At 33.0% G+C, this 1,153,433-nt stretch overlaps 2 protein-coding genes across 2 annotated transcripts; both read right to left on the reverse strand.

Moving 5' to 3' along the window:
* Positions 1-699,722: 699,722 nt before the first annotated feature.
* Positions 699,723-705,717, reverse strand: LOC114334695 (uncharacterized). Its single transcript, XM_028284799.2, has 2 exons — positions 705,277-705,717; positions 699,723-700,133 (listed from the first exon to the last, which is right to left on the reverse strand). The coding sequence occupies exons 1-2, from the start codon at positions 705,676-705,678 to the stop codon at positions 699,723-699,725; spliced, it is 813 nt and encodes a 270-aa protein (XP_028140600.1). The 5' UTR covers positions 705,679-705,717.
* A 75,487-nt stretch (positions 705,718-781,204) lies between these two features.
* On the reverse strand, positions 781,205-782,490 carry LOC126884962 (uncharacterized). Its single transcript, XM_050651341.1, has one exon. The coding sequence runs from the start codon at positions 782,471-782,473 to the stop codon at positions 781,658-781,660; it is 816 nt and encodes a 271-aa protein (XP_050507298.1). The 5' UTR covers positions 782,474-782,490; the 3' UTR covers positions 781,205-781,657.
* Positions 782,491-1,153,433: the final 370,943 nt, after the last annotated feature.

Below are 1,153,433 nucleotides of genomic sequence, written 5' to 3' on the forward strand. Positions count from 1 at the left end.
CTGGTACAAATAAAATGTTTGGAACATGCTTTCTAATAAACAATAGATTAAAGGAGTTAATTGTTGAGTTAGGATAATATCAGAAAAATTATAGATTCCAAGAATAAGAGGTAAATTTCAAAAGATTTTACTTGTGAGCATATGTACACGCACCATCAGAGGAAAAGAATACAGAAGAGAAAGAGGAAAGAAGGAAAGAAATCTATACACCTACGATAGGTAAATAGAGTTTGCACCAGAGAATAAATAACAATGGCCACTTACTAATAGACTTCGCCAAAGAGAATAATCTAATAATTGTTAAGACCACCTACTTTCAACGCAAATACAAATATAAAGGCACATGAAAATCTACAAATGGAAAAGGAATCAACCAGATCGACCATGTACTGATTGAGAAGGATGAAGAAAAGCTTATTACTAACATCAGAACATACAGAGGGCCGCCGGACGCAGACTCTGATCACTTTATGGTAGGGTAGTGTCAACCACGTGGTTGGGGTGTCAACCACGTGGTTTGGGTGTCAAACACACGTTGTCACTCTTTATATTCATAAAAAACGTTAAATAAAAAAAATAAAAGTATACATTTTCGTCATACCTTCTAAAAAAGCAGCTTCTGTTTATAGATGAACTAATTTTTATTGCAAATTCTTCTGTCTTCCCCATCAAAATGTTTTAAACTTACAGAATTCTAGGTATAAAATCTTACTATGTCGTATTCGATCTATTTACCTTTCTACAAATAATCAGGCCTGCTTTTACCAGGAGCAGGTAAATTTTATAATCGATTTCTTTTGGGTGGTATTAAGAGACCTCGAGTGTTTTATTATTGGTATACAATTGAAAATTAGATTTACAACTAGATTTACAATTATTATTATGGATGGCTTAAGGGAATCATAAATTTAGATCGAAGAAATAGGATTTTTACCGTTTTGCTTGCAAACATTCGAAAAAAACAAAAATTAATCAAGTCTTATATTTTTTCACAATACCCACGGAGTAATAAAATTGTGGAATCAGGCAGTTTCAGGTGTGGGCGGATATATTATTATTTACAGGGTACATAAAATGAGCATTTAATATTAATGTACTTAACAAGTTCCGAAAGTGATATTTTCACAAGTTCCGAAAGTGAATCACGTTTTTTTCACGAATTTTATTTAAAAAAAGAGATAAAAAAAGGTTTTTTATATCTGCAATTAATGAAGATATATATCTTCTTAAAATGGGACAGACAAAAACTATGTGAAACTCTAATAAAATTTAAGTTCAAGTGGGCAAAATTTAATAGAAAATCGGCTCTTATTGATACTAAGGAACTTGTTTGTTGTAGACGAAGATAGCTCAGAACCATTTTTAAATTACGTGCAGAAAATTCACCAAAAGAGCATTTTATTAAGACGAAACTTGTGTGAATAGTGTTATAAATTGGGTAAAATGGAAAAAAAGATGACGGGATTTTAAATAAGCCCCAGTACGTTATGCACTAAATGAACTTGCAAAAACACATAATATTGATGTTGTGCGTGTCAAATGTTTTAGGTAAATACTTGTTTTTAAAAGCTCTACAATAAACATGATTTTTAATGAAAAACAGCGAATTACTGTTTTAATGATGAGGGGCTACGGCGATAGCAGTGGCGAAGCGTCCATGTAACCACTGTTACCATTGGTAACAGTTACAAATCTTTCAAATAAATATTTTATGACTACTACGAAATAATTACATTTATATTTTTTACCAACAGATCAACATAACAGAAATACTTGTTATAGTACCTAATTGAGTAAATACCCAACTACGACGCACGAAAATATTGGCGAGATATGTGAATCCATGACACGTTATCATATGCCGTTACCAATACTGGCACTGGTAACTGTAACGCAGGAGAAACCTCGCCATCACTCGGGACGAGCTCTGAAAATTTTGAAGAACCGACGGGTCTAGAGACGGCGCGCGGGCACGCGGTGCATATCAGTATTGTTACCATTTCGAAGATTGGTAAAACGTTGGTTTAGTATGTTTAGTACCTATTACAGATTACAGTGTGCGTGCATTTAAACATGGAAGAGTGTTGCTACGTATTGCGTAATTGATCAACTACTTGAAAAGTCATTCTACTTGTATATTTTTTATATATTATTTTAAAGGAAAAAATTATATTATTGAAAATGGAAGAATTAAAATATAAACAATAGTTTTCAACATCTGTTCTTTTTCCTACTTGTTCATTTTTTATGTTAATTTTATGGTAGAATAATATGTTTAGTTTGTTTATTATTTATTGTTATACCTGTTACATATACATAATTACATACATTATATAATTTGGGAATAGTGATTTGTTTAATTTTATCCCACAGGATTGAAAACAAAAACTTATACTTGGGAGGTTCAAAATATTTTTTTAAATAGGATTTTTTTACATATATGGTTTTGCTAACACTTTAGAAAAAGTCACACGTCGCCACTGGGCGATAGAAAAAGATTTTATAGTGAAGTATCCAACTTGTTCAACGATAATTTCCCAAACAGCTCTCCTGTCCATAAAACGACGGTACAAAAAATTGTAAAGTGCTTTGAGGAAACTGGACCAAAAACTGTTATACATTACAATAAAATTTTAAATTTTATGCATTTAAATTTAATTTAATTTCGTTGAAGATCCACATTCCACATACATCTCCACGCGGAGCTGCACAATATGTAGATGATGTAGGTCATTATTTGGTCTTGCGTGTATTATCTAAGAATTTATTTAAACCTATAAAATCCAGTTGTTGCAAAGTTGCAAGTAGTCGAAGCAATAAAGCACTGAAACTCCGAAAAAAAAAAACGACAAGGCGGATCTTAAAAATTCTTTTTGAATTCGATTTGCGAATGCGTCAGGAAACTTTGTGACCCCCTAGCCATGAGATAATATTGAAAAACTGCATACAAAAAATGTGCATCTCAAAGAGACAATAAAAAAATTCAGAACTCATCAATTATGACTAATTTTTTAATGAATTTTCCGAAAACTTAACAAAACGAGGTAAACAGTAGGTACCCTGGGCATCAGGTACTCCAGATATCACTTACGACGTCATATTCGTTTTCATCGACCCCAAAAACCCCGAGTAATAAAATTGAACTCATTTCCGCCAATAATTGACGAGTTCTGAAATTTTTTTTGTCTGTTTGAGATGCACTTTAAGAATACATTGTTTGTTTGCAGTTTTTCAATATTATGTCATGGCTAGGGGTCACAAAGTTTCCTGGCGCATTCACGAATCTAATGCAAAAAGAATTATTAAGATCTGTCTTGTCGTTTTTTTTTCGGAGGTAAGGCCGATTGGACATCTTGGATATTAGTGCACCCTATTTAACGCACAGCTGAATCTTATGTTTGTGCGTCACAGTGTTGCCATGCCATTTCTTTCATAATTTCAATCAATGTTAAATGTACCTACAAGAATAATAAAATAAGAACGTTTACTTCTCCGTCATTATACTAGCTAGAATGACAAATGAGGTGTCAAATGAAAGCTTATAATCCAAGGATAGTACTAAAGGTGAGAAATTAGACCTAGATTGTCTGTCCCTCAGAAAATAAGCGTTATATTGGGGATTTCTAATGTCGACATTAAAAGTTGCACTATTTTTTTTTTCTATAAAACATTTTGATCTAAAACTTACCAGAAAACTTCTTTGTACTTTCTACTTTCAAATAAACGTGATTAATAAGCTAAATTTTAAACTTTGTCACAAAACTATTACGATTAAACTTTGCAATGCACAAATCCGCACCTTTTTCTTTGAAAAATTCACAACCTTTATCATGATAAGAATAAAAACTTGAAACAGGTACTTTTGTCTTCAGAAATCTTAGAGCTATATACAGGGTGAGGCAGATAACTGGCCTATTAGAAATATCTCGAGAACTAAAGACAACAGAATCGCGAAAATTGGAATACAGGGGTTTTGAAGGATGATCTATTAAATGAAAATATTTTCATCTCTTTGCAACTTCCGGTTATACCGGAATTTATTTAAACCGGAATTAAATTTTTAAATGGGACACCCTGTATATTTTTACATTTTTGGATTCTCTTCGATGTCTTCTTTCTTAAAATATCAGGATTTGTATTGTTATACAGGGTATTTTAAAATATAATTACGTTTTTTTATTAATTTCGTAGCAATATTCACACCCTGTAGAATTGTAGTAGTTTGACAACTAAAACCCTACTTACGTTCAAATGATTTTTAATATAGTCTACTATTGTTAAGAATCGTTAATATAGCTAAATTTTTAATTTTATTATACAGGGTTGGTCGAAACTCGGAATGAATATTTTCTGAGTTTTCTTAAATGGAACACCCTGTATTTAAGTATTGTAATGAAATGATATTTAATGGTACTTTTTTATTTCTTAAGCATTCCCTATACCTAACTGCTTTAATTTGTGCTTAATTGTTAGTCGCACCATGCGCCAACAATCGTAACTACGTAGGTATTTTGATAGCTAAACCATTATTGGTAATTTTAAGGATCAGTCTGGATTAATATGTATTTATTTCTGAAAAATTATTTGTGATTGAATATTTTCACGGCCAAATTTTACGTATTTTTGTTGCAATTAATGTTTAGCTTGGATCACCAATATCTCACAAATTAAAGCAGTTAGGTATAGGGAATACTTATAAAATAAAAAAGTACTAAGAAATATCATTTCATTACAATACTAAAATACAGGGTGTTCTATTTAAGAAAACTCAGAAAATATTCATTCCGAGTTTCGACCAACCCTGTATACTAAAATTTTAAAATAAGCTATACTAATGATTCTTAACAATAATAGACTATATTAAAAATCACTTGAACGTACGCAGAGTTTCTAATGTCAAACTATTACAATTCTACAGGGTGTGAATCTTGCTACGAAATTAATAAAAAAACGTAAATATCTTTTAAAATACCCTGTATAATATTGCAAAATCTCATATTTTAAGAAAGAAGATATTGAGGAGAATCCAAAAATGTAAAAATATACAGGGAGTCCTATTTAAAAAAAAAACCAAGTTATAAGCAACTTCCGGTATAACCAGAAGTTGCAAAGTGATGAAAATATTTTCATTTAATAGATCATCCCTCAAAACCCCTTAGTTCCAATTTTCATGATTCTGTTCCTCTTTTCATGCCTTTAGTTCTCGAGATATTTCTAATAGGCCAGTTATCTGCCTCACCCTATACTGTAAAAATTTCAGAAAAAAATATTAAAATGGAACAAAGTTGAAGCGAGGTAAACTTAGGCCCAAAGTGTGATGCCTAGGGAAATCGGAGAGAAGAGGATATGGGACTACTGATGAGGGGGAAAGACCTCCGAAACCGGTATAGACTCTTCCTGCACTCTCCGATTTAACCAGAGCATTATGCAGCTGCTGCATTTTCGTGTTGCAAAGAAATTGAAAATGTTTATACATTTTTAATTCATTTACTCTTTTGTAGGAGTATTAAGGAATCTTTCTTGTTTGAACTTTTACCACGCTGAGCAGATGAGTTGTGAATTATTTAAAATTCTCTCATCTTAATTTCCTCGGCATCCTGTTTGATTTATAAATGTTGAAAATCTCAGGAGGTATAACCAAAGAAAGTATTCCACCTGTTGTCAATCTGGTGGTATGGAGACGATATTTATTGTCGTTTTCTGTGCTACTTCGATTTATAACTTACTTTGTTAAATCTAGAATTGTTTATTGTATGACACCATTATCGATTGGTTATTATAATACAAATTATAAGGAATAATGATTTGAACGTCTCATCCATTAAGTCAATTCGATACAATCGCTGGCTGTCATTAAGATATTACATATAATATTAAACGGACGCCATTTCCACCGCAAATAAACTATGGAGACCGAGCCTCGGTGACAGTATCCCGTTTAATCCCGCAGAGCTGTCCTTCAGTTAATGGCAACAACTTGTCGAATATCGATCTGTTTGAGGTCTTGTTGCAGTCAGGTCTGCCGCTGAGGCTGAGTGGAGGGTACTAAAAGGACCGATCAAATAAAAATTGTTTTATCCAGGTTATGGCCGACAGTCCAATAAAGCGAAACTGGAATGGTATATCAAAATCGTAAAACGCTAAAAAGTAGTTCTTGCACAGGGTGTTTTCAAGTTAAAGGAATACTACTAATCGAAAATTAACTATGAAAATTGGGAAGTAGTCCATTTATTCTGGTTTGCGAATTGTCGTTTTGATTTCCCCTTGTGAAATACCAGCCTGCTTCTCTGCAATTTTAAATAGTAATGATTCTCGTAGTCTACTCTTAACCAGCTATTCAGCGTAGAAAAAAAATATTGACTAAAACCTGGTGACACGATATACATATTTTAGGTTACCAAAGGTCTAGAGTCTAGAGTACGAAGGAAATTGGTAAAATGAGGTCAAGCTACTACGACCAACAAAGAAGTGCGACTACGATTCCACAAACCAATAGACAGATCCCTTCCAGATAAGCAAGGGGCTAAAACAGGGAAATGGTCTAGCTCCAACTCTAGCTAATATGTGTATGGAATATGTTTTAAGAAAAATGTCTATAAACTCAAAAAAAAGTCGAAACAGATTGTGATGTACAACACAGGTGAAACAGATAATGGAGCAAGCCATAGATGCAACTGCTACGAGATATATCATAGCTACCCGGTATACTATTTGCTCAAATACATCGGAAGGTGTAGAAGACGGTATAGTAAGGACAAACAAAGCAAGGGATACATTTCTCCGTAAGTCTATCTAAGGATATCATAATTTTCCAGGGGGAAATAACGGCAATCAATGACTGCACGGAAGAAATAGAAACGCAAGCGCTTAAGGCATTTAAGTTTGTAAAGGTCAATTCTAAGCTAATATATTCTAATGTGAGCGTCTTAAAAAACTAGTCATAAGAACGATGAAAAAGCAGATGAAATGGCTAAACAAGGGTCATCAATGTCATTCATGGATCGGAATCCTTTTGCATTAAGGCATTAACAATAAGAGCTATAAAAACTGGGTAGCTCAAAAATCTCTGGAATAGTGGAGGAATTCACCAGGACAAAGACAGGCAAAAGAGAGCATTACAGAATGTTCGCCACAATTTACTTACTAAAGCCATAGTACTGCTAACAGGCACTGTAAGCTGAATGGGCAGTTAAAACTGCTCAGATTTGCTGATGATGAACTATAAAGATTTTATCATGTAGAAGAAAAAATAGCAGAGCACATTTTATATCAGTGGCACCCTGGCAAATATACGGAACTTTACATAGGCGAAGAAAACCACAAGTAAAGAGCTACATAGAATGCTCAGTCTAGAAGTTATTAGACCTTTTAAAAAGTGTCTGGCTAGAGAATGTAATCTAGGATTAGAGGACCACAATAGATCTAAAAAGGTCGCAGTGAAATAGACTAAAAGCCACCTCAGTAAATCTGTCCAACTAGTTGTCATTTAAGGATATTATTATTATTGAAGAGTTTGTTCTTGAGACTGAGCCTCGGTGACAATGTCCCGTTTAATCCCGCAGAGCTGTTCTTCAGTTAATGGTAACAACTTGTTGAATATCGATCTGTGTGAGGTCTTGTTGCAGTCAGGTCTGCCGCTGAGGCTGAGTGGAGGGCACTAAAAGGACCGCGATCAAATAAAAATTGTTTCAGCCAGGTTATGGGCGACAGTCCTTCTTCTTCTTCTTCCTTCTTATATGTAGGCTTTAAAGCCTATTTCTTCTTCAATATTAGCCTCCTAAATTGTTTAAGTTGTCGCACCATCTTTTTCTTGGTCAGCCAATACTTCTTCGTCCATTTGGTGACTTATCTCGTACTATTCCTACTATCCTATCCTCTGCCATTTTCACTCCTGTTTCCGTTTCCACTCCTGTTTCCGTTTTGTCACCCATCCATTTATGTCTTCTACATTGCATGATCTTTTTATGTTTTCGCTTCTCTCCCTATCCAACAGACTTTTCCCTGATATTCGTCGGTGTATTTTCATCTCTGTTGTTTCTAGTAGTCGTCTCGTTTTAGATATGTCAGGTCTTGTCTCCGCCGTGTATGTTAATATAGGTCTAATTGCTGCTTTATAGATTCTTGCTTTTGTGTCTTGTGTTAGGTGTTTGTTCTTCCAGATTGTGTCATTAAGAGATCCCGCTGCTTTATTTGGTTTTAAGCTTTGTTGTCGTACTTCCTCTTCAACATCTCCGTTATCTATTCCCAGATATCTAAACCTTGCTTCCTGCTTTATTATTTTCCCATCAATTTCGATTTTACATCGTAGTGGGTATTTAGATGTTGTAATACATTTTTTTTCTGCTAATTTTATCATATTGTATTTCTTGGCTGTTATATTGAAGATGTGTGCTAATCTTTGGAGATCGTCTTCTGTCTCGGCCATTAATGCGGCGTCGTCTGCATAACATAATATTTGGATTTCTTTGTTCCGTATTCTGTAACCATGACCTTTACGTACTGCTTCTATTATTTCAACCATTATTATATTAATGAGCAGTGGGCTTAACGAGTACCATAAGTACAATAAATAGACAGTCCAATAAATAGAAACTGAAATGGGATATCAAAATCGTAAAATGGTAAAAATGGAAAATTAAAAATAGGGATGTACTCGATCCTAGCCGAGCCGAAATTTCGAGCCGAGCTCGAGATGGAAGCTCGGCTTGAACTTCGAGCTGCAAGTTGAGCTCGTGGCTCGTGTCGAATCGGCTCAAACCATTACCGAGCTCAAAAGATAATAATAGCCGTATTCGTACAGCATGCCCCGAACTTACACAGAGGGAGAACGCCTGCTCATTACAAAATTGGACGTTCAATAAGGTCGACTTTTTACCTCTGAATACCTAATGCGCAGGCGTTTATTAGAGAGACTGCTATTAAAATACTGGGGAAAACGGCAGGAAAAAAGTTTGAGGATAAAGAGACTTGGTGGTGGTCAAACGAAGTTCAAGGAAAAATAAAAGAGAAGGGAAAATTATATAAAAAGTGGCAAGAAACCAGATCGGACATAGACCTTCAAAAGTATATGGTCGCCAAAAAGGAAGCGAAAGTAGCAGTAGCAAAAGCTAAAGCAGAAGCCTATTCAAACCTATACGATCAACTTGATACCAGGGAAGGTGAAACGAAGATATATAAAATAGCCAAACAGAGAGCAAAGAAAGCAAAAGATTTTGATCAGATTAGACGTATCCGAGATGAAAATAATAAAATACTAGTTCACGAAAAGGATGTCAAAAAGAGATGGAGAAAGTACTTTGACAGCTTATTAAATGAAGAATTTGACAGACAGCCTGTGGAGTCAACGGAGACAGTAGCAGCAATGGTCACCAAAATTACAAACGCGGAAGTGGCTCAAGCGCTTCAAAAAATAAAGAAAGGAAAAGCGGTAGGACCAGATAATATTCCTGGGGAAGTATGGAAAGCATTGGGAGAGACAGCAACAAGGTGGCTAGCAGGTTTATTTAATAGAATTATGGAAGTTGGACAAATGCCAGACGAATGGAGAAGCAGTATACTAGTACCTGTCTACAAAAACAAGGGAGATATACAGCAGTGTACAAACTACAGGGCTATAAAACTGCTTAGCCACACCATGAAAATATGGGAGAGAGTAATTGATAGACGGATACGTGAAGAGACCGACATATCCGAGAATCAATTTGGCTTTATGCAGGGCAGATCAACAACAGACGCAATTTTCATTATAAGGCAGTTGATGGAAAAATACAGGAGTAAAGAAACAAACGCTCATATGGTATTCATTGATCTTGAGAAAGCATATGATAGAGTTGCTCGAGAGATTCTGTGGTGGGCACTCAATAAGAAAGGAGACCCTGGTGCATATGTAAACATTGTGAGGGATATGTATGAGGGAGTAACGACTAGTGTTAGGATAGGTGTGGGAGAGACTGATAAATTTCATGTGAAAGTAGGATTATACCAAGGCTTGGTGCTTAGTCCGTATTTATTCTCATTAGTTTTGGACCAGATAACATCGAAACTACAGGGTAACATTCCATGTTGCTTAATGTCTGTTGATGATGTCGTGTTAGTAGGAAATAGTGAAAGAGACTTGGAACAAAAACTGGAATAGTGGACACGAGCTCTGGAGGAAAAAAGTTTAAAACTTAGTAGGACAAAGACAGAGTATTTGGAATGTTCATTTAAAGATGGAGTTACTACAAATAAAATGGTATCTTTGGATGGTGAACTGATTGTAAAAAGCAATAGTTTTAAGTAACTGGGATCGGTATTATAGAGTAATGGAGAAATAGATGGAGATGCATGCAGTAGAATTAGGGCTGGATGGATGAAGTGGAAGGAAGCGAGTGGTGTGTTGTGTGACAGAAAAGTTCCAATGAAGCTGAAAGGAAAATTCTATAAAACAGCCATAAGACCGGCTATGATGTACGGAACTGAATGTTGGGCAGTGAAAAATAAAGAGGAACAACAAATGCCTGTGGCGGAGATGAGAATTGGTTATGTTCAACGTCGAGACGTTAATCATCCAATACGAAGAGTAGCTGAAGTGCAGATTCCTGGAAGGAGTAGGAGAGAAATACCAAAGAAGACGTGGGGGGAGACGATTAAGCAGGACATGTTGGTAAAGGGGATTAATATTGATATGACCCAGGATAGATTTGTGTGGAGAAATGCAATTAGGGAAGCCGACCCCGCATGGGATAAGGCAAAGAGAATGATGATGACATAATGCGCAGGCGATCTCCCTCTGGATAAGTTCAGCTTTACGGACATACTGTATATTGAAAATATATATATTTGTAGTCTGAATTACTTATTCTCAAATGAAAGTATTAGTCATAGCCGAAATAAATGAATTAGAAAAAATATTAGAGTACCTATTACCTAAAATATTGACAAGCTCATTAAGGAATGCTCGGCTCGTTTCAAATTCAGCTCGGCACGGCTCACAAAAAATTTGATTCGGCTTGAAGCTCGGCTCGCAAGAAACAAACCGGCTTGAGCTCGAGCCTTGAGCCAAGCCGAGGTAAGTTCGAGCTTTTGACCATCCCTAATAATTAGAAATGAAAATTTTTTGATGAGTCGTCCAGTTATCTAGTTATTGATTTGTGAAGTGTCCACTCGACCACACTTCTTATTAAAAAAACTGGGGGTTGGTGCGGGGTAGTAGGGGGTTACATTTGAGGGGATGAAATTTGCATGAAAATTCGTCCCCCTTCCAATACAAATTGACGTGTTTTTTTACATCGTGAAGAAACTCTTGGTTTCTGGGGGGTGGGGGGCTCAAATTTGGAACACACTGTATTTGTTATTTGTAGATTTTAAAGCAGTATATGATTACTATAAACTGTGGCAAATAAACCAACATTTTAGAGAAATTTAAAATTAAAAAGTAATCCATACAGTAATAGCGTGCTGTTATTTTTCAGTTCATTGGGTTGATGGACTGAAGTATTAAACCAGATGTTAAGCCAATCAATGATATTTTTATTTAAACAAGTCGAATATGTTAAGTATTTGCTTAGGAATATAACGAAACGAAAACGTGGATCATCGAAGAATTATCTGTTCAAACAGATAGTTATTATGTAAAGCAGTTAAACTAACCAAATACATATGTAGACAAATTTAAATTATGTATATACTAAAAAATATTATATAGTTTAACAAATAGAATCTTGTCTTATCTGGTTGGTTTGAACAGGTTTAAGAGGAACATTGACCCCTAATAATAGATATGTTTTTTTACAAGTTTCAAGGTACATAATATTATATAAAAAAAGGTAATAGCGGTCAAAGAGGTTGATGTTATTTATAATTTGTTGTTATAGGAGAAATGTTACACAGACTGGTCAGATAGATCTCTAAAATAAAAAAATATAGACGTAATCTAGATATATTGACGTGTAATCAACAACAGACATTATGCTTATTTCTGTTGGCATTTAAATCTTGTAATTTTTTTTAATGTTTTATTTATTATTAAATTTATTATTATTTATAACCAATAAATTTATTAATATTATTTTAGCAAATTTTAAGTGTGTAAAAAAAGTAAATACTAGGTTGGATTGGTCATCCAGTGATAAAAATTTCCATTTATGAGTTAATTGCCATTCTTACACTTTTTACATCACTGCTATGGAGTTAGAAGCTATTTGGGAGCTCCACTGGTTTGTACTTCTTCAACTCCGAGTCTGCTCCCTATTAGGTATATGTATATATATGAAGCATGTAGAAATACAAGAGGAACCAACTATAGACTAATAATAACAATTTTTAATCGTAGAAAAACAATGAATCCAGTAAACACAATTTTTAAACAACGTGTTTCCCGAATCTCCCCAAACTTAATTCTCAATAAAGCTCATCCTCTCTTTTATTAACATATCCTTAAATAACAACTAGATAGACATACTTATTAAGGTGGCTTTGAGCCCATTCCACTGCGACCCTTTATACACCAAATCAATAGCGTTGAGTTAAGCTTTCAAATGGTGCCTAAGCGGTTAGGACAGACATACACACGATTCGGTATAGCCGAAAAACTTAAAATCTAAACTTTGAAAATTTTGGTTTTTCGACAATTACTCAAAATTTCAACCTACGAATTCCGTCAATAACTGAGCGTTTGTAGGAGGACTCTAGACGAGTCTAACGAAGTATACCTCATATCTGGGAAAATTCTAATTTTAAAGATATAGGCTTCATAAGTGTGATCGAATCTATTTCCTATGTGAAAAACGGTTTTTCAAGCTCATTAATTCCTGTAATACCTTCAATTATTAAACTTGACGTTGGATGCATCAGATACTACTTGTCGATACGTTTCAAACTCATGTCTAGTGATCAAAATCGGTTAAGCCGTTTAGAAGTTATCAAGCTCCAAAGTATAATTCCATTTGACCATTATCGCCTAATTGTTTTATGTAGTTGTAGTGGTTACCGAAGCTAAATGTAACCATTTATAACGCTTAACGTGGAATTGAGAAACATTCAATTCAACTACATACATTTAATTTATAAATAACTTTGAAAAACTCCTGATACAAGAATAAAAAACCGCTAGAAAATGTATTTTCATTTTGATGTAAAATAAAATTCTAGTTTTATTTTAAAAGATGTTTCCATAATATTTGCTAAATTTGAAGTAAAACGCGCCACAAAAGAGCTTCAAAATACAAACTGTATCAAAGTTACTCTTTTGTGGCGCGTTTTACTTGAAATTTGGCAAATATTATGGAAACATCTTTTAAAATAAAACTAGAATTTTATTTTCCATCAAAATGAAAATACATTTTTTCGCCACGTAATACTCATATTATCAGGTCTTTTGTAGCTGGAATATTGTATGCGCCACTCTAGTCTGGGCTGATTATCGGAGAATATGCCATTTTTGGGAAAAGTTATTTACCAGCAATTTTATTGCTGGAATCGAATTATAAGATCCTATTTATTAATAATATAGGTATGCAAAGTCCTCAGATAGTGTGCTACTTTTTTTATAAACAAAATGGCGCCCGAAAATCGTGTTTTTTTCAATTATTGCTCTATAACTCCGAAGATTTTAACTTTACAACAAAAACACCCAAATAAAAATTCACCGTGATTAAATTCTGCATAGAGACGTGTTTTTCCCGATCTGCTCCGACGAAAATTTTCCTCGGAAAATGCGGGTTTTCCCAACAAAATCTTTAACTTTCAAATAAAGTTTTAGATAAGTAATTATTTACCAATAATTAAATAATTTGGTTACTTAAAAGCCTTCTTGGTTTAGATTATAGTTCCAGAAGCTGGTGAAAATTAAACAAATATTTTAGCAACAATTCAATTGGTTATTAATAATTTACAGTCGCAATAATAACCAAAATAATTATGATACACTGATCAAACTTTGAAATCTTATAAAGATGAGATGCCTATTTAACATTTTGTCGACAAAATATAAATTTTTTATTTTTTTGCATAATCTTTAAATGTTAAAAAAAATAGTTATAAACAAATTAACGTTTCTCAGAAAGTTTTTATTATATTATAATTTTAAGAAATAGCTAAATGCGCATTTCAAATATCTTGAAAATGAAACTTTTTTGCAACCATTTGCAAAAAAGTTATGAAACAGCAAAATAAACATACGATTACTACGGTATTTATATATTTTTTAATTCTTTCAAAGCGTAGAAGTGAGTTTAAAGTACAAGCTAATTATTTATAAAAAAATATCGATTATCAGTTTAATGGTTATATTTTAATTAAAGATTATAAATATATTTTTTTGTAATATACACGCGCGAAAGTAGAATAATATAGTACCGTAGCTACCCGCCCACATACACAACTCGCGCGAGTTTAAGCGTGTCAGTCGCTTCGAGTGAACATTTTATCTCCGGCTCTGTATCAAGCCTACTTTCGCGCTAAAAATTACAAAAAAAAGTATTTTTAATCTTTGATTAAAATATAACCATTATTTTTGACATTCTTTGTGAGTAATTAGATTGTACCATAGACTCACTTTTAAGCTTTAAAACAAATAAAACAAATTATAAACAACGGAGAATTCGTATATTTACTTTGCTGTTTCATAACTTTTTTGCAAATGGTTCGAAAAATTTTTTAAAGCATTCATTTTCAAGACCTATGAAATACTCATTTTAAGTATTTTTTAAAATTAGAATATAATAAACAATTTCTGAGAAATGTTAATTTGTTTATAACAATTTTTTTTAAACATTTAAAGATTATGCAAAAAAAATGAAAAATTTATATTTTGTCGACAAAATATTAAATAGGCATCATACCTTTATATTCTTTCTAAGCTTGATCAATGTCTCATGATTATTTTGGTTGTTATTGCGACTGTAAATTGTTAATTTACAATTGAATTGTTGCTAAAATATTCGTTTCATTTTCACCGGCTTCTGAATTTATAATCTATAACAAGAAAGCTTTTATTTCACCAAGCTATATAATTATTGATAAATAATTACTGGCCCAAAAAATTTATTTGAAAATTCGATATTTTGTTGGGAAAACCCACATTTTCCGAGGAAAATTTTCGTCGGAGCAAATCGGGAAAAACATGTCTCTATGCAGAATTAAATTGGGGTGAATTTTTATTTGAGTGTTTTTTGTGTAAAGTTAAAATCTTCGGAGTTATAGAGCAATAATTGAAAAAAATACGATTTGTCGGCACCATTTTGTTTATAAAAAAAGTAGCACACTATATGCGGACTTTGCATACCTATATTAATAATATATAGGATCTTATAATTCGATTCCAGCAATAAAATTGCTGGTAAATAACCTTTCTTTGTACTTTACTAATTAGACCAGCGTATTATAACTATTTTTTTGTTCAAAATTTAAAGATTATGCATAAAAAAGAAAAATTTATATTTTGTCGATAAAATATTAAATAAGCATCTCATCTTTATAATCTTTATAAGTTTGATCAATGTATCATGATTATTTTGGTTATTATTGCGATCGTAATTTGTTAATTAACAATTGAATTGTTGCTAAAATATTCGTTTAATTTTCACCGGCTTCTGGAATTACAATCTATACCAAGAAAGCTTTGATGTCACTAAGTTATTTAATTATTGATTAATAATTACTTACCTAAAACTTTATTTGAAAATTAGAGTTTTTGTTAGGAAAACCCGAATTTTCCGAGGAAAATTTTCGTCGGAGCAAATCGTGAAAAACATATCGCTATGCAGAATTTAATTGCGGTGAATTTTTATTAAGGTGTTTTTGTTGTAAAGTTAAAATCTTCGGAGTTATAGAGCAATAATTGAAAAAAATACGATTTGTCGGCGCCATTTTGTTTATAAAAAAAGTAGCACACTATCTGCGGACTTTGCATACCTATATTATTAATATATAGGATCTTATAATTCGATTCCAGCAATAAAATTGCTGGTAAATAACTTTTCCATGAATTTTGCTAATTAGAGTACTCATTTTTACGGCGTCTAGCGGTTTTTTATTCTTGTTTTTCTATTTTAAATATATAATTGTTTTAGTTTAAATGAAACATAATTTGCATTTATTGTTAAACTTTTTGATATATTTTTTTGTATGTAATAAGTTTAACGAATTATTTATTATCTTATAATTTTATTTACGTTTAAAACACGTTAATGATATTTCTATTAAAGTATTCACCAACTAGTATAATGTATTCAAACAAGTTATACATTAAAGAACTAAAAAACCGTATAGTAAAGAATCTGAGGGCACACCAAACTTGTCTATCGGGTTTTTGTATCTGGAAAATATTCTAAAAGCAAATATCTTTATGGGAACCTACAATTTACATAGGATAGGTATAGGGCCCAGAAGGGTCTCTTTGAAGAAATTATGGTTTTATTATAAAATTATTACACCGGTATGTCACCTTTATTCATTTAAATGGGATTTGTTTTTTTTGCTAATGTTCCAGATTGTTTTTGGTAACTATGCACATATGAATAATATTTTGACACATATGTGAATCTCTTTATAATTTTTTGACAGTGTTTTGTACGTTAAATAGCTGTTCTTGGCTATATTTTACCTCTTAATTTTTGAGTATTTTCTACTGATTTTGTTACTTTTTATATCTACTTTTCTGACAACCCTTTAACTTTTTGCAGTTTGCTTGATTAAAGTTTTTTGCTTGTTTTGATCCTTTTTTGCAATTCCTTGACCCTTTTCTACAGTTTTTCTGCCGTTGACTATTTTATGTAGTCATATACAGATTACATGATAAACCCGAAAATAATATACAATTATTATTATTTGTTGTAATGTCTATATTAACAATAGTACCAATCGCTTTCCTTTTTGTATGCTCTGCATTATCTTAAAAGGGCTCTTAAGTTTCAAAAATCCCCTTATCTTGACCTACTTCAAATTGCTTCATTGTAATTTTATTACAAAAAAAAAAGGAATGTGTGTGTACTTTGTAAGCACGTAAGAAGTTATACTTTTATTACAGTAGAACCTCGATTATCCATCAGGGCACCGGACCAAGGGTATGACGGATATTCGAAAAGACGGTTAACAGAACATTAAAAAAAATAAAAATTCATAGTACAACTCTCAAATTTCATTTGTATGGTTTGTTTGACAATATAAGAGGGATTTGTGTTCATACAATCGAATCAATTTAAAATATTCTGAAATCTGTGTTTGTTTTACTGCTGCTTCATATTTTGCGACGGCTGAATTTCTTAATCGGCATAAGATCATGCAATCTACTTTATTGGCTTCTTCTTGTTGAGAATACCACTCGATGAATTATTACATATGCGATGCAGCTTCTCTAGATTATTTACGCAAATCTTTGTCAGTTACAATAGGTTCATCAATATAGCTACAGTCAAGCTTCCTTGTGTCCAAGCATCAATATAGCTACTGTGTCAGCTTCCGAATAGGTTTGGTCTGCCTTTGTTGCCATTTCAATGATTTCTTTATCTGTCAGCAATGGATAGCCGTTTGTGTCCTCATCACAAATCAAATTAACTTTTTTTTTTATTTTTTTGCATTAAAATGATTGCTAATGTATAACTCAATACAACTTCTGTATGTACCCTGACGGTTAACAGAGATGACGGTTAATGGAGAGACGGATAATCGAGGTTCCACTGTATATATGATTTCAACGAAATTAATATACTTCAACTTTAAATAGTTTATTTATATTTTATTTAAATATTAAACCCATAAAATGTATAAAAAAATAAAAAAAGAAAAATTTGTATCGAACATTGGGATCGGACCCGCTTATGTTAGGGTGATTTGGTTGGAAATCAAAGCGCCTTAGCATTTAGCTACGCCCATCATGTGGGAAGCTAGACCAACTGAACGTTTTAAACTTTTTGACAGTTCTGAATTTAATCCAATTAGTTTGATTTTTGTGGAATTAAAATATTAAAATATAACAAAACATAGAATAAGAAAACAATATATTATATGAAGATTGGTAGACATTTTGCTGGTAATCAAATTATGTAAATCAAAGCATTACTTGAACAGTCCATAGCGGCCAGCTTTTGAACTGAGTAGAGAGCTGTAGAAGAGTTTGCTATGGAACTCTAAGGACCTCATTGCCTTCCTTATGTATGAACAGAGAACAAAAAAAGTTGTGACTGGCTAAATGACACCCAAGTCTATGCCATAAAAAAAAAGCATTACTTACACTTTACATTTTCCAAATAGGTACCTGTGTAATTTTTTATTACAATACTGAAACATTTACAATTACGTACCTGTTGCTTTTAAAAACTATTTAAAAAGTAACTACAAATATAAACTTGTTGTTTCTGTCCTCACAACAATAAAAACTAATATACACAACATTTGTTTACTCATAACCGACATATTGAACAATTATTGACAGGTCATTGTAATTACCGAATCAGATCACGTATAACACTTCAGCTGCGCCCAGGATCAAGACTTTTGATGAATTCGCGCACATATACATTTACTCCCAACGCGCCTAAAGAATATAACTTCAAAGAATATAACTTCATAAGAGTATAACTTCAAAAATATATTTTCAACGAAAACTTTTCGTTTATAAATTTGCAAAAGTCTGTGTGTTATTGCGTTGCCACTCCTGCAATACTTAGAGCAGATGTATCGATTGATTCTCATGTAGTTTTGTCTTCTGAATCCAAATCTGAAAACGGCATTTCGATATCTCTAACCGTCTTCGAGATAATCGACCTCAAAATCTAAAATGTGACGTCACAATCCGGTTATTTCCTACCACGCACTAAACGTCAGCTGAAATCTTTGATTAGGAAGTAGGCTACTTTTTAATCTGAATTTGTTAATGTTAAGCAAAGCAAATGTTATTATTTACATAGAAAAAAGTGTTGTGTGATTTGGTAGAATGCGATCTTACCCTTCAAAAAATATGTCACGTATTTTAGCACCTGGAAAATTGGAAGGATACTACAAATCTGGCCTCCACATAAGTGGTCTGTAGCTTCGACATGATAGGTGTGAAATTTTAAACGTTCTTGCTGTTGGTTGGATAGGAAGGGTAGCGTTATCTAGCCTCCACGCTAGGTACACCATAGCCTCCATACGGTACTTCCAATATTTAATATTATTTTATTCAAGTGGACAATAAAGGTAAAACACAAACAACTTTTGTTTCTTAATTATTTATTTATACAATAATGTGACATTTTACATAGAAATATGATTATTTAATTTCGATTAAATATATGTTTACTTGTTGAATTTATCGGCTGCACACAACAGCTGATCGGCCATTAGACCCAACAACAAAACGCGAAATAAAATGTGTATTTTAAAACTGTTGGATAAACAGTACCTACAATCAGAAAAACTTACCTTCAAAAAGGTACTCGATTATGAAATAACAAAAATATCAAAAAACACGACTGAATATCAGCTTTTTATGGTGACACAAACTAAACACAAACACCAAACACATCACATATCACATAACCGACCATATAAAATAAGTGAACGACAACGAACGAACGAACACGAACACAGATTACAGATTCACAGATAGCGCAGGATTTGTCAAAAGTCATGTTCCACCAATCACAATGCCGACATCAGCGCCTCTGACTAAACGGAAGGAAAATAAATACGATTACATGTTTTTTATTAGAGTTAGCGGGGCATGATTATTTACATTTGAGTTTGAACTTCGTCAATGTCAAACTAAATTTTAAATTATTTAGCTATTAATAAAATATAAATGACATTTTATAGTGAATTTAATTATTATATAAAATAATATGTGTAATAAATGTATAAAAATACAATTTGAGTATATTTTGAAAGCAATAATACATATTATACTATATTAATAATGAATCAGTAGAAACGATTATATTTAAATTTGGTAAATTGTAACTCCACTCGACCAGCGACGACCACACAACTCAAAACACAAGTACGCAAATACGGTTGCGTGAAGCGTGGCGCAAAGCCGTGAAATTTACGAGACTCGCTCGGTCTGTAGATCCAAGTAAAGTTCATCAGTAAAAAGTATCTTTATCATGTACATATGTATTATTTATTTTACAATATTGGAAAATTGTTATTTAAAATATGGTTTGGAATAAAAAAGTATGTTCTGATATATGAAATTACATCCTTCTAATGGAAAAAAATATTTGACGAATTTTCTCAAATTATGGATACCAACATCATTTTCTTTATAACTCTTGTATTTTTAATTTGACGAAGAAAAGTTATTCTTCATAAAAATCTCTTCTTGGTCTAAAATTTATGAAGCAACCATCATGAATCAAATTTTATTAATTTTATACGAGGTATGTAAAAAAAAAGAATGCGTGTGTACTTTGTACGCACGTAAGAAGTTATACTTCTATTATATGATTATATGATTATAAACGAAATTAATATACTTTTTATTTATATTTTATTTAAATATTAAATTAATTTATACTTACTACTTCTCAAACATTTTTATTAAAACAGTGCCAAAAATTAAAATAATAAAAAAATAAAACACACACAAACACATTAAAAATGCCACAAATGATTTCTGAACATTAATTGTCGGAAAAATTTTTAACTAAATACGTATTTTCTGAAAATAAAATTATATAATAAATATACTTACAATCATAAAATGTATAAAAAAAATAAAAAAATAAAAGTTTCTATTGGGATTCGAACCAACTTACCACGCGGCTGGTATTTGCGTTGTATTGGGATTCACTCGCATTAAAACTTCGCCACAGAGACATCTTGTCATTATGTGCGAAGATCGTCTAACTAAACAGATTAACCTTTTGACATTTTTAACTTATGTAAATCAAATTATTTTGATTTTGAATTGAAATGATTTAGAATTGAAAAAATACAACAAAACATAGAGTAAGAAAACAATATAGAATATTGATAGACATTTTGATGGTAATCAAATTATGTAAATAAAAGTATTACATACTACTTATGTATTTTGGTAGGTTCAAGCATTGATTATAGACACATCCGTGTCTATAATCAATGGTTCAAGGTAGGTCTCGGAGCCCGTATAACGACTAATAAATTTCGCAATCACTTGCGTCGTGCAAAGTGGCTATGTTCAAATATCATAACAAAATTTGATCAACTATTTATAAAACACTTACCAGTGAAAGATTCTTTAGCTTTGAATAAGCGAGATCTGCGGCAGGCATACTAGTCACAGTTTGATGAGCTTTCACATTGGCATGCAACAATCATCTCTTCTATGTAAATAAGTCCAAAAATATAATATGAAAACTATTTAAAAAGGCAGTATAACCATTAACTAACTTTTTGTTTGTTGTTTCTCTTCCTACAAATTTTAAAACGCAACAAGCATACATTATAACCAAACCACAGTCCCACAGCTGCCATATTGGATAATTTTTGTCATGTCATTTGAACATACAATCAGAACAAAGTTATAATGCGCATGCGCCCGGTCGCTAGGTTTTACCATATAAAATTTCACCGTCATTACGCCCGTAAAGAAGTATAACTTCAAAAATATGAATTTCGAGTAAAGTATCTTTATAGTTCACAACATTTAAATTAGAATGATATACGTGCACATTAAAACATAATTTTTAATTCTAAACAGCTTTTCGTAATAGCAATTTTCTATATTATGAATTTTCTATATTATGAATATAAACAAAGTTTTCGTTATGATAATGCTCGCATTTTCAGCTTGTTTATATTGAAATTGTTAGCTGTTCTCACCAGCTACCAACAAAAGTACAAAAGCCCATTACAATCTAACTTTCTTTTACTAACTTAACCTCCATCATTTTCATGCATATTGTCTCATAGTATTTGCTCAACACTCGAATCTCACAAGCAAACGGTCCAATGCTTCTCAAAGGACCAGCATTAGTTAATCAGGTATTTATTTATCGTGACTGGAAGGGTCTTGAGAAATCGTTTTGGATTTTTACCATGCTCTGCGAGTGTAAGTCACTCACAGGAGCAGAGAGCATGGTAAAAATCCAAAACGATTTCTCAAGACCCTTCCATTTCAAATACGGACTAAGACAGGATGATGGACTATCGTGTCTCTTATTTAACCTGGCATTAGAAAAAATAATTCGAGAGTCCAGATTAATACGAAAGGTACTATCTTTAACAAATCAGTTCAAATTGTCGGATGCGCAGATGACATAGACATCATAGGTAAATCCACAGAATCTCTGATTGAAGCATTTCGGTAGTTAAGAGCATCTGCATAGTGAATGGGACTAAATAAATGTTCAAAATACCAAATATATGTGTTGCTCTAGGTCAAGCAACCTTTCATCTACAAAAATAATAATTGACGACCTAGAACTGGAACGTGTCGACACCTTCATTACTTAGGCTCGCTGTTAACTAAATACAGTGTGTCCACGGATGGGGTGCCCAAGAGAAAAAACGTTTTTATTTTCAATTTTAGCGAAAAATGTCATTCCTGATAAAAAGTTTTGCTTGTTCTAAAACCCCATAAAACGAAATAAAATTCAAGTTTTTCAAATCATGCTTAATTTAGTAGCCAGTTTTATGTAAATCCCTATAAATTTTTGCACTAAGTTCGAAATTGTAACAATAATGAAGCCAGACTTTGTCGTTCTCCTTGAAACATTCAATTATTTAATAATTAAATAATAATTATCAATCTAATAATTTTAATAATGAAATTTATCACAAGATAAATTCTTAATTGGACGCTTAACATTGTCGAAAAAAATGACAATTCGCAAATTATTTATCGGAGTTGACAGTTGCTAAGCTATATTGTGGCTTTTCAACACTAGATTATTGATAAGATTTCGAACTTAGTGCAAAAATTTATAGGGATTTACATAAAAGTGGCTACAAAATTAAGCAGGATTTGAAAAACTTGAATTTTATTTCGTTTTATGGGGTTTTAGAACAAGCAAAACTTTTTACCAAAAATGACATTTTTCGCTAAAATTGAAAATAAAAAAGTTTTTCCTCTTGGGCACCCCAACCGTGGACACACTGTATATATAAAAAAAAATTTATACCTTTTACAAAGGATTTCTTTCCAATACTGTATAACAATGTCAGTGATGAAATTAAAAGAAGAATAGTGCTCGCCAATAAGTATTATTTATGGCTTAATAAGACAGATGGCCTCAAAAATACCTAGAAACATTAAATTGACTGTCTCCAAAACACTAATAAGACCAGTGCTAACATATGGTTCAGATACTTGGTCACTTACACATAATGACCAAAAACTGCTCAAAAGTTTTGACCGAAAAATCCCAAGAAGAATATAATGGAGGGATAAAAGAACAAGGTTTGTGGCGCATGCGTTACAACTTTCAGCTGTATGGAAGTTTTGGAGAACCTGACGTTGTAAAATTTATTAAGGTAGCACGCCTTAGTTGAATAGGGCATGTAATCAGGCGAAAGGAAGATGCCATAGTTAGAAAAGTTTTTGACCGAAGAAGGCCGATAGGACAACGAGCAAGAGGAAGACCAGGTATTAGGTACCAAGACAACTTAAAGAATGATTTAAAATCTATTGGAATTAGAGCATGGAGCAGAGCCGGATTTAAGGCAGTGGGGGCCCCTGGGCAGAATTGGTTTGGGACCCTACCTCCTACCATTAAGAAAATTGTTTAAAAAAAACCTATTTTTAAATAATAAAAAATACAAGAGCTGCATCTTGTTACAGTGAAATATTAAAAATAATATTTAGTAAAATATATGGATAAAGTCCGATTACTTTTCGAGATTTTTTAATTGAAAATTCCTTGATTATGTCGGACATATCTATGTAGTTGTTTTAAGACATCGTATTCAATGCTCATTATAGAAAGATTATTCAAACGCTCTTGGTCCATCATAGACCGAAGTCGATTTTTAATTAACTTAAATTTTGAGAATGATCTCTCTCAACTGCATTTAGTTACCATCAGAAGTTTGTCACCACAACGTCGTTGGGAAACGCATCACTTACATTCTTTTCTTTTAGCAGTCAGTACATTAGAAGTTCTGTACTAATATTTGATGAGGCGATTTCCTCTTTAAATGAATTGAAAAATTCTACAAATTATACCAGTTCGTCCCCTAGGTTTTGATCTAAATCATTGCTATAAATGTCGGTAAGCTTCAGAAATAATGTAAAAATCAAAAATTGGAATGAATTGATTCATATGCAGCAAGCCCCTGATATAAAGAGGAAATGAGATCTATGATAGCGATATAATTTTGAGTCTTAAATTTCTGTGATGTTGTCATTTCAGTTTCTCAAATTGTCTCAATAAACACATGATTATACAAACCATTTGCATCACTACGAGTATTAAATTCTTACTCATCGTCTTCTGAAATTGTGGATAATGCTCCTTTAATCTGATTATAACCTTTAACTAGTTCTTTTGAGGCGTCACTTCTAGATGACCATCTAGTTGCATTTACTCTTTTAGGAACAATAATATTTCTGCCACGTTCAGCGTTGCTCTCGCTTAAAGATGCTTTTGCTATTTGCCAATTTGTAACACAATACTCTGGGTATTGTGACTTAGAAAGAGTAAGAACTTGTAAATTAAAGAAAAGCTGGGAGAGAAGTTATTGAATAGTGGCTTAGCTCGGAGGAACAAATTTAAACGTCCAGAGAGGCAAAATCTCAAGTGAGGATTTGGGCTAGCTTTACTACACTGAAGTTTGGCTTTGGTATAGTAATAAAAGAGATATTGGATATAAAACTATATGAACAATGGAGAAAATGAGACCTTTTAACACAAAATTAACAAGTTGTATCTATCTGTAGAGGAAGTGAAAAATACATAATATAGTTTATATAGGTACTTAGTCTTTCCAATAAATCAAAGAACGCTATAGCAGCAGGACAACACTCAGCTGCAGCTTTTTTAACTAAATTTAGAGAGTGGGCGGTACACTAAATCCACAACGCCAAGATATTCTATATTTAATTTTAGCCTGAACACAGTGAACACCATTGTACTTTCCACTCATAACTGACGTGTTATCGCAGGACTGTTCGCTGCAGTCTGCAGTTTTTCAAATCGATATCATATTCTTGCAAGAATGTGATTAGAGAATTAAATACATATATGTATCTTCTGCTTTATGACAATGATTTGGCAAAAATACATTTTCAATAGGAGAGAAACCTTCCATGTATCGAAACATCACAGTTAATTGATTGACAAAAATTATTCTATGTTAATGATGTGCTGATTTTTTTAAGTTTGGGGCTTTGCGGGGGACCCCCGGAATGTAAGGGGCCCCGGGCAGCTGCCCAGCCTGCCCGCCTTAAATCCGGCCCTGGTATGGAGAAGAGTTGTCACTGTTGTCAGAGAAAGGAGTGAATGGAGGATTGTTCTGAAGAAGGTTTTGGCTCATAAAGAACTGTAACGCCACTGATGATGATGATGATGATGATTATGATGCATAAGTCTAGGCACTATAATTGTGAACCTGGATATACCAATAGCCATGTTTTTGTATACTATTATCTTAATAAGGCCTCTTAAGTTTCAAATATCCCCTTATTGTGACCTATTTCAAATTGCTCCATTATAATTTTACTTATAAAGAATATATTTTTTGTATTAAAATCATTAGTTGTTCTCACCAGCTACCAACAAAAGTACAAAAGGCCATTACAATCTAACTTCCTTTTACTAACTTAACCTCCATCATCCTCATGCATATTGTCTCATAGTATTTGCTCAACACTCGAATCTCACAAGCAAACGGTCCAATGCCTCTCAAAGGACCAGAATTAGTTAATCAGGTATTTATTTATCAAGCCCAACAATATACACAACCTCTTTAAGGTGTATTATTCTGCCTTTTCGAAAGAAGTTCTGGCACTAAGAAGGTTGTTTTGTGTGTGGTGTGTGGCTTTCAAACAGATTTCTCATACCTTCACGGAATTTTACCTGTAATCAAATAAAATGAGTCTATTCAATTTGTGGCTCCAACCGATGCGACGGGTTCGGACGAAATATAAAAAATACATATACGGGGTTTGATCAATGGAATTATAAGGTATATAAATAAGTTATATAAAGTTTTATACTGTTGTAGTCCAGGCGGGATCTGTTTTCATTGGAGTTTATTTCTTGTTGATTGTTTTTTAATCACTTCATATCAGGATGGGGCTTGTATCAATAATATCGATATGCGCCAGTCACAAACTTTGTGCTTAATTTTTTTAAATCTTATTTTACTGCATAAAGAGAAAGACATATAACATATACTACATGTTTAGAAAACTAAAGAAAGGATATGAAAAATGGGGCGTCAATATGATAATATATGAATATGTCAGACACAGAGTATCTTAAAACAGGGGACGATGAAAAAGATCCAGAGTTAGAAATTAGAACCACAGCAACATGTAAAGAATATAAATATTTGATGGATTCGACGGTTTTAGTTAAAGATCTTTTGGACCATAATAGTACAAATCCGATCATTGCATCTGAAATTTTACACATTCTTGAAATTTGCATAAATCAAGACTATTTTGAATTCAATAATCAAATATACACAAGCAACAATGCAGGACTTATTATGGGTAATCCTCTAAGCCCATTGCTATCATATCAGATATATTTATGAACCAGCTTGAAACAACAATTTCTAAACATCCCGTATTTAAACAGTTCTTATATTGGTGGAGATACGTGGATGATATACTAGTATGTTTTACAGGAACTAACAGGTAACTTGACCAATTTATATCATATATTAATTCACTTCATAGTAATATTGAGTTTACAATAGAAACCGAACAGAATAAGTCCATAAACTTTCTAGATGTAACAATTACCAGAGTACACAACAAACATGAGTTCTTCGCATATCATAAACCTACCCATACTGACACAACTATACACAATTCATCATCCCATCCTACACAATACAAATTAGCAGCCTACCATAGCATGCTACATAGTAGTGATGTTGAAAAAGTAACTATTCGTTACAAAGTACTCGTTACTTGCGAATACCGAAAGTAACGATTACTATTCAGAGAAACAAATCGTTACTTTGATTACTCTGATTACTTCGTACCAATCGTTGATTACTTTGATTACTCTGATTACTTTGATTACTCTGATTACTTTGATTACTCTAATTACTTTGATTACTATGATTACTTTAATTACTCTGATTACTCTGATTACTTTCATTACTCTGATTACTTTGATTACTCTGATTACTTTGATTACTCTGATTACTTTGATTACTTTGATTACTCTGATTACTTTGATTACTCTAATTACTTTGATTACTATGATTACTTTGATTACTCTGATTACTTTCATTACTCTGATTACTTTGATTACTCTGATTACTTCGTTACTTCGTACCAATCGTTGAATACTGTGATTACTCTGATTACTCCGATTACTTTGATTACTCTGATTACTTCGTTACTTCATACCAATCGTATCAGATCGAGTATCGACAGAGCGAGTATCTACTTTGATTACTCTGATTACTTCGTTACTTCGTACCAATCGTATCAGAAGAGTGAGTAACGATTATTGTATCTACAACCATTACACTTGATTACTTTCATACTTTCTAGACTGACCGTAAAAATGTGGAAATGATAATGTTTTTACAGTATGTTCAATGATCAACAACTTTAATTTTGTATGCGTTGCATTGGTTTTATTAGAATTAGACCAGGGCATTTATCACTAAAAGCACCAGAATAAATTGATTTTTAAATAGAGCACCTAGAGACTTACGACTTTTTGCGTTGTGTTCAGGATGAACTCAAGAAAAAGGTTACAATAGGAAAATGGGTAGGAATTAGAAATGCATAAGTGCATTTTAAAATGTATAAAATGCATCCAAAAGTGCATAAACATGTCAAAATCAGTATACGGTCAGATTTTGTTATTCGGGGGGTTTTTGGGGTCACTGAACATGGAATATGCAATCAGAACTGACCTCCGAAGTACCTCTGGTATCCAGGGTTATTCAAAGGTACGTCATCTAGAGTTTAGAGGGTTTTTGTCACTTAATTGATGCAAACAGATTACTCGAGGGTTTTTACGATCTTCTTTAAATGCCACCATCTCCGCTGCGGAGGTCGGCAATCATCATAGCTATTCGTATTTTAGAGACGGTTGCTCTGAAAAGTTCATTTGATGTACATCCTTACCACTCTCTCAGGTTGCGCAGCCATGATATTCTGCGTCTCCCTATGCTTCTCTTTCCTTGAATATTTCCCTCCATAAACAATTTAAGCAAGCTGTATCTCTCTCCACGTGACATATGTCCGAGATATTCCAATTTTCTTATTTTGATGGTATTTAGGATTTCCATCTCTTTATTCATCTTTCTCAGAACCTCTTTGTTTGTGACGTGTTCTGTCCACGATATTTTCAGAATTCTTCTGTACACCAACAGCTCGAATGATTCTAGTTTTTTCATTGATGCAGCATTCAAGGTCCAAGCTTCCATTCCATAAAGCAAAGTCGAGAAAACGTAGCACCTAGCCAAAGTAACTCTTAGCTCCAACTTCAAATCTCTTGTGCAGAGCACTTTTCGCATTTTGTTAAAATTTGCTCTAGCCTTTTCTATTCTGATTTTGATTTCCTGTAAGTAATCTCCTGTGGAGTTGATCATTGTTCCAAGGTATGCATATTGGTCGACTCGTTCGATATTGGATCCGTTTATGAAGAGATTTTCGTTATTTCTTTGAGTTTTCGATATTCTCATAAACTTTATCTTCTTGACATTTATTGTTAACCCGTATTCTTGTCCAAACTCCGATATTCTGGTCACTAGCCTCTGAAAATCCCCAATATTTTCAGCTAAGATGACAGTGTCATTCGCATATCTAATGTTGTTAATGGGAACACCGTTTACCTTTATTCCAGCTGTTACACCCTCAAGAGCTTACTTCAAGATCTCTTCCGAGTAGGCATTAAAAAGAATTGGCGACAACATGCATCCCTGTCTCACTCCACGTCTGATTTCAATTTCCTCTGACAGCTGATCGTTAACACGTACTTTTGCTCAATGCTTATAGTATAAATTCGATATAATCCTTAGGTCATTTGTGGTCTATGTTCTTTGATTCCAGGACATGCATTAATTGTTAATGTCGTACTTTGTCAAATAATTTAATATAGTCAATAAAACACGCATATATATCTTGATTGACGTCCAGGCACCTTTGTATAAGTATGTTAAGTGAAAAAAGAGCTTCACGAGTTCCCAGGCCTTTGCGAAACCCAAATTGCGTATCATTAATGTATGTATATGTCCAGTTTATGATATATTTATAAACAGAAACATATATTCATAAACATATAAACAAGTGTACATGTACAACTATACGCTTTCAGTCGAAAGTACTACGGACCATAACAAATGCACCTTCTTGGTTTATATCAAACAGGGAAGTCCGAGACGATCCCAAGTAGGCACCGTTAAGGAAATAGTAAGTGAATACAGCAGCCGCTATTTGGTGAAATTGAAAAACCACCCAAACAATCTTGCACTAATCCTGATAGATAATAGTGAGCACTGAACAGACTCGGAAACTGAAGAGCCACAAACCATTGGAGCTACCATATAGGTTCTTAGGTTCTAAGCGAAGTACTTAGTGTTAAAGGCACATTTCAATAATCTAAGAGACTATTGGAGTTTTTGTTATCACTGGATAACAAATCCAAATTTATAGATAGGTACATCCTTTTGTACAAACAAAAAACATGTTTAAAATTTATATGTATGGATTCACTCACCATAGATAAAACCCTTATTCACCACCAACCCTTCTTCTATACCTCTATGTACGTTTAATTTAAAAATATTTACCTTATTCTGACTTCTCCAAAAATTAATAAATAAACGTCTATGAGGCAGTTAACGTGTTAAAATAGTTTAGTACCGAGAAATTGCGAGTCATAAAGTTCCACGAACTTCCTTGACACGTTCTTGTGTTGAGTTAAATATCTACTTTTATTTATGGTTACGCATTAACAAAAGTGGTTTTTGAAAATTCAAAAGCCCCTCATAAATTTCTATTACAACATATGGACTTACAACTGAGCGACAGGTCTAGTTGTGCCCGTATCTTTTTACAAAGGAAGTTGAAGTACTTTTTTGAATTAGTGTAGTGTGTGTGATAAAGTTATTTGTCTTGTCTTGTCAATTGTGTATTATTCCGAATTTCGAGAAAAGTTGTAACGAATGTTGTTCCCATATTATGGGAACCATATGTGTGCTTTTTGACCATCGAAATACAATGGACAAAAGGATAAAGGATTATTTTTTAATTTTCCACACTTGAGATAGTAGATTGAAAAAATCTACTAATTTAATAGTTGTAAAAATATATTTTTACTTCTTGTATTTCGATGGAGACTTTCTAATGTAACAAGTTCTTCTGTTACACAATTTTTTTAATTCAAAAACAATCAACAATTGAGCAGTGTTAGTTATATTGTTACTTTAATTAAGTAAGTGCCAATGAAAAGTACTTAAATTGTGAACAATTTTCTTTTAATTTAAGAAACATTGTTGTTGTAATAAACATTGATATAATTTCAATACATTGAACTGCTCTGCGTACAGACAATTTAAAATCTTCAATTTTTTAAAATTGTTTTGGTCAAATTGCGTTAAGGGGATGGGTACGAACTTTCGGTTTCAATGCTATTTAAATGGGATTCATTTTTTTCGAATCCTGAGAAAACTAATAAGTATTTTTGAAAAATTAAAACGCAGAATGAAATATTACGTTATTACCGAAGGCGAAGGTCCCTGTAAACTTCTATAATGTTTATTTTAATAAGTTACAGGGGCGAAAAAAAAAGAGAAAATTTGGTGTGATTTTTAATTTCAAATATCTTACCCAAAAGAAACTTTATATTCATTCTAAGGGACTTTCGGCTCTCGGCAATAAAGTAATCTTTCATTCTGCGTTTAAATTTTTCAAAAATAGGTACTTATTAGTTTTCTCAAGATTCGAAAAAAATTATTATATTTAAAATACATTGAAAATTTTGGCAGGCGTCAAAATTTTGTTTTTTGGTCCTTTCCCCTTAATAGATTTTTTAATGAACTACCCTTCCGTAAATGGTTTGTTATGTTAAGCAATCTATTTTGAAATATTAAGGACTTTTTGATTACTTAATGCTGAATTGTGTTCTTTACATTTTTTAAAAGCGCTTTGTTGTCCGTCTAATAAGTTTTGTAAAGAGCCAATTTATTTTGTCTGAATTGAGATTCAAATTTATCACATTCAATTTTGTGTTTCATGTAGTGGTGAGGCAAACGTAATTTATTTGAATAGGTACTCTTATAGATTCTTTGCAAATTAAGCAGAGTGCTTTAATAAAATTATATAAAGAAATATTTTTTTAAAAATGAATAACCATTTTCAATTAAATATTTTTTTCTTTATTAATTAACTTTTCATTAAATTCACACTTTTTCTCATTAATTTTTTTTTCTGTGGCATTTTATTTATTTTTTCTATGATAAGACCTGAATTATTTTACCAAATTAAAAATAACTTGTATTACGTATCTACTCATTAAGTATCTACTGTCGTTGTAGTGAAATACACCTTCCCATTATTCTGTTAGCCCGCATTGTTGCCATCGGCCACATTTCGGCATGACACTAAGTTTTTTGATTTTTTCTAAAATTATATTGGTGCTTTGGCGGGCCTTCAAAAAGGCGCAAAGGGCCGCATGCGGCCCGCGGGCCAAAGTTGCCGACCCCTGCATACTGTATCGTATTGTATTATTATTATTATTGTATGTTATTGTATTATATTGAATTGTATTATTGTATTTTATTGTATTGTATTATATGTATTATTTTATTTTTATTGTTTTTATTTTTGTATTATAAATAGCTTAAATAAAAATAAAAAACTTAAAATATGTTTACATTTGTTAGAAAACCTAATTTAATTTAAAACCTGTTTATCTACAATTATTTGATATAGAATTTATTCTGTTAAAAATTATAAAAAGCAAAATGTGCCCGATATAATTTTGTACAGACATTAATTAATTAATAATCAAAAATGACGTTTTTTAATAAATTCTACTAAAATTTTTTCGGCCCGGTAAGATATTATTGTATATCTGGATCATTTGAAACAAAAAAGGTATTTTGTAATTTTTCTTTTAAATTGATCGTTTTCGAGCTATAAACAATTTAAAACTGAAAAAAAAACCACAAATGACGATTTTCAAGACCCAAAAACACAAGTAAAATATATTATTGTTGTAATCATCAAATTACTTAAACTTTTTTCTATCGGGTCTCAATTTTTGGCAAGATTTATTCTAAAATATTTTTTTTAATTGTTACGAACCTGCAAAACTGCATTCATAACTAAAAAACAAAGTTTTTAAATGAAATAAGCCCAAAATCCTTTCAAGAACTGATAGAAGAAGGTTTGAATTCAATTTAGGTACTTCGTAATTTCAAAAATGTTATTTTTTAACTATGTTTTTAGCCTTAAAAATTGTCATTTTCCTTTTTTTTTGGTTTTAATTTGTGTATAACTCGAAAATTATCAACAAGAGAAAAATTACAAAACACCTTTTTTGTTTCGAATGATTCAAAAATCTAAAATTCTAATAAATACCTACACGGGCCGAAAAAAATTAATAAGAATTTATAAACAAAGTCATTTTTTAATTATTAGATAACTAAGTAGTCTGGTCAAAATTATATCAGGCGCCCCTATTGTTATTTGTAATTTTTAAAATCATAAATTACATATCAAATTTATGAAAATAAAAGGCAAATATCGAGCAACTAGGTGATATCTGCCTTTTATTTCCATAAATTTCATTTATTCGAGCATTCAATCATCTCCTATTTTACATATAATCATTTTATCCATTAAACAGATCGGTGAAGGTCATTGTTATATCTGAATACCTATACAAAATACCTACCTACTGAGAAATACGATTCTCGATATGATTACCGGTACTCAAATACAAAAGTAACAAAAGTAATCATAGTAATCAAATCATTTTTATCCCTTAAACAGATTGGTGAAGGTCGTTGTTATATCGGAATACCTATAAAACATACCTACCTACCGAGAAATACGATTCTCGATATGATTACCGGTACTCAAATACAAAAGTAATCATAGTAATCAAAGTAACGAATACCGTAAATGATTACTTATTATATCGGAATACCTATACAAAATACCTACCTACTGAAAAATACGATTCTCGATATGATTACCGGTACTCAAATACAAAAGTAATCAAAGTAACGAATACTGTAAATGATTACTTGTTATATGGGAATACCTATACAAAATACCTACCTACTGAGAAATACGATTCTCGATATGATTACCGGTACTCAAATACAAAAGTAACGAAAGTAATCATAGTAATCAAAGTAACGAATACTGTAAATGATTACTTGTTATATCCGAATACCTGTACAAAATACCTACCTACCTACTGAGAAATACGATTCTCGATATGATTACCGGTACTCAAATACAAAAGTAATCATAGTAATCAAAGTAACGAATACTGTAAATGATTACTTGTTACATCCGAATACCTATACAAAATACCTATCTACCGAGAAATACGCTTCTCGGTACGATTACCGGTACTCAAATACAAAAGTAACGAAAGTAATCATAGTAATCAAAGTAACGAATATTGTAAATGATTACTTGTTATATCCGAATATCTACACAAAATACCTATCTACCGAAAAATACTCAATACAAAAGTAATCAAAGTAATCAAAGTAACGAATACTTGAAATGATTACTTTATTCAAAAGTAACGATTTGTATTGATTACTCGAAAGTAACTATAATCAACATCACTACTACATAGACTGACAGAAATTCCCATGTCAAAAAATAGTTTCGAGATAGAACTGAACATCATTAAACAAATAGCAGTAAACAATGGCTATAAAGAACACACAATTAACAAAGTTTTAAGCCAAAAACTCCATAAGAAAGCCCTGAAATTAGTCTATCAACCACCACATAAAGAACCCAGCACCTTCTGCTCTATCACATATACTGGCAAGATAACAACAAAAATAGCCAGATACATAAAAAAGAAAGGAATAACACCAGCTTTCAGAACTAACAACAACTTAAGCAGAAATATTAAGAACAATAAGAGCCGAAAGAGAAAACAACTACAGAGTGGTGTTTACAAACTAACTTGTGATGACTGTCCGAAAACTTACATCGGTCAAACTGGCAGCACCTTTGACAAACGAATAGCAGAACACAAAAGGGCTTTCAACAATAGAAAAACAGACATTTCTACATACGCACTTCACCTTCTAGATCATCATCATTCTTTTAATGAACAGTTTCAAATTCTGCATATTCAAAATAAAGGCCTTAAGCTATCTTTATTAGAATCTATGGAAATTAATAAATTGAAAAATACAAATATAATTCTGAATGACCAACTCGAGACAAACATCTCCCCACTCCTCAACATCTTCAGTTAAAGACTTTAAAAAGGCAAAACCATTGTAATCTAAATCACTTGAGAAAGGCACTCTGCCGAAACAGCAGCTGTAGTCACATAGTTGTAATAAATTTTGTGGAAGTATAGAAAACAAACGTTTTCAGTGTTTTATTGTTAGAATATAAATATCTCAGATCTATAATATCAACGATATTATCTAAAGAAGGCACTACCAAAAGAAACATCGAAAACAGAACGCAGCAGGGCAAAAAGGAGGTAAACATACTAATCTCTCTACTATGATCTAAAGCCAAAAAAGGAAATTGACAATCTATCGAAAACCTTGGTAGAGCTTATTATGACTTATGGAGCAGAAGTTTGGCAGATTACGAAAAAAGATAGAAAAATAATAGAAGTAGTAGAAATGGATTATCTAAGGAGAGCGTGTCCAAAAAAGATCACATCAGGAATGAAGATATTAGAAGGAGGACAAATACTGTATATTCCAGTGCATGGATAGAATTGAAACAAAACAACTAGTGTGGTATGGTCACGTGAAACGAATGAATGAAGATAGAGGGCCAAAGAGAGCTTTAAATTATATACCACAACAAAGAAGAAGAAGGGTAAGGCCTTCAGTTGCCTGGGAAGAAAATGTATGGCACATAATGAGAGATAGAGCCATCATAGAAGACGAATGGATGGATAGAAAACGATTGTGGTCGAAATACGAGAAGCTGCAGAGGCTGTAGGAACCTCACTTATAGATAGATAGATTTTACTTTAAATTTTTTCGCATATTGATAACTGAAGAGATATTGTTCCTACAAAAAAAATTACACAAGGTAAAAGTTTCTCTTTTTAATTTAACATAATATTTAGCTAGCTAAAGATTTTAAATTTAATGTTGATTCTTTAAAAATAGCAATAATTGGCAAAAAAATGCAAAAACGGAATTTTTCTTTTAAAATATTTCGACCAATTAAATATAACTTTCAGCCTTCATATTCCACTACGAGCAAACAAAACATAAAGACAACTTTCAGACGTACTTTGAAAAATTAAATCCGAAATCTCTTCTGCACGCCTAGAAGAGCTTCTGCAATTTACTCGGCACTGCCAGTGAGTTGCAGCAGCGTTCTTCACCTTGGCCTTATATTCCTCTCATGACAGTTTAGAATCCAGGATCACTCCTAGATACTTCACTCACTTGGAAACCAGGAACCAAGAGAATCCAGGATCACTCCTAGGTACTTCACTCACTTGGAAACCGACAAAGTTCTACCATAGAAGGTAAGCTCTCTAGTAGATCCGATGGTCTTTCTCCGAGTAAACGGAACCACAGCAGTCTTCTCAAGATTAACCCCGAGTGACTGCTTCCGGTACCATTCCTCAACGATCCCGAGGCCCACATGAGCGACCTCGTGCACCGTTCCAGGAAGAGCCCCTCAATCAGTATAACTATAAACTACGTCAAACTCAAACAAACTAGGCTTATGCATACATACTTTCTTTGGACAGTCGTTAACAAAGGCCATCGACCACTAGGTACCACAGCAGAAGAAACAGAACTCCTCCCTGAGGGCAACAACGAGATGACGACACCCGAACAGAACAACAGTTCCGGTACGCAGCTATGTGTCTCTGAGAAAGCAGGACCCGGATCCACTTGACCAAGCTACAGGCAATCACATGCCTTTCCGCAGCATCACACATGGAATCAAAAGTAGCGCAGCTAAAGGCGTCCTCAATATCCATAAATATACCCAAACTGTATTGCTTTCGATCTAGCACAGGCTCCCACTGTAGAAAAGGTAATGTAGGGCGGTCTCACAAGACTTCCCACACTCAAAAAAATTCAGTTCGTAATATTGATTAACAGTGATTATTGAATAGTATTTCGTTGTAACAACAATTTCATTTTTTGTTTCAACGAACTTTTAGACATTGATGAATGTATTTGGTTATTGTCACAATGATTGAATAATAATTGTGAAAATAACTAGAGTACATTAATCAATAACATTCAATATATTCTGCCAATAAGTTACTTTCGTATATTTAATAAATAATGTTAATTCTGGCAGCAACTCACTTTCTTGATTTCGTAGATGATAAGCAATTACCTTGGTTTATCGTGACAACGTACACATTTCATTAAAACAATGTACAAATGTTGTTAATATAGAGTAATATTTGATTATTCCATAAATGTAAACTGATTGTTGTGACAACGAATGCATTAATCGATCTAATACTGCATTTAATAACCACAACCAATGCATGCATGGTAACAATAAACGCAGTTGTTGAAACAATAAAAGTTTTGCTTGACCAATTGAAATGTAACGCTTTTCCTTATCGTGATACCCCGAGCTTCTGTGTTACCTCTGCCGAAGTGCCGAATAATTTCATTTTGTTTCCAAATGTAGTCCATACTGGAAGGTAGTTTTCGTGTGTCTATTATCGTATTCATTTTTTTCGTATCCTAAACACAGAATAAAATATTACAGTATTATCGAGGGTCTGAAGTCCCTGAGAATTTCTATAATGATTATTTTAATAAGTCACAGGGGCTAAAAAGAGAAAATTTTGCGCCTGTGCTCTCAAAAAGGATTAAAGTGTTATACATTTTTGGAATTACTATTTTAAACGCTTTTAAATGAGCTGTCACATGATGTACTTTCACATTAAAAAAAATCAAAGTGTTGCCTGTCACCTGAAGAGGGATCGCGTAAAGTTCGAAACAATGATGTTATAATTTACTTTGATTATTTTAAAAATCGACCAGCGCACTGTATAAGTGAAATCATATGAGAAATCACGCAGTGTAAGGTCCATTAGGTAAGGACAAAAAAGGGAGATTTGCAAAATTATTATTAATAAAATAATATTATACATTGAGCTAATGCATTCAGTAATTATTAATATAAAATACGTTCATGAAACAGTAGAAATGAACGAAACTGATTGTAGGAATGAATAGAATTGCTTGTAAACATAACCGTATTTATTGTGAGAATGAACAAAATTAATTGGAAGAATAAAGAGAAATAATTGTAGAAATAAACGAAATTTATTGGATGCATGAAGCAGTATACGTTAGGAGAAATAACACTGTTATTGACACAACGAATAGTCTTCGATGGTAAATTAACGACGTTGTTGTTTCAATGAATAGTGTACGTTGACTCAGTGAACAGTGTTCGTAATATAAATCAACGTAATACATTAGATCAGCTAACGAAAATAATGAATTGGACAAATTTTAAGTATTGCTTTTGTTGTCTGAATTAACATTTTTATTAATATTACGTAGCTTTTTCGTTGAGTGCAGCCCGGTAGGGATATTGACGTGTATGCAAAGGGCTGCCCCTAAGTGCTCCATCAAGTATAAGTGCTCCATCAAGTATGCACCGGTCCACTAAACTATCTAGAGCCTTTAAAAGGAAATATGAGATACTCTTTGTCTGGAACGATTTAACATCAGTTATATCTGTTATCAGTTATTTAAAATCAGTTTCACCCGGTTTAAGAATAAATACGAGCCTAGTACTCTTCCAGAGTCTGTCTCAAGACAGGCCCTAATTATTCTGACCAGTGTGGAAAATTAGGTTCGGATCGTGCTGAAGCAGAGCCGGTATAATTCCATCCTTGTCTGGTAACTTGAATACCGTTGCAGAACTTGTGCCCAGTCTCTCAGACATATATTTTAATATTTTAAGTAGACACTGAGTTGTTTTGTTGGGTGTTGCTCAATGTTCTTTCTTTGTCCGGGTTTAGGACCGACTGTGGTAGTTTAGGTCAGGGTAATAAGACAAAAATATACACTATTCGTGACACTTCAACAGCCAGAGTACTGAAACGTTTTTACGACAGGTAATACCTATAGGAACAAATATTATAACTATTTCCTGCCTAGGATCTGGCGGCCATTTTTATTTATAAACTATTAACTGTCAAAAAATGGCATTTTCCCCTTTTTTTTTCAAATCAACGGAAAACAGTGAAATTTATGATTTTTTTAGTACAAATATCTTCGAGATTATGGAAAAAGCTTTAGAATGACGTATTACAAAGTTTGATATACTCATTTATTGTTAACATAATTGCGAAAAGAGGTCGGAATGTCAAAAAAATATGTTCTCAATAACTGTTGTAAAAATTAGTGTACAGCTTTGATATTTTTGTCAAATGAGGGTTCTTTGGTGCTTAATATGTGATGAAAATTTCAAAGCGATTCATTAATTGTTTATCCCAGAGAGCATTTTTTGCAATAACATAGAAAAAAAATTACCTTAGAACCATTCCACAGGTGTCAAATGAAAGAGCATGAGCTACATTTTCAATATGGTTTAAAAAAGTGAATAAAAATGCATTTATTAGTAATAAATAATAATGCAAAAGTATCGTCAATTTTTCTTTATAAAATTTTTGAATAACTTTTTCCAAAAAAATTAACTTTTTTACCCTGTTTTAAGTGCACAACTACCAAGTAATGTTATCTATATCATAATTGATAAAAAATTGTAATAAATATGTATAATATCTTATATAACAAAATAAAAAGTTTATAAGGAAAGCTTTACGATACTTTTGCATAATTATTTATTACTAATAAATGCATTTTTATTCACTTTTTTTAAACCAAGTTGAAAATATAGCTCATGTTCTTTCATTTGACACCTGTGGAATGGTTCTAACGTCATTTTCTTCTGACTTATGTTAATGCAAAAAAATGCTCTCTGGCATAAACAATTTGATTAAAATTTAAACTTTTGCATGAATCGCTTTGAAATTTTTATCACATATTAAGCACCAAAGAACCCTTTTTCGACAAAAATTTCAAAGCTGTACACTAATTTTTACAACAGTTATTACTACAGACCTTTTTTCGCAATTATATTAACAATAAATGAGTATATCAAACTTTGTAATACGTCATTTTAAAGCTTTTTCCATAATCTCGAAGATATTTGTACTAAAAAAATCATAAGTTTCACTGTTTTCCGTTGATTTAAAAAAAGGGGAAAATGCCATTTTTGACACTTAATTGTTTATAAATAAAAATGGCTGCCAGATCCAACGCAGAAAATAGTTACAATTGGCTCTTATAGGTAATACCTGTCGAAAAAACGCTTTAGTACCCTGGCTGTTCAAGTGTCATGGAAAAAACCTTATTACCCTGGACTAGTTTGTAAGTTACTCGACCAATCCACAAAATAACACTAGGCGGAATTTACGTATAACAACAAGTTTAATGTTTGCGGAAAGAACGTTTACTAAAAATATTCGTACTTTAACTAGGGATGGAACGGTTCCATCCCTATCGGTAAATATCCCACGGTAAATATCCCCCATTTTACTAATATATTTTAGAACGAGTAAATTTCCCAGATACTCTCAAAACTTTTCCAGCCTGCCATCAAATGCTCTTAAGTTATTTTTTCGCTAAAAGTATGCTTTAAATTAAAAACCGTTCGAATGAAAACTGTATGAATATCTCTTCTCTTTGATAAAGAAAAAACTTCTTATTCCGCTTTCTTAAGACAGAGGAAATAAAAGAATCGAATGGAACTGGATCGTGGAATATTAAAAATTACAAATGCGTCCCGTCTCGCTCTTAGGTTTTCGGTTTAGAGACTTAATTGAACAAAAGCAAGTTTGGTGTAATGGATGCTTTTGAATTTTAAGGTTTAGCGGGAAAATTTATATTGAGGATGACTGCTCTGGATTTCCTTCGTTCTTTATTTTGCTCTTCTGGTTTGTAGATTTATCGAATTAAATATTCTTAAGTACTCTTTGTTCTCATGAATAAATTCTGCTGCAAAACAGTTTTAAAAAGAGTTTGGGTTTTTTGCGGCGGGCACAGACATTCCAGATATTTTAATTTTCTTACGAAAAGATTTTATGGTAAAATAAAAAGAGCATGAAGTATCGTGGGACATCCGATAGAAGAGCAGCTGCTTATGATTTGGTATAATTTATTTTCAATATTTAAATGAAACGCAATTTACATACAATTTACTATTTTTACTGGGAATAAGCCACCATTTTGCTTAAAAGGAAGTTCATTTTGAAGTTTCAATTTCCACTTGGAACTTTGAGAACGATTACTGAAGTGCAAATCGAAACGTCAAAATAAAATTAATTTAATATAGAATTCTGGCTTATTCCCAGTACAAAGAAAAAGGAAATTGTATTCAGATGTGAAAAGAAAATAGCTTCAGAACAAAATGGTAATTTAGATATTTTTAAAAACACAAAAAATATAATAGGTAATATATATTTATACAGGGTGATTATTACACATCTTTAGAACTGTTACAGTAGAAGACACAAAAAATATTACATTTTATATGCATATTTACGATACTTTATTTATATTTTATGCATACATATTTACAAAAATTGCAGACAGCTTGAAACTTCACAGTATAAAATTTTATATATTAAAATTATAAATAAATAACGGCGTGTGAGATCAAAGTTATACTGGATGTCCCGAAAAGATTGGTCATAAATTATACCACAGATTCTGGGGTCAAAAATATATTGATTGAACCTCACTTACCTATGTACAATAGTGCACACAAAAAAGTTACAGCCCTTTGAAGTTACAAAATGAAAATCGATTTTTTTTCATATATCGAAAAATCTTAGAGATTTTTTATTGAACATGGACATGTGGCATTCTTATGGCAGCAACATCTAAAAAAAAAATTAAAGTGAAATTTGTGCACCCCATAAAAATTTTATGGGGGTTTTGTTCCCTTCAACCCCCTTAAACTTCTGTGTACTTTCCAATTAAATTATTATTGTGGCACCATTAGTTAAACACAATATTTTTAAAACTTTTTTGTCTCCTAGTACTTTTTCGATAAGCCAGTGTTTATCCAGATATTTTGAATATTTGTCGAATCCACCACATATTTTGTATGGTTAAGTATGATTATAGACCTGTTAATAATCTGAAAATTTATTTATAATTTACATTTTTAGGTATATTTTGAAAAAGAAGCCGCATCTAGATAAAAGGTGACGTATCAAAAAAAGACTAAGAGGCAAAAAAGTTTTAAAAACACTGTTGTTAACTAATGGTACCACAATAATAGTTTAATTGGAACGTACACAAACATTTGAGGGGTTTAAAGGAACAAAACCCCCATAAATTTTTTATGTAAATATATTAAAAAAGAAGCCTCATCTCGATAAAAACTGGCTTATCGAAAAAATACTAAGAGGCAAAAAGGTTTAAAAACGTTATGCTTAACTACTGTTACCACAATAGTGAATTAATTGGAACTTACACAAAAGTTTGGGAGGGTTTAAGGGAACAAAACCCCCATAAAATTTTTGAAACCCCCATAAAAAAATGATATAAGTCCATTTTCAATAAAAAATCTCTAATAGTTTTCGATATATTGAAAAAAATCGATTTTCATTTTGTAACTTCAAAGAGCTGTAACTTTTTTTGTGAGCACATTTGTACAAAGGTGAGTTAGGTTCAATCGAATTATTTTTGACCCCAGAATGTGTGGTATAATGTATGACCAATCTTTTCGGGACACCCTGTATATTTTGTAATGGAACACACTATACTTTGTTGTAAATTTGAAATTTACTTCGCTTCTCCCTTACAGCAATATAAGGTTCTAACTTGTTATAATAAATAGGTATTTAAATAAATTACCATGGACCTATACTATGTATTAGAAATTTTACTTTCTAATAAATCATCTAAGGTAACAATAAAACAAGTAAATTATGATATGAAAATACTGTACCTTCATAAGAAGTAGGTACCTTCATTTTAATAAAGTACCTTCATTAAAATCTGCTTTTGAATTTGCAAATATCTCCGATATTTCCCAAATAGCTTGAAGTCATACCTGAAACAAATAATAGATATTAGCTATATCATTTTAGTCTAAGAAAGTAATGAATCAAGAAAATGTCAGCTTAGATTTAATTCTTATTTATACTGTCTGTCTCATTAATAGAAGAAATATGTACAGTACCTATCAAGATATTTTCGAAACCTTAATCTTAAGCTTATTACAAAGTCATTTGTATTTGAATGGTGTGGTGGTTAAGTTTTCGACAAAACACCCTTAACGATGCTCTAGCAACGAAAGTATCTTCTTCTTCACGTGCCATCTCCGCGACGAAGGTTGGCAATCATCACGGCTATTCTGATCTTAGATGCTGCTGCTCTGAATAGTTCGGTTGATGTGCATCCGTACCATTCCCTCAAGTTACGCAACCACGAGCTTCGTCTCCTTCCTACACTTCTCTTGCCCTGGATTTTCCCCTTTATAATCAACTGAAGTATGCAGCGAAAGTATACTTGGGCTTAATAATCTGCCTTTTATTTCCATAAATAATATTTTGCCACTAAGAATAATTTAGATGTAGCTATTTCGAAATGAAGAACAAAATAATGCTCCCTTCCTATGCCGAACGAATAGTGGGAAGATATCAATAGGGCTTCCCACCTAATAAATCAACAACGGACCAAATCTTTACAGTAAGGCAGCTTCTTGAACAAACCTTAGAGTTCAGATTCTACACTTACCACATATTCGTGGATTTCAAAGCCGTATACGACTCAGTTAATAGATATAAAATTCTGGCTATGGCGGAATACCAAATACTGCTTTATTTTATTCAAATAACTGAACTGTCACTCAGAGGAGCAACGAGCATGGTCAGAATCTAGAACGACCTTTCAAGACCGTTATATTGCAAAAATGGACTAAGACAGGGTGATGGACTATCGTGTCTTTTATTTAGGCGTGCTCTAGAAAAGGTAATTAGAGAGTTCCAGATTAACACAAATGGCGCCATTTTTAACACATATGTTCAAGTTGTCGGATATGCAGATGACATCGACGTCACAGTTAGGTCATCAGAGTCTCTGGCCGACGCATTCTGGTCATTAGGGGCATCGGCACAGAGAACGGGATTAACTATAAAAATGCCAAAAAGACCAAAATATTATTAGATCAAGTAACCAGACACTTCTAAGGAATAATAATTGACGATTTAGAACTGGAAGGTGTGGACACCTTCATATACTTAGGCTCGCTGTTGACTAGAGATAACAACGTCAGCGAAGAAATTTAAAGAAGAATAGTGCTTGCCAATGGCTTAAGAAAACAGATGGCCCCAAAACTACCCAGAAAAATTAAAGTAAGCAGTTCTGTTGAGATCAAAAGCAGATGAGTTAGACGACCGAAGAAGGAAAAGATCGTTAAGATTGTTACATAATACTGTTGATGGTAGGGGCCTATTCTCCAAGTAGTTCAAACATTTTCTTCCTATCTAATGTTGTTCAAAATCAATAAAAACCACATACCTATAATACCATTTATTTTGTATTGATAACTGTTCATCTAGTTTTTCCTCTTCAGTTTAATCAAAAGTGTGGGATATTTATCGTAATTATCTACACAGAGTGAGTTTTATGTATGGAAACACTCAATTATCTCGAAAACGGCTTGCACGATTTTTATAGATTTTGGTAGGTAGGGGTTTTCTAATGCGTTCGATATTATAGTGCTAATTACATTGTTGTCAGATCTTCTGGTTTTCTGCAAATCTAATGAACTTTCTTATTTCAAATGGAACACCCTATATATTTTTTGCGTTTTGAAGTCCTTAAGAAATGCTGATTATTTTTCATGTTATATTCCCTATACCTAAATGCCATAATTTCGGAGTTATTGCTACATTTATTTTTAATTTTTTTTTAAATTTAATCAAATTATAAAAATTAATTTTCTCGGCCCAGGTGTATATTATTTTAGGTTCTTTGGACCATTGGGAACAAAAAAGGTCTTTTGTAATTTTGCTCTAAAGTTAATCGTTTTCGAGTAATCAACAATTAAAATCTGAAAAAAAATCGAATAATGACGATTTTTAAGGTTCTAAAACAAAAGTAAAAAATATAATTTTTGAAATTATAAAGTACCTAAATTCAAGTCCAACTCTTGTCTCTTTTTATTCTAAAATATTGATTTTTAATTTTTAATGAAGTGCATATGAGAGGACGGGCGATCGGGCTGTATTAACATTTAAAATTACAATGTTTTAAAATGAAACAATCTTAAATTACTTATCGGTATCTAATAAAATAAGGCTTGAGGTTGAATTTGGGTACTTCGCAGTTTCAAAAATAAAATTGTTTATTTGTGTTCTTGAACCTTGAAAATCGTCATTATTCGATTTTTTTCAGTTTTAAATTGTTTATAACTCGGAAACGATTAATTTTAGAGAAAAATTATAAAAGATCTTTTTTGTTCCACATGATCCAAACAACCTAAAATATTGTTTACCCGGGTCAAAAAAATTGATTTTTATAATTTGTTTAAATTTTTTTTAAATAAATGTAGCAATAACTCCGAAATTATGGTATTTAGGTATAGGGAATATAACATGAAAAATTATCAGTATTTCTTAGGGACTTCAAAACACAAAAAATATACAGGGTGTTCCATTTGAAATAAGAAAGTTCATTAGATTTCCAGAAAACCGAAAAATATGACAACAATGTAATTAGCACTATAATATCGGCCGCATTAGAAAACCCATACCTACCAACATCTATAAAAATCGTGTAAGCCGTTTTTGAGATAATTGAGTGTTTCCATAGATAAAACTCACTCTGTATTTTATTTTCAGTGTATCTTTGAAGTAGCGGTAGGTTAATTTCTGATAAATTGTATTTCTCTTCTCCTCTCAGAATAATATCAAGTATACGCTTAACCATGTTTATTTCATATTGATAGGATACCTACATACAGAGAATAATTTCAAATTGCTATTACTATTTAATAAGACGTACATCACATGAACAGACTTAATATTAATAAAACATATATCACCGTACTTTTGAAAACTCTCTTTGTGTAATCCATATAATGATTCTCGTAAATAAATAATTAGTTAAAGGGCTAAGTCCATATCTGACGTGCCCTAAACAAGACCAGATTACAATTATAAAAGTTTATTTCATCTCTCGCATGACCTTCAAAGAATGGTAGACAGTAACATGTTTCTTTATGGTTAATAAAATGTATCTTGATGAGTTTTCGTCGTGGTTATCTACAGTGGATGTTACAGACTTCAAGGGTGTGACAATCATGGGCGTAGGGAGTAATGACTATCGATTTTTAACGAGAATAGATCAACTGCTTGATACAAGAATAATATTTTTTATTTTTACTGCATTAATCATTATAATAATGCCCCGATTCCATTTTTATATGCATCGATGTGCTTTTTCAAAAAATATTATTGAGGTATAAATAGAACTTCATAACTTATATACAGACAATTAAACTTTCAGTAAAAACAGACATCCCTATAATATTAAACAAAATTGACTAAGAAAATTTCTATTTTTTTTATTTTGAATTTTGTCATAGTTCAGTCGTGAGGGACGAAAATGCCATTGCAGATGTAAAAAGAAAAGATATAGTCGGTTCGCTAAACTCAGAACAACTGGCTAGTGATTTTGGTAAGTAATTTTGCCAATTTTTAAAATTGGCAAAAAATAATTACTAAATAGTTAATAATTACTAAATAGTTAGTAATTTTGCCGATTTTGGCAAAATTGGTCAAAAACAAAAAAATTACCGACTAAAATCACTAGCCAGTTGTGTCTGAGTTTAGCGAACCGACTATAATATTCTTATTTATTTAATACTGATATGTCTCAACTAAGAGTTTCTGAAGAAGTTTTTAAGGGTAAATAATTGTTTATGACGATGTCCGGCAAAAGTGTACCTGCAAAGGTCCAATGGAAAAAAGTTAAATGGCAAAGTTGTAGCAAATAAAAAGATATAATACAACTTTTGTATTTACACTATTTTCACATAACTTCAAAATTTATATGGTAAATTTAAATAACCGAGTTTATGGTTTTTAATTTTTTTATCTCTATTGTTTTTATATACGCGTAAGATTGGATTACTAATACAAAAATCCGAAGAAATGTCGAAAAGCATCAATATCCTTAAGTGAAATTGAAGAATGGGCGATAATGAGTTGACTATGAGAATTATCACTTGGACATAGGTATAGAGAAATCCCTTCCAATAGGGTGTATCGAAGATTTGCGATGCATAGGAGCAATTCCAAACGATATCGCCGAGTTTTGTGGACGAGTTCCTCGGATTTGTACTAAATTTTAGTATGTTATTGTACTCCATAAAAATATTTTCCTGAGAATTATAGCCCCCTAAGTCTCATAGGCCCTGAGATAAAGGCCCTGAAAAGGCCTAAAATTGACTTTTTAAATGTTTTGAGCGTTATTTTTAAAATACGATATCTCGAAATCTTTTGAAGCAAATTTAATTTTTCAAACTGAATTTTTTTTATCTTGACGTCTAGTATTCACAGATAAATTTTAAAATTTCTAAATATTAAGCGTAATTTTGGGAAACTCATTAAGTGCGAAGCAACTTTTGAAAAATTGATATTTTCTTATCTTTTTCATTCTATTGCCAAATTTGAACGCGATGTCGAAGGATCTTTTGCAATATTTTATTTTAAAGGTATTAAAGCAAAGTTTAAAATAGTTCTAGGTATATTTTTTATATTGAAAGGCAACGAAGATATATGCATTTGAGCAGGACCCTTTTTGTGCAAAACAGCGTTTTTTGGAATTTTCAGCCTAGTGCAACTTTTTTCTTCCTATTTTTTTTTGGCCTGAAATTTTTTTTTGGAAGTAGTTCTGTATATGTGTAATAATCTCTAGGTACAGAATTTCTTGGCCCGGCCCTCTAAGTCTTTAAATTTTTTGTAGTGAGTAACTCAAATTACCTAGTTTTCTAGGACTCAGTTTAATAAATTCGAATAATATTCCAGGCTGTATGCTCGCCCTCGTTAGGTAAATTATTCCGATTCCTTTTTTTTGCAAAAAACAGGATGCCAGGCAGTATCGCCGTCGGAAAATTGTTTAAATAATTTTTTTTAAACAAATTCAAAAAATAAATTTTTTTACTTCAGACAAATTTTTTTAGTTTCTTTGATTCATTCTGAGCAAAAAAGATCTTTTGTGATTTTTCGCTAAAATTGATTGTTGTCGAGTTATACGCAATTTAAAATTTGAAAAACGCAAAAACGGGAATTTTCAAGGCTTAATAACTCGGTTAAAATTATTCTTATGAAAGTCACAAAGTGACCAAATCAAAGTTTAAAGCCATACCTACAAGATTTTGAAGAAATTTTTGTCATTATTTTATTATGAAGCTGTTATTTTAAAAAAATAACAATGAGCACTAAGTGTGTATCTCTCGAGCACTCACCACTCGCCTCCATACGCGCCCAACGCTCATTATTGGTAATTAACAATAACAGCTTCGTAATAAAATAAAGACAAAAATTGCTTCAGGATCTTGTAGGGAGAGCTTTAAACTTTGATTTGGTCACTTTCTGACTTTCATAATGATACTTTTAACCGAGTTATTAAGCCTGGAAAATTCTCATTTTCGCGTTTTTCAAATTTTAAATTGCGTATAACTCGACAACAATTAATTTTAGAGAAAAATCATAAGAATTTTGGCCAGAATGAACCAAAGAAACTAAAACAAAATTGTTTGAAGTAAAAAAATTGACTTTTTGAATTTGTTTGAAAAAAATTATTTAAACAATTTTCCGACCGCAATACCGCCTGGCACCCTGATTGTGCAAAAAAAAGAATCAGAATAATTTACCTAACGGGGGCGAGCAATACAACTTGGACTATTATTGGTATCGATTAAACTGAGTCCTACAAACTAGGTAATTTGAGTTACTCAGTACAAAAAATCCTGATTTTTCATGGATCTAAAACGAAGTTTTAGAGGGCCGGGCCAAGAAATTCCGTACCTAGAGATTATTATACATAACGAGAACTACTCCCAAAAAAAATTTCAGGTCAAAAAAATAGGAAGAAAAAAGTTGCACTAGGCTAAAAATTCCAAAACACGCTGTTTTTGCAAAAAAGGGCCCTGCTCAAATGCATATATCTTCGCTCCCTCTCGACATAAAAAATATACCTAAAATTATTTTAAAATTTGCCTTAATACCTTAAAAATAAGGTATTGTAAATTGTAAAAGATCTTTCGACGTCGCGTTCAAATTTGGCAATAGAATGAAAAAGATAAAAAAAGATCAATTTTTCAAAATTTGCTTCGCACTTAATGAGTTCCCCAAAATTAAGCTCAATATTTAGAAATTTGAAAATTTATTTGTGAATACTAGACGTCAAAACAAAAAAAACTTCAGTTTTAAAAATTAAATTTGCTTCAAAAGGTTTCTAGATATCGTAATTTAAAAATAACGCTCAAAATCTTTAAAAGGTCAATTTTAGGCCTTTTCAGGGCCCCTATCTTAGGCCCTATGAGACCTAGGGGCCTATAATTCTCAGGAAAATATTTTTTAATGAGGTACAATAACATACTAAAATTTAGTACAAATCCGAGGGCCTCGTCCACAAAACTCGGCGAAATCGTTTGGAATTGCTCATAGATATACACAAACTGGATAGAAAATACACAAAATAGAGAGTTTTTCTTATTCTTCATCCTACAATATTCAAGAAAGGCTTACGTCCAACAGTGGATGCATTTATAATCTTAATTATATAATTGTAAGACTGACAGAACAACATCGTCGTGCCAATATACAAAAAAGATAACATGTAAACTGGGATAACTAATAGAGTTACATGTCTGTCATCGGTATGCTTTAAAATATGTATATACAAAAATAATAGAGAAGGCACTAAGATAAAAAGCAGAGAAATGGAATTGGAAGAAAAACAAATAAAATTTAGACCGGGAAAACAGACAAATGACCACATATACGTGTATATCATTAGCAACCTAATAGAAAGTATCATAGACACGGGGGAAAACTAGTATTAGCATTCATAGACCTAAGAGCAGCATTTGACACGATAGAAAGATTAATTATAGGTAAAATCTTGAGGAAAACAAATGTACCAAATACATTGATAAAAATTATAGAAAGTATTTACAAAGAGGAAAAATGAAGAGTACAAATAATAGGGGAAAGATCGTAAGAATTTAATTGGAACATATGTAGGTATTAAATAAGGAGATAGTCTCACCCCTTTGCTATTCATAATAGTAATGACGGAATTTTTAAGAAATACATACCATTGATTACAACTGGTAACAGTGGTAACAATAGAGTCCTTAATGTATGCGGACAACATAGTACCAATAATTGCATATTCCGATAAATATAATGCAAAAAAAATAAAATGCAAAAACTAATGGATATATGGGTAGGACAAATAGAAGAACTAAAAATGGAAATAAATGAGGAAAATGTAAGATACTGATAAAAGTACAAAGAAGATAAGGAAGATAATGAAATAAAGATAACATTTACAAAGTCAGAATTGGAAACAGTTACAACTTAAGAATACCTGGGAAGTATAATTAATAAAGACGGAAAAATATACTGAGAAATAACAAATAGAGCAAAGAAATCAAACAAATTATACCATGCGTGAGCCCCATTACTGGGAAAAAGATAACCTAACCTTTAACTACTTACTGACGTGGATGTTTCCAGTGGCGTGCTGGAACTTGTCAAGCGGCCCGGTGATTTTATATAAAAGCAGCCTCCCATCCTCATTTTACCTTCTATTATAAGGATGTTTTACTCGTTATTTATAAAATCAAATAAACAAAAATATAAATGATTTTGAAATCAAACATAAAACTTTGAATTCAATGATTTTTTTTTAATTTGATATATTTTTTTATTTAAGAATAAGCAATCTTACAAATAGTAAATGACATGTATGACAATATTGTATGTAGTAAGGCAGAAATCATAATTTCCTGAAAAAATATAATATGAATTTGTGTAATTAAGATAAAAGTAAAATAAAATTTTGAGAATTTTTCAGTTATGTGTTAAGTTGGAGTTTAGTAAATCAATTATACAAGAGAGTACAAATACAAGTACAGTGCAAATACTTTCATTTAACAATATTTAAAATGTTAATACAACACAATAATCTAAACATTATTTTATAATTTCCGCATTAAAGTAAATTTTAGAGCAAATTCGTAGATTATTTCATCATTTTTAAGCTCATTCAAAGCTTCTTTTTTCTATAGCCATTAGCATACATATTTCCAAGCGATCTTGTGTTAAAGTACTTCTTAACCGATTTTTTTATGTATTTGAACGTTGAAAAGCTTCTTTCGCAAGATACTTATGTCACTGAAAAAGTTAATAAATGCTTATAATATACTATTTAAATTTGGATAAGCACACTGAAGCAAAACAGCGTAACAGTAAGCTATACAATCTTTACACTTTTTAGTACCACATGGAGGTGAAGTTTTCACGATATCAACAACATTGTCATTTGTTACTTCATGTTCATTATCACTTAGATTAATAATCCTTTATATTTTCTGTAGACTGAACATATTCATCATTAACTCGATCTTCTATAATTTCAGTATTTTGCAAAATCCTATTTTTTAATACAATCGATTTATCAGCAAAATCCACGAATTCTTCTATAATTGCAGTTCCAAGTCCCAGATATGGTAGGATAACAATTTCTGAATTTTTCAGTAAACGATTTAAATGCGGTTAAAGGTATACCATTTTTTATTGTATCAAAATTCCTAGGATGTAGAGTGATTATATCATCATAAAACGATTTGTCTTGATCAAATCGTTTTTTGATACTTCCAATAATTCGGTCAAAATTGTGCAAAACGTTTTTCCATTTTTTATTCTGCACAGTAGGTACATACATCATACACATGTTTGAAGAAAATTGAACAACCATAAATATACTTGTAGGCATGAAAATAAATATTATCTGTAGCAATCTATTTATGTATATAGTCTTATTCAATTATCTACTTAACTTGTATTTTACAATTAAAAAAGAATGTGTGTGTACTTTGTACGCACGTAAGAAGTTATACTTCTATTATATGATTATATGATTATAAACGAAATTAATATACTTTTTATTTATATTTTATTTAAATATTAAATTAATTTATACTTACTACTTCTCAAAAATTTTTATTAAAACAGTGCCAAAAAACACATTAAAAATGCCACAAATGATTTCTGAACATTAATTGTCGGAAATTTTTTTAACTAAATACGTATTTTCTGAAAATAAAATTATATAATAAATATACTTACAATCATAAAATGTATAAAAAAAAATAAAAAAATAAAAGTTTCTATTGGGATTCGAACCAACTTACCACGCGGCTGGTATTTGCGTTGTATTGGGATTCACCCGCATTAAAACTTCGCCACAGAGACAGCTTGTCATTATGTGCGAAGATCGTCTAACTAAACAGATTAACCTTTTGACATTTTTAACTTATGTAAATCAAATTATTTTGATTTTGAATTGAAATGATTTAGAATTGAAAAAATACAACAAAACATAGAGTAAGAAGACAATATATTAGGTGAATATTAAGGTGTAAAATAAAAGTATTACATACTACTTATGTATTTTGGTAGGTTCAAGGTAGGTATCGGAGCCCGTATAACGACTAATAAATTTCGCAATCATTTGCGTCGTGCAAAGTGGCTATGTTCAAATATCATAACAAAATTTGATCAACTATTTATAGAACACTTACCAGTGAAAGATTCTTTAGCTTTGAATAAGCGAGATCTGCGGCACTCATACTAGGCACAGTTTGATGAGCTTTCACATTGGCATGCAACAATCATCTCTTCTATGTAAATAAGTCCAAAAATATAATATGAAAACTATTTAAAAAGGCAGTATAACCATTAACTAACTTTTTGTTTGTTGTTTCTCTTCCTACAAATTTTAAAACGCAACAAGCATACATTATATAACCAAACCATGCACAGTCCCACAGCTGTGCCACAGCTGCCATATTGGATAATTTTTGTCATGTCATTTGAACATCCAATCAGAACAAAGTTATAATGCGCATGCGCCCGATCGCTAGGTTTTCCCATATAAAATTTCACCGTCATTACGCCCGTAAAGAAGTATAACTTCAAAAAAAAAATTTTTTTGAAATGTTTTTTAATAGATACTATTAACCAAATTAGCATTCGATTCGAAATTTAAAAAATATTTTTTTAGTTATATCTAAAATTTTTTGTGAACCTCTTTGACCGGCCTCAAGAGGCCTCTCGGTGATTGCACCGATTCATTTACATGGCCAGCACGCCACTGGATGTTTCAGAACGTAGGCACTGACGTGCGGTATGTCATACCGTTGCCTATTCTCGTTTGTTTTCAATATTAATTTGTCTTATATCACTGTATGTGTTTTTTACATCAACTACGGAATGATTCTTGCCACTGCTGTAGAATAAAATACCACCCAAAATAAAATAAATTTTATTTTTTCAAGAAAATTATGAAGGCATGCATATACATAATATTAAAAAAATGGTGGAGGTTCTTACAAAATTCTTTAGAACTGAATTACAAAAAAACTAGCATTGTTAACTAAAAAATAGTAAATAATGTTGAAAATACTTGAAAGTAGAACAACTGGACGAAGTTGCTGGGATACTAATAGCGAAAGGATACTGAATGGACCTTAAACATTGACATACGGTACGTGATACAGCAAGAAAACTTTACGTCAACGTAGCTCAAACACTAAACCATACTAAAACTGCAAATATTATGAGCAAGTACAATTACACACCACTTGAAGGTACACAGGTGTTTTGCTAGGAAACTTTTATAAAATAAAAAATCCACGAGGAAAAAAACCACCCCTATTGTGATCTTAGGTAGATCTAAAGAATCTCTGACTGAAGCATTTCGGTCGTTAAGAGCATCTGCACAGAGAATGGGGCTAAATATAAATGTTCAAAAGACCAAATATATGTGTTGCACTAGGTCAGGGGTTCCCAACCGGTGGTACGCGTACCACTGGTGGTACGCGGGAAGATTTCAGGTGGTACGCGTCAGGAGGGTGAAACAAGCGATTACGCTACCCTCTGTCTGCGAAAGTGCCAGTGCACTTGTTGTGCTTCCATATTAAGCTATGGAGCAATTTCTGGTAAACCCTGGGACTTCAAAAGATTATGTTAAAAAACCTAAACGCAGGACAATCGGAAATACCACGAAAGCTACTTACAGTGTGGTTTTATAGTGAAGTCTGGCACAGAAAATGGTGACAATCCTATTCCTCAATGTGTTGCTTGTTTCGAAACACACAAAGCACAGTGATGTGGTTGGTAATATATAAGCTGATCGAATTTTTTAAAAGGGGAATTAGTCCGTTCTTTAACGGTAAAATATTGTAAAACCTCTAAATTTTAAAGAACCGCTTGGATTGACATGAAATTTGGCATACACATAGCTAACGAGTCAAAGAAAAAAAGTGATATTGTGCCGATGTGTGATTTTGCCCTGGGGGTGCTTTTCACCCCCTCTTGGGGGTGAAAAAATATTCGTCCAAAGAAAGTCGGGAAATGGATAAACTGGCTAATTTTAAGTAACTTTTGTTCTATAGTTTTTTCACTAGGTCAATACTTTTCGAGTTATTTGGCAGTGAATATGTTCATTTTTTCAACAAAATAACCACGCTTTTAGACGGTTTTTCGCAAATAACTCAAATAGTAAGTATTTTGTCGAAAAAACATTCTTAGCAAAAATATAGCCTATAAAAAATTTAAAAAAATGGTGTATATATCACGTCTCCACACCTAGTAGAAGCAGAGTTATAGCTAATGAAAAATAGGTTCATATTCGTCAAATTCCAAATGGAATACTTTAACGTGAAATAACCAAAAATGAAGCACATTTCAGGGAAAACTCATTTTAACTTATTTAAAGTGTTTAAAAAAAACTTCATTTTTGTTTTATAAAAAAAAATTCTAACATCAAAATTAAACAAGTTACGCTCAAAATAAAGTTAGTCCCTTTTGGTTTTTTTTTAAATCGAGAAAATCACCCCCTAATTAGTATCTTAAATGAACTTAATCGTTACGACTTCACAAGTTTCTTGACTCGTGTATATATTGTTTATATGATCTGTAAGTTTTATCGGTTCAAATTCCTTATTATTGAAAGGGCTGCAGTTAAAAGGGGTTGAACGAGTCACTGATTACGAATGTATGCAAATTTAGAAACACCAAATCTCAATCAATTTTTGTCTAACAGAAAAACAAAAAAATAAATGATATTCAGAAAAGCAAATCTGACTTTTTTTTGTTTTTCGAGATTGTTGGTATCTCTAACAATTTTTAAGTTATTTTGAAAAAAAGCATATTTTTCAAAATTAAAATTTTTAAAAATTTTACTTTGAAACCAAATTTTTTCAAAAATAAGCACTTTAAATCGATAAAACTTACAGATCATATAAACACAACATAAGTAAAATAATTTGTGGAGCGGTAACGATCAATTTCATTTAAGTTGCTAATTAGAGGGTGGTCTTCCCGATTTTTTTTTGCAAAAACAAAAGGGACCAACTTTATTTTGAGCGTAACTTGCTTTAATTTAATGCTAGAAACTTTTTGTAAAAACAGAAATAAAGCTTTTTTTAAACATTTTTAAAAAGTTTTAATGGGTTTTTCCCAAAAAGTGCTTAATTTTTTGGATATTTCACGTCGAAATATTCTATTTGAAATTTGGTGAATATGAATCTATTTTTCATTGGCTATAACGCTGGTTCTACGAGATCCAGAGACCTAACGTGTACACCATTTTTTTTAACTTTTTTATAGGCTATATTTTTGCTAAGAACGTTTTTTTCGACAAAATACTTACTTTTTGAGTTATTTGCGAAAAACCGTCTAAAAATGTGGTTATTTTGTTGAAAAATGAACATATTTACTCGCAAATAACTCGAAAAGTGTTGACTTGGCGAAAAAGCTCCATAGAACAAAAGTTACTTAAAATTAGTCAGTTTACCCATTTCCGGACTTATTTTGGACATATATTTTTTCACCCACAAGAGGGGGTGAAAGTCACCCACAGGGCAAAAGCACACATCGGCACAATATCACTTTTTTTCTTTGACATGTAAGCTATACGTATGCCAAATTTCATTTCAATCCAAGCGGTTTTTTAAAATTTAGAGCAAAAACCGTGAAAGAATGGACTAAATCTACTTTTTTTAAGATAGAAAATAAATGCATGACTAGCGTTGTAAATATGATACCAACTTAATAAAGGCGTTGTAGCTAGACATAATTTGCTAGGTATAGAATTGCAAAGGATGGAAAGCCACGCACAATAGGTGCGACCTTCTTACTCCCGGCCGCTGTGGAAATGGCCCAAACCGTGTTAGGACAAAAGGCAGCCAAAGAAACTTAAAAAATACCATTGTCAAATTACTGATTTGTCTTCCAATATTGAAGAACAACTTTGTTGAATACTTCAAGAATGCACATATTTTGCACTTCAAGTAGACGAAAGCACTGATATAACAAACATAGCACAGCTACTCGTATTTGTACGATCTGGTTTTTATGAAGAAGCTATACAAGAGTTTTTGTTCTGCAAACCACTACAGAGGAACTCATGTCAAGTATATTGACAGGGCTAACAGCATAAATAAAAAAATTCTCCTGAATGCCGAAGTACACATTGTGTCATACACCGAGAAGAATTAGAATTAGAAATAATTAGTTTCTAAAAAATTAGGATTGGGGGGAGCTTCCTTCTAGTTCATGCCTCCCCCCACCCGGATGTTTGGTGGTACACATAAATCTTGGTGGTACGCCAAAATATTCAAAATATATCAGGTGGTACGCAGTTTCTAGAAGGTTGGGAACCCCTGCACTAGGTCAAGCAACCCGACACCTAGAAGAATAATAATTATTGACGACCTAGAACTAGAAGGTGTCGACACCTTCATATACTTAGACTCGCTGCTAACTAAAGATAACAATATCAGTGAAGAAATTAAAAGAAGAATAGTGCTCGCCAATAAGTGCTACTATGGCTTAAGAAGACAGATGGCCTTAAAAATACCTAGAAAAATTAAATTGACTGTCTACAAAACAATAATAAGACCAGTGCTAACATATGGCTCAGAAACTTGGTCACTTACTCAGAATGACCAAGAACTGCTCAAACGTTTTGAGCGAAAAATTTTAAGACGCATATATGGTGGCATAAAAGAACAAGGTTTGTGGCGCAGGCGTTACAACTTTGAGTTGTATAGAAATTTTGGAGAACCTGACGTTGTACAATTCATTAAGGTAGCACGCCTTCGATGGATAGGTTATGTAATCAGACGAGAGGAAGATGCCATAGTCAGAAAAGTTTTTGACCGAAGAGGGTCGATAAGGCAATGAACAAGAGGAAGACCGAGACTTAGGTACCAAGACAACATAGAAACTGATTTAAAATCTATTGGAATTAGAGCATGGAGAAGAGTTGCCAGAGACAGGGGCGAATGGAGGATTGTTCTGAAGAAGGCTTTGGCTCATAAAGAGCTGCAACGCCACTGATGATGATGATGATGATTGTGATCTTTTATTGAACTTCCACATACTGTAACAACTCACAATCATTCGAATAAAATCGATAACTTGAAATCAACATAAAATTGCTTTTCTAAGCCCTAGATGTTCACATAAGAGGGCTTAATAACGTTTATCAAGTTTTCGTTCTAACGTATAATGTGGTTTGCCTATCTTTTTCATTACAAATATTCTATCTTTTACCATGATACTATAAATAACGAGATAGTAACTGCCCGTAGCTCAAATACGTCCGAGTTGGCGCATGATGACGTAACTGGAGACCGGAAGTTGAATTTGAATTCTTGATAAAGTTAAATGGGATTGTATGCATTATGTGATGAAATTATTCAATTAGCAACATAACATTAAACTTCAATGCATTCGAAAAAAATTTAGTGTTGAGATTCCTGCCAAAATTTCGTCAAAAATAAAATATAAAATACACGTAGCTTACAACCGCGAACAATTCAAACTAATCGGACATTACGAATGATTACGAACCAAACGCAAAAGAGGGAATACTCATTAATGGTATGCTTATCAACAATATCAGATACGCAGATGACACCTTGTTGCTGACTGGATCAACTGAACATCTTCAAGCGTTATTGAATCGAATGGTGGCATTCTGCGCGATATATGGACTCAAACTCAACGCAAGAAAAACAAAGTTTATGGTTATTAGTAAACAGGCAGCCGTAAATAATAATAACTATAACGTAACAATCGGTAATGACTCAATTAAACGAGTAAGTAATCTTGTATATCTGGGTACTCATATTAATGAAAGCTGGAACCCTAGTACAGAAATAAAAAGTAGAATTGCCAAAGCAAGAACAAGTTTTATGAAATTTAAGAAAATCCTGTGCAGTCATGATCTAAATTTGGAACTTCGCATAAGAATGGTCCGATGTTATATATTCCCAGTACTACTTTACGGGGTTGAAGCATGGACACTGACAGAATCGCTTTTAAAAAACCTAGAAACATTTGAAATGTGGGTCTACCGCCGTATTCTGAAGATCAGTTGGGTAGAAAGAGTCACACAAAGTTTATGGTTATTAGTAAACAGGCAGCCGTAAACAATAATAACTATAACGTAACAATCGGTAATGACTCAATTAAACGAGTAAGTAATCTTGTATATCTGGGTACTCATATTAATGAAAGCTGGAACCCTAGTACAGAAATAAAAAGTAGAATTGCCAAAGCAAGAACAAGTTTTATGAAATTTAAGAAAATTCTGTGCAGTCATGATCTAAATTTGGAACTTCGCATAAGAATGGTCCGATGTTATATATTCCCAGTACTACTTTACGGGGTTGAAGCATGGACACTGACAGAATCGCTTTTAAAAAACCTAGAAACATTTGAAATGTGGGTCTACCGCCGTATTCTGAAGATCAGTTGGGTAGAAAGAGTCACAAACGAAAGGGTTTTGCAACGTTTGAATAAAAGTTGCGAAGTAGTGAACACGGTTAAAAGGCGCAAATTGGAATATTTTGGTCATATAATGCGTCACCCAGAAAAATATGACATACTTCACCTTGTCATGCAAGGTAAAATAATGGGAAAAAGAAGTGTGGGCCGCCGTACAACTTCTTGGCTTAAAAACCTACGCCAATGGTTTGGGAAAACTAGCACTGAACTATTTCGTGCGGCTGTAAATAAGACAATGATTGTTAATATGCTGCGCAACATAAGAGCCAACGATCGACAAGCGGTCTCGGCACCTTAAGAAGAAGAAGAGGACATTACGAATGATTACGAACCATTACGAACTTGCCGGTCTCCAGTTACGTCACGACTTCAGGATGTGCAATATATTATCTTGTTATTTATAGTATCATGACTTTTACATCAAGTTTATTTTCATTTTAACAGATTATTTACCACAGTGGGAGCGACTGTTTTTATTGTTCATAATTTAACAAACTTTACAATAAATATCACCAAACTAACAGGGAAATTTTAACTTCCTGTGGAACTGTCATTTCTGTCATGTCATCATTCAGAATTTCCGCTATCAAAGCCACTTGCTTCCATACAGCCATGATGTGAACAAGTCAAATTGAGCTCAATGGTACATCGAGCATGAAACATTGGATATTTTAAACATCCATGTTTAAATTAACATCTCATTTCTATGTTCCTATGACGGATTAATTGTAAAGGGTCTTTACCCAAATATTTTTTACTTTGGTGGTTAGCATGTTAGATTCAAGTGAGTATAACCTATAACTTATTAAGATCGTAGTCAAAACTTTAAATACTTTGCAGTATTTTATCAGGTTATACCAGTGTTGCCAATCGGCGGATAAATATCCGATTTGCGTACCTTTTTGAGAGTTGTCGTATCTTCTTCGTATCTTTAAATAAATCGGATATTTACGGATATTTTTCAGTGTATCTACCATCGACTAAAACTTTCTCATCTATATATTCCCAACACCAACAGAACATTAATTTTGTTTGGTTCCACCCAAATTTTTATAAATAGCCTACTAGATGAATGTTAGTGACATCCGATACTTTTCATTTTTTGACAAAAGGGACATGTGCCGATTCTTTTGTTTAGAATTTAAATGCACAAGTGCATCCACTTAAGGCATACTAATCCAATTCAAATTTCAAAAACCGTCTGCCCTCCGGTGTTATTTATGGGTTTTTAGTTTTTAGTCTTTAAACTTATGAAAGCTAATTCACGCACGATTTAGTTTTATTTTCATTTTATGTAGTGCAGTGCTTAAGTAAACGTTTCCAGATTTCTCGGACATGAGATGTAGTTAAATCTAGTTCTTTTTTCTACAACCACTATTCAAAGTGCACTTTTCTGCACGGTTTTATGTTAGCAAACTTGATATTTTCTCACAGTATAAGATATTTGACATTAGTGTGCAGAAAAGTGACGTTTCTGTGCCGCAAAGTGACGTTTCTGTGCCACAAAGTTCTTTTCTGCACAGCTGACTACCTCATTCTGAGTAACGTTATATTCTGTTTACATCCGTGGACTACCGCATTCTGAGTAACGTTATATTCTGTTTACATCTGTGGTTAAACTTTAGACAAATATATAACCTATAAGACAATTATTATATTTAACTATAGCATAGAAACTAAATTATGGATGTTACAACTGTTTTATTTTACAATTTTATTCTTATTAAACATTTTATAATTATCAAATAACCAATAAGGATTTAGCAACCTGTGCAAGAGACGTCGAATGAAGTAGGTTTTGTGTAAATCCGTGACTGCATAAAAATATAATGTCAATAATGTGTAATAATTGTTTAAATTTAAACAAATTAAGGCAGTGCATTAATTTTTTAACTGATTTCTGTGCAATTTATTTAGGTATAAGGAATTTAAATTGATTAGTAGGTATTAATTAAATACAGTTTAAAATTTATCACATAGGTACCTATTATAATTAATCGTCGTTTGGAAATTGTGATTTTTATTTTTAGGAAAAACTGTGCTTGTAGAAAAAGTATAGTGTGAAACACGTGCAGAAAGGTAATTTCTCACTCGTTTGAATTGCGGCACTCGCTTGCGCTCGTACCGCAACTTTTCAAACTCGTGAGAAATTAGTACCTTTCTGCACTTGTTGCACAATATACTATTTTGTAAAGTTCTATCAAATCTAATATCTTAAACAAAACCATTTCACCAAAACATGTTATACTTACCTAATTATATTTATGATTTTTTTGAGGAATGTAATGGTACTATGCAGAAAAGAACTTTCCGGCACAGAAACGTCACTTTTCTGCACACTACTGTCAGTTATGCTGTGAGAGAATATTAAGTTTGTTAACATAAAATTGTGCAGAAAAATGCATTTGGAATAGTGGTTGTAGAAAAATCTACTTATTTGAACTAGATATCTACAACTTAACTCAAAAATCCTTCAAATTTTTTGCCTATAAAAATTATTTAGTCGGGCATTATGGATAATAACTTTGATACCTTAATAACTACAAGACTATCAAATACATCTCTATTTTTTTAGTTGTAATAAATCTTTAGTAGTTAAAAGCGCGTAGGCGCAAAATTTCGGACCAATAATCTTTAAACGGATTTATTTTTTTCGAATCCTGAGAAAACTAATAAATATTTTTGAAAAATTTGAACGCAGAATAAAATATTACATTATTACCGAGGGCTGAAAGTCCCTTAGAATAAACAAAATGTTTCTTTTGAATGAGATATTTGAAATTAAAAATCACACTATTCTATTTTCCTTTTACCCCTGTAACATATTAAAATAAAAATTATAGAAATCTTTAGGGACTTTTGGCCCTCGGTAATAATGTAATCTTTCATTCTGCGTTTAAATTTTTAAATAATACTTATTAGCTTTCTCAGGACTCGAAAAAAATAATGCATTTTAAAAGCATTGACCAGAAATTTTGCGCCTATGCTATTAATGTAGCTGTAGTTTATTTTGTATTGATTTTTGTATTGATATTTATTTAGAATTTAACACTTACGATAATACAAAATACGAATAATATAATAATAGTAAGTAAATAGTATTTACATACATGAATTAGGCAATAATTAATCAGCTATGTAGGATACGAGATTTTCATCTATAAACAAAAATTTTTAAACTGTGAAATAGAGAATCCAGTAGATCAAAGGGCCGGTTGTTCGAACGCTAATAAGAAATGGAATCAACTGATCATTATCAAATATTTAATTACTGTCAATGTCAACTTTCATTGGGTTGCTGAAAACATAATTTATTACAATTATGACATTAATTGATTAATTAATCAATTAAGTTAATAATTGTTACGTTAATTGATAATTAATAATTAATTAATCAATCAATTATGTTAATTATCATAATGATAATTGATTACAATCAATTGATTGGCGTACGAACAACGGATTTTGTTATTTGATGGTTGTTAAGGGGACTAAAAGAATAACACTGGCAACATTGATTTTAATAACAGTATTTAATCATTTTTGACCAAGCGTACCTTTTCGTGACAAATCGGATATTTTTCGAGCAATCATCGGATAATCTAGAGAAATGCGATTGGCAACACTGGGTTATACACATTTTAGGCAAACACTGATGATGATCGGTCAACCGATTGAAAACTAGTTCTGTTCTGTGATGTAGCCCTGTATAGGGATTTTAACAAATACACCTTTTATAAAGGATTTTATGGTTTTTTTATAAATTAAGTTTTACAACAAAATATATTTTCGGTGGGGCATTGCATATCGCATGTCAGTTGTTAAGGGTTAGGCAACGAGACTATCAGGAGAAAAGCCAACCAAGAACCAATAATGGTATGGCCATTTGATGAGGACGCAACTGAACAGAATTACAAGGAAATTTCACGAAGCAAAAACATCATAAAAAGAAAAAGAGGCAGACCAAGAAAAAAATGGATATAGTAACTAGCAGAGGCGGGAAAATTTAAACAAAAATCACTCGAGGAATTGAAAATAATGGCAGGAAATAGAAAAGAATGGAAGATATGAGTAAATGTAAATTAAAAAGGTATCCCAAATCCCAAAGACAGGGTAAAATGAAGGGAGATAGAAGGAAAGAAAGAAAGAAATTATATCGATGATGATAATTTTCACCAGTGGCGGCTCGTGACCTCAGTATGCGGGTAGGCTTTACATATACTTCGGGTAGGTGACAAAAAATATCCTACAATTTGTAATACATTTTGAGCCGTCTTGCAATACTAGATGTAATCTATGAGCGCAACAATGTGTAAAAATTGCTTTTGGAGCATCTACTTTAATTTTTTATTGTAATCCGTTTAAAGAGCCAGCCATTATACTTGCACCGTCGTAAAATTGAGCAATTAATTTATTTTTGTAATCATATGGCTCAAGCACGTTTGAAATTAAACTATATAGAGCGTCTGCAGATCTATTCTCGCTAACATCAAAAAACCCTAAAAATCTTTCTGTTACCTGACCAACTTTGTTAAGAAAACGGATTGTTAAAGTACACTGTGATCTTTTGGTTATATCAGTAGTATCGTCCGCTAGTATAGAAAAAAATTGACTTTCATTAATTTCTGTTGAAATTTCATTTTAAACGTAATCGGCAAGGCAATCTATTAAATCATTTTGTATTGTTTTTGACAAACCCGTGAACACCCCTTCTATTTTTTAACATGATCCTGGATTTCCTGATCGCGTTTAACTACTAAATTAAAAATTTCTTTAAAATTACCCATGTTTGAAGAATTATGGCTCTCATCACGACCGTGAAATGCAAGTTCTTGTTTTACTAACAGAATTGTAACATCAATTTTTTCAACTTTTTCAATCTTTTTCAACTTCTTCATTATATATCTTATTAGATAGAGAAATTTGTCCAGCTAAAGCACTGTCAATAGTTTGTTTATTTTTATCTAACCGTTTTAAACCTAAGCAATTGTTTAAATGTTCTTTCGAAGATTCATGTTTTTTTACACTAGCTGATAAATTTTTCAAATCTGAATATCCCTGACTCACCCAAACATTTTGCTTCAAATTTGAGAGCAACAGACGAGGCCAACAGAAAAGTGAATTTTTAAAATAACTTCCGCTTAGCCATTTAAGATTTTCATACCATATTGTTTTAAACGATCTCGAAAATTGTCGATTGTCTTTTGTCTTATCTGTGGATAAAATTGTTAAATTTGGTAAAGGCCGGCCCATTGAAATAATTTCTGATCTTTCTTGATTTTGGCGCCTTGAAAAAGGCGTCTCGATCAAACTGCATATTACATCGTTTAAAATATTCATATTCGATGACTAAAGTTTTTCCACCAATAAAACTAACACACCTACGTTTCAACAACGTCAAATATTACTTATTTTATTTATGTATGAAATAATAATTTACTCTTCGAATAAATTGATAAGTTAACAATTAACCTCGCTTTAAATTTTTAATTATCTATATAATCTAATAACACAATTCGTCAGTTTAACTTTAAATTATCCAAATTTTATTGAAAGACAATAAAAATATAATGGACGACTGACAAATAACTATTCACAGATGTATTTGTCGTTAGTGAATTATTACTAAATTAATATAAAATTAAAATGCCCTTCAATAGACCGATCTCAAATTTACCTGTTTATTGTTCAGTTTTCATAAACAAATTTAAATTGTCCTACCTAGTTTTATTCAATACTTTACCTACTAATAACAGCCAAAATCAAAAAACAATTATTTAAAACAGTTTCACAAGACACAAGAGAAGCAACTGATAAAATTTTGTAGGTCCGGCTATAAGACTCTGTGCCTATCCGCCCTTTCAAAATCGTAGAATACGGTCGCTACCAGCAGACCTGCAGCAGGCCTGCTCGGGTAAACAGAGAGAGATCGCACGTCAATTCGGTGTTGGCGTCGTTCTATTTCAGGCTACGTTTTCAAGTGCCTGACCAAGGAAGAATATAGAATATTATACAGTACTACTGATACTACAAGGAGCGTACAATAATTATAACTACGGAGAAAATTTTTTGGATATTTTTAAAAATAATTTGGATAATTTTTGCTATTTTATTGTAGGTATTGTCAAAATTTATAAATTACAATTTTGAAATAAGTAATTTATATTAATAATTTATATTATAGTACTACATTTGAAGAGGGTAGGCGGCGCCTACCTTGCCTACCCCGACGGGCCGCCCCTGATTTTCACTGAATAGAAATAGTTATAATGATCTTTGCTATTAGATATGTATAACGATGATACTATAAGACATAATTAATATTTTTGTGGTTTAGGGACTACATTCCAGAAAGAAGATCTTCAATCTTGTTGTCTTAATTCCCTTGGCACTCAAAAATATAATCATCTTTATAAGAATATCGTGTCAATCTAAAAGACTTTTTTATAAACGTATACCGTCCTTACCTCGTACAACAAAATGACATTCCTTCCTTACAAACAAGACCTAGTCGCTCTTGAAGAATAGTGGGCGTGACAGGATGTAAGATGGTAACATTCTCTTTTTTTATTTATGAAACCGACCACTAATTTCTTACATTTGAATGACTTGGCTAAGTGGAAAACTGTTGAATTCTGAATATAATGGGCTGTAATTTCAGACGGAAAGGTGACCAAAAATTATGAATAGTCTGGTCACTTTGGATCCGAATAAGATCATATTAAAAAAAATGGTTAGAAACGTAGATCAAATCGTTAGAACGGAAATATTACAAGAAACTGGAAGCTGGGTCTCAGGTTATATTTTCCTACAAAAAAATTTTTGATGGTCTAAATGCAAAATATTCTGGCCATATAAACTGACTAAGGAAAATCTTTGATGAAGAAGAAAAATAAATAAGGTACATTTCCATGTCAAATCACTCAGGCAAAAACTTTTGGATCTTAGATTTTTCTGAAACTTGGTGTATAGCTTCTGCGGGACGTAAAAATAAGATATTTAAGGTCAAAAAATCTTCTTCTTTTTTTCTCAAAATGTTATTTTATGCGATTTTACAGTGATTTGGTGTTTATTTAAACAAATTTGCATTTTCTATCTTAAAGTATCAATGGAATCAATAATATTTGAATAGAAGGGACTCAAAAATGTCATTATATTGCATTATAATATTTTAATTCAAAACAAGTGTTTGATCAAATTTTATAGTGTAGAAAACGTTAAAATACCGTTTCTTACATTTTCCTCCATTCCCAAAATACATCACAATCGATTTGGCTGGAGATTTGACCAGAGATAGCCAAAACATAGGACTTTAAGTGGTTAGCAGAATTTGAATTATATTACAATACCAAAAAAGTTACATGCAATAATATCAGACTCAAAAGTATATTAGTCCAGTCGGGATGGCATTTTTGACCTTGCATGCCGAGCTGCCAATTTTATTTTATTAATCTTTAGGGGAGTCAATAGTAGCCTAAATTTAAAATCGCGAATGAATTCCTCCGTTACGTTAGCCGTCATCTTGATTTTTAAATGAGAACCTGTTTTGCTCAATATCTCCGCGATTTTTAACTTTTCGACAAAAATGGTAGCAACTGAAATTGTTGCAAATAAATCGTGTTTACAATTATTACAATTTTTTTTTAACAATTTTTGCCGTGAGGTCGATATTTTCCGAGTTAATTGTACTTACAGTAGACGCCTATATTTTTGACTATGATATTGCATGTAACTTTTTTGGTATTGTAATATAATTCAAATCCTTCTAACCCCTTAAAGTCCCATATTTTCGCTATCTGTGGGCAAATTTTCAGCCAAATCGATTATGATGTATTTTGGGAATGGGGGAAAATCTAAAAAAAACGGTATTTTAACGTTTTCTACACCATAAAATTTAATCAAAAACTTGTTTTGAATCAAAATAACTTGTTATAATGTCATATGACATTTTTGAAGCCCTTCTATTAAAATATTGTGTTTTTCATTGATACTTTACAATAAAAATTGCCAATTTGTTTAAATAAACACCAAATCACTGTAAAATGGCATAAAATAACATTTTGAGAAAAAAAAGAAGAAGAAGATTTTTTGACCTTAAATCTTATTTTTACGTCCCGCAGAAGCTATATACCAATTTTCAGACAAATCGGAGATCCAAAATTTTTTTTGAGATGGAATCACCCATAATATTTTTGTAAAACAAAAACTAGAGACGTCTTATATTTTAATTCATTCAGAGAGTGCCATAAACACCCTAACCGGTTTCAAACTCCTAAGTTATCATGAGACAGTGTATATATGACTTACTCTGAATGAAATAAAACATATCAGACTGCTAGTACCGAATTACAACAAAATAACACGATACTGGTACCGTGGCGGCATCTGCTTACAACAATCGAAATTTTTACTTCAATAAAATTAAAAATAATCTTAAAATAAAACTTTTATCGAGACCAAGTTTCTGGTAACGCTTTCGCGGTTTCTATAATTTGCAAACCATACGAATGCTGAGGCAAATAAGGCTAGGGGAGATCTATGAATTACATCTCACTTCTTACCTGCTCTGCTCCTGCCGCTGCTACTTAATTATTAGTACGCCTAGACGAATTAAGCGCTTATTATTGAAAGCAAAGGAAGGCAACATAGCATATTCTTCTTCTTCTTCTTCTTATAATACTGTTCTGTTCCTTACCGATTTTGAGCTTGTATTCGTAGCTGTGATGTTGACTGCCAGCTATCTCGCCACCTTTTAAAGGGCCTTCCTATTGGTCTTTTGCCTTCGAATCCCTGGCTATACGGGCTATTCTCTCGCTGTCCATTCTCATCACATGCTGATTCCACTCTCGTCGTCTCTGTCTTCCCCACCGTACTATATCTTGTATGTTACAGAGATCTCTTATTCTGTCGTTCGGTATTCTATCTCTCAGTGTTTTCCCAGTTATTGACCTCAGCGTTCTCATTTCTGATGTTCTCAGTATCCTCTTGGTTTCTGCTGTGTCACATCTTGTTTCTATCGCGTACGTCATGATCGGTCTTACACATGATTTGTATATGAGTACTTTCCCTTCCAGCCTCATTACTTTGTTTCTCCAGATGACATCCCTCAGACATCCTGACACGTAATTGCCTTTATTTGGTTGCTTTCGGACGCTCTCTTTAACATCTCCATAACTACATATTTCGATTCCCACATATTGGAATCTCGAGACTTGTTCAATTAGTTCGTTGTTAGTTACTAATTTGCATCTTATGGGTTCCCTTGACACTACCAGGGATTTTGTCTTGGCTGTTGATATTTTCATGTTGTAGTTCTTCGCCACTGTATTGAAAGTTTGTGCCATTCGCTGTAGGTTATCCTCGTTATCGGAGATTAAGATTGCGTAGTCAGCATAACAGAAGATTTTTATTTGTTTTTCCGCCATCTTATATCCTTTTCCAGTACCTTTAATGTTTTTTATGATTTTGTTCATGACTAAATTAAAAAGCAATGGGCTCAAGCTATCCCCTTGTCTGATTTCCGAGTTGATTTCTACTTCCGATGTTAGTTCATTCTCGACTTTTATTCTGGTTTTGTTCTTCGTATTAATGTCTTTAATTACCCTTATCATCTTGTTGGGCTGATTTTTCTCCTTTAGCAATCTTAGCACATCTTCCAATCTTACACAATTGAAGGCCTTAGTCAGATCTATAAAGCACATAAATGCAGGTTTATTATATTCCAGTGTAATAAATATGCAGGTTTATTAAATTCCAGTAACATAGCATATTAATTTTATAATTTTACAGCTCACTTTAATTTACTTCAAATGTATAAGATCTAAATCTAATTTTTAAATTTACACTTTTCCATCAAATTCAATATCTCTGAATCATTTTTATTAAATTAGTATTGCATCACGTTATCAATTACGCTATGAGCTGGTTAAAAATTTTAGTTTCAATTCATGCATTAAAAGTTCACTGATACAGGCTTTTTTAAACCATTTTTGTACAATGATGTACCTATTGTATTTATGTATAGTACCCTAGGAGATCGCTGGAAAATTTAAACTCAAAATAACAAAATTCAGTTTGGCACTGTGTGAATGATGATAGTAACATAGTCCTATTAAGATAAACAGAACAAACTGTAATTTAGTCCAGACAAATTAATATATTTTTTTGCCAACAAAAATGAGATTTTTCAACCAAATAATGTTTCAAATATGATGTGTAAAATAGTTTTTAATTGGGTTCTGCTAAATGACCTTGCTTTTTTTGTCATTAAAGTAGAAAAAACTTTAAATTTCACTCATTAAATCATTATCGTCCAGTTATCGTCTTAATTATTTTAACTGTACTAATATCTGTCGACTAATTCTGAATGATTATTGGGTTATTAAAACATTTTATCTGTAGCGGCTTCTGGAATGTCTTAAAAATATCGAATTTCATTGATAAAATGCACATATCCCACCGATCTTCGCTTCGACCATAATAGTCAATTATATCTGGGAAAGTCCCCACTAAAGTGGAAAACTTTACTTAACTTTTTTTGGTTTTAGGACCTATTCTTCACAACCCAATAGGTTCCCATAACGCTCTAGTAACTGCAAGTTTAGCATACATGCCTCCTATTAATAATTTGTCTATCATAAAATCTAAAAATAACCAAATAGATCCAATTTTTCTCCTTTGAAAGCTTTTTTACTGAGGTGTTGCACTGTATATCTAAGAATATTTATCTTTACTTCTTCTTTAGTTCTATTTTCAAACAAAATTGAATTAAACAAGCTGTCTTCTTTGATAACTTCTCCGGAAAATAATGGAATCGCTGTATTATTTATTGCGTCTCATAAGAAGATGTCAAAAGTTCTTTGTCTTGTGAGGTAAATTGGAACTAATGGACTAATAAAAAGTAATAGGGTTAAAGAACGAAGTATAACCGAGACTAATTTAGTTTAGTATCGCAAAGAGAATATTATTGCAGAAAGTTGTTATTTTTGTTTTTGAAGTTTTATGTACCTACGTATACAACGACACAGTAACTTTATAGAAGTATTTCAAAAATAGTTTACAAAAATAAATGTCAAACATAAAGAGATATAAAACTAGAAACAATTTAAAAATAGAAATAATATATGTACCTACTTATAACTAAATTTCAGAAAATAGTGAGCAAAGAGCAAAAGTAGGTACCGATAAAAATAGAAATGCATAGTACCTTTTATATTGTAGCGGAAGAGAAATCTTGGCCGATCCCCGTATAACAGTAAACACCTCGAGAATGACGTAATCGGATGTGCTAGGCCTCGCCGGAGAATTCTGGAAGGTACGTCACGTAGGCGGAACAAGCCGATAGCTCGAGATGGGAGTCGATTGTTCCAGAATAACAACTGGGTATAAATACGGGCATATTTTGTGAATAAGTTTAGTGTATAAGATAAATTCGTCTGTAACTTATATAAATAAAGTCGTATATAAATTACGAACCGCTAGTTTTATTGTAATTAGAAGTAATTACACTAATCACGCTACAGTTGGTGTCGGTGTTCGGTAAACTTAGTGCGATATAAATAAGTGAATTACAGAGAGACTTTAAAAGACTTTTGAACTTTATTCGTCGGGAATAACCGGAGTGCGTTAATTGTTCGGTATTCGGAAAGACTTTAAAAGACTTTTGGACTTTATTCGTCGGGAATAGTTAAAGTGCGTTGATTGTTCGGTATTCGGAAAGACTTTTAAAAGACATTTTGGAAAGTACGTGTGTGCCGACCAAAGATTTTGCTACGAGAACTTACAGTAAAACAGCTCCGTGAACAGCTAGAGGAACGGGATCTGGACAGCAGTGGGCTCAAGATAGTCCTACAAGAACGACTCGAGGAAGTCCTAACGAAGAACGGAGATGATCCAGAGACGTTCCACTTCCAGTCAGCAGAACAAGCAATCTTATCGAAATTAAAAACTGTTTCTGAAACGATTGATGATACTTCTAAGATAAGCAACGAGAAATTTGAAAGTGTTTCTCAAAAGATCGATGAAACTTCTAGACAGAACAACGAGAAACTTGAAGAAGTTAGTAGAAAAAGCGACGAGAAATTCGAAAATGTTGCTAAAAGATTCGATGAGACTTCTCAAATAATTAAAGAGGTCTGTAGGCAAAACAACGAAAAACTAGAAGAAGTTTGTAAACAGAACAATGAGAAATTTGAAGAAGTTTCTAGAACATTCGATAAGATGCAGAAAAGTGTAGAGACCGTAGAAGAAAAGATCAAACAGCTAGAGAGCAGGATAACCGATACAAAAGTACAACCATCAGTTAATGCAGCAGCGTTAGATCCTTTAGTGAAAGATGAACTACCGAGAGACGAAACGTCGCATAATATGAGATTCAAATTACCACCATTTGATGGAAAGTCCTCTTGGTCCATATATCTTAGACAGTTTGAAGCTATTGCGACCGCCAATCATTGGACCGAACAAGAAAAGGCTGTTTCCTTGACTGCTGCTTTACGAGGTGATGCTGCAGATATATTAAGGTCAATTCCCAAGGGTCAAGAAAATTGTTACCAGACCTTGTTCACTCGTCTAGAAAAACGCTATGGAGATGCCCATCTACAACAAGTATACAAAGCACAACTGCGAAGTAGAAGTCAACGAGCAAGTGAGAATCTGCAAGAATTTGAAGCAGATGTGGCTCGTGTGGTGCGGTTGGCTTATCCAGAGGTGCCAGACAGCGTTTTAGAAGAAATTGCAGTAGATACCTTCGTCAATGGGCTGAAAGATAATGAACTACAGAAAGCTTTACGACTAGCAAGACCGAAAGTTTTAGATGAAGCACTTGCTATTGCATTGGAACACGAAACGGCTAGTCAAACTTCACGAGGCCATAGAGTAAGAACCATTGAAGAAAGTGACGAACACAACGATGAACGTCTGGAGGAAATGATACGGAGAGTATTAAGTAATCAGATGCCAAAGAGACGCGAGCCTAGATATTGGAATTGTGGAGACGTAGGCCACATTCGTCGTAATTGTAAGAAGATCGTACAGCCGTCGGAAAACTAGAGCGGGTCGACACCAAGGGGCAACTGCCGACCTCGAGAACTAGAGCCCCCATAGTAACTGTCAACCTTACGTCCTCCGGTGGAATCCACAACTTATACATCGAAGGTCGTATCAGTAATAGATGTAGATCATTTTTGGTGGATACAGGTGCAACGAGAACTATCGCACGTCCAGATGTAGTACGAGACCATAATAAATTATCACCTGCAACAGTAAAGCTTAGAACAGCGACTGGTGAGCTAATTAATACATATGGCGAGGCTAATATGTCAGTATCCATTGGCCAGACCACAGTTGAACATCAAGTATTAATTGCCGAGATCTCCGACGAGTTCATATTGGGGATGGACGTACTACGAAAAGTGGGGGCAATATTGGATGTTCAAAATGGAGTTCTCAGGATCAACGGTGAAGAGTTGCCCTTTCACGACGACAAAGAAGATGTCATCCGCTTACTAACTACATGCGACGTAACCATACCCGGTAATAGTGAGAAAATTCTGATGACCATGCTTGATGGACACTGCCGAGAGGGAAGTTTAAGGATGGTCGAAGATGTAGAAAATGTCGAGTTCCTAACGGCGAAAACTTTGGTAAAAGTTCGAGATGTCATCCCTGTAAGAGTTATGAATTTAAGGGAAACTGCTATTAAGTTAAGTAGAGGAGCTTTGATCGGACAGTGTGTTCCCGTGGCTTCAATTTGCTCTATGAATACCAATGAGAAATCATCAAAGTCAAAATATCCAAAAGACCTTGTCGAGATGATCATTGAAAGATGCCAAGACCTTGACTATGAACGAACGGAAAAAGTAAGGTCTATGCTGATAGAGTATCAAGATGTTTTTGCTATTGATAAGAAGGATAAGGGCAAAACAAGCATAGTAACGCATAAAATAAATACCGGAGACGCTCAGCCAATCAGACAACGGCCTAGACGACTTCCATTTGCGAAAAGAGATGAAGCCGAAGAGATTATCAAGGATATGGACAAACAAGGGGTAATTGAACCATCGAACAGTCCATGGACATCACCAGTAGTTCTGGTAAAGAAGAAAGATGGTTCAACGCGTTTTTGTATCGACTACCGCCAGCTCAATGCGGTAACAAAAAAAGATAGTTATCCTTTGCCCAGAATAGACGATACATTGGATACTCTCTCCGGTTCTCGTTGGTTTTCCACACTCGATTTAAAAAGTGGATATTGGCAAGTAGACATGGAGCCAGCCGATCGGGAGAAAACCGCATTTTCGATAGGATCAGGGCTTTGGCAGTTTACGGCTATGCCGTTTGGTTTATGTAATGCCCCTGCCACATTTGAAAGATTAATGGAGGCAGTTTTAAGAGGTCTAACATGGAAAACATGCCTGGTTTACTTGGATGATGTAATTGTGGTTGGAAGGTCCTTTGATGAACATGCCAAGAATCTAATAGAAGTCTTTCAACGATTGAGGGCAGCGAACTTGAAGTTAAGTCCGAAGAAATGTCACATGTTTCGACGAGAAGTTAAGTATTTGGGACATATTGTATCGAGTAATGGTGTAACAGCTGATCCTGAAAAGATTGAAGCAATTAAAGATTGGCCAGTACCAAAAGATAAACATGAAATTAGAAGTTTCCTTGGCCTATGTACATATTACCGACGATTTGTCAAAGGATTTGCCAATATCTCCAAGCCCCTAACAAAGTTGACGGAGGAGGGCAAAGAATATACATGGAGTGAAGAGTGCCAAAAAGCTTTCGAACAACTACAAATGGCTCTGATCAGTGCACCGATATTAAGCTACCCGGGACAGGCAGGAAAATTTGTTTTGGATACCGATGCTAGCAACAGTGCTATAGGAGCTGTTCTCTCCCAAATCCAGGACGGACAGGAAAAAGTCATCGCTTATTTCAGCAAAGTCCTGTCGAAACCGGAAAGAAACTATTGCGTTACCAGAAGAGAACTGCTGGGTGTAGTGAAGGCTTGCGAACATTTCCATAAATACTTGTATGGCAGAAAGTTCCTTCTTCGCACCGATCACGCTGCTCTAAAATGGCTCATACAATTCCGTAATCCAGAGGGCCAGATGGCAAGATGGTTAGAACGATTACAAGAATATGATTACGAGATAGAACACAGGGCCGGAAGAGTTCACTCAAATGCTGATGCCCTTTCGAGACGACCATGCAGTGCGAATTGTAATCACTGTGCCAAATTAGAGGAACGATTTTGCCCCGTGAGACGAACCACCGTAATTAATGAGCAATGGCAGCCCCAACAGTTACAAGACGCCCAAGAAGATGATCCATGTATAAAAAGAGTATTGGATTGGATGCGGCAAGGTGAGAGACCTAGTTGGCAGAACATTAGTGCATGTAGTCCAGAAGTCAAGGCCTACTGGAGCCAATGGAATTGCCTGGTACTAAAAGATGATCTTCTGTACAGAACCTTTGAGAACGATGATGGTACAGAATCTAAGCTTCAGTTAATTGTACCTAAAAGTAAAGTTTCAGAAGTATTGCGTCAGTTGCATGACGGTACATCAGGTGGACACTTTGGTATTACGAAGACTCTGCAAAAGGTTCGAGAACGGTTCTATTGGGTGAACTGTAAAGATGATGTAAGAAGATGGTGCCGAAAATGTGAACCGTGTGCATCCGGTAATGGTCCGGTTGGTAAAAAGAGAGCACCCATGAGACAGTACAATGTTGGAAGTCCTATGGAAAGAGTAGCTATCGACATTGCAGGTCCATTTCCAGAAACCGATGCTGGAAATAAATACATCCTGGTAGCCATGGATTATTTTACAAAATGGACTGAGGCCTATGCATTACCAAATCAAGAAGCTGCTACCGTTGCAGAGGTACTTGTTAAAGAATTCCTTAGCCGATTTGGTGTTCCCTTGGAGATCCACTCCGACCAAGGGCGAAACTTTGAGTCAGCTCTTTTCCAAAACGTTTGTAAATTGATTGGTGCCAATAAGACCAGAACAACACCCCTGCATCCTCAATCAGATGGGATGGTCGAGAGGATGAACCGAACGATGGGTAAACACTTGTCCAAAGTTGTATCTGAACATCAGCGAGATTGGGACCAACACATTCATTTATTCCTGATGGCCTACCGCTCGGCCGTAAATGAAACTACAGGTCAAACACCAACCTGCCTGATGTTGGGTCGTGAAGTTCGGTTGCCCTGCGACCTAGAGTTTGGCTGCGGACCTTCCGAGGAACATGTTGCAGGCGAAGACTACGTTGACCGCCTGAAATTACGAATGAACAACATTCATGAACTTGCCCGACAACACATCCAGATAGCCAGTGACAGAATGAAAGATCAATATGATTCTCGATGCAAGAATGAAAGCTTCGAAGTAGGTGATCTTGTCTGGCTTTATAATCCGCAACGTCGTCGAGGCTTGTGTCCTAAACTGCAAAGACAATGGGAAGGTCCGTATGAAGTTAAGAAGAAAATAAATGACGTAATATATAGAATTAAGAAGTTGCCAAACGGTAAACCAAAAGTTATTCACATAAATCGTCTTGCACCATATGCTGGCTCAAATGAAACAGAAGAAGCACGAGTCCTCCAACAGGAGATGAAAGATGTCGCACAGCCAAGTTTTAATCAATTTATGTCAAATTACGCAGCGAGAAAGAGTGCTAGATTCGGCGTGACCACAGAAGTTCAGCAAGATCTGTTTGGTGTTCCAGAAAACGTCTCTCTGGCCCACTGTGTTGCCCAAGACCTCGAGATGACTAAAGGAATATCGTCCGTATTCAATAGAAAGTTCGGACGCCTGGACGAGTTAAGAAATCAGCAGCCTAAAATTGGAAGAGTACTGCGATTGGAAGATGGTCCTCGATCTTTGCTGTATATGGTGACCAGAAAGTCTTATACGGACACGCCAAGCTACGAGAACATATGGCGTGCTCTAACTAATTTGAAGAAAATCGTGTGTAATTATGACATCAAAAATTTGGCTTTACCAAAAATAGGCCATGCAGTAGAAAATCTGGATTGGAAGATTGTGAGAAGCATGCTTGAAGTGGTCTTCAGAGGAACTGGTGTACAAATCACTGTGTGTTGCATGAACCCGAAGATGTCGTACCCTTCAAAGACAGTAGACTGTTATTTCTTCTTGAAGGGTGTATGCAGAGCTGGAGAGTCGTGTAGATTCCGCCATCCTGGGCCTTCATTTAGAGTTGCTGATCGAGACGCTCAGATCTTAAGAGGGGAGCAGTGTAGCAGAAGAGAAATCTTGGCCGATCCCCGTATAACAGTAAGCACCTCGAGAATGACGTAATCGGATGTGCTAGGCCTCGCCGGAGAATTCTGGAAGGTACGTCACGTAGGCGGAACAAGCCGATAGCTCGAGATGGGAGTCGATTGTTCCAGAATAACAACTGGGTATAAATACGGGCATATTTTGTGAATAAGTTTAGTGTATAAGATAAATTCGTCTGTAACTTATATAAATAAAGTCGTATATAAATTACGAACCGCTAGTTTTATTGTAATTAGAAGTAATTACACTAATCACGCTACAATATATACATGTAGAATAGAAAACATGCAGATAAACAAAAGGTCTAGGTTAATTTGGTAGTATTTATTAGAAATATAAGACAATAAAAGGTACAAATAAAAGTAAAAAACTATTTTTATTTTAACCGAACCGTATTATTACAATACAAAGAAATTAAGATGTTTCCTGTACAAAATATTCTAACAGACTGAATATCAAAAACACAGAACTACCACAGTTCTCACATCCATACATATGTAACTTGACACTTTTTCGCAATTCTACGCAAGAGGTATATCGAATTTACCTATAGGTATATTTACCTATTATAGATTAATAATTAGTTATTATTATTAATTAAAAGTAAATATACCTTGTTTTTTATCTATTAACGATATTATTTATATTAAGTAAGGTTAGAAATTGTCGGCGACAATTTGTCAACTGTACCCGCGAACGCACCTAATATGTAAACATAAAATAGCTATTTAATAAAAAATTAACTTTTCGCGCCTTCAGTTCGGAATATCCTTTTCTAATATGGTGGATAGGTATCAATTTTCATTTAATACTGACTCTCTAGAGATGATAGTGATAGATAAATTTGTCAATCGCTCTTTACTAATGGTCGATCTTAAATAATTCTTTATAAGTTTCAGTTTGGAAAAATATCGTTCAGCAGTAGCATTCGAAGAAGTGGCCCGCCCATGAAGACTATTCTAACACTTAACAAAAATTATAATTTATAGTTGAGTATTAAGCAAATACCAACAGTTTTCCAACCAGAAAACTTGTTGGAAGGATTTTTAGCTGTCATGCTTTTGTCAAAGACAGTGTACACGCACTACTACCGACGAATAATATCATGGATTTTTCCCTTAGTACCCAAAATGGTGTTACTTTGGCGATTGTTTAGTGACGCATAGACAGACGCCTTGTATAGCTAGTCTAATAAATCTTTGTTAGGTGTATAGGAGGAGAGTTTTAGAAGTAGAATTTCCAAATTTGTCTGTCAATACGCCCAGCAGATTAGCTCTTTTTCATACCTTGTTGAGAGTGTCTCTGACATCAATGTTAAGAGTTCTACTAAAATAAACTCTCAAACAGGACACCGAGCAGTGGCGGATCTACGGTGAGGGAAAAAGGGTAAATTTTCCCCCCTAACACGGTCGAAGATTAAAGACAAAAATTGTGGAAACATAAAAATGTGTTAGCTGACATGAAACTTAAGCTACAGACAGACAAATTCAACCCAATAAACACGCTAGTTAAGAAAATTAAGGGAACTTATGCATATAAGCAGTTCCGCGCCACCACGTGGTAGCGCCTGTGTGCAAAACATTTAATGGCGCTCAAAATTAACAATTATTATTTATTGTAACCAGTTGCGCACCCAGGGGGTTTTGTTGGGAGTTAAACCCCACTACGGTATATGTAAAATATATAAAGAATAGTAGAAAAATGTAACTTGTCTTTCACAAACAATACAAAAAAAATTTGATGCCCAAATCAACACCCCCCAGAAGAAAATACAAGGTGCGCTACTGATTATAACCAAACAAAAATTACTAGAAATTCTCACACATTCGACAGGAAAATAAAGTATGATAAAATAATTTAAAAAAAATAAATATTTGGCGAAACAACATAAAAAAACTAAAAATATATTAAGTGCGTTGCGGGATAAATTGTCAGAAAGCGCATGCGCACTTTAAAATAATATAAATAATATCGTTAATAGATAAATATACAAGGTATATTTACCTACTATAGATTAATAATTAGTTATTATTATTAATTAAAAGTAAATATACCTTGTTTTTTATCTATTAACGATATTATTTATATTAAGTAAGGCCAGAAAAATCATTGGGGAAGGCAACGGGAAACCACTCCAATTATTTCTCCCGAGTAAAGTTAACATGGCGCAATCCAAACATAATCAGAGTATTACTGATCATGGATCTCGGAAACCAAGATCCGGCAGGGAAGGGTGCGCACCAGACTGTAGGGCCTTCCCGGTCGTCACCACACGAAACCCCTACAATTTAAAAAGTACGACAACTTTAAAGATGTCTAGCAGTACAATCAGATTAGGCACATGGAATGTTAAAAGCCTCTATGCAGCAGGCAAGCTCAGTAACTTAGTTCAAGAGGTTAAACGCTTAAAAATTGATATAATGGGCATCAGTGAGCTCCGCTGGCCTGGAGCGGGAACATGTGAACAAAATGAAGGCACACTATACTATTCTGGAAGTGTAGAAGATGACGTACATCATAGGAATGGAGTTGGCATATTTATAACATCTAAATTCAAGAAATATGTAAAAAATTTTGTACCTGTAAATGACAGACTAGCGATACTCCAATTAAATAGTAAACCATTTAATGTCAATGTTATCCAGATATATGCCCCTACTTCAGAAAAGAAATATGACAATGATGTTGAATCATTCTATAGTCAATTAAAACAGACACTTAACAATCTAAAAAGGAACGAAATCACATATATTATTGGAGATTTTAATGCGAAAATTGGTCAAGGACGAAGATCTGACCTGATAGGTGGATATGGACTAGGGGAGAGCAATGAAAGAGGCGATAGATTATACCAGTTCTGTCAAGAACATGACATGATAATCGCAAATACATGGTTCAAATTACACAAAAGAAGATTATATACATGGAAGGGACCAGGAGATAACTCGCTTCATATAATTAGAAATCAGATAGATTATATTCTAGTAAACAAGAGATTTAAGAATGGTGTCAAGAGATCAACGACATATCCTGGTGCAGATATCGGTTCAGACCATAACCCTCTAATAGCTGACATCCAAGTGAAGCTCAAAAAAGTCGAAGAAAACCCCAAAACACCAAAATTACATATATCAGCATCCAACAAAACGCTAATAGAAAATGACCTGAATAAGCAGCTAAAGAATTCAACAAATGAAAACAATACAGAAATATGGAACACGTTTAAAGATCTTACCTGGAAAGTAATGGAAAAATATACGACAACGATGCAGAGGCACAAAAAACAACAATGGATGACTGATGAAATCCTGGAATTGATGGAGCAGAGAAGAAAACTGAAAGATAACAAAACAGAATACAAAGAAAAACAAAAACTAATTAAACAAAAAATAAAGGTAGCTAAAGAAAAATGGATGGAGGATAAATGCAAGGAATTAGAAAAGTTGAATGAAAAACATGATACGTTTAATATGTTTAAAAAAGTTAGAGAAGTAGCTGGTCTTTATTATAAGAAAACTCCACATATTATAACCGATTCGTCGGGAAAAATGATAATAGACGAACACGAAATCCGAACTACCTGGTATAATTATATAAATGAACTGTATAATGATGATAGACCCGAAGAACTGGACACTTTAGATGAAGGTGAAGGACCAGAAATACTAAAATCAGAAATACAACATGCTATAAAATTGGCAAAAAACAATAAAGCCGTTGGTCCCGACAACATACCTACAGAAATGTTAAAGCTCATAAATGAGGAAAACATTGGAATACTAGTCAAACTTTTCAATGATGTTTATTCGACTGGTGATATCCCTGAAGATTGGTTAAAGTCCGAATTCATAACCCTACCAAAAAAACAACGTCCGAAAAACTGTAGCGACTATAGAATGATAAGCCTTATGAGCCACACCTTGAAAATCTTTCTACGTATCATCCACAGTAGAATCAGAGATAAATGTGAAGAAGACCAGGATGAAACACAATTTGGCTTCAGAAATGGACTGGGAACCCGGGACGCACTCTTTGCACTAAATGTGTTATTGCAGAAATGCCGAGATCAAAGGAAAGACGTCTTTGCTGTATTTATTGACTATGAGAAGGCCTTTGATCGAGTACAACATCACAAATTAATTAAAATACTAAAGGATAAAGGAGTAGATAGTCAAGATGTACGAATCATAGAACAATTATACTGGCGTCAAACAGCGACAGCTTGCATAAATGGAAAATCAACAGAAATATGCAAAATACAAAGAGGCGTCAGACAGGGTTGTATACTGTCCCCACTGTTGTTCAATGTGTATTCAGATAGAATATTTAAGGAAGCGCTGCATAATTTGGAATGGGGTGTGAAGGTTAATGGAATTCTGATAAATACAATCAGATATGCAGACGATACAGTTATTTTAAGTGATGATATGAATGGATTACAACACCTTTTAAATGCCATTGACAGAGTGGGAAGAGAGTTTGGCCTAAATATAAACTGTTCAAAAACAAAGTACATGGTATTTAGCCGTTTGGCCCATCAAGATTCACGGTTATATGTTGATGGTCATATGATTCAAAGAGTACCCAGTTTTAAATATCTTGGTTGCCATATTACTGAACAACTAGATCCAGATAAAGAGATAAAATGTAGAATCGAGATAGCCCGCACGACATTTTTAAAAATGAGGTCATTCTTCTGTAATGATACCTTGCAACTTCAACTTCGAAAGCGCATGATTAAATGCTACATTTGGTCAGTCCTCTTGTATGGTGTCGAAGCATGGACATTAAAAATATCCACCATTAACCGTTTGGAGGCCTTTGAAATGTGGCTGCACAGACGTATTCTAAAAATACCATGGACGGCTATGCTGACAAATGTGGCAGTCCTTAAGAGAGCAAATGCTACCCGTGAGCTGCTTGATAACATCAAATATAGAAAGATGGCCTATTTTGGACACGTAGTAAGGGGAGACCGGTATAATATTCTTCAACTTATTATGATGGGTAAAATCGAAGGACGCAGAGGAATTGGTAGAAAGCAGGCCTCTTGGTTGAAGAATATCCGGGAGTGGACAGGAATAAAGAAAGCAGAACACCTATTTAGAATAGCTCGAGACAGAGACAGTTTCGCCATGTTAATCGCCAACGTCAAGGGGACTTGATAGGGCACGTTAAGAAGAAGAAGGTTAGAAATTGTCGGCGACAATTTGTCAACTGTACCCGCGAACGCACCTAATATGTAAACATAAAATAGCTATTTAATAAAAAATTAACTTTTCGCGCCTTCAGTTCGGAATATCCTTTTGTAATATGGTGGATAGGTATCAATTTTCATTTAATACTGACTCTCTAGAGATGATAGTGATAGATAAATTTGTCAATCGCTCTTTACTAATGGTCGATCTTAAATAATTCTTTATAAGTTTCAGTTTGGAAAAATATCGTTCAGCAGTAGCATCAGATATGGACAGAGTGAGCAAAATGCTCACTATTGTTAAATTGGGCAAACTGTAGTAAACATATTTATTGTTTTTGCTTGTAAAATTTTGCTAACGAAGTTAACTTTGATCAGAACTTCATACCATGTCATAATAATATATGGACTGAGCATATGAATGTAAATGTTGACATTTTATCTTCGTAACATTTTGAATCAAGATCAAATTTATCCAAATGTGTTGTATCACATAAAGCATCATCAATTTCTGCCAAATTTTTGTACAATGACTTTAAAGGATAAATAATTCTGCTGGACCGGTGGCTTGATGGCTGCATGTCTGTACCTACATGATTTTTTTGTTTATGCAGATCGGATGAATCAATACGTAATGTGCCTGCCTACCTAAGTTGAGTCATAGAGGGTGGCAAGGTCGATAAATGGGTAAGTGTTGTTTTGGCCGGCGTAAAATTTTTGTAACAACTCAAGTGGCGCCCCTTAATTGCTGGCGCCTGTGTGCGCCGCGCACATTGCACACGTGGACGGCGCGGCCCTGCATATAAGTTATTATTTATGTCTTTTATGAAGTTCGGGTTTATCTTTTTTATGTATTTTGATTCGTGTTTCATAGGAAGTTTCCCCCATAAGGCAAATTTCCCCTCCCAAGGCAAATGTCTAGATCCGCCACTGACACCGAGCGTCCAAATTCGAGCCTCTTTCCAAGGAGTACTATCTGATTCCTCGCATCTTCGTATCAAAGACTACGAAGATGCCTGCAAAAAATAATTTGAGTGTTGGACGGATTGAGTATAACTCTCCAATTTATTGCAGCACCTTACAATTTTGTTTAATTGATTTTGAGCTCTACTGATGGGTTTCTCAGTCCCATGAGAGATACCTGAGGAGAGGAGTTAGTATATAACAGAATAGACTCAGACCTGATTATGGGGTGGGAAATGTCACTGTTGTAGACTGTGTATAAAATTGGTACTAAAATTGAACCATGCGTGACTCAGTTTGTGGAGTGAATAGTGTTGAGAATTGGTTGTCGACCTTGACGCAGATTCCACGATTGGAGAGATAGGATTGTATGATTTGTATGAAGAAAGTAGGCAGTCAAGCAATGTAGAGATTTTAAATCAAGCCAGCAAAAAACCTTGTAGAAATGTGGTAAAATGCTTATGGCGTATCTATGACGTTCATTGATGGATTGTAATATGAAAGTGGCTGCTAATTTGAAAGTTGCATTTTGAAAGTATTATGAGGGGATTGTTCAACTTTGAATCCAAATTGGAAGTTTGGAGTGATGGGATGTGTTTATAGGAGTCTCTCCTTAAGGATCATCTCGTAGACTTTACCTAAACTATCGCAATAAAGACGTACTAGAAATAAACAAACCAAGAGACCAAGACACGTTGAATGTTACGAAGAGCACTCCAGAATCATGATTTACAATGTATATGCATTGCAAATCCCAAATCATGATTTACAATAATTATACATTGTAAATCATGATCCGGAATGGCTTCTCGTAACATTCAACGTGTCTTGGTTTGTTTATTTCTAGTTCATCTTTATTGTCTTCTTAGTGGGGTCCGGACAAATAATCCCCGGACCAATAATCCCGGATAAAAAATCCCCACAAATTGTTCTCTAAAAGTTTTCCCGAAATTTTACCAAATTTCGAATTCCAATTCCATGCTGAAAACTTCAAATTTTACATGACAAATGAGTGTGAGTCAAAAATCATGGAAGATATGGGGAATGAGCTAAGGCACCGTTTTTATGACAGGCGCTTAACGCGCCTTTTGATAACGCGCGATTACAACTATATACATTTTACTGAAGACCGTTCACATGCTAACGCGCGTTTTAGGTCATTAAGACGCGCGTTAGCATGTGAACGGTCTCAAGTAAAATGTATGTAGTTGCAATCGCGCGTTAAGCATCTGTCATGAAAACGCGGTCTTAGCTCATTCCCCATATTTTCCACGATTTTTGAAAAAACTCCCATTTTTTTGTCATGCATAATTTAAAGTTTTCAGCATGGAATTGGAATTCGAAATTTGTTAAAATTTCTGAAAAACTTTAACTATTTTTTGTGGGGATATTTTGTCCAAAAGAATTTGTTGGGCTTATTTGTCCGGGATTTTTTGAGGGGCTTATTTGTCCGGGATTATTTGTCCGGGGATTTTTGTCCGGGGATTTTTGTCCAGGGATAATTTGTGGGTATTTTTTGTCCGGGATTATTTGTGCGGGGATTATTTGTCCTAGCTTCCATTCCATCGCAAACTAGCAAATAGTGCAGACATAAATATAAATTGTATTTAAGTAATGTTTAAATAAAGTGCTTATTGAAAATAGCGATGATAGGCGAAACGCTAAGGCAATAACAAAGTGTTTTAATTATAACAGAATGACAGATCGACAAACCCAGGAATTAAAAAAGTTTCCACCTATTTGATAGATAATATATTAATGCCCGACTGGTATATTATTTGACAAATAATGACCTGATTTCGAAGTCAGTTAAGTATGACATAACGCCCTAGGGCATTAAATTTAAATACCTAGTTAAATACTGTCAAGTTGACAAATAACAACCTAAGTAAAACTATGGTTACCACAATTACGTTACGAACATTGCTGGTCTGGTATATGTAATTATTTGAAAAATAATTAAATCAAAATTCATTAAATGTTTTTGCATATAAAGAATAATTTAGTCGGACATTAAACGTTGAAGGCACCACGGGTATTACAGATAATAACGCTTTAGGTCTACGTACATCCCTCGGGCCAGAGGCCCTCGGTATATAAACCATTGACCTCAAGCGTTATTATCCTTATAATACCGTTGGTACCTTAATAACCATAATATACTATATAATAACTTCATTGCGACACCTTATTGCACTGTGTGTGGCCTCATTTTGGCGTAATACACCGAAAAATGTATTACATTTTTACAAAATTTTGATTTGAAATGCAGATTTCAATCCTCTTCAAATAGTTTCTAATGTCTTTTGATGTAAAATAATTAGGGAAGCAGGAATTCAACAGTTTAGAATTTTACATTGAGTTTCCTATGGCCCGTTTTCTAATTAACCACCCGGTATATAATACTTATAAAGGCATTAAACGTTGCAGGCACCACGGGTATTACAGGTATATACCACGGGTATATCCCTCGGGCCAAAGGCCCTCGGTATATACACCATTGACCTCAAGCGTTATTATCCTTAAACCCTTGGTACCTTAATAACTATAAAATATCTTGACCTATTTTTAATACACTGTCTAAATAATCGTAGAAATTTCGTCAACATCACGAAATTCATTCATTTCCATTTTTAAACTCGTCAACATTCTGTCCTCGTAAAGATAATAATTTTCCCTTTTGTTTACCCAAACTCGTATCGATCTAACATTTTCCTATATTACGAAGCAACCAGTAAAACCAACCACTCCTTATTTTCCGAACAAAACAAAAAATTCCATATACACATTATAAAAAAAGACTAAGTGTCGAATGCTTTCTCACGCGTTCCCTTTGTTGTCTGATCTTGGTTGGCTTACCATCGACCGTCAAATTCAGTAGCGGAACAAAGAGGCCCTTTCAAGGATAGTGACTTTCAAAGGAAATATTTAAAAGAATATTATGGTTCTGTGATTTTAAGTATGTTTTAATAGTACATAAATATAAGTTTTAAGTAAAAACTGTTGTTACTCTATCCTTTCTGTCCGACATTCAGTTTTGTACATAAAAGTTTTATAGAATTTTCCTTTTCCTCATTGGAATCTTTCTGTCACAACACACTAAACGCTTTATTTCACTTCATCCCTCTTTTTCTTAGCCTTCTATTGTTCATATTTGGATACAGAACTATAGCGATACGCTTCATTTATTATTTTTTTAATTGCTAATTTTAAATATTGACTTTCTTTTCTAAACGAAAATAATATGGGTCATTTAAAATTCACATGTGTTTTGTTCCTAAAATAAAAAACCAGATTGTATAAAATTAATGTCTTTTTCAGGGAAACACAAATTGCCAGATTGACCACGCTCTTTATGTCAACATGATAGGAGCTTTTAAAACACCAGATTTAGTAATTTATCGCCTTTCCTAGCCACATTGTAGAACCGCATACATGATGACATAATAGACATAATATAGTCACAGCGGGCACCCGGGCCAGCTCATTCATACCCTCGCAAAAATAACAAACCTTACGAGATATAAACGAAGCACGCTTGTTTACCCAAAATAAATAAATATATTACTGTTCGTTGTTTTTACACTTATTTTAATTTAAGCTAATTGACTCCGTCAACACACCACGGAACAGAACTTATCCAAATCCTTCCTTTGATCTGTATTCTGAGCAACATACGTCCAATTTGTTGTTACCATTTTCCTGATGTCACCTACTTATCTTATCTGTGGTCTTCCTCTTGGCTTTCTACCTTAGTAAGGTCTCCAATGTTGTATAGTGGCGTTTTAAGGTTGGACTTTTGTCTAGCGGTGTGGCTTACGAAGATTCATTTGAGTTTGGCAAGATTTTTGTGGTATCCTCAACTTTGTTTTTGATCTTACCCAATCGTTCCTCTTACTATCTCACAGTCTTATACCTAACAATGTCCTTTATGTTGTGGATAGTTTGTTCATATTTGCCTTAGTTAGCGCCCAGGTTTGACATCTATATGTCATGGTAGGAAGGATGCACTGGTTGCACACTTTCTTAGGTAATGAGATACTCTGCGGTTATTAAGTATCCAACTAAGTTTTACAAACCCTGCCCATGCCAATCTTGCTCTTCTAGTGAAATTCACACTTTGGTTCTATTTGTCATCATCATTATTCTTTTGGCCATATCCCTATGCGGGGTCGGCTTCCCTAATTGCATTTCTCCACACAATTCTATGTTGGGTCATATCAATGTTAATCCCCTTTACCAACATGTCCTGCCTTATCGTCTCCCCCCAGGTCTTCTTTGGTCTTCCTCTCCTACTCCTTCCAGGAATCTGCACTTCAGCTATTCTTCGTATTGGGTGATTAACGTCTCGACGTTGAACATGACCAAACGATCTTAACCTATGCTCTCTCATTTTGCAACAATCGGTGCCACACCTAGACTATACCTAATATACTCATTTCTAATTTTATCCTTCTTTGTCACTCCCCTAATCCATCTAAGCATTCTCATTTCCGCCACATGAATTCGTTGTTCATCTTTCTTTTTCACTGCCCAACATTCAGTTCCGTACATCATAGCCGGTCTTATGGCTGTTTTATAGAATTTTCCCTTCAGCTTCATTGTAGTTTTTCTGTCACACAACACACCACTCGCTTCTTTCCACTTCATCCATCCAGCCCTAATTCTACTGCATGCATCTACATCTATTTCCCCATTACTCTGTAACACCCATCATAGGTACTTAAAACTATTGCTTTTCACAATCATTTCACCATCCAAAGATACCATTTTATTTGTAGTAACTCCATCTTTAAATAAACATTCCAAATACTCTGTTTTTGTCCTACTAAGTTTTAAACCTTTTTCCTCCAGAGCTTGTCTCCACTGTTTCAGTTTTTGTTCTAAGTCTCTTTCACTATTTCCTATTAACACTACAACATCAGCATACATTAGGCACCATGGAATGCTACCCTGTAGTTTCGCTGTTATCTGGTCCAAAACTAATGAGAATAAATAAGGACTAAGCACCGGGCATTGGTGCAATCCTACTTTCACCTGAAATTTATCAGTCGCTCCCACACCTGTCCTAACACTAGTCGTTACCCCCTCATACATATCTCTCACAATCTTTACATATTCGCCAGGGACTCCTTTCTTATTGAGTGCCCACCACAGAATCTCTCGAGGAACTCTATCACAGTGTTTCCCAAAGTGTGGGTCGCGACCCCCTGGGGGGTCGCAATGAGGTACTAGGGGGGTCGCCGGAAATTTCCAAAATAAGACAAAAACACTACTTTGTTAAGTCATGTATTTTTATTTTAATAAAGCCGTAAATAAAAATTAACAATTAATTATCAAACGAAACATAAAACTAAATAATAAAAGTCCTTAAAAGTAAAAGAAAAAAATAAAGTCAAATATTACAATGTTAATGAGACCCATGCGCCTGTTTTTTTGAAACTAGTCTTTCAAATCTAGGCTGTGTATTTGAGACACACACAATTATATCGTTTTCAAGTACGAGACGATTTCTCACTTTTGTTTTAATGGCAGTCATAGACGAGAAACTTAACTCACATAAATATGATGTTACAAATGGAACCAAACATTTTACAGCTTCATTCGCCAACTGAGATCTGATGAATTGAGAGATAGATCTGTCTTTCCAAACTTTAGTTAGTTATACTAGACCCGAGATAGACAAAGGTGTTTACTATCTGGTATTCCTGTAATATGTTAGTCAGTTGAATAGTGTCAAATCTGTCAAACGCCATTATTTTTGTCTTAGCTTTATTGATTTTCAGACCAACTTTATTGCTTTCGTACTCAACTCTTCGCAGAAGATCATCATAAATGATGATGATGATGACTAAATAGTTTTACAGCCCTGTAGTTTGTGCAGCGTACTATATCCTTCATTTAAATGATACTAACGTATTTGTTAATCACCTGAAAGATTTTTTAAAGGCACGCCACTGAAAGCCAACGTCTATATAATTTTTTCGTTTCTCCAGTACCCGCCAAGACGTACCTATATGTGTGCAGCCATGTATAAAGCGGATAGGGCAAGTTTAGTATTTATGGACTTAGACAATTAGTAGCACTTAACTTTGTATGAAGATTTGTGATATTGGTGATGGTTCTGGTAGTGACAGCGAAGGAATGGGGGTTAGGAAATGTCGTTTGGGTTATTATTTATAATTGAGGCAGTGACGAATGAAAGAACGAACCCCACATACAAGTGTGCATTTCTTATTATAATGGTTTGGTGGGTTAGGTGATTCCCGCTCTATAAAAGTGGATTATTTAACGTCTTTATAGGTTTGTTTGAGAAAGAAAAAATATCTTTGTGCTTTACCAACTATTTAATATATGTGTGAACACATACCAAAAAGGGAACAAACCAAGTTATAAAAAAAGAGGTATCTGTGTTGAATGGATATGTACTACAAAACTTAAAAGTTGTTGTTTTTTGAATAAATGTGCCAATGTAATTTAACAATAGTTATATCTAATTTGAAAAACTAAATTCACTTCCGAAAAAACAAAACTGACCGTGTCTTCTCTTCTTCTTGTAGTGCCTATCCTTTTCGGATGTTGGCGACCATCATGGCAATCTGTACTTTGCACACTTCTGCTCTGAAAAGATTTGTAGTTGTTGTGTTAAACCACATACGTAGATTTTTAAGTCAGGAAATCCTTCGTCTTCCTGGGCCTCGTTTTCCTTCTACTTTCCCTGTAAAATTAGTTGCTGCAGTCCATATATCTCGCTGTTCCTCATGATATGATCGAGGTATTCGATTTTGGTTGAACCTTGTAATGAATCCCAGAGAACGGCAGTTCTCGCCAGTGGCGCAAAACACTCGTACATGCGACACTATATACACACACGAAATTTTCGATTTTCTAAATCTGACTGAATTGAAAATTGGGCCAAATCCCATCTTAAAGTATAAGAAAAGACTCGCCCATCCATATGTCAACCATCCATTTTGGTTCGACGGTGGGGATTTTACGGCCCTTCCCATTTAGGGTCTGTTTTGCGTTCTCGTCCCCAAAACTTCCAAAAATTTCTAAAATTTAAGTCCGACCTTTGCGGCTTCTGATAGTACTGGCCATTACCTTTCCAACGCATGTTTAATTTGAAAATCGGTTATACCATTCAAAAGTTACCGAGCTAAGAAATTTTATTCAATTTCTATTTAAAAAGGGGAAAATGTTTGTATGTACAGTCGGAAAAATGAAAGAATACCCATGAAAGAACATATAAAACAAGCTGTATTTTCCTGTCACCGTGTCACAAAGAAACTTGTCCAGTGCAAGTACATGTAACAATAATTATTACATATACTTGCGCTGGCTAATTTTTTGTGTGACACTGTGACAGGAAAATACAGCGTGTTTTATATGTTCGTTCATGGGTATTCTTTCATTTTTCCGACTGTATGTGTGTATGTATGTGTGTGGAAAAGTTACACCGATCTGAATTTTTTTTTGTGTTTCAAGAGGGGGTGAGGGTCGATTCAGAACCAGTGTATTTTGGGACTTTCGACCACCCATAAGCCAGGTATAGGACTGGGTATGTACAAAACGGCATATTTTTTGTGGGTATATATATCTTAGGTTCAAGGAGAGACAGGAAAACCGCAATTACCCCAAATCAATAGCGTTGAGTAAGCTTTCAAATGGTGCCTAAGCGGTTAGGATCATACATACACACAGCTCAGTATAGCTAAAAAACTAAAAAACTAAACTTTGAAAATTTTGGTTTTTCGACAATTATTACTCAAAATTTTAACCTACGAATTGCGCCAGTAACTGAGCGTTTGTAGGAGGACTCTAGATGCATCTAACGGTGTATACCTCATATCTGGGAAAATTCGAATGTTTAAGTTATATGCTTCATAAGTGTGATCAAATCTATTTCCTATGGGAAAAACGGTTTTTCAAGCTCAATAGTTCCTGTAATACCATCAGTTATCATACTTGACCTTGAATGCATCAGATACTACTTGTCAGTATGTTTCAAACTCATGTTTAGTGATCAAAATCGGTTAAGCCGTTTCGAAATTATCAAGCTTCAAAGTATAAGCCATTTGACCATTATCGCCGAAATAGTTTATGCAGTTGTAGTGGTTACGACTATAAATTTAATGGGGCAATCCGAGTTCATTTACCGGCCATCCCAATATTTTTTTTTCAATTTATTTCGAATAAAAAAGAAATCTAGTGTACATTTGATGGGCACTACATCATTTGAGAGATAATGCTAGAAAGGCGACCATTTATAAGGCTTAAAGGGCGTTCAATAACGCGATTTTTGAAGATTTTGACCCCCCCCCCCCCAACCTGCGTTACGTAATACTTGAACGGTCCCTAACGTGGAATCGAGAAACACTACATTCAACTTCATACATTTAATTTATAAATAACTTTGAAAAACTCCTGATACAAGAATAAAAAACCGCTAAACGCCGTAAAAATGAGTGGCGCATACAATATTCCAGCTACAAAAGAGCTGATATGAATATTACGTGGCACGATAATGTATTTTCATTTTGATGTAAAATAAAATTCTAGTTTTTTTTAAAAGATGTTTCCATATAATTTGCTAAATTTGAAGTAAACTTTCCACAAAAGAGTAAATTTGATAGAGTTTGTATTCTGAAGCTCTTTTGTGGCGCGTTTTACTTCAAATTTAGCAATTATTATGGAAAATCTTTTAAAACATTACTAGAATTTTATTTTTTATCAAAATTAAAATTCATTTTCGCGCTACGTAATACTCATATCAGCTCTTTTGTAGTTGGAATATTGTATGCGCCACTCATTTTTACGGCGTTTAGCGGTCTTTTATTCTTGTTGATTAAACATTTGAAAATATTTGTAAATTTTTAAATAAATTATTTTGACATCACTTTTGCTCTAATTTGATTTTCCCTTCAGGAATTCTTATATTTATATAAAAATTAGATTTTCCTAAATATATTGATAATGTCTATTATGAAGGTGTTTGCACAATGGTCTAGTTATACAATGATTTAGTCTAGTTTAAGTACCTGATGGTATTCTCAGGTACAATAATTGCAATACCTGGCGCCCACACAGAATATATTGGTGAACGGATTCATTTTTGAACCTCTAAAGGAAGAATTTTCCTAAGAGTACACTCCTCTTGGAGATTAAGGGAAAATTTATTGTTTTGTATCCTTGAATTTTCATTTTACCTTTTGCATTTTTGAGTAAAGTAATAGTTATTTTCCTAACAAGTGCAGAAAGTCATACTTTTCCGCACGCTACAGCAGTTTGCCGAACGACGCGAAGCGGGAGTTCGGCAAGCAGCCGAGTGCGGAAAAGAGACTTTCTGCAAGCGTTAGGAACAATATTTTTTATACGAGTCTTTAAAAAATGACCAAATCTTATAAACAAAATAATACCTGACAAATAATATCTAAATATTAGTTTATTGCATGTATTATAATTACTTTAAGGCTATATTAACATATCTAAATTAACATGCGTGTGAAAAAGTAAAATGCGTGCGGAAAAGTAAAACGCGTGCGGAAAAGTAACACGCGTGCGGAAAAGTAAAACTTTCTAAACTAAAATGCGTGCGCGAAATTAGACATTTTTGCACGATCGTAGAAAAAATATTTATTCCGTAACAGTTGTGTTTACATAAATATATTAACTGTACCTTACCACTTAAAGTGTTGTCAGACCATGGAGTTTAGGGTGTCTACATTGTAAAAATTACGTGAACCTTATCCTCCATGCTATGGCATGCTGGACGAGCCATACAGTCTGTAGTCAACACCCCGAAGTATGAGCGGGAACACAAAGCGTACCAATACTCATACGCTTATGAAACGCACCTGGCGGATCATAAGGGCCTTCACATTTTACTCTTCTTCAACTTGTCTTGAGTGAAATGTCTTTAATCTTTTCTATCAGCCTCTCTTGGCTAACTCTTGTTTTTTTCCGACCCCGAATGGCGATTAGGTTTCCGAAGGCAGACGGGTCACTATATTTCTTTCTACTACAGATTCTTCCCATATACACCTTTTTCCCTCCCCATCTTACCCAACAAAATATGGAGAAAACCAGATGCAAAAAATCCGTAAGTTAAGGTGGAAGCTATCGTGCTAAAAACTGAATGGTCGCACGTCACGCGGCCGCTAACGATGCTCTTGGGACACCGGGCGAAATCCCATTGAAAATTAGCCTTGTTCCTGTACGCGGGGCTCTACAGGAATCGACAACGATCCCCAGCTACTCGTGGGAATAAATATGAATACTCACCAACATGCAAGGCAAGCACGGTGTTTAAATGCCACAAACCCGACCAGTGTAAACCAACCCTATTCAAAGTGCGTCAAAAATATAAACCTCAACATCGCCACATATAATGCTCGGTCGCTCTCTACCGAAGAAAGGTTCGAAGAAATGGAGGAAGAACTTTCAAAAGTGAATTGGGATATTGTGGGTATCAGCGAAGTTAGAAAAAAAGGAGAGAATCTTATCTCACTCCCATCAGGCCATCTGTGGTACTACAAAGGAGAAGAGGAATCGACAGTCGGAGGAGTCGGCTTCTTTGTTCACAAAAGAATTGCGAACAGAATTGTGTCAATAAACCAAATATCAACAAGGGTGGTCTACTTAAACATCAAAATGAGCACCAGATATATCCTAAAGTTCATTCAAGTATACGCACCTACTACAGGCCATTCAGATGAAGAAGTCCAAATATTCTACGACCAAATATCCTGTGCAATCAAGGAAAATCCTGGCCACTTCTTAATAATAGGCGGTGATTTCAACGCCAAAATAGGTACCAAGGAAGACCCCTCTGAAATAATATTGGGAAATTTTGGAAGCGAAGGCAGAAATGATAGAGGCAAAAAACTGTTAACTTTTCTTTTGGAAAACAGTCTCTATCAAATGAACAGCTTCTTTAAAAAGAAAAAACACAGAAGATGGACCTGGGAAAGTCCAGATGGAAAAACAAGGAACGAAATCGACTATTTCTTAACAAATAAAAAAGAATTATTTAAAGACGTAAATGTGTTAAACCAGTTCAGCACAAGCAGTGATCACAGGTTAGTAAGAGCTAAAATAACGATATCGATCGAAAAGGAAAGACTCAAAATGATAAATAAGAAACACCCAAAGAAATGGGTAAAACCAACTAATATTCAGGAGTTCGAAAAATATATTAATGATACATTGAAAGATACAACAACAACAGACATTAATATACTGAACAAGCAAATAATCACCACAATACAACAGGCTCAAACTAAATACTGTCCAACAAACCAAAAAGATGAAAAACTAAGTCAACCTACTAAAACCCTTATAGAACTAAGACGACAGATGAAAGGAGATACAAGTTCCAGCAAAGAAGCGCTAAATCAAATAAATAAGACTATCACAAAGTCAATAAGAAAAGACATAAGAAACTACAATGTAGAAAAAACAAAACAAGCAATAGAGCAAAATAAGAACATGAAAGTTTTGAAGAACGTAAGCGTACAAAAAGGAAAAATAGAAATCAACAAACTAAGAAACAGAACTGGAAAAGAAACTACAAACAGAGATGAAATATTAACAATAGTCGAAGAGTTCTACACAGAGTTATACAAATCAAGAAAAAAAGATGACAATGCGCAACCTCCAATTACAGTAAAAACTGGAGTATTAAATCAAGGATCGGATTTAATGCCCGATATAACAAAATCAGAAATCAAAGAGGCTCTGAAGAAAATGAAAAATAATCGAACCCCAGGTGAAGATGGAATAGTATCAGAAGCACTAAAAATTGGAGGAAATATACTACTTGAAAAAATTAAACAACTTTTCAATATCTGCCTTCACAACGCCAATATTCCAACAGACTGGAACAACGCTACTATGATTCTATTACACAAAGCAGGAGACAAAGCCAATTTAGAGAATTACAGACCGATTAGCCTCCTCAGCCATTTATATAAGTTATTTACGCGAATAATAGTTAAGAGAATGGAAAGAAAGTTAGAGACTTATCAACCAAGAGAACAGGCAGGATTCCGAAAAAATTACGGAACAAATGACCATCTACAAAGTATAAAAACCCTGATAGAGAAAGTAGTGGAATACAATAAACCCCTAGTTCTAGTTTTTATCGATTTTCATAAAGCCTTTGATACAGTTGAACTTAGCAAAATATTACAGGCGCTTAAAGAATGCAGGCTAGATTATAGGTATACAAAATTATTACACAAAATATACTTACAGGCAACAACCACTGTCAAATTACATACTAACAGTAATCGCATAAAAATAGAACGGGGGTTTAGACAAGGAGACCCAATGTCACCTAAACTTTTTAATACGGTCTTAGAACATGCTTTCAAGAGTTTGGATTGGATGACAAAGGGAATAAAAATAGATGGAGAATACCTAAACAACTTACGTTTCGCCGATGATATAGTCATAGTAGCTGAGGATCTAGGTATGGCAAGAGAGATGGTACAAGAACTCGTTGTAGCTACAGAAAATGTTGGTTTAAATATAAACATCTCAAAAACAAAAATAATGACAAATTTGGTACCCAACCAGAACATCAGTATTGGTGGGAAGGAAATAGAACTCGTAGATAGATATAAATACCTGGGACATGAAATTACGATTGGCAGGGATAACCAGACTCATGAGCTGAAGAGAAGAATCGGTCTTGGGTGGGCAGCATTTGGAAAACTGAGAGAAACTTTTAAAAGTGAGTTACCCACATGTCTAAAGAGAAAGGTATTCGATCAGTGCGTCCTCCCAGTCTTGACGTACGGATCAGAAACACTTACCTTAACTAAAGCCTCGGCTACCAAACTAAGAGTCACGCAGAGAAGAATGGAGCGGTCAATGTTAGGAATAACTCTGCAAGACAAAATCAGAAACGAAGAAATCAGGAGAAGAACAAAGGTGACTGACGTCATCGAGAGGATAGCCAGGTTGAAGTGGAGATGGGCAGGACACGTAGCCAGAATGACAGATGGGCGATGGACGAAGAGGTTATTGGAATGGAGGCCAAGAGAAGACAAGAGAAGCGTCGGTCGACCGCCTACAAGATGGACTGACGACTTAAGAAAGGTAAATAAAAACTGGATGAGGGCGGCGCAGGATAGATGGGGTTGGAAACGAGGGGAGGAGGCCTATGTTCAGCAGTGGACTTTTGAGGCTGGATGATGTTACCACTTAATTACTTTACCTTAGCCTAAGCATGAAAAGGGTAATGGAATAATGGAATAATTTATTTATTAAAATTTTCAGTGGGTACGGAGAAGTGACTGCGATGGTATTTTTTATAGGAAACGTCAATGAAACTCTTTTACATAGATGGTAATGTCACTCGCTGTTAACAAGAAGTGCAAATGGCTGATAACCCAATTATGCGGTCTCGTGGTGCGTACTCGTACACACTACTCACCGATAATTGTATTATCTCTAAAAATTGACATCTAAAATTTATGGAAGCCATCTCTGCGAGGTGAAAAGCCAAATAAAATATTACATCATGGCGCAGATTTTTCTTTTTTGTCAGTGGATTTTCCCGGAGGAGTTGAGAGCTTGGGAAATTTTATTTTTCATCGACGCGAGGCCTTTGTGAAAGCGTGGTCGACTTCTTCTTTGCCAACTTTCCTGTGTCCGATTATCGATTTTTGGTTAACTTTAATAACTACACGTACCTACGGAAACTACACGATACAAAAAATTACGGAGAATATTTTGTCCACATAAAGTATTTCTTAGAATTTAGGAGAAGACATTTAGTACAGGGGGACACTTTAATATTTAATAAAAATGCATTTTGAGCCTCGAGATTAATCGGCAGAGCTCGGATTTATTGGCAACACGAACAAACATTGAAGAAAAAGGCAAAATATTGAATATATTTTTATTAGAAAAGCAGAAATCTTAATCGAAGACGAATCTCAGAAGAAAATACAAATATCATCCCCATTAAGAGAGGAGTGAGACAAGGAGACGTAGAAGACGTCTTCAAAACTACAAATTGGTCAACCTATGGCATTAACGTCAATGGCAACAAGCTAAACCAGCTCAGATTCGCTGATGACATTGTGATTATAGCGAGCTCATTCTCAAGGAGAAACTCGCAGGCAGCTCCCAGTTGGCCTAAAAATGGATATGAGAAAAACAAAAATAATAACAAACACAGATGACCCCATACGTATAATTGAGCCGCTGAGAGCAAAAGTGGTGTAAGTCAATAAATCAAGTTCTCAGCAAGCAAGTGCTTTAGTAGAAATTCTGTACACACGAAGGTTTTTATGGCATTTGTTGTTTGTTATGATTAAAGAATATATATTATACTTATCTGTCCAAACACAAAACAAATTCCATAAACACCTTCATGTGTACAGAGTTTCTGCTAAAGCACTTGCTTGCTGAGAACTTGATTTGTTGACTTACACCACTTTTGCTCTCAGCGGCTCAATTATAAATGGCAGTGAGATAGAAAAAGTCCACTAATATATCTACCTAGGCCAAATCCTGAAACTCGACAAACAGCACCAAAGTGCGGAATTCACTAGGAGAGCAAGACTAGCATGGGCAGGATTTGGCAAACTTAGTTGGATACTTAAAAACCGTAGAATACCCCAATACCTGAGGCGCAAAGTATTCAGTCAGTGCATCCTTCCTATCATGACATATGGATATCAAACCTGGACCCCAACCAAGGCAAATATGAATAAACTAGCCACAACAGAAAGATAAATGGAAAGAGCAATGTTAGGTATACGACTGTCAGATAAAATGAAGAACGACTGGGTAAGATCAAAAACAAAAGTTTAGGACATAACAACAAAATTTGCCAAATTTAAATGGCTTCGCAGGCCACCCTGCTAGACAAAAATACCAACGTTGGAATGCAACAATACAACACTGGAGACCTTACGAGAGTAAACGACCGAGAGGAAGACCACAGATGAGATGGGTTGATGTATTAAAAGAGTAGTCGGAACAAACTGGAAATATGTTGCTCAAGATAGAGGCCGATGGAAGAAGTTGGGCGAGGTCTATGTCCAAACGTGGACGATAGTAGGCTAAGAAGAAGAAGAATGAAATCTTAATGTATAATCAAATTATTTCTTACTAATCGAATACTACAACTGGCTTTACAAAAATATGAAGGTAAACATTAAAACTCGAAACAAATTAATAAGAGAAATTCCTATTAAAGTATTTTCCACCTAAGAAGACCGCTTTGCAATTAAATGCTGATAACTTTATTACTAGCGGACCAGATAAGCGGCGATATATTTTACACTATCTGTATGAATAACATTTTACTGGTCTGTTATGTCAATCAGCACTACTCAACAAGTTTTCGTTTATTCGTTTAAATATTTTATGCAATAGTACGGAATATACAGTGCGCTGGAATAAGTGTTACCCCCTTAATTTATTAATTATTAGCACATAAGCAAAACGCTCGGACAGGTCGATTTTTAAAATAATCATAGTATATTATAGCATCAATGTTTCGATTTTTACGCGATTCCTCTTCAGGTGACAGGCATAACTTTGATTTTTTTTAATGGGAAAGTACATCATGTGACACCTCATTTAAAAGCTTTTGAAAGACTGATTAAAAAATGTATATTACTTTAATACTTTTTGAGACCGTAGGCGCAAAATTTCGATCGAAGTATTGTGAAATGTATTCATTTTTTTTGGAATCGTGAGAAAAATAATAAGTATTTTTAAAAAATTTAAACGCAGAATGAAATATTACAATATTATCGAGGGTCAAAAGTCCCTGAGAACTTCTATAATGATTATTTTAATAAGTCACAGGGGTGAAAAAAAGAAAATTTAGTCGGATTTTTTATTTCAAATATATCATTCAAAAGAAATTTTTGTTTATTCTAAGGGACCTTCAGCCCTCGGTAATAATGTAATCTTTTATTTTGCGTTTAAATTTTTCAAAAATACTTATTAGTTTTCTCATGATTAGAAAAAATGAATACGTTTAAAAACAATTCGATCGAAACTTTGCGCCTACGCTCTTAAAAAGAGTTAAAGTATTATAAATTTTTGTAATCAGTATTTCAAACACTTTTAAATGAGCTATCACATGATGTACTGATGTACTGATCGCGTAAAGTTTCGAAACAGTGATGTTATAATATACTTTGATTACTTTAAAAATCGACCTGTCCGAGTGTTTAGCTTATGTGCTAGAAATAAATAGGTTAAAAAGGGGGGTTAAGAAGGTGCTAACACTTATTCCAGCGCACTGTATCTTATTTAAACAGTGAATTTACATGTTAATTTTTTTTTAATTTCTTGTGCCGTATCGTATAATGTAGGTTTAGCTAATAATCAAAGTTATGCCTTTACAAAACCATATTATTTAAAAAATATAAAGAGTACCATGTGTCATAATTATTATAATCTTTTTTATACACGTAAAAAAAGTTGTTTAGTAAATATGTATTTCTTAAATCCACCCAATCATTGAAAAACGATTCATGGTATTTAAAAATATCTATTAACGACACTGTTATCGACAAAGTCGATCAAATTCAAACTTGTCATCATATTATACTTTTGTTTATCGTTAAAAATTAAATGATGGTTGTGAATTGTATTGGTGTTATTTAATATTTTAGCAAAATACATAGTCAGCAAAAGTCTTATTTAAAACATGCGAACCGTTTTTGCAATCACTAACTTGTTTAAACCTTTTGTTTTGTTGAAAACTCGGAAGTGATTTAGTTCCAGTTTGTTTTAAGGTTATATTTAATACAGTGTCTGTAGAAAGTAAAGTCCTGGATGTATTTTATTCAAATTTGGACATACCAGCAACTTGTCAACTATTTTCCAATTTTACTGCATGCAAAACAATTCGTATAATTTTCATTCTACGCAAAATAGAGATCTTAATGAACATTTGATGCCAACAAATAATTTCAAGTATGTATTCGAAATATTCCGTCCCACTTTTTTTAACACGCCCTGTATATTCATTTTATTTGCCTTTGATAGAGTAAAATCCAATATTCTTACTGAACATAAAATACAGGAAATTAAATAATTTTACTTTTCAAGCGATCGGAATTAAATATTAACGCCCCACTGTTTGAGACCCACTGATCATCTCTTAATTGCATATCGGCCGTCATAGGGTAAAAGGACTTTAGTAAGGGCCTAAAGCAAGGCTGCTGCATAGCACCTACTTTCTTTAAAATATATTTAAAAGAGGCACTCTCACTGTGGAGAAGAAAGTGGTGCAATATGGGCATCCCAATCGATGCGGCAGATTGTACACAATACACTTCGCTGACGACCAAGCCATTCTAGCTGAAGACGAGAGTGATATATAGACTATATGCTCAGAAAACTGGAAGAGGAGTACACTAAGTGGGGCCTTACAATTAATATACAAAAAACCGAGTACTTAGTTGTAGGAGAAACACCAGAACGTCTACAAATTGAAATGGGAACTATAAACCCAACAGAAGTCTTCAAATACTTAGTACATACTCAAAATAACTTCAAAAGCAGGGAGTAACGACGAAATACATTCCAGGATTGGCCAAGTAAGATCAGACACCAGACAGCCACACGGACTATTGTGGAGTAATAAAATAACAAAAGAAAATAAAAGAAGAATGTATAAAACAATAATAGAAAGTATTGGGTTGTACGGCGCTGAACTCTGGGAAATCAACCAAATAAACAAGTCAAAAATTAAGGCCATGGAAATGAACTATTGGAGACGATGTTACCGACTCACTAGACTTGACAGGGTGAGAAACGAAGATATCAGGAGAGAAATGGAAATTGATCTAGATATAATAGACACCATCGAAGCCAAAAGACTTAACTGGTATGGACATATTCAGAGAATGCCTGAAAATAGATGGCCGAAAAAAATAGAAAATAGACTCTACCCACTAGAAGAAAACGAGGTAGACCAAGACGATCCTGGAGAGAAGATGTCGAATATGCAATGACCGCTAGAGACCTAAAAACTGAAGATTGCTTCGACAGAAAACGCTGGAAATTAGGATGCGAGAAGCGACGAGAGCTTCAGAAGACTCACTTATTATATATATATATCTAATCTTCTTCTTCTTCTACGGCATTACAGCCGAAATTGAGCCTTGGCCTCCTTTTTTTTGCCTCCACCCTTGCTTGTCTGTGGCTGCTCTTCTCCATACATGGACTCCTAAAAGGGCTTGTGCGTCGCTGTTTACTGTGTCTTCCCAGCGTTTTCTTGGCTTTCCAACCGGTCTCTTTCCCTGCATTCAGTGCTCTTTTTGGTAGCCTATTCTCTCCGATTCTTATCACATGTCCGGCCCATTGCAATCTTTGTATTCTAATGAAGTCTGACAGAGGTGCTTCCTTATAAAGTTGATAAAGTTTGTTGTTGTATCGACTTCTGAAGATTCCATTTTCCCTCACAGGTCCTAGTATTCTCCTCAGTATTTTTCTTTCAAATGTGTTCAGTTTGTTTTTGGATGTTTCTTTCATGACCCAGGCTTCACTGCCATAGCATGTTATTGGTCGAATTAAAGTTTTATAGATTCTCATCTTTGTATTTCGGTGGACACTCTTAGACCGAAATATATGGGAGAGGGCAAGATAAGCTCTGTTTGCATGCGTTATTCTCTTCCTTATTTCTCCGTCTTCTGATCCGTCGGCATATATTTCTACTCCCAGGTATGTAAACTTTCCAACCGTTTCAATGTTATCTTCATGTATAATGTTTTGTGGGACTATATTTTTTCTCGTCTGTCATTATTTTTGTTTTTTCTGTGTTAATTTCCAGACCTAGCATTTTTGTTTGTGTTTTTAACTCTGCGTATGTTTCCTGTGCTCCTGTTGATGTTCTACTCATAATATTAATATCATCGGCATAAACGGCCAGTTGAACCGTCCGGTTGGTCGGTAGGTTTCCGCGTCCAGTTTACATTTGCCTAACCGCATACTCCAGTGCCAGGTGTTAAACAATGTTGGGGCCAGCCCCTCTCCCTGCTTTAGTCCCTGCGAAATTTTGAAAAAGTCTGTCCGGTGGTTTTATATTCGTACACATGCCTAAGTTTCATTCATTGTGGCTTTAATGAGTCTTATTAGCTTGTATGGTATTGCCAATTCAGCCAATACAGTTTGTTCCTTTTGACTGAGTCGTATGCCTGTTTGAAGTCTACAAACACGTTGTGAACATCAATATCGTGTTCTCATGATTTGCTCAAGATCTGCTTGACTGTAAATATTTGATCCAGTGTCGATCTTCCCCGTCGGAAGCCCGTCTGATACTCTCCAATAATATTTTCTGCTGGTGATTGGAGCCGCTGGTTTATAATATACGTGAGAGGACTTTATATGCTGTACGTAGTAGAGAGATTCCACGGTATTTTTTGCACTGGAGTTTGTCTTCTTTTTTATAGATCGGGCATACTATACCTTTCTTCCAGTCGTCGGCTATTTTCTCTTCTTGCCATATGTCTTTGATGAGCGCGTGGATGTGACTTGCTAGGTGGTCGCCACCTACCTTATACAGTTCTGCTGGTATTTCGTCAACTCCCGGAGCTTTATTGTTTTTCTGGGCCTTAATAGCTTCGAGAACTTCCTCTATAGTTGGAGCTTCTACTCCATTACCTACTTCATTCTCTTCTACGTAGTTCACAATAATATATATCTAATACTACACCTGTAATATGATTACCACTGATCGCATCTATTGCACCGTTATCTGTTCAGCAACCTTACTGTAAAAAGAGAAGGCTCTAAACGATGAGTGATTCATTTTAAATAGATTGTTGCTCTCTTGCTTTGGAAAAATTGCTTTTTCCGCCTTTGTTAAAATCCCAACCCGAACCGTCAAGGGACTAAAGTCGCTTAATTTCCACGCAATTGGATTTTTTTATTCGTAGTGATATTTCGATTCAAACCGAAAAAGCGGCAATATCGAGAAATTTCAGGTTTACGGAGAATTAGGTTAGGTTATTACGGCGTTGGTGCGGATGACGTGATTCTTATCTGATACAGGGTAGCCCTTGGGAATTCTCGATGAGTAAACACATCTAGATTAGCGATGAAATTTCCCTTTTCGCAAGTAATAGACATGCATGAATGACGTCATTTAAGCCGGAAAATAAGTTGCAACATAGATCGATATGTGATTCACGGAAGTGTGACATATTTCGTGAATAGTAATTTAGCAAGATTAATGACATCCCTTGAGTGAGATAGGAAATAATGGATATTGGAATGTGTCTGGAAATCTTATAAATAATAAATAATAGAAATTGGAATGTTAGTATTTATATTGTATTTCAATAAATACGTCTTTGTGTGACTATTTTATTTTTATCCTAGAAGTTAATAGCAACTGTATTTTCTCTGCTTTTTCAGTAAGGATTTTCCTAACATATGAATTTAACATACCTACTGGTAGAGATTGCAATTGCTGGATCAAGTATCCTTATTTTTCACTTATGCTGATCAAGTTGATTAGAATCCTAGGTGACTTATTCTTTATATTAGAGGGCGTTATAATGACCTCTTCTAGGAATTCTAGTCGTTTGCAAAAAAGTGCTACGCAATTGCATATAATGTGTTCTGCCGTTTCTTTTTCGTTGTCACAAAAAAGACAGTTCTCACTATCTGATTTGCCCATTTTTTTGAGATATATCAGAGGGCAGTGACCAGTGACAAGGCCAGTTACCATTTTTATATCTTTTTTACTTATTTTGAGAAGGCGGTTTGTTGCAGTAGCCGACACTTTTATGAGCCTTGTTGCTTACCTTTGTCCTGGTGTGTTAGACCAGTATAGTTGTAGATGATTGAGTTCCCACGTCCGGAGTTCCTCTCTGATGTGGCTTTTTGGTAGTCCACAGGAGTGTTCTGGACCTTGGAATTGAGTATTAACCCCTTCTTTTGCGAGGCTATCAGCTTCCTCATTTCCTGCATTTCCCTTGTGACCTGGCACCCACATCAAAGTTAGAAACTAGTAGGTAGTGGATGTAGTAGATAGTGTAAGGTAAAGAATGAGACCTCTATAGATTTATTAATTTAATCAATAAACGCAAAGCTGCTTGCTATTGCAATTATATAATACTTATTCAACACACAATACATAATCATATAATACATAAACACACAAAATAGTCAGATTATGATATTATAAGGGCACAAACACCGAAACACCACCCACAGATTTTTTCAACTAAAAGCATGGCTATTACCTACAAGACAGAGGCCGAGTACTCAATCGTCGATGATAAAAACATAACCCGCTTATAATCTTTTTTAAAAACGATTTCCGGAGTAAAAATCGAAATGTAAACAGTAGTTAAAAATAAAATTTTCATTACAACCAATTGCAGTTTAATCCCTTATAAACATAATATTTAAAATTTTTGTCATTTAACGTATATGAAACGTAGACTGATCTCAAACAAGAAAGATTGAATAATAATTTATCGATTCAGCATTTTATTTAAATAAACCCACGGAAGTCGCAATCTTTTTAAATCTCATTTTGTGTCGAAAAATATACCCAAGATACTCCGTTGCGAGATTTTAGGGGTAAATAAACAAACCGAACTCTGAAATTCCGTTCCCATCCCTGTCCCGGTTCCACAAAATTGAAAAATCAATTCAACACTGAATTATATCAAACAAAGCTGAATGTGAACATCTGAACCCAATTTCATTTTCTTAATTAACCTTTTGTGCTTTTATCTGAAATATTAAATCTGAATGAATTTTAAATCAGTCTTTACGTCACAAGTTGATATCGTCGCACTAGAACAATACTAGGATATCTTCAAATATTTGACTTTTGAGTTATCTGCTCTATCTGATGTGAAATTTTATAAGCTATTTGGAGAGATACTAAGATTTGTTCAATCGGCTGCCTTGTGGTGTTTATGAGCAATATCCTAATATTGCACTAATTGATTTGTTGGAAATACCTGGGTTAAAAGGAAGATATCTTAAAATACCTTTCTATTATTCGATTAATATTTGCGTTTTCTAATCATAGTTGTGGTGAAATACCCGGATATTCCCACATGTCTTAGTCTAGCCCCACATCTGCAATATGATTTTTTTAACATATCTGTGTTTTTAAGTTGTCTTAGTATTTTACTAGCAAACTTGTCCGACTATTTCCCCGAGTGTGGCAAAGAAAATTTTAAATCAACCTGTTTTTTTAAGTTGTCTCTGTATTTCCCTAACCAAGCTTCAAAAATAAGGATTATTTGAGTAAATGTCCGAGTATATCCCCACTCTCACCTACGAATTCGTGGATGAGTCGGTCATGGAGTCGGTCAGTTACAGTTTACAGTAAAGTTGTTCACTTTCACTGGTCAGTTCACATTGCTCTCCGACTGCAATAGAGTGGGGATGCTAGAAGTCGTTTCTTAAATTCGTTCGGAAAACACGTGTCTTCTGTTTATTAAAATGAATTCGAAAAAGATTAGCATGAATTTTGCAAGTTTTTCTAAAAATTAAATTGAAGAGAAAATACTCTGGAGCAATATTAAGGTATTGCGAGTGGCCAAAGAAAGCCCAAATATTATTTTCTACAAGGAAACCTTTGGTACCGATTCATTTAAACAAATTAACGTTCGAATGAATGAAGTTGACAATATTGCTCCAGCTTATATGGAACACCCTAAAATTCCCTTTAAGAAAAAAGAAGATCTTTTAAGTTTCATCCGACATATCCTTGCTGAACATCACGATTTTTTTAAAAATCTAAAATCGTACAAGAAAGGTCAACAACAAGATCAAGAAGTTACGATTAAAAAATGTTCGCGGAAGTTTTTTTTTCAACTTATTATTGTTTATTGTGTGGAATTTTGGTATAAATGATTTAACCGGTTGGTAATATTTGATTTCATTTTATAAATTTATGTAATAATATTATGTTTGCTATTTCTTGAAGTTTCAGTAAAAAATAAAAAAATTACAATACCTACTGTATTTTTTTGAGAATAATTGTGTAAAGATAATTTGAAAAATCAATGAAACAAGACAAAGTGGTCAAGTGCGTCAAAAAATAGTGCAACAGTGGGATATTTTTAAATGCTAATAATAGTAACAAAATTAATTGTTAAACAATAGAATTGGTGAAATACTAGGATAAGCTGAAGAAAAATAAAGATATTTTTAAAGAATATTACAAAAAATAAATACAATACTAGGACAACTTCAACACTTAGCAAAGATAAATTGTATATATTACAAATTTTTAAAGTTTAAGAGGAGGACATGTTACAAAAATCTCAGTTTATTCGCATTATTTATTATTTAAAATTTTCAGTTGAACTCTAAATACACTCAAGAACAAATAGGACACCATAACAATTAAGAGACAATGCAATAAACTTATATAAAATATGTATTTTTATTTCATACTTTCTATGGAGGAAATTTAAACTCAATTTACTCGAAACTATATTTTTTAAGTTATCTTAGTATTGTTCTAGTACGACGATATGTAAATGAAATCTTCAAGCATTAATTAAAAACTAAGATTCGAGGCAAAATTGAGTGATAGTTAAAACTTTTAATAACGGTCACTAAAATTGAATTGCTTATAATTCAATACAGCAAGCATAAGAAAAACTATTGAAGGGAATAAAAATATGAAAGAGTTGCGGAGAAAATTATCGGAGGGAAGGGGAGCCAAAACGTCTCGTAAATAAATTTGACCTTTTTATCAACCAAGAGAACAGTTAGGCTTTAGGAAAGATTACGGAACAAATGATCATCCCCAAGCAATAAGAGTTCTGATAGAAAAGTCTGTGGAATACAACAGACCTCTAGAGTTGGTATTTGTTGATTTTTATAAGACATTTGATTTGGTGGAGACAAAAAGACTAAATTCATGATTGTAATAAAGAAGCTATACACCAATGTAAATTTAACCATAAATAATCAGCCAGTTGAAAGAGTTACGTCCTACAAATATTTAGGGGTTTGGTTCACTGATACTAATGACCAGACAAGAGAAATCAAGAGGCGAATGGAGATAGCGAGACAATCGTTTGTCAAAATGAAAAAGTTCCTATGCAGCCGGGACATAAATACAAACTTAAGAACGAGAATGTTAAGGTGGTATATTTTCTCCGTTCTGCTGTACGGCATGGAAGCTTGGACACTGAAAAAGATAAACATCAAAAACATTGAGGCATTCGAGATGTGGTGCTACAGGAGAATGTGGAAAATACCATGGACAAAAAGAGTAACAAATCAAGATGTTTTGCTGAAGATGGGGAAGGAATGCGAAGTCATAAAAACCATAAAAACGAAAAAACTGGAATATCTAGGCCACATAATGAGAGGAAATGTACTCTCTGCTAAGACTCATAATCCAAGGAAAAATCTCGGGAAAGAGAAATGTTGGACGTAGGAGGATTTCCTGGTTGCGAAATTTAAAGGAGTGGTATGGGTGCAGTTCAATACAGTTGTTCAGAGCTGCAGCCAACAAAGTTAAGATTGCTGTGATGGTAGCCAGCCTCCGATAGGAGACAGTACTGCAAGAAGAAGAAGATTTGGTGGAATTAACATTATTAATAGCAATAGCAGCATTGGAACAATGCAGAGTGGATTATAGATATACGAGGCTGATAAAATAGATATACAACAGTGCCACCACAATTGTGAAATTTTACGACACGACAGGTAAAATTAAAGTGAACACAGGAGTTCGACAGGGGACACCATTTCGCCTAAACTTTTCACAGCTGTCCTTGAATACGCAATGGAATCATTGTCATGAGATCATAGATGCATTAATATTGAGGGCAAAATATTGACGCACCTTAGATTCGCAGATGACATTGTTATGGTCACGGATAACATCGGCGAGGCAAAACATATGCTTGAAGAAATGGCACAAGCTGCATCAGCAGTAGGTCTCCGAATAAACGTAAAACTCAAATAATGACAAATTTAGTGTTTATACAAAACATGAAATAATGACAAATTTAGTGCCTATACAAAACATCAGACCAGACGACGCGGACATAACAGAAACATATGTGTATAAACCTTGGACACGAGATGAAAAATGAAAGGAATAACCAAACGCACGAGATAGAGCGCACAATAGGTTTGGGCTAGGCTGCGTTTGGTAAGCTTAGGGATATATGTAGAAATTATATGCCCATACGTCTGAAGAAAAAAGTATATGAACAGTTCGTATTGCCGGTGATAACATACGAAGCAGAGACTCTAAAACGCGGTCCACACTCTCGCCGAAGTCGATCGAGGTTCAACAAGTACGAGAGTGTAGACAGACGCCCACCTTGTGTAACTTTGCCTAACTTCGTTCTACTTCCGAAATCTGTCGGTCTGGCGCGTCCGAGTCAAAGGGATCTTTGTCGGTATCGCACCGCTTAAATGTGTTCCTCGCGAAGTAGAACGAGTGTGTAGAGAGTCACTTCGGACTTCGCTCAACTTTGGCGAAGTAACTTCGCCGAGAGTGTGGAGCCCGTTTTACAATAATGAAAAAGTCAGCAGAAAATCTAAGAGTAACTATCTAACATTATATTTGTAATATAAAACGGTGGCGAACCACAACTATAAACAAATAATAGTACTGATTTGTCTAACAACAGTTCGACATACATTCTCAACTAACAAATACGAATTCCCTTACACCTAATTCTTACCCTCGTTTTATACACATGAAATCGTTGCAACAGCACGAACAATTCATGGTCAAGTAATAGGGGTACTTCTTGAAAATTTCAAGATCTTGTCTTGATTTCAAGACAAGATCAAGACAAGAAGTAATTTTAGATTTCAAGACAAGACAAGAAATTTTATGTCAATACCAAGATTTCTTGTAAAAAAAACAAGAAATCTAGAAATATAATACATATTACATACTAATAATAAAAACTAGATTTTATTTTAAATAACTTTAGCACATTTTCAAATCGGAATTGGTAAGCCATGAATTAAGGCAGATAACACTTCTTATGGAGTCAACGCCTAGCTGATTTCTTGGCTTTGTTGTTGTTAAAGTTGCTCTCGAAAATAGCCTTTCCGCAGTTACAGATGTTGCTGGCGTTCCGAGAAAATTCTTGGCCATTTTCGATAATGACGGGTAGATATTTTCGTGTCTTCTCCACCAATCAAGTATGTATATTCTCAGAATCTTCTGACCTAGGCTCATTTAAGTATTTTTCAATTTCATACTTCCAAGATTGTAAGTTATCATTTTCAGCTTTCTTAAATAGGTAAGTAAGATCTAAATCAAATTCGTTATCTTCTTTTTTCAGACTAAGTACTGGCTCTGGTATTGGATTCTATAGATCATTCTGGGATTTATTAAAGTAGTTAGCTTTAAATATTTGTTCAAATTTTTGTACTGCCTCTGATTATATAAGCTTTTCCCAAGATGAAGAGGAAAATGCCTCTACCTTATGGCGAAGATTCAAAATAACAACAATACAGTATATCCAATTAGTTTTGTTATAGTGTTTCAGTATTTTATCTCTCGCAGCTTGCATGTAGTAAATTAATTGCTCATTGGTAGCGCCTCTATTAATTTTAATATTACGTTCATGAGCCCAAATTTTCAGTTTGTCCAAAAGTAAATATACTCCAATTACCACCAATGGCAGTGTGCAAATATTTTTCCCCTTCGAGAATTGAAGAAAATGTTTTAAACCTTCTCAGATACTTACAAAATTTACTGATCAGAACTCATTCTTCGTCTAACATTTTCTCGAAAGTTCGATGCCATCTTGTAGGTACATTAGTTCTGGAATAGTCATCTTACAATTTATGGCCTCGCAAGCACTGTTAAGTTTAAGTTGCATTTGCCATGAGTTTTTGATTTTTTTACAAGGTATTTAATTTTACTTACAGGAGAGTTAAAAACTCAATAGCATTTATAGCATTTTCTACTTCGATCTCATCCTCCAAATAATCAAAATCCTTTTCGATGTCTAAACTGTTTCGATTTGGCTCAGCAATTTTTATAAAATCCTGGACAAGTAAGCTTAGAATGTGTGCGAAACATACAAAATGTTTATTGTAAGCATGCAACTACACATCAATTTTGGGTTCGTCAGGAAACAAATGCAGATCAGGGACTCATCCCAGTGGCAGTGGAGGCCGTGTTAGCACGCAACGCAATAAAAAGGTCGCTGTTGAATCACCCGACCGGGTAATCAAGAAATTTCAAGATCTTGAAATTTCTTGAGCGAAGACAAGATATAAGATGTCAAGAAGACGTCAAGACAAGAATTTTTTAATTTTCTTGATTTTTCCTCAAGACAAGACAAGAAATTGTTGTTAAGACAAGAATTCTTGTCTTGTCGACCCCTATCAAGTAATGTTTTATGTTTACTTATGACCACTGGCTTTGGATAAGGTTAACAACATGTTTATTCAGGATTAGGTATAAAATATATTTTATATTAATTGTATGAAGGGTGGTTAATAGTCTAAAGGCGGATCCACATTAATAAAAATATTTTTACGACGTAAATATTTATTTTGTCTTGTACTGCCGAATCGACTTAGCGACAAGTGCATTATCAAGTCCACATTAACACTGCTGTGGGACGAAATTTTCTTTGAAGTCGACTGAAAACCCTCCTGCACGACGGATAGCATGCGTAGTTCGTCACGAAAATATTTTTGCATAAATCCATGGGGCGCACAGTCCACAGCGACAAAAAGTTCAAAGCACACGAGCAAAGGACACCGCACATATTTTATGGAAAATATAATTTATATGAATAGATTCGCCAACTCTGTATTTTCAATAATAAGAGCAAAAATTGATATAAATAAATCTGAAATCAAATGGGTACGTACATAACTTAGAGAGAGAAAAAATATTTTAAAATATTCAAATTATCGGTACTCCATAAATCAGCGGATTAGTTTCACTAATCCGCTTAAGCCCATTGGAGTTTAAGCTGTTTTGAATAGCACCCAAAGCAATAGTGATTGTAACTGACACATTTATGAACTCCAAAAATGTGATTTCGATAAACTTTAATTGCAATTTGCGCCGTAATTAATCATAATTAAGAGTTGGCGCAATGATAAGAATTGACCGTTAATTTAAAACGAATTTATTCATATAAATTTTATTTTGTTTGAGTGACATTATATTTTCCATAAGATGTGTGCGGTGTCCTTTGTGTGAAATACAACGTACAACATAAATTTTTATTGATGTGGATCCGCCTTAACATTACTCACTTTCGGCGATTATATTTATCTTATCTTTTAGTGAAAAACGTTTCCTCTTTTGCGACATAATATTATAGCAACTTGGAACGTTTCGAACACGGAGAAAATTATTTAATGAATTATATCAAACATAGCTGAATGTGAACATCTGAACCCAATTTCATTTTCTTAATTAACCTTTTGTGCTTTTATCTGAAATATTAAATCTAAATGAATATTTAATCAGTCTTTACGGTTTAACAATTTGATATGTAAATGAAATCTTCAAGCATTAATTAAAAACTAGGATTCGAGGCAAAATTAACTGATAGTTAAAACTTTCAATAACGAATTAAAAACAGGTTACTTTCCACTCCAATGGAAAGTAGCTCAAATTGTTCTAATCCCAAAACCTAATAAGGATCACGCGGAAGTATCTTCATATCGTCCAATAAGCTTGTTGCCTATTATATCCAAAGTGTTCGAGCGGCTTTTCCTGAGAAGACTAGAGCCTACATTAGACAGCAACAATGTTTTACCTAATTATCAGTTTGGCTTTAGGAAACAACATGGTACCATCGAGCAAATTCATAGGGTAGTAAAAACTATCAGAAATTCGCTCGAACACAAAAATTACTGTACAGCTGCATTCCTAGATGTCTCACAGGCATTCGACAAAGTTTGGCAGGTAGGTCTTATCTCCAAGATTAAATCCATATTTCCTTATCCCGTAAGTTCACTATTAAGATCCTATCTGACAGATAGATTTTTTCAAGTCAAAAGAGGAGGGGAAATTACTAACCTATTTCCAATATGTTTTGGAGTTCCACAAGGAAGCATATTAGGACCAACACTCTACTTAATATACACATCGGATCTTCCAACCACCATTAATACAACAATTGCTATATATGCGGATGACACAGTTATAATGGCTTCAAATCCTATAGCAACAGAAGCATCCGAGATATTGCAAAATCATCTGATTAAACTAGAGAGCTGGCTTAAATTGTGGAGAGTACAAGTCAGCAGTTTAAAATCCACACAAATAACATTTACTTTAAAAAAGGTGTCGCGCCTCCGGTTTCTATAAATAACACTCCACTACCAGTCAATACCGCCGTAAAATACCTGGGAAGTCATTTAGATAGTAAACTTAATTGGGGCACCCACATCTGGAAGAAACGTCTTCAACTCGGCCTAATCTACAGGAAAATGTATTGGTACATGAGTAGGAAATCAAATCTTAGCCTGGAGAACAAAATTATGATTTATAAATGTATTTTAAAACCGGTGTGGCTATATGCAGCACAAATATGGGGAACAGCAAGTAATACCAACATTCAAAAACTTCAACGGTTCCAATCAAAAGTGTTGCGCCAGATCTGCAATGCCATAGCCACCTTTACTTAACAAGCCATGAAGTTGAAACTTGGCAACATCTATTGGTAGACCGATTAATTCTGACAGTTCTCATTTGTTTTTAAACAATTTTTACTGTATTTACAGAGAAACTGAAATATTTTACAATATTTCGTGCTCCAAATTATAAAGAACATTAAAAGGTATGTTATTAAGATGATTTTAGTTCAATATAATATATTTTTATATAAACTTGCGTGCATATAGAAATCCGTCTACTTAAAAATTTTGTCATTTTTAATGTCTTATATTTCCTAAACCTGTTGGCAGATTTAAGTGATTTTTTTAATATGTTATAGCCTAATTCTTTAACAATACCGCTGTAATAATATTGTTGCTAACCAGTTAAATTTTTATGGTGTACCGGGCATTTATAAAATACTGAAATTAAAATCCAACTATAGACTCCGGTTTTCTTAACATTCTGTTTTTTTATTAATTCGCTTATGTTTAACAACTAGATTTGTTCTTTATCAATTCAGGGTGTTTCTAAATAAGTGGGACAAACTTTAAGGGAAATGGAACAAAATGCAAAATTTTGACGCCTGTATTTTAAATGTAATCATTTTTTTCGAATTCTGAGAAAACTAATAAGTATTTTTGAAAAATTTAAACGCAGAATAAAAGATTACTTTATTACCGAGGGCCGAAAGTCCCTTAGAATTAATAAAAAGTTTTTTTAATGACATATTTGAAACTAAAAATCACACTAAATTTTCTTAGTTTTTTACCCCTGTAACTTATTAAAATAAACATAGAAGTTTTCAGGGACTTTGGGACCTCGGTCATAAGGTAATCTTTCACTCTGCGTTTAAATTTTTGAAAAATACTTATTAGTTTTCTTAGGATTCGAAAAAAATGAATCCCATTTATATTCTTGTTATTGTTTTTTTTTTGTATAATAAACGTTACTTACAAAGAATTACTTTTAATATTATTTTGTACAAACTTCTAATTAATAATATTTTCTTGTTCGACTCAAAAAATACTATAAATTTTACCAGAATTTGTACTTTAAACTCGTGGTTTCGAAAGCGGTAGTCCGAAAGTCAGACTACCGACGTCATCAATTGCGACGTTGCCTTTTTTTCTTCATGGCTTGTAAAGTAAAGGTGGCTATGGCAATGCCCCTTGGTATGTTACGAACCAGAGATTGCACCACGACCTACAGCTACCAACAGTTAGCGAAGCAATATCTGCTGTAAATTCTAGATACAAGACCAGACTATCCTGCCATCCAAATCTACTCGCCACGGACCTGCTCAACATTTCTCATGAAAGACGATTAAAACGACCTGACCCTTTGGACCTCTAGTACATCTGGACATCAGAGCAACAACAGAGTGCAGTGTCATAGTGCAGTGAAATAATCATGTTTTAGTTTTAGTGATTTTTTAAACTTCTTTCGTATTTTTATTCATGTTCCTTAGACTTTTAATAATCATATTTTTATTGTCTGAACTGTCCACTATACTAAATTTTATCTATGTATTATGTTCCAAGTAATTGTTATGTCTTATTTTAAAATTATAATATTATATGTCTTACTGGGTGCTCGCCACTGGGCGGCTTCCGTCTGTGTTATTTTTCAATAATTATATGTATTGTTTATTGTTTGTGATCAGACAGATTGCAATAAACGTTGGATGTTAAAAAAAATATATTTATTTTATCTTTTAGTGAAAATCGTTTCCTCTTTTGCGACATAATATTATAGCCACTTGGAACGTTTCGAACACGGAGAAAATAATTTAATGAATTATATCAAACATAGCTGAATGTGAACATCTGAACCCAATTTCATTTTCTTAATTAACCTTTTGTGCTTTTATCTGAAATATTAAATCTAAATGAATTTTTAATCAGTCTTTACGGTATAACAATTTGATATGTAAATGAAATCTTCAAGCATTAATTAAAAACTAGGAACTGAGGCGAAATTGAGTTATTATGTAATTTTAGGTCTATTGTCTGGAATGGCTCTGGTGCTGGTGCTGGAGCTGCCTGGCGGGTCAAGTGCAAAGAATGAGCGGGAGAAATAAAAAGGTTGTGTTAGGATTGTAATAATTTTAACGCTCTCTACGGGAACGACTTTTTTTTATTGCTGCCAGGAATATTTTATATTCTGGAGTACGCTGGCTTTATTTTTTACTTTGTAATTCATAAAATAGTATTAGCATATAAATCATTATCGCCTTAAAGTGGTATGACAATGGGGTTTACTACAAACATAAATCTAACAATGAAACACTGAAAAACTTTTGTTTTCAATACTTCCAGAAAATTTTATTATAAATTATGTCACTGCAGCTGTTTCGGCAGAGTGCTTTTCTCAGGTGATGTGCTTTTACTATGCGTCTACACTTTATAGGTCTAACTGAATAGGACCCGTGTTGAGCTGCCCCCCCCCACTTGCAAAAATTAAAAAATAAATAGCGCTGATTTATGAGCTCTCATATTCCGCAAATCAAAAATTTTGAGCTCGTTCCACTGAGCAGGAATTTAATATTTGAGTGATGGCCGAGTCAGCCCCCCCCCCCACTACTTAAAAATAAGGATATTGAATAGATCTTTGCGGCAGAATTACGAGTTATTTATGAGCTCTCGAAGTGATATAGTTTAGATTTTTGAGCTCATCCCCTTCACCCCCAAACAACCCTTTAACTGATTTAACTTAAGAGAAACATGCTGATAAAAATTAAAATTGATCGTATCGCCAATATAATTCGTATAGCTGATATATTCTAAGAATAAACTCTTAAATCACGCACATTTCGATTATTGAGCTACAACCCCTTCGCAAGAAAACCACCCCATCTTCCCGGCTTAAGAGAGAGTTGACCCAAAGTACCTAAAATGAATTCAATTTATTTTTGGCTACATATCGTTTACTAATTTAAGAGCTCCCAAAATACACGCATTTAGATAATTAAATTGCGATTTATTTTGTATAGTGCAGTCAATGAAGGTAAAAATAAACTATTACCTTTAATTTCGGTGACCCTTCATGGATTTTTACGAAAATTGGTGAGTAGTTAGAGGATACCTCAAGAAATAAAGATGACATAGTGCCACCTTGCGCTTTTACCCTAAGGGTGGATACCACCCCTTCTCGGGGCGAAAATTATTTTATCAAAAATAACTTCAAAAATCGATAGAAGGATAAATTTTGCGAAACGATAAACGATAAATAAGCAAAATTTGTTATATAAAGTTGTTAAAGGAAATCAATACTTTTTGAGTTATTAAAGATCAAAAATTTAAATTTTTCGTCAAAATAATGCATGCTTTAAAGCGGATTTATAAGTTATCATTACCAAAATTGAAGCTTTGAAAAACATTTTATTATTAACTAAAAGTGAGTTATAGGTAATTGAATGTATTTTTTTTCGGCGAGTACTCAAATCTTATTATTCAAGCCTAATTAGCGGGAAAACAATGCAGTTTATAACATATACTTACTAAATACTTGTCAAAGTACTTAGAAATACCTATCAAATGAGCTTCAGAAGAAGTTGATTTTTCCAAAAAAATGTTATTGTTTTTTTTGGAATAACTCCGTTAATTTTTACGATTGATAATTAAAAGGTACTTTGAGGAACTAGCAAACTGGAACTAACAAACATTTAATCTTTCAAATACTTTATTTTTTTAGGATATTAGGCTAAAGAGCTCCGGTTACATTGTTCTCGCAGTAAAATTTAGGCTGATATCTGGTTTTAACAACGATAAAAAACGATAGAAGTTTATTCTATTATTAAAATTATTCAACCAATAAAATGACATTTCTTTATTTTAGTAACGTCAAATAAGCCCTATTTTATTTATTAAATATACTTTTCGAATAAATTGGCAAGTTAATCTCGCTGTAAATATTTATAAGAAAATAATGTCGTCACTTTAACCTTAAATTATTGAAATTATATTGAAACAAAATAAAAATATAAACGTCTACTAAATTTTATTTGAGGAATAAGTATTCATTGCTTTATTTGTTGTTGGTGAAATCGGAGCTTAAACGTTTCTATCTTGACTATTTTGATTCATACAGAAATAAAAAGACAAGTAAAATCTTTGTTAATAAAAAACTCAAATTTCGTTCTCTATCATTTTTTACGTATATCTAGTATTGTTGGAGTTATTAAAATAATTTACGAAAATTTTAAAAATCTTGATTTTTTTAAATCGGTAAATAAATGCATATTTTTAAAAAATATGCATTCTAAATCGGTCAAAATGTTTAAGGTCATTACTTATGCTAAAGTAAAGAAAATCTTATAGGGATTACTAAAAATTTTTAATTTTTTTGGAAATGGCGTATGTTTTAGTTTTCACTATTTCCTAAACAATTCTAAAGGGTCGTCTTATTTTCATTGTAACTTGCTTAAATTTGATGATATCAACTTCGTCAGTAGCTCACTTGTTAAGTATTGCTGAGTACTTTGACAAGCGTATATTATAGTTATTTTCCTAACAAGTGCAGAAAGTCATTCTTTTCCGCACGCGACTGCAGTTTGCCGAACGACGCGAAGCGGGAGTTCGGCAAGCAGTCGACTGCGGAAAAGAGACTTTCTGCAAGAGTTAGGAACAATATTTTTTCTAAAAGTCTTTAAAAAATTACCAAATCTTAATCAATTAATTTAATTAATATGAAAATACATACACAAATTAATTCTTTGACAAGGTTGTCAAAACCAAACTTTCAATATAATTACTTAGCATGACGACGATCTTGGTTTCCATGACGATGATTCAAAACGACTGTTATTGTCTACCGATTTGACTTTCGAATATTATGTCAAAATAATTTTATTTCATCGAATTGTCACGTTAATTTTACTAAAACAGGAACACAATAAGATATATTTGAAATAAATTAGTAAATAATATCTAAATATTAGTTTATTGCATGTATTATAATTACTTTAAGGCCATATTAACATATCTAAATTAACACGCGTGCGGAAAAGTAAAAAACCGCGTGCGGAAAAGTAACACGCGTGCGGAAAAGTGAAACTTTCTAAACTAAAATGCATGCACGCTCGTAGAAAAAATATTTATATTAAATAAAATGCATCGTTTTCCCGCTAATTAGGCTTGAATAATAAGATTTGAATACTCGCCGAAAAAAAATACATTCAATTAAATATTTTAATTAATATTAAAAGGTTTTTCAAAGCTTCAATTTTGGTAATGATAACTTATAAAACCGCTTTAAAGCATGCATTTTTTGACGAAAAATTTAAATTTTTGATCTTTAATAACTCAAAAAGTATTGATTTCCTTTAACAACTTTATATAACAAATTTTGCTTATAATTTGTCCTTTTATCGATTTTTGAAGTTATTTTTAATAAAATAATTTTCGCCCCGAGAAGGGGTGGTATCCACCCTTAGGGTAAAAGCGCAAGGTGGCACTATGTCATCTTTATTTCTTGAGGTATCCTTTAACTACTCACCAATTTTCGTAAAAACCCATGAAGGTTCACCGAAATTAAAGGTAATAGTTTATTTTTACCTTCATTGACTGCACTATACAAAAGAAATTGCAATTTGATGATCTAAATGCGTGTATTGTGGGAGCTCATAAATTATTAGTAAACAATATGTAGCCAAAAAATAAATTGAATTTATTTTAGGTACAACTCTCTCTTAAGCCGGGAAGATGGGGTGGTTTTTTTGCGAAGGGGTTGTAGCTCAATAATCGAAATGGGCGTGATTTAAGAGTTTATTCTTAGAATATATCAATACGAATTATATCCGCGATACGATCAGTTTTAATTTTTCTCAGCATGTTTCTCTTACGTTAAATCAGTTAAAGAGTTGTTTGGGGGTGAAGGGGATGAGCTCAAAAATCTAAACTATATCACTTCGAGAGCTCATAAATAGCTCGTAATTCTGCCGCAAAAATCTATTCAATATCCCTATTTTTAAATAATAGGCTGACTCAGCCCCCCCCCCTCCATAACTAAAATATTAAATTCCTGCTCAGTGGGACGAGCTCAAAATTTTTAATTTGCGGAATATGAGAGCTCATATATATCAGCGCTATTTATTTTTTAATATTTGCAAGTGGGGGCAGCTCAACACGGGTCTGAATAGGTTGAGAAGTGGGGAGATGTTTATCTCAAGTTGGTCATTCAGAATTTTATCTGTATTTTTTATATTATAATTTCCATCTTCTTCTTTAAGTGCCGTCTCCCAATCGGATGTTTGATATCATCATCACTATCTTTACTTTATCTACCGCTGCTCTGAAGAGTTTTATAGAACTGCATTTAAACTAGTCCCTTAAATTCTTCAACCATGACACTCTCCTTCTTTCTATACTCCTTTCGCCTCTTATCCCTCCCTGTGTTATCAGTCTTAGCATTTTATATCGCTGTCCCTCATTACGTGTCCCAGATATTGTAACTTTTTTTATTTTTATTGTGTTTACTATTTCGCATTCTTTACCCATTTCTTGCAATACTTCCGTGTTCGCTTTCTTCTGTGTCCAGGCTATTCTAAGCATCCTTCTGTAACACCACATTTCAAATGACTGTAGCTTATTTAAGTGTTCTTTCTTCAATTTTCAGCTTTCAAGTCCATACTGCAGTATCTAGAACACGCAGCATCTCAGAATAAAGATAGTATAAGTCCTTTATTTTGAATATGAAGAATTTGAAACTGTTCATTAAAAGAATGATTATGCTCTAGAAGGTAAAATGCGTACGTAGAATCTGTTTTTCTATTATTGAAGGCCCTATTGTGTTCTCATATATGTTTGTTAAAAGCTCGGCCAATTTGACCGATGTAAGTTTTTTTTACAGTCACCACATGAAAGTTTTTTTATACATACATACATACATAATCGGTTGCCTCTTTTACCATTAGGTGTCGAGGATTCCTCCTTTATATAATACTCTCTGCAAATTCACGCCACTTCTTCCTATCTGCTGCTAAAACTTTTGCTTCTTGCCACGATGTTCCTCTTTTCCTGAGTATTTCGTTTACACTAGTGTTCCAGCTTTTCCTTGGTCTACCCCTCCTGCTTTTACCCACTGCTTTGGCCTCCCATGTCATTTTCACTTGTCTCTCACCACTCATTCTTATCATGTGTCCAGCCCATTTTAACTTCTTTTCTTCAACTTTTTCGTTGAGCGATTTTACCTGTAATTCATGTCGTATATCTTCGTTTCTTCTTTTGTCTAATCTTCTTGCTCCCACACTTTTCTTAAGTATCTCATTTCTGTAGCTTGTAATCTTTTTCTTTGTCTGTCATTAAGTACCCAGTTTTCTGCCCCATATATTGTAATTGGCATATATACAGTTTTATATACTGTCATTTTGGTTTTCCTCGATATTTCTTTTTTGTTTAGAAAATTTTTATACAGTGAATAATAAGTTCTCGTAGCCAATTTTATTCTGTTTCCAATTTCATCTTCTTGTGTACCTTTGTTGTTTAACATTATTCCCAAATACTTAAAGAGGTCTACTTGCTCGATTTTTTGCCCTTCGATTTCAATATTTACAGTTGCTTCTTTGTTGGCTATTGTCATTACTTTAGTTTTCTCCATATTTATTATTAAGTTGTAGTTTTTTAGTTCTTCAGCCCAGATTCTAATGTTATCTGCGAGAGCCTTTTCAGTTCTTGCAACTAATACAATGTCATCAGCAAATGCACAGGCTTCAATTTTTATTTGTTGCAAATTTCTATACCCTATAGCGCATTTTTTAGTTTTTTTCCAACACTTTTTAATAACTTCATCCATAACGGAAATAAATAACAGTGGGCTCAACACTCCACCTTGTCTAACCCCGTCGTTATTAGAAAATTCGCCGGAGATTAAGTTACTTGTCCTGACCTGGTTTTTTGTGTTGACATACAAACTCTTTATTACACTTACAAGTTCTTCATCTACTTCCTTGTTTTTCAGGCTTTGCCATATTCCTTCTCTATTGACCATGTCAAACGCCTTTTTCATATCTAAAAACGCCAGGTACAGTGTATCGTTTTTTAACAGTGTTTTTTCAGTAATTTGCTGTAGTGTGAATATATGATCTTGTACGCTGTGTGATGGTCTAAATCCACTTTGTATATCCGCCAGTCGAGGCTCAACTATTTCTCGTAGTTTCTTTTCTAGGATAATTTCGTAGATTTTCAACGCTGAGCAGAGAAGTGATATACCCCTATAATTACTGCACTCTTTCGTGTCTCCCTTTTTGTGTATAGGCAGTATTATTGAAATGTTCCAATCCTCTGGGATTTTTTTGTTTGTCCACGCTAAATTTAGTAGGTCATGTAATTCTTGTTTACCCTGTTGTCCAAGATATTTCAATAATTCAGCATCTATTCCGTCGATCCCTGCTGCTTTACCAACTTTTAGTTTTTCTAGTGCATCTTCAACTTCTTCCATCTTTATTTTAGTTTCATAAACGTCTTCTTGCCCTCTTTCAGGTGTTTCGTCTGTTATCTGTGTGCGATTCTCTGCTGTTGTATTTTCATTGTTTAAAAGTTCCTTGAAATATTCTCTCCACCTTTCTATAATGGGCTCATCCTCAGTTATTATATTTCCGTTTCTATCTTTTATCTGCGGTAGTTTAATTTCCGTTTTACTTCTCATATTCTTTAATACTCTATAAAATAATTTTGTATTTTGGGTACTATTTTCTTCCATAGTTCTTCCAAATTCTTCCCAGGCGTTCTGCTTTTCTTGTTTTATCCTTACTTTAACTTTGTTGCGCTGTTCCTTGTATTTATCGTATGCCTCTTGATTTCTTTTTTGTATGTACATTTTCCATAGCCTTTTCTTTTCTCTGACTTCTTTTTTAATATCGTTGTTCCACCAGCTTGTCTGCTTTTTATGATTATTTCTACTGGTATACCCGCAAACTTGCCCTGCTGTTTCTAATAGTATTGCCTTAAATCTGATCCACTTTTCTTCCACATTTCTACTTTGTCTTCTCTTTTCAATCCTTGCAAACTGTTTTTCTGTTTTTTCTATATACTCATTTCTTGTTTGCAAGTTTCTCAGCTTATAGGTTCTTATTCGTCCGCTATAGTTTTTGTTTTGTATCTGTTTTCGGTCCTCGACTTTGTTGTTATTCTTGAATACTCCTTCTAGTAGATAATGGTCACTACCTATATCATAGTTTCTTTTCACTCTGACATCTTTAACTTTACTCCTTTTTTCTCGAGGAACAATTATGAAGTCTATTATTGATTTTTCATTTCGCTGGGGCATTGCTCTTGTTATCTTGTGTATTTCCTTGTGTTCAAAGAAAGTGTTGGCTATAACTAAATCATTATCTATACAAAACTCTAGCAATCTTTTCCCGTTTTTATTAATTGTGTGTTCTCCGTGCCTACCTATAGCTCCTTGCCATTTCATGTTTTCGTTTCCCACTCTAGCATTGAAGTCTCCCAATATTATGAGTGTTCCCTCATAATCTTCTACTGTCTGCTGTAGTTGTTCCCAAAATTGATTTTTGTCGTTTGCTTTGTCACTTTCTCCAGGTGCGTATATTACAATCAAAGTTATAATATCGCTTTTACTACAATTCATTGATACTTTCAATAGTCTCTCATTGATGAACTCCCAATTTCTTATACCTTTTACTTTATCTTTGGGTATCAAACAGGCTACTCCTGCTCTGGCCCATTCAGTTTCCTTTACACCACTGTATATTAATAGATTTCCATCTCCTATTATTTGTGTCCCAGCTCCCTTTTTTTTTTGTCTCAGTGATGGCTATTGCAGCATAGTTTGTGTTGCTAAGGGTTTCTACTAATTCTAACTCTTTTCCACTTATTCCTCTAACATTCCATGTCGCTGTTCTCCATACCTCTCCTTTCTTATCTATAACTTTCAGTTCCATTTCTTTTTCCGTTTTCATTGCCGAATTTGTCATCGTTTTGTCCGCCTCTGCTTTTATTAGTTTTTTGGATTAGCTCTGTTGCTCTCTTTTTCAATTGTGCCAGTTTCCATATTCCATTTCCATATTTCATCATTTATAATGATCTTCTGGTATTTAACTTTTACAACATTACCTTTTTGCCTCTGTTCATTTGCATATTCTCTTAGTTGTTTTTGAATCTTTCTTTCTTGGATCGTATAGTCATCATCAATAAAAAGATTTCTTCCTTTAATATGTCTTAACTTGTTCTTATTTTTCATTAGGTCTGCTTTATCACCATATGTACTCAATTCTAACTTGCACATTCTCTTATTCAGTTTCGTTATCTCTTTTATCTCACACTTTGTTCCAAGAAAAGTTTGCAACTGATTCTCTATATCTTCTTTTAGCTCTATAGTATCTCCTGCAGTTTCAAATCCGGTGATAATAATGTTATTTCGACGTTCTTTCTTTTCCATAGCTTCAAGTTTATATTCTAGCACCCTGATTTTAGTTTTCATTACTTCATTTTCTCTTCTAATCTCTTTTACTTCTTCCAAACTCTGCTTCCATTCACTTGTTAAATCTTTGACAATTTTTATTAATTCTTTACGCTCAGTTCTCATTTCTTTCATTTCATTTGCTATCTCTCTCATTCCGTTTGTTACTTCTTTAACCATCTCGCTCATTTCATCCATTCCGTATTCCTCTGATACGCCTATGGAATGTGTAATCTGTGTTGCCTATCTGCTAGCGCCAACGATCATCTACAATTCAACCTTGCGGATAGATAAATCGCTACCAACAGATAAGACGCCACGTTATTTTGATTTCAGCCTACCTCGAATATTATTAGTCCTATTGTGTCACTAACACTCTCAGCACTTTGTTGTAGTATATTATTTGCTCACAGTTCACTCTTACAATTTCTAATTCTCGATATTTCCGAAATTCGGATGAAATATCAGAGCACTCAAAATTGCGTTGTTTATCAACACAGTGGCGTACCTCGTCCAAAAGTTTTTTTATACCACTCTGTAATTGCATTTTTTATTTTTGCTCTGATTGTTCCTAATGCATTTGCTTTTGTTGTTTGTTCTGAAATCTGGTGTTATTCCTTTCTTTTTTATGTGTTTGGCAATATTTTTTAATATCTATCTATTTCAATTTCCACTTCGAAAATCAGAATACAAGATATTATTAAAATAAATTAAAACTGCAGCTGCCTTCTAATACTCCCATGACTAAGGCTACGGCTCCACGGGCGAGAAATTGACGCTAGCAGTAGCCGTAAAACGAACTTAAGGTTCCGCGAAACGGAATAGGAATAGCCGAACTGTACCGACTACGCACAAGTCCTGTAGTCGGTTCAGTTCGGCTATTCCTCTTCCGTAGCGCTGAACCTTAAGTTCGTTTTACGGCTACTGCTAGCGTCAATTTCTCGCCCGTGGAGCCGTAGCCTAAGTGAAATACATGGCAAGCATCTAGATTCATGTACATCAAAGCCATCATCTGAAGGCAACTTATACCTGAGTGACTGAGCTAGACGAAGCCTTAAACAATTAGGTTAAATATTAACCCCCAACTTTATGTGGTAGTTCGAATGTTACAATTTTTGATAGAGATACATCAAGTCAAATAGTTTGATTTTATTCAACAAACTTAACTTGACTTGAAAACCAAACTTTTTTTGTAAAAAAGTTTGACTTGACTTGATTTCAATATCTTTAGGTTTGACTTGAAATCAAAATTCTTCAAACAGTTTGAAGTTTGAATTGCGCAACGTGTTTATTTCCAATTCTAATTGAGAGCGTACCGACTTTTGTTTTGATTATTTTCATAGGTCTGAATCTGCTACTCCGCAAATTAGTTTGTAGTTCATATTATTAACAAGTATATGCTTGGCTTGTTTATTACGTTCATGAAGTGTGTGCTTTGTGAAATAATATCTAAACCTGAATATTTCTCGGCTCAAAATAAGTACCAGATGAAATTGCGTCTGATTTTGAAGGTATTTCCAGTGCAAAAATTAAGAGAAAACAATCTGCATACTTGTATTATGTACAAATAAGGAACAGCGTTATAAAATGACAAATAGTGAACTAATTCTTTAAGACGACATTGCAAAGTCGCAAAAAATTCATTAAACCTACTCTATCAAAAATATAATATTTTGTTGTTCCTTCATAAATTTTTGTTAAAGGGGCCGTTCAAGTATTACGAAACGCAATTTTTGAAGCTCTTACAACCTATTTATCCCATCTGTATCTTTTCATTTTTTGTTGTGAAGAAAGGTCCAGCTATTTATTGCAAACACGTGTTACTGTGCTTGATCTGGTTAATACAAATTTTAAGATTTTTTCACTTAAATACTATTGTCCTATTGTAACATGAGCGGAGCGTGAGGGGGAAATATAATACAATCCAGGGGTTCTATGTAAAATATAAACGAAAGTTGAAAAGTTGGGAGATTGTGATTCCGTAGTTTTTTTATTTAAGTTAAAAAACAATGTTACGTAACGCGCTGTTCGAACCCCCCCCCCTATAACGCGCCGTAACGTTTTACATGGCCCCCCTCCCCCCAACTTGCGTTACGTAATACTTGAAAGCTTCCAAAGTAGATTAAATTACACTTGGTATGATAAAAAAACTATCCAACGAATTCTTTGTTTTAATCTAGTAACACTCAAATATAAAAAAGCTATATCGATAAAACGAAACTTGCCAGCAAGCAATTCTAAGCATGCAGGAATCATTTTCAAAAAAATTACCCTATTTTTTACTTTTACAAGATACTTTTATGTGACACTCATTGTATTATTAATTTTCTTATCTTAATTGGCAACTAACATGTCAATCTCGACAAAAAAGTATATCTACTAAATAAATTATTTTTCAAACTCTTTCAAACTAGTTTGGCAAACAGTTTAAATTTTCAAACCTGTACGATTGACCAGTTTGACTTGACTTGAATTATTTGTCAGAAGGATTGACTTGAGTTTGACTTGAAATTAAGTCAAACTCAAGTCAAGTTCAAAAATTCAAGTCAAACTTGTGCAACTCTAATTTTTGAAGAGAAAATAGATGGTTTTGCTTGTTTTCGATTCAGACGGTTGCACAATCGCTGGGCAGCTGTTTCCACCGTTTCAGGCTTTTTCAATAGCGCTAGCGTGCACTCCTCTGACTCGAAAAATAGCTCAACCATCAATTTAAGGGGAATTTGAAAGATTATTCAAATTCCCATTGGGAGACGCGATCCAGCGACATCTCTTAACAAATTGAAGAGTCTCAGATGCAGAATCCACCAATTTAATAAAATTAAAATGGTAAATAGTAATTTAACACGAAAAGTCTTAGATTTAAATTACTATTTACCATTTTAATTTTATTAAATTGGTGGATTCTGCATCTGAGATTCCTCAATTTGTTACAATTTTTCTTTAAAAAATATTAAGCTTGGTTTCGCAGCTGAACATTCAAACATTGTACTTCCCTCTCCCACAGTCTAAGAACAATTGACAGTAATTGCAATGTATTCGACGACGGAGTGCAACATATCACACTACCACATTCCATTACATGACTATGTACGTTTCTCACCGGTTTGAATCAAAATCGATAACTCCAAATTACAATCAAATATTTGGTTTTGATAAAGATTTTCTAATACATAATTAAACCATAATCGATAGTCGTTGTACTCGTCGCTTATTCGTAACAGATGAAGAGACATATTATATCCTCCTAGCATATTAAAATATGTACGTAGATTACCTTCTTTGAAATACGTTAGTTTACAGCTCTACTAAACAGGTAGGGCCGGTTATAGGGCTTTGAGCGCCCTGGGTAAAACAAAATTTGGCGCCCTTTCATAAAAAAATATACAATATTACTGCAAATTGAAAAAAATGGTAAAAAAGCAAAACCAAAATTACACAATAAAGAAATATGGAAAATATATTTATTTGAAAATAATTGAATAACAAATACAAAAAGAGCAAGAACAGAATAGTATATTGTACAACAAGAGAGAAAAAAGACATATTTCTCACGAGCGCAGAAGTTTGTTGGCGCCGCAAATCAAGCGAGGGAGAAATATGTCGTTTTCTCACGCGTTGTACACTGTACTTTTTCTATGGATGCGTTTTTGTCAAGAGTTCAATCTTCAAAATTAAATAATTTAGGTGCTGTTATGTAGATTATATGCCAAAATTGAAATAAAATACATATTATACAGGGTGTTAGTAAATAAGTATGAAAAATTTTAAGGGCTAATTCTACATGAAAAATTAATACCAGTTTGCTTTATAAACATATGTCCGCAAATGCTTAGTTTCGGAAATACGGGGTGTTGAAATTTTTATTTCAAACTGCTAATTTATTTATTGCTCTAAGACTAGTTAAGATATGAAAATGAAATTTGGTGAGATTTGAGAGGTAGTTATTGCGAATTTTTTGACATACCATTTATACTTTTGTATGCATCATTGGCGCGCCTACGGGCAATGGTCTGAATTTTTTAAAGAAAAAATAGTACGCCACTGAGATATTTCGAATTAAAAATTATTTTTAAATTACACCTGTAATTTATGATAAAAAACCTTTCTTGCCTTTTTTCATATGATGCACCGTTTTTATGCAGAAAAATAAAACATCTTGTTTTGATGTTCTTTATTATCAGTTCTAATCTAAGCTCTTTATTGCAGAGATTTGTTTTCATTTTTACAAACGTCTTTTTTAATATTTCTATCCTGGCCATTATTTCTAATGTTTGATCATTATTTTCTAAAATCCAGTCATTTTTAGTCTTTTTATATTCATTTTTAGTCTACATTTTTCACAGAAATTTGTCGTGTTTAGCACATGATAGTTGGAGCTGTTCAGCAGAGCTTGTCATAATCACGGTGTGTACTGCATACCCTATGTTGTTAATAGTTCATCCGTTAATTATTATTTCTTCACTACCAGATAGTAATGCGTCTTCAAAAATGGATTGAGTATATACAGTGATGAGCGCCCTAATAACCGGCAAAATAGCGCAAAAGATGGAAAACATAATACATTGCGAAACAAAAAGAGATGAAACTACTGGAGGTGGAAATGATCGTTATAAACGTATAAATTAACATTACATTACATAGTTTCCCACCTTTAGACGTCTGTGACAGGAGTATTTTATAAAATTCTACTGTCACAGTGACAGTTGTCATACTCTTCTGATACGTCTAAAGGTGGGAAACTATGTAATGGAATGTTAATTTATACGTTTATAACGGTCATTTCCATCTCCACTAGTTTCATCTCTTTTTGTTTCGCAATGTATGTATTATGTTTTCCATCTTTTGCGCTATTTTGCCGGTTCATCACTGTATATTGAATAGCAGTGGAGTCAGAATATATCCCTGCTTAACTCCTCTCCTGATTTCAATTTCTGAACTGGGTTCGTTATCTATTACAATTAATTTGTGGTCTTTTATTCCAGAAAAGGTTTGTTAGCATGGATTTTGACAAGAGCCATGAGTCACGCCGAAACAGTACACCAGTTTAGGTGTTCTTTACAAGGTCATAGCTCGTGTGATAAGCCATGAGGTATGTTATTCTTATTCTTACGCTTACGTCACTTTTGTCTATGTTTGTGTCTTTTAGAATTTACGCTAGTTTTCCATGTCTTACTTACAGTGTTAATATTAGTCAGAAGATTTAATAAACCTTAGAAATTAGAAAATAACTAAAATAAACATATAGAATATCTTAATTTAATCTTAATTTTAATATGATTTAATATAGTGTTTATTGTATCTATTGCTCCTAGTCTCTACATATTAATCACTTAATAAAGTTCTTTATACGTAAACAACGCCTACCGAAAATATCCTTATAAATTTTATATAATTTTACCTTATTCTGAACATCAATTAGGCTTATTATGCGAGCTTAATGATATTCAATAAGCCTAAAAAATGAACACAATTTAGAAAACATTGTAAAAATGAAGTTGATTAATTACGGCCATACCCTGAAGAAGTAGTAATTTAATTATATTCAATTTTCTGGAAAAATTGCCTAAAATTAATATTATATTTTCCTCTGATGGCTTTTGGTATGTCCGGAAATGATCGCAAATGGGCTATTTAACGACAAAGCCTTCGGTAAACATTGGCGGCGCATATTATTTACTATGTTTGAGTTTGAGTGGGCGTTTCACTGAAATATACCTGACTAATTTTATTAGTTTTTTATACACAAAAGACAAAAGTGTTCAGATTTATCGTACTTTTATTATTACCACACATCAAAGTACTAAAAATAGAATAATTTCTTTTAAGCGCTATTAAAAAATGGTGTAGTTATTTTACAGGCACGCGATATCTTAAGGTTAGAACATTGAACATGGAGGTATTTGAAATGTGCACCCTACATGACTCTTATTTTATGAGTTACATGGAGCGCACATGTCAAAAATGAAGGAATTTTAAGAACTGCAGCCTGCACACAAGAACTATTCAACATCTTTAAGGAAAACCAAATTTCCTTTCGTCCCTAAACAAAGTTTGCAAGAAAAAGAAGAATAATTACAAAAGTAAACAAAATTATATGTATAATTAGGGATGAGATATTATAGACTGATAGAAAACCTTAGTTTCATAATAAATGAAACTAGGGATGCCGAATGGATGATGATGGCTGACCATATGGCAGCGACATACAAGCCTAAAGTACCTTTTCAAGTGGACCTCTGTCCACGAGAGGGACGGATAGAGGAAATTCTCGACCCAAACTGCATGGTTATACTTGGTGTGCAAACCGGTCTAAAACTGCAGAAGGGTCGGATGCAGGAATATTCTATTTCACTAGGAGAGTCTATCTCTGTATTTTAGGCAGAGATTTGTGCAGTTTTGCAGTTTACAAGAGAAATTTACATGATAACTTTGGAACTGAAACGGATCAATAAATGCACGGATAGCCAAGAACCAATGGGTGCTCTCATAAGCCCTAAGGTGGACTCTATGTTATGTGAAAATCTCGACACGAACTCGACAAGCTGGTGGAATGCAACAGTGTTACACTGGTATGGGTTCCTGGTCATCGGGAAGATATGGCAATGAAAGAGGTGGTGCACTTGCCAGAAGATTATCAGCTACAGAATACTTCGGTCAAGAGCCGGCCTGGAAGTGCCCAAACAATCGTCTTCGACGGAAAAAGTCTGGATCCAGAGGCAACATAAGTCCCACTGAGAAATATACCCGGTCAAACACATGGCCAGATGCATATTTGACAAACATGTGCTAATAGATGTGACAAACATATGCTAATAGAAGTACTGAAAAAAATAAGCAGAAAGGAATCAGCTCAGAGTTATAAAAGGCTTTCTCACTGGATATGCACCTAGGTGTTAGACAAGGATGCGTGTTGTCACCTGACTTATTTAACATTTATGGTGAACATGTCATGAGGATGGTTTTAGAAGGATGGGCCGGTGGAGTAACAGTAGCTACTAGGAATACCTCCAATTTAAGATTTGCTGATGACACTACACTTATAGCAGCAAATGAGCAAGAAATGGTTGATCTTCTGCGAAGAGTTGAGTACGAAAGCAATAAAGTTGGTCTAAAAATCAATAAAGCTAAGACAAAAATAATGGTGGTCGACAGATTCGACACTTAACTTAACTATTCAACTGACTAACATGTTACAGGAATACCAGATAGTAAACACCTTTGTCTATCTCGGGTCTAGTATAACTAACGATGGTAACTGTGAAGCAGAAGTTCGGAGACGTATTGGTATGGCAAAAAATGCGATGAGTCGCCTAACTAAAGTTTAGAAAGACAGATCTATCTCTCAAAATATCAAGATGAGACTGGTGAATGCCCTTGTATTCTCAATATTTCTATACGGAGCAGAGACTTGGACTCTTCGCGCATGCGAGCACCATAAAGTTGATGCCTATGAGATGTGGTGCTGAAGAAGAATGCTACGCATATGTTGGATAGCTCATAGGACAAACGTTTTCATTCTAAACCAACTCAATATTAAAAAAAGGCTGTCCACAATATGTCTGCAACGAATTCTGCAATTCTTTGGTCACGTGGTTCGCAGAGGTGACGACAGTTTAGAGAGATTAATTGTTTCTGGAAACGTTCCGGGGTGAAGATCAAGAGGACGATCACCAACTAGATGGTCTGACCAAATAAAGCATTCAGCTGGAAACTCATTCTGAGAAGCTCTTAGAGCAGCTGAAGATAGAGACCAATGGAGAAACATTGTTAGGAATATTGGAAGAAATCACGATCCTCAGTAATGGGGAAACGACAAGAGAGAGAGAGAGAGAGAGAGAGAGAGAGAGAGAGAGAGAGAGATGCACCATTTAAGGAACACCTGCATACAATGAGACTGTTTCATAAAGACTTGAGCTGCAGACTCTGTAACAGAGAACCGGAACAAGTCAACCGTATCTTTCATACCTGCGAGACATTGGATGATGGCAGGCGTCAAACACTTTTGAAGACAACGAAGTGATTCCAAATATATGGTACCCATCTACTAAACCTGTATAAGCTGGTACGTGGTTCCAGAATCCTGAAATGACTATCATAAAGAAATGGAATATGTACAATAAAGTAATTGGGTGAAATACCATCGGTTTATAACTGACGGCTTCCAGAAGAAAAAAAGTGGAATTACTCAATAGACTGTTGTGCTCAAATTGCCTAACAAAGCGCCTAAAAATACAAATTTAAGGATCATCATAAATTAGCCCTTATTTGTCCGTTGCTTAACATATGCATCCTCCAGATATTTCCAACTATTGCTGTTCTGAGCCTCTGCTATCCAATTAGCAGCACTTCTTTTGATGTTGTCTGTCCATCGCGTTTGGAGTCTCCGTTTGTCTGTCAGTGGTCTCCACTCAAGCAATTTTGTTGACCATCTGTCGTCTTTCATTCTTTCAACATATCCCTGTCCCAGCCATCTCAATGTTTGCCATATAATACGTTCGATAATGTCCTCCACTCTGATTCATCTACGAACTCTCCCGTTTTTTAGTGTATTTCTCAAGTCTCAAGCTTATTCCAAGCACTGATCTTTCCATTTTACGTTGTGTCACTCTCAATTTTTTCGCTGATATAATTCCTGACCTCCGAATTCTATCCTACTGCATGGATTTTAATGAAATTTTGGGCCTAGCCTCTACTTCTCTCCTAATTCAAGGTCTACCCTATGCCGATGTGTGCTTTTATCTTGGGGGTGGTTTCAGGGGTGGAAAATTTTTTGGTTAAAATTACCACGGAATTCGCTAGAGAACCTAATTCTAAGCAAAAACTGTTCTATAATTTTTTTTTGAAAACAATACTTTTTGAGATATTCGTGGTTGAAAATTGGCCATTTTCATTGAAACATTTTCGAACGGTTTTTTGCGAATACCTTAAAAACTATGCATCTAACTAAAAAAACTATATTAAACACTTTGTAGGTTATAAAAAAACAAAGAGACAGTTGCCTTCATAAATCTTCTAGTTATAATACAAAACGAAATATGGAGGTGAAAATAGTTTGTTTTTTGGTAAATTCTCAAATTGGTGTATTCAATTTGAAATAACAGAGAAACGGTCGACTTTAGGTGTATAATGCTACTAATACCTTTTGTAGTTCTTGAAAAGACCTTTAAAATGAGCTATATTAAAGGTCCATTACATTAAAACTAAGCGAGATATGCTGCAAACAAAATTGATAACTAATGTATTTTAAGAAAAAATGAGAAGTAATTTTAACCCCCATCCAACAAAATGTAAATGCATGGTTTTCTTTTTACAATACCTTTTATTATAGTGTTATTTCTATGTTCAAAAAGTTGGACGGGTTTAAAATGAATGGTTTTTGAAAAAAAGATCAAATTATAGAGCGCATTTTGAAATTTTCTTAAAAATCTTCCTTTTTCTCCATGTAACTTGAAAATGATAAGAGATACAGTAATGAAAAATGAAAAGGAAATTTTTATCTGAAAAAGCTCTACATTTTTGTGTCTCTTTTCGTATCTCTTATCTTTTTCGAGTTACATGGAGGAAAAGGAAGATTTTTAAAAAAAATTTAAAAATGCGCTCTATAATTTGATCTTATTTTTTTCAAAAACCATTCATTTTAATGCAGCCCAACTTTTTGAACATAGAAATAACACTATAATAAAAAGTATTGTAGAGGGAAAACGATGCATTTAAATTCTGATGGATGAGGGGTTAAATATACTTCTCATTTCTTCTTAAAATACATTAGTCATTAATTTTTTGCAGAATATCTCGCTTAGTTTGCATGTAATCGACAATTAGTATTGCTCATTTTAAAGGTCTTTTCAAGCAATACAAAAGTTATTTGTATCATTATGCACCTAAAATCGACAGTTTCTCTGTTATTTAAGTTGAATACCCCTATTTGAGCATGCAGCAAAAAAACAAACTCTTCTTACCTACCATATCTCTCTTTGTATTTTAACTAGAAAATTTATGAAGGAACGAATCTCTTTGTTGTTTTATAACCTACAGAAATATTTTATATAGTTTTTTTGTTAGATGCATAGTTTTTTAAGGTATTCGCAAAAATCCGTCCGAAAAGGTGTCATTTTTCAATGAAAATGGCCAATTTACAACCACGAATAACTCAAAAACTATTGAGTTTTCAAAAAATAATCATAGAACAGTTTTTGTTTAAAATTAGGGTCTCTAGCCGTCTAGCCCTTTCCGTGGCTATTTTAACCAAAACATTTTTCACCCCCGAGAAGGGGTGGGAACCACCCCCAAGATAAAAGCGCACATCGGCGTAGGGTAGATTTTGTTTCTTGAGCTATTCCCCACTTACTGTGAAAATATCAAGTAAATCGATGTAGTAGGATGGAATTCGGAGCCAAATACCCTCATTGACTGCCCTAACATAGAGTTTCCTCATTTCAAAATATTGTATATTATAATCTGTACACGATGTGGAATCCAGAATATCAAATAAATTTTTACCCTTATAGCGGGCGCTAGTGGTATTCACAATTTGTGTTGTCAGTGACATTGATAAGTGTAATCCTGTTATCTCCCTCGAACGTACCAACCGAACCGTTTTATCAATGGTAAATGATAATTAAACGCAAATTGCGTTTGTAAGCTAAGAAATTAATTAAACTTTGATTATTGCGTTATAGCATCATATTCTCTATTGATTGCCATTTGATGTTTACAATCAACTAGCAACCATACTGCGTTACAACGTTTTTATGTTATAATTATTGGTATTGAGCACTATGTGTGACTAGAAAGAATTAGATGTTCTTAATATTGTGGAAACTTTCGAATTACGGAATTTTAAATTCAGAAATATCGCTGTGAAAAAAACACATTAAAAAAAACACAAAATAAAACATTAGCGAAAAATCAAAGAGAATATTTAGTATACGTGGTAAGGTAGCCTCTGTAGAAAGAGTGAAGCACTACAACTACCTCAGCGTCATAATAAATGAAGCATGGATCAACAACTAAGCGATAAGAGCACGCATCGGAAAAGCTAGATCCACCGTCCAAGAGCCACAACCACTTTTTTGGTATAAAAGTAAGAATTAAAAGTAAAATTTAATAAAAAATTTTTGTCTTGGTAAAAGGTATATTAGTTTAAAAAGCCCCTATAGGGCTACAAACATGGAAACAAAACGTTTTCGCTCTGTAACAAGAGCATCATCAGTGTTACCTAAAATAAGTATAACCATATTAATTAAAGCAAAATGTTAAAGTTAAAATGATGACCAAGGTAAAAGCAAAGTTTGGTTATACTTACAAGAACATGGTGAGCCAACCAAAAAATACAAAGGTCAAAGCCTTTCAAAAACAGACTAAAAGTCTTATATAGATGCAAACATTGCAAAATCCAAAGGATGGATAAAATTCCAATGGCTAGGGCAACATATGACTTCCACACGTGGTAAGTGGGTCAATAGGTAACAATTAGGTCATTCTGTTACAAGAGGTGACAGGCAACTAAGAGATAAGATTTCAAAAGCGAATCTGTCTGATGTCAGGACAACAATCGACAATGAAACTTGAAGTTTTATGAAATGTAGCTACGCAGCCACTAAATATAAAGTTGTTTATGGTACAAACAATGATAACAGCTAACATCAGTGTGTTGGAATTATAAAAATACAAGAGTTAGTGAGAATAAATTATCTAAGATGTAAAAAAGGAGGCGAATTTGAAAACCCGCAATCATCAATGAGATGTATGTACTTGAATTGATGAAGTAAAGGTAGGCAAACCAAAATACAGAGGGTATGTATTGTAGTTTGTATTGGAAATAGATAATTAATATTTGTGATCCAACACAAATGATGGCTGATAAAGCTGGCTGAAATAATGATGAGACAACTAAATAGGGGTTGTGATATCAAATGCTGAGAAATGTTGTAAATGCAAAAATTGTTTATAAGTTGGTAGGATGTAGATGGATTCATCAACACCAATTTTAAAAGACTTGTTGTTTTAAAAGCTTAGTCCAAATTTCTTTATTATGTCCTTTTATGTTAAATAACATCTAGGGCAAGGAAAAATTAATACAATTGGATAAAAGTATCTAAGCTATGTCTAAAGTGAGGTCAGATGAAGATAGGTGTTGAGTAAAATTGTTGAGTATGTGGGGAAAAAGTAAGAATGCTGCGATGCTACCTCTTCTATGTTCTTCTTTATGGTGTGTGCAGAAAATTGGGAGCATTTGAGATGTGGCTATATCGGAAAATATTCAAAATCTCGTGGACTGACCTAGTCACAAATGAAGAGGTATATCAAAGAATCAGGAAGAACCGAGAGGCCAGAGGTACAGACCACCGTCAAATCTCGAAAGTTACAATACTTTCGACTCTCTTTCTTGTCGTTACCCCATTACTGAGGATCGTGATTTCTTCCAATATTCCTAACAATGTTTCACCATTGGTCTCTATCTTCAGCTGCTCTAAGAGCTTCGCAGAATGAGTTTCCAGCTGAATGCTTTATTTGGTCAGACCATCTAGTTGGTGATCGTCCTCTTGATCTTCTCCCCGGAACGTTTCCAGAAACAATTAATCTCTCCAAACTGTCGTCACCTCTGCAAACCACGTGACCAAAGAATTGCAGTATTCGTTGCAGACATATTGTGGACATCCTTTTTTAATCTTGAGTTGGTTTATAATGGAAACGTTTGTCCTATGAGCTGTCCAAGATATGCGCAGCATTCTTCTTCAGCACCACATCTCAAAGGCATCAATTTTTTGGCGCTCGCATGCGCGAAGAGTCCAAGTATTCACCATTCACCAGTTTCATCTTGATATTTTGAGAGATAGATCTGTCTTTCCAAACTTTAGTTAGGCTACTCATCGCATTTTTTGCCATACCAATACGTCTCCGAACTTCTGTTTCACAGTTACCATCGTTAGTTATACTAGACCCGAGATAGACAAAGGTGTTTACTATCTGGTATTTTTGTAACATGTTAGTCAATTCAATAGTGTCGAATCTGTCGACCACCATTATTTTTGTCTTAGCTTTATTGATTTTTAGACCAACTTTATTGCTTTCGTACTCAACTCTTCGCAGGAGATCAAACATTTCGTGCTCATTTGCTGCTACAAGTATAGTGTCATCAGCAAATCTTAAATTGGAGATTTTCCTACCAGCTACTGTTACTCTACCGGCCCATCCTTCTAAAACCATCCTCATGACATGTTCACCATAAATGTTAAGTCATGTGACAACACGCATCCTTGTCTAACACCTCTCTCGGTCTTGAATTGGTTTGAGAACTTATGATCTAGTCGTACTGTGGCTATATTGGACTGGTACAGATTTTTAATAATTGTCACCAGGTGCATTGGTGCGCCCATTTCTATTAAAATTGACCACAGATTTATCCAGCTTACACAATCAAATGCGTTTTGGTAGTCAACGAAGCATATAATCATAGGTGCTTGAAATTTTCTAGACTTTTCAATGAGTTGTCTCAGGTTCCGGATTTGTTCCCTTGTACCTTTACCCTTTACAAACCCCTTGTTCCTGAGGTATTTGGTAATGTAGATAGGTTTTTAATCTGTTTTTGATGTGTAACAAGATTTTACTAGCATGTGTTATTAGTGACGTGTGCGGTAGTTTTCACATCTGGTAGTAGTTCCATTTTTGTGTAGCGTGATATAAATTGAGGTACACTTCTGACACATTATGCCAAAAAAATCCAGGTATGCCTTCTTACAAGCCATTCTGCAATTAAAAATATTTGGAAAACGGGATCCAGGAAGAAGATCTGATCCAGAAGAAGACAACATTCTGGTTGAAGAACCTCAGAACCTGGCTCAACACAACATCTGTGCGGCTTTTCCGCGGTCTGCAGATAAGATAACGATTGCCGTGATTGATTGATTGACATTGATTGCCAACATTCGTCACGGATTGGCACATCAAGTTATGGTGGTATGGTTTACGTAGTATGGTATCCGAACCGAGAACTTTGGTATTTTTTAGTTTTAAAATGGCCTTTCTAATTTCTTCTTCGTTAGGGAGTGGCTGCCGATCACTTTCATTCATTTGAAACATGGAAGCCTCCACCACATCTTCGTGATTGCCATTCCGCAGTTCTTCAAAATTATTCGCTTACCTGTCAAGCTTTTGTTCCATGTCACTAACTACAGAAACATCCCTATATTTACATGCTATTATTTTGAATTTAAATTTCTTTCTACAGTTGTGTATGCGATTTAGTTTTGGTCTTACTTTTTTTAAACTTTCTTTTTTCTTGTCCTCAAAAGTGTTCATAATCTTCTAATCTAAATTTACAATCAAGATGCAGTAGAAATAAACAAACCAAGAGACGTTAAATGCTACTAGGAGCACTCCAGAATCATAATTTACAATGTATAAACTTTGGAAACCATGATTTGGGATTTACAATGTGTATACATTGTAAATTATCATTCGGGAGTGCTCCTAGTAGCATTTAACGTGTCTTGGTTTGTTTATTTCTACTGCATCTTGATTGTAAATTTAGTATAGAGTTAACCTCGTTCTCTTGTTTGATTCATTTTTTTGAAGTTATACTTCTTTAGGCGCGATTGAGATTGAGGGTGAATTTATATTGATCTGCGCGCATGCGCACACCGACAGTTTGGTATTAGTCTTTATACGGGCTCTGATTGGGTGTTGAAATGATCTGTCAATAATTGTTCAATATGGAGGTTATCGGTAAACAAAAATGTTGTATAATATTAGGTCTGGATCCCGCGTATGAAAAAAAGTTGATTAATATCAAGCTGAAAATTTGTTAATAGCTTAACGGTGTCTAGTCGGACAAACTTTGATATATGGAAACACTGGAACAGGGGAAGTTTTAATTGTGGAACAGGTTAAAAATTTGGAACGGTCAGATCACGAAAACGGCACATGTATTTTGTCCGACAGAACAGACTTAAACTCTCCGAACAGAGATAAAACTCTCATGGAAAAATCAGACTGCTATTTATCACCAAATGGGCGTTTTAATGAGTGGAACATGTAGAATATGTCAAATGACAGAAATTATGACAGGTAATAAATAGAAGTCTGACTTTTGCATGAGATGTTAATCTCTGTTCGGAGAGTTTAAGTCTGTTCTGTCGGACAAAATAAATGTGCCGTTTTCGTGGTCTGGCCGTTCCAAATTTTTAACCTGTTCCACAATTAAAACTGCACCTGTTCCAGTGTTCCCATATATCAAAGTTTATCCGACTAGACACCCTTAAGCTATTAACAAATTTTCAGTTTGCTATTAATCAACTTTTTTTTCATACGCGGGATCCAGACCTATATTAGTTTTTATTGTTGTGAGGACAGAAATAAAATCAAATTTATAATTATAGTGACTTTTTAAATAGTTTTGAAAAGCCACAGGTACGTAATTCTAAATGTTTCAGTTGTATTCCAATAAAAAATTATCTTCATACCTATTTTTTGGAAAATGTAAAAAAAATAATGTTACTTACCTAGTACTTGCTATGCTATACCCCTAGTAGACAATGCTTTAATTTACATAATCCGATTACGAACAAACTTTCTACACATTTTCATCTAATGTATCGTTTTCTTACTCTATATATTGTTGTATTTTAATTCGACAAAAATCAAACTAATAAAAATTCATATAAACAAAATGTCAAAAAGTGGTTCAGTTTGTGTATATTCCCACATGACGTAACGCGAAGGTGGTGCAGTTTGAAATCCCTTCGACTCTCATACGTCGGGATAGACGTGAAGTGGGTTCAAGCCCCAAGCAAGTTGTTATTTTTTTATTTTTTTTATAGATTTTATTATTGTAAGTATATTATTATATAATTTCTTTCAGAAAATACGTATTTAATTAAAATTTTTGGCAACAATTATTGTTCAGAAATCATTTGTGACATTTTTCAATGTGTTTGTGTGTGTTTTATTCTTTTATTTTTTTAATTTTTGGTATTGTTTAAATAAAAATTTTTGGAAGGTAGTAGAGAAACTGTTTAAAGTATATTGATTTCGTTGAAATCATATAATAGAAGTATAACTTCTTACGTGCGTACAAAGTACACACATTCTTTTTTTTTGTTGCTGGAGTCTCTTATTCGTTTCATTTTTCTGTTTATAATCTGTTATATTCTGTTTAAACTTATTGTGAATAGATATTTTTTAGAAATAATGTTTTTTTTATTCTGAATACAATTTTATATACTAAGTAATATATTTGTTGGTTTATCAGAAAATTTGATCTTATATAGTTTCTTATATAGAGCACTACGTGATTTCATTTTATAAAACGAGGTAATCTTCTTGCCTTTGATTAAAAATTTCATCCCTAAGGGATACATGTTATCGTTGAACGATATTTGAATTTTGATATTTCAGATCTAAATAATATTCAGAATCATGCACATGATTCTAGTTTTATTAAATTTGTTGTGCAAAAATTTAATAGAAGTAAGTACGATATATTATTTGTCCTGGCGGGGTCAGGTTTTCACTAACGTCATTATATACCAGAGAATTTAAAACAAAAAGCATTGAAATAAATCGATTTTTAAATACAGCTCCTAGAGACTTACAACTCTTTGCATTGTGTTCAGGACGATGTCAAGAAAAAAGTCTACTATAGAAAAATAAATGGAAATGCATAGGTAATTGCATTTAAAGTCCATATAATGCATCCAAAAGTGCATAAATGTATCAAATTAAGTATATTAAGAGTCGAATTTTGTTACTCGGAGGATTTTGGGGTTCCTGAATATGAATATGCCATCAGAATCGACACCCGAAGCACCTGGTGCCCAGTATCACTGCCAAGGCACGACATCCTCTGGAGTTTCGATGACTTTTGGCATTAAACTGATGCAAACAGATTACTCTGGAGGTTTTTGAGGTTGCTGAACATGTATACGCGATCAGAACCGACACCCGGGTCACCCGGAGCACCTGATGCCCAGTATCACTGCTAAGGCACGTCATTTTCTAGAGTTTCGAGGACTTTTGGCATTAAACTGATGCAAACATATTACTCTGGCGATTTTTGAGGTTGCTGAACATCAGAACCGACACCTGGGGCATCTGGTCACTGCTACGGCACGTCATCGCGAGTTTCGAGGGCTATCGGCATTAAATTGGTGCAAACAGATTACTAGGGAGGTTTTTGGAGTGGCTAAACACGAAAACGCCACCAGAACAGACCCCCAGAACAACTGTGGCACAGGGTCAGGTTATCTTCTGAAGTTTCGAGGGTTTTCCGCACTAAACTGATACTAACAGATTACATGGGTGGTTTTTAGGGTTACGGAAAACGAAAACGCTATCTGAACCGACTCCCGGAGTACCTGACGCATATGGTCACTAATAAGATTAGAGCTTCACGATACGATACAATATCGATACTTTTTAAGTATTAAGTATTGTATTGGTTATGCCAATGAAGTATCGTATCGAGTATCGATATCGGCAATACTTTCTTATAAAAATATCGTATTGATATCGATTTCGATACGATGTCGATACAATACTCGATAAAATATCGACATAAAAAAATTATACATCTGAGTTATGTAGGCTCTTTATGCCCTCTTTTGCATGGTTGGCAAATGGACATTATTCTAAAAATATACGAATACATATTTCTTATAATTTATAGATTTTTATAAAAATTGAATATGACTGAATGCTTCTTTGACATGTTTAAAAGTCGACTAATACTTACTAATTCTGTATTGTTTAAAAACTACTTTTAGGGTAACACATATAGGGTAAAACATATAGGGAAATACCCGTAGATTCGGAATAAATCGCAATTCAGTATTTTTTGTTGAAAATTATTTTTGCGTCATCATCACTCACTTCCACTTCCATAATATTGCCACAAATGCCACATAATATAAACAGTGTAAGCATAACAGTCATTATTTTAATCACTCTCAAGAGTTTCAAGTTTAGGCACTCAATTGTAAAATTAACAGCTAATGCTTGGGTTGCAGATCACTTATACTTTTATGTAAATAATTACGATCTAAATACCTATTTTGAAGGGAGATCGAGGGTGAATTTATATTGATCTGCGCGCATGCGCACACCGACAGTATGGTATTAGTCGTTATACGGACTCTGATTGGGTGTTGAAATGATCTGTCAATAGTAAATAATTGTTCAGTATGAAGGTAAACAAATGTATAATATATTAGTTTTATTGTTGTGAGGACAGAAACAAAAAAGTTTATAATTGAAGTGACATTTAAATAGTTTTTAAAAGCAACAGGTACGTAATAATTGTAAATGTATCATAGGTACCTACCTATTTGAACCTACCAAAATACATAGTATGTAATACTTTTATTTACATAATTTGATTACCATCAAAATTTCTATCAATGTTCACCTAATATATTGTTTTCTTACTGTATGTTTTGTTGTATTTTATCAATTCTAAATCATTTCAATTCAAAATCAAAATAATTTAATTTAATTCAAGAATGTCAAAAGCTTAATCCGTTTAGTTAGTCGATCTTCGCACATAATGACACATTGCCTCCGTGGCGAAGCGTTTAAGGCGAATGAACCCCAATATACCAACCGCGCTGATAGCTGGTTCAAATCCCAATAAAACTTTTATTTTTTTATTTTTTTTATACATTTTATGATTGTAAGTATATTTATTATATAATTTTATTTTCAGAAAATACGTATTTAGTTAAAAAAATTTCCGACAATTAATATTCAGAAATCATTTGTGGCATTTTTAATGTGTTTGTGCGTTTTATTCTTTAGTTATTTTAATTTTTGGCACTGTTTTAATAAAAATGTTTGAGAAGTAGTAAGTATAAATTAGTTTAATATTTAAATAAAATATAAATAAAAAGTATATTAATTTCGTTTAAATCATATAATAGAAGTATAACTTCTTACGTGCGTACAAAGTACACACACATTCTTTTTTTCTCTCGATATCGATATTTTCAATAATATCGAGGTAAGCGTATCGACAATACAAGAATATTGAATTGATTTCAGATAATGAGTATCGTATCGACATTAATATTGCTAAGGTATGTATTGTATCGATATCGTATTGATTTTCGATACGATATCAATACAATATCGCTATTTTTATCGAATATCGTGAAACTCTAAATAAGATACGTCATATTCTGAAATTTCGAGGGTTTTCGGCATTGAATGCATGCAAAAAGATTACTAGTCGTTTTTTGGGGTGGCTGAATACGGTAATGCCATCAAATTTGACCCCCAGACCACCTGGTGTCCAAGGTAACTGCTAAGGCATGTCATGTTCTGACATGCCTTGGATGGATGGAGGTTTGGTTGGCTTTTGAGCACCAGGAGTACTAAAGGTATGTCCTGATGACGTATTCTTGTTCAGCTACCTCAAAAACCCTCTGAATAATCTGTTTGCATCAATTTAGTGATAAAAACCCTTGAATCTTCAGATGGCATGCTTTAGCAGTAACCCTGGGCACCAGGTACTATGGGGTCGGTTCTGATGGCGTATTCTTGTTCTGTTTTCGTCAATTTAGTGCCAAAACCCCTCGAATCTCCAGATGAATGCCTTAGCTGTAATTCTGGCACCAGGGGCCCCGAGTGTCGGTTCTGATGGCGTATTCATGTTCAGCAACCCCAAAATCCCTGAAATAACAAAATCTGACCCTTACTATACTTATTTTGACATGTTTATGCACTTTTGGATGCCTGTTATGCACTTTAAATGTCCTATGCATTTCTACCCATTTTTCTATTGTAGACTTTTATCCTGACGTCATTCTGAATACAATGCAAAAAGTTGCTGTATTTAACAATCGACAGATGCTGTATTTAAAAATCGATTTATTTCGGTGTTTTTTGTTCTAAATGTCCTGGTCTACAAATGTTTTCAGTAGTTTTATATTTTGTCATATTTTTCCTGAATACGGTTGCTTTTCATTCTCATATCTTTTTGCTATCGTGTGCAATGTACTAATTGATATTCAAGTCCGAAAATTACATTATTCTGGTCTTTGTTTTCTATTAGAAATTTAATCAAAACTTTAATAACGATATGATATTATGATACCGAAAGTTTCAGAAAACAGAAAACGTTGGAATTTGCTAAAAAGTCGCGCGAACGTGAGCCCTACCTAGATAAAAAGAGAAGGAACGATATCGCGGGAAATAGTTATTTAGGAAGACCGGTATGCAATTTCCGACAGGAACCAGGTGCTGCATTCTCTATAGGTAATTCCTATAAAAACGTCAAGGGATTCGCCATTGTTTATAATTACGCCCCCCCTAAAGCATTAATTTGATACAAGGTATACGTTACGACGTTACGGTAGTTGGGTGTCGGTGAGCTGATATTAAAAAACCAGAGGCGTATATGTTAACGGGGTATTTTAATATTTACAAACAAAACACAACACAGGTATTTACGACAAAATACAACACAGAAGGCTTGAAAAAATTTTACGGGACACAGAAATAGATGGTCATGATGCGAGAATCTTTACATACCGATTTCAGAAAGCCATAGTTGGAGTAGACCAACAAAAATCTAAAGAGATTCCAATAAGGAGAGGAGCACCTGAATGGGTAAACCTCTGCACGGACGACCTCCCAATGAAGTCAGCCAAGACTATGTCGACAATACAGCCTCGAACTATTGGTTGACATCAGGAAAAATGTTCCCTGAAACAGAGGGTTCATTACTGGCCATTCAGGATCAGGTTATACCAACCAGAAATTACCTGAAATATATCGTCAAAGACCCTCAGTTCAAAACGACAGATGCCGATATGGATGTCGAGCCCAAGAAACCATCCAACATCTTACAGGGGGCTGCCAGGCATTTGCTGCAACTGAATACAAGGAACGGCATGATGCAGTGGGAAAATCCTTCATCGAGAGATAGCTATCAAGCTGGGACTTCTCCAAGTGGAACATCTCCATATTATCAATACGTCCCTGAGAGTATGCTTGAGAATTACAACTACAAGCTATACTGGGACCGCACTGTACGTACAGATCAAACAGTGGTACATAATAGACCAGATCTTGTACTAGTTAATAAATTAACAAGACAAACAACACTAATTGATGTGGCAATACCTAACAACAATAATCTACGTAGTAAATTTATTGAAAAAATCGCCAAGTACAGAGATCTGGAAATTCAAATACGAAGAAAATGGAGACTGCAAAGTACCCAGACGACACCTATTATTATGTCTACTATTGGAGTGATTCCGAAGAATCTCCTCGAAAGCATAAAAAAGCTGAGTCTAAATAAACATCTTTACAAGACCATGCAGAAAGCTGTACTACTCACAACGGCCAGATGTATACGAAAATTCTTGGGAGATACACCTGCATACCAAGTCACCTAGGGCTCGATAACATGGAAAGAGTCCCCCAGAGCTCAATCCTTTTGATACCGTAGGTATCTGGGATGAGTCAATTTTCCCCTTAGAGGGAGTGTGAGCCGTATGGCTAAATCTGGATGTTTATTTACTTCTCATTATGCCATATATAACAATGCTATAATATAATAATTAAATAATAGATAAATGCAGATTTTTGTTTATATTCGATTCAGAGTTGGACCACCATCTCCATATAGCTATTTCAGCATCCTCATGCCTCCTCAGTAAAGCTATGCATGCTATTAAATAATAATATAATTATATAAATATCCATAAAATAGTGACCGAAGAAATTGCTGCAACTATAGAGTTGTAAATGTAATAACCTCTTTCTAGACTTTACGGCAAGATAATAAAATAAAGAATTGGGGACCAAAGTTACTGAAGATAAGGAGTAACATGGATTCCGTATAGAAAGGTTTTGTACTGAAGAAAAAGAAAAAATTGTTACCAGCTTTGCAATAGAAGTAAGCCGTCTAGGAGAAGCAGTGCTCTAAAATAAAGACTGCAAGATAATGAGGATTCAAGGAAGCTGATGCAGCAATATAGAAAAGGCTACTAAGAAAACCAGGGAATTAGTCTCTAGTGAAATACTTAAGTACATTTCTTGAAAATAGAGAAGCATTAAATACTGTCACAAGTATAACAACTTTGGCATGACTATTACAAAAGAAGAAATTATGGACAAGACTATAAAGGAAAGAAACGATACAGGAAATAAAGTAGTATCATGGTCAAGGCAATCCTTTTGGATCAATCGATATCATATAGCAATAGGGATGGTCTCGAGCCGAGCTTTCGACAAGCTTGAGCTCGGCTCGAAATTTCGAGCCGAGCTCGAGATACAAGCTCGGCTTGAACTTCGAGCTGCAGGTTGAGCTCGTGGTTCGTATCTGCTCGTTTGAAATTTTTTCCATATTTTACGGACACACTGTATGTTGAAAATTTATCATATTAAGTTTCTTTTGTTTAAAGTTATTTTGTTTTCTTTTATTTATTTTATTGTTTATGTACAGAGTTGCGAAAAAGTCTGGCAACACGGTATTTTCTCGGAAACCCCTAGAACGATTTTTATAGATTTTGGTGGGTAAGGGTCTTTTAATGCGGCCGATATTATAGTGGTAATTACATTGTTGTCAAATCGTCCGTTTTTCTGGAAATCTACTGAACTTTCTTATTTCAAATGGAACACACTATATATTTTTGAAGTTTTGGAATCCTTAAGGGATACTGATTATTTTTTATGATATTGCCTATCCCTAAATGCCATAATTTCGGAGTTATTGGTACATTTATAAAAAAAAATTTAAACAATTTATAAAAATCAATTTTTTCCCGCCCAGGTAGACATTATTTTAGGTTCTTTAGATCATTTGGAACAAAAAAGGTATGTGTAATTTTTCTCTAAGGTTAATCGTTTTCGAGTTATAAACAATTTAAAACTCAAAAAAACGAAAAATGACGATATTCAAGGTTCAAAAACACAAGTAAAAAAATACTTTCTGAAATTACAGACTACCTGAATTCAAGACCATACCTTCTTCTATCAGATACCTATAAGGATTTTTGGCCCGTTTTATTCTATATTATTGTTATTTTAATTATTAATGAAGCGCGTTTGAGAAAACGAGCGATCGGGCTGCATTAACAACTAAAAAATAATATTTTAAAATGAAACAAGACCAAATTGCTTATTGGCAACTGATAAAATAAGGCTTGAACTTGAATTTAGGCACTTCGTAGTTTCAAAAATAATATTTCTTATTTGTGTTTTTGAACCTATAAAATCGTAATTTTTCGATTTTTTTTGGTTTTAAATTGTGATTAACTCGGAAATGATTTACTTTGGAGGAAAATTACAAAAAACCGAAAATAATGTATACTCGGGCCGAAAAAATTGATTTTTATAAATTGTTTAAAATTTCTTTTTAATAAATGTAGCAATAACGCCGAAATTATGGCATTTAGGTATAGAGAATATCATATGAAAAATAATCAGTATCCCTTAAGAATTCCAAAACGCAAAGAATATACAGGGTGTTAATTTTGAAATAAGAAAGTTCATTAGATTTCCATAAAAACGGAAGATTTGACAACAATGTAATTACCACTATAATATCGGCCGTATTAAAAGACCCTCACCCAGCGAAATCCATAAATATCGTTCTAGCGGTTTCCGAGAAATTACCGTGTTGCCAGACTTTTTCGCAACCCTGTATATAACACACGTTAAAATAACATCACAAGAACTGTATTTTTTCATCAATGCATTTCTATGTGGGTAGTTGTTTTCCTACTAATATTTTATGGTTCTTTCTTTATTTATGTATATGCAATAAACTATATTTTATTATAAATGTTCTTTTTAATTGATGTGGTTGTGGTAGTTTTGTTTGTATACAATTTCAAATTAAACGTAGTAAATAAAACATAAACTTGAGACTAGAGGAAATAAGCGAAGAATTTCGGACCATTTATAACAATTAGCGTCCTTGGTCACACACGAGGTGCTGTTATTCCCATTTTTGTGTTATTAACTTATGTTTATTAATTTTGGGCAGGTGTTGTTTGTATATTTCGCGTAAAATTTGCTTTTATGCAAATATAGCTTCTGGTTCTTAACGAGTTTATTAAAAAGGGAACATTATATGAGTTTCGTTATTTGGAAATTCCGCCAACGGAAAGTGTAATGAGTTTGTTGCAGGAAGTTTTCGTATTATCTAAAATATTAAATACGAATTTTGTTTACTTATCTAGTATACATACTATAATGTATACTAGATTATTCGCCTATTCAACATAATGGAAACTGAAATGAATATAAGACTTTATTTTGGTAAAACAAGTAATTGGACTTCGTAAGTCATAGGTTTTCACCCAAAGTATTCGAAAGTGGAACCGGAAGTCGATATTTGAACTCTTCTTGAAATGTTGTTCTGAAGCTATTTCCTTGTGGCATTTTTATGATTAACTATATAGATGGGAAATAAGCCACAATTAAATTGAAAAAAATAATTTTATTAACGTTTCGAAGCCCAAATCGGGTTTCGTTGTCAAAATACAAAATACTACTAAAATAAACAAAAATGTTGTTGCTAAATAAAAAAATTCTTCTAATAATTTATTTAATCTGACTCATCTATATTGGCAATTCAGACGTATATTATACATTTTAAAGTAGAAGACTTTAAAATGATATCGCCAATATTTATGAGTTGCGTTCCTGGGACGACTTTACTAAAAGATAGTTCATTCGATTACATGAAATCAATCCCAACTCAAGAATATCCGTCACAAAAAAAATCATAGCATGTGATCTGTCTTTAAAAAGACAACCAAATGCAACGATGACAATAAAATTCTCGCGTTAGAGATTCCATAGTAAATCAGGAGGGAAAACCAGGAAAAAACCTCGTGATACTATCCCGACATCGTAAATATTTGGTCTTATCTTTAATTTACTTTCAAAAAACTAATACCAAATTCTGACTTTAATATGTTTAAATTATAAATAATATTAATAATACATTGATATACAATAAGTAATAATAAAATATAAAATTTTTACTAGATATGTTATTGACTTATTAATCGTGGTATTTTCTTTCTATTGACTTCCTCTTTCAGTATAGGTAACCACATCCTACTGCATTCTACCGAGGAATTTGCGACACAAATGGTTTTATTTAGCATAATTAGAGCCGCTTCTTTGATTTTTCTCTTTTTACTATCTGATTCTTTCAGGACTATACTTGAATCTCTCCACTGAACTCTATGTTCATTATACCATGCGTGTTGACATATTTGAGATCTATCAAATTATCTATTTTTAATATAAGACTGATGTTCACTTATTCTAACGTTTAATGGTCTTGATGTTTCACCTAAATAAAATTGTTCGCATTCACAAGGTATTTTCTAAATGCAATTCTTTGTTCTTTCTTGTTCATTGTTAGGTTTAGTTTTAGATAGAATAGATCTCAATGTATTTGTTGTTTTGAATGTTGTTGAAATGTTGAATTTATTTCCTATTGTTTTAAGTTTCTCGGATAGTCGTTTTATATATGGTATTGATATTTTCCTCGTATTATTTCTTGTGAATGTTGTAGGATTCCGTTCTAAGTTGTTCTGTTCCATTCGATCCAATCTTGACAATTCCTTATTTGTAAACGATAAAGGATAATCATTTTTTAATATAAGAGATGTTAACAATTGTTTTTCTTCTAAAAATGAATTTTCGTTAGAACAAGTAATTTGGGCTCTATAATATAAGGATTTAGATGTTGTGATTTGATTTATAAGCAAAGCAATATAAATGAGTCAGATTAAATAAATTATTAGCAGAATTTTTTTACTTAGCAACAACATTTTTGTTTATTTTAGTAGTATTTTGTATTTTGACAACGAAACCCGATTTGGACTTCGAAACGTTAATAAAATTATTTTTTCAATTTAATTATGGCTTATTTCCCATCTAAATAGTTAATCTTCTTGAAATTTTGCGTCGATTGATATACGATTTCACTAATTTTGAGTAATTTTTATCAAACTACCGGCCATAACTGTTTAAACGGAAACGACGTCAAAACCGGAAAGATTCAAGCTCGACTTTTCAATTCGCTTCGATTGATATGTTACATGTACTATTTCTGCGACTATAATAATATGGCATTTTAGGTTAGAACTTTTTAACCGGAAATAATATGAAAACCAAAAGTATACAATAATATATCGCTTATACTCTTTTAGTGACTTTAAAACGGTACTTCTGGTTACAACTCTAAAGCCGAAAGTCCGAGGTGAAATTTCTCATCTTTAATACCATCCTTTCGTTATAAGCTTTCATTCGTCATCTCATTTGTCATTCTCATTATCATAAGGCCTATCAGGCCTATTTCATACTTTACGACTTCGGTCGTCACAACAAACGGTCGTAACGACAGTTAGTCGTACATTCCATTAGTCCAATACAGCAATGTACGGAGCCTTTCACCCAGGACGACCACGACTAACTGTCGTGCCGTTGCTTCTCGCCTGTGGTCCAATGTCAATGCAATGGACGACGGTCGTGTCGTGCCGTGAGATCAGTGCACCACGGGCATAAATTAGTGCTTCCATACTTAACGACAGTTAGTCGTGTAGTACCAGTGAATCCAGTGACACGTACATAATGGCAGACAATATAGATGGGGAATTTTTAATTGCACTGGTACAAAGTAGACCAGTGTTGTGGGACAAAACTTTGGATGTGTATAAAGACAGAAATGCGACAAGGAATGCATGGCCTGAAGTTCTAGTGGAGGTTAACCCTGATTTTGAAAACTTAGAGGACCAGGAGAAAACTAAGTTTGGTAAGTTGTACTTACTTTATTTTACATTTAAAGTATACTCGTAGATTAGAAACCTGAATTTTTTAGCCCGTTAATTTCCAACGTTATGTAAACGCAACATTTTTAATTGTATTATTTTTAATGTATCACTACTTGAATAACATTTCTATTGCTACATTTTATTTAAAACAGAATATAAAGTACAAATTTAATAAAATATTTTGAGATCATTATGGCATGTAATGTAATATGCATAAAGACAAAGACAAGAAGAAGAAGAAGAAGTATTGTGATAACGATTTCCGAAGTGGAAATTGAAACGTCAAATAAACTTAATCATAAAATAAAATTGTGGCTTATTCCCAACTAAAATAGTAAATTGCATAAGAGACCACAAGATTATAATTAGGAATTTTAGTAAAAATCCTTATTTTATAGATATGTTGCTTATCTTTGTTTATTTTACTTCTTATGATATACTATAGTGAAATTTCATGTTACTTCTTGTCTTAAGCAAAATTCTATGAAGTATACAGAGCTATAATAAAACTCTAATAATTCAATAAATCATAAGAATTTTAATTCGATAGGCTTAGGTGATAAGCGGGAAAACCCATCATTATAATACCTGCCATGTAATAAACTAATATTTGTCTGCATAAAGCCCAAATTTATTATATTGTTGTAAAATAGTACCGGCACATTTGTCTAAATTTAAATACGCACCAATCACATCTGCAGATGTTCAAAGAACTTTTTCCACGTATAAATAATATATTATGTATAAATAATAAATTTTTGCCCGATTCATTCTACGCACTGTGCTCTCTACGCCAATAAGATGAATACTGTCGTAAAGTGTGAAAGTCCGATGAGCAAGACAAACGATCGTACGACCGTTTGTCGTGACGACCAAAGTCGTAAAGTATGAAAAAGGCCTAAGTGGCTCGACAATCCGTTGTGGATCTTCCTACTCACAAAGAACTTGCCACTGCTGTCAATTCCTGGCAACTTCCCTCCATCTTCTGACGCTTAGAATCTCTTGACATCATCAATCCATCTTCTTCGCAAGATTATTAAGAAATGCAACTTGGTTTATACCAAACAGGGAAATCCGAGACAATCTCCAAGTAGCCACAGTTAAGTGAATACAGCAGCCGCTATTTGATAAAATTGGGAAATCGCCCAAGAAATCTTGCACTAAACCTGCTAGATATGTAATAGTGAGCAGATTCGGAGACTGAAGAGGCACAAACCATTGGAGCTACCATATGAGATCTAAGCAGCAGTGAAGTGAAGTGAAGTGCAGTGAAGTACTTAGCGTTAAAGGCACATTTCAATAATCAAAGAGACTAGTGGAGTTTTTGTTATCACTGGATAAAAAATCCAAATTTATTCATACACCCTTTGTACAAACAAAAAACATGCTTATATTTTTTATCTATTGATTGCATGTAGTAAATAAACTTTAATAAAAAAAATCTTCTTCGTGGTCGTCCTCTTTCTTGTGCTCTCTGGTTTTGAACATGTTAATTTTTTCATGTATTCGTGATCTGACATCCTAGCAATGTGCCCCGCCCATCTATGTCTCTGCACTTAAACGAATTTCACAATATCTGGATTGGTGTATAACTGATAGAGTTCAAAGTTGCATCTTCGACGCCGTAGCCCATTTTCATTTACGGTCCCAAAAATCTTTCTAAGGATTTCTCTCTCAAAAATACCAAGAAGTCGTTCATTATTTTGAGATAAGGTCCACGTTTCAACCCCATATATCACAACCGATCTTATTAAGGTCTTGTATATATTGCTCTTTTCTGCACGTTTTATATTTTTATTTTTTAAATGTTTTTGGAGACCGTGAACAGTTCTTTTTGCTATTGCTACGCATTTTTTTTATTTCGTCGCGTGTCGTGTTTGTTGCGTTTACTAGCGCTCCAAGATATGTGAATTCTTTGACTTTGTATGGCTGACAAAATACAGCCATGTTCACTCCACGCATGTTTTCATATATTTGGTGTGTTCAGCTCCAAGTCTGAGATTTTCGGTCTGATTCTAGTAAAGGTTTCTGAGTATTTTTAGATCTTGGCTATTAACTCCTGCTTATTTTATTATTTGCATTATTTTGATATGCTGTAGGTACTTGATCAAACACTTTCTCGTAATCACCCAGACAGTTGTATACGTAGCAATTGACGTCTCTGCATCTCTGGAATATAACGTGTACGGAGAGGAAGGACTCACTCATACCAACAGCATTTATGAACCCGAATTGGTTGGGAGTAATTTGACTTTCACCTAGCTTGTAAATTCTCTTATGGATTATCTTTAGGAATAATTTTAGGAGGTGATTCCTGAGCCTTATCGTACGGTATTCGTTGGATTTTTAGGCTCCTCGTTTTTTGGAAACTCAATAAACTCAGACTTCAACCATTCTGTTGGTATTTTTCCAACGTTGTATATATTGTTGAGTATCTTTGTGAGTATGGTTATTGACTCGTTGTCCATTAGTTTGAGTAGTTATTCTTGTATATTCTCGGGTCCTGCTGCTTTGTCATCCTTTAGCTGTGTTATCACAGAATAGACTTCCTGCTGTAACATTCTAGCTCCATCAATTATCTCTTCTTGTAGCTCAAAGGTGTTATCTATTTGGTCTTCAAACGGTTCTTTAGATATTCTTTGCACGTTCTTACTTTATTCTGTCCAAGATGATCCGTCAGAATTAATTAGATTTTCTTTCTGTCTCCGTCTTAGTCCACCTCTGATGTCTTTAACTTTCCTATATTTATACATCGTGACTATCGTAGATCTGGATCTAGATTCCAAGGATATTAATTTAATCAAAAATCTATACTACAATCAAACAGCTGTTTTACGGGTGGAAGATAGTGAGCAAACCAAGTGGAAAGTCAAAGAGGAGTCAGACAGGGATGCGTGCTGTCGCCACAATTATTTAATGTGTACTCCCAACTAATATTTCAGGAGGCACTATGGGAAAGAACTGAAGGTGTAAGGAATGCAGGGCGCATTATTAATAACATAAGATGATAGCGGAATCATAGCAGAGAATATAGACGATTTTCAAATTCTAGAACTAAATGGGACTAAAAATTAATATAGATAAACCCAAATTTATGGTGATCTCAAAAAACCACCAGTTGACAACATACATCTTACATTGGAGGGTAAACCGCTAGAGAGGGTCGACAAGTATCAATACCTCGGAACAATTATAAACTCACAGATCAAGATGAGGAGATAAAAGTCAGAATAGAAATAGCTAGAGAAGGATTTATAAAATACAAGTCAGTGTTTACAAATAAGAAACTGAGTATGGCCATCAGATTGAGGTTCCTCGAATGTTGTGTTTGGTCGCAACTACTATAATGGGGTAGAAGCTTGGACTCTGAAAGCCCAATCGGTAAAAAAATTGGAGGCATTCGAAATGTGACTATATATAGGCGTATTCTGAACATTCCTTGGACTGCAAAAGTCTCAAACGAAGAAGTGTTAAGACGTATTAGACATGGCAGAAAGCTTATGAACACAATTAAAATAAGAAAAACATCGTATCTGGGCCACACACTTCGAAACATCACATACGCGACGCGTCATCATTCAAGGAAGAGTAGAGGGAAGAAAAAGCTTGGGAAGAAAGAAGAAATCTTGGCTGAATATCAGAGATTGGACTAACCTCAGTGTTGAACAGATATTTCACGTTGCAAAAGATAGAGAAGCGTTTCATGGACAAGAAGAAGAAGAAGACTATCATACTTTGACTGTAAAGACTCAATGTCTTCACATCTTTCCATTGTTTCCTTTTCTTTTGCTTCTTTGATTTTTCTTTTTATTGAATATTTATCGTTTTATATTTGTCTCGGTCATCTCGGACTTTTCTTCTTTCGTCCTTGTTCTTCTTTACGTGCCATCTCCACGACGAAGGTTGAGCTGCATCCAAACCATTCTCTGAGGTATCTCACCCAGGACATTTTTCCTCGACCTATGCTGCGCGTTCCTTGAATCTTTCTCTGCATTAGTAATTTTAGGAGTTCATATCTGCCACCACGTGTTATATGACTTAAGTATTGCAGCTTTCTTATTTTGATGGAATCCAGTGTTTCCCTGCTGTTCTGTTTCGTCCATTCTCATGCATCTTATAATTTTCTGGATTAATTTTTCTGTCTTTAGGCGTTTGCTTTTTACATTTTGAACTATTATCTCTAAAGTACATAAATTAAATTTGATGCACATATTAATAAAGTCTCTACAATGTATCTACTATCACTTTAATCATCTACTGACGGAACAACTTACCAATAAGAAATAATATTTTAAATATTTGGAACATGTCCATTTACGTCTCTTGCCTCGAGCTACGCGCTTGTGTCTTTATGGGCGTCATATACAATATACACCACACCACACCGCACCGGTCGTGTCCCATAAAGTATGCTAAATAAAACAGCTAATCATGATCTCAACGCTCGAGGTTCGCACGTATATTAGCGAACATTGTTTGTTTTTTGTTATTATCAAACAATCAATAAAGCAACACGTGTTATTATCGATTTTTTCATGAAGCACGCTTCTATCGCTCGCCGTTTCAGTAGAAAATCACGAAAATGAAAATTTATAAATCGTGCTGTTGACAAACAGATTTATTTGTTTCTATCTTATTTTTAATCGCTTAATTAATTCTCTCCTGACAACCGTTTATATCGTGTTTACTGTAAATACCTGTAGACGTATTATTCTAAGAATGGACTTCAATAAAACATTTTTTCTAATTTCAAAATTGAATTTTTGTAATTGCTTTTCATCGATTGTACCGGGTGGGTGTCCCAAAGTGACATGTTTTGCGGGGTATACCGAATACTGGAGGAATAAGAAAATAAGTAGTTGTCATGACGTCTTTTTCGTTAAAGTAGTCGTAGAGAGATAGGTAGATTTGACGATTTTATTTTACAGTGATATGTTGGCAGACTTACCGTGGCTTGACTATATTCCCCTCTTTGCTAATTTGGTCTGCAGTAAATTTTGGCGAATATTCTATATATAATGAACTGTTCCGTGTGTCTTTGTCATAGTGTGTTCATCCACCATTTAAGCAATATATGAGTTATCCACTTTCTTGTAACAGTTTTTGTTACTGCATTTGCAACGCCGCAGAAGGGTCCAACGAATGGCATGGATGAGCCTTGTTTGGCCATTTCATCTAATTTTCCGTTGTCCTGATGACCCTCGTTCCCCGGTATCCAAGCTATCGCAACCTTGCTACTTCCACTTTTCCATACTAGCTTAAAATTGAACTCTACAAAATTGAGTGCCTTAACTGCTATTTGATTATCTGTAAAGGTAGAGATGGCAATTAAATGGTACGTTCTTTTCTGCCTTTCTATTTCTTCAGTACAGTAATGAATTGCCGTTATTTCCACCTATACAATTTTGTGACAATCTTAAATAGACTTACTGGGAAATGTTTCCCCTGCTTTGTCCCTACTATCTCAGCTATATCGCCCCCGACTCTGATCAGTGAGGCAGGCCTTCGTATCTTCTTGGTATACGATCAAATTTTACCATCTTAAGTCAGTCCTTGGTCAACGCAAGGATAATTATCATCATGGACATTTTTTTAGTCTTTATCACTTTTCTACCCCCAAATCGTTATACTAAATTTGGCGCCCAACGTGGGGCGGTTTTTTAAGCCATACTAAAAATAGCGCCTGGAACGTTAAGACTTTCTAAAATAGCGCCCATGTATGGAGCATGATATACTTCTTTATCCTATTCTTATTAAACCTGATTTTCATCTTTTTGTCCACGCTCGGCTAGTTCGTAGCTATTTACACCTATACTAAAACGCTGCCGACAATGTAGGAGCTGAACATGTCTATTTACGTCTTCAACCTTAAGCTACGCGCTTGTATCTTTATGGGCGTAAAGCGTAAAGTATGCTAAATAAAACAGCTAATCATGATTTCAACGTCCGAGGTTCGCACGTATAGTAGCGAACATTGTGCATTGTTTGTTTTTGTTATTATCAAACAATCAATAAAGCAACACGTATTATTATCGATTTTTTCATGCAGCACGCTTTAATCGCTCGATGTTTCAGTAAGAAAATCACTAAAATGAAAATTTATAAATCGTGCTGTTGATAAACAGATTTATTTGTTTCTATCTTATTTATAATCGCTTAATTAATTCTGTTCTGACAATCGTTTACATCGCATTTACTGTAAATACGTGTAGTTCTAAGAATGGAGTTAATAAAACATTTTTTCTAATTTCAAAATTGGATTGTTGTAATTTATTTTCACCTATTGTACAGAGTGTCCTAAAGCTTTGGGACACCCTATATAATTATTCGAACAGTCATCTCATTCTCTCTACAAATTTCATTTTAGTTCACATTCTGTTGAAAATAGAAATACATTAAAGTCTTTAATAATTTATAGTGTGGACATAATGCAACAAATATAATAGTATGTACATATTTCAGATAATACGAAAATTTACTACAAACACGATTGCTACACTTTCCGCTGGCGGAATTGCCAAATAACAAAATTCATAAATGTTTCCCTTTTAATATAGTTGTTAAAAACCAGAAACCATATTTGCATAATAGGAAATTTTACGCGAAGCTGGCAAACAGCACCTGCTTAAAATTGATAAACACAAGTAAATAATATTACGTAAATAAAAATAACTGCATAAAGGCGGGTTGACATTACTAGTGAATAACGAACGTGGCTCACGCTTACGTATTTTGCCCATGCTATTGTTAGATATTTTATTATCTATTTTCAAACTCTAGCAGTACATTTGTATCTATGCATTGCATAAATACAAATGTACTGCTCGAGTTTGAAAATATATAATAAAATATCTAACAATAGCACGGGCAAAATACGTAAGCGTGAGCCACCTTCGTTACTCACTAGTAATGTCAACCCGCCTTTAAGGACCTCGAGTGTGACCAAGGTTGTTAAAATTTGTTGGAAACGCTTTCCTTACTTCCTCTAGTCCAGCGTTTCCCAAACTTATTTTTCCGTGACCCGGTTATTTTTGTGATTGTCCTTCGTGACCCACTAATTTTTTTGCCTACCCTGGTGTGTATGTGTGTGTACAAGAAAACATAATTATAATATTTATTAAAGTTTTATATATTTTAATAAAGAATCATTAGCTCAAACAAAAATGTAATCAAACGAAACAAAATGAAATACATACTTTATTACTGAGAAGTATGCAGCTGTTTCTGGTTAACTAAAAACTTCACGTTTGGAGGTACGGTTCGAATTTCAAACGGTTTCTATATTTTTATTTTTGAGGAAAACCAGTGCTGAAAACCCTGCCTCACTCTTATAGGTCGTACGTAACAGAAGGGATTAGAAACTTTATCACTTTTAAAAATATATATTTTATAAAGACATCCAAAAATCTATCAGTGGTATTTTGTCAAATACATCTTTGAGTGCCCTATCATACGATAGCTCAATTACTGACTCAATATCTAAATATGGAAGTCCTGTCTCGGATTCTACGTCTATTATAAATGAATTTCTTATCCATGCTTTTTTGCTGTGGATAGAGGGAAAATATTCCTTCAGATTGGCCTCCAGTCCTAGCAGATGTTCCTTGAAAGCTGCTGGAATCTGATCCTACAAAAAAATCACGTTAGGTATACTCTTTTTGTAGTTCTGTTATCTTTGTAATTTTCTGCTTTCGCGTGGCGTGTTTACAAATTATGTTCTTTTGTTGTAGCTTCCACCTTCTCTTGTACCTTAAATGCAGTTACATTGCTACCTTGTAATGTCATTTAAATTGTTAAAAAAGTCAAAAATATCACAAAGATACGCTACCTTGAGTAACCAATTGACATCATGAAAACTGTCTTTAAATTGAAATATTGCATCCCCAACCGTTGGTGGATGTTGTTCTAATAACATTGAAATTCCTTCCCTCAATAAGTATTTTTACCTTTTGATAGCCAACGTACTTCTTAGTTTAAAAAATGTTCTTGCTCACTTTTCACATGAGAATACTCTTGAGTTCAGTGGGCGAGATTTTATGAAGTTTATAAATTTTACACACTCTTGCACAGAGTCGTTTAAAAACGTGGCATTTTTTTGACAGCTAATGCCTCTCTGTGGATGCTACAATACAGCCAAGCACATTTTGGTGCTAAATACGGTTTTGATATTTGGAAAAGCCTGGCGTTAGTCAGAGCGCCGCCTTAAAAAGCAAGATGTGAAACAGCGAGGCGACCCGGCATTTTGCTCTCGTGGCCCGGTACCGGGTCGCGACCCACCATTTGGGAAACGCTGCTCTAGTCTCAATCTAGTAGGGTTTATTTGCTTCATTTAACTTAAAACTTTATTTCTTCTTCTTCTTCTTCTTCTTCCTTCTTGTATTAGGCTTTAAAGCCTATTTCTTCTTCAATATTAGCCTCCTAAATTCTTTAAGTTATCGCACCATCTTTTTCTTGGTCTGCCAATACTTCTTCGTCCATTTGGTGACTTATCTCGTGCTATTCGTACTATCCTATCCTCTGCAATTCTACTACATAATGTGTTCGTTCCACTCCTGTTTCCGTTTTGTCACCCATCCATTTATGTCTTCTACATTGCACGATCTTCTTAAGTTTTCGTTTCTCTCCCTATCCAACAGACTTTTCCCTGATATTCGTCGGAGTATTTTCACTTCTGTTGTTTCTAGTAGTCGTCTCGTTTTAGATGTGCCAGGTCTTGTCTCCGACGTGTATGTCAATACAGGTCTAATTGCTGCTTTATATATTCTTGCTTTTGTGTCTTGTCTTAGGTGTTTGCTCTTCCAGATTATGTCATTAAGAGATCCCGCCGCTTTACTTGCTTTTAAGCTTTGTTGTCGTACTTTCTTTTCAACATCTCCGTAACTGGTTATATCTATTCCCAGATATCTAAACCTTCCTTCCTGCTTTATTATTTTCCCATCAATTTTGATTTTACATCGTAGTGGGTATAGACACCTATTTAGAATAGCTCGAGACAGAGACAGTTTCGCCATGTTAATCGCCAACGTCAAAGGGACTTGATAGGGCACGTTAAGAAGAAGTGGGTATTTAGATGTTGTCATACATTTGGTTTTTTCTGCTGATATTATCATATTGTATTTCTTGGCTGTTGTATTGAAGATGTGTGTTAATCTTTGAAGATCATCTTCTGTCTTGGCGATTAATGCGGCGTCGTTTGCATAACATAATATTTGGATGTCTTTGTTCCCCATTTCTGTAATGATGACCTTTACGTACTGCTTCTATGTATTATTGAGTCCACTATTATATTAAAGAGCGGTGGGCTTAATGAGTCACCTTGTCTAACTCAGTTTTGTACTGGTATAAAAAACTTTATTTAAATAAAACTATTATTAAAAAAAGAATAATTAGTCCAATTAAAAAAATATTTTTTATAATGAACACAAAAGAACAAATAAAAATAAAATAACAGAAAACTTCACAAAATAATTTAAAAAATAGGACTGATAATGAAAGAGATATTGATTTGAGTTGAGTCAGGCTGTCGGCTCCCATTCGTCAGCCGTTCATGCTGAGCTCTTTGCGATCATAGTCTGTGCTAAGGAGATAATTGATAGGACTTATCCGAAAAGAACCATCTCTATTTGCTCTGACATTCAAGAAACTCTAAAGGCTCTGTAAGTACTCAAAGTCAGCCCTAAGCTGGTGTTTGAGTGCAAAAGAGAACTGGCTGATGTTGCGCTGGTCAATAAGGTCAACTCGTAACTTGAAACGGGCTGACGAAAGTGGCTTATTCACACTGCTTGTGAAAACCGAACCAATGATTGGATTGCCCTTTAGTACTGATCGAGGCAGTCTCAAGAAAAGCTTTTTTGCAGCGACTCCATGACTCTTGGGCTAGTGGTGCAGCTATGAGACAATCTAGACTCCACGTAGCAGAGCCATTCAAAAGCATTCAGCTTCTCTCCTAAATCGTGAGAGATTCTCTCCGGTTATCAGTATGCTTACTGGCCACTATAGACTTGACGACATCTATATCTGCTTGGATTTGCGGATAGCCCAAGGTGCCGTCTATGTGATAAAGAGGAGACAAGCTCCTCATGTGTCAATGGAAGTGCCTGGCTTTGATCTATCAGAGGTGGTAGGTCCTGGGTTCGGGCTTTATGAAAGCCAAATGAAGGTATTGCCCCTAAAAAACCTGTGGCTTTCTGTGAGTCAAGAACCCATATATTTGTCTACGCATACGACACGGCACTCATACAAACAACTAAGAGATGAGCCACAATAGACCTCTTAGGTCGAGACGAAGGGTGACTAAGAACGCCCTCTCATAGGACCTAACCTAACCTACTAACTTTTAAGCGAAACTCTCGAAACCACACAAGACATAAAAACACTCCGAAACAGCCTGCAATAAAAACATAATCACAAAGCTCAATAGTCAAAAATCACAAACCCTGAAGATGATCCAAAGATAAACAGGGGCACTTATTTAGATATGTTCAACAGCCCTTCTAATAAACAGTTGCCTCTATTTAAGTTGGTTGGTTCTTGGACCCTACCATAATCAAAAATTTTAATTTGTTTTTGTGAAAATTCCTTGTACCTAATGTTCTTGATGTTTTTTAACCTTTTTCAATTTGTTAAATATAATAATTCAGTCTTCAATCAAGTTTTGCTAAAAACTACTTAAGCCATTTTTTCAACCATTTTTTCAGGTACTTTAGCATTTGACCATAGCTCTGAAGATGGCTTATAGCCGAAAGCGCTCAGGAAGGAATTAAAAAATTTTACACACTTGAAAAGTACTTATCTTTTCCGTCTCTCTCTTCCGGAGACAAGGATGCTAAATTTGCAGTTACTAAAGCGATATGGGGACCTATTGCGTTGTGAAGATTAAGTACTAAAATCAAAAAAAGTTAAGTTAAGTTTCCCATTTTAGTGGGGACTTTCCATTTTTTAATTTGAATTTAAATTTTCAACAATCGTTTTTCTGAAGATATTCTTCTTTAGCGGCGAATCGATTGAGGGTAAAATTGTACATAGATCTGCGCGCCTGCGCACACTGACAGTATGTAGTTCTGACAGTATGTAGTTCATTGCTAATCTTTCAAGATAGGTATGTATGTATTTGTAACCGTGCAAATAAGTCATTAAAAGAATATATTAGTGTTTTTAGGAAATGTATTATTTATTACAATTCTTGTGTTTTTGGATTTGTGTTTCTCTGTAGTAAAATAATAAAATATTATAGTAAGCATAACATTTTTATACTATAATATGTCGCCGTGTTGTGTAATTATATCCGAAACTTACATGTCAGTTCGTACGGCCTCGCTGGAGTAGTGGGAAATGCGTTAGCACTGAGATTGGAATGACGCGGTTTCAATTCCTGGGCGATTCATATTTTTTTTATTTTTGGTTGTTTTAATAAAAATATTTTTTGAAAGTGGTAGATAAGAAAGTTAGTTTGATTTTTAAATAAAATACAAATAACCTTTTAAGTATATTTACTACGTTTAAATTACCTATTATATAATAGAAGAATATCTTCTTACGTGCGTACAAAGTACACACACATTCTTTTTTTATCTATTCATAATTCGAAAAAATGTCTCGAATAAAAGTTACTTATTTTTACGCAAGGAATCCAAATCGGTAATAAAAAAGTGGGGGCTTCTAATTCAGATTTTAAAGTAACCCCACCTCCGTGGGGTCGTGTTTGGTTCATTCGATATATTTCACAGAAATATTGAATACGTGTATTTTTCAGTTTTTCGATCTGACGTTCATTTCGTGAAATATTAGCTTTTTCTGTGAAACTTTGTGACTCGCCCATTTCTTTACGCCCAAATCGTCAGATTTTTGAAATATACACTATTCTGCATGTACTTAACGGACCCCTCTTAACGAACTCCCCTGTATTCAGAGCCAATATATTATGGTAGGGGTACATTTACAGGGTACAAGGTTTCTTACCGTGTGATTTTATATATCTAATATCCTAATATTAATAGGTTTTCAAGTAATTATTTTTCAAATTAATTTTAATATTCAGTTCTGATTAGTATCTCTATTGTTGCATTATTGCCGACAAAATATTGAGATAATAGTCGGGTACACCGAAAGCGTACAATTATTTTTAATTTATCGTAATATTGATAAAAATACATAAATAATTGAGCGTGCTTCATGGCCCATTAATAGTTGTTGACGATGTCTAATATTTAATTCTCAGATAATTTATCATTTCGAAGAATGTTTCAATAATAATACTTTAACAAGCGTATCAGGAGAACAATAAATAATAAAAAGTGATTTTACGATTTATCTAGAACTAAATAAAATCTTTGCCCGTATAAAATGTTGATAACTTAAGTCTACAAAAAGCGGGTTGGGTAGCATTTGATATTTTTATGTTAGTTTAGTCCCACAGTAAAGCCAATTAGCCAATTACGGAAGTAGCCAATATTTATCCGTTCGGGCACTAGCGTTTCGTTTCCGAAAAATATTGATTTTATGGTTTTAAATAATATGAACAATTCATACTGTCCGGAACGTATAGTATCAGACAACTCTTTGTAAAATTAGGTTTTTATATTTTTGGGAAACGAAACGCTACGTGCCTGAACGGATAATATGAATCTTCCTTAAAGAACAAAACACTGGGGTACAACAACTCAGAATCTTTTTATCATATTTGTTCAAAATTCCATCGCAATTATGTACATAACAGGAGAAGAGAAATTTTTTTAGAAAAATGGTATACTCTGCAGATATTCCATTTTTCTGAACGGTGCCTTTTAGTCCATGACACTTGAAGAGACAGGGCACTGAAGCGTTTTTTCGACAGGTAATACCTATAAGAGCAAATTGTAACTATTTCCTGCGTAGGATCTGGCGGCCATTTTTATTTATAAACAATTAAGTGTCAAAAAATGGCATTTTTCACTTTTTTTCAAATCAATGGAGAACAGGGAAACTTATGGTTTTTTTAGTACAAATTTCTTCGAGATTATGGAAAAAGCTTTAAAATGACGTATTACAAAGTTTGATATACTCATTTATTGTTAATATAATTGCGAAAAAAGGTCGGAATTGCAAAAAAAAATATTCGCAATAACTGTTGTAAAAATTAGTGTACAGCCTTGAAATTTTTGTCAAATAAGGGTTATTTGGTTCTTAATATGTGATAAAAATTTCAAAGCGGTTCATTCAATTGTTTAAATTTTATTCAAATTGTTTTTCCCAGAGAGCATTTTTATTGCAATAACATAAGTCAGAAGAAAATGAAGTTAGAACCATTCCACAGATGTCAAATGAAAGAGCATGAGCTATATTTTCAACTTGGTTTAAAAAAAGTGAATAAAAAATGCATTTATTAGTAATAAATAATTATGCAAAAGTATCGTAAATCTTTCCTTATAAACTTTTTATTTTGTTATATAAGAAATTATACATATTTATTACAATTTTTTATCAATTATGATATAGATAACATTACTTGGTAGTTGTGCATTTAAAACAGGGTAAAAAAGTAAATTTTTTTGGAAAAAGTTATTCAAAAAGTTAATAAAGAAAAATTGACGATACTTTTGCATAATTATTTATTACTAATAAATGCATTTTTTATTCACTTTTTTAAACCATGTTGAAAATTTAGCTCATGCTCTTTCATTTGACACCTGTGGAATGGTTCTAAGGTCATTTTTTTCTGACTTACGTTATTGCAAAAAAAATGCTCTCTGGGATAAACAATTGGAATAAAATTTAAACAATTCAATGAATCGCTTAGAAATCTTTATCACATATTAAGCACCAAAGAACCCTCATTTGACAACAATTTCAAAGCTGTACACTAATTTTTACAACAGTTATTGAGAAAATATTTTTTTTTTGCAATTCCGACCTTCTTTCGCAATTACATTAACAATAAATGAGTATATCAAACTTTGTAATACGTCATTTTAAAGCTTTTTCCATAATCTCGAAGATATTTGTAATAAAAAAATCATAACTTTCACTGTTTTCCGTTGATTTAAAAAATAAAGGGGAAAATGCCATTTTTTGACAGTTAATTGTTTATAAATAAAAATGGCCGCTAGATCCTACGCAGGATATAGTTATAATTTGTTCCTATAGGTATTACCTGTCGAAAAAACGCTTCAGTACCCTGGCTGCTGAAGTGTCACGAACAGGGTATATTTTTGTCTTATTACCCTGGCATATTTGTATATCTTTAGAATGGTAGTGTTCACTCTTTGATTCTACAAGTTTTCTCTGGGCCGTTAAATAGGGCAGAATTGGGGATTTTTGTCTTATTACCCTGGCATATTTGTATATCTTTAGAATGGTAGTGTTCACTCTTTGATTCTACAAGTTCTCTCTGGGCCGTTAAATAGGGCAGAATTGGGGATCTTCGCGAAATTAACCTAAAACCTCGAGACCGATCCCAGTTGAAGGTGTTTCACTGATTTAACGTAGTCGTTGGGGTATTACATAATACCCCAACCAACTGGTTGGTTGGGTTGGGGTATTCTGTGGCACAACTAAGTCGTCTTTGTGAGACAAAGTGAACGCATGTAGTTACATCTAAGGTACATTTTGTCAAATATAGAAAGAACGAAGACAATATTTATTTGTAAACGTCTCCCTTATGAACAGTAGGCAGCAGTAATAAGCGATTCCGAGCATTGTCAGTCTAATTTAATCTTTGTACAAATGTACAGTAAGCACCCTAAATATGTAGAAACAAAGTAAAAGAAAATATAAACAGAAAACTACAGATAATAATATATACAAACAATAAAATATAATATAATAAAGAAATTAAAATATTTCAAACAAGAGCTGCAAAGATAATAGCATAAAATAGCATAACCAGTTTATTCACGTGCAAATCAAATGAAATAGATTGAATTCAGAGAATCCGCTGCTTTTTTGACACAGATTAAGCAAGACGAAAAGTAGCACCTAAAACTAACTTGGAGTTATGGTAGGGGAGCCCAAGCGGGGATTTTTGCAGTTACTCGAGCGCGCCAGAAAATGGGGAGAAACCTTGTAAATGTACCCCTACTCCTACCAAATATATATTGGCTTTTAATACAGGTGAGTTCGTTAAGATGGGGTTAGAAAAAAAATCTATCCTTAGAAAAACTTGAAATCGTCAGATTAAGATAAGATAAGTACACTCAGAACAGTGTATATTTCAAAAATCTGACGATTTGAACGGGTAAGGAAATGGGTGAGTCCAAAGTTTCACAAAAATAAGTGAATATTTCGCGAAATGAACGTCAGATCGAAAAACTAAAAAATACGGGTTCAATATTTTAAAAAATCTATTGAATGACACCAAACACGATCCCCCATGGAGAGGGTGGAGGGGAACTTTGAATTTTTAAATAGCAACCCCGAGATATTTCGCGAAATGAACATCAGATCGAAAAACTGAAAAATACACGTATTCAATATTTTTGAAAAATCTATCGAATGACACCAAACACGACCCGGGGTGGGGGTCACTTTAAAATCTTAAATAGGAGACCCCATTTTTTATTGCAGATTTGGATTTCTTACAGCAGATATTTGGAACTATGGATAGATGGTGCTATATTCGGAAAAAACGATAGTAGGAAAACTTAACTTTTTGAAGTTATACTTCTTTAGGCGCGATTGAGGGTGAAATTTTATTAATCTGCGCGCATGCGCACACAGACAGTATGGAGTTCGTTACTAAATGTTTTAATTTATGTATGTATCAGTCCAGAAAAGGTGTGGAAAGGATATATTAGTGTTTTTAAATATATTTTTCTATAAACGTGTTAAAAATGTAATTTATAGCACTCCATAGGAGCGTTAAAAATGCTACTTTAAAGCACCAGTGCTTTAAAAATTTTAAGGCACTGCAGTTAAAAGTGAATTGTCAAATTGTGAAACGTCAAAATATTTATATTTTATTTAGTAACATTAATATTAATAATACAACTTGCGCAATTTGAAAAAGGTGGTTTAAAAGGTTTTTTTTAAATATAATTGAAACTGTATTATTGCATTTATAACACGTTTGTAGAAAAAAACTATTAAAATTTGTTAGAATATACAAAAATAAAAGTAGATGTTATTCTATAGTTGTTATGATTTACGTATTGACAGTATAGGCAGTTTTGATGTAATGTCAAGAAACATATAAAAATGGAATGTCAGTCAAGTTCAAGTAAAGTTTTTGTAGGTATTATCCTGTAATTGAGAATGAATAAATTATAATTGTTGATATATAAGACGTTTGTAGAAAAAATATTGTATGATATAGGTGTTAAAAAGTACATTTTTAAGGCACTCATGTGAATTGCAGAATGAGCGAAGCGAATCTTTCACATACGTGCCTTAAAATTGTGCTTTTAACATTTATATCCAACGTCAAAAAAACTGTCAAAGTGTTTAGACAAATTTAAGAGTTCCTCCGGAAAATTTGTAGATTTAGTTAGTTCTAAAGTCTTTTTTCATTCAACTCAAATCGATTGTGAAGTATTAAAGTGTGTTTCAAGAGATTCTACAGAGTGTTTAGCCGATTTTGTTTGTTTTTCCGTATATTTTAAGTTTTGTTATTTGACAACTGTACTGTAAGTAGAAATTTTTTTATATACTTATATTTGAACGTCGCTCGTGCCCCGGGATGTCCGTGGGCAAAAATGGAAAGGATCCACCAGATCCTGGTGTAGAAAATATTGGGTTCACAGATGAGAGCGATATAATTATGCAGACAAATGATTTAAATCAGAATAATTCTCATAGTGAATGTTTAAATGATACTAGTAAATGTACTAATGATACCATAAACTTGACATCTACCTCAAATAAAACAAATACTATTCAAAAAAGTCAGGAATTTAATTCATCTAATCGATTTAACACATAAATTTGAGTATCGGTCGTTTGCATCCAATGAAACTTGGAGAAAAACTACTTTCGCTATCTAGTTATGATAAACATATTATTGAAATTGTTAGTGTAGGTAAAAATCGCATTAAAATTCAAGTCAATTCAGGTGCTGTTGCGAATAAATTAGTAGTTGAAGATTTTTTCGGAAAAAATAACCTAATTGCATATATTCCAAATTATTTAACGGAAAAAAAGGGTCTCGTTCGCGGAGTGGACACTACTCTAACTGAGAGTGCACTACTTAATACTATTAAATCTAATATTCCAATAAAAAAAGTTCATAGAATGACTAGAATAGTTCAAAGTGACGGTGTATCAGAAAGAGTTCCTAGACAAATGGTTATTATTAGCTTTGAAGGTAAATTAATTCCCCAATATATTTACATCAACAAAGTTAGGTGTCCAGTTGAAATATATGTTAGTCCTGTTATGCAATGTTTCAACTGTCTTCGTTATGGCCATTCAACGACTCAATGTAAGTCAAAAAAAAGATGTAAGAAGTGCGGTAATGAAGGTAACACTGATTGTCCCGATAAATGTACTACATTTTGCGTTTATTGTAAAAATAGTAGCCACGAGTCAGTTTTTAAAGAATGTCCCGAATATTTAAAACAAAAAAAGACTAAAGAAGCTATGGCTAACTTAAATATTTCATTTAAAGAAGCCGAAAAAGCTCTTGAAAATCCATGTTATTCCAGTTTAGTCCAAAAAAATAAATTTGCACCTTTAATGACCTGTGACACAGACTTTCCTCCATTAAAAAGCTCCTCCCCTAAACCCTCGAATTCCACCACTACTTATAAAAATAATAATCATCTGAATATAGCCCCCCCTAACGATAACCCCCCCAAAAAAAGGAAGACTACTGATACAACTCCTAATTTTCCTCCTGTGCGTAGGGAATACCCGACCAGTTTCTGTTCGGGATCTGTATTTCAATTTGGAAACCATGAGCCCCGTAATGAATTTGATATATTTATAGGCCAGCTCAGTGCTTCACTCAAAAATTTAATCAAACAGAGTATCCTTGACTATTGTAATTCTTCATCAAATGTAGAAACTAATTTTAAAAATTACGAAATTGAATTAGAAAATAAAATTAAAGATATTATAGGTAATATTTTTACATAATTTTAATGGCTGACAAAAGTATTAAAATTATTCAATGGAATATTCGTTCGCTAAATGCGAACCGATATTCTTTACAGCAATTACTGTTTGAAGAACGTTTTGACATAGGTCTTTTATCAGAAACTTGGTCAAAACCATCTGATACTGTTTGCTTCAATAATTTCAATGTAGTTAATAAAAGTAGAATTAGAGGATATGGAGGAGTTGCCATAATTTTAGCAAATAACATTATTTATAATCCCATTTCATTTGTTAACAATTTCAATCCTAATTTAGAAGTTTGTGGTGTAGATATTAAAATTGACCAAAAAATGTATACTATCCTGAGTGTGTACCGTCCATCAAATGTTAAAGTAACAGTGCAAGATTACGTTAGTCTTTTTTCTCAAATTAGCAATGATTGTATTATTACCGGAGATTTTAATGCACATCATGGATTATGGGGATCAAATTCATGTTGCGTCGATGGTAATATACTAGTAGAAGCATTAGATTTCTTTCCTAATTTAATTGTTGTTAATGACGGGTCGGCTACTAGAGCTACTCCTCCAGGGAATATGAAATCTGTTGTAGATCTTACTATTATATCCTCTAGTTTATGTCCATCCTTTGACTGGACTGTTCTTCCAGATACCTATGGATCAGATCATTTTCCAATTAGACTTTCTGTGCAGAATATGAAAATTGAAAATAGAACTTTTATATCTTCGGCTAAATGGTCGATGTCTAATGCAAACTGGGATAATTTTAGAAACAACGTAGAAAGTGCCTTCAGACACGAACCAAATAAAAACCAAACAAACGAAATGATTTTCTTTTTATTAGATTCTATTACTGATGCAGCCAACAAATCTTTCAAAATTATCAAACCGTCAGTCAAATCTTTCAAATCGCCACCATGGTGGGATGATGAATGCCTCACTGCTTCTAACGCTAGAAAAAATTCCTTTAAAATTTATAAATCTAATCTTACCCTTTCAAACTTCATGGAATATAAGAAGAATGAAGCTATATGTAAACGAACTTTCCGCTCAAAAGCTAAATCTAGTTGGGCTCGGTTTTGTTCCTCACTTACTAGGCAAACTTCACCTTCAGAGCTTTGGAAAAGGGTAAACAAAATTCAAGGTAACAAAAAGTACACCGCTAATGATGAATGTATGGTAGAAAGGCTCTTTACAAAAATCTCTCCGGATTATGTCCATTTACCACTATTTATGCCGAGCATCTCTACTAATGACCACTTTTTACTAACCCCCATTTCAGCTGACGAACTTAAAGCAAATATCAAGAGTTCTAAAAATACAGCCCCTGGTATTGACGGCATTAACTATAGTATGCTATTAAACCTACCTGCAATTGCTATATATTATTTGTGCAAAATATACAACAATATTCTACTTAAAGGAGATCATTGTGACGCCCTCAAACAATGCCTGGTTATTCCTATACCCAAACTAAACCAGCGTACCGACTTAAGGCCTATCTCTCTCATGTCCTGTTTGCTTAAAACATTTGAACGAGTTATGAAAAGCAGATTAGAATGGTGGTGTGAGAACAAAAATATATTTCCAGTGTCTCAGTATGGCTTTCGTAGGAACAAGGGAACTATTGATTGTGTTTCTCAATTAACAACTGATATTCAATTATCATATTCAAATAATAATTATCTATCTGCCATTTTTCTTGATATTTCTGGGGCTTATGACAACGTCAATTTAAATCTATTGTTCGAAAAACTGAAGCACATAGGTATTCCACCTTTGTGTGCTTATGTATTAGTAAACCTATTCCTTAATAGACAGGTATTTATTAGATGTAATGATAGATTGATTGGCCCAAGAGTAGTGCATCAAGGTTTACCACAAGGATCAGTCCTCAGTCCCTTGTTGTTTAATCTATACACTCTAGATCTCCACAGTATAGGAATTAGATGCAGTATATTACAATATGCAGATGATTTCTGCTTTTACAATGTGAATAAGTTGTACCAACAAAGTATTAATTCAACTAAGATGGTACTGGGTGATGCAAGAGAGTATTTTTTTAAACAAGGATTTGACCTTACTGCAAATAAATCAGCGGTGGTGTTTTTTACGCGACATCGCTTACCAGTTATGCCCAGCATCATGATTAACAACCTAAGTATACCCGTTCATAAGCACTACACTTATCTTGGTATTACATTGGACACCAAGTTAACATGGGATGAACACATTAATAAGTGCTTAATAAAATGTGAGAAAAGTTTAAATATTCTTAAAGTAGTTAATCGCTATCGATGGGGTGCTGACCCTAAAATTAATTTAATGTTTTATCGTGCATATACCAGATCCATTCTCGACTATGGAAGCATTCTATATGGATCTGCCACAAACAGTCGCCTTAAAAAACTAGATCGCATTCAATATAAGGCTCTGCGGTTAGTTCTAGGTGCGCTCAAGTCTACGCCTATAGAAAATCTTTTAGCTGAATCCATGGAGCCTCCTTTACATTTAAGACGACTATTTTTGGCTGAAAAATTTATTCTTAAATGCCAATCTTACAACCAAACTGAACTACTACAAAAAATATGTGACATCTCTGTTTCTAATCTTGTCGACAAATGGTGGCACAACAGGAATTCTCCTATTTTAGCAGTAGCATACTCGAACGTTTCTCAGCACCTAAACAGTCCAGGTGAATTAACTTTCTTTAAATCGAGTTTTAATATATCTTATGCCAATGTTAATGTTTGGTTCCCAAATTTTGACAGTGAGAATCCAGTTGACTTTCAGCAACATATAGCCAAGCTTGATAATCCATGCAGGATTTTCACGGATGGTTCAAAATCAAGATTGGGAGTTGGATGTGCTGTATATATTCCGGATCACCAAGAATCCTTGATGTTCAAGTTAGATAAACAATGTTCCATATACTCTGCAGAAATGTTCGCGATTTATCAAGCTCTAGAATGGGCTGTCAACAAAAAAATTTCTAACAAGCAAGTTGTAATTATGTCAGATTCAAGATCTTCGTTATTAGCTCTAGAAAACACACGTAAACATTTATATAAAAATAGCCTTGTCGTCAAAATTTTAGAAAACCAACTAAAGCTACTGGAAAAACAGACTTCGGTAACTTTCGTCTGGGTAAAAGGACATATTGGTATTTCCGGTAACATAAAAGCAGATTTTTTTGCTAAAGAGGCAATCTTAAAAGGATCGGAAATAACTTGGCTAGATAGAAGCGATCTAACAGCTACTCGCAAGAAAAGTTTGAAACAAAATTGGGATATTGAGTGGCACGCTTTCTGCAATCGAAGCAACAATCTCTACACCAAAATTCATCCTAGTTTACCTACTGAGCCTTTTGCTATCAGAAGTTATCCCAATAGAAATATATATGCCATGTTTATTAGATGTCTCTTTAATCATGCCACTGTCAAGTCATACCTCTATAGATTTAACCTATCCGAATCAGATCTTTGCGATTGCAATGGATATGTTGACGATATTAATCATTGGTTGTTTGGATGCAAACATAATGATGTTGCAATTAAGTTTTTGATGAACAATCTGGTTCAAGAAGAAATACCTTTCCCACAATGCTTCTCTTTTATATTTGTCTCGTAGAAATTCTAAAATTAAACAAATCATCTGGGAGTTTTTAAAAAGGACTAAGAGGAAAATTTAACTTGCACTGAATGAGTCTGGTTGAATGTGTTTAGCAATAATTATTGTTTTTTTATGTTTATCCTTATTATGTAATATTGTCTCCCTGTGAAAGTTCATTAAGTAGATTTTGCAGGGAGGTAATAAGAATAGAATTGTATAAAAGTTTATATTGAAAAAATTAAAAAAAAAAAAAAAAAAATTATACAAAAAAATATGTATACAAAAAAAATGTATAAAAAAAATTAAATCTTATTAAAAAAAAAAAAAAAATAAATATAAAAAAAATAAATAAATAAAAAAAAGTATAATAAATTATAAAAAAAAAAAAAATAAATAAAAAAAAATAAAAAAGAGAAAAAAAAAAATTAAAAACACAAAGAGGGTGTAAACCTCCGCGGGGTTGATCCGGGTTGAAGCCTTATCGCTGTGTAAAAAAAAACATATTTATTAGCATTTAGTATTAGTATTTAGTATTAGCATGTAGTTTTTTTTGTCGATTTAATTATTTGTAAATTAATTTAAGTTGGTTAGGGCCATGAATGAGGAGTATTACTGGTCAATTAAATGTTTCCAGTTCTACATATGTATGTATGTATGTATGTGCGTGCATAAGTATTATATGTGCGCACATGTACCTAATGTATTATGTAATGCAATGTATTATATTTGGAATATTGTAGCAAACAGTAATTTATTATCTATCGTGGCTGAATGGATCAAGTAATCCAAAGCCAATAAGGAAGAAAAAAAAAACATTTATATCATAAATAACTATTATTATAATTTTTGTGTATTTGGACTTGTTTACCTCGGGAATAAGATAATAAGTAATATTTAAAGTATTTTATAATTCACTTCGTATGTTTGTCACTATGTCTGAGAAATCTTTTAGCCCGTATAAACAAAAGGGTATAGCTCATTGGTAGAGCGTTGGGCTGGAGATCAAGAGGTCCCCGGTTCAAATCCTGGTGTTTTCTAATCTTTTTTACTTTTTGGTATTGTTTTAATAAAAATTTTTGGAAAGGTTTAAGTAAAAATTAATTTAATCTTTAAATAAAATACAAATAAACTGTCCGAAAGTATATTTATTTCATTGAAATCATATTGAGAAGTATAACTCCTTACGTGCGTACAAAGTACACACACATTCTTTTTTTGGTTTTAGGGCCTTATCTTCACAACCCAATAGGTCCACAAACCATAACGCTTTAGTAATTGCAAATTTAGCATCCTCGCCTCCCCTACTATTATGAAACAATGAGACAAAAATACATATACGTCTGGATCCCACATAAGAAAAAAAAGTTGATTAATAGCAAGCTGAAAATTTGTTAATAGCTTAACGGTGTCTAGTCGGACCAGTGTTGCCAATCGGCGGATAATTATCCGATTTGCGTACCTTTTTGAGAGTTGTCGTATCTTCTTCGTATCTTTAAATCAATCGGATATTTGCGGATATTTTTCAGTGTATCTACCATCGACTAAGTGCATCCACTTAAGGCATACTAATCCAATTCAAATTTCAAAAACCGTCTGCCGTTATTTATAAGTTTTTAGTTTTTAGTCTTTAAACCTATGAAAGCTAATTCACGTACGATTTAGTTTTATTTTTATTTTATGTAGTGCAGTGCTTAAGTAAACGTTTCCAGATTTCTCGGACATGAGATGTAGTTAAATCTAGTTGTTTTTTGTAAAGTTCTATCAAATCTAATATCTTAAACAAAACCATTTCATCAAAACATGTTATACTTACCTAATTATATTTATGAGTTTTTTGAGGAATGTAATGGTACTATGCAGAAAAGAACTTTCCGGCACAGAAACGTCACTTTTCTGCACGCTACTGTCAGTTATTCTGTGAGAAAATATTAAGTTTGTTAACATAAAATTGTGCAGAAAAATGCATTTGAAATAGTGGTTGTAGAAAAATCTACTTAGTTGAAACTAGTAATATCTAGATATCTACTAATTAACTCAAAAATCCTTCAAATTTTTTGCCCATAAAAATTATTTAGTCATTAACGTTAAACGCACCACGGGTATTATGGATAATATCTTTGATACCTTAATAACTACAAAACTGTCAAATACATTTCTATTGTTTTAGTTGTAATAAATCTTTAGTTGTTAAAAGAGCGTAGGCGCAAAATTACCAACCAATAATCTTTAAACGTATTCATTTTTTTCGAATCCTGAGAAAACTAATAAATATTTTTGAAAAATTTAAACGCAGAATGAAAGATTACATTATTACCGAGGGCTAAAAGTCCCTTAGAATAAACAAAATGTTTCTTTTGTATGAGATATTGAAATTAAAAATCACACTTAATATTCTCTTTTCCTTTTACCCCTGTAAGATATTAGAATAAAAATTACAGAAGTCTTCAGGGACTTTCGGCCTCGGTAATAATGTAATCTTTCATTCTGCGTTTAAATTTTTAAATAATACTTATTAGCTTTCTCAGGACTCGAAAAAAATAATGCATTTTAAAAGCATTGACCAGAAATTTTGCGCCTATGCTATTAATGTATCTGTAGTTTATTTTGTATTGATTTATTTATTATTTATTTTTCCAGTACCTAGTTTTAGGTAGTTATAACGTTTTAATAAAATAATATTTAAAAGTTTTTTTTTTACTTAAATAATTATAATAAATTAATATAACGATCCAAATAATGAAATATTTTGATTTATTTATTTATTTAGAATTTAACACTTACGATATTACAAAATACGAATTATATAATAATAGTAAGTAAATAGTATTTACATACATGAATTAGGTAATAATCAGCTAGGATACGAGATTTTCATCTATAAACGAAAATTTTTAAACTGTGAAATAGAGAATCCAGTAGATTAAAGGGCCGTTTGTTCGAACGCTAATCAGAAATGGAATTAACTGATCATTATCAAATATTTAATTACATACTGTCAATGTCAACTTTGATTGGGTTGCTGAAAACATAATTGATTACAATTATGAGATTAATTGATAAATTAATCAATTATGTTAATAATTGTTACGTTAATTGATAATTAATATTTTATTATTTTTTTTTGTTATTTAATGGTTGTAAAGGGGACTAAAAGAATAACATTGGCAACATTAATTTTAATAACAGAATAAGTTTTAACCTAGTGTACTTTTTCGTGACAAATCGGATATTTTTCGAGCGATCATCGGATAATCTAGAGAAATGCGATTGGCAACACTGAGTCGGACAAACTTTGATATATGGGAACACTGGAACAGGGGAAGTTTTAATGGCGGAACAGGTTAAAAATTTGGAACGTCAGACTACGAAAACGTCAGATGTATTTTGTCGGACAGAACTTCCAATTTATTTGTTGCCCTTTCATTAAACTCTCATGCAAAAATCACACTGGTGTGTATCACCAACTGGGCATTTTAATGAGTGGAACACGAAGAACATGTGAAATGACAGAAATCATGTTGGTTAGTAATAGCAGTCTGATTTTTGCATGAGAGTTTAATGAAAGGGTAACAAATCAATTGAAAGTCCTGTCGGACAAAATACATCTGACGTTTTCGTAGTCTGACGTTTCAAATTTTCAACCTGTTCCACAATTAAAACTTCCCCTGTTCCAGTGTTCCAATATATCAAAGTTTGTCCGACTAGACCACCTTAAGCTATTAACAAATTTTCAGCTTGCTATTAATCAACTTTTTTTTTGGTACGCGGGATCCAGACCTAATAATATAATCTACGACTGGATAGCTTTTTCTTGCAAATGGTTTAAGTTTATAAACGGTTACTCTTATGCTTTGAGAAATAGAGAACAACAATATTGTTACAACTTATAATTTACAATCTCTAACTTACTTAAGCAGGCAGTGCTGACCACACAATTTCTTTATTTACCTGAAAAGAAAAAAAAAACTAATATAAACATATAAAAAATAGATTAAAATAAAAGGAAAATAGCTATTTCCTAACTAGTGCGGAAAGTGATACTTTCACGCACGAGACTGCCGTTGACTTCGGGCAAGCAGTCGAGTGCGGGGAAGACACTTTCCGCATGAGTTAGGAACAATATTTTTTCTAGGGACGTACGTTTGGAAAAAAGCCACAAAAAATAGAGTTATATCAATTTTTATTTAGAAGTGAAAATACACAAATTAATTCTTTGGCAAGGATGTCAAAACCAAACTTTCAATATAATGGGTTACCACGACGACGATATTGGTTTCCATGACGACGATTCAAACCCATTGTAATTTTCTACTGATCTGACTTAAGGCTATGGGTACATAATTCGCAAATATTTTACGTGTATCTCTGCTTTTTCTGTCTTTACACGGCAAATTACGTGTAGTAAAATTCACACTGGTATGGATATGTAAACATTACTAGAAGGTTTTGAATGTTCTTGGATAACTGTTATTTTTATAATTGCAAATTATTAATTCAGTTCATAAATGTGATAACTTTTTTCACTAACTATGTATTCAGTGATTGTAATAATTTATTTGTACAACAAAGACTAATACTCAATCGAGAAAAGAGGAAAAGTGTTAAAGTGATTTTTTAATAATATATTGTTATGGAACGCTTACAATTTTGAACATCTTTAACAACAAAATACTTGGATCACAGAATATATTATCCTGATGTATTCTCTGCTTGGATCTTCCACAAATAATACACAATAAATAACTTTTTATTTAGGTGATACAGTAGCGATCAACAGGTAGCCAAAACGCGTTCCAAGATTGCGGCTATAATTTTGAATATTTTTTCGAGATATTTGGCACACATATTCGTAATATAATAAAGACTGGCGGTACAGAGCCCAATTTAAAAAATATATTAATATGTGGAAATTACTCTGTAATTAAGTAGAATATTAAAAAAAAGAGCCTGTACCGCCATTAAGAAGAACAAAAAATACACTTTCTTCAAATAAACTTTTTTATCCGATGCCTAGATTTTGTGTCATTTTGGAACTACTAATGAAATAAAAAATTTTAGTAGTTCCAAAATGACACAAAATCTAGGCATCGGATAAAAAAGTTTATTTGAAGAAAGTGTATTTTTTTGTTCTTCTTATTGGCGGTACAGGCTCGTTTATTTAATATTGTATTTAATTACAGAGTAATTTCCACATATTAATATATTTTTCAAATTGGGCTCTGTACCGCCATTCTTTATTATATTATGAATACGTGTGCCAAATATCTCGAAAAAATATTCAAAATTACAGCCGCAATCCTGGAACGCGTTTTCGCTAGTGTTGATCGCTACTGTTTCCTCTTAAGTTCACGTCTTAAATCAATTATTTATCAAATACACTATATTTCAATAATATTTAATCAATAACTCAACATATTCCCGATGCAATGTAAAATATTTAAAATTGTCACTGATTGTCAGTGTCTGACTGACAATATATGCTGACAATATTATATTCGACTGAGTGCGTTGTAAGACAAAGATAGATTTGGAAAATATTACCACGGCATTGTGTTCATTTTTTTCGAATCCTGAAAAAACCAATAAATATTTTTGAAAAATTTAAACGCAGAATGAAAGACTAAATTATTACCGAGGGCCGAAAGTCCCTTAGAATAAATAAAAAGTTTATTTTGAATGATATATTTGAAATTAAAAATCACACTAAATTTTCTCTTAGTTTTTCACCCCTGTAACTTATTAAAATAAACATTATAGAAGTTCTCAGGGACTTTCGGCCCTCGCTAATAACGTAATCTTTCATTCTGCGTTTAAATTTTTCAAAAATACTTATTAGTTTTCTCAGGATTCGAAAAAAATGAATCCCCATTTGAATAGCATTGCAGCCGAAAATACGTACCGATCCTCTTAAATATTATGTCAAAATAATTTTATTTCATCAAATTATCAGTAGTAATTGCACAAGAGATCTAAAATTCTATATTAATTTTAGAGATCGAGTGCAATTTGTTGCGATTATTTCATGAATAAAACTGTTCAAAACCAAAATTTTACAGTAATTTATTTATGTAAGTAAATTGTAAAACCATTAATTGTCATTAATGTCACTGAATGTATTTTTTTCAGAGCAACGAAGGGCATCTGACATAATATACTTGACGACGGGAAATTATCAAAAATTATCAGTTTAATTTAGATTTCTGTAGCTTTCTATTGGTTAGAATCTCATATGAATGAAATAATCAGTTTAATTTTTATTTCTGTAGCTTTCTATTGGTCAGAATCTCGTATGCACGAAATAATCGCGCTAATTTCATTAAAACATGAACACAATAAGATAAATTTGAAATAAATTAGTAAATAATATCTAAATATTAGTTTATTGCATGTATAATAATATATTATTATGCCATATTACAAGGTATTTTACTTTCCCGCACGCCGCGTGCGGGAAAATTTACTTTCACGCACGCTGTGCGGGAAAGTGCAACTTTCGGAAACGAAATGCGTGCGTGAAAGTGGCTCTTTTAGCACGGCCGTAGAAAAAAGTGTTTTTTTTTTGTTAAAAAATTAACATTTTTACTTACGAATAAGTTGAAAAGTATCGACTTTTATAAAATATGTATAAGACACAAGTTGCTTAAAATTGGTTAATATATTCATTCCCAGTGTTATTTTTATTAAAAAAAATTTACCCCCGAGAAGGGGTTACATCCATACCACTAAGGATCAAAGCACCCAACGTCACAGGATCAACTTTGAAGTTGAAAATTATGTGTCATTAACTGGACAAAATACTTTTTTTCGAATTTCCGCGGACTCGAAATTGATTTTATCTACTCTATGTCATATTATGTACAAGTTTTTAGTTTGTGAAAACTGTCATTATAGATAGCAGTGCGTGAAGTGTTTAATGTGCGTGAAGTAACAATGTATTTTAAATGGGACTTACTTTTTCGCACTGTTTTTGACACACTTTCATATAATCAAATATCCTTAACTTTCGCGTTGTCATGGTTATGACATAATGAGCAATAAATTGCGACAAAAGTTTTGACAGCTTTGTGGTTCGAAAGAAGTTAGAATTTTTAAATGTCAAAGTTCTAAAAATTGTAGAATAGAAATAAATTCCAGTGACGAAGGGTTACAGTTTTTTTAGTTGTTCATCGCATAGATAAAATATTGTATGAAACTGTGCGTGAAGTACTTTTTGGGAACTTACGCGATGTATAGCACTCGCTCCGTTGTCGCTCGAGCTCTAAACATCGCGTGCGTTCGCAAAAAGCATACTTCACGAACTGTTTCATAAATAACTATTAGACCCATGAATATAGAATTGCCTATAGATTATTTTTTTCATACCTGATTTTGTTCTAGAAATCCCACTTATCGGAGCAATAGTTAATGATCCAAACCCACATAAGCATTAAAATAAACACTTTGTTCGATTGTATAATCCATTACGAGAGAGACGGCTTCTATTTCTATAAATAACAAGTTGTAATATTCCACTTTTCCGAACGATCTTTCCTTTTTTGCGCTAAAGGTTACAACTTTAGCAAGACAATAATATATTACCGTTAATTACACATAAAACATTGCAAAAGATCCAGGTCCGGATCAATTATCACTTTTATTTTAAAGCTCAATCACTATAACAAGACTAACTTTTTTTAACATAAATTAAACATAAGTAGAAAATAGTAGGATAAAAATAAGACAAGAGTGAAAAGACAGTTTTGTTTTTATTTGATTCAGAGTTGGACCACCATCTCCAGACAGCTGTTTCTGCCTCCTAAGGCTTTATCAATGGAGCTATGTGGTCACAACTCTGAACCGAACACTAACGAACTGTTTTATTTAAGTGAAATTACCACGAACCTAATAATTTCACTTTTAGGACGCAAATCAGCGACATCTCTCGTATAAGAAAAAACGAAAAGCCCCAGATACAAAGTTTACTATAATTAAATAATTAAGAATAGCTAAAATAAAAATAATAAACAATATTTTAAATCTAAGACTTTTTGTTAAAAGAAACTGCTTTCTGGCAGCATCCTAAATCCCTGGCTTTTACAATTTATAAGCACAGAGACGACGAATATAGAAAAAAGCTGAAAGGACACGGTCAAAAGCGATAAGACAGTTTTTGTTTCTATTTGATTCAGAGTTGGACCACAATCTCCAGACAGCTGTTTCTGTCTCCTCAGGCTTTATCAATGGAGCTATGTAGTCACAACTGTCTGGAGATGGTGGTCCAACTCTGAATCAAATAAAAACAAAAACTGTCTTTTCCCTTTTCATCTTTACTCAGATTTTGAGTATTCAAAACTGTCTTTCGGACCTTTTCCTAGGTGAAAAGAAAGTGGATACGTGACCTTGTTCTTTCCGCTTTCCTCTACATTCGTCGTCCCTTTGCTTATAAATTGTAAAAGCCAGGGATTTAGTATGCTGCCAAAAAGCAGTTTCTTTTAACGAAAAGTCTTAGATTTAAAATATTGTTTATTATTTTTATTTTAGATATTTTTAATTATTTAATTATAGTAAACTTTGTATCTGGGGCTTTTTGTCTTTTTCTTATAAAACAAGACCTTATTCTGATCCCTGCACTTTTATTCTTTTTTGCACTCAGACTTTTTGTCTGTAAAAGATTTGCAGAAAACAGTTAATATTTATTTAGACTGCTTCTCCTTCCTTTATACAAACAATTTTGCTTGTTAATTGGCAGGTGGTTGCCTTCTTGGAAGATTGTCACTCCATCTCTTACGCGGCCAACCGATACTTCTTCTACCACTTAGTGATGTTGTAACTGTGCGAAGGTCACTAGTATTTTCGAACCACTGACACTTTCGCTACGCCCTGTATTTTAAATTCGTTAAAACCAAGTTTGTGTTTTAGAGAATCGTCGGTTCTCACAAATCTATGGTATTACGTAATTCATTGTCAATTCACATGAATATCTTTAAGTTCTCATTCCGGAGAACGTAGGTTTTAGAAGTGTCATGTTTTGTTAGCCGTTATTCCCTCGTGAAATGGATTGTCGGTTTTTTGCATCAAAAGAATTGGAGTCATAAATTCTTCTCTGATGTGTTTCGGGCGACCAGAATATTATATGATATATTTTTCGTTTGCCGTTCAAGTATCAAGTAGAGTAGTAGAGCATTTGTTTATCTTCGACTAATTATCAAAGAGATTTAATGATCTTTCGAGACAAGAGTCTGAGTTCTGTTTATTTTAGAGCCAGAATGTTTACACAAATTCTCAAGTGTCTTTAAATTCTCAAGATTAGTCGTTAGAGCTGAGCTAGCATTTTGGCGCTAACCGAAAAAACTGCTTACGGATAATGAGTATTTTCTTATTGGTTTACAACTTTTAGTGGGATATTGTTAGGAACATACCCTGGCTATTTTATTCGCAGAAGAAATTTTTGGTTTCTTTTGATTGGATAAGTATTTGGTGATTGCCAGAATGGGAGGTAAATTCTGTGTTTGAGAGAAGGAAGCTTGTCTTAAATTGGGACGAGAACGAGAAGTTACGTTGGAGCTGTCAAGAAGTCAAGTTGAGCTAGCCTCGGAAGGTCTGCAGGGTTGCAGTACCTGAAAGGTGGAAGTTCCAGTTTAGTTTGAGTATAGTGAAGTTATTGTGCAATTCTATTGCAGAAGTCTTTGTGTTGGAGTTCTATTATAGTCTAAGCAAGCCGTGGCCACCTCGTTTCGCTGTTTTAGACGAACGCGACTATTTTATAGCAATGCCGGTATAATAATCTTTTCTAACATGCAAGCAGGAGTTAGAAGTTTTCTTTTGTATTACTAGTTTCAACATGATAGTTAAATCATGGAGTTTGCTTACATTTTTTTTTTGATCCCGTTTAATATACGAAAGGACTATTGAGTTCTTAAATATTCTTGTTCGAGTATTGCCGATTTGTTTTAAGAAATGCGGAATTTTTCTATTCATATGTAAAGTGACATTTAGTGAAATAAACTGTGCCTTGGACTTAAAACCAACCAAGAAAATACAGGAGACTATGATGTACAAGGTATTAATTTTTTATGTAAACTGTTCATTTTCTTTTTTGCTAAACATGATCTCTTTATGTAAAACCGCGGGAGATCACATATCTTTTTAATTTTGTGTCAATAAATAATATTTGATTTGCAAAATACAATTTTATTATTTGTCTTTTCCTTCTCTCTTGTTCAGTAAGTACAACAAAGAATTTTCTGAGTCAAGACATAGATAAGGTAAGTCACGCCATATTTGCTTTCATATTATTTTGTATATTTTGTATTGACTATGTTTTGTTTAATTTTTGATTTAGCTATCTTTCCTTTAATATTTATATTTTTGTATAATTTTGGTTCCCATAAGATAACCAGTGGCGCCCAATATTTTATTTCTTTTTATTTGATATTCTTATTTAGATTTTTCTATTTTTTTTTTGTTTCTAAGCTAATAAGAGAATATTAATACCATCCCGTTAAGATCCACCCCTTAAGATCCTAAGCAACCGAGAACATGTTCTTCTAATTGTGTAACACGTTTACATCCCCTTATATGACATGTCAACATCTTGTCAAATTCTATGTTCCATTATTCCTACAGGGTGAATTTCGTCGTTACAATGTGTTCCTTGATATTTTAACGACTCTAGTGTCCACCATTCTACTGATGTAATTGTTCCATTCTTTTTTTTTATCTTTGATGTCCACTCGTTTTGATCTAACCGTCACTCCTATTCAGTTTCTATGTATTTCTATAATTATTCTGAGTATTCTCATTTTTATTGTTTCCAGCACTCTCTGTGCGTCTTGTTTCTGATGCGTACGCCATTATTGGTCTTATACTTAATTCTTGATTTCATCCCACAGTTAATGTGTCGGTTGCGCCATATAGTGTTTTTAAGGTATCCTGATAATCTATTTACTCTTAACTTGATCTCTTACTTATTTTTGAACAGTCCCCATGGCTGCACAGTATATTATAACCTTGGTACATTATTTCCATTACTTGTTCAATGTTAATTCCATCGACTTTCAGTTTACATATTATTGGCTCTTCACTGATTACTATTGTTTTAGTTTTCTGAGTGAAAATCGTCACGTTAAATTCTCTTGCTTTTGTATTAAATCTGTGAACTATCCTTGAAAGCTATCTTCATTTTGGGCTATGAATATTGCATCGTTTGCATAACAGAGAATTTTAATATCATTGTTCCCATAGCATAGGGTATACTAACCCTCTCTCTTATGCTATTACCTGTATCTATAGGTTCCGTAAGAAGTTGTCCATCTATTCTTACTTCCATCTTATTGTTTTGATAGACGTTTTCAATTGTTTTTATAATACCGTCGCAATCTCTTTATTTAAGTTCTTCCAGAATTGATAGGTTGGTTCTGTATTTTGTCCAGGATATTTCGAAAGCTTCGATCTTATTCATCATCATCAACCCGTACTCGTCCACTGCTGGACATAGGTCTCCCTCAGCTCTTTCCATCTTTCTCTGTTTTGTGCGGCTCGCATCCAGTTGCCGACAATGGCGACAATACGCTTCAGATCGTCAGCCCATCTGGTTGGTGGTCGTCCTCTGCTCCGTAGTGCTTCTTCTCGTGGCCTCTACTCGACAATACGTTTTGTCCATCGGTTGTCTGACAATCTGACGACGTGTACTGCCCAATTCCACTTGAGCGACGCGATTCTTTCGACGGCGTCCGTTGTTTTTGTTCTACGACGTATTTCTTCGTTTGGGATTCGGTCCCTCAGGGAAATATCCAACATTTGGCGCTCCATAGCCCTCTGACTTATGCTAATCTTGTTCACTACCTTTTTTGTGAGTGTTAATGTTTCCGCTCCATAAGTGAGTACAGGCAATACACACTGGTTAAAGATTTTCCTTTTCAGGCATATGGGTAAGTCCGATTTAAATACATAGCTCAGTTTACCAAACGCTGCCAGGCTAATAATAGGCGACGTGGGAGCTCGCACGTCTAGTTATCTCTTCCCAACCGAATTTCATGTCCCAAGTACTTATAAGACGCAATCTGCTCAATATCCATTTCATCAACAACAATATTACGATTTAGCACCAGATTAGCCATTATTTGCGTCTTGTTGATATTAATCTTTAGTCCGACCTCTAAGGAAGCGTGATATAACTTGTTCAACATTATTATTGCATCATCCATATGATCGGCTATAAGGACGATGTCATCTGCGAATCTCAAATGACTGAGCTTTTCTCCATTTATATTGATAATCTTTTATATTGATAATATTATCTTTTATCTTAACCATTTATATTGATAATATTATCTTATTACTATCGAGTTTTTGATCGATTCTTTCGATGGACAATGGCATTGACCAACCTAAGCTTAGTATTCCTTGTGATTTTTCGATCTTTCGTTCTACGCTTGATTTCTGAGACATATTTCCATTGTTGGTTATAAAGGCTGGTTTTTAACTATTAAAAGGGGGACAAAGAATAATTAATAAACAGCCTAGTTTCTAACTAGCTCTAAACTAATATAGACCTAATGATGAAAAATAGATAAATAAAGAAAAAATGTAAAGTTCGGACCTGATAATTGAATGCTTGTTGATTATAAGGATTTTTCTGAATTTGCAATATCGAATCGGCTTTCTATTCAACAATTCTGACATTCCTCCAATCGAAACAAAAAACCTTATTGTACGCTATGCTATGACAGACCTTGTATCAGTTTTGAATGACTAATCTTTAAGACGTATTATGAATACCGCAACGTTTACGGCAAATGTGTGATTAATTAAGTAAAGGTATATTGCTCGTTGCTCGTATTTCGCAAAATACCTTTATACGCCAATTCTCATTTTTATTCCCACACTTTTCACAAACTCAGCAAAGGATTTTTATTACTTATCTGCTTTTATCTGCTAAATAGTCATTTTGGATGAAAGATTAAACTCCCTTCAATACACTTGATGTTATTAAAAACGTTCTGTGTGTTAAAAAAATTTATATTTAAACAATTAAACATTGTTTAATTACAGTGTGTAGCATTTAAGATGAAGATAGCTCTATATTTCGGATATCAAAATAAATACAGATTTGAAGTCATACAGGTTGAAGGTTTACATTTTTTAAGCTACTCAACTGAAATTTAAAATTTAATCGCGCCCTACTGCGAACCCACGAATAGGCTAAATTTTCTATATTTTGCTTCGCGTTAGAGATATGGGAAAAAGTTATTTGAAAAAGTACATCCAAATATTATTCTAACCCCACATACCAAATTGCATGACAAAATTCGCACTTTGTTTTTTCATTATTTGTAGTCAGGACCCTAAAATTCGTCTGTGTCGAGATGCATCTCGGACCAGCCAATTTTAAGTTTTAGGATCCTAACTAAAAATAATGAAAAAAACTAAAAGTGCAAATTTTGTCATGAAATTTGGTGTGTGGGGTTAAAATAATATTTGGAACATCTTTTTCAAATAACTTTTTCCGATATGTCTAACGCGAAGCAAAATATCGAAAATTTACCCTGTTTGTAGAGTCGCAGTAGGCTGCGTTTAAAATTTAAATTTCAGCTGAGTATCTTAAAAAATGTGAACATTCAACCTGTATGACTATGCAAAACTTCAAATCTGTATTTATTTTGATAGCCAAAATGTCTTCATCTTAAATGCGACACCCTGTATATATGTCATTTCCTTTTGTAAATAATTTGGTTGTTGAACCATAAAAGGATATACCGGATAGACCGTTCTTGGACAAAAATTTAATGATTGCTATGATTCGTCGAAGAATGTTTCTCCAATGTTCCTTTTCTTCTAAATAACTTTTTTCCGTTAATGTTACAATAAATTTGTCTTGTGACTTTGTGACTACGTAACAATTGATGTTGGATGTTGTTCAGGAGATCGCTCATGTTGAATAACTATCCTATTGATATTTTCCCGTCATTATACGCATCGAAAATTAGAAAAACAATAATTTTCGTGGATATCAATTTACAAACATAACAATAAACACGGCTACATTTAGGATTCTCATTAGCTTTCATTTTATAAAAAATTGCACTTTGTGCAATAATCTGGTTTTATTATTATCCAGTTATGTAACAAATTAACTAATTTTATCAATATATTGATTCGGTTGATTATTTATAAGCTATTGTTGAAATTCCAGATTTAAATGTTTTGGCCAATCCCCTATATCGCTAGGAAAAGAGTTATTGACATTGTCGTTTTCTATAGGAGATGACGGAGATGTACTTGTGACAGCTGAAGTCGCTTCACGAAGGCGTGAAGCACTATTGTCACAAGTGAAGAATTTTGAAAATTTATTTTGTTATTGCAATAAAAAATTTTTTTGGTGATCTTTTCGGGCCCCATTAAAATGCGGGCCCGAGGCATGTGTCTCACGGGCCTAGTGGTAAAGTAGGCCCTGCGCGAGATGAATGCATAATATGCATAATATGAGAAATAAGATTTTTCTCGTAACACATCCTCCTCCAGGCCGAAACCAAATTTTTTGAGTAATATGGTCATCTATAATAATAACCTATAATATGTTTCCTGCAGCCGATTTTGATGATATACATAGTTATAAACAAATGAAGATCAAAAATCGGTAAATTTTCGATTTTTTCGTCTATTACTAAAAAGTGAAGAATTCTAAACAAATTTGAGAATAAGAAACTCATAAATCATACAAAAAACTTCAATATGGCGTTCGCTGAATATGTCTACCCTTATTTGTTGCTTAGAAAATTGCAAAATAAGTCATAAATGTTGAGATTTTATAAATGTTCATAACTTATGTAAAAATTAAGTTAGAACCCTCTTATTACACGGAATGTTGAGACTTCTTGTGCTTAAATTATATTTTAAATTTCAAAGCCATTGGTCAAATAGTTATTTAATTTGTTTATCCCAAATTCATTTTTTTGCAACACTATAAGTCAGAAAATTATGACGTTACAGTAATTATGAAAGAAGAACATTTATACTATTAACTTAATTACAAAAAAATTTACAAAAAGTAATATTAAACAGTGTAAAATTATTTTGAAAAACATGTCGATTTCTTGCTTACTTATAAACAATTAGAATAACTTTTTATCCGCTACCCGTAGAAAAATTATTTTTTCATATTTAGAAAGACTGAATTTTTATACACATTTAGAAAGAAAACAATTGTACTAGGAAATTAGGGGCGAAGTTAGCCCCCCTTTTTTAATTCACATGTTCTTGCAAATAATTTCCAACATCTTCGTCAGACAATTACATTTTTTGATTAAGAATATAATTACTTGCAACCTATTACTTTTGTCGGAAAAATGGTTGTGAAGATAAGGGATGGACGAACCCAGCTCAGTTTAAAAGTATAGTTCACTTATAAAATTCTGTTAGATTCTGTTAAAATTAGCCATCTGGTAATAAATTTATTATTTTCATAAATTTGACATATTTAGCATGTCCGACGCGTTTTTTGTCCGACAAAATTGTTTTTGCTGTTTATGTGATAAAAAACATTGATTAAAATAAAATGACCAATGTGGTTATAAATTTTTTTCTTGCATAAAATTGACAACTTCGTGACAGCTTGACAGACAAACGCTCCACTACCATAATGCGCCAAGCTCCAAATTTGTCCGACTCCACCCAAATACCAAGTACAAAAAGTTTCGACGGTGTGGTCATAAATAATAATTTTATATGTGGGCCCAAGGACTATATGGATGTCTTTGGATCCAAACACCTGCGACAGAGAGAAGTATGCTTTGGTAGCAAGCAATCCGTTTCCGTATTTCTTCCGCCTCGCTGCCATTCTTATGCCCGGTTGCACCAACAGATCTTAAGCTTAAGTCGAGAATATCATAAGAATTAATATAATATAATTATAATATATTACAATAAGAATACCATAATATAATAATAGATATAATTGATAATAAGGTAAGAATCTAAAATTATAGTGCAACGAAAGTAATACTCAAGGAGGCCCTATCTATAAGTAGAGCTTAGCTAAGCTGGAGCTTAAGATCTGTTGGTGCAACCAGGCATTGTTACTTATCTGTGCACCGAAGTATGTAAGCTGTTCTACTATTTCTATATTAGCGTCGTCTATTGTTAAATTATGCAAGTTTCGTTGGTTCCTTGCTTGTATTTAGTCTAGTAGGGCTTTATAATCGAGGAAATGAAGCTGAAAAAATGGCAAAACCTCGAAATTTTTTCGTCCAGCATCGATTTGTACAAAAATTTGGGATTAGGCTCATTTCACCCTCTAGTTCATTTTCTATATTGAGTCGTTGTACGCTTTTGGTTTTTTAAGGGTGAAAACTACCCCTAATTGTAAAAAATTATAAAATTACATTTTAAACTTTAATATTGTCAACATTTGGTTCTTATTAGCTATATAATTATTGTTTTATGCTTTAAGATATACTATCATAATATTTCAACCCTTAAAACCACCCTTGTTGAAGCTATATATAAAAAAATTACTTATCCTCAAAATAATAATTTCGGCTTGCATCGATTTACATAAAAATTTGGGATTAGGATCATCTCACCCTTTACTTCATATTCTATATCATGTTTAAGGGCGTTGATTATTTTTAGGGTTGTAAACTACCCCTTATTGTCAAAAATTATATAAAAACATTGTAAACTTTAATATGGGTAATATTTGATTTTGATTGGTTAAATAATGGTTGTTTTATACTTTAGGATATAATATCATAATATTTCAACCCTGAAAAACCACCCTTAATAACATTACAGTTTTTATAAGTAGATATTTTAATAGATCTATACAGAAAAAAAAGTAGAATTAAAGAATTACAAAAACATTTATTTACACAAAAATACGAATTTACAAATAATATGTACAAATACAAATAGTTTTTTAGTCATCTTCCAGTATACGAACCGGTTCTGTGGTATTATACATGAATTGAAAATGATCCATAAGCGGACTATCCGAATTTTTCGAAAAAAAAAATTCGTTTTATAAACATAGCTCCTTCATTTTTGGCGATAAAAAGTTTATTCAAAAATGACTTTGTAGGATTTTTGAAGAGTTATAAGACTGTGTGAACTAAATTTCCTAAGATCCCTTAGTTTTTAATTAGGGTGGGTTTAAAGGGCTCGAATAAGGGGGTGTTTGCTCGTAAATAGAGGTTTTAAACAGCTATATCTCGCTAACTGTTCACTGTAATGAAAATCTATGCACAAGAGAATTTTAGTTATTAAAAAAGATACAATTTAGTAGTCTATCATTTTTTTCGTATCTCCACCATTTTCGGAGATATTTTGAAGTAAAAGTTGAAAAATGAGAAATACCAAAAAAATGATTTTTCTATAAACTCCGATTTTTCTAAAATTAGGTCTTTTAAATAGGTCAAACATCTTGGGTGTATTGATAATACAAATATAAAAGGAATTACAGAAAGGTAAAGACCAATTTTTAATTAGGAGGGTAGTTAGGGGGTTGTTTTCATCGATTTTTTCATAGAGAAAAGTAGGTACCGACCTTTTTTTGATCATAAGTCGCCTAATTTTCAGGCTAGAAACTTTTTATTATTATTTTTTGAGAGACCTAACTGTATACTTGAAAACAGAGTATTTAAGTTTTCCTCGAAAAATGCAAAGTTTTTCCGTTATTTTACTTTGAAGATTTCAAATTATGCATTTGACGAGAAAAGCTAACTTTTAACATGCCATATCTCGGTTTGTATTGGTCCTAAAGATATTACAGAAAAAGAATTTGGTTTGCGTTACTAAAATGTACAATTATAATATCTACAGTTTTTTTGATTAAATGCATATTTTTCGAGGTATTCTTAAGAAACCCTCTAAAAAAGTCGATTCTTTCATCAAAAAACTGTTACTTTCAAGCGCGAATAACTCGAAAAATATTAGTTTTACAAAGAAAATGTAAAAAACATTTTTTATTTAGAATAACTTTTTACATCGATTTACATAGTTAAAATGTAATAAAAAATTCCCGCCCCCGAGATGGGGTGGCAACCACCCCCAAGGTTTTAGCGTACAGCGGCATGATATAGAAAATAATCCTTGGACTATTCCCTACCTTCTGTGAAAATTTCAAGTAAATCCATGCTGGACGAAAAAATTGCGAGCCAAAACGCTTCATTTCCTCGACTGGCCAGCCCTATTTCTTTCGCATTTTCTTCAAGCTACACATATAGTTCTGTGACGTCTCTTGCGGCTCTTCCCATCAAGTTTACATCATCTGTGTACATTGCAATCTACAGTATTTCTCATGATCATCTTTCAGTGCGTCACAGTTTTTCGATTCCTTTCTAACGCATTAAATTGTATGTGACAGAAAAAAAGGCACGTCGGTGATTACATTTCGTCGGTGACATTTTTATAACATTTATTCTAGTTATTCTAGTTGTCGACAGATGGCGCCATAATAAAAAAATAATTTTTTTTAATTAGATAATAATATTACAAATATAATCTGTATAATTTATAAGACTACACAAATCAAAGAAAATACCATTTTATAAATGCAAGAAACACATTTGATTGGTTTTATTCCAAATTGAAAATAAAATGTGACAACTGCCAAATTTAACTAAAATGTCATAAATGTGTATTATCACGGACTTACCCTTTTTCCTATCATTTGTTACGCACTGAAAAATGATCATGAAAAGGACAATATATTATATATTATCGGTTTACAACGTTCTCCGTCTTCCGATACCCGTTCGCCATTCCTCTCTGTCCACACATTGATCTACTTGCAGACCTCTTTCATCCATGGCTTTGTTTATTCCTGTCTGCCAACTTTTCTTCGGTCTACCTCTTCTTCTTCTACCTTGCGGTCTCCAGTTCTACCTTGCAATCTACTTAGACTTATTAAACAGTAAATTTTTTGGGTTTACGGACATTTTTTTGATGACATATCCTATTCGCTGTGTGCAAGTACTTGGAGGGGATACGAGAAACGATCGTGCGTGAGTAGCGGAGAAATCTTGCAACTTTCTTAACATATTTCAAATAATTAATACTGTCAAATTGACGTATATTTCTGTTATTGAAGAAAATGGGATTTCGTAAATGTGTTACAAATTGTAAAAATGTGGCTCCACAATATTGATATGATAAATGCAATTATTAAAGTGAATTTAATTAATTGTATTTTGCTTGTAGTAGTGCATTTTAATAATTAATTTTATTTACATACTGTCACTGTCACTGCCAAATCTTAAAATTTGTCAGATAACTTATTCTATTCAACCTCAAAAAATGGCTCAACATGCTAGCAAAAGAACTAAAAGCAAGAATTGTAACGAAATTAGAAGATGTTTGGTCACTATCTGCCATAGCGAACCATTTTAACATAAGCAGAACAACAGTTTTAAAACAATTCTTACGTTAATATATTGTTGAGTTAAGTCGTTTGTTTTATTCCTTAATAATATTAAAAATAATAACAACAACCCTATTTTATGTAAAAACTATCATTTAGATACTCTTTATAAAATGCAGGAATTCAAAATAATATCAAAATTTAGACCTTGTAATCAAAAATTAGACCTCCTGAACATGTAATCAGCTGTTTGTTGTTTGTTTGTTTATTTTATTATTTGTCTGTCATAATAAATATAATATAATGTCAGACCAGTCAAAATTTGATTGGTGGGTATTTAATATACTGCTCAAAATGATCAAATCTTACTAAGAGTCGTATCAGTTTTTTTAGGAATCAGCTGTACATACCTACAATGTTTACATTTTAATAACATATCCTAAATCTTACTTTTTCTTCTTATTCTTTTTTTGGGCTATGGCCTTGACAATTATTATCCAGTAACCAGGACTAATATAATTGGCCAGTATAATTAAAAGTGCTAAAAATGTTGCTGAGCTATGAAACCAGGTGTAGCTCTTCCGAAATTGCACGGTCCCAATACATATATTAAAAAGAGTCGGTGCCAGCCCTGTTTTAGCCCTTTAGTTATCTGGAAGGGATCTGTCAATTCGTGGCCAAACTGTGGCTAATCCCATATAAACATAACATTAGTTGTTAATCCATTTATTCTTTTCTTAAATTCTTTATACCTTACGTTTTCTTGGGTTTTCCCAATATAAAGTAAACAAAAGTATCAGAACCTTAAGGTGTGGTACAATAAAACACATATAAATGTATAAAATCATGGTTAGAATACTAAAACATAAATATTGATGACACTGTTCCATAAGACTTAATTACCATTTTATTTGTTTTTGACAATAAAAAACCGACAAATTAGTGCGTCGAACTCTTGTAATAATAAATTCTCAAAATAATGTATTACGTACAGGATGTTTGTTGGTTAGAGTTAGATCATTAAAAGGTGAAAAAACCTGTAATTTCAAAATGAACCTTTTACTTGCAGATTATTGACCTCGGTTGAAAAATGATTGGGTTTCTTATTTACCATCAATGACACCTATACTATTCTTGAACTTGTTATGTGTTGTGATGGGACGTGGGCATAAATCTTTGTTGGCAGTGTTCGTATGTACGTAACAGTTATATTGTAAAATAAGTTAATCATTTCTAGATGTATAACCTTTATTCAAGTTAATGTGAAATATGTAAGAAGAACAAGTGAACACGAATAACAAAATGTAGAAAAAGTACAAAATTGAAAAAATTAAAGAAGAAGAAGTAAAAAATAAATATAAAGAAGAAATAAATACAACCTAGAGCAAGACTGGGAACAAATTAAATCTGCCGTAGGAGAAAATAGTTACGGGCGATTTCAATAGAAATATAAATAAAGAATATTCATGTTGACACCGTAGACTTCAGATGGTAAGGTTTCTTGACCTTATCATGATCAAATATTCGTTATATGTAATGTAATTTTTCGTGTGAAAGTCCTTTGCGCTTGTGATAGATGTTTTAACTTTTCTGACCTCTAAAATAAAAACATAGTTGAATATTTTTTCAACAGTCAGACAAGGTTTTCTTCCATAAAATAAAAAACTGCATAAGAAATAGAAGTATTTTATATCATACATGGGATCCATCTCTCTTCATAGTGGTATTTTGAACCTTTTGACCATAGCTCTGAAGATGACTTTGTAAGCCGAAAGCGCTCAGCTAGGAATTATTTATTTTACACACTTCAAAAATACACTTCTCCCTATTTACCTGTTGTCATAAGTGTGTACAAAACTATTTCAGTCTTTACATTTTTAAATAAAGAATAGTTTGACGAATAGTGCAAAATATAGTAAAGTAAAAGAAGAAGACCAGAAAATAATTATTAATAAAATAATATTCTTCTTCAGCTTTCAGTAATCCAACTTTGGACATAGGCCTCCCCCAATTCAATCCAGTGTTGTCTATTTTGCGCCACCTGTTTCCAGTTGTGTCCTCCAAACTTCTTTATGTCATCGGCCCATCTCATTTGTGGCCTTCCTCTACTTCTTCTTCCTAACCACGGTCTCCATTGTTGTATTTCGTGATTCCATCTTTTATCCTTCAGTCGGGCATTGTGTCCTGCGAAGCTCCATTTTAATTTGGCAGCATGTTCTCCTGCGTCTTTTACTTTGGTTGGTAAGAAGATGATCCGCTGTACCGTAACCCTTTCGGAATCCTGCCTGCTCTACCGGTTGATAGCTATCAAGCTTGGACGATAGCCTATTAGTTATTACTCTCATAAACAGTTTGTACATTTGGGATAACAGGGAAATTGGCCTATAGTTCTTCAGATCTCCCCTGTCTCCTTTTTTGAAGAGAATTATTGTCAATCTTTCTTTTCAATCAACTGGGACTTCCCCTTTGTGAAGGTATTCGTTGAAAAGATTTTTCAATTCTTCGAGAATAATTTCACTTCCCTCCTTTAACATTTCGGCAAGTATCCTCCATCTGGGCCTGCCTTATTGTTCTTTAGTTGTGCCATAGCTTGTTTTATTTCGAAGGATTCTATATTAGGGAGTACTTCTGAGTTGACATTTATTATCTTTTTCTTAAGATTTTCCTTTGCAGTGTTATCTGGGTCTTTGTTTGAGGAATATAAATCACGGTAAAATGTTTGTGTAACTTTTAGGATTTTGTTCTTTTCTCTTGTTTCTTTTCCATCTTTATCTTTTAATGAGATTATTAGAGGCTTTCCTATGTTTGGTCTTGAGCATTTTAGACCTCGATTCTTTTCTATAATTTTTTCTACCTTGTTTTCATTGTAGATCCTTAAGTCTTTCTTTACTCCCTTCTTTATTTGTTTATTTAATTCTTTGAAACCGTCGGTGTTTCGCTTTCCTTCGCTTAGAAATAGGCGTCTCTTTTCCATCAACCGTTTTGTTCCAACGATTATTTTGTCTTCTTTACTTTTCGTTTTCTTTGCCACAGTCAGGCCTGCTTTCAAGAGCTTTCGTTGCATTTCTCTATTAATTGTGTTCATGTCGGTATTTTCTTGTTGGTAATATCCTACAAATTCTTCTCTTAAGACTTCTCTGTACTCATCTCCCTTCTGTCGGATTTTAGTTTGGTCTAAGTATCTGATTATAATTATGTGGCCTGTTTCTACGGGTTTTGGTCTGTTTAAAAACAATCCTTGCTCTTAAAATACGATGATCGCTGCCAGTTGTGAATTGATTGAGAGCAGTTATGTCTTCAAAAATGTCTTTGTTCCCACATAAGAAGTAATCGATATCGTTTTTCGTCTTTTTATCGGGAGATATCCACGCCCATTTTCTGTTTGCTTGTTTTTTGAAATATGTGTTCATGGCATATAAATTTTGTTGTTCTACGAAGTTATATAATTTTTCTCCTCTTGCATTTCGTGTGCCATAACCATGCATCCCTATTTTAGTTTCAGTATTTTCTTCGTTTTTACCTAATTTTGCGTTGAAATCTCCCATAATATATACACTGTAAAAGACAACAATATGATATAGTTCGAGGGATTAAAAATAATGGAAAAAATTACATATGCATAGAACTGATCAAGTTTGGTGGAGATTAACTGAAGAGAGAGAGATATATCAACTAATAGTGCAAATATGGGAAAATAAAATAATGCCATTTACTTTTCCAGTAAATGGCGACCATCATGGCAATCTATACTTTTGTGCAAAGTACAGATTGCCATGATGGTCGCCAACATCCGAATCGGATAGGCACTACAAGAAGAAGAAGACTTTTCCAGATCTCCACCTTCACGTCCTTAATATTAATTTTTCCACTTTATTATTCCACCTTTTGGATATAGATCTTCTTCTTGGACCGGTTAGATGTCTGGTTATAACTAGTTTGGGCATTCTGTTGGCTGCTATCCTTTCTACGTGTCTCTACCATCTGGTTCTTTGCGACTTGGCTTAAACCTGGTGATGGTAGATTCTTTGTAAAACGCCATTAAGTGTTAGTTCTTCTCTTCCACCCGTCTTCTGTCCACTTCCCTTTCCTTTCCATTTAACAACATCTTATAATCATTTGGACTTTTAAACTACCTAATTTTTTATTTCCTTTTAGTCTTCTTGTATTGAACTCCAATTTCTCTTTTCCATTTACATTGAATACTACGCTCAGGTCCACCCTTTTTAACTATAATTTTTACCACTTACAGACCTCACACTAAAATATTCTTTTTATTTTCTTCTGTCTTTGCCACGATCATATTATACGTGGTTGTGTCTTCATTTAGCTTCAATCCAAAAATCTGTGCTTCTTCAATTATGTTCACCATTATTCTTAATTTGTCGCCTAGTCTTCTTCTCTTCCTTTGCTATAGCCTGACAATATTCGTCAAATAGTTCTTTGTTTATACATCTCTCCAAGTTGTCTTTAACTATTTTCTCGCTAGCTTCTCCTATGACAGATTTAATTGGTTCACAGGCGTGCTTTGTTTGTAAATTTTGTTCGCACTGTTAAAGAAGTTCTAGAGAAGTGTTTCAATATTGTACTTCTTCCTTGTTTTATTATTATCTATAGTAGTAGTAAATCGTAGTAACTATATAATCTTTTGTAAAACATGTAGTCCATTTTGATCACACCCTTTTACCTAGGCTGTAAATCATACACAAGGTAATTATACTTTTTCTATAAAACCTACTTGTGCACTATATGATGAAATACAGAAAATTTCCTGAAATACTAATCAAAGTACCGTTTCTACAATATAGTGTAGCCGGTCCCATTGTTATATAATTATATCACATAATATATACATATCTTATCCGAAAGATATCTGGTATAGAGCACAACCAAGAATTATTTTCCATCTCTCGTATTAGTCTATGTTATGAGGCCGCTCCGGTATAAAAATTTCTGATTCGGTTTTTTGTGGATTCCTGTTCAAAAATGCCCCTTTTAAACAATTTGTGTCCAAAAATTTCGCCCGGCTCGCTTCTGATTTATTTCCTCAAAAAGGACATTTTCGTGATCGTGATTTTTACGAAAAAACTGCCCCGAAAAGGGATACTTATGTTATTTTACCTTACTAACGCCGTCATAATAAGACTTAAATATTTTCCAGCGTAATGGAAGGTAGCACACATAATGCTAATCCCTAAACTTGGTAAACCTCAACACGAATCAACTTCTTGCCGACCAATAAGTCTACTGCCTGTCATGTCGAAAAATTTGGAAAAATTACTAGCTAAGAGATTAATGAAAAGAATTGCGGAAAAAGAACTACCGACACACTAGTTTTAATTTACAGCCAAATATTCAACAATTGAACAGATCCATCGACTGGTAAAGAAATATTCAAAATATATTCCATATAAAAATTATTATATTCCATATAAAAAAAGAAATACATATTCAAAAAAGCATTAGAAGATGAAGTAGCAGGCATAAAAATAAATGGCCTACCCATATGTGAAATTAGACACGCCGATGACACAATACTAATAGCAGAAACTATTACAGATCTACAAAGAATTTTAGATAAGGTTGTTGCAACGAGTGAAGAATTTGGTCGGTCACTAAACATAAAGAAAACGAAATTCATGGTTATATCACAGAAAAATATTAGAAACATCAATCTACATGTAAATAATAAGACGATAGAACGAGTTCAGAATTATAACTATTTAGGGACAAACATTAGTGAAACAGACGATTATACCAAAGAAATCCGAATTAGAATAGAAAAGGCTAGAAGTGCATTCACTAATATGAAACAAATATTATGTAGTAGAGACCTCAGCCTAAATCTTAGAAAGCGAGTACTAAAATGTTATGTATATTCTGTTCTTTTGTATGGTATGGAGACATGGACTCTCAATAAACAATGCCTCAATAGATTGGAAGCATTTGAGATGTGGACGTATCGAAGAATGCCGAGAATCTCCTGGACAGACAGAATAACCAATGAGGAAGTACTAAGGAGAATACAGAACAGCAGGGAGATACTGGATTCCATCAAAATAAGAAAACTTCAATACTTGGGTCATATAACACGTGGTGACAGATATGAACTCCTAAAATTAATTATGCACGGAAAGATTCAAGGAATGCGCAGCATAGGTAGGAGAAAAATGTCCTGGCTGAGAAATCTCAGAGAATGGTTTGGATGCAGCTCAACTGAACTCTTCTCGGCTGTAGTGTCAAAAGTGAGAATAGCAATGATGATTGCCAAACTTCGTCGCGGAGATGGCACATAAAGAAGAAGATCGACTGGTAGAATTAATCCAAGACTCTTTTTGAGAGCCAGACATCGATGTGAGTCAAGCTTTTGACAAAGTGTTGCATCAGAGACTACTATATAAACTAAAAAAGGACCTACATTAGAACATTTATGACATACTATACTCATACCTAAAAAAAAGATATTTCCAGATAAAATATGAAGACGAAATAACCGGTCTACATCTCATAAAGGCAGGCGTTCCTCAAGATAGCAATCTTGGGTCGATTCTTTACCTACTACATATTTACTTCTGATTTGCCTACTGACTATAAAGTATATACAGCCACGTTTGTAGACGATATCGCAATAATGGTGGTACATTCAGATCCCGTTGTTGCAGCATAACAACTCCAAGAAAACTTAAATAAAGTCGAGAAATGGACTAAGAAGTGAAAGATAAAACTTAATGAATCTAAATCAAGCCACATAGTATTCACTAAATGCGATTTACCTCAAATATTACTCAACAATGCTCCCCTTCCAACGGTAGGTACTGTAAAGTACTTAGGATTACCTATGGACAAGAGACTCACTTGGAAAACTCATATATGAAAAAAAAAGAAAACTTCTTGACACCACATATAGAAAATATTTTTGGTTACTCGGAAGAAAGTCCCAGTTGTCGTTGAGAAATAAATTACTAGCGTACGATGCCATCCTCAAGCCAATTTGGATGTACGGAATACATTTGTGGGGCACTGCTTTAAAATCCAACCTAGCAGTCATGGACCGATTTTAAAACAAGGTGTTACGAGCATTATAACTGATGCGCCTTGGTTTGTAAGCAACAAAGACATTCTACAAGACCTTTAAGTGCCAACTGTGAGTGAAGTGATATGTCACACAGTGATAAATATTTACGACGACCAGAGAACTACCCGAATGTAGTATAGAAGCGTTAAATTTATTAAATAATAGTCAACAAATTAGACACCTTAAGCAAAAAATTGCCATTAGATCTACCATTCTTGAGTTAAGAAACGCTGATTGTAATCGTAATTGTAATCTTCATGTAATGTAGAGTAAATATTTATTGAAATATTTCTCTTCGCGCCAATAATGTAAAGTCAACAAATGCGTTTATGGTTTCTTTTTGACTGATTGCAAAGTAAACAAATACCGAACAATAAAAAATGGGGGGACATTTTTGAAAAGGAGTCGGCAAAGAAACCGAATCAGGAAATTCTGCATACGGTAGAGGCCTCACTACATGAACTAATAATTATTTTTCATCTCTCATATGTATGTTGACAGACCTTGTATCAGTTCTTGAATCGCTAATAATAAGCAGTATGCAACATGTTATTAGCCACCTACGAATAAAAAACTGTCAAGCCTATGGCGTTCACTAACCTTTTTTTCCTTCTCTCTCATTCTGTTGTTCAGGCGGTGATTTAAATAATGTAACTGTAAATTTATTATGGTATTTTCTATAAATGAAATTATCTGTGTGATTTATATTTCAGGGTATGACTTATATGACAAAGATATATTGGTAGTGCGATACTTACTAAGCACGTTCTTTGTTCAAATTCTTGATCATAGATCTTGTTTGGTCAAGTATGATTCCATATATTGTTTTAGTATCAAACTAGTTATGTAAACAGGCTTATTATAACGTTAACCGCAATATACTTGCTTTTTCTTCTTCCGTGAATGCTCATTCGTTAGCCAATATTGCAACACTATGGGTATTGATACTTTGACAGAGCGATTTGCCAGGGCGAAAAATATAAGTAGTATATATGTGTGTGAAAGAATGGCATCAGAAAAATTTTACCTTGGAAAAGTTGCAGAATATAAGAAAAATTCGATTTTTTGAAAAACGAACCCGGTCGAACTCTAAATCTGCTTTTCTTTATCTCATATGACATTTTTTGTACACAAAAAGGCATTCAGTACTACTTCTTTTTCTTCTTGCAGTACCGTCTTCTATCTGAGGTTGGCTATCATCACAGCAATTTTAACTTTGTTGGCTGCAGCTCTAAACAGTTGTATTGAACTGCACCCGTACCACTCCCTTAAATTTCGCAACCAGGAAATTCTCCTACGTCCCACATTTCTCTTTCTCGAAATTTTTCCTTGGATTATGAGCCTTAGCAAGGAGTATTTTCCCCTCTCATTATGTGGCCTAGATATTTCAGTTTTATCGTTTGTATTGTTTTTATGACTTCGCATTCCTTCCCCATCTTCAGCAAAACACCTTGATTTGTTAGCATTCAGTACAAAAGGGATAAAATCATGTTTGAACTTTGTCTTGAAATCTGACGGTCTATATATCCATATTTGAAAATCCTTAAATTTTCTGGGGGTGTGTTTGTAAGGGTCCATGTTTCAACTCCGTAAAATACCGAAAGAACATGGATTTTAAGCAGCAGCTAATTTGTGTTTGAAGTTCATTAATGCGAAATAATTACGAGAGGCTCCAAAAGGCCGATCCTGCTTTCTCTATACTACATCTGATCTTCCCGTCCCGCTTGGCATTTATCATTGTACCCAACTATGTATACAGGGTAGCGAGAAAGTATGGAAATACGGTGATTTCTCGGAAACTGCACAAACGATTTTTATAAATTTTGGTAGGTACGGATGTCTTAATGCGGCCGATATTATAGTGGTAATTACATGATTGTCAAATCTTTCGTTTTTCTGGAAATCTAATGAACTTTCTTATTTTAAATAGAACACCCTGTATATTTTTTGCGTTTTGAAGTCCTTAAGAAATACTGATTATTTTTCATGTTATGTTCCCTATAACTAAATGCCATAATTTCGGAGTTATTGCTACATTTATTAAAACAATTTTTTTTTTAACAAATTATACAAATTTATTTTTTTGGACCGGGTAGATATTATTTTAGGTTCTTTGGGTCATTGGGAACAAAAAAGGTCTTTTGTAATTTTCCTCAAAAGTTAATTGTTTCCGAGTTATAAACAATTTAAAACTGAAAAAAATCGAAAAATGACGTTTTTCTGGGTTCGAAAACATAAGTAAAAAATATTATTTTTTAAACTATCAAGTGCCTAAATTCAAGTTCAAACCTAATTTTATCAGATGCCGATAAGTGATTTGGTCTTATTTCATTCTAAAACTACTTTTTAGTTGTTAATGCAGCCCGATAGCCCGTCCTCTCATATGAGCTTTATTAACAATTAAAAAAAAATAATGTTTTAGAATAAAATGTCAAAAATTCTTATAGGGATTTGATAGAAAAAGGTTTGAGCTTGAATTTAGGTACTTCGTAATTTTAAAAATGATTTTTTTACTTGTGTTTTTGAACCTTGAAAATCGTTATTTTTCGATTTTTTTCAGTTTTAAATTGTTTATTTATTCGGAAACGATTAACTTTTGAGGAAAATTACAAAAGACCTGTTTTGTTCGTAATGATCCAAAGAACCTAAAATAATGTCTACCTGCTCCGAAAAAATTGATTTTTATAAATTATTGTTATTTTTTTTTTAATAAATGTAGCAATAACTCCGAAATTATGGCATTTAGGTATAGGGAACATAACATGAAAAATAATCAGTATTTCTTAAGGACTTCAAAACGCAAAAAATATATATGGTGTTCCATTTAAAATAAGAAAGTTCATTAGATTTCCAGAAAAACGAAAGATTTGACAACAATGTAATTACCACTATAATATCAGTCGCATTAGGACATCCCTATCCACCAAAATTTATAAAAATCGTTCGAGCGGTTTCCGAGAAATAACCGTATTTCCATACTTTCTCGCTACCCTGTATACATTGTATATCCCAAATCGTGATTTCCAAAGTTTATACATTGTAATTTATGATTCGGAAGTGTTCTAGTAGCATATAACGTGTCTTGGTTTGTTTATTTCTACTGAATCTTGATTGTAAATTTAGTATAGTTCAATCATAGAGTACAGGAAACATCTCTACCGGTTTCGGGTCTTCTTAGCCCCTCATCGGGAGATACATATGCTCTTCTCTCTGACGGAACCAGGATAATACACTCTGATAGACTCTGCTACACTCTGGTAGAACTCTGCTGGAATATACATATAGTGTGTTCTAATATATATATATATATATATATATATATATATATATATATATATATATATATATATAGGGTTGTCTACAGCTAATGCCGTTTCCCTTCCGTCAGCCAGGACTTCCATTTTTTTTGATCTTCCCAGTCTCCGCCTTCCAATCCTTTCTTAGACATGGCTTCGTCGACTTCATTTTTCCAAGATCTTCTAGGTCGTCCTCTTCTTCTCGTTCCTCTTGGGCTCCATTCTGCAACCTTGTTTATCCAAGTGTTTTCTGCTCTGCGTACGTGGCCGTACCATTTCAGTCTTCTCTCGTCTATATATTGCAGGGCACCTTTTTCCACTTGCATTCTTCTCCTTATCTCCTCATTTGTTATTCTGTCTCTTCTGGTGAGACCACAGCATCTTCTCCAGTATTCCATTTCGGTTGCCAGAATGCTTTTTTGGGTTTTTTTGTTTATGACCCAAATTTCTGCGGCATATGTCATGATGCTTCTTACTATTGTTTGGTATATCATTCTTTTTGTTTTTCCCTTGATGTTTTTATTCCAGATTACATTATGGAGTTGTCTGATGCAAGATCTTGTTTGTCCCAATCTACTTTTTATTTCTGCTTCTGTTGTTCCGCTTTTCGACATTATAAAGCCCAAATATTTAAAATTCTTCGTTCCTTTTATTTCAACTTGTTCTTCTACTTCTAAGTTTTTTACGTCTTCTTCCGATATTACTAAGTATTCCGTTTTCTTCATATTTATTTCCAGGCCCACCTTTTTGTATTCCTCTTTTAGTTTTCTTACCATGTAACTGATATCCTCTTCATCTTGAGCCATCACCACCTGATCGTCTGCGAAACACAATGTGTAGAGATAATCGTCCCTTATCGGTATTCCCGTACCCCTACACTTTGTCTTCCAAGTTGTTAGTGCGTGTTCTAAATGTTGTGTTCTAATAAACATAACAAAATCGATGACGACTTCCAAGTTTATCGGAAGTCATAAAGATCTGCACATTTTTTATGTTTATATTTATTATCTATGATAGTTATGCGGAAGAGAAATTTTTAGATGTTTAAATCGCCATTTTCGTTATAAACATTGGTTCGTCCACATAAGTAGGAATAACAATTTTTAATTTTCTTGTTTTTGTAAAGAATATTTTAATTCATTTTCTTTTCAATATTATGGGACACCCCGTATATACGAGTAGGCCAATACCTAATTCAGTGAGTATGTATTAATTTTTATCATTATTTTCAAGTAAAAACCTTAAAGTTTTTTGTATGTAATTACCTGCCTACTCGCCTCATTTTAAAAAGACAATTCGCCAACCAACTCTCTTGGTTAACAGTCACTTACAATCATTCCGAAAAGTGTATAGAAACTCAATATAGTCCTCGCGAGTGATTTATACTTTATACTACTCAGCAATAGCAGTACGAAAAATAGCAGGCCTGCTCCAGCTTGTGCAACGAGAAATGACAAGGTAGGAAATATTTTTATTACAATTTACTTTAAGGTCTGGTTTTTTTACTGTTATTTTTTTTATTCTATTTTAAATTCACCCTATGCTAAACAGTCCACTAATAAAGCTCTCACTGAGTTAGTAGTCTCCTCCAAGATGATTTATTGATCCGTTACGAGCCTGATAGATCCATTTTCTATATTTTTTTCTTGCATTTTTCATTTTTCTAAGAGGGTAATATAGTCGGGGAAAGTTTCTTTTAAACCTGAATTGTTTGATTTTATTGTCATACTTTGCTAATTTACAAAGATCAGAATCAAATTCAGGTTATTTAACCGCATTTCCTTTGACTTTATTTTTTTGTTATTCTTTAACATAAGGCGATAAAATATTCTTTACAAAATTAAAATCACGTATCAATTAGTACATTGGTTTTTTGTTTGTGCCGATCGTTAGTGGTACCTATACCTCAGTTAATGTTGTTTTTTAAGTAAAAAAGGAACACATTAATGTAAAAGTAATTATTATTAAATTGTCAACGTCGGCCAATAGACAAATTTTGTTATAATAATTATTATACAGGTTGACTCTATTATAGATGAAACTGTGTGTTTATTTTACACAGTAATTTTTATTTAAAGGGTTTATGTTTTATAATTATTTTTTGTCTATAAATATTCAAATAGCAGAGGACATAGTTTTCTATTTTATTAGCACAAAGTTCGGTTGTATTTTATTAATTTTCGTGTGGTGAACCTATTTTATTTCCTAACGCTAATTTCATATTTTTCTAAATTTATTAATTCTACATTTAAATTTACAAAATGGCAGATAAAATTAAAAAATATCAATCTTTAAGACAAGTTGAAGTGCAACAAATGACTGAAATTCATGCTGTTGCTTTAAAGGTAGCTGCTGACGATAAGAATTTTTACCCGGTTTTGGAAGTTATGTATGAAGGATTGGAAAAAATTCGTGACAATTTTTATGATCTTCATAATAAAATAATTATGTTAGTTTCTGAGCAAGATAATGAGGACGCGCTATTTAAAGTCGAAGATGATTGCCGTAGTAATTTTGACAAATTATATTATAAAATTAAATTAACATACGTGCAAGCCTTTAGAAAATCTTCAACATCAAGTCAGCAAACTACATCAACTTCACAGTCTCAAAATCCTTTACCTATAAATTATTTTAATTTACCAAAACCGGAATTGCCATCTTTCAGTGGAAAAATAACTGAATTTAGAAGTTTTATAGATCAGTTTGATGCTCGCGTTCATACTCTTACTTACTTACAACCAATTGACAAATTTAATTTGTTACTATCGTGTTTAAAGGGTGCAGCGCGCGATGCTGTGGATCATATTGACATCACAGCAAACAATTATCCAATTGCCTATGATCTGCTTTGTGAAAGGTTTAATAATGTTAGGGTAATCGCTGCCAATTTATGGAATAACCTTGAAAGTTCACCACAACTGACTTCAGAAGATCCAAAAGAACTACGCAAGTTGTTAGATACATTTTCGAAAAATGTGGCATCTCTAAATAAGCTAGGACTACCCACAGTACATTGGGATTTTATACTTGTTCAAATGATTTTAAAACGATTAACTGTTTCTTTAGTAACACGTTTTGAGCTTTTTCATAATAATTCAACCATCCCAAGCTATAAAAAACTGATTGATTTTTTAAATCAAAGTTGTCTCGCTTTAGATAATATTGATTTTCACACTAAACCAAAATCTAACTTTTCTAAAAAACCTAATTCTTCCAAATCTACATCATTGCTTGCTCAAACAGAACCTGAACCAAAATGTTCTATCTGTAAAACTAATGATACCCATGCCATTTATAAATGCTCCGTTTTTTTGGCAAAATCTCCTGTAGATCGATTTCAATTAATAAAAAAGAACAAGATGTGTATTAACTGTCTTGGATCACATCGTTCTAGCCTATGCAAATCTACATGGACTTGTCACTCGTGCCATAAAAAACATCATACACTCCTTTGCTTCTCCTCTTCTAAGAAAGAAGAGAATGTTCAAGATTCGGCGGCATCCACTTTAAATTCAACGACTGGATCATCCGTTTCTGTGTGTTTTTCTTCCGCTGATAAAAGTACTTTGCTTTCCACTGCATGTATTGAGGTGCTTGATTGTCACGGTAACTACCAACCTGTTAGGTGTCTGTTAGATTCGGGAAGCATGACGTCCTTCATCTGTCAAAAGACCCTTAGGCGTTTAGGTTTACGTCCCATGAAAACTTCAGCTAACATCCAAGGATTAGGTTCTATGCAGTCGACCACTAATTTAGGTGGGGTTACCATTTCTTTTAAACCAGTACGTAAATCTTCTCCTATTTTGACAACCGATGCGTTAGTCTTGACAAAAATATGTGAGGATCAGCCTTTATGTAATTTAGAAGTTAATACTTGGCCCCATATTGCTAATTTAAAGTTAGCAGATGATAACTTCTTTCGTAGAGGATCCATCGACATTCTTTTAGGAGCTGATGTATTCTCTACAATTCTTTTGGATGGACGTATTTACGGCAATCAAGATCAACCTGATGCAATTAATACTATATTTGGCTATGTGCTTATGGGAAAAGTAAATATTTCAAAGGCACCTACTCTTACTTCTTTATTTTGCCAAGTTGAAGATACGGTTTCTTTGGATCAGCAAATAAAGAAATTCTGGGAATTAGAAGCAGTCCCTGAAGTTTTTTGCTTAGCTCCTGATGACGCTAAAGTGGAAAATATGTTTATGAATACTTATAAGCGTGAACAATCAGGACGCTTTGTAGTAGATCTACCTTTTAAGGAAGAAAATCCTGTCTTTCCTAATATTAGATCACTTGCTCTTAGTAGGTTTTATTCATTAAAAAGAAGGCTTCAAAAATCTCCTGAACTTTATGACCAATACCGCACCTTTATGAAGGAATTTGTTGAGCTCGGTCACATGGAACCTGTCCCATTGAATAACTTCGATTCACCTTATGTTTACTATTTATCGCATCATTGTGTTTTAAGACCTGAAAGTCTAACAAGTAAATTAAGGGTCGTTTTTAATGGTTCCGGGCATCTTCCAAATCAACCCTCACTCAATGACAAATTATTCACTGGTCCTAAGCTTCAGACTGACATCTGTACAATTTTGATTAATTTTCGATTGCATGGTTATGTAATTACGGCCGATATTTCTAAAATGTATAGGCAAATTTTAATTAATCCTACTCAAACAGATTATCAAAGAGTACTTTGGCGTTCTAATAATTCTGAACCTGTTCGAGATCTTCGTATCAACAGAGTTGTTTATGGTCTCTCTTGTTCTCCTTATCTTGCTATTAGATGTCTACATCAGTTGGCTAATGATGACGGGGATTCGTTTCCTCTAGCAGCCGAGGCACTTAAAACTGGAACCTACGTTGATGATATCGTTTCTTCCTGTCCTAGTTTCGAAAATGCCTTAGCACTAAGAGACGAACTTATTGCCTTACTTGCCAAAGGAGGTTTTGAGTTGAAAAAATGGTCCAGTAATGTACCCGATTTATTGAAAGGATTAGCTGTATCAGATTTAGCAATAAAACCTCTTACATTTAATGATGATATTTCGTCCAAAACACTTAAAGTATTAGGGTTGGAATGGGACGCTTCTTCGGATACATTTGCTTTTAAAGTTCAAGTTTTAGACTCTTCTTGTACAAAACGTCATCTTTTGTCCAATTTAGCAAAAATATTTGATCCTCTTGGATTTTTATCTCCAATAACATTTCTAATTAAACACCTTATTCAAAGAATATGGACTCAAAAGATTGGTTGGGATGATGCTCCATCAAAAGAAATTATCCGTTTGTGGAAAAAATACATTGATGATGTAGCATATTTGAGTAAATTAAATTTACCTCGTCGTTTATTAATTGACGATATTTTACGCTTAGAAGTTCACTGTTTTGGTGACGCTAGCGAGAAAGGTTACTGCGCTGTCTTGTACTTTCGATGCTTATCACCTTCAGGCCAACCTTTTGTTTCTTTTGTTATAGCTAAATCTAAGGTCGCACCCATTAATAAGGGAGTTACTATTCCCAGATTAGAATTGTCTGCTGCGGTTTTAGTGGCTCGACTAGTCTCCTTTGTTTCTTCTGTTATTAAAGATAAAGTAGAAATCAAGGAAATATACTGTTATTCTGATTCTGCTGTTACATTACGTTGGTTACAATCTTCCCCTCATCAGTGGAAAACTTTTGTGAGCAATAGAGTAGCTTATGTGCAGGAACGAGTAACTTCTTCATGTTGGCACTATGTTCCTTCTGAAGAAAATCCTGCTGACATTGGTTCAAGGGGTTGCTTACCCTCTGAGTTAATTAACTGTTCCAAATGGTGGGCGGGGCCAACCTTCTTACAATCTGATCCGCTAACGTTCTTTGAACTTAATTCAAAGGAGTCTACTAATGTAAATTTGGAAGTGCGGACTGTCGCATTGATTGCTGAAATTCCCAATAATTTTTTAGATATTTTATTGGATCGTCATTCGTCTTTAAATAGGTGTGTTCGATGTTTGTGTTACATTATTCGTTTTTTCCATTATGTAACCAAAAACCGATATGGTAATCTGGAAATAGGTTGTTTAAGTTTATTGGAGCAACATAACTCCTTACTGGTTTTTGTTAAACGAACACAGCAGATCTTTTTTAATACTTTAATAAATTTTATCCAAGATAAACAGCTGCTTCCAAAAAATTTAAGAAAGCTTTCACCTTTTATCGATGCAAAGGGAATTCTACGTGTAGGTAGTCGCCTAGCTAATGCGCCCATTTCGTATGATCGCAAATTTCCGGCATTACTTCCTAACAGTTGTAAATTAACTGATATGATTATTGAATCTACTCATCTGCAATATCTACACGCCGGGCTTCAAACTGTTCAATACCTAATTTCTCAGCGTTTTTGGATTATATCTTCCAAACGAGCCATTCGTAGAGTACTGTCTAAATGTGTTAAATGTTTTAAGGTGAATCCTTTGTCCCCAGTTCCGTTAATGGGAAATCTACCGCTAGCTCGAATATCTCAACTAAAACCTTTCAGTAATGTTGGAGTTGATTTTGCGGGCCCTTTTCCTATAAGAGCTTCCAAACTTCGAAAGTCTCAAACTCTTAAAGCGTATTTGTCGCTTTTTATTTGTTTCTCAACAAAAGCTCTTCATTTAGAGCTCGTATCTGATTTATCCACTGACGCGTTTTTAGCTGCGTTTAAGCGATTTGTCAGTCGTAGAGGCCGATGTCAACATGTTTATAGTGACAATGGCACTAACTTTGTTGGAGCCAGAGCAGAACTTAACAGATTGGCATCACAAGCTGCTTCTCATGAATCTATTCAATGGCATCTCATTCCCCCTTCTTCTCCACACTTTGGAGGTTTATGGGAATCTAATATTAAGACGGTAAAGGGTCATTTAATTCGCACAATTGGAGAACAAGTACTAACTTTTGAAGAGTTATATACTATTTTTTCTCAAATTGAGGCCATCATGAATTCGAGGCCAATATGCCCGTTAAGTTCAGACCCAAACGATCTTAGTGCGTTAACTCCAGGACATTTTTTGACCATGGAGCCTTTGAGTGCTCCGCCCGAAGAAACGTTGCTCGATGTTCCGCACAATCGGTTGAATCGTTGGCAATTATTAAATAAGTTGCACCAACAGATTTGGGAACGGTGGTCTAAGGAGTACCTCCAAACTCTTCATCAAAGGGCTAAATGGAATTCTCCGTCTCCAAACGTCCAACTAGGTACCTTAGTGGTAATCCGCCAAAATAATATTCCCCCGCTACAATGGCCTTTGGGCCGTATAATTGAGGTTCATCCTGGATCTGATGGTATAGTTAGAGTGGCCACAGTGAAAACTAATAGTGGTATATATAAACGCTCTATAGTAAAATTATGTCCTTTGCCTTTTGAGCCGTAACAATACTGCGTATTGTGGTGGGCGGTTGTGGTTCGTCCACATAAGTAGGAATAACAATTTTTAATTTTCTTGTTTTTGTAAAGAATATTTTAATTCATTTTCTTTTCAATATTATGGGACACCCCGTATATACGAGTAGGCCAATACCTAATTCAGTGAGTATGTATTAATTTTTATCATTATTTTCAAGTAAAAACCTTAAAGTTTTTTGTATGTAATTACCTGCCTACTCGCCTCATTTTAAAAAGACAATTCGCCAACCAACTCTCTTGGTTAACAGTCACTTACAATCATTCCGAAAAGTGTATAGAAACTCAATATAGTCCTCGCGAGTGATTTATACTTTATACTACTCAGCAATAGCAGTACGAAAAATAGCAGGCCTGCTCCAGCTTGTGCAACGAGAAATGACAAGGTAGGAAATATTTTTTCCACCCACCTCTACCGAAAGTATACTTTTCCGGACCTGATTGTAGGGAGCAAAGTTGTACTTTTCCTCCCTAGGGAGGAAAATATTTTTCCTCCCTAGGGAGGAAAAGTAAAAGTGACGTCATAGTATTTCATTCATGAAATATAACTTATTGACGCCCTGTGCAAAATCTTTTTTTATTACTTAAGTATCTATACATTTTAACGTTTATTTATAAAACACCCAGTAGTTTGCAGAATGGTAAAAAACAGTAAATTGTTATTTTGATTTAACAATGTTTACATTAATAATTTTACTTATATTTGACAGTTGACAGTTATATTGTACCTACTTGTTAGTTTTAGTTTTAATAAATTTTGTTGGTTAGTTACATAAATAAATTAAGTAAAAATGAAAAAATGACTTGTTATTTGAGGAAGGTGGAAAAACCATATGTATAACATGGGAGTAAAGTGCCTTTTCCTCCCTTGAATGATTACTGCCCTCCGCTACGCGTCGGGCAGTAAACTTCATTCTCGGGAGGAAAAGTAGCACTTTCCTCCCTTGTTATACAAATAGCTATTATTACAATTTACTTTAAGGTCTGGTTTTTTTACTGTTATTTTTTTTATTCTATTTTAAATTCACCCTATGCTAAACAGTCCACTAATAAAGCTCACTGAGTTAGTAATCTCCTCCAAGATGATTTAAACATCCTTATTCTGTTGCTCCAATAAAGTTTTTTTAACATGTAATATGTATTCCAATTTTATCTGATGACGCCCACGGACAATCAAGCACTGGACTAAAATTTACCATTATTTCGCATAATTTCTTATGTTTTTTAAACGTGACACATTTCTCCTGATGAAACCAACTGCTACAGTTAAAAAATTGGATAAAAATATACAATCATCTCTTTCTTTTATACTTTCCACCTGGACCTAGACCTTGCTTAACACACAATGAAATTTGTTTTTGCCAAAGCTCCTGACCTACATGTTTGTTTCTTTCGTACATAAATATAAATGACTGCCGAGCTATTTTTCAAACAACAGTGAAGGTTAATGGGGAAATGACTTGAGCAAAATATTTTTAAAAAGAAATTTTGGCAAAAATCCTTGCGCCAATGTCGCGAAAAAATTCCTCCAAAAGTTCAGTTATTGTTTAATTATTTTTTAACAAAAGATTCATTAACCATGTTATTTTTTTAGAAAGTTATTTACGTTTTAATATATTTTAGTATATACTTGGCAGAAATAATGGCATATTTTGAGGTTGTGTATACCTAAGTTTTGTATTTTGAGAACAATTTCCAAAGTGGAAATTGAAACGTCAAATAAAGTTAATTTGAACACATAATTGCCACTTACTCCCAACAAAAATAGTAAATAGTTTCTTAGATTATTATAAAACCTTCAATAGTGTACAATATTACAAGTTTATAAAAATCGTTTAAAAAACTAGCATTGATGATAAAGACCTAAAAATTATATAGGGTGTAACAAAAATACAGGTCATAAATTAGATCACCTATTCTGGGATCAAAAATAGTTCGAATGAACCTAACTTACCTTAGTACAAATATGCACATAAAAAAGTTACAGCCCTTTGAAGTTACAAAATGAAAATCGATTTTTTCGAATATATCGAAAACTATTAGAGATTTTTTATTTAAAACAGACATGTGGCATTTTTATGGCAGGAATATCATAAAGAAAAATTATAGTGAAATTTGTGCATCCCATAAAAATTTTATAAGGTTTTGTTCCCTTAAACCCCCCCCCCCCCAAACTTTTGTGTGCGTTCCAATTAAATTATTATTGTAATACCATTAGTTAAATTCATTATTTTTAAAACTTTTTTGGCTCCTAGTATTTTTTCGACAAGGCAGTTTTTATCGAGTTGCGGCTTCTTTTCTAATATGTTTACATAAAGATTTTATGGGGGTTTTGTTCCTTTAAACCCTCCAAATGGTTGTGTACGTTCCAATTAAACTATTACTGCGATACCATTAGTTAAACACAGTGTTTTTAAAACTTTTTTGGTTCTTTGTATTTTTTTGATAAGGCACCTTTTATCGAGATGTGGCTTCCTTTTTAATATGGTTCAAAATATACCTAAAAATGTAAATCATTAATAAATTGTCCTATTATTATTAAGTCTCCATAATCGTACTTAGCCATATACAAATATGTGGTGGATTTGACAAATATGCAAAATATCTCGATAAAAACTGACTTTTCGAAAAAGTATTAAGAGGCAAAAAATTTTTTAAAACATTGTGTTTAACTAATGGTACTACAATAATAATTAAATTGGAACGTACACAAAAGTTTGGGGGATTTAAAGGAACAAAACCCCCATAAAATTTTTATGGGGTGTCTAAATTTTACTATAATTTTTTCTTAAGATACTACTACCATAAGAATGCCACATGTTCATCTTCAATAAAAAATCTCCAATAGTTTTCGATATATTGGAAAAAATCGATTTTCATTTTGTAACTTCACAGAGCTGTAACTTTTTTTATGTGCACATTTGTACTAAGGTAAGTTAGGTTGAATCCAACTATTTTTGGTCCCAGAATATGTGATTAAATTTATGACCTGTATTTTTGTTACACCCTGTATATTAAAACTTTACTATAGATGAGATCAAAATAAGAGAAAGGGTTTGACAGAGATGCATAGTTGGCGATTAACAAGGCGATACTGTTTCTGTCTCGAGCTTTTCTGAATAGTTGCTCTGCTTTCTTTATTTCTGTCCACTCCCTGATAATATTCAACCAAGAGGCCTGTTTTCTACCAATTCTTCTGCGTCCTTCGATTTTACCCATCATAATAAGTTGAAGAATATTATATTGGTCTCCCCTTACTACGTGTCCAAAATAGGCAATCTTTCTACATACATTTGATGTTATCAAGCAACTCGCTTGATAACACCAACAACACCATCAACATCATCAACACTCTACACTACAACCACATTTCTTATATTTTTAATGTCCATGCTTCGACACCGTTTAAGAGGACTGACCAAATGTAACATTTAATCATGCGCTTTCGAAGCAGAAGTTACAAGTTATCATTACAGAAGAATGACCTCATTTTAAAAAATGTGCGGGCTACCTCGATTCTACGTTTTATCTATTTATATGGATCTAGTTGTTCAGTAATATGGCAACCGAGACGTTTAAAACTAGGTACTCTTTAAATTATAATCATAAACATATAACCGTAAATCTTGGTGTGCCAAAGGGCTGAACCCCATGCATTTTGTCTCTGAACAGTTCACGTTTAGGACTCTACATACCAGATTATACAATTATGATAAGCCATAATTTTCGGGCAACTGCTTTTGTGTGACAAAGCTGGTCAAATGTATTGACTCTACCCTTAGTCGAATTGTAGAACATTGTAATTTCTGTTTTTTTGAAGTTATACTTCTTTAGGCGCGATTGAGAGTAAAATTTCATATTACTGCGCGCATGCGCACACAGACAGTATGGCGTTTAGTTGCTAATCTTTCAAGTTATGTATCAGCGCAAATAACCCATTAAAATAATATATAATTGATGGATTCGACCGTTACTTGATTCTAGACATACGCACTTCACCTTCTAGATCATAATCATTCTTTCAATGAAGAGTTTCAAATTCTGCATATTCAAAATAAAGGCATTAAGCTATCTTTTTTAGAATCTATGGAAATTAATAAACTGAAAAATACAGATATAATTCTGAATGACCAACTCGAGACAAACAGCTCCCCACTCCTCAACCTCTTCAGTTGAAGACTTAAAAAGGCAAACACATTGTAAACTATATCACTTGAGAAAGGCACTCTGCCGAAACAGCTGTAGTCACTTAGTTATAATAAATTCTGTGGAAGTATAGAAAACAAACGTTTCCAGTGTTTTATTATTAGATAAAATAATATATTAGTGATTTTTAGTAAATGTATTATTTATTATAATTTTTGTGTCTTTGGATTTGTCTTCCTTGGGCGTAAAATAATAAAATATCTATTTTTTATATTTCACTTGCCACCGTGATGTTTAATTATGTATATCCGAAACGTCAATAACAAAAGCCTTGATAGCCTGGTTGGTAGAGCATTGGACCAGAGATCGAGAGACCGCGAGATCGCGGGTTCAAATCCCGAACGATTCATATTCTTTTTTTTTTAATTTTTGGCATTGGTTAATTTTTGGTAATTATTGTTAATTTTTTGTATTGTAACTTAAGTATATTTATTTCGTTAAAATTATAGAAGTATAACTTCTTACGTGCGTACAAAGTACACACACATTCTTTTTTTTTTTGTTTCCTTTATATCGTCTTGAAAATACATTGAACTTATTAACATCACGCACTTCTCTTTTCTGATCCTTTTTGTTGATACATTCTATATCTTGATGTACCTAAAGATATTTGGTTAGGTATCTACTAACTCTTGATGTCCTGATTTCTTGTAATCCTCTTCGAACTAAAAATAGTTGCTATCAACACTAACTTTATCCTTACTTGTTAGAGGTCGCTAAAGACATGCATTGGTATACTATTTCAATATATTTACCAACCGGTCGGTTCGTTTTGATTCAGTTCAGTCTTTTTACTATATTTTATGGATTTTAAAAAAGCGTTTGACAGAGTACGCCATGATAATCTAGGAGACATTGTTGAAAGAAAGAACATAGATAATAAAGATCTCCGAATAATTTTCAATCTATATTGGAATCAGAAAGCTAACATCAAAATAGAAAATGAGACATCACAAGCAATAGAAATACGTAGAGGAGTACGAGAGGGATGCATTTTTTCACCACTGCTATTTAATTTATATAGTGAAAGCATCTGCCAGGAAGCCCTTTTGTAAGCAAACGAAGGAATCTTAATCAATGGAGAGGTTGTAAATAATATTCGATAGGCGGACGATACTGTACTAAAAGAACAGTAGAAGAATTACAACGATTACTTACAAACATAAATATTGCTTGCAACAATTATGGCATAATATCCAAAAGACCAAGTATATGGTCTTCAGTAAAAACATGTCACAACCAACACATATTAGTAAAAACGACATTCAAATTGAAAAAGTATCAAGTTACAATCATATACTTGGGAACTTTAATTGTGGACGAAACTGGAGACCAAAACAATTAAATACAAAGACGTAGCGAAATTGCCAGGGCCACCTTCATAAAGATGAGAAAATTCTCCTGCAACAGAGATATAAGCATCCCACTAAGATTAAGAATGCTAAGAAGCTACGTATTTAACACGCTATTATACGGTGTAGAGGCCTCTCAAACAGAACAACATAAAAAATATTGAAAGTTTCGAGATGTGGTGCTACCGTCAAATGCTGAAGATAAGTTGGGTTGAATGAGTCACAAACTTTGAAGTAATACGAAGAATACGAAAAGTCCCAGAAATTTTGTTAACGATAAAACGAAGAAAATTCAAATATTTGGGTCACCTGATGAGAGGACACAAATACGAATTACTTCAAAATATAATGCAAGGAAAAATTAAAGGAGAACGGAATTCAGGCCGTAGAAGAATGTCACGGTTGCAAAATTTGAGAGAGTGCTTTGGCTGCACCACTAATGAACTCTTTAGGTCAGCTGTAAATAAGGTCAGGATAGCCTTGATGATTTCCAATCTCCGATAGGAGTGGCACAAGAAGAAGAAGTCTTCTTACGAGCCTCCCTGATGACGGGTAGACCTAGAAACACGTGTCAGAGGATGGCAAGTGACTCGAGTTCAAATGCAACCGTCTATGTTTATTGTAAAAAAGACAACTTTAATCGATTTATAAATAAATACTGATTAAATACTACTTCCACTTTAATTTTAAAATGGGACATGTGATATAATAGCCTACATTTTCAATTTTCATTCTGTTTCATTCTATTGACACAAATTGCAAGTTTTAAAGCAATAATCGCATTACTTTTTAAATTTACACTATTAATTGATTTTCACAATAAACTGATTATCGAATAAATTTTGCTAATAGGATACTAACAGCTTCAGCCATTTTCGCTCACAGTACATAGAATATTACCGCTTTTTAATGCTGTTAATGGTGGTAACTAAATTAAACACTTTGCTGCTAATTTGATTTAAATTTTGTACACTCGATTGCGTTCGAGTTAACATGCTTTATAGTTCTAGAGAAAATGCAGTTTCCAATTGGACTTGTTACAGCTTAATATAGAGAATATTATCTAATACTAAATAATTCAAATTTTTCTATTTAAATATATGTTTTTGACTTTTTTATCTGACACTCAATGTGCAACTTTGTCAAAACTACTTTGAAAATCCTACAATCGGAACGCAGCCCACTTGATGTGCAGCAAAATTACTGGAAAATTTGTTAGTAGGGGAAATAAATTTGAATTAAACCTTGAAGATCCCCGCTTTATACCGCAATTGTCTCTAACTACTTATAATATAAACTATGAGCGAGTGGAACATGTGTACCACAAGGTAGTGTCAAAGTATAAAGAGGGACAGTAAAACCTCTTCCCTCTTCCATGTCCGCAATGTGATCTCAAGAAGTAATGCCGGCAGTACGTAATTGGTAATTCACCAGTGGTGGATGCGGGCTTTCCCTGTTAAAACCCGTACGTTTCTAAGCGAGTAGCAATGCAAGAGTGGGGCAAAAGCGACTGGGAACTTTGCTCGGTCGCCATGCGCGACTAAAGATTTTACTTCCAATTTTTCGGAGAGTGGTTCTACTGTCCCTCTTTATACTGTGGTAGTGTGATTAGACGGGTCCTGTACCTATTATACAGTATTGATATTCCTGAATTAGATCATAACACAATGGCCAGCTTTGCTGATGATACTGCACTCTTGGCCGTAGGCGAAGACCATGAAGAAGCAGCAAGAAAACTACAAGTCTCTGTTAACAGACTTAACAACTGGAATAAATTCTGGGGAATTAAATTAAATGAAAGGAGGTCAGTGCAGTAATTTTACAAACAAGAGAAAACAACACAGCCTGTGAATGTAAATAATACTCAGATAGCATATACCGCATATACCGCAAAATATTTGGGTATTACATTAGACGGTAGGCTACACTGGAGGGCCCATGTTAAAAAGAAAAGGGAACAAATTAACAGGAAGTATAAGAAAATTGGGAAATTGACACTTTGTCAATCTACAACAAAATACTTTTGTATAAACAGATTATAAAACCTATATGGACATATGGCATTCAGCTGTGGGGATGAGGCTAGTAAAAGTAATTTAGACATCATCCAGCGATTCCAAAACAAAGTGCTAAGGAGCATCGTCAACACTACTTGGTACTATAGAAATAGTGACCTCCATAGGGACCTAAAAATGGACACTGTTAACAAGACCATTAAAAAATTTGCCAAGAGGCATGAACAACGACTTCTTCCCCGACATCAATGTTGAGGCCATCCAGCTTCTCGACAACAGAAGACTCAAGAGGAAGAAACCTTTCGAGTTAGTTAAATGAAAAGTACAGTCCAATGCAAGTGATGGTACATGTTAATATTTGCGCAATAAATTAACAGAACCTACACGGTACTAGTGAGTTTGTCCTTAGTCTTAAGTTTTTAGTAATACCTTAGGCTAAAAAAAGTTGCTCATTGTTCATATTATTTGATCAAATTATATTGTTCTTAAGCATCTTAGTGGTGTTTAAAACAATATTTAATTTATTAGTTGCCAATAATTTAATACTGTTGCCAATTTAATAAGTTGCCAAACTGCAACGCATTTGACTGTACAAAGTATCTACAGCTGCGAGTAAGAAACACCATACATTGCTTCCTTCAAACAGGTGTACCAACGTCCAACCTTTAGACATTTGTATGAAACTTTATTTCTGGAAACTACACAAAATAGAAACGAAGAAAACATAAGCTACTAAAAGGGCATATATGTCTATCTTACGTCTACCGCCTTCACTAAGAACAAAAATTAAAACAAGTATCTAGCTCTGCCTGTCTGCAGGCGCGCTAATTACTTCAATGTGTATAAACTTCTGTAAAAGTTAATATCGTCGCTCCTAGTTAACATTAATTTCGTGTTTAAATTTCATAACACAGTTTTATTCAAACAAATATAAACTGCATCATAAAATTGAAATGCAGATGCTCACGGTAAATACTAATATAATACAATGGTAATAGTTTTATCTCTGAGGCGGATGCAATTATTTTTACTGTCTCATGTATAATAGGTTTTAAAACAGTTTCGCAGAAGAGGACGATAATAAAGGTTACATATCTGGCTGGCATCCCCGCTTTATGCCGCAATTGTCTCTAACCACTTATAATCTAAACTATGAGCGAGTGGAAACTGTATACCATAATGCTGGTATTTCAAACAATTCTCAAAAGGTTATATGAATCCTTTATGTAAAATATTGGTAGTTGAGAAACAAAGCGAAGCGATTCAAAACATGACTAATTATTTCATCGCTGACGTAATTTGAGAATATAGGGGAGGTGGTATGTCCCGTATAGTCTCGAACAAAGGGTGAATTTTTTTTAAATCCTGAATAGAAATATTTTTTATGAAAAAATATTATTGTTGGAAAGTTGAATAGAGCTTTTTCTTCCGTTCGGACTAGGCACTTCAAAAAAATTGTTAAGTTTTAAAAAATACTTTAAATGAGAAAACTATGAAATTTTAGCCTCTGTCATCATCTAGTGACAATACAGATTTAATAGGTTATGTATTGCTTTTCCAAGATTGATATTTGCTCCATATCTTATATCTTATAGGGCACAGGAAGTGTGTGGTGAAAAAAAAAATGTTTGAAGGTGATGTTATTATCCTAAGGCCTGGAGGTATCAAACTCATGAGTATTTCTTGTGTTAATTGTATAGTATAAATTATCATCCATTGTTGTGATTGCGTGTATGACTTCCTTAATTTCGCTATTGTCGGTATGTTCTTGTTATTGACTTCTTCTTTTAATATTGACAACCATAGCTTGTAGAAAAATGTGTAGCAAACCCATTAGCAGAATGCAACAGGATTTTGTTACCAATACTGAAAGAAGAAGTCAACAACAAGAACAAACCAACAATAGCGGAATATAGTCGAAAAACAAATCACAACAGACTCATACACATACAAATGCAACACACCCTGCGTACAAAACTTTAAAAAATCTAATTTATATAATCAAATCTCTGATACTGATTTCACAAACAAATTAACACAAAATAACACAAAAAAATCAGAATTTGATACCCTAGCTAGGCTAATATCACCTTCAAAAATGTTTTTCAACCACACACTTTCTGTGGCCTATAAGATCTAGGTCATGTATGTCAATCTTTGATAAGACATGCATAACCAAATAAATCTAGATACAATCTTCCCACATTTTTTGGAATAATCTTTTTTGAGAACGATTTTCAGAGTGGAAATCGAACCTTTAAACATTAGTTAATTAAAAATGTAATCATCACTAAAGTCCAGGGTAAAAAGGTTTTTTCCATGACAGTTCAACAGCCAGGGCGCTGAAGCGTTTTTTTGACAGGTAATATAATATAAGAACAAATTGTAACTATTTCCTGCGTATGATCTGGCGGCCATTTTTATTTATAAATAATTTAGTATCAAAAAACCGACTTTTTTCATTTTCCTCAAATCAATGGAAAACAGTGAAACTTATGGTTTTTTTAGTACAAACATCTTTGAGAGCATGGAAAAGGCTTTAAAATGAGGTTGATAGAGGTTGATATACTCATTTGTTAAGATAATTGCGAAAAAAGTCGAAATTGCAAAAAAAATAATTTTGCAATAACTATTGTAAAAATTGGTGTATAGCTTTGAAATTTTTTGTCAAATGAGGGTTCTTTGGTATTTAATTTGTGACAAGAATTTCAAAGCGATTCATTCATTTGTGTAAATTTTCTTCAAATTGTTTATTCCAGAGAGCTTTTTTTGCAATAACATAAGTCAGAAAAAAATGATGATAGAACTATTCTACAGGTGCCAAATGAAAGAGCATGAGCTAAACTTTCAAATTGGTTTAAAAAAGTCAATAAAAAAATACATTTATCAGTAATAAATAAATATGCAAAAGTATTGCCAATCTTTCCTTATAAACTTTTTATTTTTTTATATGATAAATTATATATGTTTATTACAATTTTTTATCAATTATTATACAGTGAGCACGTAAAGGTTGGAATAAATTAATTTTCTCGAGAATGGATGATTTTGGAAAAAAATCCCGAATTAGGTCAATTTTTATTTTTAAATTACGACTTTTTGGCATATATATCATACTAGTGATGTCACCCATCTGGGCGTGATGACGTCATCGATGATTTTTTTAAACGAGAATAGGGGTCGTGTGATAGCTCATTTGAAAGGTAATTTAATTCTCTATTCAGTAATATAAACATTAGCATAATTATTTATACAGGGTGTCCAAAAGAATTTTTTTGTATTAAATTTATTGACATAAAAAGAAGAATGTATGTAATTTATTTAGTTCAAAATACATTTTACTGCTCTCAGAAAACTGAAAAAAATGTTTATTTGAAAAATAATCATTTGCTTTTCGCTTACATTAAATGTTCAAACTGTTACGAGGCTGGTGGGTGGCGGCTTTAATATTGAATTTAAGCAAAACAATATTTATTTGACAAATAAACATTTTTTCCTGTTTTCTGATAGCAGTAAAATGTATTTTGAATTAAATAAATTACACAAATTCTCCTTTTTATGTAAATACATTTAATTCAAAAAAATTTTTTTTGGACACCCTGTGTAAATAATTATGTTAATGTTTATATTACTGAATAGAGAATTGAATTACCTTTCAAATGAGCTATCACGCGACCACTCTTCTTATTAAAAAAAATCATTGATGACGCCATCACGCCCAGATGGGTGACGTCACTAGTATGATATATATGCCAGTAAGTCGTAATTTTAAAATAAAAATTGACCTGTTTTGGGATTTTTTTCCAAAATCGTCCGTTCTCGAGAAAATGAATTTATTCCAACCTTTACGTGCTCACTGTATACATAAATTACTTGGTAGTTGTGCACCTAAACCACGCCAAAAAAAAATAGATTTTTTTGAAAAAAAATATTCAAAAAGTTTATAAGGAAAGATTGACGATACTTTTGTATAATTATCTGTTAGTGGTAAATGCATTTTTATTGACTTTTTTAAAACCAATTTGAAAGTTTAGCTCATGATCTTTCATTTGACATGTGTAGAATAGTTTTAACATAATTTTTTCCGACTATGTTACTGTAAAAAAAAAGCTCTCTGGGATGAACAATTTGAATAAAATTTAAACAATTGAATGAATCGCTTTGAAATCTTTGTCTCATATTAAGCATGAAGTAACCCTCATTTGACGAAAATTTCAAAGCTATACACTAATTTTTTACAATAGTTATTGCGAAATTAATTTTTTTGCAATTTCGACCTTTTTTGCAATTATAGTATATCAACCTCTATGATACGCCATTTTAAAGCTTTTTACATGCTCTCCAAGATGTTTGTACTAAGTTTCACTGTTTTTCATTGATTTGAGGAAAAAAGTCCGTTTTTTGACACTAAATTCTTTATCAATAAAAATGGCCGCCAGATCCTACGCAGGAAATAGTTGCAATTTGTTCTTAGTTCCTATAGGTATTCCCTGTTGAAAAAACGCGTCAGTAGCCTGGCTGTTGAAGTGTCACGAACAGGGTATATTTTTGTCTTATTACCCTGGCCTATACACCAATAATTGTCGCTCAATCTCATATAAACATGTTATTTAATTTAGGTATTTAACAAGATATTGGTAACCTTTATGAATGCCCAAGTACCCAAGAAAATTAAAAAATAAAAAAACCAATGAGAACATATCGTCAAAGCAATAGCTACTTACTACAGATTTTAAAAGTTAACAAAAGAATAGTATTTTGAGAAAAAAAGATTATATGCGTAGGATTTCCACAGTTTTCACTGTATTCCTTCACTCAACCGTTCTCTCCTGTTCTTTCTGCTTTGCCAGCCCCCTTCCTGAATCCCCTTCGAGAAAAAAGAATTGATTATTTTATATTACACTTATCTACACAGCTTTCAGAATCTAGTACTCTTTTATCTCTATCGTGATATACATAAATACTATTTAATATTTTTAAATGTGCGTAAACCATTAAGAATACTAATTACGAACTTCAGTCATGTATACCTCTCTAGCAACTGATGTTATGTCGGCCTCATTCGACATGCGGGTCGTTAAATTTTAACATTGAAGTTCACGGTCGGTTGAATGGAACCTCGCTATTGTTTGTCTAACGTTTATTGGGCTTATGTTTTTGTTTGATCTGGACTCACACGATGTCGACTGACGATAGGAACTCACGATAAGATCCCGATTCCACCGCCCGTCGCCGCCATCTTCTGTCTTCAGTGCGTTTCACTCACACCAAGAAAATCCCTTTAATAAGACGGAAATCTCGCACAAATCGACACAAACGTCCTCACAGAGGAGACGAGACCTTTTTGTGTAACGTCAAAGTCGAACAAAGGTCATTCCCAGGCAGCAACAATCAACCGATAATCGCATTGATTCGTATACATTAAGAAAAAGAGTGATTTCACGAAATGCTATTTAATTTCAATTTTAAATTAGCAATAATTGCGATTTGAAAGGCTATTTATTTTTAAATTACTGCACAAACAAGCGGTAAAAAAGTTGATTAATAATTTTATCTAATTTTTTTGCGTTTGGATAATGGGTTTGAAAACATAGTCTTCTTCTTCTTATTGTATAGACATGACTCTGACTGTTTTTTCAACGTGTCTCCAGTAAGTTGTTGTTCCTTCGTTTTCGTGGTCTCCCCACTGATTAGTGTTGCCCAAATGCAAGACCAAGACGAGACTTAGACAGTCTTGGTCTTGCGCCAGTACAACTGGTCTTGGTCTTGGTATTGCGCTCCCGGTCTTGGTCTTGGTCTTGCAACAAAAGAGTCTTGCAAGTCTCGCAGTTGCCCATTAGCCTATTGCATATCTTAGAACAACATAACAGAGAGGTACATTTTAAGCTTGAATATCATAGCCATAGTAAAGACTAGCCAAATTAATAAATAGCTAAACAACTGACACCGGGTGGGGTTTGAACCCACGATCTAAGTGATCCCTGCTTACGTTCTAACTAACTAAAGTTAAAACTACCTCTTAAAACCCACACAATTTCATTTGTATATCTCAACCGGTTTTAGAGCAATAAATAAATCGTCAGTTTGTAAGAAAAATTTCAACCCCCCCTATTTGGTAAACAAAGCATTTATAAAGTAAACGTTTATGAAGCAAACTGTAATTACTTTTTCGTGCAGAATTACCAATTAAAGTTTGCCATACTTATTTAAAAACATTCTGTATTGATGAAAAACATGGCTAGTTAAAAAAGTCCATAACTTTTTTATTATCTAATATACAGTTGAGTCCGCGAGTCTTTACCCGTGCGTCATTAATACCTGGTGAGATAAAACACATACTTTTTATTTAGCATCAAAAAGAAAATATGTTATTGAATTTTTTTATAAATTGTTTATTTATTTATTAATCAATGATAATAAAATAATTTATTAAGCTACTTCAAATGTAGCTGTAATGATGCACCAAAATTTTAAAGCAAAACTTAAATTTGACATTCTATTTATTTGATAACGTCAAATTTTTTAATAACCCGTGATAGGAATAATATCCATTTGCCGTTGCGTTCAGTAAATTTCCAACTTATTTCGTATGCTTTAAATGATGACGCACGGGTAAAGACTCGCGGACTCAACTGTAAGTGAATGAATAAAAAACATAATGTTAAGAAAATATGAGGCTATAGTTGGGCTTTAATTTCAGAATGCTATTGCGTGCTGGAATAATAAGTTAGCATAATGCTAGAATATTCCACAGAGTGAGAAAAAATACAGTTTGATTGGTACACCCGGTATACACTGACATTACCTGTGTTGCGATATTTATAAAGAATAAGACGAAATATTAAAAAAAAATCACTTAAATTGGACAACAGGTTTAGGAAGTTTGAGACATTAAAAATTACCCGTTTTTAAGGTGGTGCGTTAATTTCTTGGAGAAGTGTATATCGTTAAAATAATATTTCGGTATTATGTTTACACGATATTTGGCATTATCTCTATACTTTTGTCTGGTTATCATACTTATAAATAATAGCCGCGCTGTTTCGGCAAATTTTGTTTAGCCGAGTGACCTCATAACACAGGACACAGTCAGCAGAAACAATACATAATAGTCTTTCTATAATAATTTTTACTGATACGATGTCTGGTGTTTAGATTCCCAATTAGTTTAGAAAACTAATAATGATAAAAATTATTTATGTAAATTTATATAAGTGCTAGGTGACATATTTTTAAAAAGTTTGGATACGATATTCGATATTACTGTAGGCGTCGCAACGCAGGAATGTTGTGTTATATGAATATGATTAGAAGATGACTATTCTCAAAACCAGGAAAATTAATTTCAGAGCAAATAAGTCGGCTGCTAAGAAAGAATGTACTAAAAATTTTATTTTTACATTATAATAATGACCTCTGAATACATGTCAAATATGTCGAGTGTTCTTTTAATGGATATTTTGATTCGCTATGTATGTTTATGGTATTGTTCGTAATGCGCATAAGTCCAATTTTCAAAATTTTTGTTACAATTTTTTTTGTTCCTCATAGAGTACCTAAGAATATAGCCGAACTTATATACTTCCTAAAACGACCATCAGTTCTAACTGCAAGACGCACGAGTCTCGCAGGCTTAGTCTTGTTCTTGATCAAGTCTTGCACGGTAAGTCTTGGTCTTGGTCTTGGTCTTGCTAAAATTAGGCGGTCTTGGTCTTGGTCTTGCGAAAACGCAAGAACAAGACCAAGACTGTAAGACCAAGACCGATTTTGGGCAACACTACCACTAATCGTCTTCCTATTGGGGAACCGTCTCTCGTCCTTACTATCCTACTTGTTGTCATTCGGCTTATGTGGTCATTCCATTCTCTTCTGTTTCTTACCTAGTTATTAATATTCTCAACTTTGCATCTTCGTTGTATATCTGCACTTCTAACCCTGTCCTATAGTGTCTTACCATCCATCGATTTTTCGAAGGGTTTTCATCTCCGCTGTTTCGAGCAATATTTTGGGCAAATATAGACTGTTAATGATAAAAGTTGTTTCAAGAGGTTTGTTTCGATACAGTCAATATAACTCACTTTTTTGTGTTTAGCCCATATTATCGAAGTAACGCATATTACGGTAATTGTAAAACTATTGTAGCACTTTTTGTAAATGTATAAAATTGTAATGTTAAAGACATTAAAGGGATATTATCAAATTGGTAAAAATTATATTTATTTCATCCATCCATCCAATAGTACTACAGCTTAAGTCCGGCCTTCAGTAAGCTTCTTCAAAGATCTCTATATACTGCTGTTCTTTTCCATTAACTTGTTTTTAGGAGGTTTTTAGTCTCCTCATTCTCTCTAGTCTTCCAAAAGGATTTTTTCCTTGCATTCTTGCATTTAGTAATTTTATGGGGCTTCTGTTCTCATGCGTCCAGACCAAGTGTTCTGCCTACCGTAATATGCGCAGCCTAGTGTACTGTGATAGTGTTGGTTCACTATATTGTTCGGATATTTCTTATTGACAGGGTGACATAAACTTATGTTTTTTTTAAATTGGGAAACCCTGTATACTTTTACATTTTTGGATTCTCCTCGATGTCTTCTTTCTTAAAATATAGGGTTTTTAATATTATTCATACCCTCTAAAATTGTAGTGATTTGACATCAACATTTCTATTTAAAACGATTTTTAATATCGTCTACTATTGTTAAACATTATTAATATAGCGAAATGTTTAATTTTAAATTTTAAAATAAATGTTGCTATAGCCAATTTAATAGCCAACGTTCGATTATCGAGCACGGCACATGAAGAAGTTTACTTTTAATATACAGGGTTGGTCGAAACTCTGAATGAGTATTTTCTGAGTTTTCTTAAATGGAACACCCTATATTTTAGTAGTACAATGAAATGGTAATATATGGTACTTTTTTATTTCTTAAGTATTCTCTATACCTAAGTGCTTTAATTTGTGAGTTACTCGTGATTCTTTAAGCCACACATTAATTACAACAAAAATTACGTGAAATTTTATTAGGTGGCCGTGAAAATATTCAGTCAAAAATATTTTTGGAAAAAAAATACAAAATTATCTAATCTAGACTAATCCTTAATTTACTGATATTGGATGAGATATCCGAATACCAACGTAGTTAAGATTGATGGTGCGTAAAATATTAACAAAAACATACAATATTCTAATCTATTCTAGTTGGCTATGACACTAAATTTGCTTAAACATTTGACATTATACTATTTTTATAGTTCCAGTTGCTTTGAGGAACTGATTAAAATGGTTTTTGTGCTAGGAGACTGTAACAAAAATGTGCTACTAGCAATAAGAATTCTTCATTAGCAATTCCCTGAAAGACGACAACCAAGAAGAGAAACTTTTGAAAGTACACTAGAACGGTTTGAACGGACTAGACACTAGATTACGATAAATCTGATGAAATAAAAATAAACTATTGTAAATGAAACAAAAAAATAATGTAATCCTTAGTGTCACTGAGGATCTGCATATTAGTACGACCGTTCTTATAATAGCTACTACCCAGTGCTTCACTGCTACACAAAGCAGAAAGCAGTCAAAGATTTGCAAAATTGTACTTACTTTAAATTTCTCTTGAATTGCGTCTCAATTGTATAAATATATATAATTGCAGACAAATATTATATAGACCTAGAAATAGTACTATCGGGGGATGGCAGGAAACAGATTTAAATCAAAACGAAACCGTAGGTTTTCTAATTTTACTAATGCCATACTTTATATTAGAGTACAAAGCCCCGCTTCATACAGGTTCTCTGAACCGCATATTGGAATGTTTTCCTAACGGTGCCTTTTGATATTGTCATATCTGGGTTAAACAGAGAAATTGAATCGAGTCGACATTCATTTCACTTATTCCCCGTTAGAGGGCGTTCTAACCATACTACGGTATAAATAGTTTTATTTTTGTACCGAGAACTAAGGACGTTTTGGTGTAAATTTGTCTTCTGCAGATCCTCCTTGACAACAGGTAGACCTAGAAATAGTACTATCGGGGATGGCAGGAGACAGATTTAAATCAAAACGAAACCGTAAATTTTCTAAATATTATATAATATTTTCCAAACTAAAATCATTCAATGGTTCTCTTAATTACAAGTATTTTTTCCAGTGTAAGTCTTATTTCACTGCCTTGGTATTAGTTTGCTTTGCTCCAATAGTTATTGCTGTTATAACCACCACCCCTTTTGATCCCGTTGAAAACGATATCACCACGATAATAAGGGTCCTTTGTTTGATGTGGCTGTAGAAATTTTGTGAGAAGAAGATATAATAATGATTGAAGACAGACAATGAGCTCGTAAATAAACACTATTATTTTACAAGAGTATAACGTTTCTGAGGGTGTTTGTAAGTATAAAGATGTATTGATTGGTCAAAGCAACGCGAAAGGATACAAAAATATTTACTTAGTTCTTAGACGTAGACGTTCCATAAAAAAGATACTTAGGTATCATAAGTTTGATTTTATTTTTTCCAAAAATGTCGTCACTAATTGATGAGATACTACCGCTGGAAGTATAAGTTACTTGGGTGCTTGCATATACAGGGTGTTTGGTACAGAATGGGCCATAGCTTAACCTTAGATTCCTGAGCTTAAAATAAGTCGATTTAAGCTAACTTACCTTAGTATAAAAGTTGATAATAACCAAAATACAGGGTGTCAAAGGTAAACTTTTATTTTCTTTATTCTTAAATATTTCCTGACAGGCACGGGAAAACAACACGAAATTTGGTGAGCGGGTGTTTTTGAGACGAGAAATCTAAATTCGCCACCAAAAATGATGTATTACCCAGAGAGCGCCACATACGTATTTCAGCGCCCATTTAATACGTTCAATTTTTTTATCCCCCTCTCTGCATACTTTTTGAATCAAAACTTTTATTCTCTTAATATTTTTACTTAAAAAAGCTATACTACATTCATCTAGCTGAACTCAGTTTTCGGGATAAACGCATTTTAACTCTGCGATACAACATTATTTGTTGCATAATATCATTGTAGTTACACCCGAAAAATAAATTAAAACCATAATAATTGTGCCAGTTCTCATATTTATGTCATTGCATCGCAAATTTCATTTGAAAAAATTTGCGATACATTTTTGGAAATTTTTATGGTTTTAAGTTATTTAATGTCCGACTGGTCTATTATTTGACAAATAATGACATTATTTCGAAGTCTATTAAGTACATTTTTTTTTGTAAGCATTTATTAGCAATCAGAATTTCATATTCTATAAGCTAATTTGATAACAAGTACAATAACATATATCAATGTATTATTGTACACTAAAATGGCGTTATGAGGTACATCACCCAGCGGTTTCACCTCAGTTTCAGCGAAGATCTATGGGCCATAATCTTCGCAATCTTCTGTTGTTTAGTGGCTGCAGTAATGGTAATATTAATTGGTTGGGGTGGTCTTCCAATTTCTCGTGATGTCTGTTGGCTCTTTCTTGAATTACTGTGCTGACTAACGGGATGTTTAGGTCTGTATGAAGGGTTTGGTTGGAAATGTACCACGGAAAGTTTTTTGTTTGGTTGGAAAAGTACAATATAACGCCCAAGGGCGTGTTATTAAGAAATAGCGCCATAGGACCTATTAAATTTAAATAACGAGTTAATTACTGTCAAGTTGACAAATAAAACTCTAAGTAAAACTATGGTTACCACAATTACGTTACGACTATTTCTGGTAAATGTACTTATTTGAAAACTAATTAATTCAAAATTCATTCAAATTTTTTGCATATAGAATAATTTACTCGGACATTAAACGTTGAAGGCACCACGGGTATTATAATAATAATGCTTTCGGTCAACGTATATATCTCGGACCGAAGGCCCTCGGTCTATACACCATTGACCTCAAGCGTTATTATCCTTATAATACCCTTGGTACCTTAATAACTACATATTTCGGGTGTAACTACATAACTACAATGATATTATGCTAAAAATGATGGTGTATCGCAGATTTAAAATGCGTTTATCTTGAAAACGGTTAAGTTTAGCGAGATGAATGTAGTATACCTTTTTTAAGTAAAAATATGAAAAAAATAAAAGTTTTGATTCAAAAAGTATGTAGATTGGGTAATAAAAAAATGAAACATATTAAATGAGCGCCGAAAAGCGCATGTAACGCCCTCTGGGTAATACATCATTTTTGGAGACGAATTTAAATTTGTCGTCCTAAAAAACCCCCGTTTACCAAATTTCATGTTATTATCCCATGCCTGTTAGGAAATATTCAAGAATAAATAAAATAAAAGTTTAACTTTGACACCCTGTATTTCGGTTATGATCAACTTTCGTACTAAGGTAAGTTAGCTTAAATCGACCTATTTTAACCTCAGGAATCTAAGGTTAAGCTATAGCCCATTCTTTACCAAACTCCCTGTATATGTAGGTACCTACCATAATTTTTTTATGATTAACTATTTGTATGGGAAATTAGCCACAATTAAATTGAAAAAAAAAATTAATTAACGATTCGGCGCCCATATTTTGTATTTTGACAACGACACCCGATTTGGGCGTCGAAACGTTAATAAAATTATTTTTTTTTTCAATTTAAGTGTGGCTTATTTGATGTTTTAAATTTTACATATAATTATTTAAATAAATAGGGGGTCAAATAGAATTTAGTAAGTCTTAGGTGAAAGATTTATCCTTCAGCTTTGCAGAAAAAAATCCTAAAGACCTTCATTAAAATGTAAATTACCTCAGCAGTTAAAAAAGTAAATATTGTGCAAAAATGACGCCTTTTGAATTATTTAAATAATGATCCCCGTATATGATCTGGATACTTTCTTGAAAATATCTTTTGTAGTCACCTAAACTTTGATATAAAATTTGTTCCAACCTGTACGAATTTACATTTTGATTTACATGTAGTTTAATCTTATTTTACTAGACTAGTGGTCGGCAAACTTTTTAGCCAACGAGCCAAATATGAACATTACAACAATTTAAAAAAAATTGGGAGTCAAATCTGCTTGTTCAGCAATTTTTTATTACACTAAATAAAGTTAAATGGTCTAGTCCTAGTCGGTTAAGATAGTGAAAAATGCTGCCAGCGATATTACAAAAAAACCACATGTTCTACATCAAAAAGTATTCGACCAAAAAAATTTTGACAAATGCCTAAGGTGGTAAAAGCTAATTTATCAGAACAAGATGTAGAGGTAATCTTTTTCCTAAGTTTTTTTTTTCAATAAAAATATTGCACTTTCCGTGGATATTTCTGCCAGAGCCGCACCTAAGGAGCCAAAGAGCCTTATGCGGCTCCGCAGTCGCATTTTGCCGATCACTGTACTAGACTATAACCGCTACAAAAACTTTGATTGTATTGTTTGATAAAATTTTAACATAATCTTTTTTGAAAACGATTTCCGAAATGGAAATCGAAACATCAAACAAACATTAATTATAAAATGAAATTCTAATTACAATCAATTGTGGCTTAAACCCATAAAAACTTAATATCCAACTTAGACATGCGACAAGAAAACAGTTTCAGAACATTTTCGATCTGTCCTCTCCTACGCCAACATCGTATAAATTTTGTTTATTAATAATTTTCGCTTATAACGCGCTTCGACTTATTTGAATTACAAATTCTATATTTACCTTTCAAGATTTGCAACGTTCTAATCTAAGTAAAGTTAGATTTAAACCGAGTTGATATTTGCAAAGTTACACACATGCAAAGTTGGATAGATTAATTCAAAGAAGTTAGTTTAAGAGGTACTTTAAGACGTACGATTTAACTGCTTAAATTTGTCTTTCTGTGCAGTCTTCTAATTGACGGATAGGCCAGGGAAATTAGGGTTTTGTCGGGACAATGATCCGGCCAGGATGGGTTGCAAATGGGTTTTTTTGAGTAAATATAAATCGGATATTTGCGTATATTTTTCAGTGTATCTACCAATCTACTACAATGTACTAATAACAAAAATAAACTTAAAAAAGTCCGCCTCTAATTGACAAAAGGGACCGGTGAGAATTGTTTTGTTTAGAATTTGAATGCACAAATGTTTCCACTCAAGGCAGATTGATTCAATTCAAATTTCAAAAATAACGATTCTGCCGTCCGCTTTTATTTATGGGTTTTTAGTCTTTAAACTTATGATAGCTACTGCACGATTTAGTTTTATTTTTATTTAATGTCGTGCAATGCTTAAGTAAACGTCTGTTGAAATAAGTTTTGGTTTGTGAAAATACTTTTTTTAATGGATAAATGGTAAAATTAAAAAATGAAGCTAATATATATTTATTTCCTAATTTAAAAAAAGTATTTTCATTGCTATTCGTTCTACCAGAAGTGTAAAAAAAATATATATTGAAATCCAGATCCTGTAATTTTTTGAGCATTATAAAGTGAGTACAAACACTTACAAATTATTTTTTGTAATTCCTAGTTCAATTTACCCTGCACTTCTCGTAAACTATTATCGATAAGGTAGAGTTGTCACTATTTTGAGTCGCGCACCTCTGAGAGGTATGGAATAGTAATGGTGTTAAGTGTAGAGAGCTCAAAGTATATCCAAATGGGGGGCGGTGGTTATAATCCCCAGTCCCCCTGGTTTTACGCCTATGAGCGTATCTTTTCGTGACAAATCGGATCTTTTTCGAGCGATCATCTGATAATCTAGAGAAATGCGGTTGGCAACACTGGTCTGTATTCGCTGTGAGCCGATGAGTAGAGGGGATTTGACAGTTTTCGCCAGCGCTGTTGGTGACAGTTTCGTGCACTGTTTTTGAACAATTTTATCAGAAAAGTACAAGTTTCAAACCACGAGAGAGCGCTACCGACGAAACTCACAGCCAATAAAACCAGAGGTAAATCTCGCCGCGACAATCGGTGAGAAAATTTATACTGAATATAACAAAATTCAGTTTGGCAACATTGTGTGAATGTTGATATTAACTAACAGGTGGGCGATCAATAAATTCCAGCCATATAAATCACCTGGAATGGACGGGATCTATCCAGCCTTCCTACAGAAGGGACAGGATGTGATTATCCCGCATCTAACAAAGATCTTTAAAGCTAGTTTGGCATGGAGATATATTCCAACTGCATGGCGAAGGGTGAAAGTCACATATATCCCCAAGGTTGGTAGGGTAATGGACCAGACCCCCAAGTCGTACAGACCAATAAGTCTATCCTCTTTCCTAGCAAAAACGCTGGAAATATTGATAGACAGGTATATTAGGGACGATGTGCTGATGGAAAAACCACTTAGCGATCGTTAATATGCATACCAGCCAGGAAAGTCAACTGACTTGGCACTGGATGATCTTAACAGACTGCTCTCAAAGTCGCTAGATGGCAAAGATATAGCGGTGGCGACGTTTCTGGACGTGGAGGGAGCGTTTAATAACGTCTCCTTCGAGTCTGTAACGGAAGCGCTTAAAAGGAAGGAGTTCCTGCCTTCATATGCGAGTGGACAAAGGCGACCTTAGCAAATAGGATCATGGTGTCCTCGTTAGGTGAAGCCACCATTGAAGCGAAGGCAGTAAGCTGCTGCCCACAAGGAGGAGTTCTATCCCCATTACTGTGGGCTACGCTTATGAAGGACCTACTTAACACGCTGTCCAGGGAGGGTTTTTACTGTCTGGGATATGCGGACGACTTGGTAATTGTAGTTCGAGGACGCTTTACCAAAGTAATTTCAGAGAGACTTCAAGTCGCTCTGAGGATGGTGGACAGCTGGTGTGAGGAAGAAGGCCTGAAGGTTAACCCTCAAAAAACATCCGTTGTTCCCTTCACCAGGAAAAGAGCACTGCAAGGCTTACAGCCACTAGCGCTCAAGGGAGTAGAAATCCCATTCACAAGTCAGGCCAAGTACTTAGGTGTAATATTCGACCAGAGGCTGACATGGAATGCACACATTCAAAAAGTCACACAGAAGGCCAATATGGCCCTGAACAGATGTAGACGAATGTGTGGCAAGAATTGGGGGTTAAATCCTAAAATGAACCTCTGGTTATACACAAGGGTTATAAGGCCCATGCTAACTTACGGTTCAGTGGCGTGGTGGAACAAAACGCAACAGTCCGGGGCGATTCGATTGCTCAGTAGCACACAAAAACTTGCATGCTTGAGTGTTACAGGAGCCATGAGAACAGCCCCAACGGACGCGCTAGAAGTTCTACTAAACCTACCACCTCTACATATATACATACAGAGTGAAGCCAGATCAACAGTACATCGGTTGATCCAGGGCCAAGCTCCAATAAGTATGATGCAGGGAACTGATAACTTAAGGCTATACCAGGACATAAAGGCAGACCCCGTTCTAGGAATGCCTGTAGACCGAATGGTTACGAGGTATAGCTTTAACAAAAATTTTCAAGTCACAATACCAAAAAGAGAGGACTGGGAAACTGGTCCGCCGATAACGGCAACCTCAATATGGTATACGGACGGCTCCAAAACCGATATAGGTACAGGGGCTGGAATATATGGCTTAAAACCAAGGACGGAAGTCCGGGTATGTCTAGGGACATATGCGACTTCAAGCCGAAGTAGCTGCTATACAAAGGTGCGCTATGGAACTAATCAGTTGAAATCTAGATAACGACTCCATCGTTATCTATTCGGATAGTCAAGCGGCTCTGAAGGCTCTCAGTTCGGTACAGGTCGATTCATGGCTGGTATGGAACTGTTTGAGTGTCCTCTCTCAGGTGGGAAGTCGAAACAGATTGACACTTGCCTGGGTGCCGGGACATAAGGGTTATCGTGGCAACGAGAAGGCCGATGAATTGGCCCGAGAAGGCGCATCTACGCCACTGGTTGGTCCGGAACCCGTCTTTGGAATCGCAAATACGATAAAAAGAGTAGCTATACAAAAATGGGCACAACAGAGGTCTCTTGAATGGTGGAACAACTCCCCAGGACAGAGGCAGGCCAAACAGTTCATCAAAGGACATTCGGCTAAATTTACAACAGACTTACTTTCGCGCAGTCGAAGCACTGTCAGAATGATAGTGGGTCTGCTGACTGGACACTGTAGACTCAATAGACACTTGAGTCTCATAGGCCTGACAGAAGAGGACACCTGTCGGTTCTGTCTGGAAGAAGAGGAAACCGCTCTACACGTTCTGTGTCATTGCGAAGGTCTCGCACGAGTGCGGTTTCTAGAACTCGGTGAGGAAAAACCGGAAGCACCAGGCTACATGAAAAGGCCACTATCAAGGCTGTTAAGTCTCATTAAGAGGACTAAGCTAGATGAAGTGCTTTAAAAGAAAGGGGAAACACAGGCAGGTTCTATTGGCCGCCCCATTTTCTACATTCTACAACTAACAATACCCAATCTAAGATAAACAGAACTGTAATTTAGTCCAGACAAATTGATATATTTTTTTCCAACAACAATGAGATGTTTCAATCCAATACTGTTTCAAATATATTGTGCAAAATAATTTTGAATTCGGTTCCGCTAATGAACTTGCTATTTTTGTCATTAAAGTAGAAAAACATTAAATTTTACTCATTAAATCATTATCGTCCAGTTATCGTCTTAATTATTTTAACTGTACCTACTAATATCCGTCGACTAATTCTGAATGATTAATGGGTTGTTAAAACATTTTGTCTGTAGCGGCTCCTGGAATGTCTTAAAATTATCGAATTTCATTGACAAAATGCGCATATCTCACCGATCTTCGCTTCGACCATAACCTCTAAATTTCACATAAACTTCTTCTCATTCTCAATGGCCTCTTGCGTAAGCAGTCATCCAATCGCACGAATTTATATATTAAATATTAAAATTATAATGAATAAAATAAAAAAACATACACATTACTTAACATTACTTTTACTATTAGGTAATTATGTGTAAAGTCCGGATTATAAAAATTTTGCTTTTTTTGCTTTTTTTGCTTATTATTAGGATTTTTAGTAAAAATGCTTATTTTAAAGATATGTTGCTTATTTTTAATTTATTTTACTTCTTATGATAAACTATAGTTACATTTCAATTATTGCTTCCTGTCTTAAGCAAAATTCTATAAGTATACAGAGTACAGAGCTATAAAACTCTAATAATTCAATAAATCATAAGAATTTTAATCCCTTAGGCTTAGGAGATAAACGGGAAAACCCATCGTTATACCTGTCCATGTAATAAACTAATATTTGTCTGCAGAAAGCCCAAAGGACACCGCACACATCTTATGGAAAATATAATGTCACTCAAATTCAATAAAATTTATACGAATAGATTCGTTTCAAATTAACGGTCAATTCTTATCATTGCGCCAACTCTTAATTATGTTCAATTACGGCGCAAATTGCAATTAAAGTTTATCGAAATCACATTTTTGGAGTTAATAAAAGTGTCAGTTACAATCACTATTGCTCTGGGTGCTATTCAAAACAGCTTAAACCCCGCTGGGCCTAAGCGGATTAGTGAAACTATTATAATAAGATGCTTAATAGCCCGAGAAGATTTATGAAGCACCGATAATTTGGGTATTTTAAAATATTTTTTCTCTCTCTAACTTATGTACGTACCCATTTGATTTCAGATTTATTTATATCAATTTCTGCTCTTATTATTGAAAATTCAGAGTTGGCGCAATGATAAGAATTGACCGTTAATTTCAAACGAATCTATTCATATAAATTTTATTGAATTTGAGTGACATTATATTTTCCATAAGATGTGTGCGGTGTCCTTTGTCTAAATTTAAATACCAATCACATCTGCAGATGTTGAAAGAACTTTTTCTACGTATAAAATAATATGTCCACAGATAGAAGACATAGTTTTTTCCAAGAAAATTTTGAAAAACATATTGTTAATTGTTTTTATGCTAATGACCATAAATAAAAAATATATTAATATGTTAACTATTTTTCGATTTTTTTATTATATTATATTTTAACACTTTTGTAATTTTTTATTTATTGTTATTAATACGGTAATTAAAAATAAATGTAATTTAATGTTAATGTCCTTTAATCATATTTTGTATATCATCATATCCATGTTTACTTACAGGTTTTTTTCTTGAGCCTTGCCTATTTCATAAAAACTTTGCTTATTTTTGCCACATTTTTTGCTTATATATGTGCTTATTTTGACCTTTCTGTCATGCCTATAATCCGGGCTTTAAATGTGTATTCGTTCAGTAATCAGGTTACAATAATATTTCAGTTCATAATTTGTGATTTTCTAGATAGATATCTAAATATCTTTTCTCCTTTTGTATATTTCACATACACCAATATAATCAGAAAAGTACAAGTTTCAAACCGCGAGAGAGCGCTACCGTCGAAACTCACAGCCAATACCTAAATGCGGAAATACGCCATTTATTCCAGAGAAATAAGATTTTTCTCGTGACACATCCCCCTCCAGGCCGAAACCAAATTTTTTGAGTAGTAAGGACATCTATATTATTAACCTATATGTTTCCTGCAGCCGATTTTGATGATATACATAGTTATAAACAAATGAAGATCAAAAAACGCTAAATTTTCGCTTTTTTCGTCTATTACCAAAAAGTTAAGCACTTTAAACAAATTTGAGTGTAAGAAACTCATAAATCGCATAAAAAACTTCAATATGGCGTTCGCTGAATATGTCCATCCCTATTGGTTGCTTAGAAAATTGCAAAATAAATCATAAATTTTGAGTTTTTAAAAATATTCATAACTTATGTAAAAATTAGCTTAGAACCTTCTTATTACACGGAATGCTGATACTTCTTGTACTTAAATTATATTTTAAATTTCAAGGCAATTGGTCAAATAGTTTAAAAGTTATTTAATTTGTTTATCCCAAATTCATTTTTTTTGTAACACTACAAGTCAGAACATTATGAGGCTACAATCATACTTCTGACAGTTTATGAAAGAAGAACATTTATACTATTACCATTATTAAAAATAAATGACAAAAAATAATTTTAAACAGTGTAAAATTATTTTGAAAAAACATGTCAATTTTTTGCTTACTTATAAACAATTAGAATAACTTTTTAACCGTTACCTGTAGAAAAATTATTTTTTCATACTTAGAAAGACTGAATTTTTATACACATTTAGAAAGAAAAACAACTGTCCTAGGACAATTAGAGACAAAGTTAGCCCCCCCATTTATTTAATTCACATGTTTTTGCAAAATAATTTTGCAATATTTATAATTATTTTTTGTAATTTTTTTTTAATTAAATTAATACTGTAAATTTCCTTCTTCCATAAACTATCCAAAGTATTACTGTAGCTTCATCATTTTCTGACTTACAGTGTTGCAAAAAAAATAAATTTGGTATAAACAAATTAAATAACTTTTAAACTATTTGACCAATTTCTTCGAAATTTAGGGTATGAATTAAGCACCATAAGTCTCAGCATTCCGTATAATAAGAAGGTTCTAAGTTAATTTTTACATAAGTTATAAATATTTATAAAAACTCAAAATTTATGATTTATTTTGCAATTTTCTAAGCAACCAATAAGGATAGACATATTAAGCAAACGCCATATTGAAGTTTTTATACCGTTTATGAGCTTCTTACTCTCAGATTGGTTTAAAATGCCTATTTTCTTAGTAATAGACGAAAAAAGCGAAAATTTACCGTTTTTTGATCTTCATTTGTTTATAACTATGTATATCATCAAAATCGGCTGCAGGAAATATATAGGTTATTATTATAGATGTCCATATTACTCAAAAAATTTGGTTTCGGCCTGGAGGGAGTTGTGTCACCAACAGGCTATTTTTTTTCCTTATTTCTCTGAACTAATTCAATTCGGTTGAACAATGTAGATAATTCAATTCGTAATTTTTTTATAAATCGAGAAATATGGGAGTCTTTTCGTCTTTTCATCTATGCACCATTATTAAAGGAAATTATTACGTATTTCTTTAAATAAAATACGAAACTCTCACAACACAAGTCAAAATAAAACAAACGGTTGAATCGAACACAATCGATAAATCACAATCAGTTGTTCAACTAAGTTGAATGGAATTAGAAATTGGGTTCATTTTGGTTGAATTATCCAAATTGTTCAACCGAATTCAATGGTATATTTTCCCTTTAATACATTATAAATACAAAAATGTCACAGTTCGGAGGCACATAATAGTTATTAATAGACAAGGGTCGAAAATAGCAGTCTTTGACTTTTGGTCCAATCATTTGTTGCTTCGGAAATTGCAAAATAAGACTAAAATTTCGAACATCACAAATTTGCTATAATTGTTGCAAAAATGAACCTAAGACTTTGATATTCCACGAAAAGTTGAGTAAAGTAATCCTTATAATGCACGAAAAACTTCAAGATAATTAGTCAATTAATTTAAATTTTATTCAATTAAATGCTACATTAATGGAAAAACTAGAATCATTCGAGCTGTGGGTGTACAGAAGAATTCTGAATATATCGTGGACAGCACACGGCACCAACAAAGAGGTTCTGAGAAAGATGAATAAAGAAAGGGAAATCTTAAATACCATTAAAACAAGAAAATTGGTATATTTCGGACATATTACATTTGCTCCAATTGATTATGCAGAGAAAGATTCAAGGAAAAAGAAGCACATAGAGACGCAGAATATCGTGGTTGCGCAACCTGAAAGAATGGTACGGATGTACATCAAATGAACTTTTCAGAGCAGCCGTCTCTCAAATCCGAATAGCTATGATTATTGCCGACCTCCGCTGCAGAGAGGGCACTTAAAGAAGAAGACTCAGAGAAGACTTAGAGAAGACTCACTTTGATATTTGAAAAGGTGGTATTATGACTCAAAATTTAAAAAAATATATTTCACCTACGGAAATTATGGTCAAAGTTAGCCACTTTTTTATTTAATTCACAGCTACTTTGTTTATAATAGTTAAGCAACATAACTAGCGCCATTTTAAAGTTACAGGTTTGTTTATGTGCAAAAGTTTGAGTAAACTTCGAACTTCAACAGAATGGTCAGTAAAGCTTTAAAAATTAGGTCCTAACGAAATCGACTCGGGACCCGTGAAGGGAACTCTAAAATTCGTGCACTCAAAAAATGAAATTGATTATTCAAACACATGCTGCTTTGGACCTTGTTGATGGATTTGGACCATTGTTGTTTTAATTTGTATATTTTCGTAGTTTTCGTACATTATACATTTTTAACAAAATTAATTATAAATACCTAATCTATGTAATTTATATTACATTTACTTTATTGTTCCTTTAAGCTTTAAGGCTTTCTTGATTACTTTAACAAAAATAAAAAATATACTGACATTTTCTTGATTACTTACGAACAAATTTTATTTTTAAACAAATTGTTGGATAGACGATGGAACACCACATCCAAAATTATAAAAAAATGAAGAGGGTGCTATTAAAAAATTTAAAGTTAGGGGTTGTAACTAAGGGATGAACATTTAGGGGACGATGTTTTCTACACCATAATTAAGTGTATTAGAAATGGAATAATTCAGTTTTTGTCTCATTTGAAAACCTCTATTCGTTTAAGAGATATACTTTTTCAGCCTTCAGTAATCCAACTTTGGACATAGGCCTCCCCAATTCAATCCAGTGTTGTCTATTTTGCGCCACCTGTTTCCACTTGTGTCCTCCAAACTTCTTTATGTCATCGGCCCATGCCATTTGTGGCCTTCCGCTACTTCTTCTCCCTAACCACGGTCTCCATTGTTGTATTTCGTGATTCCATCTTTTATCTTTCAGTCGGGCATTGTGTCCTGTGAAGCTCCATTTTAATTTGGCAGCATGTGCTCCTGCATCTTTTACTTTGGTTTTGCTTCTAATCCATGTATTTGTTTTTTTGTCTATGAGCCTCACCCCGAGCATTGATCTTTTCATCGCTCTCTGTGCCTTTACTATTTTATCCATATTGGCCTTGGTGAGTGTCCACGTCTGTGAACCATACGTAAGTATAGGGAGGATACACTAATCGTAAACTCTGGTTCTCAAATATTGTTCTATTTTAGTGTTTTTCAAGATCCAACTCAGTTTTCCAAATCCTGCCCACGCTAACCTTAATCTTCTAGTAATTTCGGCAGTTTGATTTTCTTTGTTAACTTTCATTATCTGTCCCAGGTAGATGTATTCGCTTACTGTTTCTAAATCTATGTCATTCAACGTTATTTTTGTAATGTTCGGTGTATTCGTCATTACTTTTGTTTTTTCCAAGTTCATCTTAAGACCTACTTTTTCCGAATCTTGAAATAGTTGCGTCATCATGGTCTGTAATTCTTCGAAACTCGTAGCGAATATTACAATGTCGTCAGCATATCTCAAATGACTCAGTTTTCTTCCATTAACGTTTATTCCTTTATCTACCCAGTTAATGTCTTTGAACACGTCTTCAAGTCCCAGTGTGAACAGCTTTGGTGAAATCACGTCTTCCTGGCGAACTCCTCTGTTGGTTGGTATAGCTTTGGTTTTCTCATCTATTTGTATTTTCATTGTAGCTTTCTTATAAATATTATGTATGAGCATTCTGTATCGAGAATCTATCCTGCAGTTGTTCATAGCTCTCTCTATTGCCCAAAGTTCTATGGAGTCGAATGCCTTTTCATTATTAAATGCCTTTTCATTATGCATCCAAATTAGTCTTGGACACCCTGTATAGTTTCCGAAAAACAAATTTGGAACTTGGCTCGGCTGGTGTCCCGAACATGGAGTCTTATTGCCTTATTTTCCTGGAGTATAAATTTGTCTTTCTGTGCAGTCTTCTAATTGACTGAATTAAAGTGTGAGTTGCAGATATTGGTGTAGTTGATAATGATCGAAGTGTCATTAAAAGTAAGAAATTGCGGAAGTACAGTGAAATCACAATAATTAATAAAGACATCGTTAGCATAATTGAATTTACTTTAACTAAATAACTACAGAAGGCGACAAGTTCTGTAATTTCAGTTGGTAGTGAGCAAATTCTAGCTTTGTTACTGTTTACAGAGGCATTAAGACAACCGATGTTTCCAATTTAAATAATTTGGGGATTTCAAGGAGAAGAATATTATTTTTAATTAGATTGAAATTTTCTTAATAACCAAAGTTTGTGAAACTTGTTGGAGAATCAATGCAGTCAGTTCTCTTTCAGATAATAAGAGTATGCAATTACTTAATAATTTGCATAACCCAAATTGTACAGCGTGTCCAAAAAGTAGCAGGATGGTTCAATATTTCGCGAAATGAACATCGGATCCAAAAACTGAAAAACAAGTGTTCAATATTTTTCAAAAATTTATCGAATGACACCAAACACGACACCCCACTCTTTGAAGACGAAGTGAGGGGTAATTTTAAAATCTTAAATAGGAACACCCATTTTTTATTACAGATTGAATTCCTTACGTAAAAATAAGCAACTTTTATTCGAGACTTTTTCGAATTTTGGATAGCTGGCGCTATAATCGGAAAAAATAATTTATCGTGATACCCTATGTAATTTAAAGAAACGGGCTAATATCTTGAGAAATACGCTTCCAAATCAAAAATCAAAAAACACTTTTTTAATATTAATCAAAAACCTATCGAATGACACCAAACACGATTCCCCACTCCATCCCCTGGGGATGGGGTGGGTGTAACTCTAAAATCTTAAATAGGAACTCCGTTTTTTATTACAGTTTTGGAACCCTCCCATCTATCAACAATTTTCTACATGCAATTATGTAGAATTAAATAATTATAGATTTAACAAATTACTAATGTCAGTTATTTTATTATAGTGGAGTCACTGAAGGTTTTCACCTCCGATTTCGTTGAACCTTCATCGTATTTCATGAAAATTGGTGAGTAGTTAGAAGATACTTCAAGGAACAAAGGTGACATGATGCCAACATGCGCGTTTACCCTGGGGGTGGATGCCACCCCTTCTCGCGGGTTAATTTTTTTTAATAAAAAAAATACCAGAAACCGGTAGAGGGGCAACTTCTAAGCAAAATTTGTTATATAAAGTTATTAACATAAATCAATTCTTTTTGAGTTATAAAATATGAAAAATTTTATTTTTTCTTAAAAAAAATGCATGTTTTAAAGCGATTTTTCACGTATTACTCAAAAACTATAAGGTTTTGTAAAAAAACTATTATTACCAAAATTAAAGATAATAAAAAATTTAATACACTCCCCACTTAAAGAACTAAACTAATGTTATTTCAAAGTGAGTTATGGGTAATTGAATGTATTTTTGTATTGTTTTTATTATACAAACGAAATCTTCGGATTTCGTTTGTCTTTTTTATTTAATTTATTTTTAAACGACGTTATGTCAAACTCTAAATAAAATTTTGAGTTACGAGTGTAATTTATTTGAATTTTATATGAAACTGGAAACTCTCGTAGTGCGCTCATTTATCCATGTTCTTATTTGAGTCAATTACTTATAAAGTTCATAATACAAACTACGAAGCTTTAGTTTCAATTTAAAATAATATAGAATTCTACTATGTATATCTGATTCGCTGATACAATGTAATCTGCGAATATTAACAAGTTTTTAGTATTTGATCTTAGATGTTTATTAAGCCGTAAAGAATTTTTATATTAAGAAATTCCACTACGTATATTAAATTCCCTTTTAACATCTTTCATGTTAAGAATTGTTTAACATTTATTGATCTTTAGTCTCTATGACTTTATCCTATTGGTTTACAATTTATGTTGCTCTGGATATTTCACCAAGAAACATCATAAACGTTTTGTTCGACATATTATTTATATGTATTGTAAAATATTTTTGTGCGTAAGTATCTGGGTGAATGTTCTACAATTCGTAAATAGCCCAGAATTTGCCAAAATTAACTCAGTAATATGGGGTTTGGCCTAAATATTCCTCCACGTGAAAAGTTGGACGTCAGTACCATTTTGAAATAAAGAAAGTTGGAAGGAGATTACAAAAAATAACAAGAAAAAGAAAGAAAACAAAATTTGGCAAACTTTAAATGACTAGTAAGCATAGGACTTGGAAACATTATACAATTATAAAACATTAAACAATAGAGGAAAAAGTCCTAAAACAAAACATCATAAAAGAAGCATTATGGAAGAATAGGATGAAATTCATATGGGAATATGTAGATACATTAATCAGGATATAAAAAAATGATAAGGGAAAAGAACTGAGCCAAAAGAGGGCCAGAAAACAAGATCATAAAGACAAAAATGGGACAAACCGACTGAATCGACAAGTCAAAAAGGCACTAATAGAACATAGAAGACAAAAGTCGGCAATTACAAAAAAAAAATGGAGGAAGGAGGGCAAAACATGCAAGAAATATGGAGACCCCAAAAGAACTTTATGAAACGAAAGAAAACCCATTCTTCCACTACACGAAGAACGCGAAATCGTCAGAAAGCCGAGGTGATATGAAGGACTCTTGACATAGAGTGTGCATTGAATTATCACCAAGACAAAAATTTAGATTTATGGAAGAAACAAAACTAGAAAGGCCCGAAAAACAAGAAGAAATAATAAATCCTACATTACCCAGAGAAATACGTGAACTGATCAAGAAAAACTTCACGAAGGAAATCGCCTGGTCCATATGAAATCATTACTCTTCTTCTTGTGCCACTCCTGTCGGAGATTGGAAATCATCAAGGCTACCCTGACTTTGTTTATAGCTGACATAAAAAGTTCATTAGTGATGCAGCCAAACCACTCTCTCAAATTCCGCAACCATGACATTCTTCTACGGCGTGGATTCCGTTTTCCTTCTATTTTTCCTTGCATTATATTTTGAAGTAATGCGTATTTATGACCTCTCATCAAGTGACCCAAATACTCGAGTTTTCTTCGTTTTATCGTTAACAAAATTTCTGGGTCTCTTCCTATCCTTCGTATTACTTCAAGATTTGTGATTCTTTCAACCCAACTTATCTTCAGCATTCGACGGTAGCACCACATCTCGAAACTTTCAATATTTTTTATGTTGTTCTGTTTGAGAGTCCAGGCCTCTACACCATATAATAGCGTGTTAAATACGTAGCCTCTTAACATTCTTAATCGTAGAGGGATGCTTATATCTCTGTTGCAGAAGAATTTTCTCATCTTTATGAAGGTGGCCCTGGCAATTTCGATACGTCTTTTTATTTCATTGTTTTGGTCTCCAGTTTCGTTTATTAAAGTTCTTAAGTATTTGTAACTTGATACTTTTTCAATTTGATTGCCGTTTATACTAATATGTGCTGGTTGTGTCATGATTTTACTCAAGACCATATACTTGGTTTTTTTATGTTAATGTTTATGCCATAATTGTTGCAAGCAATATTTATGTTTGTAAGTAATCGTTGTAATTCTTCTACTGTTCTTGCAACTAGTACAGTGTCGTCTGATTATCGAATATTATTTACAACCTCTCCATTGATTACGATTCCTTCATTTGCTTGCAAAAGGGCTTCCTGACACATGTTTTTACTATATACATTAAATAGCAGTGGTGACAAAATGCATCCCTGTCTTACTCCTCTACGTATTTCTATTGCTTTTTATATCTCATTTTCTATTTTGATTTTAGCTTTCTGATTCCAATATAAGTTGAGAATTATTCGCAGATCTTTATTATCTATGTCTTTTCTTTTCAGAATGTCTCTGAGCCTATCGTGGCGTAATCTGTCAAACGCTTTTCCAAAATCGATAAAACATGTATGTACTTCTTGATTAACGTCTAGGCATCTTTGTGTAAGAACATTCAAACCGAAGAGAGCTTCTCGAGTACCAAGTCCTTTTCAGAAAAGGACTTGGGAAAGGACTTATGAAATCATTAACAGGGATCTGAATCATCTTCTTTCGAAAACAATTGTATTTTTAACAAAAGAAGTACATGTAATCATGAGACCCAAGCCAGGAAAGCATCACATATTTCCGCAGAATTACACACAAGCCGATTAGCTTACTTCCAGCAGTCAGAAAGATAGTAGAACGAATCATCTAAACCAGACTCTAATCAGAGAGAGACAGGCTAGGATTAATCGCTCAATTCGGATTCGGAACTCAATATTTCAGAAAACTACAATTACTCAAACCTATGGATTAATAGCAGCTGGATCAAAAGACAAGCAATATAGGAGTGGTCTTCCTGGATGTAGGAAAAGTCATCGACAGAGTTTGGCATGAAGGATTGACATACAAAATGAGATACTATGGATGCAGTGGGGCCATAACGAAACTCATCTCCTCGTACCTAAGCACCTGAGGTTCAGGGACCAGATAAGCAGAATTCTTCCTCACTATTTACTCTTTGCTGTTTTGTTTGGTGTATTTTTCTAGTTGTGTGTAGTTTGAACCTGTAGTTCATTTTCAGTAGCTTATTTAAGCTGTTTTAAGATGGTTCTTGATCTCTCCAGTGTATTTCTGCTAGACCACATTATATAGGCGAGCGGCTCACCCCTAATTTGAGGCTTAGAAATCGAAAAAGAGACAATGATAGGTAAATGGCAAATTTTGGTCATTCTTTATATTTTCAAGGTCGATGAATCCGAATATGAAGTTTATATTTATCTAGAATTGGTGGAGCATGTTCAAAAATCAAATTTTATGCAAAAATGCGAAAAATCAATTTTGATGTTTTTTCATATTTACCTCGCTGTATCTTTGGTCACTGTAAATATTTCCTTTTAAAAATTTTACTGTATCATCTTTAGAGTATTTAGATGACAACGAGATTTATCCAAAATATTTAAACAAATTAAAAGAGGGGTTGGTAATTTTTAAACATTTTGTCGTCAGATTTCGTTAGTTTCATGTTTACTGAAAAAAGTTGAGTGACAAATAAGGTTTATTTTGAATTTTCCATGGAGGAACATTGTCAAAATCGTCATTTTACACTAAAAAAATGAGATTTCATTTTTTTTAAATTAAAAGTTGCAAAATTTTTTTTTATATAAAACATTTTATTCTGTGTACCCTATATTTTAACATAAACTTGATTAAAACGCTAAATTTCAAATTTTGTCACACAACTTTTACGATTAATCTTTGGAATTCAGGAATCTGCACCTTTCAAAATAAACCTAATTTTCGTTTTCAGCACCATCAAAAACATAAAGTGTGACCAAAATTAACTATTCACCACATCGTGGTCATCACACCACACAGTTCTCGAGAAATAAGCGTTTTTTGTGGTGTGCCGCTTGTCTATAAAGTCACATAACTTTTTTTCCTATTAAAGATTTTGACTTAAAATTTTCTAGAAAACTTCTTCATGAATTATGTTTTATTGATGTGTTGGTTAACAGTATAAGCTAAAAAGTTTGTCACTTAACATTTTAAGCTTGTTACGCGAAACATTTATTTAAACTTAAGGTTTTAGATAATGATCGATGTGAATTTTGTACAGAAGAAGGAAACCTAGATCATATATTTTTCAGTTGCCCCAGAAATACTATAATTTCATCCAGATTAATAAATAACTTACATAAACACAATATATTAGCCCCTTGGAACCTTCGGTACTTATTATCACTAAACTCAAGGACAGTGTATGATTCCTTAGTTATGTTTTTGAAAGATAGTAAAATAACCATGTAAATAATTATGCATTAGTTAATAACGTAACCTTTGTTTTTAACCCAATGGTTAAATTCCTTTCTTACCGTGGCCTAGTGTTGTATGTCTTTAAAAAAAATGCCTTGATGGGCCCCTAGGCGAGAAAAGAGTGACCCTGTTTACCTGTTTATTGTTTTGTATATTTATTTTAATATAAACTCACACAACCATTTCTATCATGTTGAGTCTGGCTGAATGACTAAAAGTCTATGCCAAAAAAAACTTTTTTAAGTAAACATGAAACTAACGAAATTTGACGACAAAATGTTTAAGAATTAACAACTCCTTTTTAAATTTGTATAAACATTTTTTGTAAAGCTCGTTGTTATCTAAATACTTTAAAAATGACACAGTAAAATTTTCAAGAGGAAATATTTACAGCGACCAAAGATACAGCGAGGTAAAGTTGAAAAATCATCAAACTTGATTTTTCGCATTTTTGCATAAAATTTGATTTTTGAACATGTTCCACCCATTCTTGATAAAAATAAACTTCATATTGAGATGCAGCGACCTCGAAAACATAAAGAACGACCAAAATTGGTCATTCACCTTAAAGTTGATTTTCTTGGTCGGTATAACGTAATTTTAGGGATTGCTGCAGCTCGCCTAATATGTCTATATTTTGTCTTATTAGTTTTTCTCTACTAGGTGAAGTTTTCCAGTTTGAAGAAGACCTCTGAATATACCAGAGACACAGTCAAATAAGATTTGAATTTGAGACCTTCTGTGTGAATTTTATTTCATTACTGACAGATAACTCTCCTATATTTAAAAAAGTAAGCGAAAGTGCTTAAATATTTATTAGACTATTTTTTTTCTTTAAAAATGGAGTAAATACAAAAAAGTAAATTTTTAGAGTAATGGATTTTCATGAAGTAAAGATATAACCAATTTTACATTTAAAAAGTAGACCCTAAAGTTGTAACTTTAACCAAAAATTACAAAGTCTTTTATTAGAAAAAGGCATATTTTAAAAGTTTTGAAACAGTCGGTTTATATCAAAAAACAGAAAGCGTTATAAAGCAGATGGTGCATTACATTAACGAAAACGTTGTGGACTGGCAGACCTGAGTTCCTGATTTCCATTTTAAATGAATTTGCGCCAGAAGAGTTTTCAAGAAAACAGTTGTTGCATTTTTATAATTACTTATGTTCGTATACTCGTATACCAACCCCCTCGGCTGCTGTTATTTTATTTTATAAGGGCCCGTGACGTTCTAACGATTTTTAAAAATTATGTAGATAGACTTATAATTATTACAAAGGTATGTTATAATTATTTTTTTTAATTATTGGTTACATTCGGTTGCAAAGAATAAAAGAACTGTTAATAAATTAAAAAAAGTTTGGTAAAAAAAGTTTCTGGTAAGTAATAGAAAAAAGGAATGTTAGAAAGTAGACTTAAAGAATCTTGATTGGGTACAAATTTAAAAAACACAAAATATTTGTTTGTATAATATTAACAATAATATTAAAATTTTTTGGTTAAACTTCAATACACCAATTTTCAAAATAATCGAATATCTAGTAAGAGCCCAATTTTAACAGCATTTTCCATACTATGTTTTGCTTTTAGTAGGTAAGAAGTTTTCTTTAATTCTAAGCAATTTTTAGCAAGTAGTACTCATTTGTATCAAAATTAAATCAATTACATATAAAAGACGTTTAAAATTTTGGTCTGCGATTGGCCGATTTTTCAATTTAACAAATATGCCTAGAACTCAGTTTTATAACAATGTTATTGGACTAAGTAATCTAAAGAATCAATCCATATTTGTTGTCATAGATCTGGAACACTTCGAGGAACTTCAGTTTGTGAAGATTGTAATTTGAGGATACAAGATCTACAAGACAGTTTACACGATTTTGTTGCGTGTAATAATAAGATCTTAACAACGTAGGGATTCTCTAGCATCACAGAATATGCGCTTTTGAACATTCGTTGGTTTAGATTTTTAGATACTACTTATGTTTCACATTAACACACACATATCATGCTGCCTAACTTGTAATAGTGTAACAGTAGATCAAAGTGGAATATGTAGTACGTAGTAAGTGTAACAGTACCACACCCAAGGAAACGATATTATATCTGCATAATAACTGAAAATAGTCCGTTCTTTAACGGTAAAATATTGAAAAACCTCTAAATTGTAAAGAACCGCTTGGATTGATATGAAATTTGGCATAGACATAGATAACAAGTCAAAGAAAAAAGTGATATTGTGCCGATATGTGCTTTTGCCCTGGGGGTGGTTTTCACCCCCTCTTGGGGGTGAAAAAACTTTCGTCCAAAGAAAGTCAGGAAATGGATAAACTGGTTAATTTTAAGTAACCTTTGTTCTATAGAGTTTTTTCACTAATTCAATACTTTTCGAGTTATTTGGCAGTAAATATGTTAATTTTTTTCAACAAAATAACCACGCTTTTAGACGGTTTTTCGCAAATAACTCAAATAGTAAGTATTTTGTCGAAAACACATTTGTTAGCAAAAATGTAGCCTGTAAAAAATTTAAAAAAATGGTGTATACATCACGTCTCTACACCTAGTAGAAGCAGAGTTATAGCTAATAAAAAATAGGTTCATATTCGTCAAATTCCAAATGAAATATTTTAACGTGAAATAACCAAAAATGAAGCACATTTCGGGGAAAACTCATTACAACTTATTTAAAGTGTTTAAAAAAAGCTTCATTTTTGTTTTATAAAAAAAATTTCTAGCATCAAAATTAAACAAGCTACGCTCAAAATAAAGTTAGTCCCTTTTGGTTTTGGTAAAAAAATCGAGAAAATCACCCCCTAATTAGTATCTTAAATGAACTTAATCGTTAGGACTTCAAAGTTTCTTGACTCCTGTATATATTGTTTATATGATCTGTTAGTTTCATCGGTTCAAAGTCCTTATTATTGAAAGGGTTGTAGTTAAAAGGGGTTAAACGAGTCACTGATCACGAATGTATGCAAATTTAGAAACACCAAATCTTAATCAATTTTTGTCCAACAGAAAAACAAAAAAATACATGATATTCAGAAAAGCTAATCTAACTTTTTTTGTTTTTCGAGATTTTTGGTATCTCTAACAATTTTTAAGTTATTTTGAAGAAAAGCATATTTTTCAAAATGTAAATTTTTAAAAATTTTACTTTGAAACCAAATTTTTTCAAAAATAAGCACTTTGAATCGATGAAACTTACAGATCATATAAACACAACATAAAACAAATAATTTGTGGAGCGGTAACGATTAATTTAATTTAAGTTGCTAATTAGGGAGTGGTCTCCCAGATTTTTTTTTTGCAAAAGCAAAAGGGACCAACTTTATTTTGAGCGTAACTTGCTTAAATTTAATGCTAGAAACTTTTTGTAAAAACAGAAATAAAGTTTCTTTTAAACGCTTTAAAAAAGTTATTATAGGTTTTCCCCAAAAAGTGCTTAATTTTTTGGATATTTCACATCGAAATATTCTATTTGAAATTTGGTGAATATTAATCTATTTTTCATTGGCTATAACTCTGGTCCTGCGAGATCCAGAGACCTAACGCGTTCACCATTTTTTTAACTTTTTTATAGACTATATTTTTGCTAAGAACGTTTTTTTCGACAAAATACTTAATTTTTGAGTTATTTGCGAAAAACCGTCTAAAAATGTGGTTATTTTGTTGAAAAATGAACATATTCACTTGCAAATAACTCGAAAAGTGTTGACTTGGCGAAAAAGCTCTATAGAACAAAAGTTACTTAAAATTAGTCAGTTTACCCATTTCCGGACTTATTTTGGACATATATTTTTTCACCCTCAAGAAGGGGTGAAAGTCACCCCCAGGGCAAAAGCACACATCGGCACAATATTACTTTTTTTCTTTGACATGTAAGCTATATGTATGCCAAATTTCATGTCAATCCAAGCGGTTCTTTAAAATTTAGAGCAAAAACCGTGAAAGAATGGACTAAAAATAGAGGAGAAATTTTGAAAGAGGAAAATCTGGAAATAGGGGCAAGTACTAACGCCCTGGAAAAAAAGTGTTATTACTCCCATACAGAAAATAGATGATACAATAGAAGTACATAATATTTTATGTTATATCACTTATTAACATAGGATATAAAGTATTTTCCCTAATACTATTCTCTGGGTATGTTATCAGTGCGGGCTTAGGAAAAATCGATCAATAATGGATTATACATTCAATATTAAGCAGTAAATGAAGAAATGTTGGAAATACAATAAATATTATACCAGTTTTTCATAGATTTTAAACAAGCATATGATAGCATCAACGAGTAAAGCTGCGGAATGCCCTAGAGGAACTAAGCATACTGAAGAAATTAATTAATCTCACAAAAACTTGTATCTAGGAATCTAGAAGTGCAGTAAGACTTGCAGAAAATCTGTCAACCCTCTTGCAAATAAATAGCGTCCTCCAACAGGGAGATACTCACTACTCTTTAACAGCGCTTTGGAGAGCATCGTACAAAAAGCAAACAAAGAAAATCCTTTGTTTGCTTTTTAGAAAATCAATGTCTTCTCATTATACTAGAAGACTTCATTAAACTAGAAAATGCCGCAAAAGAAATTGGCCTCCAAATAAACGAAGATAAAATCAAATATATGGTTACAACAAGAATAGAACGATAAGTTGAAATAGGCAGAACACTAGATCAGTACAACTTTCAAAGAGTTCATCAGTTTAAATATTTGGGAGCTAAGATCACTTCTGACAACAACACTATACAAGTTAACAACAGAAGACAAGATAGGACAAAAATAAGAATTTACCATTCAACTATATACCTATAAAACGAGTGACATATGCATGTGAAACATGGACGACAAAAAAACAAAATGAGAACGAATTAAGTGTCGCTTAAGTGTCGCAATTAAGAAGAATTCTTAGGGGAATATATGAACCAGTTAAAGATAATATTAGACAGCGATACGGAGTAAGGACTAACCCAGAATTGGAAGATATAATCAGCTAGATATAACAAAAATAATAAAGGCAGAAAGATTAAGATGGGGCAGGCCATATCTTGAGACAAGATCAATCAGCATGTCGTAATGCTGGTCTGGGAAGAGAACCTGAAAGGAAAGCGGCAGCTAAGGAGGCAAGGGAAAAATATTAACTGTTTATTATTAAATCCACGAGGAAAATAAACTTCCTGTAGCTGGCTGTATACCATAAATCACAAAAATACTAGATTTGTTGTAAAAGGTATCTTTTAAAATACCCTAAATAAGGGCCACAATAATACAAAACGTTTTCGGATTAAGAAATCCATCATCACTGTTCTAAAAGCCAAAAAATATCATGCCTGAGCCACCAAAATGTGTTGGGTAAAACCCTTTAAATGTAAACTATTTTGTTATGTTACATATTTATATAAAATTAAAATGATGTTCTAGATATGCCTCACGCATAGAGGCATATCTAGAGCAGTAAGTAACGAAAAGCGTTTAAAAAAAATAAACGAAGTTCGTAAGAAATACAAATAATTTGAGGTGTTTGTAAGAAAAGTTCTTTATTGTATTAAATAAATATAATGGTAGGGGAGCTCAAGCGGGAATTTTTGCAGTTACTCGAGCGCGTCAGATTATTACATGGGGAGAAACCTTGTACCCTGAAAATGTACATCTACCATATATTGGCTCTTAATGCAGGGAAATTTGTTAAGGGGGGGGGGGCCGAAAAAAAATCTATCCTCAGAAAAACTCGAAATCGTCAGATTAATATAAGGTAAGTTAAGTACATGCAAATCAGTGTATATTTTAAAAATCTGACGATTTGAGCTGGGCGTAAGGAAATGAGTGAGTCCCAAAATTTTACAAGAAAAAAGCGAATATTTCACGAAATGAATGACAGATCGAAAAACTAAAAAATTCGTACTAAATATTTTTCAAAAATCTATCGAATGATACCAAACACGACTTCCCACGGAGAGGGAGGAGGGTAAATTTAATACTTTACAAAAATCTATTGAATGGCACCAAACACGACTCCCCAAGGGGGTTACTTTAAAATCTTAAATGGGATCCCCGATTTTTAAGTAACTTTTATTCTATACATTTTTGCGAATTATGGATAGATGGCGCTATAATCTTAAAAAACGATTGTTGGAAATGGAAAATTAATTAAAAATGGACAAGTCGCCACTAAAATGGAAAACTTTACATAACTTTTTTTGAAGTTATACTTCTTTACCGGCGATATGAGGGTGAATTTTTATATGTTAAAACCTATGATCCCGGCGCATGCGCATTATAACTTTGTTCTGATTGGATGTTCAAATTACATGTCAAAAACTATTCAATATGGCGGCTGTGGCACAGCTGTACGTAGTTTGATTATTTATGGTTGTTGCGTTTTGAAATTTTTGGGAAAAGAAACAAAGTTAGTTAATAGTTATACTGCCTTTTTAAATAGTTTTCATATACCTATATTTTTGGACTTTTGGACAAGGAAAACTCATTCTAATTTGGGAAGTAGTTTTTATTATAATCATTTTGTAATTATACATTTGGAATAGGTTGGAATACATACATTTATTTTCTCAAGAATGGGGATTTTAGAGAGAAATCCCAAATTAGGTCCGATTTTTATTTTTAAATTATGATTTTTTGGCGTAGATTTATTTAACTAGTAGGTGTGTAATACTTTGATTTACATACTTAATTTGATTACCAACAAAAGTTCTACCAATCTTCATCTAATATATTGTTTTCTTACTGTTTTGTTATATTTTAATATTTTCTTCCACAAAATTTAAACTACATAATTTAATTATATTCAAAACAACTGTCAAACAGTAAAACGTTCAGTTACTCTATTTTTCCACATGACAAATAATGTGGAATTGGACGAGTGAGTCTAGGCTTCGATTACGAATCAAAGCGCCCCGAAATTCACGGGTTCAATTCCCGATGCAAGTTTTTATTTTTTTATTTTTTTATGATTGTAAGTATATTTGTTATATAATTTTTTTTTTCAGAAAATGCGTATCTAAAATTTTTGCCAACAATTGTTATCGTTCAGAAATAATTTTTTCTTTGTGGCATTTTTCAATGTGTTTGTGTGCGTTTTATTCTTTTATTTTTTTAAATCTTTGGTATTGTCTTAAAAATCACATAATATGTAGTAAAAGTATAACTTCTTACGTGTGTACAAAGTACACACACATTCTTTTTTTTTTATTCAGGACCTACTCTTCACAACCCAATAGGTCCCCAAAGCGCTCGAGTGACTGGACATCTAGCATACTTTGCTTACCTACCATTATAGATTTATTGTAATTAGAAAACAGTTAGATACTATCAGTAAAAAATTATAACCTATCATATTCTAACCTCATGGATACAATAATCTGCTTTTACATATTTGAGTAGGAAGTAGGAAAGCCTCATCTGCCTAAGGAGTAAAATATTAACAGAAATTTGTATTCTTAAGATACAGCAAGAAAAACGGTGTTTAATGGGACACAAAGAAAATAATCCTGGTTTATCTCCTCCGTAAAAACGTAGGCCTCATTAAAGGAAAAAAACTGGAGATTTACCTGGATAAAACCAAACAGCGGAACGAGATACAATCGACAAAAAAGTGTAAAAGAAGTAGACCTTAATTAATATAATAAACATTAGGGCTTTAATTCATCCTTTAATTTATTATGCAAAGATCTGGGTTTTGATAAGAGCCACGTTTTTTATTTCGTTAGAAAACACAGATGTGAATGCTGTGAATTAAAATAAATCAGACTATTAGGTGTTGAGAGTTGTATAAACGGCTAAAAATTGTAGGTCTTTGATGGTGTTTGGGATCATTGTATCCCTGAGTAACTAACAACTTTTTCGCTACCATCGAAGATGTCGATATTTTTTTTAGACTTATGCTCTTTTCAAGAATAATAATTCCACCTGATTTTGTATCTTGGAATACAATCGACCCGTAGCCTTGGTATTTGTTAATTTTTATAAGGCATTTGAATCAATAGAATAACCGTCAATAATAGCAGCACTGGAAAAATGTAGAGGGAATTATCATGAGGCTGATAAAATACATATACACCTATGCCACCACAACTGTGAAACTTCACGACACGACAGCTAAAATTAAAGTGAACAGAGGAGTTAATAGGTTACACCAGTTCGCCTAATCTTTTTAGTTGTCCTTGAATACGCAAGGAAATTATTGTCCCGTAGTCATAGAGGCATTAATGTTGATGGCGAAATATTGACGCACCTTAGATTCGCAGATGACATCGTTCTGATCATGGATAACATCGGCGAGGAAAAGCATATGCTTGAATAAATGGCACAAGCTGTATCAGCAGTATGTCTCCGAATAAATAAGTAAGCAAAACTCAAATAATTACTTTACTGCTTGGACAAAACATCAGAATAGACGACGCCTACATATTAGAAACACATGTGTATAACTACCTTGGACACGAGAAACAAATTGGAAAATATACACAAATGCACGAGATACAGCGCAGAATATGTTTGGGCTGGGCTACTTTTGGTAAGATACGGGAATATGTAGAGACAGTGTTGCCAATCGGCGTATAATTATCCGATTTGCGTATCTTTTTGAGAGTTGTCGTATCTTTTTCGTATCTTTAAATAAGTCGGATATTTGCTTATATTTTTTAGTCTATATATCTACCAATCTACTACAACAGACTAATAACAAAAATAAACTTAAAAAAAACCGCTTCTCATTTATATATTCCCAACAAAACATTAATTTTCTTTCGTTGCACCCAAATTTCTATAAATAGTCTATATATTGGATGAATGTTAGCGACATCCGATACTTTTCATGGTAATTATCTAAGTAGCGACAGGTAAGAAGGCAGGGACAAAAGGGACCTGGGCGAATTGTTTTGTTCAGAATTTGAATGCACAAATATTTCCACTTAAGGCATAGATACTGATCCAATTCAAATTTTAAAAACAGGGATTCTTCCGTCCGATTTTATTTATGGGTTTTTAGTTTTTGATAGCTACTGCACGATCTAGTTTTATTTTTCTTTTCTGCAGTTCAGTGCTTAAATAAACGTCTGTTGAAATAAGTTTTGCTTTATGAAAATAATTTTTTATAATGGATAAATGGTAAAATTAAGAAATGAAGCTAATATACTTATATTTGTTTCCTAATTTAAAGAAAGTATTTTCATTGCTATTCGTTCTACCATTTTCAAAGCTAGTCTAGAAAGGGTTTTCAGTAATGTATTCAATATGGAACAGTAATGGTGTTAAGCATAAGCTAAAAGTACATCCAAATGAGGTCGGGGGTTGTAACCCCCAATCCCCCGGTTACGCCTATGAGCGTATCTTTTTGTGACAAGTCGGATCTTTTTCGAGCAATCATCGGATAATCTAGAAAAATGCGGTTGGCAACACTGTGTAGAAATGATATGCCCATATATGTCTGGAGAGAAAAGTGTACGAACAGTGCATATTGCCGGTGATAACATGCGGGGCAGAGACCATAACATTAACGAAAAGCTCAGCAGAAAATCTAAGAGCGACCCAGAGGGCCATAGAGAGAGCTATGCTAAGAATAACAGGGAGAGACAGAATACCAAATAATACCAGGCAAATCAGGCAAAGAACAAAAATCAAAGACATAGTAGGTCAAAAAACGACAGAATTATGAAGGATTGGAAGATGTACAAGAAGCCAACTGGCTACAGTATAACCGATTCAGCAAAAAAAACTTTACCTTCGTCGGCCATCTTGAACAATCTTACATATTTTCGTACCATTTTTTTTTTATTTTTTATTAAATTTTTTAGTTTATAACCATGTGGAATAACTTTAAAAATATTGTCAGTAGAAAAAACCCTTTTACATATTAGAAAAGCTGGTATTTTACACGATTTGATAAAAATGAAGTTCAATTGGTGACTACTCGTGGTAAGTGAAGGGAAGCTGGGATCCGACAAATGCACAAGCTCAAAAACTAAAAAAGGCAACTTAAAACTACTATCATTTTCTATATCTCGCGATCTACTGAATATATTTTGATCGTTATTTTTTTAATTTGCATATGTAATTTTTCGGTACATTACAAATATGCAATTTGTCTAGACATTAGTTAATTAATAAACAGTCTAATTTGTTTAAATAATTTTTGAAATTTTTTTTTTCCCAAAAATCCATGATTTTAATCATACTATCATTATTAATCATAGAAAAAGTTAAGGTATACTTTAATAAATAAATTACATTCAATAAATAATTATCTAATAAAAATAATTTATTTAGTAAAGTCTACTTTAACTTTTTCTATGATCGTTAACGATACTATGTTTAAAAAATTGGATTTTTGTAAAAAAATATTTTTTCAAGAATTGTTTAAACAAATTAGACTGATTATTAATTAATATATTTATAAACAAATTGCATGTTTGTAATGTACGTACAAATTACATACGAATTAAAAAAAGAATGATCAAAATCTATTGAGTTTATCCGGAGATACAGAAAATTGTATTAGTTTGAAATTACTTTTTCGATATTTTAACTCGGTGGATTTGTAGGTTTCCCCTAGTAATCGTTTAAACTACATTTTTGAAAAATCGTAGAGGGTTCTGTGAAGGTACAATATTTGTGCAAATTTTTTAAGAAAAAATACAAATCCCATTCTTTAAATGGCTTAATGGCAAATGAACCCAGGCTAAATTGTTTTATTTGAAAATTCGTGTTAAAATACTAGCTTTTCGAATATATAAAAAGATTGTTTATACGGATAACATTTTTACAGTTATTCTACATGTTTATAAACTACAAAATTTCAAAAATTTGGCATTAGGATTTTTGACTATATTAAAATTTTTTTTATTTTTTTTAGTACATTTTGATAGCATCAGTTTTCTACTTTCATTTGGCATACGCATAATTATATGACCAGCGAATGACCCTATCTTCATTATTTTCTGTCTTATGTTATTGCAAAATAAAGGTCTCTGGGATAAACAAATAGAATAACTCTTAAACTAATTAATGAATCGGTCTCAAATTTTGAGGGTTTGTTAAGTACCGCAATACCAAACTTTGGGTGAAACACTAAAGTTTTTAAGTAGATTTAGTAAAAGGTATTAACAAATAACCATTTTCACTTATTTTGCCGTTGACGTAGCAACAAATTAACTTTTTAACTTTAAAAAATCGGCATTTTGAAGGGTTTTCAATGTTCTAAAAAATTAAATTTTGTAATTATATGTCAACTATTTAGCTTTTGAATGGGGTGCAAAAAATCGAAAAAATCGCGTTTTTTGCACAAAATTGTTAATAATTAAAAAATGGACGCGAACTCTAGGTAGGAAACAGGTAGGTTTTCTTCCTACCTATAGGTCTACAATAACTAAAAAAGTAGTCAGCTACCTGGATCTTTGAGTGTTCCGAGAGAATCCTTATTTTCCTGGACTAGTAGCACATCGTGTGCATACACGGGACGTGCGGCGGAAATTCAGAATGGCACTTACAAAAAAAAAACGCCCCGTATATACATTGAATATAGAAAACGCTTCATATATGCTTAAATATAAAAGAAATTATATTCCTGTTTAAGTTTACACTTGTTTTTTGGCTCCAAACACTTTTTACTACGTTAAATTTGGTCTTAGCCGGTCCCTTTGTTTTGTAGCCGCCTCGGCTGTGGCTTATTGTTTTGGGCTGTGTCTCATTTTTATTCATAACTTTATTAAAACAATGTAGCTACGCCGTATGGCACCATATACAAAAGCTGTGATTAAGTTAATTTAAAGTTTTAATGGACACGTTACCTCGTTGTGTAGTTTTTTTTGTATCCCCTTGCAGTGTAATTGGTATCAGTATCCCCTTGTATCAGTATTGGTTGAAAAATCTTGACGTACCTGCAACAAATAATTATAAATTAGACTAACATAATAAAAACATTTCACAAATATTTTACAACATATTTACATATGGAAATCAATTCGCCTGTTCATCTTTTTTTTTTCATTGTTTTCGTACAACAGATTTATCGATTTTCTCATTGTGCTGGTGTATTCATCGAACCATTGTGACAGATGGCGTATAAAAATGTGTTTAAATAGAGTCTCGATAGCATAATAATTTTATTTATTCATTATATTAACCCCTTAAAAAAATGTTGTGGCAAACACAAAAATCTCATCTGAAAAAAGGATCATGAGTATGGGTTAGAGTACGGTTAGAGTGAGTAGTTGAGAAGCCAAAAAAAAAAAAATACAAAAAAAATAATACCAGAGAATAATTTTCCAAATTCAGGATACGGTTGAAAGGATCCAAGACAAAGTTAGCAGCGTACTTGGATGAAACGGGATAATGTTTCATAACCTGAAACTTAGTCTGGAATGGAACTAAAATATAGAACAAAAAAGTTCTTCTAGCCCACAAAATTAACATATATCTAATAATACCAACTTAGAAACTTGGGTACACGTAAAGTCATCACCAATTAGCATAATTATATTCGTATATGGTACAAACTTATCACCACAATAAAACAGGATTTTAAAATAGAACTGGAGAGAAAAATATTCCTTTAGAAACAGAAGGCTTCCTGAACTACTGAGATAATTACAGTTTTCAGGGGGTCTTTGATCCTCTCATCAATATTTTCTGCCTCAGTTACTACTGCAAATACTCATATTTTCACCATCATCTGCAAGGGAAAATAATTTTTTTAGGGTACTCTTACATACGTTGAACAAAAAAACTTCAGCTCATCTGGTGGCTGAAGAATTTTCGACAAAATTCAACTCTACTGTTCATCCGCTTTTCTCGATCTATTGTCCACCGATTAAACCAAAAGGGGAAACTACATCTGTTTTTATAAATGGAGAGAAGCTCAGTCATTTGAGATTCGCAGATGACATCGTCCTTATAGCCGATCGTATGGATGATGCAATAATAATGTTGAACAAGTTATATCACGCTTCCTTAGAGGTCGGACTAAAGATTAACATCAACAAGGCGCAAATAATGACTAATCTGTGCTAAATCGTAATATTTTTGTTGATGGAATGGATATTGAGCAGACTGCATCTTATAAGTACTTGCGATATGAAATTCGGTTGGGAAGAGATAACCAGACGTGCGAGCTCCCACGTTGCATAGGATTAGCCTGGGCAGTGTTTGGTAAACTGAGCTACAGAGCTACTGATTTAAATCGGACTTACCCATATGCCTGAAAAGAAAAATCTTTGACCAGTTGTGTTGCCTGTACTCACTTAAGGGGCGGAAACATTAACACTTACAAAAAAAGGTAGTGAACAAGATTCGCATAACTCAGAGGGCTATGGAGCGCCTGATGTTGGGTGTCTCCCTGAGGGACCGAATCCCAAACGAAGAAATACGTCGCAGCACAAAAACAACGGACGCCATCGAAAGAATCGCGTCGCTCAAGTGGAATTGGGCAGGACACGTCGCCAGATTGTCAGACAACCGATGGACAAAACGTATTGCCGAGTAAAGGCCACGAGAAGAAGCACTATGGAGCAGAGGACTACCACCAACCAGATGGGCTGACGATCTGAAGCGTATTGTCGGCAACTGGATGCAAGCCGCACAAAAGAGAGAAATATGGAAAGAGCTGAGGGAGACCTATGTCCAGCAGTGGACGAGTACGGGTTGATGATGATGATGACATCTGTTTTTTGACGTAGTTTAAGGCCTTACTAATTGTGTCCCAGAGGGCCACTCTGTACTGTACCAACTCCTCAACATTGTTATTCATTAAATCAACAGCTTCCCCCCATCGTATACATCGTTCAGGTGCGCTCACTTTACTTGAACACCTCTTCAGGTCTTTTAACTGAGGTTTTAAAAATGACATTTGCCCTTTAGGGGAGTGCAATTAGAACGAAAACATGCATTGTTTCGGAAAAATTCAAACAAGGATATATTTTTCTAAAACTTTTTTTGTTAGTTTATATACATGTTAAAGTAAAAAGTTCTACTCGCAGATTTGGCCGCTAATTGTTTATTAATTGTTTTGTATAAACAATTTTAATATATCGTTAAATTCATCATTTTACTTTGATCAAATATGTTTCTATTTTGTTTTTGATTATGCTGAATCCGAATATGGCATTGCAATTTGAAAATTCTTATACATAAGCTCTTATACAGTGTGTCTGCGTAGCTAGGAATCACTTGGAAAACTTTTTTATTATCAATTTTACAAAAAAAAGTTATTCTTAATAAAATGCTCTGGATAGTCAAAAATCTAAAACTCAACCATCAGATATCAAATTTTATCAATTGTATACGAGTTATGTCAAAAATATGAATTTCGTTAAAGAGTAAAGTACCTTTATATTCCAGAATATCACAAAATGCTATTATGAATAGTTGTTTGAAATTAGAAACTATGTCTAAATATAAGATTACATCATTCTAATCGAAAAAAATAATTCAATTTTTTCTCAAATTACGGATACTCATCATATTTTTATTACAATCATAACTATTTTCAATGGGAAAATCCCAATAGTTGGCTGTATACCATAGTTTAAAAAACCAATACAGAAGTAAAAACTTCGAGATGTATTCTGGTATAAAATCGTTTATTTAAAAACTATAAAATGTCATCGATTGCAGAACGTTTTCGTTCTAAACAGAACATCTTCAGTGCCTAGAATGAAGTATTTCCACGTTAGATTAAAGCAAAGGGTTAAAAATGTGACTGTTAAAATGAAAAAAGTGTGGGAATACTTACATCCTGCCGAGTATTTTGAAACTAGCACACCGTAAATAGTGTTAACATCATCATATATGGTTTACATAATGTAATATGTTAAAATGTTATGACTACAAGTCGATGTTATCCACTTTATCCATTAACATCGACTTGTAGTCATAACATTTTAACATATTACATTATGTAAACCATATATGATGATGTTAACACTATTTACGGTGTGCTAGTTTCAAAATACTCGGCAGGATGTAAGTATTCCCACACTTTTTTCATTTTAACAGTCACATTTTTAACCCTTTGCTTTAATCTAACGTGGAAATACTTCATTCTAGGCACTGAAGATGTTCTGTTTAGAACGAAAACGTTCTGCAATCGATGACATTTTATAGTTTTTAAATAAACGATTTTATACCAGAATACATCTCGAAGTTTTTACTTCTGTATTGGTTTTTCATAACTATTTTATTAGATTATCACTTTTACGAAAAAAAGTTATTCTTCATAAAATGCTCTCCCTGGTATAAAATCTAAGACACAACCATCAGATATCAAACTTTTTTAATTTTATACGAGGTATGTAAAAAATATGAATTTTTCTTAAGAGATAAGTGCCTTTATTATTCACAATATTTTAATTAGAAGGATGTAATTGAACACTAAAACAAATTTTTTAATTACAAACAACTTTTCTTAATACCAATTTTCGATATTGTGAAATGTTGTACTTTGAGTGAAATTCATATTTTTTGACATACCTCGTATAACATTAATTAAATTTGATATTTGATGATTGCATCTTAGATTATATACGATGCAGAATATTTTATAAAGAATAACTTTTTTTTCGTAAAACTGATAATAAAAAAGTTATCAATAGGTTCCAAGTTACGCAGACATACTGTATAAGAGTTGAAAAAAATTTTTTTTGCTGAACATTTATTATTGGTGAAGCTTATTATTAAATGTATTTTAGGTAAGTTTTACAGAAAAAAGTTTTGATCACTTTGTATAAACATTTTTTTAGCTGGTAATTGTCGGTTTTTGTGTTACATTTTTGTTATCTTTCTTAATTTTCTTAAAAAGAAATAGTTTATTTCATTTCTAAAGTAAAATAATTCAGTGCATTTTAAATACTACACCCTAATCATTAAAGAAGCACTTCTAAAACTGTAATAGATTTGTTCAAACTTGAGTAATACCGTCTTAAAGTGGTGGTAATTCTAAAAAACTACGAAGATTTCAAAAATGACATTTTTTGAGAATTCATATCATTTGAATTAAATTTTTGAGATTTTTTTTGAATGAAACATCATTTAGTAAGATGCTTGAAAGGTAAGTTGTGCAAAATTGAGAGTTTTATAAGAAAAATTGTATTAGTTACACATTTTTAAATCATTTTTAAACAAAATTCATGTAAGGCTCACTTTCCGCCCATACTGTACTTATGCCCATACATTTTATTTCTTTCTATTACAACTATAAGATAGCTTAATTATTCTTCTTTCATGTTCAATTTGTAAAATTTCATTTGATCCAGTAGTTAAAGAATTACATTAAAATAACTCAACCGTGCACTTCGCCGTACGTTAGTTTACAGTGCGCCAATGTTTGTGACAAGGGTGACTTTAGCGTTATAAATAAAAAATTATAGAAGATACAGATTTAATTTTAGAAAATTCTTTATATAAGGTTTTTTTTTGTAAAATTTTCTGAATATTTCAATGGTCAAGTCAGTTTTTTTCTAAAATTTATATTTTCGGAGTTATTTAAAAAAACATCTAATTTCGTAGATCATTTGTTTAATAAAAAATGAAGCACCCACTTCTCGAGTAGAACTTTTTGATATGTTGTGTATTAAACATTTCTTAATGAAATTACAAAAAATTCTATCTTGTTTGATTTTTTCCGAAGTGAAAATCTAAATGCACTCCCCTACTTGCAATATTTAAGCTTTAAGGCCGGGACACACATATCCGCACCGTGCCCGCACTGAGCAGAGACAGCAAGGCTGGCCATGCGGTGCGGCCGCGGTGCGGATATGTGTGTCCCGGTCTTTAGTAGCTTTCACCATCACGACTTCATGTTTCTAATATTTTCAGCTGCTCGATCGTAGATAGAGATGGATCAAAGGACTTCGCATAGAAGGAAGATCGCAAGGAGAGGCTTATGTCCAAAAAAGGACGATTGAAAACTAACACATAGGACAGAATAATGCATTATATGAGACACCCCGAAATTATGAACCTTTACATATCATTATATATGGAAAGATCCAACGTAAAGAGGGTCCTGACCGAAGAAGAACAGAAATACATGAAGATAATGGTCATGGTACTACAAAAAAGGACTTCTGCTTCTTCATGTACCATGTCCTTTCAGAACGTTGGTTACCATCATAGCTATTTTCATTTTACTCACTGACACCCTAAATAGCATGCTTGTATCAACACCATACCAATGTCGCAAGTTCTTCAACCATGAGGTTCTTCTTCGTCCTGGACTGCGTTTGCCTGCTATTTTTCCTTGCATGATATTTTGTAGCAACCTATATTTGGGACCTGTCATTACATGTCCGAAATACTCCAGCTTTCTCTGCTTGATGCTTTTTATGATCTCAGTAGTCTTGCTGAGACGTTATAGTATATTTCGAATCTTCTTCACCCAGGAAACTTTTAAAATTCTTCTATAGCACCACATTTCGAAAGCCTCAAGGCGATTCAGATCGATTTTATTCACAGTCCAGGATTCGACACCATAAAGTTAGGCCGAGAACACGTAGCAGCGAAGTAGGCGGATCCTCAATGTAAATTTTAGGTCTCTGTTACATAACACCTTGGATATCCTTCTAAAAAAAGGTTTTAGCCAACTCTATCCTAGATCTAATTTCGCCGTGACTTTCTGCGTTACAATTTAATTGCTGTACAAGGTAAACGATTTTATAAACTTGATCAAGTTTGGTATTATTTACATATACAGGGTGTCCCAGACTAATTTAGCCACGCTATATCTCTTAAACGAATAGAGATTTTCGAATGGGACAAAACGTGGTCTATTCTACTTGTAATACACTTTAATATGGCGTAGAAAAAAAACCATCCCCTAAATATTCATCCCTTAGTTACAACCCCTAACTTTAATTTTTTTAATAGCACCCTGTATATTTTTTTATAGTTTTGGATATGGTCTTCTATCGTCTATTCAACACATTTTTTGAAAATAAAATCGGTTCGTAAATAACCAAGAAAATATCAGTTTAGTTTTGTTAATTATGTGTCCCAGACTAATTTTTCCAGGCTATATTTCTTAAACGAATAGAGATTTTCGAATGGGACAAAAACTGATCTATTACATTTGTAATACACTTTAATATGGCGTAGAAAAAAAATTATCCCCTAAATATTCATCCCTTAGTTACAAACCCCTAACTTTATTTTTTTTTAATAGCACCCTGGTTAGGGATGAATATTTAGGAGACGAATTTTTTCTACGCCATATAAAAGTGTATTACAAATGGAATAGATTAGTTTTTATTTTCAAAAAATGTGTTGAATAGAAGATAAAAGACCACATCCAAAACTATAAAAAAATATACAGGGTGCTCTTAAAAAAATTAAAGTTAGGGGTTGTAACTAAGGGATGAATATTTAGGGGATGATTTTGTTGTACGCCATATTAAAGTGTATTACAAGTAGAATATATCACTTTTTATCCCATTCGAAAATCTCTATTCGTTTAAGAGATATAGCGTGGCTAAATTAGTCTGGGACACCCTGTATAGACGGTTTTATATGCTGTTGTTTACTTATTACGAGTAGTTTAGTTTTCCGTATGTTCAGATGCAGACCTGTCTCTCTACAACCCTCAACGACACTATCAAGTAGTGTTTGCAGATCTTCTTGACTAGAAGCTAGGAGTACTGTATCGTCCGTATATCGCAAATTATTGATGACTTCACCGTTCACAAGTATTCCTTCTTGTTTTTCAGAAAGTGCTTTTCTGAAAATTCTTCCGGAATAAACCTTGAAAAGCAGAGGTGACAAGAGGCATCCCTGCCGTACTCCTCTTTTAATATTAAGAGCCTGTGATTCCACATCATCAACTAAAACTGATGTTGTTTGATTCCAATATAAATTCGAACATCGCTGCCGTCCAAGCCAATGTCTTTTAGAGCTTCGATAAATATAGAGTGCTTAACACGATCAAATGCCTTTTGGAAGTCAATAAAACAACAGTATATGTCTACAGATATACCTCGACATCTTTGAGCAAGTACGTTCATTCCAAACAGTGCCTCTCTGTGAAACCAAACTGTATGTCATCCAGGTACCTTCAGAAAAATTTTCAATAAGTGGTTTAACAAACTGATGGTTCTATAATCAGCACAGGTTTAATCAGTAAAAAAGGACTAACAATAACTAACTAACAAATGATCAAAGAAGGCCAAGTAATATTGCCTATTATAAAAAATAGGAATATAAATTTATCAAATATTACCTCCTGTAACAAATTTACTATTCGAAATTTCAAATTCTTCTTTTTTTACTCAGCGATGGTGCAAAATTGTATAAAGCGTACATGTTCTTAATGTACCGAACATTTTGTTAACACAAAGAGACGAAAAATAATCATATTTCAGTTTTTATTAGGGAAGGTACAGCAGCTCTTCAGTTCTTTTATAAACAATATCGATCCGCAAGTTCTCTTGAAAATTATGCCCTCGGGAGAGTTTTGATAACAAGCAGATTTTATAATGAGACGTTGTAATTATACAATCAATTTCAATTGGAAAACAACTTTTATATTTTTCTTTTTTGCTTATTATCTCAGGGGATTTCAAAATACTTATTTTTTGTTATTTTCAATCCTTTTATGGAAGAGAATAAAGGATTTTCGATAGCAAAAATGATTTTTCTTTAATTTAATTTTAAAATCGGTAAGTTTGGAAAGATTCTTTCATATTTATTGTATTCTGTTAGATTCGAGTAATGACAGGATTTTGGTATCTCACTTTTTAAATTTTTCAGATTAACACAAAAGTTTAATTTTCGACATTAAGTTAGAGGATATAAACACAAGATCCATTATTAATTCTCACGTTTCTCTTCCTTCTTCTTCTATAATTTTCATATTGTTTGGATCACTTTTAAACAGGATAATGTGGTATCTGTGTTATATCTTCATACCTATCATTCAATCATCAAAAGTATCTTGAATATACATGCTGTACTTACTGCTAAAGTCGAATGAAATTATAGAAGGTGAAAAAACACTGTAATGAATACAAGTACCTAGGCATGAAGATAAATCAAGATGGAACATTCGATGCTGCTATAAAAGACAGAAACATGCAGAATAGAAAAGCCATACCCATGATAAACGGTATTATGTACCCATGATAAACGGAACAGATAATTCTTTAAAAGCACTGGAATAGTTATTGCAAGAATAAATATGTTTCATGAGAATTCTAACCCCAAAATTCATTGTTGTTATTTATCTCGGCGTATAAACAATTTTTATTTCGTAGTTTTGAAACTTATGCCAGTTATTAAACAACATTGTGGCAACAAATTTCTATAAAAATCTTGTTGTTTGACATTAGCGATAGGAAAATATTTTTAATCATTTTGAGGATTGTACCAAATAAGAGGTTATTTTTTCACATACTAAACCAACAAAATCTCGAGATCGTAGTTTACGCACAATACTAATTTATTTACGGATACATTAATGCAAAGTTGAGTATTTATTTGCTAGACAAGGTTCTATAATACTTTTAATTATTATTAGGCCTAATTGTCATTACAATTTTTTAGTACATTATTTAGGTTTGGTTAGATTTTTCCAGTACATTATTCCTATGTTTTTTAGATGTCTAGAAATCGACCGCTTACAGAAGCTGAACTCCAGTATATAGTAGACCATCTAAGTGATGAAGAGTATTTTCTTTCCGAATTTGATGGCGATGAGGATGGCGATGACAATTTCCCTGAGACAAGCTCAATTTCCAGAACTCCGTCACAATCCTCGACTGCTAGTATCGACAGACAGCCGACATGTTCCAGTACTTCAGTACAGCTTTTGAAAAGGATGCGCCAATGTACTCTTACAAGAAAGACAAAATAATTCTAGCGGAAACGAAGATTTTGGTGATTCGGATCAAAATCCTGACTTTGATCCAGATGACGGATTTGGATTCAAACACAAGTTGGCTAGGTTATTTCCTAAAAACATTATTTCTCATGAAGACGACGAGGATGAACAACTAAACTGTTAACATTACCTCAAGCAACAAATTCCCTAACTCGTGCCGATAAAGATGAGAATGCGGAACAAGCTCCCGTTCCTTCAAATCAATCTTTTGTGTGGTCCAAGAAAAACGACCCAATCTTCTTTTCGAATCATTTGATTTTACTGAGTCTTCAAGCGTCAATGTTGACATTAATTCGAGTAAGCCAATCGACAAAGAATCGAACCTCTACGCTACCCAGAAGAATTCAATACCACGGATGCAGAAACTACTGGAAAAGAAAACTTTTGCTTGTGGCACTGTAAGGCAAACAAGAAAATATTTTCCAAAACAAATATTAAGTGTTGATAAAGAGCTTTCCCAAAATCAGTCAGATTCGGTTAGTTCTGGGGAAATGTGTTAGTGTTATCAGCAATCTACATAATTTTCAACAAATAACTCAGGTTTTGAGAACAAAGAAAACCGGAAATAGAGATTATGTACCATGTCCTCAGGCAATAGCGGATTATAACAAATACATGGGTGGAGTAGATCTATTCGATCTACTCCATGCTACGATGCTAACTACTCCATCGCATGGAAATTAAGACTTTGGTGGGTAAAAATATTTTACTACCTTTTAGACGCAGCAATAGTAAACAGTTATATTTTATAAAAGGAGACTATGAAAAAAAAAACTCAAGTGCTAAGCCTATGACTGCATTACAGTTCCTAGCATTAAATTGAATTAGCTGATAATTTGATTAGCACTTTTACGTTCAGAAAAAAGTCTGGACCTCCATCAAACTCAACTTTGAATGCTGGTTCACACTTACCCACCAAAGGAACTTATAGGCGCTGTGTCCTTTGTGCTTCATCTAAAAAGAAACAAACGCGCAGCAATTTGATTTGTCAAGTTTTTAACGTTGCTCTATGCAAATACTGCTTTGCACCCTACCATAGTAGATAGAAAGTTCTTAGATAATAAATTTAAAATATTCCTGTATTTATTTTTTTTTTGTATTTTCAAAATAAAATTTTTTATAAATTTTTGTAATTGTTTTTACCGGTCGCTATATATTCTATTGCCCACTAAGTATTTGTTGTTTGTCAAAATGCACACTGGTAGCTATATATACCACCCTTTCGAGCCCTTCTGGCACAGAAAATTTTTTTTAAACATTCTTTGTCTTACTAATGATGCATAGTGAACTACTTTTACTATCCAAAGGATAGTTTTACAAAAACAATATTTCTGCCCGTTAAAGGGTTAAGAAAAAAAAGCGTTTACAAGCAAACGTTTGTTTTCAAGAGGAGGATTTAGGGGGAAGCCTGGGAGTAGGAGTGGCAAACATTCTTGCATATTTTTGGGTCCCAATATTTCTCAGCAAAATTCAGCTTGTTCGTATGATTTTTAAGGTTTCAGTGGCATTTTCATCTCTGACGACTGGTCTAAAATGGGTGTGCTTAATATTTGGTTAAAAATAAGCCCGTGTTGTTTATTGAAGGATCATCGTCCCCGAGACATTTTAATAACAAAAAGAATATTAGCTGACTTAATAAGTCTTCTGAAAGTCGTAGTAGTACTCTACAGTTTACACGACCTAACATCTGTTTTACGTTTATATAATTCTACCGGAAGTGCCGTTGCAGTGTCCGACATCCGTTGGTCCCATGATGTTTTTCTTCATACCCATAAACCCACACCAACCATCACACCAACTGATGGACGAGAGTTGATATAATAGTGCGGCTAACAAAAGGCTGACTTAATGCTCCAGTGCCCAACGATATATTAAATTTTAACGTTTTATAATTTGTATAACACACTGGCTTTAACTTCAATAGTTCAAGTTATTACACATTTCTTTGTTTAAAAGTACTTGCACTCAGAAAAAGTGTCAATCAAATCTGATTTTGTAGAAAAGGATGACACTTTGTCATTTATTTATACGTAACTTTACAGTAAGGACAGTAAGGGAAACAAAGGACAATAAAAAAGTAAACTCCATTTCACTAAAATACCGGGAGTCCACTTATATTTTCCCCCATTTTAGGCCCATCAAAGAACAATCTGACCCAAAAAAAAATAATAGAAGGATGAAAATTTAGGAATAGGTAGTTGAAATTGTCTATTATTATTTAAGAAAATGTTTACAATTCTACATCCCCTCCATTTTACAAAAATGGAGGGGAATACTCCCCTCTCGAAGATGAAAAAAATACATTCAAAATAAGACAGGAATTGGATAAAATGACCGATTCTAAACGAGTCTTTTCACTAAGTCACTTCGAGTTATTTGCGAGTGATTATGTTCATGTTTAACAAAATAAAACCTGTGTTTTGACGGTGTTTCAGAGATAACTCAAAAAGTAAGTTAAGTATTTTAGCGAAACAAAGAATTCTTAGCAAAACTATAGCCCATAAAAAATTACAAAAAAATGGTCTTTAAATGAGGTCTGTAGATCCAGTAGAAGCAGAGTTGCAGCTAATCAAAAGTATGTTCTTCTTCGTAAAATTCTAAATCGAATATTTCAATGTGAAATACCCTAAAAACGGAGAACTTTTAGGAGAAAATTAATTTTAACTTTTTTAAAGTGTTTAAAAAAAGGTGTATTTTTGTTTAAAAAAAACTTGTAATATTAAAAATAAGTGAATTACGCTAAAAATATTGTTGGTCGCTTTTATTTTTTGAAAAAAATTTGTGAAAATCACCCCCTAATTAGCATCACATATAAATTTTAACATTATCACTTCACAAGTTACTTTGTCTATGTATTATTTATATGATCTGTAAGTTTCACGGTTCGCAGTGCTTCGTTTTGAAAAAGCTGTAGTTAAAATGACTTGAACGAGTAACTAATCACGAGTTTAGGCAAATTTGGAACAGCCATAGCATAACCAATTTTTGTCTAACAAGAAAACAAAAAATCAAAAATATTCAGAAAAGCAAAACGTACATTTTATTACTCTTTGAGATTTTTGGTATTCCTAATTGTTTTTAAGTTAATTCCATAAACAATTACGATTTTTCTCAAAAAAAAAAAATTATTTTAAACCCAATTTTTTTCAAAACAGGGCACTTTGAACCAATAAAACTTATACATAATATAAACAATACGTAATAGACCAGTAAGGATCTGTTTTTAGGTGGATGTGAGAGGTGGCATTCAGATTTTTGCGGATAAAGTTAGGTAATAACTTCGTTAATAATAATTGATTTATGCTCCTTCTCAAATATGCCCGGAACATTAATAAAAAATTTAGTTTTTTGCTTATAACTTAAAAACTATTCATTTTAGAACAAAGTTTTATAGGAATAAAACAAAGATAATTAAATTTTCTATCAGGTGCGATTGGTTAAAAATAAATGCCTTAATTTAACACCCTTGCTTCAAAATAGCAATAAATATAAAATAAGGGGGCAAAACAAGCCTGTCTTTATTCAGTGATTTTCCATCACTTAGGTTACACTTGGAACCTTCCTAATTCGCTTAGAAAATTTTTGTAATGTGCTAAAATCGTACACCAAATTTATTAAAATTGACTTACTAGTCTTTGCATAATAATTTTGAAATCTAAACTTTTTTTAAAAAATTAAAATTTTTAAAATCTTGCACAACAAAAACTAGAACATACAAAGATTTGTCAATTTTTTTACATATAAAGAAGTACTCCACCTTTCTAATGCACTTTACATAATTAAAATCGGATTATTTAAGCAGCCTCAGCAATGTTTTAAAGTTATAAACAATTTTTTGGCTTATAAACAAATTAGTGCTGTGGCCAGGAGGGGGTGCTACGGGCTCCTTTATTTAGATGGAGTTACCCAAGTTTTTTTATGTATTTTGACCCGTAGAACACGAATTTTTTGGGTAGCAGTTGATCCGGATGTCGATAAGATTGTTATAAACAAAGAACTTGAGGAGTACGGTCCTGACAATGATAATATACATCACGTTGTAAACCGCTGCGATATTTATCAGTTTTTAAATGATAAAAACACAGTTTAAAATTATTTTGTTAGTTCCTCCACATTGTTATAGTGGAAACACCATGTAAACCCCGCAAACCTGACGTGAGTACCAAAAACCACATCTATTATATTTATATTAATAATAATATAACCTATAAAATATCCAAGAAATATAAATAGGACCAGTTTTGGGCCAAGATCCACACCGGTTTTTGAACCGGCGACAGGGCCGGCCTTGCAACGTCTCCAAAATTAATCAAACATGACTTCGAATAACACCATGAACACTACACAAACTACATCTCACATCTCATATTCCAGTGTTGTTAACACGTTTAAACAACCAACAAAAGACGAAGCCATAGTTCTTTCTAGTATTGAAGGAACCAAAGTTCAAGAGTACATCATAGCCGTCGGTTCAATAGTTGGTCCACGTAACGTATCTTTCGCTTCCAGAATAGCCAATAATAGAATATGTATATATCTCTCTTCTAAAAATATGGTTGATTCATTGCTGCATTCCCACAAATACGTCAATATAAAAGAAACTCAAGTAGAAATAAGAAGACTTATCACTCCAGCTCAAAGACTGATAATATCAAACGCTGGTCCTTCTGTTCCAACCACGTTAATTGAACAAGAACTACGTAAAATGGGTATAAGCGCCGTCTCTAAAATGACTTTTCTTAGGGTAGGAATGCCTGAAAGCGAATACAGCCATGTCTTGAGTTTTAGAAGGCAAACATTTATCACACCTTTAGAAAATATGTCCATTCCCGATTCTTTCATGATCTCTCATGATAATACCACTTACAGACTATACCTTTCTATAGAAGGATTCAACTGTTCAAAATGCAAGACTATTGGTCACCAGGAAACAGAATGTCCTGACAATGCTAATACAATCAGTTCTAATGCAACCACTTCTAATACAACCAATCTTGACTCAACCAATTCTAATCCACCCACTTCTAATACAACAAATCCTGACCCAACCAATTCTAATCCAACCACTTCTAAAGCTCTTCCAGAAACCTCCCAAAGCACACAATATATAACAAATCTACCTTATAACCAAACAGAACAAAAACCTTCTGACAAAGCCTTAATATCCACCTCTAACGATCACCCAGCATCTTCCCAAAATATATTAGATCAGATCCCAGACGTACAGGTCTCTAATAACCAATTAGACTCTACCATAGAAACTGACGACATGTCAAGACCTACAAATAATACAAATGAAACAAACACTTTAAAAATAACAACATCATCAACTTCCAACAAGATCAGCAATCTTACTCCATTAGAAATAACACAACCTAAAATTATTCCAAACGTCACAAAACATCCAAAAAGGCTCATCTCATCGTCTCCAGAAATCAACGAAAATACCACACAGACCGATTCTCATATCTTCACTTCTCCAGTAACAAGGAAATCAAAGAAAAAAACAAAAACGTCTAAAAGAAATTCTCGAGATGAACTTTTACTTTCCCTAGAGACAATTAAAGACAAAATCGCAAACAGATCACCACCATTTGTCCTTAACTTCGACGAAATATGTGACTTTCTCGAAAACACATTAAACGCAAAACATCCCGAAATAACCTCAAAAAACTATTCGAACGAAACAGCCGAATTAATTCAGATCCTTAATTTTGTTCACGCTTATACCCACAATTCAAAATTAAAAAATAATATAACTCGATTAAGAAAGAAACTAAGCCCCAATAATTTCTCTTCCACAGAAGAGACCGATGAAACACATTCTCAGTCAGAACTCGAAAATGTCTAATCTAACCCCTATATATTACAGTGGAATATCAATGGGTTCTACACCCATTTAGAACAATTAAAACTTCTAATAAACGAAACATGCCCTAAGATCTTATGTTTTCAAGAAACCCATTTTAAGCAATACAATATTAATCTTCAAAACTACCAATGTTTTCCAAAAAATAGAATAGCACAACAGGCAAGTGGCGGAGTAGCCATCCTTGTAAGAACAGACCTAGAAGCTAAGCCAATCACATTAAGAGTGTCCTCAATTTCAAAAGAAAGAATATCCCATAGAATCACAGACGATGACCTCAAGACAATCCTCACCAAAAAAGTTTCATCAGTGTTAACATATTTAAAAGACATCAAATTGTATAATATTAAATTAAATTGTATTATATATTTAATGTAATACTTTGTATTGTCATATCCACTAATAACCCTGCGCGGTTGATGTGGTTTTGTGTTTTAAATAAAAAAAAAAAAAAAAAGAACTTGAGGAATTACATACAATCGATTTTTCGCAAAATAAAACATTTTTTTTGTATTTCTTGGGTAACTCTAAGCAAAAAATGTTCCTACAAGTTTTTTCGTAGGATGCATAGTTTTCGAGATAAACGCGGTGGAACTTTCAAAAAATCGAAAAATTGCAATTTTTGAACGCGAATAACGTTTGATTAAAAAATAAAATAGCAATTCTGCTGACAGAATTTGAAAGTTTAAGTCAAATTATACCGGTTTTAGTTATTTGCATTGCTAAAAATTAATTTTTGTTATTATTAAACAAAGCTATTTTTTTATAAGCCAAAAAATTGTTTATAAATTTAAAACATTGCTGGGGCCCCTTAAATAATCCGGTTTTAATTCTGTAAAGTGTATTAGATAGGTAGAGCACCTCTTTATATGTAAAAGAATTAGCCAACTTCTAAATGGTCTACTTTTTGTTCAGAAAGATTTTAAAAAATTTGAACTTTTTTAAAAACATTTAGATTGCAAATTTATTATGCAAAATTTATTAGGTCGATTTTAATGAAATTTGGTACACGATTTAAGTATTTTACAAAGAATTTCCTAAGCGAATTACTAAGGTTCTAAGTGCCACCAAAGTGGTTAAAAAATATTGAATAACAACAGACTTATTTTGCCCCCTTATTTTGTATTTATTGCTATATTGCAGAAAAGGTAATACCTTAAGCCATTTTTGCCAGTCGTATATCATACAAAATTCAATTATCTTTATTTTATTTCTCTACGACTTTGTTCCAAAACGAATCGTTTTAAAGTTATAAGCAAAGAAAGCAGAAAAAATCGATGGTTTTCGAAATTTTTAAATATTTTAATTTTTTTATTAATGTTCCGGGCATATTTGAGAAGGAGCATAAGTCAATTATTATTACTGAAGGTGTCACCTAACTTTATCTGCAAAAATCCAAATGCCACCTGTCACATCCAAAAATAGACGTTTTTTCGCAGATCCTTACTGGTCTAATAAGTAAAGTAACTTGTAAAGCGGTAACGATTAATTTTATTTGAGAAGCTAATTAAGCTATTTTTTATCAAAAAATAAAAGGGACCAACAATATTTTGAGCGTAATACACTTACTTTTAATGTTAGAAGTTTTTTTAGAAAACAAAAATAAACCTTTTTTTAAACACTTTAAAAAGTTGTAATTAATTTTTCCCAAAAAGTGCTCCGTTTTTTGGTTATTGAAAACAACCTCTCTGGTAGAGAGGTTTTTTTGATTGGTAGAGAAAGATCGATGGAAGGGATGAGAATGTGGAGTCAGAAAGTCGGAGAGAAAATATAGACACTGTGTGATGAATATCGGGAGAGAGCAGTCCAGTTTTTGAAAAGTGAGAAGTCAGTGTAAAGTGGTGAAATCTGCCTTTGCGAGCAGAATCAAGTTGAAACGAAATTGTTGACCGGTTGAGAAGTAAAATTTTCCTGTGTCCGAGGAAGATTCCTTTGTTCTGTCTAGAACGAGTAGCTGATTGGTATATGTTTGCACAAGATGTCGAGCAAGGAGAAAACTGAGTGGAGAATTCGAGCGAGTCCTGGTTTTGTTTGTTTTTGAAGCAGTTTGGACGAGAGGGACCTTTTCGCAACATCAAAAGAGTACGTGTGGAAGAATCAAGGACAACGCAATCTGGGAAAAGAAGGAGTGAAAAACAAAAAGGTTAGTCAACTCATTTGTCGAAACGGAGAGAGCTTGTTTATATCCACACCATATATGCTCATGTTTTTTGTATTGAACAGTTCTATAACTCGGTTAGTCATTCCAACTTTAAGTAATCAATTTAAAAGGAGAAAAGTAAATTTTATTAAGTTTAGTATGACTAAACAATAATTTATTTAAATATTTTTTTTTGTTAAAACAAGGAGACATCAGAATGCATTGTTGCAACAAATTTAAAGTTAAGTATTTTTTTTAAAATCCTATTTATACAGCATATTGGATAAATAAATAATAGATTACATTTATATGATATTGAATGTGTTTAACTTCCCTGTTTTATCCTGGAAGGAGTAAGCAACTAGAGATACTGGAAGCCACAAATCAAAGGTATTGCATCGAATACAAAATTAGCCCTGAGAATAAAGTTTATTAGATTTAACTTGAATTTGGTTTTGTTTTTACATAGGCAGTAATTAAATTAATTGAGTATTTAATGAAATTAAGAATTTGCTAATCAATCTAATAAAAGAGATAAAGTAGAGTTTAACAGTATGTATATATTATTTTTTTTAACTGAGTCTGGAAGAAGGTCCTTTCCTTGAAAATTTCGCCTAAAAGACATTGACCTTAAGGGCACTACACGATGATCTATTCACGGCAATTTACCTAGTTGAATAACTCGTTGGAGCAGAGTCTGTCTCCGGCGATTTACAACTAGCATTCATAATAGTCTAGAGTCTAGACGAAGAGAAATCGATACTGAGGAGTCGCTGCACTTCCACTTGGGAACCGACTCGAAAATTTTCTCCGCATTCAATTCCTACTTCCAATCGAAAAAATCTTATTATAGCGGCAGTCAGGGAAAACGAAACGCAGTATGTAGTACTCTGGAAAAATAATCGAAAAAAATAACCATTTTTTAGAAACGTTAGTATAGTAGAATCGTATCTTAAGATTGCATATATTAGCAATATACGAGGGCTATCCGGAAATTAATTACGTTTTGATCTGTAGCCGCTACGTGCGGGGTTAGCGCGGCCATCTTAGCACCGCGGCATTCCTTCGTTCAGTAGCTGTTCAGCCGTGCTAGCGCGAAGTCATTGTCTCTTCTAGTTATTTTACAGGTCGATTTTTTTAAATTACAATTTTTTGGCATATACAGCGTGTCTACTTGAGTTGGAAACATATGGGAAACTTTTTTATTATTAATTTTACGAAAAAAAGTTATTCTTTATAAAAAGTTCTGCACGCCCCAAAACCTAAGATTCAATTATCAGATATCAAATTTTCTCAATATTATACGAGGTATGTCAAAAAATATGAATTTCGGCTAAGGGTAAAGTACCTTTATTTCTCTCAATATCGAAAATTATTATGATAAAAAGTTGTTTGGAATTAAAAACTAAGATGAAATATGCAATTACATGCTTCTTATTGAAAAAAAAAATATTTTTCTCAAATTTATGGATACCCAACATCGTTTTTAATTATTACAAATATCATAACTCGTTTATTATTCATTTTACGAAAAAAAGTTATTCTTCATAAAAAACTTTGCATGGTCTAAAATCTAAGACACAACCATGATATATCAACTTTTATTAATTTTATACGAGGTGTGTCAAAAAATATGAAATTCGCTCAATATTATAGCACCTTATATTTCACAGTATTTCAATTAGAAGGATGTAATTGCATATTGACACATAGTTTTTAATTCTAAACAACTTTTTTAATAACCGTTTTCAATATTGTGAAAAATAAAGGTACTTTACTCTTGAGTGAAATTCATATTTTTTGACATAACTCGTATAAAATTAATAAAATGTCATATCTGTTGGTTGAATCTTCGGTCTTAGGACATACAGAGATTTTTATAAAGAATACCTTTTTTTCGTAAAAGTAATAATAAAAGAGTTATCGTATGTGTAATGAATAAAAACGAAGTTAGTATCAATAAATTTGAGAAAAATTTGGAAAATATTTTTTTCCAATTAGAAGCATGTAATTACATATTTGAGCTTGGTTTTTATTTCCAAACAACTTTTCATAATAAGAATTTTCGATATTGAGAGAAATAAAGGTACTTTACCCTTAGCCGAAATTCATATTTTTTGACATACCTCGTATAATATTGAGAAAATTTGATATCTGATAATTGAATCTTAGGTTTTGGGGCATGCAGAACTTTTTATAAAGAATAACTTTTTTTCGTAAAATTAATAATAAAAAAGTTTCCCATATGTTTCCAACTCAAGTAGACACGCTGTATATCATACTAGTGACGTCATCCAGCTGGGCTTGATGACGTAATCGATGAATTTTTTAAATAAGAATAGGGGTCATGTAATAGCTTATTTGAAAGGGTATTCAATTCTCTATTAATCAATATAGATACTACAGTATAGAACTTTAAACACAAAAGAATATACCAACGAACATGGAGATCACCAAATGGGAAAACCATAAACCAAATAGATCATGTGCTCGTCGAAAATGACATGGAAAAATAATGTATAAAAAACATAAGAACATATAGAGGACCAGATGCAGACACAGATCACTTTATAGTCGGAATACAACTGAAACAGGTTATACCAGTTCTTAGAAACCAACAGAAAAAAAGGTACAAAGTAACTAAACCTATTAGACTACTGTCAGAAGAAGAACAAAGTAAATATGAAAGACTAGTCACTATAGAACTGGAAAATATTACAGAAAATGGAAACATCGAACAAAAATGGACGCAAATAAAAGTATGTATGGCCAAAGCAGCGCAAGTCACTAATAGAAATATAAAAGATGGACACAAAGAATGGTTTGATGAAGAATGTAAAATAGAACTGGATGAAAGCAATAAGTTAAGACTCAAAATGATGCAAGTGAAAACACGAGAGATGGAGATAAAATACAACGAACAAAGAAAACGAACTAAAAGAATCATAAGGGCAAAGAAAAGAAAGTACAACGAAGATAAATTGAAATGTATAGAAGGAAACTATAAAAATGGAGAAATCAGAAACTTATATCAAGGAGTAAAAAATGAGAAAAAGGGGTACCAAAGAAAACCTGTACACTACAAAAGTAAAAATGGAAGGAATTTAGTAAGCGACGAAGAAATACTGAACATATGGAGAGAATACTTCGAAGAGCTTCTAAATGAAATTCCCACAACAGAATATGCAGAAGAAGAAGAAGAACCGAATGAAAATATTGATCAAGAAGAAATGCAGGAAAGACCGCGTAATGAAAAAGAAATAATAGAGAAACTAAAGAAAAACAAGAGCCCAGGTAAGGATGAAGTAACAGCTGAAATGTTTAAATATGGAGGACCAGTACTAATTAAGTATTTGGAAAAGCTGATAAAAAGAAATTTGGGAACAAGAACACATACCAAAAGAATGGACTGAAGCTACACTGTGTCCAATTCACAAAAAAGGCGACAAAAGTTTATGCCATAATTACAGGGGAATAGCCCTACTAAACGTTGCGTATAAAATACTTACAGTACATATAAAAGACAAGATAACACAAAATAAGATAGATAATGACATAGGAGAATATCAATGTGGATTCAGAAGAGGACGCAGCACGGTGGATCAAATTCTCCTGCTGAGTGAGATACTAGCGCAAAGCTACGAATACGGGAAATCTACAATGGCCCTATTCATCGACTTTAAACAAGCTTTTGACAGAGTTAAACGAAAAGAAATATACAAAGCACTATGTGAAATTGGAATTATTGAAAAATGAATAAAGATGGTAAAAGTTACACTCAGAGAAACAGAGAACAGGGTTAAAATAAATGGAAAAGAAACAGATAAGCTTAAGGTCGGTGAAGGGGTACGACAAGGAGACCCACTGTCATCATTGTTGTTCAGTATCCTCTTGAAATGGTCATCAGAGAAGCCGAAATTAACAGGACAGGACTTGTATACCAACGAAAACACCAATGCTTGGCATTCGCTGATGACACAGTACTGATAACCAGAAGTAAACAAGAATTAAAAGAAATACTAAAAAGACTAGAGGCGATAGGAAGAAAGAAAGGGATATACATAAACGAAGAAAAGACTAAATATATGGAATGGACAGCATGAGAACACACACAAGGACAATATCTGACAATAAACACAAAGGCAAAAATATATGTATACATTCGAAGAAGTAGAGAGATTCCAATATCTAGGAGCGACATTCACTAGGAGACCAAATATAAAAGAAGAAATCCAAGCGAGAATTATGGCTGGTAATCGTTGTATCTTTGCTCTAAACAACTTATTAAGAAATAAGAACATATCTAGAGGGGCTAAGATAAGAATATACAAGACAGTAATAAGACCTATAGTATTGTATGCGAGTGAAACATGGACGATGAACAAATCCGAACAAGTCATGCTTAAAGAGTGAGGAAGAAAAGTCCTAAGAAAAATATTTGGCGGAAACATATGGAATGGAATATGGATAAGAAGACCAAATGTATAACTGGAGAAGATGTATGGTGAACCTAACATAGTAGGGATCATAAAATCACAATGACTGAGATGGTTGGGACATATCCAAAGGATGCCAAACACGAGACTTCCCAAAAGAATACTTACGGGAGGAATAGGAGGAAAGAAGAAGAAAGGTAGACTGAAAACCAGATGGAAGAAAGATGTTAAAAAAGACATAGAAGAACTGAAAATCACAAATTGGAAAAATAAAACAGTAAATAGGAGAGATTGGAAAGGGAAACTGTATATATTCATCAATATAAACATTAACATAATTATTTATACAGGGTGTTAAATTTTTTTTAAATTAAATTAACTGAGACAAAAAGAAGAGTGTATGTAATTTATTTAATTCAAAATACGTTTTACTGTTGTCAGAAAACAGGAAAAACATGTTTATTTGACAAATAAATATTGCTTTTCGCTTAAATTCAATGTTAAAGCTGCCACCCACCTGCCTCTTGGCAATTTGAACATTTCGTTTAAACAAAAATCAATGTTTATTTTTTAAATAAAATATTTTTGTTTTCTGACAGCAGTAAAATGTATTTCGAATTAGACAAATTATTACATACATTCATCTTTTTGTGTCAATTAATTTAACTTAAAATTTTGTTTTTGGACACCCTGTATAAATAATTTTTTTTTTGTTCTGATTCTGGCCTTGGTTTATAACCTTTAGCCACGTAATTAAATATAAAATTATTATTCATTCATAAGTACAAAATTGTCCAGTATACACTTAAAAATAAATAAAGAATAATAAAAAATAAAGCTTACAAATAACAATGTCTACTTACTATGTTAATAAATACAACTATGCTAATTTTTTTTCTCTTTTTTTAATTTTTTTTTGTTTTTTTTTTTGTTTTTTCTTCACTACGGTAGGAACTAAATCCGATTCATCCTCGCGGAGATTTAGAATTTCATAAATAATTGTATAATTGTATTAATGTTTATATTAATGAATAGAGAATTAAATACACTTTCAAATGAGCTATCACTTGGCCCTTATTCTCATTTAAAAAAATCATAGATTTATTAATAGTACGATATAAAGGGTGTCCAGAAACTCTACCGACAAACGAAGACAGGAGATTCCTCAGATAATTTTAAGATATTTTAACCCAATTCACCTAGTCCGAAAATGCTTCCTAAAGGAGCTAGAGCTCTTTGAAGATGGCGTCTTGTTTTTTTTTTATTTAAACAATATAAATACACCTAATCTACAAGATTAATCAGTATTTTTTGAAGATGGCGTCTTGTAAGCAGTTTTCCTTAAATAACTCCAGAACGCTTCTATTGAGAAAAACGAAAATTGGTGCACATATTTACCTTCCACAGATAAATCGACTCCATGCATTGCGAATTTCTAGTACCGGTCATAGGCTTCCGTTTTGGGTAGGGCAACAGTTATTTTATCGCATAACTTTTTTATCTTTAATTTTTAAGCATTTTTCACTCTGGATTATTAAATTGTGAGATATTCTACAACTAAAAGGTACTCTTGTTTTAGGTCGATAGGATACACCGTTTCCTAGAAAAATCGATTTGAAAATTTTTCTTTTTTTGAATTTAAAAAAACAATTTCAAAAAAAAAACTTTTTAGAAATCTGAAAACCGGTACGTTTATATATTTATATTTCAGAGATAGATCGATTTCATTAACTGCGAATTTCTAGTACGGGTCATATGCGTCCGTTTTGGGTAGGTCAACCGTTATTTTATCGCATAACATTTTTGTCTTTCATTTTTAAGCATTTTTGACTCTAGATTATTAAGTTATGAGGTATTCTAGTACTAAAAGTTACTTTTGCTTTAAGTTGATAAAATACACCGTTTTTTTTGAAATTTTTTTCAATGTTTATTCAAAGTCAAAAACGAAAAATTTTCAATTCGATTTTTCTAGAAAACCGTGTGTCCTACGGACTAAACCAAGAGTACCTTTTAGTACTAGAATACCTCACAATTTAATAATCCAGTGTCAAAAATGCTTAAAAGTTTTTTTTGCCCTTGGGAGCTATGCCCATTTAGCCAGCACCAAATCCTAAACTAAAAACTATCTAATCCTAACAAGCAGCGAGATTATGACAAAACCAAAACGAGCAAGGATGGAAAAAGGAAAAACACTTTTCACACCTAGGGATCAATCAGGGTGACTAACCACAGAAAAGGTAGACCACGGAGGCAAGGGATATTATAACAACCAGGAGAAAAACAAAGGTTATTCAAAGCTAATCCTAATCTAAAGTTTTAATTTACACGACTTGAGAAAACCTAAAAGAATATTAAAGATTGATATTTTATTTAAAACCAGTAAATTCATGAGATTGTAAGGGGGAAAAAGATTTTCTTGCATCAGCTGAATGTATAGTTTATTTCTATGTATGTTAAACTTGTTACATGCGAAAAAAATGTGATTTAAATCGCTTGGTATATTACATATTTAACATAAATCAGACTCTATCAGACCAATATTGATGCTTAAAAGTTAAAGACAAAAAAGTTATGTGATAAAATAACCGTTGCCCTACCCAAAACGGACGCCTATGATCGGTACTAGAAATTCGCAATGGATGAAATCGATTTATCTCTGGAAGATAAATATACGTCCGATTTTCGTTTTTCTAAATTGAAGCGTTCTGGAGGTATTTAAGAAAAACTAATTATTACAAGAAGCCATCTTCAAAGAGCTCTAGCTCCTTTAGGAAGCATTTTCGGACTAGGCGAATTGAGCTAAATTGTCTTAAAATTATCTGAAAAATCTCCTGTCTTCGTTTGTCGGTAGAGTTTCTGGACACCGTGTATATTACAAAAAACTAATTTAAAAATAAAAATCGACCTGTTTCGAGATTTGTTCTTAAAGTCGCCGGTTTACGAAATAATTAATTTATGCGTTATATTATGCAATCTTTAGATTCGATTCCACCAATAAAATAACTGCTAAACAAATTTTACCAAAAATGGTCTTTTTTCGATAACTTGTCCAGACTATAGGTAGTAGTCGTCATACGGTATAGAATTAGGGAGTAGGAAGAGATGGAATGGAGCGAAGGAAAAAATTAAATCAGGCAGTCTATTTCTTGGAATAAATGCGAATACTTGGATTTTCGATACATTGGGACTATATTGCCATGTGCCGTGTGGATGGAGGAATCGAAATAAATATGCAAAATTTCAAAATCATTCTCCGTAAAGGACAATTTTTGTCGGTATCTATAAAATACCGCTCCAGGTACATATTTTGGATTTCGTTTTGTTAGTCCTTCACGAATTTTTAGATTTTCATGTAGACAGTGCATATTCGTCAGATAGTCGATTAACGAGTAAATTTTTCTGTCATGTGCCACTCTCGCTTGTTAAAATCAGTGTTATTAATTATGAACTCAATTATTACTCGACACTAGAAAACGAAATAGGTGAAATAAAATTTCAGGTATCTGAAATCATAGCCCGGCCGCACATCAAAGAAACATGAAACGTAAATTACGTTTCATGGAAATAAACCACTGCTAAACAAATATATATCCGGCCATTTATGAGACTCTCCGAAAATAAAAATGTGTCATGAGCATGAATCACACTCGTTTCATTAGTAGGCGGACTTTGAGATGTTTTTAGCAGTGTTTTCTTTTCATGAAACATGTTTTTCGTTTCATGTTTCACGTTTTTCGTTTCATGTTTCTGTGGTGTGCGGCTTGGCATAATATAGTTGATGACAAGCACGTATTAAGGTATTGCCAGATCAGTTATATTTTTTAAAACAAAGTACAATGACTTCTTGAATTAGTACATTCTTTCACGGTTTTTGATGTAAATTTTAAAGAACCGCTTCGATTGACATGAAATTTGGCATGTGCATAGCTAACATGTCAAAGAAAGAAAGTGATATGGTGCCGATGTGTGCTTTTGTCCTGGGGGTGAATTTCACCCTATCTCGGGGGTGAAAAAATATATGTCCAAGGTATAAATAGCTTATAAAAAAGTGAAAAAAACGGTGTATATATTAGGTCTCTATACCTAACAAAAGCAGAGTTATAGCTAATGAAAAATAGTTTCCTATTCGAAAAATTCCAAATAGAATAATTCAATGTGAAATATCCAAATAATGAAGCCTTCTTGGGGAAAACACATTACAATTTTTTTGTGTACAAGTGTTTTAAAAAAGATTTATTTCTGTTTTTATAAAAAAAATTCTAGCATCAAATGTAAGCAAGTTACGCTCAAAATAAAGTTGGTCCCATTTGTTTTGGCAAAAAAGAATCAGGAAGATCACCACCCAATTAGCAACTTAAATAAAATTAATCGTTACCGCTTCACAAGTTACTTTACTTATGATGTGTTTATATGATCTGTAAGTTTACTCGATTCAAAGTGCTTATTTTTGAAAAAATTTGGTTTTAAAGTAAAATTTTCAAAAATTTTTATTTTGAAAAAATGTTTTATTTTAAAATAACTTAATAACTGTTAGAGATACGACAAATCTTAAACAATAAAAAAAGGCTGTACTTTTCTGAATACTTTGTATATTTTTGTTTTTCTGTAAGACAAAAATTGGTTAAGATTCGGTGTTTCTAAATTTGCATACACTCGTGATAAGTGACTCGTTCAAGCCCTTTTAACTACAAAAATAAGGACTTTGAACCGATGAAACTTACAGATCATAATATGATCAATACACATGCGAGTAAAAAACTTGTGGAGTGGTAACAATTAAGTTCATTTTAAATGCTAATTAAGGGGTAATTTTCCCGATTTCTTACCAAAAAAGGGACTAACTTTATTTTGAGCGTAACTTGTTTACTTTTGATGCTAATTTTTTTTTAAACAAAAATAAGCATTTTTTAAACACTTTAAAAAAGTTAAAATGAGTTTTCCCCAAAAAAGTGCTTCGTTTTTTGGTTATGGCACGTTAAAATATTCGATTTGGACTTTGACGAATATGAACCTATTTTTCATTTAGCACAACCTTTAGAACCTATTTTTTTTTAAATATAGCACAACGTGCTATATTTTTGATAAGAATTTTTTTTCGACCAAATACTTACTTTTTGAGTTATTTGGAAAAAACCGTCTGAAAACGTTGTTATTTTGTAGAAAAATTAACATATTCACTCGCAAATAACTCGAAAACTATTAACTTAATGAAAAAACTTTATAGAACAAAAGTTGCTTGGAATTAGTCATTTTATCCATTGCCGGACTTATTTAGAACTTATTTCACCCCCAAAAGGGGGTCAAACCCATCTCTAGGGCAAAAGCACACATCGGCACAATATCACTTTTTTTCTTTGACTTGTTAGCTATCTGTATGGCAAATTTCATGTCAATCCAAGCGGTTCTAGAAAAGAATAAAAAAATATTTTTGTAAAAATATCTGAAACATCTGTATATCTCTATATCTGAAAATATATCTAAAAATCTTTAAATAAGCCATTCGAAAAGTAATGTTCTTTTGTTGATAAACAAATATAAAAACTTTTCAATTTATTATTGGACATCATTCTAATTGGGTGTTTCGAAAAACTGTTTAAAAAAGGCACATTCAGGCACATTTAAAAGGAAAGTAAAAGAGTGAAGGAAATTTTCACTTCCCTGAAAAATCTGAAAATGACTTGAAATTCACAATTTCTATTTTGCAACATATTTGATAAACATAAATACTCAACTACTATTATTATTATCATTACTCAACATAATTTCACACATAAATAAGAAGTTAAATTGCATAAAAAAATATAGGTATTCATTTACAATCTGCAAAAATGTCAACTCTAAGCCAAGCCGCACACCAAAGAAACATGAAACGAAAAACATGAAACATGAAACGAAAAACATGTTTCATGAAAAGAAAACACTGCTAAAAAAATCTCAAAGTCCGCCTACTAATGAAACGAGTGTGATTCATGCTCATGACACATTTTTATTTTCGGAGAGTTTCATAAATGGCCGGACATATATTTGTTTAGCAGTGGTTTATTTCCATGAAACGTAATTTACGTTTCATGTTTCTTTGATGTGCGGCCTGCTCATGTTTTTCGTTTCATGTTTCTTTGGTGTGCGGCTTGGCTTAATATTTATAAACAATAGTGATTTAATAATAAACAAAAAATATTTAAAAAAATATTAACTTTTTTTTGGCTTATTTTTTTCTGTGTCTTTGAACCAGTTCTTTGGTAGGTACACCTAATTAAAAATATGTACCATAAAAGATTGCAAAGATTGCAAAGATTGCTGATTTTTTCTGTTTATTAGCCAAAAAACATCACCTTCTTTAACAGCTTATTTTAAGTCTTTTTTGCAAAAGTAATTGTTTTTTTTTACTTTTCATTATAGTTTTCTACAATTCATTGCTCTTTGTTAAATAACTGTAAAATATACCGTAGGCGGCAATAACTATTTAAACTTTTTTTAATAATTAACAACAATTAACCAAAATTCATTAACTAACAAACCGATTTGTTTTAAATTTTTCACGCTTATATAGACACATAATAGCCTTATAGCTAAGGCATTATAGTAGTTACCTACGGCTATTATTGCAACAGTTACAGTTATTAAAACTGATTAAATAGTTCAAAAAATGGTTTTTTCGCAAAAAAATATAATGAAAAATGCTAATAAGAGTTTGGTCCGTCTCTACTTCTTTGAAGCCTGGTGTAGGGCAGCATTAAGGCATGCTTATTCCTGGTTTCATATTGGTGTAGGTACATCCTCATGTCTTTGATGACGGTCTATATTTTGTTTTACATGAACAATACTCTCTATACTATTTGTATAGAATAAATAGAGAAGGTAGATTTAGTATGTGTAACAAATACTTGTCGAAATTCTGTCTGATAGGACAGGTCAGCAATATTATCCTTACTATTCTTCTTTGAATACGAAATATATATTTGGCTCTAGTACTGTGACACCTTATCAAAATTGCACAGCTGATGTGTGAATGACACAGTGCAAAATAGGCCTGTTGTAAAGTGAATTGAGTACACATTCAGAAAGTCTTCTAATAAGAAAAGTAGCAGATCCCAACTTAGCAACAAAGGACCTTACATGCGCTTTCCAACATAGTCCTTTGTCCAAGTAACGCTAGAAAAAATTTATTTGTTTGTCTGCATCTCCGGAAGGAAGCTCTCTGGTTGAAAAAAAAAATTAAAGATTGGTTTTTATTGAGGTTTAGAAGGAACATATTTGCTGCGCTCTCTGCCGACCTCATTTCACCCACCTGAACACTCTGCTTTCTATTAAAGATATAGCTGGAGGTCACTACAATGCTAGTATCTCAAAACCCATATCTCTCTAATTTCCTGAGAAGCAGTTCAAGTGAAACACAATCAAAAGCTTTACTCAGGTCACAGAATGTAGCCGACAGATAGCAACTCAGCTCGAAAGCCTCTTAAGTCTTCATCATTAAGTCCATGATGGCCTTTATTGTATTTAGGCCCCTTCTAAAACCAAACGGACTATTTGTAAACAAATTTTTGGATTCAAAATACTTAACAATCATTGCTGCCATACAATTCTTAAATACCTTTGATATTATAGGAAGGAGTGATATTGGCGTATAATTGGATTGATCATCATTGTTACCTTCCTTATATATTGGCACCACCACTGCTTTTTTGAGGAGATCACGAAATATCCTTTCTTTAAAACAGTTATTTATAAGTGTTGTTAGAGGACCAGCAATGAGATGCTTCACCCCTTTTATTGCATCAACAGAGAATCCAAGTATACTATTCTTGATCACCATATTAGTTAAAATATCTCTGATTTCAATGAGAGAAATAACTTGGAAGGAAAATATTTCCGCGGGCTAAGGAATTGGAGAAGGCTGTCTGCTAGGAGCACGCTTTTCTTCTATTTTTCTTTTTCATTATTAGTTGAAGGAAATTATATCTCTCGTGTCTGAAAGGTAATTACACTTATCCTATTAATATTGATAAAGGGGCAAAGTACCCCGCACAAACCTTATGGAAATTAGGTCCCAATGGATTTAGTTCATACTTTGGGAAAATACTCTTTGAAGCACTCTAATGAAAAGTTCTCATGGGCACAACTCGATCGTGTGGAGGATTTTCAAGATATAGAGGCACAAACTCGGAAAATTATAAGATTTACTGGGAATTCCAATTTCCTGAGTTACTGGCTCTCTGGCAACATGTAGAAATTTGGATCAAAGAAAAGTACTAGTAGTCTAGGATTTTTTCCTGGCTATCCTATGACGACCTTTACTTTGACCTTGACCTTCAATGGACTTCATTTTCTAGAGTTTCGAGGGTTTTCGGCATTAAATTGATATAAACAGATTACTCATGGGTTTTTGGGATCGCTAAACACGAATATGCCATCCGAATTGACCTCCGAAGCACGAGGTGGCCAGGACCACGGCAGGGATGTCATCTTCTAGAGTTTCGATGGTTTTCGACATTTAATTGATGCAAATGAATTACTGGAGGGTTTTTTGAGGTCGCTAAACACGAATATGCCACCAGAACCGACTCCCGGAGCACCTGGTTTCCAAGGTTAATGAAAGGATCTCCTGGAGTTTTGAGGGTCTTCGCTACTACATTAATGCAAACGGATTAGTTATAGGTTTTTGGGGTTGCTGAACACGAGTACGTGATCAATACAGACACAGGAGCACCTGGTGCCTAAGACAAGTTATCTTCTGGAGTTTCGGAGGAATCAAATGGATTATTCTTCGGTTTTTGGGGTTTGCTGAACATGCATACACTATCAGATCCGACCCACGAATCACATTCTGCCTACGGCACGTCATCCTCTGGAGTTTCGAGGGTTTCGGCATTAAATTGATTAAAACGGATTACTCGTGTCTTTTGGGGTCGCTGAACGGTAATACGCCATCAGATCCGACCCACGGAGCACCTGATGCCTAAGGTTATTCATCTTCTTGTGTTTCGAGAGCTTTCGGCATTAAATTGATACGAATGGATTACTCATGGATTTTTGGAGTTGCTGAACACGATTACGCCATCAGAACAGACACCGGAGCACCTGGTGCCTAAGACACGTTATCTTCTGGAGTTTCGAGAGTTTTAGGTAGGGGAGCAGGGGGCTAGTTGTAACAATTTTTATAAAATCAAATATATCTTGACAGCTATTTTCCCAATTATCACTAATTAAACACTAAATGCTAGTTTAACTCTTTCTGAATAAAATTGAACTGAAGAAAAGTTACGAAGACTGTTATTTTTTAATCAACTAGCATTTTACCAAAAAAAGTGCAATGTTATAACTTACCCCGCGCTTGGGGCTAGTTGTAACATCTATTGGGGCAGGTTGTAACATTATGAAAATTCGAATTTTTTGGAAAATTTCGAAGAAAATACCAACGTTGGTCCTGTTGAAATATGTTGCTCGACTTAATAAGGTGGCTTCTGGTATTCTTAAATATAAATGTAGATGTTGTTCTGAAGCTATTTCCTTGTGGCATTTTCATAATTAAATATTTTCTATGGGAAATAAGCCACAATTTTACTAAAAAATGAATTTATTAACGTTTCGAAGCCCAAATCGGGTTTCGTTGTATTCCCCAAGTTGTATGCCCAAATTCATTTTTTAGTAAAATTGTGGCTTATTTCCCATAGAAAATACTTAATTATAAATGTAGATTTCTACGCATAAAATTTTGTACCCAATCTGGACCAACTGTATAATTTTGATACCAAGAAGAAGGAAGTTGTTAAGCACTGAGTTTCACAGCATATTAGTAAGGCAGTTTTCGCATCTTCATGGGAATTAGTCCAAAATATACTTCTTTGCACTTCAGAATATACGAAGCAAATTTTACTTTCTTCTTCGGCTGTAAAAACTATCCCTGGTTTAGTACAGCCCACTTGTAGACTCTTAATGTTTTTTTATATCGTTATAAAGATACATGACACAGTCCGTGCTGTTTTACTTGCTTGCTTTATGCTACATTGATTATCTAAAATTTCCGCTGAACCTAACTCGTAGACTTCACTTCCTGGCTTTGAGTTGCCCTTTCTGATTTTATTTTATGTTGTCTCGTTCTGGACTATAACTAAATTAAATAATACGGTTTTATATTGTAGATCATAAATTTAGTAAGATTCAGCGTAATTTGTAACATGTTACAACAAACCCCAACGTTTTGACCCGTGTTGAGCTGGCCCCCCCCACTTGCAAAAATTAAAAAACAAATAGCCCTGATTTATGAGCTATTTATGAGCTCTCATATTCCGCAAACTAAAAATTTTGAGCTCGTTCCACTGAGCAGGAAATTAATACCCTAGTGGGGGGGGGCTGAGTCAGCCCCCCCCACTACTTAAAAATAGGAATATTGAATCGGTTTTTGCGGCAGAATTACGAGCTATTTATGAGCTCTTGAAATTATATAGTTTCGATTTTTGAGCTCATCCCCTTCACCCCCAAACAACCCTTTAATTGATTTAACTTAAGAGAAAGATGCTGAGAAAATTTAAAATATATCGTATTGCGGATATAATTCCTACAGTTTATATACTCTAAGAATAAACTATTAAATCAAGGGCATTTCGATTATTGAGCTACAACCCCTTCGCAAGAAAACCACCCTATATCTTCCCGGCTTAAGAGAAAGTTGTACTTAAAATGCGTTAAACTAATTATTTGGCGACTACATATCATTTAATAATTTATAAGCTTCCAAATTACGCGCATTTAGGTGAACCTTCATCGATTTTCACGAAAATTGGTCAGTGGTTAGAGGATACGTCAAGAAACAAAGGTGACATGGTACCACCTTGCGCCTTTACCCTGAGGGTGGATACCGCCCCTTCTCCGGGGTGAAAATTATTTTATAAAAAATAACTGCACAAATCAATAAAAGAACAAATTAAAAGCAAAATTTATTATATAAAGTTAATAAAATAAGTCAATACTTTTTAAGATATGAAAGATCAAAGATTTTAATTATTTGTGAAAAAAATGCATGTTTTGAAGAGGTTTTTTGTAAATCACTGAAAAACTGTAAATTTTTACAAAAAAGTTAATAGTAGTTTAATTCGTATAGCTTATATTCTAAGAATAAACTCTTAAATCACGCACCTTTCGATTATATAGCTACAACCCCTTCGCAAGAAAACGACCCCATTTTCCCGGCTTAAGAGAGAGTTGTTCTTAAAATAATTTAAATTGATTATTTGGCGACTACATATCGTTTAATAATTTATTAGCTTGCAAAATATACGCATCTCAATTATTGAATTGCCATTTTCTTTCTATAGTGCAGTCACTGAAGGTAAAAATCAACTATTACCTTCGATTTCGGTAAATCTCCATTTATTTTCACGAATTGACAATAACAACTTGGGGTTTTAGCCTGGGATATATGTCACCCCTTCTTGGGAGTGAAAATTACTTTATTAAAAATAACCCCACTTATGGAGAGAGGGACAAATTGTAAGCAAAATTTGTTACATAATGTGATTAAAATAAATCAATACTTTTTGAGTTATTAAAGATCAAATATTTTAATTTTTGGAAAGAAAATGCATGCTTTAGAGCGATTTTTCATAAATGACTCAAAAACTGTAAGTTTTTACAAAAAAGTAGTATCACTAAAATTGAAGCTAATAAAAAAATATAATAAATTGCTTACTTGAAAAACCTTTAATGTTAATTTAAAGTAAGTTATTGGTAATTAAATGTATATTTTTTTCCGCAACTGTTCAAATCTAAGGGTTCAAGCTTAAATAACGGGAAAAAGATGCAATTTATAACACTTAGGTACTAAATACTTGTCAAAGTACTTAGAAATACCCATCAAAAATAAGATCCAGAAAAAGTTGATAGTATCAAAATCCGCTCACCAATTTTCGTGAAAATGAATGGAGATTTACCGAAATCGAAGGTCATAGTTGATTTTTACCTTCAGTGACTGCACTATAGAAAGAAAATGGCAATTCAATAATTGAGATGCGTATATTTTGCGAGCTCATAAATTATTAAACAATATATAGTCGACAAATAATTAATTTAAATTATTTTAAGTACAACCCTCTCTTAAGCCGGGAATATGGGATGGTTTTCTTGCGAAGGGGTTGTAGTTCAATAATCGAAAGGCGCGTGATTTTAGAGATTATTCTTAGAATATAAGCTATACGAATTAAACTACTATTAACTTTTTTGTAAAAACTTACAGTTTTTCAGTGATTTACAAGAAACCTCTTCAAAACATGCATTTTTTTTCACAAATAATTAAAATCTTTGATCTTTAATAACTTAAAAAGTATTGACTTATTTTATTAACTTTATATAATAAATTTTGCTTTTAATTTGTTCTTTTATTGATTTGTGCAGTTATTTTTTATAAAATAATTTTCACCCCGGAGAAGGGGCGGTATCCACCCTCAGGGTAAAGGCGCAAGGTGGTACCATGTCACCTTTGTTTCTTGACGTATCCTCTAACCATTGACCAATTTTCGTGAAAATCGATGAAGGTTCACCGAAATTGAAGGTAATCGTTGATTTTTACCTTCAGTGACTGCACTATACAAAATAAATTGCAATTTACTGATCTAAATGCGCGTAATTTGGAAGCTTATAAATTATTAAATGGTATGTAGTCGCCAAATAATTAGTTTAACGCATTTTAAGTACAACTTTCTCTTAAGCCGGGAAGATAGGGTGGTTTTCTTGCGAAGGGGTTGTAGCTTAATAATCGAAATGCCCTTGATTTAATAGTTTATTCTTAGAGTATATAAGCTATAGGAATTATATCCGCAATACGATATATTTTAAGTTTTCTCAGCATCTTTCTCTTAAGTTAAATCAATTAAAGGGTTGTTTGGGGGTGAAGGGGATGAGCTCAAAAATCGAAACTATATAATTTCAAGAGCTCATAAATAGCTCGTAATTCTGCCCCAAAAACCGATTCAATATTCCTATTTTTAAGTAGTGGGGGGGGGGCTGACTCAGCTGACTAGGGTATTAAATTCCTGCTCAGTGGAACGAGCTCAAAATTTTTAGTTTGCGGAATGTGAGAGCTCATAAATAGCTCATAAATCAGGGCTATTTGTTTTTTAATTTTTGCAAGGGGGGGGGCAGCTCAACACTGGTAACGTTTTGTTACAACATACCCCGTAGCACACTTTTGTATATTTATTAAAATAACTGTAAAAATATCTTGCTAATCGTAAAATCGTTAAGTATTACCTAATTGCTAATACCATCAAAGTATAACTAAATTTAGAAAAAAAATGAACACCGAAAGATTCATTTCCGTTTAAAACAATAGCGATAACCAAAATTTTATAAGAGTCAAATTTTAAATTACCTCATCCAAATGAAGCACGTGCACAAAACTACTATTTGCAACTATCGGAGGATGGCTGGCTAGACAATGTCATTTGCAGGGCGATAAGAGAATAAGATTGAGTCAGCTAAATTAGTTAAAAACGGTCAAATAACCTATGAAAAGTCGTGTTACTACTTACCCCTGTTACAACAAGCCCCTTGTTCCCCTACTAAATTGATGCAAACGGATTGGTACACACCGAGTACACGGAGGTTTTCTGAGTTGCTGTTCAAAGAAAGCGTACAAATTGGTGAGAAGTTTTTTTTTGCTATTTGTATATTTTTATTAAAATAACTGTGTTGTGCTATTCAATTGTTTTAATTATTTATAAATATAAAATCAATTTATATCTGACAATGTTTTTCCTTAATTTATTTTAAGATCGATTTACTGTATTCTGTTTTAATAGTTTTATTCATCGTGGTCACTAGATACTCCAGAGTTTTTTATCTAAGTCATGTTCATGTTCAGCAACCCCAAAAACACAAGTATAATCCGCTTGTTTCAATTTAATACCGAAAACTCTCGAATCCCCAGGAGATGACGTGCTTTAGGCACCAGGTACCCTGCTGTTACCAGGATACCTGGTGAATAATCCGTTTTCATCAATGTAATACCGAAGACCCTCGAAACTCCAGGAGCCCCTTTCATTAACTTTGGAAACCAGGTGCTCCGGGAATCGGTTCTGGTGACATATTCATGTTTAGCGATCCCAAAAACCCATGGGTAATAGGTTTATATCAATTTAATGCTGAAAACCCTCGAAACTCTAGAAGATGACGTCCGTTGAAGGTCAAGGTAAAAGTAAAGACTACTAGTACTTTTATTTAATCCAAATTTCTACATGTTGCCAATTAGCCAGTAACTTAGGGAATTGGAATACCCGGTAAATCTTATAATTTTCCGAGTTTGTGCCTCTATATCTTAAAAATCCTTTATACGATGGAGACGTGCACCTGAGAACTTTTTATCAGGATGCTTCAAAGAGTATTTTCCCAAAGTATGAACTAAATCCACTGGGACCTAATTCCCATAAGGTTTGTGCGGGGAACTTTGTAAATTATCCTAATCGGTAATTAACAAATTTGATATTTTCACTTTTGGGCCTTGGCCGATAACAGCATAATAAAAAATATTTAAGTTGGATAACTAAAGAGTGGTTCTCGTAGGTACCTACTCATTTAGGAATTCATCATGTCTCTATTCGCACATGATTAACCACACACCTGCGCTTTATTACTCAACTAATGACTAGTAGTTGGTTCAACGATTTTACAGCAGATTAGACGCCACAGGATGCCGCCGTAAGGCGTAAAAATAATAAATATTGAAGGTTTCACTAATACAGCTAGCCATAGCCATAAATGATATGCGTGGCTGTGGATAAAAAGTCTTTTTAAGTAGGTACTTATTATTTGAACATAAAATTAGTCAGAGAAGTTCATATTATGTTATATGAACGAGAATGTACGAGATAGACGGTGCTATATATTGTATAATAACCTATGATTTCATGATATGCAGAGAAAATGGTCTTTGGATTGGTCTTACAAAACATACTTATGCCAAAAAGAAAAATAAAAAATGAATTAAAAATTAAAAATTGCGAGACTGAAGAGAAAGTGATGGAGGTTCTACACTATTATTTACACATTGTGGATACACATTGTATCAACCCTTAGATGTTAGTTGCTATGTCTCTTAACAACTACAGAGGCTGCTGCTTTTTTAACTTAGTTGACCGTTATGGTTTTATAGATGTCTGGGCTGCTTGTTTTATTAACCCACATAATTGAATGAATTCCTTTTTTATCTGTTGAAATAGTTATCTGGTATTCTTTTTATGTTTTATTAAATGTGTAGGTACAGTATCCGCTGCCTGCTAGTAACTGTAGACGTGTTAGTTGTGGGGTGAACTGAGCAGCTGTACACCCAATGCAGCTGGTTTCAATCTCGGAAAAACAGGATGGATAAAGGAGCAACACCTTTATAAAAAAACCAGCATTCAACTGGCCCGGGTGATAGTACTCTGTGAAGCCCCTTTCCTAGGGTTACAAATGATGACCATAATAGCCATAATAGCCATAATAGCGGAATAGACAAGAACAAGAATTCGACGGAAGTGGCAGCCCGGCCTTTACTAAGCGTAGAGACCGAGTGAGGGCTGAAGAAATGGTTTCCTCCGACTCTCCAACAGCTTCGGGTTGATAACTTGCTAGAAGCAGTGGCAACCACTTGTCTAGAGGTGAGACATTATCTCTAAACGCAGATGAATCAAGAATGATCAACGGTGTGGAGATGCGAAAAGCAACGCATTAAAGATCTGTAAGGTATCCGTAGTACAGTGATCATGGCAAAGACAAAAAGAAATGTAAACACCACTGATAGGTACTTCTTCTTCTTCAGATGCAAGTCCACTAATAGATGTTAGCGATCACATTTTTCATTAACTCTCTGTTTCTTGCAATGTGTATCAGAGACTGCATGCCGTCAAACCCTGTCCATTGCCTTATGTTTCGGAGCCAGGACATTTTCTTGCGTCTTATTCGTCTCTTGCCTTAAATTTTACCCTCGATTATAAATTGAAGGAACTAGTATTTTTCGTTTCGCATGATGTGACCCAGATATGCCGTTTTCCTTTTCTTGATGGTTTCGAAAAGTTAGTGTTCTTGGTTGATTCTCTTAAGGTCCATGGTATCTTTAGAATACGGCGATAAAGCCACATTTCGAAGGCTTCTAATCTGTTTATATCCCTAGTTTTGACTGTCCAGCCCTCTAGCCATATATCAGCACCGACCATACGTGCCCAGTCTTTAAAAAGCCACGTTCCCAGGTATTTAAATTTGCTCACTCTTTATAGCTACTACACCACGGTAATAGAAATCCGAGATCAGGGAAGAGAGGTCTAAACTATGAGAAATACAGGATGTCTCAATAAGCGAAACCCCTATGATATGCTAAATAAAACACCAATGCGACAAGATACAATACTTAAAGATAGACAACATTGGCTGTAATAACATAAAATGTAATAGACAAGTTACGTGTAACAACAACTGTGTGAACGTGTGATAACAACTCCCAAAATCACAATGAAGTTGCTATTCTCTTCAAGAAAGGAACCGAAAGATCAGTCAAAGGGTTTATACCGATAAAGGACAGAATTGTACTACTTAAATTAAACAGATGTAGCAAAGACGAAGAAATAGTGAGATTTTATAATTAAATAGACAAAACATTTAAAGAAACCAAAAAAAAGAAGAAGCTAATGTTATGTTAGGTGACTTTAATGCTAAAGTAGCAGATTGCTGCCTTAGCGATTATACCTTAGCTTGGAGTAATAGAGGTAGACCCCAGAAATAATGGAGGAATGAAATAGTGGTCCAGCCATAGAAAGGCTGGACCATAGATATGGAGAATGGATTAACAGAAAGGATTGGAAACTCTGACTGAAAGAATGAAGACATCAAGAGCTGTAGAACCTGTGTGTATTACCACGGGTATAGATGGATTTCTACGGCTGTCGCTGCCTTCCTACTTTTAGCCAGGGTCTACAGTCCTTTCTATTCTGCCGTTCTCCATCTATAAGGTCTTATCTTTCTATGGTCTCGTGCACAGGCGCGGATACAGGGGGGGGGGGTCAACGGGTCCATGGACCCCCCTATTGTATTTAGTCTATAAGTATTTTTTTATTATTTATTATTTTTTTCTGTTAACTCTAAACTTTAAGCCATCAGTACAACACTAAATTACACGACAACCGCTTCCAAAGAATTTAAAGAAGCCATAAAATCTAATAAAACACCCTTCTCTGAAAAATAATCTGCAGGCGCATTTGTTTGGGAACCGGTGGAACCATAAACAACGGAAATATTTTTCTCGATTCAAAAAATAACAAAAATGATATTTTAAAATGCAAATACATTACACTGGGTATAAACCAGATCTCATGAAAAGTCACGTTTCAAATTTGCGATACAATCATACTAAATATCAAGGATGCTTTAGTTTTGTTATAAGGAATTAATTTATTTATAATAAATTAAAACTGTATATTTTTTCCTGTTGTAGGCTTTTTAAAAAACTTACCACACGTGTACCTATTAACGTTCAAAATACAAATATCCTTATTTGCAAGCTGTATAATTGTTTAAACAAATTAAAAAATTTTGTTATAATAAATAATAGTTATAAGTTATTAACATTTATAAATTACTGCAAAAATAAGGGTTTTTTGCAATTATCTCCAATTGTTTTTCAAATTAGAAACTATTAAGATCTAGAATATTTATTTGAAATATTTTTCTCTAAAATCTACAAGGAATGTATTATAGGCAAAAACATGATTTTTTACACTTTATAATCGTTTAAAAACAAAACAATGTCGGATATTGAACCAATTGAGAACAAAATTTTTAATGTTCTTTAGTTATGTCGAAATACTGTAAGTTAAAAAGGTGCAAAATAAATTTCTCCTGTTTTAAGATCTTAATATAAATATTATTTTTAGTTTGGAATTATCTTCTATATCAAAATAAGCCACAATCCTTCAGTATTCACTATTCAGATTCAGGTAGATACATTTTACTCCCAAAATCATAATAATATAAAAGGACAAAGGACTGGTCACAAAATTGATATCGGTAAATCCGTATCTGCTGGTTCGCACATTGTGTAACAAGCTAGTAAAAACAATTCAAGAATTCTTGAAAATTGACTAAACTCTGTTGCCAAATCTATCCGCTAAAAAAAATTTTTTAGTAATTTTGATTTTTCGGTAGAAAAAAAATCGGCTGATTAATTTGAAAATTAGGAATTTTGATTTTTCGGTAGAAAAAAAGACAATTAGGTAGATCGGTAGATTTGACAGGTATTCGGTAGATCTGCCGAAAAATCGGTAGCTGTGGCATCACTGTAATTTGGGGTAAGTCTGCCACTCCCTATTATGAATTTCTAGATCCGCGCCTGCGTGCACTACTTCTTCCCTCCATTATCTTGGCGTCTACCTCATTTTCTCTTTCCTATTGAAATTTCTATTTTCGTATTAAATCTTTTATATCCACCTGCTGTGATTTGATTTTATCATAATGTGTCCCCGACAAATTAAACGTTTTTTTTTTCAAGTATCATATTAAAATCACATTATCCAATGTCCAACATTGTATTGGATGTAAAACAAAAGCACAAATTAATTTAAAATCCCCTTGAGAACACTTTTACCTAATTGATTTATTTACAATGATTTTGTATGTAAATACGCATATTTTCTCGTAAATCCCTTCTACTGTTTGCCAATTTCTGAGGGACGAACAAACATTACCATATTATTTTGCGCACTTTTATATCCGTTAGAGGACAAAGGAAGAACGGTGTTGCGTCGAAAATGAAAATTTTAACCTAATTAGGCTCGTTGGGTGTTTCATAAAAATTTATAATTTTAAAACAGCTGTTTATATGTAACAGTTGGTCTAAATGGTAGAAGCTTTGATACCCGAGTTGAGTATACCGGTGGTATTCAATTTACAGCTCGACTTGCTCTGCCATAACATATTATAATACATTTTTTTCGTAGAGCATTTATGTAATTAATTTATAGGTTTTTTAAGGGGACTTTTATTTTCTGAATTAGAAAAAAAAAGAATAAATATTTAAATATTTTTTTTTGTAATTCTATCGGGGTTCACTTCGTGAGACTTAAATAAAATACTAATAAATAATCCTTTAAAAAAGTAGTTTTTTGTTTAATTTACTCCTGTACTACTTTTTAGAGGTTTATTAGTCGTATTAGTGTAAAAGCTGGGAGCAGATTTTGTGCGTGATAAGTAATATGGAAAAACTATACGGAGATATGTTGAATTAGTTGTGTACATGACTTTCCCCAACGACCGGAAACCAGAGTGGGGGACGAGGGTAGTTATAAGGAGTCAAAGTCGCAGTTATTATTATTTTTTTGTGACGCTGATGTTCGAGACCAACATTTTAGAATAAGTAGGTCATGACGTAACTAAGTAAAATCTCTAGGGGAGTAACTCTGAGGGATTTTTTGCGACGTTCGTGATTTAGATGAGTGCACCAAAATTTGGAAATAAGTAGACCATGACACAACTAAGTAAAATCCCCAGAGCCGGAAACCAGAGTGGGGGACGAGGGTGGTTATAAGGGGTCAAAGTCGCGGTTTTTATTATTTTTTTACGACGCTCATGATCGAGATGGTGCAAATTTGAGAATAAGTAGGTCATGACGTAACTAAGTAAAATCACCAGGGGTGTAAACTAGAGTGGGGGACGAGGGTAGTTATAAGGAGCGTTCAAGTATTACGTAACGCGATTTTTGAAGATTTTTAACGCCCCCCCCCCGTACGTAACGCACTCTTATGGGAGTTTAACTATTGCATAACGCAACTTTTGAAGATTTTTGAAGAAACAGCACAGCACTTTTTATGTCAATCTGCGGTTCTTTGCATTAGGCGAAGAAAAGCCACCGACAAACAGCTAATGGAAGGTTTAGTCTAGAAGTTATAGACCTTTTAAAATGGACCAGGCTAGAGAATATAATCTAAAGGACTACAATAATAGATCTAAAGGACTAAAGGGCTACAATAATAGATCTGAAAAGGTCGCAGTGGGATAGGCAAAATGTCACATCATTGAATATATCCATATATCCACCCTGGTCCATCAAAACCACTTCGCACCTAATAGTAAGAGACAGGAGACCTCATAGTAAGCGGATGTAGGCAGGCAGTATTATTTCTTTTTGCATTTAACCTATGGTTCTTAGCTATTGTAGTTTCTCAGTTTTTAGCTTCAGTAATTATATTTGGAGCTTCCAGTGCTAGGTAAACCAGACAAAGAGAAATTCTTACGAGAAATTCAAATTGAGAATTAAAACTACTATGTATTGTATAATATTTCTCAAATTTTTGGTTTCGTATTGGTCAGGATAAGTGTTTGCCCCACGTTTCTTTTTTTTAATATATTGCCTTATGTTTGTTCTTTATTAAATATGTCCTTTATCATTCTTTAAAATATTTTTTTTTGCTATTTCCTGTCTATCCCCTGTAAAAGTTATGCAAGCATAAATCGTTTTATGTGACAATTTGTTTCGAGTAGCGCGGAATATTGTTTTATGACAGGGCCACCCGCGACGACGGCTTCTGTTTTCATCACTTAAACACCAAATTTTCTAGAAAAAAATGCTGTAAAATCATTTACGGCACAAAACTGGACATTTTTATGACATTAAACATTGTTTTTAAAAAGTCTATATTTATGTAAAGATATTAAATAGGTTTTTAAATACCAAAAAGGTTATTCATTAAAAACAATAATAAAGTTGTATATTATGTTGAAAGGTTTCAAGCTCATTATTTTGCCGTTCTTTACGTTACTGTTATTTTATACACTCCATTTCTTTTTTATTATATTTGGTATTAAAAAAGCGACATTTCATAAAATATGCGAAAATTCGAAAATTGGGAGTGAATTACTAAATAATAGTTATTTATGAAACAGTTTGTGAAATATGCTTTTTTCCGCACGCACGCGATGTTTAGAGCACGAGTGATAGCGAGTGCTATAGATTGCGTTAGTGCGCAAAAAATACTTCATGCACAGTTTCATACAATATTTTATCTACGATAAGCAAATAAAAAACTGCAACTCTTCGTCACTGGAATACATTTTTTTATTCTACAATTTTTAGAACTTTGACATTTAAAAATTCAAACTTCTTTCAAACCACAAAACTGTCAAAACTGTTGTTGTAATTTATTGCTCACATATCATCACCATGACAACGCGAAAGTTAAGGATATTCGATTATATGAAAGTGTGCCAAAAAAACAGTGCGAAAAAGTAAATCCCATTTAAAATACATTGTTATTTCACGCACACTTTAAACCGTTCACGTACTGCTATCTATGACAGTTTTCACAAACTAAAAACTTATACATAATATGAGATAGAGTAGATAAAAATATTTATAGACTCATATTATATTATTTACTCATACTCATGACTCCTATATACAGTGAGCTGGAATAAGTGTTACCGCTCCCTATTAATTTATTTATTTTTAGCACATAAGCAAAATGCTCGGACAGGTCGATTTTAAAAATAATCACAGTATATTATAGCATCAATGCTTCGAACCTACCGCGATCCTTCTTCAGGTGACAGTCATATCTTTGATTTCTTTAAATGGGAAAGTACATCATGTGACACCTCATTTAAAAGCTTTTGAAATACTTTTTTTTTTATTTGCTAAGTGCTACAATCTGGTCTTTGACCAATGAGTAACTTTTTATCTATCCTATCTTACTAACTACTTAATATCTAAGAGTCACCCTTTGATGTCTTCTTAGTTGTCTTTATTATTACTGGCGCACTTTTTGATTGCGCACTATCACACAAAGCGCTGCTTTTCACTTTATCACGCACTACACCAACACGTTGCTTGCACACTAGTCGCGCAATGCTCCGCTATTAGCTTTGTCGCATTATAGATATTTTTTCTAGATGTGTAGCAAAGCATTCTGCTTTTTGTTCGCTGCTTCTAGCCCAAGTGCCGTCTTCTTTTTTTATGGGTGGTATTTGCATCATTGGTCTTTTTAACCCATTGGTTGCCTTCCATAGTGAGTATTCTGTGGATCTTTCATTCGTTAGGTTGTTTAAGTATGTCCTAATGGATTCTTCTTTAAATTCTTTTATCTCTCTTTTTAGTTGTTGGGTGAGATTATTTACAATTGTTTTATCTTGAGGTCTACTTTGGAACCATTTTCGTCTTGCTTTCCGTTTTTCGTATACCAGCGTTCTAATTTCTGCCGGGTAGTTGCATCCTTTTAGGCGTCTTTTGATGTCTGGAGTACATTCCCAAGATATTCTTTGGATGTCTTTATTGAATTGGTCAACTTCTTTTTCAATGTCTTTTACGGTTCTAAGAGAAACGTTTAAATTAATTGTTTCTTCTAGCATTTGTCTGAAGCTTATCCAGTCGGTGTACTTATTAGTTAGCGAAGGGTTATTTTTTTTATATATTATGTTTTCGCTTAGTGTTAGTGTTATTGCTGTATGGTCAGAACATAACTTATGACATTCATCTATTTTCAGGTAGTTTTGCGATATATTTTTGGTTATGAAAAAATCAATTAGGTCAGGTATCTTGTTGGGGTCAGTAGGCCAATAAGTTGGCTTCCCTGTTGACAAGGTTATGGCTCCGTATTTTGAAATACTGATTACAAAAATGTATAACACTTGGCAAAATTTCGGCCACATGCTTATTAAACGCATTTCATTTTTTTTTCGAATCCCGGGAAAACTAATGAGTATTTTTTAAAGATTTAAACGCAGAATAAAACATTGCATTATTACCGCGGGCCGCAAGTCCCTTAGAATAAACAAAAACTTTTTTTGAATGATATATTTGAATTAATGTTTCTTAATACTTAATTTTCACTTCTTTTTCACCCCTGTAACTTATTAAAACAAACTAAATGTATAGAAGTTTTTAGGGACTTTAGGCCCTCGGTAATAATGTAATCTTTCATTCTACCTTTAAATTTTTAAAAAATACTTATTGGTTTTCTCAAGATTCGAAAAGAAAAATAATGCTTTTAAAAAGCATTGGACCGACATTTTGCGCAAGTATTATACATTTTTGTAATCATTATTTCAAAAGCTTTTAAATGAGGTGTCACATGATGTACTTTCCTATTTAAAAAATCATAGTTATGACTGTCACCTGAAGAGGGATAGCGTAAAGTTCTAAACATTGAGCTATGCTATAATATACTATGATTATTTTAAAAATCGACCTGTCCGAGCATTTTGCTTATGTGTTCAAAATCAATAAGTTAATAGGAAGGGGTAACACTTATTCCAGCGCACTGTATAAAGATCCTGTTATTGCAGCAGAGCACATCTTGGAAACATAATAGTCTAAGAGCTAGTGAACCCTCCGACTAACGGTCGTCCTGTAAGGCTAGAAATTTTTCTAGTGATAATTCATAGCACACCAAGGCTAAAAACATGACCTGGCAGGCCTCAGTGGTGCACGTGTATCTACCAGGTGAATCGAAAAGTGCAAATTTGGGGGGTAAAATAAACTTTCTCCTGTAAGGTTTAAATTTAAGTATGTGTTTGAGTAAGTCATTCAGAAGAAATGTGTACAATGACAAGCGATTCTAAAGAGCATAAGACCTTGCCAGGCGAGGGGAAAGATTAGGGGTTTTTCCTAAAATTATTCTTTTTGCATCGAACAAATTTTTTTAGGTTTTTTGAATCATTCCAAACAGAAAACGTCTTTAGTGATTTTTCTCTTAAGTTAATAGTTTTTGTTATATAAGCGATTGGAAATTTGAAAAATTGCGAAATCGGCCATTTTTAACCCTAAATCGGACATTTATCTAAAAATTTCAATGTTGCCAAGATACGTAGATATTCTTTAAACATTGATTGATGAAATTCCGAAGAGCTGTTTGCAATAAAATATCGAAAACCCCTTTGTTTTTTTAATTGCTAATCAAGCAGGTGCGACACTGTAGTATAAGTGAGGACGTTTGAGTTTGCATAAATTCATTAAATCGAGAATGGGCAAATTTCAAGAGAAATCCTCAGACAGGTCGATTTTTATTTTTAAATTAGGCTGGCATATATATAATACTAGTGACGTCATCCAGCTGAGCGTGATGACGTAATCGATGATTTTTTTAATGAGAGTAGGGGTTGTGTGACAGCTCATTTGAAAGGTTATTGAATTTTCTATTCACTAATACAAACATTAACATAATTATTTATACAGGGTGTATAAAAATTTTTTTTTATTAAATTAACTTTGATTAAATTTGACAAATAGATGAAAAATTTTTTTTGTACACCCTGTATAAATAATTATGTTAATGTTTATATTACTGAATAGAGAATTAAATAACCTTTCAAATGAGCTATCACACAACCCCTACTCTTATTTAAAAAATCATCGATTACGTCATCACGCCCAGATGGATGACGTCACTAGTATTATATATATATATATATATATATATATATATATATATATGCCAAAAAGTCCTAATTCAAAAATAAAAATCGACGTGTCTGAGGATTTCTCTTGAAATTTGCCCATTCTCGAGATAATAAATTTATGCAAACTCAAACGTCCTCACTTATACTACAGTGTCGCACACGCTTGATTAGCAATTAAAAAAACAAAGGGGTTTTCGATATTTTATTGCAAAAAACTCTTCGGGATTTCATCAATCAATGTTTAAAAAATATCTACGTACCTTGGAAACATTGAAATTTTTAGATAAATGTCCGATTTAGGGTTAAAAATGGCGATTTCTTAATTTTCAAAATTTTCAATCGCTCATATAAAAAAACTATTAACTTAAGAGAAAAATCACTAAAGACGTTTTCTGTTTGAAATGATTCGAAAAACCTAAAAAAAATTTGTTCGATGCAAATAGAATAATTTTAGGAAAAACCCCTAATCTTTCCCCTCGCCTGGCAAGGTCTTATGCTCTTCAGAATCGCCTGTCATTGTACACATTTCTTCTAAATGACTTACTCAAACACATATTTAAATTTAAACCTTACAGGAGAAAGTTTATTTTACCCCCTAAATTTGCACTTTTCGATTCACCTGGTAGATACACGTGCAACGCTGAGGCCTGCCAGGTCATGGTTTTTAGGCTTGGTGTGCTATGAATTATCACTAGAAAAATTTTTAGCCTTACAGGACGACCGTTAGTCGGAGGGTTCACTAGCTCTTAGACTATAAATAATGTCCCGGTATGGACCAAAAATGGAAAATAAAACTTAAAATCAAGCTACCTATCTTTTTCGAATTGTCATACGGATAGCCGGATAGTTTAGTCTAGCCGGTTAAGATAGTGAAAAGTGCCCCCTGCGATATTCCATAAATAAAAATATGTTATTCCATATCAAAAATCTTTAGACCCCAAAACCCACCTACAACCTCAAAAAAATTAAAAAGCGGTTTTCCTTTTTTGGCGGTATCTTCGGTGTGAATTATCGTACAAACTTATTTTGTCTTTCATTTTGTTGAGTTTTTGTATTGCCTATTTATAGCATAGTATATTTTTTCAAAAATGTTTCTACAAAATTAAAATTTTATTTTTTCTGTTGAAATTAAAAAAAAATAGGCCAAACAAAACGCCAAAAATAAAATGAGGCGCTCAGAGCAACAGTGGCCTAACCCACATCCCACAATTTTACCAAAACGCTTGTATTACATTAAAGTTATGCATTACTTAAGAATTTTCAGATGCAGAGTGGATCAAGCAACCATTGCTTGAGCTACTCTGCATCTGAAAATACTTAAATAAGGGATAACTTTAATGTAATAAAAGCATTTTGGTAAAATTGCGGGATGTGGGTTAGGCCACTGTTGCTCTGAGCGCCTCAAATATGTTATTTATTGGGTGTCAAATTATTTCCATGATTTTTCTTCAGATTTTTATAGGTGGGTCATCATAGTCAAAATAACAAAAAATCATTTTTGGGCATTTTCTTTAACCGATTTTACTCCTGAATCAATTTTTAAATAATTCTCTGCCTTAATTTACTTCTGCCTTATACATATATCTTAGATCTAATTATCGTATTAGAAACTGCTTTTTTTAGTTTGTAGGTTTTTTATTCATGATATGCTTTACAAAATTTTTGCGGCAAAATTAAAATTTTTTAACACATTTGAAATTTCTATACAGGGTGTTTCTAAATAAGTGTGACAAACTTGAAGGAGTAATTTTACATAAAAAAATAATGACAGCTTGCTTGATAAACGTATGACTGCAAATGGTTCGTTTCCGAGATACGGAGTGTTGAATTTTTTTTGGCCATATAGTTTTCTCAGTATCTTTCTCTCGAATGTCCTGAGTTGGGCTTCATTTTTTCTCGAGGTTTCACAACCGTAGGTTACTACCGGTCTAGCCAATGTCTGTAGATAGTCATGTTATTTCTTTTGTTTAATAATTCCAGAAACTACTACAACACGAACCACACAGCACAAGTGAAGAAGATGAAGAAAGAACTGGCGAACAAGAAGTTGAATTTATACCAAACATTACAATGGATGAACTAACTGACGCGATTAGGAAGCTAAAAAATGGAAAGGCACCAGGTCATGATCAAATTACGGCGGAAATGATCAAAAACATGGGTGATATGGGACTACAAAAGTTATTAGAACTATTTCAAATGATTTGGAGAGACGAACAAATACTTACAGACTGGGAGATTGGTCTGATTGTACCTATACATAAAAAGGGTGACAACAAGAATTGCAATAACTATAGAGGAATAATAAGTACAGTGATGAAAGTTTATGAGCTAATAGTAAAGAGTAGACTGAGAAAAATAATAGAACCAACTTTAGAAGAATCGCAAAGTGGTTTTAGACCTGGTAGATGTACACAAGATCACATTTTTACGTTAAACGATATAATAAATAAAAGATTATCTAGGAAGAAAAAAACGTACCTCAGTTTCCTTGATATGGAAAAAGCATTCGACAAAGTACCTAGATCAAAAGTATGGAAAAGTCTGATGAACAGAAACATACCAGAGAAGCTTATACAGGTAACTAAATCAATATACAGAGACACTAGAAACCGTGTGATAAGTAAAAATATGATATCTGACCAGTTCAGAACAACTGAAGGTGTAAGACAAGGGGGAAGCTTGAACCCGTTACTATTTATTACTTTTATGGACGAAATAATAAAAGAAACAAAAACAAAAGTCAGACCATTACACATAGGGTATAGAAATCTGAAAAGCACGGAGATAGCAGATTGTACATTTGCCGACGATGTAGTAATTTTAGCAGCGACTGAAGACGAGCTACAAAGAAGCGTAAAAACATGGAACACAGTTTTAAAAAAGTATGGTATGACTATGAACAAAGAGAAATCGAAGGTAATGGTAATAGCTAAAGAAAGAGAGGATGTGCATGTCCAGGTAGATGATACAGAGATTAGACAGGTACAATCATTCGAGTACTTGGGAGTAACCATTGAAGAAACAGGTAGACAGGGAGCTGAGATCAACAAAATAATTGATAAAGTGAATAGACTGTACCACGCAATAGGAAAAACAATTATTAACAAGAAAGAAGTATCGAAACATACGAAAATCAAGGTATTTAAGGCTATATACAGACCAGTACTTACATACGGATGTGAATCCTGGGTACTAAATAGACAACAGAAAAGTAAGATACAGGCAGCAGAAATGAGGTATCTACGCAGAGTTCAAGGAGTCACTAGAAGGGATAGGGTAAGAAATAACTACATAAGAGAAGAACTGAAAATCGAGACAATGATGGAGTATGTTGAAAAAAGACAATTAAGTTGGTGGGGTCATCTACAACGACTACAGAAAGAAGTACCAGTTAAAAAGATATGGGAAACGAAGGTGCAGGGAAAAAGAAGTAGAGGAAGACCGAGAGAGACATGGAACGAAGTGATGGCAAGGATTCTGGACAAAAAAGGAATAGGATGGAACGAAGCAAAGGCGATGGCACAGGACAGGAAACAATGGAAGAGATTTGTGCACTGTTAACAGAGCACACGTTAATACCTACACCCGAGAGGGTAGAAGGTCTAAAGATTATATATATTGTTTAATAATTTCGATGTCATCAATCTTTTATTAACATAGTATGTACGATTCCAATTGGAAATACGTCCATTAATTTCGCTACTTACGGAATTCTTCTGATTGATTTCTGTTCCCAGGTATGTGAAAGCATCCATACGTTCAATAGTATAGTTGTCTATTGCGACATCATTTTCATTCTGAGGTGTTCTTTTCGGTTATGTACTTCGTTTTTGTATCGATTATTGTCAAGTTCCTTGAACGTTTTCATTAGTCGTGGCTTGCTTCTATTAACGATAACTACATCGTCTGCATATGCAGTAACTTGTACTGCTTTGGTATCTGTATGGCCGATTAGATTGGTTTTTCTGATGAATGGCCTCAAGAACTAGGTTGAACAGCATGGCTGATAGTGCGTCTTCCTGTCTCACTTCCATGTTGATGTAAAACAGGGGAGTCAATTCTTAATTCTCCATCTACTCTCACTGGTAGATATTTTTTTAGGTGTACCTAGATTACGAAGGCTTTCCAGCATTTTGTCTCTTTTCACAATATCACAAGCCACTAATATATATTTTTTAATTTGTGCTAAGATATTTGTGACAACTAATATTGCTATGGCATTTTAAACATGTTTCTCTCATTGCCCACACATGTAAGTAGATATATGCCCACCTTAAATTCCTTCTTATACAGTATATACACTTTGATCCATAAGGTATCTCAATAAAAATACCTATCAAGTAAAAAGCAATTTTTGTTGACATTATCGTGCTGGTTACCGCTACTAAATTTGCTCGTAAAATAGCACTTTTCATTGCTTTTAATCTTGCTACCAGTAAACTCTGTTACGGCTTCAATATATTTGAAATATCTTCTCGGGGAAGTGTTCTCGCCCTGGAGATTTTTATATCGAGAAATATCTCTAGTTTATTATTGTCCGCCAACCTAGCAACAAAAGTAATCAATAAGGGCGTTTGTAATAGATACAAAGAAGAAATAGACAATTAGGTGGTTAAGTATTGCAAGAATGTAGGACATTAAACAGAAATAAATAATTTGTTAGCAGTGGAATCTATAGAAATAAAATAGTTATGTATGCAATTTGAATTTACAATGTATTTGTAGTCCAGAGAAATAAGATTTTTCTCGTGACACATCCCCCTCCAGGCCGAAACCAAATTTTTTGAGTAGTATGGACATCTATATTAATAACCTTTATGTTTCCTGCAGCCGATTTTGATGATATACATAGTTATAAACAAATGAAGATCAAAAAATGGTAAATTTTCGCTTTTTTCGTCTATAACCAAAAAGTTAATCATTTTAAACAAATTTGAGAGTACGAAACTCATAAATCGTATAAAAAACGTCAATATGGCGTTCGCTGAATATATCTATCCGTATTGGTTGCTTAGAAAATTGCAAAATAAATAATAAATTGTGAGTTTATATAAATGTTCATAACTTATGTAAAAATTAACTTAGAATCTTCTTATTACACGAATTGCTGAGACTTCTGGTGTAGGGATGGGAAAAACCTACCGGTTTAAACCTAAAACCGGTTTTTTTACTTCGCAATAACCGGTTTTACCGGTTGTTTTTTTTTCCGGTTATAACCGGTTTTTTCTTTTTAAAGTAAAAACCGGTTATTAGGTTTTTACGGTGATTAGGATTAGGTTAGGTAATATTTTGGATCCCAATCATAATTATTATTCTCAAGTAATTATTCCAAACAAACCCATAATTCAAATTTTATTTTATTTTATAAAATACAGAAGCAAACTGAAAGTGCAATCTCACATCAGCCAGAAACAATTATTAAGTTTTATTATAATATTTCCTTGAAAAGGTATTTGTAATCATAATATTTACATAAGAAGTGATCTGGTTGAATTAGACGCAAACATCATCTATTTTTCACACTTAACTCTTGATATTGAAAGTGGGTGAATGACTTTTTCTGATTACCAAAAATAATACTATGACTATGAATATCGAATTACTGATTAAGAATACGAATATCCAAGAATTTCCCTACGTTTTCAAAACGATACACTCATACAGGAAGTATTAAATGAGTTAAAATGTACCTATTCTACAAATATACAAACATGTTAAAAGTAATACATGTTCTTGTAATATATGTTCTTTCGATAGTACTAATTTTGATCATATTGGTATCGAGTCGAATGGAGTATCGCAAACTAAATTGTATTGTAAAGTTAACTTTGTAACCTGTTGCAGAGGTCGGCAACGGGGCGACCGCGGGCGCCAATGCGCCCTTCAATAATTTTAATGCGCCCTTAAACTATTGTTAATTTAGACAAGAAATTCAAAACGTATATTTTTTTATACGTTTATATTTATATATTTGTTAGGTCCAAAATAATTGGCGCCCGCCATGAATTTTTAATTTAGTATTTCACTCTTTACATTAAAAACGTTGCCGACCTCTGACCTATTGGATTAAAAAAACCTAAAACCGGTTTTTCCAAAAACCGGTTTTTTTTTGGCCGGTTATAACCGCCAGGTTAAACCGTAGGCAAAAAAACCGGTATAACCGAAAACCGGTGTTTTGTCAAAAACCGCCATCCCTATTCTGGTGCTTAAATTATATTTTAAATTTTAAAGCAATTGGTCAAATAGTTAAAAAAGTTATTCAATTTGTTTATCCCAAATTCATTTTTTTTTGCAACACTATAAGTCAGAAAATTATGAGGTTACAGTAAGACTTCTGACAGTTTAGAGAAGAACATTTTTATACTATTACCTTAATTAAAAAAAATGACAAAAATAATTTTAAACAGTGTAAAATTATTTTGCAAAAACACGTCGATTTTTTGCTTACTGATAAACAATTAGAATAACTTTTTAACCTTTACCCGTAGAAAAATTATTTTTTCATATTTGGAAAGACTAAATTTTTATACACATTTAGAAAGAAAAACAATTGTCCTAGGACAATTAGGGACGAAGTTAGGCCCCCCTTTTTTTAATTCACATGTTTTAGCAAAATAATTTTGCAGTATTTAGAATTATTTTTTGTCATTTTTTTAATTAAATAAATAGTACCTATAAATCTTCTTCTTTCATAAACTATCCAAAATATTAGTGTAACTTCATCATTTTCTGACTTATAGCGTTGCAAAAAAAAATTAATTTGGGATAAACAAATTAAATCTTTTAAAATATTTGACCAATTGCTTTGAAATTTAGGGTATAATTTAAGCACCAGAAGTTTCAGCATTCCGTGTAATAAGAACGTTCTAAGTTAAGAACTTAAGAACTTTTAAATAAGTTATGAATATTTATAAAAACTCAAAATTTATTATTTATTTTGCAATTTTCTAAGCAACCAATAAGGATAGACATATTCAGCGAACGCCATATTAAAGTTTTTTATACGATTTATGAGTTTCTCACTCTCAAATTTGTTTAAAATACTTAAATTTTTGGTTATAGACGAAAAAAGCGAAAATTTACCGTTTTTTGATCTTCATTTGTTTATAACTATGTATATCATCAAAATCGGCTGCAGGAAATATATATAGGTTATTAATATAGATGTCCATACTACTCAAAAAATTTGGTTTCGGCCTGGAGGGGGTTGCCTCACCAACAGGATATTTTTTTCCTTATTTCTCTGAACTATTAAGAATCTTGCGTAAACGGTATTTAATTCTGTGACGATTCAACTTTGATCGGTCAAACCATCTCCTCAGGTCTTTCAACCACCAGTACTTGCATCTTCCTACTGATTTTTGCCCTCTACTTTACTTATTCCTAGTATTTATTTTTGTTGAAGTACTCATGCGCTGAACTACCTCATTGTTTGCATCGAATTCTCAGGACACCCGTCTGTATCTACTCATATATTATTATTTCAAGGCATCTACGAGTATTATTTTTTCTGTTTCAGAGTCCGTTGTCCAACTTTCATAGCCATACAGCAAGATAGAAAAAATGTAACATCTGATCATTCGGATTCTGAGCTCCAGACTAAGATCTGATCTTTTAAAAAATGTTTTCGTATTCATCAGTGTTTTTCTCGATTCTTTCGGTCCTTGACAGGATTTCTATTTTTTTTTGGTTACACTGGCTATTGACATTTGCTCCCAAATACATATTTGCTCTTCCACTAGCATATGCTTTACTGTAAGCTGTAAACTAGGGATGGCGGTTGTTTTAATAAAAAAACCGGTTTTCGGTTATACCGGTTTTTCTTAATTACGGTTTAACCCAACAGTTATAACCGGTCAAAAAACCCGGTTTTCGGTTTTTTGAATTAATATCCAATACCCAATAGTTAAAACGTTACGTTAAATTGCATTTTAGTTTGCGATACTCCATTCAAATTGATATAAATATCGATATACTACCGATATAATCAATCGATATATAGGTACGCAGCGTCGGCGTATATTGGGTATTGGTCAGTGGGATAGGGAAAGTGGAACTGGAGGTTCGAACTAGCCAATTGGGATCGAAAATAGAAATCAGTCATCAGAAGTTCGCAGGACATAACCTAAGGCAGAAGGATGAAATGTGAACTAAGATGATTATACATTGGAGATCATGGAACCACAAACGAAAAAGGGAAAGGCCACAAATGCGACGGTCAGATTCACTGAAGAAATACGGCGGGCCAAAATTGATGAATAATGTCCAAGGTAGAGAGGTTCGGAGGAAGGAAAGATACTCGGATGTCAGCAGCTATTTTTAAAAGCAGATGCCAATTCCCAATATCAGCGGAGAAATTAGTTTGAAAAACAAATATTTTTGGAGGTAAAATAAATATAATAAACTAACGCAATGAATATTTTGGGCCAAATTAAACCAAATGATTAAAAATACAAAATGTAGTGAAGATATATCGCCGCCGCCTACGAAAAGTATAACTCCGAAAAATGCCGTTAAGAGTAGAACTTTCAATGAACGCCGCGAAAAATATTACTTTCGATTATAAGTGTTAGCGAAAAAAATTATTTCTTGAGAAGTATCGGCAAAAAACATCATTTCTGTTTGTGTTCTCAGAAATAATTGTTTTCGTCGGCATTTATTATGAACTAAATATTTTCATTATAAATATTTTGGGAGTTATAATCTTCGCGGACACGCATATAAAAAAATTGTAATTGCCAATTAGGGCAGTCAATGAGGGTATTTGGCTCTGAATTCCATCCTACTACATCGATTTGCTTGATATTTTCACAGTAAGTAGGGAATAGCTCAAGAAACAAAGTCTACCCTATGCCGATGTGTGCTTTTATCTTGGGGGTGGTTCCCACCCCTTCTCGGGGGTGAAAAATGTTTTGGTTAAAATAGCCACGGAAGAGGCTAGAGAACCTAATTTTAAGCAAAAACTGTTCTATAATTTTTTTTGAAAACTCAATACTTTTTGAGATATTCGTGGTTGAAAATTGGCCATTTTCATTGAAAAATTACACCTTTTCGGGCGGATTTTTGCGAATATTTTAAAAACTACGCATCTAACAAAAAAATTATATAAAATATTTTTGTAGGTTATAACAAAATAAAGATATTTGTTCTCTCATAAATCTTCTAGTTAAAATACAAAGAGGGGTATGGTAGGTAAGAAGAATTTGTTTTTTTGCTGCATGCTCAAATCGATGTATTCAACTTGAAATAACAGAGAAACTGTCGATTTTAGGTGTATAATGATACTAATAACTTTTGTAGGTCTTGACGAGACCTTTAAAATGAGAAATACTAAATGTCGATCACATTTAAGCTAAACGAGATATTTTGGAAGAAAGTTGATAACTAATGTATTTTAAGAAGAAATGAGAAGTATATTTAACCCCTCATCCATCAGAACTTAAATACATCGTTTTCCGTCTACAATACTTTTTATTGTAGTGTTATTTCTATGTTCAAAAAGTTGCACTGGATTAAAATGAACGGTTAAATTATAGAGCGCATTTTTAAATTTTCTTAAAAATCGTCCTTTTCCTCTATGTAACTCGAAAAAGATAAGAGATACGAAAAGAATATACCACACAAAAATGTAGGGCTTTTTCAGATATAAATTTCCTTTTTATTTTTGATTGCTGTATCTCTTATCACTTTCAAGTTACATGGAGAAAAAGGAAGATTTTTAAGAAAATTTTAAAATGCGCTCTGTAATTTGATCTTTTTTTGTTCAAAAAGCATTTATTTTAAACCCGTCCAACTTTTTGAACATAAAAATAACACTATAATAAAAGGTATTATAGAAGAAAAACGATGCATTTACATTTTGGTGGATGGGGGTTAAAATTATTTCTCATTTTTTCTTAAAATACATTAGTTAGCAATTTTGTTTGCAGCATATCTCGCTTAGTTTTAAAGTACTGGACCTCTAATATAGATCATTTTAAAGGTCTTTTCAAGCACTACAAAAGATATTAGTAGCATTATACACCTAAAGTTGACCGTTTTTCTGTTATTTCAAGTTGAATACACCAATTTGAGAATGAACCAAAAAACAAAGTGTCTCTTTGTTTTTTTATAATCTACAAAAATGTTTAATATAGTTTTTTTAGATAGATGCATAATTGTTAAGGTATTCGCAAAAAATTGTTCGAAGAGGTATTATGTTTCAATGAAAATGGCCAATTTTCAACCACGAATATCTCAAAAAGTATTGAGTTTTCAAAAAAAATTATACAACAGTTTTTGCTTAAAATTAGGTTCTCTAGCGAATTCCGTGGTAATTTTAACCAAAAATTTTTCCACCCCTAAGAAGGGGTGGGAACCACCCCCAAGATAAAAGCACACATCGGCATAGGGTAGACTTTGAATTAGGAGATAAGTAGAGGCTAGGGCCAAAATGTCATTAAAATCCATGCAGTAGGGTAGAATTCGGAGGTAATATCCTATTCTTGCTCCCATTGACTGGCGTAAATACTTATCAAAGAGTTATTATTTTCACTGGAAATGTATTAGGAATCACATTAATCATAGGTACCAGCGATATAGCTATTTATAAGAATATAAAATTGATATGAAGTAATAGGCTATTGATTATATTCAAACTAAGATAGCTAAAAGGAACTACAACGTTAACGGGGTTTTATTATTTCATATGGTCAATGGATATCTATATATGAAAAAACCGCGGAGTGCTACCATTTAAAGCGGTGCGTTTTTGAGAAATGGCTGAATTAGTCCCTGGGCACAGGTTACATTAGGGTGAGTTCCATGCACTTTTGGTACAAAGATACCTACATAAAAATTGTTCCTGGTTAAATTTCTTATCTAAATATCACTTTTTAAAGTAAAGGATACTTTTTTTTACAAAAATATATTCAAAAGAAAAAGCACAAAGGAACCCAAAAGAAAGAAATTTTGTTTTTTGTCCCATAACTTTTGTCCACGAGGATATAGGTATAGATACTGCTTTACAGGAAAAAAACTTAATATTTCTTCTTTAAAATGTTGTTTAGTAGAGGTAATTAGAATTTATAGTTTTCGAAATATGATTTTTCAAAGTTCGCCACTCACAGCAATTTTGGGCAATTTTCCTTGTTATTTCGCAAATATTGTGCTGTAACTTTTTTCTACGTAACTTTAGGTATATGCAATGTACACGTAATAGAAACAGAAATCAATTGCCTTTAAAATGGTCTACTGTGTATCGTTGTACGACTTTTTTTTAAAGAGATTATGGTTTTTCAAGGTTTTATACTTTTAACGATTTTTATAATATAATATAAAAATAAAATAATATTATTATATAATATATTATATGTATAATAATACATTATATAACAAAAAGCAAAACAACTGGGTCAGAAATAGAACAAAAGTCAAAGACGCAGGTCAACATATAACCAGGCTAAAATGGAGCTTCGCAGGTCATAACGCTAGACAAACGGACAATAGGTGGAATAGCACGATACAACAATGGAGACCATGGACAGGAAAGAGAGCAAGAGGACGACCCCAGATGAGATGGGGAGACGACATTAAAAAGATAGGAGGAACGCACTGGAAACAGAAAGCACTAAACAGAAGCGAATGGAGGAAACTGGGGGAAGCCTATGTTCAGAATTGGACGAATTAAAGGGCAAAAGAAGAAGAAGAAGAATACATTATATATAGTGTATACAATATAATATTATATTATATATTATATGATACCTAATATAAAAAAAAAAATATTATTTTTTACATTTTTTACGATTATTTTTAAAATTTCTCATTATAACTTTTTTTCTTCTACATTTAGGCATATATTATATTATATAATAATAAAAGCTTATTTTGTTTACTTTAAAATGGTGTATTACAAAAAATTCTAGGATTATTTTTGAATAAGATATTATTTTTCAAAATGTAATAAGTACTTGCAACGATTTTTGATTTTAGTATTATTTTTTAAATTTCTCATTATAACTTTTTTTCTTGTACATGAATATACTCTATATTGCTCAATAAAGAGAGCTTGCTTTCTGTTCTTTAAAATGGTGTATCATCTATATTTAAATAAGGGAAACCAGAGTGATCCTTTGATATTTTTTACCTGTATTATTTAAAATTATTTCTTTTACAAAAATTACATAAACATTAGTCTTAGAAAACATCACTTTAGTTAAAATTATTTAAACGTTGACATTTAAAAAAATTTCAAAATCAAAGTCCATCTCTTCGTTAGCATTAGCTTCAATATCTTCCTCTGACACCTCAGTTATCTTAGAGTTCCCACAATTAGTACCCATGCACATGCACCCTTTTCAGAATATTAAACAACTAATTCCTATCTTCCTACAACCGCAGATTTTTGTACATCCTTTGGTACATTTACATGCTATTTTTTCAAGCAAATAAAAATTTTCAAGGAGCTTTGACAGCAAATATTGAAATTAATCCAGATTTTTAAGTTTGCCCGGCCGAGTCAAGTGGATCGAAAGTATTACCTATAAAAAAGAAGATTTAATCCTAACACACAATCACATAAAAAAGTTATAATGAGAAATTTAAAAAATAATCCAAAAATCAAAAATCGTTGCAAGTACCTACTTATTACATTTCTAAAAAGCATATCTTATTCAAAAATAATCCTGGAATTTTTTATAATACTTATAAAACAGAATAAGCTTTCATTTTTATTATACATATAATATATACCTAAATGTAGAAAAAAAAAAGTTATAATGGGAAAGTTAAAAAATAATCGTAAAAAATATAAAAACTCGTTAAAAGTATAAAATCTTGAAAATGATAACCTCTTCAAAAAAAGTCGTAAAACATTATACAGTAGAACATTTTAAAGGTAATTGATTTCTATTCCTCTTACATGTACCATTGCATATGCCTAAAGCTGCGTAGAAAAAAAGTTACAGAACAATATTTGCGAAATAACAAGGAAAATTGCCCAAAATTGCTGTGAGTGGCGAACTTTGAAAAATCATATTTCGAAAACTGTAAATCCTAATGACCTCTACCAAACATCATTTTAAAGAAAAAATATGTAACTTTTTTTTCTGTGGAGCAATGTCTATACCTATATCCTCGTGGACAAAAGTTATGGGACAAAAAACAAAATTTCTTACTTTTGGGTTTCTTTGTGCTTTTTCTTTTGAATATATTTTTGTAAAAAAAAGTATCTTTGACTTTCAAAAGTTATATTTGGATAGGAAATTTAACCAGGAACAATTTTTGTGTAGACGTATTTGTACCAAAAGTGCATAGAACTCACCCTAATGTAACCTGTGCCCAGGGACTAATTCACCCATTTCTCAAAAACGCACCCCTTTAAATGGTAGCACTCTGCGGTTTTTTCATATATAGAGATTCATTGACCATATCAAATAATAAAACCCCGTTAACGTTGTAGTTCCTTTCTATAGTACATAATCAATAGCCTATAAATTAGACAAACAAAAATGCAAAATTAAAAATAGTCAAACTTAAATTAAAACACATAATGAATCATTGTAATTCTAAACTGGATCCAATGGATAGATCTAAACTGAAAAGCCAATAGATTTTTTGTGACAGAAAAATGAAATATAAATAGCTTTTTGAAGAAATAAGGGGCTAAATTCTCATATTGGATAGCAGTATAATTATTCAGTAGCCTCGGGAAAAAAGTAGAAAATCGTTCTCCTTAGTACCGTTCAGCAGAAATTACACGTGGCCTATGATTGCTTGAAAATCCTGAGGGAATTCGTGGCAGGTAATAAAAGTGTTGAGTATAAATTCTTGTAATTACTTTAAGCTGGAGCTGGAATTATGTTATTTTTATGCGCTCACAAGCCTTGTAGACCTGGGGCAGAAATATATAATTATTGCAATAATAAGTTTATAAAAAACATTAATTTGTAAATTCTTATTGCAATTACACTTCTCCAAAATATTAACGCACCACCTTAAAAATGGGCAATTTTTGATGTCTCGAGATTCCTAAATCTGTTGTTCGATTTAAGTGATTTTCAACGAAAACTTTTCGTTTATAAATTCGCAAAGTCTGTTCGTTCGTGCGGTGCCGCTCCTGCAATATTTAGACTATTTTGGATTCTTCTCTTTGTACTGATTTCAAAAACATATAACACATGATGCTTAAAGTGATTAGTTTATGAGAAAAATATATACAGAGGCAAGAAAACTGGGTTGAAAAAAAATTTTTTTTAACAAAAAATTTTAATAATAGATATTCAAAATTTTACCAATAAATATTTCAAATTTCAAAAGTCATTTTGAATAATTAGGGGAGAGCATATAGATTTTCACTTCGGAAAAAATCAAACAAGATAGAACTTTTTGTAATTTCATTAAAAAATGTTTAATAAACAACATATCAAAAAGTTCTACTCGAGAAGTGGGTGCTTCATTTTTTATTAAACAAATGAACTACGAAATTAGATGTTTTTTAAATAACTCCGAAAATATAAATTTTAGAACAAAACTGACTTGACCATTGAAAAATTCAGAAAATTTTACAAAAAAAACTTATATAAAGAATTATCTAAAATTAAATCTGTATCTTCAAGGACAAAGATCCGAATATTCCAGTCAAATGTTATGTCTGTTCTACTCTATGGATGTGAAACCTGGAAAGTGACAAAATACCTTACAGACAAATTGCAGGTCTTTGTTAACAAATGTCTACGAAGAATTGTTCGTATTTTCTGGCCAAACACAATCAGAAACGAAGATCTGCTACACCTGACCCAACAAAAGAGGGTAGAAAATGAAATCAAATACAGAAAGTGGGGGTGGATAGGTCACACACTCCGAAAAGATAGTTCCAGTATTGCAAAAAATGCCCTAGAGTGGAATCCCCAAGGAAAGAGAAAAAGAGGTCGCCCAGCACAAACTTGGAGAAGATCCATCATGGACGAGATAAGAAGTCAAGGAAAGTCTTGGAATGAGGTGAAGGCCCTAGCGCAAAATAGAACCCGATGGCGCGTTTTCACTGAAGCTCTATGCTCCACTTAGGAGTTCAAGAACATTATATATATATATATATATATATATATATATATATAAAAAAAAAAATATATATATATATATATAACAGGTATATAATCTTTGCTGAACAGTTAGGAAACAAGGTTGAAATATTGGGGTAGCAGCAATCTCAAAGAAAACTCTTTATAATAATTCCAAGCTTTCGATAATGTTTATTATCATCTTCAGGAAACTACAAATATAAATATACAGTATTTAACAATTAGTCTAACTAAAATCAATAAAAATTGTTATCTTTGTGCCATCAAAAATCCAAAACACCATAGTTTTCTCTCACTAAACTAGGTGTCTAGGATCCCCAGAAACACAAAAATAACAAAATATTGCTCTGAGAAATGCAGAGCTAATACTCTCACTATAAACACCGCATATCACAGAACAACCTTACTAAAAAAATATTTATATGTTTTGGTACTTACATTATTTGAGGATGTAGAGCCTAGTTGTTAAATACTGACATAACAATGAAATTTTGTCTTGGTAAATAGTAAATAATATAAATTAAAGTAAAAACTATATAAAAACTTATAAAAATCTGAGTATAAAGCGATAAAAGCTAAAATATTTTTTAAAAAATTATGTATGTCTAATTGGCATTTTACAAAATGTCTAACAAAATGTTATGGATGTTTATTCATTTTTCTTTGAATTCATACGGAAACGTCACATTCACTGAACCAATTACAATTTTGTTATAAATTTCTAATAATTTTGAAATAGGAAAAGAGCGAAATGATAATATAAAAGTTTTAATAAATGCAAAATTGTTTCATAGTCCTTGTCTTTTATTATTATGTAGTATACTGAAAAAATCTACAAATTATGTATCAAATTAAAGAAGAATCTGAATTATTAAATTTAAATTGGTTATTTTTGTCTAAAGTGAGCAAATAAGAATAAATTTCACTGAGATGTCTTACATCTGATTTTTTGTTTATCGAATTTTCTTCTTGAAAGATAAAAGCCATTTCCAAAAAAAAGTCTTTTTTTATATGAGTTCTCAGAAGCTAGTACTTTAGTATGTTGATAATCCATTACATGACCCTCTTTGGAAACATGTTCTGCTAAAGCACAACGTTCAGGATGTAGTCTAGAATCACTTTTATGTGAAATTATTCGAGATGATAAAGTTCTCGAGGTGATACCTATATAGCTCATATTACAACTACGACATGGTATATTATAAACTACATTTGAACAAGACAATGCAGGAGTTTTATCTTTCAGTCTAGTAAAAATTGAGTTAATAGATAATGTGATACTATTAGCTATTTTTATGCCACTAATTTGATTAAAGATTCTGCTTAGCTTTGGTGTGATGTTCTTAATGTAAGGGAGTGAAAAATATTTAAAGTTAATGGTAAAGTTAAAGTACATAATCTATAAGATTATGTAATAAAATGGGATCTAAGGTTCTAAATATTGAAATTAAATCTAACCATAAACTTATTAATAAATTAGAATCAGATTTAACAAAATTTAAAATAGACATTATTAACTTAACATCAGAATTAATTTTTTTAAATTTCCAATCAAAACAACAACGAGTATATAACCGTAAATTTCACATAATTAAAAATAATAATTTAAAAAAATTTGATAAGCTATATAAAGATAATGTTGATACTTTGTTAAATATTAAACCAAACTGGATAAAAAATCTAACAGAGGTTGTGATACCAGATGATATTTTTCGTTTTTTGGCTCTTGGCCCCAAATTTAGTATTGAACCTATACTAGGAATACACATTCCTATTAAAAAAATGTTATCTTGTATCGACAACATCACCTCGTCTATATCTGATACACTTGTAAGGAATGTACTGATAGCTAAATCTACAAACGTAATTACTAATCAAATTCACAATTATGGGAGGTACCAAAGTAGCGCATCTGTCTTTTACCATAAACTACTAGTTAAAACTAAATATTTTCTGAAAAATAATCCTAATATTGTTGTTACAAAATCTGATAAAGGTAATATAACAGTAATTTTGTATAAAGAACAATATTTAGAATTATCTTCAAATATACTAAATAATAGAGAAGCCTATTCTATGTTATCAAAGGACCCTACTTCTTCTATTCAACAAAAATGTAATAAATTAATAAAATCACTAGTAGATACAAACCAAATAGATCCTAATACAAAAAAGAAACTTATGTGTTATAGTGGTATTTCACCAAAATTTTATGCTCTTCCTAAAATACATAAACCTACACTATCAGTACGTCCTATAGTAGCTTGTATTAATGCTCCTACACAGTTTTTGGCTTCTTTTTTAACTGATATATTGACTAAAGCTTATGACACTAATAATGATTACTACATAAAAGATTCTTTTGAAATTGCTAACAAATTCAACAACTTTAAACTTCCACCTAATTATGTTATTGCAAGCTTGGATGTTGTTTCCCTTTTTAGTAATGTTTACTTAGATGCAGCTCTAAGAGCTATTAATAAAAAATGGTCTTCTATTCGTAATTTCTGTAACATTGAGAAAGACACCTTCTTAAATTTAATTAGCTTTTTATTTAATAACACATATTTTTCTTTTAATAATCAATATTATTCTCAAAAATTTGGTACTCCTATGGGAGCGACAATTTCACCTATTATTGCATGTTATGTGATGGACGATTTGTTGGACGTAGTAATACCAGTACTACCTTTTGACCTTTGTTTTATTAAGAAATATGTTGATGACATAATACTTAGCCTACCTTCCAATGCCTTGGATGAAATCTTGTTCATCTTCAACAGTTATGATCCTTACATTCAATTTACCTTAGAAAGAGAAGATGAAAATGGTACTCTACCTTTCTTAGATACTAAATTTATTCGTAATACTACTACAAACACCTTAATGATTGACTGGTACCAAAAACCAATAAGCTCAGGCAGGTATATGAATTACTGGTCTTACCATAAATTTTCTCAAAAAGTTAATTTAATAAAACAAATGAAATCAAGGGTTTTAAAAATATCAGACAACTCATTTCATAATACAAATCTAAGAATATTATATAATATATTCATTGACAATTCCTATCCAAAAACCCTTATAAAGAAATTACTTTTTAATACATCTGACATCTCATACACAAATAATAATAATATTAACAACCAAAATTTAAATAATCTTACTAATGTTGCAGAAAACCAGGAACCTATTAACTTTAAATATTTTTCACTCCCTTACATTAAGAACATCAAACCAAAGCTAAGCAGAATCTTTAATCAAATTAGTGGCATAAAAATAGCTAATAGTATCACATTATCTATTAACTCAATTTTTACTAGACTGAAAGATAAAACTCCTGCATTGTCTTGTTCAAATGTAGTTTATAATATACCATGTCGTAGTTGTAATATGAGCTATATAGGTATCACCTCGAGAACTTTATCATCTCGAATAATTTCATATAAAAGTGATTCTAGACTACATCCTGAACGTTGTGCTTTAGCAGAACATGTTTCCAAAGAGGGTCATGTAATGGATTATCAACATACTAAAGTACTAGCTTCTGAGAACTCATATAAAAAAAGACTTTTTTTGGAAATGGCTTTTATCTTTCAAGAAGAAAATTCGATAAAAAAAAATCAGATGTAAGACATCTCAGTGAAATTTATTCTTATTTGCTCACTTTAGACAAAAATAACCAATTTAAATTTAATAATTCAGATTCTTCTTTAATTTGATACATAATTTGTAGATTTTTTCAGTATACTACATAATAATAAAAGACAAGGACTATGAAACAATTTTGTATTTATTAAAACTTTTATATTATCATTTCGCTCTTTTCCTATTTCAAAATTATTAGAAATTTATAACAAAATTGTAATTGGTTCAGTGAATGTGACGTTTCCGTATGAATTCAAAGAAAAATGAATAAACATCCATAACATTTTGTTAGACATTTTGTAAAATGCCAATTAGACATACATAATTTTTTAAAAAATATTTTAGCTTTTATCGCTTTATACTCAGATTTTTATAAGTTTTTATATAGTTTTTACTTTAATTTATATTATTTACTATTTACCAAGACAAAATTTCATTGTTATGTCAGTATTTAACAACTAGGCTCTACATCCTCAAATAATGTAAGTACCAAAACATATAAATAATTTTTTAGTAAGGTTGTTCTGTGATATGCGGTGTTTATAGTGAGAGTATTAGCTCTGCATTTCTCAGAGCAATATTTTGTTATTTTTGTGTTTCTGGGGATCCTAGACACCTAGTTTAGTGAGAGAAAACTATGGTGTTTTGGATTTTTGATGGCACAAAGATAACAATTTTTATTGATTTTAGTTAGACTAATTGTTAAATACTGTATATTTATATTTGTAGTTTCCTGAAGATGATAATAAACATTATCGAAAGCTTGGAATTATTATAAAGAGTTTTCTTTGAGATTGCTGCTACCCCAATATTTCAACCTTGTTTTATATATATATATATATATATATATATATATATATATATATATATATATATATATATATATATATATATATATATATATATATATAAATCTGTATCTTCTACAATTTTTTATTTATAACGCTAAAGTCACCCTTCTCCCAAACATTGGCGTACTTTAAACTAGCGTACGGCGAAGTGCAAGGTTGAGTTTTTTTAATGTAATTCTTTAACTAATGGATCAAATCAAATTTTGCAAATTGATCATGAAAGAAGAATAATTAAGCTATCTTATGGTTATAATAAAAAGAAATAAAAGGTATGAGCATAAGTACGGTGTGGGCGGAAAATGAGCCTTACATGCATTTTGTTTAAAAATGATTTAAAAATGTGTAACTAATACAATTTTTATTATAAAGCCCTCAATTTTGCACAACTTACCTTTCAAGCATCGTACTAAATGATGTTTCATTCAAAAAAAATCTCAAAAGATTTACTTCAAATGATATAACGTTTTAAAAAATATACTTTTTGAAATCTTCGTAGTTTTATAAAATTACCACCACTTTAAGACGGTATTACTCAAGTTTGAACAGATCTATTACAGTTTTATAAGTGCTTTTTTAAAGGTTAGGATGTAATCGTTAAAATGCACTGAATTATTTTAATTTAGAAATGAAATAGACTATTTCTTTTTGAGAAAATTAAGAAAGATGTAATACAAAAACCGAAAATTACCAGCTAAAAAAATGTTTATATAAAGTGATCAAAACTTTTTCTGTAAAACTTACCTAAAATAAATTTAATAATAAACTTAAACAATAATAAATGTTCAGCAAAAAACTTTTTTTAGCTCTTATACAGATAAACCATTACTTATCTAAAATTTTAGTTGAAAATTAAAGATTTTGTTGGAAAAACTCGCATCTTTCGGGGAAAATTTTCGTCGAAGTAAATCGGGAAAAACACCTCTCTATGCAGAATTTAGTTACGGTGAATTTTTATTTGGGTGCTTTTGGTGTAAAGTTAAAATCTTTGGAGTTATAGAGCAAAAATTGAAAAAAAAACACGATTTGGGGGCGCCATTTTGTTTATAAAAAAAGTAGCACACTATCTGCGGACTTTGCATACCTATATTATTAATATATACAATCATAAGATTCGATTCCAGCAATAAAATTTCTGGTAAATAACTTCTCCTTGTATTTTGCTAATTAGCCCAGAGTATTAATTGTATGTCACAAAATGCACAATAACTACCTCTTATAACCCACCAAATTTAATTTGCATATCTCAACAGTTTTTACAGAAATAAATAAATCGTCAGTTTGTAAGACACATTTCAACAACCCCTATCTCGGAGACGAAGCATTTGCGGACATAAGTTTATAAAGCAAACTGTCATTATTTTTCATGCAGAATTACCCCTTAAAGTTTGCCATACTTATTTAAAAACACCCTGTATTGATGAAAAACAAGTCTAGTTGTTAAAGTACCTAACTTTTTTATTATTGAACATAAGCGAATGAAGCGAAAAACAAAATGTTAAGAAAACGTGAGGCTATAGTTGGGTTTTAATTTCAGTATTTTATAAATGCTTGAATATTCCATATGGTGACGCGAACTTTGAGAAAAAATCACAGTTTGATTGGCACACCCGTTATACAATGACCAGTTACCTGTCTAGCAACAATAATATTATTACAGCAATATTGTTAAGGAATAGGGCTGTTCATCGATGGCCGTTTGTTTCGAGCTTCTGTCATATGTAGGATAATCTGTGTATGATATTAATATACACGGATTATACGACATATGGCAGAAGCTCGAAACAAATGACTGTGAATGAAAAGCCCTATACTATAATAAAATCGGACAACAGGTTTAGGAAATTCGAGACATTAGAAATGACCAATTTTTAAGGTGGTGCGTTAATTTCTTGGAGAAGTGTATAATACGATAATGCTGTTTTTGGGCATTCGTGTAAGAAACTATTTTGAAGATCTTTCTTTGTCAACTGAATAAGGTGATTATGTGTGCTGTAAGTTAACATTACTAAATTAACTGACCAAAGAACTGTGTCTTTGACCTACCATGTAATATTTAAAAGTTTCCACATGACTGCTGTATTTCTACCCAAAGCATTAATTCCGTAATAAAATAGGTTAGTCCGTCCGCATAGGTAAAGCCCTTAGTGTTCAAAGTCGCTCTTTAATGGAATGTCAGTGACAGTATTTAATTAGGGCAAAATGTTTTAACTCGCAAAAGCGTATTAGAGAACAGAGGAAACAAAAAACTTAACTGTCAAATACAGGTATTTTTCAATAAATACTTCAAAGCCATATAAATATACATGAGTGTTTGTGTACTTATATTTTATATTTTTATATAATTATGTCAAATCAGTTTGTTACATGAAAAACCCATGAACATTTTTTACAGGGTGCGATACGCTAATTGGAACAGAAAAGCAACAAAAAATTATGTCTAGTAATTCCTGTGCCGCAGGTGATTTATGCATTTTCGTGCTGTAAATACTCATTAGCATTATTTCATCCCCAATCAGGATTGAGAGCTTTATCGGCTAGCCAAATTTGAATTTGGTAATAGACTACTCTTAATATGCTCGTCCAAAGCAAGCACCTAATGTAAGTTCATATCTGCTCCAAAATTCGTGTATGCTCCGAAATTGAAAAAAAGTTGTTTAGGTTTTTTTGCAATAATTCTGATCATTTCAAAGATACTGTATCCATTCAAAACGCAACATTTTCAAGGAAATTTGAAGTACTATAAAACCACATTAACACAAATCTATTCAAAATCTTTGGTTTTTAGTAGGTAAAGGGTTAAAGGACCCAAGAAAGGTGATACTCGAGCTATCAACCTAACTTAAACTAGTGATATCTATGACAGTTTATTCTACAGTAATAACAAAATCAAAATTTTTTTTAAAAAAACACTACATTTTTTAAAGATGTATTTAAATTCTGGTGGATGCGGGGATAAATATAAGTATTTTTTCTTAAAATATATGAGTTAAACGCAATCCACATTTAATGGTGGTGACTTTAAATGTCTTTTCAAGCACTACAAAAATTGATCATTCTTTTGCTACTTCAAGTTGAATGCATTGATTCGAGCATTCACAAAGAAATTGTCTCTTTTCACCTACTATTATCTCACCTTATGTTGCGAATAGAAAATTTCTGAAAAAACGAATCTCTTTGTTTTTTCATGAGCTGCGAAATTGTTTCTTACACTTTTTTTCAGTGGATGCACAGTTTTTAAGCTTTGTCCGCAAAAAAACCGTTCGAAAAGTTATAACGAATAACTCAAAAAGTACGAATTGAAAAAAATATATAGAACGTTCTAGGCTTAGAATTAGATCCTTTAACAACTGTCGGAGATCTGGGCAAAAACCTGGATTCTTATCCACAAAAGGAGTAAGAACCATCTCCAAGATATTATCCTCCAAGATCTAAATAAACAGGATCATAACTCGTTAATATCTTGTAAAGTAGTGTGCAACTTCATATTGCAAGAACAGGTATTATGAGAATATTCAAGTTCCATATACGCAAGTTCTAAAGTTTTCCACGTTATTAAATTACTTCGCTGAACTTTTGCCATTTTATTTAAGATTATATATACTGTTTTGACCTAGACGGTATATTTTATTCATAAAATCCTTTCACAAAGCAGTGCCAGAACCAGAAATGAAACAATTCTCCCAGGAAATATAAAAGCAACCTTAACGTTAGCACACAACTTTTACCTGTATAAGAAAATATGTTCCACATCTTAAATACAAGACGCAAAAATGGAAAGAAAACAAATTTATCTCAAACTGTTTGTGTAGGAAAAATAACATCCGAACGGCAAACAGTGTAGGCAACGTTTCCTTGTTAAAATACCAACATTTAAAGTAGATGCCCTCAGGGTGTACACCAAGTTGTATGCTACGCTTATATTTCCTCCTAATACTACTGTAATATTTGTACAACGAAAGAGTAATCAAGGAAGTGGATGAGATTACTTTATGGGCTAATTACTGCGGTCAAGCTAAGTGTTTTCTTTGTAAAGCACAAACAAATGCGAGTTTCTTAATCAACAATGTACCAGCTGAATTATTATTGTGTTACTCCTTTCGAAGTATAAAATAAAAAATATGGAAAAAAACTATTTAGCTTTTCTTTAGTTGCGAGTGACTAAAATTAAAAATATTGTTAAAAAAATCAACGAAAAAGCAAAAAATAAAAAAGTTCAAACTCGAAAGATTATTCGAAAAACAGTTGGACAGATTAAATATACAAAAATCTCACACATTCGTTAAAAAATTGAAAAACTCTAGAATGTGTTAGATTTTTTCAATTTTTTAACGAATGTATGAGATTTTTGTATATTTAATCTGTCCAACTGTTTTTTCGAATAATCCTCCGAGTTTGAATTTTTTTATTTTTTACTTTTTGGTTGATTTTTTTTAATATTTTTAATTTTAGTCACTCGCAACTAAAGAAAAGCGTTTCTTAAAAAGTTTTTTTTTTGATATTTTTTATTTTTTACTTTTTAGTCTTACACTTTTCAAACATTAAAATATATCGTTATGTTTAAAAAAGGATGTATATTTATGATAGACTCATTTTTTGCATTTATTTCAACATTTGATACATACATTGTACATTTTCTGTAATTTATTCATACATTTCTTAAATCAAAATCATTATTTATACCTGTTACAGATTTCGCAGTCTTTCCACTTCTTCTAATGCTTGTGTAGACCCTGTTAAATTCCACTCCATCCATTAAGGGTTCGTAACAAACTTTGAGTTAATGCGCCAAAATGAATTCTAATGTTAATTGTAATACGAAACGTCTCTATCGGTGGTTTTCTAAGGGTAAGAACATAACAAGTAAGTCGAGGTGGATGTGTAGGTCGCGGTAGATGCCACTAGTTAAGTCGCGGTCGATGTCGACAGCACATAGCAAGGAGGTCACCTGCGCTGTCAGTCGAGCTAGAACCACTATCAAGTGAAGTAGTTTAATGAAATTTGAATGACAAAAAGACTGTGCTTTTGCGATGTTGTGTCAGTCAAGTGATGGTAGTGATGAAATGTCAGCTGTAAATAATCAGATCCTTCTTCATATTTCAAAAATTTACTGAATTTAATTACTTTAGAAATTCAAAAATAAACTGAATACAAAAAAGGGATTATATTATAAAAAGTATCAACTCAGATAGCGCAGTTAATGACAACTTGGCTTCGAACGGACCAATCACAGAAAATCATCCTTGTAGGCCGCGCAGTAGACATCCATTTAAAACAAACTCATTTTATTTTCAAAAGCATCGATGTAAACCTCCTAGATGGCATCGCGCTAAACCTCCACCGCGACTTACCTGCTCTGTTTGCTTCCATTAATTACAATGTGTTTGTTTTACATGGATGTCGACATCGACCGCGACCTCCACATCCACCTTCACCTCGACTTACTTGTTATGTTCTTACCCTTAGACTGCGTTAAAAACACGAATTTTTTGAATTCGAGTTTTGGTTGAAGTGTTGTTTTGCATCGAATTGAAATTTAACGAATAAGTGCCGATGTTAATATAAAGAAAGATATGAGCGTTCAAAATCGCCGCCGCTTAGGATGTTTATAAACGTGATGTACAAACATGAAAAGTAGTCGGAATCGGCAAAGAATTTGAAACTTTATTGTTTATTTATGAAGTATAACGTAAAAAATTAGCGTAAAAAGTGAAATTATGTGTAATTTATATACTTAGCTACAATCTGTAAAAGTTTCAAGTTTCTACATTGTAAAAAACAAGAGCATTTAAGCATTTTTCATTAAAATCGTTTTTTTTTATTTAAACAATTAATAAATATAAAAAAAATTATTGACTATTCGTGTATTGTTCCCGTGAATGCATATATCTGCAAATTTTCATTAATGTGCACTGAAGAAAAGGCAGTCAAGTCAAATTAACGTCTAAAGATTTGGCTCAAACGATTGAACTAAAGAAAAGCGTTTAATAAAAATTGGTAACAAACATAGAAAGAGTTTAATGACACAAGTGATAACAAAATGTGAATGACATAACAAAATAATAATTAATACACAGATGAGATTAAAGCAAGAATAGGACAGGCAAGAAATGCTTTCAACAAACTGAGAAAAGTATTCTGTAGCAGGGATATTACAATTTCGTTAAAGATAAGACTTCTGAGATGATACGTGTTCTCCGTATTATTCTATGGGTTGGAGGCTTGGACATTAATTTAGATTAGAAGCCTTTAAGTACCGTGCCCAAATTTTTGGCCTAGGTAGCTTCCATAACAATTTGCCGATATCGTTCTCGATCTTGCGCGGTATGTAATAATTCATCTGCTGATAAACCAGTCCATTGACAAAGGTTTCGGAGCCATGAATATTTAAAAAATCATACAGAAGTAAAAAACTTTGTTTGTACAATGGTATAAAAAAGTTTATTAAAAACCATTAAAAGTCATCCAAAAGAATTCTCAAAACGTTTTCGATATAGATCAGATCATCTTCAGTGCGTTCTGCTTAGTGCATAAAACTAGCAACCTTATGAAATTGATAACATCGAGAAATATGGTTTACATGACACTTATATAATATTTATAGCGACTCCAAGTCGATGTTAAAAGATTGAATGTGTTAGGAGTGCTCAAAGGGCAACATGGTTCCCTGCTCGAGAAAAAACTTGTGGTTCTTGCCAGTTCAATGGACACAGACCATTGGTCTTAAACTTTGATTAAGTCATTTTCTGACTTTCATCATAATACTTTTTAACTGAGTTATTATGTCTTAAAAATGGCCATATTCGCATTTTTCAAATTTTAAATTGCTTAGAACTCGAAAGCTATCAACTTTAGAGAAAAATTACAAGAGACCTTTTTTGTCCAGAATGGTCCAAAAAACCTAAAAAAATTTGTCCGGACCGAAACAATTTATTTTTGCAATTTGATTAAAAAAAATTTGGACCACTTTTCTCGTGAACGACTTCTTGAACCTTATTCTGGGGTGTCTCACGAATGTGATTATGCAAAAAAATCTCATGGGAATATATTTTCCAACGAACCCGCCGTTTTCGTCTTGTCTAATTGATATTTTAGGTAGTCTATTATCTTTTGTGTATACAAAAGATATAGGTAGTCTTCTTTTATTCTGACATATTTCCTCCATTAATGGAACAAGATGGTGGCCAAGTTATTTTGCTTCTGTTATTGTCGATATGCATTTATTATGTACATTATAGCTTCTTACAGGTAGGAATGAAGAGGTGTATGAATATAATGAATGAATAGAGTTGTTCTGAAGCTATTTTCTTGTGGCATTTTTGCAATTAACTAGTTTTGCTGGAAAATAAGCCACAATTTTACGAAAAAAATGATTTTATTAACGTTTCGACAAATCGGGTGTAGTTGTCAAAATACAAAAAATATTAATGAATTAAACAAAAATGTTGTTGCTTAGTAAAAAAAAAATCTTTTAATAATTTATTTAATGTGACTCATTTATATCGGCAATTCAGACATATATTATACATTTTAAAGTAGAAGACTTTAAAATGATATTGCCAATATTTATGAGTTGCGTTCTTGAGACGACTTTACTGAAAGATAGTTCATTCGATTACATGAAATCAACCCCAACTTAAGAATATCCGTCACAAAAATCATAGCATGTGATATGTCTTTAAAAAGACAACCACATGCAATGGTGACAGTAAAATTCTCGCGCTAGAGACTCCATAGTAAATCACGAGGGAAAACCAGGAAAAAACCTCGTGATACTATCCCGACATCGTAAATATTAAGTCTTACTTTAGTCTACTCTCAAAACTAATACCAAATTCTGATCTTAATATGTACATATTTCATTTTAAATTATAAATAATATTAATAATACATAGATATATAAACAATATTAAAATATAAAATATGTACTCGATATGTTATTGACTTACTAATCCTGGTATTTTCTTTCGATTGAAATCTAATATTTCTTTTACTGAAACGTTAATAAACTCATTTTTTTAGTAAAATTGTGGTTTATTTCCCATCAAAACTAGTTAATTGAATGAATAGAGGTTGATAAATAATTTTATTTCGGTTTTGTTTTGTTATTTTGTTTTGTTCACTTTCACTTTTATTCGCCATCTTGCATATTAAGCATTAGGCATATCCAGGGGATGATATTTAAGGTTTTTGAGGCTTGCATGTTATCCTCGTTCACAGCTAATATCGCTACGTCGTCGTCAGTAAACGAGATGATATTATTTGATATTAGGTACTATAGCTTCTGATATAAATATAGGCATCTTTGTAGAGTGAGACAAGCAGTGCAGTGCCTCAAGAATACGTTCTTGCGGGACTTCGAAGTTGATATGGCAGAGGTTCGATTTTTCGGTATTGAGTTTTAATGATAGGTAGGATTTGAATAGGATTATTTAATAAATTATGTACTTTTGTTAAACGATCGGGAATGTCTGGAAATATAATTTTATTATAAAAATTGGAAAATCGAAATTCCGCAAAATTGATATTTTGCGGAAATTTTACCAAAAATCTTTTGCGAAAATTTTTATTATCTGACTGTTGTATGTTAGTATTCGATATTTTTCTACTTAATTATATCTTTCTGGAATATTTGGTCCACGGACTCCGACACTGCAAAATAAACTTATTTCTGAACTGAAACGTCCCGTAAAAACCAAGAATATATTGTTACAGCATTTTCAAAAAAAGCTTTCACAGTTAAAGGAACGAGCTCAAAGGTCATCCGAAGAAAAAACAAGAATGGAGGTTAAATTGGCAATCACAAACCTTTTGAGGATCTCGCTACGACAAACATGTATTTCGTTCAATTCGTCCTATGAGAGGCCGACAAATGGTGGTGACATCATATTTTATTAAATTGGGGCGTATTATTTCAAGGGTGGGTGGTTTATGGATTGCTTTAAAACAATATTGCTGGTATTTGGCTTGGTGTGCATATCGGTGGTGAGGATCATAAAGTAAATGGATATTTTACTTCAGTTTGTAGGTTTGATTAAACATAAAAGCAAGTGAAGTGTAGTTAATTTACATTAAATTTTATTAAAGCTATTATTCGGTCCATTAAATCGTTGTTATGTCATTCAAAATTTACTTCTCAAATAATATTTTATATTTATATATCTAATAAGAAAAGCGAAACTATCCTAGTATATTATATGATATATTATGCAGTCTTGAAACATAAATCTAGACTCTAGACCAGGGGTGGGCAAACTTCTTTTAGAAAGGGCCAGAAAATGTTTTTAGTCCATTACCGAGGGCCGCAATATTTGTTACCTTAACATGTTCGAATTTTTAACTTTCACTAATTTTGTTTAAAGTCACAGTTTTGTGTTTGGTTTGAAATCAACATCATTTCAAGCACCTTTTTCTGAATTTTCTTTGAAACAATGGTAGAATTATTTTATTTTTGATATATGAAATAAACATATTTAGTACAATTCAAAGAATATTAAATTCAAGACTAAATATTGAAAAATAAGCCAACGGTGGCAAATTTTTACGGACACCTCAAAAAAAAAAGATTTTGAAGTAAACATCAGAACTTGTAAATGGATCACATGAAACAAAAAATTCAAAAATATTTTATTAACATGAGTTTCTTGAGGTAACGCTTCCGAGTTTTTTAGTTTTAATGGTTTTTGATTTTTTATATCACACAGTAAGTAAGTACACAGTACACGGTAAGTATCACACAGTTAGTGAAAATAACGAAATTTTTTGTAAAAAAGGGTGACAGTCAACATATTTATTATCGTTAAACAAAAAATATGCTTAAAACAAAAAATATCTCGACAGAGTTACCTCACGAAATGTCTAAAGAAAATCTGTGAAAAATTTCAGGTGGATCTGTCAAGTAGCTTTTGAGTTACAATATCCATCGCCTTTGAAGAAACAGTTTTGAGAAAAACGGGTTTAAAGTTTTGACAACTTTTATTTTCAATTTCTTTTTTTGTCTGTCAAATAGTAAAGTGATGCACATCGGAATATGTTTTTGAATCGCAGGGTAATTTACAAAAGAGAAAGGAACAGCTGTTGAACCTTTCTCACTACGGTCAAAATGCTGCAAAACCAGTCGAAGGTAGGGATATTAAACATGCTGTTTTTTTGCGGTAATTTTATTTCGGTCCAACTGAAATTTTAAGAGACGATTCCTGAAGTTATGTACTTTCATTTAAAATAATAAAAAAAAATTGAAATTTTCAAACCATACTTCTTCCCCCTAAATAACATTCGCACTTATTTAAGCATGCTATTTCGCTCAAGTACATGAGTATATATTTATTTATTGTTAGTTTATCTATGAACCTATTTCTTTTTTCACTAATATTGTTCTGAAGCTATTTCCTTGTGGGATCTTATGCAATTTACTATTTTATTTGGGAACATGTCACAGTTTAAGTTTGAAATTAAATTTATTTGACGTTTCGATAGCACTTCGATTGATCTTGATTCCCTTCATTGTTTTTGTTTTCGTTGAAAGAATTACCTAAGTAATAAAAATATTTATGAAACACATTATTTATTATTTACAACCTTACAATAATATTTAATAAAATAATAAAATATGAAAAACTAACCTTCATGGCTTTTATAAAATTTTAGCTTAGTTTTATGTCCTCGTTCGTGGTTCTTTCTATTTCGGGTGTATACTTTGTGGTACCAATTCCGGTCCTCAATGGATTTTTATTTATGTTCATTATTCAAAATGTTTTTTCGCAAAAAAATGTCGAAATATATGTTTAGCTATGTACTTTCGGAAATTTGCAAATATTTGTAAAATGCAAAAATATTGCAAAAATATGCAAAATAATCTGTAATTTCAAGTTGAATATAAACTGGTACGCAATCAATTTGAACTGAAAAATGATTTCTTAGAAGTAATAACAAAAATTATATAGGTATCTTCAATATCTTTAAAACGATTTTCAAATTCGGTCAGCAAATTACAAATTTTTTCTTCATAAATTTTCATAATTCTTTCTTGTTTATATGATCAATGAATAGTTTGAGTTTCATTTTGCGTTCAAAACTAGCAAATTTGGCAAATTTCTAGCAGTTTTTCATTTCTAAAAAAAAAGCAATTTCCTCACCTAATTCACAGCATCTTTTAAAAACCTTTTCTAAACTTAAACATCGAAGATGATTATCGTGTAAGACATCAGTAGGTATGTTCTGTTTCTAAATCTTTCAAAAATCCTATGAACGCACGATGATTTAATCCTCTTGAACGAATAAAATTAACAATATTACATAGTTAGACTTGAAATGACGTTGTCTACTTGCAAAACATTATTGCATAATACCTGTTCTGAATTTTGTTCATGAACGTAATCTTTAAATTTTGTCAACATTACAATATTTGCTCCTCTTAAATTTGGTGTTCCCTCAGTTGTTACACTTACTAGGTGTTATGGGTTAATTTAAAATTTTCCAAACACTTTGTGATTATGTACTTTTGAAATATTGTTTCCATTTGTTGAAATTTCATGGATTTCATTGAGGGAACCGACAAAATTCTATGCCGGATACCCAAATAATTGCCCACGTTATGTTGAAAATTTGCGGAAAAATCACCCGCTGCGAAAGTTAGAAATTAATAGCTGCATTATCTATATTTATTAATATTAGCAATAATTTTATAAAATCTTTAAATGAAAATAATTTCCTTTTTCCCGCGGACCGCAAAAAAGTATAAAGGGCTGCATGCGGTCCGCGGGCCGCACTTTGCCCACCCCTGCTCTAGACATAGGTGTAGGGATCGTATCATGAGGTTTTTTTGCTGGTTTTTCCTCATAATTTATTATGGACTCACTACCAGAAAAATTATACTATCATCATGACATGTGGTTGTCCTTTTAAAGACAAATCACATGCTATGATTGCTATGCTATGCTATGACTGATAGGTATTCTTAATTCTTATACCCCAGTTAACGAATCATTTAAAAATCGAAAAATGATTGGCCGCTATTTTTTTTAACTAGAATATCTGGGGAAAGTCGGTAGAAAATGTGCACCATTATTATAAAAGAGTGTCCAAAAAAATTTTGGAATTAAAATAATTGAGGCAAAAAGAAGAGTGTTCATAAAATATGTTTAATTCAAAATACATTTTACTGCTGTCAGAAAATAAAAAAAATGTATATTTAATAAATAAATTTTGGTTTTCTTCTTCTTCTTCATGTACCATGTCTTTTCAGAACGTTGGTTACCATCATAGCTATCTTAATTTTATTCACTGCCACCCCAAATAGCATGCTTGTATCAACACCATACCAATCTCGCAAGTTCTTCAACCATGAAGTTATTCTTCGTCCTGGACTGCGTTTGCCTGCTATTTTTCCTTGCATAATATTTTGTAGCAACCTATATTTGGGACCTCTCATTACATGTCCGAGGTACTCCAGCTTTCTCTGCTTGATGCTTTTTATGATCTCTGTAGTCTTGCAGAGACGTTCTAGTATTGTGGAGTTTCGAATCTTCTCCACCCAGGAAACTTTTAAAATTCTTCTATAGTACCACATTTCGAAAGCCTCAAGGCGATTTAGATCGATTTTATTCACAGTCCAGGACTCGACACCATAAAGTACGACCGAGAACACGTAGCAGCTAAGTAGGCGGATCCTCAATGCCAATTTTAGGTCTCTGTTACATAATACCTTGGACGTCCTTCTAAAAGCGGCTCTAGCCTGCTCTATCCTAGATCTAATTTCGCCGTGACTTTCTGCGTTACAATTTAGTTGCTGTCTAAGGTAAACGATTTTATCAACTTGCTCAATTTTGGTATTATTTACATATACATATAGACGGTTTTATATGCTGCTGTTTACTTATTACGAGTATTTTGGTTTTCCGTATGTTCAGATCCAGACCTGCCTCCCTACAACTCTCAACGACACTATCAAGCAGTGTTTGGTTTTCGGTTAAATTTAATGTTAAAACTACCACCCATTTGCCTCTTGGCAGTTTGACTATTTAATTTAAGCGAAAAGCAATGTTTATTTGTCAAATAAACATTTATTCCTGTTTTCTGACAGCAGTATAATGTATTTTGTATTAAATAAGTTACGTACATTCTTCTTGTGTGAATTAATTAAATTTTAAAAAAAATTTGGACACCCTGTATAAGTAATTATGTTAATATTGACATTACTAAATAAATAATTGAATAACCTTTCAAACGAGATAACACACGACCCTTATTCTGATTTAAAAAAGTTATCGATTACGTCATTAAGCTGAGATGGATGACGTAAGTAGTATGATATATATGCCAAAAAATCATAGTTTAAAAATGAAAACTGACCTGTTTCGGGATTTTTCCTTAAAGCCCATTTGGCTTTGTCACACTGTAGGTATCTCCTCAACATCAGTTACACGTGTTTCAGCTATGTGGACCAACGATCTTCATGTTACTGCAGATGTATCTTGTCTACTCATTGCCTTTATCAAAGAGTTAATAGTAAATAAAAATTACTACCTATTTGTCCCCCATTAAAGTCTTCCATATCCAGAAGATAACCAGAAGTATTTCCAGTTTTTTTAATAGAAAATATGGTAGGCTTATTATTCCATATGACTTTCTCCTGACTTGACTTTGTTATGACTTTCTTATGACTCCTGGTGTTACATCTGATACTTGGCCTACTTTATACAAGTTTTGCCTTCTATATAACGTTTTGCCATATTTTTGGTACGACTCCCCATGCTAAACTGGCTTTGAGGAACTTGCATATTATGTATGGTATTAATAGCTCTAATAAGTCTAGTACCATATGCAAAAGTATATTATATAAAAGTATGACATTAGTAAGTCTAGTGAGTGAAGCAAGTTGCTATGTGAGGCAATAAAATCAATATTTCAAAGACAAAGTGGATGGCAGTTCGAAAGATTGATATAGATTATAGATCAAGGTCTGCTTTCTCTTAATGGTGAGTAGATAGAACGGGTAAACCATTTTAACACGTTGACGGACAGAACGTCTATATACGTCTAATTTCCATTGATGTAATGTGACACAACGTCTATAGAAGACATTTTTAAAATAACGAGTTATGACAAAAAATGTCACATTACATCTACAGATGCATATTAAATGTGACACGATGTCCATGGTAGTAGGCCAAATGTTTACAAAAAGTGTTTAAAAACTCAACACAAAAAATTCAACAATTTTCCTGATCTACTTTGCAAAATACAAAATAGTGCCCCAACACTTGATTATACATTTGACGCACTGTCCGTCAACGTGTTAAATAACTTGGCAGCTGGTTAAATGTAAATTCTGACTCTGATGAAGAGATAATACAAAGGATCGAAATATCACGTAAGACGTTTATGACCTGGAAACCAGCTCTATGTAACAGAAATCTGTCGATAAATATTCGCAAGAAGGCCCTGAAATGTTATGTGTGGTTTATCTTATTGTGTGGTTGTGAGACATGGACGTTAAAAACCACAATGCTAAACAAATTATAAGGGTTCAAATTGTGGTGCTATCGATGAATCCTAAAAATATCGTGGGTTCGCATACTTACAATGAAGATGTTCTTCTAATGATGAATTCTTCATATGAGTCTGCTCATAAACATCATAAAGAGGAGAAAAACAAAACTCTTCCACCTTATAATTAGAGGACCTAAATAGGTACCTACCATCTAAAATCATGGTATCCCACAAGAACCCACATGAACAAATTATACCCAACATACAAATAAATGATATAACCCTTCAGCCTTCAGAGTTCCCAAAGCTTCATTTACCTGGACAAAGAGCTAAATAGTCAGTTAGACCATTCAAAAGAAATTAGAAGATGCATTGAAATAGCAAGGTCTGGTCTCATGAATATGCGTAGAATGCTCTGTAACCTCAAGCTGTCAGTCTCAATAAGACTGAGAACACTAAAGTGTTACGCGTAGTCTCTATTACTATATGGGTGTGAGATCTGAACATTAAAACAGTATGACGTCAACAAACTGAATGCTAAGAACAAGCTGGACCTGCAGAACTACCAGAATGAATGGACCTGCAGAATGAACACACCTCCTCATCTGGTCTTCTTCTTCTTCTAGCCATTCACGTCCACATCTGAACATAAGCCTCTTCAAGTCTTCCTTTCCATTGTTTTTTGTTGTACGCTACTTGTAGCCAATTTTTCCCGGCAGTTCGTTTCAGATCACCTGTCCATCTCATAGGAGGTCTGTCTCTAGGTCTTTTGCGTTGGTATGGTCTCCAGGTTAGAATTGTTCTCTGCCCTTTGTTTAGATCGCTCCTAGCTACATGTCCAGCGTATTCCCATTTCAATTTTAATGATTTTTGTACCACATCGGTAACTTTGGTTTTCTGCCTTATCCATGTGTTTATTTTCCTGTCCTTAAGTGATATGCCAAGCATTGCTCTTTCCATCGCGAGTTAAGTGACTGTGAGTATGTTCATATTCTTTTTTGTGATTGTCCATGTTTGTGCCCCATATATTAATATCGGAATAATGTATGTATCAAAAATTTTAGATCTAAGATGTAGTTGAATTTGCTGATTTCTGAGTATATAGTTCAGTTTGACGAATGCTGCCCAAGCTAACTTTCTTCTTCTTTTTATTTCTTCCGTTTGAATTTCCTTATTTAGTATTATTTTTTGTCCTAAGTATATATATTCTTCAACTTTTTCTATAACTTTGGCGTTTATTATTGTCATGGTTTCTTCGGAGTGCATGACTTTTGTTTTGTTTAAATTCATTTTCAGTCCTATTTTAGAAGATTCTGTGTGTAGTTCTGAAAGAATTTCCAATTTAGATTTTTAAAAAACATCTTCCAAAACTAAGGTGAACAGTTTGGGTGATAGAGTGTCTCCCTGTTTGACTCCTCTGTTTAATGGTACAGAGTTCGTGTATTCATTTTCATTTAGGTAGTATGTATCATCTGGTCAATACCATCAAAATTAGAAAGACGTCATATCTAGGACACATAATGCGCCATAGGAAATTTGAGCAGCTCCAGGTAATATTAGAAGACAAAATCGAAGGTAAAAGGGGTATAGGAAAAAAGAAAAAATCCTGGTTCCGAAACATCAGAGATAAGACCCACACAAACAGGGAATTATTTAATTCATCAACCCTAGAACAGAGAGAAATTTGCCATATTGATCGCCGACCTCAATAGGGGAGCTTTTAAGTATTACGTAACGCGATTTTTGAAGATATTTGACCTCCCCTTACGTAACGCACTGTAATGGGCGTTTAACTATTACGTAATGCAATTTTTGAAGATTTTTGACCTCCCCCCGCTACCTGCGTTACGTAATACTTGAACGACCCCTAGAGAAGGCACTTGGGAGGAGGAAATACCATCTAATTCGGCTTATAATACAAGGAGAAGTGGAGGGAAAGAGATGGATCAGTCGAAAGAAAAGTTCATGGTTGCATAATATTAGATAATGGTGTGATTCCACAGCAGAAGAATTATTTCGCGCAGCAGCCGATAGAGAAAGGTTTCAAGAACTCATAGACATGATGACGGCCAACGTCTAAATGCGGACACGGCACCTGAAGAAGATAATATAATAAAAACAAATGCAGTACTGCAACATTTAAAAGAAACATTGTGTTAAGATATATTCCGTTCAATGCAAAACATATTAGCGAATCAGAAAAGAATTAACGTACCTTGTGAATGCGAAATAAAACATTCACGCGAAAAACAACGAAATTTTACGCTAGAGCAATCTGTCAGGTAAAATAAAAAAACTCGTTAAACATTTATCACGTTAATTTTAAAATATCTACATATAGGTATATCCTCAACAACAGTTAAACGTGTTCCAGCCATGGACCAACGAGTCCGAAACCGCCACTTCCTCTCCGAAAATGCTTTCTTCCTGAACACACACAAACAAAGGACAGGATATCATGGCAACTAGACACAACCTGGTTTCTGTTGTGCCTCTGCAGCATATTATGCTCAGTTTGTTCTATCAACTACCGAAAGTTATGAGGGCCTTACAATTTAGTCAGTTGTTTATGCGAAATTTCTTGTTTGTTGTTTGAGTTAATGTAATACGTAGAAATGTTAAATAACAAGGTGTAGAAATCTTGTAGTAGGTACATTCAAGTTTCATAATTCTTGTGGGAAAATATTTAAATACATAAATACATTTTTAGTCAAAAAATCAGTAATAGGTATATGACTGCAAAGAATTTTATGCCGTTTTTGTAGAATTTGTCATTATTGAAATTAACAGGTTAAATGACATTGGTCTATCAATTTTTGTTACAAAATAGCCTTTAATATTCCTCTTTCCTTTTCTTACAAGTCTTACGTGATATTCAAAGCGTTTCTATGAATCCTACACTCTAGACTTTAGGCTATGGAGAAAGATCACATACAGAAATCGTGAAGAAAATATACCGAAAACATAAGTGAAAACCAATTTGGTTTTATGAATGGCATTGGCATCAGGGATGCTTTATTCGCAATGCAAATATTGATCCAAAAATTCTTGATCAGCGGTGGAATGTCTTCGCATGTTTTATAGATTTACGAAGACATTCCACTGAAAAACTATCTTATATCATACTTTATTGACTGTTAGAGTAGAGGTGACCAAATCATAAACTTGAAAAAACGGGACACATCCAAGGAACAGTAGCGCACCTAGAATTTTTCTCTGTGGGAAGGGAGGTTTACTTGGGCACCGAAATTTTTTTTATTGTTTGTGAAAGATTAATTTTTCCTACTATTCTTTATATACTTTTCATATTCCCTAGGGAAAAGGGGGTTAACCCCCAAAACTTCCGGGTGTGCCACTGCCAAGAAGGTTTTGGGGCGATACCCAAACAGGTGGAAGCGATTGACATAGGGTCTTTTAGCTAATTTGGGACCTATAATTCCTTTTCAATTTACCTTTGTATATTTAATTTACGTGCAATCAAGACTTCGAAACAGACAGAATACTAAAAAACTCCGCCAGAATGATATGGATCAACAACCCGTCAGAACAAAACAGAGAAGAATACAAAATAGCGAGAAACAAAGCCAACTCAACAAATAGAAAGAAAAAGAAAAATTACTGGTTTCGCTGGGGATATTAAAAAGACAGAAAACCATAAAATAAAACAATTGTACAAAAAAGTCAGAGCAACAAAAAATACCATAATTAAAACAAGAGGACTACAAAACCATAAAGGAGAAACCGTATTTGAAGACAAACGGATCAGGAAAATATGGGAAGAATATTACGAAAAAATGCTATTCACTATGAAGGAACCGCACTGCTATGAAGAATTAAGGCCGTGCAAGATAACGACGAAGTAGAAATTTTCACAGAAGAAGTACAAAAACAAATATTAAAGCATATTAAAACTAGGAAACGGAATAGCAGCAAAAGATGAAATAGCAGTGGAATTAATAAAATACTGAGGAAGAGAATTACATAAAGAAATAAACCAGCTAATACAACAAATATGGACAAAATAGACTACCAGACGATTGGAACACAGGTATTATAGTAACTATACAGGGTGTTTCATTAATAATTGTCCATATAGTAACCGGAGAAACTTTAGCACAAAATACGAAGATTTAACTTAAAACACTTAAATAAAATGTGTTTCCTTACTGAGTTACAGGGTGTTTTATCTAAAAATTAAAAAACTATTTTTGCTCAGCATTTTAAAACTATTCGACGTATCCTTTTCATACTTGGCAGGAAGTATAGGTTCTATACAAACTATTAAATTATGTTAAACAAACGTTTCTAGCTATTACCAGAGGCGTACGATGGGGAAAAGTGAATGGTTGACCCTTTCCAAATTCTACGCCACTGGCGGAATTGCTATTTTAGTTCAATTTTTGTATTCTCCAATACTTTCTATGAAAATAATATACTCTTAATTCGTAACGATAAAGTCATTAGTTTTCGAGATATTTAAAGTTAAAAATGAAAGGGCACGGTTATTTTGATTAATGTATTGTGTCGCTTCATTTTTAATTTCAAATATCTCGAAAACTTATCATTTTATCGTTACGAATGAAGAGTATATTATTTACATAAAAAGTATAGGAAAATCAAAAAATTACACTAAAATAACAATTTCGTCAGTGGCGTAGAATTTGGGAAGGGTCAACCAGCCACTATCCCCTGTCGTACGCCTCTGGTAGTAGCTAGAAACGTTTATTTATCTTAATTTAGTAGGACGTACAGTGCCTACACTTTCTGCCAAGTATGATAAGGATACGCCAAATAGTTTTAAAGTACTGGGTACAAATAATTTTCAAATTTTAATCATATGAATTATATCATAAATTAATCAAAATAACTGTGCCGTTTCATATTTATCTTCAAATATCTCGAATACTAATGACTTTATCGTTACCAATGAAGAGTATATTTTTTACGTAAAGAGTATTGGAGAAGCTAATAATGGCACTAAAATAGTAATTCCTCCAGTGGCGTAGAATTTGAGAAGGGTCAACCATTCACTATTCCCTGTCGTACGCCTTTGGTAGTAGCTAGAAACGTTTGTTTATCATAATTTAGTAGGGTGTATATTAGTCGCACTTTCTGCCAAGTATAAAAAGGATACATTGTATAGTTTTAAAATGCTGAGCAAAAATAATTTTTAAATTTTTAGATAAAACACCCTGTAACTCAGTAAGGAACCACATTTTATTTAAGTGTTTTAGGTTAAATCTTCGTATTTTGTGCTAAGGTTTCTCCAGTTACTATATGGACAATTATTAATGAAACACCCTGTATATAAAAAGGAGATCGGGATAAGTGCGAGAGTTACAGAGCAATAACTTTATTAAGCATCACAAATCATAAGGAGGACAAACTTTGCAAACAAAAACATTATTACAGATCAACTTCAACTAGTAGCATATGCAGATGATCTAGTCATCACAGTGAAGTTGGAAAATTAGACAAGGAAGCGAAGAGAGTAGGACTAGAGACAAACTAGCACAAAGCAAAATACATGAGGATAGGGAAGGATACCACAATAACTCAGAAATATCTAATAACACAAAACCATAAATTTGAAACTGTATTCACCTTTAGCTACTTGGGAGTAACAATAGGGAAAACCGGAAAAGAGAGAACAGAGGAAAGAATTCTGAAAAGCAGAAAAACATGGAATGAATAGAAATCTGCTGAGAACCAAGACTCTAAGTATAATATGAACCTATATAAGACCTTAACCTTAAGTCCTCATGCTACATATGGAAGACTTGTTGTTACATATGGGATGGAAACAACGATGGTTAACAAGAAAGAGGAAGATTGCCTTCTGAAATTTGAAAAAAAAATACTGAGAACAATACTGGGCCGCAATGTAATAACAGAGAGAGAAATAAGAATGAAAACAAATGCCGAGATTGAAGAAAGCTTAAAGAGAAAAAATATAGTCAGATACATAAAATCAACCCAACGCAAATACGGAACATTTAGGCGTCCGGAGAGACTTTCTCGAGACCTCGGGACAAATCGTTAAAAAACGGGACAATCCCGTTTTTACGGGACATTTGGTCACCCTATGTTAGAGTCAATTTAACTAATCGTGTCAGTTTCTCTGGAGCAAACCAAAGCTGACCATAATTTGTGATTTTGAGTTAAACTTTAGACATTAAATATATAAAAAATACAGAATATACAGTATGAAGCATCTCGCTAGTCTACAGTATCGCCTACAGTATTGGCTAAAAAAATATGTCTAACCATACGTAGATATATTTTTTTTTTCAAAGAAATATGGGACTTCATTAAGTTGGAGGGTCCGAGAAGTTAGGCACATTAGATTTTCATAGAACGTTGAATTGAAGTTTGACAGTGTTGCCATGTGATTAGAATGTATATATGTATAATATGTTGCACGCTTCAAATATACAGAAAAAGCTTCGAAAAGTACCTTTTTACATTATTCTATGGATTTTGATATTTTTTAATTTATGTAAAATACTAACGAATAAATATTTGTTGTTTGTTTAGATATTAATTGCAGTTAATTACTAGAAATTTTTTTGTGGCAATTGCCCTGATAGATTCCTGGAGAGATTTGGCCACAGAGTCAGAACGTTTAAATTTGCGTTTGCCAGATTTCCCAGATGTTTCGCAGATATACATTTTATGACTTTCTTTTTATTATATTATATTTCTTTTTATTATTCTATTATTTGGAATTAATGTACCTGCATACTGAAATGCTCTTAGTTACTGAAAAGTGTTCACTTCGTCAGTACGCTATTTTTGTGTTTATTTTGTATTTTTTAAAATATTAAAATGCCTACAACTATATTGTATCACGTGAAAGACTTAGAGTCCTTTTACCCATATAAATAGCTACAACTTCCATTTTAGACAAATTATTTTTCCTAATAGTACTGTGGACTTGTATATCTGTATTTTCAGTTGCATATATTCTGGAGCCTGTTATTATCACAGCTTTTTAATATTTTTGTGGACTTGTATATCTGTGTTTTCAGTTGCATATATTCTGAAGTCTGTTATTATTTACATTATTAGTATAGTATAGTCGATCCAAAAGATGGCATAACCCAGACATCCAAAGTGAAAGTTATCCTTCAACACCAAATTGTTCTATATGGTCCACAAAATGTCCAGCAAAAAGTCACACCATTTTGAGCGTCGGGTTTGGGGGGGAGAGGGGGGAGAAATCGGTAAATTCGTAGTTTTTTAAGTTTTTCGCCAATATTTCTAAAACTATGCGGTATAGCATGAACAACCCTCTATACAAAATTGTTCTACATTAAATTTGAAATAAAAGAGGCTCTATGCATAATCTTTCTAAAATTAATGGTTCCAAAGTTACGGAGGTAGTATATTATAACTGGTCCAAAAAAAGGCCTAACCCAAACATCCAAAGTAAAACTTTTCCTCCAACACCAAAATGTTCTATATGGTCCACATATTGTTCAGTAAAAAGTTACACCATTTTGAGCGTCCTGTTTGGGAGGGAGATGGGAGAAAAGCCGGTAAATTAGTAGTTTTTTTACGTTTTTCGTCAGTATTTTCTAAAACTATGCTTTAGCGTAAACAATGTTATGTACAAAAATGTTCTACATAAAATTTAAAACAAAAAATGTTCGATACATATTTGTTATAAAATCAACGGTTCCAGAGTTACGGAGGGTGAAAAGTCGAGGTTTTCGATACTTTTTATATTTTTTGGGCAATATTTATGATATAACTATACCAAAAACCCAGACATCCAAAGTGAAAGTTATCCTTCAACACCAAATTATTCTATATGGTCCACCTAATGTTCAGAAAAAAGTCACACCATTTTGAGCGTCTGGTTTGGGGGGGAGAGGGGGAGAAATCGGTAAATATAAAAAGTATCGAAAACCTCCACTTTTCACCCTCCAACTCTGGAACCGTTGATTTTATAACAATTATGTATAGAACATTTTTTGTTTTAAATTTTATGTAGAACATTTTTCTATAGAACATTCCTCACGCTAAAGCATAGTTTTAGAAATATTGACGAAAAACGTAAAAAAACTACTAATTTACCAACTTCTCCCCCATCTCCCCCCCAAACCGGACGCTCAAAATGGTGTAACTTTTTACTAAACAATATGTGGACCATATAGAACAATTTGGTGTTGAAGGAAAACTTTTACTTTGGATGTCTGGGTTAGGCCTTTTTTTGGACCAATTATACTATACTACCTCCGTAACTTTGGAACCGTTCATTTTAGAAGGGTTATGCATAGAGCCTTTTTTATTTCAAATTTAATGTAGAACAATTTTGTATAGAGGGTTGTTCATGCTAAACAGGTTAGTTTTAGAAATATTGACGAAAAACTTAAAAAACTACGAATTTGCAGATTTCTCCCCCCCCCCAAACCCGACGCTCAAAATGGTGTGACTTTTTTCTGAACATTATGTGGACCATATAGAACAATTTGGTGTTGGAGGATAACTTTCACTTTGGATGTCTGGGTTTAGGTCTAACTATACCATACTATATATTTAATATTTCTATCTTTAATCAATATTTAGAGTTTTTTCGATGGCGTTTCGAGTTCAGGTGAAAAGATGACATGTAATATTACTATTAGATAATCTGTAATAATTCGACCTTATTATTTATACAAAGCTTATTTTTATATAGATAATAATAAACTAAATGTATATACCTAGTAATAAAATCTTAAAACAGCAGAATTATACTTATTTTACAGTTTTTAATTAGAGAAATTTAAAATTTTTTCTCGTTATTTTATCTACATAGTTAATGTTTTCCATGTTAATAAATAAATTAATAAAAATATATCACATGCTCTTTTCCGATTTATCCTAAGGACACATGGCAACACTGTCATGCCTTCATTTACTTATATCTGTAGCTAACTTCTCGGATCCTCCAATTTAATGTTGCCCGAAATATGTTCTGCTATACCTACCCCTCTTATTGTTTAATTGAACTGTATTTACTTATTTCGTTGTTTTTTGTTGTTTTTTTGCCTAAAAAAATGTTACAGAGACCATTTTGCTCCACTCTCCCCTATATGAAAAAAAAACGTGCTAAAATATCTGAACAATTTTCGAGAAATCGGCAATAAAGAACGCCGAAATAAATCCTTAATTTTTTATTGATTGATTTCTTAAAAGCAAAACCAAAAGCCTTCACGTAATCCTAAAGCCTCAGCCTTTTTCAATTACACGTTCGTTTTTCATACATATCTAATGTACGTGACCAACAAAAATTACACAACTCGAAATAAAAAACAAAATCTTATTATCTCAGTGACGATTTCGGGTGGAACGTGACCGGTCTTCAAAAATGTTCTGGGACTTATCTAGAGATTTATTACTGACCGTCTTCGCCGGGTCTTCGGTATAAAGAAGTCAAGTTGAAGGACGAAAAAGCAATCAAAACGTTGTAGGAGAGAAATCGGACTGACGGCCCACCTGGAGAATTCGAAAATCTCATGAAAAAATAGTCTGCTCGCCGGTTATTTCCTGTCGAAATATCCGGAAGAAAATTCAAATAAATATTGAAGCGATCGGATCTGATAATAAATTTGGAATTTTGACGAAGACGTATGACTTTGATAATATAATATATTTATAAGTTTGATATTTTGTTAAAATTTAATTGTAAAAGAGAAATATATTGTAGAAGAAAATTGTGTCAACGAGAGAATACTAACAGTGAAAATAAAATTAATGAAAGGCGCAACAGGGTCAGTAATAACAGTAACAGTAATAATAAATTATAACAACAAAGGACTAGAAGAATACATAGGAAAATAAATTGATTAGATAGTAAATAAAAAACGGGAAAAGAATAAAAGAAATATACTGACCATTAAAAACCAAAATTTAAACATAAAGATATACCAAATATACAAGAGTAGCAGAAAACAGAAACCAAAAATCAATAACAGACTATTTTATATAATAGAGTAAAAGAAAAGAAAAGAGGAGAAGAAAATCAAAAAATAAAAAGCTATAAACTAAAAGAGGAACGAGACAGAAAAAGATACCAGGAGAGATTAGATAACATCTTAAAAGATAGAGAAAGGCATACAACAAGAAAAATGGTAAAATCTGAAAAAAGTATAATAATAGTAACGAAAGAAATATGAATTAAATTATGAGTAAAAGAGAAGTCAAGGAGGGAATTTGAATAGGTAAAGAAGACCAAAAACTACAGGGAAAATCAAAAACTCTTCTATGGTACTCTAAAACAACTAAGACAAAAGAAGGTATACAGAACGACGAGTACAAAAGATAAAAACGAAAATGTAATAACAAAAGATAAAAAAATAATGAAGAGAGGGCGAGAATATTTTGAACAGCTAACATACAGCAGTACGGAAAACCTAGTCGAGGAAAGTGATATAAATTAAGAGCAAGAGATAGAATCCACAAAAGAGAAGAATTAGAGAATACATTGAATACAATAGATATTTACAGTGTTTAATAAACAATTTGATAAACAATGCGTGAATACTACAGAACCGAAAAAAATACATTATACTACCAATACACAAGACGGAAAACAAGGGTAACAATTCCAACTCTCAAGGCATAATTCTATCAAGTATACCAGGAAAAGTATTTGTAAGAATAGTAGAGAAAATATGAAGGGCTAAGATAGGTCCAAGCCATGGTACAAAGACGCCGGTCCAAGCTATGTGGATTTAGAAAGAGCAGAAGCACACAATATCTCGTATTCTTAATAAAACACATTAGTAAGAAGAAAATAAATAAGAACAAAGGGATATATGTACGCTACATAGATCTTAAGATGGCGTTTGATATAATTAGAGCAAAAGACGCATGGAACACATTACGAGAAAGAGAAGTGACTAGCAAAAGAATAGAAATTATAAAAGATATGCATCGAAATAATAGAAACATATTAAAAAACAAATAATACTTAATCCAAGAACACAACACACCACGGAGCCAAACAAGGATGCGTGCTGAATCCACTACTCTTCTCAGTAGTGCTATATAAAACAGTGAAAAAGTCAAGGAAATTATGAGGAAACTCCCACTAGGATACTAAAAAATAAAACAAACACAACTATGGGGGATAACGCCGAAAGTCTGCAGTACAACCTAAAAATATTAAATGAAAAACTATAAAAAATAAACATGAAATTAAACGAAGATAAAACAACCAATGCCAATAGTTGGGACGAACAATATACTTAAAGTAAGATTCAATGTATGTTGCTAAAATAAGTAGATCACTTTGAGTACCTAGGAGGAATTATAAAAGAAAACGGAACACAGGTCCAGGAAATAAATGAAAGATTGGGAAGAACCGGAAACATATTTAATACAATGAAAACACATTTCTAGGGAAAAGAGAGATACCAAAGGAGAAAAAACGGTAGAGAGATAAAAATCAAGAATCAATGCCATGGAAATGAGGTTCAATACAAAATAGAAAATAGGAAAAGAATAGAAAAAATCGGAAACGAAACGCAAAATTTACAGTATTCGAACTTAAAAAACTACTTGAAACACGATTGCAATTAGAAGAGGGAAGGATCAGATAGACCAAGAGCTAGAGGGATAGAGGCCGTCGGGGAGGAAGTTGTGTAGAGGAGTTTAGTAGGGGAAAAACTACGAAGTCAAATACATAGGAAAAGTATAGAGAAAATTGAAAAGAAACATTAGATAAAACGCACAATTAGAACCCATAAACGATAAAATCCTAGAACGACGGCTCAGATGGTACGGACACGTGTATTAAAGGTTGGATGGAAGACTTTCAAATCAACTGTTAGACGCACGAGTGCAAGGGAGGAGGTGTGACGATATCTGGTACATGAATGAATACTACCGACGATCGCGTGAATTAGGAATTACATTTATTAATATGAAACGGACATATAAGGAGAGGAAAGCTCGCTCAGCTCGCCAGCGGAAAAGACATGTAGGGAAATACGATCAACGCTCGTAAAAGGGTAGGTAAAAGGAAAACCGTCGGATTCGTTCAGCTCACCAAAACGACGGCGGAAAATGGTCGGGATAACTCACCTCTTATACCTCGTTGTTGTTTATTATTCTTCGATCAACGCTCCAAGAATCATAATCAACTAGGCTTTTCGTTCCGACTTTTATATCGTCCGAGACGGCACAAAAACACGTTTTACTTAATTTTTGGCGTACTCTAGACGATAAAATTATATTATCGTCACAAAGGAAAACCAAGAGCTAAATGGGTAGAGCAGTGCCGGATTTAGGATACTTGCGGCCCTAGGCCAAATTACCCCGAGCGGCCCCCGATAACTTCACGATTATGTAATTAATAGTCCGTTCTTTAACGGTAAAATATTGCAAAACCTCTAAATTTTAAAGAAGCGCTTGCATTGACATGAAATTTGGCATACACATAGCTAACAAGTCAAAGAAAAAAAGTGATATTGTGCCGATATGTGCTTTTGCCCTGGGGGTGGTTTTCACCCCTTCTTGAGGGTGAAAAAATATTCGTCCAAAGAAAGTCAGGAAATGGATAAATTGGCTAATTTTAAGTAACTTTTGTTCTATAGAGTTTTTTCACTAAGTCAATACTTTTTGAGTTATTTGGCAGTGAATATGTTCATTTTTTCAAGAAAATAACCACGCTTTTAGACGGTTTTTCGCAAACACCTCAAATAGTAAGTATTTTGTCGAAAAAACATTCTTAGCAAAAATATAGCCCGTAAAAAATAAAAAAAAATGGTGTATATATCACGTCTCTACACCTAGTAGAAGCAGAGTTATAGCTAATGAAAAATAGGTTCATATTCGTCAAATTCCAAATGGAATACTTTAACGTGAAATAACCAAAAATGAAGCACATTTCGGGGAAAACTCATTACAAATTATTTAAAGTGTTTTAAAAAATCTTCATTTTTGTTTTATAAAAAAAATTTCTAGCATCAAAATTAAACAAGTTAAGCTCAAAATAAAGTTAGTCCCTTTTGGTTTTGGTAAAAAAATCGAGAAAATCACCCCCTAATTAGTATCTTAAATGAACTTAATCGTTACGACTTCACAAGTTTCTTGACTCATGTATATATTGTTTATATGATCCGTAAGTTTCATCGGTTCAAAGTTCTTATTATTGAAAGGGCTGCAGTTAAAAGGGGTTGAACGAGTCACTGATCACGAATGTATGCAAATTTAGAAACACCAAATCTTAATCAATTTTTGTCTAACAGAAAAACAAAAAAATACATGATATTCAGAAAAGCAAATCTGACTTTTTTTGTTTTTTCGAGATTTTTGGTATCTCATAACAATTTTTAAGTTATTTTGAAAAAAGCATATTTTTCAAAATTTAAATTTTTAAAAATTTTACTTTAAAACCAAATTTTTTAAAAATAAGCACTTTGAATCGATGAAACTTACAGATCATATAAACACAACATAAGTAAAATAATTTGTGGAGCAATAACGATTAATTTCATTTAAGTTCCTAATTAGGGGGTGGTCTTCCCGATTTTTTTTTGCAAAAACAAAAGGGACCAACTTTATTTTGAGCGTAACTTTCTTAAATTTAATGCTAGAAACTGTTTGTAGAAACAGAAATAAAGCTTTTTTTAAACACTTTAAAAAAGTTATAATAGGTTTTTCCCAAAAAGTGCTTAATTTTTTGGATATTTCACGTCGAAATATCCAAATTTGGTGAATATGACATATTTCAAATATCCTATTTGAAATTTGGTGAATATGAATCTATTTTTCATTGGCTATAACTCTGGTTCTACGAGATCCAGAGACCTAACGCGTACACCATTATTTTTACTTTCTTATAGGCTCTATTTTTGCTAAGAATGTTTTTTTCGATAAAATACTTACTTTTTGAGTTATTTGCGAAAAACCGTCTAAAAATGTGGTTATTTTGTTGAAAAATGAACATATTCACTCGCAAATAACTCGAAAAGTGTTGACTTGGCGAAAAAGCTCTATAAAACAAAAGTTACTTAAAATTAGTCAGTTTACCCATTTCCGGACTTGTTTTGGACATATATTTTTTCACCCCCAAGAGGGGGTGAAAGTCACCCCCAGGGCAAAAGCACACATCGGCACAATATCACTTTTTTTCTTTGACATTTAAGCTATACGTATGCCAAATTTCATGTCAATCCAAGCCGTTCTTTAAAATTTAGAGCAAAAACCGTGAAAGAATGGACTATAAAGCATAAAGCACATTTCATATTAATACATAACGTTTATTTTAATTTAACTTTTTAAAATTGGTACAACAAACAAAGCATAACATAAATGAATAGAAATACCACTAATGTTCTATTTGAATACGGTACATAAATAGATTAAAATGTTGTATTCGCTAATTAAATAATCTGATTTACAAATTTGGCTAAAACCCCAAAACAGCTCTATTACAACAATTTCTATTTTTATAGAAAATATATAATTCAAAAAGTTAGCAAACTTAGTATGAAAAATTATTAATATTGCTAAAATTATTATAATATAAATTATTATTGCAGTTAATTGTTAAAACTAAATAACATTTATTTCATTCGGGGGAAAAGTACAAGTGACAACAAAAGACTAAAAAAAGCCGAGATGAAAAGACATGATAAGTAAAAGAACAAGCAAAATCATATATGAACTGTAATAGTAATAGGCTACGGTAGATCGGTCAATTCTCACATTATTATCTTATACTGAAAAATGTCAATGTCTTGTTCTTAATTTGGATAAAGTTGTACTAGCGATTAACATTGACACTCACTCCACTCCATACTCATAATAAATGTCATATCTAAACTCTAAACACTCCAGCTTTTTTGGCTGCAAAATCTTTAATCAAATAATCGTTAAAGTCTAAGGCTTAAAAAAGTTCAGCATTTGAAACAAAGCTAGCCAAACTAGACAATCTAGAATCTTCGTCAGAAGTCGAGTTCCTCAAGTAGTTTTTGATTCTTTTCAATACGCTGAATGGTCTTTCTCCAGATGCAGTAGATGTCATCAGCCATAGTAGAATGCGCAAAGCCGTGTCCATATTCGGAAATAATGTTGTTAACTGTTTTTCACGAATGAGTTTCAGATACACCAAAAGTGTATTCCTCGGAGGCTTGGTAAATTGGTAATCTTGTTATGATGAGGTTCTCTTTCTTCATCAAATATACTTTCAACAAATCCTTTGAACTGTACCTACAAATTCTTCTCCAAAGTCACCGTCTATGACGATTCGATATTTTTTAGCCAAAATAGAAGCTTTTCCCCTGATTTTTTCATTGAAAATTGATGATAAGTTGTTTAAAAATCCAAGTTCTTCATTAAGGCTGAAATAAACTTCGGACCTTTTATTCAATTCTGAATAAAGCCTGTCAATTACAACATTGAATGTATTAATCTTTAAGTCTTCTTTGCCATTAAATTGGGGTTCAGTGGCTTCATCTTCTTTGTCTTCGCCAGGGAGAGCTTGTATTTTCGGTCGTCTTTTTATTTCAAGAATATAGGTTTCATTTTTAGACAACTCTTTCCTCTTTTTTCATAGGAATCAAAGTTCTCTCAGACTCAACACTTTCCCTTAGGGATATATGTTGCAAGTCACATTCAAGTCTGTAGCAATAGTTTGCAATGTTTTGCTACTCTTGTCAAAACGTGGTAAAATATCGTACCACATGTTTAGTAGAATAGCATTCTCTAATTTGAAAAATTGTTTACTGATTCCATTAGCTTCAGCTCGGCTCACATTTTGTTTCCCCTGTATCGGCTGATATTTTTTTAATTGCATCGTAATAGCTCCAGTAGTACTAAAATAGCTTTTACAGCATGCCATTTGGCAGCCCATCTTGTAACTTGTACCAACTCTTTTTGGAAGGAGTTTCTTTTCGTTATTGCTATTTTTGACAAAGTTTTCCAACACGGCCCATCTTGAAGTAGATGCACTCATGAAAACGTAAAATTCTTGTATAAACGTTAATTTTTTATTTATTAATCAATTTTAATAATAATAATTTTATATAAGTATTAATAAGCGGTAATTTTTGATATGAACGTTGGTTATTTTAATTAGATTGTACCTATTGTTTATATACAAAAGTAATGTACTCGATTTACAGTAGAGGTAATTGTTAATTAATTTTGGAAAATAAAATTAAAATTTTTGTACCAAAAAAGTTTTTTTTTGCAAACAGCTGCGGCCCTAGGCCGCGGCCTAGTCGGCTTAGTGGTAAATCCGGCACTGGGGTAGAGGGTATTAGGAAGGAAGTTATGAAGTGGGGTTTACTATGGGAAAAGTACGAAATCAAACACAGGACAGGAAAACGTGGAGACAAATATGCAGAGCTTAATCCAAACCGTCTTACATTTGTAAGTAATTGTAGAAACAAATAGTCCACAATTGACCATGAACATATACGATCCATTTTTTGACAACATAATATGACAAATATGAGCATACATATTATGGTTCCCTATTTAATAAGTTTATTTAATAATCCGTGTTAATATTGCATTTTTGTTATATTTGTCTAATCTCAAATAAAAATTTAATATGAATTTCAGATAAAACTTCAAGCAAAATATTAGCATAATGTTTTTAATAAACATTTCGATATTTTAATTTAACTTTTAATACGCCAGCATTACATCTTGGGTAATTTGCTCAACTTTAAATTCAAATTTCCAGTTTTTAAATTGCTTTTCCACTGTTTGGCTAGACATTACTAAATTTTAATGTTTAAAATATAATTTGAAATAAACATTTTTTTATGTTAGAAAGTAAAACGTCATTTGTCAATCTAAATATAAATTGCTATAGAAAACAAAAAAAGATGGAATTTTTTCAGGAACTGGAAGAAGTCTTTTATATAATTAAAATTTTGGGATTACTATACAGAAAAGACAATATCAAATTAAATGTTGAACGGTAGGCTTTGTACACATGCGGACGTTTTGCCAGTGCTTTCGCCGCGATATACCTGATAAATCCAAATAGTCCAGGAACCGAAGCTTTTCACCTCGCAATTTTTACAGAATGGATCAATTTGCTTGAAAATTTGAGAGTAAGTAATAGCTAATCCAAGGATCAAAATCTATATGATGCCAAAAGGCGCTTTTACCATGGGGGTGGTTGCCACCCCAACTCGGGGGTGGAAATTTTTTATCATATTTTGACCACAAAAGTTGATAAAAACATTCATTCTAAGCAAAAAATGTTTTATACATTTTTTGATACAATTAATAGTTTTTGATTTATTCGCTACCGAAAGTGTTAGTTTTACATAATATATCGAAAAAAAACAAAGTCTTTCGATATACTCGTTTAAGATTCACTCAATTTTTGCAGTAGAAAATTTTTTTTCAAACCAAGTTCTTGGTAATTAAATAACCTACAATTTCGTATTTAAACATTTTTTCGTATCTCTGATGCTAATCTTTCTATTCTGAAGAAAATGGCATTTTTTACCAAATTACAAAAATTCGTTATTCGCTTTTAACTCCAGTTTTTAAAAACTAATCACTCTAAGCCAGTCAAACTTCTAGAATCTATTAATAATACATAAATAAAGAATAATGAATAAGGCCAATGACTAAAAAAACCGCTAATTTGCATTATTCTGCTTAGAATTGGATGTCTCCTTTTTTTTTTCAAAAAAATATATTGATTTTTTAAAGGTAACTTTTTTATTTTTTATTTTAGAAAGTTTGCTAAAAAATAATTTTGTAAGCTTTTACAAGGTCTACAAGACTGTTAACATTAAATCTTTTTAAAATCCTCAGTCGCAAAAAGAGGTGACTTTGAAAGGGTTGGTAAAGGTGGTTTTTGCATGTTATTACAAGTTTTAGATGTCAATAGCTCACTCAATTTTTGCCGTAGGAAAAATTTATGCAAACCAATTTCTTGGGAATTAAATAAGCTATAATTTCATATTTAAACATCTTTTCGTATCTCTGATGCTAATCTTTCTATTCTTAAGAAAAATCTATTTTTTTCCAAACTACAAAAATCCGTTATTCGCTTTTAACTCCATTTTTTTAAAACTAATTATTCTCAGCCGGTCAAACTTCTAAAACCTATTAATAATACATAAATAAAGAAGACCAAATAAGGTAAATGACTAATTTTAATTAGGGTGGTGATTAGGGGGTTGCTTCCGATAACTTTTTCGCTGAAAAAAATAGAGACTGACATTCTTTTCATTATAAGTCACTTCATTTTTGAGCTAGAGACTTTTTTTTGTTATTTCTCGAGATAGATATTTCCAATTACTTTAACTTAGTTTGAACAAGTTATCCTCAAAAAATGCATAGTTTCCCCGTCTTTTGACTTTGAAACTACAATATTTAGCATTTGACGAAGAAGAGCTAACATATAATAAAGTATAGCTCGATTACTATTGGTCTTAAAGAAAATTAATAAAAACGGTTTTATTTATTTTTTCAAAAGCTACATTTTTGTTAAGTAAAGTTGTTTTGATAAAACGAAAACTTTTTGAGTTATTAGCAAAATACTGATTAAAAACATTGTTTTTTCGATTTAAAACTGTGTTTTAACATTGTTTTAAATTCGATAGCGAATAAATCCAAAACTATTAATTTTATCAAAAAAATGTATAGAACGTTTTTCCTTAGAATGAACGTTTTTACCAACCTTTGCGGTCAAAATATAATAAAAAATGTCCACCCAAGGGATGGGGTGACAACCACCCCCATGGTAAAAGCGCCTTTTGGCATCATATAGATTTTGATTCTTGGACTATTTACTACTTATTCTCAAATTTTCAAGCAAATCGATCCATTCTGTAAAAATTGCGAGGTTTTGTCCTATTTTAAGCTTCATTACTTGGACTAAAACGCCGCGTTTCAAGTTACGTAGGAACAAATGGTATCGTGCACATGCAAGCGCGCGTTTATCGTACACAGGTAAACCGCGGCGAAAGCGCTGGCAAAACGCCCGCATATGTGCGGAACCTTCGACTTTTGTTAATGATTGTAACTTTACTCGTAGAACTTAAGTATCAACTCAAAGAGTTACGGCGGGTTTACTGGACTATAAAGAATAGTGTAGTTATTACTACAATTTTTTGACGATATTACTTAATACTTTGCTTTTTGCTATTTATAATAATTAATTCATTAGCGCCGTAAGTTGCTATATATCAACGGCAAACCTACATACATTAGTTTAAACTAACAGTGGGGAAAAGGTATATACGTCAATAATTCTGGGAGATGATTATTATTTATCTGGTAGAACAATTTGGTATGCTAATGTAGGTAAGAAATCAGTTTTGTTTTGCTCTCTGTGTTATATTTTAGTTGTTAACAGATCCAAGAGGCAGCATGTAACAATACACCAGCCATCCTGTCTCGAATAGAAGAACCATTACCATCACAACAATCTTTACTTTGCACACTGCTGCTCTAAAAAGGTTGTGTTGAACCACGTACATACATTTTTCAGCCAGGAAATCCTTCGTCTTTCTGATCCTCATTTTCCATCTACTTTTCCCTGTAAAATTAGTTGCAGCAGTCCATATGTCTCGCAGGTCCTTATGCTGTGACCGAGGTATTCGATTTTGGCTTTTTTATTGTGGCTAACAGCAGCTCTTTTTCTTTTTCTATTCTCAACAAAACACTATGATTAGTAACGTAGTCGGTATAAGATATTTTCAGGATTCGATAAAAAAGCCATATTTCGAAAGCCTCAATTTTCTTACAGGTGGCGTCAGTGACAGTCCACGACTCAACTCCGTACAACCAGTGGCGGCTCGTCAGAGGAGGCAAGGGAGGCTTAGCCTCCCCATAAATTTTTTACACACGCTATACTGTTTTGTTTATCTTGAATCGCGAAAAACAACAAGCACTCTCACTGTTAAACAAAAAAACAAAAAAACATAGTCAAATAAAAAATATATAAAATACTATAAATTTACAGCAAATATGGTGTGACTTACCTTGTCCACTCTATATTATACTCAGCAAATTCTTTATTGTTCTTATTCAAGAGAGAAGGAAAAGAGAAAAAATGAGATGGTAATTAGCAAATAAAACATTATTTATTAAGACAAAAAATAAATTTTCGAATCTGTGATCTCATGGTGTTACAAATTGAGATCGAGATTACCAAATAAATAAACGAAAGAAAAGTTCTACATAAAAAAAAATTATACCTTGTGTTACAATCATTGTCCTGGTTCTTTTGGTGGTTGCCGAGCGATTGCAAAGCGCGATTTCACTTCACTTTAAAGTCACTTTATAAATGATTGATACAGCAACAGTACATAATTGATGGAACCATAGTTCATAAAAAAAATTTATAGAAAAATTCAGCATTGTCTAAATAAATTAGCACTTAGGTACTCGAACAAAAATATTTATAAAATCTTGTTATCTAGTTCTAGTTCATTAAACTGGATCAAAAATACTAAAATGAAAACAACTCCGTGCTTTAAAAAAAACTTCTACTTGCTTGTAAAGAAGGATATACCAACAGTGGTATAAAATTTCGCGTTCGCTTAAAAACGACGAAAACGCGGTGGTCCACGACTTGCTTAGACCATGATGGGACCAACACTAACTAATCACAAAAATCTTCTGCAATACACTTGCAAAACTTAGCTGGAACTGCCTTGCTAACTTTTGCCGGTAGCCGCATATCGCAGCCCCGAGGCAACTGGCAAGATCTTAACTTGTCGATAGCTTTCTCTCCTGAACTAAACTTGAACGCGGCCCAGATGGAACTTTTGACCGATCTCCTCAAACTTGGGTTCCCTCTTTCAAAAAAAGACGTTACCTCCCATTCTACCAACATCAGATCCAAAACACTCAATCAATCAAATCTCAACCAATAAGAAGTTGCTAATTACGCACCAGGGTAATCCCTTTGGCGTATACCAAAACAGCTCATCCAATCAATGAAAAGAATACACAAAGAGACCTCAATATTTCACTCCACCCATTCTTCTTGCCAAAAAAATGCTTACTTGGACGTAGTCACAGCGAAAGGCCCGTTCTCATGGAAAATGCTTAAGTCAGCAATAAGAACACTTGTTATATTATATAAACACACTCAAAGGCTCTTATCGATATTCCAACTCTAAAATAAATAAGACCCCCGACTTTCTGTCGGTAAAAACAATTTACTGAAAGGTCTATGATTTTGATGCCTTTGGCGGTGAGCCTCTCGGAAAACACCGCTGATACACTTTAAAACAATTACGTCACATTCTGCGTAGAAACAGATTATACATTCGACTATTCGTGAGAATCAAGAATAAATCACGTAATACGAAAGATTTGTGAGAACTTACGATTCTTCGATAAACAACTATGAATTTAACGAATCTATTAGACAAAACGCTTATACCGGGGTCGTAATATAGTTATTGTCTTAACACAAAAAAATTAAGGGGTGGTCGTTGACCTTCGGACGGAGGCTAACTAGCTTCTCGGCTCCGTTTCCGTTGCGTGCATCTCGGGACAACAAATTTTAGGGTCCTGACTAAAACTAATGAAAAAACTAAAAGTGCGAATTTTGTTACGAAATTTGGTATTTGGGGTCAACTTGTTCAAATAACTTTTTCCGATATTTGTAACGCAAGCAAAATATCGGTAATTGATCATGTTTTTAGATTCGCAGTAGGCCGCGTTTAGAATTAAAAAAATTCAGTTGAGTATCTTAAAAAATGTAAACCTTCAACCTGTACGGACTGGAAAACTTCAAATCTGTATCTGTTTATTTTGATATGCATATCTACTTAGAAAGATGGAATTGTTAACAAATAAACGACACAAACTTTGGTACTAAACTGTTACAATTAGACTAATTATTTTTAAAATGATATAATATTATGAAATTATGAATTATGATGATATTATGAAATGTAAATAAAAAATGGTCAAAAAATGGGACCTTACATTACATTTTTTGGCGCATCTTTTTGCTAGTGCAAATTTGTCTAGATATTTTAGAGTTACGTATAGCCCCCCCAGTGTAAAAATCACGAGCCGCCACTGCGTACAACAGTATAGGAAAGATATAACATCGTAGTAACCTGAGTTTTAGGGGTATTGATAAATCATGACATTTGCTAAGCTTAGTTATTTTTTGAAATGCAGATCTTTCTAGGAAATGGAGTATGTTTCACTCTTTCTATTTGCTGACCGTTCACGCTGATTCGTCTTGCTGTTCCTTCTTGGAGTTCATCATACATTTCGTTTTCTTAATAATTAGTGGAAGTCCAAATCTCTGACTTCTGTGATTCTATTCATTAACTCCTGAAGGGTTCAGAGCTGTCAGCGAATATCAAGTCAAACTAGTTTGATTTTATTCAACAAACTTGACTTGACTTGAAAACCAAACTTTTTTTGTAAAAAAGTTTGATTTGACTTTCTTTCAATATCTTTAGGTTTGACTTGAAATCAAACTTCTTCAAACAGTTTGAAGTTTGAATATCATATTGCGCAACGTGTTTATTTCCAATTCTAATTTAGAGCGTACCGACTTTTGTTTTGACTTATTTGGATAGGTCTGAATCTGCTACTCCGCAAATTAGTTTGTAGTTCATATTATTAAGAAGTATATGCTTGGCGTGTTTATTACATTCGTTTTGAAGTGTGTGCTTTGTGAAATACTTTGTGTAATATCTGAACCGGAATATTTTTCGGCTCAGAATAAGTACCAGATCAAATTGAGTCTGATTTTGAAGGTATTCCCAGTGCAAAAATTAAGAGAAAAAAATCTGCATATTTGTATTATGTAAAAATAAAGAACAGCGTTATAAAATGACAAATAGTGAACTAATTATTTAAGACGACATTGCAAAGTCGCACAGAATTCATTAATCCTACTCTACCAAAAATATAATAATTTATTGTTTCTCCATAAATTTTTGTTAAAGGGGCTGTTCAAGTATTAAGAAACGCAATTTTTGAAACTCTTACAACCTCTTTATCCCTGTACCTTTTCATCTTTTGTTGTGAAGAAAGGTCCAGCTATTTATTGCAAATACGTGTTACTGTGCTTGATCTGGTTAATACAATTTTAAGATTTTTTCACTTGAATACTATTGTCCTATTGTAACATGAGCGGAGCGTGAGGGGGCAATATAATACAATCCAGGGATTCTATGTAAAATATAAACGAAAGTTGAAAAGTTGGGAGATTGTGATTCCGTAGTTTTTTATTTAAATTAAAAAACAACGTTACGTAACGCGCTGTTCGAACCCCACTCCCGCCTCCCGTATAACGCGCCGTAACGTTTTACATGGCCCCCCTCCCCCCAACTTGCGTTACGTAATACTTAAAAGCTTCCAAAGTAGATTAAATTACACTCGGTATGATAAAAAAACTATCCAACGAATTCTTTGTTTTAATCTAGTAACACTCACATACAAAAAAGTTATATCGATAAAACGAAACTTGCCAGCAAGCAATTCTAAGCATATAGAAATCATTTTCAAAAAATTTACCCTATTTTGATCATAATCGCCTTCTGTATCAAGATACTTTTATGTGGTACTCATTGTATTATTAATTTTCTTACCTTAATTGGCAACTAACATGTCAATCTCGACAAAAAAGTATATCTACTAAATAAATTATTTTTCAAACTCTTTCAAACTAGTTTGACAAACAGTTTGAAATTTCAAACCTGTACGATTGACCAGTTTGACTTGACTTGAATTATTTGTCAGAAGGATTGATTTGAGTTTGACTTGAAATTAAGTCAAACTCAAGTCAAGTTCAAACATTCAAGTCAAACTTGTGCAACTCTAACCACCATGTCTTCTGCGTACCTTATGTTATTGATACATTGTCTCTACGTTAATTCGAATTCCGGATTCAACACCATCTACTGCTTCTTGAAAGATTTCATCAGAGTATGTGTTGAACAGAAGTGGATTCGTCGGATTCTCCTGCCTCTAGTCTAGAAGTCTAGAGTATGATTTAACTCATCGGACAAAATCCGTAAAATGAACTATTGAGAGATAATTATTTGAGAAATAATTAAAATTTATTTTTTCAACCATTATGAATTAGTTTATTTAATAAAAATTGGAAAAAATCCTTTGTAAAAACCTTACTTAACAGAATTATCCTTGTTTCCATGTATGCATCCTAAGGCATTTTATTTAAGTATGCACCTTTAATGCATCCATATTATATTCAAAGGGTTTTTACCCGAATATTTCTTTGGTGGCTCAGCTGGCATCCAATCTGTCTAACACTGATGATGATTTTTTATAAAATCGAAAACGTTGTGTTGGGTAGCCCTCAAGGGGATTTTTAATAAAAATTTTATACCTTTTACAAAGGATTTTTTCAATTTTTGTGATTGATGGTATACAGCCAACTACAGGAAAAATTTTTCTTTTCCTTGTGGATTTAGTTTATTTTATGTTTATATCCATAAATCAATATTGTAGACACATTTGCGATATCAAATGTGCCATTATACAAGAGGGATCCATCAAGAATATTCACCTTTCCAAGGTAGGTACATCAACAAAGACGAACCCTACGTTTCAGCTTGCGGTGTATCTAATAGATGAATCAAACCAAAAGCCAATTTATTAGTTGATAAAGGCTGGAACTTAACAAATGTTTGCAGGTTGTTAGCCATGTTGGCACCTCCGGAGAGATAATATAATTAACGGAATTTCATCTTATACTTTGCCAACTTGTTAGTCGCAGGCGGAGGAAGAGAGAAATTCAAATTAGATCCGGGAAGTTAGTTATATGTATATTGGAGAAGGCATTAAGAGCAATTCTTCAAGCCTAGAGAACATTGTTTAGAGAAAGCAGAACGTCGGAAAGTGTAGTGTTCCGAATTTGGGGTTGTGAGTTATCGTAAGTATTAGCGAAGAACGGATCGGAGAATAAGAACTTTTGGAATATAATGTATACATAATGGCGCCGTATAAACGGAAAAGGTAACAATATAGCGCAAGGGTTAGTGCTTTGTTAAATTTTAAAACAACGTATCTACCCTCGGATGAAAGCTTTTCCTTGAATTTTATATCCTTATTTACTGCAGTTAATTTGATACTTATTTAGCAGTATCAGATTCTACATGTTTTGCATTCTTTTAGTGTCTAATTTAATACAAATAAAAAAAGAAAAATATTATATTATATTAGTAGATAATGTAAATATATGAAACCTGAAGATGTGTTTAATTTTTTTTTTATTTTAATACTGTCAAGGTAAGGCTACTTTGTACTCCAACCTGACGCTGAACAAGAAGATCAATGAGCTGTCGTATTATAACCTAAACTTATTACAGTTTTCATTTTAAGAACTATAGTTTTATTTAGTAATACATATTTCTATATAGACCTGGATCCCGAGTACAAAAAAAATTTGATTAATAGACATAGGCTATTGATTATGTTCAAAATAAGAGAGCTAAGAGGAACTACAACGTTAACGGGATTTTATTGTCTGTCCCATATGGTCAACGTAACTATAAATTGGAAAAAACCGCGGAGTGCTACCATTTAAATGGGTGCGTTTTTGAGAAAGGGGTGAATTAGTCCCTAGGGACAGGGTGAATTAGGGCGAGTTCTATGCAATTTTTGTACATACACGTCTACAGGAAAATTGTTCCAGATTAAATTTACTATCAAAATACCACATTTTAGATTCCAAAATAATTTTTTTACAAAAATATACTCAAAAGAAAAACAAGAAAAAAACACGATAGGAAGAAATTTTGTTTTTTCCCCATAACTTCTTTCCACAGAGATATAGGTATAGGCATTGCTTCAGCGAAAAATAACTTCCATCATTTCTCTTTAAAATGACGTTTGGTAGAAGTCTCTAGGAGCTACAGTTTCCGAAAATGGATTTTTCAAAGTTCGCCGCTCACAGCATTTTTGGGCCATTTTCTCCATTATTTCGCAAACATTGTTCTGTAACTTTTTTCTACGCATTTCTAGGTATACAATCTATTTATAAGTTTCTGTATGACTATTTTTAGGCAAGTTATGCTTTTTCAAGGATTTATACTTTTAATGATTTTTGATATTTTTTATAATTATTTTTTAAAATTTTCATTATGATTTTTTTTCTTGTACATATAGGTATATACATTGTAAAATAAAAACAGCATATTTTCTTTACAAAATGCTGTATTGCAAAAAATTCCTATTTTTAAACAAGATATCCGTATGATATCCAAGGGTATCCATAAATTGAGCAAAATTTTAAAATTTTTAATTTTTTTCAATTAGAAGAATATAACTTCATATTATAACTTAATTTTTAATTACAAATAACTTTTCTTAATAACACTTTTCGATATTGTGAAATACAAAGGTACTTTACTCTTGAGCGAAATTCATATTTTTTACCTCGTATACTATTGATTAAATTTTATATCTGATTATTGCATCTTAGGTTTTAGACTATGCAGAGCATTTTAAAAAGTATAACTTTTTTTCATAAGTTATTAATAAAAAAGTTTTCCATATGGTTCCAACTTAGTGGGATCTATTGCATGTGTCACATTTTGAAAAAGCATATCTTGTTTACAAATTAATAGTCCTAGAATTGTTTCCAATACACAGTTTTAGAGTAAAGAAAACAAGCTTTATTTTCTATTGCACAAGGTATATACCTAAATATACAAAAGTATAAAACCTTGGAAAACTATATCTTGCTCAAAAATAGTTATACAGCATTCTACGATAGACCATTTTAAAGGTAATTGACTTCTCTTTCTACTAAATATAACATTGCATAGCCTAAATCTGCGTAAAAAAAAGTTACAGAACAATGTTTGCGAAGTAACAAGGAAAATGTCCCAAAATCGCTCTGAGTCGTGAAGTTTGAAAAATCATATTTTGGAAACTGTATATCACAGAGACTTCTACTGTACGTCATTTTAAAGAAAAAGGATTGAAGTTTTTTTTCTCAAAAGCAATGCCTACATCTATCTTCCCGTGGAAAAAAGTTATGGAGCAAAAAACAAAAATGCTATCTTTCGTGTTTTTTTCTTGCTTTTCATTTGAATATATTCTTGTAAAAAAAAGTATTTTTGACTTTGAAATGTGATACTTCGATAGTCAATTTAACCGTTAACAATTTTCCTATAGACGTGTTTCCACCAAAAGTTCATAGAACTCACCCCAATTCGCCCTGTGCCTAAGGACTAATTCACCCCTTTCTCAAAAACGCACCCGTGTAAATGGTAGCACTCTCGATTTTTTCATATTTAGGAATCCATTGACTATACGAGACAATAAAATCCCGTTAACGTTGTAGTTCCTTTCTAAAATACATAATCAATAATCAGCCTAAAAGCTGAAAATTTGTTAATAGCTTAACGTTGTCTAGTCTAACGGTGTCTAGTCTAGTCTTTGATGTATCTGAACACTAGAACAGGTTAAGTTTTAATTGTGGAACAGGTTAAAAATTTGGAACGTCAGACTACGAAAACGTTCCATGTAGTTTGTCGGAAAGAATTTCCAATTGATTTGTTACCATTTCATTAAACTCTCATGCAAAAATTAGACTGGTGTTTATCACCAACAGGGCATTTTAATGAGTGGAACACGAAGAACATGTCAAATGACAGGAATCACGTTGGTTAGTAATAGCAGTCTGATTTTTGCATGAGAGTTTAATGAAAGGGTAACAAATCAATTGGATGTTCTGTCCGACAAAATACATGGGACGTTTTCGTAATCTGACGTTCCAAATTTTTAAACTGTTCCACAATTAAAACTTCCTCTGTTCCGAAGCTAGGACAAATAATTCCAGGACAAATAATCCCGGACAAAAAATCTCCACAAATTATCCCTGGACAAAAAATCCTCAGACAAAAAATCCCCAAGAAATATTTGTTGCCGAATAGTTCACTAAAAGTTTTCAGTAGTAATTGCACAAGAGCTCTGAAATTATTGAATTTTTCCCGAGTGACACTTTGACAGTTTTAATTTCACGAGCCGAAGGCGAGTGAAAGTATGTCAAAGTGTCACCAGAGCAAAAATTCTATATTAATTTCAGAGGTCGAGTGCAATTTGTTGCGATTATTTCATGAATAAAACTGTTCAAAACCAAAATTTTATTGTAATTTATTTATGTAAGTACCATTAAACACACAGTTTTTATAAATATTTGACGATTGAAAGTCATCACTTTTATAATTTTTAAAACATTAATTGTCATTAATGTCACTCAATGTATTTTTTCGTAGCAACGAAGGGCATCTGACGTAATATACTTAACGACGGGAGATTATCAAAAATTATCGATTTAATTCAGATTTCTGTAGCTTTCTATTGGTCAGAATGAAATAATCCCGTGAATGCAATCGACGCAAATGTTTTTCAGCCTCACTGCATGGGAGTTATAGCAATCGCCATGAAACCTCTTTTCGGCACGAAAATGATGATTAGCAATGAAAATTAAGCATGAATTGTAATTTCGATTACCAAATTTCGAACTCGAATTGTGAGTTTTTTGACTGTGGGTATCATATTGTAATTTATCGCTTAAATCTTTTTCTTATTCTGATTTGAATAATTCTGTTCAAAACATTGCCTATTCGTGATGATAACTGCTTGTCCTGAAAACGATAATCTTGATTGTAATGCAAAAAAACCTGTTCCGTTTTGTAAATTTAACGTCAAAAATATTTAGCTATCATCATCATCAATGGCGTTATAACAATTCGGGAGTCTTTGCAACATTTACTATTGCCTTCCATGCTTGTCGGTTCTGTGCCACCATTTCCCACTGTCTCACTCCCATTTTCTCTAGTTCTTCTCTGACTGCATCTTTCCACCTTTTTCTAGGCCATCCTACAGACCTTCTCCTATCTGGCCTCTCCCCGAGCAGCTAATTTTTATAGTTTCTTTATGGATGCACACAGATGCTTAATAAGTATGTTTTTTCAAAACTGGATATCGAATAGTTATACCCATAAGTTTGTTCCCAAAAGCACCAAAAAAGTCAAAATAATCGAAAAGCTTTGTATAACTTACCTCGCAGTGCGCGTTCTGGCATTGGAATTGAAATTAGCAGAAATTTTTGAGGCGAATGAGGAAATTTCTCTCATGTACTGAGGCTGAAAAATATTTTAGTTTAAAAAGTTTCACTTTTCCGCACGCGTTTTACTTTTCCGCACGCGGTTTTTACTTTTCCGCACGCGTGTTAATTTAGATATGTTAATATGGTCTTAAAGTAATTATAGTACATGTAATAAACTAATATTTAGATATTATTTACTAATTTATTTCAAATATATCTTATTGTGTTCCTGTTTTAATGAAATTAACGCGACAATTCGATGAAATAAAATTATTTTGACATAATATTCGAAAGTCAAATAGGTAGACAATACGAGTCGTTTTGAATCATCGTCATGGAAACGAAGACTTCGTCATGCTAACTATAGTATATTGTGCAACAAGTGCAGAAAGGTACTAATTTCTCACGAGTTTGAAAAGTTGCGGTACGAGCGCAAGCGAGTGCCGCAATTCAAACGAGTGAGAAATTACCTTTCTGCACGTGTTTCACACTATACTTTTTCTACAAGCACAGTTTTTCCTAAAAATAAAAATCACAATTTCCAAACGACGATTAATTATAATAGGTACCTATGTGATAAATTTTAAACTGTATTTAATTAATACCTACTAATCAATTTAAATTCCTTATACCTAAATAAATTGCACAGAAATCAGATAAAAAATTAACGCATTGCCTTAATTTGTTTAAATTTAAACAATTATTACACATTATTGACATTATATTTATGCAGTCACGGATTTACACAAAACCTACTTCATTCGACGTCTCTTGCACAGGTTGCTAAATCCTTATTGGTTATTTGATAATTATAAAATGTTTAATAAGAATAAAATTGTAAAATAAAACAGTTGTAACATCCATAATTTAGTTTCTATGCTATAGTTAAATATAATAATTGTCTTATAGGTTATATATTTGTCTAAAGTTTAACCACGGATGTAAACAGAATATAACGTTACTCAGAATGCGGTAGTCCACGGATGTAAACAGAATATAACGTTACTCAGAATGAGGTAGTCAACTGTGCAGAAAAGAACTTTGCGGCACAGAAACGTCACTTTGCGGCACAGAAACGTCACTTTTCTGCACACTAATGTCAAATATCTTATACTGTGAGAAAATATCAAGTTTGCTAACATAAAACCGTGCAGAAAAGTGCACTTTGAATAGTGGTTGTAGAAAAATTATATTGAAAGTTTGGTTTTGACAACCTTGTCAAAGAATTAAGTTGTGTATGTATTTTCATATTAATTAAATTAATTGATTAAGATTTGGTAATTTTTTAAAAACTCTTAGAAAAAATATTGTTCCTAACTCTTGCAGAAAGTCTCTTTTCCGCACTCGACTGCTTGCCGAACTCCCGCTTCGCGTCTTTCGGCAAACTGCAGTCGCGTGCGGAAAAGAATGACTTTCTGCACTTGTTAGGAAATAGTATATTGTGCAACAAGTGCAGAAAGATACTAATTTCTCACGAGTTTGAAAAGTTGCGGTACGAGCGCAAGCGAGTGCCGCAATTCAAACGAGTGAGAAATTATCTTTCTGCACGTGTTTCACACTATACTTTTTCTACAAGCACAGTTTTTCCTAAAAATAAAAATCACAATTTCCAAACGTCGATTAATTATAATAGGTACCTATGTGATAAATTTTAAACTGGATTTAATTAATACCTACTAATCAATTTAAATTCCTTATACCTAAATAAATTGCACAGAAATCAGTTAAAAAATTAATTCACTGCCTTAATTTGTTTAAATTTAAACAATTATTACACATTATTGACATTACATTTATATTTATGCAGTCACGGATTTACACAAAACCTACTTCATTCGACGTCTCTTGCACAGGTTGCTAAATCCTTATTGGTTATTTGATAAAAATAAAATGTTTAATAAGAATAAAATTGTAAAATAAAACAGTTGTAACATCCATAATTTAGTTTCTATGCTATAGTTAAATATAATAATTGTCTTATAGGTTATATATTTGTCTAAAGTTTAACCACGGATGTAAACAGAATATAACGTTACTCAGAATGCGGTAGTCCACGGATGTAAACAGAATATAACGTTACTCAGAATGAGGTAGTCAACTGTGCAGAAAAGAACTTTGCGGCACAGAAACGTCACTTTGCGGCACAGAAACGTCACTTTTCTGCACACTAATGTCAAATATCTTATACTGTGAGAAAATATCAAGTTTGCTAACATAAAACCGTGCAGAAAAGTGCACTTTGAATAGTGGTTGTAGAAAAATAACTATTGCGTCGATTGCATTTACGGAAAAACTTTTAGAGAACTATTCAGCAGTAAATATTTCTTGGGGATTTTTTGTCCGGGATTTTTTGTGGGTATATTTTGTCCAAAAAAATTTGTGGGGAATATTTGTCCTGGATTTTTGTGGGGATTTTTTCTCCGGGGATTATTTGTCCGGGGATTATTTGTCCGGGGATTATTTGTGGAGATGTTTTGTGAGGATTTTTGTGGAGAATTTTGTCTGGGTATTTTTTGTCCAGGGATAATTTGTGGGGATTTTTTGTCTGGGATTATTTGTCCGGGGATTATTTGTCCGGACACGCCTGTTCCATCAAAGTTTGTCCGACTAGACACCGTTAATCTATTAATAAATTTTCAGCTTGCTATTAATCAACTTTTGTTTGGTACGCGGGATCCAGGTCTAATAGGTACTAACTTATTTACAGTAATACTTACGCTTTACACAGGTATGCTTTTATACTAACTATATTCACTTCAGTAATTCAAAGGGTTTTGTCCTTTTGAGTTTTCTTTCAATATCTGTATTGTCGAGATGAAAAGTTGTCAAACTCGACATGAATATTGAATAAACGAAGTATTATAAGGGAGGTAATTATTTCTTTTTAAGTGTGGGCTCAAGACTTAACAACAGAGACCTATGCAGTTCTCAACATAGCATAAGTTACTCGTTAGCTGACTGAAAGCGTCAAAACCAATAAAATAGCATATCTTGGACATATAAAATAAATAGATAAATAAAAGATAAAAGTAGATAAAAACAGCATAATATTCTTCGACTAATTATGATGAATAAAATCAAAGGACATGGACAAAGGATATGGAGAATCGAACAACTGTTCAGAATAGCTCAAGACAGGCTCTAACGTTGATAATTAATCATCAACGTTAAGGGTACTTGACAAGACACGTTAAAAAGAAGAAAGCGAGATTAGAAGTGATGAATGATCGTTAAACAAAATATTTGATGAAGGTGATTAATAATGCAACATTGAAAAATAGCATGAAACAATACAAAAAACTAGTTTAAGTTCCTGAAAGGAGTGTGACAGTGGTGAATGATCATTAAATAAAATATGTCATGGAGGGAATTAATAACGCTGTGACCTAAGATAGAAGCATATCAAGAAATGTAATTAAAAAATTAACACAAAGGGATAAAGGATAATATAAATTCCTTAGAAATAATATAGAAACAATAGACTTCTTCTTTACGTACCATGTTCTCCCAGAATGTTGGTTACCATCATAGCTATCTTAATTTTGTTCACTGGCACAATAAATCTTGTATTAATACCATACCAATCTCGCAAGTTATTCAACCATGAAGTCCTTCTTCGTCCTGGACTGCTGTTGTCTGTTATTTTCCCTTGCATAATATTTTGTAGCAACCTATATTTGGGACTTCTGATTACATGTCCGAATACTCCAGCATTCTCTTCTTGGTGCTTTTTATAATCTCAGTAGACTTGTAAGTAAGACATTCTAGTATTGTGGAGTTTTGAATCTTCTCCACCCAAGAAACTTTTAAAAGCCTTCTATAGCGCCATATTTCGAAAGCTTAAAGGCGATTTAGATCGGTTTTATTCACAGTCCAAGACATTACACCATAAAATAAGACCGAGAACAGCGAAGTAGGCAGATCCTCAATGCCAATTTTAGGTCTCTGTTACATGATACAACGATGATACCTTGGATGGACCTAATTTCACCGAAACAATAATGAACATAATAAACAATAATTTCGTCTGATGTAAGCGACCCCAATTTAATGGTAATATACAGGGTATTTGGTAAAGAATGGCCATAGCTTAACCTTAGATTCCTGAGTTTAAAATAGGTCGATTTATACTAACTCACCTTGGTACGAAAGTTGATAATAACCTAATTACAGGGTGTCAAAGTTAAACTTTTATTTTATTTATTCTTGAATATTTCCTGAAAGACATGAAATTTTATTTATTTATTTATTTATTTTTTATTTATTTATTATTTATACATATGACCTGGCCTCTAGTGACTAATCCAGGTCGTTTTTTCCTCATGGGATTACAGATATATATTTTTTATATTTTTACATTTCTTACTCAACTATTAAATCTATTTTTACAATTAACAATTTGCCATAATCTATTAATTACGTATAACAAACAAATTTAAATAAACAATTTAAAATATTTTTGGTACTATCAACTCCCTTCTAAGTTATAAAGACAGTCCTTCTATTTTCAGAAGAGAGTTGGTAGTTTTTTTTTAATTTTATGAATTATGTATTGAATTATTATTTTTATTTATTTATTTTATATTGAATTATTATTATTATAATTGTAAATATCTATTTTTGAATTTATATTTTATTTTATTTATTTTAACTTTATCTTACTCAACTTCATCAGGGTTGGATTATTGGTTGTCTTCTTCTATTATTATAGATTTCTTGTTGTTTTTTAGATATTATTTGTGTGAGATTGTTTAATATTTCAAAATATTCTTCATTTTGTAATATATCTCTTATTTCAATTCTTTCTAATCTTCTTCTCATTTCTCTATGTTCTTCATTTTCTATAGTATTTTCACAATGTAACACTATATGTTCTGGTGTACCTAGTTCTCCACATTCACAATATGCATCATCTTTTAAGTTAAATCTTTCCAAATATGTTGGGTACGGTCCATGTCCTGTTAAAAAGTGTATTAAACCTTGTTTTGGATTAAAATAATTTGGAATGTTTTCTAATATTGGTATAAAATTGTATAAACGTCTAGATTTTGTTGAATTTTCCCATTCATTTTGTCTTTTTCTATTTATTATTTCTTTTAATTCTCTTTTATTTCTTATATTTAATCCTATTATTTGTATTATTTTTTCATATTTTTCTTTTTTTAGCCAATAATTACATGCTCTTTTTTGTGTTTCTAAATGCATTGGCATTACTCCAGTTAAAACTGTGAGTGCCTGTGTTGCAGTTGTTCCAAATGCTCCCGTCATTCTTACAAGAAATCCTCTCTGAGCTCTATTTAATTTTTCTGCATTTTTTTTATTTATTAATCTATGTGCCCATACACTTGAACCGTACCCTACAATTGATGCAAGTATTGTACTTAGGTATATTCTCATCTGTCGGAACGAAATTCTATATTCCTTCTGTGCTAGACTAGCAATGCTATGCATGATCTTTGTTGCCTTTTCACAGACTTTTGTAAATAATTTTTGTTCGTCTATTATAATACCTAAATATCTTGTTTCCATTTTTCTTTTTATTGTTTTCCCTCTAATTTTTATAATTGGATCTCTTTCTAAATTTCCTTTTATTAAACTATATGTTGTTTTTGAATCTGATATTGTTAATTTTACTTTATTCATCCAATCATTTACTCTTATTAATACTTCATTTAATTTATTTTCTAATTCTGTACCATCTGTGAATAAGTCGATAAATCAAAAATACAAACTTTTCGGTATGGCCATTTTAATCATTTTATTAGTTTTGAAGAATAAAAATTTAAGTTCAGTTTCGTTTTCGTAGAAATTGGTGGGTAATCATGCAATGAATGACGTACATAATTATGAGCTTTGAGTATGTCACTTACTTTAAAAAAATCTAACTTACCCACTTATTCACGCCAAATTTCTGTGGTCTTATTGAGTTACCGACTTATTGTACTTAGTGTAAATTTCCAGGACAAAAAATTCAACATTTTTTTTACTTTATTTCTTTATAAAAAGTAACATCAACATTAATAATTGGAAAAGGAAACCAAAAACTACTGATTATCTGCATCAAACTCTTCTAAATCAGGGTCCAAGTCTTGCATATCTGTAGTGGGCAAATTTCGGTAAAAGTTATGAAAAACTTCATCCATGAGCGGCAAAATATCAAGTAGGTCTTTCTTTTCCTCCTTACTAATTGGCAGAAGCTTATCTGTGATTTGAGTCAATGTGCTTGGTACAAAAGAACTGCTTAGAAGCAGTTCTTGTACAACGTTAATGAAACGGGTTTGTCTACTGTTTTTTTTTTGTACACGTCATACATTTTAGCAATAGATAAGTCACTAGACAAGTACTTTTTAGATGTCCTATTTCTGCAATAGTGGTTCTCGTATTTAGGAAATGACAAAGTGTGATCTTTGGCATTTTGAATTTCTTCTGCAGAGCGTTTATTTCCTGATGGCGCAATTCCACGTCTATTAGGAGAAATAATTTCAGAAAATGCATTTTTTCTTTTCACCCACTATATCAATAAATCCTTTAGTTTTGCCAAGGGTTGCAATGGGGCAAGTTTTACAAATTGGTTTTACTTTTGTATGCCAGCAATAATGACGCTATATTTATATGAACATTCTCTCTATTTTTTTCCTGGTCCTAGCTTTTCTGTTTTCTTTGGATTAATGTTAATTAGAGAAGCAATATAGGTAGCCCTTCTATCCCGACTTCCCAAGTTCCAATAATTTTGAAAACATTTACCCCGGTCTTCATCTGAAAACCTTTCATTACATTTCTATACGACATGCTTTTAATGGCCTCATATTTTTAGGTTTTACGACCTTTCCTTTTTCAGTAGTGTAACTTTTACCAGCATTTCTGAGTTCTTTACTTTCTTTGTCTTTGCTTTCGTGTCCTTCCCTGTTTCTTCTTTTTTTCTGTACTATTTGGCTCGTTTTCCACTGAAATATGTTCTTGATCTTTTTCCTTTGTCTTGTAGGAATCTTTTCTTGTCCTGACGGACTAGTCTTGACTTGAATATCTAGTTACTCCCAATTCAAATGTAAAACCCCCTACTATTTTGTTATGTTGATAAACAGGTAATTGAATATACCGAGAAAAATAAAGCAAAATGCAACGTGACCAAGTGGGTATTTCTACATACCTAGTTATTCACGGACTGAATATTATGTACCCGGATGGTCAAGTTAATATACATTATTTCAAACAAATATTTAAAACTTCAATATTAGATAAGTCGATATACCGGTTCTGATACCTAATAAACCGTCAATTCCAAATATTCACGGCCTTCTACCAAGTAAGCTATTGCATATTTGAATTACTCATTTATTCACCTGACGGAATTGAAAGAGAACTATTTCAAGATTGAAATATCTTGTTTTTACGAAAATTTGACTTATCCACTTATTCACGGATGGTACAGAATTCTCTTCTTGAGTTTGCATCTATGATCAACAACAAATCATCTGCATATGCTATGCTTCCAAGCACTTCAGGATCTATACTCAATTGTTCCAACAGTTCCTCTAGCATTACATCCCAGAACATAGGTCCACAAACTGATCCTTGTGGACATTCTTTTGTGATATGTTTTGTCTTTTTTCCTGTTAGACAGCTTAGGCTTGCATATCGGTCTTGACAGTAGTTTCTAAGACTTCAGTACAGATTCTTTGGACATCTCATTCTTCGAAGTCTTTCAAAGAATGACGGTGAAATAACAACATGAAATAACAACACGAAGTTTAGTAGGCAGGGGTTTCTTGGGGCGAGAAATCTAAATTCGCCACCAAAAATGATATGTTGCTCAAAGGGCGCCACATACGTCTTTCAGCACTCATTTAATACGTTAATTTTTTTTTGTCACCCACTCTATGTACATACTTTTTGAATAAAAACTTTTGTTCTCTTAATATTTTTACTTCTACATTCTACAAGGGTATACTACATTCATCTTTCTACACTCAACTGTTTTCAATCATTGTAGTTACAACCGAAAAATAAACTTGAAACCATAATAATTGTGCAAGTTCTCATATTTATCTCATTGCATCGCAAATCCCATTTTGATGCAATCCCATCGCAAAAATTGAACGTAATAAATGAGCGCTGAAAGCCGTATGTGGCGCTCTCTGGGAAATACATCATTTTTGATATATTTCCTATGAATTTAGATTTCCTATCCCAAAATACCCCTGGCTACCAAATATCATCTTGTTAGTCTATGTCAGTCAGGAAATATTCGAGAATAAATAAAATAAAAGTTTAAATTTGACACCCTGTATTTCGGTTATTATCAATTTTCGTACTAAGGTAAGTTAGCTTAAATCGACCTATTTTAAGCTGAGAAATATAAGGTTAAGCTATGGCCCATTCTTTACCAAACAACCTGTATATTTTAAATTAAAACATGTCAATCTGATTTATTTACTGCATATATAAAATTCTGTAAATATGAATTTTTTATTTGAATAAAAGTGGTATGCATTTCCGATTACAGACCAATGGAAATGAAAGTTTTATTCCATTCGGAAACATTTTTATATTTATCCGTACATTGCGATTTAAAAATATGAGTCGTTTGTTTTTAGAAAATTGACAACGCCCGATTTTATCTCAATGCATTTATAAAACAGATTTTGCAAAATATGTTTTATTAACAGATATTAATCAGCAATATTGGAAAGCTTTTCATATTCATTAATCTTTTTATCCATTTTATTTTTAATTAAACCTTTAATCCTATGTAGTGGCTTTACTAATTGCTTTTTTATGTTCGTTTCTTAAATAGTACGTATTGTAACGAAAGAGTTCATTTCGACCGATCTCAAGTAACGTTTCCAACTCCACATAGCCTAGAATTTCTCGATAGAATAGCTGATGTATGAGAAGAAACGTTCAGAATTGCGGGAATTAGAGATGGACTGTTCTATAGATTTTGTATTTTGTGTATAGGCACGGTGGTATTAGTTTAGATTAGTTAATAAGATAATTCCGAACAGTAAACTTCAAAAATAAATAGTTTTATTTAAATTCGAACCGCTTGTTTTAGTCGCTGCGGTATTTTAATACACTTATCTTCGTGGGACTATACATAAATAACAAAATTTTTGCTAAAAACAACTCTTCCAAATATCTCAGCATACATCTAGACTCTAAACTTACTTGGAAAGTGCACATAACAAAGAAGAGAAAACAAATCGACCTGAAAGTCAAAGAACTCTACTGGTTGATAGGTAGTAAATCAAAACTAAGTTTGGAAAATAAATTGCTGATATACAACACCATAATCAAACCCATATGGATGTATAGTATCGAGGTCTGGGAATGTGCAAGCGAATCTAATATTGCTATCATCCAAAGGAGCCAGTCAAATATACTACGCATGATCACAAATGTACCTTGGTTCGTGTCGAATCTAACACTACATGAAGATCTGAAGGTTCCATTCATCACAGATGTCATTAAAGATAGGTACAACAAACACCACGAGAAAATGGAAACACACCCCAAACACAGTCTTACAGCCACTAGTAGGTACAACTAGAGCTTCACGATACGCTACCGCTACAATATCGATACTTTTTAAGTATTGAGTATTGTATTGGTTATGCCAATGAAGTATCGTATCGTGTATCGATATCGGCAATACTTTCTTATAAAATTACCGTATTGAAAAATATCGACAAAAAATCTTTTTTAAAAGAAGAAGATAAACTGTCTAATTTTCTTATTGTTGTTCTCCAAAGTGATATACTCCATTTGACTTTTTTTACATCATTGTAAAATTTTTATGTCTATTTGTTCCTACTTTATTTACTAGTCGAGGTAGGTATCTATATTTGTCATCGACATTTATTTTTAGTTATGTAACATTCTTAAATAAGTCCGACGTAGACCTGCAACATTTTGTCGATTTTTCTGTTATACCTTGAACTTTAGGTATCCCCACAAGAAAAAATCCAATGGTGTAAGGCACGGTGATCTTGACGGCTATTCTGTGGTACGTATGGATCCACGTAATCCAATATATCGTCCGCCTCATACGTGCATCATGAGACGAAACTCCGTCTTATCTTGTGAATGATTTATGATTTATGTCGGTTATTCCAGCTATTATTATTTTTCTGTATATTTTGGAGTGTCTACTCTTGTTTTCGTAGGTTTATTTTGTTCAGTTTCCTACAATCACCATAAACAATAGCCCCAGGAAAACAATAAAAAGATAAATTTTCAGATATGGATACTACTATATATAATGCTACTATGTACAGGAAAAAAGATCATGACTCAAATAATAATATAGAGAATAGTTATCCAACAGGAGAAAAAATTGGGCCAAAATCCAATGGGGTAAGGCCCGGTGATCTTGACGGCTATTCTGTGGTACGAATGGATCCACGTAATCCAATATATCGTCCGCCTCATACGTGCATCATGAGACGAAACTCCGTCTTATCTTGTGAATGATTTATGATTTATGTCGGTTATTCCAGCTATTATTATTTTTCTGTATATTTTGGAGTGTCTACTCTTGTATTCGTAGGTTTATTTTGTTCAGTTTCCTACAATCACCATAAACAATAGCCCCAGGAAAACAATAAAAAGATAAATTTTCAGATATGGATACTACTATATATAATGCTACTATGTACAGGAAAAAAGATCATGACTCAAATAATAATATAGAGAATAGTTATCCAACAGGACAAAGAATTGGGCCAAAATCCAATGGGGTAAGGCCCGGTGATCTTGACGGCTATTCTGTGGTACGTATGGATCCACGTAATCCAATATATCGTCCGCCTCCTACGTGCACCATGAGACGAAACTCCGTCTCATCTTGTGAATGATTTATGATTATGTCGGTTATTCCAGCTATTATTCTTTTTCTGTATATTTTGGTGTGTCTACGCTTGTTTTCGTAGGTTTATTTTGTTCAGTTTCTTACAATCACCATAAACAATAGCCCCAGGAAACAAATAAAAAGATAAATTTTCAGATATGGATACATAACGAGAATGCTACTATTCACAGAAAAAAAGATCATGACTCAAATAATAATATAGAGAATAGTTATCTAACAGGACAAAGAATTGAGCCAAAACATAAGAAAGTATTAAACATTGTCTACATAGGAACTCATATTATAAAATATGTACCTACAATATTCTCAACCTTTCTTCCATGCCGATACAGCTGCCACTGGAGCATTGAGTATTTATTGAACACCAACTTATTGTTAAGCGTTGTGGTCTCGACAACTGTTATTAACATTTCCACTTGATTGTAACATTATACCTTATAAATAATTGGAAAACAAATTTAAAATGGTCTAGTGGTAATTCGCCTTAGCGTTTCAAGTTTAATTTGTTTGGAAATTCTCGTAGTAAGAGGCTACGCTGAAAAACAATTTTGGAAGTTGTTTTGTTGTACTTTACTTTTACATTATGGTTTTATAGATAAATTAGTTTGCGGTTTTTAATGTCGAATATTTAATATTTTACTTTGATCATAATAGGCGGAGAATGTTTGAAGGTTAACCAACGATTATTAAGAGACTTTTACTAATATTAAGCCGGTAACTCACGGAACGTGATGCTGCGCGCTGCGCTCTTCACGAGTTTAATGTTGGCGAAGAGAAATATATAAAATATATAACAGAAAAGGATAAAAATTAAAGACGGGAATCAATGCAACGTGAAATAGTGCTCTTTTACTCAATATTTGTGGTTTACAACCCGTAGGCTAGGTCATCATTTGTCAGTAAATCAATACGGTTTAACGGAAATCAGAAGCTGATACACAGTAGGTGCTTAACCCTCCAACCCTTCCAATATGGCTAGGGGCTGGTACAGTCAGTGTCAGTAGTAATTTTACTATGGAGTGGTCAAACGAAGTTGTGTTGGACTTTTTGTCTTCTTCTTCTTCTTTTTATTTTTGTGTAGACATAACTGTCTGTTTTTCTCAATATGGCTCTAGTAAATTGTCATTCCGTCGTTTTCGTGGTCTTTCCACTGATCGTCATCATATTGGGGAACAGTCTCTCGCAGTCCTCACTACTTTATTGGTTGGCATTCTGCTTATGTGGTATTTCCATTCTTTTCTGTGTCTTACCCAGTTACTAATGTTCTCCAACTTGCATCTCCCTCGTATATCGGTATTTGTAGCTCTGTCCCATGTCTTACCATCGATTTTTAGAATGGTGTTCTCGGCTTTCCCATTAAAAAAAATATCTTTTTTTTAATGGAATAACTTTATTTATTTTTAAGGAATTTTCCAATTTTCCCGGGAGGTGAAAATAATCACGTTCTTATTATTTGTTCCGTAATACTTTTCCGTGGCGGTATTTTAGGAGTACGATCACTTGAACGGTTTATAACTTTTTACACCTTTATTTGTATATGCCATATACAGTGCGTCCATAAAGTAACGCATAAATTCATTATTTCGTAAACCGGCAACATTAAGGAAAAATCCCGAAACAGGTCGATTTTTATTTTTAAATTCCAACTTTTCGGCATATATATCATACTAATGACGTCATCCATCTGGGCGTGATGACGTAATCAATGATTTTTTTAAATGAGAATAGGGGTCATGTGATAGCTCATTTGAAAGAGTATTCAATTCTCTATTCACTAATATAAACATTAACATAATTATTTATACAAGGTGTTCAAAAAAACATTTTTTTAATTAAAATAATTGAGACAAAAAGAAGAATGTATGTAATTTATTTAATTCAAAATACTTTTTACTGTTGTCAGAAAACAGGAAAAAAATGTTTATTTGACAAATAGATATTATTTTTCGCTTAAATTCAATGTTATAGCTGCCACCCACCTGTCTCTTGGCCGTTTGAACATTACGTTTAAGCGAAAATCAATGTTTATTTGTCAAATAATTTTTTTTTTCTGTTTACTGACAGTAGTAAAATGTATTTTGAATTAGATAAATTACATAATATATTCTTCTTTTTGTCTCAGTTATTTTAATTAAAAAATGTGTTTTGAACACCCTGTATAAATAATTATGTTAATGTTTATATTATTGGATAGAGAATTGAATACGCTTTCAAATGAGCTATCACATGACCCCTATTATCATTAAAAAAATCATCGATTACGTCATCACGCCCAGATGGATGACGTCACTAGAATTATATATATGCCAAAAAATCGTAATTTAAAAATAAAAATCAACCAGTTTCGGGATTTTTCCTTATATTCGCCGGTTTTCGAAATAACGAATTTATGCGTTACTTTATGGACGCATTGTATAAGTTGGATCATAAAATCTACATCTTCGTTAAATAGGTAACTTTTAACGTGAAGTAAAAACTCCCTGATGTAGTTGGTATAAAATTTATTTAAAAATTACAATTTTAAAAATCCAGAAGGATTACATTGATTATTTAGAACGAACGTTTTCAGACTTATCACTCCATCATCAGTGAACTCAGTGTTCTTGCAAAATAGCCAGAATGCCGAACACTGGTGGGCTGATAAAGACTGTTTTAGACTATACCTTTTTTTGTAACAGAAAATGGTATAACAAAAATTTACATGAAATGATTGTGTACAATATTATTACAAAAAGTTTTGTGTATGAGATTGTCACATTTTCGTATTAGAATATGTTAAATGATTATGCGCATTACATGCTAAAAAGTACTGTTTTATATTTTTATAGTGGTTGATGTACTGTTAACCTTAATGTTCTTCTTCTTTTTCTTTTAATAATGCGGTAATCTCATTTTTCTCAACATTTAACCTAGTTAGATATTGTTTACAAACATATAAATATTATATGATGGATAAGAAAACTCTATTCTTATCTGCTGCTTACATTGAAACATTTCTTAAAAGAAAAGTTAATCTTATAAAAACCAATGTGACAGTATAACGACAATAACCGAACTGCGCATGCTTTTGTACTAATAATTGGTATCAAATAGGACATGTTCTATTTTGTATAACATTTTCTGTTAACAGATTTTCTTTTCTGTTTTACCTTGTGACAAAATTTAGTATATCATTTTCCTATATAATTTTATACTATAGTCTAAAACAGACTTTAGTAAAAAACGTTCGTTCTGAACAATCAGTAGTAATTGCACAAGAGCTCTAAAATTGTAGAATTTTTCCCGAGTGACACTTTGACAGTTTTAATTTCACGACCCGAAGAGGAGTGAAATTATGTCAAAGTGTCACGAGGGCAAAAATTCGATAATAATTTTAGATATCGAGTGCAATTTGTGGCGATTATTTCATGAATAAAACTGTTCAAAACCAAAATTTTATTGTAATTTATTTATGTAAGTACAAATTAGTACAATTAAACACCTCAGAATCTCCTATGAATGAAATAATTAATGTAATCCTTTTGGATTTTTAAAATTTTAATTCTTTATTAAATTTTATACCAACTACGCCAGGGAGTTTTTACTTCACACTAAAAGTTACCTAGATGGTATACAGCCAACTTTCGGGAACTATCCCGTTTTATTTTTATTTTCATTAAATATGTTCAATTTTCTTCTCTTAATCTCAATAAACAATGGAAATATGATTCTAAGAAAATATGCTCTTTTTGTTGCTATTGGTAATAGAAGGTTATTTTTTTAAAAAATTGCGCTTTTTAACCAGCTTTTCATTGAAACTACTAATAACTGCGTCATACAAAATATCAAAGTCATTATAAATGTTTATAAGCAAAAAAGTTAGCCCCTTTTCAAACGGTTTTTTAACAATAATTTTAAAAAAATCTGATTTTTTTTAAATATAACTTAAAATTCATCCGTCAAGAATTGATTGCAATCTGCTAAATATCCCACCCTATATTCACTGATTGGGTAAGTATGTACATACAATTCTTTAAATAATTATTGCTCTCCGGATTATTCAAAAGGTATGATATACATATTATTATAAAGTATTTGATCGATCTGGCTGAAATCTAGCACCCTTCAAAAACTCATTAGTTGTCACAATTTCAAGTAGTTATAATTGTCGTTATGCAAAAAACAAAGTTATTAATATTTATAAATTACTGAGATTTAGATAGAGATTTAGATGAGATAAAGATTTATACGCGAAACCGATGATTTTTTCGCAGATAGGCTGAACTAATGCTTGCCTTCAACACGAAGGGTGACGTTGATTACCGAAAATGAAATGTCTTATCAAATGAAAATATCGGGCCTCTTAATGGTTATATTAATCAACGAACATGGAATGGTTGTACTTGATAAAAATAGTAGAGAGACAAATGAGTTTATCAATAACGCTTGATTGTTTAAATGCAGTTGATTATTTAAATATGATGTAATTTAAATATGATATGATGAAAATTGTTCATTTTCGTTACTTTTAATAAACTTTGAAGGACAAAAACTATCTTACAACCGAAAATAGTTTAAAAAGAGTAATTCTAAAACAAATTCAAATTACGGGGTGAATTGAAGTGACCACCGACTTAGCCGGTGGTATCCAATAGACGCCGTAGGATGCGTACAGCGTGTATTGGAGACCACCGCCTTTCGCCTCTTAAGACTTTTTTGTTGTTGCGTGAGCTTGGAATTAGGACGGGTAATGTCAATTGCGACTTGATAGAGTGGCAGAACTGCTAATGAAGCGGGGAAGTGAAAGGTAAGCAATGAAATAAGCTGAGTGTTGTTATGTTTTAAATGAGAAGCCAACAAAACGGTGTGCAGAAAGCACCTCAGATGTTACCAGCTATATGTACGATATCTAAGGGGAGTTTCTTCTAGGACGTTTTAATACTTATCAGGAAGCTCATTACCAGCCATGTATAGAAACGTGATTGGAGGAAATGGAACTTTTTTTACTTGGAGCGTCTGATAATTATGTGCCCTAGACAACAAGAAGTTTTCAGAGCCTCTTCAGCTCTGAAGTTGGAGCTATCTATTGTTAATGTATCTTTTGCCTAGAGAACGAATTCTGTCCTCTAAAGTGGGTAGATTAGCAAGAGGTTGGACTAATTATGACGGATAGTATGCACATTTCCTTAGGATTTTTCTTTCAGTAGCCAAAATGGTGTTACTTTGGCGTTTGTTAACTGGTCTGATAAATATTTTTTAGGTGTGCAAGTGAATTTTAGATGAAGCATTTCCAAATTTTCCAGACAATACACCCTGGAGATTTGCTCTTTCCTTACCTGACTAGGTTGACTCTGATGTCGAAATTCCAGTTGAGAGTTCTGCTTAAATGAACTCTCCAGACACCGAGGGTCTTAATTCAAGCCTGTCTCCAAGGACTAATATCTGGTTCCTCGCATAATGTTACGAGGATGTCTGAATATGACGAATTGGGTTTTAGAGGCATTCAGTATAGCTCTATAATTTTGTTCAGTTTAACTTTGAACTCTGCCGAATACAGATGGATGTCTCAGCGTCCCATGAGCTGTACCTGGGTAGAGGAGTGCAATATTGTCAACATATAGCAGAAAAGGCTCGGACCTGCTTATGTAGTGGAGGCAGTCTACTGTTGTAGACTGTGTATTGAAGCTAAAATTTTAGCTTAAATTGAGCCTTGAGGGATTCCAGTTCATGAAGTAAATGGTTTCGAGAATTGGTAGGCAACCATGATGCGGATTCTCTGATTGGATAAATAGGAGTGTATGATTTTTATGAAGTTGGTAGGAAGTCCAGCAAGGTGGAGTTTTCAACGCAGTCTGGCCTGCGTGTAAGGCCTTCTGACATGCATGATATATGGAATGTTCAGCTTTAAATCCAAATTAAAAGTTTGGAATGATAATAATATGATGTGCTTCTAGTAATAATATGAGTTTCTCCTTGAGGATCTTCTCGTAGATTTTACCTTAAGTTTTTAAGGGAAATATTGGTTCATTGGATTCTGTGCTGATAAGGGGTTTCCTTGGTATGGAATCATGACTATATTGGCCACATTCCAAGGGATAGGAAAGTAGTTCAACATAAGGTAAGCATTGATTATATTGGTAACCAAAGGGATAATACTCTCAGGAAGTCTTTGAGGCATCTTATGTGTATACTATCAGGGCTAGGGGACGTGTTTCGTGTGCGAAACCACCGGATTTGGGTTGAAGTCTTGACAATTTACAGTATTTTTATCAAACGAAAACCAAATCCAAACAAATTTAAATACTATAGGAAATAAGAGGAATCACTAAATCAGGCGTGGTAGGAAGTGTATGTATAATAGCTTACCGTGGTGTATCGGCACATTATTTTTCATAAAGTTCAAATGTCATTCATTTGCTTATTATATCCTCTCTTAATATTGTACAAAATATAATCAATATCAAATGATCAGTATTAGATGTTCGGATCTCTGTATTACTTAATATCTTTAGATAATCATTTATTCAAAAGCAAGCTACTGTAGCTCGAATGTACGGATCAATAAGCAGCGAATATTCTTGTCAAATTGCTACAAGTGTGACCATCCTGACGTGAACTTCGAAGCCTATTTAAACCGACTACGTTTTCAAGACGAGTAATTTTCCACTGAAGAACTCATTTAAGTTGTGAAATTATAATATTCTTCCAGATAAGGCTTATGACATCATTCTTTTTGTAATTACAGAGTTAAGTGCTAAAGCAGAGGCGTACAGGTGAGGTTTGCGTATATAAATTTCTGTGATTTCAATATTCATGATCCTGCCTAATGTCTACAAGCGGTGTTAGAGCAGGGGAAGCAAAATTTTACAATTTTTGGGAAATAGATAATTATTATTACTTTATAACAAAGTAGTTGCGAAACAATTACCCTCAAACTATAGATTTATAAGTCCTATTGAATCTTCTTCTTTCTTGGCTCTACAGTTTTAAGAGTCTTGGCCATTTTTACTAATTTCCTACACTCTTACCGGTCTAGTGCAATAATTTCTCATCATGGTATCCCATCTTACATAGTTCACTCTATACTGCATCCTTCCATCTTTTTCTTGGACGACCAACTGAGCTTCTGAAGTTTGTATTTAGTATTCTTTCATCAAGCGATCTTAGTAATACATGTCCTGACCGTCTTAAGCGATGTATTGTACTATATTTTCCTCTTCATAGAGTGTTTCTAAGAACCAAATGGAATAAAGAAGAATGGATGACGGAGGAAATTCTAGAGTTGATGAATGAACGAAGAAAAAACAAAACCATCAGTAAGACCCGCTATAAACAGCTTCAAAACCAAATAAGAAGAAAAATTAGGGAGGCTAAAGAAACCTACTTCTCTGAAAAATATAAAGAAATAAAAGAACTGCAAAACAGATACGACAACCTCAACCTACATAAAAAAATCAAAGAACTAGCCGGAATAGGAAATAGAAGAACCTTAAATATATTGCTCGTCAAAAATGGAAATATTATAATGGAGACAGAACGAAAACTACGACGATGGAAAGAGTACATCGAGGAACTATTTCATGACCAGAGAGAAGTTTGTACATCCGTAGATAGCCAAACCGGAGATGTGGGCCCAGAGATAACCAAATCAGAGGTTAGTCAGGCAATAAACTCTATGAAAACCAATAAGAGATAACCAAATCAAAGGTTAGTCAGGTAATAAACTCTATGAAAACCAATAAATCTGCTGGTCCAGATGAATTACCTAGCGAGCTGATAAAGTTGGTAACGAGAAAAACCTGGACATAGTAGTAGAAATGTTCAACGCTATGTATACTACGGGAATCATCCCTAGAGAAATCTTGACATCAGCATTTGCGTGTTTGCCAAAGAAAGTGAATGCCAAAGAATGCAGTGACTACCGAACCATTGGCTTAATGTCACATAACTTGAAAATTCTGGTGAAAATTATCCACGTCAGAATACACTCTAAACTGGAGCTGGATATTAGTGACACTCAATATGGGTTCCGCAATGGTATTGGTACCAGAGCGGCGTTATTCTCCTTCAACGTGCTGACACAGAGATGTTTGGATGTTAACCGTCCTCTTTACGTCTGTTTTATAGACAACAATAAAGCGTTTGATAAAGTAAAACATGATAGACTCATGGAAATTCTAAAACTTAAAAACCTAGATGAGAGATTTAAGACTAATAATACACCTCTATTACAATTAGCGAGCAATAGTAAGAATTGAAAAAGAAACATCTGAAGAAATGGAAATAAAGAGAGGAGTCAGGCAAGGCTGCATACTATCACCTCTATTATTTAACGTTTATTCTAAAGAGGTAATGCGAGAAACTCTGGAAGATGAAACAGTCGACATAAGAGTAAATGGAGTCTTAGTTAACAACATAAAATATGCAGATGATACAGTAATAATAGCCGATAGTTTACAAGACCGGCGAAGACTCATGAGTAAAATAGTAAGGTGTAGTAGGGAGTACGGACTCTCTCTTAATATCAAAAAGACGAAGTTTATGAAAATAAGTAAAAACAACCATAATACTAACGAAATCTTGATAGTAGAGGGCCAGCAGATCGAAAGAGTAAAAAAGTACACTTACCTACGAACACCTATAACAGAAAATAATGACAACACTGCAGAAATCAAAGTCAGAATCGAAAAAGCACGTTCTAATTTTATGAAAATAAAAAAGGTCCTATGTAGCAAATATTTAACATTAGCTCTTAAAGTACGCCTAACAAAATGTTACGTATACAGTATACTATACTATGGAGTGGAATCATGGACGTTAAATGTAGAGACAATGAGACGACTTAACGCCTTTGAAATGTGGACCTATAGGAGAATTATGAGGGTTTCCTGGGTAGATAGAGTTACGAACAATGAAGTACTGAGAAGAATAGGTAAAGAGAAGGAAGTTGAACTTACAAATAAAGAAATAAAACTACAGTATCTCGGACATGTGATGCGGGGCGAGAAGTATGGTATTCTGCAACTTGTAATGCAAGGAAAGATAGATGGCAGAAGACGAATTTCATGGCTGAAGATCCTGAGAAAATGGTTTGGATGCAGCTCAAACAACTATTTAGACAACTACTGCCTCAAAAATTAAAATAGCTATGGTGATTGCCAACCTTCCTAGCGGAGATGGCACCTGAAGAAGAAGAAGAGTGTTTGTATTTCTTGGTTGTTTTCGTCTCGACTCTTCTGTTATATCTTCTCTACAAGGCCCAAAGATCTTCACTCTTCAGTTCTAAGACTAATAATAATAGGATAGTAATATCGACTCTGGGTAAAGCAACCATCAAAGCAAGAAAAGGTGGATGCTATCCACAAGGATAAATTATGCCAACCTTGGTCGATGATCTTCTCAAAAATTAGTCCACAAAAGACATTTTATGACTAGGATAAGCTGACGATATTAAAATAGTAGTCAAGGGCAAATTGTCCAGAGGGCAAAATATCGTGTCAGGTGGTGTCTGGGTGACTGATACAACATGTAAAATTGATAAATTTAGTTAATAACTGGTGTAAACCAGAAAGACTAATAGTTAATGCTCAAGAAACACAAATCATCAACGTCGCAAAAAAGACAGCATTGCAAGGCCTAAATCCACTGGTGCTCCTAAATCCACCGGTGCTGGGAGGAACAGAGATTTCATGTAAAAAAAAATATATCTATAGGAGTATATTGAGGAGCTAAAAGCAGATTGAAATAGAGCATGGTTGTATGCTTGTAATAGGGAACCCATCAATGCAAAAGCTACGATATATAGCTTTCTTTGACAATAAATTAAAAATTTATATACCAATACAAAATATCTACTCTGCTCTAGAAGAGAAGATAACAGGACGAAAGAAATCAAAATAGAAAACTACACTTTTGAAAGAGTTCAACAATTTAAATATTTGGGAGTAATAGTGAATGGCCAAAACAAGAGAAGTGAAGAAGTAACGGAACGAATACTAGCAGGCAACAAAACATACTGGAGATATCATGGGCTTATGAAGGACAAGAACTTATCCAGAAATACAAAACTGAAAATATAGAGAGTTTCAATCAGACCTGCAGTTACGTACGCAGCTGAGACAAGGTGCCTCACGGAAAAGATGAAGAAAAATTGAGAATATTCGAAAGGAAAATCCTCAGACGGATTATGGGCCCGATAAGAATGGACAACGGAGAAATGAGAAGAAGAATGAACCGTGAACTAAGAGACATAATGAAGGGAGAAGATATAGTTAGATTTATTAAAGCACAGAGGCTGAGATGGCTGTGACACATAGAGAGGAGGAAAAACAACTTACTGATTAAGAAGATCACCAGATCGAAACCAGAAACTAAAAGAGCAAGGGGAAGACCCAGAGAGAGATGGGAGGACTAGGTCATGAGATATATCAAAATTCTGGAAGTGAGAAACTGGAGGGAACTATGCACATATCGAAATGAGTGGATGAAAATTGTAACGGAAGCCAAGTCATACAACAAACGCTGACAACATACAAGTGGAATGCGGAGTGATTCACCGCAATAAGCGAATCAGAGAGCTCTAAGTAAGAGCGGAAAACATTCTACCCGGAATGAAAAGCCCTGATAATGATGATACCAAGCAGTGAAGACTGCAATTTATACCAAGACGGCAATCGATCAGAATAGAAAGGCAGAAAAGGACGTACCGCTCAATTGCCCCCTTCACAGATAGCCAGGAAGAGCTTAAGGAACTCAACTCTGAAGAGGTCAATTCTTAGCTAGTATGAGATTGTGTGGTGCCCTAAATAAAGAAGGAGACTGTAACAATATTACGGTGGCCTGGACACCGGGGCACGAAGGTTATAAGGGCATTATAAAAGCAGATGAAATGGCTGATCAATGCCATTCGTTGGGCCGGAACCCTTCTGCGGCGTTGCAAGAACAATAACAACAGTGGCTACAAGAAAGTGGGTAGCTCATAAATATCTGGAATGGTGGATCAATTCATCACAACAAAGAAAGGCGAAACAGTTCATTACACAACATTCGCCAAAATTTACGGCAGATATAATAAGCAAAAACATGAAAACAGTCAAAGCCATAGTAGGTCTGCTAATTGGGCATTGTAAGATGAATAGGTAGTTAAAGTTGATGGGATTGGTAGATGATAACATATGCAGACACTTCATGTGTCACCTAAAAACAGAAACATCATAAAAGGGAGAATAGTTGGAAAAACCACTGAAAGAGAGGTGCATGGAAGGTTCTGTCTCGAAGTTATTAGACCTTTTAAACGGATTCAGACTAGAGAGTCTGATTCAGGGTAGAGAGTCTAATCCAGGGCTAGGAAATAACTCTTCTTCTTCTTGATGGGCCTATCCGTGACGAATATTGGCGATCATTTTAGCAATCTTTATTTTATCTGCAGCAACGCGGAAAAGCTGCACAGATGTTGTGTTGAACCAGGTTCTGAGGTTCTTTAACCAGGATGTAGAAGATAACAATGGCTCTAATAATGTTGCAGTGAAATAGACCAAAACTACCTCATCAAATCTGTATATGTATACAGTGATGAGCGCGCTATTAACCGGCAAAATAGCGCAAAAGATGGAAAACATAATACATTTCGAAACAAAAAGAGATGAAACTAGTGGAGGTCGAAATGATCGTTATAAACGTATAAATTTATATTACATAGTTTCCCACCTTTAGACGTCTGTGACAGGAGTATTTTATAAAATTCTACTGTCACAGTGACAGTTGTCATACTCCTCTGATGCGTATAAAGGTGGGAAACTATGCAATTTAATGTTAATTTATACGTTTATAACGATAATTTCCATCTCCACTAGTTTCATCTTTTTTTGTTTTGCAATGTATTATGTTTTCCATCTTTTGCGCTATTTTGCCGGTTATTAGCGCGCTCATCACTGTACAGTGATGACCGCACTAATAACCGGCAAAATAATGCAAAAGATGGAAAACATATTAAGTTGTGAGATAAAAAGAGATGAACCTAGTGGAGGTGTTAAATTTAGCGAGAGTAACTTATAGAATGCCATTATATTGATTGTGTCCCACCTTTAGACGTATCGGACGAGTTTGAGAAATGCCACTGTCACCGTGACAGTTTTAGTTGACATACTCTTCTGATAAGTCTAAAGGTGGGAAACAATCACGGAAACAATCAATATGTCAATTAATCGAGTTGGAAAATTTAGCGACATTAACCTATAAATTTACATTATTTTGATTGTTTCCCACCTTTAGACGTATCAGACGAGTTTGACAACTACCACTGTCACAGTGACATTTTTAGTTGACATACTCCTCTGATACGTGTAAAGATTGGAAACAATCAATATAATATAATGTTTTATTGGTTAATATCGCTAAATTTCCCAACTCGACTAGTTTTATTTCTTTTTATCTCACAATATCACGTAATACACGTTTTCCATCTTTTGTATTATTTTGCCGGTTATTAGCGCGATCATCACTGTATAATTAAAATAATATCAATAAAGATGATGTTAAGAATAATAAAAACAATAATTTTCTGTGCTTTATTGAAAATAGGTTTAGCCAAAAAGCATTATTACAAAAGGGATTATTACTGTATCATTAAAAAAATCTTGAATGCAACTGACTGTTTATTAATTTCCATAGAATGGATGACATAGTAGTATTATCTGGTATAATTAGCAGCTGTGAATAGACTATGTTTTATAAAAGATTAAATACACAAATGCTACGAACACATTTAATGCATCCATTAATTAATTTTATAGCGAAACGAGTATGTCGCAAATTAAACGATCGTATATTAATGATACAGCCATATAGTCCATGTGGTGAGACCGCTCCCATCTGAAAAAAATTTCTGATTCGGTTTCTTTGTGGATTCCTATTCAGAAATGTCCCCTTTAAACAAATCTGAAGGGTGCCGGGCGGAATTTTTGGGCAGAAATTGTTTAAACAATTTTTTTAAACAAATACAAAATATCATGTTTTTTGCTCTGGAACATATATTTTTAGATTTTTTGAGTCAATCTAAATAAGAAAGGTATCTTGTAATTTTTCTCAGAAATTGATAGTTTTGGAGTTATAGGCGATTTAAAATCTGAAAAATGCGAAAATACGCATTTTCGAGGCTTAAAAACTCATATTTAAATTAGTTCAAAACATTCAGCTTCAAGATTCTGAAGAGTGATCGCGTCTAACTTTAATTTATACCGTTGTTTTTTAATTGTTAAATATGCGTGTTTATCCGATTTTTTTGCCGGTGCGGCGCGCTCCATTTCAAAAATCTCCTATTTTCATCCGAAAAATATTTTTTCTAGATTCTTTGGGACATTCTAAATAAAATAGGTGTCATGACATTTTTCTCAAAAGTTAATAGTTTTTAGGTTATAAGCGATTGAAAATCCGAAAAATGACAAAAAACGCATTTTCGGATTTTAAATCGCTTATAACATAACTTTAAAACTATTAAATTTTGAGAAAAATGTCAAGAAACTTATTTTATTTAGAATGTCCCAAATAATCTAGAAAAAATATTTTTCGAAGGAAAATAGGAGATTTTTGAAACGGAGCGCGTCGCACCGGCAAAAACATCGGATACACACGCATATTTAACAATTAAAAAACAACGGTATAAATTAAAGTAAGACGCGATCACTCTTCAGAATCTGGAAGCTGAATATTTAGTCTTCCATTTAAGTATCTGGCAACCTCAAAAATACTAATTTGAATATGAGTTTTTAAGTCTCGAAAATGCGTATTTTCGCATTTTTCAGATTTTAAATCGCCTATAACTCGAAAACTATCAATTTTTGAGAAAATTTACAAGATACCTTTCTTGTTCAGAATCAGCGACAAAACTCAAAAATATATCTTCCCGAGCAAAAAAAACGTGATATTTTGTATTTGTTTAAAAAAATTGTTTAAACAATTTCTGCCCAAAAATTCCGCCCGGCACCCTTCAGATTTGTTTAAAGGGGACATTTTTAAATAGGAATCCACAAAGAAACCGAATCAGAAATTTTTCCAGACGGGAACGGTCTCACCACATGGACTAATATATGTATTTACATATATCTCGTTTAAATTCAAGTGCAATTTACTATTCGATTGAACAAATAGAAAATGGCGGTGGGCGAGCTTTTAAATCGGAACTACAGATTCATTTTCAGTATTGAAAATTAAAATTCATTTTGAAAACAATATGTGATAATTAGAGACAGGAATATTGTTGTCACCCAATTTTGAAAAAAAAATGTGAAAACGTTGAATTATCCATGTCCGTCTGTCCGTCCGTCCGTAAGCTCAACTCCTTCGTCATTATATGAGGTAGAATGACAAATGAGGTGTCGAATGAAAGCTTATAATACAAAGATAGTAATAGAGGTGAGAAATTTGACCTAGGACTTTCGGTATTAAAAATGCGACCAGAAGTACTGTTTTAAAGTCAGCGGAATAGTACTAGTGATATATTCGCAAATATAACTTCGTTATTAATACAGATAGAATGACAAATGAGGTGTCGAATGAAAGCTTATAATTCAAGGATGGTATTAAATATGTTAAATTTGACATCGAGCCTCCGGTTGTACAGTTTAGAGTACCGGAAGTACTGTTGTAAAGTCACTAGAATAGTACAAGCGGTATATTATTCGACATGCCTCAGCAAGATAAGAACAAATGTATACTTTTGGTTTTGATATAATTTCCTGTTAAAAAGTTCTAACCGGAAGTGCCATATTATAGCCGCAACAAGTGACATATCAATGGAAGAGTATTGAAAAGTCGAGACTCTTTTCTCCCGGTTTTGAAATCATTTCCGTTTAACCAATTACGACCGAACGCTTGGTAAAAATGACTCAAAATGAGTGATATAAATTAGTATATGAATCAACGGAAAAGTTACACGAAGAGTTCAAATATCGACTTTCGGTTCTACGTTCGATTACTTTAAATGAAATCTAGGACTTTATATATATTATCGGTTTACAACGTTCTCCGCCTTCCGATACCCGTTCGCCATTCCTCTCTGTCCGCACATTGATCTACTTGCAGACCTATTTCATCCATGGCTTTGTTTATTCCTGCCTGCCAACTTTTCCTCGGTCTACCTCTTCTTCTTCTACCTTGCGTTCTCCAGTTTTGTACTTGTTTTGGGATTCTGTCTTCGTGCATTCTTTGTACGTGACCAAACCATCGTAGGTGTATTTCGTTGATTTCGTCATTTATTGTATGTGTGACCTTCATTATTTCTCGTATCCGTTCATTGGTAACATGTTCTCTTCTTGATCTTCCTGCAGCTCTTCTCCAGAAATCCATTTCGGTGGCCTCTAACATTTGTTTTGATTTTTATTTTATAGGCCATACTTCGCAGCTGTATGTTATAATGCTTTTCACTACGGCGGCGTTATAGATCTTTTTCTTGTTTTGGTTGTTTATCTGCTTGTTCCAGAGCACTGAGTTTAGGAGCGTAATTGCTTTCCTGCCCTGAGTATTTCGTTCTTTAATGGCTCCGTCCAGTGTTCCATCATTCGTGATTTTCATACCCAGATATTTATATTCGTTACATTTACTGATTGTTTCTCCTCCTTCTAGTATCAAGTCCTGCTGCAATCCACCGATATTCACATATTTGGTTTTTCCTATGTTGATCTCTAGTCCCCATTTCCTGTATTCCTCTATTAGCTTTCTTGTCATGTAACAAATATCATCGTAGTCTTGTGCGATTAGTATTTGGTCGTCTGCGATACAAAGAGTATATAGTGTATGGTCATTTAGTGGGAGTCCAATGTTCTTGCATTTCCGTTTCCAATTTTTAAGAGCTTGTTCCAAATATATTTTAAAAAGTGTTGGAGAGAGGCAGCATCCTTGTTTAAGCCCTTTATTTGTCAGAATTCCTTCGCTGAGTTTGTTTCCTTGTTTAATTTTCGTGGTCGTGTTGTTGTAAAAATTTTTAATTATTTTTATGATTTCTATGGTTATATTTGTATTCTCCATTGCCTTCAATAACTTTACCAAAGGCACACTGTCGTATGCCTTTTTCAGATCAATATATACGAAATTAATCTCTTGGTTAACCGCTGTTTTCTTTTCCATGACTTGTATGATTGCAAAAAGGTGATTAATTGTAGAACTTTTAGCTCTAAATCCTGCTTGTTCTTCTGCTTCAATTTCCTTGTATTCGTCTTCTATTTGGTTTTTTAAGATCCTTCCGTATATTTTGCTGATTGTTGGAGTAACGGAAAAACCCCTGTGGACTTACGAAGGACTTACTGGAAACCTAGGACTTAGGAAGTGCAATTACTTGTATTTTATGCAAAATGCGTTTTTGTGCATATCTGGCATTTTGTATAAATTTCATAATGTTACAAGAAATTGCATATATCTGCGCCTTTTATAAAAAAATGTATAATGTCTATATTTTCTGAATATATTTAATTTAACTTTTTTGGAAATTGTTCATTCAAGTTCCCCGACTAATAAAACCTGTCTCTTTGAATCAATTAGGGCGTACCTACTTGTTATTGGCATAAAAGGTTTTACTTAAAATAATAAACAGTTAACAACCCTAATAGACAAACAAAATAAAACATTTGGAAACACTTTTAGAGGAACAGATTTTTCCAAAATCTAAAATTGCGGGTGAAGCTTTTAGGAATAAGTAGATGTAGGCAAATTTTATACACCTCCATTTACGGTGTAATTTTATTACGCCATTTATTATTATTATATCAAGTTCAATTTTTTACTATTCGATTGAATAAAATATAGAAAAGGCAGTAGGCGTGTTTTTAAATCGGAACTATTTTCATGCAGTTGTTCAGTATTGAAAATTAAAATTTATTTTGAAAACAATATGTGAAACAAGAATATATGCAAAATACATATTTTTGCATATCTAGCATATTTTGTATAATCATATTTTTATAAAAAATTGCATCTACCTGCATATTTTTATAAAAAAATATATAATGCCATTTTTTTCTGAATGTGTGAAACTTTTCTAAAAATTAATACTCAAAATATTTGTCAAAAAGCCTACATTTTTGTATTGATCATTTACAATGACCAAACGGCAGATTTTTAAAGAAAATTAAAAAATGCGCTATATTAATTTGATCCCATTTTTTCAAAAAATAACATCAAATCTTATCATTATTTTCAAAAATAAGATCTTTTTAAGCTTAGAAATATCACTAAAATAAATGGTATTGTAAAATTAAAAAATTTACCTATTCAAATTCTGGTGGATGCGACGCGACGTTAAAATAAATATACTGCTCATTTTTTCTTAAAAGATATATGAGTGAGTCATCAATATTTTTTGCACCGTATCTCGCTTAGTTTGAACACAATCGAACAGATTTTAAGGGTCTTTCAAGCAACCCAAAAAGTGTTGTCAGCATTATACCTGTAAACTCGATCATTTTTGTGTGATAATGTTTTGGTATACTATTCTACTATCTAAGCTAGATGACTATTACTCATGTTCACTCCGTAATAAAAAATTTGAGGTAAATGTATTCTGACTGTGAGCCTGTTTTTGATCTACTGCGATCATGCCATCTGATGACCGGCAGAAAGCACGTTATTTATGAATTTTTAATATACACTAAGCATCAAAATTGAAGCACAACCTATTATTTCCTAAACCTATTATTTCCGATTTTAGTGATTTTTTCAGTATATTATAGCTTTATTATTCAAGAATATCGGTGTAGTAATATTATTGCTAAACAGGTAAGTGTCATTGTATACCGGGTGTTACAATGATAGTGGGTTTTTTCCTCAAAGTTTGGAACACCCTGTGGAATATTCTAGCGTATATAAAATATTGAAATTAAAACTTAACTGTAACCTTAGGCTGTCTTAACATTTTGCTTTTTGATTCATTCGCTTATGTTGGATAATAAAAAAGTTAAATACTTTAACAACTAGCAATGTTATTTTTATCAATACAGGTTGTTTCTAATAAGTGCGACAAACTTTAAGGGGTAATTCTGCATGAAAAATAATGACGGTTTGCTTTATAAACATATGTCCGCAAAGCTTTGTTTCCGAGATACGGGATGTTAAATCTTTTCTGGCAAACTGACGATTTATTTATTGCTCTAAAACTGGTTGACATAAGCAAATTAAATTTGATAGGTTTTAAGAGGCAGTTTTCTCACATTTTTTGACACACAATTAAGAATTTTATATTCATCATTGGCGTACATACTGGTATAAACATTTTAGATGCATCCCGTATGCACGTCAATGGCGAATATAAAATTCTTAGTTGTATGTCAAAAATGCGCAAAAACTACTTCTTAAAACCTACCAAATTTCATTTGCATATCTCAACCAGTTTTAGAGCAATACATAAATCGTAACTTTGTCAGAAAAGATTTAACACCCCGTATCTCGGAAACAAAGCATTTGCGGAAATATGTTTATAAAGCAAACGGTCATTATTTTTTCATGCAGAATTACCCCTTAAAGTTTGTTTCACTTATTTATAAACACCCTGTATTGATAAATAACATGGCTAGTTGTTGAAGTACCTAACTTTTTTAATATCTCACATAAGCGAATGAATCAAAAAGTAAAATGTTAAGAAAGCCTTAGGCTACAGTTGAGTTTTAATTTTAATATTTTAGATGTGCGAGAATATTCCACATGTTGTTCCAAAATATGAGGAAAAAACACACTATCATTGTTACACCCGGTATACAATGACACTTACCTGTTTAGCAATAATATTATTACATCGATATTCTTGACGAACAAAGCTATAATAGACTGAAAAAATCACTAAAATCTGACAACTTCTTCTTCTTCAAGTGCCGTCTCCTAATCGGAGGTTGGATATCATCATCACTATCTTTACTCTATCCACCGCTGCTCTAAAGAGTTCTATAGAACTGCATCTAAACCAGTCCCTTAAATTCTTTAACCATGACACTCTCCTTCTTCCTATACTCCTTCCGCCTCTTATCTTTCCCTGTATTATCAGTCTTAGCATTTCATATCGCGGTCCCCTCATTACGTGTCCCAGATATTGTAACTTTCTTATTTTTATTGTGTTTATTATTTCGCATCCTTTACCCATTTCTCGCAGTACTTCCGTGTTCGTTTTCCTCTGTGTCCATGCTATTCTAAGCATTCTTCTGTAACACCACATTTCAAATGACTGTAGCTTATTTATGTGTTCTTGCTTTAATGTCCAGCTTTCAAGTCCATATTGTAGTATCGAGAACACGTAGCATCTCAAAGCTCTTGCTCTCAGTTCTAAGCTAAGGTCTTTGTTGCAGAGAACTGTTTTCATTTTTACAAACGCATTTCTTGCTATTTCTATCCTGGTCCTTATTTCTGTTGTTTGATAATTTTTCTCTGAAATCCAGGTTCCTAGGTATTTGTATTTATCAACCCTTTCTATCGGTACATTTCCCAAATGGATGCTTGTTTGTATGTTTGTTTTCTTAGTTATTATCATGTATTTGGTCTTTTTTATATTCATTTTTAGTCCATATTCTTTACAGAAATTGTTTGTTTTGTTCAGTAGTAGTCGGAGTTGTTCAGCAGAGCTTGCTATAATCACGGTGTCATCTGCATATCTTATGTTGTTAATAGATCTTCCGTTAATTATTATTCCTTCACTTTGAGATAGCAATGCTTCTTCAAAAATGGCTTCACTATATGCATTAAAGAGTAATGGAGACATAATGCCCTTGACCCTGCCAAGATTCGGCAGGGGAAGAAACAACAGTAACGACAGGGCTTCCCAGGCCGTTAGTCAGCAAAATCCCTGTTCACTAAATATATACAAATCTACCTACAAAATCGCTACATGGAATGTAAGAAGTATGTATGAACCTGGGAAACTGAAGAATATACAGCAAGAGATGATGCGACTAGATATCGATATATTAGGAATAAGCGATACAAGATGGGTCAGCTCTGGCGAACTCAATACAGACAATGGACGAATCTATTACTCTGGAAGCAGCGACACCCAACACAGATATGGAGTTGCTATGATCCTCAGCGAAAAAGTAACGAGATCAGTAACAGGCTTCGTTCCGATGTCCGAAAGAATAATAATGTTGCAGTTATTGACAATCCATGGAAAAATGAACCTAATCCAGATTTATGCGCCAACTGCTGACAAAAATGAAGAAGAAATAGAAAACTTTTATAGCGAACTCCAGAAAACATTACATCTCACAGCATCTAGAGACATAACAGTGATCATGGGTGATTTCAACGCAAAAATTGGCGAAGGAAAATGCTACCCTAATGTAGGATCATATGGGCTTGGCGAACGAAACGACAGAGGAGATCGCCTAATAGAATTTTGCCAGGAGCATAATGTTATAGCCGCAAATACATTCTTTAAATTACCTAAGCGACGCCTGTATACATGGAAATCACCAGCTGACAAAGAGCACAAAATTGTCAGAAATCAAGTTGACTACATCCTAATAAAGCACAGATATCGAAACTCAATTCAGGCAGTAAAGGCATATCCAGGAGCAGACGTATCCTCTGATCACAGTCTTCTTATTGCTAGGTTTCAACTTCAACTAAAAAAGACGCAAAAAAGCCGCAACAACAATAAACTTAACATACAGAAACTTAAGTCAGAAGAAACAAAAGAAAATCTGAAACACGAAATCAACACAAATCTAGACAGAAACCCAGGAAATAATTGCAACGTAGAACAGCAGTGGCAATTCTTCAAAACCTCTATATTAGAACCAAGTAAGAAAGTACTTACTACAACCAAATGTAAGAAAGAAGAATGGATGGCGGAGGAAATTCTAGAGTTGATGAATGAAAGAAGAAAAAACAAAACCATTAATAAGACCCGCTATAAACAGCTTCAAAACCAAATAAGAAGAAAAATTAGGGAGGCTAAAGAAACCTACTTCTCTGAAAAATGTAAAGAAATAGAAGAACTGCAAAACACATATGACAACTTCAACCTACATAAAAAAGTCAAAGAACTAGCCGGAATAGGAAATAGAAGAACCTCAAATATATTGCTCGACAAAAATGGAAATATTATAATGGAGACAAAACGAAAACTACGACGATGGAGAGAGTATATCGAGGAACTATTTCATGACCAGAGAGAAGCTAGTACATCCGTAGATAGCCAAACGGGAGATGTAGGCCCAGAGATAACCAAAGCAGAGGTTAGTCAGGCAATAAACTCTATGAAAACCAATAAATCTGCTGGTCCAGATGAATTGCCTAGCGAGCTGATAAAGTTGGTCAACGAGAAAAACCTGGACATAATAGTAGAACTGTTCAACGCTATCTATACTACAGGAATCATCCCTAGAGAAATGTTGACATCAGCCTTTGTGTGTTTGCCAAAGAAGGTGAATGCAAAAGAATGCAGTGACTACCGAACCATAAGCTTAATGTCACATACCTTGAAAATTCTATTGAAAATTATCCACGCCAGAATACACTCTAAACTGGAGCTGGATATTAGTGACACTCAATATGGGTTCCGCAATGGCATGGGTACCAGAGAGGCATTATTCTCCTTCAACGTGCTGACACAGAGATGTTTGGATGTTAACCATCCTCTTTACGTCTGTTTTATAGACTACAATAAGGCGTTTGATAAAGTAAAACATGATCGACTCATGGAAATCCTAAAAAATAAAAATCTAGATGAAAGAGATTTAAGACTAATAACACACCTCTATTACAATCAGCGAGCAATAGTAAGAATTGAAAAAGAAACATCTGAAGAAATGGAAATAAAGAGAGGAGTCAGGCAAGGCTGCATACTATCACCTCTATTATTTAACGCTTATTCTGAAGAGGTAATGCGAGAAACTCTGGAAGATGAAACAGTCGGCATAAGAGTAAATGGAGTCTTAGTTAACAACATCAGATATGCAGATGATACAGTAATAATAGCCGATAGTTTACAACACCTGCAAAGACTCATGAGTAAAATAGTAAGGTGTAGTAGGGAGTACGGACTCTCTCTCAATATCAAAAAGACGAAGTTTATGAAAATTAGTAAAAACAACCATAATACTAACGAAATCTTGATAGTAGAGGGCCAGCAGATCGAAAGAGTAAAAAAGTACACTTACCTAGGAACACTTGTAACAGAAAATAACGACTACACTGCAGAAATAAAAGTCAGAATCGAAAAAGCACGTTCTAATTTTATAAAAATGAAAAAGGTCCTATGTAGCAAAGATTTAACATTAGCTCTTAAAGTACGCCTAACAAAATGTTACGTCTACAGTGTTCTATACTATGGAGTGGAATCATGGACGTTAAATGTAGAGACAATGAGACGACTTAACGCCTTTGAAATGTGGACCTATAGAAAAATTATGAGGGTTTCCTGGGTAGATAGAGTTACAAACAATGAAGTACTGAGAAGAATAGGTAAAGAAAAGGAAGTTGAACTTACAATTAAAGAAAAGAAGCTACAGTATCTCGGACATGTGATGCGGGGCGAGAAGTATGGCATCCTACGACTCATAATGCAGGGAAAGATAGATGGCAGAAGAAGCATCGGAAGAAGACGAATTTCATGGTTGAAGAACCTGAGAGAGTGGTTTGGATGCAGCTCGAAACAACTATTTAGAGCTACTGCCTCAAAAATTAAAATAGCTATGATGATTGCCAACCTCCGTAGCGGAGATGGCACCTGAAGAAGAAGGAGACATAATACATCCCTGCCGAACTCCTCTCCTGATTTCAATTTCTGGACTGGGTTCGTTATCTATTACAATTTGTGCTCTTTGATTCCAGTAAAGGTTTGTTATTATTCGTAAGTCCCTCTTGTCTATGTTTTTTGTCTTTAGAATTTGGACTAATTTTTCATGTCTTACTTTGTCAAAAGCCTTCTCAAAATCAACGTAACAAACATGCACATCCACATTCATGTCCATGAATGGACAACAGGTTTAGGAAATACGAGACATCAAATATTTCCCATTTTTAAGGTGGTGCGTTAATTTTGATGCGTAGTGTGTAATAATACGTTGTAATTTACAGAACAAATTACAAAAATCTGTTTTTATAGTTAACTGAAAAGTTAATCTTACCTAAAGACACGTTCAACATCGAAACGTACCTGTAACAAAAATAATATATTATTTAACTTTCTTTTTCTTATAGTAAAATTATTATTATATATTTAAATATATTCTAATTTATAGATGAACATAGATAAATGAATATTAAATAATTTACTCATCCGATACAAGATCTTGCAGATCAACGAGTGGAAGCATTAATAGTTATAAAAGATATGCCGTAACACATTTGATTGCATTTGCATTTGATGTACAGTGGAACCTCGATTATCCGTCTCTCCATTAACCGTTACCTCTGTTAACCGTCAGGGTCCGTACATCATCAATTATTCATTTTGTTAGCATTGAGTTTTGAGCATTGCGATGAGCCAAACGAAATTCGTTGAAATGTACAGTGATGCTACCATTGCGTTTGCACAAACAAAGATTTGTGTAAAGAAGCCCGAGAAGGTGCATCGCACATGCAACAATTCATTGAGTTGTATTGTCGACAAGAAGAAGACTATAAAATAGATTTTATGATCTTACGCGGATTAAGAAATTCTTCGTTGTAAAATTTGAATTAACAGTAATAAAACAAACAAGATTTCAGAATATTCTAAACCAAATTAATTGGATTGGACGAACACAAATCCCTCTTATATGTATAATATATCTGATCATCATTTTTAAAACATATATTGGAGTACACACAACCAACCTTATATGGAATCATCTGATGTTTTTTATTATTTTAAGCGAATTGAAGTTAAATTTAATTTTCTTTCATTTCACCTCTCCGGAGCCTAACTACAGGTTATAGAACCAAATCAATATACCTGCGAGATATTAAAGTTGGTTTGATGAAAATTAAAGGATTTTTTTACCGATCATAATTCCTCCCCAGAACATAACTATTTCTCTTTTAGATTTGTGAACCACTGGCGAAAAGTCCATGTAACCACTGTTACCATTGGTAACAGTTAAAATCTTGCAAATAAATATTTTATGACGATGAATAATTCTATTTACCAATATTTTTACCAATAGAAATATATTATTATATTATGTGGTAATAGTACCTAACTCAGTAAATAGCCAACTATTCGTAGACACGAAAATATTGGCGAGTTTATGTGACTCAGTTGCACTTTATTATACTTTGTTATCAGACTCATTTCTGGTTACAATGGTTATATACCCACGCTGGCGCTCGGGACCGGCTAGTGACTGAAAATTTTGAAGAAGCGACGGCATAAGCGCGCTGTGTATCAGTAGCGCTGTTACCAGATTTAAAATTGGTGACAGTAACTATAAAAAGTGTGCGTGCAGTTAACCATGGATGAGTGTCGCTTCTTAATCGATCAACTACTTGAAAAGTAATTCTCCTTGTATAATTTTGAAGAAAAAAATGAGATTAAAAATGAAAGACCTATTTTAAACAATTTAAAAAAAGAATCAACAAAAGTAGTTTGATATTTTAAATTTAGTTGGTACAGTGAAAATCCTTGGTTATATTATGGTTGCAAGAAAAATATACTGTATTGTTGCCATGTCTTCTGGTTTCTACAGAAAAATGGGTGGATCAGGTTCACGATTAAATAGTGTTAGATTTTTAAAAAGGTATAACGATCAGATGGACACGAGGTCATGAAGGCTGAACCAGAAGGATCAGGACGATATTATCCTTGGATGGAACAAGGAATGACCGAAGATGGAAAGGTCCAATCGTTTACATTGACGAAACAAAGGCCACGTTGCTCAGTCGGAAGAGATGTGGGCATGGTTCTTTGGGTTGGGCTTCTGTTACAATGATAGATGGTAAATGAATAAATAATGGTATGCGAATAGAGCTAATGAAACGACGATAAACAAAAGATAAATAGATAATATTAACTGATGATTTGACTCATGGGCTCTAAGAAAACGGAAATACTTAATACTCAAACGAAAATATAGGGCGCCAGGTATTTTGACCAAAAAATACTCAAAGGAACAATAATTAACGAAACATAACGCAACAATAACAAATTAGCAAGAATGCTACGACAAGACATCAATGTACTAATCTTGAGCTGTAAAAAAATTAAATAAAATACGACATCGTAAGTTTCAATGTAACATTTATTAAAATACTCTACCAAATCTCAATATTTACACAATACGTACAGTGTATACGCAGTATAAGATCGCCAACAACAAAATTAAGAAACCAAAAAATACCTAAACCGTTAATCTATAAGACAAAAGTTGGCGACATAATAACAATCACTGCATATAAATTGGTGTATTCACCAACACAGTAATACTAAAAAAATGGAATGTAAGTGAACGAATATAACTATTAATTATTAACTCAAAAAAAAAATGAACTGTAGTTACTCGAAACAATAAAAAATCCATACTCTAAATAAAAACTAGAAATTTTACCGTTCACTTACAACAAAAAAAGAAAGAGCTCTTTGTTTATATTTATACCTATCTAACAATACTTAATAACACTCTAATAATACTCAGAAAAATATCTACATAATGTAAATGTTTATAGTTTAAATGATCACCCATTTAAAAATAAAAAGATAATCATCAACTTCATACTAAAAGTATGACCTACTTTTCAGAATGTCACTATCACAAACTGGGCGAAAACTTTAGGTCACTGAACTTATTTCACGAAAGAACACAAAATAATTGTCCTTGCCCTGGACATAACAAAGGCGTCTCTACTAACTTCTTCAATAAGTAAAAGATGAGTGACTTACTTAAAACATCTGTTAGAGGGTAGGATGGCCCTTTGTAAGCCGGCAGGCTCTCAAGGTGTGGAATATGGTCATGAAGAACTTCAACTTTACGACACAGTCGAAAGAATAATAGTATTTAACAGTGTTCATAAAATAGCAGCTGGACAACATAATGCATAGGTGGAAGGTGGAAGGTGAAAGGTGGACCCTTTAAAAAAATAGAAAACGAAATTGTACAATTATTGTACATACCAATAAACAATCATTAATACTCTTACCTGCCTAATCGGCGGGGCCCACAATACACGAACAAACTTGATCTCACATAATGACTATATTAACTCAACTCACAAATGATGCAGAATTTTGAGAATTTGTGGTTTTTATGAACCTTTGGCGTCCTTTGTTTGTGGTGGGGTTTTAACCAATCAAAATTATGGGAAACTGTGAAAGATATTCAAGAACAGATTTCCTTACCACTCGTAAGAGGGCTTAGCGAACCTAATACTTAAGACGAGTTATGGGATGCAAGGCCCATATCATTCACCAGAAAGCTATTAAAGTCTAATGTTCGACTCTATCGATAGCACATATGTGTTTCTAAGAAAAACAACGCCGATAGGGACTCTAGGATCTAATCAGTTAAGATAAAAGCGTGAAATGAAAGGGACTAGACCAAAATCTACACTGGGAAAACGTAAACGTTATAAAGGAGACATGAAATTTCTCCGTTACCTACATGTAAGATGTATACCCAATTTGATTCAGTTTGGCAAAACAAAAATCAAAAGTTCTCTTAACCAAGCTTTCAAAGCAAATATTGCTAAACATAATGAGTTTGTTAAAACAATAGATAGGTATATCCTTAGCACACTTATAATAGATACTGTATGTTTTTGGGCCACACAAGAACTAGCGTTTCGTGGTCATTTTGAGTGCGACGACTCTGACAATCGAGGCAATTACAGGGAATTGTTAACATTAATTGCCAAAAAAGATCAAAAATTTTGTCAACATCTAGAAGCATCTGTTTTTTCGATAGTTTCAAGTGATATACAAAATGATATTATTGAAGCTACACTCACCGGCACAAAATTCCGCTACCCAAAATTTTTGATTAAGTTTGACAATTTATAACTTTATTATTTGTGTTCCCATTTTCAAGATTCTTACACCAGTTTGTAGGTACATGTATTCATATTGTTTGGTATTATTCCGGTAACAAAAAATTTTGCTTGCATGTCATTGTACAGGGGTGAAAGGAAGCGTTGTATTTACTCCTAATTTTAAAAAATTCTGTGGAAAAATGGAATAGCTGATTTTGTTTCATAGTCCTGTCATGTTTTTCCGGAGGCATCCATCACCAACATTTTGTTTTTTGAATTATCCGAATATCTTTTTTCTTGTAAGAGCTGTACCATTTTTTGTAAATAACAACACTGATTGACTCATAAAATAGAGGTTGGATTGATAAGATTAGAATGGCCCGCATGCAGCCCAGATCTCAATCATATTGAGCATTTATGGGATGAATAAAAAAAGCTATTTGCCGTCATCCTAGGCCTCCAGAAAATTTGGTACAATTATGGCCCTGATAGAGGAATATTGGGCTATTCCCCAGGCAAGGAAAACATATCTTTATTAGATGCTAAACAGATTGCGAGCAGTCGTTGCTGCAAGACGTACATAACCGCTATTGAATTGTTTTGATTTGTTGGTAAATTTGTTTTGTTTTGTTAATTTTAGTGCGTTTGATATTTTTAATTAAATAAACCTTCAAAGCAGTGTTTTTAATTACAGCTCTTACAAGAAAACAGATATTCAGATAATTCAAAAAACAATACCTTAGTGATACCTCCAGGATAATACAAAAGGAGTATGAAACAAAATCAGCCCTCCAATTTTTCCACAGAATTTTTTAAAGTTAGGAGGAAAAACAACGCCTACATTCACCCCCGTATAATGCCATCTAAGCAAAAATTTTTTGTTACCGGAATAATACCAATTGACATCAATACATGTACTTACAAACTCGTGCAATAATCTTGAAAATCTAAGTACAAATAATAAAGTTATAGATTGTCAAACTTAATCAAAAATTTAGGGTGGCGGAATTTTGTGCCGGTGAGTGTATATATACATTTGGCCATATCTTAATTTTTTTAAATAAAATTTTTTGCATCTGGTTTTGGTAACACTTCAGAAAAAGTCACGCGTCGCCACTGTTGTGAACAAATTTGTCAGTGTCCTTTCTTGCTTGTCTTCCTCATCCTCTAATAAGTACACGAATTCGTCAATAATCTGAATTACGTATCCTACTTTCGTTTGAAAATAGCAGACTTTTCCAATTTCCAATGCTCCAGTTTTGGTGTTGAACACACCAAATTACGTGAACACAATCTTGTGCTGCCGGGTTAACTCGGGATCCCGTAACTTATTTCTGCTACATAGTCCTTGGATACGGCAACTCTTCTTCTTCTCTGGAATCACCATGTATTTCAGAAAAATATTTATTTCTCTTGAAAAAAGTTGTTATTGTCGCGAAGAATATAGCTTTTTATTAAAAATAAACAAATCGATAAGACAATCAAATAGTACAGCTCGGTACGGTATAGGTTATTTGCTTGAGTTGTAAATTGAACGAAAATAAATAAACTAACTTTTACGTCCAAAAACTAATAGCCAGGGAGGTAGTGTCAAATTTGACCGGAGCATTTTAGCATGGCTGTTTTCTTTTTATTTAGATAGGTGTTCCAAAGCTTATTAACAAATGATGTGTCAGCTGGCCCAAAACCGGGGATTTTAGACAAGAAAAGGTAAAATATGAAAGTTGATGGACAAACGCTACAACTTAAATGTCAAATATTTATATACGTTACTCAGAACATTTGATAGACTTGCTTATTTGGCTCCTACCTTTCACTCAGGAGATCCGGGTTCAAATCCTGGCGCGGAAAATTCTTTTTATTTTTTAAATTGACATTTTATTTTGAAAAATAGTTATTTTTATAATACCACGGCATGCCCACTTGGCCAGCTAACATTTTTTGCAACGTACATGATGCAGCTGACGCTTTTTTATTACAATCTAAAATTCATAAATTATTGATTTATACTTTTTAATCTTTGCCACACTAGTCCAAGAATATTTTTTATTATTAACTAACTGACCCGGCAAACTTCGTACGGCCTTAAAACTCAATAATGTTTGAAAGTTTAATACCTAAAAATTACCAGAAAGCCAAAAAATACTAAAAAATATTGCGTACCTATACTTTTTTCTACCAAATGCATAGTTTACGATTCTATAAGGGACATAGGAGCAGACAAACATTCATTTTTATGTATTATAGAGAATAGGGAATTATTTAGATTGCTATTAAAAAATGGGGATTGGTGAGAGAAAACTGAAAATTTAGGTTAGGTGAAAAGAACATATAAAATTAAGAAAAAACAGTTTGTCCAAAAAAATAACAAATAATGTCTCCCTTTCCACTTAGATTGTTGGTCTTACCAACTCAGGAACCTTCAGAGGTTCATGTACAACTTTGCTTATTAAGATCAATCATAATATTATGACCAAAAATGCATAGTTTGCGATTCTATAAAAGACAAACAGATTTTTTTTTATATTGTCTAGTATAAATAATAAAAACGTGGTATCATAAAAATAATTACCCCCTCCGTGGCTCAGTGGTAAGAGCGCCTGCCTTTGGATCGAAAAAATCCGAAAGGTTGTGGGTTCGAATTTCAGCAGGGTCAGAAATTTTTCATTTATTATAAATTAATAAATGAATAAGGTTTCTCTCCTTGTGGGATCGGTACTCACCGGAGGGACCGCAGACGTTCGGATACAATTAGCGTCTCTTTGCAAAGACAATGACGTCGACTTTGCAAAGTAACAAGACACTTACTCAACACACACACAACACATGACACTAGGTACCTAACTGTTCAAAATTACCGTACCTACCATGCCAATGGCCATTAGTTGTCAAGGCCTTAGCTAAACAAACAAACAAACAAAAATAATTATTTTTCAAAATAAAATGTCAATTTAAAAAACAAAAAGAATTTTCCGCGCCACGATTTGAACCTGGATTTCCTGAGTGAAAGGTAGGAGCCAAGTAAGCAAGGCTATCAAATGTTCTGAATAACGTGTATAAATATTTGACATTTAAGTTGTAGCGTTTGTCCATCAACTTTCATATTTTACCTTTTCTTGTCTAAAATCCCCGGTTTTGGGCCAGCTGACACATCATTTTTTAACAAGCTTTGGAACACCTACCTAAATAAAAAGAAACCAGCCATGCTAAAATGCTCCGGTCAAATTTGACACTACCTCCCGGGCTATAAAATATGCCTCATGTGGGGTTATAGAACTTACAACGGGGAAAGATTATTGGTCTTGTGAAGCAAGTAATGTTTTTAGAGGGACATAGCTGCAGAGCTAGGCGTAACTTAGAGCGTTCTGTCCAAAACCTAGGGAACAGGAACTAGGAAAGTTCAATAATAAAGCAAGGGAAAGTCGCCAAAAAGTAGAAAAGGCTCCCCCCGATCGTTTAATTGTCAAATCAGCTAGAAGACACCCATACATTTTTGCAAGATTCTGCTTCCATCTTGCAAAAATATAGAACCTTACCAGGCACTCAAATTTATCTGTTTGTCCTTTGTTAAGTGTGTAGTTATATGTTAATTTAAGTTGCCATCAAACTATTTATTTTATATTAAATGACATTCGAGGATAATACCTTCTTTTTATTGACGAAATGCCCCTGAAGATGCTCTAGATGGCGAAAGTATACTTGGGCAAGATTAAATAAATTCAGTGCTCGATATCTGCCTTTGACTTAGGCAAATTAATATTTTAATATTTGCACTTCTTCGTTTCGTTATGGTCCAATTCAGTCTACTTGCAAAGCCTCTTTGACAAGGAATATATTCTGAAACATCAGGTGTCAGAGGATGGCAAGAGACTCGAATTGAATCAAAACGAAACGACTATTATCTTTTTTACAAAAATTTGTTAAATGATATAATAAAATTCGTAGATGGAGATCTTTAACCTTGGTTTCCTTTTTAATCCATAATAAAAACAACAATAAACAAAATTGGGTGCGTTAAAATAAAACTCCAAGCTTTCGCATATATATGTTACGAAACAAAAAAAGAAACGGTTTCGATTATCTTGAGGTACAATCTCGAGATTACCAGATTACGTGGTTTATTACACAGTTGATTAAAAATCGATGTGTTATACACACTATTGTTTTCGCCGCAAATAAAATAATTAAGGTGAATGCTAATTCACTATTCTGTTCGGATTTCAATTACAGAACTTTTCGCAGATGGCCATGAAGATTAATGAAACATGAAGTTAAGGTCCATTGCCGACGGTATTGTCAATTTCTGCAGTCATTGTGATCAGTTTCGGTAACCGGTTCGATTGGATTTAAGGCGACCAATATTGGTTGTGCCTCAGGTAGATCAAAAGTCTGCAAGGTAACTCTCGGTTTTTTTCTTTAGCGTGTCGTTTTTTGTAGAAGTTGGCTACCAATATTCAGCTTATTTGGTGCTGGTCTAAACATTTGACTGGATTTAGAAATAATTTAAAACTAATGTAGTTCATGTGGTGAGACCGCTCCCTCTGAAAAAATTTCTGATTTGGTTTCTTTGTGGATTCCTATTCAACAATGTCCCCTTTAAACAAATCTGAAGGGTGCCGGGAGGAATTTTTGGGCAGACATTGTTTAAACAATTTTTTTTTACAAATACAAAAGATCACGTTTTTTGCTCTGAAATATATTTTTAGGTTTTTTGGGTCATTCTAAATAAGAAAGATTTCTTGTAATTTTTCTTAAAAATTGATAGTTTCGAGTTATGGGTGATTTAAAATCTTAAACGTGCGAAAATACGCATTTTCGAGGCTTAAAAACTCATATTTAAATTAGTATTTTTAAGGTTGCCAGATACTTAAATTGAAGATTAAACATTCCGCTTCAAGATCAGAGAAGAGTAATCGCGTCTAACCTTAATTTATACCGTTGTTTTTTAATTGTTAAATATGCGTGTTTATCCGATTTTTTTGCCGGTGCGGCGCGCTCTGTTTCAAAAATCCTATTTTCCTCCGAAATATATTTTTTCCAGTTTATTTAGGATATTCTAAATAAAATAAGTTTCCTGACATTTTTCTCAAAAGTTAATAGTTTTAAAGTTATAAGCGATTTAAAATCCGAAAAATGCCAATAAATTCATACTAAACCAAATTCACAATTAAGATGCAGTAGAAATAAACAAACCAAGACACTTCAATGTTACGAGGAAAACCCTCGAATCATGATTTACAATGTATAAACTTTGTAAATCGTGATTTGAGATTTATACAATGTATATACATTGAAAATCATAATTTGGGACTGCTCCTCGTAACATTGAAGTGTCTTGGTTTGTTTATTTCTACTGGATCTTGATTGTGAATTTAGTATAGGTATTAAGAAGTATAAAAGTTTATTAATAAATAAAATGTTAATGTGGTTGATGTCGTTGTTAAAACCTTAGTTTTTGGAAAATATTATCCCGTTTATTATTATTAGCCTTTTTAAGCCTGAAGATAGGCCTCCCGCAAATAATTCTATTCTATCCGATCTTGAGCACCCTGAATTCAGTTGTGCTAGATGAGCTTGATGTCGTCCGACTACCTTGTTGGAAGACGTCCTCAATTATGATAAGTACAGTGGAACCTCGATTATCCGTCAGGGCACCGGACCAAGGGTATGACGGATAATCGAAAAGACGGTTAACAGAACATTAACAAAACTTAATTGATCAAACGACTAAGTGACACAATAAATGTTCGAATTTGAATCAAATTTAATTATGGTGACACACAGATATTGACTGTGACTGTAATAATTATTGTGCTGTGCATTTTTATTTTCGGCTTGCGATTCTAAAAATAGAACTCTAAAAGCACCTTATCATTTATCACCTATTTAAATTAAAATTTAATCCAGAGCCCTGAATAAGAACAAAAATTTTTTACGTAAAAAATGCGGTGGTGGCATGCACGTGTACATTTCAACGAATTTCGTTTGGCTTATCGCAATGCTCAAACAAACCGAATTGATGACTAAATTTTTACTTATATAGTCAATATAACTACTTATGTAGGTATGGACCCTGACGGTTAACAGAGGTGACGGTTAAAGGCCCATTTATACATATCAGGGCCGTGTCCGTTCCGTGTTAAGACAGGGCCCGGTCCAAAAAACAAGAATGTGTGTGTACTTTGTACGCACGTAAGAAGTTATACTTCTATTATATGATTATAAACGAAATTAATACACTTTTTATTTATATTTTATTTAAATATTAAACTAATTTATACTTACTACTTCTCAAACATTTTTATTAAAAAAGTGCCAAAAATTAAAATGATAAAAGAATAAAACACACACAAACACATTAAAAATGCCACAAATGATTTCTGAACATTAATTTTCGGAAAAATTTTTAACTAAATACGTATTTTCTGAAAATAAAATTATATAATAAATATACTTACAATCATAAAATGTATAAAAAAAAATAAAAGTTTCTATTGGGATTCGAACCAACTTACCACGCGGCTGGTATTTGCGTTGTATTGGGGTTCCCTCGCATTAAAAGCTTCGCCACAGAGACAGTTTGTCATTGTGTGCGAAGATCGACTAACTAAACGGATTAAACTTTTGACATTTTTAACTGATGTAAATCAAATTATTTTGATTTTGAATTGAAATGATTTAGAATTGAAAAAATACAACAAAACATAGAGTAAGAAAACAATATATTAGGTGAATATTGATAGAAATTTTGATGGTAATCAAATTATGTAAATAAAGGTATTACATACTACTTAAGTATTTTGGTAGGTTCAAATAGGTAGGTATCGGAGCCCGTATAACGACTAATAAATTTCGCAATCACTTGCATCGTGCAAAGTGGCTATGTTCAAATATCATAACAAAATTTGATCAACTATTTATAAAACATGAAAAATGAATAACCATTTTCAATTTTTTTTTACTCTGTGTGGAGTATGAAGGGAACCATTCTCGTTGGAACTTTACCGCGCTGAGCAGATGGGACGTGAATTATAAATTGTAGAATTCCCTCATCTTCCTTAGTCTCAGCATCCGTATCGCTTGCAAATTGTAGAAGCCTCGGAGGTGTAACCAGAGAAGGTTCCCATTGTTTTCATTCTGGTGGGGTGTAGAATAGCATTATGCTGTTTTATATGCCATTAGAGTGAAAACTTAGTCTTTTTAGTCTATTTATAAAACACTTACCAGTGTAAGATTCTTTAGCTTTGAATAAGCGAGATCTGCGGCACTCATACTAGTCACAGTTTGATGGGCTTTCACATTGGCATGCAACAATCATCTCTTCTATGTAAATAAGTCCAAAAATATAATATGAAAACTATTTAAAAAGGCAGTATAACCATTAACTAACTTTTTGTTTGTTGTTTCTCTTCCTACAAATTTTAAAACGCAACAACCATACATTATAACCAAACCACAGTCCCACAGCTGTCATATTGGATAATTTTTGTCATGTCATTTGAACATCCAATCAGAACAAAGTTATAATGCGCATGCGCCCGGTCGCTAGGTTTTACCATATAAAAATTCACCGTCATTACGCCCGTAAAGAAGTATAACTTCAAAAAACAATATGTACTCTTATGAGGATATTTATACATTGGCGTTTCCCGTATGGGGCCCGTCCGGGCCCGGTCTGAAATTAATCCCAGCCGATATTTTTGCTGTCGGCACTGGCGATGCACGAAAATGACACGGAAAACAGACAAGCAATAGATATTGTGAGGTGAGATCTTCTATCCAAGCCGAAATATTTTCAACTATCTTTTACACAGAAATATGTAATAACGTTTTCCTCTCTTATTCGGCCCGGTACGCACACTGCCACAACCCGGTTGTATGTAAATATTACATTAAAAATACCCGGACTCGGCACTGACCCGGAACGGACACTGCCCGGGTATATATAAATGTGCCTTAATAGAGAGACGGATAATCGAGGTTTCACTGTATCGTGTCTAGGTCTCCATTCTCTCTACATAGTGTCTATACTAAATTTACAATCAAGATGCAGTAGAAATAAACAAACCACGACACGTTAAATGATACTAGGAGCACTCCCAAATCATAAATTACAATGTATATACATTGTAAATCCCAAAATGATTTCAAAAGTTTATACATTGTAGATTATGATTCGGGAGTGCTCCTAGTAGCATTTAACGTGTCTTGGTTTGTTTATTTCTACTGCATCTTGATTGTAAATTTAGTATAGGTAATCTCGTTATAATAGTTAATTGGTGGTGGGGCACACTGAAGTATGCAATAAACGACAAAGTAATTAAACAACACAATTAAAACCTTATAAATTAATTTCTTCAACACTTTACTAACTGAGATACTAAACAAAGGTAGTCGCAATCATCATTTTTAATTCCATAGCAATAGCATATCAGCACATTCTATTTTTGGAAAGTAATGTATATTCATGCTGTGTGAAGAATTTTTAATGTTAAATTAGGTGTATTACCTGCCGACCAGTAAAAGTTATATTGGGTAACTACCAGCCAGTTTACAATTGTTGGGAGCATATTGATTATACATTTAAAATTAGCATACAATTTACTAAGCCGTAACAATATTATTATGATATAAATTATGACTAAACGAAAGAGACAAAAGTGAAACCTAGTAGTTGGTTGCAAAACCGGTTGAAGTCGGTTGAAGAACAAAAATACGGCAGTCTATCTGTGAAAAAAATATTTTTTGTTTCTATTTACTTATAAGAAATTATATTATATTAAAATAATTCAATACATTTTTATGTTTGCTCCCAACGCCGCGCGCCACCTGGTAACGTATCAATAAAGCGTACGTTGTTTGCTTTTTGATCCATATGGACATATTCTTCATCAATAGTGTTTTTCAAAAAGATATATGGTTATTGCAACATCCCTGCGGAAACCACCCCTATCCTCGAAAATATACTGCAGAAACTACCCCTATCCCTTGGCGAGCATGTTTTTACGATTTTCTCATTACCTATGCATTGTTTTTAAACAAAACTTATACAAGGTTAGAGACCACTATTTAGTCAAAAAATTAGGTCCTATTCATTTTTTTCGTATAAGCAACCGTTACGGCACAGTGGCGCCGTAAACCTCAGATATGCTTTGGCGGGCTCCAGTTTTTGATTTTTTTTTCGTCACCTGTTCGTTTTATTGATAAAGTACTTATGTAAAATAAAACAACAACATTTTACATTCTTTGCGCCCCATAGCCACAGTGGTGGCTTTGGGGCGAATATACGAATATTCGTTACATCACTATTGCTTAGACGAAAAAAATGAATAGGACCTAATTTTTAGAGTAAATAGTGGTCTTTAACCTTCTATAAGTTTTGTTTAAAAAGAATGCATAGGTAATGAGTAAATCGTAAAAACATGTTCGCCAAGGGATAGGGGTAGTTTCTGCAGTATATTTTCAAGGAGAGGGGTGGTTTCCGCAGGGATGTTGCAATAACCATATATATTTTTGTAAAACACTATTTATGAAGCATATGTCCATATGGATCAAAATGCAAAAAAAAAAAATTTTTCAACCCCCATTTTATTTATTTTTTTGGGCTACAGGGGTTGCACTAGGAAATCGGTGTCCATGCATGAGTAATAATATCGAGGACAAAATGATATATAAAGTATAATAATAAAGGGCATTCAATTTGTATTAATAATAACGAAATATAAAATGGCCAAATTACAAAATAGTAAAAAATGTTCTAACTTACATTACAATACTAGTTTTAGTTTTTGTCACTATCTTCGTTTACTACGGGATCAGTATCTGATATCATAAACAAGTCTGAAAGCCTTTTTGCTAGTCTAATAATTTTTTACTTATACCCAGCATTGATAAGATAATAAATGACTGCGGCAACCTGAGAACAGAGAACAGGACCCTAACATTTCTTAATCCGTTGGCACAGTAAGGCGCAAAATACCTCCGTACCCAATTGAATTAGGTTGGTATTCGACATAACATTAATTTGTAGGTCTTACTATTTTTTATGTGGGGTTCAGTTCTTACCTCAGGGTTCAGTTCTAGGCCCTTTATTGTTTCTGATATACATAAATGACATCTCTAGTCTGATCATTAAAGGTAAAATATGTCTCTTTGCAGATGATACTAGTATTACTTGGAGTAACACGGATATCATGGATCTTCGCAATACCATAGCTACAGACTTATTCACCATTAAATCGTGGTGCGATTCAAATCTCCTGTTATTTAACGTTTCTAAAACCAAAGTCCTACCTTACAACAGTATGATGCAACCTTTAGTACTTAATAACAACAGTCTAGAGGTAGTTGAATCGGTGAAGTTCTTAGGGCTTATTGTGGATAAGTCTCTAAAATGGAACTTGCACATTGATGCCTTACACAAAAAATTAAGTTCTGCTTGTTTTGCGCTAAGATCAGTTGCTACGGAAATGAATTTGTCAACATCTAGGACCGTTTATTATGCCCTTTTTGAGTCTCATCTTCGGTACGCCCTTCCATTCTAGGGCTCGTGTTGTGCGACTCAATTTGAGCGTATTTTTAAACTACAAAAGAGAGCTCTTCGTTACTCCCTGAGACTCAATAGCAGAGTTCATTGCCAAGAACTCTTTAAAAAATTTAAAATATTAACTCTTCCTTCTTTGTTTGTTTTTGAATCCGTTTGTTTAATCCGCAAACATGTATCAGAAGGTCCAGAGAGACCCACGCACAACTATCCCCTTAGAAACGTGCCAACCAATCTTTATCTGCCAACCCCACGGTCTGAGCTGGTTAAGTGCTCTATACTATACAATTCGAGAAAAATGCACAATCACCTGCCATCTAACATCAAATCTATTGCAGCATTTCCCGCTTTTCGCAAGGCCTTGAAAGCTTATTTGCTTGAGAGAGCTTTTTATACAGTGAATGACTTTTTTATAGACGATTTGAATTCAGCAAATTGTATTAAAGTATTAATACAATAATTATTAGTATAGAATAATAACTATAAAATTGTATTAAAGTTGTATAACTCACGCCATTTATTTGGTGTCTGTTTCTGTTTTTGTTTTGTTTGTAGTTTTTATTATTTTTTGTTTTTTATTGTATTTTTTATTTTGTATAAGCTTTGTCCACAAATTGGAAAAAATTTTTGACAATAAAGCATACCTTACTTACTTACATGATTTGGGAGGGCTCCTCGTAACATTCAACGTGTCTTGGTTTGGTTATTTCTAGTGCAGCTTTATTGTGATTGTAGTACACAAGCATTGGTAATATTATTTCTATTTAAAGTACGAACTGGATGATCAAATAATCTTATTTTATCTGTTTTCAAATTAAAAAATGAAATAAGTTTCAGATTTTTGTGAATAGTCAAACTCATTTGAAAAATATGTTTTACCAAAATATTTTGGAGTAAAAAGAATCACGTATAAACTAGACTAAACAAGTAAAAAGGGTCACGTATAAACTAGATTATATGCTTAAAATATGAGAGAAAATATCAAAAAAACAACGTTTGTTGTATTTTGAGCATGTTTTAGTAGAAAAATGGAAACAGGATATCAGAAATCGTTATTTATTGACATGCAGTTTATGTGCTAAAAATATGGGGAAGGGGAGACATCAAATAAGTGTTTTTTTTTTCGAATTGTGAGGAAGTTCCGGAAAGAAAATGACAAATCTAACCCTGCCATTCAAAAGAACGAAAAAAAAAATACAAGAAAATGTAACTATTTTGAAGTTTGCCAAAAATGACTTAATAACTAACAAAATTTTTTTCTGAAGAATTCAAAAAAATTTTCTGGCCTTAATTTAATTCTAAAAAATCTGAAAAAAATCATTATGTTTTTGGGCATAACAATGTATGTTTATAATTTTTTCAGATATTTTAAAGCAAAGGATCGCTCGGTAAAGGCTAAAAATATGACGGGGGGGTACAATAAAAATTGTTTTTTTTTTTCGAATTTTGAGGAATTTCCGGCGAGAAAATGGCAAATCTGTCTCAGTCATTCAAAAGAATGGAAAAAAATACACTAAAAATAGAGGAAAGTAACCAAATATGGAATAGTGCCCTAATATGGAATTCCTTGATTTCTCCGAAAATAAAAGTTGGAAGCGCACTACAAGACCATCCTCTATTTCAGTCGCTCTCTTTATTATCGTATTCACACCTCTGTGTCAGATGCGCGAACGATACGTGTCTGACAGGCGCGTTTTGTTTTATCGTCTCACAGAAAATTTCAAAGGTAAATATATTCAACGAGTATTATTGGTTATTATGCATGAATACAGACTTCTATTGCGTATATCCTATTGCGTATATCAATAGTACCTTTATTTTGATATTTTATGACTTTCTGTAATTAAAACATTACGACTTGACAAAATTTTGATACTGATACTAGTTTGAACTAATGTAAAAATCCAAATATGGACAGTCGTTGGTGCCTAATTATGGAATAGTAGATTAAGTGTAAGTGGGCTCATTGATTGTGCTGGTCCAGAGTTTCGTACATGGATCTGTGATGTCTGCAAGTGAATTAAGCTACTTGTTTCATTTTTCACAACGTTTTTATTTAAATTTATTTGATCTGAGATGTTTATGTCTATTTTTGTTATTGATATGTTGGTTTATGCCTATATTCCATATATGGGTACCTATTCCATATTTGGTTACTCATTTGGAATTTTATTTTTGTTCGATTTTTTTTGTTACTTAAGATATTTAATAGAAGGCTTTTAATGACTACATAAAAATGTATGACTGATGTGTCATAACATTAAATTGTTTTCATTTCTATAAAGGTATTATTTTATATCCTCAAAACAAAATGGTATTCCATAATTGGCGACTTTCCTCTAATTATTTCGCAGCTAACCAAAAATTACCTACAGAACCTAAAATTTTTTTGAAAAATTCAAAAAATTTTCCTGAACTCAATTTTGATCCAAAAAATCTGAAAAAAATCAGTATATTTTTGGGCATAACAGTGTTCATTCACACATTTTTTCACATTTTTTAAAGCAACGGATCGCCCAAAAATTTTTTTTCAAAAAAACACCTTTTCTACGATAGCGGACACCTGGGTCTACATAGGGAGCTAAAAATTTGGTTAGGGGGATTTTTAAATATGTACTTTCGATTGCCCAATCCCAAGTAAGAATCCAGCCGAGTGCAGATTTTACCATCTTATCCCGATATAGCCTTCGAAGTAACACTATGGAAAAATCTCACAAAATAAAACTATAATTTTATTTTCCAACAAAATGAAAGTACTTGTGCACCACGTAATATTCATAATATCAGCTCTTTTATAGCTGGACTATTGTGGGCGCCACTCATGTTTACCGCGTTTAACGGTTTTTTATTCTTGTATTGATTATACATTCAAAATTAGCATACAATTTACTAAGCCGTAACAATATTATTATGTTATAAATTACGACTAACGAAAGAGACAAAAGTGAAACCTAATAGTTAGTTGCGAAACTGGTTAGTTCAAGACAAGTGCTAAGAAACCTGAATAGATATGAAAAGAGCAATATTTGATATTTATAACTATAACCATATATTTAGAGATTCTTTTATGACTTATTTAAGCGTGGTTTATAGTTCAATAATAAAATAATTGATGCAGGTTTTCTGTATTATTAATGCAAAACTGTTATGGTAATTTCATGAGCACGATATCCATAACTAAAATGTCATGAAGTCGACTTTGAGTTTGAAAGTTTTTATTTATTGCCTTAATAACAATCAGAATATTTGCATTCATCCAGCTGCAAATAATTTGCTTGTAACAAATTAATTATAGGCGTTTGATGCGAGTGATGGATTTTAGGATTCAATGCTACAAATATAATATACAGTGTGGGCCAAAGAAAAGAGTCCACCTCGATATTTGGCAGTATTTATTAGATTTTAAGGAAATGAAGAAACAGGTCGATTTTTGATCTAAGGGGGGCACATTTATACGGTACATACCTCTGTCATTTGTCCACCCCTCCCTTCTATTTCCCCCACCCCTTATTTTTAGGTAGGGAATAGGGGTCGTCTACTAGCTCATTTGAAAGGTTATTCAATTCTCTATTCAGTAACATTAACATTGACATAATTATTTATACAGGGTGTCCAAGCAAAATTTATTTTGAATTAAATTAATTCACACAAAAAGAAGAATGTATGCAATTTATTTAATTCAAAATACATTCTACTGCTGACAAAAAACATAAAAAAATGTTAATTTCATAAATAAACATTGTTTGTTGCTTAAATTCAATATTCAACCTACCAAGAGGCAGATGAGTGGCAGCTTGAGCTTTGAAATTATGCGAAAAGCAATGTTTATTTTTCAAAAACACATTTTTTGATTTTGATATTTTGACTAAAATAGATTACATACGTTCTTCTTTTTGTTCCAATTATTTTAATTAAAATATTTTTTCTTGGACACCCTGTATAAATAATTATGTTAATGTTTATATTACTGAATAGAGAATTAAATAACCTTTCAAATGAGCTACCACATGACCCCTATTCCCTATTTAAAAATGAGAGGGGGGAAGTGGAAGGGAGGGGGTTAACAAATGACAGATGTACGTACCGCAAAAATGTGTCGCCCTTAGATCAAAAATCGACCTGTTTCGTAATTTTTTTTAAATCTAATAAATACTGCCAAATATCGAGGTGGACTCTTTTCTTTGGCCCACTCTGTATAGAAAAGGCGAAAACTCGAGATCGTTTGGAAAAATATTTCTATGAAATTTTTTTGCATATTTACTTTCATGAAATGCCCCAGAATAAGGTTCAAGGGGTCGCCCATCCGAAAAGTGATCCAAATGTACTTAAACATTTTTTTTTAATTGTGAAAATCAATATTTTTAACCCACTGCAGAAAACAGAGGTTTTGGTTACCGAAAATCCATAAAGCGCAAAAAATATCAGATATTTTTTTATACACAAATTATAAAAATCAACTTTTTCTGCTGAGACAAATTTCTTCTATGTTATTTTATAATTCTGAAATGGGGTCGTTCATTTGTGGGAGGGTGGTTGTGCAAAACGTTACAGTGCGTTACAAGGGTGGGGAGGGGTTTGAACAATCCGTTACGTAATATTAATTTTTCCTTAAATAAAAAAACTATTGAACTGAAATCTGGCAGGGGGGGGAAGAAGTCGGTATTCTATAAGTGAATATTTCTAAAACTACGCGGTTTAGCGTGAACAATGTTCTATACATAAATGTTCTACTTTAAATTTTAAACAAAAAAGTTCATATACATAATCCTTCTGAAACGAACGGTTCGAAAGTTACGGAGGTAGTAGAGTCTAATTGGTTCAAAAAGAGGCATAACCCCGTCATTTAAATTAAAAGTTTTCCTCCAACACCAAATTGTTCTATATGTTCCACATATTGTTCAGTAAAAAGTTACACCATTTTGAGCGTCGGGTTTGGGTGGAGGGGAGGGGAGAAGTCGGCAAATTGGTAGTTTTTTACGTTTATCGTCAATATTTATAAACCTAGGCGGTTTAGCGTGAACAATATTATATACAAAAATATTCTACATTCAATTTGAAACGAAAATTTTACTGTTGGAAAGATATCCATGCGACATTGTCCACAGAAAGTTCAGATTGGGTTTCTCTGTACCAGAGATTTATATGGCCTATGCCTGTGTAGAAGACTCTTGGTGAGATTGACGTTCCTTCAAGTGCTTATCAGTAATATACCACCGGCCATTGAAATAGCAAATTATATTAAAAAAATGAGTTTCTTCAGTAATAATATTATAATTTGTCCAATCAATATAAAAAATATGAAAAACCTCCACTTCACACCCTCCGTAACACCGGAACCGTTGATTTTAGAACAATTATGCATAAGACCTTTTTGGTTTCAAATTTAATGTATAGAATATTGTTCACGCTAAACCGCATATTTTTAGAAATATTGTCGAAAAACGTAAAAAACTCCTAATTTTCCGACTTCTCCCCCATCTGTCCCCTAAACCCGACGCTCAAAATGGTGTAACTTTTTACTGAACAATATGTGGACCATACCATATAGAACAATTTGGTGTTGAAGGATAACTTTCATGTTGAATGTCTGGGCTATGCCTTTTTTGTATAAACTGTATACTATATTGTAAATAGCTATTTTCTACCAAAGATGAATAAAAAAATAAAAGTTAAAAAGCAGAGTAAATGGCTAAAAAGTAATTTCTAATAGCTACTGGGCGATTTGGTAGAATACATCTACACATTACTGTCTTTCTACAGCCCGTTCAGACGGTGAGGATTTGGATTAGATACATTGCTTCCTATACCTTAAGAAGAGGAACATTAATTCATTCTGTGGTCTCTTCCCATTCAAGTATCAAATATCAGTTCAAAATTTCGAGAACTCTATTCGTAATTAAAAACCAATATTATAGTATCACATTTCAAGGCCCTTACGACTTCCTAAGTGAGTATTTCCTAACATATGTTAGACGGTAAGCGATATCCTGAGGATGGACTTCCGAGAATGTTTACCAGCAACAACTAACGAACTGTCTGGCAAGATTTTATGTAATTTATGTTATAAAAAATATAAAACAGAATGTGTGATATACGGATATGTCAAAAAAGAGTAATATTTTAAAAACAAATTTGTATTTTTATATCCCTATACTTCCCTACTCTACTACTACTTTGAATAAGGATAACCGAGCCTACTGCATACCCCGTTACTCTGATAAAAAATTTTGACGGCACGTTTTTATGACAGTTGATTATCATTAATATACAGGGTGTCCTGAAAACATTGGTCATAAATTATACCACACATTCTGGGATCAAAAATATTTCGATTAAATCTAATTTGTCTTAGTACAAATGTGCTCATAAAAAAAGTTACAGCCCTTTGAAGTTACAAAATGAAAATCGATTTTTTTCAATATGTAGAAAACTATTAGAGATTTTTTATTAAAAATGGATATGTATCATTCTTATGGCAGGAACATCTTAAAATCAAATTATAATAAAATTTATCCACTCCATAAAAATTTTATGGGGTTTTCGTTCCTTTAAAACCCCCTAAACTTTTGTGTACGTTCCCATTAATTAATTATTGTGGTACCATTAGTGAAACACAACGTTTTTAAAACTTTTTTGTCTCTTAGTATTTTTCAATAAGCCAGTTTTTATCGAGATGTGGTTTCTTTTTTAATATATTTACATAGAAATTTTATGGGGGTTTTGTTCCTATAAACCCCCCAAATGTTTGTGTACGTTCCAATTAAACTACTATTGTTGTACCATTAGTTAAACACAGTGTTTTTAAAACTTTTTTGCCTCTTAGGCAGGCCGCACATCACAGAAACATGAAACGTAAATTACGTTTCATGGAAATAAACCACTGATAAACAAATATATGTCCGGCCATTTATGAAACTCTCCGAAAATAAAAATGTGTCATGAGCATGAATCACACTCGTTTCATTGGTAGGCGGACTTTGAGATTTGTTTAGCAGTGTTTTCTTTTCATGAAACATGTTTTTCGTTTCATGTTTCATGTTTTTCGTTTCATGTTTCTTTGGTGTGCTGCTTGGCCTAGTCTTTTTTTGATAATTCACCTTTTATCGAGATATGGCTTCTTTTTTAAAATATACCTAAAAATGTAAATTATAAATAAATTTTCAGGTTATTAACAGGTCTCTATAATCATACTTGACCATATACTAATATGTGGTAGATTCGACAAATATTCAAAATATCTCGATAAATACTGGCTTATCGAAAAAGTACAAAGAGGCAAAAAGTTTTAAAAACATTGTTTTTAACTAACGGTGCCACAATAATAATTTAATTGGAACGTACACAAAAGATTGCGGGGGGGGGGGGGGGTTAGGGAACAATACCCCCATAAAATTTTTATGGGATGCACAAATTTCACTTTAATTTTTTTTTAAGATGGTGCTGCCATAAGAGTGCCACATGTCCATTTTCAATAAAAAATCTCTAAGAGTTTTCGATATGTGAAAAAAATCGATTTTCATTTTGTAACTTCAAAGGGCTGTAACTTTTTTTGTGTGGACTATTGTATGTAGATAAGTGAGGTTCAATCAACCTATTTTTGACCCCACAATCTGTGGTATAAAATATATAACCGGTTCTATAGCGTTCTATGCCTTCCGGTACCTAATCGCCAAGCCTGTCGGTTTAGCCAGTCCCTTTCTTGCAGATTTCTTTCTGACATGGCTTTTGTAATTCCTTGTTTCCAGGAGGTCGGTGGCCTTCCACTTTTCCGTTTTCATCTCTCATTCGTTGAACGTGTCCATACCAAGTGAGTTGTTTTCGTTGTACCTCTTTCACTATTGTTTTCTCTTTACCTACTTTTTCTCTGATCGTTTCATTTCGAACATGGTCACATTTAGATATTTTGGAAGCTCTTCTAATAAAATCCATTTCTGTTGTAGGCAGCTGATTTTCGGATTCTTTGTCATATGCCACACTTCGGAGCCATACGTTAAAATTGGTTTCAGAATAGCGTCATACATTGTACGTCCTCATTTTTGTGTTTAAAGTTATGTTATACTGCCACAAGACATGGTTTAGAGCTCTAGTAAACTTTCTAGCCTTCGTCGCACTATCATCTACACTGGGTTACGTTCTTTCACTATTTGTATAATATTATTTTTTAATTGTTAATGCAGCGCTTACTTACAACAGTATGTGCGCTCGGTAGTTATAAATTTATGAATATACCGCTAAACATCAGAAGTAACAAACGCAATAGCAATAATTATAAAATAATATTTTAAAATAAAAAAAATCAAACTTGTTATTTTGGATATTGTTAGTGTTGTTCAAAATTAAGGGAGAACTCTTTTCGTGTAATTGCTTTGAATTTAAAAAAAAATTCATATATTTGAGTGGGGTTTGCATTGTGTTTATGGTGTATAGGTACGTACATATAGCTACATTATATTAACTTCCATTTGTTATTCTAGGCTATTGATTATATTCAAAATACGATAGCTAAGGAACTACAACGTTAACGAGGTTTTATTATTTCATATGGTCAATGGACATCTATATATGAAAAAACCGCGGAGTGCTACCATTTAAAAAAAGGGTGCGTTTTTGAGAAATGGGTGAATTAGTCCCTGGGCACAGGTTACATTAAGGTAAGTTCTATGCACTTTTGGTACAAACATATCTACATAAAAATTGTTCCTAGTTAAATTTCCTAACTAAATATCACTTTTTAAAGTCAATAATACTTTTTTACTAAAATATATTCAAAAGAAAAAGCACAAAGAAACCCAAAAGATTTTTTTTTCTGTGACGCAACGTCTATACCTATATCGCCGTGGACAAAAGTTATGGGACAAAAAACAAAATTTCTTTTTTTTTTGGGTTTCTTTGTGCTTTTTGTTTTGAATGTATTTTTGTAAAAAAAGTATCTTTGACTTTAAAAAGTTATATTTAGATAGGAAATTTAACCAGAAACAATTTTTATGCAGACGTGTTTGTACCAAAAGTGCATAGAACTCACCCTAATGTATCCTGTGCCCAGGGACTAATTCACCCATTTCTCAAAAACGTACCCCTTTAACTTTAAATGGTAGCACTCCGAGGTTTTTTCATATATAGAGATTCATTGACCATAATGAAATAATAAAACCCCGTTAACGTTGTAGTTCCTTTCTATAGTACATAATCAATAGCCTATTCCTAATTATGTCTTTTTTGCAAAATAACATATGGAAACATTTGTATAATTTAAATTTTATAATAATTTGTTTATTCGGTTGTTAAATATAAATAATTGGTCACTGCCGGTTTATTGAAATTAAATTCAGTTTAACAAAAACAAAACAATATTCAATAAATTGAATAATAATTATTGTTCTTTTTTTAGCACCTTCGATTGAGGGCAACTCTAACCACTGTTCAATCAGGCATCTTTTTTTATGTACAGGGTGAGGCAAATAAAGGGCCTATTAGAAATATCTCGAGAACTACATAAGGTGTAGTTCGAGAACTACATAAAGGGCCTATTATAAATATCTCGAGAACTACTAAAGGTGTCCAATAAAAGTCCTATTGAACTATAACTCTCTATAACGAGGCATATTTGGTTATAACGAGGGAAAATAAGATCGAAGAACATGTTTCTTTAATACCTGTTTTTGGCGTGGTAATTGCTATAAATAAATACCGCAGCTGCCTGCACACAGAAATACCTAAAATATGTGTGCTTATCGAGGCCAGTGATGTAATAATCTCCAACGCCAGTCAACTTCTTCATGTTTATGTACTGACTCTTTTTCAAAAGCGCCATTTAAACAATATTTAGTATATATTGGTCGGAATGGCTTCAGTATAGGAAGTTAATGTCTTAAAAAACTACATATTCATATGTATGCACAATATTATTGTCGTCTGATATAACGAGATCGGCTTATAACGAGGTGATTAGTCTGTCATTTCAGTTCTCGTTACAGAGGGAGTCTACAGTAATATATACTTCTACTATTTTCAAAGAATTATGTTGTTTTTTCGAATATCTCATTTTGTTAAGTTCTCATTTTCTCAAGTATGTGACTCTCGTCTCATACTTGAAGCCACTTACTTGAAAACTACTTTATTATTATTCTATCGATGAGATTAAAGCTAACCATTTATCGGATTTCATTTAATCGACGAACGTTTATTCAGAATCGAACAGACTAACATTTCCATTTGAATCACCGGCCGGGTTGCCTAAAAAGGCGTGCGACTAAAACCTGCGGAGGATTTATGACCCAGAGAGCAAAAAATGTGAACTTTTATTTTCTATAATTGTCTTGGAGCCGTGGAACTTGTTTGGATTCACTCAATATAAGCCGTAAGCGGCTTTGGTGCTGGTGCGGCTAGGAATGGAATCGATCAATAAGCATCCTTAATGTGAGCATTAGCAAGACATGGTATTAGAAAGATGCACAGATTTTGTTCTGATTTAAACTAGGTGAAATGCTTACAATCGCTTTATATGCCAATGATTTATAAGAGTAAAAATGAAAATCTAAACCTAGGTCTGTAATTTAACAGTTACAGTTCATCTGCACGTTTTTCTTGGTTATTTAATAGAACTACTCGTAAAGTGCATACAGAGTGAGTCTGTAGTTTGGAATAAATTCAATATCTCAAATTGTAACACAAAAAGGAACTTCTGTTGGAATGTAAGTAAAGAGAGTAATAAACTCCAACAGAAGTAAGAAAAAGAAAATCAACTATATATCGAAGTAATGGAACAAAAATGAACGAGCAGAAAATAGCTTTTCATTGGAGAAGTCGAAGTAATAAAAATATTACGGAATAAGCTTAAATGCTTGTAGGGGGAGGATAATTATTGCTAAAGTTGAGGAAAGGGAAGTAAAAAGGATATAAGCAGAAGTATGAATAGACAGAAGCAAACTAAATAGAGTTGGCTAGCAAGAGATGCAAGAGAACAACTTGATATTCAAGGATGGATACGGCTCGTTTGCATGCCTGTCGAAGAACAGTAGCTCAAAGTAGATAATGATGACTATGAAAGGTAAATATTAAGATAAGAATAATGTACTGAAAATGTATAAAGATGGATAAGTGCTAAAGAAGAACAAATTAAATAACACTAACAAATCATGGGAGCCAAGAAAATGATCTTCGATCACTCTCCCAGGTATCTTACACTGCTGTCAAATACTAAATATATTAAATATAAGTAAACGTAAATATAAAGGGAATAAGAATAAATGATGTACAAAATAAATAAAAATTTATTAAATTTAACTACCAGATTTTTAACAATCTCTGAGTTACATCAAATTGAATATAATGTGACTCTAAAATGGCAAAGTTATACAAAAGTTATATATATTTAAGATTACAACAATAATGTTACCAGTTACAAAATTATACAAGTACCTCTTACTTACATATAGGGTACAACTCACATGAGATTTCTACCAAATGGTTATAGTACGCCCGCTACGTACAACTAAATTAAAACCGACAAATATGAAAAATATATAAATAAATAGGCACAAGCCTGACGAAGAGAAAATACAATGATGAATTAAGCAAAATTAATTAATAAAAGTTATAGAAATGAAGCTAAGATAAATACCGAAACGATGACCTAAATTAACCGAACAAATAGAATAAAGCGAATAAATAATAAAATATTTGGGAAACAAGCAAGTAATATTACAAAATAAATATCAACCAATAATAAAATATAAAACCCTAATTTTCTAGGCCTGATTACCTTGTGCACACAAGTAACTTACCATAGATACAATAGTTTGGGGACCAAATCTTAATATACAAAGAGGTCATATAAAAAAAAACAAAGGTAAACTAAATCTGAAAAAAATTAATAACATAGTGCATTAAACCAAATGTCTGAAATGTAATAAAAACCAATAGTTACTAAAAGCACATCACTAAATGTTCCCAAACAAACCCATTCATCGAACGATTTCCGGATAAGGTTCGATGCTGCTATCCATAAAATTAGCACCAAGGGAGGTGCTGAACTATGTTTCCTGTAGGTACAGGTGTACCGACGACTGAAAATGGGACTGGACCGTCCCATAGCTTGTTCCCAAATAGACATATTCCCTATAGTGACTTGGCTCTGGCTGTAATAGGTCAAAGTGGCTTCCCTAGGTGGTCAAAGTGGGTACGACTTCACATAATAGTTAGCTTTCATCCAAATGGCTAAAAACATATACCTACTTCGTTTAATTTCTCGTATAAACCGGTGAGCAAAAGTAAAGAGAAGAAGAAATAATTGAGGAAAAATTTTTAGAAGCAATAATATAGAAAAACGACCATTAAAAATGGAACAAAAACTGATCTCAGGTAACCTTGAACTATTTTGGGTGTAAAGATATGAACAAATAATGACATTGAATGTGAAATGGGAATATAAAAAATGATTTATCTGAGAGAATATGATATTAATATAATAATATCCATCTACATACATTTTATATACCTTCATGAAATGGTATGAAACCAGGCAAAAGATAGTTATTTGACAATTTATAAAAATATTGGATGCTCAGTCAGTTTAAAACCTACAGCGAAGTAATGATAATTATTTTCAATATTAATTTGAGGACTTCAGAAATGTTTGGTTATGTAAAACCAAAAACATATTAATATCTCTATAATTTCCCTTGAATGAATATTAAATAAAGATCGAAATAATCTACATACTTCACTTAATGGGCTGACTAAGAAAATTTAACAATGAACCAACTATTTCATATATTCAACGTTATCTAAAAAAAATTATTAGAAAAACGATTTACCGGATGATTTTTATTCTGATTCCATCGATGGTATTGTGTTACACACATGTTTCCATACTCCAAACAACCATTGGTGATAACTTTTCACTTGAGGACTAACTTGATATTAAATAAAAATAACTTAGATGAAATCATCCGCCATTTTATACCCCCAACTTCACTTCGGTACAGCCACGTGCCAAGTGACGGTCGTTCCTTTCTCGTTCAACGAGGAGAACGTCAACTACCACGGAACACGAATTAAATTCACCACCAGAGGCGTAGAGTAAGTTCCGTACATAGAATGTGACGTCACGTAAATATTTAATTACGACAATTAGAGAATTTGAAAGAAATCAACAGAAAATAAATTATACCATAATTAAAGAGTTCAAAAGTCATGTCGTAACGTGTGAACCGTTACAAAATACTAATCGTTTTTTTGAAAAATGCTCAGACCCGTCGATTAGTATTTCAAATTGTCCTTTTTGACATACAATAATAATGTATACAGGGTGTCCCAATTTAGAGATATGAAGTTATCGTTGATTTTATTAAACGGCAACACTGTCATTTTGATAGCTATTTTGATAGGGTGTGTAAAGTTATACATAACTGCAAAATATCAAATTTTTATTCTCTATAATTTACAAGATAATAAAAAATAACAAAGTTGTGTCTGTAATTTGGAATAAATTCAATATCTCAAATACTAATCGTATTTTTGAAAGATGCTCAGACGAGTCGATTAGTATTTCAAATTGTCATTTTTGACATACAATAATAATGTATACAGGGTGTCCCAATTTAGAGTTTTGATAGGGTGTGTAAAGTTATACATAACTGCAAAATATCAAATTTTTATTCTCTATAATTTACAAGATAATAAAAAATAACAAAGTTGTGTCTGTAATTTGGAATAAATTCAATATCTCAAATACTAATCGTATTTTTGAAAGATGCTCAGACGAGTCGATTAGTATTTCAAATTGTCATTTTCGACATACAATAATAATGTATACAGGGTGTCCCAATTTAGAGTTATGACGTGATCGTTGATTTTCTTAAATAGCAACACTGTCATTTTGCTACCTATGAAAGGCAAAAAACAGGCGTCAAATCAATAATGACATACGCGGCACACGACCTGACACAAAAAGAACAATAAGAATGCTAAAATCAGTAGGGATAAAAACGCCCAGAAAAAATCGATGGTATGACACTATATAGGGCAGACCTAGAAGTACAGATCAGTTGGAAAACGATGAAACGACAATAGGGCTTTTCATCGATTGTCATTTGTTTCGAGCTTCTGTCATGTGTCACATAATATTAATATATCTACGTCAAACGTCTTTGGTTTGTATCATTGGTAATACCAATAACGTACGACGTAGATATATTGATATTATGTGACACATGACAGAAGCTCGAAACAAATGACTGTGAATGAAAAGCCCTATTCACTGGAGGTACATTTAAAAACAGATAGAGCCATGTCTACACAAAAGGATTGAAGAAGTTAACGTGTTTTCCAAAATTATTGTCACCATAGGTGGCTCTGAATGACAGAGATAGCTATACAGTGCATGTCTATTCTTAATTCAGATATACTTTCCAGTTTACGTCAACTTTGCAGTGTACGTCAACTTAACACGAAAAGGTAGGTTATGCAGAGATGTGAGATCTTGATGGTGGACATATACAGCATCTTGTTTGATTTCATTTATTATTGTTACTTATAATTTTGTTAATTCTTTTTATTTTTTTATTAAAGTTCTGTGTTAAAGGTTTTGACTGATTTTTTATGTTTTATAATGTTAATCAAAATTAATTGATAAACCAATGATATAAATTCAGATTAAAACAAGACATACGTAATTTTTTGCACGGCCAGCTTTGATCTCAATAATTGTGGATCGCTCGGTATTTTTTGTATCTGTTATATCTTTTATATAATTGATTTTAGTCACTTTCTATAGTTTCATCGGAGCGTTTTTAGTTTCAGACTAGGACAGAATAAATCGAAACTACAACTTCAGCGAAATTCGGAGTTATTCTTTTACAATGGATTGAAAACATATACCTAACTCATTGTTACTTTTCCTATTAAAGATAATAATATGTTTGTCGATTTATATATTTACATTTTTATTTTAAACACATGTTGCAACTCCTACTACACGAAGTTCTGTTTGGTAATTAACAATATGGAATTCCACTTTTTCCTTTTCGATTAATGACTTTCACTGAAGCTGTCTAAATCGCGAATTAACAAAAACTGTCTTAGTAGGTCAGACGCTAAACTATTCGGAACCGACGCGATGCGACGGCACGATACAACACCGGAAATTTTTTGCTCGGTTCCTTTCGCTTTCGTTTGGAACGGAATGGATCACCGATACATCGATAGAGGCGGGCTGAACCGAATGACTTGCGAATATCGGAAGCCGATTGACTGATTTATTGAATCAGTTCACACACTATTATAATACAGGGTGTTTCATTAATAATTGTCCATATAGTAACTGGAGAAACCTTAGCACAAAATACAAAGATTTAACCTAAAACACTTAAATAAAATGTGGTTCCTTACTGAGTTACAGGGTGTTTTATCTAAAAATTTAAAAATTATTTTTGCTCAGCATTTTAAAACTATTCGACGTATCCTTTTCATACTTGGCAGAATGTGCGACTGCTATACACCCTATTGAATTATGATAAACAATCGTTTCTAGCTTCTACCAGAAGCGTACGACAGGGGATAGTGAATGGTTGACCTTTCTCAAATTCTACGCCACTGGAGGAATTACTATTTTAGTACGATTTTTAGATTCTCCAATACTTTCTACGTAAATAATATACTCTTCATCGCTAACGATAAAGTCATTAGTGTTCGAGATATTTGAAGTTAAATATGAAACGGCACAGTTATTTTGATTAATTTATGATATGATTCATATGATTAAAATTTTAAAAATTATTTGTACCCAGTACTTTAAAACTATTTGGCGTATCCTTATCATACTTGGCAGAAAGTGTAGGTACTGTACACCCTACTAAATTAAGATAAATCAACGTTTCTAGCTACTACCAGAGGCGTACGACAGGGGATAGTGGCTGGTTGACCCTTTCCAAATTCTACGCCACTGACGAAATGGCTATTTTAGTGTAATTTTTGATTTTTCAATACTTTTTACGTAAATAATATACTCTTCATTCGTAACGATAAAATGATTAGTTTTCGAGATATTTGAAATTAAAAATGAAGCGACACAATACATTAATCAAAATAACCGTGTCGTTTCATTTTTAACTTCAAAGATCTCGAAAACTAATGACTCTATCGTTACGAATGAAGAGTATATTATTTTCAGAAAGTATTGGAGAATCCAAAAATTGAACCAAAATAGCAATTCCGCCAGTGGTGTAGAATTTGGAAGAGGTCAACCATTGCCTTTCCCCCGTCGTACGCCTCTGGTAATAGACAGAAACGTTTATTTAACATAATTTAGTAGTTTGTATAGTACCTATACTTCCTGCCAAGTGTGAAAAGGATACGTCGAATAGGTTTAAAATGCTGAGCAAAAATATTTTTTAAATCTTTAGATAAAACGCCCTGTAACTCAGTAAGGAACCACATTTTATTTAAGTGTTTTAGGTTAAAACTTCGTATTTTGTGCTAAGGTTTCTCCAGTTACTATATGGACAATTATTAATGAAACACCCTGTATAATATAATATATAATTTTTTTAACGTTTCGGCAGGAACCATTTTCAAGAAATATTGTTGACTTTATCAAAAAATATAATACAATTTATCTAACAATAAAACACTGAAACCGTTTGTTTTCTATACTTCCACAAAATTTATTATAACTATGTGACTACAGCTGTTTCGGCAGTGTGCCTTTCTCAAGTGATTTAGTTTACTATGGGTTTGCCTTTTTAAAGTTTTTAACTGAAGAGGTTACAGATACATAAAAAAGAAAGGAATAACACCATCTTTCAGAACTAAAAACAACTTAAGCAAATATATTAAGAACAATAAGAGCCGAAAGAGAAAACAACTACAGAGTGGTGTCTACAAACTAACTTGTGGTGACTGTCCGAAAACTTACATCGATCAAACTGGCAGAATCTTTGACAAACGGATAGCAGAACACAAAAGGGCTTTCAACAATAGAAAAACAGACACTTCTACATACGCACTTCACCTTTTAGATCCCAATCATTCTTTTAATAAACAGTTTCAAATTCTGCATATTCAAAATAAAGGCCTTAAGCTATCTTTATTAGAATCTATGAAAATTAATAAATTAAAAAATACAGCTATTATTCTGAATGACATGACCAACTCGAGACAAACAGCTCCCCACACCTCAACCTCTTCAGTTAAAGACTTTAAAAAGACAAACCCATGGTAAACTAAATCACTTGAGAAAGGCACTCTTCCGAAACAGCTGTAGTCACATAGTTATAATAAATTTTGTGGAAGTATAGAAAACAAACGTTTTCAGTGTTGTATTGTTAGATAAAATAAACTTCCATCAAGTAACGGTCGAATCCATTAATAATACAATTTAAAAATAAATGTTGACTTTCCAATCATGCAAAAGTTGGTTCCGAAAAAATGCACAAATAAACGTCACAATTATAATATACACATAGTTTTAACAAGTAATTGGACTTCGTAAGTCCTAGGTTTTGACCCAAAGTAATCGGGCGCGTCGAATAATATATCACTTGTACTATCAACGGCGTAACCAGGATGGCCCTAAGGGAGGGTTACAAGGCCCTAAGTGGGGTTACAACTACTGGAAGGTTTCTAGCGGGTATGGTGTTAAGCGTATAGAGCTCAAAGTACATCCCAATGAGGGGTTATAACCCCCAAACCCCCCCTGGTTACGTCTATGTGTACTATTCCGGTGACTTTAAAACAGTACTTCTGGTTGATTTTCTCAAACCGGAAGTCCTAGGCCAAATTTCTCACCTTTAGTACCATCCTTGGATTATAAGCTTCCATTCGACATCTCATTTGTCAGTCTACCTGGTATAGTGACGGAGCCTAGGTCAAATTTCTCACCTTTAATACCAACCTTGGATTATAACCTATCATTTGACACCTCATTTGTTATTCTACCTGGTATAAAGACGGAGGAGTTATATTTGCGGTCGGACGGACAGACAGCCTAGGTCAAATTTCTCACCTTTAGTATCATCCTTGGATCATAAGCTTTCATTTGACACCTCATTTGTCATTCTACCTGGTATACTACGGGGGAGTTATATTCGCGGTCGGACAGACACACGGACAGACAGACTAGGTCAAATTTCTCACCTTTAGTACCACCCTTGGGTTATTAGGTTTCATTTGACACCTCACTTGTCATTCTACCTGGTACAATGACGGAGGAGTTGTGTTCACAGACGGACAGACAGACGGACGGACAGACGGACGTGCATAATTCAAAGTTTTCACATTTTCTCAAAATTAGGTGAAAACAAAAGTAATGCATCATCTACAATTATGCTCATTTTCGTAGATGATTTTTTCGTGAACATATTAACGGATTCCGCTAATTTTTCTTATTATTTTAGATTTCTTTTTGGTATTTACACAGTTGAGCAAAGATTTACTCAAAATTTTTTTGGGCTATTTCTGATGTTATGTTTAAGACACTTTGTAAGGACGAAAAAGGTACGTGTGGGTATGCATCGAAATCATATTGTAGTCTCTGATAACTTTAAAAACAAAGAAAATAGACGGTTTTATTCTTTAACAAGACGTGTTTTAACTGAAACAAAACTTAATTAACAATAAAAAATAATAGTCAACAAACGTTTAAAACAGACAGGCACACAACGTTTACAATTTTGGTCGACACCTTAAGAGTTACTTGTCGATCAAATGAGCGGTATGCACAGCACAACATAAGAGAGACGAGATGGTTTAATGGAGGTACTGTCATGCTTTGTGGTGTAATTTCCTTGAGAGTAAGTATGGATTTGGTGTCTACGTGGAGGCTCTTGAAATAGCGAGAGGTATATTAAACAGATTTTCTTTTTTTAACCCCTTCGTGCCGGACCGTCATTCGGCAAGTCGGCTCCTATATACAGTACGTACATCGTTCAGCTGGACATAGGGAACATACAATGTATATATTTAGATACATAAATACATACATTGTATTATATTGAGATAATTGTGGCAACTGGGCTCTCTCGATGACAATATGGTTGCTAGCATTAAGGGGCATTCACCTCAAAATTGACAAATCATTTCGACTGACACAAATAAACGTCAAAATATGACAATGTATTAGCTAAATATTTTTGGCCTAAGGGAATGTGAAAGCTGTTTAGTTTTGAAATTAGTTTTTAAATAAAAAATATTTTAAAAATTAAAGTAAACTCATTAATCATAAACTTTGTTTTTGATTTATTTACGGACAGCCTTGCTTCAAAACTCATTTTATTTGTTTTAACAGCTCTATTGCACCAAAAACTCGTACCCGAACAGAAGCTTCCACTAACACAGGTTAGCGCAGTTGCCACAATTCTCTCAATTTATATTCCCTATGTCCAGCTGAACGATTTACGTACTGTACAATTTTGAGCGCTTACCGAGCGGCTTCGCGCGGTCGGTTAAAATACAGTATCACACTACAACTAATTAAAGTAAGCTAATAATAAAACTAATTTTAGAAATAAAACTATTTTTATTAAATTTATTATTCTACATAGTATGTGAGTTAAATTAAATTTTATCCATAAAATACCATTTTAAACAAAAATTATTAAAAAAGATAAACAAGATAATTCGGATGAAATTCCCCAGATTATTTTGTGCTTGATATCGTCCCAGTCTCCTAATCTGGAAAATTCCATCCGAATTATCCTGCAAGGGATAGTAAGGTAAGTTGTAAACAGCAGCACAGTAACTTCACCTCCCACATAATCCCATAAGTCAAACATCCAAACAACCTTATCAGCAATCAAATTAACTAAATCTAATCTCCTTCTGGACATCACCCACTTTTGGGCGTGGTTTCCCCACTTTCAGATTTAAATAAGGTAATTCTGACGGAACAAAAACACCTGAAATATGATGCAGATGGTGGCACCGCCGTATGAACGAAAACTCATGATGCACCCGTGTGCATCACCGTACTAAGCGAACAGTCAAGTATGATACACACGGGTGCATCACCGTACCGAAGGGGTTTTAAACGCTTTGTTCCTTTCGCGGTATACCTACATAGGAAATAATTTCATCTTAGTGTATGAAAAAACATGACCTCTTCACGTATCGCATGTCGTTAGTTAAAACACATATTAAAGAGTAAAACCGTCGGATTTCTTTGTTATGAAAGATATCAGAGAAACTAAAAAATTAAAATGTTCACAAAATATGAGACTACAACATAATTTCAATATATACCCAGCTTTGTACTTTTTCCTCTCTACAGGGTGTCTCAAACTTTTGTTTCGGTTAAAACATAATATGTTAAACTACAAAGCCATCTATTTTATTTGTTTCTAAGGTATCAGGCACAATAAAAAAATATTCACAAAGCACAAGACTACAATACGATTTTGTTGTATACTCAAATTTGTACCTCGTCCTCCCTACAGGGTGTCTCAAACTTAAAATAAGAAAAACATTATTTCTTTTCTTCCACCCGGTATAAGTACAAAAAAGAAATTTGAGTAAACTTTTGCACAACTGTTTAAATACTAAAGAAAAATATAAAATAGCAAAAAAAATTAGCGGAATCCATAAGTCTGCTCACGAAGAAATCAACTATGAATATGAGCATAATTTTATGTGGTGCATAACTTTTAAAAATTCATACACCCAAACTTATATGGAATCACCATGTATTTCAAAGCAATATTTATTTCTTTTGAAAAAACTTGTTATTGTTGCGAAGAATAAGGTTTTTTATTGAAAATAAACAAATCGACAAGAAAATCAGATAGTACAGCTCGGTACGGTATAGGTCATTTGCTGGAGTTGCAAATTGAATGAAAATAAATAAATTAACTTTTGCGTCCAAAAACAAAAATATGCCTCATGTGGGGTTATAGAAATTACAATGGGGAAAGATTATTGGTCTTGTGGAGCAAGTCATGTTCTCAGAGGGACATAGCTGTAGAGCTAGGCGTAATACAGTAGGTTCTGTCCGAAACCTATGCTAGGTAACAGGAACTAGGAAGCTCAAAAATAAAGCAAGGGAAGGTCGCCAAAAAGTAAGACGCTACGGTTTTGGAAGCTACAGGTGTGACTGTTTCAGTTGAACTGATAAGAAGAAGAGTTCGTGTCAAGAAGTATACAGTAGAAGTCAGTTATGGGTTCTAGAGTTATTTAGGCAGCACAAGATTGATCGCCTAAATTGGTGTCTTCACCACCAAAACTGGAACATTGACAAAATGTGCTATTTTCAGAAAAAGTCAGGATTTGTGTAAAATCATATTACCCACGAAATCGTGTACTTAGGGCCAATTTCTTATATCGAGTTCAAACCGCCCTGAACTTGGCACCCTTAATGATAGCACCCTTCCAAATTTTTAGAGTTCTGAGCTCTTTTTGAAGAGTTCTATAGTTCTCGCCGGGGTGCAGAAAGAGTTCTGCAGTTTAAATGCCGTTTTTTTTAAAACAAATTTTGGGGTGCCAATTTCAGGCCGCACCCCTTTTGTGCGGAAGGGTAGTTCCAGGTGCACAATTTGGAAGAAAATAAAGAGTTCTAGAGTTCTCAATAGTTTTTTTTAAGAGTTCCGTCATAGTACGCGAGTTAGGGGCATTTGAAAAAAAAGCGAGGGTTTGAGAATTATTATAGTTTAATATTATTATAGTATAATATTATTATAGACTAAAAATAGCTTTTCATGGAGCAAATCGAATCAAAAGGAGCAAAAAAATTTGTAAGACAATATTAACATTTAAACAATCGATGCATATTCTCTTTTTTTTTATCAAAGTGTACTAAAAATTTAATGTATATTGAATCTCGAATTAGTAATTATTTACATAAGAATTGTTGTCTTTAATTATACAGGTTTATGAATAATTTATTCATAATTCATAAACAATAAATTAGAGTTGTTATATTTTTGTTAACCGCCCTGAGCTTGGCACCCTTAATGATAGCACCCTTCATGAATCAAAGGATTATTATTAACCATTAAACTATATCTGCATATGTGTTTCATCTTTCTTAAAGAAAAAATATTTTTTGCCTCCTTTTTATTTATTAAAGTGCTATCATTAAGGGTGCCAAGTTCAGGGCGGTCGAGTTCAACTCCAGTTTAACCTGAACTTTTAGTAAACGTCAGTTTAAAGTCAAAATCATCTTTCTCAATTCGCACGTTCAACCGATAGCAGTTTAAACTTGAACGATGCTTGAACGGTGGAATTCGGCCGTTCAAAGATTTCAGAACTCAGTTCAGATGATTTCATGGACTACGCATGCGTTGTATTAACACGAAACGCTGTCATAATATAAATATATCCTATTTTATTATATTAAGTCTAACGATAAACGATAACAATATTTTTGTTTTTATAATATTTATTTATAATTATTTACTAATTATTTACTAGACTATTTCACTATAAATACTTAAATTTAACTTTATTCAAAAACCGCATAAAAAAGGTAGTTCAAAATGGCGACAGTTTTTTACCTTTTGCCATCTATTGGCATTTCTCGAAAGCTGTAGAACGTGCACTGTTATGAACGTGCAATGAGAAATGCATTCCAAACAAATCCGAAGATCACCCTTGAACCTGGTTCAACTGAACCATAGATTACTGCAGGTATGAGAAATCGACCCTTAGAGGTCGAGAAAGACAAGCAAGAACGAAATCTGTCAGATCTGTTCACAAATATACAAGGGGAAGTGTAATGTTCTGGAGAGGAATTGTGATCTGTAAAAAAACTCCTATAATTTTCATCCAATAAACTTTAACTGCTCACAGGTATATTAATAACCTATAGTAGGACTCTGGAGAGGTGCAACAGAAGAAAATTTAATTTTCATGCATGATAATGGACCTCCACATACCATTAGAGTGACTATAGACATAATTAAAGAAGAAGGTATCCCTTATTTGGAGTGACCTGCTTGCTCACCCGAGCTTAACCCTATAGAGTGTTTGTGGGATATGCTTAAAAGAAAAATTAGATCTCGCCGAGGTAATCCACAAAACACTGCACGGCTAGTACAAGCTGCTCTTCAAGAATGAAGCTGACTACCACAAAAAAATGTTGAGAATTTGATTAGGAGCGTGCCCACGCAAACAAGCTTGCATAAGGACTAGAGGTAACAGGTAATAACACTGACTACCAAGAAAAAAACAAAAAAATAAATAAAATAATTTAAACATTATTCGTTTTACATTGAAATTTTTTATGCTATTGACTTTAAAACAACTAAGTAATTTCAATTTGTTTGTTTAATACTTTATTGTTTTATTTAATTGTTATGTATTTGTTATTAAATTGCTTTAAAATAAGTACTGTTTGACTTCGTGTGTTTGTTTTTTTAAATTTGCGCGAAATAATAAGAAATATCAGATGATTCCACATAAGTTTGGGTGTGTGTATACAGTGAGCACGTAAAGGTTGGAATAAATTCATTTTCTCGAGAATGGACAATTTTGGAAAAAAATCCCGAAACAGGTCAATTTTTATTTTTAAATTACGACTTTTTGGCATATATATCATACTAGTGGCGTCACCCATCTGGGCGTGATGACGTCATCGATGATTTTTTTAAATGAGACTAGGGGCCGTGTGATAGCTCATTTGAAAGGTAATTCAATTCTCTATTCAGTAGTATAAACATTAACATAATTATTTATACAGGGTGTCAAAAAAATTTTTTTTTTAATTAAATTTATTGACATAAAAAGAAGAATATGTGTAATTTATTTAATTCAAAATACATTTTACTGCTCTCAGAAAACAGAAAAATATGTTTTTTTGAAAAATAATTAGTTTTTTTAGCTTAAATTAATGCTCAAATTGCCAAGAGGCAGGTGGGTGTCTGCTTTAATATTGAATTTGCAAAAAATAATATTTTTTATTTGTCAAATAAACATTTTTTCCTGTTTTCTGATAGCAGTAAAATGTATTTTGAATTAAATAAATTACACAGATTCTTCTTTTTATGTCAATAAATTTAATCCAAAAAAAATTTTTTGGACACCTTGTATAAATAATTATGTTAATGTTTATATTGCTGAATAGAGAATTGAATTACCTTTCAAATAAGCTATGACACGACCCCTATTCTCATTAAAAAAAATCATCGATGACGTCATCACGCCCAAATGGATGACGTCACTATGATATATATGCCAAAAAGTCGTAATTTAAAAATAAAAATCGACCTGTTTCGGGATTTTTTTCATAAATTGTCCATTCTCAAGAAAATGAATTTATTCCAACCTTTACGTGCTCACTGTATATATTTCGCCATATGCGAGAAAACGTTACAAAATGAAAGTTACATAGTGTTACAAACTATGTCATTTTACAACAAATTGTGTATTTTATGTTTTAATATCTTCCACTACACTTCTTGTCTAATTACATTTCTACGTTAACGATAAAGCTATTCATCTAATAACATCCCTGGTCTATACCATCCCGTCCATATTTGCACCTAATTAGAGCAGAGTTAAAGTTTTGTCTCCACGGTCGGACACGAAGTGACCCTTAAACGTGATTAACTTCTTAATTAAGTTAATAACGAAGCAAACTTCATTTAATGGATTAAAATAACTAAAACTGTCTCCTAAAAGTTTGACAATTAATTTACGTCATGTTATCGTTTATTAAGGCATCAAGTTTTCTATTTAGTGTACAAACTTAAGACGATTTGGGACTTCTACTTCTGCATATTTGAAAGTTTTGAAAACTACTAGTACTCTGGGCTAATTAGCAAAATTCATGGAAAAGTTATTTACCAGCAATTTTATTGCTGGAATCGAATTATAAGATCCTATATATTAATAATATAGGTATGCCAAGTACGCAGATAGTGTGCTACTTTTTTTATAAACAAAATGGCGCCGAAAAATCGTATTTTTTCAATTATTGTAATTAATTATTAATAAGTAATTATTAATCAATAATTAAATAACTTAGTGACATCAAATCTTTCTTGGTATAGATTGGAATTCCAAAAGCCGGTGAAAATTAAACGAATATTTTAGCAACAATTCAATTGTTACTTAACAATTTACGATCGCAATAATAACCAAAATAATCATGATACATTGATCAAGATTATCAAGATTAAAAAGATGAGATGCTTATTTAATATTTTATCGACAAAATATAAATTTTTCGTTTTTTTGCATAATCTTTAAATTTTGAAAAAAAAAGTAGTTATAATACGCTGGTCTAATTAGTAAAGTACAAAGAAAGGTTATTTACCAGCGATTTTATTACTGGAATCGAATATTATGATCCTATATATTAATAATATAGGTATGCAAAGTCCGCAGATAGTGTGCTACTTTTTTATTATGGCGCCCCCCAAATCGTGTTTTTTTCAATTATTGGTCTATATAACTCCGAAGATTTCAACTTTACACCAAAAACACTCAAATAAAAATTCACCCCAATTTAATTCTACATAGAGGCTTCTTTTTCCCGATTTGCTCCGACGAAAATTTTCCTCGTAATATGTGAGTTTTCCCAACAAAATCTCGAATTTTCAAATAAACTTTTTGGGCAAGTAATTATTTATCAATAATTAAATAACTTGGTGAAATAAAAGCTTTCTTGGTATAGATTATAACTGCAGAAGCCGGTGAAAATTAAACGAATATTTTGGCAACAACTCAATTGTTAATTAACAATTTACAGTCGCAATAACAACCAAAATAATCATGAGACATTGATCAAACTTAGAAAGATTATAAAGATGTGATGCCTATTTAATATTTTGTCGACAAAATAGAAATTTTTCATTTTTTTGCATAATCTTTAAATGTTTAAAAAAATAGTTATAAACAAATGAACATTTCTCAGAAATTATTTATTATATTCTAATTTTAAAAAATACTTAAAATGCGTATTTCAAAGGTCTTGAAAATGTTCACTCGAAGCGACTGAGACGCAGCATACATAATACTATAATTTTATTTATTAAGTGTACGTCGCGCGGCGGTCGTCGCTTCGAGTGAAAATTTTAGCTACAGTACTGTATTAGTCTACTTTCGCGCGTGTAAATTACAAACAAATGTATTTATAATCTTTAATTAAAATATAACCATTAAACTAATAATCGATATTTTTTGTAAATAATTAGCTTGTATTTTAAACTCACTTTTACGCTTTGAAAGAATTAAAAAAAAAATTATAAACAACGTAGCAATCATATGTTTATTGCTGTTTCATAACTTTTTTGCAAATGGTTGCAAAAAAGTTTTGAAGCATTCATTTTCAAGATATTTAAAATACGCAGTTTAACTATTTATTAAAATTAGAATATAATAAAAGCTTTCTGAGAAACGTTAATTTGTTTATAACTATTTTTTTTAAACATTTAAAGATTATGCAAAAAATAAAAAAATTATATTTTGTCGGCAAAATGTTAAATAGCCATCTCATCTTTATAAAATTTCAAAGTTTGATCAGTGTATTATAATTATTTTGGTTATTATTGCGACCGTAAATTATTAAATAACAATTGAATTGTTGCTAAAATATTCGTTCAATTTTCATCAGCTTCTGGAACTATAATCTAAACAAAGAAAGCTTTTAAGTCACCAAATTATTTAATTATTGATTAATAATTACTTACCTAAGACTTTATTTGAAAATTAGAGTTTTTGTTGTGAAAACCCGCATTTTCCGAGAAAAATTTTCGTCGGAGCAAATCGGAAAAACATACCTTATGTAGAATTTAATTGCGGTGAATGCTTATTTGAGTGTTTTTGTTGTAAAGCTAAAATCTTCGGAGTTATAGAGCCATAATTGAAAAAAAACACGATTTTCGGGCGCCATTTTGTTTATAAAAAAAGTAGCACACTATCTGCGGACTTTGCATACCTATATTATCAATATATAAAATCATAAGCTTCGATTTCAGTAATAAAATTGCTGGTAAATAACTTTTCCCAAAAATGGCCTATTCTCCGATAATCAGCCCAGATTATAGTCCTGATAGGATAACAAAGTATACAATATAAAGTACCTAATCTTATAAAATCCTAATGCGACAAGTCACGTAGTGTGTCCGGTACAGTTTCGATATGTAAACATTGAATGACGTTTAATAAAGAGCAATAGCAGGCAAGAATATAAATAAGAACAGTGGTAGTCGACTTTCAATAACATGGAAACCAAAACCAAGATAGAATTGCAATAATAGTAGGCTCGCCAATAAGATTAACAACAGCAGAAATTAAAAATGTATGTAAACAGCTGAAGAGAAATAAAGCACCTGTACCAGAGGATATAGGTAGGTACCCGGAAAACTGTTTAAGTACGGAACGAAAAAATTGTACGAATATCTTCGGCAACTATTTTAAGAATGTATAAAAATAAGCGAAATCCCTGTGGAATGGAAAACATCATATCTCAGTACTATCCATAAATAATGGTGACTAAAACAATTATGAAAATTATCGAGGAATAGCTGTAACCAGATCTATGAGTAGAATATATGAAAAAGTTTTGAGGAATCTAATGAAGAAGGAATATTTAGATTCTTAAGCAGAAGAACAAGCAGGATTTTGTACCGGTCGATCCACTATTGGCCACATATTCTCCTTAACCTTAACAAGTTAAAACTTAATGCGAGTAAAACAAATTCAATGATAGTCTCTAGTCGGTATAAATTAAACAATATAAGTATGGAAAATTTGAAACTAAAAGTTAATAATGAATGCATTTAATGGGCCAATGAAATTAAATATCTTGGATTTATATACTCTCTCTGAAACATCATTTTCAATATATTTGCAAGAAAATATCTCAAAAATTATTTTTCTTTAATAGAATTAGCAAAGATCTATCATTATTTTCAAGGATCACTGTATTTAGAAGTATAATTCAGCCCCATTTTGACTACTGTTCAAGTGTTTTACATCTAGGTGATAAAGGATCAATTCAATCTGCAAATTTTGTATAACAGAGGTATGAGAAAAATTTTTCGATGCAATCGCTACACACCAATTGAGATTAAGTATTCTACGTTAGGTTGGTTTTCAGTTCGACAAAGGCTTTACTACCTTACTATGGTTTTCATTTTTAAATAAAAAAAAGGAGTATTGCCTGCATATTTTAACGAATATGTTACTTGAAGTTCGTTCATATACCACGAGAAATATTGAAGATTTTGACATTAAAAAACTAATAAACATGGTACAATGACATCCTTGTTTTACAAATGTATGAATGAATTTAACCATCTTCCTCCCAGTGTTAAGAATGCAGTGACAGTTCCAACTTTTAAAAAATTACTGAAAACATATATTTTACCTGGTTAAAAAATCATTTTTAATAAGTCTGTATGTGTTGTATGTTGTATATTGCATGTATTGTATATTGTATATTACACTGACCGGCACAAAAAACAGCCACCCCAAAAAATGGGTAATATTTGATGTCTTGAATTTCCTAAACCTGTTGTCCGATTTAAGTGATTTTTTTAATATGTTATAGCGTTATTCTTGAACAAAATTTCTGTAATAATATTCTTGCTGGACAGATAAACTATCATTGTATACCAGGTGTACCAATCAAACTGTGTTTTATTCTTCACCACACTTTATGGAATATTTTAGCATTTATAAAATACTGAAATTAAAACTTAACTATAGTCTCAGGTTTTAATTACATTTTGTTTTTTTATTCATTCGCTTATGTTGGATAATAAAAAAGTTAGGTACTTTAACAACTAGCCATGTTCTTAATTAATACAGGGTATTTCTAAATAAGTGCGGCAAACTTTAAGGAGTAAATCTGCATGAAAAAGTAATGGCCGATTGCTTTATAAACACATGTCCGCAAATGCTTCGTTTCCGAGATACTGGATGTTGAATTATTTTCTTACAAACTAACGATTTATTTATTGCTCTAAAACCGGTTAAGATATGAAATCCACTAGGAAAAATTTCTTGTAGCTGGCTGTATACCATTAATTACAAGTAAAATTTAATAAAGAAATTTGGCTTGGTAAAAGGTATATTAGTTTAAAAAGCCCCTATAGGGCTACAAACATAGAAACAAAACGTTTTCGCTCTGTAACAAGAGCATCATCAGTGTTACCTAAAATAAGTATACCCATATTAATTAAGCAAAATGTTGAAGTTAAAATGATGACCAAGGTAAAAGCAAAGTTTGGTTATACTTACAAGAACATGGTGAGCCAACCAAAAAATACAAAAGTCAAAGCCTTTCAAAAACAGACTAAAAGTCTTATCTAGTTGCTAACATGGCAAAATCCAAAGGATGGATAAAATTCCTATGGCTACGGCCCTAGGGCAACATATGACTCCCACACGTGATAAGTGGGTCAAAAGGTAACTTTAGGTCATTATGTTACAACAGGTGACAGGCAACTAAGAGATGAGACTTCAAAAGCGAATCTGTCTGATGTCAGGGCAACGATTGTCAATGGAACTTGAAGTTTTATGAAATGTTGGTTACGCAGCCACTAAATTTAAAGTTGTTTATGGTACAAGAAATGATAACAGCTAACATCAGTGTGTTGGAATTATAAAAATACAAGAGTTAGTGAAAATAAATTATCTAAGATGTAAGGCGAATTTGAAAACCCGCAATCATCAATGAGGTGTACTTGAATTGATGAAGCAAAGATAGGCAAACCAAATTACAGCAGGTATGTTTTGTAGTTTGTATTGGAAATAGATAATTAATATTTGTGACCCAACACAAAATGGCTGATAAAGCTGGCTGAAATAAAGATGAGACAACTAAATAGGGGTTGTGATATCAAATGCTGAGAAATGTTGTAAATGCAAAACTTGTTTGTGAGTTTATAGGATCTAGACAGATTCATCAACATAAATTTCAAAGACTGGGTGTTTTAAAAGCTTAGTCCAAATTTCTTTATTCTGTCCTTTTATGTTAAATAACATAAAAGGACAGTTAACAAAGGACAGTTAAATAACAAAAAGGTTAATATGGTTATACTTATTTTAGGTAACACTGATGATGCTCTTGTTACAGACCGAAAACGTTTTGTTTCTTAGTTTGTAGCCCTATAGGGGCTACTTAAACTAATATAAATTTTACCAAGCCAAAATTTTTTATTAAATTTTACATTTAAGATACAGTTAAGTATTGCATATTTTTTTGACATGCAATTAAGAATTTTATATTCTCCATTGGCGCGCATACGGGTAATATAAGGGGTAATATTACCCGCATGTACGCCAATGGTGAATATAAAATTCTTTATTGTATGTCAAAAAATGCGCAATAACAACCTCTTAAAACCTGCCAAATTTTATTTGCATATCTCAACTGCTTTTTAGAGCAATTAATACATCGTCAGTTTGTAAGAAAAAATTCAACATCCCGTATATCGGAAACGAAGCATTTGCGGGCATATGTTTATAAGCAAACGGTCAATAATTTTTTATGCAGAATTATTCCTTAAAATTTGTCGCACTTATTTAGAAACACCCTGTATTAATGAAGAACATGGCTAGTTGTTAAAGTACCTAACTTTTTTATTATTCAACATAAGCGAATGAATCAAAAAACAGAATGTTAAGAAAACCTGAGGCTATAGTTGGGTTTTAATTTCAATATTTTATAAATGCTAGAATATTCCACAGGGTGTGGTGAACTTTGAGAATAAAACACAGTTTAAAACACAATGATAATTAATTTACCTGTCTAGCAATATTGTTAAAAGATAAGGCTATAAAATATTTAAAAAATCACTTAAATCCGACAACAGCTTTAGGAAATTCAGGACATCAAAAATTATCCATTTTGTGGGGTAGCCGTTTTTGTGCCGGTCAGTGTACATTTAATTAAGCAAATTTTTATATTTATTGTTAGTAGGATTTCTATTTGAATAAAAATTTTTGAAATAATTTGAATTTAATTCAGGTAATAGAAAAGAAGATTGCACAGAATCAAGAAATTCATATGCTGTTCTTCGACCTACGGAAAGTCTACGATAGCGTTCCACTGAAGAAGCTGTGGTAATCAATGGAAAGCACGAACGTGCTTTAAAACGATGGAAAAAAATGTAGAACAATGATGATTCCACTCACCAACACTATGGTATATATAGGTACGCAACTTTGCACACGATCAAGTAATAATTGCTTAAGGACAGGAATAGGAAGAGACAGGAGTACCAACGAACGCATTAGAGAAATAATTTATCTCGTTTGGACATATACAAAGAATGAATGAACAACGAATACCAAAGGAAATACTAAAATGGCAACCGGAAGGAAAGAGAAAACGAGAAAACGGTAGACCGAGGAAAAGTTGGAGCGAAGGAATAGAAAGAGAGCTGAGAGAAAGAAACATGGAAGAAGACCTATAAGTATAATTCGAAAGTTAGAATGTTTCCACATTTTGTTACATATTTTTTTGTTTCATTACATTTAGATTCTAGCTTCTACTATTAGTCAACTTCGTATACATATATGTTAATGTAATTTGCACGGAAATGTCAGTAAAACTTCATTTCAAGTTAACATTTCGGAGATTATTCATAGATAACACTGCCTTAGCAAATATTACTCTTTCTAATGAATATAATGCACTTAATTCAGGTAAACCTTAGATTACATAAGAACTACATGTTGCAATGCGAAATTTCTCTCGCTCAAGGTTACAACAAATGTCTTTATAAAGAGGAATTACCGTTAGGTAAAATTTGTACGACGTGCACACCATTATTAAATGAGATTTTGCTAAAATGAGTTAGTTTTGGATAAAACAGGAGTTTTGAGGTATTATTTAACTCGGAGTATGTACTCGTATATGTATATGCAACCCAGAATTTGACAGTTAAAATAGTATTTTTCCAAGATTTTGTTAGTAAAAATATTCTGATTATCTTTTGTTGGTTGTTGGTTGTTCAGGAAAACGTTCACAAATACTGTTTGGTTATTTTTGGTTTCTTCTGATTGCTGATTGTAGTGTGTGTGTATTTGTATGCTCCTCAAGTGGATACTCGTGAGAATGAAAGAAAATCCGTCTATGTACTGCATTCTATGTACTAAGTACTGCAAGATAACAGTGACCCAACAAATGAAACCAAAATATCTTTGAGGTCACCAGTATTAAATGACAGATAAATACACTGCAAAAGAAGGTGTATTTAGGGCAAAAACAGTAGAAAAAAACGTGCTGGAACATGAGAGGAAGAAAATTTGGTGTTAGATACTGCTATTAGAAAACTTAAAAAGCCTCAGGAAAGGAGTTTTAGAATAAAGAGACCTGATAGTGGTCAAATTATGTTCAAGAAAAAATAAAGCCGATTAAAACTATATAAATATTGGCAAGAAAATAGTTTTGACACAATCACTTTTTTGTTTATATCCTACATTTATTTTTGTGATTTTCCAATAGACTTTAGCGCCTGATCTAGAAACATAGTTCCCTTTTATCTTCTGAAGTATAACCTTTTCTACAATTATAATTGTCTATAACATGATCCATTTCAATAATTTAAATTTCAGTTTTTCCTTTTTATTTTTTACTTTGTTTGGTCCTTTCTGCTCCATTATTGATCCATAATAAGGGAGAAGGCGTCTGCATGCTAGGAGAAAGCTAAAGGAACCTAAGTGTCATCCGATACCCGGTGTTGAGACCTTTTTAAATTACAGTCCTTCATGATCCTCGTGATGAATATTAGAGATGGTCATGTACAATTTTTTAACACTAAATATTTTTTTCATTGTTATTGTTAGTTTGCTATTACAGGATTGCTAATGCCGAGAAGAAGATAATAAACCAGATGATATAATTCATCAATAGGTGTTTCCGTAATTAAAAAACAAGTGCAAAAACACACCCAGAAATTGATGTATATCTGAACACAACCTGTTTTTGCTGTAATCACACTACGATTGAAAAATGTTCAGGAAATACAGATCAAGAATTGATAAGAGAAAGCTGCGTAAACTATTAGAAAAAAACTTCTTTCGGCGCGATTATTATTTTAAATTAAGGGCACAGGAACAACATTATCAAAGAAGCTGCTATGACACAAATTAAAATCTAGAAGGTGAATGACAAATGCAATTCTTTACCTAATTGATTACATAAGGCTTCAATTAATATATTGATAACAATAAGTTCAGTATATTAGAAATGAGATACAAAGAAAATTAAACAGAAAGGGCAATTAAACAAGCAGGGTCAGATTATACTATTTCTTCACAAAAAAGTTAAAACTTGGCTGATACAATATTAGTAACAACTGAAGAAAAACTAAAAATAGGAGGGTTTACACTAAAATTATTGTCATAATGTACTCTTCTTCTTCTTCTTCTTCTTCTTCGTCTTCGTCTTCTTCTTCCTCTTCTTCTTCTTCTTCTTCTTCTTCTTCTTCTTCTTCTGTTTATTCAGACATCACTATCAGTTTCTTCAATGCGCCTCCAGTAAGTTGTTGTTCCATCGTTTTCGTGGTCTTCCCACTGATCATTTTCCTATTGGGAATTGTCTCTCGCCTTCCTTACTACTCTATTTGTTGTAATTAGGCTTATATGTTCGCTCCATTCTACTTTTTTGTTTCTTACCCAGTTATTAATGTTATCTCCATCTTGCATCTCCGTAGTTTATCTGTACAAACTCTGTCTCACAGTGTCTTACCCTCGATTTCTCGAAGGGTTTTCTTTACTGCTGTTCCTAGTATTCTTTTTGTCATTTCTGTGATGATGTACTCTTGTAAAGAAAATAAGATACTCCGCTTGTAACCTCCTGATCAGATATGTCATCTTCTATAAGATCTTTGTCCAGATTTTTGTTTACTTCAATTTTACTTTATTAACCTATTTCGAGGTGTAATGTAATATGTAATATAGAGTATGTCTTATATCTTAGATAAATCCTATTGAAGTCGCATTGTATCTCACATATCAAACATCAAATAACTCCGCAATCATCCCTGATGAATTGTGCTGAGTACGTGGAAGGAAGGCGCATCCTGAGACATTTGCTGCAGACATTAGTTACAACATTTGTGACGGACATTTCCATATTGTCGATTTTACACAGAAAATTTCACCTATTATAATATAAAGGCATGTATCCACTATTTTCGCGCTCCTGCAGCGGCTCCACATATTGGATAGGTTCACGCTCCCGAACCGTGCAATGGTGCGAGCTCCGCTTCAGTGTTCAAATCGGTGCCAGTGGCTGTTTATATTGTAGAGTAACTCATGTCGTATCCATCGGAGCAGTAGCAGAAAGTGCGGAGAGCAAGAGGTTCGCGGACATAGTGGATACCTGCCTTAATACATCGATATTCATGTGTTTTGCTTTTCTATAGAAATCAAATAATATATTTGTTTGTCGTTAAGCATACTATGTAGAATTCTCGCCAGAGGTTTGAAAGCTTCCTTTCACTCATTTGAGCATTATAATATTTACTCTCGAGATATGTTTTGCACCTTCCTGTTTCTGTTTTGATTGCGGAATTAAAATAATGCAGAGAAAAACATCACCGGAACTTTTTGTACTAAGTAATTGTGGAAAACAATATAAAATATGCAGATCTCTTCTGGTATAGGTACACTCGTAGACCGTGTCTATTTCCTGGTTGTCTTAGCATTATTTTAATTAAACATTTCTATGTATTTATCTTTACAGTTAGAGAGAGAGAGAGAGAGCGAGAATCAGAAGAATATGTATTATGCTGAAGGTTTTATTTCAAACGTCTTCAACTACAAGATAGTTTCTCGTTCATGTTATCAAGATAATTAAATTATAACATTAGCAGAAGAACAAATTTTAAGTCGTGAATATATTTGTGATACTGGCGATATATTTGTGATGAGGCAGGTTCAAGAGAAATTATTAGAATACAACAAACAGGCATATTTATGTTTCGTGGACCTTAAGAAGGCATTTGACACGGTCAAATTAAAGATCGTTATCTATTTATTGTACGCAAGAGAGGTATGTCTAGGAATAACTAAAAAGGTCAAAGATATCTACCAGAACAAGACAATAAAAGTAGAATTACAAGAAGAACTAACTGACCTAATTGAAGCTGACAATGGGATAAGACAGAGGGATTCCTTTATTGTTCAACCTGATCATGGATGAAATAATAAAATTAAAAAATATGAAAAAAAAATTTAAGGAAGGCTTTTCTTTAGTTACAAGTGACTAAAATTATAAATATTATAAAAAAATGAACTAAAAAGCAAAAAATAAAAAAATTCAAACTCGAAGGATTATTCGAAAAAAAAAAAACTGTTAGACAGATTAATCATACAAAAATCTCACACATTCGTTAAAAAATTGATAAATCTAACACATTCGTTAAAGAAAAGCGTGAGGCGCGAAAAGTAAAAAAGTATCTTTCCTCAAACCGTTTATTCGATGAAGCCCCACGCTTTTCTTTATCGAATGTGTGAGATTTTTGAGTATTTAATCTGTCTCACAGTTTTTTTTTCGAATAATCCTTCGAGTTTAAATTCTTTTATTTTTTGTTTTTTAGTTGACTTTTTTATAATATTTTTAATTTTAGTCACCGTAACTAAATAAAGCGTCCCTTAAAAATTTTTTTCATATTTTTTTATTTTTTGCTTTTTAGTCTTACACTTTCCAAACATTAAAATATATTGTCATGTTTAAAAAAAGTATGTATATCATAGACAAATCTTTTGCATTTTTTTCAACATTTTATACATATATTGTACATTTTCTGTAATTTCCTCACACATTTTTTAAATCAAAATCATTATTTACACCTATTACAGTTTTCGCAGTCTTTCCATCCCTTCTAAGGCTTTACTATTGCACGGTGTAGACCCTGTTAATTTCTCGCAATGAAGTTCTCTAAAACAAGAGAGTTTAAGCATTTTCCATTAAAATCGTTTGTTTTTATTTAAACAATTAATAAACATGAACAATTTTTTTATCGACTATTCGTGTATTGTTCCCGCGAATGCATATGTCTGCAAATTTTCATTCATTTGCATTGAAGAAAAGGCAGTCAAATTAACGTCTAAAGGTTTGACCCAAACGTTTGAACTAAAGAAAAGCGTTTAAAAAGTAAGAACTAAAATAAGATATCTACCAAATGAGAGAAGAACAACTTAAAACAATCTGCTATGCAAAAAATGAAATACTAATCTCTGAAAGTGAAGATGATTTACGACGTATGCTTGTAACAGAAAAGAAATCTTCTGTTGGAGTGAAAGTAAAGAGAATGATTTTTTAATAAAATCTAACACCACATTGTACACTGTATATTTCTTGTACTGATTTGTAAGTACCAATAATTGTCATTATTAATACTTTATTTATCATATTATACTGACTAAAACATTTAATATCAGATTAGTACTGGTCTATTCGAACACCTTTATGACACCTTCTGTGTTCTATTACCTATTGTTAAACTTAAACCTAAAACTTACACTAGGGCAACTGTATTTTAACACAGCCTAATTAATTTTTTAGCTTGTTCAGTTTCTGAAGGGCCTGATGATGGCGTATAAATTGTAAACGCCGAAATCGGTCGCCCGCAAACTGTTATAAATGAAACCTTCAATAAGATTATGAGCATTAGACTCTTTATATCCTAACATTTTTTTGTTGTTCAGTTTATTTATGTATTTTTTTAAACATTAGTTAATAAAGAACGTAGTATGTTACATAACATTCATATAGCAACCAAATGAAAACTCAAGAACCCCTTCACCCACTGGCCTCAATATGCCTCGAGTTCTTGTTTAGAACAACTCATATATTTATAATAACGTTAAACAAAACCTGATTTCACGCGAACACTATCTCTTTTTAATGAAAAAACAATTATTACTTTTCCGCCCAATAAGCAAGTTAGATGTACTTGAAGTAGTACGATATCGCGATTGCTAACTTTCCTAGAAACTTATTGTGATATTAGCAATATTATTTCGCGTGGTGGTTGCACAAAAAAATAATGTTTATTAACAACAAATTATATTTTGCTTTAAATTAAAAGTATAAATTGAACATCACAAAAAATAAGGTTAACTTCGTCTTGATGTTTTCTCTACGTTTATAGTTTTAATAGCAAAATCGTTGTCTTTCAACACGTCTTTATAATTTTATCTTGTTTTGTGTTTATTTATTTATTTAGCGTGTGGCTTAAGTACATCACAGAATATATTTAGATTTATGCATTATACAATGCATCACAAACAGATGTCCAGTTATATTATATATTCGATTGACCCTTCGGTTGTCATTACAAAGTCTATAGGATCGCCTGTGTATGGTCTGTGTCTGTCAGTCCTGAACAATGTGACTAATCATCTGTCTTGCAGCGCCGCAGTCACAAGAAGGCGAGGGAAGTTTACCCCATCTGAAGAGGGAGTCGGCGCATCTTCCACAGTTTGTTCGAATTCGATTAAGGGCTGCCCAAATCTTACGGGGACGTTCAAATGCGCTAGGTTTTCCTATGATGTCCGGTAGACTATGGTAATGCGGATCTGTCTTACTTTCCCAATCTTCTCTCCATCGGGTTTTTAAGTCAAAGTTGGATTGCTACAGTACTTGAGCAGATTAGAGGGGGTAACCTGGATCGGAGACGGTTTCCAAGAATATCGAGGATGTCGTTGTGGGCTAGAAGCTGGCGACTGTCCATTATTTTGTTATATTCTTTAACCAATGCATGTTCGCGGCGTAGGTTGGGTGGTGCTATATTACTAAGGGTAGGTAGCCACATTGTAGGGGTGGGCTTAATTGTGCCTGTTATCATACGCATAGCACGGTTTAGTTGGGTGTCGACCAGGTGGGTGTACCTGCTATTTAGCCACACTGGTGCACAGTATTCTGCCACCGGATATATCAGGCCAAGAGCAGAGGATCAAGTTGATGCCGTGGACCCCCATGTAGTGCCGCAGAGTTTCTGTATTACATTGTTGCTTGTTTTCAATTTTGCTGCTGTTTTCATCAGGTGTCTTCTGAATGTGAGCGTTCTGTCTAGAGTAACCCCAAGGTATTTCGGGTATTTATTGTGTTTCAACAGCTTGTTATTAAAATACACTCGCAATTCTCTGTTTGCCAGCTTGTTGTTGAAATGAAAAGCTGATACTTCAGTTTTTGTAGTACTTGGTTGTAGTCTCCATTTCTTAAGGTATTCGCTAAGGATGGATAAGTCATTCGTGAGAGTGATTTCTGTAGTTTCTAAAGATTGGTGGCTTGTTGCAAGGGTCCAGTCGTCAGCATATCCAAACTTTCGAGATTCGGTTTCAGGCATGTCAGCAATATAGATATAGAGGCAGAAAAGTAAAGCGGCAAGGACAGAACCCTGTGGAAGGCCATTATTAAGTTTCATCTGTCTACTCGTCTCCTTCCACATTATAACCTGGAAGGTTCTGTTTGTCAGCATGTTGTCAATGATGTTAATTATCTTTCTGCAGGGGATAATACGGGCCAGTTTATATATTAATCTCTGTCTCCAAACAGTATTGTATGCTGCTGTTAGATCTATAAATACTTTTGCTGTCTTTTGTTGCTTTTGAAAACTAGCTTCTATAAAAGTTGTTAATGACAGCACTTGGTCCGTACAGATTTGATGAGGGCGGAAGCCAGCTTGTTCAATGGGGACATTTTCTAGTATCCTGTGACTAATTCTGTTGAGGCATTGATTGAGGTATATATCAATATTTCAATCAACGGTTGAGGAGAAGCTTTCCTAATAGTTTATATACCATGCTGAGTAGAGCTATGGGACGGTAGTATTCTGGCTTATCGTCTGATTTGCCCGGTTTCGGAATTGCAATTATCTTTGTTCGCTTAAGTGAGAAAGGAATGTTACCTGACTGAAGTATATCATTAAAGAACATTGCAAGCCACTGTTTCGTGTATGCACCACTGTGTATCAAGAACTCAGGATGGATACCATCAAACCCAGGTGCTTTACCTGATTTCATTTCTTTCAGCGCATGTGTGATTTCAGAAATAAGTATTCTTGCTGAATATTCGCAGTTCGTTCTGTTCATTTGTTTTAATGCCCTTAAGTCTTTTTTCACGTTGGCAGTATGTGTTCGATCTCGTGAGAATCTGGATAGAGATACTATATGGGAGGCAACCTTGTTAGGTGACATTTTAGACTCTCTGGATTCCAGCTTGTTAGCTCCTCCAATTTTCCGCAAGAGAGACCATGCCTGCCGGCTTGATTTTTTGAAGTCAAGGTTTTCTACAGTCCATTTTTGGCGTCTAGCTGTATCGATGTTGTGTAAAAGCTCGTCGGCTATTTCTCGGTCACCACTTTCGAGAAACTTCGCGTATAAGTCTTCACAGTCTGTTTTGTGTTTTTATCTTTTTATGTTAATTGATTTTCATGACAACATTAAACTTGCTCTAAGCATTTGTGTTTGAAACCTGACTCTACGAAGAATTTTTCTTTTTGACTGGCTTTACAACTCGGAGTGAGTCTTCGCTGCATTCACTGTAGCCCTTCATCTTCTACGATCTTGAGCTTCCATTTCCCATTGTTGTACCTCAATCCTAGATAAATCGGCTTCCACATCTTCCTTCCATCTTTTTCTGGGACGGCCTACTGATCTTCTACCGTCTGGTCCCTCAACAATACTGTTTGTAACACTCTGTATTCCTCTGATCTTACACCATGACCTGCCCATCTTATCCGGTTAGCTTTTATATGTCTGACGATATTTTCAGTTTCGTACAGTGTCACTAATTCAGTGTGACGGCGTCTTCTCCACTCTCCTGTCAATTCATCTCTTTGAGGGCCAAATATCGTCTGTTTCTTTTTATCGAAACATATGCTTAGAGATGCATCAAGTCAAACTAGTTTGATTTTATTCAACAAACTTGACTTGACTTTTTCTTTACCAAACTTTTTCTGTAAAAAAGTTTGACTTGACTTGATTTCGATATCTTTAGGTTTGACTTGAAATCAAACTTCTTCAAAGAGTTTGAAGTTTGAATATCATATTGCGCAACGTGTTTATTTCCAATTCTAATTGAGAGCGTACCGACTTTTGTTTTGACCTATTTGGATAGGTCTGAATCTGTACTCTGCTACTCCGCAAATTAGTTTGTAAGTAGTTCATATTAAGAAGTATGTGCTTGGCTTGTTTATTACGTTCGTTGTGAAGTGTGCTTTGTGAAATAATATCTGAACCTGAATATTTTTCGGCTCAGAACATGTACCATATCAAATTGAGTCTGATTTTGAAGGTATCCCTTCTCTTCCACTGCAAAAATTAAGAGAAAAAAATCTGTAATTGCAGTAGAATTAATTAAGTAAAATAAATGTACTGATTTATTTTGATATTGCGGCAGGTGATTTCAAAACAATGAAAATTGAAAAGTGCATACTTGTATTATGTAAAAATAAAGAACAGTGTTATAAAATGACAATTAGTGAACTAATTCTTTAAGACGGCATTGCAAAGTCGCAAAAAATTCATGAAACTTATTCTATCAAAAATATAATATTTTGTTGTTCCTTCATAAATTTTTGTTAAAGGGGCCGTTTAAATATCGTAACACAATTTTACAACCTCTTTATCCCACCTGTACCTTTTCATCTTTTGTTGTGAAGAAAGGCCCAGATATTTATTGCAAACATGTGTTACTGTGCTTGGTCTGGTAATACAAATTTTAAGATTTTTCACTTGAATACTATTATTGTCCTATTGTAACATGAGCGGAGCGTGAGGGGCAATATAATACAATCCAGGGGTTCTATGTAAAATATAAACGAAAGTTGAAAAGTTGGGAGATTGTGATTCCGCAGTTTTTTTATTTAAGTTAAAAAACAATGTTATGTATCGCGCTGTTCGAACCCCCCTCCCCTTCTCCAGTATAACGCGCCGTAACGTTTTACATGAACCCTCCCCCAACTTCATCATCAGTAGCTCGACAACTCTTTTTGGGTCCTGGTTTTCACCCCTTTAATGTCTGGGTTGTCTTTATATGTCTCGTAATGTCTTTAATAATCTGGGGATTTTTCGTTCAAACGTACCTAATAAGTTTTCATCGCTTTTCGACTGTGTCCATGTCTCTGATCCACATATAAGGACCGGTTTTATCAGGGTTTTGTATATTTTGCATTTGGTTTTTCTCGTGATGTTGTTAGATCTTAGATGTTTAATTATTCCATTTACTAACTTGCGTTACTCTCCCCCAACTTGCGTTACGTAATACTTTAAAGCTTCCAAAGTAGATTAAATTACACTTGGTATGATAAAAAACTATCCAACGAATTCTTTGTTTCAATCTAGTGACACTCAAATATAAAAAAAGTTATACTGATGAAACGAAACGTACCAGCAAGCAATTCTAAGCATACAGGAATCATTTTCAAAAAATTTACAATATTTTGATTATAATCGCTTCCTGTATCAAGATACTTTTAAGTGGCACTCATTGTATTATCAATTTTCTTATCTTAATTAGCAACTAACATGTCAATCTCGACCAAAAGTTTGTCTACTAAATAAATTATTTTTCAAACTTTTTCAAACTAGTTTGACAAACAGTTTGAATTTTCAAACCTGTACGATTAACCAGTTTGACTTGACTTGAATTATTTGTCAGAAGGATTGACTTGAGTTTGACTTGAAATTAAGTCAAACTCAAGTCAAGTTCAAACATTCAAGTCAAACTTGTGCAACTCTACTTATGCTTGCTGGAAATCTACAAAAAATTGGTGTACATCTCGGTTGAATTCCAATTTTTTTCTACTATTGGGCGGATCGGAATTATTTGATCTATTGTTGACCTTTCAGCAAGAAAGCCGCATTGCCATCTGCTTGAGCAAGATATTTGATAGAACTTTATATGCTGTACTAATAAGCGAAATGCCTCTATAGTTTCGAAATTGTTGTTTATCTCCTTTCTTATGAGTACGTATTATATCGCTTCCATTCCATTCCCTAGGCATTCTGTTGTTGCTTTACTCTAGAATGGTGTCATACAATTTTAATGTAAAACTTATTTTACTTTTTTTTATCAATTCTCTATTTATACCATCATTTCCTGGCGCTTTGTGATCTTTAAGAGATGCGATCGCGTTCTTTACTTCTTGAAGTGTTGGCTCTGATATTTCCACATCTGTAGACTGAAATGTAATATCTGCTTCCTCCATCTCACTTTCAATATTTAGTAAATTCCGAAAGTATTCCTGCCATCGTTCGACTATTTCTGTTTCTGTCATTGAAAATCCCTACATGAAACCGTCCATCTGGCACAGAATTGCAGCCAATGGAATGATGACAGCAAGCTAATAATACTTAGAATATCACCATTTCCAGACCAGGGATCAAGGAACATGGAGAGAGAGGGAGAGAGAGAATATTTTATATCCCTTTAGAACATATAGGGATACTTCAATTAACAGTGAAATTTATTATACTTATATTTGCAGATCGTATAGCTATCGCTTGGATTTCCCTGTATAAATACATTAGTTTCAATGAAGTAATAACTTTCACTTAGTATGTCTTTCCGCGTGATATTTACATAAGATTTAATCAAACAAATATATTACAGCTTGGCAAAATATATAAAAATGTCAATGGCAAATCTGGTTTCTTCAATATCAACTAAGAAATACTATCATTGTATCAATGTGAAAGGTGGCCACTAAAATCTTTACGACTACATAACATTGCAAACAATTAGCAAACGTCATATAAATTTCATAAATTGTTAAAGGTGTGTGGAAATACGAATAAAAAAGATTAAATATTGAATTATTTATATATATTATAATATAAGGTGAATAAAATTTTTATTAAATATAGTATAAAAAAATATACGAGACAGATTCTATTAGTTTTGTTGTTAGATGGACAAAGTACAAATAAAAGTAAAAGTAGAAAAATAACTAATTGACCCAATTGAAGATTGACACTGGGATAAGACAGGGAGATTCGCTGAGTCCTCTATTGGTTAACCTGATCATAGATGAAATAATAAAAAAAGTAAGAACTAAAAAAGGATACCAAATGGGAGAAAAACAACCTAAAATAATCTGCTATGCAGACGATGCAATACTAATCTCTCAAAAGTGAAGATGATTTACAACGTATGCTGCACCAATTTAATATAACCAGTAAATTGAAAATGTTAATTTCCCCAAAAAAGACCAAATGCATGGTTATAACAGCAAATCTACTAAGACCATTAAGATCAGTAAATTAGAGCTGGATGGTCAGATAATAGAAAAGGTCATGTAGTTCAAATATCTAGGCATTAGCTATGGAAAGCTCGAAACAGAAGTGGAAGATCAAGTGAACAAAGCAAACAGATCCACAGGTTGCCGGAATGAAACAATATGGAGACATAAAAATATTGGAAAAGAAATGAAAAGCAGAATTAGCAAAACATTCACCTGACCAATAATGAAATACGCGGCACAAACAAGACCTGATACAGAGAGAACCAAGGGAATGGCAGAAACAGCAGATATGAAAAATCGGTGGTAAGACACTATGAAATAGAGCTGGAAGTGCAGACATACGACGGAGATGCAAAGTGGACAACATTAATAACTGGATAAAAAAGAAGAGTAGAATGGAACGACCACACAAGTCTAATGACAGCAAATAGTGTTAAGGACGGCGAGAGACGGTTTCCAATAGGAAGATGATCACTGGAAAGACCATAAAAACAGATGGAATGACAAGTTACTGGAGCCACACTGAAAAACAGACAGAGTTATGTCTACACAAAGAGAAGAAGAACATCTGCTGAACTGTAGAAAAATAACAGGGTCCCTGGGTGTCAGTGGCGTAACAAACTCCGTCGGGGCCTCCCCGCAGATTTGGAAATGGGGCCCCCTTTAAAAATTTACTAAATACGACATGTGTAACAAATAGGTACCTATATGTGTTACGGTCCAGTAAATCAACGAAAAATATGAAATTACCTACCGTGTAATTTTCACTGTCACCACCGAATTGGTCAATTCGAAACTTTTCGAGTTATTTATGAGTAAAAATGTTTATTGTTTAACAAAAAAAAACACGTTTTTAGGGGTTTTTCGCAAATAGTTCAAAGAGTGAGTATTCGATCGAAAAGAATATTGTTAGCAAAAATGTATTTAACTTATAAAAAAAATGAAACAAAAATGAAGTCTATCGACTCAGTAAAAGAAAAGTTGTAGCTCATGAAAGGTTTTTCTTCTTCGTCAAATTCCAAATCGAATAATTCAACGTGAAATACCCCAAAAATGAAATACTTATTTTTAAAAGGGTTCTAGTTGAAAGGGTTTGAACGAGTCACTAATCACGAGTATATGTAAATTTTAGACAACCATATCTTAACCAATTTTTTTCTTAAACAAAACAAAATAAAGCCAAAATATTTATAAAAGCAGGACCTACATTTCTTTACTCTTTCGTATCACTAAGACTATTTAAGTTATTTTGAAAAAAAAAGCATTTTTCCAAAAACTTTTTTTAATATGAAAACAAATTTTTTCAATAATAAGAACTTCGAACCGGTCAAACTTACAGATCATATAAACAACAAATATTTAAAGCAAATGGTGAAGCGCTAATGATAAATTTTATTTGGTGTGCGAAATAGGGGCAGATTTTCACGATTTTTTTAAAAAGGGGCCAACTTTATTTTGAGCGTAACTCGTATAGTTTTGGTGCTAGAAACTTTTATGAAAAATAAAAATAAAGCCTTTTTTTAAACATTTAAAAAATGTTATGAGCTTTTGTCGAAAATTGCTTCATTATTTGGTTATTTCAGGTTGAAACATTCGATTTGAATTGGACAAATAAGAATAATTTTTCATGAGCTTCAACTGTGCTTTGTCGATAGACTTCATGAATAAGTACAACATTTTTTTGTATCTTATAAGCTACATTTTTGCTACAAATATTTTTTCAATATCTAATATTTAATTCGATAAATACTTATTTTTGAGTTATTTGCGAAAAACCCGTCTGAAAACCTTTTTTTGTTGAAAAATAAACATTTTTACTCGCAAATGACTTGAAAAGTATTAACAGAGATAAAGAAACTCTATAGAACAAAAGTTGCTTATAATTAGTCATTTCAGGACTTATTTTAAACGTATGTTTTTCACTTCAAGGAGGGGTGTCACCCACGAAGTAAAAGCAACCAACGGCATAAATCCAACTTTTAAATGGAGTTTAACTAGAACCTAAATCCAAATTGTCAAGCAAATACGTCCATCGTGACGCTGATAATTTCACTCCAAAACTGTCATGTACTGAGCTACTGGTGTATTAATGCATTATTTATGACTAAAAATTACTAAATGATTACATTAGTATTATTCTATGAGATAAACAAATTCCTTCGTGCACTATCTACTATCAGCGAATATATAGATCTACAATTTTATTAATTCGGATCGGTAACTTATTTTCAATACTGCACTGCTTAAAAAACGTAGGTATGTATGCAAATAATATAGCAATACATTTTTACATATATTAGACAACAAGATGGGGCCCTTGACATATTGGGGCCCTCCGTAAGCTTTATGCTGCGGGGGCCTCTGTTACACCTTTGGATAATTGTATTGAAATACTAAAGGTAAATAAAGATTAAAGAGAAAACCCATTTCTAGATTTAGAAATATTGTTCTAAAATTCGGCAAATTGCAATTCTAAAATCTTTCAATAGTCACGTACAAAGCATTATAGTTTATTGTCGTCACCCATAAAAGTTCGTGAGACCGGAAAGGATTAAGTTTCTAGATATTAGATGATTCACTTGCCGAATACGCCTATTTAAAAATTTACGTGTTTAAATGTAAACACCCAAAGTAAAATCAAATATGTACCTATAACAGATTTTTACATAATATTACACGACAAGATGGGGCCCTTGCTCGATTGGGGCCCCCCCGCAAGTTTCACGCTGCGGGGGCCTCTGTTACGCCCCTGCTGGGTGTGATGGACTGCCCGCAGAAGTATATGTCGAAGAGAAATAAAGAAAAGGATATATTATGAGGTCATATATAGAATCCTAAGAGAGCTATACAAAAATATTAAGTAATATGTGAGAGTCTAAGAGCTAGAGCCGAAAAATCATCGTCATAAGTAATATGGAGTTTGTCATGTGAAATGTGTCTATTGTATATTGATAATTATGACCCCTTTCAGGCTGACACCTCAGGGGATACAGGAAGTAGCAATACGGGATGAGAGGGGAAAGTTAGTGTAGTCTTTATAGGTTTTCACCTCCTATTTTGTTAAACCTCCATCGATTTGCATGAAAATTGGTGACTAGTTAGAGCATACCTCAAGAAATAAAAATGATTTGGTGCCAACTTGCTCTTTTACTCTGGGGTGGATACCACCCCTTCTCGGTGGTGAAAACGATTTTATTAAAAATAACCCCATAAATCGATGGAGGGACAAATTATAAATCAATACTTTTTGACAGTGCCGGTTTAACCTAACTTCGGGCCCTGGGCACTAGAGATTTAGGGGCCCCCTTCATTGCTATTTGTTGTCATTTTTTTAACAAAAAAACACATGCATTAACCTGCATTAACTGTAAACGTTTATTGTAAAACCCATATATTTTTAAAAATTAAAAAAAAAAGATTTTTAAAACAAACGAGAAAAATAGCAATCGTAAAATATTCCAAAAAATACATTTAAAAATATAAAAAAAAACAGAAAGTTCTACAGAACAACACATGACAAACAAAAACACATATTCTAAAAAATATATAAGACAAAAATTAGCTCACTTTTTTCTTGACTTATCAAAATTCAGTTGCTCCACTTCTTCATTTTTTACAATACGATAGTGATAATGCGTCTAGGTTTTCTTGATCCTTTGACCTTCAATATACTATGTATATTTATTCTTTTTAAAGCCAAAAAGGACCGCTCGCCAGATGCATTAGAAACTGGTATCGTCAAATAAACTTGCAGCGTTGTATTCCGTCCGTGTATTCAATCAACGCTTGCAGTAAATTTAAAAATTGGCAAACGTTGCCATTACATCCTGGATGACACCAAATTTTAAAATGTTTATTGAAATTTTGACATAACGGTATATTATAATGAATAATTTCATTATGCAAGTTGTCTTTGGTTTCATCAACATCTTTTCTATATTCCTCGCATGAAATATTAAGTCACTTTTTGACTTCTTCTTTATTTAGCGTACAAAAACATCTAACAGCTTATGTAACATCTTTGTAGCATTATATTGTCTTTAAAAGATCTTCAGAAATATTGTGGCATATAACATTAAATAGGTACTTCAATTCTGAGTATCTATTGTCCCTTTAAAATTGTTTCACTTTCAACTGCTTCATCGAAAATATTTTTTTCTTTGTTTTTTGAAGGCCAATTCTATAGAATATGTTTGAGATTATTGCCTTCACAAAAAAATATTTTTGGCTTCTAGTTCAATTTCGCTTAATTTATTTCTTACATCTCCAACAAAGCTCAAATGTCATTAATTCTACTCCAATTGACACGTCCAAGTCCACAGTTTTTAGCGTTTTGCTTATTGCATTCACTCGTTTTAAAATCCTTGCCCAAATCAGTGTCAATAGAGTATCCAAGTTAACCTGTCTCAAAGGTATTTATCCATTTTATTATGCAGTGCCTCGACTTCACTTCTAACTGCTGAATCTTTGTCTCTATTATTGCTTAACTGGAAAAATATGTTTGATGGATCCTTAGTTTTTAAGTAAAGCATTTACAGCGTCAAAAATTTCTACATGTTTTGTTTTCATCGCTTCCAGGAATTCATTGCAAGTTTGGTCAGACAGATAGCTAGCTGAACTTTTTCTTTATTCGCATTCTGCTGTAAATGCTGAGCTTAGAAGTTGTCAAAAGCAAAGTGTACAAGACAACTTAAGTAATTTCCCTTATGACAACTCGTTAAATTCTCATGGGATCAACGAAAAGCTAGTCCTTGAGAAGCAAGTAATTTAATGGTGACAACAACTCTTCTTAGGTCTTAGGACCTTTACTCAATAGTCAGCTTCGCGTTCTACTTGCTCTTTCAAGCCAGCGTCTATAACTCCATTTTAACAATGATCCATCTAACTCCAACTGATGATCTTGTTATTAATGTAACCATAGAGTTCAGATGAAATTTACTTTCTTCGTGAGATTTGAGTAAACTATTCAAATATTTCTAGTGGGTAAAATATATCCAAAATCAGTTAAACTATTTTTTTTTCAATTGAAAATAATTTGCACGGGTAACAATAACACTTCTCTTCGCCTCCATTGGGTTTTACTCTATAAGAGTTGCTTTCATTTAATCTTCTATAATAAGCTTTGTATCCAGCTTCATACATTTTTTTATAATTTTCTAAGGAATCGCTCTTTGGTTTAAAAGTTTTCACAGTGCTTATTTATCAGCCTTAAAATCAGACCATATCGAAATCGCAGGTATTTCGTAGTCTTTTTCTCTATTTAAAAAATATGGCCCTCGATTATTTAGCGGACTTTAATTTGTTATCAATAAAAGGAAGCATCCCTACGGGCCCCTCCGGGGCCCGGGCCCCAAGCGCCCAATAGATAAAACGGCACTGCTTTTTGAGTTATTAAAGATCAAAGATGTGTCTGTTTAAGAGCACATGCGTGAAGTTACGGATGATAAAAAAGAACATATTAATTAGTTGTATGTTACTAAAATATTATTGAAGTTATACTTCTTTACGACCGAGAGTGAAATTTTATAATGCCGGGCGCATGCGCACACAGACAGTATGTATTTCGTAGCTAATATTTCAAGATATGTATGTATCAGCCCGGTCAGCGCAAATAAGTCATATTATATCATATAAAAGGATATATTAGTGTTCTTAGTCAATGTATTATTTATTATAATTTGTGTGTCTTTGGATTTGTCTTCCTCGGGAATAAGATATTTTATAATAATAGTAGGTATATTTAAAGTATTTTTGTATACTTCACTTGGTCTATTAAATTTGTCAGTATGTATGAAAAATATTGTAACCTGTCAAAGCAAAAGGAATATAGCTCAGTGATAGAGCGTGTGACCGAAGATCAAGAGGTCCCGGGTTCAAATCCCGGACGATTCATATTCTTTTTTTTTTATATATTTTTGATATCGTTTTAATAAAAAAAATTTAAAAGAAAGTTATTTTAATATTTAAATAAAATACAAATAACCTGTTAAGTATATTAATTTCGTTGAAATCATAATAATAGAAGTATAACTTCTTACGTGCGTACAAAGTACACACACATTCGTTTTTTTTTTATATTATTTCAATATTATAAATTTAGCAAAAGTGTATTCGAATATGTCAAATGTACCCATTATTGGACACCCTCAGTTTCTGGACATATTCAGTTTATAATGAAAAAAAAAAAAAAAATTCAATTAAATATCGAAATAATATAAAAATAATATTTTACTAACATACAATTAATTAACATGTTCTTTTTATCATCCCTAACTTCACGCATATGCTCTTAAATAGACAAATCTTTGATCTTTCATCATCCAGCCTCAAAAGTTCACTGCTGAACATAGGCTTCCTCCCCTCGTTTCCAATCCCACCTATCCTGCGCCGCTCTCATCCAGTTTTTATTTACCTTTCTTAAGTCGTCAGTCCATCTTGTAGGCGGTCGACCGACGCTTCTCTTGTCTTCTCTTGGCCTCCATTCCAATAACCTCTTCGTCCATCGCCCATCTGTCATTCTGGCTATGTGTCCTGGCCATCTCCACTTCAACCTGGCTATCCTCTCGATGAAGTCAGTCACCTTTGTTCTTCTTCTGATTTCTTCGTGTCTGATTTTGTCTCGCAGAGTTATTCCTAACATTGACCTCTCCATTCTTCTCTGCGTGACTCTTAGTTTGGTACTTAAGGTAAGTGTTTCTGATCCGTACGTCAATACTGGGAGGACGCACTGATCAAATACCTTTCTCTTTAGGCACGTGGGCAACTCACTTTTAAAAGTTTCTCTCAGTTTCCAAATGTTGCCCACCCAAGACCTATTCTTCTCTTCAGTTCATTAGTCTGGTTATCCCTGCCAATCGTAATTTCATGTCCCAGGTATTTATATCTATCTACGAGTTCTATTTCCTTCCCACCAATACTGATGTTCTGGTTCGGTACCAAATTTGTCATTATTTTTGTTTTCGAGATGTTTATATTTAAACCTACATTTTCTGTAGCCACAACGAGTTCCTGTACCATCTCTCTTGCCATACCTAGATCCTCAGCTACTATGACTATATCCTCGGCGAAACGTAAGTGGTTTAGGCATTCTCTATCTATTTTCATTCCCTTTGTCATCCAATCCAAACTCTTGAAAGCATGTTCTAAGACCGTATTAAAAAGTTTAGGTGACATTGGGTCTCCTTGTCTAACCCCCCGTTCTCTTTTTATGCGATTACTGTTAGTATGTAATTTAACAGTGGTTGTTGCCTGTAAGTATATTTTGTGTAATAATTTTGTATGCCTATAATCTAGCCTACATTTTTTAAGCGCATGTAATATTTTGCTAAGCTCAACTGTGTCAAAGCCTTTATGAAAATCGATAAAAACTACTTTGATCTTTAATAACTGAAAAAGTATTGATTTATTCTAATTACATGATATAACAAATTTTACTTAAAATTTGTCCCTCTATCGATTTGTGGGGTTATTTTTAATAAAATAGTTTTCGCCCGCGGGAAGGGTAAAAGTGCAAGTGGCACCAAATCAGTTTTGTTTCTTGAGGTATGCTCTAACTAGTCACCAATTTTCATGCAAATCGAAGAAGGTTTAACAAAATAGGAGGTGAAAACCTTTAATGACTGCACTAACTTTCCCTTTTCATCCCATATTGCTACTTCCTGTATCCATTGAGGTGTCAGCCTGAAAGGGGTCATAATTGTCATTATACAATGGACACATTTCACAGGAAAAACTCCATATTACTTATGACGATGATTTTTCGGCTCTAGCTCTAGAGTCATTGTCTCTATCACTATCATCTTCTAAATTAATTTGAACATAGGAATTCTCAACTTCTTCTTTCTATATTATGTGCAATTGCATTTTGCCAGCTGATAATGTTAATATGTTGTACTTCACTATTTAAGTTGAATTACAAAAGCGCTTATAGTAGGTGTAATTTATTTTTAGGCGAAGCAGTAAAGCACTAAAATCGGCCTTACTTCCGAAAAAAAAAAACGACAAGATAGATCTTAATATGTAATTCTTTTTGCATTCGATTCGTTAATGCGCCAGGAAACTTTGTGACCCCTAGCCATGAGATAATATTAAAAAACTGCATACAAAAACTGCATTCTTAAAGTGCATCTCAAACAGACAAATAAAAAAATTCAGAACTCGTCAATTATCGGCGGAAATGAGTTCAATTTTGTTACACGGGAGTTTTTGGGGTCGCTGAAAACGAATGTGATGTCGTAAGTGATCTCCGGAGTACCTGATGCCGAGGGTACCTACTGTTTACCTCGTCTTGTAAAGTTTTCGGCAAATTCATTAAAAAATTAGCCAAAAGGTTCTTGGGGTCGCTAACGACGAATACGACATCGGAACTGATCTCCGGAGTACCTGGTGCCCAGGGTACCTACTCTTTACCTCGTCTTGTGGAGTTTTGGACAAAAAATTTATTAAAAAATTAGTCAAAAATTACTACTTGGAGGATTTTTGGGGTCGCTAATGACGAATATGACATCGGAAGTGATCTCCGGATTACCTGGTGCCCAGGGTACCTACTGTTTACCTCGTCTTCTGAAGTTTTCGGCAAATTAATTAAAAAATTAGTCAATAATCATTACTCGGGAGTTTTTGGGTCGCTGACGACGAATATGACATCCGAAGTGATCTACGGAGAGCATGGTACCCAGGATATCTACTGTTTATCTCGTCTTCTGGAGTTTTGGGCAAATTCATTAAAAAAAAATCAAATCGTGGGTTTTTGTTTATAACCAAATCGACTCTAATTAGAGAAATATAATGGAGTAACCCCATAAGCAGGATTGGGGAGGAAAGGACGACCTTCGATAGAGCCGTCAATACTCTTAAAATAAGCAGAATTGCTGATAAATAAGACGAAGAAGAAGAAAAAGAATAAAAAGACTACAAAATCTAAGGATACGTGTTTGTTTTTGCTTGTAGTAACCATGTAGTACCTAACTACTGATTGAGGGATCATTACTGTACACTATATTTGAGGTTAAGTAACTATTGTTTGTTTTGAGGTAACATTCTTGTTTTATCATTGATTAGTTTTGTTGTCTGCATAAAAAAATTGTATACTTTAACAAAATAAATATTTTTTGACTTTCTCGTAAAATAGTAGTTTCCTAATAATAGTTCTTCGTACTAATTTATTGACCCTAGTACAGACCTGATATTAAATATCTTAAATTTTAAGATCCACAACAATAATAATATCAATATCGGCTTACCTTTAACTATATCGGCTGCTGTTAATAAAAAGAAGTATAATCTCAAATTGTTGACGAAATCCAACACCAAACACTCTTCAGCAAAATGCACCAAAACAACTGTCACTACAAAAAACTGTCACTACAAAAAGTTACCGCAAAAAAGAGGTTATATTATGTTCTTTCTCTGGGTGTTAGTATTCCTCAGCAGACGTTTATTGTTTCCTGTGGCACAACTTTAACATATTATGCAACGATCTAACATAACAACGGCAAGTGAAAGTGGAGTCGGACCAGCAGCTACCTTGATTGCTGTATTAAATTGCATAAATCGACGTAAGATCAAGCAGGCGGGCATGTAATGGAACAGCAACGGCGGACTCGCGAAACACGCAGTCAACTACCTCGATAAGATTCACTTTTCAACTAAGCTCAAATCGTTTCTTGAGAGGTCTTGCATTGCAGTGGTCAAGTCCGTGCTCTGTGGGGGGATTTGGGGGGTTACGCAGATTTTTGCATGATTTTTAGCATAAGAACATGAGATATTATTGTTATTATTATACATAACTGATTTTCTGCGTGGCTGATTGTTTCGGGTGAAAGTCATTGGTGAAATTATCTAATACAGTAAGGTCTCTTTTTATGCGGATTATTTTTATGCGATTTTGAAGTTATGCGGTTGGTATTTCATTCAAAAATGTCTATTAATAACAATTAGTATAATTAATATTGACTATTCCCATCCAGTAGTCTGAGAGTTTGCAATTCGGGTATTCCCCTTGTTACTTGATGTGCCATGCAGCTATTACATCAATCTGAATTTCGCATTGATAGGTATTAGGTCTGAATCCCGCGTATATAAAAAAAAAGTTGATAAATAGCAAGCTGAAAATTGGTTAATAGCTTAAGGGTGTCTAGTCGGACAAACTTTGATATATGGGAACACTGTAACAGGGGAAGTTTTAATTGTGGAACAGGTTAAAAATTTGGAACGGTCATACCACGAAAACGTCACATATATTTTGTTCGACAGAACCTCTAATTGATTTGTTACCCTTTCAGTAAACTCTAATGCGAAAATCAGACTGCTGTTTATCACCAAATGGGTATTTTAATGAGTGGAACACGCAGAACATGTCAAATGACAGGAATTATGACAGGTGATAAATAGCAGTCTGTCTGAAGTTCTGTCGGACAAAATACATGTGACGTTTTCGTGGTCTGACCGTTCCAAATTTTTAACCTTTTCCACAATTAAAACTTCCCCTGTTTCAGTGTCTCCATATATCAAAGTTTGTCCGGCTAGACACCCTTAAGGTATTAACAAATTTTCAGCTTGCTATTAATCAACTTTTTTTCATACGCGGGATCCAGACCTATATAATAACCTCTAATTGTTTTGAAATTAAATTTAAATGTTGCTGATTTCAAGTTGCAGAATAATAAACAGCACATTTTGATTTCTGGATTGAAACATTTCATTAAGTGCCGTAAAGTTTTATTTTCCATTAGAAGAGGTTTTTGCAATATCAGTATCGTTAGTCTGCGTTTTTAATTTCTTCTTTAAGATTTTATTTGGCCCAATGAAGAAAAAAAAAATAACATCAAAGACACAATTTTTGGTGGACAAACGTCCACCATTTTATGTGATTTTCGAAAATCACGAAACGTATCAATACTTTTTCAATGCAAGTAAAGTCTTTTTTTGCGATTTTTTTATATGCGGTTTTCTGAAGAACGTACCCACCGCATAAAACGAGACCTTACTGTACTGATACTATAGTGGGTGGCCAAATTAGTAGGACAGTAAAATGATTTTTTTGCTAGTTTAACTGAATTCTTTTTAGCAGGTAGTTTGAATTTATTTTTGTATACGAGAGTATGTTATTATTCCACGGGCGGGCACGCTTTTAAAATCACAAGAGTGGGCGCGCGGCGACACTTTATACCGCAAGCAGAAAAAGAGATACGGATAATACGGATTTTGGAAAGCTTCGTCTTCGGATTGTACTGAGTAGCTGGTGTTAGTCTTTAAGTTAATTTCTTTAATCTTATCTTCATTTTCATCGCTAAACTCACTATATCCGCACTATGTATATCTAAGAAATTATTAGGCAATTCTTGTAACTCTGTGACCGACAAATAATTTTTAGAATTTTTATCCCTCAAATGAAAAAATGCTAATAACAATATACCTATAACAAACTAATATAACAATTTCTTACAATTAATTATTTACTATAACTACTTTTAAAACATCTTAGACTGACTATTATCACAAAATAGCATTTGTAGGTACCTTAAAAAGTACTAAAACCAAATAAAATTCGAGGCTACTTTTACTTACATAGTCGGTCCAGCCAGGTCATACTGACAACTAAATAAAATATGAACCCACGCGAGATGTGCTTCGTAAATTACCTAATGTAGTCATTTGAGAATTGTAAAAACAAAACGTTAGGCTTATTTTTCTATCTATATATTTTTTATTCATACAATTTATTATGATCTTAATATTCCTACGCATCCCATTCCTAGATCATGCAAAATAAAGCTAAACTAAAACGCATAAAAGGCAATAAAGTATATATAAATAATGACATAACAAAAGAAGAACTACTAACACAGAAAAAAATAAGACAAGTCGCAAATGAAGAAATTAATAAGGGTAAAAGTGTTACAATAAAATATAATAAATTAATAATAGATGGAAAAACACACAAATGGAATCAATACAGCAACCAGCTAGAAGAAGACCAGGGAAATCCAAAAAACTAACAGAAGATGAAAATACACAAACAAAAGCACAAATCACGACAGACAAGGCACAGAAAAAGGAATTGAGCAAGGACGAAAATAGAAATAGAGCAAAAACGAAAGATAAACATGAAATAGACATAAAAGAGAACATATTTATAGGTGCATGGAATGTAAGAACCCTACACGAAACCGGCAAATTCGAGCAGGTAAGCCAAGAGATTGATAAGTACAAATTAGACATTGTCGGACTAAGCGAAACAAGATGGAATGGTAGTGGATCAACCCGAGTAGGTGACCAACAGCTAATGATATATTCTGGGAACACGGATGTAAATGACAAACACGAAAAGGGAGTGGCAATACTGCTAGTCCAAAAGGGGAGAAAGGCTCTAGTAGAGTGAGAACCAGTGTCAGAAAGGATTATTTGGGCGAGACTGAAGGCAAGATATTATAACATAATAGTAATAAATTTATATGCTCCCACAAATAAAAACGACGAAAATGAGAAGGAAGAATTTTACGACCAACTACAAACAAAGTTTAATAGGATTAATAATAAATATAGAAGAGATATAAAAATAGTAATCGGAGACTTTAATGCAGAAATAGGAAATGATAATAAAGGACATGAACATGTGATGGGAAAGGAGGGAATCGGAGAGAGAAACGACAATGGAAATCGATTAATTGAATTTTGTGAGCAAAATGAACTTTTAATAGGCAGAAGCATCTTTAAACATAAGCGGACACATAAGGAAACATGGAAATCACCGGGAGGGAGATACAAGAATCAAATAGACCACATAATAATTGAATATAAATGGAGAAGCTGGCTGCAAGATGTCAGGGGCTTAAGAGGTGCTGATGTGGGATTAGACCACATGCTAATCAAAGCGAGACTAAAAATGAAATTAGCCAAAGCTAAAAACCAAAAAATCAGCAGAAGGAACAAGTACAACGTTGATGCCCTAAAACAAGAATGCATAAAAAAAAATTCAGTGAGAAACTGGCAATTAACCGAACAGTATCACAACAAACTGGAGAGTCACTCCGAGAAACATGGAAATATTTTAAAGAAGTGATGATGAATACAGCAAAAGAAACAATCGGATTAAAAAGAAGACAAAATAAAAAATGGATTACCAAAGACACTCTACTAGTGATAGAAGAAAGAAAAAAAATCAAAGAAGAAATTCTACAAACGGAAGGATCGGAAGAAGAGAGGGCACTTGAAAGGAAATACAAGGCAAAAACGCAGAAGTAAAAAAACAAGCCAGAAAAGATAAAAGAAACTATATAAATGAGATGCTAAATATATCAGAAGAAGAAGCGAAAGAAAACGACTTACGAACACAATATACAATCATACGAAACTTAACAGGAAAAGCACAACGAAATATAGGAGAAGTAAAGGATAAACAAGGAATTAGAATAAAAAATGAGAAAGAAATAATCCAAAGATGGAAGGAATACTTCGAAGAGATATATGCTAAGCATGAAATAACTCAAATCATAGAAGATGAAGTAGAATCACCAGAGCTTGAAGTGAATATTGGAGAAATAAAACTACTAAAAAATGGCAAAGCCGCAGGAATCGACAATATACCCATTGACATAATAAAAGCAGACACCGAGCAGTCAGTAGAGATGCTACATACACTTTTGAATAAAATATGGACGGACGAAGAATTGCCAAAGGAGTGAAAAGGGGGATTGATTATAAAAATACCCAAAAAAGGAGACCTGAGCAAATGCAACAATTGGCGTGCAATAACACTACTAAGTGCCACATCCAAAGTACTGACCAAAATCATTTTGGAAAGATCGAAGCCGGAACTAGATAAAAAACTGAAAAACAACCAAGCAGGCTTCCGTTCCAACCTATTGATCACATTTGCACCCTTAGAATTATCTTGGAACAAACAAATGAATGATGGAATAAAGATATATATGTGAGTTTCATCGACTTCGAAAAGGCCTTTGACCGTTTAAGTAGGGCACAGATGTGGAAAATCCTTAGATTATATGGGATACCACAAAAAATCATAAACTTTATTAAACTCTTCTACGAAGGATACAAAGTCAAACTAGAACATTCGGGTGAAGTAACAGAAGAAATATCCATAGAAAGTGGAGTCAAACAGGGTTGTGTACTATCCCCTACCCTATTTCTTATTATGATAGATTGGGTAATGAGGAAAGTAATCGACGATCGAACAGGCATCAGGTGGAACCTTTTCAAACAGTTAGAAGATCTCGAATTTGCAGCTGACATCTGCCTGATAACTGAACACCGAAATCATATGCAAACAAAAATTGACAAATTGGCACAGTACTCCGACACGATCGGACTTCTAATAAACACAGAAAAAACTAAACTTCTAAAAAATAATAACCATCCAAATAATAAAATAAACGGTAAAGAAGTAGAAGAGGTCATATGTATCTGGGATCTGTCATGGAAAGGAGCGGCGGGTGTAAAAAGGATATACAGACGAGAATAACAAAGGCGAAACACGCATTCAACGCTTTAAATAGAATTTGGCAAACAAACGAAATATCGGAAACAACAAGAATTAAAATCTTTAACAGTTGCATTAAATGTATACTGCTCTATGGAACAGAAACATGGAAACAGGACGAAAATACAACTAAAAAACTACAAACATTTGTAAACAAATCTCTAAGAAAAATCCTGAAAATATACTGGCCAAACAAAATAACTAATACAGAACTATGGGAAAGGACAAAGCAAACTAACGTATCTACTAGACAAGCAAACACGTACAAGACAAGCACTTGAATACCAACCAGAGAGGAAAAGAAAGAGGGGCAGACCAGACAACAGCTGAAAAAGAACAAAAACGAGAGAACACGAAAAAATTGGACTAAGATGGAGCGAAGTAAAAAGAGAGCAAAAGATAGAAGAGAGTGGAGGGAATTAGTTCACAATTTATCCAGAGAATAAAAACAAAAGAAGATGCGCTGTCCCGGCCAGACGGCAATCTTACACTTTTGGCCAAGAAACGCATAAACGCCCAATACTCCACAAGGAGGGATGGAACGAGAGAGAGAGAGAATATTCCTACGAAATTATTAAACTATTTTTGCACCTTTTCCATTGGCATTATTCACAGAGGATGAAATGAGAAAAGGTACCAAATCATCTTTGTTTAATGCCTTTACACCAATAGAACGACCCTGTAATAACAGTCACAGAAGCCACTTTGTTATCGGTGGTGGTTGTCCGATACATAAAGTTGGTTGGGATAGAAATTTCTCTAACAACATTCTCGATAAGTATATTCGGTATGTGCAACAACATTATATATTGTCTACAAGTACAAGTATAATATTTGATGGCTATTCCGAAAATCCTGATATCGCAGCCAAAGTCATGGGAGCGCTTGCGTCGCACTAAAATGCACCAATCGACAGAGGTACAGTTTGATAAGAGCACCATGCCAACATTATTGCAAGAAAAATTGCTCTATCAGAGGTGGGTTTTAGTGTCGGTCAGGCTGAATCTGATGCAGATGCTGTCATCGTCTGTTGTCCGCTTGCTGCATCAAAGTTATATGATTCGGTGACAATCATATGAGAACACATCGACATCCTTATCTTGCTCTAGGCATTAGGAAGAAACCAATCTAATGTATTTTTAAAGCCTTCAAAAGGGCGTACGTCCGAAAAATTGTACTGTCCTTCAAGATCTATAGATGACGACGTAATTGCAGAGAATTTGCTATTTGTCCATGCCTTCTCAGGATGCGTCAGCACTGTATAACATGGCAAAGTAAAATTCATAAAAATTTTGCAGAAGCATCTTGAGTTAGCTAGTGGAGCAACATTATTTCTCAGTGAGTAAGTCGAGCCATCTTTACTCAGTGTTGTTGGCGAACGTTTTTTCGTCTCTTTATATGGCGGAAATAAAGCCGATTCTCTCCTCACTTCCTCCAACATCAGATGCAGCCCGTTGTAACAGTCTCCGAGTGTATCACCAGATTCAGTCATGGCTCGGTAAACATTGTGATTCGAAAGATTGGGGCTGGAAAAGGTATGGAAAATATTGGATACCAACCCAAACTTCCAAGTCTCCAGCACCCCCCGAGCTTATGAAATTATTAATCTTTTGCAGATGCAAAGAAAACTGTGGAAATGGATGCGGTTGCCGAAAAGCAGCCCTCAAATGTTCAGCAGTGTGGCTCCATTGTGGTGGTGAAAGCTGCAGCAACATCGTGGACATTTCAACATTAATTAAAGAAAATGAATTGGAAGACGAATTACCGACAATGATGCCAACGCTTACTACCATTATACCACAAAAATTCACCTCGGATACTGATTCAGATCTTAAGTCTCACCCTGAACCATCGAAAAAAATGAAAAAATAATAACTATGATAGACTTTTTTCAATATATAATAATAAATAATATTATTTTGTCTAGAAGTTTTCCGTGGGTTAGGCCCACTGGGGATACCACACAAAAAACGCGCCTCCGGACTCTACCTCATGGGTGGTGGGTAAAAGGGTCAAAAATAGTTTAATAATAGCATAGGAATATTAACATAATAATAAATTGTATGAATAAAAAATTAAGCCTAACGTTTTTTTTATTGCATCCCTATGAGCATTCGAGAATCTGGTCAAGTTTGGAGCACTGTAAAACCTAGATAGATAAATAAAATTAAACAACTTTTTATAGTGGAAATTGTTCGCCTAAAAACCCTCTACAGAATTGATCTATCGTTATTTTATTGTAAAATGAGCTGAAAAAAGTTAAAACTTCCAAAAGGAAACTTATTAAAAAATTTTCACTTATTTTTGTTTATATCTTTTTTGTTGGTCACTTGACGATAAAAAGTGATAGAAACAAAATTGCAGAAAATTCAATTTTCTACATTTTATGTGTAATTAAATTTTCTAAAGGGTTGGTAGTTTACGAGATACAGCGCGAATCCCCTTTGCACCCCTTTTCCAAGATGGCGACCGGGGGACAAGAGTGGCGACCCCAAAAACTTGAACTTAAGCTTTTACTGACATTCCCTACATATTAAAAACATAAAATTGACTCCTGTAACAAATGCAAGGTATGGCATAAAAAATGTAACATTTCAATGGATTATGAGCCTCACTGCGATAATAGCAGATAAATAACCAACTGAGATGCAACAGCAAAATATTTATTCCATACATAAGCAGTCTGCCAGTGTTTCCGCTTATCAACAATTTTCATAGTCATAACAGAAAAAATACCAAATTAAATATAAATTTTAACACCAATTTTTTTAGACAAAAAACCAATTTAAAGTAGAGAATACAAGAATATGTGTAATGTCCCTAATAATTTGGCCATCCACATAAGATTTGCTTTTCAACTAAGCTCAACTCGTTTCTTGAGAAGTCTTGCATTGCAGTAGTCAAGTCCGTGCTCATGGTCCTTGGGCCCACCGTTAAAAAAATATATATTATCTGCCTCATGAGATTTTTGTTATTCTTGTATTCATGTCGAGTCAGACAACTTTTCTAGTTCGGAAAATTTTAGGGTGGAGGGGGGAACGTTTCGTAAATATAGGGGTTTCTAAACTGTGATGCTTCCGACAAATGGAGTAATGGAGTAAATACCCTTAAAATTTTGTCGGACAATATTACCAGTTAATTTTAAATAAATGTATCAAACAATCCTGCAAAAATCATCTGTGATGGTATATATTTTTTGATATAACTCTTTAATACGTGCCCCCCCCCCCCCGCTATGGGGTCATATATTGATAATAATTTTTTCAGGATTGTTTGATAAAAATACTTTAAATTTACTGATAATATTGCCCGACAAATTTTTAAGGGTACTTAGCTGTCGGAAGCACCAAAGTGTACTGAATGAAAACAGTCTCATGAGGAATGTAATAGTTTTTTTTTAAATGGTGAGCCCAAGGACTATCTGCTTAGGAATATCAGATATTATTGTTATTATTATAAACGAATGTATTATAATAGGTGATTTTCTGCGTGGCTGGTTGTTTTGGGTGAAAGTCATTGGTGAAATGTAACTGAGTGTGCAATATACATGTAGTGCAATTAACGATTCGTGAATGACATTACATTTCTAACGATTAAGGAACGGAACTTATTATTTTTAAGGCAATATTAATCGGTCCAATTATGACAATAAATAATAAACAAACATGTAAACACGTTAAAATTAAGTGAGAGAAAGTTTTCGGCTAATGTGGTACCTTTTTTTATCATGAATTTAAAGTGGATGTAAAATAAATATCATTGCACTTGCAAAAAACAAAAAACATACAAATAACATCGATGATAGAGACAGCAAATTTATCATCATATATCAACAATGGTGTCAATATTGACAATTTGAGGTACGCGGATGGCAAGTTGTTAAAATCTGATTAATAGGATTACCACAACTTGTGATGAATATGAACTGACGGTTGTCAGTAAAACGCCAATACAAAGAGAAGTGGTAACAGCTTATGGAGAACAACTGAAGAGAACCAACAGTATAACCTACCTTAGTTATAATCTAAATAAGAACTGAGGCTTGAGCAAAGAAATTAGAATACGTACAGAGAAGGCCATAGCTACATTTTTTAAATAAAGAAAATATGTGAAAACAATATTAGAGACTGAAAATTAGATTAGTAAGATGTTCTGCGTTCTTTATTCTTTTATGTTGGGTCGAAGATTGGACTTATATTGGTGTTTCTAAGAAGGCTATTTCAAAATTAATATCGAATTTTCTTCAATTTCGTAGCAACCAAGTTCGTTCAGAATCGTTGCCATAAGGATTGGTTATATAAGCACAACACCTTTTCTTACAACCATCAACGATATACTTAATCAATGCTCGTCGCTTGCTCAAGGAAGACTAGGCCACTGGCGGATCCAGGGGGTGTCACGGGGGTCATAACCCCCCCCATAATTGTAAACCTACGTATCCTAGGGTTGGTAAGACTAAGTGACCTTGCATCAGAGATAGGTAATTAAATCACCCTCAAGACTTATGACCCCCCCCCCAAAAATTTCTGGATCCGCCACTGGACTAGGCGCTACGATTTAGGTTTATTTGCCAAAGGAAAAAACCTTGAATCCATTCATTAACATGAAATCTACTTTTTATTTGTAAAAAAAGTATAATAAGTTATTTAAAATTTACATACATATACAGAGTGAGTTTTACGTATGGAAACCCTCAAGTATCTCGGAAACAGCTTGTACGATTTTTATACATTTTGGTGCGTAAAGGTTTTCTAATGCAGTCAATATTTTGGTTGTAATTACATTGTTGTCAGATCATCCGTTTTTCTGTGAATCTAATGAAATTTCTTATTTCAAATAGAACAACCTGTATATTTTTTCCGTTTTAAAGTCCTTAAACACTGCTGATAATTTTTCATGTTATATTTCCTATACCTAAATGCCATAATTTCAGAGTTATTGGTACATTTATTTAAGAAAAATATTTAAAAAATTATAGCAAAAAATATACAGGGTACTTTATTTTAAATAAGAAAGTTTATTAGATTTCCAGAAAAATGAAAGATCTGACAATAATGTAAATACCAATATAATACCGGCCGCATTAAAAAACACTTATCCATCAAAATCTATAAAAATCGTGCAAGCCGTTTCCGAGATAATTGAGGGTTTCCATACATAAAACTCACTCTGTATTAGTTATAGATAAATTTGTTTCTAAATAATATTTATATGTTTCGGTGGCTAGTTATCTCACACATAAATCACGAGTCCTTGTGTGTTACCCAGATTAAATTGGCAAAACTTTTGACTTATATATTCAACGAATATAGGTACCTGATTCAAAGTTTTGATCTATATCCGGCATTAGAGGCTTTTGGTTAACGAAATCTAACGTCAATACTATGCAAACAACTCATTTACATATTGTTTTATGTAAATTTCTGTAGACAAATTCAAACGTAGAATTCAGTTGGTGTGGAAAGTGCGAAGTTAGATATATAACTATTCCGAATTAGACAAATGTATTCACTTGTTGCTAATAGGATAGGGATGGCTCTTCCATATATTGCTTGTTAGTTCCTGACCGTGAATTTTTAAATAGTAGTAGGGGAAGCAAGTACGCTAAATTTGCAGTTACTCGAGCGTTCTGGGGGCCTGTTGGGTTGTGAAGATTAGGTCCTAAAACCAAAAACGTTCAGTTTTCCAAAAGTAGTGGGAACATTCCATTTTTTAATTTAACCCATTAGTTCCTAGCGTTACAATTATGTAACAGCAAAGTGGTGCCATCTAAATAAATCCTCTATCGCATACGTCTCAAATTTTCAGTTAAAATTAAGTCAGTTCTGGTCAGAAGGTAACAGTGTTTACATTGTTTTAAATGTGCGGTTTTATAAGAACTTTGTTTTGAATCTGTGCGTTGATAAAATATAACAAAAAAATAAAGCTTCAAATAATGGACTTCGTTGATAAAGAATACGTATATAAATCTTATTTTGTATAATAAAGTTAATATTAGAAAATAAATAGTAACACAAAATATAAATAAATATTCTTTGTGTTAAAAAGTTTTGATATTTTTTCAAATGAAAAAGTTGTTAGGTTATGAAATTGACTGTTACATATTTTGTAACGCTAGGATTTAATATAAGCATATTCTCCAGTTGTTTTGTAGCAATACAGTCAAACCCGCTTATTAGAATACCTCTTAAAGGAATATCCCGGTTTAAGGAATAGAAATTTGAGGTCCCGAAACGTTTCTACTAGCGACCAATGATCGGTTATTAGAATATCCCGGTTATAGGAATACTTTGGATTGGCACGAAGGCTATTCCAATAAGCGGGTTCGACTGTATATCATATGTTTTGTTTTCATTGTATGGTATTTTTAGTAAGATTTTTTCGAAGTATTAGTAGGTATACAGAGTGTTTATAGAACTTAAGAAAATTTAAAAGTGCAGTATGTACCTACTAAGTTGTTTTATATCAGAGGCCTTGCTGCAGTTCTTCAAAGAGGCCTGACTGTTCAAGAAGCTATTGATATAGCCTTTGGAGAATACGACGAGATAGATGACTCTATTGAGGAAGTTTACATAGCGCCACCGGATCCGACTACTCTGATGGATGAGGATTCCGGAGATGAGGACGATGGCGGAGATTTGGAAAATGGACATTACACCTGCTTATATGGTATATCCAAAATTCCTGCAGTCCGGGATTGGGTGTCGGGAGAGTTCACATATAACGAGAAACAATTTCCTGAGTCAGATTATTCACTATTTGAAAACAAATCAGTGGTTGATATATTCGAAGAGTTCTAGATGAAGAAATCATTTTATTCCTGGTACCAGGAAACAAACCAGTCTGCTACGTTCAAGAACCTACTCGTCCCAGTGTATACCTAGAACACCTAGTGTATAAAATTCCAAACGACAAAAGAAAGCATTGTGCTGCAATATTTTGCAAAAGTTCAACACGCAGGATGTGTAGAAAATAGAAAATGTAGCGTAAAGCTGTATATTGGTTTTTTTCGTTACCTATCACACAAATCAAAATGTTTAAATTCCTTTGTCTTTATTTTCAGTTTTTTAAATAAATAAAACTGTTTGCAGTTACATTTTGTATTTTTTGCACCCGTTAGCTCCTAGCGTTACATATATGTAACATCATAATATACTGAGTGATTTATAAATCCGAATGCATAAATTCATTTATTTTTATGTTTTTTAATAAAGCTGCTCCCAAAAAAATATTAGCAATAAATTAAAAACTTCGAAAAATAATCTGGGCACTAATGGGTTAATTTTCCATTTCCAACAATGGTTTTTCCGATTGTAGCGCCATCTATCCATAATTCGAAAAAAATATTTCGAATAAAAGTTACTTATTTTTACGTAAGGAATCCAAATCTGCAATAGAAAATGGGGGCTCCTATTTAAGATTTTAAAGTGTCCCCCACCTAACCTCCGAGTGTGAAGGTGTTTGATGTCATTCGATAGATTTTAAAAAAATATGAACACGTATTTTTCAGTTTTTTATCTGATAATTCATTTTGTGAATTATCGCTGGGTTCCTCTTTAAAAAGCTACTCCTCACCCCTCTTCGTGGGGGATTGTGTTTGGTATCATTCGACAATAACTTTTTTGAATAGTAGAATTAGTTCGCTCGTTGTCCATTCTTCCGGTATTTTGTTGTGTTTTATGATTTTGTTAATTAATGTTGTTAATTGTTCTATCATTGCTTCTCTACAATATTTCTGTAATTCGTTTGGTACTCCTCCTTACCTGCAGCTTTTCTATTCTTCAGCTTTTCAAGTGTTTTCCGAACTTCCTGTGTACTTATATTAACCTATTTATTTGTGGTAATTTCTGGTGTTTCCGGTTCTAGCATCATTTGATCTTTCTCTGCATAGAGCTTCTTTAGAAAGTCAATCCATATATTCATTTCTATCTGTTTTGGTTCTATTAGTTCCTTTACTTCTGTTCTTTGACCTCTTATAAAGCGCCATATTTCCCTTTTTGGCGAAATATTCGCTTTTTTTTGTGAAAATTGTGACTCGCCGAGTTTCTTACACAAATCGTCAGATTTTTGAAATATACACTGTTCTGCATGTACTTACTTGCCTTATCTTAATCTAACGATTTCTAGTTTTTCTAAGGATAGTTTTTTTTCGGACCTCCCTTAACGAACTCCTCTGTATTAAGTCTATGTATGGTAGGTGTACATTTACAGGGTACAAGGTTTCTTCCAATGTGATTCTCTGACTAATTTTTCCCAATTTGTAAGAGCCTAAGGAAACTTGTGCATAAAAATGATGATGATAAAATGAAAATTGCATTATTAAATAGGCTCAAATCTTTATAAATAGGCTCAATGCATGTTTTACTTCGGTTTCTAGCCTCAGTTGACGGCGTCTGACAATCTTTTCCTCGGTCGTCCCAATGATCTTCTTCCATTTGGTGATTGGCCTCTTGCTATTGGTATTGGTACTACATATTCTATTTTCTGTTACTCTTTCTATGTGATATGTGTCATTTTCCAAAATACATTTCGAAGTGACGAAAAATGATAAATTCGCAATTTGGAAATAATTATTGTAAATGGGTTTGCTAAACTTTGCTACCATGGGGTTTTTGGGCTCGCTAAATACGAATATTATGAGGCCGATGGTTTTACCTGATGCACAAGATGGATCTTGTCTCGTGGAGTCTTCTGGATTTAATATAAAATCAATGCAAAATTACGTGAGATTTTTTAGGGTCGCTGAATACGAATATCATGTTGGCGATGGTCTCCAAGTTACCTAATGAGCAGAATTAACTGATTTTAATTTCCATAAAACTACAAAATCAGTACAAACTCATCACTCAGGATTTTTAGATACATTGATCGCAAATATCATGAAGGTGAAGGTGTCTGATTCACCTGGTGACCAAGGTCCTTGGCTCCTGGAGTTTTGTGAAAACTAGATACAAAATCAGTGTGCAAAGTCGTTAATCGTGCATTTTTGGGGAAGCTGATTTTGGGTTTCATGATGGCGATGGTCTCCGACACACCTGGTGATTAGAACGGGCTTCTTCTCCTAGAGTTTTGTAGACAGTCGATATAAAATCAGTGCAAACTTGTTACTCGGAGGTTTTTAGGATCGCTGAAGACGAATAGCATGTTGGCGATGATCTCCAAGGTACATGAGGTGCAGGAACAACTGATTTTGTATCGTTTCCATAAAACTACTGTAAACAAGTCCCCTCCTAGGCACGAGGTGTTTCTGAGACTATTCGCGAAATAATTTTCGAATTAAGCGATTCCAAAAATCTTCGAGTAACGAGTTTGCACGGATTCTGTATCAAATTTCTACAAAACTCCGGGAGACGAAGCCTGTCTTTTGGTCATCAAGTGCATCGGAGATCATCGCCGTCATGGTATTTGCGATCAGCGTCCCCAAAAACCCCCCGAGTAATGAGTTTGCCTTGATTTTGTAACTAATATCCATAAAACTCCAGACGAGGCACGTCTTATGGGCACCATGTGCCTAGGATATCATTGCCATTATGATATTCGTGTTCAACAAGCTAATAATGCAATTTTTATTTCGTCGTCATCATTTTTATTCACAGAGTTTCCTCACAAAAGCCCTTACAAATCGAATGCAAAAAGTTTCATTGAGATTCATCCAACTGCAAATATTTTGTAGGTTTATTGATTCATTTCCTCTCCTATTACATAATTTCCCTAGTAAAGGACAACAATATAATAATTCTATTAATATGTTTTAAGACATTTAAGATGCATTCAAACATAAGAAATATAAAATACACCCATTTTTCCTTTTATGGAAATATCTAAGATACGCAACTAGTCCAGGGCCCATCTGTTTTGAGCTGGACGTTGAGAGATGACTCAAATTTTTTTGCAGAAATTGCTGGAAAATAACTCAAATAATAATATTTGAGTTATCCTCCCTCTCAAAAAGGTCCGGAACATTGTTTAAATAATCAAAATGTCAAAAAATGAAGTAAAAATTCGATTTTTTTCTTCGTTTTTTGATTATATCTTTAAAAGTATTCATTTCCGAGAAAATATGTACCAACATAAAAGTTGCTTAATTAAATTTCCTATAATACAGAATTGGTTAAAAATTTAAAAAGTAGTCACCCTTGTTGCGAAATAGCAATAATTGCGAAAAAACCATACAAAAACAAGTATTCGCATTTTACGTTTTTCAACCATTTATATTAAACTTAGGACCTTAATATTTCACCCAGAAAAACTTTATGATATAGTAAAACAGTACTGTAAATTTCATTAAGATGGGTTCAATAGATTTTGCAAAATAAATTTTGCAATCCAGCTTTCGCAAAAAAAATTCATTTTTTTAAAATGCTACAAGACTGAAAATAAAGCAGATAGCAAGTTGAAATTTTTTTTGCGGATAGAAGCGTACGGTACCTTTCATTTTCAATTTGCAAAATTAAAATCGATTAACTATCAAGGCGTCAGGATTTTTTTTTAAATAAACATTAATTATTGGTGCTACGCGCAGGACAGCGGTGTTCGATTCACACAAGTTGATTTCCACCAAAATTTCTTCGAATCTTTATCTAATATATTATTTTCTTACTCTATATTTTGTTGTATTTTAATATTTTAATTCCACAAAAATCAAACTAATTTTATTATTGTTTGTGAAATATTGTTTAAACAATTGCATATGTTTAAAAATAATAAACTTTTATTCTCTAAGTTAAAATATATGAACAAAAAAGTTTTTGCTAAAAAAAGTGTTATTTCAAAGGATAGAGTATGTGTTTTTATTTTGCAATAAACAAATTTATTTATTTATATCGAAATGTAATAAAAGTTAAAATGTATCAATTATTATCAAAGGTCATTGGAATGCCCAATCAGAGCAAACTATCCGCTGTCCTGCGCGCAGCACCAATAATTAATGTTTACTTAAAAAAATTCGTGACGCCGTGGTAGTTAATCGATTTTAATTTTGCAAATTGCAAATGAAAGGTACAGTACACTTCTATAAGCAAAAAAAAATCAACTTGCTATCTGCTTTAGTTTCAGTCCTGTAACATTTTGAAAAAATGAATTTTTTTTGCGAAAGCTGGATTGCAAAATTTATTTTGCATAATCTATTGAACCGATCTTAATGACATTTACAGTATTGTTTTACTGTATTATAATGTTTTTCTGGGTAAAACATGAAGGTGCTAAGTCTAGCATAAGTGGTTGAAAAACGTAAAATGCGAATACTTGTTTTTGTATGTTTTTTTCGCAATTATTGCTATTTTGCAACAAGGATGACTATTTTTTAAATATTTAACCAATTCTATATTGTAGCAAATTTAATTACGCAACTTTTATGTCAATACAACTTTTCTCGAAAATGAATACTTTTAAAGTTATAATCAATAAACGAAGAAAAAAATCGAATTTTTCCTTCATTTTTTGACATTTTGATTATTTAAACCATGTTCCGGACCTTTTTGAGAGGGAGGATAACTCAAATATTATTATTTGAGTAATTTTTAAGCAATTTCTGCAAAAAAATTTGAGTCACCTCTCAACGTCCAAATGTACCAATATTTTTACAGATGCGCCCTGGTCTACACCTTTTCTCAGGTTAAAACGTTGGCCAAATATCACGATGACGATGATATCGTCGTAGGTCAAGTCGCGATTATTTAGGTTCATTGTTCTCTCTCGTCGACATGAGAATTTTGCAGAGTTAGTTACAAATGGGAAGATTAAAATTTATTATTGGTAACCGGATATGAGAAACAGTAGGTATGTATATAATAATAAGAATATGCGAATTCTTCGTAGGTGTATATTCTTGAAAGTAATACTTTCTATATCACCAATTAAAAATTATACTATGGTATACCTACATACACTTAAAAAAATACTTATATTAATTGTTGGTGATGAATCTTAAAAAATCTACTGACATTAAAAACCAGAAGACTAGAAGGAAGTTAAAGTAAAAAGAAACCAATCAAAAATAAAACTATGAAATTTATAAAAAACGACTCTTTTAAAAAGCTCTTAGAAAAACTAAAATAATTAGTTTACACGTTAGGAACAACTACTGAATTTTTCCACCAATTTTTCCAATATAAATAGGATAATGCCAATTTAACCATAATTTTTTTCCCAAATCGAAGATTATTCTTCAAGACGGTATCGTATCCATATCAAAAGTAAATTCTTGTACGTGCTATATAATAAAACACATATAAAATCTGAACTTTAAACTTCTAAAATCTAATTACCCTAATACACAGTTTTCTTATTCTTCGAAATATCTCGAGAATGAACTGACCTAACAGCCCTACAACTGTCCTAAACATTGTGCGAAAACCGTTCGGAATGGTATGGGCCAGTGAGTAGTCATCTAGAAGTACGAGTAGATCTTGCTTTTATTCAGTAGTAACACCATATCTTGCTTTACTGGTACCTCCATATGTCTACATGAATTCCTCAAACGTAAGGTAGAACTGCTGCATTGAGAGAACAAGCCTTTCGCCTCTTTCACATGATCTTTACCAGCTACATCTACTCCAGGTCGATAACCATGGTGTTTGGCTCGTTGATCCGTTAACAGCGAATTTGTAGGCCATCGCGAAGAACTAAAGGCATTGGACCCAGTCTCGATGCTGATTGGACACAGCTTTTTGCCAAATACTTGCCAAGTGTCTTATTCATTCTCTTAACCATTCCATCCGATTGTGGGTGATAGGCTTTAGTTCTTGTTTTCTTCGTGTCTATTGAGAAATTCACACCGAGAATGCAGTACGGCTAAGATAGGGCAATAAATTTCTAATGGGGAATAAACGCACAGAGTTGTTGGTCTTCACCAGTTGTTGCCCTCTCTCAAGAGCGTCGCACAGGAACTGTGGCAACACTGAATGCGCATTCCTATCTTAACCGTACTGCAATCCCAGTGTGAATTTCACGTTAGTCTATCGCAGATTTACTGAAATATGTCGCTCTCGAAGTTCCTTCCTTAGTCACCATGGATCTACAAAGGCCCCCAAATCGGCTGATGTACTTGTTGATCAACACATCCGCAATAGTAGCGGCCTTCTCATCTGGAATTACGTAGATCTCGGTCAACTTCGTGAAGTAATTCGTCACGACCAACATGTACCTGCAAACATTTTCACTTTCTGGAAATGTTTGCAGGTACTTTCAAGTTTCTGGACTTCCAACATTGTTGGAATGTTCCATGCTGTCTCTTAGCCTTTCTTTTTCCGTAAGGTATATTACTCGTGTTACAGGTAGTACGTTTTTACACCAGTGCTTTATATCGTCGGAACTATTCATCCAATAAAACCGTTTCCGAATTCTCTGAAGAGTTTTCTTTACACCGAAATGCCTTCCTGAGGGACTGTCATGTAAATGCCGAAGTACATTGGCTATTTTCTTTCTTTGCTTTCTGTATTTACTTTCTGTAAAACTGGATCTTCCTCTTGTTTTTTCTGTTCTTAGTAGACGCCCACTCATCATTAACCACCGTTGTTCTTAGCAGTGTTACTTCCTTGGATTCTGTTTTGTTGCAGTGGGAACACTCTGCTAGGCACGACCTTTTAAAAAGAGAATCAGCGTTCCTGTGGCTAACTCCGGCCTGATGCTCCATGAAATCGTATTCTTAGAGGCGTTCAATCTATCGGACCCTCTAGATTCTTAAACTGCTGGTGTGTTTCACGATTTGTATTGTAAATAGAATAGGGTGCTTACATGAACTTTGTACATGTCCCATTTCACCACAATTCCAGTACTTTTTATGATTTTCGTTTTCTTGTATGCAATGGTTTTTATCGGATTAACAGGCTGGTCAAATTTGTCTTCATCCTCTTCCTCTTTTACAATCCCAAATTTACTGTACTCGCCAGAGGCCTGTGGGCTCAGAAAATAAGATTGATGCCAAAATGAGAGAGCATAGATTAAGATTGATTTGTCATATTCAACATCGAGATGTTAATCACCCAATTCAAAGAATTGCTAATTAGCTTGTTTCTGGGAGGAATAGCAGAAGATCACAAAATACCTTAAAGAAGACAGTTAGACGGGACATGTCGTTAAAGGGGATTGATATTGGTACGACCTAAGATAGAAACTGATGGAGAAATGTAATTTGGTGAAGCCAACACCGGAAAGGGATACAGGCAAAGAGAACGATGACGAGGAAGATTGAAAAAATCTTATAGCTTTTTTAGTTTCTACTTTTCTTCTACTCCGTAATTATTTATAAGAATTTGATGATAGCCCTTTAAGAATATAAGTACAGTAAAACCTCGATAGAACGGAGCTCTATAGGGCTTTTCATTCACAGTCATTTGTTTCGAGCTTCTGTCATATGTCACATAATATTTATATATCTACGTCGTACGTTATTGGTATTACCAATGATACAAACTGAAGACGTATGACGTAGATATATTAATATTATGTGACACATGACAAAAGCTCGAAACAAATGACAATCGATGAAAAGCCCTATTTAACGGACTTAAACGGATATAACGGACAAAAAACCCGATCAAATGTAAAAATATATGAAAAATGGATTGATATAATTGTTGTCCTAACGCAGATGGATCGCATGGATTGACTGTTATAATTTGTCAAAGATATAATGGCATCATGGTTCACCACAGATATTTTAAAAAATTGGTTTTTTAAAGAATTTGTACGTGCAGTAAGAAAATTTCAAGTGAAGAAATTGAAAACACCGCCGAAAGAGGTGAAATGTTTATTGACTTTAGACAATGTTCCTGCTAATCCCCCTGAAAATATACAAGAAGACGGCAACATTTTAGATTGTATGTTTTTGCCAAAAAATTATCGCTTACTCAACCCATGGATCAGTGAATAATTTTGGCAACCAAACGAGTACATACATTGCAGAAAGTTTTAAGACGAAGTAGAAAAGAAAAAAGTTGCAAACAAAACTTGATAAAAAAATTTTGATCGATTTTAAACCTATTTTTATATAACGGACTTTCGGCTTTAACGGACATCCCGTTCCCTCAATTAGTCGTTATATCGAGGTTTTACTTTACTGAATAATTTCCCCTACTAAATTTCAAATAATTAAGAAAAATATTACTTTCAGAGTAATAACCTTTTATCATAAGGTAAAAAAAGCTGGGCAAAAAAGAATGGAAACTGCACATTATTTCATTATTTAATCAAAAGTATTCATTTACCAGAAAATATTTCTCAGTTAATGAAAAAAACACAAAGTATATCATTTTTTACACGAGATGCTGAGAACATTACTCTCGTTTTTTTTTTAACCGGGGAATAATTTCGTTACTGGGAATTTCGTATTAAACTGCTGATAATAATCAACTCTTTGTGTTCATGGGACTTTGCGGAATTATCCTCTCTGATGAAATAAAGAGGATTCGCACGTTAATGCACAATAAAATGCGGAATTTATGATTCCGTGCTTGTTTATTATTCATATCGTCGAGAATATATTATTATTAGCAAAATAATAAAGCGTACACTGCTCGATATATCACGTTTAAAATTAATAAAATTTGAAAATTAAAAAATAATAATAAAACATAAACAGGCGATAAAAAAACAAATGGATAAAAAATTGATGAAAAGTGTAGAACATGGACAATGACGTAGAAGTTTACCAGTGACCAGTGATGCGAAAAAGAAAAATCCAAAAATATTGTTTTATCAAAAGTGATAAATAATTGAACTTACAATGTATTAAAATAAGTTCGAATGTATGATGGTATAATTTATTTAAAAAAAATTTAAATTCATCAAAATTGATGAAAATTCTTTAGAACGTTTTCAGTCCAGTCGGACCATCATCAATGAAACATTCTTCTATTAGTAGTAGAAATTAGCCCACATTTTGGATAATAAAACATAAAAGAGGACATAGATGTCCCTACTCGAAAATAGGGCAGTTCGCCTGATGAGTGATACAAACCAACTAAATATCACTCGTCAGGCAAACTGCCCTTTATTCGAACAGGGACATCTATTTTCCCTTAAGGGCGTAGGCGCAAAATTTTGCGCGAATGTGTTTTAAATGTATTAATTTTTTTTCGAATCCTGAGAAAACTATTAAGTATTTTTGAAAAATTTAAATGCCAAATGAAAGATTTAATTATTGCCGAGGACCGAAAGTTCCTGAAAACTTCTATAATGCTTATAATAAGTTGCAGGGGTGAAAGAAAGAGAAAATTTAGTGTGATTTTTAATTTCAAATATCTCATTAAAAAGAAACTTTTTGGTTATTCTAAGGGACTTTGGGCCCTCGGTAATAATGTAATATTTCATTCCGCGTTTAAATTTTTCAAAAATACTTATTAGTTTTCTCAGTATTCGAAGAGAATAAATGCATTTAAAACACATTGGCGCGAAATTTTGCGCCTATGCTCTTAAAGTGAAACCTTCAACATCGACTTAGCGTAATATCAGTTTTACAATTTATTATTATCACCAAGTAATTTCTAATTAAATTAGAGACGCCCAACTGCTTATCAAGAATACACCAGTGGACCGAGTAAAACAGTATACCTATCTTGGAACAATAGTAAACGAACAATGGGATCACTCACAAGAAGTAACATGTAGAATATAGAAGGCAAGGAGTTCATTCAGTAACATCGCCAAACTCTTTAAAAGCCACAACCTTAATTTGGAGATAAAAGTAAGGCTCCTACGATGTTATAATATTTTCTCAATATTATACTACGAAGTTGCATCCTGGACACTCACTGAAGCGATGCAAAATAAACTTGAAGTCTTCTTGATGTGGCTATATATGCGAATCCTAAGGATATCATGGACGGACAAGATAACCAACGAGACCGTATTACGAAGAGTGGGGAAAGAAAGAGAGGTGATGTATACCATTAAAAGGAGAAAGTTAGAAAGTTAGAATATCTCGGACACATAATGAGAAACGGCACTAAATACAGATTACTGAAAGTAATCTTTCAAGGAAATTATTCGGAAAGCGGGGAATTGGGAGAAAAAGAATATCATGGTTAAAGAACCTGAGGAAATGGTTCTCCACAACAACAACTAATATATTTAAAGCATCAGTTAATAAAATAATTATAGCCAGAATGATCGCCAATATTCCAAACGAATAGGCACCAAAAGAAGAAGACCAAGTAAGGTTTTACTAACCAAAATGTGGGCTAGTTTCAATTATGTACTAATATAAGGTTTCACTAATGATAATCTTTATTCTTGTGTAATTTTACTTAATTGTAAGTTTGTTTAAACTATGGTATACAGCCAACTAAGTACTAGGATTTCCCTTTTAATTTTTTTGATAGATAATTGTTTGATTGCACTTGGCAACAGCAATATATAATGTTCTGTCCCAAAAGTTTTATTGGCTAATTACTATAGTAATTTTTACACTGAATCCAAAAATTATTAATAGTTTTTTTTCTATTACGTATGGTTTCCTTGTGACATTCAAATATAAATAACACATTTTTTACATATTTACAGCTACATGGATATGGGTTTACTTATTACTACATTAACAGGAGGTTGTGTTGTGAGGTACTTTTTGTGTATTTTACTTCTGGCACATCTATTTTAAGTATAGTCAGCCACAATTATCGGACTCAATCGTTTTTCCATACTTGAAATATCTGGATGGACCCGTTCTCCATGTTCATGACTAACATTTCGAAGAATTTGTGGGAAAAACTCCCAGTGGAAATTAAGGAAATGGCTTTTAAGACACATGTTGCAGCTTAAATCACTGTAGGCTTTCAGATGGTTGTTGACATATTACTTGTAGTTGTCGACTTAAGAGTTTCTCAAAAAATTCTTAACTAAATATATTTTTGAAACATGCCTATGCACTTTTCCTTAGTCATTAAGTATTAAGTATGCTTTCGAAATTGTATCTGTAGACCTAAAAAGATGCCCTCTTTAATTTTTGCGTCACTTAGGTATTGTAGGATTTTTTTAAGTTCAAAAAACTAAGTCTATTCTTGCCCATAGCTTTTACAAAGTTTTACACCTCAACTTAATATGTCGTGGTGGCAGGTATACTTTTTTAGGATCGTGTTTTCAACATTTCTCTTACCAGGTTCTAGAGATTTTCACCTAGGCCATGATTTATTTTTATAATGGCTTTTGCAATATCGGTTGACTCATCAACAAAGAAAGCAGCAAAACTTTGGATACACAACCTGCAAGTCAAGTAACGTAGCAATTATTTTAAGACCTCCACATAAGTTCCATATGTATCTATCATATTGGATGTTTTCTAACATCAGTTTCTTATTGCCATATGTTTGCGGAATGGGACAAAAGGACTGAAGATAATTGGTTACCGTTATGCTATAGAACAGCCGTAAGACTAACTCTTCACCTTGGGATAAAACATCCCCAAAATCCTCTTAGCTGTTTCTACTTTAGTACTTTTTCCAAGTAAGTTGCAACCCTGAAGACGACACCGAAATAGTTCCACTTGTTTTTCAGATAAATTCAAATAACAAACCACATGATTAAGGTCACTTGAGTTAATAAATAGAAGAAGAAGACCATCTACACCCTTCAGAAGTCCACAAAATCATCAGGAAGCTCAAAGGATCCAGAGCTCCAGGACAGGAAGACATCCACAACATCGTCCTCAAGGAATCACCGAAGAAAATGATAGTACAACTGTACTACATTTTCAAGTATTGCCTTGAAAAAGCTCATTTCCCAAACAACTGGAAACACGCAAAGACGATACCTCTCCTGAAGCCTAGAAAAGATGGAAGAAGACCAGAAAGCTACAGACCAATCTCACTGCTGGAACCCTTAGGAAAAATTCTGGAAAAAATCATATTCAAGAGACTCATGAAACACGCTGAAAGAAGAAGAATTATCCAAGAAGATCAATTTGGATTCAGAAAAGGAAGAAACTGCGAACTACAACTAGCAAGAGTTGTCAGCGACACCAAAATCAAGTTCAACAGAAAACAGAAAACAGGGATGGCTATACTGGACATAGAAAAAGCATATGACACGGTTTGGAAGAAAGCACTGATCTACAAAATGGAAAAGGCTAGATTACCTCATTATATTGTTAATATATGTGATACTTATTTAACTAATAGAACTTTTCAAGTTACAGCTGACAAAAAGATGTCCAGGATACAACAAATTCAGGAAGGGATGCCACAAGGCAGTATTTTATCTCCTATTTTGTATAACATTTTTGTTTCAGACTTACCAACAGATGCAAGAACCAGTACAGCTTTGTATGCAGATGACACAGCAATCTACACTTCAGGCAAACAAGACAGAAGAATAGTCCAAACTTTAGAAGGCCACTTAGAGAGGATTTCAGAATACACGGATAAATGGAAAATCAAGATCAACGCGGAGAAGACACAATTTATCATCTTTACGCAGCAAAACAACCCACTACAAGCAGAACTAACGATGAGAGGAAATATCATACCAGCCACAACATCAGTGAAATACCTAGGAGTCCACTTAGACAGAAAACTGACCTTCCATCTGCATACAAAGCAAATTAAGAAAAAAGCTACAGCCATTAAAAGACTAATTCTGCCTTATATTTTCAGGAATTCTCCACTATCAAAGAAGAAGAAGATGCAACTATATCAAGCATACGTCAGGTCAGCAATACTTTACGCGGTCCCAATATGGAGTTCAACAACCAATCACAACTGGAAGAGACTAGAAGCCACAGAGACGTCATGCTACAGGATTATCGACGGTACAGCATGGCAGGACCGGGTGACAAATGCAACCATCCAGGAAAGGCTCCAGTACACACCACTGAGGGAGGTGGCCGAGAAAAGGACTCATTACTTCTTCCACCAGGCCACAAGAAGACTCCTTAGAACCAGAGACATCCTCGAGAATAACAGGATCCAGAGGATGATCAAAGAACAACATCGTCTGATCGATCATATGATCAGACAATAGCCAGGTGGTTGCAAACTGGTCAGGAAAGTAGGTACGATGCCAGAAAAAGTACCTACAGAAGAAGATGTCCAGGATACTACAAGTGAAGAATCAACGCCGAAAGGATGGAGTACAAAGGAAGTGGTGCACTCGCGGAACACTTATAAGAAGAAAATGAAATATCTTAAGATAATGAAATGTACATATTATTAGGGCAATATACGTTTTTATTTTTTTTTTTTATTTTTTTTTTATTTTTATTTTTATTTTTATTTTTATTTTTATTTTTATTTTTATTTTTATTTTTATTTTTATTTTTATTTTTATTTTTATTTTTATTTTTATTTTTATTTTTATTTTTATTTTTATTTTTATTTTTATTTTTATTTTTATTTTTATTTTTATTTTTATTTTTATTTTTATTTTTATTTTTATTTTTATTTTTATTTTTATTTTTATTTTTATTTTTATTTTTATTTTTATTTTTATTTTTATTTTTATTTTTATTTTTATTTTTATTTTTATTTTTATTTTTATTTTTATTTTTATTTTTATTTTTATTTTTATTTTTATTTTTATTTTTATTTTTATTTTTATTTATGTTAATAAATGAAGCTCAGTGACTACCTTTCAGCTAAGATCTCTCAATCTTTTAAAGGACCTACCTGATGGTATTTTACATTTTGATCTTAAATCTAGTACATGCTCAGATTCTAAATAGCTAGTACACATTTAGTACATGAAGACACTTTAATGAGAATCTGGGTTTCCCAAAAACTGAAACCTGTAATTAAATCGATTTAATAATTATATATAGTAAGTAGGCACTGATCACATTGATCGTAGAAATTTTTGAGGAGCCAATATTGATTCGTGTAGGTCAGATAGTAAAGCAGGGCAGGTGGTACTACCTATTTAGCCCTAGTAGGTACACTATCTATAAATGCTCTAGCGGAAGTAAGTTCAAATCCTAGCCCGGACAGAAAAACAAAAGAAGCTAACGTAGTAGTTTAAAATTCTACATGAATCTGCTACTTAGACTACAAAACGGCTAGTACCTCATTGGCCCATGGTGAAGCAGTACAACAAGTGATATTAAAAAGACATCTTCAGAGCTATGGTCCAAATTAATTTGACCATAGCTCTGAAGTTGTTTTTTTTAATCCCAAAGCACTCATCTAGAAATTAAATTCTTTATTTACTTTTAAGTTACTTTTATTTTCAATTCTTACATTATTAATGGATTTTCCGCTGTAAGCTGTCTCAATCATAGTGAAATTTGGATCGTTTATTTATTTTTCTACCTTGTATAATTATTGTACAAAATTTGTACTTTCAAAATATATAATCATTTATAAAGGGTTTATAAATATTTTCTTTGAGTCTCTGATTCTTCCCCGAGAATATGAAACTGCCAATTAATGTTATCAAAATAAGTGTAACAAATACACCATATATTAACATGTTATTTTGCCAAATGTTTTTGATACTGATATAGATATATAATTAAACTAATTATATTTAATATTGATATCACCATTAGTACAGCTATCCCTCGAGTCCCATTAATTAGTACATTATTTATATATAATTATTATAACGATAATTTTCCATTATTTACTAACTATAACTTGATTTATTTTATATAGCGTACTAAACTTTAGTAGGTACATGCGATCCATTAGAATAAAATAGAACAACACCTGTGGCTAAATTATCATAAATCTAACAATTTTATTGTTTTGAGTTGTAATAGTTGGATTCTAAAGGCACGTATTCATTACGTTGGTGCTCCGTGTAACTGCTCCAATGGATACGGCATGAGCTCCTCTACACATAAACCGTCACCGATTGGATCTACGAGATTGAGCGAGCACAAACGTATCCACTATGCGGGGTAGCTACACGGAGCACGGAGCACCAACGTAATGGATACGTGCCTTTGGCCTACTAAAAGATGCCATTGATCATAATATTACAACAAAAAGTGACGAGAAAACGTTTACGGAAAACTTCGTTCATTCCCAGCCAGACCGACTTGAACAGAATATTCAACACTTCTTTATCAAATACAAATTTTACTATATTTAATCATTCTAGTTCTAAACCAGCGGGTTTCAATCTTTTTGAGTCATGTACACCAGCTATAGTTCCTTTTATTGTTTTTGATACCACCTATATTTTTAGATTGTATTATCAAGACTTACTAAGTAATACTATTTTAATTTTTGTGTGTTTTATGTACCACCGCAAATAATGATGTGTACTACCAGTGGTACACTTCGCGTCAAAAAAAACTGGTACAACTCTTTTAACCGAAAATCGTGTTTTTCAAGTTGTGTAAGTTGATCTATGGTTGATCTTGTCACAAGTGTCATTCCAATTTCTAGGGCAACGTTGCCAGTTCAACGAAAATATTATATCAAACTAGGTAAAAACGGGGCTGTGCGACAGACCGCTTTTTTTAATATACTAAAAACTAAAACAATTGTAATTTTCCGTCATCTCAATTAAGTAACCATACATATTATAATTTATGAAAATATTTCAATTCAAAAATAATGATAGATAATAAATTTTGACATGACTTTAAATTATTATGTTTAATGTCAAATCGAGAGGTGTGATTGGTTTCTCGTAAATTGTAGGACAAAACTGCATTAAGTTATGTAGAATAAGTAAAACACACTGGAAAAATTAAAAATTTAATTTGAAATTGATACAAAATGAATAACTTTTACAGTAAACAAGTGTGTAATTTAAATATAAATATGTATTCCAATTCGAAATATACATTTTAAACGTTATTTTTTGTATTTAGATTTAGTGCAATTCCGTTATCTGTGATGGCAGCAACGAAGTGATTCACGAACAATAATTGTCAGTCTGAACACAGGTTTACATTGGGAAAAAAAAGTGTACCAGTTTTATATGACGCGAAGTGTACGTGTACCACAGATTGAGAACCGCTGTTCTAGACCATTCTCCTTCATTTCTCTATCAATAATAGGTAAGCCAAATACAGTCCTAGTATTATTTTTTATCTACCCGGCACAAATTTGATCCTTTTATTAGTTATTTAGTATTTTGTCCTTTCCACTATTTTTTTTAATATTGTCACGGTCCCAGGCCGGCCCTGTCAACACCAGAAGCTTCTGGCGACGAACTGTCTGAGACCCTTTCTGTGGGCGAGACACTTGTTTACAATCGGCGTATCTAGAAGGCCATCGATATAAACCTTTTTTTTATTGCTCTGCAAATAATATTTACCTTTAGATGTTTCTGGAAATTAGTAGACTAATTGTACATAACTATATAAATAGACATTTTTGGAATTAGACTTTAGTTGTGAATTTGAATACGTCGGTGTACTTGATATGTATCGGGCGCGATATTTTTGAACTTGTAATTATGTAAATAAATTCTTAGATTTAGTGTAATCCATAAATTAGATATCGTAGTTTGTAAAATAAAAGATATAAATTTAGTGTCTTTCATTTGTTTAGAAGTAAGTTATTAAAAAATAAATAAAGTCAACGAAAATTAAACTTAGTGCCTAAAAACATAAATAATAAAATAGTAAAGTCAACCGCGTAAAGTCAGTTTTGTAACAATATTCTTAAACATTATCCATTTAAGAATTTTCAGAAAAGTAAAGCAAGACATCACTGAAACCCAATTTGGATTTAGGAATGCCATGGGTACACGAGAGGCATTATTTGGATTTAACGTCCTCATTTAATTAGTCGGGGAGATAGAAGCGGATTTTGTGCGTGATAAGTAATATGGAAAAACTATACGGGGATATGTTGAATTAGTTGTGTACATGACTTTCCCCAACGGCCGGAAATCAGTGTGTAGTTATAAGGGGTCAAAGTCGCAGTTTTTATTATTTTTTTTGTGACGCTCATGATCGAGATAGTGCACCAAAATTTGGGAATAATTAGGTCATGACGTAACTAAGTAAAATATCTAGGGGCGGAACGCTGCGTGGCCGACAAAGGGGTGAATATAAAAAACATAAGGGGTTTTGCGACGTTTGTGATTGAGATAGTGCACCAAAATTTGGGAATAAGTAGACCATGACATAACTAAGTAAAATCTCCAGAGTTGGAAACCAGAGTGGGGGACGAGGGTAGTTATAAGGGGTCAAATTCGCGGTTTTTATTATTTTTTCTTGTGACGCTCATGATCGAGATAGTGCACCAAAATTTGGTAATAAGTAGGTCATGACGTAACTAAGTAAAATCTCCAGGGTCGAAACGCTGCGTGGCCGACAAAGGGGTGGGGGCAGGGGTGAATATAAAAATTTTAAGGAATTTTTTGGGACGTTCGTGATCGAGATAGTGAACCAAAATTTGGGAGTAAGTAGATCATGACGTACCTAAGCAAACTTTCCAGGAGCGGAAACCAGAGTTGGGGATGAGGGTAGTTTAAGGGGTCAAAGTCGCAGTTTGTATTATTTTTTTGTGACGCAGTACAACATTTTTCTCCCACGCAGCGTTCCGCCCCTGGAGATTTTACTTAGTAATGTCATGATCTCTTTATTCCCAAATTTTGGTGCACTATCTCGATCACGAATGGCAAAAAACCCCTTATATTTTTATACTCACCCCTGCCTACCACCCCTTTGTACCCCAAGCAGCGTTCCGCCCCTGGAGATTTTACTTAGTTACGTCATGACCTACTTACTTCCAAATTTTTGTACTGTTTTGGTAAATATATGGCGGGTTACAATGGTTTTTCTGATGACTGCCTCAAGAACTAGTTTGAACAATATAGTGGACAGTGCGCCTCCCTGTCTCGGTTCCACATTGATGTTAAGTAGGGGAGTGAATTCTCCGTCTACTCTAACTACGGCTTTTGAACCCTGCAACACCATTTTCATGGGGCTGATATAATTTTTAGGTATACCTAGATTACGAAGGTTTTCCAGAATATTGTCTCTTTTCACACTATCAAAAGCTTGTTTAAAGTCCTACATATAGGTACATATGTATATTATATGCTATGTCGTTTTTATTACAATTATTGAGGTTTATTCCCTGAAAAATATTAATAATCAAATGAAATTGATAGAAATTTAACAAAGGCTTTCGTTGCATTCAAGACTTCAAGAGTTCTGTTGGATTATGGAATACTCAGTTGTATTGATTTGTTGATGTTGTTGATTTGTTTTCGGTGGCAATGGAGAAATAGTGTTAAAATTATTAAAGTTTTATGTATGTAGTAATATGTATTTCTTAGCAAATTACACTAAATAATACTCAAAATTGCTATAAAAAAGCAATAAATGATAAACGTAAAATAATTTTATAACGGGTTTATAGTTTACATTCGCAGAACACTGGTTCTTATTTCTCAATATTGGAAACGACGTTCCATTACAAAAGAACTTGATATTATAAATCCGGTCTTTGTTCTCAGGACCTTGCAGAAATATAATATTAATGTGATCATGAGATTTATAGTTGATAAAAAGTAATTATTGTGTTTTTTTAAACATTAGTTTTATAGAGATATATTCATTTAAAAGCCTGATGAATTTATAGTGTGTAAAACATAAATAAGAAATGGACAATTCTGAATTTTACACAATGTGTAAATGTTAGCGTAGCTGCGAAATAACAAAAGCAAATGAATAACTAAAGATTGATACTAAATGAGTAAATAATATAAGATACCTACATATGATTAGAAGTCCGTCAATGGTGATGAAAGGCGAATATATGATATTATTACCTCATCCAAACCAGGATATAGAAGGAGGGACTTTTGGTGAGGCCAGCAACAGAAAAAATTGCATATAAAACCAACAAAATGCCTCACCTCGCATTAGCATGAATACTGATCTGACGATACACGCATGGGCAAGGAAAAATATAAGGAATCAAAAAGAACAAAACTGGAACAATATGATAATAGTGACCTAATCAAAAAGAACAAAACCAGAACAATATGATAATAGTGAACTGGAATATCAAAGTATTGAATAACAGCGATAAAAGATTAAAACCAAAAATTTAAATTACTTACTGACCATGAACTGCAAAATGATAGAAAGATATATCGAAATTTTATGAATATCTCCATAGAGACAGAATACCTGAAATCGATATTCATTTGAGGTATCTCAATCATTCGGATATGATAAGCTGTTCTTAGTTAAGACAAAATTCTTTTGACATTGTCAAAAGTTAGGATTGGTGAGATGCTACATATTTTCTATACTGCTATATGGAATGGAAGCTTGGACATTGAAGAGACAACACATAAGAAGAATAGAAGCGTTCGAAATGTGGTGTTACAGAATAATATTGAAAATTCAGTGGGTTCAAAGGATTACCAACGTTGAAGTGCTACGACGTTTAAATAAGGAGTTAGAATTATGAAGAGTATAAAAACTAGAAAACTGGAATATTTGGGCCACATTACCAGAGGAGAAAAATATGAGTTGCTGAGAATTATTATGCAAGGAAAGATCCAAGGAAGAAGGAGCATAGGAAGAAGATGCATCCCCTGGTTGAGTTAATTACAACTATTCAGAGCAGCAGCCAACAAAGTGACCATATCCATTATGATATCCAACCTCCGATAGGAGAGGGAACTTTAAGAAGAAGAAGGATTGGTGATTTTTTTTCCAATTTAGTTTGATTAGGTAACAGTGAGCAATAAAGATGCTGATCAATGTTGTATTGTTTATGTTAAACTTTGCGACAATACATCGGTAATAGAAACTTAATATTCTAAATATTAAACATATTACCTATATTCTGTAAATGACTAGAACTCAAGATAGTAATAATTTTTCCGTACCAGTGGCAGTTAAGTTAAGTGATAGTTTTCACAGTGGCAGATAAGGAAAAAAAAGTGAAACGCACTATATGACGTTTTAACTTTTAACCACCTGATTCGCTAACGACATCGTGGTTATAGCATAGCGATCACATTCGAGAAACTACAAATTATGATGGAGGAACTCGCAGGCAGCTCCCAATGACACAAGTCTGACTAAAAATGAGTATGGAAAAAACAAAAATAATAACAAACACAGATAATCCCAAATCTATAACTATAAATGGCAATAAAATACAAGAAATCCGGGATTATATATCTACCTAAGCCAAATTCTGACACTTGATAAAGAGAAACAAAGTGCGGAAGTCACTAGAAGAGCAAGACTAGCAGTGGCGGCTCGTCAGAGGAGGCAAGGGAGGCTTAGCCTCCCCATAAATTTTTGAAGATATTCTTCTTTAGCGGCGAATCGATTGAGGGTAAAATTTGATTGATCCCCGCGCATGCGCACACCGACAGTACGGTATTAGTTGTTATACGGGCTCTGATTGGGTGTTGAAATTTTGAAATGATCTGTCAATAATTGTTCAATATGGAGGTTATCGGTAAACAAAAATTTTGTATAATATTAGTTTTTATTGATGTGTGGACAGAAATAAAATCAAATTTATAATTATAGTGACTTTTTAAATAGTTTTGAAAAGCCGCAGGTACGTAATTGTAAATGTTTCAGTTGGAAATACCTAATAGTTTCAATACCTATTTATTTGGAAAATGTAAACAAAATAATGTAGTTACCTATTAGTAGGGAATGCTTTAATTTACATAATCTGATTACGAACAAACTTTCTACAAATCTTCATCTCATATATCGTTTTCTTACTCTATATTTTGTTGTATTTTATTTCGACAAAAATCAAACTAATAATTTTATTAAATTCATATAAATTTATGGTGTAAACATTTAGTTTGTGTATATTCCCACATGACGTATACGAGAGTTTGGTGTAGTTTGAAATGGCGTCAACTTTCGTACGGCGCGGTATACGTGAAGTGGGTTCAAGCCCCAAGCAAGTTATTATTTTTTTATTTTTTTTTATAGATTTTATGATTGTAAGTATATTATTATATAATTTTTGAAGGTATTCTTCTTTTTTGAAAGTGGTAGATAAGAAAGTTAGTTTGATTTTTAAATAAAATAAGTACAAATAACCTTTTAAGTATATTTACTTCGTTTAAATTACCTATTATATAATAGAAGAATATCTTCTTACGTGCGTACAAAGTACACACACATTCTTTTTTACACACGCTACACTATTTTGTTTATCTTAAATCGCAAAAAACAACAAGCACACTCACTATTATACAACGTATAATTCCATATTATCACTGAAGATCCATACGCACGGAGCATTAGCATTAGAACGCATGATTGCGTCTCAGTTTTTTTATTATTATTGTAGGCAGAACCCGGGGTTATCCCGAGATGCATGAACGGAGTCGAGAAGCCGACCAGCCTCCGTTGCTAATGCTCCGCGCAGCCAAGCAGGCGTTTAAGGAGACCCGGTCTTCTAACAGTGGCATCTACGGTGCCATCATACGCTGTCCGGAGATTTACCAACGGAGGCTAACTAGCTTCTCGGCTCCATTGCGTGCATCTCGGGACAACGAATTTTAGGGTCTTGGCTAAAAATAATGAAAAAACTAAAAGTGCGAATTTTGTTATGAAATTTGCTATGTGTAACGCACAGCAAAATATAGGTAATTTATCGTGTTTTTGGATTCGCAGTAGTCCGCGTTTAGAATTAAAAAAATTCAGTTGAGTATCTTAAAAAATGTGAACCTTCAAATATGGACTACAAAACTTCAAATCTGTATTTATTTTGATATACATATCTACTTACAAAGATGGAATTGTTAACAAATAAACGACACAAACATTGGTATTCAACTTTTACAATTAGACTAACTATTTATAAATTGTTATGAGATTATGAAATTATGAAATGTAATTAAAAAATGGTCAAAAAATGGTGCCTCAAATTACATTTTTTGGCGCATTATTTTGGTAATGCAAATTTGTCTAGATATTTTACAGTTAGGTATAGCCTCCCCTATTGTAAAAATCACGAGCCGCCACTGAAGACTAGCCACAATAGAAAGGCCATGGAAAGAGCAATGCTCGGTATACGGCTATCATATAACAAGAGGAACCACTGGGTAAGATCAAAAAGAAAAGTCGAACATAGGACAACAAAAATTACCAAACTCAAATGGAGTTTCGCAGGACACACTGCTAGACAAAAATACCAATGTTGGAATGCCACAGTACAACATTATAAACCTTACGAAGGTGAACGACCAAGAGAGAGACTATAGATAAGATGGGTAGGCCATATAAAAAGAAAAGCCAGAACAAATTGGAAGTATGTTGCTCAGGACAGAGACCGAAGGAAGGAGTTGGGTAAGGCTTATGCATGTCCAAACATGAACAATAGAAGGCTGTGAAGAACTTTAAATTAATGAAAATTTAAATAAAAAATTAATAACCATTTTCAATTTCGTTGCAACACGAAACTACAGCCGCATCATATTCTAGTTCAATCAGAGAATGCAGCAAGCACCTCACCGGTTTCGAAACTTATTAGTCTCTCATCTGGAGGCATATATGCTGCTCTCTCTGACCCAACCAGGACAAATCCCACCGTGCAGTTACGGATTGCAACGAACGAAATGACAGGGATGCCCTAACGGCAACTGCTAGCAAAAGACTAAGTTTTCTAAGCATATGGGACGTGAATTATAAATTGTAAAATTCCCTCATCTTCTTTAGTCTCAACATCCCTCATGGCTTGCAAATTTTATAAGCATCGGACGTGTAACCAGAGAAGGTTCCCATTGTTTTGAATCTGGTGTCGTGTAGAGTAATATTTTTGATATTATTTTATGTGCTATTAGATTGAAAACTTAGTCTTTTGCTAGCAGTTGCCGCTAGGGCATCCCTGCCATTTCGTTCGTTGCAATCCGTAACTGCACCCCGGGGTTTGTCCTGGTTGGGCCAGAGAGAGCAGCATATGTACCTCCTGATACAAGACGAATAAGTTTCGAAACCGGTAGAGGTGCTTGCTGCACTCTCTAATTGAACTAGAATATGATGCGGCTGTAATTTCGTGTTGCAACGAAATTGAAAATAGTTATTCCTTTTTGATTTACATATTTACTCTGATTGGAGTACGAAGGAAACCATTCTCGTTGGAATTATACCGCGCTGAGCAGATGGGATGTGAATTATAAATTGTAAAATTCCCTCATCTTCCTTAGTCCCAGCATCCATTATCCGTTATGGCTTGCAAATTTTAGAAGCCTCGGAGGTGTAACCAGAGAAGGTTCCCATTGTATTCAGTCTGGTGGGGTGTAGATTAATATTTTTGATATTATTTTATATGTTATTAGTATGAAAACTAAGTCTTTAGACTTTAAACTTTCAATGATCTAGAATCTAGAAGGCTAAGAAGAAATTTAAATGAGAATTTAAACTTTCAATGATCTGTAAAATTTTTCTGTTATAAAAGCATTTCGTAATGAGAAGATATTTTATAAATATCACTTTTATTCTTATTAGGTCTAGTCTTAGATAATAGGTAGTCTTTTAGATAAAAAAATTAATCAAATTATTATTTAATAAAGCAGGAAGACGAAAGTGCTTAAGAAACGAAACAGAGTGTATATATGTTATATATAACATTAAAATTCCAATATGATTATAGATAAACTCATAACTCGGTAGACTTCCTCTATAATTCTAAGTCTAAATATGATATTCTCGTATAAAAAAAATAGTAGGTAATTATTCTCTAATAACGGCTGTCATTAACTTTCAAAATCACCAGCACACGATCTGATGATGATGCAGTGAAATATCGAAATTATCGCAATTACTAACAATTAGTCAAGTCTGAATTAGTGCCATTACCGCGGAATTGTCATTTAGTGATTCCACGTCTTCAGACTTTCAGCATGTCGTAAGCCAGATAACCTTTAAAGTATTGGATTGGTGTAATATTGAAAGATCACGAGTTATTTGTAATCAATCAATTAAATATCTAATATTATTAGAACAAATCGAATAATCAAGTTGTAATAATTATACACAACCAAATTAATAAAAATATGGAAGAGAATAATTATGATTATTTCTTATTATTAAAAAAAAATAAAAAAAAACATAGTAAAAAAAGTCAGAAAAACTTCCTTTGTATAGTGGTATATGGTTTATTAATTTTTTTTATATACAGGGTGTTTGGTAACGAATGGGCCATATCTTAACCTTAGATTCCTGAGGTTAAAATAGGTTGATTTAAGCTAACTTACCTTAGTACAAAAGTTGATAATAACCGAAATACAGGGTGTCAAAGTTAAACTTGTATTTTATCTATTGTTGAATATTTCCTGACAGGCATGGGACAACAACACGAAATTTGGTAAGTACTGCTAGTGTTGTACAATCTACTAAATTATGTTAAACAAACGTTTCTGTCTACTACCAGAGGCGTACGACGGGGGAACGTGAATGGTTGACACTTCCCAAATTCTACGCCACTGGCGGAATTGCTATTTTAATGCAATTTTTCGATTCTCCAATACGTTCTATGTAAAAATATACTCTTTATTCGTAACGATAAAGCCATTAGTTTTTGAGATATTTGAAGCTAAATACGAAGGAGCATAATACATTAATCAAAATAAGTGTGCCTTTTCATTTTTAACTTCAAATATCTCGAAACCTAATGACTTTATCGTTACGAATGAAGAGTATCTCTTCATTCAGTATCTATTATAAGTATCTATTATTATTTTAATAATGGATTCTGTATCTGGCACTTCCCTATTTTCTTTAATAGATGTCGTCGCGGCAGCGTCTAGTCCAGAAAGCCACTGCGCATCCGCTAGGAAAAATATTCCGATTCGGATTTTTTGCATAATCTTACTCAAAAAGGACCCCTTTTAACAAATTTGCATGTTGCCAGGACCAAAAGTGGGTCAAAAATTTTTTAAACGTTTTTTTTTTTGTTTTATTCCTAAAATTATTTTTTTTCCACGGAAAAAATTTTTTTTAGGTTTTTTGGATCATTCCGAACAGGAAAGGTCTTTCGTAACTTTTCTCTAAAGTTGATAGTTTTTGACATATAAGCGATAAAAATTGAAAAATTGCGAAATCGGCCATTTTTAACCTTCAAGAAGTCAAGAACTATGTGAAAAACTTAAAATTTGAATGTTGCCAAGGCAGGTAGATATTCTTTAAACATCGATTGATGAAACCCCGAAGAGTTTTTTGCAATACAGTGTTCAAAACTCCTTTGTTTTTTAATTTCTAATCACGCGTGCGCGACACTATTTTCCACCGTTGCATGTGTGTATACTGTATACAGTATACAGTATGGTGCAAATGAAAGGAATTAATTCGTTATTTCGTAAACCGGTGACTTTAAGGAAAAAACCCGAAACAAGTCGATTTTTATTTTTAAGTTATGATATTGTGGCGTATATGGTATACTAGTGACGTCATCCATCTGGGCGTGATGACGTAATCGATGATTTTTTTAAATGAGAATAGGGATCGTGTGGTAGCTCATTTGAAAGGTTCTTCAATTATCTATTCAGTAATGTAAACATTTACATAATTATTTATACAGGGTGAACAAAAAATTTTTATTAAATTAAATTATTTGACAAAAAAACAAGTAGAAGGACACCGTTTGACTTGTTTCGGGATTTTTCCTTAAAGTCGCCGGTTTACGAAATGACGAATTTATTCCTTTCATTTGCTCCATAGTGTCTGTGGAAAATAGTGTCTCGTACGCTTGATTAGCAATTAAAAAAAAAGGAGTTTTGAATATTTTATTGCAAAAAACTCTTCGGGATTTCATTAATCGATGTTTAAAGAATATCTGCCTACCTTGGCAATATTAAAATTTTCAGTTTTTCACATAGTTTTTGAGGGTTAAAAATGGCCAATTTCGCAATTTTTCAATTTTTAATCGCTTATATGTCAAAAACTATCAACTTTAGAGAAATGTCACTAAAGACCTTTACTGTTTGGAGTGATCCAAAAAACCTTGAAAAACTTTGTTCCATGCAAAAAAAAATAATTTTAGGAAAAAAACAAAAATAAAAAATTTTTAACCCACTTTTGGTCCTGGAAACATGCAAATTTGTTAAAAGGGGTCCTTTTTGAGTAAGATTGTGCAAAAAATCCGAATCAGAATATTTTTCCTAGCGGATGCGCAGTGGCTTTCTGGACTAGTCCTAATGGTGAATTTCAATATTTTTTTGAAATTCCCTTAAAAGACAATCTCGTTTCTTTTTGATTCAGATGCGGGCATGCTTCTACACTGATGAAGTTCTAAACAGAAACAGCTGTCTTTAGATTGTGCATTGCCTCTGAATCGAAATGAAACATAATTTGTCTTTCAATTAACATATTTGTATAAAAAATAAATATTAGTCGTCCAAGTAATTGCCTTTTCAATGTGCTCATTGCAAAATAAATCAAAAATACATAATATACCTACTTGTAGATATTCCTTAGTGATTTACATGTGCAAATAAATTAACCATTACCATATTTTATATTTCGCTATAAAATTAATGTGCTTAAACAAAAAAATAGGCGATAAAAGCGCAAAATTGGAAAGTGATCTGCAATATGTTGTAATTGTAATTGAAATGACCTTTTGTAGCAATATACCATTTGAACATTTACTGATTTAGCGATGTGAAATATTATAGCGGATCTAGTTACCTAACATCTGAGTGTATCTTCTTAGTTTTACTGCTTTAGATTTTAGATTGCAAAAGTAAGAGGAGTCGTTAAGAATTTTTAACGAACTGTGTATGGTATTTTGTGGAAAATCGCTGGAGTAATAAATTTGTTGAGATAGATGTACGTAACTGTGATCGTGGTTATAAATATGCAAATTAAGATGGGTATGACAAAACACTATAATAGTAAATACACGAATAGATGTTCACAATATCATAAAAGAAGGAATGTCATTTACACAAGGAAATCCAATGAGATTACTTTTGAATGAGTATAACATTGTTCAAACACATATTGTTCTAATGCCCTTTTGTCTGACTCATTTTAGTTTCTTAGAACAAATATTATCTAATACAATAGTCTTGTCGCCAGGGGGAGTATAACGGCCTTCTTTATTCAGATGGACTTACCCAAGTTTTTTTGATGTATTTTGACCCGTAGAACACGAATTTTTTGGGTAACAGTTGATCCGGATGTCGATAAGATTGTTATAAACAAAGAACTTAAGGAATTACATAACAGCGATTTTTCGCAAAACAAATCATTTTTTTGTATTTTCTTGGGTCATTCTAAGCAAAAAATATTCTTACAAGTTTTTTCGTAGGATGCATAGTTTTCGAGATAGCCGGTTGAACTTTCAAAAAATTGAAAAATTGCAATTATTGAACTCGAATAAAGGACATCGCACACATCTTATGGAAAATATAATTTCACTCAAATTCAATAAAATTTATACGAATAGATTCGTTTTAAATTAACGGTCAAATCTTATCATTGCGCCAACTCCATATTTTCAATAATAAGAGCAGAAATTGATATAAATAAATCTGAAATCAAATGGATACGTACATAAGTTAGAGAGAGAAAAAATATTTTATAATACCCAAATTGTCGGTACTCCATAAATCAGCGGATTAGTTTCACTAATCGGCTTAGGTTCAGCGGGGTTTAAGCTCTTTTGAATAGCACCCAGAGCAATAGTGATTGTTAACTGACACTTTTACTGACTAAAAAATTTGATTTCGATAAACTTTAATTGCAATTTGCGCCGTAATTAATCATAATTAAGAGTTGGCGCAATGATAAGATTTGACCGTTAATTTAAAACGAATCTATTCGTATAAATTTTATTGAATTTGAGTGACATTATATTTTCCATAAGATGTGTGCGATGTCCTTTGGATTAAAAAATAAAATAGCAATTCTGATTACCGCATTTGAAAGTTCAAGTCAAATTGTACCGGTTTTAATTATTTGCATTGCTAAAAATTAATTTTTTTATTGTCAAACAAAGCTAGAAAAAAATAGTGTTTCCCGTACCCAATACATCCGTTTTAATGAATGCTACGTAGATATTGCCGGTTTGTAGGGGCGCCTACTCATTCGATTTTAAATGAGAAATGCATTGAAAACATCACTCAAGTACTACTATGTGTTTATAGCTTTTTTTAACAAAAAAAAATTAATTTTTAGCAACGTCATTTACAGAATTAAATTGATTTTGATTACTTTTGAAGGAGTATAACATTGTTCAAACACATATTGTTCTAATGCTTTGTTCTCTGATTCATGTTTGTTTCCTAAGGCAATATATAATCTAATAAAAGGGTAGGACGGTAGACATCAAGCGGAAACGCAGTTTGCCCGGAATGATGTTTGTCCGGGACGATAACTCCTAGCGCCACCTAGGAAAGAAATCTAAACTACCAACTAACACGTACATACTATACATACTTCTTTACAATATTCTGCGTGAAAGTGTGCAAATAGGTTTACTTCCGTGAATATGTGTAAATGGTTTTACCCCCGTGAAGGTGTGGGCATGGGTGTACTCCCGTGAATGCGTGTGAATGAGTCTGCTCCCGCGGCACATTCAAATCATCTTGGAATTCTTGGAATTATTCATTTAACACGTTATTTTTCATCACCAGTTTCTCGAATTTGTATTCCAAATCGGACTGTGTAGTTTTTGCATTATTTCTGGTTACCTTACACCTTACACTCGTCTTACAAAATTGACATGTCTATTAACATTGAAAGTTACTGTTCTTTTAACTTTTCTATTTAATTTTTACCAATCGATAGTTGCTTCTTCAAATGAACAACTTCAGATTACAGAGTTTCTTTTTTCATTTCTGTGGCCAGGTGTAACCTCATCTTTGGCTCTTGTTTCCTTGCCTATGATCGGTTTCTGTAATTATTTTGCAAATGTCCTATTCTTCCGCAGTAGGAAGAAATTTGATTATACTACTGCCTGCTTGAATTCTACTCAGGTCCAGTTTCTATATGCACTAGCTGGTACGTAGTACATATCACAACATATGAGAAGAAGACTAACGCTAATAGATGAAGATGACAACAGGCATATGAGAAAGCCTTTTTTAAAGGTGACCAACTCAATTGCCAGATAACTTGCAGTTAAATCTTTAATCGTCGATATTGAGCCATAATTTTTAAACTATTAGTACATTTAACATATATTATAATCAACAGGGATTATTACACGTTACCAAGTGACTAGTTTCATTTGCTAATTTTGTCTTCACGGATGATGGGTCTGTTAACACCCAAAACATTTTGATTTTTCTTCTTCTTCTTCTCCTTCTTCTTCTTCTTCTTCTTCTTCTTCTTCTTTTATATAGGCAGTACTGCCTGTTTTTCTTCAATGGTGTCTTTAATTTTGCCCCTAAGTTGTCATTCCATCTTTTCCTTGGGCGTCCTATACTTCTCCTGCCTAACGGTGACTTGTCCCTAGCTATTATTACTATCTCTGATTCAGACATCCTGCTTATGTGCTCATTCCACTCGTCTTTTCTGTTTTTTACCAGGTATTTATATTGTCTACCCCACATATGCGTCTGATTTCCTCACTTCTTACCCTATCCTGTAGTCCTTTTCCAGCAATCCTTCTTAAGATCTTCATTTCGTTCATTTCCAGATGTCTTCGTGTTTTGCTTGTATCTGGTCTTGCTTTGGCCGTGTAAGTCATAACTGGCTTAATAACTGACTTATACAGCGTGTCTACTTAAGTTGGAAACATATGGGAAACTTTTTTATTATTAATTTTACGAAAAAAATTTATTCTTCATAAAAAGTTCTGCATGCTCTAAAACCTAAGATTCAATCATTAGGTATTAAAATTTTATCAATATTATATGAGGTATGTCAAAAAATATGAATTTCGTTCAAGGGTAAAGTACCTTTATTTCTCTGAATATCGAAAATTCTTATTATGGAAAGTTGTTTGGAATTAAAAACTAAGATCAAATATGCAATTACATGCTTCTAAATGAAGAAAAAAATATTTTACAAATTTTTCTCAAATTTATGAATACCCAACATCGTTTTTATTTATTACAAATAATATGATACTTAACTCTTTTATTATTCATTTTACGAAAAAAGTTTTTCTTCATAAAAAGCTCTGCATGGTCTAAAAAGTAAGATACAACCATGATATATCAAAATTTTTTAATTTTATGCTAGTCAAAAATATGAATTTTGCTCATGAGTATAGTATGTACCTTTATATTTCACAATATTTCAAATAGAAGAATGCAATTTCATATTGAAACATTGTTTTTAGTTCTAAACAACTTTTTGTAATAACTAAAAACTGGATTATATGCAAAATGCATATGCATATATATGCTGCATATTTCTCATGTTTTTCATAAATGCATATGCCTTGCATATTTGGAGATTTAAGAGCATATAAATGCATATTTTGATGGGAATTTACTCTACCCCATTTAAAAATAAGGTATATATTAGTAACATCAACATCCATTAAAATAAAATGTGAAAGTAAATATTTTGCTGTTAAGCTCCTTTGTTGTTGTACCCATAAACATAATGGGCGTTATTTATAGCTGCAGGTATCATTATCCGGATATTTAAGATTTATAGACTTCTCAGAATTTACAAATTACCTAAGTAAATACCGATTATATTTTGAATAACATTACAAATATTACCTGTACTTTCTGCTGGTGTCGGCCAACTATGAATTATTCTGGGAAAACCAACCAAAACGAAATTTTAAGCATTTTAAGGGTAGGATAGATTATTTTATTTTATGAATGGTTAGTCTTAAATCAATCGCCGATTATTCAACTTTTGTGATTGCAAGTTATTGACTATACTGTGTAAAAAAATCATTTTATTATTATTGTGAAAATGCCTAAAGTAGCAAGGGAAAAATCAAGTCTTCTCAGAAGTTGGATTGGAAGTAACAATCATCTAAAAGTTATCGACAGTGAAAGTATGTTTTGCACCATTTGTGATAAAAAGGTAAGTTCTCCACTTCAATAGATTTTTAAACTTATCAAACTTCTTTGCACATCTATGTGTCTGTCTATTCTAAAATGACAAACCGTCCCATTTCTTCAAAAACTGTTTTTTAAAGTTCGCAACGGTTTGGCTTATACAGAGCGAGGTGTTGAGAGTGGCCCACCCTGTATACTACGGTACACTGACTGTACTTTATTGTTTGACGATTTCAATTTCACTTTGAGAAATAAAAAAAAATTGGGGGAGGTTTAAAAAGTTTGATCATTTTAATGTAGGTATCTATTTACGAAAACATCTAAAACATCATTATCATTATATTCCAGATTCCATGTCAAAAGAAATTCCAAGTAGTTCAACACATAAAAACTTCACTTCACCAAACTAAGCTATCAAAAAATGATAATAAACCTCGCCAGCAGATTCTACAGAACAGTTTGCAGATTCAGAATACGTCAGTTGGGCAAGAAACCTTTGCAAAGGATTTATGCCATTTTTTTTTGAACTGCAATATCCCTCTGCACAAGTTAGAACATAAATCGTGTCAAAACTTTTTAAAAACTTATTGCAAGATTAAAGATAAACCAGCTCAAATACCAAGTTCTTCAACTCTTCGGAAAAAATATGTCAGTGCATGTTACAAAGATGTGATGACGAGTATTAAAAATCAGTTAAAAGCCGAATATCTTTGGATTTCCGTCGACGAAACAACGGATACAAAGGGTCGACAAATTGCGAATCTAATTGTTGGAGTTCTTAACGACTCTGGCGATTTTAAAAACTCATACTTAATTAGTGTAAAATGTTTGGAAAAAACAAACTATGCTACAATAGCTAGATTTGTTAACGAATCCCTAACAAATTTTTTTTTACCTGATCAAGTACCATTTGAAAAAATATTATTAATGCTTAGTGATGCCGCCTCATATATGATGAAAGCTGCATCCAATCTTAAAATCTTTTTCCCTAATTTAATTCACTGTACATGTTTGGCGCACGGCCTAAACAGAGTTGCAGAGAAAGTTAGAATTGAATTTCCCAATGTAAACACCTTAATAAATAATGTAAAAAAAGTATTTCTGAAAGCACCACTACGTGTACAGGTATATAGGGAGATGCTTCCCGATATTCCTTTACCACCAGAACCAGTATTAACCAGATGGGGAACTTGGCTTAAAAGTGCTATATTTTTATCTGAACACTACGACGACATCAAAAGCGTTATTTCAAGTTTTGATCCGACTTGTACCGCTATTGATAACTGTCAAAATATTTTTAAAGAAAAGTCTATTAAAAATCAATTGTTGTATATAAAATCGAATTTCGATATCATTGAAAGTTCAATTACAAAATTAGAGGCTCAAAATTTATGTCTTCACAATAGTATGTCTATTGTTGATTCGGTTAAACAGAAAATAACAAATCTGAATGGGGAAATTGGAGTAAAAATTAAAGATAAACTTGATGACGTTTTAAACAAAAATGAGGGTTTCACTTTATTGCGTTCAATAAATAATATAATCAATTTTGGAAACTTCGATGAAAATATTAATATGGATCCGTCTCTAATAGCAAAGTTTAAATATGCCCCAATTACATCTTGTGACGTTGAGAGATCTTTTTCTGCCTATAAACAAATATTAACAGATAGAAGACATAATATTAGTTTAGAAAATATGAATCAATATATGATTATTTATTGTAACAATAAAAATATGTAAATTTGTTTTATTGTACTCTTTTTATAATATTAGTTTAGAAAATATGAATCAATATTGTAACAATAAAAATATGTACATTTATTTTATTGTACTCTTATTTATCTTGTGGTCAAAATAAAATATTTTGCCGTTTTATTTGTCACAAAACCTGAAGTTAAAAAAATATATTAAGAAATAATAATACAATTTGGTTTAAATTCAAACCTATTTATTTATTTTTATTATTTTTTATTTATTTATGTATTTAACGTAAACCATAAAATTATTCATATAAAAATAAGTGCATATATAAATGCATATTTGCATGTTAATTGTGCATATTCAGCTTGTTTTAAAATGCATATTGCATGCATATTTTAGACATTTTTTAGTGCATATTTTCCAGTCTCTAGTAATAACAATTTTTAATATTGTGACAAATAAAATTACTTTACTCCTGAGTGAAATTCATATTTTTTAACATACCTCGTATAAAATTAATAAAATGTGATATTTGATGATTGCTTCTTAGGGCTTAGGACATACAGATATTTTTATAAAGAATTTTTTTTTTCGTAAAAGTAATAATAAAAGAGTTATCTTATGTGTAATAAATAAAAACGAAGTTACGTACCTATCCATAAATTTGAGAAAAGTTTGGAATTTTTTTTTCAATTAGAAGCATATAAATGTATATTTGATCTTAGTTTTTAATTCCAAACAACTTTTCATAATAAGAATTTTCGATATTCAGAGAAATAAATGTACTTTACCCTTGAACGAATTTCATATTTTTTGACATACCTCGTATATTATGGCTAAAATTTGATATTTAATGATTGAATCTTACGTTTTAGAGCATGCAGAACTTTTTATGAAGAATAATTTTTTTTCGTAAAATTAATAATAAAAAAGTTTCCCATATGGTTCCAACTTAAGTAGACATGCTGTATATTCGGGCCTTTGCTTCCAATCTTAGGTGTTTGTTTTTCCAAATGGTGTCGTTTAGGCATCCGGCCGCTCTACTGGCTTTAATTATTTGGTCTTTTACTTCTTCTTCGATATTGTTGTCGGCTGTTAGATTACTTCCCAGATATTTGAAAGTCATTACTTGTTGTATAATTTGATTGTCTAATTCCAATTTGCATTTTATTGGTTCTTTGGCAATTACTAAGCTTTTTGTTTTTTTGAGCTAATATTTTCATATTCATTTCTTTTGCGTTAATGTTGAACTCGTACAATAATCTTTGTAGGTCGTCTTCGTACTCTTCTACTAACACGGTATCTTCAGCGTAACAGAGTATTTTGATCTCTCTATTGCCGATTTTGTACCCTCTTTTTTTCTACACTTGTTTTATTATTACATCCAACATTATGTTGGATGCAACAGGAGAGGGCTTAGTGAATCTCCTTGCCTGATTCCTGTTTTGTTTCTATGGGTTCTGTTATTATTCCATTGACTATTCATTTCTATTTTATTTCTTACATACATGTTTTCTATTAGTTTTATGATATCCAGTGGTAAATTTTTGTCATATAGTAGGTGTATCACATCTTTTAATTGGATTCTATCAAACGCTTTCTCTAGGTCTATGAAACAGAAAAAGGCTGGTTTGTTATATTCTAATGATTTCTCCGCTATTTGCCTTATCACAAAAACTGCATCGTTACCTGATCTTCGACCTCTAAATCCTCGTTGTTCATCCGATATATTTATGTACGCCATTATTTTCTCCGTAAGTATTTTTGTTGTGAGTTTCAGTATAGTGCTTAGTAGATTTATACCTCTATAATTACTGGGGTCTGCCTTATCACCTTTCTTAAATAACACTATCATTTGAGTGGTTCTCCATTCTTCTGGAATTCTTCCTGTATGTATTATTTTACTTATAAGGATATTCAGTTCGTTGTGAAGTCTATCTCCTCCGTATTTTAAAAGTTCATTAGCTATTCCATCTTTTCCAGGAGCTTCTCGATTTTTCATCTTTTTTAAGGCGTTCTTTATATCCTCCTCTTTAATTTCTGTTTGCTCATCCGATTCTAATCCTGGTGTTTCCAGTTCTTCGTGATTAGCTGTTTGATAGAGGTTTTTTAGGTAAGTTGTTCATGTATTTGTATCAATATGTTTTACTTCTATCAATTCCTCATCTCTGCTCTTTGACCTCTTATCATTTTCCACATTTCCTTTTGTATCCCAGAAAAGTCGTGCTCCATCTCTTTTGAAAATGCTTCCCAATGTTCTGTTTTATTTCTTCTTACTATTGAGTTAAATCCATTTCGTACTGTTTTATATTATTCATATGTTTGTCTCGTTCTTTTGGACTTTTATTCGAGGTAGATTTTTTGTTTTTCTTGACATTTTATTTGTTTTTCTTCACAGAACCATGTTCTCATTTTCTTTCGTATATGTTTACCTATATTACGTTCTCCAAGTGCTTCCGTTGCTGCCATTTTGATATTATAACTGATCTTTCTCCAATTTTCTTCTATGTCTTCATCCGGTGTTATGTAGTTTTCATTCAGTACTTTTTGCACTCTTCTCTGGTATAGATCTCGTATTGACAAGTCTCGTAGCTGTTCTATGATATGATTTTGTTTCATTTTGATGTTTCAGTTATAAAAAAACTGAGGTTTTTCTATTTCTACTTCCGTTTTAATTGCCTGATTATGATGTACCTACAGCAGTTCAGCTAACCAATAGAAATTTTCCCTTAATAATGTCTTATTATCTATATGCATCGATATAATTTTTACCACAAAATGAGAACTCTGCCTTGATTATATCAATGCTTTGATAATATCTGCTGTAATATTCATGGCGTTTCTAAGAAATTAGTCTTATAAACCGACCATACTCCGGCGGTTAGATCCTTTTTGTAGAAGATTAATGTCTTCTCGCTCAGCACACAAACATATGGTCCTAACGAGAGCTTACGACCACATTTCGAAACCCAATGATGACTTGACAAAACATGTTTTGAAAGAATGATGGGCAGGGTCCCAGTTTTACAATTCATGCCTGTCTAAGTTAAGGTAGTAAAATCTAAGATGATGATTAATGTATCCTATATCGATACACCAGATACAAAAATTTGTTTGATATAATACCATTTGATTGGGGTTGATGGATTCAATACATACTTTGTTAAAAATTAAGTTTATAAATAAATTATAACTGTCTTTTTCAAAATGTCGTTAGTTTAATTTACCCTATGTCGACCACTTTATCGGAACAGAGCCCTTTACTAATTAGTCCAGAGAAATAAGATTTCTCCCGTGACACATCCCCCTCCAGGCCGAAACCAAATTTATTGAGTAGTATGGACATCTATATTAATAACCTATATGTTTCATGCAGCCGATTTTGATGATATACATAGTCAGTGCTGTTTTTGTGACGATAAGCGCCGGTACGCCGTACCGGCACCTTTTGGGACAAAAAATAAAAAAACAACCAAATTATAAACAAATTCCTGAATTTCTTCCTTGCTCCGAAATAGCTTTAAAACGCCCTTATTGAGGCTAAATTTAAAAAGTTTTCCCGGAGGCAGACCCCCTTTATGAACCCTCCCCAGACCCCCCGAAACATTGCGTACCGGAACCTTTATTGTTACAAAAACAGCACTGTACATAGTTATAAACAATTGAAAATCTAAAAACGGGAAATTTTCTCTTTTTTCGTCTAGACTAAAAAGTGAAGCATTCTAAACAAATTTGAGAATAAGATGCTCATAAACCATATAAAAAACTTCAATATGACGTTCGCTGAATATGTCTATCCTTATTTGTTGCTTAGAAAATTGCAAAACAAATCATAAATTTTGAGATTTTATAAATGTTCATAACTTATGTAAAAATTAAGTAAGAACCTTCTTATTACACGGAATGCTGAGACTTCTTGTGCTTAAATTATATTTTAAATTTCAACGCAATTGGTCAAATAGTTTAAAAGTTATTTAATTTGTTTATCCCAAATTAATTTTTTTTGCAACACTTTGCAAGTCAGAAAATTATGAGGTTACATACTTCGGACAGTTTATGAAAGAAGAAGATTTATACTAATAACTTAATTAAAAAAAAATGACAAAAAGTAATTTTAAACAGTGTAAAATTATTTTGCAAAACATGTCGATTTTTTGCTTACTTATAAACAACTAGAATAACTTTTTAAACGTTACCCGTAGAAAAATTATTTTTTCATATGTAGAAAGACTGAATTTTTATACATATTTAGAAAGGAAAACAATTGTCCTAGGACAATTAGACAATTAGGGACGATGTTAGCCCCCCCTTTTTTAATTCACATGTTCTTGCAAAATAATTTTGCAATATTTAGAATTATTGTTTGTCATTTTTTTTAAACTAAATTAATAGTGTAAATCTTCTTTCATAAACTATCCAAAGTATTACTGTAACTTCATAATTTTCTGACTTATATGCCCGATTTCACCAACGATACCTAAATATTTAAGAATTACCTAAGTGGATTTAGGTACTTCCTAACTCTAAAACGGATTTCACCATACCATAAGAATTGCCTAAACCGCTTAAGCATTACCTTACGTTAGGATACGGTTTTCGATCTCCCTAAACTTTAGGTATTACTTATCATTGACAGTCAGGTTATATTTTTACAATTTTGACTAATGTACTTGTGACGTTTGTCAATAATTTGTTTCTTACCTTAATTTTTCTGTAATTCTGTAATATTAGGTATATTAGTCATAATTTTGTGTTATCTTTTATATTAATAATATAATATGTGTTGGAAAATATAGAAAATAGTTTGGAGTTTTTTACAGCTCTATTGTCAAAATTATGTAGTCTACCTACTACCTAACAAACTAGTGTTGTGTTTCAAAAACCCATTCATGATATTACTAAAAGTCTATCATTAAAAATTAATAATAAAAGAAGCAATTTTTAACATGGTAGGTATTTATTTTAAAATTATTTCATTAATGACAATTCACCTAACTTTAATTTTTCGTCATATATGTGAAATTTACAACTCTTTTCTTTTCCTCCATTTCACTGTACATATACAAATAACATACAAAACTTATCAAACTGAATTTACAAATAACTATAACTACTAAATAAAATAACTATAACAGTAGGTACAAAACTGAATAAAACCAAATTAGCAAACAAACAATTTTGACAAATAATAAAAAAAGTAAGGTAATGTCATCTTATTCTTCTTTTTATTTATCAAAAATAGTTCAAACGTACCCGAATTAATACCTAGAAAAGAATTTCCTAGATAAACAGTTCTTTTATTTGTGAAACGCTATTGTTCTTAAGTACTGACTAAGGCTGATGCCACATTATGCGTTTTGAACGGATGCGGTGAAAACGCATCCGTTTCCAACGCAACCGGACCGACCTGTCACACTATGCGTTTAGTCTGGTGCAGGTAGTAAGCGCGTACCGATGACTCAAAACGCATCCGCTTCCAACGCAACCGGACCGACCTGTCACACTATGCGTTTTCACCGGATGCGTCGGAAACGCATCCGGTCAAAACGCATAATGTGGCATCGGCCTAAAAGGCCTAACCTAAAAGGCCGATGCCACATTATGCGTTTTGACCGGATGCGTTTCCGACGCATCCGGTGAAAACGCATAGTGTGACAGATCGGTCCGGTTGCGTTGGAAGCGGATGCGTTTTGAGTCATCGGTACGCGCTTACTACCTGCACCAGACTAAACGCATAGTGTGACAGGTCGGTCCGGTTGCGTTGGAAACGGATGCGTTTTCACTGCGTTTCGCCTTAGGCCGATGCCACATTATGCGTTTTAAACGGATGCGGTGAAAACGCATCCGTTTCCAACGCAACCGGACCGACCTGTCACACTATGCGTTTAGTCTGGTGCAGGTAGTAAGCGCGTACCGATGACTCAAAACGCATCCGCTTCCAACGCAACCGGACCGATCTGTCACACTATGCGTTTTCACCGGATGCGTCGGAAACGCATCCGGTCAAAACGCATAATGTGGCATCGGCATAGGAAGTTCCTATCGATAAGAATTACTTAATAAGGCAACTGTCTAGGTATCGTTGGTGAAATCGGGCATTAGTGTTGCAAAAAAATTAATTTGGAATAAACAAATTAAATAACTTTTAAACTATTTTACTAATTGCTTTAAAATTTAGGGTATGATTTAAGTACCAGAAGTCTCAGTATTCCGTGTAATACGAAGGTTTTAAGTTAATTTTTAAATAAGTTATGAACATTTATAAAAAGTCAAAATTTATGATTTATTTTGCAATTTTCTAAGCAACCAATACGGATAGACATATTCAGCAAACGCCATATTGAAGTTTTTTATACGATTTATGAGTTTCTTACTCTCAAATTTGTTTAGAATGCTTAACTTTTTGGTAATAGACGAAAAAAGCGAAAATTAACCGTTTTTTGATATTTATTTGTTTATAACTATGTATATCATCAAACTCGGTTGCAGGAAACATATAGGTTATTATTATAGATATCCACACTACTCAAAAAATTTTGTTTCGGCCTGGAGGGGGTTGTGTCACGAACAGGATATTTTTTTCCTTATTTCTCAGAACTAAATGTTTTATATCGGTATATATTTTTTAGTTTCTTACAAAATTGGCGTCGTAGCTAAGAAACCGGCTACTTAGCTATACTCAAATCATAATAAATATGCACTAGAAATAAACAAACCAAGTCAAGTTGAATGTTACGAGGAGCACTCCCGAATAGAATGTATAAACTTTGTACATCATGATTTGGCTTTTTTAAATAATTTACATGGTAAATTATGATTTGGGAGTGCTCCTTGTAACATTCAACGTGTTTGGTTTGTTTATTTCTATTGCATCTTTATTGTGATAGTAGTATAAGTACCGTTATTTAGACTAACGAGATTCAATAGCCCCGTCCTTATTTTTTATAAAGTTGAAAACTTTTCAATTTTCGAACGTTTTTGTCTATGCAGAGAAATAAGGAAGAAAATATCCTGTTGGTGACACATCCCCCTCCAGGCCGAAACCAAATTTTTTGAGTAGTATGGACATCTATAATAATAACCTATATGTTTCCTGCAGCCGATTTTAATGATATACATAGTTATATACAAATAAAGATAAAAAACGGTAAATTTTCGCTTTTTTTGTCTATTATCAAAAAGTTAAGTATTTAAAACAAATTTGAGAATAAGAAACTCATAAATCGTATAAAAAACTTCAATATGGCGTTCACTGAATATGTTTATCCTTATTGGTTGCTTAGAAAATTGCAAAATAAATCATAAATTTTGAGTTTATATAAATATTCATAACTTATTCAAAAATTAACTTAGAGCTTTCTTATTACACGAAATGCTGAGACTTCTGGTGCTTAAATCATACCCTAAATTTCAAAGCAATTCGTCAAATAGTTTTAAAGTTATTTAATTTGTTTTCCCAAACTAATTTTTTTGCAGCACTATAAGTCAGAAAATGATGAAGTTACAGTAATACTTTGGATAGTTTATGAAAAAAGAAGATAGACAATATTAATTTAATTAAAGAAAATGACAATAAATAATTCTAAATATTGCAAAATAATGTTGTTCTGAAGCTATTTTCTTGTGGCATTTTTATAATCAAGTATATTCAAATGGGAAATAAGCCACAATTTTACCTAAAAATGATTTATTAACGTTTCGACGCCCAAGTCGGGTGTCGTTGTCAAAATACAAAATAATACTAAATAAATAAAAATGTTGTTGCTTAGTAAAAAATTCTTCTAATAATTTATTTAATCTGACTCATTTATATCGGCAATTCAGACACGTATTATACATTTTAAAGTAGACCACTTTAAAATGATATTGCCAATATTGATGAGTTGCGTTCCTGGGACGACTTTACTAAAAGATAGTTCATTCGATTACATGAAATCAATCCCAACTCAAGAATATCCGCCACAAAAAATCATAGCATGTGATCTGTCTTTAAAAAGACAACCAAATGTGCCACCGTTGCATTTGGTTGTCTTTTTAAAGACAGATCACATGCTATGATTTTTTGTGGCGGATATTCTTGAGTTGGGATTGATTTAATGTAATCGAATGAACTATCTTTTAGTAAAGTCGTCCCAGGAACACAACTCATCAATATTGACAATATCATTTTAAAGTGGTCTACTTTAAAATGTATAATACGTGTCTGAATTGCCGATATAAATGAGTCAGATTAAATAAATTATTAGAAGAATTTTTTACTAAGCAACAACATTTTTATTTATTTAGTATTATTTTGTATTTTGACAACGACACCCGACTTGGGCGTCGAAACGTTAATAAAATAATTTTTAGGTAAAATTGTGGCTTATTTCCCATTTGAATATACTTGATTATTGCAAAATAATTTTGCAAGAACATGTGAATTAAAAAATAGGGGGGCTAACTTCGTCCCTAATTGTCCTATGACAATTGTTTTTCCTTCTACATGTGTATAAAAATTCAGTCTTTTTAAATATGAAAAAATAATTTTTCTACGGGTAACGGTTTAAAAGTTATTCTAATTGTTTAGAAATAAGCAAAAAATCGACATTTTTGCAAAATAATTCTACACTGTTTAAAATTACTTTTTTGTCATTTTTTTTTAATTAAGTTAATAGTATAAATGTTTTTCTTTTATAAACTGTCCGAGGTATTACTGTAACCTCATAATTTTCTCACTTATAGTGTTGCAAAAAAATTAATTTGGCATAAACAAATTAAATAACTTAATTAAATTAATTAAATAAAACAAAGCACAAGAGGTCTCAGCATTCCGTGTAATTAGAAGGTTCCAACTTAATTTTTAAATAAGTTATGAACATTTATATAATCTCAAAATTTATGATTTATTTTGCAATTTTCTAAGCAACAAATAAGAATAGACATATTCAGCGAACGCCATATTAAAGTTTTTTATATGATTTATGAGTTTCTTATTCTCAAATTTGTTTAGAGTGCTTCACTTTTTAGTAATAGACGAAAAAACCGAAAATTTACCATTTTTTGATCTTCATTTGTTTATAATTATGTATATCATCAAAATCAGCTGCAGGAAACATATAGGTTATTAATATAGATGTCCATACTACTCAAAAAATTTGGTTTCGGCCTGGAGGGGGATGTGTCACGAGAAAAATTTTATTTCTCTGAACTATAAAATCTATATTAAAAACAGCTTAGGTTTCATTTCAATTAAGAGGTGATCCACCATCCCCATCCTCATACGTCCGTTTCGGTCCCTCCAGACTTCGGTAGCCCAGCGGGGCACTTTCGTTGGATTTTTTCCTAGTGTAGAATGTATCTACATATTGTAGAGTCCCTTTTGACTCCTGTATTCGTCGTCTCCTTGGCTTATAAATTCTAAAAGGCAGAGATTAAGGATGTTACCAGAAAGTAGTTCCACAAGAATTTTCAGATTTATTGTCTAGGCCTGGGACTTCGCATTTCTCTAACATCTATAGTTTCTTAGGTTAATAATCACATAATTGAGCCGTCTTCTTTCTATAAAGCTGAAACCGGAGCAGTTTTTATAGAAGTTTTGTAAAACATTTGACTAAAAACTCAAAATTATAAGTCTCTTAGCTATACGTCAAAGCTATTTGGTCAGTAAGAAAACCAGGTGCGGATCCAAGGGTGGGTCAATGGAGTCAATTGCCCCCCCTTGAGACCTCGCCTGGTGTCTACTGACACTTTTTTTAAGAAAGAGATTACGATTGAAAAAAAAATAGTGAGTTTTGTGTTTTGTTGATAACTGAATAACTGAAACATACCTACCTAAATATGGCAAAATTTCTTGGAATCGAAAATTATTAAAAGTCTTTGGAACATAACGAATAAAAAATTCCCACAATAAATCTATTTATTACCATATTATATTCAATTCAATGCCAGAGTCCAGATAAAACTAGTAATTGCCGCTGCTATGTTATGGTAATTTGCTTTCTAGAAAGGTTTGAATTGTCGACTGCAATATAGTAAGCCGGTAGTCTCCAATAGGCGCTGTAGGCTGCGTATAGCATCACGCCGTAGGAAAATTATTCATTTTCGTTACTTTTAATAAATGAAGGACAAAAACTATCTTATTTTCTAAAATTGTAATTCTAAAACAAAGAGCCCGAATAAGAGCCACTTTTAGAAGGATGTTCAAAGTGTCATGTAACAGAGACTTAAAATTGGCATTAAGGACCTGCGTTTGTCGGTCTTACTGTATGGTGTCAAGTCTTGGACTGTGAATAAAGTTGATCTTAAATCGCCTTGAGGCTCTCGAGATGTGGTGCTATAGAAGAATTCTAAGAGTTTCTTGGGACGAGAAGATTCAAAACTCCGCAATACTAGAACGTCTCAGAAATACTACTGTGTGATTATAAAAAGCACCAAGAAAAGAAAGCTGGAGTATTTCGGACATGTATTGAGAGGTCCCAAATATAGGTTGCTACTAAAATAGCAGGCAAACGCAGTCCAGGACGAAGAAGAACTTCATGGTTGATTAGGGTGGCAGTTAATAAAATTAACATAGCTATGACGGTAACCACCTCTCTGAAAGGATATGGTACTTACATGAAGAAAAAGAAAATAAAGACTATACCGAAAAAGAATTCTACGTAAGTCAACTGACGAGAAATTTTTTATTTCATTGCCCCCACCTTGCAAGGTTGCTGGATTCGCCTTTGAAGAAAACAATAGAAGATACTACATCACCGTATCATAAAAACAAAAATATTCGATTTATTATAGTAATCTTAGTAAGCTTAGATAAAATAATTTATTGTACCAATATTTTCCTCATTTGCATTTTATTAGACTAATAAATTAGTGTGAGAAACTATAAATTTAATTATAGGATATATTTATTGATTATTGATTATGGACGCCGATTACGTTCAATATTTTTGTTAGTTTTTAACATATTTTTGTAAAAAATGAGTCATTGAATTTATTTATTTATTTACTTATTAGACCGGAAGAATTGGGCGCACATGTGGGACCTTTAAAGTATATTTGTTTCAAAGATTTGATGAAAGCATTTGACAAAGTAAAACTCAAAGAATGATATAATCCATCTTTTGTATAATAGAGAAGTCCGCCTGGGTCCCGGTGAATTCGTAACTATTTTAATCCCCCATCCTAATTACAGGCCAATTGGTAACTCTGGTCCTCAGGTAATTTTTTGGTAACCAATCAACTACCGGTGAATTCGTAACTAAATAAAGGTATTATAATCTTTTATACTTGAAATAAACATATGGAAAATCTCTTTGCTTTTAAATTATCAGATACAATTACTTGATAAAAACCAAGCTCGTGTAGAGCTGTAGTTGATGGAAATAATATTTATAACACGTGTTAATGAAACACTATAATATTGTTTAATTATTTTATTAAGATATTTCAATTTTTGCCATTTTTTATATGTACATAATATAATACAAATATAATGTTTTTAAGCAAACCAAGAAACATTCGGTTTATATTTAAAGTATTAAATTTAATCAATGGTTTCGAATTCACCTGAAGAATGTTTCGAGTTGGCAGGTCAGGTAATAGAAAAGTTACGAATTGGCCGGTGTACATTTTGATTTGAAAATTTTTGTCATTAAAAGTTACGAGTTGGCGCGTGTCCGTCCGCCTACATGTATCATAAAAGCTTTTGAAAACATGTACCTACCAGAACAACAAAATGGAAGACAGAATAGATAGACAATTTACAGAACCTATAAACATATGCAGCGGAATAAGACAGGGATACTCATTGAGTCCTCAGCTCTTCAATTTAATCATGGATGAAATCACCAAAGCGTCAATAAACTGATAGCTCAAGATGAAGATAGTCTCCAAAGATTAGTCCACAGATTTAACAAAAGAACAAAATAATTCAAATATCTTGGAATTACATTGTCAACCTACGAAGACCTGGACAAAAAAGTGAGAAATCAAGTACAAAAAGTAAATTGACTAACAGGTTGTCCAAAATAACACTTGGCGAAACCGACATCATTAACACTGAGATGAAGTCAAGAATTTATAAAGCCAGTGTAAGACCAATGATGACATATACACCAAAAACAAGACCCGATGCAGCCACAACACAAAGACTACAGGAAACAGCAGAGATGAAAATACGGAGAAGAATTACAGGAAATTCGCGATAGAAAGAGGAGTGAAGACATTAGAAGACAATGTAACGTTAGGGTGGTTCAAAAAAAACTTTTTTTTTCAGATCTCAAAGTTGCCATTGGTATAGACGTGCAAAAGCACTAATTATTATTTTTTTTATTAATTTGTCTTCCGGTCGCGCAATGCCATCGAAGTTAGCAAAAAATTATGAAAGACCTTAGTTTTTCATATTTTTTTGAGCAGACCAGACGGTTTTAATTGCGTTCCTATACCATGAATTAACTACTAAAATATACAGCAGGAAAAATGAAAGAATACCCATGATGTACTGAATACCAAATGTACTTTTGGCTATGGTAACTGATAAAAGAAACCATATCCGAGAGTTGGGCTTCAGGCGTCATGAAGGCAAAGCAAGCAATATCTGAAAGTGACGCTATCAGAATCTTTAAAAGACCAAACCTTAACTTTGAAGCTAAAGAGTTAAACGAAATTATCAAATGGAACTCCATTACACGAACTCCTCCTCCACTGTTAAGAACATTGAGTAATGAAGAGATAAAATAATATGTGAACAATGACTTCAAGCCTGTTATGAGTATAGATGCTTTCCCATGCCATACACAGGCAGTTGAAAGATGTGTTAAGCTAGTGACCGAAGCTTCAAGTAAAGTATGTTGACACAGTTCCAGAGACGGCTATATTAGAACCGCATGCACCGCTCAGCGATGCTAACTTTGACATTGGGTCAGGATCACTTACTACAAGGTCTTCTGAACAATGTCCTGACTTGACGACTTCTGATATCTCAAGCAAGTACAATTGGTCCTTGGTAAGAATACGCTTGTCAACTTTTGAAATCTCACAATCAACAACTGGTAGTCTTTCACAATCAGGTAGGGCCTTTCCAATTTGTCCGTATATCCTATTGGGTCTGTTGTATATCCATCAAGGTTTTGTAAAAGGTGGTGAAATGGCAGTTCGTTGTAATGGAGAAGACAAATACTCCATTGTAGAGGTCTTCCCATATGTATCTCTATTTGTGGGTGCGCGTGCTTCGCTGGCATTCGTCACTTTCGCCTCGCGTCTCGGTAATCGGCTGTTTTTGATGAAGCTGCGCGACCGAATTCCACTTGAATATCCAAATTTATCTTATATGCTTAGATTGTAGATATATTAATATTATTGTAATAGAATTAAACTGTAGCATCTCTAAAAGTCGTATGATTAAAATGTACTAAACAGTCAAACTTTGAAATTTTGAAAAAACTACTAATTTTACTGATTTATGTTGCGCGACGGTAAGATATGAAACAAATGTATAATAAGTGAATATATCGCACACCTAGATCTAAAGAGAGATAAGTCAAAAGAGCACTTTTTTTCTAAAAATACGAAAAACTGTTTTCGGTGTCCATGTGCACTGCGGGAGTGTTTTGTTTTTATGGTTTGCTTTATTTATACACCAGATTATTATGTTGAAGTACTTTAATGTTTAATACACATTTTAAGGCTAAACATCGATATTTTTGAATTATTTCCCTTTTGCTTATTAATATAATTATATTTGTTATAATCTTGAGTTGAGCCTGTGTTGGTGAATTAAGTTTGTAGTTGCCTCTCTTTTGAAGATGCATTGTTCATTTAGTTAGAACGAAGTGACTTTTTGGTTGGATGATGATTATTGTTTTCTTCTTAAATCGGCTTGAATAATACCTAATTCTGTTTTCTTCAAACATGCTGTTTTTATCGCTTTATTGGTCAAATCATGAGTTTATTTAAAAAATGCATTGCATATTTGTATTTTGGATCCATTAATCTTAAAGTAAAAGGGATGGTTGAGAGCTCTAAAATTGTGTGTACTTAAGAATTCTTCTTGATTTCCTGTTGTCTTGACATCTTGTCCACTTTGTCTTTGCATTTTAGGCGACATTTGTCTCCACAGGGTGGTCCAACCATTCTTGCTAGAATTAGTGTTTTAAATTTTGACAGGGTAGTTTATTTATCTCAATCTCAGTAGCAGTTTCAGGAACCATAACACCTTCTGGGCCAACTTTGTCACTATCATCTTCGGTATCCGATGCACTAGATATGCTGCTGTTGGATCCAGTTACCGATGATGATGAAGGTACGACCTTAGGTGGGTGCGCATTTTTGTTTAACAATTGCAAATTAGGATCTTTATCTTAGTTGTCAATATCACTTTCATTGCTCCAAATAAGTGAAATATAATAGTTCGGGGCTGCTGTTTAGATGTGCTAGGGATAGATGTATTAACCGGTGTCAAAACAGCATGAGTTTCTTTGGATGGAACTTTATCACTTGATGACATCTTCAAGTTATCTTCCACGGTCACATGTTGACTAGAAGTTATAGGAGTGATATTTTATTTATACTGTTCTTCTACCATACTTACTAAAAATCGCGGGCGATTCATTGTTTTCCTGAAATATACAATGTTTATTTTACTAACTTACAGAGTCATGTGCCACAAATCAATTTAGAAAGCCCACAAAAAACATTTTTAATCTTTTTGGCTATGTTGTAAAGATACATTTGTCAGAAACCGTCTAAAGGGATCCAACTTGAAAAATTGGCAGTAAAAGAGGAACCAATATTGTTAATGGTAAGATAAACATTAAACTGTACTAGGACCTACAAACTCGAATCGTCAATAACGAAATAAGTTTAATTTTGATAAGATTTTAAAGAAAAAAGGAAGTATCAAATATGACTCAGCAAAACAGACACAACTATAATATCGAAAATGTTTCAATAGTAGGGTAGCAACTAAAAATAAAAATAAAATCTTTACTTACCTTGCCAGCGATACAGGTTTAACTCAAATTGTTATATCCTTGTAATTAGCACTAACCATTTAAAAAGTGACAACTCAAAATAATACTGCTTCAAATTTCAACTAAACAGGTACAACTCAAAATAACTCCATACTTTTTACGGAGGACACTTACATTCCGCTTGTAATTCTGATTGCATCTAGCATTGTTCCCATTTATGCGCGGTGGGATCTGGCTCGCTCGTTCAACAAAAGAAACTCTAGGTGCCATCTAGCGTTGAATTTTGCACATATTTTTAAAACTCTTTTATTGATCGATAGGTATCCGTACAGGGAATTAAATGGTGAGTTTAACTCAATTTCACATATTTTTGACTTAACTCTCTTTAGATCTAGGTGTGCGATATATTGATTTTACATACTTTTTGTAGTTAATTCATGGTATAGGAATGCAATTAAAACCATCTGGTCTGCTTAAGAAAAATATGAAAAATTAAGGTTTTTCACAATTTCTTGCTTACTCCGATGACATTGCGCGACCGGAAAACAAATTAATAAGAAAATATTAATTAGTGCTTTTTTCACGTCTATACCAATGGCAACTTTTGTGCACTATAGCGATCTGAAATAAAAAAAAAGTTTTTTTCGAACCACCCTAATGTAACCTACAGTGTATAAACGAATGGACACTAAATAGAAAAAAATAATTCAGATAAGCAGAATGGGGGAGACACGTGTGGTCAAAATAGCAAGAGATAAATCACCAATCGGTAGAAGAAGTATCGGCCTACCGCGCAAAAGATGGAGTAACAACCTTCCATAGAGGTATCAATCAGACAATGAACAAGCCGAATATCTTATAAAGAGTAAGAAGAAGAAACGTAACCGCGCAAAAATGGAGTGACAGTCTTTCATAGAGGTATCAATTCGCCAATGAACGAGAAGATTGGCTTATAATGAGGAACAAGAAGAAGAAAATGTATTTCTAATAGTTTTCAGTTTCACTGAATCAGATTAGATATTTTCATTTAAAAATCAAACTTTTAAAATAAAAACAATGGAAAATTTCGTCCTTGTTATTAAATTACCGTAATTTAACGTTTACTGCAACTGGTATTTTTTATAATATTTAATTAATTTGTATATCTGGAAATATCAAAACTATTACGAAATGAGACAAGACAAGACAGCCCGAACGAAATAAGCTGAGTGGCGGATTCAGCAGACCATGAACAACTGATGAATATTACATAATTGTTAAAGTATTATGATATTTAAAAGGATAAAATTTTTATACATGCGTGGGCAGAACAATTAGAAAAGTAATTAGATAACTTTCACTCAAACAGATTTTATTAGTTATAGTAGTTGTGATTGACTTTCGTACTCAATCGATCTCTTTAAGGTCATAATTTGATAGAGAAAAATAATGTGTGTTCGTTTTATTAGGACATAACCTTTTTGGTTTCTAATTTTGTGTTTTTTAGTATCTATCAGTATACTACCAGTCTTGTCAAAAATAATGGGAAAGTTAGTGATGAAGAGACTGATGGAAACTTTCGCAGCAAAAAGCTTAATCCCAGACTATCAATTTGGGTTTCGTCAGAAACACTCGACAGTAGAACAAGTGCATCGTGTTTTTAACAAAATCATCAAAGCATTCGAAGATAAGTGTTACTGTGAATCAGCTTTTTTAGATGTGAGCAAAGCCTTTGACAAGGTGCAGCATAAGGGACTCCTTTACAAATTAGAAAAGCAGCTACCAACAACAATATATTTGATACTAAAATCCTACTTAGAAGGACGATACTTCAGAGTCAGATATTATGAAAATGAAGTAACTAAACTACGTATCATCAAATCAGGAGTCCCACAAGGGAGTGTCTTAGGCCCAGTCTTATACCTACTCTTCACGGCTGATCTGCCATGTACTGATGACACAGTCACCTCTACGTTTGCTGATGACACAGCTATATTAGCAGTAAACAGAAATCCTAAAGTAACAGCGACAACACTACAAACCAGTCTCAACAATATAGGAACGTGGGCAAGGAAATGGCGAATTACAATAAATGAAAGTAAATCTGCACACATAACATTCACAAAATGCCATGGTGAAACGCCAAGCATCACATTTAACAATGAACGAATACCTAAAACAGACAGCGTAAAATATTTGGGGATACACCTGGACAAACATCTAACTTGGCGTACCCACATATGGAAAAAAGAAAGCAGCTGGATAATAAATGGAAAAGCTGTACTGGCTCCTTGGCAGAAAATCACAATTATCATTGCGAAACAAATTACTAGCGTACAATACAGTTCTCAAACCAGTATGGACCTATGGAATCCAGTTATGGGGAACAGCATCTAAATCGAACATTGCTATCATCGAGAGATTCCAGTCAAAAGCCCTGTGCAGTATAGTAGATGCTACTTGGTTCGTAACAAACCGAGACATTTATAAATGATTTAAAGATGCCAACGGTTACTGCAGTGACTAAACAGCTTAGCACAAACTACAGTCGGAAAAATGAAAGAATACCCATGAACGAACATATAAAACACGCTGTATTTTCCTGTCACCGTGTCACAAAGAAAATTGCCCAGCGCAAGTACATGTAATAATAATTATTACATGTACTTGCGCTGGCCAATATTTTGTTTGACACGGTGACAGAAAAATACAGCGTGTTTTATATGTTCGTTCATGGGTATTCTTTCATTTTTCCTACTGTACCTACGCTAGACGCTTAGAGCAACATCCAATCACACTGGCAATTAATCTGCTTGACAACAGTGAAGAAACCCGATGGCTCAAAATAAGAACACCCTTAGATCTACCATTCTAACAGCAATTGTACATATGAAATTAATTTTGTATAATTTTGTATTAATTAATAATGTAAAGTTATAAATTTTTATTGTTTTTAACATAAATGTAAGAATGTAACAGTGCACACAGAGAGTGGATTATTGGACAAACTCTCTCTCACGACATTGTACCAATCAACATGTATGCTTATTGTTATTGTATGATGTAACAGATTGCAAAATAAACATTAAACAAAAAAAATGTTTTAGGAGCTTCAGTATTGTTGGGGTATACCTCACCCCACCTGTCGGATGCCGGGTTAATTGGAATCAGTGGAATTATTAATTTAAAAATTTCAAAAAATTCAAACGCATATTTGAGGCCTTTTCAAATTAGGTGCATTTTGTACATAACCTCAAATTGCATCTTTTTTTTTGAAAAATGCGTATAACTTTTTTTTCCAGATTATTGCAGGTCTAATTTTTTTTGTAGTTTGTGTTTTCGTTGCACTTGGATTTTCATAATGTTTTTTTCATATCGAATTGTTCACAGAATGAGTTGGTCCTGTCGAGTTGGAGAAAATTATTAAAAAAAAGTAAATCACAAATTTATAGTGTGTAAGTATTATTGCCTTAAATGTAATATTGTAATCGATCCTCAAATTCTCATTTCGTAACTATCAGAATAATAATGTAACATTAATAGAGATGCAGTACAATAGCTAATAACTATTAACTTTGTTTAATTATTAACCTATAAGCATACGTTATAAATATTAAATAATACCCAAGCATGTTCATTGACTGGTCTATGGAGTTATCCTAAACAAATATTTATTTGGCTTACATGAAAGCAGATATCTTAAGTTGGTTTTGCATGAATGGTGGCCTAGAGTCTAGAGAGTAAATTTTAGTCATGATTACTTTTCATATCTTTCAAATTGCTCAAGTGGGTAGCTTGCCCCATTTATGTAACCTTTATCCATTCGTTGTCGAGATATTTGGGTTAATTGGAAATATGACAAATTTAGTCATTGAGAATGGTTTTTGTATAATAAATTTCTTAATGAATATGGTCAAAATCTAATTTAGTTTTTTTATTCTTTGATTTATTTTTTATATATCTTATCAAAATTCTAATGGTTTCGCTCATGGCACAACTCAAAAATCATGTTTTGGGATAAATGGATTTAAATCTTTCGATACTAAGTAAAATGCATCAAAATGCTTTTTTCTACAACCACTATTAAAAATGCACTTTTCTGCACAGTATTATGTTAGCAAACTTGATATTTTCTCACAGTATAAGGTATTTGACATTAGTGTGCATAAAAGTGACATTTCCGTGCAGGAAAGTTATTTTCTGCACAGTTACAGTTGACTACCTCATTCTGAGTAACGTCATATTCTGTTTACATCCGTGGTGGTTAAGTTTAGACAAATATAATATAACCTATAAGATAATTATGATATTTAACTATAAAATAGAAATTAAATGATGGATGTTACAACTGTTTTATTTTACAATTTTATTCTTAATAAACATTTTATAATTATCAATTAACCAATAAGGATTTAGCAACCTCAACAAGATACGTTGAAAGAAGTAGGTTTGGTGGAACTCCGTGATTTCTGTATAATTTGTTTAGGTATAATGGATTTAAATTGATTAGTATTAATTAAATACAGTTTAAAATTTATAATTTATTATTATAATAAGTCTTCGTTTGAAAATTGTGATTTTCTTTTCTGATGATGGAGATTTTTTTTAATTTTAAAGGTAATATACTAGGTTACATGTATTAAATTTTGAAATGGCCATTAGTTATTCAGTAGAGGAGAAAACAACTATAAACTTACCTTAATAATCGAGTTTGCTGCATCAAAAAACAGGTCTTACTGCTCCAGCACAGATTACTCAAATAAAGTAGAAATTAATACACGCGACTGTTGGTGGTAAAGGGACACTAATCTTAACAGTGTCTGATAGATAGCAGCAGACAGTTAGAAGAATTAAGGGGTACCCGGTTTTATCAACCTACCCGGTTTTGCCCAACTCTCCCTATCATATGTCTGAGTTGTCAATATGAATGAGTCAGATAAAATTAAATTATTAGAGGAATCTTTCACCAAGTGAAAAAATAGAATTTGTTTAATTATTTAATTTTTTTATATTTTGAGAACGATTTCCGAAGTGGAAATCTAAACGTGAAACAAACTTAATTTTAAAGTATAATTGTGGGTTATTCCCAAGAAAAATACTGAATTGCATTAAAATGCCACAAGAAAATTGCTTCAGAACAATAATGTAAAGTATAAAATAGGCAAATCACTTAAGGCAGGATTAAAAGAGGAACACTCCTTTCTCTGAACTGGTCTTTTATCTCGGACTTGTATTCGTATTGCGAAATACCGCGTATTAAATTGTATAACCTTCAAAGTCGATGTCATTACCCTAGCATTCTAGATGATTATTATGCTGAAATTATAGTGCAAACCAACAATAAGCGAGTCTACCAGTCCATTCCTTAAGAACGTACAATCCTGTTGATAGTCTTGGACGCATTGGAAATTTTCAAAGTCAAGAGACCGTACCTACCGCATAATTTAATGAGTTGTGTCGATTTGTATGCATTATAAATTTAAATATGTAAAAGTTTAAGAGCAAACAGTAGCGAGCAACAGGTAGCAACAAACGCGTTCCAAGATTGCGGCTCTAATTTTGAATATTTCGCGAAAGAATCGCGGTACAGGGCCCAATTTCAGAAATATGTTAGTATGTGGAAATTGCTCTATAACTAAATAAAATACTGAAAAAAGGAGCCTGTACCGCCATTAAGAAAGACAAAAAAATTTGAAAGTTCGCAGAACTTTCACAATCTTGGACCGCGTTTGTTGCTACCTGTTGATCGCTACTGTGTGCTCTTAATAAGGTACATATTAGTACAGATTAGAAGGCTAACAATTTTCAAAAATGTTGTTCTCAAACGTCTCAAAAAAGATGTACGATGGCGGATACTAATTCTCAGTATTGGCACATGTAAAACAAAAAATTCTATCGAGATCATTTTAAAAAATCGCCCTTACAAGAGAATCAAACACTTTTAATCGAAAATTAAAAAAAAACATTCTTCTTCTCAATGTGCCTATCCGTGACAAATGTTGGCGATCATCATGGCAATCTTTACTTTATCTGCAGCAGCGCGCAAAAGCTGCACAGATGTTGTGTTGAACCAATTTCTTAGGTTCTTTAACCTGGATGTTCTTCTTCTTCCTGGACCTCGCTTTCCAAATATCTTTCCTTGCAGGATGGCTCGTAGGAGGGGATATCTGGATTAATTTCCCATAATGTGTCCAAAGTAGTCTAACTTCCGATATTTGATGATGAAACGGTTTAAAAGAACTCAATTATTTAGCTTCATCCAAAAACCAAAAATTGTAAATGTAGTGTAACACATTTTTGTCTCACCCTGTAGACATAAGAATATCGCTTTATATGCCAAGTAAATTCAAGGAATTTATTTCTGTTCCGAAAAAAAATGTGAGAAATATTATTCAATATGGAATTGTAGTTTATCTGTTTTGTTAAAAGAAAGACGTTATATTATCTTGCGGTCATGGCTAAATTAGGTTTTCTGTGTTTAAATTCTCGCCCGTTCATTTGTGATGTAAAAAAGGGTTTCATTGTATTATAATGATCGACTGGCTCCACGAATCTTGGAAGTTAGATACACAAACGTGCTAATATCAGTATCAGAGAGCGCAGGTGTTAATCGTTGATTCAGCAATATTTTTCTTGAAAATGTTAGGATTGAGAGAGGTTTGCTGACTTTCCGAACTGATTTTTGATGGTTCTCTACTAAGTAGGTTGGGCTTAAAATATGTTTTGTTTTTCCCTATTGGTCGATGATAAGTGTAGGAAGTTTGGTTATTTTTTTTATTAGTCAGTGACGAAAGAAGGAAGGATTAAACTTTTTTCTTATTGGTTGGTTAGATGAGTAGGGTAGAATGAAAGAAATGGAGTGGGTTTTGGAAGGAAGCGTTTTGGTTTGAGGAGATTCATTCAAGTTGTGAGATTAAGCAATTCAAGTTGGGGCATTCAGGTAGGGTTTCACCCCTATTCGGCGGTCCCCATAAGCGCGGTCCCCGATTGAGCGGTCTCAATATAGCGGTCCCCGTTTAAGCGGTACCCCGATTCAGCGGTGCCCGATTCAGCGGTCCCCATAAACGCGGTCCCCAATAGAGCGGTCTCAATAAGAAAATAATAATATGACAATGATAAGTAATTAGTTTTATTGTAGGATATTATTTTAACCTATTCTTGTTTGAAAATATACAGGTAATATCTAAGTATCTGGTATATACCCTAGTTAATAGGGAAAAAATCATCGATTTCACGTAAAAATGTTCTACAGGGTTTTTAAAGTTTTAAACGGTAGATGAGGGATAACTGATGATAATTCCGTGAAGACGTACAGCTGATTTTGCTTTTTTTTTAAACAATTGTAAAGAATGAAAAAAGCAGTTTTTTGACTATAAAACGTTTCTTGTACATTTTAGAGAAAAATGTTTCAAATAAATGTAGATCTTAAAAAGTTCTTTAATTTGGTGGTAAGCATATTGTAATATATAAACAATTGACCGAGATAATTGCAAAAAACCCTCATTTTTGCAGTAAATTATAAATATTAATAACTTTATTTTTTGCACAATGACGTAAAATTTAATGACTTTAAATTATGTCAATTAATGAGTTATTTAAGTGTGCTAAATTTCAACCAGATCGACCAAATAGTTTATAAGTTATTCAATTTGTTTATCCCAGAGAGCAATTGTTTATACAACTGTTCTTGCCCTACAGTGACTCTGTGAGATATTTAGCAGATCGCAGTCGATTATTTGAGACTTTCATTTTAAGACGTATTAAAAAATTTTTAACATTTTATTGAAATTGTTATTAAAAAAACTGTTTGAAAAAGACCTGACTTTTTAGCTTATAAACAATTAGAATAACTTAGATATTTTTTATGTTCCGTGCTTGCATGTAGGCTCAATGAAAAGCTGATGAAAAAATGCATATAAAAAAAGAAAAAATAATTTTATATGTTCATTTTTTATTGTTAAAACTACTGTCCCCAAGAGGGTCCTGTTTTTACTCATTTTCCTGAACGATGCCTCTCAAACAGCATGCTGCAGAACCAAACGCCGCTGAAACGGGTCGGTGGAATCGAGAACCGCCGAAACGGGGACTGCTGAAATGGGTACCGCTGAACTGGGGACTGCTGAAAAGGGTCGGTGGAATCGAGAACCGCTGAAACGGGGACTGTTAAAATGGGGTCTTACCTTCAGGTAGAGAGGTTGGTTGAGCCTCGGCAGAAGCCGCTTTGGCGGTTTTCTGAGAAAGTTAAGTTCTAAGATTAAGTTCTCACATAGTTCTTAATCAAGTTTTTCCTGAAAATGTAGGGTATTAGAAGCAGTACCTACGTAGTGTTAGAAGCTGTTTTCCTTTCGTGACTTCCTAGTCACAAGCCAAATGCCGCTGTTAGGCAAAGAGCCAGTTTATTTTAGTGTATACTACACTACCTAGTTTCTTTTTGTAAACAGTTGGTAAGCATTTGGAAGTTTATTTAGTTTTGCTGAATATTTTCCTTATTTAGTTTTCCATTTTCATGGAAACAACCTTTTTTGTACTTTTTATGTAAATTCAGTGAAAAGTAGTGCTTTGGACATTCACAACGTGAAAAATAATGACAGGACTATATAACAAGGTATTGTTTGTAAACTTTTTATCGTTTCTGTAAACAGGATCTTTAATATTGTACATCTACAAAAGATCCATCATTTGTCTTTTTTATTTTTTTACCTTTATTTTAATAAAAATTTTATTCATTTTGCAATAATGTTTTTGATTAATAATATTATTATCTAATCCTTTTCTCTTGGTCCAAAATGATATTCAACTGAGAACGCTCTATCTTATGATAACTATATATTTTTATTAACTTTTTACTTTAGTTTTTTTTAAGGTTTAAGTATGTTTCGTCTTTCATTTTCTTTTAATTATGGCGCCCCCCGAGCATTTGTGTTTCTATTATATTTAAAATCTATTAAGAACCCACCCTCTAGATCTGCAAAGCACTATCTCTAGATAGCACCAAGTATATTTTTATGTTTGTTTAATTTGTCGAGTTACATATTATTTTTTTTTGCCTTTGTTATCCACGCTGGTGCTACAATGGAGGTTAATACCTCTCGGTTCTTCAAAAAAATAATCGATTTTTTTTATCAATTTTTGCATTCTTAAATTAATTTTTCGACTTATTTTTCTAAAAAATGGTTAATTGCCTTACGGAATAACCTTATAAATAATCGAAGCAAGGATCATGGACATCGGTGGCGTAGATTTGGATGATTAGTGAGTCATTTTGAGAAAAACGCTTTTAAAGTTTTTTTTTTTATTTTCATCATCAAATACTTCTGAGAAAATGGAATTGTATGATTTACCATTGCTCAACCTGCGATCTGTGAAACCATTACTTATAAAACTCTCCTGTTACTTTCGTTGGATTGTATTCTTATTAAGTGGCCTTCCTTCGACAAGGCTTCAATAATTGTCATGATGTAGCCCTTGACTTCCCTTGAAATTTAAGTATCTAACTCAGCAACATACTTTCCTACTTTCCTGCCTTGGGGACGATTGGTCAGAGTGTTTTATTATAACACTCATTATTATTCTGAGTATTTCTTCTTAAGTAACGTTTTGAAAGATCTTCTTGGGTCAACTTCTTTAAAACGGTTTTTAATAACTTCTGCACCTCAGTACTAAGAGCCAGTGGCTGTTTAAATGTCTGCTTATTATCTTGCGCTTTCAAGTAGTCTGCATTATAAATAGCTCTCTTGTTCCAGCTGTTTGTCAGTAGATATCATGTGATAGTCTCCATCTCCGGAAACCACTAACTCGTTTTCGAGCAATCCCTCTTTTGTAGTTTTGGTTTTCTGGTACTCACCTCCTTTTTTAAAACAAATCAACGACAGTATTCGAATCTATTATAACATTTTCCAAAAGAGCAAAATAAGTAGTTACTTCTACCAAAGTTTGACGTCAATTCCATTAATAAACAAAATAAAGCAATATATTTCAGCCTACGCCGAGAAAAATTATCACAAATACTATTGGCTGATTTACTCTCACTCTCTAACCAGTAGTTACGGTTTTGTCTCCATAATCACAAACAATGTTTATTTTGAAACCAAGATCAAGAATATTACTTTTTTATCATCTCATTACTCATCTTTCTCAAAGGTTTGCATTTAAGCATGCTACTCAAAGTAGAAAAGATAAGGGTAAATGACACGATAGAATAATCAAAATTTTCATTACATTTCAGGTCAAAGTAAGTAGCTGCATATAATTTTTTGGATGATGAGTTTATAAATGATGTACTTTGCTCCAGTGTATCTTCTTCTTCTTCAGCCTATTTGCATCCACTCCTGAACAAAGGCCTTCTCGTGAGCTATCAATTCTTCTCTATTTTGTGCTATTCGGTGCCAGTTTTCCCCACTTTGGCTTTGATGTCGTCTAGCCATCGTTTTTGTGGTCTTCCTCTACCCCGACTGTGTTCGCTTGGTCTCCAATGTACAATGTTTCTCGTCCATCTGTCGTTATTTTGCCGGGCCACGTGTCCTACCCAGTTCCATTTCATTTGCGCAATTCTTCCAATTAAATCTTCCACCTTCGTCCTACTTCGTACGTCCTCGATTCGTATATGTTCTCTCAGAGATACCCAAGTAGCACAATAAAAATATTTTAGTTTTATTTAAGATTTAAAAAGGTTTTATTGTGGTAAATAAGAAGATAATGGTTTTAAAGTTACCTTGTAGATATACTGCCAGAACTTTAAAACTGTTAAGCATTTGTCACTAGTTTTAAATTATCTAATAAGAGTATGAAATAAGACTAATTAATCTCAATATATATTTTGTCTTATTGTAATTTTAAAATGGTTTATTCTTAGTTCACTTTAAAACTAATCAGTTTTATGAAGAACTTCCGGACTGTTTGGTTTTAATAGATTCTAGTTTGTGGCCTTTTAGTTTTATTGCAGTTTTAAAGATTCTCCTAATATGACTAATAAAACCTTTTATTAAAACTAATTGATCTCAAGACTCTTATGTCAGTAAAACATATGCCTTAAAACTATTTTTTAGTTTTCTTTAAAGTTGCTTTCTTAAAAGCAATTAGTAGGCTATATTAAAACCAAACGCTCTTAACTGCATCAATTTGGTTATCGTAAAGACTAAACTATGCTCCTTGTCAGAAGCAATAAAACTAAACTCATCCCCTTTTCTTCCATGTCGAAAAGGGTCGGCCATTTGTTTTAGAGCGAAAAGTGGTGTAGTGTGTTGTAAAAAGCGAAAGTACGTTAGTATGGAAGAAATAAGTCGCAAGTACTTAAAATATAAACGAACTGGTTATTTAAAAAAAATACAACACACACAGCACTACGACGCCTCGATTTTAGGTTAGATTCACATTAAAACCTAGTGGCATTATTAACAGCAGCATTAAAATTAAACGGTTTTATTTCCAAGGAAACTTTGCTTTTATGTAGGATATGCTCTTGGAAAGGTATAAAATAAAACCATTTGATCTTAACAATTCTCTGTTGATAGACTAAATAATTTTATTTGGATTTCAGCCATATTTTTTTCTGGATATGCTGAAAGCCATGATAGATTACAATATAAGGCTTACATAAAAATTATAAATAAGCAACTTAAAGACATAAATTCAATTTATTTTAACATTAAAACATTAAAATTGTAGATAAAATTATTTTTCTTTCAAATTAATATTTTTCGGATTTAAATTCTTTTATTACTTTTATTTTTTAATCGACAAAAGTCGGAAATTTTAGGGTGCGTGAGTTATTTAGACCTATTTTTGTTAACATTATCAATTAAGTTGGGTGCGCACGTGTTTTTCTACATCGAAAGTCCGAAATAACCAAGTACTTTTTATTATTTTATGGTTACAAATACGTATCTACCTCAAAACACATGTAAAAATTTGTTGGCCTATATGGAGTATATGGGTTTAAAGAATAATTTAATATGGTAAATTGTCTTTAAAAGTGTCCATTTAAGAAACCTTTTTAAGTTTGCTATAAAACTGCCTGCACTTAAATTGTCTTTTAACATGATTTTAAAAGTACCTTCATAGCAGCTTTAAAACCATTTGCTTAAGAAAACAAAAGTTTTAAGAAGGTTTTTATTTTTGGTTTTATTGACCTTTCTCAGAGTGGGCCCTTTTATGCTGAAAGCGGTTTTATTGCAACCTTAAGTTTTACTTAAAAACCAAATGGTTTTAATTTTAGTTTTATTCTACAGTTTTAAAGCATCTTTAAAAGATTTAATAGACCCGTTCGGTGCTACTTGGGTACTCACAATATAGCTCGTTCGATGGCCCTATGCGTTATTCTATTGGCTGACAACTCTGCAAGTGTCACGGTCTCCATTCCATAAGTCTGATTTCAGTGTATACTGATTGCGAAAAATAGATGTACAAAAAAAACTATATTTTGAGGAGAGAGAATACACAAATGAGAGAGAATACTCTGCGAGCGGTTGTGAATGCACAAGCACTAAACATGCGCTCTAAAATAATTTTGAATTTCGCTAAAATGTTTTAGGATATCATTCTTAGAGGTGTAAGGAATTTGCCACAATTTTCTTATATTTTTTCTAATCTGTACTGTTTTTCTAATCTGTGTAAATTATATTTTGAATGTTTTCGTCAAAATTTTTAAAAATTTCTCTTTAGGCCACTATTCATGTAAAACCAACTGAAGATGTCTGCTTTCATTCACTCCATCATCTTTAAATTTGCCTTATCCCCATGAGGGATCGGCTTCCCTAATTGCATTTCTGCATACAATTCTATCTTGGGTCATATCAATATTAATCCCCTTTACCAACATGTCCTGCCTAATCGTCTCCTCCCCACGTTTTCTTTGGTCTTCCTCTCCTACTCTTTCCAGGAACCTGCACTTCAGCAATTCTTCGTATTGGGTGATTAACGTCTCGACGTTGAACATGACCAAACCATCTCAATCTATGCTCACTCATTTTGGCATCAATTGGTGCCAAACCTAGACTTGCCCTAATATACTCATTTTTAATTTTATCCTTTTTTGTCACTCCACTCATCCATCTAAGCATTCTCATTTCCGCCACATTTATTCGTTGTTCCTCTTTCTTTTTCACTGCCCAACATTCAGTTCCGTACATCATAGCCGGTCTTATGGCTATTTTATAGAATTTTCCCTTCAACTTTATTGGAATTTTCCTGTCACACAGCACACCACTCGCTTCCTTCCACTTCATCCATCCAACCCTAATTCTACGGCATGCATCTCCATCTATTTCTCCATTACTCTGTAATACCGATCCCAGGTACTTAAAACTATTGTTTTTTACAATCAGTTCACCATCCAAAAAAACCAATTTATTGGTAGTAACTCCATCTCTAAATGAACATTGCAAATACTCTGTCTTTGGTCTACTAAGTTTTAAACCATTTTCCTCCAGAGCTGTTCCAGTTTTTGTTCTAAGTCTCTTTCACTATTTCCTACTAACACGACATCATCAGCATACACTAAGCACCATGGAATGTTACTCTGTAGTTTCGCTGTTATCCGGTCCATAACTAATGAGAATAAAATACGGACTAAGCATCGAGCCTTGGTGCAATCCTACTTTCACATGAAATTTATCAGTCTCTCCCACACCTGTCCTAACACTAGTCATTACTCCCTCATACATATCCCTCACAATCTTTACATATTCATCAGGGACTCCTTTCTTATTGAGTGCCCACCACAGAATCTCTCGAGGCACTCTATCATATGCTTTCTCAAGGTCAATGAATACCATATGAGCGTTTGTTTCTTTACTCCTGTATTTTTCCAACAACTGCCTTATAATGAAAATTTCATCTGTTGTTGATCTGCCCTGCATAAAGCCAAATTGATTCTCGGTTATTTCGGTCTCTTCACGTCTCCGTCTATCAATTACTCTTTCCCATATTTTCATGGTATGGCTAAGCAGTTTTATAGCCCTGTAGTTTGTACATTGTTTTATATCTCCCTTGTTTTTGTAGCCGGGTACTATTGTACTGCTTCTTCATTCGTCTGGCATTTGTCCAACTTCCATAATTCTATTAAATATACCTGATAGCCACCTTGTTCCTGTCTCTCCCAATGCTCTCCATACTTTATCATCCGGTCCTACCGCTTTTCCTTTCTTTATTTTTTAAAGCGGTTGAGCCACTTCCTCGTTTGTTATTTTGGTGACCATTGCTGCTACTGTCTCCGTTGACTCTACAGGTTGTCTGTCAAATTCTTCATTTAATAAGCTGTCAAAGTACTTTCTCCATTTGTTTTGACATCCTCTTCGTAAACTAGTATTTTATTATTTTCATCTCGGATACATCTAATCTGAATAAAATCTTTTGCTTTCTTTGCTCTCTGCTTGGCTATTTTATATATCTTCGTTTCGCCTTCCCTGGTATCAAGTTGGTTGTATAGGTTTGAATACGCTTCTGCTTTGGCTTTTGCTACTGCTACTTTCGCTTCCTTTTTCGCCACCCTATAGTTTTGAAGATCTGTGTCGGATCTGGTTTCTTGCCACTTTTTAAATAATTTTCCCTTCTCTTTTATTTTTCCTTGAACTTCGTTTCACCACCACCACGTCTCTTTATCCTTAAACTTTTTTCTTGACGTTTTCCCAAGTATTTCAATAGCAGTATCTCTAATACTACTGGCCATTTTTCTCCAAATTGTATTAGGGCTTCCTTTCATGTTCCAACATATTTTGTCTACTATTCTTTCCCTGAGTAGGCCTTCCTTTTTATATTTTAGCATCAACCACTTGATTTTTTGTGGTCCTCTCCAATATTTTGGTTTAGCATCCCTTTTTACTTCAATGTCCAGAACAAGCAGCTTATGTTGTTGGCTTACTGTCTCACTAACTATTACCTTGCAGTCCTTGCATTCACGTATGTCTTCTTTCCTTATTATGAAATAGTCTATTTGAGATTGATGTTGTCTACTTTTGTACGTAATAAGATGGGTTGCTCTCTTTTTAATGAATGTGTTAACAATCGCCATATCTAGTGCTGTTGCTAATTCATGCATATCATCTCCAGCTTCATTTGTAGTTCCAAAGCCTAATCCCCTATGTATTACTTCGTATCCTGCCTTGGCTTGGCCCACATGTGCATTGAAATCACCTCCTATTATAATTTTCTCCTCTGACGGAATATCACTCAGGACGTCTTCTAATTGGTCATTGAAAGCTCTTCTTTCATTCTTACCCAGATCTGTTTGAGGAGCATACACACACAACATTCAATACCTCTTTATCAATTACAAATTTCACTGACATAATTCTATCACTCGTTCTTACAACTTCCACTACGTTATCTTTCATTTCACTATCAGCAATTATACCAACTCCATTTCTAGTGTTACTACTCCCTACATACCACAATTTGTAACCTTCACCTAGTTATTTCGCCCTTTGTCCTTTCCATCTAGTTTCTTGAATACAAGCAATTTGAACTCTCCTTCGTTTGAGCGCATCCGCTAACTCCAGACTCTTACCTATAAGACTACCAAGATTACACGACCCTATCCTGATTTTTCTTCTAATCTGTACTATTATATTATCTTAATAACGTACAATCCCGTTGATAGTCTTGGACGCATTGGAGATTTTCAAAGTCAAGAAACCGTACCTACCGTATGCTAATTAATGAGTTGTGTCCATTTGTATGAATTCTAAATTTAAATATGTAAAAGTTTAGCAAGGTAATTATGCTAATTTATTACAAAAATACACCTAATTGATATTGAGATTAAAACATAACGGGAATTCTACAAGAATGGTTTACAGATCTGCTTATATTTACATTGAACAGACATTCGAGACCTAATTTTGTGATCTACTCATCCACAAAAATGATGTTTTAAACATGACAAATTGCTACAGTATACCAGTATATTAGGAAATGGCAAACGCAGATTTACAAATGTATTAAGGTTCCATGAATATTGTAATTGCCGTTTAAAATGACGTAGGTACATAATACTCAAAATTACGCATTAAATCTTTAGTTCTTTAATAATAGTTCTCTCTAAAGTTCTTTAATAATACAATTAGATAGAGGTCCCCTCATTTTAGTCCTTTCGCCAGGGGGTACAACGGCCTCCTTTGTCCATCACTGAAAAAACCTTGGAAAGCTTGGACGAAGATGAAAATTTAGTGGCGACGGATTGGCGACAATACACATCCCTGGACCACCCAACGTCTAATAATTTAAATATCCTCTGATAGCTGTTCGTTAACACGTACTTTTACTTACTGCTTATAGTATAAATTCGGTATGATCGTAAGGACATTATATAATTACTATCTTCTTTGATTATATTTCTGATAGAACTGGTCAAATTTTTTATTGCTCTATATTTGTCTTTGTTTATTTCTTTATACAATTGAAGAAAAGTGGCATTGTAACTAGACTATATTATGGCTCGCCATTTCCATGGATGTCTCGAATCACGAAAAATCTCAGTTCACGGCCGTCGTTGAATATCCGTTTTCGATACATCAAAGAAGAAAAAAGAGCAACCTGCCAGCTCGGCGCTGTATCTCAGCGGTAATGAGAAGATACCGGTACACCGCGAATGGTATTAAGGTATTAACAAATTAAATACTAGCTCTGTTTGTAGTAAACGACGCCAAAGATACGACCAATTACATAATAAGGAAGTTGGATCTTAATTGTAATTACTTGCAGTGGGTAACCAAATATTAATAAGATATATTTCTGAGAATTTTTTTTAATGTTGTAATATTTACAATCTGTCCTCAACTAAGAACAATAGGTAAATTATTTGACAAAAATTAAAAATTTAACCCGTAGAGGGAGATCCAGTGATCACCCTCTTTACATAAATTAAATTAAAACAAATTAAAATAAGTTTAGTTATCACAGATTATTCGAATTTTCTTGCTAGGTCCACTACTTTGAATCTCTTTAGGCGTCGTACATCATTGTGGTCATCAGTGAGGTTGCTGGCTAACTCGTTTGGATGAGATTCTAGTCTCTTGTAATATTTTTTGTAATATTCCTTTATTACAGTTTTTATGGATGGCACATTGAGGTCTTGCTCTATCACATAGTTTGGCACGTACCAAGGGGCATTCAGCATTGTTCTAAGGACTTTGTTCTGGAATCTCTGCAATATTTCTAGGTTAGTTTGACTGGCTGTCCCCCAAAGTTGGATACCATAGGTCCACACTGGTTTTAATATAGTTTTATATATCAGCAGTTTGTTTTCAAGTGATAGTTGAGATTTACGACCGATGATCCAGTACATTTCTCGAAATTTTATTCCTAGTTGTTTTCTTTTTGTAAAAATGTGTTCTTGCCAAGTTAATCTACTATCAAGATGGATTCCTAGGTACTTGACAGTATCGGTTTGTGGGAGTTGCGTTTCATTTAGTGTTACAGATGGACATGTTTGTCTTCTCATGGTGAAGGTTACATGGATGGATTTACTCTCATTCGCCTTTATCTTCCATTTTTTAAGCCATATTTGTATATTATTAAGGTCTTTCTGAAGGGTTCTGGATGCTGTATTTGGATCATGGTGAGAGGCTAGTACAGCAGTGTCATCAGCAAAAGTTGCACAGGTTGTTTTGTTACTTGTGGGTAGGTCAGCAGTGTAGAGCAAGTACAATATCGGTCCCAAGACATTTCCTTGTGGTACTCCGGCTTTTATTGGTCTTAGGCTTGTGTATTCATTATCCTGCTTGACTAGGAAATGTCGGTTGGAAATATAGCTTTTTAGGATTTGATAAAAAGGATGAGGAAGGTTTTTCTTTAGTTTAAAGAGCATACCAGCATGCCATACCTTGTCGAAGGTCTGGCCAATGTCCAGGAATGCAGCAGAACAATACCTTTTATTTTCTAGATCACTTCTGATGTGTTTTACCAGTCTATGTACCTGTTCTATCGTTCCGTGTTATGTTCTGAACCCAAATTGGTGTTGGGGAATTAGTTTCCTTTTTTCTATAACTGGGGATAATTGTTTAAGGAGAAGCTTTTCCAAAATTTTTGATAGAACAGGTAGCAGGCTTATTGGTCTGTATGAAGTCACCTGAGTTTTATTTTTTTCTGGCTTAGGTATGAGAATAATTTGAGCAACTTTCCATTGTTCTAGATAGTAACCTAGACTAAATATTGGATTAAATACTTGCGTTATCATTTTCAGACCTTTGCATGTAAATTGCTGCAGTACTTTCCCGTTGATCAGGTCATACCCTGGAGCTTTTTTTGGACTGATTTCATGCTGGATCATATTTCTAACTTCTTTAGTGATGATTTTTTGTATAGGTAAGTCCATCTGGTATGGCGATTCCAGGAAGTCATTTATTTCTTCCTTTGTGTCACCATATTCCATGGGATGTGGCTGGAATACATTAGTGAGGTGATTTGTAAATGCTTCGGCTTTTTCCTTATTATTTCTACACCAGTTTCCCTCTTGGTTTCGTATTGGTGGTATTTGTTGTTTCGGGTGTTTGATTTTTCTCGTGGCCTTCCAAAGGGAATATTCACTATCTGCGTTTGCTGATAAACCTGTAAGATATTCTTGTATTTTGTTATTTTTGATATTATGCAATTGTAGTTTAATTTAATTGTAGTTGATTTTATTTAATTTCGTCTTGTTCTCAGGTGTTCTTTTTCTTCGCCACTCCTCCTTTATTTTTCTCTTTCTAGCAATCATTTCCTTTATTACAGTTGGCAATTCTCTTTAAATTCTGTTTGGTAGCAGTCAGAGGTAGCATACCAAGCAGCTTATTGTATAGATTTCTGAAGATTTTCTACTGCTGCGTAGATGTCACTTTCTGTTTTCAATGGGATGTTTATGTCAATTAGTTCATCTAGTTTAGTCTTGAAAATGCTCCAGTCTGTTTTGTTACTGTATAGTGATGGTTGTTTAGTACTGTTTGTTATTTGTGCATACCATGTCGCGATTACGCTAGAGTGGTCAGAGGGTAGATCGTAACAAGATTCTACTTTTGCAAATTTAACATTAATTCCTTTAACAATGTAGAAGTCGAGTAGATCAGGTATTTTTGCATTGTCGGTAGGCCAGTAAGTTGGTTCCCTTGTGGTGAGGTAATTTGCATTGGTCGCATTTATAGCTTTAAGAAGTTCTCTGCCTTTTGTGGTAATAATTCTGGATCCCCAGGTAGTATGCTTAGAATTAAAATCTCCTCCTGCAATAAATCTAGTTCCTAATGTTTTAAAGAAATTTTCAAACTGTTCCGTTTTGTTATTGTGCTTTGGCGGACAGTATATAGCTGATACTGTTAGTGGGCCTAGTTGATCTTCCACAACAATGCTGGTGGCCTGTAGATAGTCGCATTCATGTTTTTGTATTTCGTAGTGCTTTAGTTTAATACTAACTATTATTGCAGTGCCTCCATGTGCTTTTTCGTTGGGATGTTGCGTATGATAAGTTGTAAATCGTGGAATATTAATGTGGTTTTTGGATGTAAAATGAGTTTCTGTAATCAGCATTATGTCAATTTTTTGTGTGTTTCTGAGAAATGAAAACTTCTTTAATCGATTCATATCGACTTTTCGACTTCCTCGAATAAAAAAAAAAGAATGTGTGTGTACTTTGTACGCACGTAAGAAGTTATACTTCTATTACATATTATGTGATTTTAACGAAATTGATATAATGTACTTTAAACAGTTTATTTATATTTTATTTAAATATTAAACTAATTTTAATACCTACTACTTTCCAAAAATTTTTATTAAGACAATACCAAAAATTTAAAAAAATAAAAGAATAAAACGCACACAAACACATTGAAAAATGCCACAAAGAAAAAATGATTTCTGAACGATAATAATTGTTGGCAAAAATTTTAAATACGCATTTTCTGAAAAAGAAAATTATATAATAAATATACTTACAATCATAAAATGCATAAAAAAATAAAAACTTGCATCGGGATTCGAACCCGCGAATTTGGGGACGCTTTGATTCGTAATCGAAGCCTAGACTCACTCATCCAATTACTCATTATTTGTCATGTGGAAAAATAGGTCAACTGAACGTTTTACTGTTTGACAGTTATTCTGAATTTAAATCAAATTATGTAGTTTGACTTTTGTGGAAGAAAATATTAAAATATAACAAAACAGTAAGAAAACAATATATTAGATGAAGATTGGTAGAACTTTTGTTGGTAATCAAATTAAGCATGTACCTAAATCAAAGCATTACATACCTACTAGATAAATAAATCTACGCCAAAAAATCATAATTTAAAAATAAAAATCGGACCTAATTTCGGATTTCTCTCTAAAATCCCCATTCTTGAGAAAATAAATTTATTCCAACCTAATCCAAATGTATAATTACAATATGATTACATATAATAAAAACTACTTACCAAATTAGAATGAGTCCTTGTCCAAAATAGTCCAAAAGTCCAAAAATATATATGAAAACTATTTAAAAAGGCAGTATAACTATTAACTAACTTTTGTTTGTTGTTTCTTTTCACACAAATTTCAAAACGCAACAACCATAAATAATCAAACCACAGCTTTGCCACAGTCGACATATTGAATAATTTTTGGCATGTAATTTTAACATCCAATCAGAACAAAGTTATAATGCGCATGCGCCGGGCTGATAGGTTTTAACATATAAAAATTCACCCTCATATCGCGCGTAAAGCAGTATAACTTCAAAAAAATATAGTCAAAGTTTTAAAGTTTTCAACCTAATAGAAATTTTAAAAATATTGAAAAATATTAAAAATATTCCTAAAAGATATTTAATTGAAAACTTATTGGACCATTTTCCTGGTAATATCTCTATGGCTTCTAAAAATTGCAAGCCAGATGGATGCTGAAGCGAAGAAGACAAGAGGCAATTCAAAAACTTACAATTCACGACCCTGTCTGTTTAGCTGGTAAATTCAAACGGAAAATGGACCTAGTTACTCAAAAAAGTAAAACTAATATAAAATGAAATAAAAATGTATACCATTTTTATTCAGTTGCAATGCGAAGGCAAAGCTGTCTTATCGCATTGCAACTGAATAAAAATGGTCCATTTTTCGTTGGAATTTACCAGCTGAACAGACGGGGTCGTAAATTGTAAGTTTTTAAATTCCCTCTTGTCTTCTTCGCTTCAGCATCCATCTGGCTTGCAATTTTTAGAAGCCATAGAGATGTTACCAGGAAATGGTCCAATAAGTTTTCAATTAAATATCTTTTAGGAATATTTTTAATATTTTTTAATATTTTTAATATTTTTTAATATTTTTAATATTTCTATTAGGTTTAAAACTTTAAAATTTTTGACTTTCAGTTACCAGATGTCGTTAGACACCTAGGTACTCCATAAACGTCAGTTACAATGCGGGGATAAACTCTCGAAGTTTCGTCACTTGGGGCAGAGAGCAGTAAACCTACGCCTCTCTGATGATAACTCCAAATAGAGTCGAAAATCGTCGATAAAGAGTGCTGGTGTTTGCGCTCTCTGTTCTAAGAGAAAAATAAGACAGTTTTGCCTTCGCATTGCAACTGAATAAGAATAGAATAGAATAGAATAGAATAGAATAGAAATATGCTTTATTGTCACTGAAAATTATACAATTTTATGGACAAAGCTTAACATAGATTCACGAAAAAGATATACATAACAATAACAAATAACAAATACAATTTTATAAAATTAGATAAATCGTCAATAAAAAAAAATATAAACAAGTTAAAAAAGTGATGTAAAAAAACAAAAACCAATATATTGCAAAATTACTATAAATTGCAAAATTGAACATACAACATAATATAATAAAACACAAACAAAGGAACTAATAAGTTTAAGCTGCTGTATGTGACACCCAAATATATATAAATATACTTTAGTTACTTGTACATTACTGTGATTTCTTAGTTAGTCATTAAGAAACTCTTCTACTGAATAATATGGTCTTTTAGATAAATGAGCTTTTGTCATTTTACGGAACTTGAGAAAGGATGTTGCAGATTTGAGTTGTAAAGGGAGATGGTTGTATAGTTTTTTTTGCGGAATATAGTATAGATTTCTTTACTAACTCAGAAGACGGGATCGGTAAATAGACATCAAAAGTTGAATTTCTTGTGGAGTAGTCATGATGAGGCCTTGCTGGAAAGACATGCATGTGTTTACGAATTAAGCAAACAGTTTCTAAAATATACAAAGATGGAAGAGTTAAAATTTCGTGATCTTTAAAGTAACTTCTGCAATGGGTTCTTCTTCTGAGGCCAAACAGATATCTTATTGCTCTTTTTTGTAATTTGAAAATAACATCAAATTGGGCAGCTGTACTAGACCCCCAAAAAGGAAGACCATATCGAAGATGAGACTCGAATAAAGAAAAATATGTTAGTTTAGAAGATGCTAAATTGAGTTCCTTCGAAACAGATCTTATGGCATAGCAGGCCGAGGCGAGTTTCTTACTTAACAAATCGATATGAAGGGACCATTTGAGGTTGCTGTCTAAAAGAATACCAAGAAATTTTACAGAATCAACGGTAGAGATCTGGCTGCTATTCACAAGCAGGGGTTGAAGAGCACCTTTATATGATAATGCTACCGTTTTATCCACGTTAAAGGAGAGTAAATTAGAGTCAGACCAGGTTTTTATCGTAAGAAGATCAGAAGTTATAGTTGCATGAAGAGTTGCAATAGTTGAGTTGCTCCAAGTGATACTGGTATCATCAGCAAAAAGAAAAATTTTTCCATCGATTTTTAAATTAGTGATGTCATTTATAAAGATCAGGAAAAGTAGAGGACCCAATACTGAACCTTGTGGTACTTCACATACAATGTTTTTGAGACTAGAGTCAGTATCATTTGCTCTAACCAATTGTTTCCTATTATCTAAGTAAGATTTGAACCAATTTAAAGAAATACCTCGAATTCCATAGTAATTAAGTTTTTTAATCACAATGTTGTGATTTACATAATCAAAAGCTTTGGAATAGTCACAGAAAACAGTGGTAGTATAAAGATTATTGTTTAGTGCTTGGTAAACCTCGTGAAGTACAGAAAACATGGCATCAGTTGTACATTTATTAGTTAAGAAGCCGAACTGATTTTGTGATAAAATATTGTTATCAAAGAGAAAGGACATAAGTCGGGTTTTTATGAGCCTCTCAATAATTTTGGAGAGTACCGGTAGTAGGGCAATAGGTCTATAGTTGCAGGCATTAGATTTTTCGCCACCTTTATGAAGAGGAATAATAATGGCTGTCTTTAGGCACTCTGGAAATTTACCGTTTTCAAAGGAATGATTAATTAGTGACACGAGGAGTTCTAACACATTATCTGTGAGATTTGAGAAGATTTTTATGGATAGTCCATCAGTAGTACAAGATGATTTGCTTTTGATACTATTGATCGTTTGGATCAATTCAGATTTATAGATTGGTCTTATAAAGAATGAATTCGAGACAATTTCTGAATTAGGGAGATAGGAAATGGGATCTTGTTGGGACTGAATAGTTGATGTTATATTTTTACTCACGTTAATGAAGTATTCGTTTAGATTTTCAGGGTTTGGAAGGGCAAATGTTTGAACTGCGTGCGTTTTTTTATTTCGAAGATCGTTTATTATGGACCAAGTTTCTTTTGCAACACTTTTGGAGCTTCCCAGACGATTTTGATAGTAGGCTTTTTTAGCTGATTTGATGAGTTTTAGGTGTGTGACTCTGTAATTGGTGATATATTGAGTGACAGAGACGTTGGTAGTAAATTTCTTGATATAAAGTAGTGAACGCATATTTTTTGCTGATATGCGGATACCTTTGGTAGTCCAGGGTTTGCGACGTTTGGCTTAATCGTAATTAAAGGAAATGCCTTATTGAAGATAAAGACAAGCTTCTCCAAAAAATCACTGAAATTATAGTCCACGTCCTTAGAAGGAAAATGCCAGTCAGAAGTTAAACATAAATTTTGAAATTTATCAAAATTCCGAGCGGAAAAAATCCTACCTAAACGTCGGGTTTTCGAGGAGGGGTTGCTGAAGATTTTAAATAATAAAAATGGTATACATTTTGATTTCATTTTAAAAAATAATAGTTTTTTTTTAGGTAAAAACATTACTTAGTATCGTAGAAATCTTGCCCTAAAATTTTATTAAGGAACTCGAAAAAGAAACGAAATTAGAGCTATTTTTATAACGGTACCTACTTGAGTTAAAACTCGTTTGTATAGAACAACGCGCGCGACGCCTTATCTGTGTAGCTGCACCTCGACAGTTGGGTTCTAAAATTTATAAAGCGAGCACCTGTTTTATAATATTAAAAGTTATCCAAAATTACTGTTCTGAAATCGGAAAATACCTGGATCTGGTAGTCATTTAAAAGGCGGTCGAAGTAAGGATAGGCATCGAAATAAACAAAATATTAAAAGAAAATTTTACAAAATGTTTATAAACAAAAAGTTATGCAAGTTAAACCCGAAAGTAACCATAGTTTTCAATTGTTTATAATTATTATAATATTTGATAAAAATATTTAAGACATTTCACAATGTGAGTTTTTAGACAGTAACGATTTATGTGTGCAAAATATGGACCCGATAGTTCGACTAGTTTATAAACAATTCTATTTGTTTATCCCATTTGGGAAAAAAGAATGGTCATTTTGAAATAGCCTGCATACTTGGAAGGGTTTTTTGGTGTCATTCTCTTCGTAAGGTCTCCAATTTTCATGTTTTTAATAGTATATTAAATTTAAATGTTTACTTACATATAATTAATACATAATTAAGTACCATTTTTGCCTTATAAACAATTTAATTTTCTGCGCCATGTTTACCTTTACAAAAAAACAAAATACACCACCTCAAATTATTCGAAAAACAAATTATTCGAAAAACACAACTGATGTTGTTTGATTCCAATATAAATTTGTAATTATTCGAACATCTCTGCCGTCCAAGCCAATGTCTTTTAGAGATTCGCTCAATATAGAGTGCTTAACACGATCAAATGCCTTTTGGAAGTCAATAAAACAACAGTATATGTCTGCAGATATATCTGGACATCTTTGAGCAAGTACGTTCATTCCAAACAGTGCCTCTCTCGCTCCAAACTCGTTACGGAAACCAAACTGTGTGTCATCCATGTATTCCTCGCATTTATTGTAGATACGACCATGTATTACCTTCAGAAAAATTTTCAATAAATGGTTTAACAAACTGATGGTTTTATAATCAGCACAGGTTTTTGCTGTTGTCTTCTTAGGTAGAGCTATAAACAGTGAAATAGGCCAACCATTAGGTAGTTGTCCGGTGGTATAAATGGTATTGAAAAACGAAGTTATAGCCTCTAAAACATTGCTATCATTTATAAGCTTGTATATTTCAGTTGGAATTTCATCAGGACCAGTCGCTCTCCCATCTTTTGATGATTGTATGGCTTTTATTACCTCAGAGCGTGTTATTAGAGGTCCGTCGCAGTTAGTAATGTCGGGAGGTGAACTACTCCTATCGTCTTCGAATAAATTCGTAACGTAATTTTCCCGCTCTTTAAGTTTGTCCTTTACTTCAAATATTACTTTACCATGTTCTTCCTGTAGCAATGCAGTTTGTTTCTTATTGAAGATACTAGCCGCTTGTTTCACTTTTTTATACAGGTTAAACGCGTCGTATCTGTTTTCAAGTTTCAAACCCCTTTTAAAAACCAATTTTATTTATAAAATAAAAACATTTTTCTTTAAAAAATGGTTTTTTGTCCTTATTTTTCTTATAATAAGTATTTTTATATTATTTTTTGCACTTCTAAATAGCTTTTCGCTATATTCTGTATCATAATAGAACTACCGACCAATGTCGCACTAAAAACTCACCCGGTATATATAGTTCACTGCTTTTCGTTTTCGTTAAAACATTTCGAGTAAAATAAAAGAAAACCCACTTTTCGCCTTGTTATATCTAATAAGTGTTTTCCCTTAACAATCTGTCATCTCAGCTTTCCCGTTTCATTGATATATCTAGTTAAGGCACCCAGCACTAGAAGCTTTTCTAAGGCTTTCAAATCCTGGACAAACAATTCTCGTTGCTTCTAAGAGCCACCGCATGTCGGAAAATAGAAGGTTTAATCCAAATTGTCTCGAAAAGCTTCTTAACTACATGAACATCCTATCTCTGCCCCGTCGGACGCTACATATCAAATTTATTTACGTAATGTCTTGTCTATATGGCGTGTCCGGTAGCCGGAGGTAAAATTGAGTTACTGAAAAAGAACTTTCCGAATGTTGATGGAAAAGTTTTGATGCTTTCGGCATTGTTCATTGTTTACTTTTCGTTTTAAAATAACTTGAAGTTTTGAGTTATTTTATTTTTAATCAGTATAATTTTAGATTTACTTTGAAATTATTGGAAATATACAGAGTGTACCGGAAAATAGTGCGTTCCTTAACTTAAAGCAATGGGCTGAGTGTACCATTTAAAACAAAAAAGTCTTATAATATTTTTTTGTAAAGTCAAACAATTTTTCCAAAAAATATATTAATTTTAATTCATTTCATGATTGTCGACAGAAAAGCAAATACAGCCAACAACGTTGCACTCCTTGTTATACTATGTACATTAAAACTACTGTGAATAAAAAAAATACTAGATTTATTGTAAAAGGTATATTTTAAAATACCCTAAAAAGGGTCACTAGACAAAACGTTTTTGGATTAAGAAATCCATCATCAGTGTTCTAAAAGCCAATAAATAGCATGCCTGGGCCACCAAAATGTGTTGGGTAAAAACCCTTTAAATGTAAAAGATTATGTATATATATATATATATATATAAATCGGTTTTAAAACGTCTTGCGACGTTGTCCGATGCCTAATTTCCATGACACTCTATCATCCCATTGGCCCTCTCTAAGATCTCTTGCGCTCATCGCCTTCGTTACTCACTCTCTCCAAGATTTCTTGGGTCTTCCTCTCTTTCTGCGGTTTGGTGGTACCCATTGCATAATTATTTTAGGGAGTCTTGAGTTATCCATCCTCTGGACGTGTCCGTACCATATCAGCTGTTTTCTTTCTATGTCTGTTGTTAGAGAGCCGTCAACCCCCATTGGCTGTCTTATCTCATCATTACGTATTCTCTCTCTGCGTGACACTCCTACTGATCTTCTAAAATCGTCCATTTCTACTGCCTCCAGTTTTCTTCTGTTGTTTTCGGTTATCCGCCAAGTTTCTGCTCCGTACAATAGACTGCTTTTAATAAGAGATTCGTAGATATTGTGTTTTCTTCTTTTTCCTATTTCATGATTCCACAGTACGCTGTTGAGACAACCTATTGAAGATATAAAAGATTATGTTATGTTACATAATTGAATAAAATGTTAATGATGTTCTAGATATGCCTGGATGTTACCCAGGGCAACACAGGGCTCTTCCCACGTGGTTGGAATTTTTTTGGAGAAAACCTCACATATTGGATTTCAATGGCCAACTGACCTGGTCAGAAATCCAATATGTGAGGTTTTTTACAATAAATCTAGTATTTTTTTGATTTATGGTATGCAGCCAGCTACAGGAAGTTTATTTTCCTCGTGTATTTTACTGTGAATCAACTACCATAAATCAGCGATCGTTAGACATAATATTATCTATTGATACTGATAACAGTGATGGGGAAAAAGCATATTTGTGTTTATTAAATATTTAATAATTAAGTTTTGTATGGAGTTATGTCTTGTCTATACGGCGTGTCCGGTAGCCGGACGTGAAATTGAGTTACTGAAAAGGAACTTTTCGAATGTATGGAAAAGTTTTCGAGCTTTTGGCATTGTTTACTTTTCTGTAAAGTTTTTAATTATTTTATTTTTGATCATTATAATGTTAGCTTTAATTTGAACATATTAGAAATATATAACTATACAGGGTGTTAGTATATAAGTGCCACATATTTTAATGGGTGATTGTGAAATAGAATCGGACTTAATCCTAAATTTAACTAATATTCTGCTATATATTTACATTATGTACAAATTTGACCCATGTCTTCTAATTTCTGGCCAGCGTATGCTTCATAAAGTTCTATCCCATATTTGTCGTGATCTACCTTTCTTTCTTCTTTAAGTTTTTGCCTGCCAAATTTCTTTCACCGGTTTTGTATTCCCCATTTTCTGAAGATGTCCCCACCAATTGATTAGCCTTCTTTCTATATATTCCAAGGTTAACTCTATTTTCAAATCTTCCTTTATTTTAGTATTCCGAAGTCTATCTCTTTCGGTAACTCCTCGAAATCGTCTCCATATTTTATTTCTACTGCCTGTATTTTACTCTTTTGTAGTTTTTCTTGTTAATTCATATTTATTTATGAATGTATTTATCATTTCACAGCATATATTCACCATTTTTTCAATTATATTATTAATTTCTTTTTCCTGTCTTTCGTTGTCTTCGAACTTTACTCTTAAGTATTGGAAAGTTCGTGATTGTTCTTTATTTACTTCTATTTTTATGTTTATCTGTTCTTTTTGTTTATTTTCACCTATAACCATAACTTTTGTTCTATTTGTATTAATTTTCATTCCATATTTTGTTTTAGTATTTCGTTCCATATTATGACTATATTATTTCTTTGTAGTTGTTTCTCATGTTAGACTGTTAGACATATATGACGACGTCGTCGGCGAATGCTCATTCTGAAATGTCTAATCTTGTCTCAGACCCTCGTTTGTAGTAAATGGTTTTATGTTCTTTTTGACTGATGACGTAATTCATATTGTTGTTGTAAATGTTCTTAATTACCCTTATCATTTTATTACTAAAACCTCGCTTCTCTAATATTTCCCATAATTTTTGCCTTGTTACTTTATCAAAACCATTTCGAGGTCTATATAGGCCATATTATACATATTATTCCTGTTGCTGATATTTTTTGATTGATGGTAAATATATGATCATGGATGCGTCTTTTCTGAATCCGCTTTGTGATTCCTCGAGTATTCTATCATTTTTTTCTGGTTATTCTTTTTTTTTTCTCAGAGCACTAACACTGTTGTAATTTATATATTTACAGGTTTCGAAATGTCGACAAATTGTTAACTTAAGTGAAGTTAAACTTTTATTACAAAATAAAAAATAATTTCTGACATATTTGAAGCACTGTCTATGATGTTTTGTCGCTGTGTAATAATACAGCAGTTTACCAAGATCCCAACATATTAATAGAAGAGTTTCCTTTAGATTTACCAAATCCTCAGTATTCCTAGAACCGATAAGAAGTTACCGTCGCATTGGCCTAGTTCGGTTCACTTTGTAGCTACTCCGCTGAACAGGAACAGGAAGTGATTCATGACCCTAAGGTAAGGGATAAATTTAATATACGGCGGTAAATTACTTGAGCTTTCTCATAGAGTGTATCCAATTTGACGCGTTCCAATCAAGGTGAAAGGACGAACAAAAACTGAATGTGGTTAAATTGACTGGAGGAGAACTGGGAAAGGTACACGCGAGGAACGTGCGAGATACAAAAAGCTTTTTAATCGGTTTAGTGACGGGAATAAGATACGGGAAGAATTAATGTTAAGCTAGAGCAAATATGAGCAGGAACACAGCAGGAAGTCGAGTTAAATGTATTTGTTTCTTGTATATAGAGCTAGAAGAGAACGAGAAATTGACATGGTATTGCTTTTATATTTCTAACTAGAATATAAATATCAGAAATTACGTATGTATGTATTTCTTTACTGTTTCGACAGAGTGCTTTTCTCAAGTAATCTATTTTTTCTTCAAACGTCAAATAATGATGACATTACTTATCTAACTTGATCCTGTCAAAGTTTGATGTCTCCGCCGGCAGCAGTTTTTTTTCCCATTTCTTTACGGCGGAGGAAAAAATGTTGTCATGGCAACAATATGAAACATGTCACAAAGCAACAATACAAATGTCATTAACAACAATTAAACATCATTTTTATTTATAGTAATATTAAAAGTACATTTAGTTAATGAGGCATTATTTTCAAAATTGAAACCGTGCAAAAATGTTCCCGACTCTTGATACGCATTGGTAATTGTTGATGATACTGATGGTCGAGCACAACTTTCAGCAATCATTCCCGATGTTGGCGAATCATGAGGGTTTAAAATTTTTTGAGCATTATCGTTCTTATTTCTTATTGAATCCTCTATATATCCTTCGGCAACCGTACTTGATTTCCAGCCCCCATGTCGTTTGAGGCATTTTAGATTTCCGCCTCCATCAATTAAAAGTGTTGCTGAAGTTCGTCGTAAAGAGTGACCCGTGTATGCGCTTGCATCGTTTAAATTTAAATAACTAGCTACTTTTTGGGCTACTGCGCTGATCGAATGTATTCCCATGACGCTTCGGTAACACTTTCCATTTTGGTACTTGATAAAAAATCGGTTTTCTGTGAAATTTTCAGGCCGCAGTGATGCATACTTTTTATACAGTTTAATGTAGTTTTGACCAATTATCGTAAAATATCTAATTTGTCGTGTTTTACTGTCTGGGATTTTGATAATTATTACGTTTTCTTTATCCTCATTGTCCACAGTCTTCATTTTTACCATTTCGTCGCATCGACAGGCGCCGGTAACCCCAATGAACAAAACAATCTGAAATATTTTTATAATTTAGTAGAGTATACTGCATGCTTTGCAATATAATTTTTTTTACCTTTAATCCTAAATACAACTTATCTGGCGCTTCAAACAAAAATTTATCAAACTCGTCTTTAGTGAAAACTTTAGACTTCTTTGCAGTATATCTTTCGCTTGTCTTTTTTAGAAAGGCACGTAACTTTAAAAATTTGCTTATATTCACATTTTTTCTAATAACTAACTCGGATTTTATCATAGAGTATCGTGACCACATTGTAGAAGATTTCCATTTATTTTCATTTTCCATTATATTAAAATATGCTAATAAAACGTCTTCGGTAACTTGCCGTACTCCTCTTGTATCGCACCACTCTTGGAAGTGCTTGTACGCTAACCGATACTTTATTCCGGACTTGGAGGGCCCCAAACGTGCTACTGCATCATTAGCCGCGGACTCAATTTCGTTTAGGTTTTCCATTTTCGCACTAAATTTGCGCTTGCAGTTGCAACAACAATAAGCTGTCTTTAATAATTGCAAACAACTGTCAAACAACTGTAACCAGGGAGACGCAAATCCCACCGACGACTTAATTATTTTAATTTCTAACATCTAGACGACTTTGATAGTTGTCACAGTTAATTTCGAGTAAAAATAGCGTATGAATTGTACTATTTATGGTTGAAAATTTCTACGTTTGAAGAAAAAATAGTATACTTTATTCGGCAAAGAAGCGACTTTTCTTGACTTGCCCTCTATTACGCGTCTCACTTCGTTCGGCGCGTAATATCGGGCGCGTCAAGAAAAGTCATGCTTCTCCGCCTCATAAAGTAATATACTATTTTCTTCAAACGTCAAATAATGATGACATTACTTATCTAACTTGATCTTGTCAAAGTTTGATGTCTCCGTCGGCAGCAGTTTTTTTTCCCATTTCTTTACGGCGGAGGGAAAAATGTTGTCATGGCAACAATATGAAATATGTCACAAAGCAACAATACAAATGTCATTAACAACAATTAAACATCATTTTTATTTATAGTAATATTAAAAGTACAATTAGTACATTTTCAAAATTGAACCGTGCAAAAATGTTCCCGACTCTTGATACGCATTGGTAATTGTTGATGATACTGATGGTCGAGCACAACTTTCAGCAATCATTCCCGATGTTGGCGAATCATGAGGGTTTAAAATTTTTTGAGCATTATCGTTCTTATTTCTTATTGAATCCTCTATATATCCTTCGGCAACCGTGCTTGATTTCCAGCCCCCATGTCGTTTGAGGCATTCTAGATTTTGCTACGTTTGAAGAAAACATAGTATACTTTATTCGGCAAAGAAGCGACTTTTCTTGACTTGCCCTCTATTACGCGCCTCACTTCGAAAAGTCATGCTTGTCCGCCTCATAAAGTAATATACTATTACTGTACACTGTACCTGTACTTTAAGTATTTAAGTGAATAAGTGATAATGAGGAGTGGGGAGCTTTTTGTTTCAAGACGGTTATTCAGAATCAAATCTCTATTTTTAAATTATTAATGTCCATGGATTGTAATAAATATAGCTTAAACTATTCAGTTAAAGAATGATTAGGATCTAGAAGGTAAAGTGGGTACGTAGAATCTGTTTTTCTAATATTGAAAGCCCTTTTGTGTTCTGCTATACGTGTGTCAACGGTTCTGCCAGTTTGAACGATGTTAGTTTTTGAACAGTCACCACATGTGGGTTTTTATACACCACTCTGTAATTGTTTTTGCTTTTAGCTCTTATTGTTCTTAAGGTATTTGCTTACGTTGTTGTTTGTTCTGAAAGCTGGTGATATTCCTTTCTTTTTTGTGTTTGGCTATTTTAGCTATTTTCTTTTTATAGACCAGAAAATACTGGGTGTTTTCTCTGTTGGTGTGAAGACTAATTTAATACGCGAAAGCTAATACTTATAATAAGAGAGCCCTGAAATTAGTAGCAGTACCTTTTGCTCTAGTACACTTACAGGCAAGATATCAACAAAAATAGCGAAACACATAAAAAGGGAAGGAATAACACCCGTATTTAGACAGTTAGACGAAATAATATGCGGGACTTATGACTCCAAAAAAGGACGAGGAATATGCTGGGATAATATATTTAGCCGTAAAAGATAGCTGGATCGAACAACATCTTCAAACCATCGACAAAAAAGTTTGAACAGTTACTTCTGGAGCAAATGAAACAAACACATGAAAAGCTACAACCGGAAGAAAAAGTATCTACGCGGATGCGGAAGTGATGACATCAGAAGATGCTGTTGCTCAACTGGAACAAATCCACAAAAAGCGGCTTGAAAAACCCACCAGAATAAAAAAAATTAAAAAATAGCTGATGACCTCATAGTAACGAATATCGATGACGAGTCAGAAAAGAGAATATTCGAAACAAAATTTAAAATAAGTAGAAAAAGTATACGAAAAAGAAATCATTATTTGAAGAAGACAGTAGTGAGGGTGACAGTATTGAATATGTGTGTTTTGTATTTTATTGGCACTGGTTTTCACAACCAACTGGCTAGTCAATTTCATAATGATTTCTTAGACTATAACTTATCACTAACTCAGGGGAGTAATGTGTAGTGTGTGTGTTGAGTAAGTGTCTTGTTACTTTGCAAAGTCGGCGTCATTGTCTTTGCAAAGAGATGCTAATTGTATCCGAACGTCTGCGGTCCCTCCGGTGAGTACCGACTCCACAAGGACAGAAACTATTTTCATTTATTAATTTATAATAAACGAAAAATTCTCTACCCAGGTGATATTCGAACTCACGACCATTCATATCGTTCGATCCAAAGGTAGGCGCTCTTACCACCACTGAGCCACAGAGGGGATAGTATTGAATATAAACCAGTGGCGTGCGGTGACTTTTTCGGAAGGGGAAGCGATTCAATAAGGATATAAAAATATTTTCTTAAGGGTCGAGGGTCGAGCCACTTCCCACCTGATAACACTCTGATGCGCTATAGTGGCTCTCTATCTCCTAGCGTTAGTTGTCGGCCGAGACTGAATCGGTGTAATGTGCGCACCTGCATACCTCTCTGTACTGATTAAGAACCCAACTAAACCATCGGCCATCGGCCGACTAAAAAGTCTGCAGTCTGCGACCTCGCTAAATCCTACCCCGATCAATGCGTGAGGCACTCTATTCCTGCGATTTCTAGTGACTAGTGGCTATTTGTGGCTACAACAACCAAATGTAAGAAAGAAGAATGGATGACGGAGGAAATTCTAGAGTTGATGAATGAAAGAAGAAAAAACAAAACAATTAATAAGACTCGCTATAAACAGCTTCAAAACCAAATAAGAAGAAAAATTAGGGAGGCTAAAGAAACCTACTTCTCTGAAAAATGTAAAGAAATAGAAGAACTTCAAAACATATATGACAACTTCAACCTACATAAAAAAGTCAAAGAACTAGCCGGGATAGGAAATAGAAGAACCTCAAATATATTGCTCGACAAAAACGGAAATACTATAATAGAGACAGAACGAAAACTACGACGATGGAAAGAGTACATAGAGGAACTTTTCATGACCAGAGAGAAGCTAGTACATCCGTAGATAGCCAAACCGGAGATGTAGGCCCAGAGATATCCAAATCAGAGGTTAGTCAGGCAATAAACTCTATGAAAACCAATAAATCTGCTGGTCCAGATGAATTACCTAGCGAGCTGATAAAGTTGGTCAACGAGAAAAACTTGGACATAATAGTAGAACTGTTCAACGCTATCTATACTACGGGAATCATCCCTAGAGAAATGTTGACATCAGCATTTGTGTGTTTGCCAAAAAAAGTGAATGCCAAAGAATGCAGTGACTACCGAACCATAAGCTTAATGTCACATACCTTGAAAATTCTGCTGAAAATTATCCACGCCAGAGTACACTCTAAACTGGAGCTGGATATTAGTGACACTCAATATGGGTTCCGCAATGGAATGGGCACCAGAGAGGCATTATTCTCCTTCAACGTGCTGACACAGAGATGTTTGGATGTTAACCGTTCTCTTTACGTCTGTTTTATAGACAACAATAAAGCGTTTGATAAAATAAAACATGACCGACTCATGGAAATTCTAAAAACTAAAAACCTAGATGAAAGAGATTTAAGACTAATAACATATCTCTATTACAATCAGCGAGCAATAGTAAGAATTGAAACAGAAACATCTGAAGAAATGGAAATAAAAAGAGGAGTCAGGCAAGGCTGCATACTATCACCTCTATTATTTAACGCTTATTCTGAAGAGGTAATGCGAGAAACTCTGGAAGATGAAACAGTCGGCATAAGAGTAAATGGAGTCTTAGTTAACAACATCAGATATGCAGATGATACAGTAATAATAGCCGATAATTTACAAGACCTGCAAATACTCATGAGTAAAATAGTAAGGTGTAGTAGGGAGTACGGACTCTCTCTCAATATCAAAAAGACAAAGTTTATGAAAATTAGTAAAAACAACCATAATACTAACGAAATCTTGATAGTAGAGGGCCATCAGATCGAAAGAGTAAAAAAGTACACTTACCTAGGGACACTTATAACCGAAAATAATGACTACACTGCAGAAATCAAAGTCAGAATCGAGAAAGCACGTTCTAATTTTATGAAAATGAAAAAGGTCCTATGTATTAAAGATTTAACATTAGCTCTTAAAGTACGCCTAACAAAATGTTACGTATATAGTGTACTATACTATGGGCTGGAATCATGGACGTTAAATGTAGAGACAATGAGACGACTTAACGCCTTTGAAATGTGGACGTATAGAAGAATTATGAGGGTTTCCTGGGTAGATAGAGTTACGAACAATGAAGTACTGAGAAGAATAGGTAAAGAGAAGGAAGTTGAACTGACAATTAAAGAAAGAAAACTACAGTACCTCGGACATGTGATGCGGGGCGAGAAGTATGGCATCCTGCGACTCATAATGCAGGGAAAGATAGATGGCAGAAGAAGCATCGGCAGAAGACGAATTTCATGGCTGAAGAACCTGAGAGAATGGTTTGGATGCAGCTCAAAACAATTATTTAGAGCTACTGCCTCAAAAATTAAAATAGCTATGATGATTGCCAACCTCCGTAGCGGAGATGGCACCTGAAGAAGAAGAAAAAGTGGCTATTTCTAGTGACTAGTGACCTATCATTGATCTATATTGCTAACTCGGGCCTTGAGTCCTCGCGCCGGGCTTTGTTTCCTAAAGAAGAGTTCTATTAAAAAAAAAATTATATTCCGAGGCATTTTCCACAACACACAACTTTCAACAATATGATACTTATTTATACTTGAGGTCTATTCTCCTATCAACTTCTGATAATTGTTGAATGCAGTCTTTTTCAATGGATAATAGGGCTAAATTTCGCTTGTTGAATTTCTTTTAAACTCTTAATTTGAAATGCATTTTAATAATGAAAAACTTCGTTCAACTGATGCAGTTGTGGCTGGGATAGTTAGTACCTACTATTTCACACAACTTGACCACTTCACACAGTGACTTGTTTAAACCAGTAGTTTTTCTTTATCACTAATGTCAGTTGTTTCATAAACGACATTTAATTGAGAATGCAAAGCTGGGATATCAAAAGATTTTCATTATTTAATCGTAGTGAAATAAATTCCTCTGTGGGAAATTTTGATGAATTATAATTAGAAATATTTCTACAAATTTTAAATCGTTAAAATTTTGAAAGTTAGCATTCATTTGTTATAGAATATTATTAAAAGGTCTCTCTGTTGCCGACGTTATCAATCTTCATTATTTTTCTTTCATGTTCAAACCCTATATTTTCAGTTTTATCCCAAATATTTTTAAACTGCTCTCGTTTTTTAATTATCGTATTAATAAAGTCATCAATTTGTCTTATACAAAATGCAATGTCATTTGACTTCATCTGTAAAATGTCAAATAAAAGATCAGTAAAAGGAAAAATATCTGCAAAAAATTTAAATCGAAATACATATTCTTTAAGCGAATGTACATGTACGTGAACTAACCACCGCTGCAGCAGAGCAGTAACAGTCAGAAGGCGCTAGGATGCGCTAGGACGATCGCTTCCAGAGTACCAAAATTCGCGCGACTAGTGGGTTGCGGTCATTGAACCCTGACCAATTTTTTAACCGGACAACTGCTTGACAACGGCGATTTTCAGATGCGATTCTGTCAGGAGTGGACCGAATATGTAGTTGAATTGTGTGCATATTGATTTCGTTCATATGCGATTAATTTTTAATATTTTTCAATGCGTATGCCTAGGTAACATGTAGATTACTTGGATTAGGGAAAATTTTTTTTTATTAAATAGGTATTAATGAATAATAGATATATTTTCTTATATCGAAATAGGTATAGGGAAGCGGCGCTTCCCCCGCTTCCATGGACCGCACGCCTCTGATATAAACAAAGCATTTCAAGCAATTCTGCCATAAACGAAGGGGAAGAAATTAAGCTCCTTAATCAAACGCAGCTAGACTTGAAAAAAAAGTAAACGTGGGTGATTAGATTGTGGTTAAGTTCAATCAGAAAAGTAACAGGTTAAAATGTATGTTGCTCAGCTAACAGCAAATTCATCATGCGTAGGGGCAGAATTTTGTCAGCGGATTATTAGGACATTCAAATTTCATTGGCCTGTAGTAGAAGACACAAGACTAAACAACGAAGATGAGATTTTTTTGCACTTACCCTCTCCTATCCTCTAAGAATCGATAGAGCAAGACCAGCTTTTGCAATAAATGAAAGAAATTTTTAAGTCACGATTTAAAATTTGAAACAAAAGTTTGTTTACTACAATACTACGTATTCTCCGTTTTTGTATATGGAGTGAAATCATGGATGTTAATTGAAGCATCGCTGACGAGACTCAAAACATTTGAAATGTGGTTCTATAGACACATGTCCTGGATATACACAGTTATTGTACCCTCGGAGATCCGTGGAAAAAATTTACACCCAAAATAACAAAATTCAGTTTGGCAACACTGTGTGAATGTTGATAGTAACATATCCTTTTTAAGATAAGCACAACTGTAATTTAGTCCAAACAAATTAATATATTTTTTTTGCCAACAAAAATGAGATGTTTCAACCAAATAATATTTCAAATATGATGTGCAAAATAATTTTTAATTGGGTTCTGCTAATTGGCTTGCTTTTTTTTGTCATTAAAGTAAAAAAAAACTAAATTTCGCTCATTAAATCATTATTGTCCGGTTATCGTCTTAATTATTTTAACTGTACTAATATCCGTCGAGTAATTCTGAATGATTAATAGGTTGTTAAAACATTTTATCTGTAGCGGCTTCTGGAATATCTTAAAAATATCGAATTTCATTGATAAAATGCGCATATCCCACCGATCTTCGCTTCGACAATACCTAGAAGAAGTTCTGCACAGAATGGGTAAAGAATAATCTACCAACTCCATATTCTTACCTGTAAGACTTACAAGATTCCAACACTCTATTCTGATTTTTACTAAGCTCCAGAAAAATACCTCCAATATGTAGTTTCATTATTAGAGCCTGAAAAGTATCGAAAAATCCCATTTTTAAAAACATTTTTAACATATCTATATTCGATGTTCTAATAGTCTAAAATGCCCGGTTGCACCAACAGATCTTAAGCTTAAGTCGAGAATATCATAAGAATTAATATAATATAATTATAATATATTGCAATAGGAATACCATAATATAATAATGGATATAATTGATAATAATGTAAGAATCTAAAATTATGGTGCAACGTAAGTGATACTCAAGGAGGCCCTATCTATAAGTAGAGCTTAGCTAAGGTGGAGCTTAAGATCTGTTTTAAGATAAGATATGTAATTCAGCATGTTAACAATTACAAAAACAGGGGTTGTCCGATCTAATCTTGTTCTAACTATAATTAGTTAATAATTAAAAAATTACATTTTTTTATAAATTAAATTTTTTTAGGTCATTCTAAACAAGAAAGATCTTTTGTGTTTTTTCTCTTAAGTTGATCGTTTTCTAGTTATAAACAATTTAAAATTGAAAAAGAACGAAAGATGGCGATTTTCAAGGCTCAAAAATATAAGTACATTTAAAACGCTCTATAAGTGAAGTCGCCTCTCCAGAAACCGACATTACACTTCAAGAAAACCCATTTGTAGTACCAAAACCTACAGCAACTCGAAAGAAGCCAAAGACATCTAAACTTGAAGAAACAACGCATTCCAATGTATCCATTTTTGGCATGATATATCCTGCCAAAACCTTCATCAATAATCACGAACCACCATTTTCGCTGAACTGCGATCAATTAGTCCTCCTCCTAGAGAGCATAGCTGGCTTATCGAACCCCATAATCTCAATCAATGACTACACTTCTGATTTGAGAGGTCTCAGTGACATGTTAAAGAAGATCCGTCCCTACTTAAAAGAAAGATCAATAAAAACAAGGCTGACCAACTTGAATAAAAAATACTTGCTCATCTTGGAGAGGTGAGCTCCGGATTAGAAAGTGATACATCACAGTCATCATAGATTAGCAGCTTATATTCTCCTTTTTTACTTGCAACGAACTATTTGCTCTGTATCGCGCCCTGAAACATGCAAACCTGTCAAATATTTCTTTTTCTCACCGACTCACCCAACTCTCTCCTTGCAATGCAGCACCTGTATCCTAAAAGTCCTTTAGAGAAACTAATAAAAACTGAACTACAAATTGCACAAGAAAACAACACGACTCCGAAATTTATATGGATCCCATCACATATTATAGGAATTATTGGCAAGGAAGAGGCAGACAGAAGTTTCTCGTAATGCAGCATTAAGTGCGGAATTCTGAATTAGTGTGCGAGTGTGTATGTAATGATCTCAAAACGTTTTTATTTTAACAAAAAGTGATTGGTCAGTGGCAACGCGAATGGTTTCTGTCGAAATCTAATCTAAGATCAGTAAAACCAGACACACGACAGTGGAAAACAAGTGCTAGTTCACGGTTTATTCAAACGGTTCTAACGCGCCTACGTATAGAACACTCTACCAGCTTTATCAGGAGAAAACTGTCCAGTAAAAGACTTACTATCTAATCTAAATCAATATTTTTGTACCAAATCTAGCTATTTGTTATTTGTTAAAAATCATTGTTAACCTTTGTTTATCAAGTAATGCCGCTAATAACCTGTTGGTGGATGCGGTAAATTTTCTTTAATAAAAAAAAACATAAGTATAATAACACTCTATCCTGACTTTTACTAAGCTATAGAAAAATACCTCCAATATGTATTTTCATTATTAGAGCCTGAAAAGTATAGAGAAATCCCATTTTTAAATACATTTTTAACATTATCTATATTCGATGTTCTTATAGTCTAAGTCTAAGATACGATATAAGGTCGATTTGCACCGATCTGTTTAATGGATAAATATTATTAGATATGTAATTCAGCATGTTACCAATTACAAAAAACAGGGGTTGTCCGATCTAATTTTGTTCTAACTATAATTAATTAATAATTAAAAAAGATCTTTTGTATTTTTTCTCTAAAGTTGATCGTTTTATAGTTATAAACAATTTAAAACTGAAAAAAGAACGAAAGATGGCGATTTTCAAGACTCAAAAACATAAAGAATAATAATATATCATTTTTGAAATTACGAAATATCTAAATTCAGTCCAAACATTATTCTATCAGTTCTTGGTAAGTATTTTGGAGTTATTTCATTGTGAAACATTGTTTTTTAGTTGTTAATGCCCGTCTCCCCATAAGAAACCTTCCTCATTAACAATTAAAAACGCTGGACGAAAGGGCCGCCCGAGAACTTTATCGTCCCGATCTATTATCGTTATCGTACTAGATACTGGCATTCTATAGAAATAAAAAAGTTACTCGTTATTTTGATATTTTAGAAACACCTTGTATACTTGAAAATATTTTATGGTTCTACGCATCATTAATTCCGGCATTTGAGAAAATGTTCGGGGACACACTATAGATTATTGCATAAATCAATAGAATATTAGTCATATTTTCATTTCAAATTAGTCCATTTTTCTGAGAAATTAATAATTTACAATATTTGCATTTTACTGCATGGATTGTAATGAAATTTTGGGAGTAGCCCAAAGCCCAATCTCCTAATTCAAAGTCTATTCTATATACTATGACGCTTTTATCATGGGGGCGGTTCTCACCACTTCTCGGGGATAGAACATTTTTATTTTCGAATTGCATGGAGCAAAAGGAAGAATTTTAAGAAAATTTAAAAATGCGCTCTATAATTTGGTCTTATTTTTTTCACCCGTCCCACTTTTTGAAAGTAGAAATAACACTATATTAAGAGGTATTGCAAAAGAAAAACAATGCATTTAAATTCTGGTGAATGAGGGGTTAAATGTATGTACTTCTCATTTTTCCTTAAAGTACATTAGTCATATATTTTTTTGCACCATATCTCGCTTAGTTTGAATGTAACCGACATTTAACGGTGCTCGTTTTAAAGGCCTTTTCAAACACTACAAAAGCATGAGCACTTTGAGCATGCACCAAAAAACAAACTCTTTTTACCTACCATATCTCTTTTTGTATTATAAATAGAAAATTTACGAAGGAACGAATCTCTAGTGTTTTTAGTTTGATGCATAGTTTTTAAGGTATTCACAAAAAACCGTCCGAAAACGTGTAATTTTTAAATGAAAATGGCCAATTTTCAACTACGCATAACTCAAAAAGTATTGAGTTCTCAAAAAAAAGTATAGATCAGTTTTGCTTAAAAATAGGTTCTCTAGCCCCTTCCATGCTTATTTTGACCAATAAATTTTCCACCCCCTTGAAGGGGTGGGAATTGCCCCAAGATAAAAGCGTCATAGTATATAGGGTAGATTTTGTTTCTTGAGCTATTCCCTACTTACTGTGAAAATATCAAGTACATCGATGTAGTAGGATGGAATTCGGAGCCAAATACCCTCATTGACTGCCCTATAATAATTCTCTGCTATGATCGCGTCGGAGGGGACACACACAAGATTCTAGCAAAATTTCAATTTTCTGTAACTTTTCGAGTTTTTAAGTAAGTTACAGCAACGAGTTTTATGTCATTGGAAAAATAATTTTACATTCTTTCCAAATATGTAAAAATATACAGGGCGTATGTAAAAAATTAAGATTTTTTTCATTTCCGGTTAAACCGGAAGCCATATTGTGGGTAAAATTTATTGTGCTAATAGATAACAAAGTACTATATACGTTTGCCAAATTTCAAATTTTAGTTTCTATTACAGAGGTAGTTACGGGCACTCGAATATTTTTTTATAAAAAATTCATAACTCCCCTCTTATGAGGAGTTAAGAAATCTGACCTATGTTATTCAATTTACTGATAGGATATCAAAAATATATCAGAAAATAAACAAATTCCTTGGAGTCATTTTTGAGAAAATTTAGTTCAAATTTATGTCAAAGTTTGACCCCTTAAATATAGGTAACCCATAACTTTTTCTGAAAAACGATAATATTCTTGTTATAGCCCCATCTTTAGGCTATATAAATGTTTTTCCAAATTAAATTTATCTTAAACAAGTTTTTAGATTGGTAGGGAAATGTATCGGGTGGGCGGTCGGCCATGCTGGCCGCCATTTTGGATTTGAAAATGTCAAATTCCGTATTTCTATTTACCTATCGATGAGCTAACTTTAAGTTAAATTTCATTCATTTCGGTCAAAATTTGCAAAAATGGGCCCCAAATAACCACCCTATTTCGGCCCCCCTTTGAGAGGTTTTTTTCAAAAGCTTAGTTTCTCGACAAAATTCTCTTAAACTTACTCATACCGAATTTCATCGAAATCGGTCCAGTAGTTTTTGCTGGGCGGTGGCGACATACGTACGTACATACGTACATACTTCCGACATGTTTTTTACTTTATCGTACTATATACGTAGTATAGTATAATAGATAAAGTTATAGGATCGTGCAAAAAATTTTTTTTCAGATTTAACTTTTTTTCGACGTTTTGAGTCCCCCTGAGTCTAAAAAGCAAATAAAAAAAACATGTCGGAAGTATGTACGTACGTACGTATGTCGCCACCGCCCAGCAAAAACTACTGGACCGATTTTGATGAAATTCGGTATGAGTAAGTTTAAGAGAATTTTGTCGAGAAACTAAGCTTTTAAAAAAAACCTCTCAAAGGGGGGCCGAAATAGGGGGGTTATTTTGGGCCCATTTTTGTAAATTTTGACCGAAATGAATGAAATTCAACTCAAAGTAAGCTCATCGATAGGTAAATAAAAATACGGAATTTTACATTTCCAAATTCAAAATGGCGGCCAAAATGGCCGACCGCCCACCCGACACATTTCCCTAGCTATCTAAAAACTTGTTGAAGATAAGTTTAATTTGAAAAAGTCGTTATATAGTCTAAAGATGGGGCTATAAGAAGGATGTTATCGTTTTTCAGAAAAAGTTACGGGTTGCCTATATTTAAGGGGTCACATTTTGACATAAATTTGAACTAGATTTTCTCAAAAATGGCTCCAAGGAATTTTTTTATTTTTTGATATATCTTTGATATCCTATCAGTAAATTGAATGACATTAGTCATATATCTTAACTCCCCATAGGAGGGGAGTTATGAATTTTTTATAAAAAAATATTCGAGTGCCCGTAACTTCCTTCTTAATAGAAACTAAAATTTGAAATTTTGCAAACGTATATGGTACTTTATTATCTATTATCACAATAAATTTTACCAAAAATATGGCTTCCGGTTGAACCGGAAATGAATAAAAAATCTTAATTTTTTTAGATATGCCCTGTATATTTGAACATATTTTGAAAGAATGCAAAATTACCTTTCCAATGACATAAAATTCATTGCTGTAGCTCAAAAACTCGAAAAGTTACGGTAAATAGAAATTTTGCTATAATCTTATGTGTGTCCTCTCTCACGCGTTCATAGCAGAGCATTATTGTAGGGCAGTCAATGAGGGTATTTGGCTCCGAATTCCATCCTACTACATTGATGTACTTGATATTTTCACAGTAAGTAGGGAATAGCTCAAGAAACAAAATCTACCCTATATACTATGGCGCTTTTATCTTGGGGCGGTTCCCACTTCTTCAAGGGGGTGGAAAATTTGTTGGTCAAAATAAGCACGAAAGTGGCTAAAGAACCTATTTCTAAGCAAAAACTGGTCTATACTTTTTTTTTGAACTCAATACTTTTTGAGTTATGCGTAGTTGAAAATTGGCCATTTTCATTTAAAAATGACACCTTTTCGGACGGATTTTTTGTGAATACCTTAAAAACTATGCATCGAACTAAAAACACTATATAAAACATTTTTTAGATTATAAATAATAAAGAGATTCGTTCCTTCGAAAATGTTCTATTTATAATACAAAAAGAGATATGGTAGGTGAAAATAGTTTGTTTTTTGGTGCATGCTCAAATTGGTGTATTCAACTTGAAATAACAGAGGAACGGTAGGTTTTAGGTGTATAATGCTACCAACACCTTTTGTAGTGTTTGAAAAGGCCTTTAAAACGAGCACCGTTAAATGTCGGTTACTTACAAACTAAGCGAGATATGGTGCAAAAAAATATATGACTAATGTACTTTAAGGAAAAATGAAAAGTATATACATTTAACTCCCCATCTACCATAATTTAAATGCATTGTTTTCCTTCTACAATACCTTTTAATATATATATAGTGTTATTTCTACTTTCAAAATGTTGAACGGGTTTAAAATGAATGGTTTTTGTAAAAAATGTGATCAAATTATAGAATGAATTTTTAAATTTTCTTAAAAATCTTCCTTTTTCTCCATGTAATTCGAAAATAAAAATATTTCACCCCTGAGAAGTGGTGGGAACTTCCCCCATGATAAAAGCGCCATAGTATATAGGATAGACTTTGAATTAGGAGATTGGGCTACTCCCAAAATTTCATTAAAATCCATGCAGTAGGATAGAATTTGGAGATAATATCTTGTTCTTAATCTCGCGCATTGACTGGCGTAATCGAAATAGAATGAAATGCAAATATTGTAAACTATTAATTTCTCAGAAAAATGAACTAATTTGAAATGAAAGTATGACTATAATATTCTATTGATTTATGCAATAATCTACACATCTATAGTGTGTCTCCGAAATATGGCATCGAACATTTTCTCAAATGCAGGAATTAATGATGCGTAGAACCATAAAATACTTTTAAGTACAGTAGGTGTTTCTAAAATATCAAAATAACGAGTAACTTTGTTATTTTTATAGAATTCCAGTATCTAGTACCATAACGATAATAGATCGGTACGATAAAGTTCTCGGGCGGCCCTTCCGTCCAGCGTTTTTTTATTTGCTTTTTAGACTCAGGGAGACTCAAAACGTCGAAAAAAAGTGAAATCTGAAAAAAATTTTTTTGCACGATCCTATAACTTTATCTATTATACTCATACTGCGTATGTAGTACGATAAAGTAAAAAATATGTTTTAGAATAAAACATAGCTAAAATACTTATCGAGACCTGATAGAAAAAGGTTTGAACTTGAATTTATGTACTTGATGATTACAAAAATTATATTTTTTACTTGTGTTTTTGATCGTTGAAAATTTCATTTTTCGTTCTTTTTTCAGTTTTAAGTTGTTTATAAAGTTTTCGAAAACGATCAACTTTAGAGAAAAATTACAAGAGACATTTTTTATTTAGAATAATCCAAAAAGTCTGATATAATATATGCCCGGGTCGAAAAAATTTTTAATTCATAAAAAAATGTCATTTTTTAATTATTAATTAATTATAGTTAGAACAAGATTAGATCGGGCAACCCTTTGTTTTTTGTAATTGTTAACATGCTAAATTACATATCCAATAATTTTTATCAATTAAACAGAGCGGTGCAAATTGACCTTATACCGGATCCTCTATCTCCGACTTTATATCGGTCTGTTGTCTAATCCTCAGTGGGAACTATTGTTTTTAAATGCAACTATTTATCGATTCTACCAATAGATTTCTATTTACATTGATTTCTATTTTTATTTAACTTCCGTATTTTCTAAATTTCAACTCGAAATGAAATCTATATTATCACTGGTACTGGTATTATTAAACGTACGATATGCTTTGTTAGCCACATCTTAGACACACCTCGTATGAATATAATATCTTCCTATTTTTGTAATAAACGGGTATAATATATCAGAGAATGTTGTTATATTCACTGACAGCTGCTTTTATCCGAAATATGGTTATGTAATGTTATTAAAATGATTTCATCTGAGTGCTATTTACATCAGAATACGAGTACGCTACGTCTTGATTTATTTGCTTTAATTAGGTGTTGTGGCAATAGCTGAACCAACTTTCCGCATATAATAAATACATTTTATTTATGGAGTATCGCTTTTTTTCTAATTTTGCTAACCGGCATTTTAACATTTATTTCACCATTATGCCTATTTAGTACACTATTATCTCTTAGCTTAGACAATAATCAATTTTACTTTTCAGATTTTTCTCTTTACAATAATATAATCTCTTAACAACAATGCTAATAGTATTTAAATTTTATACAGTATACAGTATCAATAGCATGAATGATATTCACATAATGTCACTCGTAGTTGATTACACCCGAAAAAGTCCCAAGAGTATGACCTAATGACCGTAAGAATCTTAACGAAATTACCAAATAAAGAAGCCTTATTTTAACTTACACAACTGTATACTTCTTCAGGTGCGGTCCTCGTTCCGAAGTTTGGCTATCATCAAGGCTATGCGTATTTTTGATAACGTAGATCTAAATAATTGGCAGCTGCTGCACTTGTACCATTCTCTTAAATTCTTCAACCATGAATGTTTTCTTCTGCCAATGCATCTTTTACCTATTATTTTTCCCTGAATAATTAACTGTAGTAGCTGGTACTTTTGTCCCCTCATTATATGTCCCAAGTATTGCAGTTTGCGCTTTTTAATAGTAAGCGCAAGATCTTTTTCTTTCTGCATCCTTCGCAACACTTCCATATTTGTCACTCTCTCTGTCCACGATATTCTCAGTATCCTGCGGTACATCCACATCTCGAATGCTTCTATTTTCCTTGTTACGATCTTTTTCAGTATCCAAGCTTCCATTCCATAGAAAAGAACTGACAGCACGTAACATCTCATGAGGCGAATTTTAAGATTTAAACTTAGCTCTCTTCCGCATAAAACTGTTTTCATTTTGGTAAAAGTAGCTCTAGTTTTTTCTATTCTGATCTTGATTTCTTCAGAGTTGTCGTTGTTTTCATTAATAACAGTTCCCAGGTAATTATATTTTCTAACATGCTCAATTCTTTGATCATGTACGGTTATGTCAGAAAAATTTTGTGGAGATTTCGACACCATCATTATTTTTGTTTTTTTGATGTTAAGTGATAAACCGAACTTTTCGCTGCACTCTACTATTCTGTTTATCAGTGTTTGGAGATCTTCCGGGGTTTCTCCTATTAATACTGTGTCATCAGCGTATCTCAAATTGTTTATTAAAGTGCCATTTATTTTAACTCCTATATCTTGGTGAGCAAGGGCTCTGTTTATAATATCTTCTGAATATAAGTTAAACAAGTTTGGTGAAAGTATGCATCCCTGCCTTACGCCTTTTTTGATCTCGAGTTCCTCGGTTGTTTCCCGTTCTACTCTAATATTCGCCTTCTGGTTATATTATTTCAGAAAAATCTTCTGGCAAATTATTTTCAGTTAAAAAATCGGATCTTCTATTTTGTCCATTCTAATTCCTCATCTCCAAATAGGTCGGAAACACGGAAAGCGGTAAAAATATTGTTAGTAGCACACCTACACAATCAGTCAGTTTTTTCACAAATCTCCATTTTAAATGTTGCATTTTGGTACATTTGTAATCAACAAATTTGGTTTAGACAATTTTAATTTTTCTTCTAAAGATGTAATGAAGAAAATTTAATTGATTTTAAATATTCCACGCTAACATTCACAAATCCCTCCATCCTTAATATTACATATTCTGAACATTAAAAGTAACGCAGCAAAATTAAAATTTAATGTAGGTATATTTATATTATTTATTATGTTCCCTACACGAGAAATCGCAATAGGATCACAACAAATTTGTGCACATGAGTCTACCTAACTTGTGGGCTGGCGCGGGGCAGTGGGACTGAGCGAGACGTGCGGTGGGTGGGATTTGGGCCTATTCGAATCTACAGGGTGATCAACTTCTGTGACAAAGTCCAATATGTCTGTTATTATACAATATATGAAAAAAAGTTGTTAATAAAAGTTATAGACACCTTTAATGTACACATTTTAAAATTAGTGAGAAATATACAGGGTCCTCCATAACACGGTGCCAAACCAAAGTTATGTTTTTTTAAATAGAACACCCTGTATTTTATTCAAAATCTGGTTTTTCTACATTTTTCTGATTAAAAATATATAACACTTGTCTAGGGTTATACTGAGTGTTTCAAAGTTACGAGCACTTTTATTAAAAAATCATACTGATTTGATCGCCCTGTATGTTTCTAACGGTGTACTAAAAACTTATTTTTTTACTGCTGTGGACTGTCAATTGTAAAGTAGTTTTGCAAAAACGTACAACTTTTTTATTACTACACAATTTGTATACAGGGTAAGTCAAAAGGTAAATAAAAGATTTTCTTCATATTTTTAAATGGAACACCCTGTATTTTATATTATCATCGAAAAGTTGTATCATTATACTTACATATCTTTTAAATAATCCCTATACCTAAAGTTATTAGTTTTCGAGATAATTTAGTTTAATTGTTGATAACTCATAGATACGTTTATTACAATAATAATTAATTACATATACTCTTAATATTAGAAACCTTATTTATTATTTATATACTTTTTTCTTTGAGGAATCGGTAAATGGTGAGGTTTATTTAAATTTTCTAGTGAATAATTTACCTATTCTACTTGAAAATGTACCATTAAACATCCGCCAACATATGTGGTACCTTCATGATGGAGCCCCTGCTCACCACAACGCACTTGTCAACGGTGAACTCGATGAATTATTTTCTGAAAGATGGATAGGAAGTGATGGGCCAGTTCACTGGCCACCCAGATCACCAGAATTAAACAAAGTTGACTTCTTTTTCTAGGGTTATATTAAAGACGTAGTGTATAGGACACCTTCAACAACAGTTGACGATATGAAAATAAGAATTCAAAACGCCTTTCAAAGTATCACAAAACAAATGCTTACAAACGTCAGTAGGGCTTTCGAAACTCTTCTCCAGGCTTGTGTAGACGTTATGGGATGACACTTTGAACACCTTTTATAAGAAACATAAGAAGTCAGTTAATCATTTTTTATTTAATTTAGTTTTCTTAATAAATATTAGTTTATGTTATTAATAACTAAGTAATACATGTTATCAACAATAAAACTAAAATATCTCGAAAACTAAGAACTTTAGGTATAGGGAATATTTAAAAGATATGCAAGTATACTGATAGAACTTTTCGATGATAATATAAAATACAGGGTGTTCCATTTAAAAATATGAAGAAAATCTTTTATTTACATTTTGACTTACCCTGTATACAATTTGTGTAGTGATAAAAAAGTTGTACGTTTTTGCAAAACTACTTTACAATTGACAGTCCACAGCAGTAAAAAAATAAGTTTATTCTACACCGTTAGAAACATACAGGGCGATCAAATCAGTATGATTTTTTAATAAAAGTGCTCGTAACTTTGAAACACTCAGTATAACCCTAGACAAGTGTTATATATTTTTAATCAGAAAAATGTAGAAAAACCAGATTTTGAATAAAATACAGGATGTTCCATTTAAAAAAACATAACTTTGGTTTGGCACCGTGTTATGGAGGACCCTGTATATTTCTCACTAATTTTAAAATGTGTACATTAAAGGTGTCTATAACTTTTATTAACAACTTTTTTTCATATATTGTATAATAACAGACATATTGGACTTTGTCACAGAAGTTGATCACCCTGTATTGCTGCAAGAGCTGTGAACGAGGGGTTGTGACTAATGTCTCGTGCCCGTGAAGTTACCTCATGTCGAAATAGAATAGAAATAATTAAATATTACCTATTACTTACAAACTGCTCGGATCTGTGATTTATGATTTCTTTTACTGTATAGCTAGATAATATATTATTTTTGCACGGTTGATCATTTTTGACTGTTTACCGTGACAGATTTTACGTCAGTAGGTGACATTTACTAGCAACTCGACGGTAAGTAATCCAACTCGACGGTAAGTACTCCAACTCGACGGTAAGTAATTCACTTACCGTCGAGTTAAAAAATCTCTTAATTTTAATTTATTTTTTGAAAGAATAAAGAAAACTAACGAATTATTTATTAATATTGAAACTTATGGTACAATTTGTTGAATTATTTAATGAAATCCCCCTTGTTTGGGCTGTGGTTTCACTTCTAACAGAAACTCCTGCAGAATCGCATACATTAGTAGTATTACTAGTATTGCACAACATTTTTTCTCTTCAAATACGCGATCAAAGTTGAAAACTTGGAAATATCAATGCCATCATAAAGAAAAACGGTGGATTTAATCATTGAATATTCTGCCCAGAGGCTTCCAGGAGCTTTCAACTGCATATGTCTTTGAACGAAATATGCCAATAGAATCTTTTCTTCGATTCTTAAATTCTTGCCTTCGCACCATTTTTTAAAACTTTGGTAGGTATTTTGATAACGGATTTTGGATTTTTCGGGAATAATTGCGGAAAACCTTTCTTCCCAAGCCCGTTCAATTTCTTCAAATTGACTTTCGCTCATATTTTAATTTATAATAATCAAAATTGTACTTAAAATTATTGACAACTAAATAAAAACTCAATTCCCCGTTGTTGATATGCACCCTAGTTACTACCTAACAACCAAAGTATCTATCTTGATAAAATGAATGAAATTAGTCAATATGACGAAAATGTTTAATTTTATAATTTATAATGGTATCAATCGTGCAAAAAAAGTTATAAGCATGTCGAACGTTAAGGGTAACCGATCTCAGACAATAATTGGAGTCGTCGATCCGCTCCTCCTCCAAACAATTGTCTTCGATCGGTATAAAACCCTTACCGTTATCCATACTTAATATACTATATAGAATGATAAATAATTGTACATATGTTTGTATGAAAATAACCGTGGGGGTGCACACGTAAGGAACCGCCACTGTTACTAATGCTCCATGGTACGTTCCAAACAAACGATCGCGCTAGTTCTCAAAATGACAACTGTCAATAGGGAACTTGCACTAAAAATTTTTTTTGCATAAAATTGTTAATTTATGTTTTAAAATGTTATATTAAAAATATTACGTCTTAACAATGAATAGTGTACGTACAACATCTAATCAAAGTTCCGCGCCTAACATTTCCGTTTTAAACAACTTCAAAAGCGAGACCTGTGGTCTGACGTCACAGGCCACTCGTATCGTTTGTCCGTTCGGGGTGGGCCATTGCCTTTAATGCAGTTTGCCCATAGATAAATAATATAGTTGAAATATCTTGTTTTACTCTGTGGCAAAAATGATCTTTTCTGTGACAGGCAAAATATTAACATTTTATCTCTGTTGACATGTATCAAAAAGTTCTTTTTTATGAAATTACTTTGTTCGTTTCTTTTGTTGAAGAACAAAGAAGAAACAAGTAACTTAAAAATAAACAAAACTTTTAGTAATAAAAGTAAGAGTAACTAAAAAGTATTGGTGTTACTATAGTATGCGGTCTACAGTCGGGTTTTTTACTATAGCTTGCGGTCTACCGAGGTATGCGGTGTAAGTATAAGCTGAGATGATAAAGATATTAACTTGTAAAATTACAATAATGATTCTTCTTATTTATGCGTATTATTAACTTTGTAAAGAAGGATTTTGTTGCTGCTAATCACCATAATCTTTTCTCAGAAGGCTTTGAACACAATAATGAAAGACTCCAGTAGGTACTAATAAACATTACAATAAAATATAATCTTTATTATAATGCAAATTACACCGTAATCTTTTCCAGGATATACGAAATCCTTCGATTAGAGGTAGGTAGATCAAACCCACGGGGTAAACCGTATAAGTACTATAATATAATGGTACCAAACTATTGTTATAAACGGTTTAAACATGCTTATTAATAACTCTTACTTATTTGCCTTGACACCTCGCATTTCTTCAATATAATAGCTTTTACTACTTTTTATAAAAGTTGCCACGATGAAGACATCAACGGTAGGTAAGTTAGTCAGATTGACCTTTTGAAAAACCCTCGTCCGTCATATTATGCGTTTTAAACTCTTTACAAGGTAGCACTCAACTTTATCAATTTCAGTTTAAAACTAAGCTGATTGGGGAACTACTTATTACAATATATAAGATGAACATAAATAATACCTAGGAATTTTTCATTAAAGACGATTAAAATGTAATATACCCGTGATACCTACCTTAATCACGTTGTTTCCGCCGGTTCACCGTGGCCGGTGACGTCGAACCAATAGAAGGACGTTCAAGAGCCTCCCAAGATATTTGAATTTTATAGCATTTTCAAAACGTCGTAATTAGCGTACGGGTTAAAAATATTTGTTTTTTTCGCATGCAAGCGTTTTAAGATCATGTTACCTTATGTTTTTAATATCATTTTAATATTTAAAAATTTTTGCAAGTTCCCTATGAAAAAATTACCAAACTCTACCAACTATATGGATAGAGGTTAATAGACTACCCCAATAATCCAGCTCAAAACTAAATAACAACCAATCGGACGAAGGCTCAAACGAAAGACCCCAGACAATCTCTTAACTATAAACTAGCGGCAGACCAAAGATATAATGTCACACTATTCCAGTGCGAAGAATATGCAGGAAATTGTCAAAGGGCAATTTTTACAAGATATTTTTTTTAATTAATAAATATTTTAAAAATATTTACTAATTGTAAATATACTACAGATTGTAAATTTACTGGGATGTTAAATTGATTGATTTAGCTGATATACAGTCGGAAAAATGAAAGAATACCCATGATCGATACAAACAATCACTTATTTTGTACTTGCTGTCTTTTTCTATAAATAACAAACGTTTGTTATAGAAAAAGACAGCAAATACAAAATAAGTGATTGATGTGATCGTTCATGGGTATTCTTTCATTTTTCCGACTGTACCTTTTTTCCTTCTCAGAGTATGAAATATAAAAATTTCATTCATTTTTAATTTTTTAATTTAATATTAACCAATTTTGGTCCAATCAGAAACCAGAAAATTAATTTTTTCCAATATTAAATTTAATTTACAGAATATTAACTTTATGTGTTAAGTTTATCTTAGTTTTTCAGTTTACGACGTAATAAACGTACTTCTGTAACATCCTGTAGAGTTCCGATGTGTAATTCCTAATTGTAAGATCTGAAGATAGAGAAGAACACGCATCTACCTAGTAAAAAATAAAAGCATTGTTCACAAACATCTTGACCTTCTACTAGGTGAATAACCTTAAGATTCAAATAATGTTAAGAAATCTGTTCTAGCGTTAAATGTATCTTTGAATATTTCTTTGAATAACTAACCGATATTTGCGATGAATCAATATCTAAAAACAGAAACAAGAATTTTTTAAAAATTATCAAACGTGTGGTTGATACTAGAAGATATGCACTATATATTTTTTTTATTTTAGCTTAAATACCTCGACAACTAAGACCCTTGGTATGGTACGGTTGATTTTGAAATCGGAGTATGTGTAATGTGTAATGTGTGTATTGAGTAAATGTCTTGTTACTCAGTAAATCGACCTGCCTTTTCAAAGAGACACTAATTTTATCCGAACGTCTGCGGTCCCTCATAGACAAGGCGGAAACGGCGGGTTCGTTGGGAAAAATATTCCCATGAGATATTTTTGCTTAATCACATTCGTGAGATATCCCAGAATAAGGTTCAAGAAGTCGCCCACGAGAAAAGTGGGCAATTTTTTTTTTAACAATTTTTTTTTAATCAAATTGCAAAAATCAATATTTTGGCCCGGACTAATTTTTTTTAGGTTTTTTTGGACCATTCTGGACAAAAAAGGTCTCTTATAATTTTTCTCTAAAGTTGATGTTTTTCGAGTTATAAGCAAGTTAAAATTTGAAAAACGCGAAAATGGCCATTTTTAAGGCTTAATAACTCGGTCAACAATTATTATTTTGAAAGTCAGAAAGTGACTAAATCAAAGTTTAAAGTCGCCGTTACATGATCCTGAAGAAATCTGTGTCATTAATTTACTACTAAGCTGTTATTTTTAATTAATAACAATGAGGGGTTGTATCGTATTGACGCTGCTGTAAATGTGAGTGCGAGTAAGATGCACAATTGGACTGCTGGAATAGCTTCTCTCTCGCACTCAGCATTTACAGCCCCGCACACGTGCATGGCGCTTATTATTATTACTTAAAAATAACAGCTTAGTAATAAAATAATGACAAAAATTTCTTCAGAATCTTGTAGGGGGGGCTTCAAACTTTGGTTTAGTCATATATTGACTTTCATAATAATAACTTTTAACCGAGTTATTAAGCCTTGAAAATCGCCATTTTTCGTTTTTTTCAATTTTAAATTGCTTATAAGTCGAAAACGATCAACTTTAGAGAAAAATTATAAGAGACCTTTTTTGTCCAGAATGGTCCAAAAAATTAAAGAAAAAATTGTTCGGGCCAAAAATAGTGATTTTTGCATTTTGATTAAAAAAAAATTGTTAAAAAAAATTGGCCCACTTTTCACTTGGGCGACTTCTTGAGCCTTAATTTGGGATGTCCCACGAATGTGATTATGCAAAAAAATCTCATGGGAATATTTTTCCCTTCGAACCCGCCGTTTTCGCCTTGTCTATCAGGTGAATACCAATCTCTCAATGATAGAAATTATTTTTGTTTATTAATTTTTAATGAAAAATTTACCACCCAGCTGGGATTTGAATGACAACCATATTTTATTTTATTAAAAAATTGTATAATTTTTATTATATTTGTAAAATACTAAAATAATTATAATATGATTTATTAATAAAAATAAATAAATAATGTTTGTTTCAACTTTTATGACTTAGGTATAACTGAATCTTTAAATATTTTCATAAAAACAATTACCTTGAGTCTCAAAGGCTTTTATTCCGGCATGAATTGAAGTATTTTGCGTCTATATTCAAGATAACACTAAAAAAACCTTGTTGTACGTTGTATACTTTATTTTCAATCTACAGATTTTATAGAATCTGCCAATACTTATTACCATTTAGTTATTAAAAAACGATATACAAAATTGGGGCGTTGGGTCACATGCTACAGATATGTGATAATGGAAATCGACAATTTAACATGGGCTCTTGTGGGACAGTATAAAAAACTCTATAAAAACCAATGTTGAACTGTACAGATATTATTAATGGGCATTTAAGCAAATTATCACTAGTAATACCACTAGAGGTCAAATTATTTCCGGAAATTTTTTTGAGATCATGAATATTTTGAAAATTTTCTAAAAATATTCATGATCAAAAAAAAATTTCCGGATATTAATTTGACTTCGCGTGGTATTCGGTAAGAAAATTCCACACCAAATTTGCATTTGAAAATCCAAAGCTGCATGAACAGATTAATAGCGCGCCATAGCTTTGTCAGCAATTATTTAGGCTTTCAAATTCGTAATTTCTACTCATTGTAGTTGCATGGGAATACCATTTCAAGATAGAAAATAGTATATTCTTCAATTTTACATAAGTTTTGAGTAACTACAAGTGATAGAAAATTATTTTTTGGCGTTTTATTTTAAATTATGTAAACAAATAAAAACCAGTCTGTCAAAAATGTTCTGTTATTGTAAACGTCAAAAAATTTCCACTATAATTCGCTGTTGGGTACCCCACGAGCAAAAAATTTCCGATAAAATACCTCCGTTGCCATGGTGATCTGTCAAAATAACGTATTTTGATTGGTTCAAAATTACAGGTGTGGAATTTTCACTAGTCATACCACTAGAGGTCAAATTATTTCCGGAAATTTTTTTGAGATCATGAATATTTTGAAAATTTCCCGAGTCGCAGACGAGGGAAATTTTCTAAAAATATTCATGATCAAAAAAAAAATTTCCGGATATTAATTTGACTTCGCGTGGTATTCGGTAAGAAAATTCCACACCAAATTTGCATTTGAAAATCCAAAGCTGCATGAACAGATTAATAGCGCGCCATAGCTTTGTCAGCAATTATTTAGGCTTTCAAATTCGTAATTTCTACTCATTGTAGTTGCATGGGAATACCATTTCAAGATAGAAAATAGTATATTCTTCAATTTTACATAAGTTTTGAGTAACTACAAGTGATAGAAAATGAATCAAAACTAAATTATGTAAACAAATAAAAACCAGTCTGTCAAAAATGTTCTGTTATTGTAAACGTCAAAAAATTTCCACTATAATTCGCTGTTGGGTACCCCACGAGCAAAAAATTTCCGATAAAATACCTCCGTTGCCATGGTGATCTGTCAAAATAACGTATTTTGATTGGTTCAAAATTACAGGTGTGGAATTTTCACCGAAATATGAGTGTTGGCTACTGTAGCTTAAGTATAAATCTGCAGTAGCCATTGTTGCTCGTTAGGGGATAAAGCAAAAAATTCATATTTGGCGTAGACCAAATATGAAAGCAACCCTCTATCTGTTTTGGTTCCTGAAATATGAGTATTGGGTGTTGTAGCTTAAGTATTAAACCTCAGTAACCTTTGTTGCTCGTTAGGCGATGAAACAAAAAATTAATTTTTGGCGTAGACCTGCAGCAATTAATTAGCAAAAAAATACCCACTTGCTTTTAGATCTTTAAATTGGTTATTTTCACATTTTGTGAAATTAAGGGGATGAAAATAACAGTAGTGTTGGAGCGGGAGAATGTGGAAATCCGTGTATATCCCATCTTTCAGCAATTAATTAGCAATAAAATATACCGTCGGAAGCGACCCTCTATCTGCTCTCGTTCCTGAGAAAAAGTTTGAATATTGTTACGTAAGTATTAAACCGCAGTAGCCGTTATTGCTCGTTAGGGGATGAAGCAAAAAATTCTTTTTTTGACGTAGACCTGCATCAATTAATTAGCAAAGAATACCCACTTAGTTTTAGATGTATAAACTGGTTATTTTCACTTTTTGTGAAATTAAGGGGAGTATTTAACGGTAGGGGTTGGAGGGGGTGAGTTTGTAAATGCTTGTATACCCCATTTTCAGCAGTTAATTAGAAATAAAATATGCCGCCGGAATTGACCCTCTATCTACTTTCCTTTTATTTCTAATTGCTAATTGCTAATATTTTATTCAATGTATTTTTTTTTATAATTTATGCATGTCAAAAAGTCCACTTACTATGAAAGATATTTTTTAATTCCTTGTACTCACCAAGAAAAATTAAAAGAAAAACCTTTAAAATTAGCAAAATCAACGAGCTCTCGAATAAATATAGGCAATCCTAGACCTATTTAAAGATTTTTCATTTAGTTTGATGATATTCAAAGAGAAAAAACTTGGGAAAAATAAAGGTTCAAATACGCGGAATATGAATTATTATTTATTTCTATTAGCCAAAAAATCGAAGAATAACGTGATTTTTGGAAAAAAATTGTTGAGCGACCTACTTTTTACGGGATGCAACTTTCGGGATCTTATTTTTTCATCACAAGAAAGTGAAAAAATTATTAGGCAAAACAAAAAAATATCGATTTATTTTGAACCACTCTAATCTGCACCCTCAAAAGTGTTTGAAGAAATCTTTAGCCATCATTTTGGTTAAAAACATTATATGTATGTATATTATCAGTTAACCCCTTTCAAATAATTATATTCATCTTTAATAACCAACTCATTCACTCTATTTGCAAACAAGAAAAAAATTATTCTCAAAATCCCTCTGGAAAAGAAAAGCTCCTGTGGATTTTTTATATCAACGTAAATTCCAATCACTTTTATCATCTATAAAAACGGGTTTGATTTATTTTACGGTCTTTGCCTCACTCTTTTGTGTCCGAATTTTCACTTTGATACTGCATATTGAATTCGAGAAATTAAACCCCGAATTTACGTAGAGACCTTTTTTATCGTGATTAAAAGAAATTATTAAAATCCACGACACAGCTATAAATCAGCCTTTCGTTTCGACAGGCGGTGGCTACTGGAACAAACGTAAGGTTTTTAACAAACGATGTGGAAAGGCTGAATAACTTTTTATAAACCATTACAGAGTGACGTCATTTGACAGCGGCTGAGGGGCAAACATTTTGTAAACAAAGTACGTTTAGTGAATAAAACCATTGTTTAATTTAAAAATATGATTAAAATACCAGCGTTTTGTTCAGTTGTAAAGTGTTGCAGTAAAGGTAAAAGAGATAAAGTGCGTTTTTTTAGAATACCAGCGGCATTTAAAGATCGAGATTTTTTAAATGCACTGTCAACAGAACGACGGGAGTTGTGGGTTAAGAATACTGATTTTCTGATTATGCCGGGTTTTTGCATCCCCTGTGAGGGTATCATAATAACCAATATTTGACCTTCTTGTAGTTAAAACCACAGAATTTTTATAATAAAACGAGAAAATAGCAAAAATAACACTGAAAACGCAATATTTGCCCCTCAACGACGCTGTCAAAATCACGTGACCTGGAATGGTCAATAAGATATATTGTACGATAGGCCTGGATCCCGCGTACCAAAAAAAGTTGATTAATAGCAAGCTGAAAATTTGTTAATAGCTTAACGGTGTCTAGTCGGACAAAGTTTGATGTATGGGAACACTGGAACAGGGGAGGTTTTAATTGTGGAACGTGATTTTAATTGTGGAATGTGTCACCCTGACAAACTAGCAGGCTGTTTTTAAGTTTATTCAACTGCAAACTTATACAGGGTGTCCCGAAAATATCGATAATCAATTATACCACACATTCTGGGGTCAAAAATAATTCGATTGAACCTAACTTACCTTAGTACAAATGTGCTCATAAAAAAAGTTATAGCCCTTTGAAATTACAAAATGAAAATCGATTTTTTTCAATATATCGAAAACTATTAGAGATTTTTTATTGAAAATGGACATGTATCATTCTTATAGCAGCAATATCTTAAAACAAAATTATATATAGTGAAATTTGCCCAGGGGTTTTGTTTCCTAAAACCCCCCTAAGCTTTTTTGTGCGTTCCAATTAATTCATTACTGTTATACCATTAGTTAAACACAACGTTTTTAAAACTTTTTGCTTCTTAGTATTTTTTCGTTAAGCCAGTTTTTATCGAGATGCGGCTTCTTTTTTAATATATTTACATAAAAATTTTATGGGGATTTTGTTCCTTTAAACCCCACACATATTTGTGTACGTTCCAATTAAACTATTATTGTGTTACCGTTGGTGGTACCATTAGTTAAACACAGTGTTTTTAAAACTTTTTTTGCCTCTTAGTCATTTTTTGATAAGTCACCTTTTATCGTTGTTCTGAAGCTATTTCCTTGTGACATTTTTATAATCAATTATTTTTAATGGGAAATAAGCCACAATTTTACCAAAAAAATGATTTTATTAACGTTTCGACGCCCAAGTCGGGTGTCGTTGTCAAAATACAAAATAATTATTTTGTATTTACAAATAATAATTTACAAAATACAAAATAATTATTTTGTATTTTGACAACGACACCCGACTTGGGCGTCAAAACGTTAATAAAATCATTTAATGGGAAATAAGCCACAATTTTACCAAAAAAATGATTTTATTAACGTTTCGACGCCAAAGTCGGGTGTCGTTGTCAAAATACAAAATAATTATTTATGTAAACTGTACCTAAAAATGTAAATTATAAATAAATTTTCAGATTATTAACAGCTCTCTACACTCGTATCATACTTAACCATATACAAATATGTGGTGGGTTCGACAAATATTCAAAATATCTCGATAAACACTGGCTTATCGAAAAATTACTAAGACGCAAAAAAGTTTTAGAAACAGTGCGTTTAACGAATGGTGCCACACTAATAATTTAATTGGAACGTACACAAAAGTTTGGGGTGGGGGAGATTTAAGGGAACAAAATCCCCATAAAATTTTTATGAGGTGCACAAATTTCACTTTAATTTTTTTTAAGATGTTGCTGCAATAAGAATGCCACATGTCAATTTTCAATAAAAAATCTCAAGAGTTTTCGATATATGGAAAACAATTGATTTTCATTTTGCAACTTCAAAGGGCTGTAACTTTTTTTGTGTGCACTATTGTATATAGGTTAGTCAGGTTAGTGAGAATATTATACAGGGTGTCCCGAAAATATTGGTCATAAATTATACCACAGATTCTGGGGTCAAAAATAGGTTGATTGAACCTCACTAACCTATATACAATAGTGCACACAAAAAAAAATTACAGCCCTTTGAAGTTGCAAAATGAAAATCAATTTTTTTCCATATATCGAAAACTATTGAGATTTTTTATTGAAAATTGACATGAGGCATTCTTATGGCAGCAACATCTTAAAAAAAATTAAAGTGAAATTTGTGCACCTCATAAAAATTTTATGGGGATTTTGTTCCCTTAAATCTCCCCCACCCCAAATTTTTGTGTATATTATACGAAAAAATGTTTGTCTGACAAATATGTTGGGTATTTTAATAAGTCGGACACATAGAACATGTCAAATGACAGGAGTTATATTGGTGGTAAATAGCAGTCTGATTGTTGCATGAGAGTTTAATGAAAGCATAACAAATCAACTGGAAGTTCTGTCCGATAAAATACATGGGATGTTTTCGTAGTCAGACGTTCGAAACCTGTAACCTGTTCCATAATTAAAACTTCCCCTGTTCCTGTGTTCCCGTACACCAAAGTTTGTCTGAATAGACACCGTTATGCTAAACAAATTAGCTTGCTATTAATAAACTTTTTTTGGTACCAGTAATCCAGGCATAATAGTCAAAGTATTCGATTTTACCTTTTTGGTTGATGACCGTTAAGCTATTAACAACTTTTCAGCTTCCTATTAATAAACTTTTTTGGTACGCGGGATCCAGGCCTACGACTTTTCTCAATATCTTAATTATCATAGAGCGCTATTATAATGGTAGGGGAGCCCAAGCGCGGATTTTTGCAGTTTGTAACGTTACAAACGTCACATCTTTGATATTTTATTTTTAAATAATTATTTTACTTTATTTTCTTTAATATTTCATTAATAATTATCTTCTGTATTTGTTTTACCAGTTTTCTTCGTTAAAAACTCGTTGGCGACCTCTTTTATTATCTTCTATATTTACTATACTCCTTTTATTTAAATCATCAACTGAACATACTGAACGTACCCCGTATATTCTTACTCTGTAGATATCTGTCATTTAATACGGAACATGCCTGCCACCTCCTACGTCCCACTGTCATGGCAGTGACACTTCGTCTCTCAATTCTCAGTATGGTGGTGGAAAATTAATTTCGGTATAAAAGCCGAAGAAGCTTCAAAATTAAAACATTTCTATTTCAACAATCATCTCTCTTGGGGTAAGAATATTATCATATTTTAATTACATTTCTACATCTAACAGTCTTTCTAATATTTTTTATACCTAACCTCCAAATGCTCAACCATGTGTTTGGTTTCTATATTTCATTTCATCTAATGATGCTTTTAGTAATAAGATAATTTAACTATTCTCCTCATCTTCATTCCATTTAATTTACCCTTGCCATCTACTAGTTTTTAAATGCTATTTGGCAAAGGTACAGTTTGGTTTTTTAACTTCTTGATTGTCACTTATACACATTATTCTTCTAGTTTTTGGGATAAAAGACCACCGTCCTCCCTCCGGGAGCTTTAACAATCCTCAATCGCCGGCGATACAACAATGAGGACAAAATCATCTAGACTACAACAATGAACTTCATCTAGACTGCAACCAACCAACACCTGTAGGCCTGGTGGCCCTGAACACCTACAATCCCAGAGCCTGTTGCAGAACCAATAGCAGTACCATTCGACATCAAGAAATTACCATCAAACCGGTACCACAAGCCATACATAAGTATATTCAAGAATTGTTAGTTTTTGGCAAGAATTTGAATATATTTGTTAATGCGTTTAATAAGTCACATTTTTCTTATATCTTTATTGAACAATAAACATGATTGGTTAACAATACTGTTTTGTTTGCTTTCATTCTAAATTTTCAGAGTTCATATCTAAGATTAGGACAAGACGAACACACACCCTGAGAGACTGAGCTAAGCTGGGTAGATGATAGCTATCTTGGATGATTGGAGTAATATTTTCGGATATTATTTCAATTAGCTGGGGTAGTCTATCGCCTTTTTTTCATGGGGAGAAACCTTTTACCCTGTAAATGTACCACTACCATACATTGGCCCTTAATAATACAGGAGAGTTCGTTAAGAAGCTCGGGGGTCCGAGAAAAAAAATATATTTAGAAAAACTCGAAATCGTCAGATTAAGATAAGGTAAGCTAAGTTCATGCAGAACAGTGTATATTTCAATAATCTGACGGTTTGAGCGGAGCGTAAGGAAATGGGTAAGGTAAGTCACAAAGTTTCACAAGAAAAAAGCGAATATTTCGAGAAATATACATCAGATCCAAGAACTAAAAAATAAAGAAGATAAAATTGTAGAAGTCTCGGAGGTGTAACCAGAGAAGGTTCCCTTTGTTTTCATTCTGGTGGGATGTAGAATAGCAATATGTTGTTTTATATGCCATTAGAATGGAAACTTAGTCTTTTTGCTAGCAGTTGCCGCTAGGGCATCTATGCCGTTTCGTTCGTTGCAATCCGGGACTGCACGCTGGGGTTTGTTTTGGTTGGATCGGAGAGAGCAGCATATGTGCCTCCTGATGAGAGATTAATAAGTTTCGAAACCGGTAGAGGTGCTTGCTGCACTCTCTGATTGGACTAGAATATGGTTCGGCGGTATTTTCGTTTTGCAACGAAATTGAAAACGGTTATTCATTTTTGATTTTAAAAAAATAAATGTTCAATATTTTTCAAAAATCTATCGAATGATACAAAACCTAACCCCCGACGGAGAGGCCCCACATGACCACCATGTACTAGGTTCTCTACTTATATCTGATTTGCACGACATATTTTTTGCAATCCATCTAAGCTATCTGCAAAAACTACTGCGTCGACGGTTGTTTAAACTTAGACACACTCTGTTAGACACTAAGAAGGCCTTCATGTAGTTCTCCCAGCGTATTACGGTTGAAAATTTAGTAGTAACGTTTGTTGAGTTTTGGTTGTTTATAACCGATTATTTTGTCCTTGGAGGATGTATAATTTGTATGTTTGGATGTATATGCTTTTTGTGTGAGTCAGTGAGAGAAGATTTTTGTTGTAGAGTTTTTTGTTTTGAACGCCTTGTTAGAAAATCAACAACGTTCATTCTTTTTTCAATAAACATTTTTGAGAAAGCACTTGAAGCCTGGTCGGCGATTTGGATTCCCAGTTTTTTTAATTGAAATGGTACTTTTTCAATCCTTTGGTGGGATGTACTGGGAATTCTCTTATTGAGGTATCCGTTGGTGTGCTGGAAATTTGGGGCACGTAAAGATTTGTCTTGGAAAATCCTCTAGAGATTAATTCGATGTTTATTAATGGCCAGGCTGAGAGTCGTGTAATAGACCCTTTTGTATGTTAAAGGGTGTTCCGGTAGTACAAAATTGTATGTATTTATCGATCCTGTTTAAAGAAGTAATAGAAGTACATTTATTTACCAGATTTACATTTATTCAGTATATTGGAAATAATAAATTTGGCAGATTTATTTAGAAGTTCGATATTTGACGTGACATTTTGACAAAATTTAAGGAAGATTGCAGTGTGTTTATCCAGGCAAATGATTTTTTTTATTGAAGGAAATAAGGACGGTAATAGATTTTATTTTGTTTTATGGGAGAAAACAAGAAAGAACAAGGTACAATTTAGATTGGGTTAAGGGGTCTAAAAAGGGGACTAAAATACAATGATTTTTATATTTATGTGAAGGAAACAGCTGGTTCTGGTTTATTTTTTTTTAATTAATTACTTACTTTTGTTCTTATAAACTATTGAAATCAAAATTAATATTTGTATGTAAAAAGGGACTTAAAATTTTGTTGACATTATATTCTCTATAGTTATCTAGTGTTTTATTTGAACTGTCATGTCTCATGCTCATCTAAATCAAACCAACTAATTAAAAATAATAATTCCGACTGAGAAATAGCTGTGGTAAGCAAATGCTCGAAGATATGTTAATAATATTGTTAAGCACTACAGTAGATGGTAAGAGAAAAGGAGAGCCTAGGACCATATGGTGTCATGACGACTTGGATTCGATGGGACTCGATGTAAGTAACTGGAAGAACAAAAAGGAATGGAAAAGGATTGCAAATCAAGCCATGAGCCTACTTGGCGCAAGTGTTAATATATTATTATTATGATGATTAGATAAAATTTTCCATCATTTTATCGTTTCTTTCATCAGGGTCAATTTTGATTAATTCTTACCCTACAGTTGAGTCCATGGTTCTTTACCCTGCATCATCATTTAAAATAAAGTATACGAAATAAGTCGGAAATTTACTCCACGTAACAGCAAGCGACAGAAAGTGGCTACTGCTCCAATCACGGATTATATTATAAAATTTGACATTGTCAAATAAATATTTTATTATTATAAAATATAATTGAATATTATCACCAAACAACACTACTGCCAAAGATACTTTTGATTTCCAAAGAAAAAGATGTTTTCAAATATTCAAACAATAAAATAAAATACAATCAGTCGCCGAGTTTACAATGAAATAGAAGTATTTACAATGAAATAGGAGTTGGATACTAGATTTACTAGATCGAAGTGTAGAAAAATCTGCGCACTCTCGTTCGTATTCCTAAGTATTAAAATACCTAGAAATTATTTAAATAACGAACAAGAACGGTTATATTACCATTCAGTATTAATTAGTTTGGCGATAAGCAGGGCCAGATTTAAGGGGTGGCAGGCTGGGCAGCTGCCCGGGGAACCCCACATTTGAGGGGGCCCCCACAAACCCCAAACGTAAAAAAATCAACACATTATTCACATAGATTAATTTTTGTCAATCAATTAACTCTGATATTTCGTTACATGGAAGGTTTCACTCCTTAGTACACTATTTGACGGTTTTTGTTGTAAATTTTAAAGAACCGTTTGGATTGACATAAAATTTGGCACAAGCATAGCCAACATATCAAAGAAAAAAAGTGATATTGTGCCGATGTGTGCTTTTGACCTGAGGGTGAGTTTCACCCCTTCTCGGGGGTGAAAAACATATGTTCAAAATAAGTCCGAAATTCGATAAAATGCCTGATTCTAAGCAACTTTTACTCTATACAGTTTTTTCACTAAGTCGATACTTTTCGAGTTATTTGCGAGTGAATATGTTCATTTTTCAACAAAACAAACACGTTTTTAGACAATTTTTCGCAAATAATTCAAAAAGTAAGCATTTTATCGAAAAAACTATTGTCAGCAAAAGTATAGCTTGTAAAAAAGTGAAAAAAATGGTGTACACATAAAGTCTCTAGATCTAGTAGAAGCAGAGTTATAGCTAAAGAAAAATAGGTTCATATTCGCCAAAATTCAAACAAATATATTTCAACGTGAAATGACCAAAAAATGAAGCACTTGTTGGAAAAAACTAATTACAACTTTTTTAAAGAATTTAGAAAGCTTTATGTCTATTTTTATAAAAAATATTCTAGCATCAAATGTGAGCAAGTTACGCTCAAAATACAGTTGGTTCGTTTTAATTTGGCATAAAAGAATCGGGAAAGTCGCCCCCTAATTAACAACTTAAATAGAATTAATCGTTACCGCTTCACATGTTGCTTTATTCATGTTGTGTCTATATGATCTGTAAGCTTCATTAATTTAACGTACTTATTTTTGGAAAAAAGGTGGTTTTAAAAAAAAAATTTTTTAAATTTTTAATCTTGAAAAAATGCTCTTTTTCCAAATAACTTAAAAAGTACCTATTAGTAATACCAAAAATCTCAAAAAGTAATAAAATATACGTCTTTCTTTTCTGAATATTTTGGACTTTTTGTTTTCCTGTTAGACAAAAATCGGTTATGCTATGGCTGTTCAAAATTTGCATACACTCGGGATTAGTGACTCGTTCAAGCCATTTTAGCTACAGCCTTTTCAAAAATAAGCACTTTGAACCGCTGAGTCTTACAGATCGTGTAAAGAATAAATAGACAAAGTAACTTGTGAAGCGGTAACGATTAATTTTATTTGATATGCTAATTAGGGGGTGCTTTTCGCGATTCTTTTTACCAAGAAACAAAAGATACCAACAATATTTTGAGCATAACTCACTTACTTTTAAGGTTAGAAGTTTTTTTAAAAAACAAAAATAAACCTTTTTTAAACACTTTAAAAATATTGAAATGAGTGTTGCCCGAAAAAGTGTTCCGTTTTTTGGCCATTTCTCGATGAAATATTCGATTTGGAATTTGACGAATAAGAACCTTCTTTTCATTAGCTACAACTTTGCTTGTACTTGGTCTACAGACTTAATATATGCAATTTTTTTTTAAATTTCCTTATAGGCTTTATTTTTATTAGGAATATTTTTTTTAAAAAAATACTTACTTTTTGAGTTATTTGCGAAAAGCCGTCTAAAAACGTGGATATTTTGTTTAAAAATGAACAAATTCACTCGCAAATAACTCGAAAAGTATTGACTTGGTGAAAAAACTCTATAAAACAAAAGTTGCTTAGAATTAGTCAGTTAATCGAATTCCTAACTTATTTTAGACATATATTTTTTCACCCCCGATAAGGGGTGAGACTCACCCCCAGGGCAAAAGCTCACATCGGCACAATATCACTTTTTTTCTTTGACTTATTAGCTATATGTACGCCAAATTTCATGTCAATCCAAGCGGTTCTTTAAAATTTAGAGGTTTTGCAATATTTTACCGCTAAAGAACGTACTATCCTGTTGAATGGTTTATTTTTGCTAAATCACCGCCATAAAGCAGAAGATATATTTAATTCTCTAATGACATTCTTGCAATTACATGATACCGATGAAAAACTGCAGGAGACACTCCTACGACAACACGTCAGTCATGAGTGGAAAATACAATGCTCTTCAGGCTAAAATTAGAGAACATAACATACTATTATAATATTATTATAGGTATTATATAATAATACCTTGGCGTTGTGGATTCCGTGTGCCACCCACTCTCTAAATTTAGTTGCAAAATCTGTAGCTGAGTATGATGCTGCTGTCATAGCATTCTCTAATTTGTTAAAAGAACTATTATATTAACTATATGCATTTTTCACTTCCTCTACATATAGATACAACTTGTTAATCGAATGTTTAAAAGCTGCTTCTCTAAGCGAGAGCAACACAGACTGTAGCAGAAATTATTATGTTTTCTAAAAGGGTAAATACTACTAGATGGCCATCTAGAAGTAATGCTGCAAAAGCACTAGTTATTAGATTAAAGGCACATTATTAAAAATTTCAGAAGACGATGAGCAACCATTTACAACTCATAGAGATATGGAAACAGGAATATTTGCAATATTTTGGAATGAAATCTTAGAAAGGACACACAGCACAAGTCGTATTCTCCAAGATCCAAATATTGACTTTAATTCAGAAGTGGCGGCACTTAGATCACTTAAAGGATTTATATTTATTTAAGGAATATTGGACTGACTCCACTGGATTATGGAACATCTCCAGAGACTGAAATGACAACAACAGAGAAATTTAGGACTGAAAATTTTATAGCTATAATAGATCACTTCATTTCCTCTTTATATCAGAGGTTTTCTGCATATGAATCCATTCATTCCAATTTTGGATTTTTACATCATTGGACAATTTAACTTCCAATAAAATTCAAGACAACTCTCTGAAGCTTACCGACATTTATAGCAATGATTTAGATGAAAACCTAGGTGTCGAACTGGCACAATTGGTAGAATTTTTAATTCATTTAAAGAGAAAATCGGCTCATCAAATATAAGTAAAAAACTTCAAATGTACGGGCTGCTAAAAGAAAAGAATGTGAATAATCATTTCCAAAAGTTGAGGTGACACTTCACTTATATTTAGTTCTAACTGAAGTGGAGAGAGATGATTCTCAAAACTTAGGTTAATTAAAAATCGACTTCGGTCTATAATAAGCCAAGATCGTTTGAGTTATCTCTCTATAACGAGCATTTAACATAATATTTTTAAGCAGCTAGACATCTCGAATATAATCAAAGAATTTTCGGGCCCCCACTACCTTAAATCCGGCTCTGGCGATAAGCTATAAAAGAACCAAACGAATCAAATTTAGTTATACCTCAGTTTGTTGTCGCAAGTTTGTGGCCAATGTCGTCAATTTATAAGCTTTTTGAGTATAGTTTAGTAGTGAAAAAAACCCACGTGTGTGGTAAGGCAAATAATTTGCTTAATTTCATTAAAACATGATGTTAGAGGTATTTTTCTTTCTCCCAAGAGTTTTTTCAGCGCACTTAATATCGAGCTAGCTAATTACTCAGCCGACCTTTATAGATATTTCGTATCGTTTAGCATTTCTGTCCTTCTGCCGATGAGAAGGGAACTATGACTTTCCGATCGTTATAAGCTTCTCTTTTAGGAAAAAGGAGGAGCAACGTTAACCAATTAACAGAGAATGTTCATTAAACAATATTGGAATAGAGTAAAGTTCGAGAAGCTTCGTTATCTAGTAACTTTAGAACATATATGTGCGCTTTTAGTTACCATTACACGAATTAACGTGACTGAAACGTGATTAAGCTCAGCTGAAAAAACTCCTTTGTTCGACCCTTAACAATCTGCCAATAAAGTTCGTGTTATTGTATCTTGAGTCACTGCTGAAACGGGGAAAATCGTCAGCGGGGCAGACGCTTGAATGTAATTTAAACTTTTAACAATCATCAGAAAGTTTTATATTGTTTCTCCTAAAAAAACCCGCGCAGCCGAGTTTAAAATGAAATAGAAGTATTTACAATTTTTAAGGCTGATCCGAAAGTTGAAAATACAAACTTCGAAGGTAGGAGTTGCGGTTTTCATCCATTTATAATAAGTTTGTATTTGAATTTATACATGGAATTTGTGAGGTTTGTTTGATTGGTTGAAATTGAAATAGTTAATGTTTGTTTTTATTCGCTGGATGCACAGAATTCATTTATTTATATTGATATGAATAATGCAATCAAAATTGGAAACAAATGTTTTTTAAACCAGTATTTATAAAATAGAAGTAGGAAGTAGAATTTTAAATATTTAAATGTTACACATTTTTTTTTATATGGGAAAACATGATTTTATAACTTGATTTTCTATCTTAAAAAAAAAAGAACTTAATATAGAAATTGAAGAAACAAAAGTAAAACAAGTGAAAATTCTTACAGACCTAGTAGTAATAATACAAGATCTCTAGAAGCAGAAGTCAATAGCAAAGTAGAGAAAACGCTACAAAATTGTCATACAATGAACAGAAAACTTATCTACAGAAAAGAAATATCATGGAATACAAAAATAAAAGTTTTTAAAGCAGTTTATAGATCTGTTCTGACTTTTGAAAATTCAGTCAAAGTGAAAGATACAGGCTATAGAAATGAAGTTTTTAAGAAGAGTTAAAGGTGCTACCAAAATGGGCAGAGGAAGAAACACAGATATCATTATATGGCAGAAAGATTTTTGATTATAGCATGTATTGTTAAATAATTTTTAAGGAGAGAATTCAGAGAATTAATTTATCTAAAAGACCACGAGATGGTAAATTTTCATCGCCCTGTATATGACCAAAATTTGTAAATAAAATAATTTAGCCGTAAGCAGTGTTTCGTGGAAGAGTGGAAGTCTAGTGGTAAAGTTTCTACGAACGGATTTATACATTTCAAAACAATGAACTAAAATAAGGTCGTTTTAGAAAGTTAATGTGCCGCATTGGAGTGAAACAAAGGACCATGTTTTTAATTGGTTTTCTGAAAAAAAAAGATGGTAAATAATTTTGTTTAGTTTAGAATAGAGGGTTTTTCTAGAATGTAAGTAAAATTTAATTTTAATATCTCCTGGAAATTGACAAGACATAAAATTTGTATACAAGACTAATTCTTCTTAAGAAAAAAAGTAGGAATATGATGGGTGCAGAATGCTTGTGATTGAAGAGGAGACCGATGGAAGGGGAATAGAGTGGTGAGTATCAGATTGAGGAGAGAAAAATAATTTACTGAGTAATTAAGATCGGAAGCAACCAATCCAGTTCGAAAGGAGTATTTTTCTGTAAAGTGGTTAATTTGGTGGCCGTGGAAGCAGATTCGTGTTTGAGACGAAATCGTGATCAAGTCGAGAAGTACCTTGTGTCCGAATAGATTCCAGTTTCTGTCTGGAACGAGTAGCCGGTTTATATCAACTTGCACGAGATATCGAGCTGAGAACAAAAAATCTTGGAATTATAAAGATTAATATTGTTTGTATCGAGGAGCACGTTGTGGGAGAACCGAGGACAACACAATCCATGGGAAGTAGAAAAGAAGATAGAAAAGGTTAGTCAGATTATTTGTGAAAAGAGAGAGTTGTTTTATATTACATACCATATTTGTTTTTTGTCAACTTAACAGTTTTACAGCATAATTTATTCATTCATAAATTCATAGAAGATATATAAATAATCTATTTAAAAAGTGAAAATTAAACTTTGTTTTTTTTTATATAATAATAAGAACAGTCTACCGAATTATTTGAATGAATTTTGGTTAAAAAAAAGGAGATAGTAAAATTAAAGTTTTTTTATTAGATAAGAAATTTTTAAAACAGAATAAAGTTTAGCATACATTTTGAATCTTATATTTATGGTATTGGGACCGTGCAAGTTCGGAAAAGCGACACCTAGTTTCTTCGCTTTGCACTTTTATTCGCACTTTTAATTATATTGGCCAATCATATGGTCCTGGTTGCTGGATAATTTTCAAGGCCATCGTCCAAAAAAATAATAAGAAGAAAAAATAAGATTCAGGTTATGTTATTAAAACGTAAACAATTGTATGTAGTAAATAAAATTAGTTATTAAAATGCAGTAATGCAAGCAAAATACAATTAATTACATTTACCTTTAATTGCATATCATATCAATATTGTGGAGCAATATATAATTTTTCTTCTTCATTGATAGTAGATATGAAATATAAGTAAATTTGACAATTTCAATTGACAATGAATTATTTAAGAAAGTTACAATATTTCTCCGCTATTCTCGCACGATCGTTTCTCGTATCGCCTCCAAGTACTTGCACACCGCGAATAGTATATAAATAAATAATAGTTATATAATTGATATGATTTTGAGTATATTTATTGTCCCTGTTTTGTACTGGATAAAGTAAGCAACGAGAAATACTAGAAGCCACAAACTAAAGTTTTTTTTTTGGCATAGGCTTTTGCCATTCAGCCAGTCACAAGTTTTTTAAGTTCTTCCTAAAGAAAAGAAAAGAAAGTAATTATCACAATACCTATTTGATTATCAGTAAGGAATAACATGGTTACTCGCTTCTCGTCTAGGGACCCATCAAGACATTAAATTAATACACAAACTAGACTGGGTCACGGAAAGAAGGTTTTAAACAAATGGGGTAAAACAAAGGTTACTAGTTTAACTCTGCTCACAAGTTAAGGTTACTTTTTGAAATAAATTCTGTTAAATAATCATATACGGTTTTATTATTTAATGACAAAAGGTAGAAAATGTTATAGGGCAGGACGGATTTTATAATTGATTAAATTTTTTATTAAGTCATCAGTTTGTTGTATATATTTTGTACATTCAAAGAAAATATGGTTTAAATCTGCTTCTTTTTGACAATCTTCACATAAATTGGAACTTAAAATTCTAAGTTTTGCTAGATGGACTGGATAACACGCGTGTCCAAATCTCATTCTGATAATAGATGTAATGTATCTACGTGGGACAGAGTAATTTTTAAACCAAAATTCACTCGGGATTGTGGGTTGTATCAGTGCATATTGTGACTTGGAGTGTTGACTATATTCATAATATTCTTGTTTCCACTGTTTGTTTAGATCATTCTTGATTTTTATAAATACATCTGGAAAACATGGTTTACAAACTAAAGTTAATACATTAAAATCAATTAGCCCTGAGAATATTTTTTATTGGAAATATTTATTAAATTTGGTTTTGTTTCCATGAGTAGCAATTAAAATAATTAATTAATTAATTGAATTATTGAGATGCTGATCAATCTCATAACAGAGAGAAAATACAGAGCATAATAATATTTACTTTTTTTCTTTATACCTTTACTTTGTTCTATGTAGCTCTTTGTTGTATAGTAGATCGTTAGGTGATTTATTCTTTTGAGATACATTTCTGAGCATATTTTCTAATTGCAGATTATAAAAAAATACATGGCCTTCTATCTAGCTACATCCTCCTCCTAATCTAGTATCTTCTAAAATATTATTATCTATTCAAACCAATGGGGGAGAACCAATGACGGATCAACTGACAACATTAACAATTAACAGAATTATAATAAGACACACTAAAATACCAGAAGAATTCAGGACAAGCGATCTGATCCTATTGATAAAAAAGAGTGATAAGAAGCAACCATAAAACTATAGAAGTAACTCAATTTGACAAATACTACTCTGAAATTCCAACTAAAGTTTTGCACGAGTGAATAAATGAGCTTATAAAACTTACCAGTTGAGCAACAAGGTTTATGTACGGGAAGGTCGTGTACACATGCAATATTCATCATGAAACAGGTTACGGAGAAATCGTTAGAATACACTTATGCATAGAATCGACGTAGGATAGCAAGAAAGCATTTGACAGAGTTAGGCTTAAATATTCTGTAACACATCTCTTGTATATAATAGAGATCTCGCGGCATATTATAAAAACAACTGAAAATGTCTGATGAATGGCTAAGATATAAAAACTCTCTACATACAGGCAATACAATAAAACATGGGGATTCACTAACCCCAATAGTACTCAATCAGAAGTCATGAACAGTGTCAATAAAGGAAGAAGTTAGAGAATGGAAAACGATGAAATTAAAATACTCTTTTACGCAGACTATGCGATATATTGATAAAATATTGATCATGACGATGCAATATTGATTATTATAGCTCAAAATGAAGATAGCTTTCAAAGACTACTTCATAGACTTAATAAAAGAACCAAAGAATTTAACATGACCATTTTAACTAGTAGAAAGTTGTGTGTGAAAGAGAGAGAACTAGAACAGTAATAATCAGTAAAGGATCAATAAGATTTAAACTGGACCTTGATGGAGTTAGCATTGCAATGCTGGAAACAAAAGAAATGAGAATACTCAGAATAATGATAGGAAACTTTCAAAGAGATCGAGTAACAAGTGAGGAGATCAGAACAAAATATAATGTACAGGATATAAACGAGTAGGCAACTGATGGAAAAATACAGGAACATGGTATTCATTGATCTAGAGAAAGCATATGATAGAGTTCCTCGAGAGATTCTGTGGTGGGCACCTCAATAAGAAAGGAGTCCCTGGCAAATATGTAAAGATTGTGAGATATATGTATGAGGGGGTAACGACTAGTGTTAGAACAGGTGTGGGAGAGACTGATAAATTCCAGGTGAAAGTACATAGGATTGCACCAAGGCTCGGTGCTTAGTCCATATTTATTCTCATTAGTTTTGGAACAGATAACAGCGAAACTACAGGGTAGCATTCCATGGTGCCTAATGTACGCTGATGATGTAGTGTTGATGATAGGGAAAGAGACTTTGAACAAAAACTGGAACAGTGGAGACAAGCTCTGGAGGAAAAAGGTTTAAAACTTAGTAAGACAAAAACAGAGTATTTAGAATGTTCATTTAAAGATGGAGTTACTACAAATAAAGTGGTATCTTTGGATGGTGAAATGATTGTGAAAAGCAATAGTTTTAAGTACCTAGGATCGGTATTACAGAGTAATGAAGAAATAGATGGAGATGCATGCAGTAGAATTAGGGCTGGATGGATGAAGTGGAAAGTAGCGAATGGTGTGTTGTGTGACTGAAAAATTCCAATGAAGCTGAAGAGAAAATTCTATAAAACAGCCATAACACCGGCTATGATGTACGGAACTGAATGTTGGGCAGTGAAAAAGAAAGAAGAACAACGAATGCATGTGGCGGAAATGAGAATGCTTAGATGGATTAGTGGAGTGAAAAAGAAGGATAACATTAGAAATGAGTATATTAGGGGAAGTCTAGGTGTGGCACCAATTGATGCCAAAATGAGAGAGTATAGGTTAGGATGGTTTGGTCATGTTCAACGTCGAGACGTTAATCACCCAATACGAAGAATAGCTGAAGTGCAGATTCCTGGAAGGAGTACGAGAGGAACACCAAAGAAGACCTGGGGGGAGACAATAAGGCAGGACATGTTGGTAAAGGGGATTAACATTGATATGACCCAAGATAGAATTGTGTGGAGAAATGCAATTAGGGAAGCCGACCCGCATATGGATAAGGTAAACAGAATGATGATGATGATGATATAAACGAGTAGACAATAAATAGAAAAAGAATGGGACAATCATTTTAGTAGAATGGCGGAGACAAGAGTCGTTAAAATAGCAAGGAACTTTCACCTAATAGAAGAATTTAGTTTTAAATTTAAATTATTTTCGTCCATGGCCACCAAAGTAGATGGTAGCTTTGTACGCTAACCACGTTGGCTGCCTTTGAATTTTGATGTTACGTAAGAGTTCTACGAATATCATGGGTTTAATGATTGTCGAACATGGAAGTAGCTGGAGGGATACGGAATGAAGTATATAATATTAACACGAAAACTTAAGTACAGTCGGAAAAATGAAAGAATACCCATGATCGAACATATAAAACACGCTGTATTTTCCTGTCACCGTGTCACAAAGAAAATTGTCCAGTGCAAGTACATGTAACAATAATTATTACATGTACTTGCGCTGGCCAATTTTTTGTCTGACATGGTGACAGGAAAATACAGCGTGTTTTATATTTTCGTTCATGGGTATTCTTTCATTTTTCCTACTGTAGGTACTTAGGACATGTAATAAAAAGTCAAAAATACTCATTATAACAACTTATTGTGCAAGGCAAAATTCGAGGAAAGCGAAATATGGAAAGACGAATGGCTTAAGAAAAGAGAATGGTTTCAATGTAGTTCAAAATTCGATTGAAGAAGTAACTAGAAGAAAGAAGATAAATATTTTTATCGCCAACCGTCACTGAAGTCATTCATTATTGTACTCATTTGACGCCATTTGCGGCAGTAAACTAACACTTTCTTGTACTGAAAGAAGAATTTTACTTTACCTGCCGCTATTAATCAAAATAAATTGAGATTTAATGTAAGTGGTCGATGGCAGTAATCGATTAATTTGAGTAAACTTAAAATTTATTTACTTTAATTATTAAAAAATATTGTACAAAATTTACGTTATTATTAATTAAATTTATGTCATAAAGTGAAATTCTGTAGTATTTTGCAATTATATTCATAAAACATAAATCAAAACTTTACAGATTTAGTAAATAGGTACTTATTCAATGTTGATAACAACTATCGATTAAACATCGAAATCGGCCATCATGCAAAAGCTTTCTGTCATCGTCATTACTGTCATAGGAAGTTTTTATTTCGTCTAAAATTAATAAAATTCTTAAGTCTTTTAAGTTTTGTATTAATGAAAATACAAATTGTACAGGGTGGGGCATTAGTGTGACAAAGTCCAATTACTCGTTTGTCGTAAGAGATACGAAAAAAGTTATTTAGATAAAAATTGGGGCACACATAGTACCATAATTTAAAAATATTTTCAAATATACAGGGTCGTCCGTATTGACAGGGTGACACAAACTTATGTTTTTTTTAACGGAACACCCTGTATATTTTTACATTTTTGGATTCTCCTCGATGTTTCCTTTCTTAAAATATATGGTTTTGTAATATTATACGAGGTAGTTTACGTTTTTTTGTTAATTTCGTAGCAAAATCTACACCCTGTAGAATTTTAGTGATTTGACATCAAATTTTTATTTTATGTTCAAACGATTTTTAATATAGTCTACTACTGTTAATCTTTAATATTATAGCGAAATGTTTAATTTTAGTATACAGGGTGGGTTGAAACTCGGAATGAGTATTTTCTGAGTTTTCTTAAATGGAACACCCTGTATTTTAGTATTGTAATGAAATTATATTTTATGGTACTTTTTTATTTCTTAAGCATTCCCTATACCTAAGTGCTTTAATTTGTAAGTTATTCGTCATTCTTTAAGCAAACATTAATTGCAACAAAAATTACGTAAAACTTCATTAGGTAGCCGTGAAAATATCCAATCAAAAGTAATTTTTCGAAAAAAAAAAATACATAATAATCTAGCCTGATCCTTAATTTATTAATATTGGATGAGATATCCAAATACATTCGTAGTTAAGGTTGTTGGTGCTTAAAATATGAATCAAACATACAAAATTCTGCCTAGTTGGCTATGACACAAAATTTGCTTAAACATTTGACATTATAATATTTATATAGTTTCAGTTGATTTGATACCATTACTAATATTAATTTTTCTAATGAGGAACGGATTAAAATGGCTTTGTGCTAGGAGAGTATAACAAAAATGAGCTACTAGCACTAAAATGTTATCATCAGCAGTTCCCTGATAGACGACAACCAAAAAGAGAAACTTTTGAAAGTATACTAAAACGGTTTCAACAGACTAGATACTTAGATTGTAAGAACGATTGTGCTAATATGCAGATCCTCAGTGACACTAAGGATTACATATAAATGCTGTTTTCTTCACTTACAATAGTTTTTATTCAAGCAGATTTATCATAATCTAAGTGATCAGTCCGTTGAAACCGTTCCAGTATATTTTTAAACGTTTCTCTTCTTAGTTGTCATCTATCAGGGAATTTCTAATGAAAAATTCTTATTGCTAGTAGCACATTTTTGTTATATTCCACTAGCACCAAAATCTTATTAGTCAGTTTCTCATAAGAAAAATACATATTAGTAATGGTAACAAAGCAACTGGATCTATAAAAATAGTATAATGTCAAATGTTTAAGGAAATTTTTGTCATAGCCGACGAGGTAGAATATTGTATGTTTTTATTAATATTTTGCGCACCAACAAACTTAACCACGAATTTATTTGGATATTTCATCCAATAGTAATAAATTAAGGATCAGACTAGATTACGATGTATTTTCTTTTCCAAAAATTATTTCCGATTAAATATTTTCATAGCCACCTAATAAAATTTCACGTAATTTTTCTTACAATTAAAGTTTGGCTTAAAGATTCACGAATAACTTACAACTTAAAGCACTTAGGTATGGGGAATGCTTAAGAAATAAAAAAGTACCATAAAATATCATTTCATTACAATACTTAAATACAGGGTGTTCCATTTAAGAAAACTCAGAAAATACTCATTCCGAGTTTCGACCCACCCTGTATACTAAAATTAAACATTTCGCTATACTGTTAATGTTTAACAATAGTAGACTATATTGAAAATCGTTTGAACATAAAATAAAAATTTGATGTCAAATCACTAAAATTCTACAGGGTGTAGATTTTGCTACAAAATTAACAAAAAAACGTAATTAACTTTTAAACTACCTCGTATAATATTACAAAACCATATATTTTAAGAAGGAAACATCGAGGAGAATCCAAAAATGTAAAAATATACAGGGTGTTCCATTAAAAAAACAAAAGTTTGTGTCACCCTGTCAATACGGACGACCCTGTATGTTTGAAAATATTTTTAAGTTATGGTAGTATGTGTGCCCCAACTTTTACCTAAATAACTTTTTTTCGTATCTCTTACAACAAACGAGTAATTGGACTTTGTCACATTAATGCCCCACCCTGTATATTATGAAATGGTGTTTTTGTTAATTCGATTATATGTATATAGGACGCTGACAGATATTAATGATAATTTGTTAGCAAATATATTTATTTAGATTTTCTACTATTCATCAATGGAAAAGCAACTGCGCTGCGGGAGGCTGCACTTCATAAACATAACGTAACTATTAACGGTATTTTTAATTTAAATAAAAATACGATTAAACTGTTTAAAATATATTTATTTCGTTGAAATCATAATAATAGAAGTATAACGTCTTACGTGCGTACCAAGTACAGAAGTACACACACTCTTTTTTCATTAGGATGTAATTAAGTAAGTGTTAATATTTTTTATGACTGGCGATAAAATTTTGTATGCACCACGCCAGTAAAGACTCTTTATCGAACTCGTCTGTTATTCGCCTCGCTCGCTATGCTCGCTCTGCTCATAATATCAGACTCGTTCGATAAAGAGTCACTTAACTGACTTGGTACATAAATAACTACAGATTGTTTTTATATCGAAAGCTTAAAAATAATTGTTCGTATTATTATTCACATATCATTTAGTTGTATACACTCCATTTATATTTCCTTCGTATTAGTCACAATAGGTGCACTGGATATAATATATTCGCTATTTGTGTCTAGGACAAAGCCCCGGGATTTGCAAACATCGTCACAACTAAACCCATATATCCCAATTATTTCCATTATATGGATCTATGCATTGTACGTTAACGTATATATCCATATGCGAATTAGAATAATAAATGATTGTAACAGACACATTGGTCCCTAATTAATACAATATTGTAACTATTTGTCTCATCAGGGACTCGTAACTTTCCGTGAGAGACAAACTAAATTAGTGATATGAATATTGTACCTTTGTGGGTTGAGCGTAGAGGTTGAAAGCTGGAAAAGTCTTTGTTGGATTAGCTTGTTTCTTTAAAGAGACAAGCAAACAGTGAATTTATTCTATTATCATTCATTAAATAACGTAAATAGTACAGTGTATGAACGTAAAAGTCAACTATTACCTCCGATTTCATTGAACCTTCATCGATTTTCATGAAAATTGGTGAATGGTTAGAGGATACCTCAAGAAACAAGAGTGACATGATACCAACTTGCGCTTGTACCCTGGGAGTGGATGCCACCCCCAGGGTAAACGCACAAGTTGGCACCATGTTACTTTTATTTCTTGAGTTATCCTCCAACTACTCACCAATTTTCATGAAAGTCGATAGAGTTCAATGAAATCGGAGGTAATAGCTCATATCCACCTTCAGGGACTGCACTATAGGTACATATTCTTGACGAATACTGGTTACATAGGTCAATTTATTCCATTCTCATTCAGGACATTTTCCCCAATATGAGCCTACTATTTTGTTTATTATCCTTTCTTCCTTACTTTTTGCATTAAGGTCTCCCATCAATATAATTTCTTTCAGAGTGTTTAGGTTTTTAGTGTTCCTTGTAAAATTTCTCTTTACTGAGCTTTGTCTTCTTCTTTACTGTCATCGACGGGAGCATACACTCTTATTCTTCATCCTATCTTGTGAGATTTTGTAATCTATTTTCATTCGGATGACTAAAGTCTGTATGGAGGGTGGAATATCAAAAGCACGTGTAAATATTAAACTGTCTGACAGCTTTGAAATCAACAGTGGACTCATACAGGGTGATGCGTTATCTCCACTACTTTTTAACCTTATATTAGAGAAAGCCATGAGGTCGTCCGAAATAAAAACAGAACTGCTATCGGTTCAAGATCCCAAGTTATTACTAGCTTACGCAGATGACATTGATCTCGTTGGACACTCCATCCTATCCACAAAAGCCATTTTCAACAAGGTGGAAGGAGCAACAAGCGAAGTAGGGCTGAGGATTAATGAAGAGAAGACGATATATAAATATGTGTATAAATAGAACGACACGAAGAGACGATAGGACAAAATGTGACGGTCAACACCTTCAATTTCGAAAGAGTACAACGTTTTAAGTATCTGGGGGCCGTTATCACAGCTGACAACGATGTTACTGAAGAAATAAAAGACAGAATCCAATCAGCAAATCGCTGTCTATTCGCACTGGATAAGCATATAAAATAAAAAATCTTACAAGAAGTTCCAAGATCAAAATCTACAAATCCATCGTCAGACATGTACTAACATATGGATGCGAAACGTGGACCATGACCAGATCAAACGAAGATAAGCTCAGACGTTTTGAACGAAAAATTTTCGAATTTCACCACGACATTAACACAAACCAGTATAGGATCAGAACCAACATCGAATTAAAAGCACTCTACAATGACACTGATACTGTCCAAGAAATTAAATCACAGCGACTAAGATGGGAAGGCCACGTGCACAGACTTCATAACGAGAGACTTGTAAGACTGGTATGGGAGGAGATTCGTACAGGCAAAAGACCACTCGGACGTCTCAGAATGCGATGGAGAGATAAAATCCTATCAGATCTTCGAAAAATGAACATTCCATTTGACTCTAGGTTGATGGAAGACCGAACAAATTGGAAGAAAGTTGTACAGTCAGCCAGGATCCACCCAGGGTTGTAGCGCTACGTGATGATGATGATGATCTATTTTCCTTTTATTTTCATGTCTTCTTCTTGACTGGCTTTACAACTTTGAGTGAGTCTTCGCCGCATCCCCTATAGCCCTCCATCTTCTACGATCTTCGCTTCCATTTTTCATCAGCTTCATCCTTCCATTTTTTTTGTGGGACGGTCTACTGATCTTCTACCGTCTCTCTTGAGAAACACTGTCTATAATACTCTGTCTTCCTCTGATCTTACCACATAACCTACCCATCTTATCTAGTTAGCTTTTATAATATCTTACAATGTTTTTAGTACCATACAGAGCCACCAATTCTACATTGCGGCGCCTTCTCCACTCTCCTGTCAATTCATCTCTTTGATGGCCAAATATTATTCTGAGAAGCTTTCTTTCAAATACAACGGCTTATTTATTTCGTCTTGATTTAGATTGCCTTTTTAACAATTTAGATCTTAATAATGATAGGGAGTATAATGCTGTATTCCACGTATCTATCCTCTCTGAGACTTTTCTATGTGGTTGTGACTTGTGATTACCGTCCCCAGACTTTTTTACTACTTCGAAGTTGTGGTCATTCATAGTTACGTTCTGCCTAATCTTGGTCTTGGATGTTTGGTTACTATTATGTATTTCGTCTTCTCTTCATCCAGACCACCTGTTTCCTCCTCGAGTTGTGTAACCACCTCTCTCACGTCTCTTGTAGAATAAATCGACTGCATCTAGATCATCAGCAAAGGTCAACAATAGTTTTGGTCCTGGATTCGCAAATTCTATTGTCAGCATTATTGTCATGTATATATTACCGGCTAAACCCGATTTCAGGACAAACTAGTTTGGCCTAGAGATCTTATCCATTTAGTTTTTATATGTTTTATGATGTTTTCAGTACCAAAAAGAGTCACCAATTAGACATTGCGGCGCCTTCTCCACTCTCCTGTCAATTCATCTCTTTGATTTACAAATATTATTCTGAGAATCTTCCTTTCAAATACTAGCAGCTTATTTATTTCGTCTTGATTTAGATTGTCTTTTTGACAGCTTAGATCTTAATAACGATAGAGAGTATAATGCTATATTTTCCGTAGTTATCCTTTCAAACAAACTAGTTTGGCCTAGACCAAACTAGTTTGTCCTGAAATCGGGTTTGGCCGGTAACATCTATACTGATTATTCTTAGCTGATTGGATAAATAGTGCTATATTTAACTACTTTAAAAATTCTTTTAGATACATTGTTTAACATATTCACAAAAAACATCAAAAATGTTTTATAGCATAGTGGTCTTCTAATTTGCGTAAAAATCCTTTTAGCCCGATCAATTGGATCGTATAACGCGCAATCATTCTACTGTTTCGAAAGATAAGCCTTTTCAAAATGCTCTAACATTGAAACCGTATCAAAACTGGCAATAGATTATTGTGTTTTAAACTGCTTTGTTGGGGATATACGTTATCTGCATTGTATTTCGCTGGATTTTGTATGTGAAAAGCAACGAAATCCACTTTAATTCTTTTTGTCTGAAATAGGTTAAACTGAAAATTTACTAAAACGGCAAGAATATTGAAATGGCCCTTTTTACTTATCTATAAAATGAAATTGGATTGAAGGTAATGACTGTGAATAAATGAATTGATTTAAAAAAAAAGATAAAAAATAGACTTGAACCAAAAATTTGATAAAAAATAATATTTTCATTGGCTTTCGTCATTAGGTTGACCTATATTAAACATAAGAGGATACTAGCTGTATACGTATCTTCATGTTAATTATAGTGTGTTTTAAATGACGGGAAACAACCAGAGCAAGTGGAATATTTTAAATACCTATAGGAGTAATAATTGAATCAAATGGTAAACAAGACATGGAAATAAATGAGAGAATGGGACGAACGGGAAGCTTATTTAACACTATTTTTGTGTTGATCCTTAAGGGACGGGAAAAGGGCCAACTCTCGAACTTAGGAAAAACACTGAATCTACACTATACTTTTATTTAAAGATTCAACGTCCATAAGCGTAGGGCTTAAGGAGGTGTTGTTTCACGGAATGTCCTTCAGACACCCATCTCGAACAACGCTAACTATAATAATAATCCATACTTAACCCCTCCTCGGGCTTTTGAGTGAGTGAGTAACGCTTCGTCTCCGCAATGTTACCCGAACAAACTACATCAATTGGTATGGTTTGTTCGACAGTAAATGGTTGAGTTCAATTAGTGCGGTCGTAAATATTATTAAATTTATCTGACCTGGCCCATTGTTAAGACCCACCCGGTGCGATAAGCCACCGAGGTAGACAGAGTTGGTCTTTTGCAATTAACACTGACTAGACGGTACTCCCATAATAAAGCCTGAAAACACTGGAAAACGTTTGTTTTTCTATACTTCCACAAAATTTATTACAACTATGTTATTACTACAGCTGTTTCGGCAAAGTGCCTTTCTCAAGTGATATATTTTACAATGTGTTTGCCTTTTTAAGTCTTTAACTGAAGAGGTTGAGGAGTGGGGAGCTGTTTGTCTCAAGTTGGTCATTCAGAATTATATCTGTATTTTTCAATTTATTAATTTCCATTGATTCTAAAAGTGATAGCTTAAGGCCTTTATTTTGAATATGTAGAATTTGAAACTCTTCATTGAAAGAATGATTATGATCTAGAAGGTGAAGTGCGTATGTAGAAGTGTCTGTTTTTCTATTGTTGAAAGCCCTTTTGTGTTCTGCTATCCGTTTGTCAAAAGTTCTGCCAGTTTGACCGATGTAAGTTTTCGGACAGTCACCACAAGTTAGTTTGTATTCTCCTTTTCATGAACATTTTTCAGTGCGTCACAAATTATAGAAAAAAAGGTAAGTCCGTGATAATACACATTTATGACATTTATTCTAACGTGACATTTTAGTTAAATCTGACAGTTGTCAAATTTTATTTTCAATTTGGAATAAAACCAAATCAATTGTGTCTATTGCATTTATAAAATGGTATTTTCTTTCATTTGTATAGTCTTATAAATTGTACAGATTATATTGATAATATTATTATTTTATTTAATAAATAATTCTTTTTTGATTATGGCGCCATCTATCGACAACTAGAATAATCACCGAACTAGAATAATTACCGAAGTATTCCCAGACGTGCCTTTTTTTCTGTCACATACAATTTAATGCGTTAGAGAGAAATCGAAAAACTGTGACGCACTGAAAGATGATCATGAGAAAAAGAATACACACCACTCTGTAGTTGCTTTCTCTTTCGGCTTTTATTGTTTTTAATATGTTTGCTTAAGTTGTTGTTAGTTCTGAAAGCTGGTGTTATTCCTTTCTTTTTTATGTATCTGGCTATTGTTGTTGTTATTTTGCCAGTACATATATGTGAGAGAGCAGAAGGTACTGGGTTCTTTCTGTCTTGGTGGATACACTAATTTCAAGGCTTTCTTATGGAGTTTTTGGTTTAAAATGTTGTTAACTGTTTGTTCGTTATAGCCATTGTTTACTGCTATTTGTCTCATGATATTTAGTTATGTCTCGAAGTTATTTTTTGTCATAGGAATTTCTGTCAGTCTATGTATCATGCTATGGTAGGCTGCTAATTTGTGTTGTGTAGGATGGGATGATGAATTGTGTATAGTTGTGTCAGTATGGGTAGGTTTATGATATACCATAGCATGATACATAGACTGACAGAAATTCCTATGACAAAAAATAACTTCGAGACAGAACTAAATATCATTAGACAAATAGCAGTAAACAATGGCTATAACGAATAAACAGTTAACAACATTTTAAACCAAAAACTCCATAAGAAAGCCTTGAAATTAGTGTATCCACCAAGACAGAAAGAACCCAGTACCTTCTGCTCTCTCACATATATGTACTGGCAAAATAACAACAAAAATAGCCAGATACATAAAAAAGAAAGGAATAACACCAGCTTTCAGAACTAACAACAACTTAAGCAAACATATTAAAAACAATAAAAGCCGAAAGAGAAAGCAACTACAGAGTGGTGTGTACAAACTAACTTGTGGTGACTGTCCGAAAACTTACATCGGTCAAACTGGCAGAACTTTTGACAAACGGATAGCAGAACACAAAAGGGCTTTCAACAATAGAAAAACAGACACTTCTACATACGCACTTCACCTTCTAGATCATAATCATTCTTTCAATGAAGAGTTTCAAATTCTACATATTCAAAATAAAGGCCTTAAGCTATCACTTTTAGAATCAATGGAAATTAATAAATTGAAAAATACAGATATAATTCTGAATGACCAACTTGAGACAAACAGCTCCCCACTCCTCAACCTCTTCAGTTAAAGACTTAAAAAGGCAAACACATTGTAAAATATATCACTTGAGAAAGGCACTTTGCCGAAACAGCTGTAGTAATAACATAGTTGTAATAAATTTTGTGGAAGTATAGAAAAACAAACGTTTTCCAGTGTTTTATTGTGAGATAAAATGAACTTCCATCAAGTAACGGTCAAATCCATCAATTATATAAAGCCTGAAATAAATTATACCTGAAACCGGGCCTTTTATACTATTATCGGTTAATCCAGGATGTTTATAGTGGTAACTAATTGAACTCAACCATTTACTCTTAAACATACCATACACGACAATTAGACCGAAATCATTAGACCGAAAGCAGTAGACCGAACTCATTAGACCGAAAAGCACTTTACCGAAACCTCACTAGACCGAACAGCATTAGACCGAAATGGTACATAAATTAAAAAAGATTGCAGTAAATTATGCTAAGATTTTGTATATCTGTCTTTTTGTTTATTGTGTTTTTTGTATTATTTTATTGCGCAGTCAATGTGAGCAAGAATAGGTTATTACCTCCGAATTCTATCCTACTGCATAGATTTTAATGAAATTTTGGCCCTAGCCTCTACTTATCTCCTAATTCAAAGTCTACCCTATGCCGATGTGTGCTTTTATCTTGGGGGGAGGGTGGCTTTTATCTTGGGGGGGGGGGGGGAATTTTTTGGTTAAAATTACTACGGAATTCGCTAGAGAACCTAATTCTAAGCAAAAATTGTTCTATAATTTTTTTGAAAAATACTTTTTGAGATATTCGTGGTTGAAAATTGGCCATTTTCATTGAAACGAACGGTTTTTTGCGAATACCTTAAAAACTATGCATCTAGCAAAAAAACTTTATTGAAGATTTTTGTAGGTTATAAAAAATCAAAGAGACACTTGCCTTCATAAATCTTCTAGTTATAATACAAAAAGAGATATGGTAGGTGAAAATAGTTTTTTTCTACGAGCGTGCAAAAATGTCTACTTTCGCGCACGCATTTTAGTTTAGAAAGTTTCACTCTTCCGCACGTGTGTTACTTTTCCGCACGCGTGTTACTTTTCCGCACGCGGTTTTTACTTTTCCGCACGCGTGTTAATTTAGATATGTTAATATGGCCTTAAAGTATTTATAATATATGCAATAAACTAATATTTAGATATTATTTACTAATTTATTTCAAAAATATCTTATTGTGTTCCTGTTTTAATGAAATTAACGCGACAATTCGATGAAATAAAATTATAATAATTCGAAAGTCAAATCGGTAGACAATAACAGTCGTTTTAAATCATCGTCATGGAAACCAAGATCGTCGTCATGCTAACTAATTATATTGGAAGTTTGGTTTTGACAACGTTGTCAAAGAATTAATTTGTGTATAGATTTTCATATGAATTAACTTAATTGATTAAGATTTGGTAATTTTTTAAAGACTCTCAGAAAAAATATTGTTCCTAACTCTTGCAGAAAGTCTCTTTTCCGCACTCGACTGCTTGCCGAACTCCCGCTTCGCGTCGTGCGGCAAACTGCAGTCGCGTGCGAAAAAGAATGACTTTCTGCACTTGTTAGGAAATAGTATATTGTGCAACAAGTGCAGAAAGGTACTAATTTCTCACGAGTTTGAAAAGTTGCGGTACGAGCGCAAGCGAGTGCCGCAATTCAAACGAGTGAGAAATTACCTTTCTGCACGTGTTTCACACTATACTTTTTCTACAAGCACAGTTTTTCCTAAAAATAAAAATCACAATTTCCAAACGACGATTAATTATAATAGGTACCTATGTGATAAATTTTAAACTGTATTTAATTAATACCTACTAATCAATTTAAATTCCTTATACCTAAATAAATTGCACAGAAATCAGTTAAAAAATTAATGCACTGCCTTAATTTGTTTAAATTTAAACAATTATTACACATTATTGACATTATATTTATGCAGTCACGGATTTCCAAAAAACCTACTTCATTCGACGTCTCTTGCACAGGTTGCTAAATCCTTATTGGTTATTTGATAATTATAAAATGTTTAATAAGAATAAAATTGTAAAATAAAACAGTTGTAATATCCATAATTTAGTTTCTATGCTATAGTTAAATATAATAATTGTATTATAGGTTATATATTTGTCTAAAGTTTAACCACGGATGTAAACAGAATATAACGTTACTCAGAATGCGGTAGTCCACGGATGTAAACAGAATATAACGTTACTCAGAATGAGGTAGTCAACTGTGCAGAAAAGAACTTTGCGGCACAGAAACGTCACTTTGCGGCACAGAAACGTCACTTTTCTGCACACTAATTTCAAATATCTTATACTGTGAGAAAATATCAAGTTTGCTAACATAAAACCGTGCAGAAAAGTGCACTTTGAATAGTGGTTGTACAAAAATAACTATTTTGGTACATTCTTAAACTGGTGTATTCAACTTGAAATAACAGAGAAACGGTCGATTTTAGATGTATTATTCTACTAATAGCTTTTGTAGTGCTTGAAAAGACCTATAAAATGAGCTATATTAAAGGTCCATTACATTAAAACTAAGCGAGATACGCTGCAAACAAAATTGATAACTAACGTATTTTAAGAAAAAAATGAGAAGTAATTTTAACCCTCATCCACCAAAATATAAATGCATCGTTTTCCTTCCACAATACCTTTTATTATAGTGTTATTTCTATTTTCAAAAAGTTGGATGGGTTTAATATAAATGGTTAAAAAAAAAAGATCAAATTATAGAGCGCATTTTTAAATTTTCTTAAAAATCTTTCTCTTTCTCCATGTAACAACCGATACAGTAATGAAAAATACAGTAAAAAAAAAGAAAATTTTTATTTCACGGTTTTTGCTCTAAATTTTAAAGAATCGCTTGGATTGACATGAAATTTGGCATACGCATAACTTACATGTCAAAGAAAAAAGTGATATTTTGCCGATGTGTGCTTTTCCCCTGGGGTGACTTTCACCCCCTCTTGAGGGTGAAAAAATATATGTCCAAAATAAGTCCGGAAATGGATAAACTGACTAATTTTAAGTAACTTTTGTTCTATAGAGCTTTTTCGCCAAGTCAACATTTTTCGAGTTATTTACGAGTGAACATGTTTATTTTTCAACAAAATAACTACATTTTAGACGGTTTTTCGCAAATAACTCAAAAAGTAAGTATGTTATCGAAAAAAATGTTCTTAGCGAAAATATAGCATGTAAAAAAGTAAAAAACATGGTGTACGCGTTAGGTCTCTGGACCTCGTAGAACCAGAGTTACAGCCAATGAAAAATAGATTCATATTCACCAAATTTCAAATAGAATATTTCCAGGTAAAATATCAAAAAAATTAAGCAATTTTTGGGGAAAACTCATTATAACTTTTTTAAAGTGTTTAAAAAAGCTTTATTTTTGTTTTTATAAAAAGTTTCTAGCATTAAACTTAAGCAAGTTACGGTCAAAATAAAGTTGATCCCTTTTGTTTTGGCAAAAAAAAATCGGGAAGACCACCCCCTAATTAGCAACTTAAATGAAATTAATCGTTACCGCTCCACAAATTATTTTACTTATGTTGTGTTTATATGATCTGTAAGTTTCATCGATTCAAAGTGCTTATTTTTAAAAAAATTTGTTTTTAAAGTAAAATTTTCAAAAATTTTAATTTTGAAAAATATGCTTTTTTTCAAAATAACTTAAGAATTGTTAGAGATACCAAAAATCTCGAAAAACGAAAAAAGTCAGCATTGCTTTTCTGAATATCATGTATTTTTTTGTTTTTTTGTTAGACAAAAATTGATTAAGATTTGGTGTTTCTAAATTTGCATATATTCATGATCAGTGACTCGTTCAACCTCTTTTAACTACATCCCTTTCAAAAATAAGGTTTTTGAATCGATGAAACTTATAGATCCTATAAACAATACATACACGAGTCAAAAAACTTGTGAAGTCGTAACGATTAAGTTCATTTGAGATATTAATTAGGGGGTGATTTTCCCGATTTTATTACCAAAAAAAAGGAACTAACTTTATTTTGAGTGTACCTTGTTTACTTTTGATGCTAGAATTTTTTTTTTATAAAACAAAAATGAAGCTTTTTTAAACACTTTAATTAAGTTGTAATGAGTTTTCCCCCAAAATGTGCTTCATTTTTGGTTATTTCACGTTAAAATATTCCATTTGGAATTTGACGAATATGAACCAATTTTTAATTAGTTATAACTCTGCTTCTACTAGGTACAGAGACGTGATATTTACACCATTTTTTTAAATTTATTACAGGCTATATTTTTGCCACAATTGTTTTTTTCGACAAAATACTTATTATTTGAGTTATTTGCGAAAAACCGTCTAAAAGCGTGGTTATTTTGTTAAAAAAATGAACATATTTACTGGCAAATAACTCGAAAAGTATTGATTTAGTGAAAAAAATTTATAGAACAAAAGTTACTTAATATTAGTCAGTGTATCCATTTCCGGACTTACTTTGGACGAATATTTTTTCGCCCGCAAGAGGGGGTGAATAGTACCCCCGGGGCAAAAGCACATATCGGCACAATATCACTTTTTTTCTTTGACTTGTTAGCTATGTATATGCCAAATTTCATGTCAATCCAAGGGGTTCTTTAAAATCTAGAGGTTTTGCAATATTTTACCGTTAAAGAACGTACTATGGAGGAAAAGGAAGATTTTTAAGAAAATTTAAAAATGCGCTCTATAATTTGATCTTTTTTTTCAAAAACCATTCATTTTAATCCAGTCCAACTTTTTGAACATAGAAATAACACCATAATAAAAAGTATTGTAGAAGGAACACGATGTATTTAAATTCTGAAAGATGAGGGGTTAAATATACTTCTCATTTCTTCTTAAAATACATTAGTATTCAAATTTTTTGCAGAATATCTCGCTTAGTTTCAATGTTCTCGACATTTAGTATTGCCCATTTTAAAGGTCTTTTCAAGCACTATAATAGTTGTAAGAATTATTGTACATCTAAAATCGACAGTTTCTCTGTTATTTCAAGTTGAATACACCGATTAGAGCATGCAGCAAAAAACAAACTCTTCTTACCTACCATATCCCTCTTTGTATTTGAACTAGAAGATTTATGAAGGAACGAATCTCTTTGTTTTCTTATAACCTACAGAAATATTTTATACAGTTTTTTTGTTAGATGCATAGTTTTTAAGGTATTCGCAAAAATCCGTCCGAAAAGGTGTCATTTTTCAATGAAAATGGCCAATTTTCAACCACGAATAACTCAAAAAGTATTAAGTTTTCAAAAAATAATTATAGAACAATTTTTGCTTAAAATTAGGTTCTCTATCCTCTTCCACGGCCCCAAGATAAAAGCGCACATCGGCATAGGGTAGACTTTATTTCTTGAGCTATTCCCTACTTACTGTGAAAATATCAAGTAGATCAATGTAGTAGGATGGAATTCGGAGCCAAATACCAATAGTGAAGGTAAAAATAAATTAAGGGTAGACTGACGTTAACACCATCTTAAATATTTCTAATAAGCATCCAAATGACATTTAGTTGTAATTACATTTGTCTTATCTCTTTTACTGCGACAAGTAAAAAGAAATTAAGGGTAAATTTTATTTGCTTCTAATTTGAATTTCATGATTATGACAACAACCATTATGGATAAAGGGTGAAGGGAGGTTGATTTTACCCTTACTCAGAGTACAATCTTTTTGAGCACCCTGTATTATGTACCTAATGCTTTTCGGTCTCCTACTGTTCGGTCTAGTGAGGTTTCGGTAAAGTGCTTTTCGGTCTAATGAGTTCGGTCTACTGCTTTCGGTCTAATGATTTCGGTCTCTACAGTAAATCACATAAATTAGCTACATTATCAACCTTCGTTTTGTTTGTTATTATAGAACCAACACCTCGCTAACGACCTACTTATCCTTAAATCATTATATTTATACATTTTAGGATACATATATTATAAAGTAAGGGTTTTTTCCCTTACTATACAACATTTGAAAACAACAACAACACACTGAAAACAACATTTTTGGGGAAAAAAGAGATACCGGCGAAGGCAAAAACGGCAGTCGTTAGATCAGTAGTTACACCAACCATCATGTATAGCAGCGAGACACAAACATTGACAGGGAGATAAAAATCCAGGGTCAATGCTACGGAAATGAGGTTCCTGAGGAAAATAGCAAACGGAAAGAGGACAGACAAAATACGAAACGAAACAATCAGACAAAACTTAACACTAGAATCAATTAATAAAAAAATAGTAGAAGGCCAACTTAGATGGTTCGGGAACGTGTGTAGAATGTCGAATGAGAGACTAACAAAACCAGTGTTCAAAACGAGAGTGCAGGGGAAAAACAAAAGAGGAAGACCCAGAGTTATGTAGGTAGATCAAACTAGAAAAGAAGTTGAGAAGAAAGGATTGACATTGTAAAGTGCAAGAAACCTAACACAAGATAGGAAAGCATTATATATAAGTAAGTAAGTAAGTAAGTAAGTAAGTAAGTAAGTAGGAGAGTAAGTAAGTAAGTAAGTTAGTAAGTAAGTAAGTTAGTAAGTGGTCTAAATGATATACATACAGTGTGAATGTTTCAGTTGGAAACCTCAAATTTTCTCCGTTGGTAGAGTTGGTACCATTTAAGCAAAAAGGCCTCAAGACAGGTCGATTTTTAAAATAAGTTTTGCTATTATTTTGGTTAACTATAACTGTGATACAATACCTTCTGCCAAGACAAGGATCCAGTCATAACAAATACTTGGTATAAGTTACCACCCAGGAGGCTATAAACATGGAGGTCGCCTTTAGACGGACATGAGGGTATTATTCGTAATCAAATTAGATTACGTGATAGTGAATAGACAGTATAGGAATGTTATTACTACGGTTTCTGCATTACTTGGAGCAGACATAGGATCCGTCCACAATCCCTTAGTTGCAAATATTAAACTGGGGCCTACAACTAAAAGATGCACCAAAATTCACAGTTTTCCCGTCTTTATAATATAGCCCGATTACTAGTAGTCTTAAAGAAAATTAAATTGAGCCATTTTGTTTATTTTTTCATAAGGTATATTTTTGTTAGTTAGAGTTGTTTTGATAAAACGAATAATTTTAACCAGAAGGCACCATTAAACGTTAGAAAAATCAAAAACAACAACACAAGAGCATAAATAGAAGAAATAAACAATACGTTCTCTAATACAGCAACTGAGGATGATGTTGCAGTCATTGAAATAAAAGATTCATTTGATGATGTAAACAACTCCGTATTTATTCTCCGTATTTAGTTATTTAGTCCGTATTTATTCTCATTAGTTTTGGACCAGATAACAGCGAAACTACAGGGTAACATTCCATGGTGATTAATGTATGCTGATGATGTCGTGTTAGTAGGAAATAGTGAAAGAGACTTAAAAGAAAAACTGGAAGAGTGGAGACAAACTCTCGAGGGAAAAGGTTTAAAACTTAGTAGAACAAAAACAGAGTATTTGGAATGCTTATTTAAAGATGGAGTTACTACAAATAAAATGGTATCTTTGGATAATGATCTGATTGTAAAAATAATTAGTTTTAAGTACCTGGGATCGGTATTACAGAGTAATGGAGAAATAGATGGAGATGCATGCAGTAGAATTAGTGCTGGAAGGATGAAGTGGAAGGAAGCGAGTGGTGTGCTGTGTGACAGGAAAATTCCAATGAAGTTTAAGGGAAAATTCTATAAAACAGCCATAAGGCCGGCTATGATGTACGGAACTGAATGTTGGGCAGTGAAAAAGAAAGAGGAACAACGAATGCATGTTGCGGAAATGAGAATGCTTAGATGGATGAGTGGAATGACAAAAAATAACTTATAAAGTAATTAAAGTTAAATAAAAATAAAATTAAAAATGAGTATATTACTTAGGGGAAGTCTAGGTGTGGCACCAATTGATGCCAAAATGAGAGAGCATAGGTTGAGATGGTTTGGTCATGTTCAACGTCGACACGTTAATCACCCAATACGAAGAATTGCTGAAGTGCAGATTCCTGGAAGGAGTAGGAGAGGAAGACCAAAGAAGACGTGGGGGGAGACGATTAGGCAGGACATGTTGGTAAAAGGGATTAATATTGATATGACCCAAGATAGAATTGTGTGGAGAAATGCAATTAGGGAAGCCGACCCCGCATAGGGATAAGGCAAAGAGAATGATGATGATTGATGATGTGAACAACACTTTTCTTTTCCACAATACAACAACTACCAAGAATGAATGGATGACAAAAGAAATATTAGAGATGATGGAAAAACGCAGGCAGTATACAGACGCATCTAATGACTGGCACCAGTCGCACTGACACGACAGCGCTGGCATGGTAGTGGCATCATGTAAACACTTTTTTGCGCCAGTCCAGCGCTGTCTGCCAGCGCTATCTCGAATAGAAAGGTGGTCTATTTTTCATGCCACTGGCATTCCAGTGAGACTGGCGCCAGTTACTGGATACGTGTAAACGTTACTTAAGATTAGGCAGTATTAATAATAATAGTAGGTATCGATGTTGAATTCATTGGTTTTTCCAGTAGGTACCTGCCTCAACACTGTGAACATTTCTTAAAATTCAGCTTCAAATTGGTACTTCTGGTGAACTCAGCTGGAGTAGCTAGATCAAAACAAAAACCAAATGGTAAAACGTGAAACAGGTAGAGACCATCAGTTAACAAAGCTGTTTTGTCTCGATTAAGTCTCTCAGCTAATTATCCAACGGAAAATAGACAGCAGAAGGGGTCCAGGGAGGAGAGGTGACCTTCGTGGCTCCAAAACTTGCGACAATGGTCCAGATTGTAATTTGGCGAACTATTCAGATCTGCCGTAAATAAAGTCAGAATAGCCATGTTAATTGCCAAAGTTCGGAACGAACACGACACATGAACAAGAAGTCAGTTATCGGAGATTTAAATAATTTTTTAATCGCGCGGAAGTAAACCTTTTTTATCGTCTCTACTTAGATTTTAAAGATTTTAAGTATTTGTTTGTGCGTATCGCCTATCGCCTATCGTTTACGATATATCACTTACAATTTATCGTCCGAGTATGAACGCCGCCTTACATATTTTCCACACGATTTTCCAATAGTTTTTAATCCTGATTTCAAAGTGAAACAACCAGTAAATTTAATCGTACAATTATACTTCTCGTTTTATTTTATTGGCTCAACGTTGAGGCTACAGAGTTTTCTCCTGTAACTCTAACTCTAGAAATTCATTAGTCGAGGTTTATTATGGCCGTAATTAATATAACTTTATACAAACCGTGGAGTGGCAGAAACCACAAAATAAATATGTAACTTGCGCTAATCAGACAGTTTTGTTGGCTTTGTTATAATATTAAAGTTTTGCAGTAGAATGGTGTTTTGGCTAATTTCATTTTGGGAGTGTTATTTGAAAGTTTTGGGGAATCAAGTTATGATGCAGTAACAGAAATTTATTTTACGGACGGGAATGATATAGAATAAGCAATCAATTCTTGTGCTACCAGACCACACAAACCTGTATTAATTTACTTTAAAGTTGGGTAGTGCTATAAGACGGTATTGCTTCGGAAAAATATAACGAACTTGTAGAGATGATTGGGCAAATGGCAGCTGACATTTATATTTAAAAAATTGTAGAAGCTCTTGTTGGTTTTGCCATTTGCTGGCCATATTGTCGCTAGTGTATTGAATGCTTACGTTGTGTTGATGGGTTTCAATTTGAAAGGTTATATTGGCCGCCATATAGCCCGGATTTAGGTCTGATCGAGTATTTGTGAGACATTTAAAGAAAGAAATCCTATGATACTGGGAGAGCTAAGGATTGAAAAAAAAGAAGAATGGAATGTAGTTTCTTAAGTTTATATTTAAGATTTAATTCAGAACTTCCAATATCATTGCAATCAGTAGTAAACGCACTAAGTTGGAATACTCACTATTAATTTACTGTTTTTTACACAAATAATTAGTATTCTTTTTCTCATGAGCATCTTTCAGTGCGTCACAGTTTTTCGATTTCTTTCTAACGCACTAAATTGTATGTGACAGAAAAAAAGGCACGTCGGTGATTACATTTCGTCGGTGACATTTATAACATTTATTCTAGTTGTCAATACAGGGTGGTTCATCTTATTCGCCTCGGTTTCTGTACGGAAAACCACTTGATATTTAAAAAAAATTTGTCACAGAAATATACAAGGCCTTTAATACTATAATCTAAAAATAATGTGAATTATACAGGCTGCTCCAAAAAAGAGTGGTATATCAAAGTTATATTTTTTCTTATGGGATGCCCTATATCTGATGAGAATATTGAATTTACCTTAAAAAAAATAAGCTATACTTTCATAAGGGTTCCCTATACCTAAATACAAGGTGTTTTGATGTATTTCGATTTTTATGAAAATTTAAGGTTCAAGAAAAAAATAAATATCTAGGATTCTAAGAATTAGTAACAAATTTTTTCTTGGATCTTAATAATAGACTATTTAGCATACTTAAACAGATGCTTACTGCAACAAAATTTCTTACAGGGCGGTCAAAATATGAGATTGTTCTAGTAACAAATTCGAGCTGTAATAACTTACTTATTTTAAATAGAACACCCTATATCTTACTAGTCTATCGCGTAGAAAATTTACTTAGCTTTCAATTTATATTGTGGTTTCCTATACCTATCTTTTTACAGGGTGGTCAAAATATTAGATTGTTCTATTAACAAATTCAAGCTGTAATAACTTACTTATTTTAAATGGAACACCCTATATCTTACTAGTCTATCGCGTAGAAAATTTACTTAGCTTTCAATTCTTATTAGGGTTTCCTATACCTATCTCCTTTCATTTTTTAAATATTTAAAGATTACTTAATTTGTAAGCTTTACATATTAGTACCTATGTCGTTATGTACAACACATCGCCAACACCGGCAATATACTTATGTAAATATCTTAGTCAAGATACTTTCGTTAATAAAATTCACATTTTTATCATTTAATCACACAGAGTGTTCTTATTTTAAATGACATACTCGATATTCTATTCTTTATAATGGAAGATATTTAGAATCTCTTGAATTCCATGTAAACATTCTCAATACACATATTATTCTGTAAATATAAATTCCCTTGTTATTCTGTAAATACCCATTTTTACATATTTTTGTACAATAGGCTCGTTTTCGTCATAGTAGTCATTGCAATTAATTGTTTGTAATTGAGATTCAAAAATTCAAACAAAAAGTGGTGATCTTAAATTTACTTAATAACCGTTGGTTTAAGATATGGAAAATACTTATACGGAATGAAATATAATTTAAATATCTTCCAGAATACGGCATCTAATATAGGGTATGCAGTTTAATATAAACATATATCACATGTGGGCCAAAATCAACTAAAATAATACAACACTCTGTGTGATTACATGATAACAATGAAAATTTTTTTAATGAAAGTATCTTGTCTAAGTTTATTGCCGGTGTTGGTGATGTGTTGTATATAACCACGATAGAGGTACTTAATTCTAATTTTTAAAGCTTACAAATTAGGAAATCTTTAAATATTTAAAAAATGTAGGGAGATAGGTATGGGAAACCCTAATAAGAATTGAAAGCTAAATAAATTTTCTACGCGATATACTGGTAAGATACAGAGTGTTCCTTTTAAAATAAATAAGTTATTACAATTTGAATTTGTTAATAGATAAATCTCATATTTTGACCACCCTGTAAGAATCTTTGTTGCAATAAGCATCTGTTTAAGTATGCTAATTAGTCTATTATTAAAATCCAAGAACGAATTTGTTACTGATTCTTAGATTCGTAGATATTTATTTTTTTCTAAAACCTTACATTTTTATAAAAATCGAAATAAATCAAAACACCCTGTATTTAGGTATAGGGAATCCTTATGAAAGTATAGCTTATTTTTTAAGGTCAATTCAATAATGTCATCAGATATAGGGAATTCCATAAGAAAAAACATAACTTTGATATACCACATTTTTTTGGAGCACCCTGTATAATTCACATTATTTTTAGATTGTAGTATTAATGTCCCTGTATATTTTTGTGAAGAAATTTTTTTAAAATATCAAGTGGTTTCCCGTACAAACACCGAGGCGAATTTGATGAACCACCCTGTAGATGGCGCTATAATCGAAAAAAAAAATTATTTACGAATTATATAATATATCTACGAATATAATCTGTACAATTTATAAGACTATAAAAATCAAAGAAAATACCATTTTATAAATGCTTATTGCTTTAAAAATTGATTTGTTTTTATGTCAAATTGCAAATAAAATGTGACAACTGTGAGATTTAACTAAAATGTCATGTCACTAAAATGTATATTATCACGGACTTACCTTTTTTTCTATCATTTGTGACGCACTGAAAAATGCTCATGCAAAGAAGCATATCAAGTTATTTTTTGTTTCCATTCCAAAAATACTCACGTTAATTTTTTTATTTACTTAAGGGGGGAAAGAGTATGTTTTGAAATTTTCTTTTTTTTAATTTTAAATGAAAGTACGTGACTTCTAGAATACTTCTTGAAATTTTCAGATAGATTGGAGCAAAATTACCGAAAATACAGCATATTAAATATTATTATCTTCAAGTCGCTTTCCAGCATCTTCGCGCCAGCGCGCTTGAGCATAGTGAGATACGCTCAACAGCTGTTCCCTTTCTCTTTTATAAATTACTTTGCGATTCAAAAACACATTTCGGTATGCATCACTTTACAATTTGACAGACAAAAAAGAAATTTTACATAAAATTTGTCAAAACCTTAAAGGCGTTTTTCTCAAAACTGCTTTTTTCAAAGGCGGTAGCTCAAAAACTATTGGATATGGATACTGTAACTTAAAAACTATTTGACCGATCCACCTGAAATTTTGCATAGATTTTCTTTAGACATTTCGTGAGGTAACGCTGTTAACATTTATTTTTTGTTTAATAATAACAAATATGTTAATTGTCACACTTTTTACAAAAAATTTCGATATTTTGACTTCCAATTTTGTTTTAAATGTATAGTGTCTGTAATAAAAACTTCTAATTTTATTACTTTTTACAGTCACATGCATTTTATTACTGAAAAAAAAAGAGTGTATCTACTTTGTACGCACGTAAGAAGTTATACTCCTATTTTTATGATTTAAACGAAACAAATATATTTTAAACGTTTTAATACATTAAATAATAATAATAATAGCCTTTATTGCCCAACAGTTTCCCATTTACAGAGCAAATTTTACAATGATTTTTATAACAGCACATACGAATAAAGATACTAAAGTAAAGAAAAATAAAAGAATACTAAAATAAAGAAAGAAACAGAAACAATAAAATACATAAATTTATAAGTTACTTTCACACATTCAAAATATGTGCACGTGATTTATTTTTAAGTTCACATTCGCTGCACGTGAATATATCACAAACACCTACTAATTTATTAGCATTACGGCACATTAGATTTAATGGTGATTTGTACAAAATATTAGTTTGTGCTCTGTTACATAAAAATATATTATTTTGTTGTCTGGATGTTAATCTAGGAACCCATATATTAATTTGTGAAAGTAACTTAGCACAATCTACCTTATTGTTTAACAATTTATGAAGAAATATGACAGAAGCTTGATTTCTACGCTTTTCTAACGAGACAAAGTCAAACTGATTGAGTAAGTTCAAGTAATTACAACCTCTAGGAGGATAAACTCCTGTCAGTTTAAAGCTTAAATGTTTTAAAAATTTCTTTTGAACTTTCTCAATAGTGGATGCATATTGAATGTATATTGGGTTCCAAATAATTGATCCATATTCTAATTTCGGTCTTATTAAACTATAATATAGTGAGGTTAGTACAAACAGGTTATGAAAATTTTTACAATTACGAGTAACAAATCCATACGTACGATATGCAGCATTGACAATTACATTGATGTGTTCGTTAAAAGTAAGCTGTGAATCAAAATAAATTCCTAAATCTTTAACAGTGTTACTTCTCTCCAGTACTGTATCGTCAATCGTATAACGATACACGACTGGATTATTTTTACGACTACATGTTAAAATTTTACATTTAGAAATATTTAAATAAAGGTGATTATTCAGACACCACTCCTGCAACAAGTTAACTTGCCCCTGCAACCTAATACAGTCATTTAAACAGGAAATGGACATATATAACTTCAGATCGTCTGCAAACATTAATTTGTTATCCTCAAGTACGTTACATAGATCATTTATAAAGATTATAAATAACAATGGTCCTAGATTAGACCCTTGGGGAACCCCACTTGTAGCAAGATAAGTGTCCGAACAAAAACCATTATAACAAACACACTGTTTACGTTGTGTTAAGTAGGATTGTAATAAATTATAATATGTATTATTGATACCCAGAATTTTAAGTTTCTGAAGTAGTATTGAATGGTTAATTTTATCGAAAGCCTTCGAGAAATCCGTGTATACCACGTCAACTTGTCCTCTATCGTCTAAATTTTCACATAGATACTGACTGAACACGGTTAGGTTGGTGACAGTTGATCGTGCGTTCATAAATCCATGTTGATGAACAGATATTATATTTTTAGCTGACAGATATATGCGGGAGTACACAACAGACTCAAAGATTTTAGCAAAATTATTTAAAATGGATATTGGTCTATAATTAGCGATGTTAGTACGATTTTCGGACTTGTATATAGGACAAACTTTAGCTGTTTTCCATACATCTGGAAAAACTGATGATTTTAGAATCAAGTTGAAAAGTGTACAAAGTGGCCTAGTTAGTACATGCAGGCAATCTTTCAATAGAAATGAAGGTATTTTGTCAGGTCCTGAAGTAAATTTATTCTTCAATTTTTTTCCAGCTGCTAAAATTTCAAGTTCACTAATAGGTTCACAACTGATATCTAAAAAAGTATTGGGATCAAAATTGAAATCTAAATTTCCCTCATGTATCTCAGGTAGAGAATACACACTTTCAAAAAATGTTCTGAATGCATTTACTATTGTCTGAGGAGTATTAAATATTTCATCATTATAAACCATTTGTCCAGGAATTCTAGAAGACTTTTTATTATTTACAAATTTCCAAAAAAAATTTGGTTCATCTTTTAGTTTCATTTGCACCGTTTGTAAATAAAGTGAATATGCTTCCTTAATTTTTTGTTTTACTAGTAGCCTAACTCTACTGAACTGTACGTAATAATCATTATTTTTGGTTTTTTTAAATTTTTTATGTAATTTAGCTTTTTCCTTAATAAGTTTTATGACCTCACTTGAATACCAACTAGGATATTTATGCTTAAAATTTTTATAAACTGGCACATGGCTATCAATGATTTCATAAAACCTATCATAGAAATTTTGCAATGCTTGGTTGACGTTGCTGAAATTTTCCAGAAAAGCCCAGTCGGTGTAAAAGAATTCAATATACATTGACATATAGTCGGCTTTTTTAAAGTTATAAGTTTTAGCACTCATGCTTGCATCAAAATTGTTTTGTTTAGTAAAGATAGCTTTAAGTTCAATTGATAAAGAGGGGTGGTACGCATCTTCGTGTACCAGTGGAAGAGCATCACGAGATACAGAACAATCAATATTTGAAACTATTAAATCCAGTAATTTATTGTGATTATTTGGAATATTGTTGTATTGTTTCATGTTATAAAACGCTAATATGTTGTTAATGGAATTTGATTTACGATCATTAAGATTATTTTGCTAATTAAACTAATTTTAATACTTAAAATAATACCAAAAAATAAAAATAACGTTAAAACGTCATTTTTTATGAACTGGAGCGTCCCCGCAATTACTTTTCTCGTGAGGAATTGTATTAACTCTAAAAAACGGTCTAAAAAATGTATATGTACCATAATTTTTTCATAAGCTATGATACAGCCTTTCGAGTTTCTGCTGTATTTTCTTCAAATTTTAAAATCGTTAAAAATGGTAAATTGTCGAAAAATAATTTTAATTCGTCATTTTTTGACGAACTGAAGCGTCCCAGCAAATGTTTTTCACTTATAAGGAATCATAGAAAATCTGAAAAACGTCAGATTTTCTACACAATTTTAATAAAAGTATAACTTCTAACGTGCGTACAAAGTACACACACATTCTTTTCTTCTATATTAATCTAAGTCCAAAAATATATACAAAAACTATTTAAAAAGTCAGTACAACAACTATAAACTCACTTTTGTCTCTGTTCTCACAACTTTTAAAACACAACTTAACAACCATAACCATAATAATAAAAATGACAATACATTCTTTAACCACAGCCGCCATATTGGATAATTTTTGAGATGATTTTGGAATACCCAATCAGAGAAAACGTATAACATATCTGCGCCTTGCACCAACAATTTTCAATGAATTCGCGCACATTGACATTCACTACCAATCGCGTCTAAAGAAGTATAACTTCAAAAAACTCCAATTAGCTACTTTTTTCATGATCTCTCTGTTCTATGAAGCTTCAGCTCAAGCACGGCCATGGCTTTTTCAAGCATCTGCCTCGAAGTGTGTCTGTCCCTGGCTGCTCTCCTCCAGTTATTCAGTACAGTAGAACGTCAATAATCCGGATTAATTGGGACCGGACCCCATCCGGATTATCAAATTATCCGGATTATCGAAATTACCTCAAAAGAAGGCCAGTAGACACATTAAAGTACAACAAAACTTTTAAAATTTTATGTTTTCTCTTGTGCAGTAAAGTGTCTAGAGGTGAAATTAATCAAAACATTTTTTTATGTTTAAACACGGTATTGTAAATAATTTATAATAGCACCATGTATACAGTAAAAAAATCAGACACTATTTGGGCTTTTAAAAAAATGTGTAAAATATTTTTGAACTGCGGTAGAGGTTCGTTTTTCGCAGCGAAGTTCCTAATTTATTTTAAAATAATCAAACATTTTTGCTAGATACAAATCCGGATTATTGACGGTCCGGATTTTTGACGTCCGGATTATCGACGTTCTACTGCATCTCGAATTTCATATTTCGTTGTTTAAGTCGTCGACATCAATCCATCCTCTACTCCGAAGCTCATCTGTGGTTTCTTGGTTCCGTAACTATATTTTTTTAGGAAAGAGTAGTTGGCACCATCGTCCAACCCAGTGGCGGCCGGTGAGGTAGTGCCATAGAGCCATGGCACTACCTTATTTTTATGCAAAAACATATTTTCTTTATCTTTAAAGCGATTTAATACCTGTTCATTTTTTGTGTGTATATTTTTTCTCTTTATAAATTATATAAAATCTGGCAACTGTGCAGTGTAGTACAACCCTCGCCACTCAAAGCGGACGGGATGATCGCATCGTGCCAAAAGCTTAGATGGCTCGGCTGAAAAGAGAATTATTTTACGGGCATTCTATGTAAGTGACAGAGATAGAGCTATATTTCACTTTTAATACACGTTAAAATGAGACTATTCGTGCCTGGCTCGACAAGGAAGATCTAATATTTTTTACTATGCTCATCATAGTGAATAGTGGATCGTAGGCCGTAGATCCAAAAAGATTCTCGTACAGTGTAGTACATTATATTTCCGAGTCTTTTTACGCGCTCGCTCGCTCGTTTTTGTATTTATAATTATTATGGTAGGGGAGCAAAGTATGCTAAATGTGCAGTCACTCGAGCGTTATGGGGACGTATTGGGTTGTGAAGAGTAGGTCCTAAAACCAAAAAAAGTTAAGTAAAATTTTCCATTTTAGTGGGCGCTTGCCATTTTTTAATTTAATTTTCCATTTCCAACAATCGTTTTTCCGATTATAACGCCATCTATGCATAATTCGAAAAAATGTTTCGAATTAAAGTTACTTATTTTTTCGTAAGAAATCCAAATCTGAAATAAAAAATGGGGGCTCCTATTTAAGATTTTAAAGTAACCCCACACCCCACCTCCGTGGGGGATCGTGTTTGGTGCCATTCGATAGATTTTTCAAAAATATTAAATAACTGTATTTTACAGTTTTTCGATCTGATGTTCATTCCGCGAAATATCGCGGGATTCGTATTTAAAATATTAAATTTACCCCCCACCCCTCTCCACGGGAAGTAGTGTTTGGTATCATTCGATAGATTTTTAAAAAATATTGAGCACATATTTTTTACTTTTTCGATCTGTCATTCATTTCGCGAAATATTCGCTTTTATCTTGTGAAATTTTGGGACTCGCCCATTTCCTTACGCCCGGCTGAAATCGTCAGATTTTCGAAATATACACACTTTTGCATGTACTTAACTCACCTTATGTTAATCTGACAATTTCTAGTTTTTTTAAGGATAGGTCTTTTTTTCGGGTCCCCCTTAACGAACCCCCCTGTGTTAAGAGCCAATATATGGTAGAGGTACATCTGCAGGGTACCAGGTTTCTCCGCATATGATAATCTGACGCGCTCGAGTAACTGCAAAAATCCCCACTTGGTCTCCCCTACGATTACATTTTTAATGATTAAACTATTTATTATAAACTATTATATTTTTAAGTAATTTAAAATTTTTTAATTTTTAATAAAACCCGCGTTAAATTCAGCTTATCGTGATAGTCTAATGAACACAATGAACAAGAAGTGGATAAAGAATCGATATGTTTTGAATCAAATTAAAAATTATATCTATATGGTTTTATGGAGCTTTCGAGTTCGTTTTGAGAAATCACGACGAAAAGGAAAATTCAGAAAATAGAGGCATCTTTATGGAACTGTTCAATGTTAGCCGAATTAGACAACGACTTAGGTTCATATTCAAAGTTCCAAATCTTTAAAAGCATGTACCTCAAAACAACACAAAATGAACTCCTTCAGTGCATCTTAGATGTTTATCACGAGGAAATAAGGAAAGAAATTGAAAATTATCTTTGTGTTCCAGTGATTATTTCCGATGAAACGACAGACGCTAGACGTCGCGTCACTGGTGAATTTCAGTTAGTTGTATTTTTCCGATATTTGTGTACAGGGCGATAAGTTGAGAGATTTTGGAGATTTTACTTGTTGGACGGACATGATGTCAAATCAATCACTGAATGCACACCCCAGAAATGGTATATACCTACATAATGTAAAAGTATCCGTACCTATTTTTTTAAATTTCTATTTTATACCTTTTTTGACAATATCGTGAACCCGTCACTAAAAATTTAGGCAGCTGCCCGAATTCTGGCACTACCTACTTAAAGTGATACGAGCCGCCACTGGCCCAACCCCCTTTTCGGAGGATCATTTCTCCCTTACTCGTCGACCCTGAAATTACTTTCCATTGGCTTGGTTACTCAATATCCAGTAATGTTGCTCAGGTTTGCCGGGATTCATTCGTGTGATAAGCTATACTTCTCAGATAGGAATTTAGTAAGAGTGGCTATATAGGTGCTATTAAAAAACAACACCTTGTATTGCTGCACATCATTACACCTTTGATCCTCTGCGCTAGTCTGTCAACTTCGAAGTATGAACAAAATTATGATTTTGTTTTCAGTGTACCCTGTCTGCAAAAAAACTCCTGCTTTTATTATGTTATACAATCACATTTATTTTATTACCGAAAAAAACTCGAAGTAGGTAGCTACTTTTGTCATAATAGCTTTTTAATATTATATTTACGGCGTGGGTAGCAGAAGAATATATAAACCTGCCGTCTTTCTTGTACCATAGCCCTACATACATAAATATAAACTACCTACTCACTCAGACCACCTCTAAAATCCGACCCATATATGTCAACAGCAAAAATCTCCAGGGAATTTTTCAAAAAGAATTCGTATTTCGTATTCCATACATGATTCCCAGGCAATTATATTTATATTTTCCAGTTTTCTGATCGTAACTACCGATTTGCTGAGAAAATAAATTCGAGAAACAGGTTGTGGCTCGTATTTCAAGAAAATGTTTGACTAATGCTTGGAAATTCAAAACTGCACAAATACGAATGCTTGCCTAGAAAATATCAAAATATAAATATTAAATTGTTTACTTAAATTATGTTTACTCGTGGCATAGTAAATCCGTATGCTTTTTGGGCAAATACGAGAAAGCAATAAAGCGCCGAGAATAGATCAAATATCGGCAGGACTATACAAGCAAGGAGGAAAAAATTTGACAAAATAGATAAGAAGTATAATCAGCGAAAATAAGGCCTCATGTGACAATTATAGCGAACTACGATTGCCTAGTAAAGTCACATTGTTTTGAGCCTTTCGACTCTCGGAACTCCAAGAGATGTCGCTGCCACCTTTCATGGATACGGTCCATTTCCTTTTATTTCCCATTAAAAATAGTTAATTTCATGGATACGGTCTTCGAAGCATTACCCTCTCTAGTACGTGCATTTTGCACCACAGCCATTTATTCCTATGGTAACTTTTATATAACGCTTGCTAAAAACTCGTCAAGCCAAAAGGATCGATAGGCCGTGCTTTCCCATTCCATGTGCATACTGAATATCAGGTTCTAGCCGGCTCTTGCCCTTTTGCTCTATGCAAGGTTTCTGTTCTCGCTAGGGTCTTAGGACACCTGTGTTGTTTTTACAGATGTACCAACCACCAACTGAAGTGTCCTCGAATAGAATCAGGCTCGAGGTAATTTGACGAAGCACACGAACGCTAGCCTGGTATTTAAGAGTAAAGGTCGCGTCATATTATAATGCACGTCGCGTTTTCGGCAGGTAGCGTTTGCAGACCGTCAATCGGACTGCCCATTCACATTATCATACATAGAACGTTTACGTTGGTTTCAGTTTGGTGTGGTGCAGATGTGTTTATTGTCACAACACATGTTTACATGACAAATTGCCTCGAAAACTACTTTTTAAATTAGACCGGGCAGTATCGTCGCCCCGGCTAGCGAAATTATTCCGATTCGATATTTTTAAACAAACTTACTCAAAAAGAAGTCCTTATAACATATCCATAGGGTGCCGGGCGGTACCGTGGTCGAAAAATTGTTTAAACATTTTTTTAAACAAATTCACAAATTATTTTTTTCATTTCGAGCAATATTTTTTTAGATAAACTGGGTCATTCTGGGCAAAAAAGGTCTCTTGTAATTTTTCTTTAAATTTGATTGTTGTCGAGTTACATGCGATTAAAAATTTGAAAAATGCGAAAAGACCATTTTCAAGGCTTAATAACTCGATTAAAAGTATTATTATGAATTTCAATAAGTGACCAAATCAAGTTTCAAACCCCTTCTTCAAGGTCCCAAAGAGATTTTTGTCATTATTTTACTACAAAGCTGTTATTTTTAGTTATTAACAATTAGCGCTATAGTCCAACTGTATCGTCGCCCCCGTTAGCGAAACTATTTCGATTAGATGTTTTTGCACAAACTTACTCAAAAAGAGTCCTTATAACAAACACATCCACAGGGTGCCGTTGTCAAAAAATTGTTTTAACAATTCTTATTAAACAAATTCACAAAAATAATTTTTTCATTACGAACGATTTTTTTTAGATAATTTGGGTTATTCTTAGCAAAAAACATATCTTGCAAAAATGCGGAAATGGCCATATAACTCGACAACAATCAATTTTAGAGAAAAATCACAAGAGACCTTTTTTGCCCAGAATAACTCAAATTATAATTAATTTGGGTTTAATTAAATTATTAATAAAAAATTATTTTTGTGAATTTGTTTAACAAAAATTGTTTAAACAATTTTTAGGCCACGGCACCGCCCGGAACCTTGTTGATGTGTTATAAGGACCTCTTTTTGAGTAAGTTTGTGCAAAAAAATCTAATTTCGCTAACGGGGGCGACGATACAGTTGGACTATAGCGGTAATTGTTAATAGTTAAAAATAACAGCTTTGTAATAAAATAATGACAAAAATCTCTTCAGCACCTTGAAGAAGTTATTTGAAACTTGATTTGGTCACTTATTGAAATTCATAATAATAATTTTTAATCGAGTTATTAAGCCTTGATTTTTCGCAATTTTAGAGAAAAATGACAAGAAACCTTTTTTGCTCAGAATTACCCAAATTATCTAAAAAAAATATTGCTCGAATGAAAAAATTTTTGTGAATTTGTTTAAAAAATATTATTTAAACAATTTTTCGACCACGGCACCGCCTGGCACCCTGTGGATATGTTATAAGAACCTCTCTTTGAGTAAATTTGTGCAAAAAATCGAATCGGAATAATTTCGCTAGCGAGGGCGACGATACTGACCGGTCTAAATACTCGGTATCAAATTCAAAGAAATACCTACATAAACAACAAGGGGAAAACGACCCGTATCTGTCAACATCCGAAAAATATTGTTTTCGAATGAACCGAACGCAGACGTAACGTGTCTTATACGCTACGTTACGTGTCTTATACGCACAATATGAATGGTTCAATTTAAAAACCATTAAATTATATTTTTCGCAAACGAAACGCTACGTGACGAAAACGCGACGTGCATTATAATATGAGGCGACCTTAAGCCTTATCGGAACCACGAAACCCACGGACGGCACAATGCAACGAAACGTCACTCTCTGTTCTCAAAAATACTCTGACAGTAGCCGCCTGGTGAGCTGTTTGCCAACTCTTTGCAGTCAAGCATATACGAACCACAACATGGGAATATGACATAGATATTTACAATGGGTGGAATGCATAAATCGTAGTATCTGCTAATGCTTTAAGTATTTACTACATTTTTGAAGATTTTACCACAACTACAAAGTATTAAATGCTTTAAAGTGTTGTAAAACTTCAAAGCATTTGTAATAGTGTAGTAATGTTTTGTAAGTGTAGTAAAATCTTCAAAAATATAGTACATACTTGAAGCATTAGCAGGTACTACGTTTTATGCATTCCACCCAATATCTTTGTAGACTCCACAGCAAGCTTATGAATCAATAAAGGCCTGGAATTGCACCTCTTCTTAATTAAGAAGCGACTACAGTAGCATAAGCATTCATAACACACGTCGTGTCAAGACATGGAGTTCCTTTAGAGTTACAGTCTGATCAAGTCCGAAATTTTGAATCAGAATTATGGCAAGACTTATAGAAAAACTTGGGTATTAAGAAAACTCACACTAAACGTGAAAACCGTGGTAAGAAATAAGTGTAATAGACTAAGAGCCGCTATAGGTGAAATTTCTTAATCATTTTAGGCACGACGGGACCCTATAACTTAAATAGTAGAAACTAAAAGAAAACGTTTGAACACTGTGCCGTCACTTTTCAGTGGCACATGCGTCGACAGTGGCGCATCAAACTTTCCACTTATGGACGGGATAAATAAATTAAAAGTTACCCTTCCTTACTAAAAGAATTAATTTTTTTTATTTTTTTAAGTTCTATGTGATTAACACATAGGATTCAGCGTAATTTTAACCCACTACCCCCTCCCCCCTGCCCCCACCATTAAAAACTTCATTTTTCGTTTTTATTTTTTTTTGGTGGGATGCAATCAATTTTAAAATTTCAAAAAATTCACACGCATAGCTGAGGCTTTTATAAAACATGCCTATTTTTATAGACCCATAGGTAGAGTGTACATAACCCCAAAAAATTAAAAGAAATTATTTTTTTCAAAAAAGCGTATAACTTTTTTTTGGGAATAGCTGCAGGTCTAATTTTTTCTTAATCTTATGTGTTTTATCAAAAACTATATTATTAATTTTTTTCAGATTTTTCCGTAAGGCTCCCCACCTTCGAAAATCCGAAAAACTGTTTTTTGGGGGGTTTTGGGGAATTTTCCCTATTTTATAGACTTCATAATATATCAAATCAATTTTGTTTTTATAGGTTATATGTAACGTGAAGTAACTGAGTCCTTTAGAATATTTAAAAATCAGAAAAACACGTTCAAACCCCCCAAAACCCCCTTAAAAAACAGTTTTTTGGATTTTTGAAGGTGACCAGCGTTACATAAAAATCTGAAAAAAATTAGAAATATAGTCTTTGATAAAATACATAAGACTAAGAAAAAATTAGATCTGCAGTTATCCCCAAAAAAAGTTATACTTTTTTTCAAAAAAAAAAAATGTTTTAAATTTTTTTGAGGTTATGTACACTCAACCTACAGGTCTGTAAAAAATAGACGTGTTTTATAAAAGCCTTAACTATGTGTGTGAATTTTTTGAAATTTTAAAATTGATTGCATCCCACCAACAAAAAATAAAAACGAAAAATAAAGTTTTTGATGGTGGGGGCATGGAGAAGGGGGTGGTGGGTTAAAATTACGATGAATCTTATGTCTTAATCACATAGAACTTAAAAAAATGAAAAAAATTAAATTCTGGTAATGAGGGAGGGTATTTTTTAATTTATGTATCCCGTCCATAAGTGGAAAGTTTGATGCGCCACTGTAGACGCATGTGCCACTGAAAAGTGACGGCACAGTGTTCAAACGTTTTCTTTTAGGTTCTACTATTTAAGTTATAGGGTCCCGTCGTGCCTAAAATGATTAAGAAATTTCACCTATAGCGGCTCTTAGTCTATAACAATACATAAGATTTAAGGCAGAAACCTATGTGGAAACCGATTCTTCTTCATGTGCCATATTCTTTCAGAACGTTGGTTACCATCAAAGCTATCTTAATTAGCCTAAAGCCTCAAGGCGATTTAGGTCGATTTTATTCAGAGTCCAAGACTCGGAACCGTAAAATAAGACCGAGAACACGTAGCAGATGCAGATCTTCAATGCCAATTTTAGATCTTTGTTACATAATACTTTGGATATCCTTCTAAATGCGGCCCTGGCCTGCTCTATCCTAAATCTAATTTCACCGTGACTATTTGCGTTACAATTTAACTGATATCCATGGTAAACAATTTGATCAAGCCGATGCTGCATAGAAATAAAGCAGAAGTGCTGTTGATGATAAAAAAGAATGTGTGTGTACTTTGTACGCACGTAAGAAGTTATACTTCTATTATATGTTTTAAACGAAATTAATATACTTTTTATTTATATTTTATTTAAATATTAAACTAATTTATACTTACTACTTCTCAAACATTTTTATTAAAACAGTGCCAAAAATTAAAATAATAAAAGAATAAAACACACACAAACACATTAAAAATGCCACAAATGATTTCTGAACATTAATTGTGGGACATTTTTTTAACTAAATACGTATTTTCTGAAAATAAAATTATATAATAAATATACTTACAATCATAAAATGTATAAAAAAAAAAATAAAAAAATAAAAGTTTTTATTGGGATTCGAACCAGCTATCAGCGCGGTTGGAATATTGGGGTTCATTCGCCTTAAACGCTTCGCCACGGAGGCAATGTGTCATTATGTGCGAAGATCGACTAACTAAACGGATTAAGCTTTTGACATTTTTGAATTAAATTAAATTATTTTGATTTTGAATTGAAATTATTTAGAATTGAAAAAATACAACAAAACATAGAGTAAGAAAACAATATATTAGGTGAACATTGATAGAAATTTTGATGGTAATCAAACTATGTAAATAAAAGTATTACATACTATGTATTTTGGTAGGTTCAAATAGGTAGGTACCTATGATACATTTACAATTATTACGTACCTGTTGCTTTTAAAAACTATTTAAATGTCACTACAATTATAAACTTTTTTGTTTCTGTCCTCACAACAATAAAACTAATATATTATACATTGGTTTACCTTCATATTGAACAATTATTTATTATTGACAGATCATTTCAACACCCAATCAGAGCCCGTATAACGACTAATACCATACTGTCGGTGTGCGCATGCGCGCAGATCAATATAAATTCACCCTCAATCTCAATCGCGCCTAAAGAAGTATAACTTCAAAAATCTACAAACGCCGGAATCAAGAAACATGGATTAAAATGTATTTTACAAACTTTTTTCTTCTTACACAATAAAAAGATAAAAGAGCTTCTTCTTTTCTGTTAATTTTCTTTGAAATTAAAATCAGCTGAAAATATTATGTATTACATTTTAAAGCTCTAACTTTGTTCAGTGCATATTTAAGTTGGTAGTTAAAAGTATCATTAGCGAAAATTTCTGGATGAAATATTCATTTACAATTCCAAACATCTGCAGGCTAAATGCATTGCGAACCGTTTGAACCTTTTAAATTTACTCAATATTTGGTTAAAATAGTCCAGTGCAATGCTGCACAGTCAAATTAAAATATGCTTAGAAGTAGGTATATCAACATAAGCTTTTATGTTATAAGAGATTTAAGCTTTACGTTTAACATCTACAATATACTGTTGTAGAATGGTTTTTTGGAAAAAATCAGAAAATAAATTTATATCATGGACCACGAGATCGTAGATTTTCTTCACCCTGTATATGACCAAAAATTATATAGAGTATAATTTAGTTAATAAACAGTGCTTTTTCGGGGAAGGTGAAATCGTTAATGTGGTTTTCGTTAATGGGTTTTTTGAAAGGATTTACAGACAATGGTTCGAAAATATTGGAAAGTGCATGTTATTTCGTTTTGTGAACATCAATAGGATTTTTGTAAATTATTCGTGGAAGGTTTAAACGATAAACAAATTTTATTGAGTTTAGAATGTAAGGCCTTTTGTTTAGTTTTTTGAAAAAACGATAGTAATTTGATGTCTCTTAGAATTTTAACAAAATGGAAAGTTGTATACAAATTAAGTTGGTTTTCTTAGGAAAGGAAAGTATGAATGTGTTGGGTAGAGAGTTTGTTTTTGATTGGTAGAGAAAGATCGATGGAAGGGATGAGAATGGGGGTCGGAATTTCAGAGAGAAAAGATAGACACTGTGTGATGAATATCGGGAGAGAGCAGTCCAGTTTTTGAAAAGTGAGAAGTCAGTGTAAATTGGTGAAATCGGCCTTTGCAAGCAGAATCAAGTTGAAACGAAATTGTTAACCGGTTGAGAAGTAAAATTTTCCTGTGTCCGAGGAAGATTCCTTTGTTCTGTCTAGAGTAGCTGATTGGTATCTATTTGCACAAGATATCGAGAAAGGAGAAACTGAGGAGAATTCGAGCGAGTCCTGGGTTTGTTTGTTTTTAAAGCAGTTTAGACGAGAGGGACCTTTTCGCAACATCCAAAGAGTACGTGTGGGAGAATCAAGGACGAGACAATCTGGGATAAGAAGGAGTGAAGAAACAAAAAGTTAGTCCAATGAATTGTCGAAACGGAGAGAGCTTATTTATATCCATAGCATATTATTATGCTTAATTTTTTTGTATTGAACAGTTCTATAAATCAGTTAGTCATTCCAACTTTAAGTAATCAATTCAAAAGGAGAAAAGTAAATTTTATTAAATTTAGTATGAATAAACAATAATTTATTTAAATAATTTTTTTTGTTAAAACAAGGAGATATCAGAATTAAAGCTTGATTTATTAAGTAAGAAATTGTTGCACCAAATTTAGATTTTAGTATTTTTTTTCAATTCCTATTTATACAGCATATTGGATAAATAAATAATAGATTACATTTATATGATATTGAATGTGTTTAATTTCCTTGTTTTATCCTGGAAGAAGTAAGCGACTAAAGATACTAGAAGCCACAAATCAAAGGTATTGCATCGAATACAGAATTAGCCCTGAGAATAAAGTTTATTACAAAATTTAATTTGAATTTGGTTTTGTTTTTACATAGGCATAAATTAAAATAATTGAGTAATTAATTAAATTAAGAATTTGCTAATCAATCTAATAAAAGAGATAAAGTAGAGCTTAACAATACATTCACCTCCCGTCAATTTATCTAGGTAAAATTCCATCGAATGTTGATTGCGTGTACTAATAGGAGTAAATTAAGAGAAAATTAAAGACATTAATATTTTATTCTATTTCAAAGGAAGCCATCATCCTCTTACGTATGTTTCACCCTATTGGCATCTTCAGAGAGGCCTAGGGTCTCCTTAGGGGTCGACAAGACAAGAATTCTTGTCTTGAGAAAAAATCAATAAATTTAAAAAAAAAATTGTCTTGACGTTTTCTTGACATTTTATATCTTGTCTTGACTCAAGAAATTTCAAGATCTTGAAATTTCTTGATTACCCGGTCCGGTGATTCCCCTGCGACCTTTTTATTGCGTTGCGTGTTAACACTGTCACTGGGGGGAGTCCCGATCGAAAATCTAAATAAATGCAAAATATTAGATAAAGAATGGGTTCTGATCAGTATCTGAGAAGCTTTAAAACACTTTCTTCAATACTCGAAGGCTCGAAGGGGAAAAATATTGCATACTCCCATTGGTGGTAATTGGAGTAAACTTACTTTTAGACAAACTGGAAATATTGGGATCATTAACTTGATAATTAAATTGATAGAGACACTACCGACGAGAAATTCATTTACTTGATTCAAGCTGCGAGACATAAAATACTGAAACACTATAACAAAACTAATTGGATAGACTGTATAGTTCTTATTTTGGATCCTCGCCATAAAGAAGAGGCATTTTCCTCTTCATCTCGGAGAAACCTTCTACAGTGTAAGAGGCTGTACAAAAATTTGAAGAAATATTTAAAGCTTACTATTTTAATAAATTCCAGAATGATCTACACTACAGAATCCAATATCAGAGCCAGCACTTAGTCTAAAAAAAACAGAACGCTGACAATGATAACTTACAATCTTGGAAGTATGAAATTGAAAAATACAGAAATGAGCCTAGGTCAGAATATACTGGTCTGAGAATATATTTGATTGGTGGAGAAGACACGAAAATATCTACCCATCATTATCGAAAATGACCAAGGATTTTCTCGGAACGCCAGCAACATATGTACCTGCTGAAAGGCTATTTTCAAGAGCAACTTTAACAATAACAAAGCCAAGAAATCAGTTAGGCGTTGACTCCTTGAGAAGTGTTATCTGCCTTAATTCATAGCTTATCAATTCCGACTTAAAAATGTGCTAAATTTGTTATTTAAAATAAAATCTAGTTTGCAATTTTATTTTCAACAGGATTATAGGTCTGGATCCCGCGTATGAAAAAAAAGTTGATTAGTAGCAAGCTGAAAATTTGTTAATAGCTTGAGGGTGTCTAGTCGGAAAAACTTTAGTATATGGGAACACAGGATTAGGGGAAGTTTTCATTTTGGAACAGGTTAAAAATTTGGAACGGTCAGACCACGAAAACGTCACATGTATTTTGTCCGACAGAACTTCCAATTGATTTGTTACCCTTTCATTAAACTTTCATGCAAAAATCAGACTGCTATTTATCACCTTTCATAATTCCTGTCATTTGACATATTCTACGTGTTCCACTCATTATAATTCCCATTTGGTGATAAATAGCAGCCTGATTTTTGCATGAGAGTTTAATTAAAGGGTAACAAATCAATTGGAAGTTCTGTCGGACAAAATATATGTGACGTTCTCTTGGTCTGACCGTTCCAAATTTTATCCTGTTCCACAATTAAAACTTCCCCTGTTCCAGTGTTCCTATATATCAAAGTTTGTCCGACTAGACGCCCTTAGCAATTAACAAATTTTCAGCTTGCTATTATTCGACTTTTTTTCATACGCGGGATCCAGACCTATTAGGTAAATATCATTAATTATTATTTTTAATTTACATTTTTGTAAATCGTTTTAGCAAAAAAATGTTCAATAAATTAAAATATGTTATTAGTCCAGAAAGCCACTGCGCATCCGCTAGGAAAAATATTCTAATTCGGATTTTTTGCACAATCTTACTCAAAAAGGACTCCTTTTAACAAATTGGAATGTTGCCAGGATAAAAAAGTGGTCAAAAATTTTTTAAACGTTTTTTTTTTGTTTTTTTCCTAAAATATTTTTTTTTGCATGGAAAAAGGTTTTTTTATATTTTTTGGATCATTCCAAACAGAAAAGGTCTTTAGTGACTTTTCTCTAAAAATGATAGTTTTTGACATATAAGCGATTATAAATTGAAAAATTGCGAAATCGGCCATTTTTAACCCTCAAAAACTATGTGAAAAACTGAAAATTTTAATGTTGCCAAGGCAGGTAGATATTCTTTAAACATCTATTGATGAAATTCCGAAGAGTTTTTTGCAATACAATATTCAAAACTACTTTGATTTTTAATTGCTAATCAAGCGTGCGCGACACTATTTTCCACCGACAGTATGGTGCAAATTAAAGGAATAAATTCGTTATTTCGTAAACCGGCGACTTTAAGGAAAAATGCCGAAACAGGTCGATTTTTATTTTTAAGTTATGATATTGCGGCATATATGGTATATTAGTGACGTCATCCATCTGGACGTGATGACGTAATCGATGATTTTTTTAAATGAGAATAGGGGTCGTGTGCTAGCTCATTTGAAAGGTTCTTCAATTATCTATTCAGTAATATAAACATTTATATAATTATTTTTGCAGGGTGTCCAAAATTATTTTATTAAATTAAATTATTTGACAAAAAAGAAGTAGAAGGACACCCTGTATAAATAATTATGTAAATGTTTACATTACTGAATAGAGAATTAAAGAACATTTCAAATGAGCTACCACACGACCCCTATTCTCATTTAAAAAAATCATCGATTACGTCATCACGCCCAGACGGATGACGTCACTAGTATACCATATATGCCACAATATCATAACTTAAAAATAAAAATCGACCTGTTTCGGGATTTTTCCTTAAAGTCGCCGGTTTACGAAATAACGAATTTATTCCTTTCATTTGCACCATACTGTCGGTAGAAAATAGTGTCGCGCACGCTTGATTAGCAATTAAAAAACAAAGGAGTTTTGAAAATTGTATTGCAAAAAACTCTTCGGGATTTCATCAATCGATGTTTAAAGAATATCTGCCTACCTTGACAACATTAAAATTTTCAGTTTTTCACATAGTTTTTGAAGGTTAAAAATGGCCGATTTCGCAATTTTTCAATTTTTAATCGTTTATATGCAAAAACTATCATTTTTAGAGAAAAGTCACTAAAGACCTTTTCTGTTTGGAATTATCCAAAAAACCTAAAAAAAACTTTTTCCATGCAAAAAAATTATTTTAGGAAAAAAACAAAAAAAAACGTTTAAAAATTTTTGACCACCTTTTGGTCCTGGCAACATGCAAATTTGTTAAAAGGAGTCCTTTCTGAGTAAGATTGTGCAAAAAATACGAATTAGAATATTTTTCCTAGCGGATGGCAGTGGCTTTCTGGACTATATATTATGTTAAAACAATGTTATCACAAATAAATACGTTTTAGAGTTTTCATTATTAGTCAAGATATTTCAAGATTTCTTGTTTTCTTGACAAGAAATCTTGGTATTGATATAAAATTTCTTCTTGAAATCAAGACACGATCAAGACAAGATCTTGAAATTTTCAACAAGTTGGCGAACCTTAGGTCTCCTCTGAATCGATGTTATCCGTAAATAACTTTTTACTATTTTCGTTTTAGATTCTTCTTTTGGTTTTATATGTATTAAAGGTGACTATCTTTTTATTTTGTTCTATGCTAGGACCCAGATATTTCCGTTTTTGTTATTTTATTGGGAAAAGTGTATTATTCTTGTTATTTTTTTTATTCTTAAAAGGATTTTCAACATAAATTTTGGCCTAAACCACCAATAAAATATATTTGTCACGGATACGTGTCGACTAGATCTCACACAATGGGTCTGGCAGGGATCCGTGACACATGTCAAAATTGACATCTGAGGAATAAATTGGTACAATAAAGAAATTGCCGTTTCTCTATTTTCTTTGTCCGTTGTTTCATTGACAGGCCTAAACTGCAGCGGCACAGTTTAATTTTATTTTGTACTTCCAGCATTCGCTAGTTGTTTCAAATTATGTGGACCGTCAAACTGGAAACCATTCCAATTTTCGATATAATCCGAAGTTATATTTTCCCTATGCTCAACGGTTAGTTTCAAATCTCCGTTAAACAAACTTCTCACAAGGCAGCGATTGCAAAATTCGGAGAAACCGCTGCATTTTTTGCTCTATGCGTATGGCACGGATTAGTGTCAGGTTGAGTTTTCAGACAGTACGTGTGGCACGGATCCCTGACCCAAAGTACATTCTCAGTATTCTCACTATCATTACCCAACGTCACATGGACAGACGGACAAAAATTAAATCTGTGAACAAAAAAGTGAAACAAAGAGAAAACGTTGTAGATATTGTTCCCAAGAGAAAATTAGAAAAATGATATAGGTCTGGATCCAGCGTCAAAAAAATTTGATTAATAGCAAGCTGAAAATTTGTTAATAGCTCAACGGTGTCTAGTCGGACAAACTTTGATGTATGGAAACACTGGAACAGGGAAAGTTTTAATTGTGGAACAGGTTAAATATTTGGGGTCTCAGACTACGAAAACGTTCAATGTATTTTGTCGGACATAACTTCCAATTGATTTGTTACCCTTTCATTAAACTCTCATGCAAAAATCAGACTGCTATTTATCACCAACATTATTCTTGTCATTGACATGTTCTACGTATCGGACTTATTAAAATGCTCACTTGGTGATAAATAGCAGTCTGATTTTTGCATGAGAGTTTAATGAAAGGGTAACAGAGCAATTGAAAAGTTCTGTCCGACAAAACACATGGGATGTTTTCGTAGTCTGACGTTCCAAATTTTCAACCTGTTCCACAATTAAATCTTCCCCTGTTCCAGTGTTTCCATACATCAAAGTTTGTCCGACTAGACAACGTTAAGCTATTAACAAATTTTCAGATTGCTATTAATCAACTTTTTTTGGTATCCAGGCCTAATATTATACCACTGTGCAAGATGTCCTAAACAACCTGGATATTGTGTGGGAGACTGCTTCAATATTACCCATAAATGACTTTTTACTATTTTCGTTTTAGATTGTTTTTTGTTTATTTCATGTTTATTAAAAAAGTGATTATCTTTTTATTGTATTAGTTTGTTTTATTTTGTTCTATGCTACAACATAAATATTTGCCTTTTTTTGTTATTTAACTGGGAAAATTTTATTATTCTTGTTATTTTCAACGAAAACATTTCGTTTATAAATTCGCAAAGGTGTGTGTGTTATTGCGTTGCCGCTCCTGCAATACTCAGATCAGATTTATCGATGGATTCTTATGTAGTTTTTTCTTCTGAATCCAAATCTGAAAACATCATTTCGATATTTCTCACCGTCTTCGAGATAATCGACTTCAAAATCTAAAATGTGACGTCATAATGGTTTTATTTTCTTCCGACACAACTACACGTCCAGCTGAAATCGTTGGTAGTAAGTAGGCTAGTTTTTTAATCTCAATTTATTCAGCAAAGCATAGTTTATTTACATTTGAGTTTGACACTTCGTGAATGTCAAACTAAATTTTAAATTAAGTATTAATAAAACATCAATGACATTTGATAGTGAATTTAATTATTATATAAAATAAATAAGATGTTCAAAAATACAATTTGAGTATATTTTAAAAGCAATAATTTATTAAGTAGATATATATTTACGAGTATACGGCCTACCCTTTATGATAAATGGACTGTTCCATTTGTTATGAAATTAAAATACAGGGTATTCAGAAAGTCTACCGACAAACGAAGACAGGAGGTTCTTCAGATAATTTTAAGACAATTTAACCCAATTCATCTAGTCCGAAAATGCTTCCTAAAGGAGCTAGAGCTATTTGAAGATGGCGTCTGGTAATTAGTTTAGCTTAAATATCTCCAGAACGCTTCTATTTAGAGGAACGAAAATTGGTACACATATTTATCTTTCAGGGATAAATCGATTTCATTAATTGCAAATTTCTAGTACCGGTCATAGGCATCCGTTTGGGTGGGGCATCAGTTTTATTATCGCATAACTTTTTTGTTTTCAATTTTTAAGCACTTTTGAGTCTGGATTATTAAAATGTAAGGTATTATAGTATTAAAAGGTACCCTTACTTTAAGTCGATACAATACACTGTTTTTTAGAAAAATCGATTTGAAAATTTTTCGTTGTTTGAATATCAAAAAAAATTCAATAAGAAAAACTATTTAGAAAAACCAAAATTGGTACATTTATTTATATTCCAGTGATGAATCGATTTTATTAATTGTGAATTTCTAGTACCGGTCATATGCTTCCGTTTTGGGTAAATCAACGGTTATTTTATCGCATACCTTTTTTACTTTATCGTACTATATACGTAGTATAGTATAATAGATAAAGTTATAGGATCGTGCAAAAAAATTTTTTTCAGATTTCACTTTTTTTCGACGTTTTGAGTCCCGCTGAGTCTAAAAAGCAAATAAAAAAAAAACATGTCGGAAGTATGTACGTACGTACGTACGTATGTCGCCACCGCCCAGCAAAAACTACCGGACCGATTTTGATGAAATTCGGTATGAGTAAGTTTAAGAGAATTTTGTCGAGAAACTAAGCTTTAAAAAAAAAACCTCTCAAAGGGGGGCCGAAATAGGGGGGTTATTTAGGGCCCATTTTTGCAAATTTTTACCGAAATGAATGAAATTCAACTCAAAGTAAGCTCATCTATAGGTAACTAAAAATACGGAATTTGACATTTACAAATTCAAAATGGCGGCCAACATGGCCGACCGCCCATCCGACACATTTCGCTACCTATCTAAAAACTTGTTTAAGATAAGTTTAATTTGAAAACGTCGTTATATAGCTTAAAGATGGGGCTATAAGAAGAATGTTATCGTTTTTCAGAGAAAGTTACGGGTTGCCTATATTTAAGGGGTCAAAATTTGACATTAATTTGAACTAGATTTTCTCAAAAATGGCTCCAAGGAATTTTTTTATTTTTTGATATGTTTTTGATATCCTATCGCTAAATTGAATGACATTAGTCAGATTTCTTAACTCCCTATAGGAGGCGAGTTATGTATTTTTTATAAAAAAATGTTTGAGTGCCCGTAACTTCCTTCATAATAGAAACTTAAATTTTAAATTTTGCAGACATATATGTTACTTTATTATCTATTATCACAATAAATTTTACCAAAAATATGGCTTCCGGTTGAACCGGAAATGAATAAAAAATCTTAATCTTTTTAGATGCGCCCTGTATATTTTTACAAATTTTGAAAGAATGCAAAATTACCTTTCCAATGACATAAAATTCGTTGCTGTACCTCAAAAACTCGAAAAGTTACGGTAAATAGAAATTTTGCTATAATCTTAAGTGTGTCCTCTCTCACGCGATCATAGCAGAGCATTATTGTAGGGCACTCAATGAGGGTATTTGGCTCCGAATTCTATCCTACTACATTGATGTACTTGATATTTTCACAGTAAGTAGGGAATAGCTCAAGAAACAAAATCTACCCTATATACTATGGCGCTTTTATCTTGGGGCGGTTCCCACTTCTTCAAGGGGGTGGAAAATTTGTTGGTCAAAATAAGCACGGAAGTGGCTAAAGAACCTATGTCTAAGCAAAAACTGGTCTATACTTTTTTTTGAGAACTCAATACTTTTTGAGTTATGCGTAGTTGAAAATTGGCCATTTTCATTGAAAAATGACACCTTTTCGGACTGATTTTTTGTGAATACCTTAAAAACTATGCATCGAACTAAAAACACTATATAAAACATTATTTAGATTATAAATAATAAAGAGATTCGTTCATTCGTAAATGTTGTATTTATAATACAAAAATAGATATGGTAGGTGAAAATAGTTTGTTTTTTGGTGCATGCTCAAATTGGTGTATTCAACTTAAAATAACAGAGGAACGGTAGGTTTTAGGTGTATAATGCTACCAACACCTTTTGTAGTGTTTGAAAAGGCCTTTAAAAAGAGCACCGTTAAATGTCGGTTACATACAAATTAAGCGAGATATGGTGTAAAAAAATATAAGACTAATGTACTTTAAGGAAAAATGAAAAGTATATACATTTAACTCCCCATCCAACATAATTTAAATGTATTGTTTTTCTTTTGCAATACCTTTTAATATAGTGTTACTTCTACTTTCAAAAAGTTGAACGAGTTTAAAATGAATGGTTTTTGTAGAAAATGTGATCAAATTATAGAATGAATTTTTAAATTTTCTTAAAAATCTTCCTTTTTCTACATGTAATTCGAAAATAAAAATATTTCACCCCTGAGAATTGGTGGGAACCGCCCCCATGATAAAAGCGCCATAGTATATAGGATTGACTTTGAATTAGGAGATTGGACTACTCCCAAAATTTCCTTAAAATCCATGCAGTAGGATAGAATTCGGAGATAATAACTTGACTGGCATAATCGAAATAGAATGAAATGTAAATAATATAAGCTATTAATTTCTCAGAAAAATGAACTAATTTTAAATTCTAAAATATCAAAATAACGAGTAACTTTGTTATTTTTATAGAATGCCAGTATCTAGTACCATAACGATAATAGATCGGTACGATAAAGTTCTCGGGCGACCCTTCCGTCCAGCGTTTTGTCTTTAATTTTTAAGGATTTTTGACACTAGATTATTAAATTATGAGGTATTCTAGTATTAAAAGTTACTCTTGCTTGAAGTTGGTAAAATACACGGTTTTTTTTTTAATTTTAAAATTTTTTTTCAAATTCAGGAAACGAGAAATTTTCAAATTGATTTTTCTAGAAAACGGTGTGTCCTACCGACTTAAAGCAAGAGTACCTTTTAGTACTAGAATACCTTACAATTTAATAATCCAGTAACAAAAGTGCTTAAAAGTTAAAGACAAAAACGTTATGCGATAAAAAACCGTTGCCCCACCCAAAACCACCACCCAAAGTAACCATAGATGGAATCGATTTATCTCTGGAAGATACATATGTGTACCAATTTTCGTTTTTTCTAACTAAAAGCGTTCTGGAGGTATTTAAGAAAAACTAATTACAAGACGCCATCTTCAAAGAGCTCTAGCTCCCTTAGGAAGCATTTTCGGACTAGGTGAATGTGGTTAAATTCTCTTAAAATTATCTGAGGAATCTCCTGTCTTCGTTTGTCGGTAGAGTTTCTGGACAACCTGTATAGTCGGTTCGCTAAACTCGACACAACTGGCTAGTGATTTTAGTAGGTAATTTTTTTGTTTTTTGCGAATTTTGCCAAAATTGGCAAAATTACTAATTATTTAGTAATTATTAACTAATTAGTAATTATTTTTTTTGCCAAATTGGCAAAATTATTGACTAAAATCACTTGCCAGTTGTGTCTGAGTTTAGCGAACCGCGAACCGACAGTATGTTATGAAATAATATTGTTTGGTATAAAAAATTATGGTCTGATATGTGCAATTCTAATGGAAAAAAAATATTTGAAGATTTTTCTCAAATTATGGATACCAACATTTTCATTTATAACTCTTTTATTTTTAATTTGACGAAGAAAAGTTATTCTTCATAAAAAGCTATTCGTGTTCTAAGATTTATGATGCAACCAACATATTATATAAAGTTTTATTAATTTTATACGAGGTATATAAAAATATAAATTTAGATCAAGAGTAAACTACCTTTATAGTTCATAACATTTAAATTAGAATGATATAATTGCACATTAAAACATAATTATTAATTCTAAACTACTTTTCATAATAGCAATTTTCTATATTACGAATTAAAATACGTAAATAAACAAAGTTTTCGTTATGATAATGCTCGCATTTTCAGCTTGTTTTATTTTATTTTTATAATTTTTTCTACATACATTTTGGCCTAAACCACGCACAAAATATACTTGTCACGGATCCGTGTCAACTAGCACTGTGCGACTGGCACGGATCTGTGACATACATAAAAATTGACATCTGAGTAATAAATTTGTACAATAAAGAAATTTCCATTTCTGTATTTTATTTTGTCTGTTGTTTCATTGACAGGCCTAAACTGCAGCGGCACAGTTTAATTTTATTTTGTACTTCCAGCATTCGCTATTTGTATCGATTTTCAAATTATGTGGACCGTGAAACTGGAAACCATTCCACTTTTCGATATAATATAAAGTTATATTTTCCCTATGTTCAACGGCTATTTTCAAATCTCCGTTAAGCAAACTTCTCAACGCAGCGATGGCAAAATTCGGAGAAACCGCTCCATTTTTTTGGTGAAATTCATAAAAATAACTTAGCGAGGTTCGAATTCGAAGAACTGCCGAGGAAAAGGGCTTACGGTGCATCTCGAGAGCTTTAGTGAGAGAAAATATTCAGTTTATTAAAACGTAATAGTCTGGAAATTTTCTTTAAATTTTCCATTTTTGCAGAAATTAAAACATCTGTATTTTTATAGCATTTAGAAATATTTTTTCGTACAAATCTACCCACCATTACGTGTTTGTAATCACCTCGTAAAACAATTTTCAAAAAAAATACTTTTTAATATCGATTAAAATGTAAAATAATAAAATGAAAAGAACGTAATAGAGGTGCAAATATGCTATTACTAACATACAGATTGATTTATTAGAACAAATACCAATCGCCATCCGGGTACTCAACTAGATCAGACTCAATCAGTCCTGATCGTCAAAAACCTGAAACAAGCAATGGATGAGGCTCTTATCTTTCGTTGTGAAGTAAATTTCCTTCGACCCTCGTAAATTTGATCGTGTGCATCTAACAAAATCGTTATAGGTCTGGATCCCGCATAAGAAAAAAAAGTTGATTAGTAGCAAGCTGAAAATTTGTTAATAGCTTAACGGTGTCTAGTCGGACAAACTTTGATATATGGGAACAGGGGAAGTTTTAATGTAAACGTCAGATTGAAACGTAAAAGTCAGTAAACGTCAGATGTATTTTATCGGACAGAACTTCCAATTGATTTGGTACCCTTTCATTAAACTCTCATGCAAAGATCAGACTGCTATTACTAGCCAACATGATTCCTGTCATTTGACATGTTCTTCGTGTTACACTCATTAAAATGCGCAGTTGGTGATAAACACCAGTCTGATTTTTGCATGAGAATTTAATGAAAGGGCAACAAATCAATTGGCAGTTCTGTCCGACAATATCCATCTGACGTTTTCGTAGTCTGATGTTCCAAATTTTTAACCTGTTCCACCATTAAAACTTCCCCTGTTCCAGTGTTCCCATATATCAAAGTTTGTCCGACTAGACACCGTTAAACTATTAACAAATTTTCAGCTTGCTATTAATCAACTTTTTTTTCTTATGCGGGATCCAGACCTATTACAATTTTGCCACAACAGACAGAATGACCTGTCTGTTGTACTGTTGTAGTACTGTAGAATTGATATCATCGACGATTTTGTGGAACGACACCACAAAGTAGCCGGCTTTATGGTTTAGCTTGGATAGTTCGCTTGGTGCTACTATAGTATTCGGTCTACCGTCGTTTTTATAAACGCATAAATAAGAAAAATTATTATTTTAATTTTACAAATAATCCTTTGTTATAATATATCTCTATTTACTATTTTAGTTGGGAATAAGCCAATTTTGTGGCTTGTTCCCATTTAAAATATTAAATTTATATTAGAGAGTATTGATTTGTAGAATTGAAATAATGATTCTTCTGATTTATGCGATTTATTTCACTTTGTAAAGATTTTCATTATAGTGTGCAAACCCTTCTAAGAAACGATTAAAAAGATTATGGTATTATTTAGCCACTCAGTTTATACAGAGCCAGCAAAAAAATCTTTACAAAGTGAATAAAACACATAAATCAGAAGAATACCTTTTCTATATTATTATTGTCCAGAGTTATATCCTTAGTTATATCTAGATACTCGTTTGTTAGATATTAAGATTTTGCTAGATTTATTTTTAATCTTATTTCTTTTGATTTTGGAATTTTTTTATCTGTTGTTTAAACAAAGGAGTCCAATACTCAAAGTTTTTCTGCCTATCAGGGGAAATTACAATAAACATAAAGAAAATTAAAGACATTAAGAAACTTCTATGATATATTTTAAATAACTACATACAAGACGTTTGACAATATTGTTTGTGAATGGCCTGTGCATGAGTGTAGTTAAATGTTTGTAATAAATAATACTATTCGTTTTATAGTGGTTATTTTTAGTTTCATTACCTTTCATTTTGAAAACAGGTCATCTTTTTTTTTAATATTGCTGTTTTTAGGACTTTTAAGGTATAGGTAAAATTTAAAAGCAAGAAACACATAAAAAACTTATTTTGCTAATAGTCATAAACCTTGATTACACGTAGCGAGTATTGTAGCGAGACAGTGTTCTCGTTTGGTATAAACATACTAACGAGTAGTTGGCCGAGCACTCGATCCAGTCATATGGCGAGACAGTCACTCGGATCTTGTTCTATTTACTAGGCCGAGTCTTCGACCTCCCACCCTTCAATCGTATACTCGACAATCCACTCGGTATGTGTAAACAACACTCGCTGTGTAACTGCATGATATAAGGAAGCATAGGACAATATGCATGATATAAGGAAGCATAGGATATAAGGAAGCATAGGACCATAAAGTTTAGTTTAGTTGTTTAAGTCACACCCGTGCTTATGAAATTTCAAATCTTTGGAGCAGAAAAATAAATAAAAACGTGATGCAGCATATTATGTATCGATTGTAGAAGAAATAGATATTGTTGGTTTTAAAACTCAAGAAGTCAAATAAAATAGAAAATTTAAATTCAGCATATAGACAAGAAATACAAAATAAATGAATCGAAGAAATCGGGAGCACCGAGATTTGGTCTTCTTAAAATCCATTGTCTATAGTCCAAAAACGCTTATCTCCTTCTCATAATATATCCGACAATTCTTGTACAAGCAGTGGTATAAGCCGTTTTATATATTTTTAATGTTAGCTTTACGATCCATAAGTACACTACTCCTTGTTTTTGTGAATCGAAACTAAACTGACTCGCCTCTAAATTCAAAAATTGCCAAATACGTATAAACCATCCCTCGCCCTCACCACTGTCTCGGCCTAGTAACAGTTTGCTGTCTCGCCACTGTACTCGTTACGTGTAATCAAGCCATTAGAGATACGAAGTGTTGCACCTCTCCTGTAAAATAGATAAAGTGGAGGTGAACCCTATCAAAAATGATTTTATTTGAGCATTTATATATATTTTTTTTTTGAATAAGGTGGAAAGATTCGTAAATCGACTAGGGAAGGTGTCCCTAGTACTGTTGGATTCAACCAAACCAGAGACATACGCCGACGGCACGGTGACAACTAAGTGACAGAGGGCCCCCTTCGGATATCCCTGCCAGGTCACCTACCAACTAAAACCACCCCCTCTTCGACCCGAGGTATCCCTGGACGAGTTCATTAGCGAACGAAACATGGGGATACCCCGCGCAGACCGGATTAAAGGTGCCCTTAGAGCTATTTATTATATCTACAACACTTACCTAATAGCGCTGAGCGTGTAGGGAAAAGATCTAGTTCCCAAGCGAAGGAACTTGGAAACATTGAGAAAAAAAAAAGAGAAGGTAACTCGATACATTTTTATACAATAAAGAACAAAGAAAAAATAAAGCTTTTTTTTTATTTTTTTATTTTTTTTTTACAGTTGACCGCTATGAAGGAGGTAGACTCCCTCACCCAGCTTGTTCTACTCTTTCCATTATAAACTTTCTTTTCATGATGCTTGTTATATGGTCGATTATACACTCGAAATTCTCTTTGCTGGTCATTGCAATCTGCATGATGTTGTTGGGCGAGATAGCGCCAAACCTATTCTGCAGCCTTTGTTGTTCTACGACGAAAACATTGCACCGGAAAATGCAATGTTCCGCATCGTCCCTCTCGTGACACGTGGTGCATATATCATCGTTGGTTTTTTTGATGCCATATGTGTAAGACCTAAAAGATCCATGACCCGTCAGGAACTGAGTAAAGTAGTAATTTACCCGTTTATATTTACAGTTGTACCAAGCTACAACATCGGGGATCAGTGTTTTGGTCCAGCGAGCCTTCGTGGTCTGTACCTCCCATTCCCTTTGCCATTCCATTAGCATGTTTACTCGTATGGTCCTTCTCACCTGTTGTAAATGGCCATCGTGTGCTTCATACAGCATTTGTCTCTCTTTGGCTAACAGGTGAATAGGAAGAACGCCCGCTATCACCTGTAAGGCCAACGTGGAACTGGTTCGGTACGCGCTCACCACTTTTAAAAGAGGCTTCCTTTGGGCTCTTGTTATGATTTCTTTGTACTTCTGGTATTTTAGTACGCTGATCCAGACGGGGGTTCCATATAGAAGGGTCGATTGCACCACTTGGAGGTACAAACTTCTCTTGTTGCTGCTGGGCCCTCCAATGTTAGGTATTATTCTCTGGATAGCTGCCGTCCGTTCGTCTGCCTTCTTAACCACTCTTAATAAGTGTTTCGTGTATCTTAGGCCTCTGTCCAGGTCAATACCCAAATACCTCGCACAGTTCGTCGGCTCTAGTTGGCTACTACCTATTTGGAAGGTCAAGTCCGGCCCATTTCTTGGAGCTTTAAGGATGACCACTTCTGTCTTGTGACCTGCAAGTTCAAGATCATTATTTTCCATCCACCTGTTCACTTTCTGGCAGCATTCGTTTACGATTTCCACAAGGTCCCAGTACATGTCGTTGGTGACCAATATAGCAAGGTCGAACGCATAGGCTACTGCCATGTTGTTTCTACCGTAATCGATATTTAAAACCCCATTGTACAAGACATTCCACAACGTTGGACCTAGTACAGAGCCTTGCGGTACGCCGGCTGTTAGTTTCATCTCAACATTTTTGGCCACTGATACATGTCTCTCCCTTAAATATCTTTTTATAATATTGATCAGGTATCCCGAGACATTAGCGGTTTATAATTTAGTAATCATATGGGCCCAGTTGGCCGAGTTAAAGGCGTTCTTTACGTCAAACATTACTAAAACGGCCCATCTTTTTCTGGTGTTCTTCACAGTGTCTGTAATATGCTTGACCGCATCTATAGCAGATTTTTCTTTTCTGAAACCGTACTGTCTGGTTGAGATGATGTCTTTTTCTCTCAGCTCTCTTTCAAGACGGTTTTTAACAATATTCTCATACAACTTTCCTAGGCAGTCGAGTAGGCATATCGGTCTATAGGCGGTGGCTTCTTCCGGGTATTTGCCGGGTTTGAGTATTAGAGTTAGTCTCGTGAGCTTGAGCTGGTTAGGAAACTCTTGTTTTGTCAGGAGCTGGTTCAATATGGCTCTGATAGCGTCTGGCTGTGTTTTAACTATTAGTTTTATCACCTCTGGTGGCACACGATCGGGTCCTGGGGATTTACCTACTTTAATAGACTCTGCTGCTTTGATGAGTTCCGCATTACTTATTTTCTCCGGACAGATATGTGGATTGCACGTATGTTCAATGCCGGGCTTGTTGGGAAAGAGAGTGTTAGCTATTTCTCTTCTTTTCTCATCGCACAGATTGTATGGGACCTCGAACTTCAGCGTTTTGGTGGCTATTCTATAGGCATCGCCCCATACGTCATTTTCCAGTGCCTCGCACAAGTCTTGCCAACATGTGCGCTATGCGCTCTTTATAAGTTTGTTTAGTTCGTTCTTGACGGATTTATATTCGTCTTTTGTCTGCTGGGTCCTGTGTCTCTGGGCGATTCGTCTGAATCTAATGCATTCTGTCCGTTTCGACTGAATTTCGTCATTACACCAGTAGGGTACGGTGTATGAGGCGGTTTTGCTCCTACTACTTAATTTGTATGCCCTAGTAATGGAATTCCTGAAGGTGGGAAAGTCAGAGGCTTCTTCCCGTAGATTACTAATCAACTCCGCAAATCTTGCTTTGTTGAAGTCAAGTATCTTCCTGCCGTTCTTTTTTGTTACCTTTGTGCTAATCTCGAAGAAGATGTACTTATGGAAGGTAAAGATGTTATCATCTAGCACGTCCCAATTCGTAATCTTCTTAGCGTAGTTTTTGGATGCCAGGGTAACATCTATGTGGCTCCGCGATTCACCTCTTTCGAACGTGTGTTTCCCATTATTCATCACTACCATATCGGTAGAGGCAATCCATTCGTTCCATATATTCCCTTTGACGTCATTTCTTGAGGACCCCCACCATATGGACTTGGCGTTTATGTCGCCAGCAATTATATAATGCTTCTCTATTATTGCCGCCTCTATGATGTTTTCGACCTTCTCTTGGTATTGCGTAATGTTGATGTTTGGTGAGATATAACAGGCTATAATAGCTACATCATTGAATTTTAACTTGATGAAGCTTTCTTTCTTGGTGATTTTGCTTATGGACAGGTTCCTATTAACCAAGAAGATGGCGACGTCAGCCCGCTTGTCGGCGACCCAACCAAACTTTTTAGAGATGTTTTTATTAGGTTCAGGGACTATAATGAGGTCTGCTTTTAGCAGACTCTGAGCATTTATATTGATCACTAATGATCAGATGGCTTAGGGGGCTGAGGCGCTCGATCCACAATTCTAATGGATTAATGATCGAGGTTCTATCCCCGGCCGGTGAATAGAAAAATAAAAAGGCTAACGTAGTAGTCTAAAATTCTACAGAATCTACTTAGATAAGTATTTAGCCTACAAAAGAAAAAGTAAAAGTTTGGGAAAGTGGCAATTTATTTCCCTACATAGTTTCCTTTTAGCTCGACATACTTGACCCAGCGATGCTCCAACTTCTTAAACCCGTCTGAAATATACCAGTTCTCGAGGTCTGCAAAATATGTTTCCGTGGCGGCGATGACCTCCTCATTTGACTTAAATTTCTGCCCAGCGAGTGTCTTTATCAATTTTGGAAACAAATAGTAGTCGCACGGGGCCAAATCTGGAGAATACGGTGGATGGGGCAACAGTTCGTAGCCCAATTCGACCAATTTCGTCATGGCGACGGCGGAGGTGTGAGCCGGTGCGTTGTCATGGTGGAAGAGCACTTTTTTCTTTGCCAAATCGGGTCGTTGTTTCTTCAATTCGGCATCGAATCGTCCCAATAATTCGGAATAATGGGGCCCTGTGATCGTTTTGCCCTTTTCCAATTAGTCGATGTAGATCACACCTAGTGAATCCCAGAAAATGCTGGTCATCACCTTTTCGACCAATTGGCCAGTCTTCGCCTTCTTCGGAGCACGTTCGCCGGGTGCTGTCCACTCTTTCGACTGTTTCTTGGTTTCTGGTGTATACCAGTTAATCCATGTTTTAAATCCACGAGGAAAAATTTCCTGTAGTTGGCAGTATACCATTACAAAAACATAAAATCCTTTATAAAAGGTATATTTGTTAAAATCTCTATACAGGGCTACATCAAAGACAGAACTAGTTTTCGATCGGTTGACCGATCATCATTAGTGCAATCCTTGAGCTTACAATTGATAAAGTTGAGCTTGCTATAATGGTTACAAATCTCCTTTTTTAATATTTTCCGTTGGAAGGTGTTCTTTAAGTTGACTGGAACATTTTTCGGAGTTTTGACAATGCAAAATTTAGGAAATACATTGTTGTTAATACACTGAGAGATGAACCATATATCCAGCTTGATAGTGCATCTTTTGGTGGCTAGACGCATGTATTGATTAGCCAAGTTGACCATACCGTCAATTTACAAATCCACGAGGAAAAATTTCCTGTAGTTGGCTGTATACCATTACAAAAACATAAAATCCTTTATAAAAGGTATATTTGTTAAAATCCCTATACAGGGCTACATAAAAGACAGAACTAGTTTTCGATCGGTTGACCGATCATCATCAGTGCAATCCTTGAGCTTACAATTGATAAAGTTGAGCTTGCTATAATGGTTACAAATCTCCTTTTTTAATATTTTGCGTTGGAAGGTGTTCTTTAAGTTGACTGGAACATTTTTCGGAGTTTTGACAATGCAAAATTTAGGAAATACATTGTTATTAATACACTGGGAGATGAACCATATATTCAGCTTGATAGTGCATCTTTTGGTGGCTAGACGCATGTATTGATTAGCCAAGTTGACCATACCGTCAATTTACAAATCCACGAGGAAAAATTTCCTGTATTTGGCTGTATACCGTTACAAAAACATAAAATCCTTTATAAAAGGTATATTTGTTAAAATCCCTATACAGGGCTACATCAAAGACAGAACTAGTTTTCGATCGGTTGACCGATCATCATCAGTGCAATCCTTGAGCTTACAATTGATAAAGTTGAGCTTGCTATAATGGTTACAAATCTCTTTTTTAATATTTTGCGTTGGAAGGTGTTCTTTAAGTTGACTGGAACATTTTTCGGAGTTTTGACAATGCAAAATTTAGTAAATACATTGTTATTAATACACTGGCAGATGAACTATATATCTAGCTTGATAGTGCATCTTTTGGTGGCTAGACGCATGTATTGATTAGCCAAGTTGACCATACCGTCAATTTACAAATCCACGAGGAAAAATTTCCTGTATTTGGCTGTATACCGTTACAAAAACATAAAATCCTTTATAAAAGGTATATTTGTTAAAATCCCTATACAGGGCTACATCAAAGACAGAACTAGTTTTCGATCGGTTGACCGATCATCATCAGTGCAATCCTTGAGCTTACAATTGATAAAGTTGAGCTTGCTATAATGGTTACAAATCTCTTTTTTAATATTTTGCGTTGGAAGGTGTTCTTTAAGTTGACTGGAACATTTTTCGGAGTTTTGACAATGCAAAATTTAGTAAATACATTGTTATTAATACACTGGGAGATGAACTATATATCTAGCTTGATAGTGCATCTTTTGGTGGCTAGACGCATGTATTGATTAGCCAAGTTGACCATACCGTCAATTTACAAATCCACGAGGAAAAATTTCCTGTATTTGGCTGTATACCGTTACAAAAACATAAAATCCTTTATAAAAGGTATATTTGTTAAAATCCCTATACAGGGCTACATCAAAGACAGAACTAGTTTTCGATCGGTTGACCGATCATCATCAGTGCAATCCTTGAGCTTACAATTGATAAAGTTGAGCTTGCTATAATGGTTACAAATCTCTTTTTTAATATTTTGCGTTGGAAGGTGTTCTTTAAGTTGACTGGAACATTTTTCGGAGTTTTGACAATGCAAAATTTAGTAAATACATTGTTATTAATACACTGGGAGATGAACTATATATCTAGCTTGATAGTGCATCTTTTGGTGGCTAGACGCATGTATTGATTAGCCAAGTTGACCATACCGTCAATTTACAAATCCACGAGGAAAAATTTCCTGTAGTTGGCTGTATACCATTACAAAAACATAAAATCCTTTATAAAAGGTATATTTGTTAAAATCCCTATACAGGGCTACATAAAAGACAGAACTAGTTTTCGATCGGTTGACCGATCATCATCAGTGCAATCCTTGAGCTTACAATTGATAAAGTTGAGCTTGCTATAATGGTTACAAATCTCCTTTTTTAATATTTTGCGTTGGAAGGTGTTCTTTAAGTTGACTGGAACATTTTTCGGAGTTTTGACAATGCAAAATTTAGGAAATACATTGTTATTAATACACTGGGAGATGAACCATATATCTAGCTTGATAGTGCATCTTTTGGTGGCTAGACGCATGTATTGATTAGCCAAGTTGACCATACCGTCAATTTACAAATCCACGAGGAAAAATTTCCTGTATTTGGCTGTATACCGTTACAAAAACATAAAATCCTTTATAAAAGGTATATTTGTTAAAATCCCTATACAGGGCTACATCAAAGACAGAACTAGTTTTCGATCGGTTGACCGATCATCATCAGTGCAATCCTTGAGCTTACAATTGATAAAGTTGAGCTTGCTATAATGGTTACAAATCTCCTTTTTTAATATTTTGCGTTGGAAGGTGTTCTTTAAGTTGACTGGAACATTTTTCGGAGTTTTGACAATGCAAAATTTAGGAAATACATTGTTGTTGATACACTGGGAGATGAACCATATATCCAGCTTGATAGTGCATCTTTTGGTGGCTAGACGCATGTATTGATTAGCCAAGTTGACCATACCGTCAATTTACAAATCCACGAGGAAAAATTTCCTGTATTTGGCTGTATACCGTTACAAAAACATAAAATCCTTTATAAAAGGTATATTTGTTAAAATCCCTATACAGGGCTACATCAAAGACAGAACTAGTTTTCGATCGGTTGACCGATCATCATCAGTGCAATCCTTGAGCTTACAATTGATAAAGTTGAGCTTGCTATAATGGTTACAAATCTCTTTTTTAATATTTTGCGTTGGAAGGTGTTCTTTAAGTTGACTGGAACATTTTTCGGAGTTTTGACAATGCAAAATTTAGTAAATACATTGTTATTAATACACTGGGAGATGAACTATATATCTAGCTTGATAGTGCATCTTTTGGTGGCTAGACGCATGTATTGATTAGCCAAGTTGACCATACCGTCAATTTACAAATCCACGAGGAAAAATTTCCTGTATTTGGCTGTATACCGTTACAAAAACATAAAATCCTTTATAAAAGGTATATTTGTTAAAATCCCTATACAGGGCTACATCAAAGACAGAACTAGTTTTCGATCGGTTGACCGATCATCATCAGTGCAATCCTTGAGCTTACAATTGATAAAGTTGAGCTTGCTATAATGGTTACAAATCTCTTTTTTAATATTTTGCGTTGGAAGGTGTTCTTTAAGTTGACTGGAACATTTTTCGGAGTTTTGACAATGCAAAATTTAGTAAATACATTGTTATTAATACACTGGGAGATGAACTATATATCTAGCTTGATAGTGCATCTTTTGGTGGCTAGACGCATGTATTGATTAGCCAAGTTGACCATACCGTCAATTTACAAATCCACGAGGAAAAATTTCCTGTAGTTGGCTGTATACCATTACAAAAACATAAAATCCTTTATAAAAGGTATATTTGTTAAAATCCCTATACAGGGCTACATAAAAGACAGAACTAGTTTTCGATCGGTTGACCGATCATCATCAGTGCAATCCTTGAGCTTACAATTGATAAAGTTGAGCTTGCTATAATGGTTACAAATCTCCTTTTTTAATATTTTGCGTTGGAAGGTGTTCTTTAAGTTGACTGGAACATTTTTCGGAGTTTTGACAATGCAAAATTTAGGAAATACATTGTTATTAATACACTGGGAGATGAACCATATATCTAGCTTGATAGTGCATCTTTTGGTGGCTAGACGCATGTATTGATTAGCCAAGTTGACCATACCGTCAATTTACAAATCCACGAGGAAAAATTTCCTGTATTTGGCTGTATACCGTTACAAAAACATAAAATCCTTTATAAAAGGTATATTTGTTAAAATCCCTATACAGGGCTACATCAAAGACAGAACTAGTTTTCGATCGGTTGACCGATCATCATCAGTGCAATCCTTGAGCTTACAATTGATAAAGTTGAGCTTGCTATAATGGTTACAAATCTCCTTTTTTAATATTTTGCGTTGGAAGGTGTTCTTTAAGTTGACTGGAACATTTTTCGGAGTTTTGACAATGCAAAATTTAGTAAATACATTGTTATTAATACACTGGCAGATGAACTATATATCTAGCTTGATAGTGCATCTTTTGGTGGCTAGACGCATGTATTGATTAGCCAAGTTGACCATACCGTCAATTTACAAATCCACGAGGAAAAATTTCCTGTATTTGGCTGTATACCGTTACAAAAACATAAAATCCTTTATAAAAGGTATATTTGTTAAAATCCCTATACAGGGCTACATCAAAGACAGAACTAGTTTTCGATCGGTTGACCGATCATCATCAGTGCAATCCTTGAGCTTACAATTGATAAAGTTGAGCTTGCTATAATGGTTACAAATCTCTTTTTTAATATTTTGCGTTGGAAGGTGTTCTTTAAGTTGACTGGAACATTTTTCGGAGTTTTGACAATGCAAAATTTAGTAAATACATTGTTATTAATACACTGGGAGATGAACCATATATCTAGCTTGATAGTGCATCTTTTGGTGGCTAGACGCATGTATTGATTAGCCAAGTTGACCATACCGTCAATTTACAAATCCACGAGGAAAAATTTCCTGTATTTGGCTGTATACCGTTACAAAAACATAAAATCCTTTATAAAAGGTATATTTGTTAAAATCCCTATACAGGGCTACATCAAAGACAGAACTAGTTTTCGATCGGTTGACCGATCATCATCAGTGCAATCCTTGAGCTTACAATTGATAAAGTTGAGCTTGCTATAATGGTTACAAATCTCCTTTTTTAATATTTTGCGTTGGAAGGTGTTCTTTAAGTTGACTGGAACATTTTTCGGAGTTTTGACAATGCAAAATTTAGGAAATACATTGTTATTAATACACTGGGAGATGAACCATATATTCAGCTTGATAGTGCATCTTTTGGTGGCTAGACGCATGTATTGATTAGCCAAGTTGACCATACCGTCAATTTACAAATCCACGAGGAAAAATTTCCTGTATTTGGCTGTATACCGTTACAAAAACATAAAATCCTTTATAAAAGGTATATTTGTTAAAATCCCTATACAGGGCTACATCAAAGACAGAACTAGTTTTCGATCGGTTGACCGATCATCATCAGTGCAATCCTTGAGCTTACAATTGATAAAGTTGAGCTTGCTATAATGGTTACAAATCTCTTTTTTAATATTTTCCGTTGGAAGGTGTTCTTTAAGTTGACTGGAACATTTTTCGGAGTTTTGACAATGCAAAATTTAGGAAATACATTGTTGTTAATACACTGAGAGATGAACCATATATCCAGCTTGATAGTGCATCTTTTGGTGGCTAGACGCATGTATTGATTAGCCAAGTTGACCATACCGTCAATTTACAAATCCACGAGGAAAAATTTCCTGTAGTTGGCTGTATACCATTACAAAAACATAAAATCCTTTATAAAAGGTATATTTGTTAACATCCCTATACAGGGCTACATCAAAGACAGAACTAGTTTTCGATCGGTTGACCGATCATCATCAGTGCAATCCTTGAGCTTACAATTGATAAAGTTGAGCTTGCTATAATGGTTACAAATCTCCTTTTTTAATATTTTGCGTTGGAAGGTGTTCTTTAAGTTGACTGGAACATTTTTCGGAGTTTTGACAATGCAAAATTTAGGAAATACATTGTTGTTAATACACTGAGAGATGAACCATATATCCAGCTTGATAGTGCATCTTTTGGTGGCTAGACGCATGTATTGATTAGCCAAGTTGACCATACCGTCAATTTACAAATCCACGAGGAAAAATTTCCTGTAGTTGGCTGTATACCATTACAAAAACATAAAATCCTTTATAAAAGGTATATTTGTTAACATCCCTATACAGGGCTACATCAAAGACAGAACTAGTTTTCGATCGGTTGACCGATCATCATCAGTGCAATCCTTGAGCTTACAATTGATAAAGTTGAGCTTGCTATAATGGTTACAAATCTCCTTTTTTAATATTTTGCGTTGGAAGGTGTGCTTTAAGTTGACTGGAACATTTTTCGGAGTTTTGACAATGCAAAATTTAGGAAATACATTGTTGTTAATACACTGGGAGATGAATCATATATCCAGCTTGATAGTGCATCTTTTGGTGGCTAGACGCATGTATTGATTAGCCAAGTTGACCATACCGTCAATTTACAAATCCACGAGGAAAAATTTCCTGTAGTTGGCTGTATACCATTATATAGGGATTTTAACAAATATACCTTTTATAAAGAATTTTATGTTTTTGTAATGGTATACAGTCAACTACAGGAAATTTTTCCTCGTGGATTTGTAAATTGACGGTATGGTCAACTTGGCTAATCAATACATGCGTCTAGCCACCAAAAGATGCACTATCAAGCTGGATATATGGTTCATCTCCCAGTGTATCAACAACAATGTATTTCCTAAATTTTGCATTGTCAAAACTCCGAAAAATGTTCCAGTCAACTTAAAGAACACCTTCCAACGCAAAATATTAAAAAAGGAGATTTGTAACCATTATAGCAAGCTCAACTTTATCAATTGTAAGCTCAAGGATTGCACTGATGATGATCGGTCAACCGATCGAAAACTAGTTCTGTCTTTGATGTAGCCCTGTATAGGGATTTTAACAAATATACCTTTTATAAAGGATTTTATGTTTATGAATCCATGTTTGGTCGACGGTTATGAAACGACATAAAGACTCCTTTGGATCACACTTAAATAGCGTCAAACACTGCTATGAAGTGGTCCCACGGTTGCGCTTATTTTCTGAAGTGAGCAAACGCAGCACCAATCGCGCCGACAGCTTTCTCATGCCCAAAATTTCATGCAAGATATGACCTGCGCGGTCTTTTGAGATGCCTACTGCGTCAGCTATCCCACACACCTTCAGTCGGCGGTCTGCCAATACAAGGTCATGCATTTTTGTCACGTTATTCTCGGTGGTAGCCATTTTCGGGGCACCTACGCGTGGCTCATCAAAAACCGACGTTCGTCCACGTTGAAACTCATTAAACCAATTTTTGACGGTTGCCATCGAAGGAGAAGAGTCACCGTACACAGCATCCAAGCGCTCTTTATTTCGCTGCGTGATTTCCCTTCCAAAAACAAGAATCGAATCACCGACCGATATTGGCTCTTTTTCCATTTTATTAAAATCCTAGGCTGACTTTCACACGCACACGCAATCACAACAATACTATAATTTCGATTTGGCTGAAATTTTGACATGAGCCGTCTACGAGAACGCATTAAATGACAGTACACTTCATTTGCGATAGTGGCTCCATCGGGCGGAAAGGCTAAGTACTTATCGGACTCCCCTATAGTCGGAGAGATAGAAGCGGATTTTGTGCGTGATAAGTCATATTGAAAAATTTTAAGGGAGATATGTTGAATTAGTTATGTACATGACTTTCACCAACTGCCGGAATCCAGAGTTGGGGCCGAGGGTAGTTATAAGGGGTCAAAGTCGCGAATTTTATTATTTTTTTTATGGCGCTCATGATCGAGATAGTGCACCAAAATTTGGGAATAAGTAGGTCATGACGTACCTAAGTAAAATCTCTAGGGGCTCAACGCTGCGTGGCCGACAAAGAGGTGGGGGTAGGGGTGAATATAAAAAATATAAAGGGTTTTTTGCGACGTTCGTGATTGAGACACTGGACCAAAATTTGGGAATAAGTAGATCATGACATTACTAAGTAAAATCCCCAGAGCCGGAAACCAGAGTTGGGGATGAGGGTAGTTATAAGGGGTCAAATTCGCCGTTTTTATTATTTTTTTGTGACGCTCATGATCGAGAGAGTGAACCAAAATTTGGGAATAAGTAGGTCATGATGTAACTAAGTAAAATCTCCAGGGGTAGCGCGCTGCGTGGCCGACAAAGGGGTGGGGCAAGGGTGAATATAAAAAAATGTAAGGGGTTTTTTGCGACGTTCGTGATTGAGATAGTGCACCAAAATTTGGGAATAAGTAGACCATGACATAACTAAGTAATATCCCCAGAGGCGGACACCAGAGTGGCGGATGAGGGTAGTTATAAGGGGTAAAATTCGCGGTTTTATTATTTTTTTTTGTGGCGCTCATGATGGAGATAGTACACCAAAATTTGGGAGTAAGTATGTTATGACGTAACTAAGTAAAATCTTCAAGGACAGAACGCTGCTTGGGGTACAAAGGGGTGGTAGACAGGGGTGAGTATAAAAATATATGGGGGTTTTTTGCCGTTCGTGATCGAGATAGTGCACCAAAATTTGGGAATAAGTAGATCATGACATTACTAAGTAAAATCTCCAGGGGCGGAACGCTGCGTGGGGGACAAATCTTGTGCCGGGTCAAAAAAAAAAATAATACACACTGCGACTTTGACCCCTTAAAACTACCCTCATCCCCAACTCTGGTTTCCGGCTCTGGGGATTTTACTTAGCTGTCATTGTCTACTTATTCTCAAATTTTGGTGCATTATCTCAATCTAGTACGTCGCAAAAAACCCCTTATATTTTTTATATTCACACCTACCCCACCCCTTTATCGGCCACGCAGCGTTCCACCCCTGGATACTGTACTTAGTTACCTCATGACCTACTTATTCCCAAATTTTGGTGCACTATCTCGATCATGAGCGTCACAAAAAAAATAATAAAAACGGCGATTTTTACCCCTTCTAACTACCCTCATGACCAACTCTGGTTTCCGGCTCTGAAGATTTTACTTAGTTATGTCATGGTCTACTTATTCCCAAATTTTGGTGCACTCTCTCAATCACGAACGTCGCAAAAAACCCCTTATATTTTTTGTATTCACCCCTGCCCCACCCCTTTGTCGGCTACGCAGCGTGCCACCCCTGGAGATTTTACTTAGTTACGTCATGACCTACTTATTCCCAAATTTTGGTGCACTCTCTAGATCATGAGCGTCACAAAAAAAAATAATAAAAACGGCGAATTTGACCCCTTATAACTACCCTCATCCCCAACTCTGGTTTCCGGCTCTGGGGATTTTACTTAGTAATGTCATGATCTACTTATTCCCAAATTTTGGTCCACTATCTCAATCACTAACGCCGCAAAAAACCCTTTATATTTTTTATATTCACCCCTACCCCCACCCCTTTGTCGGCCACGGAGCGTTCCGCCCCTAGAGATTTTACTTAGTTACGTCATGACCTACTTATTCCCAAATTTTGGTGCACTATCTCGATCATGAGCGTCATAAAAAAAATAATAAAATCCGCGACTTTGACCCCTTATAACTACCCTCGGCCCCAACTCTGGTTTCCGGCCGTTGGTGAAAGTCATGTACACAACTAATTCAACATATTCCCGTATAGTTTTTCCATATTACTTATCACGCACAAAATCCGCTTCTATCTCTCCGACTACTAGTAAGACCTTTCTAAAAAATGTCTCCCTTTCGCCTAAAATTTTATTACAAAATTTTATAAATTCTGTAAAAAATTATTCATTATATTGTAGTACGTTCTTCAAATGTAAAATATTGCAAAACCTCTAAATTTTAAAGAACCGCTTGGATTGACATGAAATTTGGCATACACATAGCTAATAAGTCAAAGAAAAAAAGTCATATTGTGCCGATGTGTGCTTTTGCCCTAGGGGTGAGTTTCACCCCCTTTTGCGGGTGAAAAATATATATTCGAAATAAGTCCGGAAATAGATAAAATGACTTATTCTAAGCAACTTTTATTCTATACAGTTTTTCACCAAGTTAATACTTTTCGAGTTTTTTGCGAGTGAATATGTTAATTTTTCTACAAATTAACCACGTTTTCAGACGGTTTTTCGCAAATAACTCAAAAAGTAAATATTTGGTAAAAAAAAAAATTCCTATCAAAAATATCGCACGTAAAAAAGTGAAAAGCATGGTAAGCATATTAAGTCACTATACCTAGTAGAAGCAGAGTTATAGCTAATGATAAATAGGTTCATATTCGTCAAATTCCAAATCGAATATTTTAACGTGCCATAACCAAAAAACGAAGCACTTTTTTGGGAAAAACTCATTTTAACTTTTTTAGTGTTTAAAAAATGATAATTTTTGTTTTGTAAAAAAATTTTTTAGTATCAAAAGTAAACAAGTTACGCTCAAAATAAAGTTGGTCCCTTTTTTTGGTAAGAAATCTGGAAAATCACCCCCTAATTAGTATTTCAAATGAACTTAATTGTTACCAATTCACAAGTTTTTTACTCGCGTAAATATTGATCATATTATGATCTGTAAGTTTCATCGGTTCAAAGTACTAATTTTTGAAAGAGCTGTAGTTAAAAGGGCTTGAACGAGTCACTTATCACGAGTGTATGCAAATTTAGAAATACCGAATCTTAACCAATTTTTGTCCTACAGAAAAACAAAAAATACAAAATATTCAGAAAAGTAAAGCCGACTTCTTTATGGTATAAGATTTTTGATATCTCTAAGAATTTTTAAGTTATTTTGAAAAAGAACATTTTTTTTCAAAATTAAAATTTTTAAAAATTTTATTTTAAAACCAATTTTTTCAAAAAATAAGCACTTTGAATCGATGAAACTTACAGATCATATAAACACAACTAAAGTAACTTGTAAAGCGGTAACGAATTGCTAATTGGGGAGCGATCTTCCTGATTTTTTTTGCCACAACAAATGGGACCAACTTTATTTTGAGCGTAACTTGCTTACATTTGATGCTAGAAATTTTTTTTATAAAAACAGAAATAAAGCTTTTTTTAAACACTTTAAAAAAGTTGTAATGTGTTTTCCCCAAGAATGCTTGATTTTTCGGATATTTCACATTGAATTATTCTATTTCGAATTTTTCGAATATGAACCTATTTTTCATTAGCTATACCTCTGCTTTTGCTAGGTATAGAGACCTAATATATACACTGTTTTTTTACTTTTTTATAGGCTATAGTTTTGCTAAGAATATTTTTTCGGCAAAATGCTTACGTTATGAGTTATTTGCGAAAAACCGTCTAAAAACGTGGTTATTTTTTTGAAAAATGAACATATTCACTTGCAAATAACTCGAAAAGTGTTGATTTGGTGAAAAAACTCTATAGAACGAAAGTTGCTTAAAATTAGTCAGTTTATCCATTTCGGGACTTATCTTGGACATATATTTTTTCACCCCTGAGATGGGGTGAAACTCACCCCCAGGGCAAAAGCACACATCGGCACCATATCACTTTTTTTCTTTGACATGTTAGCTATGAGGATGCCAAATTTCATATCAATCCAAGCGGTTTTTTAAAATTTACAGCAAAAACCGCGAAAGAATGTACTATTAAACAAACTTTCACATTTACATTTTGTAAGTACACAAATCATACATGACCAAAAAAATCGACACCACGACACCCACCAATATAAATATCTCTCTTCATCGGACTAATAAATCTACGTCGACGTCTCATCCAAACGTGGATTTCTTTATTATGTAACGGTACGTAATACACGTATTCGCACCTCATCAGTAGCTGCCGAAGAAAGTGCTCTTCTCTTCGGTCTTACTTTCAACGAAGAAGTTGAAACATTTATTGAAATCGAAAGTGGAATGATTTTGCTCTCGAAGAGTCAAGTTAATCGTGTAGATGTAAAAATTCGCTAAGAATGAAAACGATATGTTATTGATAGAGGAGCTGGCACTAATTCACTTAAAAATAAATAATAATATGTTAATCAAATAATACTGACTAAATTTGAAAAAATATGGAATGGAGAACAATTACCAAAAGAATGGTCGGATGCAATAATATGCTCCATTTACAAAAAAAAGAATGTGTGTGTACTTTGTACGCACGCAAGGAGTTATACTTCTATTATATGATTTCAACGAAATCAATATACTTTAAACAGTTTATTTATACTTTATTTAACTATTAAACTAATTTTAATACTAACGACTTTCCAAACTTTTTAATTAAAACAATACCAAAAAGTAAAAAAAATAAAAGAATAAAACACAGGCACACATTGAAAAATGAAACAAAGAAATGATTTCTGAACAATAATTGTTGACAAAAATTTTAACTAAATACGTATTTTCTGAAAAAAAAATATAATAAATATACTCACAATCATAAAATGTATTAAAAAATTAAAAAAATAAAAATTTGTATTGGGAATTGAATCTGCGTCTAGGTATAAGTTGTTAGATTTTGAACTCACTGCACGCAGAACTTAGCTAGCGAGACATTTGAATGATGTGGGAAGATATAGCAACTAAACGTTTTAAACTTTTTTGACAGTTGCTTATTGTCTTAGTTTAATTAAATAAGTTTGGTTCTTGCGGAATTAAAATATTAAAATACAACAAAATATAGACTAAAAAAGCAATTTATTAGGTATGAAGATTGGTAGAAATTGTATTGTTAATCAAATTATGTAAATCAAAGCATTACCCACTAGCTAATTAAGTACCTACATTTTTCAAATAGGTATGTAGGTCCTAATCTTTTATTACAATACTGAAACATTTAAAATTACGTACCTGTTGCTTTTAAAAACTATTTAAAAAGTCACTGCAATTATAAACTTGATTTTTGTGTCTGTTCTCACAACAATAAAAACTAATATACTACGTACAGAGATGCACTTTCACCACAACTCTTCAAATTAGCTCGGAAACACATAATCAGAGGTGCAAGAAACGAAAAACCGATCACCTTAGCATGGGCGGCATATGGAGCTCTATCAGACATCTTCAAGAGCAACTTGCCAAACTATTTGAAAAGGAAGACGTTCAACCAATGTATGCTTCCAGTCATGACTTACCCAGGCCACAGCAACGAAACTTAGAGTGGCCCAAAGAAGAATGGAAAGGTCACTACTTGGACTGACTCTCAGAGACAGGGTCAGAAACGAAGAAATCAGAAGGACAGGCGTCCCAGATGTCATAGAACGAGTAGCATGGCTGAAGTGGAATTGGGCGGGCCATGTAGCCAGAATGAAGGACGGGAGGTGGACCCAAAAATTACAGTGTGGAGACCAAGAGAAGACAGAAGAAGTAGAGGTAGACCACCTACACGATGGACAGACGACGTCAAAAGGATTGTTGGGAATTGGTTGCAGAAAGCCTAAGATCGAAAAAACTGGAAGAAATTAGGGGAGACCTATGTTCAACTTTGGATGGAGAAGGCTGGATGATGATGATGATCTATCTAATATAAAACACCAGATTTAAGATGAAGGAGACTTTCGTCAGGCGCGAGAAGGATGCAGGAATTGCAGGAATGCAGGATGCAAGAAAAACCACGTGGACGTCCTCCACTCTGGTGGAGAGATAATATAGCAGGAGACCTGAAAGCAAAGGGCGTAGAGAACTGGATGGAGATTGCTCAAGACAGAGAAGATTAAACTTACACCTGTCTTCTGGTGCAAAAAAACTCGAAAAGGCTGCTGTCTGGCAATGACGGAAACAAGTTATTCATTCCGTACGTTTTAAGTCTGGAAAAATTGTTAACATGAATAATAAAATTGTTTTTACATTGAAATGTAATGACTTGCCATTTTGGTACCTTCAAATTATATTTGTCAAGGCATGTCGTCAGGGGTCAAAAGTCAAAGTGTCCTCAAGTGGCTACCTTAGTAGTTGTTTACCCATAACCACTTGTTTACCCATAACCATTGACGTATTAATAAAATAACCGACATATTGAACAATTGTTGACACTCATTGTAATTACCCAATCAGAGGACGTATAACGTTTAAGGTGCGCCGGGTACCAAGATTTTTATGAATTCGCGCACATTTAAATTTACTCCCAACGCGCCTTAAGAAGTATAACTTCAAAAAAAGGAGATAAAAGCGAATGCAAAAATTACAGGGGCATATAGCATTGCCAAATTTCGGATACAAAATATTAGCAATGCATATGTATAGAGAATATTAACAATAATATGGAAGAGATCATCATCATCAATGGTGCTACAGCCCTATGAAAGAGCCTCGACCTTCCCAAGTCTATTACGCCAGTCAGTCCTATCCATTGCCAACCGTTGCCAGTTTGCTGCGCCTATTTTTCTCCCATCCTCATCTACACCATCTTTCCATCTAAGTTTTGGCCTACCCCTATTTCTACTTCCCACAGGTTGTGACATAAGGATTATTCTAGGAGGGTTATGCTGTGATCTTGCTAGATGTCCTGCATATCTTAGTCGTCCTATTCTTATAAGAGATACTACGTCTTTTCCACCAAATATATGTTTATATCTGTGGTGTACCTCGTAGTTGTACCTCCTCCTCCAAATACCATTTTCACAGATGCCACCGAATATGCCTCTCAGGATCCTTCGTTCAAATATAAGCAGAAGGTTTTCATCTGCCTTGGAGATGGTCCATGTCATATGGAAGAGATAATTGGTGAATATCAGGTGGACTTTAGACAAGGAAGAAGCACAATAGGACATATTTTCTTGCTGAAAGAGAAAAGAGATACTAGACGAAAGCTATCAATACCAGAAACAGACTATGATCTTTTTTATAGACTTTAAACAAACATTTATTGATAAAGTAAAAAGGAAGGAACTTTATAAATCACTTGAAGACAACTTTATAACTAAGCAGAAGAAGTATTGGCGTGATACAACCAAAGAATATAGACCCTCTTTGAGAGTATATATTCTTTGATACAACTACACGAACACTAACACTACGAAAAACTGAAAACCAAGTAAAACTAAATAATGATTGAAGTATCAGACAGTTTCCTAGCAAATGAAAGAGTAAGGCAAGGTGATCCACTTTCAACTATTTTCTTTAGTCTTCTCCTGGAAAGTGTACTGCGGAAAGCCAACATAAATAAAAAAAAAGAAATTATATATTATCACAAAAAACAGCTGGCGTTCGCCGATGATATAACAATAGTAGCAGGAAACTAACAGGAATTGGTACCGAGAACTAAAGAATTAGAACAAAAAAGCCAAAAGAAAAGGACTATTAATGACATAAAAACGAAATACATGGAATGCCTATAGCAACAATATATAAGAGGAAAGTATTTAATAGTGCAAACAAATAATATACTGTCATGATTTTAAGATACCAAATTGATAGAATAAGTTAAATAATAAATAATTTAATGATTTTGCACTGCCAAAGCAGTTAAGTAAGTATTTTGATATAGGTTTTGTTCGAGAGACGTGATTGGTTTGGAGAGTTGAATAGAATGAGAGTACTAAAGGGAATTGAAGTTAAAGTTGCATTTTAATTGATTTAATAGTTATAGAATGAATTTATTTAGAGTTATACAGTTTAAGTAACAAGAAAGTTTGAAATAGACCGTACTATATAAAGGAAGCTATTTAAAAGGCATAGAATGTATGAATTTGTTGCTAAACATGCAATAGTTTGAAATTTAGTCTTACCAAAAGAATAACTTACAAATTTGTTCCATGATGACTTTGTTTCTGTTGAATAATCATAAAAATTTATTTTTTTCTAAAGATCATTTGGAGAAAATGTTCATTGATGTACTACGGTCTCCATGATTTGGTTAAGTTTGTAAATTTATGAAAGTATCTTAGAAGAGGCTCCAATCTAAAAATTTAGAATAATAGTTAGATCAATTTTAGATTTTATTAATGTTAATTTGACCAAAATGTTGAAAATAGCTCATTAAAGTTGTAGGTTTGGGAAATGTCAGAATTCGATATCAATTTTAACAAAGAAAAATGATTTTCTGAGATATGGCTAATGCACTATCGATTGGTAATTTATTTCTGAATAATATGAAAGTTATTTCAGTACTTTATATGTATTAATAGTGAAAATATTTGGACTTTAATTTGTAGAGGTAGTGATGAAAGGTATAGAAAGTGTACGGACAGTGTTCGCTTAAAGTAGCTATAAAAACTTATTGGGAGTATCCTCAGATATGCAAAATATATGAAAAGAATCTATAAAGTTCAATGAATTCAATTCTTTAATTCAATTTTACTCAAATAAGAGAATAAAATCACCATTTAGGCATATATTTCCAAATTTTAGATAAAAAATACCATTTTGACTAAATGTCATAATTTGTAAAATTATCTTATTGGTTCATTTAAATTTCCAAAGCATGAATTATTAATTTATTTAAATATGATTGGCTGTAAAAACGACGCCAAGCTTAAAAAATTGAATTCAGGAGAAGGTTCGAGATTTTCAGAGGGAACAGACGCTTTGTGAAGCTATTCCCAAAAGATTTGGATTTTAAAATATAAATTTTCGGAAAATGTAATCAAAAAGTAGTGAAAAACAAACATTAAGAGTTATTTTTCGTATGGAAAGTGTTTCCAAGCAGATTTGACTTTAGAAAGTTACTAAAAATAAGATTGTAAGCTGAATGGACCTGGGGAGATCCGGAATTTCAACGTATAGCAGCATCTGGGAGTGTTGAAACAGTTCGAACATCTTCGATGGACAATAATCAGGTGACATTACAAACTTTAACATGATATCATGATTAACAAAAATTTAAAGAGAAAAGCATGCATAATAAAAATAAAAATTTAATAAGTTTAGTATCATTTACCGCTTTGGTAAGATAAATTTAAGAGAGAAATATTCCTTACTTACATAAATTGGTTTATATTCCATAATCACACAAATTTTCAGAGTCATTGAACTTCCATTTTGTTTTCATATCCTTTCATGTGGCGAATTAAAAATATATAAACCAGAGTATGTATCATATACATGTTATAATATTAAACATTTAACACTATTCTATGTATTTACCGAGATTGATGTTGCATTAAGCGTATTTTTCTTTCATTTAAATATATTTACGAAATTTTTCATCACAGTGTGGTCTTCAATTGTTTTTGGTTACATATTTTTACAGTTTTGTCCTTAATGCCTCTTATAGAATTAATTTCAACCCACACCTCTAAAGAAAAGAGTTTCCTGCAATATATGGATTCGGACATTGACTGAGCTGGTAGGTACAATCATTTCTCAATAGATGGCGCCCAATAGATTCGATACAAATCAATAAATAAAAATTTCAATAATGATATAACAAAAAGTGTTTAATTATAAATAAATAATAATAAATATTATAAAATAAAATATTTAAAATATTTAATTAAATAGTAAAATATATAATTGCCTATTGTTGTATAAATATTAAAAATATATAATAATTGGCTCAACCAACGTGGAATAAATAAATAATAAATAATAAATAAATAAATTATCATTAAAAATATATAATAATACATATAGATATAGATTCGAGGAATTTGATAGGTTCAAATATATAGGAACAATTATAACACGAAAACCAAATATGGAAGAAGAAATATAAAATATTCTAATGAAAGCGAACCAGGGCCTCGATTTTTTACCCTTCGCTTCGTTATCGAACGTATTCGCCTCGTAACAGGGAGTCAATTCTCGAGAACGATCGTTCCCTGAACGTATACGTTCGTGACGTAATGAGCGAACGTTTCTAAAAAATGCAATTCTGGAGGAATGAATCTTGAACGATTCGTTCGAAATCATCGCTCAAAGTGATCGTTCGACAACGAGTGGTCTTCATCATACGTTCGATAATAGTAACGGCGTTCTTCTTAACCTCAACTCTGTTTTTTGTTGTAAATAAGATTTTGTAAAAATGAATGTGGAAGATTTGATATTAGAAAATATGATGAGTGTTGTGAGGGAAGCTGAAATTTTAGTGGAATACGGCCGCGAAAGACATTTTTATGATAGATTTAGGTTAGATTCCTGGTAATTTTACATTCTTTCAAAAATTGATTGGTACAGTAAATAAGTTACTTTTAGATATATGTAGTAATTATAAGATAATGAATGAAAATACACGTTATCCAGGCGCTACACATGATGAACGTATTTGGAATCAATACTCAATACAACTACCAAAATGTGCCACGAAATCTTTTTTTAAGATCAAGATCATTTTACCTATTAGGTCAGAATTTATTTATAATATACCACAAGGTATGGCCTGAGAATTGACCCTAAATTAGTAGAATAAGATTTAATTGGTACTGTTATATTATTATGAATTATTTTCACAATTAAAGAAATAAATTGAAAATTTACTGACTTTTACTAATTATTAAACTGAAATCATTTTCCATTTACATAATTAGTCCAGGGCGGATCTGTTTTGAGATGGACGTTGGGAGGTGACTCAAATTTTTTTGCAGAAATTGCTTGAAAATAAATCAAATAATAATATTTGAGTTATCCTCCCTCTCAAAAAGGTCCGGAACATTGTTTAAATAATCAAAATGTCAAGAATTGGAGGAAAAATTCGACTTTTTCCTTCGTTTTTTGATTATAACTTTAAAAGTATTCATTTTCGAGAAAAGTTGTACTGACATAAAAGTTGCATAATTCAATTTACTACAACAAAGAATTGGTTAAAACTTTAAAAAATAGTCACCCTAGTTGCAAAATAGCAATAATTGCGAAAAACCATACAAAAACAAGTATTCGCAGTTTACGTTTTTCAACCATTTATGCTACACTTAGGACCTACATATTTCACCCAGAAAAACTTTATGATACAGTAAAACAATACTGTAAAATTTCATTAAGATCGGTTCAACAGATTTTGCAAAATAAATTTTGCAATACAGCTTTCGCAAAAAAAATTCATTTTTTCAAAATGTTACAGGACTGAAAATAAAGCAGATAGCAAGTTGAATTTTTTTTGCTTATAGAAATGTACTGTATCTTTCATTTGCAATTTTCAAAATTAAAATCGATTAATTACCACGGCGTCAGAAAATTTTTGAAATAAACAATAATTTTTGGTGCTACGCGCAGGACAGCGGTGTTCGATTCACACAGGTTGATTTCCACCAAAATTTCTTCCAATCTTTATCTAATATATTATTTTCTTACTCTATATTTTGTTGTATTTTAATTTTTTAATTCCACAAAAATCAAACTAATTTTATTACTGTTTGTGAAATATTGTTTAAACAATTGCATATGTTTAAAAATAATAAACTTTTATTATTTAAGTTAAAATATATGAACAAAGAAAGTTTTTGCTAATAAAAGTGTTATTTCAAAGGATAGAGTATGTGTTTTTATTTTGCAATAAACAAATTTATTTATTTATTTATATCGAAATATAATAAAAATTAAAATGTATCAATCATTATCAAAGGTCATTGGAATGCCCAATCATAGCAATCTATCCGCTGTCCTGCGCGTAGCACCAATAATTAATGTTTATTTAAAAAAATTCCTGACGCCGTGGTGTTAAGCGATTTTAATTTTGCAAAATTGAAAATGAAAGGTACAGTGCACTTCTATATGCAAAAAAATTTTCAACTTGCTATCTGCTTTATTTTCAGTCCTGTAACATTTTGAAAAAATGCATTTTTTTACGAAAGCTGGATTGCAAAATTTATTTTGCAAAATCTATTGAACCGATCTTAATGAAATTTACAGTATTATTTTACTGTATCATAAAATTTTTCAGGGTGAAATACGAAGGCCCTAAGTGTAGCATAAATGGTTGAAAAACGTAAAATGCGAATACTTGTTTTTGTATGTTTTTTTCACAATTATTGCTATTTTGCAACAAGGGTGACTATTTCTTAAATTTTTAACCAGTTCTATATTGTAGGAAATTTAATTACGCAACTTTTATGTCAGTACAATTTTTCTCGGAAATGAACACTTTGAAAGTTATAATCAAAAAACCAAGAAAAAAATCGAATTTTTCCTTAATTTTTTGACATTTTGATTATTTAAACAATGTTCCGGACCTTTTTGAGAGGGAGGATAACTCAAATATTATTATTTGATTTATTTTCAAGCAATTTCTGCAAAAAAATTTGAGTCACCTCTCAACGTCCAAATGTACTAATATTTTTACAGATGCGCGCTGGTCTAAATGTAATCTATTTCAATATTGGTGAATGAATGTGACAAATCAGGTTTTAAATAAACACCGAGACAGTTTTATCACATGGAACACAAACTTTTCAATAATATTTACCACGATGCCAAATCTATAGATCTGTTAAAATGAGCGAATACGTTCATCGGAGCGAGTAGTTAAAAATGTCCTCGAGAAATAACATTGCGGGAACTATACGTTCAATTTCATTCGTGTAAGCTCGGGGAACGATCATTCTCGAGAATTGACTCCCTGTTTAGTATACGTAGCGAATACGTTCGATAACGAAGCGAAGGGTCAAAAATCGAGGCCCAGTGTGTTTATGTATTAAATAAATTATTAAGAAATAAATCCATATCAAGAGGTGCCAAATTAAGAATATATAGAACGGTTGTTAGGTATATAGTAATTTATGCAGCAGAGACATGGACCTTAAAAAATAAAAAGCAACAAGAAATGGTCAGATATGGGAACGAAAAGTTCTAAGGAGAATACTTGGAGGAAAAATGAAGAACGGTGTTTGGATCCGAAAAACAAATGAAGATCTGAGAGAGTTGTACGGAGCACAGCGTACCAGGAGTAATAAGAACCCAACGATTAAGATGGTTAGGACACATACAGAGGATGCCAGGTGGTAGACTACCGAAAATTCTACTAACTACATAACCTGTCTTAGGCATCAGGTGCTCCTGTGTCTGTGCTGATCACGTAGTCGTGTTCAGCAACCCCAAAAACCTACAAATAATCCGTTTGCATTAATGTAGTACCAAAGACCCTCGAAACCCCAGGAGCCCTTTTCATTGACCTTGGAAACCAGGTGCTCCGGGAGTCGGTTCTGGTGGCATATTCGTGTTTAGCGACCTCAAAAAACCCTCCAGTAATTCATTTGCATCAATTGAATGCCGAAAACCATCGAAACTCTAGAATCTAGAAGATGACGTCCCTTGTAGTGGCCCTGGCCACCGCTTCCTCCCGAGGTCAATTCTGATGGCATATTCGTATTTTATCGATCCCAAAAACCAATTAGTAATCTGTTTATATCAATGTAATGCCGAAAGCCCTCGAAACTCTAGAAGATGACGTCCGTTGAAGATCAAGGTCAAAGTAAAGGTCGCCATTGGATAGCAAGGAAAAAATCCTAGACTACTAGTACTTTTCCTTGATCCAAACTTCTACATGTTGACAGATAACCAGTAACTCAGGGAATTGGAATACCCAGTAAATCTTATAATTTTCCGAGTTTGTTCCTCTATATCTTGAAATTCCTTCATACGATTGAGTTGTGTCCATGAGAACTTTTTATCTGGATGCTTTAAAGAGTATTTTCCCAAAGTATGAACGAAATCCACCGGGACCTAATTTCTATAAGGTTTGTGCGGGGTACTTTTTCATTTTCTATGGAAATGTATTTTCTTAGGCACAAGATGCAATTTTCGTGTTACTATTATGAATTTTATGAACAAACTTTCAACACTTTCCCGAATCCATTGCAAAAAGTTGCATAGCGATTCATATAGCTGCGAAAAATTGCTTTATTGTGCTTCATTGCCTCGTTAAAAACTTCATACCCAAAAAATTAATAATTTCACAGCCTACTACAATATCCAAATATAAAAAAACGTTTTACATGTTTTAGTGTGGTTGGATCTACGACTATTTAAAAAATTTGCGGGATCTCTTGCAGCCGCGCGAAAATAACCATCTACGTATGAGTGAAAGTGGTCTGTTCGCTAATATTGTATTAGTAAGATACTTAATTAGAATAATATTCGCGGTCTCATTAAATGCGGCTAAAAATTCTTTTTGCCTTATCCGCAATTGATGTCGTCGCCTTAACGAATGACATATTAATTAGTTCCATGTTTAGAGCGGGAACAACGTCATGTTAACGATCGTTTATTAACCGAAGCGAGCATGTTTTTATGCGTATTATTGACATCAACACTGCATGTCATTGAACAAAGTAAATATCGTTTAAAGGTCAATGGTTTTTTAATTGAATTTCTTATTGTTCACAACTTCGTCAATAACCTTTCTTTATTTTGTTTTTTATCAATTTTGTTCAATTTTATAGAGATGCATGACCGTTTCCCCAATGATCTCACTGTACAAATTAACAGCTTTTTTAAAAATTAATTTCTGTTTAAAAATTTGATTTTAACAGAAATAGTTACTAAACTCATCATATTTTTATGTTGACATGTACTTTTCTAGGCACTAGATACCCCAATAATTTTTAGCAATACCAATTTAGGTGACCTAGGGGAGAGTTGGACAAAACTGGGTAGGTTGATAAAACCGGGTACCCCTTAATTCTTCTAGCTGTCTGCTGCTATCTATCAGACAATGTTAAAATTAGTGTCGCTAAACTGCCAAGAGTCGCGCGTATTCATTTTTACCTCATCTGTGTGTAATCTGTGCTGGAGCAGTAAGACTTCACCTGATTTTTGATGCAGCAGGATTTTAAGGTAAGTTTATAGTTGTTTTTCCTCTACTGAATAACTAATGACCATTTCAAAATTTAATACATAATGTAACCTAGTATATTATCTTTAATTTGGCAAAAAATTTTGAATATTATATCATGACTTAAATATTTAAATAATAAAGTAAAGTTTTAGCATTCCGCCATATAAAATCGATTTATGGCATGTTGTCAAAACTTGTAAGTCATCTCCTGAAAACTATGCAAAATTGACTTAACCACTTAGTCACTGGAGTAACAGAATTATCGTCACCTCTGGGAACCACGTGACCAAGGAGCTGTAGAGTTTGCTGCAGATAGGTTGTACAAAGCCTTTTTTTAATGGCAAGTTATTAAATAATGGAACCGTTTGTCCAATGAACTCCCCAAGTTCTGCGCATCATTCTTCTCGAACACCACATGTCAAAGGCGTTATTTTTTGCCTATTTTCTTGTACGCGAAGAGTCCAATTTTCTACCCCTTATAGAAACATTGAGACTACAAGTGAATTCACCAATCTCATCCGGTTTTTAGAGAAATACTAGGAAAAAATACTTTAAGATAATAGTAAAAAATCTATCCATCCCTTCAGCATTTCCCTCTGTTCTGTGAACATGCTTCCCTCTTTATCTCTATGCATTCTTGTTCTTGGTTTAAAATCCCTTCTGCACTTGTTCAAGTTTTTGAATAATTTTCTAATTTCTCGTTGTTTTGTTCAATTCTTCCAGTCCGCGAGGTTTCCTTTCTCTGTCTTCTCTTTTTTTCTTCAGTATATTTTCTTTTCTACGTTTCTTAGTCTCTTATATTCTTTTTCTGTTATATTCTGTGTCGTTGTTGCATTCACCCATACACATGGTTCTGTGTCTCTATTATGTTCCGTCATTCTTGGTCATACCATTCTGCTGTTGCTTTTCGTCTTTTATCTCACTCTCAATGCATGCAATCCCAAAAATCCATGCAATGCATTAAATTAACGTGGAACTGATGACACTTGGATTGTGATTCATCCCAGAAAAGAACATAAAACTGGATTTAAAACAAACGATGGATATAGAACGTTATCGAAAGAAATAAGAAGGCAATGCCGCGAAGACAAAGCGGATTATATCTCACAAATATAAAGAGAAATAGACAATAGGAGATTATCATCCATTCTACCTCTGTCGCTGTTTGGAATACGGAAAAATGGCCATCCCAAAGTTGTACCCTCGAAGATTTGTGGCTGGAATTGAAAATGAAATTTGGTCCGGTATTGGATACGATACGATACGATAAAATACAGAAAGACAACCCTAACAACACAAAACATTCCAGGAATGCACTATCAAAGTTCTATTAATGTTTGAATGTACTGGGCCTTCAAGGAACATTCGGTGAATATCTGATTAAGTTATTCGTGGAATGTTACCACAAGACATTCTATGAACATACTACCAATGTCCTATATTTTAAGAGAGGCCATTTACTATTCAATTTGCATTCATTTTCAAATTTGCTGCGCGTGTATATGTACTTAGGCAATCCAAACCACGTGACTTCTGGTTCTGGTTGGCATGGCATACAGGTTACAGAGGTTATGTTTGTAATATCATTTCATTTCATCATTTCACTATTTATCGTCATATTTTGGATTCATTTGGATTTCGTTTGCTGTATTTTGTGAACTTTATAACTTTACCACACTGCAAAGTGATTATTTAAGGAAATTATTATTGGAATGGAGACACCAGATGTTTGGAGAAAGGTAGGGCAAACAATTTTTATCAATGTTCATTTTTCTCTGATATTTATCGATATTGATGAATTTTGCAAGCAATAGCATTATTTCTTTTATTGTTTTAGATATTTATTGAAGCTGAAAATAATTGGGGAATTAGATCCATATACAATTCAGTCAGAATTGGATTTTACCATAAAGTGCATTCCACCAGATTACTATTATAGATATTATAGATGAAAGCATACAAAAGCCTTCAGGCACATAAATATTTTACAGCTGCATTTGTTTTTAAAGTTGGAGTAAAGTTGGAAGTCACAAGCAACAACTTCGTAAGTACCTACAAGAATATTGAGGAAATCCAGCTCCTGGATACTACTGGGCAAACTAGAAGATTGAAGAGGACAAAGCCTTTTGAACTAGTTTGAGTGATAGTGAAAAGCAGAGCATAATGCTTGTGTGCCTGTTAGATTAGATAAGAGACGCTATGAGTAAGCTCTTCATTTTAAGGAACAGTAGTAATTTAGGTTAAATTAAAATTGCTCATTGGTCAGAGTTATGACCAGATTGTAATTCTAATGAACAATTCAATACAATGAATCGTCATCGTAGTGATGATTATGGAAAAAAATATATGACAAGATTTTGTGCAATAAAAATGTTTATATTTATCAAGGATGTATTATTTGGTATGGCTACATATACAGTCGGAAAAATGAAAGAATACCCATGAATGAACATATAAAACACGCTGTATTTTCCTGTCACCGTGTCACAAATAAAATTGTCCAGTGCAAGTATCAATAATTATTACATGTACTTGTGCTGACCAGTTTTTTGTGTGACACGGTGACAGGAAAATACAGCGTGTTATATATGTTCGTTCATGGGTATTCTTTCATTTTTCCTACTGTACTTCTGGTATATCGTCGGTGATGTGACAATACCTCCTATCTGCTTTTTCATGAATTTTGTAGGAGATGAAAAACTTGTTTGGGCCACCTCGTGTTTTCCTATATTTTTTGATTTGTTTTGTAGTAAATTCAACTATCTATTTACTACAAAACAAGTCAAAACTTACGTATGAAAACAGGAGGTGACCGTAAAAAATGTTTTTCGTCTCCTGCAAAACTCATGAAAAAACATATAGGAGGTATTGTCACATCACTGACGATATATTTCAGAGAATGTCTAAAAAATATACTTTGAATGTCCTAAGAACATTCATGGAATGTTTCAACAAGACATTCAGTCAAAACAATATACTGTGAATGTTCAAAGAACATTCGTAGACATTCATGGAATGTTCCAACAAGACATTCAAGGAATGTTTAAAATGCTGACAAAGCACTTTCCTGGGACTTTCCAGGGACGTTCGTGTGCTTTTGGGGACATTCCAGGAATGTTTTTAATGTCCTGTGTGTACCTTCTAGGAATATTCCTGGAATGTTTTGTGTTATTAGGGAAGTGGGCAGAGATACGATACGATAAAATACAGAAAGACAAGTAGGCAGAGATACGATACGATAGGATACGATACGATGAAATACAGAAAGACAAGTGTAGGCAGAGGAACTTATCACTCACGCGACATAAAGCTAACCAATCAAGCAAGGACAAGAAGACGTGGTGTGTTAGTGTGTATTAGAAATTTAGTAATTACATATTTGGCATAGTGTCTCTGAAGGTAAATGTTCGCTTAAGGATTAAATGACCGATTATGACGTCATTTAAATTATATATTCATATAGACTATGGAAAACGTGATCTACCCTTGGTCTGACAGCATTTTATCGCATAACAATTAACTAGAACGACAAAAATATGTACAAAAGAGAAATAATTACTCATTTGAACAGTGGTTGCATAAAATGTTACCGCAGAATGATATTTCAGTGTTACTACTGGTTTAATTTTTAAAATTCAATTAGCCGGACTTGTAATATCGATTATGTCGTGTGTACGCTTTATGCAGCTACCAATATAGTCCAGGAGGATAAGTTTTTTTCGGGACTAAATACATATCCAGGTTACTCACAAGTAAATTTGGATATTACGTCAAAAGTTAGGCATAATCAATCTTTTTTTTTGCGATAATAGTGATCAGAACTTGATGAAGATACGGAAATTCTATGGTTACTCCCTGAAAGTGGAACTTTAACATTAATATCTTCTTCTTCTTAGGGTGCCGTATGCAAGTGAATACGAGACTTACCTCGTTTTCACTTGTAGGCCATGTCACGTTAACATACGAGTTAAAAAATAAAAGGGAATAGAACATGTGGCTCATGACAACAGATTTCTTCATTTCGTTTCACTATTCTTCTATGCCGCTAGTAGTGTTTCCAACTATTTTTGTAGTATTTCCAAAATTCTTATTAAACTCTGTTTTTACGTATTTCTGAATGTAAAATTCTTATGAATTATTTTAAGAAGTGTGTTGATATTTGCAACTAATCGATTATGATCCAAGAAGGCATCTGCGCCAAGATATATTTTTGATGAGGTTATAGAATTTCGAAACCTTTTGTTTATATTGTTAAAGTAAATTTGGTTTTTTATGACTTTCCCTGGGATATCACCGGAAGCTTTCCATGTATAAATCCTTCTTGAATGTATGTAATATGAAAAATACATTCGTTACAAATATCTGTTTTTTGTCAGAATTGCACTAGTCTCTTCTTTCTTTCTATAATCTATCTATCTACAATCTAGAATCTGATAGATATTTTGTATTTCTTCTTCAGTAGATTCGGATGTTGGTACATAGACCTAAATGAGGTTTGTATTAGAGGGATTGGAGTTATTCCTCAATAACTTTGTTCCAAATTTTTAAACTGTTCCACAATTAAAACTTCCCCTGTTCTAGTGTTCCGTGTACATCAAAGTTTGCCCTACTAGACACCGTTAAGCTATTAAGTTTTCAGCTTGCTATTAATCAACTTTTTTTGGTATGCGGGACCCAGGCCTATTTGAAATACAGTAGTGTGCAAAAGAAAAGCGTGTCTAAAATCATCAAATTCTCAACTTGAACTGAACTATAACCCTATCCATAACAATACATAAGCATAAAGGAACAATATCATAACAGCAACCGTCGAGTAATAAAAAAGATTTTTTTAAACCATCTGGTAATAAAAAAGACTTTTTTATTACTCATTGAGAGCAACTTAACAAGTACTTATCTAAATTCTCAGAAAGTATTCTATTGTCGTATCGTACTGTCTTAACAAATCATAAATGTTCAGAATTTGAAAAAATCGCATATGGGCCACGTACATAAAAATACGTTCGAAATCCGCCAGCCACTTTTATTTGAACTAAAAAGCATTCCCGGAACTACTTTAAGACTACAGCTGCAAAAGGGCAGTTCATATAATAAATAACATTTTCTGGCATTTTTGTTTAGATTGTTTGGAATATTAGAGTTTATAGAATTATCTGAATCATTATTATTTAATTTTTTGTATTTTTTTTGGTTTAAAAAAAAGTATTATCATCAATCAGTGGCCTGCTTTTGGCCGCCCCTATAATCGGCCGCCCGTGTGCGATGCACACTTTGCACACATGGTAGCGGCGGCCCTGAATGTGCACATAAAAAGTTATAGCCCCTTAACAAAATAAAAATCGATTTTTTCCAATATATTGAAAACAATTAGGGATTTTTTATTGAAAATGGACATGTGGCATTCATATGACAGGAACATAAAAAAAATACAAGTTGAAATTTGTGCACCCCATAAAAAATTTAGGGGGTTTTGTTCCCTTACATCCCCCAAATATTTGTGTACGTTCCAGTTAAATTATTATTATGGTACCATTAGTTAAACGAAATATTTTTAGAACTTTTTGTCTCTTTGTAATTTTTCGATAGGCCAGTTTTTATCGAGATATTTTGAACATTTTTATCCAACACAAATTTTTACATGGTAAGATTATAAGAGACCAGGGAATAATATGAAAATTTATTGTGAATTTACATTTTTTAGGTATATTTTGAAACATATTAATATCTCGATAAAAAAACGTTTATCGAAAAAATACAAAGAGGCAAAAAAGTTTTAAAAACATTGTATTTAACTAATGGTACCGCAGTAATAATTTAATTGGAACGTACACAAACATGTGGGGTGTTTAAGGGAACAAAACCCCCATAAAATTTTTATGTAAACATATTAAAAAAGAACCCGCATCTCGATAAAACCTGGCTTATCGAAAAAATACTAAGAGGCAAAAAAGTTTTAAAAACATTGTGTTTAACTAATGGTACTGCAGCAATAATTTAATTGGAACGTACACAAAAGTTTGGGGTGGTTTAACGGAACAAAACCACCATCAAATTTTTATGGGGTGTACAAATTTCAAGGTTATTATTTTTTTGAGATGTATTTGCGACAAGAATGCCACATGTTAATTTTCAATAAAAAGTCTCTAATAGTTTTCGATATAATATTGAAAAAAATCGATTTTCAGTTTGTAACTTCAAAAAGCTGTAACTTTTTTATGTGCACATTGGTACTAGGGTACGTTAGGTCCAATCGAACTATTTTTGGTACCAGAATATGCGATTTAATTTATGACCTGCATTTTTGTTACACCCTGTATATTTGTAGATCCGATTAAGGTAATTCAAACTGTAATAGTACAAGTTGACGTGACATATTTAGACGAAAAACATGGCCATAAATTAAGGGTAAAATAAGTCGTTACGAGTTTTCCAACTTTTCTATGTTCCAGTAAGAGTCATTAAATTTTACGCTAATTTCCTTAGACTATATCCGTGATAGAAATTGCAGAGAACAACCTGATTTTTTCAAGCATGATATTTTTATATTGTGGATAAACTGCACATTAAGACATCTTAAATATTCTAACATAATACTAGACATCAGCCAAAGATATAAACTTAATTATAAATATAAACTTACTCGATATTCTTAAACAGGGAATGTTCCTGGGGGTTGGCTGTCTACCGTAGGAGTTAAAAAAAGTCGGGCTTAGCTTACCTACCTAGAAAGCCGGAAGGGATCATTTTGGGATCAAACTGCACATTAAGACATCTTAAATATTCTAACAGAATACTAGACATCAGCCAAAGATATAAACTTAATTATAAATATAAACTTACTCGATATTCTTAAACAGGGAATGTTCCTGGGGGTTGGCTGTGTACCGTAGGAGTTAAAAAAAGTCGGGCTTAGCTTACCTATCTAGAAAGCCGGAAGGGATCATTTTGGCCCCACGTTCTTTAATCAATTAAAACTCAATTTAAAGAAATTAAATCTACTCTAGACGATAGAATCTGATTTTATTTTTTACTTTCATTGTTTAACACATTCGCTGCCTATCAAAAATATTCGGAACACCATACAGTTTGCAGTTTTTGATATTTGCCACACATTGCCTTGTTACAGCCGCGGCAATGATTGGAAGTATGATTTCCTTCACAAAATATTTTTAACTGATATTTTTGTCGTTTTTGGATAGTAACAGTGATAGTTGTTGGTAGACCTGGTGTTGCTAGGCGTAGTTCCAGATTTCGGGAGGCAAGGTATGGGGCCCATAATTCTTCACACAGCCGAAGAATAAACTTACAAAGACTGAGTCTACTTCCAGTTATTTCTTTATAAATAATCCATGCATTTATTGCTTCCAAGTCAAGAGTATTATAAAACACGTACATAGGCCATTGTCTTGAAGTTACTTTTGTAGTATAAAGAAGCGTCATTTGGTCCTCTACACCCACAATTGTATCTTTGTGTTCACTTGTGTTCACCAAAAATTTTATCTTTATTACGTAGATGATCAGTACCAGTATAAGGGTAACCATTTACAATAAACATACATAAATATAATTTTACCCATCCGACAGGAATTTGAAAGAAAGGCTCGTCGAATTTCCCAGAAAACGATAATAACTTACACAGGGCCAATTTGGCCCCTTTAGACTTCTATAGTAGATTTGTAGAAAAACCATTTAATAAATTTAGTAAACAATATTTTTTTGTGCTAAATAAATATTTGTATCAAAATATTAAAAGTCATAAAATATGAAATTATTATTGCCTCAAATAAAAAAACTACAATAACTTCAAATCGCAACAGGGGCCAAATTGGCCCCTCCGACTTTCTAGTGATATCGTTAATCCCTGTCCATTGCCTTATGTTTCAATTTCCATTGTTTCCATTGTATTCAATTTTACCCTCGATTATAAGTTGGAGGAACTGTTTTTTTTTTCATTTCGCGTGATATGACCTAGATACGCCGTTTTCCTTTTGTTGGTGGTTTCGAAAAGCTGGCGTTTTTGGTTGATTCTTCAAACGACATCTTCATTATTTGTGACTTTTGCCGTCCATGGTATCTTTAGGATACGGCGATAAATCCACATTTCAAAAGCTTCTAATTTGTTTATATCCCTCGTTTTGAGTGTATAGCCCTCTACACCATATAGCAGCACTGACCATATTTAGCACTTAGTAAACCTTACATAGTTTTAGTTGTAGATCGAACTCTGAACAGCTCAGTACCTTCCTGAATTTTACGAAAGCCCAGTCTTCAAAAAGCCACGTTCCCATGTATTTAAATTTGCTCACTCTTTTAATGGACTTGGTATTCAGTGTTATGGTGGACCTTTCAAGTGTATCCAAGTTTCTGGAGATAATCATGAATTTGGTGTTTTGGTAAATCTCTGATTCCATTTTCTTACTGTATTCTCCGATTATAGTGACAAGTTGTTGAAGATCTGCTATGTTGTCACAAATTAAGACAGCATCATCAGCATATTGTATGTTGTTTATCAATATTCCATTCAATTTAATTCTTATCTCTACATCTTCCAAGGAGTCTTGAAATATGGCTTCCGAATAAATGTTAAATAAAGGAAGGGAAAGCATACATCCCTGTCGAACACTCCTTCTTATAATACGTATGAGTTTTAATATAGAATTTTCTATTTTTAATTGTGCCGTTTGATGCCAAGTTTTCAATAAAAATCCACGAGGAAAATAAAATTCCTGTAGCTGGCTGTATACCATAAATCACAAAAAATACAAGATCCTTTGTAAAAGGTATATTTAAAAGACCCCAATAAGGGTTACATCACAAAACAAAACGTTTTCGGATTAATAGGTAATCCATCATCAGTGTTAAGCCCTAAAGAGTAAGTATAACCTAATTAATAATAGACAATGTTATAAAAGTTGACTAAGGTTAAAAATTGACAGAGGCCATACTTACAATAGCATTCATGCGTGAGCCACCAAAAATTTATGGGCGAAAACCCTTTAAAAGTTTCAAGATCTTAAATGATACTACATATTACTATTATTACACATGGATGTTGCAAATATTCCTGGATATAACCCAGGGCAACACAGGACTCTAACCCACGTGGATGTGATATGCAAGGAATGAACCTCACATATTGAAAATTGAGTGTCAACTGAACTGAAAGGTGAAAGAACTTTAGAAGTATGCCAGTGACAGATTGTCAATGCGACGTTATGAACTATTTTGTTACTTCAGCCAATGAATTTAAAGTTTATGTTAATGTCAAAAATAAAACATTATGAAATATCCATATATTGGTGTTAGAAATATTCGAACATAAATGTAAAATTGTGAATTATAATGAGATGATTAAATATATGAACATGACCAATGATAAATAGGTACTAGGAGTTATGCAGTCAGTCAATATCCTCAGTCAAATATAATTTACCAATGGTTACGACCCTAATCTTATAAACAAACTCATCCAAAAGAGACACCTTAGAGTCATGAGAGAGACGGCTTTCCTAGAGACTTGACCATTAAACCCCTCTATGCTTCCCTACCATATCGTCATGAACGTCTTTCCGGTGATATCAGATACCTTCTTAAAAGAGCAGTTGATAACATTCACATTTCTTTTAAAGTACCAAATAATTTAGGACAGTGTCTTACCAATTCTAAAGACCCTATTAACTATATGAATCGTTGTGGAGTCTATAGATTACAATGCTCCAATTGTGATGCTACATATATATGAAGAACTTGTAGATCACTAGCTTCTCGTTCCTTAGAACATACCAAAAGAGAGAACACTTCAACTTTCTCACAACATCGCATACCAAATAAACATACTCTCAACATCCCAGAAGATGTCTCATTGTTACATAACATCCCTCAAAAAAAACTTCCTAAAATTGGACCTGTATGAGGACTTAGAAATAGTTAAAGAGAAGCAGAAAAGTCCTAATTGTGTTAATTGCCATGTCTCTTTTAATCGAGATTTTAAACCCTTATTGGGGTCTTTTAAATATACCTTTTACAAAGGATCTTGTATTTTTTTTATTTTTTTTAAGTTTTCAATGCATCTTATGTCTTTTTGGTTTATATAAAGTTTTTTGAGGATCTGCATGAACTTTTTGTGTTGAACACGATCAAACGCTTTTTCGTAATCTAAAAAGCATAGGAACACGTCCCTCCTCTGATCTTAAGAATTTTGGAGCAGCACCTGTGTCACCCGAAACCCGAACTGAGAATCACTGATGTCCTATTCACTTTTATTTGTATAATCTTTGATAAAGTATTTTTCAGAATATCTTTAAAGTGTGACTCATCAGGCCAATGAGTCTGTGATCTTCACATCTTTTTTGCATTGACTTTCTTGGGTAAGGGAATAAAGGTAGAGCGTAACCACTGTTGAGAATAGCAACGAGTTTCATAAATAAAATTAAAAAAATTGGAAAAATTCTTTGTAAAAGATATAAAACTTTATTAAAATCCCTTTAAAGGGCTACATCACAAAAAAACGTTTTCGAATTTATAAAAAAAATATCATCAGTGTTAGATCTAAAAATAAGTATAACCGATTTAATGAACGTAAAGTTGATATTTAAATTTTGACTAAGGTTAGAGCAAGTTGGTTATACTTAAAGATTGGATGCTAGCTGAGCGACCAAAGAAAAATAATCGGGTAAAAACCCTTTAAATATAACATGGATACATTAAAGGTGCATACTTAAATAAAATGCCTTATGATGGATACATGGCAACAAGGATAATGCCCTTAGGTATTGTATTGAATTTCCCAACACGTGGGATGCAAATTGAGCTGTTTACATTCCAATGACTTAATGGCAACTAAATGCAAAATGAGTGATGTTTCTAAAAGATGTCAAAAATCAAACCGACAACGTGACGTAGAAGCTACCCTGTATTACTACAGCCAACTAATTGTAATAAAATATTTTTAAAACATTTTTAACAGTAATAACAAACATCAACAAAGTTGTGGCTATAATTACATTTGCCTTGATTATGTAAGATGTAGGTAGAGTATAAAATTATTTTTTAATGTAAATAGAGAATTAGCCAGAATGTATGCAGCCATCTTTAGATAATTCAAATGAAGTTGAATTAATTAGCGAATAATGGATCCATTTATAATACAGAACATCTGGGGCCAAATAATTAAGTGGAAAATATTTTTGCTAAGATGTTTTATTTATATGAATAGGTTGATGATTGTGGTTCGTATTCAAAATTAAAGTAAGTCAAACTGTGTTAATGAAAATTTAATTTACTATGAATTAAAAAGGGGGTTGTTGGTTTAATTGTACTAATTGGCAGAGTAAATTAGAGAGTCTGTAGTATGTGGAAATCTGATATCAAAGTAGTGTTGAAATTAAGATAAGTATTATAGTCACAGGAGGAGACTGATATGATATAATGATATGTAAGTTGATTGGATATAGATAGCTGAGTGTAGAAATTGGAAGTAAAGACAGAATATTAATTGAACTAATAACCTGGGCAAGAGTATGAGGTCCTTTTATGTATCGTAGACATCTAGGACTAAAAAATGCTTTTGAATTAGGGATTTTTGTAACAAGTTATTGAGTTTAATTGAAAAGGTTTAAAATTGGATGGATGTATGAAGGTGTTTTGGAAAAAAGCGAGCATCATTGGTAAAAAATTAAATATTTTATGTAATGTTGAAATTCCCTTTCATCCAGTAGTTTGAGTATTTCTGAAGGGATTTCATCTAGTCCAAGCGCCTTTGTTTTTGAATTTAATATTGCCTTTTCTTTCTCCTCTTTAGTGATTGAAGAGCCAGTCAGCTGGTCGTCTGTATAAATTTCACTCATGGGTCTTTCGTCATGGAAGAGCTCCTGGATATAGTTTTCCCATATATCAATTTTCTCCTTTTCATCCAGCACTATCTGGTCATCTTGATTAACTATGGTATATAGTTGGTCTTCGTTTTCTGTATACTTTAGCAGTCTCCTTAAGCTTTTTATGTAAATTACGGTCGTCGTGCTGTCGTTGTAAATGTTCTAGATCGATATATTGTTGCTTAAGACATTCAATTTTTGCTATTATTTTATTTTGGCATCATAGTAAATAGGAGAGAAAATCTAGCTGAAATCATAGAATAATTCAATGAATCTAAAACAACTAAATTGTCTTTTTATTGATAAATTTTATAAAAATAGGGAAGCCATACATTTTTACTACTTTATGTTAACAACAAGCTCTTATACATTAATTTTCGACTATCAGTGCAGTTTACTTCACCCCACTTACACGCAGAATGGGTTTGAAATATTAATTTTGATATAACGAGCCTGATATGGTACAATTTAGCATTGGACCTTTCTTTCGCCGTTTGTTTACTAACTACAGTGTTCATTCGAGCCTAACGATTTAGGAGTCTCAAAGGTTGACACTGATTGTTGTTTTCTCTAACTGATATACAACAATGTGACAAATCTGAAAACATGGAAAATACTGTGTTATGATTAATAGACCAGGAAGGATCTGTTTTTAGGTGGATGTGAGAGGTGGCATTCGGATTTTTGCTGCCAAAGTTAGATGATAACTTCGTTAATAATAATTATTGACTTATGCTCCTTCTCAAATATGACCGGAACATTAATAAAAAAATAAAATATTTAAAAATTTCAAAAAATTTAGTTTTTTCTATTTTCTTTGCTTATAACTTTAAAACGATTCATTTTGGAACAAAGTCGTATAGGAATAAAACAAAGATAATTAAATTTTCTATCAGCTACGATTGGTTAAAAATGTCTTAATTTATCACCCTTGCTGCAAAATAGCAATAGATATAAAATAAGGGGGCAAAACAAGCCTGTCTTTATTCAATGTTTTTCCATCACTTAGGTTACACTTGGAACCTTCCTAATTCGCTTAGAACATTTTTGTAATGTGCTAAAACCTTACACCAAATTTCATTAAAATTGACTTACTAGATTTTGCATAATAATTTTGCAATCTTAACACTTTTTTTTTAAATTAAAATTTATTAAAATCTTGAACAACAAAAATTAGAACATACAAAGTTTTGTCAAATTTTTTACATATAAAGAAGCACTCCACCTATCTAATGCACTTTACAGAATTGAAATCGGATTATTGAAGCAGCCTCAGCAATGTTTTAAAGTTATAAACAATTTTTTGGCTTATAAACAAATTAGTGCTGTGGCCAGGATGGGGTGCTACGGGATCCTTAAGTTTTTTTATGTAGTTTAACCCGTAGAACACGAATTTTTTGGTTAACAGTTGATCCGGATGTCGATAAGATTGTTATAAACAAAGAACTTGAGGAATTACATAACATCGATTTTTCGCAAAATAAAACATTTTTTTGTATTTCTTGGGTAATTCTAAGCAAAAAATGTTTTTCCGTAGGATGCATATTTTCGAGATAAACGCGGTGAAACTTTCAAAAAATCGAAAAATTGCAATTTTTGAACGCGAATAACTTTTGATTAAAAAATAAAATAGCAATTCTGCTGACAGCATTTGAAAGTTTAAGTCGAATTATACCGGTTTTAGTTATTTGCATTGCTAAAAATTAATTTTTTTATTATTAATCAAAGCTAATTGTTTATAAGCCAAAAAATTGTTTATAATTTTAAAACATTGCTGAGGTCCCTTAACCACGTTCTACACCTTCGGCAAAGAATTAAGGATTTGCATGAAATTTTAGTATGTTATAGTTTACTTAAAAAAACTAAGACTTGATTTTTTAAAAATTGTTTTACCGTGCCGTTTAATTACTATTAAGGTTCAAAGTTAAGTTTTAACATGGGCTCTTATGGGAATTCTTAAAAAGTTAATAACTTTTGACCCAAATGATTTTTAATTATTTGTGCTTAAATTAAAGGTTTTTTTGTAAGGAATAACATATTGAAAAATGAGGTTTGTTTACCGTACCATTATTAAATAAAAGTGAAAATACTGTTTCGAAAATACTGTTTCGCTTGCATATAAGTTCCCCCCTTTCCTCTGAGAGGCATACCCCGCAACGAAGGTGTAGAACGTCGTTAATTAATCCGATTTTAATTCTCTAAAGTCTAAAGTGTTTAGATAGGTAGAGCACCTCTTTATATGTAAAAAATTAGCCAACTTCTAAATGGTCTACTTTTTGTTCAGAAAGATTTTAAAAAAATTTAACTTTTTTAAAAACATTTAGATTGCCAATTTATTATGCAAAATCTATTAAATCGATTTTAATATAATTTGGTAGACCATTAAAGTAGGTTGTAAGAATTTTCTAAGCGAATTACTAAGGTTCTAAGTGCCACCAAAGTGGTTAAAAACGATTGAATAACAACAGGCGTATTTTGCCACCTTATTTTGTATTTATTGATATATTGCAGAAAAGGTAATACCTTAAGACATTATGGACATTATATCATACAAAATTCAATTGTCTTTATTTTATTTCTGTACGACTTTGTTCCAAAACGAATCGTTTTAAAGTTATAAGCAAAGAAAGCAGAAAAAAGTCGATGTTTTTCGAAATTTTTAAATATTTTGTAACGAAATAAGCGATGGACTACCCAGCTAATTGAAATAATATTCGAAAATATTACCTCAACTAACCAAGATAGCCATCGTTACACCCTTAGCTTAGCTCAGTCACTCAGGTGTGTGTTCGTCTTGTCCTAACCTCAGATATGAACTACGAAAATTGGAATGGAAGCAAACAAAACATAGTTTTTAACTAATCATGTTTATTGTTCATAAAGATATAATAAATAAAATGACTTAGTAAATTGCATTAACAAATGTATTTAAATTCTTGCCAAAAACTAACAATTCTGGATTATACTTATGGCTTTTGGTAGCTGATGGTATCTTCTTGATGTCGTATGGTTCTGCTGTTGTAGACTTCTCGTAGGCCTGGGCGGATCTTCGGCCCAAGGCCCCTGCAGCTAGAGGTGGTGGTTGTGCAGTCTGGATGTCATTGTCTTCGCCTTCAAGTGTGCATCACTGGTGATGTGAGGCTTAGGTTCCCGAAGAGGGAAAGGTTGATCTCTTTCCAAAAAAACTATAAAACAGAGACACATATCAATCATCAAGAAGAAAAACCAAAATATACCTTTGCCAAATAGTATTCAGAAATAGTAATTGGCAAGGGTAAATTACATAGAATTTAGATGAGAATAGTTAAAATTCTGATTACCAAACGTGCATATTAATAGATGAAAAGAAATATAGAAATCAAACACATGGTTGAACATTTGAAGGTTAGATAAAAAAAACATTAGAAAAACTGTTAGACGGAGAAATATAATTACTGTAAGAAATTATTAAAAAAACTATGTGTAACTCACCCCAAGAGGAAGATAATTTGTTGAAATAGAAATGATTTATTTTTCGAATTACATGCCTTTTTAAGGATTAATTTTTCCCTTCCAGTGTATGTCAGGGAGTAGGGGGTCAAGTCGATGAAGTGACACTGTCATTGAAAACGACATTTAAAATGACAACCAAGTACTATGAAGTAGCGGCCTGTTCCGTATTGAAAATACAGATATTTGGAGAGTATGAATATACGAGGTATGTTCAGTATGATGATTTAAATGAAAGAGATATATTAAATAGAAGATAATAAAAGAGGGTAATAAAAGAGAGCGCCAACCGATTTTTAAAGGGGAAAATGGGTAAACCAATTAGAAGAAGATAATTATTAATGAAATATTAAAGGAAATAAGGTAAAATAATTATTTAAAAATAAAATATCAAAGATGTGACGTTTGTAACGTTACAATTTTAATTTTTTTATTAATGTTCCGGGCATATTTGAGAAGGAGCATAAGTCAATTATTATTACTGAAGGTGTCACCTAACTTTATCTGCAAAATCCGAATGCCACCTCTTACATCCAAAAATAGACGTTTTTTTACAGATTATTCCTGGTCTATAATTATAAATGGTTGGTTTAAGTATGGAAAGAAGAAGAGGAAGTCAAATTACTTTTAGCGATACTTTAACAGATATAACAAATATTTATTCTTGTGGTGCATATCCGTTTCGGATGTTGGCAATCATCATGGTAATCTTTGCTCTCAAAAGAATTGTCGTTGTCGTGTTGAACCACGCACGTAGATATTTCAACCAGCAAAATTCTTCGCCTTTCTGGTGCTCGTTTTCCTTCTACTTTTCCTTGTAAAATTAGTTGCAGCAATCCATATCTTTCTCTGTTCCTCATGACGTGATTGAGGTATTCGATTTTTGCTGTTTTTATTGTGATTAACAGCTCTTTTTAGAGTTGCACAAGTTTGACTTGAATGTTTGAACTTGACTTGAGTTTGACTTAATTTTAAGTTAAACTCAAGTCAATCCTTCTGACAAATAATTCAAGTCAAGTCAAACTGGTCAATCGTACAGGTTTGAAAATTCAAACTGTGTGTTTGTCAAACTAGTTTGAAAAATAATTTATTTAGTAGAGATATGTTAGTTGCCAATTAACCTTCGGAGTACGAAGACTGGGTCAAGCGTGACCCGAAATTCAGTTATTTCTTAATATTTTATGAAATAATTTTTTTACAAATCGGATTGATCGTAAGTTCTCCTTATTTGTTTCAATCTATTTTTTCGTATATAATTCGTGAACATGCAAATTACAGTTTTTCCTCTACGTAACATCTATGATGCCGGGTCAGTGCTGACCCGGTCTTCGGATTTCGAAGAATATTTTCAATATGTTTGTAGGTACACGTAAATCGCAGCCGTCTCTGTTTACGGGTATACGTACAGTAGAACCCCGATAAGTCGGCCTCCGATAACCCGGAAGTCCGGCTAACCCGAACCGATTTTCATCAGACAAAACAAACATTTTTTCACTTTGACCAAGTTTTTTACCAAGAAATGAACAATACTGTATACAACTGTACGTAATTTAGATGTATTGTGCATATTTTATGTATTTCATGTTTTGGCAATTATAAATGAGTTTATCTGTAAGTATACCGTGTTTTATTAATTTTTACCATATTCTCCGGCTAACTCGGATTTTCGATAACTCGGATCGGCCGCAGTCTCGATTAATCCGACTTATCGAGGTTCCACTGTATTCAAATATATGGCCGGAGCAAATTTACCTATGCCCGTTTTATGTAAGGTATTAAAATCTGGCCGCCGCCGGAGCGAACTAGTATATGCCCATGAGTAACCATCTTAAAAAATTTAAATACAATAATTTAGGATTTTCTTTGTTTTTTGTTGAATTAAAGATACTGTTTATTAATACTGACTATTTTTTAAAACATCCTTATAAATAAAATGAGAATGGGTCACGCTTGACCCATCATCGTAATCTAAGTAAGTCAAATAATCTCCGTACTTCGAAGGTTAAGATAAGAAAATTAATAATACAATGAGTCCCACATAAAAGTAACTTGATACAGGGAGCGATTATACTCAAAATAGGGTCCTAAAATTCTTGAAAATGATTCCTGTAAATACGCTTAGAATTGCTTGCTGGCAAGTTTAGTGTTATCGATATCACTTTTTATATTTTTATTTGAGCGTTATTAGATTAAGAAAAAAAAAGAATTCGTTCAAAGGTTTTTTTATCACACCAAGCGTAATCTACTTTAACAAAAATGAATGAAGGAACAACAAAATATATTTTTAATAGAATAGATTTAATGAATTTTTTGCGACTTTGCAATGTTGTTTTAAAAAATTTGTTCACTATTTGTAATTTTATAAGGCTGTTCTGTATTTTTACATAATACAAGTATGCACTTTCAGAGTTGGTCGTATTTGAAATACATTGTATTTCAAATACTATTTAAAATACACTAATGTATTTTGTATTTGAAACACCAGAGGCGAAAGTATTTTGTATTTCAAATATTCGAAATAGTATTTTGAAAATACTTTAAAATTGAAAAATACACCTTTTGATGTCTTGTAAATCTGTTAGGATGAATCACCTCTTTGCGGCGGTTACTTTAGAATTAGGGGAGTAGGGTTCATAAACCTGATTCCAGCAATGTAGTTTATGACTGTGTAGATATTTACTAATAAAGCAATAAAGCTATAAATCACAGCATGAACTAATAGTCCTATTATTCACTTCTTGCATTTTCGTCGTCAGAAACATGTGGCTGCTGGCCAGATGATCCGCCCGTCCCACCCGGCGCTACGAAAGAAAAAATTACAGTGACCGCATACTTAATAAATATGGGTTTTTGTGTAAAAAAAAATAGAAAGATTGAAAAATCAATTGAAATTTACATTTGAGACCGTTTAAGTATTACGTAATGCCAGTTGGGGGGGGGGGGGGGTCAAAAATCTTCAAAAATTGCGTTACGTAATAGTTAAACGCCCATTACAGTGCGTTACGTAGGTGGGGAGAGGGGGTCAAAAATCGCGTTACGTAATACTTGAACGCTCCCTTTCGGAATATAATGAACCTAAGATTAAAAAATTTTTTTAATCATTTTAGATAAAAAGTCGACGACGATCAATGTGTTAGAATGTATGTGTAATGTATATAATTTAAAATAACATTTCATTCAAACAAATAAGTTTTTCATTTTCGGTTTTTTGTTATAAGGAGGTTAACCTCCAAAAAAGTCTTGATGAAGAACACCAGATTGTAACCTCTTTGTAATAGCGACGGATCTACGGGGAGGGAAAAAGGGGATATTTCCCCCTAACAAGGTTCAAGATTAAAGAAAAAAATGGTTGAAACATACAAATATATTACCTTACTGAAACCTAAACCACATACAGACAAATTCAAACCAATAAACACGCTAGTTACAAAAATTGAAGGAACTTAAAACTTACATATAAGTTATTATTTATGTCTTTTATGTAGTTTGGGTTTATCTTTCTTATGTCTTTTGGTTGGTGTTTCATTGGAAGTTCCCCCCTAAACCAAATTTCCCCTCTCAAGGCAAATGTCTAGATCAGCAACTGCATTGCCTTCTATTGAATAAAATTCGTCAGGAAGTAGGTATTTGTATTTTGAAAGTATTTTCAAAATTCTATTTTGTATTTGAAATACAAGCGCAAGAGTATTTTTGTATTTTGTGTTTCAAATACTCATATACAGTATTTTGCCCAACTCTGTGTACTTTGCAATTTTCATTGTTTTGAAATCACCTATATTTATTAATCAGTATCTTAATTAATTCTGCTTCGATTAAAGATGTTTTTCTTTTAATTTTTGCAGTGGGAATACCTTCAAAATCAGACTCAATTTGTTCCGGTACTTATTCTGAGCCGAAAAATATTCAGGTTGAGATATTATGTTTTCACAAAGCACCAGTGGCGGCTCGTCAGAGGAGGCAAGGGAGGCTCAGCCTCCCCATAAATTTTTTACACACTCTATACTGTTTTGTTTATCATGAATCGCGAAAACAACAATTACTCTCACTATTATACAACGTGTAAATTCCATATTATCACTAATTATCCATACGTACGGAGCATTAGCATTAGAACGCATGATCGCGTCTCAGTTTTATTACATATTATTGTAGGCAGGACCCTGGGTTATCCCGAGATGCACGAACGGAGCCGAGAAGCCCAGCATTCTCCGTTGCTAATGCTCCGTGCAGCGCAGCAGGCGTTTAAGGAGACCCGGTCTCCTAACAGTGGCATCTACGGCGCCATCACACGCTGCCCGGAGATATACCAAGGGAGGCAGAGTAGATTCTCAGCTCCGTTGGGTGGTTGGGTGCGTCTCGGGACAACGAATTTTAGGGTCCTGACTAAAAATAATGAAAAATCTAAAAGTGCGAATTTTGTTATGAAATTTGGTATGTGGGGTTATAATAATATTTGGAACAACTTGCTCAAATAACTTTTTCCGATATCTCTAACTCAAAGCAAAATATCGGTAATTTATCGTGTTTTTGAATTCGCAGTAGGCCGCGTTTAGAATTAAAAAAATTCAGTTGAGTATCTTAAAAAATTTGAAGCTTCATTATGTATGGACTGCAAAACTTCAAATCTGTAATTATTTTGATATGCATAGGTATCTATTTACAAATAGATGGAATTGTTAACAAATAAACGACACAAACTTTGGTATTAAACTTTTACTATTAGACTAACTATTTTTAAAATGATGATATCATGAAATTATGAATTAGGATGATATTATGAAATGTAAATAAAAAATGGTCAAAAGATGGGGCCTTAAATTACATTTTTGGCGCATTTTTTGCTAGTGCAAATTTGTCTAGATATTTTACAGTTAGGTATAGCCTCCCCTATTGTAAAAATCACGAGCCGCCACTGCAAAGCACACACTTCAACACGAACGTAATAAACAAGCCAAGCATAGACTTCCTAATATGAACTACAAACTAATTTGAGGAGTAGCAAAGTACAGAGTAAGAGTACAGACCTACTCAAATAAGTCAAAACAAAAGTCGGTACGCTCTTATTTAGAATTGGAAATAAACACATTGCGCAACATGATATTCAAACTTCAAACTGTTTGAAGAAGTTTGATTTCAAGTCAAACCTAAAGATATCAAATTCAAGTCAGGTCAAACTTTTTTACAAAAGAAGTTTGGTTTTCAAGTCAAGTCAAGTTTGTTGAATAAAATCAAACTAGTTTGACTTGATACATCTCTACGAAATTGATGTATTTATTATATATTATTATACAATTGATGTCGAATAACAAAAAGTTAAAAAAATAAGTTGTTAGAATTGTCTAAAAAAACATAATATCTGTGTATTCTATAATCTCTAAAATAGACCAAAAAAATAAGATTTTTCTCGTGCCACATCCCCCTCCTGGCCGAAACCAAATTTTTTGGGTGGTATGGACATCTATATTATTAACCTATATGTTTCCTGCAGCCGATTTTGATGAAATTTTCGCTTTTTTCGTCTATTACTAAAAAGTGAAGCACTCTAAACAAATTTGAGAATAATAAACTCATAAATCATATAAAAAACTTCAATATGCGTTCGCTAAATATGTCTATTTGCAAAATAAGTCATAAATTTTGAAATTTTATAAATCTTCATCACTTATGTAAAAATTAAGTTAGAACCTTCTTATTACACGGAATGCTGAGACTTCTTGTGGTTAAATTAATATTTTAAATTTTAAAGCTATTGGTCAAACAGTTTAAAAGTTATTTAATTTGTTTATCCCAAATTCATATTTTTTGCAACACTATAAGTCAGAAAATTATTAGGTTACAGTAATACTTCGGACAGTTTATGAAAGAAGAAGATTCATACTATTAACTTAATTAAAAAAAAGTGACAAAAAGTAATTTTAAACAGTGTAAAATTATTTTGCAAAAACATGTCGATTTTTTGCTTACTTATAAACAATTAGAATAACTTTTTAACCGTTACCTGTAGAAAAATTATTTTTTCATATTTAGAAAGACTGAATTTTTGTACACATTTAGAAAGAAAAACAATTTTCCTAGGGCAATTAGGGACGAAGTTATCCCCCCGTTTTTTTAATTAATTAGGTTATTAATACAGATGTCCATACTATTAAAAAAATTTGGTTTCGGCCTGGAGGGGGTTGTGTCACCAACAGGATATTTTTTTTCCTTATTTCTCTGAACTAAAAGTATTCTATTATTCTAAAATTTCATATAAGCAAATAAATCATAGTCATTAGAGCACTAGAAACTGTAGGGTCATTGTCATTATTGGTATAATTTGAATCACACACAAGGATCAAAAATTTGTTCCTGTTTGACGTACTGGGTACTGGGAGTAGGCTCAATTTGAGGAGGCGTAGAATACGCAATATATGTTGCTTCATCTAGCTTGTCTTGCACTCCAAAAAACAAAATTTGGTTTATTAAATATTCTGCTATATTTCTTTGGCGCTCATTCATTCGCCGAAGTTTAAATGCGATCGTCATACCAATGCTACTGCATTCGTCGTCAACTGTGGCCAAAGTTTTGTATGCTGCATCCAGAAGTTCTTCCCGTTTTGTTTTTTTCCCTTTGCGGGTAGTGTTGGAATAGGTAGATATTCTATTAGAAGTGGGAGATAACAATGGAGCAGAATCATGTTCCATACTCGATTCAGGGCTGATACATTGAACAGTAATCATCTCAGTGCTGACCTGCAACAAAGAGTAAAAATTATTATTTTTTTAGTTTCCAAAATCTTTAAAGGACTTAGAAGAACAGCAAGGATTCAGAAAAGACCGGTCGACGACGAACGCAGTATTTGTCACGAAACAACTGAAAGGGAAGTCGATAGAATATAACAAACCCGCATATATTTGCTTCGTAGACCTAACGAAAGCATTTGACAGAGTCAGACTTAGCGAAATAATACAGAAAATCAAGCAAAAAAGGTATACATATTGGCAAACATTGTTGAAGTCATAAAACAAATGAACAATAACAACACGACAAAATTTAAAACAAACGACACCACTACGGCCAACAAACCAACACCAGGGAGAATCAGGCAGGGAGGCAGCCTCAGTCCATTTCTATTAAATGCTAATGGATGAAATAATAGAAGATGTGGAATCGCTACAACCAGGATACAGACTCGGTCACAGTAGAATCAGTATAGTGTGCCATGCGGATGATGCTGCCCTACAGGCCTACAGCCCTACAACCCTAGAGGATGAAGATGACCTACAAATACAACTTTATCGATTCTACCAAGCATGTCGATGACTTAACATGAATATATCCACGCAGAAAACAAAATGTATTACCATTGCGAAAGATCCAATTAGATGCAAGCTCGTGGTAGAGGGAAAACCCATAGAACAGCTAAACCAGTTCAAATATCTAGGCGTAGACTTATAAAGTTATCATGACCCATCCCATATGTCAGGAAGCGATAGCGGAGCTAAGTGATGGAATCTTTATAAACGGAAGAATAGTAAATAACATAAAATTCGCTTATGACACCGTTATAATGGCAGACACATGGCAAAAATAAACAAGAAAAAAACTAAAATTATGATCGTTTTAAAAACAGAACATGGAAATGAAAGGTTAATGATAGAGCAAACCCAAATAGAAAAAGTAAAGACATACAAATATCTGGGAACCTGGGTCGATGACAAAAATGACCAAAGCAAAGAAATTAAAGTCCGAATTGAAACTGCAAGGCAAGCATTTATAAAAATGAAGACACTGCTTACAAGCAAAGACCTTCAGTTGCCTCTCAGATTGAGGGCTCTAAGATGCTACATATTTTCTAAAATTCAGTGGGTTAAAAGGATTACCAATGTTGAAGTGCTACGACGTTTAAATAAGGAGTTAGAAATTATGAAGGGTATAAAACTAGAAAACTGGAATATTTGAATCATATTACCAGAGGAGAAAAATACGAATTGCTGAGAATTATTATGCAAGGAAGGATGCAAGTAAGAAGAAGCATAGGAAGAAGACGCATCTCCTGGCTGAGGAACCTTAGAGAATGGTTTAACTGTAGTTCATTACATCTGTTCAGAGCAGCAGCAAACAAAGTGACCATAGCCATTATGATATCCAACCTCCGATAGGAGAGGGAACTTTAAGGAGAAGAAGACCCAACCAGAGACCTAAGAGGACAAATTAACAAGGCCGCTGTCTTATCCGGATGTTTGAGAGATGTGGTCTGGAATAACCCATATAAAATGAGAATGGACAACAAAGTCAGAATTTATAAAACTTGCATCAGACCTGTTATGACCTATGGCTTTGAATCAAGAGAATACACGAATAAAACCAAAAGCATGATACGAACAGTCAAAATGAAGACATTAAGAGCAATGTCTTCAGCAGGGAAGACAAGAAGAGGTAGAATACGAACCAACATCATCAGGGAACAATGTGGCGTGTAAGATGTAGTCAGATGGGGTAGGTAAAGACAAAGAGAATGGTTCAGTCATGTAAAAAGAATGGAGCACAGACTACCAAGAATTGCGCTAGAAGGAAAACCAGCAGGCAAGCGTCCACCGGGGAGACCACCAGAAAGATAGAGAGATAGCTGGCAGACTGCCTCTCAAGAAATACTTCAACGTCGGAATTAACAGACCGACAGATCTACAACAAGTATAAGAAGGAGAAGAAGAAAATCTTTACAAGGATGGGCTTAAGTTGGGAAAGATTTCGAAAATAGATGGAACTTTTCAAGCAGCATAGTTTTTTTTATGAATTGCCGCTGCAATGGAAAGTATCGGATGGTGGCGTTTTGGAAGTAACATATTTTTTTGAAAAATTGACTGAAGGCGACTTGCACTTGCCTAATAATGATTCAACCACATCGCATTTAAATTTTGTTTTCGTATGCGATGATGCGTTTGCCTTGAATGAACACCTACTAAAACCATATTCTAACAAAAATTTAACCAACGAAAGGCGTATTTTTAATTATGGGTTAAGCCTTGCACGAACCGTTGTAGAAAACCTATTTGGTATTTTTGCGAATCGCTTTAGAATACGTCAGGCTGATAGGATCACCAATCAGAGTAAATGAGAAAGAAGTCGAAACCATATGCAAACAGTTAAAGAATGGCAAATCACCTGGCCCATGAAATATAGCTCAGGAACTTATCAAATATGGACCTAAAGTTTTAAATTAAGCGGTTAACACAACTTTTTCAGGAATGCTTAAATAACCATGAAATACCTGAAGAATGGAAAAAGTTACATCTGAGCACTATCCACAAAAAGGGAGATAATTCAAAACCTGAAAACTGTAGAGGAATTGCAGTCATTGATAGTATCAGCAGAATATATGGAAAACTTAAACAGAATAGAAGAAGAATACCAAGATATGGAAGCCGAAGAACAAGCTGGTTTTCGCGCAGGTCGATCTATAATAGATCATGTTTTCTCCACTACTCAGATATGATAGTGTCCGCTGCATATGATAGTGTCCGCTGGTCAAATTATGGGAGGCACTGGGGAAAATAAATGTATAGAATTGGTTGAAGACGTAAAAACGTTGTACTCCGAACAAACAACAAAAATTAAAAGGGGAAATCGCATAGCACCTGGATTCACAGTGACTAAAGTACAAAGGCAAGGATGCTGTATCTCACCAACACTTTTAAAAATATACTTCGAAGCAGCACTCAACAAATGGAACAAAAAATATACGAATATGGACATACCACTAACGAAAATTAGATGCATCTATTAAGGAACGAGATATACATTGAAGGAAAGGCATATCCTTACTGAACAGTGTACTGTGGGATAAAAACATCTCCAAGGAAAATAAAAGAAGAATGTATAACACTATAATAAAAAGCATCACATATTGACGCGAAGTTTGGCCCTTAAAAGACAGAACAGAGAAAATGCTTAGAGCAACAGAAATGGACTTCTGGCGCCGTTCGGCGGAATATCTAGACGCGGCAGATTAACAAACGAGAGAGTCCGAAAAATCATGGGTGTTACACATACTATTGTTGACGACATGAGGACGAAACAACTCAGCTGGTACGGACACGTAAGGAGAATGCCGGAGAATAGAATAGCAAAACAGATCCTCGAATGGCAACCAAGAGAAATGCGCAGACAAGGAAGGCCTAGAAGAAGTTGGAGAGAGGGAGTTGATAGAGAAATCAGGGACAGAGAACTCGAGGACGATCTATGAAATGACAGAACGAGATGAAGGTTGGAAATCGGAAGACGTCGAAGAACCGATATCATAATATATAGCTTTAGAATAGTTCACACAGAGACAAACATGAAACCGGAAAAGATTGCCCTAGTAGTTAACTCTTGTTGTGCCCGTCATAATTTTTTACAACGCAATGCGAAAGCTTTATTCATGCCGCCAAGCTCATAGATATAAAGGACTTCAATTCTGGAACTCTGGACTTCAATTCTGGAATGGAAACTGGAGAGAAGGGAACTAGAAAAAAAGTTAGATTTCTACCAGCCCCGAGAACAAGCTCGCTTCCGCTCAAAATTAGGAACAAACGATCACCTACAAACAGTAAAAACCTTAATAGAAAAGTCGATAGAATAAAACAGACCACTGGTACTTATCTTCGTAGACTTTCACAAAACCTTCGACACTGTGGAATTAGACAGCATTATAACTGCTTTGAACAATAGTAGAATAGATTACCGGTTTACAAAGTTAGTGCAAACATTATACCAAAACGCCACTGTAAAACTACATAATACCACCAGAGAATTCATATCAAGCCAGGGTTTGAGACAGAGCGACACTCTCTCACCTAAATTATTTTCAGCGGTCCTAGAATACGCCTTTAAAATGCTAAAATGGGAAAATAGAGGAATAAAAATAGATGGAGAAATGCTCAATCATCTGCGTTTTGCCGACGATATAGTATTTATTACTGAAAATCTGGGTCAAGCACAAAACAAATGCTACTAGAATTAGAAAAAGTATCTTCAACAATAGGTCTAAAAATGAACATCAGTAAGACCAAATTTATGACAAATTTAGTTCCCAGCGAATACTTAACCATCCAAAATGAAGTGGTGGAATTGACAGAAAAGTACATATATCTCGGTCATGAAATCAGAATAGGTAAGGACAATCAGACCTGCGAATTTCAACGACGAATAACACTTGCTTGGGCGGCGTATGGTTCACTAAGAGACATCTTTAAGAACAACATCCCGACAGCTATGAAACGGAAGACATTTGACCAATGCGTTCTTCCTATTATGACATACGGAGCAGAAACTCTCACGCTCACAAAAACAACAGCACTAAAAATGCGAGTGGCACAAAGGCGCATGGAAAGATCGATTCTCGGCGCGAGAAAAAAGACAAAATAAGGAACCAAGACTTAAGGAAAAGAACAGGTATTACTGATGTTGAACGTATAGCCAAGCTGAAATGGAATTGGGCAGGTCACATAGCGAGACTGAAAGACTCAAGATGGACAGAAAACTAATTGACTGGCTCCCAAGAAAAGACAAACGCAGCAGAAGACGACCACCAACACGCTGGATGGACGACATTAACCGAATATCCAAGAAATGGCAACAAGAAGCACAGAACCGAGAGGAGTGGCGAAGAATGGGAGAGACCTATGTCCAGCAGTGGACAGAATAAATTGCATGATGATGATGGAGAGAAGGGTACAGTATGGATGGACTTCAGGCCAGTGCTTCTCGGAATGAATCACAGCAAGCAAAGGAAATGTCCGTGAAATGTATGAACACTTCTTTGTTGGTGAAGGCAAAGTTTCTTCGCAAGATCGCTTTTTATAGTTGTAATTAATTTTTATAACCATGTCATATAAAAATTATAATACTTACGTTTTCATTTTCTTTATCTTCTACCTCATCGTCACTACTATTGATTGAAGACACGGTCTCACTAGATTCTTCTTGATTCGCGGTAAATAATAAAAGTTCGTAATACCACAGCCCAGGGGTGTAAATATCCTCAGTGGATGCACCGCTTCTTTTAGATTTTTGAACCTTCTTCAGTTCCTTACGAAATGCACTTCGCAAATTATTAATTTTGCTTCGCACTGTTTCTTGAGACGCTTCAACATTAACTGTTTTATACAAATTGATTAATTGTTGATACGCTTTCTCCCTCAAATCCCGATTCGTGTAACATTTATCTTTAACCTTCCATAGGCAAGGATTTGATTGATAAATATCAATAAATTGGCGTAAAAACTCGGGATTATTTGTTTTTTTGTTTGCCATTTTCTCTTAAAAAATCAGATTTACCGAACGAGATCTAAGTTAAATACTTAACTACAGTTCGGACGCCAGACACATGCAGTTTTGTATAGCGATCGCGCCAACGACTGTATGACAACTGCATGCGTGTAGCGTGTGGTAATTTTGGCCTTCAGTTAAGGGCCTGTCAGGCGCCAGACCTCTTCGATGTCCGTGGCCAGCAGGGGGCAGTGAGTGGCCAGCACAAGGAATGAGGAGGACTTTCTTTTTTACCTGTTTGAAATAAACAGTTGAGCCGATGAAATTTGTCGTATTATAGTCCAGGCGCATCTGTAAAAATATGAGCACATTTGGATGTTGAGAGGTGACTCATATTTTTTTGCAGAAATTGCTTGGAAATAACTCACATAATAATAATATTTGAATTATCCTCCCTCTCAAAATGGTCCGGAATATTGTTTAAATAATCAAAATGTTAAAAAATGAAGAAAAAATTCGATTTTTTCTTCGTTTTTTGATTATAACTTTAAAAATATTCACTTCCGAGAAAAGTTGAAATGATATAAAAGTTGCGTAATTAAATTTCCTACAAGATAGGATTGGTTATAGATTTTAAAAATTGTCACCCTTGTTGCAAAATGGGAATAATGCAAAATACAGTGGAACCCCGTTAACTCGGATTAATCGGGACCGCGGCCTATCCGGGTTATCGAAAATCCGGGTTAGCCGGAGAAAATGGTAAAAATTAATAAAATATGGTATGCTTACAGATAAACTCCGTTATAAGTGTCACACAGACACTGGTAAACCACGTTCGCATTCCACACAAAACCACACATACAAAGCGTCGTCAAGAGTCTCATTCTTAGCTTTATTAGCTTTGCACCGATTGTCCAAACTGTCTTTTATCATTTTGAAAAAAAATCTTCGATTTTAGTTCTATTGTTCTTCCAATCCGATACTGTAGATGTACCGACACCATATAATGCTGCAAGATTCACCTTTATCAATTCTACTTAATGCTTCTAGTTTCTTTTCCATTTTCACTACAACATTTTTACGTTTTGTTGCCCTTATAGACAAAAACACGCACACAAAATCTGAATAGATTTACGAACGATTGGATGGAAGTGAACAACACGACTTTACACACACAATACCGTCTCTGATGTTATGTTATTTAATAACAGTGATGACTAAGACCATTGTTAAAAAAATAATATTAATGGTCTTTGTAATGGTATATGTAGTTCAAATTAAACAAGTAAGTATCCATTATCTCCTCAAATATTATATTACAAAGAGTTGGTACAAAACCTCGTGAACCTTGAAAATGCGTATGTATAACCGAAATAAAATGAAGCCAAAAACATACGACTATTTTATTTGCTGCGAATTGCGCGACAGTGTCCCATCTGCACCCTGATATTTTCAGTAATGTCGGATTCAATAGTTTCGTTCGTATATTGACGTCACCAAATGAATGAATTAGGTTCACGAGATTTTGTAATAGCAATACATCTTTATTGTTGAAATTTTTGTCTGATAAAAATCGGTCCGGGTTAGCCGGAGTTCCGGGTTATCGGGGGCCGACTTATCGGGGTTTCACTGTAACAAGTATTTGCATTTTACTTTTTTCAACCATTTATGCTACACTTAGGACCTTTATATCTCACCCAGAAAAACTTTATGATGTAGTAAAACAATACTGTAAATTCCATTAAGATTGGTTCAATAGATTTTGCAATCCAGCTTTCGCAAAACAAAAATGCAATTTTTCAAAATTTTGCACAACTGAACATAAAGCAGGTAGCAAGTTGATTTTTTTTACATATAGAATAACACTGTACTGGTAGGGGAGCCCAAGCAGGGATTTTTGCAGTTACTCAAGCGCGTCAGATTATCATATGGGGAGAAACCTGGTACCCTGTAGATGTACCTCTACCATATATGGGCTCTAAAGACAGGGGAGTTCGTTAAGGGGGGCCCGAAAAAAAAAATATATCCTTAAAAATACTCGAAATTGTCAGATTAAGATAAGGTAAGTTAAGGACATGCAAAACAGTGTATATTTCAAAAATCTGACGATTCGAGTGGGGCGTAAAGAAATGGGCGAGCTAAAAAGTTTCACAAAAAAGAAAGCGAATAATTCGCGAAATGAACGTTAGATCGAAAAACTAGAAAATACGTGTTCAATATTTTTGAAAAATCTATCGAATGGTACCAAACACGAGCCCTCACGGAGGTGGGGTGGGAGGTTACTTTAAAATCTTAAATGGGATCCCCCATTTTTTATTGCAGATTTGGATTCCTTACGTAAAAATAAGCAACTTTTATTCGAAACATTTTTTCGAATTATGGATAAATGGCTTTATAATCTAAAATAACGATTGTTGGAAATGGAAAATTAAATTAAAAAATGGCAAGCGCCCACTAAAATGGAAAACTTTACTTAACCTTTTTTGGTTTTAGGACCTACTCTTCAAAGCCCAATAGGTCCCCAAAGCGCTCGAGTGACTGCACATTTAGCATACTTCGCTCCCCTACTATACTTTTCATTTGCAATTTGCAAATTTGAAATCGGTTAATTATCACGGCGGTACTCACCGGATCGGTACTCACCGGAGGGACCGCAGACGTTCGGATACAATTAGCGTCTCTTGTCAAAGACAATGACGTCGACTTTGCAAAGTAACAAGACACTTACTCAACACACACTACACATGACACTAGGTACCTAACTGTTCAAAATTACCGTACCTACCATGCCAATGGCCATTAGTTGTCGAGGCATTAGCTAAATAAAAAAAATAAAAATTATCACGGCGCCGGTGTCAGGAATATTTTTAAATAAATATTAATTTTTTTGCTTATAAACAAATAAAATATCTTTTAAACTATGCAATCAAATTAAATTTATAAAAGCTCATTGGAAAGGTCTTTAACAATCGTTTCTTTAAAAATAAATAAGGTTATGTTCGGCAGTTCCCGAGATAAAAAAACTTTCAAAATTGAGCGCCATTTGCAACAAAAGTATAAACAATCGGTGAATTTTTCGTGCGCCAAAATGTTTGAAGCTCTTTCTGGGTACAAACTTTCATAATAATAATAATAATAATAGTCTCCCGTTTTATACCGCTCACGTGGCTTTGGGAGTAAAGCAGGGTAGTCTGCTATATCTAGGGCCTACGGTATAAAAACTTTCATAATTGAAAATCACAAATACCTTAAAAAAATTAATAAACATATTCTGGATCAGTAAAAAAATACTAAATATTGAGCTGAGTAAAAATAAAATCTAACTTTCAAAATGGAAAAATTAAAAAAAAAATTGCATTATCTTGGGCTCTCGTGAAGAGATTTTTATCTTTTTTTAAACCGTATTGATAAATTTCAATTTTTATTACATTTAGATATAAATAAATAAACTTGTTTATTGCAAAATAAAAACACATACTCTGACTTTTGAAATAATACTTTTCTTAGCAAAAACTTTCTTTGTTTATATATTTTGACTTAAAGGATAAAAGTTTATAATTTTTAAACATATGCAATGGTTTTAACAATGCTTTTTAAAACAAATTAAAAAAAAAACGAAAATTAAAGTACAATCTTTTTTGTTTATAAATGAATTGAATAAATTACATAAATAAATAATGTAAAAAGTTTGTATGAAATTACAGCTATATTTATTATTATTATTACTTATTGTAGTACAAAAAATTATAATTCAAATTTGTAAAAAAACAGAGGGTTAATCCAAAGGTTCTCGTTTGCGCGGTGGACTTTTCGGTGGCTAGTTTCATAATTAATCTTCGTCTTTTTTTTGATATACTGCATTTTTACAATCTACTCTAAACACAAAGTAATAAGTAAATAGTCTGAAAGTAAATTAACGTGAATTAGGTACCATCCAGTGACGGTTCTCTAAGTATTATTCTTTATTGTGGTAGGTCGTCTGGCCGTATTCTCTTTAGTCTTCTTTCAGCAAGTGGTTGGGTGAATAAATTATTTATCAAGTCGTTGGTGTGGTCAGTGGTGCGATTTTGATATTTTATTGAACGATTTTTTATTAAGTCCTTGATTAGTGGGATGTCCAGATCATTGTGGAGTGTCTGGTTGGATACATACCATGGAGCTTTACTTATCATACGGAGAATTTTGTATTGGAATGTTTGGAGTATCTTCGTATTTGAAGGTTTACTGCAGCCCCATAGTTCTATTCCGTAAGACCAAACTGGTATAAGTATAGCTTTGTACAGAAGCAGTTTATTTTCAAGAGATAACTGGGACTTCTTGTTAAATAGCCAGTCCATATTTTTTAGTTTAAGATTTAATTGTTTACGTTTAATTTTAATGTGCGTTTTCCATATGAGTTTTTCATCCAGATGCAATCCCAAGTATTTGACAACTGGCTTGATGGGAATCGGAGTATTATTTATAGAAACTTGAGGACATGTAGATTTTCTGGTTGTAAAAGTAATTTGTACTGATTTGCTGGCATTAACATTTATTTTCCATCGCTTGAGCCAGTTTTGTAATTGGTCTAAATGATTTTGAACTTTTTGTGATGCTACATTAGGGTCGACATCCACTGCTAAGATTCCCGTATCATCGGCAAAAGTAGCTAATAAGGTATCATTTCTGGTTGGAACGTCGGCTGTAAATATCAGATAGAGAAATGGGCCGAGAACGCTACCCTGTGATACGCCAGATTGGATGATGTGGTAATTTGAGAAGTTGTCTTCAATTTTGACTTGGAAATGTCGGTCAGTCAGATACGATTTTAGAATAAAGTATAGTTGGTCTGTCATGTGTAATTTTAGTTTATAGAGGAGACCTTGATGCCATACCCTATCAAATGCCTGTTGTATATCGAGAAACACTCCAGCGCAAAACTTTTTTCTTCAAGAGTTGTTTTAATTATATTTACTATTCTGTGGCATTGTTGTATGGTTGAGTGTTCACGTCTAAATCCGAATTGGTGTTGTGGTATAATTTCGTTTATGGGGACAACTTGCTCGATTTTATGTAATAGTAGCCGTTCTAATACTTTCGACATTATTGGGAGTAGGCTTATCGGGCGATATGAATTTGCTTGTGTTGCGGGTTTACCAGGTTTCGGAATCATAGTAACTTGAGCTAATTTCCATTGTATTGGAAAGTAGCGAAGACGTAGTATGCTGTTTTATATTACTGTTAATAACACCACTGCTTTTCTCGGTAGCTTCTGAAGTAATTCTCCTGTTATCAAATCATAGCCAGGAGCTTTCTGAGGATTTAGCATTTTTATTTGTTGTTGAACCTCTGTCGGAGTAAATGTTGTCAGAGGAAGAGATAGTTGACATGGAGTTTCGAGGTACTTTTTTATATCGTCTTCTTCATCGTCATTGTTTTCTGGTGCTGAGAATACAGTTGCAAGATGCTCTGCGAATACGGTGGTTTTCTCTTCATTTGTGCAGGCCCAGGTCATATCTGTTTTTCTTAAAGGTGAATTTGTTATTGTCGGCCGTTTAAATTTTTTTGTAGCTTTCCATATAGAGTGGTCTTCACGTGAGAGGTTCGAAACACAAAACTGGAAGGAGTCGTTTTTTTCTCATGTAGTGCTTTATTTAGTCTATGACTTATCCTATTAAGGTACGTTTTATTTAATGGATTTCTCGTTTGTTGCCATACGCGTTGAGCTCTTCTCTTTTCTGCTACAAGTTCTCTTATATGGAGGGGAATTTTATGGTTTTCTTGCACACTTCTTTGACGCTGCTGTGTTGCTTCCCACCCTGCTGTTTGTAAAACTGTTGTTAAATAGTCTACTGCTTCCTCTACCTCTTGGTTTTCTTTTATCCTAAAATCTAGTCTAATATTTGTATTTACAGAATTTTGGAAAATATCCCAGTTTGTTTCTTTAGTTGTCAGTTTGGGTGGTATTCTTCTCCATATTATGTGTGTGCTTAAAGTTATTATTATTGTGCTGTGGTCTGATGTTAAATCGAAGTTTGACTCTATTGCACTATGGATGTCAGATATCCAGTGGCGTAGCTAGGGTGGGGCGGAGGGGGCGGTCCGCCCCGGGTGTCACCCTTTCGGGGGTGACACCCGAGAGACCCGATCACACAAGAATGAATCGTTAATTTGTAGCTTTACTCACTTTGCAATCAAAATACCATTCGATATTATTTTGTGAACTTACGAAACCAAGAAAAGTCGAGGTCAAAGTGGATTTGAACCGTTAAAAGGAATAAAGCAGTTGATCTGAGTAACGAAATTCTCAAGAAGCTTGATGGTTTAGATTTTTAGATAATATTAAGTGCCGTTCATAGGCATACGATACGATGAGCGGCGTACATGGAGGAATACATACAAGCTATTATTAAAGCAACAAACAAAAAGCCCATTTTCTTTGGATGTATTGATCATTTAATTAATTTATGTTGCCAGCACCCTTTTACACAAAACAGATTTCTCGGAAGTTTGGAGGCAATTTTTAAATTTTTTTCTGCTTCCACTTGCTGCTGGGAAGTGCTTTTAAACACAGCAAAGCATCTGTTAAACTATTTTCCAAAACGAGTTGGAGTGCTCACTATATTGCAGTTAAGGTATTGACAGAACATTTTGATAGTGTTGTTGCTGTAATTATTAAGGAATTAGGTATGTCATCAACAAGAAAATTTGGACACCAGAAGTGCTGCACATAAACTTATACACTCTGTGTATAATTTCACATTTCTTTATTATCTTTTCTTTTGGAATGATGTACTAAAAGAAATAAATTTTTGTCAAATTGAATTTCAAAGTAGATGCATAACCGTTGATCAATTGGCGACCAAAATAGGGACACTTCGTCTTAATATTGAAGAAAAAGGTGGTCCTAAATATTATAGACTAAGCAATAGATTTTTCCACTTAAAAATATGAAGGCGACGACATTTCTTCCGCAAAACTAATTCGACGTCAAAAACGAATGGATGGTGAATTAGCTACCGATACAGGCCTCACACTTCGAGCCGAACTTCAAAAGGATATATTGAAATGTTCTGACCTATTCAATGTTGAACTCTAAACCAGATCAAAGTTTATTCATGATGCGGCTTAGATATTGTGCAGACACACACTTTTCTTTTCTCGAACAGTGAACAGTTGAAATTAGCTGTTTCAACATATTGTGACTTTTACCATGAAGAGGTATCAGAAGCAGACCTACTAGAAATACCAAGGCTCAGAACACATTTACAAGCGGCCAATACTACAGCCTCTAAATGGTTAGCCGTAGACTTTTTAAAAGTCATTGTGGAATGGGTTTTAATGGAATCTCTCCCAAACTTAATAGTCGCATTAAAATTGTATATGACCATTTGGGTATCGGTTGCTTCATGTGAGAGAAGTTTTTAGTAAGCTAAAATTCATCAAGAACCTCGATTTATTAACTATCGAATATGAAGCAACACAAATCATAAATTATAAAAAATGTGTTTTCAGAGTTTGCCGCTAGTAAAGCGAGAAAGAAAAATACTTTTAATTTATTCACATAATGTAAAACAAAAAATAAATAAACTGTTACATAATATTTACTGCAATTTCATTAACTATAATTCTTAATTTTTTCCTTATTCAAAACATAATGTATATCGGATTTTTGTTGATTTTAACAATATTTATTTTTAAGGTAGGTACTAGTAGGTACACTTTACAGGACCAAAAATAATAATTTTTTTCAAGAATGTTTTTCTCAGAAACTTTATTACAAATGAACATAAAACTTTTTACGTATTAATCTCTAACCCTTAGAGAGTACAAAAAATATATCTTTTTTTATTTGTGAACGTACACTAATATTGTAGAGGGCGCAAAAGTCGAGGCCTCGAAAAATGATGGCGGACAGTTAATCTCAGGATTGGGATATCTCAAACAAAAAAATCGTACGGCATTTGAAAAAGGAAGGTTTTTTACGTGACAATTTACCACAATTTAACCAAAAAATAAAAGATAAATATTTTTAACCATGAAAAACTGAAGAAAAACGGGCGATTTTTTCACAAAAATTTTTCAAATTTCCGTAAAATCGTTCTTTTACGAAGTTTTTCACTAACAGTGGTAAATTGTCACGTAAGAGACCTTTCTTTTTCAAATGCCGTATGATTTTTTTGTTTCAGAGATCCCAATCCTGAGATTAACTGTCCGCCATCGGAGCTACTTTTTTTCGAGGCCTCGATTTTGGCGCCCTCTACAATATTAGTGTAAGTACACAAATAAAAAAAGATATATTTTTTGTATTCTCTAAGAAATAGATATTAATATGTAAAAAGTTTTATGTTCATTTGTAATAAAGGTTCTGAGAAAAAAAATCTTGAAAAAATGCTTATTTTTGGTCTTCTAAAGTGTACTAGTACCTTAAGGATTTGGGGTGACACCATCGATTACCGCCCCGGGTGTCACCCATGCTAGCTACGTCACTGCAGATATCCCTTTTGTTACAGCAAAATCTACCAAATCTGGGATTTTGTTGGGGTCCGTAGGCCAATATGTGGGTTCTCCTGTTGATAAATATCTTAAGTTATTTTGTTGAATAGTATTCATTAATGCTCGACCTTTAGGTGTGATTAATCTGGAACCCCATGTGGTGTGTTTGGCGTTCCAGTCTCCTGCTACTATGAATTTGGATCCAAGAGTTTGTATAAAATCATGATACTCTTCGCTTGAAATGGGATGTCTGGGTGGGCTGAATCTTTGTCTTGAAGTTGAAAATTATCATGTACATTTTCATACGCAAATTCGGTATCGATGTTTTCAAAATCGACTAGATTTTCATTAATTTCTTCGTCGATATGTACCACCAAATTTAGAACCTACTTAACCATTATTAACAACAACACATTTGTTTGTCCACAGCCGTAATATTCCATAATTTTTGACAGGTCATTAGAAATGTCCAATCTGCGCGTAGGACTAAAAATTAATGTTTATTTAAAAAAATTTCTGACGCCGTGCTAATTACCCGATTTAAAATTTTCAGATTGCAAATATGAAAGGTACAGTGTTCTTCTATACGTAAAAAAAATTCAATTTGCTATCTGCCTTATTTTCAATCATGCACAATTTTGAAAAATTACATTTTTGTTTTGCGAAAGCTGGATTGCAAAATTATTTTGCAAAATCTATTGAACCGAGCTTAATGACATTTATAGCATTATTTTACTATATCATAGAGTATTTCTGGGTGAAATATCAAGATTCTAAGTGTAGCATAAATGGTTGAAAACAGAAAAATGCGAATACTTGTTCTTTTATGTTTTTTTTTTTCGCAAATATTGCTATTTTGCAGCAATGGGGACAATTTTTTAAATTCTTGGCCAATCCCACATTGTATAAAATTTAATTACGCAACTTTTATATTAGCGCAACTTTTCTCAAAAATGAATACATTTAAATTTATATTCAAAAAACGAAGAAAAAATCGAATTTTTTCTAAATTTTCTGACATTTTGATTATTTAAACAATGTTCCGGACTTTTTTGAGTGGGAGGATAACTCAATTATTATTCTATGAGTTATTTCCAAGCAATTTCTGCAGAAAATATGAGTCGCTTCTCAACATCCATCTCAAAACAGATGCGCCCTGGACTAATAAAAGTATTAAGAAAACTTAACCAATTTTATCCTTGGCGCCTCCTACAAAACACCTCATTATATTATTCCAAATACATTTTTGTTTAATTCTTAAAAATACTCCCCAGGTGTTTCGTGAAGTGTCCTATAATTTGTTGTATTTTTGTTTGACAATTTTAGGACTGCCATTGATCATGTGATAAGAAATGAAAACATATGAAATATTCTTCTTCTTCTTCACGTGCCATCTCCACGACGGAGGTTGGCAATCATCATGGCTATTCTGATCTTAGATGCTGCTGCTCTGAATAGTTCGGTTGATGTGCATCCGTACCATTCTCTCAAGTTACGCAACCACGAGATTCGTCTCCTTCCTACACTTCTCTTGCCCTGGATTTTCCCCTGTATAATCAACTGAAGTATGCTGTATCTCTCATTACGCATGCCTCAGGTACTGCAGCTTTCGTGTCTTGATGGTTTCCAATATTTCCAGTCTTTTGTTGACTCTTCTCATGACTTCGTTGTTTGTTATATGCTCGGTCCATGATATCTTCAGGATTCTTCTATACACCCAGAGTTCAAATGCTTCCAACTTTTTAGTAGTCGATGCGTTAAGTGTCCATGCTTCTATCCCGTAAAGCAGAGTCGAGAAAATATAGCCTAACTCTCAAGTCTAATTTCAGTTCTCTTGCACAAAGTACATTTCTCATTTTATTGAAGTTTGTTCTTGCTTTCTCTATTCGAACTTTGATTTCTTTGGAGTAATCGTTTGTGTGATTAATTATTGTGCCAAGATAGTTGTAGTTTTCTATTTGTTCTAAAGTTTTACCTTTAATTGTCAGGCTTTCATCATTATTTTGGGTTTTTGATATCCTCATAAATTTAGTTTTCTTGGTGTTTATTGATTATACATATTCTTCTCCATACTCAACTATCTTGTTCATTAGCTTTTGGAGGTCTTTACGGTTGTCTGCTATTATGCTAGTATCGTCCGCATATCTAATGTTGTTAATTGGCGTTCCATTTACCTTTATTCCTGCTGTTTCTCCCTCAAGAGCTCTTTTCATAATTTCTTCAGAGTATGCATTGAAAAGTAGCGGTGACAATACACACCCCTGTCGCACTCCTCTTTTAATTTCGAACTCTTCTGATGTGTGTTTGTTAATGCGTATGTGTGCTTGCTGTTTATAATATAGATTTGTTAGAATTCGAAGGTATTGTATTGTAATTGTTTTGCTTTGAGGACGTCCATTAGTTGTTTGTGGCGGACTTTATCGAAAGCGTTGTTGTAATCTATGAAACAGACGTACATATCCTGGTTCACGTCCAAGCATCTCTGGATTAGTACGTTGAATGCAAAGAGAGCTTCACGGGTACCTACGCCTCTACGGAATCCAAATTGGGTTCCTTCAATATCCATATCAAGTGTTTGGTAAATGCGTTTATGAATGATCTTTAAAAACATTTTAAGTGTGTGAGACATCAGGCTTATGGTGCGTAATCGGTGCATTCTCTAGCATTTTTCTTTTTTGTGAGACAAATAAATGTTGAGGTCAACCATTCATTGGGTATGTCACCCGACTGATAAGTTTCATTAAAGAACTTTAAGAGGACATCTATGTACGCATTTTCTATTATTTTAAGGATATCAATAGGCAGTTGATCTGGCCCCAGGCTTTTTCCGTTACTGGTGTTTTTTAATGCATATAATATTTCTTTCTTTGTAATTTCCACACTTGTTTCTCTGTTTTCGAAAGATATGTCTTGTAGGTTTCCTCTTTCGTCGTCGAAAAGCTCTTCCATATATTCTTTCCATCGTTTTAGCTTTTCGTCAGTCGTTATAACAGTGTTTCCATTTTTATCTAAAAGAGTTGTGTTGTGGTTTCTGTTTTGCAGCCCTGCCATTTCTTTAACCTTTTTATACAGGTTGAATAGATCGTATTTGTTCTGAAGATCTTCTATCTCTTTACATTTTTCCTCATAGTAAGTTTGTTTTGTCTCTCTTATGTTTTTTCTGATTTCATTGGTAATTGTGATTGTCTTTGTTCTCGGCTTGTCTTCGTTGGTCCATCATGCCGAGTATCTCGTCGGTCATCCAGTTGTCTCTCTTTCTTATCGATTCTTTTAATATCTCTTTGCATGAAACAAGTAGGCAGTTTTTTAGTGTTTCCCATTGATGGTTTATCTCGTAGGTGTTAGTATCTAATTTATCAAAGTTTTCGTATATTTTCTATTGAAGTCTGTTTTTTTTTTAATATCAACTTCTTTCAGTTTTTTAACATCTTTATTTGGAGTTCTTTGGGGTTTTCTAATACGTTTAAGCTTAAGCGTGACGTTACCGATTAGTGGGTTATGGTCTGATGTGACATCTGCTCCTGGATATGTTTTAATGGATTTGAAGGTGTTACGATATCTCTCTTTAATCAGTATATAATCGATTTGGTTTCTTACCACTTTTTCCGGTTTATCTGCTGGTGTGCGCCATGTATATAACCGTCTCAAAGGTAATTTAAAGAACGTGTTTGTGATTATTAGATTTTGTTCTTGGCATAATTGTATTAAACTATCACCTCTATCGTTACGTTCCCCTAGTCCTTGATCTTCCATTATTGTTCCAGAACTTCCCTTGCCGACTTTTGCATTAAAATCGCCCATAACTACCGTGAGTTCCCTGCTCTTTGTCATTTTCAGTGCATCTTCAATTTGTTGGTAGAATGTTTCTACTCCATCTTCTGTTGCATCCGTCGTTGGTGCGTATACTTGGATCAAATTTAGTTTCGTGTGTAAGATTATTAGATTATTATTACATCGGTAATTTTCTACTGTACAAAATTACAGTGGGATTTTTTTAAGTAGATTGTTTCTGTTTAATTGCAACCAGTTTCCTAGTTTTGACAACTGTCACATTTAAGAAAATATCCATAATATATGTACGTATTAAAAAATATCGGTCTTGGGTGGGCAGCATTTGGAAAACTGAGAGAAACTTTTAAAAGTGAGTTACCCACATGTCTAAAGAGAAAGGTATTCGATCAGTGCGTCCTCCCAGTCTTGACGTACGGATCAGAAACACTTACCTTAACTAAAGCCTCGGCTACCAAACTAAGAGTCACGCAGAGAAGAATGGAGCGGTCAATGTTAGGAATAACTCTGCGAGATAAAATCAGAAACGAAGAAATCAGGAGAAGAACAAAGGTGACTGACGTCATCGAGAGGATAGCCAGGTTGAAGTGGAGATGGGCAGGACACGTAGCCAGAATGACAGATGGGCGATGGACGAAGAGGTTATTGGAATGGAGGCCAAGAGAAGACAAGAGAAGCGTCGGTCGACCGCCTACAAGATGGACTGACGACTTGAGAAAGGTAAATAAAAACTGGATGAGGGCGGCGCAGGATAGATAGGGTTGGAAACGAGGGGAGGAGGCCTATGTTCAGCAGTGGACTTTTGAGGCTGGATGATGATGATGATGATTAAAAAATAATCTTACGAATATCACACGACAGTAAGAATAAATAAGAAAATAATGCTTCATTTTTACTCAAATTTGTTGTCATTGAGCAATAGCCACTCGAGCCCTGCGGGCTCTCGTGTCTATTGCCAGACAACAAATTTTCGAAAAACTGTCGCATTATTTTCAATTTATTCTCACTCTCTTGTGATATTATACCCGATTATTTTTTGATGATTTTAACTTCCAATCGTATAGTAAGATATTTGATCACGTGTTTAATTCTGTCCAATCAGATTAAAATTATACTGAGAATTATCTACTGTAGAAAATTACCGATAGAATTTTTTTAAGTAGATTGTTTCTGTTTAATGGCTACCAGTTTTCTAGTTTTGACAACTGTCACATTTAAGAAAATATCCATAATATACGTATTAAAAAATAATCTTACGAATACCACACGACAGTAACATTAAATAAGATAATAATGCTTCATTTTTACTCAAATGTGTTGTTATTGGGCAACAGCCACTCGAGCCCTGCGGGCTCTCGAGTCTGTTGCCAGACAACAAATTTTCGAAAAACTGTCGCATTATTTTCAATTTATTCTCACTCTCTTGTGATATTATACCCGATAATTTTTGATAATATCCCGTAGTCAAGTATACTACGTCAGATGCCCTTCGTTGATACGAAAAAATACATTCAGTGACATTGCTGACAATTAATGTTTTAAAAATTATAAAAGTGATTACTTTCAACCGTCAAATATTTATAACAACTGTGTGGTTCTTTGTACTTGTACTTACATAAATAAATTACAAATAAAATTTTGGTTTTGAACAGTTTTATTCATGAAATAATCGCAAAAAATTGCACTCGACCTCTAAAATTATTATAGAATTTTTGTCCTCGTGACACTTTGACATAATTTCAGTCAACTTCGTGAAATTAAAACTGTCAAAGTGTTACTCGGAAAAAATTCGATAATTTTAGAGCTCTTGTGCAATTACTACTGATAATTCGGTTTATAATAATTATTATAACTCTAAATTGTGTACATATTATGTATCTTTATCAAAATCTAATATCTAATAAAAAATCTTCATAAAAAGTTTAGTGTTAATAAAAAATGAAAAAGAAAACAGATCCAATATGGTTTTAAAAACCACCAAATGAATGTTCCTCAAAGTTGGGTAGAATCTCGCAAAACAATTCTCATCAATAATAATCGGTTCGTAGAGCCCTTTTATCAGCAAAGTGGCAACTTCAAAGCCATCCGACATGTAGGGTTCAAGATGAAAATTCAGAAATACTTAGCATACCAAACAACATCTTAACTGATTGAAGCATGTTAAGTTGTGTGTCTTGAAATAATCGAATGCAGTGACGTATCAGTTAATTAATTAGAAAATTTTTGATTTTTATTTTAATCGCTGACAAGATAAAATGTAATTTATTTAAAATTTTTAAAATCTGATTAAAACGAATAACGAGCCACTAATTCAGTCAATTTAGACTCTACGAGGTTCCTAATGGGAAAGTTTTGGGGTAATTCTGATTTCTTTCATTATATACGTATGTATTTTGGACTGCTAAATCCGAATATGAGGTTTGCGGACAAAACTTCTTGACGGAATATTGAAAAAATCGCGAAAAAAGCGAAAAATTTCTGCTTTTTTCCGCTTTTTTGCTCAAATATCGAAAACTATTAACTTTTAGTAAATGGTCTGTCAACAGAAATTAAACTACATACTAAAAATTTTCTACAAATATCACTGTTTACTTTTTTTTCAGAGGAACCGTTCGGTCTAAGGTGCAAGTTGAAAATTGCCAATTTTTAACGGTCTCGGCAAAACCCATCATTTTTTACATTCCAAAACTTTATTTTTTATTAGAATGCTGTCATTTGATAAATTTCTCTAAGTTTTCTGTACAAATAATGAATGTTAGTTCATAATATGAATATGGTATGTCTCTTGTCACAGCTTCCATGAATCCATTCCATCCTAAAATACCGAGAATGTATCTGTTTTTCCATTAGAGCCACAAAAGATCAAGCACAGATGGAGTCACAGTTTCAGTTGGTTTGAACATTCCCTTCGGATCTGTTATCTTGATTTCTGATTAACCTTGAAGTTTTGTCCTTTAAAAATATATCAGTTGAACGGCTCCTGACTTCCATAAATATCAGGCGCGGGTTTCGTTTTTAATCGAGGAATGGATTGGTTAGGAGCTACTGCATGTTTTGGTGCAATACAAGAAATGCCACATATGACGTGGAAAGTGTGGTATCCGTCGATTGTATGTACGTTAAAATCAGAGTTGTCGTACACCTGCTGTGTAAAACACGGCACGTCAATTTTCTGCGGATCGCCTGCGATTTCTGACACTTCCAGGAAAGCAACGCGCTTGCTCAAAGTCTTGTAGCGGCAGTAAGGCCCAGATAATTCGTCTCACCATTCCTTGCAGGATTGGCCGTTTTCTCTACAAAAGTACGGATCAAGAAAATAGGTTGATGTAGTGGGGTTTTTTCGTCCTATACCGAAGCTGTTCGCCTGGAAGTGTCAGCATTCGCAGGCGATCCGCAGAAAATTGACCTGCCGTGGTTTACACAGCAGGTATACGATAACGCTGATTTTAACGTACATACAATCGACGGATACCAGACTTTTCACGTCATAGGTGGCATTTCTTTTATTGCACCAAAACATGCAGTAGCTCCTAGCCAATCCATTCCTCAGTTAAAAACGAAACCTGCGCCTGAGGTTTATGGAAGTCAGGGAGCTGTTCATCGTATTTATTTTAAAAGGACAAAACCTTAAGATTTATCAGAAATCAAGATAACAGATCCGAAGGAAATCCAACTGAAACTGTGACTCCATCTGTGTCTGATCTTCTGTGGCTCTAACGGAAAATTAGAGACATTCCCGGCCTCTTAGGATGGAGTGGATTCACGGAAGCTCTCACAAGAAACATACCATGTAAAGTAACATTTATTATTTGTGCAGAAAACTAGGAGAAATTTATCAAATGACAGCATTCTAATAAAAAATAAAGTTTTGGAATGTAAAAAATGATGGGTTTTGCCGAGACCGTTAAAAATTGGCAATTTTCAACTTGCATTTTAGACTAACCGGTTCGTCATAAAAAATTAAATAGTGATATTTGTAGAGAATTTTAAGTACTTTTATTTCTGTTAACAGACCATTTACTGAAAGTTAATAGTTTTCGAGATTTAAGCAAAAAAGCGGGAAAAAGCAGAAATTTTACGCTTTTTTCGCGATTTTTTCAATGTTCCGTCACGAAATTTTGTCCGCAAACTTCATATTCGGATTCAGCAGCCCAAAATACATATATCGCCTGGTGAGAACAATAGTGACGAAACTTCAAAATGAATATTTAGAGATAATCGTATTTGAAATTTTGATGAAACTGCTAAACAGTATAACTGACTAATAGGTAATCATTTTGCAGAATTTTTCTAATAATATGCTTCTAGTCATTTAAACCAATTAGTAGCAGTAATTTTATTTTAAGAAAAGATGGACATTGTATTTATTTTTGATTTTTTTTCAGCGTTACGCCATTATTGCATCATCGAGGATGTTTAATTTGATGTTTCGCCACTATACATACTTTACTCCTACTATAAAACAACAGTTTAGTTTCTGTTTTAAATAATTAAAAAATTTACTTTTAAAAAGAAATTAAACGTATCAAATAAAATATTTTATTGTAGACACCAGTTATTTCCAAACTGAAAGTACAATAGAAAAATAACAAAATAAGATCTTAAGTAATAATTATTAACATTATGTCTGTTAACAAGAAAACGATAAACATGATAAAAGATAAAAAGTAATCAAAAGAACTATGAATAGTAAAATTAAATTCATCATTTCACTCACGTATGTTTCGTATTTCAAACTATTTAAAACATGATTGTGAGTAGAAGGAATTGATTATTTTTAAGACTTCTTTTTAGGAATGAATATTGGTTCTCGATAGTGTGGAATTAAACAATACTGATCCAAAGTGGTAGACGCTTTCTTGATTTGCTATTTCTAAGTACCTAAGAACGATTGAAACTGAGTTTCTCTGTAAGAAGTTTTATAAAAGAAAACACAAAAGCAAAAACGATCACACAGACAAAAGTGCTCATTCGCCACTATTGCACATTGTATTACTATATTTAATAAAATATCTAATATTTCAAATACATCCAGGCACGGCGTAATTACAGATTCGCCAGTATTGATATAAAGTTTGGTGTGCTTTCGTCATTAATGCATCAAAATATTTGACAAATTCACAATACCATAAAGACTTGTAGGCGCCCTCTAGTAATAAGGAAATTAAATGATTGTTAGCCGATGTTGCACATAAAAGAGGGCATATTTAGATGTCGGTTGATGAACTTAACTCAAAAACGTTGATTTTCGTGTTTCGCCACTATTGTTCTCACTAGGCGAATAATGGAAGAAATCAGAACTACTCCAAAACTTTCCTAGTCAAAACACAATTTTATTGAATTACACGTATGTTCGTAGTTTTGAACTAATTCTGTTCATGATCATATTACATATTTAATTATATCTAAGGCCTCTACACAGTAAGGTACAAGAGAACGGCTTAAGTAAGTAAATACATCTAAGGCTTTTCCCTATAAATATAGCAAAGTGTTTGTCACTGAACTGTAAATTCTTGTGGAAAAAAAAATAAAAAGTGATAAATGTGAAAAACCGTGACTCTATCAAATGCTTTTTTGAAGTCTACGAAGCATGTACCATTCTGCTGGTCGTAACATTTTTGGGCCAGAACTAGTAAACTGAATAGGGTTTCACTAGCTCACATGTCCGCTCTGAATCCAAACTGCTCGTCTCTGATGATAGTTTCGCAGTTTTTATAGATTTAATTATGTACGGCTTTTAATAGGACTTTTACTGCTTGACTCATAAATCTTATAGACGGAACTCTTTGCAGTGCTGCGGGTTTGGCTTTTTCAGTTAGTTGGATAAATTTTGATTCCAGCCAGTCTTTGTGTATTTTTCTTGTATCATAAATGCAATTGAATAAAAGGACAAATATTTCTATGTTTTCTTCACTGATTATGTAATTTTAACGTTTCTGTGTATATTCCATCTGTACATGTTTTTTACATCCATTTAATTGCGATCCATTTTATACAAAATAATAAACAATACATATGAGTGTTAAGAAAGTGACACAGTCAGTATTCACCCAGTGGTGAATACCTAAAAGAGTACAATAATAATTGAATTAATACAGTCATTAATATTTAATTGATTTAATTTGAATAGTACACAAGTAGTTGGACTGAATTATTTTCTAGTGTTGAGGTCAAGAGTGTCTGTTCTTTTTAGTCTTCTGCTCTGTAGGGGTGTCAGGAGATTGGTGACCAATAGACCAATGGACCATCTGGACATTTATAATCATTTATAATTTCAGTTTTCAGAAAAGTTTTCATACTAAACTAGTAAATAGTAAGTAGTACCTCTATGACATCTAATTTTAGTTTTAAGTAATTTTCAGTAAGAACTGATTTCTGTAAATTACACAGAAATAGTCAATTTGCCTGGCATTGAAGTAAAAAACTTTATTTGTCGAATGTATAAGTCGATATCTCGAGTCGAGCCTCACATGTGACATCTGAGACAACCGTGTGTTAGTTTGTGTGCTAAGACCGATTTGGAAGCAAGCCCCTGCCTGAATGTTTACGTTTCAGTTTTCGGTTTGTAATAAATTTATCAACGGCGGATCTACAGAAAGAGAATGAGAATAAGAAAAGAAAAAGACCGAATGTTCTGGAAATATACGGATGCAAAATTAAACAGATGTCGGTTGGGTGGGCCAGAAGTTCGATCCATAGGCGTTCAGTTAAATAACATGAGGTTAGAAATGTTTTCTTTTTATATTTGTTTTCTTTTTCATGAACAATGTCAATATTTAAAGAATTGCGTAATAGCTGCTATAATAGAATAATATATTTGTAGATAATTTTTGCGAAAAATTGCCATTCGAAGTGGTTTCGGTACAAATGGTCTGGCTGTAGTGTAGATGTTGATATGTCACAGTACAAACTCACGTTTTGTTCTGAAAAGCGTATTTTCTTCATTTGCAGTGATGTTTTCTCACTTAAAAAAGTTTGCAGTTCTGGATGAGTTTCTTGTGCGAGAGCTAAGTCCATGATGTCGATATCTTTCTTGATGCTATCGACTCGAGATAGTGCGTCTGCCACAATATTTGTTAATCCAGAAATGTGCTGAATGTTAGTGCAAAACTGTCCTATATAGTCTAAATATCTAAACTGTCTAGAACTACATTTATCTAGATTCTGAGTAAAGGCGAAGGTGATTGGTTTCTGGTCTGTGTATATAGTTATGTCCTTGCCTTCGATCATATGTCTGAAGTGTTTTATGGCTAGATATATAGCTAATAGTTCTCTTTCGTATGCACTATATTTCATTTCGCTAGTTGAGAATTTATTAGAAAAGAAAGCTAAAGGTTTCATACCTGTATTCGTTTTTTGTTGTAGTACAGCTCCCGCACAAAAATCAGAAGCGTCACAAGTGATGGAGATATCAACATGGTTTATAGGGTGGCTCAGTAAAGCAGCGTTAGCTAAACTGTTTTTGCAGTCGTCAAAGGCTTGGATTCGCTGTGGTGTCCATTCAATTGGTGCTTTTCCTTTGACATTACCTTTTAGGGCATCATGTAGTGGTGCTTGTAGTTCAGCTGCATTGGGTATGAACCTTCGGTAGAAGTTTAACATACCTAGAAATCTGCGTAGGTCTTTCACTCTTTTTGGCTGAGTGTAATTTTGTACAGCTGCTACTTTTTCTTGTGGAGGTATGAGTCCTCCGTCTGATACTGTGTATCCCAAAAAGATAATCTCGTTTTTGCCGAATTGACACTTTTCTGGATTTATCACAACGCCAAACTGCTTGAGCCTTTTGAAAATTTCTTCCAAATGCGAGATATGCTGCTCTTCGGATTCTGACGCAATGAAAATGTCATCGATGTAGGAGTAGGCGAAGTCTAGGCCACGTAAAATCTCGTCTATGAAACATTGGAATGTCTGTCCTGCGTTTCGTAAACCAAAAGGCATATATAAGTACTCGTACAACCCAAATGGTGTGGTAACGGCGGTCTTTGGTATGTCTTCGGTGGCTACTGGTATCTGGTTGTATGCTCTCACTAAATCTATTGTAGAGAAAATTGTCTTACTAGCTAGCGACTGACCGAAATCTTCGATGTGCGGAATTGGATATCGATCTGGAACTGTTCTTTGGTTTAGACGTCGATAATCTCCGCAGGGTCTCCATTCCTCACCTTTCTTCGGGACCATGTGCAGTGGAGTAGACCAGTTACTTTTTGATGGTCTTATGATCCCTAGTCATAGAAGATTTTCGAACTCTTTTTTAGCCCATTGCAGTTTGTCAGGTGCTAATAGTCGCCGTTTCGAAAAATCGGGTGGACCTGGTGTTGTATCGATGTGGTGCTTGGTTTGATGCTGAATGTCTTTCACGATACCGGCTGGTCGCGTGATTTCCGGAAATCGTAGCAGCAGTTCATGGTAACGCGACACTTCCGCGATAGTCTTTACGCTGCCGTCGAAACACTCTTTAACGAGTCCCTTTGTTCGAAGGGTTGTCGTAGTGTCTACTAAGCACTGGTTAGCAATGTCCACTAGGAGAGCGAAATGGGAAAGAAAATCAGCTCCAATGATAGGCTTCGAAATGTCCGCCACTACGAGTCGCCACGTAAAATCACGCCGTAATCCGATGTTTAATATCAAGTTCACATAACCGTATGTCGCGATTTTAGTGTCATTGGCCACGTATAGTTCGTATGAAGTCTTTTCGCGTGTACCCCGTACATATTTCCGCGGGAAAGCGCACAGATCGGCACCGGTGTCGATTAGAAATTGTTTTTTAGTATCATAGTCTGTTACGTAAAGGCGGCGAGACTTTGAGCTTGGATCGGATGCCGCACTCACCGACTGCCCGCGATGTTTCCCTGATGCTTGCACGGAGGAGAGCACTTTTGAGCGTTGTCACCAAAACGGTAGTGATACCAACATAATATGTCACTTTATGTTCCCTATTGTAGCTACACACACCAAAGCACCATTAGTTAAACACAATGTTTTTCAAACTTTTTTGCCTCTTAATACTTTTTCGAAAAGCTAGTTTTTATTGAGATATTTTGAATATTTGTCCAATCCACCACATATTTTATATATTAATCTAGGCGATTATTAGTCTAGGCGCCAGAGGGGTCACCGTGTCATTTTCAATTCTGATGAACAAACTCAACGGTTTCTTATGGATTTTTGGATGCTGATTACGAATTTTGAGGGTGGATTTCGATCCAAGTGGTCAAAAAATTGTTATAAACAATTTAATTGTTTATAAGGCTCTGGCTCATAAACTAAAAGAGATAGAAAAACCTGTTTAAAATAAAATTTGTTCCTTGCAAATTGCATATTGCAAAATAAGTGTTTTTTGAAGCTTTATCGATCGTAACTCGGCATTTAGAAGGTCTCATTTTAAAGCATGATTAATAGGCTTCCAAACAAATTTTGTTATATTACTTTATCCTTATTTGTTTTAAAGTTATACCCGTTTGAAGTTATAGTTTTCTGAAAAAAATTGAATTTGTTTATAAGGGTTTCAAGCAAATTTGAGCTATAAACATTTATACTTTAATTAACAATAATGATAGAACTCAAAAGGAACATTTTTAGCTTACAAAAATATTCGTAAGTTTATTTTTGGCCAAGATATCGATATTTTGGCTACGAATTTCATCACTTACTTGACTGTGAGCCGACCTTGAGCCTCATAGCGCTTCATTAAAATGTCGATATCTTGGCCAAAAATAAACTTCCAAACATTTTCATGAGCTCAGATTGTTCCTTTTGAGTTCTTATATCATTATTATTAATTAAAGTATAAATGCTCTTAGCTGAAATTTGCTTGAAACCCTTATAAACAAATTAATGTACAATTTCTTTAAGAAAATTATAACTTCAAGAGGGTATAACTTTACAACAAATAAAGATAAAGTATATTAACAAACTTTTTTTGGAAGACTATTAATTAAGTTTTAAGATGAGATCTTTCAAGGCTAATTTGCGTGCGTACAAGCCGAGTTACGATCAATAACGTTTCGAAAAATACTTATTTTGCAATTTGGAATTTGCATTGTGCACTAATTTTGCAATATCTCGAGTTCTAATTGTTGGATTTAAGTTTAGTAAACGTTTTTTCTTCGTTTTGTATTAAGGAACAAATTTTATTTGAGACATTTTTGTTATCTATTTTAGTTTATGAGCCAGAGCATTAGAAACTACTAAATTTTTTATAACAATTTTTTGACCACTCGGATCGAAATCCATCCTCGAAATTCGTAATCAGCATCCAAAAATCCATAAGAAACCGTTGCGTTTGTCCATCAGAATTGAAAATGACACCGTGACCTCTATTTGGCGCCTAGACTATATAGAGACCTGGTAATAATATGAAAATTTATTTATAAATTACAGTCTAAGGTATCTTTTGAATCATATTAAAAAAGAAGCCACATCTCGATAAAAGGTGCCTTATCGGAAAGATAATAAGAGGTAAAAATTTTTAAATATACTGTGTTTAACTATAGTCCTGTCGCCAGGGGGGGTACAACGGCCTTCTTAATTCAGATGGACTTACCCAAGTTTTTTCTATGTATTTTGACCCGTAGAACACGAATTTTTTGGGTAACAGTTGATCCGGATGTCGATAAGATTGTTATAAACAAAGAAGTTGAGGAATTACATAACAGCGATTTCTCGCAAAACAAAACATTTTTTTGTATTTTTTGGGTCATTCTAACCAAAAAATGTTCCTACAAGTTTTTTCGTAGGATGCATAGTTTTCGAGATAAACGCGGTTGAACTTTCAAAAAATTGAAAAATTGCAATTTTTGAACACGAATAACGTTTGAATAAAAAATAAAATAGCAATTCTGCTTACCGCCTTTAAAAGTTTAAGTCAAATTATATCTGTTTTGAATATTTGCATTGCTAAAAATTTATTTTTTGATTGTTAAAAAAAGCTATAAACACATACTGTTTCCCGTGCCTAATACATGCGTTTTAATGCATGCTACTTAGAAATAGCCCCGCTTGCACTTTTACCTCCTCTACGTACTCGTTCGATTTTAAATGAGAAATCATTGAAACATCACTCAAGCACTAGGTGTTTATAGCTTTGTTTTAACAATGAAATAATACATTTTTGGCAATACAAATAATTAAAACCGATATAACTTGACTTGAACTTTCAAATGCGGTAAGCAGAATTGCTATTTTATTTTTTAATCAAAAGTTTTTCGGGTTCAAAAATTCCAATTTTTCGATTTTTTGAAAGTTCAACCGCGTTTATCTCGAAAACTATGCATCCTACGAAAAAATTTGTAGGAACATTTTTTGGTTAAAATGGCCCAAAAAATACAAAAAAATGTTTTGTTTTGCGAGAAATTGCTGTTATGTGATTCCTCAACTTCTTGGTTTATAACAATCTTATCGACATCCGGATCAACTGTTACCCAAAAAATTCGTGTTCTACAGGTCAAAATGCATAAAAAAAACTTGGGTAAGTCCATCTGAATACAGGAGGCCGTTGTACCCCCCCTGGCGACAGGACTACTAATGGTACCGCAATAATAGTTTAATTGGAACTTATAGAAACATTTGGTGGGTTTAAAGGCACAAAACCCCCATAAAATTTTTATGTAGTGCACAAACTTTACTATAATTTCTTTTTAAGATATTCCTGCCATAAGAATGCCACTTGTCAACATTCATTAATAAATTTGTAATGGTTTTCGATATATCGGAAAAAATCAGTTTTCATTTTGTAAATTCAAAGGGCTGTAACATTTTTTGTGTGCATATTTGTACTAAGGTAAGTTAGGTTCAATCGAACTAATTTTGGTCCCAGAATTTGTGATTAATTTTTTTGACCTGTATTTGTGTTACACCCTGTATAATGATATACATACATAATACATAATATATTATAACAACACCAGTATAGAAAAAACGATCATACCTAGTCGAATATTATTTTGAATAATTGAAGGGAAACTACTTGAATGTATGTGAATGAAACAAGTAAAATATCTTAATTGAATTAAAAAAAATTGTACTTCAACTGTATCATTAGCAGCTGTGGAATAGCACTTTCACAATGCCAATGTCTAAATTTCATTTAATACAAATCTTTTGATATTTTTGTGTATAATAATGTTCGGCTGTAGGGAGCGGAAGAAAGCGTACAAATGATTAATTGTTTCATCGCATGCAACGGAGGATTTCTCGCCTAACTGGTGTTAATATAACAAATCCTTTTATCTGCTATATCATTATTTTCATCAAACGATCGCCATTGTAACAATGACTACAAATAGAACATTATCCTTTATTTGTTTTTTAAAGTACACCTTATTTAGATAAAGTAACTTGGTATGTTAAAATCCGATATAGGTACACTTCGCGTCATAAAAAAACTGGTACAACACTTATAACCGAAAACCGCGTTTATCAAGTTGTGTAAGTTGGAATTGTCAAATGTGTCATTCTAATTTCTAGGCAACGTTGCCGGTGATCTCAATTAAGTACCCATACATTGATTCGTGTTTTATTATAATTTATGAAAATATTTCAATTCAAAAATAATGATAATTAATAAATCTAGATATAACTTTAAATTATTATGTTTAATTTCAAATCGAGAAGTGTGATTGGTTTCTCGTAAATTGTACTGTAAATACAAACTGTATTGATTTGTGTGACACTAGAATAAATAAAACACACTGGAAATAGTTATTTATGAAACAGTTCGTGAAGTATGCTTTTTGCGAACGCACGCGATGTTTAGAGCACGAGCGACAGCGGATCGAGTGCTATACATCGCGTAAGTTTCATACAATATTTTATCTACGATAAACAAATAAAAAAACTGCAACTCTTCGTCACTGGAATTCATTTCTATTCTACAATTTTTAGAATTTTGACATTTAAAAATTCTAACTTCTTTCAAACCACAAAACTGTCAAAACGTTTGTTTTAATTTATATGAATTTATTGCTCATTATGTCATCACCATGACAACGCGAAAGTTAAGAATATTTGATTATATGAAAGTGTGTCAAAAACAGTGCGAAAAAGTAAATCCCATTTAAATTACATTGTTAATACTTCACGCACACTTTAAATCCTTCACGCACTGCTATCTATAATGACAGTTTTCACAAACTAAAAACTTATACACAATATGACAACAATACCTATCTAAAATCTTAATACATCTTTTAAAACGTAATTTTTTTTTGTATTTAGATTTAGTGCAATTCCGTTATCTGTGATGGCAACAACGAAATGATTCGCGAAACATTGTGTAAAGTCTGAACACAGGTTTACATTGGGAAAAAAGTGTACCAGTTTTTTTATGGCGGGAAGTGTACATACTAGTCTTTAATAATCTTTAATAATTTTATAATGATGGTTACCTACTGCTCTTCTATACTTGTAATTCTATAGTAACAACGAGGAATCATATTATATACATTGATTAGTATATTGTTCGAATAAATCCATTTTAACATACAACAATATTCAAAAATATTTTTAATTTATTAATACACTCACCGGCACAAAATTCCGACACTAAAATTTTTTTATTAAGTTTGACAATTTGTAACTTTATTATTTGTTCTCCGATGTTCAAGACTTTTGCATCAGTTTGTAGGTACCTACCTGTGTTGATATCGTTTGTTATTATTCCGGTAACAAAAATTTTTTGCTTAGATAGCATTATACGGGGGTGAATTGAAGCATTGTATTGTCTCCTAACTTTAAGAAATTCTGTGGAAAACTGAATGGGGCAGAGTTCTTACGGGTAATACAACAAAATAAGTTATAATCGTATTATACTTTGTTATAATATGTTCAACAAGTTCAGGTTTTGTTAACTAGAGTCGTATCAGATTATTGGAAATTATTAAGGCGATGCATATGTTCTGGGGCTAACAATGATACCTATGACTTTGAGGTAGTAAAGTAGTAGTAGGTTTGGTTCTGCATAATATTGCTTGATCTTTTTTCGGATATTGCGGTTTTGGTTTTGACATAGTAGCAGTTATACAGTGTGGAAGTCACTTATGGAATAAAATTATTTCTGTCCTTGTATCAAAAAATTATAAAAAACGTTGAGACCCTTCGATTTTTAAATAAAAATGTGCACTTTTTAAACATAAATTTAAATATACAGGGTGATCCTTGCAAGTCTAGCAGAGTCCATATGCTTTATTTTTAATGGAATATCTTATATACTTTATATTTTTAAAAACTGCTTAAAAACTTGAATTCAACGAACTATATCATGTAAGGTGTATTATGAAGAATCCAAGGTTAAAATTTTGAAATTAACAAGAACGGAAACGGAAACCACTGATGGAATAAAATTGTTTGTGTCCTTATTTTAAAAAATTATAAAAAATACTGGGACATGTCAACTTTTAAATTCAAACGGGCGCTTTACAAACATAAATTTAAATATACAGGGTGATTCACGCAAGTACAGCAAAGTCCATGATCATCAGTTTTAATAGATCACCCTGTACATTTTTATATTTTTAGAATCTGCTAAACAACCTCATATCAAAAAAGTGTATTATGTAGGGTCCCTTATGAATAATACAAGGTGAAATTTTGAAATTATTATTTATAAATTTTGTCAAGACATTAAATACAAAACCCAATGGATTTAATACTTAGTTTAGAAAATGTATGCCTTTATTTAGCTAATTTAAAATATATACCATTATTTAAAGCATGATAAATTATTAATTTTAAAATTTTATGTAGGTAGGTATTTAATATCTTGCCGAAAATTACACATAATTTTAAAATTTCACCTTGTACTATTCATAATAGGCCCTACAAAAGAGGTATACACTTTTTTGATATGAGGTTGTTTAGTCAAATTCTTAAAATATAAAAATATATAGGGTGATCCATTAGAACTAAAGATCATGGACTATGCTGTACTTGCGTGAATCACTTTGTATATTTTAATTTATGTTTGTAAAGCGCCCATTAGAATTTAAAAGTTGACACGTCCCAGTATTTTTATAATTTTTTAAAATAATAACACAAAAAATTTTATTCTATAAGTGGTTTCCATACTCTTTAATTTCAAAATTTCACCCTGTATTATTCATAATACACCCTACATGATATAGTTTGTTGAAATCAGGTTGTTAAGCAGCTTTTAAAAATATAAGAATATACAGGATGTTAGATTAAAAATAAAGCTTATGGACTCTGTTAGACTTGCAAGGATCACCCTGTACATTTAAATTTATGTTTAAAAAGTGCACATTTTTATCTAAAAATCGGAGGGTTTCAGCATTTTTTATAATTTTTTGAAACAAGGACAGAAATAATTGTATTCCATAAGTGCCTTCCACCCTATATATGCATTTGAATTATTATTACTGGTGATGTTGTTTAGAGAGATGATGTTGCTATTAATTGTAGGAGAACATTGATTTAAGTTGTTACTCATTTAGTAAAAAATAACTACTTTCTGTTTGCTGGTTGCCTGACTTAGCTTCGACAAGCCAGTTCTAGTAGGATCCACAAATCGTAGGACTGGCTTATGTTAAATAATTATTCTTCTTCTTCAGCCTGTTTGCATCCACTCCTGGACAAAGGTTTTCCCATGAGCTCTTCCAAAAGACAAAATGTTTTGTGTCGACAATAATTACTCTTCCGTGAGGCATTTATATCCTATTCGCTCTGAGCGTTAACAAAGTGTCAAAGCAAAATCGACCGACCTGCTCATGGTGGCGGTTTTTTGAAATTTTATCAGGACGCTTTGTGTATGTTTAAATGAGACATTTAAAAAAAATGCCCTGTCCCGCTAGTGATATTATGTATTAATATAAACAGAAAATAAAAACGCCCTTAATCTGATATAAATTCTTCTATTTCCAATATTGATTATCAGTTTGATTTTGTATACATAACCTCACTATCGCAGTTTATGTCAATAAATCTTTATTAACGAAAAAGAAAATATTTTTGTTGCACTATAAATTACAGTATAAATTAATAACTAATGAATTCTAACAATTGTATTCGGTTATTATCACTACAAAATAAAATATTCAAGTTTAACAAAATAATCCCATAAGACTCAATGTTAAAACGTCCTGACAAAATCTGACAGCGTGTCACGTGACTGTAAGTAGAGGGGAGACGCACGGAGCCAATTATAAGACGTAAGTTTATTAATTATTGTAATTATATAGAAAATTCTCGTAATGTTCATTATAGGAAGCTGAGAAAATAGCCATATATTCCAGAAAAAAGTCACACCGTTTTGAGCGTCGGGTTTGGGGGGGAGAGGGGGGAGAAATCGGTAAATTCGTAGTTTTTTAAAATTTTCGCCAATAATTCTAAAACTATGCGGTTTAACATTAACAACCTTCTATACAAAATTGTTCTACATTAAATTTGAAATAAAAAAGGTCCATTGCATAATCTTTCTAAAATGAATGGTTCCAAAGTTACGGAGGTAGTATAGTATAACTGGTCCAAAAAAAGGCCTAACCCAAACATCCAAAGTAAAAGTTTTCCTCCAACACCAAAATGTTCTATATGGTCCACATATTGTTCAGTAAAAAATTACACCATTTTGAGCGTCCGGTTTGGGAGGGAGATGGGAGAGAAGCCGGTAAATTAGTAGTTTTTTTAAGTTTTTCGTCAATATTTCTAATACTATGCTTTAGCGTAAACAATGTTATATACCAAAATGTTCTACATGAAATTTAAAATAAAAAATATTCTATACATAATTGTTATAAAATCAACGGTTCCAGAGTTACGGAGGGTGAAAAGTCGAGGTTTTCGATACTTTTTATATTTTTTGGGCAATATTTATGATATAACTACACCAAAAACCCAGACATCCAAAGTGAAAGTTATCCTCCAACACCAAATTGTTCTATATGGTCGACATAATGTTCAGAAAATAGTCACACCATTTTGAGCGTCGGATTTGGGGGGAGAGGGGGAAAAATTCGGTAAATATAAAAAGTATCGAAAACCTCCACTTTTCACCCTCCGTAACTCTGGAACCGTTAATTTTATAACAATTATGTATATAACCTTTTTTGTTTTAAATTTTATGTAGAACATTTTTGTATAGAACATTCCTTACGCTAAAGCCTAGTTTTAGAAATATTGACGAAAAACTTAAAAAAACTACTAATTTACCGACCTCTCCTCCATCACCCCCCCCCCCAAACCGGACGCTCAAAATGGTGTAACATTTTACTGAACAATATGTGGACCATATACAGTGAGCACGTAAAGGTTGGAATAAATTCATTTTCTCGAGAGTGGACGATTTTGGAAAAAAATCCCAAAACAGGTCAATTTTTATTTTTAAATTACGACTTTTTGGCATATATATCATACTAGTGACGTCACCCCTCTGGGCGTGATGACGCCATCAATGATTTTTTTAAATAAGAATAGGGGTCGTGTGATAGCTCGTTTGAAAGGTAATTCAGTTCTCTATTCAGTAATATAAACGTTAACGTAATTATTTATACAGGTTATCCAAAAAAATTTTTTTTAAGTAAATGTATTGACATAAAAAGAAGAATGTGTGTAATTTATTTAATTCAAAATACATTTTACTGCTATCAGAAAACAGGAAAAAAAGTTTATTTCGCAAATAAATATTGTTTTTTGCTTAAATTCAATATTAAAGCCGCCACTCATCAGCCTCGTGACAATTTGAACATTTAATTTAAGGGAAAAGCAACGATTATTTTTCAAAAAGACATTTTTTTTTCAGTTTTCTGACAGCAGTAAAATGTATTTTAAATTAAATAAATTATATGCATTCTTCTTTTTATGTCAATAAATTTAATCCACAAAAAAATTTTTTGGACACCCTGTATACATAATTATGTTAGTGTTTATATTACTGAATAGAGAATTGAATTACCTTTCTAATGAGCTATCACACGACCCCTATTCTCTTTAAAAAAATCATCGATGACGTCATCACGCCCAGATGGGTGACGTCACTAGTATGATATATATGCCAAAAAGTCGTTATTTAAAAATAAAAATTGACCTGTTTCGGGATTTTTTTTCTAAAATCATCCATTCTCGAGAAAATTAATTTATTCCAACCTTTACGTGCTCACTGTAGAACAATTTGGTGTTGAAGGAAAACTTTTACTTTGGATGTCTGGGTTAGGCTTTTTTTGGACCAATTATACTATACTACCTCAGTAACTTTGGAACCGTTTATTTTAGAAGGGTTATGCATAGGGCCTTTTTTATTTCAAATTTAATGTAGAACAATTTTGTGTAGAGGGTTGTTCATGCTAAACCGCTTAGTTTTAGAAATATTGACGAAAAACGTAAAAAACTAGGAATTTGCAGATTTCTCCCCCCTCTCCCCCCAAACCCGACGCTCAAAATGGTGTGACTTTTTTCTGAACATTATGTGGACCATATAGAACAATTTGGTGTTGGAGGATAACTTTCACTTTGGATGTCTGGGTTTGGGTCTAACTATACCATACTAATATCAGTGCAAGAAAAGGTGTGAAAAGAATATATTAGTGTTTTTAGTAAATATATTTATTATAATTTTTGTGTCTTTGGATTTGTCTTCCTCGGGAGTAAGATGAGTATTATTAAAACATTTTATTGTATATTTATTATACATCACCTTGTCTGTTTGTTACCGTGAATTGTCATTAGGTACGTTCGAACCGATACAGACACAGTCGTCGTAGCGTATTTGGTATAGCATTCGGCCAGAGATCGAGAGGTCTTGAGTTCGAATCCAGTGCAGTCCTATATATTTTTTTTATTTTTTTGAAAACGGTAAACACAAATTTAGTTTGGTGTTTAAAAAAAATTAAAACAAACTGTTTAAAGTATATTTATTTTTAAGAAATCATATAGTAGAAGAATACCTTCTTACGTGCGTACAAAGTACACACACATTCTTTTTTTTTTTATTTAGGAAAATATTTCCGATCCTGCTTCTTAGCCTCTTCGTCGCAAAGCGTCTAAATGAGCATAGCTAAGAACTAAGCTAAAAAAGTAATTTCACGCTAATTTGCTAATTTATTTGATGGATAAATTTAATAGATTAATAAAGCCAGTAATAGGGGAGTGCAATTAGAACGAAAAGATACAATGTTTCGGAAAAAATCAAACGCGGTTATATTTTCCTAAAACTTTTTTTGTTAGTTTATAAATATGTTAAAGTAAAAAGTTCTACTCACAAATTTCGCCGCTAACTGTTTATTAATTGTTTAAACAATAACAATTTTTTTTGTATAAATAATGTTAAGAATATGGGTGAATTCAACATTTTATTTTGATAAAAAATGTTTTTATTTTAGTTTTGATTATGCTGAACCCGAATCTGACATTACAATTTGCAAATTCAAAATGGCGGATTCTTTCCTAAAAATCCTTAAAAAGTAGTTGTAAAATCCGAATTTTTTTTATAAAACGTGTTTGTTTACATATATGTGAATATTTTTGAGAGGTTGTTGAACCTGAATCAAATTTTGATAATTTAAATTATAAAATGGCAGATCCAAAATGGCGGATAACTTAGAAAATAGTTGTAAAATAATAATTTTTTTACAAAATGTATTTATTTCTAGATATATTTATTTTTGAGAGCTTTGATAAACCTAACTTAAATGTTAACATTATAAACTATAAAATGGCGGATCCAAAATGCGGATTTTCTAAAAAGAACATAAAAAAGAACATTTTTCTAAAACATTTATTGTCTTTCTTTTTAACAGGTTGTTAAATCTGAATTAAAGATTAAAAATTTAAACTTAAAAATGGCGGATCCAAAATGGCGGAAAACTAAATGAAAAAGAAGTAGAATCCAATGAAACAAATTTCAGTTATGAGTAAAATACCTATATTTTTCATAATACTGAAAATTGTTATTATAGAAAGTTGTTCAAAATTAAAAACGATGTGTAAATATGCAATTACACTTTTCTAATCGAAATATTGTGAACTATAAAGGTAAATAGGTACATATTTATTGGGCGAAATATAATTTTTTCACATACCTCGTATAATATTGATAAAATATAATATTTTATATTTGCATATGAAGTGTTAGACCATGCACAGCTATTTATGACGAATAACTTTCTTCATAAAATTAATAATAAAACAGTTATCATAAATAATAAGTGAAAATTTAATGATGTTGGGTATAATTAATTTGAAACAATATTAAAAAAAAACAAATTTTCGATTAGAAGGATATAATTACATATTGGAACATAGTTTTTAATTCCAAACAACTTTTCTTTATAAAATTTTTTGATATTGTGAAATATAAAGGTACTTTACTCTTGAGTGAAATTAATATTTTTGACATACATCGTACAAAATTAACAAAATTTGATATTTGATGGTTGCATCTTATGTTATATACAATGAAGAGTATTTTATAAAGAATAACTTTTTTTCGTAAAACTGATATTAAAAAAGTTATCAATAGGTTCCAAGTTACGCAGACATACTGTATAAGAGCTAAAAAAATTTTTTTTGATGAACATTTATTATTGTTGAAGCTTATTATTAAATGTATTTTAGGTAAGTTTTACAGAAAAAAGTTTTGATCACTCTGTATATACATTTTTTCAGCTGGTAATTTTCGGTTTTTGTATTACATTTTTGTTATCTTTCTTAGTTTTCTCAAAAAGAGGTTCTTTATTTTATTTTTAAACTAAAATAATTGAGTGTTTTTAAGCTTTAAAAAAATATCAAAAAAATTGTATTAGATTTATTCAAACTTGAGTAATGCCGTCTTAAATTGGTGGGAATTCTGTAAAACTACGAAGTTTTCAAAAATTACATTTTTTGAGACATCGTATTATTTGAATTAAATTTTTGAGATTTTTTTTGAGCAAAACATCGTTTAGTAAGATTATTGAGAGGTAAGTTGTGCAAATTTGAGAGTTTCGGAAGTAAAATTGTATTAGTTACACATTTTTAAATCATTTTTAAACAAAATTCATGTAAGGCTCATTTTCCGCCCACACCGTACTTATGTCCATACATTTTATTTCTTTTTATTACAACCATAAGATAGCTTATTTCATCTTCTTTCATGTCCAATTTGTAAAATTTCTTTTGATCCATTAGTTAAAGAATTACATTTAAAAAACTCAACCGTGCACTTCTTCCAATGCTAGTTTACAGTGCGCCAATGTGTGTGAGAAGGGTGACTTTAGCGTTATAAATAAAAAATTACAGCAGCTAGAGATTTAATTTTAGAAAAATCTTTATATAAGGTTTTTTTTGTAAAATTTTCTGAATTTTTCAATGGTCAAGTAAGTTTTTTTCTAAAAATTATATTTTCGGAGTTATTTAAAAAAACATCTAACTTCGCTGTTCATTTGTTTAATAAAAAATGAAGCACCCACTTCTCGAGTAGAACTTTTTGATATGTTGTTTATTAAACATTTCTTAATGAAATTACAGAAAGTTTTATCTTGTTTGATTTTTTCCGAAGTGAAAATCTAAATGCACTCCCCTATATATAGCCTCCTTTGGAAAATTATTATCAATTAACATTGTCGTTAAACATTTTCAAATATAAAATAATGGTATTTCGATAAAATCGCAATGAGAAAGGAAAGTGTTCTCATATAGATATATAAATGAAGAGAGTAATATCTGAAGTAATTACTGTTTCATCATAACTACCTGTAGATACGAAGCAATACGGTATTACATAAATTTTGTAACAGTTACGGAATATATAAAACTAGAAAGCGGATGGCAGGATTCAGTTATATTATTTCAGGAACATCTAACCGAAAACCCGTTTAATACATGAGTTAATGAAGATTCAAAGGCGTTCGTTAATCTGATTTTGCTCAGCAGCAGACAGCGCGCTCCAAGATCTCCAGAAATTCCCAAATTCATGTGACAAATGCCATGGGTTGAAGTCGTTTGGAACATAACTGTAAGCATCAAAATACATATTTATTATTATTATTATTATTATTATAAAACAAATAAGGGCAGAGGAGCGAGTTCCTATTATGACCAAAAACAAAGAAAAATATCTTATACAACTAGTACAAATTAAGAATGAAGTTACAATTAAAAAACATCAAATAAAAAATACTGAAACAATAAACAATGCCTGCCTAAAACAATGCAGTCCTTTAAATCTCCTATAATGCTCAAAATAAAGAAAAATAGCGTTGTAAAACTCATAAAAATTATAAAGATTACAATTAAAAACATCAAATAAAATTCTGAAACAATAAAAAAATGCCGTCCTAAAATAACTTAGTCCTGCAAAGAAAATAAAGAGGAATCAAGTCGATTTTTAAAAATATTTACACTAGTTGCCGATATGGTGTCTTGATCTAAGTTATTCCAAATATTAAATATTCTGTTTGGTAAAAAGTTCATCCTGGATATTGTTGTCGTTTGTTCCCTCTTTAATTTGTATCGATGGCCTCTTAATCGTTCGTCTTGATTTAGCGTAAATATCGTGTTAAGGTTTCCAAAATTATATTTTAAAATGCGGAAGGACATGATTAGGTCCCCTCGAAGACGTCGATGTTCAAATGTTGTTAGATGAGCCAATGAGAGTATATCTTCATAATTGGGCCTTACGCGGCCAAATGCCAGTCTTGTGGCTTTACGTTGAACATTTTCCAGTAAGGCCTTATCGCGACTGAGATCTGGATTCCATACTGGTCCGGCAAACTCAAGAATTGGTCTGACGTATATAGAGTAAAGTTTACTCATCGAGGTTAAAGATATTCGTGTAAAACATTTATGGATTAAAAACAGTTTCGAGTTTGCGCGTTTACACACCGACACTATATGGTCAGACCAATTTAAGTTACTGTTAACTATTACTCCAAGATCTTTGTGGGAGGTTACTGACTCTATGGGATGTCCATTAATAAAGTACGGTAGTAATGGGTTATTATTGCCAATATGTAGTATGACGCATTTTTCAATGTTCAGTGGAAGTAACCACTCTGAGGACCATTTGAATATTGCGTCAAGGTCAGTTTGAAGAACATGTTGGTCAATAATTGGATTCACATATAATTTAGTATCATCGGCGTAAATGGAAACCTCACTGGATACAACGAGAGGAAGATCACTAGTGTAGATACAAAATAGTAGTGGTCCAAGTACTGATCCTTGTGGAACTCCGCTCTTGACTGGTTTATCTATCTGTGCCTGTTTTTTTGATAGTTTTGAATATATTGACGACGACGGTCGTTTCAGTTGAATTTTGTTTATAAACTCATTTTATAATTTGGTAATGAAAAAGGTCAATACTCACAATCTATTACATATTTTTATTTTGATCTTAGAAAAGGGCGACCGGTTTCGGAACTTACATTGCCTGTCCCATCTTCAGGCCAGTTATAGAGGTCTTATTTTTTTTTGTGGATCAAATTAAAGCTAAAAGGAAACAAATATAAACAAAGATAGCATTAGTTGTTGTGAGAAGGTACGCGGTATTGCATCGTTGGGCCTAATACCAGTGGCGGCTCGTACCACTTTAAGAAGGTAGTGCCACAACTCGGGCAGCCGCCAAAATTTTTAGTGACGGATTCACGATATTGTCAAAAAAAGGTATACTGACAACAAAAACTAAAAAAAATATGCGCCGATACTTTTATCTTATGTACATATCTTAAGTTTATTGATCTGAGGTGACAAGCAATTGTCCAACATTGATCAAAACAGTTCCGTAAATTAATTAATAATAAAAACCTCTTAACCTACCACCAGCATTTACTGCTGATAGTGCTTGAAAATTGTTATTACGATTTAGTCTCTATTTACCAATTTATAAAAATAATACTATTTCATTATTCACACACATGCACAAATTTTTGTAATGTCACTTTTAAAGTTTACGATATATGAAGTTCATTCTTCTATTTTTTGGTTGCAAAGTTTTCAATGACTTTATAATTAAAATTATCAATACAATTTACAAAATGCTTTTCTGCAGATAACATACCTAAAGCACTAGGTTTCGATGTAAACATCGAAAAACAGCGTTCTGCTTCAGATGTTGATATAGGAATGGTAACTAAAATACTTAAAAGTTTAATAGTTTCTTCAAATGTGCTTTTTGAACCTTCCCTCTACAATAAAACCGATAGCGAAACAGCCCCAGAGGTAGTACTTAATTCGTCTCGCTAATACAGTACCTACTTCTAATTCAGTTTTAAACCGAGTTTTGCTTAAAAATTAAAATTGTCTCCATGGTTCATTAAGAAATGATTCGGAGAACTGATGCTTATAAGCAGAAAACTTCTCCGACATAAATAAATTAGAAGCAACTAAATGTCCGGAGAAGGTAGACCTTTGAAAGATCTGGTACTTTGAATAATATGAACCTTTAAGTCGTTGTCTAATTCGGCGCTAAAATTGATCAGCTCCTTAAATATGCCTCTATTTTCTGAATTTTCTTTTTCGTCGTGACCTCTTAAAGCTAACTCGAAAGCTCCACAACACCTTATAACATTTGTAGTTTTTTTTCTAGCGAAAAACCACCAAAAAAATTTTTAAAATACTAATCTTTATTGTCAATTAATAAATTAAACTTAAGAAATAATCAAAATATTATCAAAATACCCACGATCATGATGCACCAAAAGTTTAATTATAAATACAAAAACTTTTTAACAGAAAATATACATAATAAAAGCGACAAACCAGCACGTAAAGAAACTCAAAATAAATAGACCTGGCTTCATACCCTCGTGCCTGGCACAGAGATTCTAATGTTAAGGTATACTAATAGTCCAATATAGCCCTTTCTCTGTCACTTACATATAATGCTCGTAAAATCTTTCTCTCTTTACTCGTGCCAGTACTGACTTCGGCGCGAAGGAGATTCTCCTGTCGAATACTCTCCGCTGTCGGCAGGGATGGTATTGCGCCCATAGTTGCCATATTTTATATAATTTATGAAGATCAAAAGAAATACACACAAAAAAATTAATAGGAATTAAAAAGTTTTGAAGATAAAAAATATGTTTATGGATAGTTAGCAAGGTAGTGCCATGGCTCTATGGCACTACCTCACGGGCCGCCACTGCCTAATACAAAAAATAAGTAGGTTGAATGCTCGAATGAATTTTAGAAATAAAAGACAGTATCGAGCACTGGGAGCGTTCAAGTATTACGTAACGCAATTTTTGAGGATTTTTGATCCCCCTCCCCCCATGTAACGCACCGTAACGTTTTTCTGTGCCCCCCTCCCCCTACCTAAACGTTACGTAACACCCAAGTGGCCATTTGAACCTAAATGGAAAACGAGGTTGCGAAAAGTACCGGAAAGTCGGTAAAATAACTTTGTTATTATTTTAATGGCATTTGAGGTAATAATAAAAACTTACAATCATCATTCAGCCTTAAATGTCCACTGCTGAACATAGGCCTCCTCCCCTCGTTTCCAACCACGTCTATCCTGCGCCGCTCTCATCCAGTTTTTATTTAGCTTTCTTAAGTCGTCAGTCCATCTTGTAGGCGGTCGACCGACGTTTCTCTTGTCTTCGCTTGACCTCCATTCCAATAACCTTTTTGTCCATCTCCCATCTGTCATTCTGGCAATGTGTCCTGCCCATCTCCACTTCAACCTGGCTAGCTTTTCGATGACGTCAGTCACCTTTGTTCTTCTCCTGATTTCTTCGTTTTTGATTTTGTCTTGCCGAGTTATTCCTAACATTGAGCGCTCCATTCTTCTCTGCGTTACTCTTAGTTTGGTAGCCGAGGCTTTAGTTAAGGTAAGTGTTTCTGATCCGTACGTCAAGACTGGGAGGACGCACTGATCAAATATCTTTCTCTTTAGGCATGTGGGCAACTCACTTTTAAAAGTTTCTCTCAGTTTTCCAAATGCTGCCCACCCAAGAACGATTCTTCTATTCAGTTCATGTGTCTGGTTATCCCTGCCACTCGTAAGTTCATGTCCCATGACATGAAATATGTTCAAAACTTACAATAATAATCTTTTATTATTAATTTTACATTTACATTTAATTTACATTTACATTTTCCCTACTTGGCCCCATCCTTACATATATTTTTGGTTTCATTCTTTATTGTTTTTCTCATGCATTCTTCTATTTTATCTTTTTTAATAAAAACTTAAAATAAAATAACATATTTATAATTTCAACATTTTATTTTGCTTAGTAAAAATTTTTGTATAACGAATAATATACGATGTTACCAGTAGTTTCGGAAAAATAGTGAAAAAAATGTGTAAAACTTTTTGTTCTTCAACGCCCTGTATCGTGAAACCAAAATTATTTAGTAAGCAAACCCCAATTATTTAATTTTTCACCTATCCTAGAGATCGTGTTACCTTTTTCTGAAACACCTTGTATATATATATATATAAGAAGGCACTTATGGAATAAAATTATTTCTGTCCTTGTTTTAAATAATTTTAAAAAACGCTGGGACCCGTAGATTTTCATATATAAAAATGTGTGCTTTTTAAACATAAATTTAAATGTACAGGGTGATTCATGCAAGCCTAGCGTAGTCCATTACCTTTAATTTTAATTAAACACCCTGTATATTTTTGTTTTTAGAAGCTGCTTAACAAACTCATCTCAAAAATGTGTATTATGTAGGGTCTATTATGAATAATGCAAGGTGAAATTTTGAAATTATGTATAATTTTCGTCAAGATGTTAATCACATAAAATTTTGAAATTAATAATTCAGGAATCACACTTTAAATAAGGGTATTATTTTTTAAAAAATCTATCACTTTTCTAAACTAAGTATCAATATAGTGGGTTTTGTATTTAATGCTTTTTATTTAAAGACATTTTTAAATAATTTGAAAATTTGCGTATATATTTAAAACATTAATGAATACCTACCTACTGCTGAAAACGATACTGCATGTTATGGACTTAAATTACCCATTTCATTTTTACCAAAATATAAAGTACCTACCTATCTATTCATCAGATAAACCCATAAATAACTCCGAGGGAACAGTTCCGGATAGTGAAAACATATGGTCTTTTGAAAACAAAACAATTCTCAACGAAAGAATCCCTTTAGGTTAGGCGCTTGACATTATTTTGACTTGACCCTGAAAATCCTATGTCGCTAAACCATCAAATATAATTTACGTGAAGTGAAACGAAAGAAGATTATGCGCTGTTGGATGTTGGGCTTTGGGTTGTAGGTATAATATAAATGAGAAATGGTTTACATTTGAGCAATGAATTTTTTTAGAGTTTTCGGTTGATTTTATACAGTTTTCAGTAGATAAGTAGATTGGAGTTCAAATCAGTAGGTTTTATACAGTTTTCAGTAGATCAGAGTTCAAATCAGTAGGTCTACTGAAAAATCAGTGGACAAATCATAATACACTTCAGGGGTCTATGTAAAACATAAAAGAAATTATGTAGTTTTTTTATTTAAGTTAAAAAAGAATGTTACGTAACGCGCTGTTCGAACCCCCCTCCCCCATGTAACGCGCCGTAACGTTTTACAAAACCCCCCTCCCCCCAAACCGCGTTACGTAATACTTGAACGCTCCCACTGTTATTTATTAAATCTTGCCAAAAGTACTTTTGCTCTCGGAGGATCATCAGTAGGGTGGGCTGAAAAGTCAAGAAATTTTTTTTTGGAAAATGAAGTTGGTTTAGTAAAAAAAAGTTGCAAAATGTGCAGACCATCAAACAGTTTTTTTTAATTTTAATTAAAAAAAAATTAGCCCCGCCCCAAGGGATCGAAAAAAATTTTTTTGATAATTTTTTTGAGATGTCGTATAGCATAAAACTAAAAGATATTAGCCCATTTATGATGAGAAAAACATTTGGTCAAATTATTTTAATATTTAACCGCGCCCCTGGCCTTTTGAAAAATGCACTTAAATAAAAAATTCGAAATATGCAGCCCTTCGCTTGAAAAAATTATGACTTATTTAAATATTGCAATAATATTGTATTTTTATCATCATTTACTCAACCCACAACTCACCACGCGGAGGTGGCTGCATGTCGAGTTGTACCCGCCTCCCTCCCATAAATTTTATGTATTAAATCTAAATTTAATAATAGTGAAGTAAAAGTTAATTATTATTTGATTTTTTTTACCTCTTTAGCTGTAAAATATTGTGACTTATTTTCGAACGTAGGAAAATTCTGTCTTGCCTATAGTCTAACTCATATAAAACCGTCCCTATCCGAGTGACCACAAACTTTGCTAGATGCCTCTGTTACAATCTTTATACATCGCTCAACGGCTTGAGTGTGACTTGGTAATTTGCTTAAAAAACGATATACTTTTAATAGCTGCTAGCAGTTCTTCATTTTTTAAGATTCATTGTAAGCGGGGGCTTTGTTAAAAAGCATTCATTCCAATTAATTCTTCTTCTTCTTCTTATGCAATCCACTAATGGATGTTCGCGATCACGTTTGACCATTTTTCTCTATCCCTTGCAGTATGTATTAGGTCTCCTATGTTTTTTAGTCCTGTCCATTGTTTGACATTACGGAGCCATGACATTTTCTTCCTGCCCACTCCCCTTCTTCCTTCGATCTTTCCTTCAATTAAGGTTTGCAGAAACTGATATCTTTCATTTCTAATTATGTGTCCCAGGTATGCCGTTTTTCTCTGTTTAATTGTGCACATCAGTTGTCGTTCTGTACCAATTCTTCTCAGGATTTCCAATTAATTAGCTCGGTATAATTCTCAGCATTCCAATTTATGGCAGGGATTTCAAAAACACGAACTTTTTCTGGTTGATCTCTAGTTCTAGCCTTTAATATGCGTCGAAAACCAAGTTCTTTAATATGACTTCTTTCGTCGGCAATCATAGCTATCAACATATTCTCTGGATGTGCAAAATAAGCGTTAGTTTGAATCACTTTCGATCTAATTGTTTTTAAACGCATTCATTTTTTTTTTGAAATCCTGAGAAAACTAATAAGTATTTTTGAAAAATTTAAACGTAGAATAAAAGATTACATTATTACCGATGGCTTAAAGTCCCTTAGAATAAACAAAATGTTTCTTTTGAATGGTATATTTGAAATTAAATCATACTAAATTTTCTCTTTTTCACCCCTGTGATTTATTAAAATAATCATTATAAAAGTTCTCAAGGACTTCGGACCCTCGATAATACTGTAGTATTTTATTCTGCGTTTAATTTTTCAAAAATACTAATTAGTTTTCTCAGAATTCGAAATAAATTAATACGATAATAGACACACGAAAAGTTCCTTCCAGTACGGACTACACTTGGAAACGAAATGAAATTATTCGGCACTCCGGCAGAGGTAACAGCATTGTTTAACAAAGAACGATAAGAAAAAGCCGTTACATTTCAAATGGTCAAGCAAAACATTTATTGTTTCAACAAATTCGTTTATTGTTACCATGAACGCATTGATTGTGGTTATTAAACGCAGTAGTAGATTGATTAATGCATTCGTTGTCACAACAATCAGTTTACATCTATGGAATAATCAAGTATTACTCTATATTAACAACATTTGTACATTGTTTTTAATGAAATCTGTACGTTTCTTTGCGAAAGTGCTTTGCTGCCAGAATTACCATTATTTATTAAATATACGAAACTAACTTATTGTCTGAATAAATTGAGTGTTATTGATTAATGTACTCTAGTTATTTTCACAATTATTATTTAATCATTGTGACAATCACCAAATATATTGATCAATGTCTGAAAGTTCGTTGAAACAAAAAATTAAATTGTTGTTACAACGAAATACTATTCAATAAACACTGTTAATCAATATTACGAACTAAATTTTTTTGCGTGTATACATTGTAAAAGAAGAAAGTTAATAGGTATAGCGGAAGAACACCGGAAGTTAAGAAAAGACTTGAAGAAAAACTGAAGAATGAAAAAAAATATAAAATACAATAAAATATCGAAAGAATAAAGAACTAGTGAACTAATAGTTCTATTGAAAAATTGCAATATAGCAAAAGATAAATGACCAAAGGGTAGAAAAATATTGGGCTCAAAAAAGAGTATCAACATTCCATAGATATATCAATCCACCAGTGAAGAAGGAGAACTACTTGTAGGGGGAAAAAGAAAGAATAAAACCTTATGATCAATATCAGATCTAGCAATCAAGGTTTTTAAACCAAACGGTATACGCTCTTTTGTACAAAGGACATACGTGCAATTGGTGCTGACATTTTTGAAACAGCACTTGAAAACCGAATAATGCTGTTAGGGTTCAACCTCGTATTCGAAATTCAAACAGATTTGGGAGGGAAAATTTAATTCTCTTAAATTAATTTAATTCATAAATATATTTACCTCAAACAACGACAATTAAGGACCAAATAGATTTAACTTTCGGCCTCTTTTAGTGTGCCAGTCATGAATGACTTGAAGTGAATCAACTACAGATCGAGGAATTTCAAGCGATATTTGAATTTAGAGAAACTCACGAGCCAAATCAGCTTATGTCTTTTATAAGAGACGGTTCCCAAATCCAATTAATGGCTGTTCATTTGTATATAAGCAGGTGTTCAGGCTATACCGTGAATAGAGTTTTTTACAATTGAAATTACTTCATTGAGGAAGGTAAATATGTTAAATCGACTAAGCTTCAAGGGGTTTGTATAATTTTGCATTTGTATTTTCCATAAATTAATACCTTATGTGTTAGCAATGTATAATAATGTATATATGGTCTGTTCGCTAAACTCAGACAGAACTGGCTAGGCAACTAGCGAAACTGGAAAAAAACCAAAAAATTACGTACTAAAATCACTAGCCAGTTGTGTCTGAATTTAGTGAACCGACATATCTATAATTATTATATTTAAAATTTAGTAATGATTTACATTGTTTATCACTTTTCTATAACCGTTTATAGAAAAATAATAAGACCGCGATAGGAGAACTAGTTAGATAGTTTTCATAACAGATAAACCAGGCTTGCAGTTCGAGGCTTGAGTTACATTACTTTTCTATAACTACTTTCATTTGAAATCATTAAATTTATTATTACCAATTTAAATTTAATTTTAAAGAAGCTTAGTTAAATAGAAGTTGTTCTTTAGCTTGGGCAGCATTTTGTCGATTACAAACAGTATTTAAACCAAACTTACCAAATACTTAAAAGGAAAAAACTTTCACATTGCTGGTTTTGACATATGGAATTTAGACATTAGCTTTTAACAACAGGGTAGTTAGTACAAGTAATCAAGCTTAAAATAGGACAAAACCTCGCAATTTTTACAGAATAGATCGATTTACTTGAAAATTTGAGAATAAGTAGTGGATAGTCCAAGGATCAAAATCTATATGAGGCCGAAAGGCGCTTTTACCATGGGGATGGTTGCCACCCCATCTCGGGGGTGGAAATTTTTTATTTTATTTTGACCGCAAAAGTTGGTAAAAACATTCATTCTAAGCAAAAAACGTTCTATACTTTTTTTAAATAAAATTAATAATTTTCGATTTATTCGCTATCGAAAGTGTTTTATATTGAAAAATCAATGTTTTTAATCAGTTTTTTGCAAATAACTCAAAAAGTTTTCGTTTTATCAAAACAACTTTGCTTAACAAAAATGTACCTTTTAAAAAAATAAACAAAATATTTTTTTTAAATTTCTTTAAGATCAATATTAATCGAGCTATACTTTATTATATGTTAGCTCTTCTTCGTCAAATGCTAAATATTGTAGTTTCAGACTGAAAAGACGGGAAAACGGTGCATTTTTCGAGGATAACTTTTTCAAACTAATTTAAAGTATTTAAAAATATCTATCTACAGAAATAAAAAAAGTCTGTAGCTCAAAAATTAAGAATTATTATGAAAAGAATGTCAGTCCCTATTTTTTTCAACGAAAAAGTGATCGGAAACTTCCCCCTAATTACCACCCTGATTAAAATTAGTCATTGACCTTATTTGGTTTTCTATATTTATGTATTATTAATAGGTTCTAGAAGTTTGACCGGCTTAGAATGATTAGCTTTAAAAAAAATGGAGTAAAATGCGAATAACGAATTTTTGTAGTTTGGTAAAAAATGCCATTTTCTTCAGAATAGAAAGATTAGCATCAGAGATATGAAGAAATATGTCAATCTAAAATTGTAGCTTATTTAATTCCCAAGAACGGGGTTAGCAAAAATTTTTTCTATGGCAAAAACTGAGTGAGCTATTGACAATTAAAACTTGTAATAACATGCAAAAACCACCTACACCAACCCTTTTACAGTCACCTCTTTTTGTGACTGTGGATTTTAAAAGGATTTAATTTTAACAGCCTTATAGATCTTGTAGAAACCTATAAAATTCTTTTTTACTAAACTTTCTAGGATAAAAAATAAAAAAGTTAAAGAATCAATATATTTTTTTGAAAAATAAAGAGAAATCCAATTGGAAGCTTAATAACGTAAGTTAGCGATGTTTTTAGTCATTGACCTTATTCATACTTCTTTATTTATGTATTAGTAATATATTCCAGATGTTTGACTGGCTTAGAATATTAGTTTTTAAAAAACTGGAGCTAAAATCGAATAACGAATTTTTGTAGTTTGTTAAAAAATGTCATTTTCTTCAGAATATAAAGATTACCATCAGAGATACGAAAAAATGTTAAATATGAAATTTTAGGTTATTTAATTCCCAAATCATTCACGTGTTGACCATCGACAAGCTAACAACATGAAGCAAAGTGCTAATTAATTTCGAATTTCCTTATCTAGGCCAGGGCGCATCTGTAAAAATATTAGTACATTTGGACGTTGAGAGGTGACTTAAATTTTTTTACAGAAATTGCTTGAAAATCAATCAAGTAATAATATTTGAGTTATCCTCCCTCTCAAAAAGGTCCGGAACATTGTTTAAATAATCAAAATGTCAAAAAATTAAGGAAAAATTCGATTTTTTTCTTGGTTTTTTGATTATAACTTTATCCATTTCCGAGAAAAGTTGTACTGACATAAAAGTTGCGTAATTAAATTTCCTACAATATAGAATTAGTTAAAAATTTAAAAAATAGCCACCCTTCTTGCAAAATAGCAATAATTGCGAAAAAACGATACAAAAACAAGTATTCGCATTTTACGTTTTTTAACCATTTATGCTACACTTAGGACCTTCATATTTCACCCAAAAAAACTTTATGATACAGAACAACAATACTGTAAATTTCATTAAGATCGGTTCAATAGATTTTGCAAGATAAATTTTGCAATCCAGCTGTCGTAAAAAAAATTCATTTTTTCAAAATGTTACAGGACTGAAAATAAAGCAGATAGCAAGTTGAATTTTTTTTGCTTATAGAAGTGTACTGTGCCTTTCATTTGCAATTTGCAAAATTAAAATCGATTAACACCACGGCGCGGCGTTAGGAATTTTTTTAAATAAACATTAATTATTGGTGCTACGCGCAGGACAGCGGATAGTTTGCTCTGATTGGGCATTCCAATGACCTTTGAAAATGATTGATACATTTTAATTTTTATTACATTTCGATATAAATAAATAAATTTGTGTATTGCAAAATAAAAACACATACTCTATCCTTTGAAATAACACTTTTATTAGCAAAAACTTTTTTTTGTTCATATATTTTAACTTAGAGAATAAAAGTTTATTATTTTTAAACATATGCAATTGTTTAAACAATATTTCACAAACAATAATAAAATTAGTTTGATTTTTGTGGAATTAAAATATTAAAATACAACAAAATATAGAGTAAGAAAATAATATATTAGATAAAGATTGGAAAAAATTTTGGTGGAAATCAACTTGTGTGAATCGAACACCGCTGTCCTGCGCGTAGCACCAAAAATTAATGTTTATTTAAAAAATTTCCTGACGCTGTGGTAATTAATCGATTTTAATTTTGCAAATTGCAAATTAAAGGTATAGTACACTTCTATAAGTAAAAAAAAATTCAACTTGATATTTGCTTTATTTTCAGTCCTGTAACATTTTGAAAAAATGAATTTCTTTGCGAAAGCTGGATTTCAAAATTTATTTTGCAAAATCTATTAAACCGATCTTAATGAAATTTACAGTATTATTTTACTGTATCATAAAGTTTTTCTGGGTGAAACATGAAGGTCCTAAGTGTAGCATAAATGGTTGAAAAACGTAAAATGCGTATACTTGTTTTTGTATTGTTTTTTTTTCGCAATTATTGCTATTTTGCAACTAGGGTGACTATTTTTTAAACTTTTAACCAATTCTATATTGTAGGAAATTTAATTACACAACTTTTATGTTAGTACAACTTTTCTCGAAAATGAATAGTTTTAAAGTTATAATCAAAAAAACAAAGAAAAAAATCGAATTTTTCCTTCATTTTTTGGCATTTTGATTATTTAAACATTGTTCCGGACCTTTTTGAGAGGGAGGATAACTGAAATACTATTATTTGATTTACTTTCAAGCAATTTCTGCAAAAAAATTTGAGTCACCTCTCAACGTCCATCTCAAAACAGATGCGCCCTGGACTAATCGTCTTTTTGTTTACAGTCACAAGGTGATAAGGAAAAGACTTTTTAGGGTGTTTATTATTTTAAAAGTCCAACTTAAATCCAATTATATTGGTTTAATTTCGAATAAAATTAGTGAAAATCCAAGGAAATCAGGTGAGCTCCTTTATCTTTTTCCCCTTTCCCATCTGCGAAAGAGTCTGTAAGTACTCTTGATATTGTGTTGTAGTTTTGGTATCCAGGACTACACACATCATGAACAACTCTCAACCAACCACATTTACATCAAACAACTCCAATTCCAACCGAAAATCTTATATCGCTGCCGCACTCTCCAGGCCTCCTCCCCCTTTATTCCCGAAACGGGAACAAGCAATTGTGATGCACTCCATTCCAAATACCGTTTTATTTGCATTTATTAAAGCGATTGGCGAAATAGTTCAACCAAAAAATATTTTCTTTTGCGTCTCGCATATCGAATAATCGAATATGCATTTTCCTCACATTGACCGAAATCGTTGATCAACTTCTGAAAACTACTTCTCACGTCACAATTAATTCCACCGTCGTACCTATCCGCAGGCTTATTTCTCCAACCAAAAGAATTCTCATTTCAAATGTATGTCCTTCCATCCCGCATTCATTAATCGAAGAGCACCTAAAAGATATTGGCTTACAGCTAGTCGCACCTGTTACTTTTGTAAAATGCGGAACAACGGATGATCAATATGCACATATCATGAGTTTTCGTAGGGTTACATTTGTTATTCCCGACAAGGAGGACTTTGAAGTGTAATCTTCACTGCTAATAAACCATGAAAATGCTTCATCTAGAATATTTTTATCCACCGACAGGTTGGAGTGTTTTCTTTGTAAACTTACAGGACATATTGTGAAGTCTTGCCCTAAAGTCCCCAGTGAAATAGACTATACAATTATTTCAGCTAATGATCCTACCAATTCTTAACTTTCAGCTGACTCCCTAACTTCAGCAAAAGAACTTCTATCTTCAGAAATTGAGTCCATCTCCGCTAACGACACACCTACCTCGGCTACCATTACGGATCTATCTATCCCTCCTCCAACTAATACTGAGCCCATTTTGACAGTAGTACAAAAAAGAGGACACCCGACTGACCGTCCACTTGATACTCCTACCATGCTCTCTCCTTCCATTACTCCGGAGCAATCAACTTCTCAAGACCCTTCGACATTCATGATGCCACCAAAACAGGCCAAATCTGATCCTCGACCGAATTATTCAATGGGGCCTAATAGTATCTCCGATATAGAATCGGCTTACAAAGAAAATCCGGGTAATTTTACACTCAATTCTACTCAACTCATTGCTTTTCTTGAGAACTCGTTTGGATGCCCCACCCAACCCTTTACTAGAAGCCCAAAAAATCTCCTCCGACATAGATGGTACTCTGAAGGACTTATCACAGATTCACACAGGTACTAAGGAAAGGTCACTAAAAAACCGTATCACCAGAATCTCGAAAAATTTAAAACAACAGCCTACTTCCGATGATACACAAGATTATAGAAGTGCCTCCTCCGATAACCCCTCTGATGTCTAATCTAATCACAGCACACATGAATAGTTCTCTTCGTATATTGTTTCATGTTTGTATTCAAGTTAATTCAGTGGAATTGCGATGGGTTCTTCCCTCGACTGGACAGAACCCAACACTTAATATCACAATTTAATCCAAACATTATATGCCTGCAAGAAACCAACGCAACAAATTCCAAACTTCCTCATTTAAAACACTTCGAGGGACACCACTATATAAGGACCAATTTGATCAAATTTTTTACATCGATGCTTCCAAAAGTGACTTGGGCGTTGGCTGTACAGTCACCTCTAAAAACAGTCTCATTTGTGCTTCTTTTATTCCTCTTATGTGTAGCGTACATACTGGAGAATTATATAGTATCTTACAGGCTGTTAAGCACATTAACCTCACGGACATAAATGGTGCCATTTGTACAGACTCTCTAGCTTCCTTATTATGCATTCAGGAATTATATACCGATCATCCCCTTGTCCAAAATATCCATCACTCTTACCACCACCTTTCTACATTAAACATTAATCTCACCTTCATATGGATTCCGTCTCACATTGGTATACCTGGCAATGAACTCGCAGATCAACATGCTAAAACTGCTTCCACAGATAGCACGTCAACAACGCATATCCAGATTACCAAAGACTTACATAAACAGAAGCGTACATATTCACCAGGAGATTATGGCAAACCCACTGGAGCTCTTTAAATACTTCATTACGTGCAATCCAGCCGTCATTGTATAAACCACTATACACTGGACCCACGAGACTTTCTAGACAAGACCTTACAATTATAAGAAGAATCCGTATAGGCCATACCAAACTAACACACAGCTTCCTAATGACATCAGATGTACGGACTAACTGTCAAACATTCCAGTGCTACCTAACAGTCAAACACATTCTTACCGAATGTCATAAATTTAGTACAGTAAGGCGACAGCTAGAACTCAAACCGCAGCTATGTGAAATACTCAGTGACGCCAACCAGATAGTCAAAGTTTTTCAGTTTTTTAAAAAAGTATCGCTGTATCATAAACTCTAAAACATTTTTATATGATGCTTTTCAACTTAATGCTACTATATTAGGATAACTTATTAATTCTATTATACCTCTGTAATATTGTTTGTAATCGCCCCCGTGCGAGTGGCCATAGTTGCCGAGCACGTAAATGTAAATAAAAAAAAGTTCCCAAAAACTTGATTTGAAAAAAAATTTTTCTACGGCAAAAATTGAGTGAATCCTAAATGAGTTGAATTTTGAAAAACAATGATTTTTTCGATATAAAACTATCACTTTCGATAGCGAACAAATCGAAAAATATTAATTTAATCAAAAAAATTTATAGAACATTTTTTGCTTAAAATGAATGTTTTTATCAACTTTTGCGATCAAAATATAATAAAAAATGTCCACCCCCGACATGGCGTGGCAACCACCTCCATGGTAAAAGCGCTTTCGGCATCATATAGATTTTGATCCTTGGACTATCCACTACTTATTCTCAATTTTTCAAGCAAATCGATCCATTCTGTAAAAATTGCGAGGTAAACAGCTGCGGTTCCTGGACTACGTCCACAAAGTACAAGTGACTCAGAGAGCTATAGAACGGAGAATGCTCAACATTAATCTCAGTGATCTATGTGGTCGAACATTCTCATCGAGAAAAAAAACTGGTCCCCAATGGCTGCAGGAAAAATAACAATATTATGCTCAACAATGTCTCGCCTGTACATTTCACCATTCATAGTGTAGCGGTTTTACTGTAATAACTTATAATTACAAAGAAACAAGCGGTTCGTATTTATATACGATTTTATTTATATAACAGTACAGACAAATTTATTTTTACAGACTACCTACTCCTCAAAAATTACATCCTTATTTATATTGAATACAAAAGTACAAGCCATGTTCTTGAACGTTCCATAAAAACGGAACCGCCCAACTTTAGTAATGCGTAGGCGATATTTCTCAAGAAATCTTTTCCTCGCTCGTCTGATGAGTGATCCTTCCAGATGTCTTCACACGTGAGTTACTGTCGAGACAGAATCTGTTACTTGCGGTCGGTAATTCGTCACAATAGTGTATTGCCAAATGTAGAGATTTGTTCTTCCATTGAAACAGATTCCAGCCAAAGCCATACCACCACCACCTCCAAATGGCTGAACTTTCTGACACGGTTTTTGTTTTCTTGGTACTCTTGATCTTGTCTCTCCACATACTTGACGGCTACATCAAAATCGGCAAAATATGGACCCGTCTGTGAACAATCCTAAATGCCATTCATCTCTCCAAGTTAAATGTGCTCTAGCCTAGCCCAATCTAATCTTTGACGCCGATATCTTGAGGTTAGTAGTACACGTTGCAAAGGCCGCCTCAAAAAATGTTTTTAAACGTCTTAATAGTTCGAGTGGAATCAAAAGTACCAGTGGAAACTTAAAGGCCCTGTGACAGTGTTCGTACAGTAAAAAAAGGTTCCCTTCGTACAGTTAGGGTAACATATGGGCCATCTCTAGATGTCTGTGATATATTGGGAACTGGGGAAATAAAAGTTTACAGACATCATCTCGAGCCGTGGTAATACTTGGTCGACCTATTCTTTATCATTCAGTAACATTTTCGGTGTTTCGAAATATAGACACAAGTCTAGATGAAACAGTTCGTGAAGTATGCTTTATGCGAACGCACGCGATGTTTAGAGCACGAGCGACAACGGAGCGAGTGCTATACATCGCGTAAGTTCGCAAAAAGTACTTCACGCACAGTTTCATACAATATTTTATCTATGATGAACAAATAAAAAAACTGTAACTCTTCGTCACTGGAATTTATTTCTATTCTACAATTTTTAGAACTTTGACATTTAAAAATTCTAACTTCTTTCAAACCACAAAACTGTGAAAACTTTTGTCGTAATTTATTGCTCATTATGTCATCACCATGACAACGCGAAAGTTAAGGATATTTGATTATACGAAAGTATGTCAAAAACAGTGCGAAAAAGTAAGTCCCATTTAAAATACATTCTTACTTCACGCACACTTTAAACACTTCACGCACTGCTATCTATAATGACAGTTTTCACAAACTAAAAACTTATAAATAGTCCTTCGTTGATATTTCATTATAACTACAGTCGGAACCTTTTTATTACATGTCCTAAGTACCTACAGTAGGAAAAATGAAAGAATACCCATTAACGAACATATAAAACACGCTGTATTTTCCTGTCACAATGTCACAAAGAAAATTGCCCAGCGCAAGTACATGTAATAATGATTATTACATATACTTGCGCTTGCCAATTTTTTGTGTGACACGGTGACAGGAAAATACAGCGTGTTTTATATGTTCGTTCATGGGTATTCTTTCATTTTTCCGACTGTATTTATTTATTTAAATACAAATAAACTTAAAAAAACTAGTTTTAATTATTGATGTTGATAAGGGACATGCTTTGTACTCCTTCAAGTGCCATCTCCAAGCTATTTGGACTTTAGAAACGGCTCCTCTGAAAAGTTAATTTGATTTACATCGGTGCCATTCTCTCAGGTTGAGCAGCCACGATATTGTGCGTCTCCGTATGCTTCTTTTTCCTTAAATCTTTCCCTGCATAATCATTTGGAGCAAGTTGTATCTCTCTGCACGTGTAATATGTCCGAGATATTCCAATTTTCTTGTTTTGATGGTATTTATGATTTCCATTTCTTTATTCATCTTTCTCAGAACCTCCTTGTTTGTGACGTGTTCTCTCCACGATATTTTAAGAATTCTTCTGTACACCCACAATCTCTAACGATTCTAGTTTTTTTCATTGATGCCGCATTCGAGGTCCAAACTTCCATTCCATAAAGCAAAGTCGAGAAAACGTAGCACCTAGCTGACCTAACTCTTAGCTCCAAGTTCAAATCTCTTGTGCAGAGAACTTTTCTCATTTTGTTATAATTTCCTCTAGCCTATGGTTTGTACAGTGGAGTACAATTTTTCTGTATTATTATTTATTTAATGTTTAGCTATGTCCCCAAATTATGCCTCACAGTTTATAAAATGTTCGGTTCACTCTGACATTGCCTTCATCAAGCCATGTTGATTTTGACGTTGCCTTGATCAAGGCAAGTAAATTAAAGTCAGAATTTGGTATTAGATTTGAGAATAAACTAAATGTAAGCCCAAATACTTACGATGTCGGGATAGTATCACGAGGTTTTTTCCTGTTTTTTCCTCGTGATTTACTATGGAATCTCTAGCGCGAGAATTTTACTACCACCGTTCCACCGTTGCATTTGGTTGTCTTTTTAAAGACAGAACACATGCTATGATTTTTTGTGGCGGATATTCTTGAGTTGGGTTGATTTCATGTAATCAAATGAACTATCTTTTAGTAAAGTCGTCCCAGGAACGCAACTCATCAATATTGGCAATATCATTTTAAAGTCTTCTACTTTAAAATGTATAATACATGTCTGAATTGCCGATATAAAGGAGTCAGATTAAATAAATTATTAGATGAATTTTTTACTAAGCAACAACATTTTTGTTTAATTTAGTATTATTTTGTATTTTGTCAACGACACCCGATTTGGGCGTCGAAACGTTAATAAAATCATTTTTTGGTAAAATTGTGGCTTATTTCCCATTGAAAATGGTTGTTCATAAAACGAATCAACAAAATATAAGGAACCCTTTAATTTTTAGAGTCTTTAACAAATTTAATAAATTTCCAAATGAAATCAAGGCAAGCTCATGAATTTCTAACTCTAGAAAGAAATTGACAGAATACATTAAAGGCCTAAGATTCTAAATTAATTAAAATTTATTTTGTAATGCTAATCTGTGTACTGTTTTGGATTATTCAATTTGTTCTTTATTGCTTTTAAATTTATATTATAATGATCACCGAAATTTTATTTGTGGTTCTCTCTTTTTAATGCAACTTTGAGTAGAATTGTTTAGCTATTTAAAATAGTGATAATCTCAGCTCTGAATGCTGTATTAATAGGCCTGGATCCCGCGTACCAAAAAAAGTTTATTAATAGCAAGTTAAAAATTTATTAACAGCTTAACGGTGTCTAGTCGGACAAACTGGAACAGGGGAAGTTTTAATTGTGGAACATGTTACGTTTCGAACGATAGACTACGAAAACGTCGCATGTATTGTGTCGGACATAACTTCCAATTGATTTGTTACCCTTTCATTAAACTCTCATGCAAAAATCAGACTGCTATTTATCAACAACATAATTCCTGTCACTTGAAATGTTCTACCTGTCGAACTTATTAAAATCTATCTATCTATCTATCAGCGAGGTTCCTACAGCCTCTGCCGCTTCTCGCATTTCGACCGCCATCGTTTTCTGTCCATCCATTCGTCTTCTTTGATGGCTCTATCTTTCATGATGTGCCGTACATTTTCTTCCCAGGCAACTGAAGGTCTTCCCCTTCTTCTTCTTTGGTGTGGTATGTAATTTAAAGCTTTCTTTGGCCATCTATCTTCATTCATTCGTTTCACGTGACCATACCACACTAGTTGTCTAGTTTCAATTTTATCTACACTGGAATATACAGTATGTGTCCTCCTTCTAATATCTTCATTCCTGATGTGATCTTTTTTAGATATACCACACGCTCTCCTTAGATAATCCATTTCTACTACTTCTATTCTTTTCCTATCTTTTTTTGTCATCTGCCAAACTTCTGCCCCATAAGTCATAATAGGCTCTACCAAGGTACGATAGATTGTCAATTTCGTTTCTTGCCTTATATCTTTAGACCACAGTAGAGAGCTCAGAATGTTTACCGCTTTTTTGCCCTGCTGCGTTCTCTTTTCGATGTCTCTTTTGGTAGTGCCTTCTTTAGATATTATAGATCCGAGATATTTATATTCATTACATCTTTTCGTGGTTCTAATTTCTAACTCTGGATCTTCTTCATCATCCCATATTTTAAGATACTCTGTCTTTGACATATTCATATTAAGGCCCCATTTTTCATATTCTTTCTTTAGTTTTCTAAACATGTAGTCCATGTCTTCCTCATCATTCGCTACGACTACCTGATCATCTGCAAAAAACAAAGTTGTTAGACATTTACCACTGCCTATGTCTATTCCCATTCCGGATACTTGTTTCCTCCACTGCTCTAGCGATGATTGAATATATATTTTAAATAAAGTCGGAGACAGACAACATCCTTGTTTAAGCCCCTTTGATATAGGGAATGATTCAGATATAAAGTTTCCTTCTTTAACGACACTTCTTGCATTTTTGTATATATTTGCGATAGCATCCACATACTCTCTACTGAGACCTACCTTCGTCAATGTTTGAAACAGTTTTTTCAAAGGTACCGTATCGTATGCCTTCTCCAAATCTACAAACAATAGGTGGGTAGATAGATTCCTTGCCTTCCGTTTTTCTATTACCTGCTGCAGAACGAATATATTATCAGTGCACGATCTTCCTGCACGAAATCCACTTTGTTCTTCCATGTCTTCGTATTCTGATTCTATTCTTTTCTTTATTATTCGACCGTACAACCTCCCTACTGAGCTGGTAACAGTTATTCCTCTATAATTAGAGCATATGCGTTTATCCCCTTTCTTGAATACTGAGCTGATGTATCCAACATTCCAATCATCAGGGATATTTTGTCCTTTTCAGCATTTATTAAATAGTTGAACCAACATCTCATGTAATATGTTTGGTCCGTACTTTACCAACTCAATTGGGATGTCTCCAGGTCCTGCTGCTTTACCGTTTTTAGATCTTTTGAGGGCTTCGCTTAACTCTCCGGTTGTTATCTCAACTATTTGTGTATGTTCGGCTAATTCTTCCATTTCGATCTCTTGGAATTTACATCTATCTTCTGTCAGTAAAATCTCATAATGGTGTTTCCACTGTTTAAGATCTATTAACTTTATGTTAGATTTTTCCTTTCCTTCCCTCTGGAGAGACTTTATTACCTTCCACGCTTGCCCAACTCTTGTTCCACCCATATACCTATCCACTTCTGCGCATTTTCGGTCCCACATCTCATTTTTACTTTTCACTACTTCTCTTTTTACATCTCGATTTAATGCTGCATATCTCTTGTGATCTTCCTCCTTTCTTGTTGACATCCATTTCTGATAAGCAGTTTTCTTCTTGTTTACTAACGTTTGCATATTCTCCGACCACCATTCTGTATTTTTTATTTCATGTTTGTTTTCACTTATTAAAATGCCCAACATATTTGTCGGACAAACATTTTTTCATATATTATATATATTAAGTTTGCTATTGAATAAATTTAAAAACAACCTGCTAGTTTTCACAATCATAAACTTGTCAGGATGACAAGTTTCACAATTAAAATCACATTGCACAATTAAAACATCTCCTGTTCCAGTGTTCCCATACATCAAAATTTGTCCGACTAGACACCGTTAAGCTACTAACAAATGTTCAGCCTGCTATTAATAAACTATTTTTTGGTACGCGAGATCCAGGCCTATTCTGTTAAATCATAAGTTGCTTGGGCCAACAGTTTTTCATCAAAGCCGAATTCCTTATGTAGATTTTTGTACACTTTGAAACATACTTCATGTGTTTCAGGATTTAAATGCAATTGCACGTGAATCTTTTTTAAAAGGACTTTTTTAGGAATTGGATTTATACTCGCATTGCACTGGCACTTTCTACAAAATCATTATTGTTATTAACCCTCCGTTAGTCGCTAGGATAAACGGAGCATCAAGAGTCGCTACGGTGTCAGAGACCTACAATTAAAAAAAAAAGTTATTGCTATAAAATTCGTACAAATATTTTATATTGTGTATAGGAATGACTGAAAAATATTTTTGAAAATGTTTTATTGAAAAACAACAGATATAAAATGAAAAACCGCTTTCATTTTCACTTCCCTTATCGTAAAAATGATTTTTATCGTCGCTAGGAACCATTTCCCATAATTCCATTCCAACGTTTTTGTTCGGCTTCAAAGGACATCTATAAATAAGACTTGATCTTATTACCAAAACTTACCGATAAAATGCAATAATAAGATGCTAAATCTTTACCTGAACTGCAAGTTATGCAAATAAAGTAATAACCACACCGTTAGTCGCTACGGAGTCTTGCACCGAAAATAGCTATAGAACTCGCACAACTGTACTCAAGTAGGTAAGAATGTACACTAACACGAGGTTAGTTGATAGGAAGAGGTACAGAAAGTGGCGATAGAAAAAAACAGTTATTTTGTAAATCCCGAATGAATAATTCTGTCGTCGGTGTGTGACACCGATAGCGACTAACGGAGGGTTAATAAACTTTTTTTGGTACCTATAAATATCATGCACCGCTTTTTGTCATCGGTCCTATGCGCATACTATTGGGCGTCGTCTTATGGCCGGTATACACGACAACGATTTATCGTAGCGATGTGACTTCACAGTTTCTTTGTTCGTATGAATGTATATACGTCTACACAGACGTATATACACAGACTATAAAAGCACAGACTATAAACATGATTTTAATGACTTTGTAGCTTTGATGAGTAATGCCCGGTATATATGACAACGATTTATCGCAGCGATGTGATGGAGCAGATGGTTTGTGCAATTTTATCGAAAGTGTGGACGAAAATTAGCGCATATTTTAGGTTGGTTCTAAAGATTGGCAGTCAGGAACAAAATTTATTTGATAAATCGTTGTCAATTGCGTCTGCATAGATTTATCGTAATATTGGTAGCGTGTAGACGGAAGCTGGGCTGACCACTCAGCCCGTTCTCAAGTCTTGCTATAGGCGGACGCATCCGACTGTCATCAACTACATAGGTGGCTAAATTTGTTGAAACTTGTGCACCCATTGGTATCCCAAAGGTGGATTTGTACATCTTATGATAAGGTTACTAGTTCCAAGAAAGTCTCTGAATTTAATGTGCATTGTGTTAATATTAGTTTTATTCTAGCAAACATTCAAACTAGTAAGAAACCGTCAGCAAACAGTTGGTCAGTGAGAGAACATAATACAGTCACCAGTGCTATCCCCTCTACTCGCGCTGGTCCACTATTCGCTGATGGTTTCAAACCGTTTGAAACTGATGCTAGAACAAACCTATTATACTTACCATATTTTTTCAACTGATTTTAAGCAAGCTTCTAAGAAGACGGATCACCGGGATTAATAAACAGGGACACCACGTCCAGACTGGCAAGGATATAGGTCAGTGGAAGAGTGACACCTTCAACTAATTTTTTGACTTCAAAAGAGTCTTTGATATAATATTCATTATTTAAGTCATAAGATGCTGTTAAAATGCTTGTTACTAGAGTGGCTATTTTATCTGTAGGCGCTCCCTGATCTACAGTGTCATCCATCGGATGACAGCATAAGTCTAAAATTTTAATGTCTATGTGTACTACTGTCCAAGTAACTATCACGCAGATCCTGGATGTCCGGATGTGGAGATATGGCAACCTTGGGTCTAAAGGCTCCCAAAAGCGATGCGAACTTCTAAACACTTTGGTACACAATGGCGGCACTACACAACTTTCAATTAATTGCTTTTTCATAAAAAGCGAACAACCATTGACGGATTGCAGAATGGGCACTGTGTAACTGTACAGAATGCAGTAAAATCCGTCAAGGATTTTTAAGAAAGATATGTTGACTGTTCAACGTCTTAATGTGTTCTGAGGAGTAGGCCTGGTACCTCGGTACTTCGGTAGTCTTTTTCGGAACATTTTGTATTTTAGATACACATAATACTAATCACTTTTGTTCTTCATATATTTACATTGTTGGCAGTGTTGTCAAAGATGGAGTTAAATCCATTAAGAAATTAAAAATGTTTATAATAGTTTTATAAGTTTGAATAATTATTCGAACGTAGTACGCGTCAAAGATCAAACTTCTTTTTGTGAACAATTGTATTGAACTGCACCCGTACCACTCCCTTTCGCAACCAGGAAATCCTCCTACTTCTCACATTTATCTTTCCCGATATTTTTCCTTGGATTATGAGCCTTGGCAGGGAGTACTTTTCCCCTCTCATTATGTGACCTAGATATTCCAGTTTTCTCGTTTGTGTGGTTTTTATGACTTAACATTCCTTCCCCATCTTCAGAAAAACATCTTGATTGATTACTCTCTCTGTCCATGGTATTTTCCACATTCTCCTCTAGCACCACATCTCGAATGCCTCAATGTTTTTGATGTTTATCTTTTTCAGTATCCAAGCTTCCATGCCGCACAACAGAACGGACAAAACATAGCACCTTAACATTCTCGTTCTTAATTTCAGATTTATGTCCCGGCAGCGAATTTACAAAAGCTATACTAATTCAGTCATGGGGGCGACTGAATTCGAGTAGGTTTTGTATGCAGAATATTAGTTACATATTCTATTCTATTTCGGTCCAGAAATTAACTGTATTGGTGTAGGATTTGTAAGCGAAATTTTTGAGAATTTTTGAGTAAATGTCTATACTGTTTTAGTCATGTAAGTAAAACTAATCAAGTATTAACTTAAGTGGATTTATCATTATATTTAGATATGTTTTGAACATTAAAATGAATAATATATATTTGGATATGATTAAATATTAAAAACTGTACCTGTACCTGTAAGTTGGTAAAAAAAAGGTATTCTTCATAAAAAGTTCTGCATGGTCTAAAACCCAAGATGCAATCAGCCGATATCAAGTTTTATCAATAGTATACGAGGGAAGTAAAAAAATATGAATTTATCTCAAGTGTAAAGTAGCTTTATGTATTTCACAAGATTGAAAATTGTTTTTACGAAAATTTGTTTGGACTTAAAATAATGTTCTAATATGCAATTACATTCTTCTAATTGAAAAAAAATGTTTTTTTCTCAAAGTATCTCAAATCAATTTTCTCGATATTATTGGTTTTACGAAAAAAAGTTATTCTTTATAAAATGTTTTGCACGTTCTACAAAATAAGATTCAATCATATATTTCACATTTTATCAATTTTATACGGGGTATGTCAAAAAATAATATGAATTTCGCTCAAGAGTAAAGTACCTTTATTTTGCACAATATTGAAAAATGTTACTATAAATAGTTGTTCAGAATTAAAAAACATTTATGAGTATACAATTACTTCTTTTTAATTAAAATATTGTGAACTATAAAGGTACCTACTTTACTCTTGAACAAAGTTCATATTTTTTGACAAACTTCGTATAAACTTGAAAGAATTTGATAAATTATGGTTGTATCTTACTTTCTAGACCATGCAAATTTTTTTATAAAGAATCACTTTTTTTTCGTAAAACTAATGATATCGAAAAAATTGATTTGAGATAATTTAAGAAAAAATTTCAATTTTTTTTCAATCAGAAAAATGTAATTGCATATTAGAATATTATTTTTAAGTTCAAATAAATTTTCGTAAGAACAATTTTCAATCTCGTGAAATATATAAACATACTTTACTCTTGAGAGAAATTCATATTTTTTGACATCACTTATATAATATTGATAAAACTTGATATCAGATGATTGCATCTTAGGTTTTAGACCATGCAGAACTTTTTATGAAGAATATCTTTTTTTCGTAAAATCAATAATAAAAAAGTTTTCCATATGGTTCCAATTTACAGGGACATATTGTATATACTCGTACATTAGTAGTTATTCATTTGTTTTCAATTTTTAATCGTATCCAAATATATATTATTCATTTTGATTTTCAAAATTTACCTAAATTTTATGATATAATAAAAAATCCACTTAAGTAAATACTTGATTAGTTTTACTTACATGACTGAAACAGTATAGACATTTACTCAATAATAATCAAAAATTTCGCTTACAAATCCTACACATATACAGTTAATTTCTGGACCGAAATAGTAATATTCTGCATACAAAACCTACTCGAATTCAGTCGCCCCCATGACTGAATTAGTATAGCTTTTGTAAAATCGCGTCCCGGCAGCATAGGAACTGTTTCGTTTTGATAAATGATTGTCTCGCTTCTATTCGCCTCTTAATTTCTCTTGTCTAGTCATTAGTATCAGTGAACTAAACCATATTTTTTAAATATTTGTTTAAACTACAAAACGGTATAAAATGCATAACGTATTCATTATTTAATATTTTTCGTACGTGACCAGGTGACTCAGGTAAATAATACCGAAAGTCATACACCTCACCCTCTCATCCGCTATCGAACCACCAACCGCGGTAGCGAAACTTCAGCGAAGTTGGACCGTTATCTCCCCATAGCTTGAATATGAATCATCCTGATAATTATACACGTGCAGAATGTGTCAGCTAACCTCGGCTGAGACTTAAGCCGATTTAAGCCCGAATTGAAGTTCCTAGAAGAGAGGTTTTCGTAGAGCTCGTAGCTGGTGGTTGCAAATGAAAATTAATGAAAGCGGGTAGCAGCTTTCTGAAAATGTTTCGGGAAGACCGGTGAATAATATATGGTAAAACTTAAGAGGATTGATTCCTTCCTTTTGAATGTGAAACCCCGCTGTTTGTGTATGGGGATTAGAAAGTGGAGATACAACAATGTGTATTGAAGGGCCTTAAGTTTTATAGTTTAATAAAAACAAGCTTCATGGAGGTGAATTTCGTAACAAAAACGAGTATTATATTTTACGAAGATTAAAACAAGGACCACTTGAAAACGTAACTTATAATCCAAAAGCTATGTACCTGCTCACTATGCTCCATTTAATTATTGTGTTACAAATTCAAGACATATACTGCTTATACTTATGTGTGAAAAATACAGGAAGGAGCAGAAATAACTAAAAAATACTAGTGTTTTAATCAAGTATCTTGCTTATGGTTTAAATAGTCCAGGAACCGAAGCTTTTCACCTCGCAATTTTTACAGAATGGATCGGTTTGCTTGAAAATTTGACAATAAGTAGTGGATAGTCCAAGCATCAAAATCTATATGATGTCGAAAGGCGCTTTTACCATGGGGGTGGTTGCCACCCCATCTCGTGGGTGGAAATTTTTTATTATATTTTGACCGCAAAAGTTGATAAAAATATTCATTCTAAGCAAAAAATGTTCTATACATTTTTTGATAAAATTAATAGTTTTCGAGTTATTCTCCATTGAAAGTGTTGGTTTATATCGAAAAAATCAATGTGTTTCGATAATACTCATTTACGATTCACTAAATTTTTGCCGTAGAAACAATTTTTTCAAACCAAGTTCTTGAGAATTAAATAATCTACAACTTCATACTTATTTCAAATTTAAACATTTTTTCCTATCTCTGATGCTAATCTTTCTATTCTGAAGAAAATGGCATTTTTTACCAAACTACAAAAATTCGTTATTCGCTTTTAACTCGAGTTTTTTAAAAACTATCAGTCAAACTTCTAGCATCTAATAATAATACATAAATACAGAAGAACGAATAAGGCCAATGACTAAAAACATCGCTAACTAACATTATTATGCTTCCAATTAGATTTCTCCTTTTTTTTTTCAAAAAAATATATTGATTTTTTAATCTTAACTTTTTTAATTTTTTATCTTAGAATGTTTGGTAAAAAAGAATGTTGTATGTTTTTACAAGATCTATAAGTTTATTAATATTAAATCTTTTTAAAAACCTCAGTCGCAAAAAGAGGTAACTTTGAAAAGGTTGGTAAAGGTGGTTTTTGCATGTTATTACAAGTTGTAATTGTCAATAGCTCACCCAATTTTTGCAAACCAGGTTCTTGGAAATTAAGTAGGATACAATTTCATATTTAAACATTTTTTCGTATCTCTGATGCTAATCTTTCTGTTCTGAAAAAGAGGCCAGTTTTCTCAAACTTAAAAATTCGTTATTCACATTTAACTGCGCTTTTTTAAAATCTAATTATTATAAGCCGGTCAAACTTCTAGAACCTATTAATAATACATAAATAAAGAAGACCAAATAATGTCAATCACCAAATTTAAATTAAGGTGGTGATTAGGAGGTTGCTTCCTATCACTTTTTCGCTGAAAAAATAGGGACTGACATTCTTTTCATTATAAGTCACTTAACTTTTGAACTAGAGACTTTTTTTGTATTTCTAGAGATTTTTTAAAGAGATTTAAATACTTTAACTTAGTTTAAACAAGTTACCGTCGAAAAATGCATACATAGTTTTCCCGTCTTTTGACTTTGAAACTACAATATTTAGAATTTGATGAAGAAGAGCTAACATATAATAAAGTGTAGCTCGATTACTATTGGTTTTAAAGAAAATTTAAATAGTACATTGTTTACCGGGTAGGAAAAGCTTAACATTCCTGGACGACTGTGAAGATTGCTAAGTCGAGGCGCAAGCCGAGACTCAGCAACACAGAGTCCAGGAATGTGGCTTTTCCTACGAGGTAAACATACTATTTTTCCGCAAATCGTTTAAAATTCGACAGATATTGATTGATTTAAAAAAAACGCGATAATTTTATTCCCAAATAAATGGTGCTTTGAAATTCCTAATAAAATTACTTGGGTTACTATGGAAACGTATTGAGGTTGAATTGTCAAACTTGACGCTTATAAATTTAATTGCTGGTGTTCTCGAAAGTAAAATGATAAGTGATGATGAAATTTCCATTCCTGGGACTCCTCCAGAGCTGGTTGAGGCAGTGAATACTGCTTCATTAGAATTATTGCCAAAGAAATCAAGAGAAAAGTACGAAAATGCATACAGACGTTTTATGGATTATTAATAATTTTCTATCATTTATGTAGAACACTAACAACTGTACGGAAATATCATTTCCTTACAGTAAGGAAATGACATTTCCTTACAGTAAGGAAGTCCTTACTTTTTCTTCAAGAAATTTTGACAGGAATGTCAAAATTTCCTGGCGATTTGCGGAAAACGATTTTGTTTATTTTTTTTAAAGGTACATTTTTGTTAAGTAAAATTGTTTTGATAAAATGAAAACTTTTGGAGTTATTAGCAGAAAACTTATTAAAAACATTAATTTTTTCGATATAAAACTAACACTTGTGATAGCTAATAAATCGAAAACTATTAATTTTATCAAAAAAGTATAGAACGTTTTTTGCTTAGAATGAATGTTTTTACCAACTTTTGGGGTCAAAATATAATAAAAAATTTCCATCCCCGAGATTGGCTGGCAACCACCCCCATGGTAAAAGCGCCTTTCGGGGCATCATATAGATTTTGATCCTTGGACTATCCACTACTTATTCTTAAATTTTCAAGCCAATCGATCCATTTTGTAAAAATTGCGAGGTTTTGTCCTATTTTAAGCTTCATTACTTGGACTAAAAAGGTAATTACACGTTTCGCAAACGCTTATTGTTAATTAAGTTTATTAAAGCTAAAGGAAATAGCGTTAGTTCATGTCCTAGTTAGTGACCTTTAAAAACTATAACAGTGCTATTGTGTTAATACACTCACCGGCACAAAAAACGGGCACCCCAAAAAATGGGTCATTTTTAATGTCTTGTATTTCCTAAACCTGATGTCCGATTTAGGTAACTTTTTTTAATATATTATAGTCTTATTTTTTAACAATATCGCTCTAATAATATTGCTGCTAGACAGGTACATTGACATTGTATACAGGGTGTACGAATCAAATTGTGTTTTTTTCTCAAACTTTGGAACACCCTGTGGAATTTTCTAGCTTTTATAAAATACTGAAATTAAAATCCAACTATAGTCTTAGGTTTTTTTAACATTCCGTTTTTTGATCCATTCGCTTATGTTGGATAATAAAAAAGTTAGGCACTTTAACAACTACCCCTGTTTTTCGTCAATACAAGTTGTTTTTAAATAAGTACGGCAAACTTTAAGGGGTAATTCTGCATGATAAAATAATGACAGTTTGCTTTATAAATGTATGCCCGCAAATACTTCGTTTCCGAGATAGGGGGTGTTGAAATTGTTCTTACAAACTGATAATTTATTTATTGCTCTAAAACGGTTTGTGATATGCAAATGAAATTTGGTAGATTTTAATGGGTAGTTATTGCGCATTTTTTGGCATACAATTAAGAATTTTATATTCACCATTGGCGTGCACATGGGTATAAATATTTTAGATATTTCCCGTATGCACGCCAATGGTGAATATAAAATTCTTAATTGTATGCCAAAAAAAATGCGCAATAACTATCTCTTAAAATCTACCAAATTTCATTTGCATATCACAAACCGTTTTAGAGCAATAAATAAATCGTCAGTTTGTAAGAAAAATTTCAACACCCCCTATCTCGGAAACGAAGCATTTGCGGGCATACGTTTATAAAGCAAACTGTCATTATTTTATCATGCAAAATTACCCCTTAAAGTTTGCCGTACTTATTTAAAAACACCCTGTATTGACGAAAAACAGGGGTAGTTGTTAAAGTGCCTAACTTTTTCATTATCCAACATAAGCGAATGAATAAAAAAAAACAGAATGTTAAGAAAACCTGAGGCTATAGTTGGGCTTTAATTTCAGTATTTTATAGAAGCTAGAACATTCCACAGGGTGTTCCAAAATTTGAGAAAAAAACACAGTTTGATTCGTACACCCTGTATACAATGACAATGTACCTGTCTAGCAACAATATTATTACAGCGATATTGTTAAAGAATAAGGCTATAACATATTAAAAAATTTACTTAAATCGGATATCAGGTTTAGGAAATACAAGACATTAAAAATGACCCATTTTTTGGGTGGCCGTTTTTTGTGCCGGTGAGTGTACTAGGGGAGGAAAGTATGCTAAATTTGCAGTTAAACGAGCGTTATGGGGACCTAGTGGGTTGTGAAGATTAGGTCCTATAACCTAAAAAAGTTAAGTAAAGTTTTCCATTTAGGTGAGGACTTTCCATTTTTTAATTTAATTTTCCATTTCCAACAATCGTTTTCTCCGTTTATAGCATCATCTCTTCACAATTCGAAAAAATGTCTTCAATAAAAGTTAGTTATTTTTACGTAAGAAATCCAAATCTGCAATAAAAAAATTAGGGCTCCTATTTAAGATTTTAAAGTACCCCCCACCCAACCTCCGTGGGGGGTCGTTTTTGGTGTCATTCGATAGATTTTTCAAAAATATTGAATATGTGTATTTTGCAGTTTTTAGATCTGATGTTTATTTCGCGAAACATCGCGGGGTTCCTATTTAAAATTTTAAATTTTTCCCCCCGCTTCTCTCCGTGGAAGGTCTTGTATGGTATCATTCGATAGATTTTTGAAAAATATTGAAAACATATTTTTTAGTTTTTGATCTGACGTTTATTTCTCGAAATATTCGCTTTTTTCTTGTGAAACTTTGTGACTCACCCATTTACTTACACTGTTCTGTAAGTATACTTACACTGTTCTGCATGTACTTAACTTACCTTATCTTGACGATTTCGAGTTTTTCTAAGGATAGTCTTTTTTCGGACCCACCTTAACGAACTCCCCTGTATAGATCCAATATATGGTAGGGGTATATTTACAGGGTACAACATTTCTCCCCATGTGATTTTCTGACGCACTCGAGTAACGGCAAAAATCCCCGCTTGGGCTCCCCTACCATAATGTTTCGCTAATTAATGTTGGACAGTGAATAGGCGGTTTAAATCCAAGAACTCTACGAAGGAACTTTGACCAGATCTCAATTTAGTTTTAGTAACCAAGTTAGTTATTAAATTACGTATTTGTTAATGCTTGTATTCTTTTATTCCCATGTTAGTGGGTGGTCCTTAGAGTTATTATTTATTACATTGGTACATAATGGTACATAATAGTGGTGTTGAAAAAGTATCTATTCGGTACGTACGATTTGTCGAGGTAGATAAATCACAGGATTTCACAGATGTTCGTTCCTTTGACAATAAAAATGTAACACATTAGATTTTATACCCTATTCCACGAACATACGCCTGTTTTGGATTACTTCGACAACGAATATTTTACTGTGCAAAATAAGAAGAACGAAAGTAAATTGCAAATTACATTGTTGTTTATTGGAATTATTATTAGCGCCATTTACTTTCGTACTTCTTATGTTGCACAGTAAAATATTCGTTGTCGAAGTAATCCAAAACAGGCGTATGTTCGTGGAATGGCCCATAATAATAAATACACACTATTTCTATCAGACCTGGAAAAAAATAGCTTAGATTGACCGTAAAAAATGTAGAAATGATAATATTTCTAGATTATGATCATCAACTTTAATTTTACATGTAGTTTTACATTGGGTCATTTTTTTATTAGACCAGGACATTTAACACTAAAACACAGGAATAAATCAATTTTTAAATATAGTAGGTACATAGAGACTTGCAAGTTTTTGCATTGTATTTAAAATTAGGATGACGTCTGGAAAAAAGTTTACAATAGGACAATGGGTGGAAATGCATTATTACATTTTAAAGTGTATAAAACATGAACATGTTAAAATCAGTATATTAAGGCAGATATATCAGCCAGATTTTCTTATTTCGGGGTATTTGATTCTCGAACATATAGATGACGTACCTTAGCAGTAACCCTGGGCAGCAGGTGCTTCGGAAGTTGGTTCTGATTGCGTAGTCGTGTTCAGTGATCCCAAAAACTCCGGAATAACAAAATCTGACCCTTAATATACTGATTTTGAAAGGTTTATGTACTTTTTGATGCATTGTATACTGCACTTATGCGTTTCCACCCATTTTTCTATTGAAAACTTTTTCCTGTTTTACTATTTACCTAAAAAGCTGTTATTTTTTTCTAAATGCCTTGGTCTAATGTGTATTTTATTGTTATTATCCAAAAATCTAAAATAATATCTGCTCGGGCCAAAAAAATTTGTAGAATTTATAAAAAAATTCATTTTTAATTATTAATTAGTCTGGAAAAAATTGTGTCGGGCACCCCTTGTTTTTAATAATTTTTAACATAACAGATTACATATCATTTAATTTCTATCCATTAAATAGATCGGTGGAGGTCGTTGTTATATCGGATCTTATACTTATACGAAATACTGAAAAATGCTATTCTCGATATGATTGCCGGTACTCAAATACAAAAGTAATTATTAGTCCTGTCGCCAGTGGGGGTACAACGGCCTCCTTAATTCAGATGGACTTAGCCAAGTTTTTTTTTATGTATTTTGACCCGTAGAACACGAATTTTTTGGGTAACAGTCGATCCGGATGTCGATAAGATTGTTATAAACAAAGAACTTGAGGAATCACATAACAGCGATTTTTCGCAAAACCAAAAATTTTTTTGTATTTTTTGGGTCATTCTAAGCAAAAAATGTTTTTACAAGTTTTTTCGTAGGATGCATAGTTTTCGACATAAACGCGGTTGAACTTTCAAAAAATCGAAAAATGGCAATTTTTGAACCCGAATAACTTTTGATTGAAAAATAAAATAGCAATTCTGCTTACCGCATTTGAAAGTTCAAGTCAAATTCTATCAGTTTTGATTACTTTCATTGCTAAAAATTAATTTTTTTATTGTTAAACAAAGCTATAAACACATAGCGATTGAATGATGTTTTCAATACATTTCTAATTTGAAATCGAACGAGTAGGCGTGCATACATACAATTTCTACGTAGATTACGTACATTAAAACGCATGCATTGGGCACGAAAACACTTGTGTTTATGGCTTTGTTTAACAAATAAAAACTTAATTTTTAGCAATGCAAATCATCAAAACCGATAGAATTTGACTTGAACTTTCAAATGCAGTAAGCAAAATTGCTATTTTATTTTTTAATCAAAAGTTATTCGGGTTTAAAAATTGTATTTTTTCGATTTCTTGAAAGTTCATCCGCGATTATCTCGAAAACTATGCATCCTACGAAAAAACTTGTAAGACCATTTTTTGCTGAGAATCACCCAAAAAATACAAAAAAATGTTTTTTTTGCGAAAAATCGCTGTTATGTAATTCCTCAAGTTGTTTGTTTATAACAATCTTATCGACATCCGGATCAACTGTTACCCAAAAAATTCGTTTTCTACGGGGCAAAATGCATAAAAAAAACTTGGGTAAGTCCATCTGAATTAAGGAGGCCGTTGTACCCCCCCTGGCGACAGGACTATATAGTAAAATCAAAGTATCCTACCAACACTAAAGTCGATTTTACATTACATGATTTATCATGTGATTTGTCATATGATTTGGTCATGGAGTGAAATTTACATGTTTACACTGTGTGATTTGTCATATGATTTTGCATTGTTATACGGCTCGTTTAGTCATAAGCATAAGAAAAATCATATTACAAATCACATGATAAATCATGTAGTGTAAAGTCGACTTTACAAAAAATATGTACTGAGAAATACGATTCTCGATATGATTACCGGTACTCAAATACAGAAGTAACAAAAGTAATCAAAGTAACGAATAATGTAAATGATTACTTTATACAAAAGTAACGATTTGTAACGGATACTAGAAAGTAACTATAATCAACATCACTAGTACATAAATAGTAGTAAGATCGCCATCCTAATTTACTTTCCTACATTTTTAATGAACATCTTCTGTCATTTTTGATGGTCGTATTGTAGCGAATTTTGGCCCAATCTTCTACCAGCCTCCTTTGCATATAATGCTCAGTAGAAGTAAACACCATTGTTCCTATAGTGGTGTTTTCGTTTAATATTATAAGAAAAGTTTATTTTTTATACTTTGCAAGTCTAAAACGAACTTATTTGTAATACAGTCGAACCCGCTTATTGGAATAGTATTGGTGCCAAGAAAAACTAATTGAAAAGCTGACTATAACCGGGATATTCTAATATGATCAATCATTGTTAGCTAGTAGAAACGTTCCGGGGCCTCAAATTTCTATTCCTTAAACCGGGATATTCCTATAACCGGTATTCTAATAAGCGGGTCGACTGTATACCAATACTTTAAGATCATCTTAAGATATTTTGTTAAGCTGTATCTATGTTATATTTAAATATTTCATATTAGCTGTGCTCTAAAGAGTTAAAACGTTTATTCTTTTTAACAAAAAATATTAATATACGTCGACTGGGAAAATCTTAAAGTAGCAATTAGCACATTAAATTTGTGAAGCTTAACAGACAGGCAAATTAGCACCCACTTGTTGAATTACAAAGATCAACAACGACTACCCTAAATTTTGAATTCTAAATTTTCATCAACATGAAAAGACTCGTTTTACGAAAACGTGGACAGAAAATGTCTTTTCCAACATCAAATTTAAACAAAGCTGTAATTAGATGTGCGTCCTCTAATTTCTTGCTTGTAAAATTATTGTCCCAAGTAAATAATTAACTAGAATGTCTTGTCTACAAAGAAGAAATTCCTTTCAGCTTTTTCAGCGGACACAATTGACATGCAAATAAAAAATAGCCGCTCAATAGTTGAATACACGAGTTTGTAAGTAGTTCATGTGATGAGGTCACTCCCGTATGAGAAATTTTCTGATTCGGTGTCTTCATGTTCAATTCCTGTTCAAAATACACCCTTTAAACAAATCAGAACGGTATACATACAGTGGAACCTCGATAACTCGGATTAATCGGGATAGCGGCCGATCCAGATTATCGAAAATCCGGGTTAGCCATAGAATATGGTAAAAATTAATAAAATACAGTATACTTACAGATAAACATCGTTATAATTGAAATAACATGAAATATATATTATGCACAGTACACATCTAAATTCTAAATTACGTATAGTTGTATAGAGTATAGAGTATAGAGTATTGTTCATTTTTTGGTAAAAAACTCATGCGTAGACAAAAACACGCAAACACAAACCTATCTGAAGCACAATTAATTACAGAACGTAAGCGAAAAATACGACTGTACTACACACAATACGGTTACAATCGGAACAATGTTGTTATTTCAGAACAGTGGAGACAAAGACCATTGTTTAAAAAAGAATTTTTTACATAGTCTTTTAGTCTTTTTTGAACAATGCTAAGACAGTTTGAAATAAATAAAGGAATACAGGTGCCTGTTGTTTCCGATAATCCGAGTAAATGAAGGTCGCTCTGCCGCCGTGTGCCATGAGTCATTTTTACTACCGTATAGTTCAAATCACACAAATACACATTATCTCTCAAATATTATATTAGGCTTGTACCTTGAACCGGATTTTTTCAAAGCTCAATTATTTTTAAGTTTTTAAATTTCAAATACAAATTTTTGAACTAACTTGCAGTTTACACACTAGAGTATACTATATTAAAAGGTCATTGTAATAAAACAAAACCAAACACATTTTTTAGAATTTTATTTATTAAAGCTAATTTGGTCCAAGGTACAAAGCGGTACTGTACCTTGAACCACATAGTCTTGTACGTTAAACCACCCGTAAACCTTTAAAAATATATACAAAAAAATTGTGTTCTTCAACATTGAAGCTTTCAAAATCAAAGTCAAACACAATACTCATTTTTGCCTTTCAGACAACCTAGCCTAACTTGGTGGTTTAAGTTTGAACAAAACATCTTCAATCTCAATGCCAAATTATTGACAACTTGGTCCAGAATATTTATTGCTATTCAGACTTCTCTTTAGATACTGGACCGTTAAATAGGGACTTACAGCAGTTACTTGTGCAACGCAAAATGTGTCTTTTTTTTCTCATTAACTTTGTACGGCCCAACGTACAAGACGTGATAGCGGTCCAAGGTACAAGACTCGGCCGAAAAGAAAACAAATGTGAATTTAACCTAAAACGGTTTTTCTCGGTTATTTCTCACTATGTTGTTTAACTACCTATTAGCATAAGCATACACACCTTGTGATTTAATTAACGATATTTGTAAACACAAAAATTAGAAAAGAAAATTATATATCCCATAAATAGTTACTTTTCACGAAATAAAACACTATATTTTTACGATAGCCGCAAACGATTTCTAATCAGGTTCAACATCTAACCACAGAATGGCAGCTATTGTAGAAGAACTTGAGATAAGAAACATATACAGTTCGCGCGCAAAATAAAAGAAAAATGGAGTGGCCCATGGTACAAGCACAGTATATAGAGGTTCCACAGTAAAACCACTCCTCTGTCGGCGCTTTGATCTCAAGAAGTAATACCGGCAGTACGCAATTGGTAATTCACCAGTGGTGGATGCGGGTTTTCCCTGTTAAAATTCGTACGTTTCTATGCGACTAGCAATGTGAGAGTGGGGCAAAAGCGACTAAGAACATTACGCGGTCGCCATGCGCGACTACAGATTTTACTTCCAATTTTTCGGAGAGTGGTTCCACTGTCCCTCTTTATACTGCGGTACAAGCTGGCCCAAGGTACAGCCTCTCCTCTACATATATTTTTATTGTTGAAATGTTTGTCTGAAGAAAATCGGTCCGGGTTAGCCGGACTTCCGGGTCATCGGGGGCCGACTTATCGTGGTTCCACTGTACTTCAGCTCTCTATAGGCTTAGAAGGCCCATGGCTTGGTTTACTATTCTTTTCCATTTTTTTCCTGTTTGCTGCTTTATTTTTCCAATTTTATTATTTTAAGTTCTTCTACGTCTCTTTCAACATATTCCTTCCATCTGGTTTTCGGTCTATATTTCTTCTTCTTTTCTCCTATTCCTCTTGTTAATATTATTTTGAGAAGTCTCGTATTTAGCATCCTTTGGATATATTCCAACCATTTCGGTCTTTGTGATTTTATGATTCTTACTATATTCGGTTCTACATACTGTTATGCTCTGTATTTCTCTCTGTTATGAGATTGATCAGCAAATTCTTATTTTGATTAATAACTTAATTATTAAAGTTATACTTCTTTACGATCGAGGGTGAAATTTTATATTTGCCTGGCGCATGCGCAGACAGACAGTATGTAGTTCGTTGCTAATCTTTCAAATTATGTATTTATCAGCGCAAATAAGTCATTAAAAGAATATATTAGTGTTTTTAGTAAATGTATTATTTATTATAATTTTTGTGTCTTTGGATTTGTCTTCCTCGGGAATAAAATATTTTATAATAATAGTAAGTAGTAACATTCTCTCTACCCACTACATCCATATTTTCATTTCTTAAGAACCAATTTATTTTGTATACAACTTTTCCATTTTGTTAAATTCTAGGAGACACCAAATTACTTTCGTTGTTTCAAAATGCTAAACAAAAGGCCTTATATTCTAAACTCAATAAATTTGTTTAATGCCTATCCTTCTAAGAAACATTTGAAGGGCTTGGGGGAAAAAGGTAACAAGCCACATAAATCTAAAAAATTAGATTTCCTCTAAAAGATACCTGCAAGTGTGCAACGAAACTGCTGACCAATTATTTCAGCTATTGATAAAGATATGGCGCCTCTATACGCGAATTTCTTTCTTAACAATTGCCAAAATTCAGAACTTTTTGGTTAGAAAAGGAACATGCCACAGGCGATTTTCAAGATGGTTGACTATAAATTACGCCGAGCTAAAAGAAAAGTTGATTTTGAGAGTAGTAGTGGAAGTGAATTCTCTGATTTTGATTCAGATGACGATCTGAATGATAAAGATTACAGTGTTACTGAAAGTGACTGTTCAACAGAAGGAGTTACACATATATTGGTAAGTTTATTTCTATGCGGCTTATTCCCTTTTTTAGCAAAAGATTTTTTTATTTTTAAGCTTAATATAAAATTTCATATTTTACCTATGTATCGAAGTATGTATTGTTGCCTTTACGTACAATACGTCTACATAACGCAGTAATGTTGTGTAACTACGATGTGTACTGCGTTATATCTCCGGCTGCAGTATTTTTGTTCATATGCCTAGCAGAATTACTACGAAAAATGTGTGTGGCTTATTACCTTATTGCAAAAAATTATACGTCTTTTTTTTCAGGACGAAAATGAGTCCAACGATCCCTCGGATCAGAAACAAGATATTTCTAGAGGTTATTCAGAAGTTTTCCAGAAAATTCAACGCCCTCACGCTGGAGAAAAGTTCAATATAAGAAAAGGGACCGGGAGAAAACAAGAAGAAATCTGGGCCATGGGTACAAAACATACCAAGGGACTGAAATGGAACCTAAAGCTATTGGAGAACCATGCAAATGCAAACACAAATGTAGAACAAGCCTGATGGGGAACGAAGAAGAAATTTTTCATGCATTTTGGAATCTGGGGACTCGACAGCAACAAAATAACTACTTATTTGGTAGAATAAAATGCATTCCCAAAAAAAGAAGTTACCCAAAAAAAATCAAACGCCAAACATCTTGTAGAAATGTATCATTTAAATATTATATAAAGATTAATGCCACCGACAAAGAAGTACGCAAATCTGAATTTTTGGCAGTTCATGGTCTCCAGCAGTCAAAAAAGCGGATATATAATATCTTTTGCCAAATAAAGGAAGGAAAGTCTACTCCAAAAACTGATAAGCGAGGAAAACATACGAACAGAAAAAACAAAATAGCTGAAGAGAGAATTCTGTCGATCCATCGACATATTCAAGCAATACCCAAATATTCCAGCCATTACAGCAGGCAAGATAACCCCAACCGCACTTACATCAATCACGATTTGTCCATATCATCTTTATATACAGATTATTATATACCTTGGTGCAATGCCAAACATATTGCCCCAGTGAAAGAAAATTATTACAGAAGAGATTTTTGCTCGCAATATAATATAGGATTTAAACTGCCAAAAACGGATACATGCCAAACATGCGATTCATACAATGTCTCGCTCGAATCAAATAAAGAAAATGCTGAAGAATGTCAACAAATTAAGTTAAAGTTAGAGTTGCATCAAAGAAGGGCTGAGGCGATGCAACAGGACCTGATAAAAGAGTCTGCACATGCCAAATTAACAGATGAAAAGGAAGTAATTTCATTTGATTTACAACAGGCATTGCCAGTGCCGAATTTGACTGTGGGAAAAGCATTTTATTTGAGAAAGGCATGGATGTACAATTTGGGCATCCATAACTGCAACAGAGAGCAGGGGTACATGTTCACTTGGACCGAAAATGTGGCAAAGAGGGGTAGTGATGAAATTGCCAGTGCACTACTGAAATATATCGAAATGTTCCTAACAAATACTGACAATAAAGAGCTTATAATTTACACCGATAACTGTGGGGGTCAAAATAAAAACTGGGCTCTGATGTCAGTATATATGCAACTAGTCAGAGAAAAACAGTTTTTGGCTAACGAACATCGTTTTCTTTTAAGTGGGCATACGCGCTTACCCTCAGTTCGTGATTTCGCCCTAATTGAGAAGAAAAAGAAATTTACAGCACAAATCTATCATCCCAATCAATGGTGCGACGTTATAAGAAAAGCCAAAAAAACCAATCCATTTGAAGTTATCAAGATGCAACAAAAAGATTTTATTTCCTTTGACGAGCTGCAAAGGCACACTAACAAAAAACAGACGACAGACGAAAAAGAACTTTTACGTTTTAGTCAAGTTAGATGTTTTAGATTTGAGGCGGATAAACCCAACACAATGCTTGTGAAACACTTTTTAAATGAAGAGTTTAAATCGGTCAATATTGGTAAGCGATGAGTAAAAGGTGGAAATCGAATAAATCTAAGAGATCTTCCTCCAAAATATACCACATCTTTACCTCTTAACGAAAATAAGCTAAAAAATTTAAGGGAACTCATGCCTTGTATTCCCTTAGTTTATCACGACTTTTACGTTGAGCTGGGAGTTCGGCAACAGTCAACAGACCTCGCAGAAGATCCGGAAACGGATAATTTTGACTTGGACGAGTAAAATAGAAACATCGTCTTAGATAAGAAAATCTTACAAAAATGTTTTTGTAAAAAAGGAGTAAGCCACGTTGCTCAAGAAAAATATTTTTTCTCTTTTAGTTAAGAGTTTCGTTTGTTTTTTTGGTTTGTAAATTGCTTATATTCAGAATAAAGCTTCATTTAAAAAAATATTGTTGTGTTATAATAAAAACTCTGATTTAAGGATTTGATTGAAAGTTTCAAACTAGGTTTTCTCCATTTTCTACTTTTGTGGCTTGTTACCTTTTTCCCCAAGCCCTTCATTTATAAAACCTACTTGTTCATTCCACAGCGAAATTAATGTACTTTTTAATTTTTACCGCATAATTGTACATAATATGTCCTTTCCAAGAAACATTAACAAATCACTTAACGATTTCACTCGGGTTTGTTTATCGTCCATGTTTCACTGGCATATAAGACTATAGGTCGTACCACTGTCTTATATATTCTTATCTTAGTCCTCTTAGATATGTGCTTACTTCTTATTAAGTTGTTAATTCTCGCTTAGGTATTGGAATCTTTTTACTTCTTTGAATTTATACATTTTTCCTTCTGTGATTATTGTCAGGTATTCTGCCGTGTTAACTCAAAAGGGCGTATCTGCTTTAAACTAGTTTGCGAGAAAAATCAGTTTTAGTGGTTTTGATTAGGCAATCGTGATTTTTTAAAAAGTTGTGACTTGTACCATATAGAAGTTAACAAATAGGTCTATACTATCATGTGACAAATTTTGGTAGAGTATTAACTTGGGAAAACAACACTTTTGACAGATTTTGACAGATACGCCTTTTTCACTTAACATGAGGTATATAATTAAGAACGTAACTACATGATTTTTTGAAAATATTTATTGCATTAAACAAATGAACGTTACAATATTAATGTATTAATTTCGTAAGTTATTCTTAATAATTAGGAAAAGTTAAAAAAGTAAACAACAATAATACAGACTAACTAAAATATCATACTCAGTCAAACAAATATTAATGATTAATACTTAATTTTCTACTCCGAACTAGTTATTATATTATATTAATCATCAATTGTGTCCACATTTTCGCTGACAAAAATATTTTTCCAAAATGCAATGCGATTTGGGGGCATTATTTGACCAATTTTAGTGATTATATTCTGTTTTCTTTCCATGGTAATACCTCGTGGTTGAGAGATAGAGAGTGGTTTTGCAATGCCATTTTTTTGGATATTAGCCTTTAAAAAATTGGCACTTATGATTTCTCCTTCAAAACTAGTTTTATAACCAAATGTATGGAAACCTCTGATGAACTGAACTTCCACCATTTGTTGAAGGTACGGACGAGGGACCAACCTTGTTATTTTATATTGAGATGATTCGTCTTTCCAGTTGTAAAAATCATTAAAAGCCATGTCGATAACTTCGACATTACGTGTTGACGTTTTAACCGCATCTACAAAATCAACGAAGTCATAAACTTTACCTTTTCGATTTAATGATTGCTCGACTCTATGGTGAAATGAGTCAGCTGCCATAAATGTATGACCTGACTCAAAATATCTTAGGGTTATTTTCCTAATGTTCAATTCTAATGAGCTTACAGCATACACAAAAAATGTGTACAAGCACCAATTTTTGTTCTGACCGGAACAATTATCCAGCCAAATAACAACTTCTTCGGAATCCCTAATTTTGTTTAAAAATGCATAAAATGTGCTAACAATATCAGCCTTTTTTCTTCCAGAAATAGCTTCATGCCATAGAACAGCAACTGTAGAAGTTTTAGAAGTACCAACTGGAACAAAGCTCTCATTAAAGGCTATCAGTCTAGGAGTAAATATAATTTCTTTGAAAGTATCGCATCTTGGGAGCATAATCACCTACAAAAAATTGTGTAAGGTCAAATATAACAGATATTATTCAAAATAAAATTCATACCTTCTGCAGATCAGCTGTATAAACTCTAGAATCGCCCGACGATCTGGAATCAGCGTAGTACATCTCTCGGGCCTTTATAAATTTTTCTCGATGATTTTTATATGTTTCGCATTCAGGACAAACTAGACCGTCATCTAACACGTGTGAGCTTTCTTTTTTATGAATCTCGTATTTTTCACAAGTAAAACACTCTTCGTTTCCAAGCTTTGCAAATGAAATATTAAGCTCACTAACGATTTGACGATATAAATAATACGAACATTGAATATTGTACTTTGCTTTAAATGATTCATACATTAGTTTTATAGTTATGTCGCTAGGCAAGTATAAACGGTTCGGAGCATGTGCTCGTCTATAATGCGATGTCGTAGGATTAAAGGACTGTATATGACTAATGATTAAATCTCTGTCAAATTTTTTTAAGCTGCCTCCTCGTTTATCTTTGTTAGGTTTAAGCGATAATTGGGAACTCTTTAAAGCTGTTCTAACTGGCTTATCATTTTTTTCATGATGTCCTAAAGTTGTCAGATAAAATACTTTACAAATATTTTGAGGTATTCCTTCTTCATCTTTTAACTGGTAGATAAATGTAAAAGAGCGCCGAGAACTATCTGAATTTCTAGTTGCGCATCTTTTTTTGGGAATCTTTAAAATGGAACTTGAATAAAAAGCTTTCTGTTCCTCGGAGGAAAGATTCCAAAACTGCCTATTTATATCTTGCCGTCGAAGAGTTGAAACTTTATTACTGCAATTTTTCTTGCAAGTAGCCAAACAGCTTCCAGATATTTTGTGTTTATTGACTAACTTTTGCATTTTTATTGAACGTCGTTCACTTAAACTTGCTTCTATTTTTTTCCGTTTTCTTAACTGTCCCTTTTTAGTGTATTTTTTGCTCTCTGATTTGTCTATTGCGCTTTGTATAATACTGTGAATTAAATTATTAAAATAGTTATAATTATTGGTAGTACGATGTTCTTCCGTATCTGTCAATAAGTTGTTTAAATTTAATTCCGAAATAGCTGATGAGCTCGTTGTTGAAGCAGGTTGTAATAGGATATTGCTAATAATATGTATATTTTGGTCGCTAACGTTATTATCTGTGTCCCAAAATTCTTCACTTGAGGAAGATGTTGAAGGAAGGTAGTCTCTATCTCTGTCATCAGACACGTCAGATTCAACATCTGACTGAGCTATATTCGACAGCTCGTTATTTGTTTCTGCGGAATTTAAAGCCAGGTCCACCAACATTTTACCTCGTCCTCTAAATTCTGCTGAAACAAATTTTTTCATCAAGTAATTTGACAAAGCAATAATTATTTTTATAGTTTTTAATAGAACATACATAATATAAATACCTATTTGGTGTTGTGACGTTCCGCCCCTTATAGAATCGATTATTGATGGGAAGATATTATTTAACTATCCAAAATATTATTTAATTATTTTCAGAATTATTTTCTTTCAATGTTTATTCAAATAGAACTTAAACCCATCTCAGAATTTTTAAATGCTTGATGACGTCACATTTAAAACGTGGCAACAGTGGTTTCCCCACTTTGACAGCCAATGCTTAGTAGAGGGGTACGAAGGATTCAGCTGTGAACGTGAGCCTTGGATTGCGATTGTTTCTCGAGTGTTCGGTCTGAATCGTAGTGTGCGGGGTCATTAGACTCAATTATTCACCTCTAATTCTCAGTTCCAAATTGATTAAATATTACAATAAAAGTATAGTGAAGTTATCCAGCAGCAGTGGATTTGAAGAATTTTAGAGCATACTATATCCAATGAGTTCTACCCCGCACCTACCATGAAATCTTAAAGCCACCCTACAACAACACCAAGGCCAGACCACACAGAGAGAAACAATCAATAGGCGACCAGCCTGGATTATTTCCACATTTTCTTTTTTTTGAGTACCTCCAGCTGCTTTCCAACAGTTTTGAGTACCTTCAGCTGCTTTCTACCAGTCTTCCTCTCCTGTACCTCCAGCAGGACAGCTGCTAGCGAGAGTTAGCACCCTTGGGTGCCCATTACATCAACTTCAAGATTAGGAAAGAGTGGTTTGTTTGGGAACATTTACTGTGCTCTTATTAAAGACAGACTGGTTTTGTGATATTTAGTACATTTTTTTTTTAGTTCAATTGCACACACATTTTTCCTGCTTTATATTTTTTATAGTTTTTTTTTCTTTACAACATAATATTTAATTGATAGCGTTCCCCAACACTCTGCAATCTATAAAGGTATAAATTTCTGAGCTCAGATATTTTCCCTGATAATAGTAGTCGGTACTCTTATCTTGATTATTTTTAGGCTGTGTTCCACTTTTGTATAATTATTTAAACTCATTCCATTATTTTAGTATATGTTTAATTAAATTTTTAAAAATTAACTTCACATATTAGTCAAAATTGTAATTATTAACTTTATTTAACTTGAACTTATTAACTTTACTTAACTTTAACTTATTAACTTTATTTAACTTTAACTTTAATTTATTAAATTCATATGAACTTCTGGATTCTAATCCCTCAGATTAGTTTTTGGTTTCACTTGTTATTATTACTATTATAAACCACGAGTTAGGAAAAGGATCTGTGTATCCACTCGTAGGTTTATTTATTCAATAAGGCTTGTGCCTGTCCCACTCACAGTGAGGTATTTATATGTTATATATAGTATCAGGTAGTATTTAATTAAGGTGTACGTATTATAAACGTACAATTATTATTTGGTGAGGGTTCTACTAACCTAGTTGTAAGTTGTACTTCCTGTATTAGAGGTACCCGTAGTCAGTTTTTCTAACCTTATAAAGAGTATTCTTAGATCATAGTTGTATGATGATTTTGTAATTGACTTTCACTAGTATCACTTTTTCCTGTCATGTTAGAGTTACACACTAGTTACTTGTCCTAACTCAGAGATTGTTAAAAAGATCTAGTAGTTACATTCAATAAATATACATTTATTGTGATTTTTTTTTTCTTATTACTCCTTTATTTTTAGTAGTATATTTTATAATTTAATAATCTTTAATAACTTTTCACATACTTGTACTACAAATTTAACATACTCTATAGCAGCGTAGAATACCTGGAAGAGCGTTAACCTAGTTATCCTTCTTCTGGCGCCCAAAAATTCATTCTATTTTCAGTATATTATTATATTTACTCTATCTATTTTCTGAACATTATCTTCATATCTTCTTTTCGAGCCATCATTGTCACTTCCTTTAATCTATTGTCTGGCCAAAAATAGCCGTGCAAATTGGCCGAATCCTTCCTTGAGTGTCAAGTGGCCCTTCTCATACATATTTAGCTAGCCATTCAAGTTATATCTATCTATTAATGATTTCTCATCTCTAGTCCTGTATCAATTCGATATTCTTTGTCTTGGCATCCTTCCATACAAATACTACTACAAAGTTGTATTTTAGTTACTCCAGCTTCTTCCACGGAGAAGCCACACATTTTTGTCCTTTGGCTACATTAAGTAGATCTTCTTCTTTTTACTACTTCTGTTGGAGTTTACCACTCCCTTTTCATTCACTCCAACAGAAAATCATCAGCTAGTTGTTACATCGGCTTTCCAACGTGGTGGCTTTATTTTTGGTCTGAGACAGTATTCATTTAGGTCAATTCTTCTCTTTTATCTGAAATCTCTTTGTTATTTCCGTTTGGTATCCTATACACATATTGTTACTTATTTATTTTATTTTTAATTTCTGATACATATCAGGTATTCTTAAACGCTGTTTTGATTTTTGTTTATATTTTGGGACCTCATTATAGTATATGTTTGTGCAGCTTACATTCTGGGTTAGATTTTGAATTTTTATTGGGAACTTATATTTAATATTGCTATTAATAATATAATTCATATAACAATTTTATTTCTTCAGTCAATAGTGGTATAGTTGGAGGTACAACTAAGTGTTGATTATTATTATTATTATTATAGATATATATTTTTTCTAGAGTGGTGGTAAGTTACATATAAATAAAAAAATTTACTTCCAGTATTTAGGTAGTAGGTTTACTTGAGTATACAATATTTATTGGATTATTTATCCATTTATTTGATCTTATATATTTATTTGATCTTATTTATTAGATTATATACTGCATTATATATATATTTTTTTTTGCTGGCTATTTTGATTTTGTTGGTGTGTTGCTGATATTTTCTCGGTTTATATTATATATATTTTGCGTGCAAACTTTCATATTTTCATATTTTTCATATTTCTGTTCTTTGGACTATTTGTCAATAACTTTGCTCTCATCATGTGTGCTTTTAAAGCTGAACATCTTCTGGTGGATGAATTGGATTATGAATTAAAGATTCGGGACATAATGCCAGAGGAGTCGACAACTGTCGATAAAAAACGCAATCTTTTGAGAGGTGCTTTGAAACAAGAAGCTGGCAATAGAAGTTTTCTCCAAATTTCAGCTGTATCCCTTCCTTTTGAGGAACAACAAAAAGGAATCACTGAAACATTGGACAGCTTGTCTAAAAAAATCGAAAAGTTTAGGGGAACTGTAAAGGATACAGAGTATGCGCGATTAACATCTCGTCTAGGCCATATTTCTGCCCGTGTACACTTGCTACACTGTCCTTCTGAAGAACAGGAACCGTTCAAGAGGTCTGTTTCTCTTAAAATATTAACACTAGAGGGTGAACTTGATTCTAGAGTTAACCCCATTGCTACCTCTACTCCTAATGCTTCAGTCAATGTACCTAGCTTTACGTACTCCAAACCTGTTCAAGTACACAAATGGGGTATTTCATTTTCAGGTGAAAAACAGCACACTGATGTGATGTCATTTTTAGAAAGGGTTGAATGTCTTCGAATATCTAGAGGTGTTTCTGAAGAGGATTTGTTTGCTGCTTCTGCTGAGTTGTTCACCGGGACCGCTTTTACATGGTTTATGAATAACAGGGGTAATTTTTCTTGTTGGTCTGATCTGATTAAAAAGTTGAAGTCAGATTTTCTTCCGTATTCATTCCAGGATGATTTATTAGATCAAATTAAGAATCATAAGCAGAAACCTGGGGAATCTGTTACTATGTTTATTAATACTATATTAGGTATGTGTAGTCGTTTAGACACTCCTTTGTCAGATTTAGCTAAAATTAAAATCATCCTTAAATGTCTATTGCCCTTTTATCATCAACAATTAGCTCTTATGGACATTCAGAACATTGATGACCTTACTATAAAATGCAAACGTTTGGAGGAAACGTTATCCTGGTCTTCTCAACCTCCATCCACATCTCGATCCTCTTCTAACTCTTCTTCTCAGCCAACTTCCTTTAGGCAACGTTCTTGGCTAAATAAGGGTCATGAACATAATGTTTCGGTTGTTAGTTCTCTTGTCTGCTGGAATTGTGATCAGCCTGGTCACCCATTTTACAATTGTGGGATTCCTCAAAATCGTATTTTCTGCCATGGTTGTGGCCGAGAGAACACCCTTAAAAGAAACTGTTCTAAGTGTTCGGGAAACGACACGTCGGAGGTCCGTCCCCTGAACGTTTCTCCGTCCAACATCCAATCAGGGAATCAAACCCCATCGTCAAACGAAACTACAGGACCAAGCACATCCAGCAACCCAAACCCATCTTCACGAAAAGGGAAAGGGGTGTCGTTCAAGAAAGCAGCACACACCACAAAACAAAATTAAACCAGAAATTTATTTCTATAGATAATACGTTAGATTCGCTTGATTCAAATGATCACAGATGGTCATTTACAAACGCTTCTTTGATTGGTAGTGTTCAACGTAACAATAATAATTGTGATAGTAATGTGGTTCCATTATCTATATTAGATTCTAATTTTGTTAATGATGATGATACGTCTGGGTTAGTTCCATATAACGGTTGTAGACAACCAAATACTTTAGATCTAGATATTAATTCGTTATTAGTTAGGAAACAAAATGATAATAGGCCATATCTTCCTATTCAAATTTTAGGACAATCGTGTTTAGCTTTGTTAGATAGTGGCTCTAATATTTCATTGATAGGGGCACATTCGTTAAATTTATTGAAAAATTCTAGTATTCCCATTATGCCCATTTCATCTTTGCAAGTATCTACTGCAGATGGTACAGTTCAGTCCATTACGGGCAAACTCCAAATTAAAATCACAGTGGCAGATTTATGTAGGGAAATTACATTTTATGTTATTCCTTCCGTGCAGAATTCTATAATTTTAGGTATGGACTTTTTCAATGCTTTCAATAGTACCTTAAGTTGTTCTGATTTTTCTTTTTCCATATCTGAATTTAATTTATCTACCCTTAGTGCTATTCACGATTTTGCTAGTTTATCAAGCTCTGAACAAAGGCAATTAGAGAGTATGATCTCTAAATTTACTACTCTTTCTTCAAAAGACAAACTAGGTCGTACGTCGTTAATCTCTCACACTATCGAAGTGGGAAATCCCACTCCTTTCAGATTATATCAGTACCCCATACCTCAAGCCTGTCAGGCAGACTTAGAAAAGGAAGTAGATTCGATGCTTGCTTTAAATATCATAGAACCTTCAACATCGTCCTACTGTTCTCCGCTCTGGTTAACGAAGAAGAAGGATGGATCCTTCAGGATCTGCTTTGACGGTCGAAAACTAAACAGTATCACAACTAACAGGGATGCTTATCCTATCCCCAGAATAGATGTGATTTTGAGCAAACTTCAGAATGCCAAATACATCTCTTCTATTGATTTGTCTAAGGCCTTCCTACAGATCCCACTGAGTGAAGAGAGCAAGAAGTATACTGCTTTTGCTGTCAGTGGTAAAGGATTATTCCAGTTTGTCACCATGCCTTTCGGTCTTGTTTCTGCTCCTCAGACAATGTGTCGTCTGATGGATTTAGTCATTGGTCCACCGTTAGAGCCCTATGTTTTCTATTATTTAGACGATATTTTGGTTGTCACTCCTGATTTTTCCCTTCATATGGAAATTTTAGATAAGTTATTTTTACGTCTTAAGGAAGCTAATCTAACGGTCAATCTGGATAAATGTCAGTTTTGTCGCCCTAGTCTTAAGTTCTTGGGTTATGTTGTGGATAACCAGGGGCTGAGGACTGATCCTGAGAAAATAGTTGCTATCAAAAATTTTCCTATACCAAAGACCACCACCCAAGTCCGTAGGATATTGGGAATGTGTGGCTATTATCGGCGATTTGTACCGTCCTACTCTACTTTGTTGTCACCTCTTACTGATCTTTTGAAGAACAGGAAAAAGGGACAGACCATTACTTGGACTCCTGAGGCTGACGAAGCTTTTAGGCGCGTTAAAGATGCTTTAACGAGCGCTCCGGTTATGATGTCACCTAATTTTGATGAGCATTTTTATCTAATGACAGATTGCTCTAATACAGCTTCTGGAGGCGTATTATTTCAGTTGAAAGATGGCTCCGAACACCCCATAGCGTACACTAGTAAGAAGTTGAACAAGGCCCAGAAAAACTATTCAACTACGGAGAAAGAACTCTTAGCTATCATCCATGGGTTAGAAGCTTTTCGTTATTATCTGGAAGGTCGTAATTTCACTATAATTACTGATCATAGTTCCTTAGTATGGCTTCATAGTATGAAAAACCCTTCACAGAGGCTTTCTCGATGGATATGCAAACTGGCTGCCTATTCATATAAGATTGTCCATAGAAAGGCAAACGGGGTAGTGGTCGCAGATGCTCTTTCACGTGTCCATGATATTAATGTCCTAGATCTGTCCTCTTTAAGTCCTGATATGTGGTATCAGAATATGATTGATAGGGTTACTCAAGACCCACAAAAATATCCTGATTTTAAGGTAGAGAATAATATTCTGTACAAACACATCTTAAGTCCGATAGAGTCCTTATCCAATATGTCGGAGTGGAAAATAGTTGTACCTACGCCAAATAGGGAAAATATTCTGCATATGTTTCATGATGAAGTTACGGCGGGTCATTTTGGTTTTTATAAGACTTATCACCGTATTGCCGAATTATATTATTGGCCTGGTATGCGGAAGTCTATAAAAAGGTACATTTCTAAATGCATGGTTTGTGCTACTTGTAAACCAAGTAACCTACCACAGGCTGGACTTATGGGTTCCTTCAGGAACATAAATTTTCCTTGGCAGATGATCTCAATGGATCTCATTGGACCTTATCCTCGGAGTTACAAGGGTAATACCTATTGCCTGGTAGTTGTGGATTATTTCACTAAATTTCCTTTAGTTTGTCCCCTTCGCCAGGCCACAACTCCAGCAATTTTAAAATATTTGGAGGAACAAGTCTTTTTGGTGTATGGTGTTCCTCAAATTGTGTCATGTGACAACGGTCCTCAGTTTGTATCGAAGGCCTTTAAAGATCTTCTAGCTAAATATAAGGTTCAAAAGACCTTTTATAATGCTGCCTACCATCCACAAGCAAATCATACTGAGAGAGTAAATCGCAGTATTGTCACAGCTCTAAGGTCCTATACTTACCCTGATCACAGAGCTTGGGATCAATATATTCATTCCATAGCTCAAGCCATAAGGACTTCTGTCCATGAAGTTACCCAGTGCTCTCCAGCATATTTGAATTTTGGTAGGAATGTGGCTTTATCAGGTGATTATTTTGGTGTAATTTCAGACAATTCCGAAAATCTTCCTCAAATATCTGAGAAACTTCATCGCTTAGATGATCTCCAGACGTTACCTCATATTTTCGCAGACATTAGGAAGAAGTTAAAAACTTCTTACCTAAGGAACCAGCAGCACTATAATTTGAGGAAACGAGATCTGCGATTCTTTGTTGGTGATCGAGTCTTAAAGCGCAATTTTGTCAAATCCAATAAGGGTGATGCCATTTCTGCAAAGTTTTGCCAGAAATATGTCCCATGTACTGTCTCAAGGGTAATATCTCCTTTGATTTATGAATTAAAGGACAATTCGACTAATAAGCGAATTGGTCAATTTCATGTAAAGGATTTACTGCCTGACAACACCATGGACGATGTGGATTCTTCAACTTCATCGGAAGAAGATTAGCTTAACAGGGTTGTTTAAGCTAATATCTTCCTGTGTTTGCCTTTAATTAGTTTTATTATGGTATAGTATTTTAGTTTAAATTGTTAATCACCAGATAATGCCTGACCATAGCAATTTTTATCCTTCGGCATGGCTTGATGATTTCTCACGTATTAGTTATTAGGTACCGAATTCTTGTGTAATACCGCTTGTATGAGTTTATTATTATTTTTTTTTTGTATTATAGATTGCATTTGAGTCATTATCGACAAATATTCTCAAATACTAATCCAGCCAGTAGTATTACCAAGTTAATAACCTCCACTTGTACTCTTAGTTTTGTACTCAACCTCTCAGAATAAAAGGGCTGTTGATTATTATATATTAAGATATTTGGATGTGTGGGCTCATACAAGTATTCTTGCTTAATATAGATGGAACTATGTTACACTACCATATCTTAGATTATGTGTTATATCTTGGATATTTGATTACATACCTATTATTTTTTTTCTTATTGTTTTTATATCATGTCATTGGATTTGCCATATTGGAAAGAAGTTGTGGTTGTTAATTTGTTATTGGGTTACTTTATTGATATTTGTCACAGGTACCTTAAATACTTTATATTAATTCGGATTCTTACTTCCTCCACAGGATGATTCTGGAATGAATTTGGAATTTTGATTTATAAATGAATTCTTGAGTCCTTCATATTTCTTCTTATGAACTAGTCTGTTAATGCTCAAAGTTGGTGAATACGTGGGTTCGAAGTTCAGCAACTGATCACTGCTATCCGATTTCGTAATCCATGTCTTTCTTGTCAGAGTAGGCAGATGTTTATCCATGATAATATTTCTGGTTGGGAAATGGTGTACAACACTTCCTAACCATTCTTGTGCAATTGTTCCAAATATTCCAGGCACATTTTCACACGATAATAGGGAAGTCTAGTTTGCTTATTTTATGTCTCTTAGTTCATAGTATATTGATGCTTGACTTTCCATAGACGTAGAGTCGTAATGTTAGTGATGAACCCACTGGGACAAATTATTGATTTTCTTTTTAGTAGATTCCCTCTTCTTTCCTTAGGCATTAATTGTTGCTTAGATTCAGGAATATCTCCTGGATAATCCTATGTATGTTCACATGAATATACAGTCTTATAAAAGATTGGGAGCTCGTTCCCGTCATATTTTGTATTTACCATGGAGTCATAGAACTTATAAGTTCATCCTTTATTTTTACTATTTAGTTTCGATAGGCTCATATTACCGGATGAGGGTAGATCTAGAGCTAATTTAGTTAGTTATTTAGTATTAGTGAGAATTGGTCCATAAATCTTCCTGATCGTTCTTCTTTGGATATGCTCCTATAAATCTGGTGTCCATTGCTAGTCCGATTTTGGATTAAGTGTCCGATTCTTCACTTATTTTGTTTATTTGGTTGTATAGGTTCGTATTACCGGATGTGGGTGTACGTAGACCTAATTTATTTATATGATTTAGTATGGATGTGAATTGGTCCATAAATCTTCCTGGTCGTTCTTCATTGGATATGCTTTTGTGAATCTGTTGTCCATTGATAGTCTGACTTTGGATTGAGTGTCTGATTCCACATTTATTTTGGTTAATGTGTTTGCATTCCTTTGGTATGTTCACTATTTATATTAGTTGGTATTGGTGAAAATTATTCTATAAATATTCCTAGTTGTTCTTCTCTGGATATGCTATTACGAATCTGGTGTCCATTGCTAGTCCAATTTAGGATTGAGTGTTTGATTCTTCACTTATTATAGTTATTGATTTCATTGGTGACTTTAGTATATGTACTTGCGTTATGGTATGAATTGGCTCTCACCTTTGCCTGGTTGTTCGTCCTTGGATATACTCCTTATAAATCTGATGTCCATGGATAGTTCAACTTTGGATTTACTGCCAATTCGACACTTATTTGTCATTATAAATTATGTCTCATCTTTAGCACTTTTACTAGGACTTCGGGTCATATTTTGCAATTTCCGTTATTTGCTGCAGTGACCATCCTACTTTCCCTTGATTATTAGTGGTGATTATTTGTAATCTTGCGAATCAACGGGGAATGATACACTAAGCACTACTACTCTAGTTTAATATTTTGAAAAAAAAAAAAAAAAAATTTTTTTTAAATAAAATTTTTTTTTCTGGTGGTTGAAAGGGAATGTGACGTTCCGCCCCTTATAGAATCGATTATTGATGGGAAGATATTATTTAACTATCCAAAATATTATTTAATTATTTTCAGAATTATTTTCTTTCAATGTTTATTCAAATAGAACTTAAACCCATCTCAGAATTTTTAAATGCTTGATGACGTCACATTTAAAACGTGGCAACAGTGGTTTCCCCACTTTGACAGCCAATGCTTAGTAGAGGGGTACGAAGGATTCAGCTGTGAACGTGAGCCTTGGATTGCGATTGTTTCTCGAGTGTTCGGTCTGAATCGTAGTGTGCGGGGTCATTAGACTCAATTATTCACCTCTAATTCTCAGTTCCAAATTGATTAAATATTACAATAAAAGTATAGTGAAGTTATCCAGCAGCAGTGGATTTGAAGAATTTTAGAGCATACTATATCCAATGAGTTCTACCCCGCACCTACCATGAAATCTTAAAGCCACCCTACAACAACACCAAGGCCAGACCACACAGAGAGAAACAATCAATAGGCGACCAGCCTGGATTATTTCCACATTTTCTTTTTTTTGAGTACCTCCAGCTGCTTTCCAACAGTTTTGAGTACCTTCAGCTGCTTTCTACCAGTCTTCCTCTCCTGTACCTCCAGCAGGACAGCTGCTAGCGAGAGTTAGCACCCTTGGGTGCCCATTACATCAACTTCAAGATTAGGAAAGAGTGGTTTGTTTGGGAACATTTACTGTGCTCTTATTAAAGACAGACTGGTTTTGTGATATTTAGTACATTTTTTTTTTAGTTCAATTGCACACACATTTTTCCTGCTTTATATTTTTTATAGGTTTTTTTTCTTTACAACATAATATTTAATTGATAGCGTTCCCCAACACTCTGCAATCTATAAAGGTATAAATTTCTGGGCTCAGATATTTTCCCTGATAATAGTAGTCGGTACTCTTATCTTGATTATTTTTAGGCTGTGTTCCACTTTTGTATAATTATTTAAACTCATTCCATTATTTTAGTATATGTTTAATTAAATTTTTAAAAATTAACTTCACATATTAGTCAAAATTGTAATTATTAACTTTATTTAACTTGAACTTATTAACTTTACTTAACTTTAACTTATTAACTTTATTTAACTTTAACTTTAATTTATTAAATTCATATGAACTTCTGGATTCTAATCCCTCAGATTAGTTTTTGGTTTCACTTGTTATTATTACTATTATAAACCACGAGTTAGGAAAAGGATCTGTGTATCCACTCGTAGGTTTATTTATTCAATAAGGCTTGTGCCTGTCCCACTCACAGTGAGGTATTTATATGTTATATATAGTATCAGGTAGTATTTAATTAAGGTGTACGTATTATAAACGTACAATTATTATTTGGTGAGGGTTCTACTAACCTAGTTGTAAGTTGTACTTCCTGTATTAGAGGTACCCGTAGTCAGTTTTTCTAACCTTATAAAGAGTATTCTTAGATCATAGTTGTATGATGATTTTGTAATTGACTTTCACTAGTATCACTTTTTCCTGTCATGTTAGAGTTACACACTAGTTACTTGTCCTAACTCAGAGATTGTTAAAAAGATCTAGTAGTTACATTCAATAAATATACATTTATTGTGATTTTTTTTTTCTTATTACTCCTTTATTTTTAGTAGTATATTTTATAATTTAATAATCTTTAATAACTTTTCACATACTTGTACTACAAATTTAACATACTCTATAGCAGCGTAGAATACCTGGAAGAGCGTTAACCTAGTTATCCTTCTTCTGGCGCCCAAAAATTCATTCTATTTTCAGTATATTATTATATTTACTCTATCTATTTTCTGAACATTATCTTCATATCTTCTTTTCGAGCCATCATTGTCACTTCCTTTAATCTATTGTCTGGCCAAAAATAGCCGTGCAAATTGGCCGAATCCTTCCTTGAGTGTCAAGTGGCCCTTCTCATACATATTTAGCTAGCCATTCAAGTTATATCTATCTATTAATGATTTCTCATCTCTAGTCCTGTATCAATTCGATATTCTTTGTCTTGGCATCCTTCCATACAAATACTACTACAAAGTTGTATTTTAGTTACTCCAGCTTCTTCCACGGAGAAGCCACACATTTTTGTCCTTTGGCTACATTAAGTAGATCTTCTTCTTTTTACTACTTCTGTTGGAGTTTACCACTCCCTTTTCATTCACTCCAACAGAAAATCATCAGCTAGTTGTTACAGTGTGAAAACCAAAGTGACATAACCTTATTTTCGAGATAATCAATTTACAATAACTTCAGAACCAAAAATATATACTTTGACACATAGGTACAAGGTAACAATTTGTATTTGTTTAACTTTTTATATAAATTAGTAGAAAATATACTTACTAGTTGTTTCTGCAAAATTATTATCCATATTTATTATGAACAACAAACTAAACACATTCTATGAAAACACGAAAAAGTAAGGTTAGAAATAAAGTAAATTGACAGTTTACTACTTTTCGTACCAACATAATAATATCTTGAAATGTTAAGTGAATAGGCCGTATCTGCCGAAAACTTTTTGGTTACGGCTTTTTGTGTTAACATTTACAGTTGCGGCTTTTAAAGCTAACATTTTAGTAGAAAATTCAGATACGGCTATTAATTTAAGCAGTATATATCCGGTTTTATTGCAGATATGGCTACGAAACTCAGGTAGATTTGTAGAAAAGATTACTAACTAACGCGTGGGACATCAAACTCGTTTTTAATAAAAATTGCAGTTACGCCCTTTTGAGTTAACACGGCAGTATTGTCCTTGTATGTATTTTCCTTCTGTCCATTCCATATATTTAGTCGTTTCTTCGTTTATACATGAATATTGAATATCCCTTTCTTTTTTGCTACCGTTTTCAGTCATTTTAGTATTTCTTTAGTTCTTGTTTACTCCTGGTTATCAGTACTATGTCATCAGATAATGCAAATCATTGGTATCTTCGTTCATATACAAGTCCTGTCCTGTTATTGTCGGCTTCTTTAACGACTTCAAAAAGGATACTAAACCACAGTAATGACAGCGGGTGTCTTTGTCGCACCCCTTCACTGACCTTAAACTTATTTGTTTTTTTTCATTTATTTTAACACCATTGTCTGTTTCTCTCTGTCACTTTTATCATTTTTATTAATTTTTCACTAATTCCAATTTCGCATAGTGCCTGCCTTGCATATTTCTTTTCGTTTTACTCTGTCAAAAGCTTGTTTAAAGTCGATGAGTAGGGCCACGTTAGATTTCCGGTATTCCTAGCTTTCTAACCTATTTTTTAACGGTTTAAACAACTTTTTTAAACAAATTTAAAAATCACCTTTTTTTGCTCTGGAAAACTATTCAACTATTCTAAATGGGAAATAGCTTCATAACAACAACTGGAAAACTATATTTGCACTTTATATAATTGGAGTATTTAATTAGCACATTGGCAATAATTAATTGAATAAATAAATAAACTATCAAAAAAAAACCAATGTTATTAATAAATTATAAAATTTTAATAAATTTTAAGTATTTGTTTGAAATTGTTCGCATAATAGTACGTACGTAGTAGTAAAAGTATGTATAATATGTATAGATACGAATAATATGTCTTGTAAGTGCGATGAAGACGCACCATATAATATGTGTAATACTACTCATAATGGATACACATTCGAGTGGACACGCATAATCAACATTTAAAAAAGGGCTCCACACTCTTGGCGAAGTTACTTCGCCAAAGTTGACCGAAGTCCGAAGTGCCTCTCTACACACTCGTTCTACTTCGCGAGGAACACATTCAAGCGGTGCGATACCGACAAAGATCCCTTTGACTCGGACGCGCCAGACCGACAGATTTTGGAAGTAGAACGAAGTTAAGCAAAGTTACACAAGATGGCCGTCTACACTCTCGTACTTTTTGAACCTCGATCGACTTCGGCGAGAGTGTGGACAGCGTTTAAAAATCAACGGTATAAAATTGAAATATGCCCCGATTACTCTGCAGAAACTTGAAACTGAATGTATAAACTTCAATTTTTTAGGCCCTTGGTAACTTAAAAAATAATAATTTACATATGAGTTTCGAAGCTTTGAAAATGGGTAGTTTCGCATTTTTCTGATTTTTTATCGCTTATCCGCTGTGAGCTCTTAGGTAGAGGGGATACTTAAAAGTTCGTGAGCGCCAGTAGTGACAATTCAGTGAACTTAGGTTGGAAATTTGACACAAATGTCAAAGTGAATAATTTAAAACATTGAAATTAAGAGCACACAATTAACATAAAAAATAATAATTTACATATGAGTTTCGAAGCTTTGAAAATGGGTAGTTTCGCATTTTTCTGATTTTTTATAGCTTATCCGCTGTGAGCTCTTAGGTAGAGGGGATACTTAAAAGTTCGTGAGCGCCAGTAGTGACAATTCAGTGAACTTAGGTTGGAAATTTGACACAAATGTCGAAGTGAATAATTTAAAACATTGAAATTAAGAGCACACAGTAGCGATCAACAGGTAGCAACAAACGTGGTCCAAGATCGAGAAAGTTCTGCGAACTTTCAAAAGTAAGGCAACAGTGCGTCGGTAATTCGCACTGACAGTGACGTTTATACTATAAAAAACAATAATTTTTATACACATAGGCGCGAAATGTTGCCAAGTCAGTGACGTTCGATTTCTTGTTATAAAAAAATCGATTTTTAGTAGTTCCAATGTGACACAAAATCTAGGCACAGGGTAAAAAGTTTATTTGAAGAAAGTGTATTTTTTTGTCTTTCTTAATGGCGGCACAGGCTCCTTTTTTCAATATTTTGTTTAGTTATAGAGTAATTTCCATATACTAACATATTTCTGAAATTGGGCTCTGTACCGCCATTCTTTATTATATTACGAATATGTGTGCCAAATATCTCGACAAAATATTCAAAATTAGAGCCGCAATCTTAGAACGCGTTTGTTGCTACCTGTTGATCGCTACTGTTTGCTCTTAAAAACAATAATAGAAAAAAAAAACAAGTAACTGGACTTCGTAAGTCCTAGATTTTCACCCAAAGTGATCGAAAGTATAACCGACAGTCGATATTTGACTCTTCGTGTAACTTTGCGCCGAGTGATATACTATTTCACTAATTTTGAGTCATTTTTATTAAACTTTTGGTCATAATTGTTTAAACTGAAATTACTTCAAAACCGGAACTAAAGATTCAAGCTCAACTTTTCGATTGATATGTCACTTGTACTATTTCTGTGACTATAATATGGCACTTGCGGTTAGAACATTTTAACCGGAATGATATAAAAACCCAAAACTGTACACTTGTTCTCATCTTGCTAAGGCACGTCGAGTAATATATCGCTTATACTATTTAGATGACTTTAATACTAAAACCGAAAGTCCGCAGTCAAATTTCTCATTTTTAATACCATCCTTGGGCTTTCTTCCGACACCTTATCTCTTATTTTATCTTTATTAATAACGGAGGAGTTATATTCGCGAATGGACTGACAGACGGACAGACAGACATAAAACCGAAAGTGTATATTTATTTGTTCTCGTCTTGCTAAGGCGCTATAATATAATAATATATCGTTTGCACTATTCCGGTGACTAAAAGAGTACTTCTGGTTGCATTTCTAAAACCAATTTCTCATCTTTAATACCATCCTTGGGTTATAAGCTTTCATTCGACACCTCATTTGTCATTATATCTGTATTAATAACGGAGACGTTATATTCGAGGATGGACGGACCGACGGACAGAGAGTCATGAAACCGGAAATATATATTTGTTCTCGTCTTGTTAAGGCGCGTCGAATAATATATCACGTGTACTATTACGGTGACTTCAAAACACTACTTCTGGTTGTATTTCTCAAACCGGAAGTCTTAGGGCAAATTTCTCATCTTTAGTACCATCCTTGGTGGAGGGACGCCGGTGTTCAACATTCCTCCATGGAGAGTTTGGAGTAGTTCCAATGTCTCTTTCCAGCGTTTTGCACTTGCAGTAAGTTCAATGTGTCGCTAAGCCTTCGATAGCTAAGTGGAGAACTTTTAATGAACCGTAAGATGCTGTAATTCTGGCCTGTTGAATTGTGTATGTAAATAAAACACTTTTATTTTGCTATGACAGTAATGAAGTTGAAAAAGGGCAAGAAATAGAATTTTACATGTGAACAATTGAGTTAGAACTATCCGTGAAAGACGCCACCACACATAATTTTACACTTTATGTACCGGCTTTTTGCTAATTGCCGCGTGAAGAATACTCTTCGAACAAGCGTAATGAAAAAGTGCGTTCTTAAGAAGTGTCGATAGTTGACTGACTGTTGCACCTCGCTCTTGCATCCCGTTAACAAACCTTTCCGTTTGGGGGTGCTTTGGGTAAAAAGAAGGCGGAGAGTAACATTCTTGGAAGATTTCTTCAGGCACTGCGTAATAAAGTTACTTATGACTTTTTTCAGAGGCGTCGTGATATGAATATTATTTACGAAATAGAATTTATTTGGGTGGAGAATACAGTTCTCCAACACTTGGATTATAAGCTTTCATTCGACACCTCATTTGTCATTCTACCTGGTACAATGACGGAGCAGTTGTGTTCACGGACAGACAGACAGAAAGACAGACAGACAGACCGACGGACGAACGGATAGACGGACGTGGATAATTTAAAGTTTTCACATTTTTTCAAAATTGGGTGAAAACAATATTAGTTGGCCAAAGCTGTGGCATATATTTTTACCTTAAATATACTTACTTACGTTTTAAATCCTGAAATTTGGTTTTGTAACATCTTATAATATAATTGAGAAGTTATCAATAACATTCGCTATGCTGACGATACTGTGATAATGGCAAGAACAGCGGAAGATCTACAACATCTAGTTGAAAGTATGAATGAGATATGTAATAACTACGGCATAAGGATGAACGTCAAAAAAACCAAATATATGACCTTCAGTAAGAATCCAATAAATGACACTAGTATCACAATAAACGGTACCCAACTTGAAAAACTAAACGAATACAAATACTTGGGAACCCTTATCAATGAAACAGGTGACCAAAATCACAAGATAAGAAGACGTATTGAAATTTCCAGGTCTACTTTTATAAAAATGAAAAAATTATTTTGTAATCGTGATATTAGTATTCATCTACGAACTAGAATGTTAAAAAGCTATGTATTCAGTACTTTGCTCTACGGTGTTGAGTCATGGACTCTTAAACAGAGGAATATTAAAAATCTTGAAAGCTTTGAGATGTGGTGCTACTGCCGTATAATAAGAATAAGTTGGGTGGATAAAATTACAAATGAAGAAGTAATACGCAGAATAAATAACGAGCCAGAAGTTCTACTGAATATAAAAAAGAGAAAACTTGAATATTTAGGCCACCTGATGAGAGGACAAAAGTACACATTCCTACAAAATATTATGCAAAGAAAAATCTAAGGACGAAGAAATCCAGGCCGTAGAAGAATGTCCTGGATGAGAAATTTGAGAGAGTGGTTTGGCTGTACCACTAACGAATTGTTCAAAACAGCAGTAAATAAAATTATAATCGCCCTATTGATATCCAACCTCCGATAGGAGAGGCACTCAAAGAAGAAGAAGATAATATAATTAATCTATTAATCTAGCACCACCTACACAATAATTATGAAAGTATCGGAAGTAGGAAAGAAGAAAACTAATATTCGCATTCAAAATGATAAGTAAAATCCTGATCATAATGAATCATAAATTCTGTACTTACTGATATTAACCATCGATTACATTCTAGTTACTCCTTTGCGTTATAAATTATTTGTTAGGTATTATTCGCAATACTTTTCTCATTAAATTTCCAACCGAAGTTGCACTAGTAATCCGCTAGTTGGCGATACTAGCCAAGCTCACAGCGAATACTCGATACTACTCTACTTTTGAAAAAAATAAAAGAGACCTTTTTTGTTTAAAATTGCCCAAAAAATCTAAAAAATACTTTCCTGGGCCAAAAACGTGAGGTTTTAAATTTGTTTAAAAAAATTGTTTAAAAAACTTCTGCTCAAAAATTTCGCCTGGCACCCTTCTGATTTGTTTAAAGAGAACATTTCTAAACAGGAGTCTGCAAAGACACTGAAATCAGCCATTTTTTTATACGCGAGCTACTTCACAACATGGACTAAAGGTCCTCAGTCAGAAATTAAGTTAAACGTTCTTTGGAGAATCTTTCCAGCAGCACAAGAAATAACTGCTTCGCCCAATTTTCCGGCACAAACTAAATCGAATTACGGAAGCCACTTACAATGGAGGCCGCTGCTAATTTTCTGTTTAGTCAATTAAGAGCTGTTCAAAGTAGAAGCATTTTCGATTTTCTGCGACACTTTTTTGTTGGCTTTGATGATACTATAACAGCATTAGTTCAGTTTTGTGTTTGCCTTTGTGTGTTCACGTTGAAATTATAAGACCAGAGATGGTTTATTAATTTAATAAATACTGCTTCTAATAAAACGCATTTAATGTAACTCTTTTTATATTTTCCTTTTTTTTTCCCAAAAAGGCTTTATTATTTTTAGTTAAATTAGGGCTGGGCAAGTTCGTGTACTTTTTAAAATAATTACAGTTAATTAATAATAATTAATAAAAATTAAATTAAATTAAATTTTTTTTTATATATACCATGCTAATGTATAAGAACAACAAAACCAAATGGAAAAATATCGCTAATTTGCTGTTTAGTCAATTAAGAGCTGTTCAAAGTAGAAACATTTTCGATTTTCTGCGACACTTTTTTGTTGGCTTTGATGATACTATAACAGCATTAGTTCAGTTTTGTGTTTGCCTTTGTGTGTTCACGTTGAAATTATAAGACCAGATATGGTTTATTTATTTAATAAATACTGCTTCTAATAAAACGCATTTAATGTACCTCTTTTTATATTTTCCTTTTTTTTTCCAAAGAGACTTTATTATTTTTAGTTCAATTAGGGCTGGGCAAGTTCGTGTACTTTAAAAATAATTACAGTTAATTAATAATAATTAATAAAAATTAAATTGAATTAAATTTTTTTTATATACAGGGTGTTAGTAAATAAGTATGAAAAATTTTAAGGGCTAATTCTACGTAAAAAATTAATGCCAGTTTGCTCTATAAACATATGTCCGCAAATGCTTAGTTTCGGATAACGGGGTGTTGAAATTTTTATTTCAAACTGCCAATTTATTTATTGCTCTAAGACCATTTGAGCTATGAAAATGAAATTTGGTGAGTTTTAAGAGGTGTTTATTACGAATTTTATGACATACAATTAAGAATTTTGTATTCATCATTGGCGCGCCTACGGGCAATGGTCTGAATTATTTTAAAGAAAAAAATAGTACGCCACTGAGATATTTCGAATTAGAAATTATTTTTAAATTCCACGTCTAATTTATGATAAAAAACCTTTCTTGCCTTTTTTCATATGATGCACCGTTTTTATGCAGAAAAAAAACATCTTGGCGCATATTTTTCATTTCTTAATACATCATCAAGAACTATCCAATATAATAATAATAAACTAGAACAATAACAGAAAATATTACTAATACCATTTCAACTCGGTGAAAAGCTGCAAGAAATGTTTAAAATGATCTCCTTTACAGATAACAGAAGAATTTTATATTCATCATTGGCGCGCGTACGGGTAATGGTCTGAATTTTTTAAAGAAAAAAATAGTACGCCACTGAGATATGTCAAACTAAAAATTATTTTTAAATTTCTCGTTCAATTGGCGACAAAAAATCTTTCTTGCCTTTTTTTCATATGCGGCGCCGTTTTTATGCAAAAAAATAAAACATCTTAACGTTTACAAAGTATTTGAACTAAGTTTCTATGCATATGGAAACTATTTCAAATACTTGGTAAGTGTTAAGATGTTTTATCTTTTTGTATAAAAACGGCGCCTAAAAACTGTAAATTGAACGAGAAATTAAAAAAATGATTTTTAGTTTGACATATCTCAGTGGCGTACTATTTTTTTCTTCACAAAATTCAGGCCATTGCCCGTACGCGCGCCAATGATGAATATACAATTCTTCTGTTATATGTAAAGGAGATCATTTTAAACATTTCTTGCAGCTTTGCACCTAGTTGAAATCTTATTAGTAATATTTTCGGTTATTGTTCTAGTTTAGTATTATTATATTGGATAGTTCTTGATGATGTATTAAGAAATGAAAAATACGCGCCAAGATGTTTTATTTTTGTGCAAGAAAACGGTGCATCATATGAAAAAGGCAAGAAAGGTTTTTTATCATAAATTAGACGTGGAATTTAAAAATAATTTTTAATTCGAAATATCTCAGTGGTGTACTATTTTTTTCTTTAAAAAAATTCAGACCATTGCCCGTAGGCTCGCCAATGATGAATACAAAATTCTAAGTTGTATGTCAAAAAATTCGTAATAACTACCTCCTAAAACTCACCAAATTTCATTTTCATAGCTCAACTGGTCTTAGAGCAATAAATAAATTGGCAGTTTGAAATAAAAATTTCAACACCCCGTATCTCCGAAACTAACCATTTGCGAACATATTGTAACAAAATAATTATTGACCTACCCTCGTATACCAGCTCCCGTCTTAGGGCAGACAGAACACTATCGATGTTTCGAGATACGCCGATGCAGCGCCGATGACGTGCAAGCGGTCACATGGACATAGCTGGAGATATATAGATATTTCTGGAATATCTGTATCGCATATATAAATAGGACATATTTGTAAATAGAGTTAGTCTTAAGGTAAAGTTTGTAAAGTAAACTTGTATAAATAAAAAATAAAGTCGTATATAAATTACGAACCGCTAGTTTTATTGTAATTAGAAGTAATTACAGTAAATAACCGCTACAGTGGTGTTAACGGTGTGGAGTGTAAATAAATGAAAAGTGAAAAAAAGACTTTTGAACTTTATTCGTCGGGAATAATCAGAGTGCGTTAATTGTTCGGTATTCGGAAAGACTTTTGAACTTTATTCGTCGGGAATAATTGAAGTGCGTTGATTGTTCGGTATTCGGAAAGACTTAGACATTTTGAAAAGTACGTGTGTGCCGACCAAAGATGTTGCTACAAGAACTGACCATAAAACAGCTCCGTGAACAATTAGAAGAGTACGAATTAGACAGCAGTGGGTGCAAGATAGTCCTACAAGCACGACTCAAGGATGTCCTCACGAAGAACGGAGATGACCCAGAGACGTTCCACTTCCAGTCAGCAGAACAAGTAATCTTATCGAAATTAAAAACTGTTTCTGAAACGATGAATGAAACTTCTAGAAAAAGCGACGATAAATTCGAAAATGTTGCTAAAAGATTCGACGAGACTTCTCAAAAGATTGATGAAACTTGTAGAAAAAGCGACGATAAATTCGAAAATGTTGCTAAAAGATTCGACGAGACTTCTCAAAAGATTGATGAAACTTGTAGAAAAAGCGACGATAAATTCGAAAATGTTGCTAAAAGATTCGATGAGACTTCTCAAATAATTAAAGACGTATGTAGTCAAAACAATGAGAAATTCGAAAGTGTTTCGCAAAAGATTGACGAAACTTTTAAAGAGGTCTGTAGACAAAACAACGAAAAACTTGAAGAAGTTTGTAGACAGAACGACGAGAAATTTGAAGAAGTTTCTAGAACATTCGATAAGATGCAGAAAAGTGTAGAGACCGTAGAAGAAAAGATCAAACAACTAGAGAGCATGATAACCGATACAAAAGTACAACCATCAGTTAATGCAGCAGCGTTAGATCCTGTGGTGAAAGATGAACTACCGAGAGGCGAAACGTCGCATAATATGAGATTCAAATTACCACCATTTGATGGAAAGTCCTCTTGGTCCATATACCTTAAACAATTTGAAGCTATTGCGACCGCCAATCATTGGACCGAACAAGAAAAGGCTGTTTCCTTGACTGCTGCTTTACGAGGTGATGCTGCAGATATATTAAGGTCAATTCCCAAGGGTCAAGAAAATTGTTACCAGACCTTGTTCACTCGTCTAGAAAAACGCTATGGAGATGCCCATCTACAACAAGTATACAAAGCACAACTGCGAAGTAGAAGTCAACGAGCAAGTGAGAATCTGCAAGAATTTGAAGCAGATGTGGCTCGTGTGGTGCGGTTGGCTTATCCAGAGGTGCCAGACAGCGTTTTAGAAGAAATTGCAGTAGATACCTTCGTCAATGGGCTGAAAGATAATGAACTACAGAAAGCTTTACGACTAGCAAGGCCGAAAGTTTTAGATGAAGCACTTGCTATTGCCTTGGAACACGAAGCAGCTAGCCAAGCTTCACGAAACAATCGAGTAATAACCGTGGAAAAAGGCGATAAGAGAAAAGATGAACGTTTGGTGGAAATGGTACGGAGGGTGATTCGTGACACGATGCCGAAGAGACGCATGAAGAGGGCTGGAAGAGTTGGTTCAAATACAGATGCTTCCTCGATACGGCCATGCAGTGAAAGTTGTAATCACCGGCTTAAAGTAGATGAACAGCTTTGCCCTGTGAGACGAACTACCGTCGTTAATGAGCAATGGCAGCCACAACAGTTACAAGAAGCCCAAGAAGACGATCCATGTATAAAAAGAGTATTGGATTGGATGCGTCGAGGTGAGAGACCTAGTTGGCAAAACATTAGTGCATGTAGTCCGGAAGTCAAGGCCTACTGGAGCCAATGGAATTGCCTGATACTAAAAGATGATCTTCTGTACAGAACCTTTGAGAACGATGATGGTACAGAATCTAAGCTTCAGTTGATTGTACCTAAAAGTAAAGTGTCAGAAGTATTGCGTCAGTTGCATGACGGTACATCAGGTGGACACTTTGGTATTACGAAGACTCTGCAAAAGGTTCGAGAACGGTTCTATTGGGTGAACTGTAAAGATGATGTAAGAAGATGGTGCCGGAAATGTGAACTGTGTGCATCCGGTAATGGTCCAGTTGGTAAAAAGAGAGCACCCATGAGACAGTACAATGTTGGAAGTCCTATGGAAAGAGTAGCAATCGACATTGCAGGTCCATTTCCAGAAACCGATGCTGGAAATAGATACATTCTGGTAGCCATGGACTATTTTACGAAATGGACCGAGGCCTATGCATTACCGAATCAAGAAGCTGCTACCGTTGCAGAGGTACTTGTTAAAGAATTCTTCAGCCGATTTGGTGTTCCCTTGGAGATCCACTCCGACCAAGGGCGAAACTTTGAGTCAGCTCTTTTCCAAAACGTTTGTAAATTGATTGGTGCCAATAAGACCAGAACAACACCCCTGCATCCTCAATCAGATGGAATGGTCGAGAGGATGAACCGAACGATGGGTAAACACTTGTCCAAAGTTGTATCTGAACATCAGCGAGATTGGGACCAACACATTCATTTATTCCTGATGGCCTACCGCTCGGCCGTGAATGAAACTACAGGTCAAACACCAACCTGCCTGATGTTGGGTCGTGAAGTTCGTTTGCCCTGCGACCTAGAGTTTGGCTGCAGACCTTCCGAGGAATATGTTGCAGGCGAAGAATACGTAGACCGCCTGAAGTTACGAATGAACAACATTCATCAACTTGCCCGACAACACATCCAGATAGCCAGTGACAGAATGAAAGATCAATATGATTCTCGCTGCAAGAATGAAAGCTTCGAAGTAGGTGATCTTGTCTGGCTTTATAATCCACAACGTCGTCGAGGCCTGTGTCCTAAACTGCAAAGACAATGGGAAGGTCCGTATGAAGTTAAGAAGAAAATAAATGACGTAATATACAGAATTAAGAAGTTACCAAACGGTAAACCAAAAGTTATTCACATAAATCGTCTTGCACCATATGCTGGCTCAAATGAAACAGAGGAAGCCCGAGTCCTCCAACAGGAGATGAAAGATGCACCACAGCCAAGTTTTAAGGAATTTATGTCAAATTACGCAGAAAGAAAGAGTGCTAGATTCGGCGTGACCACAGAAGTTCAGCAAGATCTGTTTGGTGTTCCAGAAAACGTCTCTCTAGCCCACTGTGTTGCACAAGACCTCGAGATGACTAAAGGAATCTCGTCCGTATTCAATAGAAAGTTCGGCCGCCTGGACGAGTTAAGGAATCAACAACCTAAAATTGGAAGAGTATTGCGATTGGAAGATGGTCCTCGATCTTTGCTGTATATAGTGACCAGGAAGTCTTATACGGACACGCCAAGCTACGAGAACATATGGCGTGCTCTAACTAATTTGAAGAAAATGGTCTGTAATTATGACATCAAAGATTTGGCTTTACCAAAAATTGGCCATGCAGTAGAAAATCTGGATTGGAAGATTGTGAGAAGCATGCTGGAAGTGATCTTCAGAGAAACTGGCGTACGGATTACTGTGTGTTGCATGAACCCGAAGATGTCATACCCTTCAAAGACAGTAGACTGTTACTTCTTTTCTAGGGGTGTATGCAGAGCTGGAGGATCCTGTAGATTCCGCCATCCTGGGCCATCTAGAGTTGCTGATCGGGACGCTCAGATCTTAAGAGGGGAGCAGTGTAACAAAATAATTATTGACCTACCCTCGTATACCAGCTCCCGTCTTAGGGCAGACAGAACACTATCGATGTTTCGAGATACGCCGATGCAGCGCCGATGACGTGCAAGCGGTCACATGGACATAGCTGGAGATATATAGATATTTCTGGAATATCTGTATCGCATATATAAATAGGACATATTTGTAAATAGAGTTAGTCTTAAGGTAAAGTTTGTAAAGTAAACTTGTATAAATAAAAAATAAAGTCGTATATAAATTACGAACCGCTAGTTTTATTGTAATTAGAAGTAATTACAGTAAATAACCGCTACAATATGTTTATAGAGCAAACTGGTATTAATTTTTCATGTAGAATTAGCCCTTAAAATTTTTCATACTTATTTACTAACACCCTGTATACCATGCTAATGTATAAGAACAACAAAACCAAATGGAAAAATATCGCATCAGTGAAGAAAAAGTAAAACTAAAAACAGAACTAAAGCAACCCAAAAAAAAAAATAGTAGCAGTAATACATTTTAGTGATCTATTGATAGAATAGAATAAGTCTAATAAGCCACTCATCATCAAACTATCTATAAGATAGATATCTTTTTTTATAGAAGAAAGGCATTTCAGTTCCAGTAGAAGTTTAAAAAACTTCTAAAAAATCTTAAAAAAATCGAAAAGCTGGGCCTAGGTTGCAACGAAAGCAAGCGTTTCGTGGGATCGTGAGATACCATCATTGTATAATCAAGACAAGAATAAAAAACCGCTAAACGCCGTAAAAATGAGTGGCGCATAAAATATTCCAGCTACAAAAGATCTGATATGAACGTTACATGGCGCGAAAATGGATTTTCATTTGATGCAAAACAAAATTTTAGTTTTCTTTTAAAATATTTTTCCATAATATTTGCTAAATTTGAAGTAAACGCGCCACAAAAGAGTAACTTTGATACAGTTTGAATTTTGAAACTCTTTTGTGGCGCGTTTACTTCAAATTTAGCAAATATTATGGAAAAATATTTTAAAATAAAACTAAAATTTTGTTTTGCATCAAATGAAAATCCATTTTCGCGCCACGTAACATTCATATCAGATCTTTTGTAGCTGGAATATTTTATGCGCCACTCATTTTTACGGCGTTTAGCGGTTTTTTATTCTTGTATCAGGAGTTTTTCAAAGTTATTTATAAATTAAATGTATGAAGTTGAATGCAATGTTCCTCTATTACACGTCAAGCTTTATAAATTGTCACCTTTGTTGCATTATCTCCCAAATGATCTAGTGTCCATCGAATGTACACTAGATTTTTTTCTATTCGAAATAGATTGAAAAAAAATATTGAGATGGCCGGTAAATGAAGTCGGATTGCCCGTTGCCAGATCAAATTTAGCGTCGTAACCACTACAACTACATAAACCATTTGGGGAATAATCGTTAATTGGAGTATACTTTTGTATCTTAATAACTTCTAAACGGCTTAACCGATTTTGATCAGTAAACATGAGTTTGAAACGTATTAACCGGTAGTATCTGATGGATCTAAGGTCAAGTATGATAACTGAAGCTATTACAGGAATTATTGAGCTTTCGAAACCGTTTTTCCCACAGGAAATATATTTTATCATATTTCGCACCCCTAGATGAACACTTCCACTTTCGAGAAAAGAGTATTTTTCAGGAGAGCGATTTTAAAATTAAAAGTTGCGCCCACTTTTACCCTTAAAATAATCTGTACCGGAAAATTCATTTTTATAACAAATTATTGTTTCTCTTCAATAAAATAAGAAAAATCTATGGAAAAGATTATTATTTAGTAATTTTTTTCAAAATGTCGCAGTTTATCATTTATAAATGCAAATGTAATACTGCCATTTTTTTTAATATGGCAGTATAGCACTAGAACCTTATACAATTAAAAGCCTCAATCATATAAATGGCAGTATTACACTAAAAACTTTTAAAATTACATGCCACAATCAGATAAATGGCAGTATTACACTAGAAACTTTAAAAATTACAGGCCACATTAAGTTATATGGCAGTATTGCGTTTTACTAGTATTAATTTTAACAGTGGTGTATTTATAGTTTTGTATTTTGATTTATTTAATCAAACGTCATACCTAAGAGGAAAGTACAGAAATAGTTTTATATTTCTGTGTTTCGTTTAAAAGGAAATATTAACAGAATTTTAAAGGAAGAGGTCAAATTAAAAGAAACAATTTTATTTTGACTGATCACAACCATTTATTACTCACTGATATCAAGATAGGATTCTCACTGAAATCAATGTTGCCAGTTAACTAAATTACATCTAAATAAAACAAAAAAAAGCATTAACTGATTTAAGAAAGGCATTTCAGTTCCAGTAGAAGTTTAAAAAACTTCTAAAAAATCTTAAAAAAATCGAAAAGCTGGGCCTAGGTTGCAACGAAAGCAAGTGTTTTGTGGGATCGTGAGATACCATCATTGTATAATCAAGACAAGAATAAAAAAACCGCTAAAAGCCATAAAAATTAGTGGCGCATACAATATTCCAGCTACAAAAGATCTGATATGAATATTACGTGGCGCAAAAATGTATTTTCATTTTGTTGGAAAATAAAATTCTAGTTTTATTTTGAAAATTTTTATAATGTTTGCTAAATTTTCGTAATATTCATATCAACTCTTTTGTAGCTGGAATATTGTATGCGCCACCCATTTTTACGGCTTTTAGCGGATTTTTATTCTTTATCAGGAGTTTTTCAAAGTTTTTTGTATATTAAATGTATGAAGTTGGATGTAATGTTTCTCGATTACACGTTAAGCGGTATAAATGGTCGCCTTTGTCGCATTATCTCCCAAACGATCTAGTAATTACGACACCAGACTTGTGATAAGACAATCCGAGTTCATATCCTAATAATTATGGCCGGCAAATGAACTCGGATTGCCCGATCAATCTTAGCGTCGCTACCACTACAACTACATAAACCATTTCGGCGATAATGGTTAAATGGATTATAATTTTGGAGCTCGATAACTTCTGAACGGCTTAACCGATTTAGATCATTGAACATGAATTTGAAACGTATTGACAAGTAGTCAATGCATCCAAGGTCAAGTATGATAACTGAATGTATTACAGGAATTATTGAGCTTGAAAACCCGTTTTCTCCATAAGAAATAGATTTCATCATACTTATGAAGCATATAACTTAAAAATTCGAATTTTCCCAGATATGAGGTATAAACCGTATATTATTAATTGTCCCATGCGTGTTGCCATATTTGATATCTGTAAAATTCTCTATTTTCAATATAAGACTGATGTTTACTTATTCAAACGTTTAATGGCCTTGATGTTTCAACTAAATAAAATTGTTCGCATTCACAAGGTATTTTATAAATACAATTCTTTGTTCTTTCTTGTTCATTGTTAGGTTTAGTTTTAGATAGAATAGATCTAAATATGTTTGTTGTTTTGAATGTTGAAATGTTGAATTTATTTCCTATTGTTTTCAATTTCTCGGATAGCCCTTTTTTATATATTGTATTGATATTTTCCTCGTATTATTTCTTGTGAATGTTGAAGTAATAAAATAGAATAAATGGAATGAAAAAATTAAATTATTTTTTTTTCAATTTAATTGTGGCTTATTTCCCATCTAAATAGTTAATTATAACATCAAATACAAAAGGAGAATTACTCTGGGCTAATTAGCAAAATACAAGGAAAAGTTATTTACCAGCAATTTTATTGCTGGAATCGAATCTTATTATTGTATGTATTAATAATATAGGTATGCAAAGTCCGCAGATAGTGTGCTACTTTTTTTATAAACAAAATGGCGCCCGAAAATCGTGTTTTTTTCAATTTTTGCTCTATAACTCCAAAGATTTTAACTTTACACCAAAAACACCTAAATAAAAATTCACCGCAATTAAATTCTGCATACAGACATGTTTTCCCCGATTCACTTCGACGAAAACTTTCCCCGGAAAAAGCGGGTTTTTTCAACAAAATCTTTAATTTTCAACAAAAATTTGGTAAATAACTTGGTAATGCAAAAGCCCTTTTTGTATAGATTATAACTTCAGAATCCGATGGAAATTGAATGAACAGTTTAGCAACAATTGAATTGTTAATTAAAAATTTACGATCGCTATAATAACGACAATAATTATGATGCATAAGAAAAGCTATAATTTTTCATAAAAAGATACTACAACTATCTAATATACTTTACAGAATTTAAATTGGACTATTTAAGCGGCCTCAGGAATATTTTAAAATTATACACAATTTTTTGGTTTATAAACAAATAGAATATCTCGGTAAGTATTAAATTAAATTAAATTGTGAAAACGGTATTCGAAAAACAGCGGCAGGACGCTTCTTTTAAAAGAAAGAACGTTTAATTATGATGAGTGGTTCCTGAGATACAATCGGTCAAAGTTGACCGGAATTTACGGCAGTGATATAAACAATAGGATCATAATTTTCAAACCATCACCTTTTTGTTTTTGTCCTCTTTCTCCACACCAATTTTCATATTTTTAAAATACTCATAATATATATTATTATAATAAAAACTATCAATAATACGTGTGAAAATTGCCAAAAATAGCAAAATTCCAATCAAAAATTAGGTTGGAAAAAATGTAACCCTCAAAGTTCAAAATCGGTATACGTTAAAAAAATGCATTTTCTCGGCTTTCCATGGAGCAATTTCCTTCATTCTTTTTTTGTTCCCAGGTAACTCGAGTAGAGCCACCGAACTAATGCATCATTAAATGTCAAACTTGCTTCTGTTTTGTTATAATAGATTAATTTATTTATAAGAACAGAAAACTACATATTTTTTCCAGTTGTAGGCTTTTTTTAGATAAACTTACTACAAGTGTACCTTTTAAAGTTAAAAACATAAATATTCTCATTTGAAAGTTGTATAATTATTTAAACAATTTTTGTTTAAATAAATTAAAATTTTGTGTTATAATAAATAAATTAATTTATTACAGTGGAACCTGCTTAATTCGAGCTTCCATAATTCGAAATCTTCTTTAATTCAAATTTTTATTCTGGTCCCTAGCATTTCCTATATAAGTAATGGTAAAAAGTCGTGAATAATTCGAATTATATTTTGGATAATTCGAACTTTTCTGCTATCTTTTCTGAATATCTTAGAATCTTTTGTCATTACTGAGAAGCTAAATTCTAAAAAGCAGCTAAAAATTTCGGATCTCTTTGGAAAAAAATAAAGTCGGTCTTTTTTATAGCTTGCAAATATTTTAATTGGTATTTTTGGCCGAATTTTGTTAGCCAATTTTTTTAGGTTGACAAAACTCAGGCAAGAATAGGAACAAAAACATCTCCAAGCGATAAAAATGATCAACTACTGTTTTTTTGCTGATCACCTACTGATATTTATCATTTGCAGATGTTTTTGTAGGTAATCCTTGTTTTTGTAGATTTATTTTTTAATTCGAATTTTTGGATAATTCGAATTTTTTTAACGGTCCCCTGAGATTCGAATTATCCAAGTTTCACTGTATAACAAAACAAAAGCAAGTTTGACATTTAATGATGCATTAGTTCGGTGGCTCTACTCGAGTTACCTGGGAACAAAAAAAGAATGAAGGAAATTTCTCAATGGAAAGCCGAGAAAATGCATTTTTTTAACGTATACCGATTTTGAACTTTGAGGGTTACATTTTCTCCAACCTAATTTTTGATTGGAATTTTGCTATTTTTGGCAATTTTCACACGATTTTTCGATAGTTTTTATTATAATAATATATGTTATGAGGATTTTAAAGATATGAAAATTGGTGTGGAGAAAGAGGACAAAAATAAAAAGGTGATGGTTTGAAAATTATGATCCTATTGTTTATATCTTTGCCGTAAATTCCGTTCAAATTTGACCGGTTGTATCTCAAGAACTACTCATCATGATTAAACGTTTTCTCTTTTAAAAGAAGAGTTTTGCTGCTGTGTTTCAAGTACCGTTTTTAAGATTTAATTTGGTTTAATATTTCCCGAGATATTCTATTTTTTTAAGCCAAAAAATTGTTTATAATTTTAAAATATTCCTGAGGCCGCTTAAATTATCCAATTTCAATCCTGTAAAGTAAATTAGATAGGTATAGTGTCTTTTTATGAAAAAATCGTAGCCATTCTTGTGCATCATAATAATTTTCGTTATTATAGCGACCGTAAATTTTTAATTAACAATTCAATTGTTGCTAAACAGTTCATTCAATTTCCATCGACTTCTGGAATTATAATCTATATGAAAAGGGCTTTTGCATTACCAAGTTATTTAATTATTGATTAACAATTACTTATCTAAAACTTTAATTGAAAATTAAAGATTTTGTTGGAAAAACCCGCTTTTTCCGGGGAAAGTTTTCGTCAAAGTAAATCGGAAAAAACACGTCTCTATGCAGAATTTAATTGCGGTGAATTTTTATTTGAGTGTTTTTGGTGTAAAGTTAAAATCTTTGGGGTTATAGAGCAAAAATTGAAAAAAACACGATTTTCGGGCGCCATTTTGTTTATAAAAAAAGTAGCACACTATCTGCGGACTTTGCATACCTATATTATTAATATATACAATCATAAGAATCGATTCCAGCAATAAAATTGCTGGTAAATAACTTTTCCCAAAAATGGCCTATTCTCCGATAATCAGCCCAGACTAAATATATATTATGGAATTTCACCATATCTCTCTCGTGTAAATCTGGCGATGTTTGGAGCAATCACAATCAAGCAGGCAGGCAACTTAATTCAAATTTATTTTTATAGTAATGTATGTTTGTTAGGTTGGCTCAGCCAATGACGGATTAAATGTATATTTATTTATCTAAGGAAATAATACTATTCGTAGTTCTTTGTTCTCTCTTTCGTTATTCCTCATAATAAAATATAATTAGAATCTACGCCAAAAATTGCAAAAAATGTCTCGTTTTTTCTCTAATGCAGAAATACTTTCGACCTTATTACAACTATGAACGTCAAATTCATCGTGATTAACGATCTTATTACGTTTGAAGAAGAATCGACTGGAAGTGAAAGGCTAAGCGAGAAGGATGGTATAATATTGTGGTTAACAAAAGGCTTTAGAGGGTCAGTTATGTAACATCACAGTTCATCGCTATTAAAATAAGAGATCCTCCCACATCATGAAAGTAGAACGTAATTTTAGTCACTGAGCTGAATACAAATTAGATATAATATTGTTTAGATTCTGATGGTGTTAGAATAGTGATAATCTATTCTACAATTTTCTAATGAATTTAAAATAGCGCCAATATCTACTATGTCGAAAGCCTTGGAAAAAACTATAAAAATCAGCACTAAGAGTCGATTCCTTTTGGATTAAGATCTTGAAACATTGCAGGTGATGATTTGTACTGTTTCCTGAACCTGCGTCCCAGTATCATCAGAAATACGTATGAAAATGCAACAGCTACTATAGAATTTCACGAGACCACGAATAAAACAGACATTAGGAAAGGAGTAAGACAAGACAACATGAGACTATGTCCCCAAAATTGTTAACAAAATACTTAACTGAGAGTACAAAGGAGTCAACATTGTAGGAGAATATTTAAATATTCCTAGTTTTTAGGATGATATAGTGTTGATAGCGGATGTCTTAACAGAAGCTAAAGATATGGTGGAAGAATTATTGCAGCATCATCAAAAGTATAATTGCAAATTAATAAAAGCAAAACCAAAATGATAACCAATTACCCAGCGACAACATCAAAATCAAACTAAAAGAAATTAAATTCACTCACAAATTTATATATTTGAAACATAAATTGAATGGGCTACCTGTGGCAAATAGATACATGTTTTAATCGGAAGTGCCTATCAGCGTCAAATGAAGAGCGTTCAAGCAATGTGTCTTGTAAGTCCTTACATACGCAGACGAAAATCTGACCCTTACCAAAAAGGGAAGACAGACAGTTACAAATAGCCCAAAGATAAATGGAACACTCAATCTTTGGCCAGGGTAAGAAAGGTTGATGATGTTGGCCAGGGTGGATGCTGTTTGAAAGCATTACAAGGATTAAATGGAGATGGGAGAAACATTCATGAGAAAAGAACAAAGAAGACACTAAAGAAGGCCAAACTTAGCCAAGGCAGTATTTCTACCTGCTGATCAGATGACATCAAGAGAATCTCGAATCTTATCCTAAAGCATAAGATAGAACTAAATGGAAAACGCTTGGAAAGTCTTATTTCCGACTATGGACATAAACTGAGGTTGTATAATAGTGATGGATAATCATGATTTTTTACATTAGGTATAATATTATTTAACTTAATTTTTAAATAATAGCGATGAGGTCCCTTAAAATATCATAAAATCTCTTCTTTAACTATGCTTTAATCGATCCTAACATTACTATGTTTACTAGTCAGATTTATACAAAAGACAGTTCAACAAATGCGTCAGTCTCAGAATACAAAAAACTTGCAATTAAATAGGCAGAACTAATTATTTTACTAGCAGAAAATAATATAGAGGCCTCCAAACCAACTAAAAAACAAAAAACAGGGTTAGATGGTATAAAAGCACAGACGAAAAGCAATGGACAAAATTGGCATGGACGTGATATTGGATATGTGCAACATGATATGAGAGGTGCTAATCAATCTTTATCAATAAAAAAAGGATCATTAACCGTGTGCAGTAATTACAGAACCATTGCCACGTACTAGACAGATGTATACTTCAGTGGCGACGCGTGACTTTTTCTGAAGTGTTACCAAAACCAGATGCAACAAATCTTATTAAAAAAAAATGAAGATATGGCTAAATATATATATACACTCACCGGCTCAAAATTCCGCCACCCAAAATTTTTGATTAAGTTTCACAATCTATAACTTTATTATTTGTACTTCGATTTTAAAGATTCCTGCACAAGTTTGTAGGTACATGTATTGTTGTTAATTGCTACTATTCCGGTAACAAAAATTTTTGCTTATATGGCATTATACGGGGGTGAATGTAAGCGTTGTTTTTTCTCCTAACTAAAAAATTCTGTGGAAAAATTGGAGGGCTGATTTTGTTTCATACTCCTTTTGTATTATCCTGGAGGTATCACTAAGGTCTTGTTTTTTGAATTATCTGAATATCTCTTTTCTTGTAAGAGCTGTAATTAAAAACACTGCTTTGAAGGTTTATTTAATTAAAAATATCAAACGCACTAAAATTAACAAAACAAAACAAATTTAGCAACAAAACAAAATAATTCAATAGCGGTTATGTCCACCTCTTGCAGCAACGACTGCTCGCAATCTGTTTAGCATCTAATAAAGATGTGTTTTCCTTGCCTAGGGAATACCTAGGGAAAACTGTACCAAATTTTCTGGAGGCCTATGATGACGGCAAATAGCTTTTTTTATTCATCCCATAAATGCTCAATATGATTGAGATCTGGGCTGCATGCGGGCCATTCTAATCTTATCAATCCAACCTCAATTGTATGAGTCCATCAGTGTTTTTATTTACAAAAAATGGTACAGCTCTTACAAGAAAAAAGATGTTCGGATAATTCAAAAAACAAAATGTTGGTGATGCCTCCGGAAAAATATGACAAAAATACAACGCTTTTTTCACCCCTGTACAATGACATGCAAGCAAAATTTTTTGTTAACGGAATAATACCAAACAATATGAATACATGTACCTACAAACTGGTTTAAGAAGCTTGAAAATCGGAGCACAAATAATAAAGTTATAAATTGTCAAACTTAATCAAAAATTTTGGGTGGGGGAATTTTGTGCCAGTGAGTGTAGCTTCAATAATATCATTTTGTATATCACTTGAAACTCTCGAAAAAACAGATATTTCTAGATGTTGACAAAATTTTTGATCTTTTTTGGCAATTGATGTTAACAATTCCCTGTAATTGCCTGGATTGTCAGAGTCGTCGCACTCAAAATGACCACGAAACGCTAATTCTTATTTGGCCCAAAAACATACAGTATCTATTATAAGTGTGCTAAAGATATTAAGAGAACTTTTGATTTTTGTTTTGCCAAACTGAATCAAATTGGGTATATATCTTACATGTAGATAACGAAGAAATTTCATGTCTCCTTTTTAAAAATCTAACACTATTTAAATCGTGAACCTGGTCCACCCATTTTTCTGTAGAAACCAGAAGACATGGCCAACAATACAGTTTATTTTTCTTGCAACCATAATATAACCAAGGATTTTCACTGTACCAACTAAATTTAAAATATCAAACTACTTTTTTTGATTCCTTTTTTAAATTGTTTAAAATAGGTCTTTCATTTTTAATCTCATTTTTTCTTCAAAATTATACAAGGAGAATTACTTTTCAAGTAGTTGATCGATTAAGAAGCGACACTCATCCATGTTTAACTGCACGCACACTTTTTATAGGTACTGTCACCAATTTTATATCTGGTAACAGCGCTACTGATACACAGCGGGCTTATGCCGTCGCTTCTTTAAAATTTTCAGTCACTAGCCGGTCCCGAGTGCCAGCGTGGGTATATAACCATTGTAACCAGAAATGAGTCTGGTAACAGAGTATAATAACGTGCAACTGAGTCACATAAACTCGTCAATATTTTCGGGTCTACGAGTAGTTGGCTATTTGCTGAGTTAGGTACTATTACCACATAATATAATAATATATTTCTATTGGTAAAAATATTGGTAAATAGAATTATTCATCGTCATAAAATATTTATTTGCAAAATTTTTAACTGTTAGTTACATGGACGCTTCGCCAGTGGTATACTTGAACTCCCTGATAACCAATGATAACACTAACAAGAAATGCTAAGCTCAGGTTGGTCAATGCCATTATTTTTCCATTGATACATAAGCAGCTGAAATGTGAACTCTGAAAAAATCCTGCGCAATGTAAGTATACAGAAGAATTCTACGTATTTCCTGGACAAAGCACAGAACCAATCTGTCAATTCTGGAAGAGCTCAAGAAGTAAACAGAGCATACCTAAATTACTTGGGACACATAGCCAGAAGAACGGGGACTATGAAACGATTGGTATTAAAAGGAAAGGTAGAAGGCCAAATACCAAAAGAAAGCCCCCAAAACTATGGGCAAACCAAATGTGTGGTCTATTTGTTTATTGAGACAGAAAGAGCAACGGTTGTATGTATACACAGTGTATATGTTATAGTCAAAGCCCGAATTTCAGGCACTCCTAGGTTTGACTAGGCAATCCTCAGGTCTGACTGACGGTCTTAGTCAAAGCCCGAAATAAATTACAGTTTCGGCCTTTGACTAGTCAAACCTAGGAGAGACCAAGTTGGTGAGGCAAAGGCCGAAGTTTAATTTTATGAAATCGGGGTTTGACTAGTCAAACCCCGATCAGCTATTAAAATGTCGTAATTTGTTAGATTAGATTTAATAGAACGTCATTTTTTAATTGTAATATTTATTATTTTTATATTGTCGTAATTAAAATACGTGTTAAAAATTAGTGTTTATTCCCGCATGTTGAGGCATTATGGCATTTAGAGTTGCACAATACGTTAGACCTTTTACACTTACATGGTTTTGAAGAGCACTTCTTATTGCAGTGGTATTTTAAAAATCCTTGTCCTCCAAATTTGAAATCTTTTGTACTAATTTCTCTTAGAGACAGCTTAACGTCTGGAACATCTTCGAAATTAGGGAAATTTTCTTTGCATTCTCTTATTTGATTTCTTGAAAAAAGTGTGTTTTTGTTCCGTATTTCGTACCAACTCTATATAAACCGTCAATTATTGTTTTATCTTGTATGATAACCAAAATATTTCAAGCATCTCCTTGGCACTCGTTCAAGCTTGCGTTGTGCACAGACAGAAAAGGTTAATATAAATAAAGGAAATGCGATTGAAGGTCTTCATGCCCAGATTAAAGCTATGAAACAACTAAGTGAAAAAAAAAATTTCCTCCAAGTTCGATCGGAAAAACTGTAACATTACCTATCCCCAGCTTTGATAGAGCCAAAGAGTATGCTCGAAATATTTTGAGTAGCATACAAGATAAAACAATTGACGGTTTATATAGAGTTATTACGAAATACGGAACAATAAACGCACTTTTTTTAAGAATTCAATTAAGAGAATACAAAGAGAAATTTCCTAAGTTCGAAGATGTTCCAGACGTTAAGCTGTTTCTGTCTCTAAGAGAAAGTTTTACAAAAGATTCTAAATTTGAAGGACAAGGATTTATAAAATGCTACTGCAATAAGAAATGCTCTTTCAAATTACGTAAGTGTGAAAGGTCTAACGTATTGTGCAACTCTAAATGATGCCTCAACATGTGAGAATAAACACTAATTTTTTTATTTTAATTACAATATAATAATAATAAACATTAAAATTAAAAAATGACGATTTATGAAACCTAATCTAACAAATTACGACATTTTAATATCTGATCGGGGTTTGACTAGTCAAACCCCGATTTCATAAAATTAAATTTCGACCTTTGCCTGACCAACTTAGTCTCTCTTAGGTTTGACTAGTCAAAGGCCGAAACTGTAATTTATTTCGGGCTTTGACTAAGATCGTCAGTCAGACCTGAGGATTGCCTAGTCAAACCTAGGAGTGCCTGAAATTCGGGCTTTGACTATAACATATACATCATTATTAAGCATACGTTTAGAACAGAAAAAAAAAGAAGATCTCCAACTTGGAATGGATAGTCACGAGTGGAAATAGCAGATATGTGAGTATATATGGGCACCAAAAACTGAACGGAAGTCTAATTGACCATTACCACATTCAATCCATTAAAGATATCTTCAAAAACAAGACTATAACAGGTAAAAAATTTGGCGACATACAATAAACTGAAATAAAGAGTTTAATAGGCCTTTGATGTCAAAATTGCTAAATTTTTGATGTCAAAAATCGAAATGTTAAATAAATAACAATGCACCTACGCTCAACATTTTACTGTGTTGATATAAATCAAAAATAATTTTAGAATAAAGCTGTATTTCAATATAACAATTTGTATGGATTACACAAAATAATAGATATTAAATAATAAATAGTTGCCCACCCCACGGACTATTGTATTCAATACATTAAAAATCTAATGCAATGGTAAGTGAACGTGGAAGACGTTTATATGGCAAATGAAAGTGCATCCATCCATCACCGAAGAACGCAGCACAAGTTTAAAACCAACGTTGAGTTGAATACGGGTTTACTTGCAGGGCTTTTGCTTTTACGTAACCGTTTTACGAGTGATAGTTCCACTAAAAGTTCAACAATTTGTAAAAACAATTTCGAATAGAAAGTACTTTATTTTGAAAAACGTCTTCATCGACATTCTAGGAAAGCTAGGAAACTCGAACAAAAAATGAAGCTGTATTGTTGTATACTAGGGCTGCTCGATAAGTAGTTAGCCTCCAAAAGAATAACGAAAAGTGGTGATTTTGGGAAAGTGGTGACTTATTTCTAAACGTAGTCTCCTTTTAGCTCGATATACTTGACTCAGCGATGCTCTTACTTCTAAAACCCCTCTGAAAAATACGTTAGCTCAAAGTCTTCAATGCAAGCTTCGATGGTGGCGATGATTCTCTTTCGACTTAAATTTCTGCCCGGCGTGTGACTTTTCCACATTTGGAAACAAAAATAGGTCATACAGGGCCAAATCGGTAAAATACGGTGGATGGGACAGCAGTTCGTAGCCCAATGCGAACAGTTTGGCCGTGACGACGGCGGTGTTAGCTGGTGCGTTGTCATGGTGGAGGAAATTTTTCTTCCCCAATTGTTGACAATGCAATTCGGCATCGAATCGCCTCATAGTGAAGCCCTTAAACCGTTTTACCCTTATCCAAAAATTTAAATAATATACCAAATTATTTTAGTCCAAAAAAAAATGATTAATACATTTTCTTACAGGGCACGGTCCGTACCCTACATATCTACATAGATTTAACTTAAAAGACAATGAATATTGTGAATGTGGAGAAATAGGCACACCAGAACACACGTATTTAATTGCGAAAGACAAATAAATACACAAGAACTACAAAGAATGAGAAGAGGCCTTGTTGGTATAAATATAGAAAATATAATACAAAATGAAGAATTATTTAATACACTAAACAATTTAGCGGGCATAATATCAAACAAACAATTAGAATTATATAATATTAGACGAAGAAGAAATCAAGTAAATAATATCCAACCTCTATGAATTTGAATAAGAAATTATACAAAAAAAATTAAAATTACCTATAAAAATATAAAATAAAATATGGGAATAATTAAATAAATATTTATATAATAAAAAATTAAAAATTAATATCAAATATAAAATAAAATAAATCAAAAATCAAAAAATTATTAATCAAACAAAATAAAATTAAACTAAAATCCTGAAATTTTAAAATTCAATGGTCTGAGACTCACCGAAATACCATTAAGAATATCATAAATTCGATTAGACCTGCATTTCTCATCTGAGAATGAGAAATGGGAGCACTTTTATAAAAATTATATGTTCAAAAAAAATTAATAATCTACCTTTTGTTTGTTAGTTTTTGTTTATTTGTTATTATTTGTTCATTAGAATTGTTTATTAGAATTGTTTACAATTTGTAGTTTTCATAATTAGTAGTAGATTAGGGCTATTGTTAATTGGTCAAATATAGAAAATTCTTAAAATAATAACAATGTAAAAATAAACTACTGTAATTCCATCAGGAAACGACCTGGATTAGTCACAAGAGGCCAGGTTATTTGTATAGTACTATAAATAAATAAATAAATAAATAAATAAATAAAATAAATATCCAGAAAGTTGATACAGTCGGAAAAATGAAAGATTACCCATGAACGATCACATCAATCACTTATTTTGTATTTGCTGTCTTTTTCTATAAATAACAAACGTTTGTTCCAAACGGTAATCTTTCATTTTTCCGACTGTATTTTATCTTTACTGTTACGATCCTTACTGATAGGTATTGACACTATTTCATGTATGTGATTTTGGTATCTTTAGTGTATTAGTAAAGCTACATCTTCTTTGGTCATGTTTTCTTTTGCTTCTCCATTGTAAATTATAGGTACCCATATTCACTTAATTTTTTTATTGTTATTTTCCTTTATTTTTTGTTTCCTGTAGATCGCATCTCTCTCTTCAATCCTGACTACCTGGAGGGAATAGTGGTCGACGTGATGTCGTGTATTTTCCGTCTCCAAAGATCTCTGTCTCTGGTCTTTTGTTTTTAACTGATGCATAGATCTTTTAAATATTCCCGTAATTTGATCGATCCATCTTGTTGGGGATCTTCCTAGTGATCTTCGGGCTTCCACCTTTCCTTGTATAATGAGTCTTTCCAGTAGATCGTATCTGTTTATTTCTCTTTCAGCACTTCAATACGGGTTTACTTGCAGGACTCTTACGTAACCGTTTTAGTAGAACACCGAACAAACTCTTCACACCGTTTACGTAGAAAGTACTTTATTTTGGAAGACGTCTCCATCGACTTTCTGGAGATGATATGGAAACTAGAAAACTCAAACATAAAATGAAGTTCTAGGTTTATGTACATGTACATGTTTTTATACACGGTTAGTTTTTATTGCGACATTGGTCGATAATTTTATTATGGTACAAAGTATCTGTATATTTGATCGGCCTATTGAGGAGCAGTACGTCAAGGGATAAGGACTTGCGGCTCGGTGATATTTCTTCCAGGGCCACTGATTTTGTATAAAATAGTAAATATAAAAATATAAACATACTTAGCTCACCCTTTAAACCAGGTTCCTCGGAGACTATCGCCGACGTGATATTCGTGATGAGCGACCTCAAAAAGCCCCCGAGTAATGAATTTTCATTGATTTTTATATCAAATTTCTATAAAACGACAGCCCGAAGAGATCTATCCTGGCGGAGATTATCGTCGTCCTTATATTTGTGTTTAGCGAACCCAAAACCCCCCGAGTAGTAATATTGAACTTATTTCCGTCAATTATTATTTCCGAATTAAAACTTAAATATTTTTCATCACTTCGAGGTCACTTTCAAAAATGCATATTCCTTGTGTAATAACTCAATTTTATTTGCGTTATCACCACTTTAATTCACAAACTTTCTTAAGGGTCGAAATCGGATGCAACACGTTTCATTGAGAGCATCCACAGCAAAAATTTGGTAGGTTTACTGTTTTATTGCCTCGCCTAATGAACCTTGCGGGAAGAAGACTTGCATTTATAAACATGTAGGTACCCTGCCACGGTCACATTTGGATCATACCTTGTATTTTCTATTATCTCTACTTTCATGAGTCCGTTGACCTCAATGAAGGCCATCAGTTTTCCTATTGGTAGTTTTAGTATACTACAAGACTTCTTCTTCATGTACCATGTGCTTTCAGAACAGTGGTTACCATCATAGCTATCCTAATTTTATTCAAAATCAATGGGAAAATACCCAGTAGCTGGCTGTATACCATAATTAAAAAATCATACAGAAGTAAAAAAACTTCATCTGTACAATGGCATAAAAAGTTTATTAAAAACTATTAAAAGTGATCCAAAAGGATCTGCAAAACGTTTTCGATCTAGATCAGATCATCTTCAGTGCCTAGAACGAAGTATTTCCACGTTAAAATGAATGCAAAAGGTTAAAATTGTGACTAGTTGAAGAAAAAATGTGGGAATACTCACGTTCTGCCTAGTACATGGAACTAGCAACCTTATGAAAATGGTAACATCGAGAAATATGGTTTACATGATAATTCTATAATATTTATAGCGGCTCCAAGTCGATGTTAAAGGATTAATTTATGTGTTAGGAGTGCTCAAAGGGCAACATGGTTCCCTGCTCGATAAAAAAACCGTGGTTCTTGCCAGTACAATGGACACAGACCAACAAAGGTGAAGGAGATGACAATCCAATTATTAGACAGAAGTGACATGACAAGACAGGTAGTCAATTTTTGGTTATGACTATAAAATAGTGTTTTTAGAATTTAGATTATTAGTTAAACTGAATGTAGATTAATAACTGTATTAAGTGAAATTTAAATTATAATAAATTAGGAATATAACGAAAAATCGAAAAAGCTTACTCTCTGTTACAGAAAGAACTGTTGTTACTGTTAAATTGATAAAAATATTACTCATAGTAGAGTCAGTGACGTCACTGGTGACAGATGTGAAAGAAGAAGAATATTTAATTTATTCAGTTAACATTCAGTTTAACTAATAATCTAAATTCTAAAAACACTATTTTATATTCATAACCAAAAATTGACTACCTGTCTTGTCATGTCACTTCTGTCTAATAATTGGATTGTCATCTCCTTCACCTTTGTTGGTCTGTGTCCATTGAACTGGCAAGAACCACGATTTTTTTATCGAGCAGGGGACCATGTTGCCCTTTGAGCACTCCTAACACTTAAATTAATCCTTTAACATCGACTTGGAGTCGCTATAAATATTATAGAATTATCATGTAATACATATTTCTCGATGTTACCATTTTCATAAGGTTGCTAGTTCCATGTACTAGACAGAACGTGAGTATTACCACATTTTTTCTTCAACTAGTCACAATTTTAACCTTTTGCATTCATTCTAACGTGGAAATACTTCATTCTAGGCACTGAAGATGATCTGATCTAGATCGAAAACGTTTTGCAGATCCTTTTGGATGACTTTTAATAGTTTTTAATAAACTTTTTATACTATTGTACAAATGCAGTTTTTTTACTTCTGTATGATAATTCTATTCACTGCCACCAAAAATATAATGCTTGTATCAACACCATACCAATCTCGCAAGTTCTTCAACCATGAGGTTCTTCTTCGTCCTGGATTTCGTTTGCCTGCTATTTTCCTGTGCATAATATTTTGTAGCAACCTATATTTGAGACCTTTTAGTTTACGAGCCCAGTTGGTGATATTATTATAAGCTTCCTCTTTTTACTGAAGACTAATAACTTAGTTTTGGAAGTTTGCACAGAGAGGTTATCGTTTAGACACCAATTCTCTATACAGTGCGTCCATAAAGTAACGCATAAATTCATTATTTCGTAAACCGGTGACTTTGACGAAAAATCCCGAAACAGGTCGATTTTTATTTTTAAATTAAAATTTTTTGGCATATATATATATCATACTAGTGACGTCATCCATCTGGACGTGATAACGTAATTGATGATTTTTTTTAAATGAGAATAGTGGTAATGTGATAGCTCATTTGAAAGGATATTCAATTCTCTATTCAAAAATATAAACATTAACATAATTATTTATACAGAGTGTCCAATAACATTTTCTTTAAATTAAATTATTTGAGACAAAAAGAAGAATATATGTAATTTATTTAATTCAAAATACGTTTTCCTGTTTCCGGAAAACTGGAAAAAATGTTTATTTGACAAATAAATGTTATTTTTTACTTAAATTCAATGTTCAAGCTGCCACCCACCTGCCGCATAGCAGTTTGAACATATTCGTTTAAGCGAAAATCAATGTTTATTTTTCAAATAAACATTTTGTCCAATTTTCTGACAATAGGAAAACGTATTTAAATTTAAATAAATTACATGTATTCCTCTTTTTGTCCGAAATAATTTAACTAAAAAATTTTTTTTCAACACCCTGTATAAATAATTATGTTAATGTTTATACTTTTGAATATATAATTAAATAACCTTTCATATGAGCTATCACATGACCCCTATTCGTATTTAAAAAAAATCATCGATTACGTCATCACGCCCAGATTTATGACGTCACTAGTATGATATATATGCCAAAAAATCGCAATTTAAAAGTAAAAATCGACCTGTTTCAGGATTTTTCCTCAAAGTCGCCGGTTTACGAAATAATGAATTTATGCGTTACTTTATGGACTGTATATATATTAAAAGGCATATTGAATCTGATCCGCAGCAGTACTGGGAAATTTTCCCCTAGTCAATATTACAATATCGTCTGCGAAACCCTGGACTCAGACTCCTTGACTGGTAAGTCCATGAATCAGGTCATCAACGACTACTTATGTTCCATAATGTTAGTGACAATACACTCCCTTGAGGGCACCCACTTTTACAATTATTCTGTTATGTATTTTAAATCTACAAATATATTTCGCTTTAATTCAGTTTGTTAGACTCCATGATTCCGTTTGTGTTACAAAATATATTTGTCCTGGACCTTTCTATGATTAAATCTGTGTTGACTAAGAACTTGGCAACGCAATTAGTTCATAGACATTTAAAGCGACGTTTACCAAATCCACGTATAAAGTTTTTCAATATTTCCGACAATCTTTAATCCCTTATTTCCTTATTAATTCAAATAGAAAGGTTATTTTTACTTAAAAATTCTACACCGATTACATTATTTAAAACAAAATGTAGATAGTTTTACAATTATTATAATTGAGTAATAATTTTTTCCTCATCTAGTCGGTCGGCTTAAACCTAGAAAGCAAACGTAATTATCTCTTCTCTTAAAACATACCTACTTCCGTTAAAATATAAATCTCGAGTGTAATCTCGAGAGTCCGCAAATATTTACACGGTGTTTCTTAACTATTTCCTTTGTTTCGAGTACTGAGCATATATTTGTTTATAAGTCTCTCGTTAGGCGTTCCTTTTTGATGTAGAGACACTATTCTTCGGTAATGGACTATTATAATCAGCCGACCGGGGTGTCACTTACCTGCGCTAAACATTTTTTTAAACGTTAATGTATAGAGGGTGTTTCATTAATAATTGTCCATATAGTAACTGGAGAAACCTTAGCACAAAATACGAAGATTTAACCTAAAACTCTTAAATAAAATGTGGTTCTTTAGTGAGTTACAGGGTGTTTTATCTAAAAATTTAAAAACTATTTTTGCTCAGCATTTTAAAACTATTCAACGTATCCTTTTCATACTTGGCAGGAAGTATAAATACTATACAGACTACTAAATTATGTTAAACAAACGTTTCTGGCTATTACCAGAGGCGTACGACGGGGGAATGTGAATGGTTGATCCTTTCCAAATTCTACGCCACTGGCGGAATTGCTATTTTAGTTTAATTTTTGGGTTCTCCAATACATTCTATGAAAATAATATACTCTTCATTCGTAACGATAAAGTCATTAGTTTTCGAGATCTTTGAAGTTAAAAATGAAACGACACGGTTATTTTGATTAATGTATTGTATCGCTTCACTTTTCATTTGAAATATCTCGAAAACTAATCATTTTATCGTTACTAATGGAGAGTATATTATTTACATAAAAAGTATTGGAAAATCAAAAAATTACGCTAAAATAGCAATTTCGTCAGTGGCGGAGAATTTGGGAAGGGCCAACCAGCCACTATCCCCTGTCGTACGCCTCTGGTAGTAGCTAGAAACGTTTATTTATCTTAATTTAGTAGGGTGTACAGTACCTACACTTTCTGCCAAGTATGGTAAGGATACGCCAAATAGTTTTAAAGTACTGGGTACAAATAATTTTTAAATTTTAATCATATGAATCATGTCATAAATTATTAAAAATAACTGTGCCGTTTAATATTTAACTTCAAATATCTCGAAAACTAATGACTTTATCGTTACTAATAAATAGTATATTATTTACGTAGAAAGTATTGGAGAATTTAAAAATGATACTAAAATAGTAATTCCTCCAGTGGCGTAGAATTTGAGAAGGGTCAACCATTCACTATTTCCTGTCGTACGCCTCTGGTAGTAGCTAGAAACATTTGTTTATCATAATTTAGTAGGGTGTATAGTAGTCGCACTTTCTGCCAAGTATGAAAAGGATACGTAGACCAGTTTTGAAATGCTGAGCAAAAATAGTTTTAAAATTTTTAGATAAAACACCCTGTAACTCAGTAAGGAACCACATTTTATTTAAGTGTTTTAGGTTAAATCTTCGTATTTTGTGCTAAGGTTTCTCCAGTTACTATATGGACAATTATTAATGAAATACCTTGTATAGTCGTAATATGTTAATAGATGACGTAACTACTACTTTAAAGATTAAATACGAGGCATGTTCAAGTGAAAATCATCTTTGATCCAGTGTTCCCTGCTTTAAGATATATTGTGGTTGTTTCCCGAAGAATCCCTTTACGACATTTTGTAATCTTCGTCCGACTGAAAACGATTACTTTTAGCTCCTTTTTCAGTGACCCAATGATGCGAAAATCACAAGGCGATGAATTAGGACTATAGGGTGGATGCTCTAATATCCTCCATCTCTTTCATTGTATATTCTCTTTCACTACTTTGGCAACATGAGGCCGACCGCCGACCATTGTCGTTTACTGTATGTATCTGGACGTTTTCGTCTTAATGCTTCTTCTTCTTGATGTGCCTATCCGTGACGAATGTTGGTGATCATCATGGCAATCTTCACTTTATCTCGAGCAACGCGGAAAAGCTGTACAGATGTTGTGTTCAACCAGGTTCTGAGGTTCTTTAACCAGGATGTTTATCTTCTTCCTGGACCTCGCTTTCCAGATATTTTTCCTTGCATAATGGCTTATAGGAGGGCATATCTAGATTAATTTTGCATAATGTGTCCAAAGTATTCCAACTTTTGATATTTGATGGTGGTTAATACCTCTCGGTTCTTCCCCATTCTTCTAAGGACATCCTCATTTGTGACCCGGTCAGTCCATGGGATTTTAAGAATTCTCCGATATAGCCACGTCTCAAATGCTTCCAATTTTCGGCACATATCTTCGTTCAAGGTCCATTATTCAACACCATAAAAAAGGACAGAGAAGACTTAGCATCTCAGCATTCTTACTTTTATACCAAGAGAAAGGTTGGGGTTCTTGAAAAAGGCCCCCATACGGTTGAAGGTTGATCTAGCTTTTCCGATCCGCGCTCTTATCTCTTGGTTGTTGGCCCATTCTTCATTTATTATGGCGCCGAGGTAGTTGTAGTGTCTCACTCTTTCTACAGGGGTTTGGATGATGTAGAGTTAACCTTCTACTATCCTTTTCTTACTAATGATCATAAGCTTTGCCTTCTTTACGTTTATATTGAGTCCATATTGTTGATTGTAATACGTGATTTTGTTCATGAGGACGTGTAGGTCTTCTTTTTGCTTGATGGAAAGATAATATCAGACAATAATGATACCTGGAGTCGTTGTCAGCAATTATTGATGAAATAATGAGTTAAAGCAAGTTATATCTCTTTCCACGTGTAATATGTCCGAGATAAACCCATACGCAACCTTGTTTGGTTCTCTGACAAAGGGCGAGGAACCCATTGCACAGAAATTTTGCTGTAACCCAGTTTGTGTACGACACTATGAACAGAACCTATTCTCACACCAATATTTTCTGATATTGCTCTGATTGAAATTCGACGATTGTCTCTAATCAAGTCGTCCGCACATGCCACATTCCTGTCTGTTGATGCATTACTGGATGCTCCTAGTCGTGGCTTATCATTCATCTCCTGTCTTTCACTCTTAACTTTTCGACACCAATCCTTAACATTTTGGATATGTAAAACAAGCGTTTTCATACATTACTTGCATTTACAGATGAATTTGCAATGGTTGCAAACCTTCAGCACACTAAAATTGAGTAACCGCACGCTGCGCTGATAATATTTGGACATATTGTTAACAATAAATACAATTTTTAAGTCGCACTTGTTCAGGGGTAACCAATAGCGCAGAGTGTAAAGTGAAAAGTGACTAAGTGAGAATAGAAAGAAGACTACTTAATACTTACGGAACTAATAATTGTAAAGGTTTTTTTTGTTTTTATCGTAAAACGGAAACGAGCTATACATGTATATATTTAACGCCATTAAAGCATGGATGTTTAAACTATTTTATTATTATGCCCTAGGTAACATCTGAGCTGTGGTGTGACTTGATTACATGGTGAAAATCTGGTAGCAAGTCACACCACAGCTCAGATGTTACCTAGGGCATAATATTAAAATAGTTTAAACATCCATGCTTTAATTGGCATTTTTAACTGATGTTTCCTTAACGGACCACTTATACAGGGCTTTGACCCACATATTTTTGTTAAACTATATCTTGGTGGTTAGCATGTAAACTTCACGTAAGCACTGATCATGACTGGTAAACCAGTCGAAAACTAGTTATGTGATTATGATGTAGCCCTTTTTAGGGATTTTAAATATATACATTTTATAAAGGATTTACTATTTTTTGTATTACATGGTATACAGCCAACTACAGGAAAACTTTTTCCTTGTGGATTTTTTATTTATATTTAGCACATAAGCAACACGCTCGAACAGGTCGATTTTTAAAATAAACAAAGTATATTATAACATAAATGTTTCGAACTTTACGCGATTCCTCTTCAGGCAACAGGCACAACTTTAATTTTTTTAAATGGGAAAGTACATCATGTGACAGCTCATTTAAAAGCGTTTGAAATAGTGATTCCAAAAATGTATAACACTTTAATCATTTTTGAGAGCGCAGGTGCAAAATTTCGATCGAATTCTTTTTAAACGCATTTACTTTTTTTGGAATCTTGAGAAAACTATTTTTGAAAAATTTAAACGCAGAATAAAAGATTACATTATTACCGAAGGCTGAAAGTCCCTTAGAATAAACAAAAAGTTTCTTTTGAATGGTATATTTGAAATTAAAAATCATACTAAATTTTTTTTTCGCCCCTGTGACTTATTAAAATAATCATTATAGAAGTTCTCAGGGACTTCAGATCCTCGATAATACTGTAATATTTTATTATGCGTTTAAATTTTTCATAAATACTAATTAGTTTTCAGGATTCGAAAAAAAATGAATACGAAAATAGACACACGAAAACTTCCTTCCAGTACGGACTACACTTGGAAACGAAATGAAATTATTCGGTACTTCGGTAAATAATTCTTTTTTAACCAATGGCAACACAGAGAAGCTCGGGGTATCACCATAAGGAAACGCCGTTACATTTTAAATGGTCAAGCAAAATATTTATTGTTTTAACAACTGTGTTTATTGTTACCATGAACGCATTGATTGTGGTTATTAAACGCCGTAGTATATTGATTATTGCATTCGTTGTCATAACAATCAGTTTACATCTGTGGAATAATCATATATTACTGTATATTAACAACATTTGTACATTGTTTTAATTAAATCTGTACATTATCACGATAAACCAAGGTAATTGCTTATCATCTACGAAATTAAGAAAGAGTTTTGCTGCCAGAATTACTACTATTTATTAAATATACGAAACTAATTTATTGGCTGAATAAATTGAGTGTTATTGATTAATGTACTCTAGTTATTTTCACAATTATTATTCAATCATTGTCACAATAACCAAATACATACATCAATGTCTAAAAGTTCGTTAAAACAAAAAATTGAATTGTTGTTACAACGAAATACTATTTAATAATCACTTTTAATCAATATTACGAACTAAATTTTTTTGTGTGTGGAGTGACAATCTTCCATAGAAGCAAAAACTCGCCAATGAGCAAGCAAAATTACTTATATAAAGGAAAAAGAAGAAGAAGAAAGAGGATGTATTACAATGCTCACAAACTTCATTTCATTAAATACACATAATTTCAAAAGTCATGCATCACCACTCGTATTCACGATGTTTACGCTTTTTTAAATCCGTATCTTTATCACATATTTAATAGGCCTTTTTTATAAAAAATATACCATTTTTGGTTTTTTAATTTATTTGTTTTAACTATTTATAATGGGAAATAAGCCACAATATTATTAAAAAATGATTTTTATTAACGTTTCGACGCCCAAATCGGGTGCCGTTGTCAAAATACAAAATACTACTAACATAAATAAAAATGTTGTTGCTTAGTAAAAAAAATTCTTCTAATAATTTATTTAATTTGACTCATTTATATCGCCAATTCAGATACATATGATACATTTTAAAGTAGAAGACTTTAAAATGATATTGCCAATATTTATGAGTTGCGTTCCTGGGACGACTTTACTGAAAGATAGTTCATTCGATTACATGAAATCAACCCCAACTCAAGAATATCCGTCTTGAGTTGGGGTTGATTTCAGGTAATCGAATGAACTATCTTTCAGTAAAGTCGTCCCAGGAACGCAACTCATAAATATTGGCAATATCATTTTAAAGTCTTCTACTTTTAAATGTATCAAATGTATCTGAATTGCCGATATAAATGAGTCAAATTAAATAAATTATTAGAAGAATTTTTTTACTAAGCAACAACATTTTTATTTATGTTAGTAGTATTTTGTATTTTGACAACGGCACCCAATTTGGGCGTCGAAACGTTAATAAAAATCATTTTTTAATAATATTGTGGCTTATTTCCCATTATAAATAGTTAAAATTGTAAAAATGCCACAAGAAAATAGCTTCAGAACAACATTAATTTATTTGATTACCCATTTAATTGACCTGGTTTTGCCAAGGTGTAAACATTGAAAAATTTATTCTGGTGAAATTTTTGAAAACGGAATTAAAAATGTACTTTAATTTCTGAGTTGGACCGTATAAGAATTATCGATTTAGTTGAAGAAGGCAATTCACAGCGGTTCGTGGAGGAAACAGTGGGTGTTTCTCAGAGTGATGTCTCACGGATATGAAATAGGTTTCTGGAGACAAACTCGATACGGAATAGAGCTCGGTCTGGTAAACCCTGAGTTACCAATTATCGACAGAATAGATATATCAGAATTTCCATCCGTAGAAATTCTTCTATGTCTGTACCAGCCCTCCAAAGAGAATTCAGGCATGCTACAGGAGTCAGAGTATCGTTGGCTACAATAAGAAGAATAATTTTAGACTCAGGTTTGAGGGGTCGTCGACCAATAAGAGTTCCTCAGCTTCAACCTAGTCATGTTTTGGACCGCCTCCAGTGGTCTTAAAAACACATACAGCTTCCCCAACAGTTTTGGAATATTATGCTTTTTTCAGACGAGACCAGAATCTGTTTAAATAGTGATAACCGGCGAATTCGTGTGTGGCTCCTTGTGCAGCTCTTGTTGACTCTCGCCACACACGAATTCGCCGGTTATCACTATTTAAACAGATTCTGGTCTCGTCTGAAAAAAGCACAAAATTCCAAAACGGTTGGGGGAGCTGTATGTCTTCTTAAGCCCACTGGAGGCGGTCCAAAACATGTCTAGGTTGTAGCTGAGGAACTCTTATTGGTCGATGACTCCTCAAACCTGAGTCTAAAATTCTTCTTCTTATTGTAGCCAACGATGCTCTGACTCCTGTAGCATGCCTGAATTCTGTTTGGAGGGCTGGTACAGACATAGAACAATTTCTACGGATGGAAATTCTCATATACCCATTCTGTCTATCATTGGTAACTCGGGGTCTACCAGACCGAGCTCTATTCCGTATCGAGTTTGTCTCCAGGAACCAATTCCATATCCGTGAGACATCACTCTGAGCAATACCCACTCTTTCGGCCACGAACCGCTGTGAATGGCCTTCTTCAACTAAATCGATAATTCTTATACAGTCCAACTCAGAAATTAAAGTACGATTCATTTTTAATCACGTTTTCAAAAATTTCACCAGAATAAATTTTTCAAATGTTTACACCTTGGCAAAACCAGGTCAATTAAATGGGTATGCAAATAAAATAAAAAACCAAAAAAGGTATATTTTTTATAAAAAAGGCCTATTAAATATGTGATAAAGATACGGATTTATAAAAGCGTAAACATCGTGAATACGAGGGGTGATGCATAACTTTTGAAACTATGTGTATAAAAACGTAAAAATAATGTTCCTATTATTTTTATTTTTATCATATCGTATTTGTTAACACACGTTAATTGCTTCATTATTTTTTCAGCTTTTTATGTTCCTATACTCATACTATTCCAACTAGCGGCATAAACAAGAACATTACAAACAAACTCGCTGTAGTCTTTTATATTAATCCGTTTCGGAAAATATTTCAGCAGCGCGAATTGTCTTGTCGAGAATATAATAAAATAGAGAGAAGCCAAAGTCCATTTGATAAATTTGGCGAGAATTACATGGCTGGCCGGAGATTCGAACAAGAGACAATTACCGGAATTTAGAATTGTATTCGAAAACAGATAAACACAATCGAGGTTGGCGCTTTGACGCTCTCGCAGCTTTCAACGCCACCACCACCACCACCGCCAATGACGCCGCCGCTGCTACGTTGGCTGCAAATCCTGTCAATCAATATAATGGCGTCCGCAGAGTACGCATACACGGACACCTAGCGCATGTTTAGGGAGCCTGCTGGATTCTTAACCCTCCATTCAACTCGCTCACGAACTTTCACGAACTCTCCTATGAAAATGATATTCACCCTAGGACGATAAAAAAGGTACAAGATACGATTCTTGTTCTGGAATTGTCTACCCGTTTTAATAAAAGTTTACTTCAAACACAGCTATATAAAATTGGTTGGTGCCGTATAAAATATTCGGTAAAGATAAACTAAATTAGACCAAAGTAAACATAGTTTAAAAGTTATACATCACCTAACATTATGCTCATTTTCATAGTTGATTTTTTCATGAACAGGTTAATGGATTCCGCTAATGTTTTTTTTTGAAGTTATACTTCTTTAGACGCTTGTTCTTCTTCTTCTTCTTCTTCTTTTTATATAGACATTACTCTGTCTGTTTTTCAATGTGTCTCCAGTAGGTAAGTTGTTATTCCATCTTTTTCGTGGTCTTCCCACTGATCGTCTTCCTATTGGGGAACCGTCTCTCGCCGTCCTTACTACTCTATTTGCTGTCATTCGGCTTATGTGGTCGTTCCATTCTACTCTTCTGCTTTTCACCCAGTTATTAATGTTGTCCACCTTGCATCTCCTTCGTATATCTGCACTTCTAGCTCTATCCCACAGCGTCTTACCATCGATTTTTCGCAATGTTTTCATCTCTGCTGTTTCTAGCATTCTTTTTGTCCTTTCTGTATCAGGTCGTGTTTCTGCCGCGTATGTCATAATAATTGGTCTGATGATTGTTTTGTAAATTCTGCCTTTCACTTCTTTTCCGATGTTTTTATTTCTCCATATTGTTTCATTCAGACAACCTGCGGCTCTGCTTGCTTTATTCACCTGATCTTCCACTTCTGTTTCGAGCTTTCTGTAGCTGCATAGTGTGATGCCTAGATATTTAAACTCCATGACTTGTTCTATTATTTGACCCTCCAGCTCTAATTTACACCTTATTAGATCTGCTGTTATAACCATGCATTTAGTCTTTTTTGGGGAAATTAACATGTTAAATTTTCTAGCGGTTATATTAAATTCGTGCAGCATACGTTGTAAATCGTCTTCACTTTGAGAGATTAGTATTGCGTCGTCTGCATAGCAGGTTATTTTGAGTTGTTTTTCTCCCATTTGGTATCCTTTTTTTGTTCTTACTTTTTTTATTATTTCGTCCATGATCAGGTTGAACAACAGAGGACTCAGGGAATCTCTCTGTCTTATCCCATTGCCAGCTTCAATTGGGTCAGTGAGTTCTTCATCTACTTTTACTTTTATTGTGTTGTTCTGGTAGATATTTTCGATCGTTTTAATTATTCCTAGAGGTACCTCTCTTGCGTACAATAAATGGATAACGTCCTTTAATTTGACCCTGTCAAATGCCTTCTTAAGGTCCACGAAACATAAGTATGCCGGTTTGTTGTATTCTAACGATTTTTCTTGAATCTGCCTCATTATAAATATAGCGTCGGTGCATGATCTTCCCGACCTAAAACCTTGTTGTTCTTCTGCTAATATTATAATTTTATTCAGTTTGTTTGTTATTACTTTGGTCGTTAATTTTAGTGTTGTGTTTAATAAATTAATTCCTCTGTAATTCTCTGGGTCCGATTTTTCTCCCTTTTTGAAGAGAGGTATTAGGATCTCCATTCTTGTGGTATTCTGTTTTGTTCTATTATTTTTTGGATTAGTTTTAATAATTGTTTGGTCAGGTCTTATTATCCATACTTAAGGAGTTCATTCGATATTCTGTCCTCTCCTGGTGATTTTCTATTTTTTTTAATTTCCTTAATGCTTCCGTTACCTCTGCTTCTTCATTATTTATTTCTTCGTTTGTTGTCACTTCAGGTGTTGGTGGTTCGTTATCGTTATCTTTAGCAAACAGAGATCGAAAATAGTCTGCCCAAGTTTCCTTCTGAATGTGTTTTGTTTTTATTAGTTCGTTCATCTCTTTTCTTTGTCCTCTGATCATTCTCCATATTTCCTTTTGTGTTCCGTAGAAGTCGTATTCCATCTGTTTTGAGAAACTCTCCCAGTGTTCTTTTTTTATTTGTCTGACTAAAATGTTTGTTTCGTTTCTAATTCTTTTATAGTGGTTGTATTCCTGTTGTGTTTGTTGTGTTCTGTATTGTAAAAAGGCTTTCTTCTTTTCTTGACATTTTGTCTTCACTTCCTCTCGAAACCATGGGGTTTTCTTTTTTGATATATTGGTATTCGTTACTTTCCTCTCTCCAAGTGATTCTGTTGCTGCGTTAACTATGTTACTTTTGAGTTTTTCCCAGCTTTCCTCGATGTTGTCGTTTTCTAGTATTTCATAATCAGCAATTTTCTCTGATATTCTTTTTCTATATAAGTACTCCGTGGATTTCGTACTTAGTCCTTCGACTTTGATTTTTGTTTGTGTTGGTGCTACTCTCTTAGGTGTGAAGCATTTCATGGTGATTCTAATTTTACATAATACTAGGCTGTGGTCACTACCTACATCTGCTGAGTTGAGGCATCTTACGTCAATTATTTTTGATGGATGTATATCTCTGTTAGTTACAACATAATTTATCATAGATCTTTGTCCACGGGTATTATTGAATGTATATTTGTGTTGGTCTTTGTGGTCAAAAAAGGTGTTGTTTATTGGAAGTTCATTATTCGTGCAGAAGTTTATCATCAGTTCTCCATTTTCGTTTTTGACATTCTCATTACGTTTTTGTTTAATTCCAGGTATTACTTGGTTGCCTATTCGAGCGTTAAAATCCCCCAGTATTATCAGCTTTCCTCTAACTTGATCTACTACTTGTTGCAATTGCTCATAGAATATTTCCCTTGTTGTTTGAGGCTTACTATTTTCTGGGCCGTATACTCCGATGATGTTCAGGTTTTCTTTCTCCATTCTAATTTTTGCTGTAACAATCCTTTCTATACATATTGACACTCTTTGATGTTATTTTGCTATCTTTGGTGTATTAGTAAGGCTACACCCTCTTTGGGCCTGTTTTCTTTTGCTACTCCATTGTAGATTAGTATATATTCGCCTAATTTTGACTGGCCTTTTACTTTCTTTTTGGTCTCCTGTAGAGCGCATATATCTATTTTTTTCTCTTTTAGCTCTTGGGTTATTTCTTGATCTCTAGTGTTGAGCGATCTTATGTTCCAAGTGGATATTCTCATTTGGGTTTTGGAGGTTTTTCTTATGTCCTTATTTCTTGCCGTGGTCGTCTTTATATTATCAATCCGGTTCGGAGGCTTCACATTGTTTCTTTGAGCAGTATTCGTTTTTACGATTGGTAGGTTTCTAACCTTGCCAATCACCCTCCACATTTTATCCGGGCTTGGGACCGGCTATTCTTTAGGCGCGTTGGGAGTAAATTTATATGTGCGCGAATTTATCAAAAGTCTTGGTCCTGAGCGCAGCTGAAACGTTAAACGTGCTCTGATTGGGTAATTATAATGAACTGTCAGTAAAATTGTTCAATATATCGGTTATGAGTAAACAAATGTATGACTTTATAAATAGTTTTTAAAAGCAACAAGTACGTAATTCTAAATGTTTCAGTATCGTAATAAAAAATTACATAGTTACCTACCTATTTGGAAAATGTAAAATAAACCTACCTAGTATGTAATGATTTGATTTACATAATTTGATTACCAACAAAATTTCTACCAATATTCATCTAATATTTTTCAGTATCTACCTATGTATGTATGTGCGTGCATAAGTATTATATGTGCGCACATGTACGTATTCTTATTACATTTGGAATATTGTAGCAAACAGTATTTTATTATCTATCGTGGCTCAATAGATCAAGTAATCCAAAGCCAATAAGGAAGAAGAAAAAAATCATCTAATATTGTTTTCTTACTCTATGTTTTATTGTATTTTAATATTTTAATTCCACAAAAATCAAACTAATTTGGTTAAATTCAGAACTGTCAAACGTTTAAAACGTTCAGTTGGTCTATCTTCCAACATAATGCATATGTCTCCGTAGCCAAAATCATAAGTATATTATTATATAATTTTTTTTAGAAAATACGTATTAGTCCAGAAAGCCACTGCGCATCCGCTAGGAATAATATTCTAATCCGGATTTTTTGCACAATCTTACTCAAAAAGGACTCCTTTTAACAAATTTTCATGTTGCCAGGACCAAAAGGTAGTCAAAAATTTTTTAAACGTTTTTTTTTGTTTTTTTCCTAAAATTATTTTTTTGCATGCAAAATATTTTTTTTAGGTTTTTTGGATCATTCCAAACAGAAAAGGTCTTCAGTGACTTTTCTCTAAAAATGATAATTTTTGACATATAAGCGATTAAAAATTGAAAAATTGCGAAATCGGCCATTTTTAACCCTCAAAAACTATGTGAAAAATTGAAAATTTGAATGTTACCAAGGTAGGTAGATATTCTTTTAACATCGGATGATGAAATCCCGAAGAGTTTTTTGCAATACAATATTTAAAACTCCTTTGTTTTTTAATTGCTAATCAAGCGTGCGCGACACTATTTTCCACCGACAGTATGGTGCAAATGAAAGGAATAAATTCGTTATTTCGTAAACCGGCGACATTAAGGAAAAATCACGAAACAGGTCGATTTTTATTTTTAAGTTATGATATTGTGGCATATATGGTATACTAGTGACGTCATCCATCTGGACGTGATGACGTAATCGATGATTTTTTTAAACGAGAATAGGGGTCGTGTGCTAGCTCATTTGAAAGGTTCTTCAATTCTCTATTCAGTAATATAAACATTTACATAATTATTTATACAGGGTGTACAAAATATTTTTATTAAATTAAATTATTTGATAAAAAAAGAAGTAGAAGGACACCCTGTATAAATAATTATGTAAATGTTTACATTACTGAATAGATAATTGAAGCACCTTTCAAATGAGCTACCACACGACCCCTATTCTCATTTAAACAAATCATCGATTACGTCATCACGCCCAGACGGATGACCTCACTAGTATACCATATATGCCACAATATCATAACTTAAAAATAAAAATCGGCCTGTTTCGGAATTTTTCCTTAAATTCGCCAGTTTAAGAAATAACGAATTTATTCCTTTCATTTGCACCATACTGTCGGTGGAAAATAGTGTCGCGCACGCTTGATTAGCAATTAAAATGCAAAGGAGTTTTGAATATTGTGTTGCAAAAAACTCTTCGGGATTTCATCAATCGATGTTTAAATAATATCTATCTACCTTGACAACATTCAAATTTTCAGTTTTTCACATAGGTTTTGAGGGTTAAAAATGGCCGATTTCGCAATTTTTCAATTTATAATCGCTTATATGTCAAAAACTATCATTTTTAGAGAAAAGTCACTAAAGACCTTTTCTGTTTGGAATGATCCAAAAAACCTAAAAAAACTTTTTTCCATGCAAAAAAAATTATTTTAGGAAGAAAACGTTTAAAAAATTTTTGACCACCTTTTGGTCCTGGCAACATGCAAATTTGTTAAAAGGAGTCCTTTTTAAGTAAGATTGTGCAAAAAATCCGAATTAGAATATTTTTCCTAGCGGATGCGCAGTGGCTTTCTGGACTATATTTAGTTAAAAATTTTTCAACAATTATTGTTCAGAAATCATTTGTGGTATTTTTCAATGTGTATGTGTGTGTTTTATTCTTTTATTTTTTTAATTTTTGGTATTGTTTTAATAAAATTTTTTGAAAAGTAGTAAGTATTAAAATTAGTTTAATATTTAAATAAAACATAAATAAACCATTTACAGTATATTAATTTCGTTGAAATCATAATAATAGAAGTAAAACTTCTTACGGGCGTACAAAGTACACACACACATTCTTTTTATTATTTTAGATTTTTCTCTGGTATTTACACAGTTGGGCAAATGTTTACTCAAACTTTTTTTGAACTTATACCGGGTGAAAGGAAATATATGCTTTTCTTATGTCAAGTTTGAGACACCCTGTAGCGAGGACAAGGTATATGTGTGGATATACACTAAAATGGTATTGTAGTCTTATGTTTTGTGAACATTTTGTTTTTTGAGTGTCCCTGATATCTTTAGAAACGAAGAAAATAGACGGTTTTATTCTTGAACATGTGTTGTAACTGAAACAAACGTTTGAAACACCCTGTAGGGAGGAAAAGTTACAACGGTGGGTATACATCAAAATTATGTTATAGTCGCATATTTTGTAAATATTTTATTTGTTTATTTTCTCTGATATCTGTAATAACAAAGAAACTACACGGTTTTAATCTTTAATATATGTTTTAACTGACGACATGCGATATGTGAGGAAGTCATGTCTTATCAGACTCTAATATGAAATTATTTCCTATATAGGCAGCGAAAGGACCAAACAGAAAATTCTCTATGCAATGTATATGCAATGTACCTTTCGCTCTTTAAGCCTCCACGCCTCCACGTAGACACCAAATTCGTACTTACTCTCAAGGAAATTCCACCCCAAAACATCACAGAGCCTCCTTTAAACAATCTCATCTCTGTTATGTTGCGCTGTGCACACCGCTCACTTGGTCGACAACTAAACTCTTAAGGTATCGACCAGAATTGTTAACGTTTTTGTTTTAAAGGTTTATTAACTGTTATTTATTATTGTTAATTTAGCTGTATTGTTTCAGTTAAAATATGTCATGTTAAAAAATAAAATAGTTTAATTTTTTTGTTTCTAAAAATATTAGGGACATTAAAAAAATGTTCATAAAACATAAGGCTATAATTTGGATGTACAGCCACACTTGTAACTCGTCTTCCCTACAGGGTGTCTCAATACTTGGTTCAATACTATTGCTTGCTTGGTTGGTTACTACAAAAAGGTTACTGCTTCTAAAATTTGATAATGCTCGTACTTTATTTGGATTGCTAAATGACTTTTACACTTACATTACCCTTGTTGACAATTTGACAAAAACTTTTCTTGCCGACATAATCCAAAATCTGCATTATAAAAAGCCAATACATCTTCGAGCTAATATGGATTAATAAATTTATTATAACAAATTTAAGCAAAACAAAAAAGGTACATAAAGATTCTTTTGGACGAACTCTCTGCCATGATAGTTTATCTATATCCATTTTATCTTATATTTTTAATCCACTACAATCAAATACAATAATTATTGTATTTTTATTTTACTATAAGCTATGGCATTTCTATCGATAAAATATATTCAGCTCTTGCTTCTCTATATTTATAGGAGATTTGACATTATTTATATACCATAAATATAATGATTTGTATAAAACACTACACATGTATTACATTAATGTAAAATTTTAGACAATATTTTATATTACTGAATTACAGTAAATAACTCAAATTATTTTATTAGTAATTTATACTGAAACTAAAGTCCCTATAAATTACAACTTTACAAATAATTTATCATCTTTTATGTTCTACATGTATTTACCAATCTGACTAGATAACTAAATAAAACTGGTAACACTGGTAACTGGTACACATCTTTGCTATTTTATTTTTAAATAATTACTTTACTCTATTTTCTTTCATATTTCATTAGTACTAATCTTCTTCTATTTGTTTAACCTGTTTTCTCCGTTAAAACTCGTTGCCGCGCGTTCTATAGGCATGTGATGGTACACGACAACCCTCACGGAATTTTCCTAATTTATTTGTTAAAAAAATAAGGTCATAATATTATAATTGCAATTTGTATAATTTATTACGATAGTAGCAAAGTTCAAAGTATTGAACTCATTTGAAAGACTGCAAAGAAAGCACACGTCATTATTGAAATACGTATAGAACCTAACGATAATATGGTAATACATATTGGCACTGTTTTTAACTATAACAGATAAAAATAGGAAGGTCGAGTACCTGAGACATCTTTTGTTGTCGTTGCACTCTGTCGCGCTAGTCAGGGGATCTTATTACCGAGAAATGGGTTATCCGCGACCTATCTCAAGGTCAACGTAATGTAATTGTACATTTAATTATATAAGAATAAAGTTTCTGAAAAAGTTTAAGTTTGTTTGTTCGGGGTAGTGTCTTCGTCCAGCAACCCCCAACTTCACAGGCAACTCTCTTTTCATCTAATCATTCAGTCACCGTACCGAACATGCTTACCCATCTTTATGTACTTGGTCATTTCAAATGTCGTTTTCAATGACAGTGACAACCCCCATATTTCACACACAAAGGATTTAGGTTGGTGGTCAAATTAATTTATAAAAGCCAAAGAAGCTTCAAAAATAAAACATTTTATTTCATCAGACTTTCATATTCTCTTGGGGTGAGCAGTTTCCGACATACTGTATTTATCATTCATAACCTTTTTTTGTTTCTATACCTAACCTCGACTCTCCACGTGTCTTGATATTTTAATTTTGAATATTTCATTAAATTTCATATATTAATATGAATTTAGTAATCTTTAACTAGTAATCGTCACTATTAATGTTTACTGAGACTTTCTTATTGATTTTACTATTAATTTTATCTTATTCCTTTGCTATTTGCTACTTTTTACGGTTATTTGACAAAAGCTCGTTTTGGTTTTTACTTCTTGATGTTTGATATGTATGTATCTTCTAGTTTTTTGAATAAAATCACATTTCTTTCTCCGGGAGCCTCAAGCATGAAGCTCCATCGCCGGCGATGCCACTATAAGACTGACAACAACGAAGACCATGTCATCTAGACTGCAACGACTCACATCTCCAGCTGCAGGGGCCTGAGGCCATAACATCTGCCCAGGTCTACAAGTCTACAGCAATACCATTCGACATGAAGAAGTTACCATCGAACCAATAAGCCATAAGTATAATCCAAATTGTTAGTTTTTGGCAAGAATTTGAATACATTTGTTAATGCATTTAATGTCCGACTGGTATATTATTTGACAAAAATAATGACATGATTTCGAAGTCAATTAAATATGATATTATGCCCTAGGGCGTTATTTTGAAAAATAACGGTCTTGGGCATTAAATTTAAATAACCAGTTAAATACTGTCAAGTTGACAAATAAAAACCTAAGTAAAACTACGGTTACACCCCCTCCGTGGCTCAGTGGTAAAAGCGCCTGCGTTTGGATCGAAAAAATCCGAAAGGTTGTGGGTTCTAATCTCACCAGGGTCAGAAATTTTTCATTTATTATAAATTAATAAATGAATATAGTTTCTGTCCTTGTGGGATCGGTACTCACCGGAGGGACCGCAGATGTTCGGATACAATTAGCGTCTCTTTTCAAAGACAATGACGTCGACTTTGCAAAGTAACAAGATACTTACTCAACATGCACACTACACATGACACTAATACTTATGTTGTGACTGGCTGAATGACATAAAGTCCATGCCATTAAAAAAAACTACGGTTACCACAATTACGTTACGACTATTGCTGCTAAATCTACTTATTTGAAAACTAATTAATTCAAAATTTATTCAAATTTTTTTATATAAAGAATAATTTAGTCGAAATATGAAACTGTTCTACTAAGGGTCCACAGCACGCTTGGTTAGGGAAGGGAAGTTAACAGAACAAAATAGATATTGGTACAGGAGTTAGGTGAGGCTGTGTGCTCTCTCCGACCTTATTCCTGATAGTAATCGACTGAAGACTGAATCATGTCCAAGGCTATTAGTTATATGACTGGAGTGTTTGGAACAAACTTGAGGACTTGGAATTTGCAGATAATAAAATACATATATGCCTTTTAACAGAAAAAAGACAACACATGTAACGAAAAACTGAAAAAGTAGCACAGGCAGGGAAGAAGATTGACTTAACATAATCGTCAGAAAACTAAGATAATGAAAATAAATACACCAAGAGAAATGGGGATATCACTGGAAGGCAGGAATTAGAAACCGTGGAGAAATTTAACTATTTGGGCAATATTTTGAACAACAAAGGACGAACGCAGGAGGACGTTAATACGAAGTAGGAATAGCTCAAAACGCATTCAATATGCTAACGAGAATGTGATGATCTTCACGTCAGATGACAAGTAAAACCAAGATAAGATTATTCAATAGCAATGTGAAGACTGTGCTACTATACGGAGCAGAAACTTGGAAAGTGTCAAGAAAATGTATCGGACAGATACAGGTGCTCATAAATAAATGCCTAAGGAAGATTCTTAACATTTTCTGGTCATACTGCATATCAAACCAAGAGTTATGGACAAAAACTAACCAGTAACCTATATCTAAGACAATATGCAAAAGGAAATGAAGTTGGGTGGGGTGACTAAGGAGACCTGACAGACATAGCGAGGCAAGCCCTATCATACACACCACATGGAAAGAGGAGACCAGATAGACACGTAGAAACGTGGAAAAGAAGTATCGAGAAAAAAATTAATGCTATTGGAAACACCTGGCCAGAAATAAACATCAGTGCAAAGGATAGGACAGAAGGGAGGCAGACAGTTGACTCCCTATGCTCCTCATGGAATGAAGAGGAATAAGTAAGTAATTTCATCCCATCATTTTGTTTTCCCCTCTTTCGTTTGGTCTCCAGGTTTTATCATCTCACTTTTTAATATGCATGGTCCATTCTGGTTAAGAGTGTTCCTTACATAATCATAATCCGTGAACAATTTTTTTTATGTAAATTTCCTAAGTCTGTAACTGTTGTTTTTTGTCTACAATAAGTTTGTTGTTCTCGTCTATCAAAACTGTCCTTTCTTGTAAGTATAAGTAAACTCTTTGATTTTTTATGCATGTTCTTCATTCTAGCGTCACAGCCCTTCTATTTATTGATATTTTTCTCGTAACCATTTTTCTCTTTAGCCTCATTTATCTTTCTGCTGACAGTTATATCTAGTCTTTTATATTGTTCGGGATTATTCTTGTTTCCCACCTTCTGTCCATAATGTGTAAAATTAAGTCTGTGATCCACTAGTTCTTCTTCTTCTTCCATTCTGAGTAATCACTTCTTTCGCGCCGTGCATATAGTGTCCCTTAAGTTAAGTTTTCTAGATGTGATCGTATCGTAGAATGCTCAAAATATCTTGGGTGTTCAACGCATTTCAAACATAGAAGTCGTAGATAGAACAGATCAAGGCGAAGGTGACTTGATGAAGATGATAAAAAAGAGAAAACTTGAATATTTGGGGCATATAATGAGAGGTAGCAGATATTGGCCCACGCTAACTTCGTTCGTCTCTTTAGCGTGGGCCTCATTTGGAAGCTCAGTTTCATATTGAAGAGTAAAAAATACCCTCAATATCTAAAAACAAAACTCTACGACCAATGTATTCTTCCGGTCCTTATATATGGATGTCAAACATAGACGTTCACAAAAGCGAATATGGACAGAATTGCGAAAACACAAAGAGCAATGGAAAGACAAATGATCAACATAAGACTGTCAGATAGAAAAAGGAATTCCTGGGTAAGAAATATCACAAAAGTTAAGGGTGCTACTCGTCAAACATAAAATGGAAATTTGCCGATCATATTATTAGATAAAGAGACGAAAGATGGAATAAAGTTATTACAGAGTGGAGACCATGCACATACAAATGAAAGAGAAGGAGACCACAGATGAGATGGGTAAATGACCTAAAACACCAAGCCGGCTCAAAATGGATGCACATTGCTAAGGATAGAGAAAGATGGAGGAGCGAAGGGGAAACCTATATCCAATATTGGATCTCACAAGGCTGATAGATAGATAGAGCAGATACTGGATACTGCAATTAATACTCAACGGAGAGATCGAGAAAAAAGAGGAATTGGTAGGAAGAAATTACATTCATGCCTCCGAAACCTTCGTTAATTGACTGGCTTATCTTTAGATGAATTGTTACATGCCACGCAAGATCGAGAACGATATCGGCAAATTGCCATGAAAGCTACCTAGGCCAAAAATTTGGCACAGTAATCAAAGAAGAAGAAATTGATCCAGTCTCTTTCCATATCATTTGTAATAACAGTTAGAGCAAACAACATTGTTAGAAATACTTTTTGTGAGCTTGACTTTTATCTCGGGATTGATTCCATGATCTTTTATTTTTCTGTTTCTGAATCAGTTTTTAATCGGACACACAATAATTGGGCTACAAGTGGAGTATTCTTGTTCTCATGATCATTTTTCAGTGCGTCACAGTTTTTCGATTTCTCTCTAATGCATTAAGTTAGATGAGACGGAAAAAGCGGTAGCTCCGTGATTAAACACAAAAATAATGCAGCATTACAATGGTTATATACATAAGATGTCTATTCCTAACCTACGTTTGATTCGTTGATATTTAGAATGCGCGTTTTTTCTAGCCAATCAAATACTCGTATTACGAACATTTGACGAAAACTTCGTCCATTTTGGCCATTTTTTAGAAGTGTCAAAGAGTCAAGTGACGGTTATTATTCAGGTCAGTATTTTGTGTACCTGTCATTTTGAAATTCGAATTCGACTTCCCTTGTGTTTCACAACGTGTTTGTGCATTATTTTGTGTTTTGGTTTAGAATTTAGTTCGTTAAAAGTTAGTCATTGGCGTGAGGAGACTAGAGACATTCGAGATGTATCGAAGAGTGCTAAAAATCTCATGAGTAGATAGAATAGCCAACGTGGAGGTAATGAGACTTACGCAGAGGGAACGAGAAGAACTAACAAATAAGAAGAAAACTGAGATATATGGGACATGTGATGAGAGATGTATATCTAATAATCCAGGTCATTATGCAAAAAAAAGATCCATAGTAAGGAGACGTAACTCATGGTTGAAGAACCTTAGGAACTGGTTTGGATGTAAAAACAATGAATTATTTAGAGCCGCGGTTTCAGAAATAAAGATCTCTCTGATGATTGCCAACTTTTGAAGCAGAGACAGCACCTAGAGAAGAAGATAATAACACAGTTTATGGATAGTTTTGTGTCATTTTTTAATGTTTCCATATTTATAAATTTAATTAACAATATTGTTTACTTTCTAATTTTATTCCCCTTTATAAAAAATACCTACATGTTAACGTATTGTGTAAAAATCAAATCTACTAAATTACTAATTAGTTTAATTCCACAAGCTTTTCACCTATGGCGAAGTACGATTCTGGCATCTGTCAGATTCGTCAATAATTACATGAAATAAGTCTCGACACACCCAATACAGTATGTGACGTCATAATTAATGACGCACTGAAAAATGATCATGAGAACAAGAATATGATCAGATTTTGTGTAGGCTCCAGAGTATGTTTTGGCGTTATTATTGTTGCGTTACGGAATCCTCAAGAACACCTTTATTACCATTTATCATCGAATACCTATTTAAATCAAATGTAAATGACTGTAATACAGTCGATATAATATTCAGTATTAAATGAGGAGAATAAAAAGTTACCTCAGTCACTACTCTTTAAACATTAATAATTTATTCCTCGTTCATATTTCTCAACTTGATACTAAAATATGAAATGGTTTTATTATTGAACTTGTAAACGAACTTTTTAAATATTTTCCACAATAAATATAACTTTACCATTTCTTTGTCATTATTAATCTTTTCACTTCAATATTTTATTACTTCTAAAACTGATTTATTCTCCTTTTAAATTCACATTTATACTGAAAACTCTCAGAGAGGTATTTTCTAGAGGCGCTTTTAGCATTAATAAATGCAAATCTTAATGAAGGGACGTAAACTGCTCAGTTTTATATCGTGAGTATAGAGAAGGTAAATCTTTTTAGATCTTAAAATTTTTTTCAAGAATAAAATGAATGATAAATTGGAATTTAAGTTCGAATAAGTTTATAAGTACGGGAAAAGGAGTACCTACCATCAAATTTAATATTTTTTACAATTTGTGTACAAAAAATAATACGTATCTTAACCCTTTCACTTCACAACTTTTTGTGTCTTCAGTGTGCGAGACGTATATAAACACTAACGAATAATTTGTTTCTATGCTAAAAACTTATACTGAAGAAAATTATACTATCCTTAAACCCCAAATAAGAGGATAGGAAATCCCAAGTCCTGCTAAAGAAATAATTGAAGAAATTATAAAAGATATGAAAAATCAGAAAAGCCCCGGTGAGAGTGGCATTGAAGCAGAGAACTTAAAATACGGAGAAGATGCCTCTTCTTCTTAACGTGCCCTATTAAGTCCCCTTGACGTTGGCGATTAACATGGCGAAACTGTCTCTGTTTCGAGCTATTCTAAATAGGTGTTCTGCTTTCTTTATTCCTGTCCACTCCCGGATATTCTTCAACCAAGAGGCCTGCTTTCTACCAATTCCTCTGCGTCCTTCGATTTTACCCATCATAATAAGTTGAAGAATTTTATACCGGTCTCCCCTTACTACGTGTCCAAAATAGGCCATCTTTCTATATTTGATGTTATCAAGCAGCTCGCGGGTAGCATTTGCTCTTTTAAGGACTGCCGCATTTGTCAGCATAGCCGTCCATGGTATTTTCAGTATACGCCATATTTCAAAGGCCTCCAAACGGTTAATGGTGGATATTTTTATTGTCCATGCTTCGACACCATACAAGAGGACTGACCAAATGTAGCATTTAATCATACGCTTTCGAAGTTGAAGTTGCAAGGTATCATTACAGAAGAATGACCTCATTTTTAAAAATATCGTGCGGGCTATCTCGATTCTACATTTTATCTCTTTATCTGGATCTAGTTGTTCAGTAATATGGCAACCAAGATATTTTAAACTGGGTACTCTTTGAATTATATGACCATCAACATATAACCGTGAATCTTGATGGGCCAAACGGCTAAATACCATGTATTTTGTTTTTGAACAGTTTATATTTAGGCCAAACTCTCTTCCCACTCTGTCAATGGCATTTAAAAGGTGTTGTAATCCATTCATATCATCACTTAAAATAACTGTATCGTCTGCATATCTGATTGTATTTATCAGAATTCCATTAACTTTCACACCCCATTCCAAATTATGCAGCGATTCCTTAAATATTCTATCTGAATATAAATTGAATAACAGTGGGGACAGTATACAACCCTGTCTGACACCTCTTTGTATTTTGCATATTTCTGTTGATTTTCCATTTATACAAGCTGTCGCTGTTTGACGACAGTATAATTTTTCTATGATTCGTACATCTTGACTATCAACTCCTTTATCCTTTAATATTTTAATTAATTTGTGATGTTGTACTTGATCAAAGGCCTTCTCATTTGATCTCGGCATTTCTGCAATAACACATTTAGTGCAAAGAGTGCGCCCCGGGTTCCCAGTCCATTTCTGAAGCCAAATTGTGTTTCATCCTGGTCTTCTTCACATTAATCTCTGATTCTACTGTGGATGATACGTAGAAAGATTTTCAAAGTGTGGCTCATAAGGCTTATCATTCTATAATCGCTACAGTTTTTCGGACGTTGTTTTTTTGGTAGGGTTACGAATTCGGACTTTAACCAATCTTCAGGGATATCACCAGTCGATTAAACATCATTGAAAAGTTTGACTAGTATTCCAATATTTTCCTCATTTATGAGCTTTAACATTTCTGTAGGTATGTTGTTGGGACCAACGGCTTTCTTGTTTTTTGCCAATTTTATAGCATGTAGTATTTCTGATTTTAGTATTTCTGGTCCTTCACCTTCATCTAAAGTCTCCAGTTCTTCGGGTATATTATCATTATACAGTTCGTTTATATAATTATACCAGGTGGTTAGAATTTCGTGTTCGTCTATTATCATTTTTCCCGACGAACCGTTTATAGTATGTGGAGTTTTCTTATGATAAAGACCAGCTACTTCTCTAACTTTTTTAAACATATTAAACGTATCATGTTTTTCATTCAACTTTTCTAATTCCTTGCATTTATCCTTCATCCATTTTTCTTTAGCTACCTTTATTTTTTGTTTAATTAGTTTCTGTTTTTCTATGTATTCTGTTTTTTATCTCTCAGTTTTCATCTCTGCTCCATCAATTTCAGGATTTCATCAGTCATCCGTTGTTGTTTTTTGTGCCTCTGCATCGTTTTTGTATATTTTTCCATTACTTTCCAGGTAAGATCTTTAAACGTGTTCCATATTTCTGTATTGTTTTCATTTGTTGAATTCTTTAGCTGATTTTCATGTCATTTTCTATTAGCGTTTTGTTGGATGCTGATATATGTAATTTTGGTGTTTTGGGGCGTTCTTCGACTTTTTTGAGCTTCACTTGGATGTCAGCTATTAGAGGGTTATGGTCTGAACCGATATCTACACCAGGATATGTCGTTGATCTCTTAACACCATTCTTAAATCTCTTGTTTACTAGAATATAATCTATCCGATTTCTAATTACATGAATTGAGTTATCTCCTGGTCCCTTCCATATATATATTCTTCTTTTGTGTAATTTGAACCATGTATTTGCGATTATCATGTCATGTTCTTGACAGAACTGGTATAATCTATTGTCTCTTTCATTGCTCCCCTTCTAGTCCATATTCACCTATCAGGTCAGATCTTCGTCCTTGACCAATTTTCGCGTTAAAATCTCCAATAATATATGTGATTTCGTTCCTTTTTAGATTGTTAAGTGTCTGTTTTAATTGACTATAGAATGATTCAACATCATTGTCATATTTCTTTTCTGAAGTAGGGGCATATATCTGGATAACATTGACATTTAATGGTTTACTATTTAATTGGAGTATCGCTAGTCTGTCGTTCACAGGTACAAATTTTTTTACATATTTCTTGAATTTAGATGTTATAAATATGCCAACTCCATTCCTATGAAGTACGTCATCTTCTACACTTCCAGAATAGTATAGTGTGCCTTCATCTTGTTCACATGTTCCCGCTCCAGGCCAGCGGAGCTCACTGATGCCCATTATATCAATTTTTAAGCGTTTAACCTCTTGAACTAAGTTACTTAGCTTGCCTGCTGCATAGAGGCTTTTAACATTCCATGTGCCTAATCTGATTGTACTGCTAGACATTTTTAAAGTTGTCGTACTTTTTACATTGTAGGGGTTTCGTGTGGTGACGACCGGGAAGGCCCCACAGTCTGGTACGCACCCTTCCCTGTCAGATCTTGGTTTGAGAGATCCATGATCAGTAATACTCTGATTATGTTTGGATTGCGCCATGTTAACTTTACTTGGGGGAAATAATTGGAGTGGTTTCCCGTTGCCTTCCCTAATGATTTTTCTGGCGTATTAGGTTTACTCCTGTGGGTTGGATAATCGGAAAGGATTTTTGGATATTTGGTAGGAAACTTGGATCCGGACATGACCTCCCCTATTTGGGTTTGGAGGATAGCCATGGCTTGCGTGAGCAGGGTCGCATCCCCGAAATAGATCTGACTTACACCGGGATCGTATAAGTGTATCTATCCGCTACTCCCAAGACCAGAAGATGCCACACGAAAACAAATTAATGAGTTAATACTAGAAGAATGGAATGCTGAAGTAATGGCCCAAGATTGGATAAGTCCATTATAATGACCATACACAAAAAGAAAAATAGAACTGAATGCTCAAACTATAGAGGAATATCCTTGTTAGAAGTACAAGGTGCTCGCTATATTAATCAAAAATCGACTAGAAAAATATGTGGGGCAGAGTCTAGGAGAATACCATGGAGGATTTCGTAGGGGAAGATCAACAACCAATCAAACTTCTATATTGAAACAAATCTTGATTAACTGCCATGGATATAACATTCCATCGCAAGTACTGTTTATTTATTACAACGCTGCCTAAGACACAATAGACAGAAATACAGTAACAGAAACACTAAAAGAGTTTGAAGGAGCAACAAAAATAATAAGATTAGTAAAAAAAACACTTTTTCGAAGTGAGACTTCGATTTCAAACTGATTTATTCTCCTTTTAAATTCACATTTAAACTGAAAACTCTTGGAGAGGTATTTTCTACAGGCACTTTTAGCATTAATAAATGCAAGTCTTAATGAAGAGACGCAAACTGCTCAGTTTTATATCGTATATATAGAGAAGGTAAATCTTTTTACTTCTTACACTGAGACATTCTGAACATTTTTGTTCAAGAATAAAATGAAAGATAAATTGGAATTTAAGTTTGAAAAAGTACTGGAAAAGTCTATAAGTACTGGAAAAGAGGTACAATAAAATTATATATTTTTCACAATTTTTCTATTTAGGTACATTTAAAATACATACAGGGTAGCTAAAAAGTATGTATGTAAGTAGGTAATTTCTCGGAAACTGCTAAAACGATTTTTAATTTTTTGGTGGGTTAGGGTCTTCTAGTACGGCCGATATTTAGTGGTAATTACATTGTTGTCAAATCTTCCGTTTTTCTGGAAATCTAATAAACTTTCTTATTTTAAATAGAACACCCTGTATATTTTTAGCGTTTTCAAGGCGTTAAGAACTACTGATTATTTTTCATGTTATATTCCCTATACCTAAATGCCATAATTTCAGAGTTATTGCTACATTTATTAAAAAAAATTGTATACAAATTATAAAAATCAATTTATTTCGGTCCGGGTTGACATTATATTAGGTTCTTTGGATCATTGGAAACAAAAAAGGTCTTTTGTAATTTTTCTCTAAAGTTAATCGTTTCCGAGTTATAAACAATTTAAAACTGAAAAAAATCGAAAAATGACGATTTTCTAGGTTCAAAAACACAAGTAAAAAATATTACTTTTGAAATTCAGCGAAGTGCCTAAATTTAAGTTCAAATCTTATTGTATCAGATACCGATAAGTAATTTGGTCTTGTTTCATTTTAAAATATTGTTTTTTAGTTGCTAATACGGCTCTCATATGCGCTTCATTAACAACTAAAAAAACAATGTTTTAGAATAAAACGTGCTAAAAATTCTTATAGGGAGCTAATAGAAGAAGGTTTGAGCTTGAATTTAGGTAGTTCGTAATTTTAAAAATTATTTTATCTACTCTATGTCATATTATGTATAAGTTTTTAGTTTGTGAAAACTGTCATTATAGATAGTAGTGCGTGAAGGGTTTAAAGTGTGCGTGAAATAATAATGTATTTTAAATGGGATTTACTTTTTCGCACACTTTCAATGGGTTTTTTGGCACACTTTCATATAATCAAATATCCCTAACTTTCGCCTTGTCATGGTGATGACAATATGAGCAATAACTTACAACAAAATTTTTGACAGTTTTTTGGTTTGAAAGTAGTTAGGATTTTTAAATGTCAAAGTTCTAAAAATTGTAGAATAGAAATAAAATGAATTCCAGTGGCGAAGAGTTACAGTTTTTTTATTTGTTTATCGTAGATAAAATTAATATTGTATGGAACTGTGCGTGAAGTACTTTTGGCGAACTTACGCGATGTATATAGCACTCGCTCACATACTTCACGAACTGTTTCATAAATAACTATTTAGGGGAGTGCAATTAGAATGAAAATATGCATTGTTTCGGAAAAATTCAAACAAGCCTATATTTTTCTAAAACTTTTTTTGTTAGTTTATATACATGTTAAAGTAAAAAGTTCTACTCGCAGATTTGGCCGCTAATTGTTTATTAATTGTTTAAACAATAAAAATTTTTTTGTATAAATAATTTTAAAAATATCGTTGAATTCATCATTTTACTTTGATCAAATATGTTTCTATTTTGTTTTTAATTATGCTGAATCCGTATATGGCATTGCAATTTGAAAATTCTTATACAGAAGCTCTTATACAGTATGTCTGCGTAGCTAGGAACCACATTGGTAAACTTTTTTATTATCAATTGTACGAAAAAAAAGGTATTCTTCATAAAATGCTCTGAATAGTCAAAAATTTAAAACTCAACCATCATATATATGAAATTTTTTTTCTCTGATTCTGGCCTTGATTTAGAACTAGAACCTTTAGTCACGTAATTGTATAACTTATCACTAACTCAGGTGTAATGTGTAGTGTGTGTGTGTTGAGTAAGTGTCTTGTTACTTTGCAAAGTCGACGTCATTGTCTTTGCAAAGAGACGCTAATTGTATCCGAACGTCTGCGGTCCCTACGGTGAGTACCGATCCCACAAGGACAGAAACTATATGAAATTTTATTAATTTTATACGAGTTATGTAAAAATATGAATTTCGTTCAAGGGTAAATTACCTTTATATTCCAGAATAAAAAAAAATGATATTATGAAAAGTTGTTTAAAATTAAAAACTATGTTTTAATATACAATTACATCATTCTAATCGAAAAAAAGAATGTGTGTGTGTACTTTGTACGCACGTAAGAAGTTATACTTCTATTATATGATTATATGATTATATGATTATAAACGAAATTAATATACTTTTTATTTATATTTTATTTAAATATTAAATTAATTTATACTTAATACTTCTCAAACATTTTTATTAAAACAGTGCCAAAAATTAAAATAATAAAAAAATAAAACACACACAAACACATTAAAAATGCCACAAATGATTTCTGAACATTAATTGTCGGAAAATTTTTTAACTAAATATGTATTTTCTGAAAATAAAATTATATAATAAATATACTTACAATCATAAAATGTATAAAAAAAAATAAAAAAATAAAAGTTTCTATTGGGATTCGAACCAACTTACCACGCGGCTGGTATTTGCGTTGTATTGGGATTCACCCGCATTAAAACTGCACCACAGAGACAGCTTGTCATTATGTGCGAAGATCGTCTAACTAAACAGATTAACCTTTTGACATTTTTAACTTATGTAAATCAAATTATTTTGATTTTGAATTGAAATGATTTAGAATTGAAAAAATACAACAAAACATAGGGTAAGAAGACAATATATTAGGTGAATATTGATAGAAATTTTGATGGTAATCAAATTATGTAAAAAAAAGTATTACATACTACTTATGTATTTTGGTAGGTTCAAGGTAGGTATCGGAGCCCGTATAACGACTAATAAATTTCGCAATCACTTGCGTCGTGCAAAGTGGCTATGTTCAAATATCATAACAAAATTTGATCAACTATTTATAAAACACTTACCAGTGAAAGATTCTTTAGCTTTGAATAAGCGAGATCTGCGGCACTCATACTAGGCACAGTTTGATGAGCTTTCACATTGGCATGCAACAATCATCTCTTCTATGTAAATAAGTCCAAAAATATAATATGAAAACTATTTAAAAAGGCAGTGTAACCATTAACTAACTTTTTGTTTGTTGTTTCTCTTCCTACAAATTTTAAAACGCAACAAGCATACATTATAACCAAACACAGTCCCACAGCTGTGCCACAGCTGCCATATTGGATAATTTTTGCCATGTCATTTGAACATCCAATCAGAACAAAGTTATAATGCGCATGCGCCCGGTCGCTAGGTTTTCCCATATAAAATTTCACCGTCATTACGCCCGAAAAGAAGTATAACTTCAAAAATTTTTTAAATTTTTTCTCAAATTACGAATACCCCTCATCATTTTATTTCAATTCTGATAACTATTTTATTATCAATTCTACGAAAAAAAGTTATTCTTCATAAAATGTTCTACCAGGTCTAAAATCTAAGATACAACCATTAGATATCAAACTTTTTCAATTTTATACGAGGTATGTAAAAAATATGAATTTTTCTTAGGAGTTAAGTGCCTTTATTATGCACAATATTTTAATTAGAAGGATGTAATTAAACACTAAAACATGTTTTTTAATTCCAAACAACTTTTCTTAATAAAATTTTTCGATATTGTGAAATATAAAAGTACTTTTCACTTTAGTGAAATTCATATTTTTTGACATACCTCGTATAAAATTAATAAAATTTAATGTTTAATGGTTGCATCTTAGATTATATATGATACAGAGTATTTTATAAAGAATAACTTTTTTTCGTTAAACTGATAACAAAATAGTTATCAATAGGTTCCAAGTTACGCAGACATACTGTATAAGAGCTAAAGAAAAATTTTTTTGTTGAACATTTATTATTGTTGAAGCTTATTATTAAATGTAATTTAGGTAAGTTTTACAGAAAAAAGTTTTGATCACTTTGTATAAACATTTTTTTAGCTGGTAATTTTCGGTTTTTGTACTACATTCTTGTTATCTTTCTTAATTTTCTCAAATAGAAATAGTTTATTTCATTTCTATAGTAAAATAATTTAGTCGATTTTAAAGATTATATTCTAAGCTTTAAAAAATCACTTATAAAACTGTAATAAATCTGTTCAAACTTGAGTAATACCGTCTTAAATTGGTGGTAATTCTGTAAAACTACGAAGTTTTCAAAAATTACATTTTTTGAGACGTCTATCATTTGAGTTAAATTTTTGAGATTTTTTTTGAATAAAGCATCGTTTAGTAAAATATTTTAAAGGTAAGTTGGCAAAATTGAGAGTTTTATAAGAAAAATTGTATTAGTTACAAATTTTTAAATAATTTTTAAACAAAATTCATGGAAGTCTCATTTTACGCCCACACCAAATTTATGCCCAAACATTTTATTTCTTTTTATTATAACTATAAGATAGCTTAATTATTCTTCTTTCATGTCCAGTTCGTAAAATTTCATTTGATCCATTAGTTAAAGAATTACATTAAAATATGTCAACCGTGCACTTCGCCGTATGCTAGTTTACAGTGCGCCAATGTTTGTGAGAAGGGTGACTTTAGCGTTGTAAATAAAAAATTATAGAAGCCACAGATTTAATTTTAGAAAAATCTTTATAAAAGATTTTTATTGTAGAATTTTCTGATTTTTTCAATGGCCAAGTCAGTTTCTTTCTAAAATTTATATTTTCGGAGATATTTAAAAAAAACATCTAATTTCGTAGTTCATTTGTTTAATAAAAAATGAAGCACCCACTTCTCGAGTAGAACTTTTTGATATGGTGTTTATTAAACATTTCTTAATGAAATTACAAAAAGTTCTATCTTGTTTGATTTTTTCCGAAGTGAAAATCTATATGCACTCCCCTAATTTATTTCCTTGTATTTTTGAACCTTAAAAATGTCATTATTCGATTGTTTTCCGCCACGTGCCTGTTTCATCTTATTTTCTAAACGGCGGAATCTTTTGCGTTGGCTTATTTAATCTTTTTGTAGCTTTCTACAACGAGTATTCAATGGTTAATTAGTTTATTGATTAATTTTAATTAAATCTATTTCTCTTTTTAATTGTTGGGTGATAGACATGGATCCCGCGACCCAAAAAAAGTTTATCAATAGCAAGCTGAAAATTTCTTAATAGCTTAACGGTGTCTAGTCGGAGAAACTTTAATGTACGGGAACACTGGAACAGGGGTAGTATTAAATGTCAAACCGGTTACAGGTTTGCAACCTCAGATTACGAAAACGTCCCATGTATTTTGTCGGACAGAAATTCCAATTGATTTGTTACCCTTTCATTAAACTCTCATGCAAAAAATCAGCCTGCTATTTGCCACCAACATAATTCCTGTCATTGGACATATTCTACGTGTGGGCAGTGGCGGTCGGTCAGGGTCGGCAGGGTCGGCAGTGCCGACCCACACATTTATATAGATAGATTTTTTTAATATTTGTATCTGTGAAGTAAAAAAAACTCTGTCAGATAATACAGACTAAATTTTATTCATGGTTTTTAAAAGGATTTGATCAATCCGAACGTTAAGTGAACCCTGCGCATAACAGACTTCTCAAAAAATGAATGATCCGAGCCATTCATCTGACTTTTCGGCTAGCCGTACCTAACTCATCCGTAGCACTCCGTAGCTTGACGATTTACGCGTAAAACTCAACGAAATAAAAAGTCGATGAGCAAGCGAACATACATTCTCTGCGTAGGCAGGTACGGCATATTTAAATCTGCCGGTCGGTGTTTCATTTGGCATCGCCAGATCGCATCGGCAGAAATTGTCAAAAATAATCACGCCGTTTTACGTCGTTTAATTGATATTGTAATTTTTTTAAGTTGCCAGGAATTATCATTTAGTGGACATGATGGATCGAAGCATTTGTTAAAAATCAAAGTAATTATAGAGAAAATAATGAAATTGTTTTAGAAATATTTACTTTCTGATTCGAAGTGTATTCGTAATACAGAATGAACTAATACATACCTAATCAAATAGTTACATTTTGAATAACGTTATTGAATCTGAGATTTAGAAAACCATTTGCATTTCGCTGGAAGTAGATGAAACTTCTGATTATCATGCCATTCACAATTATCAATTATTGTTGTTCTTAGCTTTTAGGGTGGTTTTTAGGTTTTAGAGACATGAGTAAAAGCAATAAGGCAGAATATATTTTTGGTGTTTTAAAGAACAGATTAAAATTTTTTGATATCAAAAATAAATTGGTAGGGCAAACTGGGGCAATCTTATGACGGCGTTGCTGTAATGTGTGGTGAATTGAATGGTCTTCAGTCAAAAGTTAAAACTACATATTGCATCACAAGCTTTATTTATTCACTATTATGCGCATATAATGAATTTAGTTTTGCATGATACATGTAAAAAAATAAAGAATATCGTCTTTTCTTGCCAGTTTAGCTCACCTAAACGGATTACTGCTTTAGAACAAATTTGCTTCGAAAAAAAGCGAACAGTTTGTCAGACGCAATGAAATTTTAAATCTCGATTAGTTTTATCTAAGCAGATTATCTCTGGTAGTTTTAGTATCTGTAGCACATTTTCGTGAACAGCTTTTGGAAGTTTTTGATTTTATTATCGAATGCGACGATTTTGAAATTGGCGATACCTCAATCCGTGAAGCAAATGGTTTGAGAACTTTATTAAATAATTACTCTTTTAATATTCTTTTAAATATTTTTAAGACAGAGTTTGCCTAAGATATTCATTATTGTTCAAAATCAGTCAACTGACATTATTTATTTAAAAAATAGAATACGAAAGCTGGTGTAAAATCTCAGAGATTTTCGTAATGATAGTAGTTTCCAATATATACGCAGTGACATTTTGGATTCGCTTGATATTTCCGAACCATCCCAAAAAAGACAACAACATGATAAATCTCTCGAAAAACGAGTAGCTATATCTTGAAATTTTGGATACCTACTAATATATGCAAATAGATACTCGTTTTTCGAATTTTGAAGATTTGCAAATTTTTGACCTCTTTGACGATTCAAAATTTAAAAGTTACTTTCGCCAAAGAATTTCCAAGATATTTATTATAACAAGTTAGGTACTTAAAAATTATGCCGATCCAAATATTTTCAGAAAGTGGGATAAGTTACAAAATATGTATGTATAATTCTATGTAGTAAGTACTGCAATTTATTATAACAAACTGTTCATCAATTTTCTTATCACTACTACCACCAATTTCTGCCTCAAATAAACGGGATTTATCTTGTCTCAAAAGAATCAACACGTATTGTCGAAACACCATGAAACAAGAGAAAATGTCAAGTACATCAAATAAAAAAACAACAAAATCTCCTATGATGATTTAAGCCTTTTAGTTTGATGGTATACCTATATGAGGAGACAAAAAAACCTTGCCGACCCTGTCTCCAAGGCCACGAGCCGCCACTGCGTGTGGGACTTATTAAAATGCGCAACATATCTGTCGGACAACCATTTTCTCATTTATATAAAGTTGCTATTGAATGAACTTAAAAACAACCTGCTCGTTTTCACAATCATAAACTTGTCAGGATGTCATGTTCCACCATTAAAACTACCCCTGTTCCAGTATCCCCATACATCAAAGTTTTTCCGACTAAGCCCCGTTAAGCTATTAACAAATTTTGAGCTTGCTATTAATCAACTTTTTTTTGGTACGCGGGCTCCAGGCCTATGAAGTTGCTTACTACATTTTTATTTTATGCAGTTCTGGTTTTTGTCATGTTTTGCTGACTTCTCTTTTTATTTGCACCAGTTTTCGAATTTATTTTATATATAAATTATGACCTCTGGTTTTTCTTATTCTCTGCTTCTCCATCAAGTTGTTCATGAGTTTTGATTGGTACATTTAGGTCAAATCTACTTTGTAACTCTTGTCCTCAGCTAGACCAGTCCGTTCTGATACTGGTTAAGGTAGGGTTATTTTCTCTTAGTATAGTAAGCTCACTAATTGTTAATAGTATTGGAGAGTTATCAGAACTGGAACCATCAGCTTAATTTTTACAAAATTTATGCAGTATATTTGTTAAAGTTTTCGTAACAATAACTTAATTATAAAATATTTAGAATACGCATTTTTAATCTGTTTTAACGTTTAACAGACAATTGGAAAAAATTACATGTTTCGCACTGAGTTGTAATAATAAACAAAAAAAAAACAACATAGAATTCTCTTCAGAAATAATATTATTTTTCTTTCTATCGAACAGACACATGTGGTGACTCCGATATTCATAATTAGCCCAGTAAATGAACGGGAAATTCGGCGATAACGTATAATTTTCAGGGGCAACTCCAAATTGCATGAAAATTTGGATTTAGGTTCTACTTACCCTCCACTTCAAAGTTCAAATTGTGGCGTTGGTTGCTTTTACTTGGGGGGTGACAGTCAACCCTTCTCGGGGGTGAAAAAAAATAAGTTCAAGATAAGACCGGAAATAGATAAATTGACTGATTTTAAGCAACTTTTGTTCTACAGAGTTTTTTACGTAAGTCAATACATTTCGAGTTATTTGCCATTAAAAATGTTAATTTTTCGACAAAAAAAACTACGTTTTCAGACGGTTTTTCGCAAATAACTCAAAAAGTAAATATTTTATCGAAAAAAATATCCTTAGCAAAAGTTTAGCTTATAAAAAACCCAAAAAAATGGTGTATCAGTAAAGTCTATCAATCAAATAAAAAGAAAGTTGTAGCTCATGAAAAATACGTTCTTATTCGTCTAATTCAAAATCCAATATTTCAAGGTGAAATCACCAAAAAATTAAGCATTTTTCGGGAAAAACCCATTTAAACTTTTTTAAAGTGTTTATAAAAAGCTTTGTTTTAATTGTTAACAAAAGTTTTAGCATTAAAAATAAGCGAGTTACTCTCAAAATAAAGTTAGCCCTTTTTTTATAAGAAATCATGAAAATCTCGCCGTGTTTAGCTCCCCAAATGAAATTAATCGCTACCGCTTTACAACCAGTTTACCAACCTATCTATTTTTTATATGATCTGTCAGTCTCACCGGTTTAAAGTGTTTATTTTTGAAAGGGTTATAATTGAGAAAGCTTGAATTGGTCACTAATCACGAGTGTATGCATATTTTGAACAGCCATATCTTAACCAATTTTTGTCTTACAGAGAAACAAAATGAAACTACCATATTTATAATAGCAAAACCTACATTTTTTTACTCTTTAATATTTTTCTTATCACTAATACTTTTCAAGTTATTTTAAAAAAATGAAATTTTTCAAAAATTTTTAGAAATTTTTTATTTACTATAAAACCAAATGTTTTCAAAAATAAGCACCTCAAACCAATCAAACTTACAGATATAAACAATACGCATACAGTTAAAATAGATGGTAAAGTCAAACGATTAAGTTCATTTAGGGTGCTAAATAGAGGGAGGTTTTCACGATTTTTTTACCAAAAAAAAGAGGCCAACATTTTTTCAGTGTAACTCGTTTATTTTTGATGCTGTAGACTTTTCTAAAAACAAATAATAAGCTTTTTTTCGATACTTTAAAAATGTTAATAAGGTTTTTCCGAAAAACGCTTCTTTCTTCGGTAATTTCGCGTTGAATTATTCGGCTTGGAATTAGACGAATAAGAACGTATTTTTCATGAGGTACAACTTGGCTTCTACTTAATTTGTAGACTTTACTGGTACACCATTTTTTTCGTTTTTTTTATAGGCTACACTTTTGCTAAAAATATTTTTTTTCATAAAATATTTACTTTTTGAGTTATTTCGGAAAAACGGTCTGAAAACGTAGTTTTTTTGTCGAAAAATCAACATTTTAAATCACGAATAACTCGAAAAGTATTGACTTACTTAAAAAACTTTATAGAACAAAAGGTGCTTAAAATAAGTCAATTTATCCATTTCCGACCTTATTTTAAACACGCGTTTTTCACCCCCCGAGAAGGGGTAAATGTCACCCCCAAGTAAAAGCAACCAACGGCACAAATTCAACTTTAAAGTGGAGGGTAAGTAGAACCTAAATCCAAATTTTCATGCAATTCGGAGTTGCCCCTGGAAATTACACTCCAAAACGGTCATTTATTGGGCTAAATACCATACCATAACGGATCCGTGCAAGGATAAAATGCCCAAGGAGTTGAACATTTCATTCCGTCACTGCTCCGAAATGGCCAGCGCTCAACTAAGAATCCTCCCTCTGAGACACTCCAGGCATCAGGATAGACCGCAGATTAAGACATAATCTCTATTCTTATGCCGTGCTATTATATTACTCGATTCCGATTTTCACCCTCATACAGTCTCTGGGAAAACCACAGGCATACTAACCACAGCCATCAAGCGAAGACGCTATCTCTCCCTTATATCGTCATCTCAGCCGAAGACTGTGGCATATATTAACTAGAAAACTATCTTCTAGCTACTTTCTACTTGTAGATATGGTTTGTTTAACAGTAAATGGTTTGAATTCAATTAGTGCGGTCGTAAATATTATTAAATTTATCTGACCTGGCCCATTGTTAAGACCCACCCGGAGCGATAAGCCACCGAGGTAGACAGAGTTGGTCTTTTGCAATTAACAATGACTAGACGGTACTCCCATAATAAAGCCTAAAATAAATTTTACCTGAAACCGGGCCTTTTATACTATTATCGGTTAATCCGGGTTGAACTTAACCATTTACTGTTTAACATACCATACCTGGATTATTACAAAGAGTACATATTTAGAAAAAAGTTACTTTCATGGAATATTAAATCAACACACAATGATTTTTGAAATTTAAAGTAATATGTATAAGTTTGCATGTATGCAATGTTGGTATTGTTTACATAAATTAGGACCACTTTTCGTATGGGCAACCAGTTGAAACTTATTATGGGGTATCTCATGAAAGTGATTATGAAAAAAAGATCTCAAGGAAATATTTTTCCAAACGAACTCGACCTTTTCGCCTTGTCTAATGGTGAATCGTGTTGGATTAAAGTACTTAATTGTTTTGAATCCATCAATTTAGCCCATAAATTTAAGTGCTTATTTGATTTAGAAGCAGATAGTAAGTGATTCTGCACAGTTTTTAACGTAAACGCTTTTAGAGATTATAGCCATATAAAGAATAAGATATTTTCGTTTCCTTAGAAATAATTTAAGTTAAATACTATAGTCCAAATGCATGTACATCTTCCAATAGTCAAATAAATCATTAAAATATTTTTGTTAATTTTTCATGATTCTTAATCCTCGCATTTTGCCAATATTAACTTTTTTAATTAAATTCTCCAACCTACGGCGCTACTAAGTGTCCCATGTCGCTGAGCCATTTTTAAACTGACCTTTGATAACTTTTAAAAGCGCAACATGAATTTCCGTAAAACTCTAAACCAATTTTTTTTTAATTACCAAATAAAATTCTAAAATTTCCTCTAAACCACGTGAGATAATTTAAAAAGATCGGTACTCGCCGGAGGGACCGCAGACGTTCGGACACAATTATTAGCGTCTCTTTGCAAAGACAATGACGTCGACTTTGCAAAGTAACAAGACACTTACTCAACACACACACTACACATGACACTAGGTAGGTACCTAACTGCAAAAATTCACCGTTCCTACCATTCCAATGGCCATTAGTTGTCGAGGCATTAGCTAAATAAAAAATAAACAAAAAAGAAACTTAAAAAAGGCTCAATAATTAGACACACATACGACTTTCTCCCATTAATCTGAGTGCCTTTTTCTAAATTAATAGATAAGGATGGGATTAGAAAGTTGGCCCTGTGTTCGAACTAGTAACTTTCTAAACAGAAAAGAGCCACTTCTGGTTGGGTGTTTTAGAGGACAAGATGTGTCTATTTTATGCGATTTTTTTGGATTTTGTTAAGTGCAGTAATCTTACTCCAAGGAGTGTTTCTATAAGAGGTATATAGTGTTATAATATCATATCAACCTCTAAGCTAAATACAGATATATTCGTAAGTCATACCATAAAACCCTCGAGATTAATTTGTTATTCGTTGTAGACCAGTGTTTGAGCTTTCAAGTGGCAGACTATTAAAAGTTGTATGTAAGGTATATTATGTTACACCTGTATCTTACCTGGATCCACTTGAGAGTCGCTGGATCTTTGGAAAATTTAACATCAGATCTTTGTACACATGATGAATTAATATTAAGTACAAGAGTAATCAAAGAAGGTTACATGAAAATCATGTACCTTCCAAGAGTCGAATTTATCGACAATTAATAAATTTTTGTTTCTATTTCATAATCCTAGAACCTCATATTTAAACATTTATTACCAGAGAACGGCAGTTCTCGCCAGTGGCACACACCCACACCCCCTTACACGAGACGCGATATTACCAGACTCCCAAAAACTTCAAAAATTCAACTCAGACGTTTGCGGCGGCTTCTGATAGTACTGATCATTACCTTTCCAAGCCATGTCTAATTTTGAAAATCGGTTATACCGTTCAAAAGTTACCGAGCTCAGAAATATGACTCAATTTCTGTTTAAAAAAGGGAAAATGTTTGTGGATATGTATGTATGTGGCTGGAAAAGTTAAATCGTTCTGATTTTTTTTTTCTGTGTTTGAAGAGGGGATCAGGGCCGATTCAGAACCGGTGTAGTTTGTGACTTTTGACCACCCATAAGCCAGCTATAGGATTGGTAGGTACAAAACGGCATATTTTTCGGGGGTACATATCTTAGGTTCAAGAAGAGACAGGAGAACTGAAAATACTCCAAATCAATAGTATTGAGTCAAGCTTTAAAATGGTGTCTAAGTCGTCAAGATCAGACGTACACACGGCTCAGTATCGCCGAAAAACTGAAAAACTAAACTTTGAAAATTTTGGTTTTTCAACAATTACTCAAAATTTCAACCTACGAATTGCACCAATAACTGAGCATTTGTAGAAGGACTCCAGACGAATCTGACGGTGTATACCTTATATCCGGAAAAATTCGAATTTTTAAGTTATAGGCTTCATAAATATGATCAAATCTATTTGCTATGGGAAAAACGTTTTTCCAAGCACAATAATTCCTGTACTATCTTCAGTTACCATGCTTAACCTTAGATGCATCAGATACTATTTTTCAATACGTTTCAAACTCATGTTTTGTGATCAAAATCGGTTTAGCCGTTTAGAAGTTATTAAGCTGCAAAAGTATAATAAAATTAACGATTATTCCCGAAATGATTTATGTAGTTGTAGTGGTTACGACGCTAAATTTGATCTGACAACGGGCTATCCGAGTTTATTAACCGGCCATCCCAATATTTTTTTTCAATCTATTTCGAATAGAAAAAATCTAGTGTACATTCGATGGACACTAGATCATTTGGGAGATAATGCGACAAAGGCAACCATTTATAAAACTTAACGTGTAATCGAGAAAAATTGCATTCAACTTTATACATTTAATTTATAAAAAAACTTTGAAAAACTCCTGATACAAGAATAAAAAACCACTAAACGCCGTAAAAATGAGTGGCGCATACAATATTCCAGCTACAAAAGATCTGATATGAATATTACGTGGCGCGAAAATGTATTTTCATTTTGATGCAAAATAAAATTTAGTTTTATTTTAAAATATTTTTCCATAATATTTGCTAAATTTGAATTAAACACGCCACAAAAGAGTTTCAAAATTCAAAGTGTATCAAAGTTACTCTGTTGTGGCGCGTTTACTTCAAATGTAGCAAATATTATGGAAAAATCTTTTAAAATAAAACTAAAATTTTATTTTGCATCAAAATGAGAATACATTTTCTCGCCACGTAATATTCATATCAGATCTTTTGTAGCTAGAATATTGTATGCGCCACTCAGTTTTACGGCGTTTAGCGGTTTTTTATTCTTGTAAATAGTTTACGTCAACTTTCAGTTAACGGGTTTTGCAAAAATAAAGTTGAATTTGTACGTATCTATAAAAATTAACCAGGTTTATGTAAATGTAATGCAAATTGATGATTAGTAACAAGGGCCGTGTTGACTAACCTTATCTGAAATATCTAAACACCGTGTAAGGGTAAGTTTAATCTTACCGAAAAGTAATCCAGCAAGTGTCCCCGGGCGAAATCCCCAAAATTTAAGCAATTACATCTCCCCTTCACAAGGTCAAAATTCAGAACTTATCTTTAAGATCTCTGTCACGGTTCAACTTATAAATACTTAAAAACATCTAATTCTAATACAACTCCCGCCAGACGCATATTTCACGTTTTAGAGACTTCCTCACGGACTCATTTACAAATCTGCAATGCGAAATATCTTAATTCCATATTAATTTCAGAAATTTTAATCCCTTGCTGTCTTCAATGAGATTTACGCCTAAGCCGTCGTCAGTAAGGGAATGGAAAATAATGAATTTTTTAGGAAAAAACTAATTTTGGAGTCAAAATAATGAGGTTTCCCAACGTCTTCAATTTTAAATCAAAACAGTTCATGTTTTTTTGAACTCTAAAAAAAGTGCTACCTAAATTGGAACTTCTTTATTTATTTCAAAATACAATCTATTACATCATATAACATATAAGGCAGTTGATGGAAAAATACAGGAGTAAAGAAACAAACGCTCATATGGTATTCATTGATCTTGAGAAAGCATATGATTCTGTGGTGGGCACTCAATAAGAAAGGAGTCCCTGGTGAATATGTAAAGATTGTTAGGGATATTGTTAGCGACTAGTGTTAGGACAGGTGTGGGAGAGACTGATAAATTTCATGTGAAAGTAGGATTGCACCAAGGCTCTGTGCTTAGTCCGTATTTATTCTCATTAGTTTTGGACCAGATAACAGCGAAACTACAGGGTAACATTCCATGGTGCTTAATATATGCTGATGATGTCGTGTTAGTAGGAAATAGTGAAAGAGACTTAGAACAAAAACTGGAACAGTGAAGGCAAGCTCTGAAAGAAAAAGTTTTAAAACTTAGTAGGACAAAAATAGAGTATTTGGAATGTTCATTTAAAGATGGAGTTACTACAAATAAAATACTATCTTTGGATGGTGAACTGATTGTAAAAGGCAATAGTTTTAAGTACCTGGGATGGGTATTACAGAGTAATGGAGAAATAGATGGAGATGCATGCAGTAGAATTATGGCTGGATGGATGAAGTGGAAAGAAGCGAGTGGTGTGTTGCGTGACAGAAAAATTCCAATGAAGCTGAAGGGAAAATTCTATAAAACAGCCATAAGACCGGCTATGATATACGGAACTGTGCCCTTCTTTCACTCTAAGTTTTGTCTGAACAAAATTAAGTAAATGTTTACAGGAAATTAACATTGCAAACTAAATAAAACACTAAATAGCTATGTTTAAATTTTTTTATTCTTTATTAAAGATCTGGGAAATCAAAGGAGGAGAGGCTTATTGTTGCAATGGCGAAGGTAAAATCCCTCTAAACCTCATCTAGGACCCAGTACATCCCGATCTAAAAATATAACTCTAATATAAAATCTACAAATATCATCATTCATCATTATTTACATATGGTTTTAAAATTCAGACCTAACCTAAGTATGCATACATACTATTATAATATAAGATATTTCACTACACCACTAATCAAGTAAAATCTATAATAATGTTAAATTAACTAACTTTGTTAAATAAACATATAAAACTATAATAAAAATTCAAGACGGGTACCTATAAAACAAAAAATACATGTGAGCTACACAAACATCGTTAATCAAATTTAATGTTTAATCAGTTCAATAATGAGAGGAGAATACTCCTGCTTCTTCATTTTTTGCTTTGTTATAATATTCTTTGCGTTTTTTTGACATTTTTTCTTTGCATTGGGATTTATTACTTGAGTGGCTCTCATATAAATTCATCATGTAATTTTGTAAAATTTTGTCATCTAAATCTTCCATTTCATTTATTAAGTTTTGAAATTATTGAAGACTTCGTTTAGTTTTTCCACGTTTGTCTGCTCTAGCTCCCCTCTGACAAATTCATTAATTTCCTCCTCATGCCGTGATTTGATAATTTTAAAGTTTCTCCCAAACGGCTTGCAGAATCATCTAAAACAGAGTTAGTACCCACACTCTCCTCATACATTCTTACCAAGTGCACATGCTTTCACAAGGTATTCTTCACCTTCTTAAGAGTCACACTGGTACCTAACGGTGAATAAAATTTTTACAAACTCTACAAAACAATGTCTTACTCACTTTCACATACTTATCTTATCTTACAGTTATATCATGTAATTTATTAGGATCCTTAAGGGATTTTACCTGAAATTGTCCATATACCTTCACATTCCTCTTCATTTCCATTTTGCTTTTGATTAATTCTGCCTGTCTATGTGCTTTCGTTATAACCGTGTCATGATAATTGTTCGCGTTCGGTCATTTCATGTCCACAAGCCTGTTCCACATTTTTATCTCCACTAGCTCATCCATTGTGTCCAATAACTTCTCAATTCCCACTGCTACATTCCTCTTTATGTAGTTGGTCTTCAGTAGATTGTTCAGTGATTCAATTGAATTGTTGGTATTAATTCAGAAATTTCTTCTATAAGATTGAGCCCACATTTTTATTCTACCTTCATTCTGAAAATAATACTTAATATACTATAAGGTGCCTTAAAATATATGGTTTCATAATAATTATTTATCCTGTCAGATAATTGACAAAATCTGTCTCATTTGCCTCTTGTAGTTTAAATAAATATGTATTGCACCTGCATAAGTTCATAAATTATCTTCATCAGGTAATAATACTTCTTTCTGTAATAATATATTCTAATAATTTGTATTTTTGTATCATTTGATCATAACCAATCATAACATAATCATAACCTCAAAAAATTATTTCAAAATCCATATTATGTCAATGTCAAAATCAGTTTAGTATGACAACCAATCAGAGTAAATGTCCGATGCAGATATTAATGTAGTCTGACCTAAAAGTGTCCACGGGACCCTCTATGATGCGACTATATAGACTAGTATGGGATATGGATTTTTGGGTTTTTGAGAAATTTTAAACCGTTACTTTTCAATGAGATTTACGCCTGAGCCCTCATCAGTAAGGGAATGGAAGATAATGACTTTTTTAGGAAAAAACTAATTTCGGAGTTGACATGATGAGGTTTGCCAACGAATTAAGTTTTAAAGAGATAATAAAACTTACAAAACCATAAAAGCACAGAGGCTGTGGCATAATTCTATTATAAATTAAACTATAAATTAGATATAAAACAATCTTCTTGGTAAAACAATTATTATGTACTAATTGTAAGTTTGGAAGTTTTCCAAAACTCTACTTAAGAACCGTAAAATACCTCAATACTTGAAGAGCACATTGCTTAACCAGTGTATCCTTCCTATCATGACATATAAATAAGCCACACCAGAAAGAACAATACTAGGTATACGACTAGGCCGTATACCTAGTATGACCTAGTAGACTGGAAACGTGCGTCTCACTCGAACTTTCTCGTGCGCTACGGATAGCAAGGGACGAGAGTCGTACAAGACGAGGAGATTTGCAATCCTAAACGCTCCGTGTACGGAGCTCAATGCCACAACGAAGGAACTTTACTGGCGGGGAGAGACCTACGCGACTGAAATCGAGTCGAGTAGTTCAAGCGTCGCCCCATGTGAGGACGGCCTATCAGATAGGAAGGGAAAGGACTGGGAAAGGATAAAGATATTTTATTTGCTGTTTCTGCCACTTCTGGTGGAGTTAAATTAAACTCTTCGTCAATATCCATCTTTTGATTTTTCAAATACACAGAATTTTAAACAATAAAGTAAATAATGACATACAATGATAGATAGTATTAACAGAGGCTACTTGATTTTAAATTTTTTAGTGGGAATATAAATAGGTATGTTTGGTTGCCTACACCACAGGTCACTGCCAATCACAGAGCGTTTAATTAATTTATGCAAGCAATGTATGTTGTGTTGCCTTTAATGAAATCGTTCATTAATAGAAGAACATTCATTAATAGTGGTCATTAATCAATGATTTTGAGGGTGTTAAAATTGATCATAAATGGACGGTCGACCGAAAATTAATGTTAATCTATTGTACCTTTAATTAATAAACCTGCTAACCAGTGTGTTTACCTCTCGAAATTTAATGACACTCTTCAAATATTAATGACTTTGCAATAGGATTAAGATACAGTATTACTGCAATATTTTGTCGACAACTTTACAGTGTCATTTTATTTGCACATCTGCGAATCTGCGAAAGACTTTAAAATACGACCAAAAATAGTTGCTGCTAGTTTATTTAGTCAATACTTTTTAAAAGGCAGGCTTCAATATGTATATTTTCAATGTTTTTTTATAGATTTATATAAAACGATATTACAGAATCTCTGCATAACAGCAGCAGTGTTTATTTGTTACGTATGACCTCATCAGCATCAGCATTGAGTGATGCGTACAACACATCGTTGGTGGCGTTAATTGAATTATTATGGTGATGGTGATGGTGATGGTGAAAATATAAGTTAAAAGGTCGTTAAACTTTGCATATGGTTATAACGTTTACTGACTTGTTTTTATTAGTTCGTATTTATCTGGGATTTATTAAATGCGGCATTTATTTTAGTGGATGACTTCAACGATGTAGAGATAAAGTGTTATAACATGTTACATAAAAGGCAAAATGTACTAATTTTTGAATAAAATATACATTGTGTTTGGTAAAGAATGGGCCATAGCTTAACCTTAGATTCCTGAGCTAAAATAGGTAAATTTAAGCTAACTTACCTTAGTAAGAAAGTTGATAATAACCGAAATACAGTACAGGGTATCAAAGTTAAACTTTTATTATTAGAAATAGTAGATAATAAAAGGTACAAATAATACTAAACAAACTATTTATTTTAACCGAACCGTATTATAATAATATACAAACAAAGAAATTAAGATGTGTCTTCTACAACGTATACTTCCAGACTACTTATCGAACGCAGAACTAACACTAACATACAGTTCTGGCATTCACATCCCTTGTAACATGTGCAATCTTAGGTAAGAGTTTATCTCCCTAATGCATTGGGAGAATTGGCCCAGCCATGAAGAGAGACCCCACATGTGTATTCTAACACTTAACAAAAATAATAAAGTTGAATTCCAACATCCCCTCGCAACTAAAATTATTTTTGAATTAGTCAAACAGACCCCCTTTACTACTTAAGTACTCTAACTTAACCCTATTCAGCGGTTTAGTCAACATATCGGCTATCATATCCTCGGTAGGACAATACCTAAAGTTAACAAACCCTTTTTCTATATAACTAATTCCTGCTCTAAACCCACAAATTCGTTTATAACCTGTTTTAAGCAAATTGCTTCCTGACATCCTTCAGCCAATCCTATGTACTCTGCTTCAGTTGATGATAGAGACACGCAATTCTGTTTTCTACATCCCCAATTTATAGGCGAACCCCGTAATAAAAATATATACCCGCTATTTGATTTTCCGTTCCCCTTGTCTTCTGCCCAGTCAGCGTCTGCATAGCCGTATAATGCACTATCTGTCCCTTCTTGTCCTAAAATAAGCTTTTTATATTTACTTTTCTTTAAATATCCTAACACCCTCTTTGCTTCGTTCCAATCTACTTCATTTGGATTTTTATTCTGTTGGCTTAGTATGGTGACGCTTGCCAATATATCCGGTCTAGTATTTACCGCAATATATAATAAACCATCAATCAGTTGTTGATATATTTCACTGTTTTTCACCGGCTTTTCTCTGCTAGGATTATAGTATCCACCATCCAGCGGTATATTGAACTCTTTTCCATCTTTCATCATAAACTTGTTCAGCAATTTGTCAATATAACTGGCCTGATTTAAACTACATGTCCCTTTATCGCACATTTCAATCTTCATACCCAAATAATCTTGTAATAATCCCAAACTCCTTATATAAAAATTACATTTTAGTTTCTCTTCAAATATATCAGTTATTACCTGTGTATCCTTTGCTGCTATTAAAATGTGATCCACGTATATAAGTACGTAAACCCTTTCATTATTTATTACCTTGATATATAAACATGTATTAATATTGCTTTTACAAAAAAATTTCCTTAATGACGTAATTTCCTCTTGCATAGCTTGCTTCCATTTTTCACTATCAGTTCTTTCAAGCGCTTCTTTAAAGTTTCTTGGTTCTTCTTCTTGGAATTTTGTCAACTTTGCTATGTAGCGCTCAGGTGGAACACCTTTATTTACTCTGCTAGATCTACGATCACCTGAATTCTCTATATCGAGATCTGTATCTAATTGATAGTTAGAATCACCGTCATCGTCATGGGATTCTTCCCAACTTAAGCTCTCATACGTGTTAGATGTGTCCGTAGAATTTTCTATTTCCTCCGTGTTTTCAAAATTTGCAACCTCTCTGTCTTCTACGTCGTTTGGCTCTATTTTTTCCCGTTCCATCATGGACCCAATGGATATTTCCTCACTTTTTGCCTCCTTTTTCTCGATGCATATATTTCTCTTGGAAAACACCACACTACGGCTAATTGTAATACGTTCTGTATCTACATTTAACAATCTATACGCTTTTGATTCATCAGAGTAACCTACAAATATCAGTGGCTCACCTTTTGGATCAAATTTATCCTTCATTTTTTCTTTGGGAATGTGGCTATAAACCGTAGACCCAAATATTTGCAAATTCGACACATTCGGTGTTACTTTATGCCACAATTCATAGGGCGTTTTTTCTTTCGACTTAGTAGGTAATCGATTTTGCAAATAATTGGCTGTCACTATCGCTTCCCCCCAAAATTTCTTTGCTAAACCCGCATCGATTAACATGCACCTAGCCATTTCAACTAGAGATCGATTCTTTCTCTCTGCAACCCCGTTTTGTTCTGGAGAGTATCCCGCTGTATATTGAATTTTTATACCTTTACCCTTTAAAAATTCCCTTAAATTATTATTTACGTACTCGCCACCCCTATCCGACCTAATTACTTTTGGAACCCTACCTAACTGATTACTCGCAAATTCTATAAACTCTTTTATACATTTTACCGCTTCATTTTTATGATTTAATAAATATATAGTTGTATATCTAGAAAAATCATCAATTAAAGTCAAAATATAACGTTTACCCCTGGAGTAACAGTCTTCATGGGCCCGCAAATATCCGAATGTAATAAGTCAAGAATATTAAATGTATTGCTATGAGAAAATTTTGGAAAACTCTTACGTAAAATTTTACCTTTCATACAGCATTCACAACTTTCCCTAATCCTACAGTCTGTCATATCAATCCCGACTGCCATTTTCTTTTCCATTAAGTGTTTGACTGCATCCATGTCCCTGTGTCCAAACCGTCTATGCCATATATGTTGACAGTTGCTGGAGTGCTCCACAGCACTCAATCCAAGGTCCACAGTTGAAAGTTTGTATAAGTCCGGTGAAGGCACCGCACTCGCGACGACTTTTCCGTGTAAAGCGATTTTACACTCGTTTTTATCGAATTGCACATTATGTCCCGCACTTGTTAGCTTTTTCACCGAAAGCAGATTTGAGTCTAATCCCGGCACATACAACACTTCGTCGATTTTTAAATTTTCCACTCCCGATCCAGTCACGCACTCAATAAGTCCTGTCCCTATACCCTGAACCTCGGAGTATTGCCCTTTCTCCGCCAAACTTACAACGCCCTTTCTGCTACCGTCAAATTGGGTATAGAATCCTTTGTAATTAACCATGTGGCTCGAAGCTCCTGAGTGCACATACCACGAAGCAGAATCCCTTTTTCCGTCCCTTGAGCTATAATTGACCATAAAACATGCATCATCAGTACCTTCAGTGACTTTATTGGCCTTTTCCTTCTTAAACGCTTTGTACTTAAAGCAATCTCGTTTAAAATGGCCCTTCCGGTTACAAAAATAACACTGCCTTGCTTCTGCCCTTGCAGTACCATTATTTTTGTTACCCTCGTATACTGACTTCATCACCGACTCCTCCTGATTTCTTCCCAAAGCTCCCTGGCGTCTCCTGTACTCATCTATTAATTTACTCGTAACAAATTCTAGAGTAAATTCACTCGATGGCCTACTTTCCAGCGCTGTAATCAAAAAACTGTATGAGTCTGGAAGACTTCCCAGCAAAATTCCTGCTGAGAACCTGTCCTTAATTTCTTCTCCTAAGGCGGCCAGTTTATTCAACGATTCTAGGAATAAACTAATGTGTGCTTCCATATCACCATTCTCCTCTAGCGATAGCCTACAGATTTGCTTTAACAAAAACACCATACTAGACAAACTTGATTTCTGATGATACTCCCTTAGCGCTATCCACGCATCGCGCGCGAATTCCCTGTTCCGGATATGCACTAATTGATTAACGTCAACAAGTAAGGCTATAGTTGACAAAGCCTTATCATTTTGTTTTTTCCAAGAACTTCTTCGATCTGCTTCTAATGGTAACTCACTCGAAACTATTTCCCATAGATCAGCATTGATGAGTAACATTTTCACTAAATAACTCCAAGATTGATAGTTCTTGCCGTTCAACTTTTCGACGTTATATTTCGCACTCTCCGCCATTATGTATTCGGTTAACACGAAAATTTCGCGACTGTACACTTTTAATTATTTTCTTAATACAGGTGAGCTAACAACGTAACTGGGCCCATAACCTATTAGAAATAGTAGATAATAAAAGGTACAAATAATACTAAACAAACTATTTATTTTAACCGAACCGTATTATAATAATATACAAACAAAGAAATTAAGATGTGTCTTCTACAACCAGTGTTGCCAATTGCATTTCTCTAGATTATCCGATAATCGCTCGAAAAATATCCGATTTGTCACGAAAAGGTACGCAAGGTCAAAAATTATTCTGTTATTAAAATGAATGTTGCCAATGTTATTCTTTTAGTCCCCTTAACAACCATCAAATAATAAAATCTGTTGTTCGTACGCCAATCAGTTGATTGTAATCAATTATCATTATGATAATTACCATAATTGATTGATTAGTTAATTATTAATTATTAATTAATGTAACAATTATTAAGATAATTGATTAATTAATCTAATCTCATAATTGTAATCAATTATGTTTTCAGCAACCCAATTAAAGTTGACATTGAGAGTAATTAAATATTTGATAATGATCAGTTGATTCCATTTCTGATTAGCGTTCGAACAACCGCAACCGGCCCTTTAATCTACTGGATTCTCTATTTCAAAGTATAAAAATTTTCGTTTATAGATGAAAATCTCGTATCCTAGCTGATTATTTCCTAATTCATGTATGTAAATACTATTTACTTATATAAATAAATAAATTTATATATTTCATTATTTGGATCGTTATATTAATTTATTATAATTATTTAAGTAAAAAAAAACACTTTTAAATATTATTTTATTAAAACGTAATAACTACCTAAAACTAGGTACTGGAAAAATAAATAATAAATAAATCAATACAAAATAAACTACAGCTACATTAATAGCATAGGCGCAAAATTTCTGGTCAATGCTTTTAAAATGCATTATTTTTTCGAGTCCTGAGACAGCTAATAAGTATGATTTGAATGAAAGATTACATTATTACCGAGGGCCGAAAGTCTCTGAAGACTTTTATAATTTTTATTCTAATATGTTACAGGGGTAAAATGAAAAGAGAATATTGAGTGTGATTTTTAATTTCAAATATCTCATTCAAAAGAAACATTTTGTTTATTCTAAGGGACTTTCAGCCCTCTATAATAATATAATCTTTCATTCTGCGTTCAAATTTTTCAAAAATATTGATTAGTTTGCTCAGGATTCGAAAAAAATGAATAAGATTAAAGATTATTGGTCCGAAATTTTGCGCCTACGCTCTTTTAACAACTAAAGATTTATTACAACTAAAACAATAGAAATGTATTTGACAGTCTTGTAGTTATTAAGGTATCAAAGTTATTATCTTTAATACCTGTGGTACGTTCAACGTTAATGCCCGACTAAATAATTTTTATAGGCAAAAAATTTGAAGGATTTTTGAGTTAATTAGTAGATATCTAGATATTACTAGTTTCAAATAAGTAGATTTTTCTACAACCACTATTCCAAATGCATTTTTCTGCACAATTTTATGTTAACAAACTTAATATTTTCTCACAGAATAACTGACAGTAGTGTGCAGAAAAGTGACGTTTCTGTGCCGGAAAGTTGTCTGCATAGTACCATTACATTCCTCAAAAAAATCATAAATATAATTAGGCATAACATTAGCTTCTAATAACACAAAAATGTACTGGGTGATTCATTAAAACTAAATATCATGGACTATGCTAGACTTCCGTGTCGCACCCTGCATATTTAAATCTATGTTTATAAAGCGCCCATTTGAATTTGAATTTAAAAGTTAACGGGTCACAGTATTTTTTAATAATTTTCTAAAATAAGTACACAAACAATTTTATTCCATAAGTAGTTTCCATACTTTCTAATTTCAAAATTTCACCCTGTATTATTGTTAATTATATTTCGTTAAAATTGGTTGTTAAGCAGCTTTTAAAAATATAAAAATATATAGGGTGTTCCAATAAAAATAAAATATATGGACTCTGCCAGGCTTGCGTCAATCACCCTGTAGATTTAAATTTATACTTAAAAAATGCACATTTATTGTATTAAAATCGACGGGTCCCAGCGCTTTTTATAATTCTTTAAAACAAGGACACAAATAATTTTATTCCATAAGTGCCTTTCACACTGTATAACGGTTTTTGAACTTTGAATTGGATTAGTATGCCTTAAGTGGATGCACTTGTGCATTTAAATTCTAAACAAAAGAATCGGCACATGTCCCTTTTGTCAAAAGATGAAAAGTATCGGATGTCACTAACATTCAACCACTATAGGCTATTTATAAAAATTTGGGTGGAACCAAACAAAATTAATGTGTTGTTGGTATTGGGAATATATGGATGAGAAAGTTTTAGTCGATAGTAGATACACTGAAAAATATCCACAAATATCCGATTTATTTAAAGGTACGAAGAAGATACGACAACTCTCCAAAAGGTACGCAAATCGGATAATTATCCGCCGATTGGCAACACTGTCTACAACGTATACTTCCAGACTACTTATCGAACGCAGAACTAACACTAACATACAGTTCTGGCATTCACATCCCTTGTAACATGTGCAATCTTAGGTAAGAGTTTATCTCCCTAATGCATTCGGAGAATTGGCCCAGCCATGAAGAGAGACCCCACATGTGTATTCTAACACTTAACAAAAATAATAAAGTTGAATTCCAACATTTATTTTATTTATTCTTGAGTATTTCCTGACAGACATGGGATAACAACACGAAATTTGGTAAGCGGGGATTTTTTGGGATAAGAAACCTAAATTCGCCACCAAAAATAATGTATTGGCCAGAGGGCGCCACATACGTATTTCAGTGCTCATTTAATACGTTCAATTTTTTTATTCCCCACTCTATATACTTTTTAAATAAAAACTTTTATTCTCTTAATATTTTTACTTAAAAAATGTGTACTATATTCATCTCGCTAAACTCAACTGTTTTCGAGGTAAACGCATTTTAAATCTGCGATACAACCAGTGTTGCCAATCGCCGTATAATTATCCGATTTTCGGATCTTTTGTGAGTTTTCGTATCTTCTTCGTATCATTAAATAAATCGGATATTTGCGTATATTTTTCAGTATATCTGTTACAGTTCAAGTTGATTCTCAGTTAGAGTTGACTCCAACTAGTTGGAGTCAACTCCAACTGAAACGAGCAGTAAAAGTTGATTTTAAAAATTTAAATCAACTTTTACTAGTTGGAGTTGACTCTTACTGGATCGATTCAGTAAATGTTGATTATAAGAGAATCTCAAGTGCATTTTTGATGAGTGTGCGTTTCTTTGTTTTGACCGTTTCAACTACTTATTAGTATAGTCTGTAACGTCGCCCCCGTTAGGTAAATTATTCTGATTCGATTTTTTGCATAAACTTACTCAAAGAAATATGTACATCCGTATAACAATCCTTATAACAAATACACAGGGTGTCACGCGGTACCGCGGTCGAAAAATTGTTTAACCAATTTTTGTTAACCAAATTCAGAAAAATAAATTTTATCTACTCTATCTCATATTATGTAAGTAAAGGTTTTATTGTGTGAAAATTGTAAATGTAGATAGCAGTACATGAAGGGTTTAAAGTGTGTCTGAAGTAACAATGTATTTTAAATGGGTTTTACATTTTCGCACTTTTTTTAGCACACTGTCATATAATTAAACATCCTTAACTTTCGCCTTCGGGAGCAAATCAGACACGCCCTTGCAACGGTAACTGAAATGCTCACAAAACAGCGACCACGGAAGCAAAGATGGATGACAAAGGAAATATTGGATTTAATGGATGAAAGAAGAAAATGAATATTACCATCCTTGGATTATAAGCTTTCATTTGACACATCATTTTGTCATATCGGAAAAGAAATGAAAGGCAGAATTTACAAATCAGTCATCAGACCAATAATGACATACGCGGCAGAAACACAACCCGACACAGAGAGGACAAAAAGATTGCTCGAAACAGCCGAGATGAAAACCCTTCGAAAAATCGATAGTAAGACTCTATGGGACAAAGCTAGAAGTACAGATATACGACGGAGATGCAAGGTGGATAACATTAATAACTGTTTAAGAAACAGAAGAATAGAATAGAATGTAGAATAGAATGAGACGGTTCCCTAATAGGATGACGTTCAGTGGGAAGACTACGAAAACGATGGAACGACAACTTACTAGAGGCACATTGAAAAAACAGACAAAGAAATGTCTATACAAAAAGAAGAAGAAGAAGATTTGTCATTCTACCTGTTATAATGACGGAGGAGTTATATTCGCGGACGGACGGATAGACAGCCTAGGTTAAATTTTCGCCTTTAGTACCATTCTTGGATATTAATCTTTCCTTTGACACCTCATTTGTCATTCTAACTGTTATAATTAACGAGGAGTTATACTCGCTGTCGGACAGATGGTACTAGGCAGTACCGTGGTCGAAAAATTGTTTAATAGTTATTACCAGGTCAGTAAAGTGGCTCTTTATCGAACGAGTCTGATATTACGAGCAGAGGACGCGAAGCGAGCAACAGACGCGTTCGATAAAGAGTATTGAGGTGGTGCGTACAAAATTGTATCGTCAATCATAAAAAACATTAACACTTACTTACAACTTTGAGGAAATTTTTTTAATTTTAGACGAAATAAAAAATTCGTATGACAGTAATGACAGTAATGACAGATGACTTTTGCACGATGGCCGGTTTTGATGTTTAATCGATAGTTATCAATATTGTTTGTATACCTACCTAATTACTAAATCTGTAAAGTTTTGATTTATTTTGTATGAATATAATTGCGAAACACTACAGAATTTTACTTTTTGACATAAATTTTTAATATTAAGATACATTTTGTACAATATTTTTAATAATTAAAGTAAATAAATTTTAATTTCCCTCAAATAAATAATCGATTGCTGCCATTGACCACTTACATTCAATCTCGGTTAATTTGATTAATAATCGCGGCAAGTAAAGTAACATTCTTCTTTCAATACAACAAAGTGATACTTTACTGCCGAAAATGAGGGCAAATGAGTACAATAATGTATGATTTTAGTGACGTTTGGCGATAAATAATGATTTTAAACAAATTCGCAAAAATAATTTTTTCACTTCGTACAATTTTTTTTTTAGATCCTTTGGGCCTTTTTTCTCTAAAATTGACTGTTGTCGAGTTATTAGCGACATAACCATTTTCAATGTTTAATAACTCGGTTAAAGATAATTATTGTGAAAGTCGAGCGAGCGGCCGTGGAGTAACGGCATAATCGCTGGCCTCATACGCCAGTGCACGTGGGTTCGAGCCCTGCCAAAGACAAACCATTTTCATTTCCAATAATGACACGAGCCGTCTCACCGTGCCTCGGGGAGCACGTTAAGCCGTAGGTCCCCATGGGCTAGTGTACATCGACACTAGTTACTTGAAACAGGGTTAAAGGTGTAATTGGCGCCGGAACTGTCCGAAAAGCAAAAATGCCATGCGATACTATAAATTATGAAAGTCAGAAACTAAAAAAAAATCAAAGATTAAAGCTACCTCTATAAGATCCTGAAGAAATTTTTGTCATTATTTCATTAATAAGATATTATTTTTAATTATCAACAATGAGCGCTAACCGTGTATTGAGGCGGTCGTCAATGTGAGTGCGAGTGAGATTCACCACTGGACGGCTGGAATAGTGCATCTCTTTAGCACTCACCATTGACGGCCGCCTAATACGCACTTAGCGCTCATTGTTAATAATTAAAGATAAAGCTTAGTAATAAAATAATGACAAAAATGTCTGCTGGATCTTGTAGAGGGGGCTATAAACTTAGTCACTTTCTGACTTTCATAATAATGGATTTTAACCAAGTTATTAAGCCTTGAAAATGGCTATTTTCGCATTTTTCAAATTTTAAATCGCGTATACCTCGACAACAATCAATTTTAGAGAAAAATCACAAAATACCTTTTTTCTACGAGCGTGCAAAAATGTCTACTTTCGCGAACGCGTTTTAGTTTAGAAAGTTTTACTTTTCCGCACGCGTGTTACTTTTCCGCACGCGTTTTACTTTTCCGCACGCGTTTTACTTTTCCGCACGCGTGTTAATTTAGATATGTTAATATGGCCTTAAAGTAATTATAATACATACAATAAACTAATATTTAGATATTGTTTACTAATTTATTTCAAATATATCTTATTCTGTTCATGTTTTAATGAAATTAACGCGAGAATTCGATGAAATAAAATAATTTTGACATAATATTCGAAAGTCAAATCGTGGTCATGGAAAGTCATATTCATGGAAACCAAGATCGTCGTCATGCTAACCAATTATGCTGAAAGTTTGGTTTTGATAACCTTGTCAAAGAATTAATTTGTGTATGTATTTTCATATTATTTGATTTGGTCATTTTTTAAAGACTCGTAGAGAAAATATTGTTCCTAACGCTTGCAGAAAGTCTCTTTTTCGCACTCGACTGCAGTCGCGTGCGGAAAAGTATGACTTTCTGCACTTGTTAGGAAAATTATTTTGTGAAGTGAAAAAATTATTTGTGTGAATTTGTCTAAAAAAAATTGTTTAAACAATTTATCGATCAAGGTACTGCCTGGCACCCAGTAGATTTGTTATAAGGACCTCTTTTTGCGTAAGTTTGTGCAAAAAATTCGAATCGGAGTAATTTACCTAACGGGGGCGACGATACAGCCTAGACTAATTTGAACATATTCAGTAACATTTAATTTCTAGAATCGGCTGTTTATGTGAATAGAATCAACTTTTACTAAATGGCATTGGGAAGAGTATACTTTTCCTAGTTGGAGTCTACTTTTACTAGTAAATGTTGAATATAAATCTTCATTTTATATTTATAATCAACTTTTACTGAAACCAGCCGTTAGAGTTGACTCCAACTAGTTGGAGTCAACTCCAACTAGTTGGAGTCAACTCCAACTGGATAATCAACTTGAACTGTAACATATCTACTAATTTACTACAACCGACTAATAACAAAAATAAACTTAAAAAATCCGTTTCTCATCCATATATTTCTAACAACACATTAATTATTTTCTTTGGTTCCACCACAATTTTTATAAACAGCCTATTAAAAAGTTCTACTCACAGATTTGGCCGCAAATTGTTTATTAATTGTTTAAACAATAAAAGCACTTTTGTATAAACAATTTTAACAATATCGGTGAATTAATCTTTTTTTACCTTGATCAAAAATGTTTTTTTGTTTGTTTTTAATTAGGCTAAATCCAACTCTGACGTAACAATGAGAAAAAAAAATGAAGTCTTATTATACAGTGTGTTTGCGTAACTTGGAACCATATGGGAATTTTTTTATTGTCAATTTTACGAAAAAAGTTATTCTTTATAAAAAGCTCTGCATGGTATAAAATCTAAGATGTAATAATAATATATAATATACTTTTATCAATTTTATATGAGACATGTTAAAAAATATGAATTTCGCTCAAGAGTAAAGTAGGTACTTTTATAGTTCACAATATTTCAAATATTATAATGATATAATTGAATATTAAAACATAGTTTTTAATTTAGAACAACTTCTTATAACAATATAACAATTTTCGATATTGTAAAATATAAAAATACTTTACTCTTGAGCAAAATTCATATTTTTTATATACCTCGTATAAAATTGACAAAATTTAAAATCTGATGTATCTTAGATTTTATACCATGCAGAGCATTTTATGAAGAATAACTTTTTCCGTAAAACTGATAACAAAAAAGTTCCCAATAGGTTCCAACTTAGACAGACATACTGAATAAAAGCTCAAAATTTTTTTTAATATTCATTATTTTTTAAGCTTGTTATTAAATTTATTTTGAGTAAGTTGTACATAAAAACGTTTTGATGACTTAGTGTAAGCATTTTTTTAACTGATATTTTTCGGTGGTTGTATTTCATTTTTTATCCTTCATAATTTTCTCAAAAAAAATTGTTTATTTTATTTTTAAATTAAAACAATTTAGTGCATTTTAAAGACTACAACTTATAAGCTTTAAAAAAATACCTATAAAATTGTAATATATCGGTTTAAACTGGAGTATAATATCCTCTTAAAGTGGTAATTCTGTAAAACTAAAATGTGCAAATGTGCAATTCAATAATCCGAAAAAAAAAAGAAAAACCGAGCGCTGTCAAACAAAAAAAAATTAGGCCCATCCAAAAAATAATTGAAAACCCACTTATCCTAGGGGTGGTTAGAATACCTTGCATCAGAGAAAAGTAATTAAATCATACTCAAGATCCATGACCCCCCCCCCAAATTTCCTGAATCCGCCACTGGCTTATCTTTTTGTGACAAATCGGATCTTTTTCGGGCGATCATCGGATAATCTAGAGAAATTCGGTTGGCAACACTGGATACAACATAATTTTTTCATATCATTGTAGTTAGACCCGAAAAATAAACTTAAAATCATAATAACTGTGCCAGTTCTCATATTTATGTCATTGCAAAATCCGCAAATATATCCGCAATATATACGCAAATTCCATTTGATGAAATTTGCGATACACTTTTGTAAATTTTTATGGTTTTAAGTTATTTTTCGGGTGTAACTACAATGATATTATGCAAAAAATGATGTTGCCTCGCAGATTTAAAATGCGTTTATCTCGAAAACGGTCGAGTTTAGCGAGATGAATGTAGTACAACTTTTTTAAGTAAAAATATTAAGAGAATAAAAATTGTAGTAGAGTGGGAATAAAAAAAAAATTGAACCTATTAAATGAGCGCTGAAAAGCGTATGTACCGTCCTCTGGTTAATACATAATTTTTGGTGGCAAATTCAGATTTCTCGTCCCAAAAAACCACCGCTTAGCAAATTTCGTGTTACTATCCCATATCTGTTAGGAAATATTCAAGAATAAATAAAATAAAAGTTTAATTTTGACACCCTGTATTTTGGTTATTATCAACTTTCGTACTAAGGTAAGTTAGCTTAAATCTACCTATTTTAACCTCAGGAATCTAAGGTTAAGCTAAGGCCCGTTACTTAGCAAACACCCTGTATGCAGACTCCCACAAATTCTAAAATCTTCAGGTTACAAACTCTATGTCAAAATCTTTGCTTGAAAAAATTTGCAATGAAAACAAAGTATATGACCACTGGTGGAATAAATTTAACCAACTATAAGTGGTATAAACAAACCAAAAAATTGTTGATTTGAATGGAATTTGGTCACTATTTAAAAATTTTTAGTAATTTTCAGCATTCTGACTACATTAAAATATTTTAAATCAAATCGGTATTGTTCTATTCCTCAATTGAATGTTTGTTTATATCATTTATATCGGCCATTTTCCTGCATTCGACCTGCCCTCTACATTCCGTTTCAATCGCGAATTATCCAGTTTGTAGGGTATGTATTTTTCTCTCAGTTCCTGAAGCTGGTATATACACTGGGGTGAAAAATTAACCGGACACGACACCGGATCGGACACATTTGATGTCTCGAATTTCCTAAACCTGTTGTCCGATTTAAGTGATTTTTTAATATTTTATAGCCTTATTTTTTAACAATATCGCTGTAATAATATTGTTGCTAAACAGGTGAATTTTCATTGTATACGGGGTGTACCAATGAAACTGTGTTTTTTTCTTAAACTTCGCATCACCCTGTGACCCTGTGGAATTATCTAGAATTTATAGAACACTCAAATTAAAACTCAACTATAGCCTCATGTTATTTCCACTTTCCTTTTTTTGATTTTTTTGAAACACAGTTTGATTGGTGCACCCGGTATACAATAAAAATTTAACTATTTAGCAACAGTAGGTACTATTACAGCGATATTGCTAAAAAATAAGGCTATGTTAAAAAATAATGTGTGTGTACTTTGTACGCACGTAAGAAGTTATACTTCTATTATATGATTATATGATTATAAACGAAATTAATATACTTTTTATTTATATTTTATTTAAATATTAAATTAATTTATACTTACTACTTCTCAAACATTTTTATTAAAACAGTGCCAAAAATTAAAATAATAAAAAAATAAAACACACAAACACACTAAAAATGCCACAAATGATTTCTGAACATTAATTGTCGGAAATTTTTTTAACTAAATACGTAGTTTCTGAAAATAAAATTATATAATAAATATACTTACAATCATAAAATGTATAAAAAAAAATAAAAAAATAAAAGTTTCTATTGGGATTCGAACCAACTTACCACGCGGCTGGTATTTGTGTTGTATTGGGATTCTCTCGCATTAAAACTGCGCCACAGAGACAGCTTGTCATTATGTGCGAAGATCGTCTAACTAAACAGATTAACCTTTTGACATTTTTAACTTATGTAAATTAAATTATTTTGATTTTGAATTGAAATGATTTAGAATTGAAAAAATACAACAAAACATAGAGTAAGAAGACAATATATTATGTAAATATAAATATAAATTATGTAAATAAAAGTATTACATACTACTTATGTATTTTGGTAGGTTCAAGGTAGGTATCGGAGCCCGTATAACGACTAATAAATTTCGCAATCACTTGCGTCGTGCAAAGTGGCTATGTTCAAATATCATAACAAAATTTGATCAACTATCTATAAAACACTTACCAGTGAAAGATTCTTTAGCTTTGAATAAGCGAGATCTGCGGCACTCATACTAGGCACAGTTTGATGAGCTTTCACATTGGCATGCAACAATCATCTCTTCTATGTAAATAAGTCCAAAAATATAATATGAAAACTATTTAAAAAGGCAGTATAACCATTAACTAACTTTTTGTTTGTTGTTTCTCTTCCTACAAATTTTAAAACGCAACAAGCATACATTATAACCAAACGCAGTCCCACAGCTGTGCCACAGCTGCCATATTGGATAATTTTTGTCATGTCATTTGAACATCCAATCAGAACAAAGTTATAATGCGCATGCGCCCGGTCGCTAGGTTTTCCCATATAAAATTTCACCGTCATTACGCCCGTAAAGAAGTATAACTTCAAAAATCACTTAAATCGGACAACAGGTTTAGGAAATTCGAAACATCAATATTGACCCATTTTTAAGGTGTCCGGTTAATTTTGCATCCCAGTGTATTTTCAGATGTGTCGCCTAGGGTAAGAACATAACAAGTAAGTCGAGGTGAAGTTGTTAAATAAACAACATTTTTGTTTATGTTAGTAGTATTTTGTATTTTGACAACGGCACCCGATTTGGGCGTCGAAACGTTAATAAACAATCATTTTTTAATAATATTGTGGCTTATTTCCCATTATAAATAGTTAAAATTGTAAAAATGCCACAAGAAAATAGCTTCAGAACAACATTAAAAAAGAAGCCGCATCTGGATAAAAATTGGTTTATCGAAAAAATACTAGGAGGCAAAAAGTTTTTAAAATATTGTGTCTAACTATTGTATCACAACTAACTAACTATTGTATTGTCTAAATATTGTATCACAATAATAATTTAATTCAAACGTACATACACAATAGTTTGGGAGGGGTTTAAGGGAACAAAACCCCATAAGATTTTTATAGGGTGCACAAATTTCACTATAATTTTTTGTTTAGATGCTCCTGTCATAAGAATGCCACATGCCTATATTTTCAATAAAAAATCTCTAATGGTTTTCGAAATATTGGAAAAAATTGATTTTCATTTTGTTACTTTAAAGGGCTATAACTATTTTTATGTGCACATTTGTACTAAGGTAAGTTAGGTTCAATCAACATATTTTTGACCCCAGAATCTATGGTATAATTTATGACCAATCTTTTTGGGACCCCCTGTATAATAATGTATTGTACATTTTATGAACCAATCAAACATTTATTTTATTTTCCATTTTTAATTAAAATTATATTTTAATTAAAATTCATATACCTTTTAAAAATAAAAGAATCCATGAACGAATAAAATAATTTTCTACAGACATAATTCAGAAATTACATTCTTTCTTGCATTTTCCTCAACATTCGATAAGGTTATCGTGCCACAGCTGCATTATAACATGACACATACATTTTAACGTAAATTTTTATGAAAGGTCTTTGTTTATTTCTTCAGCTGCACTCAGTTCCACTAGAAAACAATAAACCAGAAGGAGGTTTCGGCGTGTTTATTAGCTTAAAATAAATCTCGGAATTACTAGTACATGTGTTGTGCACCATAGCAAAGAATATCATATTCTTTGGTACAGTCGAAGTTGAAGAAAATGTGACCAAATTGTTGCAACTTTCAATAAGCTATTATGTAGCGAAACAGAAGGGTTCAAATACGCCAAGTATAAATAAATAAAGTTATCAAACAAGATAGGTAAATAAATCATTATTAAAGAGATACATACAACGAAAATATAATAGCATATAAAGATAATTTACACAACGAAATATGTATGATCAAATAAAAACAAATAATGAAAATTAAATATTTTCTCTCTCTCTCCCTCTCTCTCTCTCTTGTCGTTTTTCTATTATTCATCGAAGAGGATCGAAATTTCCTCCAATACTTACGAATATTTTCTGCCTTGGTCTCTATGTGAAGCTGCAATAAGAATTTCGTAGAATGAGTTGTTTCTGAATTACTAATTTGGTTGAACTATCTGGTTAATGAACGTTCCTCCCTGAAACGTTTTCAAAAACAATTAACCTTTCTAAATTATCGTCACCTTTGTGAACTACTTTACCAAATAACTGTAAACTTCGCTGCAGATATATCTTGGACAGCCTTTTTTCGATGTCAAGTTCTGAAAGCATCATTCTTCTCCAACGCCACATCTGAAAGGCATCAATTTTTTAGTGATTTTGTGCCCATATAGAAATATTGAGAAGACACGTGCATTCACCAATCTCATCTTGATTTTTTGCCGTACCAATGCGTCTCAGAACTTCTGCTATGCAGGTGCCATCGTTAGTTATACTTATACTAGATCCGAGATAATTGAAGATAGTAGATGTCTCGGCAGTTTTCGTTTTCGAAAACTTACATCGGTCAAACTGGTAGAACCTTTGACAAACGGATAGCAGAACACAAAAAGGAGAAAAACGGACACTTCTACATACGCACTTCACCTTCTAGATCATAATCATTCTTTTAATGAAGAGTTTCAAATTCTGCATATCCAAAATAAAGGCCTTAAGCCATCTTTATTAGAATCTATGGAAATTAATAAATTAAAAATACAGATATAATTCTGAATGACCAACTCGAGACAAACAGCTCCCCACTCTTCAACCTCTTCAGTTAAAGACTTAAAAAGGCAAACTAAATCAAGGCACTTAGCCGGAAAAAAGTGCCTACAGAAGAAGACGAGGACGCCACCCACAACCAGGATCAAGAACCGACCAAGGAGACAACCAAGAGGAGATGGTGCTACGCGGAACATCTAAGAAGAAAGAAGACTAAAATATATTAAATTAAAAATCTGTTATTATTAAATGGCAATAAATGTTTTTATTTTATTTTTATTTTATATAACTAAATCACTTGAGAAAGGAACTCTGCCGAAACAGCTGTAGTCACATAGTTATATTAAATTTTGTGGAAGTATAGAAAACAAACGTTTTCAGTGTTTTATTGTTAGATATTTGTATTTATTTTTAGCATACTTTAATTTCCGCAATCCATATTTTATCCTTAAAATTTGTAACCAGAATACATAAGGGTAAAGACTGTCCTAAAGTTTCTTGTAATAAATATTCCTGGACTAATACAAATACCGAGAACATTTAAGTTTAGTTTCTGACATGTAAACATTGACTGGAATGATCGGTTTATTATTAGATCCAATTACTTGTTGGTAGTTTGTTTTGTTATACAGGATGTTCTATGTGACATAAAAATGTTGCATGTTGTATTTTATTAGATTTTGTTGAAAACAATGTTTTTGAAGTTATACTTCTTTAGGCTCGATTGGGAGTGAATTTTTATTATTCTGCGAGCATGCGCACACAGACAGTATGGAGTTTGTTGCTAAGTCCAAAGAATATATTATACTGTCTCTTAACGTCTATATTCTTTGCAAAATCTTTTAAGATATGTATGTAACAGTTTAAAAAAGGCGTGGAAAGAATGGGTCTACCCCAAAATCCCGACAGCCAAAATCCCGACAGCCACAATCCCGACGGCCAAAATCCCGACACGCCAGAATCCCGACAGGCCAAAATCCCGACAGGCCAGAATCCCGACAAGTTTGATAAGTTTCTTTTTAACATATAATTACATTTATTTCTTGTTTTTTGTTTATGGCCATCTGTTTTTTATTTTTTGTTACTAAACAAAAGTATTTTGTATTAAAAGTATTAAACACAAGTCGGAATTTTTATTTACGCGAGGATTGTTGCATGTCGGGATTCTGGCGTGTCGGGATTCTGGCGTGTCGGGATTCTGGCGTGTCGGTGTTTTGGCTGTCGGGATTTTGGCTGTCGGGATTTTGGGCGGTACCAGGAAAGAATATACATATTAGTGTTTTTAGTAAATATACACTGCGCGTCAGAGAAAACGGACACCCCAAAAAATGGGTCATTTTTGATGTCTTGTATTTTCTAAACCTGTTATCCGATTTAAGTAATTTTTTAATATGTCATAGCCTTATTCTTTAACAATATTGCTGTAATAATATTGTTGCTAAACATGTAAATTTTTATTGTATACCGGGTGTACGAATCAAACTGTGTTTTTTTCTCAAAGTTCGCAACACCCTGTGGAATATTCTAGCATTTATAAAATACTAAAATTAAAACTCATCTATAGCCTCAAGTTTTGTTAACAGTCTTTTCTTTTATTCATTTGCTTATGTTGGATAATAAAAAAGTTAGGTACTGTAACAACTAGCCATGTTTTTCATCAGTACAGGGTCTTTCTAAATAAGTACGACAAACTTTAAGGGGTAATTCTTCATTAAAAAATAATGACAGTTTGCTTTATAATCGTATGTCTGCAAATGCTTTGTTTCCCAGATACGAGATGTTGAATTTTTTCTTAAAAACAGACGATTTATTTATTGCTTTAAAACTGGTTGAGATATGCAAATGAAATTTGGTGGGTTTTAAGAGGTAATTATTGCATATTTTTTGACATGCAATTAAGAATTTTATGTTCACCATTGGCGTGCATAAGGATAATATGATCGGTCATTACAAATTACAACTTTTAACAAATTTAATCTTTTAATATCGACTTAGAGTTGCTACAAATATCATATTATTAACATGTTAACCATATTTCTCGATGTAACCAATTTTATAAGGTTGCTAGTTTCATATACTAAGCAGAACGTAAGTATTTGCCACATTTTTTCTGTAACTAGTCACAATTTTAACCTTTTGCATGCATTCTAACGTGGAAATTCTTCGTTCTAGGCACTGAAGACGATCTGATTTAGATCGAAAACGTTTTGCGAATCCTTTTGGATGAGTGTTTAATAGTTTTTTAATAAACTTTTTATACCATTGTACAAAGGAAGTTTTTACTTCTGTATGATTTTTAATTATGGTATACAGCCAGCCACTGGGATTTTCCTATTGATTTTGTTTTAAATTAATAATAACATCTTGCGTAATAATGCGTGTAATCTGTAGTCTTAGGTATTTTTTTTCTAATACCCTCTTACTTTACTCAGTGACTTTTTCTAATAGTAATTCTAATTTATCTTTTTAATTTTTCCCAAATCCACGACAGTTATCTACTTATTGCAATAATATATCGGATCGCAATGTGTCACATTTCAATAGCAAACAGACTCTATGGTCTTCAGAAACATCTTAAAAATAAAAACCTTAAACCTAGTTTCTATTCGTGAAAATAAGTACCTACCAATTTATGCATTTCTTACTCAACCCTTTCGTTCACGTGTCATCAATTGAGGACAACCTATTCTATAAGTTCTTGTATGTAGCTCCATGTGTTTTTACCCTTTTAACACATTGTCTCCTATAATGGACATCCTATTTTGTCCAATGAGTACTTGTGCTGCCATCTAACAGCAATTGAACAAAATATTAAATTTTTTGAAATTTAGGTTTTTATAGTTCATTCGACATTTCTATATTGATGTGCGATAAAGCAGTGTTCAGCACTGTATAAGTAGAGAAAAAAAATTGTTTTGTAATATACCGTACAATACTTACTATTGAATAAAAGCTTTAGTTTTGGTTTTTTGTCAGTATTTAAAAAAATCTAATATTTTTGCTCCATTGGCTCACGATATTCTCAAATGAGGACATCTTGTAGTGACCAAACTGTACATTTTGAAAATGTAACACTAAAGATCAAAAATTCGCACAAAGATCATTCTCGCTTTGTTGCAAATTTCAGATTTTCAGCTTAAAGAAATTTAATTCGTGAACTAAAGACTAAAGGGTTAATACTATTAATACTATAAACTAATTACGATCAAAGACGGCGTTTAATAATAATAGTAATACATACATTTGAAAGGATCGTTTTTTCTGTAATTTTTTATCATATAAGGCCCCAGCCTTTTTGTTCATTATTTATTTTTTCGTATCAATCTCAATTAGGTACTATCACTTCTTTTCTCTCCTTTTTCAGATTATTGTCGAGAGCCATTACAATGCTAATTGAAATGAATTGCGAATGTTAAATTGATGTGAAGAGCACTTTCGACAGCAAAGCATCAGTTTAGATTTAGAACTCAATTTTTTTATTTAATTATACGACTTTTAATGACCAGAAACTCGCCACTTAAACAGATGTCTGTTCTCCTGATCCTTTTGTTCCATTCGGAATATTTGGTGGAACTTACAGAACCGTATTTCAAATGATAAATCTTACTATTTTTTTCAAATATTTTGTTTCTGAAAACGAATACTTTCAAAATTTTTAATTAGTCCGTTCTTTACCGGTAAAATATTGCAAATCCTCTAAATTTTAAAGAATCGCTTGGATTGACATGGCATACACATAGCCAACAAGTCAAAGAAAAAAGTGATATTGTGCCGATATGTGCTTTTGCCCTGGGGGTGGATTTATACAAGGAACAATATTTGTCCAAAGAAAGTCAGGAAATGGATAAACTGGCTAATTTTAAGTAACTTTTGTTCTATAGAGTTTTTTCACTAAGTCAATACTTCTTGAGTTATTTGGCAGTGAATATGTCCATTTTTTCAACAAAATAACCACGTTTTTAGACGGTGTTTCGCAAATAACTCAAATAGTAAGTATTTTGTCGAAAAAACATTCTCAGCAAAAATATAGCCTGTAAACAATTTTAAAAAATGGTGTATATATCACGTCTCTACACCTAGTAGAAGCAGAGTTATAGCTAATTAAAAATAGGTTCATATTCGTCAAGTTCCAAATAGAATACTTTAACGTGAAATAACCAAAAATGAAGCACATTTCGGGGAAAACTCATTACAACTTATTTAAAGTGTTTAAAAAAAGCTTCATTTTTGTTTTATAAAAAAAATTTCTAGCATCAAAATTAAACAAGTTACGCTCAAAATAAAGTTAGTCCCTTTTGGTTTTGGTAAAAAATCGAGAAAATCACCTCCTAATTAGTATCTTAAATGAACTTAATCGTTACGACTTCACAAGTTTCTTGACTCGTGTATATATTGTTTATATGATGTGTAAGTTTCATCGGTTCAAAGTCCTTATTATTGAAAGGGCTGTAGTTAAAAGGGGTTGAACGAGTCACTGATCACGAATGTATGCAAATTTAGAAACACCAAATCTTACTCAATTTTTGTCTAACAGAAAAACAAAAAAATACATGATATTCAGAAAAGCAATGCTGACTTTTTGTCTTTCGAGATTTTTGGTATCTCTAACAATTTTTAAGTTATTTTGAAAAAAAGCATATTTTTCAAAATTTAAATTTTTAAAAATTTTACTTTGATACCAATTACAGATTACATAAATTACTTACAGATTATATAAACACAACATAAGTAAAATAATTTGTGGAGCGGTAACGATTAATTTCATTTAAGTTGCTAATTAGGGGGTGGTCTTCCCGATTTTTTTTTGCAAAATCAAAAGGGAACAACTTTATTTTGAGCGTAACTTGCTGAAATTTAATGCTAGAAAATTTTTGTAAAAGCAGAAGTAAAGCTTTTTTTAAACACTTTCAAAAAGTTAAAATGGGGTTTCCAAAAAAAGTGCTTAATTTTTTGGATATTTCACGTCGAAATATTCTATTTGAAATTTGGTGAATATGAATCTATTTTTCATTGGCTATAACTCTGGTTCTACGAGATCCAGAGACCTAACGGGTTCACCATTTTTTTCCTTTTTTTATAGGCTATATTTTTGCTAAGAACGTTTTTTCGACAAAATACTTACTTTTTGAGTTATTTGCGAAAAACCGTCTAAAAATGTGGTTATTTTGTTGAAGAATGAACATATTCACTCACAAATAACTCGAAAAGTGTTGACGGCGAAAAAGCTCTATAGAACAAAAGTTACTTAAAATTAGTCAGTTAACCCATTTCCGGACTTATTTTGGACATATATTTTTTCACCCCCAAGGGGGGGTGAAAGTCACCCCCAGGGCAAAAGCACACATCTGCACAACATCACTTTTTTTCTTTGACATGTAAGCTATACGTATGCCAAATTTCATGTCAATCCAAGCGGTTCTTTAAAATTTAGAGCAAAAATCGTGAAAGAATGGAATAAATTTAAAAACTATAAATTCATTTATTTCTTATACAGTGCATTCGTAAAGTGTGGAAACGGTCTATTATCACATGACTTAATTATTTTCAGAGTTAAAGCTCTGACAGGTCGATTTTTATTTTTAAATTATGACTTTTTGACGTATATCCCATAATAGTGACGTCATCGATTTGGGCGTGATGACGCCATCGATGATTTTTTAAATGGGAATAGGGGTCGTGTTGTAGCTCATTTGAAAGGTGATTTAATTGTCTATTCAGTAATATAAACATTAACATCATTATTTATACAGGGTGGCCAAAAAATTAATTTTTGGTTTAAATTAATTGCCGCAAAAAAAGATTATAATATGTAATTTATTTAACTCAAAATACATTTTACTGCTGTCAGAAAACAGGACAAAAATGTTTATTTGACAAATAAACATTGCTTTTCGCTTAACTTAAATGTCAAACAGCCACACACCTGAACAAACAACAGCTCTTGGCAGTTTGAACATTTTTTAATTTAAGTGAAAAGCCATGTTAATTTGTCAAACACACATTTTTTTCTCTTTTCTGACAGCAGTAAAATGTATTTTGAGTTAAATAGATTACATATATTCTTTTTTTTTGGCAATTAATTTAGTTCAAAAACTATTTTTTTGGTAACCCGGTATAAATAATGATCTTAATGTTTATATTACTGAATAGAAAATTGAATCACCTTTCAAATGAGCTACGGCACGACCCCTATTCCCATTTAAAAAAATCATCGATGACGGCATCACGCCCAAATCGATGACGTCACTATTATTAGATTTGGCACAATTTTAATGCCCCACCCCTTTCCGCCTCCCCCGCCTATATAAACGTCATTTTTCTGGTTTTTATAATTTTTTGTAATGGCATGAAATAAATTTAAAAATTTCAATAAATTCGCACGCATAGTAAATACTTTTACAAATCGTGCCTATTTTTTAAAAACTCATAGGTTGAATGTACATAACCGCAAACGCATTTTCATTTTATTTGCAAATAGCATATAACTTGCATGTGACTGCATGTCTAACTTTTTTATTTTATGTATTTTTTCAAACACTCTATTTCTTATCTTTTTCAGATTTTTCTGTAAGGTGTTCTTCTTCAAAAATCCACAAAACTCGTTTTTAGGGTGTTTTTGAGAATTTTACCCATTTTATAGACTTCAAAATAGATCAAATTTATAGAATATATATAATTTGAAGTAACTGCGAGATTTACGATATTCAAAAATGGAAGAAACGCTTTTAAACCCCCAATAAAGACCTTGAAAAGAACTCACTCGTTTTTTGGGGGTTTTAACGTATTTCTCCCATTTTGGAATGTCCTAAAGGACTCAGTTAGTTCAAATTATATATAACTTCATCTATTGATAAAAAATCTATATATTGATGAAAAAAACCTTGATTTGATCTATTTTCAAGTCTATAAAATGGTGAAAATCCCCAAAAACCCCCTAAAAAAACAGTCTTGCAGATTTTTTTAAGATGGCGCAATTTAAGCAAAGTTCTGAAGTAATTAAATATAGTTTAAAAAAGAAAATATAGTTTTTTGTATGGGACATAGCACAGAAATCAATCGTGACAATATTTTTACAAACTTTTTCACATTCATTGAAAATAAATTAGTACCACATTGCACTGACATACATGGCTTGATTTTAACGATACAAAACGAATAGATCCCTCTAATTGGCGATTATTTTTAGCGAGATTCCACTTGTTTCAACTGAAAGTATTTAATTATCATTGCTCTATGTCAAACTACGTATAGTTAAAAAATTCGTAAAAGCGCTGGACCCAGATGAAAACGCATTCAAATAATTGAGTTGTATTTTTCCGTAGTAAATTAAATGAAAATAAAAGAAGGTATTATTGAATTTTTTATTGAATTTTTTATGTTTATATGGGATTAAGCCACAATTGATTGTAATGAAAATTTTTTGCTCAATTAGAAATCCAATGAAATCAATTAATTTGTGGTCATCTGATTGAATACAACCAATAAAACCAACATTATACTGAAAACAGATCCCATGGGCTGTTTTCACTCAATCGTGTAGCTATGGATACCTACATTTCGTTTCATTTCGATTTTGACATTTCAAATATTCAATATTTCAAAATGTCACGATTTGGTTGTAATACTGATGAGAATATTAATGAAATTATCGAATCAAATATACCAAAGAATACTGTTTACAGTAAAAAATTTGCACATTTAAATAAATTGTTTCTGCTCTGTATTTTTTTTTTCATAACCAGCAAAAAACTTTCTATCCGAATAACCCTCGAACATTGATAAATGCTCAAAAATTTTTTAACAACTTTCTCAAGCTTGTTGCTTACAGGCAACAGACCTCCGCCTACGGCGTCGGTCTTTTTCCAAGCAACAAGCTTTCGAAATCTGTTATAAAAATTTTTCGAACAATTATCAATGTCCTTGGGTTATTACTACTGAAAATTACACTTTGAACTGTTGTTTGACGTTTCGATTTCCACTGCGGAAAGCGTTTTCCAAAAAGATTATTTTAGTGACTTTTGCGAAAAATTTACTTAACTAAAAGGTTGTTAAGCGGTTTAGGAAATTCTTTCTTTTAGGAAATTAGGAAATGGATCAGTGACCAAACAAGGAAAATTATAGAATAAAGAAGACAACTTAAAGTTGGCAGTTTTGATTTAAACGACTATCGAAGCTTATCAAGAGAATTCCAAAGAAATTGCCGGAAAGATAAAGACAAATATGTATCTAACATTTGAACATCGAAATGAAACAAGAGATCTCTTTCAGAAATTAAAGTTACTGGCTCGGGGATTCAAACCCAGAAATTACGCTATAGAGGATAAGACAGGTAATATGGTTAGCGATATGGATGCGGTTCTGGTGACTTGGAAGAAATACTGCACAGAACTCTATAAAGCTGAAACCTCTAACATTAATCATATAACAGCACTGCAAGTCTCAACAACAACCCTAGAACCAGACATTCTAAGGTCTGAAGTCGATGAAGCCATAAAACACCTTAAAAGAAATAAATCACTTGGTTTCGATGACATGACGGCAGAAATTTTACAGAACATGGGTGAACATGGTCTCCAATTAATGTGAAGACTGTACAATCATGTATGGAGAATCGGCAAATGGCCCAGTGATTGGTGTACCGCAATATTTACTCCCATTCATAAGAAAGGCGTAACCACAAAATGTAGTAACTAACGAACCATTTCACTAATTTCACACCCAAGTAAAATTCTGTTGAGAACCATCCAGTTACGCATACAGACATACCTGGATAGACAAATACAACAAAAACAGGCAGGCTTCGTGAAGGGTGAAGGCACAAGGGAGCAAATTCTTAATATGCGACAACTCATTGAGAAAGCACGAGAATTCAAAATTCCGATGATCATCTGCTTTCTGGATTATCAGAAGGCATTTGACTGTGTAAACTGGACAGTTTTGTGGAAAGTTCTACATGAGATGGAGGTTCCTGATCATCTGTCAGCTCTGGTGAAAAGAATATATGAGAACAGTGAAACCAGAATAAGAATTGAAAACCATAAGTCCGATCCTTTTAAAATAGGTAGAGGAGTCCGACAAGGATGTATTCTATCTCCAAGTCTTTTTAATTTCTATGGGGAATATATAATGAGAAAAGCACTCGACAAATGGAATGGCGGTATTTCTATCGCAGGAAAGAAGATCTCAAATTTCAAATATGCAGATGATACAAAATTAATAACTGCATCCAAAGAAGAAATGTCCAGCCTGCTGCAGCTAGTGGAAGCCGAAAGCAATAGATGTGGTCTCAAGATCAATAAACAAAAAAACAAAAATTATGATAGTAGATGATTCAAATTCACTTCAGACAACAGAAGCCTTAGACCAGTTTGAAGTGGTTAACGAGTTGAATTATCTAGGATCCTACATTAGTAATACAGGATCTTGTGAAACAGAAATACGTAGGAGAATAGGCATGGCCAAAAACGATATGAGTCGATTATCGAAAATCTGGAAAGATCGCCCCTTGTCGAAGAACACCAAAATAAGATTAGTACGTGCCTTAATTTTTCCCATATTTAATTACGGATCCGAAACATGGACAATGAAATCGGACGACAGAAAAAGGATTGACGCCTTTGAAACGTGGTGCTGGAGAAGAATGCTTCGAATCTCATGGACGGAACACAGAACAAATCACTCAATCCTCCAAGAGCTTAATATTCAGACTCGACTTTCCTCTATTTGCCTCTCCACCGTGTTAAAATTTTTCGGCCATATTGCAAAAAGAAGTGATGATAATCTTGAGAGACTTAAATATAATTATAATATTATAATTTCGGGAAACGTTAAAGGGCGCAGAAGTAGAGGTCGCTCACCTACTCGATGGACGGAGCAAGTACAGAAAGCCAGTTGAAAAACATTATCTGAATCCATGAGGGAAGCTCAGGACAGAAGCCGATGGAAAGAGATAGTTGCTCGTATTATAGGGAATTACGACACTCAGCAATGAGGAAACGACTGAGGAGGAGGAGGAGTAATTTGATCGATCCATCTTGTTGGGGATCTTCCTCGTGATCTTCGGCCTTCCACCTTTTCTTGTTTAATGAGTCTTTTCATGTTTTCTATATTTGCTCTTATAACATGTTGAAATTATTTTAATTGTTGGAGATGGACTTTACTGGAAAGTCGTTGACTAACCTTTAGCTCTCTTAAAATTGAATTATTTGTCCTACGATCGGTCCAAGGAATTCTTAACATTCGTCTTCAACAGAACATTTCAGTGGCGTCTATCTTCCTTCTTTCAGATTATCTCGGGGTCCAAGATTCACATCCGTATGTCAATATTGGGAATATTAAATAGTTGATCAACCTCATCTTTAACGCTCTTGAAATTTCACAGTCCTTCCATATTGTGGTCATTTTTGATGTGGGAACTATTGCTAGATCACATTTACGTTTTATTTATTCCTATAGTGACCCTGTGTTACGATCCGAGCAACAGATAGGGAAATAATCGATGCATTTGAAATGTGGGGTTGAAGAAGAATGCTTCGAATTCCTTGAAAAATAAATACATATGTTCTTGCAGTGATCAACAATCTACAACGTCTCGCATCGAATACTACATTATGTTCAATAATAATGTACGGTAGCTGGATACCCCAGGCTGTGAGTGAAAAATAGGTCGATTTCAGGATATAATTCAGGAATTTTTGAAACCTATCAGGTGTTGTAAAGGACAATGGCAGGAATAACTTCTACTAAAATGTAACCAAAAATATTGTGCGCTTTTTTTTATTGCGATTTTCATTTGTTATATTTGCAATTTTTAATGATTTTTAATTTTGCAGCTTAGGATATTGATTTTAGAGAAAAACTTTTTAATAAAAAGTTGTAGTAAATTAAAAAACCTACAATCTGAGGTAAGGTAAGTTTAATTTGGTTTATTGGTTATTGCAAAACAGCCTGCGAAAGGTCCAAAATGGCCGTTTTTTACAATTGCAATATTTATTGTACAAATAATTTTTTTTATTTTTTAAAGCTTTAAAACGAAGATCTTTCAATTCCAAACATAAAAAAAATTGTAAAGCCAGATTAACGAATTTGTTGCTTAGATATTATAAATTGTTTATCCCAAGAGGTCAAATGTCGCAGGCTATAACTTTTTGAAAAAAAAAAATCGTAGAGAGTTGGTGAAACGTCTAGTCTCCTTCTAAAGAGTTATATTTTCATATTCTGATGTAAATAAATGCGTAAAACATTTTTAAACCTCTAATTTTTGGGTTTGAAAATAAGGGGGCAAATTTCGTTAAAAACATTTAGAGCTGAAGGGGCCCTGTACATCCTATGAGTTTCTAACTTACAGATTATTGTTGCTGAAGACAAAACCAAGATTTATAAAAAAATAAAAATTTTCTACAACCAACTGAAGCCGAGATAATTGTATTTTTTTCTTAAGTCGTAGTGCTTTTATTTATAACAATTAAGAAATTATTTTACAGTCGTTGACTAAAGAAAGACTTATATTATCTTAAAATAAAAATTATTATAAAATATAATTACATTTAATTATTAAAAATTATTTTTAAAATCGGTGCTTTTGCGGGCGGCCGAATTTTGCAAATCGCCCGGCTCGCTTGAAATCCGCGCTGTCGGAAAATTTTTACGTAACTTGTATTAAATTTTGACAGAAAACAAATTAATAATATTACCATTATAATATACAGTCTATTTACCACTGTATTTGTTTTTCTTGATAAACTTTTATATGTGAAATTTCATTTCTGAAGAAATAATATTACAAAAATGATACATATATATGAATTATATAACTATATTTTTAATTTATCCATTGTTATATAAATATAATAATAATAATGTTACTTCTTACTATAATATACAATATAAAACTTTTTCTTCTTGTAGTGACAATTCTTTTTGGATTTCACATATAAAAGTTTATCAAGAAAAACAAATACACTGGTAAATAGACTGTATATTATAATGGTAATATTATTAAATTGTTTTCTGTCAAAATTTAATACAAGTTACGTAAAAATTTTGCGAGCGCGCGGATTTGAAGCGAGCCGGGCGATTTGCAAAATTCGGCCGCTTGCAAAAGCACCGATTTAAAAAATAATTTTTAATAATTAAATGTAATTATATTTTATAATAATTTTTATTTTAATATAATATAAGTCTTTTTTTAGTCAATGACGGTAAAATAATTTCTTAATTGTTATAAATAAAGGCACTACGATTTAAGAAAAAAAAAACAATTATCTCGGCTTCAGTTGGTTGTAGAAAATTTCAATTTTTTTATAAATCTTCGTTTTGTCTTCAGCAACAATAATCTGTAAGTTAGAAACTCATAGGATATACAGGGCCGCTTCAGCTCTAAATGTTTATAACGAAATTTGCCCCCTTATTTTCAATCCCAAAAATTATCTCGGCTTCAGTTGGTCTTAGAAATTTTTTATTTTTTTATAAATCTTTGTTTTATCTTCAGCAACAATAATCTGTAAGTTAAAAACTCATAGGATGTACAGGGACGCTTCAGCTCTAAATGTTTTTAACGAGATTTGCCCCCTTATTTTCAAACCCAAAAATTAGAGGTTTAAAAATATTTTACGCATTTATTTACATCAGAATATGAAAATATAACTCTTTAGAAGAAGATTGGATGTTTCACCAACTCCCTACGATTTTTTTTTCAAAAAGTTATAGCCTTCGACATTTGACCTCTTGGGAAAAACAATTTATAATATCTAAGCAATAAATTTGTTAATCTGGCTTTACAATTTTTTTTATGTTTGGAATTGAAAGATTTTCATTTCAAAGCTTTAAAATATATAAAAAAATTATTTGTACAATAAATATTGCAACTGTAAAAAACGGCCATTTTGGACCTTTCGCAGGCTGTTTTGCAATAACCAATTAACAAAATTAAACTTACCATAGCTCAAATTGTAGGTTTTTTAATTTACTACAACTTTCTATTAAAAAGTTTTTCTCTAAAATCAATATCCTAAGCTACAAAATTAAAAATCATTAAAAATTGCAAATTTAACAAATGAAAATCGCAATAAAAAAAGCGAACAATATTTTTGGTTACATTTTAGTAGAAGGTATTCCTGGCATCGTCCTTCACAACACCTGATATGTTTAAAAAATTCCTGAATTATATCACGTTTTTTCACCCACAGCCTGGGGTAGGACCTGATTTCTTAAAGTAAGATCATTAAACCGTATTGAAATGTTCGAAGCCTGTTGTCTTAGGAATAGCTAATACCCAAAGAGAGCTTCTAAACATCGTTAAACAGAGGGGTATCATATACAAGGTGAGGCAGATAAAGGGCCTATTAGAAATATCTCGAGAACTAAAGGTAAGAAAATCATGAAAAATGTTATACAGGGGTTTTGAGGTGTGAACTATTTAATGAAAATATTTTGGTCTCTTTGCTACTTCCGGTTATACCGGAAGTTGATTGGACACCCTGTATATTTTTACATTTTTGGATTCTCCTCCATTTCTTCTTCCTTTAAATATAAGGTTTTGTAATATTATACAGGGTGGGTAAAAGATAACTACGTTTTCTTAATAATATCGTAGCAACATTCACACCCTTGAATATTGATAGTATTTTGTAGTATTGTAGTATTTTGACATAATAAACTCTATTTATGTTCAAATGATTTTTAGTATAGTCTACTATTGTTAGGAATTATTGGTATAGTTAAATTTTTCGTTTTAGTATACAGGGTTGGTCGAAACTCGGAATGAGTATTTGAAATGAGTATGAGTATGAAATGTTGTTTTATGGTACATTTTAATTACTTAAGCACTCCCTATACCTAACTGGGTTAATTTGTGAGTTATTGGTGATTCAAGCAAAACATTAATTGCAACACAAAATATGTGAAAGTGTATTAGGTTGGCCGTGAAAATATTCAATCACAAATAATTTTTTGGAAATAAATACATACTAATTTAGACTGATACTTAAAATTGCCAATAATGGTTGAACTGTCAAAATACCATCGAAGTTAAGATTGTTGGTGCGATTAACAATTAAGCACAAATTAAAGCAGTAAGGTATAGGGAATGCTCATCTCATTACAATACTAAAATATAGGGTGTTCCATTTAAGAAAACTCAGAAAACACTCATTCCGAGTTTAGACCCACCCTGTATACTAAAATTTAGCTATACTAATAATTGTTAACAATAGTAGACTATATTAAAAATCATTTGAACATAAATAGAGTTTATTATGTCAAACTACTACAATCCTACAGAATGTGAATTTTGCTACGAAATTAATAAGAAAACGTAATTATCTTTTAGCCTACCCTGTATAATGTTACAAAACATTATATTTTAAGAAAGAAGAAATCAAGGAGAATCCAAAAATGTCAAAATATACAGGGTGTCCTATTTAAAAAAACGAAGTTATAAGCTACTTCCGGTATAACCGGAAGTACTAAGTAGATGAAAATATTTTCATTAAATAGATCAGTCTTCAAAACCCCATTCTTCCAATTTTCATAATTCAGTTACCTTTAGTTCTCGAGATATTTCTAATAGGCCCTTTATCTGCCTCACCCTATATAGGCAATAATTTAATAGGCGACATGGTTCATATACAAGAAACTGGTACAACATAACTGATGTCAGTACAATAATAAGAAGACCAGAACAAGAATCCTTACGCATAACACTGGGGAACACACTTTTTGTTGAGTTAGATCTGACACTTGTTTTTCACTAATTTTTGGCGTCTGAATCTGAGAATAACCTCAGATTTTGTCTATCACGTCAACTTTTTAAACTGAGGTGCCCATTGAGTGCCCCTAGCTCACTTATGAGGTTCCGATGCTTTATCTTGATCACCAGGCTTCAGTTTGAAATAGGCAAAATATGCTTGTCTGACAAATGTACTGATGTTTGTCCTTTGACTGGGAATGGTAAAACTGCCACATATATAACAAAACGAATGGGGCCTGTTTTCGCACTTACGACGTGTAGGAGCAGAGGTAGCCATAATTAAACGCTTCAGTTCAAACACACTAAGTAGTTCTATACACTTCAGCAACAAAATACTAAATACTGCTAACCGACACACAACGTTTTACCACAATATTAACTGAGTATAACAGACCTAACTGAACAGAAACAGGCATGTCTAGACCAGTTGCAGTTATCAGCGCGTCATTCCTCCCACCCACATAGAAAACGAACCTGACGTGATAGAAGAAAACTAAAAACAGTTTTGAAACAAGCATACCTAATTCTATAGAAAACAGCTAAGAAATCTAACTCAACAGAAATTAAGTCTCAAATTGTTCTCCAGTGTAATCCAACCAGAATGAACTCTTACACTCTGCATAGGGCCAGCACCAGGCGAAGAAGAAGGCGAAGTACGGTGACAGCTCGAATAATTTTTAGGAATAGAAAATTTCGTTGTTGGTGCTGAGAATAATTGAACTCATGCGTTCACAAAGTATATCAACCCTTAATTAATTAATATTATATGTTGTTCTGAAGCTATTTCTTTGTGGCATTTTTATAATCAACTATTTTCAATGGGAAATAAGCCACAATTTTCATTTTTTTGGTAAAATTGTGGCTTATTTCCCATTGAAAATAGTTGATAATATTATATGGCAATTTAACTATTTAAACCGTATTTCTAGAGAAATAGCGTAGGAAAAGATATAAAATACATAAAAACAGAATAAAAATTGTAAAAAGGTTAGATTTTGTAAAATAATTTTATTATTCCGCCCTTTTATAAAGATGTTTAAAAGTTCGAACTTATCACTTATATTGAAAAAATGTATTTAGTATTTTCTACTTAGACATTCGCCCCTGCGTGTAACTGATAAACAACAATTAATCTTGTTTGATGTCAGCCCAACTCGAGCAAGTTTTAAACAAAGTTTAGAAACAGAAGTTGACTTTCTCAACTTTTTTTTACTTCTGTTCTAGATTTATACGCGTCTACGGTACGTAACTTCCGAATAACTCGCGTTTTGATGAAGTTCGGATTCGGCCAATTCAACACCTCCATAGCTATGGCTGTAAGAAAGATTTACTTGATATACAGGGTTAGGCAAATAAAGGGCCTATTAGAAATATCTCGAGAACTAAAGGCAGCAGATTCATGAACATTGGAATTAAGGGGTTTTGAAGGATGATCTATTAAATGAAAATATTTTCATCTCTTTGCAACTTGCGGTTATACCGGAAGTTGCTTAAAACTTCGTTTTTTTAAATGGGACACCCTGTATATTTTTACATATTTGGATTCTCTTCGATGTCTTCTTTCTTAAAATATGAGGTTTTGTAATATTATACAGGGTATTTTAAAAGATAATTAAGTTTTTTTATTAATTTCGTAGCAAAATTATCACCCTGTAGAATTGTAGTAGTTTGACATCTAAAACTCTACTTACGTTCAAATGATTTTTAATATACTCTACTATTGTTAGGAATCATTAATATAGCTAAATTTTTAATTTTAGTATACAGGGTTGGTCGAAACTCGGAATGAGTATTTTCTGAGTTTTCTTAAACGGAACACCCTGTATTTTTGTATTGTAATGAAATGATATTTTATGGTACTTTTTTATTTCTTAAGCATTCCCTATACCTAACTGCTTTAATTTGTGCTTAATTGTTAATCGCACCAACAATCTTAACTACGTAGGTATTTTGATAGCTAAACCATTATTGGTAATTTTAAGGACCAGTCTGGATTAATATGTATTTATTTCTGAAAAATTATTTGGGATTGAATATTTTCACGGCCAACCTAATAAAATTTTACGTATTTTCTGTTGCAATTAATGTTTAGCTTGAATCACCAATAACTCACAAATTAAAGCAGTTAGGTATAGGGAATGCCTAAGAAATAAAAAAGTACCATAAAATATCAATTCATTACAATACAAAAATACAGGGTGTTCCATTTAAGAAAACTCAGAAAATACTCATTCCGAGTTTCGACCAACCCTGTATACTAAAATTAAAAATTTAGCTATACTAATGATTCTTAACAATAGTAGAGTTAACTAAAAATCATTTGAACGTAAGTAGAGTTTTAGATGTCAAACTACTACAATTCTACAAGGTGTGAATATTGCTACAAAATTAATAAAAAAACATAATTATCTTTTAAAATGCCCTGCATAATATTAAAACACCTCATATTTTAAGAAAGAAGACATCAAAGAGAATACAAAAATGTGAAAATATACAGGGTGTCCCATTTAAAAAAAAAACGAATTTATAAGTAAGTTCTGGTATAACCGGAAGTTGCAAAGAGATGAAAATATTTTCATTTAATAGATCATCCTTCAAAACCCCTTTATTCCAATTTTCATGATTTTGTTGCCTTTAGTTCTCGAGATATTTCTAATAGGCCAGTTATCTGCTTCACCCTATATAATCGATCAGGTTTTGCTTTAAGTTTTTATTTCATCGTACTTATAGTGGAGCAAAAAATCATAGAGTTGGATTGATTGAATTCTGGAAGACTTTTTAACGTTGGTCAATTAACACAACACCCTTTGCTGTTTCACAATTACTCTTGTGGCATATATAAATTTTGCGTTTTAATGTACAAGGTGTTTCATTAATAATTGGAAATATTTTAACTGTAAATCCCTGCTCAAAATATTAAGGGCATAGGCGCAAAATGTCGCCTTTCAAAATGTTGAATGTATTCATTTTTTTCGAATCCTTAGAAAACTAATAAATATTTTTGAAAAATTTAAACTCAGAATGAAATATTACATTATTAATAAGCGCCGAAAGTCCCTGAAATCGTCTTTAATGTTTATTTTAATAAGTTACAGGGGTGAACATAAAAGAGAAAATTTAGTGTGATCTTTAATTGCAAATATTTCACTCAAAAGAAACTTTTTATTTATTCTAAGGGACTTTCGGTCCTCGGTAATAACGCAATCTTTCATTCTGCGTTTAAACTTTTCAAAAATACTTATTAGTTTTTTCAGAATTCGAAAAAATTAATACATTTAAAACACATTGAAAATTTTGACAGGCGGCATTTTGCGCCTTTCCTCTTAAGGTTTAACCCAATTCACCTAAATCGAAAATGCTTTCTAAAGGAGTTAGAGCTCTTTGAAATTGGCGTCTTCTATTTAGTTTTTTGCAAATATCTACAGAACGCTTCCATTTAGAAAACCGAAAACTGGTACGCCTACTTTTCTACTTTTTTTCTGTATAGATCTAGATTATCTACTTATAAAAATTGTAATGTTTTTAAGGGTGGTTTTTAAGGGTTGAAATATTATGATATTATATTCGACAGCATAAAACAATAATTATTTTTAGCCAATCAAAACCAAATTTTACCCATATTAAAGTTTATACAATATTTTTATATAATTTTTGAAAATAAGGGGTAGTTTACACCCCTAAGAATACTCAATGCCCTTGAGCATGATATAGAATATGAAGTACAGGGTGGGATAATCCTAATCCCAAATATTTATGTAAATCGATGCAATCCGAAATAATTATTCTTTTAGGATAAATAATATTTTTTATATATAGCCAACAAGGGTGGTTTTAAGGGTTGAAATATTATGACACCATATCTTAAAGCATAAAACAATCATTATGTAACTAATAAGATCCAAATGTTGACAATATTAAAGTTCAAAATGTTATTTAATAATTTTTTACAATTAGGGGTAGTTTTCACCCTTAAAAAACCAAAAGCGTACAACGGCTCAATATAGAAAATGAACTAGAGGGTGTAATGAGCCTAAACCCAAATTCTTGTACAAATCGATGCTGGACAAAAAAATTGCGAGGTTTTGCCGTTTTTTCAGCTTCATTTCCTCGACTATTATGGTTATAGTATTTTGCAAATAGTTTAGTTTTACTGGAAGGGAAATAACCTCATCAATTAAAATATAGATATATATTACAAATATTGAGGTAAAATTAGGAAGATTAATGCGATTTTAAAAATTATTTAATTTAATCCCGGATTGAACACATAGAAACAGAACAATAGGAAAATTAACTAGTATAATGGTATAATTTCAGAAAACAACTTGCCATTTAGTGGAGTCAATGAAGGTTTTCACCTCCGATATCGTTGAACCTTCATCGATTTTTATGAAAATTGGTGAGTAGTTAGAGGATACCTGAAGGAACAACGGTGACATGATGCCAACTTGCGCTTTTACCCTGGGGGTGGATGCCACCCCTTCTCGTGGGTAAAAATTATTTCATTAAAAATAATACCATAAATCGATAAAGGGGCAAATTCTAAACAAAGTTTGTTATATAAAGTTATTAATATAAATCAATACTTTTTGAGTTATTAAAGATCAAAGATTTTATTTTTTCGTAAAAAAATGCATGTTTTAAAGATGTTTTTCACGTGTAACTTAAAAACTATAAGCTTTTACAAAAAAGTTATTATTACCAAAATTAAATATAATAAAAATTTGAATACACTTCTCATTTAAAGAACTACACTAATGTTAATTCAAAGCAAGTTATGGGTAATTGAAGGTATATTTTTTTCGACGAGTACGCAAATCTAAGTATTTAACCTTAAATAACGGGAAAACGATGCATTTTATAATATATACCTATTAAACACTTGTCAAAGTACTTTGTAATACCCATCAAATGAGCTCCATAAGACGTTAATAGCATCAAAATTAAGCAAGTTATGATGAAAATAAGAAAACCCTTTGGATTTTTTTTGGAAAAAGTTAAAAATAAATCATCATTTCCACATAAATTAAAATTTATAGAAATTCTTAAAACAGTTTCTTTATAATAGCATAAGTAATGATTTCAACAATTTTAACCGGTTTAGAATGCATATTTTTGAAAAAAAGATGTAATTTAAAAAAATCAGAATTTTTCAGATTATCGTAATTTTCATTTTCTTTTAATAATAACTCCAAAAATACTCAATATACGAAAAACATGATACATAACAAAATTTTAGTTGTTTCCGTATCAAATGTTTTATTTGTCTTACTATTTCTGTAGGGTACAAAATAACCGAGATAGAAACGTTTTAAGCTTAAATTTTGCCTGCGAGAACCATGTAAGCGGGCAATTTAACCTTTTATTTTTAAAAAAGTAAGCGGTTTAGAAAATTAAGTTTAACGTTATTTAAAGGCCTTTAGTTACAGCTTTCAAATAGTTTTTAGGCGAATCTCATGTCTCAAAATTAACGGAGTTATTAAAAAATAACAATAACATTTTTTGCAAAAATTTTTAAAAGATAAATTTTGAAAAATTTCTGTAGCATAAATTTTAATGCTGTCAACTTGTTCGTGGACTCATCTGATAGATATTTTTAAATACTTTGACAAATGTTTAATAAGTTTGTGTTATAAAATGCATAATTTTCCCGTTATTTAAGCTTTAATACTTAGATATGGGTAGTCGCCGAGAGAAATATACATTCAATTACCTATAACTCACTTTTAGTTAACACTAAAAGGTTTTTCTAGTAAGGAATTTATTTAATTTTTTATTATCTTCAATTTTGGTAATAATAACTTTTTTGTAAAAACTTATAGGTTTTGAATTATTTATAAAAAATCGGTTAAAAACGTGCATTTTTCTCAGGAAAAATTAAAATCTCTAATCTTTAATAACTCAAAAAGTTATAATTAATTTCAATAACTTTATATAACAAATTTTGCTTAGAGTTAGTCCCTCTACCGAATTATGGGGTTATTTTTAATAAAATAATTTTCACCCCCGAGAAGGGGTGGCATCCACCCCCATGGAAAAAGCGCAAGTTGGCACCATGCCACCTTTGTCCCTTGAGATATCCTCTAACCACTCCCCAATTTTCATCCAAATCGATGGAGGTTCAACGAAATCGGAGGTAATAGCTCATATCCATCTTCAGTGACTCCACTAATTGCTCGCCACTTGCAACGTAAAGTTATGTAAATGCACGTATCCATTACGTTGGTACTCCGTGTAGGCCAGTGTAATAAGACAAAAATATACCCTGTTAGTGACACTTCAGCAACCAGGATACTGAAGCGTTTTTTCGACAAGTAATACCCATAGGAACAAATTGTAACTATTTCCTGCGTAGGATCTGGCGCCATTTTTATTTATAAACAATTAACTCTCAAAAATGGCATTTTTCCCTTTTTTTCAAATCAATGGAAAACAGTGAAACTTATGATTTTTTAGTACAAATATCTTTGAGGTTATGGAAAAGCTTTAAAATGACGTATTACAAAGTTTGATATACTCCCGTATTGTTAATATAACTGCGGAAAAAGGTCGGAATTGCAAAAAAAATATTTTCGCAATAACTGTTGCAAAAATTAGTGTACAGGTTTGATATTTTTGTCAATTGAGGGTTCTTTGGTGCTTAATATGTGATAAAAATTTCAAATCAATTCATTAAATTGTTTAAATTTTATTCGAATTGTTCATCTCAGAGAGCATTTTTTGCAATAACATAAGTCAGAAAAAAATGACGTTAGAACCATTCCACAGGTGTCAAATGGAAGAGCATGGGCTATATTTTCAACTTGGTTTAAAAAAAGCGAATAAAAAATGCATTTATTAATAATAAATAATTATGCAAAAGTATCGTAAATCTTTCCTTAGAAACTTTTTGAATAACTTTTTCCAAAAAAATTAACTTTTTTACCCTGTTTTAAGTGCACAACTACCAAGTAATGTTATTTATATCATATTTGATGAAAAATTGTAATAAATATATATTTATAATTTCTTATAAATATAACAAAATAAAAAGTTTATAAGGAAATGTTTACGATACTTTTGCATAATTATTTATTACTAATAAATGCATTTTTTATTCGCTTTTTTAAACCAAGTTAAAAATATAGCTCATGCGTTTCATTTGACACCTGTGGAATGGTTCTAATATCATTTTTTTCTGACTTATGTTATTGCAAAAAAATGCTCTCTGGGATAAACAATTTGAATAAAATTTAAACAATTAAATGAATCGCTTTGAAATTTTTATCACATATGAAGCACCAAAGAAGCCTTATATGACAAAAATTTCAAAGCTGTGCACTAATTTTTACAATAGATATTGCAAAATTATTTTTTTTTGTAATTCCGACCTTTTTTCGCAATTATATTAACAATAAATGTGTATATCAAACTTTGTAATACGTCATTTTAAAGCTTTTTCGTAATCTCAAAGATATTTGTACTAAAAAAACCATAAGTTTCACTATTTTCCATTGATTTGAAAAAAGGAAAAAATGCCATTTTTGACAGTTATTTGTTTATAAATAAAAATGGCCGCCAGATCCTACGCAGGAAATAGTTACAATTTGCTCTTATAGGTATTACCTATCGAAAAAACGCTTCAGTAGCCTGGCTGCTCGAGTGTCATGGAAAAAACCTTATTACTTTGGACTAGTGTAGCTGCATTGTAGCTACCAGAAAGCATTTGACAGAGTAAAACATAACAAATTTTTAACTATAATGCAAGAAATTGTAATTGACAACAAAGATCTAAGAATTATCAGAAACATTTATTACAATCAAACGGCAAAAATCAAAATAGAAGACCAGTTAACTGATAAAATTGCAATAGAACGAGGAGTACGACAGGGCTGTATTTTATCCCCACTACTATTCAATATTTACTCTGAATGGATATTTAAGGAAGCTTTAGACGGTTGTGCGAAGGGAGTATTAATAAATGGCGAATGGTTGAATAACATTAGATATGCAGATTATTGCAGATGACACCATAGTTTTTGCCGATAATCTGAATGATTTACAGATATGTTAACAAATCGTATAACAGAAGTTAGCAACAGATATGACTAGCTCTTAACATAAAGAATACCAAATTTATGACAATTAGTAAAAAACCAATATTAAACGCTCAACTTACAGTCAACCAACAGAATATCGAAAGAGTTGAGGCAATATACACATCTGGGTACGAATTTAAATAGCCAATGGGACCACTCGATAGAAATTAAACAGCGAATAATAAAAGCGAAAGCAGCATACGTTAGAATGCGACCCATTTCAACAGTCGAGACATATCATTAAAAACAAAATACCGTCTGTTGAAAAGCTACATATTCACAGTTCTGCTCTACGGAATGGAAGCGTGGACACTAACTGTTGCATCTATGAATCGGCTCGAAGCTTTCGAAATGTGGTGTTATAGGCGCAGCTTACGTATATCCTGGGTTGACCGAATTACTAATGTGGAAGTCCTGCGTAGAATGGGGAAAGAGTGTGAAGTTCTCATAACCATCAAAACAAAAAAATTAGAATATCTAGGACATGTAATGAGAAATCAAGAACGTTACGGCCTTCTCCAACTGATTCTCCAAGGGAAGGTAAATGGTAAAAGAGGACCGGGAAGAAGACGCATTTCCTGGCTTCAAAATTTACGAAAGTGGTATAACATCACTACCACTGAACTGTTCCGCGCTGCGGTAAACAAAGTCAAGATAGCCATGATGATTGCCAACATCCGGAATGGATAGGCACTTTAAGAAGAAGAAGTGTAGCTGCACCCGCTCGGCGCTCTCCTTCGGAGATCCAATGAGGAGGTCATCGCCGCCACGGAAGCCTATTTTGCAGACCTCGAGAAATAAAGGTATTTTTCAGACTGGTTAAAGAAGGAGCATAGCTGAGCCAAGTGAATCGGGCTAAAAGGAGACTATGTAGGGAAATAAATTGCCACTTTTCCAAAATTTTCCTTTTTCTTTTGTAGGCTAAGTACTTATCGGACTGCGTATATCTGTCTAAGTTGTTTCAGGAATTATACTCCCCTGTAGTATCACATTGATTGAAACCTTCCTCCATTTTCAGTATTTGCTATATATAGAAGAAGAGGGGATTTCGTATCTCCTCTTCTTTCTTAGGTATATTTTGTCTGCCTTTTAAAAGTTAGACAAAATATGCAGCAATATAATGCAAATGAAGACAATAAAAATTAAATTATCATTTAAGTAAGGTTTTTTTCTGTAAAAACTTTCTATAGTTCTTTTCGAAGATCGTTCAACAATTATTGCTGTTACTCTTCATCGCCTATTCACTGTGTCTATTTTTGTTTTAATCCAGTTAGAATAATTATTGAACCTCTGACTACCTCACATAGTCGTGAAATCGTTAGAATAGTACGTATGTTTATCTTGTCTGTGTTTATAGTGTTTGCCACCTGCATCCCTTCCCACGAAGACGCCTTGTCGCGGTGACACGACTAGCATGTGTTTTTGGAATCTAAAACTGTGCCTGGCACACGCACACCAGTTTATGTTTTCCCAAATTTATTTTGAGCTAACCTTGAACTTCCCAGACAAGACGATGCGACAACTTCGACCTAAACTACTTTAAATTAACCTGTTAGGATAAGAAAGTGAATGTTTTTCTTGAGCGGGCTTTTATAAGCAAGGGATTGAGTAAACGAGGGGTAAAATAACTAGATACACCATTAGAATTTTAATGAATGACTGTTTGGTATATTCTACTCCAGTTTTAATTTACTTAAATTATGTCAGTGCACAAAAGGAATTCGTTTACTAAGAAAAACAATCGGTAGTATGTACTGATCATAGGCGTAACCAGGGGGCGGTTTTGGGGGTTGTAACCCCCCCCCCATTGGGATGTACTTTGAGCTCTATACGCTTAACACCATAGCCCTCAGAGACCTTCCACTAGTTGTAACCCCCCCCTTTCAGGTAGTTGTAACCCCCCCCTTAGGATCATCCTGGTTACGCCTATGGTACTGATAGGTAGAAGGAAGTCATATTAAAGGCTGTGCATAAAATACGAATTTCGAATTACCATGGAAGAGTGAACAAAAGAGATTGTATCAGAGTTTACGAATCAGAATAGTTGAGCTAAGATGCAAGTTGAAAATTTCAAGTCTAGGTATGGCACTAATTGATGCCAAAATGAGAGAGCATAGGTTAAGATGGTTTGGTCATGTTCAACGTCGAGACGTTAATCACCCAATACGAAGAATAGCTGAAGTGCAGATTCCTGGAAGGAGTAGGAGAGGAAGATCAAAGAAGACCTGGGGGGGGGGGAGACGATAAGGCAGGACATGTTGGTAAAGGGGATTAACATTGATATGACCCAAGATAGAATTGTGTGGAGAAATGCAATTAGGGAAGCCGACCCCGCATAGGGATAAGGCAAAGAGAATGATGAGTGTTGAACAGTAGCGCACCCAGAATTTTCCTCTGGGGGGGAGGGGGGGTTCGCTTGGGGGTACATTTTCCTACTATTCTTTATATATTTTTTATATGCCCTGGGAGAGGTTTTAACCACTAAACCCCCCTGGGTGCGCCACTGGTGTTGAAATATAATAAAATAATTAACATAGTCTATTATTATCATTGTATTATTGTTATTGTAGACAATATGATTTCTACTTTATACCTATTTTTAATGGCTTGAACATATTTATATTTTTGAATATAAAATATCTAAACAACAAAGAACAGTTTGTTTGACCTGATTTCATTTTGGTAAATCGTCGAAAGCAATGACTTCAATCTGTTGCATCGAATCGAAGTCAGGAAAACTGTGAAATTTCCGGGATATCTTTAGTTTTCCGCCTTCGTAAGATGTCATGTCCTATCAAGCAAGCGGATCACGTACATTCTTGAAATTTAACACAAGGTTTAACGGGGATAAAGAAAAATAAAAAATCACAACTATAATTTTATTTCCAAATGTTATCTTCGTGAATGAGATTATCTTAAGAGGGGGGGGGGGCTATGGTTTGAAGTATTTAATTTTCTTATTATTTCAAATAAAAGTGCATACTTTCAAGAATACTCTCTGAAAATTTCAGATTGATCGGAGTAAAATTACTAGAGATACAGCGTGTTGAATATCCCTACCTTTGACTAAGATTGGAATCACGGATTCCAAAATGCAAATAAGTGCTAATAGGTTATTGCGTTTAATAAACAATTATTATGAACAACAAAATAATATTTATCTACTCTATGTCATATTATGTATAAGTTTTTAGTTTGTGAAAACTGTCATTATAGATAGCAGATAGCAGTGCGTGAAGGGTTTAAAGTGTGCGTGAAGTAACAATGTATTTTAAATGGGATTTACTTTTTCGCACACTTTCAATGGGTTTTTTGGCACACTTTCATATAATCAAATATCCTTAACTTTCGCGTTATCATGGTGATGACAATATCAGCAATGACTTACAACAAAATTTTTAAATGTCAAAGTTCTAAAAATTGTAGAATAGAAATAAATTCCAGTGACGAAGAGTTACAGTTTTTGTATTTGTTTATCGTAGATAAAATATTGTATGAAACTGTGCGTGAAGTACTTTCTGCGAACTTACGCGATGTATAGCACTCGCTCCGGTGTAGCTCGTGCTCTAAAAATCGCGTGCGTTAGCAAAAAGCATACTTCACGAATTGTTTCTTAAATAACTATTATGTGATTATGTACATGGAATATTACATAATTTGTCATATTAAAAGTATCTTTCTTATGTTATTAGGTATATATTTTGCATTATTGTGAATAAATACTTGGATAAAATTATATTATTTTCTCAAACTAAGTTCTCAATCTAATAATACATAAACCGGCAATAAATATCGTTCTTTCTTCACACCACCAGATTGAAAACATATGGAAATTTCTCTGGTAAATATAATTTTCTACTTTATTCGAGCAATTTGTATTTCGAGCAATTTTCATGTCGAGCAATTCGTTTTCGAGCAATTGATTTCGAGCAATTGCATTCGAGAAATTGACCTAGAATCGAAATAAAGGTAAATGGAGTTCCCATTAACAACATTAGAAATGCGGATGACACTGTCATCTTAGCCGAAAATATTGGGGATCTTCAGAGGCTGGTGACCAGAATAGAGGAGTTTGGACAAGAATACGGTCTAACAATGAACGTCAGGCAGACAAAGTTTATGAAAATATCGAAAACTCATAGAAATAACAAAAATCTCTTCATAAACGGATCCAATGATCGACTCCACAGGTGATTACTTCTAGGAAATCAAAATCAGAACAGAAAAGGCTATAGCAAATTTTAACAAAATGAGAAAAGTGTTCTGCACCAGAGGTTTGAAGTTGGAGCTAAGAGTTAGGTTGGCTAGGTGCTACTAGGTGCTGCTAGGTGCTAGGTTTTCTCGACTTTGTTTGATGAGTGGAAGCTTGGATCTTGAATGCGGCATCAATGAAAAGAATCATTCGAGCTATGGGTGTACAGAAGAATTCTAAAAAGATCGTGGACAGAACACGTCACAAACGAAGAGTTTCTAGCAAGATGAATCTCTCTCCTGTCGTTTCCCCATTACTGAGGATCGTGATTTATTCCAATATTCCTAACAACGTTTCTCCATTGGTCTCTATCTTCAGCTGCTCTAAGAGCTTCGCAGAATGAGTTTCCAGCTGAATGCTTTATTTGATCAGACCATCTAGTTGGTGATCGTCCTCTTGATCTTCTCCCCGGAACGTTTCCAGAAACAATTAATCTCTCCAAACTGTCGTCACCTCTGCGAACCACGTGACCAAAGAATTGTAGAATTCGTTGCAGACATATTGTCGACAGCCTTTTTTTAATATTGAGTTGGTTTAGAATAAAAACGTTTGTCCTATGAGCTGTCCAAGGTATGCGCAGCATTCTTCTCCAGCACCACATCTCAAAGGCATCAATTTTTTGGCGCTCGCATGCGCGAAGAGTCCAAGTCTCTGCTCCGTATAGAAATATTGAGAACACAAGGGCATTCACCAGTCTCATCTTGATATTTTGAGAGAGATCTGTCTTTCCAAAATTTAGTTAGGCCACTCATCGCATTTTTTGCCATACCAATACGTCTCCGAACTTCTGCTTCACAGTTACCATCGTTAGTTATACTAGACCCGAGATAGACAAAGGTGTTTACTATCTGGTATTCCTGTAATATGTTAGTCAATTGAATAGTGTCAAATCTGTCGACCACCATTATTTTTGTCTTAGCTTTATTGATTTTCAGACCAACTTTATTGCTTTCGTACTCAACTTTTCGCAGAAGATCAAACATTTCTTGCTCATTTGCTGCTATAAGTGTAGTGTCATCAGCAAATCTTAAATTGGAGATTTTTCTACCAGCTACTGTTACTCCACCGGCCCATCCTTCTAAAACCATCCTCATGACATGTTCACCATAAATGTTAAATAAGTCATGTGACAACACGCATCCTTGTCTAACACCTCTCTCGGTCTTGAACTGGTTTGAGAACTTCTGATCTAGTCGTACTGTCGCTATATTAGACTGGTACAGATTTTTAATAAATGTCACCAGGTGCATTGGTGCGCCCATTTCTATTAAAATTGACCACAGATTTATCCAGCTTACACAATCAAATGCCTTTTGGTAGTCAACGAAGCATATAATCATAGGTACTTGAAATTCTCTAGACTTTTCAATGAGTTGTCTCAGGTTCAGGATTTGTTCCCTTGTACCTTTACCCTTTACAAACCCCGCTTGTTCCTGAGGTATTTGGTAATGTAGATAGGTTTTTAATCTATTTTTGATGATATGCAACAAGATTTTACTAGCATGTGTTATTAGTGACAATGTGCGGTAGTTTTCACATCTGGTAGTAGTTCTTTTTTATGTAGTGGGATATAAATTAAGGTACACCAATCAGATGGCCATTTACCTGAATTCCAAACAGCGACACAGATAGAATGGATGATATGTCACCGCAAGATGAATAAAGAAATGGAAATCTTAAATACCATCAAAACAAGAAAATTAGAACACCTCGGACATATTACAGGGGGGAGAGGTACAGCCTGCTCCAATTGATTATACAGGGAAAGACTCAAGGAAAAAGAAGCACAGAGAGACGCAGAATATAGCGACTGCGCAACCTGAGGGAATGGTATGGATGTACATCAAATAAACTTTTCAGAGCAGCCGTCTGTAAAGTTCGAAAAGCTATGATGATTGCCGACCTGCGTCGCGGAGATAAAGAAGAAGTGTCCTGTATAAAATCGCCACAGCTGTACCTTCGACCGCCGATAGTGAAACACCAAATTAAAGATGCAACTTTATTTCTCTAACAATACACTATACCCGGGAGCTCTCAAATTTCTACTGATTGACGGAGCCTTACTGCGCGACTGGATTGACGGTTAAACTGATAATCATGATGAGATTACATGTTGACTGTTTGAAGTGAATCGAAGGAATGAATTTTTAAGCCACATCTTACTGTTTGAATTGGGTCATAGTAGTCCAGTCGGGTTAGACGAATAACAGGCCTAACCTTGCATTAGGATCTGCCCCAAATTTTATTTTTTTAATCTTTAGGGGGGTCAATAGTAGTGTACATTTAAAATCTCGACTGAATTCCGCCATTGCGTTAGCTGCCATCTTGATTTTAAACTAGAACCGTTTTTGCTCAATATCTCCGCCATTTTCAACTTTTTGACAAAAAGTATAACAACCAAAATTGTTAAAAATGTAATTTTCTATCATTTCTATTTTTACAATTTTTTCGTGCCATCGATATTTTCCGAGTTATAGCGGAAAATAGTGACAGTTATATATAAATAGAGCATAATTATTGAATTATCTCGTTTATTGTTAGTTTTACGATAAAAATGTTCCTATACAAAAATAGAGAAAATTGAATTCTACCTAATTTTAGTTTCTTTCATTTTTTTGCTAAAGTTAATATTTAAGATAGTATGTATGCGATAATGGCGCGAGCATAAGACCTTATTGATTTTGTAGCAATTGTTTTTGTTCAATATCTACGCCATTTTCAACTTAAATTGTTCCAAATATGATTTCCTACAATTTCTTTTTAACAATTTTTTTCATGCGGTTGATATTTTCCGAGTTAAGTGGGAAAATAGTAAAAAGTGGTGGGGGGAGCATAATTACTGACTTCAATCTTTTTCCGAGCTGCCCCAAATTTTATAATTATATCCTTTAGGGGAGATCAATAGTAGTGTAAATTTAAAATCTCGACTGAATTCCGCGGTTGCATTAGCCGCCATATTGATTTTAAAGGAGAACCGTTGTTGCTTAATATCTCCGCCATTTTCAACTTTTCGACGAAAATAGTAGGAACTAAAATGGTTGGAAACGCAATTTCCTACAATTTCTTTTTTACAATTTTTTTATGAAATCAATATTCTCCGAGTTAAAGAGGAAAATAGTGGAAGCGGAGGTGAAGCATAATTATTGAATTGTCTCATTTATTATTAACTTTACGACATAATTGTACATAAACAAAAATAAAGAGAATTATATTTTATACAATTTTTGAAACTTCCAATGAAACACCAACAAAACTAAGTACATAAAAGACATAAATAATAACTTATATGCATGAAGTTCACTTAATTTTATTAACTATAGCGGGTTTTATTGGTTGAATTTGTCTGTCGATAATTAAGTTTCATGTCAGCTAACATATTTTAATATTTCAACAATATTAAAGCCAGCATATAATTACAGCCAACATATTTTCTTTAATTTTGGGCCCCGTTGGGGGAATTTTCCCATCCCCCCTCTTAGACCCGCCACTGGTTCTCTCGAAAAATTGTAGTAAATCGTAATTGCAACAATTTCAGTCCTTACACTTTTTGTCGAAAATTTGAAAATGGGGAAGATATTGAACAAAAACAATTGCTTTAAAATCAATCGGGTCTTACGCTCGCGCTTTACCGCATAAGCACTACCTTAAATATTGATTTTATCAAAAAAAATGAAAGAAATCAAAATTGTACAAAATTTAATTCTCTTCATTTTTGTATAGGTTAAAATTTGTTGTAAATGAAATAATAAACGAGATAATTCAATAAATCAATAATTATGCTTTAACTGTCACTGTTTCCCCCATAAATCGGAAAATATGGACCGCACGAAAAAAATTATTACAAACGAAATTACAGAAAATCGCGTCTTCAACAATTTCAGTTCTTATATTTTTTGTCGAAAAGTTGAAAATGGCGGAGATATTGAGCAATAACGGTTCTCGTTAAAATCAAGATGGCGGCTAACGCAACGGTCAAATTCAGTCGAGATTTTAAATTTATACTACTATTGGCCCCCCTAAAGATTAGAAAAATAAAATTTGGGGCAGCTCCTAATGCAAGGTCAAATGGTATCCCGACTGGGCTATAGCCCACGCGACCAACGAACAAAGGATTTTATTTAGTCAGCAAAATTAGTGTGCCCTAGCCAAAAATATTGTTTATTATTTGCAATAATTAAACTAAATTCGCAGGTCGCACCTTTAATTATACAATATCAATTGCGTTAATGTGATATACGGGGCGATAAAACGTTGTTTAATATCGGATATGAAAATTGAATGTTTGATCTTATATTCATTTTTTGATGCAGACCTTCCTTTGACTTCGCTACCGGTCTCATCTAATTATGTATAATATAGACATTTAGATTTAAAATTGAAACATCGTTACACTTTTACCCTGTATTACATTTACTTCAGTTTTAATCAGCTGTGAAACAGAAATCAACAGCATGGAAATTCGAATTGAGAAATTTAAATCAAGCACACTTTATTCACAAACACAACGATTCTGTGATTGTTAGTAATATACATAATGATTTACTAATGAGCAGTTAGAAGAGCTGCCACGAGTATTACCTTTGATTTTATTTGTAGTTATAAATGATCAATTATAACAATCAACATAATTTGAATACGCTTGAATTGATTTGTTTAAAGGTAGATTCGTAATTGCGATAAATACTTTAGAAAAACATAAATTCTAAAAATAGCATCAGTATATAATTTTGGCAAATATGCAGATAGAAATTTATGCATAGAATTTTACAAGAAATCCGCATATGTTTTAGGAGATACATATATGAACAAAAAAAAGAATGTGTGTACTTTGTACGCACGTAAGAAGTTATACTTCTATTATATAATTTCAACGAAATAAATATACTTAACTGTTTATATTTGCATTTTATTTAAATATTAAACTAACTTTCTTACCTACCACTTTCAAAATTTTTTTATTAAAACTACCAAAAATTAAAAAAAAAAACGTGAATCGTCCGGGATTTGAACCCGCGACCTCTCGATCTCTATTCCAATGCTCTACTTCTTATCTGTCGTTTTTTAATTCTGAACAATTCATTGCAACTAAGTACATACTGTCTGTGTGCGCATGCGCGCAGATTTATGAAATTTTACTCCCAATCGCGCCTAAAGAAGTATAACTTCAAAAAAATGTGTGTGTACTTTGTACGCACGTAAGAAGTTATACTACTATTATATGATTTCAACGAAGTAAGTATAAATTGATACAACGAAATGGAAAATGGTTATTAATTTTTTAATAGTAAATATTTAAGGTAAATATACTTTAGTAAAATAATTTAAAGTAAATATACTTTAAACAGTTTATTTTTATTTTATTTAAATATTAAACTCATTTTAATGCTTATCACTTTCCAAGAAACAAAAAAAAGGAATGTCCGGATTTGAACCCAAGACCTCTCGATCTGTAGCCGAATGCTCTACCAATAACGCCACGGGCTCTCTGTTTATATAGTTTCTCGGATATAATAATAATTCACGATAAGAAACAGACGAAGTGAAGTATAATATATATAAAAATGGTTTTAATACTTATCTTACCGAGGAAGACAAATTGAAAGACACAAAAATTATAATAAATATATTTACTAAAAACACTAATATATTCTTTTCACACCTTATTTTTGCACTGATATATACATAACTTGAAAGATTTAGCAACTAACGCCACACTGTATGTGTGCGCATGCGCGCTGAATAATAAAAATTTACTCCTAAAGAAGTATAACTTCAAAAATCGTACAAATTTTGAAACTTCTGGAAAAAATATCGGTAACTAGATTTGTAAATGACGAGGAATTGAGGCATTCATTGTCTCTGTAGTGAGTAGAAGTGAATATGTATTCACAATATTTCTCTTTTGACTTTGCATACTCAAGTTTAATGAACGACTTGAAGAAGAACTTGATCGGTCTGAAAGACGAGGTTTTATAAGTGGATCCCTAACTATCCAACCGAACTTGGTTAACTTGGTTTTATGCAGAAACGGACCCGAAGACCTAAGACGGATTTGTTCTATGCATAATGCTTCCCAAAACGAATCAGCACCTATGAGAAATCAATTTGTTTGGGTAGGTGAAAATCAGGATCTGCTAGTTTGTAACATGTGGATATCGAAAGAGAAATTGGATCAATAGGTGCTTCAGGTACAACATCGCATATTTCTGGAGCTGCTAAACATACTATAGGAGCTGTAAATGAAATATTTTTAGACGGAATTTGATATTCGGTACATTCCATGTCAAATCACTCAGGCAAAAAATTTTGGATCTCCGATTTGTCTGAAAATTGGTATATAGCTTCTGCGGGACGTAAAAATAAGATATTTAAAGTCAAAAAATCTTCTTCTTTTTTTCTCAAAATGTTATTTTATGCGATTTTACAGTGATTTGGTGTTTATTTAAACAAATTTGCATTTTATGTCGTAAAGTATCGATGAAAAACATAATATTTTAATAGAAAGGGCTCAAAAATGTCATTATATGGCATTATAACAAGTTATTTTAAATCAAAACAAGTTTTTGATCAAATTTTATAGTGTAAAAAACGTTAAAATACCGTTTTTTGCATTTTCCTCTATTCCCAAAATACATTATCATCGATTTGGCTGAAAATTTGCCCACAGATAGCCAAGAGATAGGACTTTAAGAGTTTAGAAGTATTTGAATTATATTACAATACCAAAAAAGTTACATGCAGTAATATCAGACTCAAAAGTATATATTGGTCCAGTCGGGATAGCATTTGACCTTGAATGCCGAGCTGCCCAAAATTTTATTTTTCTGATCTTTAGGGGAGTCAATAGTAGCCTAAATTTAAAATCACGAATGAATTCCTCCGTTACGTTAGCAGCCATCTTGATTTTAAAGGAGAACTTGTTTTGCCCAATATCTCCTCCATTTTTAAATTTTCGACAAAAATGGTAGGAACTGAAATTGTTCCAAATAAATCATATTTACAATTATTACAATTTCTTTTCAACAATTTTTGTCGTGAGGTCGATATTTTCGAGTTAATTTTACTTACAGTAGACGCCTATATTTTTGACTATAATATTGCATATAACTTTTTTGGTATTGTAATATAATTCAAATCCTTCTCACCACTTAAAGTCCTATGTTTTGCCTATCTGTGGGCAAATTTTCAGCCAAATCGATTATGATGTATTTTGGAAATGGAGAAAAATGTAAAAAACGGTATTTTAACGTTTTCTACACTATAAAATTTGATCAAAAGCTTGTTTTGAATCAAAGTAACTTGTTATAATGCCATATAATGACATTTTTGAGTCCCTTCTATTACAATATAATTTTTTCATTGATACTTTACGATAGAAAATGCAAATTTGTATAAATAAACACCAAATCACGGTAAAATCGCATAAAATAACATTTTGAGAAAAAAGAATAAAAAAATTTTTTGACCTTAAATATCTTATTTTTACGTCCCGTAGAAGCTATATACCAATTTTCAGACAAATCAGAGGTCCAAAATTTTTTTTGCTCCAAAATTGAGTGATTTGAAATGGAATGGCCCATTCACAAATAACCTGAATTTTGGATTCTACCTTCAATATCCCTGAGATTATAATATTTGTTGGCACTCTTTGTAAAGCATGTATATGCCATAAATGTGAACTAATGAAGTTAGAATGGCTTCCTGGATATAAAAGTGCCCTGCAATAATGACGATTTTCCCTTGAATCAACAACCTTAACAAAACGGTAGATAGAAGTACCTGTTTCGAACTTAAATTAAATGTAAAGAGAGGCTGTTGCACATGTATGTCAGATGTAGAAGTTTTTGTAATATGCAATAGAGAATTATGTTTCACTGTGCATTTTTTGCAATGACCAACGTTGCAATTGTTTAACTAATGCCCACGATTTTTAGACAGTTAATGAACAGAGTTTTGCTTAAATCGATTGGTTCAGGTACAGACAACTTTAAAAACGTCATACATTTATAAATTGTATGATTATTACTAAACGTTTATTATAAGTTAAGTGTATTATAAAATAAAAAAGAATGTGTGTGTACTTTGTACGCACGTAAGAAGTTATACTTCTATTATTATGATTTCAACGAAATTAATATACTTAACAGGTTATTTGTATTTTATTTAAATATTAAACTAACTTTCTTCACCTACCACTTTTAAAAATTTTTTATTAAAACGATACCAAAAATATAAAAAAAAAATATGAATCGTCCGGGATTTGAACCCGGGACCTCTTAATCTCCGGTCACACGCTCTACTACTGAGCTATATCCCTTTTGCTTTGACAGGTTACAAGATTTCTCATATACTGACCAAGTGAAGTATACAAAAATACTTTAAATATACTTACTATTAATATAAAATATCTTATTCCCGAGGAAGACAAACTCAAAGACACAAAAATTATAGTAAATAATACATTTACTTAACACTAATATATCCTTTTATATGATATAATATGACTTATTTGCGCTGACAGCGCTGATACATACATATCTTGAAAGATTAGCAACGAAATAAATACTGTCTGTGTGCGTATGCGCCCGGCATGTGATAAAATTTCACTCTCGATCGTAAAGAAGTATAACTTCAAAGAGAAAGACAGAAAACTTAGACAGTTCTAGTGTTGCTTTTTTTTATTTTATTGCAACTATAGTTACATATTTATATCCAATCCTTTTAACCGTTTCTTTACTAATGCATCTAAACATTGTTAAGTATACTCCATATGCATCTAGCACCGAAATCTCCTTAAACAAACCATCTCTCGTCATCGATTCTGCCAGAAGCAACGCACCGCAAAGATGCATAAAACATGACGATCCGATATTCCCGAGCATTTCATTTTTGCATGTCAAAACGATGAAGGAACACAAAAGTAAACATGAGACAGAAAATAGTATGAGCTGACACATGAATAATTTAGAGAAAAGGTAAAAAACAAGTGAATTCCCCGGCTAAAGGAGTTTATTTTCCGGCGTTTTAGCCAAATTTTAGTGCTTTTGCGAATATCATTTCGAAGCGGCATCTGTCTTATTGGAATATACGCCTTCAATCATAAACCGTATTTTCATATATTTTATACATTCATGTTTTGATCGGATACGTAAGCAGTCAAATTTGATTATTTTAAAAAGACTCTCAAGGAGCAAAAAGGGTAAGTGAAAAAATAATATTCTATTTATTTTTCTTGTAGTGGTCTACACGAGCGGGAGACCCTCAAAAAACCGCTTAGTTTTCGAGATAATGACCATGGATAGGTGGATGGCTAATTTTGTTCATACTTTATATTTTCGAGGGTGCTGAAAACGAAAATGAAGTTTATTTTGAATTTTATGTGGGGGAACATTGTCAAAATCGCAATTTTAACCTAAAAATAAAAAAAATGAAATCACGTTTTTTTTTGCGTTTACCTCGCTATAACTCTGTTCAATTTTAATATTTTTTCTGAAATTTTTACAGTATATAGATCTAACATTTCTGAAGACAACGGTATCTGTATCAACCTGTTATTCTTATCCTGATAAAGGTTATCAATTTTCAAAAGGAAAAGGTGCGGATTCGAGCATTGCAAAGTTTAATCGCAAAAGTTGTGTGACGAAGTTTACAATTTAGCTTCTTAATCACATTTATGTTAAAGTAGAGAGTACAAAGAAGATTTCTGGTAAGCTTTAGATCAAAATGGTTTATAGAAAAAAAATTGTGCAACTTTTAATGTCGACATTATAAATCCCCAATATAACGCTTATTTTTCGAGATACTGACCATGGGTGGAGAATGGCTAATTTTAGTCTTAGATTATGTTTTTGACCGTGATGAAAACGAAAATGAAATTTATTTTAAATTTTAGTTGGGGGAATATTGTCAAAATTGCAATTGTACCCTAAAAATAAAAAAAAAATAAAATTACGTTTTTTGCATTTAGCTCGCTACAACTCTGGTCCGTTTTAATATTTTTTTCTAAAGTTTGTACACTATAATATATCGCTCACTTTTTTTAAGACAATGGTTTCTGCTTTATGCTTTTAGTCTTATTCTAGTAAAAGTTATGAATCTTTTAAAGTACAAGGTGCAGATTCGTGAATTGCAAAGTTTAATCGCAAAATTTGACTGTCAAAATTTGAAATATAGATTTTAAATCAAATTCAAAAATAAAACATTAGTACAAAGAAGTTTTCTGCAAAGTTTTGGATCAAAATGTTTTATAGAAAACAAATTGTGCAACGTTTAACATCTACGTTAGAAATCCCCAAAATAACGCTAATTTTTCGAGATGCTGATCATTGGTGGTGAATATCTAATTTTGGTCTTACTTTATGTTTTTGCTGGTGCTGAAAACGAAAGTCAAGTTTATTTTAAATTTTAGGTGGGAGAAAATTGTCAAAATCGTAATTTTGACCTAAAACAAAAAAAGTTAAACCACGTTTTTCTTAAAATTAAAAGTTGCACCATATTTTTTCTATAATACATCTAGACCTAAAAAAACTCTCCCTAAAACCTTTAACATGAACGTAATCAAACAGATAAATTTTAAATTTTGTCACTTAATTTTGGCGATTTAACTCTGCAATTCACGAATCTGCACCCTTTATATTTAAAAACTCATAACTTTTATAAAAAAAAAAGACTGAAATAATACTGTTACTGTCATAGTCTTCACAAAGGTAAGAAATATATGCCGTAGAAATTTTAGAAAAAAATATTAAAATGGAACAGAGTTGTAGCGAGTTAAACGTAAAAATTCGTGATTTCACTTTTTTTTTAATTTTTAGGTTAAAATTGCGATTTTGACAATGTTCCGTCACATAAAATTCAAAATAAACCTCTTTTTCATTGTCAGCACCACCGAAAACATAAAATAAGACCAAAATTAGCCATTCACCTCCCATGGTCAGTATCTCGAAAAATAAGCGTTATTTTGGGATGTATAACGTCTATATTAAAAGTTGCGCCATTTTTTTCTATTAAACATTTGTAACTCTATGTTTTGGTACTCTATGTTTTACCATAAACGTGATTAATAAGATAAATTTTAAATTTGTCTCTTAACTTTTGCGAATAAACTTTGCAATTCACGAATCTTCACCTTGTACTTTAAAAAATTCATAACTTTTACTAGAATGAGACTAAAATCTTAAAACGGATACCGTTGTCTTCAAAAAAGTGAGCAACATATAGTGCACAAACCTTAGATAAAAATATTCAAATTGACCAGAATTGTAGCGAGTTAGACGCAAAAAAATGTGATTTCACTTTTTTTATTTTTATGGTAAAATTGCGATTTTGACAATATTCCCCCACCTAAAATTTAAAATAAATTTCATTTTCGTTTTCAGCACCGTCAAAAACATAATCTAAGATCAAAATTAGCCATTCACTACCCATGGTCAGTATCTCGAAAAATAACCGTTACATTGGGGATTTCTAATGTCGATAATAAAAGTTGCACTATTTTTTTTTTCTATAAAACATTTTGATCTAAAATTTTCCAGAAAACTTCTTTGTACTCTCTATTTTAACATAAACGTGATTAAAAGGCTAAATTTTAAATTTGGTCGCTTAACTTTTGCGATTAAACTTTGCAATGCACAGATCCGCACCTTTTCCTTTTAAAAATTCATAACCTTTATCAGAATAAGAATTAAAGCTTATAGTAGATACCGTTTTCTTCAGAAATGTTAGAACTATCTACTGTAAAAATTTCAGAAAAAATATTAAAATTAAACAGAGTTGTAGCGAGAGTAAACGCAAAAAAACGTGATTTTTTATTTTTTTATTTTTAGGTTAAAATTTCGATTTTGACAATGTTCCCCCATAGTATGGTATAGTTGGACCCAAACCCAGACATCCAAAGTGAAAGTTATCCTCCAACACCAAATTGTTCTATATGGTCCACATAATGTTCAGAAAAAAGTCACACCATTTTGAGCGTCGGGTTTGGGGTGAGAGGGGGAGAAATCTGCAAGTTCCTAGTTTTTTACGTTTTTTCGTCAATATTTCTAAAACTAAGCGGTTTAGTATGAACAACCTTCAATAACAAATTGTTCTATATGGTCCACATATTGTTTAGTAAAAAGTTACACCATTTTGAGCGTCCGGTTTGGGGGGGAGTTGGGGGAGAAGTCGGTAAATTAGTAGTTTTTTTACGTTTTTCGTCAATATTTCTAAAACTATGCTTTAGCGTAAGAAATGTTCTATAGGATAATGTTCTACATAAAATTTAAAACAAAAAAGGTTGTATACATAATTGTTATAAAATCAATGGTTCCAGAGTTACGGAGGGTGAAAAGTGGAGGTTTTCGATACTTTTTATATTTACCGATTTCTCCCCCCTCTCACCCCCAAACCCGACGGTCAAAATGCTGTGACTTTTTTCTGAACATTATGTGGACCATATAGAACAATTTGGTGTTGGAGGATAACTTTCACTTTGGATGTCTGGGATTTTGGTATAGTTATATCATAAATATTGCCCAAAAAATATAAAAAGTATCGAAAACCTCGACTTTTCACCGTAACTCTGGAACCGTTGATTTTATAACAATTATGTATAAAACATTTTTTGTTTTAAATTTCATGTAGAAAATTTTGGCATATAACATTGTTTACGCTAAAGCATAGTTTTAGAAATATTGACGAAAAACGTAAAAAAACTTTTAATTTACCGGATTCTCTCCCATCTCCCTCCCAAACCGGACGCTCAAAATGGTGTAACTTTTTACTGAACAATATGTGGACCATATAGAACATTTTGGTGTTAGAGGAAAACTTTTACTTTGGATGTTTGGGTTAGGCCTTTTTTTGGACCAGTTAGGGTCTTTTCTATTTCAAATTTAATGTAGAACAATTTTGTATAAAAGGTTGTTCATGCTAAACCGCATAGTTTTAGAAATATTGGCGAAAAACTTAAAAAACTACGAATTTACCGATTTCTCCCCACTTTCCCCCCCCCCCAAACCCGACGCTCAAAATGGTGTGACTTTTTTTGGACATTGTGTGGACTATATAGAACAATTTGGTGTTGAAGGATTACTTTCACTTTTGATGTCTGGGTTATGCCATCTTTTGGATCAACTATAATATACTACCACATAAAATTCACTATAAACCTCTTTTTCGTTTTCAGCACCTTCAAAAATATAAAGTATGAATAAAATTAGCCATTCACCTCTCCGTGGTCAGTACCTGGCCATTTTAGGGGTATCTCCCGCTCGCCTATCCTTTTTAAAGTAAATGTTACTTTTTCCTAAACACTTGCCATTGTCCAGTCAGGTAGTTCCGTTTCTGGCTGCTGCTTGAAGTAAATTGAATTTTTATACGCGATACGGTCACTTATAAAGTCGATCGTGATACGCTCCGCACGCACGGTTCCTGGCTCTTGTTATTGGCCCTGTATAGGTTGGAGGGGCAGGAGGGGTAATACGCGTCGATGTCGTTGCCTGATTTATTTTGGTCCTCTTTTGGTACCGTCTCCCATGTTGTAGGAAGCTTTTGAGCATCGTCTCTTTGGTTTAGACTGTTAGGATTTTTCTATTTCTATCGATTCTCTGATTTCACGTTTTCGTTTTATGTCTATATCATCGTTGGTTAGTTCGGGTTTATTGTATGTCTTGTATCTGCGATATGTTGTGCAAGGAATGACGTTGTTTCTCTCCTTTCGATAGCATTTCGTTGTTCTTCTCGTATAACATGGATTCTTCGGTTGGTCTACCCGATGTACGACTTTTCACAATCCCCACATGGAATCTGATATATTCCTTGATTTTCTAACAATATTTTGGTTTTTGCTGTTGGTAAAAGAGTTGAGATTTCTCTATCCGTGTTAAATATCGTTTTTCTTTTGTGTTTTCTCAGCACTCTCCATATTTTCTCTGTTGTACCCTTCACATATGGCAGAATGGTTTTGCCAATCGGTGTTTCTTGGTCTGTCAGTCTTTCAGATCTTGTAATCAAGGTTTTGGCGACTGAATCTAATTGTGCAGGACAGTGATGTGAACAAGCATTTAGATATCTGTCGGTATGTGTCGGTTTCCGATACACTGTATGGCCTATGTATCCGTCTTGTTTCTTTATTATTAACACATCTAAGAATGGTATTTGATTGTTTTCTTCCAGTTCCATAGTAAACTGAATTTTATGGTGGATATTGTTGATGTGTTTATGACCAATTAGGAGCTTTCTATGACCAATTAGGCAAATCAATTTGGCTTTATGCAGGTCAGATCAACAACAGATGCAATTTTCATTATAAGGCAGTTGATGGAAAAATACAGGAGTAAAGAAACTAACGCTCATTTGGTATTCATTGATCTTGAGAAAGCATATGATAGAGTCCTCGAGCGATTCTTTGGTGGGCACTCAATAAGAAAGGAGTCCCTGTTGAATATGTAAAGATAGTGAGGGATATGTATGAGGAAGTAACGACTGGTGTTAGGAGAGGTGTGGGAGAAACTGATAAATTTCATATTTATTCTCATTAAATTTGGACCAGATAACAGCGAAACTACAGCGTAACATTCCATGATGCTTAATGTATGCTGATGATGTCGTGTTAGTAGGAAATAGTGAAAGAGACTTAGAACACAAACTGGAACAGTGGAGACAAGCTCTCGAGGAAAAAGGTTTAAAACTTAGTAGGACAAAGACAGAGTATTTGGAATGCTCATTTAAAGATGGAGTTACTACAAATAAAATGGCATCTTTGGATGGTGAACTGATTGTAAAAAACAATAGTTTTAAGTACCTGGGATCGGTATTACAGAGTAATGGAGAAATAGATGGAGATGCATGCAGTAGAATTAGGGCTGGATGGATGAAGTGGAAGGAAACGAGTGGTGTGCTGTGTGACAGGAAAGTTCCAATGAAGTTGAAGGGAAAATTCTATAAAACTACCATAAGACCGGCTATGATGTACGGAACTGAATGTTGGGCAGTGAAAAAGAAAGAGGAACAACGAATGCATGTGACGGAAATGAGATTGTTTAGATGGATGAGTGGAGTGACAAAAAAGCATAAAATTAAAAATGAGTATATTAGGGGACGTCTAGGTGTGGCATCAATTGATGGCAAAATGAGAGAGCATAGGTTGAGATGGTTTGGTCATGTTCAACGTCGAGACGTTAATCACCCAATACGAAGAATTTCTGAAGTGAAGATTCCTGGAAGGTGTAGGAGAGGAAGACCAAAGAAGACGTGGGGGAGACGATTAGGCAGGACATGTTGGTAAAGGGGATTAATATTGATATGACCCAAGATAGAATTGTGTGGAGAAATGCAATTTGGGAAGCCGACCCCGCATAGGGATAAGGCAAAGAGAATGATGATGATTAGGGAGCGGATTTTATGCTAAATGCATATTGCATGCATATTTCGCATATTTGAGAACTTTACTAAATTTTGCATATTTTTAAAGAAACATGCATATTTTGAGCCTATTTAAAAACATTTAAGTCAAAAAAAAAAAAATATTTCCTCGCAGAGGCTGTCGTATCTATTAATTCGAGAACTACCTGAAGAGAGACGGCTCATTCACTGCCTTTTCATTTTTTCTTAGAAAATACCCGATCTTTAGACAAAGTACTTATAGTGCTTATAGTACGCCGCTTACGAAATGATTATAGGATGTTAAAATGATGAAGGACGGTTTACCGGGAAATCCGCATTTTATTTACTTTTATTATATTTAGTACAATTTGTATCCCAATTTAGTAGGTACCTATAAAATTAAGATTTTCTAACGGAAATTGAAATATTCATGCTTAATTAGATCAGATCCCGTCTTTAAACGGCTTTAAAACTTTCGAGGACATGTGCGAAATTTTTAATGGAAATTTTGAAATTGATTTTGGTGCAGAATTTTCGGCTTTTCAAATACGCCCCAATTACTTCTGTTGATGTTGAACGGAGTTTTTCAAGTTATAAAAATATTTTATCTGATCAAAGAAAATGTTTCCTCGTAAAAAATTGGAAAAACACATTGTATAGTATTTTTACTACAAAAACGTTATTACGTAGGTCAAAATTTTTGACGTGAGAGAACTGTCAAAACATTAGAATGTGACTTTTCATTATTGCCGTGTTTATAATAAACATAGCAATAATGAAAAGTCACATTCTAATGTTTTGACAGTTCTCTTACGTCAAAAATTTTTACCTACGTAATAACGTTTTTGTAGTAAAAATACTATAGTGAATTATAATCGAAGATATATTATATAGTGATATTGTTGTTTTATTTTAAATAGGTAACTATTGGTATCAGTTTTTGTAGAAAATGTGAATAAATCGCATATATAAAAAATAATGATTTTATTTGAGAGATAATAAATAAGATTGCCGCCCACCCCCTATAAAAGAACCCCCTAGAATAGAATAGAACAGAAATGTTGTGGTTTCTCCAAATGTGCATTTTTGTGCATATCTTGCGCATATTTCGTAATTTTTACTGCATATATATGCGCATATTTCATCAAAATTGATCGCATATAAATCCGCTCCCTAATGATGATTGTTGATGTGTTCTAGAAATACCTTTAGTTTTTCTTCTCCTTGGGTCCAGATGATAAAAGTGTCATCCACGTATCTAAACCAAAATTTGGGTTAGTATTTAGCTGTTTTTATTGCCCGCTGTTCTATTTCTTTTATAAACAGGTTCGCTATTTCAGTCATTAAAAACGACGAGATTAATGAATTGAATGAAACACACAATATTGTAAGATTTGGTAAAAGTCAGAGTCACGGCTGGGACATGTATAGAAACACGAAGATACAAAATTAACGAAGAAAATATCAGAATAGTAGCCGACTGGAAGACGAAAAAAGAAAGAGCCAAAGAGAGATGGTTGAATGATTTGGTACAAGGACACAAGAGAAGTCTGAATAGAAAGACATAGACAGACAGGCAAATACCCATCCAGGGCTATGATGCCAAAAGAAGAAGAATTGTGGAACATGAAGGACATACTTGAATACATTTTTTCAAAATGGCGCAAAATTTGCACTTACATTGTTGTTTCGCTAAATCATATTATTTTTAAGGTAGCAGTAATAATTTTATAGCAAAACGAAGTTTATTCTGTGGAGAAGTATATAATTTAAGACACAATTAAAGAGACATTGGGACAAACAGCGTAACTTTTTTAAAGTTATACTTCTTTACGATCGAGAGTGAAATTTTATAATGCTGGGCGCATGCGCACACAGACAGTATGTATTTCGTTGCTATTCTTTCAAGATATGTATGTATCAACGCTGTCAGCGCAAATAAGTCATATTATATCATATAAAAGGATATATTAGTGTTCTTAGTAAATGTATTATTCATTATAATTTTTGTGTCTTTGGATTTGCCTTCCTCGGGAATAAGTTATTTTATAATAATACTAAGTATATTTAAAGTATTTTTGTATATTCAGTTGGTCTATTAAATTTGTCTGTATGTATGGGAAACCTTGTAACCTGTCAAAGCAAAAGGGATATAGCTCAGTGGTAGAGCGTGTGACCAGAGATCAAGAGGTCCCGGGTTCAAATCCCGGACGATTCATATTCTTTTTTTTATATTTATGGTATCGTTTTAATAAAAATGTTTTAAAAGTGGTAGGTAAAGAAAGTTAGCTTAATATTTAAATAAAATACAAATAACCTGTTAAGTATACTAATTTCGTTAAAGTCATAATAATAAAATAGAAGTATAACTTCTTACGTGCGTACAAAGTACACATACATTCTTTTTTTAAAACATAATATGTTAAATATTTACTCAAAAAGGGCAATGTGATACGCTGTACAGTATTTTGGCCTAAAGTGAGTAAATTTTTGTATTTTATTTTACATGAACATTTTCTGTCACAGAAAATACAGTTTCCTCCTAGCTATTGAAAATCAATTTTACACTATTTCAAAACGGTGTATTGAAAAGCTGACAGTGGTGTTTAAATTTAATTTGGTCGATTCAGCCAACGAAATAGAGCAGTATGATGCTTTGTTACTATTTGAATAAAAGGATGTCAAAACGCGAAATCAACGTGCAAAAGATTCGATAATAAAATAAAAGCCTTCCAAAACGGTCGGTTAAACGTCACTTTTATGCATCGCGTCAGTTTATTAGCAATAAAAATTTTATTTTGAGTGATGAGTGTTACATTTTATAGCTAATAATATTCAAATTTACTATACTCTGTTTTTAAACTAGGGTGAGTAGGCTCAAAAAGCAGATTCATACCCAATAATGCCATTAGAAAAATCACCAGATTCATCTTGTTTTTGGTTGACCATGTCAGCCTTCGACGGTAATCCAGTAATAGACCAGGGCGCATCTGTAAAAATATTAGTACTTTGGACGTTGAGAGGTGACTCAATTTTTTTGCAGAAATTGCTTGAAAATAACTCAAATAATAATAGTTGAGTTATTCTCCCTCTCAAAAAGGTCCGAAACATTGTTTAAATAATCAAAATGTCAAAAAATGAAGGAAAAATTCAATTTTTTTCTTCGTTTTTTGATTCTAACTTTAAAAGTGTTCATTTCCGAGAAAAGTTGTACTGACATAAAAGTTGCATAATTAAATTTCCTACAATATAGAATTAGTTAATAATTTTAAAAAATAGTCACCTTTGTTGCAAAATCGCAATAATTGCGAAAAAACCATACAAAAACAAGTATTCGCATTTTACGTTTTTCAACCATTTATGCTGCATTTAGGACCTTCATATTTCACCCAGAAAAACTTTGTGATACAGTAAAACAATACTGTAAATTTCATTAAGATCGGTTCAATAAATTTTGCAAAATAAATTTTGCAATCCAGCTTTCGCAAAAAAAATTCATTTTTTCAAAATGTTACAGGATTGAAAATACAGCAGATAGCAAGTTGAAATTTCTTTACCTATAGAAGTGTACTGTACATTTTATTTGCAATTTGCAAAACTTAAATCGATTAACTACCACGGCGTCAGGAATTTTTTTAAATAAACATTAATTATTGGTGCTACGCGCAGGACAGCGGATAGTTTGCTCTGATTGGGCATTCAATGACCTTTGATAATGATTGATACATTTTAATTTTTACTAAATTTCGATATAAATAAATATACTTGTTTATTGCAAAATAAAAACACATACTCTATCCTTTGAAATAACACTTTTAATAGCAAAAATTTTTTTGTTCATATGTTTTAACTTAGAGAATAAAAGTTTATTATTTTTAAACATATGCAATTGTTTAAACAATATTTCCCAAACAATAATAAAATTAGTTCAATTTTTGTGGAATTAAAATATTAAATTCAACAAAATATAGAGTAAGAAAATAATATATTAGATAAAGATTGGAAGAAATGGTGGAAATCAACTTGTGTGAATCGAACACCGCTGTCCTGCGCGTAGCACCAAAAATTAATGTTTATCGCCAACCGTCACTAAAGTCATTCATTATTGTACTCATTTGCCGCCATTTGCGGCAGTAAAATAACACTTTGTTGTACTGAAAGAAGAATTTTACTTTACCTGCCGCGGTTAATCAAATCAACTGAGATTGAATGTAAGTGGTAAATGGCAGTAATCGATTATTTATTTGAGTGACCTTAAAATTTATTTACTTTAATTATTAAAAATATTGTACAAAATTTACGTTATTATTAATTAAATTTATGTCAGAAAATGAAATTCTGTAGTATTTTGCAATTATATTTATAAAACATTAATCACAACTTTACAGATTTAGTAATTAGGTATTCAATATTGATACCTAACAACTATCGATTAAAAATCGAAATCACCCATCATGCAAGCGAGAGCCTTCTGTCATTACTGTCATACGAAATTTTTATTTTGTGTAAAAGTAAAAGAATTCTTAAATCTTTTAAGTTTCGTGTTATTGCGAATATAGTATGAAATGGTGTTTTGTTAATTTTATTATATGTATATAGGACGGTGATAGATATGTAGGTACTGATAGATTTTTAGCAAATATATTTATTTAGATTATCTACTTTTCATCACGGCAAATGAACTTCGCTGCGGCAGGCTACACTACACTTCATAAACAATGACGTAACTATTAACGGTATTTTTAATTTTTGGTATTTTACTTTAAGTATTAAAATTAGTATATTATTTAAATATAAATACGATAACATTGTTTAAAACATATTTATTTCGTTGAAATCATGGAAATAGAAATATAAATTCTTTCGTGCGTACAAAGTACACACACTCTTTTTTCATTAGAAGCATGTAATTAAGTAAGTGTTAATATTTTTTATGATTGGCGATAAAATTTTGTATGCACCACGTCAGTAAAGCCTCTTGATCGAACTCGTCTGTTATTCGCCTTGCTCGCTACGCTCGCTCGGCTCATAATATCAGACTCGTTCGATAAAGAGTCACTTTACTGACTTGGTACATAAATAACTATTATTTAAAAAATTTCCTGACGCCGTGGTAATTAATCGATTTTAATTCTGCAAATTGCAAATGAAAGGCACAGTACACTTCTATCTTCTTCTTCTTGTGCCACTCCTATCGGAGATTGGAAATCATCAAGGCTACCCTGACTTTGTTTACAGCTGACCTAAAAAGTTCATTAGTGGTGCAGCCAAACCACTCTCTCAAATTCCGCATCCACGACATTCTTCTACGGCCTGGATTCCGTTTTCCTTCTATTTTTCCTTGCATTATATTTTGAAGTAATGCGTATTTATGACCTCTCATCAGGTGACCCAAATACTCGAGTTTTCTTCGTTTTATCGTTAATAAAATGTCTGGGTCTCTTCCTATCCTTCGTATTACTTCAAGATTTGTGATTCTTTCAACCCAACTTATCTTCAGCATTCGACGGTAGCACCACATCTCGAAACTTTCAATATTTTTTATGTTGTTCTGTTTGAGAGTCCAGGCCTCTACACCGTATAATAGCGTGTTAAATACGTAGCCACTTAGCATTCTTAATCGTAGAGGGATGCTTATATCTCTGTTGCAGAAGAATTTTCTCATCTTTATGAAGGTGGCCCTGGCAATTTCAATACGTCTTTTTATTTCATTGTTTTGGTCTCCAGTTTCGTTTATTAAAGTTCCCAAGTATTTATAACTTGATACTTTTTCAATTTGAATGCCGTTTATACTAATATGTGCTGGTTGTGTCATGATTTTACTGAAGACCATATACTTGGTTTTTTTGATATTAATGTTTACGCCATAATTGTTGCAAGCAATATTTATGTTTGTAAGTAATCGTTGTAATTCTTCTACTGTTCTTGCAACTAGTACAGTGTCGTCTGCGTATCGAATATTATTTACAACCTCTCCATTGATTACGATTCCTTCATTTGCTTGCAAAAGGGCTTCCTGACAGATGCTTTCACTATATACATTAAATAGCAGTGGTGACAAAATGTATCCCTGTCTTACTCCTCTACGTATTTCTGTTGCTTTTGATATCTCGTTTTCTATTTTGATGTTAGCTTTCTGATTCCAATATAAGTTGAGAATTATTCGCAGATCTTTATTATCTATGTCTTTTCTTTCAAGAATGTCTCTTAGCCTATCGTGGCGTACTCTGTCAAACGCTTTTTCAAAATCGATAAAACATGCATGTACTTCTTGATTAACGTCTAGGCATCTTTGTGTAAGAACATTCAAACCGAAGAGAGCTTCTCGAGTACCTAGTCCTTTTCTGAACCCCATCTGTGTATTACTAATATCTGACTCCAACTTTTGATAAACTCGGTTGTGGATGATTTTTAGAAATATCTTTAGTAGATGGCTCATTAAAGATATTGTTCGATGTTCTGAACATTCTTTTGCATTGGATTTCTTTGGCAGTGTAACGAATGTAGACAGCAGCCACTCTTGAGGTATAATACCAGTATTGTATACTGTGTTAAATAAGTGCAATATTATACCTATTGATTCATCATTCAAGAGCTTTAGTAATTCACTAGGAACCTCATCGGGTCCATTTGCCTTTCCAGTTTTGGAATTTCTAAGTGCCACACTTCTATAAGCAAAAACAAATTCAACTGGCTATCTGCTTTATTTTCAGTCCTGCGACATTTTAAAAATTGAATTTCTTTTGCGAAAGGTGGATTGCAAAATTTATTTTGCAAAATCTATTAAACCGATCTTAATGGAATTTACCGTGTTGTTTTACTATAGCATAAAGTTTTTCTGGGTAAAATATGAAGGTCTTAAGTGTAGCATAAATGGTTGAAAAACGTAAAATGCAAATGTTTTTGTATGGTTTTTTTCGCAATTATTGCTATTTTACAACAAGGGTGAGCATTTTTTAAACTTTTAACCAATTCTATATTGTAGAAAATTTAATTACGCAACTTTTATCTCAATACAACTTTTCTCAGAAATGAACAGTTTTAAAGTTATAATCAAACAACCAATAAAAAAATCGAATTTTTCCTTCATATTTTGACATTTTGATTATTTAAACAATGTTCCGGACCATTTTGAGTGGGAGGATAACTCAAATATTATTATTTGATTTATTTTCAAGCAATTTCTGCAAAAAAAATGAGTCACCTCTCAACGTCCATCTCAAAACAGATGCGCCCTGGACTATAATCAGTATGGACAACTTCACAGATTTAATGGACAATCTTTAAAAATCGCTGTTATTTTTATTTCAGGATCATCAATTTTTGTAACACAAAATGTCGTATAACGATAATAAATGCTTGTAACACAAAACATCGTCGATATAACTTCAATAACCTATGAATTTTAAATTTCAATAACGTCAAAATTTCGTAAATGTCAAATAGTGTCAAAATTTCTTAATTTAGTGGAGTAAACTTGCCTGTGGTTGGACCAATTACAAACAAGCATTACGGTACGGTAAATTTGAATTACTCCTCCCTAGTTTAAAAACGAGGTATAGTGACACGAAACAAAATAAATCTTTGTTTGTTACACAGTGTGATCCATTGAAAACCTAGGGAAAACATTCATCATCATCATCAATTACCCTACATTTGTCCACTGCTAAATATAGGCCTCTCGTAAAATTTTCCACCTATTTCCGTCTTCAGCTTATTTTATCCAACTTGTGGTGATGCGCTTTATATTATCCGTATATTTAGTCGGTGGTCGTCTTCTTCGATATGCTTCTTGTCTTGGTAGCTATTTCACAATCTTTTGGACACTATTAAATCGAACACGAACACCAAAAATCAGCATATGTAAAAAATTAATTAGACCGGTGCTCATGTATAGGTGTGAGACGTGGACGGTAACGAAAGTAATGAAAAGAAAACTTATGTTTTGAGAGAAAAATCCTAAGATGAATCTTTGGAACTTATCACGAACCGAATACTAACCAATACCGAATAAGGACAAATACTGAGGTCAAACAGATATATAATGCTAGTGACGTCGTTCAAAAACATAAATCTCAACGCTATGTCTATAGACTCCCTAACAAACCGCCTTACCAAATTAATCTGCTTGCAACTAAATAAAACCCCATTCAAACTTAGAAAATGACTAGTCGAAAAGCTCTAAGAAATACATGGACCTTTTTGTTGGTTGTTAAGGCCCCATTTTTTATTTTTTAAAAAATCCAAATGCTGCACTGATTTTTGGACGAAAATTGTAATAACCTTGGTCGTGCGGCATAGGTACAATTGTAACTTTTGAGTTTTTAAATTGTGATAACTTTTTTTGTTAAAGAGATAGAGACTTGAACTTTTGTGGCATCTCTACATTTATTCAGTAGATTATGTGAGCCAAATATAACAAAGAAATCTTCATTCAGTTCCCAGCAGGGGGCTTAAATTTTTCCTACCCCCATAAACGACGGCATAGGTACATTTGTACCTCGTATTTTTTTTAATAAATGTTATAAAAAATCAGTACATTTTGTATGTAAATGATAGTTTATTTGAAACAAAAATCAAAAATGAATGTTAGTGTGGATTTTCGCAACATACATGTCGTTTTAGGCTGTTTTTTCCGTTCGTTTCGACAAACATCCGGTTACTGAGGTAGATCCACGAATGCTGTGAGATACTTGAGGAGGAGTATCTACAGCTAGACAAAGATCTTTAGAAAGATCCTTCAAAAACTTCTTGCGTTGGTCCTTTTTTGTAATGGATTGTGGTCTCGATATAATGTAGGATGCTAAGCCAGTGACGTCAATCAACGGTCAAGTACCAACTCAATGTTAGACGCTTGAGCGTACATTCACCCAGCGTTTTATCCATCGTATCAACCTCCCTTTAGTATTACTCTAATTCTTAATCATTTCAGGCTACTTGTCCTGTCATATGCATGGACGAGAGTAACACTACTGCTTTGTTTTTCTTTAGCAAATAAGAACATACGATAGCATCATGATTTTATGTGAGATTTGTGGAAAAACATTCCCTTGCTTGCTTTCATATTGGTGAGCAAAAATCTCTTATTTTTTTTTTCTAAATGAGCCCACGAACGTCATGTGACACGAATTCTAGACTTTAGCGAGTTCAAAACTGGTAAAAAGTTATCTGTGGTAACCTTTCGCCCAGAACCTTTATAAGACGTGACCAGATCCAAAACTGTTCGTTTGCCAACGTTAACTTGTCGGGAACCATATTCTGTTTTTCAAATATAAAGATGAATTTGTATGGGATAAAGTGTTTGATGCATTACAAACCTAAAATAACATGTTTAGTATGTTTGGAAGATATATATTGTGTACATTTTGTAGGTATGGCCTCTAAACGGAAACAATTGTTCATCTATGGTTATGCATTGGGATGATTTGTAGTCTTGTTGCACATTTTTATTCAGCATTGTCCAGATATCTCGTATGAGTGCAGCCTTATCAGCTTTTTGCGTTATTGACGGGTATTTTCGTTGTCAAATCTTATAAATATTAGCATAGTCTTGAGATGATCACGAGACATAGTTGCACGTATGAGTGGCAGAGGCTTCATATTCCCCATCTCACACAAGTTTTCTTCGTTGATTCTATTTATACCTCTTTTGTTGGCACTTTGGCAAACTAGATGTAAAATCATTAATACTAATGATAATTTTCAGGTATACATATATTGACAAACACCAAACAAATAAATGTGGATGAAATCTATATTTCCAGTTGAAATACAACACAATGCTACTCTTCCTAGAATTTGTTTACGACCTCTATTTCCAAAAGTTTATTGTTGCAGTAATTTCAATAATTTACGATAGATAACAGGGATCACTTAAAAGCGGCTTTCAATCTTTGTTTGTAAATCCATACAAGAACAAATTAACGAATATTATTATTTATTTATTGCAATATTAAACAATTTTTTACCAGCTATGCTAGCAATAAATAATATTATCTTAAAACTAACAGATATTACCTTTAGATTAATGAATTTTTAAGAAAATAGGTTAAAGGTACAATTTGTACCTATGCCGCCTGTTACCGGTGTAAAATTATGCCGCTCGACAAAGGTTAAATAAAACCTTTAAAAAATAAAAGTACTTTTTAAAATGTCAGTAACGAATTCTTTCAAGTTCTTCTATACGTTATATATTTTTATTGGACCAGTAGAACATACCCAGATAAACTTATTTCCCAATAATAAAATCGAATGTCCATAAAACCATTCATATTTTCTAGCCTCTTATTTCCAATATATCGAATTTAAAGCAGAAAAATTTCTGAGTCGCAAAAGGGTAAGATATTGACTACCGATATACACAACTCAAGAGGGATAAAATGGTATCAGATACGTCGAAAATTTATTGTCCGATATTTTTTGGCATTACCAAAACATAGTGGTGTAAAAATGTACAATATCAAAGGGTCTTGTTAAACAAGGATTAAACAAAAAAGACTAAGTGGCCATGTTATAATAATTTTTATCTGTATTAAGAAAATGAAGATCATATTTAGGCGTCTTAACCTAACTCATTTTATAACGTATGTGTGAAACGTAAACATTTTATTTTCCTATATTTGATTACTTAATTATTGGATTATATTAAAGAATTTTTCATCTATTTGCGAATAACTTTAACTCCGCCTTATGTAAATTTGATACTCTTTTTATCTCAACATATTAAAATAATCTCTTAACGTTGTGGCTAAAATAATAATACAACTAGGTTACATCGACAGTTCTTAACGTCATTGGGTTGCTCTTGAATTCAGTTGTTAGTTGGCCATTGAAATCCAATATGTGAGGTTTTTTCCAAAAAAAAATTCCAACCACGTGGGAAGAGTCCTGTGTTGCCCTGGGTAACATCCAGGCATATCTAGAACATTATTAACATTTTATATAAATATGTAACATAACATAATCTTTTACATTTAAAGGGTTTTTACCCAAAATATTTTGGAAGTATGGCCTCTTGTTTTTTAAAACCTCTGTCCATTTTTTTAACTTTTCCTCAATTTAGGGTATGCTTAATTTTAGGACTTTTAGAACACTGATGATGAATTTCTTAATCCGAAAACGTTTTGTCTTGTGACCCTTATTTAGAGTATTTTAAAATATACCTTTTACAACAAATCTAGTATTTTTGTGATTTATGGTATACAGCCAGCTACAGGAAGTTTATTTTCCTCGTGGGTTTTAGACACTAAAGAATTCTAAGGATGTAATCAAGGTGAATGGGTAAACAGTACCTGTCAGAATTAGATACGCCGGTAGTACGGTGTTGATTGCTGATTCCGACTTGGATCTACGAGGAATCACCGACAGGACCAAATTGGCGGGTGAACAATTCAGTACAAATAAACAATAAGAAAACCAAAGTGACGTCAATTGGAATGAATCAAAATATACCTCAACCTTCTGCAATAGACAGGCAGGATTTTAGAACAGGTCAACTAGTTCAAGTACCCGGGATATTCACAGGCTAGAAAATCTTTAAAAATATCAAATGATTCCCATGTGATTCTCAAATAAAACCCAAAACTCGACTACGTTTATCAACGTGATACGTCTAGTGAACTCTCCTCTATGCAGTTAAAACGTGGACTCTTAAATCATCAACTGCAAATAAATTGGAGGCAATGAGATGTGGATCTACCGGAGGGTCTTCAATACTTAATGAACATCGCATACATCAACGAAGAAGTGCTGCATATAATAGAAAACAGCCGAGAAATTTTTAATTTAGTGAAAGCTAGGAAAAAAAGCTTATCAAGAGAAATCTAAAGAAATTGCCGGAAAGATAAAGACAAATATGTGTCTAACATTTGCCAGGAAGTAGAAATCCACTTACATCGAAATGAAACAAGAGATCTCTTTCAGAAAGTAAAGTTACTGGCTCGGGAATTCAAACCCAGAAATTACGCTATATAGGATGAGACAGGTAATATGGTAAGCGATATGGATACGGTTCTGGAGACTTGGAAGAAATACTGCACAGAACTCTATAAAGCTGAAACCTCTAACATCAATCATATAACAGCACTGCAAGTCTTAACAACAACCCTAGAACCAGATATTCTAAGGTCTGAAGTCGATGAAGCCATAAAACACTTTAAAAGAAATAAATCACGTGGTTGCGATGACATCATGGCAGAACTTTTACAGAACATGGTAGAACATGGTCTCCAATTAATGTGGAGACTGTGCAATCATGTATGGAGAATCGGCAAATGGCCCAGTGATTGGTGTACCGCACTATTTACTCCCATTCATAAGAAAGGCGTAACCACAAAATGTAGTAACTACTGAACCATTTCACTAATTTCACACCCAAGTAAAATTCTGTTGAGAATTATCAAGTGTCGTATGCAGACATACCTGGATAGACAAATACCACAAGAGCAGGCAGGCTTCGTGAAGGGCAAAGGCACAAGAAAGCAAATTCTTAATATGCGACAACTCATTGAGAAAGCACGAGAATTCAAAATTCCGATGATCATCTGCTTTCTGGGTTATCAGAAGGCATTTGACTGTGTAAACTGGACAGTTTTGTGGAAAGTTCTACATGAGATGGGGGTTCCTGATCATCTGTCAGCTCTGGTGAAAAGCCTATATGAAAATAGTGAAACCAGAATAAGAATTGAAAACAATAAGTCCGATCCTTTTAAAATAGGTACAGGAGTCCGACAAGGATGTATTCTATCTCCAAGTCTTTTTAATTTCTATGGAGAATATATAATGAGAAAAGCACTCGACAAATGGAATGGCGGTATTTCTATCGCAGGAAAGAAGATCTCAAATCTCAGATATGCAGATGAGACAACATTAATAACTGCATCCGAAGAAGAAATGTCCAGCCTGCTGCAGCTAGTGGAAGCCGACAGCAATAGATGTGGTCTCAAGATCAGGAGTGGATGATTCACTTCAGAAAACAGGAGCCTTGGACCAGTTTGAATTGGTTAACGAGTTCAATTATCTAGGATCCTACATCAGTAATACAGGATCTTGTGAAGCAGAATACGTAGAATGGGCATGGCCAAAAACGCTATGAGTCGATTATCGAAAATCTGGAAAGATCGCTCCTTGTCGAAGAACACCAAAATAAGATTAGTACCTGCCTTAATTTTTCCCATATTTAATTACGGATCCGAAACATGGACAATGAAATCGGACGACATAAAAAGGATTGACGCCTTTGAAATGTGGTGCTGGAGAAGAATGCTTCGGATCTCATGGACGGAACACAGAACAAATCACTCAATCCTCCAAGAGCTTAATATTCAGACTCGACTTTTCTCTATTTGCCTCTCCACCGTCTTAAAATTTCTCGGCCATATTGCAAGAAGATGTGATGATAATCTTGAGAGACTTTTAATTTCGGGAAACGTTGAAGGGCGCAGAAGTAGAGGTCGCTCTACTACCTACTCGATGGACGGATCAAGTACAGAAAGCCAATGGAAAAACATTCTCTGCATCCATGAGGGAAGCTCAGGACAGAAGCCGATGGAAAGAGGTAGTTGCTCGTATTATATAGAATCACGACACTCAGCAATGAGGAAACGACTGAGGAGGAGGAGGAAAAATTATACCTAGGCTACATATTGGGAAATAAGTACCAATATGCTAAACTAGTGGTGAAAGGAAAGATCGAGGAAAAGAGAAGTAAGGAAGGAAAAGTCAATCGTGCTCTAGGAAACATCCGACAACGGGCAGAGCTAAATTTTAAATAGCTGATAAGTACAGTTGAAGACAGAGAGGAGATTGCTGTTGTAGTAGCCAACCTCCATTGAGGCAAGGAACTTTAAAAATGATAAAAACAGATCTAGCAGGATATATTGTCGCTGCTATTGGCACTTAATTGTCAGAATGTGCTAAAATGGCAGAAGATAGAGAGAAATTGAGGAACATTGAAAAAAATCAGCTAGTAGCTTCATGATATCACGATACCTGCATCAGGTTAACGATTAAGAAGGATATTATGGACACTCTCTTCAATCCTGATCCCCGGAGGGAGTGTAGTGGTCGACGTGATGTCGTGGATTATCCGTCTCCAAAGATCTCTGTCTCTGGTCATTTCTTTTAACTCATGCATAGGTCTTTTGCATATTCCTGTAATCTGATCGATCCATCTTATTGGGGATCTTCCTCGTGATCTTCGGCCTTCCACCTTTCCTTTTATAATGAGTCTTTCCATGTTTTTTGTGTTTGCTCTCATAACATGTCCAAAGTATTTTAATTGTTGGAGATGGACTTTACTGGAGAGTCGTTGGCTAACTTTTAGCTCCCTTAAAATTGAATTATTTGTTCTGTGGTCGGTCCACGGAATTCGTAGCATTCGTCTCGTTATTATGGACTAAAACACAGGATAAGAATTAATATAAAAAAAGAATGTGTGTGTGTGTACTTTGTGCGCACGTAATAAGTTATACTTCTATTATATAATTTCAACGAAATAAATATACTTAACAGTTACAATACAAAAAATTAACAATTACCAAAAATTAACCAAAACTTAACAATGCCAAATATTAAAAAAAAAAAAAAGAAAAAAGTATGAATCGTCCGGGATTTGAACCCGCAATCTCGCGATTTCTCGATCTCTGGTCCAATGCTCTACCAACCAGGCCATCAAGGCGCATGTTACTGACGTTTCAGATATACATAATTACACATCACGGTGACAAATGAAATATAAAAATAGATGTTTTATTATTTTACGCCCAAGGAAGACAAATCCAAAGACACAAAATTATAATAAAGAATACATTTACTAAAAAACACTATTATATTATTTTAATTGTTTATTTGCGCTGATACATAATTTGAAAGATAAGCAACTAAACGTCATACTGTCTGTGTGCGCATGCGCGCAGATTTATCTATGAAAAATTTTACTCTCAATCGCGCCTAAAGAAGTATAACTTCAAAAATTTAATTTAATTTTTATTTTGTACAATTTTCTGTTGACGTGACACAGAATTTTGCACGCTACTGACACAGCCTTCTACCCCCTACCCAGGCCAGCCGACCTTGCTATGAAGTTTTATTAGGAAAACGCGACAAGAGTGAAGGAGTCGAGCTTCGGGGGTTTCTTTCTATTTCTTTTCTAACAAGATAATAATCGAAGAATTCAATTGAAGTTAGGGGAGATACTTAGCCAAGATAAATTTTATTTGAAAGTCGATCTTTCTTGTTTGGTGCATATTTTCGGAGTCAAAGGGATACTTTTATTTGGGAAATTTCGTTTCTGTGCTAGTCGCTGTTATCACGATAAGACAAGACAAACGCCGGGAAAACTTTAAAGGAGTTTTGAATTTTTAATATTCTTTAGATGAATATTTAATTTGAAATATTTTGTTTTTATATAAAAGTAAAACTACAATAATTGGCTTAATGGATATTACAATAATTGGCACTATACTATAATGTAGCTATTATACGTACTATATACATAATATTCCAAAAGATGGAAGCGGATTTTGCATGTGATGGAAAATGTTGATTACGTAAAAGAGTAGATATCTATGTTAGTACTATAAACCCTTGACTCATTCCCTTACTTACCAGCGACATTGTACCATTTGTACTCTAAAAAAATATATGACATTAATTTTACTGAACCATTTACAATCCGTAAAGTATGTTTTTGACAAAAATTGAAGGAATGAAATCGCAAACATTTATTTAGATTCAAAAAAGGATTTGTGGGTACTTCTAATAATATATGTTTTATTAGCAATAAAACATAATATATTATTAGCAATTTTAAACACAACATAGCATTTAAATCTCCTCTTTTCTTCTCTGATGTCTCCTTCAGTGTATCCGGATCTCAGTCTTCAGAGCTCTCAGATTTCTTCACTACACTGTTCACTACTCTTTGCATATGTGTTTTAAAATATTAAAATACATTATCATCATTCGGCTCTACAACTCTATGTGAGTCTTGGCCGCGTTTACTATTTCCCTCCATTGTTTTCGGTCCTGAGCAGCTATTTTCCATTGCTGTACTCCCATTTTGCGCAGATCACTGGCTACTGCGTTCTTCCATCTCTTTCTTGGGCGACCAACTGACCTTTTGCCATCGGGCCTTTCCCAGAATGTGGCTTCAGAATTCTTTCGTCATTCGATCTTAGCACGTGGCCCGCCTATTTTATTCGGTTTGCTTTAATGTAGCGTACTATGTTTTCATCTCCAATACGGTCTGGAATTCATCATTGTGTCTTCTTCTCCATTCTTCTGTTGTCTCTTCTCTGCAAGGCCCATAGATAGTCCGCAGTATCTTTCTTTCAAGTTCCTGTAATTTTGTCGTTTCCCGCAGGTTCAGAGTCCATGTTTAGCTTCCATTCGTTATTGTGGGACCAATTATTTTCTTATATACTCTTATTTTTGCTGGTCTTGAGAGTATTTTTGATTTAAGTACGGTCATAAATGAGTAATATGCCCTGTTTCCTGCAATGTTGTATTCAACTTCAAACTTGTATTCATTAATTGTTACGTTTTGTCTTACCGTTGGTCTTGGGTTCTTTGTAACCACCATGTACTTGGTCTTATCCTCGTTGACCTTAAGACCAACTTCCTTGGCTCCGTTCTCGAATAGGGTAAAAACTTCTTTTGCATCTCTGGTTTACTGTGAAATTGTGTCCACGTCATCCGCAAAGGCCAATAGTATTTTTTAATCTTTGGGCGGCAAATCCGTTTGTCAGTTGTGGCTGAGATTTCCTTACTGCATGTTCCAGTGCGAAGTTAAACAGCAGGGGGGCGAGAGGATCTCCTTGTCTAAGCCCGGTGTCAATGAGGAATTCCTCCGACGTGGTGCTGCCAATTCTGATCCGTGCGGAAGCGTTCTCCGTGCTCACCTGTGCTAATCGTAACAGCTTTCTAGGTACTCCCATTTCTACCATGGTCTCCCACAATGCTTCTCTGCTAACAGAATCGTAAGCTTGTTTAAAGTCCACGAAGATTTGTTGTACATCGCGGTTGAATTCCCAGTTTTTTCCAACACCTGGCGTAGGACGAAGATCCGGTCTATGGTCGACCTTCCCGGTCTGAATCCGCTTTGGTAGTCGCCTATTATTTCCTCTGCGTATGGAGTTATTCTTTTAAACAGTATTATGGATATTAAGCAAACACATTGATCCCAAAATATTATGGATTTGAATAAGGCTAGTAGTACATTCATTCAAACAATTCACCTCGCAATTCTAATGGATTTGTTTGAACTTTTGAAAGTAGCTCAAAAATGATGCAAATAACAAACCTGACTTGGTGACAATGTATGCTTCCACTCCGGGTGTGAATGCCACCCTGTCTCGGGGGTGGAAATTTAAAATTTCAAACGATACCCGGAATCGATAAAGAATTGAATTTTATGAAGAAAATGTAGAATAATTTTTTTTACTTAACTTAATAATTTTTGAGTTATTCGCGATTGAAGATTTAAAAAAACACGTTTTTCAATAGTTTTTCGCCAATACCTCGAAAATTACGCATTTTCGGGAAAAAATGATCCCTATTAAAACAAAGAAACTAGTCAGTTTTAATTAATTTTTTTAGATAATATTAAGCAACTACAAGTCATCGAAAACGAATTTTTTGTTTTTCGTAAATTTATGCAAAGATTTGAGCTCAAATAATGGAAAAATTATTAATTTTTCATTAAAAATGTCAAAAAACATTCTTAAAGTACTTTTTTAGACCTTCAAAATAAGTTTTGATAAAAGCCTCTAGCATGAAAATTAAGTAAGTTCAAAAGTTTGAATGATTTATAACAATTACATTTTAAAAACACATGTTTTAAGTAAATTTCTTTTTTTTCCAATTTTTCAAAAAATATGTTATTTTTTCAAAAGATCTCAAAAACTATTGGATTTATGACAAAAAGTGTTGTAATCAAAAAGTTAGCATTTTTTATACTGAAAATTTTGCTTTTTTGTAACTCACGTAGCTTATAAATTAAGCGAGATATAAGCGTTTAAAGTATTGATTTCAATGCAAAGGGAGCGTCTTTTTAGCCATTTAACATTAAAACTCTCTGAACAAAAGGGTCTAGAAAGATTGCAACTCTCATGATCTTATAGTCTATGAATTTCTCTACAAATATGATGTGAGAGTGAATTCAAAACGCTTAAAGGGAAGCCGAGTTATTGTTAAAGACCAAATACATTTTTCTAGAGATAATGTTTGAAAATTACGGAGCTTCTAAATGTTAATGTTTTTGGAGTATTTATTCTTTTATACATGCAATGTCTGCTTTGTGTTGGGAAAATCACTTCTTAATTAACAACTTAAATGAAATTAATCGTTACCGCTTCACAAGTTGCTTTATGTTGTGTTTATATGATCTGTAAGTTTCATCGATTCAACGTGCTTATTTTTGAAAAAAAAAATGGTTTTAAAGTAAAATTTTTAAAATTTTTAATTAAAAAAAAAAGGTTTTTTTTTCAAAATAACTTAAAAATTGTTAGGGATACCAAAAATCTCAGACAATAAAAAGAGTCAACTTTGCTTTTCTGAATATCTTTTATTTTTTTGTTTTGCTGTAAGAAAAATATTGGTTAAGATTGGTGTTTCTAAATTTGTAACACTCGTGATAAATGACTCGTTCAAGCCCTTTCAACTACAGCCCTTTCAAAGATAATAACGTTGCACCGATGAAACTTACAGATCATATAAACAATACATACACCAGTAAAGCAACTTGTGAAATGGAACGAATAAGTTTATTTGAGATGCTAACTAGCGGGTGATTTTCCCGTTTTTTTTTAACAAAAGAAAAAGGACCAAATTTATTTTGAGCGTAACGTGTTTAGTTTTGATGCTAGAACACTTTTTTTAAACACTTAAAAAAGTTGAAATGAGTTTTCCCCAAAAATTGCTTAATTTTTTGGTTATTTCACGTTAAAATATACGATTTGGAATTTGACGAATATGAACCTATTTTTTCATTAGCTATAACTCTGCTTCTACTAGATCTAGATATCTAATACATAGACCATTTTTTTCACTTTTTTAAAGGCTATATTTTTGCTAAGAATATTTTTTTGACAGAATACTTACTTTTTGAGTAAAACCGTCTAAACGTAAATCCTTATGGCGTTTTCTTATTCGGCAACCCCAAAAACCCCCAGAGTAATCTTCTTCTAATATAGACATGATTCTATCTGTTCTGAACATAATGCAAAAAGTTGTAAGTTTCTGGATGCTGCATTTGAAAACGAAATATTAGCTCCATACCATGGAACTGATCTATCCTGTTTGCTCCAGTCGGTTCATGATAGACCAGTTATTCGAGGAGAATAACTAAAGAAAAGAGCAGTGTTAGGAGCAGTACAACGAGACAGCAACCTCTCCTTTAAATCGAAACAAATAGCATGACTTATTTTACACAGTTTTTTATTCGTGTACTCTGATTAAATGGAAGACCTCTTGTGATTATGAATCGCAAACTTCTTTCTAATTTTCGAAGCTGTCAAACGTTGACATCATTTCATTACAATACTCAAATACAGGGTGTTCCATTTAAGGAAACACAGAAAATATTTATTCCGAATTTCGACCAACCAAAATTGAATATTTATAATTTTTAACAATAGCAGAAAATACTAAGAATCCTTTGAACATAAAAAGAGTTTTTAAGGTCAAATCAGTACAATTCTAGAGGGTGTGAATGTTTCTACGAAATTTATAAAAAAAAACGTAATTATCTTTTAAACTGTCCTATATAATATTACAAAACCTCATATTTTAAGAAAGAAGACACCGAGGAGAATCAAAAAAGGAGAAAATATATAGGGTATCCCATTTAAAAACCGAAGTTATGAGCAACTTCCGGTATAACCGAAAGTGGAAAATAAAAATATTTTCATTAAATAGTTCACTCTTCAAAACCCCCAATTTTCATTATTCAGTTGCATCTCGTTCTCGAGATATTTCTAACTGGCCCTTTATCTGGCTCACCCTGTTTATAATATAATATTATAATATAATAGATTGTATGAAAATTCGTAAAAACTGCACAACCTCTGCAAATATTATATTGCCGTAATTTGTCGAAAATATTGCAACTCAAAAACGAGATGCAAGCCTCTTTAATTTGTAGTAAAGCTCTAATTCTAAATCCGACTCATTTCCAAAAACACAAACTACTTAGAAATTTTCACGTTATTTACCCAAGCCTTTGGCGAGCTTTTCCTCTTTAGAGTGCTTTCAGGCTTCACGTCAGTTTCTAGAAAACGATGTTAGGAAATGACCTCACATATAAAAATGCATTTGCTCCGGAAGTTTGCTCGTTAGATGTTTAAATTACGTTCTATTTTTTCAGCAAATGGAGAACTTGTTGGAATATTTTCTTTGCTTTAAATGGAAAGAGGTGCTGACCTAATTCATCATCAGCATGCTTTGTTTTTAAAGTTGTAAATATAAATAGATGTAAATTATGCTGGTATTTGTTTTACCGTTTTTACAAATCCTATTTAAAATAAATTGTTTTATTGCATTGCCGCATGTTTTTATTATTAATTTTTGAAATATTTTTTGAAATATTGAATACATTCCAGCTCAACTAAATAAATAAAACACTAAATAAAGAAACAATATTTTTGCATTATTTTTATTGGAAAATGTTATACATAGAAAACAAAAACATTATACAGGGTGTAACAGAAAGGTAGGTCATAAATTAAATCACATATTCTTGGACCAAAAATAGTTCGATTAAACTTAACTTAGTACAAATGTGTACATAAAAAAGTTACAGCCCTTTGAAGTCACAAAATGAAAATCGATATTTTCCAATATGTATATCGAGAACTGCTAGAGTTTTTATATTGAAAACGGACATATGGCATATGGCAGAAACTTCTTAAAAAAAGTGAAATTTGTACACTCCATAAATACTTTATGGGGGTTTTGTTCCCTTAAACCCCGCCCCCTAAATGTTGTACGTTAAAATCAAATTATTATCATGGTAGTATTAGTTAAACACAATGTTTTTAAAACGTGTGTGCCTCTTTGTACTTTTTCGATATGCCAGTCTTTATCGAGATATTTTGAACATTTGTACAATCCACCACATATTTGTAAATGGTTGAATAATATTATATGTAGAGACCTGGTAATAATATGAAAATTTATTTATACTTTACATTTTGGTAGATACTCAAAATTTTTTGAACATATTAAAAAATAAGCTGCATCTCAATAAAAACTAAGAAGAAGACCATAGATCAGGTGGGTAGATGACATTAAGAAAATATCCAGAACAAGTTGGAAGTATGTTGTAAGTAGTATGTTGCTCAGGATAGAAATCGATAGAAGGAGTTAAGAGAGGGCTATCTCAAAAAATATTGCGGCTCCAGTAGGTCTTCCAGTCTCTCAATTCTCCAACAACGTTATATTTGGGTTTATTTTTATCCTTTCGTTCCTTCACAACCATAACAGTTGTTGCATCTATTAATATCTTTGGAAAAATGAGCAACAGAGCAACATGCAAGTATGTACAATGGCGAGGATGTGTTATCTCCAATTGAATAAATGTGTAAGTACTTATTTTTATTATATTACTAATTTTTCTTCTTCACGTGCCACTCCTAGCGGAGATTGGAAATCATCATGGCCACTGCGACTTCGTTAGCAGCGCGCCTAAAAAGTTCAATCGAACTACACCCGAACCATTCACGTAGATTTCGAATTCGAAGCCAGGATATTTTTCTTCTTCCCACACTTCTTTTGCCCTTAATTTTATCCTGAATGATATTTTTTAAAAGTTCGTACTTTTCACCCCTCATTATGTGCCCCAAGTATTGCATATTTTTTAAGTTCTTATCTCATTTATAATTTTGCAATTTTGTCTAAAGTTTGGAGTACTTGCTTGTTAGTGACGCGGTCCATTCATGATATTTTGAGAATGCGCCTCTAGACCCACATCTCGAATGTTTCGATGTTTTTTATGGTCGACTGTTTTAGTGTCCAAGCCTCAACTCCATATAACAGGGTGGAAAAGACATAACACCGCAGCATTCGTATTCGTAACTTTATGTTGATATCACGATTGCAATAGAGTTTGCGCATTCTATTAAAGACTGATCTAGCAATTTCTATTCTGCATTTAATCTCTTTTGTTTGGTCAGTATCGTCTGCGATCCAAGCACCTAGATATTTATAACAGGACACACGCTCAATCGCTGTATTGTCTATTATAAGATTAGCTCTGATGTTCTTTGATTTCGCGATTACTATAAATTTAGTTTTTTTCAAATAAATTTTCAAGCCGTAACTGTTGCAGTATATATTGAGACTTTGACTGAGATGTTCTAGTTCTACTAGCGTCCTCGATAGGAGAACCGTATCGTCAGCATACCCTATATTGTTGATCGTATTACCATTTATTATCAGAGCAACATCTTCTGCCGCGAGTGCTTGTTAACAGATGGCCCAACTATACAGATTAAATAAAAGTGGCGATAAGATACATCCCTGTCGGACTCCTTGGCGGATTTGAATTTCTTCTGTTAGCCCACCCTCAACATTCACATTTGCTGTTTGATTTCAATATAGGTTGCATATAACTCGAATATCTCGGCTGTCTATATTTTTGTTTATTAGAACTTGCTTTAGTGCCTCGAAATCAATAAAACAGGTGTACATTTCTTGGTTCATGTCTAAACATCTTTGTGGGAGAACGTTCATTGCAAACAGAGCTTCCCTTGTACCCAGCCCTTTTCTGAATCCCATCTGAGTGTTACTGATATCTACGTCTAATTTCCTATATAGATCCTATTATAGATTATTTTTAACACGTTGACGGACAGTACGTCTATAGACGTCTAATTTCCATTGATGCAATGCGACACAACACATGTAATGTGTCCATAGAAGTCACTTTTAAAATAACGATTTGTGACAAAAAATGTCACATTATATCTACAGATGCATATTAAATGTGACACGATGTCCATGGTTGTCGTCCACATGTTTACAAAAAATGTTAGAAAACTCAACTTCAAAAATTCAACAATTTCCCTAATCTACTTTGCAAATGTATATGCAAGTGTTGTGACACAATAGTGTCGCACTGTCACATTGTGACGCACTGTCCGTCAACGTGTTAAAAGAATAATTTTTGAGCGTGGCTCATCAAAGCTATCGTACGATAATCGTTTCATTCCTTTGTATTTGCCTTTTTTGGAAATAGTCTAAAGGTCGAACGGAGCCATTCCTTAGCTATTATTCTAGTTCTATATAATATTGTGTTAAATAGATTCATCGCTAAGAGTATTTTAATAGATTCATCGTCCATAAGTTTGAGCAGTTCTATGGGAATTTCACCAGGACCGGAGCCTTTTACTCTTTTTCGCTTGTTTGATTGCATATTCTATGTTTTCTCTAATTATATCAGGCCCTATATCATATGTATATTCGTTTGAGATTTCTTGTCTACCTTTGTCACCAAAAAGTTGTGATATGTATGCTGTCCATTGGTTAATGTTCTGCTGTAAATCTGTTATGAGTTTATGAGTACGCCATCGGTATCTCTCATCTGTCCTGTTTGTGTTGTTCTTCTCCTTCCTGTCATTTCTTTAATCTTTTTGTGTGCATTGAAAAAGTGGTATTTTCGCTCTAGTTGTTCCAACTCCTGGCATTGTTCACTTTCCATCTTTCTCTAGCTTCCATCTTTCTCTAGCTTCTCTAATTTTCTTTTTTATCAGTTTATCTGATTCTTTGTATCTTATCGAATTATTTGTTTTGTGTACCCTTCTTCCACACATCAACTGCAGTATTTCTTCATTCATCCATTCTTTATGTTCCCTTTTTTCGGTGTTAAATTTTTTCTCACTGCCGTCATTACGGCATGTTTAATATTCTGCCATTTTTGGTCTATGTTACCAGTATTTCTATTCATTTTCTCTTCATTTAATTTTGTAGATTTTTTTTATAATTGTCACTAAAACGAGAGAAAACTATTGTTTTCTCTTTTATATTATGTTGTTCACTTATGAGACATTTTTTCTAATTATGGATAGATGGCGCTTTAAAAGGAAAAAACCATTGTGGGAAATGGAAAATTAAATTAAAAATTTAAAGTCATTAAAGGCATTCATTTCGATCCTTGGTTAACTAGTATTTTCCTGAATTGTTTAACTTTTCTCTTAGTTGCTCATAATGATAATATCAGTTGGCTGTTGTATAATTATGTATAGAAATCTTCTACTATTCTCGGTAATTTATCTCTGTTGGTGATGATATTTCCATTTTTATGCTTTACTTTCTGTATTTCTTTTTTGCCATTTGTTAATTTTCTCCTTAGAAGCTCTTGTTATCTTCAATCGTTGGTTGGATTTGTTCACTTTTATGCTTTCGGTTGTACGTCCTGATAGATTTTTGAAATATTTTATTTATCTCTCTAAGATCATAGTGTTCTTGTCCTCTATTACTTTGCGCTTTTTTCCTCCCTTCCATTACCGTTTGTATTTGAGAACTTTTTTCGTTATATCATTTATTTTCGCAGTGTATCTTTTTATTTTGGCTTTTGTGGTTAACTTGTGGTATTAAAAATAAAAAAGTAAAAATGTGTGTAAATTCTATCTCTTTTTTAAAAATATCCCCAATTGAGTAAATTTTTCAATTTTAATATCAAAGATATTTTTGGATATATTTTGTATGTATTTTTGTGTTCCAATTTTCCCAATCATTCACGCGCGGCAACACAAATGAAATTTTTCCTATTGTACACTTTAATTTATTTCATTCCAGATGCTTTGCCAAATTTAGCTGCCGAAAATTTTCGATCTCAACATTTTTCCGCCTAGTTAAGCAATTTTTGCATATTGTAATTTTTAAATTGCTACGTAAATCCATTTCCCACCTTACTTTATGCTAACATTATTTCCCTTTCACTTCATTTCCAATCAAACGGGATTGAATCAGAATCGTCGATTCAAAGGAAAAAGGGAAGATATATCTCAAAATAAAAGCGGGATGTCAATACTACAGTGTAATAATATTGTAACACATTTTTTTCTCAACAAAGTTTTTCGGATAGGATTTTTTTAGGTGCCAAAAATTTATCTTAAAATAAAAAATAAATATTATTTGTAAATCTGTCGTAACTGTAAAAATATTGATTTTCTTCTTTTTTAGCGAAAATTTTTCAACATATTAACTACGTATGTTTGTACGAAAATTAAGTAAATTCTAAAATAGTGCGTTGGAAAATTGAAGCAATTATATTTTAGTAGGATTTACATGCAAGAGACAAACGTTAAGCTTTGTGGGGTGGTGATTAAAATCCTACGGCAAGAAAAGAAACTAGCGAACTTGAAATACATTATTTAGCTAATACCAGTAAAACAACAATTACAATACGTAAAGTCTGTCGCCATGGTACAAAGACGACAGGTACGATATTGCGCATGCGACTATCAGCTGACCACGTTCTGTCGACGTCACAATGAGAGTAGCCGCTGTTGGAATACATACGTTTAAATGGGAGTTTTATCGATTTTTTAGCTTTTGGGGAGATTTTTGTGAGATTTAAGTTGTTTAGTAGTCTTGTTAGTGTGGACGAATTATTATTTACCCCTTAATGTATTGTCTACCAAATTAGTTAATTTAAAAAACAACTAAAGGGTATCTTAAAATAAGTTTGTTGTAGTTTATTATTCTGAGATGTTTGATAGTTTAAAATTTATTGTTTATAAAGTACAGCTTTCTTAAAACTTTTGTAAATGGATGCCGTTAATAAATAAATAAATAAATAATGTACAAATTAGTTTCGAAATTTTATTGGGTCGACAAATTATTGAATTTTACCAAAATTATTGAAATTTAAAAATGGATAAAGATAATATATTATGTATGATTTGATATACTCTATAAATTATATCCAATGTTCTTAATTACAATTTACGCTATATATGTCGGTATATACCTACTCAATATTTTTCCTATGCTAAGTAGTTCAAATTTCAAAATTGCTGTGGTAAGTATTGCATAATATGGTTTATATTGAAGACCAAAGTAATAATTATTATTCATCAAATTTTTCCCTATCGCAAAACAAAATTCTGACATAAATTCATATCAGTTATCAATAGTTCCGACTGGACGTTATTAGATAAAAAATAAATATCGTCTTATAGTGACTCAACACCGGCTGGGCATTGGGCAATAAAAAAAGGTAAAAATAAAATTATTGATGAGATGACAGAAGCTATGAAAACTTTAAAAGTTAAAGGAAAAGATCATTGTTGCCTTTTCAGAAAGGTAAGTTGTTTTGCTTTTACTTATTCTAATTAAAACTATTTTTTGGAGCTAATAATCAATATAAATGTTATCTCCCTTTTGACTAAATTTAATTCCGTTGTTACTTTTAGGAGTAATTCAAACCAACAACGCATTAAAAAAGGTTTATTTGGGAATATAAAATCCAAAGTCTATATAAAATATATTCTATACGTACAATCTAAACCAAGATGTAGGTAACTTGAGAATTTTTTGGCAACGTGAGGAGGGCTGGTGGCTTACATGACCATCCCGATGCGGTGGAATTTCGCTACCGCGTTAAAAACTATATTTTGGGAAGGAATGAAAGGACTTTATCCGAAGCTGGCAACACAGAAGCTGATGAGGTCAGGGATGGTCCGATCGATAATTTAGGTGAAGTTTTTTATGCAAAAATACTTCTCAGAATTATCTGACGAAGCAGAAAAAGAAGAAGTGAATGCAGACGTCGAAGAATTAAACCAATTACAATATGATGTATTGGAATATGTCAGTGGGTATATCTGCAAGAAATTAGATTTGCCTGAAAGTACGGATACTTCCACTTGCACGTGGATTGATCAAGTATCCGAAGGGGGCCTAAATAAACCTCCAGAAGAATTGGTGGAAAAATGCATCAACTGGATACTATATTTAATAATTTCAATGTGTCTGGACTTCAGTTAAAGTCAGGGAAAAATTATTTAAAAAGACTGATTGATTTGTCTGAAAAGATTGAATGTGATTACAAAACTAAACACCTGTTCTTTCAGTCTCGCACGTATTTTAGAATTAAGAAATTAAACTTAACACTTAAAGAAAATATGAGAAATAAAAGAAAATTAAAGAAAATTGTAACTTAACGTCTTGTGTTTTATTTGTTTTGTGATTTTGTTTCAGACCATTAATAATCAATTATTTTCATTTGTTTACGTGTAACTAAATGAAGGCTCGATTCATAGGCGCCCATATATATGGCTAGGGGGGGGCGTGGCCTCCCATGCCTTTTCGGGTGCTTTAAACTATATATTGTCATCCAAAGTATACAAAATGTAATGTGCAACATCTTCACGTTTAGCCCCCCTACAAATTTTTATATGTACGCCCATGGCTCGATCCCCTCCTTAACACTGGCGCCCAATAAGACAAGCCAATTAAAAACAAGCTCGTAAAATTTATTCAAAAAGCGACGAATACACAGAAATTTTTAAATATACCTCACAAATTTATTTTAGAAATTTATTTTTGTTCATTGTATTGTTAATTAATTTTTTAAATCAAAATAATACGACACCTACATTTCAATAAATCCGAAATAGTTAAACAGAAATTATATTTATCTACTAAAATGACTCTTTATGACCAATTTAAAACTAATTGTGTTCCGAGCGCTAATGTTTTAAATGGGGAATATTTAAAATCACTCTCATTGTGACGTCATGCGCGAACTCATCCGAATTTCTGATATTCCGGCTATCGTACCTGGCGTCTTTGTACCATGGGCTGTCGCTGCCTTTTTTTCCGTCTCCAGTCCTTTCTCTCCTGCCATTCTCCATCTCTAAGGGCTCATCTTTCCATGACCTTGTCCACTTTATCCCTCGACGAACTTCGAGGTCTGCCTCGTTTTCTCTTTTCCTGATGGGCTCTTCGCCGAAATCTTTGATATTCAGCTTGTTCAATGTAGCTTAGTATGTCTTATTCTACTGCCAGAAGTAGCTGAAACATAGAACGAGGTATATCATTTAATAAAGCATGCACCTAGAAACAGATGTCTATATGATTTTTCGAGGTAGATAATTCACAGAATTTCACAGATGTTAGTTTTTTTGAAAATAAAAATGCAACACAATAGATTTTAATAATATATACACACTATTCTTATCAGGCCTAGAAAAAAATAGCTTAGATTGACCGGAAAATATGTAGAAATGATAATATTTCTAGACTATGATCATCAACTTTAATTTTACATGTAGGTATGGCAATTGTTTTTATTAGACCAGAGCATTTAACACTAAAAACACAGGAATAAATATATTGTTTTCACCCAATTTTGAAAAGACGTGAAAACTTTGTATTATCCACGTCCGCCTGTCCGTCCGTCTGTCTGTAATCACAACTCCTCCGTCAATATATCAGCTAGAATGACAAATGAGGTGTCAACTGAAAGCTGATAATCCAAGGATGGTACTAAAGGTGAGATATTTGACCTTGGCGGTCTGTCCGTCGGTCTGTCCGACCGCGAATATAACTCCTCCATCATTATACCAGGTAGAATGACAAATGAGGTGTCAAATGAAAGCTTATAATCCAAGGATGGTACTAAAGGTGAGATATTTGACCTAGGCTGTCTTTCCGTCGGTCTGTCCGACCGCGAATATAACTCCTCCATCATTATACCAGGTAGAATGACAAATGAGGTGTCAAATGAAAGCTTATAATCCAAGGATGGTACTAAAGGTGAGATATTTGACCTAGGCTGTCTTTCCGTCGGTCCGTACGACCGCGAATATAACTCCTCCGTCATTATACCAGGTAGAATGACAAATGAGGTGTCAAATGAAAGCCTATAATCCAAGGATGGTACTAAAGGTGACATATTTGACTTAGGCGGTCTGTGCGTCGGTCCCTCCGACCGCGAATATAATTCCTCCATTATTATACCAGCTTGAATGATAAATGAGGTGTCAAGTAAAAGCTTATAATCCAAGGATGGTACTAAAGGTGAGATGTTTGACCTAGGCTGTCTTTCCGTCGGTCCGTACGACCGCGAATATAACTTCTCCGTCATTATACCAGGTAGAATGACAAATGAGGTGTCAAATGAAAGCTGATAATCCAAGGATGGTACTAAAGGTGAGATATTTGACCTAGGCGGTCTGTCCGTCGGTCCGTCCGACCGCGAATATTACTCCTCCATCATTATACCAGCTAGAATGATAAATGAGGTGTCAAATGAAAGCTTATAATCCAAGGATGGTACTAAAGGTGAGATATTTGACCTAGGCAATCTTTCTGTCGGTCTGTACGACCGCCAATATAACTCCTCCGCCATTATACCGGGTAGAATTACAAATGAGGTGACAAATGTCAAAGTTTAGTAAAAATGACTCAAAATTAGTAAATTCGTATATCAATCCACGCAAAGTTACACGTAAAATTCAAATATCGTCTTCCAGTTCTACTTTCGATTACTTTGGGTGAAAACCTAGGACTTACGAAGTCCAATTACTTGTTTTTAAATATAGTAGGTACATAGAGACTTGCAATTTTTTGCATTTTATTTAGGATTAGGATGACGTCTGGAAAAAAGTCTACAATAAAAAAATAGGTGGAAATGCATTATTACATTTTAGAGTATATAAAACGCATCGAAAAATGCATAAACATGTTAAAATCAGTATATTAAGGGCAGGATTTTCTTATTTCGGGGTATTTTAGGTCACTGAACACGAATTTGCAATCAGAACCGACCTCCGAAGCACTTGGGTGCCCAGGGTTATTGCTAAGTTATGTCATCTAGAGTTTCGAGCGTTTGTTTTTGGCACTTTGGCACCTACTTATTCCCAAATTTTGGTGCATTATCTCGATCATGAGAGTCACAAAAAAATAATAAAAACCGCGACCCTTATAACTACCCTCGTCCCCCACTCTGGTTTCCGGCCGTTGGAGAAAGTCAAATACACAACTAATTCAACATATCCCCGTATAGTTTTTCCATATTACTTATCACGCACAAAATCCGCTTCTATCACTCCGATTATATAAATTACTTTCCTTAAAATACATCACACTAACGACACATTTTAATCTGCTGCTAATTGTCATGAATAAATTTATATTTTGTTGTTTTACCTTGTTAATAAAGTGAAATAATTATTATAATTAAATTTTAGTCAAACATGATATTAATTATTTAAATATAAGATAATATTATTGTATACATAATTATATGATAAATTTCCGGAAATTGCAATTTAAATTTAGATTCATACTCATTCAGTAAATTCCTTAACAGGGTTATTGTAAAATAATCATTGGGTTTTCAGAAGATGCGTTTTAGAAAGTAATACAGATATAATATTAAACTATACATTAAAATAAAAGGAAAGCAAAAGGAAAAGTTTTTATTAATACCTTTTAATCCATACCATAGGGACCGTTCAAGTATTACGTAACGCAGGTTGGGGGGGGGGGGTCAAAACTCTTTAAAAATTGCTTTACGCAAAAGTTAAACTCCCATAAGAGTGTGTTACGTAGGGAGGGGGGTTAAAAATCTTCAAAAATCGCGTTACGTAATACTTGAACGCTCCCATACATTTAAAATACAATACTTAGGTCATTTGTTGATAGGTGAAAGATATGAATTACTCCTAATCATATTGGAAGGTAAAATACCTACAGGACAAAAGATCAGTAGGAAGACATCAGAACTCGGGGCTGAAAGACCTGAGAAAATAGCTTGAATGCTCATCCTCAAAATTATTTCATGCAACAGATTTAAAAGCAACAATTGCCGTTTGGATCGCTAACCTTCAAATGGAGATGGCGCAATAAGAAGATCATAAGAATTTAAAGATAATGATTGGATATTATCAAATACATTAGACTGTAATAATCAATTACTTTTATAATAGGAAATAATAACTGTAATACATACAACTCTTGACATTTCCCATTAACTTTGATAAAGCGAAAGATATAGCGCTACCTAGTGATGAATGACTGAAGATATGTCAGTTAATCCATATTAATTATATTAACCTAACTTTTTGCTTTTAGTCTGGGCTGATTATCGGAGAATAGGCCATTTTTGGGAAAAGTTATTTACCAGCAATTTTATTGCTGGAATCGAATTATAAGATCCTATATATTAATAATATAGGTATGCAAAGTCCTCAGATAGTGTGCTACTTTTTTTATAAACAAAATGGCGCACGAAAATCGTGTTTTTTTCAATTATTGCTCTATAACTCCGAAGATTTTAACTTTACAACAAAAACACCAAAATAAAAATTCACCGTGATTAAATTCTGCATAGAGACGCGTTTCTCCCGATCTGCTCCGACGAAAATTTTCCCCGGAAAATGCGGGTTTTCCCAACAAAATCTTTAATTTTCAAATAAAGTTTTAGTTAAGTAATTATCTACCAATAATTAAATAATTTGGTGACTTAAAAGCCTTTTTGGTTTAGATTATAGTTACAGAAGCTGATGAAAATTAAACGAATATTTTAGCAACAATTCAATTGTTAATTAATAATTTACGGTCGCAATAATAACCAAAATAATTATGATACACTGATCAAGCTTTGAAATCTTATAAAGATGAGATGCCTATTTAATATTTTGTCGACAAAATATGAATTTTTTATTTTTTTGCATAATTTTTAAATGTTTAAAAAAATAGTTATAAACAAATTAACGTTTCTCAGAAAGTTTTTATTATATTATAATTTTAAAAAATAGCTAAAATGCGCATTTTAAATATCTTTAAAATAAATGCTTTAAAACTTTTTTGCAACCATTTGTAAAAAAGTTATGAAACAGCAAAGTAAACATACGATTACTACTGTGTTTATAATATTTTTTAATTCTTTCAAAGCGTAGAAGTGAGTTTAAAGTACAAGCTAATTATTTACAAAAAAATATCGATTATCAGTTTAATAGTTATATTTTAATTAAAGATTATAAATATATTTTTTTGGAATTTACACGCGCGAAAATAGAGTAACACAGTACTGTAGCTAAAATTTTCACTCGGAGCGACGACCGGCCGCGTGATGTACACTTTTAATAAATAATGCATGCTGCGTGTCAGTCGCTTCGAGTGAACATTTTAGCTCCGACTCTGTATCAGGCCTACGTTTGCGCTAAAAATTACAAAAAAAAAGTATTTTTAATCTTTGATTAAAATATAACCATTGCACTAATTTTCGACATTCTTTGTGAGTAATTAGGTTGTACTATAGACTAACTTTTAAGCTTTGAAACAATTAAAACAAATTATAAACAACGGAGATTTGGTATATTTACTTTGCTGTTTCATAACTTTTTTGCAAATGGTTGGAAAATTTTTTTAAAGCATTTATTTTCAAGACCTATGAAATACGCATTTTACGTATTTTTTTAAATTAGAATATAATAAACAATTTCTGAGAAATCTTAATTTGTTTATAACAATTTTTTTTTAAACATTTAAAGATTATGCAAAAAAATGAAAAATTTATACTTTGTCGACAAAATATTAAATAGGCATCACATCTTTATAATCTTTCTCAGTTTAATCAATGTCTCATGATTATTTTGGTTGTTATTGCGACTGTAAATTGTTCATTAACAATTGAATTGTTGCTAAAATATTCATTTTATTTTCACCGGCTTCTGAATTTATAATCTATAACAAGAAAGCTTTTATTTCACCAAGCTATATAATTATTGATAAATAATTACTGACCCAAAAAATTTATTTGAAAATTCGAGATTTTGTTGGGAAAACCCACGTTTTCCGAGGAAAATTTTCGTCGGAGGAAATCGGGAAAAACATAACTCTATGCAGAATTGAATTGGGATGAATTTTTATTTGAGTGTTTTTGGTGTAAAGTTAAAATCTTCGGAGTTATAGGGCAATAATTGAAAAAAATACGATTTGTCGGCGCCATTTTGTTTATAAAAAAAGTAGCACCACTATATGCGGACTTTGCATACCTATATTAATATTATATAGGATCTTATAATTCGATTCCAGCAATAAAATTGCTGGTAAATAACTTTTCTTTGTACTTTACTAAGTAGACCAACGTATTATAACTATTTTTTTTTCAAAATTGAAAGATTATGCAAAAAAAAAGAAAAATTTATATTTTGTCAATAAAATATTAAATAAGCATCTCATCTTTATAAGTTTGATCAATGTATCATGATTATTTTGGTTATTATTGCCATCGTAATTTGTTAATTAACAATTGAATTGTTGCTAAAATATTCGTTTAATTTTCACCGGCTTCTGGAATTACAATCTATACCAAGAAAGCTTTGATGTTACTAAGTTATTTTATTATTGATTAATAATTACTTACCTAAAACTTTATTTGAAAATTAGAGTTTTTGTTAGGAAAACCCGCATTTTCCGAGGAAAATTTTCGTCGGAGCAAATCGTGAAAAACATATCTCTATGCAGAATTTAATTGCGGTGAATTTTTATTAAGGTGTTTTGGTTGTAAAGTTATAATCTTCCGAGTTATAGAGCTATAATTGAAAAAAATACGATTTGTCGGCGCCATTTTGTTTATAAAAAAAGTAGCACACTATCTGCGGACTTTGCATACCTATATTATTAATATATAGGATCTTATAATTCGATTCCAGCAATAAAATTGCTGGTAAATAACTTTTCCATGAATTTTGCTAATTAGCCCAGAGTATTTGTGTTTAATGTTTATTATATGTATTTTGAAAAAAAAATTGATTTTGTAAATCTGCTATTACTAAATGAACTTAATGATGTGGCAGAATCAGAAAGAAAGACATGATTTAAATCTAGAGCGACGCCAGTTACGACAACAATAATCCATTTAAAATAGACAACAAGGTTTTTATAAAAAATTTAAGTGTCAAAAGCTACACTGAGCGACACAAAAAATGGCCACCCCACAAAATGGGTACTTTTTGATGTCGTGAATTTTCTAAATCTGTTGTCCGATTTAGGTGATTTTTTTAACATTTTATAGCCTTATTCTTTAGCAATGTCGCTGTAATAAAATTATTGCTAGACAGGTAAATAATCATTGTATATCGGCTGTACCAATCAAACTGTGTTTTTTTTCCCAAAGTTCACCACACCCTGTGTAATATTCTAGCATTTATAAAATATTGAAATTAAAACCCAACTATAGCCGCAGGTTTTATTAACATTCTGTTTTTTGATTCATTCGCTTATGTTGGATAATAAAAAAGTTAGGTACTTTAACAACTAGCCATGTTCTTCATTAATACAGGGTGTTTCTAAATAAGTGCGACAAACTTTAAGGGGCAAATCTGCATAAAAATATAATGGCCGATTGCTTTATAAACACATATCGGCAAATGCTTCGTTTCCGACATACTGGATGTTGAATTATTTTCTTACAAACTGACGATTTATTTATTGCTCTAAAACCGGTTGAGATATGTAAATGAAATTTGGTAGGTTTTAAGATACAGTTATTGCACATTTTTTGACATGCAATTAAGGATTTTATATTCTTCATTGGCGGGTATACGGGTAATATGACGGGTAATATTACCCGCATGCACGCCAATGGTGAATATAAAATTCTTAGTTGTATGTCAAAAAATGTGCAATAACTGTATCTTAAAACCTACCAAATTTCATTTACATATCTCAACCGGTTTTAGAGCAATAAATAAATCGTCAGTTTGTAAGAAAATAATTCAACATCCAGTATCTCGGAAAAGAAGCAATTGCCGACATGTGTTTATAAAGCAAACTGCCATTATTTTTTATGCAGATTTGCCCCTTAAAGTTTGTCGCACTTATTTAGAAAGACCCTGTATTAATGAAGAACATGGCTAGTTGTTAAAGTACCTAACTTTTTTATTATCCAACACAAGCGAATGAATCAAAAAACAGAATGTTAAGAAAACGTGCGGCTATAGTTGGGTTGTAATTTAATTATTTTTTTAAATGCTAGAATATTACACAGGGTGTGGTGAACTTTGAGAATAAGACACAGTTTGATTGGTACACCCGGTATACAATGATCATTTAACTGTCTAGCAATAATTTTATTACAGCGATATTTTTAAAGAATAAGGCTATAAAATGTTAAAAAAATCACTTAAATCGGACAACCGATTTAGAAAATTCACGACATCAAAAATTACCCATTTTGTGGGGTGGTCATTTTTTGTGACCATTTTTTGTGGCCATTTGTATTATTGTGAGATAAAATTAAAACATTGTAACTACCAAAATATTAGTGATTTTATATATTTTATGTTTTGTGATACTGTTAAAAATTTAATGGAATAACCTCATGTTGTAGGTTTTTATGGCTCGGGTCTATAAATATTCGGGTTTACAATATCTAAAGAATACACTGCCAAAAAAGACATCGAAAACAGAACGCAGGGCAGAAAAGCGGTAAACATTCTAAGCTCTCTATTACGGTCTAAAGATATAAGACAAAAAACGAAATTGACAATCTATCGTACCTTGGTAGAGCCTATTATGACTTATGGAGTAGAAGTTTGACAGATCACGAAAAAAGATAGAAAAAGAACAGAAGTAGTAGAAATGGGTTATCTAAGGAGAGCGTGTGGTGTATCCAAAAAGATCATATCAGGAATGAAGATATTAGAAGGAGGACAAATTGTATATTGTAGAACAGTGTAGATAGAATTGAAACGAGACAACTAGTGTGATATGGTCAAGTGAAATGAATGAATGTAGATAGATGGCCAAAGAAAGTTTTAAATTACATACCACAACAAAAAAGAAAAAGAAGAAGGTCTTCAGTTGCCTGTGAAGAAAATGTACGGCACATCATGAGAGATAGAGCCATCAAAGAAGACGAATGGATGGAGAGAAAAATATGGCGGTCGAAATGCGAAAAGCGGCAGAGGCTGTAGGAACCTCGCTTATAGATAGATAGATAGAAAAAGAACTAACTGACCAAATCGAAGCTGGCAATGGGATAAGACAGGGGAATTTCCTTAGTCCTTTATTGTTCAACCTAATCATGGATGAAATAATAAAAAATGTAAGAACTAAACAAGGATACCAAATGGGAACAAAACAACTTAATATAAGCTGCTATGCAGACGATGCAATACTAATCTTTCAAAGAGGAGATGGTTCACACCGTATGTATGCTGCACAAATTTAATATAACGGCCAGATAATGTAACATAGCTGGAGGATCAGATATTAGAACAAGTGATGGAGTTTAAATATTTTTGTCACATTATCTATCTACGGAAAGCTCGAAACAGAGGTGGCAGATCAAGTGAATAGAGCAAACATGGCCGCAGGTTGGCTGAATGAAACAATTGGATAAATGAGGGTCCTAGTAACAAAGTCGGCAATCTCCATCATTTTGACTTTTGAGTAAAGCGCAAAACAGTGATAAGCCTTTATTTTAGGTGATATCGAAACAAATATAGTTTAATTTATAAGACAATGGCAAATGACAACAAATAGTAAAAAAACTTTACCTAAATTATTAAAACTTTTTTAATAATGGAAAATTCCGGTTTTGATACTAAAAGGTGTATATTGCCGGTTTCGATATTAAAATTCGGCAAGAAAATAATAAAAGGTTTTTATGTTACCTTGGAGAGTTTTATTGATAATTTTATTTATGATAGCTCATAAAAAATAAAACAGCAACATTTTGTTTTCAAAATTACAATAACGGCTCCAACCGACTCCTAGTGGTATATCACATAGTCGCTGCGAGGATTCTCATTGGTCAAAGAAGGACATTGCCGACTTTGATTCTAACTCGTTCATGTTGATTGCCGTGTTTGATTCTTAGACTAAATTTATATGCTATTTTATAGGCGGATGATGCCGTTTTTTATTCTAATTCTCTTTATTTTTGTATAGTGTTTTAAAATACGAATAATTTGATGTAAGTAACTCAATTTTAGTAAAAAGTGGAGATTGCCGACTTTGTTACTAGGATCCTCAAATAAAGATATCGGAAATAAATGAAAAGCAGAATTTAAAAAACAGTCACTCAGACCAATATTGATATAAGCGACAGAAATATGACCTGACACAGAGAGGTCAAAAAGAATGCTAGAAATAGCAGAGACGAAAACCTTTAGAAAAATAAATAGTAATACTATGGGACAGAGCTGGAAGTACATATACAACGGAGATTCAAGGCGGAGAACATTAATAGCGGGGTAAGAAACAGATGAGTAGAATTTAACGATCATAGTAGCCGAATGAGAACGAATAGAGTAATAAAAACGGCGAGAGACAGTTCCCCAATAGGAAGACGATCAGTGGAAAGACCACGGAAAAGATAGAATGACAACTTACTGGAGACACATTGAAAAAACCGACAGTCATGTTTGTAAAGAAGAAGAAGAAGAAAGTTTTCATATAAATTTTTGCCTAGATATATAAAAATTTTAGTCTAAATTGTTTTATTTACTGTGTTCGTATTTTCCAACCCAATTTTGAATATCCTTTCACAATTTACACTGTATATCAATATCTCTATACATATATTTCTTATTTTAAATTTAAAACAAAAAATCGGCGCGCTCGGCGAACTGAACTCAGAAATGCGCAGTAATTTATCATGTCTCGTTTACAAGTTAACTACGGTCCGTTAAATATCTGCTTTTTTGTTAATTCGAGCATTTCGATTTAAAAAATAATTGAAACAGCGTTTTTATCTTTTTCTGTCTATTCATCATCCCTCTGGAAGACCTGTAGAACTGTGATAAAATTATCCCCCAGGTTTTCAGGTTTTCGTAGTAATTACTTATTGATTTCTATTTATTGCTTTTTTAAGTCCAGATTTTCTACAAGAGACATATCAATTAAATCCTGTACAGGAAACTTCTTTTATCAGCGAGGTCCTGGGGGATTGTTTTTCCAGCGTTCTCGTCATCTCTTGCTGACACCGGCAAAATATACCCGTGGGCTCTTTTATCATCACATGCCGTACCTTCAATATATCGATTGAACCTATAATGTTTAAATAACAAAAGAAATTTGATATTAAGTTATTATTTATTGGTAATATACCTATAGTCTAGTAAAATAAAATTACACTACATGTAAATCAAAATGTAAATTCGTACAGGTTGAAACAAATTTTATATCAAAGTTTAGGTGGGTACAAAAGATATTGTCAAGAAAGTATCCAAATCATACAAGGGGATCATTGTTTAAATAATTAAAAAGGGGTCATTTTTGCAAAAAAATTACTTTTTTAACTGCTGAGGTCATTAAATTACTAATGAAGGTATATAGGATCATTTTCTGTAAAGTTGAAGGGTAAATGTTTCACATAAGTCTTACTAAATTAAATTTGACCCCTATTTATTTAAATAATTATACATAAAACTTTAAAAACAAATTTGCAAAAAATTATTTTTAGCGTTTTAAATAACCACTATAAAATATCTTGTTTTACAGGATAAGTTATGCTATATTATCAGTATTATGTAAAAAAAAATTTGTCGAAAAATATTTAATATTTTTTGAGATATTGAATTTGTTTATTAAATGTTACTATATTTTCAATTGCAAAAACGCGGTTGTTTCCAAAGAAATATTCACCTGTATTAAATCTTATTATTTTTATTTTTATGTATGTTTTCGATAAATGTATTGATAAATTCAAATTTCAATAAAACTGCCCCCTAAAATTGCATTTGAAAATAATCCAGATTTGTTTATAATTTGTTTTTTTAATAACGTCGCGGTGATTAAATATTTTAAAATGCCGTTTCGATAATTGGGTTCCTGGGAATTTTTCACTAATTAACAAATTTTTTTGTCTTTTTTTCCACTTTTTTTTTTTTTTCTTTGCATTGTATTACTACGGGACCTTTTGGGTTAAGTTTCATTAAGAACGTCGAATCTCTAAGTTGTAGATTCGAGACCTAAAAATATCAAGATTGGTCTAAAATCACTTAAATAAAATGTGGCTACTTACTGAGTTACAGGGTGTTTTATTTAAAAATTTAAAAATTATTTTTACCAAGTACTTTCAAACTAATTGACGTATCCTTATCATACTTTACAGAAAGTGTGAGTACTATACAGTATACTAAATTGTGATAAACAAAAGTTTCTAGCTACCACCAGAGGCGTACGACAGGGGCCAGTTAATGGTTGACCCTACCCAAATTCTACGCTACTGAGGGAATTACTATTTTAGCGAAATTTTTCGATTCTCCAATACTTTCTATGTAAGTGATATACTCTTTACTGGTAACGATTAAGTCAATAGTTTTCGAGATATTGGACGTTAAAAATGAAACGGCATAGTTATTTTGATTCATTCATTCATTCATTTTAAACTTCCAATATCTCTCAAACTGATGACTTTATCAATACCAATAAAGTTATTTACATACAAAGTATTGGAGATTCGAAAAATTTCGTTACAATAGTAATTTCCTCAGTGGCGTAGAATTTGGGAAGTGTTAATCATTCACTATCCCCTGTCGTGCGCCTCTGGCACTAGCTAGAAACGTTTATTAATCACAATTTAATAGGGTGTATAATAGCCACACTTTCTGCCAAGTATGATAAGGATACGTCAAATAGTTTTAAAGTACTTGGTAACAATAATTTTTAAATTTTTAAATAAAACACCCTGTAACTGAGTAAGTAGTCACACTTTATTTAAAAGATTTTAGTTATATCTTAATATTTTTAGGTCTAGAATCTACAACTCAGAGATTTGACATTCTTAATAAAATTTAACCCTAAAAGGGCCCGTAGTAATATAACTCCAAGAAGAAAAAGAAGAAGAAAAAACGAAAAAAAGTTTTGTTAATTAGTAAAAATATCCCAGGAACCCAATGATCGAAACGGCATTTCAAAATACTTAATCCCCCGTTATTAAAAAAACAAATTATAAACAAATTTGAATAATTTTCAAATGCCATTTTAGGGGGGAGTTTAACTGAAATTTGAATTTATCAATACATTTATCGAAAATATACATAAAAATAAAAATAATGAAATCTTAAGCAGGTGAATATTTCTTTGGCAACAACCACGTTTTTGCAATTGAAAATATAGTAACATTTAATAAACAAATTCAATATCTCAAAAAATATTAAATATTTTTCGACCAATTTTTTTCTGCTTAATAATGGTAACATAGCGCAACTTAGTCTGTAAAATAAGATATTTTATAGTGCTTATTTAAAACGCTAAAAATAATTTTTTGCAAATTTGTTTTTAAAGTTTTATATATAATTATTTAAATAAATAGGGGGTCAAATTTAATTTAGTAAGTCTTATGAGAAAGATTTACCCTTCAGCTTTGCAGAAAAAAATCCTGTAAATCTTCATTGTTAATTGAATGACCTCAGCAGTTAAAAAGTATTTTTTTTGCAAAATTGACCACTTTTTAATTATTTAAACAATGATCCCCTTGTATGATTTGGATACTTTCTTGAAAATATCTTTTGTACCCACCTAAACTTTGATATAAAATTTGTTTTAACCTGTACGAATTTACATATTCACTTTTTTTTTATTTTATTAGACTACTAGTGAATTCGGCTTTACGAATAAAGAATTTTTATTATTAAATTATGCTTTTATCGGAAAATTACTCGACTATTAGATACCTGTGGGATTGGACATGAAAGCTGGACATTGAAGCAAGAACACATACATAAATAACAAAATAAGCTACAGTCACTTGGAACGTGGTGTTAGAGAAGGATGGTTAGAATAAAAGGAAATAAAAGGAAATGCAAAACTTGAATCGGTTAAAACCAAAACAGGAGAAATAATAACTGGCAGAAAAGAAATTTCAAATGAATTTAATAAACATTACAGTACATTTGGACAAACGTATGCACAAAAAATACCCATTTATAATGACCAGATTCAGGAAATAGATAGGATAGAAAGCAGCATGTACTTGTATGTCGTTGACCAAAAAGAAGTGGTAAGTGCAATACAATCTTTAAAAAACAAAAAATCTCCTGGTTGGGATGGGATCAAGACAGAAACCATCAAACAAATTAAGGAAGAAATTATTACTCCTTTGACTTTTCTCATTAATGTATGTTTTCAGGATGGTTGCTTTCCAAAATGTCTGAAAATGGCAAAATCAAACCTCTGTTTAAAACAGGAAAAAAAGAAGACGTGATAAATTACAGACCAGTCTCTTTGTTGCCTGTTTTTTCCAAAATATTTGAAAAATTTTAAAAATAGATTAGTAAGTTTTTTGGACAGGTTTAGTATAGTATCGGATTACCAGTACGGTTTTAGAAAAAGAAAATCGACACAAGATGCTATTTGTAGACTAACATCACAAATATCAGAAGCTTGTGAGTCTAATAAACGTAGTTTATGCATATTCGTCGATCTCTCTAAGGCGTTTGACACGATATCTCACGAGACCTTGTTGAAAAAACTTGAGAAGTATGGTTTAAGAGGACGGGTTTTGACATTACTAAAAAGTTACTTAACTGACAGAAAACAATTTGTAGAAATTGATGGTGTCAAAAGTGATCCTGAAGTGATTAATTATGGCGTACCGCAAGGGACCGTATTAGGCCCTCTACATTTTACACTCTATGTTAATGACATGCTCAAACTAAAAACTGTTGGAAACATAATGGGATTTGCTGATGACACTGCAATTTTTTATAAGGCCGATAATTGGGAAGATCTTAAAATTATAGCAGAACAAGACTTCCAAATTATAAAAACATTGCAAAAAACAAACTCACATTAAATTACGAAAAAACTAAATAATAAATATATACCTTTTGCAATATATAAAAATTCTCTGCCAACTTTTAATTCATTAAAAATAAATAAAAAACAACAAATATTTAAAGCAGAGGAGAGTACATAAAATATTTAGGAGTCATAATTGACAGGCACCTTAAATGGGACTTACAAATAAAAAATATTATAAGAAAAATACGAGGACTGCTACCAAAATTCCGCTATTTAAAAGAGTTTTTGGATGTTGAACAGCTTAAAATGCTTTACCTGTCTCTAGTACAATCTCATCTTGTATATGGGATTTTAGGATGGGGTGGAGAAGCTGATTGCCATCTGGTGACCCTTCAAAATACTCAGAAATGGTTTTTTTAAACTAATATATGGAAAACGAAAAACATATCCCTCAGACCAACTTTTTCATGAAAATCAGGTTCTTGATGTTCGGCAATTGTACTGCATAAAGCTACTTAAAAATATTCATAAAGATAAAATTCCTCTTAAAGTAAAAGTGTCAAATTATAAAACAAGAAGAAAAGTGAATGTCGAATATCTTCACACTTTAAAAACAATCACGCAACGGTCAATTAAATATTTTGCTCCAAGAATATACAACCAATTGCCTATAAATTTAAAAAATGTCAAAAATTTTTATTTGTATTAAAAATTACTTACTGCTTGGGTAAAAGAAAGAAGGGAGTTGTGTAACAATTTAATAAATTTAAATTATACCTACTAGATAAAAAAAAATGTGTGTGTACTTTTTACGCACGTAATAATATAATTATAATATAATTTCAACGAAATAAATATACCTACAACAGTTACAATACAAAAAATTAACAATAATTACCAAAAATTAACCAAAACCAAATATTAAAAAAAAAGAAAAAATTATGAATCGTCCGGGATTTGAAACCGCAATCTCGCGATTTCTCGATCTCTGGTCCAATGCTCTAAAAAACAAGACCATCAAGGCGCATGCTACTGACGTTTCAGATATACATAATTACACATCACGGTGACAAGTGAAATATAAAAATAGATGTTTTATTATTTTACGCCCAAGGAAGACAAATCCAAAGACACAAAATTATAATAAAAAACCTTTTATACCACCTTTTTCAAATTGCGCAAGTTGTATTATTAATATTAATGTTAATAAATGAAATATAAATATTTTGACGTTTCACAATTTGACAATTCACTTTTAACTGCAGTGTCTTAAAAATTTTAAAGCACTAGTGTCTTAAAGTAGCATTTTTAACGCTCCTATGGAGTGCTAAAAATTGCATTTTTAACACGTTTGTAGAAAAATATATTTAAAAACACTAATATATTCTTTCCACACCTTTTCTGGACTGATACATACATAAATTAAAACATTTAGTAACTAACTCCATACTGCATGTGTGCGCATGCGCGCAGATTAACAACATTTCACCTTCAATGAAATCGAGCCTAAAGAAGTATAACTTCAAAAACATAGAAATTAGATTAGAAACTGTAAAAATAAAATAATGATTTGTAAAAAACACAATAAACATAAACCTGTCCTGTCAATATTAGACAGATTAAGTCAACAAGCATGTTTATGCTTTTAAGAGTTTTCTTTACGTTTACTTTAGTGTAATAGTATAAGAGCTGTGAGACATTTTTGAGTAGGTATTTTAGGCAACCTGAAAAATTGTCAGGTGATTCTTTTATGATAGCCGAATACAAAAATGCCGGTCTGGCTGGAGGATAGCGGTTATTTTCCCCAAAAATCCCCCCCAAATTTAAAAAAAGGGTACACATTTTTATTACAAAAAATATCATTGACGTAACTTTAAGTAAATTTAAATATTCAAATATAAAGGAAATTAACAGGCCAGGCGATTTGAGGGCGATTTTAACTCTGCAAGATCCTTGCATGGGCGCCCCAGGATTATTTTCAGGGGTGCATCTGAACTTCAGAAGATTTCATCTGAATCTGTACATACTGTTAACGAGTATAAAATATACAACTAGACATGCATAGCTATGTACATTCCTTCCCGACAGGGAGGTGCAATTGTTATTTTGACAGGGTATTTTTAATATTAAAAATAAATATTCTAAAAAAGACAGGAATTTTTGGTGAAATCTTCCAACTGCCAGCTGATCAAACAAATTACACGTGCATGTAAATGAAAAGCGTTATAGGTAAGCAGCAGTGTGAGAAAGAGCGTATACCGATAGCTGTTTGCGTTCTCTGTTGTAGCTGAGCGAGTCCGTTCGCTCGAGAAAAATAACGTGACCTGGCGATTCCCATGTTGTTGTGCCTCGAAAGGTTAGAGTAATTATTATATATTATAGTTTTTTAAATGACTTTTTATTAATTTTGCACATATAATAGAAAAAGACAAATTTATTATTATAAATATACGTACAGGTAGAAAAGTATAAAACTAATAAAACTATAAACTAAATTAATTCTGTGTCCGAATATGGTATTTCTTCTTCAAACTCCTCATCTGAGCTTAAAAATTCATTCTCTTCTTCTTCGTCAGACTCCCCTCGAGACCCAGATTCCTCTTCTACACGATGTGTAAATAGTTGTAAGATGTATTTAGAATTAATTAAAAATTAATTAATGATTAATTAATTGAGTTAATACGTATACTCTCTCCTTTTATACGGAGTCGAAGCCTGGACAATCACGGGCGCATCTGAAAAAATCTTGCCATTGTTGAGATGTGGTGTTATCGAATAATGTAAAAAATATAATGGACACAAAACGTAACAAACACGGAAATATTAGGAAAGATGAAAAAGGCAAAAGAACTGCACTATGAAGGAAAGAAAAATGAGCTACTTTGGTCATATACTAAGAAATAAAAAAGGTGATGTGATTGGTTATATAAGGAAAAGTGCAAGAAAAAAGAGAACAGGGAAGACGATGCCTATCCTAGTTGAAAAATTTAAAGTAGTGGAGTGTAATCTAAATAAAAAAAAAATTAACTCAGTATATCACGAGCTGAGTATATCCATGATATTTTTTACATTACTCGATAACACCACATCTCAACAATGGCAAGATTTTTTTAGATGCGCCGGTGATTGTCCAGGCTTCGACTCCGTATAAAAGGAGAGAGAATACGTAGCAACTCAATTGATTAATCACTAATTAATTTTTAATTAATTCTAAATACATATTACAACTATTTACAGATCATGTAGAAGAGGAATCTGGGTCTCGAGGGGAGTCTGAAGAAGAAGAAAATAATGAATATTTGAGCTCAGATGAGGAGTTTGAAGAAGAAATAAAAGATTCGGACACAGAATTAATTTAGTTTATAGTTTTATACTTTTCTACCTGTACCTACCTCTATTTATAATAATAAATTTGTCTTTTTCTATTATATTTGCAAAATTAATAAAAAGTTATTTAAAAAACTATAATATATAATTATTACTCTAACCTTTCGAGGCCCAACGACATGGGAATCGCCAGATCACGTTATTTTTCTCGAGCGAACGGACTCGTTTAGCTACAACAGAGAACGCAAACAGCTATCGGTATACGCTCTTTCCCACACTGCTGCTTACCTATAATGCTTTTCATTTACATGCACGTGTAATTTGTTTGATCAGCTGGCAGTTGGAAGATGTCACCAAAAAAATCCTGTCTTTTTTAGAATATTTATTTTTAATATTAAAAAATACCCTGTCAAAATAACAATTGCACCTCCCTGTCGGGAAAGAATGTACATAGCTATGCATGTATAGTTGTATATTTTATACTCGTTAACAGTATGTACAGATTCAGATGAAATCACAGCTCAGGAAGTTCAGATGCGCCCCTTGAAAATAATCCTGTGGCGCCCATGCAAGTATCTTGCAGAGTTAAAATCGCCCTCAAATCGCCTAACCTGTTTATTTCCTTTATATTTGAATATTTAAATTTACTTAAAGTCACGTCAATGATATTTTTTTGTAATAACAATTTGTACGCTTTTTTTTAACTTTGGGGGGGATTTTTGGGGAAAATAACCGCTACGCTCCAGCCAGACCGGCATTTTTGTATTAGGCTATCATGGAAGAGTCACCTGTAAAATTTTCAGGTTGCCTAAAATACCTACTCAAAAATGTCTCACAGCTCTTGGACCATAAGTAAACTGAAATTGTAAATTATTGTAATAATTATTGATTGAAATAAACGTATATTATTATTAATAGCATGGACACAGAAAAAAACGAACACGGAAGTATTGCGAGAAATAGGTAAAGAATGCGAAATAATAAACATAATAAAAATAAGAAAGTTACAATATCTGGGACACGTAATGAGGGGACAGCGATATGAAATGCTAAGATTCATAATACAGAGAAAGATAAGAGGTGAAAGGAGTATAGGAAGAAGGAGAGTGTCATGGTTGAAGAATTTAAAGGACTGGTTTAAATGCAGTTCTATAGAACTCTTCAGGCAGCGGTAGATAGAGTAAAGATAGTGATGATGATATCCAACCTCCAATTAGGAGACGGCACCTAAAGAAGAAAGAAGAATGGATTGGCATGGCTCTGGAGAATAATAGAATCACTTTTAGCTATACTGTCATGTTGCTCGTAGATTACAAAAGGATATACAGGCTGATACAGTTGTGTCAAGAGGAGGAATTATTCACGGTTAATAGTTCTTCTTCTTCTTATTAAATCGAACGAGCCACATTCATCTCTGTCATTTGGCCGTAAGGTATTTGTACAATACCTTGTCTTTGTTTTCTGAAACTCTCAATAAGTTCTATGGCCTTAACGAAGGCCAACAGATTTGTTATTAGTAGTTTTAGGATCTCTTCTGGTTCAAACCTAGTTTGTATAGGTGGTTTTTAAATGGCAATGTCCAGTTACCATTTTAGTGACCGTTTTGATTTCTCTTTTATTAAAGTTCATCAAATTGTTTGAGAGATTTTTGTCAATACTTGATTATTTTTTTAGTCTGGATTTGTCCATGAATGGCTTTCTATTTCTTTTGATGATTCTCTATCTGCCATTTGTGAATCTCGTTTTTCGTAACATCTTTAGTGATGCCACAAACAGGTTCTGGGTCTTCAGAGGTTTCTTTCGAGCCTTGCTTTGCCAACATATCTGTTTGTTCATTCCATGCACCCCTTTATGACCAATAAAACACTTTATTGTCCTTTGCCAGGTTATTGATGAGATCTTTGCAGTTCCTCATCAGTTTTGCTAAGATTCTCTTAGTTTTTGGGTCTCCATCTATCATTTGCTCAATGCAGGCCACAAAAACAAAAACTTCAGCGTGGAATACAGTTGTATATTGACCTAGGCTTTAAGGACCGTGTTAGATCCATCAATGAACCACACTAAGTTTCTATTAATATGTTGGACTTTTTGTTCACTAGATGGTAAAATTGTGTTAATCTTCTCAGCGAAGATTAGTTCTGATGTACTCATATCTGAGTTCATCATAAAGATGGATTCTGCAAGTATAGTTCCAGTAGTGTTTATGTGGCTATTCAATACATAATTCTGCTTCCAAGTATTGTTTGTTTTGAATCTCAAGATGGTCATAAGGGCTGCCGCCGAAATATATAATTCCAGTCGAAAGAATCTGTAATAGCGCTTAAGGAAGCGGTTTCTGTTCTATTCAAGGCTTCTGTTAAATAATTTAGAAGCGCACACTATTCAGATTCGTATATCTACGGATGTTATATGCGCTATTTCAATTGTTGCCATTTGGTGCTAATATAGTTCTAAGGTAATTCGTAAGTCTTGTTCGTCAATGTTAGTTGTTCTCAGAATTTAGATCTTCTTTAGATGGTTAACGCTGTCAAATGCTTTTCGATAATCAACAAAACATAAATATATATCTACATTCACGTTTCTGCATGGTTGTGTTAACACATTAAGGCAAAAGGAGCTTTTCGTGTAACTGATCTGGTTTCGAAATTAGAATTATTGACTGTCACTCATCTGGAACTCACACTTATTGTGGAGTTAGTATGTTCTTGTAAAGAAGACGAATTGAATGAATAATTTCAAAATTAAATGGTGGCTTATTTCCAAAAAAATAATAAATTGCATAAGATGCCACAAGGAAATAGTTTCAGAACAGTGTTGTCAATATTCTATAAGCTCTTTTATTATTTTAATAAAAACATTTGAAAATATTTCCATTTTTAATTTGTGTTTCATGTAATGTTAAATTCCGGATGCGCTGCAGACAGTTTCAAATAACTCCCTTAATATTTTTCCAGCCTTGGCCTAAAATAACTGAATCGCATTTAATAAATTCATTAAAGTTCTTGGAGAAATTGTATTCTGTTGAGCAGTCACATAATGTTCCTAACCTACTTTTCACTTTAATTTTTAAGTGTGAAAATTATCTTCTTTTACGAGATGGACGTGTGCCCGCAAATATAACATGTTTCGCTATTTTGTTGCATTATACATGGCATGCAGAAATGACAGGTAGACACAAAAAGAGAAAAGCAACAATATAAAGAAATACTAATAACAAAATAATAGGGAACTTGCACAATTTTTTTTTATTACATAATAATGTTCAGTCTTGTTTAAAAATGAGATTTCCAAAATTTCACGCTTCAAAAACTCGTAATAACTTAGAAATACGTATTTAAAGTCTTCAGCGGTATAAAATAGTTCAAACGACCCGTGACGTCACATAGTTTTACATTAGTTATTATTATGGTTATATTTCGCTGTGTCTAGGTACACGCTAACGTGTACGCAAATAAAAAAGTTAGGTATGTACACGCGAATTAAACTTAATCAAGCCAGTGACGTTATTATTTAGCGTGCGCAGTGACTGTATATTTTGGTACATGCTATTTTGATATGTTTAGCGTGTGTTTGATAGAAAAATATTTGTTAAAGGAAGGGAAGCAGAACTATTCAGATGTTTCAAACTTAATTGTAATAAATCAATGTATATATTAAAGTATATATTATTTAGGTTAGCAAAATAAATATATGTTTTTAGTTGACATAACACGTAAAAATATTGTTAAAATAATTTTTATACGTAAGTTAATTATTATAATCAACTATTCTAAATGGGAAATAAGCCACAATTTAACTAAAAATTGATTTTATTAACGTTTCGACGTCCAAATCGGATGTCACTGTCAAAATACAAAAATTAGTCAGATTAAATAAATTATTAGAAAAATTTTTTACTAAGCAACACCATTTTTGTTTAATTTAATAATATTTTGTATTTTGACAACGACGTCCGATTTAGACGTCGAAACGTTAATAAAATCATTTTTAGGTTAAATTGTGGCTTAGTTCCCATTTAGAATAGTTGATTACAAAAATGCCACAAGGATAATAGCTTCAGAACAAGTTAATTATTATTGTGAAAGCTTTAGGTCTTCTTTTTATTTTAATCTTTTACGGTAATACATACTATTTCATTTATAACTAAAAAATATATATATTAATTTATAGTCTCTTATCTTTTTCGAACTATTTGAAAATGTTCTTAAACCCATTAAAAGAACTAAATAATTGTCCACACTCCGTAGTTAATTTAAAAACAAACACTAAACAAATAAAAAATAAGAAATCACTGACACTCTAACTTTTTTATTTGCGTACACGGTAACGTATACCTAGACACAACCTTATATTTAGGTATATTCTTCTTCTCCTTCTTTAGTTTATTGGCCTCCACCTACTTGGGTATTTGGCAAGCTCATCGTTGTGGAATAAGTCAAAAATATTTATATTCTAATGACATTTATCGTATGTCATTGTAATAATATATACCAGTTTGTTAAAATTGTAGTTTTATACTGTTTTTGAAGGAAAGGAAGGAAGGTTTACTATTGAAAATAAAACCATTTTGTAAAAGTACGAATTTTTCTATGAATAGTTCAAACGATCAAAAACACTTGTAACGTCACATAAATGTATTTTCTACTGACGTTTATAACGTCTAATTTAAAATTCTGTTTACTTTATTGAAAAAATGTAAATGTAAAACCAAGTGACGTCACGACGCGTTTTGGACCACCTGTTGTAATTTGAATTTTTAATCGTCTTTAGGGGCCAAACGAAAGACAAACAAAACTTTTTTATTTTTGATACATGTTTTAAATTATGTTGTGTTGTGATTTATAACATTTTTTTCGAATTTAAAAATTTATGCAAGTTCCCTTTATAAAATTAATTATTTATAAAATTTATAGGTACAGAAGACAAACTGGAGAGATGAGAAGACTACATTCAGACAGTTTTCGACGACGGTAGACCTTGTTCTACACCTACACCATCCAAACATTATCGAACTATTAAAAAAAAAGAATGTGTGTACTTTGTACGCAAGTAAGAAGTTATACTTCTATTATATGATTTCAACGAAATAAGTATACTTTAAACAGTTTATTTGTATTTAATTTAACTATTAAACTAATTTTAATACTTACTACTTTCCAAAAAATTGTATTAAAACAATACCAAAAATTAAAAAAATAAAAGAATAAAACACACACAAACATATTGAAAAATGCCACAAAGAAATGATTTCTGAACAATAATTGTTGCCAAAAATTTTAAATAAATACGTATTTTCTGAAAAAAATTATATAATAATATGCTTACAATCATAAAATGTATAAAAAAATAAAAGAATAGTAACTTGCATTGGGGATCGAACCCGCTTCATGTCGATCGAAATTCGAAGTACTTTCCGATTGCGCCACCTTCGCGTATCTGTCGTGTGGGAATATACACCAACTCAACGTTTAATACACCATAACCTTTTTGACAGTTGTTTATTACTTATATGAATTTAATCAAATTAGTTTGATTTTTGTGGAATTAAAGGAATATTTTGTGGAATAACAATATATTTACATTAATGATGAAAGGGTTGCCAATGCGAGTCCATTATACAATTGGATATGGTAATTGAGTCAATACTCGCAATCTATAGTTTGTATTTTTTATTAGTTGTTATGTAATCATGGGGCAACCGGTTTCGAGTCTTACAATATATGACTCATCATCAGGCCCAGTACAAAAAGTCTTCTCTATACAAACTACAAGCTAAAAAACACAAAACGAGAGACATGTACACATATATATAAAACATGAAAAACAACTTTGTCTTGGTTTCAATCACATACAATAAAGCCAAGCAACTGTTTAGTATTGAACTCAACAGTCCATATCATGTAAAATGAGACATTATATCATTGGGAGCGACCAATCAGATTGGTCGCTCCCAATGATATAATGTCTCATTTTACATGATATGGACTGTTGAGTTCAATACTAAACAGTTGCTTGGCTTTATTGTATGTGATTGAAACCAAGACAAAGTTGTTTTTCATGTTTTATATATATGTGTACATGTCTCTCGTTTTGTGTTTTTTAGCTTGTAGTTTGTATAGAGAAGACTTTTTGTACTGGGCCTGATGATGAGTCATATATTGTAAGACTCGAAACCGGTTGCCCCATGATTACATAACAACTAATAAAAAATACAAACTATAGATTGCGAGTATTGACTCAATTACCATATCCAATTGTATATTTACATTAGTTGAATATCGGTAGAAATTTTGATAGTAATCAAATTATGTAAATCAAAGCATTACATACTATTTTGGTAGATTCATTTTAAATTTTCCGAATAGGTAGGTACCTATGTAATTTTTTATTAGGATACTGAAACATTTACAATTATTACGTACCTGTCGCTTTTAAAAACTATTTAAAAAGTCACTACAATTATAAACTTGCTTTTTTCTCTGCCATCACAACAATAAAAACTAATATACACAACAATTTTTAATCCATAATCTCCATATTGAACAATTATTGACAGATGATTTTAACACCCAATCAGATCCCGTATAGCGTTTGAGCGACTAATAGCATACTGTCGGTTTGCGCATGCGCCAGGGAATGTAAAAATTCACCCTCATGTCTAAAGAAGTATAACTTAAAAAGGTCCCTGAAATGAGCAAATAATAGCAGTAACTGAACAGCAGTTCAGTAAAAGCCGATAAAAAGGTAAAAGCTACCGGTCCAGACAGTAACAATATCGAAACACTTAAATTAATTGCAGATAACGACAGTAAAAGCCTAGACTTCATAACAGCATTATTAATGCAATTTAAAATGGCTTAAGAATCAAAATAAAGCCGAATACATCCATGTAAAAGCTGTTGAGTATTGCATTGTCATCGAGTTCTGAGCTATTCTGAAAATTTCCGATCTCTAACTAGTCGGGAGTTAAGTTTAAAATCAATTACAAGATTTTTCCCGGACAAAGTGACAAAGAGACAAAGAACAAGCGAAGTATATAAAAACGTTTTAATTAATAATCATTTTTCAAAAGCACAATTTGAGTTTACTGATTTTATATTAATATTTTACTGAAATGAGATTAATTTATTGCTGTACAACTTACTACGTCCTTTTCTCAAATCTTTTGCCTTTTACAATAATCCCATTTTTAAAAAACATATATTTCAGCAATTTCCCAAGCTAAAAGATCCACTTTGATGCTTTTCACTTTTCCTGGCTCTAGAGCAGCACAGTCACGATTTTATAAACCCTACTCAAATGAAGGCCGTTCAACAAAAAGAGATAAAGACTGTTTCATTCAGAAAGTAAAGGAATTTTCCTCTTTTGTACCCTTTGCTCGTAAATCGAGGGTTGATTGGTTTTTGGGCAGTTATTTTCCAGTAATCAAAGGAGGTTTACGATTTTTCCGGGAAAATGATTCAGGCCGAAATTATTTTTGTGTAGAATTTCCCATAAAATCCCCAGACGATAGTTAACATTTAAGATTTAGTTACGTTTGTGATAGGATGCTTAAGAAGTACATAAAGATAAAGTTGCTGAAGGGCGAATTTTACGTGACACCTCTAAATATAGGTAAGCTGCTATTAACTTTTTTAGAGTAGAATGGAATTCTTTGTAATTCTATCGTAACACGTAAATTTAAATTGACATTGTTGATTGATACAAGAAACCAGTGGCGGCTCGTGGCTTTAGGGACAGGGTCGGCAAGGTTTTGTCTCCTCAGATAGGTATGCCATCTAATTAAAAGGCTTCAATTTCATAGAAGATTTTTGGTTTTTGTTTTTTTTTATTTTTTTTTGTTTTTTTTTGTAAACCTGTTTATAAATTAACTCTAGTCTATGTTGTTTCGAAGTAGCAAAATGGGTTATAACGTCATTGTAAAATTTATTATTGTTTTGGAGACGTTTTAAAAGTTTTTTTCTATTGACATTTGAGACAAGTTTGACATTCTCTCTTGTTTCATGGTGTTTCGACAATACGTTTTGACTTTTTTGAGACAAGATTAATCCCGTTCATTTGAGGCAGAATTTGCCCACATTTGAGCACAATAATTTATTAAATTCGGGAACAGTTTGTTGTACCTAATGAATTGCATATATAAAATTAAACATATTTTGTAACTTCTCCCACCTTCCGAAAATATTTAGATCAGCATATAAAACTGTTAATTCATTTTCTTATTTTATTTGAATAAAGAATGATGGATAATTTTTAATGAACTTGTCTAATAGATATTTTGAAAATTCCTTGTAAATAATAATTGAGTTATCCTTCCGCTCAAAAAGGTCCGGAACATTGTTTAAATAATCAAAATATCAAAAAATTAAGAAAAACTTCGATTTTTTTCTTCGTTTTTTGATTTTAACCTTCAAAGTATTCACTTCAAAGAAAAGTTACACTGACTTAAAAGTTGGGTAACTAAATTTCCTACAATATAGGATTGGTTAAAAATTTTAAAAAGTGTCATCCTTGTTGCAATACAGCAATAATTGCGAAAAAACATAAAAAATAAGTATTCGCATTTTACGTTTTTCAATCATTTACTTACGACCTTCATATTTTAACCAGAAAACCTTTATGATATAATAAAACAATACTGTAAATTTCATTAAGATCGATTCAAAACATTTTGCAAAATAAATTTTGCAATCTAGCTTTTGAATAAAAAAATTAATTTTTTCAAAATGTTGCAGTACTGACAATAAAGCAGATAGAAAGTTGAATTTTTTTACATACTTATAGAATAAAGGTACAGTATTCTTCTATACGTAAAAATAAATTCAACTTGCTGTCTGCTTTATTTTCAGTTCTGCAACATTTTGAAAAAATTAATTTTTTTGCGAAAGCTGGATTGCAAAATTTATCTTGCTAAATCTATTGAACCGATCTTAATGAAATTCACAGTATTTTTTTATTATATGATTTCTGGGTATCATTATGAAGGTTTAAGCGTAGCATAAACGGTTGAAAAACGTAAAATGCGAATACTTGGAATCCTTTATTGTAGAAAATTTAATTACGCAACTTTTATGTCAGTGCAACTTTTCTCGAAAATGAATACTTTTAAGGTTATAATCAAAAAATAAAGAAAAAAATCGAATTTTTCCTTTATTTTTTGATATTTTGATTATTTAAACAATGTTTCGGACCTTTTTGAGTGGCAGGATAACTCAAATATTATTATATGAGTTATTTTTAAGCAATTTCTGCAAACATTAAATTATATGAGTCACCTCTCAACGTCCAAATTAAATCTAAACGTCCAAGTACGTGTTTTGTTGCCGTTTGCAGATCACCGCTGTGCTCGGCAGATTGTTTTTCTGCCGTACTTGTCATTCAAATAAATACGGGGAATGTATAATTGGGTGCCTATCGGCTAATATTCCATAGCGTCTTATTACAAGCAAATGGTCAACTGGGTACGGCTAGCCGAAGCGGGCCATGAATTCACACAATCGCAGTCGGGTGTATGGCTGGCTAGGATCCTTAATTTGAAAAGTCTCTTACGCACAGCGCACAGGGCGTATCATCAGATCGTTCGAATTCTTTTAAAAACAATGAATAAAATTTAGTCTGTATTATCTCACAGATATTTTTTTTATTTCACAGAAACGAATATCATCAACTCTGATTAACTTATATATTTAAAAAAAATCTATGTGTCCATAAATGTGTGGGTCGGCACTGCCGACCCTGCCGACCCTGACAAGCCGCCGCTGCAAGAAACAATCATGATATTTTTCAGTTTATTAAAATGCAGGATCTGCCGAAAATGCTAATTTATTAAGTCGAATCCCGTCTAAAATGCGGGACTTGTTTTGGGGAACGAGTAACCATATTAATGAACTTTTTATTATACAAAAAAAATAAGGTCTATTCTTGGTATGCCTCATAATTCTAGTTGCAGACTCTATTTTCTTCTTCCTCTTACATCCGCTTTCCGTTTCGGATGTTGGTGATCAGCATGGCAATCTGTACTTTACACACTGCTGCTCTGAAAAGATTTGTAGTGGTTGTGTTGAATCACGTACGTAGATTTCTTCCTTCTTAGATACCTTCCTGGTCCTCGCTTTCCTTCTACTTTTCCCTGCAAGATTAGTTGCAGCAGTTCATATATTTCACTGTTCCTCATGATGTGACCGAGGTATTCGATTTTAACTGTTTTTATTTTGATTATCAGCTCCTTTTCTTTTTGCATTCTCAGCAAAACACCCTTATTAGTAATGTGGTCGGTATAAGATGTCTTCAGGATTCGACGATAAAGCCACATTTCAAAAGCCTCAATTTTCTTGCAGGTGGCGTCTGTGAGAGTCCACGACTCAACTCCGTACAACAGTATAGGAAAGATATAACATCGTAGTAATCTGACTTTTATGGGTATCGACAAATCATTACATTTGTATAATTTTGCCATTTTTTGAAATGCGTATATTGCTTTCTCTATCCTACTATTTATTTATTTATTTAGCGTATGGCAATTTGATACACAACATTATCACACATATGTTATAGTCTAACATCTAATGTATTAATATATTCAATCGACGCTGGTGTTGCAGAGGCGAAGTCCAGAGGATCTCCATCATACTTTCTCCGAGGGCATTCGGCAATCATATGCTGGATGGTCTGTTTCTCGGCGCCGCAGTCGCACTCAGCAGAGGTTCTCATTTTCCATTTATAAAGGGAATCTGCGCAGACTCCATGACCCGTTCTTATCCTGTTAAGAGTTGACCATGATTTTCGGGGGAGGTCAAAACCTGGTGGAGTTTCTGTGATGCATGGAGTGTTTCTCATTATTAGGTTCGGTCTGTCGCTCTGCATGTTCTTCCACTGGGAGTTCATTTGGAAATTGTTGGAACTCAAGTTTATTGCATCTCTAGTCGGAGGTTTTCTGGAGCGCAATCGATGTGAGTTAGCGTCGGCGACATATGTGTGTATAGGTAACTGCGGGTTGTTAAGCAGCTTTTGGAATTCTCTAAGCAGAGCATGCTGACGACGAAGGTTAGCTGTAAGTATGTGGCTCAGTAGTGGAAGCCACTCCACAGGTGTAGACTTGATCGTTCCAGATATGAGACGCATGGCGACATTGAGCTGAGTATCTATAATTTTTGTGTGAACGCTGTTCAGCCAAACAGGGGAGCAGTATTCAGCTGCGGAGTATACGAGTCCAAGGGCTGAACACCGAAGTGTACTTGCTGTTGAGCCCCATGTAGTCCCGCAAAGCTTCTATATGATGTTGTTACGGGTTCTCAGCTTTGCTGCGGTGTTCTCAAGATGTTTCTTAAAGGAGAGTGTTCTGTCCAGGGTGACGCCGAGGTACTTGGGATTATAGTTGTGCGTGAGCAGTTGGTTATCAATGTACACTTTAAGTTTTGTGTGGGCCATATTGTTGTTCAGGTGAAAACAGCTAACCTCGGTTTTTTTGGGGTTAGGTTTAAGTCTCCATTGTTTAAAGTACTTAACCAGGCGTTCCAGATCTTCCGTTAGGATTGCCTCGGAGTTTTGTATTAAGGAGTTTTGAGTTGCAAGTGCCCAGTCGTCTGCATATCCAAATTTTTTAGATCTGGTAGGGGGCATATCAGCTATATACATACTAAAGAGCAGCGGTGCAAGTACGGAGCCCTGGGGGAGGCCGTTGTTAAGCGTTCTCTGTTTGCTCACTGTAGTTCCCATGGTTACACGAAAGTTTCTACTGCTCAGCATAGTATTTATGAGTCGGGCGGTTGCTTTGCAGGGGATTATTTTCAGGAGCTTATAGATGAGGCCATCTTTCCAAACCGTGTCATATGCAGCCGATAAATCGATGAATGCCACAGACGTCTTCAGTTTTCTTTGGTAACCTGCCTCTATGTAGGTAGTTATAGAGAGCACTTGGTCAGTGGTGCTTCGTTGAGGCCTGAATCCTGCTCGTTCAATTGGTATTTTTTGAAGTAGCTTTGGGCCGATTCTGTTCAGGACCAATCTTTCGAGGAGCTTGTAAGCTGAACTGAGTAAAGCGATGGGGCGGTAACTCGCTGGGTTGTCTGTTGGTTTTCCAGGTTTTAGAATGGCTATGATTTTTGTTTGTTTAAAGATGTTTGGTAGGTTACCTGTTTTGAGTATATCTGTATAGAATTTAGACAACCAGGTTTTTGCAAATTTCCCACAATGGATCAGGAATTCGGGAGGTATACCATCTGTACCAGGAGCTTTGTTAGGTTTAATGTCTTTAATGGCGTTTGAGACTTCTTCTGGAGTAAACGGTGCGGAGTACTCTGTATCTGATGGACAGGCAGCTTTTAGATGTTTAAGCTCCCTTTTTATAGTAGTGGTAAACTTTTTATCACATGCTCCTCTGGAGGTGGAAACTATATGTGATGCAATTTTATTAGGGTTGAAGTCGTGGATTTGTCGTGTTGCCAGTTTGTCACTTCCTAGTTTTCTTAGGAGCGACCACGCTTTACGGCTAGACTTTTTGAAATCTAACGATTCGACTTCATTTGTCCATTTCTTCCTTCTTGCTACATCAAGGCTCAGGAGAAGTTCGTCCGCAATGTCACTTTCACCGGTTTCAAGATATTCTTCGTAGAGGTTTTGGCTTTCCTCACTCCATCCTGGTATGTATTGCTTACGATGGCCCCTGGGAATGTGTTTTTTTGCTGTAGCAATTATTGCCCCTCTAAACCTTTCATAATTTTTGTATGTTGGTGGAATCCATCGTAGGATTTTATCGAGTTCGTTGGTAAAGGCGGGCCAGTTACCTTTGTTAAAGTTTCAGCGTGGTCGTGGAATGGTTGTGACTAGTGGGATTTGGATACCAATCTCAATAATGATCGGCCTGTGCTGGCTATGCGGGAAGTCATGAAGTACTCTTCTCTTGGTTGGTAAGGGGTAGCTTTTCTGGTTTTTGCTCACAAAACATAAATCTGGATTGTACTCTTGTTTCCATGCCGCCGATTTAAAAGTGCCCCGGTCTTTGCCCTATCCTACATTTGATTTCTATGGAATGGTCCCAATTTTTATTGACGTTCGTACCAATGTAGGTGTATGTTTTTACTCATTCTATTTGTTGACCATTCACACTGATTCGTCCAAATTGCTGTTCATTCTTAGAGATCATCATACATTTTGTTTTCTTAGTGTTTAGTGAAAGTCCGTATCTCTGATTGACTTCTGCGATTCTGTTCATTAACTCCTGGAGGGCTTCAGAACTGTTAGCGAATACCACCGTGTCGTCTGCGTATCTTATGTTATTAATACATTCTCCGTTAATTCGAATTCCGGATTCAACATCATTCACTGCTTCTTGAAAGATTTCCTCAGAGTAGATGTTAAACAGCAGTGGGGATAGTATCCATCCCTGACGGACCCCACGTTTGATTCTGATATCGTCGGATTCTCCTGCCTCTGTCCGGATAGGTGATGTTTGATTCCAGTACAGATTGCTGATAATCCTTAATCTTCGGAGTACGGAGATTATTTGACTTACTCAGATTACGATGATGGGTCAGGCGTGACCCATTCTCATTTTATTTATAACGATGTTTTAAATAGTCAGTATTATTAAACAGTATCTTTAATTCAACAAAAAATAAGCAAACCTAACAATTATAATCCTAAACTATTGTATTTAAATTTTTTAAGATAGTTCCCCATGGGCATATACTAGTTCGCTCCGGCGTCCAGATTTTAATACTTTACAGAAAACGGGCATAGGTAAATTCGCTCCGGCCATATATTTGAATACGTATACCCGTAAACAGAGACGGCTGCGATTTACGTGTACCTACAAACATATCGAAAATATTCTTCGAAATCCGAAGACCGGGTCAGGACTGACCCGGCATCATAGATGTTACGTAGAGGAAAAACTGTAATTTGCATGTTCACGAATTATATACGAAAAAATAGATTGAAACAAATAAGGAGAACTTACGACCAATCGGATTTGTAAAAAAATTATTTCATGAAATATTAAAAAATAAGTGAATTTCGTGTCACGCTTGACCCAGTCTTCGTACTCCGAAGGTTAAATGACAGGTGTCTATTCCAATATTGGTTAATATCTCCATCAACTTGTCGTCCTTTACTGTATCGAACGCTTTATGGTAATCAATGAAACATGTGAAATATGTATCAAAGTTACTCTTTTGTGGCACGTTTTACTTCAAATTTAGCAAATATGTATTATGGAAAAATATTTCAAAATAAAACTAGAATTTTGTTTTCCATCCAAATGAAAATATATTTTCATATTCTATGCGCCACTCAATTTTCGGCGATTAGCGGTTTTTTATTCTTGTCAAATTATACCAAAGCAATCCTGTTCAACCAAACGTTTGATTTTTGCCGAAATTGTACTGTTATATTTTTCACCTCATTTATTAAGGGCGCATTGATTAAAAAAAATTAATTTAAATGCAGTATAAAAAAAGTTTTTCAGAATAGAAACTTTAACCGAGTTTGAATCTTTATGAATCCAGAGAGAGTTCTGACTCGTAAAGACCGGCCCATGTCACAAAGAAATTGCTCATTTTTTGTTTTCGAGGAATTTGAAACAGAATACCATCACAAATTCCATGAAATATTAACGAAAACATCTGGTCTTGTTTCAGTAACTTCTGGCGCTACTGAAAAAATAAATGTTTTGAGCTTGAGACGGGTCGTAGATCACGTCTTAAATAACTTTCTTGTCTTCAAAACTCACAGGAGGCATCACCTATATACAGCAGCATATAGTGCAGGCCTTAGGGTAATTTTATAATTCTGGTAGGTATTCACTAATTGAAATAATAGATAATTTGAATCTTATAATAAGATTGATTAGATTAAAAGAGGAAAGAATTAGATTTTAAATCAATTTTTGTGGAATTTTAATATTTTTATCTGCATTTGTTTAATAAATTAAATCATTTTCATCAATTAAGATCAATTAAAATTACTGAACCTACTAATCAGTCGAACGCTAATAATCTGTGCAGAATCTGGTTTATGCGAAGGTTGATTGAGAAATGAAAATGCAAATATTGAATAAGTATTTGTCTAAATATTGTTATTCATGTATGTATTTGTTGCTATTTTTTATAATCTACTGAATAATAAATAAACCAATAAATATTGTATTTACTTTTTCACTCACATAATCTACCAGCCGTATCTCCGGAGAATGTCACGTGGTTTAAAAACCACCAATAAACTTTAATTCACCACGCGATCAGCAGCTCGATCGCGATGTAAAACAAACTTTTATTTTGGCATCGACATATTACAATCCTGTAATATCTGATTATTTGGATATATTTGCTGTTATAAGTGGTTTAAAAAATGTTTCTACAATTATCGAAAGACTAAAAAAAGATTAATTAATGAAAGAAATATTAAGAAGTTTGTGGAAAAAATTAAATCCAAAGATTGGACTGAGTTTGACGATATCCACTGTAGTTCAACCAATATGACAGAGTTGTTTATGAAATATATGTGTGAAGAATACAACATTTATTTTCCTTAAAAGAACGTGAATAACAGAAAACATGCTATTCATTGGTTTAATCACAAACTTCGAAATTTAAGAAAACAACTCTACGATTTTAAAGCAACTTATAGAAAAACACATACTATTGACAATTGGATTAAATATTGTCAAATGCGAAAGAAATACAAGCAAGCAATAAAAGCTGAAAACGTGCTGCTTATATGCTAACATAATTAACAAATCCACTAACAAAAGTAAGACAATATGGAGCATTGTTAAAAAAGAAACCTATAAGGAAAATACTACGTCTAATCTGAACTTAACACCAGAAAAGATTAACCAATACTTTACAAATATAGCAGATACTATATCGAAATCAATAGGAAACACTGAGCATGACATAATCTACTATCTTAGCAGGCTACCTAGAAGGTGTGAGCGGCTGTGGAGAAAAACATAATAGCTGGCCTCATACGCCAGTATACGTGGGTTCGAGCCCTGCCAAAGACAAACCATTTTCATTTCCAATAATGACACGAGCCGTCTCACCGTACCTCGGAGAGTATGTTAAACCGTCGGTCCCCCTGGGCTAGTGTACATCGACACTAGTTACTTGAAACAGGGTTAAAGATGTAATTGGCGCTGGAACTATCCGAAAGGATCTCCCCGGTAAAAATGCCATACGATATTATTATTACCTAGAAGGTCGAGTTCATTCTTTATGTCTCCAATAGTAGCATCTGATGTGAAAGAATGCATACACAAATTAAAAAATTCCTCATGTGTTGACTACTATGGTTTTAACAGTAAAATTATTAAGGAATCGCTAGATAAAATTATTGAACCACTCACAATAATATTTAACAAATGTATTAACGAGGGTTACTGGCCTGATGTATTCAAAATATCAAAAGTAATTGCACTTCATAAAAAAGGAAATAAAAATGCTCCGGACAATTACAGACTTATTACCATAGTACCAACAATAAGTAAAATTTTTGAAATCTTAATTAAAACTCGTATAGCAAATTATTTGGATAAAAAATCAATTATATCTAGCTCTCAATTTTATTTTAGAAAAACATACTCAACAAATAAAGCTTTATTAGAAGTAGTAGAACATATTGTTCACGGTCTTGATGCAGGTGAACCTACTAATGGTTTAATGTGTGACCTTACAAAAGCTTTTGATTGTGTGGATATTCAAACACTATTGATAAAATTGGAGTACTATGGAATAAGGGGTGTAATTTATTGGCCATGTGATTATAAACCCCACTCACGACGCTCATGTATTGCTAATTATCGCATTATATTTTAGTTAGTTTACAGGTAAAAGAATTAACCAGTTGTATTTGATATGTAGTCAAATAAAGATTTGTTTTGGGTTTATCCAAGTGTTTTTGTACCAAATATTTCAAGGGGTACCATACACGACCTTTTAAAATCATATCTTACAGGAAGAACACAGATCGTTGCATTTAATAATCAAGAATCTAATCCTTTACCAGTTTCAACTGGAGTACCACAAAGATCAGTTTTGGGACCTTTGCTATTCTTGATATATATAAATGATTTACCAAGGGCCTTGGATAACACCAACTGTGTTCTTTTTGCAGATGACACAACCTTATTATGTAGAGGTAAAACTGATTACAGTCAGGAAATATTAGAAAAATCTAAATCCTGGTTTAACTGTAACAAACTTAAGTTAAACGAGCAGAAAACTCAGACAATAGTATTTAGTTCTGATAGATGGGTTAAACCATCTGAACCAGTAAAGTTACTAGGTGTTACTATGGATACAAGGTTGAACTGGTCACACCATATTGAAGAATTGTGTAAGAAGCTCTCCTCACAGATTTTTGCTATGCGCAGGTTGGCTACTTCTGTGAGTCGAGATATTCTTAGGTCAGTTTATTTTGGAATGGTTCATAGTATCCTGGCATATTGCATACTTCTTTATGGAAACTCGTCCTATGCATATAAAGGTTTCACTTTTCAAAAAGCAGCAATCCGAATAATTGACTTAGCGGAATATCGCGCCAGCTGTAAACCCTTGTTTAAAAAGTATGACATTCTTCCTTTACCTTCAATATATATATTTGAAACTTTGTTAACTGTTCCTAATAATATACAAGATGTAAAAACACATGCTGATCAACATCAGTACAATACAAGAAACAAAAGTCATATCATTACACCATATTCCAGATTGTGTGTTACACAACTTAATACAATAGATTATAATCTGTATAATTGTTTTTTAAACCTAAACAAAAATATTGATATTAAGGCAATGAATTCTAAACAATTTTATAAATTAGAAAAATATTTCCTGCTGGGACACTGTTTCTATAGTATACAAGAATTTGTTTGTTTGAGCTCCTAATGTGGTCGTTTTTATGAAAACTATATTACACGTAACTGACTTGTTTTTTTATATATATATTTTTATATTTTTATTTTTCACGTTAGATTATGTGTTCTTGTATTTAACTATTGTATTTAACTGTTCTTGTATTGTAACTAGTGTTAGGACAGGTGTGGGAGAGACTGATAAATTTCATGTGAAAGTAGGATTGCACCAAGGCTCTGTGCTTAGTCCGTATTTATTCTCATTAGTTTTGGACCAGATAACAGCGAAACTACAGGGTAACATTCCATGGTGCTTAATGTATGCTGATGATGTCGTGTTAGTAGGAAATAGTGAAAGAGACTTAGAACAAAAACTGGAACAGTGGAGACAAGCTCTGGAGGAAAAAGGTTTAAAACTTAGTAGGACAAAAACATAGTATTTGGAATGTTCATTTAAAGATGGAGCTATTACAAATAAAATGGTATCTTTGGATGGTGAAATGATTGTGAAAAGCAATAGTTTTAAGTACCTAGGATCGGTATTACAGAGTAATGGAGAAATAGATGGAGATGCATGCTGTAGAATTAGGGCTGGATGGATGAAGTGGAAAAAAGCGAGTGGCGTGTTGTGTGACATAAAAATTCCAATAAAGCTGAAGGGAAAATTCTATAAAACAGCCATAAGACCGGCTATGATATATGGAACTGAATGTTGGGCAGTGAAAAAGAAAGAGGAACAACGAATGCATGTGGCGGAAATGAGAATGCTTAGATGGATGAGTGGAGTGACAAAGAAGGATAAAATTAGCAATGAGTATATTAGGGGAAGTATAGGTGTGGCACCAATTGATGCCAAAATGAGAGAGCATAGGTTAAGATGGTTTGGTCATATTCAACGTCGAGACGTTAATCATCCAATACGAAGAATAGCTGAAGTGCAGATTCCTGGAAGGAGTAGGAGAGGAAGACCAAAGAAGACCTGGGGGAGACGATAAGGCAGGACATGTTGGTAAAGGGGAATAACATTGATATGACCCAAGATAGAATTGTGTGGAGAAATGCAATTAGGGAAACCGACCCCGCATAGGGATAAGGCAAAGAGAATGATGATGATGATTATGTGTTCTTGTATTATTTCTTAGTTATTTCCTATGTATACAAAAGTGACTTATTTATATTGTAACATGACATGTAGTGTTTACTATGTAAAAATTGTCAACAAACGTATCTATCATCGCTGTAAACCGCGATGATAGGTCGCGAGGGTGAACGGGTGAAACATTTTTGGTATGTGCGATCTCATAAGAAAATGAAGGTTTTTCTTGACATCGATGTAGCGACCGCGATCGCGACCTACACCGCGCACATCCATGTATCTTCAGCATGTTCGTACCCTTAATTTCTTGGGTACGCAGCTCGACCATTGCCTTCTATAGTGTTGGAGGATTAAGTGAAACATAAGTCTGTTTAAAAAAAGGTTGAACATTATTTTCCTGCTAAATATTTAAGAAAATGATATATTCTTTCAAAAATATCTCTTTGGTCAATTAGGGAATTCACCCTATTAATAAATACTTAAAAGCTGTAAAATTGATCAAGAAATTTCCTTTACCAATTTACAAGTTGAATATTCCGTTAATATTTATTCACAAACTTTGAATCTTTTTGTTTGTTTGTCTAGTACTTCGATCGCTATTAAGCATCGAATTTTCTAACAGAAGTAATTTAACAAATCGAACGAAATGAGAGATTTTGAAATTGCTTCCTTTATAACTTCATCGACAAATAAATTAAAATTTGCTACCGGATCGGGTGCTACAAACAAATTTGTGTCAGATTTTTATGGAATTCATTTGCAGGATGATTTAACTAGTTTAAATATTTCATTTCTGGTCGAACTATCGCGTTTCGGAAAATTAGGTTTTAAATCGAAGTTAGAAAATAAAATACAATTTATTTATTAGTGGTGGATTCTATTTCAAAATGAGTACAAAATAAAATTATAAATGTAAATGTAGTCCATTAAAATGTTAAAAGAAAATATTTACAGCGACCAAAGATACAGCGAAATAAATTTGAAAAATCATCAAAATTGATTTTCGGCATTTTTGTATAAAATTTGATTTTTGAACATGTTCCACCAAATCTAGATAAAAATAAACTTCATATTCGGATTCAGCAACCTCGAAAATATAAAAATAGACCAAAATTGGACATTCACCTTAAATTTGATTTTCGTGGTCGGCATAACGATTGCTGCCGCTCGACTAAAATATAGATAGAAAAGTATTTTTTTATTGTATTCCTATGAGAATTCGACAAGCTGGTCAAGATTGGAGCGCTGTAAAACCTAGATAATAAATAAAATTAAACAACTTTATAGTGAAAATTGTTCATTGAAAAATCCTCTACAAAATCGCTATGATGGCATTTTATTGTGAAATGAACGGGAAAAAGTTATAACCTCCAAAAGGAAACTTCTTACAAAATTTTCTCATATTTTTGTTTATAACTTTTTTGTTGGTCACTTTACGATAAAAGGTAATGAGTATAAAATTGTAGAAAATTTAATTTGCTACATTATATGTGTAATTAAATTTTCTGTAGGATTGCTAGTTTAGGAGATACAGCGCGAAAGTCCTTTGCACCCCTTTTTCCAATATGGCGGCCGGGGGACAAGGGTGGCGACCCCAAAAACTAACTTAAGCTTCTACTGAACACCCCTATACATTAAAAAAATAAATTTGACTCCTCTAACAAGTGCAACCCTAAATGTAACATTTCAATGGGCTAATGGCAAAATGTCACAAACTAAAAATACCTTCCATCATTTACAAATGTCATCTGTACATTAAAATAGATATAAATAAAACAAAAACAGGTAAAATATAATGCAAGTAATTGGACTTTATAAGTTTTAGGTTTTCACCCAACATAACCGGAAGTCACTTTTTCCTTCCAAACTCTGAAAATCTAAATGAATACTTCGTTAATGTGAGTAAAAATATAACATCAACTATTTTGACACAACAAGATCCCATTTCCTATCTCCCTAATTCAAGAAAGGTTTCGAATTCATTCTTTACAATCCCAGTTGATAAATCTGAACTGATTCAAACAATCAAGAATATCATAAGCAAATCTTCCTGTAGTGCTGATGGACTATCCATAAAAATTGTCTCAAATCTCCCAGAAAATGTATCGGAAGTCCTCATCTCACTAATTAATAATTATTCTTCTTAGAACGGTAATTTTCCAGAGTGCCTTAAGACAGTGCCTTAATTCCTCTTCATAAGGGTGGTGAAAAATGTAATGCCTGCATTTATATACCTATTGCATTACTACCAGTCCTCTCAGAATTATTGAGAGATTCATAAATGACCGACGTATGCCCTTTCTCATTGGAAAAAAAATATCACAAAATCAGTTCGGCTTTTTACATAACACATGTAGCGCTGATGCATGTTTTCTGTACTGCATGAGGTTTACCTGAAGCACTGAACATAATCTTTGCACAGCCACTGTTTTTTGTGATTATGCCGAAAATTTTGATTCTATATAATATCACGACATTTTGATAAAAAAAGCTGAATTTCTCCGAAATTCGAAAAATTTCTTTAAATTAGTTGAATTATAGACTTCAAAGATTTCCGACTCATTAATTGTGATATAAAATCAATAATCTATAAGGTTAGTATAAAACTATGAACCGCCAATAATAGCCAAATGACGTACACATTAGGGATGGCGGTTTTTGACAAAACACCGGTTTTCGGTTATACCGGTTTTTTTGCCTACGGTTTAACCTGGCGGTTATAACCGGCCAAAAAACCGGTTTTTGGAAAAACCGGCTTTCGGTTTTTTTAATCCAATAGGTTACAAAGTTACATTTACAATACACTTTAGTTTGCGATACTCCATTCGACTCGATATCAATATGATCAAAATTAGTATGTACTATCCAAAGAACATGTATTACTTTTAACACGTTTGTATATTTGTAGAATAGGTACATTTTAATTTTAACTCATTTAATACTTCCTGTATGAGTGTATCGTTTTGAAAACGTAGCGAAATTTTTGGAGAATCGTATTCGTAATCAGTAATTCGATATTCATAGTCAGAGCATTATTTTTGGTAATCAGAAAATGTCATTCACCCACTTTCAATGTCAAGAGTTAAGTGCAAGTGTCAAGAGTTAAAGCAATTTTATGTTGTTTAAAGGATTTTTACCCAAATATTTTTACTTTGATAGTTAGCATGTTTGATTCAAGTGAGTATAACCCATAACTTTTAAAACCATAGTCAAAATTTTAAATACTTTGCATCATTTTATCAGGTTCTACAAATTTTAGGAAAACACTGATGATGATCGGTCAACCGATTGAAAACTAGTTCTGTTTGTTTTATGATGTAGCCCTGTATAGGGATTTTAACAAATATACCTTTTATAAAAGGTTTGGACATGTTGGCTATTAGTGCACCCTAATAATATGTCTGTGTAGATTTCGGCATTGGATCCGACCATCACTTGTAACATCGTTGCCGAACCCTTTATTTTTTCATACTATCACGTTACAATTTTTTGTGATATTATACACGACCGGGACACCCTCAAAAAAGCGCTTAGTTTTCGAGATACTGACCACGGAGGGGTGAATGGCTAATTTTATTCATACTTTATATTTTCGAGGGTGCTGAAAACGAAAATAAGGTTTATTTTAAATTTTATGTGGGGGAACATTGTCAAAATCACAATTTTATCCTAAAAATAAAAAAAAATGAAATCACGTTTTTTGAGTTTACCTCGCTACAACTCTGTTCCATTTTAATATCTTTTCTGAAATTTTTACAGTATATAGCTCTAACATTTGTGAAGATAAAGGTACCTGCTTCAAGTTTTTATTATTATCATGATAAAGGTTATGAATTTTTCAAATAAAAAGGTGCGGATTTGTGCATTGGAAAGTTTAATCGCAAAAGTTGTGTGACGAAGTTTAAAATTTAGCTTATTCATCACATTTATTTGAAAGTAGAGAGTACAAACAAGTTTTGTGGTAAGTTTTAGATCAAAATATTTTATAGAAAAAAAATAGTGCAACTTTTAATATCGACATTAGAAATCCCCAATATAACGCTTATTTTTTGAGGGACAGACAATGTAGGTCTAATTTTTCACCTTTAGTACTATCCTTGGATTATAAGCTTTCATTTGACACCTCATTTGTCATTCTACCTAGTATAATGACGGAGAAGTAAACGTTCTTATTCTATTATTCTTGTAGGTACATTTAACATTGATTGAAAATATGAAAGAAATGGCATGGCAACACTGTGACGCACAAACATAAGATTCAGCTGTGCGTTACATAGGGTGCACTAATATCCAAGATGTCCAAAGGTTTTATGGTATTTTGTAATAAATGGTATACAGTCAACTACAGGAATTTTTTCCTCGTGGATTATCTAAATATTAGTTTATGGCATGTATTATAATATATTATAATGCCGTATTACAAGGTATTTTACATTCCCGCACGCCGTGCAGGAAAATTTACTTTCACGCACGCCGTGCGGGAAAGTGCAACTTTTGGAAACGAAATGCGTGCGGCAAAGTGGCTCTTTTAGCACGGCCGTAGAAATAAAATATTTTTGAATATATTGATCTGTTTTATTTTCCGCGTTGTACCCTGTATATATCTTACATTTTACAATTTTTTCTATTGTTCGAATTGCCGAAGATATGCCCCAATTTAGTAAAAATATATACTCCTTTGAAGATATTTAAATAAAAAAATCCTTTTGGCTTTAAATTTTAGATACGAAGTTCAAATATTACCATAATCAAATTTTAAAAAGAAAAACGAACGTTTTCGAGTATATAAACATTAGAAATTCTTCAGCCAAATACAAATCCGATGTCTTTGATATCCAAAGCACTACGTCTCAAAATAACTCGCTATATATTTATGTTACTTTTCGGAATTCGTTCTTGTAAATTTAAGAGTGTGTAAATAAATTGTTTTTAATAAAAAACCCCAGAAAAAAATTATCTATTTTAACATGAACGAAAGCCCTACGGGGAACTGTGTAATGCTGTTTACAGAATTGGCACTCAAATTAAATGTAGTTACTCATACATTTTAATATCATTTGCAATAAATTTCAATAAGGATAATGGATATCATTATTACCCAGAGTTTGATACAGCGTAATGTACAGCACATAATACTATTGTGGTAAGTCGTATAAGAAAAATAGGAAATAATTATTTTCCTAACTAGTGCGGAAAGTGATACTTTCCCGCACGCGACTGCCGTTGACCCGAACGACGCGATAGCGGAGTTCGGGCAAGCAGTCTAGTGCGGGAAAGACACTTCCGCATGAGTTAGGAATAATATTTTTTCTACGGCCGTATGTTTGGAAAAGTCACAACAAATAGAATTATATCAATTTTTATTTACTAGTAAATACAACAAAATATTTAGTGGAAAAAGAAGAACGTCTATTTATTGCTTCGTAATATTAAAGATAAATGAGCAATTCGCAGCATTCTGCAAATTTATAACGGATGCAAGCTGATCCTTGAATTGGCACTGTGTATTCTCCCTCGACCTGTGCTCGCTGTGATCACTCGACGTAGATGTAGATGGTTCTAAAGAATCGATACTTAAAATTTTGGTACACACATCTCTTTTTTGCTTTTCAGAGTCTTCTAGGTAACCTTCGGATACAGAAGTAGTTTTACAACCTCCTAGACGTTTTATATTTGTAATCGTTTTTCCAGAATCGGCTAGGAAGGTTGCTGATAAGCGTCTGTAGCTGTGTCCTGTGTAACGTTCATGATTGGGTAGATGCAAAAAGGCTGCAATTTCGGAGGGGATTTTTCCAAATGAATTAATTTCTACACATTGCACTGTACATTTTCATTTCTGGTACATATTTTATAAACAAACGCCGATGAGTTGTGGTTGAAGGTCGTAAACTGACGTATTCTCTGTATAGCTTCAAAAACATTCCATTGTTTATTTTTTCTGAGACAACAAATGATCTCGCAGAGTTGTTTTTCGAGTCCGTAATTTTGACGATTATTAGATTCCCTTTGTCTTCAATATCGTCGAGAGTGATTTTCGTAAGTTCGGCTCTACGACAAGCCCCAGATAAACCAAAAATGGTAACTACGTTTATCATACTCGTAAGATATACAGTCGGAAAAATTAAAGAATACCCATGAACGAACATATAAAACACGCTGTATTTTCTTGTCACCGTGTCATAAAAAAAATTTACCAGCGCAAGTACATGTAATAATTATTGTTACATATACTTGTGCTGGGCAATTTTCTTTGTGACAGGGTGACAGAAAAATACAGCGTGTTTTATATGTTCGTTTATGGGTATTCTTTCATTTTTCGTACTGTATCTCGTTTGGTGTGTCTAACATAAATTTGGCTATATCTTCTATCTTCTTTACTAAAAATTTTTGCTTTTTGTGTTCGAAAACTAATATTTTGTTTTTTCAAAAAAATTGTTAGTTTATAAAACTTACTTATATCAATATTGTGCTTTATTTTCATTAAACTTTTAATCATGGAATAGCGTGACCAAAGTGTGTTTGATTTAAACACTTTGCTCAATTCTAAAAAGTATGCCAAAAATACTTCCTCTTTATAGCTCCTTACTTTCATAGATTCGCACCAGTTCACAAAATGGACAAATTTTTTTTTGATACTTCTCTTTGGATTTGGCAGGCAACAAATTTAAATTTGCTTCCGCGGCGGCTATCAAGACAGCTTCCGAGATCTCTTCGTCCGATGAATCCATGTAATTTTTTAAAAATTGCAGCGGAAACACACAAATGCATACGTTGTTTGACAAGGTTGTCAAAATCAAACTTTCAATAAAATTGGTTACTATGACGACGATAATGGGTGATAATGGTTTCAATGACGACGATATTCTAAACCATTGTGATTGTCCACTGAGTTTAACTTATGAATATTATGTCAAAATAATTCTATTTCAAAAAATTTTCAGTAGTAATAACCCAAGGACATTGATAATTGTTCGAAAAAATTTTATAACAGATTTCGAAAGCTTGTTGCTTGGAAACAGACCGACGCCGTAGGCGGAGGTCTGTTGCCTGTAAGCAACAAGCTTGAGAAAGTTGTTAAAAAATTTTTGAGCATTTATCAATGTTCGAAGGTTATTCGGATAGAAAATTTTTTGCTGGAATTCATATTTTCTATCATTGCAAAAGTCCATAAACGCTTTCCATACAAATTTTTTACTGTAAACAGTATTCTTTGGTATATTTGATTCTATAATTTCATTAATATTCTCATCAGTATTACAACCAAATCGTGACATTTTGAAATCTTGAATATTTGAAATGTCAAAATCGAAATGAAACGAAATGTAGGTATCCATAGCTACATGATTGAGTGAAAACAGCCCATGGGATCTGTTTTCAGTATAATGTTGGTTTTATTGGTTGTATTCAATCAGATGACCACAAATTAATTGATTTCATTGGATTTCTAATTGAGCAAAAAATTTTCAGTAGTAATTGCACAAGAGCTCTGAAATTATTGAATTTTTCCCGAGTGACACTTTGACAGTTTTAATTTCACGAGCCGAAGGCGAGTGAAATTATGTCAAAGTGTCACGAGAGCAAAAATTCTATATTAATTTCAGAGGTCGAGTGCAATTTGTTGCGATTATTTCATGAATAAAACTGTAGAATTAGGGCTGGATGGATGAAGTGGAAAGAAGCGAGTGGTGTGTTGTGTGACAGAAAAATTCCAATGAAGCTGAAGGGAAAATTCTATAAAACAGCCATAAGACCGGCTATGATGTACGGAACTGAATGTTGGGCAGTGAAAAAGAAAGAGGAACAACGAATGCATGTGGCGGAAATGAGAATGCTTAGATGGATGAGTGGAGTGACAAAGGAGGACAAAATTAGAAATGAGTATATTAGGGGAAGTCTAGGTGTGGCACCAATTGATGCCAAAATGAGAGAGCATAGGTTAAGATGGTTCGGTCATGTTCAACGTCGAGACGTTAATCACCCAATACGAAGAATAGCTGAAGTGCAGATTCCTGGAAGGAGTAGGAGAGGAAGACCAAAGAAGACCTGGGGGGAGGCGATAAGGCAGGACATGTTGGTAAAGGGGATTAACATTGATATGACCCAAGACAGAATTGTGTGGAGAAATGCAATTAGGGAAGCCGACCCCGCATAGGGATAAGGCAAAGAGAGAATGATGATGATTTCATGAATAAAACTGTTCAAAACCAAAATTTTATTGTAATTTATTTATGTAAGTACCATTAAACACACAGTTTTTATAAATATTTGACGATTGAAAGTCATCACTTTTATAATTTTTAAAACATTAATTGTCATTAATGTCACTGAATGTATTTTTTCGTAGCAACGAAGGGCATCTGACGTAATATACTTAACGACGGGAGATTATCAAAAATTATCGATTTAATTCAGATTTCTGTAGCTTTCTATTGGTCAGAATCTCCTATGAATGAAATAATCAGTAATAATTGCACAAGAGCTCTGAAATTATTGAATTTTTCCCGAGTGACACTTTGACAGTTTTAATTTCACGAGCCGAAGGCGAGTGAAATTATGTCAGTGTCACGAGAGCAAAAATTCTATATTAATTTCAGAGGTCGAGTGCAATTTGTTGCGATTATTTCATGAATAAAACTGTTCAAAACCAAAATTTTGACACACAGTTTTACCATTAAACACACAGTTTTTATAAATATTTGACGATTGAAAGTCATCACTTTTATAATTTTTAAAACATAATTGTCATATCTAAATATTAGTTTATTGCATAAATTATAATGTATTATAATGCCATATTACAAGGTACTCGACTTTCCCGCACTAGTGCAGGAAAGTGCAACTTTCGGAAACAAAATGCGTGCGGGAAAGTGGCTGTTTAGGCACGGCCGTAGAAAATAGTATATTGTGCAACAAGTGCAGAAAGGTACTAATTTCTCACGAGTTTGAAAAGTTGCGGTACGAGCGCAAGCGAGTGCCGCAATTCAAACGAGTGAGAAATTACCTTTCTGCACGTGTTTCACACTATACTTTTTCTACAAGCACAGTTTTTCCTAAAAATAAAAATCACAATTTCCAAACGACGATTAATTATAATAGGTACCTATGTGATAAATTTTAAACTGTATTTAATTAATACCTACTAATCAATTTAAATTCCTTATACCTAAATAAATTGCACAGAAATCAGTTAAAAAATTAATGAACTGCCTTAATTTGTTTAAATTTAAACAATTATTACACCTTATTGACATTATATTTATGCAGTCACGGATTTACACAAAACCTACTTCATTCGACGTCTCTTGCACAGGTTGCTAAATCCTTATTGGTTATTTGATAATTATAAAATGTTTAATAAGAATAAAATTGTAAAATAAAACAGTTGTAACATCCATAATTTAGTTTCTATGCTATAGTTAAATATAATAATTGTCTTATAGGTTATATTTTATATTTGTCTAAAGTTTAACCACGGATGTAAACAGAATATAACGTTACTCAGAATGTGGTAGTCCACGGATGTAAACAGAATATAACGTTACTCAGAATGAGGTAGTCAACTGTGCAGAAAAGAACTTTGCGGCACAGAAACGTCACTTTGCGGCACAGAAACGTCACTTTTCTGCACACTAATGTCAAATATCTTATACTGTGAGAAAATATCAAGTTTGCTAACATAAAACCGTGTAGAAAAGTGCACTTTGAATAGTGGTTGTAGGAAAAGTATTTTGCAATGCTCAGGTAGAAGGTGGCGCTACTAGTCTTGCTGTAGATACGTAGGTACTATGATGCCAGACCTATCGATTTTTTTGTAAAAATGATACTGCAGGTATTCCTGCCGACGAATCGAATGATCTGATGTCGTTTCCACTGAATTTTTTACTTATGATATGCACTATGCTCTATCGATTTTTTGGTAGATTAAATGATTATTAAAATTGATGACAGTAAAGTTATTATAGTCGACGAGTTGAATGATCTGAATTTTTGACATTCTATCTTAACAAAGGACGTGCTCATTAATAAGTGTTCGCGAATATCATTTCTAACTACAACAATAACAAGTAATTGGACTTCGTAAGTACTAGGTTTTCACCCAAAGTATTCGAAAGTAGAACTGGAAGTCGATATTTAAACTCTTCGTGTAACTTTGCGTCGATTTATATATTAATTTTGAGCCATTTTTACTAAACTTTGGGTCATCATTGTTTAAACAGAAATGACTTCAAAACCGGAACTAAAGATTCAAACTCAACTTTTCAATATGTTTCAATTGATGTGTTACATGTACTATTTCTGAGACTATAATGGCACTTCTGGTTAGAACTTTTTAACCGGAAATGATATAAAAACCACATTTGACATTTCTTGTCACCTTGCTTTAAGCACGTCGAATGATATATCGCTTATACTATTTCGGTGACTTTAAAACAGTACTTACGGTTGTCACTCTAACACCGGAAGTCCGATGTCAAATTTCTCATCCTTAACGTCATCCTTGGATTATAAGCTTTCATTCGACACCTCATTTGTCATTATATCTGTATTAATAACGTAGTAGTTGTATTCGCGGACGGAAGGACAGTCATGAAACAGGAAGTATATATTTGTTCTCATCTTGCAAAGGCGCGTCGAATAATATATCACTTGTACTATTCCGGTGACTTTAAAACAGTACTTGTGGTCGCATTTCTAAAACCGGAAGTCCTAGGTCAAATTTCTCACATATTACCAACCTTGGATTATAAGCTTCCGTTCGACACTCATATGGTATTCTACCTGGTATAGTGACGGAAGAGTTATATTCGCGGTCGGACGAACAGACGGACAGACAGCATAGGTTAAATTTCTCACCTTTAGTACCATCCTTGGATTATAAACTTTCATTTGACACCTCATTTGTCATTCGACCTGGTATAATGAGATAGGAGTTATATTCGCGGTCAGACGGACAGACGGTCAGACAGCCTAGGTCAAATTTCTCACCTTTAGTACCATCCTTGGATTATAAACTTTCATTTGACACCTCATTTGTCATTCTACCTGGAGGGTACCTGGTGGATTATAAACTTTCATTTGACACCTCATTTGTCATTCTAACGGAGGAGTTATATTCGCGTTCGGACGGACAGACGGACAGACAGCCTAGGTAAAATTTCTCACCATTAGTACCATCCTTGGATTATAAGCTTTCATTCGACACCTGATTTTTGTCATTCTGCCTGGTATAATGACGGAGGAGTTGTGTTTACGCACACATAGACAGACGGACGTGCATAATAATTCAAAGTTATCACATTTTTTCAAAATTGGGTGAAAACAACAAAATTGTAGTATTTTAAAGATCTTTAGCTTTAAAGTCACTCGTACATATATCTAATATTGGTAAAACTTATTAAAATTTTAAAATGCGGCAGCGGCACGGAGTACTGCAGCTTGGGCACCGTAGGGTTAAACCTAATAATTAAGATTAAATCGTTAGTGCACTGCATTTCTTCAAATTTATCGACTGTAAGTAGACAGCTTTTGGCAAAAACATTAACAGATTTCTTCCGCTTTAAGGAAAAAAATTGAATTTAAAAACTAGAATTCCCCAATAAGTTACTTTGACAGAAAACCACGATTTGTATCGTTATAGACCAGGGCGCATCTGTAAAAATATTAGTACATTTGGACGTTCAGAGGTGACTCAAATTTTTTTGCAGAAATTGCTTGAAAATAACTCAAATAATAATATTTGAGTTATCCTCCCTCTCAAAAAGGTCCGGAACATTGTTTAAATAACCAAAATGTCAAAAAATAAAGGAAACATTCGATTTTTTTCTTCGTTTTTTTAATTATAACTTTAAAAGTATTCATTTCCGAGAAAAGTTGTACTGACAGAAAAGTTGCGTAATTAAATTTCCTACAATATAGAATTTGTTAAAAATTTAAAAAGTGGTCACCTTTGTTGCAAAATAGCAATAATTGCGAAAAAAACATACAAAAACCAGTATTCGCATTTTACGTTTTTCAACCATTTATGCTACAATTAGGACCTTCATATTTCACCCAGAAAAACTTTATGATATAGTAAAACAACGCTGTAAATTTCATTAAGATCGGTTCAATAGATTTTGCAAAATAAATTGTGCAATCCAGCTTCCGCAAAAAAAATTATTTTTTCAAAATGTTACAGGACTGAAAATAAAGCAGATAGCAAGTTGATTTTTTCGCATATAGAAGTGTACTGTACCTTTCATTTGCAATTTGCAAAACTAAAATCTATTAACTACCACGGCGTTAGGATTTTTTTTAAATACACATTAATTATTGGTGCTACGCGCAGGACAGCGGATAGTTTGTTCTGATTGGACATTTCAATAACCTTTGATAATGATTGATACATTTTAATTTTTATTACATTTCGATATAAATAAATAAATTTGTTTATTGCAAAATAAAAACACATACTCTATCCTTTGAAATAACACTTTTTTTAGCAAAAACTTTCCTTGTTCATATATTTTAACTTAGAGAATAAAAGTTTATTATTTTTAAACATATGCAATTGTTTAAACAATATTTCACAAACAATAATAAAATTAGTTTGATTTTTGTGGAATTAAAATATTAAAATAAAACAAAATATAGAGTAAGAAAATAATATATTAGATAAAGATAGGAAAAAATTTTGGTGGAAATCAACTTGTGTGAATCGAAAACCGCTGTCCTGCGCGTAGCGCTAAAAATTAATGTTTATTTAAAAGAATTCCTGACGCCGTGGTAATTAATCGATTTTAATTTTGCAAATTGCAAATAAAAGGTACAGTACACTTCTATACGCAAAAAAAAATTTCAACTTGCTATCTGTTTTATTTTCAGTCCTGCAACATTTAAAAAAAATGAATTTTTTTTGCGAAAGCTCGATTGCAAAATTTATTTTGCAAAATCTATTGAACCGATCTTAATGAAATTTACAGTGTTGTTTTAGTACCTATATCATAAAGTTTTTCTAGGTAAAATATGAAGGTCTTAATTGTAGCATAAATGGTTGAAAAACGTAAAATGCCAATACTTGTTTTTGTATGTTTTTTTCGCAATTATTGCTATTTTGCAACAAGGGTGACTATTTTTAAAATTTTTAACCAATTCTATATTGTAGGAAATTTAATTACGCAACTTTTATGTTAGAACAACTTTTCTCGGAAATGAATACTTTTAAAGTTATAATCAAAAAACGAAGAAAAAAATCGAGTTTTTCCTTAATTTTGTGATATTTTGATTATTTAAACAGGGGATAACTCAGAGGGAGGATAACTCAAATATTATTATTTGAGTTATTTTCAAGCAATTTCTGCACAAAAATTTTGAGTCACCTCTCAACATCTATCTCAAAACAGATGCGCCCTGGACTATTATTGGTGTTTTGCACGCCAATGTAGTAAAAGAGCGATCGTTAACCTCTATCGGAACGAAGAGCGCAAAAGTTGAAGGTTGAAGTTGGCGCTCTTTGCGTACCTAGTGTAAGTGTATGTCGTGCGATATTCATTGGTGTGCGTGGCGTTGACCTTGAAATTGTTAGCGAGTCCAACAACAAAGAGAAGTTACATTTTAACCGATCCGCCGATCAATCCTGGACCAACATTCTACAAACGCCGGATATTCTAATGACTGCTGCTGAACTCGCAAGCACAACGTACTTACATTCATTCCATTCATTAGATGGATGGATATTACGGGTGAACTGATCCGACGAAAGCGTTTACTTAAATAAAAAAGTAAATAAAACGATTATACCTGAAAATTTCATTTCTTCAAAATATGAGCTAAACAATTTCTATAAACGAATTTATCAAGTTGTTAATAGTCCAGGGCGCATCTGTTTTGAGATGGACGTTGAGAGGTGACTCAAATTTTTTGGCAGAAATTTCTTGAAAATAACTTAAATAATAATATTTGAGTTATCCTCCTAGTCAAAATGGTCCGGAACATTGTTTAAATAATCAAAATGTCAAAATATTGAAGGAAAAATTCGATTTTTTTATTGGTTTTTTGATTACAACTTTAAAAGAGTTAATTTCTGAGAAAAGTTGTTCTGACATAAAAGTTGCGTAATTAAATTTGCTACAATATAGAATTGGTTAAAAATTTTAAAAAATAGTCACCCTTGTTGCAAAATAGCAATAATTGCGAAAAAAAATACAAAAACAAATATTCGCCTTTTACGTTTTTCAACCATTTATGCTACACTTAGGACCTTCATATTTTACCCAGAAAAACCTTATGAGATAGTTAAACAACACTGTAAATTTCATTAAGATCGGTTTAATAGATTTTGCAAAATAAATTTTGCAATTAAGCTTTGGCAAAAGAAATTCATTTTTTTTAAATGTTACAGGACTGAAAATAAAGCAGATAACAATTTGAATTTTTTTTGCTTATAGAAGTGTACTGTACCTTTCATTTGTAATTTGCAAAATTAAAATTGATTAATTACCACAGCGTCAGAAATTTTTTTAAATAAACATTAATTTTTGGTGCTACGCGCAGGACAGCAGTGTTCGATTCACACAAGTTAATTTCCACCAAAATTTCTCCCAATATTTATCTAATATATTATTTTCTTACTCTATATTTTGTTGTATTTTAATATTTTAATTCCACAAAAATCAAACTAATTTTATCATTGTTTGTGAAATATTGTTTAAACAATTGCATATGTTTAAAAATAATAAAATTTTATTCTCTGAGTTAAAATATATGAACAAACAAAGTTTATGCTAAAAAAGTGTCATTTCAAAGGATAGAGTATGTGTTTTATTTTGCAATAAACAAATTTATTTATTTATATCGAAATGTAATAAAAATTAAAATGTATCAGTCATTATCAAAGGTTATTGGAATGCCCAATCAGAGCAAACTATCCGCTGTCCTGCGCGTAGCATCAATAATTAATGTTTATTTAAAAAAAATTCTGACGCCCTGGTAGTTAACCGATTTTAGTTTTGCAAATTGCAAATAAAAGGTACAGTACACTTATATAAGCAAAAAAATGTCAACTTGCTATCTGCTTTATTTTAAGTCCTGTAACATTTTGAAAAAATGAATTTTTTTTGCGAAAGCTGGATTGCAAAATTTATTTTGCAAAATCTATTGAACTGATCTTAATGAAATTTACAGTATTGTTTTACTGTACCATAATGTTTTTCTGGGTAACATATGAGGGTCCTAAGTGTAGCATAAATGGTTAAAAAACGTAAAATGCGAATACTTGTTTTTGTATAGTTTTTTCGCAATAATTCCTATTTTGCAGTAAGGGTAACTATTTTTTAAATTTTCAACTAATTCTGTGTTGTGGGAAATTTAATTACGCAACTTTTACGTCAGTACAACTTTTCTAGGAAACGAATACTTTTAAAGTTATAATCAAAAAACGAAGAAAACAATCAAATTTTTCCTTCATTTTTTGACATTTTGATTATTTAAACAATGTTCCGGACCTTTTTGAGAGGGAGGATAACTAAAATATTATTAATTGAGTCATTTTTAAGCAATTTCTGCAAAAAAAATTTGAGTCGCCTCTCAACGTCCAAATGTACTAATATTTTACAGATGCGCCCTGGTCTATAATGAGTGTTCTCCATTTTTTTGGCTAAAGTGAAAAGTCAATATAAAGTGAACAGTAAAAAAGCAACACTACTCTATAAATACTCCAGAGAAATAAAGTTAAATAATACCTTTACACCTCTACAAACACTATCTCTACTACTTTCATCTCTTTTTTTATCCCACAGCTTAATATGTTTTCCATATTTTGCGTTATTTTGTGGGTTATTAGCGCGCTCATCAACTCATCACTGTATATTCTTTTGAAATCGTCGAGAATACTTATTGTACTTTTTAGATACAAGTAAAACGTCTATATATCTACGACCAAAGCTGAAATAAAAACAATTACTTTTCCCACGAACTCGGGACTTGAACATGTAAATTCACGTTTTCCATCCGTTTAAAAATCGAATTCGCTACACTTAATCTTTTATTTTCCTTGACAGCGGTTGCCATAATGGTCCATTGTTTTGGTTGAACCGGCAGTCGTTTACTCAACTCTCATGTCCGTCGTTATGGATGGTTAGACACTGGAAGTACAAGGTTAGGCGCTGAACTCGATTTTGTACTTGGTTGATCTTGGTGACCACCTGACCACCCGTTTGAAGATAAATATTTCGCTTTGTGCGAATCATTTTATTTATAATTTATTAAACACTTAAATAGTTACATATTTCTGTAATAAGTCTTTATCTATGCAAACATTGCAATAGAACACTGCTACAGCTACAATAGATTAAAATACAATATAAACGGAAATAACAAATTTTATTAATAAAGAAGTGGAAATGAAACTAAAAATTAACAGAGGCACATCAAATAAATGGTAAAATATGTGCTGTACAGTTGGGTGCTTAACTAACGTGTAGGCTTTAGCCGTACTCTGCTCTGCTTTTTCACTTAATGCACTTATTTAACTTATCGCACTCGAATGGCTTTGTACTCTTAAGTCTTCTTATCTAATTGGCGTTGTCTATGAGTTTGATGGTCTCGACATTCACATGGTTGGAGAGCCTTTGTCCATGACTCTCGGCAAACTTACTTATTGTCTGGCTAATCGGTACCCCGTCAAAATAGCCCCGTCGAAAAAGCTCCGACGAAATAGCCCCGACATAATATCCCGCATACAAAATAGCTCCGCCAAAATAGCCTGCAGACAAAGTAGCGACGGAACAATAACTTGGGCCTCCAAAATAGCCCCGACAAAATAGTACCGACAAAAAAGCTCCCTTCAGAATTCATCATGAAATAATCCCTTAAAAATACATTTTTTCGGAAATGGTAATATCCTCTTGAAATGTTTATCTTAACCACATTAAATAAAAATGGTCTTTTCAGAGACTCGAACCCTGACTTCTGTTTCGATTGAATGTGTTCTGCTTTTCGAATAAATTCAATGTTCAAGCTAGCTCCCGTAAGCCATCTGATTCTTGGAAGTTTGAACATTTAGTTTCAGCGAAAATGAATGTTCATTTGTGATATAAAAACTTTTATATGATTTCTGACAGCAGTAAAATGTATTTCGAATTAAATGAATTACATACACTCTTCTATTTTTGTCAAATAATTTAAATTAAAAAAAAGTTTTTGGACATCTTGTATAAATGATTATGTAAATGTTTATATTACTGAATAGAGAATTAAATAAACTTTCAAATGAGCTACCACACGACCCTATTCTTGTTTAAAAAAATCATCGATTACGTCATCACGCCCAGATGGATGACGTCACTAGTATGACATATATACCAAAATATCGTAATTTAAAAATAAAAATCGACCTGTTTTATGATTTTTCCTTAGCATCGCAAGTTTACGAAATAACGAATTTATTCCTCTCATTTGCACCATACTGTATGTCTGAATTGCCGATATGAATGAGTCAGATTAAATTAAATTATTAGAACAATTTTTTTACTAAGCAACTACATTTTTGTTTAATTTATTAACTTTTTGTATTTTGACCACGACACGTCCGAAGTGAAAGTCGAAACGTTAATAAAATAATTTTTTTAAGTTAAATTGAGGGTTATTTCCCAGTTAATGCTTCCTATTTTTTTCTTAATATGCGCTTCCCAGCGTAGCTTTGATTCTAATGTCATATCCAAATATTTTGCCGTATTTGCATAAGGTATATATTATTTTTTGATATCTATTATACTGACTATAACTTGTCTTAATTCTGAAGATGCAAACCAGAAATTTAGAAGCCTCGGAGGTGTAACCAGTGAAGGTTCTCTTTTTTTTCAATCTGGTGGGATGTAGAGTAATATTTTTAATGTTATTTTATGTGCTATTAGATTGAAAACTTAGTATTTTGCTAGCAGTTGCCGCTAGGGCATCCCTGCTATTTCGATCGTTGCAATCCGTAACTACACGCCGGGGTTTGTCTTGGTTGGGTCAGAGAGAGCCGCACGTGTACCTCCTGAAGAGAGACTAATAAGTTTCGAAACCGGTAGAGGTGCTTGCTGCACTCTCTGATTGAACTAGAACATGATGCGGCCGTGTTGCAACGAAATTGAAAATGGTTATTAATTTTTTATGAAATAAAAAAATTAATAATAAAGAAAAGTTAAAGCAGAATTAAAATAGGCACATAACATACATAAATATACAGGTTATTTACAACTGGTATGGTTCTCCTGTCCCTATTTTTCAACGTTTCCGTACTCAGTAATGACAGACAAGTTTTTGAGACATTCCTTGTATTACAACGCCAGCGGTATCATTGTCCAGTACGAGTACATCCTGCATAATAACTTCCGAGTACACGTTAAACAATAATGGAGAGAGAATGCAACCTTGTTGTATCCCTCTTCAAATTTTTGTATTTTTCATTGTGTGTTATCTATTTTTATAGGTAATATCTGGTTCATAATAATATAAGCTTCCTATTATTTATATCTCAATTGTCATTTAGCTTTTGTCATGGGTTGGACATGTCTTGTAACAGCAGGGAGATACTGGATTGCATAAAAATAAGAAAACTTCAATACTTGGGTCATATAACACGTGGTGACAGATATTAACTCCTAAAATTAATTATGCAGGGAAAGATTCAAGGAAGGCGCAGCATAGGTAGGAGAAAAATGTCCTGGCTGAGAAATCGCAGAGAATGGTTTGGATGCAGCTCAACTGAACTCTTTCGGGCTGTAGTGTCAAAAATGAGAATAGCAATGATGATTGCCAACTTTCGTCGCGAAGATGGCACGTAAAGAAGAAGAAGGTCATGTCTTATCCTTCAAACGCCTTTTCATAATCTATAAAGCAGGCATACACGCCTTTATTCACGTCCACACAGTATGACGTTAGTACGTATAAACAAAATAAAGCCTCCTTAGTGCCTCTGTGGTTACCTTTCCAACGCATGTCTAATTTCGAAAATCGGTTATATAATTGAAAAGTTACCGAGCTCAGAAATATGACGTAATTTTTATTTAAAAAGGGGAAAATGTTTGTGGATATGTATGTACATATGTATGTGGAAAAGTTACACCGATCTGAATTTTGTTCTGTGTTTCAAGAGAGGGTCAGGGCCGATTTTCATAACGGGTGTAGTTTGTGACTTTTGACCGCCCATAAGCCAGCCTTAGGGCTCGGTGGATACAAAATGTCATATTTTTTGGGCGTATATATCTTAGGTTCAGAGAGAGACAGGAAAACCGCAATTACACCAAATCAATAACGTTGAGTTAAGGTTTCAAATGGTGCCTAAGCGGTTAGGATCATACATACACACGGCTCATTATAGCCAAAAAACTGAAAAACCAAACTTTGAAAATTTTGGTTTTTTAACAATTACTCAAAATTTCAACCTACGAATTACGCCAATAACTGAGCATTTGTAGGGGACTCTAGACGCATCTAACGGTGTATACCTCATATCTGGGAAAATTCTAATTTTTAAGTTATAGGCTTCATATGTATGATCAAAATCTATTTCTTATGAAGAAAACGGTTTTTCAAGTTCAATAATTCCTGTAATACCTTCCGTTATCATACTTGACCTTGGATGCATCAGATGCTACTTCTCAATACGTTTCAAACTCATGTTTAATGATCAAAATCGGTTAATCCGTTCAGAAGTAATCGATCTCCAAATGTATAGTCCATTTAACCATTATCGCTGAAATGGTTTATGTAGTTGTAATGGTTACGACGCTAAGATTGATGATTTGCCGGCCATAATTTTTATTAGGATGGCTGGGATATGAACTCGGATTGCCTTATCACAAGTCTGGTGTCGTAACTACTACATAGCTCATTTGGGAGAGAATGCGACAAAGGCGACCATTTATAACGCTAACGTGTAAACAAGGAACATTACATTCAACTTCATACATTTAATTTATAAAAGACTTGAAAAACTCCTGATAGAAGAATAAAAAAGAATGTGTGTGTACTTTGTACGCACGTAAGAAGATATTCTTCTATTATATAGGTAATTTAAACGAAGTAAATATACTTAACAGGTTATTTGTATTTTATTTAAAAATTAAACTAACTTTCTTATCTACCGCTTTCAAAAAATTTGTATTAAAATAACGAAAAATAAAAAAAAGTATGAATCGTCCAGGATTAGAACCCGCGACTTTCCGTGTGCTTCCGTTCTCTGTCCCACCGCTCTGCCAACTACGCCATCGAGCCACTTGAATTGACACGAAAGTTTCGGATATAATTACACAACACGGCGACAAACTGTAAAAATGTTATGCCTACATATTTTATTATTTTACTACAGGGAAACACAAATCCAAAAACACAAGAATTATAATAAATAATACATTTCCTAAAACCACTAATATATTCTTTTAATGACTTATTTGCAAGGTTACAGATACATACATACCTATCTTGAAATATTAGCAATGAACTACATACTGTCAGAACTACATATTGTCAGTGTGCGCAGGCGCGTGGTTCATGTACAATTTTACCCTCAATCGATTCGCCGCTAAAGAAGAATATCTTCAAAAACCGCTAAATGCCGTAAAAATGAGTGGCGCATACAATATTCCAGCTACAAAAGATCTGATATGAGTATTACGTGGCGCGAAAATGTATTTTCATTTTGATGGAAAATAAAATTCTAGTTTTATTTTAAAAAATATTTTCCATAATATTTGCTAAATTTGAAGTAAAACGCAAAAGAGCCTCAAAATGCAAACTGTATCAAAGTTACTCTTTTGTGGCGCGTTTTACTTCAAATTTAGCAAATACAGCTTAATTCGAACTTCCATAATTCGAAATGTTCTTTAATGCGAATTTTTATTCTGGTCCCTAGCATTTCCTATATAAGTAATGGTAAAAAGTCGTGAATAATTCGAATTATATTTTGGATAATTCAAACTTTTCTGCTATCTTTTTTGAATATCTTAGAATCTTTTGTCATTACTGAGAAGCTAAATTCTAAAAAGCAGCTAGAAATTTAGCATCTCTTTGGGAAAAAATAAAGTCGCTCTTTTTTATAGCTTGCAAATGTTTTAATTGGTATTTTTGGCCGAATTTTGTTAGCCCATTTTTTTAGGTTGACAAAACTCGGGCAAGAATAGGAACAAAAAGACCTCCAAGCGATAAAAATGACAAACTACTGTTTGTTTGCTGATCAACTACTGATATTTATCATTTGCAGATGTTTTTGTAGGTAATCCTTGTTTTTGTAGATTTATTTTTTAATTCTAATTTTTGGATAATTCCAATTTTTTAACGGTCCCCTGAGATTAGAATTATCCAAGTTTCACTGTATTATAGAAAAAATCTTTTAAAATAAAACTAGAATTTTATTTTCCATCAAAATTAAAATACATTTTCGCGCCACGTAATATTCATATCAGCTCTTTTGTAGCTGGAATATTGTATGCGCCACCCATTTGTACGGCTTTTAGCGGTTTTTTATTCTTGTTCTCATTAATCTTTTAAAAACGTGGAAGTCGAAACGTCAAATACTTTTTAGTTGTAATTGTCGTAACTACCAAACTATGGCTAATTCCATATAAACGTATCATAAATCCCGTTATTTTCTGTTTTCAAAAATAGGTCCTGTAATGTTTTAAAAACAGAATATAGCGTTTATATATAATTGACAGATACCATGGATTAACCAATTAACTTTTCATTGGCGATATATATTCTTGAGCGGACGTTAAATCGACAGATGAAACAGAAAAAGCGTCTCTAAATCTACCCTTTACGTTAATAAAGTTCGGTGGTGGATTTACAAACAACTGCGTTCAGGAAATTAATGACGGCCATTTGTCATTCGCTCTATTTCCACGCTACTTATTAAATCTTCCAACAAGATACAATTTATTTTACTTAATTACTGTACTAAATGAAAAGGAAACACTTGACAGAGGTCACTTTCTGGCGAAGACATATATATCTTCTTAAGTGTATATATAAATTTGGCAACAGATTTCCGTTGGAGTGATGTTTGGAAGAAGTTTCGGGATATGTATTAATTTTATTTACCATTGTTGTTAACAGTCTCACTTTAACGGAAATATATGTTTTCTCTAAAACTCATGAATTAGGAAGAATAACAGGAAATATTTGCCATTAGGTCATCGGTATGTAAACAAGTAAATTTTGGATCCCTCGTGTTGGGATATACATTAATACCTTAGGGCATTATCCCAGTTGCCATGTAACCATCACAAGGCAATTTTTCAAAGTATGCACTTATAACGCATCAATGGGATATTTAAAGGGTGTTTACCCTAATATTTTTTTGTGGCTCAGCTAGCATCAAGTTTATCTTAACACTGATGATGATTTTATAAAAAATCGAAAACGTTTTGTTGTGAAAGGGAACGTACCCTTTAAAGGGATTTTTAATAAAAATTTTTATACCTTTTACAAAGGATTTTTTTTCCAATTTTGTGATTGATGGTATACAGCCAACTACAGTAAAAACATTTCTTTTTCTTTGTGGATTTTAGGAAATATTACTTAATATATTGAAGAATACAGGAGAAAATCAAGGAATGTCACTTTTTCGTGAATTTTTTATTTTCTCGCCATGCGGTAGCAAAAACAGAGTACTCTCGACTAGACTATCGATTCGGAACAATAACCAGAAATTTCAGTCTATATAAATTTTTTAAGAGGAAACAGTAGCGATCAACAGGTAGTCAAAACGCGTTCCAAAATTGCGGCTGTAATTTTGATTATTTTTTCGAGATATTTGGCACACGTATTCGTAATATAATAAAGAATGGCGGTACAGAGCCCAATTTGAAAAATATATTAATATGTGGAAATTACTCTGTAATTAAATACAATATTAAAAAAACGAGCCTGTACGGCCATTAAGAAGAACAAAAAAATACACTTTCTTCAAATAAACTTTTTTATCCGATGCCTAGATTTTGTGTCATTTTGGAACTACTAAAATTTTTTATTTAATTAGTAGTTCCAAAATGACACAAAATCTAGGGATCGGATAACAAAGTTTATTTGAAGAAAGTGTATTTTTTTGTTCTTCTTAATGGCGGTACAGGCTCGTTTTTTAATACTGTATTTAATTACAGAGTAATTTCCACATATTAATATATTTTTCAAATTGGGCTCTGTACCGCCATTCCTTATTATATTACGAATACGTGTGCCAAATATCTCGAAAAAATAATCAAAATTACAGCCGCAATTTTGGAACGCGTTTTGACTACCTGTTGATCGCTGCTGAATCACCTTAATAACTTGTATCCAGGCGAAGGACCAGGATTCAGTGCCGGATTAACCATTAGGCGGACTAGGCGGCCGCCTAGGGCCCGGGCACTTGATGGGGCCCGCATCCCACACAAATGCATTAATTAATATTGAATTATTTAAGCAGTAATTTAAAAAAAATTTAAAATGTTAAAAAAATCAAATAGGACTAACTGAGACAAAAAAAGAGAATGGTTAATTTATGATTTCCAATTAAACTCAGTTTTTTGCTTTGTCTTCTGTCAAATATCAGGAAAATACAACCGACTTTAAGAAAAATTTAGCAGTTATCTTCAAAGGCATTTTTATATTCCACGTTCTAATCATTCCCTCAATTTGGTAATCAATTTTGAAAGCAAATTTTGCTTAGAAGCTGGTAATTATTAATTATTTTGGGTCACCGATGGGCCTTATAGTCCATTCACTCACGGTAAAATATTTCAAAACCTCCGGATTTTAAAGAACCTTTGGATTTGAAACAAGAGCTTGGATTGACATGAAATTTGGTATAAGCATAGCTAACATGTCAAAGAATAAAATGATATTGTGCCAATGTGTGTTTTTGCTCTACATTACAGTTAAGTCCACCCCTTCTCGGGGATGAAAAAATATACCGTCAAAATACGCCCGGAAGTGGATAAACTGACTAATTCTAAGCAACTTTTGTTCAATAGAGTTCTTCATTAAGTCAATACATTTCGAGTTATTTGCAAGTGAATATCTTCATTTTTTCAACCAAAAATAACACGTTTTTAGACGGTTTTTCACAAATAACTCAAAAAGTAAGTATTTTATCGAAAAAAATTTCTTAGCAAAAATATAGCTTTTAAAAAATTGAAAAAATGGTGTATGTGTGCAGTCTGTAGACCCAGTAGAAGCAGAGTTGTAGCTAATGAAAAGTAGGTTCTTATTCGTCAAATTCCAAATAGAATATTTCAACGTGAAATAATAAAAAAAATGAAGCACTTTTCATGGAAAACTCATCATAACTTGTTTAAATGTTTAAAAAAGCATTATTCTTGTTTTTTAAAGAAAATTTCTAACATAAAAAGTAAGCAAGATACGCTCAGAATAAAGTTTATCCCTTTTCTGGGTAAAAAACTGGTGAAAATAACCCCCTAATTAGCATCCCAAATGAAATTAATCCTTACCGCTTCACAAGCTACTTTGCTTATGTATTATGTTTATATGCTCTGTGAGTTTTATCGGTATAAAGTGCTTATTTATAAAAGAGCTATAGTAGAAAGGGCTTGAACAAGTCACTAATCAGGAGTGGCTTAATGCCTCGACAACTAATGGCCATACAATGGGTAGTGTGTGTGTTGAATAAATGTCTTGTTACTTAGCAAAGTCGTCATTGTTTTTGCAAAGAGACACTAATTGTATCCGCACGTCTGCGGTCCCTCCGGTGAGTACCGATCCCACAAGGATAGAAATTATTTTCATTTATTAATTTTTAATAAATGAAAAATTCTCTACCCAGGGTATGCAAATTTTGAATAGTCATATCTTAACCAATTTTCATCTTCCAAAAAAGCAAAAATCTGAAATATTCAGAAAAGCAAACCTACATTTTTTTACTCTTTAAGATTTTTGGTACCACTAATAATTTTTAAGTTATTTTGAAAAAAAGACACGTTTTTTTCAAAATTTCAAAAAATTTGTTTTATTTAAATCCCAATGTTTTGAAATATAATGACTGTGAACCGGTGAAACTTACAGATCATATAAATAATATACTTACTTATAAGTTTTTTTTAAGATTTTCATAAATTTTCAAGATTTTTCCCAAAAATAGGAATCAACATTATTTTAAGCTTTACTTGCTTAATTTTGATACTTGAAACTTGTTTAAAAAAAATAAAACATTTTTAACACTTTGAAAAAGTTGTGACCAAAAAGTGTTAATTTTTTTATTTATTTACGTTGAAATATTTGATTTGGAATTTGTCGAATAAGAATCTACTTTTCATTAGCTCCAGTTCTGCTTTTACTGGGTCTACATACTTTATACACATACACCATTTTTTTTAATTTTGTATCGCTATATTTTTTCTAAGACTATTTTTTCGATAAAATACTTAATTTTGGAGTTATTTGCGAAAAACCGTCCAAAAACGTGTTTCCCTTTGTTGAAAAATGAACATATTCACTCGCAAATAACTCAAAAAGTATTGATTTAGTGAAAAAACTCGATAGAACAACAGTTACTTAGAATTAATCAGTTTATCCATTTCCGCACTTATTTTGACTGTATGTTTTTTCACCCCCGAAGGGGTGACACTCATACCCAGGTCAAAATCACATATGGACACAATATTCCTTTTTCATTTGGGATATTAGCTATGGAATATTAATGAGCAGTTGTTGCGAAATGTAAAAAAAAATGAAAAATGATATTTTTTACATTGTCGTCATTTATTTTTGGAGTAACTACTTCCCAAAACAACATAAATATTAAATATCTCTAAATTTGTTTTAAGTAAATGGTCGCTATAAAGGGGCCTACTTCTTATGGCCGCCTAGGGCCCCATGGTGCCTTAAACCGTCACTTCCAGGATTGTCCGCACGCCACTGGACAAAAATAAGGAATGTTATCAGTTTTTTGTTGCATTATTAAATTAATAAGTTCATATAGATTAATATTATATTAAGATTATAGACTCATAATTGCTAGAATGCTGCTAAGAATCTCCTAAGTAGTTTTTAGATATCATAAGAATTAAACCTTTATTGGTGTTTATCTCAATATGTATAAAATATGACATTCCTTGTTTTTCCCCTGTACTCTTCAATTTACTAAAGGTAAGAGAATCATGAAAATCGGAATGCAGGGATTTTGAGGTATGAACTATTTAATGAAAATATTTTGGTCTCTTTGCTACTTCCGGTTATACCGGAAGTTGATTGTAACTTCGTTTTTTTGTTAATGGGACACTCTGTATATTTTTACATTTTTGGATTCTGCTCGATGTCTTCTTTCTTAAAATATGAGGTTTTGTGATATTATACAGGATAGTTTAATTACGATTTTTCATAAATTTTGTAGCGAACTTCACACCCTGTAGAATTGTACTGAATATCAAAAACTACGTTTATGTTCAAGTGATTTTTAATATAGTTTGTTATTATTAAAACTAAATAATATAGCGAAATGTTCAATTTTAGTATACAGGGTTGGTCGAAACTTGGAATGAGTATTTTCTGAGTTTTCTTAAATGGAACACCATGTATTTTTATATTGTAATGAAATGATATTTTATAGTACTTTTTTATTTCTTAAGCATTCCCTATATCTAACTGCTTTAATTTGTAAGTTATTCGTAGTTCTTTAAGCCAAACATTAATTGCAACAAAAATTACGTGAAATTTTATTAGGTTTGCCATGAAAATATTCAATCATAAATAATTTTTCGAGACAATGTAACATTGATAGAACGTGAAAAACAAAAACTAGAAGAAACATTTATAAATTTGATAAGAGAAGCAAATAACAGAGGACTGATATAATCAATCAGAATAAAACGAAATACTTAATAACTAAAAAATACGATGTTCAGAATAACAGAAATAAAAATCGATGGAAATAGATTCAGATAGATACAGGCAACAATGCATTCGCTTAGGCAGTCCTTACAGTATGCATTCTGGCTTATACAGAAAAATTCAAGCGGGTGTGGGGGTAATGCTGCACTTTGGTTACATTGCTGGTGTGTTGACTAAATCATACAGGCTATAATGCTGATAGAAAACGCATTTAGGCATTAAACGTATCCTTTACAATAAAAATGATACTAAATTGATAGTATCTCAACAACTCTTCAACTTAGTTCTGGAACACGTAATGAGAAGTATAGGAATCGAAAAACCGACTATAGTAGTTCATCTAGAAGGACCAAACTTATTTTTGGCATTCGCAAACGATATCAATCTGATAGAAGACACCAGATTAAGGATGAAATACTAAATACATGTACGAGAATATGAGCCGCAATCACCTATGGGGTTTGATGAAGCAGCAAGGCTGCAAATGATAAAAACTAACAAATAGTTTAACCTTCCGTGACTAACATTCGGTCTGTGAGACGGACCACTTAGGATTTTTACGATTATATCCAAATTGTCCGTTATGTATCTTCGCCGCCATCAGTAGCTGCCTGATTCAGGTGTCTGTTTTTAGTGTTGAAGTTTGAGTCTTTAGTGTTAAGTGATTATGAAATTTTCGGCAAATTTTTTCTCAGAGACCGATGTTGGACGTGACATACTCGATGAAAAAAAAATTATATTAACGAAACAACGTGCGAACAAGTACTGATAATTTAATAGCCCAATTGCCAGAAGTAAAAGGTGAAGCTAGGTACAAAAAAACGGTAGTGGAAAAATTGAGCCTGTTTTTCACACATGAGATGTTGTATAATTGTTTTTATTTTCTTTGGTATTTTGCTAATGTTTAAGAGGCTTAATAAATTGTATGTTATAACTCATTAATTTTCATCTATTTCGTTCCACGACTACTTACAGCTCATTTACAATTTATTGTCTGACACACATTTCAATTTACATTTCTGATATTAACATTCATATTATTCCCTCTTTATCTACATTCTTTCAAATCATAATTTTAGTTAATCTGTCATTTTATTATCTTTTAGACCATTTTCAGTAAATACATATCTACCTACTATCCTTTCAGTAATTTAATTAAAGTTATATTTTTTCAACATTACTATATCAGGCAACCACCACTAGTTGTTTTTAACTTGCTTTTGCTAAACCTCTCTCCCTGTTAAAAAACTTTTACAGTAATATATATTTCACCCATTTCAGTCTGTTCATTCTAGTGCCATCTATAGATTTCAAATTATTAGTTCACTAATTCAAATGATCAGCTAAGGGCCGGTTGTTCGAACGCTAATCAACAATGATCATTATCAAATAATTAATTACTGTCAATGTCAACTTTGTTTGGGTTGTTAAAAAGTCTGTGGAGTCTATAATCAATTAATATAACAATAATTATTAACATAATTAATAATAAATCTCATAATTGTAATTAATTATATTTTCAGCAACCCAAACAAAGTTGACATTGACAGTTTTGGTGACAGTAATTAAATATTTGATAATGATCATTGTTGATTAGCGTTCGAACAACCGTAGTCCTGTCGCCAGGGGGGGTACAACGGCCTCCTTAATTCAGATGGACTTACCCAAGTTTTTTTTATTTATTTTGACCCGTAGAATACGAATTTTTTGGGTAACAGTTGATCCGGATGTCGATAAGATTGTTAGAGACAAAGAACTTGAGGAATTACATAACAGTGATTTCTCGCAAAACAAAGCATCTTTTTGTATTTTTTGGGTCATTCTAGGCAAAAAATGCTCTGACAAGGTTTTTCGTAGGATGCATAGTTTTCGAGATAACCGCGGTTGAACTTTCAAAAAATCGAAAAATTGCAATTTTTGAACCCGAATAACTTTTGATTAAAAAATAAAGTAGCAATTCTGCTTACCGCATTTGAAAGTTTAAGTCAAATTATATCGGTTTTGATTATTTTCATTGCTAAAAATTTATTATTTTATTGGTAAACAAAGCTATAAACACCTAGTACGTGAGTGATGTTTTCAATGATTTCTCATTTAAAATCTAACGAGTAGGTAGAGTAGCTACAAGTGCAAGCGAGGCAATTTCTACGTAGCATGCGTTAAAACGCATGTATTAGGCACGGGAAACACTATGTGTTTATAGCTTTGTTCAGCAGTAAAAAAAATAATTTTTAGCAATGCAAATAATCAAAACCGATATAATTTGACTTAAACTTTCAAATGCAGTAAGCAGAATTGCTACTTTATTTTTTAATCAAAAGTTATTCGGGTTCAAAAATTGCAATTTTTCGATTTTTTGAAAGTTCAACCGCGGTTATCTCGAAAACTATGCATTCTACGAAAAAACTTGTAGGAATATTTTTTGCTTAAAATGACCCAAAAAATACAAAAATATGTTTTGTTTTGCGAGAAATCGCTGTTATGTAATTCCTCAAGTTCTTTGTCTATAACAATCTTATCGACATCCGGATCAACTGTTACCCAAAAAATTCGTATTCTACGGGTCAAAATATATAAAAAAAACTTGGGTAAGTCCATCTGAATTAAGGAGGCCGTTGTACCCCCCCTGGCGACAGGACTACCGGCCCTAAATTTATAAATTTTCTCTTTTTTGTTGCTAACCATTACAACCACAATATTAGGCAATCAACATTACTCTTTTCATCTTTTACAACATGTATCTTATATTTTTTCCGTCTATAAGTTGTTTACATTTAAGTATTTTTCATTTCTCTTTTTATTTCAAACAAAATTAAACTTTCGTCTTCTTTTTTAAACTGTCATCAATGACGTCATTGACTTTATTATGAATAACACTTTTATTAACATAACAATAATAACAGTTCTTTCTGTAACAGAGAGTTGACTTTTAGACTTTTACAATAGAATCTAATTTATTATAATTTAAATTCCACTTTAATACAGTTATTAACATCCATTCAGCTTATCTAATAATTTAAATTCATAAACTACACTATTTTTAAATTCATAACCCAAAAATTGACTACCTGTCTTGTCATGTAACTTCTGTCTGATAAATAGATTGTCATCCCCTATACTCTTGTTGGTCTGTGTCCATTGAACTGGCAAGAACCGCACGTTCTTATGGAGTAGTGAATCATGTTGCCCTTTGAGCACTCTTAACAAATTTATCATTTAACATCGACTTAGAGTAGCTACTAACATCAGATTATCAACATGTAAATCATATTTCTAGATGTCACCTATTTTATTAGGTTGCTAGTTTCATCTACTAAGCAGAACGTAAGTATTATCCACATTTTTTTAACTAGTCATAATTTTAACCTTTTGCATTCATTCTAACGTGGAAATACTTCGTTATAGGCACTGAAGATGATCTGATCTAGATCGAAAACGTTTTGCGAATCCTTTTGGATGACTTTTTTAATAGTTTTTCAATAAACTTTTTATACCATTGTACAAATGAAGTTTTTACTTGTTCTGTATGACTAAAAATAGGTATCATTCTTGTTTAATTTCACTTTTTCAATGAGTAAACCCAACCCTACACTTAAAAGTGTGTCAATGGAAACATTTTTTAAGTCGGTCTCTGAGACGGATGTTAGCTTTAATGTTCAGAAAACATATGTTAGTTGCAGAAGGTTAAATATTGAAGTTAAAAATCCAGACGCTAACATAATAAAAGAAAAAGTCCAGAAGACTACAATGGACAGAACACCTCAGAAGATATTCTGAGGAGACCAGTGAGGAATAGAGGCATGTTGTGAGGTCGGCTAAAAGCCACGAATAGTAATCCAGTAAGATAGCATATCCTGAGGTGAGATGTTCCGAAAGCAAACTGAGCCTCTCTTCGGATTTCTGGATAATGACTATTTCCTATTTCAGAGACAATACCATTACAGGTTGGAAAAATTAGGATATATTCTTGTAATCTTGGAACTGTTACAGGTAAGAGGATCGAGTACATACACATTGTGGTATGTAGTGGAAAGTAACACTAGGAATGGAGTTGGTGTAATTGTTAATAATGAAATGAAATATAACGTAGTAAGTGGACTGGTTCTTTGGAGCTAGTATGGTAGTCTATTTCCGAAATGTAATGACAATCCAGAAAAACCAAAATTATGTATTTCAACCTTGTACAAGACATGGGCACATTTTATAATAGCTCAACAAGTTCAAGTAGGTATCTGGCATGTTGGGTCGATAGCGGCCTTGCTCCTGATCTAGAAATAAGATCAGGAACAGAACAGGCCAGAAAATTTTTCGAAAAATCCAAAATCCTATGTGAAAAATATAACGAAAAGTTTGTTATAAAACCCTTGTAAAAACGATCAATCAAAACCTATATTCAGTTTATGTCTTCAAAATATGAATGGATATACCAATAACATGCAATTTTCTTTGTCCTAATTTTTAAATGTGCTCGATTTGATAATTTCACCTTTCGTTCTTAAAGAACTTCCTCTCAACTCTTGACTCGATCCTATTTGTCTTTACACCTACACGCAACTTACAAATTGCTGTTTTTCAAGCATCTTTCTGAAACCCTTCAGAGCAAATGTGATTGCGGAAGTTCGTTTTACCACCGTAATTTTCCTAATTGATCGGTTAAGTGTATAGGTCGGTTGGCAACCCTACTCACGTATCGGCATCGGAAAAACCCTAACCTAATTCCGCCTCCAAAGAAATAAATACTTTTGGCTCGTTTATTTTCATTTTATCGACTCCGAAAGAGAATTACTAGAAAAGGAGACTTGCGTCTCGGGACAGCACTTGAAGGTTCGTGACTACAAGCGTTTATAGTCGATGGCAGCCGAAGTCTCATATTATGCGCTAGTTTGAAATATGAAATTTTAGGTGAATTTTTAAGTACATACAATGCGTTTCTTAGCAATATCTCCATTGTAGAATTATTTTGCTATCTAAAACGAATTTGTTGTGATGTTTTTCTTTTACGAAATGATGTTGTGTCTCCACGTTGAAGGCAACTGGGTGCCGTCATCTCTTTTATTTAGACAATTTGGCCATTTTAGATCTCTATGGCTTCTCGGATAATACTTGGTTTATTGAAATGAATGAGTACTATGGTTCTGGAGTGTTCAAAGTCAATTTTGTGACCTGTATGAAGATATCTAAATATCCTAGAAGAAACTGTTCGCGCTATTCCGAATCGTGAACTCATTATAATTTTAGGAGATTTTAACGCCAAAGTGGGGTCATCTAATGAAAATATTGAAGGAGTGCTGGGAAAGAATGGACTGGGACAGAGAAATGAGAATGGCGACCATCTAGTGGAGTTCTGTGTAGAACAATATCTTACAATTACAAACACATGATATATCAACATCACCCACGGAGATTATACACATGGCGCAGCCCAGATGGGCGAACAAGAAATCAAATAGACTACATTCTTATAAGATCGAAATGGAAGTCGTCGGCCATCAACTGTAAAACATATCCTGGCGCAGAAATTCCCCAAAAGAAGACCTCAGAGAAAAGTCATGTCTCTAAATCCATCAAAAATCAGTGACTTCCAACAAAACCTAGAAGAAGACCAAGTCACACAACAACCAAGACACAACTTCTTTAGACCAAGTAGATAGTGACCCTGAGAGCACTTAGATCTATCTCAAAGATAAGGTAATCGAGGCTGCAAAAGACTGTGAGCCAGCGGTTTCCACTGGCCGTAAGCCATGGATATGCGATAATACGTGGAATGTGATTCAACGCAGAAAAGAACACAAAACTAGATACGGAACAAACGATGAATACATATCGTTATCGAAAGAAATCAGAAAATAGTACCGCAAAGACAAAGCTGATTACATCTCTCAAATATGCATGGAGATAGAGGAACATGGCGGTCGAAATGAACCGAGGGATTTATTCCAGAAGATCAAACTCCTTACCAGAGAATTTAAACTTTAAACGTGGTCTGTATTAGACAAGGAAGGTAATCTAAAGACCGATACTGATGAAATATTGGAAACATGACGAAACTACTGTGGCGAGCTATATAAAAATAACGAGGTATCAGTAGAAAATCAGTGGCCCTCTGACTACCCTAGAGAACCTACTGTCTTACTAGCTGAAGTCAAAGATGCAATTAAATCACTAAAGAGAAATAAATCCCCAGGCATTGATTCAATACCATGTGAAATACTGCAGTTATATGCAGTCTGTTTACATGCATTCTATATCTGTGTCGCTGTTTGGAATTCAGGAAAATGGCCATCTGATTGGTGTACCTCAATTTATATCCCGCTACACAAAAAAGGAACTACTACCAGATGTGAAAACTACCGCACACTGTCACTAATAACACATGCTAGTAAAATCTTGTTACACATCATCAAATACAGATTAAAAACCTATCTACATTACCAAATACCTCAGGGACAAGTGGGGTTTGTAAAGGGTAAAGGTACAAGGGAACACATCCTGAACCTGATACAACTCATTGAAAAGTCTAGAGAATTTCAAGTACCTATTACTATATGCTTCGTTGACTACCAAAAGGCATTTTATTGTTTTAACTGGATAAATCTGTGGTCAATTTTAATAGAAATTGGCACACCAGTGCACCTGGTGACACTTATTAAAAATCTGTACCGGTCCAATATAGCGACAGTACGACTAGATCATAAGTTCTCAAACCAATTCAAGACCGAGAGAGGTGTTAGACAAGGATGCGTGCTGTCACCTGACTTATTTAACATTTATGGTAACCAATAAAGATATTGGCAATTACTGGAGGGATTGGTGAGCCCACTTGGGCACCATTTATGTTTCTGTAAAGTGGATTTTGAAAGATCAAATAAATGTTGGACATGTAATGTTTAATGAGGGATAAGTGGTATTGCTGGATACTGTATTTAGTTTCCAGAATATCTAGGGTTTCATCTATAGGAATAGGTATTTGTAAAGAGTGAGGTATTAAAATTTTGATGTTAAATCATCTTGGAGGAGACTACTAACTCAGTGAGCTTTATTAGTGGACTGTTTAGCATAGGGTGAATTTAAAATAGAATAAAAAAAAATAACAGTAAAAAAACCAGACCTTAAAGTAAATTGTAATAAAAATATTTCCTACCTTGTCATTTCTCGTTGCACAAGCTGGAGCAGGCCTGCTATTTTTCGTACTGCTATTGCTGAGTAGTATAAAGTATAAATCACTCGCGAGGACTATATTGAGTTTCTATACACTTTTCGGAATGATTGTAAGTGACTGTTAACCAAGAGAGTTGGTTGGCGAATTGTCTTTTTAAAATGAGGCGAGTAGGCAGGTAATTACATACAAAAAACTTTAAGGTTTTTACTTGAAAATAATGATAAAAATTAATACATACTCACTGAATTAGGTATTGGCCTACTCGTATATACGGGGTGTCCCATAATATTGAAAAGAAAATGAATTAAAATATTCTTTACAAAAACAAGAAAATTAAAAATTGTTATTCCTACTTATGTGGACGAACCACAACCGCCCACCACAATACGCAGTATTGTTACGGCTCAAAAGGCAAAGGACATAATTTTACTATAGAGCGTTTATATATACCACTATTAGTTTTCACTGTGGCCACTCTAACTATACCATCAGATCCAGGATGAACCTCAATTATACGGCCCAAAGGCCATTGTAGCGGGGGAATATTATTTTGGCGGATTACCACTAAGGTACCTAGTTGGACGTTTGGAGACGGAGAATTCCATTTAGCCCTTTGATGAAGAGTTTGGAGGTACTCCTTAGACCACCGTTCCCAAATCTGTTGGTGCAACTTATTTAATAATTGCCAACGATTCAACCGATTGTGCGGAACATCGAGCAACGTTTCTTCGGGCGGAGCACTCAAAGGCTCCATGGTCAAAAAATGTCCTGGAGTTAACGCACTAAGATCGTTTGGGTCTGAACTTAACGGGCATATTGGCCTCGAATTCATGATGGCCTCAATTTGAGAAAAAATAGTATATAACTCTTCAAAAGTTAGTACTTGTTCTCCAATTGTGCGAATTAAATGACCCTTTACCGTCTTAATATTAGATTCCCATAAACCTCCAAAGTGTGGAGAAGAAGGGGGAATGAGATGCCATTGAATAGATTCATGAGAAGCAGCTTGTGATGCCAATCTGTTAAGTTCTGCTCTGGCTCCAACAAAGTTAGTGCCATTGTCACTATAAACATGTTGACATCGGCCTCTACGACTGACAAATCGCTTAAACGCAGCTAAAAACGCGTCAGTGGATAAATCAGATACGAGCTCTAAATGAAGAGCTTTTGTTGAGAAACAAATAAAAAGCGACAAATACGCTTTAAGAGTTTGAGACTTTCGAAGTTTGGAAGCTCTTATAGGAAAAGGGCCCGCAAAATCAACTCCAACATTACTGAAAGGTTTTAGTTGAGATATTCGAGCTAGCGGTAGATTTCCCATTAACGGAACTGGGGACAAAGGATTCACCTTAAAACATTTAACACATTTAGACAGTACTCTACGAATGGCTCGTTTGGAAGATATAATCCAAAAACGCTGAGAAATTAAGTATTGAACAGTTTGAAGCCCGGCGTGTAGATATTGCAGATGAGTAGATTCAATAATCATATCAGTTAATTTACAACTGTTAGGAAGTAATGCCGGAAATTTGCGATCATACGAAATGGGCGCATTAGCTAGGCGACTACCTACACGTAGAATTCCCTTTGCATCGATAAAAGGTGAAAGCTTTCTTAAATTTTTTGGAAGCAGCTGTTTATCTTGGATAAAATTTATTAAAGTATTAAAAAAGATCTGCTGTGTTCGTTTAACAAAAACCAGTAAGGAGTTATGTTGCTCCAATAAACTTAAACAACCTATTTCCAGATTACCATATCGGTTTTTGGTTACATAATGGAAAAAACGAATAATGTAACACAAACATCGAACACACCTATTTAAAGACGAATGACGATCCAATAAAATATCTAAAAAATTATTGGGAATTTCAGCAATCAATGCGACAGTCCGCACTTCCAAATTTACATTAGTAGACTCCTTTGAATTAAGTTCAAAGAACGTTAGCGGATCAGATTGTAAGAAGGTTGGCCCCGCCCACCATTTGGAACAGTTAATTAACTCAGAGGGTAAGCAACCCCTTGAACCAATGTCAGCAGGATTTTCTTCAGAAGGAACATAGTGCCAACATGAAGAAGTTACTCGTTCCTGCACATAAGCTACTCTATTGCTCACAAAAGTTTTCCACTGATGAGGTGAAGATTGTAACCAACGTAATGTAACAGCAGAATCAGAATAACAGTATATTTCCTTGATTTCTACTTTATCTTTAATAACAGAAGAAACAAAGGAGACTAGTCGAGCCACTAAAACCGCAGCAGACAATTCTAATCTGGGAATAGTAAGTCCCTTATTAATGGGTGCGACCTTAGATTTAGCTATAACAAAAGAAACAAAAGGTTGGCCTGAAGGTGATAAGCATCGAAAGTACAAGACAGCGCAGTAACCTTTCTCGCTAGCGTCACCAAAACAGTGAACTTCTAAGCGTAAAATATCGTCAATTAATAAACGACGAGGTAAATTTAATTTACTCAAATATGCTACATCATCAATGTATTTTTTCCACAAACGGATAATTTCTTTTGATGGAGCATCATCCCAACCAATCTTTTGAGTCCATATTCTTTGAATAAGGTGTTTAATTAGAAATGTTATTGGAGATAAAAATCCAAGAGGATCAAATATTTTTGCTAAATTGGACAAAAGATGACGTTTTGTACAAGAAGAGTCTAAAACTTGAACTTTAAAAGCAAATGTATCCGAAGAAGCGTCCCATTCCAACCCTAATACTTTAAGTGTTTTGGACGAAATATCATCATTAAATGTAAGAGGTTTTATTGCTAAATCTGATACAGCTAATCCTTTCAATAAATCGGGTACATTACTGGACCATTTTTTCAACTCAAAACCTCCTTTGGCAAGTAAGGCAATAAGTTCGTCTCTTAGTGCTAAGGCATTTTCGAAACTAGGACAGGAAGAAATGATATCATCAACGTAGGTTCCAGTTTTAAGTGCCTCGGCTGCTAGAGGAAACGAATCCCCGTCATCATTAGCCAACTGATGTAGACATCTAATAGCAAGATAAGGAGAACAAGAGAGACCATAAACAACTCTGTTGATACGAAGATCTCGAACAGGTTCAGAATTATTAGAACGCCAAAGTACTCTTTGATAATCTGTTTGAGTAGGATTAATTAAAATTTGCCTATACATTTTAGAAATATCGGCCGTAATTACATAACCATGCAATCGAAAATTAATCAAAATTGTACAGATGTCAGTCTGAAGCTTAGGACCAGTGAATAATTTGTCATTGAGTGAGGGTTGATTTGGAAGATGCCCGGAACCATTAAAAACGACCCTTAATTTACTTGTTAGACTTTCAGGTCTTAAAACACAATGATGCGATAAATAGTAAACATAAGGTGAATCGAAGTTATTCAATGGGACAGGTTCCATGTGACCGAGCTCAACAAATTCCTTCATAAAGGTGCGGTATTGGTCATAAAGTTCAGGAGATTTTTGAAGCCTTCTTTCTAATGAATAAAACCTACTAAGAGCAAGTGATCTAATATTAGGAAAGACAGGATTTTCTTCCTTAAAAGGTAGATCTACTACAAAGCGTCCTGATTGTTCACGCTTATAAGTATTCATAAACATATTTTCCACTTTAGCGTCATCAGGAGCTAAGCAAAAAACTTCAGGGACTGCTTCTAATTCCCAGAATTTCTTTATTTGCTGATCCAAAGAAACCGTATCTTCAACTTGGCAAAATAAAGAAGTAAGAGTAGGTGCCTTTGAAATATTTACTTTTCCCATAAGCACATAGCCAAATATAGTATTAATTGCATCAGGTTGATCTTGATTGCCGTAAATACGTCCATCCAAAAGAATTGTAGAGAATACATCAGCTCCTAAAAGAATGTCGATGGATCCTCTACGAAAGAAGTTATCATCTGCTAACTTTAAATTAGCAATATGGGGCCAAGTATTAACTTCTAAATTACATAAAGGCTGATCCTCACATATTTTTGTCAAGACTAACGCATCGGTTGTCAAAATAGGAGAAGATTTACGTACTGGTTTAAAAGAAATGGTAACCCCACCTAAATTAGTGGTCGACTGCATAGAACCTAATCCTTGGATGTTAGCTGAAGTTTTCATGGGACGTAAACCTAAACGCCTAAGGGTCTTTTGACAGATGAAGGACGTCATGCTTCCCGAATCTAACAGACACCTAACAGGTTGGTAGTTACCGTGACAATCAAGCACCTCAATACATGCAGTGGAAAGCAAAGTACTTTTATCAGCGGAAGAAAAACACACAGAAACGGATGATCCAGTCGTTGAATTTAAAGTGGATGCCGCCGAATCTTGAACATTCTCTTCTTTCTTAGAAGAGGAGAAGCAAAGGAGTGTATGATGTTTTTTATGGCACGAGTGACAAGTCCATGTAGATTTGCATAGGCTAGAACGATGTGATCCAAGACAGTTAATACACATCTTGTTCTTTTTTATTAATTGAAATCGATCTACAGGAGATTTTGCCAAAAAAACGGAGCATTTATAAATGGCATGGGTATCATTAGTTTTACAGATAGAACATTTTGGTTCAGGTTCTGTTTGAGCAAGCAATGATGTAGATTTGGAAGAATTAGGTTTTTTAGAAAAGTTAGATTTTGGTTTAGTGTGAAAATCAATATTATCTAAAGCGAGACAACTTTGATTTAAAAAATCAATCAGTTTTTTATAGCTTGGGATGGTTGAATTATTATGAAAAAGCTCAAAACGTGTTACTAAAGAAACAGTTAATCGTTTTAAAATCATTTGAACAAGTATAAAATCCCAATGTACTGTGGGTAGTCCTAGCTTATTTAGAGATGCCACATTTTTCGAAAATGTATCTAACAACTTGCGTAGTTCTTTTGGATCTTCTGAAGTCAGTTGTGGTGAACTTTCAAGGTTATTCCATAAATTGGCAGCGATTACCCTAACATTATTAAACCTTTCACAAAGCAGATCATAGGCAATTGGATAATTGTTTGCTGTGATGTCAATATGATCCACAGCATCGCGCGCTGCACCCTTTAAACACGATAGTAACAAATTAAATTTGTCAATTGGTTGTAAGTAAGTAAGAGTATGAACGCGAGCATCAAACTGATCTATAAAACTTCTAAATTCAGTTATTTTTCCACTGAAAGATGGCAATTCCGGTTTCGGTAAATTAAAATAATTTATAGGTAAAGGATTTTGAGACTGTGAAGTTGATGTAGTTTGCTGACTTGATGTTGAAGATTTTCTAAAGGCTTGCACGTATGTTAATTTAATTTTATAATATAATTTGTCAAAATTACTACGGCAATCATCTTCGACTTTAAATAGCGCGTCCTCATTATCTTGCTCAGAAACTAACATAATTATTTTATTATGAAGATCATAAAAATTGTCACGAATTTTTTCCAATCCTTCATACATAACTTCCAAAACCGGGTAAAAATTCTTATCGTCAGCAGCTACCTTTAAAGCAACAGCATGAATTTCAGTCATTTGTTGCACTTCAACTTGTCTTAAAGATTGATATTTTTTAATTTTATCTGCCATTTTGTAAATTTAAATGTAGAATTAATAAATTTAGAAAAATATGAAATTAGCGTTAGGAAATAAAATAGGTTCACCACACGAAAATTAATAAAATACAACCGAACTTTGTGCTAATAAAATAGAAAACTATGTCCTCTGCTATTTGAATATTTATAGACAAAAAATAATTATAAAACATAAACCCTTTAAATAAAAATTACTGTGTAAAATAAACACACAGTTTCATCTATAATAGAGTCAACCTGTATAATAATTATTATAACAAAATTTGTCTATTGGCCGACGTTGACAATTTAATAATAATTACTTTTACATTAATGTGTTCCTTTTTTACTTAAAAAACAACATTAACTGAGGTATAGGTACCACTAACGATCGGCACAAACAAAAAACCAATGTACTAATTGATACGTGATTTTAATTTTGTAAAGAATATTTTATCGCCTTATGTTAAAGAATAACAAAAAATAAAGTCAAAGGAAATGCGGTTAAATAACCTGAATTTGATTCTGATCTTTGTAAATTAGCAAAGTATGACAATAAAATCAAACAATTCAGGTTTAAAAGAAACTTTCCCCGACTATATTACCCTCTTAGAAAAATGAAAAATGCAAGAAAAAAATATAGAAAATGGATCTATCCGGCTCGAAGGACCAATAAATCATCTTGGAGGAGACTACTAACTCAGTGAGCTTTATTAGTGGACTGTTTAGCATAGGGTGAATTTAAAATAGAATAAAAAAAAATAACAGTAAAAAAACCAGACCTTAAAGTAAATTGTAATAAAAATATTTCCTACCTTGTCATTTCTCGTTGCACAAGCTGGAGCAGGCCTGCTATTTTTCGTACTGCTATTGCTGAGTAGTATAAAGTATAAATCACTCGCGAGGACTATATTGAGTTTCTATACACTTTTCGGAATGATTGTAAGTGACTGTTAACCAAGAGAGTTGGTTGGCGAATTGTCTTTTTAAAATGAGGCGAGTAGGCAGGTAATTACATACAAAAAACTTTAAGGTTTTTACTTGAAAATAATGATAAAAATTAATACATACTCACTGAATTAGGTATTGGCCTACTCGTATATACGGGGTGTCCCATAATATTGAAAAGAAAATGAATTAAAATATTCTTTACAAAAACAAGAAAATTAAAAATTGTTATTCCTACTTATGTGGACGAACCAGATGTATTTTAGATGAAATTATCTGTTTTAAGTATATCAAAAAATTACTAATAATCCTTTCGTACCGGGTATACAGTAATGAGTGCCCTAATAACCTGCAAAATAACGCAAAAGATGGAAAAAATATTAAGTTTTGAGATAGTACGAGATAAAGCTAATTCTTATACGTGAATACGTATAAGTATTGACTAGTTGACTTCAGTCATAATTATACGTATGACGAAAACCATTCTTTTATTTTAATGTCCCATGTTATTTATTTCGGCTGACACAAATCAACCAAACATCTGTTCCGTGGTGGTTTACGGAATCAGTTAAATGAAATTAAAGTAAGTGTAAACACAACAAACTGTCAATAATATATTTATTTGTGTCGGTAAAAGAGCGTGAATATTTCTCGAAAGAGGGTTTGTTATTCTTTGCAAGTGTGATGGTGTGACTGCCCCGGGTGCCCGCTGTGACTATACTAAACGAGGCCACAAACACTTTAATCTGTCTGGTGTTCTACCATATGGCCAGATAGGCGACAATAATTTATTATATCTGGCGTTTTAAAAGCTCAAAACATTTCTGTGGTTTTTAAGAAGTTGACATAAAGAGGCTGGCCCTTTATCCGGTACCGTAATCTATGAATTTGTGTTTCCCATGAAAAAGCCATTAATTTTATACATTCTGGTTTTGTATTTAGGAGCGAAACACATGTGAATTTTAAATGACGCATATTATTTTCGTTTAGAAAAGAAAGTTAATATTTAAAATTAGCAATTAAAAAAATAGTAAAATAATAATTGAAACGTGTCGCCACACATCAAATAAACTTAATTTCAAACTAAAATTGTGGCTTAATAAAGCATATTATGAAATGGTCGGCAGTTATCCATGAGCAAGAAAAGTTTTTACTTTTACTGTATTTGTCCCATATCAACTCCAAATTGTAGGTTAATAAGGAATTTTTCACCTTAGGGATTAGGTAGAAGCAAATAAACCAAAGAAGAAGAAGAAGAAGACACACCTAACCTAATTAAACTAAGTTAGGAAGAACATCATACGTACAATTATAACTGAAGTCAACTAGCATTTATGCCAACGTCTAAAGGCGGAAACTCTAGATAGTGGAAACGTAATTTAAATTAAATTACTACCGATATTTTCCCATCTCTACTAGTTTCATCTCTTTTTACTTTACAATGTATTGTTTTCCTTTTTAAGCGTTATTTTGCCGGTTATTATCGCGCTTATCACTGTATACAGGTTAATTCATTAAGAATGTACAATCTCTGAGTTGTAGATTTTAGACCTCAAAATATGAGGATTTAATCCAAATCACTTAAGTAAAATGTGGCTCGTTACTGAATTACAGGGTGCTTTATTTAAAAATTTAATAACTATTTTTACCCAGTGCTTCAAAACTATTTGACATATCCTTGTCATACTTGGCAAAGAATGTTGGTTCTGTACATACTACTAAATTATGTTAAATAAGGTTACTACCAGAGTACCAGAGTACGACAGGGGACAGTGAATGGTTTACCCTTCCCAAATTCTACGCCACTGGCGGAATTGCTATTTCGATTCTCCAATATTTTTTATGTAAATAATTCACTCTTGATTCGTAACGATAGTCATTTAGATAAGGCGGAAACGGCGGGTTCGTTGGGAAAAATATTCCCATGAGATATTTTTGCATAATCACATTCGTGAGACATCCCAAAATAAGGTTCAAGAAGTCGCCCACGAGAAAAGTGGGCCAATTTTTTTTTAACAATTTTTTTTTAATCAAATTGCAAAAATCAATATTTTTGCCCGGACTAATTTTTTTTTAGGTTTTTTGGACCATTCTTGACAAAAAAGGTCTCTTATAATTTTTCTCTAAAGTTGATCTTTTTCGAGTTATAAGCAAGTTAAAATTTGAAAAACGCGGAAATGGCCATTTTTAAGACTTAATAACTCGGTCAAAAATTATTATTTTAAAAGTTAGAAAGTGACTAAAGCAAAGTTTAAAGTCGCCGTTACATGATCCTGAAGAAATATGTGTCATTAATTTACTACTAAGCTGTTATTTTTAATTAATAACAATGAGTGGTTAAATCGTATTGACGCCGCTGTAAATGTGAGTGCGAGTAAGATGCACAATTGGACTGCTGGAATAGCTTCTCTCTCGCACTCAGCATTTACAGCCCCGCACACGTGCATGGCGCTTATTATTTTTACTTAAAAATAACAGCTTAGTAATAAAATAATGACAAAAATTTCTTCAGGATCTTGTAGGAGGGGCTTTAAACTTTGATTTAGTCATATATTGACTTTCATAATAATAACTTTTAACCGAGTTATTAAGCCTTGAAAATCGCCATTTTTCGTTTTTTTCAATTTTAAATTGCTTATAAGTCGAAAACGATCAACTTTAGAGAAAAATTATAAGAGACCTTTTTTGTTCAGAATGACCAAAAAAAATAAAGAAAAAATTGTTCGGGCCAAAAATATTGATTCTTGAAATTTGATTAAAAAAAAATTGTTAAAAAAAAATTGGCCCACTTTTCACGTGGGCGACTTCTTGAGCCTTATTCTGGGATGTCTCATGAATGTAATTATGTAAAAAAATCTCATGGGAATATTTTTCCCTTCGAACCCGCCGTTTTCGCCTTGTCTAATTAGTTTTCGAGATATTTGAAGTTGAAAATGAAGGGGCACAATACAGAGTGAGTTTTATGTATGGAAACACTCAATTATCTCAAAAACGGCTAACACAATTTTTATAGATTTTGGTAGGTATGAGTTTTCTAATGCGGCCGATATTATAGTGCTAATTACATTGTTGTCATATTTTCCGTTTTTCTGGAAATCTAATGAACTTTCTTATTTCAAATAGAACACCCTGTATATTTTTTGTTTTTTGAAGTCCCTAAGAAATACTGATAATTTTTCATATTATATGCCCTATACCTAAATACCATAATTTCGGAGTTATTGCTACATTTATTTAAAAAAAAATTTAAACAAATTATAAAAATCAATTTTTTCGACCCGAGTAAACACTATTTTAGGTTGTTTGGATCATGGGGAACAAAAAAGATATTTTATAATTTTTCTCTAAAATTAATCGTTTCCGATTTGTAAACAATTTAAAACTGAAAAAATCGAATAATGACCATTTTCAAGGTTCAAGAACACAAATAAACAATTTTATTTTTGAAACTGCGAGAAGTACCCAAATTCAACGTCAAGCCTTTTTTTATCAGATACCGATAAGTAATTTAAGATTGTTTCATTCTAAAACATTGTTATTTTAAATGTTAATGCAACCCGATCGCCCGTCCTCTCATATATGCATTTCATTAAAAATTAAAAATCAATGTTTTAGAATAAAAAGAGACAAATATTTTATGGCAAGCTACCAGAAGAAGAGTTGGGCTTGAATTTAGGTGCCTACTTTATAATTTCAAAAATTTTATTTTTTTACTTGTGTTTTAGAACCTTAAAAATCGTCATTATTCGATTTTTTTCAGTTTTAAATTGTTTATTACTCAAAACCGATTAACTTTAGAGAAAGACCTTTTTTTGTTCCCAATGATCCAAAGAACCTAAAATAATATCCACATGGGCCAAGAAAATTGATTTTTATAATTTGTTTAAATAAAAAAAAAAAAAATAAAATAAATGTAGCAATAACTCCGAAATTATGGCATTTAGGTATAGGGAATATAACATGAAAAATAATCAGCATTTCTTAGGGACTTCAAAACGCAAAAAATATATAGGGTGTTCCATTTGAAATAAAAACAGTTCATTAGATTTGCAGAAAAACAAAAGTTCTGACAACAATGTAACTAGCACTATAATATCGAACGCATTAGAAAACCCCTATCAACCAAAATCCATAAAAATCGTGCAAGCCGTTTTCGAGATAATTGAGTGTTTCCATACATAAAACTCACTCTGTATATTAAACCAAATAGCTCTGTTGTTTCATTTTTAACTTCAAATATCTTGAAAACTAATGACTTTATCGTTACGAATAAAAATTGAAATATTTACCTAGAAAGTATTATAGAATCGAAATATTGTGCTGCAATAGCAATTCCGCTAGTGGCGTAGAATTTGGGAAGGGTAAACCATTCACTGTCCCCTGTAGTACGCCTCTGGTAGTAGCCAGAAACGTTTGTCTATATATCATAATTTAGTAGGAGGTACGGTAACTACAGTTTCTGCAAAGTATGACAAGGATATGTCCAATAGTTTTAAAATACTGGGTAAAAATAGTTATTAATTTTTAAATACAACACCCTGTAACTCAGTAATGAGCCACATTTTATCTAAGTGATTTGGGTTAAATCTTATTATTTTGAAGTCCAGAATTATTTACAACTCAGAGATTGGACATTATTAATGAATCACCCTGTATATTGCGGTGCTCTCGAATTAAGGACCGCTACCTGAACAGCCAAAATAGGTGCACCGAATTACGGACCGTACGAGAGATTGGTAGGTAGGTAGGTAGATTAAGGTAGGTAATTAGGGTTAATGAGGGTCCGACTCTTTAACGAGATTTTAATGAGTAAGGAAATATTTAATATTAAAATATTATTTTAGATTTAGTTTATTTTGAGCTGTCTTAGGTGGTCAAAATGAGTGAAATTAAAATGATCTTAAGTGAAAAGGGAAACTCGTTACTTGTGTTGGATGATTATAAGTATCGTGAAAAAAAGTGGTGAAAAGTTTTGGACCTGTACGGTAAATAAATGTAACGCAAAATTGTTTACGCTAGGTGTAGATAATACAATTTCCCGAAACGAAACAGTGCACAATCATGAAAATGATATAAAGAAATTAAATAGACAAATTTTGAGTACGGGAAGCAAACAGAAAGCCATAGAAGATACCACAGAGCGGCTATCAAAAGTTATCTATTCTGTAATAAGGGAAAACAGTGATGCTATGAATTCTTTGACAAGAAAAGACATTACCTACGTAATTACGTAAGAAATAATATGTATTACAAGAGACGTCAAATCCAACCGCGTTTACCAACCTGTATTTCCGGTGCGTTAGATATTTTACAAACATTAAATTTAAAAACAATAAAAAATGAACCGTTTCTCTTGGCTACTGATCATATTAACAATATTGTGGTATTTTCGTGTGACACTAATTTAAAATTTATGTGTAATTGTGACAAAGTGTATCTTGATGGAACTTTTCGATATTGGTCGTTGGTGAAACTTCTTTATTTCCACCAACACTTTGGGCTGAAGCAGCTGTAACTACAGAAAATTCTACAAATGCATGCGAGTCCTTTCACTCTCGATTTAATTCAAATTTCTATTCGATGCACCCTTCGTTGTATTTATTTGTAAACGTTTTGAACAATTTTCAAACAGATACTTACATTCGTATTCAAAGCGTTAAGGAGCCTGTTAAATGTAAGAACAAAATTGTTAGGCGAAGATTAAACATGTTAACTTCTAAAATGTCAGTCGGAATATAATAACGGTTTGTTGAGACGAATAGATTTTGTAAAATTTGCATCATGTTTTCATAAAGTATAAATATTAAATGTAAATATGTGGAACGCTTTTATGTTTTAAATATGTTTTCTTAAATAGGCAATAAATATCTACGATTATTGGGATTCGTACTTTTAATAATATTTTATACCTGCGTATAATGATTTCATTATCAGAGGTCTTGGTCCTCAATTCGTGCGATTTTTTCAGGTATAAAAGTAAACCCTTACTTAAAATTTCATTTTGGTCCTCAATTCGTGTCTGTCCGTATATTGTTGTATATCCGCATAAGCACGATACCGCACCTAGCTGGCATCGACTATAAACGCTTGTAGTCACGATCCTCACTTGCTGTCCCGAGACGCGCAGAAGTGAGCAGGAGCCGTGCTGCTTTTTAAAAGTAAATCTTCGGGGCGTCAGAGGAATTAAACCGATTGCGTAATTAAATTCGGCCACAATGTTTCTTCGAGAGCCCTAAGATGTTTTTGAGAGTGCCATTTATTTTCAAGGTAAAGGAACCGCATGGTGTTAGCCGCCAATTTCTGCTTAAAGGAAATTTGTAAGTTCAGCGATTTTAAGTGTTTAGGATGATGGGCAAAGTATATTTTTGAATTTAGGCCTTTTCTCATATTCGTGAATTACAGAGCGGAAAGGTAAGTGTATAATGTTTTTAGAATTGAATCAATTTGAATAAATCGTTGTTTTAGAAAGGAACTAATACCCCAAGCAGAAAAAGCACTTGAAAAATTACTGGCCGCTAATTATTTAACTGCAATATCTGGGGGAACTCAATAGAAAAGGCGTGCCATCTCGTGAGTATCGAAATTTTTACTGCGTTATGATTTGTTATTAGCATTTAACCAAAAAAGCGACTTTTTCATTTATTTCAAAATTGTGAAAAAACTACTAGTCCAGAAAGCCACTGCGCATCCGCTAGGAAAAATATTCTAATTCGGATTTTTTGCACAATCTTACTCAAAAAGGACTCCTTTTAACAAATTTGCATGTTGCCAGGACCAAAAGGTGGTAAAAAATTTTTTAAACGTTTTTTTTTGTTTTTTTCCTAAAATTATTTTTTTGCATGGAAAAAAGTTTTTTTAGGTTTTTTGGATCATTCCAAACAGAAAAGATCTTTAGTGACTTTTCTCTAAAAATGATAGTTTTTGACATATAAGCGATTAAAAATTGAAAAATTACGAAATCGGCCATTTTAAACCCTCAAAAACTAAGGGAAAAACTGAAAATTTGAATGTTGCCAAGGTAGGTAGATATTCTTTAAACATCTATTGATGAAATCCGGAAGAGTTTTTTGCAATACGATATTCAAAACTCCTATTTTTTTTAATTGCTAATCAAGCGTGCTCGACACTATTTTCCACCGACAGTATGATGCAAATGAAAGGAATAAATTCGTTATTTCGTAAACCGGCGACTTTAAGGAAAAATCCCGAAACAGGTCGATTTTTATTTTTAAGTTATGATATTGTGGCATATTTGGTATACTAGTGACGTCATCCGTCTGGGCATGATGACGTAATCGATGATTTTTTTAAATGAGAATAGGGGTCGTGTGGTAGCTCATTTGAAAGTATCTTCAATTCTCTATTCAGTAATGTAAACATTTACATAATTATTTATACAGGGTGTCCTTCCACTTCTTTTTTTGTCAAATAATTTAATTTAATAAACTTTTTTGGACAACCTGTATAAATAATTATATAAGTGTTTATATTACTGAATAGAGAATTGAAGAACCTTTCAAATAAGCTAGCACACGACCCCTATTCTCATTTAAAAAAATCATCGATTACGTCATCACGTCCAGATGGATGACGCCACTAGTATATCATATATGCCACAATATCATAACTTAAAAATAAAAATCGACCTGTTTTGGGATTTTTTCTTAAAGTCGCCGGTTTACGAAATAACGAATTTATTCCTTTCATTTGCACCATACTGTCTGTGGAAAATAGTGTCGCGCACGCTTGATTAGCAATTAAAAAACAAAGGAGTTTTGAATACTGTATTGCAAAAAACTCTTACGGATTTCATCAATCGATGTTTAAAGAATATCTATCTGCCTTGGCAACATTCAAATTTTCAGTTTTTCACATAGTTTTTGAGGGTTAAGAATGGCCGATTTCGCAATTTTTCAATTTTTATTCGCTTATATGTCAAAAATTATAATTTTTAGAGAAAAGTCACTAAAGACCTTTTCTGTTTGGAATGATCCAAAAAACCTAAAAAAACGTTTTTCCATGCAAAAAAAAATTTTAGGAAAAAAACAAAAAAAACGTTTAAAAAATTTTTGACCACGTTTTGGTCTTGGCAACATGCAAATTTGTTAAAAGGAGTCCTTTTTGAGTAAGAATGTGCAAAAAATACGAATTAGAATATTTTTCCTAGCGGATGCGCAGTGGCTTTCTGGACTATACGCATTGTAGATGAAAACGTTTAACAGATGACTTTCACTTACGCTTTAAAATGAGATTTTGTAAATTAAAAAATATTTCCAAACAAAATAGTGTAGGAAACAGAGGTTGAACCTCGCAAAATGGACACAAGTCAGGTTTTATTTTTTTTTCTGGTATATCAAGGAGTGCTTATTAGGAGACTAACTTTTTCTTAAAAAATTTAGCCCCGGAACCCCCCTTTTCATCCCTTTAAAGGGGGTAATTTGTGGTTTTTGCAAAACGTAGCCCTTCCTGTACGTTTTGCAAAAAATTTACTTAAGAGGATCGGTACGTATTTTCGGCTGCAATGCTATTCAAATGGGGATTCATTTTTTTCGAATCCTGAGAAAACTAATAAGTATTTTTGAAAAATTTAAACGCAAATGGAAAGATTACGTTATTAGCGAGGGCCGAAAGTCCCTGAGAACTTCTATAATGTTTATTTTAATAAGTTACAGGGGTGAAAAACTAAGAGAAAATTTTGTGTGATTTTTAATTTCAAATATATCATTCAAAATAAACTTTTTATTTATTCTAAGGGACTTTCAGCCCTCGGTAATAATTTAGTCTTTCATTCTGCGTTTAAATTTTTCAAAAATATTTATTGGTTTTTTCAGGATTCGAAAAAAAATGAACACAATGCCGTGGTAATATTTTCCAAATCTATCTTTACTATCTTACAACGCACTCAGCCGAATATAATATTGTCAGCATATTGTCAGTCAGACACTGACAATCAGTGACAATTTTAAATATTTGACATTGCATCGGGAATATGTTGAGTTATTGATTAAATATTATTGATATATAGTGTATTTGATAAATAATTGATTTAAGACGTGAACTTAAGAGGAAACAATAGCGATCAACAGGTAGCTAAAACGCGTTCCAAGATTGCGGCTGTAATTTTGAATATTTTTTCGTGATATTTGGCACACGTATTCGTAATATAATAAAGAATAGCCGTACAGAGCCAATTTTAAAAATATATTAATATGGGGAAATTACTCTGTAATTAAATACAATATTAAAAAAAGGAGCCTGTACCGCCATTAAGAAGAACAAAAAAATACACTTTCTTTAAATAAACTTTTTTATCCGGTGTCTAGATTTTGTGTCATTTTGGAACTACTAATGAAATAAAAAATTTTAGTAGTTCCAAAATGACACAAAATCTAGGTATCGGATAAAAAAGTTTATTTGTATTTGTTTATTTGTATTTATTTGTATTTTTTTGTTCTTCTTAGTGGCGGTACAGGCTTGTTTTTTAATATTGTATTTAATTACAGAGTAACTTCCACATATTAATATATTTTTCAAATTGGGCTCTGTACCGCCATTCTTTATAATATTACGAATACGTGTGCCAAATATCTCGAAAAAATATTCAAAATTACAGCCGTAATCTTGGAACGCGTTTTTGCTACCTGTTGATCGCTACTGTTTCCTGTTAATAAAAAGTTATTTATTGTGTATTATTTGTGGAAGATCCAAGCAGAGAATACATCAGGATAGTATATTCTGTGATCCAAGTATTTTGTTGTTAAAGATGTTCAAAATTGTAAGCGTTTCATAACAATATAATAATAAAAAATCACTTTAACACTTTTCCTCTTTTCTCGATTGAGTATTTAGTGTTTGTTGTACAAATAAATTATTACAATCACTGAATACATAGTTGATGAAAAAATTATCACATTTATTAACTGAATCAATAATTTGCAATTATAAAAATAACAGTTATCCAAGAACATTCAAAACCCATCTCTTTAAATTTATGATGACATTTTCAAGTAGAATAACATTCTAGTAATGTTTATAGGTCTGGATCCCGCGTATGAAAAAAAAGTTGATTAATAGCAAGCTGAGAATTTGTTAATAGCTTAAGGGTGTCTAGTCGGATAAACTTTGATATATCGGAACACTGGAACAGGGGCAGTTTTAATAGTGGAACAGGTTAAAAATTTGGAACGGCCACACCACGAAAACGGAACATTTATTTTGTCCGACAGAACAGACTTAAACTCTCCGAACAGAGATTAAACTCTCATGCAAAAATCAGACTGCTATTTATCACCTGTCATAATTCCTGTCATTTGACATATTCTACATGTTCCACTCATTAAAACGCCCATTTGGTGATAAATAGCAGTCTAATTTTTGCATGAGAGTTTAATCTCTGTTTGAAGAGTTTAAGTCTGTTCTGTCGGACAAAATAAATGTGCCGTTTTCGTGGTGTGACCGTTCCAAATTTTTAACCTGTTCCACAATTAAAACTGCCCCTGTTCCAGTGTTCCCATATATCAAAGTTTATCCGACTAGACACTCTTAAGCTATTAACAAATTTTCAGCTTGCTATTAATCAACTTTTTTTTCATACGCGGGATCCAGACCTATTACATATCCATACCAGTGTAAATTTTACTACACGTAATTTGCCGAGTAAAGACAGAAAAAGTAGGGATACACGTAAAATATTTGCGAATTATGTACCCATAGCCTTAATAGTAAAATGAAGAGGACTATATTTACTACTATTTATTTCCCGACAGCATATGTCTATCACCCACCGTTTAGCGGGGGTGGCGTCCCAAATTTGACAAATTAAAAAAAAAGATGTTTTTAAAAATAAATTATTTTTCCCTAACTGCAATGAAAATTAGGAAGAAACCCTGCGGCAATGAATCACAAATATGTGGCTGATTTTTTGGTATAGGTTTCATTTAAGGGCAATTGCAATTTTTTTAATTACATTTACAGTTACATTTAAAAAAAAAACCCTTTTTATACCATCTGAACCGCCTATGCTAGAGTAAAAAAAACTTTCAGCGATTATCCATGTACTGGTGATATTTACAGATTTGTATAATGCACCCCCATATTTTCCCCGGAACCACCCCAAAGAAAGGAGAATTAATAAAGAAAATAATCAAAAATTGATTTTGGGCGACCACTGTGGCTTTAGGGCACAAAGAAAATAAAATATGCATAGGTCGTAATGTGTATCAGACAGCGTGTTCTTTTATTTTCCATAAGTACGTTATCAATAAAATGAATAGGTGACGAAAAACAAAACAAAAACTGGAGCCCTCCAAAGCATTTCTGAAGTTTACGGCGCCATTGTGTCGTAACGGTTGCTTATACGAATAAAATGCATAGAACCTTATTTGTAGAGAAAATAGTGATCCTTAATTCTGTATAAGTTTTGTTTAAAAAAAATGCATAGGCAATGATAAAATCGCAAAAACATGCTCTCCAAGGGATAGGGGTAGTTTCTGCAGTTTATTTTCAAAGATAGTGGTAGTTTCAGCAGGGATGTTGCAATAATCAATAATCATATATATTTATGAAAAACCCTATTGATGGAGCATATGTCCATATGTGTCAAAAAGCAAAAAAAAAATAATTTTTCAACCCCCCCTTTATTTATTTTTTTTTGGCTACACGAGTTGTATCAAGAAATCGCTTTTGGTGTCCATGCATGGATAATAAGAACGTGGACAAAATGATATATGAAGCATTTTAATAAAGGGCATGGTGTATGAAGGATTCCAAGAAAATCACTTTCTTTATTAATTCTCCTTTTTTTTTGGGCGATTCCGGAAAAAAAATGGTGGCGCATTATAGAAATTCGTAAATAACACCAGTACATGGATAATAGCTAAAAGTTTTTTTTGCTCTAGCATAGGCTGTTCAGATGGTATAAAATGAGGTTCTTTAAAATGTAACACCCTGTAATTTAAAAATGGGCAATTTTCCTTAAATAAAACCTATACTAAAAAATCAGAAACTTATTTGTGATTAATTTCCCCATGTTTCCTTCTTAATTTTCAATACAGTTAGGAAAAAATAATTTGTTTTGAAACATCTTTTTTTAAAATGTGTGAACTTTGGGGCGCCGCCCCCGCTAAACGGTGGGTGATAGACATATGCTGTCAAGAAATAAATAGTAGGAAATATAGTCCTCTTCATTTTACTATTAAGTAAATTGTTTGCAAAACGTACAGGAAGGGCTACGTTTTGAAAAAACCACAAATTACCCCCTTTAAGGTGATGATAGGGAGGGTTCCGGGGCGAAACCCGGAGAAAAAGTTTGTCTCGTAATAAGCTCCCCTTGATATATCTGAAAAAAAAATAAAACCGGACTTGTGTCCATTTTGAGAGGTTCAACCTGTTTCCTACACTAAAAAAGCTTTTCTAAATTCTCAGGAGTAGAAAATTTTTTGGTCGAAATAATCACGGAAGCGGTTAGATTCGGATAGTCGGTTAGAGAACCTAATTCTAAGTAAAAACTCTTCCAGATTTTTTTTTGAAAAGTCTATATTTTTTGAGTTATTTGTGGCTGAAACTTTGCGATTTTCCTTGAAAAATTAAACTTTTTTGCGAATAACTTAAAAACTAAGCATCTAACTAAAAACTGCGAGCAGAATTTTTGTAGCTTATGAAAAAACAAACCGATATAATGGTAGGTGAAATGAATTTTTTTTGTACATACTCGAATTGCTGCATTCAACTTGAAATAACAGAAAAATAATCGATTTTACTAAAGACTCCCCCCATTCCCAAAGAGATGAAGGAACAGAAAAAGACGAAAATTATCCATCCATCAATAGGCCTAAAAGACCTGTTAACGCTATACTTACATACATATTTAACCCCTCATCTACCATAAGTTAAATACATCGTTTTCCATCTACAGTATATTTGATTCTAGTGTTATTTTTATGTCCAAAAAGTTGGACTGGTTTAAGAAATGCATGGTTTAAAAAAATAAGATCAAATTATAGACAACATTTTTAATTTTTTTTTAAAATCTGCCTTTTTTCCATGAAACTCGAAAATGATAAGAGATACGAAAAAAATGATTCAGTCCAAAAATGTAGGATTTTTTTAAAAAAAATTTCTTTGTTTTTTCATTACTGTAGCATAAAAACTGTCAGAGATATCACTACTTTAAGTTAGGTTGATAGCGGGAGTATCACCTTTTACCTTTTAAAAACTAAATATTTTGAAATTGTTTATCAAATGGTATAAGTATGTTTAAAATGATCGGAGTTATTGTAAAAAAACCAAACAACATTTTTTAAATTTTGGAGCATACATACCTTACCATACGAATTTTTGAGCAGATGAGAATGTGATCTCGGTCTACCGATTACTCACTTTTCACAGCTGCTGGTGAAAATCACTGCTGTAAAATTGGCATTGATCGTACCTACAGAAGATCCTTTGGACGAGCGCATTAAGATATTACCAAATTTAAATTTAGCTAGGCGATAAAGTCCTCAATCCAATTGATTGGGGATGTAATAATGCTTATGGATACTTGCAACACACAAAATTGCATAAATCAGTTGCGCCACACAAATCACTAGAAATAGCTTTTTGAAAATGCAAAAAAAGGATGCACCTGCAGAAAGATCGGGCTTTTTGTAACGCTACATGTGGGGGAAGTGCAAGTGCAGATGTTAACTGGTAAAACAGTGCTTCAATCAATGACATAGATAAGGAAGGAGAGAAGGACAGTAATGACTAATGACAGTGATGTAGGATGTAGACTAGAATAAGTTATTGACATATTTTTCGTTATATTCTTATATATCTAGTTGAAAGAATAATAAATTTTTACTGACTTAAACTTAATATACTTTTTTCACTTTCTTCATTCTTTTATATCTGCTTTTTCCTTGTATAAATCAGACAATTTTGCTCGTAAGCATCGAGTATCAAAAAATCCTTTATCTCAGTAGTATATTGCTCAAGTTCCAAATGGTATGTGGTTATATTTTTACCAGTATGCTTTTGTCGGGATTCTCCTAAGCGGTGGCTCAGGTGCTTCTGATTTAATTCGAATATACCTAAGCACCAAAATTAACGCACCACCTTAAAAATGAAAATTTTTGATGTCTCGTATTGCCTAAACCTGTTGTCCGATTTGAATAATTTTAGTATGTTATAGCTTTGTTTTTCAAGAATATCTATGTAATAATATTATTGCTAAAGAGGTAAATGTCATTGTATACCGGGTGTAACAATGATAGTCTGTTTTTTCCTCAAAGTTTGGAACATCCTGTGAAAAATTCTAGAGTATATAAAATAATGAAATTAAAACATTTTGCTTTTGGACTCATTCGCTTATGTTGGATAATAAAAAAGTTAGGTACTTTAACAACTAGCAATGTTATTCATCAATACAGGGTGTTTCTGTATAAGTGCGACAAACTTTAAGGGGTAATTCTGCATGAAAAATAATGACTGTTTGCTTTATAAACATATGTCCACATATGCTTTGTTTCCGAGATACGGGATGTTGAATTTTTTCTTACAAACTGACGATTTATTTATTGCTCTAAAACGGGTTAAGATATACATATGAAATTTGGTAGGTTTTAAGAGCTATTGGGCATTTTTTGACATACAACTAAGAATTTGATATTGACCATTGGCGTGTATGCGGGTATAAACATTTTAGATACATCCCGTATGCACGCCAATGGTGAATATAAAATTCTTAATTGTATGTCAAAAATGCGCAATAACTGCCTCTTAAAAAGTACCTAATTTCATTTGCATATCTCAACCGGTTTTAGAGCAATAAATAAATCGTCAGTTTGTAAGAAAAAATTCAACATCCCGTATTTCGAAAACAAAGCATTTGCGGACATATGTTTATAAAGCAAACGGTCATTATTTTTCATGCAGAATTATCCCTTAAAGTTTGTCGCACTTATTTAGAAACACCCTCTATTAATAAATAACATTGCTAGTTGTTAAAATACATAACTTTTTTATTATCCCACATAAGCGAATGAATCAAAAAGCAAAATGTTAATAAAGCCTAAGGCTACAGTTAAGTTTTAATTTCAATATTTTATATACGCTAGAATATTCCACAGGGTGTTCCAAACTTTGAGGAAAAAACACACTATCATTGTTACACTCGGTATACAATGACACTTACCTCTTTAGCAATAGTATTATTACATGGATATTCTTGAAGAATACAGCTATATTATACTAAAAAAATCACTTAAATCGGACACCAGGTTTAGGAAATAAGAGACATCAAAAATGTCACATTTTTAAGGTGGTGCGTTAATTTTGGTGCTTGTGTATATTACTCAGTAGCTATTACCTAATCAAACATTTCTAACTTATATACGCATATGGATGATGAACATAAAAATAATTAGTTTCATAATATGATTATTTTGAGGAAACTCATATTTCAGCGTCAATTTTAATATATTCTGCTGAAATTAAAAACGCTCGTTTAATTGTTGTGTTATATTATGTACTAACATGAATTTTCGTTAAGTATCCGCGTATTTCCTAAATAGTTATAAAAACTTCATATATCTAATGGACTTACCCTTTTTCCTCATGAATAAATGCATTATTCTACGACCAGGAAATTTACGAAAACGTTAATGTGAGAAGCGTCGTGGATTTACAAGTGGCCATTTAAACCCGGCGTAAATCATACTCTAAATCTATTCCATAAATCTGAGAGAAATTTTAAAGCTTTATCTACCTAATTTTAATTTATTCCTCCAGCGAATCAATAAAAAACGCTGCTCTTGAATACCCGTCCTCATTTAATATAGCAAGAAAGGAAAAAGAAATCTTCGAGCTGAATTAATATTCACCGCTAATAAAAATGTACCTTGAATTAAAAATAAGTCAAGGGGAAAAGTTTTTCTGTATGGGTTATCGCATTAAATTTTTTTTGTTGATAAACTTACAATGATGAGTGCGCTAAGAACCGGAAAAATAACGCAAAAGATGGGAAACATAATACGTTGTGAAATAAAAAGAGATGCAATTAGTAGAGGTGGGAAATTATTGACAGAACCTATAAATTCCCTTACAACACAAAACATTCCAGGAATGTACTATCAAAGTTCTATTAATGTTTGAATGTCCTGGACATTCAAGGAACATTCGGTGATTAAATTATTGGTGGAATGTTACCACATGGAAAGTCATTCTATGAACAAGTCATTCTACTATTAAATTTGCGTTCATTTTCAAATTTGCCGCGCGTGTATCTGTGTAGGGTCGCGTGGTCACCACATTTCATGATAACCTAAAAATTTCTGAAAAATGGAAATTAGTGGCTTTTTTTGCTGTTCTGTCTATTAGTTTTGCTCTGCTCTGGCTGGATCTCTTTTGTTTAAACAATTATGTAAGTATTATAAAATCCTTCAATTTTCTTTATTATTTATGACACGAATTATTTATGCATATTTATTACCTGTAAATAGTACACCTATTTCTTTTGATTTTTAATTGTAAAGAATAGAAAAATTACCATTAATTTTAATTTTTTTTAGAATCAGCTGAAAGTGGTCTATCCAAAAAAACCAGATATAACCAAAGGAAAGATATAAAAAGTGTATTGGCTAGTTGGAAGAAACTCCACATTGTCGATGCATAATAAGTTTACTTTATAAAGACCTGTATGGACCAAGTAATATAAAAATTATTCAAAAATTCCAGAACAAAATACTGAGAAATATTGTAGATGCTTATTGGTATCTGAGAAACAGTGATCTCCATAAGGACCTAGGAATGGAACCTGGATATAATCATCAAGAAGATGGCAGGAAGTAACGAGCAACAACTATAACGAGCAACAACTTCATAAGTACGAGAATATTGAGGAAACCCAGTTCCTCGATACTACTGAGCAAACAAGAAGATTGAAGAGGACAAAACCTTTTGAACTAGTTTGAGTGATAGGTGATAGTGAAAAGCAGAGCATAGTGCTTGTGTGCCTGTGTGTGTGTGTGTGTGTTCACAAAGAGGGGATGGCATTAGATGAACTTTTTGCCACAGATATTTGGAAGTTGAAGATTGAAGATGTCATATTAAATTTTTATTTTCCGTGTATGTTATAATAGTGCACGATCTTGTTAGATTAGATAAGAGACGCTATGGGGTACAATAAGTGACTTGGATCATATATTTTTTGCATGTGACAAATATGTTACAAAAATAAATTTGTTGAATATGCAACTATTGCAAGAAAACGTTTATCCCCCATATAATCTGATGAACTTACTAGCTTTGAACAAACCGTCAACATTTAGGTTTCTTCTAAATTATGTTAGTCGTGTAAATTGAAACTTTAGATTATAAAATTAGTCGTGAAAATTAATAATACCCCGTATCCCTACTAAGTATGTGGTTAGTCACCCTGAAAGATCTGGGTGCGAAAAGTTTTTTATTCCCTTACCTACCCTGGATTGTTTTTGTAATGGATTCGGAGATGGATTCGTAATGGTCTTGGTGTATGGTGAGGCGTCGATTTCAAGAAGTGTTGATGGCTAAATGGGCGTAGTTCCCAAAGGCCATAAAAGAAAAAAAAAACAAATATTTAAATGCATACAAACTTTTAACAATATTTTTAAAGTTTATCCCTCTTATTGTTCCTTAAATTTGCATATAGGTACCTAAACAAAGGAATAATGAAGTAATTCATGAAATCTTTAAGCTGACAACCGTCTTTAGACCTTCCCAAATTTCTCAACAAAAGTAAACATTTTGTAAAGGTATTTTTATAAATATTTTGTTAAATCTAATAGGGCCGGCGTAGTTCAGGCGGTAGTATGCTTGGCTCGAGTGCTGGTAGGCCGGGGTTCAAATCCTAGCGCCGGCGAGAACAACTAGACATTTTTAAAAATGTCTATAGGCCCCAGGTCGACTCAGCCTGAATAAAATGAGTACCTTGGGTAAAACCATGGTTGAAGCGTAGCACTGGCCCTGTTACCTTCCTTGTATACCGTAGTCCCTAGATATAGCAGAGTATCCTGCTATAATTCCAAAGCCGCCGCGTCAGCGATATAAAACGGGAGACTATTATTATATTATTTTTGTAAAGATTATAATTACCTGTTATTATAATAAACCTTGTGCTTGGTTGTAGCGTTGGGGTATTCTAAAACACGAAATATGAAATGCGTTAAAATTTTTTATCCTGATACTGATTGGTTAAATTGATAAACATAATTTCATTTATAACTATAATAAAACAGTTAGTTTTCACGTTACCAAAAATACACAGAATAATTCAATTTAGATGTTACGAATTGTCCGTTACGAATTTGTATAGTTACGAACTGTCGCCGTTACGAACTGTCGCTGTTACGAGATGTCATGGAACCCTTTTTAGTACATCATTGCCTCGCTTACAATACTAATGATTCAAAACAATTTAAATTAATAACAAATAAAATGTTGTACAAAATAAAACTTGTACTGTTAAGTTTAATAAATTGGCAAATAAAGCTTGGTTCGAATGCAGGCAGGAAAATAAACTGAAAACTGTGCTTTTATTAGAGAATGAAGCGCAACGAACACACTTAAACTGAAATAGGCCTTAAAAAATTTATGCCTGGGAAATGAACTCTGCATGAACTGGTTTTGTTGTAATTAAAAACGGAGGAAAATGAAAAAGAATACCCAGAGAACTTTTTTAAAAGTCGAACAATATTTTTTTATTTTTTCGAAGGTTTCTGTTGGTTTTATTAAAACAGAATATTATTGTTGATTAAGGCCATCGGTACAACATAATTCGCAAATATTTTACGGCTGTCCCTACTTTTTCTATCTTTACACGGCAAATTACGTGTAGTAAAATTCTCACTGGTATGGATATGTAAACATTACATTAAAATATCATCATTAACTTTAAAGAGATGGCTTTTGAATGTTCTTGGATAACTGTTACTTGTATAATTTGCAAATTATTAATTCAGTTAATAAATATGATAATTTTTTCACTAATTATGTATGAAGTGATTGTAATAATTTATATACTGTACAACAAAAACTAATACTCAATCGAGAAAAGAGGAAAAGTGTTAAAGTGATTTTTTAATAATATATTGTTACTATAAAACGTTTACAATTTTGAACATCTTAAACAACACAATACTTGGATCACAGATTATATCATGATCAATTATCTGCTTGGATCGTCCATAAATAACAAACAATTAACTTTTTATTAAGTACACGTCTTAAATCAATTATTTATTAAATACATTATCAATAGTAATACCACTAGTGATTCAATTTTCGCGATAAGTCTGTCGATTTACTTCTAAACGAAACTGAGTTGCTTGAAAACACCACGAGTCCGTAGGATGAGTGGTGTTTTCTTTAAGCAACTCAGTTGAGTTTAGAAATAAAAGACAGGCTTATAAGATAAATTAAATCACGAGTGGTATTTTATTAGACTATTTCACGAACAAAGTGATAGGTCAAAAATTCAGTAGAATGAGAGGAAGGAATTTAATAATAATACATTTGATCTAGGTAACCCAAATCTACCCATTTTTTGAATAATTCACAATTAGTCATAATCATGAAATATTTATTATAACTATAAATAATTTGTTATAATTATTTTTTACCTATAACAATAAATAGTTGAAGGCCCAGTCTTTTAGAATGAATGCTAGTCTTTCGTTGTTATTTTCTGGATCTAATTTGTAGTTGCGATCCACACAGAACATCATAAATTGTCTTCATATATAAGATTTAGATTTTCTTGTGTTACTCGGTATATTTTCTTCAATGTTTTGGTTTATAACTTCGTTTGAAGTACCACCGAAACGACTCATTTTGACGTATACAGCTACAATAATTTTTTTGGCAAACGTCAAACTTTGCTTTGCGATCGGTATCCATGGTTACGTCGTTGAAAACACGAAGCTGATAGACCAATCAGAATTGAAAGACAGTTGGTGTTTTCGCGATAACACAAGCTGTCTTTGGTTTGTGATTGGTCAGATTATGTGAAAATTTTAAGATGAGTGAAATAGTTTATTTATTATTTAATTAACAACTCAAAATATTTCCGATGCCATGTCAAATATTTAAAATTGCCACTGTCTTGTCATCATATTCTATTTGACTCAGTGCGTTGTATGACAAAGATAGCGGATGTTCGATTTGGAAAATGTCACCACGGACATGGTGTCTGTTCATTTTTTTCAAATCCTGAAAAAACTAATAAATATTTTTAAAAAATTTAAACGCAGAATGAAAGAATAAATTATTATCGAGTTTAAAAATTTATCGAGTTTAAAAATTATTATCGAGTATTAATAAGTTTCTTTTAAACGAGATATTTGAAATTAAAAATCACACTACATGTTCTCTTAGTTTTTCACCCCTGTAACTTATTAAAATAAACATTACAGAAGTTTTTAGAACGCAATCTTTCATTCTGCGTTTAAATTTTTCAAAAATACTTATTAGTTTTCTCAGGATTTGAAAAAAAAAATTCCCATTTAAATAGCATTAGAGCCGAAACTGCGTACCCATCCCCTTAAGTATACCTTATTTAAAAAATTATTTGTTTACAAATATCTCTATCTAATTGAAATACTGATTTATTATTAATTAAAAATGATCTGCTCAATTAATATGATCAATTAACAGTTTTTCTAACCTAAATTATTACCGAAAACTCAGAGTCCAGAGAAATAAATTATAAGTGTGTACCACACGTATTTTATCTAGATTCTGAAGAATTAATCTTAGAACACCGGTACATAATAGGCTTGAAGGCACCCTTGCTCAGTCCTGGTAGATTATAGGTGGGGTCGTAGGTGGGTCGTTCTTAAACGTGAGAAACACCAAATAGTATATTAACTATGGAGAACGGTAAGGGTTTTATACCGATCGAAGACAATTGTTTGGAGGAGGAGCGGCGCGACGACTCCAATTATTGTCTGAGATCGGTTACCCTTAACGTTCGACATGCTTATAACGTTTTTTGCACGATCGATACCATTATAAATTATAAAATTAAACATTTTCGTCATATTGACTAGTTTCATTCATTTTATCAAGATAGATACTTTGGTTGTTAGGTAGTAACTAGGGTGCATAACAACAATGGAGAATTGAGTTTTTATTTAGTTGTCAATAATTTTAAGTACAATTTTGATTATTATAAATTAAAATATGAGCGAAAGTGAATTTGAAGAAATTGAACGGGCTTGGGAAGAAGGGTGTTCCGCAATTATTCCCGAAAAATCCAAAATCCGTTACCAAAATACCTACCAAAGTTTTAAAAAATGGTGCGAAGGCAACAATTTAAGAATCGAAGAAAAGACTCTATTGGCATATTTCGTTCAAAGACATAATGCAGTTGAAAGCTCCTGGAAGCCTGTGGGCAGAATATTCAATGATTAAATCCACCGTTTTTCTTTATGATGGCATTGATATTTCCAAGTTTTCAACTTTGAGGGCGTATTTGAAGAGAAAAAATGTTGGCTATAGGCCTAAGAAAGCGAGCATTTTTACACGGGAGCAATTTGAAAAATTTCTGATGGAAGCACTGGATGAAGAATTTCTAGTTCACAAGGTAATATAAGCTAGTTTAGGTAAAAGAAATACTCTAATGAAGATTTTTTCATAATTTGTAGGTCGCAATGATATTGGGAATATCTGGTGCCTGTAGAAGAGAAGAGTTACATAATATTACTATGAATGACATCCAACAAACCGATGGTTTAATGATTGTAAAAGTACCCAATACAAAAACGAACATCCAGCGTACTTTTACAGTCGTTAATAAACCAGACGATAAAATTCCATATTTAGAAATTCTGCAAAATAATTTAACAAATTGTACCATAAGTTTCAATATTAATAAATAATTCGTTAGTTTTCTTTATCATTCAAAAAATAAATTAAAATTAAGAGATTTTTTAACTCGACGGTAAGTGAATAACTTACCGTCGAGTTGGAGTACTTACCGTCGAGTTGGATTACTTACCGTCGAGTTGCTAGTAAATGTCACCTACTGACATAAAATCTGTCACGGTAAACAGTCAAAAATGATCAATCGTGCAAAAAAGAATATGTAGATACAAAACAATAAAACAATGAAAAGACTCCACTGATTTGTAGGAGAATGTGTTTGAATCCACAATGTTTGAAGTAGGAGAAGAATATTATTATACAGTTAATCCTTTACCTAAAAAGTTCTAGAATTCTCTCCGATTCTAACACTGACTTTTGGTAGACATTGTCATACTGGTTAATCTAATATGCTTTTCTGATTTATCCTCTTTGCGCCAATATAACGTATATCAATGAGTTTTTTTAAGTTGTTGATCTTTTGTTTAACCCCCTAATCTTCGAAGGACCATTTAACCCACTCTCCCGTACCCTGACTCTGCTAACGACTGGAGTAGGTTACCAAAATCTTCCACAGAGTTGCTTAGGAAACCTGGGTTCACCACGTGGTTGTGAGAGTCGGAATCAAGTAAGAGATGCTTGTCATATTTTGCATATGCTTCTTTTCATGAGCATTTTTCAGTGCGTCACAAATGATATACATTTGATAATATACATTTTAGTGACATGACATTTTAGTTCAATCTGATAGTTGTCACATGTTATTTGCAATTTGGCATAAAATCAAATCAATTGTGTTTATTGCATTTATAAAATGGTATTTTCTTTGAATTGTATAGTCTTATAAATTGAACAGATTATATTCGTAGATATATTATATAATTCGTAATTATTATTTTTTCATTATAGCGCCATCTATTGACAACTAGAATAAATGTTGTAAATATCACTGACGAAATGTAATCACCGACTTGCGTTTTTTTCTGTCACATGCAATTTAATGCGTTAAAAAGAAATCGAAAAACTGTGACGCACTGAAAGATCCTCATAAGAAAAAGCATATCATTGCCCCACGTAAACCCCAATTTAGAGATATCCTGTCTTTCTCTTTTTTTGAGTGCTTGTCAGGACGGGGTGACACTCAAAATAACTTTTTGGTTTTGATTCTGCGTCAGATTTACTGCTTTATGTACGGATTTTTCAACCAGAGTCTACCTTTGGTCTGACCATCAAGTTGAAGATATCCCTCTTGGTTTTCAGCCTTCTACTTTCCTTCTCTTACTAATAGTACCATAGTCCCCGTTTTTCTGACTATGTTTGTTTCTAAAGTAAATTAGGTATGATTGGTTTCTTTTTTTAATAGCCTATCAGCAGCCTATCTTTTATTTGAAGCTCTTCCAGGATTGAAAGGTTGGTTTTCTGTTATGTCCAGGGTACGCGTATAATTCTTCTGTAGACCCACAGAAGATTTAGAGATATCAATAGGTAGAGCACTGGTTTTATCATACGCCTGCATTACATTCTTTTAGTTTCGAGTAGCCTTTTTCTTGCTTTATCCTAAAAACTCTATTCGAAATGCACTACGTAGTTTCTCAACCAAATCTTGCCTAACTTATGTATTGTTATATTTCTATTTGATATAAAAATTAAAATTTGATAATTATAAACAAAATTCACTTTAATATAAAATATTTTCAATTTTCTCAACCACGGGCATATAAATTTAAAACAACCTGTATACAACAAATTGTTATATGTAATTTTAAGAAGTGATTAGAATAAGCGTACGAAACTCGGAACAATGTGCTTAGAATAAACAAAGTGAATGACGCGTACCATTATCGTTTCTTCGCGGAAGGTCGATCATTAGCCTATGCTAAATAAAACTCAGTGAAATAGATGATAGTTCATTATCGTTTTTCGCGGAAGGTTTCGATCATTAGCCTATGCTGAATAAGACTCATTTGAAAGAGAGAATAGGTCATTAAAATTTGTAAATAATAGAAAGTAAGTTAGAATGGGAATTAAATATTTTCTTTTGAAATCCATTAAGCATATTTAGAAAGATTAAAAATTGGTTTTGGGGAATACTGCGAATGAGAGTTGGTGGTGGAAGATTGATTTGTGAATCTGGAAGGGATATTTAGAAAGTAGGTGAATGAATGACAAAGTAAGACCAGAATGTTTTGAGCTGTCGAGAAGTGAAGTCGAGTAGTAGACGGTAGTGTACGGAGAGTGAGAAAGCCGGTATAGTTCCGTGAGTGTGGAGTATCTATCGTGGAACGAGAAGTAGGCCAGGTCGAGAGTAAAAGAACCTCCTTGAGCCAAGAGTGTCCCGGTAGCTGATAGCAGTTTCGAAAAAGGTAGAACACAGCATCACGACAAAAGCAGGAACGAGAGCTATTCGAGCTAGTTTTTCAAAGGAGAACATTACTGGAAGCCAGGACGAGGTTTGATCGCAGCCAAGGATAGCAGGAAACGGGTCTTGTGTGAGGACATTTTCAGTTCACCAGGAAAAGGTCAGTCTCATTTGTTTGGACATGAATGTATGGGTTTTTCGTATTAAATTCCACATAAAAAATTGAATAACATAATCAATAATATCAGAAAAGCTTCATCAAACTTAAATAGAGTTGTTCCTAATAACTCCTAATAGTTAAATGTTAATAAAAACTTTCAATTGAAAACCAAAAGGAAATAAGATTCCCATTTGTAAATGTTATGTTTAAGAATAATAAGAAATAGCAAATATTAAGCATTGATTGCCTTTTAAATAAAATAAAAAATATTTTGATTATAATTGTAACCCATATGTGTATTTTTTTACTCTTTTCTTTTCTATCCCGATTAGGAACCATTAAGAAATATTTGAAGCCACGAAAGTAAGTAATTAATTTATAATTCGCCCTGAGATTGAAATGATATGTGATCTGGTTAATTAATTAGATTAGTATTAATACATTGATTAAATTAAGTGACATATAAGAATATTATCTCATATCAATAATCAAGATCACATCAACTGTCGTCCAACGTGGAAAGCATTGTAAAGTATTTCTAGTGGCAAATTTGAAGGATAGAAAGAGTAAAGCCGGTATTTGAAAATTTATATGCCTGTGGTAAAAAGTGAGATACTTACATTTGATAACATAAAATTTTAGATCTCTTTAGGTACAAATTTTACATAACTGATTTAATATTTTATTTTTACGATATTACATTTGATATATTTATTGACAATTTATAATATTTGGGTGAGAAAAAGTCGTCTTGGTAACATACTAGTAAAATTTCATATTTGGCGGGGACAGTACTTCTTGAAAACAAATGTCTGTGACAAGAAGCCAAAGCAAAGACAACAAAAAACAAAAAGAACATTCAAATCAAGAGAATAATTCAGACCAAGAAGACATTTTAGACACGACAATCATGGCATCAGAACAGCAAGAATTATCAGGAATAGATAAAATATTACAAATGATGCAACTCCAGTCACAAAGAATGGAACAAAAACTGGATGAAAATCAACGTGAAACGAAACAAGCCATGGAAGAAACATCAAAGAAAATGGATAAAGTGGATCAAAAAATGGATGAAACACAACAAAAATTGGATAAAAAAATGGATGAAACACAACAAAAAATGAAACAAGCAATAGAAGAGAACAACAAGAAAATGGAGGAACGCATAGGAAAGTATGAAAAGGAAGTAAAAGGATGTTTGACAATGATCAAGAACGATATGGGACAACAAGAGACAGAGATTAAAGAAATCAAAAGCAAAATAAAGGAGATAACGAATTGCCAGAAAAAAGAAATGGAAAGTTTGGAAAACAAGTTGCAAAACGCTATTCAAGCAGACATAGAAGAAGTGGAAAGAAAGATTGCGGAAATCAATACTCAACAAAATGTCGGAGAAAGAAGAGAAATGGTTATACATAGCACAGATGACGTGAAGATAAGGTTTGGCGGGGACGTAAGAAGATTACACCCAGTGCCGTTCATAAATAGCCTGAAAAAGAAAATACAGCACATCGGAAATTTCGAAACAGCAAAAGAAACTATCAGAAACCATCTCAAATATGAAGCAAGCCTATGGTTCGATAGTAAAGAAGAAGAATTCGGCAATTGGCAACAATTTGAACAAAAATTTTTGAATTATTTCTGGGGAAAGGTCCAACAATTGGAAATTAACAAGGAATTGCAAAATGGGAAATACAATGATAGGATGGGTGTATCAGAAAGGACATATGCTTTGCAAATTTACAATAATGCAAAACATTTACAATATAATTACTCATCGGAACAATTAGTCGAACTGATTGCAAGACATTTCGAGGAAACGCTGGAAGACCATATCACATTGCAAAATTACAAAGACATAGATAGTTTATGCCAATTCCTACAAATAAGAGAATCACGTCTAAGAGAAAGAAAATCAAGAAGGTCGCGAGAAGATTACAGGCCCCGAGAAACACAAGATTACAGAGATAGAAATCAAAATAGGAGGGACTATACAAGACGAGATTTTAATCCCAGAAGGGAAAACGAAAATAGAGACAACGGAAGAGGAAATTATGAACAAAGAAATAGGCAATGGAATGAGGACAGAAATCGAGAATACCAGAATAGAAACACCACACGCTCAAATCAAGAAAACAGAAATAATGGTAGACAAAATGAACAGGGATATCGAGAAAACCGAAACAGATCCGACAGACCAAGAGAAAATAGAAGAGAAGTAAATAATACCCAGACAGATGAATATGACGGAGAGAGACATTATGACGAAAATATAAACAACGATGAGCAACCGGCATCTTTTCACGACGGCGCTCACTAAAAACCAAAAATCAAACAGGAATCTTTTGTCACCCCAAGGAGTTTATTAAATTGGCAGGAAACAACGAAAAGAAAAATGGAGTTAATTTAAAATTTGTGGATGGATTTATCAACGAGAAACCAATTAAAATTATGATAGACACTGGATCTGAAATAACATTGGTCAACAGAAAACTAATAGAAGAAGTGAACTTAACAAATTTAATTTATAAAATACCTAGGGTAAATTTAGTGGGCGCAAACAAACGGACATTGGCAACTATAAATGAAGGCATACGAGTAATGGTACGACTGGGCAAGAATATGTATGCACTACAATGTGTAATAATGCCAAACATGTCACATGACATGATAGTAGGAGTGGACGAATTGGCAGAAAAACATGTAGTGATAGATTTTAAAAATAATACGATGAAACTAACAGAAGAAAAAGAAAAAGAACAGGACAAGGAACATGAGAAACAAAATACGGACGAATCAGGTAAAGAACAAACAGTGGAAATGAATTTGGCAGCGAAGCAAGGACAAAGAAAAAAAAGGAGAAAAGGTCAGAAAAAGATAAAAGAAAATGAAACCTGTGGCTCCTCAAAAGAAGAGTTGAGCCCAGAAGAAGAAAATTTGAGAGTATCAGAAACAAAGGAAACCTGGGATTCCTCAAAAGAAGAGACGGGCTCAGGAGAAGAAGAAATAAAGCTAAAAAATGAAAGTGAAAAGAATATGATTGAAACAGTGGTATTTGAAGAGGAGGTATATGCAAACGAGGATGCAGAATGCACGGTAAACATGTGTGAAGAATCTGAGAAAAAAGACAGAAAATTGATATGTGGAGAAGGGAAAGAAAAAGAATTGCGGATGATGTTAAGAAACTACGAAAATTTGATCAATGAGGAAAACAGAGTGGCTAAAAAGTACGAACATTCATTTGAGGTGAAAAACTTGGGAAATTTTCGATCAAAGACTTACCCGATTCCATACAAGTATCGACAAGAGGTGAAAGAAGAAATAAATAAAATGTTGGAAGATCAAATCATCGAAAGATGTGATTCACCGTATGTTAACCCGATTGTGATAGTAAAGAAAAGCAGTGGAGAATTGAGATTATGTTTAGATGCCAGGAATATCAACCAGCACACTGTATCACAATATGAATCACCTCTAAACATCGAGGCCATTTTTGGAAGAATCACGGGGTCACACATATTTTCGAAAATTGACTTAAAACACAGTTTTTGGTTGATACCGTTAGCTGAAAAGTGTAGAAACTACACCGCTTTTTCTATTGATGGTATTGTCTACCGGTTTAAGGTAGTGCCGTTTGGATTGCAGAGTGCTTGTGCTGCACTCGTCCGAGCTCTACATACCATTTTGAATCGCCACGAAGATTTCATAGTTCATTATATCGATGATTTATTAATTTTTTCACAAGATACTCAGAGTCATCTGAAACACATAGAAATAATTCTGCAAGAATTGGACACAGCGGGATTGAAATTAAACATTGAAAAATGTCAATTTTTTCAAAAAGAAGTCATTTATTTGGGTTTTCAATTGGACACCAAAACAGTAAGATTATCCGAAGACAGAGTCAAGCTCATAGATGAATACCCAAGACCAACGAATTTGAAAACATTGAGAGGTTTTCTTGGCACGATTAATTATTTTAAAAAACTGATTCCCGATTTGAGCCAAAAGGAAATCCCTCTGATAAAGTTGCTTAAAAAAGGAATAAAATGGAATTGGAAAGAAGAACAGGAGGAAGCTTTCGAAACATTAAAACGAGAATTCGCAAAAGGAACGAAAATATACCACCCCATTTACAATTTACCTTTTATACTCCGAACTGATGCGTCCATACAAAAATTTGCAGGAGTTCTGTCTCAAATACAAAACGACCAAGAAGTGCCGATATGTTTTATATCGCGAGTGACTAAAACACATGAGAGAAAATATAGTGTTACAGAATTGGAGTTTGCCAGTGTACTATATTGCGTAAACAAATTGAGGTTTTACTTATTGGGAGCAAAATTCACAATCGAAACAGACCATGCAGCTTTAGTACATATCATGAAGAATAGATTAGTAAATAATAGAATACATAGAGGCATTCTATTATTACAGGAGTATGATTTTGAGTTCCGATATATAAAAGGAAAAGACAACATAATAGCCGACGCTCTAACACGGGATGAGGACACGGGAAAAAAGGAAACAATTACTCTACAGGTGGGACTAAATAGATTAATACAAGAAGAAGGGATATATTCGTTAAATGAGATGAGGACAAACCAAGAAGACCTAGAGGAAAGAGAGAAAAGAAGAGCGGAAGTAGAAAATGACATATATTTTAAGAGAATAGACGGAAAGGAACTATATTTAGTGACACAGACATTGGCCGAAAAGATAATAAAGAAATTACATGAGGACAATGGGCATATCGGTAGCAGAAAAGTTTGGCTCGTTTTTAGGGAAAATTACATCAGCCGACAGGATTACCGCATTGCAAAGGAAATTACCCAGAAGTGCGATGTATGTCAAAAATATAAGAGTCGGAATTTCAAAAACGAAAATGTTGCCAAAAATATTGAAGCCCGAAACAAACTAGACATTGTAGCAATAGATATGTTAAGCGATCTAATTATGACCACTAAAAGGAACAAACATATTCTGGTAATGGTGGATGTGTTTTCAAAATACGTAAAATTATATAGTTGCCGCACCACAAAGGGGGAGGAAATATTAAGAAAAATCGACAATTTTATAGCCATAGTAGGAACACCAAAAAAGATCCTACTGGACAATGCAACGTATTTCCGAAATGATCGTTTCAAAGGACAACTTCGAGAACGAGGAATAGAGACAAATTTTGTCAGCATCAGACATCCACAGAGTAATCCTTCGGAACGATTCATACAGGAAGTGACGAAATTTCTTCGCATTGCAACAGATGGTCAACATCGCCACTGGGACAGGAAAATGGCGAAAATAGAAAGGTATCTAAATACAATTCCGAGCACAGTAACAAAGGAGACCCCAGAATACATCATGAAGGGTGTAATGCCGATAAGGCCATGGGAAGACCAAGAGCCAAAAGAATATCAACAGGTGATTGAAACCGTACAGAGAAGATTACGGCGAAGCAACGAAAAATATATCCAAAGACAGGAACAAAATAGAAAAAGAAGACCAGTGACTTTCCAAAAGGGTGAAAAAGTACTCGTGAGGGCATTACGAGTATCAAATCTTCCTGGCGGCATTTGCGCAAAGTTGATGCCTGTTTTCGAAGGCCCGTACATCGTGAATAATGAAAATGGGATAAATAGTTATGAGTTGAGGCACAGGAACTCGGAAAAGATCCGAGGAATTTATAATATTCACGATGTATACAAATATCACGAATAAAAGACAGAATTACATGAAGTAGATAGTAAGTTAGGGTATAAGACATAGATTAAAGTAAGAAAATATACAGGGAGTTGGTTTTGCCTCGAGAAAATTTATTTAAAAATGCAGATAAATTTTATCGAATACAAGGCGGGGATTTGTTATATTTCTATTTGATATAAAAATTAAAATTTGATAATTATAAACAAAATTCACTTTAATATAAAATATTTTCAATTTTCTCAACCACGGGCATATAAATTTAAAACAACCTGTATACAACAAATTGTTATATGTAATTTTAAGAAGTGATTAGAATAAGCGTACGAAACTCGGAACAATGTGCTTAGAATAAACAAAGTGAATGACGCGTACCATTATCGTTTCTTCGCGGAAGGTCGATCATTAGCCTATGCTAAATAAAACTCAGTGAAATAGATGATAGTTCATTATCGTTTTTCGCGGAAGGTTTCGATCATTAGCCTATGCTGAATAAGACTCATTTGAAAGAGAGAATAGGTCATTAAAATTTGTAAATAATAGAAAGTAAGTTAGAATGGGAATTAAATATTTTCTTTTGAAATCCATTAAGCATATTTAGAAAGATTAAAAATTGGTTTTGGGGAATACTGCGAATGAGAGTTGGTGGTGGAAGATTGATTTGTGAATCTGGAAGGGATATTTAGAAAGTAGGTGAATGAATGACAAAGTAAGACCAGAATGTTTTGAGCTGTCGAGAAGTGAAGTCGAGTAGTAGACGGTAGTGTACGGAGAGTGAGAAAGCCGGTATAGTTCCGTGAGTGTGGAGTATCTATCGTGGAACGAGAAGTAGGCCAGGTCGAGAGTAAAAGAACCTCCTTGAGCCAAGAGTGTCCCGGTAGCTGATAGCAGTTTCGAAAAAGGTAGAACACAGCATCACGACAAAAGCAGGAACGAGAGCTATTCGAGCTAGTTTTTCAAAGGAGAACATTACTGGAAGCCAGGACGAGGTTTGATCGCAGCCAAGGATAGCAGGAAACGGGTCTTGTGTGAGGACATTTTCAGTTCACCAGGAAAAGGTCAGTCTCATTTGTTTGGACATGAATGTATGGGTTTTTCGTATTAAATTCCACATAAAAAATTGAGTAACATAATCAATAATATCAGAAAAGCTTCATCAAACTTAAATAGAGTTGTTCCTAATAACTCCTAATAGTTAAATGTTAATAAAAACTTTCAATTGAAAACCAAAAGGAAATAAGATTCCCATTTGTAAATGTTATGTTTAAGAATAATAAGAAATAGCAAATATTAAGCATTGATTGCCTTTTAAATAAAATAAAAAATATTTTGATTATAATTGTAACCCATATGTGTATTTTTTTACTCTTTTCTTTTCTATCCCGATTAGGAACCATTAAGAAATATTTGAAGCCACGAAAGTAAGTAATTAATTTATAATTCGCCCTGAGATTGAAAACATATTGATATGTGATCTGGTTAATTGATTAGATTAGTATTAATACATTGATTAAATTAAGTGACATATAAGAATATTATCTCATATCAATAATCAAGATCACATCAGTATATTTAAGTTCTTTGTGTCGTATTTTATTAAAAGCTTATGTTAAGTCGAGGACTTTGCACACACTTTGTTTTCCTCTAGTGACCTTTCTATTAAATCCTTTATGTTATGGACGTGATCTCAAATTGAGTGACTTTTTTGGAACTTACAACTTGTCATATAGCTTCAAAATTACAAGTAGGTACAGTAGAACCCCGTAAATCCGAACCCCGCGAATCCGAACTTTCGGCAAATCCGAACCAACGGAAAGTGAAAAAAATTTAAAAATTCAAGACAAAAACTTAAAAACATGTTTATTATACAGAGTAAAGCCAGAAAATTGGACAATGTAGGATTACTAGGACTTTGACATTTAAAATTTCTTAAAAATAAATATTATACTTTAATATATAGGTTTATAAAGTGTTTATAAAGGTTAAACACAAACTTACTTTGGTTCTCTCGTAGTCAACTTGAGCCCAAAAATATTGTCCACACTCTTGCGAGAACGTTTGGCTACTCAAAATCACAATGAAAGCTTTGAACTACTAGTTAAGGCTAACTTTCGGATAATCCGAACTTTTCGGAATCCGAACAGGCTGTCCCCCCAATTAGTTCGGATTTGCGGGGTTCTACTGTAGTAATAAAATCGACCTATACAATGATATGCTTTCTTTTATCAGGTTTAAGGATCATGATTACCTCGGCTAGTTTCAATGTTTTGTGAATAAATATATCTCTGAACGAAGCATTTGCAAAATAAGCCAGCTTAATTGTATTTGAAGTTTATCGGAGTGGTCATATAATTTTTATAAATTATTTTACAAAATTAAGAAAAAAGGTATATTGCATGCGTTATGCGCTATCATATATTTCCAAGTCGAATATATAAATAATTTATTAGCATGTAGTAGAACACCTATAAAACGATTTGTATTATGCTATTATTGTATGGCGTTTGCAAAAAACCACCATTTTTATCAAAAGCTGCTTTTCATTTTCACATTTACTAAACAAACTCTTCCTGACAGGCACTGACAGCAGGTTTCTGCAAGGACGACCTTCGTTGTCGGCTTAAAAGCAATAATAACAGTCCGTTTACCTCATCGCTAATGACACAATGCACTGTGCATTGCTATTTCGCCGTACATGGCGTCATTTTTTCACCGTCCGCCATAACTTATGCACACCTTCACTTTCAACAGACGAGACGAGTTGACGAGATCAGTAGATCATTTGTCTTGCGATGCACGTACTCGTGATCAGTAGTTACTTTGTCGGTTTTCAATTATTGCAGATTCCCTGCGAGATATATATACTTCGCTCAAATCGATTTCAAAAAGACTTTTATATTGGTGTTGAAATAATATGGATCAACAGTTCTTGACTCTATATATGGGGTGTTGTAAAATTTATTTACTTACCATTCACTAACGATATATTAGGTAAAACATTTATATAGAAGCAATGATTAAGCTTTTTAAATTTTATAAATAACTAGAAAAAGTTTGGATATTAGAATTATTACCGAACTTTACTCTAAAAAAACAGCTGTAATGAGCGAGGGTAAACAGCTTTTGGATAAAATCAAAATAAGGAGAAGTTTTGGACCAAGATTCAAATTATTGCCTATTGCTACGAGTTACCTACTTACCTGCAAACAGTTACCTACATAACATTGCCTTCTCCTTAAGAGATGGTGCCTCCTGGAACCTGGTTGGGAATGGAACTGAATGCGGTATCGGCAATTGCACCCTCTTTTACAACTCTCAGTTAAAATGTTGTTCTGAAGCTATTTTCTTGTGGCATTTTTGTAATCAACTATTCTTAATGGGAAATAAGCTACAATTTAACTAAAAAAATGATTTTATTAACGTTTCGACGTCCACATCGGATGTCGAAATTTTTTTAGTTAAATTGTGGCTTATTGCCCATTTAGAATAGTTGATCCCAGTTAAAATTAGAAGATGAACTAACTGACTCAATTGAAGCTGGCGATAGGCTGAGGCAGGGGGATTCCCCGAGTCCTTTATTGTTCAATTGGAAAAGACTGTAAGACTTGTACACACTTCTAAGTAGGTCAAACCGGCAAACGAGTGTATGTTCTCAAAAAAAATTGATAGTGTGTAAAAAATGTTTTATTATCAGCTAAGTACTTTCAACACATAACGTGCCATCATTAGAGCTTCGTCCTCTTATAAAACCTTCATAGAAGAGCAATTGCTATACGACACAATAATAAATATAGATCCTGGGCAAAAGCCACAGATATCGGGTATACCAACCCCTTAAATTGAATACATTACATCTAAATTCTTTTTTATTTTAAAAAGACAACATGGCTGAGTCAAACTTTTTTGAGCCCACGTGAACAGCTGAGGAGTCCTCCTCCGTTATGGCTTGCAAATTTTAGAAGCCTCGGAGGTGTAACCAGACAAGGCTCCCCCTGTTTTTAATCTGGTGGGATGTAGAGTAATATTTTTGATATCATTTTATGTGATATTAGATTAAAAACTTAGTCTTTTGTTAGCAGTTGCCGCTAGGGCATCCATGCCATTTCGTTCGTTGCATTTCGTAACTGCACGCCGGGGGTTTGTCCTGGTTGGGTCAGAGAGAGCAGCATATGTGTCTCCTGATGAGAGACCAATAAGTTTCGAAAGCGGTAGAGGTGCTTGCTGTACTCTCTGATTGAACTAGAATATGATGCGGCTGTAGTTTCATGTTGCAACGAAATTGAAAATGGTTATTCATTTTTGATTTACAAATGACTTTGTAATAAGCTTAAGATTAAGGTTTCTGCGATAATTTGATGGCAACTATACTTACGATTCCTCTAATAACATAAAATTTATAAGATTAGAACTCTACACTTTGCAGTAGATATAAAATAAATTCGTTCAGTAAATTTCCCGTACGTGCCCAGATATCGTTTTACCCGGTTTTAGTTGACATAAAACGGAGTTTGTAGAAAAAGAAAATAACTTCTTAGAATCATGAAGTTTCTCATTTTTCTTATAATTGATATCTTTTATAAACAAAGAAAGCTAGTTATCATATTTTTGCCTAATTTCTTACAGTTTCGCGATATTTGTCAGCAATCTCGTTATCTAAGCTAGCGCTCGACGAAAAAGAAATTTGTCGCAAATTGCAAAGATTACTTAGTCCAAGATTTAACATAAAAACAAAATAATTCAATATGACAATTTCATCTCAGAAAACTAAAACAATAGTACTCATTAAAGAATCAATCAGATGAAAAATAGAAGTTGAATGTAGTATTGAACAAGTAATGGAAATAAAATACCTTGGAGTTACATTATCAAGATCTACGGAGACCTGGACCAAGAAGTGAGGAATCAAGTACAAAAAACAAATAGACTGACCTGATGTCTTAATAACACTCTATGGCGAAACCGACATATTAACACTGAGATGAAGTCAAGAATTTATAAAAACAGTGTACGAATAATAATGACACATGCATCAGGAACAAGACCCGATACAGCCACAGCACAAAGACTACTAGAAACATCAGAGATGAGGGTACTAAGAAGAATTAGAGGAAATATCCTGAGATATCGAAAGAGATTATTAAAAAAAAGAATAGAATAACTACATAAGTGCGGTTTAGCATGAACAACCTTCTATACAAAAATGTTCTACACTAAATTTGAAATGAAAAAGGCCCTATGCATAATCCTTCTAAAATGAACGGTTCCAACGTTATGGTTCCAAACATTCAAAGTAAAAGTTTTCCTCCAACACCAAATTGTTCTATATGGTCCACATGTTGTTCAATAAATAGTAACACCATTTTAAGCGTCCGGTTTGGGGGGGAGATGGGGAGAAGTTGGAAAATTAGTAGTTTAAGTTTTTCGTCAATATTTCTAAAACTTTGCTTTAGCGTAAACAATGTTCTATACAAAAATGTTCTACATAAAATTTAAAACAAAAAAGCCCCTGTATATAATTGTTATAAAATCAACGGTTCCAGAGATATGGAGGCTGAAAAGTGGAGGTATTCGACACTTTTTATATTTTTTGGGGAATTTATAATATTATTACTGATGAAAGAAATTTTCTTTAACAGAATTGTGTGTTGTAAATAAAATTTGCTATTTCAGTGGCCGATGGTATGTTAGTGATAAGCCCTTGAAGAAACGTCAACCTCACCACCCAAAATCATCATTAATTGCCCAAAAAATATAAAAAGTATCGTAAACCTCCACTTTTCTTTTCACCCTTCGTAACTCTGTAACCGTTGATTTTATAACAATTACGTATAGGGCCTTTTTTGTTTTAAATTTTATGAAGAATATTTTTTTATAACACATTGTTTACGCTAAAGTATAGTCTTAGAAATATTGACGAAGAACGTAAAAAAACTACTAATTTTCCGACTTCTCCCCCATCTCCCCCCCCCCCCTCCAACCGAGGCTTAATATTGTGTAACTTTTTACTGAACAACATGTGGACCATATAGAACAATTTGGTATTGGAGGAAAACTTTTATTTTGGATGTTTGGGTTAGGCCTCTTTTTGGACCAATTATACTATACTACCTCCGTAACTTTGGAACCGTTCATTTTAAAAGGATTATGCATAGAGTAGAGCCTTTTTTATTTCAAATTTAATGTAGAACATTTTTGTATAGAAGGTTGTTCATGCTAAACCGCATAGTTTTAGAAATATTGACGAAAAACGTAAACAACTACGAATTTACCGATTTCTCCCCCCTCTCACCCTCAAACCCGACGCTCAAAATGGTCTGACTTTTTTCTGAACATTATGTGGACCATATAGAACAATTTGGTGTTGGAGGATAACTTTCACTTTGGATGTCTGGGTTATGCCATCTTTTGGATAAACTTTATCATATTCTCTAATAACATAAAATTGATAAGATTTGAACTCTACACTTTTTAGTAGAAATAAAATAAATCATTTCAGTAAATTTTCCCTTAGGCCATTAAAATGTTACATTTTTTAGGCCATACCATGCATTTGCTAGAGGAGTCAATTTTATTTCTTTAATGTGTAGGTGGTATCAGTAGAAGCTTAAGTTTAAGTTTTTGGGGTCGGGACCCTTGTCCCCCGGCCGCCATCTGGGAAATGGGGTGCAAAGGGGTTTCGCGCTATATCTCGTAAACTACCAACCCTACGGAAAATCTAATTAAACATAAAATGTAGGAAATTAAATTTTCTACAATTTTGTTTCTATTACTTTTTATCGTCAAGTGACCAACAAAAAAGATATAAACAAAAATAAGTAAAAATTTTTTAACAAGTTTCTTTTGGAGGTTATAACTTTGTTTCAGTTCATTTTAAAACAAAATAGCAGTATATCAAATTTGTAGAGGATTTTCCAGCGAACAATCTTCACTATAAGGTTATTTAATTCTATTTATGTGTATAGATTTTACAGCGCTCCAAACTTGACCAGATGCTCGAATGCTCACAGGGATACATTAAAAAAAAGGTTAGGCTTACTTTTCTATCTATATAAATTTCTTATTCATACAATTTATTATGATTTTAACATTCTTATGCTATTATTAATGTATTTTTGACCTTTCTCCCCACTATAAAACTTATAACCGTAAGCATATATAGAAAAGGCCCAAGAAATTGTTTGAGGAAAAATTCGCCGGTTCAGAAGAAGAATGACGCAACTGCAAAATACAAAATTCTTAAGAAGAACAAAAAAACGATTTTTGATATCAAAATTATAAAGTATGATCAAAATTAGCCATCCACCACACCGTGACCTGGACCTCGAGATATAAGCGTTTTTTGGGGTGTGCCGCTTGTCTATGAAGTAACATAACTTTTTTCCTATTATATATTTTGACTTAAAATTTTTCAAAACATTTCTTCATGAATCAAATTTTATTGCTTTGTTGGTAAAATTACAAACTAAAAAGTTTGTCACTCAACTTTTTTAACTAAACATGAAACTAACCAAATATAGTGACAAAATGTTTAAAAATTAACAATTCTTTTTATAATTGTGTTTAAACATTTTGTACAAATTTCATTGTTATCTAAATACCTCAAAGATGACACACTAAAAGTTTCAAAAGGAAATATTTACAGCGACGAATGATACAGCGAGGTAAATTTGAAAAATCATAAAAATTAATTATTGGCATTTTTGTATAAAATTTGACTTTTGAACATGTTCCACCAACTATAGATAAAGATAAACTTCATATTCGGATTCAGCGACCTCGAAAACATAAAAAATGACCAACATTCGTAATTCACCTTAAATTTGATTTTCGTGGTCGGCATAACGTAATTTTAATTATTAAAGTATTGTTTTTATTGTATTCCTATGAGAATTAGACATTAGACAACATGAAATAGAAATATTATTTATAGACTTTGAACAAGCCTTTGACTCAATAAAGAGAAAGGAAATAATGAAAGCCCTAAAGTATCAAGGAGTAAGTAAAAAACTAAGAAACCTAATAAAAATGTCTATGAATAAATCAAAAATAAGTATCCTAACACAAAAAGGGGAAACAGAAGAATTCGAAATAAATAAAGGAGTGAGACAAGGTGACTCACTGTCAGCAACACTATTTAACCTGACAGTAGATTTTGTGTTAAGAAAGATCCATAAGGGAAACCTAAGAGCATCAGGTTACCAACTAATCGCCTATGCAGATGATATAGCGATAGTAACAAAAACACGAAAAATCATGAAAAAATTATTAATGGAGATAGAAGAAGAGGGAAAGAAGATGGGACTAAGAATTAATGAAAAGAAAACAAAATTAATGAGACTCGGAAAAGCAGAACAAAACAGAGAGATAAGGATAGGAAATAAAAAATTCGAGGAAGTACAGAAATTTAAATACCTGGGCGTTATGATAAATAACAAAGGGGAAAGAAAAACGGAGATCGAAGAAAGAATAACTGCGACAAACCGGGTATTCCAAGCAAATAGAAAACTACTAAAGAGTAAAATATTGACCAAACAAACAAAAATGAATATATATAAAACAATAATAAGACCAATAACGATGTATGCAGCAGAAACCATGACTATGACAAAAAAAGAAGAAGAGAAATTAAGGATAAATGAACGAAAGATAATAAGGACAATACTGGGTCCAGTGAGAATCGAAGAACAAGACTATAGAAGGAGAACGAATAAAGAAATTTTAGAAGAATTAAATGGTGAAGATATAGTAAAGAAAATAAAAGTACAAAGAACCAAATGGCTAGGTCACATATGGAGACAAGGACCAGAATCAGTATCAAAAGCTATGATATTGTGGCAACCAGGAGGAAAAAGGAGACGTGGTCGACCCAGATCGAAATGGTTAACTGAAGTAGAGGAGGACCTAAGAGGAGCAGGAATTACAAAATGGAAAGAGAGGGCAATAGACCGGAAGAAATGGAGACATATTAGTGAACAAATACAATGATCATGGGGACTGATCCACCCCGTAAAATGGATCTAGAAAGCGAAAGCGGCGAAACCCCACATGGGGTGTTAAGCCATATACTATACTATGAGAATTAGAGAATCTGGTCAAGTTTGGAGCGCTGTAAAACCTAGATAATAAATAAAATTAAACAACTTTATAGTGAAAAATGTTCATCGAAAAATCCTCTACAAAATAGCTATTATGATACCTATTTTATTGTGAAATGAACGGAAAATAAGTTATAACCTCCAAAAGGAAACTTCTTACAAAATTTTCTCTTATTTTTGATTATAACTTTTTTGTTGGTCACTTGACGACAAAAAGTAATAGATGTAAAATTGTAGAAAATTTAATTTGCTACATTTTATGTGTAAATAAATTTTCTGTAGGGTTGCTAGTTTAGGAGATACAGTGCGAAAGCCCTTTGCAGCACTTTTTCCAATATGGCGGCCGGGGGACAAGGGTCCCGACCCCAAAAAGTTGAACTTAAGCTTCTACTGAACCCCCCTACACATTAAAAAAATAAAATTGACTCCTCTAAGAAATGCACACTAAATGTAACATTTCAATGGATTACCTACGTGCCAGCCATAGTTTTACCCGGTTTCAGTCGACATAAAATGGAGTTTGTAGAAAAAGAAAATAACTTCTTAGAACCACGAAGTTTCTCATTTTTCTTATAATTAATATCTGTTATGAACAAAGAAAGCTAGTTATCACATTTTTGCCTAATATCTTACAGTTTCGCGATATTTGTCAGCAATCTCGTTATCTAAGCGAGCTCTCGATGGAAGAGAAATTCGTCGCAAATTGCACATCTTTTATTTTTGCAAAAAGTCCTTCTGCCTTCCAAGATTCTTTTTTATTTCTGCCAACAACAAATCTCATTATCCAAACACCGTAGCAATTCAAAGAAAAATTTCCGGGACCTCACGGAACTATAAAAACACTTTAACTTTCGTACTTTTGTTTTACTACTCCCTAGGGATTATTCACGCTTTTGTTGTTTGTTTGATTGCATGTTTGGGGATGTTTCCTTTTGCTTTTTTGTATAATTCCTGTCGTTGCAGTCTTGCAGAAAGACCTTGCACGACACCGTTATTCTTTTGATACGGCAAAATACAGTTTCCGTCGTTCCAGAAAAAATAGCTATTTATGCAGTTTTTGGTAACGTAAAGTAGCAATCCACAACTAGCAACTATTTACACAGTAAAATTTTTTTTTATTCATTTTTACCTTCTGTTAGCAAGTTAAACGACACAGATGAGAGTACTGAGAAGAATTACAGGAAATCCGCTCAGAGATCGAAAGAGGAGGGAACACACTAGAAAAAAATGTAACGTATAGTAGTATAGTGTAAAACGAATGGACACTAAATAAAAAAATGGAATAAGCACATATGGGGAGAAACCTGGTACCCTGCAGATGTACCTCTACCATATGTTGGCTCTTAAAACAAGGGAGTTCGTTAAGGGGGGTCCGAAAAAATAATCTATTTTAAAAAAAATGACCAAATTCTTAAAAATATCTATTTGGAATGCCAACGGGCTAACAAATCATGCTCAAGAGGTTAAAGCTTTTATACTAATACACAACATCGACATAATGTTAATATCTGAAACACACTTTAGAAATAGAAGCTATCTGAGAATTCCCAACTATGCAATATATAACACCAAACATCCAGATGGCACTGCACATGGAGGAACTGCAATCATAATTAAGTCATCGATAAAACACCACGAGTTAAATAAGTTTAAAAGGGACTTTATACAAGCAACAAGTATTAGCATAGAAGACTGGAACGGTCCCTTAACAGTAACTGCAATATATAGTCCACCACGACATACTATAGCCAAAAATCAATACCAAGAATTCTTCAACACACTTGGAAACAGGTTTCTAGCAGGCGGCGATTATAACGCAAAACACACTCACTGGCAATCCAGGCTAATAACCCCGAAAGGTAGGCAATTATACATGGCAATGGAAACCAACAACCTTAAATACATATCTACTGGCGAACCCACATATTGGCCCACAGACACAAACAAAATTCCAGATTTGGTTGATTTCTGTGTGACGAAAAGAATACCACTTGAATCCCAGACAGCACAATCTTGTTTCGATCTTTCATCCGACCACTCTCCTGTCTTGGTCATGATATCAACGAATATCCTAGAAACAGAACCTCCACCATATCTAAGTAGTAAATATACCAATTGGAATAAATTCCGGGCTATCCTTGATGAGAGACTGGATCTAAACATCCCACTAAAATCGGATGGCGAAATTGACGAAGCAGTACATCAATTAAATAGGATAATTCAGGAAGCTGGCTGGCAGTCAACACCTACACAACCAAGAACAATTATACACAAAAATTTACTTAAAGAAATAAAAGAAAAAATCGCAGAAAAAAGAAGACTAAGGAAAGTATGGCAAAGAACCCGCGCACCCCAGGATAAAAATAGATTAAACCAAGCTACAGCGCGACTAAAAACTTTGTTAAACAACAATAAAAACAACGACATAAAACGATATCTACAAAATCTATCTGCCAAGGAAACCTCCGAATACTCGCTATGGAAGGCAACACGAAAGATTAACAGACCACAACTCTCTAATCCGCCTATCCGGGCCAGTAACGGACGATGGGCTAAAAGTAACAACGAGAAAGCTACAGGCTTTTGCCAAATACCTGGAGGAAGTGTTCCAACCACATGCCCAAAACAACAACCCTGATGCAGAAGATAATATTCAATTGTATTTAGATTATCCATACCAACTAGAAGTACCGTTGGAGAAATTCACAGCCAAACAAGCTTTCAACAAAATCCAAACAGATATGAATCCGAAAAAGTCCCCAGGGTTCAACTTAATCACTGCAAGAATTTTAATAGAACTTCCCAAGAAAGGAGTGCAATATTTGACAGATTTTTAACGCAATCTTAAGAACTGGTTACTATCCCCTTTTGTGGAAAGTGGCACAAATCATTTTAATACCAAAACCAGGCAAGCCTGTACAAGAAGTTAAGTCCTATAGACCTATCAATCTACTTTTAGTAATCTCAAAAGTTTTTGAAAAACTCTTACTAGACAGATTACAGCCAATCCTCGTGGAAAAGCAGCTAATACCTAACCACTAGTTTGGATTTAGACAGCAACATGCTACCACCGAGCAAATTCATCGACTCTGCAATTCCATAAACAAAGCCTTAGAAGAGAAGCAATACTGCTCTGCAGCCTTTTTGGATGTCTCGCAGGCTTTTGATAAAGTCTGGCACACTGGCCTGTTATACAAAATAAGAAAAGTCTTTCCTCTCAACTACTTTCTAATCCTCAAGTCCTATCTCTCCGACCGCCATTTCCTTGTAAAAGTTAAAGATCAGTGCACTAACTTATATCCAATCAAAGCTGGAGTACCTCAGGGTAGTGTCCTTGGACCAGCTCTCTACCTACTCTACACAACAGATCTTCCTACAAGCCAAAACATCATCACAGCCACATATGCAGATGACACAGCAATCATTGCAGCTCACTCAAACCCGTACATCGCCTCGCAACTGCTCCAGACAAATCTCGACAGAATAAATATCTGGTTACAAACATGGCGAATTAAAGTAAACGAAAGCAAGTCAGTACATATAACGTTCACTAATCGAAAAGATACGTGTCCAACCGTCTCATTAAATAATCAAGTTCTACAACAAAAGGAAGATATAAAATACCTAGGTATGCACTTGGATCGCAGATTAACGTGGAAGAAACACATATTCACGAAAAGAAAACAGTTGGGTCTGAAACTCAATAAAATGTACTGGCTGATAGGAAAAAGGTCACAACTGAGTTTGTACAATAAAATTTTAGTATACAAGGCAGTGATTAAGCCAATATGGAGCTATGGTATCCAACTGTGGGGATCTGCATCGAGATCCAATATCGACATCCTGGAGAGATTCCAATCGAAAACCTTGCGCATTATCACAAATGCACCGTGGTACATGCCCAATGAACACATCAATCGTGATCTCCAAATGAAGACTGTCAAAGAAGAAATTGCCAGTTACGCCCAAAAAATAAGACATCCGACTACAAAACCACCCCAACAGCCTAGCGAAGAACCTAATGAGACCCCAGGCAAACAGAAGGCTAAAGCGCCAAACTCCAGGCGATCTACGAACAAGATTTTAAATATTAAATTTTCAAAAATATTTTATTTATTAGAGTTTTATTTATAGGGTTTTATTTATTAGTTACAAATAATTTTGTTAAGTACTAAAATTATGGTTTCATAGGTTATTGTCACTGGACAGTCTTCTGGAAGTCTCTTTTAATTGTTAAACAATTTACTAATTGTAATCATTATTACAGATTGTAAATAAATGGGATGATAAAAAAAAAGTCGAAATTGTCAAATTAAGATAAGGTAAGTTAAGTACATGCAAAAGAGTGTGTATTTCAAAAATCTGACGATTTGAGCCGGGAGTAAGGAAATGGGTGAGTCCTAAATTTTAGCCGCTAGCATTTGAAATGGCAGTTCTGGAATTTTTCTTAGTATTAATGGCTCTTTAACATTACTTCTGTGATATCTCTCACAATCAACACAATTTTTTGCCAATTTACGTAAGTCAGTTAAGTAAGTATCAAATAGCTCCCCATCCTCTTATTTTCTATTGTAAAAAAATCTTTCGTAAATCACATTCTATTTAGGGGTGAAGTAATTCTCTAATTTAGCTAATACTGTATCATACGATTTTTTCTGCACATCAGTTAACTTTAAGGTGTTAAACACATCAAGCCTTTCATCTCCCAAGAAAAACAGCAGAGCAATTTTTATTGTGTCTTCCTTTTCCGACTTGTCACTGGCCACGAGATAAATTTCAAATGTCTGCTTGAATCGTCGAAAATTCTCAGCCACGTTACCTTCAAAGGATAATTGTTAAGGGATTCTAAACTCCATATTTGTTTCGTTTACCACAAGACTGCGTCAAGTAATAACATTTAATGTCTTATTGTTGTAGTACGTACTTTATTTAAATGATAATATCTTTATAATAATATAACAATGGTCTGGTCCTTAATCCTTAACCTACTTAATGTTGTTCTGAAGCTATTTCCTTGTGGCATTTTTATAATTACGTATTTTTTATGGGAAATAAGCCACAATTTTACTAAAAAATTAATTTATTAACGTTTCGAAGCCCAAATCGGGTTTCGTTGTCAAAATACAAAATACTATTAAAATAAAACAAACATGTTGTTGCTAAGTAAAAAAATTCTTCTAATAATTTATTTAATCTGACTCATTTATATTGGTAATTCAGACGTATATTATACATTTTAAAGTAGAAGACTTTAAAATGATATCGCCAATATTTATGAGTTGCGTTCCTGGGACGACTTTACTAAAAGATAGTTCATTCGATTACATGAAATCAATCCCAACTCAAGAATATCCGTCGCAAAAAAATCATAGCATGTGATCTGTCTTTAAAAAGACAACCAAATGCAACGATGACAGTAAAATTCTCGCGTTAGAGATTCCATAGTAAATCACGAGGGAAAACCAGGAAAAAACCTCGCGATACTATCCCGACATCGTAAGTATTTGGTCTTACATTTAATCTACCTTCAAAAAACTAATACCAAATTCTGACTTTAATATGTTTAAATTATAAATAATATTAATATTACATAGATATACAATAAGTAATACTAAAATATAAAATTTGTACTAACTCGATATGTTATTGACTTATTAATCGTGGTATTTTCTTTCTATTGACTTCCTCTTTCAGTATGGGTAACCACATCCTACTGCATTCTACCGATGAATTTGCGACACAATTGGTTTCATTTAGCCTAATTAGAGCCGCTTCTTTGATTTTTCTCTTTTTACTATCTGATTCTTTCAGGACTATACTTGAATCTCTCCACTGAACTCTATGTTCATTATCCCATGCGTGTTGACATATCTGAGATCTATCAAATTCTCTGTTTTTTATATAAGACTGATGTTCACTTATTCTAACGTTTAATGGTCTTGATGTTTCACCTAAATAAAATTGTTCGCATTCACAAGGTATTCTATAAATGCAATTCTTTGTTCTTTCTTGTTCATTGTTAGGTTTAGTTTTAGATAGAATAGATCTCAATGTGTTTGTTGTTTTGAATGTTGTTGAAATGTTGAATTTATTTCCTATCGTTTTAAGTTTCTCGGATAGTCCTTTTATATATGGTATTGTTATTTTCCTCGTATTATTTCTTGTGAATGTTGTAGGATCCCGTTCTAAGTTGTTCTGTTCCATTCGATATAATCTTGTCAATTCCTTATTTATAAACGATAAAGGATAATCATTTTTTAATAAAACAGATGTTAACAATTGTTTTTCTTCTAAAAATGAATTTTCGTTAGAACAAGTAATTTTGGCTCTATCATATAAGGATTTAATGATTCCCTTTTTAACGTTGATGTTGTGATTTGATTTGTAATTGAGATATCTGTTGGTGTGTGTTGGTTTTCTATACACTTGAGTCTCATATCCAGTATCCTTCTTTGAGACTAAAACTTAACCTACTTGTCTGCCATGAAGCCTCGTGCCCATCTCCTGTGTTATCGCTCTGTCAACAATCACTTCAAGTGGTTTATGACACAGGACTTTACATTTATGAGCTATTCAGTCTCATGACAGTTCACACCAATGTTGCCATGATATTATCCTCTCTTGGTTTTATGTGTGTTTTCATGGAGGTCGGTAATTATCATAACTATTCGGACATATTCATGATATTCTACATATCCCAATGCTTCTTTTTTTGGATCTTTCCCTGTATAATGAGTTGGAGCAAGTTGTACCTCTCTCCACGTGTAGTATGTCCGAGATATTCCAATTTTCTGGTTTTGATTGTATTTAGGACTTCCAGTCCTTTATTCATCTTTCTCAGAACTCCTTTGTTTGTGACGTGTTCTGTCCACGATATTTTCAGAACTTTTCTATACACCCACAGCTCGAATGACTCCAGTCTTTACATTGATGCCGCATTTAAGGTTCAAGCTTCCATTCCATGAAACAAAGTCGAAAAAAAGTAGCACCTAGCCAACCTAACTTTTAGCTCTAACTTCGAATCTCTTGTACAGAGACCTCTTCTCATTTTGTTAAAATTTGCTCTAGGCTTTTCTATTCCGATTTTGATTTCCTGGAAGTAATTGTTTATGGAGTTGATCCTTGTTCCTAGATATGCATATTGATCTACTCGTTCGACATTGTTGCCGTTTATAAAAAGATTCTTGTTATTTCTTTCGAGTTTTCGATATTCTCATAAATTTTGTCATCTTGGCATTCTTTGTTAGACCGTATTCTTGTCCATACTCCTTTATTCTGGTCACCAGCCTCTGACGATCTTTTTGGTTAAGATAAAAGTGTCATCAGCATATCTCATGTTATCACCAGTTTACCAGTTACCTTTATTTCCGCTGTTTTAACCTCATGAGGGGGTTTTTAGGATCTATTCTTTATCATATCTCTGTTCTTTATAATATAGTCACTATCCTCAGAATTTTTTGGTTTGCCATTTAATACTTTAGAGTACTTTAGATACTAATACAGTGGAACCTCGATAACTCGGATTAATCGGGACCGCGACCGATCCGGGTTATCGAAAATCCGAGATAGCCGGAGAATATGGTAAAAATTAATAAAATACGGTATACTTACAGATAAACTCCGTTAGAATTGAAATAACATGAAATATATTTATAAATATGCACAGTACCTACTCATTAAAATTACTAAAAAAAACACCAAACCCAAACGTAAGCAAATGGAAGCGAACAATACAAGACACACAATACTAAAGACCATTGTTTATAAAATAATTTTTTAAATAGTCTTTCCTAAACAATGCTGACAGTTTGAAATAAAAAGGAATAGATACTACAGACAGGTGGCTGTTGTTTCAGCGGCGTGTGCTATGAGTCATTTTTAATATCGTATAGTTCAAATTACACACATAAGTACACATTATCTCTCAAATATTATATTACATACATTTTTATTGTTGAAAGGTTTGTCTAATAATTAACTATTTTGATTGGAAATAAGCCACAATTAAATTGAAAAATACAAAATATTGAAAATCAAAATGTTTATCTGATGAAAATCGGTCCGGGTTAGCCGGACTTCCGGGTTATCGGGGGCCGACTTATCGGGGTTCCACTGTAATAACAAACAACAGATTCATATATTAACTATTGATTTTTTTATGTGGTTTGTTTCAATATAGTTTCTTCAAGACATATCTTACAATCATTGATTCCAGAGTTTTGGTTCTTTATCCTTGTCTGATTCTGCGTGTTACTTGTTGAGCAGTCGTGTAGCTTAGTATGGCAAATTATTAAAATATTTTAAATAGTTTAACAGTGTACGTTTCGTGTTTTCTAGCACTTTACAGTTTTACTTTATTGTTAGTTGAAATGAAGAGATCCGGGATAAAATAAATTGTGAGCGATATTTTCTGCTAAGGCTACAAACAAAGTAATATTCTTTTTACTATTAGCACTGATAAAGAATAAAAACAAACCTTCCTAAGATTAAATTCAGCGGAATGAATTTAAATTACCTGGAGTGAAGTATATATTAAAACAAAATTTTACAACTGAAATAATTATGGCTTTAAAAGTTAAAACGCCATAGTTGTGACATAGCAGGGATTTTTCCGGGAAGAGTAATGATGCACAATGCTTACTAAAATAAAATTTGCTTAACTGGCAAAATAATATCAAAAATGAATAACCATTTTTTCAATTTCGTTGCAACACGAAACTACAGCCGTATTATATTCTAGTTCAATCAGATAGTGCAGCAAGCACCTCTACCGGTTTCGAAACTTATTAGTCTTTCATCAGGAGACACATATGCTGCTCTCTCTGATCCAACCAAAACAAACCCCGGCATGCAGTCACGGATTGCAATGAACGAAATGGCATAGATGCCCTAGCGGCAACTGCTAGCAAAAGACTAAGTTTTCAATCTAATAGCACATAAAATAACACTAAAAATATTACTCTACATCCCACCATATTAAAAAAAATTGGAATCTTCTTTGGTTACACCTCCGAGGCTTTTAAAATTTGCAAGCCATAACGGATACTGAGACTAAAGAAGATGAGGGAATTATACAATTTATAATTCACGTCCCATCTGCTCAGCGCGGTAAAGTTCCAACGAGAACGGTTCCCTTCGTACTCCAATCAGAATAAACATGTAAATCAATCATTGGAGACCGTGGAACCACAAACGAAAAAGGGGAAGGCCACAGATGCGATGGTCAGATGACCTGAAGAAACACACTGGGTCAAAATGGATGCAAATTGCCCAAGATAGAGAGGTATGAAAGAAGGAAGAAAAGGCCTATATCCAAGGATGGATGTTTAGGGCTGATTCGATAGATAGATAGAAAAAGTACCCTCAATATATGCGAACGAAAGTATTCAACCAGTGCATATTAACAACTAGTTATCACATATGGCTCACAAACATGGACATTCACAAATGAGAACATCGATAGGATATCCAAAACACAAAGGCAATGGAAAGACAGATGCTGGGTATCGGTTTTAAAGACAGGAAAATAAACTCATGGATCAGAGAAAAAACAAAGGTGAACGATGTATCAACACAGGTTACAAAACTTAAATGGAACTTCGTCAGCCACACTCTGCGGCAAATAGATGAAACATGGAATAAGTGAATTCTACACTGACAAATGCACTTTGGAGAAGGGAGTACGCCAAGGATGCGTTTTATCTCCCTTATTATTTAACATCTATTCGGAGTTCATAATGCGCAGAGTCTTGGATGGTTGGGAGGAGTAAACCTAGGTGGTGTTAAGATATCTAACTTGCGTTTCGCAGACGACACTACACTTCTAGCCTCTACTCCAGAAGAAATTACTGAATTATTAAAAAAACTCGAGGTAGAAAGTGCTAAATTTGGACTCATGGTTAACTACAACAAAACCAAAATCATGGTTATTGATCGCCAACAACAGTTTTCTGAAATCCAAACTATTGCGGGATGCGAGGTAGTCTCATCTATAATATATCTTGGAGCTCTAATTAACAACACAGGCAGTTGTGAACCCGAAATTAGAAGACGCATTCAACTAGCAAGAGCAGCAATGAGTGAACTAAACGGGTCTGGCGTGATCGTCGCATTACTATGACAAACAAAAAGAGACTCGTTTCAACTCTGGTTTTTTCCATATTTTACTATGCATGCGAGACATGGACAGTCAAAGAATCAGATAGACGACGTATAGACGCCTTTGAAATGTGGACATGGAGACGCCTGCTTCGAATTCCATGGACGGCTCGCCGTACAAATATCTCGGTTCTGGATGAAATTAAACCGGATCAGCGTCTCTCCAGTACCGTTTACTCTAGAATTTTAAAGTTTTTTGGTCATATCCATCGAAGTGATCACAAAATGGAGCGGTTGGTGGTCCAAGGAAGGCCTCAGACTCAACGCCAACGCGGAAGATCTCCACAGCGATGGGCGGACATTACTAAAAAGCTTCTCAACAAACAGTATACTGAGGCAATACATGTAACTGATGACCGCGACCAGTGGAGAAATATTATCAATCAAACTGTCCGAGCTGCTGAAGCCCAATTATGAACCACAACACATCTACTAAGATGTTAATGACTATGATGATGACACTGGCGACCATCGGAACAGAAAAGAAAAATAGGAAGACCACAGATGAGATGAACGGACGACCTTAAGAGAACGGCAGGAAAGGACTGGAGATCGCATAGAATAGAGACCAATGGAGATTAGCAGCGGAAGCCTATGTCCAGGAATGGGCGTTTAAAGCTGATTAGATAGATAGATAGCTTACTTCGATTTGGGGGTAAATTTTAAAAATGAAGTAGTCAAATAATAGTTATTTATGAAACAGTTCGTGAAGTATGCTTTTTGCGAACGCATGCGATGTTTAGAGCACGAGCGACAACGGAGCGAGTGCTATACATCGCGTAAGTTCGAAAAAAGTATTTCACGCACAGTTTCATACAATATTTTATCTACGATAAACAAATAAAAAAAAACTTTAACTTTTCGTCACTGGAATTCATTTCTGTTCTACAATTTTTAGAATTTTGACATTTAAAAATTCTAATTTCTTTCAAATCACAAAACTGTCAAAATTTTTGTTGTAATTTATTTCTCATTATGTCATCACCATGACAACCCGAAAGTTAAGGATATTTGATTATATGAAAGTGTGTCAAAAACAGTACGAAAATGTAAATCCCATTTAAAATACATTGTTACTTCACGCATACTTTAAACCCTTCACGCACTGCTATTATTCCAATTAATAAAGCTTAAAATAGGACAAAATCTCGCAATTTTTACAGAATTGATCGATTTGCTTGAAAATTTGAGAATAAGTAGTGAATAGTCCAAGGATCAAAATCTATATCATGCCAAAAAGCGCTTTAACGATGGGGGTGGTTGCCACCCCATCTCGGGGGTGGAAATTTTTATATTTTTACCGCAAGAGTTGGTAAAAACATTCATCATAAGCAAAAAACGTTCTATACATTTTTTTGATAAAATTAATAGTTTTCGATTTATTCGCTATCTAAAGTGTTAGTTTTATATCGAAAAAATCAATGTTTTTAATCAGTTTTCTGCTAATAACTCAAAAAGTTTTCGTTTTATCAAAACAACTTTACTTAACAAAAATGTACCTTTTGAAAAAATAAACAAAACCTTTTTTTATTTTCTTTAAGACCAACAGTAATCGAGCTATACTTTATTATATGTTGGCTCTTCTTCGTCAAACGCTAAATATTATAGTTTCAAAGTCAAAGGATGGGAAAACTATGCATTTTTCGAGGATAACTTGTTGAAACTAATTTAAATTATTTTTTGCACGATTGATCATTTTTGACTGTTTACCGTGACAGATTTTATGTCAGTAGGTGACATTTACTAGCAACTCGACGGTAAGAAATCCAACTCGACGGTAAGTACTCCAACTCGACGGTAAGTAATTCACTTACCGTCGAGTTAAAAAATCTCTTAATTTTAATTTATTTTTTGAAAGAATAAAGAAAACTAACGAATTATTTATTAATATTGAAACTTATGGTACAATTTGTTAAATTATTTAATGAAATCCCACTTGTTTGGGCTGTGGTTTCACTTCTAACAGAAACTCCTGCAGAATCGCATACATTAGTAGTATCCAACATTTTTTCTCTTCAAATGCGCGATCAAAGTTGAAAACTTGGAAATATCAATGCCATCATAAAGAAAAACGGTGGATTTAATCATTGAATATTCTGCCCAGATGCTTCCAGGAGCTTTCAACTGCATATGTCGTTGAACGAAATATGCCAATAGAGTCTTTTCTTCGATTCTTAAATTCTTGCCTTCGGCACCATTTTTTAAAACTTTGGTAGGTATTTTGATAACGGATTTTGGATTTTTCGGGAATAATTGCGGAAAACCCTTCTTCCCAAGCCCGTTCAATTTCTTCAAATTCACTTTCGCTCATATTTTAATTTATAATAATCAAAATTGTACTTAAAATTATTGACAACTAAATAAAAACTCAATTCTCCATTATTGTTATGCACCCTAGTTACTAGCTAACAACCAAAGTATATATTTTGATAAATAAAAATGAATGAAACTAGTCAATATGACGAAAATGTTTAATTTTATAATTTATAATGGTATCAATCGTGCAAAAAACGTTATAAGTAAAGCTCGGATTTATAGGCAACAAAAATTGAAGAAAAAGGCGCCTATATAGGCAAAGATTTTTATTAAAAAAGGCAAAGATTTTTTATTAACATTTAGGCAAAATATAGGCAATAAAGGAATATAACTTATTATTTATTTTACAAAGTGAATTAACGTAATATTAACTTAAGGCAGGTATATTTACACATTAGTATAAACTAGTAACTAAACAACTGTTAATTAATAATTAAACATTGTAACCACTTAAAATTTTATCATTAATAGAAACAACTAAATGTTTTCCAATATTTTCGGTCTTAAAACTATGTCTTCGATCACTTAAAATTAATTTGTACATTGAAAACGAACGTTCGACATCGACAGATGTAATTGGAGCATATTTCAGAGCGGATAATAAATCTGGCATAATTTGTAATTCCTCGGAAAATGTCCCATTCAAAACTTTAGCAACATTAGATAAAAACGAAAAACCTTCATTCTTGTCGAAAACATATTTCATTTTTTTTAAAATTAATTGACCGTTACTTCCAAGTGCCGATTTAATTTTCGTCTTTAAATTATCTACTAATTTTACTGACTCACATAAATTTATCTCTTGTTTTTCTAATAAGGTAATTGTGGTAACTATTAATTTATAATTGTCATTGATATAAGCGAGTTCCTGTTTCAATTTGGGATTTTTTAATATTTTTTTTTGCTTCTCGAATAGCTTCGGAAATATCATCATCAAATTCTGACATAACTAATTATATTTCATTTCAGTGTTCAAAGTAAAAAAAAACTGCTTCGAGCCAGGTTCCCCACCTTGTAATTACTGGTTTAGGTGGCCCAGGGACACCGGGAAGTCTTTCTTTATATATTTGCACCCTCAACGGAGCCTTTACAAAAACTTTTTTCTTAAAATTCATAAAATTATTTACCAACGAAAACAGATTTCTTATTTCTTCAGCAATTCTATGTACCCCGTGGGCTACACAAGTGCAACGAATTAAATTAGGATAAAAAATCTTTAAATTAACTGCAGCTTTTAACATATATGCCGCAGCATCTGAAAGCATTAAAACTATTTTATTCACTGGTATAAGGTTGGGTAAAAAGAGGTTTGTTAAACTATCTTGGATAAATCGACTAATTGTTAAATTGTTTGTTTTCTCCAATTCTTTAACGGCAACTAAATAAGGTTTTCTCGCAAAGTTTCCGTTCAAAATTCCGATCATTAAATTAGCTATATACCTGCCGCATACATCTGTCGTTTCATCCACGATAATATACAAAAAATTGCCCTCTAACTCCCGCTTAATCTTTGAAATACATTCCACATAACATTTTTCCACAGTATTTTTTCTCAATGTACTCTCGTCCGGTAAGGATTTTTTAAGATATTTTTCGAAAAAGCATTTAAAGCTAGGGTTATTAACTTTATATAGATGAATGTTGGATGCAATCATCATCTGGCATCAGTCAAATTTAAATGCGTCTTCCTCCTTTTTTTTGAACTGCTTAAACTATCCCGCAGAGATATTTGGGCTAACTTAGAGGAATTTAATTTTTCCAAATTACGTTTATGAAGTGGGGTTCCACAATGCTGGTCAATAAAGTACTTTTTTCTACTTGAAATCTGAGAATTTAAAAAAAATAATTAGAATTCTAAAACCGCTTTAGAATTTAGTTATGTTGTGGGTCGAGAAAAAAAGAGAAAAAATAAAACTTACCGATTTGCCGCATGGTTTACAAAATGCTCCATCTCCTTCTAGAGAAAGTTCCGAATAAGGTGCGATCCATAGCCTTAATTTAGATGTCATCTTTTCACACAAATGTCTAAAACGTTTTAAAACGTGTTCTTTGCTTTTCGGTATACGCAACAAAACTAAACTAGGATATAGCAATTTGTGACTAAACTCTGATACAGTAACCGACTGTACAACTGATAATAAACTAATAAAGCTTAGGGATTTCCAAATAGTCAACCCTCAAGTCTCGATCAGGTACACTTTCCTAGAAATCTGTTATACACATATAAACAAACCATTGATATTTTATTATTGACCCAAAATTTTATTATAGAATGGTTTAGCAATAGAATAATATCATGGGTAGTACCATGAAATTTAAAAAAAGGCACAAATAGGTGGAATTTACGAAAAAAAACAAAAAGTGCAAAAAACAATTATAATAGGCAAAATAGGCAAAAAAGGCATTTTGCCTATAATCCGAGCTTTAGTTATAAGCATGTCGAACGTTAAGGGTAACCGATCTCAGACAATAATTGGAGTCGTCGTTCCGCTCCTCCTCCAAACAATTGTCTTCGATCAGTATAAAACCCTTACCGTTCTCCATACTTAATATACTATAAAAATATGTATCTCCAGAAATAAAAAAAAAATCTCTAGCTAAAAATATTAAGTGACTTATAATGAAAAGAATGTCGGTCCCTATTTTTTTAGCAAAAAAGTGTTCGTAAACAACCCCCTAATCACCACCCTAATTAAAATTTGTCATTGACCTGATTTGATTTTCTTGATTTATGTATTGTTAATAGGTTCTAGAAGTTTGATCGGCTTAGAATGATTAGTTTTAAAAAAAAGTGGAGTTAAAAGCGAATAACGAGTTTTTGTAGTTTGGTAAAAAATGCCCTTTCCTTCAGAATAGAAAGATTACCATTAGAGATACGAAAAATATTTAAATATGAAATTGTAGTTATTTAATTCCCAAGAACTTGGTTTGCAAAAATTTTTTTTACGCCAAAAATTGAGTGAGCTATTGACAATTAAAACTTGTAATATCATGCAAAAACCACCTTTACCAACCCTTTCAGTGTCACCTCTTTTTTGTGACTGAGAATTTTGAAAGGATTTAATATTAATAATCTTATAGATCTTGTAAAAACCTACAAAATTCTTTTTTAACGAACTTTCTAAGATAAAAAATAAAAAAGTAACAGTTAATAAATTCATATATTTTTTTGAAAAAAAAAATGGAGAAATCCAATTGGAAGCATAATAATATAAGTTAGCGGTAACTGAAGTTTAAAGCGAATAACGAATGTTTGCAATTTGGTAAAAAATGGCATTTTCTGCAGAATAGAATAGAAAGATTAGCATCAGAGATACGAAAACATGTTTATATATGAAATTGTAGGTCATTTAATTCCCAAGAATTTGGTTTGATAAATTTTGTTCTACGGCAAAAATTGAGTGAATCATAAATGAGTATACCAACGAAAAACATTGATTTTTTAGATATAAAACTTCCGATAGCGAATAAATCAAAAACTATTAATTTTATCAAAAAAATGTCTAGAACATTTTTTGCTTAGAATGAATGTTTTTATTAACTTTTGCGGTCAAAATATAATAAAAAATTTCCACCCCCGAGATGGGGTGGCAACCACCCCATGGTAAAAGCGCCTGTCGGCATCATATAGATTTTGATCCATGGACTATCCACTACTTATTCTCAAATTTTCAAGCAAATCGATCAATTCTGTAAAAATTGCGAGGTGAAAAGCTTTGGTTCCTGGACTATATTTATAATGACAGTTTTCACAAACTAAAAGCTTGTACATAATATGACATAGAGTAGATAAAAATTATTGTATCATCACTATGTTATTATATCTGAGTTCATTCCGATTCTTTTAAATCTTTATGTTATTTATTCTACCTCTTCTTGTTACTCTGCAGCTTCTCCCTAAGATTTCCATCTCTGTTGCTCTTATTTTGTTTTTAGAGAAGACACAATACCTATGAAAATAATATCTCTTAGAACGTTCTATGGCGACTCAAAGAAAATGCAGTGAAAATGGCTATTGACGATTTTAAACCTAATAAAAAAGTTAAAGTATAATGTTGTCTTTTATCAACATTATTCAAATTATTAGAGTATTTATTAGCCACTCAGACATTCTTAACATAAAGAAATGAGAAAAGGTTAATAGCAGGAAAAGGAAAATTCAGACGTGGTTACTCGCTTGTTGTCTAGGGACCCATAAAGACATTACATTTAGAAAAATTGGGTAAACTAGGTCACGGTTAGGGGGTAAAATCAATTAGAGTAAAAAAGGGGACAGAAAATTTCGTTTAGTATTCAAATTTATGGGTTAATTTTACATTCACAAATATATTTCATTAAACAATAAGTCAATTCATGTGTATTTTGTGATTTTGTGTTCAGAGACAGTTTAGTTCAGTAATATAATAATATAATAATTAAAGGTAAAATACGTTTTTCTTTTAGTACCTGCTCCTATCAAAGATCGGCAGTAATTTTGACAAATTTTTCTGTAACTTGGGTCTTCTTCAGCAAATTGCTTGAGCCCAAATCTTACTAATCTTGAAGGCTCTTAGGTCAGGAGCACCGTCTACGTTCTGGTTCTCGTGTACTTTCGAATTTAATCTCTACTATGAGTCAAAGGAAGTCATATCTATCCTGTCTCATTATTTTTTCCAATGTGAACAGCCGTAGCGCAGCGGCATGATACTGGCCTCATAAGAAAAAAGCCCCCGGGTTCAAGCCCCAGCACAGACAATCCATCTAAAAATGATACGAGCTGTTCACCGTGCCTCGGAGAGTACGTTAAGCCGTCGCGTCGGTCCCCCTGGGCTAGGGAACATCGACACTAAAACAGGGTTTAAGATGCAAGTGGCGCCCGGCGTAAAAGTCCGGGCAAGTCCTGTCCGAAAGGATCTGCCCGGCAAAAATGACATACTATGTTATTATTATTTTTTCCAAGTATTTCAATAGCTGTCCCTTCACTAACACTGCTAATTCCGATATTTATTATGAGCATTTATTTTTTTTTTTATAATATATACTCATCAGATTTGTGGCAATAAAAAGGAAAGAAGAAGAAGTTGTCAACACATATGGGATTAACGAAGGCTCCAGTGCTCAGAATCGGTTAGAGATGTGGGAGTGGTTCTTTACATTTTCTTATTAGCTGAGTAATAGATGATAAATAATAGACAAAAATAAAAAAAGGGAAAATAGCTACTAGAGCTAAACTAGGACATAATGGACAAAAGAAAATAAATACATAATGAATCAATATAAATCCGAAAGGGCGCCACTTTGTTTTTTAGATTTGAAAGGGAACACAAAGAAAAACTCTTTAGACGAACAAATCAAATGAAAATTAATTAAACATAAATAATTATCTCAAGATAAATATAAATTCATATAATAATATAAAGATATATACTAAAGATAATAAAGATAAATAAAACCTACCTTATTCTGTCTTACTTAGCTGACCAGAGAGAAGGAAGATGGATAATTAATAACAAGCAAACAATATTACAAACGAATACTATTTATTAAACAAAAAAAAATATTGAGAAAAGAAATGAATGTGGACCTCTTTCTGGATTTACATTTTTTGTAAGAGGTATTATCCACAAATACAAATAAATACAATATTAAGTAAGTACCTTTGTGTCTCTGAAAAATGTCCTACAGCTTCCAACGCTAAGTCCAGATATTACGGTCGTAGCACTTTTCACTTCACTGGTAGGTACCACAAAAATACAATCATGATGGTACAATTTCTGAATATACAGTAGTATCATGTAGTATGTAGTTTGAAAAGTTCAGCAATGAATTACTTGTTTTATTAACCTAACTTGTAGAAACGTAAAAAAACTACTTCATTTCACTAATTCAGTTATGAACAAGAACTGTTTGAGATATTTAGCTAACTACTAACTGCTTGCCGAAGGAACTGGAGGTGTTTTCTACACCGAAATACAAGCCATTGACTACCGACCATCAAACCCTGTAGCCAGATCGATGACCTTCATAATTGCACCTAAGTGCAAACTCTTCCCAGATGACATCCACTGGACACTACACAGTTAGATCGATAGTCCTCTTTTTTGAGTTCCTAGGATAGCTTCTAGAGCCACAAAAGAAGATACCACTCCCTTAAGCATATCACAAGAGTTAGTCTAGCCAATCAAAAATGAGATACCATGGCCTCAGATGACAAATATTAACCAATCAGATAATAGTTATATGTATCACGCATATTATGATCTATGCTAATATCGGCGATTCTTGAAAGCAATACAGACAAGTAAAAAAAATAAACTAAATACCCAAATAGAGTCAACATTCTACGTTTAACTCTGTCCCACGATTCATATTCTCAGCCATTAGTTACATAAATAAACAGATTTAGAAGGTATAATATGGTGTTTATTCAGAATAAGAGTTGACATGGAAAAGGGATTATCTTTATAGCGAATGTTGAAGTTGCTTAAACAACTTCAAATAAACCGATAGATTCGCCTCTTCTTAAATTATAAGAAAATAAATTAAGCCTTAATCAGGTGTTCGTCAGGATGAGTGAAAAAAATCAAACACATTAATTCAGTATAACGAAAAATCGAGACGTAGAATACATTCTCATGCCACAATACTGAAAGGCGCATATCTATAATAATGGCTATATGAATCGTAAGATATACGGGGTGAGATGGAAAATAATGTTTTCCGCAAAAGATAAAGTTTAAAAAAAATTAAAGTGTTTTCGTATCGTTACAGATTTAACCCGTACGCGTCCACTGCTGAACTTAGGTCTCCCTATGCTCTTTCCATCTGTCTCTGTCTTGTGCAGCTTGCATCCAGTTACTAACAACACGCTTGAGATCGTCGGTCCATCTGGTAAATGAGCGTCCTCTGCTCCGTAGTGCTTTTTATCGTGGCCTCCACCCGACAATACGTTTTGTCCATCGGTTGTCTGACGATCTTCCCTGGTGGTGTGTCCTGCCCAGTTCCACTTTAACCACGAAATTCTTTCGACAGAGTCTGTTGTTTTTGTTCTACCGCGTATTTCTTCGTTTGGGATTCGTTTAGTGCACCATAGCCCTCTGAATTACGCGAATCTTGTTCATTACCTTTTGTGTAAGTGTTAAATTTTCGTTCCATACGTGAGTACAGGTAACAGACACTGGCCAAAGATTTCCATTTTCAGGCATATGGGTAAGTCCGACTTAAATACATAGCTCAGTTTACCACACACTGCTCAGGCTAATCCTACGCGACGTGGAAGCTCACATGTCTGGTTATCTCTGCCCAACCGAATTTCATCTCCCAAATACTTATAAGATGTAGTTTGCTCAATATCTCTTCTATCAACAACAATATTACGCTTTAGCACCAGATTAGTCATTATTTGTGTCTTGGTTATGTTAATCTTTATATAACCTGACCTCTAAGGAAGCGTGATATAATTTTTTTCAAAATTATTATTGTATCATCCATCATCATCATCATCATCATCATCATCATACAACCTCTTCTGTCCACTGCTGGACATAGGTCTCTCCCATTCTTCGCCACTCTTCACGGTTCTGTGCTTCTTGTTGCCACTTCTTGGATATTCGGTTAATGTCGTCCATCCAGCGTGTTGGTGGTCGTCCTCTGCTGCGTTTTTCTTCTCTTGGGCGTTGGGCTCCAGTCAATTAGTTTTCTGGTCCATATGGAGTCTTTCAGTCGCGCTATGTGACCTGCCTAATTCCATTTCAGCTTGGCTATACGTTCAACGATATCAGTGATACCTGTTCTTTTCCTTAAGTTAAGGTATCATCCATATGATAGTCTACAAGGACGATCTCATCTGAGAATTTCAAATGACTGAGGTTCTCTCCATTTATGTTGATACTATATGCGTTGAGATCGGCCCTCTTACATAAGCTAAAAGCGTCGCGAACCGTCGCGAATAGTTTTGGTGAGACGGTATCCCCTTGCCGTAGGACTCCTCTCTGTATATATAATTTATTTGTTTCTTGTTCTGAGACGTTGACATTTTGGTAGATACAGTTGATAATGTTAGTGTAGCGATGGTCTATTCGGCATTCTGTCAATGCCTTTAACATTTTCTGCTGATTTATGGTATCGAATGCTTTCTCGTAGTCCGAGAGAATATCAGAGACAATGGTTTGTTATATTCCGCAGACTTCTCTACAAACGTCTCTGTAAAAGTCCGAAAACGTTTTGAACTTAAAAATAAAAATGCTTACCATTTTTATTCACTTGCAATACGAAGGCAAAACAATCTTATTTTTCACTTAGAATACGGAGCGCGAACCTTATTGGAGTCTCATCGGAGAGATGTTGGCCTGCTGCTCCATACTCTAACGCTGGCCACTCACTTACGGATATCGAAGAGGCCGAGCGACTGACAGGCGGTTAATTGAAGCCAAAATCACCACATACACGCAGTTTTCGTAAAGGCTTTGGCACTCTCGATCACAAAACTGCATGTGTGTGGCGTCTCAACTGCAGTTCATTAACTTAACTACTCAAATAACGGCCTTCAGTCCTGGCCTGCATGCCATGGCCTCTTCGATATCCGTAAGTGAATGGGCAGCATTAGGGTTTGCTCACTACGGAGAGCAATGGATTGTATCCTCGCTCCGACCCTTGCTCCCTGGTATTTTATATTCGTGAATTCTCGCATTTAAAATAATGTATTTATTTTACATAGCGATCGAAACTATATTATCGATCGCTATGTAAAATAAATGCATTATTTTAAATGCGAGAATTCATGAATATAACGAATGTAAATACCTGGGAGCAAGTGTCGGAGCGAGGATACAATCAATTGCTCTCCGTAGTGAGCACAACTTAAGTGACCAACGCCGAGAGTTTATCCCCCACACCGCAACTGACGTGAATGGATTAGGTGACTAGCGTCATCTGGCAATTGAAAGGTAAAGTTTTCAATCCTAATAACGACATTAATAATATTGACTAAAAGAATTTTAAATTGAAAACTTTACCTTACCGATATGAACTTAATCCTTTTGGATTTTTAAAAATTTTAAATTTTTATTAAAATATACCAACTACACCAGGGAGTGTTTTACTTCAAGTTAAATTTTATTTAACTAGATGGTATACAGCCAACCTTCGGGAATTATCCCCTTTTATTTACTTTGCTATAAGGTTCTTTATTACTGGTAAGTGGTCGTTAGTGCTATATCCCGATTTATATCCAGTTTATTATTCTCTAGACTGATAGAAGTCTAACTAACGTTGAGTCTTTTTTTGATATCTTTAATGAAAAGTTTATTATATTACAGTGGAACCCCGATAAGTCGACCCCCGATAACTCGGAAGTCCGGCTAACCCGGACCGATTTTCATCAGACAAAACAAAAATTTTGTCATTTCAACTGAGTTTTTTACCAAGAAATAAACAATACTCTATACAACTGTATGTAATTTAGATGTACGTGCATATGAATTTCATGTTTTGGCATTTATAATGGAGTTTGTCTCTAAGTATACCGTATTTTAATAATGTTTACCATATTCTCCGGCTAACTCGGATTTTCGATAACCCGGATCGGCCGCTGTCCCGATTAATCCGACTTATCGAGGTTCCACTGTATGTGTGATAGCAAACTGGTAGGACGTAGGACGGTAGATTTTTAGATCTGTTATATCTAAATAATATATTATATAGTACAACCCTACTTATTTCTAGATTCGCTATCCTTCTGACAAAGTTCTCTGGTAATATTATAAAGAATATAAATAAACCCTTTACATTACAATTCATCCGGGAAAGCCGTTCATCAATGCAAAATTGAAAATTATTCATTCGGTATCATTTTCATAACAATGCCGTGTTTATTCCGATAATTATCACGATGATATCATGGTCATTGTCTGTAAATTGGGGTTGAGGTTGGCACAGATAATATTTTATACATCTGGGTCGCCATTGTCTGGCCACAATCGAGGATATAGCATGCAGATGATGATCTTTTATCCAAAATGCAATTATGTAGGTTGCGAAATTTTACGTGGCGCGAGATTTGTTTACATAATAATGATTTAATTAGCGCGATCATTAAAACAATAATATTTTATTTAAAATTGCATTTTTACAATTTACTCCTCCCTAGGGTGTTACGGTGTTATGAAAGAAACCAAAGTTTAAAAATGTTGATTTCCCCGGCTGTTTTCTGGTGATGGGTAGCCCTCAATTTAAAATTTCAGCCCAAAATGTTAACCATACCCCTTGTCCCAAGCCCCCCAAATTTTTTTTTGTTCTATAAAAATTTTTAATTATTATATTTTAATCTATAACTTTTGCAAGAAAACAAATAAGTAAACTCAGTTTTATACTTTATTTTACATATGTGTAAGTATGTTCAGAAAAAAAATCATAAGCCGCGTTAACAAGTTTAATATGGGGATTAAAATATAATAGAGCAGGGCGGATCTGTTTTGAGGTGGATGTGAGAGGTGGCATTCAGATTTTTGCAGATAAAGCTAGGTGACAACTTCAGTAATTATAATTGATTTATGCTTTATGAAAAAAAAATTTAAATATTTAAAAATTTCGAAAAATATCGATTTTTTCTACTTTCATTGCTTATAACTTTAAAACGATTCATTTTGGAACAAATTCGTAGGGAAAGAAAATAATGATAATTGAATTTTGTATAATATTCGACTGGCTTAAAATGTCTTAAATTATTACCCTTTCTGCAAAATAGCAACAAATAGAAAATAAGGGGGCAAAAAAGGCCTCCTCAGTCCTCCTCAGACTGACAGTCCTCCTCGGCTGTTCACGTAGGCTCAAAATGGTTTGACTCAGCCATGCTGTCTTTTTAAAATAAAATAGAAATTAGATATGAATTTATTCATTTAAGGGGTTGGTATACCCTATATCTGTGGTTTTTGCCCAGAATCTATGTTTTTTATTGTGTCGTTTAGCAATTGCTCTTCTATGAAGATTTTATAAGAGGACGAAGCTCTGATGATGGCACGTTATGTGTTGAAAGTACTTAGCTGATAATAAAACATTTTTTAAACACTATCAATTTTTTTGAGAACATACAGTTGTTTGCCGTTTTGACCTACTTAGAAGTGTGTACAAGTCTCACAGTCTTTTCCAACTCTTTGTTTATGACGTGTTCTGTTCATGATATTTTCAGAACTCTGTTATACACTCACAACTCGAATGATTCCAGATTTTTCATTGATGTCGCACTCAAGGTCCAAGCTTCCATACCGTAAAATAAAGTCGAGAAAACATAGCATCTAGCTAACCTTACTCTTAGCTCTAACTTCAGATCTCTTGAGCAGAGCACTTTTCTCATTTTGTTAAAATTAACTCTAACCTCTCCTATTCTAATTTTAATTTCCTGAATGTAATCATTTGGGGACTTAATGATTGTTCCAAGATATACATATTGGTCTACTCGTTCGACATTGTTTCCATTTGTGAGGAGATTCTCGTTATTTCTTTGCGTTTTAGATATTCTCATAAATTTGGTATTTTTGATCTTTATTGTTAGACCGTATTCTTGGTTAGACACCGCTATTCTGTTTACCAGTCTCTGAAGATCTTCAATATTATCGGCTAAGATGACAGTGACATCTGCGTAATTAATGTTGTCAATGGAAACTCCATTTACCTTTGTTCCAGCTATTTCACCCCCAAGAGCTTTTTGAAGGATCTCTTCCACGTAGGTATTAAAAAGAACTGGCGACAATACGCATCCCTGTCTCACCCCACGTCTAATTTCAATTTCCTCTGACAGCTGTTCGTTACCACGTATTCATGTCGTACTTTAAACGCTTCATTATAGTCAATAAAACACACATAATGTCTCTGGATAGACGTCAAGGCACCTTTGTATTAGGATATTAAGTGAGAAAAGAGCTTCACGTGTTCCTAGGCTTTTTTGAAACCCAAATTTGTGTATCATTAATTATGGATGACTTTCAGTAGTGACTGACAGACAGACATTGATAAATTTAGCGTTTCCACATTTTTTCAAAATTGTCGAAAACAAAATATTGGTTGAATCAAAAGAAAAATATTGTGTACCTACCTAAAATGTGACACCTTTAACCAGATCTCTTCGTAGAAAACACTAAGAAACAGTTGCACCAAAGCTATCATTCGTTTTCGGAAAAATGTTTTTGAACATCACTAAATAAAGATACGAAATAAAAAAAAACTATATTTAATACTCTCTAATATTAATAATTGCCACCTTTACCCCTTTTATATTATTTTTTTTAACCGCTTAAACAGCTATTTCTTATCCTGAACACTGCAGCCAACGATTTTGAAATACAACAACGTCATTTCCGGCTTTCAAGCCCTCATCCTTGCTTAATCAATTTTCACATAGCCGCTTGTGGCAGGCAGGCAGGCTATAAACGACCTAATCACAATCGAATAGAATTCAAACCTTTGAATAACAGTATTTGGGCAAAGCCAAAATAACACGATTAAGGAAAATTCGATCTGAATCCTCTCTAGCGAGAGCTCGTCGCTAGGCAGATATTTGTTGGAAAGCAAAAGCTCTTTTCTTATATTCAATAGGAATATAATCGTTTGCCGGGTTTGTCAAATACTGGTGGGTTAGATTCCTTCACTTCGTTCAAAAAGTTTTCATATACGGGTAAAAATAATTTTGATTTGCGCACGAATTTAGATAGAAAACTAGAATAAAATATCTTAATATTTCTTAGTACTATCTAGATTTAAGCCTCACGGCTCTTATTCCCTCTAAGGAGAAAATTCACTCCTCCCAGGTACCTATGGTACCAAAATAATTAAGCTCTAGTGGGACTCTTTTCATGGTATTGAACCCTACGTGACTTGGTATGCTGGAGTATATCTCAAAAATTTTCGTACACATCTGGCCGTTGACAGTAGTACACCCTACTGCATGGTCTTATAGAGATGTTCATTCTACCCAGTTTTTTTTTATGTTATCTAGGAAGTTCTTCAGAATATCCAGTAGTAGAGAGAATAATAGGTATTGTCTGGGTACTTTTACATTCTCCATTGTCTTCGTATTTGAATTATTTCTACATCTCTGTACTTGACAATCTTTTCAGTAAATTTAGTACGTATACCCCATTCCACGAATATAGGACCCTCTTGGATTATCGCGACAACGAATATTTTACTGTGCAAAATATGAAGAACGAAAGTAAATTGCAAATTATATTGTTGTTGAAGAGCAAAATACTTTCGTACTTCTTATGTTGCACAGTAAAATATTCGTTGACAATATATACGTTGACAAATATATTAGTGGAATACACCATAGATTATTGTTAGGTATCGCCACATCAATTACTGTTGTTTGCCTTGTTAAGAGGATCGGTACGTATTTTCGGCTGCAATGCTATTCAAATGGGGATTAATTTTTTTCGAATCCTGAGAAAACTAATAGGTATTTTTGAAAAATTTAAACGCAGAATGAAAGATTACGTTATTAGCGAGGGCCGAAAGTCCCTGAGACCTTCTATAATGTTTATTTTAATAAGTTACAGGGGTGAAAAACTAAGAGAAAATGTAGTGTGATTTTTAATTTCAAATATCTCATTCGAAAGAAACTTCTTATATATTCTAAGGGACTTTCGGCCTTCGATAATAATTTAGTCTTTCATTTTGTGTTTAAATTTTTTAAAAATATTTATTAGTCTTTTCAGGATTCGAAAAAAATGGACACCATGTCCGTGGAAATCGAACATTCGCTATCTTTGTCATACAACGCATTTATTCGAATATAATGTTATGACAAGACTCAAGACAGTGAAAAGTAGAGATGTGTCCGACCCGCTATTTTGATATAGCATTTCATTCTGCTACTGCTTTTTAACGCTTCTACGATGATAATAACATCAATCAAAGAGTTGTTTATTAAATAGTATTGATAGTGTATTTGAAAAATAATAATTATTGATTTAAGGCGTACAATTAATAAAAAGTTATTTATTGTTTATATATTATTTATGGGAAATCCAAGTATTTCAAGTCATTAAAATTCAAATAAAAGTATTATTTTATAAGAGTTTGTTCCGATAACCGTAAATAGGTACGAGTTTAGCTATAAAGTAAAGTGCCCATGGTGGCATAAAATGTAGTAAATGCTAATGCTTCAAGTACGTACTTCATTTTTAAAGATTTCACTACATTTAAAAAGCATATTTGCTTTTCACCGTAGTATTTGCTACTATTTACCAGCCTACATAGAAGAATGTACTACGCTTTTGAAGTATGTGCTTGTTTAGTAGTATTTTGCTTCAGTTTAAGTGAAGTTGGTGGGTGGACGTCTTCGGCGTAGGTATTTTTTATTACAATATGGCAGAGCATTTATGATTGTGTGTCATAGAAAAATTTACAAACTAAGAAGAAGATTCTTCATTTTTGGGGTCATTCTTTTATCAAATAAAATTTAATAATTGTGAAGAAGTTTAACAAAATAACAATTGTTTATTTTATCCTCGCGTAACTCTTTTGTCGCTTCGGATCTGAGTCACTCATTTTTACTCATGTACAATTCTAATAATTTGGTACGTAAAAATGTGAATTCGCAAATCACAAGCACATGGAAAACTAATTCAATCACGATTGGTCTAATGCAGACACGGCTGGCGCTACGCTTTGTAGTGATCATAGTAATAAATCATTTGATGTGATCATTTGATATGACCACAAACATATCTACAATCGGCAAAAACTTCCAACAATCCAACATATAGTTTACTGCTTTAAATGAGAATAAAATTTAATGCGAAAATTATTGGTTTACCGATAGATTTTATAGATCATATTATTTTCACTATAAATTTAAAATTAATTTGAAAAATACAAAAGTAATTAATTTGATTTATGTAAAAAAGTACTTCTTCAATTGAGCTAACCGTCTATTTCTTCGCTTTTCAGTAACACGTTTCTTGTAACAACGTCCCATATTTTAATTTGCGCAAATAAAGGAATAAATAAAGTCTTTATAAATTAATTGAGTAATACTACATTTATACAACGCAGTTCTTTACATGTTCAAACTTATCTAAGCTTTCCATGGTAACAGGACAATATCTTTACAACTTTTTTCCTTTTCGACTATTTTTATAGTATATAGTATATAGTATATAAATAATGGTAACGACTGAATACATAATTAGTGAAAAAATAATCTTATCATTTTATACAAGTAAAGGTTATCCAAGAACATTCAAAAACTGAACGAAACCGAAATAGCAATCTCTACCTTTCTAATGACAATGTCACTGTCAACCTAATGTTTACATTTGCAGTTTCCATACCAGTGAGAATTTTACTACACGTAATTTGCCGTGTAAAGACAGAAGAAGTAGGGATAGCCATAAAATATTTGCGAATTATGTACCCATAGCCTTAATTTATGAACTAGTACGAGATCTAGTCTATTACGTGCCACTGTTTGATCTGCGAGTGCAGTGCGGTCGCAGTATAGCTTGTAGTTACCATCCTCAAGCATACGCTCAGGGACGTATTGATAATACGGGGGATGGTCTGTTTGGAGAAGTCCCAGCTTGATAGCTATCTCTTGATGAAGGATGTATCCTACTGAGTCATGCCGATACAAGGGAAGAGAAACCCAGTACGACGCAAAATACCCTGGCTAAGAAATTTGAGAGAGTGGTTCGGTTGCAGCTCATTAGAATTATTCAGAAGTGCGGCCAATAAAATTAAAATAGCGATGATGATTTCCAACCTCCGATAGGGAAAGGAACCTGAAGAAGAAAAAGAGTCATGCCGTTCCTTGTAACCAGTTGCAGCAAATGCCTGGCAGCCCCCTGTAAGGTGTTAAATGGTTTTTTGGGCTTGACATCCATATCGACATTTGTCGTTTTGGACCTGATGGTCTTTGACGATATATTTCAAGTAATTTTTGGTTCGTATAACCTGATCCTAAATAGTTAGTAATGAACCTTCTGTTGTCGCCCGTGCACAGCTTTACCCATCCAGGTGCGCATTTTTTCGTCCTTAGTAAGGTGGTTTATGCGCATTTCTGGTTCACTCAGTTTGATCGGTGTTGTGTCATCTACTTCGGTGTTGTGTCATCTACTTCGGTGTTCATCATCTACAATACCAAATTAATAGCTAAACGCGGAACAAGCGTAAGTGTTTAGTGTCTTAAACAAATCTTTCCTGTTAAGCTGTGAACCAAGCAGCTGTTGTACCCTTCGTATAAACTCAGTAGTTATCTCAGTTTTCATTTGCTTATGGTCAATTTTCCGCGATTTTCCGCAATTTTATCGCTTTCACCCATTTCTCGATTTTCTAGCCATTTTGCATATCGAATCCACTGGGTTGTACTTTTCCTCTGACTATATTCAAAACACGGCACTTATTTAGATCGAACTTCATACTAATATAGTTACAGAATGTTTCTACGGTTTTTAGCATTTGTTCTAGGTGGTCTGTAGTGAAAGTCATTAATTTCAAATGATCCATATACAACATATGATTAAGCTTCTCTACTACAGTAACGTTGATTTGGTGCTAAAACCTAAGTCAGAAGAGTTTAATAACTGGGATAGGGGGTTCATAGCTAAACAGAACCACAATGGACTTAGTCGAGTCTCCTTGAAACAGGCCCCGGTTGATTGCGATATTTTCCGCTTCGATATTGTTTTCACCAGGAATTTGGATGTGAATTTTAGTCTTGCAAATCTGTCATTATATTCTTTTAAAAGATCACTATGTAATTATCGACTTTGTTTATTCTCAACACTTTAACACTATATCTATAAGCCATTCATGCGGCACTGACTCAAAGGCTTTTTGGTAGTCAATAAAGGTAGTAATGAGGTTCCTTTTATTGGTGAATTCCTGGTTAGAAATGACTGAGTAGATGATAACTTGTTCTTTGCAACCCATGGAACCCTTAGCTCATCCTTTCAGTTGAGGCTCTATGATATTACTCTGGGCTACAGTGTATATTATTATAATCATTATTATTACCTCTTAACCATGGAAGTTTTAAGATTCGTACTCTAGTTTTTTGATATGTTACTTTATTTTTGCAATAATTTATTCTTAAGTTATAAATTTTTCTATTCTTCAAAATATTCTGACAATATCTATCATTTTTTGATGTCAACTATTTAGTTTTAGGATACACATTATAACCTATTTCAAAGAATTTGATTACATTTTAAACACATTTCGTCGTTGTCTGTTTTTCTTCCTCGGCATAAATCTTTGGCGCGACAACATATGTGACATATGGGTTCCCAGCATAATCGATGGGCGGGTTCCTTTACCCAGAAGTTTTTAAAGAAGTAGTTCTTTCCTTCAAAAATCATATGTTAACAGAATTAAGAAACCATCTGCCGGATGTTGAATATAGGACCGCTAAAGATCATTAAAATTCTTAAATTTTCGGCAATTATTATATTTTGGTATTTTATACTTGTTTTCCGTTAATTTTTGTGGTTGTGGAAGACTTTTGTACACAAAACCTTCATATTTTTGTAAAAAATTTTATGATATCTTGCGGCTGACGATATGGTCCTAGAGCTGTGAGACATTTTTGAGTAGGTATTTTAGGCAACCTGAAATTTTTTCAAGTGACTCTTCCATGATAGCCTAATACAAAAATGCCGGTCTGGCTGGAGGATAGCGGTTATTTTCCCCATAAATCCCCCCCAAAGTTAAAGAAAGGGTAAACATTGTTATTACAAATATCACTGGCGTGATTTTAAACTAAATTTAAATATTCAAATATAAAGAAAATAAACAGGCCAGGCGATTTGAGGGCGATTTTAACTCTGCAAGATACTTGCATGGGCGCCCCAGGATTATTTTCAGGGGGTGCATCTGAACTTCAGAAGGTTTCATCTGAATCTGCACATACTATTAACGAGTATAAAATATACAACTATACATGCATAGCTATGTACATTCCTTTCGGACAGGGAGGTGCAGTTGTTATTTTGACAGGGTATTTTTTAATATTAAAAATAAATATTCTAAAAAAGACAGGTTATTTTGGTGAAATTTTCCAACTGCCAGGTGATTAAACAAATTACGCGTACATGTGAATGAAAAGGGCTATAGGTAATTCTTTAACACCTAACGAAAATGGATGGATACTAACAGATTTTGCCAAGGAATTAAAAAATATTAAATTTAAGCAGAGTTTTGTAACACTTTTAATTGAACATTGGTCTACAGATGAGATGGTGCCTTTTATTGATAATTTATTAATAAATTTAAATTATGATTTATGTGATTCGTATGTTGTAAATAATGATAGTATAGAAATGTCGATCGACGGTAACATGACCTGCGCAAATCACGAAGAAGTAGACACGAAGCCTTTATGTACGAGTTTGCCTGCTTTCCACGGATTAACCGGATGTGATTATAATTCGTCTTTTTTCCAACAGGGCAAGATAAGACCGTTTAAAATATATAAAAAAATTAATTTCTCAGAAAGCATTAACGGATCTTGGAGTTGCCCACGTTACCGATACGCGTAATGAAATTTTCGAAACTTTGGAAGAATTCGTGTGCGAAATTTATGGTACAAAAAATTATCAAATATCATCACAGCACGATTTCAAATATTCTGCCGAAATTATAAGTCTAATAAGAAAAATGAGCCTTTTAAGAAAATATTGAAAAAGTGTGATCCAGCTACTTTGCCCCCGTGCAAAGCCGAATTGAGACAAAGACAACATCTGCTAAGAACTCAGTATATCACGAGAAATTGGCGAATTGCATATTTGCAAGTCCCCAGTTCTTTAACACCTAACGTAAATGGATGGATACTAAATATGGATAAATTAGATTTTAATTGGTTTGAGGGAGATTGTTTGCCTCAATCAGTTTATGATGCTATAGTTCATCAGCGAACCAAAGAGAATTTCAGATATATTGCTGAAGGTAAGCTTACATACATGTTCTTTTTATAACTGAAATCTTTTTTTTAGTTAACTCAATTTTCTGCTTCTTCGTGTGCCTCATCCTTTCATGACAATGGCGATCATCACGGCCCATTTTAATCTATCTGTAGCGATTCTGAAGAGTTCTATTGATTTTTTTAACACTCCACTACTTTAAATTCTTCAACCAGGATATGCATCGTCTTCCCGGTTCTCTTTTTTCTTGCACTTTTCCTTATATAACCAATAACATCACGCTTTTTATTTCTTAGTATATGACCAAAGTAGCTCATTTTTCTTTCCTTCATAGTGTTGAGTAGTTTTTTTTCCTTTTTCATCTTTCTTAATGTTTCCGTGTTTGTTACGTGTTGTGTCCATGATATTTTTTACATTATTCGATAACACCACATCTCAAAAATGGCAAGTCTTTTTTCAGATGCGCCCGTGATTGTCCAGGCTTCGACTCTGTATAAAAGGACAGAGAATACGTAGCAACTCAATTAATTAATCACTAATTAATTTTTAATCAATTCTAAATATATATTACAACTATTTACAGATCACGTAGAAGAGGAATCTGAGTCTCGAGGGGAGTCTGACGAAGAAGAAGAGAATGAATATTTAAGCCCAGATGAGGAGTTTGAAGAAGAAGTACAATATTCGGACACCTAATTAATTTAGTTTATAGTTTTATGCTTTTCCACCTATATATTTATAATAATAAATTTGTCTTTTTCTATCATATTTGCAAAATCTATTGTATAGTACGTATTATTTTCCTTTAATTAATAAAAAGTTACTTAAGAAACTATAATATATAATAATTACTCTAAAGTTTCGAAGCACAACAACATGGGTATCGCCAGGTCACGTGATTTTTCTCGAGCGAACGCACTCGCTCAACTACAATATAGGACGCAAACAGCTATCGGTATACGCTGTTTCTCACACTGCTGCTTACCTATAATGCCGCTTTTCATATACATGCACGCGTAATTTGTTTAATCACCTGGCAGCTGAAAAATTTTACCAAAAAAATCCTGTCTTTTTTACAATATTTATTTTTAATATTAAATAATACCCTGTCAAAATAACAAGTATACCTCCCTGTCCGGAAGGAATGTACATAGGTATGCATGTATAGTTGTATATTTTATACTCGTTAATAGTATGTACGGATTCAGATGAAATCTTCTGAAGTTCAGATGCACCCCTGAAAATAATCCTGGGGCGCCCATGCAAGTATTTTGCAGAGTTAAAATCGCCCTCAAATCGCCTGGCCGGTTTATTTTCTTTATATTTGAATATTTAAATTTACTTTAAAGTCACGTCAATGATATTTTTTGTAATAACAATGTTTACCCTTTTTTAACTTTGGGGGGGATTTTTGGGAAAATAACCGCTACCCTCTAGCCAGACCGGCATTTTTGTATTAGGCTATCATGGAAGAGTCACCTGAAAAAATTTCAGGTTGCCTAAAATACCAGTGGCGGCTCGTGATTTTTACAATAGGGGAGGCTATACCTAACTGTAAAATATCTAGCAAAAAAATGCGCCAAAAAATGTAATTTAAGGCCCCATTTTTTGACCATTTTTTATTTACATTTCAAAATATAATCCTAATTCATAATTTCATGATATCATATCATTTTAAAAATAGTTAGTCTAATTGTAAAAGTTTAATACCAAAGTTTGTGTCGTTTATTTGTTAACAATTTCATGTATTTGTACCTAAATAGATACCTCGCATATCAAAACAAATACAGATTTGAAGTTTTGCAGTCCATACATAATGAAGCTTCAAATTTTTTAAGATGCTCAACTGAATTTTTTTAATTCTAAACGCGGCCTACTGCGAATTCAAAAACACCATAAATTACCGATATTTTGCTTTGAGTTAGAGATATCGGAAAAAGTTATTTGAGCAAGTTGTTCCAAATATTATTATAACCCCACATACCAAATTTCATAACAAAATTCGCACTTTTAGATTTTTCATTATTTTTAGTCAGGACCCTAAAATTCGTTGTCCCGAGACGCACGCAACCACGCAACGGAGCCGAGAAGCTATTCTGCCTCCCTTGGTATATCTCCGGGCAGCGTGTGATGGCACCGTAGACAGTGTTCTCAGACCTACTGAAAAATCAGTAGACCTACAGATCTCGATCCTCGTCTACTGATCTACTGATGGCATCCTTAAACCTACTGAAATACTAAAAATTACTAAAATACTCAAAATCATCGTATTTTAATAGAGGGATTCGGTAAATTTAACGAAAAATCGGTTGAATCCACCGATTTTTTGAGGCATGTGGTTGCCTTCCCCCCTAATTCTACTGATTTTTCAGGGCGACATCTAGTTGTCTAGGTATAAACTGATGATTTTTGAGGCGACTTATACTACTGATCTTTTGAAGCGACACCTACTGATTATCGAAAAAGTCATCTGGGAACACTGACCGTAGATGCCACTGTTAGGAGACCGGGTCTCCTTAAACGCCTGCTGCGCTGCACGGAGCATTAGCAACGCAGACTGTTGGGCTTCTCGGCTCCGTGCTCCGTTCATGCATCTCGGGATAACCCAGGGTCCTGCCTACAATAATATGTAATAAAACTGAGACGTTCTAATGCTAATGCTCCGTACGTATGGATAATTAGTGGTAATATGGAATTTACACGTTGTATAATAGTGAAAGTTGTACTTCGCGATTCATGATAAACAAAACAGTGTAGAGTGTGTAAAAAATTTATGGAAAGGCTGAGCCTCCCTTGCCTCCTCTGACGAGCCGCCACTGTAAAATACCTACTCAAAAATGTCTCACAGCTCTTGGGCTAATATAATTTTAATATACACGTACAGTAGCGAAAATACAAAAACTAATACACAAATTTTGTAAAAAGAAATGCAGAATTTGAAAATAGAAATGAATATGAATAAAACAAAACTTAAGATAATAAATGAAGATGAGAAAAAAGAAGGAATGCCAACATAATATTAAAGAATAAGTAGGACAAATAATAGAACAGGTATCTACTTTTGAATATTTGGAAAATATAGCAACAGATGATGGGAAACTGAACATGGCGATAAGTATTAAACTGAAGAAGGGTACTAATGTGTATTACTCATTAAATAATATAATTTTTGGGAAACCAGAAATAGACAACAAAACTAAACTCAAGAGATATAACACTATAGTTAATCCAATAATGACATATGGGACGGAAACATGGATTGTGCAAAAGAAACATGAAACAATGATAAACGCAACCGAGATGAAATACAAAAGAAGAATAGCTGGAGTTACGAAGTTTAAGATATTTTAGAAATGAAGATAATTAAATTTCTTTTCGAAGGAATCTTCTTTTTAAAAACTTTATTTTAAAAATACATTCATAATAAAACCTACACACACCCAAACTTATATGGAATTACCATGTACAGTGGAACCTCGATAACTCGGATTAATCGGGACCGCGGCCGATCCGGGTTATCGAAAATCCGGGTTAGCCGGAGAGCATTGTAAAAATTAATAAAATACGGTATACTTATAAATAAAGTCCGTTATAATTAAAACAACATGAAATATATATGCATATTACACATCTAACTTACCTATTATAGTTGTAGTATAGACAGTATAGATAGAGTATTGTTCATTTCTAGGTAAAAAAACTCAGTCAGTTTCGGTTGTGTCAATTTCGTCTGCCATGCGATGTTATGTTATTTAAGAACAGTGGCTCTTTCATTGTTTAAAGTTTAAAAGACCATTGTTCTAAAAATAATTTTTTAAAAGACAGTTGAAAATAAATAAAGGAATAAAAAGTGCCTGTTGTTTGCGATAGCCCGATAATGGATAATGAACGTTCTGCCGCCGCGCGCCGTGTGCCATGAGTCATTTTTACATATTATATTATGGTCAAAGCCAAGTTTTATCAATGAAACTCGATATTTTTAAGACATTCCAGAAGCGGCTACAGATAAAATGTTTTAACATAATACATACATTTTTATTGTTGAAATGTTTGTCTGATGAAAATCGGTCCGGGTTAGCCGGACTTCCGGGTTATCGGGGGCCGACTTATCGAGGTTTCACTGTATTTCAAAGGAATATTTATTTCTTTTGAAAAAACTTGGTATTGTTGCAAAGAATACAGGTTTTTATTGAAAATAAACAAATCGATAAGATAAGATAATTATATAGTACAGCTCGGTTATAGGTTATTCGCTTGAGTTGCAACTTGAACGAAAGTAAATAAACTAAATTTTGCGTCCAAAACGAAAATATGCCTCATCTTACAAGGGGGAAAGATTGTTGATCTTGTGAAGTAATGTTCTCAGAGGGACATAGCTGCAGAGCTAGGCGTAACTTAGGGCGTTCTGTCCAAACCTATGTTAGGGGACAGGAACTAGGAAAGTTCAATAATAAAGCAAGAGAAAGTCGCCAAAAAGTAGGAAGGGCTCCCCCCGATCGTTTAATTTTCAAATCGGCTATAAGGCACTCAACCATTTCTCACCTGCAGCTCCAAAGGCAGCTTTTGGAAGAGACAGGCGTAACTGTTTCAGTTGAAACGAGAAGAAGAAGAGTTCGTGCCGAGAAGTATGCAGAAGGAGACAGTTATGGGTTCCCGAGTTATCCAAGCAGCACAAGACTGATCGCCTACATTGGTGTCTTCACCACCAAAAATGGAACATTGGGAATTGACAAAATATTCTATTTTCAGAAAATGTCAGGATTTGTGTAAAATCATATGACCCACGAAATCGTGTACTTAGAGGTCGAGGAAGACAAGGAAGAACGAAAACTGTCAGATCTCTTCACAAATATACAAGTGGAAGAGTAATGTTCGGAAGACGAATTGTGATCCGTAAAAAAAATTTAATTTTCATCCAATCAACTTTAACTGCTCACAGGTATGTTGATAACCTGTAGTTAGGCTCTGGAGAGGTGCAACAGGAGCAAATTTAATTACCATTAGAGTGACTAGAGACATCATTGAAGCAGAAAGTATCCCTTGTTTGGAGTGGCCTACTTGCACACCCGAGCTTAACCCTATAGAGTATTTGTGGGATATGCTTAAAAAAATTATAGCTTGCCAGGATATTCCACAAAACACTGCACGGCTAGTACAAGCTGCTTTTGAAAAATGGAGCAACGTACCACAACAAAATGTTGATAATTTGATTAGAAGCGTGCCCAAGCAAACTGAAGCTTGCATAAGGACTAGAGGTGATAACACTGACAACCAAAAATAAATAAAAACAATTTAAACATTATTCGTTTTACATTGAAATTTTTTGTGGGATATGCTATTGACTTTAAAACAAGTACTTTCATTTTATTTGTTAAATACTTTATTGTTTTATTTAATTGTTATGTATAGTTATTAAATTACTTTAGAATAAATATTGTTCCACTTCATGTGTTCGTTTTTTTTTTAAATTTGCACGAAATAGTAAGAAATATCAGATGATTCCATATAAATTTGGGTGTGTGTATAACAGAACTATTATTAATAAGAAAACGTTTAATTAGGATGCATCGACTTATGGTAGATGAATGCTCGACTATTATAATATGACGAATGCTAGATGCTGGATCGTAAACAGATTTAGGCTTATTTATGATCTGTGTTCAGATCTTGTTGTTATGGACTGTGTCGGTGGTTTCCTATTTAATTGTTTATCTATATTTATATGATTAGATATCAGGAGAGAGTTGGAGCAACAACCCAGAATGAGGAAGATCGAAAACAAACAAATGAACTGGTTTGGCCACATAGAGCGAATGGAGCAAAAGAGACTAACGAAAAAGGTACATGAAGCCAAAATGGGAAACAAAAGAAAAAGGAAGAGAAGGAAGACATGGATGGACCAAATCCATGATATATGTCAAAAAAAAAGACAGAGATATAAGAGATATGAATCATTTGGCCACCAATAGAAGTGTATGGATGAAACGAATAAGGGGCGGAACCCTACATCCGACGCGCTAAAGGCTAAAGGGCATTAAGGAGTATGAGAAAGAAGAAGAAAATATCGTACGTAAGTATTAATTGGTTTAAAAGTTAATTATTCTAATTGTATATTTTGCTTCACCATTGAAAACAACATAGTTACACATAATATAAAGTATGTTGCAATATTTAAATATTGATGTTATTGACTGATATTTGTTGTATAAAATTTTGTAGATGGTGCATAATATGTTTTTGTAGACAAATATATTAAGTATTAAGTATAATAATATCCTGTATAAATAAGTACAGTGGAACCCCGATAAGTCGGCCTCTGATAACCCGGAAATTCGGCTAACCCGGACCGATTTTCATCAGACAAAACAAACATTTTTTTAGTTTGACTGAGTTTTTTACCAAGAAATGAACAATACTGTATACAACTGTACGTAATTAGGATGTATTGTCCATATTTATGTATTTTACGTTTTCCCAATTATAATAGAGTTTACTTGTAAGTATACAGTGTTTTGTTAATGTTTACCATATTCTCCGGTAGGGATGGGAAAAACCTACAGGTTATAACCTAAAACCGGTTTTTTTACTACGCAATAATCGGTTTTACCGGTTGCTTTTTTGTTCCGGTTATAACCGGTTTTTCATTTAAAGTAATAACCGGAGAAAAACCGGATAAGTGGAAAAAATAATGAATTCAGAAAAAAAAGAGAAAATTTTTACTTCCACACGCACGGATGAGAAATTTTAAGTTGACCGAAACCGATTTGCTAACATAGATGACTGATTTCTATACTGATATGGATTGACATAGATTAGAATGGAGAATCACAAACTAAAGCTCAATATAAATGGGTATTGGCTATTGACTAAATAAACCGAAAACCGGTTTTTGGAATAACCGGTTTTGTGACCGGTTATAACCGCCAGGTTAAACCGTAGGTGAAAAAACCGGTATAACCGAAAACCGGTGTTTTGTCAACAACCGCCATCCATATTCTCCGGGTAACCTGGATTTTCGATAACCCGGATCGGACGCGATCCCGATTAATCCGACTTATCGAGGTTCCACTGTATAACATTTTTCTTTATTTTACCAACATATTCGCATCAATTTCAGGTCACTGCCGACATATACAGGGTGTCGCAAAAATACTGGTTATAAATAATACCACGAATTTTAGGAATGGAAATGAGTAAATTTGGCCCAATTTACTTATATCCAAAAGTGCACCCAGAAAAAGTTACGGGGTGTTGCTAATATTGCTCCAAAACATTCTAAAAATTTTTTATTAAAATTGATATTGTCTTAGCATGCCATGAAAATATTTTTCTTGATTTTTTTAGAGGTTTAGACGGGAGTCCCTAAATCTTCCTTTTTCAGTACGATGAATTAATTACATTTCAAAATAATGAAGGAGATGTTGTATTTTGATCAATTTGTTATTTTGTCAAATTTTCTTTGCATTTTAATTGTCTTAATATATTTTTTATAATTTGCATTTATATTTTAGCATTTTGTTTGATGGATTAGCTGATCATGCAATCTACGTTTTTCACATGCTGAATTCAAAAGCCCCTCTGTTAACCACTTGTTTTTAAAAGTAGTTTTCAAATAATTTCGTTTTAGGCATTAACTTATAGTCGTTAAAAAATTATTATTTACCATGGTATTTTCAATTTCGGAAACTCCAGTAATTTAGTGAACATCAAGATAAACTCGAAAGTAGAAAGTAAGTAAAAAAAAATTCCAGAAAGCTTGAAATGTTGGTAATAAAAAACAAAAAACTAAAGGGCCTGTAGTTGATGAACCTAGGAAAGTTGCCGTATTAGGATATGTTCACCTAGATTCCATATCAAATACGATTCAAGTAGTATATATATCTGGAATCAACTGAATTAGCGCCCAAACCATTTTGAATAACAACAAATTTCATCCATATAAAATAAATTTAGTACAGGAACTTAATGAGTATTATTATGCCCGCCATTTACAATTTTGTGAAACACTCAGTGAGCAAGAACTAAAATTTGCCTTTATTGGTTTGATTAAAACTCCAGGATTTTCCATGACGTACCTACATACGCAGCTACCATAAAAATTAATTGTATGTACTGGTATTTTTGGTAATCGACTAGTGGTACCACAGGTGAAATGTATTTACAATTACTGGAACACATGATTAATCCTTCCTTGACTAGTCTTATTGAAAATTACCAAAATATGATGAATATAATTTGACTTTTCAACTGATCGATGCACTTTGGCATTACATTTTACATGTTCGTTAATACTTAGAAAAATACTTGTTACGGCATTGGATTGGGCGGACAGGTAGCACCGAATGGTCCCCTCAGGGACAGCTAGAAAGTAAAATATATAGAACATCACCCGTATATTTAAAAGATTTACGTCAATGAATTGACAACAGATGGCTACGAATCACTCCGAAAATATTTCAGCATGTGGAAAAACGTTTCGAACGTCATCAGCTTCACCATTTGGTCAACTAAGACTAAGTAACGGGCTAAGAATATTGATTTTGTATCTTTTTTATATAAATTAAATAAAGTATTGTACCAAATTTAAATGATTAAAGCGCTCATTGGATCAAGTTCAAAAGTGACATGGATCACGACGTCTATGGCGCACAGAGGAAAGTTTGGAAAATGCTAAAAAACAGAAAAAAACCAGTAACTAAATTTGTACAGACAAAGGGGATACCAACTGAGACATGTGAAAAATATTTCAGAGAACTCTACAAAGGTGAAGACGCCAATGACGAACACGACTACAATACAGAAGACAGGTATATCACTAAAGAAACTGAAGTAGAAGCGAGAATGAAGATCTTAAAAAATAGACGATCGCCAGGTACTGATGGAATAGCGAACGAACTGCTGAAATGCGGCGGTCAGAAACTCACTAATTGTCTCACAACATTGTTTAACAAAATCTTAGACAGAGAAGAGATACCACAAGATTGGCACACCAGTATCACAATACCGATTTTTAAGAAAGGACAAAGATCATGCCCGGACAACTACAGAGGAATAACTATCTTAAATACGACAATGAAGTTATTCACAGGCATACTCAAGGATAAATTGGAATCACAGATAAAGAACAGAGAAGAACAGCAAGGATTTAGAAAAGACAAGTCGACGACGGACGCAATATTTGTCATGAAACAAGTGAAAGAAAAGTCGATAGAATATAACAAAACTTACACATATTTGCTTCGTAGACCTAACGAAAGCATTTGACAGAGTCAGACTTAGCGATATAATAAAGAAAATTAAGCAAAAAAGGATACCGGCGAACATTGTTCAAGTCATACAACAAATGAACAACAACAACACGACAAAAATTAAAACACACAACACCACTACGGCCAACATACCAACACCAGGAGGAGGAGGAATCAGGCAGGAAGATAGCCTCAGTCCATTTCTATTCAATATGCTAATGGATGAAATAATAGAAGATGTGAAATCGCTACAACTAGGATATATACTCGGCCACAGTAGAATCATTATAGTGTGCTATGTGGATGATGCAGCCCTGATTGCAGAGGACGAGGATGACCTACAAGGACAACTTTATCGATTCTATCAAGCATGTCGACGACTCAACATAAAGATATCCACGCAGAAAACAAAATGCATTACCATTGCGAAAGACCCAATTAGATGCAAGCTCGTGGTAGAGGGGAAACCCATAGAACAGCTAAACTAGTTCAAATCTCTAGATGTAGAGTTATCAAGTTATCATGACCCAACCATAGACCTAAGAGGACAAATTAACAAGGCCGCTATCTTGTCCGGATGTTTGAGAGATGTGGTCTGGAATAACCCATATATGAGAATGGACAGCAAAGTTAGAATTAATAAAACTTGCATCAGACCTGTTATGACCTATGGCATTGAATCAAGAGAAGACACCAATAAAACCAAAAGCATGCTACGAACAGCCGAAATGAAAACACTAAGAGCAATAGCAGGGAAGACAAGAAGAGATAGAATACGAAACAACATCATCAGGGAACAATGTGGCGTACAAGATGTAGTCAGATGGGGTAGGCAAAGACGAAGAGAATGGTTCAGTAATGTAAAAAGAATGGAGGAGCACAGACTACCAAGAGTTGCTCTAGAAGGAAATCCAGCAGGCAAGCATCCACCGGGGAGACCACCAAAAAGATGAAGAGATAGCTGGCAGTCTACCTCTCAAGAAATACTTCAACGTCGGAATTAACAGATCGACAGATCTACAACAAGTATAAGAAGAAGAAGAAGACCAAATTTAAAAAGTTAAAGACTAATGTAATAGGGAATTGTAAGGGTTTCAAACGATAACTTATTTTACCTCCTTTCTTTTTCTTCTCCTTTTGGCATCATAACCCTGGATGGGTCTTGGCCTGTCTAGCTATGCCCTTCCATTCAGATCTCTCTTGTGCCTTTCACTGTCTTAGTTGACCCCCATTACCGTTAAAAATTTTTGGAGTGATTTTTATCATTCTTATCCTGGCTTGGGGGTTAAAGTAAAATATTCGAAAATACTGGAAAAATGTATCCCCTGTAATCAAAAATTTCCTGTGGCTGGGTTTTTCAAAAATGCTGTCGTAGTTCCTGGTAATTCTTTTGTTTCGTTTTCGTTCAGCCGCACTGTATACATACATTGTTTCTGTGAACAAATTATAAAAGAAACATGTTTTTGTTGAGAACCATGAACAATATTAACATCAGAACATTTAAAAATTTATCATCTATCGTTCTATTTGGTGTTTTCTTTCCTCCAACAAAAATTTTACATAACAAATATTACTAAAGGTGTTTTAAAGATCTTTGCGTTTTCAACTGATAAATATCTTTAGCTAAAAGATTAGAATTTATGGTCCTTTTCAGGACACATAAAGATTTATTATCCTGGTTGCAGCGTTTGTTATGAACCCAGTTTCAGTGTATACTCTTGCAAACTGTATTAATATTAAACGTCTTATTAGTATCTCCGTGCCAACAGTTTACGTTCGTAGCAATAAATTATCACCGTATCTCGGTGCACGGAGAAATACATTATACTAAACCAGTAGAAATATACAAACGAGAAGGGAATACAAGCTGAGCGGATTATTTTTTCTTGCTTTGGATACAGTAATGCTTTCTTATGCAAAAATATGACTAAGCAAATAAAAATTTAAATTCTAAACACGTAAAGCTGACATTCAATGGAACGTGGCGTGGCACGCGTTGAGAAATAGAAAAAGATAAAAACTAAAGACGGGAATTAACGCAACGTGAAATAGCGTTATTTCTCTTAAAATTTGTGATATAATATGATCATTGGACGAAGAACAAACCTATTTATGGTCAGCGCGGAGTAGCGTGTACTCTCCGGTTGTTTGTCGGTAAATGAGCACAGTCCAAAGAAAATCGGAAGCTGCAGCAGACGCTTCCAACTCGGCTACGGTTGGTACAGTCAGTGCCATGGTAATTTTGTGGTCTAACGACTTTGTCTTGTATTTTTTATCAACCAACCTCCTAAAATTTCTACCGCCAACAAAGGTGATGTACCTCGAGACTCTAGCTAGGCTCTAAGGGTATGAACATGCCGAAGATACATGGATGTGCACGATGTAGGTTGCAATAGCGGTCGCTACATCGATGTCAAAACAAACCTTCATTTTCTTATGAGAGCGCACATACCAAGGATGTGTCACCCGTTCATCCTCGCCACCTACCATCGCGGTTTACAGCGATGTCGATACCAAAAGAAAATAATTTGTTTTACATCGCGATCGAGCTGCTAATCTCGTGGTAAATTAAAGTTTATTGGTGGTTTTTAAACCACGTGACATTCGCAAGCTATGACCGAAATCGAAACTGTAAAAAGGGGAGTGATTTCTACTTTCTAAGTACCTACTGTTTTAAAGTTTAAATATCTTATCTACTTCTGGATATATTAGATATAATTCAGAGCATGAAAATATTATTTCTTATATAATAGATACCTACTTAACAACAACTTACTTGTGTAACACTTGATTTATAGTTAACCAAACAATATATTTTTCTACATGGCAGTCTGCATGATTACTGTACTTTATCAAATACGTAGATTGTCGTTAGACTTGTTCTCGGGGTGGTCCATATTGCAATAGTATTATGTTTTTGCAAATTTGACTTTCACTTTCACTTCTTCGGCAAAATAGCTACCTGTAACAAATGATGATTTCAAAAATAATATGAAAAACGTTTATTGCAGTCATTGATATAAGCCACCATATTTCAAGAAATATGTGACAAAATCGGTGTTTTGTAAGTTGTGTATTTTAATTTATAGTAGTTTCAGCTATTTGCCATTTTAAATAAGCACTTTAATAATAATAATATAAACATACACTTTAAATTTTAAATTCACATTTACACAACATGTTGTTTCTCTTAGGCCGCACCTACCTTGGATCCGGTTTTCTCCGATCCGGTCAGATCAGATCAGATCCGACGTCGGCCGACGTCGGATTAAAAAATAAACCCATAGTATTAAATGGCGGTGCCTACATTGGATCCGTTTTTGTCCGATCCGATCAGATCAGATCAGATCCGACGTCGGATTAAAAAATAAACCCATAGTATTAAATGGCGGTGCTGACATCGGATCCGTTTTTCTCCGATCCGATCAGATCAGATCGGATATCGGCCGACGTCGGCGTCGGGAGTATTTTCTAAAGAAAGTGTTTGGTTTCATTTCGGTTTTTGCATATTTATAAGTAATTTAATTTTTTGTTTTAACTATTTCATGAAATAAATCAACAATAAATAGCTTTCAAATCTCAATATTTAATTTTGTAATATGTGTTTTTACAAGAATGTTGTCTTGAATATAAGGTTTACAAAATCTCTTTATTTATAGGTATAAAATTTAATACCTCTAGCACAGAATAGGAAACAATTATTGTTTCCTATTCTGTCCCTCTAGGTAAATAGTTTTATTGGGATGGTCAATTTCACTTTGGTTATAAAATTCTAACGGGTACTACGTGTCTTTGAAATTGCGAAAATAATCTTGGATAAAACCTTACAAAGAGAACCGAAGTTTATTACTACTTAATTTGTGATAAAACCGGAAGTATAATTATTACACTACTAGCCCAATAAATGACCGTTTTGGAGTGTAATTTCCAGGGGCAACTCAGAATTGCATGAAAATTTGGATTTAGGTTCTACTTACCCTCCACTTCAAAGTTGAATTTGTGCCGTGCGTTGGTTGCTTTTACTTGGGGGGTGACATTTACCCCTTCTCCGGGGGTGAAAGACGCGTGTTTAAAATAAGGTCGGAAATGGATAAATTGACTTATTTTAATGACCTTTTCTTCTATAAAGTTTTTTACGTAAGTCAATTCTTTTCGATTTATTCGCGATTTAAAATATTGATTTTTCGACAAAAAAACTACGTTTTTAGACCGTTTTTCCAAAATATCTCAAAAAGTAAATATTTTATCGAAAAATATATTTTTAGCAAAAGTGTAGCCTATAAGAAAATGAAAAAAATGGTGTACCAGTAAAGTCTACAAATTGAGTAGAAGCAAAGTTATAGCTCATGAAAAATACGTTCTTATTCGTCTAATTCCAAATCGAATAATTCAACGCGAAATTACCGAAGAAAAAAGAGTTTTTCGAGAAAACCTTATTAACATTTTTAAAGTATCGAAAAAAGCTTATTATTTGTTTTTTACAAAAGTTTACAGCATCAAAAATAAACGAGTTACACTGAAAAAAATGGTGTCCCCTTTTTTTTGGTAAAAAAGATCGTGAAACCTCCCTCTATTTAGCACCCTAAATGAAATTAGTCGTTTGGCTTTACCATCTGTTTTAACTGTATGTGTATTGTTTATATGATCTGTAAGTTTGGTTGGTTTGAATTGCTTATTTTTGAAAACATTTGGTTTTATAGTAAAAAAAGTTTTTCTAAAAATTTTTGAAAAATTTAATTTTTTCAAAATAACTTCAAAATTAGTGATAAGCAAAATCTTAAAGAATAAAAAAATGTAGGTTTTGCTATTATAAATATGCTAGTTTCATTTTGTTCCTCCGTAAGATAAAAATTGGTTAAAATATGACTGTTCAAAATTTGCATACACTCGTGATTAGTGACCCATTCAAGCTTTTTCAATTATAACCCTTTCAAAAATAAACACTTTAAACCGGTGAGACTGAGAGATCATATAAAAAATAGATAGGTAAGTAAATTGTTTGTAAAGCGGTAGCGATTAATTTGATTTTGGGAGCTAAACACGGCGAGATTTTCATGATTTTTTACAAAAAAAAAGAGGGCCAACTTTATTTTAAGCGTAACTCGCTTACTTTTAATGCTAAAACTTTTGTTAACAATTAAAACAAAGCTTTTTATAAACACTTTAAAAAAGGTTAAATGGGTTTTTCCCGAAAAGTGCTTAATTTTTCGGTGATTTCACCTTGAAATATTCGATTTGGAATTAGACGAGTAAGAACGTACTTTTCATGAGCTACAACTTTGTTTTTATTTGATTGATAGACTTTGCTGATACACCATTTTTTTGGGTTTTTTATAAGCTACACTTTTGCTAAGGATATTTTTTTTGATAAAATATTTACTTTTTGAGTTATTTGCGAAAAACCGTCTGAAAACGTAGTTTTTTTGTCGAAAAATCAACATTTTCAATGGCAAATTCCTCGAAAAGTATTGACTTAGGTAAAAAACTCTATAGAACCAAAGTTGCTTAAAATCAGTCAATTTATCCATTTCCGGTCTTATCTTTAACGTATGTTTTTTCACCCCCGAGAAGGGGTGACTGTCACCGCCCAGGTAAAAGCAACCAACGGCACAAATTCAACTTTGAAGTGGAGGGTAAGTAGAACCTAAATCCAAATGTTCATGCAATTCGGAGTTGCCCCTGAAAATTACACGGTATCGCCGAGTTTCCCGTTCATTTACTGGGCTATACCTATTATGTGTTACTATATCTTTTTATATGAGAATATTTTTTAAATACGTGCCAAAACAAGGCTAGTTTGTAATAAATCAATGTATTTTTTCTTTTCTCATGAATTATTTTACATTCTTGTGACGAAAAAATAGGATCTTAAATTTATCAGGATAGTTAAGTAGATTTTTGTTTATACGAGTATTAAATTCTCCTGAAGATCTGTCTTTATTAAATTTATGCATCCATCTACGTTTTTTTCTACGTCTTTTAAAAGCGTTGTTTTCCAACAACAGCCAACACATTAACACATCTTCATTGGAACTCATTGTCGGTGGCCGGTGGTCGGAAGTTAACGGAACCAATGTAGGCACCCTCGTCGGAGAATCGGTCTATATCGGATCTGATCTGATCGGATAAATACGGATCCAATGTAGGTGCCGCCTATCGGATCGGATCGGATCTGATCTGATCTGATCGGAGAAAAACGGATCCAATATAGGTGCGGCATTTAGATGGAATGCGAGAATGATATTTGACTCTAACGTGATCAAATCACGTATAAGAAAAGCCCGTTCAACATTCAATATTTAGTATGAGAAAAGTACTTTATAGCGATAATATTAGTCTGCAATTTAAAGTACGAATAAAGTTCATACTAAACACTCCTTTTAGTGCACTATAGTTGGTCGAACTTTCTCTATCGTGATAAATATACATACAACTCGGAAAATGATGTATGTATTCGTTGACGTATAGTTGCATACTTTCACAATTAGTCCTGTCGCCAGGGGGGGTACAACGGCCTCCTTAATTCAGATGGACTTACCCAAGTTTTTTTTTTTATATATTTTGACCCGTAGAATACGAATTTTTTGGGTAACAGTTGATCCGGATGTCGATAAGATTGTTATAGACAAAGAACTTGAGGAATTACATAACAGCGATTCCTCGCAAAACAAAACATCTTTTTGTATTTTTTGGGTCATTTTAAGCAAAAAATATTCCTACAAGTTTTTTCGTAGAATGCATAGTTTTCGAGATAACCGCGGTTGAACTTTCAAAAAATCGAAAAATTGCAATTTATGAACCCGAATAACTTTTGATTAAAAAATAAAGTAGCAATTCTGCTTACCGCATTTGAAAGTTTAAGTCAAATTATATCGGTTTTGATTATTTGCATTGCTAAAAATTAATTTTTTTATTGTTAAATTAATCTATAAACACATAGTGTTTCCCGTGCCTAATACACACGTTTTAACGCATGCTACGTAGAAATTGCCTCGCTTGCACTTGTAGCTACTCTACCTACTCGTTCGATTTTAAATGAGAAAGCATAGAAAACATCACTCACTAGGTGTTTATAGCTTTGTTTAACAATAAAATAATAAATTTTTAGCAATGCAAATAATCAAAACCGATATAATTTGACTTAAACTTTCAAATGCGGTAAGCAGAATTGCTACTTTATTTTTTAATCAAAAGTTATTAGGGTTCAAAAATTACAATTTTTCGATTTTTTGAAAGTTCAACCGCGGTTATCTCGAAAACTATGCATTCTACGAAAAAACTTTTAGGAATATTTTTTGCTTAAAATGACCCAAAAAATACAAAAAGATGTTTTGTTTTGCGAGAAATCGCTGTTATGTAATTCCTCAAGTTCTTTGTCTATAACAATCTTATCGACATCCGGTTAAACTGTTACCCAAAAAATTCGTATTCTGCGGGTCAAAATATATAAAAAAAACTTGGGTAAGTCCATCTGAATTAAGGAGGCCGTTGTACCCCCCCTGGCGACAGGACTAAATGTCAAGGGTTAAAATTACAATTTTCATTCTAGGTTGGAATATTTCGACATTTTATCGTTGACGCACTGAAAGAAGAGTTTGGTATGAACTATACCAAGCTATTATGTATTTTATGTGTTATTATAAAGATTGGAGTCTAGGTCGGTAAAAAAAGATATAAATAACGGAATGGAAACGTTTGAGATGTGGGCTTATAGAAGAATTAGCAAGTAAAAATAATTTAGATCGATAAGATTACGAACAACGACGTTTTATGTTTTAAAGAATGAACAAGATTTAAGACAATGGTATAATTGTACAATGTAAATGTACAATGTAACTGTTGAGCTGTTTTTATGTAAAATAATTATGAAAGCAAAAGCTTGGAGCAGGAATTCGTATCTGATCCTGGTTTCTAAAGTGTTTAATATGAAATTAAAAAAAAATTGAAAGCGATTATGTAAAAGAATTTTTTTATTCAATGGTAAATAATTATTTTTAACCTTCAGATGACCAAGGGGGTAAATTTTTACCCCAGTGTATATTTTTCTTTAATAAATTCAGAAATATTTTAAATTTTGAACTCGTAATTTTTTTAATTGACTTTAATATCATTCTAGATACCCTCATATTTTGTAATTAGATAAATTCCCTATATTTCACGAATAAAAAATATTTTCTGAATTTGGGTTCCAATTTTATATGAAGTAAATATTGTCTATTATGTGGAATTTCGAGTAATTTTGCACTGCGCAACATCAAAATCTCTTTTTAGACTGTGCCTGTTGCATTTGCCCTGTACATAGATAAATATGAAGACTACGAAAAAGAAAAATCTTTTCGAAGGAGGCTCTTGCTTCAAGATTTGGGCCTTGAGCTTCTTCTGTATATTCCAGTGTAAATAAAATTGAAACTAGACAACTAGTGTGGTATGGTCACGTGAAACGAATGAATGAAGATAGATGGCCAAAGAAAGCTTTAAATTACATACCACACCAAAGAAGAAGAAGGGGAAGACCTTCAGTTGCCTGGGAAGAAAATGTACGGCACATAATGAAAGATAGAGCCATCAAAGAAGACGAATGGATGGACAGAAAACGATGGCAGTCGAAATGCGAGAAGCGGCAGAGGCTGTAGGAACCTCGCTGATAGATAGATAGATAGCTTCTTCTTCTTCTTAAAGTTCCCTCTCCTATCCGAGGTTGGATATCATAATGGCTATGGTCGCTTTGTTGGCTGCTGCTCTGAACAGATATAATGAACTTCAGTTAAACCATTCTCTAAGGTTCCTCAGCTAGGAGATGCGTCTTCCTATACTTCTTCTTCCTTGGATCCTTCCTTGCATAATAATTCTCAGCAACTCATATTTTTCTTCTCTGGTAATGTGACCCAAATATTCCAGTTTTCTAGTTTTTCTTCATAATTTCTAACTCCCTATTTAAACGTCGTAGCACTTCAACATTGGTAATGCCTTGAACCCACTGAATTTTCAATATTCTCCTGTAACACCACATTTTGAACGCTTCTATTCTTCTTATGTGTTGTCTCTTCAATGTCCAAGCTTCCATTCCGTATAGCAATATAGAAAATATGTAGCATCTTAGAGCCCTCAATCTGAGAGGCAACTGAAGGTTTTTGTTTGTAAGCAGTGTCTTCATTTTTATAAATGCTTGCCTTGCAGTTTCAATTCGGACTTTAATTTCTTTGCTTTGGTCATTTTTGTCTATTCTGGTGATTCTATTTAGCAATTCTTGTAGCGATTCCAGGGTGTCTGCCATTATAACGGTGTCATCAGCGAATCTTATGTTATTTACTATTCTTCCGTTTATAGAGATTCCATCACTTAGCTCCGCTATCGCTTCCTGAAATATGTCTTCACTGTACAGGTTAAACAGTAGCGGCGACAGAACACAACCCTGTCCTACTGCTCTCTTTATATCAATATTCTCGGATTCTTATTCTTCTATCTTTATATTGGCCTTTTGATTCCAATACAGATTGATGATAATTCGTAAATCTCGTCTGTCTATATCTCTGTTTTCAACAATTCTATTAGTTTTTCATGTCGGACCATGTCAATCGCTCTTTCAGAGTCGATGAAACAGGAATAAATATCCAGGTTCATATCTAAGCATCTTTGAGATAGGACATTAAACGCAAACAATGCCTCTCTTGTTCCAAGTCCTTTGCGGAACCCAAATTGGGTATCATCCATATCATATTCTAGCTATCTGTATAATCTTCCATAAATCACCTTTAGAAATATTTTGAGGGTATGGCTTATTAGTGATATTGTCCTATAGTCCGAACAATCATTGGCATATATTGTTTTTGGTATTGTTACAAAGGTGGACATCAACCATTCCTGAGGGATTTTTCCGGTTTTATATACTTCATTAAACAGATCCACTAGTACAGGTAGAGTTTCATCGTCTAGACATTTCAGTAATTCAGCAGGTATTTGCTTGAGCTAGTTACCCTCGCGTGAAGGTTTACGTAGACATATTCAAACAGCCCAGATACGGTACTAACAAAATTTTCAGAAGGTCATGAAGATGCAGAGCCAACAGAAAATCCCAGGAAACATGGCCGATGTAAAATTTGCAGTCGATCATCTGACAGAAAATTCACATCAAAATGCGATAAATGTAAACATTCTGCCTGTAAGGAACATTCCACTATTAAAAAAAAATTAATATAGGTACCTGTGGCGACGTGAATTACTGTACACTTTAAAATTTCTTTAGTTCTAAGTTCAGAATGATGATTCCTGTTTTTGTTCAGCTGTAATTAAAAATATGTTTTCATAATGTTTATTTTATATTTATTGATACAATACTAACATTAAAATTACGAATACATTATTTTATTTCTTAAAACAACTTAATTTTTTTGTCAATTATTCTCATTTTTGACTGGGGTCATTTTTTACCCCCGTTGGTCATCCGTGTAAGAAAAAAAGGTTGGTCATCGGAAGGTTAAAGACATTTTAGTATCAATCAACAAACATGTACCTCTTGCAATAACATTTTAGCTGTCACTGATGATAGTATAAGGTATACCGAAATATATCTATAGATATACTCAGAATTCGGGTTTTTCTGTAAAATAAGACTTGCATGATCTTTTACCTTGCCAATACTACTTTAGAAGATCTACTGCATAATATTCCTAAAATATTTATTCAGTGTGGATAAGAAAGTAAATTCCGAAAAAACTTTCGCTTAGAGAACGGCTCAATCCTCATAAATAAAACAAAAGAAAACAAACCAAAAAAGTTCAAGGGCAAGAGAAATTTCTTTTTTTCGTGGCTAGGTCTCTGTTTTTTCTTTCGTCAACGTCGCGTTATAGTTCTGTTTGAAAACAGGTTTTAAAAAATCATGTGTAAAAAGGAGGACTCGTGCAGTTTTCTGGTCTGGGGGAGCAGCACTTATGATAAATAAATAATTTTGTAAAACTCCACGCCACAGAGGTCCATTTCTTGAAATAAATATTAGATTTTTATGATAACAATATATTATTATGTCTTGTAGACACTGTTATGTGAGGAACTGAAAATTGTATCCTTATAAAAAGTGAAGGACTATATTAGCATTGGGTGTTCATTTTTTATTCGGGGCAATATACAGGATGTCTCACTAATGTGTGTAAATAATTTATGTGAATAATTCCTAAAATATTTAGACACGATGAGTTTTATTATCCATATGATGTCATATTGTTTTAGCATATTTTATAGATACATATCGTCTTCTTGATGTGCCTATCCGTGACAAATGTTGGCGATCATCATGGCAATCTTAATCTTATCTACAGCAGCGCAAAAAAACTGCACAGATGTTGTGTTGAACCAGGTTCTGAGATTCTTCAGCCAGGATGTTCTTCTTCTTCATATACCTACCTCGCTTTCCAAATATTTTTCCTTACAGGATAGATTGTAACAGAGAATATCTGGATTCATTTCGTATAATGTATCCGAAGTATTTTCGGGATTTGATGATAGTCAGTAACTCTCGGTTCTTCTTCATTGTTCTGAGGACCTCCTCATTTGTGACTTAGTCAGTCCACGTGATTTTAAGCAGTGCTGGTTTAACCTAACTTCGGGCCCTGGGCGCTGGAGGTTTAGGGGCCCCATTCATTGCTATTCGTTGTCAGTTTTTTAACAAGAAAACACATGCATTAACTACAAAGGTTTATTGTAAAATCCATAAAATATTTTTTTTAAACAAGCATGAAGAATAGCAAACGTAAAAAATAATCCCGGGCCGGCGTTGCTCAGCCGGTAGTATCCTTGACTCGCGTGCTGGTAGGCCGGGGTTCAAATCCCAGCGTCGGCAAGAACAACTACACATTTTTTAAATGTCTATAGGACCCAGGTCGACCCAGCCTGAATAAAATGAGTACCTTGGGTAAAACCACACGGTAATAATAGGCGGATCAAGCGTAGCACTGCCCCTGTTACCCTCCTTGTATACCGTAGACCCTAAATATAGCAGACTACCCTGCTATACTCCCAAAGCTGCGTCAGCGGTATAAAGCGGGAGACTATTATTATAAAAAATAATCAAAAAAAAATACATTTAAGAACATAAATCAAAATCAAAAAGTTTCACAAAACAACACATGACAAACAAAAAACATATTCTATAAAATACATAAAGACAAAAATTAGATGACTTTTTTCTTGACTTAGCACTCGCAAACTGCCATATCATATTATCACAATTCAGTTTCTCCAGTTCTTCATTCTCTATACACAATAGTTATAATGCGACTAGGTTTTCTTGAACCAAATTTGACCTTAATTATATTTTTATTCTTTTTAAAGCCGAAAAAGACCGCTCGCCTGACGCGTTAGAAATTAGTATCGTCAAATAAATTTGCAGTTAAAATATTGGGAAAAGTTGCCCTTACATCCTGGATGACATCAAATTTTTCATAAAATGTATGTTTATTTAAATTTTGGCATCTTTTTTATATTTCTCGCGTCTTTATCTAGCGTAAAAGAACATCTAAAAGCTGATGTTACATCCTTGTAGCATTCAATTCTCTTTAAAATGTCTTGAATAATATTGTCACATATAACATTAAATACTTCAATTCTGAATATTTCTTGCCCCTTTAACATGATTTGACTTTCACCTGCTTCTTCGAAAAATATTTTTTTTTGCAGGTCAGTTGTATAGTAGATGTTTGAGATGTCTTGTCTTCGCAAAAGAAAGTTTTCGCTCCTTGTTTAATTTCGCTAAATTATTTCTTACGTCTCCAACAAAGCTCAAAACAGATGTCATTAATTCTACACCAATTGACACGTTCTACGTTTAAGTCCACAGTTTCTAACGTTTTGCTTGTTGCATTCACTCGTTCCAAAATTCTTGCCCAAATCAGTGTCAATAGAGCTGTCTCAAAGGTATCCATTTTAATGTATAGTGCCTTGGCTTCACTTCTATCGGCTGATTTTTCATCTCTATTATTCCTTAACTTTAAAAAATATGCTTGGTGGATCCGTAGTTTTTAAATAATGCATTGACCGCGTCAAATCGGGCAGACCATCTAGTTTCAAATAATCTTTTTACACAACATTTGCCGCTTTCTTTAAGTAAATTCCACCTTTGAGGAGAAGCCGAAAAAAACGTGTAGATACTTTGAACAGTTCTGAAATAACTAATTGCTTCCAAGCTGGATTCACATGCAAAATTCACTACAATTCGAGACATCTTTCTGACAACTTTCTGTAGTTTTTGGAAAAGGGTTTCGCCACAAACATTGACACGGGGCCCTTATGGGACTAGGCTACGCCACTGTGTATAGGTGTGAAGAGATGTAACAATAGAACATAGGCGTTTGCAGTGTATTGGCATATCTGCCTATGAGATTATATTCGGAAAATATGTAGATTATTTAGCGACTTTATTTTTTTATAATTAAAAGGGACGGGCCTTTGGGCGCCCGCCCCATGCGCGCCCTCCCCATGCGCCAAGTGGATAAACCGGCCCTGATTTTAAGTATTCTTCGATATAGCCATATCTCAAATCCTTCCAATTTTCGGCACATATCTTTGTTCAAGGTCCATGATGCAACAACATAAAAGAGGACAGAGAAGACGTAGCATCGCAGCATACTCATTCGGTTGAAGGCGGATCTAGCTTTAACCATACATGTAGGTATAGCGTGAGTAGAAAATAATTTCTCTACCACCTATGAAATCTTCATTCATACACAAATAAAGAAATCATTCAATTATATAACGTTTTTTTATTGATCATTTCCAAGTTTCTTTGATTTTTTCTTACGAGCACTGCACGGAGCACCGTATTGATGAAGACCAATGTGACAAATACGTATCTAGGGTTGCCTTTTTATTCTTATGTACCTATCATCATCATTTGGCTCTACAACTCTATGTGAGTCTTTCGCCGCGTTTACTATTTTCCTCCATTGTTGTCGGTTCTGAGCAGCTATTTCCCATTGCTGTACTCCCATTTTGCCATTGGGCCTTTCCCAGAATGTGGCGTTCAGAAGTCTTTCGTCACTCGATCTTAGCACGTGATCCGCCCATCGTATTCGGTTTGCTTTAATGTAGCGTACTATGTTTTCATCTCCATATATTGTCTGGAGTTCATCATTGTGTCTTCTTCTCCATTCTCCTGTTGTCTCTTCTGTGCAAGGCCCATAGATTGTCCACAATATCTTTCTTTCAAGTACCAATAATTTTGTCGTTTCCCCCTGGTTCAGAGTCCATGTTTCGCTTCCATACGTTATTGTGGGACGAATACTCTTATATACTCTTATTTTTGCTGGTCTTGAGGGTATTTTTGATTTAAGTAGGGTCATTAATGAATAATATGCCCTGTTTTCTACAATGATCCTGGCTGCCACGTCCTTTTCGTATTTATTTTCAGATGTTATGATCGCTCCCAGGTACTTAAATTCTTTGACGACTTCAAAGTTGTATTCATTAATTGTTACGTTTTTTCTAACCCTTGGTCTTAGGTTCTTCGTAACCACCATGTACTTAGTCTTGTCCTCGTTGACCTTAAGACCAACTTCCTTGGCTCCGTTCTCGAATAGGGTGAAAACTTCTTTTGCATCTCTAGTGAATTGTGCAATTGTGTCCACGTCATCCGCAAAGGCCTATAGTATTTTTGATCCTTGGGCGGCAAATTCGTTTGTTAGTTGTGGTTGACCTTTCCTTACTGCATGTTCCAGTGCGAAGTTAAACAGCAGGGGGCGAGAGGATCTCCTTGTCTAAGCCCGGTGTCAATGAGGAATTCCTCCGACGTGGTGTTGCCAATTCTGATTCGTGCAGAAGCGTTCTCCGTGCTCACCTGTGCTAATCTTACCAGCTTTCCAGTTACTCCCATTTCTACCATAGTCTCCCACAATGCTTCTCTGCTAACAGAATCGTAAGCTTGTTTAAAGTCCACGAAGATTTGGTGTACATCGCGGTTGAATTCCCAGTTTTTTTTTTCAACACCTGGCGTAGGACGAAGATCTGGTCTTCTTATGTATCTACACCTATTTTATTGTGACCTATGCCGATATCATTTTTAATTATTTTATTATTTACTCGCGAAAATTTCACCCTATTTGTTATAAATATAATGATTTCTGTGGTATTGACACTGCATTAATAGACCAGTGCAGATAGCTCAAAATGGACCAAAAAAAATAAAAAATTAATAGCAGGATGAGACCAATTCCAACTGAAAGTACACATATTAGATAACATGTGGAACATTTTTCACCAAATCTGGATGAGGGGAACATGGGTTGGGGGAGCGTTTTTAGGGGTGAAAACGGTTAATTACGATTTGCGGCAAAACGGCACATCCTATCGAAAAAAGTTAAAACACAAAGTTGTAGGAAATAAAAATATCTACAGCTTTTGTAAATAAGCATTTTTCACATAACCTCAAAATATCCGAGAAAATCGGAAAATTCGATGTTTTTGATTTTATTTTTTTTTTCTCACTGAAAAAAAAAATTTTTTTTACCAAATATGGTGGAAACTTACCTCTTTCTGTCCCAAACACGCTTTAATTTTTCTGTATAAAAATATTTTTTTTTTGGGAAGGGAAAATGAAAGCATTTTTCAATTGAAAAATCTCCCGAAATTTTTTAGCTTTTTTTTTAAAGAAGTTGGCATTTTTTTTGTTTATTGAAACCTCTATTTTCTGATGGTGTAAAAAAAATATATACGTTACTGTGGAAACTTTTGTCACAAAAGGCAAAAATCGGAAATTTATTTTCAATCTCTCACCATTTTCAGATTCTCAGACGTAATATAAGTTGCATACCAGGCAGGAACCAACGAACCTCTGTTAAAAATTTACTACACTAATGCCGTTGTCTGTGATTTTTAATTTTGTGAATAAATTATAGTTAAAAAAAATAAAAAACACGCTTTTAAAGCACTAAAAATTTAAAAATAAAATATTACTAGCTTTAATTTTGAAAGTTACTTTTAAATTTTTACTGCTTTAAAAGCGTGTTTTTTATTTTTTTTTAAACTATATTTTTTTTTTAAGTCGGCCTACTTACCTATAAACTATATTTTTTTTTAAACTTTTTTCTCATGAACCAAATTAAAAGTCGCAACAACTTTTTTAACGAAAAAGTTTATTTAATACAAAAGAAAGTAATTATTATAATTTTAATGGCCAATTTTTCATCAATTAATTAAGTTTTTGCTTCTTTGATGGCATTTCTTCATCACATTCGGTAATGCTTACAGATTCTGCAATTTCCTCTAAATCTTCTAGACCATCATGGTCTTCGTCTACATTTTCTTCATTTGGCGTTGGTTTCTCATCCATAATGTCATATTCATTAATTACAAAAAAAATGGTTTTTCGACATTGGAGCATTTATCAGAAGTACAATTTGAACATAAATTGGTACATTTCAAACCATGCTTTCGGCACCCACATTTTTGACTATTGCATCCAGTCTCACAGCTGCAGCAAATACCTTTTAGTAATATTTCTGGAATTAATTCTGCATTTGTGAATATGGGCACAATGCCACGTTCATGTTGCTTCCAGCCCCAATTTGTTGCCGTCAGTTTGTTAATATTGTACTGAAGTACCTATTTCTAATTTATTTTGAAATATATTGTATTAAATTATTATTAAAAATTTGTTAATTAAAAAAATAAAAAAATTTCAGGTTATTTTAGTCATACTATTTATGAAAGAAAATGATAATATTTCATTGATTAATTGAGAATAAGACACAGGTAGTATTTACCTTTTTATGTAGATTCCACAATTTCCTTTAAAATAAATAAATTTGTCACTTGCACTAAATTCTTTTCACAAAATTATGTTTAACACGTAATAGACCAAGAGGCAGCGCTGAAAAATCTATTTCAATTTACTAAAGCTAGATTTTTCACAGTTGATTACTGTGAGTGTGTAGAGAAACATACTGCGGTCGGTCAAGCGAAACGTAGAACAGGGGTTACTGAGAGGGTATCAAAGTTGCATTCCTACGAAGGTAATTATTTCCATTTACTAAGGCTGAAAATCAGTACACACATTCTAAATTAAATATAAATAAAAGTTATTATAGTCGGTCAGCTGTATGACGGGACAGAGCCGGTCGGTCGGCCCCAATAGTCGATTGAGAAAATGAAACATTTTGGCTCGCAATTTTTTCGAACAGCATGAATTTACTTGAAATTTTCACAGAAGGTAGCGAATAGTCCAAGGATCATTTTATATATCATGCCGTTATCATACGCTAAAACCTTGGGGTGGTTACCACCCCATCTCGGGGGTGGGAATTTTTTATTACATTTTAACCATGTAATTCGATGGAAAAAGTGATTCTAAGAAAAAAATGTATTTTACATCTCCTTCGTAAAACTAATATTTTTCGAGTTATTCGCGCTTGAAAATAACAGTTTTTCGACGAAAAAATCGACTTTTTTAGAGGGTTTTTTGAGAATACCTCGAAAAATATTCTGTATATTTTTGGCGATAAAAAATTTCTTCAAAAATGATTTTATAGGATTTTTAAAGAGCTATAAGATTGTGTAAATTAAATTCCGTAAGATCGCTTAGTTTTTAATTGGGGCGTGTTTAAAGGGCTCAAATAAGGGGGTGTTTGCTGGTAAATAGAGGTTTTAAATAGCTATATCTGGCTAACTGTTCACTCTAATGAAAACCTATGTACAGGATATTTTTAGTCATTAAAAAAGGTACAATTTAGTGGTTTATAATTTTTTTCGTATCTTCAGTATTTTCGGAGATATTATGAAGTAAAAGTGAAAAATACCAAATTGCAAAAAATCAATTTTTCTTTAAAACTCCAATTTTTCAAAAATTAGGCCATTTAAATAGATCAAACTCCTTGAGTCTATTGATAATATAAATATAAAAGGAACTACAGAAAGGTAAAGACCAATTTTGAATTAGGAAGGTAGTTAGGGGGTTGTTCTCTCTGATTTTTTCGTAGAGAAAAGCAGGTACCGACATTTTTTTGATTATAAGTCGCTTAATTTTTATGCTAGAATCTTTTTATTATTATTTTTTGAAAGGTCTAATTGTTTACTTGAAAATAGATTACTTAAGTTTTCCTCTAAAAATGCAAATTTTTCCCATTATTTGGCTTTAAATATTTTAAATTCTTCATTTGACGAAAAAAGCTAATCTTTAACATGCCGTATCTCGGTTTGTATTGGTCTTAAATATATTACAGGAAAATAATATGGTTTGTGTTACTAAAAGGTACATTTTTGATATCTACAGTCTTTTTTAATAAATGCATATTTTTCGAGGTATTCTCAAAAAACCCTCTAAAAAAGTCGATTTTTTCGTCGAAAAACTGTTATTTTCAAGCGCGAATAATTCGAAAAATAGTTTTACGAAGAAAATGTAAAAAACATTTTTTTTTTTAGAATCACTTTTTCCACCGAGTTGCATGGTTAAAATGTAATAAAAAATTCCCACCCCCGAGATGGGGTGGTAACCACCCCCAAGGTTTTAGCGTATGATAGCGCATGATATAGAAAATGATCCTTGGACTATTCCCTACCTTCTGCGAAAATTTTAAGTAAATCCATGCTGGACGAAAAAATTGCGAGCCAAAATGATTCATTTCTTCAATCGACTATTAGGGCCGACCGACCGGCTATGTCCCGTGATACAGCTGACCGACTATAATAACTTTTATTTATATTTAATTTAGAATGTGTGTACTGATTTTCAGCCTTAGTAAATGGAAATAATTACCTTCGTAGGAATGCAACTTTGAGACCCTCTCAGTAACCCCTGTTCTATGTTTCGCTTGACCGACCGCAGTATGTTTCTCTACAAACTCACAGTAATCAACTGTGAAAAATCTAGCTTTAGTAAATTGAAATAGATTTTTCAGCGCTGCCTCTCCGTCTATACGTTTGATTTACTGTATGTGTCATCATGGTACACATAATGGCCGCGGCGCGGCGCGGCGTCTGGCTGGGCTGCACCTACTCGCTATGCAACTTACATTACGTCTGAGAATCTGAAAATGGTGAGGGGTTGAAAATAAATTTCCGATTTTTGCCTTTTGTGACAAAATTTTCCACAGAGTAACGTATATATTTTTTTACACCATCAGAAACTAGAGGTTTCAATAAACAAAAAAATTCCAACTTCTTTAAAAAAGCTAAAAAAATTTCGGGAGATTTTTCATTTGAAAAAATGCTTACATTTTCCCTTAAACATAAAAAACAAGAGTTTTAACACAAAAAAATTACAGCATGTTTGGGACATAAAGAGGTAAGCTTCCACCATATTTGGTAAAAAAAATTTTTTTCAGTGAGAAAAAAAAATTAAATCAAAAACATTGAATTTTCCAATTTTTTCGGATATTTTGAGATTATGTGAAAAATGCTTATTTACAAAAGTTGTAGATCTTCTTATATCCTACAACTTTGCGATTTAACTTTTTCCGATAGGATGTGCCGTTTTGCCGCAAATCGTAATTAACCGTTTTCACCCCTAAAAGCGCTCCCCCAACCCATGTTCCCCTCATCCAGATTTGGTGAAAAATGTTCCACATGTTATCTAATATGTGTACTTTCATTTGGAATTGGTCTCATCCTGCTATTAATTTTTTATTGTTTTTTGCACTGGTTTATAAATAAATTTTGTTTTTATAAGGATCAGTGTTTTTGACAAAACATTGAACTGATTAGACTCTTTGAACATCTAGAAGAAGACGAACTTATCTGACTTGGCAATGGCAAGTAGTGTGAACTTACCTAAACGTCGACAAAACAATGGTCTAAAAAAAAACCAAAGTTATTTAACACGGAGTCAAACTCGAAAAACCACAGAAATCACATGTAGTTTGCGCCTATCGATCTAGTCAGAATTTTTTAAAAATTTGCATGAAAATGAAAAATAATACATTTGTAACTCGGAAATAATTGACGGAAATGAGTTTAATTTTGAAATCCATCGGTTTTGGGCACGCTGAATATGAATATCATAATGATGTTGGTCTCCAAGATGGACTTCGTCTTCTGAAGTTTTAAGGAATTTGGATACGGAATCAGTGAAAACCGCTTTTCGGTTTTCAGGATCGCTGAACACTAATATCACATCGATGATGGTCTACGTGGTACTTGGTGAGTACGATGGGCCTTATCTCTTAGAGTTTTATGGAAATTTTAGACAAAATCAATGAAAACTCATTACTTGGGGGATTTTGGGGTCGCTGATGGGGGTTTAGGGTATTTTCTGAGACACCTGCTGCCCAGGAAGGAACGCATCTACAGTGGATCTATGGAAATTTGATACAAAATCAATTGGTCCTGCTCGCCTTGGAGTATTCAAAGATCCCAAAAATCGCCAGAAGAAGAGACCTATCCCGATTACCAGGTGCTTGAGAGATCGTCGCTGTCATTTCTAAAAACCCACGAGTAATGAGTTTGCACTGGGTTTGTATGTTCTTCTTCTTCTTTCTTCTTGTATGTAGGCTTTTAAAGTCTGTTTCTTCTTCAATATTAGCCTCCTAAATTGTTTAAGTTATCGCACCATCTTTGAGTTTGTATGTAATTACCGTAAAACCCTACGAGACGAATCCCATCCTTGGCTCCAACCCAAGTAGCACAATAAAAATATTTTAGTTTTATTTAAGGTTTATAAAGGTTTTATTGTGGTAAATAAGAAGATAATGGTTTTAAAGTTGCCTTGTAGATATACTGCCAGAACTTTAAAACTATCTTAAGCATTTGTCACTAGTTTTAAAATACCTATCTAATAAGAGTAATAAATAAGACTAATTAATCTTAATAGATAATTTGTCTTATTGTAGTTTTAAAATGGTTTATTGTCAGTTCACTTTAAAACTAATCAGTTTTATGAAGAACTTCCGGACTGTTTGGTTTTATTAGATTCTAGTTTGTTACCTTTTAGTTTTATTGCAGTTTTAAAGATTCTCCTAATATTACTAATAAAACCTATTATTAAAACTACTTGATCTTAAGACTGTTATGTCAGTAAAACATAGGCCTTAAAACTGTTTTTTAGTTTTATTTAAAGTTGCTTTCTTAAAAGAAATTAGTAGGCTATATATTAAAACTAAACACTCTTAACTAAATCAATTTGGTTATCGTAAAGACTAAGCTATGCTTCTTGTTGGAAACAATAAAACTAAACTCATCCCCTCTTCTTTCATGTCCAAAATGGTCGGTCATTTGTTTTAGAGCTAAACAGTGGTATAGTGTGTTGTAAAAAGTGGAATTACAGTTAGTATGGAAGAAATAAGTGGCAAATACTTAAAATATAAACGAAATGGTCATTTTAAAAGAAAAATACAACACACACAGCACTACGAAGCCTCGATTTTAGGTTAGATTCGCATTAAAACCGAGTGGCATTATTAACAGCAGCATTAAAACTAAACGGTTTTAATTACAAGGCAACCTAGCTTTTATGTAGGATATATGCTCTTGGAAAGGTATAAAATAAAACCATTTGATCTTAACAATTCTCTGTCGATAGACAAATAGTTTTATTTGGATTTCGGTCAAATTGCTTTCTAGAGATGCTGAAAGCCATGATAGATTACAATATGAGGCTTACATAAAAATTATAAATAAGCGTCATAGATAAATTAGATTTATTTTAACATTAAAACATTAAAATTGTAGATAAACGTATTTTTCTTTCAAATTAATATTTTTCGGATTTAAATTTTTTTATTATTTTTAGTTTTTAATCGTCAAAAGTCAGAAATTATAGGGCGCGTGAGTTATTTAGACCTATTTTTGTTAACATTATCAATAAAGTTGGGTGCGCAAGTGTTTGTCTACCTTAACAGTCCGAAATAACCAAGTACTTTTTATTATTTTATGGTTACAAATACGTATCTTTCTATCACAACACATGTAAAAATTTGTTGGCCTATATGGAGTATATGGGTTTAAAGAATCATTTAATATGGTAAATTGTCTTTAAAAGTCTCCATTTAAGAAACCTTTTTAAGTTTGCTATAAAACTGACTGCACTTAAAGTGTCTTTTAACATGGTTTTAAAAGCACTTTCACAGCAGCTTTAAAACCAGTTACTGAAGAAAACAAAGTTTTGTTTTTATTTTTGGTTTTATTGACTTCTTTCAGAGTGGGCCCTTTTATGCTGAAAGCGGTTTTATTGCAACCTCAAGGTTTACTTAAAAACCAAATGGTTTTAATTTTAGTTTTTAAGCATCCTTAAAAGACTTAATAAACCCGTTCGGTGCTACTTGGAAAATGCATCGGAGACTATCACCCCCGGGTAGCAAAATTGAACTTATTTTAGTCAATTATTTCCGAATTACAAATTTATTATCTTTATTCACTTTGCAATGCATTTTGGAAAATGCATTTTCCTTGTTCAATCACGAAATTTTCATTTCGTCATCCTTTTGGTTCTCAAAGTTTCCTAAGGCTCTTACTAATCAAATGCAGAAAGTTTTATTGAGATTCATCCCACTGAAAAAAAAAATTGTATGCTTTGGGCTTTTTACTGCTTCATTGCCTCATAAGTAACATCAACGGATTCAGATTCTTAATATACATAACAACAGTATGTTTTACATAAAACGATGAGATTTACTCGGTTTCTTGAAAAACAAAAGTATACGATTACCTCATTTATATTTAACTCTACCAGTGCTCCCATTTGCATCTCTTTTATTACACAAAGCACGCTACTGTTTCTCAAAGCAACAGAAACAAAGCAAAGCAGATGAAGTGTCTATATATCGACAGAAGCATTTTGTTGTATTACTTCTAATGGCATTTAAGTGTTATCGCTTGTTTATGGATACGGAAAAGGTCTGAGAGCGAATAAAATCTCTGCGTTTCCGAATTTCGCAAATGGCCCTCGCCAAACGGTCCTTCCCGAAGGCGGCTACTGAAAAAAACATGATTTCCTGTTTCTATTAAGACTAATTTAAAATATGAGAGGATAGAGATTTATTTTATGGAGTAGATAGGTCACTTCAGAATATATTAGCTCATGTAATGACACAATTTCATTTTTTTTTATTCAATCGAGATAACTTTTCATTAGGAGTAGATACGATTTTTTTTCTTATTTGGAACTTCGCCTGAAATGGTTTTTGTTTAAACCGAGTGATATAAGTCACTCCTAGCCGGTCCCAAGCCCGGATAAAGTATGAGGATACTTTTAAGGTCGCCTCATATTATAATGCACGTCGCGTTTTCGTCACGTAGCGTTTCGTTTGCGAAAAATATAATTTAATGGTTTTTAAATTGAACCATTCATATTGTACGTATAAGACACGTAACGTAGCGTATAAGACACGTTACGTCTGCGTTCGGTTCATTCGAAAACAATATTTTTCGGATGTTGACAGATACGGGTCGTTTTCCCCTTGTTGTTTATGTAGGTATTTCTTTGAATTTGATACCGAGTATTTAGACCGGTCAGTATCGTCGCCCTCGCTAGCGAAATTATTCCTATTCGATTTTTTGCACAAATTTACTCAAAGAGAGGTTCTTATAACATATCCACAGGGTGCCAGGCGGTGCCGTGGTCGAAAAATTGTTTAAACAATCTTTTTAAACAAATTCACAAAAATATTTTTTCATTCGAGCAATATTTTTTTTTAGATAATTTGGGTAATTCTGAGCAAAAAAGGTTTCTTGTCATTTTTCTCTAAAATTGCGAAAAATCAAGGCTTAATAACTCGATTAAAAATTATTATTATGAATTTCAATAAGTGACCAAATCAAGTTTCAAACAACTTCTTCAAGGTCCTGAAGAGATTTTTGTCATTATTTTATTACAAAGCTGTTATTTTTAACTATTAACAATTACCGCTATAGTCCAACTGTATCGTCGCCCCCGTTAGCGAAATTAGATTTTTTGCACAAACTTACTCAAAAAGAGGTCCTTATAACACATCAACAGGGTTCCGGGCGGTGCCGTGGTCTAAAAATTGTTTAAACAATTTTTGTTAAACAAATTCACAAAAATAATTTTTTATTAATAATTTAATTAAGCCCAAATTAATAATAATTTGAGTTATTCTGGGCAAAAAAGGTCGCTTGTGATTTTTCTCTAAAATTGATTGTTGTCGAGTTATATGGCCATTTCCGCATTTTTGCAAGATATGTTTTTTGCTAAGAATAACCCAAATTATCTAAAAAAAATCGTTCGTAATGAAAAAATTATTTTTGTGAATTTGTTTAATAAGAATTGTTAAAACTATTTTTTGACAACGGCACCGCCCGGCACCCTGTGTTTGTTATAAGGACTCTTTTTGAGTAAGTTTGTGCAAAAACATCTAATCGAAATAGTTTCGCTAACGGGGGCGACGATACAGTTGGACTATAGCGCTAATTGTTAATAACTAAAAATAACAGCTTTGAAGTAAAATAATGACAAAAATCTCTTTGGGACCTTGAAGAAGGGGTTTGAAACTTGATTTGGTCACTTATTGAAATTCATAATAATACTTTTAATCGAGTTATTAAGCCTTGAAAATGGCCTTTTCGCATTTTTCAAATTTTTAATCGCATGTAACTCGACAACAATCAATTTTAGAGAAAAATGACAAGAGACCTTTTTTGCCCAGAATGACCCAGTTTATCTAAAAATATATTACTCGAAATGAAAAAAAATATTTTTGTGAATTTGTTTAAAAAAAATGTTTAAACAATTTTTCGACCACGGTACCGCCCGGCACCCTGTGGATATGTTATAAGGACTTCTTTTTGAGTAAGTTTGTTTAAAAATATCGAATCGGAATAATTTCGCTAGCCGGGGCGACGATACTGCCCGGTCTAATTTAAAAAGAAGTTTGTTTTCGAGGCAATTTGTCATGTAAACATGTGTTGTGACAATAAACACATCTGCACCACACCAAACTGAAACCAACGTAAACGTTCTATGTATGATAATGTGAATGGGCAGTCCGATTGACGGTCTGCAAACGCTACGTGCCGAAAACGCGACGTGCATTATAATATGACGCGACCTTTTTATAGGACAAGTCAGCGCCCTGTCTTATGTAAAAAATATATTGCTAAAAAACTTAACACAAGTAAAAATACTAAGATGACTTAGACCTGGCTGTGTATTGTCTCTCATATTGTTTAATGTAAAGGTATAGTGAGGCCATATTCCAAAAAGATATACTTGACAGAATAGAGACATAGCAAATGAAGACATTATCAATAGTTTGCGCTATGCCGATGATACTGTTATAATTATAGATAATTCAAGTGACAAAATTACTAAAAAACCTACAAACAATAAAGAGAAAATCTAATCTAGTATTCATTTCACATATTTAATAATACTTAATAAAGTAAACAATATGTTCTCTCGTTTTCAAATTAAGTTTAACAGAAATCAGTGACAAATATTCGTATACAGGGTGAATTTTCCGTACATCATAGCCGGCCTTATGACTGTTTTATAGAATTTTCCCTTCAACTTCATTGAAATTTTCCTCTCACACAGCACACCACTCGCTTCCTTCCAGTTCATCCATCCAGTCCTAATTCTACTGCAAGGATATCCATCTATTTTTCCATTACTCTGTAATACCGATCCCAGGTGCTTAAAACTATTGCTTTTTACAATCAGCTCACCATCCAAAGATACCATTTTATTTGTAGTAACTCCATCTTTAAATGAGCATTCCAAATACTCTATCTTTGTCCTACTAAGTTTTAAACCTTTTTCCTCGAGAGCTTGTCTCCACCGTTCCAGTTTTTTTTTCTAAGTCTCTTTCACTATTTCCTACTAAAACGACATCACAGCATATATTAAACACTATGGAATGTTACCCTGTAGTTTCGCTGTTATCTGGTCCAAAACTAATGACGATAAATACGGACTAAGCACCAAGCCTTGGTGCAATCCTTTTTTTCACATGAAATTTATCAGTCTCTCCCACAACTGTCCTAACACTAGTCGTTACTCCCTCATACATATCCCTCACAATCTTTACATATTCACCAGGGACTCCTTTCTTATTGAGTGCCCACCACACAATCTCTCGAGGAACTCTATAATATGCTTTCTTAAGATCAATGAATACCATATGAGCGTCTCACTAACTATTATTACCTTGCAGTCCTTGCATTCAAGTATTTCTTCTTTCCTTATCATGAAATAGTCTATTTGGGATTGATACTCCAGCTTCATTTGTAGTGATATGCTAGAGGCTTGAATTAGCAACAGGACTAGATATGGCGATTGTTAACACATTCTTTAAAAAGAGAGAAACTCATCTTATTACGTACAAAAGTGGACAACATCAGTACCAAATAGACTATTTCATGATAAGGAAAGAAGACAGTGCGTCCATAAAGTAACGCATAAATTCATTATTTCGTAAACCGGCGACATTAAGGAAAAATCCCGAAATAGGTCGATTTTTATTTTTAAATTATGCCAATTTTTTGGCATATATATCATACTAGAGACGTCATCCATCTGGGCGTGATGACGTAATCGATAATTTTTTAAATGAGAGTTGGGGTAATATGATAGCTCATTTGAAAGGGTATTCAATTCTCTATTCACTAATATAAACATTAACATAATTATTTATAGAAGGTGTTCAAAAAAACATTTGTTTAATTAAAATAATTGAGACAAAAAAAGAATGTATGTAATTTATTTAATTCAAAATACGTTTTACTGTTATCTGCAAACAGGAAAAAAATGTTTATTTGACAAATAAATATTGTTTTTCGATTAAATTCAATGTTAAAGCTGCCACCCACCTGCCTCTTGGCAGTTTAAACATTTCGTTTAAGCGAAAATCAATGTTTATTTGTCAAATAAATTTTTTTCTGTTTACTGACAGTAGTAAAATGTCTTTTGAATTAAATAAATTACATATACTTATTGTTCTTTTTGTCTCACTTATTTAAATTTAAAAAATGTTTTTTGAACACCCTGTATAAATAATTATGTTAATGTTTATATTATTGGATAGAGAATTGAATACCCTTTCAAATGAGCTATCACATGGTCCCTATTCTCATTTAAAAAAATCATCGATTACATGATCAAAACCAGATGGATGACGTCACTAGAATGATATATATGCTAAAAAATCGTAATTTAAAAATAAAAATCGACCTGTTTCGGGATTTTTCCTTAAAGTCGCCGGTTTACGAAATAACAAATTTATGCATTACTTTATGGGGGCACTATACAAATAATTCGCTTTCAGGCGCTGCGCTGAAATGGCTCTGGTCAATGAGAAGTCCTAGATCCGAAAATATAAAGACTTCTAGATCTAACTAGGATTAAGGTTGTAACCAGAAAGTTGGTTTCGCGGTAGAAATCTCTAGATTTTCGGGTCTAGGATTTCTCTTGTGTTAATATCCTTTGATAATTATTAGACATAAGTCTTTTTTCATTAAATTCTTAAAGTCCTGTTATTGTGAATTTTAAGCTATACTTGCAACTATATTATTTGAAATTAAACCAAATAACACAGTCGCTAGTTCAAAACTGCATTACCTCTTTTCCCATTTTATCTCGTATTTGAGATGTGTATGTATGTATGTCTGCTGCTGTAAGGAGATTAAATTCTACAAAGTCTAGGAATATTAATAACCACAATTTCTAAGGAACGTCCTTTGAAAATGCGCGGAGATAGTCACGCCGAAAGCACTGTAAAGCGATATGGATTCGGATTTCGGATGTACTTATAGCATTACTTTTAATGAATTCTCAAATTTCATAGAGTAGTTTTAAAACAATTTCACATATATTTCATGCAAATATTATGCATATATTAATTTTAGTCATATATTACTCAGTCATATATTAATTTTATTATGGATCATAGTTTGTTATGTGTATTACGTGTACGTGTATTGATTTACATTTTTTAAAGGATGGGTTACGCTTCTGTCTTTCGTAGAATTGTTTTAAAATTTATTTTTTAAACATAGGGAACCAGGGTTGGCAGGTTTAAACCAACATGCTTAAAACCCAGTGGCGTAGCGTAGTGGGGGCGGGAGGGGCGGCCCGCCCCGGGCGGCACTTTTTAGGGGGCGGCAAAACTTAACAATAAATAATAAATTTATTTTGTTAATATTTGAACCATTTTATATTTTTATCGCAACCACAAATTCGGACCCACTGAAAGGTGCACAGAATTTTCTTTACTTATTTTGTGACGAATTCGGGAATTCCTTTTCTTTGAATATTTTGTAGCGACTGGCAACAACGTCTATACTGACTTGTGGGAATTCCCCGTTTATGACTAACAACCAGCACAACTTTTTTCGGCACTTAAGTACGTTGCTATTCTTTTTTTTTTTCCTCATCGACACATCGTTGGGAAGTTCTGATAGCAGCTACAGGCAAAAGCAGGATTCAATACACGCGGTGGAGTGCAAGAGACGATGCCGTAAATGTGACATGGCATCATTACAAAGACATTCTCGTCACTTTGGAAAAACTGACAGAGGCATGTGAAAGCTTAAACACCAGGACAGATGCAGGTGCTTTACTAGTTTCGATACAGTCATTTTCATTTCTTTGTTTTTTGGGCCTGCGGCAATCGGTGCTACATGAAGTGAATGATGCACAAAAATATTTACAAACAAGGGCACTAGACATAAGATTGTGAGCTCAGAAAGTAAATGCTTTGCAGATGATATTGACAGAGAAAAGAGAGGAATGAGCAAATGGCGCTGTAGGTTATGCAAAAATATGTGTGAAGAACTTGGAATTTCCAAAAAACCTCGGAGGCACATAACAAGAAAGCATATTTTTGATGACGGAACTAGAGGTGCTAACTTTTCTTGTGAAAATGAGTTGAGACGAAAGCTGTTTTCTTCGTTAGATAGAGTTATTGTAGAAATTCGTGAGCGTTTTCAACAGCTACAGAATTTAACGGATAAGTTTTTTTATCTAACGTCGGCTATATTATTAGAACCAGACAACACTGAATGTAGAACTTTAATGTAGACTACGCATCTGACGAAATTGACGAGCAGGGTTTCAAGCTATAAAAACTTCGACTGCGGACTTTCGTTGCTGCTACAGGCAACGAAATTGATTAATGCAGATTCACTTGAATTATTTAAATTTATTGTTAAATCCAAGGTGGAAGATACTCTGTCCAATATTTTAATAATATTCCGAATATTTTTCACAGTTGCTATAAGCAATGCCAGCTGTGATAGGAGTTTTTCAAAATTGAAATTGATTAAAAATTATTTAAGATCGAGAATGAGTACTCTAAAACTAACTAATTTGGCTATTTTATCTATTGAGCAAGAGGTGTGTGATGCGATAGACATTGACGGTGCAATAAAAAACTTTGCTCTTAAAAAAGTAGACGTATAAATTTTTAATTGAAGACGGAAGTTTTGTTTTTAACTCCGACAAATACTCATATTTCTTTTCAATAAAGATAAAAATATAAAATTATAGTATCGTTCTAGTTCTAATTAACAATTGATTTTATTTAATTTTGTCGATCGTCAAGGTGTAGGTACCTATTCTTATGCTACTAATAAGTTATATCAATGTACTGTTATAATACTTAAGTTATATCAATGTATCTAATTGGTTAAAGTAAAAGAATTTTTGTGTTAATAAACGTGATGGTCAAACTTAGATAAAAATTCAACCTGTATAATGCAAAATAATGATGACTGTTCCCGCCGAAAAGTTCTCTATAATTGTATGTAATGTATATTTATTATATATACATTATATAATAAATTAAAATACCTAAATAAGAGGGCGGCAAAATTGTCTTCCGCCCCGGGCAGCCGACACTCACGCTACGCCACTGTTAAAACCTTAGTTTGAACCAAGGTTTCAACCAACAGAGGTTTTTTAAGAAAAAACCTGGTTTGTTTATTGAGCCTCCAAACTAGTGTTTTTATTTAAAGTCTTTAATACAGCTGCCACAAATCAAGAAAATTAAAAAAATAAATTCTATTATTTACTTCCGAACTTAGCTATTTTGAATATTATTACGTTTGAAGATGTTTTTTTGTGATATCATTTTTTTGTGTGTAAGTAAAAATAAAAGTTGTCTTAATAATTTTTTTCCTTGTTTATTATTATATTTCATCAAATAATTTATTCATTTTTAAAGTATTTAGACTTGTTATAACTTGTATCAAATAAAACTGGTTTAAACCAAATAAACCCGGTTTAAACCAAAAAACCTGTTATATTTGGTTTTTTTAAAAAAACCTTGGTTTTTGCCAACCCTGTAAGGAACTATTGTCTTTCTGTTAAAAGTCATATTTTCTATTTGAATACAGTGTGTCTGATTTTTAGTGTTTTAACGTGTATAATTAAGGTGTCCATTATTAACGGCGATATTGCAAATTTTCCTGACTACAAGGACTTGAAGTCGTGCCTTCAACTTTTGAACGCTTGGATCTACTTCCCCCACAACTATTTAGGCAAAAATGTTTCATTTAGGTCATTTTTCAAAAATTTACTCATTTAAAGTCGTTACGGACCCCCTCCGTGGCTCAGTGGTAAGAGCGCCTGCCTTTGGATCGAAAAAATCCGTAAGGTTGTGGGTTCGAATCTCACCAGGGTCAGAAATTTTTCATTTATTATAAATTAATAAATGAATATAGTTTCTGTCCTTGTGGGATCGGTACTCACCGGAGGGACCGCAGACGTTCGGATACAATTAGCGTCTCTTTGCAAAGACAATGATGTCGACTTTGCAAAGTAACAAGACACTTACTCAACACACACACTACACATGACACAAGGTACCTAGCTGTTCAAAATTACCGTACCTACCATGCCAATGGCCATTAGCTGTCGAGGCATTAGCTAAATAAAAAAAAAAAAAAAAAAAAAGTCGTTACGAGGATCATGTTTTAAATTATTCTACAATTTTTACTATATAATATAAATGGCATTCTCAAGAAGTAGGGTTGATACATAGATGCACTCACGCAGTTTTAAATGTTAAAATTGATAAATAAATAAATTATGATTTTTTTATATTGGAAAAGCTATCTCGGCAAAAAATTGTCCTAAAAAAACTTTTTTCTACGAGCGTGCAAAAAAATAATATTTAGATATTATTATTTACTAATTTATTTCAAATATATCTTATTGTGTTTATGTTTTACCTAATGAAATTAACGACCATTCGATAAAATAAAATTATTTTGACATAATATTCGAAAGTCAAATCAGTAGACAATAACAGTGGTTTTGAAACGTCGTCGTGGAAACCAAGATCGTCGTCATAGTAACCAATTATATTGAAAGTTTGGTTTTGACAACCTTGTCAAAGAATGATTTTTTGTGTATTTTCATATTAATTCAATTAATTAATTAAGATTTGGTAATTTTTTAAACGCTCGTAGAAAAACGCTTGCGGAAAGTCTCTTTTCCGCACTCGATTGCTTGCCGAACTCCGCTTTGCGTCGTTCGGCAAAGTGCAATCGCGTGCGGAAAAGTATGACTTTCCGCACTAGTTAGCAAAATCACTGTTTTTTTAAATTTTCACAAACTGTCCGGATATCGAAACGGCATTTCATAATTTTTAATCCCCGCGACGTCATTAAAAAAACAGATTATAAACAAATTAGAACAACTTTCAAACGTCATTTGGAGAGGCGAAGTAATTTTGATTTCTCAATGCATTTGACTAACATAAACATAAAACAAAAAAATATGAGACCTTAAAAAAGTGCATATACAGGGTGGGGCATTAGTGTGACAAAGTCCAATTACTCGTTTGTCGTAAGAGATACGAAAAAATTTAGTTAAAAGTTGGGGCACACATAGTACCATAATTTAAAAATATTTTTAAATATACAGGGGCGTGCGTATTGACAGGGTGACACAAACTTATGTTTTTTTAAATGGAATACCCTGTATATTTTTACATTTTTGGATTCTCCTCAATGTTTCCTTTCTTAAAATATACGGTTTGTAATATTATACGAGGTAGTTTAAAAGTTAATTACGTCTTTTGTTAGTTTCGTAGCAATATCTACACCCTGTAGAATTGTAGTGATTTGCCATCAAATTTTCTATTTATATTCAAACGATTTTTAATATAGTCGGCTACTGTTAATCATTAACAGTATAGCGAAATGTTTAATGTTAGTATACAGGGTGGGTCGAAACTCGGAATGAGTATATTCTGAATTTTCTTAAATGGAACACCCTGTATTTTAGTATTGTAATGAAATGATATTTTATGGTACTTTTTTATTTCTTAAGCATTCGCTATACCTAAGTGCTTTAATTTGTAAGTTATTCGTGATTATTTAAGCCAAACATTAATTGCAATAAAAATTACGTGAAATTTTATTAGGTGGTCTTAAAAATATCCAATCAAAAATAATTTTTCGAAAAAAAAAATACATAATAATCTAGCCTGATCCTTAATTAATTATAATTGGATGAGGTATCCAAATACATTCGTATTTAAGGTTGTTGGTGCTTAAAATATTAATCAAACATACAAAATTCTACCTAGTTGGCTATGACACAAAATTTGCTTAAACATTTGACATTATACTATTTATATATTTCCAGTTGATTTGCTACCATTACTAATATTAGTTTTTCTAATGAGGAACTGATTAAAATGGCTTTGTGCTAGGAGAGTATAACAAAAATGAGCTACTTGCAATAAAAATTTATCATCAGCAATTCCCTGATAGACGACAAACAAAAAGAGAAACTTTTGAAAGTATGTATACTAAAACGGTTTCAACAGACTAGATACTTAGATTGTAAGAACGGTTGTACTAATATGCACTGCATATTATGCAGATCCTCAGTGACACTAAGGATTACATTTAATTCCTGTTTTCTTCACTTACAATAGTTTTTGTTCGATCAGATTTATCATAATCTAAGTGTCCAGTCCGTTGAAACGGTTAATAGTATATTTTTAAACGTTTCTCTTCTTAGTTGTCGTCTATCAGAGAATTTCTGATGAAAAATTCTTATTGCTAGTAGCACATTTTTGTTATACTCCATTAGCACAAAAATCTTATCAGTTCCTCATTAGAAAAATTCATATTAGTGATGGTAACAAAGCAACTGGAACTGTAAAAATAGTATAATGTCAAATTTTTAAGGAAATTTAGTGTCATAGCCGACTAGGTAGAATATTGTATGTTTTTATTAATATTTTGCTCACCAACAATCTTAACTACGAATTTATTTGGATATCTCATCCAATATTAATAAATTAAGGATCAGGCTAGATTATGATGGATTTTTTTTCGAAAAATTATTTTTGATTGAATATTGTCCCGGCGACCTAATAAAATTTTACGTAATTTTTCTTGCAATTAATGTTTGGCTTAAAGAATCATGAATAACTTACAAATTAAAGCACTTAGGTATAGGGAATGCTTAAGAAATAAAAAATTACCATAAAATACCATTTCATTACAATACTAAAATACAGGGTGTTCCATTTAAGAAAACTAAGAAAATACTCATTCCGAGTTTCGACCAACCCTGTATACTAAAATTTAACATTTCGCTATACTGTTAATGTTTAACAATAGTAGACTATATTAAAAATCGTTTGAACATAACATAAAAATTTGATGTCAAATCACTACAATTCTACAGGATGTAAATATTGCTACGAAATTAACAAAAAAACGTGATTATCTTTAAACTACCTCGTATAATATTACAAAACCATATATTTTAAGAATGGAAACATTGAGGAGAATCCAAAAATGTAAAAATATACAGGGTGTTCCATTTAAAAAAACATAAGTTTGTGTCACCCTGTCAATACGCACGCCCCTGTATATTTGAAAATATTTTTAAATTATGGTTCTATCAGTGCCCCAACTTTTACCTAAATAACTTTTTTTCGTATCTCTTACGACAAACGAGTAATTGGACTTTGTCATATTAATGCCCCACCCTGTATTTATTATCTTATCAATAATTACGTTTTTGCAATTGAAAAAAAGTAACGTTTTAAAAACAAATTAAATATCTCATAAACAATTTAATATTGTTCAACCAAATTATTTTTTAAATCCTAGTGAGATTTATATAGTCGTCAAATCGTCCGTTTTTCTGGAAATCTAATAAACTTTCTTATTTCAAATGAGCACCCTGTATAGTTTTTGAGTTTTGAAGTCCTTAATAAATACTGATTATTTTTCATATAATATTCCCTATACACAAATGCCTTAATTTCGAGGTTGATTTTATTGTCACATTTATTTAAAAAAAAATAACACAAATTATAAAAATCAATTTTTTCGGCCCTGGCAGACATTATTTTAGGTTCTATGGATCACTGAGAACCAAAAAAGGTGTTTTGCAATTTTTCTTAAAGTTTGTCGTTTTCGAGTTACAATTTAAAACTAAAATAAAAAACATGAAAAAAATTTTTTAAGAAACGCTTTTCTTTAGTTACGAGTGACTAAAATTAAAAATATAATAAAAAAATCAACTAAAAAGCAAAAAATTAAAAAGATTGAAAAAATCTAACACATTCGTCGAAGAAAAGCGTGGCGCGTCTTCATCGAATAAACGGTTTTCGCCCCACGCTTTTCTTTAACGAATGTGTTAGATTTTTTCAATTTTTTTTTAATTTTTTGCTTTTTAGTTGATTTTTTTTATAATATTTTTAATTTTAGTCACTCGTAACTAAAGAAAAGCGTTTGTTAAAAAATTTTTTTCATGTTTTTTATTTTTTACTTTTTAGTCTTACACTTTTCAAACATTAAAATATATCGTCATATTTATTAAAATATGTATAAAACATAATATGATGTACCTACTAACATGAAAAGTAGTCGGAATCGGCAAAAATTTGAAACTTTATTGTTTATTTATGAAGCATAACTTAAACAATTAACGTAAAAAATGAAATTATGTATAGTTCATATAATTAGATACAATCTGTAAAAGTTTCAAGTTTCTTCATTGTAAAAAACAAGAGAATTTAAGCATTTTCCGTTAAAATCGGTTTTTTTAAACAATTATTAAACATAAAAAAAAATTGTTAATGACTATTCTTGTATTGTTCCCGCGAATGCATATGTCTGCAAATTTTTAGTCATTTGCATTGAAGAAACGGCAGTCAAATTAACGTCCAAAGATTTGACCCAAACGATTGAACTAAAGAAAAGCGTTTAAAAAAACTAAAAATCACGATTTTCGAGACTCAAAAACATAAGCAAAAAATATAATTTTTGAAAATACTAAGTACCTGAATTCAAGCTAAAACCTTGTTTTATCAGCTCTCCATAAGAATTGTTGGCATGTTTTATTCTATAAAACATTGGTTTTAATTTTTAATGCTCGCCCGTTCTGTCATAAGCCGTTCAGTAATAATTAAAAAACAATATTTTAGAACAACACGTGATAAAAATCTTACGGTGAGTTGATAGAAGGGTTGAACTTGAATTTAAGTACTTCGTTATTTAAAAATTATATTTTTTACTTGTGCTTTTGAGCCAAGAAAATCACCATTTTTCGATATTTTCAGTTATAAATTGTTTATAACTCGAAAACAATCAACTTAATAAAAAAATTACAAAAGGTCTTTTTTGTTCAAAATGTTTCAAAGAACCTAAAATAATGTCTGCTCGGGCCGACAAAAATGATATTTATAATTTGTTTAAAAAATTATTTTTAAAATATAAGTAGCAAAATTTCCGAAATTACTGCATTTTACATGAAAAATAATCACTATTTATTAACGATGGTATAGTGCACAAATGTGGTAAGTACAACTTTTTTAGAAAATCGATAAGTACACATAGTACCTACATTATTTTGACCCAAAGTTTATTGTGCACAAATGTGGTAAGCAAATAATGAAACGTGTAAGAAATACAAGTTGACATAATGTGGTAACTGCTAAATATAAGAAAAATTAAATAAGCCAAATGTTGTATGTGCCCTTACCACAAATGGTTTCACTTCACTGTTCTAATATTATGATACTTCTGATGATGAATAAATATTTGTATTCATAATTTTTGCGAGTTAGACAATTTTTCCTTGATATTTGTTATTTAATTTCATTTAGAAGCTTGTAGTATATATCTGTCAAATAGGGTATGTACAATATAAGAAACTCCACATGTGGTAAGTACATACCTATACCTTTCAAATGGCTGTACTGTAAAATTAGTTTTTCCACTTACCAGAATTGTGCACTATGCCATCGTTAAGGACTTCAAAACGCGAAAAATATACAGGCATTTGAAATAAGAATGTTCATTTGATTTGCAGAAAAACGGAAGATCTGACAACAATGCAAATATCACCATAATATCGGCCGCATCACAAAACCCTTAACAAACTAACCCCTAACAAACTCAAACCTATAAAAATCGTTTAAGCAGTTTCCGAGATAATTGTGGCGTTCCATGCATAAAACTCACTCTGTATGTACTTTCATGAAAATATCTTTGGTTTCACTTAAACGTTGATATAAAATTTGTTCCAACTTGTACCGAATTGAATTTTGATTTACGTGTATTGTAATTTTATTTGGCCAGACAATTGTAGTCCTTATATGGTTTTTACCACGAACTCAACATAATATGCATTACACGCACCTTAATTATTCCCTCGATAAACTCTTCCAAATATAATCGATCATTTTCCAAATTGATTGCGTCTAGACGTCATAAAAAGGCAAAGAGAAAGAAACACGTCTCGGGGGAACAATGGCACTAGTTGGCCATTGAAATTTTAAAGACCTCAGCACTTTGTTCCGAAATCTGTTGAATTGACTTTGATGTGAATGAAATCGTGAACCCTCTAATCGGATATAAAGTGAAAGAAGGTAGAAAAAATTGAAAAAAAATATGATTTCGATGAGTTTCATCTGTCCGGCTAATAATAGAATCTGTGTAGTTCGATTGAAAAGGTTTTTTTATGATAAAAAGGTTTTGCGGAAAACAATAGCTAATACAACAAATACAAAATCTGTCATTTGATATCATATTGCCATAGTTATAACATTGTTTATACAGAGTGTCCCAAAAGTAGTGGAACGGTCGAATATTTCGCGAACTAAAGATCGGATCGAAAAACTGAAAAATACGTGTTCAATAATTTTCAAAAATCTATCCAATGACACCAAACACCAACCCCCACTACACCCCCTGGAGGTGGCGTGGAGGGTAACTTTAAAATCTCAAATGGAAACCCTAGTTTTTCTTGCAGATTTGGATTCGTTACGTAAAAGTAAGCAACTCTTATTCAATACATTTTTTTGAACTGTGGATAGATGGCGCTATAATTGAGAAAAACGATGTATCCTGATACAATAGGTAAATTATAGAAACCAAAAAAAAACGTTTGTAATACTTTTCGAAAACCTATCGAATAACACTAAACATGATCCTCCAACCCACCCCCTGGAGGTGGGGTGGAGGGTAATTTTAAAATCTTAAAGAGTAACCCCCAC

Source organism: Diabrotica virgifera, chromosome 5 (assembly GCF_917563875.1).
Source record: "Diabrotica virgifera virgifera chromosome 5, PGI_DIABVI_V3a".
In the NCBI taxonomy this organism is placed as follows: domain Eukaryota; kingdom Metazoa; phylum Arthropoda; class Insecta; order Coleoptera; family Chrysomelidae; genus Diabrotica; species Diabrotica virgifera.

Coding starts and splice junctions, on each gene's coding strand:
- LOC114334695 (XM_028284799.2), bottom strand. CDS start 705,678: ATGGCAAACAAAAAAACAAATAATCCCGAGTTTTTACGCCAATTTATT. Junction 700,134..705,276: donor AAGATAAAGAAAATGAAAAC/GTAAGTATTATA, acceptor TCTTTGTTGCAG/GTCAGCACTGAGATGATTAC.
- LOC126884962 (XM_050651341.1), bottom strand. CDS start 782,473: ATGCTCCCAAGATGCGATACTTTCAAAGAAATTATATTTACTCCTAGA.